This window comes from Emydura macquarii, unplaced genomic scaffold (assembly GCF_026122565.2).
Source record: "Emydura macquarii macquarii isolate MOO-44397 ecotype Brisbane River unplaced genomic scaffold, CSIRO-AGI_Emac_v2 contig_3692, whole genome shotgun sequence".
NCBI classification, from domain to species: domain Eukaryota; kingdom Metazoa; phylum Chordata; order Testudines; family Chelidae; genus Emydura; species Emydura macquarii.
Window position 1 is genome coordinate 362,560 of NW_027133829.1, and position 1,113,985 is coordinate 1,476,544.

General features: G+C 40.0%; 2 protein-coding genes across 8 annotated transcripts; both read right to left on the reverse strand.

Moving 5' to 3' along the window:
* Positions 1-11,465: 11,465 nt before the first annotated feature.
* On the reverse strand, positions 11,466-955,728 carry ATRNL1 (attractin like 1). 5 transcript variants are annotated; one of them, XM_067537030.1, is made up of 29 exons: positions 955,269-955,728; positions 852,108-852,191; positions 847,515-847,628; positions 836,586-836,714; positions 832,844-833,052; positions 812,335-812,509; positions 801,980-802,067; positions 769,324-769,579; positions 751,903-752,086; positions 739,871-740,025; positions 699,925-700,009; positions 696,911-697,119; positions 686,468-686,586; positions 672,157-672,289; positions 670,734-670,915; positions 639,524-639,737; positions 635,552-635,740; positions 617,394-617,612; positions 608,184-608,321; positions 552,893-552,986; positions 502,560-502,612; positions 461,670-461,764; positions 459,048-459,126; positions 457,598-457,755; positions 383,181-383,242; positions 335,260-335,338; positions 178,991-179,098; positions 87,673-87,787; positions 11,466-12,834 (listed from the first exon to the last, which is right to left on the reverse strand). In XM_067537030.1, exons 1-29 carry the CDS (start codon positions 955,541-955,543, stop codon positions 12,710-12,712), a joined length of 4,125 nt encoding a protein of 1,374 aa, XP_067393131.1. In that variant the 5' UTR covers positions 955,544-955,728; the 3' UTR covers positions 11,466-12,709. The 5 variants fall into 5 exon arrangements, with proteins under 5 accessions (XP_067393131.1, XP_067393133.1, XP_067393134.1 ...); XM_067537032.1 differs by lacking the exons at positions 11,466-12,834; positions 87,673-87,787; positions 178,991-179,098; positions 335,260-335,338 and adding an exon at positions 375,405-375,519; XM_067537033.1 differs by lacking the exons at positions 11,466-12,834; positions 87,673-87,787; positions 178,991-179,098; ... (7 more) ...; positions 608,184-608,321; positions 617,394-617,612 and adding an exon at positions 626,203-626,334.
* Positions 955,729-1,038,631: 82,903 nt separating this feature from the next.
* TRUB1 (TruB pseudouridine synthase family member 1) lies at positions 1,038,632-1,076,357 on the reverse strand. 3 transcript variants are annotated; one of them, XM_067536984.1, is made up of 8 exons: positions 1,076,015-1,076,357; positions 1,072,367-1,072,462; positions 1,068,504-1,068,559; positions 1,050,470-1,050,548; positions 1,043,610-1,043,682; positions 1,041,148-1,041,287; positions 1,039,991-1,040,047; positions 1,038,632-1,039,017 (listed from the first exon to the last, which is right to left on the reverse strand). In XM_067536984.1, exons 1-8 carry the CDS (start codon positions 1,076,166-1,076,168, stop codon positions 1,038,803-1,038,805), a joined length of 870 nt encoding a protein of 289 aa, XP_067393085.1. In that variant the 5' UTR covers positions 1,076,169-1,076,357; the 3' UTR covers positions 1,038,632-1,038,802. The 3 variants fall into 3 exon arrangements, with proteins under 3 accessions (XP_067393085.1, XP_067393084.1, XP_067393086.1); XM_067536983.1 differs by having other exon boundaries at positions 1,050,470-1,050,551; positions 1,076,015-1,076,355; XM_067536985.1 differs by lacking the exon at positions 1,039,991-1,040,047 and having other exon boundaries at positions 1,050,470-1,050,551.
* Between the last annotated feature and the right edge of the window lie 37,628 nt (positions 1,076,358-1,113,985).

Sequence of the window (1,113,985 nt, forward strand, 5' to 3'; positions counted from 1 at the left end):
CTCAATCCTTTCATTAGTCCTCCATCTGACAAAGTGCATTATCATATGTTTTTGCCAGAACAGTGTGAAGAGCATTCAAAATAGACACACTTGCAAAGCAGGAAAGATCACAGTTACGTGGAGGCCTGACAATATGATTTCATCAAGCTAGAACTTGAAATTGCAAGCATCCTTTCAGATAAGATCAAAGGAAGTTTCCTGTCCCAATGATGTGACATTATCAGGTTTAAGACTGTAGCAAAGACACATGCACACATTTGTGAACTAACAAGGCAAATTGAGAACACACTGGTTGGCACAGTATTTTAGATTCCTGAAATGCCTGGAGCTGGGCATAATTAGAGCTCATTTTTTGCACATGGCAGAGCCATCCAGAGACTAAAAGAGCTGGGCACTCACTGAAGAAGGAAAAATGTTGATCTTTTAATTAACATAAGTTCAAACATCTGACCCAAGTTTCACAGCATATAGACAGGTTTAGAATCGAAGCTGCCATCCCCTTATGGAAAAGTCCTACGGAAATTAACAGGGATTATGCCAATGGTCTTGTATGGAAATTAATATAAAATCCTAGAGAATTTAGTAGAGAATTAGATTTCTGTCTTAGAACTCCGTAGACTGGTTTACACATCCTATAGAAAAGCGATCATTCTCTATTTTATTCTATCATGCTTTTCCTTAAGGGATACTACTGAAAATTTACTGGCACTACTAGCCACTTGATTTATACTCCATTATTACAGAATGAACATAATGGCTTGGATTCTCTGCTCAGTGAAGCAGAGAATTCTATTTTATATAGATTTTTATACCGCAGTCACCACTGTAGTATCTGAGCACCTTGCAGCTGTGCTTTAAGCAACATGACTGCACATCTATTAGGTGTGTGTTCTCGCAGCCTCTCTCCAAAAGGAGGAGCACATGCAGTAGAGTGATTTATTTTGGTAGAGGTTTTTTTTTTCCAATTAAATAAATATTTAATTATTTATATTAGAGAGGACAAGGTGAAAGAAATAGAGCAGAAAGTGGTGAGGTTTGTAATGGTCCTTAGTTCCTAAGAGATTTCATTCCACAGTCTTGGACCACACTTAGAGAAGATTCTGTCACCCACACAGACGAGCTTTATTCTTATTGTTGAGAGTTCCATTGTGTCCGAGGAGCAAAGTTGCCAACCATGGTCCAAGTCCCAGAGCTTTTAAATATCCTGGGCCTAGGCCATGCAGAGCTTTGAAGATAATGCCTGAGAGCTTGGACTTGATTCAAAATTCTATGTGAAGTCAGTGTAGGGAGCAGAGGGCAGGTGTGATGGGCTCACAGTAGCTAATGTTGCTGTGGAGACCTGTGCCCATGTTTTGTATTAGTTGAAGTTTCCTAAGTGCTGAAGGTTTCATGCCCAGGTATATCACATTGCTGTAAATCAGCTGGGAGGAGACTAAGGTCTGAATAGTTGAGGCCAGGTCTTTGTCCACCAGGATGGGACAGAATTTGTTAGCCAGCATTATTTACAGCCATTGTGATGCGGGAGCTCAACAAGGAATCCAAAACTACTCCTAGACAATGGAATGAATTGACAAATTGTGTATGTGAACCATCAACCAAAGGAGAGTTCACCGTGGCTACAAATGCCTCAGAATATTTTCCTCTTCCCACCATCATCAGGTCTATCTTGCTCAGGTGCAACATCAGCCAGCTGTTCTTTATCCATGTCCTGATCTCATCCAGGCCCTTGACCAGGATAGTGGTAGTGGTATGGTCATATGTGGAGAAGGATAGGTAGAGCCATGTGTCATCTGCATATTGCTGGCACTTAAAACCATGTCATCTGACCAGTTCACTTAGTGGTTATATGTAGATGTTGAAAAGGTCCAAAGAGAGAATTGCTCCTTGTTGTAGAGGTGCAGTTTCCCATCACTACTCTTTGGGTGCATCCCACCAAGAAAGATTCAAATCATTTTAGTGCATTATTGTGGAATCCTGCCACCTCTTTTTCACAAGACGGCAGTATCTCATGGTCAACAGTGTCAAATCCTGCACAGAGGACCAGGGGATGAGCATGGCTGTCTGTCCTCTATCCATTGAGAGGAAGAGATCATCCATGAGAACCAGTAAAGCAATTTCAGTTCTGTGTCCTGGCCTGAATCCAGATTGTGCTAGGTCCAGAATGTTATCCTCAGTTAAATGAGCCTTTTGCTAGCTTTCATATGAACTTGCTCAAGAATGGGAAATTTGATACTGGTTGGCTAGGACTGATATATTGAGGGTGGGTTTCTTCAGCTTTGGTCAGACTACAGCGTGTTTGAAGGAGGAAGGATTTCTTCTCTGAATGAGGTGTTGGCTATTTCAGTCAGGAGTAAAACCAGTTGTTCATGACTGTTTCACAAGCCAGGAAGGGCTTAGATTAGGGTTCAAACATCTTGGGTGGGACTCGTTGATGAGTAAATATACTAAACTCTAGGAGTGCAGGTGAGTTGTTGGTTGGTGGGTGAAGTCAGAATGGACCCATTCTGTTTGAGAAGGCTTTCTGATTGTGCACAGGGATGCTGGAAAAAGTTGTATAGTGGGGTGATGAGAGACCGTTGAACCAAACTGAAGACCCTATATATGACGGAAACCACTTCAAGCCAGCGGCAGCACCCCCAGTTCCAACACCTATGATTGTACATGATCTTTTCAACGAAGTACATTTATAGTGCTTTGCAGCGCTTAGTGCTCAGCTTTGATGCAGGTTGTAGGCATTCAAGATTGATGAAGCAATTTACACCCTAGATAGCTCCTTGGGGTGGGATTTGGCAGCCTCAATGGAGGTTGATAGAATGTTTGTCTGGGCCTATAATAAAGCCTCAGCATAAGCTTTGGGGAATGCATTATGTTTCATCCTGTCTGAATCAGCCCTGGTTTTCCACCATCTACACTCGAGTTGCCGCCCCTCTCTCTTCACCTGGTACAGGGTGTCAGAAAACCAAGGAGATCTGTGTGGGTGATGGGAAAGAAGGGGCCCTTTGTGGGCCAGCGTGTCAATGGTCAATGACATGTAGAATGGTAATGATACAATGATACACAAGAACCTCCACTCCTTGTCATGCATGTGAGGTGCTATTGTCCTTTAGCGGGCTCTTTCAGAACGGGCCACGAGGAAGCTATTTATGGCTTATTGAGTGTCTGGCAATTTCTGAGTTGACTCAAGCCTTGGCATTACTTAGGGCTCAGCTGTCAATGATCCCCAAGGGGCTATCTGCTAGCTGGGGATTGGCTGGAGCCATGTGCTCCTGCCAGGCCCCCTTCCATCCATTCACACAGATATTGCATGTTGAAGCAGACTCCATTTGCAGGGGGGAACAGGCAGCTGTAATGTGATAAAAGTCCAGGGTAGGTAAGTAAGGAGGGACAGAATTATTACATGCCTTTGCCTCAGTATTGTAGATAGATTTACTTAGATATAAAATATTTTTTCAAATATATGTATGTGCTACACATGGAGAAACAGTTAGATTTTACATGGCACCTTCTTTGGTATATGAAACATCAATCACACATGAAGAAGGACCATATAATCTCTCTGTTCCGGATGTGAATACCACAGAGCACTGAAACATTTATGAATTAACATGTAAACTAAAAAAAACCCTATAAGAAACAACACTGTCCTCAATTACTCTCCAAAGCGATAACATTATAACCATTGATGAGTGTTGCTCTGTAGGTCTACAAAACATGAACTCTATCACTTCAATGTGTAAATAACCGAAGACTGATGGTAATTATTGTTTCAGTAGCATGGCTCTGTTGAAACCCCCCACTTCTTGCACAATCTTTCCCTTCAGTTAGAGGCGAAAAATGCAGCGTGTTCTTCATCTTAATAAACTTTCTTTTGATGATTAACACAGTGGTTTATGAGACCTGAAAGAACAAAGTTAAATGAACAGGAAGTGAAAACTTATGATGGATGCGTCCCTCATAGCATTTAGATCTTTTCCACTTGATTAAAAATTCCTAGTTACTCTTCACTGAATTGTTTAGAGTTTTTTTTAGCAGTCTCTGTCCTGATTAAAACAAATTAGCATCAAAGATCCCCAGTTGAATGAGGAATCATTAATTGAGAAACATGCAATGCTCCTTAATTACCTTTAGAACAGTCAGAGAACAAATAATCCTAGATTTCAAAGGGGTTTGCACGTACTGTGCACTGTAGGCTCATTCTCTGTGTCTACTGGAATAAAAGTAGGCTTGCATATACCATTGAGGGATATCAATGCAAGCCTCAGTAAACACATTGTAGATTGTTTATCTAAAGAAAAAAATTGCAAGGTAATGGCTGGCTGGGACAGAGAGATGTTTCAGTTTATTATGTTGATCATAGCTTTAAATTTGGTTTACATATGTCAATATTGACTGAAAAATGTGAGCTGTTCTTTATTAATACAAATTGCAATACTTTTGAGTCTAATACTCCAGCTATGCAAGCACCTGACAAAATGTCAGATACGTATGTACGGAGACAGCAACTTTACAGCTTTAAATATAACACAAGAGAGACAAAAAGGAAATAACATGATAAGTTCCCTCAGTAGATCATTATTTAATATAAATTTTTCAATATGTTTTTTCCAGTCTATGACTCAGATTTCACAGATCAGTGCATCTGTACAGAAACCTCTAAAGCACAAAAAAAAAAAAAAAAGAAGGGGGGGGAGGTTATAAATACACCTCCTTTAAGAGCATCCACAAAACTCATATTAGTAAGATTATCTTAATGTTTCTATTTATTTTTAATCTGCTCCTTTAAGAAGCACAAATGTAAACACTCAATCAAAATTCAAGCACTGAGTACATGTATGTGTATGTATCTGTAACTGATATTGTATTCACATTGGGCCCAGTCTTGCAAGTATTGCTCACTGATAACTCCCTTTGAGGTTGATGAGTGTTTGGTCTACAGGACTTTTGCAGGATCTGATAACGTATGTGTGTAAAAGCAAGAACAGCCCAATGAACTGAGTGAAAGGCATTATAGAAAAGAACATGCCTCAGGGAAGACTTTGGGCAAGATCCTCAGTTGCTGTGGGGATGCACTGATTTAGGCTCTGGTCCTTTGTACTGTAGAAATGTAATGTTACAAACGGGCAATACAAATTTTACAGGGCATATCTGAAGATTTTTTCCAGTAATATAAATTGTCAAATTCAGCTATGCCTATCTGACTTATGATGACCAGGGCTTCTTAAAAAGAAAATCACCTCATGTTTGTGTCCTATTCTGCAAGGACTTAATACTAAACTTTGCGCTTACTACTGGGAGTAGTCTCAACTGAAGTCATAGAATCATAGAATCATAGAATATTAGAGTTGGAAGGGACCTCAGGAGGTCATCTAGTCCAACCCCCTGCTCAAAGCAAGAGGACAACTGACAGAAGTCGTTGGATAATGTTGGACTTTATTTTAAGAAGTCTCAATCACTAATGGCTAGCTGGAGTTACACAACTGAATGATTATGATATGTGCTTCTTGTTATCTAAGCATTGTTAGTTCTCTTATTATAGTTATTTTAATTTAATGCATTAAAGTTTGTGGCCATAGGTCATTGCACACCTGCAAAATAAAATTTATGACGTTTTCAAAATCTCTTAATACAATTATGGCTTTTACATTTCTAATCTTTTCTTTTCTGTAAAACTTGAGTTAAACTACGTGTTTTTGTTAACGTTTTCTAAAGCGCATAACTCCTCCCTATTCCTTTTGTTTATTTTTATCCCTTTGTTGTTTTAAAGCTTCTATAAAATTTGTAATTCCTCTGGGTGCAGTCACATAATCTTCCTGTTAGTTTGCAAAGCATTATACACACATAATAATACTATTAGTTTACTAAAGCCCCATAATACATTTATACTCTTATAATTAATTTATATAAATCTTTCTTATACACCCACACTTAATATTAATGATTATGAGGTACTCAGATACTATGGTGCCGAGGGCTAAGTAAGCAGAATGATACAATAATAATGCTGGTCATGTTAAAATCTTTGGTGCGTGCAGTCTTGTATAATAATTGCTCATTTATTCCTTGATTACAAGGTTGTACTCAAAGTTTTATAATATTCCCTTCTTCTCAAGTTGTATGCTCCATATTTTCAAGACTTTAAGAAATACAGAGTCAGCTCCCCATCTCCCTCGTCATTATGGGACCAGATCATATTACCCATCCAATCCCATGACAGAGTTTGGCCCTGTCATACTTGTAGTTTAAGAAGCCCTGAACAATATTAGAAACGCATCCTGAAGAATGGATCCATGCTGCTCCTTGTTGGCTCAAGCAAGCAAAGAACTTCTATTTCCAATACTCATGGAGATTATCAATGCCTTTTTCTGCAAAACACACCTGCAAACTCCTCAAAAAACCAATAGTCTACTTTATCCTCCAGGGGTCACCACCTCACCCAGAAGACCTCCCCAGTTACTGTCCTGTCTCCAGTCACTCGTTCCTGGAAAAAAATATCAAAAAAGTAATTTCTATCAAGTTCCATATCAGCCAACATATTAGATGGGGTTTGCGCCAGAGATCAGACCAGACCACAGCATGGACACAAGCCTAATGGCAAGAAAAGATGACCTCACAGCCATGAATTTAAGCAAGATCTCCATGCTCAGACCACTGGACGCAAAAAGATTTCAACATAGTGGACCACAAGGTACTGCTAACCAACCCATATGACAAAGCAGTTTGATAATAGTTAGGCCACTGGTCTGCTGAAACCATTGCCTATCATGCCAACTAGTATCATCTCATGGTATCTTTGTGCTCCCCTTGTCTGTCTTTTTTGTCCAGCTGTTGACTCGTGTCTTACACTTAAGTTGTAAGCTCTTTGGGGCAGGGACTGTCTTTTTGCTATGTATTTGTATTTTGCCTAGCATAATGGGGTCCTGTTCCATGACTGGGGCTCTTTTAGATGCTATCACTACACAAAAAAATTATTATTAATTGATGACACAGCTCCAGAGTGACTTCAATCATTCCTCTACAGCAGAGCCCGGAGAGTGACAAATTGCTTCTCTTCTTTCAAGGCCCTTTCTTGTGGGATTCTGTAGGGATGCATCCTATCTCCTTTTCTCTTCGATATCTGCATGAGACCACTTGGAGAGCTAGTAAGGCAACACAGGCTCAGTGTTCCACTAATATACTGATGACACTCACCTGTCTCTTCTTCACCCCCTCAACCACCACCATTACTAAGAAGTCAGACTACCTACAAGAGATCACCTCTTGGAGGAAGAGTAGATGGTTCAGTTTGAGCAAGACTGAAGTAATGCCGGTTGAGAGAAATCCTTGGAAGAACTAGCAAGGATACTCTTCTCCAGTTACACTGAAGGCATGTAGCTCCCCTTCCAACAAAGTGATGCAAAACTTTGGAATCCTGCTTGAATCATCAAGACAGTTGAATGATATGGTGGCATCAGAGTTTAAAAACTCCTCTTTGCACAGTCAGCTTGCTAGGAAAGATCACAGCACCTCCCTGTACACACCCTCAATCCAGAACAATCAATCAACACACTGCAATCACAGTTTCTACACTCCTAAAACAGAGAACAGTCAGAGACCCCATGAAGTCAACTAGGGACACTGCTATTTTATATGGAAAGCACTCAAATACTATTGTGATGGGCAACAGTACAAAACCCCAAGGATCTATCAATACATACTAGCACTTCTAAATAAAAAAAGTCATATGCATATTTCGTACACACTGTATAAATAAATGGTGGACAGCAGGTTTCTGTTTCCCCACTCATGTGAGGCAGCCTTCCCATGAATATGATGCTCCTTACACTTTTCAGTGAGGAAGCATGAGAAGTAGAATATCCTACTGTCGAATATTTTCCTCTTCACTAAAGGAAGGTTATTTTGTGGCTGAAATCAAAATATTTTAAGCTGAACGGATGCTGTTAATGGTAGCCTTCCAGCCGGCCTTCACTTTTAAACAGTGACTGTAAATCAAACAATCTGATCTCTCCAGAAAGCAAATCTCCTGCTGCCAACTTGCATTGACGCAGAAACACAAATAAATAATAGTAATACTTTGCACTTCTGTAGTGCCATCCACCAACGCATCAATGCTTTGTAGACATTAAGCCTCAAAATACCTCTTTTGAGTTAGTATTTTTTAAATTGCCACTTGACTGATATGGAATCTGACATTCAGAAAGGTTAAAGCACAAATTTTCAAAATTTTGGATGCCCAAATTCAAACACAAGGTGCTTGATTCACCATTGTGCCCTCTTTACTCTGGGTATAGGTGACAGGAGGGTGATGATCAAAGGTGGCTTTAAGTTCCCTTTGCAACTCCCAAATTCTGGCCCTGCTTTAAGTTGCTCCAGCTTGCAACAGCTCTCTATGAGCCATTAAATTAGCACTGAATAGGTCATAAAATAGCCATGCTCAACGTAACACATGATGATCATCGAGAAGAAAGGTGGCAGAATCAGGTCTATGGGAAACAAACTAAAAATAATCATTAATATTAAAAGTTGGAAAGGCTTTATCTAGGGTTCTGGTTATTGGTCTTATAAGCAATATTTATTTATCAGATGTGTTCAAAATAACTTTAAGGTCTACTAGCTCAGCTGTCCTCCTATAGAAATCAGCTGAAACAAGCACCAGTACTTCACATCAGGAAATGCTGCATCCTCGAGGCTGGAAAGCTAAGGTCCATTTATTTTTTACATAACTGAATACAGACTGAACATCCAGCCAGGTTATTTTAAAGACCTAGCTAGAGATCAAGCCGGGTGGTGCTCAATCTGCAAGGACACCTCGTCCCTTTCAGATTTGCCTTGATGATTTCTTATATAAATGCTATAAATGCCATAGGATGACTTGCATGAAAAACGAGAGAGAGTTTAATACTTTTAACAGAGACTTTACCTTTATTGTCAAGAAACCCTTCAGGTAGTTTAAAAAAAATTGGTAATGAAATTAAGAACATAATGATTTTGTAATCTAGATGAATACTGTCAATGTTATTAGGCCTAAAGATTGAACCGTTGTTAAAGTGATCCCAAAATGCTTACCATCAGGATTTCAGACCTACAATGTAAATTGTTTTGGAAATTAATCATTGCATCTGATTTTATACATCAGACTCTATATATCCACAGCCAAACTTTTCTCACATTCTGCATTTTTGGTTCTACCTATATAATTAGAAGGTCCCACTGTGAAAAAAATTCAGTCAGATTTGAATCTGAACTTTTCCAGTTAGATATATGTCTATCTCTTACAAGGAAATATAATTAATAGAACTCATTATATTCTAAAGGGTAATTTATTTACACAGACTATATTCAAGTAGCTTCATGAGAGGGTACATGCACACATGAGAAATTGAGTGATTGGTTCATCAATGCTATAGTATGCAATATACCTTTTACTTTGAACAGTAATTTATGGCTGTGAATTTTCCCCCAAAATATCAATGACTGGTTTACATAAGAAAGAAATATATACATTGAATCCTGATGGTCAGAATTTCACCACGGGGTCACGATTCAGATCAGTTTTTAGCCCTATATTCTTATTCCAACATAAATCACACTAAAGTTACAAAGGGCCACTCAACATTTTCTGAATTTAATCAAGAGTTCAAAAAGTATTCTGGGAACAGAGCATTGAACGTTCTTGAGCATAAAGCAAATGAAAATATCCATCACCCAGTGTACAGTGGTCACCATTAAAAGTAAATATTTGCCAACAATTGGTTCAGCTTGGCAGTGGTGCTGGAACAATTTTTATAGTGGGATGCTTAGAGCCATGAAACCAAACTGTAAACCATGTATGTGATGGAAACCACTTCAAACCAGGGGGTAGACTCCCTAGTTCCAGCACCTATGCAGTGTGGTATCTGAGATACGTCAGTATTTTCATAGATCCAAAACAAAGTAACCATAGTTACTCAGATACGATAACTGTTGAAAACTTCCATTTAATAGCAACCATTATATCAGTATTTCTCTTTAATGCATTTATTTTTACTAATTTGCACACAATTAGGAAGTCTGGGAGAAGAAAGAACAAGGAAGTTTTAGAAGAAATATTCTGAATATAATGAAAATGTTGAATGACCCCATGACACAGGTACTTTACTTGAACAACGAAAACAAAATGTTTTTAACTGATAACTTAATAAAATGCCTGGTAGATATCTGCCCATCTCAAGTGCTGCAATAAACATTATAATCCTTTTAAACTTAAATTTACTTTTCAGGTAATGTCAAACTCCAGGTGATTACAGGTAGATGCAATTCCCATTTGGGGGATTCCAGTCAGAGTAACTGTTCTGTGGAATACATGCCCTATGTACCATGGGTCTTCGGTACACATTCAAAAACTATATATTTCTCATGTGTAATATTTAGACAGAAATATATTACAGCGTTAGGGAAAATTTCCAGAAAAGTGGTTTATTTCTTTTCTTTGTGAATAGCTTCTTCACCATATACACCAGTTCTACTGGCGTATTTTCCCCTGAGCAGTTCCGCACTAAAACTGACCAAAGGGACTATTTTCAGAAGACTCTTTTATCCAGGTTCTAAGTAGCATTGACTGAAAATTCACAACAGAATCTTAAAAAATGAATCTTAGGTTTTAAGAAATAAGGGCGTGAGGCCAGAATAGTCAATAAAAACACATCATGATGGCATTGTTTTAGCATAAGAATTAGTCTTATTTTAAGATAGGAAAATATTGAAACAATCATGCCAGCTAAGGAATAATTATACCATAATTCATAAATGCACAATTTGTCAAAACAATATAGCAGTCATGGTTAGATGCAACCTAATAATCCTGTACAACCATTCCTTTTAATATTTATTTAACTTTTACATTCAGTCCTCATCCAAATTAAGCTGAATAGTTTTATGTATGAATGTCATTACAAAATTAACACTATCAACTCACAACAGGGCTTTATTACTGCTACTGCACCACTATGGCATGCAAGTAACTATGTAGTCAACTGTAAACAGTAAAATGTCATCATCTTCCTGAAATAAAAAAGAAAATGAAAAATACAGATATAGTAGTAAACATCCATTATCTTTTTATATCTTTTATATTTACCAAAACTCTATCATATACAAGAGGCATTTATACCTCTGTGGCTCTCTCCTACATTAGCACCTTGGCAACTGTGGAGGTGACAAACTGCACTTCCAAGCAAGATCTAACAAACCTACTGGTTTCACATAAACTGTCATCGACGTTTAATGCATAAATGAGAATATGACCTATCTGCTACCTCCCCCCTTAATAGTCTCTTTTTCTTTTGCTGTATTTCAGAATTATAAGTAACCTGAAAATACGGTGGGGAGGACTATATGACCATATGTTTGCTGGAGTTTTTATCGGGGTGAATTAGCTCCTCAAAGCTTGTTAGACAAATGTCCAGTAGAAAGGATGCTCTTCTGTTAGCTTTTTTTTTTTTCCCCCTTTTTCCTTTTTATTGAGCAATGATTTGGTGAGGTCCCATATTGGATGGATGATCTGAAAACCATTGTTGGAACCAAGCTGGCTTTTGGGAGTTTATTATTATTATTTTATTATTATTTATTTTGTATGCAGAATATTTCTTTAAACAGGGTAATAGTGAAAATCAGATAAAATTCTGCATCTGGGAGAGAAAGGCCAGAGGAAGATCATAATTTATTGTTATTATTATTACAGATAGGCCAATGTGCTGTTTGAGGTGCAACTCTTCTGCTGGGAGGTGAGGGCAATGATTTACAGTCACTTTAGAATATTACAGTATTGAAGCAGAAGCAAGTATACTACTGTAAAGTAACAGCAAGTTAAACCCTCTTTAGGCTTGCAATCTTAGAGATAGCTTTTGGAAAAAAAAGGGAATTTGATTTCGGGGCAGGCTTTTCCACGCTCAATCATCTCTGATAATTAGTTAGCTGGTATGGAAAACCAACGTGTATTCTTTACAGTACATCTCAGTCAGAATTCTAATAAACTTCTTATGAAGTGCAATACTAAAGTCCACCCATCATCGTGCTGTAGCCAAGATTGCATTTCAGGGCCTTTAGGAAGACAAAAAAATCCCATGATATGCTTTAATCAGGTTTTTATATGATCTGATCATCAAAATATATATTTGTTGTTGTTTTGTTTGGCTATACCTATCTACTGCTTAATTCAAAATCTGCCTTCAGATTTGGGTATTGAGAAAACAACACCTAAATCCACATCAACATCTTCAGTTCCTGCTTTCTGTAAGGGTATTTTAATTTTGATTAAGTGACGAAAAGTGTACAATTCTCACCATTACATTAAGCTCTACAAAAATGTCCTTTAGTGTCCTGTGTTGAGTTTAGTTTTCAATTATACAATTTCCTTCTACTTTACAAAACAATGTACAATCTTTCCTAGATGTATTCAATGCCCCCCTGCCCCAACATATGCTCAGGAGCAAGACAAGTATTTAGTTTATTTCTAAATAAACTCATCAAATATACTCATATTTGCCATAAGCATTGTTCTGCTGTAGAGCATAGCAGGCTGCAAGTGTGACTATAACGGCATATTACTTATCATCATCTTCGTCATCATAATCCATAGGTTTGCCTCCATAAAAACTGAGGCTGTAGTATAGCTTTCAATGGAAGCCATTTAAAAAGAAAACATTACAGAATGTACAAGTGCATTTTCTGGCTCTCAGACACAAGTTCCTTGACGTGTTGAAAGATGATGTTTTCGGTTTCTGACTCCTGAATTCTTATCTTTACAGTCTGCAGGCTTCTGTTGGGAAATGTCTATCAATGCACTTGCAATTGCAAGACCTGCAAGAAAAATAAAAAGACAAAAACAAAACACAATTTAATAGCCAGTGGTGAGAAGACTTCCATAGCATTGTGTTGGTTCCTTTCAAGTCCAGTCTTTTCCAGCAAGTCATCAGCTATTTCAAAGTGAGATGGGAAGCTAATAAACATTTTTCTATTATCTAATATGTTTTTTCTTGTAATTGGGTACACAAGAAGGGAAAAGGTAGTGTTACATGCTGATAGGGCACTGGGTTGGAAACAAGAGGCCTGGGTTCCATCTGGTCTCTGCCACTGACCTCTTATGTGAGCTTGGGCAAGACACTACACCACTCTGTGCCTCTGTTTCCTTTTCTACCTTTTATCTGGCTTGTCTATGTAGACAGAAGTTCTTTGTGACAGAGACTGTCTCTTACTATGTGTTTTCACAGTGCCTAGAACATTGGCGCCCTGAGTTAGTGGGATTATAGGTGCTACTGTTATATAAACAACAAAAAGGAAGGTGTCAATTTTTTAAAACAATATGAGGATGGTAGAAACCAAGTAAAGCCTTAGGGCCAAATTCTGTTCCCAACTTGATTATATGGACACTGGCCACACTCGTTTATCAAAGAAACATAGTGGTAGCTGCTTGAAGTATGTCCATACAGACGTGGAATGAAGAAGTAAACTAGTGTTTTACAATATTTCATCAGAAATGTAATCAAAGGATGTTTTTAGTCAAAATAATTGTAATCAAAGAAAGAAACCAGCTTTAAGAAAACCATTAAACACAGTCTCAGCAAGGCAGACACACATTTATAATACAAAACATGTACTTTCTTATAAACTTGTCCCATTAGCTTGGCCAATGGCGTGAAACTGTTAATGGCTTTGGGGAATTAAAATTAAGGATGAGGATGAATAATGATTTGATCTTGGTATGTCAGAGGTCTTATCACAGGAGACATGAAATTATAGATGGGTTGTTAACAGATAGTAAAACATGATGGGAATAGTCTACATAAAATATTAGCAGCAACAGCTCACAAAACCATGTTGTTTTATTTTTCAAACTCTGATGGAGTAGTTGATTCTTGATTCCACAACATTCGAGGACCAATATAAGAGTAACTAATTAAAACAGTGTGGACAAACACAGTACTTTCTTCCCCTCAGAGCTCACTCAGTGCACCTCAATTACATACAAAGGCCATTGCTAATCCACTCTAGGGCTTTTTAAAATAGTTTCCAGTATTTTTAACAAATCGTGTGTGTTATTCTTTTTACATGGACTGAGACGGGACTACTTTTATCCATCACAAAATCCAATTTTAAGTGTAATTCCACACTCATTATCTTACTGCTTCACCTAGTTGATTATAAGTGAAAATGTATAATTTTCAGTGTTTCTATGTGACTCTAAAGGCTGCTTTACTTACATCAAATACATTGTCAGAAAGAAACCAAGCGGTTCAGGTTGCTGATATACTGGCAATGCTGTGCTAATCCAAAACTGTAATAGTATCTTCCCTACCACACAAAGATGTTTGCAAGAATTAATTAGTTAATGTGAATACAACTCTTTGAAAATGCAAAGTGCAATATGCTGTAGAAGTGTTAAGTACTATTATCATTTTTATGTTTCAGGATATGCAAAGGCCAAGATTAATTAAGTAATTTTTTTCACACACATATTTCCTGGCATTAGTTAGCGATTCCTAAAATTGGACTTTGATAAATGAAATTATAAGATATCTTTGAGGCACCTTTAAAACATCAGCAATATCTGGTATTGCTAAAACCAGGGCTAAAATTTAAGTGACATTTTTGATGCTTCCCTATGAGATTCTGTTTTTAACAGCGAGGCTTAGGAAGTATATTAAGTGGATCATATATTAGGAGGAAAACATTTCTTCCAATTTGTGTTTTTATATTTTATATATATATATATATATATATATATATATATATATATATAGTATGCTTGGTTACATGCTGCTCACCCCACTCTGCATAACACTAACATACAGGAAGAACTGTTTCTTTCAAATCTAATGCTTCATATTGGGACATGTTGGCATGCTGTTAGAGTTCCATTAAAATCAGGTCACTCCAGAAGATCATTTTTCAAAACGTCACACAAATCATCTTATGAAATTCACTTATTGTGTTCTCTAGGCCCAGCACAGTTCCTTGTTATCAAAGCAATACAATTAACTAGGGGAACAATTCATTATTTCAGACTGGCGGTCTAAAGGAATTTCATTTACCAAGTCAAGATGATGCACAGACACTGCTGGCAAGCAAAATTTACATCAAAATACAACGATGTGATAAAAATGCTGGGGTTTAAAGATTTATTGTAAACTTTACCTTTGTTTTGTAGGATTTTGTTCCTAAAACGTCAAAAAACTGATACATTTAAAATGATTAAAGCTGGAAATGTAAATCATATGATGCTCAACATCTGCCACCTCTGGTTTCAAGGACAATTTAGTTTACCTGTGTTCTCTTGATATTCCCATTTAAATATCTTCTGTCTGAATTAATATTTGCCAAACTAGAACATTATCTTGTTTCTTCTGATCTGTGGGAAGGGCATCAGTAAAAAGCTATGGAATCAGCATGCTACCATGTGGAGAATCCATGTATCATCTCTGCATGGGGCAGAATCTCTAATGGTCTAAGGTCTGGAAATTCAAGTCACAGAACTGGATCTATTTTTAAGTTTTAGATTTGTTTTAGCTGCACAGAACAAGGTCAGGTTATTTTCATAGTCTTTGGTGGAATAAACAATCTATAACGTGTTTTACAGATATGCATGGAAAGATAATTAGCCAAATATGTCAGTGGAAAGTATATACATTTTTAAAGACAACTGCATTCATTAATGAGAAAAATATGAGAGAACACAATATGAACTTGGTTCTCTTTTGTAGAAATACCATTTAACTTCCATTAGGAAAGATTATAATAGTTGACTGTCAAGAAATAACTGACTAATCATAAAATTACCGGTGTGTGGGTGTGCTGTTGTTTTAACAATTATGCAAAACAATTAATAAGTACAAGAATAAAATACAGCTCTTCAAATGAGATTGCCCTAGCATAGCACATTCCCAATTTGTATACAAACACACCACTTTCATTTTGCTTTTCAGCAAAAGGCTCTGAAAAGTCATTCATTTTGAGATGCTCTCCTCCCAATCTCTGTACAAGCAGGCAGTACTATATATTTTAATTTCCAGCAAAACAGCTTCATTAGGCGTGAAAGGTTAATTGCAGGCTTAAGTGCAGTTCAGGGAACAGTGCATGGGTCTGTAGTGAATAGAACAGTCTGCTCCAGGAAGGCTGAGCACTATAAACTGTTTGCCCTGCTGAAATGTTTTACTACCTCATTTACTAACTGTCTTTTTTTACTGCTTGTATTTGTAGTTCTCTTAAGCCTTTAATAGCTATAGTTTTATTTCACTGTAATCAGATTTAAATGGAAATACCCATGCTGGGATGTTTAAATGTTTTGCCTCTGATTGTATACAGCTACGTACGAACTGATGTAAGACTACACTCTCTTCCAGGGTAAGAAACTGTTTGCAATGCTGTTGTAGCTGTGTTAGTCCCAGGATAAAGAGAGACAAGGTGGGTGAGGTAATATATTTTATTGGACCAACTTCTGTTGGCGAAGGAGACAACAAGCTTTTGAGCTACACACAGCTCTTCTTCAGGTCTGGAAAAGGAAATCATAAGCAGTTAACACATATTGCAAGAGACAACTCTACTGAGTCCATAATTTTTATTGTCCAGCAGAGTTATGAATTTAAACGCCCAGGCTTGTCTTTTGAAGGTGTTGACCAGGTTTCCTTTGAGGACAAGGACTGAAAGGTGCGACATGGATTGATGATTTTGTGATAAATATTTGCCCATAGGTGACATGGTGTTTTTGTCTGTGAGAGTTCATTCAAGAGCATAGTGATTGTTTGGTTTCATCCATATAGTTGTTGTTGGGGCATTTGATATGCTGGATGAGGTACACCATGTGTTGTGATAGGCAAGTGTAGGACCTTGAAAGTGGTTCTTGAAAGGTGTGTTGTGGGGGGTGTTGATCATCGTAACGGTGGAGATATATCTGCAGTTTTTGCATCCGTTGTTATGAAAGAGTCTGCCGCTTTGAGTTGGTCAGTCCTGGGCTGTAGAGCTTGCTTCTGACGATGAGCTTGGTGAGGTTGGGGGTTGTCTGAAGGCCTGAACAGAGGGTTCAGGAAAGATTTTTTTCAGGATGTGGTCCCAATCAAGTATGGGTTGCAACTGTTGGATGATACCCTATATGGATTCCAGTGTGGTGCAGTAGGTGACTACTAGGGATTTGCATTTGGTGGAGTTTTTTCCCCTCCCATATTGAAGCAGGTTCTCTGGGAGTGGACTGTTCCATGATACGAGCTACTTCTCTGGTCCAGTGTCCTTGTTTGATGAAGGTGGTTTTAAATGTGTTATTCTGTGGTATCTGAGTGCCTGGGAGCAGATAACAAATTTAGTTAGTGGATCTGTGAAGGTAAGTGTGCTGATTCATGGATTTCTTGAATATAACCTTTAAGGTTCCATTGTTGAAGCTGATTGTGATGGCCAGGAAGGTGGTGCTGATGTGGGAGCATTCTAGAGAGAGTTTAATGGATGGGTGGTGGTTGTGGAATTTGTGGTGAAAATCTATAAGGGATTTTATGTCGTCTGTCCAGAGGATGAAAATATCATTGATATATCTCAGATATATCACTAGTTTCATAGTTCATTTTTCCAGAAATTAACATTTTAAAACTTGGTCTTATTTACTGGCTGCTGGTAAAATTCAACTTTTTTCCCTCAATCAATTTTTCATTAAAATGAATGATAAAGTCCATAATATCCCTTTTGTTAAAATTGAGGGAGTTAAATATGACCTGCTATGCATGAAACCTTCTTCCATTTAAATATATATTATTGGGAGATAACATTCTGGATAAATGTCTTCATTAGATTAAATTCTAGGCATTTTCATTGTTATGAAGAACCAAAATATCTATAATGCTGAGCACACTGCAATAATTAGAGCTCAAATAGATCAAGTAGGGTTGTTTGCTATCCAAACAAAAAATAAAAAAAATGGATGAAGGTATCTTGATGCATCAAATCCAAACCATTTAGTGCTTTTTCAGTTATTTGTTAGCTTTATACAATGGTTCACATTTCTTGTTAACCTTTGTGGATGCACATTGGTCAGCATACATTCATTATTTACAGATAGGAAACATATATTGAATCCACACTAAATTGCTTGGGAGTTCAACTTTCAAAACAGTTGATGATAAAAATGTGTCTGGCCATCCACTGAAACTATTATCTCATCCTTTCTCTGAGACATTGCACCAAGAATACTCCTACCTAGTTCTGATGACTCGGTGGAATTTTAAAAATCCTGTGACACTTCCAGAAGTTCCTATTTCATTAGCACTCTTTTCTCAATTAGAGAACAAAGGATTGTCTTGCAATTAATTATACAACTGAGGGTCAGGAAGGCCAGGGTGTTCTTCCTGCCATGGACTTCCTGTGTGACCTTCAGAAAGTCATTTAACAACCCTAGGCCTCAGTTTCTACATCTGTAAAACAGGGATAACAACACTTTGTTATAGTTCACAAAGGTGTGGTGGGTCCACATTAAAAATAAATTCAAAAGCCCTTTGTGACCTCAGTCATAAGATGTTACAAAAATGCCTAGTATTATTTTTATTATGATTTAATTACACGTATGTGAAAATCACAAACAACTGCCAAACCAAGTAATATTAAACTATTTAGGGTGGGGTTCAGTGCAAAAGCAAACCTGGGTGAGATACATACACGAGACCATTTGCATAGACTGAAATAACTCCACAGTAAACCCAAATATCCTCCAAACCCCAGTTTACTTTTAAATGTCTTCTGTTTTCAGACATCTTAGTGGGCAGCCAACTGGCTCCCTGGCACCCCAAGACTTTCTGGGGTGGCCAACTAACCCACTTTCCCCATTAGTCAGCTTCAAAGATGAGGGACTGGAAGAAGATCCCTTAACCCGGAACTCCCTTCTCCAAAAACACAGAGACATCAAAAGAATTTTTGAGAAATCCTCTTCTTGCGTGTTGTGTGTGTGTTGTGGGCTGACATTGCCTGTAGAGTGAGAAACAACTTGCAAACACATGACAACAACTGGGAAATGACTTTGGGCAAGTGATCCCATCATATATCTTTTCTTGAGGGATGATGGAAACTCCTTCCCAGCAAAATATGGGAAGACAGTAGAGAGAGCAGGGAATATGCCTTTTTGGTATGTATAGAACTTACAAGTGAAATAAATAAAAATATGGGATAGTGTCCATATAAATATATAAATAATAATAATGAATCCTAAAAGAATGGAAATCAGTGGTGATATGCTAGTAGATAGGAGAGCTGATGTTCCTTTGTGTCTGACTTCATAGAGGTACTTCCAAATCCTTGTTACTTTAGTAGCCACCATCTATAGGAGGCTGAACACCACCTTATTCTTAGAGTAGTCTTATTTTTCAGGGGAACAAGATGTCTCTTGTCAATCTTGGGGGGAAGGGGGAATTCAGGATGGTTACAGTAGAAGGTCTTCTAAGAAATGTGCTGAGTCTCTCAATTTGCAAGATACAAAAGCCAACATTTCTCGGATAAGGTAGGTAAAATAGCAAACCTTATAATATTTGGCGAGGCATTGGCTCTACCATATCTGTGCAGAAAATCTCTGTGCTCTGAGGGGCCTGTTGCAATTTCTGCTTGAAGCTTAGGTATTGATAACTATTGTAGCTGCAGGAGCCATTATTGTCACTGTAAACAACCAATACTAGGTGTACTAATCCCAATCCAATCCTAAAACGTCTGAGGTTGGTCTACTGGACAGGATATACCTCATAGTGTGAAAGTGACCACCTCAAAACCCTGCAATACCTAACCTCAGACGTTTTAGGATTGGACTGGGATTAGTACACCTAGTATTGGTCATCTACAGTGACAATAATGGCTCCTGCAGCTACAATAGTTATCAATACCTAAGCTTCAAGTATTAAACAGATCACCATGTGTGGTCAGGAAAGACATTTTTTCACACACTATCAATCCTTAGGGGCATTATAAACAGTATGTTGTCTTTATCTGAAGTTTCTTACATTGGCCTCCATTACAGACAGGATACCAGTCTTGTTAGACCATTAGTCTGTTCCATTGTAGCAATTTTTTGTACCTAGGCACAAAATGGTAAAAAATAAGGATAGGCTTAATTCTTAATTTGATTGCTTTTGTCAAATAGATAAATTACATGACATGATAATAAATTGTGTGAACATGTTTATATTTTACATTTAATTTTTCAATGTCAGTGATTAGTTTTGCATCTAATCAGCCATTACATTTTCTGTCATGCATCTAATTCTTGAATATGAGCTGGGGTTTCAAACAGGAATCTCAAAAATAAAACATACTTATATATCCTGGCAAAAAGTTAAATCAGAGTAAATATAGACAAGTTCCAGTGTAAACACAAATTAAATTCTAAATGCTTCTTCTTAGAAGTCCAAACAACAGCTAACGCTCAGAAGGGGCAATTTGTGAACCTCCTTCTTGGTCAAGAGGCACATTTTGGTTTAACCTTTCACAAAACACTGAGTATCTCCCTATATACTTTTAGTTTCTAGTATAGATTTCCAAGGCAGAGGCAATAAGCAAAACACATTTTGTTGGGATCCTGCATATCAATGAGACAAAGCTGAAGATCTAAAAAATCATAAACATTCATGAATCATGGAACTTCAGACACAAAGTTTAGAACTCCATTTTTACCCAGATCCATTCATCTGTGTTGGTGATTTTAATTGTCATTAGAAAAGTTAAAGTCTTGCTAAAAATGGTTAGCAGGATGAACACCAGTTAGACACAGATTTGTCATTCTTGTAACAACTGAATGAGCCAGACATCCCTGTATTACAATGCTGGACTATACTTTCTTTTATTAATAATGCTATTCAAAAAATTTGGGTTTTGATGTTGTTCCTTTTTAAAAAAAGAATCCAGCTATTTCCACAGCCTCCCATTCTCACTACATTCTGTGTGTGTACAGAGCTGCACTCCAGATTTGACTATGAATAAGTATTTAACCAAATCCTGATATCAGAGTTTTCTGAATAACTCTTCAAAGATCCATGGAAAAATGAATTGTTCAGAGGTGACACTGTTCTATCCCAGTGATAACTGGCATTGCAACTTTGTCACTTCTTATCCTTCTTCTTTGTGGCCAAATCTGATATGTGTGCTGGCATGGGTTTGGAGGAGGAGGGGAGGATCTGAGGATATCCTCCTGTTTTTTGGACCTTCCTACTGACCGTCTTGCTTTTGTCTTTGCTCTTCATGTCACACCCTCTCACTGTTATTCCTCTACCCCAGTATCAGATCCCTCTTTGGCTCAGGATGGAACAAAAGAATCCTAGAAGACTACAGGTTTAATGTTTCCCTGTAGGGGTCAATCATACTCCCACTGAAGACAATAACCATTTTACTCCCATTTACTTCAAGGAAGCAGGATCAGAACAGTAATGTCTAAGGATTCCGCTTGTTACTGCCTTCACTCTTGCAAATATGTATACTAAAATATTATTTTACTACTATCTACAAACTTTGTTTAAAAGAGGCGGTGCTGTATATCTTCATGCAAACAAATGATCATAGAGGTGTATTGAGATTCTGGTACACTGGTTTAATCATAAGTAGATATTCTGTCTGCAGTACTTTTTCCATAATGTGCTTTAACTCATATGTTCTGTTTTGTGAGGTTGAGTAAGTACTGGAATTGTTTTTTTGTGTTTGACATCCTGCTGCATTATATCATTGCTTTATATATTATTTGGCTTTTAATTTGACTTTGGCCAAATTATTCAGTATTCTGCCAAATTCTACAGTTAGACATTAAGTACATCCTTAGCTACATACCCAGCAGCCACTCTGACAAACAAATGATCTTGGGAATGTGGTACAGAATTAAATCAAAGAGACAGAGAGTGCCTAGAATTTTGAAAGATACGTTGAAAGCAGATTACTGAGATGACACCTTCAGGGCCCCAAACATTTGTAACGCATGGCTAGTGAGATTTTCTGCACCTGTTAATGCCTGACACTCAGGAGAAAGAGCCAGGTCCATTAGCAAAGATGGCACAAGCTCATACAGTACATTGATTTTACCAATTCTAGCAGAAAAGCCTAGGAATAATGTTAATAGCTTGAACCACAAGTTCAAGAAGTGTTAATATGTAAGATATTAGCACTCCACCAGAAGATAAAATGTTACAAAACAAACATTTTATACAAAAGGCCCCTTCAGAGCCCTGCATGGGCACTCAACTGGAGTAAATGTGAAAGGTACTCTGTTTTTGACAAATAGGATATGTGCTTGTTCATCTATTTAGTTTCTTTCCTGAATCTTTTATACTGTGATGAATACACTATATCATAACTCTGACAAGCAAGACGACACATTTGAACCAGGTCTGATCCAAAGGCAGATTAGAGTCAGAGCTTAGTCAGCAAACATGCAGCATGGGGCCCAAAGGTCACATCACCTTTAACTTTTATAAACATAAAAAGTTTTTAAAATCCCCATAAAACAAAACTAAACAAAAGTGGAATCTCACCCACACTGTCTTATCTTGCATATTTCCAATTACTGAAACCTCACACCACAGCGGCCCTTTTCCTTGGCAATTGCTCTATGATGCTGTCCATCTCCAACTTTGCTGTTAAGTCTTTCTCAACTGCAAGGAGAGCAAAGTCGCTCAGCCATGTCTGTGACAGTGGTGAATGCATGTAGTTTTTGACATATTTTAAGGTGCTCATTGCACATTCACCACCACCCACTACAACTGGTATGGTGAGAGTCGAAACAACATTTCCATTTCTGATAAAACACCATCAAGAGAACTTGACAGTATGAAATTCAAGTAGCTCTGGACTCCAAGTGACAAACTGAATACCTCTGTGCCCTTTGTCTTTCAAGATGTATTATTTTACAATCTCCTGAATCAAATCTAAAGAAAAATATGAGTATATGAGCTTAAGAACTTCCTCCTTTGACTCTTCTAAAGTCATATTTTGAAGTCGCTTGGGATGGAGAAAGCCAAATAGAGTAGCTATGTCTTGAAATCCCACACGTAAAACTGAGTCTTGAAAGTGACTTACCAGATGAGAACTTCAAACCTATTTCAGCAGGATGACTGCTTTGACCTGCTCCATTGTGGACCTCCTCATCTACAGGACCTTCGGTTTTGCTTCTTTCAAGCTCATCAACACGGTCTTTGATTGTTTTAGTTTTAAGATCATTGGGGGGATCTTTGGCTTTGTTGGTTGTAGCTCAGGGCAGAGTCTCCAGTTGTCCTGGTTTCAAGCAAAGTTTCTCTGCTACTACTACAGGTACAACTTCAGTAGTACTACCTACTACCCCAATCATTTTTCTGACTTAAACCATGACAAGATGACAGATTCATGCGTGCTGAATTCAGATGCAGGACTTTCTATGTCAGTTTGGTCAGGAAGTTCACAAAATGACTTTCTGCTGCGTAGGATCTTTGGCAGCAGTTTGTAACAAAATCTTTTTCCTTTCATTTTCTAAAACCAAACTTGTATTCATATTTATGGTTTTCATTTTCAGACACCCTCCAGTATAAGAATAACTAAGTTGGAAGTATGGGCCTAAATAAAATGTATTTTTGTGCTACTTAATTTATTTGTCAGGTGTGGGAATAATCCTAAAAAATGTGGATTTTCTGTGCAAAATCTAGCAGAAATAGCCAGAACTAGAGTGGGGATGGCTGGGGAGAGTGCTGTGGTTCTGGGGAGAGGCCAGAGCAGGTAGATACATACCTCTCAGGATCTCACAGCAAGAGGCAGCTATGGAAACTAACTAACTACATTTCCCAACAGCTTCAATGCTGGAGCATGCCCAATGGCTCTGACTTCTAAAGGATGGGATAGGAAACTTCTACCACTACTAGCCACTGTGTGGTGGACATGGTCAAATGCTTTGGGATTTTGCAAAGGCACTGCAGGACAGATGAGTGTGGGTTCCTGGAGCCCCTATCAAATGTGGTCTGATGGCCAGGGGCTGTGTTAGACACATGCAACTGCATCAGCACTGAGGAGACCCCTTGCCAGGGTGACTGACTCTTATTTGTGAGAGTGGGGCACTGGAATCCAGGGAGGGCAGAGTGAGATGGCAGTAGCAGAGGAATAGCTGGTCAGAGGCCTTGAACTTGGAGAACCTCTGCAGGCTCAGGGCTGCTTGGCCACACAACATATGCCTGCTGCAGCCTGCTGGAATCGCTAGAAAGAGCAATGCATTGGTCCCTACTGCTCACATCTAAATTTGCCTGGGGAGGGAGACTCCAAAAACAGTGGCTCTGCCATGCATTATGGTTAGTGGGACTACCAATGGCAGACTGCATTGTGGTCGGAGGCCCCTCCTCCCCTTCCATTGCCTGGGCAAATTCAAACGTAGGCAGCAGGAATCTGCACACTGCTCTTCCTAGGGGCTCTGGCTTATGCTGTGGTGGCAGCAGCAGTTCATGGTTCTGGCTCCTGCTACATCAATTCTGGCTTTGGGGGGAGAAATGGTGATGGCTCTGGTGGCAGAAGCACTGGTGCAGAGTCTTGGCCAGAGGAAACAGACAGCAAGCATAAACCTGGCAGGTTGGGGAGGAGCAAATGTGGGGGGATGGAAGAAGTCAGTTTATTTGAATGTGGGACATATATGTGGGTGCACAATAAAAACCTGCACCTAGGACCATCTTTTTGTTCTTCTGACACTGACAAATGGGAGAAGTGGAGGAGGAGTCTTGGACCAGGTGGGGCCCAGTCAGTATGTGCTGGCCTTGCTGACTGTTAAATCTGCCCCTTGAATCTATCTGCAATGTTGTCAGCGCGTCAGGCAAGACTCTAAGATTCCATTTTCAGATGCAGTGTATTCTTTATCTGTTGCATGGAGCTGATCTTGTTGCTGCATAAAACTCAGGTAAAACATCTAGTTACAGGGCAGTATTTCTATTTGTGTCACATATAAGCACAGTAAATGCCTTAAATTGCAGAAGGCATTTGGTACAGCAGAGTATAGTGGTGAATATTGTAGAATGGATGCACTGATCCAAGACAGACTTCTTGGTTTGGGGAGGGAAAGTGAACTATAATTTTCAGTTGGCATAGAATTATGACAGAACCTTATTCTTCAGTCTATGCTCCCTGTGAAGGCAGGAATGTCTGCTTTAGCAGCAGATTAGTAGCAGACACAGGCCTGGTCTACACTGGCAATGGAGGTCGATGTTACACCGCTTACGTTGACCCCCTAATATATGAGTCTCCACTGGCATGTAAATTCTGCTGACCTAAATTGCGGTAAAAGTTGCCCTAACAAAACCACCTCTGCAAGTGGCATAGTGCTGAATTCGAATTCCATGTGTCCAATTAGCATCAGTGTAGGCAGAGCGCAATGTAAATTGATGCCATTGGCCTCCGGGAGGTATCCCATAATGCTCTGCTGTGACCGCTCTGGACATTTGCGCTTTGTTGTAACGTGGCCATGTAAACAGGAAATAGCTCCTTCCCTCAAGCCCCAGGAACTTTTGAATTCCCATTTCCAGTTTGGTCAGCATGGAGAGAGCTTTGTAGCTGAACTGCTCATGGAGATTGCACGGCCCAAACGTGCTCCAGCACAGAGTCGACCAGAGGTCTTGGATCTCATTGGTCTGTGGGGTGAAAAATCTTTTCCAAGACAGCAAAAGGAATGTGGATATCTATGAGAAGATATCTCGTGGCATGTTGGAGAAGGGGCCCACCAGCGACGCGCAGCAGTGCCGCGTTAAGCCTGTCTCAGCTCTTTGATCTTATCAGAAAACTAGGGAAGCTAACAGCCATTCTGTCTCCTTTCCTAAAACATGCCGCTTTTACAAGGAGCTGCATGAGATTCTTGGCGGTGACCCCACCACTGTACCACCACGCAGCATCGATACCGCCGAAAAATCCCAGTCCAGGATGAATGAGGAGGATTCTATGGATGAGGAGGAGGAGAGTAGGGTGCAGGAGAGCGGGGTGTCCATTCTCCCTGAGAGCCAGAACCTGTTCATTATCCCAGAGCAACCCAGCCACACACAGGACAGCAAGACTGATCAAGATGACAGGGAAGGCACATCTGGTGAGTGTGTCTGGAAAATCTCATTTTTGTGGTTATGTCCCCAGTCCAGCTTCTTAAAAGGAGTTTTTGTTTTTGAGGGGATGGGCTTCCTGGGTGTTGGCAAACTTCGGCAGAGGGTTTTCCCCGGAACAGACTATTTATGTGCTGAGGTATGCAATGCAAATCCCTTGTGGATCTCTCAACGAAACTTTCGAGTAGGTAATCTGTAATCCTTTGCACAAGATTTCTGGGGAGGGTAGCCTTATTTCTTCCTCCACGGTTGGAGACTTTACCCCACCACTCTGCTATTAAATGAGCAGGCATCATTGTGGAACACAGGATAGCAGCATAAGGACCAGGCCTGTACCCCGATGCTTGCAGCAAATCTTCCCTTTCTGCCTGCATTACCCTTAGGAGACTGATATCACACATGGTCACCTAGGGAAGATGACGCAAGTTTAAAATACCTGACCAATATAGTCAATCCTTGTTATTCCTCTGTTGTGGACGGTGTCCCTGGCTGCCTCCACAAGACAATTCCTAGTCATGGTATTGTTGCTCTAGGTGTTATGTGTTGGGACACTGGTTGCTCTATGTTTTCTGCTGCTACACGTCACTCGCAGTGTCCTCTAATCTGTTTTGCCCACCTCCGCCCAAACCGGTCCTTGGGATGTTAAAGGGGAGCCTGGGGATCCCTCTCTTTGCTCAAGTGGGGATTGTGGAGTTTAGTGTTAATGAGACCTCTCTATAATGGATGCAAGGGCCCCTTGTTTACCATGTGTGGAACGCCACCCCAACCCATCCGATATGTACAGCTTGGAATGCGGGTCTGGCTTTGCCTTGTTACCATGAAGGGGAGTTCTTTTTACATTGTAACATTTCTTTTACTACTTTGGGTCAGCTAACAATGGCAACTTTGTGCTTTTCTTTTCTTACAGTTGACACCTCAGCTTTCAGCCCACTTTGCAGAATTCCTGCTGATAGACTTTCCCAGATTAGGAAGCGGGAAAAAAATGTGGGAGGATATGTTCAGCGAACTAATGAATGCCTCTACAGCTGCTGACACAGAGCTCAGATCCTGGAAGATGTCCATGTCTGAAAAACTAGACATGGACATGGAACACAGAAGATCAGCACAGGAGCAGGAGCGTGATATGCAACAGGAAATGTGTATTATGAGGGATTAGTCCGACATGCTGAGGCGTCTGGTAGAATTCCAGGAAGAGCAGTGGCAGGACAGACTCCCTCTGCAGCCCCTCCAAAATGCTCAGCTGCCTACCCCTTTCTTATCAGCCCCCACCCCCAAGAGCTCTAGGAGGAGGCTGAACAGGGTGCAGTACATGCTGCACTCCACACCAGTAGAGGCGAGCAGAAAGACATGATGGATCCTTTAAGAACTGCACGCAACCACAGTTGCTTGCATAGGGACACTTTACAATGTTAACTTATCTTCCTTTCCCCCCACTGAAACGGGTCACAAATAAAACTTTGCTGCTTTAAAAAACATCTGTTTTTATTCATTCATAGTTTTGGTGTGGAAAGAAGGGGAGGGGGGCCGCTGGTGCGAGGGTGGAGGATGGGTAAGAAAGCCACAGCAGAGACATACATTAGTGGGGTTCATTACAAAACCAGTTTTTCAATGCTTCCGGTAGGCAAAGCACTCTGCGGTTGGCTCTGAATGTAGCGCTGGAATCTGGCTGCTCAAAATTTGTGGCCAGCCTATCAGCCTCCATGGCCCAACCCCGAGGGAACTTTTCACCCTTTGTTTCACACAAATTATGGAGCACACAGCATGCAGATATAACTGATGGGATGTTCTTTTCACTGATGTGAAGCCTAGTGAGTAGACATCTCCATCTAGCCTTTAAATGCCCAAATGCACATTCCACCACCATTCTGCACTTGCTGAGCCTGTAATTGAAACGCTCCTTCTCGCTGTCCAGTTTCCGGTGTAGGGCTTCATTAGCCAAGGGAGTAAGGGGTAGGCAGGATCCCCCAGGATCACTACTGGCATTTCAACATCCCCAATATTTATTTTTTTGGTCAGGGAAGAAAGTGCCCGCCTGCATCTTATTGGACAGACCGGAGTTCCTAAAGATGCGCGTGTCATGCACCTTTCCTGACCACCCCACATTGGTTGGTGAAACGTCCCTTGTGATCCACAAGGGCCTGCCACACCATTGAGAAGTATCCCTTCTAGTTTATGTACTCTGTGGCAAGGTGGTCAGGTGCTAGGATAGGGATATGCGTGCCGTCTATTGCCCTCCCACAGTTTGGGAACCCCGTTGTGGCAAACCCATCCAGTATGTCCTGCACATTTCCCAAAGTCACTACCTTTTGTAGCAGAAGCCTATCGATGGTCCTGCACACTTGCATCACAGCAGCTCCAACAGTGGATTTACTGACTCCAAATTGATTCCCAATTGACCAGTAGCAGTCTGAGGCTGCCAGCTTCCGCACAGCGATGGCCACTCACTTCTCCACTGTCAGAGCTGGCCTCAAGCGAGTATTGACACACTTCAGGGCTGGGGACAGCTCCACGCAAAGCTCAAAGAAAATGGCCTTTTGCATACAAAAGTTTTGCAGCCCGTGCTCATCATCCCGCACCTCCATAACAATGTGATCCCACCAGTCTGTGCTTGTTTCCCAGGACCAGAACTAGCACTCCACAGACTGAAGATGATGCATGACAGCCTGCAGCAAACGGGAATTGTTTTGCTCTCTGGCTTGTAGCAGAGCCGCCTCAGTAACATCGCTATTTTCCATGCTGTGACTCCTATCTCGCCTTTGAAAATACTGCAGGATAAGCCGGGAGGTATTTGTGATGCTCACAATGATAGTGCAGAGCTGAGTGGGCTCCATGCCTCTCTGGCAACTGCATGTGCGTGGCATAGAAAAAGTGTGAAAAAGTGTTTGCAGTTCATTTGGGACAAGAAGGGAGAGGGAGGGAGCACGTTGCATCATAGGAGGAAGACAAGCTTCTCAAAGGCCTAGTTGCACTGTGGGACAGCTACCCACAGTGCACTGCTTTGAATGTGGACCCAAGCACGGCGAGTGGGGATGCAAGAGCCCGATTCAAGGAGTGTGGTGTGATCACGCTCCTGTGACTTCTAAAATTCGGTGGTGAAAGTCGATTTAAAATAAATTGACTTCATTCTGTAGTGTAGACATACCCTCTGTTTACTCTATCAGTTCAATTTTAAGCCTAGAAAGCATACAAACATGGTACAAAGAAAAGATTCTACCTAGCTGTGTTCAGATCGTACAGCAAACATTTTAAATATAGAACAACATGCCCTTCTGGTATACCTCTCATGCAATTAGGAAAACTGGTGATACTTCTCAGACATACCGAACTCAGACACTCTCAGTCCCTCCTGGTTTGAGCTGCAAAAGTCATTTCCATTTTCTGTGGAATCAGATCTAGCAAGAAGCTCAGTCTGATGGGGTGGACCATGGCCATGCCCAACAAAGCTGAAAACAAAATCTGCTGTGGTTCATGAAATCTGTCTCTCACTTGGTCTTAGTCAAGACTCTTGCTGTTAGATGGAATCAAGGAGAAAAGACATAAGTGAAAGTCTTTTCCCTGGGAATGGAGAAGACATCCTTTGCTATTGCACACGGAGAGCCAGATCCTCTCATGTGATGGGCTATCTGTGCATTTTTTTTTGACAAAAGACTGCCCTACAGCCAATTTAACCAACCCCTGGAGGATTTCCTCAGTGTGGAAAAGCGTTGCCATAGTGGCCCCTCTTGGCCAGTGGGGGGAGGGCAAGATGTGACATGGGGAAAGGTGATGTGGCCAGTGTTACTTTATAACCTGCAATCTCCAGATGTCAGAATAGTCCTTTCGCTCTATGGCAACAGGGAAAGTTGAAGCACACTTTAGGCCCATCTCAGAGTAGCCCCAGGATCAGGGTGGTGCAAAAGTGGCTGTAGGTGTGCAGGGTGGATGGCCCTCCCTCACTGTCAATCCCTGAGGGAGGCCACATTTCTCTGCCATTACGCCCCTGGAGTAGCAGCCTACTTCATGGGGAAGGTTAACAGTTCCTGGGGCTTAAATCCCCAGGCCTGGTAAAGTAGTGCATGGTTCAAAGGCCCTGGCCCCCAGGAGGATGGGGCAGTAAGCAGTCTAGGGCTCCAACCCTCAGGCAGGGGAGAGACCCCCAACCCCAGTCTAGGGGCTCCCAGGCAGGAGGTGAGCACCAATACAGCCTAGGGGCTCACAGACAGGAGGTGAGCCAGCCACCTCTAGGGTGGCAGGGGTAAGAGCTAGGGGGACCCAGCTCCACCAGGTCCCAGCCCAGAGCCCTGGCAGTGGTGGAGTGTCCCACCACTGGGTCAGTGGTGCTCCAGCTGAAACATGCTGACTGGTGCTCAGACACGAGCACAGCGAGACTGTCAGCTATCCCTGGGCTACTTCCTACCCCTCCCCCAAAGTGTACCTGAGTCTCAGGGTCATCCTCCATCTCCCCAGGATACATGGCCAGGGGTAACCCCAGCAGCTTCTTGGTGTGCGGTGTCTTCGGCAGTTCTGGTAGCTTGGGCTTGTTCCTGGGACAGCAGGAGTCTTCGGCAGGCTCTGGCTCCAGCAGGAGGTGGGAAGCATCTGTCTCCCTTGGCAGCTCCAGCCCAACTGAGGTGCAGGGCCCGCCTTTTATTCTTCCGGTTCTTGTCCTGCCCCTTTGCTTCAGATCTGGTGAGCATGGACCTTCCTGGTTCCACCCACCAGAGTGTGTGGCCCTCCCTCACTGTCAATCTCTGAGGGAGGCCACGCCTCTCTCTTACTAATAACTCTAATGGTTAATAATAGTGGCTAATAACTCTACTAGTATATTTTTCTGGTATTCATTTTTCACCAGGGAGAAAGCTGGGACTTTGGACTGTTTATTCTGAACTAATACAGTAGTGTGTATTACTCATATTTTGCATAAGCCTGCACTGTTGTTTACAGGTAAATATTTTTCTCTAAAAAGAAAGTATTGTAACAGAGCCCCATTCTTTAGTCTATACTGTCAGCATATGGTTTAAAAGAACTCTGATAAGATTTTTGTGTTTTTAAAGTGTTTATTATGTCATCAAGGAGAAACAAACACACGATAGCACTTAGAATTCTATAACATGGTGTCATAAACTGAGAATATTGCCGAATAAAACTAACGCTTCACTGATTTGTTATTTGTATATGATCATGTATGAGTCACAGGTTTATTGATTTATCAAAAGGTGGTCTTGAACCTAAAACCACATCACTTGGTTTAAAAGGAAGGAATGTTATATATAGAATAAGAATAGTCTCTGTGTCTATCATTCCTTTTCTGTGTTTTTCCCCTCATTATAGTTTCAGTAAATCCACCCATCTGTTTTTTAAAGTAGAAATTATTTTGATTTTTACCTTCTCTTTAGTTGCTGACCTTTCTCCTCCCCTCCCACTGGGTTTTCACATATGTTGTCTGATCTGTGTGTGAAATACTTGGCCTCAGCTCCTTCTCATTTCCTGATTCTCTATATGTCAGTAATGCTTTAATGGCTGCATATGCAATTATGATGACATAAGACTGTCATGAATAAAGTCTATTTTCTACCACACCAACTTCTGAGAACTACTGGTAATATAATTTGAGTTGCTTAGTTCCACATTCTTTCAAGGGCAAATGCCTTCTCTGAAGTACACTAAATTATGCAGTATAATAATCTAGTAAACCCTGGACTTGCTGTTCAATCCAGCATTCTATTTCCTATACTACTGCTACATTACAGCTTGCAACAGTAAATAATTATCCAAGGTTATAAAAAATATAAACAATATCATTAGACACTGTGCACATTAGAATTAGAAGTAACTGTAAACAAACATTGATTTTTCATATTAAAAAAGGAAAAAAGATAATGAAAAGCATACTCCCAATTTGGCATTGTCCACCAGAAGCTTTGTGCAACCTAGGTACAAGGAATGGGGAATCCCCAGAGTACTTGATAATCAGTAGCAAGCTGCACCCTGGGTCCGGACAGGTCGTCAGATTTTAGGGCTTCTATCTTAAAATGTAAGGGGGAAGAAGATGCAACAATACTGTGACCTGAGAAAGGAGGATGCTCTCCCAATAAAGACAAGGTTCAGAGAAGAGAGGGAACTTATTTACGTTTAAGCAAAGCTTTGGTTCAGAAAACGAGTGAAGATCTTGGCTGGCTTTTATGTTGTTCAATTTAGTTTGACCATCTCTACCAGAGGAGCAGAAAGATGAGTAGGCAAGAGAATGCAGTAGGAATGAACAGAAATCAGATGGCCTCCAGCTGCTCTTTTTCTACTATATTCCTTTCTTCCCCCTCCATCTTTCTTGCCTCTTTTTCCTTATTTTTTCTTTAAACTTAAGTCTCCACACTTACTAACTGTAGATACCCTTTATTAAATAACTGTATTACTTACCAAAGCTTCCAATCTTCAGGGACTCCTTTTGCGAATCTGTGACAATGTCTGCTAACACTTTCTAATTTCCATCCATATTCTCTGATCACTTTGAAATGTAAGATTATGAGGAGCTGGTGGTATGGCAATCTGAAAGCCTGTAAGCTTTTTAATAACTTTTAATAGCTTTTTTTTTATTATTTGTTCTTTTCCTGACTCCTCATTTTAGTCACTGGGTAATTCTTTTTCAGAAAAATATGCACATTCATCATGTAGAAAGAAAGGTACAAATAATTGTTCACATGTGAGCAATCATTCTTAATCTAAACACGACCAGTCTTATTTCATAATTTGAGCACTGTTTATGCTTTATGAACAATATTTTACACTTAGGATTTTAAAAGTTCTATATTAACTAATGGAGTATTTATGTTACTTTCCCCCTTAATTTTGTTTAGTTGTCCATTTACTAAACCTGCTTCTGAAAGATACAGAATTGCATCGTTCCATTTATATGGTGATCTCCTGTTTCCCCATCCTGTGGGCAGGTGTTAGAACCCTGCATAAAGCTGCTGAGTCGCTGTCGCAGGTTTGGCTCATTAACTCCACGCTAGAGGATTGGTTTCTAGGAAGAGTGAAGTAGAGCACAGAAGGTACTAAGTGGAAAGCCTAGGCACAGCCACTCGAGGATGAAGCATGTAATGTATTATTGCTTTTGCGTTATAAGGCCAAACCCCAGGCAGAAGGTGAATTTAGGCACTATTGCAGTGTTTGTTCTTTGTCTAGGATGGGGTGTGGATTCAGTCAATCCATATCCATCTCCGCTCCTTCTTCATTCCCTCTCTTTTTGACAATATAAAATCAAGAATGTTGGCCTGGAACCTGCCTCAAGTATTTAATCAATATGCAGTTGCAACAGGCCCAGAAATTTAGAATGCTTCAATTAAAAGGAATACTAAAAATGTGTGTCAAACTGTCCGGAGTGGTTCATGACCATGAAGGCCACCTCAGGGTAGACTGTTAAGAAAGAGGGCACAAACCCCAAATTGGTTGTGTTCTCTATACTTAAATTTCACCAACCAACTATTAAATGTGAACTCCTCAAGCACTCTAATAGCCTAAACATGAAGTCACAGATAGTCCCCTTGGATACTCTGGTTTATCTTGCCACCCAGGCAAGCTTGCCTTTGTGATAGATAGTCCCTTACGCCAAAAATCACAATAATATTCAAGTGACTCCCAGTCCAGAGGACCAGCCATTTACCCCAGGTCAATTGTACGTCAGATCTCATACCAACAGCGATGCTTGCAGCCATTCCTATAATAAATTATCTAAAGATTTATTAACTAGGAAAAAAGTAAGAGTTATTTACAAGGTCAAAGCAGGTAAACACATACACACAAATGAGTTGCAGTCTTACATTTCAAAAAAGAATAGAAGCTGTTGTAATGTGCAAGCTCTATATGTCCTTTAGGGCTAACCCAAGCTAACCAGCCAGGGATCCCTTGTTTATGCTTAGAAGTCTTGACCTCTCCCTGAAGTCCAAGCAGCACAGGGATAACAATTTCTTCTTGACAGGGATTTTTATTCCCCCCCCATACCCGCAGGTTCCAGCTGTGACCAGATGAGTGTTTATGCATACTTTTCATGGGGCTGGGAAAAACAATCAACAGTGTCTTTTGTTCACCGATGTTTCACAATGCTGGTGGTTTGTCTGGTGTCTATAGGCCTTTTTTTTGTTACGAGAGGACATTTTGGTAACGCTTCTCTCCTGACTATGGGGGTTTCTAGTTTCATAGTAAACACTTCTGTAGTTACAGAGCAAACATTTAAATATTACCTTATAACATGAGATACAGATATTATAAGTGAGAGTAATGCATGCAGCAACTCACAAGCATTTCATAAAGCCTAGACACTAAACACACCTCTATAAATATAATACCTATTTTATTTTATCAGGAGTTTTTTCCTAAAATATTAAGACTTTGAAGTTAAATTACTAACTATGAAAAATGTCAACTTGTCAGCCCTGGAGGGTTAAGTCCTTTATTTTCCCTCAAAACAGGTATAATCTCACTTCACCTTGCAAATATGCTTCAATCTTGAATCTGGAGAATCCACTTCTATGCATCACAGGGGAGACACACTGATTTATTTCTGTCCTATCTGCTAACATTGCCCATAGTGTTGTCAGTTAGTGTAAACTGTTCGTGGTTTCTGTGGCAGAATTGGACTGAGACCACCAAATATTTCACATATGTCCCTGAGCATTCATTAGATGGTCAGAATACCAAAAATGTACAGCATCAACAGAATTTAATTCTTCATGTTCTATGGAAACCCCCAGTTTCTGTAGTTTTATAGCACGCAAAGAATAGCTGAATCATCTCATTTCCTGATGATAAACCTGACAAGCTGAGAGCGCTGATTGCCTTGTCCTACTGAATCCCCCTCCTACCCATCTCCCAACAGGGCCTCCCTTCCCACACTTGACACACAAAAAATCAAACACACACCACAGGCATCCCTTCCCACATGTGACACACACAAAAATCAAACCATATTCAATCTACTTCATATGCATTTTCTCACTTTTGCATAGCATCTACACTAAAAATTAATTAGGCATGTACAAAGATTTCAATTCCCTGGAGCTGTCTACATCTACCACGAACGTTTCATCTGCTTTTGTGATTCTAATAAAGGATATCTACTAGACAACTGTGCCCTTTCTACCACACCTCCTCCAGCCTCTAAGCCTGTCATGGGTATAAAGCATCCCAGACAGTGTCCCTATTTAAACAAGTTTCAGTTTCATATTTTCCTTTTCAGTGTACATAATTCCCCTTTTAAACTGTATGTCAGCATATTCATTTGCACAGACATTATTTGCTGTGCCCTCTGTATTGGTCCAAACACACAGAAGGAAGACGTGCATAGCTAGGGAAATAAAATAAAACAAAACAAAACCTGAGCGCTGATACAGAGTTTCACATTTTCAAAATGCAGAACAAATATTAGCCAATTCACATCAGTGACTTGAGCAATTTGTTTACTGCTATAGTCCTAGTGCAATAATTCTGTTTCTTGCTGCATTCAATGTGATGCAGATTGGCGGTTAGGACAACTGAAGTTAGGACATAATGTACTTTATATTTTATACATTCTGTGTTGAAAATAAGTTGTTATTATTATTATTATTTGTTTTACCATGAATGCTCTATTCATGGACCAGAGCCCCACTGTGCTAGGTGTTGAACAAACACAGAACAAATCTATTTCAAGCACTGAGATATACATAGTTTGTAAATGCAGATTGTTTTTACAGCAATTTTTCTCTGGGTATATGCCTTGAGTAACAAAAGTATGTAATAATGGTTAAAACATACTGAAAGAATTTTTGACAGGTGGGTTGAGGAAGGGGCAGGAGATGATTGACAGTGGGAGGGCTAACACATCATATATAATTATCATTGTTGCAGACTTTGAGACAATTTGACAGGAAAATAGCAAGCAAAGTCCCTAAGGGTAAGGAATGTCTCTTTTCTCTGTCCTTGGTCCTGCAAACATGCACATGCTTAACTTGACTACTGTGATTAGTCGCACTGAAAGCATGTTTTTTTGCAGGATCAGAACCCATGCTTGCACAGGTCCCAGCACCATGAGACCCAAAACACCACTGGGGCCTTTTGGCATTACCAGAATATAAGTAGTAATAATCTAATATGTTTTAAAAAAGGAGAAGTAGTGCAAGTAAAAATTCACGTGGGCTGAAGATGACAATTTGGCGAAGCCTGGAATGACCACAAGTAAGTTTGGAGTAATATAACTAATACAATGTATACTGAAAATAATTATAGAAACAGGTCAGGAGAAATAAATCAATATGAATTTAATGAATGAGCCTTTATTCTAAGTATGAAAGTGTTTCTAATCTTGACAAAAGAAGGTCCGATATTTATCATAGTAGGATTACAAGGGACAAAAAAAGAATGCTAATCAAGAGAGGTTTTTATTTGTCAATTGGCATGCTCTTTCTGTCACTTGTGTTACCAGAATGATAAATGTCTTCTTTTATGAGAAAAAGAAATTGTTTCATACTAGCACTCCATTCTCTATATTTATATTCCAATTTTTCAGTTTCTTTAAATCCTCATAAATACTAATGTTTGCATTAAAGGCTGTAATAAACAGAATGATTTTTACTAATATACACTTTTATCTGAGAGCCCCATCAAAGATTTTTGATTTTGTGGGGCAGTGAGGGGGAGATAAAACAGGATTCAGTTATCATAGTTCTCTGGGTAACTGATGGGCTTATTGCAGAAGCACAATGCGATCAAAGTAGAAGGTAAAGAAATCACCAAATGATTGAAGGCAAAACTGCAGCAGCAGCCTCAGAATTGCAAAAAAGCTGATGTGTATGTGAAATAAATTAAACACTTGTATTTGAACTTTTAATACAGAAAATAAATGTCACATTTTCATAAAGAATGTGTTGTTCCTGGATATAGTCCATCTATCCCTCACACTATGTATTCACCCCTCTACTTTTCATCTATCTTTAATTTCTACTGAATGCACTCACATTTCCCACCGCCAGAGGGTGACACTTTGCATTTCATGTTTTCACAAACTAGCATAAAGCATTCTAGTGATAACGTAAGAGTTAATACACTTTGTTGCTAGTATTTTCAGACAGAAGTAATAGCTCCTGGTTAGCATGGCTTGAGATTGAATTTGGTGCATCACCAGTCTATGGTGTATGAGTCAACTCTGAAGGCAATAGGGCTTGACCCCGCCTTCAATGCTGTGGGTATGCATTAGTGAATTTATTGAAAAAGAAAACAATACTGCACTTGTAAATAAATATATAAGAAGCAATGTGATTATTTTCCAAGATATATGAACGCCCACCACCCAGAAGGAGTTATTATACCAGTGTAACGGTGTGTCCTGGATTTGCACCAGAGAGGTGCCATTGGAATATGCTATTGCTTTTATCAAATAGGTTTCAGTTACTGTACTAAATAAACAAAAATACTTATCTTTAAAAAAAATTAAATACAAAATTAAGTATAAGCACATAAACCAATTCCAATGGCAACTAGGAAGACAGTGAGTGTAAGAGTGAGTCTTGCCCCTCTGCAGGTGTACAGATGTGCAAGTGTACCACTAGCACTACTGTAACGCTGACAGATCCTGGTCATAGTCATCTGGGATCAGACCTGGGACCTCTTCAGCTTAATGCATGAACACATCTCTCTTAGCCCAAGACACAGCAAGCTCATTAATCTCTAGCTGGTCTAGTTACCACTTGAGGGGGACAGAGTGCCTCACCCAGCAGGCATGGGTTACATTACCAGCTGCTGAAATGAGGGGTGTAGAAGGAAAGAGGACACACTCTCCAGCCCACACCAGCCAATGGAACACCCTCCCCAGAGCGTTCAAAGTGCACCCTCTGAAGAATTGGAACACTTCCCCACTGTACACCTTTGAGATGTCCACAAATCAGGAACTGAGGAGAAGCTACGCTCCAGAAAACTATTTTTGGCATACTCCCTTTAATAAAGTTTTTAAAAAATTAATTAAAAATCAATGGAACTGGAATATGCTGTTTAGGGTTCTTTGCAATCTGTTCAGAATATTCATTCAAATTATTTTATTTCTCATAATTCTAATCTCTACAGTGGGTAGAGCGTGTATTTAAAAATATATATATTTAACAATCCAATCTTAAAAAAATCCATCTAACAAGAGAAATGACATTCAACACTTTTCTCAGCTTTGTGTTTACTTTTACCTTCTCAACTAAGGTGACATTAACCTTTATAGCTAATTTTTTTTTAAAAATAATAAAATACAAAAAATTTATGACTTTCTTTTACTCTGGATCTTTGCCAAAGATTTAGTTGGTCTCAGTCACATATTTTATTTTTTTTATCTTGGAGACAGAGATATGTGAGTTTCAGGCTGAACTGGTAAACCTTTAATACAGCTAATCAGATTCCTTACATGGACCAGTCTATTTCACATGTGATGGGCCTGATCTTGCAGAATTCATTCCTAACAGAGATTTCATAGCCCTTTGGTGCTAATCATACCTCTCATCACACAGGGATAAAATGGATAGAAGTTTGATTGATCCATTATCACTGAATATTTTAAAAACAAAAGTATCATTATGAAGGCTGCATATGACACCAACTATTTTTACTATTTGGTCCCAATATATGAACCTTTTTACATCTTATATTTTGGCATCTGTTTAGAAGCTGAGCCCCTTTGTCAGCCTGCTAAATACTTTCTCTTACAGTACTGAAGATAATTTTCTCCATCCCTTTTCCATGATCAGTAATCTTATTTGAGACACAAGTGTTTGAAAACATCATCACATTTTTTAATAACCTCATGTGATGAGCAACCACCTAAAATATTAGAAAAATGACCCCAAGATAGAACAGGAATGCTTTTAGCCAGCACAGTGCAAGCAGAAATTAGTACAGGAAGAACAGTTTAAAGAGAAAATGTAAAGGAATTTGCTATATTGTCTTGGGCCCTAGTGGTAAACAGGGATCTCCACAGACATCCCTTTATGGTAGTCTGGAATCATATTGAAGCTGGCTGTAAAAATCCACCCAAGGATTGAGGCCTTAAAGAGACCAATCAACATGTACTAAATAAAATTAACTATAAGAATAGAGAGAATATACATGTTAAAATTTATTTTCAGAACTCTCAAAAACACCTGTCACTGTTTCAGGGAATGGGACTCTTGATAGTGGCTGCCAACTTGGTGATAACAGCATTATATTTCCTGTCAGGAGAGGAAGCCTCATTAGGACTGAGGACATTCAGGTTCCCTCAGAACCACTGATAATCACATTCAGAGTGAATTATTTGGGGATGGCTTTTATCCCCAAGGAATGCTAGCAGGGAGCAGGTCCTCTGCACAGGAGAGCACAGAGACTGCAGCTGTGACTGACCTATGAATAGGGTTGCAAAGATAGGAGGCTCCTTGTACCTTTCCTGCACATGTATGGGGAATAGCTACCGTCTAACCCACAGTTGTGGGAACTGAATGATGTATGAACGGAGGCATTGAAGCACACGAGCCAACACTACCCACACTTTATCCATCCATCTTAGAAACTACCCATGTGATAATCTCAGACATTTACACAAGAATGATTTTAGAAAATGAAAGCTGCATGAACACAAAGACAGCCTTGCATGTGAAGAAACACAATGCTACAAAGGAACACAGCACTTACACCATACATTTCATCTGAAAAGGCATCTTTCCAGTTCAACATTTTCATGGGTCTTGTTCCAGTACAGAAAACCAAAGAGAACTGAAATCTACACTGGAAAAATCCCACAATAGAAGAAAATCTGCATAAATGGAGTGCTGAATCAACTCCACAACAACTACTCTAGCACTGAAAATAGACGAGTTTACTGGTTTACCTTGCCCTATCATTTGTATATGAACAACAGAAGACTGAAAATTTGTGAAGCACACACAAAAATCCCACTGGGAGATAGGTAGCGGCAGCGTACAAACTTGGTGGGGTGAGTGACAGATAAAATGGGAGATACTGGCTGAACAAGATTAAATAAAGGGATTCTCTCTCAATCTGAGAGAATGTTTCAGAAAAGAAGAATTTTTAAAGTGCAACACAAAGTACAAAACAAAATATAGTACATGAATGTTCAGAGTGAGAGACACCATTACTATGGTTAACACAGCTTTTTCTGGACTAACGGAGAACGTACATTGGTGTAATTTGTATATTGTGGTATGAGAGAGCTGGATTGTAGTTGTAGCTAGAAAAGCAGCAAACAGGAGGGTAAAAGAATGGGTAAGATAAAGTAGGGGATGGCAACTTTCATTTGGCTATTTTTATTATTTCTACTCTGGTAGTACCTAAGACCCCAAAAAAGGATTTTGTAGTAGGCATTGTACAAATAAGTAACACAGAGACAGTTCTTGCCTCAGACAGCTCACAATCTAGGATAAAAACAATATAGAAAAGGTGAATAAAAGTTGATTTACTGCTGCTACCCTTCTCTTCCAATCCTCCTCCCAGCCTGTAAGTAACATCAACTTACAATCAGATTGACTGACTGACATACAGGTAGATTACTTCCATCACTGCTTGAATTTCTCTCTGGTTTTGGCCAATAGCCTTTTAATATCCATTTCTACCAATATATTGTATAATTTATTCATGTAGTGCTCCTCTCCTCTTCTTGAGCCAGGACTTACAGACTGATGGATAGGGAAGAAAAGCAGAATTCAGAGCCTCCTTGCCTTGCTAAGTTCTCTCTCTCTCCTATTTACACCAGTGGATCTTACTGACGTTACCGTCTAATGTGTCTGTTGAAGTCCCCAAACTTTAACCTTTGTTTTACAGAACATTCCTGACTATTGAGTCTCTTACCAAGAACTTGCACATGAACTGTATTGCAACTGGAGTTATCAATTAGTGGGGGGAAAACCCAATTTGTAAATGTATTCCTGACTAGAAGTCCTGAGTTCAATTCATTATTAGTGGGGTTGTGTTATTAGATAATCGTGAGTACTTGGACAACTGCCAAGCCATCGTGCCCAGGTCATTTGATTATGTATCCAAAACTTTGTATACAAAATTCGCTTTCCATTATTTTCCTGCTAAAATATTTCAACCCTTCATACAGGAACAGAACCATCATTTGACTTAGGTGACCAACTATACAAAAGGAATAATGAACAGCAACTAGTTGGCCCAAACATTAAGTGAACAACTCACAAACAATTCATAGTTTAAGAACTACTTGGCCAAACAGTTTGATGAATGCTTATGAATTCCAAATGCATGAGAAGAAGTAGGGGTCAGATCATGAACAATTCAGGCTAAAAAGTAGATAAATATTATTCATAATAGATTAGTCAACCAGCTTCATTAATACGTATCTATAAACAATGCAAGGGAAGTAAAAAGTAACAGTGTTCGTTTCCACTAATCAACAGCATGAAGATTAATAATGTGCTAGCTCTAAATTGTACTACATGGGATGTACTCTAAATTCACTGCAACAACATTTGTAAAAAATATCATGCAATTCATATGTGTAATGTCATGCAACACCTGTGATTGCAAAATCCAACCAGTAAATAACTCCAGTACACGGTCCAGCAGGGTAGAACAGAAAGACACCACTGCAATAAGCCACATCACTCTTGGAGCAAAAAGAGACTACTGCAAGTGAGAAATATCTGGAGGGAGGAAATGAGCTGGCAGAAAAGAAGGCAAGAGCTCCTCCAATACCAATACAAGAAGTGTAGGTTGCGGGAGGGCTATATCCAGGGAGCAAAGTCGGGAAGAAAGGAGAAGAATTTAGGCATGGCCTGGAACTGGGCCTCAAACCAGTGAATTATAAAAATTAAGAACCAAAATATGTTGAATTACAAGGATATACTTCATTTTGGGAGTTCTGATAACTAATCAAACTATCTGAACTTCATTCTCATATCTTTATGATTTCACTAGGATTCTCTGATGATCCAGAGATTATGATAGGAAGGGACAAACTGTAATGTGGGAGGAAAAAGATTGAGAGGAAAAGAATGATTTCAAAATATCTGGTCTTGGGGATGATGCTGAAATTTGAATTAAGCAGATTAGCTGAGTACTTCCATCAGATGATGTCAGTGGGAGTTGAGTACATGTAACTGAGGGCAGAATTTTGCCTTTGAGATAGAGAATGAAAGAAAGGGAATACAGGGCCATTTACATGGAAGAACGATTTCATTCTGTAAAGCACACTACAAAGGTTAAAGTGCTGTTCGGCTTTGAAAAAACATTCTAAAATATAGCATCATGTGGTTTCAAGATCATCTCTCACTGCATTCTATACTACTAGTACTATTATCTATTTGTGTTGTTGTGACGGGTCACAGTTATACTAGTACCTATCAGCCTCAATCAGGTATAGGGGTCCCCTGGTGCTATATGCGGCACACACACATAATTAAAAGATGTTCACAGCCACAAAGAACTCACAATCTCAATAAGAGTTTATCATTTGTGTTTTAAGGTAAATTTTACAGTAAGATTTTTTTTTCCTAACGCACAGCCCGGCAAAGTCATCATGGAACATGAACGTCTGGCTAGGTTATTTTCTTATCACACGTCCTCATACAGAAAGAAAGGTTCTGCAGATTATTGTCAGCCCTCAGCTACACTTGGGCAGCCCAGTGGTTTCAAATGATACGTGTGCAGTCCCATTGCCTTCCATGAGTTTGCACAACTGTTACAAAACTTAAATTTAGCAAACAACTGTATTGCTGATACAGAAGAATAGAGTCCACCTTACTCCCTCTTAGCTAGGTTGGCTTTGCAGTGTGAAAAGGAGTAAGCAGCACTATGTTTTGCTATTGAAAGAAGTAGATATAGCTGTGAATAATACACAGAATGAGTAGATCTGTGGAGTAAGAAAAGGGCATTTTTTCATGATCATTTTTCAGGATAAAAATACATTTTAATTACTGTAAAAAACCAACTTCTACAGAAGATGTAAAATGTATTTGTCAATCATTTGTAAAAATAGTAATAATGGTATAAGGAATAGTCTCACTTAAAATAATTTTACTTACAAATAATTAAGTATAGAACAAAAAGCTAAAAGATTTGTACTTTTGAACAGATTATATGTAATACTAGCCCAAAACCTCCTGGAAAACTTTCACAAACTGTACAAAAAAAGTTTTGTCTGGACAATCACGTATGTAGTAGCTACAATGACGAGTCAAGAAGAGAGTTTCCAGATTTTGATAGATATCAGGCTAGATGTGTCAAAAGATAAGTCTGACACTAGGAGAAAATTTAGATTCTATATACTGGTAAACCAATTTCTACTTTCACATCTGCCTGCAAAGGCTGGTCTCACAGGACATTATTTCAGCAAAGACCTGTCAAATCCCCCAATTGCTTTTCATTATTGAGTTCTTTCTGTCTGTTCTGTCAGTTGTGTTAAAATAATAAATTCACATCTGATTGATTTTTGAAAAGGCAGAGAACCACCTCAAGTTATCCACTGATCATCTTTAATATCTAAATGTCTGAAATGGGGGAAGAATTCCATTTGTGGCTTGGGCTCTGTGCTTTCCATGTTGTTTCTGTGGTTTAAAAATAATGGAAGCATTCAGACACATTCTGGTGATGATCATTTTTAATATAAAGAATATGAGACATTTGGGGTGAACTCCACTCAATGCACGTGCTTTTCTCCCATTAACATTAATGGCAGTTACTCAGGCACATCAAGGGGAGAATGAATGGCTTAGGCTTTTTAATTAGTGCTATAAAATAATAAAAGTATGCTTTAATTTCTGATGTATCTGGGAATAAATTCAGAACTTTTTTTTTTACCTTCTTTTTAGAGGTGAGCCTATACAGTTTCCTGGCTATGCACCACGTACTGAAGGGGAAAATACAGAGAAAGACACTATTGAATTAGGAGAGTAATAATAATTATGTTAGGTTGGTAGGATGAAATAGTCTTTTTTTAAATGTATATGCAGAGTCTGGAGTGGAATAGAATGAATGAGGAAATTTAGTTTGGATGAAACAATTGCAAGAGCAAATACAACTTTAATGGAGGACAAGAAAGCAATTAACAATGAAAAGTCATTGATGCAAAAGGATAGTTTTAGAAATTAGAATCTTATTGAAACAAATGCTTCTACATTTGATCATAATAAATTGAGTTGAAAGATCTGCAAAACCACCTCAGTGAGCATGAGGAAAATAAAATAATAATTCACTCCTGAATTACAATACCATACTTTCTGTAATAAAACTGTAATAAACCGCTCTGTAGCCTTTCACAATGCTTGCAGTTTACAGAAATAAGAAACTCAGGTAAACAGCATGACCTATTGGGAGAATTAGACTTCTGGTGTTATGTGGAGTTATCTTGTTAATAATAATAAAAATACTTTTATAGAACCTTCAACTTACACCATGCTCTGAAAACAGAGCAAGTAACATTTTCTGCTCCAAACAGATTAAAATATTAAAAAAACAAGGCAAGCACAGAAAAAGATATGAGACAATAGTGCAGTGAAGATAGAGCAAAGTGGAATTATTGGTGAGGTAAAGGAAGGCAGGATTATCTGAAGGAGTTTAAGAAGCAGAGAAAAGGAGTTTGGCAGCAAGAAGTTGGAAACTGTTCTGAGCATGATAGAAAACACAAAGCTGATAATATGACAGAGAGACAAAGAGAGTGGTAAGGAGTGAAGACTGGAAGGAGTACAGGGAGTGGGAGGGAGAAAACGATTAGTTAGATGAGAGATGTAATGATGAGGAAAGATTACAGAGGACTATAAAACAAGTTGAGGACAAAGGTTTTGAATTTGATCTTGCAAGAGACAAAGGGAAGGATAGAAGAAACGGTACGGTAATCAAGGTGAGAGATGACAAAGACAGTGAGAAAATGGTAAATATTGAGGTATTAATTAAGAAGAGGTGACAGCAAGAGTCTGCATGTGGGTCAGAAGAAGAGAGGCATGTCTATAAAACACGTCTATCTATGAAGGATAGTGGAGTTAATAATGATAGAAGATTTGGGTTAAGGACAGGGATCAGGAGGAAAGATGCATTCAGTTCTGTAAGCCTGAGGTTTAGATGGCAGTAGGACATCCACGTGTAGCCATCTGGAGATCTGAGAAAGGACAGAGGAGTAGGGGTCAATAGTACAGAGACAGATTTGGGAATTATCTGCATAGAATGAATATCTGCAGCCATGACAACGAATGAGATTGCTGAGAGAGAGAGCAGAGGGGGAAACAGATCTGACAGATCTCAATAGATGGGTGTCAACAGTGAATCATCATCAAATGAAGGTGTGTCTAGTGTGGTTCCACAGGGATTGGCAATAGGCCCGATGCTATTCAACATTCATCAGTGATCTGGAAGTAAATATAAAAACACTGCTGATAAAATCTGCAGATGATACAAAGTTTGGTGGAGTGGTAAATAAAGATGAGGAAAGGGCAGTCATACAGATCACTTGGTATCTGGGCCATTTCAAACAAAATGTTTTATACTTAAATGTAAAAGTTATACATCTAGAAACAAGAAATGCAGGCCATCCCTACAGAATGGGGTCTGTATTTTGGAAAGCAATGACTCTGAAAAGGGTCATAGTGGACAAGCAACTGAACACGAGCTCCTTGTGCAAGGCTATAGACAAAAGGCTAATGCAACCCTTAGATGTGTAAACAGGAAGTTTACAGGGGAGTAGGGAGGTGACTCTACTTCTGCATATGGCATTGGGGAGACTGACATTGGAATACTGCATATAGTTCTGGTGATCACATTTTATAAAAGATAGTGAAAAATTGGAGAGGGTTCAGTACAGAGCCACAAAAATGATTTGAGAGCTCAAGAAAATGCTTGAAAGACTTAAAGAGCTCAATCTCATCAGTTTTTCAAAAAGAAGATTAAGAGGTGACTTGATTACAAAGTATAAGTACCTTAATGAGGAGAAAATTGTGGTACTAAAAGGCTCTTTAATCTAGCAAAGAAAGAAGAATTGAGAACCAAAAGCTGGAAACTGAAGCCAAATACATTAGATATTAGGCACACATCTTTAAACAGTGAGGGCGATTAACCATTGGAACAAACTACCACAGATGGAGGATTCTCCATCTCTTGATGTCTTCATATCAAGAATGGATGCCTTTATGGAAGATAGCATTTAGCCAAACACAAAAGTTATGCTTTAATCAAACACAAGTTTGTGGACTCAGTACAGGGGTAACTGGATAAAATTGAATGGCCTGTGAGATATAGGAGGTCAGAGTAGATGGTCAAACAGTCTCTTATGAGATCAAGGAATAAACCCTGAAAGGTACCAACAGATAGTGGGAGAGCAAAGGATGAGGAGCCACAGACAATATGGTATTGCTGCAAGTATATGTCAGAACATCCATACCAGCAACTGTTAGTATAATATAAGCAAAACTGCCTCTTCACTTTGAAAGCAAAGTGAAAGCAAAGAAAGCAAAGAAAAAAAAAAAACAATTAAGGGATTCTCTTGATCCCCAAGGAACACACTTCATTCTTCACTAAGAATTTGCTTAGAATTAATACCATTAACATTTGCATTGATGTATAATTTAAAAGAAGCGACTAGCATATGCAGTAATTTGGGGATGGACTGAAATGCAACTGTATGAAAATTCCCATTCTGCATTGTCTCTTAAGGTAAATACTTTGCAGTGAATGAAGACAAGAAAGCAAACCAAGGCTGGATTCTAGGGGAGAAAAATAAATGAAAAGACAACAGATAATCCATATGTGCTTTTGGGTTTGTAAAGTCTGTAAAATCAATATGAATTACCATCTTACATCAAGTTGTAAATATAAAACATTTTCAGGAGATCATCTATTAGTACTTCAGTCAGCAGAGCTTTGAGGAACCCTCAGCTGAATGCTCACACAGGAAGTTTTCTTATATTTATTTCTTATATTTAAGAAATATTTAATATTTAATATTTCTTATATTTATATCTAATGTGCTTCAACTTTATGTAGTTAGACATGATGGATGTTATTGCTTAATGAATTCCGGAAACATTCCCTTAATAGGAACAGATTAAGTTGATGTTAAAAATTTTATTTTCAGAAAAACACAGGTCAAAGAGGAGCAGAAAAATCCAATGGTGCTAGGGGACTCTTATGCATTGTAGCCAAAACTGTGGGTCAGTCAGACATTTTGTAATGAAATATTTCAAATAAATGTAACCTGTCTGAAATAGTTTATCCAGTATTCTGTGAGTCCTAAGAAAACTATGCAGGGAGCTCAATATTAATGACCATGCAATGAGTGTGTAGTCTCCCTGTGGTAAAAGTGTTTTAGTTTTAGATGCTTTCTATATCATAGCTCTTTTTAAGTTACTCTTTTAAGTTTTATTTAGCTAATGAGATCATAGAGTCCTGTTATTAGTGATATAGAGGATCTTCTCTGCACTGTTCCCCTTCTTCCATGCCTGGGAAAGTCTGCTGCCTTTGGGGCCATGCTCTCCACTGGCATCTTCTGTTGATCTGAGGACATGTATGGGTGGGACATGAATCATTTCCCACCATGCCTTGGGAAAATGCAGAAGAGACACAGTGATCTCTAATGTGGCATTAAATATTCTGTGGAGCCCTTGGTAACCCCACCTCCTCGATTTGAATGAGGAGTCATGAATTCCCTGAAAGAGGGGTGCCAAAGAAACCACCTTCTTAGGAGGCTGACGGGGAAGGATCTGATGGGAATTAACAGGGCTCTGGCCTCTTATATCTGCTGGGATATGTTGCTTTTAGGTGAAGAATTATTGCTTGGTTCGTTAGACCCGAATTCTGGGAACACAAAACACAGGTGGTTAACTTTAAGAACTTGATTAGTCCAATTGAAGTCATTGGGAATACTAACACTCTTGAAGTTAAGTGGAAGTTTGTTTGCAGGGCTCTGGTTGGTTGGGGGAAGGGAAGGAACCAACATGTCAACAGTGGAAGAATCCAGGAAACCTCTGAGAAGATCCAAATGGAATTTTCTCTCCTTTGCCCTGACTGTCTTCCACATAAATACTTCTTAGAGGAGGTGATCTGGCCACAGAGATTAAGGCCCTGATTCTGCAGAATGAGCCTCAAGCCCTAGCAGACTTTTGCTCCAATGCAAAGGTCCATCACTTCAATGGCACTCTGTGTAGAATCTTAGCCATGTCAGACAGTCCAGTTTCTCCACTGATTGTGGCTACTCTCTAGTTGTGGTACTTCTTCCCCGGCAATGCGAGCACATTCAATAACCTCTATCCCATTCTTCTTTGTCCTTCCTTGCTTTCTCATTCTTCCCTTGTGTGCCCAATTCAAGGCTTGCTTAGCACATTTTCCAGACACAGTACATATCCCACCCGAGCCTGCTCTGTCAGCTCCCTTATTCTCGCATTTGTTCTTTTGTCTTTCCATTAAGTGTGTAATAGCTTCCTCAGCCATCTGCGATAGGCAGCCTCCAATCTCTTTTTGTTAGCCACATGGCTAAGTCATGTCTACAAATCTCCTTCAAGGTTCGGGGCCTCTGGTCAAACCTACCCCATGTACTCTACACTAGAGACTGACTATGAGGAGGAAGTCCTATTTCGAAAATTATTGAATGGAAAACAATTTGTAAATATTGTTAATGAATCCACTTTTTTACTACTATATATAAAACAATATTGTATTATACAGTCAGTATTTGTGAAGCGCGTGTCATGACTGGGAATTCGTTTTGCAATTCCATGGGGATATTTGGTGATACAATATTACTGAAGTTGGAAAATATCTATTAGATTTATCCAGTCCTTTCCCCTGCCAAAACAGGATTGTTAACCACAGTATATTCTCCAGTGCTTTCTTTTTATTATGGTATTGTTTACTTAAGATTTAAAATCTGATACATAGCTCTAATTGTTTGACATATAATTATAGATGTTAAACTGTTTTGCTTTTTATGAAAAAAATGTCCTTTGCAGAGAGCAAAACAAAAATTAAATGAATGTAAAATAATATTATTTCAATAGTGCTAATTGCATAACAGACAATTAAAATAAGAAGCTTTTGATAAAATAATTGTTTTAATTATATAGCACACTTAGGTTTACTGGTTGTAAACACTTCAGCTTTTATCATTAAGATGGATTTTGATGTACACTGTTCCCTGGGTTTTATTTAAGAAAACAAACTAAACCCTCAAATCACTGCATGAAAGTGTAAATGCAAAACAGGCAAATATGGTGGTTTTCAGACCATGCAATGTACTGAAAAGGGACAAAGCTAAGTAAGAACACAGCCAGATCAGTGCGTACAAAAACTGTTAGCTCTTGGGGTTTGCTGAGAGAAGAGTCTTTATGTCACTCAAGAGTGACACCTGCTAGCTTACCAAAGGATACATACACAGAACTCTGAATGTGCTCAGTTCAGCCCTTCTCATTGTAGAACAAAGGAGTTGACAAGTCTTTGTAGAGAGAAAGGGAAGTGATCATGGAAAAAGTATGAAGGTAAATGCTGAAGTATGCATATAAAGGCAAATGTTCAACTCACCCCCCTCCCCACATCCATGGCTTCATAGTCTCTGTATTTCAAGACCCCATTGAGATATTGCTCTTCCAAACATTTACTACAGCACATATATCTTTACTCATTGCCTATTCCCATTGATTTCAAAGGGAATAAATGCAACCAAAGATACGTGTTGTAGTAACTGTATAGGATAGGGCTCGAAGTCACTGTAAGAATTTGTATCTTCAGAAGTGCTACTGTTGTTGTGACAGTGCTGAAAGATGACTATGAAGGGCAGTAGAAACACTTAAGGTTAGAGTGTAAAAAATGACTACTAGTTACGAGAGCTGAACTGGTTTCCCAAGCAAAATGCATCAAATCCAGTATGCTATTGTAACAAAATCTTCTAGACAATAAAGAACTTTGGGGAGGTGCATTTTAGGGGATTACTAAAAGTTTTGGAGTGGGAGAGGAAAAGGAGCAGCTGGAGGGAGTCAGCAGATGAAGAAACACCCTGGCAAAGTATCAAGAATTTTTCCAGCTACAACACTTATCCACGAAGTAGACTTCTTTCTTAAGTTAAAATATACTTGTAAACAAGTTTACATTCGTCTGTGAAATAACTACAGAAACAATTGCCTACATTCTCACAGCCTAGAAAACTCAACAAACAGAAGTGAGCAGATTTCTGCTTCAGTGAAAGTCATCCTATTACTACTTTCATGAAATTTCAAAAGCATCCTTCCTTCAGAAGAGAAGGAAAAATCCTCCCGTGCCGCATTTGGCTGCTGAGTGAATTTGTGTAAATACAGCAGAAAGCTCCAGAACTGCTTGGCAGGATTTTGAGGAGTCTCTTATCTTTATAATGCATTCTCACGGACTCTGAACCTCAGTGTGCAAACAATACACTCTTGTCACTCTTCCTCTCTCTTCCTAACCCCCAATCAAATTGGGTAAAGGATGGCAGCATCTAATGTATCTGTTTAAACTATCACATTTTAATATGCTCTACCTTTAAAACTGTAAAATCCCATTTAGGTTTTGTTGTGAGGAATGTTCTTTCTTAAGCATCACTACTCATTAGTTAACCTTTTCAATGGCTGAGTTGTCAGACAGCCTTTGCAATTTATTCCAATATATGAGGAAAAAAATTCTAATATACATTTTACAGGGAATGGACGAAACTAAGCCTTCCAACAAAATCTATGGGCCAGATCTTCAGGTAGTGTAAATTGATACATCGTCATAGATGTCAATGCAGATATGGTAAATTACACCAGCTGAGGATCTGCCTCTCTCTCTAGCTTCCTACTGACAGTGTCAATCCCTGTAGTATCTAGGTGCTGCTATTTGCAGCACATAGGCACTAAAACTATTCACAGAATTCTGTTGTTTCCAACTCAAATATTAAATGGAAAAAGAGAGTGTGGATTCAAAAAGGGAGTAAATGGAAATTAGTTTCCTGTAATTTTCCTTCTGTGGTGATATCACCTGAGAAAATTCCTACTTCCTTATCTGCAAAAAACTTTTATCTTTTTTTATTCAGTTCAGATATCAGAAAATATCTGGATCTTTGTCTAAAATAAACCAGGTCTGTTGAAAAGTCCATCCCATTTCCCCTTCAAGTCTGCCTGGTTCATTCCTCAAACTTTTCCATTATAATCAGGTTGCTATCATCACTCTGCCTCTGTACCTGCTGCTGACATTATTATTGCATGAAACCGAGGGAGCAGTGTCTGAAATGGTCAAATTTTAAGCACTAAGGGCAGTTGCTGACATTCTCACATTGCACTACAAATAGAATAGTGGAAGTTCTAGGATGATGTCATCCTTTTAAAAATAAATGTTTTTTTAATCAAAGAGATTTGCTTTCATTTTGTGATAAACAAATACATTGAAATGTCAAATTCACAGCTTTGTTGGTCAGCTCAATTTCCCAGGGTAATATCATTCAGAGAACAGTGCAAATCTTCTCTCTGTGCTTTCAAAGTGAGCCTTCTGTGCCCTCTCCTTGAAGTCACCAATGCTCTCTTACCCACATCCCTTTCTAATGACTTAGTTAAATGAGGAAGAATTGCGAGTCAGGGGACTCTGGTTCAATCTCCAACTCTGTCAGATTCTCTGTTCCTAAAACACAGATAAATTACGACCAACATTTAAAAACTTGGACGACTTAAGTAAGGCACCTAATGTTTAGGCACACAGATAAACAGGAAAACTTTTAGAAGTGCTGAAAATCAAGCCACTTATGTAGATGCCTAAATATGAAGTCAAGAGAAGATGCAGATGCAGAACAAGTATAAAAATGAAGCCATTTGTTTAGGTGCCTTATGGAATTCAAGTGTTTAACTTTAAGCATTCAGATTTAAAAATTGTAACCTAACTGACCGAACCAGTTCCCCGGGATCTAAAAGAGGGCTAATGTTATTTCCCTAATTCACAGGAGTGTTATGAGGCAAACTTCACAAGTACAGTATTTAGAGACTCAGAATGGTAAGTGCTATAGAAATTGAAAGGTTTTATAATTATTATTAATTTACCCTTACCTACAGTTTGCGCCCTTGTCAATGGTAATCACTCCAGTGGCTAGGAAAATGACACTAGATCTTTCATAGGAACTACTATTTATGCCGCCTAAAAAGCTTTGAGGCCAATAGGCACACAATACATTTAGCTTTTCTTTCATGTGAGCCTAAATGTTACTCATACAATAAACATATTATCCAAACTAGGAGAGGAGCTGATCCCTTTTTTGGAAAATACTACGTTGGACTGGTCAAATCCCTGAAACCAAAGTGTCTGAAAATAAAAAATATTAAGTTAACACAATCCTTTTGCATAGAGGAAACCCATCATTACGTGGCCACATTTTCCTCACTAACAAAATTTTATTGGCTACATCTCTAAATCTGACAGTGTCTTTCAAGAGCTATCAAATGTTTCATAACATAAGCTATCAAAATGAATAAAATATAAAGTGCATATTCCCGAGAGAGATCATTTCCAAGCGCGTAAACTTTTATCTTACTTTTGAAAAAATGTCAAATCACTTGAAGCAGCACTTTTAAAAATATGATTTATGAAAAAGGCTCTTTTTACAGGCACTAGGAACTATATAAAAGTCCTTCACATAAGTAGAGTTACCACAGCTTTGAACAAAGACTAGTAAAACAGGTGATGAATGGGAGCAGGTAAGACACAGTCATGGACTCAGCACTCAGTCAAGCACCTTTGCAGTCAGTAAATAGATCTAAGAATTATATTACAACTGATGAAGCATCGACTCTTTCAACTTCCCAATTTGCATTCAATAGATTACATGTTCATAGCATAATGGATGCTGCCACGCTAACACGGATCTAGTATCCACTGAAGTGTTCTGGGTGCATAGATAAGTGAAGACTTCAGGGATGAAATAAAATGGATGACATTGGAGACGCCAGTAACACTCTCTTCATAATGTATTGCTTATAGTGTATGTTGGTGTTAAATTATTTACAGAGCACTCATAAAGTGACATGATCCTGCACCAACTCTCATGCCAGAGCTTCTGAAGGTGATTCTTTACTGAACCTGCTGGACCCAAACAAACCTGGCAATTTTTTTCTGTCTAGTGCCAGACTAACACAGCCTACATTACCCCATTATCATCACATAGGTTCTCCTTAAGTTCTAGCCTGTGTAGGCAGTTATAAAACAGACAGCTAACTACACTACAGGTCCCTATCCCAAAGGGATCCTTATATTACAATGTCAAATAGACAGACAATACAGCTCAATCATATAATACTCAGGTTATGATGATGCATTATTTGTTAAGGCTGACAGTATGCTTGGCACTATACAGGTACAAACAAAGACATGGCTCCTACTTCAAGCAATTTACAATTTAAAAGGATGAGCAGATTAAAAATTAATTTCGAAATATGGCAGTATTAATAAAACACTTTTTGTGGATTAATATTGAAAAAGCGTAATGACAGAAGTGTGCTTTAAGGAGGGGTTTTATATGGAGAGAATACTCATTTGGTGAGCTAGGTAGCCTGGAGAACAATGCACCAGCTGAGGCACAGTAAGCCAGGGAGATGAGCCTTGTTTCTCCACTATGTAAACTGGATGCGAGCACTTCTAATTTTAAACACAAGCAAGCTGCATTAAAACATCATTACTGATGAGACAAACCACTAAACCTAGAAAGTTCGCAGTAAAGGCTCTTAAAGCTCATAAACTCAGTCTATTTGTTTCTAGTCATCCTACATTTATGGTTCTTTGTCTTTGCATCACAACACTCTACAATGTTATGTACGATTTCTCAATGTTTATTTTGAAAGAGAAATTTTAATTTTCCAAAGACAATTAATGTATAAGCAATTATAGCTAACCTTACATTTTAATGACACGGATGGCAATATGTTTATCATGTGTCAGGACAGTGTAATCACATATTGTCCTTTAGTTGCTGCTCTGCACTGTTAGACAGGAGAATTTGGTTTAATTCTTAAACCCAGTCTCTTCTTCACGTGATTGGCAAGTGCTGCAAGTATAGTTTCATATGTTGTTCTGCAGCAACTTCTATGGCTGAACAAAGAAAGGAATTGATGGCCTCTAAATCACGTCTCATCCAGCTCTCTTTGGTCAAAGAATGTTGCTGAAATGAGGGAGGAGAAATCCTCTGATGGGGATGAGAGGAAAGAGTGCTCCTTTGAGAGCACATACACACTCACACACAAAATGGATCAAATACAATCAATATCCAGAGCATGGTTAATCAGAGGCACTATTTTTTATTCAAGTGAATGGAATATTAACCCCCTCATTGCTGAACTTTTTTAAAAGATGGAATTTCACATGAATTTTCAGCTCATCATGGATCGGAAGGGGGAAAATGGTGGGGAGATGATGGGATGGCTAAAGCAGAAAACATGGTAAGTAGAGGGAATATCATTAGAAAACAGAATAAAAAAGAGGGTTATGGAAAGATGAGGAATTAGGGGGAGGCGAAGCCTTTGATATAGGCACAGACTGGTGGACATGGGATTCAGATGAGCAGGAAGAATGTATATGGATTGAAAATGGGGCTGTCTTCAGACTGGGCATGGGGCTGAGAGGGAGCAAAAGAAGTGAGACAGCTTGGGAGAAGGCGGGGCATTTAGGACACACATGAGAGCAATCAATCAGTCATAGTGAGAAGCTGGCCCAGGGAGAGAAGTAGGAAAAGGGGATAAGTTGAAAGGATCTGCTGGAAAATGAGAGGGATACTGTGTTCCAGGGTCCCCGCCCCCATCCCCAGTTGCAGGTTTGACTCCAGTTTTTCTCCCTAACCTGGATCCATGGAACAGTGCAAGGGACATGCACTCTAATCCAATTAATTACCCTCTGTGGGAAAAACTAAAGATCAAGAAGCAACTGCAAGCAGATCCCAGCAGGGCAAGGAGACAGAAAATAAAAAGTGTGTTTGTGGCTGCAGCAAAATGTCAAATTCCATAATATCTTGGAAAAACACCAAATTCCATGACTGCATATTTGCAAATTCCCTGGGAAACTGACTGAGATGACCAAGACAGTTCACACCCTCTTTGAGTTAGTTTCAGGTTGTCTTCAGACTCTGGCACATCACACTGCATCTGTTATAGTTGGTGTATATTTTCAAGGTTATCTGCATAACTATAAGAGCAGAATTGGGGCTGAAATTTCTCATATGGTTCTTAAAGTGTTGGATGTGTTTAATTAACTTTGTCAGGAAAGTAACATAGGAAATGTTTTAGCTGTATTCCTGCGAGGCTAGATTATTAATAGATTTTGCTAGCTTAGTTTTCTTCTAGTACCTCTCTTGGATACTGATAGAATTTCACTGATCTGATTATACATGACAGGTGGCAGCAGTAGGACTAATGTTTAGCTCAATTTCCAGATTTCTTGTACTACTTTTTCAAACACACCTTTCAATTCATGAGTGGTAGTCTCAACAGCTACTAACCAGCAATCCTCTGTATTCTTGGCCTTAACATTAACACTACAATGCAAACAAATAATGTGTTCCTAGCTGTGTTTAAGAACAGAACCAACTCTTTTCCATACATATGTTTTCTTTAAAATCTTGCGGTTTGAAGGATTGATGTGAAAAAGAAGAATTTAAAGGAATATGGGAATTGAACACTAGAAGTAAAATTTTAATGTGAGTAAAATTTTTCACCTAAAATATTCACATATCCCTTTGAGCTCAGAATACTGGAATTTACAATTGAAAAGCAATAATGTTGTTTGTACACAGTGTACCAACTGCATAAAACATATATTTTGCTCACTATCTCTGAGATTATTCGGGACCTCATCCTGGAGTTGCCAAATGCCCTCAACTCCCATTGGCCGCAATGAGAATTGAAGGATACTCTGCAGTTGTCAGGATTGTTCTGGTGGTATGTACCACAGAACACAAAAGTGCAGTGCATTCAAAAATAATCATAGAGTAAGAAGCTGGTAATTTCCCCTCTCTAAATCAAAGTGCAGATTACATGTTAATTATCTTTAAATCTCTTAAGTGTAATTATCAAGTAATCCGCAGAAGTATGTAATTTGGCAAGAAAAGCCAATATTTTTACCTTGTGACTATGTAGCCACACGTCAGTGTTGCAATGCAAAATACACTTGTGACATTGACAGACCAGGTGCCAGCTCATGCCAAGCAAGGCTCCATGCCCCCCTGAACACTTACAAATGCATAGCTGGAAGCCAGTTTTGCTCACTTGTGTTAGCATTATCAAAATAAATATTAGATGTTAAGTTGATAAGAATGTGTTTAGTGTTTTATAAAATGTTTATAGGATACTGCATGTATTGTTCTCACTCAACCATAGCCCATGTTATAATGGAATGGCAAACATCTGAATTGTATCTACCCCTGTAACTAAGTAACGAATCAAATGAGAAAGAAGCCTTGTGTAATGCAAATGATGGTCTCTTACACGATGTTAATACCTGTTCATTAAACGCAAATGAGCCACTGTGCGAAATCATAGATAAAAGACTCTGTGAAGTGTGTTCCTTCCCTCCGACCTCCATGAAGAAGAATCCTGTGTGGGAACTGTTGCTGTCAGGCTGGTTTGTGTGAGAAGAAGCTGTAAATATGGACACAGGAAAAGTTCTTCATCTCTGGACTTTTTGGATTCTAACAGGGCAGAATAACTGAACAAGATGACAGAGATCCCCAGAGTTACTCTCAGTACCCCTAAAAGACTTTTGGGAAACTGGAAGATGATGACATCTTTGCTACCTTTTGAAATTTTAGACAGCAACTGCTTTAACCTCTCAATAGCCTTCATTCCTTTTTCTTAGCTAATAAACCTTTTGTTAGTTCACTATAGAATTGGCTACCAGCATTGTCTTTGGTGTGAGATCTAGGATGCAAATCGACCTGGGTGAGTCACTGGTCTCTTGGGATTGGGTGTAACCTGAATATTTTGTGATTTTTGGTGTAAGTGACCATTTATCATATAGTCCAGCTTGCGTGGGTGGCAAGATAGACTGGAGTGTCTAAGGGTACTGTCTGTGACTCCATCATAAGAATATAATCGAATTATAGAACATACCACCTATTTGGGGCGTCTGTCTTGCGTTTGACAGTCTGTCCTGAGGTAGACACTCATGGTCATGAGCCACTCCAGAAAGCATGACAAAAGTATTACCAGGAAAAAAAAATAATTTCTCACCAAAACTAAATATTTTAATGTTTATTCTTTCCACAATCTCTTCATTTCTCAGAATGCCAAAGTATCATGGAGATGAAGATATGGTATGTGTGTGAAGGCTATTTAGGCACTTTCCTTTACCTGAATGTGCAGAATACTTGAAGAACCCAAGTCCAATATTACAAACTCTACTCAGCTGGTTTTGAATTTAAATACAAAATGATAATGAAGTGTCCAGGTGGCAAAAATTCTGCTACAGCAGCTGCAGAGACTGCTCCAAAACTCAAAAGCAGCAGCCTAACAGATTAACAGTTCTCCATAATATTATCTTTGTAACATGCAATTTGTTCCCAATGATAATTAGATATTTAGAGACACACATAATTAGAGAAAATGACTTAACGCTTTTCCATTTGCTGAGAAATCTACTGGCAGGAAAGGAAATCCACTACAGGGAGTAATGTGATTCTGGTACTGAAATTAGCAGCAAAATACAATGACAAAATATGGTTTAATTCTCTGCACAGTAAAATAATGCTGTACTAAATACAGAATATTTTCCCCTCAAATGTCATAGTTCCTTTCCTAACAAGTGTTTTATAAACATGGATTGCTAAGAGACATATACGAGATGTTTTACGAAACTAATGAGAATAAAAATTCCCTGTGCAATAGATCTTTCCTAGCCTAATTTGGGATAATAGACATAACATTCAAGGAATCATCAGTTTAAGGCGGCATTTGTTCCTTCTTTCTTCTCATTTTTACTTTGTGTATCTGCTGCAACTCCTTCTTTCTCTTTGCCTTTGCTGCTGCAGTGCCTGTCACCAAAACACATCTTGAACTATACATCATTTTTCCTCTGGATTTTATTTACCATGTCACTCACCGGCTAACTTCACATAAGTGCACCTCAAGCTACTGGAAAAGCGCATTCTCCACACTCACCACTAATATCATTCCATAGTGAGGTGCTTTATGAGAGATGCAGTTATCATCTAAAGACAAACCATTTCTATGACATATTTAACCTGCTTTCACCCACGGCCTGAGAGCATACGTCTGCAGCACTAGAATGTTTAAATCGTCCCTACAGCAGGTTGCTCGGAAGCAATTGAAGCTCTTTTTGTTCAGCACCAAAAATCTTGCTCTCTAGTATATGTAAACACACAGACACACACACAAAAGAACTATGTTAAATGAAATTTATCTGGGTAGGGAAGTTATGTACTTAAAATTAGGAAATGCCAGATTTACAGCTGCTTGTACCACCTTAATTCTGCCCTCTGTTGTGTCCAATCTGTGCAAAGGTCCTGTGGGAACACAGCCTGTAATTATGTCATTAAAGACTATCATAATGCATACACACATCAGAACAGAATGACGGTTGCACAGACAATGGTAAGTTTGGCATTTCTAAACTTCCAAGTGCCGAATTTTGCAATCTAAATAGCTTTCTTTAAAAACAGTTTTTTTCACATGTAATTTCCTTGGGGTTGTTTTAAAGGAAAAAAGATAAATACAGCTATAACTACTCCCCCCAAATATATCATCTGCAGGGTTTGAATCCTTAATTTTGAACACTACAGCACAGACTTCTTCCATTTGAACTACAGGACTGCCTACTGGAAAAGTCCACTAAGCTAGAGGTAGAGGGGCAATGGGTTGTGCCCATGGAGTGGTTGGGGTGGGGAGTCTGTCCTGGATGTCCCTCTCTCTCACCCCCATGCCTGTGAGGTGTGGAGCTCCTGCCCCATGTGGTGCCCTGAGGAGAGGGGTGGGAAATGGGCTGCTAAGGTCATGTGCTGGCTCCGCAGGATTGTAAGGGGAGCCTGGCCTGGCTCTTCCCATCCTCAAGGACATGAGGGAGTCCTGTCCCATGTAGTAACTCCAGATAAGTGAATGGGATGCTGGAACCACAAGGTTCAGGGCTGTGAGACTGAAGGGGAGACCCCGGTCCATTCAGCTCTTCGCCCCACTACTCCAGTCATTCCAAGCACAGTGCGTGCTGCTGCTACTGCTATAGCAGAAGCAACACAAATCTGGCTCTTTAGAATGTGTTCCATTATTATAGTTTGGCATGCTGCCAAAATTTTCCTGAAGCATGCAATTGAGAGAAAGAAAATTGTGATATTTAAGAGTTTATAATTCAGCTAAATCCGAATAGAATTTAATGGGACAAAGAAAATGCACTTCTCTAGCCCCAGGGCTTTCTCCCTGCTAAATTTCAAAGGTCTGCTGGAAACAAGAGAGATGATAGAATTTTTACCAAAAAGTTGCCAAGAATCTTTTATAATAGAAGGTGTTAGACAGCCTAACTATATAGCAACCAGACCTCCCTATATATATTTATATATACACTCACCCCCCCATGCACATGTGCACATATTTGATAAATTGTGGATCCATGTGATACAATAGTGGTAATGAAATTTCCCAACTGTCTCAGATTTCAATGGGCTTCATCTTGATACCCTTGCATATGCATAACTGTAACTTATACTGTGATCAGTGCCAGCGAGTCAGTAGGGCTGATTGAGGATTAAAGTAATACTTAATTCAGAAGGGAATCAGAACCGGTTTCTAAATACCTATCAGCAGTTAGTTAACTTCATTATTTTGCAATATTCACAGTACTTCTTATAGTAAGTCCAGGACAGAGAAAAAAAGAAATACTAAGGTAACTACATCTGACTATTAGGTAGAATTGTCAAGGTGTTCAGAACCATCTATGTAAATTGCATTACTGCACACCTTTAACCCGTACATCTTCATAGAGCTGCCTTAAAAAAATATTCAATCTGTCACGTTTCCTTCTCTCCTTCCAAATGTGGAATTTGCTGATATGCAGAATGGACAATTTGAATCTGTACCAGTGATATTTAAGATCCAATATTTCATGGCCTTCAAAGTCTAAAAGGGATTTTTTATACTGTTGGAAGGGGAAGATCTGCATTTTTCCCAATGGGTCATACAGTCTCTGCTTCCAGTCCTGCATTATCCTGAGATAGTGGACCATAAAGTCATGATATTTTTATTTACAGAAAAAGCAGTTTTGGTCATCTTAGAGGGAAGCATATTTATTTGTTTTCATTGTACTCCTTTGAGATTTACACAGTTGGCTACAAGGTAGTTAAAACACTTGGCTTAACAGGTGGACAGATACAAGAAATACTCCCAATAAAATCTTTAAAATCTCTAAAACATTTGTTTTAATCCTGTAAATTATGTGGCATGCATTTAGTGGTGTGGTGGAAATTTCTTTGGCACATGTTTACAATAATATGTATAACACACTTTGCTGGGTATCCCAAATTTATACAAGAAATCCTTTATTCCACACAATCACATATTCTAGAGAATACTTAAACATACAGACTTGGCAGCTGAACACATGGAGAAAGCATTTATCTCACCAATGGCAAACAACATCTACAAATTCTAATATTTCCCTCAAAGAAGAATTAAGAATACCCTGTTGTATGGGATATACAACTGTATCAAATTATATTTTCCGCATATTTGTAGGAATGCACAGAATATTCCCTTAAGCAATAACTATCCTGAGAAAAGAAATTATTGGTTACTTACTTACTTACTGTACAGTAAATGTGGTTCTTCAAGATTTGCTGTTGGTATACTTTCCACTATTGGTAGGTGTGCATCCAATGCACTCAAGCTGGAACATTTTAGTAAATAACACCCATTAAGAGGGTGCATGCATATCCTGCATATACTCCTGCCTCCCATTGAGGGTATAAAGGGGCAGGGCTGTCACATTGTTGGAGCCTCCCAAGTAGTAGCCTTTGCTGGAGGGATATGAATACCAGAAGCCTAATTAAAGAAAGAACATAGCACAGTTCTACCAACGTTTACTTCTTCTCTGGAAGCCTGAAGAATAGCATAATGCTGATTGAACATGTGAATGGAAGACCACATTGCTACTTTACAAATATCTAAAATTAACAAATTCCTAAGAGATGCCACTGAAGTAAATTGAGCTCTTGTTGAATGAGCAGTTATTTTGTCACTGGGCTTTTACCAGCCAGCTGATAGAGCCAGACGCAGAAGGATATTTTGTACTCAGGGAACTTCACTTTTGACCTTATCTTTGTATGCTATGAAGAACCTAGGAGACTTTGAGTGTTTAGTTCTGTCCAGACAGAAATGTGTTCTACGCACATTCAAGGAATGTATGCTTTCTTCCCCTTTATTTGAATATTGTTTTGGACAAAATACTGGTAAGTGAATAATTTGGTTCAAATGAAACCGTGAAACCACCTCATGGAGCAACTTACGGTAGAGTTTAATGGAAACTTGTACGGTGTAGCAGGGTGTTCAAATGGTGGGCACTGGAGCCCTTACAGAACTAAATTCATGTTCCAAACTGGAAAAGGCTGTTTTAACTGGAGGAAAGAATCTTGATAAGCCTTTCAGAAATCTCTTCACCATTTGGTGAGAGAATACTGAAGATTTTCATACAGGAGGGTGAATGACTGACATGGCTGTCAAGTGTATCCACAGAGAGCAGACAGATTTTTTAAGGTGCAAGAAGTAGTCCAGAATGGGTGAGATTTGAGGTTTCGATGGTGATAGCATCAGTTATCAGGCCTATATGGAAAATCTCTTCCATTTAGACAGGTATGTAGATCTCATTGACTCTTTCCTCCTGTGTATGAGTATATCCTGAATATCAGAGAGGCAGTGTCCTTGTTGATGACTTTAGCCATTGAGTGTCCATGAAGGCAGATGGAGCATTTCAAGAACTGGATGTGTCCCTGGTTATGGGAGATAAGATCTGGAATTAGAGGTAAAGTTTTGGATGACCATATTCAGAGGCTTTGAAAGTCCATATATTAAAATTGCCTTAGTCATTCAGTGGCTATCAGAATTAACTTCTTGTTTACTTCTAGCTTGATCTTCTTTATTACTCCTGGCAGCAGAGGAATTGGGGAGTATGTGTAAAACAGACCTGGGATCCAACGGACCAAATATGGGTGACTTGGATCCTGAGCTTTGTCCCCCTTGGAACAGAACTGTTGATATTTTGTGTTGTCTTTAGTTGCAAACAAGTCCGTGCTCAGGAAACCCCATATCGAGAAGTTGGTTTGAATTACTTCTTTTATTGACCACTCATGAATGTTCAGAAGTCACATGCTCACAGTATCTACTAGCCAATTGTGGATTCTGGTCAGACGCACTCTCTTCTTGGAAAAATTGGGAGGATCTCGCCTCTTATTGTTTGGTTAAGTATATTATTGTGGAGAGACATTTACTGAGACGATCACAAACCTTGAACTGTTAATTTGCCAATGTTGGTTCCACAACCTAAGGTGCACGTGTTTGTCATTCAAATCTTTGACAGAGGATGGGAGCATGGAACTTCCTTGTAAACTTTTGCTGGATTCATCCACCAGTTCAGAGACTGAATATATTTGGTCAGCATATACAAAGCATGTCCAGCAGATGCTTTTATAGTTAATACATTAACCCCGTCCAGCTCTGTAAGCAGTCTCATAGGTCAAAAGGTGTATGAGGCGCAACAGCATGAGGCATGTTGTTCCAGAAGTCCTAAATTGTGCTTGCAGGTGTGTACACAATTGAAGCATTGTGTGAAATCTTTCTGGAGGGAGACAGGCCACAGGTGGAATCTACTATTTCTCTGATAAAATATTTTCTTAGTTGGAATCAATATTGACTTTTCTTTGTTTATTAACAGACCCAGTCAAGCAGACAGCTGGGGATATGCTGAATGATGTTTTCTACTTGACAGCTCAAAAACGAGACAATTATCCAAATATGGGAATACTTGGATCCTCATTCTTCTGAGGCAGTCTTCTACAATGGCTAGGCACTTTTGGACCTGCTGATAGGCCAAATGCTAGAACTCTGTATTGCTATTGATGGTTTCCTACCACAAACTTCAGAAAATGTCTGTAGGCCAAATACATTGCAAAATGGTAACACCAGTTCCACAACCTCCAAAACCCAGAAATCTGTTGTACTGCAGAATAAAATGATCCAAAGTGACTGGGCGAGCAGTTGAATTTGTTGTTTTGAAGACAAGAAACGTAGATGAGCTGTCAAGGATGTTAACAGGGGTCTTCTCCTAGACAATTTTTGTTATTTTCTAGGAGGTTGTCTAGGTCTGTACTCATGGTAAGTAGGTTGTCTATGGTAAGCCTGTGCTCTAAACTGCTTATGGTTGGGGGCTGGCGTATATAGCCTTAGTGACCCGAGTAATTGATATTTTTCCAGGAAATATGTCATAATTTCCTGGATTTCTTGAATGCCATCTTTCTTAGTCATATGTTGAAAAGGTTTAATAGACTGCAGGAAGACAGAATTTTTTTTTAAAATGGTGTGATATAAACAGATCACTTTATATGCAGACAGTGAATAATTATACCATTTGAAGGGAGTGGAATGCTGTAGTGAAGACAAAGTTCTATTTTCCCATCCCTTTTAGTTGTTTATAAGGAGGAAAAAAGAGGTTGGTTGAAAGCTATTCAGAGGCTTGGGACAGTAGCTGATGTCACAGTGGACATTAATTTACAATGTACGGGTGAGAGGGTAAAAAGATACAAGATAAATGCAATTCCTCATATGATTATATGAAAAGGCTATCACCTCCTACATATTTATACTACATATGATGAGATACTACTCACATAATAAACATTCATCAGAGTTAAAACTGCCTCATCACCATAAACTCATCCCAATATCATTAGGTATTTTAGCTTATACAATAGGGTGTATAATATTATATTTTGTTCTGAAACTTCCACCTACTTTAGTGAGGGAGGGATTGAGAAAAATAGACCTGCAGCACATCAGTCCCTCTTTGTAGCATCTACTGTATGTAAAAAGAAAGTGACCTTTCCATTCCACACTACTCACAAATAAAATTGGTTCCAATTGTGTCTAGAATGAAAGAAACTACAAGTAGTACAATAACTTCAATCAGATGCATTTTCCTCCATTTCAGCCTCACTAGTCTGGGAAAGGCAACACAGCGTTACAACATAATCTGAATTTACAACAAATGCACACAACTGCAGAGATAAACCATAAACCACGTCTTTTATTTGCAATTGTCAGGTCACAAAATGTGCATAATTCATAGTTTTGCTCCCAAAACAAAAAGTGTCTATTAAAGTAGGTTCCTGTATTTGGTAACTAGTAGTCTGCTGCTATTTCTTTAAATAGAGAACTATTCCTTCAGATAAATCATCAGGCCTGAAATGCTGAAAGCAGAAAAAAAGGCTGTGTTACCACGACCTGACAAAACAGCTCTCCAATTAAAGAATGGTAGTTTTGAGGTTGAAGTAACATCCAACAGAAGAGATTAGAATGCAGGTTACAAGGCACTACCAGCAATGCCCATTATAAAAGAAAGTCTTTTAAAAAGTTTGACTTTCTGATATGTGATTTCTTGAGAAGTCAGTATTCCATTCTAAGCATTCTGCACAGCATGAAGGTAGAGAACCATCAATTGGAAAACTTTTTTTTTTCATTAATGACTTTTTGTTACAGCTTTTATTGTAATTTGAAAGGATATAAATGAGACAAAATAAAAAATAGGCAGAAACTAAATGGCTCAGGTTACCAGTAATTGGATCTGTGACCCGTCACATCAAGGTTATCAGCTACATCTAGTCTTCCTCGCTAGTGATAAAATGTCACTACTCTCAGATGTTTATTCAGTGGCCTGTGTGACATGAATCAGTAACTTTCCATTCCATCCTAGTGGAAAGGTGACCATAATACAAAACCACCCTCAACAGTAGGTACTGATTTGCACCTTTGCTGGCAGGCACTAAGGAATAAATGGGAATAAAGATAACCTCTTTCCTTCCAAATTTGGTAGGGCAGCGTGGGGAGGCTTGCACAGCCAGTGCCTATGCTGTACCTATTTGGTGGATAAACAGAAATCTTCAGTATCCAGAGCTGTGAATGCAGAATTAAGATTTATACATACCGTTCTGAAATCAAAAGAGAAGAATAAGAGTTTGAGGAAGCTGAGTCTCCACAACTTTTATTTTTCAAAGAGCAGAGTGAAAGTGAGCATTAAAAACCAAGTTAGGGAAATCCAAACAGGAGACCTTATGGAAAGTAGAGCCCATAATGAACAATATAAAAAAATGATATAAAAATTAAGCCAAAAGAAGTGCAATGAAAGTAGCACAATTATTATACAATAACAAATGAGTGAAGTAAGAGCAACCAATCTGATAACAGAAAAACACCAGCAAAATATGGTTCTTTCTACTGTGGAACACATGTGCAACTAGTTTGAATGTTTACAAGAAATCCCATGCCTTGTGCACCTGTGGACTTCCCTGGGAATATTTATTCAGGGCTTAACTACATCCAAAAGCTGTATTGCTTTACCCATACTATTATTATTAATGTGGTATGCTTGGCTTGCCTTTCCTACACGTCCCTTTTCTCCCGTAAAGTCTCCTCCTCAGTCACACAGGCAAAAGTACCTTGGCTGCTCTCCTCCTCTAGCCTCTGCACATACCCCAGTAACCTCCCCAGGCTGGCACCCGCTCTCATTCCCACCTCTTACTTTTCTCCATAACCTATCACCCTTCTCTGACTCTTTCCCCTCAAAATCCAAATATGATTAAACCTCCCTCATCTGAACACCTCCCCTCACAAACTTGACCCCACTTGCCTCTCCAACTATCTCCCCACCCCCCTTCTCACTTTCATCTCTAAGGTCTTAAAACATGCCGTCTGGAGTTCCTCTCCTTCAATTCCATCCTAGACTATCTCCAGCATGGAGTATCCCCTTGCATGACAATGAATCCACTCTCACCCAAGTCTCTCATGACCTCTTCCTAACCAAATCTGAGAACCAGTACTCCATCCTCATCCTCCTGACTTGTCAGCTACCTTCAACACAGTCAACTTTGTTCCTTTGCTTGAAATCTTGTCCTCCCTCGGCTTCTGAGACTCTGTTCTCTCCTGGTTCTCCTCCTACCTCTCTAACTGCACCTTCAGCATATCCTTCCGAGGATCCTTTTCATCCACTCTCGAGCCTGCTGTGGGGATTCCTCAGGACTCTGTCCTTGGTCCCCTTCTCTTTACCCTCTACATCTTATTTCTGGGTAAGTTCATCTATAAATACAAATTTAACTACCATCTTTATGTGGGCTACTCACAAATCTACCTTTCTAATCCAGACCTATCTCCTTCTGCCCAGAACTAAATTCTCAGCCTGCCTCTGTCGCAGACATCTCCACCTGCATGTTTAGCTATCGGCTCAAGTTCAACGTGGCTAAAACAGAGCTCTTAATCGTCCCACCTAGGCCATCCCAGTACCTTAATCACTGTGGACACCACAATCATCTTGCCTGTCACTCAGTTCCTTTACCTGGATGTCATCTTTGACCTGGGCCTCTCTCTAGATCCTCAAATCCATCCAGGTTCTGTATAAGTCTTACAAATTCTTTCTGCATAATACCTGTAAGATATGGCCTTTCCTATCCATTCACATAGCTAAAACTCTTGTTCAGGCTCTCATTGTCTCATGTCAGGATTACCCCTGTTGGAGGACTAGCTTGGCCTGAGTTGCTTGACCTAGTTGCCTGACCACGAGGCCTAGCCTCAGCAGCCTGACTGCTTTTTACAATTGGCAGAGACCAACAGAGTGCTGAGTTACCTTGTGGTATCTCAGTTTCTGCGCACCACAGCAGATAATAAATAGTGTGGGTTTTGTACAACACAGCAAATAGCTTGTAGTTGCATATAGACAAAGATGAACAGGGACAAGAGTTTTACATTAAGGCAAGTTCTTTCCCACAGCCTCTCCCACTACCAAGTGTTATTTTGCTCCAATTATCATGGTGAGAATATAAATATGTAATTAGTATTAACAATGAAATATAGAGAAATTGAAGGACATAAGAATGTCACCCAAGATAAGCAAAAGAAAGGACAATATGTACAGAAAAGTATAAAAAGCCACCACGCAGGCAAGGGGGTGCACTTCTTCATCTCCTGATTCCGCAGGAGATGCTGTCAGCCTAACTCCCTGGCAGGACTTCTGAAACAAGCCATTCCAGTATACAGTCTCTTGAGTGAATATATAACTCTTTGGGTCTAGTGAGTATGATATGTTGTTATTAATTTTTGGCTTTGTATTGAACTATCTAAGAAATCCTTGCACATTAAATCTTAATGATCTGCAAATCGAGCGTACCATGTAGCTTCATACTGATCATAAGGAATGCCCTGCAACAACCACAACGTCCTTTTCTCTGGCCTTGACAAATGAAATCTTGCACTGAAAATATCCATTCAGAATGCTGCTGCAAAGATAATTTTCTTAACCTGTTGCTTTGACCATGTCACCACTCTCTTTGCATCCCTCCACTGACTCTACCACATCAAACATAGTCTTCACTTAGAATCATAGAATATTAGCGTTGGAAGGGACCTCAAGAGGCCATCTAGTCCAACCCCCTGCTCAAATCAGGACCAACCCCAACTAAACCATCCCAGCCAGGTTTTGTCAAGCCACACCTTAGAAACCTCTAAGGATGGAGATTTCACCACCTCCCTAGGTAACCCATTCCAGTGCTTCACCACCCTCCTAGTGAAAAAGTTTTTCCTAATATCCAACCTAGACCTCCCCTCACTGCAACTTGAGACTATTGCTCCTAGTTCTGTCATCTACTACCACTGAGAACAGCCTAGTTCCATCCTTTCTGGAATCCCCTTTCAGATAGTTAAAGTATCAAATCCCCCCTCATTGTTCTCTTCTGCAGACTAAACAAACCTAGCTCCCTCAGCCTCTCCTCATAAGTCATGTGCTCTAGCCCCCTAATAATTTTCGTTGCCCTCCACTGGACCCTTTCCATTTGTCCACATCCTTTCTGTAGTGGGGGGCCCAAAACTGGACACAGTACTCCACATGCGGTCTCACCAGTGCCAAATAGATAGGAATAATCACTTCCCTCAATCTGCTGGCAATGCTCATAATAATGCAGCCCAATATGCCATTAGCCTTCTTGACAATAAGGGCACACTCTTGACTCATATCCAGTTTCTTGTCCACTATAACCCCCAGGTCCTTTTCTGCCAAACTGCTGCCTCGCCAGTCGGTCCCCGGTTTGCAGCTGTGCATGGGATTCTTCTGTCCTAAGTGCAGGACACTGCACTTGTCCTTGTTGAACTCATCAGATTTCTTTCGGCCCAATCCTCTAATTTGTCTAGGTCACTCTGTATCCTATTCCTGCCCTCCTGTATATCTACCACGCTCCCAATCTTAGTGTCATCTGCAAACTTGCAGAGGATGCAATCCACCCCGTCCTTCAGATCATTAATGATGATGTTGAATGATCTGGAGGATGAGATGGATTGCACACGCAGCAAGTTTGCAGATGACACTAAGCTGGGCAAGTGTCATCACTAGCAAGGCCTTTCCTGGCCTATCCTCACCCTACCTATCATCTCTCTTTCTGTATCAAAAGGTCAATTTCCACCTCTGATTGGCCCAAGTTTCCTGCTTCCGTTGCCCATTTGTTACATTTTCAACACCTTCATGCTACCCCCCATGCTTGAGAAGAATTCCCTGTAAACAGCTGCGAGCCACTTCATTGTTCTCCTTCAAATCCCTCCTTAAAACTCTCCTTTGTTGTGATGTCTCCAAAATCTTGACAAAAAAGACTTAGCTGGCTTGGTTGGCCTATTAAGCTGACCAATAATGTCTCATTGTTTCCTGGTACTCGACTGTCTGTAGCTATCTGTATCGACTGTCTGTAGCTATCTGTTATTTTTCGTTTTATACTTAGATTGTAAAGACTTTGGGGGAAAGACTGTCTTTTTGTTCTGAGTTCATACAGCACCAAGCAACTCTGGGGTCCTGGTCGATGCTTACAGCCCCCACGCACTATGTTAATACAAATAATAAATAAGAATAATATTACAACCCCCTATTATGCATCTAATTCACACCACTAACATAAACAGTTACCAAAAAAATAAACAGTACAAAAAACTGTATGTAAAGCAGACCTTCAATGTTGTACTCTCAGCACATGTATAATGAAATAAACACAAACAGTATGCAAAAGAAAATTAAATCTATAAATTGTTGTACTCTGCCTTAATCAATTAACTAACAAACCCATTGGGACTATCAATAACCATTTGGGCAATTAATACCAACTGTTTCCAAACCCACATACAGTTTCCTGCCCTTCTCAACTCAAGGGCTGAGAGAACAAATGGGCCTTACACGGAAGTTCGAGGGTGAATGAGCTCAGGGTCTAGTAGATGAAGGAAGGAAGGAAGGAAATGAAATCCAGAGAAGACATCATGGTTGAGAATACAGGGAGAATGCTTCCAGCCCAACTATCTTATACATTTACATAGCAAAATATACAAAATATGTTCAACCTAATCAAAAAAACTGAGCCTTAAAAATGTGAATGTTTGGGGTTGGTATGATTTCTATATCAACAAAGAAAAGTGCAGAGTCCTCCACTTAGGAAGAAAGAATCCCATGCACAGCTATAGACTGGGGACCGACGAGCTGGGCAGCAGCTCTGCAGAAAAGGACCTGGGGGTAACAGTGGATAAAAAGCTGGATATGAGTCAGCAGTGTGCCCTGGTTGGCAAGAAGGCCAATGGCATATTGGGCTGCATTAGGAGGGGCATTGCTAGCAGGTCACGGGAAGTGATTATTCCCCTCTATTCGGCATTGGTGAGGCCGCATTTAGAATATTGTGTCCAGTTTTGGGCCCCCCAATACAAAAAGGATGTGGACAAGTTGGAGAGAGTCCAGCGGAGGGCAACAAAAATGATTAGGGGGCTGGAGCACAGGACTTATGAGGAGAGGCTGAGGGAACTGGGCTTGTTTAGTCTGCAAAAGAGAAGAGTGAGGGGGATTTGAGAGCGGCCTTTAACTACCTGAAAGGGGGTTCTAGGGAGGATGGGGCTAGGCTGTTCTCGGTGGTGGCAGATGACAGAACAAGGAGCAACGGTCTCAAGTTGCAGGGAGGGAGGTCTAGGTTGGACATTAGGAAAAAGTTTTTTACTAGGAGGGTGGTGAAGCACTGGAATGGGTTACCTAGGGAGGTGGTGGAATCTCCATCCTTAGAGGTTTTTAAGCTGCGGCTTGACAAAGCCCTGGTTGGGATGATATAGCAGAGGTTAGTCCTGCTTTGAGCAGGGGGTTGGACTAGATGACCTCCTGAGGTCCCTTCCAACTCTAATATTCTATGATTCTATGATTCTATATTGTTCACTTAAATTATAAGACTGGGAAATTTTCACTTAATGCCAGTTCTTTATACAGTATTTTAAAAATCAGTAAACTTAATGAGAGCTTTCTTTATTAAGGAACCATCCAGCATCATGAAAAATTAATAATTTATGGTATGAAAATGCAGAACAGCATGCATTTCTAAAATCTTTTCTCATATCACGGGTTCCTGTATTTGATCAATGGAGACATCACACATAACATAATATCTTACTGAAGCTTAATATCAGGGAAATACTATTTGAATAAAGCTCTAGTCTTTTAATAACTGGAGAAAATGTATTACCAAATTTCTTAACACAGTACTGATGGATTAGGGTATCTGATTATATAACTATATCCAAATCTTAGGTGACAATACTTATCCCAAAGGTAAGGGTTACCTGAATCCATTTACAAACTTCCTTGTGGATGATTTTTGCAGACTAATCCTGGAAAGCGAAACACACATAATAGATCCCAGCTCCTCATGCACTACTCATTTTTTGTACTGAGTCACAAAAGTTCTCTCATACATTCATCCCTTCGTTAAATGTGATTTGCATGCACTAGGGCTCTTTCGTTGGACTTGCCTTGTTACAAGGTGTTGGAAACCTTACAGGGATATGCAAACTAATTCTTGCTGACTCACTGTGGCAGATTTGAATCCTTAACTCCACTCTGTATACAAGGAGATGGGTCTCTCTCTTCGGGTAGAAGAAATTGAAGTGCAGCGCAAAAGTCTATGAAAGGAAACCCTGAAAACAGGCAAACTTAGGGACAAAATATGGGGTGAGCTTTATGTTCTCAGTTTCATTTGAGTCAGCAGTAAAATCAAGGAACCTCCCAAATCTACAGGCACTGCATTTAGTCCAAATTTACCACTGCCATACACCACTATATTAACTCTGCATTCTAGGGATGCCAGTCTTTCAACACCCCTTTACAAAACTACTGTCTCCAAATACAGTAGAACCTCAGAGTTACCAACACTAGCATTACGAACTGACCATTCAGCCACACACCTCATTTGATACCAGAAGTACACAATCAGGCAGTCACAGAGAAAAGCAAACAAAAGCAAACACAGTACAGTACTGTGTTAAACGTAAACTACTAAAAATAAAGGGAAACCAACATTTTTCTTCTGCATGGTAGTGTTTCAAAGCTGTGTTAAGTTAATGTTCCGTTGTAAACTTTTGAAAGAACAACCATAAAGTTTCATTCAGAGTTATGAACATTTCAGAGTTACAAACAACCTCCATTCCCGAGGTGTTCGTAACTCTGAGCTTCTACTGTATACGAAACATCTGCAACTAAAAGTGTGGGGAGCAGATAGAGTGGTGAAAGGGGTGTAGAGAAGGCAAAACTGAGGGATAGTTTGGTGTGTTTGGAGGGAATAGTCTGGCAAAGGGGGCACTTGTAGTCTGGTTTTTCTAGATGATGGCTCCCTCCTATACCCCCTCCATACCTTCCTCCTGCTCCCAACATTCTTCTGTCCCCTCTGGCTCCTGACTGTATATGGGACCACAAACACTAAGTGGAGCTTGGCACCACCAACACTGATAGCACTGGCATTGCTACCACTGAGAACGTCTCTGCCATTGAAATGGTGATTGCCATCTTTACTACAGGCAGAAGCTTTCCTGCACGGGCTATAGAGTAATTGTAACTGACAAAAGCAGGTCTCAAAATACCAAGAACAGTGAGAGATGGTGGCCATTTTAAGAAGGCCATCCTGCATCATGCTAAGCATCTTGCATGATGGATTTCTACATACGAAGAGGAAGAACCATGGAATACACATAGGCTTCTGACTGAGTTTCTTCCTGATGGGCAGCTATATTCTGACATACATTTTGGGTTGACAAGTGAATATGATTTTCCAATGGTGGCTCATAGGGTGTAGAAGTTACTCTGTTCTGAACATCTTCCTCAGCTGATCATTTTCCACTTTTAAACGCACTGTTATTTAAAAACTGGCCTGCTTTCAGTTTAAAGGCCTGTTGGGCTCTAGGTATGATGCAATTAACACATGGCTTTTTACTGTTACCACAGAAAGCTATCTTTGGCATATTTTGTGAGCACATCCATGGAAGACCCATCTTTATTAGGTATCAAGATATTTTTCCTCAAAGACATTTACTCTATTTTATGAGCAGTGTTATGACCATTACAGAAGTATGTCTCATAATGGGTATTCCCAAATATAGGATTCTTTGAAGGCTTACAAAAAAGAGGTTGCATATTTTGGGTAAAATTTTCAAAAGCACGTAAGTCATTCAGATGCATAAGTTCAATTTTCAAAAGCAATTTAAGGCACTGAGGCGCTTAACCTGCATTGAATTTTAATGAGATGTAGGCTCCTAAACCAGTTTTGAAAATGGGATGTAGGCGCCTAAGGGTATGTCTGCACTACAAAAAACAAAAACAAACCCAAAACCACACCAGGCAGCAAGGCTGAGATCCGGGATCAACTTACTCAGGCTTGCGATGCTCACACTATGAGGCTAAAAAGAGCAGTGTATGCATTTCCACCTAGGTCTGAGCCTGGGCTCTGAGACTTTTCCCCCTCGCTGGATTCAGAGCCTGGGCTCTAGCGTGAGTGGGAATGTCTACATTGCTATTTTTAGCCCTGCAGTATGAGCCTGAGTCACTTGAATCTGGGCTCTGAGACTTGTTGCCAAGAGGGTTTTTTTTGTTTGTTTGTTTGTTTTAATTTTTTTTTGGCAGTGTAGACATAGCCTAAGTGCTTTTGAAAGTTGTCTTTTTGCCTACGCAACTTATTGCTAAAGCACTGGCCGTGACAATTGTATTTGAAAATGAAGATCGCAGTAAACCATCAGGACAAGGTTTCCAGAAGCTAGATTCCCATCAGTTATCTTGGATCTATTCCATCAGAGGACCAAATATAACAATGAGCTTTATAGCCTTTATAAAACTTAATTTTGTATAAAATACGACCAATACTTTTATCAATCATGCACAATTAATTACAGCATTGTAGTCATCAATTAGGTTCTGTATGTACTATACAGGAGCTGTTTGAAGCAAGACAAGTAGGAAGCATAGTTGATATTTAGACATGACAAATATGCTTGTGGTTTTTCCTACACATTTCTCTAAATTGACTGCACTTATTAATATTTCATAGTTAGGGTTAATAAATAATAATAATAATACTTACAACTTATGTACAGTAGCATCTTTCATTTTCAAAGCAAAAATAAAGCCTCAGAGAACACCCAGGAGGAAAGTAGAGTCAAGCCATATTCATCCCTGGTGTAATCCCACTGAGGTCAGGAATGGGTTACATGGTGTATACATCAGGGCAGAATTTAGCTCAGAAAAATTAAATTTCTTGCTCAAGGCTACAGAGGAAGTCATTTATACAACTGGGATTAGAATTTAGGAGTTCTTGGTTTCCAGCCCTGTTTCTCAATGTAATAGAACACACTGACTCAGAACACTGAGCACATATTGTAAAACACAGGTTTTTCTTAAATCTACTAATATAAGCATTGTAAACCTGCCCTGTAAAATCTGTGCACATTCTACCCCAAAATTTAATCGTGTGTCAGCTGGTTGCAGTTGATCATGATTCCTGAAAGACATTGATGTTAAGCACTATGGAACCAGTTTGGAATGACTGAAAAGTTAGGTTTAACATCATGTTAGTTAACACAACTTCTTAAGGTTGACTTTTAATACAACTGATTTTTTTTAGCGAAGTCCCCCAAAAATGGTGCCCTGAAAGACATGCATAATTAACCACTACTCTGGCTGTGACCATGTAGGGACTTAGAAACATTTTACTTGACAGTAGAAATTTATTTTCTCCCAATTAGCTGTTTAAACAGACAGCATTAGATCATCAATCAAATTGGGAATGGTGACTTTAGCCTTCTTGAAATACAGTATTCAAAGTTGCAAGACAAAAAGGGCCTCATTATAAAATCATCAGGGTGTTCAGATTAGGTTCATGGCCAACTTTTTCACTCTTGTGTGACTAAAATTAGGCAGATAAACAAAAGTGGCTGATTTTTGAGGTTCCGAATACCCCTACTATCATTTAAGTCAAAAAGCTGTGAAAGCTCAGCACCTCTAAAAATAAGGTTACTCTGATTAAGTGCCTACATTTGGATTTACGTGTTTAACTTTAGGCACCTAAGTTTGTTAATGTTAGACTATGTAGTTTTATGTCCTTCCCTTTGTATTTATAAAACAATAGGTCACAAGAAAGTCTTTTTCAGTGTCTTCCCTTTTTAAAATGTACTTGATAATAATAAAGATGATATGAAGTTATCTGCTTCCGTAAGTATTAAAGCAGAGCATCTATAGTAGTTCCACAATACTGATTGAAAAGGGTTAGATAAAATGATTCCAGAAGTTGAACAGCTACAAACTTTTAAGTGCTACTTTTAAACCAGAATTGTCCCTATCATGCTTTTAAACTAGTAACAGAAAGCGCTGACATCCTTCTGTCAACCATAAATTGCTCATGCATTAGAAATTCTCTTGAAATGGCATAAAAAGGCTGTGAAGCAAACATATTCTTGAAGTGTAAGTCTGCAAGTCAGTGTAATTTCAGAGTACGCCACGCAAGCTGAAAAGACAGCAGCTGCAAGGTTTGAATTTAACTGTAAATGATAACTCAGTTTATTTTCTCCATAGCCTAGTAACTCAATAAGTCTTTAATGGTTTCATAAATAAACAGATGGATGCCATCAAATGATAAATCCGATTGGTCTCTGTATAATTTTGGACAGCTTTATCCCAAAATATGTAGCACAAGCATTTTAACCCAAGAGGATGATAAAACAAATGTGGGAAGCTAGATTATTGGCAATTGCACTGCCCACGTGATGTATGAGACCTTCCGTCTCTGGTAAGGCTAAGAAACAGGGCAATTCACAATCTATGTCTGTCCGATGGTGGGTTTGTGAAGGTTTTTCTGCTGTTGATAAAACAGGTGCTTCTATTCAAGGAATTCAAAGTATAGAGGGAAGAGGGGGAGATGATGGCACCCCTGTTGAAAGATTTAAATCATAGATTACTTTATCCTTGAAAGGTTTATGCTGCTAATTTAACAGCAAGCCATCTGCTCCACCTACTGTATGTTGACTGAATATTAAAGCAGGCCACCTACCTCAAGCATAAAAGACTCTTATCATCCAATGTGTCACTTGCATGGGGCTATATTCACTTTACCTAATTTTGCATCTTGACTAGACATGTGTTCTATATGCTCACATTTTAGCGACACAAAACTTTTACAGCCCCACAGCCCAAGCAAGATCTTCAGAAAATTAGTTAAGGCAAAATTCTACTTTCAGAGGCACCAGACATGCCTATAAAACACATTTCTGTCACTGCATATTTGTTATTTATAAGTCACAATATCTGAGTATTGCATGCTCGAAGCAGTCAGCTCATGCTAATGCTCCATCTTGTCTGCAGTTTCTATATCCTTTTGATACACAAAGCAGGTTATAGAGTGTGCTGCCACATGCACTCTGGTAGATGGACAAGGAACACTCTCTGAAACTTCAATAGCAAGAGTATAATTTTATCCATAAAAAACACCACTGGTTTGCAGCATTAGTGTCCTAAAAATCCCAGCTGCATACAGTGGAACTGGGAGAGAGATTTTCTCATACAATATTTAAATGTGTGGAATAAATTGCTCTGGTGAAATAGAAAGAGTTGGGACTTTTCCCATCCAGTTTATAGAAAAGTTGGTATGTAAATGGAGTACAGCTAGTTTCTCAACCAAGTCCTAAAATAAGAACGTGCATAAGTTAGTTGTCTTTAAAACTTTTTTCTTTTTCTTTGATGACATCTATAAGGTTCATATCGAATGAAGAAAAATTTTCTTTGCACTTGTGTATTAGTTTTATTCTTCCCCTCCCACTCTCTAACTCCTTTATGCCTGTGGCCTCCTTCACTACAGATTAGACAAGTATCCCCCACAGCACACCTTGATGGGCATGAATCAGATTATAAATGCAAAAAAACACTGACCCCTCCAAGATTAGGGCACAGGGGAGAGTGAGCCAAGAAAAGCCCCCCTTCCTGCCCAGATTTAACCTGGCCTCCGCTTAGAGGCTGTTCAAAGCCACAAGGTCTCCAATGGTTCACTCCACATGGAATCACATGAGGCAGGGAGCCAACTTTGCTTTTAGGCATGACCCATAAGAAAGGCATCAGACTCCCAGGAGGCAAGAGACAGCAGGTAGCCAGGAGCAGCTCCATGCTTTGATAGCCCAGTGACACAAGCAGGACCAAACTCTGTGAGTTGCCAGTTTGTGTATGGGAGATCGTTATGCTAAGGGAAGTACAGATGCTGGCAGAGAAGTTAAGGGTCACAATGTTCTCAGCCTTTTTCAAACTTGGGAGCCTGTAGAACCTCCTTTCATTTAACAACATGGGATAGGCAGTGTAGTCACAAGCCCCTGAGACTTCATGAAAATCACAATATTCCGCCCCCGGAGAAAAAGCATTCAGAGCAACCCAGTATTGATTAGTGAAACATTCAGCAAAGTCAAAGCCACAATCACTGAGTAAAATCCTCTCTTCTTCTCTGAGCTCAAACAAATGAATCAAAACTATGCCACATGTTAGCCAGTGAGGTATGGTACAGAAGAGTTACTGCTGGCACTGAGTGCCCTTCTCTTCACATAAGCTAGTGAACGAGGTGTGCAGAGGCAGCCTTACCTTTAGAAACAGTCATAACTTTTTTACAGCCTCATCAAATACCTTTTCAGTTCCATCTGCATCCTTTTTGCTGCATAAGCTTTCCAGTGATTGGAACAATATGTCCAAATGCCTTGGGGAGAAACAGACTGGATTCTAGATACAAGGTTGATGTGTTTTTCTTTCATAGCTTAGGCACCATCATTGTAAATACTAACACAGAAATGCCAATCCAACCAAGCTGCAAGAAATGATAGTTGGAAAGCTTTAAAGATATTTTTCCCTGTAGCACATCTTGAGAGTGGACAGTAAAACAGAAGGTCCACATGTACGAATCCTTCTCACTCATGCTGGAAAAATGTTAATAGTTGGGTAGCAGAGGACACAGCTATAGTCTCATTTTGTTGTACTGACTCACCTGAACTCTTCTAGACAGTTTCTCCTGAATATCTGAATGTCATGAATTTATCAACTGAGTGAGTCATTGGAGAGGGGAATTGCTTTGACATGATTGGCAGCAGCAGACCCCAATGCAGCATTAACAATATCTGGGAGACAGGGTGAAATCCATGTTTCCTTCATCATATGCGGCATGATGACTTTTACACCAGGTATGATGGTCAGAAGATTTTTATGGTTAAAATATTTCCATTTAGTAAAACCATAAGCTTTTGCTTGAAGCATTCTATGAGATTCTTTTGTAAAGATGGATGCTTAGTCTCCAACAATTCCTTTGAAGTACTGAAGTATTTGAGATATTGCGGTAGCCAGTGTGCATTTTGGTTCTGAGTCCACTGGAGAGCAAAGTCAGAGTACAAGCAACAGATCCACACAAGAGGAAAGAAAGGAACAGAAAAGGAGGATGGTTGTGACCCTTCTGCTTCCTGGCTCCATGGAACAGAGCAGGGAGCATGCACTGTAATTCAACTAACTTCCCCACGAGAGGAAATCTGGAGATCAAGTTGCAGATGTAGGCGGGTCCCAGCAAGGATGGGAGAAGAACAAAATGTTGAGCACTTGCTTGGTTGCAGCAAAATGTTAGATTCCATGGCAAATATGTTGACTTTTAAAGGTATTAGTTGCAATTATTTGAATACAGAAAAGGATTAAATGGTGGGTAAATAAGTGTGGGTTGGTGTGATTTAGGTTAAATATGAAAAAAAAGGAGGAAATAAGATAAATAAGAAAGAAAGTTTGTGTAATGTTTTCCTGCAGCTTTTTGCATGTTATCTATTTAAGGTCTCATCAAGAGCCCTTACTCATGTGAGTAGTTTCATAGGCCTGGTCTACACTTGCCTGGCAATTTGGCAGCAGTCAAAGGGAGTTACACAAGCTATGCAGAGTAGCTTGCGTAACTCCCATCGACTGCCGTGCTTCCCTTCTGCGCGGTGTCTTCACTGCACTGCACCAATAGAAACCACGTTCCCGTCAACGCAGAGCTATGCCACTTGAGGGGTTGTTTTACAGCATTAACTTCTGGATCGATTGAGTGGGTCTTCTCTGATCGCTCAATAGATCCAGAAAAGTCGATCTGACAGTGGTAACTCTGCAAATCATTGTAAATCATTGCAACAGGAAGTCATTGAGGCCAAGAACTTTAAAAGATTCAAAAAGGGACTGGAGATTTATTTAGATAACAAGAACTCCAGTTAAAATAGATAATACTGACAAATTTTGGAATGAGATATTAAACCTCATACCTTAGGGCTGAAGCCAATTTCTTAATAAAAGGTTTAGGAAGAGTCCTAATGTGGGGGAATATCTGCCTAAGATTCAGTTTCTTGAACCTTTCATTGTAGTATCTAACACTGGCTACTGTCAGAGACAGGATATTGGGCTAGAAGGACCACAGGTCTGATTCAGTGTGGTAATTCCTATGTTCCTATGCAATTTCTACTGACTTTAATGAGAGTTGTATAGCTAAATCTTCCATAATTCTTTCAGAAATATGTGCCCTTTTCTCCATTGCATTTTATTTACTTTCTTTTACAGTCACAAATCTAAACAGATATCTGAAGAAAAACTGAACATATTTCTTTAGATGAGCGACCGTTCTATATTGCAGTTGAAGCAGCAAGCTTGATGTTATTTTACTTTTATATTCTCCTGTTGGAATAGTTTTCTTCAATTTTGTTAGAGAAAAGTTGAATGGATCACTGAAAAATGTGAGTATTTGTAAATGTAACTTGCTTGCCAGCCTACCAATTATAGAGAGTGGACATTAATCTTGTTTTTGCATGTGAGGGTTGTGCCCTTGAGCATTTAGGTGCTTAGCAACACTATGAAGCTTAACTTACAGATGGACAATCTAACATGCCCAATGACAAAATACTAGCTCCTTTCTGAAAATACAGAGAGAAACACTTATGTTTCAGTGATGCTAACTAACATTTTTAATACGGACTAAGATGAAAAAAGGAAGCCATGTATGTATACAAGCACTGTATGTACTGGCGCTAATTGTTTTGGGTTATATAAAAACTATAAGGGCTTGACCCATTACTGCCTGATATCTTGTGTAATCATGTACACATAAAATGCTACCATTCTGAGTTAGTAGTCTCTTTACACAGGTTATAAGGAAACGTCTACATGTGGGCTTAATTTTAACTGACAGACTACTTATGTGGGTAAAGTTGAGTACGTACCTAAGTATTTGCAGGACTGAGGCCTAAATGATGCAGCAGGGTACAAAGCAGGGGAGGGGGGGAAATCAGGTCCTGGGACTATGGAAGGTCAGTAAAAGTTCTGGTTTGGATCATGAGTAAAAGTTCTCTTACTGTTTTTTATTAATATGCCTCTTATTAAACCAAATCCCTGTAAAATTTGAAATACCAGTGTATTATTGCAACCACATGTGCCTTTTTCTTTAAACTGCTGGTGATGCTGTATATAACTTTTATTTGCCACTTATCAAGCTACTCTGTATGTAGCTCTTCACATCAGAGTGCTTATCTCCTTTCCAGCTAAATCTTTGAGAAATACAAAGAAATCCAGGTAATTTAGCTAGTAGCTAGAACAATTTTAAAACTCATTTACAACAGAAACTGCCTAAAATTCTAAAAATAAGGCCAAACAAAATCAATATACAGCTACTCCATCAGTTATAAAATGTATGTGCTGGAAATTTCAATGCTTTATATGTGAAGACTTTACTCTGAGAGTTACAAAAATCTTTTTTTGCTACTGATATTGGAAAAGTCCTGTTTCACTTTGTTGTTAGGTATTAACATAAATATTTTTTAAATAAGCATCAGCACCATCTGCCACTTGCAAATGTGTGTCTCTTCAAAGTATCATTACTATATACAAAGTCTGTTCCTTCATTTGATCCAGAAAAAAAGGAACGGAACTAGGCAGAAATAACAGTGAAGGAACATAGTTACACCTAAAAATAGGTCTTACTAGGTAAAAGAAAAGAACCCTATTAGTAAGATGATCTCCAGAATAGATGAGCACAGAATGTCCACACACCCTTATACACAGAGCTGATTTGCAAAATAGCTATAAAGAACTGAAAAAGAGAGTTCCATACTTGACTTCTTTACATTACAAACTAATTGTAACAAACATACTGATTTTTGAATATCCGTAACCTGAAGTCACCTCCTAATCAATTCTAATAACTATTTTAATACTCATATCTTACCCTAAATTCCTAACCAGGTAATTTTGATTCTCTCTCACACATCTTAGGAAATTTGTTTGAGCTTCTTTGAACACTTCATTGGTATTGTGTTAACTGAGATACGATATCCTTTAATGGAATTACCAAATTTGCACCATGGTGATGTGTGCCCTAGATCCACCAGTGTATTTAAATCTGTAAACACTTAAATCCAAAATTAGTCCTCAAAACCCCTTTCTAATTCTTTAGGCACCTAAATTACTGCCAGTGAAGTCCTCTATGATACCCAGAAGCCCAGTAGTCATAACATGCACCCAGGATATGGGAGATCTGAGTTCAACTCCCCACTCTTCTTGAATCAGAGCAGGAACTTAAACTCGGGTCTCCTACCTCTCAGGTGATTGCCCTTATCACTGGGCTATAGGGTATTCTGAGGTGGATATCTCTTAGCCTCACCTCTTAAAGCTGTTTCACTTTGTATAAATACATAAATATTCATGGGGCCAGCAAAAAAATGAGAATGACTCTATAGTCCAGTGGCTAGGGCATTTCCCCAGTATGTGAAAGAGTCAGGTTCAAGTCCCTGATCTAGCTCAGGCAGATTGGGGATATGAACCTGTCTCCCACATCCTGGGTTAGTGCTTTCACCACAGGGTTATTTTTTCATTTTAGTTTAATGTAGCTCATCCTGATTTATAACATGCATACTGCCATTTCAGAATATGTGGATTAAATGGTGGGAGTTTTCAGTGCATCATGGGACAAACCATGTCATGGTTAACATTTTGAATTCTCTCCTTCTGGTGAATAATGGTGTTATATGGTAACATTTCCCACAATTTTTATAAAGGCTTCATGAGTAAGTCTCCCAATTAGATGTATGTGTCTCCTTGTTTTTTCTCCTACTTCTCTAGTCTATCCAAATAATATGTGACATTGCAAACATAAGATCTTCTTGTTAGATTTCACCCTCCATCAATACCATAAGAATAAACAAAACCACCACCAACAAACCCCAAAACAGAGAATGACAAAGTCTCTAAGGAAGGAGGATGACAGATATTATAGAGATGTGCCTAAACAGCAGAAAAACATAGAACAGAGAGATGTGTGTCTACTTTTATACACTGGTAAGATGCTCAGTCACTATTTTGATGGGGGCAGTAAATGAACTGGCAAGGGAAAGCATCATATTCAAGGCTTTTTGTTCTGACCTTCAGTGTACTATATAATCTTCCTCCCACTTACACTTCCGTTCTTATTTCCTCTTTCTCCTCTCAATTCTCTTTATTCATTGTTTCCTTCACACTTTCTAAGCTTTGCTTTCTTTCATGTTTACCACTATGCTTAGAAGCATTCCCCATTTTAATTCCCTTCCCGTCCTTCAAATCCTTGTTTATAACTAGCTTCCTCAGTATAGCTTTCCTCGACTAAATAATTACCAATCATCCTTCCCTGGCTACTCTTAAGTTAACTTCCATCCTCTGTATTGTCTTTAGATACTAAGTCTTATTCGGGGGGGTTTTAAAGTATTGTGGACATGTGTGACACTACATAAATGCTCAATGCCATATCATATAGTACACTGCAATATATATATATCAGCTAAAGAATCATTTATACAATCAATAGGAAAGCTACTAAAATATCTACTTGTAACCCAAAATTTGGGTGGGTTCCAGAGCTCCCACTGTTAAAACTATTTTATTAAAGTTTTTCATTAATAAACATGTTTTATTTTATTGTTGAGTCCCACCTGCAAATATGTGTTACCTTATAAATAGCAAAGGGAGGTTTATTCTTTGATTTACTACCCTTACATCCAATGTATTTATATATTACACACAAACTGTATTAAAAGAACATTATTAAGGTTGCAAAGTATTCAAAACTGGAAATGTCAGAATTAAGGTTGTCTGTGTCTCCCCACACCTACCTCATCTGATTTCTCTGTGTCCCGCACCTCCAGCTGGTGGCTCCCAGTGTGACACCCCTATTTTCCTACTCTCCCCACTCCCAGTCCTCTTGCTCAAAGAATCCAAGCCTTCCCTCCCACACCTTGGCTTCAAGTCCATTCCCAGCCTCCCCTTCTACTGTTTCTAGTCTCTCCTCTTCTTCCCCCCACCTCTCCCTTCCAACCTTCTCTTCCTCTGACTTCCTTTCACAATCTCCGTGTCCACCCACTCCTAGATTCTCTCCCCAACCCTGAGTCCCAGTCTCACTAGACTCCTTGTTCCAACCTACTGTTTTTCTTCCCCCATGGCCTAGCTTTTGTCCCCTCCATATTTGAATCAGGCAGCTTCCTCCTCCATTCTATCGGATCCCAAGTAGGAAGGTCATTAACAACACAGGATAGTCAGATTCCTTGCTCTCAGTACCAGTGCCCACCCCACTCTGACCTGGAATAGGTGGGAGCAAGCATCATAGAAAAAGTCCACCTTTACCACCATAGCCATTGGGTGGAGCGTAGTTAGTTGCTCTGTGAGGATGGTGGAATGATTTTGGATGAAATTTAAAAAAAAATTTTTTTTTTAAATCTAGCCTGAGGCAAACACACAGCACGTAAAACTTCAGCCCAATTGGTTAAAGTTTGGCAATGTTATAAGTAACTGAAAACAGGTTCTTATAATAGGAAGTGTCAGGCAAGCTTAATAGGCACTACTACCAGCCACACCTATAATATTGGATATTTTGTCGCTAGACTTTCCCACTCTGAAATCTTGTTTGTTTTTAAAAAAATATCATACTGCATTATTTATTTTCTCTTCACTGCACTGTGTAGAAAACCCCTGAGTCTTTCACTTGCTCATCTCTTTGGCTTTTTTTTTAATAAATAGTTTATGTGTTATCCTCACATTCCTATTGTCCGATTTGTTTTGTTTACTGCCCTAACCATTTCTGATGTATAATTTAGTCCTTTTTAGAACCGTGCATACAGCTGCCCTCACTCATAGTTCTCCCTTGGTACAATGAAGCGTTTAGGTACTTTAAGTATAAGATCAGAGATGGTAACAATAGTGAATGATCTCTGGCCTCCACTGTATCATAAAATGTGGAGGACACATATGTGCCTTATGTTTTAGAACAAGCTCTTTTTCTGATATACTGTACGCATGCATTGTACAGAGAGCAGCTATTATGTCTGAACCTCTGAATTTTAATGCTACACTACAAAGCAGCTGAGAAGACACAGCTAAGGAGCCAGAGGAGGTGTACGATCTGTTCAGCAAATCCGATACTAGGAAATTAATTTCTATCACAGTATATCTTCCTTGAACTGCACCTTAATGATATCCCTCACCAGGGATTTGGTTCTCATTTCTCCTCAAATCCAGGCTAAATTTATTTTTTAATTAGTGCTTATAAGAAGCGGTTCCACTCAGCCTATGTGTACCTCCTTGTGTCCAGGTCTGGGAATTAGTTCTTGACCCATCTAGAGTGCCCTTCCTCTGGCTGCTGACACTGTGGCCCTTTTAGGCCTCTTGTGAGACTCCCTCAGGGCAGGACCCCGGTGCTTACTCTCTCCCTGGAATTCCTCCTGGACCCGACAACAATCTTTCCATCTAGGGAGTGGCTATAGACCCCCTTCCTGCTCTCACTTTCTGGCTTTATACATCTAGCCCAGCTCCTCCCCCATCTGAGCTGCAATTAGTGCTAATCAAGCCCTGGTTTCCCTCCAAGTATAGCATTTAAAATTCTGGCCCATATTAACCCATTCAGAGCATGTGTGGGGTGAACACCCCATAACAGGTTACTTTAATTGTGTGGCCAACAAAACTATTTGGATCCTGTTCCATTCTTACTTCTCAAGAAAAATGTAAGGTTTACTGTACCTGTACGTCAATGTATCTGATGGTAATCATTACTGCATCCTTGGCTTTTAGCAAAGTTCCCAGTAAGTTTAAAGATCTGGCAATTATTCCTTCACTGAAAAAGGCTTCTTTTCAAAAGTGAGACTTAATTAATAAACTGGAGACAGAGATTATCATTTTTTTAAATAAGTATTTAACTTGTTGTAAGTCACACATGAAAGAATTTGGCTGTATCAACCTAGTCCTTGTTTATAGTATCATAAAATCAGCACATAATTTGGCACATTTCTATGTGATAATGAGGATAGCCTGCTCTTGTGAAGTTCTGAGAATTTCCTGCAAGGAGTTGAGTGGACTGAACTTCCAGCCGAGGGTCACAGTGTCTCCCAGGGAAGTTGTGGGAGTGTTGGTTTTTTTTTTGTCGCTTTGTATAGTCTTTGGGCTATATAGTGTATAGTGGTTTTTCTGCCTGCTGGTGATGTCAGTAACTTATACCACAAAAATATTTCATTTATACTAGATCATATCTTTAAAGTTTCAAAACAGGCTCTCGTTACTGCAAAACATTTGCCAAGAGACATGGAAAGGAGCAAAACTTTGCCTCTGGACCAAATTCTGCATTCAAAGACAGGGCTACAACTCCAATGACTTCAATAAGAATTTTGCCTGGACATCTGGGAGCATAATTAGGACCTCTGAGTACTGGAATTTGTAAGACCAGAAAGAAAAATTATTGATTCTGTTCCAACTCTATACTCATAAGTAAGAAATCCCAAATTCTCCTGTTATAAAATAAGAACCAATGTTGTCATCTTATTTTATCATTTTTTAAAAATTATTTACTTCAGTGACAGTTTTATCCTAAAATGGTTGTATATAGCCTCCCCAGAACTCTTTACAAGTAATATGGTAATCTAAGATTATTTGGCGTTGTATAATTATTGAACATACAATTTCCCTCAACCTAAACATCACTGTTTTAACCTAGCTTAAGTCTTAAGGGAAACCAACTGCATAACAAACATATGTTAACAGCAAAAAGCTCCATATAATTTCAAACAGCTTGGCACAGTTGGCTGTATTGCTCCCAGGAAGCCCAAGAATGAAACAGCAGGTACTGCTGCAGGACAGGAATGAAATGAATTAGCAGAGCTACAGGTATGCCAAGAAACTTGCATAATAGCTTCTGCCTACCCTATGCATGATTACATACAGTGATAGCAGTCCACCAGTACCAAAATTTATTACACTTAAGAAAAAAAGATTATAGCAATATAATCTAATGGATGAATTGGTACAGTTGCAAACATCAAGCAGTTTTGCTCTCTTTTGACCCTGAATGAAATGAAAGCTGCTGAAGGGATTTAAAAATTTCACAGATTTATAAACTTTAAAAGGCTGACAAAGAATCTAATAATAAACAATGGAATATTGTTGAAATATTTGTTGGGAAGCTAGTGGAAGGTAAAATAAGTAATAAAATAAAGCAGAAGCAGGAGACAATGCCATTTTTCAACTGTTAAAACATAAATATGGTGTACTCTAAACCATGTAAAGTCAAATGTTCAAAATGGCGCACCCACACTTTTGTACCTAATTCCTACTTTGGAAATTACATTATATTTGGTGACCAGTGAAACACAGCACAGTATGGTGATTATTCTTTGAAATGGCAAAAGGTGAAGAAAAGTTGGTTCAAAAGTTATTTACCAAAAACTATATTTACTAGAGATAAACATCATTAAATGGATATATAAATAAAACAAAAAAACTTAGAAACATCTTATTCTCAGGTTTCAGATTTTTATTTTGATTTTTCTTATCATAGATTAAAGGTCTTATTTGTTTTCTTCTTAAAACAGAAATCATGATTATCTTTGCTTCATTTTATTAAAATGTGACTAGATATATTCTAGGCACCCTTCTCCCTGATCACCATTCGCTACAGTATCACCCCTAGTTACATAATTTTCCAGAAAAGATATTCCAACACAAAAGCAGCAGCATTTGAAAAAACGAAATCCTCATCCCACTGCTAAAGGAGAGAAAGGAATCTTTAATATAACAGATCAGCCCAAAAGAGAAAGAAATGACTATTAGTCCTGCTGATTTCTTCACTGGGCAACCAATTTTGCTCATCATCATTATTCAATACTTTTTAATCTCAAATGGACTTCTGAAGGTAAGAAGATATAGTTATGGCTATTTAAGAGTACAAGTTCTCCGTAAACCTCACTGTCTAGCTTATAGCAGTATTTGTGCACATACTATACAGCTTACTTTTCATTCTGGAGGGTATTCATTTTGGAAACCATCCCAGTGAATTTTGAAACAGCATTTCCACTACCTGACAGCAACTCCCATAATAATCTACTTGATTTGATCTGTGCCAGATTACTCTTCTAACTCTTTTGTCATGACCATTTTATATAAAATACAATATAATATATATTATACTTAGTAGTCAAAAGATTAATGGAACTCACACTATTTTCTGTTCAAGGCCATTTTGTAAGAATAGATGCAACAGTTTTGTAGAACAATCTGGCACAAATCAGATGACGTGGATTACTATGGGAAATAATCCCTGATAATGGAAATGCCAATTTAAAGTGAGCTGGGATGATTTCCAAAGTGAACACCTCAGTAATGGAGCAGATATACACACTCACACACACCCTTTGCATTCACTTGGCTGGCATTCTGGGAAATGCTAGCATTTTAACTGAAAGACGTTGACAGTCCTACCTGGAAACACAAAGCAAACTCAACAGATTCTGTACTGTCAGGATTGTTTTATTTCTCTTGGTTCAAAGCAATTTGAAAAGAAGCTGATGTGCTCAGCTGCTGAGTGGGGAATGCTCACTAGTATGAAATATACATTTCATTTGAGATGTTAGATTAAATTTAAACAGGGACCCTAATAATGAAAATTCATCAGTTAGTATACTAAACTTCCCATTATCTGTTGGTCCTCATCCTGAAACCAACTTCAAATATTGAGTCCATTAAATTAGGATTCTTCCCAGGCACACTGCTTTTGCAAGATCAGAGTCTTAATGATTACCGATGTGAATCTTACCTGATTGACCAGGGGGTGGGACTCCTGATGATCCTCTCGGTAGACATAAAAATACAGTAAGGACGGCTGCTTTGTTTCCAGAACAAGGCTCAATGGCAATTGGTTTAGGAGCACCCTGAAAAAAAAGAAGATCATTTTGTAATGTGTGATATGGCCTATTTTCCATTACTACTTAGAAAACTTCAATCTGAGGCCCATGATGCTGGTCAACAGATACTTTTCTCAACTAGTCCCTCACATTTACACTGTCTCCTCCCACTTTAATTGACTTAAATATGGGCTTTACTAGACAACGTTGCAAATCTCATTAAATGGAAAAAATTATCACAAACACCAGAAAATTATATTTACCAGTTTGTTTCTGAACAAACTTAGTGACATGAACTTATTAGTCACAGATAACAGCAGCTTTTGCTCAGACACGGTACAGTGGCATGTGAGAGACAGTACCACAATTTTTCCATATTTTCAGAATAAGAAAAACTGTATGAAACAACTCCAACTTTGCATACCTCTATAATCTAATCTCATTTAATGTCATCCCAGCGTATGTAACTTCACAATGATATTGATGACCCGTCTATCCATTTCTTTGATAACTATACCCATGTCTTTTTCTATGCCATCCATGGAATGTCCTTCTTTTCTGGCCTGCCTATCAACCAATGAGTCTTCATTCCTATCCCTTCAAAAGACTCCCTTCTACCATGTTGACCACAAGAAGTGACTCAATAATAATAATAAATGGACAAATATAAACCTAGTTATAAATAAATAAGTCAGTCAACAACATATATAAACCGTGTCATTCCCTCTTGGATATCCCAGAGCACCGTCTCCTGTGTCTTCTTTGGTTAGTGTGTAAGCTCTCTGGGGCAGGGACTCCTCAGATTTCATGTTATACTCAGCAGTGAGCTCAGTGTCAACACTTATTATTTAAGTGTAGTAAGTGTTGGCAAATGCTGGTTTTGTAGCTGACACTTCAATATGATTTCTTTCATACAAAAGTAAGACAACCATGGATTAGATCCATATGGGAATATAGGCAGAGACGGCCTGTGCCTGCCATCGTGGGGAGGCAGAGTGAGGGCAGTCGGCTGCAGCAGTGTTACTGAACATGCTCAGTACAAACCAAGCAACAAATCTGGGGAGGCATGTAACCTGCATGCCCTGTCCCAACACGTCACCTCTAGATGGAGCCACTTTAGGCACCTAAGTCCAAAATTTAAATCGTCCAAACCACCTGCTGAGATGTTGCTGAACCCTGTAGGTGCCTAACGTACTTAGGCACCTAGGTTTCTTCTGGTAAAGTTCTCCAGGTGTCTAAATTTATGCCAGTAGCCACGTGCAAAAGTGCCTCAATCCTGATGCTACTGAGCTTCTCAGTGCCTAATCCCTGACCAAATCCTCAAACTAGGTGTTGCCCTGCCTATCTTGCCTGCAGGCCTGATCGAGTAGATGGCCTCTGAGAACAGAGGGATCAGACCTCGCACAAAACACAGCCAGCAGCAGCAGGTCCCTTATACCCAACAGCCCAGTGATTGGAGCACTCACCAGGGATGTGGGCGACATGGGTTCAAATCCCCATTCTACCTGATTTGGAGCAGAAACTTGACCCAGGTCTCCCACCTCCCAGGTGAATGCCCCAGTTGCTGCACTACAAGCACAGGACGAGAGAGAATAAGAATGATTCTGTAGGGCATAAAGGCATGAGCATCAAAAGGCTGACCTGGCTTAGGCACCTAAATCCAGGCAAGAGTTCATGTCTGTGAACCCTAAGTGGAGGGAGACACCTATCCCTGGCTAGCGTTAAGCACCTAACTCCCTTTGAGGGTGGGAATTAGATCACACCCTTCGCCGCATTTCCTCCTGGCTAGCTTAGTAGGCAGCTCCCCTCCAAGCATATTGGCTTTAATAAATATTATTCTTTGGCTTGTAGCTCTCCTAACGCATCATATAGAGAGCTTGGGTGCCTGACTTGGGCTTTTGAAAGCCACCTGGGGTCAGGATGCCTAAACATTAGTTATTGTAGTACTGAGTCTAAAGCCCCCTTTGTGGATCTAGCCTAATACCTGGGATGGCAATGGATTTGTGTAATTATAAAGCTTTTCCCTGTTATTAGCCTCATAAATCTATTCATTTAAAATTAACTATCGGAATAAATGGTTGCAGCCATATTCTTGGAGAGTTACTAAGCCTCAAGCCTCTAGCAGCTGAAGGAACACAGAGCAGCATACAAACCCAAAAAGCGATAAGGTTCTAAAATGAGCATTTACAATTAGTCACGTTTCCGTATTTTGTGCTCACTAAGTGATACGTGTTTCCCATTTCAGAGCTTAAATGTTTAATCAAGCACTGAAGATATTTCTGAAAATGTTAGGTCAAAATCAGCATAAGTTTTCATTTCTCTTTCTTGTCTGCAAATATTTAGAGAGTAAGTCTGTCATGTTGCAAGGCAAAAGAGAAATCTGCATGTTTTGATTTGAAATTCAAAGCCATTAAACTTTTCCATTTACATGCAAAAGGCAAAGTACATATAAATGTCAACTGGTTCAAATATACTAAGAGGAATGATAGTTTAGCCAAGTTAAATATGCTGCAAACTACTGGATATAAAGGGAAGAAAACAGATTCCCTTCCATCATGAAAAGCAATTATTAGTTTCTATTTAACTACCTCCAAGTAACCAACATTTATTACAGTTCAGTGGAGAAAAGAATAGAGAGCAAACTGCAGTTAATTTAAACAATAAACAAACATATTTTCAATAGATAGGTGGCAAATATTTGAAAGGCATTTTGGTAGATGTATTTAGTCTAATCTAGTCTATTTTAAAATTGGCATAATCTAGTGGATAACAAATCAAGATATATTAAAATCCCTCACATCTGATTAATCCCCCACCTGAAGAAACCCACAACTTAAAAACAGTTATGATTTTTGTTGCATCTACAAAAGGAATGTTGATACAATTCATCCCATTGCAGCAGTGATGTTCAATATGAAACCACAGTCATGCTTAGGCTTTTTGTTGGTCCCTTGATCAGGGGTCCAAGAGCAGCTGATAAGAAATACAGCCAGATCCTCAGCTTGTGTAAACTGGTGTAACTCCATTGACTTCAGTAGAACTATGAATATAAACACCAGCCAAGCATCTGGCCTCTTATTTCTAGAGCTCTGGAGTCCTCTCCTATGATAGAAAAGACGTAAAAGAAAAATAAAGGAGCCATTTTAAGGTTCGCTTCACTAGATTCACACACACAGAAAAGAAATACCAGTTTGTTATTAGAAAAGTTTTCTTTTAAAATTTCTGATTGTAAAAAAAAGTTTTATTTTGAAGTTTCTACAACTGCATTACAAATTAAGGAGAATAATATAAAAACCATAAGAGTAGTTATTATTATTAGTATAATAATCAATATTTACTGAAGTAATAATGCCTAATGACCAACTAGGAAACGGCCACTTTGTGCTAGGCACTGTACAAATAGAGTGACAGATAGTCCCTACCGCAAAGAGTTTATAGACTAAATAGACAAGACAGGCTCAGGGGAAAAAGGGCGATAACTCAGAGCGAAAGCAGAGCAAACAATATGATGCTGGCACACATCACTTACTCCTGGGAGAATTCTGAATCAAAAAATTAAGCACACAATATTTTAAAATTCTGCAAAAAAATCTGTATATTTATTTGTCAAAATAACACAGTATAACACCACCAGTTTCAATTATTATGGTAATTTATTTCAAAATACCTGTCTACAAGTATGTCTGTAACAAAACAAAAAAAGATTCAGGAAAGGATTTTTAACAAATAGGTTCCTTACTGAGCATATTAATACAGAACTGAGTGATAATTCATTTAAACTACAAGATAAACATATTTCCAGCACCCATCAGAAGCAGTGCAAAGGCTTGGGGAAGTCCAAGGTAATAGAGGAGCTGAGGGAGAGGGAAGAAATTGTTGGGAAGGAGCCTGGGAGTGAATCTGGAGGGTTGTGGGGAGAAATATGAAACAGGAGGTTTTTGGTGTGGGGGAGGGATTGTTAGGAAGTTGGGGAGCCTGTCCCATGCAGACCCTGGCTAATTCCTAGTCTCTCCCATTCAGTCAGGCACATCTGGACCTTCCCCATGTGCCCTTGCACCCCCTCCACTCCTTTCCCAAGTGTTCCTGCATCCCCACACAGCCACCCATTCTCCCCTATCCCCATGTGACCCTGCATCCCTCTCCCCTCTGTCCCATGTGGCCCTGCACCTTCCACCCCCCACCATCCCCATGTGGCCCAGCACCCACACTCCCATTCAGCCCCTGGCTCAGTGTTGCCACCCTATTAGCTCCTGTCCCCCTGCCCCAGTCTGCCCCCCCTGACTAGCCCTTCTGAACTGGAGTCTATGTGACTCCCCAGCAGCCCCTATGCCCCGCTCTGTCCATCCTTCCCCCATACCCTGTGCCTCCTCACCTGGCCTTGTGGGCCGGGTGCTATGAGGAATGCAGCCACTGCCCCCTCCCTCTCCCCGGCTGGCTGCTCTGGCCTGGAGCTGACTGTCCCCTTTTCTGGCGCCACAGCGGCCGCTGGGGGTCAACAATGCCTGTCTGGCAAAATCTATTTTCTGCATACGAAAAAAAAATCTGCAGGGGACGTGAATTCTGCATGAGTGCAGTGGCGCAGAATTCCCTCAGGAGTAATGACTGTAGTGAGGACCCGTTCATATGGCTCCCTCTTATGGTCAAAGGGTTCTTCACAGCACCCCCTGTGCACCCTCTTAGGAGTTCCATATAGACTTTCTCAGGATAATCATCAGCCCTCCCCCGAAACTAGGTCAGTAGCCCAAAGTAATTCAAGATAGTCCTCAGTGCTCCAAACATAAGATCCATCATACCACCACCAGAGTTAGTAACGATCTCTGATGCTTCCGCCAACCATGTTGCCTTTATTCTGCCCAGCAGAAGCCTAGTCTTTTTTCCTCTGTCATCATGCACCTGGTTCTGAGACAGCAGGCCCCTTCTAAGAAAGAGCTACTCCTGATTGCCAGCAGAGAGGGAAGCCCTGCATCACCCTACACTACAGAGCTCCAGCTCCTGGGCTCTTAAAAGAACAGTGTCCTGGTATCTTTCCTTCATACTGATAAATCCCCAGGATCATCTCCTCTCTTCCAGTTTCGCACAATCCCGGAACCTGTGCTCACACCAACATCCCTGGGACAGGGTCTTCTAGTCCCTCTTAGGCTTAAAGGGCCAGCATACCCCATTACAATCATGTATATACAATCATTTTTGTTTGCAGGAGTGGATCTAGTTAGGAATCAATGAGCTAAATGGACAGAAAAGTGAAGGGAGAGGGGACACTGAAAGGAAATGGGAAGGGAAGAAGTAGGTAAGAGGGGAAGTGTGGATTTAGACTGGAAACTAATGGGAAGCAGTGTGGTGTACTGGATCTGCCACTTGATCCAGATTAAGACAACTTGAATTCTATAGGCCCGGTCAATTATGTGATCTTGGCAAGGTCTTCACTTCTCTGTGCTTGTTTCTCCTTTTACCCTTGTCTGCTTTGTCTGTTTAGCCTGTAAAACCATTTGGCCAGGGAATATCTTTCAGTATGTGTTAGTACAATGGGATCTCAGTCATACTCTCTAGGTGCTATTGAAATACAAAAACAGTAAACAAAAGTAAAAATAAATAAATAATTAACGATAAATAAGTTTTTCTGAGCATGGACTGTCTTAATATATATCTGTTCTGCATACAGCACAATGGGGTCACAACCTTGACTGGGCCTTCATGTAATACAAACAAAATAACTATTAATACTAGTTGGTGTAAGCCACTTCTCTTGGCCTTCCCTCTTACTTGGGACAAACCAAATAATAACAATATTATTCTATTCCCCTTATTAAGAAAAAGAATTAAAGTAAAATCTTTATCTGCAAAAGTAGATGTATGCAGACACACAGTTCAAAGGAACAAATTTACCATTATGCCTTTTAATTATTTGATAAAGACTAAATCAGAACTGATATATTTTCTATTGTTACTGTACTATAAAATCTCCCATAAAACAAGCACTTTCCTTTTCTGTTTAAAGTTAGCACTAATTCATTTCAAAACACAATTGGTTCAAATGATATTATTGTTAACCATTTTTAGCAGAAGTTCATCCAAAATCAAATACAGTTGGCATTTGCTAATTTTTCCCGCAAAATGATGCATATTTTATAGACTGTTAAGACTAAGAAAGCAGCTATTTGGATTCTTTTGCAAAAAACTACAGAAGCATAGAGCAAATGATAATAATTTAGATACCCTAAGGTTTGTCAGTTGTTTAAAGATAAATACATAACCATGAATCAAAGTTATTTCACAGTGACATAACATGTTCTCTGAAATGTGCAATTTATCATGCATTTTCCACAGCTTCTCTGGAAGAGATAAGGCACATGTTTGTTTGCCCAAAGCACTTAGCTTCTGTGATTTATTTACTGGAATTGTCATATTTTATACAAAAAAGCAGCAACTGTTACATTGTGCCAAAAAGCAGCAATGAGAATCAGAGTTAATAAAATATTAGGCCTGGAAAATATAAGAAGCATACAGTTATCTTAGTAATCAACTTTGTCTCTGATTTTAGACTATTTTTAAAAAATGATGACCACGTTAGAACCATTTTATTTTTATTTTACAAGTTTGTTCTTATTTTTAATTAGGGTGCAAAATGTCTTACTCCAACTTTATCCTGTCCATGATGTTTCCAAATACACTGCTCTTCATATAAACAAACGAGTGACTAGCCTTCAAAGCAGTTGTCAGGACATTGTGGTTTATCCATGGAAAGTTTGGAACCTGAAGTCATAACCACATTGCACCCTGGTATAAAAGCTCATCTCTTTCCATACCCATGTGGTTTCCAGGATTCCAACTTTCCCCCAGCACTCTTCCTGGTGCAGGTAAAAGGGGCCCCAGGACTCACCCCTTTTCCTGCTGCAGGAGATTGAAAACATCATGTGATAGTAATGTGTGAGTAATAAGTGAAGTTGCAGACATCACACCTCTCACATAGACGGTGAAAGTGACAGTGCAGGCATGTGGGAAACAAGAAGGGTGCAAGAGGAGGAAAGGAAAATAAAAGAAAAGGTGAATGAAAGAGCTAACGGTGAAGAAGAGGTGATAATGGATTAAGAAGGAAAGGAAAGAGGGAATGAGCGAATAGAGGGATAGATGGAATGAGGCAGGGGTAGAATAAAAGAGGGACACCTTAGAGTCATAGGTTATAAACAGGAGTTCAAGCAGCCATTCATTCCACTCACAGAATTAATATAAGAGGAAGCTTTAGCTGGGAGTGGATCACCCTCCATTTCACCCTGAGGCAGAGCTGTCTGCTTCACCAAACTTTTCTAAACCTCCATAAAATTTTGGCTGGGGTTCATTTCTATAAATGGGCTAGAGTCTGAGAGGGAATAATAGGTGGTAGGAAGATCTTTTGTCCACTCCTAGTGTTTAGCATATAACATTCTGAGAAAATTCTTCATTTCCAGGAAAAAGGAGAGGCGACTATCATCAGTTTGGGAAGAACAAAATCTAATCCCATTAAAAATATTAGCTTTTAAATATCTTGGAACAATCTGCTTTACAATGAAGATAGAATGACAGAATGATAGAATGACAATTTCAGATATATTTAAATATAAAACATAGCTGGGTCACTTTGGTAATAATACAAATAAAGTGCTTCACAGGAATTAGCACTTAAAGATTCCAGCACGGTAAGAGGCTAGTAATGTGACAGAGACAGTGAACTCAGCTGTATGCTGCTCAGCACTGACTCCTCTGGCCATCACAGCTGCAGTGGTATCTGACTTTTGAAGGAGATGCATCAAGGCATCCTTGGTGGCCAGCAAAAGACAATGGACTGAAGGGATGAAAGGAGTAAGGATAAGAGTCTGGTGGCAGTGGGGAAGGATCTATGGATCTGCTGGAAGGGTTGGGAGGGTCTCCTAACAATGAAAAAAAACCTCACTATAGTTTAACTGTAGATTCCAATTTGACCATTAATGAAATTGCATTTGCTATTCTTACAAAGAAATACAGAATGTGTAAAAGGTTTTAGATCAATCTACATTCCAAGAAGAGATGTCTAATCTAAGTGCTGTAAGACTTGAAATTTTCAGTACTTAGTAATATATTTTTCTGTTCAGGCATTTTATGTAGGTGCATCTAATTTTTAAAAGTGCATTATTATACCATAAGACAAATAGATCACGTAAGACTAAATGGCTGCAATCTGATGCCAAAAAAGCAATTAGAAAATTGAAGCAAGGAATTAAGGATTAATGTGGGTATGTTATATCTGTCAGCAGTAATAAGTATTTTGACAAGAACAGAATAAAGATTGACAGTATGCACAAATACTGATCTGATATATGACTGAAATATTAAAAATGCAAACAACTATACATTAATCACTAACGTTTCTTAACTAAAACTGTTTTAATGCCATTGTTATCAGAATAAATCTAAAACTATAAATGAGCTTCTAATAGCTTAAATAACTTATTCTTTGCAGTTTAATGATAATTTATACTTATGTAAAACTTTGCTTTTAATCATATTATTAAAACCAAATTAATCTGATGAAAACCAAATGAAGCAAGCATGATGGCTTGACAAATAAGTAATCAAGTGTGCTGAGATGACAGAACTAACACTGGGATTCAAAATCACCGCAACTACTTCCTGGAGTTCAATGTGCAAGATTTGGAGGGAGAGAGACATTGAGAAAAGAAACATTCTCTGCACTCCTTTTGAAGAATTGAGTGATACAGGACAGGAGGAACAGGGCAAGACAGGTTTTCATCTTTTTATCTTCTATTATATTTAAGTGTTGATCCTTTGCCCATAATTGTGATATTCAAGTCCCTTTAAGGAGGCTTGTAATTACAAAGAGGGAGTAAAATGCATTGAGGGACATATCTTCAGACCCTACTCTGTTGGACTAGCTGGTTACTGGGTGATGCAAGGGGAAATGGAAAAGGCATCCTCCTCCCAACTTCATAGATTGGCTGTAAAGCCATTCCATAGAGGCTACATCAGCTCCATTACTGAAGTAGCCCTGATCATCCTTTAAATGGTTCCATCACGTTGGGAGGAGTTGGATGTTGGGCCTGTTGTATTAATTTAGATGGAAGATACAGGCTAAAGGTGTTAACATAGCCCAGTAGCTGTTTAACGCTAAACAGTATTAAACAAAGTCCAGGGCTTAGTATACAGAGAACTTACCCCTACTTAGCAGCACAGCAAACACACAATTAAAAATCTTTTTAACCTTTTATTCAAGATACAGAAAAGAAGCGAAACAGAGCATTTAAAATGTAAAGTATTAAATAAGATTTTTATTTTAACAACATTTTTATTCCCTTTCCCTTTAGCTGTGGACAGTTTTTAGAAGGAAACTGCCCATTTGACAGCCTTTTATATGGTATTACAAATCATAATAACTTATTGTGGAAAAAAGAAGTTAGTTGAGATGATATTGCTGCTGCTGCTGTTCTTGTTGTTGTTAAATTGATGGAGGTGTCATTTGGGTCCCTCTCTCTTTGGCTTGTTTTAATTAGGATACCTTTCAGGGTCAGTATAACAAAGGCCCAAGGTTGTAGGAAATAGTAGGGGTAGTAGCCATGATGGTGAAGTAATCACCATCAGTATAAGCATCAGTAAACTCTGTTTGGTTTTTTCATTTTTTTTCTGCTGCTGCTGCTGTTAAAGTTTCATTTTAGAAGGAAAGGCCCCCTTGTTTGACAGTTTTTTAGATGTCATTGAAGATGGTAATAACTGTATTTCGGGTAGTATTTTGGATTTAGCTGGTGAAAACATGTTTTGGTTAGGACACATTTTAGGATCTGGATGAAGAAGATCTGGAGTCCCAGGAAATGAAGGAGGTGGCAGCCATGATGGTCAAGCTTGCTCCAGTAGCCACTGTCTGTTCTTTTCATCTGTTCTTTTTTGTTCTTTCATATCTTCCTCACAAGGTCTCCTTCTTTAAGGACCCAAAAAAGGGAGTAATGGGTGGAGTAGCACAGCCACTCATTATTTTGTCCACCAATTAGGCTCAATATCTGACATACCAATTTTGGCTCATTAACTTTTAGATTCATATTTTCTGCTTAACAAGCATAATTTTAACAGGTTTCAGATCAAATTAACTTGACCTTTTTGTTTAGACTAATTCAGTTATTCTTTGTCCCTTTCATACCTTTTCCCATCAACAATTTGTTGTTGTACGTTATTGTGACATTTTATGAACTTTTACACACTTTTTACAGTTGAGCTCACAATTCAGGTAAATTTGTAGGCCCAATTGTCACAAGAAACCGCATCCAATAGCCTGCCTCTGCCCTGCCCCTGTTGACTTCCTGCATGCTGCTATGCAAAGGAACCTCACAAAGGTAAGCTCTGTGCCACGTGAATGAAGAAACACCTCTTGTGTTCCCCTCCAAATACAAGTCCCTCCTGTTTGCAGCAGAGCCACACCACTTCCACAGCCACAGAGGAGGGTGGGAGCTGAAAAACTGAGACAAAGGGGAAAGATGTCCATAGTTGAAAACTAAAACACAGTGAGTAGGTTCTGTTTTCTTAGAATGCCCATATTACTGCACATTGCCACCCTAATTGTCAGTTGTATATTAATATTAGTGCAGTTATTTACTTATTTAATATTTTCCTGTCAATCCAAAAGTTCTGACTCAGTTTTTGTTTCTCAAAACAAAACAAAAAAACAAAATGAATAATTTATGACAATGAAACTAGTACAAAAACGCTTTCCCCAAACACAATCTATGCAGCAAGAGGAATGTTCTTGAGGAAATACTGCAACAGAATACTTAAGCAAGGACAGAGCCTGGGCACTGTTTTGGGGACTGGCATAGGAATCAATAACAAATCTCTGTAGGCCACTGGGTTTCTACTCTAATTCCAAGCATCTACTAATGATTCCCCTTTAATTCATGAGATGCAGTTTCTTCCTTATGCAGTTAGCCAATGGAACTCCTTCTTTCAGACTAACCTACTGGAATGGTACTGAGCCTGACTATCATCAATTCTTTGTACTTCTGTACTGTAGCTTCGTTCAGTTGAGGATATCTCAGTGATTTACAACTTTAATTAATTAAGACCAACTAACCCCTATGTGGTAGGTAAGTATTATTACCCATTTTAAAACAGACATGTGCTAGAGGAGACTCTCTGGAGCTTCTTATAAGCTAAAGGGAGAGCTCAGATAATTTCCCTGCCTGTGCAATTTATTCACCCCTGCCAGAGACAATTTATCTCTGGGCTCATAAAAATACTTTTGAGAAGCATAGTTTTGCCTTCAGAATGGACCAATTTGCCCTTATGGAAAAGTCCTATGGTTTTTAATAGGGATTAAGCCAATAGGGTATATAGAAATATAATGGGACTCTGAAGAAATTACTCTAAACCCTACACTGGAGAATTTAGTAGAGAATGATATCCTTTCTATATATGTTTTTTGAACCATTCAACAGATTTCTTTTGGCAGGAATATAATTCTCTTTTACATTGTTTAGTTTGATTCAAAATATGCATAGAGATATTATCAATAAACAAACAAACAAAAAAATCATACCCAGATACTTTTCAAAGAGGCCTTCCCTGCATTTCAAATTCCATAAGTTGAAAACTGTGCTATGCGGTGAAGTGACATGAATATATGTTCGTTTGCCAAGTGGTGTTTGTTTGTCCACTCTTTCCTGGGTTATGGAATAAGATTTTTGATTAAAATAGGAAAATAAATGGATTCCTTAGTCTCTCACTCTTTCTTTTGAGGGGCTCATGCATCTCTGCTCTACAGGTTTTAGCACAGGCAAAGAGAATTAACTTTTATTGGAGCCTCTTGTTAACATCTTGGCAGCCACTGTTTTAAATATGATTTGCCCAAGGCAACGATAATTTGCCCATTATCACACAGATCATCACTGGCACACTGTTTCTCTCTTGCAGAGGTTACCTGTGCCATAGGTTACAGAGCAGAAGGGGAAGCAGGCTCTGCAAAGCCACTGCATGCCAACTTCCATCACAGGTGGGCGGAAGAGGGTAGGTATTGGTTCCATCCTATCCAACTTGCTAACATGCATAATTGTGCCTGCATGCCATGTGATGCATGCTGTGCCACATATAGACCCAGCACAGTTTACTTCTTTCCTGAAGTAGCAGTTAGACTGGGAGGCAGATTGTGATTCTGAGTCACACATTGATTTCTGGGCTGTCCTTGAGGCAACGTAACTACTTGCTGCCCCTTGTTCAGAGCATAAAGTGAAGATCTAGCCCAAAGTGAGTCAAAACAAAAAACAGAGGCCCTAACTAATGATCACCTGCTCTAACCACTAGAAGCAGACTTCACTCACTTGTCCCGGAATGAGAAAAATTTGACCAGTTTTTAGAAAATCTATGTCAGATTTTAAAAAATGCTTTGGATTTATCTGGCTACTTTTTCATTGCCTGCAAAATTGGAAGGGAAATGCAGTATACCATAAGTCATCCAAAATAGACTTTCAGTTAACTTTTCTACCTCAATGTTTGTAACCCCCTGACCACATACGGTATGCCTGGTGAATGACAAATTAAAACATTTATACCTGGAACTGTAATAATAAAAAAGAGAACTAAATCAAGACACATTGTGAAAGCGAACTGTCAGCAGAAAGGAATAAAGTGCAAACTTGGCAATATTCTTAATGCAGAAAAAAATGCTAATGGCACCAGCATAACAAATGACTTTCTGCCATGACTGCTATACAGATCAGTCTACTGAATGTGTGGAAGATATGGACCAAACCTCTGAAGGCATGAGGTTGCTTTTATTCCTATTGCCCTTGCACTGTTCCAAGGGCAGACCTAAATTTTGTATCTTGTAACCCAAAGTATTCTGAAATAATTTTTCCCAATAGATGAAAGAAAAATTTATGAGCACAGATCATATTTCAAAATAGTAGTGCATAATATATTACAAGTGAATGTATGTGGTTGGATACAGTGGGCCAAATCAGGGCTGCTCCAGTCGGATGGGGAGGACACAATGAAACTTTTCTACCCCAAGAGAAAAGGTCAGTGAAGAGGGCAAGAGGAGTTATAAATCTGCTGCATGCCCTAGGAACAGCAGCATGTATGAAACTGACTAGCACTGTTGGCACCACAAGATGACATGTCTAAATGGGGCAAGGGCAGGAGTTTGGGAACACTGGCTAACCCTTTTAAAACATGTTGCAAGAAGCATCTCTCACTGTCCTTTCTCCAGCATCTCTGAAATCATTTTGCCTCCTTGGAGGTATAACTGGATCCAGTATTTCTTGTATTAAGGGTTTAACTTAAAAACTTAACAAAAACCTTGAATTGTAAGGTAGTGATAGAAGACAACTCTAAGGGCCAGATCTTCAGCTGCTGAAAATCAGCACAGCTTCATTCATATCAAAGGAGCCACAAAAATATATAGCAACTGAGAATCTGAACAATACATAATTTGTTTCTTAAACAATTTTTCTAGAAAATCCTGCAGATACCTAAATTCAAGTACCATCAAATAATATTGCTTTCAAAAGGTTGTTACTTATCAGAATTATATTATAATTATTTTACACTGCTCACAAGTGTGCTAGACATTTCATGGAAAATGCACAGGAGACAAGTCCCTGCCCTAAAGAACCTAATCCTGAAAACACTTAGGTACTTGAATAATTACTCACATGAGTTGTCCCATTGAAACAAATAGGATTACCCACATGGATGAAGTTACTCAGGTGCCTGAGTGTTTGCAGGATTGAGCTCCAAATGATAGACATAATAGAGAAATGAAGAAATAATACATGCTAGGAAGATGGTAGGGGAACAAAAAAACATTAGCAAGATGTTTGATAGCATTAATACTCAAGTTGATGTGATAGTTGGTGGGTTTTTGTTGTTTGTATTCGAGGCAAGGGAGTTGATTTAATATAAATTTAAAAAAATTAAAAATGCAAACACTCCTTTTTTGCAAGTACTACACATTTTGCATCATTTTTACCTTATAGCCATAGTTACTGTGTAAACCATTGGCAAAATTTGTTTTACTAAATCAAGATAGTTGGTATTTGATCAACAACATTTTGGGCCTCATTCTTATTTACACTCAGGGTCCTTTGGAAATCAGGAAAAAATCTTTTATCTTTTGCATACACACACTTTGAGGCCATGTGAAGTACGTAATTAAATTAAATAAGCAAATTTTACCTCAGTGTCAGAACTTTCTTTAGAAAGTGCAGCATTTAACAGTGTCCCAGGCATGCAGTTAGCTCAGATTTCTTGTTCAATGCCACTGAAAATTAATGATCAGTGCTTGGGAAATGATCCCTTTAGTCTGATTATACTTGCACTCCTTTATTAACTCCCAGTTGGGGCCTGCTAATCATTATCTAATTGATTAAGCCTTTGAGAAACCTTATGCCACTAGGTGTGGTCCATTACATACATCTGGATGTTTAGACTTTTTTTTTCTTTCTAAAGAGGGAGTGCAGCATATAAACTAAACCACAGTACTGAAGGAGGGGAAAAAAGTATTTGCTACAATAAGAGCAGTTTAACAGCCACAATTTTTCTTTCATTAAACTACTGTATAACAAAAGTTTGTCATTCCATTTCATGCAATTTTCCACAGCCTAAATTGTACACTGCAAATATGATCACATCAAAACTCTACAGAAATATGCACTCTGTAGGGTTTTGATGCACAAGAAATAATTCCTCAGAAATGGGCCCATTTTTATTGCAGATTGCCCATTTTTGTTCAAGTACTGACTGATTTTTCAATAGAGAGAGAGATTTTTGTGTGAAAATGACCATTTTTGAGTTTGCAGTGAATAATTACATTTCAAGTAGTTTTGTATTTCATTACATATATTCTTCCCACTGCTATCTAAAGTGCTTTCCCTCTCCCTATTTCTGCACCTACAGTGGCTCCATTGCCAGTAGTATAACTAGTGAATGGCTATGCTGTATTGTAATTACCATCAGCACACACTCTAGATTAGTATTATTGTTTATCTAATTTAATTTATTTTGGAAATTACTGACATTATACTAATGTAGCAAGTCTTCCAGTTTCTCCAAAACATTCTTTCATTCATCTCCCTGGCCTTGTGGTACTCAGCACTGTTTTTTTCATGGAAATAAATGCCACATATCAAATGTCACTGGCTAATACAATCAGCAGAAGGAGCTGGATCTTATTTACTTAAACAACGGTTCAGATGTGAGATCAATCAAACAGATGTTATTTGTGAAATTGAAGGTATTCATGATGATAGTTACTATAGAAACCAAGCATTGTAAAATATTCTCAACAAATAATCCTTTATTAACAACCAGTGTGACCACAATATTCTGCATTACACTGTACCCACCATAAAGTGATCAGCCTTGCATATTTTCTTTCTAGCTATTTGCTTTCAACGGTAACTGCAAGACAGGATTTCTATAGGTCTTTTAAGATACTGTGTCACTGCCAATACCAGTCATCCATTAAGTGACACATACTGTACTCATTCAACACAAAAATCTAGCTTGTTTCATTTCCCCCCTCCTGTCAGCAACCACTCAAATCAGTGATTCCCTGTTCAACAACAGTGAAAAACAGAAACCCACTGTTAATTCCTGTGGTTAGATCAGCAGTGTGAAAACAACAGTGGTTACTAAATGTCAGTTCCAGCCTCTTCTGCAATTAAACCATTCTTCTCTTTCAGTAGCCTTTGTGAAACATGAGTCAATCAAAAACATCTTCAAACAGACTAGTTATATTACATCAATAATTTTATAGATGAGTTTGTTTATTTCTTGGTTGAGTAAAATCCTGGCCCCCCTGAAATCAATGGGAGTTTTGCCACTGACTACTTTGGGGTCAAGATTTCACACACAAAGTATATTCCCACCCTTCCTTATTTGTAGTTACAAATAAACTAGCCAAGCACAAACCCACCTAAGAGAAAAGGCAAAATTCTGTCATTTTGTAATTATACCATATTATCTCTAATTTAAGTGCATAAGACTAAGTAGGTACAGTGTCTCTTAGGTGGCTCAGTATTACACTCTATGGAAGAGAAGGTTGTGCTTTTGCTTAAGACCATGTGAAATTGGCTCACAAGTAAGTTTACTACAGAACTGTGTAAGCTGATTTTTAGTTGCTTGACTATAGTTACTCCATTTTTGCAGCTTCTTTGTTTATAAGGCAAGGCCGTTCCACTCTGCCACCTTTTTCCAACAACTGAAACACTGTGTGGCCATTTGGAAATATCATTTTTCTCCTTATATGGATCATTTTGTGTCCTTTCCCTGAGAAACCCTCTAAAGAGGAACAATTCTACTAACATTCCATAACAGGGACATCTTTGTGGCAAATATTTTAGCAACTGCCAGTTACTACAGTTAAGACTCCAAAGGTGTAAGGGTTCAAAGAACACATGTGTTATAGGACGGTTACCTTTTCAAAATGCAAAAATGGGACACATGCAGGAGTCCTGCACCTCTATGACCCCGCTTCTTGCTCCTCCTCTTTCCCAAAGGGCCTGCCCTCTGGCCAGGATAGAAGCTGGAGCTGGGTAGTGGTCAGAGACACTCTGGGAAGCCCTGGACCCTCCACCTGCCCTAGGTGAGGGACCAGGGGTCAAGGGTTGCTAACTGTCCAATGTTTCAAAACCAGACACTACAGCCCCCCCACCCCTGGGACTCTCACCTGCCCCCTGCAAAGCCAGGCTAGGAGCTTACTGGAGGGGACGGGGAGAGCATTTAAGTATGCCTGATAAGAAAATTGATCACTGCTTGGAATGCTCACTGCCCCCTCTCGCCTCCGCGAAATGCTAACAAGTTTATTCAGCAAGGCTTTGATGTACTGATACATGCAATTAGATAGTCAATTAGTCATCAACGAGATTACTTGTTTAAGAGTAAATGCCTTTTTGTTTGAAGTACCCAGGAACACTAACTTGTCCATTGCTGGGTCACTCCCTTTGTTACAGCTTGAGGTGAACACTGGGTAACAATAACAGGGGTGCTGCCGAATCCTTTGAAAATACTGCCCCTTTATAATGCCATCCTTCTTATACAATTTTAAAATTAGATCACGTTTCAAGATGTCGATTTCCCTGTTTGAACAATTAAATCACAATTGTGGGAGGGAACATCATTTTAAAGCCATGTTTTGAAAATCTTATTTAACGCTTTGAAAATTAGGATGACTACAAAAAGTAAGGCAAATGTAATTAACCTAGGGTCTGTCATTCACTCTCACCACCCCAAAATAACTGAGGGATGTTCAAAGAACTCCAACACCTTTACATATGTTACTCAAATGTGAAAATACAGTTACTATGGATAATAAATAAGAAGTTACCTGGGTTAGAAACAGATCTTTGTGGAAAGGAAAGGAGGAAGCTTGTCTTTTTGATTACAGAAATATTTTGTTTTTGGGTCCATTAAAATCATAACATTTTGTGGGGGAGGGGAAGAAACCCTTTTCTTCACTAGGTTTATTTATAGGCAGCTGAAAGGAAAAGTTAACCAGCTTTGCATAGAACATGTATTGAAACCTAAAGTCTCTCCTCCCACCTTCTCTACTCTGCGCCCTCTGGGGTTTCCCAAGTTAATTGCCTATCAAAGAAAGAGATAATGGGCAGCAATTAGATCTAGCATCAACCAGTTCAGGAATCATTGACAACGCACAATGATACGTTGCATTGTTTTCACATACCCAGGCCTAATGAGAGGCCATGGCAATTGGGGACCACAAGGGTTCAGAGAGTCCCAGGGCAGCAGGAAGGTGAAAAGGTGATGGGCGATCATGGGTGGTGAGCCTGGCTGGCCCCACTCCTATTTCAAATGTGGATCCTTCCCCTGGGTGGTGCCTCTCCCCAGGAGCCAGCCAGTTCCTCACACAAGCTTCTCTCCAACAGCTGTTCCCACCCCAGCTCTATCCCTGGCAGTGGAGGAAGCCGATCGCAGTAAATGGACTTTTGGTGTCCAGTCAGTACTTCCGACTGGACACTGCCAGGCCCCCTTTTCGACCAAACTTTCTGATTGAAACCTGGACACCTGGCAACCCTATGGGGAGCCCAAGAGCAGCCCCTAGCCTGTGTCCCCAACCCCCAAGGTGCACTGCCCACAACAGATGGAGGCTCCAGGACTCTGGGGCTTCCCACAGAGGCCCAGGCTCTTACTACTGCCTAGCTCCAGCTTCTAGCCTGCCTAGGGGGCGAGGCCTCTGGGGGAAGGGGAAGAGCAGAGGGGCAGAGCCTTGTAGCAGTGGGGGGAGGGGGGGCAGTAAGGCCCGTCTCGGCTTCCCCAATGGGAAGAGGCTGGTGCTGCCCCTGAGCTGTCCCAGAGTCATTCAGCCTGGGACCGGGGCTTGAAATGTTCTTTTCAGGACTGTCCCACCCAATTAGGGACAGATAATCACCCTTAAGGTTATCCCCTCTCAGAATCCCAAAACAGATTATAATTGCATTGTGGAACACAAATATTCTCTGCCTACCCCCTAAAAAGGCACAGTTAAAGAATATCAGATGTAAAATGGACATGCTAACAACCACCCAAATATGCCTCTCATTCCAACTGTGGAAAGAAAGAGAATTATCCTTCTCTCACTCTTGTCAAGAAAAGCCATATTTCATCCTGCTTCTCTAAAGCACATTTTAAATAGGGACGTCATGCTATCAGGCCATTTTATGTTCCCTCCTCCTCGTTGGGAAATTTGGGATTCCCTGGTAGTGGTAAGGCCTGGATCTTGGTGTACACAGAATCCAGTCTTAATGCACCAAAAGTAGGAGCTAAATTGAGGTATGACAACTTGATAATGAAAAATAAATTTCAACTTTCTCAGATATACATTGCTGATACTATAACCAATGGCAAATTAGGAATCAATTTATTTCCATATATTCAGAAATAAACAGATACACATATATAATAAGGATGGTTTCTAGTCATGCTTATTCAAGTCCTCTAGGCACAGTTTCAAGGCAAAAAAAACCCCCAAAATAAACAAACAATCCAAATTATGTCAAAGATATTAAAAACAAAGCTCCTGAAAAATGTTCTGAATCCCAGGCAAAGCTGTTTCCCTTAATTCCTCTCACTTCCAGAAAAAGCCTGTGAAAACAGGTTAGTCTTCTAGCAGATTCTCAAGATCATCAAATACAGGCTTTAGTGGACCAAAATGGGTAGATAAAATTAATTCTAAAGCCAAATCCCCCTCTCAGAGAGTGTCTTGGCACCAGACCTGTTTAAATCATGCAGTATGGGATCAGATTGATTATATGATCACAAATGCCTCAAATTACCAGGATCCTATGGCTTCATAGGTCAAATCCAACACTTTACACTTCAATTAGAAGTAATCTAGAAGTCAGTGCAAGTTACAGCACACAGGTGAGAGAGAGAGAGAGAGAGAGAGAGATAGTATGTCTAGTGGCTAGATCACTAGACTGGCATTCAGGAGACATGAATTCTGCTGCTGGCCTGCTGGGTGACACAGCCACTTCACTGCTCTGTGCTTTTGTTTTCTCATCTGGAAAATGGCACTCACTTCCCTTGTAAAGCACTTCTACATTTACTGATGGAAAGTACTGCATAAGAGCTAGGTGTTATTATGCACAGATGGAAATTATACCCTGCTAAGTGTAAGGAAATGGAAAGGTTGGAGGCAAGAAATACTTAGTTTCTAATGAGTGGCAGCAATTTATAGCAAGCATTGTGAAATATTGAACCTCACAGAAAACTACCATAGAATCTGTATGCAAATCTTTCTTTAGGTTTCTTTGAACCATCCTATAGAATGTAATGAAGTGTTATGCACTGAATTCCATTGAATAGTTTTTTTAAAAGAAAATCTATAAAAAGGAGATAATTCTGTATGAGATTGTGTATTGTTTATATTCTATAGAATTTCATCCCTCTGCAAACATATATAACATTTCCATGAAGGGTGTAATAGTAAAGTTTGGAATGTATATGAAAACTTCCTTGTACTGATTTTCAAAAATATTTCACCGTTTTTATCTTTGCGTTATATGAAATATCTGAACATATAAATAATTACAGAATAAATGGTGGGTTGTTATTTCATCAATGTGATCATTTCAGCTCTTACAGCCCCATTGACTTTCACATACAAGCTCTATTTATAGATCCATAGGAGCTGCTTTTGTAGCCACAGTAAATGTCTCTTCATATAGTTGTAGTTTTCCACCGTTTGTTCTATGTTTGGTCCTTTGAGAGTTTCCTAATCTGCTGTACATTCTTCAGTGAACTGCTGAGCAAGCTAGAGATGTTAATTGGATATATTACTATTTTTTCTTGTAAGAGCGTCTTATTAATGGCTACTTCTGTAGGTGGTATAGGTGTTAATCAATTTACATCTGTCCTTTTAAAAGTCAGATTCAGCTAAGTCTCTAATTAACCAGCTGTAAACACACAGTTGTTGGTCACATCAGTTTCTTTCATTGTGATTTAGAAAATTTAGTCATACCCTTATGCTTTGGATCCAACTTTCCCTGCAACTGAGAGAGTAATTTGAGAAAGACAAGAAACCCACAGTCAAATATGGATTACTGGATTCTCTCTAATTTATTCAAATATATTGTTATTACAGAAGGACGTCACAAAGCTAAGGCATTCTGGTGGCTCCTGATGCTAAGCACTTACCACAGTCTGTGATACATTCTGTGGCTATTATAAGTGAGGATAATGAAATAATACAGTCCTATGATGGAAAATAATAAAAGAAAATACTTTTTGCAAATAAAATTATTTTTCAAAGAAAACTATGTGTCAATTTATTTTTTTCCCCCTCAAAAAGACATTTTACATGCTGTGCCTATTGTAAGATACAGGTGGCCTATAATAAAAGCCTGGCCTTCCTGGGGTTGTAGAAACTGATGATCATTCAACAGCAATGACTATGTTTGTACTCTGGAGCCTTCCAACAATAACGTTGTAATTTAATTCTCTTTTTATGAGTTGATGTTCTTTTAAAAACCTTTATTCTACTCGATTCGTAATGGCATTCCTGGTACTCCCTCCTACAACACTTGTGGCTAGTTCCTACAACCCTCATACATGTGACTAAATGTTGAGCACAATCTGCTGCTCTTTTTCTGTAAAGACCCATTTCCTCATGATACAGCTGGAAACAAAGGACAAATTATTTTCTATATTTAAAAAAATCGTAGTAAGTCATAGTTTTATTAAGAACAATTTGAAACACACGAGGGAACAGTCTTTGCCGTTTTTCTTCCTACTGACACATCCAATATCATTCCTCTGTACTATATAGTGGCAGCTGAGAAGTCCCTTTCAGAGGATGGGCTGGTTTAAACCCTTTGAAGTATACCGTAACTCTCAAAGAGGTACAGTAATTTCCAGTTCTTCCCAAGTCCAGTTCAGTATCTGAATTTAATTACTCAAAACCACAAATACCACTCACCGCCTTTAACTTACCTGCCCACTGTTACAATCTTGCATACAGAATAGTTTGTGTTCTGAAATCTAACTCCTGCATCTGTACACAGCATGTACATGGAGCAGACTGCATGCCCCCAAATCTGATGTCCTCACCCACTGTCTCTGCTTCTGTTGGAGGAAATTGCTGACAGATGATGAAATTGATTCCTTGCTGGTCCACTGCCCTTTATATCCTGCACCTTACTGTTTCCAAAACCCTGCCTCAGTAAATCCCTCTGCTGCATTCAGTCCTCTCCTACTGACCTAGACCCTTCTGCACACACACTTTTTCTGTCCAGTTGCTCCTATCATATGTTCCACAGATTCAAAACATTAGTTACTTTAAGTACTGTGCTGCTGCCATGGGTGACATCAGGCATACAGCTACAGAATACTGCAGGTCAGCTATCCTTATAGAAGCAAAGTGGGAATTTGTAGATCATCTTGTTTGACCACAAAAACACAGGGTCTGCGTAACTTGGCAGGTATGACTGTATGTGTAGTCTTAACTCGCTGCATTTCACTGATGATAATGATGCTTCTTGTTTTCCACTGACATTTCAGAATGGGATCAGTGTGGTCTCTTTATGATTGAAAGTGCCTCACCTGGTCCCCAAGATTGTAACTCCTGGAAACAGTTTCTGGACAACACTTGTGTTGTACATAATTAGTCCCACATTGTACAATCATTAGGTGTTGAGGGTTCAAAGAATTAAATTCTTAGTCCTCAAAGGCTGAAAGATAGCTATGAAAAAAATGCACAAAGTTGAGGTCTACATGCAGAAGATAGACAATTTGCACCTACTGCATCCAGGCTTTCCCCTCTTCTCTGATTTAATGAGGTTCCTAAAACACAGCAGTATTATGGGACATTCCATTTCCTGCTGCTTGTAACAGATTTCATGGCGCAAGCAAAAATTCTTCTTTCTAAATTTCCAAACCCAAATAATTCATGAAACTGTGTCTTTCTTTGGAAGCTGCCCTCTATTGGTAACTCTTGGTAGAACCCATGCCTTTACATACAAATTGAGGGGGAAAGTTATTTCATGAAGTATAAACTTCCTTTGATTCCATATATGTGGTGATGATATCTGCTATGAATTGCATAGCAATATGATACATGCAACTAACTTTGCACCTTTGACTGTCCACCCTGCATTCTACCTACTAATCCATCTCTCTTGGATCTATTCCAACACTGAAACTTACCCAGAGGTTTTGAAACAGTTGACATTCTTTTTTAAATCAACCTGCCAGAAAAATGTTATCAACTTTCTCTCAAAGTGCAATACAATTTCTGTAAATCACATCATCAGATACTGTGTATATGCCATATGCTCACAGAAGAACTAATTTAGAAATTTTTAGATTTTTTTTTTTTTTTTTTTTTTTTTTTAAGAATTGGGTCTATATCTTGTATGCTTATACAAACAATATACCAGCATTCGTTTGGGAGATCCACTTTATTCTTATGTGAGTCATAAAGGTCACCCTGAACAAGTATCAAGTATTCTGAATATGCTACATATTTTACAAAAGAACTAAGTTAAGAACATTACAGCAATTTTTTTTTTAAATCATGTCACCATTTCTTGTATCCTTCTACTGTAAAGCCAGAGCCTTAGTTCTCATCAATTCAATTGCATAAAGAAAAAAATGGTAAATTTCTGTTCATACATACACATGTATGGAGCTATGTGTGTGCACAAAAAAGTTGTGTATGTATGTGTGTATGTATATATGTATGCATATATATATACACACACATACACGCCCATATATACATACACACTATGATAACATTAAATGTGTAACATTAAATATAAAAAGTAGCATTAATATTCTGTTACAGTGTCAGTATCAAGGAGGCTGACTGTACTACTGTACTGGGTCTGCACAGGTTTCTCAGATTGTTATTTGCCTTTGCAAGGACTGCATTAGCCATGCTTTGATGTGCATTTAATAAAGTAAATATGTTTCTCTATACTACACACTGCTGGGTTTCATTTGTTGTTTGGTGGTCCCAATGCTCCATATTCTCTAAAATGCACAAAAGCTAGATGCTACAGGAACCCTCGCCATTAACCTTACCATTACATATTGCAACCGAGATTAAAATTTTTGAAAGTTTTTATCTTAATGTGATCTGAAGGACAAATCCTTTAAGGACATTTAGGAACCCAGATCTTCCATATACTAGGTTGCTGCAATTTATTCTGAAAATTCACACTGGCCCCGAGAGCCTAATATTTTGTTATTTTAATGACATTTACTGTGTAGAATGCAATATACCTATATATTGGATGGGAAATGTTATTTCAAACAATAAATTGAAGACTATTTCTATTTTTTTAGAAATATTATCTAGGACATTACTCAATACTGTGTAATATCTGCTTTGTAAACTTCTCTAAACAGTCTTTAGCACTTTTAGTTTCCTCAAAAGATATGTTTTGAAAATCTTTAGGGAAATAATTTTAAAAGATTTTTTTAGCAATTTTAAAATTAAAGAGCCAATGGGATTTATTTCATTATTATTATTATCTTTATTTATGTATTTAGTTATGTATTGGTATTACCGTAGTACTTAGGAGTTCCAGTCATGGACCAGGATCCCATTGTGTTAGGTGCTATATAAAGACAGAACAAAAGTATGGTTCCTGCCCCAAACAGTTTACAATCCAAGACAAAAGGCAATAGATGGATACAGACAGATGGAAGGAGAAATACATGAAAACAATGAGACAGTACTGGTCAGCATGATAAGCTATAGTCTCAGCACACCAGCATCCTAACAGTCAAAGTGTTTGTAGATCAACTGTCACCCAAAGAATTGCACACTGGGCTTTGACTCATTTGACCCATGTAATTAGGTTCAGAGCTTGAGAAAATAATATGAACTAATATAGCTAATTACAATTTAATGCTACCTTCCCAACTTGAAACAAATGAGTGAACTGGGTCTGCTACACTGATAATTCAACTGCTTGATATTGTATTGATTTGATATTCTACAACCAAGTTGTGTATCAACCTCATTTATTCAGCGTCATATAGTGTGTCATTTTCCCTTTCTCAGAAATCTAAGGTATCAGTAACTTTTATATTCATTTTTATGAAAATGATATTTTCAGTTCTAAGTCAACTGAAGAAATAAATAAATGGATTTCAGAAAGCTTCTCCCTTTTAGGCAGCATAGTTTGTCAAAGGAATCTTATGCAAGAATTAAATGTTATGTGTATACCCGAGTAAAACTGAGGAAGCTTTAGCCTCATGAAACCAAGGTAAACTGTTTCTTAGTTAAGATTATTTTAAACAGACAAATAAAAAGGTTTAGTCAAATACCTCTTACTGTAACGTTTTTTCTTTCAATTTCTTCAGTAGACTTCTTCCCTTCAGACATGAGACAGCGCTTTAGAGTTCTGTTAAATACTTTATCCATTTTATTAAAACTGGGAGCATTAGTTCAGAGCCGGTTCTGAGAGGCTGTGAAATCTCCAGTGGGAGGGGCGTCACAAGAAGACACATTTATGCTAATATTTACTCTTCAGTCCTTCTCCAGGCCACATAAGGAGCAAGGCCCTGATTTGCAAGGTACTTCAGTGTGGGTTTAACTTTTGCTGAAGTGCTTTACTAGATTGGGGTCTGAGTAACCAAGCTGATCTGAAGACTGCCTACTAAAGACTGGAGACACATCTGATCTCCTCAGGTCCAGTCAACACGGCAGGACTTTTTTGGAGATGCCCAGCAGTGGCTTGCATTTAAATGGGCTACTTGCTGAGACCCTCATCAAACACTTAGTGTTTGGTTTGGGTTGCACAGGTTCTTCTCACTTCATACCTTACCTGCTCCTCTCACATCTTCAGCTTTCGCCAGAGTGCTCCACAAAGTGTGGCCTAGGTTCTGTCCATTCCACTGAACTAGCATTTGCTCCAGGACTCCCAAATCTCTTCCAGCTGGGTATTGCCAGCTCTGGGGGTATGTGCCAAGACTACACATGTTGTCTGCTCCAGACACTGCTTGATGGATGCTCCCTCATGTCTCTTCACCCTTCTCTTGCCTTACACCACAAGTCTGACTCCATAACCCCTGTCACTGAGCTGAGGAGCCAATTACATGGGCTGGGGTTGCACAAGGTGAATGCTTTAATTGATCCTGCATTGATTGTATAACAGAGCATGACTAGAAATGCAGAAAATAAATTATTTCATGGGTTAATGTAATAAAACTAATCTAAATCTTGTATTGCAAATGACAGCATCAAAACTTATTTTAATACCTTTTAGCTAAAATCATCTGAAACATCCTTTATCAGCGCGCTTATATATCACAATGAGAGGTGCTTTAGATTAGATTTTAGTGTAAAAATATTCCAGCATAGAGGGGTAACATTTCAAAAGGCTGAAAGCCCAGTCTCTCTTTTGGCATTTACAATTTCCACCTACAAGATTCACAGTCCCATTTTTGAGCCCACAAAATGGATATCAGGTGCAATTAGAGAACTTTTACCCCTAACTACATAATGTGCACCTTCAGTCAGGTAGTAAGTGGTGTGTAGCCAGATTTGCACTTGCAATTCAACTGCAGATACAAAAAGGCAGGCACAAATTGCACCTGCAAATAGACAGCTAGTCTTTAGACAATTTGATCTAAACTGTATGTTGGAAACCAACAGAAATTAAAGAGGAACTACTGCAGCATGAGCACAGACTATACATAGAACAAAAGAACTATCTGAAAATCATAATAGGTGTAGAAATACAGTTAGCAATGTAGTATTGACCAAATTAAATTGAATTATCCTTTATAGAGTATCCCTGATAAAAAGCCTCATGTATGAAATGTTGCTACTCATTTCAATATCTATGTACAAAGTGAATTTAAGATAACCCTTTTATACCATTTACAAATATATATGTTAGCCATTATAACATCATTTGTTTCAGTCACTCATTACTACTACTTAAATGCAAAGGAATAGTTCAACAACTCCACTGACAGCGATGATAAATGACAAGAAACCAAATGAGTAAAAGGTACTATGTCTGCCATCACAGAACTAGGGAGATTGTAAAAATAACAGAAACCTTTAATTAACTCAGGAAATTAAAAGGTGACTTTAATAAAGCAGCCTTAATAACAAGACACACTCAAATGAACTCACTAACACATGTTAATCAAGAACAAGATGTAATTTCAGGTATATAAATGATTAGGTGCTTATACACAGTCAAAATTAAACAAAAGATAAATATATATTACACTGCTACTCAGATAAATGACGACTCCATGACATTAAGGACTATAAACATAAGCATAAACTACATGTTTCTAATTACTAAAAATTGGAAGCAGTGTTGGTTCCATAATGAACACTTGTTTTTATATAACAGGGAAACTAAAATTAAGAATCATTCTCCAACTCTAACAGCATGCAAGATATTGGAGTATAAGGAGTTGAGCCCATAGGTTAGCATTTGAAGTTGATAATGCAAACTCTTATTTTGTTTTTTTCAAATGTGAAGTACATTATTTACCTGTACTCTGAGAGAGCTACTATAGCCTATTGTTTGACTCCACATATATGGCCTTAGTAAAATCTACTGTTTCTGACCAGTTACCTCACAGTGACACCTTTGGGTTTTCCTAGGGTGGCCACCTTTCTAATGGTTGATAACCGGGCCCCTGAGGCCCCGTCCCTGTCCCGCCTCTTCCCCCAAACTCTGCCCCTGCTCCACTTCTTCCCCAAGGCTCCACCCCTTTCCCACCTCTTCCCTCAAGACCCTGCCCTGGCACGCCACACACCACAATAAGCTGCACAAGTAGCCTGGCCTCGGAGGTGGCAGTTGCTGCTGCTGTTGCACTGCCTCTTTCTTTCCTTCCATTTAGGATTGCCACTGATTAAAAAAACTGGACAGCAGGGCTTGTCAAATGGCATCTGGACACACAAGCTGAAATCTGGATTGTCCAGGTGAAAACTGGATGGATGGCAACCCTAAGTATCCCTTTTGGAGAAACAACACATTTGCTGTGCATGTGAAATAAATGAACTAACTATCAAGAAGCTGTAAACAAGTTATTGTACATGTTCAATAGCTGTTTTTCCAGAAACAATAATATGGTCATTCCCCTGTTTCCCCAATATAACCAGATTACTAATATATGTCCTGCAATAGTTCTAACAACCAAACAAAAAAAATGGATGAGTTACATTAGTGCAAACAAGCATCCAAGACCAAGAAACATCCATTTTAGTGGTAATCCTATTACCTGATAATAATTGGAATGAAAATATTTTACTTTAAAAAAAATATGCTCCCAGACTTCTACAACGTTTTACAGATGAGTGATATACCCCTGAAACCAGAGAATTTAAAAATACAAACCCTGGCAGACAGTAGCCATACTGACGTGAATTAAATTTCTTCTCTTTCTCTATAATGCAAATGACAACAAAATATATGGATGGGTGGTTTCTGAAGTTCTAATTACCTTAAATTCAAGTTTTTTAAAGAAATATGGTTTAGAGAAGTTTAAATACTTTTTCAACAAATTTTTTAGAAGCTAAATTTGGTAGCCTGATCTAAACATTAATATGTGGATGATCAGTTCTTAGAAGTACAATTATTTATCCAATATTAAACCAGATTCCTTCATATGGCAATCAAGAGTTCTTTTCTTGGACTACAGTGAATGCGTGAAATGAGGTGAGGATAATATGAACTGTCTGCAGCAAGACTGCAAGCACAGACTGATTTAGACTTTTAAGTGTCTCAGACTTTTCAGTTTAGGATGACAGGTAATTCACTTCAAAATCCAGCACAAAACTTAGGAAACTCTAACCATAATAAAGAGTTCCAAATGCCACTCTCAGTGACAACAGCACAAATGCATGGAAGTCCATGACTTTTCACCAGAGTAACAAAGAACGTAATTTGGAACAATGCCTCAAAGTCTTACATAAATATGATTAGGATAGGGGATAAACCTTTCACTAGAAATATAATAGTAGTATACTTACTTTCAATGAAATGATTTCCTTGCTTTCTTATTCTCACACTATATTAAGCACTTTAAAAATGAATCTGCCTTATTTCCCCTCTCCAAAATGTCCCGTATGAGTTAGGGAATTAAAGTTTAGTGAATTTATAAGCCATGTTTGTTAACTCATTCAAATGAATTTTGGCAACGTACAGTTGTACCACGTTTATTCTCAGCAGCCATACCCCCCAGTTTATTCATTTCCTAAAGGAAATTGCAAGTTAATAGAAAAAGCAGCACTGGAACTGCCTCACATCCTATAGTTATTAATTAAGCAAAATCTGGTTCAGTAACTCTGGATACTCAAAATATAGTTAAACAAAGCCCAGTGCTTCTTGAAATGAAGTTTCAACTTCAATAGTCATACTACAAAATTTATGCATTAAAATCTATATCCTTCTTTAAAGAAATTCCTCATGAAATCTGAGTAAAGAAGCTCAACTTCTGACCATTTCTTAGTAGGGACTCCAGTAGGATATATAAGAAATCACAGAAGCATCAAAATATGTTATTTGGCTTTTCTTTAGAGTCTGCTAGTCATGTCATTCTGCTATATTTCTATATATATAGATTATTACCATGTAATCAATAAAGCAAAAAGGTGCACTAACTACTATATTAATAATATATAATGGTTAGTAAACTTTAAAATGTACTAATGTAAGAACATTTTTAATGTTTCTGATAGCTGTAGGTCTTACAGGATAATTTATAGTTGTATTTGGTATAAAATGTTAAGCTAGCAGGTAGCATGCTGGGGAAAATGCATATAATCTCAAATTGTGACAAGTCCATTCCTGTATAGTGAACATTTTCTTAAAAATTAGCAGGTTATCATTAAAGTGATTTTTAGAATCCAATGCAATAAAAGGTTCTGACAAATCTGTCAAATATCCTGTGAATTCTGAGAGGAATTTAAAAATATATATCTAGTGCAAGTCTGAAAGTTGGAGATACATGATATAGATGATAAGTAAATGAGAAATATGGTGTAGCATGTTCAAAGGCCAAATACAAGTGTCAAAGAATATATGAGACCAACTTCTATACATAGTGTGTAAAAATACAGTCCCCCATTCTTTTGATAATTAACAGACAGAAGAAGCTGAGCGAAAAGTGTTGTATTTAAGAAACAAAAAAGAGCTTTTCCTTTCACTAGGTTTCACAGAAGATAAAAGGAAAACCACTTTTCACAGGTTAATTGAAATTCATGTTTATGTAAGTACATAGTATTTTTTTTACAAGGGAATCTTCATTTTGTGTAGTCCGAACAAAATGAATGTAACACACCAGAAATGAGGGATTGTTCAAAGTCAAACAGTAATGATGCTATGCTATGCTATGCTATGCTTTCAGAGACTAAATTTCATCTCTGTAATCTCAGCCTCGCAGTAAGGAGAACTTGAAGAGTAAGGAAAGGAGTTCAGATAAGAAAGAAATTTTAGTGAGAAATTTTGTTTCCCATAATATGAGAACAAGGGGTCACAAAGTTATGGCAGATAAATTTAAAACAAATATGAGGATACAATCCAGCCCTCACCCCTCTTGTAGCCACAGCTCTCCGTGAGCATCAAAACGTCTACAATTCTGCTTTTCATAAGAAAGTGGCAATTTTGGTTCCTAGTCTGGGGTTCGAGTCAGTTTCCATGAAGGAGGCAGAATTCAGCCTCCAAACACCATTTCCAGTTAGTACCTCCCCATCCTCCAATTTCTGTAATAACAAGGCAACCGAGCTTTTGTAGGCCAATCTTCATAGCAGCAGGACTAATGCTGCTAGCAATGATGCATGTAGTAACACACAATATTGAAACAGCATTACCGGACATCAGTTCACAATAAGAACTTCTTAATAGTCTTCAATAAGAAATCAAAGTCACTGGAAATGGTAAAACATACAAACTGCAATTGTTTCTTTTCCTATTTTATTTTATTACATGGAAAAACATTAAGCTAATTATTTAACATTGTTTCTGAAAGTGACAATTATGTAACTGAAGTAAGAAGATAATGTTAATATTGGTTGAAAATAGAAGGTTTTTCTTGCAGAACTACTGGGAACTAAGTAGATGACGATAAGTGGTCTGCATTATTTTGTTTCTCTTTTATTTTTCAAAGTGATATAAAAATTATTGTCTAAGATCAAATCTTGATGTCATTTATCTGGTCACAGAAGGGTATATAATACAGCAGAAATTATGAGGGTTTTTTTTTTAAAAGATGATCTAAAATATCTATGGAACAAATTAACAAATTATGTGCTGAGTGCATCAAATAGAAGACTAGCAAAGCTATTAGCACTAATTAATCCAAACATTTTTTTCTCATGAGCTCCTGGTAGTTCCTCCCCTTGTCAACAGGATTTCTGCTCATACATTCTTTAGGTGCTTTTGAAAATCTTCCTCTGAATGCGCCTTTCCCAACTTCTAATCTTGAGCCTCAAGGATGTCGCTCTATGCACTTTGCACTATTCTGGTAATCTTGCATCAACTAAGGAACCAGTTTACTGAGGAAAGATCCTGTAAGTGCTTTATTTATACTACTATATATTTTCCCAATGGGTTTGTTTTAACATCAAGAAGTAGAAACAATGTTTAAAGGTTAAAAGCATCTGTCACTGTGGCAAGTGCACTACAGCATCCTAGTAGCAAGGCTGTAGCTGTGTCTCTGTAGCACTTGCAGTGTAGATATACCCCAAGTCTCTGTTCTTTTTCATAGAAGCTTTACAACAATTCTTTCTTTGTCTGCTGTTTCCCTTAATGTGTGATACTCTGAAATCTGAATCTGAAATAAGAGTCCATTAGATTGAAAAATAAATGCCTGTTTTGCTGCTTTTGTATAGGAAAACATAACACATCATATTGACACATCTCCATCTATGCCCCCTCAGTCCCTTTGCTGAGATTGCTAACAAGAGTCCCACTTAGTGCCAATGTGGTGCTGGTTCCATTAACTTGCTACACTGGTTTATTTTATATAGGACATTAAACTGCCAACTTTCAAAACAACTTTCATTCACCATGGACTTGGACTAGATCTGAACAGGTGACCTGGGGAGTGAAAGACATGTTCCATCAGCAGACATTTCAAAAATCCAGTCTTCTAAGACTGGTTTTTATTTATTTATTACATTTATTTCTAATATATATTAAGAAAATTTAACAGCAACTGTAGAAAAATTGACAAAATTGGGAAGGTTAAACTTGTTTTTTTATAACAAATACTGTGAAATTCTGCAAAACTTTCTCTCTCTCCCCACCGCTCCAAACGGTCCAAATGTTCGTGAAGGAAATCCTCATGGTTTACATCAGCTTCGCAAGTGGCAGTCAGTAGGGGGAATAGTACATAACACATTCTCTTTGGGATGAAATAAAATATGTTGCTTATTTATGCATTGTTTCCAAAAAGAAAAATGTTAACACTTTGAAAAACAGGAAGCTAGTGGAGGCAAATCACATAGTAAGATTAGATTAATTACACATATAGCTCATGAATCTCAGTGACAATGTATAGGTATACTCTCATCCTTTCTCATTCATATATTTTTAACACAGGATGAATTTTTATTTCAATTTGGTGCTTATGAAAAAGGAATGATGAAAATAATAGCCGGAGACAAGAATAAGGTTGGCAAAGATTTTGTGACTCTTACACAGCACTCCTAGTGCACATAAACTTAACCCTGAACTGGTATCGTTTTGACCTTCTGAGCATACATTAGTTTTTATGGAGAAGGCACAATATGATAGTTATGTACCAATAAGACAAACTGTAAAGATTTGATGGAGACCAAATGTCTTTCAGTTGTATGCAACTCTTTTCAACCCAAGTCTAAAAAAGTGAAAAGATAATGCTTAAATCAGTGTGTTGCTCAGGTTTAGCAAGACTTAGTAAAGTGGGAGAATGTGTAGGAGAAGGCGGTTGGTGTGCGAAGTTAGGCTGGTAGTGACACTAGAAGGGGGACATGCTGCTCAGATACCACGATGATGGGTGTGGCAAAATATCTAGCTACATGATAGGGACAGGAGTGTAGTGATGGAACAGAGTTGAACAGGTGTGGGGGAGCAAGAAGTATCAGGGGAGATATAAAGACATGGCAGGAAACTAAGTGAGACATTCAGGAGAAGGGAGGAGTTACAGTGGACACTGAGCTGTGCAGGAGGTAGGCTAGGATAAGCTGTACGTGAATGTTGGCTAGTGGGGAAAGAAAATTGGGCCATATGCTGCCAGCTAACCTGAAGCTGTGTGCCAGCCATTGGGGTGATTGGGATAAGGGAAAAGAAAATGGTCTGCTGACGGATAGAGAACCAGGAGAAGCAGAGTGGAAGGGGGCTCAGAGTAGGATGAGTGCAAAATCAAAGGGTTCAAGTCCACCAACAGTGATCCAAACTCTTGCTTATTAGAACATCTGTGATGTTCTAGCAACACCATTTTCTGCTATACTCTCCATCTGAAACGTGATTTTAGAGGATGATATAATCGGCTAATGAGTGGGGCAAAGTGGTGGATCTTATCTTGAGTCAGAGTCAGACAAAGCAAGCAATTGGCCATACTTAGATGCTCGGGACCCAATGCCAAAAGGGAGAAAAAGGATGCAATACCGAGTTCCCAGACCTGATAAAAAATTCAAAAAGAAAAGCTAAGAACTGTGGGATATACAAAATATCCCAGGCCACATTCATTGTATTGATTGTTACCATGCTAACAAATGCTATTATTTTACAAAAATGTTACTGCTTCTTGCAAGGTCACTTGTAAAAACTATGAATGCAGTCCAGGTAAGACTGCAGTCCTTGATGATGTTTTAGTGTCTGGTTCATTTCGTGTTTTTTTTAATAACAGTTTTTAGAGCTGTGTCATTGCAATAAAGTATATCCTTAAGACAAAATGATGCACCATTTAAAAATATTAACATAAATTTCACTGTAAGAGGATTAAGACCAAAGTAGTTCTATACAAATTAATTTAGATAAGTATGGTAGATAAATAAATCAGCACCTTTCTACTCTCAGAAAGCACTTCAAGCAATTTCAAGTCATTAAAAATACTTTTAGCTCCAACATTTTGGCTCTTACTGTAGTCTTAATGGTTATATGACAGTATGTTCTACTACTGGCTGTATGGCTTTTATTACATGCCCTGATCTATTTGATGATCATGCCAGGATTTTAGAGAACTACCAAAAAAACCTCTAAAATAATGAATTATTTTTCAGACAAGTCTAATAAAATTGTTAATCAAAACTACAATAAATGTCAGAAGCTCCCATAAATCGTACATTTTATACATTTCTCTTACTAAATATTTAACTGTTGGAGGAACAACTCTAAAAGGGCAAAGAGAAAGAGAAAGATATAGAAGATAAAGGAGACAAAATCTCTTTACATGCATTTTAAAAGGTCTTACCAATTTATTCAATTTCATTTACTGATTTATGAACTAGTTTTATACTCCTATGACTTAATTTTTGACAGCCAACAAACATCTCATATGGAAGAATGTCATTATGTTTGATTTCTGGTTAGATTATAAGACAGTTCCCATAAGGCAGGATACAGTCAATTATTTCCCCCTTATGTTGCTATCATGAAATATTACTGGTTTTTAATATACTCCTTGCAGAATAAGAATCACTCACCAACACAGTGAATTTCATGTGTCTGATCCTGAGACAACAAATTTAATAAACTGCAGAATACAACTTCAAATGTATCTGATTTATAATGATTTTTTAGTATGTTTTGATTTCACTAAAGTTACCCAGACTACAAATGATTTGCCCCTCTCTCTCTATCGACATTATAAATCCACTTTGATAAAAATCCTTGCAGGCAAATAGGGAGAAAATATAACTATACAAAACACTCTAGATTTGCTAGTAAGGATACACTTTGCATTTTTATAAGGTTCCAGGAATATTATACCGATAGATGAAATTACAGAGCTGTCAGTTATGTACTGGATCCCTATAGTGCTGTTGGTATGATGCTATGAAATTTCAGGAATTCTTTGTCAGGTTTCCAAAGCTATGCAGATACTTTTCAAGCCTGTGGTGCATATACTCATAAGTTTGCCTCACTTTTCAGCTGACATAACTTAACGCAAATAAATAAGACTCTTTCTGGAATCACAGCACATAACTGTAAGGCAGCGTTTTATACAAAAAATCCCATAAAGCTGCTGTCCAGGGCTGCTGAGAGTAATGATATAAGAGCTATCCATTCTGAATCAGAATTTACATTGTGTTAATAATTTATGACAATTTACATGCAGTAGGCTGGCCTGGCACTGACCCTCCACAGGGCCAACAGAGGTGCTGCAGGGACACTCTGCTTTAATCCACAAGCTGTGGCCACCTGCTTGGAGCAGGGCAGCCCATGCTGTAAGCTCAGCATCAGTCTCTGAACAGTTACCTAAAAATAACAAAGCTCAGAATTTGTATTTCTCTTTCTTTAAACTAAAACAAACAAATCAACTTCCAAGGCAAGTACTTAGTCACAGTGCTTGAGGGCAAGGTCCTGACTTTGCCATGCGGTTCCAGGCAAACACTGTGGATCTCCTTCTCCTCTATCCCAGTTTCACGCTGCACTGCCCCTGAGAAGAAGCAGGCAAGCCCTCTTAACAGGCTAGCTGACTCCCAATTGGTCAGTGTCTCATTTGGCCGTTCTAGGCCTCTGGAGGACTACCTTGTTGGTAGCATGGTCTGAGAAGGTTTTCCTTGAGGATGGGCTGTCAGGGCAAATATGCCTCCAGCAAGAGACAGAGAAGGCCTGATAGACCCCGCCACATATGGACTGTTCTCTTCTCTCTCTCTCACTCATGGTGCATACTTCTCTTGTCTTCGTGGAGATAAGGCACCTCAAATACCATTCCTTTGGCCATACAAAGTGTCCAGCTCCACGTGATTTCTTCTCCCTATCTTGACATGGGAGCAGGAGGAAGGAGACTGGTCATTCAAAATATCACCAGGTCTTCTGGCATGGACAGTGGGCTGAAATACACAGAAACACTTCTAGGGAGTACTTTTAGCAGGGTCAAACAGAATGTGAGAATGTCAACTATGATACTTGGCTTCACCTCCATATGTCACAAAATCTGGCTCGATCAGTGTTTACTCCCCTGCTACATAACGTGATTATGTGACCTTGTGACAGTCTCACAGCACTCACTGCTGGACTGGCGCCTCCTGCTGATGGTCTGGGGAATAGCACAAACTGACACCTCTGTCCGCGGCTTGTGCTCCGTCACTCTTCCCCGGGGTTCACTAGTCCTCCTTCTCACCACTGCCAGGACCCACAGGTTCTTCTTCCGGAATTGGACCCCCCCGGCCAAGCCACAACCCATGTTCCCCTCCCTTCCAGGGGATTCGAGGAGTCCTGGCTCCACCACTTACTTGAGTGGCCACTGCAGTCCACCACCACTCCACTAGCAGTCTGGGGAAGGCAGGGAGGGACCCAGGCCCACCCACTTCTCTGGGCCCTGGCATAGGGACCCTGTGTGAGCGACCTTGCACCGCCTCTTCCCCCAACTTCGTAACAGACTTCCATGGCCACTTCCCCATAGCCCCAGTACCTCTTCTGCCCTTCTATCAGGGCCTCTGGCTCACATCACTGCTCTGTCCAGGGTGCTGCCTTCCTTTAGCCCGCAGGGCAGCCAACCTTCTCTCCCTGAGCTCCTGGGAGCGACTGCCCCAGCTCTGCTTACAGCTCCCTTTTATACTGGGCTCCTGAGCCCTGACTGGCTATCCTGCAGCCCCTCCCCATTGGCTGCTGCCCCCTTTCTCAGCCCCTTCCTTTGGACTGGCCTTTTCCTTTTTGTTTCTGTCTGGGCATTCCACAGGCGCAACATGCCCACCCCCACCCTGTTCCCTTCACAGGTGAGATTCTCTTGGGCTTCCTTTCCATCCCGCTCTCTGGGTGAGGCTTCCACCACCCCCTCAGTAGGGGCAGCCCCTCTGCAGGTAACCCAGCTGATCACAGAGGTAACAGCAGCTTGGTCAGGCATTCTACCTCCAGACCATGGGTCCTCTCTCATATCTCCTGCCCTTATGGCCGTTTTCTTTCTCTCCTCTCCGGCTCCAAACCACGTAGTGCTGCTGCTCTGCCACCTCGAGCAAGTACTCTTCTAGGCACCAGTTCGCCTCCCATACTCTCTGCTGGTTGTCCAGGACCTGCATCAGCAGGACCTGGAATTGCCCTCACTGTTTATCTGTCCCCTTCGCTGGGGTTGGCTCAGCTAGGGAGGGTTTTGCTTCCCTCTGCAAAAAGTGCCTCCACATATTGCGACTCCATCGTTACCACCCCAGTCTCTCTCTCAATTATTAATCTGGGCACTTAGCCCCACGGTCTGCTGTCCCACCCCTTGTATCGGGGTGACCACGTGCCTGCATTCTCCAGCACTTGTGACAGTCTCGCAGCACTCTCCGCCGGACTGGCTCCTCCTGCTGGTGGTCTGGGGAATAGCTCAAGCCGACATCCTCATCTGCGGCCTGTGCTCCGTCACTCTTCCTCAGGGTTTAATGGTCATCCTTCTCGCTGCCATCAGAACCCACAGGTTCTTCTTCCAGACTCGGCCCTCCGGCCAAGCCACAACCCGTGTCCCCCACCCCGCCCTTCCGGGGGATTCGAGGAGTCCTGGCTCCACCACTTACTTGAGTGGCCGCCACAGTCCACCACCACTCCACTGGTGGTCTGGGGGAGGCAGGAAGGGACCCAGGCCCACTCATTTCTCCGAACGCTGGCCCAGGGACCCTGTGTGCAGCGACCTTGCACCGCCTCCTCCCCCAACTCCTTAACAGACTTCCCTAGGCCACTTCCCAGCAGCCCCTGTACTTCTTCTGCCCTTGTATCAGGGCCTCCAGCTCACACAGAGTCCCAGTTGTCAGCCACTGCTCTGTCCAGGGTGCTGCCTTCCTTTAGCCTGCAGGGCAGTAGCCTTCTCTCCCTGAGCTCCTGGGAGTGACTGCCCCTACTCTGCTTACAGCTCCTTTTTATACTGGGCTCCCGGGCCCTCATTGGCTATCCTACATCCCCTTCCCACTGGTTGCTGCTCCAAGGGGGCAGATGCCCCACCAGAGCCCTGCATCAGTTTATGGTGGACAGAATTTGGCCCCATATCGAGATGTTTTCACAGCATATCTGTCCATGCTATTTTTATGCATTTGTTTTATTTAGAGATGTTTGTTACTATTACATTAATTATTGCTTTCCTCCCACACACATTTCACACTAATGTATCAACGCACCAACCAAGAGTCACATTTCTGGTTCTTGCAAAAATGACAGTAAAGTTGACTATTTTTATATAAAGACTCCAGGTAAGCTTCCATCCTTTAGGATTGGTACAAATTGAATTTATAATCAATTATACTGATTATGCCAATTTATTAGCCAATAACTCCATGCAATCACTGGAGTTTCATAATGACACTTGTCACTACATCAGTATGGAAGAGCAGTCTGAGCATTCACAAACAAATGAGTGAGGTCATTTGGAATATCTCAATATTTAATCAAACTGCGAGGGCTGCACTTTCTAATCAAGTATTTACCCTACGCAGTTTCCTGAAATTTGAGGGAATGAATGTGGTCAGGTTCAACACAGCTGAGGAAATTCAGATTGAAAAGGGCGGTTTTAGACAAAAAAGTGTATCTGAATGGACTAGTCTTAAAAATAATGGTTTTCCCCATATGTGTTTAACTCCCTTTGGCATGTTTTTCTACAGAGAGATGATTGAAGAGAACAGGGGCTTGCTTTGAACGATCAAAGATTTGGCTCTTGTCAACTAAGAAAACAGTGTGCCAAATGCCGAGTGTTCACTTGGCGTTGCCTGTATTATAAGGACTTTTCATTTCAAACATCATCTCAAGTGCTTAAAATAGCTATATTTCTAATGGGATACAATCCTTTCAAAACAAGACGTATTTGATTCCACCTCCAATTAATATGGCCATTATTTAGACACATGCACCCTCTAAAGGAAGATGAAATGAAGAGTTCTGCAGTCATCCACAGAAACTTCAATGACATTGTGCAAAAACAAGATGTGCTGCTGAATACTTAAGATGTCAGAGCCAAAGCAAGAACAGAGATAGTGGATCAGACTACAAGAGAGTGACGTGGATTAGGAAAAGGAGATTCATGAGTGTGGACACTATACATTCATACTGTGGCAGGGCACTCCTTCAATCTTGCCAGGTTAGGGCTCCCTCCTCTGGCGGGATGAACCTGGGGTAAATCTGCCCCCCCCCCCCCCGCCTCCCCGGGATCAGTCCTTTAGCTTCTCCCCTCGGCAGCTCTGTGTTATTGTGTTCGGGGTGGGCCTTTGTTCAGGCCCAGGGAGTGCCCATCTGACACACTGGGGGAACGGGGGTTAAATCCATAAAACCCAGGCCCAGGGGGAATACCTTTCCCTAGCCCCTTTGGTGGGGCTGCAATCATGGTGGTGTGGCTTTCGGGGGGGCAGTGTCAGTCCTTCCCTCAACCTGGTATGCAGTTTTTGTTGTTCCCCCTGTAGGCAGAAGTCTCCCATGTTGGAGAAGTTTCTCTCTCTGCTGTCACAAGCCTTGCAACAACTTGTGTCTCCCCCGTCTCTCTCCCAAAGACGGGGTTTTAACTGGCCTCAAGCAGCCCTTGATTGGGCTCAGATCATGTGTCTCTGATCTGGAGTAACCCCTCCATCTTGTAGGAAAAAGGACTTTTAACGTTCTAGGACTGACATATCAGCCTTCCCGCGCCCTCTTGTAGCCATTCAGGCTGACTTTATCACAGTAATCTCTAGAATCTGTTCAGATAATCACTTGGTTCTAGTTTCTAATATTTGAGCACCATACTAAAAATAAATAATGGACAAGTTCACACATCATAACAATTGCACTATTTTTCTGAAGAAAAACAAAACATGTATCTTAAAAGTATAAATTCTTCCTAAGATTCAATATTGACTGAAATAACTAACTAGCACAATTCAATCTCCATTTCCAATAAATTACACAAATTAAGTGATTTTTTGTCAGTCATGCAGTGTCAAATTTCAGAGGAAATAAATAAATGCTTTAAAATATTGCTTGTGTTTTAGTAAGAAAATTTCCAAAGGAGTTGTGGGAAGAGATATGGTGTGCCTTTAAGTTTCACCAATATTACCTCAAGGAAAAAAAGAGGACAATATAAGCTGTTTTCCAATTAAGTGTCCTAGCTCACAGAAAGTGTAAGACCAGTATAGAAAGCAGAAGATGATTACCACATTGTAGCTTTAAATATTGAACTGAGCAATTGGGCACATACAAAGGATTAGGAGCAATTTTTAATAGAAGAGAAACTTTGGAGTGGGGCAGGAGTCAAGGAAGTGTTTTCTCAAGTTTTGACTACCAAAAGTGAGGCACTAGTCCACAGTTACAGGAGCTCTGGTTGGGAACTGCCAGCAGATATCTAACTAGAAAGAAAGATGTTCTGTGTAGTGATGTCTACAGGGATGGAGCACTGTACTGGGTGTCAGGAAACTTGGGTTATATCCCCAGCTCTGTTAAATATCTATTGTGTGACTTTGGTCAAATAACTTCACCTCTCTGTGCTTCTTCTTCCCCTCCCAGCTTTGTGCAATTTGAGATTAAATTCTTCAGGACAGGGACTGTCCCTTTACCATGTCTGTTGACCTAGCTGCAACCACACTGGAGGATAGGACATCTTAACTATGGTGCTTGAGGCATGAAATTTTTCACAGTCACAATTACATAGTTAAGTGATTCTAATTAAGTGTAGACCAGGCCTCGGAAAGTGGAGCCAATTTAATCTCCCTGATTCTCTGCCTGAGGGCTAGTGAAGGTTAAAACAGCCTGGGGGCTGCTCTAAATTACTTCAGTTGACAATGGTTCCCACTCCTCTATCCCACATTTCCCACCATGCCTCTGATATTTTCCCAGGGCAGGATGGTATGGGTAGGGTGCAGTAAAAGCTGGCTAGGCCTGTTTAATGCCCACTAGGGAATTACCAGTTAGGGGAAATGTTGTGCAAAGGTATATTGGAAGGGGCAGAGAATATTTCCCGTCAGGGTGAATGGAAGGCCTGGTCCTCCTCTTCCTCACCCTTTTCCCCCTTCACTTAGGTGCTAAGATACATCTAGTTACAAAAGAAGCATTTTACTCATGATGTGTCATGCAGCCAGAAACGGTTGCAAAGTGTAAACATTTGTCTCTGGCTGTAAAAGAGCAGTGTTAATGAGGCAATGCAGTGCAGCAGGAGTGTGGGCAGTTCACCCTCTAAAGACAGTTATGAGCATAATCTTTGATGCAACTGATTTGCTCCTGGGACACTATTGTATTTGCATTTGAAGATTTCTTAGAGGCCACATTTTTGGGCTATTTCTAACCATGTGTCTCTTTTGCAATCATCAACATTTTGCACACAAATGTCATTAGTACCCCTTGTGTGCCTCCCTCAGACATTGTAGGCACTAAAACCACTTGAACCTATTATTTTATATGCAAGGCTAAAAGAAGAAAGCACATGTGACAGTTGTTAGTCACACTGCTTAAAGCACAATTGACAGTCATCTCAGATACTATGGTGAAGAGGGAGGTATAAAAACTATAGAACAAAATATGAGTAAAAAGCAATATACATGTGGCCACTAAAGTTAGCAGTTAATAGTCTGAAAACATATGGGGAGCAGATCTGTTGATAAAACAATCATTTTTATAGTAATCTTTTACACTTAAATATCCTGAGATGCATATTGGAAGTCCCAACTGATTAATCTATGTATCCTCTTTACTTCTGTTGTTAGTCACCATTAATTTCTTCTTCCTTTCACCTCAACAGGCCCACACATCTTTCTGCCTATGCCTTCCTTCTCTCACTGATACTCACTGTATGTTTCAGAGGGGTAGCCGTTTTAGTCTGTATACAGCAAAAATTAGAGTCCTGTAGCACCTTAAAGACTAACAAATTTCTGTGGGCATAAGCTTTCGTGGGCTGCAACCCACTTCGTCAGATGCATGGAATGGAAACCACAGATAGGAGGTGTGCATATTTATATCCAAGGGTAAGAAACATGATAATGGGGAGGGCAAGTGCTAACAATGTCAGTTCAGTTAAGGTAGATGAGGCCTATTCACATCCGTTGATTAGAAGGTGAGACTGTGTGAACAGTGACAATTACTTCTTGTAATCCAGTCTCATTGACTGGATTGATCAGGTCTAACTTTTCTTCACAAGGGCTAAGTTCTGCAAGGTGCTGAATACTCTGGCCCCAGTTCTGCAAGACACTTAATCATGTGCTTACTTTTAGCATGTGAGTCGTCTATTAAGTTTAGTGGGACTGCTCACATGCTTAAAATTGTGCAAAAGTAGTTTGCTGGTTAGGGGCCAGTGTGCTCAGCTGCTTGAAAGATCGAACCCTAAAACAATCTCTTCAGCTCTTTACTCACTGTTATTGTTCTTTGAATTACTGTCAGTCTGTCTACATCTGTCTGGATACCTTTACATTTACCCTCAAATGCATGTGCACAACTGGAAAAATCTTGAACAGTTACTAACCTGTTCTCTAACTGTCATTCACTTAGATGCGACACGTCCATTTCACTTCAGGTGTGCATGCACCCAGTGTACTAGAGTAATAGATTTTTCCCTTAGTGGTAACAAACTGGGTTTGGGCAAGCTCCCTCTGCTGCCTTGTGCTGTTGCACAATGGAATAAAGGGCCGGCCGCCCTAGGCCCTCCCTCACTTCCATTTTACCAGACAGACACCACTATAGAGGGGAAGGTGGGTGGCTCATGAAATGGACACGCACAACACATCTCAAAGAACAACAGCCACAGTACAGGTTAGTAATTGCACATTTCCATTCCACTTCATGTGACTCATGCACAGTTCAAACTGGAGGTGGGATTCAGAATCTACCTAAACAAGGATGAAGAACTACTTGTTCAAACTTGGCGTCATCTCTGGAATGCTCAGATATAGCAGAATAAGCAATATAAGTATGTATTGATTGTGACGCTGTCTTGATTAGTGGTCACCATTTATTATAATATTGATACCAATATTGCAAAATTACAATAATTCAAATGAGATAGACCGTGTCAAGTACCATTGGAAAAGTTATAATTTGCTAAGATTGATAAGCATATTTATATGTCTGTATCAATTTTATATTATAAATTCTAAATCTGTATCTTATATTTGTATTTCAACTTGTGCTGTGTTTCTGAGTGAGACCCCAGATAGGATGGCAGCAGCACTAAGCCTGTTTAATGGCCCACCAAGGGAATTCAAAAGTACAACACATCCAGTGAAAGAACCCAGGAGCTACAACTTAAGAGTCACTAGGACAGGTAATAGCCTCCTTCTAAACCTACATTAACCTATTTGAGGCGAGTGTGATGTGGATGTACCATTACAGAGGCATACCCTGATACTGGACATTGGCATCACAAAAATAAGAGGGAACTGATGCTCTAAGAACAACAAAATAAAAATAGCAAAGAAAACCTATACTGATCTACTAATGAATACCACTATTTACAGTAAGGAAGATAATTTCTCTGTAAAGAGAGAAACTTGTAGTAGCAAATTGATGAGCTCTGACTACTGATCATGGGTGGTAAGAAGGAACTCAGGGGGAGTCTTGGACAGCTTTGCCCTTTATACCATTGTGCAGCAGCATGAAGCAGCAGAGGGTGTCTGTGCTTCCCTGACAGGTACCGCTAAGAGAAAAATCTTCTACTCTGGTGCACGGGTGCACCCACACCTAAAGTAGAAAGGACATGTGCAGTCATTCAAAGGAGAATATAATTTTACTGCTCAGCCAATAATGATTTGAATAATATCACAAAGACCATTTCTTACTCATAGTTCTGTCATCTATATGAATTTTCTGTATAGCAATGGAAACTTTCATTATTTGCTTTTGAAGACTAAACAGTAGATGAAGTTAAAATATAACGTATTATAGTTGTTCATTAGTGAACAACAACTAGACAGCATGTTAGACAGATTCCATAAGACTCTAAGAAAAATAATAAATATTTTATACAATTTGGGATTGCAACAATATTGCAAAAATATGAAATGTGAAATTATTTTTTTCTTCAGCTGAAGTTATTAACAATAATTCTGTTCTTGTATCTGTTTTTATTTTTAGCTATCATGACCTTACAGAACCTTAATCTTTTCTGTGCACCTATATACTCTAAACCAAGACAATTCAACCCTTTTAGTAGTAACACAGGGTGCTCAGAAAGGAACTCTCAAGTACTATTATCTCTGGTACCATCAAACACACTATAATTTGTGCTGTGTATAGCAGTTTTGAAATGTGTCATGAGATGGAGTGATTCATGCTTTTTATTTTTCTTGACAATAGATTTTAATATTTTCTGGTGTTTAGAGTGTCAGCTTTTTGACAACGTACATTATATTTTATTTTCTTGTTATCTGAAAGCTAAATTGTTTGACTTTGTATAAAATAAAGCATATCACTTGACTACCACTTCTACCCCCTCTTTTCTTCTCATGGATACATTTGCAGAGTGAATAGCAGGAAATAAAGTCATGGGGGATGAAGGGGGAAAGAGAGAAAGGAACCCCTCCCTCCAAAAATATAAAATCAAACAAAAAAAAAAAGTGCAATGAAAGTATATGGGTCTTTATAAATGAGACTAATATAACACCTATGATTTGGGTGCCTAACTCCCTTAGGCTCCTTTGAAAAGCTGAGACTAAGTTTTCAGATAGCAGAGTCACAGTTTTTTTTTTAAACATTAAAGACTAGCAGTCTTAGTATTGCTACTCAACAGGATGGGTAGTGTATCATTACTATAGCAATATACTTGTGAAATAACTCATGCATTAGGCTCTGAGGCATGTCATTTTTTAAAGTGCAATGGAAGATCAATGGAATATGAAAGTTCACATAAAGAATAGTCTCAAAATCTGACAATTCACAGAAGGAAAAATAGAGTAGGTCTTTACACCACCATGGACGAATTACAAAACTACTTCCAGAATTGCAGAAGCTGTGTCATTTACCCTGAAGGAACTAAGTTTCAGAGCTCTTTGTGACAAGCAATCTAGATACCGGACACAGAACCAAGGGGACAATGAAAGCAACAAAACTGACATTTATACTAGTGGTGTCAAAATCCTTTCATAGCTCACACTTTCCCTGAAGAAAACCAACTTTATGTGGTCCTCAAAACTTTGTTAAGATTAAAGCAAATCATTTCATGTTTCTTAAGGGAAAATTACTCACTGGTAATTTCTGTTTGCTATAGTTTTCTCTTCTCCCAACTTACCAAGTAATTGCAGTTACTGAAAGCATTATGTAGCATTCCACCTATCAAAAGAAAGAGTGCTAAATATTTATCAGTGTAGACGATGTGGCCTGTCCCTCCCTGGTAGTCTGTGTGGGCAAACTTGATATAGCAGATTAGCTCCTCAGCGTCCATAGCCCAAACTCTCAAGCAAGGCGGGATAGGCAAAGCAGGCAGTCTGCAACCCCAGTCAGGGGGAGCAAGCAGTCTCTAGCCCTGGCCCTTGGGCAGGGCGGGGAAGGCAAAGCAAGCAGTCTCTAGCCCAGGTAGGGCAAGTCAGCAGTCTATAGCTCCGGGCCTTAGGCAAGGCAGGGTGAATAAGCAGTCTCTAGCCCCAGGCAGGGCAAACAAGCAGTCTCTAGCCCCAGCAGGGCAAATATACTCCTCTGAGGCTTCACAGGCTGGGATGAGGCAACCACCCCAGGAGTGGTTTGGGGAGGTGGGAAGGGGATGCAGGCCCACCCAACTCCACTGCATCCCAGCCCAGGGCTCTACCAGTGGTAGGACAGTCTATCACTGGGTCAATAGGGCTCCAGGCAAAACTCACTGACAATGGCTCGAGTGCGAGCCTAGCCGGACCTGTCGGCTATCCCTGGGTTACTTCCTCCACCCCTGTACTTGTGTACCTGCTGCCCAGGGTCGTCATCCGCTTCCCCAGGATACACTGCTGGTGATAGTCCTACCAAGCCATCGCTGGCTGGGTGGTCCACCAACTCAGGCAGGTCAGATGAGTCCTCAGGGTAACCGGGCTCCTCTCCAATGCATCTCTGCAGCAGCGGGTTAGAGACTTCATTCCCCTTCAGTGGCTGCCTCCTGTCTGAGCTGTAGGGTTCCTCCCATTATACTTCCGGTTCCTGTCCGTACTTCGCCCCGCTGCTTCCGGTGTGGTGAGCGTGACTTCTCTGGCTCCGTCCTCCTGGGGTTGAATGGCAGTCCCTCCCGGTCTGTCTCAGAGGGAGGCCATGCCCCCTTGCTACAATCAGTAAAAACTAATGTACGTATGTATACTAATGTATACGTTCCAATCTTCCCTCTTCATTTGCAGTTAGAGTCTTTCAGAACAAAGTCATGAATAATAAGGCCAAAGGGGAGGAAAAAAACATTCTAAGCAACACAACCCAAAGAGAGATAGGTAGGAGGTAGAATGGAAGAAAAGAAGACTATGATGAACAAAATTATCACTGAGTAATTATCTCCTGCTTGTATGTCCTTCTTCTCCCATCCTCCCCAGCAACAGCAATTACTGAGCAAATGGTGCAACAAATGGGGTATGGAAGTAGGGCTTACCTAATAGTAGTACTTGGAGCAACTAATAGCCAACAGATCCAACTGATGGCAGTAGAAAAGGACAGATCCATCAGCTAATGTCATATGAAGGAGTGAGGAGATGACCATGTGGCCACCTCAAAATTACAGGGGCTAATACTTCTGACTCTGAGCCCAGGAAATTACCATGCCTTTAATATAATGCCATTAAACAATTTTGGATGTAACCATGTAGTTTAATGGGATACAATCTTTTATCCACTGAGCCACTGTCATCTTGATGACTTTCTATCTCTTGTATAAATTTTCAAAATACATGGGTCCAGCTGGTGTATACTGGCCTAGATGTAGTGACTTCAAGAGAACTATGCTGAAATACACCAGTTGAAGATATGGCCCATGAAATGGTAACATTTCTAAAGCAGTGTGCATGTCGGATTAAACTTCAGAACTCCTTTGACATCCAGCGGGACAGTCTTCCTTTGCTGTAAATGGCTACATTGTTTAAACAATAGGCTCACTAACATGAAAAAATCCCAACAAAATTGAGGCTTAAGAGACATACCCGGCAAGCTTAAATTCTCCAATCCTGCAGGATATCAAACATGACTGCAACTGAAAGACAAGGGCAAAGTCAAGTTGCCTGGCAAAGTAGGAACAGACATTTCCCTTCTGTCCTGCTGAACAGAGTAGTAGTATCCAAGCCAGAAAAAAGACTTTTCAAGGTTCAAGTTTTTTTGGTTATTTAGTGTTCACTCAGATTCTTTTAAAGGTACAGAACTTCTGAGGTGACGTCTTCTTTGGCTAAAACCTCCAAATACAGACTCTCATCTTAAATTAATAATTTGTTAGAAGTGGAACCTCAGGTTTTTTGACTTGGCACTAAATATGGGCAGCGGAACCCTCCGTGCCCTTAGCCATCTCACCAAAGTAGGAGTTACGCTGTTCTGTCCTCTTTTACCTCTTTCCCAATCATTACAGATAGACAGCAGCATCAGGAGCAACAGGAGCCAGGACCAACGGGGTGCTCAAATATACAATAATGTGCACTAAAATAAGATGGGGGCAAGGAGAGAGACAGAGCACACCTTTACAAGACTGATTTTCTGCTCTGTTCAACTTCTGATACTTTGCAAATTAAGAGGAGCACCTGACAAGGAGTTAAGTGCTTCATAATACAAACCCCACCTCATGTTCCCTGTTAAGATTATTTTTACTTGAATCAGGTGACAACTGAGAAAAGGTAATAGTAATCAGGCGCAGTATGTCGTTTGAACAGTACTGACTTCCAAGAATGGAGAAATCTGGTCATCACTTGAGAAAAAGATGCAGAAACATCTCAAAGGTGGTGATGTTTATTAATATTTACAAGAAGAGCTAGCAGAGCAAAACGATACAGCTCATATCCAAAAAACTGCAAAGGTAATAAGACTTTATGATACATTCCTGCTACTTCTTTATTTACTCAATGAAACTTACTGAATGCACGTAGTGAATGAAGGAAGCAAAGGAAATGATCTGTAAACAAGAGAATGAGAGACTGCAACTTTATAAAAGCATACAACAGCCCCAGCAAGAAGACACAAAATTGGGAAAGTGCCTGGGAGATGGAGAAAACAGTCTGTGCATTGGGGTTTTCTAGGAGGGAGCTGAAACCCCCATTCCACATTTTTTAAATATTGCAGTCTTTTAAAACTGTAATTTAACTGCACTAAAATTGACCTTTCACACCATGCATTAATTCCGCATCTGCTGGATGGCAAAAGACCAAGAGCTGTTATATTATGGTTCCACAACTTCACAGATAAGTAAATATCCTGGAAGCACTGTGGAGATAAGATCAGTGGAAATATGGAAGGTAAAGGTGTTTATGTTTCAAGACTTTTCTTCTTAATTATAGAAAGAAAAACTGCATATGTTCAACTCAGAAAATGCCTGGTAGATAAAGGGCTAGATCCTCAACTGTGCTGAGCTTATGTTTGGGGCTGTAAAGGGGATTTAGGAAGGGTTGAGGAGATGGCTAAAAGGCATTAAGTATTGCTTTCTGTATCCAGCAATGCTAGAGTTTTGTGAAAGTGATGTAGTGCATACCTTGTGCAAACCCAGAGAAGTAGCAGGCTTCATGTGACAGGAGGTGGCCCATAGTCGGTGAACATGAAGAAGCCTTCCAATCAAAAAACAAAGATTCCATCTGATGACTATATTAATTCAAAACATGAATGTATAGGAAGTCTGTTCCTTTATAACTAGAAGTTGTCTCATGAAAGTTTCCTTACACTAACTAACAATACAAGGATGGGTTAGCTTTCTGTTCCCTCCCCTCCTTTTTTAAAAATCTCTTGTACTGTTTTGCCCCATTTCTCAGTGATAACCGTATTTAGTTGCAACTATTTCTGATATTATAATAGCCACGTTTTGAAATGATATGTCTTCCATGTCCCACTCCTCTCTGGAATTAAATACAGACAGGCTGTTCTCTTCTTAGTAGTAGGTTATAATTTTTTCCCTCCATTCTATTGCTCAGGCATTTTCTAATGATGTCTAGCCTGAATATAAAGTTGGGTTGCCCTGAGCAGCATTTTTATTTATGATAGAGGGTGGTGACTGCACCAGCCTAAGAATCTATGTACAGTATGGACTATTCTAATGCCCTCTATGGAGATGGCAGATTTTTTTTGGAGAGTGGATCTTTGGTGACTACTATTACTTTGTACTGGTTGTATAAAAATATATCTTGTTACTGTCATGAGTTACCTAAGTTTACCATGTGTACAGACCAAAAAAAAAAATACTTCTGTTAAAGTCATGAGTGGTGTTAAGACATCCTTGTGGAATGCAAAAGGCACCCAACAGTCCTCTAAAGTGAAAGAAAATCTTCTTGATGATTAAAATGAATAGTGCTCCAGTTGCTTTCTTCCAGGAAACGCATCGGAATCAACTAAAGCACTCTCACCTGTGGCATGAAAGGATGGGACAATATTCTCTTTATCGTATGACAACAAAGCCAGAGATGTTTTTGTACTAATGTATAAAAATTTCCAACTCCATTTAAAGCTTTCAGGACTGGGCTCCGGGAACAGATGCATTATTGCAGGACTAAGACAGGGAACTGTGGTTTTGTTTCCCCTTCCTACCTTCCCATTTCTATTTCAGACACACCTAGGAAAAGATTAGACAGGACAGCAAAGAGGTAACGTGGCTGAGACCACAATGGTCCCATCACACTTGGGATACAATGAATGATATATCCCTAAATCTCCTCTCACAGGTCAGATCCTGCTCTCCAGTGCTGAATACCTTGCACTTACAGCATGGAATTTGAGCAGTGTGGGTTCACAGACAAAAAGGTTGCTGACTTCATAACACAGCAGGAGTTTTGAAAGAGACTACAGCTAATTTCTGTTTCCTCCATCATGTTCTTATTTTTCTTAGATGTTTTCATGAAAGGTCTGTAAGTCAACTCCACCAGTCCCATACTTCAGCAGTCTCATGTATTTGTAGTCACATCAAAGGTTGAGAAACTGAGTCTTATCCCTATATATGAAAAATTCTTTATTCCAGACCAGTGATTCTTTTGTAAGACTTGAGAGGGATAAAGGTACAGCTAGTCCTGTAACTGTGATGAGGTATCCTGTGAGTTTCCTTGGCAACTGCCATGTGGCCAACATATAATTTTCAGACTATTAATTTAACAACGAGACTCAAAGTATAGATGTAATGTGAAGATCAGCCACAGTAGAAATTGTTGTGTGAAATCTACATTTCAAATAATATTGTAATAATCCAAACATCTAAAAGAGTCATGCCAGAAAACAATACTGAAAAGAAGGATACTTCAAAAACAGAAATCTATTAATTTACATACAAGTTGTAAGTATACTGAATTCTGTACAAGGAAACTTAAAAATCACTAGAAGCCTTCATACTGATTTTATTGTAATTCAATATGTTAAAGTAACAAATCCATCTGAACGCCCAGGTAACCATGGCTGACCATATCTTGAAGGTCAGTTCACTGAATCAGTTAATGAACTCTTGGCATTTTAAACTTGGGCAAGTCATTAACTATGAAGAAAAGCAAAGCTTATTATTTAACTACTTGTTCAGCTGCGGGCAAAGGCATGGTATTAAGAGAATAAACCAAACATAATACATAATTTTTGCATTTACCTCAGCAAAATTCTCATTTTCATATGTGTGAGCATGGATATATATATAAAATATACATAAATAAGTAAATCCTTGAGGTGCCAAGGTCACTATATAAACTGTATGAACTGTAAAATTGCTATTATCAGTGTATGCAGGAAACAGGGAAAGCAATTCAAGATAATAAAAATGTGTGTAAAGGCTTTTTGGGAGGATGCTTGGGGCACTTGCAGGGACCACTGCAAAGCAACGAGGCATATTGGCTGAGTTCCAGTGTCAGCTATTCAATGTCATTTCTACACCCGTTAAAAGTTCTGATGTGAATCTTTGTTTCCTTTATATTTCTCAGATATTTGCAATTCAGAAGAATGGTGAAAAGCAAAGACAAAATATTTCATCCTGATTTCTTTCACATGTGTTCCTTGTTGTCCATGGCCGAAGGTTCATAATGTTTTAAGAGGACATTTTGCTCACTCATCTTCGTTTCAATATACTTCTTTGGGAGCACTATTCAGTCCTTACTGGAGGATCCCAAAACACTGATAAAGTGAAGACAGCCTTCACTCCTTCAAATGCAATGTTCAACTGTTTGGTGTTTAGGGCTACTGTATTAGAGTATTATGTTAAAGTTATGGAATGGTAAATGGCCCAAACAGATATGTCAGTTAAAGAGCACAACACCTTGAACCATTTCTCTATCACCTACAGTATTTTTGTCCATTCTTTAGATAATAAAGGCTGCTTAAATGAAATAGACTCTAGAAATCCACGTATATGAACACAATATTTGTTTTCGTGTGCTGGCGGCTGTTAAAAAAAGAGTATGTTATTTTCCTCGGGACTATTCTTTACAAAGTGTTAAAACTGACGTGGCAGAAGGCCCTCCATATACTGCAGTATTGTGAAGGATTCTGAAAAAAAAATCCTTCAGCTCTCCAGAATCTCATGAGATTACTGTATCCACTTTAATTGCTTAAGTGACAAAGGGCGCATAAACACATTAACAGAGCAACTTCTGTGTGAAACAGAACAGCCATTTTGCACTGCATCAGAACACTACAAAATAGTTTAAGACAGGAAGTGATGAACTGCTATTGGTACTTACCCAAACGGTAAGTTGGCCAGGACATAGAGGTAAAACCCTACTTTTCTAAAAAAAAAAAAGGCCATGAGATCTTGAACTCCCTCCCTCATCCTCTGCTTCCACTATGTCCCCTTCCTCTGTCATCCCACCAGCCCCCCATTGCTCCTAGTTTCTGCCTTTCCTCTTCCCCATCCCTCCTAGCTCCACAATCTATCCCCACGGCCTCTGCCACCTCCAATTTTCCCACATTCCTCTCACCCTCTGTCTCCTCCAGTGACTTAGCCTTTCTGCCTACAGCTGCCTGTAATCCCTCCTAGCCTCAGCTTTTCACTACTCCCCTCACCTCTCTCCACATCCCTTTTAGCCGATAACACCACAAAGCTTCCCTGTCTCACTCACTTCTCATCTGTGTGTTCTTAGCTTCTGCCATTGCCCATTCCCCCAGCTTCTGCACCTGAAGAGCTCTGTCATGCTTTCCCTGCCCTCCCCACATTTCTGCTGCCTCCTTCTCTCCTAGCCTGTCACAGCTGAGCTCTCATTATTGCAAGGCCTCTGGCTTCACTCCTAGCCTACCAACTTCCTGTGCTCCCTCATGCTCTGTCTCTCCCCCAACAGCTTCCTTAATTTTGTCCTCTACTCCTTTGTGCTCCCCCAGCTCTGTTGCTTCTAATCCCCAGATTTCCCTTGTACTTTTCTCTTCCCCTTTTTTAGATGTGAAGGGATGGAGGTAGCCAACGCCGCAATGGGGTGGCGAGACAGATCTGAATCTGCTCCTCTCTTAGCTGCCTGCCTTGAAACTAGGAACAGATTGGGAAAGGGACCATCAGGGAGGTTTTGTCAACAGTGCATCAGAGTGGTCCCCACAAGCAAAATGTTTCCCTGCAGCTTCCATTTCCATGTTGAGTACATCAGCTACTGGCCTGCAGTGAGGAGCAGGTGATGCAATAGTAGGTACTGCACTTTGCTCCCTCCAGTCCTTTTTCTTCAGAAGGCACAAAGTGTGGGAGGAAAAAAGACATTGTTGCCTGGAAGTTGGAGGGAGATGTAACTGATGCTCCCTATACATTAATTGCGCCCATGGATACAGAACAGCCAGTAACAGCACCTTTACAACATTGTATCTCAAGTCTGTCATGGAGGGTCTACATTAGAAATGAGGGTAAGGCCTCCAAAATCACGAGTCTTTAACAAATAATACATTTTGTATATTGTTATTCCCTTTTTGGTTTTTGAGCTTTAGGGTTCACGCTTTCAAAGTTTTGTCCAAAACCCTGCAATGTTGCCAAATCTCATGATTTTATCACATCTTGTAATAATTGGTATTTCCTCTTAAACGTCCCACTCCTGGAGTCATATGAATAAGTGAAAATCTCAGCTTTCATTTGTAAAAAAGTACGTTTCTACTTCTCATGCATGAAACCTAACCCCAGTGTTCCCTAATGACTCAGAAATAAGGAGGAAATAAAAAGAACCCAACATTTACTATTTTTTTTTAAAAGTTCATGATTATTAAGCCTATTTTGTGACTTTTGGGGGCCTGACTCGTGATTTTTCAATGTTTTGAGTTGGCAATACTGACCATGTTGTTAGAAACTTTTTTAAATAAATGAAAGTATTCATTGAAAATCTGAGATCACCAATTCATTTCATGTCAGCTACCCTATATCACTTCCATTAGATGGCAATAAATTATTTTAGTTCTTGACTCCTTACCAGCCTGGGTATATTTCAAAGTAGCGACCCAATGGTTGAAAGACTTCACATCCCCTAATTAGTTTATTGAGGCATCCAGTCCTATCAAAAGGCATTTCTTGATTTAAAAGTAGAGGCTGCTACCCCATAATAGGAAATATATAGGTCTGATACAGGATGCCAATAAGGATTATTCTTTTCTGGGATGTAAAGTAATCAGTGCCCCCCCTTAATTGGGTTCAAAGAAATTTGATACAGAAAGTAAAGATCTTCTACTTTAACCTATAACCTAAACAAAGTCTTTAATATGAACCTCTGTGTTTTATATCTCCTAGAAGTAATATAATTAAACTGCCTTCTGTAGACTTCTTTTGCAATTATGTCTGATTTTCCAAAGTGAGGGTGGGAGAAGAATTAGGATTTTGGATTTGACACCTGTCTTACATCTGATCTAACAATATAATAAATAACAGCTATAGGCTTTAGAGTTTATTAATTCTTTATAGTGCTCTGTGTTTCTCAGCTTTATAAATGTAAGCTGTATTTCTATACACCCATGTCAATAAACAAAATATTTTTAATTAAAGGGGAATTGTGATACAAAAAAACTTGCATGTATTTTCTTGTCAGACTTGTTTATGAAAAGTTTGTTTTTTAATGGCAAAGCAAATGAAGAAGAGAAATTAATGTAGATTGTTGGTTTCATCTGCGATTCAGAGGAAGACTGAAGGCAAAATGAACACTTCTTCTCCAGACCATCTATATCTGACAAACTTTGAGACCAGGCAGTTCTCGGATCCAAGACTTTTATATAACTAGGTATCTTTTTCTGGGTATTCAGCCATTTTCAAAATTGTTCATAAACACATCTAAACTGCTACTTTCTGCTCTGACACCTGGCAAAAGAAGTCAGATTCCTCTGCTGATCTTTGTAAAGAATGCTGATTGCACTGAGAACTGCAGTTTCACTGAGTTAGGTGCTGGTGAAAATGGATTGTGACATGTTACAGATCAAAGGACTTGGAATGATACTCAACCTATTCTCTCATTGCTCAGTTTTCACTGCTAAAATTAGCTGTGGGTCAAGTCAATGCTAAGAAAAATCTAAGATTTACAGCTGTTGAAATACTTAAGCCATCCCAGATTTTTAAGTGATGTCATAGAAATGCAGTTATTACTAGCCTGCCACAGGATCTGCTGATGGCAGTTAGAATTCTTATTCATCAACGGACCCAAATAATTGAAACAATCCATCTGCTCTGTGTTCTGTCTCTCTGGCTCTACTGTGATTACTTGCTTTCTTGTGATATTTGCCAGTGATGTCCTACTTAATCAAGCAATGTATCCATTTAGATCTCCTGAGAACTGTCTTGTATGTCCATGATGGAGCCTCAGTAACTAAAGTAATCCACCTGTTCCAAGCCTTTCCCTTAACAAGGACACCTGATAGGACATGATTTTTGGCAGTGACTATTATAACTAATCAAGGAATTGCCAGACTCAAGCGTATTTCCTTAAAGCTGCTGCTGTTCTTATTCATCATGAATCCCAGATAATTGAAGTAATTGACCTGCTCCAGGGCCCCAGCTTCAACTCTAATATTTGTTGGAATGGGACATTTGCCTGTTGTCATGTTCACTTAAGGGCTGCTGTGGGTATAAGCTTTAATTACTTTTTCCACAAGACATAGTAGCCATAGAGGAAATCACATTATTTGCATAGCTCATATTACTAAATTTCCTGATACTAATCTGCTCTCCATACTCATGCCATTCAGCTATATTCACAATGCCATCTCAGCATAAATGTTAAAAAAATAAGGAGAGAGAGAATGCAAGAGAAATATGACTCCCATATCAAGGTAGTTTCAGGACTATTACTGGAAAGACCACGAGGATTAGCAAGAGCTCACATTATATTTGAGCCAGGTAATTTAACCATAGTTGCACTGTATTGTTTAAGTGGAGCCCCATTAACAATTGTTCTTGTGTCAGAGGGGCCCTCAAATATTTTTCAGCTGGACCCTGGAATCCTGACTCTCTCACCCATTTATTTTGTTGTTGAGGTACAGACTGTTGCCTGTTGATTGATATAAAGTTTTTACAATAATCCAATTAAGTATACTGGCCATAAAAAGCTTGTATGCTGTCATCTGCTGTTGTGGGAATAGGGGTATAGATCTTAGTTGTAGTCACATTATATTGCTTGGTTTATTTGAGATGTACAAAAATACTGCATTTACTCACTAGATTACATCCCACTCCTGAATTTACTGTCTTCATCTCAAGGATGGATGCCATGCTGTGTTCATGGCTCTGATTAGCATCTCAGTAGGTCACAAACTGATCTGCAACTGATTGGCAATGGCTGTTAGAAAACCAACACACCTGCAATATTCCTCAACTGTCAACCATATAATATTTCAGCTCCTTCATTAACATCTAACTTTTCTGAAGCTTCAGTTTCTTCTCCATTCCTGGACTTCAACATTTTGCCCTGAACGAAGTACAGAATATACTATTGTACATTCACCTGTTTTGAAAGACATCTTACAACATTCCCATGTCTCTCATGTGGATGACATGCTTCACAATTGAAGCTTTTTCTTCAGCTACAGTTTTCTCTTCTCTCCTTCCTGCTCCCTAACTTGGTTGTTATAGTTAAGGGAGATGCTGATTTTAAAGCTAGAATGGCTGCAAAATCTTATAAAGGTGCCCAGGTAGGAAGGATTATCTAACAATATAAAATGGTACAGTTCGTTAACTATGCTTTACACTGGAAGTTTCTCTTTAGATGGAGGACAAACTGATTCAGAAAGTCAAGACGATCTGTTGAGAACAAGACACATTTTACAAGTAAATTGTACCTTGAAAATGAACACAGTTTCACTCAGGCATTGTCTTCTATCAGAATTACCTTGAAGAAAAGTACTGCTGTTTTCTAAAAAAAACCCAAACCCTAAACTATCCTATTTGTAGGTAGAGATGGTTCAAAATATATTGGCCAAAGGTTTCTAATTCGTGAGGCTGAATATGATTTCCATTTCAGACAGAAAGTAAAAATCTTTTCATGTTTACACACACACGCTATGACATACTAGGTATAGTCCAGACCGATGGGGAAGAGGGCGGATGTTCACCCCTGCCCTGCTACCTTGGGTACCTTAAAATGCCTTGCGGAAGTAGCTGCAAACAGCCTTCCAGCATGCAAGCCACACCCTGAGTGTCTGTGTGTAACTCTTGCCTGCCAGCCACACTTGGGTTACACGCTGGCTCTCACCAGACTTGATTATACTGCAGAGTGACCCCAACACCTGCCCCCACTCAGATTTTTTCCCTCCAGAAATGTATGTCCTGTACTGCCCAGCCCTCTCCTAGATAGCACAGATATTTTAAGTCCATCATTCCTTAAAGGGAATAATATACCATTTTATTACTTCAAATAGTTATTCAGATACTCCAGTTTAAACACAATGGATTAGATAAAATAGTAAAACAAGTCTATTTACTACAAAGAGACAGATTTTAAGTGAATACAAGTAATGAAGCATAAAAGTCAGAAATGGTTACAAGAAAAATAAAGATAAAATGCTTTCTAGCGCCTAACTTAACAAACCATATTAGATTCAAGCAAAGTTGCTCACCACATTTTTACTGGCCCAACTCTCAGTTGAGGGCCCCTCCCCCAGAGTCCAACAACTGCTTCTCTTTTCTTTTCAGGTGCAGTGAATGTGATGGATAGGAAGAGACAGGGAGTGGGGTGCTTTAGGGTGTGTGACCCTCCTTTTTACAGTTTCAGTTCCCTCTTGAAAACTTTTCCAGCTGAGAACCAGGAACCAAAAAGTCTGTATGAAAGGATATTTCCTGCTGATTTTTTCTCACCTGTTTGAGTTTTTTTTATTTCCCTCTCAGCTTGATGACTCAGTTTACTGTTTAAATACAAATTAAATAGAGCACACATTCCTTTGTTTAGAACAGACATGTTTGCTAACTTCTTTTTGGGCAAAGCTGTAGGATTTGGAACACGTGTTAATAACATAATGAAGGGAAATATTATAACTTCATGTACAATGTTGCCATAGATATTTTATCAGAACAACACTGACCAGAAAATTATGAGTTTTCACGTGATACCTTACAACATACACTTTGTACAAAGATTATTACAATAGTGTGTAGGATGTGAATAGAGTGGTGTATTCTGTCACAAACACACACACAGACATCTTTCATAGAAAAGTAATTATTAATTTAGAAGAAATGAGGAACTAAAATGGATATAGGGTATCATAGTTTCAATATCTTTTTAAAAAATGAACAACTAAAGAGGCTTGACACGTCTTTCTCTGTCAATAGGTTATGAATGCAACTTGGCATGAAAAAAAGAACATTGTTCTTTTACATTCATTTGAACATGTGTTTAACAGTAGGGGAAAGCAGCTTTTTGTGAAAGAATGGCTTTATTTACTGTGCATAGGCAGATGAGTGAAACCATAGAAAGTCAGAAGAGTGACTTTATTTAGAGATAATTGGCCCTGACTAATACAAGAAAACAAAACACTGCAGCTTTTTGTCAGCAGTGGGATTTAATTATATTCCATTAATTACATCGATGTGTCAACAAAAGGTCAAAAAATAAAACTTTAGAGGAAGAACAGAAAGTAATCCTACAGCCTGACAGGATTATGGTTAAATCATGTGAAAGAAGAGAAATGAATAACAGTGTATGTAGCACTTTGCAAGAAAATTCACTCTCTATTGAAGCTGGGTGAAAAATTAGAGTAAATCCTGGCCTCTGGCTTTAGCACAAAGGGTCTGGAGGTCTTTGTCCTGACATAAAAAGAATTTCCAGGTGGCATAAAGAAAGAATAACAGGCTCCATGTCACCTGCTATCCTCTGAGCCAGGCATAGGCCATTCCTGAGTAGGAGGGCATAGGGCCAGAGGGCAATGCATTTTACAACCAGCCTTCCTTGCCCCTAAATTTGTGTTCAACAACGTTGCTTTTTCTACATTTGAATGTCTGTAGTTTCTTGTAAATGTCAGTTATTAAGTTGACACCCCTTCTATAGTTACCTCTATGACAACTGCCAGTGCCTCCTCCTTTATCTAGTGTGGTCACCCCTCATGGTGACCAGAATGGAAGTCTCATTTGCTCAGTGCAAAATGTTAGACTCTGAACTTTATTTGTTTCCTGCTAAGTGGGGTGCTATTTTAAAAGAGCCGATGTTTGCACCTATGGGCTTTGTTAGTACTGACTGGTGTTTCTGCTTCAGGAGAATGGTCTCCCAGAGAAGCTAAGAGAGAGGGAAAGAGCTCATTTCCAAGCAGCCAGAACTCTGTTCAGGGATCTTAAATGCTCTAGGCTCCTCTCCCATGGGGACTTCGCTGCAAGAAATGGCACAGGCTGAGGACTTCTCTGTGAGAAACAATGCAGGGGACAGCAGCAGAGCTGAGTGAACTCCAGTGAGGTCCCACCTACCCAGTACATTAATAAAGTTGAATCACTAAGCTAGGTCAGGTGGTGGCACCTCCTGATAGGACCAGAAAAGCAGCTCCCTTGGGCCTGGGGACCTGCAAAAAGACACATGGACTACTGCTACTCACTGATCCAAACTATGAGTGGGGTTTCGTGAGTGGATATGTGACATAGTGTAGTCAAGGAACAATTACCTATAGGACATTCTCACTGGGGAGAAAAGGGCATTAGTCAGGCCAGTGCCAAAGTTACTGAAAGGAGGGGCTATTTTACTCTTTAATGCATACACGTTCTTTTGCTGTGGTTTCCCAGATGTATGACTGTCCTCTTTCCTAATACAGTCTTCCTTGTTTGTACACAGTCTTGGAGTGCTTGTGAGTTGGAAAGTTCTGCCTGTTAAGGAAGAGTGCATTTAGTTCTCTCAGGTTTCTGGGTGGGGGGCTCAAACTGGTTTAGTCATTTGTCAATGGGAACCCTAAATATATTGAACCTGGCCCTTTTTGCTGCCATTAACCATTTGGCAGAAGTGGTACACATAGAACTAAATTCTGCCTTTTCATGCATCCATTGGTTTCAACAGCAAACGCATGTACACATCTGATTGCAGAATTTGGCCATAGTTTAGGGAGAGGTGTAATCTTAGTTTGGACCTCCAGCAGCTCTATCAGGAGTCTACTTCTTCACCTTGCCTGCTTTTCATGGGGGTTCCATGGGGTTCTGTATACAATAGGTGTCACCCACCAATAGGAGTCTTAAAAGGGATGAGTGGGGAGCAGCTCCCACTGTCGCTCTGTCTTCCCTTCCCCTGATCCTAGGTTCCAGGTTTTGTGCATTCCTTCTTGGAACAATCCATAAGGAGAATGGCATGGGATGGCGTATATCATCCCCTCACCAAACCAGGGGAATCTTTTCAGTCACAGGCTTTGAGTGAAGCCCCTTTGGCTTTGTGGAACCTACTTTTGAAGTATTTTCAGAGGCAGCAACTGGCAAAAGTTCTGCTAACAGGATGCCACCAGAACTGTGCATACAGGAAGCTAAGAAGAAGTGCAGAAGTCTGGGAGACAGCACTGTGCCTGCAAACAGAATTTTTGCCATCAACAGAATACTCTTTCTGCAAGGAATGGGAGCAAACCTCACACTTCTACGGAAATATTTGCTTCTCATCCTACCACCTCCCGGCATATTTTTTGAGGGAAAGAACCACATGATCTGATTTATTATTATAGTTAGGGTGACAATGAATAGCCATTGATTTAAAAAGCCAGTTGTCATCTTTTTGCCAAACAAGTGAGAAATCCTGGATTCACCAGATCTGCTACATATATGAACCATTCTTTGAGATTACTAAATTTAAGGGCCTGACATTGCTGCCTTTACTCGTGTTGCATAGTATTGTATTTCTTAAAGTAACCACACTGAAATCACTAAAGGTCACACTGAATTACTAATAAATTACAGTTACAAACAGAGCAAGTGAAGTATTCAGAGCAGACTGAGTATTGCAGGAAGCATATTTCAGCAGGGAACTATTTTGCTGGAGATGGTAACTTAGAAAATTACACAAAAACTTAACACAAAAACGACTTTCTTCAAATGAGCTCAGTTAATTAGAAATTTAAATTAAGTGTAAAACACTGGAGGAGCATCGATAAAATATTGAAAGAAAGATAAAGTGCTGTGTGACATCGAGCTATAAGAGCATATTCACAATCCAGGGATTTTAATTTATCAGGGAAGATGGACTGAGATGAACTTTGAAACTATGTTAATCCCTTTTCATCTGAGTATTCTTTTCACAAACTACACGTGTTTGTTACTGTGGGACCCTCTGCTAGCTACAAAGTTCATTTGATTGCTGAAGTTTCTTTCTTCTCATGTCTAAAGAGCAATTTATGTAATATTCACCTGTTCAGTACATTCAGCCTTCTGCTTAGGTAGCTACAGCTATTCTTAGATATTGGTTATTTTGTGCCACCACTGCATCATTAAGCTGTGTGAAATATCCCATTTTAAAAGATTGTTCTTGTTATGAACAATTTTGGAAGAGTATAAAAGAATTGAGAAGGAATGAGCATTTCAGATAACATTTCAGATTATACTATTATAGTAAAATTGGGCATTTCAATCAAATCCTCTGGTATCTAAACTGATTTATTACATCCAAATTCATGTTTTAAAAGTTTGAAAGATCTGTACAGTTTATACTAATATTTCATCTCACTGCCCCTAGTGGGCTAGGTTATGACTTGACTAGAGACTCACTAGGAAAGGAAGGGGAAAAAACAGCACTCCCCCACAATCTCTCTGCATTGGCTACTGGACTTTGGGTCATTGTCCACAGGGTTAAGATGGCATTTTCCAACTTACTCTTAACTCCAAATCAGGTAGGCAAGGAGTGGGCAGCTGAGCTGGTGGTATAGACAAGTAACAAATTACTCTCCTCTCCTGGAGCAAGGCGGAAGAAGGGAGGGAATGGTGCCTCAGAAGTATGGTGCTTCTTGGTGCCACTCCTAAAGTGGTACACATACAATTTACACACCACTTCTTGCTCAGGACTGTGCCAAAAGCAACAATCTATCCCTCCCCCCAAAAAAAATATATGAAGAAAGAAAAGTTGGGCCATTTGGATTATTATTTCAGCATTTCCTGATCCAGAATGAAATAATCACTCATACAAAATGAAAAAAAAAATCATGCTATCTCTACAAAATTTTGTATATTGTAGATTGAAAATCTATTACTTTGTAAGTACATCAAGAGGTGGCTGTCCCTGTAGCTGTTTGTAATCTTCATTGTCTTGTACAATATTCACCTACTGTTTAGAAGTATAACTGAGCTGCATGAGATGATAGCCTGTCAGATTCTTTTTTGCAAATAATTTTTTGTTTGGGGTTCAAGACAAACTTGAAAAGTGACAGTCCTTTTTGTCATACGAGAGATAATTATGGGTGGTCATTTTAAAATGTGCACCTTAATGGCAATGTAGGACTAAATACAAATTATTTCAAAGTAATATATAGTTTCAAGTTTAGCATTTTCATTGCACTGTACAATGTGCTGTAAATACAATGAATTGATTGTTGTATTATGATAATTTTAAATATGTATTTTTTTGAGCAACAATATTGTATTTCTTATTATCAGGGCTTTATTTTCAGTTTGATATTTTAGATCATCTTACCTGATTATCAAGTCAGAAAGACAAAAGACATATATTTGAATAGAGTGATATCAAGGGACCATTATTTTGAAGAGTAATCTTCAGACAGAAAATATAGGCCCTATTGACAAGAGGTGGTGGGCTTTCAAAAATGAGGCAGGCCTAGTACACAGGAAGGAAAGACAGAAGAGATTAGATCTGTCAGATGAATTTGCTTCTAGAATATTTTTTGGTCACTACTTTATTTTCAAGTATCAGAGGACCTGAAGAGTCTCTGCTCCACTTCCTTGCAACTTTGATTCATGGAACACACAGGCTTGGGGATTCACATTTTACTTCACATTTTTAACTTCAAGATACTACTTTAGGGAAAAATAATCCAAAACACAGAAATTCAGTGACAATGAGAAGCTTGAAAAGCAGCAGTAAAAGCTACAGGGAAGATAGTGGACAACTAACTCTTCGTACAATATGGCCAATGCAGATTTGGGCTGCATAAACAGAGATCTCACATCATGAGTAATAATGGTCCTTGTGCACCCTCTGCATAGGGATTCACCATAATCTGGTGCTCTGCTTATATTACTACCGTCTTTTGTCTTGAAAACTATTGAGGAAAAATATTATTCAATCTTTAAAAAAATTACCAAAAAAATATTTTTGCAAAGCTATGATTTCTCCAGAAGTCTAATTAACCAGTTGTATTAGCACAATTCTAATTTAGCCTAGTTCTATTCTATTAAGATTGTCACTTGGCAAACAAAATCTTAGACCACAGAATGACTGGCATCTCTTAAACTATGCTACACTATGTTAGAAAGAGAAGACATAAAAGAATTTCAAAGCATAAATAAAATATTATCTAATTTGCATTTCAAAACATTTGCCTGAATATTTGATTTAATACTGACATAAACATATTCCATATCTGATTACATGGCATTTTTGTGAGTTCCCCTTTCCACAGTTCCAATTTTTCCAGTATTTATTCAAGTAGAGCTGATTATGGTGTTCTGCTAATGCATGATGGGATTGCTGATTATATACAGTAAAACAGAGCTCCATACCAGGATCTATAAAGGCATTTACTGAAGCAAGAGATGTAATCCCTTTTATAAAATTTTAATGTTTTCAGACTGTGTAATTTAATTTATGTCAAGGCAAATGCAAAATAAATAAAGCAGGGTCCCATTCTGTAACAGGATCCTTATCAGAAAAGCTTTGCACCCAAGACGTCAATGAGACTCCATGCAGGTGGACTCTTGTACCCCAGTAAAGACTCATTGATGTCAGTTGGAATCCACACAGTTTCAGGGGTCTGCCCACACCAATCGAATGCAGTACTGGGGTCACAATTTGCAACTCTGGCTTTTAAAAAAGAAGTGTCATTTAAATGTGACGAAAATTTAAATCTTTATCTTTATCTATATATTGAGTTGCATCAAATAGACACGTTTATTTTGATTTAGAGCACAATATGCTTTCTTTAATGGTATTGAAGCTCAAGTTTTTGTGAGCTGGTTAGATTCTTAATTGTCTTTCTATGTGCACCTAAACATTTTTCAAAGATTAGTTTAATACTGGGCACTCTTGGCTGAAATAATTTTGTATAGTAGCAAATGTATAGGAACATGGGATTTGTTGAGTGTTCTGCAATTTAGCACATTTAATTTTCAATTTTGTTACTAATTCAGAAAGCTTTAACACTTATTTAATTAGACGAAGCTCAGTAATTCAGTCATTGAAAAATACAATGGTTAAGATATATTAAGTGGGAAAAACATTAATAGTTAATTTTCTGAATGATGGAGCAACAGAAAAATAAAGTTGAGTTAAAGTACAATTAATGAATTAATTAACTGGTTCCTGTTGAGAAATTATATTCAATAATGTCTGTCAATACAAATTGTTATCCATTGCCACATTACAAAGTACTAAATACAATGGCTTCAGGTAAACCTTTAAACTTATTGTTGTGAATGCTGATTTGGAGGACAGAAAACTGAATGTTTATCATCCAATTTAATTGCAGACTGTTAACTTAGTTGTAATAACTCACTTTAGCATTAGCATTGCATTTTGAAGAAGTCAAACATTTTTTAAAGAAGAAACTTGTTCTAATAAATCTGCAAATTTTCATTCTACCATAAGTAATTTCAGATAAGCTATATCTCAATTTCACCAGTAAGTGCTTAGACAATATTATTTCTTTAACTTCTGTAGCATTTAGAAACCCAAAGTAGCATGTTTTGTTCCAAATATTCCATGCTGATATAGGTTGAGACTGTGCACTAGGTACAATGAGGTGCACTGGGAGAGAGGGAGAAAGGCCACACCACATCTAGCTGACAGTCAAATTTCCCTCCTACAATTACACCACCCTTGAAGAGAAGACAATATGCTCCTCCCAGGACATCTGGCCAGTTGTGGCACTCAGATACCATGGTGATGGGAACTGTATAAAAACCTCAATAGACAAGAATAAAGTAGGATTCTGCTATCTAGTGGACAGGGAAGGTGAAAGAAGTGCTTGGTCCCTGCCTTCATTCTTCCATTTCTGCTACCTTTCAGGAAGCTAGCATCCACTGGGTAATAAGAGGGAACAAAAACTGTGTCACTTAGTGAAATTATGGCCAGCCTCTGTGTAGGTGTGCAACATGAGGGAAAGTTCCCTGTTCCCTTCCGGAATATGGTTCATGTTTACCTGTGAAATTTTATGCTTAGTATTACTATTTATATATCAAAGTTCAGATCAACTAACTACTAACAGAAGGTTATTACATTTCCAATTAATGGCTTAGACATAGTTTTACAAAATGTACTCTATGTAATTTCTTTCAGGAGCTCCCAAACGCTATTCAACATTTATTACAGTTTAAATGTTCCACTTTGAAAATGCACCATGGGTACAAGGTTATTTGCATAGTGACCAGCAAATGGAGTATTTTCTTCAATGGAGACACCAGCTTTATTTTTTAAATTTATATATATTGTTATATTTTAAATCAAAATGTACGTGCTTTAAGGTGCTGAGCCAAAGCTCAGTAAAGTTAGCAGAAAAATTCCCATTGACTTCAATAAACTCTGGATCATTGGGGCCTCAGTAAACAGGTTTCATGTGCTGTTTCCTCCATATTACTCACCAGACTCACCTAGTAGTGAGAAGTTTAATCTCAATGAGATTTCCTTAATTGCTTATAACATACTAATTTTCTGATAATATTCTTAAAACTGATGTAGGTTTATATTATTGTTTTTTTCATAATGTTTGTAAGAAAGCTGTTGCTAAGCTGTTTATAATTGTACAAATATAGGGCCTGATTCTGGCAAATGTCGAGAATCCTCAAATCTTACTGAAGTCAATAAGAGCTGAAGGCACTCCTCACAACAACAGGAGGCACTTGGCATCACACTGGATCAGGTTGATAATGGGTAAATAACAAAACACACAGGCTAGCGGCTCAATCCTACAAACACTACTGGGCATAGTGCTTACTACCACAAGCAGTTTCACTCAGTCAGTAGAACTTGAGAACTATGTCCAATAATGTCTACAAATCAGGACCTATGTTTGTACTAAATTATTCTGAAAATGTTTACTTATGATTTATGATACAAACCTCAAAAATACCAACAACTTTAATGGCAAAGTACTACTATTAAACTAAAAGATTTTGCTATCATTTTCAAGTTCCTTTTGACAATATGAATTGATTTAAAAAGGAAAAAAAAAGCTCAAACAGCAAAGTCTTTGAAACACCACCTCAAAATAGGTCAGAAACTAACTTTCTAGGCTCTGTTTTTTATAGCATGAAAGGCTGTCTTGTGTTTTCTCATGACTTTTCTCCTCATGGGAGCTCCCATGGATCCTTTCTCTTAGCAAAAGAGAATCCATTGACTGAGCCTATCCTAAAGCTAACAAGCTGAGCTTTCCATGGGGAAACAAATGCAAAGCAAGTGAAGATACTGACCAATGTATTTAAAACTATAATAGTATGTTACCATCATTACCTTGGCATTGTTGGTTATTTGTTAACATATGTTAGATTCTAAGCAAAATTCAAATTTTGTAAGTGTACATATATTTTAATTTTAATTGTAAAGCAGAATAAATATGGAACACTTTCTTTCACTAGAAAAAAAAAATCTAGGAATACTTTTCATCCCTTCCTGGAGTATTTTATTGGTAGTCAACTTGTCTGATTCTAAATTGTTTTGATTTATTTAATTATCATTACTGTGATATCTCCTTCTGATCCTTGTACCTGCATTTGTACCACAGTTGAGCTATGCTGAGTGGAAATTGCCTATTTTCATTTACATGTTAATGCACTTCCACAGAAGGTGTTGCTTAGATCTATAACACCACAGCATGCCTGTTAATTCAAATTCATGCAAGAAATATTATTTATTCAAATGGCCAGACACAGAGAAGGTTAATTAGACCCTATACAAAGAGTCTTGAGTACTGATGGAAAACACTAGGAAACAACTATATATTGTGAAATGAATTATTGCTAATTATATGTTAATAGAGGTTTGGTAACTGAAAGAAAATCTATATTTGTATATTGTCCATGACTTCAAAGGAGATAAAGTCTTAGTTAAAAGTTAGTATATATTATGACTCAACTACAAGGTTCTAATAGTTTAGATAATTTGTAACACATGTTGGGTTCAAAACAACACTACAGCATACCTAAGTCTGATTGTTTATCATTGCAAAAACAGTGGGAGAAAATCAAAGCACTGTCATGGCAAAATACAGTCATCAATTTACTTAAGAAAAAGTAAACTGCACACAACTATTTTCTATTAGAAAATTATACAGCCATCTCTAATGGTTTAAAATCATATAGAGACTGGAGAAGAGCCAAATATATAAAAAAAATTACAGAAATGTAAATTGCAGGAAGACCAATGGAGGAACCATTCCACCCCAAGATGTTTTGAGGAAAAAAAACAGTCTAAGTTTTTGTCAGAAATCATGGCTTAACAAGCCATTGCCATATCTAACTAGGGAGGAGATATATTCTCTAGGGTGATAACATACTTGAGGAAGTTCTGATAGACAGGGAACAATATGATGACCTGGGAATACTGTGGGCAAAGGAGGGCCAATCTACTGAAGACATCATCAGAGAATCAGAGGATAATGAATAGATATTACTTTCTAACATTAGCACACTACAATATTAAGATCCATTAAATCCAGTAGTAATTATGGATTTATTAATAAAAACTAATCAATTGATAGATATCCAAATGTAATTATTTATGAGGAATGATCAACTAGGAGGGGTGTTTCTAGTGGGGTCCTGCAAGGATTGGTTCACAGCCCAGCACTATTCAATATTTCATCATGATCTGAAAAAAAAAATAGAAAACCACTGCTAATTATGTCATTGCACATGACAAAGAGGTAGTGAATAACAATGAGGTCATGTCAGTGATCTAGAGCAATGTAGATCACTGGGTAAGTTAGGTGAAATGAAAGAACTGCACTGCAATATAACCAATGCAACGTCATATATCTAGACACAAAGGATATGCGACTATATTCTGGAAAGCAGTGACTCTAAAAAGTACTTGTAGAGATCATTGTAGATAATGAGTTCCCATTGGGAGGCTGTGTCAAAAAGGGCCAACATGATACCTAGATGTGTTAACAAAGGAATACTGAGTAGTATATTATCTTTATATCTGGCATTGGTAAGATCACTACCAGGAATACTGGGTCAGACCCTCAGCTGGTGTAAACCTGTGCAGCTCTACTGAAGTCAACTGAATCACACAAATGTACAGCAGCCTAAGATCTGGCCCTGTGTGTCCAATTCTGGTGTCCACACTTTGAAAGGATGCTGAAAAACTGGAGAGGGTTCGGAGAAGACCTCAGGAAAGATTTGACATTAAATGTGTTTTATAACAAGAGGAAAAAAAGGAACTCAATTATTTAGTTTACTGAAGACAAAGGTAAGAGGCAATTTAATCACTGTCTCTAAGTACCCATACTGGAAGCAGATATCTGATATTAGAAAGTTCTTTAATCTAATAGACAAAGGCAAAACAAGAGCCAACGGCTGATAAATTCAGTGAAGTTCAAATTGGAAATAGATACAGATTTTTTTCAGTGAAGGCTATTACCCCTTGGAACAGATTATCAAGGAAAACAGTCTCTATACCCTGGTATAGCTAACCTGAGATAGGTTGTCTTTCTAAACATAGTGCTCTAGTCTAGTCATAAACTGCTGGGCTAGTTGCAGTAATCACCAGGTTAAATTCTATGGGCTGTGTTATGCAAGGAGGTGAAACTAGTAATTATATTAACTCTTTGTATTCTTAAAGTATATACATCTATGAAAACACATATTTATAAGTACACTTGTTAACGTTCAGTATAGTCCAGGAGGTAGGAATGAAGATTTGGGTCGTGTTCCTAGTTCTGAGATTGACACACAGTGTTACTTCGTGCAAATCATTTAATCTTTCTCTGCCTCCGTTTCCCTGTGCAGCAAATGGGGTGGATTACATGCCAATCTTTGTAAAGCACTTTGAAATCTACTATATAAATACTCTATAAATGCTCGTTATTATAAACGTTGTTGTAGCCAGCTTGGTCCCAGGATATGAGAAATACAACATGGGTGAGGTAACAGCTTTTATCAGACCAACTTCTGTTGGTGAAAGAAACAATAAGAACTCTGCAAAGATCAAAAGCTTGTCTCTTTCCCTGTACCTCCAACACCTTGTCTCTCAGGTTATTATAAAGTCAGTTTAGACAGACTATTATATTAAAATTAGTTTCAAAGAGTTATAAATTAAACTTTTTAAAGTACCTGTTTTCTAACAACAACAGTATTGACTCTTCTATATGTCTGTGTTACATAGAATTCTGTACTTATATAATGGGAAAATATAGTAAATTGTCTATAAGATTGTTCTGTACTCTATAATAATAAAACTTAGCTACATAAGATTATGTGATTACTTGAAGAGAATACTGAAACAAGCACACTTCTTCATTTGTGATGCTAAAATCTAACTGAAATGTCAGCATTTTTAGACAAAATATTTTGGACTGCATCACTAGTACAGTAAAAACTCAATAATGTCATGGTTAAGGAAACAAGTGTCAAGAATAGCAGACAGAGTGTATTTGTCTGAATAGGCAAACATAGCAACAGTCCACTTTGTACACAGTAGTTGTAAAATGACAGGGCTTATTCCATTATAACAAAGAAAGCAAATTTAATTCTTTTGACATTGTTGCTTTTAACAGTGATCAGTCCTTTTATTACATTAACTTTCCTATTTGCAATATTAACTAATCTAGTCACACAGCATATTCAAATCCTATGGATTCTGCTGCAAGCATTACTAAAGAACCATATACCTGATGGAGCCAGGTTTTGCAAACAGAGGTGGTGCTGGGTCTTGACGGTGCCTCCCTGTTCAATGGGTGTACTTCTCCTCTGCATTGCCACTGCCACCTTCTTGTTCTGCTGAGGATGCACCAATCACCCACAGCAGAACCCTTCGACTCCTAATCCCAGCCCGGGTGAGGACCCCTGAGACGGTTTATGTATAGTATTTCTGTTTTAAAAGCATGGCAGTAATTTATCAAGTCAAGTGAATAACAAATTCCATATGTTCCTCTTTACAAGATGGATTTAATCTTAGAAAAGGCTTTATAGACTATCTTTATGCAAATACATATTAATAAAGATCAATTCTTTTACCCACAGTTACTCTATTATTTCTTTTTGGTATCATTAACTAACTCACATCATCAGCGCAGGCTGACGCAGCTCAGGAAGGAAAACACTGATTTTCCTCCTCCAAGAGAAGTCTAGATTTGTATGACTGAATAGTAATCAAATCTTTAAATAGCATATATTATATACATTATTGTTAATACAATAGCATAGAATAGGATGACTATATTTTTGGTATGATGTTACACAGAGCAGACATATTTGTACTAAAATATTTTTTGTAAGATTGTTATCCAAGAGGGTGCAAGGAAATGTTCTGTTGAAATGGAGTATCCAGGAAAACTGGTACTGTAGGTCATGTAAAATGAGTGCAGATATACATCCTGGGGAAACAATCCCAGAGAAATACCGAAAAATGTTTCTCACCAAGCTATACAGAGGATCTTTCTGCAGTGTCTGGGACAAGGCATAACGTTGCAGAGCTATACCTCTGAGCCATTCCACAGGCATAGTTCCAATGTGCCACACTTGGCTATCATGGAGGGTAGTGTGTGGCCTACAATTAAGAATACTGAAAAGTAAATTTGCTTGGGGTTAATTTTCTTCTCTAAGATGATGGTTTTATTTGTAAAATCTGTGAATCTGCAAACGAGGGTGTCTCCAATCCAGTGCTGTGAAGAGAACAGAAAATAAAACCTCTCATTCCTTCATTTTTGGGGTTATAGTCAAAGTCCAAATAAAAGTGCCCCCTCCCCTTTCTGGGGCTCAACTGGAAAAAAAAAATCTCTTCCTCTGAAACTAGCCACTGCTTTCTGTCCCTATGGGATCCAGTTGGTTATCTAGCCCCAGCTGCATTTATTCTCTCTGTGTTCAATTTCTGTTTGATTTCAGCCTACTGCAGACCTTACAGGATCTTCACTCTCCCTGGGAGGCCTCAGTCCAACTGCCCAGGGGCATCAGACATCCTGGATGGGTACAATTCCGCATTGCATAGGGATGACACTTACAAGCCTCTGAAAGCAACAAAGGAAAGTGCTTTAGGAGAGCTAAATATTAATGTTTCTACATTTTTTGCCTTTATAAAAGAGAAGACTGCTTTCTGATGTCAACATCCTGAGATCACTGCGGAAGTGAACTGAAATTAACTTGAACGCCATTCTGTTATCATCAGTGGGCAACCTGACACAAGAGGAAAAGGCTGCAGGCTCTCTTTGGTTTCCCTTCAGTATCTACAATAACTCTGTTCCTTATCAAAGTGAATACTAACTCCAACTGCTCATTAAAGCTGTCATTTTTTTCATAGCTTCATCTGCCTCATAATTGAAATTCTTATTTTAAGAGCATCATCTTAATGTTATTGCTAGCTATGGAATGTCTTGTGAAGAGTGCAACATTAGAGTTAATTTAGCCCTACATCTCTGGTAATGGATACTGTCTGAAATATAATAAACTGTGGATATCCGTACCTCAGCTGAAAGATGTCAAGGTTACTTTCTCAATTACTGCAGTTTATTAGAGACCAACAGACAATTGGGTATCATTCCTTATGTCTCACTGATTTCAAATTGCTTATGATCTCTTTGTTAAGCTGTTGAAAGTGAGTTTCCTAACACAACTTAAAAAGGTTCTCTATATGACTCTTAATTAAAACTGTTTACACACTTTCCTCATTGGAGCTTCCCACTGAGAAAAACTGTGCCATTACTGCAATAAAGACTAAGTACTTCTATGACTGCATTCAATGTAGGTTAAAAAAAATCTATAAAAATAGATCAGCTACCTGTATTATTAAGATCAGAACACAAATAGTAGCTTCTCTCCAACAGATATTTCATTTCTTTTAATTTACCGTTGATGTGCAGTTTATACAATTCATATTATTGTAGAGAGTTGTATAAACACTCTTCTAATAAACCAGCGCAACCTCATTTTTACTCAGGTGTGATTTTTTTCCATTATTTTACAGCACAACCTCTTTGAACATTCAACTTATCGGGTTTGGTCCTCGGTTGCAAGTGCAAAGCGAGTACTATACCTTTAGTTCGGTGGGTAAATTCCAGTGCATAGCAACTGACTGTAGCCCTGACACTGAAAGCACTTACGAACATGCTTAACTTTAAATACGCAAGTTGTTCCAGTTAAGTCAATAGGACTACTCATGTGGCTAAAGTTAAGCATGTGCCTAAGTGTTTGCAGGTCTGGGGCCCAAATTACACTACTCTGATTCTCCCATGAAATGCACAAGTGCAGCTAGACACTCCTCGGGGTACTGGGAAGAGCCGAAAGTGTGCCACATCTCCTTCCCCCATCCATCCATTCCCTTTTCTCTGCTGCAGTGACTCACAGGGGAACTGTAATTCCTGAACTGATGGTTCTATCATTCCTATTTAGGGAGAACAAAAAGGGGAAAAGGATCCCAGTTGGCTGTATGTGAAAATAGGCACAAACAGATCAAAAGGCAAACGCTGAATAAATCACATAAAAATGCCCCTCTGGAAAACAAACAACAAAAACTCTCACTCCCATATGAAAGTCTCTGGAAAGTTCCCCAAAGTCAGTAACCACATACTGCAACATGCAAAAACACTCTGAGAAAGCAATCCTCCTTACTAGACAAAATCAAACATTGCAATGTCCATGGTCTAAAATCTTGCACAGAATAGGTTCTGCAGGAAGGGTAGCAGGAAGAGACATGTATATCTCACCAGGGAATATCACTAGAGAGACAGCCATGCAAGACTGTGAGATGTTGTTACTAAGTGAGGTCCCTGTACAGCAGATTTGCATTTGTGATTACAGCAGCTTCATGGCTACTCTAGTTTACATAAGCAACTTACATCAACTTAAATAGCATCACTAAAAATAGCAATGTGGAGGTTGCAGCTTGGACTGGAATTCGGGCTCTCAAGCCCACCTGACCTCCTCGACAAAGCTCCAGAACAAAACACAACATCCACACAACCATTTTTAGAATGCTAGCTCGATTGCTAGCATAAATCTGTTCACCCAGGCTGGGATGCTCACACCCAACTTTAGTTCAGAACTAGCCTCTCTCTTTAGGCCCAGGATACCTAAATGACCACCTAAAGTTCTATAATAAAGATCACGGACAACAACTCCATTCTTCTGGCCCAATGGAACTTTCCAACCTTCTACAATAAGGGAAAAGCCCATCTGTGCAGGAGACAGGTGTAAGACTATGGAATCAAATCCCACAGCAACTGAGGACCATTTATCACAAATCTTATCACTTTTGCTATAAGTACAAGATGCATTTCTTGGACTTGCCTTCTCTAATACAAACATATAGCAACATGTATATTTAAAAACAATAAAAAAAAACTTGCCAAAACAAAACACTCCACTACAAACTTTTCCCTTCCTGGGGAGAAGAGAGAACAAACGTGTGACAGACGTTGGTCAGATTGCTTAATGCAGTACCGGAAAGTGCTCTGATACTGCGCTTATCATCATAGCACAACAAACTTAACAGGACAGAATAGAAAAGAACACAGGTGCAGCTGCCTACATATAGTGCAGTGCAATAGAAACTCAACCACACTGTTTTACTGCAGTGATGAAAAACAGAAGAGATGCATCCTTACTTACAAAGAGAATGAATCTATCATACAGTAAGTGTAGACCGACTGAAAAGTAAATATACTTTAGATTACACTATTGCTATTTAAACCTTGGTGCTAAATGCTTCACAAATTGCTTATTTTATATTATAATGTGTTAAATGCTAGTCCTAGAAACCAATGTGTCTCTGAGAACCAGCAACAGCTTAACTTTCTCAACAAAACAGAGCTATGATTTAGGACTTACACAACTCTCCGCTCTCAAATTTAAGTAACATTTGCTAATGAACTATAAGAAAGAAAGACTGATGCAACCCTCTAACAATCCCCCTCTAGTTTAGCTGCTTTTCAATTTTCACAGATAAGTCTCAAAATTCAGTGTGTACTGCCTACACTAAATACACTGTAGTTATGCTGGTTCTGGTGGAGAATATCAATGAGAATACACAATGGATCTTAAGATAGAAGGACTGAGTCAAGCCTTTTGGGGTTATGGCTTTGGTTCTGTGACATCTTCCTCAATATATTTTTTGTCAATGAACATGTCACATCTTGGGAGATCTAGAAGCAGTTCTTTGGAAACACACGCTTTTACATAAAGATGTATGATTGTGGTCTCAACGTTCTTTGAAGCTTGTTGCACAGAGACGTGAATTACGTTGTTTTCCCTCTAGAGCATACATTGTTCACATGTTACATCTGGTGAATACAATAGCTTTCCTCCTAATCTCCTCTTCATATTGATATGGTACATCTTCAAAAGCAAGTGAAGCAGGAGGGAGGAAGTTGGGATGAAAGGGGATGATTCTCTACTGCCCTATATCTTGTGTAGTCATTTACCCCTATGAAAAGTTGATGGCAAAGAAGATGTACAAAGGTACCGGACAGAAATGGCAGCATTTTACACCTAATTTGCACAAACATAAATAACCATACAAGGCTCAAGGCAGGGAGGACACTACATGTTTTCCCAAAAATGCTATCATGTCACCAAAGACATGGTGCCAGAAGATATGTGATAAGATTTTTCCTTTAAGAAAATAACTCAAAATTTGGCAAAACTAAGGTAAATTCTCATAGAATACAGCCTAATCCTTAAAAATCTTTGTAAAAAATATACCTGAAATATAGTAAGGGCTGAATACTGCCTTCACTGAAGTCAGTGCCAAAAATGATCAGGTGCTAGGCTTCCTCCCCCCGCCACACACACAAAAGAAAATATTTGGGTAAATAACTCCATGCAATTTGTGTCAGCAGATGTGAGAATTTATGATTAGTATGAAGATTTATATATAAAATAAATACTGTTAGTAGACAGTGAATGTAAAACACCTCTTCTTGGCCATAAAAGACCTTGCACAGTAACTTAAGTTAACTAATGGATTCATACCTGATTATCTTTTTCATTGAAAGAGATTAGCATTATTTAGTTCATAAGAATTAAGCAGTGTGAGGGATAAAGGTATTTATTTTGGAACAGAGTCAAGGGGCTCTGTGATAATTTATGAAATTGTCCTTTCACCTTTAATGCTGGGTGAGGATAATGTGACTCCGTTGCAGTTTTGGCAGAAGAATCAACTTAATAATAAATTAGAACTTGAAATCAATTAAACTTTTCCCTAAAACTACCTACTGCACATTTGACTGACTATCTAAGAAGAAGCAATATAATTATCAAATCAGAGTTACCATTGGGACTGAGTTAATAAATGAACAATAATATGGAATGGACCAAAATCTTCATATGAACACAGTCAATGTTTAAATGATGAAATTAGCATAATACATGAGAAATTCTTATACAGACCATCCCTGCAAACTTATTAAGGCATCATTTACTTCCCAGCTCTTGGAAATAGTGCTGAGGCCCTTTCAAAGTTTCTCCACTACCAGATACCTTTCAACCTTGGCTCTTTCTCCGCCCAAATTTACTCATTGTGACAGTTTCTGACTTTTACTTTTTTGATAAAGCAGTTTCTACACCACTTTTTTTTCCCTAAAATCTAAATATGCACATGCTATTTTTTCTGCCACCCATACACTCATTCTCATTCACACCTTAAAAAGTGTAGAGGAAAAAAAATCCATAGTATAGTGGACTTCTGCACAAAAGAAAAAATGTTATTTAAAGGAAAACGTTGTCTCCTTGGCTTGTATGGTCTCAAGCTGTAGTGTCAAGCCAGCAGTTCAAAGATCAGGTGATGTCAGGTGGTTATACCCATGCTAGTGGGCTTCCCTTGGCTCTTGGCTAGACAGGATGGCTTAGCCTGTGGAGTCCTGGTCTCCACCTAACTTCAGCCAGGCACATTACAGAAGGGGCTACAGTCTTCTTGGTGTCATAGTGCTTAAGGATCAAAGCGTCCTCTATGTTAACCAAGATCTTTAAAGTTATAATGTCTGACTTCCCCCTCCCATAGCACCTGCCTGGAAAACTTCCAAACAAACCAGGGTGCTACAGGCCTGATAACCCTAAAATAATGGTCCAATCAGACTTAAAAGGTGAGCACAAGTTGACCTTCTGATAGTCCAGAAAGCACTGTCATAGAGTTATAGAATTTAAGGCCATAAGGGACAACCAGTTCATCTAGTGTGACCCCCCTGTACGTACCAGGCCACCAGCGCCACCTAGCACCCATACACTAAATCCAACCAACGAAATGAGACTCATAGGAGACTTTACTATTATGTGTACAGGCAGAGAACAGGAGGGATTGAGGTGCCCCAGAGTCTGGGGCCACCACAATGGCAGGGAAATTATTACGTGAGATATACCAAAGGTCACTAATAATCTGACCTGGGAAATATTCTTTCCCAACGCGACATATGGCGAGCATGTGAGCAAGAAAGAGCCAGAAAGAGAATGCTTGGTATCATCTCAGAGCCCTGGCCCTCTCCGTCCAATGTCCCATCTCCAGACATGGCCATCCCTGATGTTTCAGAGGAAGGACATAATAAACAAATAAATAAACAGATACATACATAAAAACAGTACATGGGAGGATAGTGGAATCTTTCCCTGACCCCTGAAGGTGGCCTACTGAAACCCTAAAGATAAGATATAAAACCCTTTAGGGTTTGACAAGACATAAACTGGCAGTGAGTTCTAGGGCTGTTGATCCCTGACCCCTGCTATCACAGGCAACCCTGTCATACTGTTCCTTACAGGCAGCCCTATGATACTGTAGGTCATCATTAGATCTGAAAAATATGGAATCAGCAGGGAGATGACTCCATGGATCCGGTTTTAGACTTTCCTTTGGGATACTAGGTGGTAGATGATCATATTCCGCTAGACCTGTAAAGAGTCTGTATGTGATTCTGACAATGAACTACTATTATTGTTCTTCAGTTGTACTTCCAATCACAAGTATTTTTGCTCTCAGCATTTAAAAAAAATATCCTATTGACAACAAAGGGGGACTTTACAATTTTAGCTGGATGAAAAGTCATCTTCTGGTAACAAAGCTAACTCATAGTCTATTAATATAAAGCTTACTTACACAGAAAAGTTAGAAGTTCACAAAAACAAGAAAAAGGCTGTTTTTGTAACCAACCAGGCCTTACTCAAATAGTGTAGGCCTATTTACCTCACAGCAGCATAATGAAATCTAAAAGAAAATTAAGAAGAATTTCCAAACATATGTTTTCAGGTTCTTTGAGAAATGGAAGGAAAGGGAATAAGACATATAGACATCAGCATAGTGGTTGCCAATAAAGACTGCTACGGCTAAAGCAATATCCTCTATAAGGGAGATACCAAAGGTACAAGTGAGAGTGAGGCACCCAACTGCTATTGACTTCCAATGGTATTTGGATGTCTAAATGCCCTTTGTGCCTTTGACAATTTACACCAGTAAGAAAATGCTAATAACAAGGTAGTTAAATATTATTATGCCCTATTTTACAAATGGAGAAACAGAGGGAGGTTTACATGGGGTTTTGAAGCCCCAAGGAAAACTTGCTGCACCAGTGCAAGTGATGGTTTATGCTGTATGTCTATGTTAGAAGTTTTCACAATTCAGCTACACTGGTGAAGCTACCCTCAAGCTTAAAAATCCCAATGTAAACAAGCCTTTAGTATCTTAGTCTGGTGGATTAGGCATAGGGCTGGGAGTCAGGAGGCCTGGATTTTACTCCTAGCTCTGACAATGACTCCATGTGTGACACTGAACCAATCACTTAACTTATCAGTGCCTTTTATTTTACAAGTACAGTTTGTTCTAAACATGATATCTTTTTAAGTTGTAGAATTGTCTCTTAGCAGCAATTAAAACAGGGAAGCAGAAAACTGAACTGCTGGAGCAGCAGTCCACACACATGGAAATTTCACTGAGGAAACTAATTGGAAAAGTCAAACAGTTCTCAAAGCTGATTAAAGAAGAGAGAAAATGGTTTTAGGAAGGTAGAAATCAAGGCTCCTAGGTCTGCCAAATGGTGAAGAGGGAACAGGAAATAGTCCCTATATTTATTCTGGATTAGATCCCTGAAATACTAGCTGTATATATCCTGTGTATATATTTTATATTTATAGCAAAACAACCACCTACAATCTCTCAATATCAAATGAAAATATGTTTGATATAAAATATGAAATATAGACACTGCACTGCAGCCATACCTCCAGGGCTATGATCTCATAAAATGTCTTCAGCAAAGTTGAATCAGGCTCTTTTGGTTCACGTACTAGAGATTATGAAAGAATAGCTCCGACTTGTTTATTTGTTTTATCCCAAATGGTGTTTGAGAGTCAATGGGCAACTTTTTCTGATCGTGTACCAAAGAGATACCTCAGTACGTTACTGCGTAGGAGACTACTTTTGATTCTCTTTACTTCATAGAATTTTTAGAAGTTATTACAAAATAAATTGTTACTGTATAATTTTTCCCTACTGCAAGATGTCTTTAATGCCACAGCAAACATTAGGGTGTTGGAGGTACTGAAATCATTCAAGTCTTTTATAAATCCTTCAGTTTAGTTTTTACTTTCAGAACAATAACCTAATTTATTAGCTCCCGTTGGTTCAATATTTACTCATTTAAAAAAAATGTTTTACAGGTCTGGGCTCTTGAGACTACAAGCTAACAACAGGTGTCCTCCCTAAATTTATCAGTTTCTTACTGAAAGCGGGACAATAAAAATAGGCACAAGGTCATAATGTAAGGATACTGTATATGGGAAAGCACTTGGAAAGTAGATTCCTTTTTTGTTTATTATTGTCATAATAAAGATAATATGTAGTACTGATGAACTAAATGAAAGTCTTATTTCATACATATTTAGTAAAAAAATTGTACAGCTTCACACCACTGAACAATGTTTTACAGTCTGTAATTCTTATGGACTTGGCAACTATACTGTATTTGGAACTGAAAGCAAGCACAGAATACATACCTTTTTTTTTAATTAAAAAAAAAAAAAAAAAAAAAGTAGAGCTAACCCTAATACAAAGCTACTGAACTGATCCTCCAAAATCCACCAGAGCCCAACTGCCTTTATTACATACATCTTAATACAGTATATAGTACACAAAATCCTTTGATCCCCAGAGCAGCTTCACAAGTAGAAAACCTCATAGATTCCTCTTTTGAAAAACAAAATATAGAAAAACAATACCATTAGCGCCTCAATTCTGGTTTGGTTGATTTTCTTCCAACTTCTAACAATTTTATGACCTTTTAAATAATAGACAACTGTTCAGATTTACCACTAAAATATATTGACCTGTTAAACTAACTCAGTGTGCAAAGCTTCTGACTCTGCATTGCCAGTGTCAATGAGTTCACATTCACTTCAGACTTGAATTGAGCTTGACAGCAGTTTATGGAATCCTTAAACTCCAGTGAGAACTGGCATAACCTATTAGAGTATCTACCAGTACATACATATTGGTAAGTTACTTGAGGAGAATTAAAAAGAGGCTTCATTTTTATCTGTTGGTTTAATGTTGTGACATGACAACTACAAGTGATCTAACAATTGCTTCTGCCCATTGTAGTATCAATATATATTACTGTTGACAAGAAGTGCAGAGACTCAAATACAGAGCAAAAGCATAGCACTCAGCTAAAAGTAAAGGTAATTAAAGGGCATAGCACTCTCACATAAAGGGAACTAAATACTACAAGTCACCAGAAAACAAACAATATACAATAGCTAGTACCATCTGAAAAGAGAGAAAACAGTGAAAGAAAGTCATTTTCATCTCTTTGAAAAGAAAAACTCTAGTTCAAGGTTAGTAAAACATATACTTCATCATGTCACATTAATTTTTAAAAAGCTGATATACGTTACACAAAAATCATTATGATAGACCACTCTTGGTCTAACAAAATACCTTACTGATCGAGGAAAGCATTTTCATGGACTATCCCCCGTGTTAAATAATTGCCTGTGCTGACCAGGGTTATGGTGTTATGTGCAGACACTTGATAGAAGATGCAAGAGAATTTCAACTTACATTCTTTTTATTTACCCTGATGTTATAATTTATTTCCATGCTTTGATGTGTTCAGTTTAAAACTGTTCTGGAGGAGTCTCACTGCCATGTATTTACTATATCCCAAGGCAAGATTCCCATGCACATGTTTTGTTAAATCTCTCATTTATATAGTAACAGTCCTGGAGGTAGAGATACAGATCTTTTGCTTTGAACTCAGTGAACCTTGTACTTCCTAATGAAATAAGATGTTGGCAGCATTTTACTTATTAATTATAGTGAATATAGGACACCTACAATGTCATTTATTCATAAAGTTTACTCATATACACACACACAGACACAAACAATTTTTTATGCTTGAAAACAATCAGATTATATATTTTGATTCTGTTAATTCAGAAATATCCACAAACCAATAATTTAATTAATAAACTCTACTCATACCATATCAAAATTGCTGAAACACCTACATTTAATCAGTCAACCATAATTTCTGCTAATTGTTCCAATCGAGCATGAAATTTGTTGGCAATTCTGTTCAATCCAAATCCTATATTTCCAGCCAAGCATTTTTGCAGCAATTATATAGTATGTGTGCAAAATAAACTTTGTGAGGTACCAGGATAGCTTTTGATAAACAATCTGAACACAAATAGACTTTTAGAACAGAAAATGAATTCACTGACCTTATAGACTATATAGTTAACATGAAGCAACTTTATGCTGCTATTAATATTAAAATATTAGGGCCTGATTATCATTTACTCAAACCTATTATACCTTCTTTTTAGGTATCTCTACACTGTCACAGGAGTGTAAAGTCACTCTAGGGTAAATAAATAATTGGGCCCTAGCTCCCTGAGTTTCAAAAATATGTTTTCTGCATGCTTAGGAATTGGATTAATACTGGAACATTATAGATTATAAAACTGTAAATTCATTTTCCGAAGTTAGAAGTATGAACTGTGTCAAGACACTTGCCAGTTCTCAGACAAGCAGGTTTTTAACAAAAACCAAAATCACAATGACATTGTCCTACTTATAAGGTGATGCAGGTTGCTAAAGGTGGATATAGACAGTTTTTTGTAGGCAGACATTCACTATTAATAGATTTTTCATAAGCCGAAAAAGCAAAATAACATTTTAAAATTTGAAAAATTGTTGACCAGACTCCAGGCTATGGGCTTCACTTTTTCCACTCTGTGTTGAACAGAGGTGGTACACAGGATATGAGGCATCATAACTGTGTTACCAGCATGCATAGTATCTGGATTAATTCTGTGCTTTGAGCAATAGACTCAGCATTTTCATATATGTCTAGAGATATAAATCTAAAGAGAGCAGCAAACCATTTATGCCAATTTAAGGTCATTAGGTTTTAGCAGCATTATATTACTGTACTTTTAGACACAACAAATCCTGCCTCTTGGCAGATGGTTAGATTAGATGACCCATGTGGTCCCTTCTAACCCTATGAAGCTACAAAGCCACTATACCAGGAAATAAATACAGCGTGAAACCTGTTAAATTTAATTTTAAGACAAACACTTTCTATGCTTTTCTTCTGTATAGAAAAACACAAAGTACACTGCATGAGGGAGGAGTTATTAGGGGACTAAATTGTTCTCTAGGTGAGTGCTCTGCTATAATAAAAGAATGATCAAATATATTTATTTGTATATAAAACACTTCATACAATATATGACAAAAGGTTGTTCAGAGAAAATCAGCCATTAGCTAAGGAGAAGAAAAAAGGTTTTAAGGCAAGGTTTAAAATAAAGCGATTCAATGGTCTGGGAGACAAAAAGTTTTCCATATAAATGAGGCAGCACAATTGAAAGGGCGACTTCTAGCCACGCAGAGTCACAGGAAAAAGAGAAAGAAAACAAAACCAGGATGAACAGAGTGAATGGGCAAGGGAGTAGGCACAGCATGTTAGAGGTCAAAGTGTACAACAAACCAGTGTAAGTGCTGTAAAGCAGAAAGGCAATTTTAAATTGGATTTGGATATGGTAGAAAGCCAGAGAAAGTGACAGAAAATAAGCTGACATAGTTTCTTTTTTCCTATGGCAGGAGTGTCAACTGACCACATTATTCTGGACCCCAGGAGTTTAGAGTGCATGGATTTAGAAAGACTACATAATATGGTAATACAACAGTCAAGACAAGGAATAATTAAGACATAAATAAGGATTTCAGAAGGAAAAAAGATCAAGGTTAGAACTAATTACATCATGGTACAGAGAGGACATTAAGCAGATTTACAGTCAAAGAGGAAATCACAGGAAAAAACAAAGTTCAGGGATGAAGATGATGCCACAGTTTCTGACCTTGCAAGAAAAATGTCGGTATGAGTCAAGGAAAATGATAGCAGTAGTGCCATTGGATAAAGAGGTAATTTGAAATATTCAGTGGTAGAAAATTATGGTGTAGCCAGGACTATCAAGAGAAAAAAAATTAGGAGAAATGGAAAATTCAGAAAAAAGTGCACCAAAAGGAGAATTAGAAGTCATTTACATAGAAATTGTCCAAGGTAGAAACTAGCTATGAATCATCCTAGAAGAAGATAGTAAAGGGCCTGATTCTCAATTACAGTAAGACCATTTTACCCACGTCTGGCAAGGTAAAGGGGCCTTAAAATGGGAGTAAACAATATTTACAAAGCAGTGTAAAGTTGTATAAGCAGAGAAGACAATGAGGACCATGATGTTCAATGACAGAGCAATGGGGTAATCCAAAGTGGAGGGAGACAAGAAGAAATAATCCTTCTCAAGGGATGAAAGAGGACTGGTTTGAGAAACAGGATTCAAACATGAGTTTTGGAACACCAGCTGCTTCGTCAAAGCACACAAGAAGGAAAGTCAACTGCCAGCACCAATGATCTGTAGAGTGGTATAGTCTGGGAATGATATTGGGTTTGAGAGAAGGTTTCTGGTAACTTGGAGGCAGGTCTAGGTGACTCCAATATCCAGTGGTGATAAAGGAGTACTTTGGGAGTAATTTATCAGGGGTTCTTTCTCCAGGCAAAGGAGGGCCTCCAGTAGTTACGAAGTATGTCATGGTGCTCTTGCCTGAGGAGGGAAAGGATGGTTCTCAGAGGAAACTGAGTGGTAACTTGGGCTGGAATGAATGTTTGGTTAAGCAGTAGGTGTGTGAATCAGTAGAGAAGAGCTAGCGGACTTGTCCAGGGTTTATAGGAGAGACTATGCAGTGGTGAGATAGGGTGAGAGTTGGACATAGCAGAATGATTTAAAGAGGCTGGGTCCTGTTGTATATCTCGTATGGGTGGCTAGTTAAGAGAGTAGGTATGTTTAACAACTGGATGCAATTAGGCAGCAGAGAGGTCGCTGGTTCACCCCTCCTCACAAAGACAGGGTGAAAGCAAGTGGGTGCTGTGGATTATTTTTTATTTAGGGAAGGAGGATGCAGGGAACTACAGACCAGTCAGCCTCACTTCAGTCCCCAGAAAAATCATGGAGCAGGTCTTCAAGGAATCTATTTTGAAAAACTTGCAGGAGAGGAAGGTGATCAGGAACAGTCAGCATGGATTCACCAAGGGTAAATCATGCCTGACCAACCTGATTGCGTTCTATGATAAGATGACTGGCTCTGTGGATGTGGGGAAAGTGGTGGATATGATATACCTTCACTTTAGCAAAGCTTTTGATACAGTCTCCCACAGTATTCTTGCCAGCAAGTTAAAGTAGTATGGGTTAGATGAATGGATTATAAGGAGGATAGAAAGCTAGCTAGATTGTCAGGCTCAACAGGTAGTGATCAACTGCTCGATATCTAGTTGGTAGCCGGTATCAAGCGGAGGGCCCAGGGGTCGGTCCTCGGGCCAATTTTGTTCAACATCTTCATTGATAATCTAGATCAGTGGTTCTTAACCTTTCCAAACTACTGTACCCCTGAAGCCTGAGTCCCACCCCCACGGGGCTGAGGCATGTAACTTAGTTTCATGGCGCCCCTGTGGCTCCAGGCAATTGCCTTTCTTGCCACCCCCAATACCAGCTCTGCACTTGCGACCCCTCTAAACCCCCAGGTTAAGAAACACTGATCTAGATGATGGGATGGATTGCCCCTTCAGAAAGTTCATGGATGACACCAAACTAGGGAGAGTGCTAGATATGCTGGAGTGTAGGGATAGGATTCAGGGTGACCTAGACAAATTGGAGGATTGCGCCAAAAGAAATCTGGAGAGGTGCAACAAGGTCAAACTTAGAAGCAAGAACAATAAGGGTGATGTCGTGGTGGGTGTCTGTTATAGACCACCAGACCAGGAGGATAAGGTAGATGAGGCTTTCTTCAGTCAACTAGGGAAAGTTTCCAGTTCACAGGACCTGGTTTTCATGGGGGACTTATACCTGTAAGAGCAATACAGCAGAGCACAGACAATCCAAGAAGTTTTTGGAGAGTGTTGCGGACAACTTCCAGGTGCAAGTGTTGGAGCAACCAACTAGGGGCCATGCTCCTCTTGACTGCTGCTCACAAACAGGGAAGATTTGGTAGGGGAAGTAGAAGTGGGTGGCAACGTAGGCAGCAGTGATCATGAGATGGTAAATTTCAGGATCCTGACAAAAGGAAGAAAGGAGAAAAGCAGGATACGGACCATGGATTTCAGAAAAGCAGACTTGGACTCCCTCAGGGAGCTGATGGGCAGGATCCCCTGGGAGGCTAATATGAGGGGGGAAGGAATTCAAGAGAGCTGGCTGTATTTTAAAGAAACCTTATTGAAGGCGCAGGAACAAACCATCCCGATGTGCAGAAAGAATAGCAAATATGGTAGGTGCCCAGCTTGGCTTAACAAAGTCTTTGGTGAGATGAAACACAAAAAAGCAGCTTACAAGAAGTGGAAGCTTGGTCAGATGACTAGGGAGGATTATAAAAATACTGCTCAAACATGCAGGAATGAAATCAGGAAGGCCAATGTGCAATTGGAGTTGCAGCTAGCTGGAGACATTAAGGGGAACAAGAAGGGTTTCTACAGGTGTGTTACCAACAAGAGGAAGATTAGGGAAAGTGTGGGTCCCTTACAAAATGGAGGAGGCAACCTAGTGACAGAGGATGTGGAGAAAGCTGAGGTACTCAATGCCTTTTTTGCTTCTGTCTTCACAGACAAGGTCAGCTCCCAGACTATTGCACTGGGCAGCACAAAATGGGGAGGAGGTGAACATCCCTCAGTGTTGAAGGAACAGGTTCAGGACTATTTAGAAAGATTGGACATACACAAGTCCATGAGGCCAGATGCAATGCATCCGAGGATGGAGCTAGGCTATTCTCAGTAGTGGCAGATGACAGAACAAGGAGCAATGGTCTCAAGTTGCAATGGGGGCAGTCTAGGTTGTATATTAGGAAAAAACTATTTTTTCACTTGAAGGGTAGTGAAGCACTGGAATGGGTTACTGAGGCAGGTGGTGGAATTTCCATCCTTCGAGGTTTTTAAGGTGCGGCTTGACAAAGCCCTGGCTGGGATGGTTTAGTTGGGGTTGTCCTGCTTTGAGCAGGGGGTTGGACTAGATGACCTCCTGAGGTCCCTTCCAATCTTCTATGATTCTATGCTTACCAGTATTTCTTCTGTGCCATTTACCGAGGATGGGCATACTTGTCCAAAGATTTCGGAGGGTTAAGTTAAAATTTTCTTACAAATAAAAAAACATATGAAGCTAGATTCTCAACTGTGCTGAGTTTGGACTTAGTGCAGCTTAAGAATTAGGGGGAAGGTGGTTCTAAATCACCTTTCTGCTCCCCTAATCCTGGGCCAGCTGGGGTCTGATACAGATCCTGGCAACGTTTAGACCAACCTAACGGCTACTGTGCACTATGCTGTGTACACTATGTGTGGTAGTCCCACCCTGCACCTGACTCTTCAGCTCCCTCAATACACTCTCTTCATGCTGGGAAGGTAGTATAGTCAGGGGGAATTCATGGCTGCTTCTTCAACCCATAGGGTCCTATACAAGAGTTATTATATGAAGACATTCAAAAAGCCATTGATTATATTTTAGGTTGAATTGACCCAATAAACGGGATATCAAAGTTATGGAATGGCTTTAACATTGATATTGGATCAGATGGATAGTTAACGTGATTCGTCAATGGGCAACAAGGCACCAATCTATTGCATTGGCAGGATTAAAGTCTTAGAGCCAAATTCATCATTGTTTTCAATGAAGTTATATCTTCCTACACCAGCTGTGATTTTGGCCTTTGACTTGAGTTGAATAGTTGGGAGGAGTGAAGGTCATGGGAGCAATGAGATGACCTATAACAGGAAGGTTGGAAAAAGCCTGTTCTCAGATGCTTCAAACCTCAAGTCATCAAAATAAAGTGTAATGCTGATAAAGCATGCTACCAGTTTAATTTTGTACAAAATCATCAAGTATGCCTAGGTTGCACTTTTTAAATTGCTCATTAAATTATTCAAATTAAACAAGAAAATAAACCCAGTATAACTGGATTTGTTTGCAAAGCAAGTTAAAAAGTCCTAACACTTTATTGGCAGGGGAAAACAATAAATAGCCTGTTAGAATAAACTTCAATTCCCCAAAAAACACAAAGCCCAACTACTGGATCTTATTGTACTTAGTAAATCAGCCTGATTTCTTAATAACCACTTATGGCAAAATGATAGTCACTGAATGGAGGCAAGGATTCTAACTTTCCCATTGAACTAAATGGGAAACAACATTTAGATTTTTCCCTTAGACCTACGATGACTCTTTGAAATTAAAAGCCATTCAATGCTTCTAACTGCTTAATAAAAGAAATAAGGCTAGATATTCTTTTAATGCTATAATTCTTGAGCCCACCTTAACTTGACAGAAGTAATTAAATGTGTATATGGAAATATGAAGTGCCTACCAATGTTCAGTTAGTTATTAAGGGTGGGATTTACAAAGGGACTTAGGCATCACAACGCTGAGCGCAACAAGGCCTAGAAAAATCACAGGAACAATACTGTGATAAACAAAGCTGAGTTATGCATCCAGCCTCCCTCTACAATGAATGTACGGAGATAGGCACCTAAGAATGCGATCCATAAAAGCCAGCACTTTAGGAGGGAAGCCAACTAAGATAGCCAGTGGAAGATGCCAACCAGAGGAGTGTGGGCTAAGCCCCACATCTCTCATGGAAATGGGTGTCTAGGCCCAGCTCTGCTTAGCAAGCCAGGTATGGAAACTAGCCACTTGAAGTCAGACAGTTTAGGTGCCTAAGCTGCTTGTGGAGGGAATGAGTTAGGCACTTGCATCACTCTGCAACAGCAGCAGTGGCGGCAGAACCCACCTTATATCATATGTCCGAGTAGTTACAGCACTTGCCTGTGATGTGGGAGACCCAGGTTCAATTTCCCCCCTCTGTCAGAGGGGGAGAAAACATTTGAACAGGTGTCTCCCACTTCTCAGGAGAGTGCTCTAACCAATAAACTATGGGATATTCTGATGTGGGGCTCCCTTGATCTTCCCAGCTGAAGCTGTTCCACTGTGGATAAATAATGTAGGAGTGATTGGAGCATGAGATCTGGACCCAGTGCCTCCCACCTCTCAGGCAGTGCCTAATCACTGGACTACATAGTTATCCTCTCTCTCTCTGGTCTAACAACTGTTTAAGTATGTATCCAAAGTGGAACAGTCATTAGAACCGCCACCACCACCACCTGCTCCAGATAGATTTTGAATGGGACCCAATCTATTAGGGCTACCTTTGAGCATACCTGGCAGATCGGGCCCCACATGTGACTCAGGCGGACGAATGCCTATTGTCCCCTGGTTTATGAACCACTCTGGAGCTTAGGCAGGAGATAGACATCTGGATGCCTAGAGGGAGGCAGTAGTGTACATGCTCAGAGGCTGAAACTTAGGTGCCTTTGAAAACTTTGGTGCTGAGTGATTTTAGGCACCTTCAGGGTTCGGTGTGAGTTTTGTGGATTACAGTGGAGCCCAAAACTGTGAATTAGGTACCTTAACCTGAGACTTAGGCACCTAAGTACCTTTGTGGATCTGGACCTAAGTAGCTACTGGAAATTCAACAACAAGTCTACTGAGATGTGACTAAGAAGATTACCACACATATACAGTAACAATAAATAAGGAGCACTGATTTGACAAACCTATGTCCAATTTATGAAGTGAAGAAATCAGATGCATGTTTTATTATAATGAGGCTAACTCCTTACTCATTTTTACTCAGTTCTTACTCAGGCAATGATACTTCTTCCTTTGGCCCACAATGGTAGGGCAATTTAGGGACCTATTTATCATTATTATTGTATATGGTTTGTTTATAATAGTGCTCATTATGTGCTAAATGCCTCCAGACAGAAATGAAGCTCACAATCTAAGAATAGAGGTTAGGGAGAATGGGAAACATCATATACTTTTTTTCCTTTCATTTTACTTAATGTACATGTCAACTAGAATCATTGTAAACACCATGGTGAAAGTGAGTTCTCAAAAGGGACTTGTACATGGAAAGAGCAGATGCCTGGCCTGGCAAATGAACTCAGAACATAAATTGTTTAGCTTTGGGATGGAAATAAAAGAATGGATCTTGGATACACTGAGGAGCAAGAAGTAACAGGATTTGGAAATGGCCTGCATGTACGGAGTCAAAAATAACCCTCAGGTTGTGCATCTGTGTGATGGGAAGGATGGTGTTGTTAACATTAATAGTTAAGGGGAGTTGGAAGGAGATAAGTGGTTTGGTTTTGGCTATGTTAAGTTTAAGGGGATGATGAGACATCGAAGAGGAAATGCCAGAAAGACAGGGCAAGATGACAGACTGGATGAAAGGAGACATATCTGGGTGGAGAGGTAGATTTCTGAATCATCAGCACAGAGGTGGTATTTGAAGGTGCATGAATGGATGAAACAGCCTAGAGATAGGGCGTAAAGTGGACAGAGCAGTGGCCAATGATAAGGCCCTGGAAAATCCCCACAAGCTGAGGAACAGAGAAGGAGGAGGATTGTTGAGTGAATGGACATTCAGGATGATGGAAGGTATCATAAAAGTGCAGTGAAGATTTTGAGGAGGAGGAGAATGATCAACAGAGTGAAAAACAGCAGAAAAAGTTATGAGGATTGAGCATTTCCATCGAACTTTGTTTTTCAGGACTTTGTATTCAGCTATTGCAAATGCAGGTGGCTGTAAAAAGGCACAATGATTATCTAAGTCCATCCAATTCTATTTTTGCAATTTGAATCAGTTATTTATTTTAAATAATGAGACCGGGCAAACAATATCAAAGTCTCAAATTTTAAGACATATTTTTGCAAAATTCTATATAAAAATGCTTTAATCTTGCAAAATAAAACCTTAAAATGGAGCAGTTGTTTTGCATATTTTTAAATGCAATTTGCACAATAACATAGAAGCCAGTGAAATCTCACTGTATATCACACAGGAAGTACTGTGATGTGTATTACAGATACACATGCATGTTTATTGACACAGTAGTGGATCATCAATATTAATGCACAGTACTCATAAATTCACAACATCATGTAAGCTAGACGATATTAACAAGCAGTATTCTTACTGTGCAGTTTGAGTGGGAGACCTGCAGTATTGTATGTAATGGTTCCACTGACATTATATTGTGCCCAAAGGACCAACGGATCAATACAATGTCATTGGGAATGCTGGAGTTATTACAGTGTCAATAAAAGAACAGCTACTGTGTCATTGACTTTATATTTGGTCCAAAGCACCTATGAATCAGAGACAATGTCAATGGAAAGTTGGGGCAGATGTTGCAAGGAAAGCATCTCACAATTACCGACATTATAATGGGACCTCTTAGTATGTCAATGGAAGTACCATTACAACATTTTGGGGGAGGGAGGGAAGCTACTATATATCTTTTCATTTATATATATTAAATGTATATATATAAGTTAAAGGAACACAATATGCATCAATAGCATAGAAATATGAAAATAATGTTGGGAATTTAACTTAATCCAACAAAAACAGAACTATGGTTGCTGATCTATTTTTATTGTGCCATTTTGTGTTTAAGTACTGCAGTGCAGCTATCCACATACAGTACTTATCTAAATCCACTTATAACCGGATAGAAAGCTGAGAATCAAGAACAGAGTGGCTGCTGTAACTTTTATTACCTTGCTTTTGTTCAAGATAGACCTGTAATGTAATTTTAATATCTCTCTTTCTTACACAGTAGACTCCATTGGCCAATCAATAAATTGCATCATTTTCATTTAATTTTCAGCACCACATTGTTTGTTTTAGTACCAACTACGGTATACGGTAATGCTAGCAACACTTTGAATAGTCTCTATTCTGTGTGTGTGTGTGTGTGTGTGTGTGTGTGTGAATCAGATAAATTACAGTTCTCAGTGAGTACTAAAACAATTACCAGAACATGCTTAGAGTAGAAGGAAAAACTGTAAAAACATAACTAAGGAATTTCATCTCCATTAGTTACTAAATAAAAGATGTCATAGAAGAAAATATAGCAATTAACTTTTGATGTTTAGTTCTAAAGTTTTAATTAAATCAACAGCATGTAAACAATCAAAGTTAGGACTCCCGACCTTCTACCCATTCTTTCCCATCCCATAAAAGAACAGAGCTAAAATGCTCTCAAATGAAATTACAGAAACTTCAAAATGCCAATTAACTTTAAACTACAGCACAGGTACCTGGAGTCTTAAATCTCAGTAACTAGAAGCTTCCTCTGTTTCAAGATGAGGGAAAAGCATACGGCTGCTGAAGGTGAGTGCTGCAATGATTGGTCACAAAATAGCAAAGCTTCTTGGCAAGGATAGTGAATTTTTATGCATTAGATATTCAAAGTACCCAAATTATGTCAGCAAGAACAATTACTATTGCATCCTATCTAGTATCAGGAGAGAGCACCTCAATTTCATAAGTGCTCAATAGATAATTTTTTTAAATACTATGATTCTGCTTTTGACATTGTCCACTCCTCCAAGAACCTTAGAGGTCTGATAGACAGTTTTCAATCTTCCATTGAAGGAGGTTATTTAGAAAAGCAAGAGAAGCTTCGAATTTAAGAGGAACTGGCAACAATGAAAAGTATGATCTGGAAAAATTTCAGTTATCCCACCCTACTCCCAGGTTTCACCATAAAAAAGATAAAATAATAATCGTGAACTTAATATTGTAAATAAACATAAAGGAGTATAGGACTATAATCTACCAAAAAGGCAGCCTTGATTAGATATTCATTAATATCTTCATCTTGTAATTCTCTCTCTATTTTCAGGTGAAATTTCCAGAATCCATTTCATGCATTATTGCACGATTCCAATATTACATTGCCTTGCATATTGTGATTTCTCTTTCAGTGTTTTGCATTTACAATAAAAGGATGTAATAATATAGCCATTAACTACAAATGAAAACATGCACTATATATTCTATCCTTTAAACCTCACAAACAAAACAACAATATTGAAATTCAACTCATAGCATTTGGGCTTTTTTGTATTTGTTTGTTTTTGTTTTTTACAGTAATCTCTGTTAATTAAGATGGATGTGAACTGTTAACTAGAGGGTACTGTGTACTCTAAGGACTAAACATAAGATTTGTTTCCTCGTTAATACCTGTATCTTAAATTCCTTTGACTCTCATCCATCAAGAAAGGCCTGCCAGGTGAGCTGATTGTCACTCTAGCCTAGGCTAAAAGATTCTCCAGTGGCTTTTGTTACAGCTCATGTCATACTATTAAAATTATGCTCCTTGAAAATGGCATAACATATGTAGCTGAGACTTGTCAGCTCCAGGTTAATCAGACTCTCCTTGGTTTCAGAAGCAGATGCAGATTAGACTAGCAATATAAATATGCAAAATCACAATGGTCCCTTGTCAGCACCACTGTTCCTACCTCTAATGGCCCTCGTAGAAAGTCTGTTTGCTCAGCTCCCACTTCCAGTGCTACGTCGACAGAAGCAAAGGGACGGCTGGCCATCTGCTGTCGCTCCCGTATAAGTTGCTGATAGGGGAAAAAATGATGTTTTAACAAAGCATTTTAAAAAATTGTAAAAAGCATTCATCTGTGTTACTTTACATCCAATTACAATGTAACAATATAGGTAGCATGCACATACTCACGTCTATAATGTTAAAGATAGAAATTATTACATTATCACCAAGCAATATTTATTTAAGGGCTGAAACTAGAGAGTATTTGTTGTCTACAAATGGTCTTTCCCCTCAAGCCAACTGAAATGTACTCCAAAAAGCTGCCCATGTTACTGTCCACTCAAAATAACAGAGGCGTTTCACTAAGCAGGAAACAAATATGTGAAATGGTAGGAAAAGATAGTTACGTGAAGTCTAACTTCATTGATAAATCAGAGAACGAACACCTGACAAGAACAAGTCCATTCAGCCTTCAAATTCCCCATGCTTTTTTACTGAAGCCAGATGGAGTTATTAGTGTCAGTACATACAATTATATATAGTAGCTCTTCGCCAATTATTTAAATATGAAGAATACTATGTTGTTATTGGGGAGCTTCTGCCAATGTGCTGTAAAACTCAGTTATGCTTATATAATCCCTTGTGCACACACCAGTGAGCACACAAGTCTCAACCAACACCACAAAGCTAATTTATATTTCTTCCTCAACCCATAATTATAATACTCATGATGAATAAAAATGATGACCAGAACAAGATATTACAACTTTTACTTCTTTGGTTCTGTGCAACTAATAAAAGCTCTGTTAAATATTTAAAGTTGTGCAATTAAAGTTAGATACTCTTTCAAATGAAGAGTATGTGACAGTTATCTAGAAAAATACTCACAAAAATGCTTCTTTAGAAAAGGTCTAGGTTTCCTTATTCTTGGGGTTTTTCCCCTTAGTATTTCCTGGCAAAGCTTAAACTACTAGATATTGGACTCTGAATGTAAATGCTTGCAGCACTGTGACATACTGTTCATAAAACTCCCTTTGAGATAATAAAGGGTATACAAGCAAATACCTGAAGGCAGCTTATTATTTAATGCTCTTGATTTAATGCCTGTTACAATGCTGCAAAGCACATTCATAACATTTCTCATACATACTCTACTTGTATTTTAATTTTTTTCTTATAAATATAAAATACCATTGTTGATATTAAAATAAAAAAAATACAATTGTCACCTAACTGATAACCAGTATGATCCTAAGTTCTGATCCTGTCAATGTGCATTGCACCTGGTACAAAGCATTTGCAGAATTTGGCCCCTCATTTGTCATAGTCTTTGAATAATTGATAAGTCCATGGGCGAAACTACATACTGTACATTCAGACTAAACAGAAGCATATTTTGAATATCTAGCTGATTAAAAACTAAGACAAGTCATTCATTTAAAAAGGAACTCAAACAGAAAGTTCTCATGCAATAATTACTATTAATCAGTATAGTGGATTCATAGATTTTACAGCCAGAAAGGACCAGGATGATCTAGTCTGCTCTCCAGCATAACAGAGACCATAGAATTTTACCCAGAAAAAGTATTAAGTTGCTGGGTGCTAAGTTCTCCATACCTATCTCCTTTCTCTGTTTTCTCATAAAACAACAACACATGGGGCCTACAGCATTGAAGTCAATGGTGGTTTTACTATGGATGTCATTAGAACCAAGATGAGGCCCATAATATAATCTGAAAAAGTTAATTGTTTTATAAACAACGTACGAAGTATAATTGTAACATTTACCTTGATATTACCATCTGACCTCATTAAAACAAAAAAACAAAACCAAACCAGCATACTTCTCTTTTTAAATGTTTAAAGACTGATTGATTGTGGGAACTTGACAGACAAGTTCCTATATCAGTCAAATATTCCTTTTACTGCATGAGTTACCAGTGCAACCAGAACTCACATAAACAGGTTGCTTTTTCAGCAAACTTTCCTGGTATGGGAAAGAAAATTCCGAGGACAATCATATCTAACTTTACTCTATGAGTTTGCTTCCAGAATTATCATATGGATTCAATTAGTAGCTTGATAACCAAAATGATTTTTTTTTTAAATAACTTTTTATTAAGGCAAAGTTACAATAAAATGTTAACATACTATATCACACATTACTTAGGCAGGATCAGGTTAATATTCAAAGAACGATTATTTTTGAAGAACAAAATGAAACAAAGCTTCTCAGCTACAAAATAACCTTTGCTAATATCTAAGCAGCACATTCTTCCATTTCAGAGCAGGATTAGTAGTCAGGGAACTTATTATTATTATTAATTATTTCTACTATGCCATAGGTGTGGATGGCACTTTACAGACAATAGGTCCCAGCCCCAAAGAGCTTAAACTGTGCATTAGCTAGAGTAGAAGGAAGAATGCTAAAGGGCAGAGGGATATGGGAAGCAAGGGGACAGCAACAGTAAAAGATCACGGAACATGGTTTGTTATACCTACAGATTTAAAAAAAATATTAATATGTTATCACTGCAGAGTAAGTCAGTCAAAAGAGCAGCAGGGTGGTAAGAAGATGAGCCTTAACAGGACACTAAGAGACGGGAACCTTCAGGAGGGATATGAAGGAGGAGGGGGAACAAAATGCCAACCTCATCCTGGCTACATGGTTAGTACAAGCCAGTACTGATTCTTTTTATTCACCTCTGGCTGTGTGGAGTATGTTCCCTAGTCCATCATGGTCATGATACTGCTGGGGGAGAAGTTGTGTAACATTTCTGAACATGTGCATTCACCTATAAAAGAGGGTCAAAACTTTCAAAAGTGCCTCAATTTTTGAGATACCACAAGGGACCTGATTTTCAGGAAATGCTGAGCAACAATCCTCTTGACAATCAGCCTCCTTGACATGTCTCAAGGTGGTCATACAAAAACTGAAGCACCTCAATACAGTAGTCATTTTTAAAAATCCTGTCCTGAATATTTAATTTGACTACTGATATCCTTTTGCCAGTAATTCCTTGGGAAAAATAAAAGATAAGGAACCAAGTTATGCATTTATTATAACATGGCAAGTTACTGCCACACCACAAAAATTAATTTTAGTGCAAGAGTCATCCAGTGTCATTGTTCGGCTCAAAAAGCTGATCCATGAGATCATTCAAGATGTCTTATGAAATAAAGATCCGACAACCAAAATTGCTACACAAATTATTTTATGCTTATTTGAAAATATGATAACAAACCTGTGTACTCCTACTGACTCAAAGTAAGTATCAGACTTTACTAAGAAACAACATAGACTTCATCCCTCAGTCCTCAATTATTAGCTCAAATAACAAACAAATATTAAATATAATTTTCTATATTTATCTGACTATGTCAACCCAAAAAAAGAATCTCACCCACGATCAGAGTACAGGATAATATTCTTATTAAGCAACAGAAACCAATTTTGCTCTCTTTCTCTTCATCTGCTTTCTCTTAATCCATTCTGTGCTGTGTTTTTTTATCACTGATTTTGGAACCCCCAGAATACTGTGTTGGAACATGACCCCATCTGGGATTTAGCCCATTGGTTAAATGTTGTTGCCTTCAAAAAATGTGTGGGTATGAGTGAGGCAATTCAAAACACAAGCCTTCATTTATACGTCAAAATCTGCCACTTAATTAACATGATAATTTGTTAATATACATTACCCCTTCAAATGACTGTTGTTTTGAAGTTACAAAAACTATATTCTAATTGGCTGATTAGTGTATTTTTGTGTGTGATATTTTAATCCTCCTTCTAAACAGATGGCCAAATGCTAAAGTCATAAATCAATTTGTATGGAAGCAAAAGACTTGTTGACTTTGATGTCTATAATAGTTTCAGCTAAAGTCTTGTCTACACACAAAAATTGTACCATTTTGCCTATACTGGTATAGTCAAAATGGTACAACCCCCTCTGGTGGATGCTATTGTGCCAGTATATGTGTTTATACCATTATAGCTTATTCCAATATGGAAAGAAAAATAAGCCACATTGCTAGAAAGCACCTTTATAGTTGGGTAGCTTCTGAGACCTTATCCACTCAATAACCTATGAGACCTTATCCACTGAGTTCCCAAAAACTCAGCTCAATCCCAAACTCATCACTGAAGTTTCTTTATTGGCATACAGTCAAACTACTTGAGTTCATCAGGCTCAAGTGTAGGGGGTGGGTACAGGGCATATCACACATCCAAAGTTATAAAGAAAACCTATTCCTTTATGTACATTTACACATCACATTTCATTTACTATACGTTGCATCACACATGTTGGGGTGGGCTTGATTATGTTGCAGGAACTAATCCCTGTACAGCATGCTCAGTCCTTGCATGATTTACTCTTTACCTCATCTTTACCTTTCTGACTTATCTTATCTATCGTTATCTTGTCCTTTGTAGATGGGTATTCCCTCTTATCTTAGCTAGTACAGACATTCTGTCTCTTAGCGTATGGATCCATTCATTTATCTTAAATAGCACAGAGATTCTGTTTTCAGCTCACTGATCTATTTACCTCCTTAATTCTGTTTCCCAAGAAATGAGACCTCACCTTATGTCCAATTATTCATGTCAAGCCAGCCCTACACTTTAGGTTAGTATAACTATGTCAAAATTATGGGTTGTGCCAGTATTACTATTTTGGTAAATATCATGTCCTAACAAAATAGGTATATCAGTACAAAAACTGTGTAGACCAGGAAGTAAGGAATTGGCTCATAGGTTGAATTTTATCCACTGTACCTTACAAATATGGGCTTACAAGAATGTCATTAACGTTCAGTGTCTGTCAACAGTTATTCTCTATTCTAAATGTGGGGGGAAATTATGGAATCAGAGGGGAATATCTATATGGAGCTCATTCTAGGATTGGGGCCTTAGATAAAACTGTGTGGTAACTGTTGGTAAATTCTGAACTTTTAACGTCAACCACCGTATTTTGTACAAATAAACGCGTGGGGACAAAAGCAGTTAAAAAGGCGTAAGAAACCATTTTCAAACTACACAGAAGACTGCTTAAAAGGATTTGGTTAGTGCAGTCTTTAAGGCAAAGACAATGTTCAGCCTTTTATTGTAATTTATCATCAATTATTATTTTAGCTTAGTAGTTTTATCACCTCCACTCCAGGCCCTGTGTTCCATAACGCCTCCTCATTCATGAGGCCATCTTTGTAACCTGGATACCCTGTTATAAGTCATTTGAGAACTGTATTAAAAAGATCCTGAAGTACCTTTTTGAGCAAAAACTGAACATTTAAAAGGCTCAGCTGCCCATCAAATGCTGTTGAGTTGAGCAACCTAGCCTAGCTCAATGTCATCCTTACCTCATCTGGGTACTCTAGGCACTACTACAATGATAATAAATAGTTAAAATAGTTGCATCTCAGGCCTATGGATAAGAGCTTACTTACAGGCCAAATTTCTATCTTTTCAGGACTTCTCAAAAAGCATTACACAGAATTAAATGCTTGAGGCGATCATATAGAAAATTCTGACAAATGGATGTTGAGTTCCCAATAAATTTCAAAGAAAGGCTACCATATGTGTTCTTGGTACCAAAAACATTTAATACACAATCAATGCATTATAATTAGTATTAAACACTGTAAACATTATTTGGAATACTATGAGTAACTTTTAAACAAAAGTTATTAGACAGCAAATTCACTGCAGTTATTCAGGTAAATTTCTCTCTTTTGTTTCTATTACAAACATTCAAATAAAAGGTTTCAACATAACATTTTCTATACTTTAGCACACATTTCCCTCTATACTTTAGCGGAAAAACACATTCCCCTCTGATCTTCTCTCAAAGATGATTTCTCAGTCATGACAGTGTGATCATGGCATGTAGGGTGTGTCCCTGGACTCTTCAGAGTCTGAGAAATGGCAGCATCTCAGTCCTTTTAAACACTTCAGAACCCCAACAGCAAACAGTATGGGAGGCCAAAGGAGGGTCTCCACAGCTAGCAGTATTCCAGCCCATAGGTTAATAGCTGATTGGTCCTCTGAGTTGCTGGTGAAACAGAAATCTGCAGCTTGTATCCAAAGTGGTATAAGGACTGGGATCAACATATAAAATATCAATTTCCTGGATCTCCATAGGGCTCTCAAGTTTATATGGCACCATGTTCTGTCCATAAGCCCAGCTAAATCAGAAGAGAATTCACAAATCCTCACTCCACTGAGTGCTGCTGCCTCATTCTCTCTTTTTATCTGAGACAGAATCCGAGTTTAAAGCAATTAGCAAACTGTAAGTTCCACAGGCTCTGTAGTCTTTAGGAGTGACAAATGCTTTCCCCCAGTTCTCCTCCTACTGCCATAAAACACACTGCAGGACAAAAACATTATCCTAATGGAGAGCTTCCATAGTAAATAAAGTTGGAATAGCATTCACCTGTACCCAGCCCATACAAATACATTTCTCGGTCCTGCATCCATCAGGTGCTGAGTGCACAGAGCTGTATTTATAACCTTTCCCGCCCTTTGATTGGCGCAGCTTTCAGTAAACAACAAGGGGTATGACCCGCCAGATGATTTGCTCACAATGAAAACTTCCTATATAGCCTCAGAATAGCTATTAAACATGTCTGGTAACTATCATACCCTGTTCTGGAAGTTCCTGGGTCTTTCTGACTGAGTTACCCTGCCCTGCTCACTGCATGTGTGCAGAAACACACAGTATCACACTAAGAACCATGTCTGATGTCTCTTCCCCACTGCTTCTCTTCCCCTCCCCTGGAGAAACAAAGCCAAATGCTGCAGCACAAAGTATGTGGGTTACAAATGCTCTATTCAAAAAGACTTTTTCCAATTCAGTCTATGGCTACACTGATGCAAGCAAAGTCACCGCCATCAGATTGATTTCTCTGGATCGACTGAGCAGTCAGCGAAGACCCGTTCAGTCGATCCAGAAATCGACGTACTAAGACCACCTTCAAAAGTGGCGTAGCGCTGCGTCGACGGGAACGCGGTTCCCGTTGGAGCAGTACAGTGAAGATGAGCAGAGAAGTTGACGGTAGTTACACAAGTTTTTTTGTGTAGCTTGTGTAACTCCCGTCGACTGCCGCCGAATCCCGGAGGTAAGTGTAGACAGGGTCTCAGTGTTTAAAGATCCCAGTAACGTGCAGAAGGAGAGAGAGCAGAGGATCCGTGGTGGTAGGGAGAGAGATCTTTCATGGTTTAAAATCATTTTGTGCATAGAAAAAGTTCACTAACTCCTGTCAGGTACAACTTTTCATGTACCTAGATACTTTATAAAGGAAAATCCCATTTACAGAGAATATCTTGTGAATGAGATGATTGTATTAAGCATGATCACCAGGTCTGGGAAAAGAGTAGAGCAAAGTGAGAAGATTCTAACACACTCATGCTCAGGTGTGGCTCTGGAGTCACATGTAGCTCTCACCCAGTCCACATAAACTGCTCTTAAAGAAATCAACAGACAAGAAGTGTAGGAAGCCCTCCAACAATTTCCTCCAAGCAATGAGAGGGAGAAAAGTGAAGAAACAGTCTTTTACTTAGAATCATAGAAGACTTCCCTCCTAGCAGACAAGAGAGATGAGAAACCCCCCTCTCATCATCAGGAAGAGATATGACTCGATGCTGATGTCATTGCTCAGACAGAAAGCACATTAGGCATTTAAACTGCCCTAGTTCTGCTTCCAGAGGGCCCTCTACACCCCAAGGAGACAGTGAGGGATTTTCTAATTAATAAACAAAACTCTAACCTTCTTCAGTAATCCTGGACATTTACTTTAAGAAAGAAAATCAGTTGTATCATACTCCTATAGCATATTAGGAAAGTTTATAATGTCCTTTTTCAATAGTTTAAAAAAAGCAAAAATCATATTCAGAAATCAGCACACTCTCAAATACTCCCTTTAAACAATTAAAGAATCAAAGATTAATTGTTTCATTGACAAATTAACTATGGATTGCTATTTGCATAGCGCAGTTTGTCGAACTAGCAACACAGTTGATTTGAATTTTTACAATACTTTAAATCTCAGTAAATCCCAATCCCGTGACAAGATGAGTTCATTTCTTATTTGTATTATTTTGCAGAAACTACGCAGTGACTCCAATGAATGGTAATTAACTCATATTCTACTATCATAGCATTTCTTGGTATCTGTATAATTAAACTTTCTGACTAATGAAGAACAGTAAGATGTTTATATGGTGCAAAAAAAAACAGGCCACCAAGTTCTTATTACTTCAAACACTATGTAATTTCAGAACAGTTTCTAAAAACAACCATTTCTAGCACAATCAAGACGTGATTCAATAAAATACAAATTCCATTTCCCATCCCTTGGGTGGATAGATACTATGTTACTATAGCCCACATTTATTTTCCTACAGCTTGAGATTTGGTATAAAGGTTTCACAAATATCTTTGATATAGTGTCTGTTTTTCAACCTATAATAACTGGAAATGACAAGATACTTAGCAAAGTATAAAATTTATTTTTAGAGCTGGTCGAAAAATTTCTGACAGAATAGCTTTCTGTCAGAACATGCAATTTTATCAAATCTAAATGTTGAAATAACTGGTTCCTGTGAAACAAAATTTGATAGAAAAAAGGGAAAATGATTCATTTAGATTTGCTCATTTTGTTTCAATATGCTGAAATGTTTTCATAATGTTGAAACATCTCGTTTCAATACGGTAAAATGTTTTGTTTTTATTTTCTCATTTTGAGTCCTATAGTTTTGACATTTATACTAGATAAAATAATTTTATTTGCAATTTATTTTATATTATTTTGTATTATAATCTTTCTATATTGTCAAAGCAAAGCATTTTGATAGTCCCAAACTGACATTTTTCTGAATTTTCATTTTGTAGGAAATTTCAAAATTTTCACTTTTTGTTCATATTCAAAATGATTATTTTTTAATGTTGGAATTTCACATGGAACAGAAATTCCATTTTCTGGACAGTTCTTTTCTTTCCACTATTTTTCACTACAAATGTTATGGAAAACTATTTAGTCAGAAGATTTTGATAAGATACAACAAATGTTTTGGACTTGAGACAAGTGTAAATTGTCTTGGTTGCACGTTTACTGAAATTCAAGGGTCACCAGATTTTGAAATTGAAAACTCTGACACCACTCTGAATACTACCATTAGAGTTGGAAATTATGTGCAGGAAGCTTCTTACAGCTGAGAAAGGGTTTTTTAGGGTGGAGGGCTTGTCTTGGAGCTCAAGGAAGTTTTGGAAATATGTAGACTAACTGCATACACTACAACATATATCCACAGGTGCTGTATAAGTACCTATCTGACTGACAGAAACAAAACATCACATATTATAGAACTGTTTTGCATCTGGGAGAGGATACTTCTTCTAGTGGGAGTAGGAAGGTTTGGTAGATAGGACAATGGATTTGAGGAATTTTATGCTGCTGGTTGGTCTGTGTGGCTTTTGGCAGGTTAATTGGGATGGGTGTGTCTATTCTAGAATGTGCAAGAAGGTTAGAGCATATGAGTGTAGAGCTCAAATGAGAAGGAGTGTGTGTGTGAGACAGACAGAGATTGAGAAATGGCTCAGATGAGGAGAATCAGTTAGGGGGAATTCATCATGGGAGGTCAGGTATGAGGAGTTTTGACATCTGGAGCATCTGGCTATAGGAGAGCTTTACTCTGAGCAGTTAGGAGACAGGATGTCATCAGCAACTTGTTCTAGAAAGTGTCAGTGGCGGCTAGAAGGAACACTATGTTCGGGGTAGTTTTTACAAGTGGGGAATAATGCCCACATCTCCCTTCTACACCTTCTCTCATTTCTGCTCACTCATCACCGATCTTCCAATCCTCTGCAGTTACAACCTAGCCTCCTCTCCTTCCTAATTTAGGGCAGTTAAGCCCCAGCCATTTCTGTACTGGGACCTTATGTATATTATGTACTGTACTGAGACCTTATGTATACTACCACCTTCTGACTGAATTACATGCCACTGGGGTGCTACATCCTAGACTCCATTGCATGCCAGCATCCTGTATACACAGTTCTATGTGGAGTCTGTAGGGATACACAAAGCTCCAGCAGAGTCTGCTGCACCTGAATTTCATAAGGAAAAGGGTCCTGCTGTGGGCAGGAACAACAAAGCCTTTAGGAGAAAGCATGGTAGGAAAGGATTTGGCTGACCAAACAGCTGTTTATATTGCATGAGAGCATATAAAAGACACATGCAGAGTCCTGCAAAACAATATTTTTTGTAAGCCAGGAGGTCACTGAGAAAACAGCAGATACACATGAAGTGACTGAAATGGGCTGCTGCTTTTAAGGTGGAATAAATCTTTACCCTTTTGTTTTGAGGTGAACACAATGATTTTAAAAAGCCACATTAGGGTACTGGGTGGCAGGATGGTCCAGTGGTGCAGGAAGTAGCCTAGAACTGGTCCTTGCTCTACTACAAACTTCCTCTGTGACAGTGGGCAAATACTTTAAGGTATGTCTACCCTGCATTTCAAAACCCACGGCTGACCCATGCCAGCTGACTCAGGCTCACAGGGCTCAGGCTAAGGGGCTGTTTAATTGTGGTGTGAACGCTCAGGGTGGAGCCCAGGCTTTACGACCCTGCGAGGTGGGAGGGTCCAAGAGCTGGAGCTGCATCCTGAGCCTGAACGTCTACACTACAATTAACCAGCCCTTTAACCCGAGCCCTTCAAGCCCAAGTCAGCTGGCACAGGCCAGCCTCAGGTGTCTAATTGCAATGTAGTCATATCCTGAGTCTCTTTGTGTCTCAATTCCCAATCTATAAAATGCGAGTCTAGTACTACCCTATCTCACAGGGATTTTATGAGAACAAATGCATTAAATTGTAGGTGCTTTGATACTGTAGTAATAGGGGCCATATAAGTAGGCACTCTGATATTACAGTGATAAGCCTGGTATAAGAAGCTATATAGAATAGAATGGAAGGATTTAAAATCTCAGGCCTTCTTCTATTCTATGCCACTTTCTTTTTAAATTGCCTGAAGAAAAGGTATTATCTGAGGCATGTGCAAAAATCTGTCATGGGAAAAAATCAGGAAAGCTGTACTTCTAGTCCTAGTTTTACCCTGAAAGAAATGAAGGGTTATTTAAACTATACATAGTCCAGCAAACAGCAGCTAAGACATACTTAAAATACAGTGTACACATCCCCAAAAAATAACGGTATCAAAAGGTCAGCTTTATGTGTATCCCTTTTGGAAACCAAATAGCAGTTGCTTGTAATTTCCCTTGAACAAATCAAAAGGAGTAAAAAGGATGAGCACTGAAAAGGTCATTTTGTGGCTAGATCCAAGGAACAGACATTTAATGTACTTTATGTTACTACTAAAAGAACAAAATGTGAATCTACCATAACTTCAGGATTATTAATACTTTTTTAGGTTTTGGAATAAAATCCTTGCCCTCTGATATAACCTTCTATTCACACTGTGCAAAACATTAGCTATAGCAACATAAAATAAATATTTCTTAAATAAGAGAAATATTAATCTAGCTTTCAGTATGTAAAGCAGAGCAAATTAATGCTGTTGCTTTAATATCTAAGAGTTGCACAATAGAATGAAGTCAGCTTTAAACAGTGGGTGTATGAAAAGCAGCTGATTACAAAAGAAATGACACATTGAGTCCTGCTTGTTGTGCTAGTACTTTATGACTGGAGGCTCTTGTTACAATAAAGTTCTGATCAATTCTTCTGTAGATTTCTCTCCACCACCCAAGAATTAATTTGCTAAAGAAAGATATCTTTTGTGTGTGCCAAGAATCAATAATAAGCTCAAGCTTCAATTCTGTACCACATTGCACTGGCTTCTAACTTAAGAAGTTCTAAATGAGACCTAATCCAGTTATATTTTTCACTTACTCCAGTAGCGTTCATGTTGAGCATTTACATAATTTTTTTTACAATAATCAGTTTAGAGGTTCCTCAAGAGGTACTTAAGTCTTCCTTCAGGTCTAACTGATCCCAGCACTGCACTTTTCTTCTTAATCAAATGGATTTTTAAAAAATCCTCTCAACAAAATGTGATTATTTTGCAGTTCGCCAGTAAAACCATTTTCAGTTCAGAACTAAAAGTTTTAAAAATATTTATTTCACAAAATAATTCTGTGTACAAGGAAAAAAGAATAAGATCCATTAATTACACATTTTAAAAAATGTTTTCACATAATTCCACTGCCTAATATGTTTGCCCAAGGACAGTTATTTATAAATCAATGCACTAAAATATTGGTTAAAATCAGTTATTTCAGAATGTGAAAGACAGCTTCATATAGCTTAGATTACCCAAATTAATCTTTGGAACTACTTTTCCTTTATATACAAAGGCATCACAACAAGAAAAGGCTTTTGAAATCGTGTTCTAAGGAATTACAAAATGTGTTAACTTATTACTTGAAACAAAACTGCAGTAGGAACAGTATAGAACAACCATATATGAATAGAACCAGAATTCATCCTAGCCACATTCAGCATCTTATCTGAAATCAAGCACCGTGAATGTTATCTAGAAGTATTATCATGAAAGAAATCATGTTATTTATTTATCTTAGATAACTGAACTTTCTATTAAAAGGTGTCAAAGTGACAACTCCACTCTTTGAAATAAAGTTTTGTTAATTGACCATTATTATATTTTTAAAGATATTAAACACTGCCGAATATAGGTGTTAGCAAGTTTTTAAACAGAGCTTAATTAAGGCATTAGTGGTGTTTCCTATGTGAGTAGATTCAAGGGATCAAATATTTTAAAAACAAATTATAAGTACTTCAGTGGAGCCATGCTAATTTTCAAAAGGATCTCAACCAAGAAAATTAGTTTCACCATTCACAATGGACATATGGCCTTTCCAACACAGATCAAGCATACACTGGCACTGAAAGTCAATAGGAGATGGTTGCTTCATGCCCCTTTGTATTTTTGAAATTCAGCCATGTGTGGCGAGGGTGGCCTGTTCTGCCCTTTTGTAGGTCCTGCACCCTTTTCGGCTATGCCAACGATATGCCTGGAGTAGTCTCAAAACTGCTCAGTCCATGACTTACTCCCTTCCCTGGGTCACCTGTCCTTGGCCCCATTGCTCGCGGTCCGCTTCCTGGAACCGGGTGGGTGAGGGGTTCTCCCTCAGGCCTGTGTGCCTTGGATCCCTGGCTGTGTCTGGACAGGCACCCCCCTTGTCTCTGGTACCTTTTGGGGTTGGGGTAGCAACAGTGTTTGCTCCAAGCCCTGGGGCGGCGCAGGGCAGGGCAGGGCTGCTCCTCCTCCTCTTAACTCCCCTCTAGCTGCCCCCATCTTCCTGACAGGGAGGCTTTTAACTGCTGGGGCAAGCTCCTTGATTGGCCTCAGCTGGCCTAATTGCCCTGGAGTAGCCCTAGCTAGATCACCCAGGGTACAGGGATTTGTTGATCCTGGGGCTAATATACATACCCTCCACTACTCTCCTGTAGCCATCAGGTCTAGCCCTGTCACTCATGTCTGGTTGTTATTAAGGGACACAGAGCTTATGTTTCACAACCAAATTAATTTAATTTAAACATTACATAACACAGCAATGAGAGAAGGCTGTTCACTGCACCCTGTCATAGTTTGTTTTGCCCCTGCAGGCCAAAGCTCCACTTTCCAATATGAAAGATGACCTTTGGACTCTGCTGCAAAACCCCATATCCCTACATAACAATGGCAGCTGCTCACAATATTTCTAATAATTATTCCTGCAACTATGATGCTGAAGGTTATTTACACATGTTCTTGTTCACCATATTAGTTTTCACAAAGTTACTTTGATCAAATCATCTCAATCCACAAAAATGAGAGCAAGAAAAATGACCAAAGAAGCTAACACAAAATATTGATCATGTAAACACTGTAGTGTATTTAAATAAAGGGTAAGTTTGCTTTTGTCATTACGTGTAGTTCTTTATCACCACCTGTTAGTTGAGCTGATCGGTACACTGCTAAGGCCAAAATGTAGACAAAACCTTTTAAACACAGCCTCATTACTCATTATCTATGACTATTCTAAAGGGACACTGTCAACCTACTTAAGGCACAAATTAATTTTCCACAAAGAAAGTAAATCCTCCATGCACCATCCCTGAAGGATGCCTTTATATGTTTGCAAATTTTAACTCATAATTATAGTCATTTTCAATGACTTGCAAAGAGGGACTGAGGACTAGTACTTATCAGTAGTTCAGCCTCTTCCTTTCCCCCTTGTCCCAGCAGGAATGTTGCCTTTCTTCTTCCTGGACAATGAGGCCCCTCCCACACTCAATAGCTTTTCCTTTAACTCCCCTGCAAAATCCATAAAATGCTCCAACATTTCCCCCATCCCAATTATTTTTCATTTGTTACTCTATATTTTTGGTTCTGGCCAGGATCAGAAAGAGCCAGAATATCCCAAGAAATTCTGCTCAATAAGACAAACAGTCAAAAGTACCAGAAACTTTGCAGAAAACCATGTTCTCCTGAGGTTTTCAGACCCAAAAGGTTTAGCTAATCTGGAGAAAGTCTGATTTTCACCATTACCTACAATGTTCAGGTCATCTAGTGGGAAAGGTCTGGAAAGTTGTCCATGGTCAACTGCTCTTGTGTAGAGGAGTGGAAAGCTTTGAAGGAGATGTAATTCTGCGACCCAGTCAGAGCAATGAAATAAAATACTCAGAAATAAAAAAGGGTCTCATTTGTACAAACTTTACCGATTTGATATAATTGATTTAAATAGATGTGAGATGTTATACTTTTTAATGCTGGTTACTCAGGCTGTAGAGATGAGCTATTTCAGTTTCAAAGACTTCGACTCCCTTCATTGAACCTACAACCAAGGAAACAAGGCAGCTACAAAGTTACTGCTTTTGAAGAAGAAATGCTTTCAGCAGGAAATACAGGCAGTTTACAGTTTAACTGGGTTCAACTAGCCTGGAAAATAACAGGGAGTGGTAAGGACAGGGGATGTCTGAAGCTCGCAGCAGTCCGAAGAAAATAATTATTTGAAGAGGTAATCCTCTACCTACAAAGCAGCAGTTTTTTGAGGGGAGAATAGAACCTGTCAGAGTCACATGAGGTTTGACTCCTAAAGTTTCTAAGCAGAGTCAGAATTTGAGTAGTGAGCTCCCAAATTTGTAAATATTCTTTCCTAATCCAAATGATAAAGTAAAGAGTAACATGTCTAACTGCAAGAGAGAACACAGGCAACATCCACAGCTGGGAGAATCACTCCCTTACCATCTAATTTCTTATGTTCTTCATCCTGGTAGCATTGTGAATACTGTGCTGCAGTAATTAAGGATGCCATTCTGACTGGCACCATTTCTCCAGGCTGCTGTATCATTTAATATGTAAACATAAACTACAAATTATGGAAGAGTCTCTGAAAGAGTTAATCTGAGTTAGGCCACTCAGATGTTCAATATCAAAGTGACAAAGTAAATCAAAGTATTTTGGCACTTTGAACTCCAGTCAGACTGTTTCAAGAGGGAAAAGTGGGACAATTTAGAGTTCATCAATTATATCACATCAAATTAGCCTCCATCTTTGGCTTGGCTCAACAGCTTTCATCTATTCTAATTTACAACAGAAAGGACAGCCAAGTACAGGACTGTGGCAATGACACAGTCAAAGGGAAGCTTTGTAGCTTCCGTTAACAAGAATGATGGGCTTTTTCAGACAGCAGCTTCAGTTGGGTTTGAAATCTCCAGCCACAATTAGTTTCCTAAATTTGGTTTGATCTGGTAGTCCTTAATCTCATTTAAGGTATTGAAGTGATAAACATCTTTTTATCAGTTGTGCAGTCACTGTCCTTCTCCAAATAACGATCTATATATATCTAAATCACACAGGAGGATGCCACTATAGTTCAAGGCATTAAAATAGACTCCTTATTGGTGTGCCATTGTAACTATATGCCATAAAGGACATAGTAAATTTAAGTTAAAAGTAACTAAACTACCAATGAATTACTACAAGTTGTCTTTGTAAGTTAATAGACTTTCAAATTTGCCATTTGCCATGATCATTTCAATATCTTACCACAGCACTAAACTTATATCACAGTGAAAACTAGAGCTGGGAGACATTTTTCCGCTGAAATGTTTTTTTTCATTGAAAAATGCATTTTTTTTGGTGGCGGTGGGGGGGGAGAAAATATTTGTCAATTTCAGGTTGAATTCAACAAATGACTTTAATTGAAATTTTTTTGAGAGAATCAAAATGTTTCATTTTGACTTTTTAGTTTCAAATATTTTGTTTGAACTATTCCAAAACATTGCATTTCAACTTTTCACTTAAGAACAGTTTCAATTTCAAATTTGGCCAATTAAAAACAGAAAAAAAGAAAAAGGGAGAAAAAACGCTTGAAAGAGAAAAAATCATTTCAAATTGACTCAAAACATTTTGGCCTCCCCCACTTTGAAATGGGTGTAGATCAAAGCTCATTAGGGAGCTTTTAGTGTGGCGGCAGTGTTCACAGTTAGTGTATGACAGGCTAGTGTGAGGCAGATTTACCCCCCAGAATGCACACTAACTGTTCAGATAGACAAGCCCTAAGGATATGCAAATAAAAATGATCACTTCATTAGAACAGCAAATTGACTCTCATATATAAGAAATGAAGGCAGCAAGAAGTATATCATGTTTCTGTATTCTTCCATAATGATTTCCATGCTGTTCTGCTTCAGCTCCTCTGCCTGGTTTCCTCCAATATGGTCTCTTTCCAAGGAAAAAGTGGATTTAATACCAAGGATCTACACCAACCGTAAATTTAACTTGGCTGGCAGGGATTTAATTCTATTCTCAAGTAATGGGTTTACAATGAACATTTTGATGACATTTTCTAACTTGTTTTTATCAAACAAGGTTAAAAGATCTATTGAACGAGCAGATTATTGGAACAGTTGACTGCTTATTTTTAGATTCTTTCACATGATCTCAGTGATAGATGGTGGCTAAAGATCTATATAGAACATCAATGTACTTTTACATGTTAATTAGGTTCTTTTTATATGCAATCCCATCTGATGTTAATATAACAGATTTACAACACTAGATAAAGTTATTTGCAAATAAGGAAAATATCAGATCAAACAAACTGCATCCATAATTTCCCCATATTTGGTACAAAGAACTGGAAAGTGCAGGATATTTTTGTATCCTTTCACCATGTACCCTGTTTTGTATAGGAATTTTCTACCTGCTTTAGACAGAGTCATAAATTGTTCCAGAATGTAGATTTGTTTTCTGTTATCTGTTCCAGGTGGAGACGTATTGGTTTAAAATGTCAGAGAACCTGCTAAGCGTTAATGGATTTTATATGGGCATCTGCTAAATGCTTTCAAATGTACACCACCATAATGTATGAGACAGCTGGAATTTCATTAATTGAAATTTATTTACCAAGAAAAAAAACACAACATCTTTAACAGGTAGACAAAGGAAACACAGATATGATCTATAAGACAAAGGTATCATATAAACATATTCATATACAAAACTGCATTTATGGCACTGTAGTGCAGAGCAAGGACTGCTGCTCCCTGGAACATAAAAGCAGCCATGATCTATTTAGTTAATTTCCTTCACTTGTTTAGAAGCAGGAACTCTGCCCAGGCACAGGGATATGCTCCAATGGATTCCCAATGCAAGACCTGGGCCTCACATTTTAAGTTCCCATCATACGAAGTGTTTGAAAGTCTACAGGGGTTTTTTTTTAGTTTTGTTCTGATTTTTAATATATGCAATATGATAGTTTGTTAATTATACAAAACATTTGTATTTAAACGGATATATTTTGCAAATACATAGATACACTGTGTTTATAAGGTGAAATTCACCCAAGAGACGAGGACACATCACTCTATCCACCACCTAAAACTTTAAGAGGCAAATCTTGCCCCTGTGGATGATCTTGCTGACACTGGAAATGGTACAGTTCTAATGATCACAGGTGGATAACTAATAAATCATGTTTATTATGATAGGTCCTAAGGGCCAACCAAGAATGGGGGCCCATTGTGCTAGAGGCTGTCCGAAACCGGAGTAACAAGCAGCCCTTTTCCCAAAGAGCTTACAATCTAAGTAGACAAGACAGACACATTGTGGGGGGAAAGGTAGAACACACCAACAGAGTGAACATGATGGCAGCAATGTTATTTATGTTAGTTCCATGGTTTGGGGGGAGAAGCAGGGTGGATTTAGTTAGGAGGGGATAAGCTAAATGAAAAGAAAAGTGAAGGAAGAATGGACATTGAAGGAAAAGGGGTAAGGAGAACAGGGGAGGAAAGGAAAGGTTAAGAGATGCAGGTATGGATTGATTCTGAGGTGAGGAGACTGAGGAAGTGGGAGGAGAAGGTAGAGGGCTGCAGCAAACAATCAATCAGCACAGGGCTGGGAGAGTCCAATCAAAACTGTAGAAAGTTCTTTGAATGTTCAAAGATCCCTGCTTTGCCTGCTTCTGCTGCTGCTCCCACTGGCTGGAGTCTTTGGCTGATTCCTCTCTGCAATTTTTCCTCAAGGCCATATGGTGGATTGGCAGAGGAAAGGCACCACTTGGGTTCCAGTTTTCCCAAGAGTGGGGAGAGTGGTTGGATGGTCCTGATAGGGCCCCATTTTACCCCTTCCCCAGTGTAGCAATCCCTGCTTTGGCTGCTTCTGCTGCTACTTGAGAATACCTCTGCAGAAGCTCATTGCATGATGATGTGCACGCTGTATATATTTGGAGGAGGAACAAGGGTGAGCCTCACCTCAATCCCTGGAAAAATCATGGAGCAGGTCCTCAAGGAATCCATTTTAAGGCACTTGGAAGAGAGGAAGGTGATCAGGAACAGTCAACATAGATTCACCAAGAGCAAGTCATGTCTGACCAACCTGATTCCCATCTATGAAGAGTTGACTAGTTCTGTAGATGTGGGGAAAGTGGTGGACGTGATATACCTTGACTTTAGCAAAGTTTTTGATACAGTCTCCCACAATATTCTTAGCAGCAAGTTAAAGTAGTATGGGTTGGATGAATGGACTATAAAATGGAAAGACAGCTGGCTATATCATCGGGCTCAATGGGTAATGATCAATGGCTCCATGTCTAGCTGGCAGCCAGTCACAAGCTGAGGGCTCCAGGGGTCAGTCCTGGGGCCAGTTTTGTTCAACATTTTCATTAATGATCTGGAGGATGGGGTAGATTGCACCCTCAGCAAGTTTGCAGATGACACTAAGCTAGGGGGAGTGGTAGATAGCCTGGAAGGTAGGGATAGGATACAGAGTGACCTAGACAAATTGGAGGATTAGGTCAAAAGAAACCTGATGAGGTTCAACAAGGATAAGTGCAGAGTTCTCCACTTAGGACGGAAAACTGCTACAGACTGGGGACTGACGGGCTAGGCAGCAGTTCTGCAGAAAAGGACCTGGGGGTAACAGTGGATAAGAAGCTGGAAATGAGTCAGCAGCATGCCCTGGTTGCCAAGAAAGCTAATAGCATATTGGGCTGCATTAGTAGGAGCATTGACAGCAGATCCCGGGAAGTGATTATTCCCCTCTATTCGGCATTGGTGAGGCCGCATTTGGAGTACTGTGTCCAGTTTTGGGCCCCCCACTACAAAAAGGATGTGGAGAAGTTAGAGTCCAGGGGAAGGCAACAAAAATTATTAGGGGACTGGAGCACAAGACTTATGAAGAGAGGCTGAGGGAACTAGGCTTGTTTAGTCTGCAAAAGAGAAGAATGAGGGGGGATTTGATAGCAGCCTTTAACTACCTAAAAGGGGGTTCCAGGGAGGATGGAGCTAGTCTGTTCTCAATGGAAGTAGATGACAGAATAAGGATCAATGGTCTCAAGTTGCAGTGGGGGAGGTTTAGGTTGGATATTAGGAAAATGTTTTTCACTAGGTGGGTGGTGAAGCACTGGAATGGGTTACCTAGGGAGGTGGTGGAATCTCCATCTTTAGAGGTTTTTAAGCTGCAGCTTGACAAAGCCCTGGCTGGGATGATTTAGCTGAGGTTAGTCCTGCTTTGAGCAGGGGGTTGGACTAGATGACCTCCTGAGGTCCCTTCCAACTCTAATCTTCTATGATTCTATGAGGTCAGGAGGATTCTCTGGTTCTTACCTCTTTCTCCCCCTTTCCTCCCACCCTCACACACACATACAGGAGGAGAGCAAAGGCCACGGAAGACAGTGCAACCAATACACAGGAATAATCTATGAAGAAGGTCTCTATTGCTGATCCTCTGCCTTGTTGGAGGATTCTCCCTTGACTTCCACTGATCTCCTCAGTGTTCAAACTAAAATACATATACTGGACACTAGGCTTTAATACACGACTTAACAGGTGCAGAGGGCTTTGCATAGAAAAGTGAGGGATGAATTTCATCCACTGAAATTTTCTAATGAGCTTGCATATACTTAAGTCTATAATTTAAGTTCCATATTGCCCATGATTCATTGGAATGTGCCAACTGCAATACCAATGGTTTTAGGACTACAGAGGAAACCTCAGTCATTAACTTGGAGTTGATTAGACACAACAGCTTTCCTGCCGATCCTTTATCTCCCCAGTGCCCAGATTAGATTCTTGGGCTAGGTTCTGTGCAGTGGAATTATCCCACAGCTGGTGAAGGTGTTCTGTGAAAAAACTGGCTTCATTATAATACCCACCTTGCTAGCTAAGGTGGGATTTTGATCTGGCCAAAAGAGGTATATAAGACTCTCTTCTTTCTGGGTGTGGTGCTGGCAGGGAGGTTGGTAATGGAGATTTCTTTCCTGTATTCTCTCTCCCCTCCCATAGGCTCCTTGTGAACTGACAGGGCTTGGGAGTTTGTTCTGTGCCTGGTTACTACACTTCTTGGCTCTGATTGACGGGACCTTTCTCCCATGGGATTAGGGTGGGAGGTTATATTTCTCTCCCTCATATCCTGAGCCAGCACCATGCTTTGGTGTCTTTTCTGCTCTGCCTTCTGACCCTATTATATTCTTGGCTGCAATTGGTTTATGTTGCATTTCCTGGAGTGCTGAAGTCTTTGGATAATCACTTTTTAGAGTTAGAGAACCACAGGCCTGGAAAGTATCTCGATAGGTTATCTAATCCAGTCCCCTACACTGAGGCAGGACTAAGTATTATCTAGACCATCCCTGACAGATGTTTGTCTAACTTGTTCTTAAAACCTCAATAATGGAGATGCCACAATATGGTAATTCTAGGTAATTGGTTCCTTTGCTTAACTATCCTTATAGTTAGGAAATTTTTCTTAATGTCTAACCTAAATCTCCTTTGCTGCAATTTAAGCCCATTGCTTCTTGTCCTGCCCTTAGTGGTTAAGGAGAACAATTTATCACCTTCCTTGTTATAACAATCTTTTACTTATTTGACGACTGTTATCATGTCCCCCCATTCTTCTCTTCTCCAGACTAAACAAAGCCAATTTTTTCAATCTTTCCTCAGATATCATGTTTTCTAGACCTTTAACAATTTTTGTTGCTCTTCTCTGGACTTTCTCCAATTTGTCCACATTCTTTCCGAAGTGTGATGCCCAGAACTGGACACAATACTCCAGTTGCGGCCTTATCACTGTTGGGTAGAGTGAAAGAATTACTTCTCACATCTTGCTTAAAACATTCCTGCTAACACATCCCAGAATGATATCTGCTTTTTTTCCAACAGCATTACGTTGTTCACTCATATTTAGTTTGTGATTCCCTACAACCCCCAGATCCTTTTCTGTAGTACTCCTTCCCAGGCAGTCATTTCCCATTTTATATTTGTGCAGTTGATTATGCCTTCATGACTGTAGTACTTTGCATTTGTCCTTATGAAATTCCATCCTATTTAAATCAGACCATTTCTCCAGTTTATCAAGGTCATTTTGAATCCTAATCTTGTCCTCCAAAGTGCTTGCAACCCCTCCCAGCTTGGTATTGTCCACAAACTTTGTAAGTGTATTTTCTATGCCTTTATGAAGGCATTTTTCCCACTATTCAAAATTGGCTCACGTGGCATGAGGGATTTTTTGCTTTCATCTCAGCAGCCTTGCTCTTGTTTTGGATGCTCGATATATTTATTCTTTCTATCAGAACTGTAACATGAGTCCAGTGTGGTATACTGATTTGGAAGGCCCAGTTTGTAAGTTGATAGCAGGAATAAACTGAGGAAGCTTGGACTTGTTGGGCTGTGAGTCTCGCAGGCAAAGTACTAAGTGAGGCTCTCCTTATTTGCATCCTTAACACCTGTATTAGGAAGGAAAGCCAGGAGAATCTAGCTACGGGTCAAATTTCTTTGTTGTGTGCACAGAGTGACTAGAGAGCCTCACGTTTTGGATTATTAAATGCTTATTGATCAATGGCCTGTTCACATTGTGTGTAGGACTACATATTAAGATCAGCCCTCAGCAGTTAAGAATGAATAAAGCTGTAGTCTAGGTTTAACCACATGATGTAGTCCTGTATATTATTCTTGCATGTCAATTCACTATAGTTGGATAAATAATTTACACCAAATAATTGGGTGAGTTAATTTAATCTCTTCTATGTTTGTGAATTGCCCACTGTGACAGACTTGCAGCACTCATTGCTGGACTAGTGCCTCCTGCTGGTGGTCTGGGAATTAGCTCAAGAAGCCACCCTGTTCGCGGCCTGTGATCCATCACTCTTCCCCAGTAGTCCTTCTCGTCGCCATCAGGACCCACAGCGTCTTCTTCCAGACTCGACCCTCCGGCCAAAACACAACCCGTGTTCTCCCCACCCCTTCCAGGGGATTTGACAATCCCAGCTACACCACTTACTTCAGTGGCTGCCGCAGCCCACCACCACTCCACTGGTGGTCTGGGTGAGGTGGGAAGGGACCCGGGCCCACCCACTTCTCCGAGTCCTGGCCTAGGGACCCTGTGTGCAGCAACTTTGCACTGCCTCTTCCCCCAATTCCTTAACAGACTTCCCAGGGCCACTTCCCTGCAGCCCCAGTACCTCTTCTGTCCTTGTATCAGGGCCTCTGGCTCAAGCAGAGCCGCAGCAGTCAGCCACTGCTCTGTCCAGGGTGCTGCCTTCCTGTAGCCTGCAAGGCAGCTGCCTTCCCTTCTTGAGCTCCTGGGAGTGACTCCTCTGCTCTGCTTGCAACTCCCTTTTATATCAGGCTCCTGGGCCCTGATTAGTCACGCCGCAGTCCCTTTCCATTGGTTGCCAGTCGAAGGGCCCTCCTGACCCATTCCTACCCAGTGTGGGGCAGATGCTCTGCCACACCCACATTCTTTTCTTGAATATATATTTTATTCTAAACTTTCAGAATAATATTTGGCCTGTAGCTCATGCTTGATCAGTTTATTATGAGTACTTGACAACTGAAATGGGAACTGTTTTGATTGGACACATTGGTGCCAAGGTATGTTTCTGTTCCCTGATTGGATTTGTAGAATTCTTAGAATCTGATTACAGTTGTAGATATTCATGATTACAAATTTAAAATTCAACTTGCACAAATATCCCAAAATGTTTATCTAACATTTGCTGTTTTGGCATATGCTCTTGGCAGGAATTTCACTTGCTGGAATATTTACATTGAACAAACATGAATAGTGGGCAAATACAGCAGTACCAAATTTGAGTTCCTGTCCTGCAATTGGCTGCATGCAGGCTCTCCCTGTACCTGCACACAATCAACTTCAGAGCTAGAGTCTCATTTAAAAACGCAAATAAACAATCATAGAAAAAATACTTGCATTATTTGCTCTGCAATCTATCATCATTTTGATTTTCTTCCATTTCCATACTTGAGAATTAGTCTCATGATTTGAAAAGTAACTTCTTGCTGGCAGGCATATTTCACTGGCCTTTAAAACGAACATGCGTTCATCCCTATCCTATGGGCATTTTAAATTCTCAGTCTTTGATTGAGGAAAATTTTGACCTAATTCACTGGCGGTTTAAAGGAACAAATTATCAGTGATTTTTTAAAAATTACTTTAAAAATGCACAGTGCAATGAGAGGAGTTTATGCTAACAAAAGAAAAAATTGCCCTAGACAAAGGTCTTTTCTTTCAAAGTGGAACTGTATGCATTCTACAAACAGTTCCAAACTGAATATCATTTTCTCCATTTACTATACCAATACTTTGGGAGTAAAAACTACGAACAGTCATTTAAACAACATCTATTCCTGTATTTGTGCACAATGCAAGTTGATTCTGGATTCCCCATTATGCATGCTAATGCAACATGTTTTAAGACATATAAACTCAGATTTTCAAAATTAGGAGGCTACAACTAGGTTCCTAAATTCATACGTGGGTTCCTCAATAAGTGGCCTGATTTTCAAAAATGCTGAACATGCAACTACTACCCTTGACCTGTTGAATGCTCGACAATTCTGGAAAATCAGTCTATTTATGTTCTTATGTGGTTTTAGGAGCTTAGCTTCCATGTCCTATTTTTGAAAATTTTGGCCATAATACTCAATGAAATGAAGTCTATGACCATCCTCATTGTAAATTACAAGTTGCCTTAATCCATCCTTTATTGAAAGCTGAGTGGTTCTTGCATCTGAATTGGTCTGCATAAAAAATTCCCTGCGGCACATGGGTGAAGAGTGGAGCTCTCAAGCAAACTTTAGCAGCTTGATCATCTCTCCTCCATTCATACTCAAAGACTGCATGTTTGCTGTGCCTACAAAGGCTTTTTATTTTTTTAAACTCCATGCATTCTGTTTTCACAGCAGAGAGCAGACACTAGCTTAGTCTGTTCCTGTCCAAATCAAATTTTATAGTTTTTTACCTACAGCAAAACTTGCAATATACAACGCAAGCTACTCTACTGATGAGAGCTGATGTCACTCAGAATGACAGGGACAACATACAGCGTGGTGCAATGGCCTGTTCCTTCTGCTCTGAGTAGAAGAAAGGTACTTTGAGGTAGAGGAGAAAAATGAGACACACACAGGTCCCCACAACAGGCAAGGAGAATGGGGGACTCTGGCATGGTGGGAAGAGGGAATGGGGAGGAACAGAGTCCCTGGTGGGGGAAGGGAAATGGGGGGGACACGGAGCCTCTTGCATGAGAAAGGGGCATAGGGTTGCAAGGAGTTGCTGACATAGAAGGGGAAGAGAGGAAAGGGTGCCCTGCAGGGAGGTTATGGGATAGAATAGAGGTATTCAAGGTGCTCATGGTGTGTGTAATAAACTCAGCCTACTGAAGCTACAAAGGGTAGTTGCACCCCTTAGTAATGTTACCTTTAAGTCACCAAAATGTGTCGCTGCATTTCATATTATCCAAAAGAGATGAAACTTGATCTACTCAACAATCAATTAACAATTTCAGTTGTTTTAAGGCAGAGTTTCCCAAACTATTTTTTGCTGCACCTGCCTTTTCCATGGGAGTCTCATAACAGTGCCCCCACCTCCTGTTCATCCAGGGCAGAAAGTGACTCACCGAGGGGAGTGGGCAGCTGATAACCAGTGCGGCATCCCAGGACCTGGCTGGTTCCATCCTCAGAAGAGCCCTTGGCAGCCTGGTGTGGAGAGGACCAGGGCTCCTTCCCCTCCCCTCCTCCTTGCCCAGAGCTTCGTCCTCCTGCAGGCTCCAGAGGGTTTAAAATACACGGAGATGTGGCTGGCCAGGTGTCCAGAGCAGGGCAGCATCAAGGAGAGTGCGCAGAGAGTCCCCAGTGGTCATGGAGGGGAGGAGCAAGAGAGCAGTAGGCTACTACTGAGGGCTGCACTTCCCCACCGCTGACAACTGGGGACACCCTGCATGTTCTCCCTGTTGCTGGACTGCCCTGCCCTGGCCCAGATACCCATCCTGCTGAAGCCCTGTGTGCCACCTTGCAACCTTGTTGCACCTCCCTCACTAGGGGGCATGCCCCCATCTGAAAACCTGTGTTTTAAAGGATCTTCATTACCAGTCTTTTACTATGTATTTACATTAATACTTTGAATTTTTAAAAGCATTTTCTTATCCTCATCTCCCATAGCCAAATGGAACTGGGTGTAGTTACAGAGATGATTTTACAGCTGGAGGCACCCTCACTTCCAAATTAGCATGCTAAAAAATGTTTAACCAGTCAAGGAATCTGCTTGGCTGAACATTCTGGGAGCTTTAAAACAAATAAAAACACAGTTAAATCAAATGGAATAAAAATGCAATTTTTTGTATGGTTTTGCCCCGGTAACCATGTTTTGCATCTTGAATTTTCCCCTCTATGCACAATGAAGAAAGGAATGAGAAATATCTTAAGCCTTGTTAAGGGAAGACAACCATGGTTGTGTTCCATAATGTATAGAGCCCTGCAAATCTGCGGATATCCACTTTATATCCGCAGATGCAGATATTCGTGGACCATTTTTGCAGATCATGGATGAATGTGGATCCAAATTTTATATCTAGAGCCCTGCAAATATGTGGATGACTACAGACCATTTTTGTGTATTGCAGATCGAATGCGGATACAAATGTATCTGTGCAGGGCTCTAATAATACAGATAGCATGAGGAGGGTTCAAGTCTAGACTTGAATTCTGAACCTGGACACAGGCAGAAGTAGCTATCATTGACTTGGATATTGAGTGCCCATGCCAATGGGCAGTCTGCCCCTTAGTGCACATATTTGCAGATTTACAGTCATGCCTTAAACAAATGTTGCTCCATTTGCTGAATTTTATTGGTAAGTTCTAACTGAACATTCTAGCAGAATAAATGCAACTTATTCCCTTGTATAAGGATGTGTAATTGTAATGTTCTGTGATAAATTAATATTTTTTGTGGCCAGAATACCATTCTTCACATAATATGACCATCCTTGGTCTGAAGAACTGAAGAACCGTATTGTGGACAAAATTCTGGCCTACAAGAGGGCCTTTGAAACTAATTCCCCTATATAAACCAAAGGGTCAGATCACGCTATAGTGCTCAAGAGAGCACCAGGAAGGAGGGCCAACTAGGTTCAGCTCCTTGTGACACATCTATCAGCTGCATAGTGTTCTGGGTAGGAGACATGCCAAACATTCCAGCCAGCTGGTATGTTTGCTGCTGTCTGCAGTCATTGCTGGCTGGGGGTGCATACAGCTCAAACTGTGAGAAGCAGTAAAGTTTGCTCTGCTCATCATAGGAGTCTGATGAGACACTGCAACAACTCAGCAAACAGGAGAGACTTCACTGAACCTTGGAAATTGTAATCCAGCATGGGAGTAGGGCCCATAGGGGAATTAGGGGCATGGGTGACCTGATATGACAACTGCCATTAGGCACTGTGGTTTCTTAGGTAGACTCAGAAATTAAAGCTGATCTGACAAAAGGCTTTGATTTGATTTCCCCCAACACAAAATTACCCTGAAATCCATTTTTCCCTCATCAAATATTCTGATTTAGATTAAATCCCATTTTTGATGAAAAAGGGTTTTTATTCAAATATTTTGAACAGCCCTAATAATAAATAATAGTAATTTTGGCATAGGGTGAGCCAAGCAGCACTTCCCATCATTCTCTTTGCACCAGCCAGGGCTTAGTCTTCTCTATGTATATATAATGAAATATTCTGGATACTTATTGATCCAATAACTACTGCAGATTACAACACAATGCAGTCTCACCAGATGTTAATATAATGCACACACTGAACCTATGTTGCTATTCTTTTATTGTAAGGGTTAATACATGGCAAAAAATGAGAGGTGACACCCAGACATCTTACTTGATTTACTATGAGATTGTTGCTAACCCTGTATTTGCAGACATTGTTTTAGTCCATTTCCCTTTCCATAGAAGCACCAGATTTGCAGCTATGATTCAGCTGTACAGAGCAGCTCTCATATTCTCCTCTCAAGGGGCACTACTTCTCCAGAAGCAACACCATTTAATGTCACCTCAGCTGCCACTGCCAATCTCACCAGCAGCTCAGAAGAATCAAACTATGATTTGATAAGATCCAAACACTCCCTGAGCATGTCATTTATTTTCAATAAAACAGCAACTGTGGCTGGATGTGCAATTCATGTGCGTGAAAAAGACATCTAGTGCCACTTCAACTGGACATGCGCTGCATTTACTCCTCTATACAAAACCTTGTTATGTGTCAAGATACTACTCAGTAACTGTGTCAACTGCATTTAATAAGTAAGATTTATTTGCTTAAAGGAAATGCATTTAGTAAAGGTACTGAATGCACACACAGCCCAATCCAGACAACATATCTGTTACACATAGCTTCTACTGAACTCCAAAAATGAATTTAATAATTATAACAAACTGACAATCTCACAAAAGCCAGAGACCATGATGGGGTCTGCAGAAAATATCCCATGCTATTGTGAAAAAAAAAAAACAGTTATGCCATTTTTTCATTTTTATAGCAGACTCATTCAAAGCTTTGCCAAAGTTTACCATGTATGGGATGCTTTTGATTTTCCTAAAATATCTGCAGACTTTCCATAATTCTTTGTTAAATTATATTGTAGGGGACTGTGCTACTATATTTTTTAATGCAACATAGCACATTATTTGTGACATCAGGAAAGGTTGAAACTCTGCTTCAGGCATATCCTGGTGAGCTATAATTATTAGATTATGAGATGTAAGATCACCCATTGTTGTGAGAACACTGCAGTAATGAGACACAGCAAAGTGGTCTACATTAAGGATGGCATTTCAGCCTTATTTCTGAATTTGCTGACTTTTGGAGTTTTAAGTCAGACTTAGTACATATAAATTAAACCACAATACACATTTTTATATTAATTTTAGAAAGGGAAATGATGACATCTCTTATGGAAATGTACGAAAGTTGATCAAATTCATTACAGATCCAAAAGAAATGGAAATATATTTTCAGAATGTTCAGAATTGTTATTCAGAATTGTGGAAACACTGCAGTAAGTTATTCATTAATATTCTTGCGAATAAAATCCACAGATACACTCACAATCCTTTTCATTTACTTACTAAGGAACATTACCAAAAGTGAGATTTTAAATCACAAGAATGTTTGGGCAAAAAAAAAACATTGTGAAAATGTACTTTGGAAAAGTACGTACAAGAGTAGTGGCCCTTTTGAAAATCTTTCTATTATACACAAGAGCTTTCACAAGCAATTACAAACATTGGCAGATAATTTACCAACAGAAAAGGAATTATTTCTGTCCATGGAGCTTAGAACATCCAGTTGAGAAAACAATAGCATGCAATTCTGACAAACAAGCAAAAATGGCATGAAAAGCAAAAAGAGACGAGGTAAAAATTGGTCAGCACAAACTTTTTGTCAGACTATAAACAACAAATTCATAATAAATCATGATCTGTTCATGAACTATTCAGAAATAGAAAAAACGGTTTGGTGCAAATATAGCATATTTTAGTACTGAGCCACATTTCCCAGCAACCAGTATAACCGGCATATCAAAGAGTGTTTGAAACTCCTGGTAAAAATATCCCCCTTCTCCCACAAAAAATAACTCAGCACAGACAAAAATATTTTGGGAAATTTGTTCAGGTTTCTCCTTAGCTGTAATACAGACATTTTGTGGGTTTTGACAGAAAACTGAGAGAAATTAATACCACTGTAAAGTGTATACACATACGAGTTCCATGTTAAATCAAAACTGCACGTGGAGGGTAAAGCCAGAGAAGGTGCTTAGAAACACAGCAGCAAGGAACAGGAACTTGAAGTGTTGATTTATCTCTAAAAATGTGATTCTACAACTACCAATATGAAACACAGCATTCTTTCCTACATAAAAATACCAGTCAAGCAGGTTGTGTTTTCCCTGAGCATGCCCAATAACAGATAAAATTATAATGCTATTGGATGAATAATATCTGCTCACTGATTCCATACTGTCATACCGGATTTTAACATCTCCCACACCACCATTTAAAATCTAGCACCTACAGTACAGAGGAACCTATTGGAGACGTATGGTTATGCACGTAACATTATCCTGTGAAACGTTTATTCAGGGTTCATGGCTCTTGATGGCAACTCAGCAAACTGCTAGTGCTGTTCTGCAATTTATTCTGCAAGTTGCTGCTCTGTCTTGCTCTTTTCTGATTACCTCTGAGCTCCTGTTTGTAATTTTGGTGTTTGAATTCTGAGCTCTAGCTGCAGGGAAGTCCTTAAAGGAGAGAGATCCCAATGGGGGATTTTGCCTCCCACTTGCATCCCACATGTTATTAGCAAGACCACAGCTGCTACAGCAGCATAGAAAATAAAGGCTGGTATATCAGAATTTGCCGCTTGTGGGGATGGTAAAATGATAGTGTTTTCATATACACACAAGAAATCATTTTCTTCTGGTTTTTATCTGTTCCTTAGTTACAGAAACAAAAATAGTTTGTGTGTATATATCAAGGGAAGTGTTTACTTGGAGTAGTATCAGCAATAAAGAATCAAACATCAATAATATAACTGAACTGAATACAACCATTCTTTTGTTGGTTTGTACAGACCCCACCTTATGTTCAAAGTCAGGATGATGGTTAAAACCCTGTCTCTGATCAGGGCATTAGCTAGTAACTGCCTTTGTTGCAGGAAGTGCAGAGGAACTGACACAGTGAAATGGGTCTCCATGCTGATGAATCTGAAATTAAGGCTGAGGACACCATATAAGAAGGGGGAGAGATTGTGAATCATTTGATTTGGGAACTGACTGCAAAGGGATCAGAGTTCTTCCTGATACTAGAGATCATCTAAAGAAGATTGCCTACAAGGAGGATAGGGTACGCTATGCAATATGCACCCTCTGTATGAGGTGTAGAAGAGAGGCCCAGGAATGGGTCATGCTGATCCTGCATAGCATCCTTCATTTTCATTCATCTCCCATTTTTCTGTGTGTGTGTTTATTTTTATATATCTATATAAATGTATATGATTCCAATTACCATAGTACATGAGCACCTCTCAATTTTTAATATATTTATCCTCACATTATCTTTGTGAGATAGTATCCCCATTTTAAAGATGAAGAACTAAGGTACAGAAAAACTAAATGACTTGCCCAAGTTCAGACCAAGTTTGCATCAGAGCAGGGAATTGAGCCTAGGTTTCATGCCAACACCCTAACCACTGAACCATCTTTTCCCTATATATTTAGCAATGAATTTCTCTGCATAAATTGTCCCCATAGATTAATAATTTTAGTGCCATACAGACAAAGAACTGCTTAACACCAGTAACATGAAAAAAGGGCTAGGTATTTCAGGACATAAATGCTCATTGTATCTAGCAGTGTATTTGTAAAAAGCTGAAAAGGCCTTTCTTTCAAACCACTTGGCTGAAATACAGGAACTCTGAAGAAATGGGGACAAAGGAAGAGTAAGTGTGGATCTGCAGAAACAATGGGCCTGATTCTCATCTGAGTTAGGCATGTGTAAATCAAGAATAACTCATTTAAGTCAATGTCCTGTTTCAAACTGGTGTAAAGAAGATCAGAACCGGGGGCACTATTTTTAAAGAACTAGAGTTACTGGTATAGTAGCAGACAGATTGTGTGATAGACCAAGACTCCACTAATACATGAGCATTGTCTACCTCACTGTAAACTTTTTATACATTCAATTTTCTAGTGATTTCCACCACATATTATCAAGTGTTGTCTTCCACAAGATCTGCCTCCACAGCAGAATGTGACTCCAATGGGAGAAGCAGGGTTTCAAGGTAAATTTCAGGAAGTAGAAATACAATACACATCTAATAAAATAAAAATATCTAATATTTTGCTTGATTAATATTTCTTTGTTATCATAGAGGTAAACATCCTTTAGAACATTTGATTGGATATAATCCTTGGGTGGTGGTGTTTCCCCCACCCTGCATTTTGTTTGTTTGTGATGCAGGGAAAAAGACAGACTGAAATGACGTATCCACAGTCAGATAACTTATCTACATGATGCAACTCCTATTACAATTATGGCTCTGTGTTGAGAAGATTCACTTACCAAATGCATTGAGTGCTGTAATTAACAGATTATTCAGAGTGGCCCAAGTTCTCCATGGGTGTAAATAGGTGAAATTTTACTGAAGTCAATGGAACTACACCCATTTACAACAGAGAATTTGGCCCAGTACGAATGTAATAGGAGTTGCATCACATAGATAAAAAAGTATCTGATTCTAGATACAGTTGACAACAAAACATCCAGAGATTATATCCAATAAACATCCATAACAAGGATGTTGTCCTCTATAGCTAATGTTAGTCAAGCAAAATGTTATGCTAAGCTTTTATTTATGATTTTTAAAGCATGTATAACAGAAAGAGTAATTATAAACAATGTTCTATTTCTACAAATGTCTGGAAACAAAATGCAGAGAATTTCTTGATGGGTTCTATCCTGGCTCGCTCTCTCTCTCTATCTGCTGTTCTTATTTGTATCATTCTTTTTTACTTGTACAATAAATAGGTATCCTTTTTTTTTGTATGTGGCTGGTTAAAAACAAATATACATTGGTTCAGAAATAATGAATTACATTACGTCCTTTGTGAAGAAGAGGCTATTTACTGTGTGCGGTAATCGGAGTTATTCAAGATGCGTGCTCCACCTCAGATGCGCAAGATCCCGTGCGCCTTTGACTGAAGATTTTTGGTCATAGTGCCTGTTCAGCCCCTGCATGCACTCTACACCTTCCCTTGCCCCGTACCAAGGATATATGAGAGTCTGCAGGTGAGCCACCCTCAGGTCCTTCTCCACCACAAAGTTCCACAGGGGGAATTGCAAAGCAGAGGGAAAGGAGGGTGGGTAGTGGATACCCATAAGGGGACACATCTCAGAGAACCCAAGTTATTGCACATGGCGAGTACCCTCTCCTTCTCCTTTTTTGAGTAGCATTTACTTTTGGTGACTTCTGAGCAGTATCATCACCATGCGGAGGGATCTTCCAAACAGAGCCCAGTATCAAAGACAAGATTTTGTTCCCAGGGGGAGCATCTAATTAGTAGAATGAACCACTGCATAATGCTCAGAAAAAAAGTATGGTTTGAAGACCATGTTGCAGCCTTGCAGATCTCACCAATGGGAACGTGTTTAAGTAATACCATAGAGTTAGACAAAGACCTTGTGGAATGAGCTAGCATCCTAGGAAGGGATTGTACATAATCAGATTCATAACAAGAAATAATACAACTAGAAATCTACCTCAAGATGCTTTGGGTGGAGATTGCTGACCATTTGGACCTTTCACCAATGTGATCGGTCTGGGAAACTTTCTGAATGATTTGTTTCAGTCCAAATAGAAGGCTAATGCCCTTCTGACATCTATGGTACAGAAGCCTGTGTCTTCCCTTGTCTGATGTGATTTTGGGGGAGAAAAAAACAAAAAACAGCAGATGGATGATTTGATTGATGTGACATTTGGACACCTTAAGTAAAAATGTAGGATGCGGTTGTAGTGAAACTTTGTCCTTGAAGAACACTGAAAAGTGAGGGTCAACCATTAATGCTCCTATTTCCCCGACTCTTTGGGCAGAAGTGATCGTCACCAAGAAGGCCATTTTTATCAATAGGTGCAGGAGGGAACAGGTGGCCATCAGTTCGAAGGGAGGTTTCATATGGCACTTAAACTTAAATCCCATACAAGAATGGGTTCTCTATTCTAAGGGAAAAAGTTCCTCAATCCTTTAATGAATCTTGTTATTGTGGGATGAATACACACTGAAAATCTCTCAGCTGAGGAATGGAAAGTCATTATGGCTAGCAAGAGTACTCATAGATAACCTTGATCTTTTTAATTCCAACACACAGTTGAGGACAGCAGGTAGGGCTAATGAATGGATGAAAGACATCACTGGACACACCAATAGTGGAATCTCTTCCATTAGGTAAGTATTTCACTTAGTATTGTAGTATTTCTACTATTATACTATTATAATATTATACTATTATAGTATTTCTACTATTCAGTAATACTTGTACTTCTGCAAAACAGGTAGTTTCTATTCCTGCAATTCATGGAGTAACCAAGCCTTGAGAAGAAGAATTCTCAGGTTGGGATGGAGAGTGCAACCAACATTTTGAGAAAGAAGGTAGGAATGGATGGAACCCTGAGGCTGGACAAACTGCAAAGTTAATCTGGTATAGGTACCAGGCCTGTCTAGGTTTTGTCTTGCTTGATCTTGTTTACCACTTTCAATATCAGTGGTGTTGGAGGAAATGCATAAAAAGGCTCCTTGTCCATGGAACAAGAAAAACATCTTCCAGAGAGTGCCCTTACCCAAACAAAATTGTTTGTGCTTCCTATTGGTGAAAGGTCTACCATTTTTAGCCTTGGGAGAAATGTCTGCTAATGTCATTGGCCTTGGTGTTTTGCATGCCCAGAAGGTAAGCTGCCAAAATTAGAATGTGATTGGCTCTACAACAGTTCCGTAGCCTTGTTGCTTTGGTACCAAGGAAAGGGGATCTTGCCCCCGCCCCCGCCAGCTGATACAGAACATGCAGGCTATGTTATCTGTCATAATTTTGATGGATGTGTTCCTGGTTAATAGAAGGAAGTGGAAACAGGCATTCCTGAAAGCTCCCCCAAGCTGCAGAAGTTTGATGTGTAAACAAGCTTCTTGTGCAGACTACCTGCCTGGAATGGTGTGCATCCCTAAATGCATTCCCCAGTCTAGAAGAGACATATCTGTTGTTATGGTGATGGCTGGAGAACAATAAATGAAGGTAACCTCTGAACGAAGGGTCTTTCCACAAACTGAAGGAGTCTTGTACTTGTTGAGGGACTGACATCTGACATCTGACATCTGTCTAGAGTTTGTTTGTTCAGGGTATCAATTGTTTTGAGCCATCCCTGGAAATAGCAGCAGCATAACCTGGAATGTTGTATCACAAAAGTACAAGCTGCCATGTGTTCCACTATCTGAAGACAATTCCTTGTCAATGTCTGTGACAAAGCTCTTCCTCTACCTCAGTGGGTCCAGCGCTTCGTTCTAGTGGTAGGTAAGGGAACCACTTCATCCTTTAGTATTCTTCCACCCTCTAGTGGTGGGGGAGGTTAATACAGCCTCTCTAAGATGGCCAATCCCTGATGACTCTCAGTCCTGTCTCTGGTTCTCGTAGGTCCTTGCCTCCTCGCTGGGGCTCTTGCCCCTTCAGTGACTGGCTGGTGGGATGGGGGTGCTCCCACCTTTGATTCCGGGCCCGAACCCAGGATCCCTACTAGTAGCAGCCTCACGCTATGATTTCAGGAAAACTGCTAGATTCCCTAGGTTACTTCCCTGTGCCTCTTGACTTAATGTCTGGACCCTGCTCTGACAGGGGTCCTTCCTGGCCCTCCTTTGCAGGTCCTTCCTGGCCTTCTTGACCTCTGACAGCCACCCTGGACGTTGTAGTGCCAAACTAAATATCCAGTTAGATCCTCCCTTTGTGGCAGGGTCTCTTCCCTCAGGACTCCAGGCTGGGAAAAGTCCTTTGCCCCCTCCAGGCAAGGTTTTCCCTCCCCCAGTCTTTGAACCTGATGGGTTCTCTCCTGCCAGTGTTCTGCTCCTTCTCCGAAACCCTCCCTGCTCTTGGACAGCATCTTGCCTGCTCAAAGTCTCTGGTAGCTCACCTCACTCCCACGACTCCAGCCACACCCTTTCTCTGGAGTGGAGGCTTTTAACAAGTCCTAGGCAGGGCCTTGAGTGGCTCCAGGTGTATTAATTAACCTGTAGTAACCCCTGCTCAGCTGCCAGGGGAAAAGGGATTTGCTGATCCTGGGGCTGATATATCGGCCTTCTAGCACTTTCCGGTAGCTATCCAGTCTGACCCTGTCACAGGTCTTATTTGAATCTCTGCAATTAGATCTGAGAGAATCATGAAGCTATCTCTAGGGAGATAGGCTCTTGTTGTTACTGCATCTAAGAAGGCACCTGTGAATTCTGTCTTTTGTAGTAGTCTCAAAGTGGACTTTTCAATGTTGAGCTGGAGACCTAACCTGAGAAATAATGACAATGATGTCCTTATGGCTGAAAGAACTTTGCTGTAAGACTGGCCTTGAACAGCCAAACGTTGAGGTATGGAAAGACTGTTATCCCCATTCAACAAAGATGGTCACTCAAACTTCTTTGAAACCTAGGTCCCTTCCTATTTGGCTCAACAGGTCTTGGAACCTGAAAACTGGATGGATGGGATCTCTGCACCATTTTGGATCTACTAAAACTTCATTAACTCACAGGTTTATAGATCCCAAGAGATCATAAGGTGGCCCTGAAGTCTTTCAAGGTATGCAACAATTCATCAGTCGTCCTAGCGAAGAATTTCAGCCCATGAAAGGGAAGGTCTTTGACAATAATCTGGACCTGCCTAGGAAATCCAGTCAGTTGAAGCTAAGATGTCCTGACAGCAGTGAATATGGATCAAGATGTTGTGCCAGCTGCATCTAAGGAAACTTGTGGTGATTTTCAAGCCAGTAACTGACCTTCAGCCATGATCACCTAGAACTGTTTACAGTGTTCCTTCAGAAGATTTTCATTCAAAGAGATGAATTTTGAATAATTGATATGATTTTTCTTTGCCATAAGAGCTTGATAAATTTATATCCTGAACTGTAGGGTCACAGATGTATAAGCCTTATGGCCCGAAAGGTCAAGACATTTTTTATATTTGTTGTATGGGGGTCAATTTAGTGTGATGCTGTGTGCCATTTCATTTACAGCATCAAGAACTGAGGAGTTACGTGAAGTGATACTGGAGAGAGTTGTAACTCCAGTGACCATGACAACCTCTGTACTGATAAGTATTCGGTTCTAATTAAGCAGGGAGACTCCCATTAAGAAGAGAGAGTCTAGATGGGTTTATACTTGGGGTGTCTAGCCTATGCTGCTGCTCACTATTGCCTGAGCTACCATGGTATACTACTATTTTTAGCATGCTCATTTGATGAAAACAAGTATGTCTATTGGCGCTGGGAATTGCACCCCCAGTTCCAACTGTAGATGTAGCCTTAAAGAAAAAAAATCAAGGCGTTTATATTTAAATACAGTGAAAAAATAAAATAGTTTTTCCATATAAAGTATGTCAAATGTATGATTAGTGTAGATTCAGAATCAAGAAAGCTAGGAAGATTAGCAAATCAGAACATTATTTCTTCACATATACACATAGGTGCTGGAACTAGGGGTACTGGGAGTACTGCCGCACCCACTAGCTTGAAGTGCTTTCCATTATATACACAGTTTACAGTTTGGTTCAATGGCTCTCAGCACCCCCACTATAAAATTTGGTCCAGCACCCATGCATTAACTGTGGAAATAAAGATTATTTAGGTGACAGCAAAGCATCAATGTGATGGCAAACATAGCTTAGCTCTTAGAAACACTTTTTCCCTAAGATTTTTATCTGCTGTTTCTAAAGAGTATCTCTAAATTCAAGACATAATCTCCTCATACATAAATAATTTCCTATCTTACTGGCAACATAATCAGCTAAAATATGTAGTCACAAGGCTCCATATACTGACATTTTAAACCTATTTTATCTCTTGAAAACACTGATAACATAGGGTAGACATTATTTTAGATTAAACTATGGTACTTGACAGTAGCCCAGTTATGTTTATTATAATGGAATGGCTATAATGGAAAGACTAAGTTACAAGCAATCACCACTGTTTAAATGAAGAGACAATTGTAGACTTGAACTGTTTTATAAGATAGTAATCAGATTCCCAAATAAATAACTTATCTGAACAAGGGGACCAGAATTATTGTAGAGAAAGAGGAAATGAGGGGAGCGTTTTTTTTCATGACTGATTCTTAGATTTAAAAGCTAGATCAGAGCCGCATGAGAATACTGGGATTTCTGTCTCTGATGGGTAACTGAATGGTAATGTTTCTTGAAGCTCACTAACTTTATACTCTTAAGATAAACTTCAGTGGGTAGTAAGTTGCTTACACTGAAATTTTCCAGATGAGGCAATATCATGTGGGCAAAAAAGGGAATTTTTAAAAACTAAAAAGGTTACTGAATTTCAAAAACCTGAAGATGGTAGAACTGGATCACATGCAAAAATTAACATTTGTCTTAACAAGACTGCAGTCATTACTTTAACACATATATAACAGAATTAAAATTCATCTGTAAAATTACTTGCAATTATTTAAGAGTTAGTAATTACATGTGCATTCTCAGTGTGCTTTGAGAAAGCCACCATGGGCAATATCATCAGAGTCTATTATTCAGCAGGACAGAGAAATATCAAGAAATAATTGGATTGGAAACTTTCATTTTAATTGCTCTAGCACAGACCTTAAAAGCAAGTTTGGTGCTTCTCTTAGTATGGATTTTATCCAGTTCTTAAACCAAAGCAAAATAGGAATATAGGACACAGGACAGGAAAGGACCCCTTGTTTCATTGAGTCCAGTCCCTCCTATTGCAGACAACCATGTTATGTAATCCCATACATAAACTTATCAAATTCCATCTTAAAATCAGCTATCTTCTTTGGCCCCAATAGATGCAACTGAAATGGCAAACATTGAGCCAGTGTGTGCTGCACTAACTCTTTAAGAAAAAAGCAAAAAACAATAAAGATCAAAATTACTAAGAAGGTAAGGAACTCAGCTAGGCTTCTGTAGAATGCACATGTAGGCCCAGATCTTGTGTGTAGCAGAGTTGTGCATGACCCAAGGGCGGAATCAACCAGGAGAGATGTATCCACATGGAATGCCAGGGTAGTGAATGGTGGTGGGTAATAGAGGAGGAGGTGGAGAAGTTTTTATTCAAATGGCAAACTTTATGTGCTCACCCTTCCCTGTTCCTTGTAAGTGTCGTCAGGTCCTCTGCATAAACACCCTATATGCCACCTGGTTTTCTGAAACCTCTTCCATACCTCGCCTTCATATGCACCCTGAAGTCTATGCCTCCCTCCGGTCTCCAGCCCCACCTTCTCCATGCCCTTACTTCCAGACCTTTTCCCAGACTGTTGTCCTGACACATTTCTACCTGCTCTGCAAACCTCCTTCCACCTCAGCCCAATGGTTGAAGTCAAATGGTGGTCAGTATAAAACTTCTATAAACATTTAGATGGTAAGTGTCTCTCTTTATAGTCTTAAAAACAACTCTATCTATAACCATACACCAACCTTCACATGTATATTAAAAGGCACGTGCAGGCTTTCAAACACAACCAACTTGAAACTTTTCCTCTAAGTATTCTGGAGATAGCATGACCCAAAGAAGTGCTAGATGGATGTTTTAAAAAGTAAAGTACAGCGACATTTATAGAATGTTACAACTTTAAAACTCTTTGTCTGATTTTTACCAAAGCTCCCAGAAAAATTCTACCATGGGATAAGATGTAGTTTGCAAAATTTTAATAAAAATAGTTACTCTGGGGCAGCCAAGAGGGGTTAAAGTCAATCAGGCTTATAATAGGGAACTAGCTTCAATGAGAATTATGAAGTGACTACTACCACTTCATTCTCAATAGCATATCTTAAAGACATATCGTTCCATTTTATCATTTAGTATTTGGTATGTGAGGTGTAGGCTGTTACTCAATGAAAGAATGGTGACCCTGAGCCTAACTGATCAACTTAAAAATGTACTTTAAGTTTACAGTCTGAAGGAAGTACTGTTGCAATTATTTTCCTTGTGAGAATGCCTATAACTCAAAGCTTGTTTTGTCTTTATAGAACCATTTACTCAAAACATATTGTTAACTACCAAAGTTATAAAAAGATAAATAAAAAGATGGACTATGCAAAGAATCTTGAATTTTTTTTAAAAAGAGCAAAATGAAATATTTCTGTGGATAGAATAAAGTTGATTTAAATAATTGCATTATATATTTATGAACATTTTATGTTGTAAATAAAGGCGCAAGTATTTTTTAACCCACTAAATAAAGCATATATTTTTGCTTCTTCAGAAGAATGAAAGAAAAGGCAGATGCTGCCAGAATGAATAATCTATACTGGCATGAAAGGACAGAACAATTGGAGATGACAGCAGATAAACATTTGGTGTTAAGCACCAAAAACAATGCAATGTTTATTAGTTTCCAATTGAAAAGCTCATCCTCCATCCAGGGCCACATTATTCATTTGTTTAAGCCAAACAGACTCTTCATCAGCTTCTGTCTTGCCTTATGTTCTCATTTCCCTAGAAATATATGGTAATGAAGGTCCTTTTAACAGATGTTCCTCTAGTCTCATTAACTCCTGAGCCTCATTGTTCATTTTATCCATCAAAAGCTAGTTTATTAGAGCAAACAAGCATGGAAAAATTGAAAAGCACAAAGAACTTTCACCATAATACTGAACCCTAGTTATATACACTGGCTCAATCACATGCAGATGCTAATACTTATATTGTACTGTGCTTACATAGTGATGCGGGAATTCCCAATATCCCTAAAGATAGAGATTTCCTATGTGACTTGAGGCAATGATTCAAATTGCAAATGTCCTAGTTATTGATAACTAAAAGCACAAAGTACTTTTGATCATAGTTGCCTGAGGGAGAGTTCTTCAAGCCCGCTTAAATAAAAAACTGTAGTACATGCAGCCACCTTCAGCATCTATGAAAGTAACACATTAAAGTCTCTAATGATTTCAACCAACACACAGGAAATAAAGTGCTCAGAATAATGAAAGTAGACATATGGGCAAACCATAACTACGTCCTGGAGATGCTTTATATTGCAATAATAATTGATAGATGATAGGGTTTATTTAATACATACAAAGAATTATTTTAGTTTTTCAGTTTCTGCCAGGAGACACTTTTTCATCTAATGTTTATTTTATATTTAGTTGTTGTGCAATTATAGATTTACAATTCACAATTTCAGATATTGAGGGATGTCATTCTCAATTTTCAACAATGAAATCTTTAACAAGGTATGTAACAGTAGTAGTATTGCCAACCACAAGAATTCAAAAATGAGTCAGACCTTCTTAGATAAAAACTCATGAGTCAACAAAAAATCATGAGTTTTTTTAAAGACTATATTATGTTTTTTTTATCTGTCTTTTGATTTTTGAACTCCTGCAGCCCATCCAGAGAGCAAGACAGCGTGTGTGTGTGTGAGAGAGAGAGAGAAAATCAGTACTGTCCACACTCCCAAATGTATTGGATAAGATGATTTTGGCCCCTACAGAAGGAACTCTCAGTCCCACAGGTGCTTGTCCCCTGCTTAGCAATTTATTCTGCCCTCACGCCATCAGTTCAACACTCACCTTCATTACTACAGCCCCAGTCATTCCTGTCTCCTCTGTTCAGCTTCCCACCTCACCTCTCTGCTTTCTGGGGTCCTCCCTCCCACTCTCCCAGACCTGGCAGGCTGAGGCAGGGTCCCTCTTCTTCTTCCAGATGGGGGAGGGGCAGCTCCAGAAGCTCTTCAGACCTAACTTCCCCTTCCCTGGTCAGGTTCTGCAGAAAGCTTGAGGAGAGAAGCAGATATGGTGTCCTGTCCCTGTTGCTCAGAGCGGGGAGAAGGGAGTGGAGCTGCCTTGAGCTGCTGGGTTCTTTAGATCCCTCTCAATCCTGCTCCTCCTGTGAAAATGTCTTCAAGTTGTTGATGGAAGGGGAGCAATCCCATTCAACAGCTTAGCTGTGGCAGCTCCAGTTGCTTACTCTGCCCCAGGAGATGGGGAAGTTGGGCAGAAAGCCAGCCCGAGAGCTCAAATTTGCTACAGGGCTGGAGTTTCTCACATCATCATGAGACTGGTTCCATCCCCAGCCAGAGTCACGTTACTCATGAAAATATCACGAGAGTTGGCAACAATGCAGTACACAGAATGAAGGTCCAGAAAAAAAAAAAATCTCAAGAGAGTTTTCTAAACTCTGCCAGTTTTCCAATAGTTTAATATATTTTCCATCTTGTAGGTAAATTTAAAACCTCTTCTTTTGCATGTTGGGCTTTTGCATGTTGGGCTTTTAGAATGACTCATATTCCTAGTTTAGTCACAGATTATAATAGGTTTTGTATGAAGATTGACAGAAACAAAGAGCCAATCTCTAAATAAATTTGGGCCAATTTTTTTTTCACATATAAAGCTATTTAATCGCCTACGTGTAGTCATCTTAAAAAAAACAAACAAAAAAAACCCCCCCACCTTAAAATACACTATACAAATTAGATAAATTATGTGTTTCTAGAAAAAGGGTCATGGATTTTAAAAGGAAGATTGTATGCACTCTTGTTGTAGCTATGTTGGTCCCAGGATATCAGAGACACAAGGTGGGTGAGGTAATATCTTTTACCGGTCCTTTTATTGGTGAAACACAAGCGGGCTAACCAATCTGTTCAAACCTTGTATTTAGAAGTGACCCTTTGAGTTAGCTTTCCTCCAGATCTGAAGAAGAGCTCTGTGCAAGCTCAAAGCTTGTCTCTTTCACCAACAGAAGTTAGTGCAATAAAAGGTATAATTTCATCCACTTTGTCTCTCTAAAAGGAAAATTGTAACTTAACTCAATTATTTTTTTCAATTAAAAAAAATATGTATTTACAATTTAAGAAGTCAACCCCACAAACACTCACTACCTACAAGTGCCTGCTTTATAATTCATGTGACTATATTTGGTAGTCTGCATTAGTGAGATGTGAAGAACAAGCAGTGCCAGTGCTGGATTAAGGAATGCACCCTACCCTGCACACCTTTGGTTGCAGAAGGCCTCTGAGTATTTTTGTGGGAGAGAGAAAATAAGGGTGAAAATCCTCCACCCTGCAGTTTTCTTATTGGCCACAGGTTTTCAAATATGTAGGATATGCCCTTGGCTGTATTTACCTCTTGATATACTGTGGGAAACCCTCCATTTGCATTAAAAGTATATACTATGCAAATCCCTATGCACCAATGGGAAAGCAGACTGAAAATGTATACACGTTCCTCCCTGAAACATATAGCAATCAGTTAAAAGAATTTTTTTTTTTTAAATTTACTTGATGCTGTCAGGTAAAAGATAAAAATATGTTATCAAATAGTTGTAAAAATGTATATTCTCAAAATCATTTCTATATGCTCATGCCTCAGTAAATAGACAAATGAACTATAAATATTTATCATCCTCTATAGATTAGAAAATAAAGATTTCACATTTTCATCAAAATTGATTATGAAGTAAATATCAGTTTTGTTACTTCCAAAGTAGCATTTTATTTAGATATTAAAGTGAGATACTCTAATGCAAAATAAATCAGCATTGTATTGTCTGTCTGTGACCCAGGGAGCCCCACAATGCCAAGTGGCAGAGGGTACACCGTAACACAACTCTTATCAGGTCTGACACACTCAGTGCCCCAACTCACTATTCCCATAGTCTGTATCTAAAAGGTGTCATGCAAAGTATCACACGTAAACTGGCAACATATTGGTCATTAATGTTATTGTGTGGTGTATGGACAGGCAATATATGAAGCATTATAAATGTGTGTTGGAAATACGTTCTTTAAATGTGTTTGTCAGGCAAGGCTTAGGTCACCCTGCCCTAGACAAAGGAATGTGGTCCCGTCTGCTTGACTGCATCTCCAAATTAAATGGAGCGAGGAGAGACAATGAAATTACATTTACATTAAGGATAGACAAAGCCATCAGGCAAACCAGTGTGGAAGATGGCCACTTAACATTCTCAATGTGTGATAGAAGATAAAGCTCCAGGAAACCTTCCTGCTTCGGAAAGCAAGGTCATTGGACTTTGGAAGACATAAGCAAGGAGAGAAAGCCATTTTCGCATCTATTATTGGGCAGATACAAGCAGCTCTTGTACATCTAAGAAAAGTGGAACCTTTCAACCAAAGGGGTTGAAAGTCTCTGGAAACTGAATATAGGTGTGAAACCTGCTTAGAACAAGACTGTTACTTGCTGAAGTTAAATTTAGTCACTAGAAAGTGTCTTTCATTTATAATTTTTCATATCTCATTCTTACTAGAAATCATTTAGTCCTACAGTCTTTATTAATAAACTATATTTTAGTTTTATTATGGGAAGGACGGTGCTCGCTGGTGGTGTTGCCTAGTGGTTAAGGTGTAAGAGCTCTGTTCACCATGACTCTAATCTTTTTATTTGACCACCATCACACCGTGTGGTGATTTGTCTTTTGATGGGGATTGATCTGAGCCTCTGGTCATGTCACCAATCAGTCTTATCTCTCCCTGCTCTGACAGGATTCCAAGGAAGATATGGGATCCCTCTACTGACCCTGCAGGTGTCCAATCCCAGCTGGGGGTTTCCAAAGGTCTTTACCATCCCCTCCCCCCGGGATTTTTCAGAAGTAAGGGTTTTCATGACCCAATTAACAAGGGGAGTTTGTAGGGGAGCCCTGTAAAAGGTACCAATTTCGCACACCCAGGAGGGCCTTAAGGTTGCCTCCTTGGCCCACTTCTTACCAACCACTCTCTTGCAAAAGTGAGCCTCAAAATAGAAAAAGAAAAGATAATTGAACCTTCAGCACCCCTGGGCTCAGCAGGCAGGCTCCTCCTCTCCAGTATAAGATCTCTGCAGCACTCTTTCCCAGGAGCTCTCAGATTAGGTCTCTCTCCCTGCCCTGTCAGGCCTTACCTGCCTGGCTTCCTTTTAAGCTTCACCGCCAGCTGGAGCATGCTTTGCAAATGCAGCTGGGTGGGGTCATCAAGCATTGCTTTTTAACCCCTACAGTTCCAGTGAGGGGTTTATACACCCCATCACATACTACAGACAATATCAGAGCCATATTAAAGAAAAGTCAGAGATCTCAGCTAAATGAATATGTTGGTGATGTGTACTGTCTTTTTAAAGGAGCAGCAAACATAAAAAAGTTGGTGAGTGCTACAGTAAGAAGGACTGGACAATTCTGGGCAGACTGTTTTGGGGAAACTCAGGGCTGGGAGGGTGTGGGTGCTACCCTACAAGGAGTAAACAGGATGGTGAAAGCCAGGGTGAGGCTATTGTGCTGTGAGTATACTGCTGGTATCAGAGCTCTGAACCAAAGCTGCACAGCACAGAAGCACCCAGGGTTACAGGACAGGTGGTTTCAACCCCTTACTGATCTGGGTTGAACCCCAAAGCATCAAACTTTCATTACTGGTTTAGTTAAAAATCAAATTATGCAGTCTTCTCACTTTTGTGAGGTAGAAATAAATTCAGAGCCAACTGCTGTCCTTGGAAGTACATGTACTGCTCTACAATACTTTATTCACTTACTCTTTTAGGGAGCTGAAATGATCCTCTGGCACAATTAAAAAAACAAAAAAACATGGAGTCTTAGCTGATGCATCCTCTTTCAAGACAGGACGGTCACAGAAACTATCTTTAAATATCATGTACACCAGTTATGCCCTTGTATCTAAATACTGCTAACTGAAATGAGCTGGCATAGAATCAGTGCACGATACTTGACAGCTGTATATGAGTGTTTTGTCACACCTGCTTTTGAATAATATCAGAGACAAAGCACTTAGATTCCATGGTGATGGGTGACCTTATAAAAAAAAGACAAGGAAACAGAATCATCAAACAGAGACCTTCGGTCAACCTAATAAACTTTAATGTAAGGATACTTCTAATATTCTGTCTTAATTTCTCTTAACTTCATCTCTTTACTTTTGGTTATTCTAGTTATTCCTCCTTGAACCACACTAAATAATCATTTGCCTTCCTTGAGAAGAAGGATGATCATATAGTTAAGATACAGGACTAAGAGTTTGGAGATCCGAGTTCTACAAACTTCCTATGTAATACCCGTCCTCACCTCAGCACCCCTGGCATAATGATATGGCATGGCATTGCAGAAGTCTTTGCCTCTAGCATCCCCTTTCGATCACCTCTTTGGACCTGCAATGACCCATTTCTGTCCACAATTTAGCTCTCTGTCTAAGTCATGTCTAGTCCAGACCCCTTTCTAGAGTAACAAAAATCAAAACAAAAGTTCACACAAACAAAAAGTTCTTTCTCCCTCTTTGGACTCCTCTTCAGCCCATCTTCTAGACTACATCAACAGACCCTTCTGGACTACCTTTGAGTCTCTCTCTCTAGCTCTGGGATAGAATCCTGACCCCAGGGTCCTTCCCTGGAGTCCCCTCACTATCTCAACCCCTCTTCCAGAACTTACTTCAGGACCTTCCACAGCTGACCAAGCTGGTCCCCGTGGTCTCTCCTGCAGTCTTCTTGAGTCAGCCCTTTTATGACATCCAGGTGTTTCAGGCTGTCACCTGACCCCAATTAGTTCTGCTCCCTCTAACTAAAATGTAGTCAGTTATGGCACAGGTGGGTTGATTGACCAGGACTAGCTATTCCCAGGCAGGCCACCCTGTTACAGTGATTATAGGAAAGTCACTTAGACCTGTGTTTTTAAAAAAGAGTTCACTGATTTTTATCATGTCATGTATGACACAACTAGAGCCTGATTTTAAGAACTACTGAGCTTTCATTCACTTCAATATACACTGTAGGTATTCAATACATAGTCTGTGTATTGACTAGAAAAACTTTGTGAACATTTAAATCATTATTGTAAGGCATTTCTTTCATTGTTCTTCAGTTACATTTTCAGTATTGTCAAATGTCATATTCATGGTCTGAAAACATGACAATATATATATATAACATTCTAGTGTACGTGAGAAACAACAGTAGCTGAACTCATCAAAAGATGAAGTACAAAGGGCGTTCAAGCACGATCACACTAAAAGACTAACAATTTTATCTTGAGCATTACTGAGAGGCTCTTGTGCTCTACTGAATAAACAAATGATGTTCTGCTTGGCAGTATGTCCCTGGATCATCGCTACAAATGGATGCTTGTCTGGTAAACAACCTAAATTTACATTGTGTCCATAAGATTATTTTGTGAAAGAAAATGATGGAAATATGCTAGTGTACAGTGAATCATAATGTAAAGTGTCATTTAACTGCAATATGTAGCTTTTTTTTTTTTTTTTTTTAAACAATTAAATGCTGTAAATCAAACAGTTAGTGTTCCCTGTTAAAAATCTGCAACAAAGAACATTTTGGGATTCTAATTACATCATTTCATGATGAAAACCTAATGCAATTGCTTTACCAGTAGTCAGTAGAAGTACTGATGGGGCACTTACATCAGTGGGAGACAAATTTAACTGTAGACACACGCATGACTAGATCGATGCATGGCAGCTTACATCGACATAACTTTGCAGTGTAGATCAGGCCTTAGAATCCACCTGGTAAGTGATGGTGTGTCCCAATTAAAAACAACTAGAAGCTTTCATTTAAGAAAATGGACCAACTTTAGCTTCCATGTAAGTGATTATAGCTCCCACTGAAGACAATGGGAGATGCACCACTGTTGCATTTCACTCATACACATACATTAAAATCAAGAAAATACATGAGGTGATATATTGGCCCTACTGAAGTAAATGTGAGCTTTGCCATTGACCTCCAAGAGATCAGGATTTCATATGAGACAGACAGAGGGTGAGGCAATATCTTATATTAGACCAACTTCTGTTGGTGAAAGAGACAAGCTTTTAAGCTTACACAGATGTCTTCTTCAGGTCTGAGAAAGGTACTCAGAGAGTCACAGCTAAATACAAAGTGGAAATGACTGTTAAGCATAAGCAGTTAAGACATGTCGCGAGAGATCATTCAAGGTGAAGGGAACAGTTAGCAACTGTACAGTCATAGGACAAAGGAGGGTTAGTGATTTACAGATTGTTGTAATGAGCCATAACCCACAGGTGATAAAGTGTTTTTGTCTTTTATCATTTTTCAGTGTGAGTTCATTTGAGAACACAGTGATTGTCTTGTTTCACCCATATAGTTGTTGTTGGGGCATTTAGTGCACTGGATGATGTATACCACATACTGTAATAGGCATGTGTAGGACGGATGAATCTTGAAAGTTGTGTTACAGGAGGTGTTGATCATCATGCAGGCTTCACATCTGTTTTTATGGCAGGATCTGGTGCCACTTTGAGTTGGTGAGTCCTGGTCAGCGGAGAGCTTGCTTTTGATGATGAGCTTGGCGGGCTGTTTGAAGGCAAGAAAAGGGGGTTTGGGAAAGATTTCTTTCAGGATGTGACCCCACTGAGTACAGGTTGTAACTATTTAATGATACTCCATATGGGTTCCAGTGTGGAGTAATAGGTGACAACTACGGTTTTGGTTTTTTTTTCTGTGTTGAAGCAAATTCTCTCAGGGCATTAGGATAGCCCGTTCCATGATGCAATAGACTTCTCTGGTGGAGTGTCCTTGTTTGGTGAAAGCAGTTTTAAGTGTGTTAAATTGTGCATCCCAGACTTCTCCCTCAGAGCATATTCTGTGGTATTTGAGCATTTGGCTGTAGATAACAGATTTCTTGGAGTGTTTGGGGTGGTTACCGGATCTGTGAAGGTAGATTTGGGTTTCTTGTTTATGGGTATTGTCACTAGCGATGTGGGTATGAGAGCAGACTGCGGATTTAATGAGTAGAGCAAAGTATAGGTTTAGATGGTATCCTGCGTTCAAGGGTGCAGGGATTACAAAAAGGGCATGAAATAGTCGTTACATTTTACAGGTGTTGGGGAGCAGGCTCACTGTTTGAGAGTAGGGCAAGTAGTCACTGTGCATTACAGTGTAAAGTGAGTGCAGGAGACTGACAGCATGTATAAACTCCACACCAGCATCAAAAAGGCTAGGTGCTGCTTTGGGCTAGAGTAGCCCTGCCCTGCTGCACCTGTAAGTCATGACAAGAATGGAGGAGGCATTTAAAAGGAGGAAATGCCACTCAGCAGTGGGCAGCCTTAGAAGGCTTTTATGTTTCCCAACTCACAGGAAGAGGTCTGATAGTTAGCAGCACCTCACAAAGAGGGAACACCTTTGTGCTAAAAGGTGAAAGAGATGGTATCCTACAACTTTTGCTGGAGACCCAGTGGACTCTGGCTGGATGTTGGCCTTTCCAGAGCCCCTCTGAAGAAAGAGTGGCCAATATCCTGGCTACAACTGTGTACAGGTTATTTTTTCTTTTCCTTTTTGTTTAACTAATTTTCCTAACTATGGAATGACTGTTTCACCTCTGACTCTGAAAAGGGGAGAAATAGTCAAAAGGCCTTGGCTTGAGGGCTGAAAGCCCACCACCGCTAGACTGACACTGAATGCTCCCGCTAGCAGGACTGGACTTGTGTGAGTGCATTTTCCATGTAACCTCCAAAGGGGGTGCTCTGGGGAACTAATTCTTGACTGCAAGTGTGTGTGTTATGGGTTTATTGGGGCATTGCTCAAAGAGGGCAGAACTGAGAATGTGTACGTGTTTACCTTAACTCTGTATTTTCTGGTTTTCAGAAGTTTGAGTTTTGCTGAACTTGACATTCTAGAAGAGCTTAAGTTATCACCAGGTAACCTTCATTCTCCATTAACAAAGATTTTTGCCATTTAATTCCCTATTTTTTGAAACAGAAAAAGGAATGTTTGTTTGTAGGAGTTAATGATTATTTAGACAGTTGCAGTTAATATACTAATGTGGCTAGGTAATAATCAAAAGACCTACCTTTTATACAGTGCTCTTTTAAATCAATAGACTGCAAAGGACTTACACCATTATCTGCATTTTATAGATGGGAAATTAAGGGAATTCAGAATTGACAAGGCCCCCAACTTCCTCTGCTACCCCTCACATTTTCCAACTGTTCCTGTCTTTTGCCTTCCCCTTATCTGATCTGCCCCAAACTCCCTTCCCCTACAACCATTCCTTCCTATTTATCCTCCTCCCCAATATACACCCATATTACCACCTACTCTTGCACCTTTAATCACCATTCCCCACCCCTTCCAGTGAGCATTTGAATGGTAATTTATTTTCTTTTAAAAAATTGTTTTAGCATCTTTGAAATATTCAGCTGTATTCTGCTTGACAGAGGCAGATTTTCCCCGAAACTATTTACAGTTCATCTTCAGATGCGTTTCAAACTTTGAAAATACTAGCACTTGTGAATTTAATGAAATGATACTTTTTTTCTGGGAACTGTATCTCTGGAACCCTGTCATCAAATGACCCCCACACTTGGATCACTAACACTACGTTACACTCCCAATGAGGTGTAGCAAATTTCAAGACTGTCCATGTAAACTCATGGATTTTAGAGCACTTAGAAAGGGTGTGCTTTAAACAGGAAGGGCTTCTCAATCTTACCTAGAGCAGAGTTTTGTCTCCATTATAATTATAATAGAGAACTGTAGCTCTACTATACTGTATGTATAGAACTGTAAGAAATTAGAGGGAGAGTGGAGGGAAGGGGCTCTAGATATCCATCAGCAGCGCAGCAGGGGCAGAGAGGTATTAAGTGACCCATTCATCTCAATGAGATGTTCTCAGCTGAAGGAATACCCCGTTGGAAATAAATTTAGCTCTCAGCCATGTGCTCTGCTCCAGCCATGTCAGTGGGTGTTCCCTTCCCCAGTGCTAGAGAGTTACTGATATGTGTCAATCATATCCATCATTTCAAAGATACACAGAGAGAACAAAAATAGCTTTCTACATTTTTTCACTTTAAAATAATCTTTTTTATGCTGAGTTATGTATAGGGCAAGTGTGTCTGTTTACAGTTTTTAAGATAGTTTTCAGGTTTTTTAAGTTGCTCTGCATTTAGTTTTGCTGTTTGACTGGTTAAGACTGCTATCTGTGGGTAGATTTAAGGCTATGTTTACACTAGAAATGCTACAATGGCATAGCTGCAGCTGTGCCACTGTAGTGTAGACACTTACTACAGTAACGCCAGGTGTTGTTCTGTTGCTGTAGTAAATACACCTTTCTGAGAGACAGTGGCTAGGTTGATAAAAGAACTCTTCTGTTGTCCTAGTACTGTCTGCATTGTGACTTAGGTCGGCTTAACTAAATCTTTCAGGGCTATAAATTTTTCACCCCCTGGAGCGATGTATTTGGGTTGACCTAACTTTCTGGTGTAGACCCGCCCTAAATCTGTTTTTAACTGCAGTTGCTGTGAGAGGCTTCTGTCTGTTAACCCAATAACCAGCCTGTCTCTGATATTTTCATGTTTTGCAGTCCCAAAAATAAGTTTTCAGCCAATGCATTCAGATCTCTCATAAAAGATGCAGCATTTTCTCCTGGTGCTTGAATTGTCTTCTGAAAACATGCTCTTTCACAAACCACATTTCTCTGAGGTATAAAGTGTGCATCAAATATAGCCAGAACACTTTCATAGTCATATTTGTGACTGTCTTCAGTCAAGATAAAAGATTTAAACATATGCTCTGCCTGCTTCCCTATAGTATAAATTAAAGGAGGTACCTAAATATCTGCAGTTTTCTGGTGGAGTTTTGTAGCAGTGTGAAATCTTGCAAAACGCTGCTTCCAATGTATCCATTCAGAAAGGCTATCAAATCTGAAGTTCTCTGGGGCATTGAAGAGTGACATGTTGATGAGAACGATCTAGCAACCCTTGTTCCTTTGTTCCCTCTGTTTGCAATCATTGTACTGTTTTTCTTCTGTTTCTCTCTCCTCTGGCACCAATTAGGCTATATTTACTTCTGACACCATGTCAGATACTTCTTATATACAATACATTGCAGTGCTAGTACTAATGTGTCAGACTCTTGTACCAGATATGGCTACAGAGCTTCTTTTATTGAGAAAGATACTACAGATGTGTCTTCCATGAGATCCTGCCAGGAATGGCTGTTGTGAGTTAAAGGTATGTTACACATGGTGTCACCTAATGGCTGAACTGTATAATAGAGTTTAACATTCTTTCACAGGGTCAGGGTGAGACAAAAATTAGTGTAATTTCTATGTCTGTCTTTTGTAGCAGTAGGTGTCCTATTTTTGTTTGTTTTTACTCCAGAAAATCAACATGTCTCTGCACACCTTATTCATCTCTCCTGTTTAAGAAACACTTTAAATAAAAAAAGGTCTGGCATCCTAAATAAAGTCTGAAGTTTTCAGATTCATTAAGCCAGAACCTCAGAGTGTTATTTCTCTTCCACAGCAAGTATACTTTAAATGGTAGTAATTTGAATACCAAAAATAACCTTGGTTAATCAGATCATATAGAATTGATTGAGTTATTTGTGTAAAACTACCACGCTACTATAAATAATTATTGCTATGTCAAGGGACAAATTATTTCAGACTGAAGCTGTTTTATAAATGCTAACAGAATTATTTGTACATCTTGAAGAACAAAAGGCCTTCATTATAGCTCAAGTTTTCTGACTACTTCACCGTTTCATCTTCTTGAGTCCATGGATATTCTAAAGACCCATAACCACTCAATGGATATACTTTACAAACTTTTGATGCTACATGGATGCACAGTATTGATCTTACAGGAGCATAGGACATTTAAAACAGAGTCTGATTCTTATTTTTCTTATAGCAGTTTTACATTAGGATAATTCTATTAGCTTCAAAGGAGTCCCTCTTGATTTACATTGGTGTCCAATCCTATAAATCTGTTTTGTTTGCCATATTTATTGAACAGTTGTCATATGATTTCTGTAAATTAAATCACATGGATATGTGGTTGTGTTATCACTGTGTTTGGTGATTTTCACTCTTCTTCTTATGGCTGCATCTATTATCACAATAAGACCAAAAAGTTCTCTCTCATTGCTACAATTACTATTGTGGTATCCACATGTGTGTGCCTCCAGCCTCCTAGTTTCTATTCCTCCCAACCTGCTGTGCCTTTGTGACCAACAACACATATCCTGGACTACTGACCTGGTTCCATGCATAGAAGGAAATCTCCAACCCACAGCAAACTCCTCACCCTCAAATTTACCACTACCTTATTTAAAAAAAATAAAAATAATTGTAGGTGAGAATCAAATTCTATCTGGTAACATATGCTAACTAATTCAGTATCTTGCCGTTTCAATCCCCAGCAACAGATACATTCCTGATAAATGAAGCAGGTAGAAGAATGTAGGCATGGAGGCCATGTGTACTTTACAGACACTACAACAGCAGAATTGTTGGTGCTGTACCTATGCCATTGTAACCCCATCATGTAGATACAGACTACCGCAATGGAGGAAATTTTGCTGTCACTGTAGAAACTCCACTTGCTTGAGTGACGGGCAACATTCTTCCATCAACTTAACTGTGTCTACACTGGCGGTTAGGTTGGCATAGCTACAGCATTTGGGTGTGGATTTTCACACTCCTGACTGCCATAGCTATGTTGACTTAAGTTTTAAGTGCAGACCAGGCCTGAGAGTCAGCCTCACAGGCTTCACTGTGGCTAGTTTCAATAAGGGAGGATTATGGCCCTGATTCAACAAGGTACTTTAATACATGTCTATGTTTTTAAGAATACGATTTCAGTGTGACTACTAATGCATTTAAAGTTAGGCAACTGCTTAAATACCTTCCCGAATTGGGGCTTATATCCACATTGAAAAGAAATGCACTATCCATTTCTAAATGGTGCTAACCATACATTTGTATCCTAGCCAGGTCACCAAAAAGAAGATCACAATAGGAGGCGATATAGAGAAAAATCATAGTAGAACAATGGAAATAGCTCTCATTGCTACCACTGTGGCAAGCCATGAGCTACTGGACCATAAAAGGGCAAACAGATTGGATATTATTACTCTCATTCAAGTAGGATAAGATCTAGAAACAAAAGACTGAGTTTTGCAAACTGGAAAGATTTATTTAGTGGCGCTTTAAAAAATATTTACAAATGATAGAAGAGATTATTTTACTGTCCGTCTGATATTCTACACTTTCTAGGTGGTGTTGGTTCCAGCTATGAAAAGGAAATCTGGCTGCCTCACAGCAATTTTACTGCCTGTTTAAAAGTTAAATAGCATATATAATACTGCTTTTACCTCTCTTGGAAACATTTTTAGATGAGAATAGCAATAATACACAAACTTTGTTGTGGTCAAATAGACCACCATGATTTGCCTGTTCATACTGAAATTTTATAAATTATTTTTAAAAGAAATATTTTGGGATGAAATGTAAGATTACATATAGAACCCGCAGTTGTGGGCACAGTATAAATGTACATTCATGGCTTACCAAGTAAATAAGTTAAAGCAAGTAAGTTCAACATATACAATCACAATGAGGACATTCTGTAGGTGTTATGATATATATGATATATCTATGAAATTAAACAATATTCTTCCAACAAATGAAATTCAAGTACTCTTATTAAAAACTCTTAAATTTCTTAAAACTCACAATTCAGATTCAGCTTTAAATTAATAAGAAAATAATGCAGTTATATAGTGTGCTCCACAAAATACAATTAAACTATGTCTAGTTATAAACTGTATCCCACCTGCATGTCTCAGGGCAGATGCACAATATTTAAAGTGGTACAATTTTTGCCTCCTCTAAAAAGCAAAAAGGAAGGGCATTCCCTAAAACAAACCCCACCAGCAATCTCTTGAGATCAGAGAAAAGACTTGATTTGCATCCTAAAGGTCAAGAGAGTTGGCCTCTGTTAGCCCTTCACTTGAGAATGTTCAGCTTCTAGCCCTAAGACATTTAACTAAAGTGCCTGTTAGATCAAGCACCTCAATTAACCTGATTTACAATGATGACTCAAGGGGAGAGTGGGGGTTTCTTCAGAAGCTAGGATCTAAGCTGTATAAATCTTGATAGATCAAAGTCAGCACCATGAATTGCATCTGGAGATAAACAGGAAGCTAGTGGATTGCCTAAAGAATCAGTGTAATATGTTCTCAGTGGCTCATCCTGTATAATAGCCAACCTGTATTCTGCATTTGCAGCAGTACTTGCGTAGATTCTAAAGTTTCAAGGATAAGCAGACCACGACAGTAATCTAATCTAGTAGTTATAAAGGCATGGATTAGTGTGGCAAGGTCCTATTCTAAAATAAAAGTTTTCAGATTTCTACAAATAAACAAAGTTGTTCTTGGCCACAAATGTCATCTGGGATTCAATAAACAGACCAAGCATATGCCCAAAAGGTTAACTTCATGCACAAACCATCTCAAACACGTGAGCAAGAACCATCCCTATTATGCCATAAACATTTCCTCAACGTAGCAGCATCACCTCTGGTTTGTCTAGTTTGAGCCTCAGCCACCTTACTGTCATCCAAATCCAAACTGAGCCAGACACTGGACGGGGGAAAGTAAAGACACTTCCTTCACCATTCAAGTAGGATGAAAATAAATCAGAGTAATACTCCACCTGCATCCCGAAGACAGTGGACTCTATACTATCCCACTTCCTTTCCTATTGACCTTACATTTCATACCTGATGGATGCCAATAGCGCCTTGTGGAGCCCCACATATTATCCATTGGGCAGAAATGTAATTATCATAAAACACCTCCTAGAATCTCTGACAGGAAAGAAGGAACAACATTAGAACAGAGCCATCTACCCTAGCCAGGGACAACAGGCGACTTAACAGGAAGGAGAGCAATGATGGTCCATCCTTTGGTTAAGACGTTACTCTAAGACTTGGAGCCCCAGACTCAAGTCCCTGCTTTGCTAAAAACTTCCTGTATGACCTTGGGCAAGTCACTTAGTATTTAGGATTAATATTCAAACTAGTTTAAAAAACACTTTACAGAGGCTGCTGGGAAAGATTTGGAGCTTTTAAATGAATTTAACAATTTCCCTTTTTATTCCAAGCATCTCTCAAGCTAAACTTAAGTTTGCTTTAGAATTAGAGAAGTTAAGAGAAAATATGACAATTTTCACAGTTCAAGTTACAGGTGCCATCATAAAACAATTTGCTTCTCCACTGGTTGTAGGTGACAACCTTGGTTTGAGCGACCATGAGCTAATTCAGTTACCTCTTGGAACACGTAGGGATAAAGTGAGAAATGCCAAAGCCGAGTACAGTTGGACCTTGCAAAGGGAATGAAAACCAAGACTAAAAGATTCTATAGCCATATAAACAGGAAGAAAACAAAGAAAGAAGAAGTGGGACTGCTAAGCACTGAGGATGGGGTGGAGGTTAAGGATAATCTAAGCATGGCCCAATATCTAAACAAATACTTTGCCTCAGTTTTTAATGAGACTAATAAGAGTTTAGGGATAGTGGCAAAGGGACTAAAGGGATTTAGGATATGGATTTAGAAATTACCACATCTGAAGGTAGAAGCCAAACTCGAACTGCTTAATGGGACTAAATTGGGGGGCCCAGATAATCTCCATTCAAGGATATTAAAGGAATTGGCATGTGAAATTGCAAACCCATTAGCAAGGATTTTTAATGAATCTGTAAACTCAGGGGTTGTACCGTAAGACTGGAGAATTGCTAACATAATTCTTATTTTTAAGAAAGGGACAAAAAGCGATCCAGGTAATTACAGGCCTGTTAGTTTCACCTCAGTAGTATGCAAGGCTTTGGAAAACATTTTGAAAGTAGTTAAGGACATCGAGGTTAACGGTAATTGGGACAAAATTAAACATGGTTTTACAAAATGTAGATCATGACAGACCAACCTGATCTCCTTTTTTGAGAAAATAACAGATTTTTTTAGACAAAGGGAATGCAGTGGATCTAATTTACCTAGATTTCAGTAAGGCATTTGATATGGTTCCAATTGGGGAATTATTAGTTAAATTGGAAAAGATGGGGATTAATATGAAAATTGGTAAGTGGATAAGGAACTGGTTAAAGGGGAGATTACAACGAGTCATACTGAAAGGTAAACTGTCAGGCTAGATGGATGATACTAGTAGAGTTCCTCAGGGATCAGTCTTGGGACCAAACTAATTTAACCTATTTATTCCTGACCTTGGCACAAAAAGTGGGAGTGTGCTAAAAAGTTTATGGATGATACAAAGTTGGGAGGTATTGCTAATGTAGAGAAAGACCGGGATATCATACAAGAAGATCTGAATAACCTTGTAAACTGCAGTAATAGAAACAGGATGAAATTTAATGGTGAAAAGTGCAAGGTCATACACATAGGGACTAATAACAAGAACTTTTGCAATAAGCTGGGGATGCAGCAGTTGGAAGCGACAGAGAAAGAGAAGGATCTGGGCGTATTGATTGATCACAGGATGATTATGAGCCGTCAGTGTGATGTGGACATGAAAAAAGCTAATGCGGTCCTAGGATGCATCAGGCGAGGTATTTTCATTAGGGATAGGGAGGTGTTAGTACCATTATACAAAGCGTTGGTCAGACCTCATCTGGAATACTGTGTGTAGTTCTAGTCTCCGATGTTTAAGAAAGATAAATTCAAACTGGAGCAGGTAAAGAGAAGAGCTACTAGAATGACCCGAGAAATGGAAAACCTGCCTTATGAGAGGAGACTCAAAGAGCTTGGCTTGTTTAGCCTCAGCAAAAGAAGTCTGAGGGGAGATATGATTGCTCTCTATAAACACATCAGAGAGATAAATACCAGGGAGGGAAAGGACTTATTTAAGTTCAGCACCAATGTAGACATAAGAACAAATGGATATAAACTGGCCATCAAGAAATTTAGACTTGAAATTAGATGAAGGTTTCTAATCATCAGAGGAGTGAAGTTCTGGAATAGCCTTCCAAGGGGAGCAGTGGGGGCAAAAAAACATAGCTGGCTTCAAGACTGAGCTTGATAAGTTTATGGAAGGGATGCTATGATGGGACAGCCTAATTTGGCAAGTGATTGATTTTTGACTACTAGTGGTAAATATCCCAATGGTCTGTGATGGGATGTTAGATGTAGTAAGTTCTGAGTTACTACAGATAATTTTTTCTGGGTGTCTGGCTGGTGAGTCTTGCCCACATGCCCAGGGTTTAACTGATTGCCATATTTGGGGTCAGGATGGAATTTTCCCCCAGGACAGATTGGCCAAGGCCTGGGGGTTTTTCGTCTTCCTCTGCAGCATGGGGCCTGGGTCACTAGCTGATGTATTCTCTGTACCTTGAAGTCTTTAAATCATTATTGGAGGACTTCAATAACTCAGTCTTAGGTTAGGAGTCTATTAGAGGAGTGGGTGGATAAAGTTCTGTGGCCTTCATTGTGCAGGAGGTCAGATTAGATGATCATAATGGTCCCTTCTGACCTTATAGTCTATGAGTCTACCTATTCAATAAAACCCACCTGGTCAATTATATTTAGGGTATTCAAGGGATAAAAATTCTTTAGTGGCTCACTACATTTCAGAACAGACAGATTCTGTGGGGCAAACCCTGAAGTCTTTACTCAGTTTGACTCAATCCTTACTCTTGCAAAACTCACATTGTAGTCAACTGCAACCACAGGATTTGGGCCTTTGTTTACAAACAGGTGGCTGTTGTAAGCAATCCCTGAAAGTTAAAAAATAAATCTGATCAATTAGAGAGAGAGAGAACATTTTATAACTTTACCAGTTAAATGCACATAGAACTCGTTTATAAGTGTATAGCTTTACACAGAATTTGAAATTTTAGTCTGAGATCTACTGAAGTCAGTACTGCAACTGAATTCTTATATAACAGCCTACACCTAAATATGGTGGGTGTTGAAATTTAACATACAGATTTGCACAGTACACTCTAATATTTTGCATAATGCACTCTTTCTATAAATCACCCACACTGACACTTTGGGGCAGGAAGAGACGGTATGAACTGTTGGTAGGGTAGGGGGAGAGGGAAGATAACCTACAACTAAAGATCACTTTTAATTTTTTAAATAGCATGGCCCACTATCTTAATTGGATGTGACTTCATTTTCACTAAGCCATCACTATTCAGTCTTGATAGCATTTACATCATCATATTTGTTGCTGACATTCTGGCACTGCCTCTGAAAATCCATTAAGTTTTAGATATAATTGTGACAGAAGAATATGTGGACAGTCTGCAACAGGAGGATGGGGAAAAAGTCTATGTTGTTCCACACACCGTTTATTTAGAGTAAATACTCTTGAAATAGAAGTTACGTACTCAAATGACAAAAGTGATACAGGCCAGAGAGAAGAAAGGCTGTCTGCAAATAATCATCTTAGTCTGACAATTGGAAACTAAATATTGAGCTGACTTGTCACATGACATACAGTCATGGTAGAAATTATCCGAGTTCTTCAAGTTCTATTACATCTAATTTAATACTGTTCACACATGGCAGCTAACCACATTAGGCATTTCATGTCTTTGCATTTATCAGAGATATTTTCTTTTTATGTAATGTATATTAAAATATTCTATTATATCCATATTAAAATTAGATTTAAATAGGCAGTTAGGCAAATAAGTGTTGGGTTTGACTTATAAAGAAAGCCCTAAATGGCTTGGGATCAGCCTACCTAATAAAAGGTCCTCCCCATAACACACAGCCATAGAATCTTATAAATGTAAGGCTGACAGGGCCCTGGGACTTTGCACCCCTGATCCAAGACAGCCTGAAATTGGTGATAATGTAGGGCCCTTTTGTCTCACTTGGCCTTTGAAGAGTGGTAGGAGGATTGAAGTACAGGCGGATGTATGGGAATGGTAATAAGTGATTATGCACTGTAGCTGATTGAAAGGGGTGAGCCATCTGTACTGAGTCTTGGTTTTTTAATTGGAAATAATTGTCCAGGCACTCAGACTCACACAGCTTATCCAGGCCTTCATCTCACATTTTGACTACTGCAACCTCCTCTTCTCCGGTCTTGACAAATGTAATTTTGCACCCCTTACATCCATTCAAAATACTACTCCAAAGCTCACTTTCCTGTCATTGCTTTGATCAAATCACTCCTTGCTTTGCTTCCCTCCATTGGTCCCCCTTCTCTATCACATCAAATACAATCTACTTGTCTTCACTTTCAAAGCCCTTCATGGCCAATCCCCACCTTACCTGTCATCCCTCATACACTATCACAATGTTGGCTCTGGATGTTGCTCCAATGATGCCAGCCTCCAATGCCCACTTGTTAAATTTTCATACAAGCATCTTTGTGCTTTTTCCCATGCTGTCCCTTCATGCTTGGGCGGAGCTCCCCATTCACACCCAGCAAACTATCTCAGTGTCTTTCTTCACCTTCCTCTTTAAAATTCTGCCAACATCCTTAAAAAAAAAATAAATAAAAAAATAAAAATTTGCAGCTAGTGTTCGGACACCACTGTTTATCATGGTGACCAATATAGTCTTATTGATTTCTTGGGCAACCTCCCCTCCCATCTGTCTGTGTGTGGGTATCCATCTGTTATCTCCTGTCTTATAGTGAGTGTGTGAGCTCTTTGGGACAGATACCATCTTTTTGTTATGCACATGTACAGTGCCTAGCACAATGGGGTCCTGGTGATACCTCTTGTGGTAAGAAGTGAGAGCTTAAGGCCTGCAAACAGGCTAAGGCTTAAGGCCTAAGTGGAAAAAGCCAAGTTAACAGGAGGATAAGTGGAAAAAACCAAGTTAACAGAAACCAGCCTGTGAACTTATGACATAAATGAAACTGGCACGGAGAAAATGCTGATACTGCATGCATATTTCCAAAATATTACTAATATCAAAATATTACTAAAAATACACAGGAGGTACACAAGGCACCAAGACATCCTGACACCAAAGAAATAACTAACTTCCTGAAATGACACTTTGATGAGTAGAAATGTCTAATAAGGTGATACATGGAGTTGTTTTGCCCAAATCGTCCAATTAATGGTAAAGGGTGGTATTAGACTACATCAAGAAGGTGGCAACTACTTACAGAACGAAATTGTCTGTAACAGTATATAACAAACGGTGTCAGAGGAAATGACTTTGTCCAGCCTCGGGAATAACGGATATTCCCACTGTTGGGCCGTGTCCATTGTAACGCCGCACTCATGTAGGAAGCAGACCCGTAGATACTCTGTAGGTCTCTTCTCATTGTGCCTCATGCAATAAAACCTGGCCCAGGTGCCTTCGTTGCTCAGCTAATCAGTGGTCGTGTTGATTCATTCGATCGTGAGTGCTATCTCGGCTATCTGAAGAGCTAAGACAGCACCTACACAGAGACACATGCACGCAGCCTACACTGACAAGCACCAACACCGGTAATAACACCGACGACACCTCTTAAAATAAATAATCAGACAGAAATATTATAATTTCAAGTGGCTTTTTGTGGGAAATAACCCTGGTTCAAATTACTCATAGAGTATGGAAAAGAAAGTGTTTAGGATCAGATTCTGGCCAGTCCCTTATGTGCATACAAGGCCTGAGGAAGGATATAAGTAACTTTCTGCTTTTTCATTTGCATCTATGCACAGGGGATGGCCAGAATCCAGTTTGGGAGTTTGCATCCCTGATCCCTTCTAGTTTGTGCAAGCTAATCGGCCAAAAGGGCACAGAGTACACTCCCAAGGTGATGGAGAGCTATCACTCCAACCTGTGAACTTAGAGAACACAAAGAAGGAATTCTGGCTGACACAACTAGAAATTCTCTGGGAATTCCCAGCCACAATATGGTATTTCTGCATCCCTTACTACTACGCCTCCAGTACAGAATCTTGTCCTTTAAGCGAAGGTGCCAAAGCTGTGCCTGTTCTAGTCTAACACCCCATTTCAGTCATTCAGAACTTTTTAAAAATTTCACCTTTGGGGGTCAATTTTTCAATGCTTGGTCTGACTTAAGATCTATATTTTTGGAAAATTTGAGAAACAAACAATTGTCATTTTTTAGCAGAAGGAGAATAAAAAATCATCCAAGAATGGAGAGCACACAGCACTGGAGCATAAAGTTTCTCTCCTCCAGAGACCACAGTCACTGAACCCTGACTAAGCCAATGCTTGCACCATACACAGTTTCCTATCCATAGTATAGGGGGTGGTCGTCTTTCAGAAGGGCAGCTGCACCAAGCAAAATGTCTGGGAGTAGAAAATTGGTAATTGTCAGGAAAATTGTCCTGAATGGAGAGAAGTGCCTTTGAATGTCCTGGTGAGATCTGCTTTTGATTTAACCAAGTTAAATATAAACATCAGTGAGTGGAAGAGATGAAATTTTAACTCATGTTCTTATTGCTCTCAGCTCACTACCTTCTCCTAGGGACCAGGGTATTTTGAATGGGATCTTTCCCTCTTCCTCTATTCATGGTACTCTCCAAATTGGGAGCCTGGATCAGCTGAGATGTGATACACATCGAGAATGGTGCTTGCCATAAGAAAGTGAGGTTGCCCCTTGGCTCTTTTATTTCCAATGGCCTTGAAGCCAACAGCTGTTCTCCTGGAAGACAACCACCCTTACACTCTGGATCGGAAACTGTGTCCATGCTGCAAGCCTTGGCCCATTCAAGGAACAATGGTTGTAGTCTCTGGGGAAGAGAAACTACATTCTCCAGTGCTGGGTGCTCTCCAGTCTCTGCTGAAATTCTACAGCTTCAACAGGGGTACCTTAAGTCTGAGGAATTATAACTAACCTGGAAGAATGGATGTGGCATTTGACAGGTTCACACAGCTTCAGAAATATAGGCACTGCTGTCCTGGAGTTAAGGGCACAATTAAGGTTGCCCATGAGACACCTTTCATTTCTCAACTTTTGAGTGCTTAGCCATCATCTTTAACATTCTCTTGTCATTTCTTTAGTTGACTCTCAAAATACATTTACATACCATGAGAAGCCAGATCATTGCTGAAATACAGGTTTCTCTCCTATGTCTTTATATAATATAATATATTTATTTATTTAATTTATTTAATGGTGATGATCAAGATACTCCTGTTTGCTAGTGAAAAGATACATTTCAAAGCATAGTGAACCAGTGTAATTAGATAAAATATTGATAAAAATTATAAGTATGTTCTTTCACAGTGTACTTGCTTTAGTTTACTAGTTCTTAGCATTTTTTGTTGTTGCAGTGACAAATATGTTATTGTATAAGCAAACATCTAACTCTGCTCTTGTATTCATTATGCTTTCTGCAAACATTGAATTTTCCATGGTTAAATTATGTTGGATATAAATATGTTTTGCCTAGACGGGGTGAAAAAGAGGGTTAATAAATTATCAGGTTAATTATTCTTCATTCAGGTTTTCTGGTGATGGGGTATGCTATTCTGACAGAACACTCCCCTGTATTCACACCCTGCACAGTATTGTAATAATATTGTAAAGTATCTCTCGTAAGACATCATTTGAAAACTCATAATTTGCTGGTCATTATTGTCCTGGTAAAATATGTTTGGCAACATTGTGTATAAGATTCCCCTTTATGATGTAATTAACACGTTCCAAACCTCACAGTCCTGCCCAGGGAGAAATCAGGTCTGCCTTAAAGAAAGGAAGGAATGTGTGCTTCCCTTAATTTGCATTTAAGCAGTAGGAAGGGTCATCAAGAAGGGAAGGAAAACAAAAGAAGTTCAAAGAGGTGAAAAAACCCAGCAAGGAATATCCTTCCACATAGACTCTTTAGCTCCTGGATCTCAGCCAGAAACATTTTTCAAAAGGAGGACAAACTATAAAAAGGAGGGACAAATACCGTAAGGCAACCCCCCTCTCCTCCAACCACCTCATTCTACACATCTGAGAAGACAAAAGGAAACAGCTGTTGGACTGGGGAGAAGGAGTGTTCCTGATCTGAAAGTTTGGTCAGTAATCTGCTGAACATGTGGTGAGAAAGCGTGCTTTGCAACTAAGACAGTTTCTTAGGTAGATGTTAGTAAGCATTTTATCTTTATTTTGAAGGTCGAGGAAGAGGCTCAGGTCCTGGGTCTTCTACTGATACTGGTCAGTGTTCAAGCTCACAGAGTAGATGATTGACTTGCCAGCCTATTAACTGGTATTTGTGTATAATATGCCAGAAGATGTACCAAAAAAATCTCTCACAGATTGTAACCATCAGAGGGCAAGAAACTCTGATGTGGTTGAGGCCAGAGAAGAAGACACAATCTTAAAATGAATAGCTGGACTGGACTTAATTGCATGGGAATCAAAATACCACAAAGACTGCCATAGTACTTTCACCAGCAAAAGAAACATCCAGACAAAATGTTCCCTATCCAGTGACAAGTAAGTTGAATCTGTGCATAAAGCATATTTCAGTTAATTAATTTCTGAAATTGAGAATGACCTTATTATCAGCAGACCACGTTACAGAGATACCGGAACATTTTGAAAGGAAAAGTTCCCAGCAGTGAAACTTATCTAACAAACTATTCTGGTCACCAAATCTTCTTTCAATTGCAGAATGACCCAAGTAAACCAGAGCTTGTGTATAGCCATAGTGTATCTTTGGAAGATATTATCAACATAGCTTCCCAGTTGCATTCAAAGCAACAGAATTAAGAAGATAACCTTCTCCCTACTTCTGAAAATAAGGATACATATTCAATTGCACCTAAATTGTTTCATGCAGCACTAGTCTTGCACAGTGAACTCAAAATGTGTGAGGGAGTGAATATCAATGCATCTGATAATTCTACTATCAATTTAGAATAAGTATTAGATGTGATTCCTGACAACATATATAGGTTCCTGAAATGGGTATCCCAAGGGAATCTTGGTAATTAACCTATTGAAGGTGGCAGTCCTTTAGTAACAGACACTAACACTATCCTCCAAAGACAGATATACGTTGGTCAGTATTTCATTCATATAGTATCCAGAGCTGCAAAGCCTACACCTAAACACTTTGGGATTGCAGGGTCCATACGCCATATATCAGGCTCTGAACAGGTAGTAATAATGGTGCACAAGCTAGCATACTGTGTCAGTTATACAGCCCTAGAGAGAAATGACACAGTATTGCAATGGAAATGTAATGAAAAACCTATCAGGGACAATATAATAATTCCATCAAACATACAGATGGTGAATTTGTTGAGTTCGTTGCAGACAAGAATGATATAAATAAGGAAATGTGAGATGGAAAGCAGACAACCCATGCCACAACTATGGTACTGTATCAGTATCAGATTCACTTAGTTCCGGAAGGCAGCTTTTTTGCACAGTTGCAGCTCAGGCTCAAACAAAGAAAACAGCACTGCGAGGATGATCACTTTAAACTCCTGCAACGTGCCAAGACATACTGGAGTACATTCCTCATGGTAGATGCGCTACACCTAATCTTGTGGGAAAAGTAACAAGTAACTGGTATACTGTTGTTGAGGCTTGCTGACAAGCCGCCAACCTTGTTCTGCAATGAATAATTCTAAAATGCTGCCCAACCAAGCTATTTGAGGTTGAGTTTGAAAAGGTGAAAAGAACCAGGGTGCACAGCTTTTAATGTGACACTTTCATCTACCACACCAACAGTAACATCTTTTGGGTACTGTCCAATACTGCCAACATTGCCTACTGAATGGAGTGCAGTTTTCACTGTAAAGAAGAATGTCAGCAAGATGTCTAGGACACTTGGCCAAGATTAGTGTCTTGACTTTTGATGAGGCTAAATAAATTGTGAGGCCAAAGAGAACCAGTGGAAGTGCCTAGAGGAATTTCAGAAAACAGTTTTGAGAATGTATGTTTCTATGAAAAGAGGTCTGGAAGACAGCCACACAATCACAGCTGTATGTAGCAGCACAGCAAGCAATCTACTTAAAGGCAAATCATACAACTGTGGCCCACAAGAGGCCCATGAACTTGAAACAGAGGCTCTGTCCATAGTGTGGTGGACAAACATTTTATAAATAGGTACAAGATAATTAGGTTGACTGATGTAGACCTCATCAACTGCAAGCTCCAGGAATGTCAAAATGTCGTATCAAATGATGATGCGATGAATTTAATAGCTACACTTTTGCGGCTAAGTGATGCCCTCAACAATGTACAGTATGTATTTCACAGATTTCACAATTTTGGAATAGGAGCTTCCCAAATCTTCACATTGTTGGACGATTACATCAAAATGGTTAATATCCTACTAATGCATTTCATTAGAGTAGACATGAAAGCAACTGGAACCTGCATCTTGTGGCAGCTGTAAAGATACCACCACTAATTTTTGCCTTTGATCACACATCAATGACACCCATTGGGTATCTGTGCATATCAGTGATATGAAGCTTTTGTCAGATTATGCCCCCAAAGTTCATAAGGGGTTTGTGCAAGGAAATCATGGTGTAGCTCCATCTAGAAATATATTCAGCAAAGTCTGGACAGATATGGTACTTGAACAAACAGTAAACTGTGATAGAAAAGTGAAAGGGAATATAGCGGGTTTCACTTTAAAAGTAGGAGCCCTGGGTAGATGGTTCATCACTGCACATGAGCACTCCGCTATCACAACTTACACAAAGGTAATCTGTGATATTTTAGACTCAGACGTTTTACAAGCAAAACACAAGGAAGTTGCACCATGTCACATGCAACATAATGAAGGATATGTGAGTAAAGCTGTATCTGCCATCACCAACTACATGACAAACCCATGACTTGATAGCATTCACCAATATTGCAACTGGCATTGAGTTGCCACCATGCTTGTTACTGCCAATGACACAGGAATAAAAGTAATGAGACATTTTGTGCAAGATATATTCAATTCAAATACTGCTAGATTAACCATTGCACAAGCTCAACATCAAGACATCTGCATGTCTAAGCAAGAAGAACAAATTGAAAGTTAGTAATGATAAGACAGTGACTATAAACGCAGACGGAGTTGTTTAGCCATCTTGTCTGAGCTGCACAAACAAGAGAGGCTGATCTGAAGGAAGTTTTCACACGTGTTTTCCACAGGTCAACATGCTTTAGCACACTCCAATAGTCCCTTGAACAATGCTGCAAAAAGTAAGCTATTGCCTTAATTAGAAAAAGAGAGTCAGTGTATCAGCTCAGGCCCAAGCATAATTTTTTTGGGCCCAGTACAAACTTTTAACACAAGTCCCCTCCCGTAATGGGGGTAGTGGGGCTTGCAACCTGGGCCCCGGTAAAGTGTACCCTTTCCCCCCCCGCCCATATGGGGGGCCTATATCAATTGCTAGCATCCAACATGCCCACAGCTTGGATAATGTATGGCATGGCTGCTATATTAACGATTGGGCAAGGAGGTACAGCTAACTTTGCATAACTTGCTCAACTGGGCTTCAGAATAGAATGCCAGCCTCTACAGAGTTACGAGAGCTGCAGAAAAGTAGCTACTATCTTTGATTGATATGATGTCAAAGATTCATTTAAAGCTTTCAAGTGTGCATGAAGGCAATCCTCACAAAGCAATGAAGTCAAAAGCCATTGTCCCAAAACATGCATCCCAATGCAGTGGAGTAAGTCCATTGGAAATCCCAAGAATAAAGTACATCTGGTAAAAAAAAAAAAAAAAAATAGTCAGAATCATGGTGGGATACAACAAAAAGTTTTTGGCCCAGATCAGAAAATGATTATTGAAGGAGGATTCAAGGATGGCCTCATTGCTCACATGGTCACTTCAGGTGGACCTGTAGACCAATAAGATCCATTCTCATTGCACAAAGAAGCAGATATTTAGCTTCTACTTCATGTTGCACATGCTCCACAAGAATACCCTGGTGTAGTGGTGTGGTCTCCAGACACTGATGTTGCAGTTCTGTGTGTACATTTTATTCACAAGTTGGAAATAACTTTGGTTTTGTATTGGTGTTAAAGATAAAGCCAGGTTTATACCAATCTACATGATAACAGCTGAACTTGGCCAACAACTATGCAGAATGCTGCTAGCATCACACACACTCACAAGGTCTGATTCAACCAGAAGTCTGGCAAGAGTTGGCAAATTAAAGACAAAGAAGCTAGTCTGGAAGCACCACATACATTTAGAAGCGCTGCCATTTTTGGCACTAGGGTGAATATACCTCTTGCACAGTTGAAATTACTAGAACTTCTGATAACCCTGCTATGTGTCCTAATGGCTTACTCAGAAGATGTAAATGGTGTGTAATAGAAGCTTTTCTGTTGCAAACAGGTCCTCCCACCAAATTATGATAATCTACAGCATATCAAATGTGCAAATTACCAGACCCTTATTTGGAATCGAGCCAAGGAGGCTCAGCCTGACATCCTTTCCCCAGTTGGAAATGGCTGGCATCACAAGAAGGATGGACAAATTTCTTCAACACTTATGACATACACACCTGCCCTGAAGCACTTCTGGAACTCATTACATGTGGGTGTAAAAAAGCCAAATGTGAGTGCAACTGCAGTTGTTATATGCAGAGCATGGCATGCATACAAGGTTGCTTGAGCACTCAGGGTGTGAACTTTATAATCCTCCAAATTGCCAACGTGGATGCAGATGAGTCTGAGACTACAGATGGTTCAGACTTAGACCTATAGCATATGGCAATATATTGAAAAAAGGTTAGACACATATATCACACTGGATGGGCAAGGAGGGCCCTTGAGGTGTATTCAGGAGCTCTGATTACTCCCTTCTACACCAGTCTCACGTTGGGGGTGTCATGCTGGCTGGATTGGGGGGGCGGTGTTTAGTATATTGTTTGACATCAGTATGTCAGAATCATAATAATTCATGTGAAATATCCCATGTCAGGTACTGTTAGAAAGGTTATAATATGCTAAGTAAGATGATAATATTTTTGTTCATGTGTTATATGTGTAATGGAAGTTATGGATATATTTGATATAGCTGTATTTCAAATTGTGCTGTATGAGACACACCTAGACAGGGTGGCAGCAGAACAATAGCTGCTTAATGGCCCATTGAGACATCCACAGATGCAATGGGCCCAGGGGGAAAAGTCAGAGGTATACCTGATGAGTCACCAGGACTTGCTCATGTGACTCTGAACTCCATTTTGTTCCTGTAAAATTCCACAAACAGCATGGCAGGGGCCAGAGGATATATAAGGCAGAGGCCTGGGAATTCATTTTGTTCTTCAGTCGGGATTCAGCTTCAGCTACCAACCTACCTCTGAATCAGCTCATCTACAACTAAACTAAAGCTGTAAAACAAAGGACTGAAACCCATCCAAGTACTAGATGTATACCAGAGAGACCATACAAGCCTGCAAACTCCACAATTCTTCTAGAAACCTGATGTATATGAACTTTCAAATCATTTGTACGTATCTGATTGCTTTAATCCTTTAACATTTCTCTTATAGTTTGTTTCTTTCTTTTTATAATAAACCTTTAGTTTTAGTTACTAAAGGATTGGCTGGCAACGTGGTATTTTGGGTAAGATCCAAACTTATATTAATCTGGTACTGCAGCTGACCCTTTTGGGTCAGAGGGAACCTTTTTAGTAAAGAGCATAGAGTTTAAATAACTGGTCTCTTTACTGGACCTAGTGGCTGATTGAAAGCCATAGACTGGAATGCAGTAAAGGGGGCTGTGTGTATTTGTATACTGGCTTCTTGATAACCAGTGTGGGGAATCAAAACCACAGTTTGTGGCTGGTTGGGAAGTCTGGCTTCAGTGCCACACACCAGTGCTGGGAAAATCTGCTCTCCTTTTGCAGCCTGCCCTGACTTTGGCATTTTCGGGTGGCTACCTTAGGCACGGAAGTATCACAACATATATACTGTCGTATTGTCTATCACTGAGAGGGAGTCCATTGGCTATTAGTGCATTGCTAGCATGATAGTGTGCAATTGTATATACTTGTTATAATGAATATGTTATTTTAAACTTTTATGTTGATTAATAATCTGTGCATTTATCAATACAAAACACAAGGACAACATTCTTCAAGTAATAAGCCTTATTAATAAATTGTGTCAAACAAACTGTTTGTATGACTAAAATTTGTTTTTGTCTTCTAAAATAAATTATTTAAATCCTATTTTAGTAATCATTTTTCTTTCAAACTTGTCTTGACAACTTAAGTACTTTTTGTGGCCTTTTCACTTGAGCAAAAGGTTGTTTTGACATGGGTACAAAAATCCACATCCACCTTGATAAGTACCTAAGGGACACTTTTATCAAAATGACATAGTTGTTGCTTTCTGTATGGGGCAGGGGGTTGCTAAGTCAGCAAAAATTTCCAGCCTGGGCCTTCAGACTAAGAGCCCAAACCACAAGTCCCTTCAATTTCCTGAGTTTTTTGGCAGGATTTAGGGACCAGGCAGGAAAAGTTTCAAGGTCTAGGAGGTCACCAAGCAACCAGGCCCAGCTGCTTTATACATCAGGCAATAAAAGGAAGTCTGGAACCAGAAGGGTGAAGAGGCTGCCCTAATCATAGGAGAAGGAGATTGAATATCAAAAACTCAGAGTGAGAACAGACTGTTTATTTTAGGATTGTGTTTGTTCTTGGGCCTGAAAAAGCCTACCTTTTGACACACTGCAGAATGCTTTATGTAGCAGTGGAGGCAGAGACTCAAAATATCGTCAGATACAAGTAATTTTGATTTCTAATACTTGCAGTTATAGTAAAATGTAGGATTCTCAGACTATTTATAGAAACTCATTTTACTGACTTGTACCCAACAGAGCACACATGAACAATACTGTTCCTTTAATAAAATCAAGTTATTCTTTTAAAATATAATTGGCATTTTATAGGCTGTTAAAATGAACAATGCTCAGCATGTTTATATTGCTCTGTGTCTCCCAGATTGAGTCCCATTCTGCTAACCACCTGTCCAACTTAACTTTGATTGGCTACATATCTTCTACAAATAATTCAATACGAAACAAATATGTTACTGTTGTATTAAAAACAGAGTGTGTACTGGGACCTAAGATTATTGGTCAGTGGAGGAATTTTCCAGGCATCTGGTTTGTAGCTCACATTGCATGCAGAGAATTATATCCCAGTAATTGAGAATGATGAATGATTTGTCCCTCTCAAATGTATAATGAGGAAAAAACAGCAAAGAAAGAACCAAGGTTTGGGCAAGTTTAGCCTCAGGGATAAAACATTTGTAACCTGACACCAGCTAAGAATCCCAGTGGGTACTTTTGGTTGGATAGCATGTCACACATCCTGGGTAATATATCTTATATTGTGGGCAAGAAGAAACACGAATATTGATCTTGTACGCTATGGAAAAACATGTATAATGCCAAACAAGTTCCAGGTTTTAAATCTGTAAGGGTAAAAAATATTTAACCTTTTGTCTGGGGATTTTTTCCCCACACAGATATTTTATAAATCCCTATAAAATACTAGACCAATTTACCGCCTGAGTAACGTATAACAGCTAAGTTACTCTGACATATTTTAATGTCACCTTAACATGACAATATCCCTGTCTACACAACACTACATCATTACTATGGTGACTTTACTAAAATATAAGCTAAGCACAGACTTATAGTTAACTTAATCAGCATGAAAAATTAGCAGTTTCATGCTGGCATTTCACATTTCGATGTCATACTGTGTTAAGAGATTGTCCCTGGACCAACCTGCCACCCGTGTGTGAATCAAAGGCAGAGGTTACATCATCTGCTATCATGTATCTCCTTTCACAGCTGGTCATCCTTTCTCAGTGCATTGAGTGGGAACTGCCAAATGAACCTCTTGTCAAACACTGAAAGAAGTGCTCTCTCCAAAGTAGCAGATGAGTATACAGGGAACAAGGCAGTTATGGTACATGCTGTGGGAGGGGAAGGAATAAGAAAGCAGGAATTTATTGTGCAACACCAAATAGGCAGTGATAAGGAACAGCAGTAAAGCGAAGTACTAATTTAATTTTCCCCTAAACTTTGATTTGGAAAGTACCATGCAACATTTGCATAAGAAATTTTGTATAAAGTGATATTATATGGAAGGAAGGGGAAAAAGGAGGAGGAGGATAAGACAAAAGGGGAAAGATAAATAAAGGGAGATAAGAACAGAGAGAAATGCATGGAGAAAGCACCCTTCCTGTATTAATTCTGTCTCCAGTTTCCTTTGTCCTTGTCTTCATGGGCAACCATTTCTGACAACCAACAGAAACTGACCTAAAATAGACCCATTCTTCTGCTCTGCCCATGTTCCAAAGATATTCAGGCTTAAAACTGTAGAAGATAAGTATTGCTGAAAGTCTGCATTTCTGTTTTAGCCCAAGGACTAGGATTTAAATATGAATGGAAAGATCTCCACAGAGATGTCACAACTAACTCTAGGGTCCCATTCTCTGAATTGTAATTCAGATAATATGTATTTATCATGTTTTTAAAGCAGAATGAGTTAACAAATCACAAGGATTGAATTACTCAGGAAGTGGTGAACACCAATAGATACAGTCTCAATTTGGCTTATCTGTATAGTATGATGGATTCCATTCTGTTTCATGGTAGAATGTGTATTTAAAGCACTGTGTTTGTATTCTTGCAAGATAGCAGCTGCCTTTCATCTTCTCTACAGATTTTTTTCATCCAGAGGACTCAAGCCAAAAAACATGCATGTCTGACAGAGGCTGAGGGAGGGAACATTTCATCCTTACTAAATTTGGTAAGCAAGGAGGATTTGGTAGGGGAATATATCAGACTGTTCCCTTTTATTTCACAGAAGTAAAAAACTTTTAACGATATTTTAAAATGTTATCATGGCCCTGAAAAACTTGACAAAGCATATCTAGCCAACCAACTAAAAAAAAGCTCATTTCCACACTAGAATGACAGTATTTTCCTCCAGAGAGCTTTCCACAGTATTTCAAAAAGCAAAAAAGGGATAAAACCAGTTTCTAAAGGGCAGTTATTATTTGTCATTACATAGGGCTTTTGCTTTCAATACCTAATTTATAGTCAATCTATTTTCTACTGTACTTTAGTAAAGTTTCTGTCTTGGATGAAGCTATGAGATGAGATGAAAATATATCTGTATTTTTCATCTTCTAGATTCAAGACAAATTCCTGCCTGCTTACCTGCTCTTATCTTTTTATGTCAACCAATCCCCTCTCTTTCATTCTGCCAATGAATTCTTGCCAACCCATTAATTAGCTTCTCAGAAAAACATCTCAATAGGGATCCAACGGGCTTCCTCAACACATGCTGCCCTTCAATTAATGGATCTCTAAGACTTCTATCCTCTCCTACTCTTTTTCCTTAAGATCTGCCTCTGCAATGATGCCATAAGTAATTGGCCAACTAATGATGGCTAGGTTCAAGGACAGATGAATACAGCTGGTTTGTTATCTACAATACTGGAAAAATATTGTGAATCTATATATTTATATACAAATTATTATATTTGACGGTATCTCTCCTGCCCTTCATACATCACTTGTCTTCTTAGACTGTAACTTTCGTAACAGGGACAAAATATGTCCATGTGTTTGGTACTAACACAATGCGACAACCTTGATCATAATTGAGACCTCTGAGCATTAATACAATACAAAATAATCACCAACAACAGAAAGACAGGTTACATACCAACAAAGCCTTTTTTTCTCCTGAGCGTGTTGCCTCTGCATATTCTCACTTGTGGTACTGGCGCCTCCTGGTGTTGAGATGGGAATCTTCTAGGCAGCTGTGTCTGCAGGGATATTACTCTGTAGAATATTCTACCATTCAGTGCCAGGAGGCGCCAAGCCCACGAGTGGAAATATGCAGAGGGCACTCAAGGAAAACAAGAGTATTCAGAAGCTTTTATCATTTGTTATTTTGCCCAATTTTAATATCTATTCTTAAGACATTTGTCAATGGCAATTTTGTCAGCATCTTAGAAAAATAAATCAGATAAAAAAGTAAAAGAAAAATTTGGCACTTTAACCACTTTTTCATTTCACCCAGAACATTTGTAATTCATAGATGAATGAAAAGCTTCCAGATTTCTCTTTTCTACAGACATTTTTCCTAATTAAATTTGCTCTACATATTTCCATACATCACATCAAGTATTACATGAAATGCCAAAGCACTTTGTTAACAAACTTATTTCCCAGATGTGACTAAAGCAGGGACAGAAGGCTCAAATGTTCTAACATACCTAACAATTCAATTACAGTTATCTTATGGTGCCATCACATATTTTTCTTCAACAATCAAACAACCTCAGCTGGAAACTCCAAGCAATAACATAAATAGAGGACCATCTGGCAAGAATAATTAAGGAAGATTTGAAATAAAACATTAATCAGTGCAGTGTTTCAAACGACCTTCAAAGGCCTTATTATGAAATTATATATAAAACAGGTAATCATTTATTTCATGTTGCAGTTAAACTTAACTACACAATAATAAATAATAACAATTTTTAAGCTGCTTATTATATATATATATATTGTGATAATGAGATTGTCATACAGAAATAAGACAATAAAATTAAAATGCAAAAGCAACTATGTAAGACTGGAATGGCAGCTCAGTTTTTGGCTGATCAGATCAATACTGACATCAATCAAAATTGCGCCAAAAACTACAGATTAGAAAGGAACAGAACAGTAGTTGGCTGCAACCATGTGTGTGAAGTTACATTGATTTTAATGCATTTAAATTTGTTTTCTCATGGGGGTGTGTGAAGAAATTGTGAAACAATCTACTTCAGCTATATGAAATAGCAAATGTTGATGTAAAACTTACACTTTGTAAAATTTCCAAAGAGGAAGCTGCTGGAAATAATGAAGAGACAAGGTGGGTGAGGTAATATCTTTTATTGGACCAACTGTTGTCGGGGAGAGAGACAAGCTTTCGAGCTTACACAGAGCTCTTCTTGTGTAAGCTTGTCACTCTCACCAACAGAAGTTGGTCCAATAAAAGATTACCTTTCTTATCTCTCTAATATCCTGGGACCAACATTGTAGATAGCTACAAGAACACTGAAAAGAACAATGGAAATAATGAAAGCAGATTTAAAACAAATATTAATGCATTCTTGTTCAGCAATATTTAGAGCCGCCATAAATTAATGTAAAGAATGTTCTCTGATTCTTTAACATATTTCTTCCTTTTTCAGTTGTAATGCAAACAGATGGAGTCAATAGCCACTAATCTATTGATATTATTTAGTCTTCTATTATCCAGAAAGGGATGCAATTCAAATAAGAACCATTTTCTTAAAATGTAATACAGTCATGTCGCTCACAAAGAAAAAAAGTATCACTTTTACAATTGTGACTGTACTTTTTTTCCCTAAAATGCATTTAAACTGTACATATAAACTATAAAAGATGTTATATCTGTATACTTGCTGTGGTTTATTCTTCCACTACAACAATGGGGGGAAAATATGCCATGGAACAACATTTTTAAGGTGACCATAAATAAAACACATTTTTTATAATACAAATTACCATACAGCCAATGAGACTAGGATCTTCATTAATAGGTAGAGTCACCTTCTCTTTATCCCTATACTAGAGGATGTCAAATAACGTATGTGATTTCTCTTGGACCAAGATCAGAGGGATGGTCTTTGTTTATTAGAATGTCCCAGAATCATCTGAATTAGCAGGCAAATGGGAAGAAAGCTTATTTAGGGACCTGAATGAGGACCCTCCAGTAACTAAAGAGCTTAAACTCTCCACAGGGCTACATCTCTGATGCCACAGGAAGCCTGGATTGGGCTTTTGCTGATGTGCTGCTGTCTCCACTATTTGTTTATCCCCAGGGTAGCACACTATAAATCCCAAAATAATCTGTGTGAACAGTGAAAGAGATTCTGCAGTGGTGCTCAGTGAAGTTGTGAATTCCAATTGGTATAGGGCTCTTGGAAGAGTTCTATCTGACAAGCTTTCTGTGTGGGGACCCATACAACTGGTGTAAAAGTAGGCATTGGGAACCTGTGCAGTGCTAGGAGAGGCAGCATAGTCTAGTGCATAGGGCAAAAAACTGGGAGTCAGGAGAACTTGGGTCTATTCCTGACTTTTCCACTAACCAGCTGTGAAACCATAGGTCACTTCACTTATTCTGCTTGTCTGTCTTGTCTATTTAGATTGTAAACCCTGTCTCTCACCATATGTTTGAACAGTGCTCAGAATAATGAGACTTCCCCATCTCAATAGATGTCCCTAGGCACTACTGTAGGTACAAATAATAATAGATGGAGATTAGTCTTGGCCTTTTATTTGTGGGATACTTATTCTTTACCATCTATCCCCTGTTCCCATTTTTCAAGCTGTTGTTACTGTTCTCTTCTAATCTCATCAAATAGGTGCTAGAGGGAAGGAAAGAGCTAGAACAAAGAACTGAGGGCTACAGTCTGTGCTTCCAAGTGAGGGCAAATAATACTGAATGGCTGACAGGTAGAGTTTGTCCTTATATATCCTTTGCTTTTACCTGTTCTTTGCCCACCCTTGCTTCGGGTAGGTTGTCCCATTTGTTATGTATCTTCTTCAGGATGGGGGAAAAGATGGATGAATGACAATCAGATTTATAAAAGAGAAGAATTATCAACCTTTTCCAATAAAAGATTGCTGTCCTTGCATAATAAAAATATATACAGTATGAAACTATATGACCAAAAATATATTGTTCTCATCCATTTTAGTTCACAAAGTCATTAACAGGACACTATAAATTCATGAATATTTTCCAAACTATTACGTTTTGAAGCTTATACCCTTTCCAATTTGAATGTCACAAGCATGGAATGTATCCAGTGATCAATATTTAGTTGAGAGGAATCTTCCCAATGCTGCAGAATGATTTTTCTAGCGGCTGTGATCAAGATGTCTGTGAGATTTTCGTGCATGTTTCTTTTCTTATTCTGAAATACTTATTGATTTAAATATTAATAAAGACCCAATTTTAACTTTGTATTTAAGGATCATTGGTTCTTTTAAAGTATATTATCGATTTATAGTTTCATAGAGTTTAAGTTCGGAAGGGACCATAAGATCTTCTATTTTGACCTTCTGTATATCACAGGCCATTACATTTCACCCAGTTATCCTTGTATTGAGTCTAGTAACATGGTTTGACTAAATCCTATTTCCCAGAAAGGCAGATAGTCTTGATTTGAAGACATCAAGAGATGGAAAATTCACCCCTTCACTTGATAGTTTGTCGCAGTGATTATTCACCCTTCCTATTAAAAGCATTGTGCCTTGTTTCCAATTGGAGTTTTTCTGGCTCCATCTCCCAGCCATTGCTTCTTATTTGCCTTCCTTCACTAGATTAAAGAACCCTTTAGTACCTAGTATTTTCTCCCCATGAAGGTATTTGTACACTAATCAAATCTCCTCTCAATCTTCTTTTTGACACGCTAAACAGATTGAGCTCTTTAAGTCTCTCATTGTAAGCCATTTAGTCTCTCCCTTGAATCATTTTTGTGGCTCTCCAATTATTCAACATCCTTTTTTAAAATGTGGACAGCAGAACTGTCTGAAATATTCTAATGCCATATATAGAGGTAAAATTATCTCCTTGCTTCTACCCACTACTCTGTTTATACATCCAAGGATTGTATTAGCCCTGTTTGCCACAGCATCTCACTGGGATCTTATATTGATATGTTCGTCCACTATGACCCCAAAATCTTTTTCAGAGTCACTGCTGTCCAGGACGTAGTTCTCCATTCTGTAGGTATGGTCTGCATTCTTTGTGCTTAGATTTACATAAACCAATTTTGTTTGGATGGGGCCCATCTTATGTGCTTCCCCGAATGAAAAATATGCCCCTTGATGTTTAAACTACTTCTCTGTTTCCCTGATATAGACCTGTAACAGATTACTTCCTCCCTGGTAGGAAGGGGAGAGCTAGAGGAACAATTTTTCCCTGGTCTGCTCCTGGGGCAGAAGAGCTACATACTGCTGCTTACTTCTGACAGAATGTAAATTGATAATCTCTCTCTAAAATGGCTTTGAAATATCACTTCTCAAAGAGCTGACTCTATACTTAAAAGTCTGTGGAAGTTTATTATGATATAGAATGATTTGTATATGCATATCATCAGCTGCATCCTCCCCCTCCCCCCCAACTCACTGTGAGACAAGATCTTCTTAATGCCAACTGGCAAGGGAGGGCAGAGGGGTCTGGATCTCCTGGTCTGGTATGTACATTCTAGCTCACCAAAGAGCATCATCTGAGGTCTCAAAAAAAGGGATTGTCACATTAACCATCAATATCAGTGCAAAATGCATATATGGATATTGTGTAAATAGTAATGCTCTAATATATTCAGAGGACATTCACAGGACAAAGAAGACACTTTATCATCCTTCACCTAGAAGTAAACAGGCAGCGCGTTTCCTTCATGAAGAGGGGTCTCAAACAGGCTCAGTTGAAAATGCTGGAGAGAACATTGGGTGAGAAGTTTCTTCAGATAGGAGGGTAACTTATTAGTTAAATTTACTCTCTAGAAAGCATGTTATGATTTTGATTTATATGTATCTCTTTGTTTCCAATATTAATACTGATCACTTGTATCTCAGTTCTTTGATAATTAACTTATTCGTGTTTTCACTATAAATATATCTAAGTGCTGTGGTGATGAGTAAAATAGTGATCCTCAGTTGAATTTTACAAACTGGAGAGTACGGTTCATTTGGGAACAGCAAGCCTGGTAACTGAGTGTCCAGTAGGTAAGAGGCCGGACACAATGCTCTGAGGTTGGTGTGTGCCTATCACTACCTGTACAGGAGAGAGTGTGGCCTACAGAGGCTTGGAAGGCAGTGCTTGTGTTGCCAGAAGTTGCTAGCTTCAAAGAGCTGATCCACAGCAGGCACAAATGGACAACACTTCCTCATACTATGGGCATGTGATGGTGAGGTGTCTCAGAACCCTGGATAACCCTGGGAAAGCATGTCACAGTCATGACTCCTTCATCTTCTCCTGTTTTGACTTGCTGCAGTCCTTGGCACAAGACCTTAATGGGAGAAGAAACCTTTATGCATGTCCTCATCCTCACCATGTCCATTGCTCTTAACAATAGGAGTTAAATCACACCCTCATGCTGCTTTTAAAATCTCTTATCCATTTCCTTTTTCATGTAATATACATTATTGAAAGATCCCAAGTGCTCTGTCACACAAATAACTTAGTATACTTAATAAACATTATGTACAAGCTTTAAAATAGAAGGATTTCACCATGAGCATAGCAATATCTTGGCATATAATCCTACCAATTGCGAATTTGGCAGGGTTTTTGTCTTTAATTATGCAGCAATCCAGAGATCATTAGAGTATGGGAACCACAAAATATTTGGAACACAATAAATGTATCATTGATAAAAAGCAAATAGTGTTAGTAAAGTCAGTTATTTAAACTAATAAAGTCAAATCTCTGAAAAAGCTATCATGGAATGAGATAATCCCTTATGGCAGGATTATGACTTGACTGTAGAATGCCGTGAAGGGGAGTAAATTGGTGTAATATTCCCCCTTTGAAGCAAGACAGGAACTAGAAAAAGTTGCTGTTCTCCCCACTCCCACGTCTACTCCACTCCTGGGGCAACATGGCTACACACAATCCCTTGTTCTGGGCAGACTGTACATTTATAATCTAGCCTTTTAATGGTTGATAAAATATACTGTCTACATTAATGAGGGATGTATAAATTGTGCATCAATGTATTCAAATTAAATAACACTACAAGAAACATTTGGTTTCTGAAAATTGCCACGTAGTAGCAAACAGCATGCATAACTACTTGAGCCACAATTCATTGTCAATACAAATTGTACTCTGTATATAATGTAAAGCAAAAGCATTTCAAATAAAAAAAGACTAACTTTGGTCTACAGAAAATAAACATGGAGCAGCACAATCCATCCAGGAGTGGACTATAAATATGCCCATTTATTCCAGAATTTGCCCGTCATTGTATCCCTCTCTACATAAAAAGCGTATATAAAAAGAAAGGTATTTTCACTAGAAAATGGAATATTGTCTAATCCACATAATGCCAAATGTTTACACACACACACACTCACACACTTTGTCTTTTTTTGTGCGCAAAAAAGATCTTCGTTCAGGAAACTGCTAACATAACAATTTCGTATTAACTATTCACTTTGTTCTATTAGAAAAGCATGAGCTACTCAAGCAAAGAATGATGACTTGATCTAAAATATGATATGATTAAAGGTTCCTGAGTATGTGGAAAGTTGCTCCATTAGGCTTAATAGACTACTAAATTATACAGATTTCCTACATATTATTTGCTTACTAACCAGTGGTCAATTAAAATCATTGTTCCATTATGATTTTTAGGAGCTATAAACAGTGAGTCTAACTTTTAGCTCAGTGGAAGTCCATCTACATCTAAATATATGTACCTCTAAGCTTTGAACCATCCTGTAAATAGGTCACCGCTTCAGATGGTTGATAGAATACAAGTACCATTATAGGGACTAATGAATTGCTTTTTGTGTAGCATGAAATGGAAAATCTGTCTAGATGAAGTCACTCAGAGAACAGCAATGATAATTTGGCAAAGATAAAAAAAGTTCATGGTAATTATGGCATATTGCATATAAAATTTGGATGTTAAATATGTTTTAACAGGTGAAATGTTAGTGAAAAGATATGAAGTGGTTTTTACTTTTAACTTTTTCTTAAAGCACCTAATCTTCCATTTTGAAAGCTTTCATTTAACATCTACAATTCATGTTTCATTAACAATATTCTTTTGGCTGAATTTTATCATTCACTAATGCTGTTAGGATTGGCAGTGGTTAGAGCAGGCAATGGACTGGGACTCAGGAAGGCACTGTTCTACCCCCAACTCTGCCATTAGCTCAGTGTATGAATATGGGGAAATCATTTCATCTTTCTGTGCCTCAGTTTCCATAATACCACCCATTTAATAAAGTGCTTTGAGACCTTTGGATGAAAAGTCCCATATGCATTATCAGTATTATTTTCATTCTCTGCAGCTGTCTGTCCTCGTAAATTACTCACAAAGAAGAATGGAAAGCTATTTCATGTGTGAAAAGCTGCTACACTACACTGTATGTTGCCAAGAGGAGATACAGGTGCTGCAAGAAAAAGTGTCCAATCATTTTGTCCCAAATGTTGGTAAAGTGGTAATGGCCAGAGGTTGGGTGGTAGTAAGTCAGCCCTCCAAACTCTACCCCTTCATGAATCTGCTTTATGGTTACATAGCAACAAATCTAAATGTAGAAAAGCTACATACTTTTTATTTTAGTTTTCCATGAACATGTTCTCAGGAAACCAGACTTCATTTCTTGAATTTTTTCCACATTTTTTGTGTTTAGAAAAAAATGTGTTTTGAATTTGTGTTACCCCTCATTCTCTCCCTCCTTTTTTTATTTTCCCCAAGCTCTTCCAAATGGTAAATAAATAAGTACATTATTAAATGAGAGAGAAGTGTTTTTTCTCACTTTTCCATTTTTTTTAAAAATCTTTTTCCAATGGCGAAACAGGGGGGAAATGGGAATTTTCTCTCAAAATGTGTTGATTTTAATCATTTAATGATTTAATCATTTGAAAAGTTGTCAAATTTTATTAAATATTTTATGTTTTATTTAATTTTTGATGAAACCTCCATTTTTTAAATAAAAATCTCTCCAAGAAAGGTTTTGTCAGTCCTAAAACAAATTCTCCGCAGATGTAGCCCCACCAAATTTAATGGAGTAACACTTCTGCTACTATGGCATTGCATCCAGGGCCGGGTTTAGGTGACCCAGAGAACTGCCTACGGTGCTGGGTTTGGGGAGCGCCAGTTTAGAGTGCTGTTTTTGTTGTTAATGACAAAGGGGAAAATAGAATATCTGAAGTAAAATGTTTCTGGTATTCCATATGTGTGGTCTAGCAAACCAGATCACTGACTTCTAATTTCTGATTTCAATTGTGGTTTGCACAATATCGTAGTCCAAGTAAATGTTGTAAGCAAGGCATTACAAACTCAGTCGATGGACATCATGACCACTACTACTTTGATGAGAAGCTGCCTTGATTTCATTGTGGCCTACAGAGACAACAGATTTGAAGATGCCATCACTACTGCAAAAGAAATGGCGGAAAACTGAGGAGTTAAGCCTAAATCTTCAAGGAAACTCGTATTCATCAAAAGAAGAGACAGTTTGGTTACGAGAGCAGAGATGAGGTGATGGGAAGCTCAGAAGAAAAATTCAAGAGGGAGTTTATTTGCTCACTCATTGACACTGCTCAAGTGTCCATTGAAGAAAGGTTCAGACAAATGAAGCTCCATAAAAAGACCTGGGGAGTTTTGTAAACTGTCGACAGACAGGAAAACACTCTTGAACAATTGTACGGACTTTCACTGGAGACTGACACATGGGGAATGTTCATACGTCATTGATAAATAACTCTTTGCTGAATTTGACAACATCCATCACATTCTGCTACACTGGAAGCACTTTCCAATCCAAGTTCTCCAATTCATTCATTATAATGAAGGACACTTTTCCTAATGAGGATTCTGTTCAGGCTGCCCACAACAGTAGCAACTGGTGAGCACAGCTTTTCAAAGCTCAGGCTTATTAAAATATATCTTCAATCGATGATGGCTACGAGAGACTGATATTGCTTGCTATTTTATTGCTTGAAAATGCTATTGGCCAGTTTTTGCATCTCTCTGACACTTTGTGAGGGCAAAGGCAAGAAAAGCAAAGACAAGAAGACTTTCTTAGAATGAGAAAGTTTTATAGTTATGTTGTCCATGTATAGAAAAAAGTATTTTAAAAAAACACTGGTTTTAACTTATCAGTGTCATAGGAACGAAATATGCAGAACATATTGAAAAATTAAAGAACCTAATTCACAGACAGATGCTTAAACAGTATACAGTCCAAAAACAAATGGCTTGAGCCAGGTCCCCATTAACTGCAAGTATTCTAATTACTGGGACAGCTGATGTTTCAAATGAATGTAAGCCATTCTGGCTACTGTACAATTCCTAAATGCAGTTTTGTGTTATTTTGCCTTTTTACTTTAGTAACAAATTGTGAGGCAAGGAAAAAAATTTACAAACTGCTGTGAAATATTTCTACTGAATATTGTAGCATAAATATTTCTTCTTTGTAATTGAAGAGGAGTAGAAGTCACAATTAAAATTAAATCTAGTTATGTAAAGAAGTCATACAGACTACACACACACTATCCCACCAAGCAATTTATGTGTAAGTTATGAATGAAACATGTCTGCCAAGCTTATTTTCCTCACTTTCTTCCACCACTGTTATTACAGGACTGTATTTACGTGGCCCAACAGAGTGGCTTAGAGAACAAACACCTTGGCTTTATTGCTTATAATGGATACATTAATGTAAGTTATCATCATGGGTTCCTAGGTGCCCCACTCAAAGGCCAGGATCTATTATTGTCTGTCTGCTGTAAGTCAGTGCCCAAAGTGGCAGTAATTTCTCCAAAAAGGGACAGGACCTCCACCCTATCAGTCATTCACTCCTTGTTCTTCAAATCATCCACTTTGCTAGATGAATTCTATAATTTTTTTTTTTTTTTTTTTTTTTTTTTTTGAGTACAGCAGTAATGGTTTCTTCATTTCTAATGAGGTTGAATCACTAGACTACAGTTTATTGTTAGTGTCCACAAAATTCTTTACTCAAAGATCAATCTTGCCATGGAATCCTGAAGTGAGACCAATCTGTTACATTGATCCTTAGTCTTGGGAGATTAATCATATAAGACCAATATTTCTTCAAAGTTCCCAACTGTGTGAGGTGTCTGGGAGAAAAAGACATTGATCAGGGCCTAAAAAAATCATTCTTCATAATATTAGGCTTATTTCTGGGTATCAGACATCATAAAATTGGCCTCCACACAATTAGAAACCCAAATATTAAATTCTCAACAGACTGCAGAATCTGTGTGCAACTCAAATACTGCAAACTGATGCAACTCAAAAATGCTCCCTCCTGTTTGTATTTGCCCTACTTCTTTACACAGCCCCATAAATATGAGGTTCAAGAGCAATGATACTTCATTTACAAGGCAACTATACTGTTCATGTTGAAAAAGTCTACTGTGCCTATGTGCTCCAATAGCAGATACATGGATTTAAATCCTAGCTTGGTGATCTCATTGTTGGTCCAAGATGACTAGTGTCCCTGTCACAATCACAACATTTGATATAATTGGTAGTCTCTCCTAAGACTAATAGCAGCTTTGTACAAGCCAAGAATACAGAGTGTTGATGAGTTTTTTGGGGGGAAATTATCATATGCAACCTGAGATCCTTATGCACGTATGTAACCGTACACTCTGTGAGAAGTCCCTTTAAGTAAATGGGGATACTAACAGTACCTAAAGTTAAGCAAACACCTAAGTCTTTCCAGGATTTGGGTTTTGGTTAGAGCCAGGGCTTTTACCCACTTACTTTAACCAAACTGGCACAATGAAAATGAAACATTTACAGCAAAATTGGAGTATATCTTTTAAAGCAATAAAATTCTGTGGCCTAAATTTTCATAATCCCAATTTTATAGTACATTAACAATTTTCTGAGCCACCTATTTCTCACACAGTGCATTCCGGTCAGATGACAGATTCTTTGCCAGTTAAATAGAAATAGGCATGACATTTAATATAACAAATAGTTAGAAACAAGGATTATAGCTGGTAGCACTACCTAGGGTTAAGGTTGTCTGAAATTTTTCATTATAAGACCCCATTTTCACCTGCTTATAACTTTACAAAACTTTAACTATTTGCACTGAAATTTTCCATGCTAGAGGTCTTCCTCAGGCTGAAGTTTTTTGAAAGTTTCAACTAAAACAGTTATGCAGATGTGTGAATAAGATTAATCAATATATAATGTTAAAAATATCTTACAACTATTTCTTTGAGAAGGTCTAGCACCCAGTGCTTTGGAGAGGGACATGAAATTTGTCAGGGGGTTGCCCAGGGATTTGTTTTTCGGTGTCCCATGGAAAAAAACCAGTATCTTATCAGATAATGAAAGACTATTATGATGAATATGCGTAAGAAGGCCAAATTAAGGTTACACAGGCAACTTTAATTCTTAACTTCTTAACTTTGGAGTGCTTGACTTTGTAACTTTAGTGTTCTTTTAACTTAGGGTTTGTTTCTTTTTTACTTAGTAGATAGTGCTCTTAATCACCTATGATTAGTGGTAAAAGAGCCAAATAGATCAAGACACAGTTTTCAACTCATAGCAATTCCACTTTATTGTGTACCGCTCCCCAAAATGCATCAATGGCTTCTTACACATTTTATTCCACACTAACCTCATCTGCTTTTTCTGTCTCTCATCTGATTTTCTACTCCAATACTGGTTCGCCAAAAGATCAAACAACATCTTCAAACAGGAAACAAAATCATTACTTATTAATATGTGCAAAGCTGATTAGGAAGCACTATATAAGTGCTAATTGGTATTATTATTATACTGTAATATTCTATACCAATGGGCCTTGGAGCCTCAGAGGGAGGTCAGAGTTGTTGCAAAAGCACAAACATGGTGGTAGTTGGAGAAGAGGCATGGCGGCATAGGATTTGCTAATTCTATGTTTCACCTGATCAACTCCAGTAAATGGGGATCCTCTGGAGCCCTGACCATAGATTGAAGCTGCCCTCTCATTGTGGGCCCTGACATGTGGTACTAATAGAATTCCTTTTCCCAGAGTGAATTCTCCCTGGCATACAATTCCTCCTACTGGTACAGATGGTGGTACTCATGACACAGGGTGAATCAACCCCATAGCAAAAAAATAGGAGATCTTAGAAAATGCATGATGGTACAAATAATACACTTCCAAACACCAAAAAGGAAAAAATATAAGTAAAAGGTGAATCAGAGAGAGCTGTAAGGAGTATGTTGCAGTCTGAACGTTGTTATCGATGTAACTGTTAGACTGTACACCACCTTCTATTTACAAGAAACATCTGTCACAAGCTCACAAGAGGCTTCTTTGAAGTCAATATTGTATTTGATTTATACATTTTAAATGTGATTGACACTGAAGTTAAAGGCCTGAGTCTGATAGAAGCATAGCTCCTACAGCTCCCCTTTGACTTCAGTGAGCATTGGTGGCACTCAGCAGGTGCAGAACATGTCAGGATGAGGAACAAGACTTGTACATTATTTCAATCATGTATTGTTTCTAGAAATATTTCACCACTATTCCCTGGAGCATCTTTGTTTTCAAAATGCACTTCAATTTGCATCTTCAAAACGTATTTTACTATGTATGCATATAAAGATTGGATTCTGACTTTAAGAATTTACTCCCCAAATCTTCTTTTGTACATCTGTAGTATAGGATGATTTATTTATGACAGTAAATTGTATTTCTGTGGTACTCAGATTAATTTCAAATTTATCCTGAGATTTTCCTGATAATGGAATATACACCTATGATAGCATCTTGTATCAAAGTAAAGTTAACCCATGTCACCATTGTATTCATGTGTCAATATCTGATTTAAATCCATCATAATCTGATTTTTAACTGTGTTCTGACAAAACTTGCTGCCTACCCACCTACATTTTAAGATCATTTTGTATCCATGTTGGGACTATTAAGAATCAACTCTCTTTCACATCATGTTATTAAAATATTAAAGACAATGAGCCACATCCTCATCCAGAGTAAACTGATATAGGTCCATTGACTTCAATATCTGGCCCAATATATTAGCCTGAAATGAGAATCCTGTAAAGTTTCTTCTTGCATACTTTTATTATTATTATTATTATTGAATGTGGTTTAATATTGGCAAGTTTCTAAAATTATGATTTGACAGAACAGCTGTTTTCCTGATTACTAGAAATTGAATTACATAAACTGTACATTAGATTGCAAAGGGACTCTTCTGATGAGATTTAGAGTTGTTAATTCTCATGCAACGGGCTACCTTTATATGACAGACAACTTACGTTGCGCATTAGCATAACTTCAAGGTATTGTACAACTTTTTAAAATACGTCTTACAGATTTTACCATAAAACTGTTTAAAAGAGAAAATTTAGTCATTACAGTTATGTAGAAATTTGCAGTATTTTTAATTTATTTGACACTAGTCCTAGCAGCATGCTTTTATGCTCACGCTGTACCTCATCTGAAGGTTATTATTTTTTTATGCCAGCATGTATTCACTATCCTATGAAGGACTAAACACTGTATAAATATTTTATAGTACATTATTCAGATATTTTCCCCCACAATAACATGACACTGAGCTGCTAATGCAGTTCAAATGAGATGATGCTAATGACAATTCACAGCTGCTGTATGACAAAGCCTTTATGAGGGGAGTTAGCAAGGGGACATTAATTAACAGTGTATTGCTACCTTAATGATAATGTTTCTGGTATTTGTTGCCTCAGAAAAAGGACCTTCTGAGAGATTTCTGAATTTTATTTTATTATGATCCTTTCAAACTTTCCCTAATATGAGCAAGCCTAAAGAGGATGTTCAGATACTACAATGATGTGCACTATATATTGCTGATAAATAATTATATTAACTAAATATCCATCAGAAATTATAGCAAATCACTGAATCAGATAAGAAGATTATCTTGACAACTGTGTTTGGGATCAACTTGGCAAGGGAGGGAAGAGAGATGAGTAAGGGACAGACCAGAAAGGAGAAGGCTCTAACAGTGGAGATAAGAGATTGTGAGAGCAGAGCCTGTTTTGGCAGGCAGGATAGAAAGGGAAGGAACTATTTTGAAGATGTATATAAGTTTCAGCAAGAACTGGCAAGATCTTAGATGTCATGGATGAAGGAATGACAGAAGTTAAATATGACATCAAGGGTTTTGAGTCTGAGTGATAAGCAGGAGGGCGGTATCTATGAGAACCACAGGCACTATTAGTGAGTCACCAGTGGCTTCTTTCGCAGTGATGGTTCTTTGTGAATATTGCACAAATGGATTTATCAGGAAAAAAAGAGTCACTTCTTTCCCCATTCCTTCCAAACAGAAATAAAGTTGCTTCTCGACAAACTCTACAGAACAAAAGAAAGTGCATACATACAGCAACAAGTCAGAGTTTAAGGCCAGAAGGGACTACTAGATCATCTAGTCTGACTTCCTCTATACCACAGGCCTCCAACAGCACCCAGCACCTGCACATGAAGAACCCAAAAATGGAAATGAGACCGAAGTAAATGAATCTCACAGGAGATTAGACTATTATGTGTCACAGGAATAGAACAGGAGGAACCGAGATGCACCAGTGCTCCAGATCCTTACTATAATAGGGAAATGATTATACATTAGCAGGGAAATGACTGATAGGAACACAGAAATTGCCATACTGGATCAGATCACATCCATGATCTGTCCTTGTTTCCAACAGTGGTCAGGACTAGAGGTCTGCCTGGGCCTAATTTTTAGCCTTTACCTGGACCCAAATCAGGCCTCAAGCCCACCCAACCTGAGCCTGAGAGGATCTTGTTGATTTCTGATCCTTCCCCCAAAAACTGAGTCAGTGCCCCTGCCTCCTGCCCAGGCATTGGCTTTCCTCCTCCTCCTTTAGGGGGGCTGGTGCCACAGCGGCTATGTACAGAGGTGGCGTGCTCTGGTGTACTGTGTGCACACTGCGGTGGGAGAGGTGCTATGACTCTTCAGCACACTCATCCCACAGCATACCATGAGGTGACAGCAGTCAGCAGCAGCAGGATACACAGCCGCTGCTGCGTCAGCCCCACAGGCAGGAGAAGCAGAGCCAATCTGACCTGAGTAGGTCCAGTTGTTTTCCCATTCAACCCAGTCCTGATTCTTGTAGTCAGGTCCTGTAGGGTTTTGGGTGGGTTCCAGGGCTCTAGACAGCTCAGATGCCTCAGAGGAAGGTGCAAGAAACCTACTAGTAGACCAAGGTTGGGTTATATGCCCCATATTATGGTTTTGTCCTAATCCTTAATAATTAGAGATTGGTTTAAGACCTGAAACATGAGGTTTTTATCTGCCTTGCGATACTTTGTTAGCATTAACTTTATAACATAATTGTTGTGATAGCAAAAGTCTTGAGGCTTGCATATATAATTTACTTTACTTCAGTTTGTTAGCAGGCAGTAAACAAAGCATAAAACAATATGGTAAGTAATAATAACCCCCCACCCCCCAATAATATCTTGAATCCTAGAACTTGGTTAATTCAACCTACTAGATAACCACACCCCATGTTTCAGCTGTTTTGCCCACACTCACCCTTTTCTGGCCAGCAGTGAAGTAAAATTTGTTTCAAAGCAATGCATATGCTGAGTTACGTGTCGTATCATGTCTTGCTCTTGATGAGAAGCACACTTCAACTGTATATCTGCATTAATGTACCTACTATGTATTCTATTATATAGTGGCACACTCAAGAAGCCTGAATACGTTAAATAAAAAGCTTAGTCTACTTTTAAATTATTTCACTCCTAGCTTCCTAATTTCAGGGATCTTAAAATAATCAAACATTGCAGAACAGTACTGTATGCAGCCTACTGACTTCTGTCCCTTTAAAGGAGAGGCACTGAAGTCTGTTGGTGCTTTAGAAAGAAAGCAGTGTGTGGCTGCTAATGCAGCCTTGAGTCTTGTCAGAGGAGGCAGTTTCAGAGAAGTTAAAAGTTTTGGAGAAAGAAAAACCTGTTGTGTAAGAAGCATGAAAGATAAATTGTAGAGACTTCAATGCAGCTCCATCGGGGATGAATCTGGCCCTTGCTCCTGGGGAGCAGTACACAATAAAGAGAAATCACCATGAGCTGAAATGAGTATCATTGTGTGTGTCGCTCATACACCACTGATCATGGGAAACGAAGAGCAAAATGTTACACAGGCTAAGCTAGTTATAACTATATCAGTGCTTCCAATTGTTTTCCACTCTCTGTCATGCCCACTTTCAATGGGGCATTACGGAGTGTGTCACTTGTGACAGCAGCATACTGTGTGAGAGACATGAAGCTCAGAAAAAATGTAATGTAAAAATGAGGATACTAAAATCCCATGCTGCATAATACATGTTTCTTTAGAATACTAGATTCTTCACACTGGTAACACTTTCTCTTAACCTTGCTTCAGTGGCTCTAGCCAATTATAGTCCACATAGAGTATGGTGTGCACTGATTCCCTTCATAAAAGTCGGCCATCAGACCTTACTCCCAAGTTGTAATATGACCTGCTATTCTAATCTTTTGAGCAAAAACTGCCAATTATGTCAAATATTGCAGTGATTGTGTAAAGAGAAGTTTTGCTGAATAGTAAATTAGAAGAATGAAGTGGTAAATTAGGCTTCCACTGCTATCTCCCCAACACATCTTCTTTATACTAAAACAAATAAAGTCAAAAGTAAGGGTCATGGATATTAGATGAATTGCCATGTCTCCCCTCAAACACTCCCAAAACAAAACACTAAACCCAAACCCATCCACACATACTTTTGCTTCTACATCCACCATTCTGCTTCACTTGCCACACACAGTTCCTCAGAAAATAGAGACAAATCCCTTCTACTTGTGTATCTCTCCCACCTATAAAGCAGGGGTGCCCAATATAATTTCAACTCAGTCTCTCTTCCCATAGAAGCTAAGAAACAATTAATAATGGAAGCCAATCCATCCTGTTTGCCAAGCCTCTCACTCATACTACAGAGGTTGCTTCAAAGAAAGGTCACCACAAAATAAGTGCCAGCTGCTGTTCAAGAGAAACATCTTGATCTTCTCATGACATGGAAACCAAGTGAGTTATCACAATGAAAAAGGCTAAGAAGATCCCATCATGCACCAACGAAAAGGGATTACTGGTTAGTGTATTAATTCCTGGTCTTGTACAGCTAATAATTAGTCAGCTACTAAGGCTATTTTTACTCTGAGGGCAGCAAATTTGCTGCTGTCAGATCGATTTATCCAGTTCGCTTGAGTGGCAGTGAAGGCACGCTCAATTGATCCGGAAGTCGATCTATTAAAACCACCTACAGAAAAAGTGCAGCACTGTGTAAAATGGGTATGTGTTTCCCATCAGCGCAGCGTAGTGGAGACGGTGCGTAGAACAGAAGTTAGGAAGTCAATGTACGTTACGCAAGCTACTCTATGTAGCTTGCGTGACTCCCGTCCACTGCAACCAAATTTGCCAGTCAGTGTAGACTAGGCCTAAGAAAGTGTGTGTTTATGTGTGTGTGAGAAGATTGTAAATATGTCCTGAAGTTTTACCTATTGCACTTGCAAGTAATGGGCAGCATGTCAATCTGCATTTTCCATAATCTATGGATTACTGCATGTTTTATAAATTTGTCCTCTTGACATAGTCTATAAATGAAATATACCTAATAGAACTCTAAAATATTGATATTGGTAAACATTTATTTTGTTTTCCTGTAAAACAGAAATGAAATGTAATATCAAAGCTTTCAAGCAGTGTTGTCTGTAACACACTGTAATTAAGAACCACACATTAGAAGCAAAATTATTTCTGCTGTCTCTTATTAGTTCTCTTTTTTATGTTACTTAGTTTGTATTAACCTGCTTATTTAACAACTCAATCTCATGGACAATTAAACAATATCCACAGAGGTATACAAATGTCCGACCCAATCAGTTCCAGCTTATTAAACTCCTCTTTCATAGTTTTGTTGCATCCTGGACAATGCAGTTAAATAGTTCTCTCAATACAACTGTATTTGCTAATACATTTTATGAAAGAAAACTTCCAACTCTGCACATTTGAATATTAGATGCACTGGATTTGTTCTTTTAAATGGTAAAATAAATAATTTTATTTCCAAAACCATTCCCCATGTTCTCCTTTTGCTTCTTTCTTTCTGCAGTTATCTAAAAAACATTACACTGGAAACTTTGAAATAATTGGTTATGATGTCATTTTGATTGCCATCAGTTTATGATGGTAAGATATAGACGAACTGATCTTTAAAAAGCTACGAATCTGGGTTTCCATATTCATATCGAGAATTGGTGACAACCATTATCTTCCCAAATGTCATGAGGTGACAAGCAAGTTAGCTTGAAAACTATATCACATTGGCTCCACAAAAACAAAAACAAACAAAACAAACTCCAAGATTGTTTCCATATGGAACAACAGAAACTAGAAGAGACAACTTCTGCTTTCTTCCGGGAAAGTAACTGGTTCTCCCTGATGAATGTCATGACCATAGTACATGCAGAAAACACTATTGTTTTGCCTTTATTTTAGTTTTTGCTAAATATAAATCAGTTTCTCTTTCAGTATAACAATCTCAGACATTTCCTATGTATAACATATCTGAGGGTGCTACCCTAAATAAATTAAGCCCTTGGATATCATGTAAAGGTTTTTGCCTTAAAAAAGTAAGGCGTCCTAGTATCTCCTTTCTATTATTATTATAAACCAAGCATGCACTTACTTATATTAAATTGCAGATGATAGCTAATCTTCTTCCATTGCTTATTTTGGCCTTTATTTTCTGAGGTGCTAGAGCAAGAAGTACCAAGCAAAGAGGTGAATTGGCCCCTTTGTAATTTATCTTTATCACTACAGTTATGCAGTAGATAAGTGACCTGAAATTCTTCAAAGGAAAGGGATAATTCTCATATTTTGTGATAGTAGCATACATCAGTGACAGGTCATGCCTCTTTGCAGTACAGACCTTTAGGTGATACTAAATGAAACTATTATATACATATCATATTTCAAGTGACTGCCAACATTAATGCATTGTTTCAGTAATAACCATGAATCTACTGTGACATATTTGGGCTACTTCAATGTACAGTTATAATAAACTTTTCTCCAAGAGCATTTAAGTCTGTAGCACTCATTACCCTTGTTGTGTAACCTACAGGGGTCCTTGACAATCAACATTCTGACACAGAAGTTCACAGTTCAGATTTGCCTTTCAAATCATCCCTTGAGACTACTTGTACTGATCCCAAGCCTTTTTTGACAGCTGTTTTGCGATTTCCCCATTATAAATTCCACTCTTCTAATCTTTTCATTGAGAAGGGTAACTGTAAGTAATAGCAAGTTAATTGCAGCATGTGACACAGCTACTAATAAATGCTGCAAAAGATTTGCAATCTCTGCTTTTAAAAAAACTGTTTGGTGGTATAATTTCAGTGTAAACCTCCCAGTGCTCAGAAAGTCTAAGCTGCTACTAAATGCTATGGGGGAAAAATTAAAGTACATTTTACGGCATATAAGTCCTAGTAATTGTCACTGCATGGCAGGCTTTTATGTCACACCAGTGAAAATGAAATTGTTATACACAGCCTAGCAGTCAATACATATCTCAATCACTGAAATGGGATCAACTCAAGCACATGACAATCTGTTGCTAATGTATTTGGATAACTTTTTCCTCAGCTACATGACTATATGAATTCTTTACATTTAACACAGAATAGATTATTGATGGGTGCAGTAAAATGGAACAGCAGAGGAATCTTACTTTGTATGAAAAATCAAAATAGTAAATAACTAATCTATTAGATGTGAGTTTGGGAAGCAAAATATCTATGAATACTTTTCAGTATGAATTATTTTCATGTAATCAGAGACAACTGTAAGATAGACCTTTTTGCAGTCATACTGCCTTGTGATGAGACCACTTATATCTCACAAGCTGAACAATGATGAGACAGATCAGTATTTCGATCAAGGAAAAAATATGTATACTTCAGAAGAAGAGGCTACTCTTCTCTCTGTGCCTATAGCAAACAAATTCATCATGATGTGAGGCGTCATCTTTAAATAAATACATATATTCATAAGTTTTAAGGCCAAAGGAAACCATTATGATCATATAGTCTGACGTTATGCATAACACTGTCCATAGAATTACATGGAATGGTTCCTGCATCAAGACCATAACTTCTGCTTAAGATAGAGTATATCTTTTAGGAAGACTTGCAATCCTAATTTCAAGCAATGGAGAATCTACCACATCCCCAGGTAAGTTGTTCCAATGTTCTACTGTCTCACTATTAAAAAAAAATCACCTTATTTCTTGTCTGAATTTGCCTAGCTTCAGCTTCCAGCCATTGGATCTTGTCATGCCTTTGCCTGCTACATTAAAGAGCTCTCTACTACTAGAAATATTTTCCTGATACTTATAGACAATGACCAAGCTACCTCTTAAACTTCTCTTTAGTAAGCTAAATATATTGAGCTTCTTCAGTCTCTACAGTAAAGCAAAAACAACGAGGGTCCTGTAGCAATTTCAAGACTAACAAATTTAATTTCTGCAGGCATAAGCTTTCGTGGGCTGCAACCCACTTCGTTAGATGCAAGAAATAGAAATCAGATAGGGGGTACACATATACATCCAAGGGTAAGGAACAACAATGGGGAGGGTAGGTGTTAGAAAAGTCCATTCAGTTAGAGTAGATGAGGCCTATTCACAACCATTGATTAGAAGGTGAGAATGTGTGAACAGTGACAATTACTTCTTGTAATGAGATAACCATTCAAAGTCTCTGTTCAGACCCAGTTTGATTGTGTCAGGTTTGCATACGAGTTACAGCTCTGCATTTTCTCCCTAAAGTCTGTTTTTGAAGTTTTTTTGTAGAAGTATGGCAACTTTCAAGTCAGCTACAGTGTCCTGGAAGACTGAAGTGCTCTCCGACTGGTTTATGGATGTTACCACTTTTTATGTCTGATTTGTGTCCATTTATTCTTATTGCTAGATGTGCAGGTGAATGAGCTCCTTATGGTGTGGCTGATGTGGTTAGGACCTGTGACAGTGTTACTAGACTCGATGTGCGGGCAGAGCTGGCAACGGGGTTTATTGAAGGGATAGGTTCCTGGGTTAGTGTTCTTGTTGTATTGTGTACGTTTGCTGATGGGTATTTGCTTCAGGTTGGGGGGCTGTCGGTAACCTGCACATCTACTAATGTAATATATGCCATCATATGCCAGCAATGCCCCTCTGTCATGTACATTGGCTAAACTGGACTGTCACTACGCAAAAGAATAGTTAAAAAAACCCACAGTGGAGCAGTCTTTAATAAGCACGGCATGAGGTGTGGACAAAAATATAGTATGCAGGAATTAAACCACTCTGATTTTTAAGCAAAGTTTTTATACCTTGACCACAAATATTAATTATATGGTATGAGTTTAAGTTATTCGGTAATCTATGATTAAATACCCACGCATCAGTCGATGTGAACATGGAAACAATGAAATATTGAAGCTATCAAATGGTTAAATGCAGAAGATACAACTTTTTAAACAACTAATATCACACTGAAATAAACCATCCCAAATTATCCAACAAGCTTTCTCCAGTGCAGACCTCAACTGGCACCAATGGCCCCATATGTGCTAGAAACTGAAGGTGCACTGCAATGAAACCATAGTGCCTCTAATGCACTGGTCCCTTTGCAGCTATGCAAAGATTTTACCTATAAGCTTTGTGAATATTTACACTACTTTGTTATAAAAACCCTCTTCCGTGTGTCACATACCACTGAAAGTTTCAGTACAACTTGTCAAAGAAGTATGAAAGATCTACAAACTTTTATAATTCCTACAATGATTTAATATTTTAATATTAAGTTATTTTCCCTCAATTTTTAGGTACATTTCTATATTAAATAGTTTTGTTCCATGGAATCTTCCTACTATATGATCTAAGCAGCAACTTTTCAAATAAGATAAATTACTGGTCACATTAATGTTGTGCAGCAATACGATCAGAAAAGACAGTAGAAATATGTGATATTTATTTAGATTCAGATAATAACTAAAAAGATGTCTACCTAAAGCTCTAGGCACCCTAACACATCATTAACAATACAATAGGTCACTTCTCTTCTATGGTCTTATACTGTACTTCTTCAAGGAAATATTGTGGAAGAAAAAAGGTAGCTAGGTCTATAATGCCATAATTCAGCGTCTGTAACTTAGTTAGATATTTTTATTAGATAATTAACAGCTAGAAAATTAGAACATAAAAATGTTCTAATCCAATGACTTGTCCTAGCATGTGTTTAAATGGCATTCACAAAATAAGTCAAGAACATTTGCGGTATTAAAGCTCTAAAGTTGCACATTTTAGCAAAACAGAAGTGTAAGCCTAATGAGTTAGTTATATATTCTTTTCCTATGATTACAATAATCCCTTAGCTAGCAAGTTTTAATTTTTCCCAAAGTGTTCTAAAAATTACCAGAATAAGTATTAGTCAGAGGTACCTCTTCAGTTATATCTTCAAATACCAGCAAGACTAATCCTCAGATAAAAGCCAAAGGCCTAATGTTATCTTATATAATTTTGAAGGTGTTGAACAAAGAAATACTTCCAGATGATCAAATAAATTCACTCTGAAATTGTGGGAAATTTCTAAATGTTTTAAAGTTTGTTGTTTTCTTCATAAATGTTTAGGAACCTGTTAAGAAAATTATAGACACATTTAGGAAACTGGGTTTAGGTTTTTAAATGTGCCAATTAATAAATGAGTTGTTGAGTACTACAGATGAGTTCCTTTATGATGAGCTTGAACAAAAAGTCATTATGAAGTATCATCACTGCATTTATACTGTCAGCAGTGTAGGAAGACTACATCCCTCACACGTCATCATGCATCACTGAACTGTAAAACTCTGATGGGTAAGGAGTGCATCTCTAAACATTACAACACTCTACTAGTGACAGCTGGAAAAGAAAAGCTGGACACAATCACAGTTCTCACATTTATTAGAAAAGCTGAGATTCCATAGAATCTACAGAAACCATATTTCTCAAAACAAAAAAAAACCAACAAACCCTCAGAAATATTATGTTGAACGTCTTAATACTTTAAATTTTAATACAAAGAAAAATGTCAAATTAATTTTCTAGGCTTTTACCATTAGTAATTTGTCTTCAGGTCCAATGTATAATATTGTCATAGAAACTTCCTAAAAAACCTTTAGTGTTCAATAACCTTGCTCCATTATAAACAATATTCATGACAAAGGTCATTTGCTGTAGCAATAATATTTGCATAATAATTGCATGCCAAGAACAAAGTTTGGAATGCCACAATAGTATTCCAGGAGTAGTCTTTGTGATAATTTAAGTTTTCCCACTAAGCACTTGTAAAACTCAATATTTTACTTTTGAAGTACATTAACTTAATATTCATTTTTAAAAACAGATTATTACATTCAAGTGCTACACCTTGAAAAATGAGGAGATAAGAGCACTTCTTAACGAATACTTCTGACAGAATGCAGAGAACAGGGATACATTTTCAGAGCAGTGCTAATTTAAACCCACAATTCCCATTCCCAATTTTGTCGGCCAGGCACTTCATTCAATGAGCACGGTGTTGTAAATTTAGCTGCAACATTCAAATATGTATGTTTTGTTCTGTGCAGCTATCTGCACTTTTGTAACTTGATTCAAGGGGCTTTCCGTCTTGAAAATATTTCTGAAACAAGCATAATATTATTCTATTGAAAAAATGACATAAAAATCTCGTATTTCAGCATACCGCATTGCTTTCTCCACCCGTATTCGGAAGTGTCATGAGATTTAGACTACAAAACATTTAACTTTACTGTTTTTACTTCTCCTTTGTGGCACTAGAAATATCTTAGCAAAGGTGAGATGGTGATTTAAAATAAAAGAATAATAATAATAAAATGATTACTATTAATAAATAATTATTACAAAAAATCTTATTAAATTTCACCCAAAGTACATGCCCTTAAAATGTAATACAAAAACTATACAAAATTATTTGTGTATACTGGAAAAATTATTATACTTGAAGTTTATTTCTAATCTATTTCATTTATAACTTTCTCAAACAAATTTATTTTGGGCCGAGTTTTTTCAGACTTTGTCTCTCATCCAAAGTGAATTGTCTGGAAAAATTGGAGCAAAAGTGGTTTGTCATTTTTTGATTATGTAAGTGTGAAACAAGTTACATTTTAGGACTGGATGTAGAGGCAGACGACCCAGGACACCGCCTGGGGTGCCGAGCTTGGGTGGCCTTGGGCTTAGGGTGCTCTTTTTGTTGTTAGCTACAAAAGGGAAAATTGAATGTCTGAAGTAAAATGTTTCAGGTATCTGCATGTAGATTCATTTGTCACTAGCTTCCTAAAATGTTGTGGACCTTTGTAGAATCTGGACCTTTGTAGAATCTCGTAGAACCTTCCAGCCTTTCTGAGAACTACATTTTCCTTGAACTTCCTAGAATGTTGTGCTTCAGTTTGTGAGGGCAAAGGAGAAAAAAGCAACTTTTTGAACTAAAGGACTAAAGGTTAACTTTCTAAAACTGCCACCTACTATAATATTATTTACTATCCAATGTTGGTGCACCATTCAATTTCTTGATGTTAGTACATTTCAGTTATTCTTAAAATTAAAACGTTTTTAAAAGGTTAGAGGAAAAACAAGGTTACTTACCAGTAACTGATGTTCTTCGAGATGTGTTGCTCATGTCCATTCTACAACCCACCCTCCGTCCCCACTGTCGGAGTTGGCAGAAAGCAGGGACTGAGGGTCCGTAGGCATGACAGTGCCTCATATACTGTGACATGCGTGCGGGGCTCAAGGGACACCAGAATCGGCCCTATGAGATTTGCTAAGGGGAAAAAAGTTCCGGGAACTGTGCATGGTGGCGTGCACTCACCTATAGTGGAATGGACATGAGCAATCACTCGAAAAAGAACTAATTTTTTATTTGCTTATATATGGCATGAATAAATACAGATTTACAAATCCTATTATGCAAATTTATCATCTTATATGACAGGGATAAATCATGCATGCAAATTGTGCATCGAAGTTGTGAAATGGGCTACAAATACAATAAAAAATAAGGTATTCAAAAGTTTAACAAATGGAAGGGGGGGCACTGAAGACACTTCTCACCTGAGGTGCCATTTGGTCTAGAGCCGGCCCTGGTTCCAATTCAATTTTTTTTTCCACTCTCATAATTCAGAATGGTTGAAACTAGAAAACTCCAATTTAATTTTATATTGCTTTCTGTGCATGCGTGCAATGCTTTTATCCTAAATGGTTTAAAATGGTGAGTGTGGAGAGAAAAGAATGGCTCATGTAATGAATTTTGCAGCACAGATGCTTCCTTTAAGGAGGAGTTTGCCAAGAACATTTCACCTGGGGTTTCTTGCATCTGCTACGGGTACCTCCATTTTATTCCACCCAATTCTTTCCTTTCATCCCATTTTTACTTTTGCCCCTCTTCTCAAGAAAATGAAATACAAAATCTAATTTAACAGGAAGACAAAGATCATGTGTGCAAAAGCCATGAAATTCAAAAAGTGAATATTGCTTTAAAACCCTTTGCCAAGTTTCTTTTTCAAATGGGCTAGAATCCTAAATCCATATTAAGGTAGCTAAATAGTAATGTTGATTTTCAAAAGTGTTCATGACCCATCTTCCAGATATTTTAGGGACAGATGGAGCTTAAAATGAGAAAAAAGCAGAGAGTGGAATTGCTAAACACAACAGTGGAGAGGATCAGGAATAAGTCAGAAAGTGCTACAGAGAAGGCTACATATATACATAAGGAAAAGGCTCCTTGCACTGTCTCCCCAATTCTTACACCACTGCACAGACTAGAAACTATCTGCAATGAGAGTAATACTAATCCAACTTTTTCCCCCGCATTGTAAGAAGGGCTCTACATATTTAACATCTAATAACTCTATGTTAAAGTTAGCACCAAGGAAGGCAACATAATCTAGTAATTAGATCACAGAAACAGAGTCGGACATCCTGACAAACTTGCTTATTGTGTGTGTGACACTGAGCAAATCACTTAACTTTTCTATTTCTCTATTTCTCCATCTCTAAAATGTAGATAATGTTACTTTTCTACTTTTGTGAAGTGTTTTGAGTCCATGTGGTCTGATCACCTCTCAATACCATGGTCAGGTTTACACTGCCGGCAAAATTCGGTAGCAGTCAGGAGTTATGCAAGCTACGCAGAGTAGCTTGCATAACTCCCGCCGACTTCATAACTTCCCTTTAGATGTGCTAAATGCGTTCCTGTTGACGCAGCACTACACTTTTTGAGAAGGTGGTTTTATTGGATCGACTTCTGGATTGATTGAGAATGTCTTCACCACCGCTCAATCGAACCGGAAAAATCGATCTGATGGCAGTGAATTTCTCGCCTATAAGGCATGTGCATGAAGATCTCTCTTTCCCTCCCCCCTCACTGCTAGCCAACATGGCTTGAACTTTATTTATTTATTCACCACATCTGAGAGGATCAGTTACTAGAAGGGGATGCAACATACACATTGCTAGTAAATTCATAATAATTTGGGACACAACAGTAGAACATTGGTGATTAGGAATCTTGGTTTCTAACCCTGTTTCTGGAAAGGAATGTGATCTAGGGGCTTTAGCTTACTCAGTCTGAAACAGAGTGTGGCAAAGCAGATGAGACTTAAATGTGCCATATTAGAAGTATTTTGATGGGGATCACGCTCTCCCCACTTCATGCAGCAGAATATGGAGCTTGATACAAAAACATGAGGCACATTTGAGAGGTCAGACCACAGATGTCAACTGATTGGCTTTATGGATGCTGGCCTTTTATTTCCTATGGCTGTTTCTTCCAGATAAGACATGGATTGGGGAGAAGTGATATTTCTTAATTCTGGATATTAGTTGACATTTAGGAGTATGCTAGATAGCCAGGCAACAGTAAGCAGACGCCACATCCTGGGGACAAAGTAGCATGGAACAAAGCTGGTGAAGCTTTTCCCTAGAGTAGTTGAGAATGGAGTGGCAAGTGGAAGGCATTTTGTGGGGGGCCACCAAATATGACAGAAAGGCAAGCATCTTCTTGAACTCAAATGTTTGGGCTTTTTTCCAATCTCTTTCACAAAGAAGGTTATGCAAATATGCTACTTGCTGAAAGATTTCCAAAAATTCAATTCCTTGATTTAAATTCTTAACCAGAAATAATTGTTAATACATTTCTGATAATCTAATTACTTATTTAAGTTTTGAGCTTTTAAAGATGATAAAGATGTAATGCTAATTCATAGTTGTCTGTCATCAGTCCAGCTACATAAAGGAGAAAAAGATTTTTCTTCTTTTTAATCCTGAGTTACAACTCTGGCAGGAGGAGATGACTACCACATCTAATATTCATATCATTGTATATTTAAACTTTCAAAAAGGCAAGTACTGCATGTCATTGTAGCTATGTTTGATAGCACCTCCACAGTTAATTATCTGTTGAATATTTTTAACGTCTCTATTTTCAGGGGTTTATAATTTTAGGTTAAAAATTCCTTGCAATCTGAAACTTGGTATACAAGATCCCAGTCCTAGAGGGAATTTGTTGTTAAGCATGTTTCTCTGAAGCTTCCAAATAATAGATTTTAAATGTATAGCATAAGATTTTTCTTTGTAGTCGTATACATCAAAAGTGACATTAAAACCAGTTTCTTGGCACCTATCTGTAATAAAGATTAATTATTTTTACCAAGTAAAATAAATAAACATATCATTTTTCTTTTACATTATTTATTATAAAGTTATCTTTATTGTTATTATTATTATTATTATCTTCACTACATGTTGTAAGTGTGCTCAAAGCTGCACAAACAGAGGGAGAGAAACTATGCCCCAGAGAATTTATAACCTAGATCAGGCACAGATGTTCACCTTAAAACTCATGTGATAAGCTGAAGGTTCAATCTTGAAGGAAACTTGGAAGGAATTGTTGAAAGGCTTAATGGGAGAAGTTTATTTTAAGAAGGATTTGAATAAAGGGCAGTAATAGTGGGAGAGAGGAGAGAGGCAGAAACAGGTTATTTGGCACATGGAGAGTGATATTCTGTTAAGAGTAATATAATTCAACCTTCCTGAGAACTGTCAATATGATACCCAGTCTTTTTAGTAGTGATTTCTTTAGGTAACAAATGTACATATTATAACTTAGGCTAGTAATTTGTATTCTTTGAGGTTACATTTAAAAAAAAAATTGGCTACTAACTGTAGTAGTAAGAACTGGATTTAATATTAAGGCACATAAAAATCATTAAATATCCATATAATTCATATTACCCTAACTGTGCTGTAAAATTTGCTAATCAAGGCAGCAATCATGAAAATATTGATACATTTGCTTAACTATAGCTATTGAAGTCAGTGGAATTATTCAGGCAAGTAAAGTTAAGCACGTAAGTGTTTACATAATCAGGCCATAAATATACAAGACAAAATGCATGCCGTATTTATAACTGTAAATTCAGTTTCAATATATATCAGTGGAACATATGCTATTACATTCATGCAGGTCAGCTAGTTCTTACTAAAAGAAAATGTTCATCTCACTAAGAAATATTAACAACCTAAATTCAATAACCATTGACCCAAGATATAAAACATTTTTCACTGTCTTTTTTACTGCATGGATGTAAGTGTCTCAAAAGCACTCTAACTTCCCACAAAATGAAACTTAACGCATTGTTAGATAATAGGTCATTTGACTTGGCTGCTTGTAAACCTCTTTGTCATACTGGAAAGCATATGTATCATTTGCTGTATGTGTCTAAAATGTGAAATAGTTATGAAATATCCTTGGCTCTTAAGTTATACACTACAAGTCTGCACATCAATAACATTTACATAGTCCAATTTAGAAAATTAGTTAGTGGTTTATCCATATGTGTACCCATTATTTCAGATTTTTATTTTAACTGGGTGCGATTTAGTGTTCATTACAATGAGAGACCAGTCAGCATGAACAGGCCCTGTGCAAGCTTCAGTGGGATTATATATGTGTTTAAAGTTAATTACATGCTTTAATGCTTTCTTGCAGAGTCATGAATATGCTTTGGTGCTTTGTTGAACTGGGCTTGAGTATGCTCCCTAACTCCAGTGAGCCTCTTGGTAGACACAGCTAGAGCTCTGGACACAACACAGCCACTGCAATAGTCATCCCTTTGGCCTAGAAAAAGGTGTAGAGTGTAGAAGACCATGAGTTCTAGTGTCAATGCTTCCTCTAACTATTCTTAATAATTGTGTGTACTCCAAAATCCTTATTATCGAAAAGACTTCATACCCATTCATTATGAAGTAGGACAATATAATTCCCTCCAGTTTCCAGTGGGTTTGAAAGAGGTTCGCACAAGCTCATTTCTGGCGGTGCTAGAAGCCTGGTATGTAATTTGGCAGACCCAAATTTCACCCATATACCCACATGACCTTTCAGAATAAATGTTCCAAGTCTAGGAGCTTGGCTTTCCTGTCACTAGCTATTAGATTACGCTCTCCTACAGAGCCAAAAATACAACGCAGGATTCCAGATTCCCAATATTCTTGTGCTGGTAGCAAATCACTGCGTAGGTCACTGGAAAGTGTGTGTCACATTCCCCTTAATGTGCTGGTTAATAAAGAGGATAACAACCTAATCCTAACAGTAACTCCTCTATCTCAACTGGCAGAAATCTGTGCTGTGGTTCCAAACATCCTGGGGTCACACGCTGCTGATTACTTAGACAAGGGGTCAAAATGGTTTAATATGCTGGAAATTCTGGGGTTTTTAGTTTGCTTTTTAAAAAAACAAAAAATCCCAAAATATTACATTAAAATCTCCCCCCAAAATGGTTATTTACCTGGGCTATACCTGTCATTCTTCGATATGCAGGTTCAGACATGCGTTCCAGTCAGGTGTGCGAGCCCAGTGCGCCCAAGTCAGAGAACTTTGTTTAGCAGTATCCTTCAGGGTGGCATTCAGGGCCTTTTGGCCCTGTAGCCACTCACTGGGCATATTAGGGCAGAAACTCCCTGACCCCCCTCAGTTCCTTTGCAATGGAATCCAAAGATAATGATGCCTATGAAGAGGAGATAGAGGGTGGGTCATGTAATACGTGTCTGCATTCCCATCTCGAAGAACAATACAGATAACATAACCATTATTTCTTTGAGTGGTTGCAGACATTTATTCCACAGAGTTGATTCACAAACAGTATCTGAGTAGGTGGGGCTTGGAATATATCTAAAGAATGATTGCAGAACTGATTTTCCAAAGTAATAGCATAGTTATTGATAAAAATATGCACGGAAGACCAGATAGTTGTTCTGCAAATGTCCGATATAGAAACATCAGCAAGGAACATGATTGGAAGCTGGCTTGGCCCTCATCAAATGAGCCACAAGTCTTTGTGGATATGTAGACTGAGCTACTCCATTTGCTGCATAATCCATCAGTAGATTGTCTGCATGGAAACCCCCTGGCCCTTCACCCGATCTTCATAAGAGACAAAGAGTCGAGGCAAATGATGAAATTGTTTAGTCCTTTCCAAGCCAAACAGAAAAAATTAAGATGTTTGTACACCAATACAAGAAACCTGGGTGACAAAATGGAGGAATTAGAGCTACTGGTGCAGGAAGTGAAACCAGATATTATAGGGATAACAGAAACATGGTGGAATAGCAGTCATGACTGGCGTACAGGTATTGAAAGGTATGTGCTGCTTAGGAAAGACAGAAATAAAGGCAAACGTGGTGGAGTAGCATAGTATTTCAATGATAAGATAGACTGTAAAGAAATTAGAAGTGATGGAATGGATAAGACACAGTCTGTCTGAGCGAAAATCACATTGGGAAAGAAAGAGACTAGAGCTTCCCCTGGGATAGTGTTTGGGGTGTATTACAGACCACCAGAATCCAATTTGTATATGGATAGAGACCTCTTTAATGTTTTAATGAAGTAACTACTACTGGGAATTCTGTGATTATGAGAGACTTCAACTTCCCAGATACAGGCTGGAGGATAAGTGCTACTAATGCTAGTAGGTCCCAGCTTTTCCTAGACATGACAGCTGACTGGTTCCTTCACCAAATAGTTGCTGAACCAACAAGAGATGATGCCATTTTATATTTGGTATTGGTGAGTGGTGAGGATCTCATAGGAGAACTGGCTGTAGGGGACAACCTTGGTTCGAGTGTCCATGAGCTAATTCACTTCAAACTACATGGAAGGATAAAGAAAAATAAATCTGTGACTATGGTCTTTGATTTCAAAAGGGCTGACTTTAAAAAATTGAGGGAATTAATTAGGGAAGTGGACTGGACTGAAGAACTCATGGATTTAAAGTCAGAGGAGGCTTGGAATTTCTTCAAGATAAAGTTGCAGAAACTATCTGTAGCCTGCATCCCAAGGAAGGGAAAAAAATTCATAGCCAATAGTTGTAGACCAAGCTAGATGAGCAAGCATTTCAGACAGGTTATTAAGAGAAAGTAGAAAGCCTACAAGGAGTGGAAGATGGGAGGGATCAGCAAGGAAAGCCACCTTTTGGAGGTCAGATCATGTAGGGATAAAGTGAGAAATGCCAAAAGCCAAGTAGAGTTGGACCTTACAAAAAGAATTAAAACCAATAGCAAAAGGTTCTATAGCCATATACACAGGAAGAAAATAAAAAGAGAAGAAGTGGGACTGCTAAACACTGGGGTTGAGGGTTAAGGATAATCTAGGCATGGTCCAATATCTAAACAAATACTTTGCCTCAGTTTTTAATGAGGCTAATGAAGAGTTTAGGGATAGTGGCAGGGTGGCTAATGGGAATGAGGATATGGCGGTAGAAATTACCACATCCGAAGTAGAAGCCAACCTCTAACAGTTTAATGGAACTAAGTCGGGAAGCACGGGAGGTTGGTGTAATTGACTCATAGATGATTGAAAGGGTGATGAACTGGCTTCTCTGCTAGACCAATGATCATCCCCTGAATGATTCCTCCTCCCAGCACTTTGTGGGGTTTAACTGGTGCAGACAGGTTATGATGGTTTCTGCACAAGGGAGGAATCTCACCCACAATTTCTAACCTGTTTACTATTGCATTGCGGTGTCAACACTGAGCATAATCACAAGTTGTAACAGAGAACAGGAATTCAGGAAGAATAGGAAAGCAGTTCAGTAGCCTCAAGTACTACTAATTGAACCATGCTCAAGGATTTTCTCTTCCAAGTAATAATAGAAAAGTTAACAAAATCTGGTCTAATATGGATCATTGTGTCACTCCATTATTTTTTCCAGTCAACCATTTGAGTTCACAAGCATAGTTGGCCTCTAATGTCCACAACAGTTCTTCATCTATTCAAGCAGCTCAATAGGAACAATGAACTTTTAGATCTGTGTTCTTCATTAATTATGTCAATTAGAAACCTATCACCAGATTGTTGGGTTAATTTAATGTTTCAGACACAATGAATCAGCTCATAGAACATCTGAATCATAAATGACACCTTTAGAGAAACACTGACTAATCTAATGTTTCTACATCCGTCAGGAAAGATCCTGCTTAGGTTAGGTCTTGGTGATTCATTTTGTGGAAAGAAAAATAATTGATTCTGCTCTTTAACAAAAGTGAAGTATGTGCAATGTCATCAGTACATCACCAGTTTATATTACTGCACAAAGAATCACTGAATCAATTTCCAAGCTATTTATTTGGGGGCGGGGGGAGAAAGAAAAAAAAGCCAGGAACTAATCCAAAACTTTGAATATGTCTGAGCTTATATTACTATGTAAGCTAGACATACACCCAAAATATAAAGGGAACATCTTTATATTGTTTAATTGACAAAGAGTAGTGTTTTGCTAAACTAAATTTGTTTCAACATATCCAGACATCTTTCCGACTATTGACTGTTTTCAGGAACAAATGTTAAATTCTTCTTGCATGCTAAGCCTATAAAACATATTTCTGCACTGGTTTAGTATATTGATTCAGTGCAAGTTGGCTGGGTTGTAGATTATTTTGATTGGTAAGCAAAGGGAAATAAAAGGCAGCACAAAGTTTAATTCTCCTTAAAAAATGCTGGAGGGAGGCCCTTGCACAAGAAATCATCGCTTGACAGTAGATGCAATGTTAAGTACCCATCTGTCTCATGCCATCAGTATCCAAATGACACAAGCTCTAAGTCTCTCTATCATTTGACCCAGCAACTGCAGTTTTCTTACTTAGATGTTGACTAACACAGATAAAGATCCTTGAAAATGATCTGGCTGGTGCTTAATCTGGATCCATGGAGAGGATGCTTCACAGCAGAAGGAAGAATGTAGGATGGATGGACAGAGGTTGTATCTGTTCCCTCCATTGATGGAAGTAGTAGACAATCTTGGGGCCTTTTGAGTTTCTATAAGTTGTGTGAAGGTCTACCACTATGGACATTACTGATAAAATACAACACTAATTATTATTTGAAGTGGTTCCGCTGCTCTCTGGTCTGTATGTACTGCATGGGGGTAGAAGCCAACAGTAAATTCACATGAGGATTGTGTGTGTGTATAGAGAGGCTAAGGAGCTAACAATAAATTCACCCAGGTTAGTGGACAAGGACCTCACCCCTATTCTGATTTTGAATTTGAACTCAATGTTCAACAGAAAGGTAAGAAGTTGCCTTTAAGATGTACAGCAATTTACAGCTGGCAACAGAAACAGAAACAATATGGGCTGGCTAAAGATGATAAAGATGTGGGTCCAGCAGCTCTTTATCAGTTAGCATAGTTGAAGTTCTTGAATGAATGAAGTTCTTTTCCCTTTTTAATATGACAAAATACATCTACTAGATACATGTACCATGTACTTCCTGCAGCAAGCAAGTCCCAAAATGTACTGGGTATTACTGTCAATGATATAACTGACCAGTTATATCTACATGTGGTATAAAATGGCTGTCATGGATTCTGGCCCTTTCGTACCGTTTTTTTGTTTTGTTTAGATCACCGTTATTCATTTAGGTCTAGATTCTGACTTGTACCACCCACCCCCACCCCCACCCACCCCCACCCACACACACAAAATAATTCCCTTCCCTCTGCCACCTCCTTGGACCTTGGATCTGGGTACACTGGAGTAAGCACAGTTATTTCTCTGCTTCCTTCCTCCCGGGAGCTGGTATGCAGGTAGGATAGGAAGGCGTCTTGGCTCCACCTATACACTGGCCAGAGTAACTGAGCCAACGCTGAGGAACACGCAATAATGTAGGTCCCAATTCAGAAAAATATTTAAACACGAGCATATATGTCTAAGTTCCACTAACTTCAGTGGGACTACTTACATGCTTAAAGTTACACATGTTTACATATCTTTCTAAATCAGGCCCTTATTTCTGGCATAGGCCAGCACTAGACTACTACCTCGAGGAGCAAGGAGGAAGTAGATGAAATGTGACTGAGAAGTGTTTCCCTATGGCACAATGCCTGCTGGGACTACTGCTGGGATGGTACAGTTTATGCACCATTCCTTGATCAGGGTTGTACCTAAAGTCACAATTCAGCCTTTCGGGTTTAGTAAACAAACACATATGGCTATTCCCAAAGACCACTTGGAAGCTTCATCTAGCTCAGAATGCTGTTCCTCCCTTCCTAATGGCTAAAGCCAACTTCAGCACATTGCATCAATGCACCACACTCTGCAATTCAAGGTGCTGGTTATAATATATAAAGCCCTCAATGGTTTGGGACTGCTTCTCCCTGTCAAATGCCCTGTCCAAGCAGCTGAGATCAGATGGGAAGTTCCAGTTAGCTTCAAGGGCTATACTTCAGGCAGGCTGCCAGTGAGTTGGTCTCCTTGGAGAGTTCCTACTTGTAGGAGAGGGACGGAGCACCACCGCGGGACCCTCCTTCCGGACCGGCGGACCCAACCGACGACCACCACGACAGACGCGGCGAGGAACGCACCGGCGGACGCGGCGGAGGACGCGCCGGCAGACGCGGCGAGGGACACACCAACGGACGCGGCGGGGGACACACCAACGGACGCGGCGGCTGCTGACGCATCGGACTTAATGGGGGACACCCCACTTTGTATGGACTTATTTACTCCATTTGTTAAAACCCCCAAAAAAGTAACCCATAAGCATACTCAGTGACGCTCCCCCATTCCCATATACTCCCTTGTACCCTTTAACGCCCACACCATCACCCCCCCATCCAGGACCCCGCAGATTATCCATCGTTATTCTCCCCGGACTTCCGGCCACTCCCCTCACCTCCCGATAACCTGCACACAGTCCCTGGATGTTATATATATATAACTTCGCCCCTTTAAAATCTATGGGTTACCTGTTTGTTATTTTTTCTGAAATATTTTCTCAATAAAAACTTTCATTCCTTTCTTCTCATGGTCCACCAGTAACTGATTGTGGCAGCTATTAGTGAATACTGCACCACACATCTAATTAGTGAGTCATTTTCTTGATTGTTGAGGGAACAATATAATGGAGGAATGTCATGCAGTGGTGGATGTTGCTAGTTGAGAACCCACCTCTCAGTATAAGTGGTGGAAATACAACCTTAACTTTATTAATATAAGCAAGAACATGCTTTCAAGCCATACATCAATTTGCAGCTAGCAACAGGAACCAGGAAAGATCTGAGCTGGCTAAAGCTAGGAAAGACTGGCTGGCAGCTCCTTAGTGGCTAACAAGATGCTTCAGTGAAGCCCTTTTCCCTGGTAACTCATCAAGAAACAACAATTATCATGACTCCTGTCTAGATATACAAGAAGATGTCATGTACAAAACTTACTTCTTACCAAGTTAAAACATTTTATAATAGTATAGGTGTCAAGGAATTCTAGGCAGCTTGTGTCACCCTTTATGTGCTAAGTCTTACTTATCCAGAGACTAGGATAACCAGTCAGCATGTGTGAAAAATCAGGATGGGGGTGGGGATAATAGGTGCCTATAAAAGAAAAAGCTCCAAATTCTGGGACTGTCCCTATAAATTCAGGAACCTACCAGGGACCTACATGGACCTCACCACTATAACATGTAAAGGCAAATCCCCCTGGCTAAGGACAATAAAGTAAATTACAGATAGAATTTAAGCCATTTTTCCACTGAAGGTTTATGCCTGGTTCTTAAACTTTATCATGTTTCTTTGTAGTTTTTCCTCTTACTCTATATCGTTTGCGTTACTCTTTAAGAAGTCTTAAAAGTGACTTGTTTGCCTACACAGTTTCTCCTGTACAATCTGGCCAGCTTATTTCCCCTCTGTGTTTCTTATAAAGCACAAGATTAAAAGACTTAAATATATATGGTTTGGCCAAATGACAGAGAAGGTTTGATGTCAGTGCACAAGTTTAAGAAAAGTATAAACAGCAGTGAAGAAACGGAATTTTTCAGGATCTGTCAAAGGAATACTACCGATGAAATTAACCAAGAGGAAATTTAACAATAAGCAATATTAACATAACTAATAATTAGTAAGCTTCATTTTTTAAATCTGTTTACCAAGTAATTTAAAAAAAAAATATTTTGATATTTTTCTTTGAAAAAAATCATCCAACAATCAGAGAAGGAAAAAAACCACACAAAACATTACAGTTCAGCACTCATCAGCAAATTCTAGAATAGTAAAAATGTGTGTGTGTGTGCGCACATATGCACATACATACAAAAACTCTTCAGGAGCATTTATTATGTTTGTAAAGCACCATGCCGTGGCTTTTTTGGCTGCTAATACAATGTTAATATTAACTAATACATAATAATAAATAAACAAACACAATGGAAACAGTTTGTAAGAAAACTGTATACCATTGCATAACTTCCAAACCAGTGTTAAAAAGAACAGAATATTAACATTGATTTTTAAATTTCTAAATTATGTTTCTAAAATAAATAAATGTTTGAAAAAACCCTTTGCACTGCCCTTGAGACCTTAAATATCATGTTTCAGCCCAAAATTTTACAGTTGTGGTATAAGTCACACAAATTGAAAATAACCACTTACAATGGAAACACTAATATATGGTTAACTGCAGTAATACAGATGTACCAGTAAACTAAACCTGTTAGTGGTGTATTATAATTAAAGACTTAATGTAGTCTTAATTTTCTGAAAATGCCTTCTGGAAACAAGACAATTTTACTTCAGTTGTTCTAAAACAAAATTCTGCTCAGCTTCCCTAAATTTATATTGGAGTATAATATATTAGAGAATTTGTAATCCATCTAAGATGACAAAAGCATTAATGCCTTTAATGGTTTTTCAACCAAACTGTTTCATAAAACATAAAAAAACAGACTGTGTTTGATCTTAGAAGCTAAGGAAATTTCAGAAGAATTGATTTTTTTCATATTCACAGTAATCTAGTCATTTCTACCATCAATAGATTAGCCAACATAGAAAATCAATCTTTAATTCTGTGACAGGAAAGAATTCTTTGTTCCTTGTATAACTACACTATGAATGGAGAGTGACCTAATGGCCAAATTGAAGTGGTTAGCATACAGCAAATAGTGAAACAATGAAAATGCTGTTTTAAAAAATGGATCATTTCCATTCTTTAGTTAGCATAGTAGTTTCACATTATTGAGCTAAGGCATCATGTTCCTTTGCTATTTTAAATAATGTCATAAACAGGAGAAAATATAAACAGAGCTAAAACCAGAAGAAATGGAAAATTCAAACTGAGAGCATAAAATACTGAAGATTCAAAAGCAAATATAATGGAAAATCTCATAGGTCCAGTGTTAAAAAACTAAGACAGAGAGAACATCCTGTGAAAGTAAGAGACTGATTGAGATCATGTTAAGCACAGAGTGATTCTGATGATACAAGCTTGTTCAACACGAAGAACAAAAGTGCAATTCATACGCCTGAATAAGCCAGCTAATCTTGTTAGGGTATGCATTCATGTAAAATTAGTCTCTGTATCTCTGTCTGAAAGAAGCACTTAGACCTTTTTAATTTTTATAGCCTATGGCAGTAAACGATTGTAATCATTTAACAATCAGACTCTTTACAATTCAGATCTGTTCTTAAGGCTGCTGCAATCCATACTTCCAATTTAACAATGGTGAAACTGAACTAATTTATTTTGCCTCCCTGTGCTCTATATTGTGCATTTCACATTACTGGAATAAGTTTCTCTGTTAAAGCTTCCTGACAGAGATGTAATACACATGCTGTGTCAGCTACAATTCTGTCCATCTCCTAGCATACCCTGATAAACAGTGGCAATGTAGAGGGCCTGTTGCTTGAAGTTGCAACATAATCACATAATTATTGACCATATTCTCTTAACTTTTCAATTGTTGGTGCAGGGCCTTTCCTTTCATCAATCTGTTATAAAAGACTTTGGTACAAATTACACGTGTTAAATAAACACGTATTCTAGAGCAGAATGTGTCCTAGTAACTTAAAATAAAAAGAAACTGGGGATTATAAATGTTTATTTTTACAGGAGCTATGCTGCTGGGCTTTCACAGACTATCTGGCTCAAGAGACTTCAGCAAGGAAAAACACGCAAGTAGCTGAGTAAGCAAAACTGATCTTAAGTTTTTAGAGAAACTTAAAACTAACCATAGTGAAACAAATTGAAACCTTGCAAAATCTATTAAAGTAGGTCATTTTGTGAAATCGCTGTTAGGCAGATACAAAATAAATTGTGTTCCTGTTGATTAGGACACAACTTTTCCTACGAGCTACACTAAATTGCAAAGAATCATAGGTTGCTTATATTAAAAATTATAAATAAAAACCCTTACTGTTGCAAATGTTACTGACAACTTTTTCTTTTTTTTTACACTCACCATGCACCAATTTACTATATTCATGATACTGACAGTTGTGATGGACAACCCAACAACAGTAATTTTCTACTATATCCAAAGTCACAGATTAATAAGAAGATCGAATCTCTCAATTATGGTTTATTGAGATAAAATTAGCCATTGTGACATACAATTCATTTAAAAAACAAACAAATAAACAAACAGGTGAATATTATAGATGGCCTGAATCTGTGTCCACTGAAGTCAATATAAGGATTCTTCAATGTCCACTGGACACAAGCTACTGAGCAAAAATAGATTATTTATAGACTGTTTTCTCTGCTTTACAGTGTCTGTTAAAACAAGTGGCCAGTCTAAAAGTATATACGTCCAAACAATTTCACTAGTGTTCACTCAGACCTCCAAACTTCCCCCAACATACAAACACACTTCAAGTTTACTTATACTTCATTTTCTGCCTGCCACTACTCTAATAGGCAATACCCTGCACTTTACAACAAGCTGGAGAGGGAGGTAAGTAGCTTATTGAGCAGCCAGTCATTCTATCATCTGGCAGGGCTGCTCTGAGAACAGTAAAACAAGCACAATCTCTCTGAAGTTCAAATGAATCACTTCATCAACATTTTCCATGTGCACTAGTCCCATTTCTGATTGTCTTAAATCCGCTCTTGAACCTTTGACTCTCACATAATCATTGTTTGTTGAGGACAATTTTAGCAAATACAGAATTGCTAAAGTGTAAAAGGAACGAATAAAACTGAGGTTACAAACATTTGGAAAAAGCTGACTGCAATGGCAAATGGCTATATGATCAATAATGGAAAGAGAATAAAACACATTATACAAACACACTGAGAACTACTCCAGATGTCAACAACACTAAAGCCTCAGATTTTCAGATAACAAGAAATACAACAGTATGCCCAAAGTCTGATACTCAGATTAATCCGACTTAGGGCTGAAGTCTGTCAGTATTTTCTGCTTGGCTGCAAATGACAAGAATATTCTTTAATGCACGTATAAAACCGGGGCTTTTTCTAATGCACAATATTCACACAAAATAACTATGAAAAAAATCACAAAGGAAACCAGGTTTCAGTACCCACCTACAAAGAAAATGCTATGCTGCTAAAGGCATAGGGATTTATCTAACTTGAAAGTAGCTTTCTTTACAAATATTTATTCTTGAATATAAAACTGAATTGAACATTCTCTGATTTTAGATTTATAGTATATATCATATCTACTTATTTAGATTACTGAATCATATATTACTTAGGAATCTCATATTTCAGTGTATACCGTGAGTGTCTTATTTTTTTCTCGTTTTGGGCATAATGCATTTTAGCATGAAAAGGAAGATTACTCTGGAGTGATATTCCCTAGGACACTGATGCATCATGGAAGAAAACATATGAGAGATACAATGGAGTAACACTGCAAGGAAATAAATGGTGATATAGTAACTCAACTCCTATTTACACACACATGGGTTGCATGACAAACTGTGGACAATGTTTTGAAAATTGACCCCCATTAATTTACATAGGATCTTATACATTTCAAAATAATTTATAACTGTTCACTCAGCAGTTTTATTTAATTACAGACTCTCTGTGATCTTTTGAAGAAATAAGGGATGTCCCAGCTAAATAAGGAAGAGAAAAACAGAAGATTTCTTAGAATGCTGCTATCTGCAGGGAAGCTGCTACTGCAAGCTTGTACTCCCTTTAATAAATTTGATGTTGGAATTCTCCTATAGGTGAAAGTATTTGTAGAGAGCACCAGATAAATGCAGGGTAGGGCAGACTTTGGGTACCTGGTGCCACAAGAGAAACTAGATTATAATGTTCCCTATGCAGTCAAAGCTAGGTTTTTAGCAAAGATTTAAAAAAAAAGAGGTTTAGGAATCTAGTTTACATTAAGGGAAAAGAATAAATAAGAAGCACACTGTCCCTACCACATGGAAAATAAATGCTGTCAATCTATTTAGATTTTAATGCTGCTGTGACATCTGAGTACCTAAACACTCCACTGAATTATATATGAGGACTAGCAGTCCAAGAATGTGTCTCACTGTAGTTAAAAGCACACCTCAGGTACAGTTTAGCAATCATTCCCATGCTCATCACCATATTATCTTAGTGCAAGTGGACCCCTAAGGGTTTGATCCTGTAAGGTGCTGCGCACAAAGGCCCAGATCCAGTAGAAGAGCAAAGCACATGCATAGTCCCAGTGACATCAGTGAGACTACTCACATGATTAAAGATAAGCATATAATTTAGGACCTGTTTCAGGAAAGCATTCCTGTTTAGGAGAGTGCATAAGCGTGTGTTTAAGTGCTTTCTGAATCAGTGCCAACGTGCTCAAGCCCCAAATTATTTAAATTTAAGGGAAAAGAAGAATAGTGACTTTTCTGTAGAAGACATGTGACCTGTTGCATAATTCCCTCTACAAGGGTCCCTTCTATGCTGAGACACCAAAATTCTGATGCCTGTATGTATTGCAATCAGTAGGAGTTTTTCTTCATGAGGACTGAAGCAAGGATCTCAGAATTTGGTCTTGTAAAATAATTCCCTAACAAAGCGTATTGTTCACTCCTGCCTACCTCTCCACTTTGTTTTGTGCTCAACAGATGAAACCAGCTAATGTCTGCAAGATGATCGTTCCAATATTTATTCATATGGGAATAGGTATTTTCAGTTGGACACCTTTAACTCCAAAGTTTACTTCCCCCATTGGTCTAAAGACCTTGAGTTTCATGACTCCACAGCATGTCGCTAAACCTATTTATTGAAGCTTTCTCTGAGAGGGTGGATTCAGCCAAAGTGTCCTGTGCTTTATTTTTGTGGAGGAGGAGGAGGAGTTTGACATTTTATCAGTGTGGTTGACTTCTGTATAATTGATCCTCCCACCCCCAAAGTATTTTTCAACCTCTTATTGTAAGTTCATAATATAAACACACAAACTGTGATGCATGCTGCAGCAGTGAGTTTGCCTCAACATCTCTGAGCCATGATGTTTGTTTTTGCAGAGTTCAGGAATTTTTTCCCTATCAACAGCCACATTATTTTTCTGTAGCGCAGAATGTGATTTCCTTCCCCCCATCTATTTTTCTATCTGTGAACCCCTCAGTTATGTAATATGATAGGGAGTCTGCCACTAATAGACAGAGAATAAAAGGAGCTACAAAAATCTCACAAGTACATTGTTTTTGAGGGAGTCATCTCCAAGTTTTACCTCCTAATTCCCCCTCCACTGGAACTCTCTAAAACCACATGGTGTGTCAGCTTTTCCTTCATGCTAGTTGTAGCTCTCTCCAGAGTCCATCAAAAAGGCTGCAGAGATTGTCACTCAAGACTGACAGGAGACCTTCAGAAGTTTAAAATGGCACTGACGGCCTATGCAGTGCCACCAGCTAATTGCAGCTGGAGAGCAAGGGACTGAACTGACAACCTAATAACCTTAACATGGCATTGCATTTTCATGCCACAAGACTGCTGGGACAGTCTACAAGCATATAAAAGCCTTTCAATAGTAATTAGATGTTTGCCAATAATGCACAGAGCCAAAAAGGTGTTTACAATCTCTCTATTATATCTGTGGGAAGCACAGGCTGGAAACCTTTAGTACTGCCAAGTTAATTTAATATTTATATTTTATATTTAAATATCATGAAACACTTTCACTCAACTACCATACCATAATTTCATTGGCATTTGTTGCTCAAAAGGGGCACCACTTTCCAGATTTTTTTGCATCAAGAGGATATACCACTATCCTAGACATTCTGCCACCAGCATTCTTCTGTCTGTCCGGATTTATCAAGCTAGGCAAGCTGGTAGCAATATTCCACATATGTTCACTTTTTATAATCCTCAAACTACAAAGGAGCTCAGATCTGGGAACAAAATGAAAGTAATACTTAGGAAGTTTTCAGTGTTGTATCTCACTACATATTTCTTGACTTTGTCAAAATTCAAGAAACGATTTATTAGTAATATAATAAAAAACATAGGATTTTCATCCTGTTCAGCTCCCAACTTTTAAATCATGTTTTAGATACTTACAAATGTTTGCTCTTTTCCTGAAATGATGATCCAATACAGCAACAGTAATATTATTAACCCCTGGTGTAACCCCTGGTGTAACTCTACCAAGGTAAACAGAATTACACCAGGGATGGATTTGACCCATAATACATCTAAAATCCCTATTTAGGCAATCCGACATTGTATAATGTAATGTTTGTTTCCCAGAAACACAACAAGAAGGCACAACAAGCTAGTCTGTCTCCTAAGCATCAGTCTGAAACATGCCATATACAAATAAAATGCGATTTCTGTTTTACGGCACTTTTAATTAAAAACATTTAAATTATATAACAATAATGGAGTGATGAAATTCAATGAGTAAATGCAAAAGCCATTGAAGGTGCAACAGCATTTCACAAACAACCACTTTTGCATTTGCCAAATAGGGAGGGTTCAAGGGTGTATGCATATGAGAGAGAGAGAGACAGTGCACAGTACAATTACAGGGAAATGTAGCTACAACGGGTGTCAAAGGCAGCCCTACACAGGTGTGCCCTCTGCCAGCAGGCCGTGGCATGACAGGTGTGCCTGTCTCAGTTTTCCCTTTCACATTCCTCCAAAGCAGTCCAAACAGTCTTTTTAGTGCAAATGGTCCTTGTGGGGTTAATTTATTACAGAAGCAACCCTAAGCACTTAACAAATCCCAAGACCATAATCCAAGCAATACATTAAATACAGCAGCAGTGTCCCGTCATCATGCCCTGGCTCCCCAGCGCAGCCCACTCTAGACCTCTGCTAACTGGCTCCAAGAGCCAGCAGGCTTCTCCCTCTGCTGCTCTCAGCCTACAGCCCTCTTTGGCTCTCTGGCTCAGGAAGGACAGCTGGCTAGCCCCTCCACTTGCTTTCCTGGTAAATCCTCCCTCTTTTCAGGGAGAGACTGCAGAAAGCTTTCAGCTCTCTACTACTTCTGTCAGAGACCTTCTCCTGATTCTAGCAGTCCTGAAGTTCACCAGGTCTCTCTCACTGGATCACTCTCTGATCATTTACAGGGGACCAGCCACCAAGTGACAATGTGACTCATACAAAAGTGTAAATATATGTGTAATGGTGAGAGCCTCTAAAAGAATCTGAACTGTACACTAAACAATTAAATAAATTTGAACTGTAAATTGTTGTGTGAAAGTTCCCAACAAAAGCCTATTTTATCACCTTTTCTGAGAAACAGAAAAAAATGTGTATTTAGCCAGATACAACTAGAATTTAGTAGCAAGTCTCCAACTAAAATATAGCAGAACAAAGTATCTTTTGTGTATAATAGAAGATGTGTGTATTGGAAGTCTAAAAAGAATCAGCACATCACTGAAAATAACAAGCCATTTTAGCCTAACAGATGGCCAGGTGGCGATATAATGCCTTGTTAACTTTGTAACAAGGACATAAAATGTTTTTGCCTCTTTATCATCGTCTTAAAACCAACAACAACAGAGCTGTTTATAAGTCAGTGTTCATCTGGTGTGTAGGATTGTTCTTACTCACAAACCTCTCATAAAGTTGAAAACTTTATGAGACAACACTTAGATGATGACATTTACCTACAGCAGGGGCATTAACAGTACCATAAAAAGATATTGCAAGAGAGAACAGAAACGTGATGGTTTTAAACGTTTCTGGTATTATACCTCTTAATCAGCTGTACAGTGCACAATGCACTGTTTTACCACTGTACTTTGTTGCTATCTGAAATGTTTTTGCTGCTTACATGAAAGGAGATGATCTCAGTCCAGTTCCTGGAGCCGGATGCCACTCTCATGGAAGTCAAGAGGGATCTTTCCATTGATTTCAGTGTGTTTTGGACCAGACCCCTGGCGAATAAGCATCTATATTACAGAGAAACAACAGCAAACCTGGCACCCATGCTGACAATCAAAGTACAGGAGTCAAGACGGTTTGATCATAAAAATCCCTTCTCTATCCCAGAGATGGTCCCTACAAATTAGGCTCCAGCCACATTAGCAGGGCATTGTGGGGAAGCTTTCATCTCTGTTGCCATTGTATCAGCCTATTCTGAGAATAAACAGGTCTTTAGCACTAAGCGCTGTCAGTCCAGAAGCTTCCAAGAGTACTAAATTTCCAAAATACACACTTTTAAAAGACAAAAACAGAACACTATTTGACATACCCTAAGCCTATTTCTCTTCACCAAAAGAAAAGGAAAATATCAATTATTAGCTAAATGTAAATTGTGTCGTGTCTCAAGATATTTCAAAGTTGTGAAGGTATAAATGACAAATATGTAGATTTCATTCTAAAGAGGTTTAAAATTAGAACAACACACGCCAAAAGAAATATAAAAAAGCATGAAATACAGCTTCAGGTTTTAAAATCTCTGCTGCACAGGTAACTTTTATTTGTTTTCTTTTTAACGTGCTACGTTATAAGTAAGCTAGAGGTCTTTATGGTCCATTGTAAAACAGTGTAGAATCTCTGAACAACAGTGTAAGCATTTTCAACCATAGATATCATGAAACTAAATTAAGCAAGGTTTTTTTGCTTGGTTTTTAACAAATATGTCTTCTTGATGACATAACTTCAACCAGAAATTCACATATCAGTGAAATCGGCAAGGAAGAGTGGAGCCCTGTGAATGGAGGGTGTCCCACTCCAAACCCTTCTTAACTTGCAGCTGGATACAATTACTCTTTTCTCTTCTCAGTTGGATGAGCTGCAGTGACTTACAGGTTTGGAAGACCCAACCAAGGCCTGGAAGTCTGGTGGGAATGATCTGGCAGAATGTCTGTACAGCACTAGGATGAACAGTCAATTATTTCTACTCTTGAAAATGTGTCTTAGTCAAGCCTATTCCTCTTAAGTAGCTCTTAAAGGGACAGAAGAAAAAAGCATGTCTCTACTGTTAGCGCTTCCTGAGAAGATCTTGGCTGATGCCAGAAGCTGAGGAGTTTGCTTGCTGTAAACAAAGATCTTTGGTTCCCTAGGTCTTCCCCATTTTATCTGCACAGCCCTGAAGCTGGTGTTTAGTTATGAAACCTGAGAATATGGGTCAGCAGGTAGAATCTGTTAATGTATGCATATGCGCGCACACATTCATGCACACACAAAAAACCTCTCCTCCTCTAATAGAAAGGCACATTTTCTCTTTTGATACACATTTTGTTGTTTTGTGTTTCACAAAGCCCTTGGGTAACTTGTTGAAGACTGATTCAATAAAAGACAATTAGCTGAAAATGGATACTGTAAATTCATCTTTCTAGAAGTCATGATATAACCCAGAAAGACTGGGCAATGCTATCACAATATGTGGTGTCACAATGGAATTAGATAAGCTTTGTCTTCCTATCTTTTACTTCCTTACGACATATGTCATGTCATCAAATAGGGGAATATATTTGAATTATGCTTCTTGCCTAATCCGAGTACTATTTAGCATATTTACATCATGCAGAATCCAGGGAATATGTGATAAACCAGCTGGAGTGTTAACATCTGGAAAAAAATATGTAAACAGAGGAGTGAAGTTCAGATATGCATAGGAGAGGTGCTGTTTATTACACAGCAACAGATCTACTATGGTTAAAGGTTAAGACCTTTCTATTTAAAGCTCAACTCTCCTAAGTATTCTAAAATCTACAGTTATTCGGATTGCCTTGAAATTTGATTTGCCCAACAGAGGGTGGGGAGTTGCTCTGTTAGTGATCCTAATCTGAGACCCATTTGACCAAGGGATTCCAGAGATACAGTCCCTGGGGGGGGGGGGGGGGGGGGGGGGGGGGGGGGGGGGGGGGCCAGCTTCTCTTAAAGTTGAGAGATTGTGGCAACCTTTTTTTGTTCACAGAGATCAAACCAGGGCTCAGATCATTGCACCCTGGTCTCCAACATTTAAGGGTTACCTCCAATAGAGTGGATGGTGGAAATCAAATTAAAGCGTTATTATTAAAAGATTTTGCTATTCTAATTAGGCCTGTTGGAAGCTTCATGTGCTTATTTTCACTCCTCATACATTAAACGGAGCATGCACAGAAAGAGGCGGTAACAGGATTGTTAGCCTTTAAAGTTTTACATCTGCTGGATTGCTCAAGGGCATAAGCAGTGGTCCTTTACACCTGACCCATCCAGCCAGAGTCAATTCAAGTCACGTTGAGCAGAAATCTGGAAATGTTGGAAGATATATGAAACAGTTACTTATTGTAACTGTGGTTCTTCAAGATGTGATGCAGATGTGTATTCCACTTAGATATGTATGCGATGAATGCACAGGAACCAGCAAATTTTGCCTAGCAGTACCTATAGAAGGTGGTGCTCAAGCCTTGTGGCTATAGCCCCTTCCCTAGCTACATGAGGTGGCGCCACACTGATACCCTCCCCCCGATTCCTTCACATCAAATGGGAAAGTAGTAATGAATATAAATCAAGAGCTAGGAACTGTAGAAAATTGATAAGGGAAGCAAAAGTATACAAGGAGACTTTTACGGCTGGCAGAATTAAGAACAATAAGGAGGAGGTTTGAAAGTGTAATAGGAACAAAAAGAATCCTAACAATGGTATTGGTCCATTACTAGTGGAAATGGTAGAATTATCAATAATAATGCAGAAAAGGCTGATATGTCCAATAAATACTTCAGTTCCGTATTGGGGTAAAAAAAACCCAGATGATGTAGTCATAACATACAATACCAGTCTTTCCATTCCATTAGTATCTCAGGAGGATATTAAACAGCAGCTATTAAGGTTATTTGCAATGCCGTAGCCATGTTATTCCCAGGATATCAGAGAGACAAGGTAAGTGAAGTAAATTAACATCTTCTATTGGACCAAATTCTGTTGGTGAAAGAGACAAGCTTTTGAGCTGCACAGAGCTCTTCTTCAGGTTTGGGAAAGATACTCAGTGTCACAGCTAAATACAAGGTAGAACCGACATTTTAAAATCAGCAGGTCTGGATAACTTGCATCCAAGAGTTTTAAAAGAGCTGGTTGAGGAGCTTGCTGGACTGTTAATGTTGATCTTCAAGAAGTCTTAAAACACCAGAGAAATTCCAGAAGAGTGGAAGGAAACTAATGTTGTGCCAGTGTTTTAAAAGAGTAAACAGGATGACTCAGATAATTATAAGTCTGTCAGTCTGACATCAGTCCCAAGCAAAATAATGCAAAGGCTGATGTGAGACTTTAATAATATTACCCTCCTTTAATTCTTTCTTAATGCCAATCAGCATGGGTTCATGGAAAATAGTCCCGGTCAAACTAACAGTATCTTTCTTTTTTTAATGATATTACAAGTTTGGTTGATAAAGGTAATTGTGATGATGTAATATACTTTGACTCCTGTAAAGCATTTGACTTGGTACTGCATGACGTTTTGATAAAAAAACTAGAAATACATAATATTAACCTGGCACACATTAGATGGATTAAAAGCTGGCTAATTGATAGGTCTCAAAATGTAATTGTACATGGGGAATCATCATTGAACTGGTGTTTCTTAGTGGGGTCCCACTATTCTTTGTCTTATGCTATTTAACATTTTTATTAATGACCTGGAACAAAAGCATCACGGATAAAGTTTGCAGATGGTAAATAATGAAGAGGACATGTCACTAGTACAGCACAATCTGGACTGCATGATAAACTGGGTGCAAGCAAATATGTGTTTTAATATGGCTAAATTTAAATGTATACATCTAAGAACAAAGAATTTACATATTTACATGATGGAGAACTCTTTCTTGGGAAGCAGTGAATCTGAAAAAGATTTGTGGGTTATGGTAGATAATCAGCTGAATATGGGTTCCCAGTGCAACACTATGGCCAAAAGAGCTCATGTGATTCTTGGATGCATAAACAGGGGAATCTTCACTAGGAGTAAACACGTTATTTTACCTCTGTATTTGGCATTGGTGTGACCACTGCTGGAATACTGTATCTCGTTCGAGTATTCACAATTCAAGAAGAACATTGTTACATTGGAGAGAGGTCAGAGAAGAGCCATGAGAATGATTAAAGGATTAGCAAAAAACATGCTTTATAGTGATAGACTCAAGGAGCTCAATCTATTTAGTTTAACAAAGAGAAGAAGTTTTATAAGTGTCATCATAGGGAACACATTATTTAATAATGGGCTCTTCAGTCTAGCAGAAAACTCGATCCAATGACTAGAAGCTGAAGCTAGACAAATTCAGATTAGAAAGAACACGTACATTTTTAATGGTGAGAGTAATTGGCCATTGGAACAATTTATCAAAGGCCATGGCTGATTCTCTGTCACTGACAGTTTTAAAGTCAAGATTGGATGTTTTTCTAAAAGATATGCTCTAAGAATTATTTTGGAGGAGTTCTATGGCCTCTATAGGAGGTCAGAGTTGATGAAAACAGTGGTCCCTTCTGGACTTGGACTATGAATCTATGAATTCTTAGGAATCAGGACTGCTAGGAGTGAGCAGCAGAAAGTCCTGAGAATTAGGACTGAGGCCTTGTCTACACTACAGAGTTTTCTTAACAAAAGTCAGCTTTCATTGACAAAACAGGGGAGATGTAGACACTACAGCGCTCCTTCCACCAACAAAACTCTCCCGCTTTGCCAGCAAAATAAAGCCATTTCAATAAGATGCATTGAGCTTTTTGCAGTAAGGTTATATCGACAAAGTGTCAGTATAGACACTGTGCTTGGTTATGTCACCATAAATGGCCTCCAGGAGGTGTCCCACAATGCCCATCCTGACTGGTCTAGTCAGCAGTTCAAACCTCACTGCCCTAAACCCAGTTACACAGGCATCCATCCCTCCCCCTTCAAAGGCTGGGTATTTTTGAAATTCCACTTCCTGTTTGCTCAGTGTGGAGAGCTCACATCACATCTTCCCAGCTGACCATGGTGGCTACATGCAGCAAATGTTCTCCCACTTGGAGTGCACCAGAGCTGTTGGATATGTTGAGTATATGGGGAGAGGAGGCTGTGCAGTCCCAGCTCCACTCCAGCCAAGGGAACTTGGATACCTATGGTCAGATTTCTTGTGGAATGTTGGAGAAGGGCTACGAATGGAATATGCATCAATGCCAGGTAAAGATAAAGGAGCCAAGGCAGGCTTACCAGAAGGCAAGGGAGTCAAACCATCGCTTTGATGTTGTGCCAAAGACCACTGCTTCTATAAGAAGCTGGATGCCATCCACAACAACGATCCAACCTCCACCCCAAAGAGCCATGTGGATACTTCGGTGGGGCTGGAAATAGCAGACAGTGGACAAGGAGATGGAGTTGGAGGATGAGATGGGACAGGTGACAGGGTCATCCAGTAGCATGGAAAACCAGGACCTCTCCTCAACCTCGGAGGGTTCAAGTCAGCCCCAGCACTCCATCTCTGGTGCACATGATGCCGGAGAAGGGAGCTCTGTATGTGATCTTTTTGAGTTGATGCTGCTCGGTTACATGCGGTAGAGCTGTCCTTTGCTTTGTTATATTGTAGATGTGGGTGAAGGGATAGAAATGTACAAGACTAGCTGTGTTTGCATGTGCTTCACATTCCCTGTGCAGTTAAGCAATGTGGATGAAAAGTGTGTTAATTAAATCAAGATTTCAAGGGAATCCTTCAGAGAGAATTGTAGGAAACTTTCATGGGGGTACACTCGCCAATCCTCTGCTGAAGGTTCCTTGATAGAGCTGCTTTGTTCTTTCCCCAGTTGTAGGAAACTTTCCTGTGCCAATTGGCAATCAGCTATGCAGGTACCAAAGCGGCACACAGGCGAGCCGCATATGGACATGGTCTGAAGCTACTCACATACAGTAGATGTACCCTTGCATCCTTGCTTACTCTCAGGAGTGAGATATCAGCCTCTATAACCCCTGCCTGTGAAAAATGGTAGCAGAATTTACAATTTTGTCCCTAGTCGCCTTCAGTGATCCTCTTAAAAAACCATCTAAACCCTTTGCCCCATCCTGAGTGGCCCTCCCTCCCCTTCTGTCCCAGAGCTATGTGCTTCCAAGGGACAGTGAGAAACTGATTCATATTTTAAAAGAGGGGTATTTTACTACAATTGTTTGATGCTGTGAGTGCACTAACAACCATGTTTCTGCTTATTGTTTCTTGTGCTTCTGCAGATGTGGCCTTCAAGGGAATCCCCCACAAACTACGGATCACCGCCACCAGATAAAAAAGCGATTGAGGAGGAGCGAGGAGGATGTGTTTTGAGAGGTGCTCCAATCCTCAGAGGCTGAAAAACAAGAACTCAGGGCGTTGAGAAAAACTTTAAATGAAAATTATAAAATAGACAGGCAAGACAAAAAGGAGAGGCAAGAATGAATTTTAATGGGCCAGGTGTAGATAATAAAGTGATGGAGGACCAAAAGGAAATATTGAAGTCCCTAATAATGCTGCAGGCAGAATTCATGTGTGCTGGCCTGCCCCTCACAGCTGATACAGAACTGCTTACCAAGCCCTCCCCATACTCCTCCCACATATTCCTTCCAACCTCCCAGCTCGTCTTGGTACCCCATTCACTCCAATCCTTTGGACAGCTTCTAAAATGACAGCTTGACTTTCACAGTTATGAGAGCCTATCCTACCCTTCACTGTTCTCACCCTTTCCACCAAGTGTTTTTTGTATGTTCTTAATTGTTAAATGGTGCCTCAAGGCCTCTCTGATTCAAATAGCCCTCCATTGTGTCCCTTTTATAGCCCTAGTATCTGGCTGCTCAAAATCAGCCACCAGATGACCCATCTCTGTGCTCCACCCCGGGGGAAACTCTTCACTCTTTGCCATTGACACAAGGCCATCCGCTATTTCATGCATATTTCCAAGAGTCACAGTCCTTTATAGCAGACTGTGATTAATGGTTGTGCACACCTGTATTAACACAACCCCAACGGTAGACTTCCTCCTGACTCTGACTGGCTCGCAATTGACTGGTAGCAGGCTGGAGTTGCCAGCTTCCACATGGTGATCAACACACACTTCTCCACCAAGAAAGCAGCTCTCATTTTGACATCCTTGCACTACAGTGCTGGGGCGAGCTCTGCACACAGTTCCAGGAAAGTGGCTTCCTGCATCTGAAAATTCTGCAGCCATTGCTCTGCATCCCAGACTTGCATAACCATGTAATTCCACCAATCAGTGCTTGTTTCCAGAGCCCAAAACCGATGATCCACCAGGTGCAGCTGCTCCATGAGTGCCAAAAGTAATTTGGTGTTGTTTCTTTCCATGGCACATAGCAGGTCAGGTACTTCTGATTCCTGTTCAGATTGGGAGTTCGTGATATACTGCAGGATCCATCCTTTCAGATAGAGATGGCAGGCGCACAGTAAACAAGGGCGGTTGAAAAATGCCATGAAATGCAGTCAGAAACCCAAGGAATGATGGATGGAAAAAAATTGCATCATGGGATGTTGAGCCCACACCTGTGATACACTGCGATCCACTCTGCATTCCCACAACTTCTAGCTTCAGAAGATGGCAAGCTGCACAGTGGGATAGGTACCCAAGGTGCGCTGCTCTCACTGTTGATGCTAAAGCACCAACTGTGAACACGCTCCGCTGACAGAAGGAGTGTTGTGTGAACATATACAAGTGATGTAATTATAGTGCTTTTTGATCATTGGCATAACTTGTGTCAACAAAACTATGTAGTGTAGACAAGGCCAGAGACTCCAGTCAGGTAGGACCTTAGAGTGGAGTGCCAAAGCAGGAAAGGCCCTTGGCAGGGAAGGCCTGGCAGGAGGAAGAGAAGCCTTTGTTTTGTATGATGGCTTAACTTTGTTTTGGGATTTTGAGTATTTGAAATATATTTTATATTAAAAAACAAGTCCCCAAGGAGGAGCATTTTTGACAAAGAAAAAGCCAAGGTGAAGTTTTATTTGAACTGTCAGAGAGGAAACTGAGGAAAGTTGCTGCAGAATGACCTCTGGCCATGAGGGGATGCATAGGAGGTGATCAGTATGTATACAGGGTCCCCGCCCCAACCAGTAATGTCCGAGACCTGCTCCCTGCCTGTGTGTGTGCATGCCAGGATCTGAAGGGCCTCTGCCCAAGGATGCTGGAACAATTTTTATAGTGGGGGTGCTGAGAGCCATTGAACCAAACTGTAAACCCTGTATATAATGGAAACCAATTAAAACCAGGGGATGCAGCAGCACCCCCTTCACCCTTAGTTCCAGGATCTATGACTCTGCCCATCTATGGGAGTCTGGCCTCCCCTTCTCTGTCTCCCCACCATGTGAGCCACATCTCGGGGATTTTGCCTTTCTGAGGATGTCTGAGCCCCACTCCCTAACCTTATTCCTGTGATCTGAGGGCCTCTGCCCCCTGGAGGTGTCTAAACTCTGCTCCATACCCCTGTGAGCGCGCCAGAATCTGGGAGAGCATGCCTATCTGTGGAGGTCTGACAATAGAGGAAGAAGGGTTTGGGTCTGCAGCATGGAATGGGGTTATGTGGAGCTGTATAAATAGGAATGGATTGTATGGAAGAGAAGGGTTGTGGGGCTCAGGTAAACATCCCATGCAACCTCTTTGACCGATGCTTAGATATGCCCCTAATCCACCCTGCCTACTGTAATCAAGCTGCACTTGCCCTATGCTTAAACACTGGCCTATGCAGCCCAAGCTCTGGGATCCTCTCACCTTGCAGAATCCTAGAGTTTGGGTTGCAGCCCAAGCCCTAACATCTACACTGCAAATAAACAGCCTTTTAGCCCTCACCAGGTGAGCACAAGTCACGGGCCAGCTGCAGCTGTCTAACTGCAGAGCAGACATACCCTTAGACCCTAAAGTATTGGACTATGGTGGCAACTCAGATATTTATACATTTAAGTGCCCTAAACTGCACGTGCAAATCATGGCAAAAGGATCAGAGGTGAACACCTATAAATCTAGCCTTAAGATAAAACAAAATTATGCAAGCTAGCTTTCTGTACCTTCTGTTTCACTTTCATTCCTCCAAAGATACATGAGCTTGAAAGCCCCAAAACTTAACTTGCTGGCTTTATTTGAAATTAATGGTAATAGATTACAATTGTTTTTCTTATTTAAGCCATATATTAGATTGCTTTTTCAATTTCTGCATTGCTTCACTGTTTTGCTGTATATACCAATAATGAGGAGACAACTTTTTAAATTAAAAGCATTAATAAAATGCTGTTTGTAGATATTTTTAAATTAGAAAAATGTCAAACATAAACAACAATCTGGGAATCTGAATAGTTGTGCTTTTTTTTAATGTCAGAAAACCATTCCTGTAAAATAAATTCTTCTGGAGAATTAAAGGTAGTACTCTCTGTAGATGCATGCTGTATTTTATAGGTTCTGCACTTTCATATTGATTTCTGGAAGCCTTTCTGAAAGCATAAGCTTTTAACCCACTCATACTCCATTGACTGAATGTACATAAAATAATGTCATTAGGGTGTCTAGATGTCCTGATTTTATAGGGATAGTCCCGACATTTGGGGCTTTTTCTTATATTGCCACCTATTACCGCCATCCCAATTTTTCACCCTAGCTATCTGGTCACCCTAAGTGTCAGGGACATAATTTCATTAGATATTTCCTATTTGAATTCCTTTATATTTCCCTTGATGTCCACTGATGGTGGACACCAAGGCTGACCCTGGCCAAGAATATAGATTGGTCAACTGCTTAGAGCAGTGGTTCTCAACCTGCAGCCCAATCAGCACACAGCTACAGCCCATGTATCATCCTCAGAGCCATACAGGTAGTATATATGATATGGATGTGGCCCACATAACACATAGAGAGCTGCACATGGGGCCCACAATGGTAAATAGGTTGAGAACCACTGGCTTAGAGTAAAGGAATCTTAGAAGTGCCATTCCCTGCCCAGTTATTCTTTCAGTCCTGCTGAGATGTCCATGGTGCTGATATGGCTCAGCTTTATGAAGCCTTATAGATGAGAAGAGCTCAGTCCTACATATGCCAATAGGGTACTCATGTGAGAGGAAGGCAGATCCCTACCCCAGAAAGCTGTCCATCTAGATAAGACACAGACAGTACCGTTCAAATATATCAGCCGCATAAGTTTAGACCTAAGACTTCAAGGCTGCCATTTTTAACAATAAATCCCATTTAAGATGTATTCCATGAGAGCACATTCAAGGCAGCAGCAGAATGGAGTCAAAGGAAAGAATGATGGGTAATAGGGTAGCAAGGAGAAATTAAGACATACAGTTTGGGAGGGAAACAGCATAGAGAGACACACAGAGGATAGAGGAAAAGAGAGATAATGGACATAAGGAGAAAGCCAGGAGCACAAAAGAATTAAAATGAGTCTTATCCCCAGCTCCTCCCCAGACCTTCTGGCAGATAATATTATAAGAAGATTTATGCAACTGCACAAGGGTAGGAGGAGGCTTCTTGCCCACTTCTTTGCCTATGAATGCCCATGCAAGGGATTCTCACAATCTGGGCCCGAAAGGAGATCTTAAATTCTCTTTTAGATGTTTTTTGACCAAAAGGTAGAGGTAGTAGGTATTCCAGTATTTTAATAATTAAGTTAATAAGCTGGGATGTGCCTTTACAAGAACAAACATTATTTCTCTGAACTGTCCGGGAGAGGGCTGGACATTACAGAGCACACCTTTTGGGAAAATCGGCACTGGGAATATATAGAGATCACCAACGCTGGTGGAAGCCAGAGTGGGGCTGTTGACATGCTGCTCGGGTCACAGCTGCTGAACCAGGGCTATCTCTTCTAGATGTGACCTGCATGTTTGTAAGCTGATTGAAAGCATATCAGGCTGGGAGCTACAGCAGCAAAGCATTGTAAGGCACCAAGAGTTTCAGGGCAAATGATTATACAACACTTCATTGTTCTGGACTGCCCCCCAAATCCCATGACAACTGCATTACAATCAAATAGAGAAAGTGACATTTACAGACTTTACATTTTAGCATGAAATATTTGCAATTGGCTAGCACTATGCTTTGACTGATACACATTTCTCTGTGGCATGCTGAATATCTGTATAATTAAGTTATCCATAAATTAAAATGGTGTTCTGATCTGAAAGGGAATTGTGTAGATGTGACACCTCTTTACCCCACAACTGCTCCCTTTGCGTATTCAGGGTTCTGTCTACTTACAATAATGACAAAAAATGAGATTTTCACATCTGTTAGCACTGCAGAACCAACACAACTAACATGGAGTGAGCTGAATCCTTCTTGTACATCAACAATTAAATACATTTCAGTCAATTACTGCTGATGTCAATGGGGTTGCACAGTTGTCACTGACAGTATAATTTCAAGAAAATTTCATAATTTCATGAAAATAGGGTTGGCACTGGTGTAACTGGGGACCTAATTTGACTTGCTGTATCTTTATTACTACAGATAATGTTCAAGAAGGAAAAACCCAGCTTGACTCTCAGAAGCCAGCTTGAATTTATAGAGCTGGCAGTAACATATTTTTACTTTTAAAGAAAGTATATATGTTACAGGAATCGATGAAAGATAAACATGAAGACCAATAATGTCATTTTTATAGTCAGTTTTCAGAGAAGAACTGCACTTTAAATTGACTAAATTACAAAACTAAAGCAAAATAAAATGATACTCTTTTAATGGTTAAAAACAACAAGAGTCCTGTAGCACCTTAAAGACAAACAAATTTCTGCGGGCATAAACTTTCGTGGGCTGCAACCCATTTTGTCAGATGCATGACGAAGCATCTGATGAAGTGGGTTGCAGCTCATGAAAGCTTATGCCCACAGAAATTTGTTAGTCTTTAAGGTGCTACAGGACTCTCGTTGTTTTCACTGTATACAGACTAACACGGCTACCCCTCTGAATCTTTTAATGGTGAATTTCCAGCGTGGAGGGGGGGAAAATTAGTATAAATCCCTATGCAAGACAGATATTTTTCCTATATCTTACCATTGGGCCCAATACATATAACCACATGATCTCCTCAGAGACTTACACTAAATATGCTGATCACACACTATATATAACAATATCCTGCTGCCAGCCATGATTATATGTGCCTGCGTTTACACAAGTTATTTCTTTGTTATCATAAGTGCCAGCCATTCAACAACAAAAGCACTTTCACATGAGATTCAACAAGCATTTATATTAGGGAAAAGACTTTACAAGTAGAATGATGAGGCATATTAAATATGCTCATCAGCTAACATGGAAATAAAACTATACAGGATTTATGGAGATTTATCATTGATATCAAAAGCACACAAACACCATTTGACAAACTGCCACATAAAGGACCACAGAATAATTTGCTTGGACCAAAACATAATTCTGACAATCAAAATAAGAAAATATAAGTTCATTTGTTTCAATACCTTTTGCACACTACTCTCCTTTCTTAGATTTTGAAGTTTACATTTTTCTTTCATTCATCTAATTATTAGATTAATAGTTGTAAGAGTCTATCAAGAAGAGCTGAACAATTGCGCCATTTCAGGGTGTAAAGATTCAAGTTAACCTTTTGAAAAATAAGACATTAAATTTCTTCAGTCACCACAAAAGTGCAATTATTATTTTTTTAAGCTGTTCTGTTTCTGTTTTTAAAGTAAGTTTAGTGATTGTGAAAAGCGCTGGATTGAAAGCATTGAATACTAAATTCCTCTATGTATCCACACATAGCATGGTAGGAAGCACTGCCTAAGCATGTATGGAATGGCTACAGAATGAATAGCAGCAGTGGAGGCTTCACCATACTGCAGCAAAAATGTATCAACTCCCTCCAGAGGTCATATACGAAGGTGATAGCGGCCACATAAGTACCTAAATTAGAGCAGATAAGATAGATGTATGGGGTGAAATCCTAATCCCAGCGAAGTCAATGGCTAAACTCCTATTGACTTGAGTTGGACCAGATTTCACCCAATATATCAATGTCCATTCAAAACTTTAGTCTTTTTCTTAAGGGTGCCAGAAAAGTTATCAATTAGTGAAAAATATGTAAGTGAACACCTGTTTGGACAGTCATGACTTTTGTTCATTAATGATGTATGCCAGATTCAAACCAGTGACAAGGAAGTTAAAGGCTACATATCTTCACTCCTAACGTTTCCAACCACGTCATCGCACAAGAGAGTATGATTACCTAATTATAGCAAATATTGAACTCAAGAGAACAGCTTTCCTACAATCCAAAGACTATTGATGTATCCCTGTTACAGAGGAGTTAGTAAGAAAACAGAAGTGGTACTGATGTTGGCCTCCTAGTAAACACTTGTACTGAGTAGACTAAAAAATGAGAATTTATACAGTACTACAGTGTAAGCAAAATCAATGTTTTTCATAGGAATTGTATAACATGAGATTAATTTCATAACAATAGCACAACCCATCACTATTTCCAAAGGATATGTCAGGCCACAGTGCTGTGTAACTGCCAGGCTGGTGCCCAGGCAATAGGGCTTCTAGAGCAAACTTCTGCTGAGACAGAGTCAGGCCATAGTGCTGGACTGAGGCTGCAGGGAGAGAGGCCACTGCTGAGCAAAACATCTAGTGGCTTGCCACTCTAGTGAAGCCAAGATCAAAGTGTCTTATAGCATTTGCTGTTGTGGAACACTGATGGAGTGACAGAGAGCCATATGAAGCTGCTATTCCCTCATTACCAGATAGGGAGAGAAAGGCAAAGCCACTGTGTCTAGGTGATTGGATCCCATAGGCCAGGAAGGAAGCAGAGGAGAGGAGAAAAGCAATAAAAAGGATTGCAAGAGGGATGTGCAAGTCTTGTCCTCATTTCTAAAAAAGGTGTATTTTTTACCTCAGGGTAACAAACAAACACGAGCTATTCTGAGGTAAAAACACACTAAAGACCAGCATTTTCGTTTTACTGCAAGGTAAACAGCTATAAACCTGCTTCAGGGGTTGACCTCAGCAAGTTTACTTCACAGTAAAACTAAAGTGTCTGGTCTTCATTGAGTTTTTACCTTGGGATAGCTCACCTGTATTAGTTACCAGAGGTTAAAAAAAAACAACCAAAAAACAAAAAACCTTTCTCTGAGTGAAGGCAAGGCCTCAGAAGAGAGGAAATAATTCCATAAGATGCCAACTCTGGTGCTGCAGGCAGGAAGACTGACACTTAATAGGGCCAGGGATTGGTGCCTGGAGAGAAGAGTGTATATATGCCTGCATATATGTATACATTTTAGCAGTTGAGCTATAGTAGAGCTACCCAGGAGCAGATGTGGATTGGTAGATGGTCATTCAAAGAGAATGGAAACCTTTCAAACATATAATATCAGAGTGATCAGTGGTAGCTGCTAGCAAAACGGAATAGTAAAATATAGTCTTCGGCGGATATCCTAGCTGTGAATGAGTGTTTTTCTGTTGGTTAACAGTAATTTTTTTGATCTTCTCCACTACTAGGAAAAACTCATTTATTGCTAGGATATCAGGCCATATCTCGTTTACTTTTTTGCTAGCAAAATCTAGCCAAATCACCTTATTTTTTATATGGTCAAAGTATACACATATCTACCTCCTCCATCAAATACATACTAGCTTAAATCTAAATGAAGCTATATACCTTCACCTTAAAGTGATATTTTCAGTTCATAAATATACCTACAGTAAAAACCTTTAAGTAATAGCTACTTGGTTATAATGTCAGGTCAAATTAATAATGATTTTATAACAATACATAACAAAAACAAAAGTCAAACTGCAGGTAGTGGTTTCATTTTGTTAATTACATATGTTTCAACTGATTGGTAAAACAGTCTAAAGAAATTTTCACTGAAGTTATTATCTCTCAAAATGAGCTCAGTCCAAGAACTGGTAACCAAAATACCAGCTCATTTTTCATAAATGGCTTGTGTATAAATTGAACAGCATGGATAAAAATAATGGGCTGTTCAAATATTCATGATATTCCCAATAGTATTTTTCAACTACACAACTGTCCTAAAATAACACTGCATTCATTTTAATTAGATTTTGCATTTCAAAGCATTCTTTCCACACATAGTATGATTTTGTGTCTTAAATCAATACTTGAAGATAAAAGAAAAACCAAAGATTATATGTAAGTTAATTATCTAAAGGAAGGAAGTATGATTAATTTATGTTAGCTCACATGTTAAGAAAATATCTAACTACTCTGAAAGTAACCGAAATATAATACATCTATGGTACAGATAAATCATGTCATAATAGATCATAATGCAAAAGTACTTGCTCTCAAAGATACAGTATTTCTTTATCTTTGATATGAAATGTATACATCCTAAAGTTGCTTTGAAAAAAAAGAGAGAGATTATACGTATTTTAGTAGTGCAATGAGCTCAGTTCAGCTATTCAAGATGGGAGAGAATCAGAAATAGCAGCTATGGGTGAGTGTGTGTGTTTAAGAAAAAAGTTAAAAAGACATTCTGAAGGTACAGATCTAGATGGACACTGCTTTCTTTCTTTATCATCCTCAATGTATTTATCACAAATAAGTTGGTCCTGTCTGGTGTGCAGCTATACCACAAAATGTAATAAAACTACAGTTGGTTGTAGTTGGGGACAACTTGTACTGGTGAAAGAATGAAAAAAAAAATGTATATGGCCAGCAGTAGAAATATATAATAAACAAATCCACATAGGCCCACTGCTGGATGCAAATCTAATGAACATGAACTTAATGGATGTGAAATCTGATGGACTATAGTTCTGAACTAAGCTTTCTACTATCTAATAACTAAGAGTTTGAAAAAAAAGTTAAAACTATAACATGTAACATCAACAACATCAAGGCTTATGCTTATGCATAAGAGATCTATAAAGAAGAAAGCATTTATATATAATACTGCCACTTAAAAGTCTCTTCAGTGGAAAGCCAGCAGAACTTCTAGCTAATTATTTGCTTTTATCGTCATTTGGGACAAAACTTTTTGCAATGGAAATATAAACACAATTCATGCAGATTATAAAATTGCCCTTAATGAAAATATGCAGGTACTATTACAGCACCTTCCAGAGCTTTTAACATTTCAAAGCAGTTATGGCTCAAGAACTAGTGAGATGCTTAGTCACGCTGAGCTCAACAAACAAAAATCAGTTCATAAACTAGGGATCAGATTGATTTAAAAGCAAACACATTTTATAGAATCAATTACACATTGGTGTAATCTAATGTCTGCCTAACTGTGGGTGCACTAAAGGCAATAATACACTATGCTGTCAAAGATCTTCACCTGACTTCAATAGGAATTGAATGGAGCTTTTAATCATCAAGGTTAAGATTCTGCCACAGGTATTTTTAGTAACAGTCAGGGCCAGGTCATTGGCAATAAACAAAAATTCACAAAAGCTGCAACCTGTCCCCGATTGTTACAAAAAATACCCTGGGGAGTGGGGAAAACAGAGCTGCCAACTGCTCTGCTCCAGTGGTCTGGCCGGCCGCTCAGCTGTTAGCCTAACCCAGAAGTCATGGAGGTCCCGGAAAGTCCCAGAATCCATGAACTCTGTGACCAAATCATATCATTAATCATCATTTCTGATGCTGCAACATACTCACAGGAAGTAACATTTTGGTGGAGGCAGGATTATGACCTCAAGATGTGAGTGTTCATCACCAAGTGAGATAGACTAAATGTCTAAATTTCATGCTACCCAGTGGTCTCCCAACAACCAAAGATTTGGAGATAACATTTATAAAAACTCATCTTCCTGCACATATCTGTGAGTTATATTTATAATTCAGTGTTTCCAGAATAACCAGGGGGCCAAGAGACAGGTCTTAAGAAGGAAGACAGGTGAAAAACAGGCAGTTCCAACTTACATGGTAACTGCCACATCTCATAATGCAAACAGGGTTGTGTTGAAGGAGTCTCTCAAAGTTCCCTGATATCCCACTGGTTAAAAATTCTATTACCTTTTTATTTGAAAGAGGAGGACAAAAAGAGGGAAGATGTGAGCACCCAGCACAAAATAAAGATGGTGAGAACAAAAATCAATCAAGAAAATCAAAGGACGTGAAAATAAATTATTTAATTGCTTTTACACCAATGCTAGGAGCCTGGGTATCAAACAAAAGGAACTGGAATTGCTCATTTATAAGCATAAATTCGATCTAGTTGATATTACTAAAACCCGGTGGGACAATTTGCACAATTGGATTGTTAAAATTAATGGGTTATAACCTGTTTAGGAAGGATTGAGTGGGCAAAAGGGGAAGGGTAGTGGCATTCAAAAATGGCATTACCTGTTTCCAAGCCACTGATAACTCAGAAGAAAATGATCTTGAATACTTATAGATCAATGACCTAACAGATAAAACACACAATGTGGTATTCATTTGTGCCTGCTACAGACCACCACATCACAGTAGGGAACAGGATGACCATCTTCTTACGCACCTATCTATAATGTGTAAGAAAAAAACCTGTGATCATGGAAGATTTCAGTTTGAGTGATATATGCTGGAGGTCTCATGCTGCAAGTACTAAAATATCTTTGGAATTTCTAAATATTATTGATGACAATTTCAAAACTCAGAAAGTGTTGCAGCCAACATGGAAGAGTTCTTTAGGTGACCTTCTGCTAACAAATAAAGAGCAACTGATCACAGAATTAAAAAATTAATGGTAGCGTAGTTATAAGTGATCCTGACTTGATCACATTTATAACATACAAACAGCAAAAAATCCAGACCAATAATATATATTCTTGGTGTGTTAACAGAGCCAATTTCACAAAGCTAAAAACAATTATGAGCCCAATCAGCTGTGAGGAAAAAAATTAATTAAAAAAAATGTGAATGATTAAAAGAGGGTAATGGAATTAATGCAAATCAACATAGGTTTATGCAAAATAGATCCTGTCAAACTAACTTGATATCTTCTTTGATGAGATTACAAATGTGGTTGATAAAGGTAACAGTGTCGATGCATCTGACGAAGTGGGTTGCAGCCCACAAAAGCTTATGCCCGCAGAAATTCGTTACTCTTTCAGGTGCTACAGGACTCTCATTGTTTTTAGGGTCGATGTAATATACTTAGACTTCTGTAAGGTGTTTGACTTGATACCACATGACATTTGATTAAAAATCTAGACTAATATACAATTAACATGGCACACATTAAATGGATTAAAAGCTGTCTAAGTTATAAGTCTCAAAATGTAATCATACACTGGGAATCATCATCAAGCAGGTGTGTTTCCAGTGAGGTCCTGCAGGAATTGGTTCTTGGCCCTGTGCTATTTTAATATTTTTATCAATGACCTGGAAGAAAACATAAAATCCATCACTGATAAAGTTTGAAGATGACACAAAAATTGGGGGACTGGAAAATAATAAAGAGGACAGGTCACCTATACAGAATGATCTAAGTTGATTGGTAAGCTGGATGCAAGCAAAAAATACGTGTTTTAATATCATTAAATGTATACATCATGGAAGAAAGAATGTAGGTCATAAAATTAGAGGATGGCAGACTCTATTCTGGAAAACAGTGACTTGAGGGTCAGGATGGATAATCAGCTGAACATGAACTCCTACTGTGATGCTGTGGCCAAAAGAGCTAATGAAATCCTGGAATGAATAAACTGGGGAACCTCGAATAGGAGTAGACAAGTTATTTTACTTCTATTTGGCACTGGTGCAACAACTGTTGGAATACTATGTCCAGTTCTGGTGACCACAATTTAAGAAGGATGTTGATAAATTAGAGAGATATCAGAGACAAGCCACAAGAATGATTAAAGGATTAGAAACATTCCTTACCATGATAGACTCTAAGAGCTCAGTCTATTCTCCTTAATAAACAGAAGGTTAAGGGGTGACTTGACTACAATCTATATGTATCTGTATGGGGTGCAAATATTTAATAATGGGCTCTTCAGTCTAGCAGAGAAAGGTATAACACAATCCAATGGCTAGAAGTTGAAGCTAGACAAACAGAGTAGAAAGAAGGCATAAGTTTTTAAGTGAGATTAATTAGCCGTTGGGATAATTTATAACCTAGCGGAGAAAGCAGGTTCAGGCTCCCCTACCAACTTTGAGAGGATGTTACCACACTAGAAGACTTCACATAGGTGAGAGGCCAATTGGAAAAGGCCATGACTGTTCAAGGGCCCAGCCCCCAATAAAACCTCTGTGCTAATGCAAAGGGCAGGAAACCCTTGGGGTGGAGGGTGGGGGGTTGCTGAAGGACCAGACTTAGTGGGTAAGGGCCTCTATGATATTTTGTGCTTAAGCAAGATTGTATTGGGGGGCCCTACCATCAAGGTTTGCAACTCCCCCATGCTCCTTGATGATAGCACTACCCAAACAGAAAGGTGAAATAGAGTTCAATCAGCCCTGCCAAAACTATTTGTAGATTCCAAGGAGCGACAGTCTCATTAAATTGTGGGCAGATCCTCATAAGCTTTTTTCAAGAATCTCACCACCATGGGGTGAGAGAATGAGGAATGTCCATGGATTAGAAAATGAAGCACTGATAGCAGCTAGATGAACTCTCAATGAGCTCACTCATTGATAGACCCGAGTTCTTCAGTTCCAGAAAGAAGTCTAGGATGTCTGGAAACTGAGTTCAGGAAGGTGAAAATTGGTGCAGACATGCCCATATAACTGTAATTCTTTTCTATTTTGCTTTTTGTACTATACATGAGGATGTTTTGGACCATTGACAAACTTGCTCTTTCTGATGTAGAAAGCCAACTAACATCCAGACCATGAGATAGAGAGTGCATGGACCAGGATGTAGGACATGGGACTACAGTTCTGTGATGTCTGGTCATAGAGATAAACATATCTGTGGTTGCACAAAGAGGTTTCTTAGGTCCAAGTACCAAAATTACATCAGCCACGCTTGGGCTGTTATGATTATTTTGGTTGAGTGCATCTTGAGCTTCCTGAAAATTCTTGATATTAATGGAATTGGAGGAAATATATAAAGAAGCCCTGAAGCCATGGAATCAGTAATGCTCCTGAAATGGACCCTGGCTCTAATTCCCTCTGGAGTATAAGTGGTGACACTTCCCGTTCTCTCTTGTGGTGAACACATCTATTTTGTGGAGACTCAACTTGAGGAGTATTTTTCAAATCATGTCATCATTTATGGACCATTCATGGTTATCTACAAATTTCCTGCTGAGACCATCTGCCAGTATAGTCTATACTCCTGGAAGACAATCTGCTCTCAGGTTGATTTCCTGTTGTTCCAGTCATACAACCTCTTGCATAAAGGGGTGGATCTTGCCCCATCCTGCTTGTTTACATAAAACATGGCCGTAGTATTGTCTGTCATGACTTGTATGTTTCAGGCATTTGATTGTTGAAGTGAAAACTGGGCATGCTTGATAAACCTCTCTCAGATCCAGGACATTTATATGGAGCCTTGACTCTTGAGGAGTCCATAAACCCAGTGTCTGTATGTTGTCCAGATGAGCTTCCCACCCTAAGGTGGAGGCATTCATGACCAAAGTCTTGAACAAAAATGGGGGGGAAAATGGAGCCTTTTGCAGACTTTTGTTGGAGCCACCCACCACTTTAATTATAACAGGACTTGTGGTAGACGATGAACCAACATGTCCAGTAGATGCTGCTTGGCTGATACACAGACTTCAACCATCCTTGCATGAAGCGCAGGTGAAATCTTGTACGCTGAGTCATAAAGGTGCAAGATGCCTGAGGGAGCGCGGGGGGCAGCCGGGCTCTAGCTGGAGCCCACCCACCCACCACTGGCCCGTGAAATTGACAAGAACAACAGCCAACAGCCCATGTAAGTAATCCATCGTGTCCACACAGACCCTGCGTCACCCTAACTACACTGACATAAGCCCTATGTCTCTCATGGAGGTACAGTAGGGCACTTACATGGGTGAGAGCAACGCTGTAGTATGTACACTGACATAATTATGTTGATGTATGCTGCCTTATGTCAACCTAACTATGGAGTGTAGACCAGAGATTAATATATTAAAGGTAAATGTTCTAAACTCACTCTGTCCTCTGGATCTCCCAGTTCATCTTATCTCATGCCTCCATTTCTTATTATTATTACATTGAGAATTTGGGATCATTGCATTGTACAAACACACGTAGAGACATGGTTCCTGCCTTGACAAAGCTTAATATGTAAAAAAGACAAAAAATAGAGAAAGTCTGGGGAGAGGGATACAACATCAAGCAAAATGATCTGGGTATTAATGGAACACAGATCATTATTTTCATTTTCTTCTTTGTCTTCCTTGTCTAATTTTTTTTATTCTACACACAGGTGAGAAGGAATGGCAGAAGGGATGAGAAAATAGGAGCCACGTATTGGGGATAAAAGGAAAGGAGGACAGACGAATCTTGAGAATAAGGGGAGAAGAATGAGGGAAGTATGGACAGAGAGCATGGAGTTCATGGATCGTAAGGCTGACAGTGGAGATGGAGAAGGGTGAGAGGAGTGAGAGGAGATTGGGGAAAACAATTGATCTATGGAGAAAAAATGTCTACAATCCAAAAGTTGTAAAAAGCAGTCTGCTAGCATCTTTGGCGTCTAGGGGCTGAGATAAAACAGGGGAATGGATAGAAACAGACACACTCGCTGGGCCTTTCTCTGACCTGCTCCTTCCTCCTGTTGCTGTTGAAATCTTTGATCCTCCCTATACCAGACTTCATCTTAGGGAGGTTTTCCTTTGTTTTCTCCAACCCATGTGGCTAGAGGAAGAAGAGGCTACTGGTACTGCTGGTATAGAGGGCTGCCCCAAGCAGAGAAGGATCTTTGGTGCTTAACAAATCATAGAAGATAATCTGAGAAATTGAAACAGCATTATAAACATTAATGAATGAAGACTCATTAATACCCACGTGAAACGAATATAAAAAAAAGTGGACAACAAATGCAAAATGGGTGTAAAATTCTAACAAATCAAAATGGTAGTATTTATATACTTTGCACTCACTGCAGGCCTTTAGTGATGGCCCTTCAAGAATGTTGAAGAAATTGGAGAGAGTGAAGAAGAGTGCCACAGAAGTGGGCTGGAGGAAATGCTTTAAAGTGAGCTCACTGAAGAAGTCATTCTCTTTATCTTATCAAGAAGGAAGATTGAGAGGTGACTTTATTACAGTGTACAAGTACCTTCCTGGGGATAAAATAGGAGGTACTAAAGGGCTCTTTAATCTAGCAGAGAAAGGCATAAAAAGAACCAATAACTGGAAGCTGAATTCAAATTAGAAATTAGGTACAAATTTTTCACAGTGAGGGTGATTAATCAATGGAAAAAACTACCAAGTGAAATGGTGGATTTTCCACCTCTTGATATCTTCATATCAAGACTGAATGCCTTTCTGGAAGGTATGTTTCAACAACTTATTGGTCTCCATAACTGGGTGAAATTTAGTGGCTTCTGATATACAGGAGGTCAGACTAGATAATCTAATGGTCTCTCCTGGCCCTAAACTCTATGAATCTGTGTGTTTGGACAGCTTTCTGAATTCCCACAAATTTATTCAACTCTTCCTCTAAGATGTATACATCAAGCAGCACCTTTTCTGAAGGATGTCAGTAAGAACAATGTCATGTAACTCTTGATGATTCCTCCTTTTGAAACAAACTGGAGAAATATTTTTCCAATATTTTTCTTCTGCAGAACACTCCATAAAAGAAAGACACCCTTCAGGGATAACCTCCTCCCATACCTATTGGCCCCTGATGCATGGATCATTCTGCAGACCACCAGGTAGGGCTTTGGTGACCACAGACCTAACCAGACAACCAGTGAAGTATGGATTATCAAAACAATCCCCAAAAGACAGAGAGATGTGAAATTTGGAGATTATGTGCATTCTGTATATGGTTGGTCCAGAGATTAATACCATTAGCAGTGGAGCTCCTTTCATATACCGTATGGGAATGTGAAGGGAGAAACATGTATTTATGCTTTCTGTTATAGTTCAGGGATGTTACTAATGCCTGATTTCAAAGTATGAGGTGAATATACAGTGACTGACCCTAGCACCAGGATATTGCCAAATCCAGTCAGAGTTCTTACTCATGCTGATGTATATGCTAAGATTTCTGGAGCCTGAATTAGAAACCGACCTGCAAATATTAGGTAAAGAAATTCTAGCAACTTTGAACTCAGCCCCTACTGTCATTTTTATTAACTGCAACTATATTAATTTAGAAATTAAATATAGTTAATTGCACTTTGAAACAATTAATAGATTCACAGACTTTAAGGTGAGACGGGTCCATTAAATCATCTAGTCTGGCCTCCTGTATATCACAGGCCATTATATTTCACCCATTTAATCCTGCATTGAGCCCAATAACTTGATCTTGACTAAAGCATACTGTGTTTATGTAGATTACTAAAATACAAATTCCAGTGTAAATACTCAGATAGCTGTATAAAGATACCTCAGTAATTTTTTTTTTTAATTGCCACAGCGCCCTCGATTCACATTGACAATACTGTGGTGTCCTGATTCTCCACTGCTTTGTGCCTTCCTAGTCATTTACATCTGTGCAAAATGATTGTAAAATGCTACCATTATTAGCTGGAAACATTTTACTCACTTTGCAAAGATATAAATGTCCAACAGTGCAAAGCAGTGGAGAATCAGGACTGCACAACATTAAGAAAATGTGAAAGTAGAAAAAAATAATGAAAAAGGATTGGTTTTAACTCATTTAAAAGTGGGATGCATAAGCACTTTTACACTTTTATAATACCTTTTTATCTAATGTTATCAAAGCACTTAATAGACATAAATACATTGTGCTTCATACCACCATACCATAATTGGTAAAGAGTGGTACACTTATTTTGCAGAGGCAGAGAAGAGTTAAAGAACTGATCCAACTTCCACTGAAATGAAAATCTCTCTCTTTCTAAGCAGATAGGCCCAAAATGATTTCCCTAAAACTACACAGACAAAGGATGAGCTGGGAATAGAACAAGAGTGTCCTGACAACTAGTCCTTTTTTCAGGAATTACTAACAAATAACTCTTATATGGTGCTTTTCATCAGTAAATCTCAAAGTATTTTACTAAGGAGATCAGGGGACCCTGAGGCACAGAGATGTGAAGTGACTTACCCAAAGTCACCCAGGTGGACAAAGGCAGAGCCAGGAATGGACTCAGGAGACCTGGGTTCTCACTCAATTGACTTATCCACTAAGCAACACTGCTCTGAAAAATACATTGCTCTTCCCATCCCCACCCCCAGTGATATTTTCAGGAGGTAGCTGCTCTAACATAAAAGTCTTTAACAGCAGCAGCACTTTAGACACAATGAAGAGTCTAATTAATTGGGGTTTTCTAAACATATGCAAAAATACAGGAAAGTATAAATTAGAGTTTATAGTGGTTTCATATTTTTTTAATTACATGTGTTTCAATTGATTGGTAAACAGTTTAGAGTGATTTACTGAAGTTATAATATAGCTCTGTTATACTTCACTCAGTCCAATAAAGTCTAACTAAAATATAAAGTCGTTTTTCATAAATGACTTGTGTATAAATTGAACAGCATGGATAAAAATAATGGTCTGTTCAAATATTCATGATATTCCCTGTAGTATTTTTGCAACTACACAACTGTCCTAAAACAACATTAATTTTAATTAGGTTTTGCATTTCAAAGCATTCTTTCCACACATAGTATGATTTTATGTGACTTATGTCAATACTTGAACATGAAAGAAAAGCCAAAGGTTATATGTTAATTATTAATTATCTGCAGAAAATAAAATGTACTGATCTTAGTTTATATTAGCTCACATTAACTCTCAGCTACCACACATGAACTGAAAGTATAATAAATACTACAGCTCCAGGGAAGATAAACAATGTGTCATTATATACTGGAAAAAGAATAACTACTCTCAAAGATCGAGTATTATATATCATTCCTTGGTTATGCTACCATAGGTAAGGTTACTTTTGCAAACCCCTAAGGTCAGCCATAAAAGTCTGCTGCAGGCTAAATCATGGCACACCAGGTTTCTCCAAGGAACTAATGATTTTTAAGTTTGACATTAGAAAAATTATGCTGACCACTTTTATGATAAATTTCATAAAACTGTGCTTTGCCATAAAAAGGGGGGAAATAATTTTTGAAATCCGTTTCTGCAGCCCAAAACTGCATCAACAGCTACTTGTCAGTCAAAGTTCCATGTAGTGGCTGCTTCTTATTCCAAATGTACCTCAACGATAACAATATAAATGTCAGTTTTTGCCTTATGTGTCTACTCACTTTGCCCTTTTCCCAGAGTATACCACAACCAATTTTGGCTCACAAGAATTACATCAAGGAAGCATGATGTTCTAATATGAAAGGTAAACTCTACTATGAGTACCAATCAGCTAGAAATGATAGTTTACTGGGAGCTCAGCCAGGAAGAAAGAGAGGGGCTCATTAGGCTGTCCATTTCTGTCTCTCCTAAGCAGCAGTCACCAGAGGCAGTGTTAGTAGAGATTATCCACCTTTCACTGTTTTTATACACATTCATACACACATACATTTTTACACAGCGGTATCTTAGCATCTGTATGCACCATGAACAGCAGCTCTGACCTCCACAATCAGAAATGCAGTTCAGGCAGTAGAATCAGAAACCCACTCCCCACAGCTGCCTCATTTGATATATAGAGGTGGGAAGGCAAGCTCATTTAATAAAATACAAGGTAACTTTAAAAAGCAATAGGTCATAAATTGGCCTGAGACCTGTCCCTTTCGCAGGGTCCATACTAGGCCCTAGTCTTCCAGTAACTGCTGACTCTGGAAGTGGAGGCAGGATGATGGGTTGAAGAAGAGAAGAATTGATCCAGAGTTAGTTGTAATTATGCTATGCAACAGGCTAACTTTTCCTCTATGTTGTGAATCCTAACGTAGAGCAAAAATGAACAGTGCCCTTAGCAGCACATACATTCCTCATACTTATGGTGATAAGTTCAAAATATAGACCAATATATTTGAAAAATATGAATATCTAGAAGTGTCTGAGACACCTAGGGCCCAAAATTCTGCCTTCAGTTCAGTCTTTCAGATATACTTATTAATAAATCCTACAGGAGTTGTGTGTATCTGACTCTAAAGCCACAGTCTGGTTTAAAATTATGCCCTGCACATCAACAGGGAATGTTTTGTGCACATAATTTAGTAAAACCAACGAGAGTCCTATAGCACCTTAAAGACTAACATATTTCTGTGGGCATAAGCTTTCGTGGGCTGCAACCCACTTCGTCAGATGCATGAAATGGAAATCACAGATAGGAGGTGTATATATATACACATCCAAGGGTAAGAAACATAACGATGGGGAGGGCAAGTGCTAACAAAGTCAATTCAGTTAGGGTAGATGAGGCCTATTCACAACAGTTGATTAGAAGGTGAGAATGTGTGAACAGTGACAATTACTTCTTGTAATGAGATAACCATTCCAAGTCCCTGTTCAGACCCAGTCTGAATTTAGTAAGTAATTATACAATGAAAACCTCATAAATGCATGTTTAAAGCATAATTACAATTTCCAGTGACATCATTACACATTTACAAGAACATAATTTATCACAATTAATTTAATCATCAAATAATATCACTCTAAGATAATTAAATAATTAACATTATACTCCAGAGGGGTAGCCATATTATTCTGTATACAGCAAAAATGAGAGTCCTGAAGCACCTTAAAGACTAACAAATTTCTGCGGGCATAAGTTTTCGTGGGCTGCAACCCACTTCGTCAGATGCATGAAATGGAAATCACAGATAGGAGGTATATATATTGTCACTGTTCACACGTTCTCACCTTCTAACCAACGGTTGTGAATAGGCCTCATCAGACACCGACAAATACCTTGAAAAGTTCCACATGTAATTTGTGACTACATTGGAGTTTACATAAATGAATAGGATTTGGCAAAAAAAGTGAAACATTTAGTAATATTATAGACACTTAAAAGTCTGTTAAGAAAATAACTCGCTGAACCTCTAAGCTAATTTACTTTTCTTTTGTCCACTGCAGTATGGTTTTTGCTTTTGAAAGGTAAGCATCCTGCTTTGCACATATCATGAAGCTGTCCAGGTAGTTACAGAACTATTGCTACAGTAACATTTCCCTTCTAGAAAAGAAGAACTAGTTGGATGGCTATCAAAGCTCAACAGCCGAAAGGGGAAAGGAAAATGAATTAAATGAAAAAGTTCATACTATTAATTCTATGATATGCTATAAAAAGTTAGGATGGAATATAAATGATCAGTTATAGTCACAAAGGCTTTTTCCTCCTTTCCAAATGCCCACTCTTATATTATTCTAGAAATAAATCAAGCCATACCAGTACTTCTGTCACAGCATAAATAATTCTTTAGTTTCTAAAGCATGACAGGTTCCAACTTGCTATTCAATGTGCATGAAGACGCTGATACACTATTTCCGCTGTCTCCTGTTCTGTAAAGTGCTGAGCAGAAGGTATTCATTGTCCACACAACTTTCAGACACTCTCACATAACTCAATTATTTCAAACTGTAGAGGATCTCCTGTTGTGAGCCGTGCCAGTGACTCTCCCTCGTTGTCAATCTCTGAGGGAGGCCACACTTCTCGGCACCTGTGCCCTGCAGGGAATCCAAAATAAAGGGGCCATCTCCGGCGCTTAGCAGGGCGAGCCCTGGCTCAGGTCCCGCCCCTTAGGGATAGTAGTCTCTAGCCCTTTAATATGGTGAGCATGCAGTTCAGGGCCCCAACCCTTAGGCAGGGCAGGCCAGCAAAGGGGAACAGTCTCGAGCCCAGCGTAGAGCGAGCAGGCAGTTCTGAGGCCCTGGCCCTTAGGCAGGGCAGACGTCACCACGGGAACAGTCTCCAGCCCTCTCAGAGTGAGCAAACACTCTACGGCCCGGCCCTCAGCGGGATGGGCAGGCAGCGGGAAACAGCCCTCAGCAGGGTGAGGCAATAGTAGCAATTGTAGCCCACCAGGACAATTAAAGTGAGCAAGAGCTGTCAGATCAGGTCCCTTACCACAAACACATGAACAGCATTTATATATTGCAATAGGAGACACACACCTCTTACATGCTCCCCATTACTGGTATGATATTGCAGTCCTTTTCTTGCCCCTGGTGTCCCTTGCAGGTTGCTCACCAACTTTGGTTGACCCTCCAACAAAGTCACAAACTCCAAATGAACCCCTTCCGGCCCTCGGTCCTTTAAATTCAGCTCTTTGTTCAGGCTCTCAAATAAGCTCTGTCTCCTTCTTGGGGCTTATACCACTGTGGCCAGTAAGCCTGGACCCGCCCACTACTCTGGGCTCCAACCAAGAGAGCCTATAAATAGCAGCTATGCACTGCTCAATTTCAGTTCATTGCTGCTTCTTCCCTTTGCCTCTTCTTACCCAGCCCCTTTTAGATTCACCCTTACCTCACTGTTAAAGTTCTTAGTTCCTCTCTCTCCCTACAAACCCAGCTTAAGCAAATGCAGCCAGAAACAAACTCAAACTTGAGGTTATTCCTCAAGTTCCTTTGGCCAGAGCAGAACAGAGCAGAGCACCCTTCCTTGCTCCTCTGGTCCCAGCCAGCTGACATGCTTTTATCTGAGCTTGCTGAGCTATGATTGGCTGCTTCCATAAGATCTCTTTAGGCAGGCCTGGAGAAGCCTTGCTGCTCCTTTCCTCTATTTAACAGCTTCTTGGGGCAGGGTGCAATAGAACCCCAGGGCCTCCTGTAGGAAGTTACAAAGGCCAGGTACACCCCATCACACACACCCCATCACACACACACACACACACACACACACACACACACACACACACACTAGTCAAATAGAAGTATATCAAATATATAAATATAAACATTTTAGAATGCTGTATGTGGTACAGAAGGACCTGATCCTACAGCTCTCACTCACTTGAGTGTTATACATTTTATATATGCAGGGGTGCATGTATATGACTGACACACACACACACACACACCCCTGCATAATTAACTCATGGTTGTAAAATGCTCATTTGTCCAATAAAGTCACTTTTACTTTGTGTTATATGATTATCTATATCCTAGCATAAACCTAAATAGAATAGGACAGAACCTTAGCATTTCTTTATTATTTGTTATTAATAATGACATGAAAAAGAAAATATATAAATACATAAAGCACCAGTTACATATTAAAAACATCAGATTAATAATCTTCCTTAAAATATACTGTAAAATAGCAATCTTTAAGAAACTGAACAAATATCTTGCATTTGACATTAGACCTATAACTATATATAAAAATGCAAATACAAGGACTACTTTAAAATGGAGTTTTTATGATTACATAAAGATCCAAAAAAATCAGAGGAATGACTATTCTTATATTTGCACCACTGTAATAATGTGTTAAAATGTAAAATTAAGTCAGTAGGAGCCACACAAGCACATCCAAGGACATAATTTGTCCCTATGGGAGGAAGAGTAAAAATTAATTCCTAAAAAATACAGGAAACTGGGATGAGAATTCATATTGTATTAATGAATTTCCCATGGTACTGTGGCAGTTTAAATTAGTGGTTATATTAACTGATACCTTTCAAAATTCAATATTCATTTGATATAAACTAATATAATTAGAAAAATCCCACTGTACCACATCAGCGTCATACTATTTTAGTATTTAGAAAACTATAAGATAATATTAGTATGAATCAAATGGTTCACATACTTTTCTTCTGTATTCTACTATTAGCAAAACTGAATACACTCCATCTGCGATAAAGCTAATATGTCTTAGCTCTTAGATGGACAAAAAAATTTAAATTTGAGTACTTCATAATTGCGTAACCTCTTGATTTTAATTCCCTAAAACAATGGCACTGTCATGATGCAGAGAGTCTCAGTAACTTATTCAAAGAATGGGCCAAGATTTGTCTTGTGAATCATCTTCCCTCCCACTGGACAACATCCCTGTGGCAACAACAGCAATTGCTTACGTGGAAAAATAACATTAGGAAAATATTGATATTTTTGCATTGTAGACCCTGGATGATTGTAGAAGCAGCTAGAATCAATGAGAAGATTCCAGAATCATGTGGCAACTCTTTACAGACTATCAGCAAGTGTTCTGCATGTTTCAAGTGGTCCATAAACTAGATTGGGAATCAGTGTTATGGCAAATGATGATATAATGGAGTCTTTAAATGAGACAATTAAAACTGCACTTTCAGTTAAACTGTGCTTGTTGGAGGATCATAAAGGAGGGAAGACAAGAAAGAGCTTTTGTAACACCTACAGACCCTGGTTATCGGCGGGCGGGATTGAACCGGGACCTTTGTAGCTTAGTGTATGAGCCTCTACTGCATAAGCTAAAAGCCACATGACTCTTAGCTATGGCTGTAGCAGTCTTATCAATCTCCAGCTGAGCTAGGTGCCACTAGACGTGCACAGAGCACCACACCAAGCAGGCATGGCTTACACTTGTATACTTCCTTTAGGCCCAGATTCTGAGCTATAGCCAAGAAGCACAACACTGGTGGTAACTTTCCTTTGTGCTTCCCAGTACTGAGTTAATCTACAACAGATGATCATCCTGCTCAAGATGAAATAGCAGCCACTATGGTGATCTTTGAATTATGTAAAAAGTTAAATAGGAGCATCCAACTTTCTCTGTGCCTTTCCTTATTTGCATTATATCCCCCTTATTTATCTCTTCTCTAAACTGAAACCCCAAATCTTTTCAATCTCTCTTCACAAAGAAATCTTTCCAAGCCTCTAACGTTGTTGTCTATCTCTAGATCCATTCTATTTCTACTGTATCTTTGAAATAAGGTCAGCAGAAATGAACATCATATTCTAAGTGAAGGTGACATCAATTTATATAAGCGTTTTGGCCCCTTTGACCAGAGCAGTTAGTCAATATTCGGAGCCTTGCCCAATTATTTCTGTAAGGAGGAGAAACTGATGACATGAGACATATATTTCTTTGGTGAAATCCTGTTTATTTACAAAGAATGTATACAAAGCCCTATTTTCTTAAACATAGTAGAACAAAACAACAGTGGGCAGCTTTCTTGCTCTGAAATCCAAGATGTCTTTCCACTTTGCCCAAAGAAAGCGCTCAGCTTCCTCTCATAACCATGCTCATAACTTGCTGTCTGTTGCTTGCTATTTTTCTAACAGACACAGTTTGCTAAACTATCCCGATGTCCCCTGCATTTTCAACTAACCTCACACCACAGAGTTTAATTCTGTTTAGGTTTTGCCATGCATCGAACTGTCTTTGGAAATAGCTTTTATTGTCTCCAGCTATCTCTCTCCATAAAGGGATGGGCTTATCTACACTCGTGCTTATGCCGGCAAAACTTTTGTTGCTCAGGGGTGTGAAAACACACCCCACTGAGTGATATAAGTTTTTCCGGCATAAGCATGAGTGTAGACAGTGCTATGCCAGCGGGACATAGCTACTGTCACTCATTTATTTGCTGGCATAAGCACAAATGAAGACAAGCCCTTAAATTGCTTCTTTCACTTAGCCTGAAAGAAAGGTGAGCTTACCACATTCATCAGTTTAACCAGGTCTGTGATTGATAGCACCCATTATGACCTTCCAGAATAAGAACAGTATTATATTATTTTCACCCATTTTGTATAATTCCTAACTCTGATGATAAATTCCTTTGAATACAATAGCTCAATAAATAATGTAAAAGTACTACAAATAAAAAGCAAAAACAAAATGATCATTATTAGTAATTATATTTATGTTTCCTCCAGCATCTACCTCTATGCAGATAAATAAATGCATGTATATGTATATAAATACATTAGTTTATTTTGATTATCCACTTTGGGATCCTTTTAGATTAACTATGCTATGTAATTATAAGGATGTATTTTTATTATTTATTAACATAAATGCATGTTTTTTTCTAGATCTCAAATATATGATTTACAAAACAGAGTTTTGTTTATGCTTTCACTAGATTAAATTTACTTAGTTTAATGGAAGCTGCCCACATAATTTTCTTTGAAAAACTGTACTTCACTTATCCTCCACCTACTTTTGTGGAATGCAGTAATAGCCCTATCTACATGAATTGCATAGCTAGAAAGCTTTCATAAATGCCACCTGCATCAAAAACTAAATATCTGTCTGCCCATATTCTCTGATTTCCTGTTTCTTTTACATTCACTTGGTATGTGTTAAGTTTTGAAAATTCAGCAAGGAGCACATTTTTCTGGCCAGTTATAAATCCTTGAATTGTTTTTTTTCTGTTCCAAATTGTGCAACCAGAATAGCTGAAGCCAAAACACTTACAAATGTATTTATTTTCCCCCAACGGATTATTTTGTATTGATTGAAAAAAAAAAAAAAAAAGAAAAAAGAAACAAAGCAGCAGAACATACTGCCAAAGTAAAAGATTTGGCAGTGATACATCGTATAGTGGTGAACCTATATAAGCTTTAGGAAAGGAAAACTTTAAGAGAAAAAAGGAAGAACAGAAGAATGGAAACTGTTCAGGCAAGCATCTAAGAATTATAGTCAAGGACTATATATACTATACTGTGTGTATATATACACACATACATATACACACACATACATAGATTAATCTGAAAAAAAAATTCCATATTTGATTGAATCCTGCTGTCATTCTGCTTCTATTGACAGCTATGGCACTCTTTGAGATGTATATATTAGACCCACTTTGTTAAGTCACTCAATAAAATAAATTTTTCCAATAGGAAATGACAACTTTTAGTGCTACTGTCATTAAAATATTCATTAGCCTTTTGCTAATGAGGCTGTTTCAACTGGGAATATATATGATTTCAGTATTACCTACATAGGAGATAATGAGATGTTTATTTTTAGGAAGTCACATGTTATATTCCAAAATATCACTCTGATCCTCAAAAACTTATGCATATGATTAATTTTCTGCATTGTGGGTCATATCCTCAGCTGGTGTAAAGTGTCATAGCTTTACTGACTTCAACTGAGTTACAACAATTTACACAATTTGAGGATTGGCCCTGTGAATAGTCCACTCATTGACTTAAGTGGGACTACTCACAAGGTTTATAGGTAAGCATGCATATATTTGCAGCATAGGGATCTATATTTTTTTGAAAGCCAAACCGAAAGACACAAAGAAAAAAAAACTGTGAGAGTTCTAAGGTCCTCAGCCTTAGAACACAAAATGCCTCATCCTGCAAAAACTTATGCACATTATTCACTTGAGCACTTCACTCATGTATATAAGTGTCTGCAGGACTGGGTCTTTTATGCCTAAAAGCTGTGGATGCTTGCACATATAAAGTGTTGTGTAAATGCACCAATATCATTTTTTTTTCTTCTGTTTGATGCTCTACAAATACACAGATTCCCAGATGTATTCTCTGAACTTAAACATGTCAACTTCCATTAACTATATTAAATATACTGAAGACCATTAATGACTTTTATAAAAAGAACAGTTTAAAAAATGAAAACGCCTTTACTGTAAGAGAGCTACTAACTGAAATTCACATATTATCTACATGCATTAGTAGGATCTACATAAGCAAACTTTTTTATTCTCAATAGGGTTGCCATAGAAATGAGCTTGGAGCTATTACATGAATTGTTACTGTTATTAAGAGGTAGTCTATTTAAGTTTCATTTGTGTGTTTTTAAAAGCCTTCGACTGCTCAGGAGATTCACTTGGAAAGTGCAACATTAATAAAACAACCTTAATATTAAAATTAGGACTAGAAAAGTTTTTTTTTAAACTAACACAGGCTTATCTAATAAAACAAAGCAATAAGCTATATTGCACATACACATTATATTAAGAAAGCATTCTCTGTGATTTCAAGGTTTTTTTTAATGTATATACTATCCTTTCATACAGACAAATGGTGCACAGCTGACTGTATAATTAAATGCTGTTTATAAATACAAAAATTCCAATAAAGGAATGGTATTAACCTTTAAATTTAGGCTGGCACTTTATACATATAATCCTGTGCCTTCTGTACATTTTTACATAAATGTGCAATCATACATTACTTGCTCTTTCTCAAGACTATAGTATATCATATATGAGAGCATAAATCATCTTTTTAGGCTGTAGCTCTTTCCAGTAACTAAGGTGTAACTATAATACTATATAAAATACAGATTTTTATAAGAATATTCAATAGCATTTTTAATAAATTAACTGCAGAATTATATATGCATCTACTCAGCATGAGGGTAAATTATGTCTGGTTCCAGGAGACCTAGATCTATCGAGGTCTGCCTCTAAATGTCAAGAGATAGGTTTTTGTGTTTTTCTATTTTGAATAGGAGGTTTACTAATACTTGGAGAGGAGAGGGAGGAGGTGAGCATACCATGATCTTCGGGTCCAGACTGCAGCAACAAGATTTATCTGTCACATACTCTTTTTTGATTTTTCATGACATCTTCTGAATGAATGGAAAAGTATAAAAGGATAAGGCATAAAGTAGGTCACTGACAATTTTATGCTGAATGAGCCTATTCTAAGAGTTCTTTACTGCCCCAAACCTGCTACAGATTAGGAACTCCTCTAACTCAGTTGACAAACAGATCCATCTCACACTCCATCTAGGACTCCTAGGTGAATTTTCCTGCACACTTGTAAATTTTACTCTGATCAGTGAAGGAGGATTTCTGTTTCAACACCCTCAAACTTGATCCTTGTTCCTCCAGGTTGGTTTCAATACACCACAACCAGAACACTGTCCAACTGAATAATACGGGGGAGGTTCTTAATCATGTGGGAAAGTCTGTTGATACACGACATCATTCCTTCCCAGGATCAACTTCTCTGAGCTGAGCAGCATTTCAGTATTCTGTACAGCCTTTTGTACAGCCACCTGTAGCTAGTGTGCTGATCTAGTGTATTTAGCTAAGAGGATGCCTGTTAAATAGTTGTTCTTGTTCTCTTGTTCAATGTTCAATTGATCTTTTGGGAACTATGAAATTAAGAAAATAGACTATTTTCTTTTTCTTCCAGTGCACTGGGTGAATGAGTTTGATGGTGAGAGATGGTATCTGCTATTGCTTGCCTGTCAGAGGGCAGAACAGAAGAAGGGAGGAAGCTCATCAAGAAGTCAAAGTATAATCTAAGAATCAGATAGAATTTATACAAATGTTCAAAAACCCTTTGCCAAATTATACCACAAGAGACAGGAACCCAGGCAGACAAGAGATGAGAAGTACAGTGTTGTCATGGATTAGAAACTGACCAACAGTCAAAAAAAACAAGAGTAGGAATAAATGGTCACTTTTCAATATGGCAAAATTTTATTATATTTATTAATGATTTGGAAAAGTGATCATTCAGAATGAATGGAAAGGGATGAGAGGATAAGGTGTAGGTATTTGTCCATTTTATGCAGAATGATTCTGACAGCAATTTATTTATGATCTGTATTAATAATCTCTATTAATGATCTGGAACAGTGAACTGGCAAAATTTGCAGATGATTAACCCTTGTAAATTTGTGTTCAGACTGAGAAATTTTAGAGAACCTTTACAAAGCAAGGTAAATGGGCAACAAAATATGAAATAAAATTAAATGTTGAAAAAGGCTGTGTAATGCACAGTGGAAGGAATCGTTTTGAATTTCTCATACCAGTTGCTAGGTTCTAAATTAAATGTAACCACTTGGGGAAAAGACCTCGCATCTCTGTTAACAAACTCAAAGAAAACTTATGCTCAGTGTAAAAAAAAGTAACCACAATGTGGGGATGTACAAAGAATGGGGGGAGAAAATATCCAGATTTTGGGGAAAATAGAAAAGTCCTACTAAGATTCCTGCTACGTAACGCAAGATCAAAATGTAGCTATGTGGCTAATGTTGCTTGGCAAATGACTGGATTGAGCCTAGGCTAAACTCAAATTGGTATCAGTGAAGATCCAATTTAGCCATGTGTTTAGGTCAGGCTAGAAAGCAGGTCAGGGTTCTGCATAATGAATTCTCCTACCTCTCAGGAGTCCATAAAAACTTTAAGGAATAATTTACTCATGTCAATAGCCTGCTGAAATTCACCAAGAGGAAGTTACCAAGTAATAATGGCTTGCCAGAATATGATAATTAGGCTCCATTTACTCTGGGGAAGAAAGTTTGGCATAAACAACACAGAAGACTTCATGACGACAGAACATTGTATTTTCATTTTTTTTCTTGCACTCTATCTCACATGTTTTCACTGTTGCATTTCCCAACAATAACCAGATGCGCACAGAGTTTCTGCAGCTGACCTGAGACAGATCATATCCTGGAGAAGGCATCAAAGGCATCAAACCTTTCTGTTCTGCAAACTAAACGATTGAGGCAGAAAAGCCCATCGATCCAAATGGCTAGATTTTAGGACTAGGTATATTTACTTGTAAAACATGAATCCCATAACTCTAAAATATATGTTGGCTACTAAAACTGCTTCTACTAACCTAGAAAAAAGGGAAACAAATAATACAGTCTTATCCAAGTGTTACATTCAAGATGAAGACTGGGATAGATGTATAGTGAAAGATTGGGATAAAATGGAAATAAAGGCTATTTTCTTAAACACTTACAATTATATAATGACAACATACTCTACTATCTTCTTGCTCATTATAAATATGTGGAAACAGCTGTTCACATTATCACACAGCAAACTATGAAATATTAAGGAATGAGTGACATCTATTTTTTGTTTTAGTTATACTGAAGTAAAATCAAGGAAGAGTATTGCAGACTATCTCAAAAAATATTCAGCCCAGTTTACATTTGGAAAGTATTTCTGGTTTTGCTCTGTAAATGAAACAGATTTATGGCAGAGCTCCTTCATCCTGTGCTTATATGTCAGTAGGTATGAGGTTCATACACATTCTTATAGCTATCAAACACTTCCTATGGCATCAAAGAAAGAACAAACTTCTAAGAATTCCATCATCTTTTCCCAGGATGACAAATATGTCAAAATGGTTTACAGGGTACACTGGGTCATTCTAATAGTATTTTCCAAACATGTAGGAGAATAACTACACAAAATACACAAAGACCACTAAATCTATAAAGTCAGGCATTTCTCACTTATCTTTAAATATCTTATTAAAATAATCTGATTAAAGTGAGAAATAGAATCAAGCAATTGCTGCATTCCTTTACAATACATTGTTGCACAGAATTACTCAGAAAGAATTAAGCATTGAGATAGAATCAAATGGAATACTAATAAGTTAAATAAAAGACGGTGGTTTAAAGTAACTTGTTTTGTATTTTTCTAGTAATGATAGGAATACACACAGAACACATGCCCCTTGAAGTAGGTCAACTGGATATTGTTCCTTTGAATAAAAGACAATATCTATAGCAAAATTACTATAGTAGCATGGGGATTTCTTTTAGCATTAGTTCAAAGCTAGAATTGGGTATTAGTATGCTACAATTTCACTGCAAGAATTCAGTATGAACTAGTTACCTGATACTTCTAAAGCACGCATGAATTTAATGTAGCTATACAGTGAGAAAAATAATTTTGATTCAAAGCATATTCAGATTTAATAGACTGTCAAAGACACTATAAGATAAATCAATTCCACAGAAAAAACAGTATGATTTTTTTAACAAATTTAAACTCCAGTCTAATAAGTGATCTTTGCTAACATTACAAATATGTCACCAATTGTTCCAGGGGCAAAGATCAGTGTCTTAAACCCTTTTCAGCTTTTTGAGTCATACTGCACACGTATTTATGCAAACTAGAGTTTTACCTCATAAGCAATGGCTTTTTCAATAGAGCTATACCAATAGAGCTATTTTTTTTCAACAGAGCTATACCAATTCACACCAACAGAGAATATGACAACTTTGTACACAAAAATTTATGAGTGAAATTATGGCCCCATTGAAGTTAATGGCAAAACTTCTATTGACTTCACTCGGTCTAGGATTTCCCTCAATAATTTTAAAATCAATAAAATGAACTCAAACACTAATGACACTGTGAACTCTTCTGGGCAGGGAAATGTTCTTTTCTAAATGTTTGAACAAATGCCTAGCACAAGGAAGTCTTAATACTAATTACACTCATAAAACAAATAAGTACAAGAATAAAGAATGGCATCAAGGAAAGTTTAAGGTGCTGTGCCACCAGGCACTGTATTACTTGCCACTTATCAACTTTTCTGCTATACTGACTCATTTTGACAGCAGTAGAGAGCATATTCCACAGCAAAGCAATAATCTTACACCAGGGAAAGAAAGCAGACCTACTTGTTCTGCCTGAGCACAAAAAAAATTGGCAAATAAAGATGATGTATTTGAAGGGAGTTACTTTAATTACACCTGCAGCTCTGAATTCACTCTGAAAGATAAAACCATCATAGTAATCCTAATATTATTGATACCTCTCTCCGACGAGAAGCCCAACAGGTTTGTTTGATCTTCCAAACGACAGCAGCTACCAGCAGTAAGGACAAGAAACAACTGCAATTAAAAAAAAAAAGATTTAAGATCAAGTTATCTTATATAACCGCTCTGGAAAATACTTATGTGCATTGTGGAGGCAATAAGGCTCGTTGTAATACATTAAAGCAGAAGTAGAAAACACAAAAATGAACGAGAATTGAACTCTGTCATGATGATTGAAAGCTGTCAATAACACAGTTTTCAAGTTAGAAGGGAATGCACATCCTGAAGACTGTACTTTTTTCCATAAAACCCTGTTACTGCCTCCACTACAGCAGGCTAATCTCCATCATGCCCTCAATAGAGTCACCACAAGAAGGTAAATTAACTGAAAAAGACAACCTATTCCTGGAAAAATCAAGTTATCTGAAACAGGAAATGTTGTGTGTCTACACTGTTCTCCTGTTTGGCTATCAGTAATCTAAAGGAATGCAACTTGGCAAGACATTAATTAGTATGATGTCTTGGGTTGGCACATCAGGCAGCAATGACTGTATTTTGTCCAGTGTACTCGGTATGTCCTTTGCTAACTACTTTGAATAACAATGCTTCAAAGAAAATTGTTATGTTATACTCCCAAAGAGACAACAGCAAAAATCCACTTGATTTGTGTAATACCTGAGTTATTAATATCTCCACACTTCCCACTCAGTATTTGCCTTCCTTCCCTATTTGAAAATTGCAGATATGTATCATTCTAATTTTTTACCACAGTTCTCTCAGCTAGACTTTTTTTTGAGTATGAGTAATTCCCTCCATTTTTAATAGAAGTTCTACAGAATTCCATCATGTCCTTCTGAAGCTTTTTATAGTGAAGGAGAAGGGAAAAAGCTTCTAAAGCTTTTATCCACTGTAAGAGTGCAGGATACCTTTGAACTGGTCTGTACAGTCCTTATTTTTAAAAAAATCAATGATTTTCTAGCTATTCCTATGTGCCACTGGTCAAGACTAGTACTTCTCTTGTGCATACTATTTCAACACCAGCTTGCCAACAGGATTGAAATCATGACCTAGAAGATCTGTCTCTAGGAGCAAGAGTCCATGTCCATTCATTCTTTCTCTTCTCTTATGAGATTGTTAACTCAGGTGCCCATTAATAATGACTGTGACGTGGACAACAATCTGATAGAGTCTAGAATGAGAGTGCCCAAACATTTCATAGGCTGCAGGCCGGAGTCAGCTGCATCTTCATATATTTAACAAAATAAAATAAAATAAAAAACTATGTCCAAGCCCCAAACTCCATAACCTAAGTTCTGTCAACAGTGTAAAATACATGGAATTAGCATTTTTAATCAATATTTTCTTTGTTTAAAGGCTTTTTCACTGGGAACATTCTAAACCCTTTCTATCAATTCCCTCTTTGGACATCCTTGAGAAAGCCTGCCATATTTGCGCCTAAGCTTAGCAGAAGGAAGAACTATACATCTATGGTGGGAGGAGCGTCCGTTAAGAAGCAGGTCAATTAAGTAATTAAAATCAACAGCTTAGTTTTACTTGACACACTCAAGTCTGGCTGTTCAGATTCAAGAATATTGATTGGTCTGAACTTGGAAGAGGGAAAAACCAGTTAAAGGCTCTTCTTCTATATGCAAAACTCTACCTTCCTCTTAATGGCCAATGTCAACAATCAACATTTCTTTTAAGGGTTCTTTAATCTTCTTTGGGACTGTTATGGAAAAAAAAATGTGGTCTCACTCCTTCTAGGACCACTATTTAAAATTATGCTATGCTTTTATTCATTTCTAGTGCAGATCTCTTTTTAGGTAATTGAGTTTTCAATGGTTCTTGTAGCTGCAAAATAACAAAACCAATGGATCAGAACAGTTCTGCAAACCTCAGAATTATTTTCCCTATAGAAAACTTGGGGGGGGGGGGGGGAGGAGAGGAAGAGAGAGAGTAAATGATCTGTAATAAAGGATGTAGGAGAGCAACATGCTGCTTCAGGAACTTCAGGGAATACAGAAGAGAAATTTTCAACACTCTACTATTTAATGAGCCAAAATATAAATCACCTTTTTGCAACGGTTCTTATTGAGGGAATCCAATGTAAAGAGCAATTTTAATCCATGCCCCCTTTTATTAACATAGTGTGCTTTTTACTAAGAAAGATTATTCCACCAAAAGCTTTTGTTACAATCACTACAATAGCGAACAAATAAGAACATAGATTCACTATTGTAGAAAGCACAGACATTTACTATTATTATTATTAATTTAATTATTTATGTTATTTGAACTTCATTTTTTTTTTAAATTGTCCCTGGCCCCCATTTCCAGTTCTCGGTTTAAATCAGGGATTAGCAGACTATGTGAAAACCCGTGGGGCTGAGCAGAGCAAAGAACAATTCTGGGATAAAACACGAGATATAGGTTCAGCTTAGGGATAAATGGTCACCTACCATAGTTTACAGTGATGGAACCTGAAACATCAGGAATCTGAAGACTGGTACGTACATGAGCATGAGAGAATTAGGGCACAGGAGAGATAGAAGAGACAGCAGTCAGGCTGGCCAATTAGCTGTATCTCAAGAGCCACACAGAGAAGCAAAGAAAGATGTTTCCACCTTTAGTGGGCCCCTAGACTTTGCCAAGATCTAGATCCCTTTCATAGGAAAATGTTCTCATCCACCTTTGTCCCACTCCCTGAATGTTGCTCTTGAGCTGTCAGGAAAAAACTGTATATCGCCAGCAGACCTGAGGCCAGTAAGATGAAAGTTCTTACATTGCTCCTCTGACTTGAAGCCTGATCCAGCTCCTATGGAAATCAATGGAAAGATTCCAACTGCGTTCTATGGGAGATAGACCAGACTTTTCAGTTTTTAATCAGTGGCCAGTTACCTTGCCTATCATCTATAAAAATGATTTTACTAGTCATGCAGGATCAAGATCAGAAAGTGTATGATCCAAAGAAATTGCCACAAAAAAAGCATCAACACTTGACTTTGGAAATTACATGGATGAATATTTTAATTAACATTTTTATGTGACCTTTTCTTGATCAAAAGCAATGAATTTAAATGTTTGGTTTTGTTTTATATGTAAGTTAACAAGGTTTTTCACAATAAACTACCAGGAGAGGTTTCTCAAACCTGCTGCACTAGTGAAGAAGAGAAAGACATATTGTAGAATTCTTTTTCATTATCAAGATGTTTCCCCAGCAAACAGCCCCTAAAGAAATACAGTTTTGTTTCTAAGGTCTATAATGAATGTGTGCTGTTAAAAATAAGCTGCACTCTGTATCTTAATGAGTATTCATGTTTAATTTTAATAAACAAAAACATTTTTATTCCTGTTAACATATATACAAACACAAATACAAATAACTTAGAGTGACATGTTTTCATTAAAAGAAGTATGCATTTGAGGAATTGGTATTATAAATGAAAGGAAGGTGAAATTAAATTAAATTTCTAAGGCAGAAATTCAAATGTCCAAGTTTTATTCTCTTCTTTTTTCAAATGTAAAGAGAAATTTAACAAGGGTTAAAATGCATGTGGCATGCTCAGGAATAGCTGACTGTACAGACTCCCGGGATTTTATCTAAAACTTCAATTTGCATCACTGTTTCGGACAAATTTCCACACTGGAGAAATACAAAGCAAATCTTTCAAAATGCTCCAACATAACTGATTCCGTTAAAATTAAAAGATGTATCAGATTCTATGCTAAATATTCTTCAGATTTACTAATTTTACTAATAATTTCTTCAAAATGTACCTAATTTTATTTCAAAACCAAGAAAAAGACCACAATTTTGCTTCAAAGAAAGTAAATATTGTAAAAGGAAAAATACCTACCACGTTGTTTACAAAACACAAGCACTTAAAAAGCAATTAAATGAACTGTTAAGACCTAAAAAATCTTACCCTGTCTACATAACAAACAACCACAATTGATAAAATTTTCAACAATGTCTAAGGGCCAGACTTTTAAAAGAATGTATTCACCTAAAGATACAGATAGGCACTGAGTGGGATTTTCAGAAGCGCCTAGATGCCTAACTCCCATTGGTTTCAACAGGAGATAGACACCTAGGCACATCTGAAAATCCCAACAGGTGTCTAGCTGCAACTTGTAGGTGCCTAATTACCTTTAAATATCTGGACGTAACTGACTTTGATGGCTAAGACCCATAGGAGTCTAAGTCCCACTGACTTTCAAAGTCAATGGGACTTTGCTTGCAAGCTGGTCCTAGCGAATCACTCAAGTCTCACTAGTGGCTTTAAGTAGCTGTATGTGAACCACATCCCAGGACCTTGCCTTGCATGCTAAACCTGTGAGGGTAACTAGCAGTGGCTACTAATGAAAGCCCATCTGGCCTTGCAAGTACATGAAATCTCTACAGTGAAGCAGGCAAAACAACTTCCAAAATATAACACTGGCAGAAATGGTATGGAGGAAGCTAGTGGATAGCTCAGAACAGTGTTGTAGATAGAGTACAGAACACTAGTCAACTACAAAGTGAAGAAGTTGGGGTTGAACACCTGCCGAGTACTGGATCATAGAAACCAAATGAAGAATTGAAAGAAAAACAAAATAATGCTAGTTATCAGACAAACCAGGGATTCACCGAGGAAACCGAGGCAGGGATAAAAAATATGCAGCTGGAACAAACAGAACAATACACAGAACAGGGAACTATCTGATGAACTTGAAGGATAAGACACTTATCAGAATATGGAATGAAAGAACACTATATCAGGCTGGAGCTCATACGGTAATGATACAGAGTTCACAACATATGAGTGGGAAATCATTTGTTTAGCCAAAAAGAGATAGGATGGCAAAGGAGAATTCTATCAGGATGAACACAGGATACTGACATCAGGAAGAAAAGCTAGTGGAGACCAGGATGGAGTTCCATTGGTGCTAAACCCAGGCTCTTATGCCATTTAACTTGATATTGCCTCATATGCTGAAGGCAAGATTCAGAACCAAATCTGGTGCCAACACAATAGTACAAGTATATGCGTCAACCTCAGCTGTGCCAGAGGAAGAAATTGACATATTCTATAATGATCTATAGAAAGTAATACAAAATATTTGTGATGGATATTTTAATGTGGAAGTAGTACTGGACTGGAATTCCTAGGCTGGAGCAATAGGCAGATCTGGACTTGAAGAAAACAAAAGATCAGAAAAACTGATACATTTCTGGCTAAGTAACAACATTGTGATAAAAAACATGCTATTTCAGCAAAGAAAGCAGCAGAGGAAATGGACTTATATACCTAATGGGTAAACAAATGAAATAATAGATTTCATAATTGTGACTCTCAGATGGAAATCAAGTGTATTGTCATTCAGATAATTTGTGGCTGATATCAGATCAGATCATAAGTTACTGTTGGTATCAATGAAATTGAGGCCGAAAGCAGCTGAAAAAGTGCCAAGAACTAAAATCTATAATGTGGACAAATTGAAAGAGCCAAATATCAGGAAAGAAAACAAAGAAGCCATGTGGAGAAACATCACGTCTCTGGTGAAAGAAGAAATGAATGTTAGAGACATAAAACAGTTTAAAAATTAGATTATGAGAATGGCCGAACAAGTGTTGGGGTATACAGTCAACACAAAGAGACCAAGATGGATAATGGATTAAGTGCTGCAGTTGAGTGACAAGGGTAGGAAGCTGAAGGAGAATAAAAAGGAAACTGCAAAGCTAAGAGCTGAGTACAATGGATTGACCAGAGAGAGAAAATGAAGACACAGAAACAACTGTATAAGTGAACAATGTAAAGAAGCAGAAGAATACAGAATGAGAAATGCAACACAGGGGTTGTATCACAGGATAAGAGAACTGTGGTGAACATATGAGTTGAAGATGTCAGTGGTGAAAGACAAATGGGGACAAATAATTGAGGACAAACAAGCAGAGAAAGACTATTTTAAAGATCTGTACGACATGCTGGAATTCTTAGAAGTTGCAGTAAAGATTTCAATAAAAAGTTTGAAAAAGAAAAAGGTGCCGGGAAGTGACAACATAGCTGCAGAACTGTTGCAAACAGGCGAGGGACACATGGTAAAGATGATGCACAAGCAATCTTTATAAGCAAGAGCAAGTGCAGAGTGAATGAGGTAAAGCATTAATAGTACTGATCTATGAAAAAGGAGATAAGAGTAAGTGCAAGTACTACAGAGAACTTAGCTCGTTGAGTGTGCCGGGAAACACATTCACCAAGATACTGGAGAGGAGAACGAAGAGGTACATGGAAGCAATGCTTGCAGAGGAACAGGCTGGATTTAGACCGGGATGAAGTACAATAGATCAGCTATTTGTGGATGTTAATGGATATAAGTGAATGTTTTACAATTAACAATCTTAACTGAGTTTTGGAATAAAGCATTTTGGGGATGGAAGGGAGGGCAGTCCTGGCTGATGTAGTGGGATGAGTAAATCCAAACTGGTAAGAGTGTGGTATGGGGGAGGCAAGGGAAATAAATCCTAGCAAAAGTTAGGAGAGGCTAAGGGATCCTAGGGCTGGTTTACACTTACCTGGAAATTCGGCGGCAGTCAACAGGAGTTACGCAAACTACGCAGAGTAGTTTGCGTAACTCATGTCGGCTGCTTCTGCGCGCTGTTTACACTGCGCTGAGCCGTTCCCGTCGGCTCAGCACTACGCTACTTGAGGGGGTGGACTTACTTAGTCGACTTCCTGATCGATTGAGCGGGTCTCACTGACCGCTCAATCGATCCTGAAAGATCGATCTGGTGGCGGCGATTTTGCCGCCGTCAGTATAAACATAGCCCTAGACAATGGTGTTTGTTAACTTGCAATGGAGAGATGCTGCTAACACCAAAGCCATGGAAACACATTAGCTCTAAAGCCCATATACCACAACCACTCAGATGAGTAAAGGACCTCCTTCTCTTAATCTTGCTAGTAGCGAATCAGGTTCCATGCACTGGCTGCATGTAACCCTATTGTCCATTCATGTCTTGTTCTGTAACCAGCCTGCTGACAGCTGCTTGGGCCTTTCCTCTTCAGCAGCTGAGAGTTTACGACTACCCTTCCCATACATCATCCTGAACTCAGTTCCTCTTTCATCTCAACTTAGATTTACTCGCCACTACCCTGATTCAGATTTGTCTTGCCCACATCACATCAACTGATCATTATCTCCCTGCCACATACCTGCTGCTCTACAGTATCCCCTAACTGGACCCTTAGAGAAGGGAGGCTGAGAGGAAGAATTAATTTACCTGCAGCTATGAAGCTGCTTCTCAGCTCCCCATTCTGTTCTACTAGTATCACAGCAGCAGAAAAATCCTCGGAGCCTTCTTTTAACCAGAAAATGCAAATAGGGTCTGAATATGGGGCATACAATCTAAAATAAACTATGACATTTAAAAATGCAAGTGCAATCAAAATTCCTTTAAAAGTTAATTTGTATTTATTGATTTGTCTCAAGTGGAATCACACATGTTAAGCAACATCCTTCAAGTTCATTTGAAACTAATTATGTGGAGAATTCTTCTTATCCAGATGTAAAGTACTTCTAATGCTATTTTGGGGAGCAATTCTGAAAGCCATTATATTCACGTCAGTATTCCTTATGTGAGTAGTCGCATTAAAGTAATATAAATTGCTCCTAAAAACTCACTTCTTATATGCCCGCCACTACTGAGTTAAACAAACAACCCAGCTCTCTCTCCACACCCATTTTCTCCTCTTTTGTATTTCCCAGCCTTCACTGTTGCTGTACATACATTTGTAAATTCTGTGAGACAGTGCCTACATGAAGTGCCTACATGACTTAGGGTCCTAAGTCCTATTTCCAAAAGTAACTTCAACACTTGGGCCCAGATCCCCAAACGCATTTAGGTGCCTAACTCAAATGAAAATCAATGGGAGTTAGAAGCTTAATTCTTTTGAGGGTGAGCCTTAGGAGTCTAAATCTCATTAAAATCAATGGGAACTAGGTTCTAGGGGCCAGATTTTCAGAGGTATTTAGGTGTTTAAAGATGCAGATACTGCCAAGTGGGATTTTCAAAAGTGCTGAGGTACCTAACTTCCATAGGAGTTGATGCATAGGTGCTTTTGAAAACCCCACTAGGCACCTATCTGCATTTTTAGGCACCTAAAAACCTTTATGAATTTGTCCCTAAGTGACTAACTCATGTTTGAAAATGGGGCTTAGGAGCATTTGAAAATTGTATCCTTTATCTATGTGTCTTTTACAACTGTGATGGGGTATACAAACCTCACCCTGGACAACAAGGGGTTAAGGAGCTGCTCTGGACTCAGCCAGACCCACCCTGCCAAACCTGCAAGAGATGCACAGGCTGAAGGAGGAGTTAAAAGGGAGCTGGACAGCTTAAGGAAGAGAAAAGACCTTTTTGCAGCTCTGGAGAACGGACTGAGCAAAGGCAGGATCTCTCCCACCTACAACTGCCTGAAGGTCCTTACCTGAGGGAAAGGAGGGCTGGCTTCTGATAGACCCTGAAAGGAAGGCATTTCCCCCCTCACACATAATAATCCAGTTATTTGTGTTGGATCCCTGTATTTAGTTTATGGACTACCCCTGATGGGGAGAGACTTGGAACTAATCTGGCCAAAGGGCCAACATACAAGAAGAGACAGCTGCCACTCCAAGAGGGACAGAGTTATCACACTATGCCCACCCACGAAGAGGTGCCATGCAGTGAGCTGACCCCCTTCACACTTTCCTGTACAGACTGTGAATGATAGAGGGATGGTAGGACGTGGCCAGGGAGGACAGCCTCATTCATTATTTGTCACCCTAGGTGTCATACCCTTTTGTCACCCCACAAGGCCCTGGGCTGGAGCCCAGTGGAGTGAGAGGGCCTGCATTCCCCTACCAAAACTCCTCTGCAGTTCCCAGGGCCTCATCCTGACCACTAGGCAATGCTTCTTATGAGCAAAGACCATTACAACTACTACACTGTTGGCACTAAAAAAATAATGAATAGGAATAACAATGAAAACAGCAATTAATAATAGAAATGAAGATTACTTATCTATAACCAAAGTTCTTCAATATGAGCCTCTGCATATTCACAGTTGTGGGATCAAGGCACTCACAGTGTGAGCTTCCGTAAGCTTCCGGAAAGCAGTGCCCATTGGGGCTATTCTCTACTCCTTTCCCCCCATATTCTGGATGATTCTGAGGGTATAAAAGGGAGAGTGGCCACAACTGCCCTTCAGTTCTTCCCACTAATTTGGGAATTCCTAACTTAAGACTGTGCCTAAGTGGGGAAGATAGGCAGAGAGTATGAATATGCAGAGACTCATCTTGAAGAATGTTGGTTATAGGTAAGTAACCGTCATATCTTCTTCAAGTAGTCTTTGTTTGCATACACCCATTTGTGGGAGTTTAGTGAACAGTATAGCCCCCAGGAAGGCCGGCTGAGTAGTTCTAGGTCAAAAAGGAGAGCAGAACTGCCAAAACAAGCATCAGATCAGGAGGACTTTCAAGACTGAACAGAGGTGACTGAACTTATCACTCTCCCAAAACGAGTCTTAATAAGGGAAATATTTTGTTGTTGTTGCTAAAAAGCATATATATAGTTGCAATTGCAGTCATGCAACATGGCATAGTGAAGACAGTGTGAGGGGATGCCACAGAAGCTGTATTTATCCTCTGACAAATACAGGAGGTTGACCCTACTAAGTCATATGTGTGAAACACTGTGTTTTACATAGACAACCTTTTCACCAGTACAGACTAGCTCCTCTCTCCAAGGCTTTGGAAACATGTACACAGGTTTTGGCCCCATATGAATAACAACAAAGATTTCTGAATACATGATATCTGCCTCCCAAATCTGAGACTCAGAAATGTACATACAAGCTAGTCATCTGTAAGAGATGAAAAGTCCAGACATCTTTAGATAGTTAGGAAGCAGACAGGACCATGTGCTCTGTGCGAATGCAACATAACGGAGTTAGTCATTAGGCTTGTATCTCAGTAACACTCTAGGCCAGTGATATCAGACTGAGGTTTGTGAACTGAAAATGACTCTTTAATGTGTCTCCTGCGGCATGTGATATTAAAATACTATTTGATTTAATTATTAACCAATCAATGTTATTAACCAATCAGGATGCTTTTACTATGTTATTAACCAATTATATTTGATAAATAATAATACTTGGTTAGTCATTTTGCAGAGAGAATATTATATATTATAATATAATGTATATATATAGAGAAGGAGAGAGCAAGAGAAAGAGTAAATGAAACACAGAATTCACACTACTGTGACTCTTTTGCGTAATGCTGATTGCTAATTTGAATCCTGAACCACTGAGGTCTGAGTATCACTGCTCTAGGCTATCAAAAATGGGATGTTCATAGACTTATAATATTGAGAACTATCTGGCCAATTGTTAAATGGAAGCCTATGAGCTTCACAAGATTAAAATGACAATCCTTTAGTATATCAATAATGCTTTCAGATAAACATCTTAATCTAAATGTTGAATGTAAAACTAACAGCATAGTCTAAAACTCATTTTGTGTGTTGGCCAAATTATTAATGTATATCAGTTACCACTTGTGACCCGTCCCGTGCCCAGGGTAGCCACCTGCAAATGCTAAGGTCAGGGCAGGCTGCAAACGGAGAGCAGATTCTCCCAACACTGGTGGGTGGCACTGAAGCCAGACTTCCCAACCAGCCACAAACTGCATTTCTGAATCCCCACAGAAGCCAGTACACGAATACACACAGCCCCCTTTACTGCATTTCAGCTTCTGGCTCCCAAATCAGCACTGGGTCCAGTAAAGAGACCAGTTATTTAAACGCTATGCTCTTTACTAAAAAGGTTCCCTCTGACCCCAAGGGGTCAGCCACAGTACCAGTTCAATATAAGTTTGGATCTTACCTAAAATACCATGCTGCCAGCCAATCCTTTAGTAACTAACACTAAAGGCTTATTGTAAAAAGAAAGAAAGAAACCATAAGAGAAATGTTAAAGGGCCAAAGCAAATCAGACACATACAAATGATTGAAAGTCCATATACATCAGGTTTCTAGGAAAATTGTGGAGTTGCAAGCTTGTACAGTTCCTCTGGTATACATCCAACACCTGGATGGGTCTTAGTCCTTCGGTTCAGTTGCAAGTGAATTGATCCAGAGACAGGTATATGTCAGTAACTGAACAGGAACAAAGGCAAAATGGTTTCTGTGGTTTGATCTTATATACCACCCTCTGTCTCTGGCCATGCAGCCTGTGGAAATTTACAGGAGCTAAAATGGAGTCCAGAGTCACATGGGCCAATCCTGGTAACTCTTCAGGTATGCCTTTAGTTTCTTCCTGGGCCCCTTGCATCCGTGAATGTCTTAATGGGCCATTAAGCAGGCTATTGTTCTGCCGCCATCCTATCTGGGGTGTTGCCCAGGCAGCACAATTTGAAATACAGATATCTCAAATGTATCTATAACTTCCATTTCACATATTACACATGAACATAAGTATCATCATCTGACTTAGCATATTATAACCTTTCCAACAGTACCTGACATGACATATCTCACATGAATTATTATGATTTTGACATACTGATGTCAAACAATATAACAAATGCTCTCTCCCCATCTACCCAGCATGACACCACTTATCGTTTACTAACAGTGATTGTAAATGCACTTACAAAATGAAACATCTTAAATGTAATATTGGGACAATTATTAGGAGATAACTTGCCTTTACATCTTTGTAAAAGCCTACTGTTTGTCAATACATTTTAAAATGTAGAAAAAGAGTTTAATCAATGTAATTTTCCCCCTCAAAACTGCTATAACAGACTGAAATTCTCTCTCACAGCTGGTCCAACAAAACCCAAACTTATTGGCCTTTAGTGTTCAATGAACATAGGAACACAGAACTGGAAGGGACTTCCTAAATCATCAAGTCTAGTCCTCTGATGTCATAGGCAACCCTGTTCATAAACTTCACAACCCAATCTTAAAACTAGTTAGCTTGCTTACCCCTACTACTCCTAGTGGAAGGTTATTCCAGAACTTCACTCACCTGATAGTTAAAAACCTTCTTCTAATTTCCAGTCTAAATGTATTCATCACCAGCTTATACCCATTCCTTCCTGTGCCATTATTGTTCTTTAACTAAATTGCTCTTCTGCCTCCCTGGATGTTTATCCTACAATGTACTTTTGGAGAAAATTCACATTCCCCTCTCAGCCTTTGTTTTGCTAGGCTAAACAAGCCAAGGTCTTTTCGTCTCTTCTTATAAGATAGGATGATATGGGGAATGGAGAGCTCAATAGCCCTTCTCCTGCACTTGTTCCAGTCTGAATTATTTTTTCTTGCACATGGATGACCAGAATTGAACACTGTATTCAAGATGAAGTCTTATCAGTGGCTTGAACAGTGGCATTAATACTTCCCCCATCTCTACAGGAAATACCTCTTTTAATAATTACTAGGATTGCATTTGCCTTTTTCACAGCTGCATCACATTGCTAGATTGACTAATACACTCAAGTCTTTCTCCTCCTCTGTCACTTCCAATGGATAAGCCCCCAAATTATAGCAGAAATTCTCATTTTTAATCCATAAGATTTTGCACTTTGTATTATTAAATGTCATCCCATTTCTATTATTCCAGTTGTCTAGGTCATCAATTTTTTCCTGTATAATAGTTTGATTCTCCTCCGTATTGACACTGTCTCCTATCATTGTGCCATCAGCAAATTTTACTAGCACATTTCTACTTTTTGTGTCAAAGCCATTAGTTAAAATATTAAATAAGATCGATCCCAAGTCCAATCCTTGAGGAACTCCATGAGTAACCTTCCTCCAACCCGAGTTCTTCTTTCAGCACAAACTGTTGTCTCCCCTTTACCCAGTTTCTTACCCACCTTCCAACTCCTGTAATAATTCCCATCTTCTTCAGTTTAATAATGTCCCATGTGGTACAGTATCAAAAGCTTTATTAAGGTCCAGGAAAAATAGCTTTACCTCATTTCCCTTGTCTAAAAAATCAGTTATTTCATTAAAAAAAAAAAAGGTGTCTGGCAGGGTCTACCTTTGGTAAAACTATATTGCATTTTATGCCATTTTCCAAATACCTCCTTTCTTAAACTATTCTTTCTTTCAAAATTTGTTTAAAAGTCTTGAATGCTACTGAGGATAGACTAACTGGTGTTTAGTTTCCCAGATCACCTTTTTTCCCTTTCTTAAATATAGATACTATGTTTGCTATTCTTCATCAGATAGTACCACTTCCAATTTAATATGTTTATTAAAAATCCTTGTTCCAGATTTGTAGTTTCATGTGCCAGTATTCTGGAATTGGAGATTATGAAGCTCCCCTGATGTGAGTGCATTCAGCTCTTTTGAGTTTAGCTTGGACCTTGGAAGTGGTAATTTCCATTTCTATACACTCATTTCCATTCTGCCCTTACTCACTTTTTTTTCATTATCATCCTAACAGACAGCTATGGCAAAGTATTCATTTAGTTTGGGGGGCACACTTAGATAATCCTTCATTTTTACCCCATCCTTGCTGTATAGCAGCCCACTTCCTTTTTTCTTGTTCTCTTTATATATTTATGGCTAAAGAACCTTTTACAATTTGTTTTAATATGCTTTGTAAAGTCTAACTCAGCTTGACTTTTTGCCAATTTTAATTTTATCCCTACACTCACTGCCCTCCAAGACAGAGCATTCTTAGCTGATCAATCACCTTTTCCATTCCTTGTAGGCTCTCTGCTTACTCTCAATATCCTTTTTGCAGGACTTATTCATCCAGTTAGATCTGGAGCTCTTCCCTAACAATTTTTTTTCCTTTGCTTAAGATGCAAATTCTAGATAGTTTTTGCACCTTTGACTTAAAGAAATTCCAAGCTTTCAACACACTTAAGTCCTTGAGCTCTTCGGTTGACATTACTAATTAGTTCCCTTAATTTCCCAACATTTGCCTTTAGTTAAAGACCTGTTTTTCATGGTACTTCCATTTGCTTTAAACAGAAAGAGCTCATAATCAATTGATACATAGTTATTTTCTACAATCACCTCTTCTGTAATGTCCTCACTACTTACCAAAAACAAGTCTAAAACAGCATGAGCTCTTGTTGGTTCAGTGACTATTTGGTGAAAGAAATCTGTGGGCTATCATAACTGCGCCCTACAATTATTAGTAGCATTTGTTCTCCAATCTATATGTGGGAAGATAAAGTCTTCTAGAAAGACACAATTTCACCTAGCCTTTATCTCTCTAACACCATTAAAGAGAAGTCTATCCATGAAATGCTCATCTCATCTCTCAGATATTTACCTGAGGGACAGTAGGAGGTAGAGATATGGCTGAGTGGGGAAATGGTTATTTTCTGGAGTATGGTTATTAAAAAGAGTTCATTTATGTTTTCATTAGATTACATGAAAGCACCCTGAGACATGTGAAGGGCTGCATTTTATAAATCTAAAAAATAAAATAAACATCCATGTGAAAATCTATATATGTATGCATGATTCACTTAATATACATGAAGTCATAATCCTACCTTAACTTTCATGGGCCCTATCAGGAATCAACTATAGAAAAGTAAATATGAATTATCTATTATCTAGACAGACTACAGCATCAAACTAAGATGAAAAAATTGATATAGAGTAGGTCAGGTAATAAAGCTTAACTACAAGTGTTTGTCTGGAAGACTAAGACACAGCTTCAGAGGGGTAGCCGTGTTAGTCTGTATATAGCAAAAACAACGAGAATTCTGTAGCACTTTAAAGATTAACACATTTAATTTCAGGAGGCATAAATTTTCGTGGGCTTCAGCCCACTTCCTCAGATGCAGTTGGTAGAAATAATACAGCAAATATTGGCAACATATATAGGAGGCAACATATACATATTCAAAGGCATAGACAACAATGGGTTAGGTGGATGAAAGCCAGGTACTTGCGGCCTAATGACAACCATTGAGTAGGAGGTGAGAATGGGTGATCAGAACAAATTACTTCTTGTAATGAGATAGCCATTCCAAATCCCTGTTTAAACCCAGTTTGAATGTGTCAAGTTTGCAGATAATTTCTAACTCAGCAGTTTCTCTTTGAAGTCTATTTTTGAAGGGTTTTTTTTTGTAGAAGTATAGCAACTTTCAGGTCAGAGACAGAGTGTCCTGGGAGATTGAAGCGTTCTCCGACTGCTTTATGGATGTTGTTATTTTTTATATCTGATTTGTGTCCATTTATCCTTTTGCGAAGTGATAGTCCAGTTTGGCCAATGTACATGGCAGAGGGGCATTGCTGGCACATGATGGCATATATAAAATTAGTGGATGTGCAGGTGAATGAGACCTTTTTGGTGTGATTGATGTGGTTAGGACCAGTGATGGTGTCACTAGAGTCGATGTGTGGGCAGAGCTGGCAACGGGGTTTGTTGCAGGGGAAGGTTCCTGGATTGGACTTGTTGTACAGTGTATGGTGGTTGGTGAGTATTTGCTTCAGGTTGGAGGGCTGTCTGTAAGCCAGGATGGGTCTGTCGCCCACTGCCTGAGTGAGACAGGAAACTCTCCTAGGACACACTGCAAACTTGACACATTCAAACTGGGTTTAAACAGGGTTTTGGAATGGCTCTCTCATTAGAAGACGTAATTTGCTCTGATCACCTATTCTCACCTCCTACTCAATGGTTGTCATTAGGCCTCAAGTACCCGGCTTTCATCCACCTAATCCATTGTTGTCTATGCCTTTGGATATGTATATGTTGCCTCCTATATATGTTGCCAATATTTGCTGTATTATTTCTACCAACTGCATCTGAGGAAGTGGGCTGAAGCCCACGAAAATTTATGCCTGCTGAAATTAAATGTGTTAATCTTTAAAGTGCTACAGAACTCTCGTTGTTTTTCAGACACAGCTTGCGTTTTATCTACCAAGACAATATCAAATGAAAGTGAACCCTTTGTATAAATCCTGTCATATTGTCTAATAAAGTTCTAGATATGAACTTTAGCAACTCTCAGCAGTTCCTCCTTTCATCTCTTTCAAATAGCAAGTAAAGAAGATTTATAGTCAAAATGGTTTAATTTAACATATATTGAAATGAATCTCCATAGAATAAATAGAACATCTCACCCGTTAAGTGTGATTATGTTTCTTTCACTCGTGGAAAAGACTTTCATATTTCATACACCTTTATGCTCCTTTACTGTAAGAAACATAACACTTGCCCTTCATGGATGAAATATGCTATATTTTTTCCAACAAGTAAAGTTATATAAAAATAAAATAAAATAAGCCACAGCCATTTAATTTGAAGAAAAAGAATGGCATAGAAAATCCAATATACTTTTAGTAACTTTAAAGAAAAATTAGACATGGAAGAAATTAAATATATTTTAAAAACAAATATGCATTGGTAATCAGAATTTTGTGCAGTACTATTGCATAATATTGCTGAATTACGTTAATCTGAATTACCATTGAGTTTGGCATTGAAGCTTCAAGGGTATTCTGTAATATAGCGGTTTTCAACCTGCAGTCTGCAGAACACTGGGAGTCCGCAGACTATGTCTAAGATTTTCAAAGTGGTCTATGCCTCCATTCAAAATTTTGTAGGGGTCCACAAATGAAAAAAGGTTGAAACCCACTGCTGTAATCTAAATACCACAGGTGAGTGAATCAGCTCAAGGGAAAAAAAATATTTATGATCCCAACCTGTAGCTCAGCTAGCCTTCCAAAGCAGAAGATTCACACAATTTCAGAAATGTATTTTGGTTTTCTGTTTAACCCGTGACCTATACTGCTCTGTTAGTTTAGCGGGGCTGTGAGAATTTGAAATGATAAATGATAGGAATATTAATACAATCAGGAAAAAAGAATAGTCCTCTAATGAAGACACTGTCTAGGCACTGGAGTGAAATGAAACTGAAAAGTTGAAAAGATTAGCAAAGGGCCTTTGTCCACCTTGTGCAACATTCCCAAAGACCTCTTCCACTAAATGTGTGAAGACAGGGTTTCCAATATTAAATGGACAGATAATGACAACTGGCATGAAGATAGCCCAAAATGTTTCTATCTACCATAGAAACATATTCTGGAAGATCTCATATCACTACCTTATCCCATGAAAGTTGGCATGTGGTAGAAATAGCACTAATGTATAAAGAGCACTCATTCAATGACGGAACTGAATTACCTTGAGCTCATAGAATCACTGAAATGTAGGACTGGAAGGGACCTCGATAGGTTATCTAGTCCAGTGCTCTGCACTGAGGCAAGACTAAGTATTTTCTAGACTATCCCTGACAGGTGTTAGTCTAACTTGTTTTTAAAACCCTCCAATGATGGTGATTCCACATCTCCCTATGTAATTTGTTCCAGTGCTTAATTATCTTTACAGTTAGGAAGTTTTTCCTAATGTCTAACCTAAATCTCCCTTGCTGCAATTCTCATTACTTTTTGCCCTGTCCTCAGTGATTACGGAGAACAATTTATTACCCTCCTGGTAGATGGATGGATTGATTAAGGTGGAAATCTGACAGAACTTTCAGTAAGAATTTCGGGTGCGGGTGTAAGATGACCTTAACCTTGAAAGGACACTGTAAAGGGGGGAATCTGCGATTAAGACCCTGATTTTCTCAACCATGTGGGCCAATGTGATGGCAACTAAGGCGGCAGTCTTCATAGATAAAAGGAGCAGGGAGCAATTTACCTTTGGTTCAAACAGAGATCTCATAAGGTTATTGAGAACAACGTTGAGATCCCAGGTAGGGGTGGGCTGTATAATGTGAAATTACCCAACCCCTTAAATCAATCCAGATGATGCCAGGTTAGCAACTACAGAAAATCCCTCGATTGGGGGATGAAAGGCTGATATATAGGCCAAATGTACTTTAGTCTATTTGATGGATAATTCCAATTACTTCAGATCCAGCAAGTAATCCAGGATGAGTGGAATTACAACTGAATCAGGCTGAAGGGTGCAATGGCCGCACCAATGAGAGAATCTCTTCCATTTCTGAAGGTAAGTAATGCAGGTAGATGTTTTTCTGCTGTTTCCTCAGAGCAAGAAGCCTCTGATTCCAAGATCTGTCGAGGAACCATGCCCTGTGACATAAAACCTCTAGGCTGGGATGAAGCAGGCCACCCGCAACCTGAAATATGAGGTGAAGAATGGCTGGAAGCTTGAACAGCAGTTGTACAAATAGGTGAAGCAGGTTCAGATACTAAGGTTGTTTTGGCCAGGTTGGCACTTTGAGGATAACTCTGGCTCTGTCTTGTCTGATCTTGTTCATGACCTGTAGATAAGAGGTGTATTGAGAAACACATAACACAGATCCTTCTTCCAAGATAGAAGGAAGGTATCTCTCAAGGAGCAGTGACCCAGACCCCCTCTTCAGGAGAAAAGAGGACACTTCTTGTTTTTGGAAGTGGTGAAAACATCAATCTGTGGCAATTCCTATTTTTGGAAAATGCTGTGCAGAACTTGAGTGTTCAGCTCCAATTTGTAGTCCTATGAGAAGTGTCTGCTGAGGACATCGACTGGTGCTTTGAATGCCTGGGAGCTAGACTGCTGAGATATGGATCTGATGGATTAGGCACCAGTTACATAGCTTCTTAGCTTTGATGCACAAGGAAGGGGAACTTGATCCCCCCTGCTTGTTGATGCAGAACATGCAGGGCATGTTGTCTATCATGAATCTGATATCTTTGCCCTTGATTAGAGGTAGAAAATGATGGCAAGGGTTCCTGACAGCCCTGAACTCCAACAGACTGAAGTGTAGACTGATTTTCTGGGCTTTCCATCTGCCCTGAATAGTGAGGGCATCGAGATGAGCTCCCCATTCTAACAGGGATGCATTGGTTTTTAAAGTCACTGATGAGGGGACGTCAATTTGCTCTTTCCACAGGCTTAGGGATTTTTTTACATAGAGAGGAACCATCACCTGCATCTCCACAATGTTCCTGACTGGGGATTAGGTTGATCTGATCCAGCCTTGGAAGCACCAAAGACGAAGACACAGCCTTGTGTGATCAGTTACAAAGATGATAGCTGCCTTGTGTCCCAAGAGCCAAAGACAGTTCCTTATTATGGTCCAAAGGCTTCCCTGAATTACCCCTAACAGGCTGACAAGGTTACAAATCAGCCCAAAGGAAGGTAGGTTCTTGCTGTTAATGAGTCCAAATATGGCCCTATAAACTGTATCTTTTGTACGGGTTTCAGTGTGGATTTCTTTACATTCAGCTGCAGTTTCAACTCTTGGAACAGAACAAGGGCCATGAGGGTGGATGATAACATCTCTTAAGCAGCCAGTCATTGAGGTACGGAAAAACTAAGATTGCTTCCTGCCGAAGGTAAGCCATCGCTACTGCCAAAACCTTTGAGAACACCCTGGGGACTGGTGATAGGCCAAAGGGAAGCACCCAGTACTGGAAATGTCCGGGCCTATGGTGAAACATATGTATTTCCTGTGTGATGGGTGCATCAAAATATGAAAACAGGCATTTTTTAGGTAGAGGGATGAAAACCAATCCCCTTCTTCCAGTAAGGGAATTATAGTTGCCAGAGTCACCATCTAATTTTTGAGGCTTTTACATATCTGTTTTCAGAATCTTAGATCTAAGACAGGCCTTCATCCTCCATCCTTCTTTGGCACCAGGAAATACTTTGAGCAGATGCCTTGTCCCTGTGAGGGGAAATGACTGGTTCTCTTGTGTCTACCTGGAGGAGAGTCCACCAATTGTCTCAACACAAGCTCATGAGAGGGGTTTCTGAAGAGGGATGGGAAAAGGGGATGAAAGGCAGGGAAAGATGTAAATGGATGATACAGCTCAGTTTTATCACCTCCAAGACCCCCCACTCCATACCACCAGTGCTAAAAAATCCTTAGTCATCTATAATATTTAGAAATTCTATGTCCTAACTCAGAAGGTGTTGAATCCCAACATGACGGAACTCAATATTAAACCTCCTAATGATAGATAAAGAGGAATTGATCACAAAACTAAAAATTAATGGTAGCTTGGATACAAGTGGTCATGATTTGATCAAATTTGTTATGAACAAACAGAATAAAGTCTACACCAGTAACATATATGTCCCAGCTCAGGGAAACTGCACCAGGTATTCCCCTTCTGTAGTCAACCAAGGACACCCACTGTTGACTCCTGGCTCCTCAGTCATCACCTCTCTTGGCTAGAGACCTGTGTGTGAGTGTGTCTCTGTGTCTCTGTCTCTCGTCAAGGGCTTTTTCCTAGCCTGCACAGTTCCCTGTCTGCACTGTGATATTGCCAGACTGCCTAAACAGGGCAGCAACTGCACCTTGCTTTTTCTCCAGGGACTATGAATAACATAATGGCCTGCAGTTATAAATTACCACCAAGATCTTTATATGCAAGCATGTTTATTCTTAAAGTGAAAGCAATACAGAGAAAAAATATTAAAAACAATAAAAGAACCTACATGCATGCTAAAAAGCTTATCAAAGGTCACTGCAACCTTGGACACTGTTAGGTACCACAACTGGGTTTTCCAAATGGTTCAAGTTCATAATTGTCTCAGATTCAGAACAGAACCATGAATAGTTCTATCTTTCCTTTGTACAGGTTGGGCCTTTGATATTGGCCACATGTAACAAGTGATCTATAGACAATGGCCCATTCCCTCAGGGTATAGCTTTAAAGGCTTTGTTTTTGCATATCCACAAGTAGGGAATTTACATTTGCCTCCTCTTAGAAATTCCCAAGGAAAACCATTTCACACTTTCTGTATCAAAAGTCCATTCTTCTCTGGTACATTGTTCAATACAGTCCATAAAGCCTTTAGATGGTCACAGGTCTGCCACATTGTCTCCTCCAGAAGTTATATATAATGCAAACCCACAATAATACATAAACCATTCATTTGATACAATGGATCCCAAAGATACTTGAACTTAATTTAATAAAGTCTTCCGGGATATTGTAGGAAATTGCCATATTTGTCACAATAGATACTTGGTGTTTTAAAAGAGTCAATTTCACAAGGCTAGAAACAATTTCAAACCTAATCAGCTGGAAGGAAGAAAAATGTGAATGATAATTGGGAATTTTTTAAGAACACTTTGCTAGAGAAGCAAAAAGCTATAATCAAGAAAGAAGGTTGTACTGGTTAAACAAACAACCTGACTTAGAGAGGAAGTAAATCCAGCTATAAAAAACTGTATAAAACAAATGGAAGAAAGGGGAAATGAGTAGTAAAGAATATAAATCGAAAGCTAGGAATGGTACAAAATTAGAAGCAAAAGGACACAAAAAGAAATGTATGTTCAGCAGAATTAAGGGCAATAAGAAGAAAATTTTAAGATACTGGGAACAAAAAGAATCCTAACAATAGTACTGGTCCACTATTGGATAGAAATGGTAGAATTATCAATAATAATGCAGAAAAGCCAGAAGTATTCAATAAATATATCTGTAATGTTGTTGGGGAAAAACCAGATGATGTAGTAATATCATATAATGGTGAAACATTTTCTATTTCAATAATAACTCAGAAGGATATTAAACAGCAGCTACTAAAGATAGACATTGTTAAATCAGCAAATATGGATAACTTACATCCAAGAGTTTTTTAAATGCTGGCTGAGGAGCTGCAGTATCACTAATGCTGATTTTTAAGAAGTCTTGGAAAACTGGGGAAGTTATAGAAGATTGGAAGAATGCTAGTATCATGCCTATATTTTTAAAAGTTAAATAGGATGACCCAGGTAATTGTAGGCCTGTCAGTCTGATCACTGGCAAGTTAATGGAGTCGCTGACACAAGACTTGATTAATAAAGAATTAAAAGTGTATTATATCATAAATGCCAATCAACATGGGTTTATGGAAAATAGATTTGTCAAACTAACTTGATATCTTTTTTTGATTAGACGACAAGTTCGGCTGACAAAGGTAATAATGCTGATGTAATATACTAGGGTCTGGTCTACATTGGCCTTGGATATCGGCAGCAGTCGACGGGAGATACACAAGCTATGTACAAAAACAATGAGAGTCCTGTAGCACCTTAAAGACTAACAAATTTCTGTGGGCATAAGCTTTTGTGGACTGCAACCCCCTTCATCAGATGCAGCCCACGAAAGCTTATGCCCACAGAAATGTGTAAGTCTTTAAGGTGCTACAGGACTCTGGTTGTTTTTGCTGTATACAGACTAACATGGCTGCCCCTTTGAAGCTACGTACAGTAACTTGCGTATCTCCTGTCGATTTCATAATATCTACTTGCCGTGGCGTCTGCACTGCGCTGCATCGAAGGGAAATGCCCTCCCGTCGATGCAGCACTATGCTTCTTGCTGGGGTGGATTTACAGAGTCGAGTTCTGGGTTCAACTGAGTGAGTCTTCACTGCCGCTCAAATGATCCTGCAAAATCGATCCTGCACTGCCGGCAGTGCCGCCAGCAGTGTAGACATAGCCTTAGACTGATGTCATGCATTTGATGTCATGACGACAGGCCTCGAGCCCTGCTCTACAGGCGCAGCCATGCTTCAACCCTTCACTTGATAGCCTGCTGACAACTGCTGATCCAGGAAGCCCAGCCCGATTGAGGGTCTGCCCTGGACATCATATTGGTGGAGTCCCAGCGCCATCAATTGGCCCACTGGCCCTACTTATGCCAGTGACAGGAACAGGAAGCTGTACAAACAACTAGGATCCACCCTGCTCTGGATTGTGTACCTGTGCCCCTCCTTCCCTGGCTTGACCTCCTAGCATCCTGGCCTGACTTGGGTCCTGACTTTTGACTTCTGGTTCTGATTTCCAGTTTTTCTCCTGCTTCTGATTTCCTGGTATCCTGACCCAGCTGACTCTCGACTCCTGACTGTGAACCCCAACTCTGACCATTATGTGTGCCTGCCCATGACATAGCCTTGGCAGGTGTTCAGACCACAATAACCCTACAGGGCTAAGCCCAGTGCAAGAAGGATAGACCCAGCCACACTGCCACCTACACAGGAAGTGTTGGACTGGCCTGATTGGGCCCTCCACTTCCAGTCTCATAATCAAGACCTGCAGGCCCAAGTCACGCAGCTGATCAGGAAAAATCAGCAGCTGCAAGAGCAAGTGAGGTAGCTCAGCACCAAGAATGCTATGCTATGAGCACCACCTGCAGTATTTTGTCCTGAACAGGGACCTGCAATACCCTTGCCTGAAAGGTTCAATGGGAATCACCAATGGCTCTAGGACTTCATGAACCAGTGCCGCTTTCTGTTCCTGATGCACCCTAGAATCTATGCCTCTGACCAGTCCAAGGTTGTCTTGGTAATCAGCCTGCTGACAGGAAACGTGTTAGACTGAACCGCCCCCCAGCTAGAAGGCCTTAGTCCGGGGCTGATGAACTGGGATGCGTTTCTCCAATCGGTACCAACCATCTTTAATGACTAAGCTCAAATGGAAGAGGGTCCCTCAGGAGACTCCAGCAGGCAACAGGCACAGTTGCCTATGCAGTACACTTCTGCCACCTCAAAGCAGATACTGATTAGAATAAAGCAGCACAGCTGTACCAGTTCTGGTGGAGCTTTCAGGAAGAGATCAAAGACGAGATGGCCCACACAGAGATGCCTACAAGTCTAGATGCCTCTGTGAACCTTACCATCCACATAGACAATCAGCTGCAAGAACAAAGAAAGGAGAGAAGAGGTTCCCTATAGTCCATCTACGTGCATACTAGGACCTCACTGACTCATCAGCAGTTCATACCTGAAGAAAAAGAACAGCACCATCAGTTCTACCTGTGTTTCTACTGTGGTGAACCTGGCCATGCTATCTCAGCCTGCCCAGTGGAGCTATCTCAGCCTGCCAAGGAGCTTGGGGAAAAAAGCCAGATCAGACACAGTGTGGAGAACTGGCCTGGTCCTTGAGGGAAAATAATTTCCCTGTACCCTAGTCATCACTGAGACACCCCAAACCCCATCTGGGGGCTTCCCATTTGCAAGTGCCTATCCAACTATGCATCCCAGAGGCTCCCCAGTAGATCCCCCTTCAACAGGCCCTCATCAATTCAAGTGCAATGGATAATTTTATGGATGCAGCTGCAGCTACAGCTCAGATCCTACAGATTCCTCTGTGACACAAGGCCACTGTGTACATGACTGAAACTACCGATGTCTCCCCACAGTCTTCAGATCTGGTTGTGGAGGAGGTTGTGGAGGTCATTATTCAGGGACATAGAGAGATCATTTGATTTAGCATGATCCATTCCCCACATTTTCTCCTGATCCTTGGCATATCCTGGCTAACCCTTCAGGACTGCCTCATTCAGCGGCAAGAATGGAAGGACACTTTCCCATCAGAATTCTGCTGATGACATGGCCATGGACCAGTAAGTGTTACATCCAGGCACCAGAAGGTCCAAGTAGGTTTAGTCACTCGCATCGAAACTCTCTACCAAGGGAACTATGGAACTACCCCCTAAATACTGCGACTATGCTGACATCTTTGAAAAGAAGCATGCAGAAATCCTCCCCTTGCACTGAGATTATGATTGCCCCATAGAACTCCAGTCAGGGATGAAGATACCATCTAAACGGATCTACACAATGTCAGAGCCTGAATTGTCAGCATTGTGAGAATACCTTAGAGAGAACCCGGTCCAGGGGTTCATACACAAGTCATCCTCACCAGGTGGTGCCCAGTCCCTTTTGTAAAAAAGAAAGATGGCAGCCTCTGTCTCTGTGTCAATTACTAGGCCCTAAACCATGTAACAATACAGAACCATTACCCACTACCCCTAATCCCTGAGTTGATGGACAGAGTGGGGCCCGCCCACATATTCACTAAACTGGATGTCTGGGGAGCTGTCTCATCTGTATCTGAGAGCGGGACGAATGGAAGACTGCCTTTCAAACTTGCTATGACCACTTTGAATATTTAGTCATGCCCTTCAGATTGATTAATGCACCAACAACATTCCAGCACTTCATTAGCAATGTGCTATGAGACCTACTAACCAATTTGTAGTGATATAATTAGACAATATCTTGTTCTTTACAGAAGATCCAGCTCAGCACCACTCATGTCTGCAAAATCCTGGAGAGACTATGGCAACACGGTTGCTACGCTAAACTCAAAAAACACATGTTTGATCAGACCTCAACTGAGTTCCTCTGTTTCACCCAGTCCTTGAAGGAATCAAGATGAATCCTTGCAAGATCAAGGCTGTCCTTGACTGGGGAACCCCCAGCAATGTGTGTGATCTACAACGTCTTCTAGGCTTTGCACATTTTTACCAGAAGTTTATCTCAAATTTTTCAAAACAAACCAAGCCCCTCACTGTCCTGTTCCAGAAGAACACTCAGTTCCACTGCTTGCCCAAGGCCCAGCACTCATTCAAACAGCTAAAGCTTGCCTTCACCTCTGCTCCAGTATTGGGCCACCAGACATAATGCAAGTTTTCATTGTGGAGGCCAACACCTCCAGCACAGTGATCGAGCAGTCCTCTCCCAGAGGCATAGACCCAAGCAAGTACTGCACCCCATCACCTACTAGACGAGGAAACTTTTCCCTGCTGAGCAAAACAATGAAATCTTGGGACAAAGAGCTCTTGGTCATCAAGACTGCATTTGAAGGATGGTGACACTACTTGGAAGGGACTCATCATCTGATCCAAATATGCACTGATCACAAGTATCTGGAGTACCTGCGTAGGCCAACCCTATACCAATGACAGTTTCAGTGGGCCCTATTCTTTCACTTCAACTTTACCTTGACCTACCACCCTGGAACTAGAAATGAGACCTTGCTGATGCCTTGCCCCGAAGGTATAGCTCTGATCCACAAGGACCCAATCTGCAACCAGCCCATATTCTCAAGTCCTATGATTTCCTCAGTGTGATCCACTGCCAGACCTGCTCATGCCCATCCACTCTGCATCTGTCTCTGGAATTTCACCCAACAAGATATCCATTATCAATTGAGAATTACTTGATACCCAGGCGTGATCATATTCATAAAGAATTGCATCTATGTTCCCTCCGGACCTGCGAGAGTCATGATTCTTCAACTGTGCCACGACTCCACCTGGCAGAACACCTGTGGCAATGCAAAACCTGACAATTAACATCCTGCTACTTCTGTTGGCTCCATATGCACCCCACAAAAAAGACATGGCTACCTACTAGGTGTTGCCTGCACCAAGAACCCACTCCAGAAACCTATAGCTTCCTCCAACCCCTGAATAGCTCATCTTGGCCCTTGAAGACCATTTATTTGGGCTTTGTGGTGGAACTACAAGAATCCAGTGGCTTCAGGACTACCCTCACAGTGGTGGATCACTTTTTGAAAATGGCCCAATTCATTCCCTGCACAGGTCTACCCTCTGTAGGGAAAACTGCCTGACTCTGGATAAACAATGTAATCTGTCTTCATAACCTCTCAGACCACATCATCTCCGATGGGGGCCCCAGTTCACTCCCCACTTCTGGCATGAGGCCCTAGGTTAGGTAGGGGTTGTGGTGCACCTCTCCTCTGCCTACCATCCTCAGTTGAATGATGAAAAAGAATGAATCAACCAGATCCTAGAGCAATACCTATGATGCTACACCAACCATCACCAGGACAACGGGTCTGCACTATTACCAAATACTGAGTTATTTTATAATAATGCAAACCGTGCATCCGGAGGCCACAGCCCCTTCTTTGTTAACTATGGGTACCACTCCCCCGATTTCACCCACAACTAAAAAAATCCTCCCCCAATCCATTGTCCTTGGACCTAATGCAGCACATCCATCACCAAAAAGAGGCAAAAAGACACTTTGAGAAGGCAAAGGAGGATTACAAAAAGCATATGGACAAACATAGGCAACAAGACATGGCCTACTCTATAGAATAAAATGCATGGCTTTCTACAGAACACTTCCTCGCAGACAGATACTCTTGGAATTAGACCATCAGTTCCTTGGCCCGAATCAGATTCAGCCACAAATCAACCCAGTCATATTCATGCTCCAGCTCCCTTGATCACTTAGAGTCCTTCATGTCTCACTCTTAAAACCTACACTGAAATAACTTTTTCCCCATAAAGCCCAATCACTGCTCCCACCAGTGAAAGGTACATGGTTAGGAAGAATACATCATCCACAAAGTTCTTGATTCCAAGGTCATGCAAGGTAAATTGTAGTACCTAATTGACTGGGAAGGATAGAAACCAGAGGAACGCACTTGTGAGCCAGCAAAGAATGTTCACACTCTCAGCTTGGGTCAAGCCTTCCAAGCAGCCACCCTGAAAAGCCTGGACCCATGTCACCCAGGGGAGAAGGGATGATGTCATGAACCATGGGTTGTGAAGCAAGGTCCACAGGGTCCACGGGCGCAACCATACTTCAACCTTGCACCTGGCAGCCTGCTCACAATGGCTTATCTAGAACCCATGAAGCCAGCCCCAGTTTGAGGCTCTGACCCTGATGTCCCATTGGCAAAGTTCCAGAGCAGCCAGTTGGTCTACCGGCCCTACTCAAACCAACAACAGGAACAGGAATCTGTATGAACTGTAGGATCCACCTTGTTCCTGTTCCTCAAGCTTGACTTCCTGGTGTTCTGACCACGCTTGGCTACTGACCTCTGACTTGCGGTGCTAATCTCCAGTTTGTCTCCTGCCTCTGACCCCCTGGTATCCAGACCCAGACTCTGGTTACTAACTTGTGGTTCTAACCTTCAGTTTGTCTCCTGCCTCTGATCTCCCAGTATCCTGACACAGCTTACTCTTGACTCCTGACTGGACTCCAGCTCTGACCATGAGCTGTGGGCTGCCCATGACCTGGCCTTGATATTTGACATGGTACCACATGCCATTAGAAAATTAGAAAGATATAAAATTAACCTCACACATTAAATGGATTAACTGGCTAACTGATCGGCCTCAAAATGGGGAATCATCATCTAGAGGATGTCTTTTATAGGGTTTTGCAGGGATTTGTTCTTGGCCCTATGCTATTTAACATTTTTATCAACAACCTGGAAGAAAACATAAAATCACTGATAAAGTTAGCAGATGACACAACAATGGGGATGAAGGGTAAATAATGAAGAGGACAGGTCACTGATACAGACTGATCTGGATCACTTGGCAAACTGGGTGGAAGCAAACAATATGGATACATGTAAATGTATACATCTCAGAACAAAGAATGTAGGCCATACTTACAGGATGGGGGCTCTAGCCTGGGAAGCAGTGAATCTGAAAAAAGATTTGGGGATCATGGTGGATAATCAGCTGAACATGAGCTCCTAGTGTGATACAATAGCCAAAAGGCCTAATGCAATACTTGGGTGCAAAAACAGGGGAATCCTGAGTAGGAGTAGAGAGGTTATTTTACCTCTATATTTGGTGCTGGTACAACCACTGATAGAAAATTGTGTACAGTTCTGATGTCCACAATTCAAAAAGGATCTTGAGAAATTGGAGAAGGTTCCGAGAAGAGACAAGAGAATGATTAAAGGATTAGAAAACAGGCCTGATGGTGATAGATTGAGCTCTTAGGTCTATTTAGCTTAACCAAGAAAAGGTTAAGGGGTGACTTGATTAAAATCCATAAGTACCCATATAAGGATAAAATATTTGATAATGGGCTCTATAATCTTGCAGGGAAAGGTACAACACAGTCCAATTGCTGGGAATTGAACCTAAACAAATTCATACTGGAAATAAGATTAAATATTTAACAGTGAGGGTAATTTACCAAGTGTCATTGTGGATTCTCGATCACTTAAATAAAAATTAGATGTATTTATTTATTTTTAAGATATATTCTAGTTCAAAAGAAATTATTTTGATGAAGTTGTATGGCCTATGTTATAGAGAAGCTCAAACTAGATAACAATGGTCTCTTCCAGCCCTGGAATCTGAGTCTACCAATTTACTTTGTTCAGGTCTTCATTAAGATCCTCTGACACAGGAGGCTTTAATGTAGGGTTTGAAAAGCATCAAGACCATAAGAACCTGATGAGGGGCTGTGTAAACATTGGTTTACTTGCAAGTGATCTGTGATAGGACCAAAACAGACTAAGAGTTAGATTTTTAGTTAGACTCAGAAAAGCTGTTCCATTAAAAGTATCCCACTTTGGGTCCATTTGTACCACATCACAAACTTTTGCAACTGAAGTTCCTTAAAATAACTTCTAAGAGTTAGGGGTATCAGTGACTCCATGCATAAGGAGGTCTACTATATCAGAAGCCACAACTTCAGAAAGAGGACCTTCAGGTTGACAATATGATGATTCATAGATTTTCAGGTCAAAAGGTAGCATGATCTAGTCTGATCCCTTGCATGATGTAGGCCACAGAACCTTATCCAGTAATATTTGCATGTGGGAACTATGATTTAGCTAGAGGAACCCAAATAAATGAGAGAAAAGCAGGGCAAAACTTCAAAAGAGAAGAATTGTATATCGTCTTTGTAAAATATAGGAAATATTACAAAAAACTATTACACAGAAAAGTCAGTGTCCTTATGGAGAGAGATTGGGCCAGACAAGAGACTAAGGCCTTCCCTCTAGACTTGTGGTGGTGGGTAGCTACACATTACAGTGAAAAGCAGGCTGCATCTACATGGTGGTGTGTAGCTACAAATGAAAGTGAAAGGCTCTGGCAGGGGGTGGTAGTCGGTAAAGGCTCTGAAAGCTCCCTGCTGCAGGAGCCTTTCCCCGTTGCTTCAGTCTTTCACAGTGGTGGGGAACAGCTCTGGCAGTTACCCTCTCCTAGAGCCTTTCCTTAACATAGGGAGCTGCCAGAGCCTTTCCCTGAGGTAGGGAAAGGCTCCAGCAACAAGAAGGCAGGGAACACTACACTGCTAAAAACAACAGTGAAATGGGGGAGGCACTGCTTGGTATAGAGAGCCACATAGAGTACCTACCCTACAGTTCTGGTGTGTCTTTATTCTAATCACAAAAGCAGTCTTTCACCATCTACACTGCTATTTATTATTGTGCTATGGGGGCAAACAGTATATGTACTCTGTGTGGTGCTGTAAGTGTAGACACAGTCTAAATTAAATAATTAAAGTATGAAACGGAGAGATTTGAGTTCTGCTTTACGTGCAAATCTCAATGCAACCTTAATTATGGCGTTATTAACAAAGCTTCTGTAATTTTATTTATGGTTAAATTTAAAAAAAAACATGAACTTTTATTCAAAATGTTTCATTTTGTACAGGAAAAAATTTATTAAGTGCTTTTTTTTTTAACAACATTCTATTTTAAAGCTAATTAGTTGAATTCCTTATGAATCCAGATGTCTCTTTTCAATAGTAATAATTAGATTTAATATTTTAATAACTATGGGATTCACAGGAGGACACATTGTCTAGGCACTCTCTTTCTTCCACTGCCTTGGTTTATTACAATTCAGCACAAGGACCCACAATATTTCTTTACTGCTGTAAACAGGTTGCTCATTTCTTTGATGTCACGCATTTCACAGAATGCCATACCTACTGTGTCTGAAAGGAAGGCAGACTACTTGAGAAAGCAGCTTATCATTTACCATAACACACAATGATATTATTGCCTAGAGCAAAGCGTTTACTATTTCTTCCTTCCTGCCTTTTTTTTTTTTTTTTAAACTTCACTAACCTTCACCCCACCTCACTGCATGCTTACATTTCTGAAAATGAACTCTCAAAGTTAACATTTACTACAGGTTCACGTATTCTATCATGAGAGGACAGAAGTGTTTCTCTTATGAATGTAAATGAGGAAAGCATAATTTCAAATCCATTTGTCACAGATGATCACCTACTCTAGCAGGTCTAGTGTTTGCTTTAAAATTAAACTGAAGTTACATAAAAGAAATTGATCAGGATTAAGGGGACTGAGAGACAATCAGCTCTGATCTCCAGAGCTGTTTTAAATCTAACAGATTAAATTTACTAACAGAATTTAAGGAAGCACAATGCAAAATGAAGCCAAATGCAAGCACAATACAAAGCATCTGTAACATGTAAGAAACACAATACAAAGCACACAGGGCTGGATTTAGGGGCAGATGGCCCAGGCAACCACCTGGAGTGCTGGGTCTGGGGGGGCATCAGGCTAGGGGGTACTGTTTTTGTTGTCAGCAACAAAAGGGAAAATAAAATGTTTGTAGTGTGAATATTTATCATCTTATATGACAGGGATAAATCATGCATGCAAATCACACATCAAAGTTGTGAAATGGGTTACAAATACCATAAAAATAAGGTATTCAAATGTTTAACAAATGGGGGGGGGGGCACCAAAGACACTCCTTATCCAGGGCGCCATTTGATCTAGAGTCGGCCCTGAAAGCATATATAATATTTAGTGTCACACTGAACATTAAGATGCAACCCTGAGAAGATGGCAGTCCACATCCACCCAAGGGGAGCTCTGGGGTTATTTTGCCTCATGGAGGCATTGTGCCTTCTGGAGTTCTTGGGGAATTCATCTGCAGAAGCACTCTTAAGGGAGGTGCCGGGTGCATTCCCCTGTATGATTAGGCAGCTTCTGATTCCAACAGTGTGTGTAACTGAAAAGCTGACACAGAAGGCTGAGGAAAAGGAAGGGGAGACTGAAAAACAGTTCTGGTCACCAACTGAGAGATATGGGATTAACTGATCTAGCTGCCAGCCACAGAGGAGCAGTCAATTCTGAGGCACCAAGAGAATCTGAATTTGACAGTCTGGCCCTGGAAATTCCCCTGCAGATGCAGGCTATCAAGTGGCTGCATTAGCAGGAAGTTTGAATGTATTCAACTCCTCAGTGGGGCACGGCAATGCTTCCCAATGATTCCCAGAGAGGAAGGAATTTTCCATATCAAACCATACACCACAAATTAAAATTTTAAATACAATAATAAAAGCCTCAAAAACTGCACAATGTAATATATGTCATCCCAGTGGAATTAAAACTCACTATTTGCTTCCAGAGTGAGGTGAAAACTGTTTAATGCATCACTAAGTAAAAATCAATTTTGTTCCCCCCCAAATGTAAAACCTGTTTTGATGAGATAATTTCATTTTCATGTTACCAGTAAATATTTTAATTTTGATCTAGGTGGACTTGATATTCTCTGATAATCAAGCTATGGTGCAAGTGATCTGAGTTTCACAGTTTCAGACTTGTGTTTTTTGATGGTGATCAATATTCTGTCTCATAAACTAAGAGCTAAAAAAATTGGCATTAATTATTCATCTTTGTTTTAAAAGCCTCAAAACAAGTACATTTGTATTGAACATCTGTTTCATTTATGGGAAGAATCATGGTGGAAGCAGTTGTTGAAGAATACTATAATAAGGAAAGGATTTTTCTTTATTAAAAATGCATGTATTGGAGGTATATGTGGAGGTGGAAAGGTTCTGGCTGCTGGAACACTTATGAATTCAATATATTAAAACATCCCTAATGAAATCCACTTGTCAACTCCCGTTGTGAGAGGAAAAATGTAGGGATGATGAGTGTTGTGACATGCTGAACCGCATGGTTATTCAGGATAGGGCTGAGAAACTGCTCTTCAGTCACCGTTATGCTAGCTGCCACAGGTGCACATTTTTTTTTTTGTGCACATTCTATTTATTCCGTGGTGCTGAGCATACTTTGAGCACTGGCTTTTTGGCTAGTGACATATACTGGATGATTTGTCATGGATTGCACTGAAAATAAAAGATTATAATTTACTTTGCGCACACCTAATGAGGAGATAACTACCCAAATTTACAGCATAACCAAAGGGATACCTGTTATCATCAAGATGAGCAGATAAAGAAAAGTTGATGAGCAGAGGAAGACTGCTGAAGGAAGGTTTGCAGGGGACGGTGCCAGGGCAGGGGGTGTCAGTGGCGAGTGTGATTTGACAATGTGGCTGACTGGGCAGGATGTGGTATGATATGCTTCTCAAGGCTGTGTGAAGACCATGAATGGTGGAGGTAGATTGATGGCCAATGACTCTCATGAGTTGTGTTTACTCTACAGCGATGTGACTCTATGGTGCCTTGCATTATGACAGAAAATATGTCTGTACGATTGTCTCAGGTGGTGTCTCTATTATTTCTTACCAGAGAAGCTAAAAAATATTCTCAAATTATGTAACTATAAATAATTGAAATGTCAATATCACTCACCATAATCCATAGGGACAATGAGAAGTGTAAGACAAGAGCCCGAGATGTGCTATTCTAGCCAGGCATGAATACTGCCATCAAAGATAGTTCTCACCTCAGCAGCTGAAACAGTGACAGCAGAGGGATCTGTTTTGAGAACAAGAGGAGGCCCTGTGCTCACAGCCACTGATTGATTAGTTGGTGGTTTGTATTATGTTTTATTTTGAACTGGCTTTTATTTTATTTTTTCCATTTTCTGTCCTCCTTTTTGTTTTCTTTTCTTTTTAAAAGGAAAGATATGATCATAGTAACTGGATACTGATATGTCCTGTGGATAGGAGTATTAATCTTTGCAACTGTGACCCAAGTCAGGAGAGTAGGAACTAAAGTTTCTACGTCTTGTAAATACTCATGTGTGTCAGACCCTAACTAAAAAATAGTTTCAAAGTAATTCCTGAGCACTGTTATAAAATTTTACTTACAAGTTTCTGAACAATTAGCACTAATCTGCAAAGCACAATAAAATGGAATTCATGCTAGAAATAATTATTTGCTAACAGTCATGGACAAACATTTTAAACTGCTATATTGCACAGTATGTGAACACTAATTAGCTAAAAGCACATCAACTAAAAAAGAATAGGTTTAAAATCGGTGATAAAACAATAAGTATGACACATAGCATTTAATGTATATAATGCTTTATATGTCCTAAGCACTGTGAAAATATTGCTTTTCATACCATCCTGTGTGATACGTAGGTATTATCACCATTTTACAAAGGGGGGAGGAAACTGTGGAACAGAATCCATACCTTCATTCATTTCAAACCCCATACTTGTACAGACTGAGAGTTTTGGGCGTGCGAGGAATGAAAGATTAGTCCCATAGAGATAAAAAGATTTGCCTCCCAGCATGAGAAACAAGATTAGAACTCACAAATTCTTTGGCTCCCAGTTCTGTGATTATGCTGCTAGATCATAAGCAAGAAAAAACAAGGAAAACTGAACATGGTCAATTTTTATATATAATAAAGAATGTCATATAGAAAACTAGGGTGCATTTTTACCAGCCTACCAGCCTAACCTATTGAATAATCACTATGAAATGCCAAAACATTTTTTAAAATCCCTGTATCTACGCAGTTACAATAACGTGACGTACAATTTGCAAGCATTGAAATCCATCTCATAGTTTACAGATCAGAAAAACTTAAGCCTTTAGCTTATTAAATGTTTTTATTTGCCAGGGCCCATAGAAACAGGCTTCATATTACTCTGGGGATGGAATTTCTTCAGAATAAAATTATAAAGAGAGATCATTCATATTTATAATTTAGGAAATTTTCTAATGAGACTTTAACTGCTTCTAAGTGGATATAAAAGTCACACTCTTGCCCAGTTTGGGTAAGGGTTAAAAAGTCTACAAGGCACCAGCTAAAAACAGTGAAACATCCCAATGCAGATGCCACCGTTTCTGTAAGAAAGGAGTCTGTTAGGGATATGTTATTACCCTTACATATCTGATTGCTTTTCTGCTCTCTCTTACACAAAAGGTCATTGACCCAGTAGACACAACAAAACATCCTGATATAAAAGGATGCAAGTAAATGGTACTATGAATATCACAGTGCAGAGCATTGCAGCTTCTGTAATATCCTGCCTATTTCTTTAAAAACATTAATATTTCAGCCAGGTTTTGCTACAGGGCATATACTGTATCAGATGCTAGTAGATTAAGTATGCTCTTCTGGATCTGGCCACATCTATGTTTTCATATATACAATTTTAAATAACTTGCTTACAAAATGTTCCTTTTTATAATTTTGATCTTTAATACATCAGAAACCCGTATGAAAATGTATTTTATTTTGGTGTGTTTCTTATCAAGTAATTGAATGTGCATTTCACATGCTTCTAGTTCTTACCACCCAACCTTCACAAGGCAAACAATCATGTTAAACAAGTATTCTTAAGCATAGTTTAAAAACAAGTGGTGTTGTGAAACTACATTATTTCCTCTTTCTGGCTGGACAGTGTGAATGGGGTCATACCATATGCTCACCAGTTAAGAAAACAGCATGCTTCCCCATAAAAAGATCCTAAGTAGTACATATGTTCTAAATCAGGTTAGAACATGTTTTGGCATCAACCATGTTTAAATTGTGATTAAACCCATTTATTTATTCTGTAGATAGACCTCGAAAGCATGAATGCATATTATTGTTATCAGCATTATTCACCACTGTTGTTACACACTACACAACCATCCAGTTATTAAAAAAATTATTTTCAGATATTGAGAGACCTTGTGTTAGGCTTCAAATTTTGGAACATTTTTTCAGTAACAAATAATGCTCTTGACTTTTGTATGCCATTCTTTAGGTCAATTGGTCATTGCTGCCATTAACTCTGGTTTCCATAAGTTCATGTCAAAATGGGTTTTTAAATTTGCAATGCTAGTGATTCTAAGCAGGTAACACTCACTTTAATACCTCCTGACATTTACAATTTTGTCTGGGTGGGAGTGCGATGATTTGGGGGTTCTGTCTGTACCATTTCTGAATTGTGGATGATTTTATTAAACTGTATCATGAAATTATTGTGTCATGGAAAGCCTCTATATATGTGGATCCACCATGAGTCAGCAGGATTGTGTCATGTTTCTGTTACATCAGAGACAATGGAGAATGATCAGCACTCAGTGATGGTCTATACAAAGTAAAACACCTTAGGACAATAGATTTGCTCAAGCTAGGAGCAGACACTACCTCCTCTTATCTAAAGGGAGGAGCAAAGTTACCAGGAGGAGAGCAAAAGATGACCACAACTGGAGTCTATAAAGGAACTCACAAGGGAGATCTGAGGGAAGAGCCATGTGGGACCAGATTAAGATGAGAGAGGCTGCTGCAGAGGCAGAGTCGGAGGAGGCAGATGACCCTGCCTGTTTGTCTGCCAGCTTGTCTCTCTCATCAACAGTACTTGGTCCAATAAAAATATATTACCTCATCAACCTTGTCTGCCCGACAGAACAAACATGATCTCCCATGGGAAGGGTAAGCTAGTGAGGGACACTGAATTCAGGATGTTTTATTGTTTTGTATGGTCTGTACTCTCCTGTGCTTTACATGATTAACGATAAGAGAGCATAAAGATGTTAGACTGTACAAAGTGCATGCAGCCTTCACAACTGTTGTGTGCCCCTGAAAGTGTTGAACTCTAAACCAAAGCTTTACACCTTTTGGATGGAGTTCTGGGAGTAAGTGTTTAAGTATTGGGGAGTCTGAAAGGTCAGTGCTGTGCCCAGAGGGGTCTAAGAGGATGGACCGCAGGCTCCAACATTTGGAGGGGGAGCCAGATAGAAGGTTTGTGCCCTAAGGGTGTGCTTAGGGACCCCAAGATTAAGATAGTGGCTGGATTCTGTTCAAACTCCAGGATCTTGACACACCCTGGGGATCCAGAGCACAGAGGCTTGGATTTCTCTGAAGCAGTCCTTGTAGGAGACAGCACCCTAAGAGTCCCTCAATGCCGACTGACAAAGGGTTCACTGTCATGTAACAGCAACTCCTATCAGGCCTGACAAACTCACGACACTTAACATATTACTATCATAGTATTTATCCACAAAGAATGTTGTGTAGGGCGTCAAACGAAAGCTTCTATCATAATGGGTCATCAGAAGCATTGCAAGATGCATGTACCGGCTTTGTTCAAGAGCCGCATGTATGTATGTACTAAAAATACGTTTAAATGATGTAAACAGGCAGGATAGATGAACAAGTTTTTCCCAGACAAAGGAATGTTGATTTACCGGTCTTCCTAAGTCTTCGGTGTAAATGAAGCAGTGTGTAAGTCAACACAAAGGGATCTTTATTTGCATATTAAATCAATAGGAAAAAGCAAGTTAACAGGAGAATGAGAAATACAATATGATGTCAACACACCACAGAACAAACAGTGGGAGAAGAGAACTTTGGCAAGTGGTACACTTCAGAGGGATACATTTCAAATATTCTCTGGATTATAAGGAGGAGGAATAGGAACCCCTTGTGGGTCCATCAATGAGGGAGCAAAAAGGCAGCACTTTTTGTATCCATGAAAGCTGGATCCTGGTGATCCTGAGAGGTTGCTTTAGGTGAGCAATTTAATTTAGGCAAAGATTTTAGCTTTCTAAAGTTATGTTTAGTCTCCTAGAAGTGTGTTATACTTTTGTTTTATTTGTAACCATATCTGTTTCTACAATGCTTACTAAGTATCACTTGAATTTCTATTAATAAACTTCTCTTTGTTTTATCAAAAGTGTAAATTCTTAGTTGCTTCATGTAAGCTGGTAGGTCCTTTGTCTTTCTAGAGGCAGCAGATTTCATAAACACTGTGAGTGGCCAGTGAGAGGGACTGGATTCCATAGGGAAATGCTCTTCAAAGAGGCTCGGGGACTGGATGCACCAGGTGTTACCTGCAAGGCAAAGTAAAGCCTGGCAAAGTTCTGAGAAATTTGTCTGCCATGGTTAACAGACTCAGGTGACAGGGAGCTATCAACCAATTTAGTTCCAGCAAGACTCTCTTTGCTAATGCAAAGGAGTGACAAGATCACTCTCAGTTCTGGGTGCCCCAAAGAAAGTGTCACAGAGGCTAGGAGGGGGCTCTTGCTAGGATCTGAGACAGGAAGGTTTTAATTATATTAAACATATTCAGCACCTTATTTGCAAAAAAAACCTCAAAAAACCCATACATTAGAGATTTTGAGTAGTTAGAGGAAAAATCCAGCAAGATTTCTTAATACATATATACATTTCCCATTCATCACATATGTGCTTGGTTCATCCTGTTTGCTATCACCATCCCACTGTAAAGCAAAATGATGATTTTTCCTTTTGCTCATCCATTCTGACTGATCATTTTCTAGTTATGATGTAACTGAGGATACTACATATACAGTCATTATTGACAGGGGTTTACCCTAGGCAGAGAAGCATGACTGCCTTGGCTTCTCTGTAATATGAAAACAAGATTAAGTCTAATATTGAAGGTCGTTAACAGACACAGGAAAAGCACATTTTTATAATATATTGTTTATTAAGTGTAATTGAGTTACCATCCACAAGGATACTATCTGACAGAGATATATGATAAGCAATGTTGTCATGTGTGATACTTCTTTATTTTGTAGAAACAACCCAGTGCCAAAGAGCTAACCTACCCTGACAACAAATGATTAACATTGTATACTGGGGTATTCCAAGGGAATAACAGCCCCAAATTGTCTTTAAACTGATACCATGTTTTGACAAAGGATGACAAAATTTGACAAAGGGGTTTAAAAATCATGGAAGGTGGGAGGAAGAATATTACATCAATTCCAAAGCAGTTACATAAGGTAAACAAGTCAGAGACCATGGTGCAGGAGAGGAGCATCACAGTGTAGACTACAGGTGATACAGGTTGCTAGAGAAGGGGATACACAGAGTGTGAGGAAAGAAAAAAATATGAACTAGGGATTAAGTAAGAGAACAGGATACTGAAGTGTAGAAGGTAAAACAGCGACCTGGCTGATCTAAGGATGTAAGATTTTTTATTATAACACATAACTTTACCTGAAGTGTTAACAAACTTTCCAACCCACCTAGTATGGTTTGTGTGACTTTAGATGATAGTTGAAGTGTTTTAGCATTGATTTACTAATTGCTCAGTGTGAAAATGTTTTTGAAAACAAAAACAAGCTCTCCTGTGTTCAGTTATCACCAACACCATGAAGATTTCATTTGGGACTTATAATAATAATATTAGTCTCCTGATTTTGAGGATGATGTAGACAAACACAGTAAGTACTAAAGGATCTTTGCATGGCTCCACAGACCAATTCAGGAAGAACAACATTTACCACACTGACCGCACAGCCATTAGTACTGTTCTACTTGGTGCTGATTAGGCCTCAGGACTGTATCCAATTTTGGTCATCAATGTAGAAAGGATGTAGAGAAACTGAAAAGGATCCAGAGGTGAGCGACAAAGATGATGAAAGCGATGGAATGCAAGTCATATGAGCAAAGGCTGAAGGACTGGGTATGTTTAGTTTGGAAAAGAGGAGATTAAGGAGGGGCATGATAGCAGTGTTCAAACACTTGAAAGGCTGCCTTAAAAAAGACAGAGAAAAGTTCTTGTTTGCCACAGGGTGCAGGACAAGAGGCAATGGGTTCAAACCATAGCATAGCAGATTTAGACTAAATCTCAGGAAAAAACTTCCTAGCTGTAAGAACAGTAGGACAATGGAACAGACTGCCTAGAGAGGTTGTGGAAGCTCCTTCACTGGAGGCTTTCAAAAGGAAGCTGGATAGCTATCTGCATTGGATGGTTGGACACAATTTGAAGAACCATGGAGGGCTTCCTCTAGCATTGCAGCAAAGAATAAAAAGGCTAGGAGAAAGGATATCCTTACTTCACCCCATTCGTGATTGGAAATGGATCTGTTAGATCACCATCAACACTAACTTTTCCAACCATGTCGTTGTGGAATTGCCGAACAATGTTAATAAATTTGTCTGGGCATCCAAATTTAGAAAGCAATTTCCAGAGGGCAGCATGTTTGACCACGTCAAAAGCTTTGTTTAGTCTGTGAAACATGATGTACAAAGGTTGATGTTGTTCATGACATTTTTATTGTAATTGTCAGATGATGAAAATCATGCCAACAGCACTCCGGTGAACACAAAAGCCACATTGTGACTCAGAGAGAAATTTGTCGACAATTTGGACCAGGAGCTGGTTCAAGAGAATCTGTGCAAGAAACTTACCAGCCAGAGAGAGCAAGGAGATGCCGCAGTAGTTACCACAGTCACTTTTTAAGCCTTTGCTCTTATAGATAGTGACAATGTTGGCATCTTTCATGTTGTGGTATGATATCTTGAAGCCAGTCGTGATATGAAAATAAGCTTGTCAATGAGAAGATTTCCTCCATGTTTTAAAACTTCAGCTGGAATGGCATCAGGATATGTGTTATTTTTCACTGTTTGAGCAGCCTTTAACACCTTGGTTCATGTGGGTGGATCAGCAAATGCATTAGATGTAGGCAGGTTACAGATATTATCAAGTGACTCATCAGGGACAGTAGACAGACGATAAAGTAATTCAGTAAAGTGTTCATGCCACCCTAGGTGGATGATAGCGTGATCTGTGATGAGAAATTCATCATCAGCACTTGTAAGCATCTAAATGTTGCCTGGATAAAAGATCCATCAAACACTGAACAGTTCTCAACCCAGCTAACTAACATTTTGAACATTTTGAAAGCACTTGTAAGCGGAGTTTTTATGCACTGTCAGCCAAAGAGAAAGAGAGAACTTTGACTGAACAAGACAGTGGTCAGTACAGCAATCAGCTCAGCCTAATACCCGGGTTACGTGCACCTTTTCTTAGGTCCTGCTATCGGACCAACACATAGTCACTCAGATGCCAGTGACATGAGCAAGGATGCAGCCAGTTTATTTTGTATTTTTCGGGAGCTGGAAGACACTGTTTGTGATAACTAACTGGTGCTCAATATGTCACCAGCAGATAGATGTAAGCTGTTACTGTTCATCTTGCCGATGCCATGTTTGCCAAGTATGCTACACCATGTAGAATTATCATCACCAACATAAGCGGGAAGTCAATCAGATCAGATCATTTAGTTTGGAGTAAAATTGCTCCTTCCTCTCAACAGAGCTGACTCTCTGCATGTAGGCACTGATTACTGAAGCATAACTTCCACCTCTTTGGGCAGTTGAAGCTTCATCCGTCTGTCATTTATACCAATAAGTAGACTCTCCAAACAAGGGCTAACATTTTTTCTAATTGCAAAACCAAATCCCAGGTCGTGTGGCTCATTTTGTGGGTGTCAATTGACCATCTTCAGCAAATTACTTCTGACTCAGCTTCACAACGTGGTATTTTTCAAGCTCTTGAGCAATCAGAATGATCTGCCTAGCAGGACAGTCAGTTTGATCTGGATGATCAAGGAGCGTACAGACATTCCACGTTGCAATACTGGGACAAAAGGAAACTTTTCAAGGCCTGTATATATTTCGACCATATGATGGGACACTCTCAGGCTAAGCTGGACAGGGCTGTTCAGGATGAGCAATTTTTAGGGCACCTTTTCTAGCCCCCTCCTCAGATTGTAGTCAGCTGTGCTGTCCCTGAATAGAGCAGCAGAGTTGATCATGATGCTGCCAACTATGGTGTCACCCCAAAGCAACACAGAGCAATTGAAGTTTTGACCCATCTACATGTAGGTTCACAACTATGACTCTCAGCAATGCCCATTGCCTGTCACTTTTGCCATTCCCCCATCTCCATGGAGCTTACTGGATTTGTTGAAGGCTGCATGGGAATTCATTTAAAGTAGACAAGTGGTTGCACATCCTCTCATATACTTTCTTGGCCAGCATTTCCAGTGGCAAAGTAACTCGAAACAACTGAAGGAATTGCTCACTGCAGGTTTGTTTTCAGAGTGACCATCTCTTAGACCAGTTGCCCAATTACCAGGATAATGAACTTGGTCTACCCAGACAGAACCACATTCACCAAACCATTTTGGAGTAGATCCCTGTAGGTCTTCAGGGCTCCGGCAGTGAGAACAGCTCATCAACCATACTATACAAGGTAATCCCCTATTCAACCTTTTTCCACCATCCTACCACATGGAGGAGAGGTTGGACTTCTGGGAGGCCTTATCACTCACCTAAATATTGTAACAATGACCACCGTAATTCTGAACAAATCACCTCTTCTCTTCTGATTAATTTGAATGAATTCAAGTCAGTAGGGTCTGATCATAGAATCATAGAAGATTAGGGTTGGAAGTGACCTCAGGAAGTCATCTAGTCCAACCCACTGCTCAAAGCAGGACCAACCCCAAGTAAACCATCCCAGCCAGGGTTTTGTCAAGCTGCACCTTAACAACCTTTGAAGATGGAGATTCCACACCTGCCTAGGTAACCCATTCCAGTGCTTCATGACCCTTCTAGTGAAAAATATTTTTTCCTAATATCCAACCTAGACCTCCGCCATTGCTCCTTGCTCAAGGACCATTGTTCCTTTTTCTGTCATCTATTGCCACTGGGAACAGCTTAGCTTCTTCCTCCCTGGGACCCCCTTTCAGGTAGTTCAGCTATCAAATCCCCCCTCATTCTTCTTTTCTGCAGACTAAACAAGCCCAGTTCCCTCAGCCTCTCCTCATAACTGGTTTGGTGGATAGGGAGAATGTGGTTGACATAATATACCTGGACTTTAGCAAGGCTTTTGAGACAGTCCCACATGACATTCCCATAAGTAAGCTGGAAAAATGAGAGCTCGATAGAACTATCATTAAGTGGATACATAATTGGTTAAACAATTGCAAACAAAGAGTAACTATTAATGAAATGATGTCAGATTAGAAGGCGATCTCAAGTGGGATTCCGCAGGGATATGTTCTGGGTCCAGTGTTGCTTAACATCTTTATTAATGACCTGGATGTAGGTAGAGAGAGCATATTGATCAAATTTGCAGATGACACAAAGCTAGGGAAGTTGCAAACACTTTAGAGGATAGAGCTAAAATTCAGAGGGATCTTGATAAATTGGAGAACTGGGCTATAGACAACAAAGTGAAATTCCACAAACACAAATGTAAGGTGCTACATTTATGGAAGAAAAAACAAATGCACAAATAAAGAATGGGAAAGAAAGTGGAAAGAACAGGAAATAAAGAAGAATAAAGAATGGGAAATACCTGGGTTGGCAGCAACACTGCTGAGAAAGATCTAAGAGTTGTGGTGGATCACAACCTCAACATGAGTCAACAATGCAATGCTGTTGCAAAAAAAAGCAAATGCAATTTTGGGTTGCATTAACAGGCATAGTATGCAAGTCATGGAAGGTGATAATACAACTCTACTCGGCACTGGTTACGACTCAGCCGGAGTAGCGTGTCCAATTTTGGTCACCAACGTATAGAAAGGATGGAGAAAAACTGGAGAGGAACCAAAAGGCGAGCAACAAAGAGGATCGAAGGAATGGAGTGCAAGCCATATGAGCAAAGGCTGAAGGACTAGGGTATGTTTAGTTTGGAAAAGATGGGATTAAGGGGGACATGATAGGGGTCTTCAAATACTTGAAAGGCTGCCATAAAAAGATTGAAATTTTTTTTCTCTTTTGCCACAGAGGGCAGGACAAGAGGCAATGGGTCGAACTACAGCACAGCTGTTTTAGACAAAATCTCAGGAAACACTTCCTAACTGTAAAAACAGTAAGACAATGCAACGAATTGCCTAAGGAAGTTTTGGAAGCTCCTTCACAGAGGTTTTCAAAAAAAGGCTGGATAGCCATCTGTCTTGGATGGTTTAGACACAATAAATCCTGCACCTTGGCAAAGAGTTAGATTAGATGACCCATGCAATCCCTTCTAACCCTATGGTTCTATGATTCTATTATTGTTAATTTAGCCAGTTGCTCACATGCATCACTGCTCCAAACTAGATACTTTTATGAAAAACTTTCAGAGAGATTTCAGCCTTTTCAAAACTTATAATTAATTTTTAGAATTATGAATCCATAGCATTTATATATTGCTTTTCATCTTCATGAAGCAAAGTAATTTGTGCACATATGTTGATAATTAACAACATAAATATGTCTGTTTGAAAGTTGACTATGGGATCATGCGTCTAAAAAAAGAAAAACAACAATGTGAAATTCATTTAAACTAACTTCCATGTCAGTGACATCATTGAGAAATATCATTTTAGTTACCACTATGGTATGCAGCTAAATTTATACTTTCAGTCTTGTGTAAGGAGGTGACCAGCCCACAGGGCTGAAAGAAAAGGTTCAGGATTATTTAGAAAGGCTAGATATGCACAAGTCCTTATAATGGCCGGATACAATGCATCCAAAGGTGGTGAGGGAGTTGGCTGATGTGATAGCAGAGTCATTGGCCATTATCTTTGAAAACTCTTGGGATTGGGGGAGGACCCGGATTATTGGAAAAAGGCAAATATAGTGCCCATCATCAAAAAAGGGAAGGAGGAGTATCTGGGAAACTACAGACTGGTTAGCCTCACCTCGATCCCTGGAAAAATAATGCAGCAGGTCATCGAGGAATTCATTTTGAGGCACTTGGAAGAGAGGAAGGTCATCGGGAACAGTCAGCATGGATTCACCAAAGGCAAGTCATGCCTGACCAACCTGATTGCCTTCTATGATGAAATGACTGGCTCTGTGGATATGAGGAAAACGGTGGACGTGATATACCTTGACTTTAGGATAGATTTTGATGCAGTCTCCCACAGTATTCTTATCAGCAACTTAAAGAAGTATGGGTTGGATGAATGGACTATAAGATGGATAGAAAGCTGGCTAGATCATCGGAGTCAATGGGTAGTGATCAATGGCTCCATGTCTAGCTGGCAGCCTGTAAAAGCAGCGTGCCCCAGGGGTCGGTGCTGGGGCTGATTTTGTTCAACATCTTCATTAAGGATCTGGAGGATAGGGTGGACTTGAACTCTCAGCAAATTTGCAGATGACAATAAGCTGGGGGGAATGGTCGACACCTTGGAGGGTAGATATAGGATACAGAGTGACCTAGACAAATTGGAGGACTGGGCCAAAAAAATCTGATGAGGTTCAACAAGGAGAAGTGCAGAGTCCAGCACTTAGGATGGAAGAATCCCATGCACTGCTACAGATTGGGGACTGATTGGCTAGGCAGCAGTTCTGCAGAAAAGGACCTGGGGGTTACAGTGGACAAGAAGCTGGATATAAGTCAACAGTGTGCCGTTATTGTCAATAAGGCTAATGGCATATTGAGATGCATTAGGAGGGGCATTGCCAGCAGATCGAGGGAAGTGATTATTCCCCTCTATTTGGCATTGGTGAGGCCACATTTGGAGTATTGGGTCCAGTTTTGGGCCCCCCAGTACAGAAAGGATGTTGACAAATTGGAAAGAGTCCAGCGGAGGGCAACAAAAATGATTAGGGGGCTGGAGCACATGACTTATGAGGCAAGGCTGAGGGAACGAGGCTTGTTTAGTCTGCAAAAGAAAAGAATGAAGGAGGATTTGATAGCAGCCTTTAACTATCTGGAAGAGTGTTCCAGGGAGGATAGAGCTAGGCTGTTCTCAGTGCTAGTATATGACAGAACTAAGAACAATGATCTCAAGTTGCAGTGGGGAGGTCTAGGCTGAACATTAGGAAAAAGTTTTTCACTAGGAGGGTGGTGAAGCACTGGAATGGGTTACCTTGGGAGGTGGTGGAATCTCCATCCTTAGACATTTTTAAAGTGTGGGTTGACAAAGCCATGGCTAGGATGATTTAGTTGTGATTGGTCCTGCTTTGACCAGGACTAGATGACCTCCTGAGGTCCCTTCCAACCTTAATCCTCTATGATTCTATGATAATCTCAAAATGTAATTTTGGTTGGATTGGTTTTCAAATGATATGCAGCCTTGGAAATCTAAAAATTTCAAATCTTAAATTCTGGAAGAAACAGATCTTTCCAAATTATGTTTTAACCATTTTAAATTCCTTAGTAGAAGAATAGCATAGAATCTTACAAAAAAGGTTTGCAAATTTGATGATGTTTTTGATCCCACATTATGTTTTGATCACCACTCTATTACCATTATAAACCTCATAGTAAGAATCACAACACAGCTGCAGGTGAACTGTCTTAAGGAGATGCCATGTCACTCATATGACCCTTCATTATGTCTGAGTTGGATTATTTTAATTAATTGTTGATAGAAGTTCTTGGGGGGGGGGGGGTCCTATAAGCGATTGTGTTTTAACATTTCTATAGCTAGATTGCTAACATCAGTGAAACAGTTCTGTATAGGAGGCAGTGCACAACTTCATTACTACAGGAGAATCATAGGGAGACTGTACTTTAGGCAGGCACAATTTCTCTATATTCCTCCCTGTTTGTGGTGAAGGAGGAAAGGTGGGATATCCTTTGCATCAGACAATAGGTTGGTACAAGATGTTCTTCGTGTGCCAGCTTGGGAAGTAGAGATCTTGTGGCCTGCCCACTTGCAGATAAGTTGTATCCCAGGGGGGAAACAGAGCTGGCAAACAGCTTGAAGATTTTGGGCCAAATCACTGACATCATCAGAGCTGCACTGATTTACAAAAGGAGAGGATATAACCCTTCGAGTATAAGAACCGATCAGAGCAGATCAGACTGAAGTAACTAACCAGATTAGTGAGATTTGCATTTACATTGCACAGTTATTGGAAAATAAACAATTATGCAAATATTGCACTTTGATTTGTGAATAACGGCTGTCTGTTAACGTACACGAATTTGCATACCGCATGATTATTGAATAACTGAATAGTGATACTCCAAAGTACCGTAGATAATCTATACACGCTAAAAGTTGCACATTCTTACAAAACAGTTGAATTTTTAAAAATGGTTTCAATTTAATCCTGTTTTGGATCAGAGAATAGGTCTACATTTTCAGATAGGGCCCAATGCTGCATTCCTGCCACAGCCAAATCTCATAGCTCACTTATTGTCTTTTAACAACATATTCAAGAAAGGAAAAGTGAAGACTCTCTGGATGTCGTTTTTTTAAAAAAAATCAGTTTTCTTCAACTGTTTTCCTACTATGCATTTATAGTAATAATTCTATACAAAACACAATTAAAAATCATCACAGGTAGGATCTACCTGAATTTATGTAAATCAGCGTAACTACCCTATGATTTCTATTACATACTAACATTTGAGGTATACAGCTAGAAAAATATTTTGGCTAATCTTTGCCTAAAGAATGTAAAGACTACCATTGTTATGGTCAAGTGACCAATGACCACACCGCACTTTTAAGCCGGGCGGAATTAGGCTGGCTGGCCAAATTAAGGGAACAGTGCTTTACGAACGGGGTGGAGGAGAGGTCAAACTGCTGCAAAAGAGAACAAGGGGCGACACTGACTAACATCCCCTGGAATCTGGATGGGCGGTGAAGCGTCCCACTTTCACATGGAGCAGCAACCAGCCACCCTCCCTCCCCTTTAGGTGATGGAATACCAGGTTTGGTCAAGACCTGCTGTGGGCATTGTGATATCCACCCCTTTTTAAGAGGTCTGGAAAGGAATTTTTCCCTTATCACCAGATTGGCTTAGGTGGAGTTGGGGTTTTTCGTATTCCCCATATTGGGTTCAGCGAGGGCTTTGTTCATGAATGGCATGAAGGAACGTAGGCTATATGTCTCAACTCATAATATAAGTGGTGCAGATGTCCACTGCAGGCAGGGTAGGTATACAGTGACTGGATAAATGGCTTGGTAAAGGACTTAAAAAGGAAGAGTTGGTTAAAGAAATAGAATGGGGTGGGATTTGGGGAATTTAAGATTAGTATGGCAGGGAGCCAACTCCCTTTCTTATAGCCTACCTGAACCCTCCTACAGGGGGGTGGTGAATGATAAGTTCCCAGCAATGGGTTGGCTGGGGGGTGGAAAAAGAGGGGGGCTGACAGAAGCCCCCTCTGAAGTTATTGAATGAACATGGGGTTACTTGCACTGTACACTTTTATCTGCCAGGTAGTCCCGGACATCTAATAATGATTGTGGCCTGATTAAAACCATATGTAATGTCTCCTGTCCTCCTTTCAGTATATCTGGACAATAACTGTATTTACCTAAAGTACAAAGATCAGGATCCTCAGTAGTGATAAATCAGTGTTGGCTCACATAAATTCAAGGTTTCCATGTTGGGATTTCTTAAGGATTGAGAACTGGAAAATCTAATACTTTGATGGAACATGAATTAGTATGGATTCAATCAGATGTAAGAAGAAGCCATTTACCTGAAGAAGGTGACAAAGAACTGCACGAGATCCATGATAGTGTTGTGTTGTGAAAAGGCAATCTGCAAATAAAAATAAAAATAAATTACCACAACATTTTCACAGTCAACTGTCCCTTAGTATGTTCTAGAACCAGGTGATTTTTTTACTCCAGATGATCAATTTGAAGTGTAATTTCAGCATGGTATGAATACCTGCACAACATCCACTTACCATAATGACAGTTGGGTAAACAACTTCTAAAACAGGTGCTAAAAATGGATCTCTTTATGTCAAAGTGCAAAACAATGGAATTCAGTCCTCTCATATTCTCATTCTCTCATATCCTCTCATATTCAAAAATACACATAAGAATATAATGTGACATGTATAATACCAGGAAAGGGTTTTGAAGATTAATAGAGAATTGCAGAAAAAAATATACATATTGCCTTTTTTATATTTAACTAATATTTTAACTTTTTTCATTTCCATTTTAATTAGGATATTGAAAACAGATTTTAAAAGCAACACTCAAAAAGCCAAGACATTTTAAACGTTTTTTGGTTCGTGATAAAGCATAATACAATATAACTTTTTATAATAATATTTTAATTTAAAAAGCAGATATATGTGGTACATAATAAAACAAATTATTCCAAAACAAATACATATTAACAAAGAGGGTTTAAGATTAAGTCACTTTTTAAAATAAGGTGGCCAAAACTTTGTGAAATATTTGGAATCAAGCCTTTCTATTAGATCAATTCACAATGCTAAAATAAATTTCCTCTAAGAAGTTTCTTTTTAAAATAACTGCACATCATACATCCTCTAATTTATTTTTAACTAATGTTAAGAGCTGTACCTAATGTTTTTACAGTTCTAGCTGCCAATATGCCTAGATCCATCTCTTATTCAGTGTTTTGTAGTATGTAATTATTGAATTGAGGACAAATTCTATTCTCCCTATTGCTGTAGCATTTGCTACAGTGAATTGCAAAATGTGTTTATCTGATAATGCTCCAACTCTATCGAAGTCATACTTGTTTCTACTATTTTTCCACATTAATGGCCTGGTGCTGACCACTCCAGGCGTCCAAAGAACTTCAGTTTTCCTTCAGAGTCAATATATGCACTTTTGATATGACAATTAATACTACTTTTTAGGATGAAGCTATAAATAACATTAACAATTATACTACAAAGGTATTTTTGTTCATTCAACTGGCCAAATGGTTCTCTCACACAGAATCTTGGCTTTCCATTATTCCACATTAGGGCTAGAATGTGACTTCAGACCTAAACAAGCAGTGGTATATTAAACTACCCTATCAGAGGATTGAACAAGGATTAAATAAAATCTGAGTAAAGACCTGGGGAGTTATTTGGCCCAATGCGTAGTGCATCCCAAGCATAAACAATTCTTTAGTATTCCCTAAATGAAAAATCAAAAGCTTCATACGATCAAAAGCTACATTTTAAAATGCAAACACTATTGGCTTCAAATGATATTTAATGTTCAAAATAACCCCTAGCTTTTCCAGAACACTTGTTACAAATACCATATTTCTGGAGATGAACTAATACAGAGAGACAAAACAAACAATTTTCAGCAGAGTTCATCTTAAGTGACACTATTAAAAAGCTATTTGTTGAAAAAGCCTTTACATTTTGCAGAACTGCAATTATTTTCACTTAAAGTGTCAGTATTCATTGAAAGTGTCTCTCATTCCAGAAACAATTATTGTCAAGGAAAACTATTGCAATCAATAACTTCACTCCTTCTGATTATAAATGATAGCCATATAAGGTAAATTTTACATCAAATATTTCCAAGAAAGATCAGTGTCTTAATTTTTCTTTTCACATAGCACAGCACATCTGAAAGTAAGAAGATTTACAACTATTCAGTGAATTTTGTATGACTATTAACTATTACACCTTTTTTTTCCCAAAAGTACAGAGGATAGGACTCGTACATCTGTAAGCCACAGATGGGATAGATGCATTTAACAGATGTAGTCATAAAAGGAATTATATACTTCATTATTTTATGCCTTACATCTGTTAAGCTGCCATCATTGAAACCAGTGAGGGCACCCACCCAGGCAATGAATTAAGTGCAGATAAGTTAAACTATACAAAATGGTATGTTCTATTAACAGAGTTCCTACTTGCAAATGAATAAAGCTTTACAAAACACTACAAAATTACATTTGGTTGCCTGTGTAGGACCTGTTTGGCGATTACTAATACTTCATGACAATGAAGTCATAGGACCAGAAAACACCGACAGCTTATTCCAAATATAGGAGACATGACATTCCACTGATATCAGTCATTGTCTTCCAATGCCTAACAGTCTGTTTTTAAAATGCCTATTAAAAACCTCTAATTACATAAACATTGTCATGCTTCTCTTACTAATTTACAAACGGAACATTGACTTACAACACAGTCTATTTATATTTGAATTTATGAGTAGGTCATCCAGGAATAAGTAAACGGGAAAAACAGTCTGTCCCAACGAGTCATAAAATAATTAACACAATTTGTTTTCTGAAGGAGTTTTAGGTCAGATAGAAATGCTTGTCCCTTGTTTTGTATAGGTATGCAAAGAATAATCTTTCACTTCCCAATTCCTTCCTTCTGATTTAAAACAAACATATTGTAGCTGAATTGGAATTTTGTTGGTTTGTGTTCTGTAATACATCATACCCAAACGTTTAAATTCTCCGAGTTTTTCCAATAAAATTATGAATGCAACTAATATGTTATATATCACTTCTTACATGCAAAGATCCAAACATGGAATAATCAGGTGCTTAAATTGCTTATCTCAACAGGTTCCCCCAAAAAAGATTTTAAACCACACATATTAAATAATTCCTCCATCATTTCTTAGAGACATGAATAAATATGAGGTAAATAAGGGTGAATATATGAGCAACTTTTACCATACCTTGCAGAATGATAAATTAGAAACGAAATACCGTGGGTAAATTTTTAGCTGTGGCAATAAATGGCATCCCATTTGTGTGCATGCAGAATTTTATGAATGAAAACGTGAGCTCATCCTTTGTGAGTACAAATACATATAAAAACTGTAACATTTATATGTCTGCTTTAAATGATCTACCATATGAAAATGCAAGTGTTAATATTTGCAACAGTATAACCCATTAATCTCAATGTGTTTCTGGGTACAGATGCTAACACTTGTTCTCACCATTGTTAGATTTTTTTTTTAACTGGCACGTACAAAGTTGAAGGGGTTAGGAAGTGTTCCTACATTTATTGAAATTACTGGCAAAACATCCAGAGACTTTAGTGCTGCAAGGTCACACCCTTACTCTTTTAGTGTTAAAAACTTAAACTTTTAGTACTGGAGTTTCCAAGTTCAGTCGCCGGTGATGTCTTTTGATGGAGGTCATTACATTTGCTCAGGCAAAACATAAATGAAGGTTGAAAATATCTCCCTTTCCATTCCCTTGGGACCATCTTATTTAACACAAGACTAAAGACAGAACATTCCAAACACAATTAGATTTATAAATCTATAATCTATAGTTTAAACATTTTTCTTTATTTATTAAAAGAAAATTATTTACTTTGGGAATAAAGATGATTTCCTCATTTTTTTACCAAAGTCAACTTTATAATGAACTAATATTTTTTGTCTACATTACCCATTTGAAGAACAGAACATTATCAAAGGTCCATTACATAATGGATTATATCTTATCAACTGTCTTCCATTAATCAGATATTAAAGACTAGTGTATCAGTCAGCATTATATAGTACACCAGATCTCCACTGATCTTTGTAGATGAAATTCTGCAAATGTAGTAAACACTTAGGGGTTGTTATAGGATAATGGAACAGCCATCCGTTCTAAGGATTCTGTCTTGACCTCCTGCAGAATATATTGACCGGATTTGGACTAGCCCAGCTGAAAGCTCAGCAATAGACAAGGATAAAAACTTTGACTGGACAAAAAGAGGCTCTCTCCTTCCAGAGAGAAGGCAGGTGTTGGGGAGCTGTTCAGACTGATATAGGCTCCGGTTGGGGTGTCTGAAGAAGCTAGACCTGCATATGCCAACATCACAGGACGACAGGGATTTAGGTAAATTAGACATGCGTGCAGACTGTTTGTTTCTTAAAAATCTTTTTTCTATAAATGCTTTGTTCCCAGCATTAAAAATGAACAATTTTGTCTGATCATTGTAGACACCATTTTTTTCTGATTTATTTTTATTTTGTCTGATCATTGTAGACACCACTTTTTCCCCAGGCTTCCAAAGCGAAGAACTGCAGGTGCTCAATTTAGTCCGATCTGCTAGATAAGCAGGGCTGATGCACAGGGTAATGTATAGCCTGGTGCCCAATCAAGACACCCAAGAAGTAGTAAAGGTATGGAGCCTGACGCTTGAGGAGGGTGAACTCAGAAAGACCAGACTGGGGGGGACAGAGGTTGAGCTGGCCCGGCAACTGTGACATACTGGTGGCAGCATCTGTGGGATATAGACAATGGTGAATTTTCAATAAGTGACTACAGTAGGAAAAGCAAATATTGTAGAGGGGAAAAGCAAGAGAAAAAATGTCTTGTGTTCTTTTTAGGAAGAGAGTAGGAAAAGACAGACAGGAAAAATAAGTTATGAAGAGCTCAAGAAGGATCAGCTAGTTGAGTTGTGCAAAGAAAAAAGAAGATAAACTCTAAAGACCTTAACAGCTAGCCCTGAAACCATGACAATGTCTCTGAAACTATAGAGTAAAAATGACTATAACCTGCCCTGTTACCTTTTACTAATATCATACAACTAAAAGCAGTGACAAACTTGTAATTTTTTTTCCAAAGACAGCATTACTAAAGGCCACTGTATATTTCTGTTGTTCATTTCTAAAGCTGTAAACTAAAACTAAAATGTAATTATTCATGTATTGACAGAGTCAAAAAGAGATTTTTTATGTATATATTCCAGACCATACTGGTCTTGAGAGAGTAAAAGCTGCTGCTATTGACTGAACTGTGACTACCGCTCCGACAAGCATTACTGATGCGACACTTGGCATCTTATCTCTGCCATGCTCAGACCCTGGAATGAAGCAACATGATAAAATATGCACTGAAGATTCAATTACTGATATACATCATCTACTTAATTCAAGCAGAAATTTAATTGGTCAGAAACGCAACACTTCTGGGGAAGAGAAAACTGTTTACAGGTTTTTACCTAAAATATTGTTTTTCAACTGAAATTCCCATTTAATTATTTTGCCAAATTTTTAAACCATAAATAAGAATATTTGGAGCATTACTGAGAAAGGATTGTCAAGGAGTTGGTTACAGGTCCCCAACCCTGGTTCAGGCATATGTTAGTACAGCATAGCAGCTGCTTTAATTGTTGTCAGCTGTCAATAGTTCTCAAAGTAAAGTACAGCAGATGAACACAGTTGGAGCACACAGTGTACACTGGTCACTTCTACATTCTGTCCCTAATACACCCACCACACCAAAGACCAGGGGAAGAGGATGCAGGAACAGGATATGCTGACTCTGTGTTCACAGGGGATTTCTCCCATGCTGGGGAAATCTTCTGGGGGAGAGTTGTGAGCAGTCTGTTCCCTTTGCTCTGCTTGAGTGGTGCAAAAGGAGCAGAATGGGCCAGAGAATGTGGCCTATTATCGTTACTTGCATTCTTGGGCACATTCATTACCAACATTTAGTTCTGCTGTATTTATAATTTATTACATAATTTTGGTTATAAGAATGAAATAATGAGAAACTTTTACAGTACAGACTGAGGCAGGCCCACAGACGGGGGGAAAGGGGGCAATTGCCCAGGGGCTCGATGATTTAAAAGGGCCCAGGCGGATGGGAGGATAGATATGTATCCTCCTTTTCCCCAAGGCCCCCGCTGCTCGTGCTCTCCACCCCGCCCAGGAGCCAAGCTTACTTATTATGCACCATTCAGGTTGCCGGGTGGCTGAGGAGATGGTATCTGCTACTCAGCTTCCCGGGTTCATCATTAATTGCCCGGGCAGTCCAAGTGACCTGAGAAGCTGAGTAACAGATACCGCCAACTCAGCTGCTCAGGAACCTGCCCGGCACATAATGAATAAGTAAAAACATCCAGTGGAAGCCCACTCGGACCTCGTCCCTCTAAAAAGAGATGGCTCATTGACTGTTCTGCCCTCGGGCCCAGAATTGCTGTTGGTTGGCCTGGATTGAGGTAAACAATAGCTTGATTAAAATAAGAACTTTTCATAGATTTCATAGATTTTAGAAGAGACCTTTGTGATCATTTAGTCTGACCTCCTGTGTAGCACACACCATAGAACTCCTTCCAACCCCGCAAATTCATATAGCATATCTTTAGAAAACCATGTAATATCTGGGTTTAAAAATTGCCAGTGGTAGAAAATCCCCCATGACCATTGCTGAATTGTTCCAAAGGCTAACTGCACTCACTGTTCAAAATGTATGCCTTCTTTCCAGGGTCCTTACCAACTTGCACGTATGCTAACAATGGGAATAGAGTGACAAAAGTGGTTGAGGTAATATCTTTTAATGGACAAATTTCTATTGGTGAAAGAGACAAGCTATTGAGCTACACAGATCTCTTCTTCAGGCCTGGGGAAGATACTCAGAGTGTCACAGCTAAATACACAGTTGAACTAGTTTAGCATAAGTAGTTATCATACTTAGAGGTTTTTAAGGCCCGGCATGAGAAAGCCCTGGCTGAGATGATTTTGTAGGGTTTGGTCCTGCTTTGAGCAGGGGGTTGGACTAGATGACTTCCTGAGGTCCCTTCAAATCCTAATCTTCTATGATTCTATGATATTCTAAGGAACTATTCAAGGTGAAGTGGCCCATTAACACCCCTGCAGTTATAGGACACAAAAAAGAGGGGTTAGTATGTTGTAGAGTTGTTGTAATGAGCCATACAACCACTGTCTTTATTAAGACCATAATTTTGAATTATTAATTTAAGCTTCCAGGCTTGCCTTTTGAAGATGTTGTGCAAGTTTTCTTTGAGGATGAGGACTGAGAGGCCAGATATGGAGTGATCATTTTGTAAAATATGTTTGTCCATGGGTAACTGAAGGCCTGGCTCAGATATCCATTAAAATAACCAAAATGTTCAAGTAATTTCCAGAAACATAAGCAATTTTAATCTCTGCACCAATTCAAAACAATTCACATTATCCACTAAGTGTAAACCTCTATCTGCTCAGTCTCTGAGGCAATGAATAAATAATACTTTTCAACTTTCATTAATTGCATTCTTTCAATGTTGATAAATTAAGAATGAATAAATAAGAAAAACTAAAATAAACATACAGTAAAATTTTAGCAGATGGTCTAATTACTGAGCCCTGGCAGCATATATAATATGATAAGGTTAAACATAACCCAAAGTAAACTGTCTGGAGAGTGCTGATGTGGATATTTAAACTCTACAAAATTATTAGTTCTTTAGGTATCATCTAAAATTGTAATTTAATTTCTTCTTCCTGGATAGAATTGTTACACTCTTCCACAGAGCTACAATGCCTGCTCTGCAGTAGAAAAAGTGGGTATTAACAGGACATGAAGATTAATTCATTTTGATGTCAATTCTCTGTTATCGTTTCCTGAGGAAAAAGCATAACATTATTTTTGACTATCACAGTATAAAAAGACAACTAAGAGGAAAACAAGAGGGAAACGTGTGTATGCACATGCATGTGTTTTTGTGTACAACTTTTTCATCAAAAAGGATGGGTCAGTCCAAATGGTGAGGATTTATTTATTTTTGTCTGGAAATAGGATGTACAATACTATAGACAGACAATAAATTATAACACCCATTATTTGTGAGGAAGAAAGGAAGTTTAGATGAAGAATCTGCAGAAAAAGGAGAAACAATCCAAGTATAGGTTTTAATTAAAAATAACATTCTGCAATATTTGGAGATTGTATGAAAAACAGTTCTACTGCATAGCTATTACTTTAATAAGAGATAAGTGTATGCTGCTTCTTATATGATTTGTAATTGGGATTGCAGTCCTGTTGGTAGAATTCAAAACATTTTTCTCCTTTGACAATAGCCTAATTATATATGAAAATAGGAGGATAATCTACCACTCATGATTCCACAAGAATCCTGTATAATCCAAACAAACATGAAATACAGTTTCATATTAGAAGACATATATAGATTCTGTATAAGTAGTGGCTTCTGATTGTAGTATCTGAAGGAGAAGTCTGAGTAGGACATAGGTACTAAATGTTAAAAAGGATGTTTCCATATACTACCAAGGATGTTAAAATAGTAAAGAGAAGTAATTGTTCTTGACATTTTCAAATGATCTGGCAAAAAATAATGGGCTAACCGTCCTGCTGGCATAATTGCATTGCCTTCAGTTGATTTATGACAGAAGATAATTTGGCCCAATGAATTATGATGAAGCAGAAACTATTTAGATTCAGTGCTAGGAAAAATTTTATAATGCTAAAATCAACTAGAGAATGGAACATAGTTTCAAGAGAATTAGTAGAATAAAATCATTTGAACTCCTCTCAGTAAGATTTGATAAACACCTTCTATATATATTTCTATACATGATGAGATGTACTAGATAATCTAGTGAATGCCTATCCCTTCCAGTCCCAAACAATTCAATAATTCCATAATTCTACTTGAATATTCAGAAAACACAGAAAGCTGGAAGGCAATCTAGGTCCATCCACTAAAGAGATGCATCATGCTTAAATAGGTTTTGACTGAGGGATCTTTTTCTAGCTCACAGTGCGTGCGTTAAAACTGATTTGCACATGGTCATTTTACACACACATACATGCAAATACTGTGAAAATCATCATCACGAGTGAAAGACAGCAGCTATTGGTTTAATAAGCTGTTTTACAGTGCATAACAACATGTTGCAGTTTAGTCCAGAGTATGAAAAAGCCAGATTTCATAATATAAACATTGTATAAGGAAAAAAATTAAAGCATTGAGTCAAAGTCAATAATAGAGAGAAAGAGAAATGAAAAGGCATATGAAAGGAAGAAAAGATATGTTTTAAAATGGATTTGAAAAGAAGAAATGGGAAGTCAATGAGGCAAAGACATACAGTATAAGAAGCTGTTTTGGATACAAAGCATAAAGACTCTCACACCAATAGCATGTGAATTAGCAGATTAATCTGTTTCTAGACAAGGTACTCAGGTGATTGGTATGGTATAAAATCTTAGATTAGAAGAAATGGACAGACACATAAATTGAATATAGTAGCAGAGGGAATAGGGACAGAAAAAAAAATCTATGAAGCAGACTACAGGGAATCCAAGGACAGTTTTGAATTTTTAAACTGAGTCCTGATATGAATCTCAAACTAGAAGTACTGTATGATCATAGAGTTGATAAGGCTATGCTTCTTTATCAAACTGAAGATGTAGGAAAGCCATTTTTTCCATTTACTGGACTTTGATTTATCTATCTTCAGCTTTCAGCCACTGGATCTTTTCCCTTTGATAAATGAATAGCTCGCTATGATCAGAAATCTTCTTCCCATATAAGTATTTATATACCATGATCAAGTCACCTCTTAACCTTCTTTTTGATAAAATAAAGAGATTAAGACTCCCAAATATTTCACTGTAGGACAGGTTTTCCAGAACGCAGATTATTCTTATAGTTCTTTACTGAATCCTTTCCAATTTTTCAAACGCCTTTTTGAATGATAGACAACAAAACTGGATATAGTATTCTAGTAAGGGTCTCACTTATGTTGTATTAAATGTGACATCACATCACTACTCCTACTCGATATTCTCTGGTTTATACATCCAAGAATTGCATTAGCTCTTTTAGCCACATCATCTCATAGGAGTTCATGTTCGTTTCACGATGACCCAAGTCCCTTTCTGAGTCACTGCTATCCTAATACAGTCCCCATCCTATAAATGTAACGTACACTATTGATTTTGCTGTTTCTAGGTGTATTATAGAGGGAGCAATAACACCACTATAGTTAAGGTAAAGACTAGCTTACTGTTTAACAACCACGTTTTCTAAGTGCTCTAAAATCTACTTGCTTATTTGTATAATCTAGAAAACTCCTGTGCCTTGTGAGAATCTAGGGTACAGGAGTGGTCATAACCCAAAGCTCTTCTTCAGCTTGTCTCTCTCACCAGCAGAAGCTGGTCCAATAAAAGATGTTACCTCATCTAACTTTTCTCTCTAATAACTTGGTACCAACATGGTTACAACACTACTGCATACAACAGTGAAAGATCCAGAGAAAGTTATTTGCACATATTTAGCAGGACTGGGATCTGGTGCAAGCCAAATTGTTTGCAGGCCGCCTGACATCAGAATAAATGGGTGGGTCAAGGTAATGTTCTGTGGCTACTGAATCTGAACACCATCCAGGTACTGAGAATTCAAGTCCTGTCCTTGGCAGCTTTCATGGAATGTATGTTGAGCACATTAGTTACTCACTGCCTGCGTTCTGCAGTCCTTATGGATGTTTGCCCTGAGAATAAAGCATCCGGATTAAAGAGATGGTATTTCAAAGTGCTCTAAAATCCACATCCGTACTCAGATTCTAGGTTAGAAGTATTGTCAAGTAAAATAGCATTAATTAAATAGAGCGAAGATGAGAAACTCTAGAAAGCAGCAGTACAAAGGAGGTATAATCATACTGCATGCTTCTCACCTGTTTTATGAACAATGGCTGGAAAGAGTGGAACCTGCCAGAGATCCCATAAGTTTGACAGGCGAGTTCTGGTATGTTTAATATGAGTATAGAGTCTGGTTTTGTTTTCTGTTTTCTCTGTATGCTTTTATCCTTAACTAAATGTATTTATTCTGTTTTAGAAGAGCTGTTTGCTCACTGGTAAAAACAATGTTATTGTTCTTGGAAAGAAACCAAGGAGCAGGATTTGATCACAGTGAGTGACAAGGGACTGCACCCTAAAATGCTCCTGTCTGAAACTTAGAGAGACATGGGTCTCTGCCCAGAGAGAGATGATGGCTATAGGCCTGAGACCTGAAGGCATTCCTTGAGCAGACCACGAAGGGGGGTCAGCGGTGGTGATTCCCTGAAACTGTGACAAGAAGCACTGTTACATTATACAAATATTTATTATGCAAAGCTATTGCACAACACAAAGTATGCTTACAGTCTATCCGGAACATGGGTGCTAAAGGAATTCAAAGTGTAAATGTATGTTAAATAAGTATGTATTTTGAAGAGCCTAATAGCATCTTATTTCCCATAAAATGTCACATTTAAATCCAAAAACAAAATATGATCATACTTTGTAAAGGAGGAATAGTTATGCAAAATGTCAACTCACCAGAAAATAATGAACTGTGACTTAATATAAAACATAAATAAAGATTAGAAATTTATACAAGGACATGTGTCTAAATTACATAGCTAATCTGACAAGCACAAATTTAATATCATCTAAAACACTTTATCTTGCAAATCATCAGTCTGTAGATTACAGTCTTTCAATCAGTTACAATAAAATTGTAATTACTGATCGTAGAAAGTAGGAAAATAATCATATCTGACAGGTATTTCATATGGACTTGAGGCACAAAATGAATTCAGATCGAACCAATTATTTCTTCTTGAATTTGTTTTAACTGCATTTTCTGCAGACAAGGATCAGAAATGGGATTAATACAAGCAGACAAAGTGAAATCAGTATTGCTGTGGCTAGGAGTTGAATATAAGTATTTTGATCTTTTATAACTCAGCAAAAAGATAGTTGTTTAATTTCTATAATAAATTGGTATAAAATATACTTATTTTGACATAGATTGCCTAGCAAAAATGTATTTGCATACACAAACTGTACCCCCAATGAAAAGCAAAATGCTGGTAGTTTTCAATGCATAGAACGTGAGAAGTGTTCTGCAATCACACACACACACAAAGAGGAGCAATGTTATTTACCCTTTCCCCAAAAAGACTGCATTTGATTATCTTAATGATTATAAACCTTCACATGATGACTACGATATTTAAAGTTCATACTGTTTGAGGAGTTATTTATTTATTTTATCTCCAATGAAAATATCCTGCTGGAAAAGGTAATATATTTTACAAAATCTTTTAAGCCTTTATCTCCTTAGACATACTTGATAGCAGAAAAACTGCTGGTTTTACCAAAGCAATACTCTGCTTAATCCATTGGTTGGTTCTCTGACCTAATAAAATGATGATCATTTATGATTTTTCTATAAGTATATAACTCACTCAGCTAAACTCAAAATCTTCTCATATCACATTTCCTGCTGTTTGGAAAAGGTCAGTTTGTTAGAAAAGGTGAAACATATAATGAATTTTAAATAAAAATTATGTCATTTAAAACACTATATGTAAAATTTTGGACTAACATTGGTGAGTTGCTAAGGAAAGGACAAAGCATGTTCTTAAATATGAAGAGAGTAATTTCCCAAATTTTACTGTTATAAATGTAAAGATGCTATAAAACCTTTAGGGTTATGGAATAAAAATTCTGTATTTGCAATAGTGCTTGTTCTTGATTACCCTACATTAGCATATTTATGAGGTTACTCACAGAGCCTCAGGTTTTAACCCACAAATAAAAGGTTTATATCAGCAGGGATAATGGATTACATAGAAGTCTGTAGCCTATGATATCCCCAAAGGTATCTGTCTTTCATAAGATTTATGTTTCTAATGCTACTTTATATAAATTACATTTTGTGATCTTTTGCATGGTGCTGATTTTCCTGTATAATTTGTAAAAAAGACAAAAGGAAGCGCCCCCATTCAGCACAGAGACTCACTAAATGCAGTTTCCACCACCCCCACCCAGCTGTTGATAACACCGTGAAAGACAGATGTGTCTGTTTCCTTGACACAGCCAAGCCACTACAATAAGATTAGAAGGCATGGTAGGCATATTTGACCCAAGTAAACATTTTGAAAAGCAGAGGAGATTTTGTACTCCTCCTGCAAGTACAAATACAATGGGATTATATTTGTTCATTCCCCAGTCAGTCACTCTCATACAATGGAAAGGAAAAAGAATGCAACAAAAGGATAACTTTTGCTCAAGATGTGAAATCCTGGATCGCATTGACTTCAGTGGGGCCAGGTTTCACTCATAGTCTTTAGACAGTATGCCAAAAAGTTAAAATGCTTAGTTCTCCCACTCATGAAAAGTCAAGGCTCTGGTAACCCATAAGGTGTAAGAGAAGAGAGAAGCTGCAGCAGAAATAACTTTTGAAGATGAGTATCTGGATGAAATTTTTTCACCCATTGTGCAATGACGGTGAAGAAAGAAAGACGGACATGCATAGGTCAAAGAACAGAAGACAGCCTTGGGCTGCATCATCATTTTAGGTGTCACTGAAGATCCATTTCTTTAGGTGAGAATTAAGATGATCAAGGTCCAAGAAAATGTGTGGATGTAAGTGAGAATGATTCAGTATGTGTGTACCTATAAGGTTGAAGCCAAAAAAGGTACACCCATCCAACTTAAGGAGATACTAGAAAAGGTATGATTGATTGTGTCTTCACTATAGTATATACAACTATCCCACTCGAGTAAATGGATATTTGTCGCATTTAAAAGATGGTGTAATGATTATCTATACAATGACAAACTTTCAAATGGCACTGCTGCTGTAAAATAACAAATCAGTCTAAAGTGGAAATCTGAGTTACTTCAAATAAAGCACAGGTGTTTGCTGGACCCTAAAAATATCACACTGTTACAAAATTCTATAAAGTGTAAGGGGAAAAAAGGACACTGAATTCATTTGGAACCAATTTAATGTTCTCCCTCATAGAGGTGATCAAAATCCAGAATATTACATCTGAGAGTTTGTGTGAGATAAAATGAAAATCATGAGGATTAACTGAACATACTATGATCCAATATTGTTAAGTTAATTTTATTCTTATTTTCATCTATTTTATCATTCATTTGAAGCTGGTAGTATATGTCAGAACTATAAAAATTATTATTAAAAAAAAACCTATGAAGGCAGTTAATGGGTTAGGTTACACTACTGATAAATAGGTTTTGTACTGACAGGCTAAATTGATTGGTATGATGTTGAGTCTAGGAAAATATTTGAAAATATGTAGAGAATTTCATAATCCTCAGAGATCAGAATCCAGAAACCACTGATATCATATCTTTGACTAAACAAGCCTTAACATGTAATAACTGGTTGGAGTAAGGATTTAAGGCACAGGGTCACAACACAGTTATCAGTTTTACAATTGTTGCACTTTAGTATGTGGATGGGACTTTCACTTTCTTTTCATAACCAGGTTGAACCCTTGGATGTGGTTAAACCCATTAGCCTGATTATGAAACATGTTTAAGAACCCATCTACACTGCAAAAAGAACCCTTTCTAATTAGGTCAATAGGCAACAGTGTGGTTGATAGGTCCCCTGATGTGACTGCATTTGTAAAGAAATGGGCGTATGCCCTGATGTTATATAAAAATGAGATATTCAGTCAGGCAATCATATATTGTTTTAAATCCAGGTTAACAATATCTTTGAGAAAGATACGGAAATTCCTTGCATGCACCAACATTACAGCAGAAAAATAACAGATTTACTGTGGAAGGAAAAATGTAGGAATTCACGGCTGAGCACATCAATTCTATTCTCCCTACAAACACTGCTGAAGAGTTCACTGGACATTGCCTTAAATCATTACAAAATTACTTTAAATCTGCCTCCATCCAAGTATTTTCTGTATCACAGATTATTTCAATGGACACGGTTATTACCCTGTATCTTGATGAACTACATTCATCAATAAAAACACTGAAACATCATTGTTTTAGGAATTAACACCTAAATCTTCAAACATATCAATGTCCTTTCTTATATTAGGGGATTTTTATTAATTAAATTTAAAAAAATGCTTTCCAGGAGCTCTAGCTGTTTAACTACATGTGTGTAATTGAGAAATTAATTAACTACTCAATGCAGCAGCACTTCAACAAAATCAAAAACCATGGAAAATAAACTTACTTCTTTAGGGCTCCTTTAACTTTGGATAAGCAGAATAAAGTGCTTTAAACTCTTCCAAAAATATCCAGACATAGCTGCTTGTTCTTTCTTGAGTTTGAATATGTAATGCCAAATGAGGCAGAAGGGACAAATTCTGCTCTTGCAGATACCAGTTCACTTATCTAGGTTCTTTTTACTTCAATGGCAGTTGAGTGGCACTTCTGAGTGCGGAATTTGGTCATAAAATAAACATAATTTCTTCTGGACAAAGAAGTGATATAAACAAGAGCAGAGATTCTGGGTTGGAGCCTGTTCCTTGGCTCTTGGAGGTCTCTGGAGTACTGTGTTAAATTTATATGGGAATGCAGTTATCAGATGTTTCAAGAATTACATATGAAAGGATAAATAAGGTGTAGGTTGGATATTTCCATTTTCTGTGCTTCATCACTGGAGTAATTTCCACATCTGAATGGGGACCATGTATCAGAAAAGGAAATGCACTGATACTCTAGCAATTACTTAAGCAAACATTTTTATTTTTTATTATTTGTAGAAGTGCTGGAATTTTTTTTTGTTAAAACATGATTTTGACAAAAAATGGCTTTTGACCATAACTAAAAATTGTCACAGAAAACATCACTATTTTTGACAAAAAATGGTTTTGATAAAAACAAACATTTTCATGGGAAATATTGGAAAAAGTGAATTTTTTTCAAAAGTTCCTACCAAAAAAACCCCCAAACCCATACCCTTCCCCCAGACCAAACCACTGGCATTTTTCGATCAACTTCAATCATTTGGACTGTGGTAGCACCCAGAAGGCCTCAGCTAGAGTTGCCCCCTCACTGTGTTAGGCAGTGAAAAGCGTATACTAATAGACATTCCGTGCTCTAAAAAGCTTAGGCTCTTTGAACAACCACCTTGCATAGACTTTTAGCTCCAAGTGGAGGTAGCAGATGGGAAACTAAGGAATTTAAATCAGAATCTTGACTCCCAGCAGAATGGACAGGACATCTACCTCGCCAACAAGCTAAAATAATGGATAACTTCACAAGTTTTCATGAAAGACTTCTAGTATTTCTCCTAGACCAGGAGAGCTTGCAGAAACAATCTTAAACAGACCTCTGAGTAATTTCATTGACTACACTCAAATTAAACCTTTCCTCAAAGGTTACTAGAGAGACAAGATGGGTGAGGTAATATCTTTTGTTAAACCAACTGCTGTTGGTGAGAGAATTTTGCAAGATTATGTCATGATGTCAAACTTTTTTTGGACTTTGTGCTCAGGTGAAGGTTTATTCATGTTTTTCATTGAAAAATTGACACGTGTACTAAATCTCCTCTACTTTTTTCTGTACTTACAATTTTTGAGAAAAACTAACATTTGCTCGATTGCTTTTGAGCTGCAACTGAGTTTGTTTTATATTTGTTTGCATGCTTCTGCAGATGGCCTAATGCTGATTTATGTTGTTTACTGAATGCTTGCATTAGCCTGCTGGGATATAGCTCCGACCAAAATAAATCATGTGACCATATTCAAAGGTTGTAGGAGGCTTGCAAGACAAACCGTTACACAAATGTGATGCTGTACACTGCAATATTCTTCAATGTAAATTGCAGCCTATTTTTTTAGTGTTTATTTTACACAAAGCTGTGTAAAATGCTAGTACTTTATATTTTACTGCTGTTTCTCTTTAAATTTGAAACATCTTGTCTCTGGGGAATAGGAAATGGCTTGAACTCCCTATCACCCTTCCACAGTGAGTTGTGCCATCTTTGAGCTTGAAAATACTATAACCATCTTCTGCTAAAATGTCAGTATTATGATGAATGACAGGGGTTTTAAAAAGCTTCAATATCAGTTACTGAAGCAATACTGCAACATCAAACATACAAAAATCAAGAATTAATGGCCCCAAAATCATGAGATTTTAAAACAAACATAAATGTTGTGTTATTTTCATTTTCTATGGTGTTTGATCTTATAGGATTCACATAGTCAAACTACTCAATCACAAAGGCTGGAAACATTCTTTTAAAAAAAATCATTATAGCTGAGATTCACATGCAATAAAAAGCATGTTAAGAAAAAATTAAGATTAGGGATAAAAATAGAAGAATAACTAGTCTTGACAAAAAGCTATGAACGTGGCTGAAAGGTGGAAACAGTCTGAGTTTAGAGTTCAGAAGAAAAACCTGCATGAAGGAAATAATGAAGCATTATTGTGTTTTCAACAGAATGTTGGTAATAGAGCTGGGGAAATTATTCTGGACAAATATTTTATTTGCCAAAAAATGAAGTTTCAGGTTAACTGAAACTATTAAAAAATTTGACACACATTTGCATAACTGTTTACGAAAAAATCAGGCAAGATTTACATAGGGACTTATGCAACATTCATGAAGGAGGAAGTAGCCCCCATTATACCCAATAGCCCAATGTTTAGGACATTCACCTTGGGGGAGGACCCAAGTTCAAGTCCCTGTTTCTATGATTATTTAATGATTTTTTACACAATGGAATAATTTTAACAGGCGATATTGAAAGAGACCTACACCAGAATATCCAATAGTCTGGTTGTTAGGGCACTCCACAGAGTGTGGAGGAGACTTGTTCAACCCGTGAAGTGCGGATTTGAATTTGGGTCTCCCACATCCTGGGTTAGTACCCTAGCCACTGTGTAAGGGGAAGGGGATGGGGGCATTGGCAATACTACCACCAGTGGTTTTATGAATTTAGCCCTCTATTTCCTCTGCTTTTATTAAAAAAGGGTTAAAACTGCATGGAAACAAAATGTTTGCTTCATGTCAAATGAAAGGTTTATACAATTCCAAAAAAAATTTTGTCCATTTTTTCAATTTGCCGAAAATTCCAAAAAAATTCTGTCTTGGTTCAGGTTAAACCAATGTGGGTTTTTTTTTTAATTTTCTTTTTGACACTTCCAGTGCACAGAAAAATCAGTTATTTGCCCAGATCTGTCTGGTACCAGCTTCGAGCTCAGTGCCTGATTTTAATTTACAATAAGGCCACTTTATGCTGCTTTGGCAGAATAACAAACATTGAAGAGGGAATAATTATTATTAACATTCACTTTACGCCTTAATATAAAAGTGTAAATGAGAATTTTAAGGTATTAAATTTTATTAAAAAAAACAAACAAAAATGTATTATGATCCTTTAAAAGTAGAGTTGTAGTCACTGAAGAAGACATAATCAGTAATGGAGGGTATGTCCATACTGCTGGGGCTGCAGAAATCGATGAAGCGGGATTGATTGAACGTTCTGTGGAGATCCGTTCAATTGATCCTGGAAGTGCTCTCTGATTGACACGATTAATCCACCCCTGTGAAAGTAGTATGGCTGCATTTGACCAGAGGGCATCTCCCATCGATGCAGTGCAGTGGAGACACCATGGTACAGCAACGTAAGTAAGTCGACGGGAGATCTGCAAGCTACATAATGCAGGAGTGTAGGCAGTGTAGACCAGGCCTGAGTAATATCTCTGGATAATGTTAGAGACATTTATAAAGGTATAAATGCTTCCCTCATGGAGATCCTACCCACTTACCTAATGGCAAGGGTGCAATCGTATGGGCAGCAGTTATTAAGCTTTAAAGGAGATACAGGTATCCCAGAGCCTTGTGGAGGCATCCCTGAAGTTGAAATCTGGTACCATATTAAACAGTACACAGTGTCTCCACCTAGGGAAAGAGTCTGCACACTGTGCCTGAAAGCTTTAGTCCCCCAAGGAAACTTTATAGGGAAACCCAAAGGAACTTGTTTACACAAATGGAAGCAACGTTTATAGTCTGGGGACTATACATGCCCAAATGGACAGTAAAAACACAAAAGGTGGACATCCCTCCCTGAATTGCTTTATTTAAACTAACACGGGGTAAGAATCTGAAAAATAGAGAACTGTAAGAAAAGTTAAACAACTTTACTGACAATAGATTAACAATTACGGGTAAGATTCTGTCACAGGTATTTTTAGTAAAAGTCAGGGACAGGTCGTGGGCAATTCAAATAAACAAAAATCCACAGAAGTCCGTGACCTGTCCCTGACTTTTACTAAAAATTCCCTGGGGGAGGGGGAGAACAAACAGAGCTGCCATAGCTTGCAGCTGCTCCAGCTCTGCTGCTACTCCTGCAGCAGGGGTTGACAGCTGCTGTTCCAGCCCTGGGGAACTGATCTAGCTGGGCCGCTGCTCTGACAGGCTGGCTGCAGGTCAGCTGCTCAGTGGCCTGGGTCTGGCCACTAGTCAGCTGATCAGTTATTCAGCGGCAGCCCTGGGGCTGACAGCTGCTATAGCCCTGCCCCAGAAGTCATGGAGGTCCCAGAAATTCCCGGAATCCCTGACCTCCATGACTGAATCATATCCTTATTAACAATATAAAGCTCCACTAACCAGCCTTCCCTTGAAAGAGCTCCACTGAATAAATCCACCTATGTAAAGACTAACTCCTAAGGTATTTTGTCAGCTGGTATATATATCGACATAGCTTTACTTTACTTTAATGGAGTAGTGCTGATTTACATCAGCTGAGAATCAGGTCCCCTGTATGGTAGATAGGCTTAAAGTACAGACAATTATAAAAAATTCAGCCCAAGTACACAAGTGTCGGCTGGACTAGCTGGTGGAGCCTGCTGCCACAGGCAAGTCTCTCCAGTGATGGGACATTAGAAAGGGTGCACAAATCAGCAACAAGGTAGAGGTTTCTTTGGGACTACTGAGATTCGCTATGTAAAGATGAGCCTGTATAACCTACTTCTAATTAAACTGTTCTCAGGTGTTAACAGGTCACTCAAGGAACTTGCTCCTGGAGGAGGGCTGAGCTCCTGGCAAGTGCTGGAATCCAGGCAGGATCAGGCTTGCAGTCCTCCTCCTCTCCTGGACTCAGTGTTACCATTTTCCTTCTCACAAGCAGTATTATAGGGGGACTGTTAGATTCTTTGTGTGAACAGTAGGACTGGAGTTAGTGGAAGATATGCAGAGAATTTTGGTTGAGCCTTCTATTCTTTTCCTTGTTTGAAACTTCCCATATTCAGCATTATTGCTCATCAGTCTTATATACTCGCTCCCTGTGGGAAAACTGTGTTAATAGTTCAAGTAACTTAGAACTGATGTAGTTACATGTTTAACTGAAAGCAATAATATTTTGCAACAGGGTTTTGACCTCTTTGTTCCACTTCTGTAATGACCTGCCTTTTCTCAAAATTTCCAGAAGTGCTAATAAAGCATACCTAATTAGACAATATCCTGGTCTGTGAGTGTAACATTGACTGAAAGCTTGTATTACCCTGATGGGAAAAATGCTGACAGAAATAAATCATGTAACCAGAGTAAAAGATAGTTTTAAGAGTCTTTCAAAGCACACCAGTGCATAGACTCAGAGATTAAAGGTGCCCTGAATGTTACAAGCCAATTTAAAGCAACAGCAAATAAAAATCACCTAAACATAAAAACTAACTAACTAAATAAAACTATAAAACATTTGTGGAACCAGGTTTGCCTATCCCATAGGATGTTACTTACTCATTTCAATGCAATCTCATAAAATAAGGAAAATCCCATGTGAATGCCTGTTGAAATATTATAAAATATTTTTTCTTTTGAAATTTTAATAGGAAGAGAATGGCTGCCTCTTCGGCCAATAAACACTTAATGCCATGATAGATCTTACATAATGTAATGGTAAAAGTATAGTAGTAGTACCAGTACACTACTTATAGTCTGATGAGGCCTCTTTTAAAATAATTCACCATTTGGGCTGAAATTTCTTATTTTTGAATCCATTTAAAGAGTGATTTCAGTTAGATAAAATTCTGTTCAGCTGGTTTTCAGATATCTGAAGAATTTAGATTTGTTTTGTTGTCATTGTTTTCATCGTTTTTTAAAAATAAAGAAATAACTTCCATTTTGATAACTCAAAATGGCTTCTTTTCAAACATCAAACCTGCCACAGGTTGGGGCCTCAGTAATGAGAAGGAAGTTTAACATGTTTGAAGAAATTCGATTTTGAAAAGTTAAAAGCATTAGAAAATTGCATACTGTGCATTTTACTAGTTTATGATTATTAGTTCTAAACTGTATACTGAGAAGTTATCCTCCAGATAAATTAGGAGAGAAACTTGTGTTTATCTGAAGCATCATATTCAAACACAGCATAAGCTAGTTGACCACTCTGGACCAACCTCATGGGAAATTCTAATTTTACTCACATAGAACCAAAATTGTATCCAACAGATCATACGGAATTTGAAAACAGAAGCATATGTCACCATATTTGGGTACTTCTGAATATCATCTTAAAGGTAAGGTGGAAAAAAAGGTTTATCCCCATTCTTCAAGATGCCATTCAGTGGAGTCTTACGGATTAGGTGATATTACTTATGGCCGCTACTCCACTTCATTCTGTCAAACAAACATTTTTGCAAAGCTCTGAACCATGTAAATTGCAAATATGCAATGTAATAAAAAGGCATGTGCGTTAGTTTAAATTAAAAACACTATGTTGATGCAATGCTATGGGGCTAATTTTATGTGCATAAACATCAGGATATTCAAAGTACTGGCTTCAACAGCAATCATAACTCAGAGACAATGCTGCAATTGCAGATATTCAAGTTAATATTTTAGAGGATAATAAAAAAACCTGAACTTAACACTAGACGCAAGAGGGCAGACTTAAAATTGCTGTGGGAGCCCTAACTTTGAATTTTCAGATTCCTGTGTATGTTAATATTTGTTATCCTTGAATTAGTTTACTGGGGCCAAGAAATGAAGGCCAGTCTCTTTCCAGCATTCACAGATGTCACTCTTTTATTATGAAATAAGAAGAGAACTAAAACTTTGATAAAAATGGAGCAAACAAAGCCACTTGAATCTCCAAATCTGGAAGGTAAGCCAGCAGAGAACTGGAGGGAGTGGTGACAGCAGTATTTCCAAATTTTCCAAGAAGAAAGTGGTATTGCTGAGAAGCTAGAGAGGATTAAATTCTCTACACTGCCACACGTGCCAGGCCTACAAAAACTACAGATCTACATTACATTCCAAAAAGAGTATAAGGGACACTGCAAAATGCTCAACAAAGTCATTCAGAAATGTCAAGAATACTATGGTCCATACAAGATGGCTTGGGAAATGCATCATTTCTTACCAGCAGTCCTGTATATCATAGTTATGACATTTTGTGGCACTGGTTTCTTTTTTTCCCCCCTCTTTAGGCCTCTAGATATTAGAGGCGCAAGAACATTACAAATTTCTCCTAAGTAAGATGTTGGGCTTCAAAAGGACTTAAATTAAGATGCTTGAGAGGTCTCTTTTCAACACTACTTTTATTCAAGTATGTCAGAGCAGCACTCCAGCAGTTCCAAGATTGGCAATGCAGCAGTTTATTGCTAACATTCACATATTTCAGATGTATTCCATGTAGTCCCATAGAAATCCTATTACTGCATTTTCAATACTTTTGCAGCATCACTGAATCCCTTTCTAAGTAAAGGAGTGAGTTTTCAGTACTTTGTCATTTGTGGCATGGAATTTTACTACAACAGAAATTATTTTTGGTTACAAGCTGCTACTGTTTAGCAAGAGAATTTATTTTCTTGGCTAGCTTCATGGATGGTCTAATGCTGACTTATATAGATGCTTGACATAAATCTCGTAAACCACGTTCAGAGCTGGCTTTAGATTTGAAGTCAAACAGATACAAGGGTCCTGAGTTTGGATTAACATGTAAGGAACCTCATGTTAAAAGACCTCTTTTCCTTGGGGAATCTTTGATGCACAGTAAGAGAAAAAACAAAGACTTACAAATACAGCAAGATATAACTGTGTATATCAGAACTTACTGTTTAACAGAGTTAGTCCTTGAAGAAAAGATCATAAAATTGCCACATGCTGTTGAACTACAATACAAACCATTTTCTTAGATAATTGTTGTCACTGCTTGAACCCCAACTGTAGGGAAGTCAGATGAAATTATTTTGAACTTGATCCAGTAACTAACTTTAAAAGGTTTGGCTTAAAAATACAAATACAATATTTACAATTTAAAAAAAATCTGCTGTATTTATAAAGGACAAACATGTATTGTATTTCCATTTTTTTCTCCACTTTTCCCTATTTCCCATTTGGTTTGAGTGTATAAGTTCTTGGCATGTTTCATCCCTCTCCTTGTCATCTAGCAAAAGAGACTCCTGCACAGATCTCATTTTCTTTTGAATATACCCCCACCATACACAACTTCCAAAAATCCTAGTATATAATAATGAGCTCAGCTTTCCTTCCTTTAGGCCTTAAAAGCTTCAAAAACTCCTTCCAACTCATTCATTTCCAATTCATACATTTTAATTAGAATTTACTTCAAAAAAACCAGAACATGAAAATAAATTAGTTAATTCTACTCAGCGTCAATTCAAATGTCAACCCACTGAAAAAAAAAGAACTTGGATATTTCAAGGTTACGAATTAATAGATCCGTTATTACTGTATCTTTGTATATTTTTGTCAATAACTCAAAAATGTCTAAAGTACAAACTATTATTTTGTTTTCATTTCCACTCATATCCAGTAATTATTATTTTTTTAATTTCTTACTATATCTTCTTTATAGGAACACACAAATATTGTAATTTCAAGGACAAAAGGGATTTCAACAATGAATCATATTAATATATGTAATAAAACACTGATGTCCCTTCTCTTTAAGATATAAAAAGCCCACAGGAGGAATTTGGCATTATTTTTCACTGTGTTTCAGCTATTCAAATTTTGTCTATAAATTTAGAGAAGTCTGCAAGGTCTCTGAGAGTTCATTACTTTGTAACTGCAAATCCTGACATGAATCAGACACATCAGAACTTAAGTACAGTCTCAGGTCTGCCATTTCTTTATTGAATGTTGATAGCCTCTGATGTGTTTCCCACACTGATTCATTAAATATCAATATTTAATTTGACATCTTTTAAAGAGATGATGTTTTCTGAATCTATTGGCACTGAATAATTTCATCAGTGTACTACAATTCACAAATCAAACCAAAAACATAACACGTGCCATAATATTTTCAACACAATTTAACTCAAATGTGACTTTGATTTTAAACTCCCATGTGCTGATATGATAATTGGGACTACAAATTTACCCTAATTGTGAGTTTAATTGTAAAAAGTGAATGTAAGTTCATAAAATGTCACAATAATGTATAACAACAAATGTTAATTGGAATAAGTGCAAGAAAGACAGAGAGAAAAACTGGATTAGTCTAAACCAAAAAGGCCACACTGATATAAACCAAGGAACGTTGAAATTGTGCTTGTTAAAAATAGATGATATGGCGCCATAAATTAATAAACTAAAATTGGTATGTCGGATATTAGGTCTAAGTGGTCAACAAAATAATGAGGGTGTGGAGATTCCATCCACCACTCCATTTTGGGTCCTTAAAAAACAGACAAGAGAGATGGAAAAACAGACAGAGGGTACTGGAGTGAGCTTCTCGTGGTTGCCATCCCTACCATCTCCTGGATCCCAGACCTTCATCATCCTGATCCTGAGAGGTGTCCTAACCGGACTGGGCCAGGCCAAAGAGCAATATCATAGACTCATAGAAGATTAGGGTTGGAAGGGACCTCAAGAGGCTGTCTAGTCCAACCCCCTGCTCAAAGCAGGACCAACCCCACCTAAATCATCCCAGCCAGGGCTTTGTCAAGCCACACCTTAGAAACCTCTAAGGATGGAGTTTTCACCACTTCCCTAGGTAATCCATTCCAGTGTTTCACCACCCTCCTAGTGAAAAAGTTTTTCCTAATATCCAACCTAGACCTCCCCCACTGCAACTTGAGATCATTGCTCCTTGTTCTGTCACCTGCAACCACTAAAAACAACCTAGCTATATCTTCTCTGGAATCCCCTTTCAGGTAGTTAAAGGCTGCTATTAAATCCCCCCTCATTCTTTTCTTCTGCAGACTAAACAAGTCTAGTTCCCTCAGTCTCTCCTCGTAAGTCATGTGCTCCAGCCCCCTAATCATTTTTGTTGCCCTCCTCTGGACTCTTTGCAATTTGTCCACATCCTTTCTGTAGTGAGGAGCCCAAAACTGGACACAATATTCCAAATGTGGCATCACCATTGCTGAATAGAGGGGAATAATCACTTCCCTCAATCTTCTGGCAATGCTCCTACTAATGCAGTCCAATATGCCGTTAGCCTTCTTGGCAATAAGGGCATACTGTTGACTCATATCCAGCTTCTTGTCCACTGTAGCCCCCAGGTCCTCTTCTGCAGAATTGATGCCTAACCAGTCCATCCCCAATCTGTAGCACTGCATGGGATTCTGCTGTTCTAAGTGCAGGACTCCGCACTTGTCCTTGTTGAATCCCATCAGATATTTTTTGGCCCAATCCTCCAATTTATCTAGATCAATCTATATCCTATCCCTACCCTACAACATATCTACCACGCCCCCCAGTTTTGCTGTGTCATCTGCAAACTTGCTGAGAGTGCAATCCACCCCATCCTCCAGATCATTAATGAAGATGTTGAACAAATATCCAAATGACATTGCCACCCTTACAAGATCCAGCAAAATCCCAAACATCACTTGGGATGAAATGGGATTGTACTTTAACAACAGCAGCAGCTCCAGCCCATCTCAACTAATTTATTTCCCCACACACACTTACACCCACAAAAGGGTAGTTTTAGACTTTAACAATAGCAGCAATAATAATTGCTCCAGCTCATCTCAACTAATCTTGTCTCTTCTATCCCAAAGGACAGTTATTACCATCTGATATCATTGAAAAGACTATCAAACAAGAGTTTTTTCCTTCTAAAAATGCTCTCCAGCTAAAGTAAAAGGGAACAAGAAATGTTGTAAAAATGAAAGCTTTGCTTAATACTTTACATTTCAAATGCTTTAACTACTTTTTCTTCTTTTCTGTATATTTAATAAAAGGTTAAAAGGATTTTTAATGGTGTGCTTGTCGTAGTACTAAGCAGGCTCAGGTCTCTATATACCAAACCCTGACCTTGTTTATTACTGCATAACATTGAACAGTGACTGGGTTATGTTAACAACGTAGGCCCATTTATTCCATCTAAAAATTAATACAACAGTGCCTAACAAATTCCCAAAACTAATATTTAAGTAAATTTACAGTCTAGCAACAATGCATTCATTCCCTAGGAGAAATTACCTTAAACAGATAATAGACAGTCTTAAACAAATTTTAGCCAATTGGGCAGTAACAAAATTTTAATTTATACTTCCTCTCAGAAGAGTTAGTATTAAACTGCACTTTAAAGGAGAGCATTTATATTTCTAATGTATCAATATTTTTACACTATTATCCTCAGGTTATTAGTTCCATTATGATGTTGTGTCTTGCCTTTCCAAAACCTGATACTCTGTTGAAGCTTATTGTACAGTGACAGATTATTGAATATCTATATATGTCTACATCAGTCAGCATTTGGTTTTGTGAATGACATTTTGATTGTATATTGCACTCTGTCTTCACTTTTGCCTTTTAATCTCCAAACTGAACTGGGATATTCAGGAGTTGTTACCAGCGTGCTAACACTGCTAACTCTGAGAGTTAATAATGGAGAGTATTCAACCAATTAACCTGGATGGTCTTCTATTCAAATCAAATGGAAGCAACCCAGAATAATGAGCTGGCTGCAGCTCACAAGAACCAGTTTTCCCAGTCTCGAGTTCAAGTGGGCTACAACTAAGCACAATGAAATGACTCAGGTGGGTTGCTTGATGGGAAACGGGACATTTATAACAGGGAGGCTATCTCTGGCCATTTTAGAAGAGATATGAACTGGAAGACAAGACTGGGCAAGTGAAGCTTGAAAGGGCTGACTAAAACCCAAAGAGCTCTCAGATTAGTGAGGACTCCGGAGAAAAGGAATTGCGTGCAGCTGTTTGCTATTCTTCCAGAGATCTGTATATTTCTTGTGCTTTGTCTATAAATGAAGAATGATTCATTTAGAATCTTCTTGGCAAAGTCTGTGACCCCCTTCCTGTAAATGTCTTGTCATTTCTAAAGGGTGAAACAATAATCCACAGAGTTCACAGCTTTGGTGAGCATACAATTGCTCCTGGGGAGACTTGGGTGGGCCTGAATTAGTTTTTCAGGCCTTAGGTAGTTGGACTGCAGAGCCCCAACTTAGGAAGGGGTGAAAGATACAGGATCTGCATCCCATGTGCCCCTAGGAGTCCAGAGCTTGAGACACTGATTGGACTCTGTCCAGACTCAGTCAGCCTAAGAGCACACGTGGTCCAAGGTTTGAGTCTATAACAGTATCCTGGTGACTGTCCAGAAGCAGGAACTCAGTCAGCAATATAACAAAGCACTATCTATTTTATGAACAAAATTTCTGGGATCATCCATAAATGATATTTCAGTTAAACAACTAAAACAGAATGTCTCTGATTAATGAGAAATAGAGGTAATAGCCATGCAAATATTATATTTGACTCTATGCAAGAAAATTATACTTTTTTCTTTTAGTGAAGGCCTTTCCAACACTGCACTTACTGGTGATGTTGCATGTAATGAAGCCCAGTTTAAAAACATAAACATCAAAAAACGGTTGCAAAATAACAACATGCATTAATAGAGCTATTATCAAGCCTTTAAATCGTGCCATTATTGTGCCAATTGTGTGTATGCACATCCAAGGACACAGTTCCAACTGGGAAGCACAACTTATAGTAATATGTCACCTTATGAAATCTCCATAAAAATATGAAAGATCTCACAAGAGGACTGCATTTTATACATGCCCCCGCAGCCTGTATGCAACAAAAGCAATGCCTTGATTCATATCTGAGAGCAGGAAGACATATGTCTAACTGTACACCACACTTTCTAAGATCATACATCAGAAGGAAATTATTTTCAAACAAGAAATAGTTAATAAAAAGAAAAACTGAAGCTGACATTGACTTCAGACCAGAGTACCTTGGAACATGGTATTTAAGGACTAGTACTCACATAGGTGACAACCTGTCATCTGAAAAAAACATGCATCATCATCTCTACATCTTGCATCTTAGCTGTTTTATATTGACAAACCACAATCTTCCCATTACTTCTGTTTTAGTATTCTTAAGAACAAGTAAGTTTAAACTTAGTCTTACAAATTTAAGAACTGTAACAAGCCAGTTGACTTGTAATGGCATGTTAACGCATATAGTTATTAACATCCAGTTCAGTTACTATATTTGTACTTTCAATTTGATCATTAGTAAAGACATATCACCTATTCAGGGCAACAAATTGAAATTGCAAAGTGTAGAATAATTCCTATCATTCTCATATAAAAAGCAAATCTAAATTATGACATCAGTTGAAGATTGACTTAATAGTGAATTACCAAATCCAATTTACTCAGGACCTGGTAATTTAGATTCAATCTAATTTAATTCAATTTAAACTGTGATATATAAATGTTGATGAGCAGCACTATTGCATAAGAATACAAAACACTTAAGATCAATGTGATCTTTCAGTTTTTCAAGTTATTAGCATTTTAGCTACAGTAGTGGTCTTTTTTTTTTCTTTTTTCTTTGCTTTCAACATACAATTGCAAGATATTACGAGCCATGAACAATAAAGGTTAGAAATATAAAATCTCACTCCTGAATCCATGCTAATTAATTCAACACCATAGCTTTCCAGCACACAGAAAAAATCCTCTTGTAAAATAACTAAGCTATAAATTTGCTCCTTTTAACATGTTTTATATAATAGATCACTGTCGTGTGCCTATCTCAGTAAAACATACAGCTACAACTGCTGTTCTTTTGACATGCATCTGTGATGTTTGCAATGTAAACTTTTCAAAGAAGAGAATCATAAAACAGTCACAAACTTGATTGCCAAAAATATTTCATTTAACTTTTATTTCAATTTGACATAAAGGCAGAGTTGTAAAGAAAAACAAAACAAAAAATGTACACATGTAAATGTATGCATCTGGAAACAAAGAATGTGGGCCATCCTTACAGATTGGGGCTCTATCCTAGGAAGCAGTGACTCTGAAAAGATTTGGGGGTCATGGTGGATAATCAGCTGAACATGAGCTCCTAAAGTGATGCTGTGGCCAACAGAGTTAACGTGATCCTGGGATGCATAAACAGGGGAATCTTGAGCAGAAGTAAAGAGGTTACTTTACCTCTGTATTTGGCAGAGGGCTGACCACTGCTGGAATATTATGTCCAGTTCTGGTGCCCACAATTCAAGATGGATGTTGAGAAATTGGAGATACTTCAGAGAAGAGAATGATCAAAGGATCAGAAAACATGATTTATAGTGACAGATTCAAGTAACTCAATCTATGTAGCTTAAAAAAGGGGTGATTTGATTATACTTCCATGGAGAACAACTATTTAATAATGGACTCTTCAATTCAGCAGACAAAGGTATAACATGATCCAATGCCTGGAAGTCGAAGCTAGACAAATTCAGACTAAAAATAGGGTGTAAATTTTTAAGGGTGAGAATAACTAACCATTGGAAAAATTTACCAAGGGCTGTGGTGGATTCTCCATAACTGGGAATTTTTAAATTAAATTTGGATGTTTTTCTAAAAGAAATGCACTAGGTATTATTGTGTGAAAGTTCTATGTCCTGTGCTATACAGGAGGTCAGATGGTCCCTTCTGGCCTTAGAATCTATGAAAGAAAAGAAAACAGAAAGGCTAAAACCATTATTTGGTGGAATAAAGACACCTGTTAATGAAAAGCTAGGGATTAATTCAAGTAATTAGAAAAAGGTTTTTCTTTTTTTTAAGAAAAAAAATTCATTATTTACAGCTCATATCTTCAACCCAGCACACTGGCTTGTGTGCTAAGTAGCTCTGTGAGGAACTGGGCAAGTAGTGAATTACCCCCATTCCCGTAGTGGTCCTGAGGCTGCAAAAGCACCTGTTGCCATAGCACATCCCCTCCTTGGGGTTGAGGAGGATGAGTTGCTCTGCATTCCCCCCCTAACCTGTCCAAGTTGTATGTTAGTACACCATAAGATGTGCTCTGCCTAGTTCCCTGCTCCATACTTTTTCCTCCTATTCTGCCATCCTCCTCACCTTGGGCAGTGGACTGCAATGTGTTGTTACCAAAAGGACCTCCACATCTCCAATAATATAGCAGGATTTTTCACAAAGTGAAGGACCTCAAAAAAGATCTCACTATTCTTACAAGCTCAGCTTTCAGTCATGTCACCATTTACAATAAAGAAAAACTCATCTTAAACTCTTCCATATTACGATCATTAAGGTTAAGATTTTGTCACAGTTATTTTTAGTAAAAGTCAGGGACAGGTCATGGGCAATACACAAAAATTCATGGAAGCCCGAGACCTGTCTGTAACTTTTACTAAAAATAACAGGGCAGCAGCTGGGAGCTGCCAAGGGGGGAGGAGGGGGCACAGCGGCTAGGAGCTGGGGGGAGTGTGTGGGGCAGTGGAGCAGCTGGGAGGCCTGCCACCCACTACAGGGTCCTCCCGTGGTGGCTTGGGGCTAGAGGGTCCCCATGCCACCCACCATGGCTGGACGCAGCAGGGTTTCCCTGTGGTGGCTGAGAGCTCTGTGGCCCTCTGCTCTCAGCTGCTGCGGATGGTGGGGATCCTGGAGCTCAGAGCTGCAGTGGGCAGCAGGGGACCCTGGAGCTCTAACATCCCCCTGCTGCCCATGGCTCGAGGGTCCGCCCACCCGCCACAGATGGGGGCTCCAGGCTTGGGGCTCCCTCCCCGCCTTCAGTTGCCATGGGTGGAGGAGGGATTCCAGAGCTTAGAGCAGCCACAGGTGGCAGAGGGTCCCTGGAGCTCAGAGCCATCCCAGGCAGCAGGAAATCTGAGGTCCCCCGCTGCTCACAGCTCAGAGCCATGGGTCTCTGCTGCTGCCAGCGGCTCAAAGCTGGAGGTCCCGCCAGCCACCCTGGCAGACAGCAGCACGGATCCCTGCCACCTGTGATGGGTTGGAGCTGCGGGGTCTCTGCTGCCCATGCTGCCAAGGATCCCCACCTCTTGCTCTGGCGGATAGCAGAGGAGCCCCTGCAGCCCGCAGTGGCTGAGAGCTGGGGGGTCTCTGCCATGGCTCAGAGCTGCTTCCCCCCTTCTCCCCGCTCCATGACCCTTGTTGCCTGTGGCAGCTGAGAGCTCTGGTCCCCGCAGCCCCAAGAAGCTGAAAGGATAATTTCATGGAGGTCTCTGGAAGTCACAGAATCCAAAATCTTATCCTTAACAATCATCTCACTTCTTATTGCTTAGCATCCAACTTTGGAGTAACAGAGGCTTCTGTGCCTGAAAATGAGGAAACTAAGAGATATGCTTACAGAAAGTAAGCTTCTGAAGATCCATTAATGAATCACTGTACTGTAGTTTAAATGTGGCAAAACTACACTGAGCATTAACATTTTGCAAAACCTTTTAGGCACTATTGTCAATAAATTAAAAAAAAAAAAAAAAAAAAGCAATATCAACTCCTAGAGTCACATCTTTCTTTTAGCAAATGTTATAGAACCTCAATCAAATCACCAAACTCAGACTAGGCAGCCAGGAGCTCACCCTCATTTTGCTGACAATTGCTACAGATAGTTCAGTAAATAATAATAATAATAATTAAATAATTATAATAATCTATTGTGTCCAGAAAAGAATGGTCTGAAGAGGGGAAGGATACTCATCTGTAGCTGGAGTTCTCTCCAAGTAGATTTCCTCTGTGGAGTCACATTAGGGATACATGTACCTTGGGTGAAATCCTCACTCAATCGAAATCCTGCTTCAGAGATCGCAGCCGGTAGGCCCAGGAGCAGCAGGGTGACCAGATGTCCCAATTTTATAGGGACAATCCCAAATTTTGGACTTTTTCTCATATAGGCACCTATTACCTAATTTAAATAGACATATGTATGCTCAAGCTGCAGAGGGCAACCCAAACTTTTTCTGTGGCAATTTAGTAAGAATTTTTCTTTATAGTGTTCACTAAAAATTAGAAATGACCATGACAACCCTTAAATCATATGTTCAGAAAAATTGCCTCTGGGATACAAAAGAATCTCAAAAAATTCCACCAAACGCACGTTGTATAATTTATTTTTTCTCAGTTTTTACATTGTTTTAAAGGATAATGAGACATTGTTTGTGATACATTTGTTGCATTTTGATAGCAACAAAGGAGGTGACCACATAACAGTGTTTAGCCCACTGGGTTACCTTTAAGTCCATGCATTATGCTTTTCCGGGACGATGGGTAAACATCCTCCCCATAAAAAGACAAAAAGCGGGGGAATGTAGTAAGAAGTGAGAGCTTAAGGCCTGTAAAACAGGCTAAGGCCTAAATGGAAAAAGCCGAGTGAACAGAAGTATAAGGGGTCACTCAAGTTAACTGAGACTGGTATAGGAAAGTGCTGATTCTGCAAGGTTGTAAGACTGCCAAAATATTACTAAAATATGTAGTAGGTATAAGTAGTACCAAGATACTAACTCTCTGAAATGACACTTTTATGGGTAGAAATGATACATGGAGTGGCGGTGCCCAAATCAGCCAATCAACGGAAAAAGGTGGTATTAGACTACGTCAGGAGGGTGGCAACTACCTACGTGAAAGGGGGCAGACCGAAAGTGTATGTAACAGTGTATAAAAGAGGATGTCAGAGGGAATACCGGTGTCCGGTCTAGGGGATAATGGAAAGTCCTGCCGTTGGGCCGAGACCATTGTAACGCCGCCAATATGAAACTGACCCAGAGATACTCTGTAAGTCATTTCTCATTGTGCCGCACGCAATAAACCTCGCTTGGGCGCCTTCGTTACTCAGCTAATCTGTGGTCGTGTCGACTCATTCGATCGTGAGAGCCGTCTCAGTTTCCTGGCCAGAGCTGGGACAGCATCTACACAGGGACACACGCACGCAGCCTACACTGATAAATACCGGTGACAGCATCTACCAACGCACCGAGTACCACAATTGCATTAAAAAGAAAACAGAATTAAGGATTTTATAAGAGAAGGGGCAGAGGTGCATGTATAAGGGGCAGCTGAAAAAGCTATTATTCATATGGCAGTTCTTGTCTTCCTATGCCATTTGATTGTCACTGCCTGAGCACAGCAAAAACAGTTAGATGTTTAAGTGGCTACAGAACAAAAATTCATCAGTGCTGCACATGCAATTCCTACCGGAGTAGAAAATAAATATGTATGTCCCCTAGTGATGTGTCTCCACTGTGTTGAACCCTTTTATATGTATATCAAGCTTTCATCATCTGTCAAAAAGTACTGAAATGATTTTGTAATTAAATATTTTTTCACTTGCATACAATTCAATAGGACATGGAACCCAATTAAAAGACAATGTATCATACCAGTGTATGGTAAGAGTTCTGAAAAATGGCAACATAAAAACCATCTATGTTGACTCCTTCCATTTTTTACTGCAAAAAATCAGGATTGGAATAATGTATCTGTAAAGTTAGCGTGAGCCCTTAAACAGATACACAATATCAGATATTGGTATGGGGAAAGCAATTATCTCATGATGAAGGGATATGAAGACTTCATAAAGAATCTTATGCACAATTGGCCAAATTATGCTTTGAATTTGCACATTTTCTATTGACTGCAGTTTATCTATGCTAAATTGGTTGTCCTTTCCCTCTGATGGCATGCTTTGGTTTTATTGAAATGGAATAAAATAGAAAAATATATTTAAACGTAGAGCCGTTTTAAGACCTTCGTAGGCCCCCCGACCGAAATAACTAATTTGATTTTAAGCTATTAATAAATAGTTTTTTAAATAAAAATAAAAAATTATATATACATTTTTTTTCACAGGCCCTGAAAGTTTCGTAGGCCCTAGGCACTGTGCCTATTGTGCCTAATGGATAATACGGCCCTGTTTAAACAGAGATGGAAGAATGGTGTTAAAAATGTTTGTGATAATGTTAGTGAACTATTAACCCAATTTAGAGTTGTCATGTTTGAATTACTCTGTTATTCTTTTATTTTTCTCTCAAAATGTTAAAATAAGCAAATTTGTGAGGATGGAAAAATTAATTTCAGGCCCAAAGACAAAATTTGTGACTAAATAAAATCAATTTTGCGTGGAAGCCAGAGTTGTAGATTTCCTGTTTTCCCCATTAGTTTAGCCAGAGAAGACTTCTGTTTCTTTGTAGCAGATTTCTGTGACTGAGCACTAGAAAAAGTTTCTGAAAACAAAGTGCAATGGGAGGTGTATTGCTTTCAGACCTCTGATCAGATTCCTGACACCCAGGCTATTACGTGGATCCAACTACAACTTTTTAAAATGGGATTTGGCATATATATCCATGCCAGAGTGTTGTCAAGAACAGCAAAAAATGAAAGTGATAGAAAACTGGAAAGCAGTAAATTCAATAAATGTATTTGATATATGAAATATCGCTTTATATTGAATGAAACACGAATACAGTATTATGGGTACTGTGTTCCTCAAACACAATGCCAGAGCCATGGCACTAATGCTTTTAAATGAGACTGACAAGTGTGTAGACCACACCCTTCATAGCAATGATACACCAAATATGCTGGCCAGAGTTCTGGCACAGAGGTAATTAAACAAGCACTAAACAAATGTAAAAAAGAATTCAGATACACCTTCAAGACTATGCACGCACGTTCTCGTGCAATTATTTTGTGTGATTGTGAAAATATTAATTTCAGTCAGACACCAACTTTTAACATTGAATTAACTCATTTTTTTCTAGCAGTGATGTCTCAGACAAGGCCTGATTCAAATAAGCTCAAAATTTCCTAAGCCAGTCAGTTTAGCTCTTCCAAACTAAACAGATTCTCCCACCTCTTTCTTGAGAGGATAAACAACCCAATAACTTGACTATGCCCCTCCTCTATCAATTATACTCTTCCAATCAGAAACTAGAAACAATAAGAGTCTAACATAGACAATCACACAACAGTAATAATGAACTAATGTAGTGAACAACTTGTGAGCAATGCACAGAGTAGAACACCCCGAGCATTTGGAGTCATTCTCGGAGTTGAAGTATATACAGAACTGACCCCAGGACTCTTGCTCCTCCCAAGTCTCCTTCAGGCAGTTGAGAAATCCCCGTGGCTGTTGCCTGTATAGTAGGCCTGAGAAACCTCCCGCCCTGTGAATAACAGGGCTGGTAGCAGTTTGTCCTATTGGCCCAGGTCATCTTCCACAAACTTCAGCAGCATGGCTTTCAACATCCCACTGAACCTCTGCACAAGGCCGTCCATCTGCGGATGATAGATGGAGGTTTTCAGCTGCCAGATATCCAGCAGTTGGCACAACTCCGCCATTAGTTTCCATGAGACATTCGTCCTTTGGTCTGTGATGATCTCCCTGGATATCTACACCCGGAAGAAAAGTTTTAACAGTTCACCTGGTGTACTGGTGGAGGGTTGGTGTTCCCTAGTGCCACCACCTCAGGGTACTGAGTTGTGTAGTCCACCACCACCAGTATGTACTGACATCCAGACCCACTTTTTTCCAGGGATCCTACCAGATCTAGGCCAATTCTTTCAAAGGGTATCCCAACCAGGGGGAGGGCCACTAGAGGGGCCTCTGGTATTCCCTTCGGGCTAGTACATTGGCACTCCAAGCAGGCTGCACAAATGTTCCATATTTCTTGGTGAATGCCAGGCCAGAAGAATCTTTGGGCCACCCTCTGTAGGTTTCTCTCTCTCCCCATATACCCTGCTTAGGGTATGCAGTGGGCTAGCCATAGACGACCCTTCTGGTAACACCGGAGGACCAAGAACTGCCAGAGTTCTTCCTTGATCTGGGGTTTCCTTACCATGTGGCACAACCAGTCGTCATGTACCTCAAACCAGGGGCCCTGCGGGGTCTGTTTCTCCCTGCCCTCTTCTGGACCAGAGGTCACCACCTGTTCCCAAGCCTGGCTCTGGTCTTCCTGCTGTTCTCTCAGAAAATCCCCATCAGCCTTTAGCCATTCAGGGTCAGTCTCTGCAGTTGCGTCATCTTTGGAAGGGGGTCGCTGGGAGATGTCTGGCGTGGGGGCATGGCTGTTCTCCACATCATCATTTGGGCCTCATTGTGCCACAAACCCCCCCTTCAGCAGCTGCAGCTGGCCCTCCTTTGGCTCCAGTCGTGCACGATTCCACAGAACCTCTGCCAGTCTCACTCCAATACTACAAGGTAAGCCAATATCTGGCTAATCCGACTCTGAACACTCCCTCTTGGTGTTTGTCTGTCAGCCATACCCAGGCAGTCAGGTATGCTTGGATGTCTCCGTGGATGCACTGCAGGAGAATGGGGGCCAATGTTGGGTTTGAGGACTCTGCCACATCAGCCCGGATCAGTGTTTGGCTACACCCCGGGTTGACGAGGGCTGTCACCGGAATACCCTCTACTCACATCGTTGCCATGAGCTTAGCAGGACCCCTCTTCCTCACATGGGAACCTGCAGCTAAAGCTTGGCCATAGCTACAGTCCATAGAAGGCAACTGCAATGGAAGTGCCCCTCCTGTCCACACTCATCGCAGCTTTCTTGACCTGCTCTCACCAGTAACTCCAGATCCATGACTGCTGGTCCACCTTGCGGGCTGCACTAGACTACAGGGTGGACCTATCGGGTGTCTCCTTGTCATCATTTCCCCAGTCGTCAGCGGTCTGGATTGGGGTTTTGGGCTCTACAGCTCAGGCCTGCGGGGACTGCACTCTTTTACCCAGCCCATGTCTCTGGGGCTGTCAATGGGTCCTATCTTGGCTAGCCATGCTGGGGGTCCTGTCAAGCTGCCTGTGGTCCTTGGCTCGCAGGTGTGCCTGGCCAGAGGGATGGTGGGCTGCAACAGTGTCACCATCTGCTGCACCAGGGGCTCCTGCTGGGCCTGGTGTACTGCTGACACTACCCGCAGCAACTGCTGCTGTTCTTGTACTTGGGGCCAGTTGCTGCTGTTGGACTAAGCAATGCTTTACTCTACTTTTGATCAGAGCTATAGTAAAAATATTTCTTTGTGATATCAGTCTGTGAAACATCTACTTTCTCAGCCAAATATTGGCCTTCCTGTGTGGTCTGACCATATCCATATTATTTTTTTCTGAATCAGGTTTTCAGTTAACAATCAAACAATGAAAATAAAATCCCAGTGTGGTAAAAGATCCAGTTTATTCTGATAAAGAACATACACAGATGAATAGAGAATTTCAAAAGCTGAAGATCATCTTTTAAGAATGATGTATATAATAAATAGAATGAGATATCGAATATCTAAATAGGATTCTGTGGAAGTTTTTGTGCAGAGCCACATAACTTCTTTAAGCTCTAACGTTACAAAAATATGAAGGACAGAAAACATTACTGTAAAATGAAATTGCTTTAGGAAATATTTATAAAAGCAACACAAATAAAAATATAGATATAACTAGAGAGAAATACTCCTTTATTAGCACAAATTAAAATACCACCCCACTTAAACTTGATAATAGGACAATCTGAAAAACAAGGCAAAGCTGATAGGTCCTTGCCATTTTTGCCATACTAATTGAAAATTTCTTGTCCTTAATTTCTTCTTGGCTTCATACAATATTTATTTGTGGCCTATGTGGAGCTCTTTATTCAATTCTGAAACCAATTAAATTTTATCTGAGTAACTGAATAAACAGTCTGGCAGATTCTCCTTGCCCATACACAGGCTGAGGAGGATGCAAGGAGTTTTCCCTCCCCTGTGCATCCCAGGTGCCAGGTATAATTGCTGTTCTTGTTCTCAGGGGATCATATGGACTGCTCCTTGTCCACTCAGCTGGGGAGGATGGCTCCTCAAAAAGGGGGGCAGATGAGGTGAGATAATGACTGCCCCCCCCATCATGTACCAACCAGTGAACCTGGCCAGGAATGTGGGAGAGAGTAAGGTACATTTCGGTTTTTTTCGGCAGAATTCTTCCTGGTGCTTCCCCTGGGCACAGCAGCTCCACCTCACCCGTTTCAGGGCTGCTTGAATCTTGATTGAGACATGACTGAATCTTAAAGCACTCTCTCAATGACATATTGCTTGTTATTTTTTATCTGGTGTCCCCGCAGCAAAACATTGTATACTGTCTTTATTTGTGATGTGTGCATGACTAACTACAATAAGCATAACAGAAATACAAAGAATTTGAGAAACTTATCTAATTTTTCCAGGGTGACTAAAGATTGCATTTAAGTTGAATTTGAGGAGCAGGGGTGGGGGGGAAAGAAATATCCTCTGAAGAACTGATGGGGCATATAAAAAGCAGGGGCTAAATTCACTTCTGCCATACATGGTGCAAACTACATTAAAGTAAATGGAGTTGTGCTTCCTTTGCTGGTAGTGAATTTGGCCCCATGGCTTTTGGGTTATTATTCTGTTTTACTGATGGGGAGTAAATAAAAGCAATGCTTATCTGATTAATAACTGTACTTGCTAAGTGTCTTCCCAAACTCCTGGAAAGTTTCCTGAAAAGAAATAGTTTAAATGAAGCTTCTGAAGCTCAGGATAGAAAAAGTTGATTGGACCCAGTTATCTTTGGCCAGGGGTTAATCAAATATTATCTCTGGTAATAGTAGGAAGTTGGATAGTTAACCCCTCCCCACAAAAGTCTGGCGCCCGATAAAAGCATGAGGTCAGCCATTAAAATGAGTAAATGGATAGCATTCCAGGAGATACATAATGTACTCAGAGTCTTGTTAAAAGTCATAAAATTGTTCTACACATCTCCAACTGGAAAGTATAAAAATGCATCATTTAGTGCATTTTCCTGATGCATTATAATCATGATTAATGCAATACACAAACCGAATTACTTAGCATATAAATTGCTTACCAATCGTGCCCACAAATTTCACAAATATGACTTCATGATGTGTTTTCTTTTCATTATTAGTGAGGACTGAACTCTATCTTGGCCAAGACATGAAAAGCTTAGCTCTTACTCAGATCAAATATCAATTTCATCTTAAGCATTTGTTGAGAGCATGTTTCTTTTATATGAAAGAGTACTGCTTATTTACACAATGTTCATTGTATAAATAGCAAGAAAAGAACCAGAGGAGAAATGAGAAATACTCCTTTTTGTCTTCAATAACAAAAAAGCATCCTATTTGTGAAAGAGAACACATTTTCTTCAGCTCACTACAGAGTACTATCATTTTAGCTTAGTTGTGCATTTGAGTATGCAGTGCTATATAACTGGTACATTTTGGTTAATAAGATTCTTGTTAATAAGTAGCTTTGTGTGTGAGCTTCCGAGTTTGACACTAAAATCCTATGATAGAGCAAAATAATGATCCTAGTTTACACAATTGTAAGGGATGCATAAGTTTCACATAGCTGTGTAAAACAGCTATAGTGTACCAACCAAATCAGGAAGAAGTCTGTGTGTGAAGTCCCATGTCTGAAAGGGCAAAGAGGGGAGCCTTCCTACAGCTCAGAGCTGAAGGGCTTATCGGGGGATAAGAAACTTATGAAAGAGGAGGTTACTTACCTATAAGTGGAGGTTGTTTGAAATTATGGTTCCTATCTGTATTCCACTCTTGGGTGTTCATGGGTACCATGCACTTGAGTCTAGAAGTGTTTCTCAGCAGTGTCTGTTGACCCGTACGTGTGTAGTGCATTTCCTTGTGCTATCAGATGAGGGTATAAGAGATAGAGCAGGTTGGTATTTCTGCAGCTTCCCTTTTACTATCATGGAATCCAGTCCAAAGCAAAGGGGATGCTGGGTGGGTAGTGAAATACAGATAGGGACCACGCATCTCCAAGAACCTTCAGTGACAGGAAAGTAACCGCCTCTTCTTCTTCAAATTATGGTCCCTATGTGTATTCAACACATGGGTGACTTGTTAGCAGTGATCAGCGTGGAGCTGGATGCAAGGATGCCAACAGAAGTGCAGTCTGTAGGATGGCCTGTTCCATGGGTGCATCTCTAGCTGCTGCCTGTGTGATGGTATAATGCGTTGTGAACGTGTGGATGGACTGTCATGTTGCTGCACGACAGATGTCTTGCCAGGACACATCTGCCAATGAGGCCAATATGGTGGCCTGCGCCCGCGTACAATACACCGTGTCTCCATTTATCTCAATAGCAGCCTCTGGTGGATTCTCTCCTGTTTTGGGTGAGGATCTGTCAAACTGGGGTGGAGTATGCATGATCCATCTTTGACACCCACTCAAATACCAGGCTGTGAGGTGAAGATGATACCAGAGAAACTCCATTTTGAAGTCCCTAGATTCCTGGCTTCCATTTTGAATAAGCAGGAATCAAATGGCTGACAGTTGCATGTCACATAGCACTAGGAATTGGCAGGAAAACCAAATTGGTGGGAAAAAAAAGGTTGTAAACAACAATTGACAGATTATAACACTATGAGGTAAATAACGGTCAAATGGAATGATTCACACGTGACTGTTAGCAAAGAAGGTATAAAAGTCAACAGCAGATGACACTAGAGAGGTTGAGGTTGAGAGGGCAGCTGAGGTAGAGAAGAGTTCAGTTGATAGCTGCTGAAAAGACAGCAGTAGCGGCGGCAGTGACTGAGAAAATAAGCAGCAGAGGGAGTCCTGTCACTGGAGCAGAGGGAGAAGAGAGCATGCAGGAAAGACACTGCAGCATAGTAAGTATCAGATAGTTATAATATAGTATAGTACGTATTGTATTAGTGTGCGTGTGGGTTAATAAAGATGTATGAGTGAGTGTTAATTGTAAAAGGAATTTATATATGCAAAACCTAATTAATCTAAAAATTGCTGTCAGCTACATGTGAAGCCACTTACTATCATTTCAAACTATAAGGCAATGTGGATTGAGGTGCTTTTTAACTTGTTATAAGGAATCTGTGTTTAGATTATTATTGTGTCAAGAAATTGTTATTTGTATCAATAAAAGGTGCCTTGTTTTGGAACACTGCTTGTGTCAATCATTTATCAGAAGGCTGTACCTGTGTCATCCAAGTATTTCCTTAGCCATCCTGGAGACCCATGCCTAATGAGATCAGATTGGTTATAACAAGTAAACAGGTTAACTACTCTAGGAGTACTCAAATTCTGGTTTTGGGGTAAAAAAAAATAGGGCCTGGATTGGGATGACGGAGCATCTCCCGATCTTGTGTGAGCAGGTCCAGGAGTGTACAGAGGTGAAATGGTGTGTGGGTGGAGAGTCTGAGAAGCTCCATGAAGTACAACTGATGGATCCAGAATGAGTATGATGCTGGCTCTGTACTGGTGAATCTTGTGTAGCACTTGTGGCAGGAAGGAAATGGGGGGAAAAGGCACAGTGGAGGTCAACGGTCCAGGGGAGGAGGAGAACACTGCCCTGAGACCTCCAGTGCTCCTCTGGAACAATAGAGGGGCAGCTTTTGGTTCTTGTGAATAGCAAAGAGGTCCCAGCAGACTTCGCGAAGAGGTACAGGAGCTTGGCGTCATGTAACTCTGAACCGTGACTGAGGTACAGAATTCTGCTGAGTGTGTTGACCAGGGAATTCTGGGTGCCTGGAAGGTAAGCGGCCTGAAGCATCCTGTGGTTGGCTGATGCACCAGTTCCAAAGCCAGACTGCCCTGAAGCAGAGGATGGGGAGATCTGGCACCACCCTGCTTGTTGATATTCACTGCTGCAATATTGTCAGAGAATAGCTGAACGTGAAGGGACTGAATGAGCGGGAGGAAGGCTTGATATTCTAAATGGACTGCCTACAGTTCTAGGATGTTAATGTGCATCCTGGCTCCCCATGTCATCCCCACCCCCTGAGCTGCGTGGCGGACTAAGTGGGCACCCCATCCCATGAGGGAGGCGTACATTGTGATAGTAGCCTGTGGTTTGGGAGGGGTGAAGGTGGTGCCAATCTCGACTTTAAAAGGATCAGACAACCATGTGAGGGAGGACAGCACAGTCCCAGAAAGGGTGACCATGGAACCTATATTATCCCTGTTGGGTCTGTAGATAGAGAGGAGTCAAGGTTGAAGGCAATAAATACGGAGACGTTCATGCCATGTCACACAGGTGCAGACTGACATGTCCAAGAAGGTGGAAAGAGCAGCAGATTGTGGTGACCATGCTCTTGATGAGGGCTGTGAGCACTGTGAAGCCAGCTGTTGGGAGAAAAGCCCTCACCATGATGGAGCTGAGCCAAGCTCCAAGGAAGCGTATTGTCTGTGTATGTATCAACACCAACTTTTCCTCATTGACACAGCTACCAAGAGATGCCAGGAGACTGCAAAGACAGTGGATGATGGAGATTGCTTCCTGTTGTGATAAAACCAGCAGGAGCCAGTTGTTGACATAGGGGAATACTGAGTGGCCGAGGCGGTACATGTGGGCACCTACCATGGAAAAGACTTTTATGAACACTCTTGACGCTGTTGCTGTGCCGAAAGGACCAGAAACTGGTAATGTTAGTGTCCTATTTGAAAACTGAGGAACTTGTGGTGGGACCGGGTGCATGTCCAGGTGGAAGTAAGCGTCTTTCATATTGAGAGCAGTGACACAGGCTCCTTGGGTAGAGAGGGAATAATCGATGCCAGTGTGACCGTATGAAATTTTGACTTTCTGATAAAAGTGCTCAGCACCTGAAGATCTAGAAGAAGCCCTCTGACCTTCTTCATTATGAGGAAAAATAAGGTGAGTAGAAGCCTCACCCCCTGTAGTGAGGCAGGACAGGCCCTATTGCCCCTTTGAGGAGCAGAGCGTCCAGTTCTTGTTGGGAGTATCAGTTGATGGGGTGAGTCTCCAGGTAATGCGGCAGGAATGAGAGGAACCCTATGGAGTATCTGTGGTGGATGATCTCCAGGATCCAACTATCCATGGTAATCTTGCCACAACTGTGGGCAAACAGGGCAAGACAGCTACCAGGACTGTATTGGGCTCTGTGGGTGTCATTGGCGGAGCTTCGTGGGCAGCCTGTCTGTTAGGCACATGGGTACCGGCGGAATGGGAGGCACACACACTGGTGCGCATTCTGAATGTTTAGGTGCTGAGGTCGCCATCAATACCATTGGATCCCATGTGCCAGGTCTTACCCTCCATGTGGGTGATGTTGGGCACTGGTCCAGCAGGATCTGTGTGTGACATGTAACCTGACCTGGCATGACTGAGGGAAGAAACATTGTGCTTGGGAGCAGTCTGCGATGGAGACCTGCTCTTGTGCCCATCAGAGTGTTTTTTGCTCTCATGTCGGGACTTGTCTTTAGCTTTCAGTACTGCCAGTTCCAAGGCATGCACAGTGCTCAGAGGGGTGCTCACCACCAGTGATGGCAGGTGTGCAAGGGGTTCTCCCGGGCCCAGACCCTAGTGTGTCCTGTGTCTCATCTCTTCCTCATCAGATATTTATGAAGACAGAGCACACGGGCTTCCCAGGTCTGGGCCAGGAAGGATTTGCAGGTAGTGCAGTGAGCCTGATGTGTGCTCGCCCAGGCAGTAGAGGCACTGCTGGTGCTCGTCGCTCACAGAGAAGGAACGTGGGCAGGAAACACAGCTTTTGAAGCCCAGAATCCAGGGCATAGTCCCAGGGGGGAAGAGAGTGGGGCGAGGGGCAAATACGGTCCCTGAACAGGGAAAAGAAGAACTAAACTAACTATACTAAAACTTATCTAAGTGACAAAAAGAAAAATTATGTGCAAATTGACTCAGGCCATGCAGTGGTAAGAGGGAATTGGAGAGATGTTGTCCCGCACTACCTCTTATACTCTTGGCTAAGAGCAGGTCTGACCCCATAAAAACAATTCACAATTATTTCAGGAATTAGGGGTTTTTTTATATATATATATTAGAGGCTTCTATAATCCACTAATCATATTCAACAACTCCATCCTCTTTGTGTAGTTTGTTACAACCATATGAAATATAAATACAATATACATAATGACTGAAATTTTTTAAATCATCTAAGGGATTTGGATGCCCGATTCCCATTAAAATTCATGGAAACTGAGCATCCAAAACCCTAGTTGCCTTTGAAAGTCTCAGCCAGTATTTATAACTTACGTGATATGACATCTGGTTACGTAGATATTATTTTAATAACAATGCAGGGGATACAGTACTAATCAGCTTTACTAGAAAGCTAATCAAATTATTAGAGAAATATCAATTTGACTGTAGTATCACTCTACATACGATGATATTTGAGAAAACAAAAATATGCTACTCCAATGCAATATTTATCGCTTGAAATAATCACTTTTGGAACTTCAGGTGATCGCTATTTAATAATAATATGTCATTCAGACCTTGTATGAAGTTCAACTGCCTGTTACAATAATTTTAGTATTTACCTTATGGAGTTACAAGAGCATTCAATTTAATTATGTTTGTTTTCAGGTCAAATAAGCAACTTTGCTGTTAAAAAAGCTGAAAACATTTGAATACATACTATTAGTAGTGGTAAAATCTCGGATCTACGAAAATTCACTTTATTAGCATGATTAATCCGGACAGAGAGAGTCAGTAAAACCGATTAACTGCTGAAATCCTTTAAAGAACCTCAGTTATTTGACTGTAATGCTGTCATTAGAGTCAAAATATAAAACAGAGATTTTATTTAAATAAGTCTGAGTTCTAATGCTGCCTCTCCCTATCTCCCCCTCACCCACTCACACTTAAAACAAAGGGTAAGAAACTACAGGAACTGAAGATTGTAGCAATTTACATATTCACTAAGCCGCTGGGGGAAAAAAAGAAGAAAATTATCAATTCAACTGAAGAGTGTATACTAGCTCAATTGTAACACCACTACTTGTGAAGCAAAGGGCTTTAAATATCAACGATCTAGCAGAGAGAGGAGTCAATTGGTAAAAGAGCTATTTCATTTGCTTCTAAAGCATTCACACAAAACTTCTAAGGCTGAAAAATGGAACAATTTAATCCTTCTAGTTCCAGGCCCATTAACTGCTTTCTAATGATTGTTGCTTAATTCAAGGGAGTATTTTTAAAACTGTGGATTAGCCCTCCTCCTTCCCCACTTCAATGCCAATTACAATCTCTCTTCATCCACATCAGCAATCCTCCACAAAAAGTACCTAACAGGGCCTATAGCAAGGTATCTATTTCAGCTGTGAGACACATAATATTGAGCTCTCATGGGAAAACTACTGACCAACTTTTTGTCTTTAAAAATCGTGACATTTTTGGCAAGCCCAAGTGTGTTACTTCAATACTTGTCCCTCAACTTTCATTAGAAGGACTCTCCCTTATATTGGACCAAATGTTACCTTCATTCCCAACACAAATGAGAAAAATTTCACTATAAATTATTTAGATCAGAAATGCAAAATCATGCAATATAAGTTAGAGAAAATGTTTTCACATGCAAAATATTGAAGCCTGTGTTTTTCTTTTGTCCCTTTGCTTTGGATCTCTTAACATTTTGGGTTCAATATTTAAGTATTGATAGGTGTGATCCTAGTGTGTGGGCTAATTACAATTCAAGTAATTACATTCTGCCTACTACATACAGTATGGAGATTTGATTTCCCTCTCAATATCATTGCTGTGAATCAGGAGTAATGCCACTGAAATCAATAGTCATGCAGGAGTAAAAAATGTGTAAGCAAGAGGAGAATCAGTTCCTGGGACAGTACTTCCAGAGAATTGATATTATTCAGTTCCTCTCTTAAAACTTTTTGCATAGTGTTGGTGGGTCAGAAAAACTCTCTCATTCCATCTGGGAGTGGCTCTGTTCATGTAGTCACTGTAGAAAGAATGTGTCAACTACTTGGAATATTTTAGGATAGAAAGCACTGTAGAGATATAAGAAATTATTTTGCTGATAACTGTGCTGTATGTTAGGACTATTTTTACCTAGGGAACAGCTGATGCTGGCTTGAAATAATTCAAGTAATTTTAGATAGGATTTTGTTCAAGTCACATCATTATAAATGGAAGGCAAGTGAAATTTTAATACAATATCATATTGATATAGACTAATCACTGGATCACTTAGACCACTTAAAGTGATTATTGATTCTTGGAGCAACTACAGACTTTCTAAGCTCTGTTGCACATCAGCGTTGATCCGGTTCAAAGCAGGGCCAACCCCAACTAAATCATCCCAGCCAGGGCTTTGTCAAGCCCGGCCTTAAAAACCTCTAAGGATGGAGATTCCACCACCTCCATAGGTAACCCATTCCAGTGCTTCACCACCCTCCTAGTGAAAAAGTTTTTCCTAATATCCAACCTAGACCTCCCCCACTGCCACTTGAGCCCCTTGCTCCCTGTTCGGTCATCTGCCACCACTGAGAACAGCCTAGCTCCATCCTCCCTGGAACCCCCTTTCAGGTAGTTGAAGGCCATTATCAAATCCCCCTCATCCTTCTCTTCTGCAGACTAAATAACCTAGCTTCCTCAGCCTCTCTTCATAAGTCATGTACTCCAGCCCCCTAATCATTTTCATTGCCTTCTGCTGGACTCTCTCCAATTTGTCCACAATGTTCCTGTAGGGGAGGGTCCCAAAACTGGATACAATACTCCAAAGGTGGCCTCCCCAGTGCCAAATAGAAGGGAATAATCACTTCCCTCAATCTGCTGGCATTGCTCCTACTAATACAGCCCAATATGCCGTTAGCCTTCTTGGCAATAAGGGTACACTGTTGACTCATATCCAACTTCTCGTCCACTGTAACCCCCAGGTCCTTTTCTACAGAACTGCTGCCTAGCCAGTCAGTCCCCAGTCTGTAGCAGTGTAAGGGATTCTTCTATCCTAAGTGCAGGACTCTGCACTTGTCCTTGTTGAACCTCATCAGATTTCTTTTGGCCCACTCTTCCAATTTATCAAGGTCACTCTGTATTCTATCCCCACCTTCCAGCATATCTAGCACTCGCCCCAGCTTAGTGTCATTTGCAAACTTTCTGAAGGTGCAATCTACTCCATCCTCCAGATCATTGATGAAGATGGTGAACAAAACCAGCCCCAGGACCAACCTGCGGGGCACTCCGCTTGTTACCGGCTGCCAACTAGACATCGAGCAGTTGATCACTACCCGTTGAGTCTGATGATCTAGCCAGCTTTCAATCCACCTTAAAGTCCATTCATCCAATCCATACTACTTTAACTTGCTGATAAGAATACTGTGGGAGATCATATCAAGAGCTTTCTAATATTTCTAATAATATTCTATGATTAAGGACTTTATCCATAATATTGAAGTCAACGGAAAGACTCCAATTGATATCAAAGGTCTTTGGTATAAATATATTTCATTCTATGGAAAAGAATTGCTCTTTGGGGGTGTGAGGAAGTGGGAATTTTCTGTTATATTTTTATGAATCCTGCATGCCTCAGTTTCCTTATGTACTTTGCATTGCTACCCACTGGGTGTAAATGGGTTAATGCTGTTCTTGGAGCACAGCAGGAGACATGAAGTGTGTGCATCACCTAACCGTCTGGGGTGGAATGAATGGGCCATTATAGAATTAGTTGAAACTGACCGATATCAACAGAGGATTTGGAGAGCCGAGAATCCCAGTGGTTGAACAATCACTATCTAACAGTAAGAAACTCCAGCAGATAGGCGCCGACTCTAGGTTTTGCCAGTTGGGGACTGCGGGAGGGGGTAGGGAGTCTCAGGGGAAGATGCAGGGTGGGGCAGGAAAAGGCAGAGCATTGGGAAGGGCCACAGTGAGAGCTGGCCGCTGATCAGCTGATATGTGGCACCGCTGCACACCACCAAACAGCTATTTGGCAGTGAGAGATGCCACGCGAATCAGCTGTTTCGGTGGCACGTGAATCAGTTATTTTGGCAGCACATGGAGGTGTCTTGAACAGCTGATTTGCGGTGGCTAGCCTTGGTGGGTGCCGAGCACCCCCTATTTTTTCCTGTGGATGCCTGAGCCCTGGTAGGCAGACTTTGCATGAGACAGCCCAGAGGAACAAACACTTCACAGTGCTCAGATGCTCCACAGGAGAGGGAAAGGAGAAAGAGAAGTGGGGAAGGCAAAGCAAAAAACCAACACTCCACTATTGCCTGGAAAAAAAAATAGATAAAATAAAGATATGAAAACAAATAAGGTGGGGAAAAAACTGGACCTCAGGGAAAGAGGCAGGGTGGGGCAGGTTCAACCACTGTTGAACTTCACTGTTTGACCAGTCGAGGCTGAATTATTAGTGAGCAGAAGAAAGATGTGTGACCTTGCCTCAGAATTGCCCATTAATGATATTGAACTTCTTACATCATTCACTCAAACCAACTCACAGCCCATCAGTCATGAACTGAGAGACAAGTTAAGATTGAGAAATATAACATGAGTATGTTTAATATGTGTTTACTCCTTTCTACATTTTGAAAATATATTCTAATTTAGGAGCATATACTACCCCCATCCCAAAATGAGGATTTGGGTACCAAAATCAAGGGAGAAGGAAGTAGATAGGTATTGGATCACTATAATATCCAGTTTAAAGTTATTTACAAGGTTTGAAGAATTAACATTTGAGAAGCATTGCCCACAATCACGCATTCTTTTTATATCACACTAGATTTTTAATTACCTGATTTTGTGTGTGTTTTGTAGTCAATGTTAACTGGAGAGAATTTGTTACTACTGGATTTTTTTTTTAAAGAAAATTCATTATGTTAATTTAGACTACTTCTTCCTTTCTCTGTACAGTAACTTTAAAAACATTAAAAATCTCTAAAATTCTTCTAAAAGTTATATACTGATAATAAAAGTTGAAATTCACTACTGCCACAAGTTCTTGAAATGGCTTTACTATATTTCATTACAGCCACCAGCCATTATTTCTAATGGAAAAAGTGTTCACTTTACCACACCACATACACTGTGTGGAACCTCATAATGTATGTGAAAGGAAACTGCCACCAATGTATCTTGTATTTTTTCAATTTCAGTTTAAAATGCCACATTGGCATTTCCTGCCATTCGATAATTTTCCAAGGTCAAATGTACCCTCAAATTCAGAGTTGATGAAAATAAGATTTTACAAAATCAAAGTCCAACAGAAACGTTTCTTTTTTTTAAGTGATAATTTTAATTTACACAAATAAACATTCCTCTGTAACATTTCAAACCCAGCATTGCAGATTTGTGCTAGTGCAGGAGACCCTGAAAGTAAAACTGAGTAGCAACTGATGGTGCCATAAAAAATAACAAGCTACATTATAAGCAATTATTTCATAGTCTCATATATTTTATCTTTTAAAAATCAAATTGTATGAAAGCATCCCAGAGCTGAAATTAACCTTAATGGTCTGACTGAGGATTTTTAAATTAAACGGCATAATTTTACATTGGTATTAGCATAGATAAAGGTGTCTAGGTATTTCAGTTATACACTCAGATTTTCACAGGTTATATACCATGAGACTAGAAGTCCATTCCAAGCGACTAGAATCTTGTTAATAAAATGTCATCTCAAATAAGATCAGTTTATTTATTTTTTCTTGTTAAAATGTTTGCGTTTGTGAAATATGAAGTACTGGAAGTCCTAACTCTTTTACATTTAGCCACCATAACAGATACAGAACAAGCAGCAGAGAAGAGTTTCTCCATAATATGACACAAATACACAAAATACTGATATGGCAGAAATACATCCAGAAAGAGAGTCTTTTTGTCCATCCAATTCTTAGCCACTCTGCTGAGACTGAAAATAGGTGTGCCAAATTACTGCCAATTGCATTTTTCTTTTACATGGACACTGTCTTACTGGGGACTGGACTGAGACCCACCACACACACTGTCCACTTGAAACTAAATATTCAGTCATGTTTAATCTAACAGAGTTGAACATATGTTTAATTTAAGGCCAAATTCTACAAACTCTTATTTATCTGTGTAAAGTGAGCAGTCCTATTGACTTTAATGAGGCCATTTACATAAATATCATAATATGACATGTGTTTGCAGGACTCAGCCCTTGCACTGTAAGGTGGTTGGTGCCAGGCCCATGTCTTTTACTTTTCCATAAAGCACTATGCACTTCAACATTGCTGTAATAAGTAATATAAGGGCCCCTACAACAATTATAACATTAATAATGAAATAATATTCAGGATGGAAAAATGTCTAAGATGAACAAGAACACGAAATGAAGAGTTACTTCAGGCTTTTGTTCCATTCTGAACTTAATTTAAGGAACATATAAAAACATTGAAGCACTGTTTAGATCATAACAATTAACATAAATATAAGAAGATACATATAAGCCCTTCTGATTTATTTTTGCACTCTGTTTATGCTTCTACTTACTACATGAAAATTCAAACAGAGCAGATGAAAAGATCATTTAAATGTCCATTTTAACTTGTGAAAAGAGCCAAAATAAGACAAAGAGTAATAAAAAGAGCAGGCTGATTTATATCAATGTTTAAGTAGTTTTCAAGTAGCCCTTATTTATATGAACACTAAATAAAATTCAAAGGACCTACATTAGAAGACATGGAGATCAGTCTTCATAATAAAACAAAGACAAAGCCCAAGCATATCGTATTAGTGCAATTTTCTTTCAGCCCCTCAGGATGCCTCTTTTAGTTAAAATGGAGAAGTGAATTTATTACTTTGCAAATAATACAATTGATTTTTAACCACCACCATCTTTACCACAGATGAATACAGCTTTAAAAAATATTTTCTAAACAAATGCAGTTTTGTGGTTAATGCTCGCAGAATATAAATGAATTGTTATTAGCTTAGAAAAATCAGTGTAATTAATTTACAGAAAGTGCATCATCAGCTTACAGTAGTTATTACAGGTACAATGTGAATTAAATAGCCTTCTCTCCTTTCTAATAGCTAAAGGGAAAGTAACAGCTAAGGGACAAATCAATTCTTATTGATGCACAAGGGATTTAACCATTTGAGTGCTGTTTGATGTTCCTGTTACATGGGGCAGAAAGCACATCCTCTACTATCTTCTTATGGAAGAGTCAATATACGCATTTCAAAGAATGAAGCTGAATGTCTCCTACCACTGCTTCACAGTCTCCTTTAACATCAGCATGAGGTCACTATCTTACCCATATTGCTATGTAACTGCTTCACAGAAGCTGTGGTGCAGTTACATAGCAATACGGGTAAGATAGTGACCTCATGCTGATGTTAAAGGAGTTGCAAGGAATAATCCCCAGTGAATTAATGGGAGAACAAAGTACATTAACAAGAAAAAGTACAAATTTTCCACCCTTACATATTCCAATGTAAATGCTTCTTAGTATTAAGTTTGCCCCAATTTTTGTTGCTTTGACTACTGGAAAGATGCACTGTATCCCTATTCTTTCACAGCTCTATTACACTGAAACAAGCACTGACAAATCTCACGTGTTCTTTGGAAAGGAAGATGCTGAGTGTATTGTTTTTCAGCATTCCCTGCTGATTCGTTTAAGCAGCAGTATTGATAAGTGTTACTGATGGCTGCTATTAGAGAGAGAGGGATGAAGTGCTAATGGGACACAATTTATAAATTATATTTCCACCAGAAAACACTGTACCAACTATAACATTATTATGGTTACAAGAAACCCCATGATTAATATATAACTGAAAGGGATCAATGAATAAAACAAACATGGTAGCTTTACTTTGTGCATTTGAAAGGGCTTGTTACACAGTCAGTTTCACTGCTTTATTGATGGTGTACAACTTTCTCCGGTTCTTCTGGGTTTTTACAGTAATGACAGGAAACCCTGAAACTGAAGAAGTAGCCTGCAAAAATTTACACAGAGGTAAAGGGCAACTGGGTGTTCTGAGCATGTTTGGTGGTGCAGCTGACAGGCCTAACCCCGGGCTAACTAGAAGGAGCCATGTCCATCCCCTTGCAACTCAGGAAAATTGTCATGAAGCAGAGTTTTGACCAAAGAGAATGGAGTGAAAGGAGAAAAAAAGAGGGAATCTTAACAAAAAAGCTAAAGTGGTGGCAGCTGAAACACTGATATTCACTGTTGCCAATTCTCATGATATTTGGTAGGGGATTTTAAAGCCCCAGCGCCTTAAGTCTTGTGATTATGAAAGAGTATCTATCAGCTGTCATGGCTGTACGGAAAACTTTAAAACATGAATTCTAATGGCTGAAAAATTAAAGAGCAAATAAAATGAAATTGAAATATATATATTTTTTTTTTAAATCTCATGATTTTTGGCTAATCTCAATATTTTTGAATCATTGGGACTGGTAGGATTTTGAATTGCACTGTTAATTTGCTGTGTCTATTGTGCAAATTAACCACACCTTTCAATTTACAGCATAAAAAATAAAGTCAGTAACTTCTACTATCTTGCTTTGTAACTGCACTTAGAAGAAATACCAAATATAAATTAACAACTTCCATAGTTTTAGTTTATAGCTACTAATGATGGATCCAAATAAGCACAAACAGATATTTTTTAAAATGACGTGACACTTTCCTCATCCATTTCCAATACCACAAACATATTAAAGATTCAAAAATGAAAAATATAATTGAAAAAATAATATATAAAATGTTCATAGCGTTTTATAGTTTCTATTGTGTATTAAAAACTTCAGCTAATAAACTATAAGGTGACTATTATTTACATTACAGGTTAAGTGAGTCATTGGTAAAACCAAGATTAGAAGTCAGAAACGCTTATCGCCTACTCCTGTGTTCTACTCTCAGATCATTAGGCTGTACAAAATAGTCTGAGTCCCTAAAATGTTTTCCAGCTGTAACTGTGGCCTTCTTATAACCAGTGATTAGTTGCACTATACAATATCACTTGCCTTTGTTTTTTCTCCTCAGACTAAGCTAACATACCATTATCTAAATTCCCACTTCAAAGCCTTCAATTTTCAGTCTAACTCATGTCCAACAATCTTATGACTAGCCTCTTCTTTATCATACACCTTCTCAGATAGACGTAAGCTGGTACTGTAGCTTTAACAATCCACTCTCAGCATTTATACTTTTTAAATTTAAAATTCTGACAATTCAGTAATTTTGTTATAAGTCTGTGGAGGAAAACTTTTTTAAGTGTCTGATAACTATGGCTATCTATTTACAATCTTATTGGCTGCTCTGTAGTGCGTTAGTTAAGAAAGCAGCTACAATTATGTTTCTGTGACTTATTTGAATGTGCAGCTAGAAGACACACACAAATTTCCTTTACTTAAGAAACCATTGTATTTTATTCTAGCTATCTCAACTTTAAGATGCAACAGACCATGTGAAACACTTGCATTTTATCAGAATGAAAAAGCTCTCTCTATCCTCTCACAATATAGCATAAGAATTCACTAGTGACATACATATAGGTCAAATCTGTTCTGGTATAAAGGTCCAGTGACCCCATCACCAACAAAAGAGAACAAATTTCATGCGAATTATGCTAAAACTCCATAGATACATTCACTACAGCAAGTAATTAAAATTTAAACCAAATATTAAAAGTACTACCTCACTGAATAGCAAGCAGGAAGGTCCTTATACCAGGCGTGTGAACAGAGATGATCATAGCATTTTTTTTATTTATGCCCTGCAATTCCTCAGGGTAATCTTCTTTTATTGCTCCCCCCTTTTCAAATTCTCATCATTTATATAGAATATGGAACAAAATATAACAACATAAATTGTAATGATTTAAAGATGGTGTTATCCTGTAACTGCAGACAGTATTTTTTATATGACTGATGAACCTGGATTGTAATTTTATCAATAATTTCATCAGAAGATATAATGCTGCCCTCTAACCAGTCCTGGTTAAAGAACCTGCTGCACACCTTAACACTGGGTTGTCTTTTCGCAATAGGAGCAGGGTCACTTGCTTTATTTTATTTGTGGCATTTTTCAAAACTACTGCTTCCCTTATGCGCAGTTTATAAATGTTTATGAACAGTTTCATCGGCAGTTAGTAAATTGCTTCATAACTTGTAGCTTGGAAGCACTCCTGAAAGGGTCACAAGGTTCATGGATCTGCACTTCCTTCTTTGACTGGAATATATTTCAAAAGCTGTTAGAAGGTTCATCCCATACTATGGTACCTTTATGTGTATTTTATCTGAATGTGCTCTCTTTTTCTCTCTCTCTCACACACGCACACCCCTGATTTTGCTCTCTGATTCACAAAGAAAAATAATTATTATACACAAGGGTTTATATTGGCAGTATGAATAGCTGATGGTGGGGCTCTACGACCATTACTCACTGGATTACATCCATTCAAGTCAAGACTATGCATAAAAGTAGGACTGTGGCCTATGTGAGCATTTTATTTTCATTCATAAGTGAGGTTTCACTATTTTCATCTATCCAGCCTGAAACATATTTAGAACCCAGATCTACAATGAAAATGAATGAGGAGAGTGCTACATAAAGGGTTTTCAGTATCAGGTCCTCAAGTTGTATACAGGCAATTTTTGTTACTTTTTGCTTCTAAATAATGGAACCTATGTTAACAAAACAAATTCACAAGTGCACATGCTTTGTCTGCACTTCCATTAATTGGACCTTTTTACTTATTCTAGGAATAGCATCTTCCTTTTTCCTACACATCTGATACCACTATTCAGAGACAGCTAGCCCTAAGGTCAAAGAATGACTGTCATCTACATGTGCTTATGTCTGTAAATTTCCAAATTATCATTACCAATTGCTGTCTTTTTACATTTAGTTAAGTCTTCCTTGCAGAGCTCCAATAAAAATTCTATTTTTAAGTTTCAAAAACAGACAAGCAATTGGAATAAAGTTGAAGGTGAAAATCAGAAAAATGCCAAAATACTTTTACACACAATTCTGTACCTTGCGAACCTAGGAAAAATTGATATAATGCAAAACAGGCAAATCTTTTGAATTACAATACCTGTTACTATACATATAATTTCACTTTTAAGGATCCCAGTTAAAGTTTTATATCTTTCATTGCTGCCAAATAGACTCCTAATCACAAGTCACTCAAAGGCAACAACTAATCAAGACTCATCTATAAAAATTCTTTTAAAAAGTCAGCTTACATTAAGCGTGAGAGGCTATAAGCAGAGCAGTACTACATACTACAGCAGTAGATTACGTAACATGAAAGGGACATGAGAAACAATTGGGATGTCATTGATTTACCTGGATATTATTTTCACCAACTGTACAAAATAAGCATCATATATAAAATATGTCCAAGGGATCTGACTCTTCAACTGAACTAAATTAAAAGAAATCCATGGAGATGATCATCCCAAAATAAAAAATTGAAAGTATCGATAGGCAAGTATCGAAAGTTTCGAAAACTTAATAATACTTATCCAAACACTAAGTTATCTAACAAGACGCCAAATATTCAGAGACTCTGCAGAAACCTGATATTATACATGCTAAACCTATATACCAGTATACGGCCTAACAATGAATTTTTATTTTTCTCCATGCACATCTCTATGTTGTTTCCTATTGGAGCCTCTATATAGCATGAAAGATGTACTCACTACACTAAATTCTGCCTAAAGAATATCCAAAAACTTACCAGGTTTTGCTAGAGATGTGTTTGAACACACTTGCACTGACATCTGAGTGGTCAAAATGATTATGGGACATCTGGCATAGGTTAGTTAGGAGAGAAAAATATTTAACAATTACTCTATGGAAACTGATTCTTTGAAAGGTCAAGTATTCAGGAGTTACACATTCAACAAAACAAATGCACATAAAGAGACCAAAATCTTGTTCAGCTGAACTGTTTTACAATGCTGTAAGGAAGACTTACATGGACCCATATATCAATGAAAGTGAGTTCTATGCTAGAACTACAGTAAATGTTTGTTGAAGAAAGTTATAAAACCTTATAATATAATTCAGTGGGCTGTGACTAATAAAAATAACTTCCTACCAATAAAGACCAGTAATTTCGGTGGTATTCATAATATCCAGAGCAGAAAACTGCTGTGATGGGAACAAAAAAGTAAAAATAAAATTATCCTAAATGAAAATATTACACAAGACTACAAGAAGACTGCTTTTATATCACAAAGGTGTAATGATGATGCCACATAGACACAAACATCTTTTATTTCATACACTGAGAACATCTGACAGCTTCAATGTTCTCCTTGTACTTGGAGTGCTAGTTAATATAGCAATTTTAACGAGATTGCAATCTATAACAATGTCAGCCTCATGTATTTCCCTTGTCACAATAAAGAAAAAAAGAAAAACTGCAAGAAAACAAAATCAACAGGGCAGAACCTCATGAAGCTGAGAAAACAGAATGAAATCTATAAAAGATTCACCACCCCCCAAAAAGAAAATTATGTAAAGGTATGTTAATTAATATGTAATGGACATTTAAAGTAAATTAAAAGCTAGCAGAACTATAAAGCTCAGGAAGTGTAACTAGTAATGGTACAAATAGGACAGCAAAATAGATTTTTGGTGCATTTCCCTACAGATGTGTTTTATAAATTTATAACATGTATGTGGACTCTGAATGGGTGTTTTGTACCATCACTTCCCTCTAGTTTATGATTGTATGGACCAATTTTCCTCCCATTTACAGTAAAAAACAGTTACTTACTTGTATCATAACTGTTGTTCTTTGAGATGTGGATGCAGACATGTATTCCAATCAACCTAGAATGCTGGAGGCAGAAAGTTTTCTGCAGCAGCACCCATCAGGGTGGCTCATGCACTCTGCACTTCCTCAACATCCCTTCTAAGACTATATAAGGGGGGCACTATCCTAACCTCACTCAGTTCCTTCAAAAAGGAAGAGCAACCTAAGACTCCAATGCAGAGGGAACAGTGGGTGGGTCGTGGAATACACATATGTACCCACATTTCGAAGAACAACAGCTACAGTACAGGTAAGTAATTGCTCTTTCTTCTTCAAGTGGATGCAGACTCATATTCCACCCAGGTGGCTCACAAGCTGTACTATAGGTTGGGGCTTAGAGTCTATTTAAACAGTGGCTATAGCATCACTTTGCCAAAGTTTGCATCTACCTTTGAGGCTGTCATGATGGCATATGAGTAAATGTATGTATGATGGGCCAAAGGGCAGCCCTATACATGGACTATAGGAATCTCATTGAGAAAAGCTGTGGATGTTTCCTGAGCCCTTGTTGAGTGAACAGAGAGTCTCCTGACGAGGAGGATTGTTGCCTGAGAACAAAACTGATGGCACTTGCTGTTGTCTCTTGTAGCAAACACACTGATTGATGGGATGCTCCAGGCTTGAAAAATAGTCCTCGATACACTGTTCTTGAGAGACTACTTGTGATTGTGAAAGAACTTTCTGCTGAGAAAATTGACCCGCTAATTTTGGAAACCAGTAAGTGAACTGCTGTGGGAGTGATATTCTGTTTGAGGCAAAAGTCTCAGAGGATGGTCACCTCCTGACAGAGCTCTCTGAAACAAGCACCCACCCTGCCCCCATTTGTTGAGATAATTCATGGTGGTTGTATTGTCAATGAGCCATTTATAAGAGGGAGGAAGACATGGCAAGCTTTGTAAATTGCAAAAAGCTCCAGGACACTGATACGAAGCCTTCCTTACTATTCTGTCCACAAACCTTGAGTCCATGCACCATTCAGGTGAGCACCTCACCCAATTGTAGATGCACTGGTTACAACTGAATGGGACCCCTGAACATACGTTACATGGTCTCTTCTAAAGAATACAGGACCACGGGATCCACGGAATACAGGACCACGGAAATTTGGAGCAGCTTGTCCAAATGGTGTCTGCTATGTTGGTAGTCTGATGTTTGCCATGCTTATAGATAGCGAAAGCACAGCCTTGCATTCACAATACGTGCAGCCATGTAAACCTAGCAAGATGAGACACACTTGAGCCATGGTGGATGGGTGAGACCTGAGGCATGCATACAATTCACAAATAGTCCAAAACCTTTCCTGGGGATGGAAGGCCTTTGCTAATGGGGAGTTGAGTAAGGCCCTGATGAATTCAAGCCTATGTGTGAGAAATAACGTTGATTTCTCTTTGTTCAGGATAAGCCACAGACAGTCGAAGAGATGGAGAATAAATTGGCTTTAATGGAGGACCTGAAGATGGGATGTGCCTTGGAGAAGCCAATTGTCTAGGTAAGGCCAGACATGTATATTGTTCTCCTCTAGAATGCCGCCACCACCACTGCCAGGCATTTTGTGAACATGTGAGGAGCTGACCATAAGCCAAAGGGAAGTACAGTATGTCGATAATAATTGCCTGCTACCACAAATCTCAGAAATTTCCTATGACTTGGTAGCACTATGATCTGAAAGTGAGCATCATGAAAATCAAGGGCAGCAAACCAATTGTTTCAATCCAGGGAGGAAAGGCAGGTGCCGGAGAAACTATGCAAAATCTCAAATACTTGATAAATTTGAGACTGCAAAGGTCCAAAACGGGCATAAGGCGACCTTTTGATTTGGGGATGAGAAAATATCTTGAATAAACGCAACTTCCATGAAACAGAAAGGGAACTTCTTCTACTGCCTCTAAGGAGAGAAGAGTCTGGACCTCCTGAGTGAGCAGGTTTAAACTAATGTAAATGGTGGATTCTCTGCAACTTGAAGTCTTTAAACCATGATTTGAGGACTTCAGTAACTTAGCCAGAGGTTAGGGATCTATTACAGGAGTGAGTGGGTGAGGTTCTGTGGCCTGCAACGTGCAGGAGGTTAGATGATGATCATGATCTGATCTTAAAATTTGTGAGTCGGGTCCCTGAAAAGGCAAAGGGATTCAGGGTGGCGAGGAGGGGTGGAAGGGAATTGGATTGAACAACCCTGGCAGTTTCAGGGTACTTAGGACCCACTTGTCCAAATGAAGGAGCAATAGTAGGCAGATTGTGAATGAGTAGGTTGCTGTTCTCGCAGAAACAGTCAAAAGGCAGATTTTCCCACAGATGGCTGAGCCTGGGGCTGCTGACTGGAAACAGAGCCAAAGAACCATCTTATTTCAGGTTTATGCTTCTTGTTTGGCCTGTCAAATTTCCTGGGAGAACAGAGAGGCTGCCTATAGTATTGTTGGGAGTACTGGGTACACAGAGGTTTAGGTTGTCTTTTCTGGGATACAGGGACATAGACCCCTAAGGAACAGAGGGTTGCTCAGAAGTCTTTGAATGATTGTAACGTTTCATCAGTTTTATCTGAAAATAGGAAATGACCAAAGGGAAAGTCCTCTGTTGTATGTTGGGCCCACTGAAAAAATTATGCAGCAATGAGACTCTTTTCATTATTATTGCAGTCATCATAATTCTAGAGGAACCATACACAATGTCCAAGGCAGACTGAAGGGACATTTTCATGACCAGATGGCCCTCCACCAAGAAAGCTTTGACCATCTTCCCTGACATTTTCAGAAAGTTTATCAGAAAATTTAGACAGACTCCCATTTAAAAAGTCATATTTAACTGACAGTGCTTGCTGATTAGCTTTACACATTTGGAGAGATGAAGTGGAATAAATATTTTAACCCAATTCATCCAGCCTTTTGAGTTCTCTGTCCTTGGAGGCTTGACTTGAACATTCCTTGCCTTGATTTCTGATTGGCAACCGTAACCACTAGGGAATCGGGGGCCAGATAAGATCAAAAACCCTCACATTCCTGGGCAGGTCTTCTGGTAGTGTTTGTACATTTAGCTGTGGGAATCAATAAAGCTGGTGTGTTTTTATATGGCTTTTGCTGGCTCCAAAAGGGCTTGACTAATCAAAAGGGCTATCCTTCTGGGGGCTCTCTCTTGAAGAATGTCCAGGAGTTTGTAAATATTCTCTTGCATCAGCTTGGCTTGTATACTGATCACAAAGGCCATTCTCTCAAGTAAGTCCTGATAGGATTTAAAATGCTCTGGGATTGGTAAGGTAGAGTTCAGGACCACTAAATCCATCAGGGAGGATGAGAATAAATTGATCAGAGCGGATGTAGATTCTTGAGGGAAGGCTTGTTCCTCCAATAATGGCTCCTCCTTTTGGGGTGGTTGATTGGGGGTATAACATCCATCTGTGTTTCCAGTATATGAGGGTCTGTTGTGGACAGTTCCAGGGACCTTTTCTTTGACTGGGGCAGAGTCCATGATCTGGAGGATCTAGTGACTGCCAGGGATTCCTCATGAGCCAATGAAGAAGGGAGAAGGCAAAAGAGGCCAAAATGTCTCACCATTCTATCCTTACTGTATGATCAGTACTGATACCAGTACCAGGGTCTTCCACCTGAGGCATCCTGGATGATTTACTGGGCCTAGAGGGGAGTGCTGAAGATGTAGAGGACTCTGATCTGAACCCAGAAGAGCACTCAGGCATAGGTGGGGCTACTGGAAACTCCTGTCAGTCCAACTCACAGTTGGATAAAGAGAAAAAGTTAGTACCAACGGCAGCGCCACACTTAGCACTGAAAATGCTTCCTAATATGTAGCAGGTCTCACCTCTAAGTCCGGCACTAAAACAGGTTTCCCAGAAGTGCTTAAGTATGCCTGGGGTTGATATCCAGTCTGATAAAGACCCCGTTAGTGGAGCCATCAGAGCTGAAGTTGATGGCACATCCAGTGCTGGCATCGAACAGTGTTCCGGTACCAATGAGAAATGTGTCTGCATAACAGATGATGCCAAGGAGGGAGTTTTCAATTGAGCCTTAATCTGGTACTTATGCTGGTGCTGGCAACAGTCTTTGTCCAAGTGCTGAAAAAGTAGAGATCCTGTGAAGAGTTAGAGGTGGAAGCAGTCCAGCGGACCCTTGCATCAATGGTGAACCAGGGATGGACAGTTAAAGCAGGCACTTTCCCACATCATATGCCTGTGGGGTTGTTGGTACTGAAATTAACAGTGCTGAAATGATATCTGTCAGTATTGGACTCGACGGCTGTTGCATGGATGGTTCTGAAGTTGATGATATAGTACTCTCTCTCACCTTGATACCAGGGTGACAAGGGCAGATGGTATCCAGTGAATCTTGGCATTCCTTGGAGCCCCTCTTTGAGGTGGAAGACAAATCTCTCTTGGAGCCAGAATGGCTTCTGTCAATCTTCTGGGTCTTTTTGTGATGGACTGCAGGAGAAGGAAATAGATCTCTCTTCCTCAGAAAGGAATCAGAGTCCCAGGGACTGTCTGAGGCTTCTGTAGGGCTAGCAACCAAATGAGCACAGACCAAGTGAACCAGTGCCAATCCTGGAGGCTTGTTCCACAGGGTGTTACTTGAGGCATAAATCCCTGGAAATCTGTGTACACTTCTTGAAGGAGTGGCAGATGCTACACTTCTCTTTAATGTGTCTCTTACTGAGGCACAATAACCAACATGAGGAGGAGGGGTCACTACTGGGTATGGTCACACAGCACAAAGGGCAGTGCTTTAAGTCTGGGGAGTGCTGCATGCCCTCAGTGCCCAGCACCACTGATTAACTACACTACTAACAAATGAGTAAAAGAAAAACTGAAAAATACTACATAAAATCTAATTACAGGGAACTAACTTCTAACTACTTACAAATTGTAGATGCTTGCTGGCTAACTACGTTGCAGCGGGGAAAAAAAACCCATAAGGCAATTTGCCCAAGGAATTTTGACTCAGGCTACAGGCAGTAAGAAAGAACTGAGGGGTATGGGGGAAGCCCTGCCCTTATATAGCCTCAGAAGGGGGCCTGAGGATGCAAAGGGTTTATTGCACTGCCCCAACAGGTACTGTGTGCAAAACATTATGGCTCCAGGGCCAGAGTACACACATACCTGAGTGGAATACACATCTGCATCCACTTGAAGAAGAACATAACACTTGTGAAGCAAAAGCAGCAAATGTTTACATGGAAAAGACATATAACTAGCTTATATATTGGTTTTTGCACTTTACCATGGAAATGAACACACTGGCCAGAGTTGGAAAATTAATCCTTGACCTTTGAGAAAAACAAATACTGATCAGAGGATAAGGAGTTTGCCCCAGCTCTCTCAGCATGAAAGAAAGATGATGTAGATTAGGCCCCCAAGAACAGAGCGGAAAAGAGAGACTCATCCACTCTGAGACATATTTTCTAAAGAAGCCACCACAGTCCACACGCCAGGATCTCCCCCACCACATTTATGACCATTGAGAAAAGTTATTACAGACCTAGAGCCACAGTAACTTCTACTGACTGTATAGTGCTTGGCTGTTGAGGAGAGGAACTGGAGAGTGCAAGAATTGAAAATAAAGATAGACAGGAGGTAGTGAGCTATCTTTCTCCTCAGTGGTTCTGTAACATTCCCCCGTGGAACAAATGTATTTATTTCTGCGACCCAAACCCTCAATTTTAAATAACTCAGACAGCATTGGAGCCACTATCAGTGACATTCCGGGGCATTTTGGTTCAGCAGGCCATGTATATTTCATGCTGATACAGCTCTTAATCTTGGAATTTTTTTTTTTTTTTTTTTTTTAAATGTAGGACCAGGCTTCTGCACACTGTCATCTGCAGAAAAGTTTATTTTCTTCCTTTGCATTGTGCAAAAAATGCAATTGCTTTATTTTCTCATATGGAATCAGAAGCCCAGAACAAGTAAAATCTCTCTTCGAGCAATATTTCCTACTAAATTCTAAATGTTATAAATACAATTTGCTTAATTAACTACATAAGGGAAATGGAAATTATAGAAGAAAATCTCAAAATCTACTTGCAAAACATCAGAGACAGATAGCTTATATCTACAAATACTCTATCATCATATCTCTACTGTGTATTACAACTACCCATGGACAGTGCCTTGGTCTGTTTGGAGAATAAAAGCTATACAATTGGCACATCAGTTACAGGAGTTCTTATCTTAGACATTCAAATTATATGGAGATTAAAACTGTGCAGCATTGAAGACTAATTATCTCTTAATTAGGTGTTTTGGTTCCTTTTTAAACTATCAGCTAAACTGTTAATAATGCTTCTGCTCACTGAGAAGTAACAGCTCTCTCAACTATTTCAAAATTTACAGATATTCTTGATAGTCATATTGAACCTGTTGGTGGGGAGAAAAGGGTACTGGAAGAAAGCTGCATGCTAGCACCAGTTATGAAATACACATTTACTGGAGAAGTTTAGCAGTTAACACCACATTGTTGGAACCCATATACTAATTCATTTTAACACAAATTTTAAAAGCACTATCATTAGGTATCAAAGAAATAAAGGTGTTATCTAATCATCAGACAACTTGTGAATGAAGCCATCAAATTTTAGCAATGTTTCTGAATTTTCTCATGTTTCATCTGCTACTGTAGTGAAAATTATATCAAAAAATTTTATATTGGATGTGTTCATATTATGAATATTTTATGCAAAGAGCATAGAGTGTTATCTGTTATTGTCATAACTGGTATTATAACTAAAATGAAATTAATTATTATTACTATGAAGAGAAAATTTTCCCAATTTTAGGTTTCAGACTATATTTAAATGTATCAGAAAAAAGATAATAATCACTATAACTATGATACTACTCAGCATTTATATAGTAGTCTTTATCTCCATTATCTAATCATATTAATCAAAATTTAAAAAGATGTATTTTTAATAATGTGTCTATACAATATACATTTTCAATTATATATAATGTGAAATTTAGTGGAAAATTGATGGTTGTGCAATTTAAGGCCCTAGTCCTGCAAGGTGTTCCACACAGGCAAATCCTTACCCTGTTATTGGAGTCCCATTGAGTTCAGAGCTTCAACCCCCACCCCCCACGCCATGGTTCTTCTTCTACCAGTGATTAATGGAAACATTTGCCAGAACAATATTCACTTATGAATTTTTAAAAATGAAAAACTATCTTTGCAAAATGTTTCCATATAGATTTTTACTAGATATAAACCCATGGTTCTTCTTATAATATATATCTGGATTTTTGCTTTTTGTTTGTTTGTTTTTAATATGCCAAGAAAGAGTTAAGTGACCCTCTTCAGTGGAATCATCAAGAGGTGTGCACAACATGTGTAACTGTCATTTTATTATTGTAACTCCTATGCTTCCTTAACCCAACTTCCTTCCCCCCATCCCTCATCTTGTTTTTATTCTCATCCATGACACATCTAAAATTAAATTTTAAATTCCTCGTGGCACATATAATGACTTATTTGTTCTTCATAGGGGCCAGGACACTTTTGGACATCATAACAATCAAATAAATGACAATAATAATACATTTTAAGTGGCTTTAAAATTATGACCTTAAACAATGGTTTCCCATTGACACTGAAAGTCATATTTAAATGTTGAAAATTCATTTTTATTCCATGTCACTGAGCCCTTTTTTGATAAGAAATTTAGTTCTACAAAGGTCCAGGTCCTGCAAGGTGTTGGTTTCCTCAACACCCATTGACTTTAATGGGATTTGAGTGTATTCAGCACCTCAGAGGAAGTGTTTAGCTCTTTGCAGAACTGGGCCCAAATTGTCTATCAGCCTGGTTATGGAATTTTGTATATTTTGTTTGCATCCCACTTCTAATGTTATTAGAAGATTGATACTTCATTACAGTCAATATAAAAATTGAAGTCATTTTAGGAAGCTAATGTGTCCTACAATTACATTATCAATACCCACTTGGTATTTCAAGAATTAAAATGACCTCACACATAGCCATATGCATTCATTAGGTAACCTCTCTGAAAACCAATAAGGTACTTTAGAAACTGAACCTTTTGCTATAAATCACAGTTATCAGACTGATGTATGCAACAATCGCTGGGAAGAAGTTCTGTACTGACAAAGATACTTTTCACATTTTCAAGTGAAAAATTCCATCCAATGACCTTTGCAAAATTCTAAATCAGCTTATAATACAAAAACACTTATGTTTTCATTTTAATTAATTGACTTTGTGGTACATCATTAACAAAAAGATTGTTTTAACTCCTCATGGCAGATACTGACAACTTCTATTCCTCAGAGCTCTTACATCAGTATTTGTCAGTCAAGAACATTAAATATTCAAAATTAACTCCAAAACAAAGAATGCTAAAATAATTAAATATGCTACACAGAGTAAATTTTATTCTGAGGACAGATGTGCTTCTTGACTTTTATTAAGCTGCTTCTTCAATTGTAAGATTCAGATTATTAACATGGAAAATAAAATCTTGAGAGATTTGAAAGAGAAAACAGTGTCACCAAAAGACTACTGATTTTCTCTCTTTCTTTTTTAAATATAACACCATAGAAATCTGTTATGTGAAGTAGTCCAGTGTCTAAAGCATGATACAACATCCTTAGCTTCCTCTTTGCATACAAATACAATACAAAACAAATCTATAACTATAATTAGATTCATTCCTTTTCACTGCTTTTGAAACTAATGCAGGACGCCAATAATTTTTTTTTAATTCAGAAGCAAGAAAAACTAATGCAGGACGCCAATAATTTTTTTTTAATTCAGAATACAGAAAAAGAACCAAATAACATACTAGTAAAACTTTCAACAAGTTTCCTTTGACTGATTAAATTAATTTTTTACAATACACTGGAGCATTCTAACTTCATTTTAACATGTCCAATTTCACTGTCAGAGTAATTGCTCAATGAAATAGTGTTGGGGAAACATAACTCAGAGGGCTGTTTTTCTGCGAAAAGAATGAATAACTAAGCATTATTTCAAAATTACATAGTTTCTTTAGGAAGGATTTGCACACAGAAAAGGGGTAGCTAATAACGATGACTTCTGAATACATCTTCTTTATGAAATGTAGTGCTTTGCCAGCTGGGGAACACTGCCCTGCCAAACACAGCCCAGACACTTGAGACCCTTATATTTATCTTGGGCCGTGTGCCTGATAGCTGATGGAAAGGTCTGCTCTTCAGTGAAGCCTTTATTCTGGCTTCTTTCTGAGCACTTGCATCTGAATGGACTATTTCTGGACTCAGTCTGAGACCCTTTCAGCTGAACACTGGCCACTGGGTAATTAGTGTTTTCATCTGCAAATAATGATCAGTGTGGTATGGCGTCACAGGTTAGAGACCATGCCGCTTTCCCCATGTTGGCATTATGATATACATAGCAGCACATACTCTTCTGGAACTGACCACAACACTGGCACTCATTATGGGTCCCTGAGGGGGGAACTCTAACTTTTGAGGCACAGGTCCAGCTCGTGTCCCTAGTTGCTTCCACAATGGGTGTGTAGAAGTGCAGGCAATTCTGACAGGGTAGATAGATCCCAGAGAGCAACTAATCAGGAGGTAGCAAAGCTACTACCTGCCCTTAAAAACAAAGAAGGATGATGCTCACTGAATGAGCAACTAGATATTTCTCTATACAAATAATGTAGTTTGGGAACTGTAGCTTCAGATTACATCTCCATGGGGTCCTAGACACATAATGGGTGCCTTCAGGCTCTACATTGGCCAACGGCTGCAATTTAGCAATAGAGTCTGAATAAAACTTGAATTTCAATAAAAGTTGCATCCTTCAAATTCCATTACCAGAGAGAGGATTTTGTGTTCTTTCCACATCATCCAGACTGATATCAGCAAGTAAGTTGCTTAAGATGTTACAAAAAGAATCACCTAGTTTTCACAAACCATTTTCTGGATAGCACCTCTAGCGCATGACCTCTGAAGATATCACACAGTAAAATTGTATGTAGGAACCTCAGGGTAAGAAAGAGGATGCCAGCAAATTACAAGCTGGGAGGTTCCCAGAGGATATGGATTTATTTTTTAAATCTCAGAAGGCATACAAATGTTTCTCCAGATCATTAATACTAGAAAACTAATTTTTACATTGTGTGCTCAGTCATGCAGAAAGAACTAAGACCAATATATGTTGAACTTTATTACAGATCTTTCTTTTACGTTTTAAGTAAACATCATTAAAAGTTCTGCAAATAACTTATTATACTTTTCATTGTCACTTTACATTTTTGTTTGAGTCTTTATCCTGGACAAATTTTGACCTATGATTCATGCACAGAACTCCCATGACAGTCAGTAGGAATCCTACATGTAGATCACAGAATAAATGTTGGCCATTAAGAGTACTTAATGATACATGTTCCATACTCCGACAATGAGCACGTTCCATACTCAGACAATTTGATGATGATGATAATGATTGATGAAGACAAAAAATAAAAAAGACTGGAAAGTGCAAACTGTATGACATAATAATCTAATTGGTTTTGAAACACCACGATAGACATACTTGTGTCTTATGTCTTTTAGTCATATGAGTCAAAGCCTTATATTATCAGAGAACAGTCTGGGTTCTCAGGAGCTTCCAGAATGCCTGTTTTTCACCACTGGTCTGTAGTACAAGCCAGTAACAACCAGGCATAGAGGTCCCAATTCATGGAACTGGCTGTGGCATTTGAAGGTGACACTGCATTACCTATAAAAACCGCAGGGGAATTAAACTTGATTCACCATCTGCCCCAGAGGACAATTAATTAATGACTTCAATGATCCCAATTTACATTCTGGCAGGTATGCTTCCTTTGGCTGCTCTGTGGCCATTGGACAGGCAGATGAGTACATGTATTAATAATGAAGCATAATGAAGTCTGAGTTTCACCTTTGAGTAGTCCCATCCAGGTGATTTTGGCTTGACAGGGTTTATTGCAATGATTAATTTTATCTTGGCAAAGCCATGCCCATATGCAGTGTAATCCTATATGCTGCTCTCAAGAAGTTATTTCTTGAATGCACATATTACAGAAGCAAGGGCTGGATTCAGTAACTCACTACTTAAAGGCTTTCTGTTTTGGGGGTTTAAGGACATATGAATACGACAGACAGCTGGCTTCAGACACCAACTGTGCCTGGAGCCTACTGACATCTTTCCAGCAACTAGCCATCAAGTTAACAGTCCTTCAGGCTGATGAAAATATCCTCAGCAGTTTTACGATATCTCTGTGTTGAACTGGATTCAGAGGCCAGCACACCGACCAGAAAGGATCACAAAGCTTATGGCTTTAGTTTAGGATGCACTGAATTCAAAAAGTCGAGTCACTTGCAGTTCCTCCTAGGATCCCCACATTTTTTATGTCAGGAAGCTGCTCCAGGTTGGGTATTTTTCTTTCAGCTGGGTTCAGTAATCAGGGTGGTTGGTTCTCAGTCAGCAATATTATACTCTGACTTAGAAAATAAAAAATGTGATGGCATATTTTTGCAAAGTTTCACTGGAGCATCACTATGAAAATCAGAATGGGGCCTTCTGAGCCACTCGTGATGCCAGAGTTCCTACGGACGTGTAGGTGATTTACAGTCTGTAGTTTGATAGAGAGATTGGTTATTCCACAGAAATGAAGTTTTGATTTCCCAATTATTTTTTTCTTTCAGATTTGATCTTAAGTGGCAGCAGTCTGGTTGATATAGGAGGAATATTTTGTTGTGTCCACACATGCCTATTTCCATGAAAACAGCAAAGATGATGTCCAAAATCTGGAAAGTCACTCTGATAAGGTACCAGAGCACCTATAATTTCTAACAGCCTTTTTCAAAGCAGTGAGAGTCAGTTTAGTTACTTATGAGCATTTTTATTGATTTATCAAGACCTGCGATGCCTATCTGTGATTTCTTTTGAGTATTTGGTGGGTTATCCTGCATTTACTTCTCTCAAAAATTGATTAAATGGTTACTTACCACACATTAACTAAAATTCTTTGAGATTTTTATCCATAGATATTCCACTCTTGCTGCACAAGCATCAAATGCGCTCAAATTTTGATTCTTTTGGCCAGCAATGGTCCTTGGGGCTATGTTTGTGTGCAAAGTGGCCTTGTGCCCCTGACTGAAAGCATAAATGGCAAGGGCTAGAATTTGCTCCTCCCTGATTTCTGCTATAAAACATTACTTTGTTGCTGTCTGTTATGATCTCAATAGTTAGCTATCCCAGTATGGGAAGGAATGCTGTGCAAATCAGATGAATAGCTCTCAGTTCTAGAATATGTATGCACAGGATAGCTTCTTGAGGAGACCAGAGTCCTAATATCTGGAGACAGTCTAGGTGAGGTCCCCACCCTAGAATGGAGACTTCTATCACCACCATCTTGGATGGCAATAGTGGACAGTAGGGTATCCCCTCGGATACCTTTAGAGGATCATTCCACAGGCTTAAATTATGAGAGCACTCCTGGCAGTAGTGTTGGAACAATTTTTATAGTGGGGATGCTGAAGGCAGAAACCATGTATTTGGGTGGTTGTTACTACTTCAAGCCAGGGGGTGCTACTGCACCCCCTGCACCCCTAGTTCCAGCACCTATGACTCCTGAGGGAAACTGCATGCTTATGATATCTGAACTGGGCAGATATCTGAAGATACAAAAGATGTGGGCGCTGGACTGGATGGCTTCTTGAGGTCCCTTCCAACCCTACATTTCTATGATTCTATGATATCTCTGGAGCAGATATACAGATTTCAACCACCCTTACATGCAGCAAAGTTGAAGTTTGGCATGCTGTGTTATGTATAAGCAGCAGGCTATGTGCCCTAGAAGTCTGAGTCAGGATCTTACTAATATTTGTGGATGAGCTTGAAGCTGACTGACAAGATCTACAATGGTGTTGAATCTGTCTTGAGGTAGATACGTTTTTACAACTGTTGAATCTATCTCTGTTTTTATTAATTCTATCCTCTGGGTAGGTACTAACAGTGACTTCTCTTTGCTGCAACTCAGTCCCAGGGAGGCAAAGAGCTGAAATATTTGATGAACGGAGTCGGTCACATGTTGTCAAGATTTCCCTCAAATGAGCCAGTTGTCAAGGTATGGGAAATCTTGACCCATTTTTTCAAGTGACATGCCACCACCATCAGGCATTAGGTGAAGGCCCTTGATGCTGTTGATATACCAAATGACATCTATTGAAAAGGAAATTCCCCACTTGGAGCCTCAGGTATTTCCTGTGAGTAAGATAGACTGCTATATGAAAAAAGGCATTTTGGATGTTGACTGCTGTGTACCAGTCCTGTGGATCTAGGGAAGGCTCAGTACAGGGTAATTTGGTGGGGTTTAGAGGCCTCTCATGTTCAAAAGCCCAGACTAGATGATTCATTGATCCTTTCTGGACCTAAACTTATGACTCCTGGAGACCAATACATACATGTTAGATGTAGTATACACCACTTTAATAGGCATGATATTCATGGTACTAATACAACATACATCTATCTATTTAGCTAGAAGTTATGTTAGCTGAATTTATTATGCTTTTCCCACAAATGTGTTCATTCATGTAAGCATCCCACAACACTTTGCAAAACTGCAGTCAGCTGTGGCATTAGAAAACAGGAAACTTGTCAAAGCAAAGTTGCATAAATACTTTGCACCGAGTACAGTTAGGGAGTACTTTCATGGCTTATCAACACTTGGAAAGTAGTATTCAAAACGAGATATTGGAAAATATGGGGAGATACCAAGGACAAAGCTGCACAAACAAGTGAATTAAACTTTAAGGCAGGGGTGTCAAACATACGGCCCGCCAACCTCTTTGGTCCAGCCCCTGGTGGCAGCACGTGCTGCTGCAACATCTCATGGCGTTGTACTCTCTGGCAGCGTCGAGCGCTGCCGCCAGAGAGTACAATGCTGCGAGAAGTCGCGGTGGCGCACGCTGCCGCCAGAGGGTACAACACCGCGAGATGTCGCGACAGCGTGCGCTGCCGCCAGAGAGTAAGACACCATGAAATCTCGTGGTGTTGCGCGCTGCTGCCAGAGGGTACAACACTGAGAGATGTCGCAACAGTGTGCGCTGCCGCCAGAGAGTAAGACACCATGAGATCTCATGGTGTTGCGCGTTGTCACGAGATCTGTGTACTCTGGAGGCAGTGCGTGGAGCGCTGTGTGCACAACAGCGCTCCAAAAGTGCCTAGTAGTTCGATTTATGGTATGTATGGCCCACATGAAGTACATTTAATTCAAATCTGGCCTACCATAGCAAATGAGTTTGACACCCCTGCTTTAAGGGATGGGTAAAGAGATTTGTAACTTATAAAATCATACTAGAAATACTAATAGCTGAAATGCGTATCTTTGAAGCACACCTTCCATATAAGGTAAACAAGCTGCAATAATCTGCTTCCCAGAAGGAGGCATGTAAGTCTCCTTTTCATCTTGTACTGCTTTGTCTTTAGACAATAAATTTGGCTATATTTGGTCTCGAACATTTTTAAGAACAAGCTGTGATTATTGTAAACAATTGGCTAGATCTTGTAATCAATACTCTAAAGCATATTCCAATTCTAGAAGCAGAGCAGTTACAATTGGAGTCCTACATAAATTTCAGTTTATAATGTGGCTAGTCCTGCCAAGGTGCTCAGCACTGTACTGGGGTCGCAGCCAGTAAAGGAGATGGTATCTTTGCCACAGATGAAAGTAGTGGTGATTTAGACTGCATCAGGACACTAAGATTACTTGGTATTGTAAAAGTTTTCGCAAATAAGAATGGCAGTAGTGTCTGAAATGGACAGAAGCCATCTGTACTGGAGTGGTGGGTACTGAAGTTGCCAGTATCAAAAGGCTCTGTGTTGAAGGATCAATACTGGGTGACACCTGAAGCTTGACTGAGCAACTTCAGAGGCACAATGACCAATGCCTGAGAAGACCAATTGACAGACAGACCAATTTTAAGCATTGCGCCTTCTATAGAAAAAGGCAGGATGAGAAGATCTTTGCCTTTTCTTGCTAGACCTGGAGAGGGTGACCTAAATCTTTGCCCCTTAGCAGAATAGTGCTCCTTCCTCCCAACAGGAATAGGCACCTTGTATTCCCATCATTAAGCAGCATCACTGCATCACAGGATAGGCAGATTTTGAACCCAGGAGACTTCGGTTCTGCCATAAGGGCTGGATGTGATGTAATACTGGGAAAATCACAGTAGAGAAATTAAGAAACTCTTGGGTTTTTTTGTTTTTATAATAAAGGGCATAAAAGACTCACCAACTCTGACTTACCGACACTAAACCTTTCAACAACTATTTACACTACAAAGGGTTAGTTGCACAGTGAGCAAGAGACCCAGAAACTACTAGCCACAGGAATAAAAAGAAACTGAGGAGTGGTTCGGGCTGGTCCACTCTTTATGCCCATGGGTTGGAGGGGGCACAAGGACATCTAGGGAACAGGTGCAACTCCAACAAACACTGCTGTCAAAAAAAAAGTGAGCATGAGCATATGGGACACACGCACTCCAGGAGTGGAAAATATTTGGACAAGCACTCAGAGAAAAAGAGAGAGTTTCAGGGGATTTATTTACTCCAAGAGTATCCCCAGCTAGGGTGGTTTGCCCAGACTCTAGGGCTACGTCTTCACTGACGGCAGCAAATTCGCTGCTGTCAGATCGATTTCTCTGGATCGACTGAGTGGTCAGTGAAGACCCACTCAGTCGATCCAGAAATCGACATATTAAAACCACCTTCTTAAGTGGCGTAGCGCTGCGTCGACGGGAACGTGGTTCCTGTCAGCGCAGTGCAGTGAAGATGGCACGCAGAAGAGAAGCAGAGGAGTCGACGGGAGTTACACAAGTTTTTTGCGTAACTCCGGTCGACTGCTGCTGAACCTCGGAGGTAAGTGTAGACAGGGCCTAGATTGTTAATGCTTGGAGAGGGGAGAATACTAACATTCTTATCAGTTTGCAGTGGTACTTAAAAATAAGGTCTCACTCACAGGGCAAGACCCCTCATTCATTTACAAATCAGGTGGCAGCCATGCTTGATATGACCACATTAGCAATTCCAGGATTTGGTAATTTTCAATTTTCTCTCTTACATCAGTGTGCCCAAGGTTGAGAGCAGAACATGGATGAGACAAGCAGGTACTTTCAGGTACTGATTTTGTCTTTTGGTTTCTTCATCCTCAAGACTGTGAGGTATTGTGTCCCCTGAGAGAGCACAGAATTCACGGAAAGCTGGCATAGTAAGAGATGAACATTATAGGATTATGTCTTCTTAATAGTATTTTTCTTAGAAGGGTGATTCAGGTATCCTCAGATCTTGCAGCATAAGAGAAGAAATGATGGGTGACTCATAAACAGGTTATATTATTTAAGAATGCTATTATGTGGGATTTATGGCAGAAGAGGCAGTCTCATATTCACACAATAGGATTAGTGGATGGGAGAGAATGCCTGACTAAGGTAAACACCTAAAAGAAAGGGGTTAACTGTGAGATAGTTTTTGCTGGGTCTTGGGGGATATGCTTATGAGAGATAGCCAGATATTATACAATGCACACAAACTTTTACAGAAAAAGGGGGTTTACCTGTGTCACACTGGAGACAATATATTTATATCTAATGTTCACAAATTATTAAGGGAATTTTAGGGTCACCCAGTGCTGGAAAACTTATAAGCTAAATGGTGCCATTTCTGTGCCAGGTTCCTTTATGGTTTGAAAGTAACTGTTTTAGTCCAGCGTCCTGAATTTAGGCTCAGTCAGGTAATTAGGGGCTACTTAGATGATGATTATTTCATGGGTGGGTGAAACAGCCTTTGTATTGGATAATCCTATCTTGCATACCCAATTTTTTCAATTTGGAAACGGTGAGATGCTTGTAGTGATGGGTGCTATGTTCTTGGTTGATTTGTGGCAGTACTGCTAGCAGGAAGTTTGGGTCTGTTGTGATTGCTTAGGTAAAACTCAAAGGACTTGTTAAAGTCACATATGGCTTTCCAATTTACTCTAAAAATAATTCTTTAATGAAACTGAGGCTGCAAGCCTTTCCTCCAGAAACCTTCTGAAATGGTCCTCTGTGGGTTGGGGGACAGACACTCAGTAATCTCATATGCAGCTATATTAATGATAGCTAGAAAGAACTCTGAAGTTTCTAGCAAAACACACACAACAGTATAACAACTATGGAAGAATCTCACACCTTACAGAGGACTCAATCCTATAAAATACTCAGTGCCATCAATTCCCACTGATATCACTAGAAATTCAGAGTATTAAACACCTCACTGGCTTAAGTCCCAAAAGAGAAAATGACTTCTAACTGAATACATTTTTACCAAATGTTACATGACTCTCTCACCAGCAAAAGTTTATCCACTAAAAGATATTACCGCACCCACCACCTTGTCTCTCTAATATCCTGGGACCAGCACAGCTACAACACTGAATATAACTATTAAAGCTGTCACTCTATAGTACAGCACAGACTAAACGTTAACCAATTAAAATAAAATTAGTAAGAAAGCTAATGGTTTACAAAAAACTAATCAGAACATATATTGTTGTTATGCATTAATTTTTACCTTGAGGATACAATTGAGGATTAAAAATCTCATTCATTTTAAACAAACATTTGTAAACAAAATAGCCCTCAATACAAATGTCATAATTAATGGAACATAAATAAACAGAAGTAATTACTTGTTAAATCATTAGTCATTGGAGGTACTCCAGTTTGTAGAAAGACTAAATATATACAACAAATCATACCCTTGAGAATATATTGTATACATAAGAATCATTTGTGCATTCTCAGTAGCAGTGAAAATATTCATTTAAGTAATGAAACCAAACCTTGCACAATCACCAGAATTAGTAAATTGCTTAAGATTTACAACTAACCTGTATTTTGATTGGCCATGAAAAATTGCTGACATATACATAGAAAGTGATGTTTGGGTTACTCCGAAAGTTGAATTTTTCACAGGAAAAGCTATCTCTATATTCCTTTATATTAGCCTTGGAAACAACAGGAATCTCTTCTCCAGATATTGTTCCTGCTAAAAATATAAATAAATATTAAATTATCATAAAAGGGGCCAAAGTAAGTTTGCTCGGGCAACTGTAATTTAACTTTAATTTGGAGGGCTTGACATTGCAACTTAAATATTCTTTTATCTTTTTTTCTATATATTATACATTAAACATACAAGTATATTACACACACACACACACAAAATTCACACACACTCCTATGCCAATTTCAAAAGATTATGAATGACTGATAAAACTGATGGAAGATGTACTTTGATATGAATTTTACAGCAAATTTATCTCAGTTAACTATACAGCTAATACAGTTTCTTCTAATAATTTACATCCCATTTCAATAAAAATTCATAAGTTACTAATGTGTGGAAAGTCAATTTGTCTACATTTTAAAATATTGCTATAGTGTTTCAACTGGTCTTAGAAACTGGAATAATAAACCAGATATATCATTTATTGTAAACCATAAGGCTTCTCACCAATTCTGTTTGAGCAGGGCATTGCTGACGTAGTGAAGTAAAAGAGATGATCATGGAAAATATAGAATTTGCTAGCAAAGGTATGTTAAAACAAAGCTTTCAAGACCTCCCATAAAATACTGTTAGATGCAACTAAGTGCAAAAATTCTTGAGAATATGTAAATTCTTAAACCATCTTTAAAGGCCTAGTTTTATTCTTTTTAAAAAATTGTACAATTTAGCTTGTAAGCATTGTGCTTCTCCTTGGATATATTTTCAGAAAGTCAGCATAACCAATTCATGGAAATTCCCTAAATAAAGCTTTTCTTCCTCTTTATTAAAGGAAAAGGCATAATGGGGTTCAAAGTTTGGAAAAAAAACAGATAAGCAACTCCTTTTATCAGCATTCACAGATGAATTTTATTGTTTGATATCAATGTTAAGGTTAATAATTAATTTTTTAGCTTGAACACTAAAACAAAGAAATTAAAATCTCAGTCTCCACAGTAGTTTGGGAAGTAATTTATCTTAATTAAAATCACAGCATTTCATAACACTGCCATTTAAAAAATTTAAATAGAGTACAAGCTTTTGCTACCAAAGTAATTTTAATTGAATAGAAGAGAAAGTTAACATGTTAATGAAGCTTTGTTCAGATTACAAATTATTATCTGAATTTAGAGTAATATTATTAATAATAGTATAATGATAATGGCAAAAGAATACATTTTATAAAATTTTATTACTGAAATTAGCAACAAAGAGGACAATTATGTTAAAATAGCTTAAAGGATCAGTTCTTGAGACCATACAGGGCAAAGACATCATGCAAAATGCTTCCTTACCTGTAGAACCAATAGACCACGTGATATTGAGGTTAAAGTTGTTGGATGCATTAATTGATATATCCAAATTTTTATTTGACTAGATATAAAGAAAAAGTAACATTAAAATGATTATATAAGAATTGTACTGCCTAATGCATTGAATGTACCTCTAGTATACATAATTAAATAAAACTTTTTAATTCTCTCCCTTTTTCAAATATCTACTGCAAACACTGGGCCCAGTGAAGTCAAGAGCAAAACTCACATTGGCAGGACATGACTCTGAGATATAACTTTAATCAATTATCCTTTTTATACTGCAGTCTAAGTCAAGAAACAATAACTAATTTTAGAAAATTAAAAAACTCAGTCTCTATATGAATAAGTTCCCATAAAATATTAATTAAAATTACTTGTCTTGCTCAAAGATTTGTTAGTAAAGGATATTGTCACATATTTCATCCAGTCTATTCTTAAGTGATCCCAGTTAGTGGGTTTCCATCACTTTCTTTGGTAGACTATATGCTGTAGTACCCTTCACTTTTAGAAAATGTTTTCTGACTCACACACAAAACTAACTTTGAGATAAATTTGCTCAGATTAAATCCACAGATCAAGGAAATCACATTTTAAAGTAAACTGTAATACCAAAACATTTACAGAATATCGGGTCGGCAATTAACTTTTTTTCATTTCCAGTATAAAACCACCCAAAATACATACATCCAGTTCTTTTAAATCAGAGTCAAACATACAAGCTTCACTGTGATTACAGATTCACAGTCTGGCTGGGCCTCAAAGGTCTGTCCAAGATTGATGCATTAGAGCCATTAGCTTATTCACTCTGAAATTTTGTTTTGACTCAGAACATTTCTAAACAGTCTCTACTGCCCTTTACAAGTTTGTTTTTAATTATTATTTATTTAAGGTTATTTTTGTGCCATTTTCCCAAACTGAGACTAAACTGTTTGAGTCCTAAATTTTCCTAAACTGAGACTGAAAATCCTGAGAAGTAAGAAAACCATAAGAAAATATGTCCCCAGTATGACACAGAGGCTATGTCTACATTGTCCTGTTGTTTGGACTACAGGGGTGTGAGCAGCAGTGCACATCAAAGAGCTGTGCTGTAACTCCCCTGTGTGGACACTGTGGGTGCGAACTAAAAGGTTCCTAGTGTAGTCCTCTTTAAACAGAACTACATTAATGTGAAATAGGAACCTTTTAGTTTGCACGCACAGTGTCCACAAGGGAGAGTTACAGCTCTGCACCTTGGTGCGCACTTCTATTCACACCTCTGTAGTCTAAACTACAGAGCAGTATAGATGAACCCCAAGTGGCAAATGAGATCAGACATTTTAAACACAAGGCCTTCGTATCATACAATCTATGTGCTGCATCATCATAATTATCCTCTGTTGAAACGTCTCCATTTTAGGTCACGAGGGCACACATATTAAAATATAACTCAATTTTATACAAATCTGTTGTAACAGAAATGACCTCAGCAAATCACTAAAAAATATTGTTCACTTGTAAGATGTGGTAATAACTGGGCCCTCAAATTTACCTTAATTGTAAGATCAGCTGTAAAAAGTGGAAGTTCATAAAATGTCACAATAACCAATAATAAATGTTTCTAGGAAATGGTGCAAAAGCAAGACAGAAAGACTAAATTAGTCCAGACAAAAAGGCCAATTAATAGAACATGTTAAAAATCATGCTTGTTGAGCAAACAAACAAACAAAAAAAAACAACCTGAACCCAAAAATCAGAAAACCAAAAATGGTGTGTCAAAAACCAGGTGTAGTATCATATATTGCTGATTAGCTACTGGAGTAATCTTTACCATCATAGCTGCCACTCCCCTTCCCTACCTCCTGGAATCCCTGACCTTCTTCATTCAAATTCTGAGAAATGCCCTGGCCAGATCAGGCCAGAGAGAGGCACCAGATGCCACCACCACCTTACCAGCTCCAGAAGCATCCCCAATACTACCTGGTATGTGAAGCTTTCTCACAGTCCCCATCCACACCGACCCTTTGTGTGTTCTTTTCCTTCCCCACCTTACTACTTCTCTTCCTATTTCTCTTCTTTTTCTTTCTGTCTAAGAAAAGTCTGGCTTAGTCAGCCAAGATTGTGTATTTTGTAACAGTGATGTAAGCCTGTAACCAGGAAGGTAACTAAAAGCAATGCCCTAAACAGCCTGATGTTGTTAAAAGTTTGCCATGTCTTGGAGTGGCTGATAAGACCATGTGCTATGCCAGTGTGTTTCCAGTAGTGAGGTTGCAAGAGGACAACAGAGGACAACAATGTAAACATATTTGTTTAGATTGTTCCTAAAATTGACAGAAATATAATTTCAGAAATTATGAGTGTTTTAGAAACCTGAAATATCAAAAATATGCAGACTGAATTTAGAGCCATTTATCTCAAGTACGCCTACTTTTCAAAAAGTTAAAGGTTAAAGATGAGTTTTGCATAGAAGTCAAAGGGAGTCTTTCTAGTCCAGCAGGCTTTGGATTATCCCTAAATACCTGACAGGTGGTTAGCAGAGCTAAAATCACAATAAAATAAAATGGAAAAGCTGATATCCTTGAGTTGAAGAAAATTACATTAGGGTTGATTAATTACATTTCTCACCTGTTCAGGGTTTGCTATAAAGTTTATGGCAGTGTGGTGGCGATCATCTTCTTGTAATAAGCTGAAGGTAAATTGGTAGTCAATCAAAAGGCTGTCTGTGGGCAAAACAGATTGTAAAAATACTGCCAAGCAGAATTCAGGTGCACATATATTTTTAAAAAAATATTACACTTACTAAAGTACCAGAACATTTATTATGTACTCTTATTTCAAATATATGGAGCATGGTAAAGGTCAGAAAGTCATTTGGCATTTCAATGTTTTTGTATTTGTCACCAAACAATCTGTCGGTGCAGTCAAAAAGTATGAACCCAAGGAAAACAGTCTAAATTGAGAAATAAGAATTAGCATAAAGATTCAAGAAGTGATTTTTCATTGAATTGTAAATTGTACTGTTGCCAAGATGAAGGCATTCTAATAGTCATGCCTCCTGAATTAGTAAGTTTTTTTCAAAAGGTCCTATAAAATACATCAGGAGCATGTCAGTTTCAAGATTTTTACACTGAAAAATGGCTTAAAGTATTTTGTTAAAAATGCACTTAAATATTTTAGGTTTATTGTAGTATTCCCATGGATTTTACAATGTTGTATAATTGAATTATACAGATGTTACAATTACTAAGCTTCACAGTACTGAAACATAAAAGTGCAGAACTGTCTCTACAATAAAGGCATACACTGGTATGGTACCGTAGTTGTTCCGCTAATAACAAAGTGGTAAACTGGAATTTTAGCACCAGTAGTACACCATACCACTATACACACTGCAGAACTGCTGCAGTTCTATGGTGACATCTTGGCACCATTGAAACAAATGGGAGTTTGGCCAATTATTTCAATAAAGATTTCCTCTCTAATACCCCTCACACTGACGATAAATTTTGCCGCCAGGCTTCATCCTACTAAAGGAAAGAAAGGGAATGGAGGTTGTTTAGTAGTTCCTTTTCATACCACTTTCATGCAACAATACCCAACAATGATTTTTGGTGTGATCTAATCATACCTCTTTCCATGACATTCTGTTAGCCACTAATGCCTACAGAGCCTCATGTTACATATATAAAACCTATTCTCCTCTGAACAAAATTAGTAACAACTATTAAAGAGGTAGAAGGTGGGGTTAAGACAGAAAGAAGTTACTTCAGCTTTAGCAGATGCTTTTCTGTTCGGCCTTAGGGCATCTTCTTGCTATTGGCAGAAGTCGTCTGTACAGTACTATAGGGAGGCTAGGTCATGATCTGAAACCTGGCATTTCCTTACAATTCTATGACTCACTTCAGATTGGGTAGAAGTAGTGAGTGGCAGTGCAGTGGACTCAGCACAGAGGCAGCTGCTTGTCCTGTCTTAATTAAAGAAGGGGAGCTCAAGTAATGAGCAAAGTGCAAAACCACAAGGGAGTTGGAGAGGGATGAGGAGAACAGCAAGGAAGGCTTAGCTAAGAGGTACAACTGCACTTCTATAGCTTTAGAAATATAATTAAGAAAGCCTTGTTATCCATCATGAAAGGCTCTTTATAGAATTATTGAATATTATCATCCCCATTGATTGTAAAGGTAGATAGACAAACGTAGGTAGACAAAGTGTAAGATTGTCATATCTGCTCTAGTAACTTTATGCCAAGTAAATGGGCTAGGAGTGACAAACGGATTCTAAAAGCCCTGGGACCAGCCAACACAGGAACTGTGGAGGACAAGCATAACCTGCCTTCTGAGGAACCTCTTGCACACAGTGTTAAGGATGTACTGGGGACACAGGAGAAGGTTTGGGGGGGGGGGGCATGTCAGGAGCAGGACTGCAACACAAAGTGCTGTGGACCATAGCCTGTTATAACCTAGAGCTGTTGAAGTTACACCAGGGACCATGGAGCAACTCAGAATTTGGAGGATAAAATGGTGACTTAAAGACACTACAGCCCCCCACTTGGCCTTATGCTGTGATCTCTTAGAGGTGCAGCACAGAATCTTAGCCAAAAAGCTTAGTTGACCTGCACAAGATCACACAGTGAGATAGTGGCAGAGGTGAGAATAGACCCCAGGCCACACATGTACCAAGCAGGAGATTTTGGCATCTTATGTGCACATAGCTTTAAAAAATAAAATGAAATAAATAGAAATTGAAAAGCTACATTTAATCTTTTAAAAATGAAGTTACTTAGCATTCACCATTTCCTAGAAATACATATTTTTTCCATTAATTAAAAATATTTAGCTTTTCATTGTCTATTATACCATGAAGATGAACATTTTGTCCTTTAGCTATATGTCAACATCACTAATGTTAGCAGCTTCACAGATGCTATGTTACTCTCATTTAATGTGTTTTGCGAAGTAAATGCCAAGGAAAAAGGAACTTGTTATTCAAACAAAAAAAAATGCCTCTCCCAATGGTAAAAGATGGTGAAGTAGATAGCTCCCCATATCCATATTATCTACAATAATTTATAACAAGACTTCCACTTTTTTCTTGGACTTTTATCTGCAATATAATAATTATAAATTACCAAAGAATAAAAATTGATTTTATATTGCAACGTTTTATACACAAAGGCTACAGCTCTCCTAGAGATCTTACAGCAGCACAACAGTACTGAGGCAGCTGTCCTGCAGTAAGCTCTCTCATTTACGTCGGTATAACGTCTGTCACTGGGGTGTGAATAAGACGCCCTGTTGAGCAACATAACTCATTTTGACTTAAGATGTAGTGCAGCCATAACCAAAAGCATCCCAAAGAACTGCTGGAACAACTGATAAATGAACACTACTTCACCAGCACCTAATGTAATTAGATAGCCAAAATGGCAGCAATTATGAACTCAACAATATCTCCAACAGTCTTGAACAATATAACCGGTTTTATTCAGGAACAGTACAGACAGTCCAGGAACTGGAGTTATCCTGTGATCCTTGCAAGTGCTATGGGACCTTTAACTTACAGCCACATGAAATGGGAAGAGGGGGGTTTGGTTTAACAACTCAAAAGGAGAACATTTCATAGTACTAATACACCTAATTGATGATATTTTTACTTGTATAGAACCTCTCAGCAAAGAACCAAATATCGCTTCATGGCTATGGAGGGATCCTAGTGCTGCACAATTACATAACTGCCAACTGCACAAAGGCTGACCTGTATGTGGGGGAGCTGAACAGGGATACGTTACTCGTGCACAGCATGGAACCTTGTTCCATGTAAGCATGCAATGCAGAAGTGCACAAGGGGTACTGGCAGGTTAGGACTCAGCAAACTCATCTTTTTGCTCTGCCAAGAGCTGTATGAATACTCTGCATAGACTACTTTACTTCCATACCCTAGAAGAGGATTTCTCCCCCACTACTCCCCTGCTAATGGTTCTACTCAATCCTATATAAGTAAATAAAGCCTCAACACACATATGAGATAGGTAAGAATTTAAGGGATTATAGACACAGCCCCATTTGTAGCCTGTGACAGTTAAGAGCCTTCAGCCCTCTGAGAGATCAAGTCTTAAGTATCAGAGTGTGAACCAACTGCCAAGCTGCTCAGTAACACGTGTATACTCTAAAACAGGGGTTGGCAACCTTTCGTTAGTGGCGTGCCAAGTTTTCATTCCCCCCTCCCGGCCCTGCCCCTCTCCCACGTGACATGGGCCCAGAGCCCTGGCCAGGAGCCGCTCCGGGCCCCTAGCAGTGCCAGACAGTGGCTGCTCCTCCCTCCCGCCTCACTCCTTCCCCACGCCCCGCTCCCATGTAATGTGGGCCCAGCATCTCATCAGGAGCCGCTCCCGGCCCCAAGCAGCACCGCAAATCGGCCGCTTCCCCTCCTGGCCTCACCTCCTTCCCCACCCCCCCATGATGTGGGCCCAGCGCCCTTGCCAGGAGCCACTCCTGACTCCAAGCAGCGCCACACAGCAGTCGCTCCCCACTCCCAGCCCTGCCCCTTCCCTCTGCCCCGCTCCCAGGTGATGTGGGCTCAGCGTGAGTGCCACTTAAAATCATTTTGTGTGCCACGTTTGGCACACATGCCATGGATTGCCGACTCCTGCTCTAAAAGAGCAATTCCAAGTACAACAGCGTTCACTGTGGGTCTGAGCACCAGTCAGATTATGGGATTCACATCTGAAAGCAGAACACTAAAAAACAACAAAATGGAGTAACTGTGGTCAAGCAAACAATTATTTTCTTTCAGTATCAAGTATTTTAAACAAATAGAGATTACATTACTTTAAATTAAATATGTGACCCTCTGTACACCATGTACACTCTGATAGGGTGATTTCATGTTCACCCTTATGGTGTAACTGTATATTGTCTAATGCAAAGTATGTCAGGTAAGGTGTTTTTGGAATGCTCATGACATACTGAACATTATTGTTATGGTAGCATATTTCCTGCAATGTCATACCTATGTACAGATACGAAACTCTACTATGTCATAGCCCCAAATGTATGTGTCACATGGCTTAAATAGATGCAGACAAACACAAAGCTGTGGTTCCACGCCCCGCAGAGGCATGTATACAGAAACAATGGACTGGTCTAAGCACCTTTGAGCACTTTGACGTAAGTGGAAGAAATCATGTCCATTGCCAGACATGGCCAACTGCCTGACCCCAGGGGGCGGAGAAAACTTGTTAAAAGAAAGGAGCATCTTTGTCTCAAGGCTCTCCCTTGGAATCCATCTTCTAAGTAACTTTAAGGACACTGAGAATCTGTCCACAGGCAGCGAGAGATTGCAGCCATTTAGTTTTACCATTTAGTTAATTGTGACCTATTCCTTGATTTATGTTAATCTCTCGATTTATATTAATCTGATTTATAATCACTTACAATCTTGCTGTAGTCAATCTTATTTATTTGTTTTATCTAAAACAGTGCCTGTGGATCTAGTTTGTGTAAAGAGTTCACTTGGAGTGACAGAGGTGGTGCATATCAATTTCTTACAAACGTAAATGAGCTTGCATGGAGCACTGTACAGCACCGAACCCTGCAAGATGGCAATTCCTGTGGATGTATCTGGAACTGGTGGTTTTTGCTGAGGGTCAATCTCATGAGCAGCTGGCCAAAAGCACTCCTTCACTGAGCCAGAGACTGATTATTGCAGGAAGCTGGGCATGGGCTGACAAAGGAGTGGGTGGTTCACACAGCAAAGCAGAGTAAGTCAGGGCCCAAGAGTGAGGAATTGGGGTGACTCAGCTACACACCAGTCCAGATCACAGAGGAGGAAGTCACAACATACACTATATATTGTCACTGATTCCTTGAGATGAGAATTAATATACATTTATATCAAGGAATTTACACCAGCTGAGGATCTAGCTCTGTATACTTTTGTTTCTGTTGCAAACATGTATCGAATCAATTGTGATTAAGTGTATATAAAAACATGGGACTTTTCATGAGCTTTTTTTGTGTTTATAAAAGACACAGTCACAAGAAAAAATTACTTTAATTAGGGAAAAAACCTGTATTGATCCCAATTAAATGGAAGGTAAGAATCTTCCAGTGTAATTTTTTGCAGGATGGGGAAGAGAGTGAAAATGCTGATAGTAGTAAAGCAGTTGAACAGTATATACAATCATCACGACGTTGCCGCTTGTGCAACACCAACTAAAAAATAAAAAAGGCATTCTTACACTGCTCTACCTGGTTGGCATGCGTCTCATTCAAACGATTATTTTCAAGGTCTAGAAACTTTAGGAGGAATAAGCTGACTTCAGGAAGATGTCATAACCCAACTCAACAAACAATGCTGTTACTTGGCTAAATCCTCTCCACATTTATATAAATGGAACTAATAATAAGAGATAAAAGGCAAAAACATAGTAACGGCACATCACATCTATAATGCTAGAAAACAAAGAAATAAGTTTCTCAATACAATATGCAAAATTATAGCATTATGTTCTTATATTAGGTTCCAATAGATAATTTCAAATTTGCTGGAAGTGAATGATTGATATACTCTGTGTTCTTTTTTGACAGCTTTATTTCTTTTTGCTCTTTTACTAGGTAGAAGGAGGACTTGTATGTGTGAATATGATATTATCATTGCTTATATTTGTGTGTTTTTATTGGGAATGTTTACATGTTATTTTGTATTCTGAAAGATAAAACAATATATAAGTGGAAGAAAAATAATAATTTAATCCAATCCATGAGTTTCACTTCTGTTCTGGACACACTTTCCCCCATCTAAATTTAATTCCCAGCACGTTTTTCATTCACAAAGTGTTAATTAGCTATAATGATTTTCTAAAAAGACTAGGCTGTTAAATGTCTTGCACACTGCATAGATTTTTCTCTTAACTATGGAACAAATTTTAATGAAGAGTGTGAGACATAAAAATCAATGTTGTATTCTTATTTTTAAAAAACTTGAATTTTTAGATATTTTATGTAAAATATGGACAATTTGTATTTTATTTATTGTTACACGTTCAACAGTTTAAAACTCCAGAAGTCTGACGCAATATAGACAGTCTTCTATCAATTTTACACTGTATTTGTGAAATCTTTGTTATATCTGTTATTCATTATTTTATTCTCTTTCTCTGTCTTCATTCTACTGTCATTTTTGTTTCTATTCTGTCACTGCACATATTTTAAAAATATAATCTCATTGCAGTACACCAAAGTTCCACACTCATTGGAGCAGAGACTGGAACTGGGGTGTCCCACCCTGGTGAGTCCCCTAAACACCAGGCTATATAGCCAGACTTTATCCCTCTCTTTGGCCCAATAAGTAGTTATAAAAAGTAGAACAGCTTCAACTGAGAGAGAGACTGAGACCCCCACCCCAGAATGTGCTATCTGCTTGGTGTGGGAGACTTACAATGTGGGAGACCCAAATTTAAATTCCCTTATCCACAAGAGTTAGAATAGGGAATTGAACCTGGATCTCTCACATCCCAGCTGAATGCTCTAACAGTAGGACTATAAATTATTATAAGGGAAAAACTGGCACGATCACCACCTTCATTATGTTAATTGTGCCTACATCTCCTTGTGAATCTAGCCCTCTCCCCCCAATTTTTTTTTGACTAAAACAATTCAGCAAATTTGTGTCAAATTTGTGAATAGTACTGGTCAACCTAAAATAAAATATTTGTCCTTACTCTAGCAATCGGTTACTTATGCCATTAGAAAGCAAGGAAAAATGGCTGTAAAACAATACTAAATCAGAATAGCAGCATTTTAAACCCAATTTCCACTGGTGCACATGACTGCATAAGGTGAAGGAGGCATTGGAGAATCAGGACCTTTGTCTGTACAACATTAAGCAACACCATACCAGTAATTTTTATGGTCAAATACAGGTGGGGCTTATTGTTGTGGTAGCCTTTTCACAGTTTTGTTTTGAATCCTACAAAGACCTTGATTACTTTCTCAGTTAAGAAAGACAAGAGAGTCATTAGAAACAATTCAACATGCCAGTAATGAACCCATGTGCAAGTACAACAATAATTAGGTAAAAGAAAGCAGCCATTTAATTAAATAGAAAATAAATTTTAAAGCAATACTTGAACTTCTGCATTGCTATTTACTTTTAAAGCGCTATTTCCCCTCTTTGATGACTGCACATGACTCTTGATAAGGGTAATGAGAGTTTTGTGCATGCATCCAGCAGGGAATAGACCTATTCTTCTAGTCAAGTCTTTGTGAAATATTTCTTAACTTCATTAATTTGGTGCTAATCATTATAGTATCTGAGTGCTTCACAAACAATAATGAATTCACAGTCAACACCCGTGAGATAGGGGACATTATTATCCCCATTTTACAGCTGGGGAACTGAGACAGTGAGAGATCAGGGACAAAAGTATCCATTAATTTTGGGTGCCTAATCTCAGATACTTAGGACCTAATTTTTCAGACTACTTAGTATTACATAGCATTTTATATGTTCCAAGTACAGCTCCCATTGACTTCAGTTGTCGCTGTGAGCGCTCAGCACTTCTGAAATCAGACTCCAGGGTTTTAAGTCAAGCAACCAGAAAATAAGGAACATAATTAGGTACCATCTCTAAAAAGTTTGGTTTAAGACAGTGGTTCCCAACCCATGGTACACGAGGTCTTTCAAACTGGTGTGCTGCTCCCCTCCCGCTGGCTGCAGAAGGGAGCCTCTGCCTAAGGACCCAGGCAGAGCATGTTACTGCAGGGCTACAAGACTGGTGCAGGCTCCCTGCTGCAGCCAACAGGACGGGAGATCAGAGCTCCCCTCCCCCTGGCTGTAGCAGGAAGCTCGGCAAAGTGCTGTGCCTGAGATCAGCGTACCCCTCTCCTGGCTCCAGCAGAGAACAAAGTTCTCTGCCTGGGTCCCTAGTCACTGGGGTCCCTGCTGGAGCCAGAGGGAGGGGAGTACTGATCTCCCATCCCCTTGGCTGCAGAAGGGAGCTGCTGCCTAGGGCATCAGGTGGAGCGCATGAGGTTTCCCTGCAGCAGCCAGCAGGACAGGAGATCAGTGAGGAGGCAGCCTCCGCACTGAACTCCTTCCGTCTGTCTGCAGTGGCGGGGGGCCCTGCTGGCAGAGACTGGTGGCCCTTCAGGGTTGTAAAAGTAATCTCTTTGGCCCTCAAGCCAAAAAGGTTGGGAACCATGGTTTAAGCTATTTGACTTGAATCACATAGGAACTTTGTGGCAAAAGAGGGTGATAGAATATGATTCTCCAGGGCATCATTCAACTGCATTAAACTATGAAATCTTCCTTTCTTTCCCTGCAATCCCCTGCCTCATTCACTACACACCTTCCAAATTCTGCAGAAATTGAGCCAGGGGTCCTATAGACAATAGGCTTCTTCACAACACAACCTTGATTCATCCCCAGAATAGGTCCATCCTGTTCACTGAATGAGGCAGGGGTCCTGTGGAAAAAATAGTATGTGATGATGTAATTAAAGATTCATGATGCATATGCATAAGGAGGCGATATTAAGCTTACACAGGCAACCTTAATTCCGTCATTACCTAACTTTTGAGTGCTTTACATGTCTCATCTTGTCTCTGTCATCAGTGTCAGGAATCAGGGCCTACAGCAGAGCTAGTCTCCAGGCAGCCTCATCAGTACAACTGGTCTGCAGCAGGCTGCCTGAGTAGCCATACAACCAGATTGGCTGCAGAGGCCTGCAGGCTGACTCTTAAGCCAGTTGCAGCAACAGCAACAACTCTTTGGCTTCTTAATGCACTGTGCCTGGTCCTGTGTTACCTTGCTTCTGTCTTGAACCTGGCCTTGACTCTGTCCTGCTCCTGCCTTGAACTCCTCCTTGCCTGCTACCCTGCTCACTCCAGTTCCTGACCTTTGGCTCTGGCTCCTGATTATGGACTTTGGCTTGACCTCGAGCTCTGGCATCCAGTATCTGACCACTGATTTTCACCCTCAGGTGTGGCTCCTGACTACAGACTCTAGCTCAACTCTTGGCTTTGGCTCCCAACTGACTATGGCTCTAACTCCAGCTGCTAGGCTTGCTGCCTGCTCTGGCCAGTAGACCTGCTGCCCACTCCAGTCTCTAGGCTAGCCGAGTGGGATGAACGCAGTCTGACTGATTGAGAAGCCATAAAATTGGGGGCAGGGCTCTGAAAGCTAAAGCAGAACTGGCAGACACCAGCCAGAACCTGCAGACCTAAACAACACCCTGCAATCTCAGATTGCTCTGCTGGCTCCTCCTACTCTTCCCCTCCTGGAGCCAGAGATTCCACTGCCCAACAAATTTGACAGAGATCAGAACAAGTTTCGGTAGCTCCTGAACCAGTATTGGCTCTTGTTCCTCCTATGCCTCTGATCATTCCTCACAGACCAGGCCCCCATAGGGCTCATCTGAAGTTCGTTGACTGGGGAAGTGTTGGCCACTCCTGGAGCAGTCCAGCCTCCTCTTGCAGGAATTAGAAGAATTTATTTGAGCTAAGTCCATCATCTTCCATGAGCACAGAGACAACCCTTCAGACGTTAGAGCAGCAGGGCCAACTCATAGCAAAGTACACTGCTGAATTTCATCATTTGACTTTTGACAACTGGTGGAAAGAGGCAGCACAGCACCACCTTTTCCACTTGGACTTAAATGAGGAGACGAAAAACAAGCTTGTCCGGGTGGAGCCTCCATGCAGTTTGGACAGCCTGATTGAATTGTGCATCAGCATCAATGACTGCCTTGCGAGGTATCATCAGGAATGTATCTCAATTTTCTGGAAAACTCCATAACCTAAGTCTCTGACACCACAGGCCCACAAGTCTTTCCCAGCATCAAGAGTCATGCAGGCTGATCAGGTTTGCCCATACCTCTCTAATTCGAAAAAGCACCAACACTGGGCTTTAGTCTTGTACCTATATTGTGGTGGACCTGACCATCTTGCCTTGATGTGTCCAGCGAAGACTTGGGTGGAACTGGGGCCAGGAAATTCCAGGTCCTTGGTCCATTGGAGAGGAGGGCAGGCCAAGCAGTTCTTCTCCCCCCTTCGGTGGTTATTAGCACCCTTGGGCCACAGCAAGATTCCCAGATCAGCTTCGGACACACCTCTGGATATCTGTATTAATTCAACTACCAGTGGACTCTGAAATCCCCTTACAGGCCCTGGTTGACTCCGGGGGCCTCAGGTAATTTAATGGATTTAAACTTTGCTCAGACCCATACAGTGCCATCCTACATAAAGACTTCCAGATTTGGTCAAGAATATTGATGGGCCTCTCCTCTCCTCAGAACCTGTAACCCATCAGACAGCATCAGTAACAGTTATCACCCTCCAGGGACATCAAGAAACCTTACAATATGAATTAATCCGGGACCATCATGTCCCAGTTATGCTTGGTGTGCCCTAGTTTAACACCCATAACCCCCCATTCACTGGTGGAAGGGGATTCCACACTTTAACTCCAGGCATTACTAGCTATTGTGCCTCCCAGGAGCCAAGAAACAGACCAATGCACTCTGTGATTCATGTCATCCACTGGAAGATCCCAACCCTCAGGCAGCAGGACCACCAGGACCCTCAGTATCCCCTGTAGCCCTGCCTGCTTTGGCCAAGATCACCCACAAATACCATGACTTCACTGACATTTCTGACAAGAGAAAAACGGACATCCTACCCCCACATCAGTCTTATGATTGCCCAATTAATATCCAGCCAGAAGCTAAAATCCCATTTGATTTCATATATGCCCTTTCCAAACCTGTACTTCAGTCTCTCCACCTATACTTGCAGAATAAACTTCAGAAGGGTTTCAACTGCCCATCCACATCCCCAACAGGTGCTCCCATCTTTTTTATTACAAAGAAAGATGGCTCCTTGTAGCCATACAGTGACTACTCGGCCTTGAACAAGGTGACCATATGAAACCACTCCCCCTTATCAATGAGCTCTTAGACTGGCTCCATGTGGCCTGTATTTTCACAAAGTTAGATCTGCGTGGGGCTTAGAACCTGGGGAGGGAGACGAGTGGAAGATCACCTTTCATACTCAATATGGCCACTATGAATATCTAGTAATTCCCCTTTGGACTATGCAACAGCTCAGAAACCTTTCAACATTTTATGAACAACATATTCTGAGATATTCTAGACCACTTTGTCATCAGCTACCTTGATGACATTCTGATTTTATCCAAAAACCCGCTCTTTAAACCAGCTTGTGTGTAATGTTCTTAAAAGGCTATGCCAGAATCACTTATATACCAAACTGGGGAAATGCGGTTAAATTCCTTGGATATATCATCTCCCCTCAGGGGCTGAAAATGGAAACCCTCATAAGGTGGCTTCCACCACAGATTGGGTGGCACTGAAGGATGTCTGCAGAATCTAATGCTGCTTGAGTCTTGGTAATTTTTATAGACTATTTATCTTAGTTTCTCTGCTTTGGCCAGCCCTCTTAGAGCCTTGCTATGAAAGGGAGCCCAGTTTTCATGGTCCCCAAAAGCACAGGCTACCTTTGATAATCTGAAACAGAAGTTCATCACAGCCCCCATTCTTATCCAGTTCATAGTAGAGGCAGATGCTTGAAACTTTGCACTGGGGCAGTCCTTTCCCAATGTTATGCTCCTGATGGTTGGCTTCACCCATGTGCCTTTTACTCAGGAAACTCACTCCAGTTGTTGTAAACTAGGAGGTCCTTGTCCAGGACATCAAAGTAGCTTTTGTAGAATGTTGCCATCTACTGGAGAATGCTAGATTCCCAGTCCAAGTCCTGATAAACAATAACAATTTTCAATACCTAAAAATGTCCAGGCACCTGAACCAGCAACAGACATGCTGGTCCCGCTTCTTCACACAATTTGAGTTTGCGGTCACTTACTGGCTGGGGACAAAGAACAGGAAGGCAGATGTGTTGTCATGAAAGGATGACGACTACAAACCCAGTGAGGAGACCACATCCATAATACTCAAGCCCTCAAATGTCATTTCTTGCATCATAGCCTCTGAACTGTTATCCTCTATCCACTTTCAGTTACTTAACAATCCCTTTGTTATCCAAACCCATCAAGCTTGGACCACAACCAGAACCAGGCCTCCACAGGCTTCACATTCCAAGATGGGATCTTACATCATGAAGGACATATCTACTGCAATGACGCTCCCCTAGCAGGCCACTTCACTCATTCCAAGACCTGGTTTCCAGGAAATTTTGGTGAACTGCTGTATGCACCTCTGTTGCATCCTATATAGAGTTCTGTGACCTCTGCGCCTGAACCAAGACCCCCTTTCAAGACCACTGGGTCTCCTCCAGCCCTTACCCACTCCACCTCAGCCTTGGGCCATCATTTTCATGGAAATTTTTTTTGGAATTACTGTTTTCCTAAGGCCACACTACCACTCTAGTGCTGGTTGATAAGTTAACCAAGATGGTACATTTTGTTCCATATTGAGCATTCCCTCTGCTCAGGAGACAGCCTACCTGTTTCTGAGCAACATCTTCCATCCCCACGGTTTGCCCAAGGGAGAGGTGCCTGACCAAGATTCCCAGTTTATTTCTTGCTTCTGGTGTGAATTTATATGCCACCTGAGTATCGAGAGCCTGACCTCAACAGCCTATCATCCCAGCACTAACGGACAGGCATAGTGAGTCATTCAGGTCCTCAAGCAATACCTATGTTTATCAAGTTGATTGGCTGTCCTTGATCCCTCATGCTGAGTTTGCATATAACAATGCCATACATGCCTCTTCCAAGAAGACTCCCTGCTTTGCTAACTATGGTTTCTATCTTTGTGCTTATCCAGAGATCCCTCCCACACAATCTTCAATGCTGTCACTGAACTCACAACCTGCATCGAGCAGGTACATCAAGAACTCCACAGGCAGTCAGAAGTCACCAACGCTGTCTACAAATGGTGTGTCAACTGGTCCCTCCAGCCAACACCTAGTTTCGGAGTAGGGAATAAGATGTGGCTGTCCGCCCAGATCCTGTGATCAACTTGCCCTTCTGCAAAGTTGGACCACAGGTACCTGGGGCACTTTCAGGTCAAGAAACAGATTAACCTGGCTACCTTCAAGTTTCAGCTACCAGACTCTCATAAGATTCACCCGTCTTTCATGCCTCCCTTTTAAAGCCATTCGTCAAGAACTCTTTCCCATTCCATACAGCTTTTTGTCCTCCATCTATAACTGTTAAGGGGCAAGAAGAATACGTGGTTCAGCAGATTCTAAACTCTCGTTGGGTCTGGGGAAAACTACAATATCATATTGATTGGGACACTTATGGCCCAGAAAACTATTTATGGGAACCCACAGACCACATCCATGCCCTTGAACTCCTGTGCTTCTTCCACAATGCTTTTCCTAAGAAACCAGGTTCTAAGGCCCCTAGACAGTGCCCTCGAAGGGGGAGTAGTGTCAGGAATCAGGGCCTGCAGCATAACTAGTCTGTAGCATAGCTGCCTGAGTAGCCACGCAACCTGACTGGCAGCAGAGGCCTGCAAGGTGGCTCTTAAGCTATCAGCAGTAGCTCACTGGCTTCTCAATGATCATATCTTCCACTGTACCTGCTTCTGTGTTATCTTGTTCCTGCTGCTCCTGCCTTGCACCCAGCCTTGACTCTGTCCTAGCTCTGCTTTGAACCCCTCCCTGCCTGCTACCCTGCTTGCGCCAGTTCCTGACCTCCAGGTTGGCTCTGGTTCCTGATGACTGACTACAGCTCTGACTCTGGCCACTAGGCCTGCTGCCCATTCCAGCCAGTAGGCTAGACCTCCCTCATCCCAGTCAGCTGACAATTAATAAAGTTACAATTTGATGTCCCAACAACAATTATGAGAGTGAAACCAGACAACCATTATGCTCTTGAATGAACTCACACCGAAAAATGATATAAGACAAAAACACTCTGTCATTCTTGGGAGAACACTTTTCACAAAATGATCACTCCATAACTGACCTCTTAGACATTGTCCTCAAAGGAAACCTGCATAAAAACTTCAAAAGATAAGTCTGAGAGCTTAAATTCATAACTTTGCTAGATATTACTAATTATGGACTCAATAGAGACATTGGTTTTATGTCTCTTTACAACAATTTGTAACCCAATCACCCTGACATCTGCTGAGAGAGCAATACAGCAGAGCACAGACAATCCAGGAAGTTTTTGGAGAGTGTTGCAGACAACTTCCTGGTGCAAGTGCTGAAGGTACCTACTAAGGGTCGTGCTCCTCTTGACCTGCTGCTCACAAACAGGGAAGAATTGGTAAGGGAAGTAGAAGTGGGTGGTAACCTGTGCAGCAGTGACCATGAGATGGTCGAGTTCAGGATCCTGATAAAAGGAAGAAAGGAGAACAGCAGGATACGGAACGTGGACTTCAGAAAAGCAGGCTTTGACTTCCTCAGGGAGCTGATGGGCAGGATCCCCTGGGAGGCTAACATGAGGGGGAAAGGAGTCCAAGAGAGCTGGGCAGTATAGCAAATATGGCAAATGACCAGCCTGGCTTAACAAAGAAGTCTTCAATGAGCTTAAACCCAAAAAGGAAGCTTACAGAAAGTGGAAGCTTAGTGAGATCACTAGGGAGGAGTATAAAAATACTGCTCGAGCACGCAGGAGTGAAATCAGGAAGACAAAATAACAGTTGGAATTACAGCTAGCAAGGGACATGAAGGTAACAAGAAGGGTTTCTACAGGTGTGTTAGTAACAAGAAGGAGGTCAGGGAAAGTGTGGGCCCCTTATAGAATGGGAGAGAAAACCTAGTGACAGGGGATGTGGAAAAAGCTTAAGTACTCAATGCTTTGTTTTGGCTCTATCTTCACAGACAAGGTCAGCTTCCATACCACTGCAATGGGCAGCACAGACTGTGGAGGAGGTGAGCAATCCTCAGTGGTGAAAGAACAGGTTCAGGACTATTTAGAAAGGCTGGATATGCAAAAGTCAATGGGGCTGGATGCAGTGCATCTGAGGGTACCAAGATAGTTGGCTGATGTGATTGCAGAGCCACTGGTCATCATCTTTGAAAACTCGTGGCAATTGGGGGAGGTGCCGGATGATTGGAAAAAGGCAAATATAGTACCCATCTTCAAAAAAGGAAGATCTGGGGAACTACAGACCCGTCAGCCTCACCAGACTCCCTGGAAAAATCATGGAGCTGCTCCTCAAGGAATCCATTTTGAGGCACTTGGAAGAAAGGAAGGTGATCAGGAACAGCCAGCATGGATTCACCAAGGGCAAGTCATGTCTGACCAACCTGATTGTCTTCTATGATGAGATGACTGACCGTGAATGTGCAGAAAGCAGTGGATGTGATATACCTTGACTTTAGCAAAGCTTTTGATACAGTCTCCAGCAGTATTCTTATCAGCAAGCTAAAGAAATATGGGTTGGATGAATGGACTATAAAATGGATAGACAGCTGGCTATATCATCGGTCTCAACAGGTAGTGATCGACAGTTCAATGTCTAGTTGGCAGCCGGTAACAAGCGGAGTACCCCAGGGATCAGTGCTGGGGCCGTTTTTGTTCAACATCTTCATTAATGATCTGGAGGATGGGGTGGATTGCATCCCCGGCAAGTTTGCAGATGACACTAAGCTGGGGGGGAGTGGTAGAAATGCTGGAGGGTAGGGATAGGATACAGAGTGACCTAGACAAAACAGAGGATTGGGCCAAAAGAAATCTGATGAGGTTCAACAAGGACAAGTGCAGATTCCTGCACTTAGAACGGAAGAATCCCATGCCCTGCTACAGATTGGGGACCAGCTGGCTAGGCAGCAGTTCTGCAGAAAAGGACCTGGGGTTAACAGTGGACAAGAAGCTAGATATGAGTCAACAGTGTTCCCTTATTGCCAAAAAGGCTAATGGCATATTAGACTGCATTAATAGGAGCATTGCCGGCAGATTGAGGGAAGTGATTATTCCCCTCTATTCGGCAACGGTGAGGCCTCATTTGGAGTATTGTGTTCAGTTTTGGGCCCCCCACTACAGAAAGGATGTGAACAAATTGGAAAGAGTCCAGTGGAGAGCAACAAAAATGATTAGGGGGCTGGAACACATGACTTAGGAGGCGTGGCTTGTTTAGCCTGCAAAAGAGAAGAATGAGAGGGGATTTCATAGCAGCCTTTAACTATCTGAAAGGGGGTTCCAGGGAGGATGAAACTAGGCTGTTTTCAGTGGTAGTAGATGGCAGAACTAGGAGCAGTGGTCTCAAGTAACAGTGAGGGAGGTCTAGGTTGGATATTAGGAAAAATATTTTCACTAGGAGGGTGGTAAAGCACTGCAATGGGTTACTTAGGGAGGTGGTGAAATCTCCGTCCTTAGAGTTTTCTAAGGTGTGGCTTGACAAAGCCCTGGCTGGGATGATTTAGTTGGGTTTGGTCCTGCTTGAGCAGGGGTTGGACTAAATGACATCCTGAGCTTCCTTCCAACCCTAATCTTTTATGATTCTATGAACCCACAAGCCCTCATTTGTCCTATAACTAGGGAGATGTTAATTGCCTACATCATTTTGAATGGTCCTCTTGCAATATGAGTTAACTACTTATGCTTAATGATCTGTTTCACCTTGAATTTAGTTGTTACACTCTGATTATCTTTCCCAGATCTGAGGAACTCCGTGTAGCTCAGAAGCTTGTCTCTTTCACCAACAGAAGTTGTTCCAATTAAAGATATTACCTCAGCTACGTTGTCTCTCTCATATTCTCAGAGCAACATGACTACAGCAAAACTACAAACACTCTTATCAATGTTATTGTCACACAAGATTTTGTGTGTAATTTCCTAAAAAAGCAAACTGGAAAAAAAATCCAGAAGTACACGCAGATGACATCATATTGACATTCATATGAGTCACCACTGGTAGATTTGGAATCTTTAGCTGCACCATATGGAACTCAGCCATTTGAGCTAATGGAGTAAATAATAGCTGTAATAGTCACCCTCTATGTGGACCAACACTAGAAGGGAATGTGACATTGCCAGCAGGTTTCACAGATATTTGCTGACAGCAAAGGAACGGTACGACTCAGAAATCTTGGGCTGCATTCCAGACTCTGGAGAGGAATGTGCTCCAGTGAGCACAGACCCTTTTGCCTATTCCCACCAAGCATAATCCCTTCTGCCCTACCCCCTCCAAACCGTTCCTGTTTCAGTCGTTTCTTCCATACCCCAGCTCTTCATCAAAGTCCCAATCTTACCCAGTTAGTCCTACTCTCACACCTCCAGACAACCTGTCTCAGTCCCAGTCTTCTTGTCCAGCCATTCCCATTCTGCCTCTTCATCTCATATGTCTCCTCCTACTCTACCACCGAAGACCATATTCCTGTTTCCTAATGGCTCCCAAACCCTATCTCCCTCTCTCAGCTCCTCATCCCTGGCTCCTTGTCTCAGTCTCTCTGTCCAGCCAGTCCCAGTTCTCCCCACAAAACCCTGGTTTCATCTCAGTCTCCTCTGATTTACTGGCTTACCCCTTCCCCCATTTCACTACCTGGCTCCCAGTCCCAGTCTCCCTGCCCAGGCAGTTGCAGTCTCCCGTTCACCCCTAACTCCTTGTCCCAACCTATTCTGTCCCTCTTCACAGGTTCTTCTCTTGCCCTTTCTGCCTTTGAATCAAGTAGCTTCCTCTTCCATGCCACCTGGACCCAGCAAAAGGGGGTCATTAAAAGCATGAGAGAGAATATCTCCCTGCTCTCAAGTTCAGGTGCCCAGATCCAGACTCAGACTGGGCACAGATCACAGTAGCTCTCAGTTGCAATCGCAGGGGAAAGTTCTACTCAGCCTCAGGATGGAGCATAACCAGTGAAGACAGAATCTTCAGGAAATTTAGCAGCTAAATTCCCCAAATCTTGACTGAGCATGCACAAACTGTGTGTTTGTGTACACACACACTTATATAATGCAACCAAAGATGGGCAGATTTTCACAGGGACATCAAATGGCACATCTCTCACACAAAGGCCACCCTCCTGTCCAATTTCAAGTTCCTGCTCCAAAGAATTGGCATGCTAGAGGTTTTCATAGAAAAAGTCACCAGAATGTTTTTTTAACATGGGCACTTTTCCCCTAGTATCATTCTTGGAAACAGCTGAACTGTTTGGCTTAAAATTTCCCGTAAAAATTCAGCCTGAGTCTGACATCCAGCATGGAAAATTTCAGCCCAAACGGTTAAGGCAAAGTTATAAGCAACTGAAAACAGGGTCTTATAATGGGAAGTGTGGGGCAACTTTAATAATAGGTAGTGTTACAAGCTCCAGCTATCATATGGTCGGGCTCCTGGCTTCCTTTTGGACTTTACAGATGTACAGGTGCCTATCTTGCAATCTCTAGCTGGTGAACTGCTGATGCTTTTAATCCACATTGTTTCCTACCCACTTAAAGTACCAACTAAAATCAGGCCTAGTCTGGAAACTAGACTTGTGGATACTGAAAGGTTTTACTGAGAGTGGCTGCTCACTTCCAAGACAGGACCTGACAATGAGCAGCTAGTCACACCACACTTGATAGGAAGAGACTATGGCAAGGTTGCTGGCCGTAATAGAGGGGATAAAAAGTGATTCAAGGCCACAAGAAAGACAAAAAAGTGGGGATCCTATGAAGTGGTCACATAAAACTAAAGGCCTACAATGAAAGGGGTTTTCTGAATAATGCTTGGGGTTTTTTAAATTAACCGTTAAAAGCCAAAATAGTTATAAAAGTTCCATTCTCATTTCAACAGGTATCATAGGGCATTCAAATAGTTTGCTCTAATCTGTGAAAGAAATGTAGTAAATTACACCATGTCACAATGGATATAGGAATTCCTTGTATTATTTATTAACATTTGGTTGGAGATGGTATTCAAGAGGTTAAACACTGTGCACCCATCTTCCTCCCATTCCATGTTGGGATTGGGAGAAGGCACACTAGAGGCAGAGTGCTATAAGCTCCACTAGAACCTTGGCCAGTGTGGCAGATAGTTGCTGGTGAAGTAAATTAGAGCATTGTTTTCACCCCCAGCCACTCTAAGATCAAGGGAAGGGAAAGGTGGTTTACAGATATGTAAACTCAGTGTAGCTGGGAATTGAGCCCAGAGTTTGTGGGTTAGTATGTTTGTCATCTTAGTGAACTTTTCCCTGAATTATCTCTGATTTCTAGAAGAAGGTAATTTACTGTTTGAGAATTCTATTCATTACAGCCAGATTATTTCTTTTCATTCCTGCACTGTTTAAATTATTGTTTCACTAACCACTTATTTTACTAGATTAATAAAGGACTGCAACAACCTTACCAAATTGTACTTGGCCATTGAACTAAGTATTCATGTTTTGTTGAGGTTTTGCTGTTGGGTGACGGTGAATAAAATAGGATCAGTTTTTCACAATCTTCACCATTGTGTTAAAGAGCAAATGAGAAGATTCTGTGCCTGAGCTCGTACATTGTCATGACAATTCAGTATGACTGGATTGCAGTGACTAATTTTGTGAATAGAAAGTTAATTTTGGGGGGACAGGGAAGAAGAGACAAAAGAATAGTACCACGCTATTTTTATTTTCTGAAATCTCTTTCAAAGTTATAGTAGGAACCTCCCTCATCGCTCCAACACCAGCCTTGTCACAGGCAGTCTTCCCACATTTTTCTATTTAGGGCATGCTCTATTCATGCCATTTCTACAAGATACGCTTTCATCTATTTATTGTATAAGGCATTTTGTTTCTCCTTTCTGCACTTTACAGCTATTATTCTGTATTTCTATTAAGAGTTTGTTGAGTACAAACTTATTCATGTTCACTTCTAGTTGCAGAATTTGGTTTTTGTGACTGAGTTCCATTATTAACTTCTACAGATCATGTTTGAGACACAAGTTGGGTGAGGTAGTATCTTTTATTGGTCTAAGTTCTGCTGGTGAGAGAGACGAGCTTTAGAGCCACACACAGCTCTTTCTCAGGTTGGTTTGTCATGATCTGTAGATCATGTTTTGTCATTTCTGACTAAAATATACCTCTATCACTCTTGTACTGTATCTAAATTAGGGTTACCACCAGACCTATTTCAAATTAGGATAACTGATTTTTGAACTTTCACTGAAGTTCCTTCATTCATGCCTTAACAACCTTAAATCTAACAAGCACTGTGTAAGCAAACAGCCACCTTATCCTCACTGTTACCAGGTGTGCGTCAGTGTCCACCACTGTATATGTAATGTGATAAACATAGTAATTTGCTGTGGAACTTTTACTATTGCCTATCTTATCCACATGCATTTCTGATTAAACATAATGCCAGTGGCATAAGTTTCAAAATCCACCAGCAACAACAGCATAATCAATACAAAGTATTGATATATCATCTTTCAAGGAAGGGGTGGGGGTTGTCAAATGATGTTTTTAATAAAATATCATTAATATAGACAGTGTTTTAAAATTCAAAAAGCAACAAACAGAGGTCTCTTTTACTTTATTTTTAAAAGTTATAATTGGCTGAGTGTTACAACAAGAAACAGGAACTAGTCGCAGAATAGCGGATCATAGTTACTAAAGGCCTCCAGAGATTTTTATCTGTTACTTGGACCAACCTAACAGTCTGTTGATTCTCATGCAAAGGGAGGGTCCATGATATATAGGGAGCAAAGTTCTCTCAGATATAAAGAATCATAGCCATTAACTATTTTAAAGTAATTAATACATCTTTGAAATTAATATGACATTGAAGGGGTCTTAAAACTGAGGCAATATTTTCAATCAGGTGGGTTCCTATAAGAACAAGTTGAAACATTCTGGAAAAAGTATAAGCAAATGCACTAACAAATAAATATTGCAGTAGTCCAGTCTTTTAAAAAAAAATAAATCAAAATCATATTTAGGGTTCCAATTTTCTCCCGTTATGTAAAGGTGTTAATCTTAATGTTAATTTGGTGATAATCTGAAAACCGTACAAAAATTATACCATCAGAAAACATGAAAATACACTGACAAATATTATCATCAATATAAGTACAAATTTTATGCTAGTGTTTACTGCCAGGAATATTTTTAAATGGCTGCTTATGATCTCTGTTCAACAGCATTTGCAACTAACTAGCAATATTTTTGTTTTAATTTAGTAAAATAATGTGCTGATACATCACGTAAGCAGGTAGTTATAGAAGATAATTCTATATGCTGGAAACATGAGAGATATCAGGTAAAATTTTCAAATGTGCTTAGATGCGTCAGACTTTCAAGGAAATTTAGGCTCCTAAGTGTCTAAAGGTCAGATTTTTAAAGGTTTTAGGTACCTAAAAATGCAGTTAGGCATCTAGTGGGATTTTCAAAAGTGCTTAAGTGCCTCTCTCCCATTTAAATGTTTGAAAATCCCACTAAGCACCTGTCTGCATCTTTAGGCTCCTAAGTATCTTTAAAAGTTTCCCTAACTCATTTTTGAAAATGGGATGTAGGCTGATAAGTTACTTTGGTTTTCGAAAATGTTGCTCATCACTCATCAGTAAAAAAATCACAATGTATTTTTTCCTTAAAAGGTAGCATCTAGTAATAACATGCAGATACAGAAGAAGTGTGTTCTGGAATGGCAGATGGGAACTGTTACTGCCCATTACTTTATTTGGTTTTCAGGGGGTTTCTGTGAGATAAGAGGACAGGAAGTTGATTATTTGAAAATGTGTGTGTGGAAGGGGGAGGGGAGAGAAAGCAAAAATCTCTCATGCAACTTTAAAAGAAAATTATAAATTAATCACCAAAAGAGATTTGTGACTTAAAAGTGTTTTATCTGTTTTAACACTCTACTGTTTGTTACAATGACTGTGTTATGCAGCATGCTACTGCAATATAACAGGACCAATGTTATATTACCTCATTTTTATTTTATTCCTTTATTCCATATTATATGCACATGGCAGTTAGTTGTGAACTGCATGTTCTGCTAACAGTAATGGCAAAATGTTTGAAAAAAAACCACACTCATTTTCTGTTTGTAACCATAATTTATCCTAAAGGAAAGGATGTATCCTTTGAGAAAGTTAGTGATGTGAGTAAATTTTGATGTTATTCTCAATCCTGCTGCTATAATATTCAACTTATTGTACAAAACCTATAAATAATATTGCTAGATTCATTCCAGAAATACATAAATATATTTCCTTAAAATTAATCAATTTCCATAAAATAACCCAGAAAAATAGCAAAAATAAAAACCTACCAACATTCTTACAATGTGCATGCACTTCTGCATGTATCCAAGTTCACCATGCAGAAGTTGGGGCTGTATTATTCAGGCGCATATTAATTGTACATTTCCACATAATGACCCTCCGCATAGGCACAGGTCATTACTTGAGGCAGGACCCTGGTTCTTCAGCACTACAGCATAGATCTCTACCATTTGAGCTAAAGGAATATCCATTACCTGGTTCAAGCAGTGTAGATCATATCCTCTAGTAGATCAGGCATTAAAATGGGATACAACATATATTTTGTCAATATGCTATACAGTCATACATACACAAACATACACCTCCCCGAATGATGTGTGGGTGTACAACTAATACCTTACACTTTTAAAAATTCTCCTCCCATCTTTTGCTTTCATTATTTAGTTGAACTCTGTTTGGGGACTTTGTTAAACTTTGTTTGGGGAAACTCTAGATCCAAAACCCATCTCTACATTGTAAGTTGTTTTATGGTACTGTTGTTATAAAACATGCTATACACATTGATGTTGAGATGCCTCCGTTTTGTTTTATTCTCAGTCATCTTCAAAATAATTTTAACATTTTGATTCCTTCCATTTTGGGGAATCCTAATGGCCATTTCAGAAGATATATACACATTTTCTTCTTTTCTAAGCATTGCATTAACAATGGTCAAAGAGGTGTTTAAATAATAAAATCTTGTGAAGCTTCTCAATCAGTTTTCCTCCTCAAAAGGAATCCAAGATGTTATCTGGGAGTTTTCTTTGTTATTTCTGAAGGTTGCTGCCACAAGAATTTTCCCTTCTTACAAAGGATTTCAAGAGGGTGGCAATTGAAGACTATGCAGTGTAGCCTATTCCAATGATGCTTAAGTTCATATTAAAATGTTGAAATGTAAGTAGGCCCAAAAATCTAGTTCTTAAAAATAGGCTTGACAATAGTCAAGAGATGCCTGGTGAAAGATGAATAAAGTGAAGTGAGACAATACAAAGGCAAGTTGAAGATAAGTTAGGACATCACCCCAAGTCATGCTGTAAAAATGTTTTGGTCTTAACTGGTTTTAGATAAAATGTTAACTGTTTGGAAAATGCTATCAACATTGATCGTTATTAGTATGGCATTTTTGCACATGATCATTAAGAGGACACAATGTTACCTAGCCAATAAGAAATTAAAAAATATTTAATTATAGTAAAAAAGGTGGATTTACTGTAAAAGGATGTTGTTATAATTGATTATACGAAGGGAAGCATGCTCATTTTAGATTAGGTGCACATATCTGTACCATTAGAAAAAGGATTATACCCATTCTCCTCATTTAGAGACTGATCACCCTTAACACCGTAATTTCATTTTAGAATGTGAGTATCACTACTCTATATGGTTATATTGCAAGGCCTATTTGCTTAATGAATTATTTTATATTAAATAAAGTTTTTTATTTGATCACTTCTTGTGTTATTCACAGTCCTCCCATAAATTAAATTATCTGTAACTGCCCTAATGGCTCAAACCTTAAAAAAATTCAGTTTGGTTTAATTCCTTATTTTTAAATTATGAATTAAAAATACATAAATCTAACATTAAAGTAGGACTTCATCGTCCTGAAGTGTGAGATCTCAAAGTGTCAATGAATCCACCACGCTTTTATAGAAACTGTGCTATACAAAGAATAGAACTATGTATTGTATATTGTCTTTCATACACAATGTATTCTAAAGTGCTTTACAAAGCAATGAGTTACAGCAGATATTAGTAATGCAGTAACTGTGCAAGAATAATGTACCACACTCAGAATGTGGACATTAGACTGTTTTAAAGTGTGCTACAACTCTGAAAAGTTACTGTGAAACAGCCAGCAACCTTTTCATTCACAGACATGTGTATTCAGAATAATATCTGCTGAGTTTAGTAATAACAAATTTTCTCTGCTTTTTAACCATGGAGTGCCAATTCAGCCAAAAAAAGGATGAATTGGATTTTATTCTGGTTCATAAATCATCAACAGAATATTAAGTTTCAATTATTTACACCTGTACAAACCCACTAAAAGCAATGGGGTTGCATAAATATAACTGATGGCCCAATTTAGCCTACAGAACATTTATAGCAGGTAATACTATGAGAATTTGTACGAGACAAAGAGAAATGGACAGATAGGAGGACAGGAGTGAGAAGAAAAAACCCAAGCTTCATTCCCAGATCCCTGGTTTAGTTTGCAGGGCTAGTAATTAGAAAAAACTATGACATTTTTGTTTATAAAGTGTGACAGGGTCAGACTAGATGGCTACAGGAGAGTGCTATTATTTGAATTCCAGGAAGTGGGAGGGTGCAACCCCACCCACTGCTTGAGGCCCCTCCCCTAGCCTAAGGGGAGGAGTCACTGGATCCGGGACTCAATTGCTTTTGGGGAACAGCTAATGAGAAAACAGGAAAAGGCATGAAGGTCAAAGGGTCAAACAAAGGGAAATGGAAGGGGACACTGAGCAGAGAACCCCGAACAGCACCTACTGCTGCCGGAAGGTGTCTAGGGAGCCTGCGGACACTACCCAGAGGAACTCTGCCCGGATGTGTGACTGGATGGAGGAATGGAAATAGGCCCCACAGTTGTAGAGCACCCCTTCAGCCAACCTCCTCTCCCTGGTGTTATAGATGGCCACCTTGGCCAGCGCTAGGAGGAGGTTGACGAGGAGATCCTATGACTTTGTGGAGCCCCAGATGGGGTGTGCATAGAGGAACAGGTGCAGGGAAAAGTGCAGCTAGAACCTAAGCAGGAGGTTCTGGAGGAGCCGCAAAGGGGCTGCAGCCTGGCACACTCGAGGTAGGGTTTCCCTCACGCCACAGAAGGGGCCAGGTGTCGGGGCAGGGGATGAACCATACCAAGTACATGCCCGTGCTCACGGCTCCATGAAGGAGCCGCCAACTGATGTCCTCGGCAGGCCACGGGGTCAGTGTGCAACAGAGACTGGACCACTGGGAGTCCTCGCCCTCCACAGATGGTGTCAGGACCCACCATTTAGTGTCTGGGTGGGACACAAGGGTGAGGAAATGAAGGGTGGGGAGCACAAGCATGTACAGATGGTCCCTGGGTGCGGTTCAGAAACAGACTGGCTGCAAGTCTAGCAGTGGGCTCAGTGTGTGGGGAAAGGGCGGTCGGGGTGGGACATGCAGGGCCGGGGCCCAATGAAAAGTTCTGGAGGGCTAGAACTGAGGGGAGGAGGAGGAGGGGAGGGAGTGCCCTCTCGCAGGACCTGCTCGAGGTAAACCTGAGCAGCGGGAGGCAAGGCTGCCCTCACCTCCTGGAATATGCACCAAGAAATTCAAAGGGTGGAGAGCCCCATGCACCAAGCCAGCATCTGGGGACCCACCCAGTCCCCCCGGTCATAGTCTAGGAGGTCTCTGATCCTGGTGACGCCTGTCAGTACCATCTTCCATTGCACTGAGGGGGCCTCTGCCACCTGCACATGGAGTTAGGGGTTGTGTATCCGGGGCCCTGCGAGGAGGTCCTCCCCCTCAGCGACCGCAACGATCCTGGAGGCTGAGATCAGGAGGAGGTCCTGGTAAAAGACCAGCAGCTCGGAGAGGTCTTGTGGAAGACCTATTGGATGGAGATAAAGGAGCTGCCGATTGTATTGGAACCCTCGGAGAAAGGTGTGCACCAAGTGGCTCCACGCCAGACTACCTGCACTATAAAGGAGTCTTTGCAGGGACTGGAGGTGGAAGGTGTGGACCTGGCTGTGGAGACAGCACAGGCCCTGCCCTCCTTCCTCCAGGGGGAAGACTCAGGATCCTTGCAGAGACCCAGTGCTGTTCTGGCCAAAAGAACTACAGAACTACAAGAGTCACGGTGAAGAGGCAAGGACCTACAATAACCAGAGACAGGACTGGGAGCCAGTAGGGAGCGGCCATCTTAGTGCAGCTGTATTACCCTCACCCACCACTAGAAGGTGGAAGAACACTAAGGGGAAAAGAAGTTCTCTGACCTACCGCTAAAAGGAAGTGCTAGACCCACCGAGATAGAGGAAGAGCTTTGTCACAAAAGAAAATAAGCTAATTTAAATAATTGAGACAGGAAAAATGGAACCGTTATAGATGCTTTTCTCCAACCCACCCCACCCCATCAAGAAGTCACTCTTCAGACAAGAATTCAATTCTTCTACCATAGGTACTATCTCTCCAATTATTTAACTTTTTATTAGCACATCTTCATATTGTTTAATATTGAGTATTTTTCAAGCCTTTTTCCTGAATGTCTTTTGTTACTTCATCTATTTTGCTAATGTGCACTGTTGCCTTTCCAACCTCTAACAGGTTACCATTCTGTTTTCTGTCATCACTACCCTTTTATATCAAGACTATAGTAAATTATAGCTTGCCAACAATGGATTATATTTCGGGAAGAATTTACATAAACTCCATGCCCCAAAGAAAAAGTAGTCTGATAATAAATGAACAAACCACTGTCTCACAATCTATTATATTCCTGGCTGAAATTGAGTTGATTCAGCCAATCAACGCAAAAGCGATGCTGTATTCAATGTCCATATTCTAATAAACGATTCCTTGGAATTTATATAGCCCAGAAGTCTATCACCTTAGACATAGAAAACAGCCTCCAATATTTAAAAACACATACAGAGTCTTTCATCGGAAAATTTTGCGAAGACCTCACAACAGCCTTGCAAGGTAACAAGGTATTACTGATTATTGTCCTCCTGCATTAAGTGATTTAGGAATAAATCAGAGGAAGAGACAAAATAGGTAGCAGGGGTGAAATCCTGTCCCATGAACATCAGTGGAACCAAGATTTCACCCTCTGAGTCTTTATTAGAATTCTAGCACTTTTTTCATGTAATGATAACATTGGAAACATCAATCAATATAAACTGATCATGAAAGGAACAAGGAACTGGGCTCCACTTCTGCATCGGGAGGCTGGTGAAGGGATACCTTCTCCATCCTACACACTTCTTTTATATAAAGTGGGCAATTAACTTTGGGTTGTAAAAAGAACAACTTCACCGCTCCTCAAAATCCTTAGGCCAGCATTCTGTATAGTCATATGATAACAGGAGCTGAGCAGCAGCAAAGAAATTGTTTCACCAGCCTGCCCAAAAATGCTGCAAAGCAAGCTGATATTTGGTGAAATAAATCAATATATAAACAAGTAACAGGCAGACATGCAGGCAGGCCAGTATACATACAAAGCTTGGACTAGCATCATAATACTTTATTAGGCACTTAAGGTATTTGGTGAGGCTAGTTTATAATTCCCTGGAAGGCCAGAATTCGTTTGTGTTATTATTTAAGCTCAAGGCAAAAGCTGTGTAATGTCTGTTGCTTTTTGTTCTTTTATATGCAGTGAGTAGTCAGTCTGCTAAGACCCATCTTTCCTCAAAGCATCCCAGAATTGTCTGATTCAAACTGCAATTTGTTCCACTAGCCTCTTTAAATACTAAAGAGATTTCTTTTCGAACAGCATTTATTCATACGGTTCTCCATATATTCAAAGACAATGACAGTTTGTAGTCATTATTGTTACTGTATTTAACAATAATAAAAATTGCCTCAATCTGTATGAAAGTCAATCAGTATTAGATATAATTGTTGGAACTCATTATTCTAAGTCAAGCATGACAGTTTTACAATTAGAGTGGGTATTTAGTTTAAACTAATGATATCCCAAAAGAAAACTAGCAATATACAGATCAGTAGCAGAGAATCTAGCTGCTGGGTCATTTTTTGCAATTCAGCTAACACAAACAATTTCCAATTGCTAAAATTTATTGTTTCCATCCTTTATTTCAAGTTTCAACTTCAACTTAAAATACCTGGGAAATGTATGTAAACAGTATTAATACAAGTGTTACTTGTATTTATCACCTAAAATACTCTCCTTGAAATGTTCTTGAGTTTTAAACCCTTTTTAAGCATACCAAGGCTGCCATCTAGTGCTTTATAGATATTTCTATTTCATTTTATTTAGTAATTTCTCTTTCTGAAAAATAAGTGGGTCCTACACACACACAAAGATACATCCTACTATTTTCTGGAAAAATTATGGTCCAGATTTTCTTCTGGATTCAGCAATCCCACTGATGTCTTTGTTGGCTCTAAAGTGGCCTCTTTAATTGGGAGGGCAATCTTTGAGGAGGACAAAGAGTGGAGGATGTCAAGGACCTGATGGTGGATGTCCTTGACTTCCTCCAGTGGTATCTGGAGGGTGTCCACCATCTTCTTCACCGGTCCCAGGAAAAGACAAAAGTTGTCTGCCAAAGATAGCAGGGGAGGCATGATGGCTTTGTCCGGAAAAGAGGAGGATATGGTCCTCGGTGTTACTTCCTCTTTGGTACCGGCTTCCTGTTCCTCTACGACTTGAGGTGGTTCTGAAGCCCTGGATGCTGCGGATGAGGGGATATGCCTGGAGGGTTCTCGGCAAGGCTTGAAGCCTGAGAGGCATGTTGTCAGTGCACCACCCAAGGGTCCCAATATGGCCATTGGGGTGGCACAGAGCACGGTGGTGGTGCCCATGGGTGGTCATACCAAGATGGTAGAGGGTGGGCCATCGGTGGGTACATCCTTGGGCCCTGTTGGTAGTATGGAGCTTGGGTGGAGTACTGTGACACTATCTTCTCAGGCTCACTGTCTGAACCCTCATTAGTTTGCAGAGGGGCATGGCATGGCAGTGGGGATACTTCCCATGCTCAGAAGAGTCTCAATGCAGAGGTCTCGGCACTGAAGGCGGGGACTCGGGTGCATCCAGCATGCGGAGATCTGTGGAATGGCTGGATTCCTCCAGCACCAAACTTCCGGTGTTGGTGCTGGAGGAACAGGGATCTTGTCTGCACCAGTCGCGCTGTTGCTGACGGAACTGAAGTGGACTCGCATACCAGGAGCATCTTTTTAGAGTGCTTGCTCTTGTCCCTCAGTACCGATGACTCTGTGCCCATGCTCATCGGGTCCGTGGACCTGTTAGTGGTACTGGTTGCTCTCCATGAGCAACTAAAACCGGAACTAGGAGACTATCTATAGGTATATAAAATAAAACAATAGTCCTAATGGACTGTTAATGGCTCTCTCTAGCCAGAGGCGGTTGAGAAGGAACTGAGAGGGGTTAGCCCAAGGGGCTGACTAGTCTTGTGGTGCAGCACAAAGAGAGACAGCACATGTGGGTCTAATGGACACTGCTACCGAAGTTCTCCGATCAGCAGAGCAGCGATGCACCACACCTACAGTGGAGCACCCATAGGGAAACTACTCGAAGAAGAACTTTTCATTGCTGTGATGCCTACATAAAACCTGAAAACGGTCAGGCTGCCGGCATGCTGAGATCACTGCCTGACCGATACTGTCTCATTGTACTTTCCCCTCGGTCTGTCTGCATCCATCTGTATTCTCTTGTCTTATGCTTAAATTGTAAGTTCTTTGGGGTAAGGCTGCATTTTTGTTCTGTGTTTGTACAGCACTGAGCACTATAGGGTCCTGCTCCATGAATGGAGTTCCTAGGGGCTACAATAATACATATAACAACAATAAAAGTGAACAGAAGATAAGAAACAAAAGGCACTGGGTGTGTGTGTTTCTCTTTTAATATATGTCTATGCTGCAGCTGCAAGTGTGCTTCCCAGCATGGTAGGACAGACACGACCTAACTCTGCTCAAGCTAGGGTGCTAAAATAGCAATGTAGCTGAGGTGGCATGGGCGGTGGATCAGACCTAGGGGGTCCAGGAGGGATTGTACTCAGGTGGTACTCAATCTGCCACCCATGCTATCTCCGTACTATACACTATTTTAGCATGCTAACTCAGGCAGAGCTAATGTAATTCTTTCCACCCAATGCTGGGAAACATGCTCCCAGCAGTGTAGACATACCCTTAGACTGTTTCATGTTCTTAGGTGGCTGGCGGAGGAAGGACCTTGGTCTGGGGTGGGGTAGCAGTGTGTGTAGAAAGAATGGTACGAAGAAGCCACTTCTGACTGATCTGAACCCTATAACACTGCAGCTGAGCCCTGGGGGAAAGAATGTTCTTCAAATTCAGCTAATGGGAGGACGATCAGCTGTGACCTCTTAGGGTATGTCTACACAGCAATTAAACCCCCACAGCTGGCCCAGGTCAGCTGAATAGGGTTCACAGGGCTTGGGCTGTGGGGCTGTAAAACTGATGTGTAGATGTTCTGAGTCAGGCTGGAGCCCAAGCTCTGGGACCTCACAAGGGGTTAGAGGTTCCACAGCTCAGGCTCAAGCCCGAGCCTGAACATCTACACAGCAATTTTTAACCCCATAGTCCGAGCCAGCTAATACAGGCCAGCTATGGCAGTGCTGCTAGTCTTTTATTCCAGTGTAGATGTACCCCTAAAGTGGGCCAAAGGAAAACCTAGTGCTCTCTGGAGATGAAGGGAAGAACCATTAGACCCTAGGAGAAGAATCTTTATAGACAGATAAAAGGAGAGTGTGTGTGAATGGAGTGACTGAATGGATGAGAAATTATTTTAGCTAAAACTGAAAAAAATTGATCTGTGAAGCAGAGAGAGAATAAAATAGAAATCTGTGATATAATTGGTTTTCTTTTATAAAGATCGATTTTCAAAATATAACACACTTACTTGGGATACATTTTCAGAGGAGCCTTAAACTGATCTCTGTTTGAGCACACACATTTTTGAGCAGCTATACACCACTGACAGACGAACATCTCTGGAGCTAGGCAATACCATTTACATCCACGAAATCTGTTTCTTTTGTACATGTAAAGTTATACACACCCAGATGGCAATTGAGCAATCGCACACACAAGTGTTAGTGTTACTTAGTAAGACAGGTGTTACTCCTCAAAGTTCTGCACATGTAAAGACCATATTTTGGAAATCTGAGCCCTTAAAATTTAGGCATTAGTCGTAAGGAATATCCAGAAGTTCATATAGGATAGTATAGTTTCCTTTCAAAGCATCTGAATATCAACAAGCCAATATTCCACACACTACACAGCCAAGTGTATTTACCAATTGTTGTAAATTTAAAATCTTAGTTTTGTTAAAAGTTTGGTTTAGTTATCAATGAAGATATCAGTCTGAATGCAACCCAGGTTAGAACCATAAAAATAGCACCTATTCCACTGATTCCTACCAATCAGTCTAAAACCATCTGTTTCTGCCACTTGTTCATTTGCACCCAGGAGCACTGATTTTGAAAGCAGTATTTCAGATGCTGATATATGAAGAACTAATCCAGCAATTTGGATGCTTACTTTACATTACACTCGCTGAGCTACCAAAGGACAAAAGAACAATAAATGCATGATGACAAAATGTTGTATTTACAGCCTTTGTACATGCATAACTCAACTGCACAACCATCTCTTGCCTACACTCTGAATTCATTTATATGCACCAAATCAGCCTGCAGCTATTCACTAAAATGTTGGCTTATAACACAATGGTTTTGGGATATGTAGACTTCCTACCAGAAGTACAAAGCCACAGTCCTGAATTGAATTTATAATACATATACCAGAGTATTTACATTGTGTAAAATTGAAGCCTAAATTAAAAAAAAATTTTTTTACAGAACTTACTCTTTTGTACATAACTTATCTTTCTTATGATATATCAAATACCTAATGTGATAATTAGGGATGCTGGTATTCTTGATGTTCTTGGAAACATCTGATGTACTTAAAAAATATATGATGAAACTTACATCTCTTCAAACATTTTGAGCATTTTCTTAATTATCAAATCTCTTGTGTGTTTAAACAATGGCTTTTTTTCCCCCTCACAGCTTGCCATTTCTCCTTTTTCGATCATGCAGTGAAGTCATAATGAAGCAATTATGAAATCACAATCATATCAATAGCAGCAACAGCCTGTGCTTCTCATAGAATCTAGATACTGAAAAGACCTAATGCATTGTGTATTGCAGCTCCCTGTCTCTGCAAGATTGGATTGTTCCCCACATTTATTAGTGTACTCTTCAATTAATTTTAAATATCACAAGTGATGAGGCTTCCACCAGTTCTCTTGGGAGACTTTTCTACAACCTAGTAGATTATACTGCCAGGATTTTTTTTTCTGCTGTTCAACCTAAATTTTCAATTTTTAAATTACCTCCAGTTTGCTTATACCATGCTGAATTCTTCTTCTTCTTCTTCCTTGATATAGCACCCTTCAAATATCTGTAAATTGAGCTGCTCAGGAATGGGAGGTTTGACACTGAATGATAAAAAGCTAGAACTGATATGTCCAAGCTGCGTTTCTTCAGTGTTGGTCATATTATTGCATGTTTGAAGGAGGAAAAGGAGATTGCTTGTCTGAATGAAATGATGAGTATTTTGGTCAGGAGTGGCAACAGTTGTTCATGACACTATTTCACAAGCCAGGAAAGACATCCAATATCCTGTACAAACCAGCCAATTTAAGATGGCTAGACTGAGGGACAGGTGGGGATAGTTGACATTTTTCTGATTTATACATTTTTAAAAGCAAATTATAGATGTATATAAAACTAACCACAGTGGGGAAATTTTGTTTTGCTTGAAGTGACTTTTATGCAAAATAATTATGTAATTTGCATATAACCATTAACTTAAGGTTATGGTCAACACACTGTGCCCTGAGCAGTGGCAGATAAAGGCCATGGAGTTGTACAAAACTTGGCAGCTCTGGCTGGATGTCTGAGGGTAGCTGAGGGGGTAGCTGGGTAAGTGCCCACTGGGACTCTTGGTACTGCTGGATAAGAAGTGTAGGGGCTCTTGGAGTTTAGGTGACTCACAGGAAATAGAGGTTGCTGGGACTGCTGGAAGCCAGGGGCCACTGGCAGGGAGTATGGAGTTTAGGGGGCCAATGGTTTTCAGGGAGACTGAGCGATCTGGGATTGCCTGGGGTTAGGAGGCTGCAAGGGGGCAGTGGGTGCTGGAACTCCCGGGAGGCAAGGGCTCATATGGGGGCTACTGGACCCCTGGGAAAGGCTAAAGAGTGCTGGGGCTGTTGGCTGGCAGGGGTCTGTTCAAGTAGCTGGGGCTGGGTTGCTGGGGGGGGGTTGCAATGGTGGGAGCATGATATGGCTGACCACAGACGGAGGCGGAAGGGAGCCGGAGGCCAGGATGGAACTACTCATCTTGCACTGCTGCAATTGCATTCTCTTCCAGACACTAAGTCATCTCCAGGCTACTCATTCTTTGTCCTAATCCATCAGAGGAACAGGAAGAAGCAGAATGTGGCTGCCTGTTCAGAAAGTACCACAGTGGTTTCTAACAGGCAAAAGACACAACTGCAGGCAAATGCCTGCTGCTTTCCTGTGCTCAGTTAGCTTGTGAGATGCCAGATGAGTCATGGCAAAGCATGTAACCGGGATGCAGGATGTGTGACACTTGGCAGAACTGTATATTTGATTATATCCATCAGTTTCCAGCCTGTGTATGTTGTCTTTTTAGGTCTCAATCTTGCGACAAGCTGTGGCAAGATAGCACCCCAAGGACTTCAGTGGGAGTCAGTGACGATGCTGTAGAGTGCCTGTGTACTCCAAGATCTAGGTCTTAAACTGTAAGGTTTTGAGGAAAGGGAGCATGTTTTTTAAAATGTTTGTAATGCACCTAGCAACAGGAATCCAACCCTGATAAAGGTTTCTAGGCTATACTGTAGTATAAATACTGAAAACAACCACCACCTGGTAATGTAAACTATATGCTGCTAGTTTTTACAGGACCAGCTCCTCTGGACTAAGATTTTATGAGACTTTACATTATGGGTAAAGTCCCATAAAGCACTGAGAACCCCTGTGAGGTTCTAAGTGTACTCAATTTCCATTATATTTAAAGGAAATTGAGGGTCACTCAATACCTTATGTGAGTGCTCAGCATCATACAGGATCAAGCCCTGAGATCTCAATTCAGGAAAATCTCCCTGTTCAGAATAGCACTTAACACATGCTTAAAGATAAAGTTAAGCACATGCACAGATGCTGTTCTGAAGAGGGATGAGGGTAATGTTTAAGTGCTTTCCTGAAGTATATTTAAGTGCTTTCCTGAATTGAGGTCCTATTATACTACTAGTGTTTTCACTTCCATCCACTAATTTTGGAATACCATCAATAAAGCAATCAAGTTCGCCTGGAAGGTTTATTCCTTATAAGACCACGCTGCTCTCCTTGTTCTTGGATTTCTGGTTAGTGTTTTCCCCCTCAGTATTTACTTCTCCTATGTACAATAATCATTCCTTTGCTTTAACAAACAAGAATACTACCTCATCACTTCAGGAACAAGCATAAGGAGTAGATACATTTTGAAGGCGAAAGCTATTATATGGACATAAGAATCTTAGACAGTAGCAAACAGAACACAGAAAAATACTGGTCACATACATGTCTTTTTTAAAAATATTTTTTTTTCCAAAATGCCATTCTGTTAAAGTGATATTTATCTAATTTACTTCGACAATTATCTCTTGGCATTTCTTTCTTTGTCTTACATATATGTTTTAAATGAATGACTCAGCAGATCATCTACTACCAACTACAAATTGTTATGGAAATCTAAGGCAAGTTAGTTATTCAACAAATTAATAGGAATATATTTAGTTTTTCTATTATAATATATTACACATCAGCTGTAAGCTGTAAAAGCATCTATTTAATTTAAATCCTTGCATATTCCTTTTTATCACAAGATTAGATAGCACTGAAAGTGTTTTCAAGTAGTAGATTTTAAATAATTAAAAGTGTTAAAAGAAGATTTATCAATCCAAAACCACAAGATCTTTAAATGTTTTAAAATTTGACAGAAGACAAATAGCACCAGAGAGTTAAAGGTGAAAGGCTATCTTGGATATAGCGCAATTTGTCTCCAACAAGAAGATTTCTAGATCCAAGCTGCTATAGGATAGCAAGGAATAAGGTCTTTTTTAGAGGTGTGTGAGGTCTACAAATCTTATTACTGTCATTTCTTTTCCATCTCTTAAATTTAACAGCATTTATTTTTAAAGGACAAAATAAATTTTTGTGCACTTACCCAAAATGTATGCATAAAGAAAACAGACTCTCTCTGTATAGTGTTTTTTCTAACTGTACAAACCACTCAAGTGCTCTTTATCTAGCTATGCCTTTAGATAGTTTAAAAAATGAATAGATACAAAAATTCAACCCATTAAAAACTGGAATTTCTATTTTTTAAATAAGAAAACAATTGCTATGTAAATACAGAATTTCTGCAGTTGCTTTTGTTTGATCAAGAATACTGTAGGACACAGTTTTACAGTTTATTTTCAATTAGCTCTATTACATGAAAACTGTAACCTCTACTAACAGCACCTCGGAAACCAGGTATTTGAGAATTAATTAACCTCGACTGAGAGATCTTACACTTGAACTTCAGCTTTTCTGTGAGAAACATGACTTTTTTTAATAACTGGCAACAGAAGTAAACTGTTTCCAGACTTAATGATCTGCCCAGAAGACTGTAGAGTCAGAACTGTGTTCAGCTGCTATGAATATCTATATTATAGAACGTAAAGCTGTTTTATTTTGTAAAAAATACCATACCAGGTGCAGGCCAGTGAAATTGCAACTTGAAATTATTAAACAAACAACTTTTTTTTTTTTTTTATAAGGTGGCCTATGCCTAAAAAGTTCTGCAGCAAAACTTTTGTGTACAGCCTCCAATTTCTAAAAAACAAAATATGGTCTAAAATTAACAGAAACCTTACAAAAACACTCTTCTTAGCATCATATTCACAGATGCAGCTCTACCAGATTTTAGTTGTGTGCATGGGTGTGGGTGGAGGAAATAATAAAAGACTGGGGCCAGATTCTGTCTGATGTTACACGAATATGTGCAGAAGTCTTGAGAGAGGAAGCATGGCACCTTCCTACACATGCACCCCATTATTGTAATTTAATATCGATATTGTGGTAGCACCTAAAAGTCTCAACCAGCACTTTCCTGCACAGAATAAAAGAGGCAGTTTTAGGCAAAAGGACGTCCCTTAAAAATTGGAAGGCAAATCCTAGTGAGGAAGATAGAAAGGTGCATAAGCCTTAGCAAGTCAACTATGAAAGTATAATAGGTAGGCCAAAAATGAATCTGAAGAGCAGCTAACAAAAAACAGGAATTTTTGTTAAGTATATCAGAAGCAGGAAATCTGCCAAACAATCAGTGGGGCCTCTGAACAATCAAGGTGCTAAAGGAGCACTCAGAGAAGACAAGGTCATTGTGGAGAAGCTAAATGAATTTTTTGCATCAGTTTTCACTGCAGAGGATGTGAGGAAGATTCCCACACCTGAGTCATTCTTAATTGCAGAAATACTAACTTTGGTATCGATTACATTAGCCTCTATACCAGATGACTGAAAGATAGCTAATTTAATGCCAACATTTAAAAAAGGATCCAGAGACAATTCTGGCAATTACAGGCTAGTAAATCTTAATTCAGTACCAGGCAAATTGGTTGAAACGATAGTAAAGAATAGTATTATCAAACACATAGATGAACACAATATGATGGGGAAGAATTAACACGGCTTTTGTAAATGGAAAAAGACTGTTACCAACCTTCTGTAACTGCTGTTCTTTGAGATGTGTTGCTCATGTCCATTCCATTGTGCACGCCCACCTGCACGGCTCACCAGATCAACATATCTGATCAAATGGAAGGCGTTCTTTATCTGGGCCTCTAGTCATAATACTGTACCCTCTGAAGCACTTATTCAATCTAACTTGGACTATCTACTACACCTCAAGCATCAAGCCTTGGCCCTCTTATCATTAAAGGTTTATCTGGCGGCCATTTCAGCCTTTCATTCCCCGATTCAGGGCAAATCGGTCTTTGCCCATGACACGACAGGCAGATTCCTGAAGGGCCTGGAGAGACTCTATCTACAGGTCAAGAACCCAATACCTCCTTGGGACCTTAACACATGCAATTCTCCTCACTCCCACCTTCCCACCATTGTAGGGTATCTCCCCAATGACTGGTAGGAGGGAGGGCCCAGCGCCACAGGGCTCCCACACGGATTCTATTATGGCTAATTGGCTGGCCATTGGCCCTGAGGCCAGACCATCACTGTGAGGCCCACCATTGGCATTTGTGCCTTTGGTTGGCATTGACTAGGGGTGGGGGGAGTGGGTTCCCCTTCTGAATCTAAGAAAGAGGGATCATTCCTTGGGGACCATAGTGGGGCTGACCTCGCTTCTACCTGACTGCTGGGTGGTGCCAAAGAGTGGTGCTGTGGTGAGTGGGAGTTTGCCACATTTTGCAAGCGTAGCATCAATCAGACGAATGCTGCAGCGAGTAGCTTGGTATCGGGGATCAAGGTTTCAAGGATTGGTACCGGGAATCCTGCTCTTGGTACTGAGTCACCAATGAGTGGGGTCAAGAGGAGGAGGATCAGTGCCGGGGCAACCGAGATCAATGCTGCCCCTCCAGTGATGAGCGTCTTGGTGCCAGAGAATGAGAATGCATTCTCGGGGACCGGTGCAATGGAGATGGGAATTCCCTCCATGATGGGAACCCACAACGTGGTGATATTGACCAGAGCCAAGGACCCGGGGGAATGGTGCCTCTCCTGTGCCCACTTCAGTGGACCCATTGGGGGTTTTCCTTTAGAGGTCTGCACCCTCACTGAGCGGTGCCTGGGAGTGGGTAGAGGCAGGGTCATCAGGTCTCTTGTTGCCCAAAGAGCACTGGATGTGGAAGGCACCACAATCTGGAGGAGCTCTCTTCCAGTCCCTGAAGCTGGTGGTGGCTCCCTCATTGGGCTCAGGGCCCTAGGCAGGGAGATCAGGGACTGACACTGCGCCGAGTGCAGTTGACCCTGCCTGAATTCAGTGCCTGGCCCTGCTTTCTTGCTCTTCCGTGCTGGAGAGCATCCTCTGTCTGAGCACTTCTTCTGCCACTTCCCCAGTGCCGGAGAAATAGAGTGGTGTCGGGAGGATCCTGGTGCCAGTGGAGCGCTCTGTACCAAAGCCGACGTGCTTGACCCAGGGTTGTTTGGTGGCCGATCTTAGCGCTACATCAATAAGTAGGGCCTTCGGTCAGATCTCTCGGTCTTTTCTTGTTCTTGGTTTGAAGCCCTTGCAGATCCGACACATGTCCTTTCTATGTGCTTCTCCCAAGCACTTAAGGCAGCTGTCATGAGGATCATTTAGAGGGAAGGGTTTGTGTCAAGTAGCATAGGGTTTGAAGCCTGGGGAACAGGGCATACCCCGCATCCCAAGCCAATGTCCTTAATGGGACTACATTACTCACTAAAATGCTAACTATGCACACTAACTATAAAACAACAAAAACTATATTACAACTGATTCAGAAAAGCAATCTACAGCACTCGCGCATGCAAACCAAAGAGTACCAGTAACTGTCACAGGAGGGAAGAAGGAAGTGATGGGACGCAGGATCAGTGGTGCCTCACGTACCGGCACATGAGCGCGGGGCTCTAGGGGGAGCCGATGCCTGTCCTACGGATACGGCTAAGTCAAAAAATTCTGGTAGCCGTGCATGTGGGCGCACACACACCTACAATTAAATTGACATGAGCAAGCACTCAAAGAAGAATCATGTTTCACCAATCTATTAGAATATTTTGAGGGTGTCAACAAGCACGTGGACAAGGATGATCTAGTTGTTATAGTGTACTTGGATTTTCAAAAAGCTTTGGAAAAGGTCCCACACCAAAGATTCTTAAACAAAGTAAGCAGTCATAGGATAAGAGAGAAGGTCCTCTCATGAATCAGTAACTGGTTAAAAGATAGGAATCAAAGGGTAGGAATCAATGGTAAGTTTTCATAATGGAAACTTATCATAGGTGATAAGTAGTGGGGTACCTCAAGGATTGTATTGAGACCTGCACTGTTCAACCTATTCATAAATGATCTGGAAAAGTGGGTAAACAGTGAGGTGGTAAAAATTGCAGGTAATACAAAATTATTCAAGATAGTTAAGTCTAAAGCTGAATGCGAAGAGTTACAAAGAGATCTCTCAAAATTGGGTGACTGGGCAATAAAATGGCAGATGAATTCAATGTAGACAAATGCAAAGTAATGCACACTGGAAACATAATCCTAATAATACACATAAAATGATGCGGTCTAAATTAGCTGTTACCACTCAAGAAAGAGATCTTGGAGTCATTGTGATAGTTCTCTAAAAACATCTGCTCAATGTACAGTGGCAGTCAAAACAAGCATGTGTTAGAAATCATTAGGAAAGGGATCGATAATAAGACAACACATATCATAATGTCACTATATAAATCCATTATATACCCAAACCCAGAATACTGTATGCAGTTCTGGTCACCTCATCTCAAAAACAGTATATGAAAATTGGAAAAGGAACAGAAAAGGGCAACAAAAATTATTAGGGGTATGAAACAGCTTCCATATGAGGACAGATTAAAAACACTGGGACTCTTCAATTTAGAAAAGAGACGACTAAGGGGGAATATGATAGAGGTCTATAAAAATTATGAAAGGTGTGGAGAAAGTGAATAGGAAAGTGTTATTTACCCCTTTCACATAATACAAGAATCAGCGATCATTAAATTAAATTACATAAGAACATAAGAATGGCCATACTGGGCCATAGAGGTTTAAAACAAACATAAGGAAATACTTCTACATACAATGCACAGTCTACCTGTGGAATTGCCAGGGAATGTTGTGAATGCCAAAAGATAACTGGATTAAAAAATGAATTAAGTAAGTTCATGGAAGATAAGTCCATCAGTGTCTATTAGCCAAGATGTCAGTGATGCCACCCCAAGCCCTGGGTGTCCCTAAACTTCTGAGTGGACAAGAGCGGATGGATCATTAGATAATTGCCCTGTTTTGTTCATTTTCTTTGAAACACCTGGCACTGGCCACTGTTGGAAGAAAGGATCCTTGGCTAGATGGACCATTGGTCTGACCCAGTATGATCATTCTTATGTTCTTACATATTGCTCCCAGAGGATCTTGCTATAGTACTGTCCCTGTCCACTTCCTTACCGTGAGTTGTGGCTTAGCCACAATATACCCATATTCCCCCTTTGGTCTGACTGAGCTCTTGAATGTTGATGTAGAGAATATGCTGCAAAGGTTCAGCTGTTCATTCAGGCCTTTGCCCAAGGGAGCACGTTTCAATGTGTTCAGTTTCAGTTGCAATTCTGAGGGGGCTTGTCTAGTTTTTGGTATTTTAAATTGATTCACAAGTACCTAGAGAGGCCTAAATGGGAATTTTATTTATACATCAAAAATAAATATCCATCAAGCATGGAAATTTGTGATGAAAGCATTCTTTCTAAATTGTTTGATGGTGGAATTAATCCCACTATATATGTGTATACATTGCTTATCTTGTGAGAATTGAGAAAATGAAACATTTAAGTACTCACAGTAACACGTTCCCTTGAGTGGGTTTCCAAGGTATCTGTTTTCAGAGTCACAACTGCAGGGGAAAAAAAAAGGAACTGAATTACTATTAAATGCATTTTATAATTTTCAATACAATCTTAGAGTGAACATTGTTCCCAAAAGAAGGGGACAGTTATAACTTATTAGAGGTAAGGAAAAGTGAATGTTTAAGGCATTTGATATAAAGTAGTTGAAAACAAATGCAACAGCACTGGCTTTAGCTATGTATTAATTATTTATATTAAATTCACAGGTAATTTGAGATCTGGAATGTATATCTTGAGAAGTTTAGATGAGAGTTCTAAAACTTCAAAATTGTCACATGGTTCAATTTGTTTTGTGTATTTTCTTAGAAAACATGTCCTACAGCAGTAATATATTATATAGTTGTTCTTTGTTAACGTGCATAGTTCAAACCAAATAGTTTAAAAAACAAAACCAATAAAACCAAACTAATCATAATTTTTAAATAATCTATTTTAAAACAACATTGGAAAAAGCAAAATAAAGAAAATGCTATCATGCCTTTCAAAATTCATATTCTTTTTGCTATATCTGCTGTAAATTGCAGCTACCGTCACTTCCTTTTTATGTTCTCCATAATTCACTTCTAAGCATGACAGCAACATGGGGAGTAGCCATTTTTGCTGTGGTTACACACACTTTAGGGATGTAGGATGCAAATAATAAATGAAATTGTCCAAAAACCTTTTATGAGTATTTTTAGTAATAACTTTTTATGTTTATTTGACTGCTGAATGAAATAATTATCATCTGCTCAGATGTATGCAATCACAATTCAAATAAACCTCAAGAAACTTTTCTAGAAATATACAGAACTAAAAAAACTATACTATGGCTTTAGGCTACAGCCCAGAGAAAGTGGTGGATACACTTCAGCTGCACAGTTCCGCCCGAGCTCCCGTTATGCTAAAGGGCATAAGAGAGTAATTTGCACCACCCCTTCATGGGGTGCAGCATACTCCCCCCACATGTCCAGCCTGCTCTGCTGAGTAGCAGAGAGAGTGCTACACAGGGGAAGAAGCCATGGCTTTACCTGCTCCCTGCCACTAACCACCCACTTCCCACCCACCTGCTCTCAGAGGGTAACATCTGTGGCAGAGCCTCTGCACTCCACTGAGCACCATGAACCAAAATCCACAAGGCTCTAACATAACTGTGAAAAGCTCAGTCTCAAGTCCCTATTCTGCTCTGCTCAATCTATGCCCAAGTCTAGCCCTTAAGATGCCAAAAATAAACAGTGCTCCCACCACCACTGTCCCTCCAGTCTCCTCCCACGTGACCCCTTGTACATGGAATGCCTTTCCCCAAACCTGCCCTCCAAGTCACCTTCCTCAGCTCATTCAAATCCCTCCTTGACAATCACTTCTGCCATCTTGCCTGTGAGAAGTAGGGAAATAAAAAATGGAACTATCCAGATGTGTTCTTGTCTTACTACATAACTATGACCTCTTATTACTGCTACTCTTCCTCTTTTCTCTGTTTATCAACTTCACTTATGTTGCAGTTCAATTGCAGTTCAATTGTGAGCTCTTAGGGGCAGGAACTATATTTTTGTTTGTATTGTTAGATGCTAAATTCATTTTTGGAATACTGAGAAACTCATTATTATTAATTATCATTTATAACTACAACGAAATGAGTGTAAACATGAAACAAAACCCAAGATTCCCTAGCTGTCTCTAAGCTGTTCCTCATAATCAAAGTGTGTTACAACTAGCCTTTCATCGATTAATTTCTTGAGGTAGCTATTTCTATTGCTAAATAAGATTGGGCAGTGGCTACAAAAAGTAAAAAAATATCCCTGTCCTATTTATAAAAGAAGTTGCTCCCTTCATCTTTATAACTCTTCTGGAATATCTACAGAATTTCATAGTGATGAAATGAATAAGATTATAAGAAATTACTGCAAAAACCTACATAATTTAATAGAAAATTATAAATTTTGTCTGGGTTTTATGAACCATTCCACAGAATTCTCTAACATAATTTTCTATTAAATTTTATAGTATGGTTCAGAAAGCCAAGGGAAAGGTTATCATTATCTATTAAATTCTATAGAACTTTTCCCTATGGGAATGTCTGGATCAGTCGATTATTGTCATTTTTTGCTTTTCATTGCTTTGTGCTCTTCAAGAAACTCTGGTTGCAAGAGAATGTTGCATTAGAATTATTGTATTTATGAGCAACATTGAAAAAGTGTTTAATTAGATGTCCTATCATCTAGCAATTTGCTGAATCTGGAGTATACTCTAATTACAACAGCTCAACTCCTACGAGAAAAAAAATTAAGTTTTAATTTGCTCAAGTATGCTTTGCTGTTGATCTCCTTAATAGTTCTCCAATGTAATATTTGGTTGTTATTGTGTCCATTTTATTCAAAAATGGAGAAAAATACCAATGAGTCTTTGTTATATCATAGAAGAAAATAAACATCAATAGCATTTACAACATAACTTGATTCTCCCATGGAATTAATGTAGCTTTTCAGAGTTGTCTGTTTGTCTATTATACTTTCCAAACAGCTTCTTTGTGTACCAAAGGAGAAGAGAATCCGAAAGAACTGTTGCAGATTAGAGTATAATGGCAAATGTCTCCTTCCATACAGCTAAAAACTTTCTAATATTAGCACTCCAGTGAAAGTATTAGACACAGCTTTCCAAAATCATTTTGACTGCTACTTTCTTAGTAACCCCATCATTTATTATTAAATGCATATATATTGTATTACACACAAAAAACTATGTTAAAAACATTAATGTTGCAAAGTTAAGTTCTCCCTCTCCCTATTTCCCTCACCAACTCCCAGCCCAGTGTCTTTGCCTCTCAGTTTCAGCCTCCTCTCTGTCCCCAGCTCACAGTCTCCAGTCTCCTTGCTCAATCAATAGCAGACTCCCCAACTTCCAGTCACAGTTTCTCTCCTCACTGTCAGTCCCATCATACCAGACTCCTTACCCCTGCCTACTCCTTTCCCTTACCCAGCTCTGTTTTTTGTTCACTCTGCATTCAAATCACACAGCTTCCTCCTCTATGCTGCCTCTGTGTCAGTGGGAGGGTCATAAAGAGTGTGAAAGTGACAGGCTCCCTCCTCTCAACTCCAGTACTTGGCCCTTTCCCATCCTGAAGCAGCTGGGAACAGCCATTCCAGCCAAAATCAAGCTTAACCTCTGTAGTTCTGCATTGGCACATGCTCAGTTACTGTGGGAATGTCCAGTCTTAGGTAGGATGTATGAGAGAATGGAGCAAACTCAGTCACACTGTGGGGAAGGCTCGTGTGTAGTCTGGTCAGAACTAGAGCCGTGAGAGGCTCAAGCATGCTCAATTTGGATGTAAACTTCAAGATTTTAGCTGCTAAAATCCAAGGAGTTTCTACTCAGCATGAGAGAACTATCATTTTTCAGAAAGTTTTATTACAGTGAAATCTGGACAAATTTTCATGGGGATGGCAAAAGGCACATCCCTGACACAAAGGTCGCCCTTTGTCAAATGTCAAGTTCTTGCTCCAAAGCATGAAGATGCTAGAGCTATTCAAAGAAAAAGTCACAATTTTTTTACATGGGCAAACCAGCATATTTTCCCCTGGCCTCATTTTCGGAAATGGCTGAACCATTTCGGCCCAAATTTTTCCCAAAAATTCAGCCTGAGGCAGATATCTGACATAGAAAATGTATCTCATTTAAAGTCTGACAAAACTATAAACATACTACGGACATACCTATAATAAAAATTCTCCACACCCACGGAAAAGTTTGGGGGTGGATTTCAATTAATGAAATCTCCACAAGGATTCCTCTACTAAACTCCACCCTAACCATCTCAGCAGAAGAAATGTTTGCCCACCCACTTCAAACCCTGAAGAAAGCTTCTTGCCCTCAGTTGTGCAGAATCTTCTGGCTCTGCTCTGGCCTCCCCTCCTGGCTCCATGAAAGCATGAGATCTGTGGAAGGGGAAGTTCTACAGAATATATACCACCAGACTGTGTTAACCTTTCTGCATAAACTCAATGGGGCCAGACAAAGATGACGTGTTTGTTCTGACTCCAAGCTCAACCCTAGTCTACAATCTCTGCTAGTCCCCTAATAAGTTACTGGAGCTATGGAGGGCTCTCCTCCATACATCACTCTGGGGACGATGATCAGAGCAATAATAGCGCTTTGTACCATTGTACTTTGTCTTTTATCCAAAGATTGCAAAGCACTTTAAGTAACTTGATTTCTCACAGTAGTCACAGCTTGAACATAGGCATATGTTTTGGAAATGTCTTTAAATTGGTAACTTTGAAAAGAAGAGCTAAAGCACAAGGTTCTATTTATTTTCCTTTTAAAATGGAGCATTTTAAAGAACTTGCTTTTCTTTCCCTGCCATCAAGATTGTTCAACAGTGCCTATTACAGTAGTAAGACTATATATTGTATAAGAGATATAATTACATGATGCAAGTTATTGTGAGATAACAGGACATTTTTGATTGCTCTGCCCCTTAGATGTTCCACTGACAGAATATTACAAGCAAGGCAGTATTAAAAAATACCATCTTTTATAAAGAACCAAAAATAGCCTTAGTTTTATAAAACACAAAAAGGAAAAAAAAAATCTGGATTATTCAGTTTACACAGATTGTAAATTCCTAGATCTGAATCTATGAGAATTAATGCTTTATAGAGAAAATGTAACAATCAGAATTATCTTAACTCTTGGCAGCCTTGAAAGTTTCAAGATTCATTTGTAAGGTTGCTCATTTCAGAAATCATTTCATGATTTAAAATGTTCACAATTTTGAAGGATTCTGACTACAATGGCTGCCCACCAGCATGTTTTTGTATTGTACTCTTTCTGTTCTCTGCTGTTTCAGTCTGGTACACTAAAAGTAAGCACTTTACATCTAGGAACCTATTATTTGTTTGGTAAGGCTCCACACTGAACAGTTCCGTGTATACCTACAAAACTACACAAATCAATTCTACATGTGAAATGAAGAGGCATTTAATTCTACATGATTCTTTCAAAAATTTAGTTGTGAAAAATAATTATGTGACAAAGCAAAAGTATTACTTCTAACAGGAAACTACTCAAAGTTTATTGAATTCCAAATCAGTAAAGTATAACCTATCTGCCCTGATCAACAGAAAATATTTTTTTGGGAATTCTTCCTTTTCTTCAGACAAATAACCTTTCTAATCAGATCTGTGATAATGATCTTCTTTTTACAAATCCATGCTTACTATCCTTAATTAAATCCAGTATTTCCAGGAGTCAAACTATCCTGTCCTTGATTATGGTTCCTCACTCCCCAAGCATGCAGGTCTTTTATTATAATTATTATTTGTTTTACAGTAGCACCTATAAGGCTCATTGTGCTAGCCATCTCTCACAAACATGTAGTGACAGACAATCACCCTGAATACTTTATAACCTAAATAGGCAAGACAAACAAGGGATGAGAGGAGAAACACATTAATTGAAGTGGCTTTCCCAATCTCACAGAGCAGGTCAGACATAGAAGCAGGCACAGAACCCAGGTCTCCCCATTTGGTATCATGTCTACCGGACAAAACTGCCTCCCACAGGCATGTAGTTGACTGGATCTTTCTAGATTCCCACCCCAAAAACACAACTTTGGTTTATATATTTATTTCTATTTATGTTAAAGAAGCAAGTGAACATAACTTGAAAATATCCACAGTTTGTCTAAAGCAGTGTAAATATCAATGTTTAGAGAGATGTTCGAAAAAAGAGTATATTATAAGAAAAGTTTGACTGGATTTTTAATACTTAATGTTTTGCAATGTAATCTTGCATAAGTATCCATTCTTGTCTCTAAGATCCATTAACTCCTGCACACAACTATAGAACTGACCTTCAATACTCCTGAGGGACATATGACAATGCAATTTTACATTTAGCCATTTTAGCTGTTCTGGCATTATGCATGAAGAACTGATGTAATGCCTGTAATATAAAACCAAGCTAAGCAATGCATTATATAGCAACAAAATATTTTGATACTCTTCCATATTTTCTTGCCTGTTTTATTTTCAGTTGAAAGATAACACTTAAATGTATAGTTTTTCAGCACTGTAAAAAATGAATCCTTTTTTTTTTTTAAAGTAACCTGCATTTATTTTATTTTTTTCATAAGAATACATATTCTGGCTTCCAGTTCAGTTTTGCCTAGTAATTTGAAACTCTTCACACTGTTCTATTAAGCATGTGTATTGCTTTTTATAAGTCAAGAAATATGGTTTCAATTACAAAAGCCCTATTCACTGAATTAATTCTATCATTACACAGTTTAGTTATTACAGTAATTGTAACACCATCCTAGCCACTATGGATGCAGAAGCTCTCTACACCAACATAATACACAAAGATGGACTACAAGCCATCAGGCACATATTCACTGATGATGATATGGAACACCTGGTAGCTGAACTTTGTGACTTTGTCCTGACCCACAACTATTTCAGATTTGGAGGCAATCTATACCTTCAAGTCAGTGGCACAGCTATGGACACTCGCATGGCCCCACAGTATGCCAACTTTTTTATGGCTGACCAAGAACACCACAATCTCAAAACTCGTCCCCAAGTATCTCTCCTTTACCTACGCTATATTTGATAACATTTTCATCATCTGGAACCACTGGAAAGAGTCCCGCGAAGAATTCCACCGGGATTTCAATAATTTCCACCCCACCATCAACCTCAGCCTGGACCAGTCCACACAAGAAATCCACTTCCTGGACACTACAACACAAATAAAGGATGGTCACATTAATACCACCCTATACTGAAAACCAGCTGACCGCAACACATACCTTCATGCCTCCAGCTTCCACCCTCGACACATTACACAATCCATTGTCTACAGCCAAGCCCTAAGATACAATCGGATTTGCTCCCATCCCTCAGACAGAGACAAACACCTACAGGATCTCCATAAAACATTCTTAAAACTACAATACCCACCTGCAGAGGTGAAGAAACAAATTGACAGAGCCAAATGGATACCGAGAAGTCACCTACTACAGGACAGACCCAACAAAGAAAACAACAGAACACCACTGGCCATCATCTACAGCCCCCAGCTAAAATCTCTCCAACACATCATTAAGGATTTACAACCCATCCTAGCAGATGATCTCTCACTCGCTCAAGCTGTGGGAGACAGACCTATCCTTGCTTACAGACAGCCCCCCAACCTGAAACAAATACTCATCAGCAACTGTACACCATACAACAAGAACATTAACCCAGGAACCTATCCCTGCAACAAATCCCATTGCCAACTCTGCCCGCACATCGACTCTCATGACACCATCACAGGTTCTAACCACATCGGCCACACCATCAGGAGCTCATTCACCTGCACATCTACTAATGTAATATATGTCATCATGTGCTAGCAATGCCCCTCTGCCATGTACATTGGCCAAACCGGACTGTCACTACGCAAAATAATAAATGGACATAAATCAAGACATAAAAAATGGTAACATCCATAAACCAGTCGGAGAGCACTTCAGTCTTCTAGGACACTCTGTAGCTGACTTGAAAGTTGCCATACTTCTACAAAAAAATTTCAAAACCAGACTTCAGTGAGAAACTGCAGAGCTGGAACTCATATGCAAACTTGACACAATCAAACTGGGTCTGAATAGTGACTTGGAATGGTTATCTCATTACAAGAAGTAATTGTCACTATTCACACATTCTCACCTTCTAATCAACGGTTGTGAATAGGCCTCATCTACTCTAATTGAATGGACTTTGCTAGCACCGACCCTCCCCATTGTTGTTCCTTACCCTTGGATGTATATATATACCCCCTCTCTGATTTCTATTTCTTGCATCTGACAAAGTGGGTTGCAGCCCACGAAAGCTTATGCCTGCAGAAATTAAATTTGTTAGTCTTTAAAGTGCTACAGGACTCTCGTTTTTGCTGTATACAAACTAACTTGGCTACCCCTCTGGAGTAATTGTTTTATACTTTTCCAAAAACCCAATATATTGTTTTGAATAGTATCTACATTCAAATGTACATATTTGGCTATACCTGAAACATACTGTATATTTCAAATCTTTGAAGCAGAAATTACATTAGACACTTTGTCTGCCGTAGGAGGACTATGATCATTTGCTTTAAGTGGTAATAATGAATTATCAGTACTAGTCTGGCATGTTTCCAAAGACACATCTCCTATTTCCAAGGGCAGATGGAATAATGTTTTTAACAGGTTACTTACAAAATCTATGGTTCTGTTCCAGTACAGAAGTATTCAATCCATCAAGTTCATTGACTTTTTGATGGCCAGCTATTTCCAGTTATTCTCTAACACATTCCTCATTTATCCCTTAAAAATTAAAACCGTTTAATTTTATTTTTCACTATTTCCTGAAATGTCAAAATACAGGTTATGGACAAATCTGTGATTAATATGCCCAACTTCCTATGTTCATGAACTGGCTAACAATATCTTTTTTACTTTTCCACATCCTATAAACCTCTCCAAGAATACAAGTTTACGTTAACATTCACAGGTTGTTTTAATTTATGAAAGCACCTATCATATGGTCTCTTCTAGGCACTTGTTGATTTAATATAATCTTTTATTAAGATGCACTAAGCAGTGTACTGTGTCTATCATGTGTCCCATCAAAAGCACACTTCTATGCATGTGTTGATTGCATATCCTAAAACAGTGGCATGACCACTGAAGACATTCAAGTACTACACTCTTTCAAGGAGCACAACCTAATACAAAATATGTAAGAAAAGAGTCAGGATTTATCGCCTATGCTTCCTAGCAACAAAAGGTCCACTGTCATGTTACTTCTACTCTTCAGACACAATGAAAGCTATGATTAATTTTAGAGTAAAGGATTCTAGGATATTTTGGATCAATAGTAATGGTTAAAATACTTCCCTGTGCAGAGGACCAGCACAAGGTCTATGCAACAAGTAACTCCCACTTAAGAAGTGTATATGGGTTGTACTGGCCCTGTACGCACAAGTGAATTTCACCCAAACTGAACTAATACAGAATTTCTCAGGGGCTTCTAGATATGCCCACTGACTGATAGGAAAGAGTGGAATAGCAGTCCTGATGTCCGCTAATGCAGCAACAGAAGGACGCAAATATACCAAAATAACCATTTTACGAACCTTATACAAAAGTGCCACATATCTCAAACCCCCATCCATAGTTAGTTCTGCACATTAATTTGACATTGGCACCTTTGGGCAGCATTTGCAAGTTAAGTTTTCTCTGAGTCTTTCAGCTACACTAAGACAGTTGAAGAAGGTAGACAAGAAGTTTTTGTGGTGCACAAGTAAATGGATCCATTTGAGCCTCATTTCCCCTCTACCAATTGATGGAATCTGGATACCTTCAGTCTAGATCTATGAGCATCACCCCTTCAGGCAATAATCCCCACCACCACTTTCCCATATCTGACAGAACCTAAAACAAGACTAGATTTACATCCTCATGGACTAGCTTCTTAAGGTCCTAACATTTTCTTGGGGAAGAATCTTGACCAGGGTGGAGGCCTTGGTCCATAACTCCACCTGACCCATGATTAATGAAGGGCTGCTGATTCACGATGAGAAGAGTTAAACAATTGCAGAGTGGTAAACCCTCCATTCAAATGAATCCCACTGCCACAAAGCAGGATTCTAGGGCACAATACCATAAGTGTGGCTGGTATTTTCTCTAGCCAGGGCTGTGTTTAACCTCATAGGGAATATGGGAGATGCAGCTCACATCCTCCTCGAAGAGTATATTATTTTACTCAACTGCTTTCCAGACTGAAGTAGTTTCTGTGACTTGCTCAAACCATTATTAGATGTTCAAAATATATGGTGCAACGTCTTGTGAACTATATTAGGTGAAGAGTCCTCATTCCAATATCTCATAATCATGGCCCTCAAATTCCTAGGCCACTTTTAACTCTAAATTAACTTTCTTGGACAGCTTCTGTAGAAACCCAGGGAAGGTAGAATCATCTTCAGTGGAGTCAATGCTGCAGCGTTTCTCAGTAGAAGAACGGTACTTGGTATCATATGATTCAGACCGATGAGAATTCTGGTTCCTGAGAGTCCAAAACAGCAGCCTTCAGAAGGCTGATCCTCTGCTTCCCCACCTATACAGCTTGAATTGTTCAGGTGGCCTGAAGCATCATCAGTGTTCCAGGAATTACTGACACTGCCTGCACCAGAGCCCTGAGTTTAAAAGGTAGTGGGAGTGCTGTCACCAAGACTACAATTTAGCACACTGACAGCACTGACACTCTGGGCATTGGCTTCAACAGAAAAGGTCCTCTGACTGCACAGAGATCCTACCTTTGCCAATACACGGTGATTGGGCACATATTGATATCTGGACTGACTCACCACACCTGGACAATGAGCACATATTGATACCTGGAAAGACTCACCACACCTCTGCTTCAAACATGAAACCAAGGGGAGAAAATCCAGAGGTCTTGACCAAGAACTACCTAGATTTTGGGGTTTTGACAGAAATGCATGAAGGATCTACTGGCTCTGTCTAAATGTCTTCTCAATCAGCCTCTTTTATGGCCTCCAATAAACTGATGCTCACTACACCACTCATCAAATTCTCATGCCCCTAGAGTATCAAGAAATCAGTGCTTGAGGAAGCCCTCAGCTTCAACCGTGGCAGTGCGGGACGGGGAACTGCTTCACTGGATTTACCAGAGGTGAAGTAAGGTCTGTACCAATGCACGTATTGTTAGCACTGAGTCCTGGCACTCAGTGGTCTTTACCAATTTAGGCTTTAACATTGACATTTACACTTGACAGCTCTGCAGGCCAGCCTCATTACTGCAGTATCCCTGGTGAGCCTCAAGGAAGATTTGGAGGTGATTCCCCTTATTATCAATACTCAGGGTAACACATGCAGAAGTCCTGGTGTCTAGTGAAGAGCCTGAACATTGGCTGTGGTGATACAGTAATCTGCAGTGATTTCTCTGTCAATTGTTGTCAACAAGGAACTTTCTGAGTCATTAAGAGGAAAGCACTTACACTCATCTGGAGGTTGTAGCACTAGAACTAGTAGGAGGTCTGGCTCACATTCCAAGTTTACAAGCTTGGAATTCCAACAGCCTCATACTAAGAAGCAAAGAACCAAGTGTGAAAATCCTGCTCAGATTATATACTTAATGAACAACATTTTCTTTACACCTAGTTCACAGATATGTTATAAGGCTTAACCAAATAAAGTCTGTGAAGCGTTTTTGATAGTCTCAGACAGAAGGTGTTATATAATGGCTAAATATTACTGTGTTTTCCCCCCCAATTCCTTAATCTATATTTCTCTATACTGAAACAAGTAAACAAATAACCTACTCATCCACACGTTCCTACTATATCTAAAAGTCTCTTAACTGTATGACTATCGTATTCTATGGATCTCTACATTTTACATCAATATTTAATTTTGTCACCTCTTCTTTTTATTCTTCACTCTACAAACAAGCAAATTGGAGGTAATTCAAAACATGGAGGAACCTACCTATTCACCTCTCTATATTCCAAGCTGCTTCCATTCATAAGCAACTGCTGCTTTAAATATTCAAGATAGTTCTTTATATCCCACAAGCTAATGATAAGCTAAAACTACCAAGATTTATAGTTTAATATGGCGACTTTTTAATAAAAGGAGAGAGGAAGATTTATTTGTCTTCTTCTAAGTGCATATAATGATGTCCAACAGCAGTGTTTTTTCAGTAGATGGACTTGTCTCCTATCCATTTAAGTCACTAAAAAGGCCTAGACCAGCAAGACTTTCTTATATAGGCCAATCTCACTTACCAATAATAAAATAAAAGATTCTAGCTATTTATCTAGAATATCTATTTCCAGTTATTTTTATGCCATTCAAACGCAATTCCTCCAGGAAGGCATAGGATAAACAACATTACAAGGCTTTTAAATACTCTTTGAATTTGCAATATTTCAAACACAAAGTAGTTGTTTTGCTTCATAGAACAGAAAATAACTAAAATAGGTGAGAAAAGGACTCTGCTAGATAAATATATAATTCAGTTAAAGAAAACTAGATAAGTGTTAAAAAACTGCAAATTCTTATTAATTCTATGACCTAATATTTTGCACAAGAACAAAACTAACTGTATCCATCACTGGGAACCATCTGAGTGAAAAATAGTTCAAGTGAGATTTTATGAATTAGAGAACAAATTGACTTTACATACCAATGGTTTGTTACCATTCATTTATGATCCAGAAAATCCGATCTCCCATGTCCCACTGCATTTCTTTAGAAAAAGGAATTGCTTTACTTGTCACAGTTTCCTTTCTCCATAAATGACATGTCAGCTGATCCCGTAAAATATATTTTGGGTCTCCTGTCAGTGATGGACAGAAGCCACTAGAACTGTCCATGCAACAGGTCAAGCCCCGGAAAAGAGGATCTGCTCACCAACTTCCTATCACAGAGTTTGTTCTTCTAAAACAACAAAAATAACAAATATAAGAAAATACTCATGACTCACATTTTTGACACGGAGGGAGAAAACTCCAACTCTGAGATAAAATTTAGCAATTACAATCTAGCAAATAGAGGTTTTAATCACCTCTGAAGTCATTACTAAATTCAATCAGATACTATACTGAAAAGTGCAGCAGATCAGGATCCCATAGTTGAAGAGCAGAAACAGACAAGACAGCAATTTTTGTTCCTTTGAGTGAGCCATGTCCACTGATCTGTTTCATAAGTCCACTTAAAATAGCAAACTGTTGAATATAGACCCTTTATGAGGGCAACAGACCTCTAATATCTGAACTGTCCAGGAGAGGGATGGACAGTGCAGAACACACATTTTGGGAAAATTTGGGACTGGGAGTGTGTTGAGTCACCCTACAGATAGCAACCAAGGCTGCTGGAAATCAGTGTGTGGCTGGTGTGTTGCTGACACAGTGGCGTAGCAAGGGGAGGGTGGGGGGGGTCAGGCCCCCAGGCACCGGCCTGCGGGGGGGTCACTGGGCTGGCCTTTCACAAGGTGCACGGGGGTGGAGGGCACAGGAGGCTGAGCGGCACAGAACCTCCTGCACCCCCTGCGAAGGGTTGGCCTGGAGCTCACTTACCCAGCACTCCAGCCCCGTGCCGGCTCAGATGAGGTGGCCTCACCCCCGGGAGCAGCCACTCCTCAGTCTCCTGCACCGCTTGCCCTCCACCCATTGTGAAGAGCCGACTTGGCACCCCCCCCAGGCCACCCCCATCCGAGCTGGCGCTGGGCTGCGGGTCTGGAGGGGCCAGTAATGCGGGGGAGGGATGCACGGGGGTCGGCCCTTCACGATAGGTGGAAGAGGCAGGAGGCTGAGGGGCGGCTGCTCCCACTTCTGCGCCCCCATGCGTCATGAAGGTCTGGCCTGGTTCCCCCCCCCAGACTGGAGGGGGTGAGGCCACCCCCCCATCTGAGAAGGCGCCAGGCTGCAGGGCTGGAGTGGCAGGTAAGTGCGGGCAAGGTGGGCCTTCGCAACAGGTGGAGGGCAGGGGATGCAGGACGCTCTGAGGGGTGTCTGATCCAGCGCCGGGCTGCGAGGTTGCAGTGGGAGAGGTGGGTGCCACGCACTGGGTAAGTGTGGGAATTGGGGGGCAACGGAGCCAAGACTGCATTTGAGCTCCCCCATGCCTCATGCCTCCCCACCCACAGGTACAGACTCCCCTCCCTGGGGCAGCTGTGGGCCACGCCTGGACCTCTCCTGCCCTTCGCAAAGGGGGCTGTGGCGGGAGATGCAAAGGTAGCCTTGGGCCCCCAGGCGCTGGAGACCCTCCATATGCCACTGTGCTGACAGGCTGCTAAGGTCAGAGTTGTTGGACCAGGGCTGTAGCTATGGACAGACACTCAAGATGTGATCTGCATGCTAGTTGTAAGTGACCCAAGTTGGGAACTATAACAGCAAAGTATTATGAGGCACCCAAGGTTGTATGGCAGGCAGTGACACATTGGTCTGGATTGAAGCCCAGAAGGTGGCAGGGGGTAAGCCTAGAGTTAGGATGTCAGATTATAAAAAAAAATTCAGAAGGAATGAATGGAACAGGTAAACATCAAGTGATCCACCCCATCGGCCATTCCCAGCCTCTCCTGGCTAATAGCCACTGATGGACCTATCCTCCATGAATTTATCTAGTTCTTTTTTTAATCCTGTTATAGTCTTGACCTTCACAACATCCTCTGGTAAAGAGGTCCACAGGTTGACTGTGCATTGTGTGAAGAAATATTTCCTTTTGTTCATTTTAAACCTGCTGCCTATTAATTTCATTTGGTGACCCCTACTTTTTGTGTTACGAGAAAGAGTAAATAACACTTCCTTATTTACTTTCTCCACATGAATCATGACTTTATAGACCTCTATCGTATCCTCTCTTTGTTGTCTCTTTTCCAAGATGAGAAGTCCCAGTCTTACTCATTTCTCTTCATATGGAAGCTTTTCAATACCCCTAATCATTTTAGTTTCTCTTTTCTGTATCTTTTCCAATTCCAATATACCTTTTTTGAGATGGGGCAACACGCAGTATTCAAGATGTGGGCATACCATGGATTTATAAAGAGACAATACAATAATCTCTATCTTCCTATCTATTCCTTTCCTAATGTTTCCCAACATTGTTAGCTTTTTTGACTGCCACTGCACATTGAACAGATGTTTTCAGAGCACTATTCAGATTGAATCCAAGATCTCTTTCGTGAGTGGTAACAGCTAATTTAGACCTCATCATTTTATATGTGTAGTTGGGATTATGTTTTCCAATGAGCATTACTTTGCATTTATACATATTTAATTTTAACTGCCATTTTGTTGCCCAGTCGCCCAATTTTGTGAGATCCCTTTGTAACTCTTCACAGTCTGCTTTGAACTATCTGGAGTAGTTTTAGATCATCTGCAAATTTTGCCATCTCACTGTTTATCCCTTTTTCTAGATCATTCATGAATATGTTGAACAGTACTGGTCCCAGTACAAAACCCTGGGGGACATCACTATTTACCTCTCTCCATTCTGAAAACTGACCATTTATTCCTACCCTTTGTTTTCTGTCTTTTAACCAGTTACTGATTCAGGAGAGGACCTTCCCTCTTATCCCATGACCACTTACTTTGCTTAAGAGCCTTTGGTGAGGGACCTTGTCAAAGGCTTTCTGAAAATCTAAATACACTATATCCACTGGATCATGCTTGTCCACATGCTTGTTGACCCCCTCAGAGAATTCTACTGCATTGGTGAGGTTTGATTTCCCTTTACAAAAACCATGTTGACTCTTCCTCAACAAATCATATACATCTATCTATGTGTCTGACTTAACTACAGTTCTTAACTATAGTTTCAACCAGTTTGCTTAATACTGAAGTTAGCCTTTCTGGTCTGTAATTTCCAGAATCGACTCTGGAGCCTTTTTAAAAAATTGGTGTCAAACTAATTTCCTCCAGTTATCTGGTACAGAAGCTGATTTAAATGATAGGTTACATAACAGAGTTAGTAGTTCTGCAGTTTCACATTTGAGTTTCTTCAGAACTCTTGGATGGATACTATCTGAACCTGGTGACATATTACTTTTAAATTTATCAATTTGTTCCAAACCTCCTCTGACACCTCAATCTGGGACAGTTCCTCAGATTCGTCACCTAAAAAGAATGGCTCAGGTTTGGGAATCTCTCACCTGTGAAGACTGATGTAAATAATTCATTTAGTTTCTCCACAATAGCTTTATCTTCTTTGAATGCTCCCTTAGCATTTCGACTGTCCAGTGGCCATACTGGTCATTTAGCAGGCTTCCTGCTTCTGATGTACTTAAAACATTTTTTGATGTTACTTTTTGAGTCTTTAGCTAGCTGTTCTTCAGATTCATGTTTGGCCTTCCTAATTATATTTTTACACTTCACTTGCCAGTCAGAGTTTATCCTTCTTTCTATTTTCCTCAATAGGAGTTAATTTCCACTTTTTAAAGGATACCTTTTTGCCTCTGACTGCTTCTTTTACACTGTTGTTTAGCCTCTGTGGCACTTTTTGGTCCTCTTATTATGTTTTTTAATTTGCAGTATATATTTAAATTGAGCCTCTATTATTATGTCTTTAAAAAGTTTCCAGGCATCTTGCAGGGATTTTACTTTTGGCACTGTACCTTTTAATTTCTGGTTAGCTATCTTCCTCATTTTTGTGTAGTTCCCCTTTCTGAAGTTAAATGCTACCAAGGTGGACTGCTTTGGTGTCCGTCCCTCCCACAGGGATGTTAAATTTTATGATGTTATTGTCACTATTACCGGTTCAGCTATAATCACCTCTTGGACCAGATCCTGTGCTCCACTTAGGACTAAATGAAGAATTGCCTCTCTTCTTGTGGGTTCCAGAACTAACTGCTCCAAGAAGCAATCATTTAAGGTGTCAAGAAACTTTCTCTCTGCATCCTGTCCTGAGGGGACAATACCCAGTCAATACTGGGATAGCTGAAATCCCTCATTATTATTGAGTTTTTTATTTGTATAGCCTCTCTAATCTGACTGAGCATTTCACAGTCACCATCACCATCCTGGTCAGGTGGTCGGTAAAGAGAGTCTGCAGTATATGCATACAATATCTTGTAGCACTATTTATTATACTATTACAGTGTACTGCCCCCAGGCCACTACTGTATATGCTTATCACTTGCATTTCTACATGGGGTACTTTTAAAAAACACCTGATATTCTATGTACAATATATTTACTCTTAATATCATCATTTAAATCATTATCTAATAGTCAGGTTTTCTTAAACTCTTACACTTGCTAAGGTATCTTTCACATGCCTTCCCTATAGCTGTGAACACTATTTACTGTAGTGAAACTACTCATCCAAGTAATCCTACTGGAGTAAATAGAACCACTCCTAGAGCTGGTCAAAAATGGAATTCTTGTCTCATGGGAAATTCTGAGATTTAGACATTTCAATATGTCCAGATTCAGGATGCAAGCTGGGTATCTAAACTTTTTCATAAAATGAAATATTCAGAAAAATATTGTTCTGACCTTATCAAAATATTTCCGTTTGGTAAGTTCAAAGTGTTTCACTTTGACTTTAAAATTTTGACCAAAATATTTTATAGAGAGGTTTAAACATTTTGTTTTTTATACAATATAAAAAAGAAAACAAAATGTTTTCATAAAACTGAAACTAAGTATTTCAACCTTATTGAAATGGAATGTGTTAATAATTTCCCTTTAAAAATTCTGGCAAAATTGATACATTCCCGCAAAACATTTTGATTTATTTAAATCAGCATTTTTCTGATAGAAAAATGTTCCACCAGAAAATTTTCAACCAGCTCTAACTGGTCAACGGTGCAAGTAAGGGAATCACAATTTAACCCAGACTTTTTTTTTTTTTTAAATGGATATACCAGGTGAGATTCTTACATCCCCTGGCAGGGGAACCTAAGGTGGTTTTAAGATACCTTTGTACCATCCCCAATTTTTGGGTGCTCCAGGAACTACCCCACATGTCCCCTCATCCCAGCCCACCCCTCTCACCCTCAAGCATCTCCCAATATGCACCTCCCAACACACAGCCACACCCCTTATGCCAGAGTTTTGAGGGGGTGCTCAGCAAACAGACTACAACTGTCTTTCTCAGTTTCTGTGATGAGGGAATTCTCGCTGAGATGGATCCACAACTCTTCCTTTACGACACTCTGGTCCTTGTACCCAGCCTAAACAGATGGAGTGATGCTGAGAATCTTAGCCAGTGTTCATAACAACTCACATGATTTTAAAAGAAATTCATACTCTCCAGAATGATGTTTCTTGCATTGCTCATTCACAGTGTTTTGTTACTATAGGGTTTTTAAAATGTTTTTCATATATAATTGTGTGTGTACACATCATTGAAAAAATACTTCTCAAGAAGAAATATTGAGGAATTATAAAAATGTTACAAGTTTAATGGGACATGAGAAACAAGTAGACTATAAGTGGGGAGAAAGGTAAGTTTGAGTGGATGAACATTTAACAGCACCCCTTCAAATATGAATTTGTATTCTTTATTTTAAGCTTCAGATCACTGTTCTGCCAATGATTATGCACTCCTGCCACTGACTTAAAGGCAAAAGAGTGTTGGAAAAAATAAAGGACATGTAACAGCTAAAATCTATGACCCAGACCCCGTGATGTCCATGCATTGTGGGGTTCACCACATGCAGATTTCAAGGGACACTGGGTGCCTCTGCTATTCTCTAATCAAATAGCCACCAGAGGCAGGGGGAGGCCTAGGTTGTGTTAACTTTTCCGAGGACACCTTGCCTGGGGACCTGGCAGTAAGATACTGGAGTGTTGAGTGTGGTATAAATGGCCAGAGAGACTAGATCAGACAAATAAGTATCTTGCATCCAAGACACTTTGCTGTGGTTTCAAGCAGCTATAAAGACCTGTAAGAAGGCACTATTTACTAATGTCCTTGTATAATGTGTAATTGGGCATACTGCAGCCTCTATGTAAGTAAGGCTTTTTCCTTAAACACTTGTATTAATCTTTAAGGGTAAACGGTCTGGATTTTATTATTTTATGTTACAATTGTAGAATAGTTTGTGGGTGGTAAGTGATGCTAATGATTGCAAAGAAATATTGTTTTACAATTTTTATGTAAAAAATGTAAATGTTATAGAACAGAGCCCACCGATGTTTTCATTTGGTTTTCCACCCCCACACTCATTTTTAATTGTTCTTAGTTTTCTTAGTTTAGTTTTTAGAATAAAAGAACATTTTATACAAGAAGAATCTACTAACGTGTTCCCAATTTTAAGCAATTTAAGCAAAACGTAGGCAGTGATAACACATGTACCCTATCATTTCTGTAATTAATAGAAAAGAATATAAGGAATGACAAGTTAATTTTCCTCTTTCCATTTCAAAATATACTGTATATGATTAATAATTTTCCAGTTACTTAAGTGTAGAGTTTATCACCGTAAGAAAATGAAGACTTGAGAAGACTGTCAACTCTGACCAAGACCAACACCAAACAGCGATTCAGAATCAAGGGGTATTCTGTTCTCAGTAGAAGAGAATAGAACCTCTCAATACCCAAATGACATGACAAATATTACATTTATTTTACTATCTTCCATATAAGAAGATTAAATATAAAATGCAGACAAAAGGAATGAATAAATTAGAATGTCATTTGTGTTTTTTTCAAGGTCACCAACCTGACAGTATTAGGAAATTTCAGAAAATAACAATGTTATCTAAATTAACTTTTCTATGGTAACAGCAACTTTCATATTGTGTTAGTGGCTTGTTATAATATGAACATGAAGTTTAAACATTTCAGAGATTTTAAAACATGATACAAAGTAACTGGCAAGCTATCATGTTTATTGTGAGAACACCAAGACCCTAGCTATTACATGAGACTTTCAAATTATATTTGAAATATTAATGACAGATTAGAGAGTTTCTAACAAAACATTCAGAAAGTTTGTTAATCTTCCTCAATTTTTCATGAACTCTTCTATGGCATATTTTGATAACATTTACACAAACAGATGAGAATCTGAAGCAAAGAGCACTTACCACCTGCTGATTACACCTACTCTATTATAACAAGTTCCAGATCCTTTAATTCTTTGTGTTTCATGCCTTTACCATATTCTAGGGGTCAGCTTTTTGAAACACAGACCAACTGGACCTGATTCTTCTCTCACACTGGTGTAAATCACAAGTAACACCACTGACTGCCTTCCTGGACATGTTCTGGATGTGATAGCCATTGCAGAAGGAAAGAGGTCACCAAATAGCCAGGCAGGGAGGGTGCCAAGGTTGTCTATGGTACTGAAAAGTTCATGTTCCCAAGACTCAGAACTCTTGCACATGTACTATCACTACAATCCCCCAGTAAAGGCAGGGATGGAATGACAATTGTATCCCTTCCTGGCAGGGGTAATGGAGTGAGATTCCTTCAAAGAGATTAATCCCATAAAAGTGACCATCCAGGGAACCATCATCAGTACCATAAAGACATGAAGACTCCCAGTCTCCCTTCTCCTTTCTGTCTCTACAACCACAACTACCTCTGTTGGATCCCTCCAATATCCTTCAAATCTAACCCAGCAGTGACATCAAGATTCTTTCTGCTTCACTGTAGCAGGGCTACACTCACCACTCTGGCGCCTCCTGTGGGCCATTTTGGGGATTAACTCCGCAGGTCCGTATGCCCTCTCCTGACGGTGCCTTGCCCACTGTCACTTCTGCCCCTGGACTAACATCACTCCAAGGACTGCAGCGTCCTCTTTATGACACAGCCCTCCAGCCATGTCACAATCTGTATTTTCCCCCTTCCGGGGGGTGAGTGCTGCAGTTCAACTGTTTTTCCTTCAGTGGTGACTCTGGGCGGGCACCCATTACTTTGGGTCCCAGCCCGGGAACCCTGTAGATGGCAGCAACATGCTGCATTCCCTCCCACTCCTCAGTATATTTTCCTGGGCCACTTCCCTGTGGCCCTAGCATCTTCTTTGTGGCCTGCCAATCTCTACAGCCAGCCAGGATCTCGCTCTAGGTCCCCCAGTCACTGCTAGCAACACTGCTCTGTCCAGGGTGCTAGCTGCTTTCTCCTGCTTGCCAGGCACCCAGTCCTCCCTCCTTGAACTTCACAGAATAACTGGCCCTGCTCTGCCCTGCAGTTCTTCTTATGTAGGCCTGTGTGGCTCTGATTGGCTGCTCCTCTGAGCCCCTCTCTAATTGGCTCCTCTTGCACAGCCTCCCTAGGGCTCTATTAACACTGTTGAGGCCAGTGTGGGGCCAACATCGCATCACATTCACATTCAAAGTCTTCAGCCTAAATTGTGCATATAGTTCTGCTCCTGCCTAGACTTCATCTCTTCCTTCTCTCCCACTCATACCATACACTATATTGGTTCAATATTCCTTGTCTCCTCCAAGTTTTTTTTCCTACACAATCAAATCTATGCTTCTTCTTAAGTCAGCTCCTATGCTTGTCTGCTACATAAATTTGTCCTTCCTTGTTCAAAGTCGTCTTCATGAATGACTATCGTCTTTAGGTTGGCCAACCAATGCTGATCCCTCCCCTTCAACATATTTTTCTTCTTACTGGATAGTGCTCCCTCAAAATAAAGACATATACTAACTTATTCTTTTTAAAAGATGAAGAAACTCTGTATTTTTAAAATAATATAAATAGGTGGTTGAATGGAGAAGCTATCATGGTGTACAGCCAGCATAAGCATACCTCACTGTGTTTCCTGTCAGTCTTAATCCTTCCCATAAATGATCCCAACTCCGTCATTACTTGTTGTTATGTCTCATTTAGTTTGTAAGCTTCTTGGGACACAGGGCAATCTATTATTATTAGTTTATGAAGTGCCATGCACATCTATGGCACTGTCTAAATTATGAAGTAATATTAATGTTACAGTTCAGTTAACGTTTGTTCACCCTGGACTTGCTGGGAACCTGTAAAGAAATAAGTAGAAAACTACTGAGAGGGATAGGATGTATAGCGTTAAATGACCGGGGGGTGTGGTAGTAATTTTGACCAACATCTTCCTTCACTGCACAGCCAAAGCAGCCAGGGTATTGTGGAATATTTTAGGGGTGGAACCTCTCCTCCCATTCTCAGTCCACTCAGAAAACACGATGCCTCTTATTTCCATGCCTCAGTTCACTTTAGCCTCCTATGCAGGACCAAATCAACACACTGATTCTGATGCTGGCAGTACTCTCATGCACTCAAAGAAATAGCAACAGGGTTTGCCCCGTTTATGGATTAAGTGTAAAATCCTGACTCCATTGAAGTCAGTGAATGTTTTCTTGTTAACTTCGATGGGATCAGGATTTACCATGCATTGCATGCTGTGGTTTTTACTACTTGTTTGAAAGTAAGCCTCTCCTCAGAAAAATAACATTGACGGGCTCCATATTAATTGTGCCTCAATATTCAGATCAAATGTGCTCAGTTTATTAGGAAAAAGAGGCTTTTCCTAACCCTGCAAGCATAACCTAGAATCTGAGAATCAAGCTGGGTTCTTTCCTTCTTGTGCAGCATCACAAAGTTTCAGTAAGTCAAATTTAGTAGTCAGTTACACCTGTGTCATATTGATGCCTTCACATTATGCTCTCTGTCCCACTTGTGTAATAGCATTGACTTTCGTGGTTCTGCACTAAGTAACTAATTGAAATTTAGAAAACTATTCTGTTGAGAATGCAGAAGAAGGAATTGGATCTAGCCCACTCACTCGCAGCTGTGCTGGCTCTGCAGCACTAAGACACTGTAGTGGATAGTGGCATTACTTTTTTATAAAACTGTAGTTTGGGCACTGCTTTGAAGCTAAAAAAACTAGTCTATAAAACAGCAATAGAAAACTGAAAAACTAGATTCAAATGACCGCTAGCTTCACACAGTATTATTGTTCAGTGTATTTATGGAAAATGAATGGTCACAAAAATTTGTTATTAAAATACTTAATTCTGAGATAATCTCACAATTTCACATTTTAAAAAATCCAGAAAATATATTTCACTGAAATATTAGGAGCAGGATCTGAACTTCTGGACTCAGAAAATTTAGTATTGTATAAAATGCAGTACCAAGAAATTCATATTTTTTTCATCATTGAAGTAGGCAGATAAGAGCCTGGAGTTCGGAAGTGAGATTCTTGAGCAAGAAGGTGCCATGTCCTGTGCATGCATATATAGTAATTTTTCAGAGCATGAATGCTTTTAGAGGGCTACGTCCTGTCACTCAAGTTCTGTGTATCTTAGGCCCCAGTAATGCCTCCTCCATGTGAGGGGGAAAAAATGTGTGTATGGGGCATCCCACTGAAACCATTAAATGGTGCTCTACATGGGAGCAGGAATCTACCCCCTGTGGAGTTCACTTCAGGACTTGGACCTTATTCAGTAAGGAACATTGGCTCCAATGGGGATACAGAGAGTAAGATACTATTCAACATAAAAGTGGCAAAATCTAGCCCTAAATGATGACATAATAAGGTAAGTGGTAGTCCTAGGCAGAAGCATGTTAAGGCATTTTTATCTTCCTTACTAGGGCCTTGATGCTGTAACTTCTTGTGTGTGGGTAGACCTCTGAGCCTTAGTTATAGACTGCTAGGTTTGTACGTGGTGGTGATGTTGAAGACTATGATCATCGCAGAAAAGAAAACGGGCCTTATCATCAAGATACATGCTGGTTTGAAGGCCCTGTTCCCCCTGCAAAGTGTCTCTGGAACAACAGCTTTGGCTGGACTTCTGACTGGTAACTGAGCACTCAAGTATCATTGTACTGAACTAGATATTTGAGTTGGTTGTAGGTAAGAATCTTGGATATTATTGTTCTTAGCAGTACTCAGGTCACGTGTTTTGAATTGGTATGTTTAGCTATTTTACTGCACATTCGATCTTTGCACTCTGGGCTAGATTCACAAAAGAGGTTCGGCATCTAAGGCCCAGAATCAGGCCCCACTGGGATTCACAAAAGCCCTGCTCAGCTGCCCTGACCTCTTACACACCTCAAATCACTCAGAACCTAAAATTTTGCAGTAGAAGTTCTCTAGGTGCCTATGTTTCTGCCTCTGTGCATGTGCATGGCAGCCCCACGGCAGGAATCCAGAAGCCTGTGCCCCAGAGTGATGCATGCCCCAGGGAGAGACGGGCATTCCTCTGCCTAATTCGCCTGAGAGGTCTGAATGCTCAGATCTCACCTATCGGACTGGGGCCCTAGAGATGAGTGTACCTGAAATGAGAAGGAGGACGACCTCCCTCATAACTTTTAGTCCAGTGGTTAAGATACTCACTAAGGAAACCTCCCATTCACATCCCCCTTCCACCTGAGGGGGAGAAATTATTTGAATAGGGAATTGCCACCTCTAATCCTAATCATTGGGCTACAAGATGTTCTGATGTGGGTTGCTCTGTTGAGCTTCTTCCACTCTGGATATAAAATTTAAAAAAATCATTGGCACAGGGGGACTGGATCCTGGGTCTACCACCTCCCAGATGAGTGCTCTAGCCACCAGACTAAAGAGTCGTTCTCAAGTTATGAGGGAGGTCCCTGCTGTCCTCCCTCCTCCATCACCACCACCCACTTGTTGCAAAAATGGCATAGGCGCCTAATGCCAGGCGAGGGTTTGCAGGTGAGAATCCCCAACATAGGAGGATGTCTTCCTGCAGCCAAGACTTTGGCACTTATCTCTGAGAGAAGGGTGGGGCTTAGCACACACCTTTTAGCAGGGCACCTCCCACTGGCTATTTTAAGTCTTCCAGCTTGCTTTTTTTGTGATTCCCATTCTAAGCTGCCTCTCTCTCCCCACTCTGTGTGCAGAACTCTAGGTGCTGAACTCAGGCTTTGTGAATACCAGTGATTTTCCAGGCACATCTGTTTCTTTGTGAAACTAGCAATCTGTGCAGGACAATGGCAATACACTTCTCTACATTTTTTTAGGCATATATATATATATATATTTGTCATGGCATTCCCAATTTTGCTACCATCCTACTGTTATCTGGAAAGAGATTCTTGACTTTTAAAGAATTTCCCAAGAAGTCTGATACAAAATTTAGTAGATATTAAAAAAAAAAAAATCCCAGGTGGTGAAGAAAGAAGATAGCATACAATACTATCTGCACAGCTAAGTTTTAAATATGCTCATTTCACAAACAATTTGATTATATGAAAAATATTGACCGACACTCCCTTCCCCCCACCACCACCGCCCAACATCCATAGTGCATGAAGCAGTCACTGTTATAGATATAAGTTGGATATCTGTGTTTTAGAATACATTTGTGTGTCGTTCTGGTGTATTTTTAGCTTTTACATTTTAATCAGAGAACATTTTCTCATTAATGATGATCTCTCATAGACACTCCAAGGGACTAGGGTTTTTTGTGATGACTTAGGTGGTCATTCACCTGCCTCTGTAGCATAGCCAAGAACCAGTTGTAACTAAATATCCTGGTGCTTCGCTGGGGTTGATGTATGTGGCAAGTTAAGCAAGGCAAAAGTGAGGATTACTGAGCACTGGAATTTGCTAAACAGGGACTTTCCCTGACATCAGAGAGAAATAAAGGGAGTGCAGGAGGCAAAAGAAAATCCTATTTGGTAATTCAAATATACTGTAGAGGTGAGATATTATTGATGGGAGAGATTGTGTAGGAATAGCTACAGCATAATCCCTTCACTAGTCTCTTTCACCAGCCTTGAGCAATTTCTATTCTCTGTACTTCTTTTTTGCACTGTCTAATGGGTTCGCGCTGCTCAAGCTTCTTAAACCACATAGGATAATAGGCTCCAATTACATTTACTGCCTTTCATCTCTGTCTGAATTAAATTTGTTCTGCATGCCAACTTGAAAATCTGTCCCAAGCCAGTTTGTTTAAATCACAGAATAATAAGCTCTCAGTCCAAAATGTTGGAATATGCTTTTAAGAAGTCAGTGAAATATATTTGATTCTTTTTTCCTTTTAACTGTCAGATGACCACTAAATTACCATTTAAAAAACAAGGTTTGTATCAATTTGTCATAAAAACACAAACCACAATAATACTATGTGATGACAGCAATAATATTTATTTTAAGCACTGCATTTTTTAAACTGCTCTGATCATTTTAAATTCTTTTTTCTCCCGTTTTCAGACTAAGTTTTTAATTTCAAAGTAGTCCCCAAAACCATAATATTCTTCAAAGATAATGCTATCATTTGGAATATTACCCACCAGTCAGAAGCATGGAATGTTTTAATGTCATCCCAAACACAATTTCCAGTGATTGAAGCAGTTCATCATGTCAAGAAAGCAAAGAATGTCACACATTCCATAAAATAAGAGAGAAAAAGCTGAAAGAGGAGTAGAGAAAATGCTTTCTGGGAAGGAAAAAGCTCTTTTGGCAAGCTCAGCATGGAAACATTCCAGAGAATTCACTCTATGATTATTTAATATTTGCAGAGCATTCTAGTGCATTATAGCGAACGTTTCATTCTTGGTTTGAGTTTAAACAACCACTACAGAAGCTTTCATTTTAAAAGCTATCAGATTAATATGGCATGTTTTAAAATTCTCCTCTCCCTAAAAAGGATCAAGTTATAAAAGTGCAATCCTAAATAGTGGAGAGAAAACATCTTTTTTCCTCTCTTTTTTTAAAAGGACATTTAACTGATGCCATTATACCGCTTGCTTCTGTGTATGAAAATGTGCTGTATACTTCTGGTTAATGGACCAGACCCCTAGATATATATGAGGAGCACCTAAATCAGTACAGGCAGGGAGTGTAAACATAACATTTGAGCTCCCCTGATCCTGGTCTTGCTGTGTGATACTCTAGCCCACTAGTATAATTTACAGCAACTCAAAGGCTGCTCTAAGTTACAATAGCTTTCAAGGACATCAAGATGCCAGTACAGGAGATAGGAATGACAGGGGCACAGGAAAGCCCCCACCATACCCCTTTGCCATGAACACACCCTCTATGCCAGAAAGAGGGAGGAGGTTGGTGTAGAGGTTCCTACACCAATGATGAGTCACCCTACACAGGCTATTGGCTGTAAGATCAAAATCAACTAAAAATGCAGCACAATCTTTGCAGAATCTGGACCAGTATTTCACATTTCCTCATACACTGTGGCTTCTAAAACTATTTTAACATAACACGTTTCCTGCTGCTTGTAATGGCCTTTAAATCTCAATTTTTAAATGAATTACTGTAAAGTTCTCTATGACTTGTGAAAATTGCTATATAAAATGATGTGCTGTTTCTCTTTTCATGTAAATTCTATTAGTTTTAGTATCTTCTGGACTTGGATTTTTTTAATTTATAATTTACAAGGAAACACACTTCCTATCTTGTCAGATGTAATATTTAAATATTTTAACATTGGAAACACAGCATGTTCCTTTTCCCTTCTTTCCTTATTTCAAAACCAAAGGTTAACTTTCCAAAAGGCACTTAAGTTCCATTTTCTACAGTGACTCAGAAGTGGAGTCCTAAGTACCACACTCGCTTTTGAAAATGGGACTCAGTTGGCTCTTGAAAACATTACCACGGACATCAAATCCTCTCCCACTTTTTTATTGAACGGGCACAATTCCCAATAGGGAGTTTAAGCAGAAATGAGAATATATAAATAAATAAATAAATAAAATCTCTCAAGAACAAGGAAAATGCTCAGAGTACAAAGAAACATATCAGTAAATACACAGAAATATAGTGAGATCAAACTAATTCCTATACCCCATACCAAGAAATAGCGTAGCTTGTGAGTTCCCCACTGCACACTAGTGAACTGTAGGAGGAAGTGTGCCAAATGAAGTGCCATCCCCTCCAGAACTCTGAAAATCCCCCAAAACAGGTCAGATAGTAAAATGCAAAATCTCTTCTAAAAGTATGCTTCCATGTTTTACAAAAGGAACTGGAGACGAGCAACCAGGCTGAATATTGGTATGGAAGGGATATCCTACAACCAAAAGCTCACAATATGATACTTAGATTGAACAAAAGAACATGGGGGTTACCTATGGGATTCTGGAATCTAAAAGAAACGTGCAAGGAAGAATTGTAACCTTTTCCACTCTTTAGAAACAGCCATGACATGTAGCCATGACTGGAATCAGCAGAAGAAAAAAATCAGGCTAGATATTATACAGGCCTTCTCATTACAGACTGTTACTGAAATACAGGGTTTTTTGTTTTGTTTTGTTTTGTTGTTTTCATAAACTCTTAAATCTTTTATTGGTTCCTAATAAAGCTACATCAGCCATTAATTCTTCCTGGCATTCCTTCCCCCGCCCCGCTTCGGAATTATAGTCTATTGCACCTCAATTATAATGTATTTTAAGTTATAGAACAGACTGATGAGGATTCCCAGTTCTAGTGACATTAAAAAATTAAAACAAGAGGATAGATATGTGGGAAATAAAAATATTTAATTTAAAGAAGCAACATCATGTGGCAAAGTAGCTAAAGGGAAAGATTCAAAATAATTAGAAATGTTAATATAATTTTCACCGCAGAGGAAGACTTAAGGTCACTGAGTAGATGAGGCAAAATAGGCAGAACACATAAAATGCTATTCTAGAAATCTGAGCATAGAGAAAGCTCTAATCAAAGATTTCAAAAGAGTAAATGTTAAACCATTTAATAAACTATTTTGGTGAAATATTTTACTGGAGAGAAAAAGATGACATAAGCTAGGGGTACAATAGAGATTTCATAAAAATAGATGAAAAGTTCCAGAATAATAAACAAAAATTTTTATCTGTTTTCTCCTCCAAAAACAGGGCCATTTTAAAAAAGAAAAGAAAAGAAATACTGTCATTTAAATCAATGGGAAAGATTAAAAAATTCCTTAAGCATGAACAATAAAGGAATACAGAAATATTTTCTTGTAACACAGAAGAAATTACTTCACTTATTACCCAGTTCTCATCTCCCCAAGGAATGGATTTATACAGTGCCCACTTCTGTATCTTGGAACTCGTTTACTTTCTATGAATGACACTGCACAGCAGTAAAGTTGTTCTGTTGTTTAGATGTGCAGTTCATGTGTTCTTTTTTTTTTAATTCATAACTATAGAGTAAGCAATCTTTCTGTTCACTTGAAGGATAGATTTTTTTACAACCACCATTTGTTAGCTTCAGCATTATCCTAACCCAGAGCACCAACTTCAGAAGGCGACAATCAAAAACAGTAAAGGGAAAGAAAAGAAATTAAGAGGAAAAAGCAAATTATCAAGAATTTTGTTAACTAGCTTTGTAGGTTGTTGCTGCCGGCACATACCTGCCAATTTACTATCATTGGAGAGGTTAGGAAAGGTAAAAGTAATCTGAATTTTGTCCACTGAGACCCCAAATCATGGAAACATCCCTATTCTTGAAAGCACTTAAGATTAACATTTTAAAAATTTCATCCCCACTGCCATAACAGTATCCAACTTCTAGCCACTGGAAACCTGAACACTTCCATCTCTGCAAAGCTCCTTTTACCCCACAAGAACTCCCAGTTTCAAGTAAATCTGTTTTTCAAAAATCAAATATTTGTAAAACTGTGAATGTAAAACTTTAAATATCTGATCTTATTCTAAGAAATACTGGACTAAAAAAAAATCTTCAACTTTGAAAGCTTTCCTTATCAGCTAGTTCGAAGGTTTAGAGTTCACTGGCCATTATTCTTCACCACTTCTGTTTTATTGTTTGTTAGACACTTACAGGGGAGTGGGGCAATAAGAGAAACAGAGTTTTCTTACTTCTTTCCAAACATACATCCTCTCTGAGTTTCTCTTTCAAACCATGACACTCTGATAGGGCTGCCTCCTGTCTAGGTTTTCCAAGGATATACCTTTGTTAAGGTATCCAGAGGGGTAGCCGTGTTAGTCTGTATACAGCAAAAACAACGAGAGTTCTGTAGCACTTTAAAGACTAACATTTAATTTCAGCAGGCATAAGCTTTTGTGGACTTCAGCTCTCTTCCCCAGATGCAGAACTTCTATCAACTGCATCTGAGGAAGTGAGCTGAAGCCCACGAAAGCTTATGCCTGCTGAAATTAAATTTGTTAGTCTTTAAAGTGCTACAGAACTCTCGTTGTTTTTGTTAAGGTAGCTGTCCAGGGAAATCTGTAAAAGTATTCAGTACACACTGCCTACTGTCAAATTTTATGGGCCCAGGATCATCCTAGATGTCACATTTTTAGGTCCTCACAGGTGACAACCCTATACCTTGATAGTTTCAGAGGTTTGGCAGTTTCCCCAACAACCTTACCGTGTCCCAATTCCAGTATGAAATCTCTGATAAGACTGGAAACTACCCACCCCACCCACACTCTCTTACTTTGTGATTCTTTCAAAAAAAGAATAAAAAAGAAAAATTCTGGGCAGCATGAGCCAGTTCCCTGATATTCCATCAGAGTCCTTTCTAAGAACAATTTAGACACCTAGGGATGGGGCAGATTCTCAGGTGGTGTAAACTATCATAGTTGCACTGAAATCAAATGGGCTATCACAATTTACACCACCTGAGAATGTATCACCTTGACTCTGCTTCCCTGCGTCACTGCCTCACATAACTGTGAAAGTAAAGGGTGTTGTGTCAGCCCAGATTTTCAGGCTTCAGTATTAATTTGCTTTGATACTGAGGCTTTAAATCAAACTCCTATTATTATTTAAACATAGTTTTTCTAACTGAAATATTTACTTTGGTTTCCCACGCTTGGTATTCCTTTTAAAATTTGCTGAATTATTGTCTCCATAATATAAAAATAATAGATGGAGATGGATGACTAAAGATGTAAATCAATCCTTCTGCAGAGATAATCTAATAAACCACTCAAGCTTCACTGTTGAGGTTTAGGACATCATCAAGGCCCTTGGATTGATTTATGGCTTTGTAATCAAGCTCCCCCAAAACCCATTATCTAATAAAACTGTGGAATACACCACTTACCTTTCAATACATCCACAAAATAAATATATAACTCAAAGTTTGAGCTATTTAACAAAAGAAGCCTAAATGACATTCAAAGGTTATGTAGCTAAATTTATATTTTACACTTTCCAAAGATGACTCACAGCACAATAGGATGAAAAGCAAAAGGAGTCTCTAATATTAAGAAATTACTTCCTGAATCTGGTTAGGTTATATTCTTCCTTCTCTCCCCTTCCCCCCTCTTTTCTGCTGTAATGCCATTATTCTTCTCTGCACACACTGAGCATCTGAGGTGTTACAAATGGAGAACATATGCTTCTTGCACTCTATATAATCAGGTTTTTTTGGAAAGTCAAAGATTCAGATGCTCTCCTTAATGACACTAATTTTAGTGTATCATCCAGTATTTGATTTTATTTACTCCATAGTGTTATGTACAGAGCCACATATGATAAAATTAAAGGGCAGATTAAAGGTATATTTAGGACAAAGGAAAGGAAATATTAATATTACACAGCATATAGTTCATCTATGGAATTCACTGCAACAGGCAGCCTTTAGTTTACAATTATGGCTGGATTTTGAAACAGAGTTAAAAATGTTTATGACTTCTAAGCTGTTAGAGCTGTGCAAACTCAAATATTTATAAGGGTAATCAAATGTCATGTTTCAGAGATCACCTATAGGGCAGGAATTTTCACCCCCTGTAAAACACTGTATACATTTTAGGGGCATCATGGGTCTTTTCTTTTCTTTCCTTTGAAGCATGAAGTACCAGCTGCTACTGGTCAATTGATCAACAGTTTAATCCAGTATAGCAAATCCTGTTCTGTTTTCAAAAGCACAGAAGCAAATGCAGATTGCCTATTTCCCTTGGGGTCCTCCATATCCTGACGAAACCCTCATTATCCCCAGCTCTATACACGCACATAGCCTCAAATTGAGGCAACTTTCTTTTCAATGAAGGACACATGAACCAGGCTCCAAGTAAATACTACTCATAAGTAGTTGAATGTATGATGCTCTCCCCCTCTTCTCTACTAAGGACTCAGTGTACAGTCTCAAGTGAACTTTGAGTGGTTTACTAGATGCTGCTGGAAATCTGAAGCTATTTTACAGAAGAAAAGAAGGTAAGGGTTCAGATACACATACACTGCACATCAGATAACCTGGAGAAGTGTCTGCGGAGGATGCACACCCTGACCAATTCTCCAGTTACATGAGTAACTGTTCAGTAGTTAAATTACAACCCAAAACTATTTAGGATGGTCAAGCAGGTCTTTAAAAGGATATCTGTAATGCTGTTGCTCCCTCATCAGTGACTGACTAGAGATGGTATATCACAATCATTATTATTTCATCTAGAATCATTTGTGGGAAAGTTATCAGTCCAAGATCTGCTTACCCTTCTTTAGGAGGTATAGAAGGCAAAAGGCCAGGTGGCTCTTCTATAGCACTATAAAGTACATATACTGTTTAATGTAGTACATCCAGGGCCTCACATGGGGGGAAAGGGTACACTTTACCAGGCCCCAGAGGCCCTGGGGGGCCTGGCCCAGGCTGCAACCCCCATTACGGGAGGGGGCCCATGTTAAAAGTTTGTACTGGTCCCAAAAAGATTATGCTTGGGCCCTAAGTACATCAGTCAATGTACCCACAACAAGAACATAATTCCTTCCCCAAGGAGTTGGCAGGTTAAATGCATGATTGAAAACAATACAAATGAGGAAAGATATAGTTTGGTCATTAAGGTACAGGACAGGGTTCTCCACAGACTTGCTGAGTGACCTTGGTGGAGTCACTTCTCTGCCTCAGTTACCCAGCCTGCAAATGAGAATAAAAATATTTACCCTGCCAAAAAGGATATAATTTCGTAATATTTGTAAAGCACTTTCAGATTGTTTGAATGCTACATGCTATAAATGCAAACCGAAGAAAAGTGACGTGCCCATATAGGCATTTACGGAAGGGTGTGCAGTCAGTGTAGCTGGAATGCTTCCCAGAGCTGTGAGATGGTCAAAAGCAATTAAATGTTGTTCAAATAACTAAATGAACTGGTAGCCTTAATATCTACAAATAATTATCAGCAATTTCAGACAAAGACCAGGAAAAAATCATTTTGCTCTTTTTTTGGATTTATCATAATACAAGATCATTTCTTAATGCTGTGCATAATAATAATCTCTAATGCAGAAGCTTTTCTATTCTCTAACAGATATAGAAGCAGTTTAGCATTAGTGATAGCTGGCAACAAAACTGAAATAGAACATGAAAGGTTGTTCTAATTCTCTTCAAGCATAAATATAAACAGTTAAATATTTCTCATTCAGACAGCATACAATTCGCCAAAAGATGGAAAAAATGGAAGATGAAAACAGCAGTAGGTGGGAGCATGTTACAATCATTAGAGGCTATAATAGGAAAACAAAAGCAATCTTCCCTGCATCAGGAGCTTTCTAATAAACACATAATATCACCATTGCCTACCTGACCTAGCTTTTCATTATTGTTTTTATAAAACAACTTTTTCTTCCCCTTTCTCAATGCACAAGACCAATAAATATCTGAAGTCGACAGTGATAGAAACATTACTGATAGTTACATCTATCAGCAACACAGTTTCTTTTTTCTAACCATATTTGTATTAATATGAAAATAGGTTTTTTTAAATAAAAGCAGGAAATTCTATTTTGTTCAACTTAAATGCTAAGTAATTCAGGTCAACCAACATGAAAAGGTGCCACTTTAGTTTGATACTACACCAAGTTATTACACTTACATTTTCTTTTCCTCCCTATTTTTCCTTAGCTGAGAACAAAAAAAGAAAATTAAGCTAAATTACTGGTTTCAAATTTGGTAATTTCCATGTTTATATTATCCGGATTTTTTTAATGAATTTATTAGAACAGATGCTGATATGAAATTAAACAAGTATTATACCATTACTACACTAATGGCATAAAACAAATCATATCTGAATTGAATAAGTGCTTTATGTCAAATTAGTAACTCTTACTAAAGAAATACATTTTATCTAAATAAAAATGAAATAATTCCCCACTGGATCAATATTTTACATTTTAAACAATATTTTGAATTTTCCAAGCATTGGAATGGGTTATGGAAATAATTCTTCTGATAACTAGTAACCCAGTATTACTTTATTTTAACAACAGCCTGACAGGTCAACAAATAGCTTTACTGAAAGTCGATCTATGCTTTTTTACTGGATGTAATTACTAAGCTATTACATAGATAAGACCAAAATCATTTTTAATACAGTTCAGAATATGTTTAATCAAGTTTAACTTATAAAAAGAGAGACAGCCACAATGTGCAGGCAGCATAAGGAAAGAATAGGTCAGAGAACTGCCTATTTATTCCTAATTTAAAGGGTTTTTTTTTTAATTTAAAAAGAAACAACAGTTGTGCTGTTTTCTTCTTAAAGGGATTTCACAAACATAAGTGTAGTTCATCCTTTTCTGAAAAAGAACATTCTATGCATCACTACATGCTGTCATTTTATATTGGAAAGACACAACCCTTCAAAAATAAAAATAAAAATATAATTTTAAAAAAAGGTTTTTAAGTTCAGATACTCCCAAGAAAGCTCATTACTGTTACTTCCTACCCATACATTTACAAAAGGTTTCACAATGTTCATATGAAGGTGCAAATGTAACCAACATGAAATATAAAACTGCCTAAGTATCAACATTTTTACAGGTGAATGTTGGATAGGAAGAGGTCATGTAAACCATCTATCTGACACTGATGTTTTCTAATTTTTTTTTCTACCTCCTTGATCATGGAGCAAGCATCTATTGCTACCTTTGCAAGAGCATTCAAACTATAACTTAGCCTCTATCTTAATACCTGAATCCTGCCTACCTCCAGTACTGTCCTTTTAGCTTAGAGCCACTTGAACTGTTTTGTGGCATCCAATTCTCAGTTATGTCTTCACTTATTTTCTCAATGAAAAAATTGTGTCCTTTTGTATAATATTACAAATCAGCGGCTCAGCTATGGGCACCCTCATGGCCCCACAGTATGCCAACATTTTTATGGCTGACCTAGAACACCGCTTCCTCAAAACTCATCCCCAAGAACCTCTCCTTTACCTACGCTACATTGATGACATTTTCATCATCTGGAACCACGGGAAAGAGTCCCGTGAAAAATTCCACCGGGATTTCAATAATTTCCACCCCACCATCAACCTCAGCCTGGACCAGTCCACACAAGAAATCCACTTCCTGGACACTACAACAAAAATAAAGAATGGTCACATTAATACCACCCTATACCGAAAACCAACTGACTGCAACACATACCTTCATGCCTCCAGCTTCCACCCTCGACACATTACACGATCCATTGTCTACAGCCAAGCCCTAAGATACAACCGGATTTGCTCCCATCCCTCAGACAGAGACAAACACCTACAGGATCTCCATAAAACATTCTTAAAACTATAATACCCAACTGCAGAGGTGAAGAAACAAACTGACAGAGCCAGACAGGTACCCAGAAGTCACCTACTACAGGACAGACCCAACAAAGAAAACAACAGAACACCACTGGCCATCATCTACAGCCCCCAGCTAAAATCTCTCCAACAGGATCTACAACCTCTCATAGCAGATGATCCCTCACTCGCTCAAGCCGTGGGAGGAAGACCTATCCTTGCTTACAGACAGTCCCTCAACCTGAAGCAAATACTCACCAGCAACCGTACACCATACAACAAGAACACTAACCCAGGAACCTATCCCTGCAACAAACCCCGTTGCCAACTCTGCCCGCACATCGACTCTAGTGACACCATTACAGTTCCTAACCACATCAGCCACATCATCAGAAGCTCATTCACCTGCACATCTACTAATGTAATATATGTCATCATGTGCCAGCAATCCCCCTCTGCCATCTACATTGGCCAAACCGGACTGTCACTACGCAAAAGAATAAATGGACACAAATCAGACAAAAAATGGTAACATCCATAAACCAGTCAGAGAGCACTTCAATCTCCCAGGACCCTCTGTAGCTGACTCAAATGTTGCCATACTTCTACAAAAAACCTTCAAAAGCAGACTTCAGTGAGACACTGCTGAGCTGAAACTCATATGTGAACTTGACACAAACAGACTGGGTCTGAATAGGGACTTGGAACTGTTATCTCATTACAAGAAGTAATTGTCACTGCTCACACATTCTCATCTCCTAATCAACGGTTGTGAATAGGCCTCATCTGCTCTAACTGAATTGACTTTGTTAGCACTTCCCCTCCCCATCGTTGTTTCTTACCCTTGGATGTGTATATAATTATACCTCCTATCTGTGATTTCCATTTCATGCATCTGAGGAAGTGGGTTGCAGCCCACAAAAGCTTATGCTGACAAAAATTTGTTAGTCTTTAAGGTGCTACAGGACTCTCGTTTTCGCTGTATACAGACTAACACAGCTACCCCTCTGGAACAAAGCACAAGCAGAAAGTCATATCCTGGGAACTGTAGGTGGCTTTTTTGGGTTTTTTTGTTTGTTTGTTCGTTTGATTTTGCAGAGCATAAATGGCTAGGAATATATTAAAGTTATTTTAATGACAGTAACTACATATTTGCTATAACTTTAAAAGAAAAAAAGGGTATAGTTCCGCATATACTTTCTCAATCTTCCTGTGCAACAGCACATTCAGAGAGAAATACATCTAAACATATTCAAAGATTTTATAAAAAGTCAGCAAAGCAAAGAAATACTGCTAATGGGATATCCCACAGATCCCAAAAGAGCTAAATCACTAGCTAAATCTCCACATATCCAATCACTGAAACACACTTACGCTTGATCACTTTGGGTTGCCCTCTGATTGTACTGTATCAGCCAAGAATGTTTGGGATGGCAGACTGCATATTAATTATCTTGAAAACTTGTGAAGGACACTTTGTTTAAAATATGTGGCTCTTTGAACAGTTCCCTAATTTGATCATGAGCTCTTTGCAGCCAAAAATCTGCCTTCTCGTGCGTATGGACACTGGCTGTAACAACGTGAGCACTACTGGAAAAAATAAAAAACAAACTCTGCTATACATGGTAACAAGAGTTTATGATACAACTTCAATTACTATGCATCGAAATATTTTTGACCTAGATTTATAGGTACAAAAGATATGATAGGACTATCTTGTCCCAATATGATCTTGGGGGTCATTACCATACTTCTGGAACGATCTGAGACTGAAACAGCCATATGAATATTATGAAAAGAAAAATGGGATCATTCAATTTTAAGTGCTTAGAACTGTGCTCAGACACTATGGACAGTGTCAACAGAGGAAGTCAGCTGCATCTGCTACTTGGCGCAGTGGAAACAGGAGGGGACCTACTGGAACTTCCACCAGTGGCATAAGCTTCCTAATTTACCAGAGTATATAGAGCAACGGATCAGACTCCACCACACACCCTTCCATAGTGCTCCAACATTAGAAAAACGCAAAAGGTAAACACAGGCCTAAATGAACTCCTTAATACTAAACCAAAGTGGCTGGACTTGGGAGAGTCCACAGGAATTGGGGAAGAATCCTTCCCCACACCACACAGCAGTTGAATAGCCACTCCATGTCATCTACTCTAACCCATCAACTTCCCCCATACCCATAGCACATCCCCTCTGTGGGGCAGTAAGAGAACTACTGAGTAGCTGATGCTCTGACCCAACCCTAATTGCCTGTTGCATGCTGGTAGGCAAGAAGTTTCTGTAAAGCTGTGCTCCACACGGACAGAAATTCCAATCCCTACCACTCTAATCAGCGCAAATGCATTGGTTCTGCTACCAATGGTCTCCCACCCCAGAGCAGGGGCTCTTTTGGAAAAGTCCAACACTTCATAGAAAGCAGCATTTTTCTAGGATTTTTTTAAAAGCAAGAACTTAAGCTATAAGAACTATATAGGAGGCTCAGAAAACCTACAGAAAAGAGATTAGTTTCTATTAAATTCTATAGGTTCTTAAAAATAATGTTCATAGACATCTCGCAGTGCCTTTCTGAAATCTCTTAAGGCTATTCGATATAAGAGGGAATAGGATTTGCACCTAAAAGCATAAACAACAATCAAAATGGGAATTTTAAAATTGTTATTTTTTTTAATAATCTAAGGCGTTATTAGAAACAGAAATTAAAGTAAATTCTAGATTATATGATCGTTAAATTCACAGTGTCCATTTAAACAAGTAGAAAACCCCAGAAATGTCCATTTAACAAGAACAGAGTTAAATTTTATCCAAAATTCTATTTAGTGAAAGTGAATTCATGATAAGTAACATCCATGAAGGAAAGAAAGGCAGGAACACACTACTGCAGCTGCTTTCTCCTGCCTCGAGTCAGGAAGCTTTAAGCAGTTGATGTGAGCATTAATGCCTCCTTCAGGAATTCAGTTATAACTGCCATCAAACTCCAACTCAGGAGAGGACCCACGCACATCAATACAGATGCCTGACATACTATTAAGCGAGAATGACATTTAATTTGAGCTTCAAGAGACCTTGTTCATCATTTGAAGACTGGTATGGTGTGTGTTTAATATTTTGAGCATTTTCATTTTTAAGCAGTTCTATTGAATCAGTCTTTCCTGGCTGATCCAATTAACACTGATTTTCATACATTTTGCTCCTAATGAGACTATTATAGAAAGTGGTGAATTTTAAAAAAAATATTATGCAGAGATATGGCCTCAGATTGTCACTGTTCAGAGGTACTGGGGGTGGATCACAGGTCAGGATATTATACAATAGCATAGGATACTATACTATAAGGACATGGCAGGCTTGAAACAGTATATTTCAAATGAGATTATAAAGTCATTTAGATCTTGTGAACTACCAAACAATCCACATGGTTGTTAATGGAAATAGCATGATTGTTCATCTTCCTGTGCTCCATCTTCTCCTTTCTGGTGCTGAATTTCAGTAATTAGAAATTGTTTTCACAACACTCACTGCATGTGTACTGAACTGCAAATTTGTACTGATATAACCATTATGGTACCAAACTGACGTACCACAAGTGTTTTGGAGAAATGTATAAACCATTGTAATGGGTCTCACTCATCGCTGGAGTTCCTCCTGATGGCTGGGTTTCTGGACTCAGGGTGCTCCCTCTTCATGACTCATCCCTCTGCTCAGGTCACCATAGTCCTCCACTTCTGGGGTATCAAAGATCAACTTGACAAAATGTCCACCTGAAGTCTTTTCTAAAGCAGGGCTACTTTCCTTGTGGCCAGTAGTGGAACCTGCCCACACCCACTACTCCAGGTTCCAGCCAAGGGACCCTATGCCCAGCAACCATGGTCTGCTCAAGGTCTGACTCCGCTGCTGTTTCCTTGGGCTGTTTTCTACCTTTCTTTTTTATCTTCTTGCTCATTTCTGGGTTACCATTGAGCTTCCACCACTCCGCGTATCTACATCACTGCACACAGCTTCTTGCCATCATCTATACTCCACAACAGGATTCCAGGGCTTGCTCTCCCTTTGGAGCTCCTTCTTGTAATTAGCCAACTCCCCTCCTCTCTAGGGAGGGGCTGTAGATCTCCTCCCTACAGCCCTTATCCTACCACCAACTTCTCTCTTTATCAGCCTGTTCCAGTTCCTCCCCCACCTGGATTTCATCAGTCATTAACACCTATCTGTCCTTGGCTCTCCTTCAGGTACAACCAATAAGGTTAATTGGCCTACTTTACCTGTTTGGGCCCTGTGATAGGTAGATGCGCCATCACAACTCCAAGTTATTCTGTAGAGTATTTGCTCATGGTTTTTATAAATATAAATTTATTTAAAATATATTTAAAATATACATTTTATAAAAATAAACCAAGTAACTCCGAAAGAGGAAAATCAGCCAAATTGTCTTCTGGAGATCACAGATCTTTGGTTTGATGGCTTTACTTTCAGCTCAAACTGAAAGCATCTGTCTTTCTAGTTTTTGTGGCTAGTTAGAGGAGGTGTAAACAGCACTCTTGTGTTGGATTCTTCCCTAATTTAGTGATATGAGAACATTCTGATGAATCTGTACGAACACATCATAATATTTGCCTGGTAGGTAGGTAGACAGATTTCAAACACCCTTACATGCAACAAAGATGAAGTCTGGCATGCTGTGTTATGTGCCTGAACAATCTGAGACATATTCTTTCTGAAGTCTGAGGATAGCTCTGTAGATGATTTATATTGTTGAGCTGAAGATTGCTCCTATAAATGCTACCCTCTAGATTGGCACAAAGGAAGATTTTACTATGTTGATCTTTAGCCCTAGGAAACGAGCTTGATGATGTAATGAACAGAATCTTTTACCTGTTGAGGCACGGTTCCTCAGATAAACCAGTTAACCAGGTACGGATCAACCTGGATTTCCTATATCCTCAATGGGAAGCTACTAGGGCAAAGACATTTGTTGAAGATTCCTGGCACAGTTGAAACTGGAATGGAAGGACTCGATATTGGAAATAGGAGCTTCCTACTTGGAATCAAACATTTCCTGTGAGCTGGATAGATATGGAAACATGCATCCTGAATATCAAGGGCCACAAATCAGTCCTGTTGATCCAGTGATGTGATTATGGAAGCCAAGGTCATCATCTTGAACTTGAGATAATCAATGCCTTTATTTATTGGTTCAGGTCCAGAATCAGGCACATCCTCTCCCCCCCACCCCTTTTTTTTCCAGAGAGGGGAGGGGGAAGAGGGAGGGATTAGAAAATAGTGGGTGTAAAAACCCTTCCTCTGAACTGAAGTGAACCCTCAGGAGCGTGAAAGGCTCTGGAACAGTATTTAATATCCCACCTTGATAACTTCCAGGACCAAATCGTCTGAGGTAATTTGTTCCTAGGTCTTCAGGAAATAACTCAACTGCTTTTCAAAAGGTATAGCAAAGGGATTAAGATTCAACAGAAGTGAGTCTACGCAGTCCTTGATCACAACGTCAAACCACCTATCGCAAGATGGGTGTTTAAAACTTTGCTGACAAGAATGAGATACAGAGTTTTCTTTTGTGAAACCTTTGCTTCTAAATCTGAGGGGTCATCTGATTTTGTGCAACATATTAAAGAGCCTGTTTGTGGTATGACTGCTGTCTAGCCTGTCTCCTCCTAGGATGTGGGAAGTAAATGCCAAGAGATTTGCAGCTAGCTCGGGAAGCCTTCATGGAGCCTCATCTGTACTGAACAATTCATTACGTCGGAATGGGAGGACTTCTATCATGGTTTGCACTTCTGTGGGAATCCCCACAGAATGCAGCCATAGAATCTTAAAAGATTAGGGTTGAAGGGACCTTAGGAGGTCATCTAGTCCAATCCCCTGCTCAAAACCATGATGAACTCCTCATTGTCACTGAAGTGGACATAGATTTTAGGGCTGTAACAGAGGTCTGAACTACTGCCTGAAGTAAGGTGAATGATATGATGTTGTCAGACCAGGTGCCAGCTCTTGCCAAGGTTTAGGCCTCATATGAGCACTGACAAATTCATTGCTGGAAACCAGTCTGTTTCACCCATGTGTTAGTATGGTTAAGATGGGTACTGGACTTATAACAATAAATTTAGACATTATGAAATGCTTGTAAGCTGCTGCATACATTAATCTCACTTATATCATCTTTATCACATACTATAAGGTAATATTTAAGTCTGCTTCATAACTGTAAAAAATGTTTGCTCTGAAACTGTGAACTCAGTCAGGAGTGATTATCTTCTAACCATCAAGAAGGCCTATCAAAACCAAATGGGTCATTGAGGGACATCACAACACAAAGACTTTGTTAATTGCCCCTTCACACCCATGAACAAGCTACATGCAAAAGGGCTTATCTTATCAGGCTGAATTCTGGAAGAAGAAAATAAAAATAGCTGAGGAGAACCAGAGCTAAGAAGCAGAAGCAGAGATCCACAGGGTCAACCTTGGTTAGCCCTAGAAGACATTCAGAGCTGGCAGCTTACTACAACTCTGTCATCTTTTAAAACCAATGACTAACTTATGTGTACATATATCTTTGCTTGCTTTAAACTTGTAATAGCTTTCTCATTTCTTTTTCCTAATTAATAAATCTTTAATTAGTTTATTACAGGACCGGCTACAAGTGCTGTCTTTAGTGAGAAAGTAAAGTACAAATTGACCTACGGTAAATGACTGGTCTTTTGGGACAGGAACCAACCTCAATATTTTGTGATCTTTGGTATATAACAACCATCATTAAGTCCAGCTTGCCTGGGTAGCAAGATAGACTAGAATGCCCAAGGGGACTGTCTGTGATTCCATGGTAAGAATTACCATGCTCCAGGAGTTCACATTTGTCACTGGGATTGGTAAAATCTAATTATAGAACACACACAACCAATTTGGGGTGTCTACCCTGCTTCTTGACAGTCAGCCCTGAAGTTGACACTCAAAGTCATGAACTACTCCGGCCAATGTGACACATGACTCTAGATGATCTTCCTAAATCAAGGACCCTTCTCTGGATTGAGGGGCATATCTACAAAGTCATTTACCTTAGTCCAGTTAAGGTGATCAATACCTCAACAATAACACCTGACAGTTTGCAATTCTAAACTGGAGGTTAGCATTTCTTACCAAAGAAGTCTGACTTTTTCTATTAAGAGAATCATTCTACAATGCAATACACATGTAAAGTGAGTAATATTCTGAGTTGTCATTCTTAACCACAATCGCCCCCTGAAAAATACACTTCTCCCATTTTGCTCAGCCTAATGATTCAGGAATGCTTTAAATTTCTATTCTGTGCTGAAAATTCTTTCCCCTCAGGTTTATAAAATATTAATTTGTATTTATTATTTTACTTTTTTTTAAAATCAATAGGAAAGTCTGAAAAGTAGGAGATATCAGAAAGAAATTGAAATATTAAAAAAATTATATCTGGCATTTCTGAGCTAACTTTTAGCAGTGGACGTTTTGCTAAAATAGGTGATGTAACTTGTAACACTGAGTGAAGGAGTCCTGTCTAAGTGGTTGCATATCAATTATCATAATTAACAAGCATCAAAAACATTTATTGTATAGTATTTAAACAAAATATTTCACTTGTATTTTGTGGGATTCTTTTGAGGATTGCAAAGTAACACTAAAGCAGAATGGAACTGGATTCAGGGTTTCATATCAGGCTGTCACTAATAGTGTCAAAAACACCATCACATTTAACAAGATAGCTTCTATTTGTGGGCAGTTTATAGTCTACAGTAATTTTTAAAATTAAGCATTCGGATAGCAGTCAGAATTCATTCCTGCTTAGATATACTTATTTTTCAGTTAATCTAGGATGACTGAACTGGATCCAGTTCCTCAGAGTCACAGTGCCTAGTCACAAGGAGGATATAACTGAAGTTGACCAGGTTTGCCACAACTCTGAATTATATTGGTTCTCTGACATGTTTACAGCTTTGTTTTCCATCAGTATTTTAACTACATATTTAACACATCAGTTATAAAACAACAGTCCTTGATATACCTCAGGCCTTCTCTTAACTTCCCTGCATTTAAGTACTGGCACCTAAAATTATTGTCTCAACATTTTTATTTGCTCCCTTATCACCACCATTTCTCTTTTCCTTTATGAGAACACTGCTTTCTAGGAATAGCATAAGACATTTTAGACTCCAGTTTCCTTTCACTAAAGAATGGATCTTGTGTTTTCCACATAAAATGTAAATTTTAGGATTTGAAACGCCTTTTACATTGCTTAAGAAAAGTAATGTTACTTCACATTTACAAAGTGCCTTTCCCGCCAAAGAATCCAAAAGGCTTTACAAACTTTACAAATTATATATGCTATGGAGTACAAAGAAGAAAGGAGGGGAAGTCTACAGAAAGACAGAACAATACAATGGTTAAATGTACGTTAATCAGTATCATATGCAGTGTTGTAGCCATGCTGGTCCCAGGATTTAAGAGAGATAAAGTGGGTGAGGTAATAATGTCTTTTACTGGACCAACTTCTGTTGGAGAGAGAGACAATCTTTCAGGCTTACACAGAGCTCTTATTTAGAAAATGTACTCAGAGTGTCACAGCTAAATACAAGATGGAACAGACTGTTTAGCGTTAAGTTGTTAACGCATATGTCAAGGGACCATTCCAGGTGTGGCCCATTAATCTTTCAAGATCCACAGGTCCTACACATGCCTATCACAACATGTGATGTACCTGATCCAGTGCACTAAATACTCCAACAACAACTATGTGGACTACGCTCTCAAATGAACTCTCACAGAAAAATGATAAAAGACAAAAACACAGTATTTATCTGTGGGTGAACACTTTTCACAAGGGATCACTCTATATCTGACCTCCCATTCCTCATCCTCAGAGGAAACGTGCAAAATATCTTCAAAAGAAGAGCCTGGGAACTTAAACTCATAATATTCCTAGACACTGAAAATCATGGACTGAATGGAAACACTGGATTTATGGCTCATTACAAAAATCTATAATCCACGGCCCCTCCCTTCCACAATGACAAAACTCGTACTAACTTCATTGATCTCAGGAGCAGGCACCACGTCCACTTGGGTCTAGAACAGTGATAATCAGACTGAGGCTCACGAGTTGCAAGTGGCTCTTTAATGTGTCCCCTGCAGCTCTTTGCTGCACGTAATATTAAAACACCGTGATTTAATTATTTACCAATCTAAATTATTAATCAATCAGGATGCTTTTACTATCTTATTAACCAATTGTAGTTGATAAAATAATAATACTTGATCAGTCATTTTGCGGCAAGATTATATATAGATTAAGTATTTCTACTGTCATACTGTTTAAATATGAATCTATAGTAAATGAAACAATGAACTCACACTATTGTAGCTCTTTTGAGAAAAGTTGATTGCTAATTTGGCTCCTGAACCACTGACATCTGAGTATCACTAGTCTAGAAAATAAAGAACCTGTCTTTTTAAGTGTTCCCCTCACCTCCAGTGTTAGCTGAAAATCTCCATAGAACCATCTGTTAGCTAGCTAATAGAGCAATATTGATGGCCATCTCAGAGGACAGCGAGTTTTTGATTAAAGAAAGGAAAGTCCCAGGACTGTACTAAGAAAGGGGAGGGAGACAATGGGAAGTAGCTGCCTTATGTCAAATACCATCAACAACAGAACACAATACCCTCAACAGCAAAGTAACAAAAAAGGAAAGTCTTGAGGAAAAAAACCAAAAAGATACTGTTCTTTGGTATACAAAATAATATCCTATATTACATTTATTAACTTACATTCATTTCAGAATTGCACCAATCACCATAGTAACTGGTGTTAAATTGATTCTATCTTCTACCAGGAAACAAAAAAAGCTGCTGGGCTAAAAGAAGCTATTTTATTAAATTATGCATCTCTCAGATCCCTTCATTTTTCTCTTTGATAAAGGAAGTTCCTTCTAAAGTGGTACTGTTATATGATTGCCATTTACTGTTCCCACAACACATGAGTCTGACAAGAGATGCAGAGGGACAAATTTACTTAGGCATAAGTGGATAAAACTATAGTAAAATCAGTGATGTGGTGAATTTGGTGGCCTAGAGTCTCCAGTAAAATGCTGTCCTGTCTTTTTCTGTTATTTAGAGAGGTTAACCCACTGGTTTTTGCAGGATTTTTTTTTTTTTTTTAAATATTTGAAGGGATTTTCTGAGGTCTTGTTACTATTTAGATCAGGAACACAGCAGAATGCTATCAGTAAATTTCTATTTAAGTTTAAACTCTGATCCCTGTATTGTTTAAATAGCCTTTTAAAAGCTGTGCTATATTGATCATTTGTATTTTGATATCCAAGATTGTCTCTATGTAAGAACTAATAATATGACAGCACACAAATGAATTGCTTGGATATTTAAGGACTTTAAATAGTTAATAATGTATTTCTTTACATAAGAACCATGTCAGTTCTGTTATGTTCTCCCTTACTAGAATTATATACCAAAAACTACATTAAAGGAACACTGAAGTTGCAAAGTCTTGCATTCAAAAGCTAGGAAATGCCAGAATTAAGGCTGCCTGTGTCCATCACCACCATTTGTTCCAGTTCCCCAGCTCAGCTCTTTTTCCTCGCTCCTTACCTCTAGCCCCACCTCCTCATACCTCTGTATTCCTGCCAAACTGACTTTCTCCTCCTCCTCCTCCTGCTAGCCTAACTCACCTGTGCTGCAGCAGCATGGAGAGCACAAGACAGAGTTTCCCTGCTCCCAGTTCTTGGGCTTCTTCTGGCAGCTGATAGAAGCAATTACAGGGAATGTCCTGCTCACAGGCCCTTCAACCTGGGATGGAGCATGTCCAATAGAGCTGGAATCTTTGGAGAAATTAACCACCAAACTCTACTAAGTCTCTACTGAGTGTATGTGAACTGAGATTTTCAGAGGCTCATAACTTAGTCAAATTGAGGCAGATTTTAGAGGATGACAAAAGGCACATCCCTGACACCACAGTGACCCCATTACCAAATGTCAAGTTCTTGCTCCAAACATGGGGGGCTCTAGAGCTTCTGATTTCAATGTTTGTTAGAATATTTTAATGTGGGCAAACCAAACTATTTCCCCCTAATCTTGTTTTGTACTGTTTCTGTGAAAATAAAAAACAAAAACAAAAACCTGAAGCAGACACATGGCATGGAAAATTTCAAGTTAAATGATTAAAGTTTGGCACAGTTAATCAACTAAAAACAAGGTCTTATAATGGAAAATATCAGGCAACATTAATTATAGGCATAATTCGATGTCCTGCTTGTAATGCCTTCTCTTGTATTTCCCCAGGATAAACATGAGATCTAGGGAAAAAAACCCAGGAAGGGATGTACTGACTGAGTCAGAGTCTTTCAGCTTCAAGCTGGGATGAGGTTGAAAGATCACTTTATCTTTACAAACAACAATGTAACAAGGGTTTGTCACAAGATACTGGAGCTCTTCAAGCTGAAGCAATGGCTATTGAGAATTTCGTTTTGTATGACAGGTGATCTACAGAGGAATCTTTTGAGGGGTTCAAAGAAGGGCACATCATTTTAGTGAGGACTATGTTCAAGTCCAAGGAAGAGGCATCCTGACTTACAGTAGGGAATGAGGGAAAGTACTATTAGGTCCCTTCAGAAATCTGAAGACTGTAGGATGTGAGAATGTCTGATGATAAGTTGAGATGGCAGTGAAATAACCTTTAGGGATGTCAGAGACAGGCCTTGGGATCTCAGATGCAGCAAGTGGTCCAATATGTCAGACATCTCTGCCATTGAATGAGTAAGGTGTGTGGGTGAGGAACAGTGAAAAACACAACAGAAACACACAGTGAAGGAACAGAAAGCCAAGGAGACAGCCAGAAGAAGAACTGGGGTTTGGCCCTGAGAAAATGTCTACAGAGAGAGCTTTTTGGACTGAATGCTTAGTGAAAGAGGCTTGGAACTGTGGCAAATAAACTATTCCGTGAGCAAAGAAACTATACACGCATGCGATCCTCAGGCACCAGCTTCTTTGACACCTTTCTCTGCTCAAAAGGCAAGACCTCAAAGACAGATTCAAGGCATTGCGTATGGAGTGTTAGTATCTTGCCATTAGTGGCTGGTAGATTGTGGACATACATCCAGGGAGCCCAAAGAATATGTCTTGCAACACAGAAAATCCAGTCTCCTGACCCCTCTATATCAGTGGAAGTGGTGTTGTTTTAATATATGTTCTCCTGACCAAATCCGCTGAAGCCACCAGGGAATTCGGGCTCAGATGCTGCTTAAAGTAACTAACTCTGAGAAGGAACATGGGTCATCTTTATCTGCCCTCCTGGGTACTGTTGTGAGGATGATGGTGTGAGCCAGATGCCTTGGCCAGATCCAATAAGTCTTTGGCTGATGGGAAGGGCTATCTTGCCCTTAGAACTAATATCAACTATGAATATCCATGAACAATGATCCATTATACTCAACACTAAACGCCAAAACAAAAAATTATAACAATATAGAATTTGGGCTAACAAATTAATGGACACAGCACTGCTTTCTCTGATGGTAATGAGAGAACTGGGGTGGCTGGGGAAGTGCATCTCAAAATGGTTGAAGAAGGTTCCACAAGCTCATTGACAGAAGGTACCGTCCCACCAATGGAAATGCACATAGGTCATTGAAGAAGAATGTAGCAGGTTAAATACCTTGAGTTTTTGCATCAGGAAGGTGTAAATACTATTAGCATATTGTTTTGATCATGACTAGGTCAGTAGTTAGTAAGAACTCTAATATCATTGGTGATAATACATTATATATTAGATATCAATTCGAAACCTTCTAGGCTGTTTGATCTCATGCTCCTATCACTGTGACCCTTTGTCTTATCTCACAATTCCCTTCTTGTTTCTTCTCCCACCAAGGTTCTCTTAACCTAGGCGGTAAGTGCTTCAAGACAGAAACACTCACCTGCTCCATATTTTACAGCTTCTAGCACAATCAGGCTCCTATCTTTACTGTGGACTCTATACCAATACTAACAAATAATTATATTTCAATAACACAATATGAATAAGGTGCCTGACTACTAGGGATGTACAATGTTAAATGGTTAAACGGTTAACTGTTTACTAATAGTTAACTGTTTAGTATTAGTCTTATCGTTAACACATATCTAGGCTTTCCCGTACTTTTGTTCAAATCCCAAGCAGCGAGCGGCTGCCAGGGAGGAAGTCTGAAGCGCAAGGGGCTGCTGGACAGCCAATCAAATAGCAGTGGCCAGCCCTAGCTGCAGACGCTCGCGCGCTGAGCCTGAGGAGTGACTGCTCCTCTTGCAGAGAGAGGTGAGGGTGGAGTGATGTCAGACAGCAAGTCCGGCCCTGAAGGGCGGCAGAGCCATCCCACTGCCATTTGGACTCATGCCCCTTTCCCCCCACCATCAGGGTAGCACTGTCTGGGAGGCTGCCCTCCCCACAGTCTGGAAGCCATCTGGAAGTCATGGGTGGGTGATAAATGTGGGAGGTAGGGGCTTCTCTCCAGATTCCAGCAGTCACCATCAAGCCAGTCCAAGTATTAATTATCAAAATTATATCAATTAAACGGTTAACTAATACATTTTTAATAGTTTAAATGGGTACATTTTTAAATGTTATTTACATCCCTACAAGAAATTTACATCTGGCTACAAGAAAAATAATTAGCTACCTTTCTTAAGTACACTCCACTTTTAGTATAAGGCTCTCTGTTTATCTATGGACACATTTATATTAATAATGCATGCATCACCATGGTATCTAAGCACTGTTGGATCATTTCCTGGAGTAAAATTTCGGTATCACTGCAAGCCATGTAAAGACTGGTTTCCAGTGGAACAAGCTGATCACAATTTATTCCAGCTCAGATAGAGGAAGGTTTATTTTCACCTCTTCTGAGAAAATGTGGGCCACAGAGTCTTCATTGTGAAATTCTGCTGGATACTCAAATAGCAAGTCCAATGACCAAGTGAAGGATTCTTAACTGGTTAAATGTAGTCACCAATTTTATCTAGCATGTTTCCCAGGTAAACTCTATTCACAATGTAATCCTGCAGAAAAACATGCTGTCCCATAACCATTGACACGTACTACTTGGAAGCCTCAAGAAGAACTAACTTCTGCAGGCAAGATGATTATGGATAGAAATGTCTACATATTATGGCAATTGGCATTCTATAAATAGCTAAAATATATAGATTAGATAGTTTATAAAAAGTAAAATAAGGGATTGGTAACAAATTTACTAACCAGAAATTTTGCAAGTAGAGTAAAGAGTACGAGTGCAGTATAATTCGTTTTCTCAAAGGACTACATGATACCTTTTTAAAAATAGCATCACTTTATAACACCCTAAAACTGTTCCTAAAACTGGTGTTATAATAAAATAATAAAGATAATGTGATAAATGGCACATTTTCTTCATTTTTTACCAAAACAGAGGAAGACTTATATTTCCATAATAGTTTCTATTTACCCTTCAGCATTTCTGTTTTCTGCAAGGAAAACAGCAGAATTACCAGCGGGACAAGCTCCTAATTTCCTGAAAATTAAAATGAAGAGGAGAACAAATCTGGAATAAATCTGACCTGGTTAAAAATATGGTATCATTTATTTTTAATATTCCTTTCAGAAAAGCTCTATAACTCATAATATTTTCAAACTCAAACACATGAATTGAGACAGACTGGGTATGACCTTTTTAAGTAAAGAGAATCTGAGTCACGCTGTAGAAAAATCTACTTAGCATAACTTGTACTTTATTTCAGCATGTATGACCAGTCAGAGTTGCATTTCTTTAAATGTTAAAGACCTAGTCAACAATCCTACTGATTTCCAGTATAAAAACAAGAGTACTAACTGCACTTTCCAAAGCTAAAGGCCTATGTACTCCTTTTGTTCAAATTTAATTGCCTGGATGAAATGTCTGAAGAATTATTCACCTTAAAATGTTTTTGAAACACTAAAAATCTAATTACTATAGCTTCAGACCTAAAGGTATGTGACATATGTACCTAATATAACTCCTAGCACCACAGATATTTTGGACTTTGAATCCAATTGCACATAAAATAGAACCAGGCTACCAATAATTCTCCAGCCATCTCCTTTTATAGGATACTATAAAAGCTATAGCGGCTGCATAATGTTATTAATATTTATGAAGTTATTCTTTAAAAAGAGAAAATAATTTTGCCTTTTTCTAAGGAATGTAGATGTACAGGGTGACCAGATTAAATAGTGAAATCGCTTAAAGGTCACTTCACAGCAAAAAGAAAAGGAAATGGAAAAATACAAAATTAATTATCCTTTAGGAATAAATTAAAATAATTTCAGACTATATTCAGTTGTACTCACAGTTGACATTGGTCTCCTTTGATTCCTTTAGTTGTGCAGAAACATTTTCCTGTTTGCATGTGACAAATATTTGCATGGCCACTGCATGTGCAAGCTATAAAATCAAAGGAGAAAGAGATTTAACCATCTATATTATATTTTATGACTAAACATACTTTTATTGATATTAATATTGTATCCTAAATGTGTTACAAAGAAGGTGTGGTTAAGGTATTAATATTTCCAACATGAACCCTTATAAAGCACATATCACTAATATGATCATTTAATTTATATTCTGCAGCGCTGGGAATTCAATAGTCTGAATGTGCCTTTAGGGAGCTTTTATCTAAAGACTACTGACATAAATAACAAAGGTTTCAGAGTAGTCAGTACAGTTTATCATTTTAATGTGACTTGGTATACAGTATGGCAAATATATTACTAAATATTAACAAAAGTAAACCTTATGTATACAAGGTAAAATCCTGAACTATTGCAGTTGATGGCAAAACTCCAATGGACTGGAATGGGACCAGAATTTTGTCCACCTTTTCTAATTAAAGAAAGGTATATTGCAGGTGCCAAACAAATTATACAATGTATCCCTATCAGTTAAAGTTGCAAATCAGTTACATTTGACCAGAAAAAAAAAGTAAATTTAAAGCTTTTAAGGACCACTCAACAGGGGCTAATTTCATACAATACCATTTCTATGGTCCAAAACAAGAACATTCTAGAGGCAAAAATACAAAGAGCACTTCTGCCTTTATATTCTAAGGCCTGGTCTACACTGCCAGCAAAATTCGGCAGCAGTCGACAGGAGTTACACAAGCTACGCAGAGAAGCTTGCGTAACTCCTGCCGACCTTCGTAACTTCCCTTTAGAGTACCATCTCCACTGCACTGCGCCGAAGGGAAATGTGTTCCCATCGACGCAGTGCTATGCTCTTTGGGAAGGTGGTTTTATTAGAACGACTTCTGGATCAATTGAGCATGTCTTCACTGCTGCTCAATCAAATCGGAAAAATCGATCTGACGGCGGTGAATTTGCCGCCATCAGTGTGTACATGGCCTCTGTAAGGTGGTACAGAGAATGTCAGCATTTCATTAAGAGATGTGTGATAAGTCAATTTAAGGTCCCAACAGAATGTAAAAGAGCACAGCTCTGGGCAGACTGAATCCTACCCACCCACCCCTGGTAACTGTGATGAAAGATACTGAACTATCTGCAGTTAATGTACTTGCCTCTTGGTAACCTGGTGTAGATTGTGTTGCAACAATCTAATCTCAAAGTCATATAGGTAATGAATTAGGGTATACAAGGCAAGACAACAATCTAGTGATAGTCATAATATGCTTAAAACCCTCCCTGAACACAGCTGACACCTTATATCCTGTAATTGTGAACTTATCTAGAGATCAGATCCTGCTGTCACTGAAGTTTTAATTAGAGCCAATATAAAATATTTTATGCACAATCTTCTTCATGAGCATGGATATAACCCTAAATGGTGAGCTACATGTAATAAAAGTTTATTTGCCAGTTTACAATCCTATTATAGAAGTGCTATTTTTCCTGTTGGCAGAGGGAGTGAGTTTTAATGGTCTTATTCTGTAGATAAGGAATAATATAGAAAACTCATTCCTGTGGCAGTGCCCCATAACACATACCCGAACACCATATGTCCCCCTTAAACCAACAGACAAAAGTATTAATGTATTAGACAACTGGATACCAAAATATTACACATAAAATGTACTTTACATAATAAGAGAAATGTCCATGTGTTTGAAGGATAGCACATCTGATATTTCAAAGAAGCCTTTCCCAGTGTTTACCCCATGCATCTCCAGTTAGCAGACCATCTGAAAGAAAGCAAGATGAAGCAAAAAGAGCTGAATGCAGCTTAGGATGGAGTGGGGTGAATGTAGCTGAGCTCCCTTTGAAAAGTTAGTAAGAAGAGAGCCAAAAATGGCTTAAGACTGGTGAAGATATGACCATAGTAGACAAGCTTTAATAAAAATGGAGCAAGTGGGGACGGAAAGAAAAGAACACAAGTCAGGAGAGAGAAGAGAACATCTCAGGGCTTGGTACAAAGAACACAACCCACAGTTATAGTGATAAATGCAGTTAAAATGAAGATGCCTTCAAAGAGTCAATTTACGATTTAAGGTCTGATCCTGCCAAAAGTATACATATTTATCTATAATCACTTAAGCAGAATTAAGCAGGTACGTAAGTTTTGAAGGATCAGGGAATTAAGCACACTGTGGCCAAATTTGACTTGGATGCTATGACAATTTTGGGGTGCTGTCTGTACAGCTTATGAATTCTACATGATATTATGAAGTTGTTACTATGAAAATTGCTGTATCATGAATGCCTCTCTGTTTGTGTATCCATCGTAACATGGCAGAGTTGCATCATATCTCTACTGCACCACAGACAAGTGTGGACTGTTAGAACTCAATGACAGTTTATTCAGAGTTAAGTACCTTGGGACAATCGGTGTGCTAAGGAGGTTGCCTGAAGCTCCTCATCAACAGGGGACCATTGTCTGGAGAGTGGAAAATCCCAAATGCAGAACAAAGATACCAAGGTGTTGATACTAGCCTTTAAAAAACCATGGAAGCTGGGTAGGTGAGGGGAACACTCACCGAGAGACACACAGAATGTTTGGACAGGAAAGAGGTAGGGAATGGACAATCAAAGTCACAGAAGGTAAGTTGAGTAGAAAAGGCTCCATGTTTCAAAATCCAAGCTATGCACTGCAATAGAAGAACTCCGTATGGCCCCAGAGGACTCTGATCCCAGCTCAAAGATGCTTTGGAGTGGTGAGAAGCATGAAAATGCATGTAGAGATTATTATTTTTGTAAAAATCTGTGTATTTGTTCTGATAGTAAAGAAACAGCTATAGAACCCTGTGCAAAGTATATGTGTCTTACATCCATTATACCTAAAATGTGGCCATTGAAAAGGTAACCCCAAAGGCTCACACCCGTGGGATTCTGGGAAAGGCTGTGTTTAAGTGATTGAGGAGTCAGCACTAGTTCTAGGGTAGACAGGAGGCTATGTGGTCTAAGCTCTCAGGTGGGGGTACCACCAAGTCTGCACCCTGACAGTGTGCCTGAGGACCCCAAGACTGAGACAGTCCTGGACTCTATTCAGACTCCAGAAACTTAAAACACTCTGTGATCCAGTGGCTCCATCTGCCTACTGCAGTCAAGTGAGTGGTCAGGAGATAACACTTGACCGCACCTGTAACAGATGCCACAAATAATAATAAAGGCATTTACCTTCCAAAAGACAGATGCCTAGGAACAGGTTAAAACAGCAGGAATTCTCCCCCACAATCTTCGAAAAAATTAACTGGGGGAAGGGCTTCACTCTCTTTAAAATGGAAATAGGATGTTATTAGTATCCTGACCTTAAGCATAATTATGAGAAATGTGGTCAATATCACCACCATTCAGGTAGGAAGATGTCCTTAACAGCTACCTGAAGTGCCACATTTTATAAAATGAACAAGTTAAATAAGATGTGATTGCTCATTTAAATTTTTACTTTCGTCACCAATGCAAATAGCAACTTGCCAATTAAAAAGTGCTCTCCTTCATGCAAGTTAATGAAAGAATTAAGATCAAAATATCAATGACTCTTCCTTTCTGAAATATGCTGCTATATCATGGGCAATAAACATTTGCATGGAAATGTACAGGTCTCAGTAACAACAGGCAATGAATAAAGGAACATATCTGGTTAAAAGCAGTGGCTTTTTATACTATTTATTATTTATTTATACTATTACTAATATTATTTTATTATTATTATTATTTTACTACATGATGCTTTATGTAGAAGTCCCAGATCCAATGACTACATTCATCTCAACACAATTTACATAGCTCAAGAATATAATAGGGCAGTCACATGTAAATAATTTGTTCAATTATTCAATTGTTTGCAATAATTTGTTCAATTGTTAGTTAAATTAAAATGGTAATATAATTAATGATCACGAGACCATCTTTTAATCCATGTGATAAAGTGCTACATTAATTAGGGAAGAGACAGTCGTTAAAGAAAACTGAAGCATGAAGAGAGAGCTCTTACAATGTGGACTTCTGCTCTCACAAACAGAAGAGGAGAGGAGCAGTTCCCACTACTTTTAGCAGAGAATGGGGAGCTACACTTTCTAACAGCCCATTTCCCTTTTACCTTAGCCCTTGGGCTGACAGTATATAAATGGAATAAAATGCATAAGGAAACCATGAGCAACACTGAATCAGGCTATGTCTACAATGACTGCGGCAAACTCGCCGCCGTCAGATCGACTTATCTGGATCGACTGAGTGGTCAGTGAAGACCCGCTCAGTCGATCCAGAAATCAACGTTATTGATCCACCCCTGCAAGTGGCGTAGCGCTGCATCGACGGGAACCGGCTCAGTGCAGTGAAGACGGCGCGCAGAAGAGAAACACAATAGTCGACAGGAGTTACGCAAGTTCTTTGCGTATTTTGCGTAACTCCCATGGACTGCTGCCGAATCGCAGAGGTAAGTGTAGACCAAGCCTCAGTAAACTAAATCTGTTCATTTCAACTGTCATGAAATGTCACCTACACTGTAAAAATCTGTGATTGGAACTAACAGCAGAAATTTTTACAAAGTATGTGGTGATAACAGAATATTTTTCTTTTCTTCAAAATAAGATATATAACCACCATAGTTACAAAGTGATACCTGCAATTCCCACTGAATGTTAAATTTTGCTATGATCCTGACTCTGCACAATAAAAGTTCACTGAAAATGTATTCCTCTGTAATAGGTTATAATGTTTTCCTGTATTCTCTCAAGTACCCCATTCTTTGTCAACAGAATGATTGTTTAAGTACTTTTAACAGGAAAGGACTCTTTTCAAATGTTAACTTGCACTATGTAAATCATTGCTATAATGGCAGAAAGAAACAAATGAATATGTAGACAGTATATTCCTAGCAGCCTTCTGTGCTTATTGTGCCTTATCAGTTAATAGTCCATAACAGTGATGCTCCATTTAAGAAAAAACATAAGCTGCAGGGCAACTAAAAAGCTGCATTTTGGTTAATGTTCAAAAACTGTCAATTTATGGACATGCCTCGAATCTGAAACCAACTAAAACTTAATTTATGACACAAATACATGGATTTCTCCAGCATCAAAGCTGTTCATTGCATATGAAAAAAAACAAAAAACCTCAAAAGTCTTTCCTGTTAGTGCAATTTCTTTTAGTTAAGCTTTAATTTAGTGAGTAAAAAACCAGACACTATGTTCTTTACTCTGAGAATATGTCTACACTACCACTTATGTAGACATACCACCTATGTGGCGTTGGTGTGGACAGTGCTATGTCGGCAGAAGTTCTCCCGCCGTCATAGGGGCCGCCGCCCATTGGGAGTGGATCAATTAAATTGATGGGTGAGCTCTCTCTCTCTCATTGGCTTAGACCAGCTACACTAGAGAGCTTATAGTGGCGCTGCTGCATTAATGTAGCTGTGCCACAGTCAGCTCTCTAGAATAGCCATAGCCTGAATGTTCTTCCTGGAATAACAGGTTAAAAAAGAACATGGCAAAAGTTAGTTTAACTGTGCTTTCATGGCCGTATTTTCAAAATTAGCCATGTGATATTGCATATCTTTACACCAGTCTAAATTACTCAACTGTATCACATTGCCAGTGTATCTGTTGCCTCTCCAACTGGTGGCTGTCAACTACAGGATAACAACCTATTGCTAATACCAGCTAATAGAGTTGCTCCTTTAGTCTTGGTGGTAGAGATCTGTGCTGTGGTGGTAAAGGTTCTAGGTTAAAACCCAGCTAACAACCTACACAGGGGTTGTAAAAAAAGTAGCACATGAAAAAGGGACTTAACTTCAGCAGATCTCAGACAACCAAGATGAGCTTCCTTTAACTAGGCAAGCAAGTAACACACTGGCTACATGTGTGTTACATCCCCCTCTAGTTGCTCCTCTTTTAACTGAGGTAGTAGAGGTCTGTACCATGGTACTGAAGGTTCAAATCGTGCTGATGATCCACAAAGGGAGTAATTAAATTAGCAAATACCAGATATGCAAATGCAAATGTAATAACTATGCACAGCCTTCAACACACTGCTGGCTTGCATTTATTTTGCAGTAGAGGAGATTGGTAGTGGCCTGAAGATTTGGGGAAAAGTTTAAAGGAATCTCTAAAACCCCTCCAAAACACAAAGCCACCGTGTATATAATATTATGATCATAGAGGGAGAAGATCGTGGTGAAAAATGTCCTGGGTCCACTCCAGAATGCTAGGGCTGGCTCTGGCTAGCCCAAATGCTGATTATACAAGATAAGCAGGAATGAATACCCACTTTACTCAAGTCTTTAGTAATTTGATCATTACCCATGAAATAACTTGAAATCTGTTGAAACAAAGTGCATCATGTGCTTATTAATTTGACATTATGTTAAAAAACTCTTTAATGGACATATTTTGCATTAATATTTCTAAACTGAAGATTTACTTAATCTTAGATTTGTGAGGATATTGCTGCCAGTAATGGAAACCAAAAACATTTTAGAACCATGCAAATTTCTTCTATAACAGTACACATGTACATGGTGAATAATAAATGCCAAAACATACTTATGCATTTCTGATGCTACTGAAAGAAATATGCTTAAGTGTTAACATATAAATACAGTGGCAGTAGTGCCGTTATTATAGCAAATTTAGGTAAAAACATGCATTATACTTCATTATCTTTGTGCGTCTGTTTATTTTTTCCACTTGTCTGATTTTGACAAATGCAAAAGAAATAACGAGCTTACAATATAAACTATGTTTACTGTTTAATTTACTGCAACCTAAATCTTAAATGCTCGATTTCATAGTAAGTGACTACTAAGCAAGTCCAACAGCTACAGAATCTCAAATGGTAGTATTATTAATAATGACAGTGAGTCACTAAATATATGCCTGTCCTTAATTCTCAGCTTTTGGGCTGGAAAAAGCAAGAAGGGATAATTTGCATACCTGCAGTCCTACTTCTCTAATATCATTTTACTAGAAAACGATGCTTGAGTTTCACCTCAGAACACTCCTAGCTTTTCTGGCCACTTGAGACACAATGTTATTCAGAGGCCAAGTTCTTGTGCCTCACTGGCTTCCCCTAGAACACTAGTTCTGATCTTCCTGACAGGGGGTTAGTTAAAGAGCTCCCATTGGAATCACAACTGTTTACGCCAATTCCAGCTTCTACCACTTCTATGTACTGTGACAAAGTTCTTCCTCTATCTCAGAGGGTTTAGTGCTTCCTTCTAGCAGTAGGTCAGGGAACAGCTTCTTCCATCCTCTAGTGATGGGTGAGGATAATATAGACAGCCTAAGATGGCCACTCCCTACTGGCTCCCAGTCCTGTCTCTGGTTCTCGTAGGCCCTTGCCCCTTCATCAGAGCTCTTGCCCCTCCACTGAATGGCTAGTAGGGTGGATGGGGCTCGGTCCCACCCTCAACTCTGGGCCCCAACCCAGGGACCCTACAAGTAGCAGCTTTGCGCTGTGGCTTCAGGAAAGTTGCTAGCTTCTCTGGGTTGCTTCCCCATGCCCCTTGACTTAATGTCCGTACGCTGCTCAGACAGGGGCCCTTCCTGGCCCTCCTTGCCAGGGGAGGCTCTTGACCTCTGACAGTTCCCACTGGGTGTGGTAGTGCCGAATCCAAATGTCCAGTTTGATCTTCCCTTTCTGGCAGGGTCTTTTTCCTCAGGCCTCCAGGCCTGGGAAAGGTCCTTTGCCCTCTTCGGGCAGGTTTTTCCCTCCCCCAGTCTTTGTACCTGCAGGGTTCTCCCTTGTCAGTGTTCTGCTCCTTCTCCTAAACCCTCCCGGTTTCTGACAGAGTCTTGCCTGCTGGTAGCTTGCCTCACTCCCACAACTCCAGCCACACACCTTCTCAGGAGGGGAGGCTTTTAACAAGTTGTAGGCGGGGGGCCTTGATTGGCTCCAAGTGTATTAATTATCTGGAAGGAACCTCTGCTCAGCTACCAGGGGAAAAGGGACTTACTGATCCTGGGGCTGATATATCAGCCTTCTAGCACTCTCCGGTAGCCATCTGGTCTGACCCTGTCACAGTACTTTAACTTCTGCCTAGACACGGTTTCCATGCCTTTTGATTGATTTGCCCTCTTCTCCTTTAGTTTCCTTGTGCCTCAGTATGGACTTTTGATAGCCATGGTCACGTGCATCCATGATTTGGTATAAAGGGGATATTTTGCCTTGTCATTGCCCTCAACTGTGTTCAGTGTGTCAGTACCATCAATGTTATGCTGATAGCAATGTGTTCTCTGTCATAATTATGCTTTAGATAATGCTATTTCAGTTATTGATATTGATGAGGATAATTTAGGTGAGCAGAGGAGACAGTCACTATGAGTCTAACCTTAGAAGGGGGGAAACATGCACACAAACAAACCAAATTTAAAAAAAAAGAAAAAGAAAAAAGCCACCACACCTGTTAGGTAAAATACATGAAAACATTGTTCCTAATGGATCTGGATAGGTAAAGAGAGTAAGGAAATAATCCGCCTGCAGCCTCACCACAGCAGATGAGACACATACATACCACATTAAATCACAATAAACTGATTATGTGCAGACACACCCCAAATTTTTGCCATAACACACTTTTTTCTTGAAAGACTATTAAGACCAAGCTGATTATAGTGGGGTTGATGAAAGTAGCCTGTGTATTCCAAATGAGACAACAAGGTTAGCATTTTCTAAAATACTCAAGAGTTGGTCAAACTCAATGCCCATTGAACTCAATAGTAAAACTCCCAGACTTCAATAAGAGCACAAGTAGGCCAATGGTAAATGCTTTTGAAAACCCCACCTTATATATTTAAAATATCTAAATTAAGTTATTTAAAGGATGACCAGAGGATTAGGAATAAAAGTCCCAATGAGTGAAGTACTGATGTGCCAAATGAACCAAAGCCTTCCCAGTTTACTGCTTTTCTTCAAAATGAATTTTGAAATCCCAAGTCAATATGACTTCTCATAGGCTGTCCTGTAATAGGTGCAACAGCTTTTCTAAACCGAGAATTTTCATTACTGAAAACACACACAGAAGTCTAGAGGCAAGTAACAACTCCAATCTTTCTTAGGAGTCCCACATTTCCAGCACGGTAGGACCATGGAAGGGTGGTACTAGACTCCTTTTTGGGTGGCTGCACACTTGACAGTGGTGCTAGACTACCATGGAAGAGCACACATTGCACCTTCTAAAAGTGTATCCCGGTTACTACTGCTATATGTATCTCTCTAGTGCTCCCAGACACTTATATCTGAAGCACGACTTCAGGAGCTGCTGCTCATGCTCAATCCTCTCTCACACCCTCCCCTATGTACAATTCAAGGAATAGCGGAAAAGCCCTATTTTGCCCTAACATTACAACATGACTAGTGCATATTCACATTCTCGAAGTGTTATTACTGTTACTAAATGTCATTCAAATAAAAATTACATATATACTCTTTCCTCTTACTTTAACCTGTGATCATGTCCAGTATTCTAAATGCACAAATGAATTTCTACAAACCAAATTAATTGGCTGAAACAGCCAGCATTTTCTTCCAATACTAAAATTCCACATCCCCCAACAACACAGATTTTATATAACAGTGTTAAATTAATTCCAGGGGAAGTGTTCCTAATGGGATAACCACATCCCTAGGATATCATAGGGAATGATAGTGTATCATGTCTCCCTTATACCCATGGGGTAAACGTATGTCTGCCATTTCCCATTTCATAAAGCACACAGTGTTGATAGTTTCTGTTTCTAAGGCTTAAAATAAATGCCTTCTCCCAGCTCATATTTGCAATCAATGAAACAAGGAAAATCTTGATTCCAATGCCTGAATCTCAAAAAGAAGCAATCTACTTAAATTAATCTGAATATTTTCTCTCAAAATCTAATGTACAGATTTTAAATGTACAAATTCAAAGAAAACTATAATTGTTAAAATATTATAGCATAAAATTCTGTCTTAATTTAATATACAAATTGCTGCCCAAACATGTACACATTCTGACACCTTACTTTCCTTAGAATTATTACACTTTCATCTTGTGCTAAAAAGGTTAGACTCTCAGTACCTTTCCTCGTATCTCCAGGCTGAAAGATATACCAGAAATACCAATAAGGCTAAACTTGATGCAGTAACGTAGTACCACAGTAAAAGTCTGGTTTGTCTATAAGGACATGTAAGCACTTTGGGTGGGACAGAGTGCTGAACATGGCTGACAGGGAAAGGAGCACTGAAAGTTGTTTTTTAATTAACAAAAGTGAACTTTTAGCAGTTTTATAGCACATTGTGTTCAGTTTGGAGCAGCTCTCCTATGTAAAATGTTTCATCCAACTAAAGGGAGTGAGAAGCTGAGGTGGCCATTTTTGTTCATAGGAAATCCTAAATATAGGAGACTTTCAAAACCCAGAAATTAAAGCCTAGAGCCTTCAACAAGCCGAGCAAATCCTAAACATGATGAGAGCCTTCAATATCTATTGACTTCTATGGGAGCAGAGGGTACTCAGTGCATCCAGAAGCTACCTAGCATCTTGCAGCAAAGTAGCCAAAACAAGAATATATAATATCCTCTTTATGGTTATGGAGTAATAACCAAAAGGTGTTCATGGAAATCAGACCCACTCAATCAGAATGCAGGTATTTGCACAAAACACTGCATTACCATGCATCAGTAACTGAATGGTATCCCTGCACTTTCATTGGCCAACACAATTCCATTCCAATATGATTCACAATAATTCTGAACGTTTATTCAACTAGCCATATGAAACTACTACAAAGTGTTCGATGTTACTGTTGTTTTGGTCACAGTCCACAGAGATAGTATGTGCAACCCTACTTGAAGAATCTTTTGACACTGTAGTTTGGTCTAATGGATAACTATTTCCTCTATCACTAAACTTTGCTGTACTATCTTCATAAACTGAAATATTTCAGCAATTTTCTTTGAGACAAGTAAGCTTTGAAAGATAAACATATTATTATGCTATCTCCAACAATGAAAGAGAATTGCATTCCTTCTGTCAAACACGGCTATGTTAAGCATATGCTAGTTAGTTTCAACACTTATAAATATTTAACTATATTATATACACATAAGGAAAATGCAAGAGACATTTCAGTGTGGTCACTATAATAATGTGTGCCAAATATCTGTAATTTTAACTTTTTTTTAACTGCAACCAACACAAAAACATTCTTAAAACAAAAGTAAAATATGTAATCTTGACCATTTCTATTCCATTTTTAAAATGGCATTTAGGCAAGTTTAGAAATAACTCAATTTACATTGCTGTGCACACCATGTAGATTACAAGTGGAACAGAAAGATTATTTCAGTACAATATAACCCAGAACAATAAATCCATGCTGTAAAATTACCACATTTTACAATTTATTAAATAAGTCCATACTCTGATTGTTTCTGAGCTGCTAGCTCAGCATATAAATGCAGTTGCTGATGCTGACAACAACAGAATAACCACCACCATTTTCATGAAGTACACATTTTAGAAAATTGGATTTAAAATGCATTTGTTGCTTCCCCCTGCAACCTCACCCAGAAGTACAGCTGCAAGAAGGAACTGTCTTTTAAAATAGGTTCACTATAAATGGTACTTTAATTTAATTTTTGTTTACTTTGGACATTATTAAACCAATGGCTGCACATGGATAATTCTTTCAAAATACACTGCAAGCACAACTTCTATACGGATTTCCTTTAAAGAATAAATAAAATATGACAGTGTTATTAAATATTAGTGTATACTAGTTTGTTAATATTTGGAATATAAAAGACAACAGGCATATCACACAATCAAGACATGAGCAGTCTACGGTATCTGGGCACTACTGTAAGATAGCAAGGATGCATGTATACATATATTAGAAATGACACTCTCTGCACCAACTCTGCCATATTTTCCACAGGGCTGAGGGAACAGAAAGACTGAAAATGTAAAGCCCTTCCTTAATTAATTTGTAAGGCTTCTGTTCTGTCCTCCTCTAACTCTCTTCTCAAGCCCACTTCTGTTGTAATATCTAAAAGAAGGCAGCCAACCAATAATAGCTAATGCAGCTCTTGGGGACAGCTGATTTTATTAATATATTCATTTCAACAACAGAATTATTTGGAACCATCAAGTTATGTAACACATGCAATTGTGTCATTTCCTTTTTGTTTACCTTGTCCTACGCTCACCACTTCTCCTCCTTTTGGTTGTCACATTCAATCTAATTTGAAAGAAGACAAGTGAATATGCCTAGAGAGAGAGCCCAAATCTCCCCTGTGTATTTGTACCCAAATTTGACTGTGCTTTTGGGCTTTATCCCAACACAAAATAATAATATGCACAAACCTCCAGCCCGGTCCAGGCTGTCTCCTTCCCCAGATACAAATCCCTGAGCTCAGAGAAGGGGCTCTGTTGCATCTCCAACAGGTGATGGTGTTGTGCTGTGGAGGCAGCTGCCTCTCACCATCTCCACGCAGAAATAAGTGGTATGTATAAAGGAGACCATCTAAGTTCTTTAGTATTGACCAAACACAGCTGTAAATTCTGTCACCTCAAATCCTATTTACTTAATTGTGTGTGTCGTTTTCTAAGCCCTTTGGGGTCATTTAAACCCATATATAGTTAAATTTGAGCAATTACTGAAAAACCATGTTATGGTCATATAACTAAAAGGAGTCAAGAAATGTACTAGTGGACTAGCATCATGGACTCAGCAATGATACACGTTCTGAAGATTTATGGCTTGCCTACATGGGAACACTCAGAAAAGTTAAGGCAAATCAGCTACAGGTGTGCATTAAACCCCCATCTGGATGCTCTCTCCCAGGAGTAAGCAGGTTTTAGTAGGCTATAAATTAATCCTACTCCAAGGAAGATTCCTATACCAAAGAGTCTTAAATTATAGTGAACTAAGACCACTTTAATCCTGAATGAAAGCATCCAAATGGGAGTGAACTTGAACTTACGCACTTTGACTTCATTCTTTTCATTGAGTCACCTTAACTTTCCTAGTGTTCCCAGGCAGTCATGCCACAAGAACTTTTTTTTAAATAAGAAAATATATTAAGCTACACATTTAACAAGGCAAACAAGACAAGAAAGTAGCTGACTTTTTGCAATAATAATAAAATTCTGTTCTCAGTTACATCAGCATAATGCTAGAGTAATCCTCTCCATTTAAAGCAATATACTGACTTTTACACATGCGTTTTTATATGGGGGTAGTTTAGAACAGAATTTAATCCCTGACTGTCTGCATTTTATCATTTTTTTTAAAAGAAACTTTGCATCCTTACCACTGAACTAACTTTTTACCTTTTATTGAAAAAAAAAATCTACCTAAAATAGTCAGGCTTAATCTCACTTTAATCATTGGTTACTAGTGTTATAAAAAGGACTTGCAGAGGTGGATAAAATGGTGGCATACATCAGAAAAGTCAATAATTAGCCATATCCTAATAAGGCATTTTTACTTTTATACAACTAGCTCATGAAAATACAATATAAAAGACAAACATAAAAAACTGAATTTACTTAATCATTTCTTGGTCTGAACTAAACAGAATCTCAAGCAATTAACAGGGATTTTGCTGTGCTTGACTTTTTCATTCTAACATAAAATTATTAAACTCTTGACATGGTTGTTCTTGCTTTATTTCAAGAATACAGTACTCGGTAAATACCACAGTCTTGATATTACATTGTACCATGTCAAACCAAAAATCTTCATAAGAACTCATGAACTATTGTATTACAGGCGTTATTCTATCCACATTAAGCAGAACGAAGAACCTAAACCAGAAAATATATACGTACTGTAATCGTCTATATGAAAACACTGAATGAACACGCTGTTTAAGAACTTTTATTGTGAGACTAGCATAGCATCTTGTACACTTCAGTTTTTTATATAATTTTTATTAGATTTTAATCAGTGCCCTTGATGTTAATATGACAAAGAAGTTACCTTAGAACCCGACTTTGCAATGTGCTGAGGTTTTGAGAATTCAGTACACATCACAGAATTGAACCATACATTTCCAAAGTTGAGGCCAAAGACATAAAAGACAAAGAACTCAATTTTTCTTCTTTTTCAGACATCAGGCATACAAACATTTAAAGAAAAAATATTCTTTTAAAATATACAAGTTTACCACATGCAAAATATTTATACTTTAAATCAGTCGGTCTTGCTTTTTTCTGAAGATTCCTTGTCCATTAAAACGTAACTTTCGGTTAATAGTAGCAGAAAGAGAAAACCTTTTTAGATGTGGCCGAAGGTGCCTCAAGTCACTTTGATGTAATGCATAATATGCCAATAAAGCCTGAGGCACAGAAGCAGTTTTGTTATTTTAAAGGAAATGCCAAGATTTACAAAAGTGGATAATGATTTTTGAGTACCTGAATTTTTGGATGTTCAACTTGAGACACATTAAAGGAGTCCACTTTTTAGAGGGGCGGTGCTCAGCACTTTTTTGAAAATTGGGCCCCTTTAAAGAATTTCAAATCACTGAGGGACCTCAAATTACTATACTCTTTTGAAAATCTTTGCCAAAATGTCATGTATTCTATGTCTTGTGTTCTAAAAACAGATATTTTTGCTCTCTAAAAATATATCAATGATACCTACAGAATTATATATAACAGTATGAAAAGCAAAACACTCTAAACCATTCAGTAACTATTACCATTGGCTTTAAATATCAATAGAATAACCTGCACTAGAGAAACCATAATTAAAATGAAAGTTTTCTGGTACAACCACCAAGACTACCTTTTCAATTCATTCAGAAAAAAAGCCCCAAGTTGAAGAAATATCTTGCATAATTTAACTAATCCTCCCACTGGAATAAAATGTAATAAAAGCATCAAATCATCTTCATGTTAGCCAGAAAAAAGGCACAAAATATCCCTGCTGTTTATTATATTCATATTAGGTTGAGGTGTCATTCTTATGCACATAACAAAATTCCCACACTTTGATGTATTGGAATGTAAACGTATCAATTTTTAAATATTAACATAAGGCTCAAAGCCAATTATGATCATACAGAAATTATATTAACAGTTTTCCAGGAGCCCTCATTCCACCAATTTACAAAAGCCACCACGGATGGCGGCAGGCCACATGCAAAGACAATCAGCAGTTACGCCATGCAGGCTGAGGAATTTCCCTTCTGACTGACTGCAAATTCAGGTGCTGGGGCACTGACTGGTTGCAGTTCATGTGCTTGTGTGAACGCAACAAGAAAGCCATCAAAAAGTCAAAGATGTAGTCATAAGTGTGGCCTTGAGAGACAGAGCTCCTTGGGGCACAGGAATAGCTGTAAAGGAAGACTTAGAAATAGTGAACAAGGAAACTGCTTGCTCTTTATTCCGACTCCATTCAGAGAAATAGGACTTTGTGTACATTCTTTGTAATAAACATGACTATGGCACAGAAATACCCAACTCAGTTTCTCCTCCTAACAGAAACAACCTTGCAAAGCACTGAATACAGACTAAACACTTGGGCCAAGGAGCAACAATGCATTATTTATGTGGAAAGCCATAGCAGAGAAATGAGTAGCTGAATGCAAATGTGTAAGTCAACTAAAAAGCTTTTAAATTTTAAATACACAGCTGTACGCAGCAATCTTACAAGCTGTAATGGAAAAAGTAAGTAAACTAAATTATTTTAATACTTGAATATTAATTATTACCTGTACCTACATATATACATACATACACATATAGCATGCAACCCCGCACCCCTACGTTTTGTAAGGGGTATAGAAAACAAATATTCCTTGAATGATTAAAAACCATTAATTCCTCTTGGCCCCCCAAAATTAGAAAAGCTATCCCACACCTCTGTTTATCCACCTAGGAAGTAAAGACAATTAGATAATGACTCATGTAATGTGAGACACTTTGTCTAAGGACCCATAGATCAGCCAAGTTCTGGAGTTCCATTCTCCACAAAGAGAAACCAAAATGGCTTCATTAGATTATTGTGAAACTTCTAGGCAAGAATCTTTTATAATTTGCATATAGATAAAACCGTTTTCTCCCTTCCACTCCAACTAAAAAAAATCTCCAAACAGTTACTAAGCAGAGTAACACCCTTCTTTTCTACACAAAGTGGCCCATTGCATACTGTGAGTCAATCAAGATATGGCTGGGGAAGCTGTGAGTTAACCAAACTAGAAGGAACTTGCTGTAAGAGTGAAGGTCAAATAGAGCAAACTGCCTGCTTTTTTCAACCCACACTATAAACTATACATTTGTTTGCCTTGTAAATGAAATGTACCATGGATAATCTCTTTTGCCCTGGCTATAGTCTTTCATCTCATATTCAAAGCGGCAGATTGACTTGTCTTCTCAGTCAGATCTCTCTCTATATATGTGGACAGTGTCCCTTGTTCTGTTGCAAACCCTAAAGATGAAACGCTTATGTACAATCAAAGAATGTATGAAATATGCCTATAAAAAGAAGATCATAAGGGATTTTGTTGGTTCCCATTGCAAGTAATTGTTGCACTTTAGAAGTGACACGAATTGTATGGCACAAGGAAAAACGAACGTGGAAAGGTATAACCCAGCGCATAACTTTGGATTATTAAAAGGAATTGCTTAAACGGGGTGCAATTCCAATTAATAATGTGGGCTAATATTGAAATACAATCACCGAAATGAACCAAACATAAAAAGCCTCAGGTAAGAAAAGGCTTGAATAAATTTGTCATACCACCAGCATCATCTACTGCAGTGGTTCTCAACCAAGGGTACACAGAGGTCTTTCAGCAGGTACATCAACTCATCTAGATATTTGCCTAGTTTTACAATAGGCTACATAAAAAGCACTAGTGAAGTCAGTACAAACTAAAATTTCATACACTATATACTATACACTGAAATGTAAGTACAATATTTATATTCCAATGGATTTAGTTTATAATTATATGGTAAAAATGAGAAAGTAAGCAATTTTTCAGTAATAATGTGCTGTGACACTTTGGTATTTTTATGCTGATTTTGTAAACAAGTAGTTTTTAAGTGAGGTGAAACTTGGTGGTACCCAAGACAAATCAGACTCCTGAATGGGGTACAGTAGTCTGTAAAGGTTGAGAGCCACTGATCTACTGGTTACTGATGGAAACAGCAGAGAGAGGACAGAGAAGTCTGAGCATTCTGTCAGCATATGGCCAATAGAAATCAAAGGGTGACCTCTTCTAACAAGCCCTGAAATCAGTGTATATATAAAACTGAAATCACTATGTGTGACCCCAGAGATGACTGAACCCAACAAGAAACTAAAGAATCCTAAATGCAACCAATGGTTGCACCAGTCATGTGGAAAGGACTCATCCTCTTGACCCTGTGATCGGGAAAAGAAGCTATCACAGGGTGCACTCATTGCCAGTGATGCCTCCTCCTCACCATACTGGCGATTAGCTCTGGACAAGCATTGCAGCCTCCTCTGGGGTCTCTCCTATCGTCCGAAGAGCAGAGAGGACCCCCCTCGCTTAGGGTGACCAGATAGCAAGTGTGAAAAATCAGGATTGGGGTATGGGGTAATAGGCATCCATGTAAGAAAAATCCCTGAATATTGGAGCTGTTCCTATAAAATCGGGACATAGAGTCACCCTACCCTGGTTCCAGGAACCACAGCCTCCCCCTCATGCCTCAGCCCTCTAGCCAGGTCATCATGTGTGTTCCCTTTCGCAGTAGCGTAACAAAGGCTTCTAAGAAAAACTGTCCAGGCAGTCTGCTGTCCTCTGCCTGACTTGTGCCACGTCACCAGTGGCTGGCAGGGGAACCTGGGCCCGCCCTCTACTCCAGGTTCCAGCTCAAGGGTGTTCTAGCCAGCAGTAAAGGTCTGTTCCCTTCTAGACCTTACTGCCTTTCCCTGAGCCTTGTCCTACCTTCCACCCTTTCCGGTGTTTGCCAACCTCTTAACTTCACCCCTCCCAGGGAGTAACTGTGGGCTACCTGTCCCTGTAGTGTCCAAACACCCCTCGCTTCTCCCAAGAACGGACTGCAGGCTTCATGCCTCTGCAGCCTCCAAACACTACTCCCTCTTCCGAGGCAATGACTGTTCTTTCCCAACAGCTACCAGCCACATGACTTTATAGGCCCATGCTCCTGCCCAGCTGACCCTGCTTTTAATTAGCTCCCTGCTCCCTGGCTCCTCTTCCAGGTGCAGCCTGCGGAATTATTTGGCCTACCTGGCCATCTTAACCTGTCAGTCCTGTGTAGGACAGACACCCCGTCACAGAATTGGTAAGATTTAATTTCAAAGTTTGTGTTTCCTCTTCTATTCTGTAATATAAGTAATTGTAGATTATCTTGCTAAGTCTACACTCTCTAGTAAGACCCTGAGTATTAAATTTTAGATTTTAACTTCTTAATAAGTCCAAGCAAATTAATCTATGAGAGATCTGAACAATAACTATATTCGAAACTTGTCCCTTTTGGACCAGTCCATTCAAACAACAGGGACCAAACAGTCAAAGGTGCCTTAAAGGCAAGTAATCCTTCCTCCTTGGAGAAATACTGGAAGGTGATAAATGTGTTAGATACTAAGGAATGCATGATCATAAGTAAATGTAACAAGAAATCTTGGTGATTTGCTCCTTGGCGTAACTGCTTAGCCTCAACTCTACTCATTAGCAACTGCTTGCAAGACAGTACTGATTTGTTCAGTACATACCTAAACATTGGTTATACTGTATCTACATTTAGTTGGTGAACTGTTGATTGTATACTAATGTGGTTCTGGATGAATTAATAAATTGTTGATTAGTTAAAAATAACCAAATGTCCTGATTTTAAAAATACTGTTCAAGTTAAAAGCTGAAAAAAACCCAATGTTAAGATTAGGAAGCTAATACTCCCTGAACTCAATCTAAAGGGGTTATCCTATTAGATTTCATTCTAATCTTGGTTATAAAACTCAGGAAATTGGCAAATCTAGTTTTGCTAGATTTCAACTTTAAAATCTAACTGGCACCTCAGCAAATTCATAACGTTGACCCTCTTTCATGCATACAATTTATAGAACATGATTTAGGCTGCAAAGTCAAGCATTCCAAAGATAAGTCCCGTTAGAATTAAGGCTACCTGTACAATCTTAATATCTGATCTCTTGTACATATGCTATGATAATCTTTAATGACTGATCACATCCTATTTTTTCATATTTAGTATGTTTTTACACAACATGATGAACCTATAGAACTCATTGTCACAAAATATCATTGCAGACAGCAAGACTGATATAAGAATTAGAAATTTATATGGAAAATAAGAGCATCCACAGTTATATAAGTTAGAATAAGGGATCTAAATCCTCATGTGTCCAAGTGTAAGCTAACCATAAATTCCTAGGAGTCAGAAAGAAAAAAAAACTTGTCTGGGAAGATTTTCCCTAATTGTACATTAGATGGTTTCTTACACTTTCCACTGAAGCATTTGATATTGGTTGTTGTTGTCATGGACAGGATACTGGACAAGATGGAACACTGGCTTCATTTACTAAGGCAGTTCTTGTGCCCTTCTCAGCTTTATTTAATGTTTTCGACATGCAACTTTTGATGTCTCATTTTAAATTACATGGTTCATTTGTGAAAACAACAGTTAATCATACTTTTATAAGAGAGATCTACATTTTGAAAGAATTGCAAGCTGCTTTAAAATAAGGTTCAGTCAGCATCTTCATTATAAACAATTTTCCATGGGTTTGTAACTTTCCAAAGAAAAAATCATAATTTTTTGCTAGTTTAAGATGCTTTTCTGTGTCCCTATATCAAGAAATATTTGCAATTTGAAATAAATCTTTGCAACTTGTGAGTAACATGAACTCACTTTTGTTTGTTTGAAGGCACACATCTCCCACATAGCACAAAAGTATGCAGATGGAATAAAAATTAACAGAAAAACCTTATATAGCTAGAGATACCATGAATTCTTCCTTTCACAAGCCTGGGTTGCTGAGTGTGCCAGAAAAAGGAGTAAGAACAACGAGAGTCCTGTAGCACTTTAAAGACTAACAAATTTAATTTCTGCAGGCATAACCTTTGGTGGGCTGCAACCCACTTCATCAGAAAAAGGAGTGGAGATCCCAGTCCCCAATCCCAAAGAATATGCCTCGCCATGTGGAAGGTACAGGAATGAAGGGATATCATAACCAGCTAGCGAACGGATGGGTAGCACTTAATCTGCGTGCACAACCAATTTGTTTATCAATAACTTCCTACATGATTACTGGCATATCGAAAACATTATGGATGACAAGATATTTCTACCCATTACAGACAGATCACTGGAAGAATGTTCTCACAAACGGAGTGCTTCAGGCTGTCTCATTATTCTTGTTCTCCTTCCTCCCCCCCTCTTAGCTCAGTTAGGAAAGTACAGGTTTAATCTTTTCAATGCTCTCCTTTTATTTTCTCATGTTTTGGTAGGTAGGATAGTTTGCACCTTCATGCTATAGCAAGAAAACTAAAGCTCCTAAAACCAATGCTTGAACAAATACTACCCATTGCTTTTTGGAGGAATGTTTTTGGGTAATAAACAATTAACATATATTTTTCTGGCAGGTTAGAATAGCAAATTATTTATTGGTATTTTGCTGGAATTTATAGGTACCAAGCAGAAAAGTTCTTTCAGTTTTAGATCATTGCTGCTGCATTTTTTGAAATATTAGTATAAGCAAAAAGACAACACACAGAAAAGGTATTTTTAAAGTAGCCTTCACCTCGAATAATAAATTCATACCATAAGAAAGTGAAAACCACCAAAAGAAAGATACAGAGGAAGCTCATTTATCATTACCAGTGCTCAGGCCACATAGGAACATGTAGGAAGACTTGATCACTAGCATCAATGAAAACAATTGTAAGATCATCATTAATCCCTGAGAAATGGCCAAATGAGCATGAGAGATAAAGGGATATAATATAAAATGGATCTCTTCTGTACCAATCTTATACATAATAAGTAGTCATCAATAACAGGACCCCCAATTTCCCTATCTTCTTATGATAACTGCTGAAGAAGCACAATACACACACACTACTTACAGGGATTAGAGACACCGTATTTTCAGATAGCGTAATATAAATGTTACTGAGTATTATTATTTCTAATATTGCAGGCATTTGTCATTATATAGTAGACTTTTAAAAAACAATATTTTTTAGATTTAATTAATTAAATATAAAACTAGAGTGGTGGGTTTTTGTTTTGTTTTTTTGGTTTTTTTTTTTTTTTTTAAAACAGAGTCTTACAATGTCAGAGCAAAACATCCTGCCATGTTTCTAGATTAAAATCTGTTTGAAAACACAAGAAGTGATTCTACTCTCACTTTTACCCATGTAAATCAGGAGTAACTCTGCTGAAGACAATCGAATTACACATGTGTAAAACTGGTGTGCTGTAAAAATCAAGCATATCGACTAGCGTTCACATAAAAGTATTTATACTAAACAAACAATTACAAAATGAAAGTTGTGTAGGATGAAGATAAAACCAAGTCTTAAACAAAGGAGTAGAAATATGAAACCAGCTTATTTTAATCAAGCAGAGTTTGGCTAGCAAGATATCAGTGAGAAAGGGCCAGGAAGAGGGAGGAGGAAGGGCTCCATGCTCAGTGGTCACAGGACTGGGCTGAATCCTAAGCTGTGGATGTTACTGTCTACTTTCTGATTATTTTTAGAGTAAAATAAATGGTTATGTAAGTCCTGAAGCAAATACCTTGTGACTGCAACTGTTGTTGGACTGCGCAAAGCTTCTGTGCAACAAACCAGCACCGTTGGGATCTTAGAGGCGATCCAAGCTGTAGTTGCGGCAATGATACATATTGTCGAGGAGCGCCCACTAACCAAATTCAGCAATGGGCACCGAGCGCTCCATTTGGTCACTAAGGACGCTATTGCTTGGCTCGGTGAATATAAATAAATAAATTCCATCGGTTCATAAACATTTTTTTCAGCTGTACACTACGGGCCACGTTCTATACAAGTAATGCACCACTGAATTCAATAAAACTACATCAAGGCTCAGTTTGGCCCCATAAGCTCATATCTGAAATTCAAGGAACTAGCTCCCTTGAACCAAAATACTACAATAGTAAACACAAAAATACAAAGAGAATTCTACTTTAAATCTACACTGAGTTTGTTTCATTTCTAGAATACGCTTGCTTGCTTAGTTTCTAGAAGGGAGATCTATAAAAAGATTTGACGCTGCACAGTGCAGATAACAGCACTATAATACATTTAGTAAGTGATAATGGAAACCATGGAATAAGACAGAGATATAAACAGGGGACAATGGATTCTCTGGGGTTGTGAAGTTATTGAACAATTAGAACTAAAAAACATTCAAAGTTATTGACCAAGACATTCAAAGTGACTAGCTATACAGGATACGTCAATATTTGGGTGCTCAACTTGAAAGTCATAAAGTGAACGGGTTTCCAGAAAATGCTGAGGAGCCATCTTCTGAAAATCAGCTCTCTCTAAGGTGTCTGAAGTTGGGCACTTAAAACCTGAGGCACCACAAATCCTTAGTTACTTTTGAAAGCTTGTCTGTTATCATTATTATGCATTTGTATTGCAATAGCTCCTGAGGGCCCCACAGTACTAGGAGTTGTACAAACTCACAGACAGACACAGTTGCCGTTATAGAGATCTTGCAAGCTAATCTAGCTCAGAGAAGGAGGGACTGATTCTCCACTAGCACCCACTTTGCATTGGTGTGACTAAGTATGTCTACAGTTAGAGTCATAGAGTCAGAGTTTAAGGCCAGAAGGGACCATTAGATCATCTAGTCTCACCTCCTGTATATCACAGGCCACCATCGCCACCCAGCACCTGCACACTAAACACCCAACAAGGGAAACCAGGCCAAAGTAAATAAGACCCCAGCTGACTAGAGTATTATGTGCCACAGGCAGAGAATAGGAGACCAAGCTGAACCAGTGCTTGAAGCCCCTGCAATAGCCGTGAAATGATTAAATGAGATATTCCCAGATAATTCTGGCAAGTAACCAGCACCCACGCACTGCAAAGGAAGGCAAAAAACCCCAAAGTTACCACCAATCTGATCTGGGGATAATTCTTTCCTGACCCCACATATGGCAATCTATTAGACCCTCAGCATATGAGCAAGAATTAGCCAGCCAACTACCTAAGAGAGAAAATGCTCAGTGCCACCACAGAACCTTGGCTCACTCCAGAGTCCCATCTCCAGTCATGGCCAACCCTGATGCTTCAGAGGAAGGAGATAAGAATATACTGGGGGGGGGTCCCTTCCTGACCTCTGCTCGGGGTGCGATTCTTAGCTCAAAGAGACATACTCATGCTAGCACTGATTGAGATAATATGCTAAAAACAGCATGTAGCTGTGGCAACGTGAGTGGCAGGAGGGTATATCTGCCCTGAGCGTCCCATTCAAGACCACAGATGCATACTCAAGGTGGCTAGCTCCTCCAGCCGCTCATACTGCCACAGCTTCACCCTATTTTTAGCACACTAGCTTGACCAGAATGAGTGCACGCATGTTTCCTCAAGATGGTAATCACAAGCCCAGACAGAAGTGAAGACATATCCTGTGTTAACTTCTATTCCTGATTTACACTGGTGTAACTAAGGAAAATTAGGCCTAGAGTGTCTATGGCTACACCTTCCTTAATTTACAAAAAGTCAGCAGTCGAGTGAAAAGATGTATTCCTTGCACAAACTACACTATTGTCTCAGTGACAGAGCTAGCAGTTACTGTAGGGTTCTTTCATACTGTATCTTGCATCAGCCAATTCTGACATTATCTAGAATATTATTAGACCTACAGGAATTTTTCCTACTCCCTTTGTTTTATGAAAAAAATCTCCTTCCCATATTGGATTGGCTTAGATAACTGATTACTCCAGCTTTAGGACTGATAGTATTAAGTTCAATACTGCAAGCCAAGCTCTTGTGCTAGCGGCCTTACTGAACTGGACTACTGAAAATAGTCATTCTTCGGAAAAGTAATTAATCCTTCACTTAATGCCTCCTCTTATTGATTGGCTGTGCCTCATTCTACATCACAATCAAAACGTACTAGAGTGAGAAGGTAGGTGAGGTAATATCTTTCATTAGACCAACTTCTGTTGGTAAGATAGACAAGCATTCAAGCCACACAGAGCTCATCTTCACCTGAAGTAGAGCTTTGTGTAGTCCAAAAGCTTGTCTCTCTTACCAACAGAAGTTGGTCCAATAAAAGATATTACCTCACCCACCTTGTCTCTCTAATTCCTGGGAGTGAAATGTCTACAATTATACTAATACAAAAATTGTGTACAATAGACAGGGCTTAAAGTTTGTTTCAGTGTCTGATATACGATTTAAATATATTTCTCATGTGCATTTAATTTAAAGTTTGATCATTTAAATAAATGCTGGCATTTATTTATCTTGAGGTGCAAAGCTCTAGCTATATTCAGTTTCACAGAGTGATTGGGTCTTTAAGGGATGATGTCAGAGCCCCAACTGTGACCCTTACCTTGTCTCACCAGGTGGAGAAATTAAGCAGTCACATGACAGGCAGGCAGGTCCATGTGACTAAAATCAGGCTCTCTGGATGGACATAAAACCTGAAGGGGAGTTCCAGGGAGAATGGAGCTAGGCTGTTCTCAGTGGTGGCAGATGACAGAACAAAGAGCAATAGTCTCAAGTTGCAATGGGAGAGGTCTAGGTCGGATATTAGGAAAATCTTTTTCACTAGGAGGGTGGTGAAGCGCTGCAGTCAGTTACCTAGGGAGGTGGTGGAATCTCCATCCTTAGAAGTTTTTAAGGTGTGGCTTGACAAAGCTCTGGATGGGATTAGTCCTGCTTTGGGCAGGGGGTTGAACTAGATGATCTCCTGAAGTCCCTTCCAACCCTAATCTTCTATGATTCTATGATAATTGTGCATTAAAAAAACCTATTGTTTGGCTGATTCTTCTCTGTTACTGTATGAGTAAATTGTTATAGGAAATCACATTTATTTATAAATGCAGCTGGTCTAAAATGAAGCAAGATTTTTGAAAGCAGTGATATATCACATAGAGGGAGTCCAGTGCAGTAAATGTAACGGACTAACGGTTGTTAATCTATTAACTAGTAATTTAATAACCAGGTCTTCCAAAAGATGTGCTTTCTCATGTACTTCTGCAAGAATGTTAAAAAATAAACTGATTAAAAATGCTTTTACAGGAAAGAAAAAGGTGCATTTCACAATTTAAAAAAAAAAAAAAGGAAAAAAAGTTCAACTTATTTCATAGCTTTATCTTCTCAAAGTTTCCTCAGCTAGCTTCTGTGTTGCTAACCCACTTTCCCTTTGTCTCCTGATGCCAGACAGTTTCTTTAGAATGCTATCTGATTGGAGTCAACCTAACTGAAGCTCATAAGTGAATTCAAGGATGGACACTTCCTTTCATCAGGAGTCTTATCTGGGTGGTATCACAGATTCCTGCATATACGTATTTGGGAAGTCAATAGAAATGAGGAGAATTTACAGTCAGTATGCTGCTTTTGTGTGCGGACTCCATAGCCTGACTTGAACACTATTCAGTAAATAGCATTCATTGCAGGAAGGAAATGGGTTTTCTCGCTACCCAAAAGATGACAACTATTCTCAGAATAACCTATTTTACCGGTGTGGTTTTTTATTATTCTTTTTACTTTAAAGATCTATGTAAGAAAAGCAACTAAGATATACAAATGTTCTATAGAGAGTTCACTTTTCATAAAGCACCATTGTCCTGAACCTCTTACTTGCAACACACTTCACTAGGTAATATAAAGGATGTGTATTTTATAAAAGGGCATTGTATAAAAGATGGAACACTTACTGTCATTATCGCTACCTAAAACAAGTTGGAAAAGATCCTTCTAACTAAGAAGGCTTCGGGTGGGACTTCCTGACAGCCTTCTAATTCAGCAAATTAGCCCAACTCTTGGTCATCATGTTAATATAGAACAAACAGAACTATGTGCTCCATTGATATTTAAAAGTTCATTGAAGCTCTTCTCCATTCTGAAAGCCTTTAAATTATAGTTCTTAGAACAGACCTTTTACTGGGAGCCAATGGTGTACTGTTTCTTAGGGAGCCAGAGATATACTGAAACTAGAAAAGGTGCAATGCAGTTTCAGGGGTCAGTGACACGAAGCAAGTCTGCTTAATTGAAATGGAGCATACAGTATAGTTTAGTCACTGATCACCGATATACACCCATTTTGATACCAATGTTTTGATTGTTACAGACCCTGGGTATTTTTATCATAGGCTTCCAATCAACTGATTGTACATTCAATACATTTTCTCTGTTACACCCTGAAACTGCTAAATAGTACTTCATCTGAAAAGCTGTACAATTCAAATCGCAAAATCTAACTCTAATTGCCTCAAAGCTCTTATTAAATCACATTCGTTTCTTTTGGAAGCTGCAAGTGACAGAAGGCCAGTGCAGGAACATCCTGAAAAATTAACACAATTAATAAGCAACACTCTAGAACACTATTCTGGCAACTGATGAATACATCAATCTATGTCTCTTTTCACCCTGGGACAGATTTACCTTGTAAGCAGGTGCCTTTTGTAAGCCACTCTAAAAGGAAGTCTATAGACAGTGTAGAGTCAAAATTCATCTCCTTCCTGCAGTTCGGCTTTATTAACAAATAAAATAATAATGAGATAAAGTTCAGCTCAAGTTTTCTCTCCAGGGCCAGCAGCTTCTAGAGTTCCTACTTCAAGACTGCGCAGCCCACATATTAGATCTCTTTTTCATTCTCTCAAAAGCACCACTCCCCATCCCTCTTATATCTGGATGGAGTAAACTGATACCCATCTCTTTGGAGCCAGCAGAACCCACCTAATCATTTCCAAGCAAAATAGTAATTAAGCGCAATGTTTTAGGAAAACCCTGCCATCCTGTTACATGTCTCTACAACATTCAAGCTTGGCCAGTAATAGCCATTTTGCACTTGAATCACTCCATAATGTACAAATTATACCTCCATGTAGGAGGTATACATGTAATGCCTGTAAATATCCAGTAATATACATCATCATTCAGAGATTCTCTACCCAATCACCTCATCAAAATACAGAGAGATGAGCATTAGACACACCATATATATATATATAGAGAGAGAGAGAGAGAGAAAGAGAGAGAGAGCGCACCAGGCAGAGTGGGTTAGCTTTAGACTTTTTGTTAAGACAACTCAATTTAGAATCCTCACTCCCATTCCCCACCTTAACAATATCCTTTTCCAACATCCTAAATTCACCCCGAGATATTCCTAGCATCCGTAGAACTTGATTCTCATTTACACTAAGGCCCCTTTACACCACTCTGGCAGTATAGATGTGACTTAAAGCAGAAGCAAGTGCCAGAACAGTGTAATGGGGCTAGTGTAAAAAAGTCACACTTTTCCACTTCAATAAATAAAATACATAAATAAATAGTCTCCGTCAGAGATGGAGCTATTCTGCTTCTTCCACATGCTGGTTCTAATCCAATGAAAATTAACCCCATATGCTTGTTCCCCCTCTCCACTTGCTTCTCTCTAACTAGAACCAGTAGTTGGATTTCAACTCAAAAGAGGTTCAATTAATGCAAGGCAAATTAGGAGCGCCCTTCTCACTAGTTTTTTGTAAGCAAACAGCATAAGTATATAAGCATGACTATGCTGGGTCAGACCAATGGTCCATCTAGCCCAGTATCCTATCTTCTGACAGTGGCCAGTGCCAGATGCTTCAGAGGGAATGAACAGAAATGGCAATTTATTGAGTGATCCATCCCCTACTGTCCACTCCTAGCTTCTGGCAGTCAGAGATTTGGGGACACCCAGAGCATGAATTTCCATCCCTGACCATCTTGGCCAATAGCCATTGATAGATCTGTTTTCCATCATCTTACCTAATTCTTTTTTGAACACAGTTACACTTTTGGCCTTCACAACAGCCTACTGATATTACTTAAAACATTACTGAGGAAGGTTTGTGAGGCAACTGACAAGTTTCAGCTTCTCCCAAAAACTTTGGGAAAGTCTCTGAAATCATACCAATTACATAAATTAAGCAGTTTTTATATTTTTTTATTTCCATTTTCTTTCTGTAAGAGCCATCTCACAATTAAGATTAGTAAAAGCAACTGTATTAATAAGACAGGTTATAGCTGACAACTTTAACATTAAAGAAATTTGCTCTTACACTCTTGATGAGTTTCATGCCGCTTTGACTCTTTGGCAAACACAGAAAGTTCTAATGACACAGAACTAACGATACATCAGTTCCCCCACAGAAGACTACTTTATTGTTAGCCATTGCACTGAAGGGGTTTTCCCCGCTCAGCAGTAAAGGCTGCATTCTTTCCTCAAAATAGCAGACACCTAAAGTTTGGCCCATCAACCGGGAAACAAAATTTATGTTCATTGTTTTTCTCCATCTACTTAATAATACAGGCACTGAAGTGCAGCCTTTGACAGCAGCAGACATCACACATACCCCTTTGTAAAAGCACTGTCTGTATCTAGATAAGCATATTTATTGGTCTTTGTAAGCTCTCTATTCTACATAATTTTCTATTTAATGCAGTGATATACCATAGGAATATTTAAAAGGATATTGTTAAGCTTAGAAAAAAGAATTCACTCCTATATCATTATTATGATTTATACCTAAGAGTTACAGTGAGATTTAACTGAGGAAGCAGCTTTTTATTGCTCCATTTTTAAAAAATATTAGTGGAACTCAAAATAAGGCTTCCAATTCTTTAAACGGCAGTGATTTGACCAGGGCTATTCTGTAAATCAGTGGAAGAACTGGGACTAGAAGTTCCAAGACTTCCAAGTTCCATGCCTCATCTGCCAGACTGTGCTGCTTCTGTAAGCATGAAGGATATTCTAGTCCTTTGGATTAATTCATTTTAGCATTGGTAGTGGTTTGGTATAGATTAATAGCAAGATGTCAGATAACTGAGTTTATTAATCAAAGATACATCAGCACAAATAGAGAGGTATTCACAAATCCCAGGAAGAACTATAGTTCTCAGACTTTCTGAGGCGCTCCCAACTCAAGGATGGCCTTCATCTTATAAGGCGCTATCTGGATGTCCTTGGGGTATGGGACGAACCTTAAGAATTCTATGGGGGCCTGACCGAAAACACATTTCTCAACTTAGTGTAGAGGCCATGTTGGCTTATCCTTCCAAGAACAGAATGGACGTGCATGGTGTATTGCTTAGTGCTGCTGGAAAAAATAAGTATGTCATCTAGGTGTACTACTGGACCATGTACTCCTCCAGAATATCCTGGAGAACAACATTATATAATGTTGAAACATGGCAGAGGCTTCACTTAAACCTAAAGGCTTTATGAGGTACTCAAAATGTCTATAGCACATTCAAAAAGAGGTTTCCACTCCCCCCAGTTTAATATGTGCTAGGTTATATGCCCCTTGGAGGTCCAATTTTGCATATATCTGGGTGGCCCACATGTGGTCCAATCGTTCGGGGATTAGAGATGGGGATACCGGTTCCTAATGGTGACTTGATTCAGTGCTCGATAGTCCATACAAACTTGGAGGCTACTACCTTTCTTTTTAAGGAAGAGGACTGGTGTGCCAGCAGGTGGGGTAGACTTACAAATAAAGCACTTGCCCAGGTTTTCCTGCAGTAGGTGCACAGGATGGCCAATTTGGATTCAGACATGGCATAAATGCAACTGAACGGAATTTCTGCTCCTGGCTGCAGTTCAGTTGGGCAGTCAAAATCCCTATGAAGGGGTAGGATGTCAGCAATTTTGGATTTTTTTTTAAATACACCGACAGAGTCAGTGTATTTGGCTCAGGATCAGTGGGTGAGTCTGTCAAACTATTTACCCCAGCTTGTGACTGTGTGCTCTCTACTTCTTGGGGTCAAGAGAAACTGACCTTTAGTTCATGCCAGTGAATGAAAGAGCTATGGGATCAGGAAAATGTGGGAAGTGAGTGGCACTGAACTGTAGCATCTCTTGGTGCCCTTGGGTGGTGACCTCCTGGGGCATAGTCTCTATGGTAGCCAGCCCAAAGGATAGGGTGAACCCCTGTCACTTGTCTTTACTAGGTCTGGAACAGGCTTGGGGGAATCTGCAGGTTTTGGGCCACATCCAGATTGATGAAGTTATCTGTGGTACCTGAGTTAATGAGGGCTTTCTGTGTAGGTATTTGAAGGGAGCGCTCTGGGACTCATACCTCAACTGATATTTGCAAATGCTGTGTTGGTCGATGTCATTCAGTATGCGTTCTGGATAGGACCATGGCTCAAGGGAATATTTTGTGAAGGTGTGCAGGCCAGCCCCCTTCATTGGGGCTGGGCTTGCTAATTTTCCTGGGTTTCTTTGGTCTAGGTTCCTCATGGGGCAATCAGACATAGTGTGACCCAATTCACTGCAGCAGAAGCAAAGGTTAAAATGTCGCTGGTGCTCCCTTTTCCTTGGGAGTGAGCAGCTGGCAGACCACATCACCCTGCATCAGTTCGACTCACATAGCAGGATCCGTTAGTGGGGAGCACAACTGTGAAGCTGCCCATCTTCTTTCTTACCACTATTCATACAGTGATTGTCAATCTGGCTGACAAGATCAATAAAGGTGCACAGATCCATCAGGGTCCTGACTCTAGCCAACTCATCCTGCATCACCACATCATCCTGCAGGGCCCATTAGAATTGGAACAGTGCAAGGTCATGCATTTAGGGGCTAATAACAAACATTTTTGCTATAAACTCGGGACACATCAGTTGGAAGTTACAGAAGAAGAGATATTAGTTGATCACAGAATGACTATGAGCCACCAATGTGATGTGGCCATGAAAAAAGCTAATGCAGTCCTAGGATGCATCAGGCAAGGTATTTCCAGCAGAGATAGGGAGACGTTAGTACTGTTATACAAGGCACTGGTGAGACCTCATCTGGAATACTGTGTGCAGTTCTGGTCTCTGATGTTTAAGAAAGATGAATTCAAACTGGAACAAGTGCAGAGAAAGGCTACAAAGATGATCCGTGGAATGGAAAACCTGTCTTATGAGAGGAGACTCAAAGAGATTGGCTTATTTAGCCTAACCAAAAGAAGGCTGAGGGGAGATATGATTGCTCTCTATAAATACATCAGAGTGATAAATACCAGGGACGGAGAGAAATTATTTAAGTTCAGCACCAATGTGGACACAAGAACTAATGGATATAAACCAGCCATCAGGAAGTTCAGACTTGAAATTAGACGAAGATTTCTAACCATCAGAGGAGTGAAGTTCTGGAACAGCCTTCCAAGGGGAGCAGTGGGGGCAAAAAAACCTAGATGGCTTCAAGACTGAGCTTGACAAGTTTATGGAGGGAATGGTATGATGCAACAGCCTAATTTGTTAATTAATTGATGCTTGACTACTAGAGGTAAATATGCCTAATGGCCTGTGATGGGATGTTAGATGGGGTGGGTTCTGAGTTATTACAGAGATTTCTTTCCAGATGTATGGCTGGTGAGTCTTGCCCACATGTTCAGGGTTTAGCTGATCACCATATTTGGGATCAGAAAGGAATTTTCCCCCAGGGCAGATTGGCGGAGGCTCTGGGGTTTTTTTGCTTTCCTCTGCAGCATGGGGAACATGTCACCTGATGGTGGATTCTCTGATGGATTCTCTATACTTGAAGTCTTTAAATCATTATTTAAATGATTTGAGTAACTTAGGGGACTATTACAGGAGTGGATGGGTGAGGTTCTGTAGCCTATGTTGTGCATGAGGTCAAACTAGATGATTATAATGGTCCCTTCTGACCTTAAAGTCTATGAGTCTATGAGCTGGGCTGCCTTATTCCAATGAGGTGAGACGACAGAAGAATGCCGCCTAGGAGGCCACTGAAGATGGTTGATATTGCATTCTAGAAGAGTCCCAGCTAGCCAGCATCAAACTGCTGGCCTCCAACAGAGGTCAGGTCCAGTCCAACACCTTCCCAGTCAGTAGGCTTACTACCTAGCCTGCCTTGCCCTGGTCAGATGAGTATGTTTGTGGGCGAAGGAAGTACAAGAGATGGCACTGGCTCATGAAGCCTCAAAATTTGGAATGATCCCCATGGAAGTGAAACAAAAGGTCCTGGAACAGATGTTGTAGCTGGCCATGCCCAGGACACATTGTCTATGCACATACTTGATGGACTTGCCCCTATAGTGCTTGATTCTCAGTGACCAGCTGTGTGATCTGTGCTTGCATGGCTTGGTTGTCCATCTGAAGGCGGATCACATGCTCATGGAGCACTGGCACTCCTTGGGGTAGGGAGAGCTCCACGCCAGGCTGGGCCTACTCAGGGGCTAGTGATCTGAACAAATTGTCATGGACTGGGACGTACAGTACACAATCATAGTTAGTGGTTACAGCAGGGGTCATGCCTAGTGGTTGGAGCAGTAGTCAGGAGCTAGGAACCAGAACCAAGGGTCAAAGGTGGAGTCAGAGACAGAGTCATTATCCAGGCGTGGGAATAGAAGAAGGGATCTGGAACACGGCAGGTGGGTAGGGCTTGGGAGCAGGTGAGAAGGCAGGATCCAGTATAGCAGCCAGCTACAGATTCCACCTAGTTGCTTGAACAACTTACTGTGCCTCCTTCTTGCTTAATTAGTGAGTCTGAACCAAATAGAGAGGATAGATGTCTCCTCCAATCAGGAGCTTCATGGGCTGTGCTTCTGGTGAGCTAGGGTCTTCCAGTGCACACTCCCTACTTGGTTCAGTGAGCTGCCATTCGGAGGACTGCCTGCAGACTTGTGGATGCAGGTTTGAGACCCACAATCCCTCACACTCTCTGCTGTCAACAGACCAAATGAGATCTCTGTTGATAGTGGGAATTGCCCAACTGAAATCTTAGGTATTTCCCTTGAGTAGGACAGACTGCTATTTGAAAATAGGTATCTCACAGGTCAAGAACTGAGCACTAGTCATATGGATGTACAGAGGGCATTCCATCACAAGGACCTAACTCTGGATGGAGCTGCAGTAGCTGGCTTTCCGGCTGGCTGTAAGATCCATAGCACCCAATAGTGTGAATGCTGATGGTAAGGGTATGGAGCACAGGGCTACGATGTAGGTAATAGTGTGCCCTGGACTCCCTCTCAGACCCACAAGGATCAAGTGCCTGGGATCTTAGAAATGCCTCCCTGCTATACTCTGAGGATGAAGAGGAGAAAGAGAATTCTTCTTCCAGAGGAACAGCCATCTTAACTGGGGCACCAGGTAATATTCAGTGTGTGTCCCCTGGTTGGTACTGCTGAAGTACTCGATACTATACTGGGGATAATGGCTAGTAGCAGTATCTTCACCACAGATAAAAGTATTGGTGATTCAGTGGTTGGTGATTCAAGACCTTAAGGTCACTTAGTGCCCTAAATATTTTCAGTACTGAAATGGCAGTTCTGTGGGCAGGCACATAAATGCCATCAGCAGTGGCATGGTGAGTATCAAGTTCCTGGTACTAAGAGCCTCAGTTCTGAAGAATCAGTACTGGGTGATACCTGAAGCTCAGTCTGAGCCAGTATGAAGACATAGTGACCAAGGCCTGAGGATGTGCCACAGAGACCCATCTTGGGCTTTGAACTACCCTTTCAAGAGGCAAGATGAGGCACGCTCTGCTTTTTTTCTGCTAGAACTCGAAGGTGTCCTAGATCTGCACTCCTTAGCAGAGCAATGCTCCTTCCTCCCCCAATCACAAATAATTTACCATTACGGAAGATGGTTTCTTTGAGGCATAAGTCCCAGAACTGTGAACTAAAGCCAGGCTCACCAGAACACTTTTTGAAGACTTATCAGTCTCAGCCACTCCAGCAGTGGAATAGGGGTACATAGACCTCCCCAACAAAAAGCTTTAAGTGATCCACTTGTGCCTTTTGGGTACTCAGAGAACAATCTACAGGAATGTGACCCTCACTGAGGCATAAGAGGCAGCTAGCGTGCCTATCAATAAGTGGCATCACTGCAGCACAAGATGGTCAGTTTTTAAATTCAGGAGACTTATGCGCTACCATAAGAGCTGAACCAGATACCAGGAAGGTCTCACTAGGAAATTAAGAAAAAAAAAATTTTTAAGGGGTATCAAAAGACTAATAACTATAACTAACATTAAAACTATGAAGAACTATTTACACTTCAAAGGGTTAATTGTACAGTGAGCAAAAGGCTCAGACACTGCCCAAGTTCTGATTTATAACCACAGCCAGTAACAAAGAACTGCGGGATGGGTGGGATCACCTGGCCCTTTATGTCCTCAGATGGGAGGCACAAGGATACCTGGAGCATGAGTGCAGCCTCCAACAGATACTACTAGCCAAAAGAATCTGAGCTTGAGTTCATGCGGTGCACATGCACCAAGAGTGGAATTCATATGGAGAAGCACGCAAGGAAATAATAAATTATTACAGAACAGCACCAGTTCCATCACAATGGGTATGATTCCTAATAGTATTAATATGAGTCATGCAACTGAACACATCACAGCCTCCCCACTTTGAACATTTACAGACAGAGGAACTGCAACAAAAATACTGAAGAATGTGTGTTGTTTGAAAGCAGTCTTCAAATAATGATCTCTGTGTTAGATTGAATAGTCCACTTCATCTTGGTTATGTTACCTGAAAATAATAAGTAATTGTTCTTGCAGGATCCCAGCCTTCACTGAAAGTAGAGATTGATGATTGCTTGGGAACCAGAATTTATGTGTTCTATTGACCTTCCAGGCAAACTTGAACCTTCCTCAGATAATCATTTTATGTAGAAATGCATTCTGTTATATTAATCTGAACTGTGAACATCTGTCTTTTGTTTTCTAAATAATCCATGATATATGCTTAGAACATTGGCTCATTGCTCACTGATGATTAATAGCTTGGAATGGCAGCTTTTGTACTTATTAAAACTTGCTATTGCTATGGGCTAAATGAAAAACATGCCTTTGGACAAATATCATCACACTGTGGTCAAAACAGTAGAAAGAGCTAAGACTCTGGCTAATAAAATAAACAAAATAAAATTAATGTTTAACCCAGAGTAAAAATGAGTTCTATTTTCATAAATTCATTCTGACTAAAAATTTACCAATATAAAGCAGTTAGTTATTTGTAAGGAATACACAATTAGGCCCCCCCCCTTTTTTTTTTAAGGGTTTTATGGACTTCATGAAACTTGCACGTTTTAGTGGTTACCACTGCCCCATAATTTAACACAATTCCTGCAATGTTTACACATGTTCACCTCTGTGACAGCATGGCATACTGTCCCCATAAAGAACTGTTATTAACAGATGTTAGAAGTGCTACCAGTGACAGATGTCAGATGCTGAAAAGGCTTCCTAGAGATCAACCAGCAAGCAGCACATCTTTAACAAGGGAACTTTAGCTCAGGTGACTTGAATTCTACCCAGAAACATAGTGGCTGCCAGTGCAGATGCGAGATCAGTGGTATAATCTGTTCCCTAAGTAACACACCATTCAGTAACTATGTGGCCGCATTCTTCAGATTCTGAATGGTTTCAATTAGTATCTCTATTTAGGGCACTTTACAACAGTCTAATCTCAAGATGACAAAGATAGGAATAACTGCGGCACAAAAGAAAAAGTAATTTCATCTCCTACCATCAGATGGGGAAAAAGTACTTTTGGCTACTACTGCCACCCAAATCCAAAAGTATCTCATTATCTAATAAGGCACCCAAATATAGAACAAAACTTGCAAATGGATTCATTCCTTCAAGAGTGTTGAGATAATCTTACCCAACTCTTCCAGCTGCTTCCCTATTCTACAAATATTACTTCTGTCTCAGCTACACTGAGCTACAGCCATCCTGCTGTCACCCAAGCTCCAGTTCCACACAGGCATTAGATCATTCTTTCCACTGCACAAGTTAGGTAAAAAGTGGTATAGATCTGGGTTTCATCAAAGTAATGACTAGACAGCAATATGTCTCCTCATCTCCACACTGAAAAGGAGATATGATCAAATACACCCCTGTGGCACCCCATAAGAAATACCTCATAAGGCATTGCTGTAATTGCCACATACCACCCCTGAGACTACTTAGAAAGAAATGGACAGAGACACTTGAGCAACTCTGTGTGCAACTGCAATGAACTATAGATCTGTCAATAATACTTCCTAACAAAGGGCTCTAAAGGCAGCTGGCAGATATAGAAAAAAATGGCATGGGCTAATCTATCCATCACTCCCAATGCAGTTTATATCCCATATCCAGGACTGTAATCAAGTTTACTAGGATCAAGGAAGAAAGTCTCCTTTCTTGCTTAGTGAATTGCAGATCATCTACACACCAGTAAGAATGATGGCCACCATGTCATCAACAGATGACAATTAGCGATTATTCTAAAACCCCACAAAACTGTCAATAGTTTGATCAGTTAGTGAAGACTTCAAAAACTTCACTGAGGTTCCCTGGAAAACTTACTATTTCTGTTAACCTCAGAGTATTGAACCAATAATTAATATCTTGGTCTTAGCTTACAATTTGTTCCTGGTATTGCCTTCTTGTCCACAACAGGAAAAAAAGGATACACGTTCTCAATCACTATGTACCCAGATACTCCAGATCCCAGCATCCAGCAGTGTTTTTCATATTCTCTTGGTCTCCATAATGTGGCAGCTGAAGTTCTGCAGCTGCATGCTCAAATAGAAACCACTAAGGCAGGCTGGAAACTCGACAAAAATGCCTCTACCGTTCCAACCAATTTGTTGACCTAAAAGGCCTTCAGCTGCACAGCATTGTCATCTGGAAGCGTATTTAGAGCACAGGAGTATGTTGTTAAAAGAAACATTTCCTTTATCAACATGCACATTTCGTGAGAACTTTGAAAGGCAACCAATCTCCCTTTTATAAAAAATATCTTAATGTGTTGGGCTTTTTCCAGAGGTGTGTTTAGTACCTTCCCATTTTAGGTCACAGGAGTTGAGGCCACTCAGCACCATTCAACATGTTGTAGGGCGAGGCCTTAAAAATTTGGATCATTAAAAAACAAACTACTAATAGATTTTATTTTACAAAGAACATGAAAGCAGTTGTTTGACCGATTCTTAATACACACACAGTTTTTTTCCTCCTGACAGAGCTAATTCTTCAGGCCACCTGCCTATAACATCACTTGCCCAGCTTCACTTATTTGAAGTAGCATCATACAACTCCTACAAGCAAATACTGCAGACTAGTTGTTTTGAGGCTAGAAAGAAAAAAATTGTCACTGAGCTGTGATATTACCTAAATGAAGTGATCCTTGGGGAGAACAGTGTTTCCATTCTTAAATTGCATAACATGTCTGTTTCTAATCTGGTTATAAAATATTTATATTCAGAGTACTTGTGCTGATGCTAATCTACACCTGCTCTAAGCATCCCTAATACACAATTAACTTCAGCACCATCACTAATTAGTTTTTAGTACTATTTCAAAAAATGTAGAAAATTGCCTTCAATTTACCCGTAGCTTATGTATTTTTTAAAATCTACAAAGGCATGAAGGGGCACACCTTCACTCTGGTGGAGAGGAGACTAATCAGCTCTTGTGGGCTCAGCCAGCCCTAACAAGGAGCACCTGTAAGGGAAGCTTGCTTGGAAGGGAAACTTAAAAAGGGAAAACCTGCCACTGGAGGGAGAGGTGAACAGGAAGAAAACTGCTACATCTCAGAGACTACTGACCACAGACACAGATCAGCCAAGAGGGAGACAGTTGCAGGCCTCACCATTGCATAGACCAATTGTCTAGCAGGGTACTCCAAAAGGAGGGGCTACAGGTAGACCCTAATTAAAAACAGTAGGGCAGCTGATAAGCAAAACCCCAAAGGGCTGACCACAGAAAACTGCAGAAGAGACAGGCCAGCTTTGCCTTTCTTTTACTCAGATTCCCCTCTCGCACGGGAGAGAGAAAAGGACCTTTCTTTTGTTTGTTTTTGTTTCTAGAAGCCCTTGGGTATGACGATGGAGGAAGAGATTATAAACAACTTGGATTCAGAAAGACCCAACCCCTCCGCCCTCCCCTCAACCACGTCCCCCCTTTCAACTACCTTGACAATGACCTTGACAAAGCCATATTTTAGCCAAAAAAGAAATGGAAAAATTATTTGTCAATTCTTGGTCACATGAACTATATTTTCCTTTATGGAATTTGATTTTTAGAGAAAGACTGGTTACTTACCCTACAGTAACCGTGCTTCTTCAATGTGTATTCTCCACATTGTGGTGTGGTGCTTGATGGGGCTTCCGCCTGGCACCCCTGGGTCCGGCGCTTCCCTCAGTGGTCAGCCCACGTTGTAGCCTATAGCCCTGGCTGGGGTCCATGGGGTCTTCACCTCTCTCTCTGGGGAGAACTTTGGCTGTCCCAGCTGCGGCTGGTGGGGAGTGTCCGAGCCCGCCCTCTACTTTGGACACCAGCCCAGGGACCCTGATGGCAGCAGCCTCCCACTACTGGCTCGCGTAAACTGCTACAGTCTTTTCCCTGGGCTGCTTCCCCATGCTGTCCTCCCCGGACTCTAATAGTCAACTTTCTGGTAGTGGCAACTTTCCCCTGCAGTGGTTCTGTCCCCTAGTCCACTCTTGCTTCTGGTTTCTTCCACTCTGGTTCCTTCAGCTCCTCGCTCTCCCAGCTCCAAACTCTCTCAGCCCTCCGACTGGAGCAAGGGCTTTTAATAGATCTTAGGCGGGCCCTTAATTAGCCCCAGGTGGTCTCATTAGTCTAAGGCTACCCCTTTCCAACTGGCCGGGAACAGGGCTCTGACCAATCTGAGGGTTACATATCTACCTTCAGTGACTCTCTCATAGCCACATACAGATAGACCAAGATACTTTGCCACGTCAAGTAAGCTGCCAGGTGTACAGGCACTAGGTGAAAACCCTCAGTACTATGGAAAGACTAAAAGGCAGGACCCAGTATTGCTAGTGAATGTGAGGTATTTCTTGTGTGTGTCAGCTGTACGGACAGATGGAAACAGGCATCCTGAAGATTGAGAGCCACAAACCCAAGAGGTTATAGAGGTCAGAATCATCATTCTGAACTTGAAACAATGGACACAATCTGATACATTGAAAGTCCAGGATTGGGCACCAAACCACTTTCTTCTTGGGGATTACAAAACTATTAAAGTAAACCCTCATTGCCCCTGAACTCTGAGGACACCTCCTCCACTGTTCTGAGTTTCAAAGGGAGTTTAAACAGTGTCTCAAGAAAAGGGTCCCTGAAGAGGGACAGGAAACAAGGACGTGGGGGAGAAGAGTCTGGAACTGTATGCAATGCCCTTTGCTGAAAATCTAAGACATTGGTCCATGGTGATGCCAGCCTAGAGCATCCCAGAAAACGGAAAAATAATTTCCAAAAAGGAAGACTGGATATATATCATCCATAGTTTCAGCCACTCTCTTAACTATGGTGTCAAACCTGCTGGAAAGAGGAAAATGTGGAAAGCACCACAGCTGAGGAAGTGGCATAGAGTTGCCTGCATTGGAATCTCTGTTTCTTCCTCAGTGGTTCTGATGCCCTCTGTATGTTATAATAGTGTGGGGAAGAGTAACACTGTCTGAAGGAGCTTTGAGGTTTCTCTTGGGAGGGGGGAGTATACAAAGCCTAGAGAGTGCATGACAGTTGTAGAATCTTAACAAATGAAGGGCCTTGTCAATCAGGTTGTTGAAGAGGTCTCAGGCCTCAGAGAAAAGATACCCTATAAGTGTGTGAAACTCCTTGTGTATCCCCAATGACTGAAGCCAGGAGAATCTTTGCATCACCACAGAGGTGGCCATGGTGCATGGAACACTGTTGGATGCCTCTAATGTAACTGGCAAGGAAAGTTTTGGCAATCAGCTGCCCCCATACATTATCTATGATAAGTGTCCCTGCCACAGGATGCAAAAAAAAAAAAAAAAAAAAAAAAAAAAAAAAAAAAAGTAGTCAAAATCCTTGGGATAGACTTGGAACATCTATCCACTGTTTTGAATGTGGTCAGTATTGATTCTGGAGTCTGTCACAATTCCTTTGCAGGTTGTAATAATCTGAGACGAAATATATCATAATTTGACTCTATATATATATATGAAGTAGACAGTCCCACCATTGCAACGTCTTTGCATTTTTCTTAAAATTCCTCACCATTGCAGCTCAACTGATGGGTGTGCTACTCTAGAATGGTCATCAAGCATTTTATCCACCTTGACACCTAACTATGCTCAGAGTGCAGCAGTGGTTTAAACAGTGGTCAGTCTATGCTAGCACTTCCACACTTGCTGCCATTGCTGAAGCTGCACTGCTGATAATGCAATGGTAGGAAATCTGAGGGAAAATGCTATAGCAAAACATAGCCAGAATGCCTCTGTCTTGCATGTGCAAATACTACATAGTTTTTGCAACAGATGGCAAAATGGTTCTCTTTACTTTTTATCTCCCATACAACCATTCTCAAAATGTACTCAACTGTACACATGAGAATGGTTCTCTAACTTTTTATCTCTTATGCAAATTTGGAAAAAATATGAATATTCCCTATCCATTATCTAGGATGTAGTACAACAAGTGAAGAAATGGCAATACAGCAAACACCTTCCACTATTTGAGCATTAAGTGTAGTATACATTTGCATTCTGTGTTATATGTTACCTTAATGCTCATACTCCTGGCATCTCAAATCATTATAAAAATTATTTTAAAAAAATACTCCACCTAAAGAAAAAGACAAGAGGATAAGCAGCTAGAGTAAAATTCTTTAACACTGACAACTCAGTAAACAATTAAATAGTTTGAAAATAATCCTAACATTTTGCCAAGATGACACAACATTGTTTTCTGCAGTCTTCGGTTTATTTTCCAAGAGATTTCTCCCATAACTGTTACATTTTGTAGAACTCTTCTTACTCCATTTGTAATAAATTTCATATTACACTGTTTCTTTCCCCTGATCCCTTACACAATACATGACAGAACAAAACTCAGAAGAAAATGTAGCAGAGAGCATCAGCAGAGCATGCCAATATCAGTTCCCATCTCTCAACAGTAAGAGTTTCAGAATCTTTCATTTCTAGCTACTCTTTATCTAGAGACTACTGTTTAATAGGAAATTCCTGTGTCCTTGAACTGACACTTATTTTAATTACCAAATATGTAACTTAAAATGTCAAAGGTACTAATAACTAAGCCTCTCAAAAGTCACTGACATATAAAAAATACAAAGATCAAGTATTTATTCATATTCTACGAGATACAGATTCTTTAACCCATGTTCATCACCACAGTATCTGAATGCCTTCCAGTAGTACATTAAGCAATGTGACTAATGTGTGTCACGTTTTTTTCTTTCATCCTCTCCCTAGCAGGAGAAGTGTGTACAGTGGAGTGTTTTGATTTGGATTAATTTACACACAAACACGAGATCTGTGATAGTCCATAGTTACTATGGCGATTCATTGTTTTCTTGGGGTGGCCCACAAGAAAGCTCTCTTTGAAATAACAATATCCATGCAGTCAGTTTGACAAATATGTAAACATCATTAGACTGCTAGGCTCCAGATTTACATAAACATTACATTCTGGGACAGGCACTATTAATTTATAACTGTTTGTGCAATGAATGAACCTGATCCTACAGCTCTTAATCATATGAGTAAAGATGGGATTTACTATTTTGTTAATCAGATACTGTTTATTTCATATAAATATTGCAAACCACTCGTGGTAAGAGAGAGAAACTGTATGCTGTCTTGAAGTATGTAGTAATAATTTTACATTTTGGTTACTGTTTAGTATCACGGACATCACAAAAACGCACTAAAAGTAGATTTATATTAGCAATTTTAAAAGAAATACATATTAAAGTTTTCAACTATTACAAGGCCTGATATCAACAAGAATCCCATGATTTTCCCATCGATAAGAATCCCATGTCTTTGTTCATATAAAAGTTGATTAAATGGCCTTCTGTCATTTACTACTGAACTTTTATATAGAAGTCAAACTATATAGAAAAAACCTAAATCAATAACAAAAACATCCAAGCTATGTATCTCTATGATGGAATGTAATCAGGAACTGAGGAAACACAGACATCTATACCACAATCATATATTAGGCATGTAAAAATAAAACAAGTTAATGCGTAAATCCCAAGAATACAATATGCAGTCTTATTCATGAGCTACCAGGAAGCAGCAAGTATGCTGAGTATTCACAGGCTAAATACAAGAGAGGCACAAAGAGAGAGATATGATTCAAGCAAATGATTGGCACTGGGCATAATTTCTTTCCAAGCAAGCATTCTGCATGACAATTAATTAGAAAAAATTATGATCAGTCAGACTACCACACATCAATTCCCAACAAATGACATGGAAAGTTGACACAAAAACAAGTTAGAGTGGATGCCAATCATTAAATGTGTATCAAAATGGGAATGTTTTCAATGATATAATCAAAACGGCTACAGATCACAAAATATGTAATTTGTAAAATCAAATAGCACCTATAATAAGTACTCAGAGTATGGGCAAATATCAGTAGCATTTTTTCTTGTAAACACATCACTTGTTTGTGGAACTTAGGAACATTATATTCTTGCCCAACATTTTCCTCTCTGCAATCTAGATGTCAGATCCCAAATAATGTTTTAAGATTAGTAGCACGACTGCAGAATGTGTTTGTTTTCAGGACACTGTGTACTTGAATGAAAGTCAACAATTCTAGAGAGAGAAAAATCCATAAAAATCAAATTATATTTTTCCATAAACTTCTATAAGCAAAATCATTTATTCTCCTATCCCTTTAAATATATATCCAGAAAACCTTCAGAAACATAATTTAAATAAAATATTTTTCTCAAACAATTTATTCAGCCCATAGTAAATTAAAATCTGATAATAAAATACAAAGGTTTTCAATAATGTATTGCTACCATTAATATATCAGTAATTTGAAACTAATTGTAATAACATCAGTGTCCCTGGATAGGCACAGGGCAAATGCCGTTCAATGCCTCATTCTTGCAAATCTGCTTGGCAGTAGAACTAGTATAGTCCATTTTGCAAAGTCAGAGACAGAAACTGGAGTGCCACACAAGGGTCTCAAGCCACCTGTCTTCCTAGCAATAAGCCTTGTGGGATACTTGCATGGATGTATGTGCAGGATTAGTTCAGGCAATGATTGTCAACCTGGGGAAAAAGGTAGGGGAGAGACTGAAATGTTCATTGTTATGTGACATATATCTGCTTCCTGTCAAGCCAGTGATGAATGTAAAGATGTACAGGCACTGTTCCAGCTACTTTAAAATGATGTGTGAGTAATTCTCCTATGAATCTTTTCTCTTTGACAGGAAAACCAGCCTACTGGATAGGGAGGAAGCAGTAGATGTGGTCTACCTCAACTTTAGTAAGGCTTCTGACACAGTTCCATGTGACATTCTCATTAGCAAGCTAGGAAAAAATGATCTAGATGACATTATTATAAAATGGGTGAAAACTGGTTGGAAGACTGTAAAGAGTAGTTACCATTGTTTCACTATAAAACTGACAAGACATATAAAGTGTGGGCCTACAGAGGTCTGTCCTGAGTCTGGCACCATTCACTATTTTCATTAATGACTTGGATGATGGAGTGGAGAATAAGCTTATAAAATTTATAGATGACATCAAGCTGGGAGGAGTTGCAAGCATTTTGGAGAACAGGATTAGAATTCAAAATGATCTTGATAAATTGAAGAATTGGTCTGAAATCAATAAGATGAAATTCAATAAAGACAAGTGCAAGTACTGTACTTAGGAAGGAAAGATAAAATGCATAATTACAAAATGGGAAAGAATTGGCTAGGCATCAATATTGAAGAAAAAAGAAACTGGGGATTATAGTGGATACCAAATTTAATATGAGTCAACAGTATGATGATGTTGATAAAATGGCAAATATTCTGGGGTGTTTTAACAGGAGTATTTTACGTATTATATGGGAAGGTAATTATCCCACTCTAGTCAGCTCTGGTGTGGCTTCAACTGAAGTATTGATTTATTTCTGGGTGCCGCACTTTAAGGAAGATTGGACAAATTGGAGAGAGGCCAGTGAAAAGCAACAAAAATTATAAGAGGTTTAGAAACAATCTATGAGGAAAGGTTGAAATATTTGGATATATTTAGTCTTCAGAAGAGAATGCTGAGGGAGGATATGATAACAGTCTTCAAATGTGTAAATGTTGTAATAATGAGGACAGTGATCAATTATTTTCCATATCCACTGGGGGTAGGACGAGAAGCAATCGGTTTAGTTTGCAGCCAGGGAAATTTAGGTTAGATATTAAGAAAAACTTTCTAACTATAAAGATAGTTAAGCACTGGAACAGGTTATCTAGGAAGCTTGCAGAATCCCTGTTATTGGAGGTTTTTAAGAACAAGTTAGACAAACACCTGTCATGGACCATTGAGATATACGTAATCCTGTCTCACCACTGGGGGATGGACTAGATGACCTCTTGACGTCCTTTCTAGCCCTATATTTCCATGATTCTATGATTCTCAGTGGACCACTCAGCTACTTAGACTAGGGTGCTGGACTCAGAATTTGCCCCAGAGTTCACATATTACAACATCAGAATTTACAGTAGATATGCTCTTATCAGATCACTGGAAATATCTGATTTTTCCTACATGTACAATATATTAGGAGACAGACTGAATTTTTTTCCAAAGTAGACCACATCCCAACCCATTTGTGATCACCCAGCACAACCTTTTCTCTCACTCACAATTTCCCAGCTCCACCTCCTCTCTCATTCATGATAATGTAACATCTATGTAGAGATTACAGTAAGTACTAAGGGAAGTGTTTTGTCCCTTCTTTAAAAAGAGAGTCTGAATGCCCAAAGAAACAGTTTGAAGAAACTACACCATGTGCTTTAGTATTCCTACCCCTCACCCCAGGCAGGTGAGCTCAGGGACAAAAAACTGTTGGGAGCATTCAGCCAGAAACAGCTGACAGCAGCAAAGAAAAGCATCTAAAGTATTGATCTGCAGACTGTGATGATATCACCCACATCCCACTTTTTTTGTTTGTTTGTTTTGGTTTTGGTTTTTTTTTTTTTTTTTTTAAACAGTTTTTACTCTAGACATTCTTCCTCTCAGCTGATTGGCTGTTTAATCCACTCCCCCCTCCCCCCCCAGTCTCTTTACTTCAGCTTCACTCCACCTCCCATGCTTCCCCCACCATACTTTTTTTCCTCATCCCCTCACTTTAATGTCCTTTCTACCTTCCTTGCCTCTCTTTTCAGCTAATTGCCTCCCCATAAAACCCTACATTATAAAAAAAACCCAAATAACCCCATATTTCAATCATGACGTGTGAACAATCACATTGTTCATCAGTTCACCCTTTTCCCACTTTATTTAGATTGTCAGATCTTTGGGGCAAGAGGAGAGAATGAATCTGTAGAGGAGAAAGTCACTCTGGTCATGAGATTTCAGCCAGAGCCACTCCACAATGCAAGAACAGGATCAAAGAAAATGCATATTAAGAGTGAGTCAGGGCAGATTTTGTGAAGGAAGAGAGGGGCAAAGGAAACAATGCTTTAGGAGAGTGAATTATTGAGAAAATAAACAATCATGTCTATGGAAGAAAGTGAAGAGATGACAAAGAAGAGAGGACTGAGAAAAGACGAGAAGTAATTGACAGTGATGGACTGGACGTCACAGAAAGGCCAAGTGTCAGAGCACGGGGAGGGGGGTTAATAAGCAATGATAAAAGAGACTAAGTGGTGGTCTGAAAGGGCAAATTCAGCAACAAAGAGAGAAGAGTGCTTGGTGAAGACCAAATCAAGTGAATGGCCCTCTCAGAGAGCAGAAGAAGGCTGCCGACCAAACGAAGAGATGATGATGAGGAAACATTTAGCCCAGGGATCGGATGGGTCATCAACATGGAAGCTAAAGACCCTGGGCATGAGTGGAGTAGATTATAAGAGAAAGAGAGAGATCGAAGAGTTGAAATCAGAGAGGAAGGCTAATCGTGAAGACTTGCGTGGATGGTAGATGACCATGATATGGAGGAGGAGAAAAGTCAGATGCAGAACTTTTCAAAAGAAGGGAAACAGTGGAAAGGAGGATGAGGGAGAAGTTGGAAGTGGCAGGAACAGGAAAGGAGAAGCCTAACAGTACACCACAGTCTGATGCAGGACAGGGAGAGTGAGAGGCAGAGAGGCATCTGAAAAAGAGGGCAGCTTCAGAGTGTCAGGCCAAGCAATCCAGATCTCTAGGAGAGTCACGAGATGGAGGATTTGAGATATGAAGAGGTCATGGATCACAGATATTTTCAGAGATGGAATAAGTATCCCTGACACTGCAAGAGAGAGCGGAGGAGGGAAGGAAAGGGATGGATGTGAAATTAGGAATAGTGGCCAAAGAGGGGTAATAGTGGATGTAGGGACTGTGTGGGAAGTGGAGTGGGGACAGAGGAAGAGCAGAAGGCTGGGTGAAGGTTGGGGCAAACGTTACAAGAGGTGAGGAGGAACCAAGGGAAGGTGTGGATGTGGGATCTGGATTTGTGCTGCTGAAAGGAGGGGGAAGATAGGGAGGGAGAAGGGAAGAGGAGCAGGGAGAGCTGGTGGGAACTGTAGGGGGGATAGTAAAAAGGATGGGGAAATGGAGCAGTGGGGAGAAGAGAGGGGCAAGATGGATATTGTTAGGCAGAAGTTTGGTGTGGTGAGAGCCACTGGTGAGTAGTAGATGGACAAGGGTACAAAAAATAGTAAATAATAAACAATAAGTAAAGCAACAGCTTTCTTTGATCACTAGCAAGTGCTCTGCAGACTACCACTGCAAATTTGGGAGCCACTGTCATAAGGCAAAAAGGCAAACCACTTACAATGTTGAAGGAAACCTAAAAATACATTGATGCATAGAATCATCAGGAACACTTAAAGACAGAAACAGTTTTATAGGGTCTAATCGTGGGAAAAAACATAATATCTAACCCTAAAACATACATAAGGTCTCTCAATAACAATCATCTTAATTTTTTAAAGCATTCTGAAGCCTAAATAGCCGTTTTAAAATCATGTCTACCAATAAAAAATAGACTCTAATAGTAATATGTAACTAGGACTGAAGAAAAGTGGTAATATTTATAAACTTCATGTGTCTTATAAATTGATTTTAGCCATTATTACATTACACATAATTCACTAAAGGTGACGGAATGCTTCTTTGGTTAGATAGCTAATGTGTCCCTGAAGAATAAAAGCTACTTTAATACATCACTTTGCCATAAAGGTGCTATAAACAGCAAAAGAACATTTTGTCAACTTCAGGAAATAAGAGAACTATTAAGAATTATTTAAAGCTTCATAAAGCACCAGGAAAATGTGCAACTGTCAATAAGGGGAGACATTAATCTTTCCATTCCCTTGAACACATTTTCACTGTATTGTGCTTTGGCTTACCAGATGTGCAGTTTCATGTAACTGGGACTGCATGTTAAATTGCTGAGGTAGAGGTGAGAGCTTTAGAGAACTAACCTCCCTTGAGCGGTAAGGTTCTACTAAAAGAATCATCATTGCTACAGGAGAAAAATGTCACCTGCACTTTTCTATATATTTTGCAGCTGCCAACCTGATCCTTCTTCCACTACCATAACAACTGCTGAGGTTAAATATATCCCCCTATTTCAGATATAGGGGAGGAGGTATTATAGGCTTTAAAATCACTAGTGCAAGGGAGAAAACAACCCAGAGGCAATACACGAATACCATCTGGAATAAAAGCTCTCTTTTTTCATTCCAATGGGAATCTTCCAATGCAGCAATTACAGAACTGAACAGACTCAGTAAAATAGGATGGCTTGTAACCTTTAGTATACTAGACCCTTTTGATCACACCAAGCCTGAATAAGACAATAGGAGCTTGTTGCTGGGTTTTAATTGGTATTCTTTCCTCTACTACTGTCTACTTTCAAACTGACTTGTTACGAAACCAGCCTGACACTTATGGTATATTACATATAAAATCTGAAAACAAAATTATGGGATATTTGCATTACTTATGTGTGGGAAGTTACAGGTAAGTTATGTGAGTCACACCAAACAAGTGACAACACCATCTTCATGCTACACCATCATAACAACACACTATGTAGGCCAAGATCAAATCACGTAGTCCTCAGGTAGGGGAAGCAGGGCTTACGCAGCTCCTTTTATCAACCTTTATTCACTGGGAATAAACACTGAGATATTAAAGTTACATGACAAAATGCCAACAGTGGTCTTGGCACTGTACAAGACAGAAGAGGACATGGTCCCTGCCCCAAGGATTTTATGATCTAGATAGCAGGTTTAGTGATGTTTAGATAATAGCGTAAGGATACGTTTCTCACTATTAGAAATACAGTTCTATTTTTAAACACACAGATTGTTAAAATAGTATGCTTATGTCAAATGTGCTTATTTTACATATTAATTTATTTCCCCAGGCTGAAAGGCCTACAAATGAAACTTTGAAAATCAAACTAAATTCTTTTGTTCTTTTGGATCATCCCTGATACTAACGGTTTTGCAGTAAAGTCCTTTGTAACTCCTGTGCAATCACCATGGTCTTCAAATTATGATTTCATTGACACCTCTGTAGCCCAATTACTTTCAATAGGATTGCACAGATATAACTGATTGGAACATAGTAAATGCTTACATTGCTTATGCATAGGATGAAATAGAATCCAGCTCCCTATCACTCTTAACTGTGCTGACTACTGAGTGACAACAAGAGTAGAAAGCACTAAAGTCAGTAAATATGACCATGAACTGTGGAAAGGCATGTCCTTCACCTCAGAGGGCTCAGCATTTCCCCCTGTGGTGGTGGGGGTCTGGAATAAATCAGTCCCACTCCGGAGAGTTTTCAAACCATTTACAAGGTGGGCCTCAGGGTAGGCTCAAAGAGTACTCTTCAGCCAAACAACAGGAAACAAGTTCATAATACAAAAAGGGAATAACCTCTCCCTGTCCCCTCTCTGGGGTGTTGTCTTGTTATGCTAGTCTCTGGGTACCAATCATCCCCCAAACCATCCGTTAGCTCAGTTGTTTCCTTATAGGGAGGAGAGCAGCCTTCTACCCAGGAGAAGCCTTTTCTCACTGATGCCATTAGCCCTACTGCAGCTTGTCTCTCATCTCTCCTTCTCTTCTCTCACCAGAAGAGGGGTTTTTGAAAGGTCACAGGCAGCTCTTAATTGGACTCAGGTGCCCCTAGTCGACCAGAGATAATCTCTTTTCAACTTATGGGGGAAAAATGGTTACCTTCCATAACTGTTGGTCTTCGAAATGTGTTGCACATGTCCATTCCAATCTAGGTGTGTGCATGCCCTGAGCACAGTCACCATAAGTTTTTCCCTTAGTGGTACCCGTCACGGTGATTTGAGCACCTTCTGCTGCCGTGCGACAATAGCACAGGTATAAAGTGCCCGGCTGACCCCACATCCCCTCATCTCCATCTTTCCAGAAAACTCCGACATAGAGGGGCAGGATGGCAGGTCATGGAATTGATATGTGCAATACAACTCGAAGAATAACAGTTACAGAAAGTTAGTAACAGTTTTTCCTTCTTCGAGTGATTGCACATGTGAATAGCAGTTGAATAGGTGGAGAGATCGGAGAGCATCGACACATGGACTGCAGAACAGCTCAACCACATTTGGCATCAGCTCTGGAATGCTCAGTGTTGGTGTAATCAGAGGAGAACGTGTGCACCGATGACCAGGTCGCTGCTTTACAAATGTCCTGAATCTGTGCTAGGAATGCCACTGAGGATGCTTGCAACCTTGTGGAATGAGCAGTCAGGTTAGCTGGCAGTGAAAGACCTGCCTGATCGTAACAAGTGTGAAAACATGAAGTAACCCAGAATGAAATGGTCTGTGAAGAGATTGGGAGACCCTTCATCCTGTCGGCTACAGTTGGGTGGACTTTCAGAATGTCTTAGTTCTTTCTATGTAGAAAGTTAGGGCTCACCTAATGTCCGATGAGTGAAGGCGTTGTTCATTCCTATTTGCATGCAGCTTCACGTAAAAGACAGATAGATAGATTGCCTGATTGGTATGGAATTGCAAAACCACTTTCAGGAGGAAACTGAGATGAGGACATAAATACAAATTATCTTTAAAGAAGACTATGTACGGAGGCTCTGATGTGAAGGCACAAAGTTCCAAGACCCTTCTGGCCGAAGTGACGGCCACTAAGAAAACCACTTTCCATGAGAGGTATAATAAGGAGCAAGTTGCCAAAGGTTCAAACAGTGGTCCAATAAGCTTTGATAAGACCAAATTGAAGTCCCAGGTGGGAATGGGCTCTCCTACTGGAGGGTATAACCTTTCTAGGCCTTTGAGGAATTGCACAGACATGTCATTTGAAAAAACAGACCAGTTATCCACCTGAGGATAGAAAGCTGATATTGCTGCAAAGTGAACCTTGATAGAGGAGATTGTTAAGCCTTGTTTCAGGTGCAATAGATATTCAAGTTTGTCTTACATGGGTGCAGCGTGGACAAGACTTCACGTTGGGATGCCCAAACAGAGAATTGCTTCCACTTCGAGAGATAAGTAGCCCTGGTGGAGGACTTTCTACTACCTAGTAGGACCTGATGAACTTGGTCTAAGCAAGACTACTCTCTAGGATTTAGCCATGGATCTTCCAGGCCATTAGATGAAGGGAGCTCAGATTCAGGTGGTCCTGGGAAATCAGGTCTGGGTGCAACGGAAGTGGGACTGGAGTCATCAGTGAGAGATCTAGTAGAGTGGAGAACCAGTTTTGGCGGGCCCATGCTATAGCTATCAGAATAACCCACTCCTGACTCTGCTTGATGTTTAGCAGCACTCTGTGCATGAGTGGGAAGGGGAATGGAAAAAACATAGTAAAGCTGTTCAGTCCAAGGTAGCAGAAAAGTTTCTGTGATAGAACCTGAAGTGTGGCTGCAGAGAGAACAGAATTGGTGACACTTTCTGTTGTACCTGTTAACAAACAGGTCTATCCGGGGAGTCCCCCCCACTATTGTAAAATGTCTCTTACCATATCTGGGCAAAGTGACCACTTGTGGTGGCTGGAGAAAGATGTACTGAGGCAATTGTTTTGCATTCCCAGAAGAGAAGAAGCCTTGAAGTTGATTGAGTGGGTTATGCAAAACTCCGATAGCTGCATTGCTTCTTGACAAAAGAAGGAAGAGTGAGCTCTTCCTTGCCTGTTGATCTAAAACATGACTGCTGTGTTGTCCATGAGAACAAACAAGTTTCTGCTCATAATGTGGTGTAGGAAGGACTGACAGGCCAAGCGAACTGCTCCAAGTTCCCTGTCACTGATGTGGAGTGAAAGTTTTGCCAGAGTTCAAAGGTCCTGAGTTCTCAGGGGCTCCAGGTGAGCTCCCTACCTTAGCACTGATGCATGTGAGATCAGGGTCACTGACCGTTGAGGACATATAAAGGGAATGCTCACACAAACTGTGAGTGGATTCATCCAGCAATACAGGGAAACAAGAACCCGTGGAGGTACTGTGAGTACAGTGTCCAGATGGTGGCAGTCTGGCAAGTACATATGTGCACAAGGCCATGTGACCTAAAAACCTCATACAATTTCAGGCTGTTGTGATTGGATGACCTTTGGAGGTGTGTTATCAGGGATCTGACTGATTAGAAATGTACCTCTGGGAGGTAAGCCCTGGCCTGAGTAGAGTCGAACACTGCCCCACTTCCATGGTGCTCAACTCACCCAACGGTCCACGGTGGTACCGGACCACACACTGACAAAGTGCGAAAGATGGTTTGCAAATAAAGAAGAAACAGGGTATGGCATCATGGGAACTGGTACATCGTCCACAAACATCCATAAAAATTCCTGCTTAAAACCCCCTGGATACCTGGGTGGAGCAGATATTGACATCAAGGTAAAAAGGGGTGGTGACCTATGCCTAAAACCCCTGCTTCTCTTTCCCTATGGATCCTGATAAATAGCTGCAGAAGAGTACCAGATGGGCTGGTGAGGCCTGCAATGCTTCCTTGAAGGAGCTGGTGTGTACAATCCAAGGGATTAAAGGATTCCCCTGGAGTCTTTTAACCCATGAAGCTTCGCATCAGTCTGTTCCCAAAAGAGTGAAGTTCCTTTGAAAGGTAGGTCCTGAAGGGTTTGCTGGACCTTCTGCAGGAGCCCCGAGGGCTGTAGCCAGGAACTCCTGTGCATGGCCACTGCCAAAGCCAAGGACTTGCCTGCCAAGTAAGCTGTATCCAAAGCAACTTGTAACGAGGCCTCATCACTGATTTTCATTCATTCACCAGTAAGGAAAACTCTTGCCTAGCCTCTTGTTGGAATAAGCTCTGGAATTTCTGCATGGAGTTCCACAATTTAAAAATCAGACCTGCCCACTAGCGCCTGCTGGTTTGCAATTCTGAATTGGAACCCCACAGTAAAATAAATTATCCTACCAAAAAAGTCTAATTTCTTTGAGTCTTTTGATTTTGGGGTTTCTCCCTGATGACTCTGCCTTTGGCAGCAGATACCACCAGGGACTTTAGGGGAGGTGGAATGGGTGTACAGAAACTTATAACCCTGGGCAGGAACAAAGTATTTTCATTCAGCCCTTTTTGATGTGGGGGGAAGGGGTGTAGAAGTCTGCCACAAGCTCTTAACAGGATCCATCATGGCCTCACTGAGAGGCAGAGCTACTTTTGAAGGGCCCGCAGTGCCTAAAATGTTAACTAGGCTGTGATAGGATTCTTTCATTCACCTCCACCTGTATGCCCAGATTTAAGGCCACCCTCTTGAACAACTCTTGTTGAGCCTTATAGTCATCCAGGGCAGGCAACCGACCTCTCCTCCTAAGACTGCCCTATTCTGGAAGGAGGTCTGTACCGGCTGTGGAAGCTCTTCCTCTCTTTCCGCCTCCTTTCTGGATCCTGTTGATCTAGTTCTTGCAGTTCGGTACCAGGCTTGGTACCGGACTCTGGTCCAGCTGCTGCATGAAGGAAAAACCCTTCTTTCCAAGGTCACTGAATAGGAGCACCTGAAATAAGCCCTGGAAACTGGGGGAAAAACTCCATGGGTTCCAAAAGGGCCACTGAACCACCGTAGGTCCCCAGTGACCTCCTGGCCATGCACTTGATGGTACTCCTTTGCCCAGATCCATGGAAGGGTAGAAATGCCTGGAGGAGTAGCAAGAACGGCTCCTCGGACAGGAAGAGTAAGACTCAATCTCTGATTCTGTAGAGGACAAGTCTCTCTCCAGTGACCACGATTGTGCTGTTCGCACTGGTACCGAAAACTGGTTTCGTGGTGGAGATGCTTACACTGAGGCAAGCAGAGCAGGTTTCCCTTTTGACGGTACCAAAGGGCACGATACTACACGATCACAGGATCCAGTAGGTTCCCTCCTGTCCACTGGCACTGGTAACACCGATTCTTGTACTGCCTGTGACACCAGTACCAACAGCAAGAGAAGGTCTCTGGCAATGGCAAACACCTCCAGTGTGGTTGGTACCAAGATAGTATCTGTACCGGGCTGTGCCACAGATGTAGATGCTTCTTTTAGTACCATCCTCGATGGTGCCTGCAGGGGTGCCAAAGTCAATAGTGTAGATGTCTGTGGTACCAAGGCAGAGGATTGCTTTGGTTTAGATCGCACTGTACTCTGATCCACATAGGTGGCCGTCTTTGGTGCCGGGATTTGCCCCCACTCAGCTGGCTGTTTCTTATGCCTTTTCCAAGGCACTGGGGATGGTGATCGGTACCAAGACTCCAGTATGGTAGGAGGAGCACTCCTTACTGATGCCAAGGCACTCGGTGCCGAGTCTAACCGGCCTGGCTCAGATGGAGGTCTCGGTGCCACCTCTATGAGCAAAAAATTCAGTCTGGCCTCCACGTCCTTTACGCAAGGCTTAAAATCCCTGCAGATCTGGCAATGGTCCCCAATATGAGCTTCTCTTAGGCACTTCAGGCAGCTTGAGTGAGGGTCAGTGAGGGACATGCCTTGTTGCAGGAGGCACAGGGCTTAAAACCCGGTAACCGAGGCATACCACAGCATCGGGTAATGAACAAAAACTCCACTAAACATGAAGTTACAGAACTTCATTAAAATTAGCTAAAACTGATTAAAACTGACTATAACTAACTACATCTATGTACAGATAGAAGACGACGACGACCACTGAGAAAGCTTGCAAAAGCAAGGATAGCAGCTCCAGTGACTGCCATGAGCAGTAAGAAGAAACTGAGGGGGTTAGGGGTCAGCTAGGTGCTTTATACCTGCATGCGGCTGCAGAGGGCACTCAAGCTGCCCAGGTGGGTACCACTGAGGGAAAAATTTTTGGTGACTGTGCTCAGGGCACACACAAACCTGGAGTAGAATGCACATGTGCAAGCACTCAAAGAAGAAGAAAGGGCCTTTGCCATTCTAGGGCTGATCTGCCTTCCACCACTCTCTGGTAGATGTCTGGTCTGACTGTCACAGAACACAAAAAGGGGGCAGATCTGTTGAGTAAGCAGTTGCCGTTTTTACACAGTCACTTTTCAGATAAAATCTTGCCTTTATAAAAGTAACATCTATTTGTTTTATTCCTGAGAATGAACATCTTGTATGACAAATATCTTTCAAATATACAAAGCCTCCTTGGAGTTTAAAAAAAAAACAAACAAAAACAAAAAAATTAAGAATTAGATTATACCTAGCCCTGCACATGTGCAGAAACAAAGGAGGAGAGCACCTCTCAAGCACCCTGCTGTAGCTCTGTGTAGATACCCAGCACAATTCTGGTTATTGAACTCCAGGCGCACAGGTACAGTAAGAGTCCCATGACAAGGGTACCAGAATTCCTGAAAATCCAGGGAACATAAAACGGTCTCAGATCTCCCAAGGCATATTACCATTCCCAAGAACAATACCTTTAGGTATTGCTACCGGTGCATAGCTCTTCTCCCCTGTCCAATATGAGCTGTGTGTCAAAGCCACAGTCTTGCTCTTTGTGTTTATATATAAAATCACAATTGTTACACAATGTTTTTGAATGTGAAAGTTCTCTGAAAAAGCTATATCTGAACTTTGAATCACAATTTTAGCTGTACAGCACATCTATAAAACTATATTAATTTTCTAGTGATTGATAAGGGTTATTTCACAATGCTGAAGGTGTCTTTTGATTCTGGTAGGATACTTACCTGTACATTGGCCTCCATTTGTAGGATCCCCATAGTAACCTGGCATGCATGTTTCACACTGTTTTCCTGTAGTTAGGTTTTTACACTGGTCACAAATATTGCCATTGATGCAGGTGCTGTGTCCATTACACTGGCAAGCTGGAATACAAAATTGAAAAAGGAATTACCTATTTGCTTCTGAGAACAAAATTATTGTGATTGTATTGTGAGTACAAATAGAAAAAATGAAAACAAAAAATAATTCTGACTACAAAAAAAAATGCAGATTGTAGTTCTGAATATTTTAATGTTAATTGCACCACAACCCTTGGAAACTGTTCCACTGGTTAACTAACCTCCCTGATAAAAATTTACACCTTATTTCCAGTCTGAATTTATCTAGCTTCAGTTTCTAGCCATTGGATCATGTTATAGCTTTCTCTCCTAGACTGAAGAGCCCATTATTAAATAGTTATACCCCATTTAGGTACTTACACTATAATCAAGTCAGGCCTTAACCTTCTCTTTGACAAGCTAAAGAGATTGAGCTCCTTCAATTTATCACTATAAAGCAGGTTTTCTAATCTTTCAATCATTCTCATGGCTCTTCTCTAAACAGTCTCCAATTTTTCAATATTCTTCTTGAATTGGGGACCCCAGAACTGACACAGCATTCCAGCAGCGGTCACAATAGTGACTTGATGACGGCTTGAAGTATGAATTAGACAGTCTTTTGTCTCACTTGACACTGACTGAATCAAGTCCTCATTCATCGTTTAAAAAAAGCTGTCTTCTCCTCTGTCATAAACTCTACCAGTCATTCATGAAGACTTCAATATAGCTAATTCGTTGGTTAACTAAAATTTCATTAACTAAATCCCAGACACCAGTGCCACCCATTGTGAAGAGCTCTTCGATTACTGTGCTGGGGGAACAAAACAATCAAACAAACAAACAGCTGAATACACGTGGCTACAGGAGAGAAAGAACACATTTTAAAAACAGATCCAAGGTCATCCCAGTTTCCTTGAAAGGGTTTGGCCCTATCACTGAAGCTAGGGCACTGAAAGCACTGACCAGCTCTGATATCAGGACCACTTACGTGATTCCAACCCCTGCTCATCATGCCTGGTGAAAATGAGAACCACTGAATGCACCAATGACCAAAATCATTAACACTTGACCTCCCAAAGCGGGTTCCTAAAAAAACAGTGGGGGAGGTCTAGGTTGGACATCAGGAAAAAGTTTTTCACTAGGAAGGTGGTGAAGCACTGGAATGGGTTACCTAGGGAGGTGGTGGAATCTCCATCTTTGGAGGTTTTTAAGATGAGGCTTGACAAAGCCCTGGCTGGGATTATTTAGCTGAGGTTAGTCCTGCTTTGAGCAGGGGGTTGGACTAGATGACCTCCTGAGGTCCCTTCCAACTCTATGATTCTATAAGACTAGAAAACTGTAACTCCCTCTTTTAAGGCCAATCAAAAACTATGCTTGTGCAAGACACAACAGCCCCTCACTGGAGCTGGACCAGTCACAAAAGGCAATTTATAAAGTTTAATGGGGAAGGATGATCTATCGGTTAAGGATGAATTGAGCTCCTGGGTCTGCTACAGACCTCCTGTGTAAGTCAAAATTTCTGTGTCTCAGTTTGTCCATCTGGAAAAGGAGAATAATACTACTTCTCTACCTCCAAATGTGCTGTAAGGATACATCTATAAATACCTAGGGGGCATTATAGAGGTGGTGGCCATGTAGGCAGAAATGTCCTGAACACCCACTGGCTCCTGTTCACTTGTGAGTCAACTTCAAGGTCTTAGTTCTAATTTTCAAGCCACTCAATCTGGCTGTTTAAAGCAATTGCCTCTCCACATTTGACACACCAAAACAGCAAAGTTCAGAAGGGATACAGAAACCCAAAATATTAGGCTAAAATTTTGTAGAGTCAGACACGCAAAATTCTTAGCTGCTGGGCACCAAGCTGTGAGTACTCTACTGAACGAGATAACAATAAGCTTCTTATCAGGATGTTTTCAGAATCCAGCGCAAAACATACTCATTTTGAATCATCCTACCCCCAGTAACAGGTACTGAAGAAAAAATAAAGGAAATTAGGAGAAAGAGAGAAAGAAAAGAGGAAAAGAAGGAAAAAAGTGAAGGAACTTAAACCATGTAGCTGTACCCTAGGTTGACAAGAGCGAAGTCCAATTAAAATCCATTTCAAAACTCCTCCTGCTTTTGTTATTGGGTTCAGCTCTGGATGCTGTGGTGACTGGCATTCATAAAGACCTTAGCTAGATAAATTACATAGATTCTCACATCAGAGTTAATAGGTTTGCAGAGCTAGGAATTTAGCAACTTACTGTGTAACAGCCAACACCACTCTTGGCTGTGAAGCTATGAAACCTCTTGAGTTTACAATTGCCTCCTGCTTCAGCAGCTGTGCCTGTAAATTCTTATAACCAAATATCTGTGCAGTTAACTTCCTCAGTATGCATGTGCACTGCATCTATTTTTAAGTGCTAGCTAACAAGTTTTTACTGTGAATGGTCAATCTCACATTTTCATAATATTTTTTAAAACAGATTTCATTCATATTTAAAAAGATATAAGTTGTTCACTTAGGCCTAATTACATATGCAGCTCAAAATTTCTAAGTTCTGTTTCTTACATATTTCAACCCTGGTAAAATGGCCCATCTTTCCAACTGGAGAAAAGTTTTGTATTTTTCATTCTTCTGAAAATCCATAATTGATTAACCAATTATTCCTCAAATTTTCTAAAAATATTTACCTCAGGCAGAATTTCAGCACAAAAGTTTCTTAGCATGTGAAAACAGGAAAGTTGAATGGAATCTTGTTTTACAACCTTTATTATAGAAAGTGCACCTGCTGTAGTTCATTAAGTGGCTGTTTAGAGCTAGTTTATCATAACTCATTAACATTAGGAATATATTAAGTTTTTCCTTTGCTTAACTCTAAATTGGCTACTGGTGGACTGGAGGAAGCTGGCCCTATTCACAGGACAGGACTCAAGAAGGAAGATTGTTGGTCTCCTGACGTAAGGGGAAACAAGGTTTGGAACTGAGAGGCCAAAGAATCTATATTTTGAAAAGACGTAATAAAGATAAGGGGGGAATTATACTTTAAGTATTCTGGACTTTGAGCAAATTAGTCAAAGGTGGGGTGCCTACAGAACCAAACTGTGCTACCACAGGGGAAGATCTGCGACCATTCCCTCCCTCCGCCTCTTCACAGGGTATCACATTCTTTCGTAACAAAAATCTGGCTGAACGCCTATCATTACAGTATAACCAAAGGATATGTTTATGGCTGCAGATCAACATAGTCATCAGCACAGCCGAACAACTGTACCTGAATGTAAATGCAGTGATCACTGTCATTCAAAAGGGTCCTCATCAGAAACATTAACATCAGAAAATGTCAAAGGGCTCTCAGGTGCCAAACAAGATCTTAGAGTGTCCTGACTACAACTGCCATCTGCTATGCCTCCAGGGGAAACACACAAAGATTAAAAAACAACTGCTTCCAGATATTCAGGATAACTTGGCCATTGAAAGATCACATGAGCAATATGGCAGCACCATTTTCATCAAACTTGATCTTGTCTTCAACGTAATATTTATGACTGATAATAAGTACACTGAAGTCTTGGCTGTAAACATCAGTGACATTTCCATCACGTCTCTACAAACCACCATGCAAACAATTCAAGTTCACTAGCTCACATAATCTCTAACATGACACGCAGGTGATCATTGGCAACTTTAATAGCCACAGTATCAAATAGGACTGTAGTGTAACTAATGAAAATAGTGAACAAGTTGAATTGTGGCCAGATATGCACCACCTGAGCTTAATTCAAGATCCCAAACTCCCAAGTTCTTTCAACAGCAGCCAATGGAAACGGTGCTACAAACCTGATCAGGTATTTATAAGCAACAACATAGCTGGTTCGTGTAACAAATTTAGTTTGGGTCTGATTCCACATCCACTGTCCCATTGCCATCCAGATCAATGCAGCCATAATGCCAAACTCAGTACCACTCTGGCACAGGTTTAAGTTTTAAAAAGTGGAAAGGAGGGGCTTGATGACCTTGATGCCATTGTAAGAAAGATCAAACCAATAGCACAATATTATGACCAGTTTGTCACTGCACATTCCATGAGGCTGCAGAACAAATTACATGCCAGGACTAACATCCAAATTATAGAATTGGTATGCAAAACACAAGCAGAAGTAGAAGCGGACCCATTCGTTGAGGATACCATCACAGCCAGCAAAGAACTGGTCTGTGCACTGAATGAGGAAAATCAAAAGTCATAGTAGAATTTAATTGATCACGTGGACATGGTCCACAGCAGGAAGAAAGCATGGGTAACTATCTAGAAACTTAATTACCCAAGGAAGGCAGAGCAACACTACTACACTACTGCAGACCACATTGCACACCAATTCCCAGAAAATGGCAGGACACTGAACAAATAACCCAAGACACAGCTTAAATGATAAAACCACCACAAGATTTATAATTTGGGGCACAGTACACAATGACCGAATTAACCTCCGGAATTAATTCCCTCAAAAATGGCAAACCCACCTGTCTAGATGACATTTGCACTGAACAAATCAAACACTTTGGATTAGCAACAAATGACTGGTTACTCAAGCGTTTCACACATGCTTGGCCACATGCAAAGTATCCAAGAACTTACGAGCACATGTTGTGGCACTCATGAAGCTGGGGAAGGATGCAACAGAGCTAAAGAACTTCAGACCATATCACTACTATGTCACCTATACAAACTGTATGAGCCTCTCATCTTACACCACCTATCACCATTGAAAGCACCTAATCCCACAGCAAACTGGATTCCACTGAGACAGTGATGCCCAACCTCATTATACAGGAAGGCCACATAAATCTAAGCACAACTTTGTGAGGGTCACATAAACCTAAGCACATCCGTGTGAGGCCAAATTATGTTTTGTATGTATTTAGATACGTTATTTCTATGTATAGTATTGTTTATTTAAAAACAAATATAGAAATCAGTGCATAAAACGTGTATCTGAATTTTAGAAAACAGGGGGAAAAGTAAAGAACACATAACTAAACTAAAATGATGTAAACATGATGACAAAACGCTAATGAATCAGCCATTAGTATATTGTGTTGAAGCAGGCCATGGACCTTATGAAATGCTCTGGTGGGTCATGTAAGGCCCATGGGCCATAGGTTGGGCACCTCTGCACTGAGGTAAGACATGTACCAGTGTCAGCAGTAAGGCCCTGCAGCTGCACCTGATCAGTAATCCTGCCAATCCTAACAAGCCAGCAGTAGCTTGCTGATTGCTCAATGCACATGTCCACAAAGTCCCTGCCTCCCTGTGCTAGTCTCTCATCAAGCCCTGCTCCTGCTCTGCTCCTCCACAGCTTCATCCCAGATTCTGCCTTGCATCCAGCCTTGCCCTCATCTGATCTCAGCCTCGCTCCTCGCTCAAAACCAGTCCTGCTCCTGTCTTCCCTTACTCCTGGTAATCCGGTTCAAACCGTCAGCTCTGATTCCTAACTCTGACTCTGGCATTTAGTCTCTGACTCCAGTTCTGACCTTAGGCTGTGGTTCTGGACCTATCTTGACCCCTGACTCTAGCATTCAGACTTCAACCACTAGACCTGACTCCCATTCCAACCACTAGGCCAAACCACCTATGATCTAGTCTCCTAACAACCAGTCAGGTGCTGAACCTCAGTCAATACATCAACGATGGCTTTGAAAAGAATATGGTAATAGGTGCTGTATTTGTTGACCTATCAGCAGTATATAGCACAGTGAATCACTGAAGGCTCCTCACTAAAATATACAACATGATGAAAGATCAGCATCTTGTACAACTCATACAACCTTTATTAGAGAACTAACTTTTTTATGTTGACCTATATGGGAAGTGGAGTCAAAGGTGGCAACAGAAAAACTGTCTACCACCAGGAGCATACTCTCAGCAATACTCCTCAACATTTACATGAATGATCAACCTATCTATCTCGGCACAAAATGTTTTACATATGCCAACCATATATGCGTCATTGCCCAAGCCAAGGATCTTGCCTAGATCAAAGCGATATTAACATCGGCACTGTTTGGGCTCAGTCTATTACATCAAGAACCAACTGTGTGCCAACCCAGAAAAAATGCAAGCGAGTCTCTTCCCTCTTTGAAACCGTGAGGCCTATAGACAACTCAGCACAATCTGAAATGGGATACCACATGATGGAAACCTGCTTACCTTGGTGTGAAGCTATACCTTACTCTTCCTTCAAGGTATATGTGGAGAATACAAAAGGCAAAGATAGCACCCAGAACAACATACTCAGTAAGCTTGCTAGTTCAAAACAGGGAACCCAGAAATACTAATATCCACCACACTTGCACATTGTTATTTGACAGCCGAACATGCATGTCCAGTGTGGGAAAGACTGGCTCATCCAAAGAAGCTGGACCCTGAGCTGCATGACAGCTGCTGCTACAGCATAGGATGTCAAAGGCCAACAAACATGAACAGCCTTTCTCTGCTTCCCAGGAATCGCCCCACCGAATACAAGGAGAGCAGTCACAAGCAAAATTGAATTATTACGACAGGTTGATGATACGAAACATCTGCTATATGGCCACACCACAGCAGTTAGCCATCTGAAATCACAGAAAAGCTTCTTAGCTGCATGGAACTGCCTAAAAACAATCATAACAGCTACATGACTGGAAATGTGGCACACGGCTTGAAATACTCCGATAGGATGTCAAAATGAACATCAAGGTTGCCAAACACTTTCCTGAAGGCGGGAAGAAGGATTGGTTGACCTGGAGATGTTTAAACTGCATCCGAACAAGAGGTGGCAGGTCAAATGTCAATATGTGGAAGAGAGGCTATTCTAATGACCCAGACGCATGACTACAGTGAAACATAAACCATGGGACGTGTTGGTGCACCAGCTTCTGGAGGAACTGTCCAACATGGGAGACCTTGCCAGGACTACAGACAGGGCCATATCATGTGCCCAATACAGGAAAAACCTATGATTGTGGTGAAAGGGCATCAGCAGAAGCAGCACTAGCAGCAGCAGCAGCAGGAGAAGGAAATTTTATCCAAATTTCTCAATTTTATGCCCTTTTGTATACTTCTTTTAATGATTAAAACAGATGGAAACAAGGGGAATGCATTTAAAATAATACAAATCCATGAGATTTATCGAAAATACTATAAAGTCACAGAGATTCCAAAAAGAGGAACTGAATTTGAATTTCAAATACAATACAAATTTATTACATGATTCCCATGCAATATGTATGAATGGCATAGGCAAAATATTCATAAATATTGTAGAATAATCTTCAAATATTTCTTTGTTGTAAGTTACACAGAATAATTTACAATTTAAAAAAAAATCAACTGTGCACAAAATTTAGATCCAGCATTAAAAAATGATTCACCTGATATAATGAAAAATAAATACTATTAGAATGATATATTATAGTTAAAAATTCTGTTAAAAGGCAGCAATAAAGATAATTATTTTTGTTAGAATGTTCATTGCAGAACTGATGCCAGTGAACACTAAAACACTTCCTTAGTTGACATTTCTTGTCAATGGGATTGACTGAGCAATGCTTGCAGGATTGGTTTTAACACATCCATAAAGCTGATGTCTTATAAACCAAAGAGAGGAGCCCAAATACATACAAGAAAGTATAGTGGATACAGTTATGTATGAAAAAACAAATTCTGCGCTACTAATAAAATCCTATAAATCTATTTTAGTTAAACAAGCTGTGTATTCAGTACAAATTGATCAATAATAATATGGGTTTGGGTGAATGTGTATCACTTCAGTTAACACTGATGTACTCATATTTTAACCCACAGATTGAATTAAATCACTTAATGTTATATTAAATGTAAAGACACTCCCATATTTCTAGGAAATATGAAAAAAGGTTCATTTTTCAGTTAGTGTTGCTAGCTGTCTTTGGGCATCCAGTTTTAGATTGTATATTGTTAGCATGGCAGTTTTCACTTGGTATTAAACTTAACATTGTTACTTCACTACTTTCAGTAATTCCTCTACTCTGCCTGTCTGCTGTAAACTTTGAACAGAAAGGATGCTATAATATACAATCTCTCTCTCTTGGAACTCAGAAAATCTGAGGAAATCTGCTGTCTAAGATCTTTGAGAGGAAGATGGAAGAAAAAAAAAAAAGAATCAATGCCTTCTATGCTGAAAAGCAGCCAGCAGGCCAAAAGGACGTAGCTGCATAGCTGCATGCTGCTATGATCAAAGATAATGTCAGAATTCCAGGTTTGCTGGTCATGGGCTGACCAGTTACAGTTTTAGCAATAATTTGGCCCTTGTTTTGAGAACTGAGATTTTTCATGCTGAGTCTTAAAAAAGCAATACTGAATGTAGGATAAATCATTTGAGGCCCATCAGTTTCACCAGTGTGCTGTTAACAGCCGTAAATGATATTCTTGTTATCTCTCTCAGCAGCAGGGATGGATTACCAGAATAATTTCTTCATTATAATCATTTAATACATCTTAAATTTGGGCTTCAGCTACTTGATACTCTCCTTTAAAATAAGAAAAACATATGTTATTTACCTAGGGTAGTGAAGTGGCAAGCATCTTGCAGCCTTGTAACACATTTCCATAACCCAGCTGGATCTTCACATATCTAGCTGGGATGCAGGAAGTTCTTACCTCTAGTCATTGGGAATTGAAATGACTCTTGGTTTTAGACAGCCAGATAGACAATGCTACTTTTGTTTGTGCAAGAGCAGCATAGAGCCTTTGAGGAATAGGCCACAGCTAGTAGAGAGGGAAAGCAGGCAGGACTTAACAGGACAGGTTGACGGGAAATTTGCAAAAAATATCACACACAACTGCAAAAACTTTGGAAGCTACATATTTATCAGCAAACTGAAAAACAAACTGGCTCTTGTATTGTAAATTCACAGATGAACTGTTTTACTAAATGTTATCTTATAAAATTGAGAAGTATGTTACTTAAAATATTTTTGATATTGTTTGTGTACGTATATAAACAGAAAACTTTACATGCTGTAACTCTCATTTGACATTAAGAGACCATACATACTATTCAAATAAAGAAAAAAATAAAAGAAAAACAAACAATATAAATCAAATCAGAAGCTTTTACCTGGGCAGTGGATGAAAGACCATTCATAATTTTTCTCTTTTGGACAAAGATTAGTGTCAAGAACCATTTCATTAGAGTGTACACCAACAAGCTTCATTGGCCCTCTTGAAGATCCTTCTACACAATGCCCTTTTCCTGTGTTACTGGGATCATTGCACCATCCGCATCCAGGCTGTTCCAAACATTGCCCACAGGTCCTCAATCCAGAGCAGTTTTGAGCTGTATTATACAAAACATAATATTAATGCAACTTTTAAAAGATGTGTACCTCACTAGGTTATCTGTATGGTTAAGAGGGTAAATAGGTTCTATTATAACCCCTTCTTCTCAGACTCATAACTTTCCAAAAAACTTTTGGAGGAACATTTCCATGCTTAGTTAGTAACAGTGTTTTTAAAAATTATACTTTGGAAGACAGCAAAATGAAGGTAATTATCAAAACAGATAATTACATTAAAAAAACAAACAAATATTATATAACACCACAGCAAACTGAATACAGCAATAATTTGTGCAATAAAAAACTCCCTCAAATTCTCAATAAGGCTCAAAGGGTGAAAAATTTTGTGGATTAAAGAAACTGGATTCAGCAAAAATAATAAATGGTGCCCTTATAGCAAGAGAAGATGAATTTTTAATTTTATTTTATTTTTCAGGGTGACAGTAAGAGGATATCCCACACTTCATTGAACCAGACGCTCATAGAAAGCTACATGAGAATGATGTCACTATGCAGCAAAAGAAAGTTTTGTAGCTATCCAAAGAAAGAGGCAGAGGATCAATTTTCCGCTCTCTCAATACCCAACAGAGCTATGAACATATTTTGGTCCAAATCCTGCACCCATTTACATTCATGCACCAATGCCTACACATGTGCATAGTTAAGCACATGCATGTTTGTAGGATCAAGGCCTTGGCTGAACAGGAAAACCACAAAATCAAATTCGCAACAAATTCAGGTTATTGACCCAAATCAGGAAAGGGAACATTCAAATTGTGATCATTCAAACTCAAACCCAGAAATTACTTTGGGCTTCAAATATCCAAGGACATTGAGTAGTGACATTTGGATTTTTCATCTAGACACTCTGCCCAATCCTAAGGATAACCTCTGAGACATACCATGAAATAAGCATCTTAAAAAAGAAAAAAAGATTCCTAAACTACAAATCATAGTTGCATTTCATTGTAACAAAGCTCTGTCTTATTATCTCTTTTCTGTAACAGCAAGTCAGCTTTCATTTACTTAGGTATTAAAAATCAAATCTCTCTTTCTCCCCCTCATTGTCATCAACTGAGTTATTCAACTGTGTTGTTACCTATAAATCTTTGCCTCTAAATTCTTTTCCACACAGCATCCTTTTATTTAATTTAAAATGAACATGTCTCCCACAAGCAGTCTTCCTCAAATGTGGAGTACCCAGTTTAGAACAAATAAAAGTTCATGTTCTGAAGCTACTGCAATTTTTAAAAAGAAAAAAATCATCTACACAGTTTAAAAAAAAGCAAACCAACCCACCAACGCTGCCGCAGAGATGCTCAGAGACCAAGCTAACTGACTTGGGCTCATGGGACTGGACTAATCATGGCAGTGTGGACATTTGGGTTCAGACTGGAACCTGGGCTCCAAGACCCTCCTCTCTTGTTGGGTTTCAGAGCCTGGGTTCCAGTCCAGGCTTGAATGTCTTTTGGGTTGTGTTTTTTTTAGGGTTCTTTTGTTTTTTTGCTGCGTAAATGTATCCTATGTCGTTAAAAACCGCTTGGAGATTTTTGGTTCACAATCCCTAGGCCACTTCTTACCAGCCCTTTATTGTCCAAAGTTTGCTGTTTGTAGCAAGAAGGTGTGAAGGGGGTCGGCTCACTGCTTGATCCCTCTTCATGGCCAGGCATTGCGTAACAGCTCTCTTCTTCTTGGGGCAGAATCTGTCTCCTCTGGTGACTCAGCCCCTCTGAACAGGTCAGTTCCAAATCTCCCCTACCCTTTCAGGGTAGTCCATAAACAAAACAAAGGACATTAACAAAAATGGAGTCAGTATGCGAGAGGAGAAAATGTCTCCCACTCAGGGTCTATCAGAAGCAGATCCTCCATTTCCTTAGGTAGGGACCTTCAGGCAGTGGTTGATGGGAGAGATCCTGCCTTCCTTCAGCCCTTTCCTCAAGAGATGCAAGTTAAAGGTCCTTTCATATCCCTGGTCTGCCCACAAGTGAGCTGTTCTGCTTCCTTTTAACTCCTTCTCCAGTCTGTGCATCTCTTGCAGATGTGACAGGGCAGGGCTGTCTGATCCTAGAGCAGTTCCTTATCCCCTTGTTGTACAGTATGGGGTCTGGTCACCCCATTACAGCCCCTGCAAAGGGAAAAGGAAAGGTGGGTGGGAAGGGAGGGGAAGCCAGGAACTGCAGGGTATATCCCAATTCCATGTGGCTTATCGCTAATTTGTCTGAGGTGATGGACTGCCATGCGTTTAGGAAATGTGACAACCTGCTCCCACAGAAGGGTGTGGGGCAGAGATTCTTTGTGACATGATCGCTATGCCATCCTCAACGGAGGAATCAAACAGGTTGCTCTGAGACATGTGGCTCCCTGGATGAAGTGGTGATGGAGGTGGATGGCAGGATTCTCCTCTTTTGCTGCTTGTTCTTTTGCCTATGCTGTTCTGCCTGTCTAGGTATATAGTACTGCTGCCTCGGTTGAAACTGAAGTCAAACTTTGTTCTTTTTGTGACTCGTCTGTGGATTTCAACAGTGCCCTAGAATCTTTTAATGGATGCAGCGCTTTGTCTGTCTTTGAGGAAAAAACAGGGCGGGAGATCTTCAATGGTGTTCTGTACTTCTACAGGCCCGGCAACTGAATTCACAATGAGCATTGCATGGCTACTGCCATCACAACTCTAGTGCCTGATTCAGGCACATCCAGGGAAGTCTGCAGAGCAAACCTTGCGACCAGCCAACCTTCCACCAGAAGGGGCTGGAACTTGCCCTTGGAGTCCTTAGGCAGCGTGTTGAGGAATCTGGACATAGCATCCCTATTTGAATAATCATAATCGGTTACAAAGTCCTGGTGATCATTATATGTAGCTGTAAACCTGCAGTTGAATAAAACCTTTCTACCAAAAGGGTCCAATTTTTTGTATCCTTTTCTTTAGGCGTTGCTCTTGCTTTACCTTCGCAGAGTCTTTCATTTACTTCTGCCACTACCAGGAAGCCCAGTATGGGGTGTTGATAAAATTGTTCATAACACTGCAATGCAACATAGTACTTTGCACCCCATGCACCTTGCCACCAGTATGAGGGACGGATTCGGTTTGCCATATAACTTTATAGGCTACATAACTGCTTCATTTATAAGGAGAACAACTTTCCCAAAGGTAGCCATGTGTAAAATGTCTGAGGATTTTCCTCCATAAGTTCTATGTATACCCCCAAGCACATATCCATCCTTTTTAGGAATTCTTTAAAGAACTCAAAATCATCAGAAACTGAAAAGATGTCTCTGGTACCAGGATGTCATTTGGAGAAGAGAACAAGGTGTTCAAAGGAGACAGTTTAGAACCTTCCTGAGCCAAGTCTTGAACTGCCAATGGAGAAGGCTTGTCCAGAGCAGGTAACAGGCAATCTCGATCCTCAGCATCCAGCAGAAGCCTGGTACCAGTATTGACTGGCCTATTGTTGCCATGCTGTAAGGGACTGAGAATCTCAAATCCCGGTCCACAGGGCTCTTAGGAGCCACTAAGTTCCATCCCAATGACTTACTAACAGTTGCCAGAACTAGAAGCTCAACTTTGACAGAGGACTCCAGTCCTGGGTTCTGATTGGTGGAACTTTCGGATCCTGACTGGTTCCCTGCTTCTATTTAAACTAAGAACAGGAAGAGGAGATATCCATACAACTGGGTTTCCCCTGCTTTGGGCTGCTTCCCTTGCACTACCAGCTCCTACTGCCTGACTCTGATCTCCTGGTATCCTGCCCTTGCCTACACCGACACCTGACTCTCAGTGTGCCTTCTGGCATATCTCAAACTCTAATCTGCTGGTAACTGATCAGGCCTGGCTCCTGGCTCCCAAATGAACAATAGGTCAGACGACCCACATCCCTGTCATGACACATATGGAGAAAGTTCCCCCGTCAGAAATATGTTTCTGTAGTGTAGCAATTGCCTAGTAATGACTTTGGACAGTCTGTTGGTACCAACTGGGGAGACCCCTCTTCTCAGGGATGAATTTCTGTAGTATAGTGGAAATGAGGATCTAGATGCCAGAGGCATCCACCTGTGTACTCAGCAGGCCAGTGATGGGGCTGGTAGACCAATTGTGCCTAAACCAGGCACTCCATTCCTTCAATATACTTTTGTCAGGATGGCTCTTACAAAAGCAGGAACGATCAGTGGAAGATATTCTGGATTCCCTGAAGTGGGGGATGTAGGAACCCACTTTCGACTCCGAGAAGGAGTATGAGTACTTCAAAGGCCTGGATAGAGCAGTATCAAGTGTGGCAGAGGCAGAGATCGGGACTGCGATATACAGTATCAACAGCAACTCCAGGGGCTTTCAGGCTATTGGTACTGTGCACTGAGGTAGAGCAGCTACCTTTTGTCTCAGAGCTGGCATTGAGATTACTGGAAGCAGTACCAAACCAGAAGTTTCTGGTGCCTTAATAGACCATGATGTGGAAGCCCATGTGTAACAGGCCCAGCAAGGCGCTGTTGGTCAGAATGACAGTCAAGGTGGTACTGAGAGGCTCAGCAGACCTTTGCAGCTATGTAGGCCTCTGGGGTAGTTGGTACTGATATGGGCCTTTGCCCCACCATGAACAAGGGCAATGGCTCAACTGTTTGCACCAAGAAAGCAGCCAATCTCAATGGTCAAAACACAGGAAGCAGAGTCAACAGCTTTGCTCTGAGAGACCCACTAGAATGTGGTACTGGGGAGTAGTGTGCTGAAACTGGTTGAAGAGTTCCATACCAAGGACTCTGATGACATGGAAGCCATCCTCTTCGGAGGCTGAGGTGCTCTGAATACTTGTGCCTCTTTGAGGGCTGCCCCAGTGAGGGGGATCGCCTCCTGTCTCTGTCCACCGGTAAGTCAGGGGAGCACTCCCGGATGGAGCAATCGAAGAAGTCCCTCTACTCGACTGAGTCAGTTTTGATGCCGGCAAAGAGCAGCCACCGTGAGGATGTACCTGAGATGCTCTTCCCTTTGCTTCTTTGTTCTCATTATGAAGCCCTGGCAAATCAGACACCTGCCCCAATGGGACCCTCATGCAAGCACTTCAAGCAGCGAGAGAGTCACTCCTGGGCATTGGTTTGTGACACCCAGAGAAGGGCGTGAAGCCAGGGGACTTTCACATTGGCTCCCTCAATACTGGGTGGAGCCCAGAGTCCACTGACTATTAATGGCTGGAACCACATAGGAGAAAAATAAAGAAAGGAAAGAAACCTAAAAATAAGCACTATTAACTATTACTGACAACAACTAACTATAGGGGTACATCTGCAGAAAGAAGGAGATGACAGAACATTCTGACCACTGATCACGGACAGTAAGAAGGAACTGAAGGAGGAGCGGGTTGTCTCTGATCCTTTATACGTCAGCTCAGACCACTAGGGACACCAGTGCGCAGACATGGCCCCCGCTACACATATGGCTAGGGAAAACTCTCTGGCACCATTATACACGACACACATACACACACACACCTAGTGTAATGGAGATATGCAATTTCTCAAAGAAGAATCACAATTATCTTTTCAAATCTCTTGAACAAAAAAAAATCCTTCATCAGTAGAAAAAAAATAATTAAATTATAGAAATTGCAAAAGTATTCATACAGATTTAGAAATCACTTATAAGAGTAAGATGCTTAAGTACTCTGAATGAATAAAAATGATTAACTGTGAATGGAGGTATTTGAGCCATTTTTTCCTGGAAAAGCAAAAGGAAAAGAAATAAACAGCTAACAAAAATGGCAGCTCCCATCACTAGAAAAAAGGTAAAATTTCACAAGAATCTGTCAGCAAAATTTTGAAAGAGAAGGTGGATGAGGTAATATATTTTATTGGACCAACTTCTGCTGGTGAAAGAGAGAAACTTTTGAGCTACAGAGATCTCTTCTTCAGGTTGCCTGAACCAACAGAAGTTGGTTCAATAAAAGATGTTACCTCATCCACCTTGCCTCTCTAGTATCATGGGACCAACACAACTACAACACAGCAGAAAGCATAAATGAGTCTATTTAAAGTGTATTTTAATCATTTTGCTCTATCATCTATAGTCAAAATGAGGACATTGCTTAGTTTTCTGTCATTATTTCTTCATATTAAACCACAACTATATTACAGTAACATTAAGCACTTGCCCTAATCCCACAAAAATCAGAAAATACCTGAATTCCTGGTGCTGTTGAAATCAGAGATTTTCACCCATAAGTGTTTAAAATCTAATTCTGGCTTCATGTTCTTACCAGAAGTAAATCTGTTTGCCTTAATAAAATTTTCTTACACCCTGTCTATAGTACAGCCACAGCTGTGCTACTGTAACACCACTCAGTAGATAGTTCCTACATTAACAGAAGGGATTTTTGTTTTTATGCAGTTAATCCACAACTCCAAGAGGTGGTAGCTAGGCCGATGGAAGAATTCTCTCTCTGAGTACCACAGAATTCTTCCATCCACTCCAGGAGTTAGGCTGATCTAACTATGGCGCTTAGGGAGAGAAATTTTTCACAGCCCTGTGAGACATAGTTAGGTCGACCTAATTTTTAAGCACAGACCAGGCCTGAGTCAACACAGCTATCTTCAATGCCCATATCAATGTCATAGTTATTGCCATTTCAACTTATGCCGAACAAATGTAGCAATTTAGCATGTATAACAACAATTTTCTCTTCTGTTATCATGAATCAGTGCAAGTTCAGTCCTGAAACTAACTGGCTTGTAAAAACCCTCTTTGATAAGGCCTCACCCAGGGGAAAGAAGTCATTGAAGGAGAAGCATTAGCTTTCTTACTCTTTGTTTCTAAATCCTTTTTGATAAATGGCGACATGCCTCATAACTGGAGGAAATATATAAAGGTCCTAAACATTTCTGAGGACTAAGAATGAGATTTATAGAGGGAAACTTAGTTTGTAATGATTTTTGAGCCAGGCCCATTTCTTGCCAAGCTGTTAAATCTTGATTACATCAACTTCAGAAGAAAATCTACTATTTTACATGTGCTAACCAAGAATGAGGGGAAAGAAATATACAGTTCTACTGAAGTTTATTTAGGGGCCAGGATGGGATGAAAAGATCCTCCAAGCCCCTCTCAGAAATCAATATCCCTCCACATTTAACCATTCCCAACCCTGACTGAGCTAAATATTACTTCCAGCTGAGGAAGGGTGGGCACTGCTCCATCTCAAGCTAGTCTATATCACTCTTCAATGCAATGAAGAAGTTGCTAGCATAGCATAAGAGACACGCTTCCATCAAAAATACACTTCCCTTTACAACCAACACTTAAAAATTTTAAATTTGTCTCATAGCCATATTGGAAGGGAAAGCAATTGTACATTATTTACATGATGTAACTTCCATATTTGTTTAAATACATGAACACACTTTGGATGAATTTATTTTAGCAACATAATATGGCAGATTCAAGCATATTTTAAAATGATTATTTTAAAACTTTTTATAAATCGCCAATGTCCCTATAGCTAAGGTACTAAAGTAAAAATATTGATTTATGAAAATTTAAAGAGAACTGTTTGCAGAAAAGCTTTATGCAGCAAATTTGCTTCTATTAATAAGTTATAACCATGTTTTAAATTGTGACTTTTCATACAGACTAATATTGCATTATGAGTTTATTCACTGAAGAGCAATATGCAAGTAATTTGTAAATATACAAATTGCTTAGGGCCTGTCAGAGGTGTCAAGCACCTGTAGCTCCCACTGTTTTCAGTTGAAAAAGTAGGTTCTTGGCATATGTGAAAAATCAGGCCCTTAGTCTTTTACCCGTTCATCCTTTACATCCTGCTACTCTTTCTGCAGAAAGATATTGTAATTTCTGGATTCTTTTAAGGTATAAAATTAACAATAATTGAACATAATGCAACGAGAGTTGTGTGACATCACAAATTTTTATTTTATATGGATTTGTGTACAAAATTACAATATCTATCAGTGGAATGCTGACTCTTGTTTCCACTGAAATTACTAGATGAATTAGAGGCTGTAAACCCATGCTGTCGTATGGGTTTAATTCATAAAGTCATGTGTGTAAAAAAGGTCAAAAATGGCTGAGCATTTAAAATTGGATAGTAACAGACTTTGAATCTCAGTGATAATCAAACACTCTAAACAAAAAGCGTTCTCAACCATGCTTGTAGCCGTTTTCACTGCTTCACACCGACTCAAACACTTTAGGCTTCAGAGTTATGTCTGGGGTTATTGTGGTTGCCGTTTGTGTGAATGGTTGTGTTCATTTGTTTCTATGGGAGTTGTGCTGAGAGATTTCTGTTGATTTACGTGGGTGGCGAAGGAGGGGTGTGTGTTGCCATGAGGGGATGTATGTCTTTGGAGTTACTGCACGTGATGGGATTTTTATATTAGAAAATAACAGTGAGACGCATTAAAAAATGAAGTTCCAGGTATATCTAGAGCTAGCCTGTCCCATTCATCTAATAAAAGTAATCTCAGATTACTTTATCTTTCCTTAACTACTGTGAATGCTGGAATAGTGAGTAAGCAGAAAAAAATTAAGCCAGCAAAGTAATTTCCTCAAGGGATAATATTTATAAAACAAAAGCAAAACATATTAATATAAGGTGAAAAGGAAACAAAATTCCCCAGTTTGGGGTTCAACCTAGTCCCATGAAACTTGAATGTGGAGTCGAATTTCCTAAAGGCATTCCTCCTGCTTACTCAACCAAGAAGCCAAATTGTAGTCCTTCCCATGAGTACCTGTGCAAGGGAAGGAATTTACTGGTAACTACCTTAGATAAAAACTGTCGATTCACACATTTATTTCAAGTGAATTAAAAGGCTAAGTGAGCTTCCCATTTGTCTGACTTCAGTTTCATCACTAAAAACTGTTCACCTGAGAAATTTGCAGAAACCCCTCACATGGGGTCTACAGCATGAAAGTATAGAGAGATTGTAGTCCCAGGAACAGGATTCTGGGAAACCCCATGGTCCTAAGGAAAAAAGGGCTAGGGGAACAGCTAAAGAGGCTGAGGGCTTATGTTGGCTGTAGACAATTGAAGACAGATGTCAGTGAGGGGGACCTGTGTGCCTGAAGGGAGACCGGGGAAAAAGAGAGATGGTGTTGGCCCAGGGGAAGGCTAGGAAAAAAATGTCAGAGGTTGAAGCAGCAAGGCACCCAAACCCCAGAACTGTAACCTGCTGAGAGATGGAGGAGAGAGATTGTGTTTGAGTTATTATATGCTAATAAATTATCCTCCAAAAATGGTTGCATTTATGAGACTCGGGTCTTGGTCATGTATTGAAGAGCACTTGGCAGAAGGAAACAGAGGACAGACACCTCTGAGACACACGAGGGGCGCTGCAGAGCAGGCATACATATCCACACTTCTCAAAAGAAAACTTGCAAAGAATCTAAAATTGAAAATTATAATACAATGGAGCAGTATCAAAATGGCACAGTCAGTCTGAATCAGCTACAGAGTCATTTCCTACTCCTCCAATACAAACACAGGTGACAGTACATTGCACTTTTTCAACAGTCCCCAAAGTTCATTTGACCTAAGAACTTTTGAGGATCTACTCAGAAAAAATGCAAACTAATTGTAACTCAAAATATTACAAAGAAAAGGCCAGCAGACACATATACTGATCAAATTTAGATTCATTGGGACATATTTGCTAATGGTCTTGAGATTTTCGTTTTGGACAAAAAGGAGTTGACATCTAGGGTGTCCTCAAGCAGGAAAAGCCCTTGACTCTGAAAATTACTTCTCACCGATGTTGACTGGCCTCAGTTTGTTGACCTTCAGGGCACACAGCAAGGTTAATCTATTTATGCAGGCTTTTCCCTACCTGAAGCTGCCTTTGTAGTTTGTTTCATGTGGGCTAACTTCTGTCAGTTTGTTATTTTAGAAACTATATTTTGATAATAGTTTTCCATAGACATAGAGGAAATAGATTTATTTTAATGAGAATATAATGTTTTTTAAAGTGTAGTGTGGCAAACTGCCAGCTCTGCTATGGTGAGTCCCGTGCTTTTCTCTCGTGTGGTGGGTCAGGGCGCCGCCTGTTGTCCTGTGTCTGGGTGTTGGTCCCTCCGGTACTGCCTGGTGAATGGGAAGAAGGAAGGCGACCCGGGTCCGCGCCCAGGGGCCCCATGGGCAGGTCTACACTGTCGGCCAAATTCAGCGGCAGTCAACGGGAGTTACGCAAGCTACGCTGTCGACTTTGTAACTTCCCTTTAAGTGCGCCGTCTCCCCTGTGCTGTGCCAAGAGGAAACGCGTTCCCGTCGATACAGTACTACGCTTTGGGGGAAGGTGGTTTTATTAGATCGACTTCCAGATTGATTGAGCATGTCTTCACTGCTGCTCAATCAAACTGAAAAAATCGATCTGATGGAGGCGAGCCGTCAGTGTGTACATAGCCTATGAATAGCAGCTATGCACTGCTGACAGTGCTGGAGGCTGCGCTTCTTTCCCCTGGGCTATTCCCCCCCTCTGGTCTCTTGTACCTTTCTTGGGGCTCTTCTCTGGTTCCTCTGGACAACTGCAGCTCTCCTCACTCTGCCTGGGGCAGGGGTTTTTATCAGGTATCTGGCTGGGCTTTAATTGGCCTTAGATGCTCCTAATTAACCTGTAGTAACCCCTGCTATGTCTACAGGGAACAAGGCTTTGATCATTCTGGGGCTTATGTATCTCCCTTCTATCACCCTCTTGCTGCCATCTGACCTTGCTGCCTCACATCAGACACTGGGGAAGAGGGGCGGGGGAAAGGATGGAGAACAAGTACAGCACAAATCCCTTCACAGTAAATTCTACAATCTGTTGTTAATAATGAAAGGATGATAGAAGGAAACTAAAATAAATAGCTGGTGTAAAAGAAAAAAATCAGTACACCATGCAACTGTTATAGACATATATTATATAGATCCAGTTGTCCAGTTTAGAGAATTTACTTCTGTGAGACAAACAATACTACACCTTAGAAAACTGCTGCTTAATCCTCTCATGAAACAGTAATGAGGATTCCAAGGGATTTAAATTAATTTAATTTTTCATGCTAATTACAAGCTCCTTGCTCAAGAGGAAAACAGGAAGCTTTATGTCTTGAGGTAAAGATCAAATAAATCTAACACGATGGATGTGTGTAGGGTGTGGTTACTGTTCCTCAAAGCAAGAACCTCCTCCAACCCTGGACTTCAAATGGTCAGGAATCTCTACATGTGGGGAGAAGGAAAAGACTGAGCAACATCAGATATATCCAAAATCAATTCAAAGGGGAATCTGTTTAAATGGTAATATGGTGTGAGGCTTCATTAATTTTTCAACAAATTCCTCATTGTGTTGTGGAGCTGCCTGGGGTAAAACGTCAGTGGGATGAGATGTGCCTGGATTCAAAAGTTGTTCTCCTATAGCAATTTATTTTATTTATTTACTCATAGAAACAGAGGTTAAGAGTAGGTGGCACTTCCTCTCTTAATAATCATTTTTTTAGAAGCACTGCTCACAGCTCCATAGTTAAAGATGTTTTGCACATAAAAGTAGGAATACACCCACTTTCTTACATGTGAATATACCACATTCGCCTCCCAAAAATTACAAGTGCAGAATGAATTTTACATGTTGGTTAATTGGTCTCTGAGTTAAAGTTAATTTTTAAAACGGAGCTTTTAAAGAATTATGCACTGTATCAGACTATTTTTTGGTCCAGAATTAGCTTAACAATGAAACAACATAGACGTTATAGCTAAAAATTACTTAAGTTTTATGCATTGCTTATATATGAAAACATTTGTATTATGATTAGTAGTAATTTTTTCCATGATTCTTCATAACTAAAAGTTTCTCCTTCATCAAGCATAATGTTATACTACAGAGAATTCCAAATGCAACTGCCCTCTTTCAAAATGGGTGCCGTTTCCCATTTATTTCAATGGGATGGAGACCACTGATTGTTTATTATTATAATTTGTTATTTATAGTATGGCTGCTCTTAAACATGGCTATTGGCATCACTCTGATTGTAAATAATGGGAGGCAACGACTATTTTGAAAGAGGGAACTTAGTGGGAACAATAGGAAATTGCAGACAATTTGAAAGAAGACAGTTCTTCATGAGTTTCTCTGAAGGAAAATATTTTTACACACCAGCTTCTGCTGACCAAAAAACCTTCAGTTATGAAAAATACAGTGTTTCCAATATTTCTGTGATCTCATTCTTTTAGAGCATTTTTACCTCCTCATGATTTGGGGAGGACAGGAACTGAGGGAAAAAAATCAAATGCATCTTTAAAAAAGCTGGGTTTTTTTTAATCTGGGGCCACAAGCAATAATTGCCTTAAGCCTGTGGTTATTACATTGTGTCACTATGGGGCAGAGATATGATTGTATGGGTGCTTTAACTGTGCATTTCCATACTTTAACATGTTTGGATTCTTTTAAATTTAATCTTAACTCTGAATTTCCCAGGTTTACAATGTTTAGCTTTGGGAAAAGTACAACATCTCTGAAATGTATATTACCCTACGTAGTACATTTTGTGTGTGTAATTTTAACTCCATTTTAACATAGTGTTTGTCTGGAAATATGTATATAAAATTGTATACTTATCTTCTAAGATTAATAATCCTCTAAAGCAAATCTATTCAGGACAGTGACTCAGTCTTAGTGTATATCTACAGTGCTGAGTACAATGTGGTTACAATCTTTATTGGGGCCTCTGGATGCTAGGGTAATATATGTTATTATATTATCATTGGTAATATTAGTAATATATTATCATTAATATTTATATTACAGTAGGGCCTGGAACTCAATCAAGGATCATACTAGGTTCTGTACACACAAGCAACACAGAAGACAGAGCTTATAACCACGTCAGGCAGGACAAAACAGGTGAATGAGACAAAAAGGCTAGGGGTTGGTGGGAAATAAGCAGAATTTCCCATAGAAGCAGAAATCAATTATAAATATTAAATAATACAAAAAATTATAGAGAAGACTAGTGTATTGTTTCACAGGGACCTTCAGTGGATAGCTTTAGAAGTATTTCCTGTACAAATGTATGTTTTTAAGGGACCTCTTTTTAATCAGAGTCTGCAGTTTAAGCAAAGTTTGTTTTTGCAGATGTCCGTTTATTTTGCTATTACCAACATTAAGAAAATACAGTGTTCTCTGAAATCAGCAGGAATGATAAAAGTAATGCAAAGGCAACTATTATGGAATGACACCACACTCCACTAATATAAAATGAATACATTTCAAATCATAACTGACAGCAGAAAGGGTAGTGTTCACTGTATGGGGGAAAACGTCTAAAAAAACTGGCCATAAATTTTTTGGCAGACATCCAGTGTTTTCTCTATTCACAACTTCAGTGAAGTGCCATTATAAATACAGGGACATATATTATCTATAGAGAAGACAAGTAGCTGCTCTTTATCTTTCTGGGGTCAAACTGATAAGCCTGCATTCCCATTGACACAATGGGAGGCTTTTTTTCTGGCCATAGAAAGGGCTGTCAGAATGGGCCCCTTTTCATGTTATTGCAGTAAGAGGGAGGAGTAACAGAAATCTGTAGAACACCAGTCTTTAATACATTCTTAAGTCCATGCAGGAATAACAGATGATCCACTTTCAGGATTCCATTATGGGGGCAGCACAGAAAAATAACTCCCACCCCCAAAGGCTGTCCTTTAGGTTTGGGGCTCTATGGGAGAGAAGGAAGGAGTGAACAGTGAAAAACCTTAGATGTTCTGTGTAGCTGTAGTAATTTGTAAAACTGAAAATGGTACTGCAAGTGGAAAAAAGAGATTTACATTCAAGGAGGAGGAACTCTTCTCTAGACCTTTATAGGTGAGCAATAAGTACCTGCCACCACAGCAATCCATTCTCAAATTGTAATGGTGGTATGCAGTGGTGGTGATGTGTGGAATGAATTTTTCTGCCAAGCAGTTCTTAAAATGACTAAATGTCATCAATAAAACAGTGCTCTTCATTTCTTTTCCAAGTTGTGAAAATAAATATGCATTTTTCATATCTACTCATTCTATATGCTATTTTCTGTCATTTAAATCATTAATGTGTGTGTCAAGTAACCTGCTGGTACACAATAGATAAAAATATTCAAATACTCATCTATGAGATATGACAAAAATAATAAAGTGTGAATGTTTTTCTTCTGTTAAGCTATCATTACATACCATTCTGTGAACAAACAAGTAACAAGATGAACTAAAAATAATCATGTAACAAGTGAATAAATGTCATACTAATACCTTATTTATAAAATACATATTTTAGCAATAATATTTAATAATCTACCTATCTGAATTCTTGAATTAAACTGAAAACAAAGGTTCTCAAAAAGTCTGATTTAGATATTCATTTTCTTGTTTTATACTCAAACTTTCAAATACTTTTAGTCCGATAAAATGTCTATAAACATTAAAACATATAAAATGTTTATAGAAATTGAATGTGTTTTAATGGCTACAAAGAAAACAATTTCAGAGAAAGCTACTTCTATATGATATTGAACTGACATGCGGCAAATCCCGTTAGGTTTATTTAATATAAAATTTTATAGACCTGCATCAAATGACAACTAAATTAAACACAGTGCTTTTGTTGTCCCTAAACAAACAGAAGTGGTATAGCTTTCAGATAAATTCAAAGAAAGACAAATAATATACAAGTTGTAACACAAACCAACAAAAAACAGGAAGTAAAGTCAAGACTGATTTTCATGCATAATCCATGCCATTTTTAAAACAAAAAGTACAACTTTTCCAATGTTAGGGATGTCACAATTTTACCTCTGAATTTTGAGTCACTGGCTTGTGTCACAATTTTACTTTTAGACCTTATGGATTTTAATTAAATGTATTTGTTTAAAAGAAAAAATCTTTCCGGGACTGCTGTAAGACAGAAATGTCTAGATACTAGAGTATTTCAAATTTTGCATATTTACAGCATTATCATCCCCTACACAGGCTACTCACTCATAAGTGAAAACAAACCAAGTGCACATTAATACAGTTTCCTATTAAGTCTTCCATTGCAAGGTCTACTTGCCTCTCTCAAATGGCTGGAGATTGGAAGCCAGCATCTCTTATACGGAGGCCCTTTGACTCCAGCACTGGTTCCCATCTCTTTCCTATCCCATTTCCTGCTTTAATATTATTATTTCAACTTTACAAAATTGTCATTACAATTTTCCAGCCCAGGCACACAATATGGTCACCCACTATATACTATGATGATGAAGGATAATGAAAGAATTCCAATTTAAACTGCAGATGCAGCCTTTTCTGCAGGCCCCAGTATCCTTGGCCCTACTTTTGGCTGACAGAACACCTGTACCTTTGCTTACCTATTTTCCTTTCTTTTTCTCTCTAACAGAGAAGTCAACTACATGCAGAACATTCAAGCTTCACCCTTCAAATGAGATTAAATCAATGGCTCTTATCATAGACCAAGCACACCATTTTTTACCTTACCATTGTCTTCTAGGGCTCAAGGGGAGGCAGAAAGCTACTGTTTGCATCTATATGTAGGGCCTGATGGAACAGAAAAATAATCTAACTGCAACTCTGAAACAAGTTCCATCTGTGGTCCAATGTCTTGAACCCTGCCAGAATGGATTCAGAAAAACCTCTCCTTATACATCACTCACTCAATGTCATGTCTTGATATATAAAGAGATGCACTGCACCCAGCACGTTATTTTCCACAGAAAATACTTTACAGTATGAGAAAAGCAATCATCCAATTATTGATGCTCTTTGTGTCATCTTGGGGCTTTGTGCATTGCTTCTGTCTCCTTCATTCTCTTGTTCCAATCTACAGCCGCCTTATAAAGCAAAGGGGAAAGGTCTTCACATTCTTTTTTCTATATATTCTGCTTAGTAGCTCAAAATAAGTAGGAGCCCTAGTCAGAGACAGGCTAACATAAATTTGATTAAACTTCTGTTCTGCACCTCACAATGAGCTCCCATGCGATTACACAGTTTATTCTGTGGCCAGAATCATAGAAGATTAGTGTTAGAAGGGACCTCAGAAAGTCATCTAGTCCAACCCCCTGCTTAAAGCAGGACCAACCCCAACTAAACCATCCCAGCCAGGGCTTTGTCAAGCCACACCTTAAAATCCTCTAAGGAAGGAGATTCCACCACCTCCCTAGTTAACCCATTCTAGTGCTTCATCACCCTCCTAGTGAAAAAGTTTTTCCTAATATCTAACCTAGACCCTGCTGCACCTCCAGTCCTTGGAGTCTCTCCCTCCCACACGTTGGAGGCATTCTAGTGTCCATTAGCCTATCATAGCCCCAGAATGGATTGCGCATTACACTAAAGAAAGATGGGAATTTATGGCATCTGCAATAGGTTGCCTTAAGACCCTAAATGTTGGAATACTTAACTAATCCGGCTGTTCAGTCTTCAGTGTTATACAACAGGAGGGGGGTTGCATAGCACTATTGCTATTTCTTTCTCTCCATGCAGTTTTCTTTGATGGCCATGTTTCAGAGTGGCCCAAGAAGTTTGTACTTGCTGCTCCATCTTTTAGCACTCTTCACTAACTTCAAGCTGCTTCTCAATAAGCAGCTGTGCTGCTACTGCATTCTGAATCTTCTAGGCTTGCTGCATATGTGTCCCCTGAGACTGGGAGAGAATCTATCAAGCTGGGGAAAAAAAATCTATCGAGCCATCCAGTCCAGGTAACTAGGATCCTGGACTGCCCTCCACTGACAGCATTGGCCCAATAATTTACTTCCCTGCGCCTCTAGACCTGGCTCAATATGGAGAGCTACATGGGCCTGCATGGCTCTTCCTGTTAGCTACTTGCCTACTATAAGTACTGAGTCATAGAAGTCAGAATGTGTCTACCTCAAACTGCTGTCTCACTATTCACAACAAGGATTAGTCTGCAGAAGAAAAGAATGAGGGGGGATTTGATAGCAGCCTTTAACTACCAGAAGGAGAGTTCCGGAGAGGATGGAGCTAGGCTGTTCTCAGTGATAGTAGATGGCCAAATTAGGAGCAATGGTCTCAAGTTGCAGTGGAGGAGGTCAAGGCTGGATATTAGGAAAAACTTTTTCACTAGGAGGGTGATGAAGGACTGGAATGGGTTACCTAGGGTGGTGGTGAAATCTCCATCTTTAGAGGTTTTTAAGGTGCAGCTTCACAAAACCCTGGCTGGGATGATTTAGTTAGGGTTGCTCCTGCTTTGAGCAGAGGGTTGGACTAGATGACCTCCTGAGGTCCCTTCCAACCCTAATCTTCTATGATTCTGAGATCTGCTGACTGAACCTGTCAGACAATGAAGCCACCCAGGGCCAGTCTTTGCTGCATTTACCCACAGATTCAGGTGGAAGCTGACTGCCTGACATGGGCGAAAAAGGCCCACAGACTGGGGTTCTTCTGCCACTGAAGACTCACCTGATTGACTCCTGCTGAAATCACTGCCTCTACCATAAACAGAAGGGGCATCTTGCTGACCATCCTTTCTTCTTGACAAAGAAAGAAACCAAATGCTTTTTGTTCTCAAAGGGAGGAAATGACATAGTGTGAACTAATGAGACTTGGATCCAGCAATCCCACAGGGGAAAAGCTTTTCATGTCTTCTTGCCACCAATCTGCTGTCTCTCAGGATAACTCAAATTCTTGCTGTTCTCATGGAGTGCGACAAAATATAAATAGGAATATATTTATCTTTATATTAAAAAATAAACTATTTATTGGCACTTTTAAATATCGGAAGAGTATTCCACCTGTCAAAACTTATCTATACTATCTGCATCCATAAAATATAAGCTAATTATCCATTGCTGATATTAATGGGCTATGATGATAGCTGAAATGATCTGCTCTTTCTTTCCTATATCTAGTGAATCTTACTCAAATGTTTGTGCTTCTACAGGGTGAAAAAATTCATCATATTATAGTTAACAGTGTTCATTCATTAAAATACTTACGAGAGCAGGTGGCAGTTTGCCACTCTAGGCACTGTCCATATGGGAAGGAGATTATATAGGCGTTTGAGTCAACGCACCGTTTTGTACTGCTACACCACATACACTCCATACCATTGCTCGTGCAGTTAGAACATGTCGTTCTCAGGGAACATGGTTTTTTGCAGGGTCTAGCATTTTGATTCGGACTAACTGGAAAAAAAGTCAGAAAGAATTTACACATTTAACATAAATTCAATCTCTTTTGTTTTAACCTTTTGTAATATTGAAGTGATTGTTAAAATAAAAACGAATGTCTCCTGGTTTATTTGTGAACAATTTCAGTCAGACTCATGGTACAGTTTAAAAATACAAATGGGTTTTTAAAAAATTATCCTACTGTTATCAAAATTCCTTTGTGTAGTCATCTTAAGTCATGTCTCCAAAAGACTTCATCTGAAAGTGATTATAAAAATTTTACTTACATACCGCATTAGTAAATTTAGTATTAATTGTTCTATAATGCCAGTTAGTTACATGCACATGCATTATATAAAATGTGACTAAAGATACTGCAACAGGTGTAGCAGAATCATAGAATTGTAGGACTGAAAGGGATATCGCAAGGTCATCTACTACAGTCGCCTGGCACTTATGGCAGGACCAAGCATTACCTAGACCATCCCTAATATTACTATAGTCATCTGTGGCCTGGTTCTGTTGTTCTTTTAGTTAAATAGTGAATAACCAGAAACCACAGTTATTTACTTCACTGTGATCTATTTTCCCTTAAACATTCTACATCTTATCTATGAGTGTGAGTTGTCAAATGAACATCTGTCTCCTGGTGTATATACTAGCATTCAGTACAAATTCAAAGAGATAACAAGGGAAACATTATTTAATATATAAGAGGTCTTTACTGCAGATGATATTTTGTCTATTTTAGCAGTGGTATGTGTAATCTCTGAAAATTTATATTCTAAATAAAAACTACTTGTGTTTTTCTGTTGAATTTTCTTTTGATTACAAATAAAGCTGTAACATGCGCATCAACAAGAGCAGAGTAATTCTTAACTAAGACCAGTACATAAAAGTATATGTAGAGTAATATTTTTCTATTATAAAAGGAAATTGCACAACATTCTTAGAAGAAATTTTGACTAACCCCATAACAGCTATTATTATGTACTTTGTGTATTACTGATTATGCACAGTTTTATACAAAATAATCTTAATCCTCAAATCCTTCCTCAGCCTTCACTAAGGAAAACCCCAAATAATTTGAGAAAATAAGGACAGGTAAAAACTGAGTAAGGACTTCAGAATTTGTCCCACTATGTATAAATTCAAGCCATAGCTTGCTATAATCAGAAACAATCTCTTACTGTATAAAATTTTAAAAATATCATGAAACATGAAAAAGTAACTTCAGAAACTCCAAATTTTCTTCACCTCCATAGCCGCTGAAACAGTTTAATAGCAAATAAAATTGGCACCAGTAACAGATGCAGATTCTGATGCTGAACTTGGAAAATACCTCTACCAACAATTTGTCACCTGCAGTTAGTTTATAGTTAGTCGTCAGTATTTAACACTGTCATTACACTGTGTCACATGTATTTACTCTTCTGATAGAGAGAAATATAGCAGATTACAATCTATTACTACAAAAAGCATGAGGGACAGAAGCAACAGGAAACAGACTCAGACAGCAGCAACAACAAAAAGCACATTTACTTTGCAACTACGCTGCCATTTAAAATATTGCAACTTGTGAATAGGACAGCAAGAGGATTGTTGGAATGTATGCTTTACTTATTGAAGTTAACATATTTGACTGAGAATTTTGATAGCGAAAAATACATAACAGAAAATTAAATACTTTTAAATGCCTTTTATGTTACTTTTTATACAAGGCCTTTTACTACATTAGCAAACTCAAAAGGAAGAAAAAGACAACGCGAGAAAGGTTAACATTAAGATTGCTTTTATCCCTATAAACTTTGATCATCCTGTAAACTTTAAATTTCTTCACAAAATGAGAGCATTGTGCATATGAAAAATGCTGTATTATATTTACTTCCTTCCCAAAGGGCAAAGTGATCTCCCTGTAGAGAGCCTCACATGACCACACATTACACGGTCACCAATCGTCTTAGACAACTTGGGGGCTTTCCTCCTTTTTGTGAAAGGCAGGGCTAAGGGGAAGGTTTTAATATTAACTCTGATATAAGTGTCTGCAATGTTTTTCTGTATCTCCTAGAACCCTTTAGAGGGTTTTTGGTTGGTTTTTTTTAACATAATGAATTAGTTTCCATGCAAATGTTTCCTTTAAATTCAACATTAAGGTTTATGGGCCAATAATATACAAATCTTTTCTTTTTGAAAGCACTTTACAATTTTTACATAATTTATCCTCAGGTAGATATTATCATCTGCATTTAATAGATGGGGAAGCAGATTCAGAGAAGTCACATGATTTGCCCAAGACTACAATTAGGGAGTCAGTGGGACAGTCAGGGTTAGAATTCAGGAGGTCCTGTTTCCCAAACTGAGACTCGAACCATAGGCTATGCCTCTCATAGTGGTAGTAAATAAATTAATTTGCTCATATTTTTTTTACCTTTCTTGTAAAATAAAGAAAAACCTCTCCTGTCACAAGGAAATTTAGAATCTCAATATAAGTGTTAGCAACTTGGGACCTGTGATAAGCTACTCAGCACTCCAGCAACTTCAGGAGAGAGTCTACATACTTATGTCCCAATCCTCAATTTTAAAACGTGCGAGCAGTCACACTGAAGACAACAGAAGTACTCATGTGCTTGCCATTAAGAATCTGCATAAGCATTTGTAGTATTGGGGTTTTAGAGATTAGACAGCACTGTGATGTGATACATTGCAAAAGCAAAATCATGAAGTACAGTAAGTTTTCTCTCTCCAGAGATTCTCAGAGAAATCGAGAAAAAAATTCTTGGTCTCCTTATTAATTACAGCTTCCTTCTTATACATCTTTCTAACCAGACTCAAACACCAATTCACCACAGTTCATCCTTCTTATAATGTAAGAGCATTGCAGGTAATTCACCAACTAGACCAGTCCTGTTCATTTGAAAACATTTGTATATCTAAGGATGACTGTTAACTACTTCCAGAGGGGTAGCCGTGTTAGTCTGTATACAGCAAAAACAACGAGAGTTCTGTAGCACTTTAAAGACTAACAAATTTAATTTCAGCAGGCATAAGCTTTCGTGAGCTTCAGCTCACTTCCTCAGATGCAGTTGGTAGAAATGATACAGCAAATAGGAAACATATATAGAAGGCGATATGCTGTATCATTTCTACCAACTGCATCTGAGGAAGTGAGCTGAAGCTGACGAAAGCTTATGCCTGCTGAAATTAAATTTGTTAGTCTTTAAAGTGCTACAGAACTCTCGTTGTTTTTGCTGTTAACTACTTGTCTCCCAACTTCTCAGCAGGGTCTATACACACTATTAATGCAGCCTCAAACTCTTAATAATGGGAAGGGATAACTAGAGCCTTTAAAAATTGCCCAAAGAAAAGATGGAAAAAAATAACTTTTTGGGAAACTTGGTTATTAATTTAAATTGAGATTCTGTTATGAATCAGCAAGATTCAGAAATGAAACATGCTTAAGCAGCATCAGCTTTTTTGAACACACAAGCTGCACAACAACTTTCATACACAAACCTCCAGTGTCACAGCATTAATTCGGCTTTAGAACCCCCGATGAAACCACTAGAATGATGCAGACTATATCAGGTGGGATAACTCCCAAAGAAAAGTGTGTTGCTTTTGAGAATGTCATTTGCTTTCCAAGATTAAAATCTTCACTTGTTTTTAAACATTAAAGTAAAACCTTCCTGCAGTTATTTACTAAAACTTTCCCAACATTCCTTTCTGTACAGTACAAAACCCCCAAATAGACTGTTCGACCAATTTAACAGCAGCATTTTGGTATTAGATGTTGCTCACCAACAGGTTTTTCACAGACAAGACCATCTGCCATAGCGGTGCATGGATTTGCTTTCAGTCCTGCCACCTCTGCTCTTTCTAGATATGCACAGAATCCAGAGTCATTTGGTTCTCCAGGAAGCCATTGCAGTGTCGTGTTTGTGAAAGGAGACATGTCATCCCATCCCCAGTAGGAGATGTTGATCTTGCGCAATCCTACCCAAGGTGATATCTTCTACAAAGCAGAATGAAAGAGACAGGAAACAATTAGTCAACAGTCAACTACAATGCCTTTTTCCCCCCTTTCCCCACCCCCAAAGATCAACAGTTTCATGCTGCATTCAGAGCTGAGCTAACAGTGATTTCCCCACCATTTGTTCATACTTGGTAACTCTTACTTATTGTCAACACAGTTTTCAACTCATTTGTTCTGTCTTGCTGAAGCTGAAGAAATCTACAGTCTCCTGTTTTGTTAAAAAATCTGTATGATTCTGTTCACTTAAAGTCAGCTTTATTGTGTGGTAACTGATCAACAATTAAAGACCTAATAAGACACTCTGAATAAAGTTTTCCCTTTGGCTACTGTTCTAGTCATTAACTGCCAGGGAAAAATGGATAACATAAATGCATGCAAATCAGCAGTAGCACATAAAAACAAAGGCTCAATAGACAGAAAAAAATGGGGGCAAATATTCCTTTTTCATACAGGATTATGTTAACGCAAACTAAGTTCCCTTTTGTTCGCACTAGCAGTATCCACATCGGGCAGTCAGAGCACAATGCTTTGGTGAGCTCTGCAACTGATGCCTCCATAGTTTGCCGTGAAGCGCAGTGTAGATACAGCCTAAGTGATGTACCTACCCAATGTTCCCCAGGAAATGTGTGGGAGAGCCAAAAATGAAACCTCCCATATCCTGAATCCCAGTCTAGTGCCTTAACCACAAGTTCCTTTTTCCTCCTTCGCATCATCAAGTGCTCTGCCCAGCGAGCATTACACCTAAGAACAATCCTGAATCTCTATCAGGGTTATTGTTTAAGCAATGCAAGATTATTTGTGGAAAACAGATACAGCCGGATTATTAAATAATTCTAAGTAAATCTTGTTTATTGCTTAAACAATACACTGTTCAAAGATGTACAAAAAAAGCCTCATTGTTCCAAAAGAAAAAAAAAAGCATTACACTTTTTTCATATTACAGTGCTAAAAACACCCAATTTAAATAGAATATATTCAGTAATACATTAATATTAATAGACATTAATAATAATGTGTGGTTGAAAATGTGACATGCCTATTTTATGGGGGGAAATATCCAACAAAACCCAATTAGATATTAGATTTTTAGCACTAAATTAACTGCACGGGCTTTCAACAGATGTTTTAATTATACTACCTACAGAATAGTAGTATATTATTGGAAGCCAAACTTTGGGTCAATAAGGAATATAAATTTAGCACAAAAGTTTTATAGAGTATTTAAGACTTAATTATGACTAAATTGGCATCACAGTGACTTGATGGAACAACTCCCATGACTGAAGTACGAGCACTGAGGGATATACATAAGAACAGTCATACTGGGTCAAACCAATGGTCCATCTAGCCCAGTATCCTGTCCTCCAACAGTGGTCAATGCCAGGTGCTTCAGAGGGAACAAACAGAACAGATCATCAAGTGATCCATCCCATCACCCATTCCCAGCTTCTGGCAAACAGCAATCCCTACCAATCCTGAATAATAGCCACTGTTGGACCTACTGCACTGGGGCAGCACAGAATGGGGAGGAGGTAAACATCCCTCAGTGCTGAAGGAACAAGTTCAGGACTATTTTAAAGATTGGACATACACAAGTCCATGGTGACAGATGCAATGCATCCGAGGGAGCTGAGGGAGTTCGCTGATGTGATTTCAGAGCCATTGGCTATTATCTTTGAAAGCTCATGGCAATTGGGGGAGGTCCCTGATGACTGGAAAAAGGCAAACATAGTGCCCATCTTCAAGAAAAGGAAGAAAGAGGATGCAGGGAACTACAAACCAGACAGCCTCACATCAATCCCTGGAAAAAACATGGAGCAGGTCCTCAAGGAATCCATTTTAAGGCACTTGGAAAAAAGGAAGGTGATCAGGAACAGTCAACATGGATTCACCAAGGGCGAGTCATGCCTCACCAACCTGATTGCCTTCTATGAAGAGTGACTGGCTCTGTGGATGTGGGGAAAGTGGTGGACGTGCTATACCTTGACTTTAGCAAAGCTTTTGATGCAGTCTCCCACAGTATTCTTATCAGCAAGTTAAAGAAGTATGGGTTCGATGAATGGACTATAAAATAGATAGAGAGCTGGCTAGATCATCGGGCTCAACGGGTAGTGATCAATGGCTCCATGTCTAGCTGGCAGCCAGTCACAAGCGGAGTGCCCCAGGGGTTGGTTCCGGGGCCGGTTTTGTTCAACATCTTCATTAATGATCTGGAGGATGGGGTAGATTGCACCCTCAGCAAGTTTGCGACACTAAGTGAGGGGAAGTGGTAGATACCTTGGAAGGTAGGGATAGTATACAGAGTGACAGACAAATTGGCGGATTGAGCTAAAAGAAATCTGATGAGGTTCAACAAGGACGAATGCAGAGTCCTGCACTTAGGATGGAAGAATCCCATGCACTGCTACAGACTGGGGATTGACGGGCTAGGCAGCAGTTCTGCAGAAAAGAACCTGGGGGTTACAGTGGATAAGAAGCTGGATATGAGTCAGCAGTGGGTCCTCACTGCCAAGAAGGCTAATAGCATATTGGGCTGCATTAGTAGGAGCATTGCCAGCAAATCGAGGGAAGTGATTATTCCCCTCTATTCAGCACTGGTGAGGCCGCATTTGGAGTATTGTGTCCAGTTTTGGGCCCCCCACAACAAAAAGGATGTGGACAAGTTGAAAAGAGTCCAGCGGAGAGCACCAAAAATGATTAGGGGACTAGAGCACAAGACATATGAGGAGAGACTGAGGGAACTAGGCTTGTTTAGTATGTAAAAGAAAAGAATGAGGGGGGATTTGATAGCAGCCTTTAACTACCTGAAAGGGGGTTCCAGGGAGGATGGAACGAGGCTGCTCTCAATGGTAGTAGATGATAGAACAAGGAGCAATGGTCTCAAGTTGCAGTGAGGAAGGTCTGTGTTAGATATTAGGAAAACATTTTTCACTAGGAGGGTGGGTGAAGCACTGGAATGGGTTACCTAGAGAGGTGGTGGAATCTCCATCTTTAGAGATTTTTAAGGTGCAGCTTGACAAAGCCCCGGCTGGGATGATTTAGCTGAGGTTAGTCCTGCTTTGAGCAGGGGGTTGGACTAGATGACCGCCTGAGGTCCCTTCCAACTCTAATATTCTATGATTCTATACTAAATGAATTTATCAAGTTCTTTTTTGAACCGCATTATAGTCTTGTCCTTCACAACATCCTCTGGCAAGAAGTTTCACAGGTTGAAAAGAAATACTGGTGTGAAGAAATACTTCCTTTTGTTCGTTTTAAACCTGCTGCCCATTAATTTCATTTGGTGACCCCTAGTTCTTGTGTTATGAGTAAATAACACTTCCTTAATTTGCTTTCTCCACACCAGTCATGATTTTATAGACCTCTATCATATCCCCCTTAGTCGTCTCTTTTCCCAGTCTTATTAATCGCTCCTCACATGAAAGCTATTCCATACCCCTAATCATTTTATTTGCCCTTTTCTGTACCTTTTCCAATTCTAATATATCTTTTTTGAGATGGGGTGACCAGATCTGCACACAGTAGTCAAGATGTGGGCATACCATGGATTTATAAAGAGGCAATATGATATTTTCTGTCTTCTTAAGTATCCCTTTCCTGATGATTTCCAACATTTTGTCAGCTTTTTTGTCTGCTGCTGCACATTGAATGGATTTTTTCAGAGAACTATCCACGATGACTCCAAGATCTCTTTTTTGAGTGGTAACAGATAATTTAGACTCCATCATTTTATATGTATAGTAGAGATTATGTTTTCCAATGTGCATTACTTTGCATTTATCAGCACTGAATTTCATCTACCATTTTGTAGCCCAGTCACCCAGTTTTGTGAGATCCCTTTGTAACCCTTTGCAGTCTGCTTTGGACTTAACTATCTGCAGTAATTTTGTTATCACCTGCAAATTTTGCCATCTCACTGTTTATCCCTTTTCCAGATCATTTATGAATATGTTGAACAGTACTGGTTCCAGTACAGATCCCTGGGGGACCACCACTACTTATATCTCTCCATTCTGAAAACTGACCATTTACTCCTACCCTTTGTTTCCTACCTTTTAACCAGTTACTGATCCAGGAGAGGATCTTCCCTCTTATCCCATGACAGCTTACTTTGCTTAAGAGCCTTTCGTGAGAGATTTTGTCAAAGGCTTTCTGAAATTCTAAGTACACTATATCCACTGGATCACCCTTGTCCACAAGCTTGTTGACCCCCTCAAAGAATTCTAGTAGCTTGTTCCAAAAGGAAAAATATGGGGAAAAAGGAGGTGTCACAATTTATGTCAAGAATGTATACACTTGCTCGGAGGTCCAAGGGTAAATGAGTGACAGACCTACTGAGAGTCTCTGGGTGAGAATAACAAGGGAAAAGAACAGCAGCAATGTTATGGTGGGGAGGGGTCTATTATAGACCACCAAATCAGGAAGAGGAAGCAGGTTATAAGATTAGCTAACACATGAGCTAGTATTAATGGAGGATTTTAACTTCCCTGATATCTGTTGGAATATTATTACAGCAAAATATGACATGTCCTGTAAATTTTTAGTGTAAGGGACAGTTTTTTTATTCAGAAAGTTGAGGAAACAAGTAGGGGGTCATCCATTTTGGAGCTGGTTTTGACCAACAGGGATGAATTAATTTCGAACATGAAGGTGGACAGGGGAGAAAGTGATCATGATCTGATAGAATTCAAGATCCTATGGAAAGGAGGACATGAGAACAGCAAAACAAGGACACTGGACTTCAAAAATATGGATTTCAACTGACTCAGAGAAATAATAGGCAAGGTCCCATGCAAAGACCAATTAGGAAGAAAAAGAGCCAAAGGGGGCTGGCAGTTCTTAAAAATATGTAATACTAGAGGCTCAACAGCAAGCTATTCCAACACAGAGGAAAGATAAGAAGAGCCACAAGAGACCAGTGTGGCTGCACATGGAGCTTTTTAGCTATCTAAAAACCAAAAGGGATACATACAGGAAATGGAAGGAGAAGCATGTTACCAAGGAAGTATACATGGGAATAGTGCAAGTGTGGAGGGACAAAAATTAGGAAAGCCAAGGCAAAGAATGAGTTATAGCTGGCAAGGAACGTTAGAGACAAAAAAAATGGGCTATTCAAATATGTCAGACAAAAAGGAAAGATCAAGGATGGTGTGGGTCCACTGTTCAATGGCAAAGGTGCTAACAGAAGATAATAGGAAGGCAGAGCTGCTCAATTCCTACTTTGCTTCAGTCTTCTCCCATAAAATAACATGTGCCCATCGGATGACTAGTGAAGTCATGATAGAAAATAAAGGGGAAGGGACGCAGACTGGGATAAGTAAAGAATATGTCAGAGATCTTCTGACCAATTTAAATGAATTCAAATCAGCAGGGCCTGATGCCGTTCACCCAAGAGTACCAAAGGAATTAGCTGAAGAAATCCACGAGCCACTGGCAATAATATTTACAAACTCATGGATGACAGGAAAGATCCTGGAAGATTGAAGAAGGGCTCATGTAGTGCCCATCTTTAAAAAGGGGAAAAAAGAAGAGCAGGGGAACTATAAACCAGTCAGCTTGACTTCAATACCTGGGAAGCTACTAGAGGAATATATAAAACATTCAATTTGCAAATATCTGGAGAATGAAGGGATAATCACTAGCAGCCAGCATGGATTTACCAAGAAAAAATCATGCCAAACCAGCTTGATCTCCTTCTTTGACAGGGTAACCGATTTGGTGAATAGAGTGAACTTGGTGGACATAACATACCTGGACTTCAGCAAGGCTTTTGACACAGTCCCACATGACATTCTGATAAGTAAACTGGAGAAATGCACGATTGACTGAACTACTATTAAGTGGATACATAATTGGTTAAACAACCACAAACAAAAAATAATTATTAATTGAATTAGGTCGATGAGAGGGAGGTCTCAAGTGGGGTTCCACAGGGAACTGTTCTGACTCTGGTGTTGTTTAACATCTTTATTAAAGATCTGGATGTAGGTAGAGATAGCATACTGATCAAATTTGCAGATGACACAAAGCTAGAGGTGATTGCCAATACTTTGGAGGATAGAGCTAAAATTCAGCGAGACCTTGATAAATTGGAGAACTGGTCTATAGACAGCAAAATAAAATTCAACAAAGAACAGTGTAAGGAGCTACACTTAGGGAAGAAAAATCAAAGGCACAAATATAGCATGAGGAATAACTGGACTGGCAGCAGAACTGCTGAGAAGGATCTGGGAGTTGTAGGAGAGAACCTCAACATGAGTCACCAATGCGATGCTGTTGCAAAAAAAGCAAATACAATTTTAGGTTGCATTAACAGAGGCATAGCATGCAAGTCACGGGAGCTGATAGCACCACTCTGCTTGGTGCTGGTTGGGCCTCAGCTGGAGCATTATGTCAAATTTTGGTCACCAATATATAGAAAGGATGTAGAGAAACTAGAAAGGATCCAGCGGTGAGCAACAAAGATGATCAAAGGGATGGAATGCAAGCCATATCAGCAAAGGCTGAAAGAACTGGGTATGTTTAATTTGGGAGAGAGGAGATTAAGGCGGGATATGATAGCACTCTTCAGATACATGAAAGGCAGCCATAAAAAAGATGGAGAAAAGTTGTTCTCTTTTGCCACAGAAGGCAGGACAGAAGGCAATGAATTCAAACTCCAGCATAGCAGATTTAGATTAAATTTCAGGAAAATCTTCCTAACTATAAGAACAGCAGGACAATGGAATAGACTTCCTCGGGAGGTTGTGGAAGCTTCTTCACTGGAGGTTTTCAAAAGGAGACTAAATAGCCATCTGTTTTGGATAGTTTAGACACAACAAATCCTTCATCTTCACAGGGGGTTAGACTAGCTGACCCTGGCAGTCCCTTCTAATCCTATGATTCTAAGAGTTGGTGCAGAAATCAGGGGTTATGCTCTGTTTAGAACATCTTTGAGTTAATAGTGATATAGACGCCTTTCCATGCAGCTGGCCAAAATACATCATTAGGAAGGCCTTTATTCTTCACAACATCCCAGCCGTACTAAGATGTAGTTGAGAAGTACTCCCTGATTCAGAGCCACACCCCACAGTCAAGGCTCTTCTTTCTCCTGCTAGTTTAGATAACGCCCTCCCCCACCTCAGAAGCTGCACCAGGAGGCATTCTCCTCTGGCCAACTCCAGCTACTACACAGCACAAAGGTGGTCTTATTGGGTTGGAGTATTCATCCCTTAATGATTTTATTAATGGATGTAAAGCAGAGATTTTTAGTTTAAATACTTCTCATAGAAACAGAATTAAATATTGCCATCACATTAGTTCTTAACCAAAATCAACTGCTTTTTAAAACTGGTTTATTGAAATGTATATCTAGCTGAGTGATTCAAACAGTAAATACATCAAAACAGATACTAACATTATAGCAAAGTGTCTCTTTGTTTAGCCATTTATAAACAGGCCATTTATCTTCCAAAGTAACTTGTAACTTAAAGCCATTCAGAGGGAGAATTTATAACTGTATGTTACATCCACAATACTGTACCTCAATGAAAATCAATTACATACTGATTTCATTACTTCATACTTCCATTCTGCACAAAAGTTATTGTTGCTGAACAGAGGAAGCCTTTTCCAAAAATGTACAGATCATCCTCATATTGAATAGAATCACCTAACAAACCCCAACTTCAGCAATCATCATCAGAAGAAAGCTTTCCACAGACCAGGAAATACCAACACAAAGCTTTTCAAATTCTTCCATAGCATCCAAATACTACTTAATTTAGTTTAGCGCAGCCGTTTTTAACTGGGGGTCCACAGCCCCGCTGAACCAGTTTCAGGGGGTCCACGAGCCATGGCACCCTGAGCCCAGGGTGGAGTTTGAGGGAGACATGGGGGCAGCGTTGTGCAGTGCAACTGCAGTGCCGTAACCAGAGCAGGACAGCCCTGGAGCAACTCCACCCCACCCCCCATCCTCCTCTCTTCCCCTGATGCCCTGCCCCCTGGCCAGGTCAGAGAGGGGAAAGCCAGAGCTGGGCAGTGCAGGACGGCTACTGCTCTGGCTGCTGCCATGGAGCGGTCAGCCCCGGCACTCCCCCATCTCTTCCTTTTGCTGCTGGCGCATGAAATTTCAGGCGCTTCTAAGCTCCCAGCCACCTTTCACTGCTTGCGCAGCTAGGAAGAGCTGCCCGGACGGAGAGACCCAGCTCCAGAGCTGGCAGAGCCCTCGAGGAGCAGGGACCGTAGGGAGGACACACAGTCCCTAGCTACCCATGTTGCCTGCATGCTGTGCTACCACCCCCTCCCCCGCACGCAGCCCCTAGCTACTCCATGCCTGCACCAAACTACTCCCTGCCTCCACATAGCTCCTAGCTACCTCCTCTGTGCACCCTAAGCTACCCTTCTGCCCCCACACAGCCCCTGGCTAGCCCGTCCATGCACCCTGAGCTAACCCCTGCCTCCACCAAACTACCCTCCTGCCTGCACACAGCCCCTGGACAGCCCCATCCTGCACCCTGAGCTACCCCACTGCCCGCACACAGCCCCTAGCTACATCTCTCCCTGCACCTTGGTCTATATTCATACTTTTGGAGATGTGCCGCCCCTTTCAATTATAATTTTTGGTTGCACCCCTCTGCCCCATCCCAGACAAGCTGGGTGGTCTGCTGAGGTGAGTCGGGGTGGAGTTGGTGCTCCCCTCCCCCACCCCGTGCTCCGCTGTGCACAGCTGGCCTGAGCCCTGCTGCGTCCTGTACCCCATATATAAGTCAAACTACGCCTATGCCCAAGGTGCCCCCCCCCCTATGGCTGAAGCCCAGAGCGCCCCCACCCCACTGGGCCCTGAAGTTTTTATAGCATGTGGAGGGGGACTCAAAGAAAAAGGTTGAGAACCCTTGGTTTTGTCAACACTAGACTAAAAGACTATTTCCTGCCACTGATTTCTAGCCGTAAGTAGTGGGAAACTACCATTTTCATGCAAATAATACTACCCACTACTTTACTCTGACAGCACAACTTGAACCATTTTACTAAGACTCTCAATTGTATCCATAGAAAGACAGATAACATGGCTCTCTGAAATTTTATGGTAGCATTATTTTAAAACAACATGCCTTACCATTGTCATTGTTGGACATTAATTCTACACCTGTAAGCCCAGAAAGGGTTAAACTATGTATTTGTCTCTATGTGTATGTATGTAATTTTACATATACACAGTCTCCAAACAAAGACTAGTTTTTGGACCACATAATATAGTTACCCTTTATAAGCCTTAGGCATTATTTTAGTGAGATGATACTTTCTATTTCTAAGAAAGTATTTTACACAACTTTTGCTTATGTTGGCAGGAGAGTAGGTGGAAAGGAAGAATAAATAAGTTTTATAATACTTTTCCAATTTTATTTTTAAATAAAAAAGTGTAGGCCAAGATTTTTTTTTTTTTTTTAAATGACTAATGACAAGGTGTCCACATTTTTTAATCCTCAGTTCGAGACACTGAATTTTCAGAGTATGGGTGCCCAGCTCAAGTTGGGCCCATTTCAATGTTTTTCAAGTTGCATTCTTAAAAGTATCACTATGTAAGTAAATAACACACATATATTAACAGTAGCGGTGAATATTTATAGTGTGGTAGCACCAAAAGGCCCCAGTAGGGATTAGGTCTCATTGCTCCAGATGCTGCACAAAAGAGACAATCTCTGCTCTGAATTTTCAATCCCAGAGCATTTTACAAATAAGATACGCAATGGGATTTTATCAATTATTGCATAATGCACAGCAACTCCACACAGCATTTTAGAACAGGAAGTGAGGGAGAATATCACATGTAGTTGAATGTGCAGGCTGAATGTAGGATGGTATAATTTAATGACCACAGCTGAATTTCGCCAAGTTAACGAAACGGTTAACGTTCCATCAGATGTTTAGTGGTTACAGCTAGTCAGGTCCTCATTGTATTAATAGTGACAGGAGTAATAAATATTCATATTACAATAGCTTCCAAAGGCTACATTTCTACAACTCATCCAAAAGATATCTATAAGAAATATGGGCTCCCTAAAAGCATGTGCTTACTCAAATAAAGTATTATGTTTTCAGGTTCTTGAGGCTCAAGTGAAAATTTTAGAAATTAATAGACAAAAAGATGCAAAGATTATAAAAGTAAGTTTGTGACACAAAACAAAAAAAATCACAACACGTTTCAATTTGATTTTTAGGAGAGCTTTAGGAACCTGAAATACAGAAAGTTTGTTCTGCAGTTAAAGAACAGGTTTCAGGCACTTGCAGATCTTGATGAAGAGGGGGGAACCCAACTGAAAAGATCAACAAGAAGTGAGACAAAGTAACAACAATTTATAAACAGAGTAGTGAAGCCTCTCTACGGTACAGGCAGAAGAAAAGACAAGAGTGGATTACACTCAGCACATGGAATGACGTAGAAACCAGATGAGCCCTGAAGAAAAAGGTTTTAGAGGCAAAATCTCAGAAGCTAAAGGACAAATACCACAAGCAATATAATAAGACACATAGGGAGATTAAACACCTTGTGAGAGCAGATAATCAACGTTATATTGGTAATCTGGCACTACAAGCAGAAGATGCAGCTGTCCATGGTGAACAAGGGGTATTAGTCGTAAATGGCAGACATCAACAAAACACTTTTCAGGGACAAACAAGGCCACCTATTGACAACAGAAAAAGAACAAAGAAATGCATTAGATAGAGCATTTCAAAGAGTTGCTGAATAGGGTGTCACCTAAAGAGGAAGCAAATACGCAGGAGGCAGAAGATGATCTTGATATCAACACAGATACCCCAGCAAAGGAAGAGATCATTCAAGCAATCAAATCCTTTATAAATGGGAAAGCGCCTGGGAAGGTTAACTTGAATACAGAATTGTTCAAGGTTAATCCTGAGATAGCAGCATCTATTCTGGCCTCTCTATTTACACCAGTTTGGGAAAAAGAAAAAGTGCCAGAATGGATCAATGGGGTTATAGTGACGATACCAAAGATAGAAGCTCTCAGTGATTGTAATAACTGGCATAGTATTACACCTTTATCTGTGCCAAGAAGGTGTTGTGTAAGATCACAGTCCATCATCAGAGGCAGCTGTCCGCGTTCTCAGAAAAGAACAAGCCAGATTTTGGAAAGGGCGGGGATGGACAGATCAGATGTCTATGAAATATAATAGAACAATGCTTAGAATGGCAACGACAACTTTACCTAAATTTTATAGACTTTGAGAAGGCTTTTGACAGCATTCACAAGAGCAGCCAATGGCATATTCGATGGGTTATAATTAACATCATTAAAAGCTTCTATTCCAATTTTACATGTAGTGTTGGTCACAGTGAGCTCAGTTTTGAAATCGAAACAGGAATATGGCAGGGGTGTGTTATGTCTGCAATCCTGTTTAACATTGCCATTGACTGGGTAATGTGGGGTACAATAAAAGACATGCCAAGAGATATTAGATGGAGGTCCTTCTCATCCCTTGAAAACCTGGTCTTCGCATATGATCTTGCTCTCCTATCACATACCCATCACCATGTACAAGAGAAAATAACTGTACAACATATTCAGCCAGCAAATTCAACTGAAAATCTGCCACAATAAGACAGAAATCGTGACTTTTAATATTGCCTCACCATCACCACTATGAACAACGAGAGTTCTGTAGCACTTTAAAGACTAACAAATTTAATTTCAGTAGGCATACTGAAATGCTGAGGAAGTGGGGTGCAACCCACGAAAGCTTATGCCTACTGAAATTAAATTTGTTAGTCTTTAAAGTGCTAGAGAACTCTCGTTGTTTTTGCTGTATACAGACTAACACGGCTACCCCTCTGGAACTCATCACCAATATGGATAGAGGATTACGTTCTCACTAATGTAGAAACATTCACATGCCTGAGCAGTACCATCAGACAGGATGGTGGAATAAGTCAAGACATTCGGAACAGAATCAAAGCCAGGAATGCTTTTAGGAGCTTAAATAAAGTCTGGAAATCATCAAAATGTAACATCAAAACTAAACTTAAGATCTATCAGAGCTGTGTACTTTCAACACTATTTTATAGCGCAGAATGCTGAGAAATGGCAAAGTATGATATATCCAAGTATGACACATCCAAAGTATGACATATCCATTTCATACAACCTGCCTTAGAAAAATCCTCTGTATCTTTTGGCCCAGAACAATCTCAAATCAAGATCTATTCAGACAGTGTAGCCAAGAAGATAAGAGCACCATCATTACCAAAAGGCATGGAAATGGATTGGTCATGTGTTTCAAATGGACATTGATTCCATCAACATAATAGCAATAAGGCAAGCAAAAATGAGGCCGTCCAAAAACTACATGGCAAAGAGCTGAAAAATCTTTGAAAGACTTGCCAGAAACAGACAGGAGTGGAGGTGCTTCATCGCTATCCTAAACAGCACAGATATAATGGGGGGGCTAATTAACTAACTAACTTTAGGGACCTTGCAAAATATTTACTAATTTTGCAGAACACAGCTTCAAATATACCTTCATATATTTCATAACTGTACAACACTGAAATTATAGGAGATTAGGAGCCATTCTTTGCAACATTTCTCCTTTCATCCATTTCTTTTCACAACCACTTTTTCAAACTTACAGCTACTCTTAGCAAGCCATATGCAGCCATTGTTTAAAATTCAACTGGTCACAGTTTATCCAGTTATTTAGTATAATCTTTTGCACAAATGATAACAGGCTGCCAAAAAACGTATTATGTGAGAAATCCACATTGATGGGAAGGTATAGAAGATGTAAGAATTATTAAACCCACAAATAGATTGCTGGAGATCTCTGTCTCTTTCCAATAGAGTACCAAATTACAATGATAACTTGCATACTAATGAACTCCCATGTAATTTGGGCCAAAGACTTCACTCAGTTACTTCCATAGCCTCTCTCTACAAAGTAAAATTTAGCCTCATAAAAGTCCAACTATTTTAGGAATAAAACCATTACTTAGCCTTCTGTAATTGTGTTTCTTTGGGATGTTTTAATCACTGTGGATCCCCAGATATTGACATGCACTTCACATGTATGAAATGAGAATCTTTTCTAGTAGGACTGTCCATCAGGGCCATGCATATGTCCTGCATCTTCTTTGTTTTCCTGGGTGAGGGCATAGAGGGTGGAGGAGCTGCAACCCTCCAACAGTTCCCTTGCAATTTGAGGGAGGACTCTGGAATACATGGATGGTTTGTGGGTCATGGAATCCACATTGACTGGACATCTCTGACACAGATATTTCACCCACATGCAGTGTATTTGAGGTCTACTGTATTAACTTTATGAATGTTATCTGTATGGAAGGATGAAAACTTTTATATTCAGACTGGCCAGACAATACGAGCCCACAGAATATTCATAATTCTTTGTATCAATGTGTGTTATATGTATTTGTATGTTCCTGGCTCACTTGGTGGATTTCCTGGGGAATCTGGACTCAGTAGGGGTGATCAATGCAAAATCCCAAGGCTGGTTCTGCAGATACTTAGCCTTTGAGGCTTCATTCCCCGGCAAAAAGGGCAGTGAGTAGTTTTATGTGTTTCAGAAGGCGTTGGAACATAGGCTTTTGGGGTATAAAAGCTGAGTTAAAACTAACTCGAGAGTCCTGACTCATTTTGATCCAACGAATAGACATGACCTTTTATCCAAAGGGGAGGAAATGTACCCGGCTGAAGGGCTGAAAGGACTTTGATTTGCCAGACCCAACTATGGAAGACTTTTGGTACACTGAGTATGCATTTAGACCTTTTTATTGTTTTGTATGTTTTCCCTGCACGCTTTTGTCATTAAATAAATGTACTCTGCTTTGAAAGAGCTGTTTGCTTACTTGTACCCATTGACACAGTGTGTTCATAGCTCTTGGAAAGGCCACAAAACACAAGTTTTGTTTAGAATGTGATTTGCCTTTTATTTACTTTTGACCAAATCTGACCTGCTTTCCTCTGACTTATAGTCACTTAAAATCTTTCTGTATTCAATAAATTTGTTTTATTTTACCTAAAACAGTGCATGTGATTCCAGGTATGTTAGAGACTCCATTTAAAGTGACAAAGCTGGTGCATATCAATATATTTCTTAAAATTGATGAACTAATTATGAGCTTGCAGTGTTCAGTAGGCAGCACTGAACATTGTATGATGGCAGTTCCTAGGGTTGCATCTGGGACTGGGGGGAATTGAATGCGGTCATACGATTGCATAATCCCATGAGTGGCTGGCTAGAGGCACTCACTGAGCTAGGGGCAACTTGCTTGCTGGTGGCTGTGTGTGAGCTGCTCAGGAGTGGGGGTGACAAAATGATTCACCAGTCCAGACTGGAGAAGGGAACATCACACTCCTATTGATGTAATATTGACTTAGTGATGGATTTCTGCAATGACAATTTGAGGTTGGTGACAGATTATCTGTTTAGGAAGTCTATCAGGTTGTTGCTGAGGTACAATGCTGCTGGGTTTATGCCAAACAGGAGACATAATTTCCACAACTTGATTGTTGATCTGCAGAGGGGGACAAGTGGGTTCCCCCATGCTTTTTTATGTATTGGATGGCCAGCATATTGTCTGTTAGCAGCTACACTACTGATTGTCACAGGACAGAAGAAATGCCACACATAACAGTCTAGCAGCCCCAATTCTATATGTTGTCCAACTGGGGACCATGTCCCTTGTATTGGCAGATGGTCCTCATGGACTTCCCAGTCTATCCCTAACAGTCTGTGACCTATGCCTGGGTCAGTGATGGAGTCACAAATGATACTAACTTCTGGACATTTGGGATAGAACTACCAATTCAGCACTAAGAGGACCCAAGGCAGAATTAGGATCCTCCAGCTCATCAGGTGTTTCACTGTGGAGGAAACTGACTTGAGCCAAAGTTGTATTGGCCACACATGAAGTCTAGAACATAAGAACGGCCATACTGGGTCAGATCAATAGTCCATCTAGCCCAGTATCCTGTCTTCCAAGAGTGGCCAATCCCAGATGCTTCAGAGAGAATGAAGAGAACAGGAAATCACTGAGTGATCCATCCCTTATTGTTCACTCTCAGCTTCTGGCAAACAGAGGCTAGGGATACTCAGAGCATGGGGTTTCATCTGTGACCATCTTGGCTAATACCCATTGATGGACCTATCCTCAGGAACTTATCTTTTTTACACCTTGTTATAGATTTGACCTTCACAACATCCCCTGGCAAAGGGTTACATAGGTTGACTATGCATTGTGTGAAGAAATATTTCCTTTTGTTTGTTTTAAACTTGCTGCCTATTAATTTTATTGGGTGACCCATAGTTCTAGTGTTATGTGAAGGAGTAAATAATACTTCCTTATTTACTTTCTCCACACCAGCCAAGATTTTATAGACCTCTATCACATCCCCACTTAGTCATCTCTTTTCCAAACTGAAAAGTCCCAATTTTTTAAATATCTCCTCATACGGGAGCTGTTCCATAACCCTAATCATTTTTGTTGCCTCTCTCTGTACCTTTTCCAATTCTAATATATAGATTTATATAGAGGCATTCTGGTATTTTTCTCTTCTTATCTATCCCTTTCCTAACATTCCCCTCTGCAATCTGGACTGGTATATCACTGTGTCACCCTAATCCCTCCACTCCTGGGGCCGTCTTGCACTTGCCCCGCTGTATGAACCCCTACTCCTGGGTCAGCCTGCACATAGCCATCTAAAAGCAAGTGGTCCCTGACCTAGTGAATATGTGCTTCTGGCCAGTCATTCATGGGATTATGCAATGGCGTGACCCCCCCAGCTAATACCCCAGTCCCAGATGCAAGCCTAGGAACTGCTTTTTACAGAGTTCAGAGCTCTGCAAACTCTGCAAGCTCATTGATTAGTCAATTTATCAAAGAAATTGATATGCACCAGCTCTATCACTCTAAACAAAGTCTCTACATGCACTCAAACCACATGCACTACTTTAGATAAAATAAACAAATAGGTTTACTAAGTACAGAAAGATTTTAAGTTATTATAAGACAGAGGAATATAAATCAGATTTGATCAGGAAGAAATAAAAGCAAATCGCATTCTAAACTAAACTTCACACTTCAATAGCCTTACAGTCTTTATATGGTTCTCACCACAGGCAGATTGAATGGCCTCCAACCAGGCTCCCCCTGTGGGCAGTCTTGATGTTTTCTTGTAAATGGATTCCAAGAAAGAGCTCAAGAGACCAAAATGTCTAACATGTTTAACATGTCATGTCTGTCTAACATGTTCCTGTGCCCCTCTCTCAGGCCTCACCCTCAGCCCCCTTCAGGCTCAGGTAACAAAAGTATCCGTGCATGGTTTTTTTTCCATGTCCTGAATCGATGAGCATCCCCTTACCAGATACTTAGGTCAGTCCAGTGTTACTGTATGCATGCCCCAGAGAGGCATGAATTACCCGTTTTTAGCATATGCCTGGATCTGTTCAAGCCATGTGAAACACACGTTTGGAAATATTACATAGCAAAGTTTCATAACCATACACATGACATTGCAAGAAAAACACTACTATAACAATAATGTTCAGTATCTCACGGGCATTCCAAAAATACCTTACATGACATAATTTGCATTAAGCAATACACAGTTACAGTATAAGGGTGAACATGAATGATACACAATTCACTCCATAAGGATGTATATGGGGTGCATTCTGTCACATCTGGTAAATTTTTAACACAATTAATATTACCAAGGGGGAAGGAACAAAAGCCAGAATACAGAAAGAACAGGTCAAAGAATATTTACATAAATTAAATGTATTCAAGTTGGCAAGGCTTAATTAAATTCACCACAGGATACTAAAGGAACTACCTGACGCAATCTCAGAACCATTAGCAATTATCTTTGAGAACCCATGAAGGATGGGTGAGGTCCCAAAGGACTTCAGAAGGATAAATATAATAACTATCTTTAAAAGGCGGAACACAAAGAGGACCTAAGGAATTTTAGACCACTCAGCCTAATTTCAATACCCAAAAAGATATTTGAACAAATTATTGAGTGATAAATAATAGCCAACATGGATTTGTTAAGAATAAATCATATCAAACCAACCTAATTTCCTTCTTTGACAAGACTGCTGGCCTAGTGGACATATGGGAAGAAGCAGACATATATCTTGAGTGTTAGTAAGGCTTTTGACACAGTCCCAAGTGACATTTTTATAAGGAAATTAGGGAAATGTGGTCTAAATGAAATGCTATAAAGGGGTGCACAACTTGCTGGAATACCATACTTAAGCAGTAGTTACCAGTGACTCTCTATCTAATTGCGAGGTCATAACTAGTATGCAAGAGACTATCCTGCATCTGATACTATTCAATATTTTCATTAAGTATTTGGATGATAAACTGCAGATGATACCAAACTGGGAGGGGTTGCAATCATTTTAGAAATCAGGATTATAATTAGAAAGTGTTCCTTTAAGGTATAATTTAACAAGAGAGTTATATAATCTAGGAAAAATTTGGCAGAAAAGCATGTTAAATGAAGCATGTTGTGCTTTAGAATGTCTCTAATTTTTCTTTATGTTATGACAAGGTCAGACTAGATGGCTACCGGAGAGTGCTACTATTTGAAATCCGGGAAGTGGACGGGCTTGCACCTCAGTGCGTAGGGAGAGGGTGGCTGGGGAGGCAGACAGAGCTGGGGCCCACTGAAAAGCTCTGGAGGACTAGGAGGAGGAGCGGCAGCCATAGGGACCAAGAACTCAGGGTCGCCAGCGGTGGCAGGGCCGGTGCCCACTGGGACCTCAGCAGGCCCAGGCGCTCCTCTGCCCCGGGCCAGGGAGCAGTCCCTCCGTACATGCCCCATCACCCAGCAGAGGAAGCACCAGGGCTCCCCCGAGGAACGGTGGATGCTCCAGGATGGGGCATCAGGAAGGACCCTCCGAGAGCCTCCCTGTAATGTGTCGCCGCCGGCGGCAGCTGGATCCGGACCTGCCGGCAGAAGGACAAAACGTGACGGAGGGTGGGATCCTTGTAGCCCAGCAGGAGAGGGATGGTAACAGAAATAGATTTCCCCAGAGTGGAGAAGAAGGGGAGCAGGGCAGCGTTAGGGAGGAAGGGCGGAACAGAGGTAAGGATAACCCATATACCCAGGTCCCCCAGGAGCTCTAGGGGGACATAGAAGCCCCCCACCACCAGGCCCCTCTCCACCGCCTCCTGGGCAGTGGCCTCCGATGCTAGAAAGAAGACGACCTTGCTGTACATCTTGGAGGCCGCCACGATGGCCAAGAGCCCCACCACCCGCGCCAATGCCCGCACGTAGATTTCCACGTGGGACGAAGCAGCCACCAGGAGGCAACGGATGCCATGCCTCCTGGTCAGGGAAGGGAAGGGGCCCCAGCCCCTAGAGATGTTATTCGAGGAGGTGGTACAGGCAGATGACGGGGCAGCCGCCACCCCACCAGCCGCTAACTGGGCCTACGCTCTGGGGGTTGAGGCAGGAGCACCCCCAGAGCTGGTGGAGGGGGCAGCAGGGGAAGGAGGGCCTGTGGTCAATGGTGGGGCCACAGCACCAACAGCTTCCCCCACCCCAGGATGCTTTGCCTTCCAGGCAGGGTTCTTACCCTTCTTTTTCCCCTGTCCCTTTCCACCGGCCGAGGAAATCGTAGCAGCAGCAGTGGAGGTCCCTCCCGTGCCTGCCACTGCCAGTGCCCCAGTGCAAGTAGTGGGGGCAATAGATCTGGCAGCAACGTCGGTCATAGTGGTAGCTGTGGGAATGGGTGGGGGAACAGGCTGAGGGTGGGGGATAGGGTTGACCGGGGGAGGAACTCCCCCCACAGTCTCCCCATCCATTTGAGAAAAGGGACAGGAGCAAGCACCGAAGGGAATAGGCAAAGGCAAAGGTGTGAGGGAGGGCTGACCCTTCCTCCCCACTAGAATGCAGATAGGGGAGGAGGGTATTTACAGGGAGGGGTCACAGGGGCAAGCACCGGGGAAGGGGGGCGGGGAGGGAGGCCAGCAGAGCCCACAAATGGCAGTGGCAGCAAGGGGTGCACGGGGACTGGCCCCCACAAGAGAGTGCTAGCTCAAGGGCTCATGGATCAGCCTCAGAAGGAGCAGCAAGTTCCTTTTCCCCAGTAGCTAAGCAGGGGTTATTCCATATAAATTAACACACCTGGAGGCAATCAAGACCCCGCCCAGGACTTGTTAAAAGCCCCCTCCTCTAGAGAAAGGGCGTGGCTGGAGTTGTGGGAGTGAGGCAAACTAACAGAGCATGTGAGCAGACAAGATGCTGTTAGAAACCAGGAGGCTTTAGGAGAAGCAGCAGAAATCATTCTGAAATCCAAGGTATAGCCAAATGACCTGATTTACTGTATTTCTTTATTGCAACAAATTTCAGTTGATACCAAAACCCACAAATTATACGTAGGCTGCTTTTATCTTTTAAGTTATTTTGTTTGTTTGTTTTTAAAGAATACACACATAGTTCTCTCCTTCCTTCTTCAGCTCAACAGGATTTTTTTTTTTTTTAAGGTGGAAGCCTACTAGCAGCTTTTTAGCGCTGAGTCTTAGAGGAACCACTATGATGGCTTTCTTAAACTCCAGCAGTGGATTCTTAAAGGGATTAGAAAGATGGAAGCTGTCTCCCTTCTCTGAAGGAATTCACAAATTTTGTGTTATGAATTCATTCTGAACCTGATGTGCAAATGTTGCCAAAGTTACTGCAGAGCAATGGGCCTTTAATATTATAAAGCAAGCTATAAAATTCTATATTTTTATACATGATAAAGAATTTATAAGTGGCTCCTATGACAACGTGCTGATATTTTTTTCAATTGTCTCTGCTACAAATGAATGATTGCTAAAGTTGTTTTTTCCTCTCAATACAAAAATATCAGGTAAAGCAGATCCATATTCTTACTTTCAGATGTTGCTCTTCTGCATCCATTAATCCTAAAAGCTTTTGTTTCACATGAAAAACATTTTTAAAGCCTTTGATAGTAACAGTAAAAGTCAAACTCAAGCATAGATATTTCAGATTAAGGAATGTTTCTCACCTTACAGCTGCTCCAACTACATTTGTGAACTCTGCAACACTGTCTGTAACAAAGACAAGTCATCTAAAATGAAATCTCACCCCCTAAATCATCCTGATTGGAGTCTGAGAGGAAGAGGCAGACAAAAGAAAATCAAGCAAAATCTCATAGAGCTTCTGTGACAACTGATAGCACATTTAGAGTGACTTATAACACAGAATAAATAGAACTGGACAGGCAGATAGGAATGAAAGAGAAATTACTTTTTTAAAAAAACTAACAGTAGTGCAGCATAAATCACTGTATCATTGCATTAGAAGTTTCTGATAAGTAAATGATCATTTAACCCCAGATATCCCTTTAAAGTGAATGCATTTGTCTACCTTTGTTATATGCCACATGTGTGTTTTCTGAAATTTTTATACCTCAGGACATAATTCATTTAAATAAATATATTCTTGGTAGGATGTCACCTTGCAGAAGTTTTTAGCTTTGAAATCTAGCAAAGTCTGGCATTCCAAAGAAATAAAACAGCCATTTCTCATTTGCACTACAAGCCAGCCAGCAAACTGTCAAATTAACAGTCTGTCATAGGCAATTTTATATTGGTGTATGGAGCGTTGTGGTAGCTGTGTTGGTCCCAGGATATTAGAGAGACAAGATAGGTCTCCCAACAGAAGTTAGTCCAATAAAAGATATTACCTCAGGTCTGGTCTATGCTACAGACCTATGTCAGTATTACTACGTCACTCAGGGCTGTGAAAAATCCACAGCCCTCAACAATATAGTTACACTGACCTAGCCCCATGTGTAGACAGCACTATGTCGGCAGGAGAGCCTCTTTGGGGGGAGGCGGGTTGAATAACTACGCTGGCAGTAGAGCTCTCTCCTGTCAGTGGAGAGCATCTTCATTAAAGTGATATAGTGATGCAGCTATTTAAATATAAACGTGGCCTCACTCACGGTCTTTCTTTCTTAGATTTTTAGGCACTTGTATGTGCTATTTTAATAGCAAACAGGAAAAAAGTCAAGTTAATAATTCAAGGAGTCATTTCTAATGGACCTATTCTTGATTTTGTAATTCTGGTTTTGTCTGCAAAGTTAACATTATTACTAGGCAAAAAAGTAGTCAGATATAATATATCTCAAGGCTGCAGTAGGTACAAATCAAGAGACATGTTTTAAACATAGGGAATGCATTACTTTCCTTAGCAAATAAGAGAAAAGCACAGGTGTATTCCAAGGGAAAATAAATCAGCTTACATGGTCCACTTCCAAATTTGCTGTAAAATAAAACTAGCAACATGACCTATATTTGCATATCTTTTTCAAGAACATAGTATAAAATGATACTTTAATTTATAATATATTACTTTAAATTCTTGCATTCAGAACTAATACAACGCAAACAATTGTAAAGGGCAAGATTATATTGCCATTTCCTTGGTAGGAATCTTAATTCATTTGCAGCATAATGATCTTCCAAATCAACCACTAGCTTGATATAAATTTTAATTATTATTCATAACTGTCTTTTTTCACCCTGTCTATAAAACATAAGCTACTATAAAACTAATTTGTTGTACAGCCAAGGGCATGCTGCATGGTATAAAGCCCAGAAACTGTGTTTTAAAAATTAAATGTCTCGTTTGTTTATAAGAACTGATTTATCTGTATGGAATCTCAACATTGTTCGGACATAGTAATTTAAAAAAAAACATACTTTGTTGTTTTTTTAAAACATACATTCCAGGAAGATAAAAACATAAGACTGGCCATACTGGGTCAAACTAACGGTCCATCTAGCCCTGTATCCTGTCTTCTGACAGTGGCTGGGTGTCAGATGCTTCAGAGGGACTGAACAGAACATGGTGATTTATCAAGCAATCCACTCCCATGGTCCAGTCCCAGGTTTTAGCAGTCAGAGGTTTAGGAACACCCAGAGCATTCAGGTGCATCCCTGACCAGCTTGGCTAATAGCTATTGATAGACCTATCCTCCAGGAACTATTTTTCAATCCTGTTAAGAGTTTTGGCCTTCATAATATTCCATGAAAATTAGTTCCACAGGTTGACTGTGAATTGTGTGAAGAAGCACTTCCTTATGCTGGTTTTAAACCTGCTGTTCATTAATTTCATTCGGTGAGCCCTGGTTTTTGTATCATGTGAAGGGGTAAATGACACTTCCTTATTCACTTTTTCCACACCATTCATGATTTTATAGACCTCTATCATATCATCTCTTTTCCAATCTGAAAGTGCCAGTCTTTCTAATCTCTCCTCAGACGAAAGCTGTACTATACCACTAATCATTTTTGTTGCCCTCTTTGAACCTTTTCTAATCCTAATATATCTTTTTTGAGAAAGACTTGCATGCAGTTTTCAACCTAATGAAGAGGGCATTGAACTAGGTTCACCGGGGGATAGAGACCTAAGCCCGGAGGTAAGTGGGATACCAGAGCAAACACAAGGAGGAGGGTGCAACAGGGGAGGCCTCCTAATTCATACTGAGAAAGTAGGGCAATCGGACAGTTATCTTAAGTGCTGGTATATGAACACAAGAAGCCTAGGAAGCAAACAGAAAGAAATGGAAGTCCTGGCACAGTCAAGGAACTATGATGTGATTGGAATAACAGAGACTTGGTGGGGTAACTCACATGACTGGAGCACTGTCATGTATTGGTATAAAGTGTTCAGGGAAGACAGGCAGGGGAGAAAAGCTGGAGAAGTTGCACTGTATGATTGCTCAGAGCTCCAGTATGAAACTGGAAAAAAACCTGTTGAGAGTCTCTGGGTTAAGTTTAGAGGTGAGAGCACCAAAAGTGATGTCGTGGTGAGTGTCTGCTATAGACCACCAGATTAGAAGGATGAGGTAGACGAGGCTTTCTCCAGACAACTAACGGAAGCTTCCAGATCACAAGCCCTGGTTCTCAGGGGGGACTTGAATCACCCTGACATCTGCTGGGAGAACAATACAGCAGTGCTCAGATTATCCAGGAGGTTTTTGGAGAGTGTTGGGGACAACTTCCTGGTGCAAGTGCTGGAGGGGCCAACTAGGGGCCATGCTCCTCTTGATCCACTGCTCACAAACAGGTAAGAATTAGTAGGGGAAGCAGTGACCATGAGATGGTAGAGTTCAGGATCCTGACAAAAGGAAGAAAAGAGAGCAGCAGAATGCAGGTCCTGGACTTCAGAAAAGCAGACTTTGACTCTCTCAGGAAACTGATAGGCAGGATCCCTGAGACGCTAATATGAATGGGAAAGGAGTCCAGGAGAGCTGGCTGTATTTTAAAGAAACCTTATTTTTTAAAGAAACCTGTATTTTAAAGAAACCTCCTGAGGGTGCAGCAACAAACCATCCAGATGTGCAGAAAGAGTAGCAAATATGGGAGGCAACCAGCTTGGCTTAATAGAGAAATCTTCGATGAGCTTAAACACAAAAAGGAAGTTTAGAAGAAGTGGAAGCTTGGACAAATGACTAGGGAGGAGTATAAAAATATTGCTTGAGCAGACGGGGTGAAATCAGGAAGGCTAAAACACAATTGGAGTTGTAGCTAGCAAGGGACGTGAAGGGTAACAAGAAGGTTTCTAGAGGTATGTTAGCAACAAGAAGGAAGTCAGGGAAAGTGTACATCCCTTACTGAATGGATGAAGCAACCTAGTGACAGATGATGTGGAAAAAGGTAAAGTGCTCAATGCTTTTTTTTGCTTCTGTCTTCACAGACAAGTTCAGCTCCCAGATTACTGCACTGGACAGCACAGCAGTAGGAGGAAGTGAGCAGTCTTCAGTGCTGAAAGAACAGGTACAAGACTATTTAGAAAAGCTGGACATGCACAAGTCCATTGAGCTGGACACAATGTAGCCGAGGGAGTTGGTTGATGTGATTGCAGAGCCACTGGCGATTATCTTTGAGAACTCGTGGTGATTCAGAGATGTCCCGGACAATTGGAAAAAGGCAAACAGAATAAGAGTGCCTGTCTTCAAAAAATGGGAGGAGGATCCCAGGAACTACAGACCAGTCAGCCTCAACTCAGTCCATGGAAAAATTATGGAGCAGATCCTCAAAGAATCCATTTTGAAGCACTTGGAGGAGAGAAAGGTGATCAGGAACAGTCAGCATGGATCATCAAGGACAAGTCATGCCTGACTAACCTGATTACCTTCTATGATGAGATGACTGGCTTTGTGGATATGTACAAAGTGGTGGACGTGATATACCTTGACTTTAGCAAAGCTTTTCATTTGGTCTCCCACAGTATTCTCGCCAGCAAGTTAAACAAGTATGGGTTGGATGAATGGACTATAAAGTGGATAAAAAGATGGCTAGATTGTTGGGCTCAATGGGTAGTGATCAATGGTTCAACGTCTAGCTGGCAGTCGGTATCAAACGGAGTGCTGGGGTCAGGACTGGGGCTGGTTTTGGTCAACATCTTCATTAATGATCTGGATGATGGGATGGATTGCACCCTCAGGAAGTTCACAGATGACACTAAGCAGGGCAGAGTGGTAGATATGCTGGAGGGTTGGGATAGGGTACAGAGTGACCTAGACAAATTGGGGGATTGTGCCAAAAGAAATCTCATGAGGTTCAACAAGGACAAGTGAAGAGTCCCGCACTTAGGAAGGAAGAATCCCATGCACTGCTATAGACTGGAGACCGACTGGCTAATCAGCAGTTCTGCAGAAAAGGAGCTAGGGGTTACAGTGGACAAGAAACTGGATATGAGTCAACAGTATGCCCTTGTTGCCAAGAAGGTAATGGCATATTGGGTTGCATTAGTAGAAGCATTGCCAGCAGATCGAGGGAAGTGATTATTCCCCTCTATTCGGCACTAGTGAAGCCTCACTTGGAGTACTGTGTCCAGTTTTGGGCCCTCTCACCACTACAGAAAGGATGTGGACAAATTGAAAAGAGTCCAGTGGAGGACAACTAAAATGATGAGGGGGCTGGATCACATGACTTATGAGAGGCGAGGCTGAGGGAACTGGCCTTATTTAGTTTGCAGAAGAGAAGAGTGAGGGGCGATTTGATAGCAGACTTCAACTACCTGAAAGAGGATGGAGATAGGCTGTTCTCAGTGGTGGCAGATGACAGAACAAGGAGCAATGGTCTCAAGTTGCAGTGGGGGAGGTCTAGGTTGGATATTAGAAAAAAAAATTCACTAGGAGGGTGGTGAAACACTGTAATGGGTTGCTTACGGAGGTGGTGGAATCTCCATCTTTAGAGGTCCTGGCTAGGAAGATTTAGTTGGGGTTGGGTCCTGTTTTGAGCAGGGGGTTGGACTAGATGACCTTCTGAGGTCCCTTCCATCCCTCATCTTCTATGATAACTATCCACAATGACTCCAAGACCTTTCTTGAGTGATAACAGCTAATTTAGACCCCATCATTTGGTATGTGTAATTGGGATTATGTTTTGCTATGTGCATTACTTTTTAATTTACATGCAAGCAATCTGGTTCCATTTTGGTGTAGGTGGAGTTCATCCTTCCTGAGTAGGCTCCTCCATTTCCAATTGGTTCCCTAGTTCCTAATAAATTTAAAACCCTCCTCCCAACACCATTGGCTTATGCATGAATTGAGACCCTGCAGTTCTGCCTGTCTAACTCGTTCTGCATGTAGAACTGAAAGCATTTCAGAGAATGCTGCCCATAGATGTCCTGGACTTCAATTTCTTTCCTAGCAGTTTAAATCTGGCCTCTAGGACCTCTCTCCTACCTTTCCCTATGTCACTGGTATCTACATGTACCACGACAACTGGCTCTTCCCCAGCACTGCACATAAGCCTGTCTAGATGTCTTGAGAGGACTGCAACTTTCACACTTGGCAAGCAATTCACAATACGGTTCTCCTGGTAATCATAAACCCAATTATCTATATTCCTAATAATTTAATCCTCTATTACTATTAATTCTCTCTCCCTAATAACTGGCATTCCCTTCCCCGGAGCAGTATCCTCTGTGAGAGGATACCATGATATATCATCTGGAAGGACGGTCACAGCTATGGGATCATTTCCCTCTGCTCCAGCCTGATATTCTCCTTCCCTGAGACTTTCATCCTCCTCAACAGCACAAAGGCTGCGGGACCAATCTACTGTGTTCCAGAAAGTCTCATCTGTCTTCCTTAGCTCCTCCAATTCAGCCATTGTGGTCTCGAGAGCCCGTATTCTGTCTCTAAGGGCCATGAGTTGCTTGCACTGAATGTACACGTATGCCACTTGCCCACAAGGCAGATAAGTATACATGCTGCACTCAGTGCAATAAACAGGATAGCCACCATTCAGCTATTGGACTTCTGCCAGCATTATTTTTGCTCTTGCAGGATTTTTGTTTGTTTGTTCGTTCTGGGGGGGAGAGAGGGGGAAGACTTTCCTTTGTGGGGTTATTGGTTTAACTTTAGAGAATGTTTATTAGATGCATCTGGCTCTCAAACTCCTTTATGCTTTGTCACAAAACTCCCCTTCTGCTGATCCTGTTCTCTAGCTCCACTGATCATTTACAAGCTGGCTTTTTAAAACCCCGTTTTTCCTAAATTAGCCATCTGTGATATAGGTGAGCCTTCCAACATGCAAAACAATCAACTGTTAGATTGAACACCTAAAATCCACCACTGACCACGCATAAAATGGCAATTCATTCCCACTCCTAACTGCATTGTACAACAATTAACAAATTAACATGCACACCCTTTCCACCTTTATCCCATTCCCGGCACTGGGTGCCCACAAAGAAAAGAGACTTTGCAGCTTGTATAAACCCCAACAGATCAGAATGGGCCCTCCTCACAGCTCACTCTCTTCTAAATCTGATGATCTCTAGCTCAGGAACTTTGCTGATCACAACTTCAGCAATTTGGAGAGAGAGAAAAAGTTATAACCTGGACATTTAGGGTTTAAAGTCAAAATAAACCAGCACTTTGAACTTCAGTCCATGATCAGTTAGTGTATCTGGTGCACTGGAATTTTGGGCTCCCAATGTTATCAGATGCTTAGGGTATGTTTACACTGCAGAGTGAAGTCGATTTACTTTAAATCAACTTTCACCCGCCGATTTTTAGAAGTCGCAGGACCGTGTTCACACCATGCTCCTTGTGCCAGGCTTGTGTGTTCACACTCACCATGCTTGAGTCGACATTCAAAGCAGTGCACAGTGGGTGGCTATCTCACAGTGCAACTAGCCGCAGAGGCTGTTGGGAAGATTAGCATCGTCCCACAATGCTACTCTCTTTCCTCTTTCTTTCTTGCCCCAAACAAAAAGGAAACGGGTTTTCGCGCCATTTGTTTATTCCGCACACTCGCCATTGCTGCAGAGACATGGAGCCCCTCAACTCTGCACTATTTTTGTGAGCATCACAAATACATCGCAGCTTATCCTGGAGTATTTTCAAAGGCAAGAGTGAACCTGAAGCAGAGACAACAGCGATGTCACTGAGGCTGTCCTGCTACAAGCCATAGAGCAGAACAATTCCCAGTTGCTGCAGGCTGTTACGCATCATCTGCAATTGGTGGAGTGCCGGTTCTGGACCCGGGAAACAAGCACAGACTGGTGGGACCGCATCATTATGAAGCTGTGGGATGATGAATAGTGGCTGCAGAACTTTCGTATGCGAAAGGCCACTTTCCTTGAAATTTGCGTGGAGCTGTTCCCAGTCCTGAAGCACGTGAATACTCGCTTGAGACCAGCTCTGATGGTGGAGAAGTGAGTGGCCATCACTCTGTGGAATCTGGCAACCCCCCGACTGTTACCGTTCAGCTGGGAATCAATTCGTAGTCAGTAAAGCTACAGTGGGGGCTGCTGTGATTCAAATGTGCAGGGCCATCAACAGACTTCTGCTACGAAGGGTAGTGACTTTGGGAAACGTGCAGGACATACTGGATGGGTTTGCCATGATGGGCTTCCCAAATTGGGGGGGGGGGGGGCTATTGATGGCATGCACATCCCTATCTTAGCACCTGACAACCTTGCAACAGAGTACATTAACCGCAAGGGGTACTTTTCAATGGCTTTGCAGGCCCTTGTGGATCACAAGGATTTTTTCACCGATATCAAATGTGGGGTGGTCTGGAAAGGTGCATGACGCGCGCATATTTAGGAACTTGGGTCTGTTGATGAACATGCAGGTGGGCACTTTCTTCCCAGACCAAAAAATTAACATTGGGGATGTGGAAATGCCAACAGTGATCCTGTGGGATCCTGCTTACCCCTTGCTCCCTTGGCTAATGAAGCCCTACACCAGGCACCTCGACAGCGACAAGGAGCGTTTTAATAACAGGCTCAGCACTTGCAAAATGGTGGTGGAATGCACGTTTGGGCAGATGGAGATGTCTCCTCACTAGGCTAGACATGAGTGAAAAAAACATCCCATCAGTTATATCTGTGTGCTCTGTTCTTCATAAATGGGCTGTGGCATTCTGTGGCACAGTAAATAAACTGTGGCATTTTGGGCTAACTTTAGTTTACAAAGAATCCCAAGTGTAGCCCCCCAACAGTAGAGTACATTCAAGGTGACAATGGCCTGGATAACCAAAAAAGTGGTCAAGACATGCCTTCTTGGTACAGATTGACTGACTCAACTGTCATCTGAGCATTCAGCAGCATTCAAAGATCTGACAAAATCCTAAAAGGCGATCCTAACTCTCAAATAATGGGTTTCAACCATTAGTTGGAGGTGTTGATATAATTCTAGGTTATGTTGCTGGACGAATTCCTGCATATGACCACCCCTCGCCCCCCCTTACCCATTCGGTGCTAACAGTCAACTCACGACCTGACCTTATTAGGGTGTAACCATGCAATCAGCTGCACCTTTGGCTCCCACGTCATATATGAGGAATGTAACTGACCATGGGAGACGAAACTCCCCAGCAACCAGGAAAACTGCAAGTGTCCCCCAGCCAATCCAGTGCTGGCACGAAGCCCATATCATATTGCTTGACCAATCAGTTAACCCTTCATGTCCCATTTAGTCCATAAAGAGGGGTCTTTCCCAACTCCCCGCGGAGAGCCTCATCGAAACCAGCCTGATCATCTGGTCCCCGACTCTCCCGCTCACGTGTCCCCCCCCCCTCCGAGCGTGAAACATGTTTTGCCGGCCAAATCGAATCGAATAATGCTGTGGATATTAGCCTGTGTGTTCTCCTACGTCTGTGTGGTGAGGAGTTAACTATCAGTCTGTATTTTACAGCTATGTTGTCTGTTTAACTGCCCGTTTGTGTCTTGCAATTAACTGTCTGTGTGAAATCTCTGTGTATCTGTGTAAAATCCTTCTGTCTTGCAGTTAACTGTCTGTGTGAAATCTCTGTGTGTCTGTGTAAAAGCATTCTGTCTTGTAGTTGACTGCCTCCTGTGCCTTGTAGTTAACCCTCTGTGTGACCCCCCCTTCTGTGCCCTGTAATTAACTAATTGTCTGTGTAGCATAGTAGTAAGTGTCCCTGTCTGCTACCTGGGAGACCAGGGTTTGATTCCCAGGCAGGGAACCACTGTCTGTTTAATATTAGTTTAGGTCTTTATAGTTAGTTGCCTGTTTAATACTTTCTTATATCAATTTATGTTTTGTGCTTAATTGTTTTTATATCCTTTTATATTAGTCTATATTTTATAGTTAATTGTTTGTTTAGATGAGTATAACTAGTTAAAAACCTATATTACTCCTGTGTTTATAATAAAACTCATTTATTCCCTAACTGACTCATTATTGACTCTGGGGGATCACTAACCTGTCAGAACAGGTTATTTCTCCAGTTCCCCCACCTACTAACATCTCTGTCTTACCCAGATTGGAGGTTTGGATGAGACTTACCTCCAACAGACACTGAGCCATCCATTCTACTGTTTTAGTAGGATTGGCCACAATGTAAATAAACTACTGGATTTAAGTTTATCCATATATTGCAGAAATTGTAACCTTTGATTCTTTACTAACCTCCTCAAAATCTTATATGCACACTGAACAAGTAGGAATAAGAGCAGAACTCTGAAACTTACAAAGAAAAGCAAACTAGAGGTAGAGGAACACGACTAAAATCACTCTCTGGATATTCCCATTTAAACATGACTCTTCAAAGCAGTTTTATTCATCTCTACTACGACGTGCAGCCAAGATAAAAACACATCGTTTTCTGCCACATCAAAGTCAGCAGACAGATCTAACAATTTCAGTATGGACATTCCTCAAACTTTGCAACAAGAGGTCATCAATCACCACTACCAGTTCAGTCATATACCTAGGAATAAACAACCAGGATAAAGAAAATCTGAAGGAGGGTGCAATTACAAATTAAGTGTGCCTGTACTAATGTGAAGCAACACCAACACTTCTAGATCTCCAATGAGCGTTACAAACCAAAACTCAAGCAAAAATAACGCTTTGTTAAAAACAACGTTTAGAGACAATTCTCTCTAACAACGAACATGGACATCTTCATCTGAATATAAGCAGTTTCAACCACAAAGTAAACTGCATTTTCCTCACGGTAAGAAATACTCAATTCTGCTTTCTGGTGATCAATCAAGCTAACCACCACCCAAAACAATTCCTGTGTGCAATTTGCAGATGCTACAGTGCAGCAGAAAAAATGTTCTTCTCATTTAAAATTACAGTATCCATTTTTATTTTGATTTGTTTTTTAAAATCTTGATGTCACAATGCATTGGACTCTGGTGGGGATTTCAATCATCAGTACTCAAGGCACCTTTCCTCTCTTGCAAGTTATCTGTAACCGACATATATGAGGGTGAAGCCAGGAAAGAGGGCATTTGGGAGTTTCTATGTCAATAGTGTGGACGAAAGATTTAAATAATATCCCACTGGATCATTGACAGATTAGTCAGTTGGCAACACATTGCCTTAAATCTTTCAGAGTGTATTGAGTTCCATTCCCCTGGACAGACTAGTAGAATATGTCCCTTGCCCCAAGTTTCTGTGAATGTGAATTATAGTTATTCAAGATACCTGAACTGTATACTTTTGTATTTCATCCAGAACAAATTCCACTTCTTTTGAGGTTGTTAATGAGGCAAGATTCCCACTCAAATTGTAGCAGTAAAGCTTGGCATTGTCATAGCTTTCACGACTAGAATTTATGCGGAGGCAGGCTTCTCCAATGTGACTCCATCCTTCCCCACACAGATGAGCTAGAACAGGAATCACATATATAGGATTCTAAGTTGTGTTAAAAAAAAACATGCAAGTACACATCTAGAGGGCTAGGGTTTTTTTTTCCAAGTCACAGTCCAGTATATACCATTACTCGGTTTCAACTTAATCTGTAAATGCAATATTATTAAACAACCTAGAAAATCAAATTTTATAGTTTTAAATGTCAATGTAGTAAAAGTGTCGATTAATAAGAAAAAATACAACATATATTTTATTGCTGTAAATTATTTTCTGAGTTACAATCTAATAGCTTTGCTAGTATAATCTTTCTGACATTTATAAACACTTGCATGTAAATAAGCATTCAAGGCTATACTATGCAAATAATATATACAGGTTTGACATTTAGGTGCCATGGGAATAGTTGCCTCAGAAAAATGAGTAGATTAGAGATTATCTAAATTTTATTTTAGAAATATGAAAACAAATTTATTAAAACCAAAAGACCACAAATTAGTGTCTTCTTTTTTTGTCATTTTTATAATCTTATAATGATAATCATCCTATAACATTATGATGGCTAGATATACACTACTAAATGAGGGTAAAAAACAAAGTTCTGATATTTTAAAATTTTAAGGAAAGATGTCTTTAATTTTATCATTAGTATGATGACATGAGTCACATGCACATTATTGTTTAAAGATGAGCACCTAATTCATAGCAGTTAATGTATTCTATTAAACTAGTGTCTTCACAGACTCTTTACATACAGTTTATGATTGCCTAAAACGTATTCATTATTTATAAATTATTCACTGAGCAATTTCCACAATTTTTTTTCAGTAAATTGCTCAGAATCAGAATACAAGAATTTGATATTAAAAAAAGTAGTAATTTTTGTTAGCTTTGATTAGACACACAGATCACATTGGTACTGTTTATATTTCCTGACTGGTTGTGCATGATGCATCAAATCTTTTTTTTTTTTTTTTTTTTTTTTAAACACAGTAAGAATATTTGGGGTTAGAAAGTCAAAATTTGCTTTCTGGCAATGTTCTATATTAGCATCTTAAAATGCACTATTTTCAAAAACATTCCTGCCAGTTAACTCAGTCTCTAGATTTCCTTGAAAAGCAGATCTTAAAGGGGAGTGAGCACAAGCAAAAAAACCTCATTTTTTCTAATTGAGTAAATATTCATGGAAATTAATTTAGAAGATTCACCCCGTTCTAAAAACAATTAAAAAGCAGAGTTCAAATTTCAAAGCTTTTACCTGGTAAAGCCTGACATTCTTGCTGACGCTGATCCCATTGGCAGTTCAGGTTTAGTGAGCAACTTTTACAGCTGGTTAATTTATTACAGATCTGTTCATTTCTCACATGACATTTGGTGTAGTTTTTGACTGACTGTAAAAAAAAAAAAAAGAGAGAGAGAGAGTATACCATTTGTTAAATTTCTCAAAGATCAGAAATCAGGAGTAAAGTGTACAAGGATCCCACCAATCCAGTTACTTGTGAGTTAGGCAGACAAATCAATCAGTGGATGCTAAACAAGTGGGAAGGGGTTCTGGTGTGACTGACTGGAGCAGAAAAAATAAAGGACTTTATATGGTAATCAAAAAAATAAGAGTTAGAGAAAGAAAAGTACAAAATGTATAAAATAAATATTTATCAAGAATTCCAGTAATTTCATGTTGGATTTTTAAAAATCTACTTGTATTTAAGATAAGAAGTACAAAATTTAAAGAACCTGAAGATTACTACTTTGGCAAGAACAAAAGAACAGACCTGGAACAAAAGAATTCCCTCTGCACTTCAGTTAATGAGAAATGCAGTAAAATCTGATGGCAGTTTTTACCTAAGTTGCTTTGATGACTGAAGTATTGCTTTTAAGTAAGGCATTTGTCTTTTTTCCTGTTCAGGATTTTTAGAGCAATATGCAAGTATTGATACAGCAAAATGTCATTAATGTATACTTATGATTGCCTGAGTTCATTTATGCTAACACAATCAATATAAATTAAGGAATTCACAACTTATACTAATTATAATCATCACAAAACCCAAACACAGACTCCCCAGTCCACAACAAATTCCTTTTTAAGTCCAACATACAAATGATGACAATGTACACACACGCAATTCCTCAGATTCAGACTCAAAAGACACAATGCAAACTCCAACCTAATCTAAACGAAAATATATTCCCTGCAGACATAGACATACTAGTAAACCCAGACAGTAGGTGCTGATACTGGTGATACCTGTCAGAATGACAAATTTCAAGCATTTTAAAATTTCTGAAATATTCAAGAGGAGGAAGAAAAGCCAGAGGTGACAGTGTAAGTGAAAAGAACAGGAGGGAAAAGAAGGAAGATTTCTAATTCTTTACCCTTTTTGTAACTAGCTAAAAGATTATTTCGGCAGAAAGTAAGCAAATACAGTTAATACTAAAACTCACTATTTCCACATTTTAGAGACAGGGTGGGTGAAGTAATGTTTTTGACTGGATCAACTTCTCTGGGTGAAAGAGACAAACTTTCGAGCTTATATAGAGCTCTTCTTCACGTCTTCTCCCCTTTCCACGTTTATAATACAAGGAGTATGTACTATGCAGTAGTTAAAAATAAAGCTGAACCAATTTAGCTAGGCATTTGCCAAATCCACTCCATCTTTAAATTAGTACTGGTATGGGATTCCAAGTCTATGTCTAATATGCATTTGGTGCCATTTTACAACAAAGTAATAGTACCATGAACAACAAAAGTCCCTACTCTCAGTCAAATGAAAAGCCAGGCCTGCTGCAACAACATGAAAAAGAGTTAAAAGACACCTGGCACAGCTGCAGCTGACCCAGATCAGCTGACTTGTTTGCAGGGCTAGGCTGCAGGTCCCATAGCTCAATCTCCAGCCTGTGCCCGAACATCTACACAGCCATTTTTCAGCCCCAACCCCACGAGCCCAAATCAGCCGACCTGGGGCAGCCGCCACTTTTTTTTAAATAAATCACCCCCTGAGCGACATAAGTTACACCAACATATGTGCCAACGTGGACAGTGCTATGATAGTGGGAGAGCTTCTCCCACCAACATAGCTTCCATCACTTGTGGGGGCTGGAATAGTTAAGCCAAAAAGAGAGCTCTCTCCCATCAACTTAGAGTGGCTACATTAAAGAGATGCTGCGCTGCTATAAACTCTCTAGTGTAGTCATCCCCTAAATAATGTTTGAAAATCACTAAGTTCATCAACTGAAAAGCACTGTAGATGAGTATTATAGCACCATTATCATTAGCAGAAGCTCACATTACCACCAGTATTTGCATTTGGTTCCTATGTACCTGGCTACAAATTAGTTACACAAGCATGTTTGCAATGTTGTAGCAGCATTGGTCTCAGGATCTTAGGGAGACAAGGTGGAATATCTTTTATTTGATGATTTTATTGCTTCTATTGGTGAAACAGGCAAGCTTTTGAGATGCATCCTTCTGGAGAAGGAACTGAGAGTGTCAACTTGTTTAGCATAAGTAGTTAACACATATTCCATGAGACCATTCAAGGTGAAGTGGTCCATTAACACCTCTGCAGTCATAGGACAAAAAAGGGGGTTAATGGATTACAATTACAACAACTCCACAACTCTCAGAACACCACCTCTGGGAGAAACCATGGCACCAGGATCCATCACACGGACACTACACGACACCTCAAAATAATCAATGTATTAAGATTACCTCTAACCAGAACTGTATTATCTCCAATGGACTGAACCACTTCTGTACCACACAATCTGATACCATACTAACACACGGAGAACTAGAAGAATTCTTTCATCAACTCTGGCTCAATGAATTTCTTTCACGACAATGACACCACCACCCACAACTACCACATCCCCCTCGTCAGTCATAAGAAAAAAGAATCATCAGCCTAGACATCCCACAGTGGACAAAACCGCACACTTGATCATTACACTGATTGCTTCAGGAAAAAAATTGACTGTGAAATCTTTACCAAACATCATACCCAAGACAATCTCTCCACCACTGAGAGGACAGTTATACAGTCCTGAAATCCAACCACCAGATAGCAATCAAATCAGCAGACAAGGAGGTGCAATCATAGCCCTCAACAATGAAGTCTAAATCAATGAGGCCAACTGACAACTTTACAATATCACCTATTATGAGGAAATCAGAGAAGACCTCACAGCACAATTCACACAGGAATTTAAGGGTATGATCAAATCCTTTCTCAAACAACTCCAAGAGAAACTGTACAAATTCAACCCCCATGGACCTTCCACATGCTTCCCAAGATACAGAAACAAGGGAAGCCAGGCAAACCAATCATTTCCTTCCCTAGCACTCTTACTGTGGGAACATCAGGACTTATAAAAACCATTCTCAAACCACTCTCTACACCAAATGCCAGTTTCCTCCAGGATACAGCCAACTTCCTCCAGAGCTCTACAACATTAGCAGCCTCCCTCAGAACACCATCCTTGCCACCATGAATGTCACCTCCCTATACACCAACAACCCTTACACAATGATGGCATCATTGCCTGTCGCAAATATCTACAAGATAATGGACAATATTCAGATATCCATCTCAACCACATCAAACTCATCCAGTTCATCCTCACCAAAAACAAATTAACATTCAACAACAAACACTTTGTCCAAACCCAAGTTATGGGTACCAGGATGACGCCCCATTATGCCAAACACTTCATAGGCCAATTTTGGTACCACAAAACCAATGATATACCTGAGATAACGTTGATATTTTCAAACTCTGGACAGACTACCTAAATTCCCTCAGACTTCTACCACAGCTTCAACAACCACCCATCCTTGAAACTCCCTGTAGAACACTCCAACACCAGCATTAACTTCCCAGACACAATTAACAGCTTCAACAATAGAACCCTACACACAAGAAACCCACAGATCACCACACTTACCTTCTCACATCCAGTAACCATCCCACAACACACCAAGAAATCTTATCTACCTTAATCTATCTTAGCCAGGCACTCAGATACCACAGAACAGGCTCCAACGAGAAAGTCCGGGATATATAGCTTAACACACACAAAACCACCTTCATCAAACAAGGACAGTCCACCAGGGAAATCAATGGCATCATGGAACAGGCTACCCAAATACCCCAGGAGAACCTGCTTCAATACAGAAAAAAAACCTTTCCAACTGTACACCCCTAGTTATCATCTACCACCCCAAACTAGAACTCATACAGGGTATCATTACACAACTACAACCCCATTTGATGGGGACCACATCCTGAAAGAAATCTGGCCTTCAAACAACCCCCAACCTCATCAAGCTCATCATCAGAAGCAAGCTCCGCACAGACCAGGACCCATCAACTCAAAGCAGCATCACACCCTGCCAAAACACCGATGCAAAGCTGTACACACATCACCACAGCTACGATGATCAATACCCCCTCTACACACCTTTCAAGATGCAGGGGTCTTACACGTGCCTATCACAACATACGGTGTACCTCATCCAGTGCACTAAATACACCACCAACAACTATGTGGATGAAACCAATCATTATGCTTTTGAATGAACTCATACAGAAAAATAAAGACAAAAACACCCTATCATCTATAGGCAAGCACTTTTCACAAAATGATCACTCGGTAAACTGACTTCTCAGTCCTCATCTTCAAAGAAAATATGTGCATCTTCAAAAGATGAGCCTGGGAGCTTAAATTCATATCTTTACTAGACACTAAAAATCATGGTCTTAATAAAGAAACTGGGTTTATGGCTTATTACAACAATCTTTTGTTCTTTTTTGTCTTATAACTGCAGAGGCATTAACAGTCCACTTCACACTGAATGGTTTCTTAGAATATGTGTAAAGGACTTATGCTAAACAACTGGTTCCACCTTATATTTAGCTGTGACACTCTGAGTACCTTTCCCAGACCTGAAGAAGAGCTCTTTGTAGCTCAAAAGCTTGGCTCTCTCCAAAAGAATTTTGTCCAATAAAAGATATTACCTCATCCACCTTGTCTTTCTTACACAAGTATGTCAGATTACACAAAGCTACTTTCAACCTAAAGTGATGTCAGAACCTTACTCCAAACTATCCTCTTTAGCTGCATGTAGTGTGTGTTGTTGAGCGCGAGAAAGAAAGACGTGCTAAAGTTGTAATACTGGACAGCACCTATTATTACAGCACACAAATACAACCAGAGAAGGTTAACAACACTAAGAAGTCTATACTAAAAAGAAAAAGCTTGGGAAACAGGATTTAGTTATTTTTTTCTCCCTTTATTCATGCCCTTAATTAGTGTGTTACCAGAATGCTATAGTAGGAGTTAATTTTCCCACCATCAGCAAAGACAACTTTTTATACTATTTATACACTTTTAAAAATTCATCAAAAATCTTTAAATTACAAGGTATTTTCATTGGTATTAATGGGATACTTTGTCATCAACACCTCCAATATGAAAACAGGACCCCTTTCGTTTTCTGTCTCACAGCCAGAAGTAAACTAAAAAGGCTGCTGGGATGTCACAGATATATTAAGCAGCAAAGAAATTTAATCCATTAACTGAAATAGAAAGACAATCTCTTGGAATGGTTTATTAAAATAAAAGTCTAAGCAAAATAATCCATCAACAGCAGGTTGCATAATAACAAACTTACCCAGGGGCCTTCAAAACACCTCCAGGTTTGCAGATACCTAAACGCTTTGTATATGTTTAGCCATTTGCCACATGTTACTTTTTGATAAAAAGCAATTTTATATGCATCTTTATGTAGCACATAAAGAATGCGTTAACTATATATATTATTTCTTCAGATTTCTAAAATATAACTATAGGCTTCATCCCATAAATTAAAATCATAAAATAAGCAAATGACTGCCCATAAATATATTCTCCCCTCTACAGACTTAGAGAAGTGGGGGGGGAAGCAACAGGCTCTGCCACATACTCAGAAGGTTAACAAATCTGGGCTCTAGCAGACCAGGAAGGGAAGCAAGTTCTAATATCCAAGGGCACCTCAGAGAGCCAGCAGGTCCCTCTCATATATATTGAGGGAGCTCTGGCTCGAGCATCTCTGCTGACCTCAACTGTGGATAACCAGATGTCAAATCATTTAGGGCTTTATCGGTTAAAATGAACACCATGAATATCAATGTAGACAATGCGGTAAACATGTAATTCTACTTAATCAAGCTGGCATTCTACACTACCTTCAGCTTCTGAATGGTCCCAAAGTGTAGCCCCACATTCAGCGCATCACAGCAGTCTAATTTCACGGTGACAAAGGTATGGATAATTGTAGGAAGGTTTGTATTGAGGAAAAAAGTTCCCAGTTATCTTGCCACGCTCAGGTGGGGGAAAAAATATCACTCTTTGCCGATGCTGCTGCCTGGGCATCCAGGAGCAGCTCAGGATATGACAGCATCTCCAAGTTTCACACCTATATCACAAATGGCAGTCACATTCCCTCAATGAGGGATGCTGAAACAAATTTCCCCCATTCTTCTGGCTGCTTCTCACAGCACACCATCATTTCAGTCTTGTCTGGACTGAGTCACTGCCAGCTAGCTTTCAATCTCATCTAGGCTATTAATTCCATTGCTTCAGTTGAGTCAGATATATTGAAGATAGAGCTGGGTGTCATCAGTATACTGAATACATTGCAGCTCATGTCTCCTGACTAACCCTCCAAGAAGCTCCATATGCACAATGAATAGTAATATAGATAAGACCTATGTAGCATCCTTATATGATTAAGATGAGTTTTTAGAATCTTTAGTGGTATAGTACTGGTATACCATAAAAGCATATTAAAAAGGGAGATGCAACACTAGGCTAATGTAGCAGGTTAGTGCAGCAGTGATGTTAGTGCATCAACCTCCTGCTCATCATTAAGGAAAACAATCCACTTGTAAATTGCTAGGTACTAAAGCAGTGCAATTGTTAAAATGAAATTTCAATCATATACAGAATCAGCTTCATTAATGTTGGAGAGAACTAACTACTGTTTAGGGGCTTGTTTGGTGCTCTTACTGGACCAGATGCTCATTAGTAAACATGACGATGAAAGGTGACTATTATTTTTCTGGTCTATAGCAGAGGCTATTGTAAAACAAACGTGGGAGAGACACATATGTTGTGCTTGAAGAAGGGGCTAAGGTAGCTGCATGCAACACAATCAAAACAAATGCTCAAAGTGACAGAATGCCTACAAGTACAGTACGCACACAGAAATGCCACAGAATCTTTGGTATCAATTTGCATTCGGTTTGGCTAATCACCATACATATTGACTAAACTGCCTGAGAGATGCATTACAATGAATTTTATATTACAAGTGCACACCATCTGTTCCCATACAGTGCCACCTCTCCCCCACTCTATTTTCCTTGTTAACACATTATTACCACAATGTCAAAATCCCAAAGCATTCAGGCTGCTTTAGAAAATGAATTCTTCTGGTAGCAACATTACATGTTACATTATCTTCTGAAGGATCTAGAGTATTTGTAGCAATATTTTTAATAGTAGAATCTGTGGAGCACAAGTAACCCAAGGCTATTTAGGAATTTTCAAAATGAAATTCAAACTCTAGTGACTATTCTCTTATAATGTACTCTGTTGCATTCCACTATTCCCAACTCTTATTTTCCTTAAATCCAATTTACACATTACTTCCCTGAAAAATCTCATTAGCTCAATGTAAATGTAAATCCAATAAGTAATTCATATTAAGCCCAGTATTAAGTTATAATCCGAGCTAACAAAACCAATGAAATTCAGATTTATGACAGCACATCTGTTACTCAAATTCACACACTGCTGCGGGACATCTGTAATATTTATGCACAGGGTATGCATAAACTATCTTACATTTTCATTTCCTCACTTACGTCTGATTTAGTTTCATTCTTAGGTTCCAATCCTACTTTTTATAGACACATGGGCAGACTTCTGCACCCACATGGAGTCCAAATGAAATCAATAGAGCTTTGCACAGTAGTCTGCCTGTGTGTTATCCATTGCAAGATTAGGGCCCTAATTTTATTTTATTTTAGAATTTCAGAAATCAGCAATGGAAAAGGCCTATTGAACACCTAGGTCATTCTCCTTTTACTGCAGGATTGTTCTGGATAATAATATATTATTTGATTGGTTTATCCAGTATACTTCTAAATGATTCAGAGCAATGGGGCTTTCACCATTTCCCTTGGGTGACTACAATATTCTTCAGTCATAAATCTCACTACTAAAAATTATTTCAGCTAAATTTTCCTTTGCTCAGTTTGACAAATCTAAGCCTATTTATATTTCCTTGAGCCATCTTAAATAAACAATATTTCCCCATCTTTGAAGTTTAACTAGGTAGATGATCCTCTCTTTCTTCAGATCATTATTAAAGGTGTTATTTCAAGCAAGGGTTACACTTATCACTGAAGAAAACACTAGTTAACCCTGTTCCCCCACTTGATATACTGCTGTTTATCATTACCCTTTCTTCATGGCCTCCATTAGTCTTCTGGCCATATGAGAGTGATCAAATCCAAGATCATTTTAATACATTTTAAACATAAGATATATTTTACTGAAGTCTATTAGCTCAACCGAATCTTTAAGGAACATCCCAACCATTTATCCTCCTAGTCCTGACTCAACCTGGTCCCCTGTGACAAGAGGCTTCTGTGGAGATGGTGCAGCTAGAAATAGACACAGAAATAGACACCTCTTGTGCAATGATATTCAGCAGAAGGGCTATGTAAAACAGGGAATTGTCATTAAGTGGGTCTCTTTCCTGTGGGGTCCCGCTGGAATTGGTTCTTGGCCCTATGCTATAAATTACTTGGAAAAAAACAAAATCATCACTGATAAAATTTGCAGATGACACAAAAAGTTGGGGGAGTGCTAAAGAATGAAGAGGATAAGTCACTGATTCAGAACACTCTTGATAACGCTTGATAAACTTGGCACAAGCAAACAATATGCATTTTAGCACAGCTAAATGTAAATGGATACATCTGGGAACAAAGAATGAAGGCCACACTTACTAGATGAGGGACTTTTTCCTGGAAAGCAGTGATTCTGAAGATTTGGTGGATGTGGTGGATAATCAGCTGAATTTGAGCTCCCAGTAGGATGCTGTGGCCAGGAGAGCTTATGTGACACTTGGATGCATAAAGAAGGGACTCTTGAGTAGGAGTAGAGGTTATTTTATCTCTGTATTTGGCACTGGTATGATTGCTGCTGGAATACTGTCCAGTTCTGGTGCTCAGAATTCAAGAAGGATGTTGATAAATTGGAGAGGGTTCAGAGAAGAGCCACAAGAATGATTAAAGGATTAGAAAACCTGCCTTATCGTGATAGACTCAAGGAGCTCAATCTATTTAGCTTAACAAATAGAAAGTTAAGAGGGTATTTGATTACAGTCTTTAAGTATCCACATGGGGAACAAATATTTAATAATGGGGTCTTCAATCTATCAGGGAAAGGTATAACAAGATCCAATGGCTAAAAGCTGAAGCTAAACAAATTCAGACTGGAAATAATAAAAAATTTTAACAGTAGAGTAATTAACCATTGGAACAATTTACCAAGGGTCATGGTGGATTCTCCATCACTGACAATTTTTAAATCAAAATTAAATGTTTTTCTAAAAGATATGCTATAGGAATTATTTTGGGGATGTTCTATGGTCTGTGCTAATTAGAAAGTGAGACTAGATGATCACAATGGTCCCTTCTGGCCCTAAAATCTATTAATCATATGCCAGGCTCACAGGCCCCTTTTTGACAGCATAGCTTGTTGCAAAAGGGCCAGTGGGAAAGCATTAATCTGTCCCCAATTCCTCCAACAGCTCCATGAAGGTCAGGAACCACATGACCACTACACCACCTTATTACACAATGCAATAGCTGAGCTCCCAGCCAGCCACAAACAAACCATTTGCGGAGGCTAGCACTATCAGTGACACCAATCACAATTTCTCTTTTCTGGCTTTGTCTTCACTGCAGACTTAACTCAGGTTCACCTGCAGGTTTTCCCCATTACATGCTCAGTGTTCACACATTTACATGCTTCTGTCAATGCCAGATGATAAAGCAGCCACCACCTACTGATGTATTGGGCAGACCCCAAGTTAGCAATGTATAGGATATGCTAAACCAGTGGTTCTTAACCTTTCCAAACTACTGTACCCCTGAAGCCTGAGTCCCACCCCCACGGGGCTGAGGCATGTAACTTAGTTCATGGCGCCCCTGTGGCTCCAGACAATTACCTTTCTTGCCACCCCCAATACCAGCTCTGCACTTGCGACCCCTCTAAAACTCCAGGTTAAGAAACACTGCGCTAAACCAAGGTAACAAATGAAAACATGCAGCTACAGCTGATCACAAAAATTGATACAAACCTTTCCCATTACCATAGGGCACCCACTCCTGTGCCCTATCTTGCCATCTACCTGTGTTCTAACCCTTGACTGGAAGTGATTTATCTTCATATGCCTCTGCTTAGTGTCCCAAGTCCCAAACTACATGCAGCTTCTCCCCCTTCACTCATCTTGTAAATGTCATGCCTGGATTGTAGGCAGCTACACTGAGTAGTCGGAGCCAGAGACCACAGTGATGACTGGATCAGGATAACAAGAGGTCAGAAGCAGGAGACAAACCAGAAATCAGAATCATAAGTTGGAAGCCAGACTCAGACCGGGGTAGGGTCTGAGGCAAGAGACAAACTGGAGATCAGGATCCACAGTCAGATACCAGAAGATGGAGTCAAACCAGGTCAGGATGCCAGGAAATCAAGTAGGAAAGTAGGAAGAACAAGGTGCACAGTCCAGAGCAGGGTGGAGCCCCGTCATTCAGACAGCTTGCTGTTCCTGTTTCTGGCTTACGTATGGTCAGCAGGCCAAACAGACGCTCTGGGACTCCACCAATCGGCCTCAGGGACAGAGTCTCATATGGGTGGCTCGGCTTCATGGTTTTCAGGTAAGCTATTGCCAGCAGGCTGCAAGATAGAGTTGGAGAATGGTCGATCCCATGACTTGCAGACCTGCGTTTGAAGTCCATGGATCATGACAGAAAGGTTGCAGCAGATTGAAAAAGGGTTTCACATAATCAACAGTGCTGCTCAGTCTCCCATAACTCCCCCCCCCCCCCCCATGATCATTTCCTTCCCCCCAATTTTTTTTTGGGGGGGACAGTTGGAAGATAAAAAACTTGCCATTTCTTTTCCAGGTAATATTCCTTTACAATGCTTTCGAATGGCTGAAGTTTGCTGGGCAATAGAATCTGCAAAGGGAACTGCATTCGTTTGAAGTAAAAGTGGATTTTTTTATTTACAGCTGCCTACACCATGTATAAGTTTATAGGAATTCAAAAGCGCACACAAACTTTTTTTCCCTCTGTCAGGACCAAATGCAACAGTATCAGACTCATAGAAGGAAGCGAGGACATGTAGGAGACCATCAATTATCAGTGAAAATCTTCAAAATTTGCAGTCAAAGAGGCAGAGGACCAGGGACAACCTATTCATGGAGGAGCATAAAAACTGTTCCAGGTTATCAGAAAAGCACCATAAGGAGGACTTAGGTTTAGCCAAAATGCAAAAGAATGAGATGAGGCCACTGGCAAATTCTCTCTGCCATGATTGGGAGCAACACATGGTATATCAGAAAGCAAGGTTTAAGAGACTATTGGGACATATGAATCATCCTGCCCAAACCTTCATGCCACCAATCCCCAACCCCATGGATTCACCTCAATATTACTACATCCTGCAGCCTGTGAACAACAATTCCATGGGGAAGGAAGTTAATGAGCCAGTCACTGAGCCATGGAACTTCACATCAACAAAATATTGACTGGACTCTACACCTACTCCAGTGGAAGGAAAGAGAACAGATACACGGATAATGTGCAGTTTCCTTTTTGTGACAAGGTTTTATGTTGTCTGTAATAGCATGGCACCCATCTCTCATGACTGCCCCTTCTGGTCAGGTGTGTCTGCAGTCTTCAAACAGTCTAGGCCCTGGTATCGAGCTGTATCCCTCAGGGCTTCCTCCCTGGAGTCAATGGTTTCGTCTGCTCTGGACCCTTCTGGCCCCTGCTCTCCAGTTGTGCCACTAAGTAGTTCAGATCCCCATCTGGGGATTTATCGCTGTGCAATTGTAGGCCACTTTCCCAGTGGCCTATGGGGTGGGGGGGACCTGGGTCTGCCCACTACTTCAGATCCCAGCCCAAGGATCCTAAGAATAGCAACCATGCACCGCCATGTCCCTTTAATGAAACTGCTTTCAGTTCCCTGAGCCACTTCCCCACAGCCCCAGCCTTTACCAATGTTTCACCTTTAACTCAGGGCTCTTCTACATTTAGGCCCAGCAGCCTGCCAAGAGCTCTTTTTCACTCACCTGGTGCTGCTGTTCTCTTTCACCAGCCAGGAATGCTATCTTAACTCCTCAAGCTCAAGAAAGGAACTGGCTCTGGTTCTGCAGCTCCTTTTTATATAGCCCTCCTGGGTCTTGATTGGCTGCTTCCTCTACAGCCACTCTCAGCTGCTTGGAGGACCCCTCAACTGCTCCTTTCCTGGGACAGGTGTGGCAGGACAGTGAAGCCTCCAGCAGGGGGCCTCTGGCCCTAGTCCACCCCATCACACGGTCTTATATTTGCACACATTTGAAACCATGTTAGGGCAGGTGGTCTTCTGACATTTTTATAATCAATCAACTTCAATAAATGTAAAGAAAAAATAATATTTGTTTCTTTAATTCATGTATAAATATTACATTTAAATTTAAACAAGATTGCAATGCACTGTACAAGCTCATTAATTAGCCCAAGTGTACTCGAGTTTGCTCAATAATGCAATTGCACAAGGCATCACTTACGGAATGTTCTGTAACAGAACCTACCCCATTAGTAGTAGTAGTAGCATTTGTGGTCATCTGTAAGCAGCCCTCAAAGAATCATTATCGGCAATCCATTCTATCCCAAAGTACTCCATTTATACTTACATATACTGGGAAACATGCAACACCCAGGAATCATGCACCTTGCCCGTGCATCCAGTACAGATTTCCATGAATATGCTATAGTTGTCCACAAGGGCCTACATAGCAATGGAATAGTATCCTTTTCTGTTAATGTCCTTGCTAGCTTCAGATGGCAAGCACAGGATGGATATATGGCTGCCATCAATAGTACCAGAACAGCTCAGGAACTCCATGAATGCATACCCTATAATTACTTCACAACCGCTAGAGACAGCACAGCATTAATTGCCTTGAAATCCACCTTGAACACGGCACCAACCACTAATTTCTCAACCCTAAACTGATTGCCAACAGTCTGGGGTTGCCAGCTTCCACAAGGCAATAGCAACATACTTCTGGACCATTATTGCCTCTCTTATATGGTGTTCTGTCACTCAAATGCTCGGTCAAGTTCCTCATAAGTTCCAGGAATGAGGCTCTCATGTCAATATTCTGGGCCTATGGCTGGTCACCCCATATTTCCACCATATTGAAGTCCCTCCACTCTATGCTTGTTGTCCTGATCCAGTTTGCATTCAGGACGCGTGTGTGTGGACTACCATGAAAAATAGCGTCAGCTCAGTTCATGTTTCCATGTCCACATGGTCCCATTCTATTGTTGCTGTTATGCTTCTGCTTGTAAATATAAACCACTTTCTCGGTCTTCTTCAGGATGGAAGTTGCCTCAAACACCCACCAGGGTTTCTTGACAGCAGTTCAGAGGCACGCCAACAAAACATTACCTCCATAAAAACCAGCATCTGTCAGCTACATTTATTAGCGTGAGCAGGATCTATATCTTCAGCACGTAACAGCACACCACCACACCAGCCTGGATTTTGCCAAGAAATCAATTTTCCAGGACTATACCATTTCCTCCCACAATCCCCAGAGTGAGCAGACAAGTCTCCCCAGAACACCCTGTGACTGTGAACATAGAGTGACGCAGTGAGCTTTCACAGTATGAATCATGAGATCTGTCAAAACATCTCATGAATTTTGTAAAGAGTTCCATGTTATGTTGTCTTGTAACATGATTGTGTAGGGCTTCCATTGTAAAGCATGACTATTAAGCTGAATGGATGGATGATGCCATTTATCTCGCAATAATGGTTGAGATTTCAAAGAAGCCTAGGAGACTTAGGCCCACTGAAATTCAAGAGGAGTTGGATGCCTAACTCCCATAGACTCCTTTAAAATCTCAGCCAATACTGCCATTATGGTCACCTTTTTATATGCTAACAGACTAAGAACTTAAAAAATGACCTGGTGGGGTGAGGAGTAACTTAGAAAGTTACTTAGTTGAAGAATGGACAAGAAGAATGAAGAAGGCAAAAATAAGGTAACACAAAGTTTCAATTTTTCTGTTGCATTAACTCTCTTTACAATGTACGAAGAAATGATTTTAATATATTTTCCAATAACTGATGTATAATATAAAACTTTATTCAATGCTGTTAAATGGTAAACTAATGATTCTAAATAAGCAAATGTTAACTATATATTCAGATACTCAGAGACTCACCATACTACAGTTACTGTTTGCTGAAATGCACTTTTTGTCATCACACCACTGGCAACCATTTGTATTAGCGGTACAGCTGGCACAGTCTGCATATCTGTAACATCTGTCATCTGCAGCAGCTGCAGTACAAATGAGAGACAAAAACAGCAAGATGAAAGAGGAAAAAGTGTCACTTTTCTTAATTCACACATTTTTAACAGCTGTTTGGGACAATATGTGGCATTTTTTCATTGTAAACATGACCTTCAATCCAAGATGTAAGTTACTTAATAGGAAACCAACCATATTAGGTTAATGTTATTTACTCTCTTTAAAACACCTGTTCTTTAACACACATTCTTTGAAGTTTCATATGACCCTAACCTGTCAAAGGAACACTCCTTGATTTGTAACCTATAGACCAGTGTTTCTCAATTAAATTTGGCCGCGGAATCCTTTTTAACTTCTGCGGGGCCATGCGATACCCTCCGCTGAAAAATCCGGGACATCTTCCCCTTTTCGGCAGCGCAGTATCGGCTGTTTTTGGCCGAGCGCACTGTCAGCTGTTTTCGGCGGCACGATTTCAGCAGCTTTCGGTGGTGCAGTTTCAATTTTTCGCGGAACCCCAATTGAGAAACACTGCTATAGACTGATATTAGAAGAGTACATAGATCAAAGAAACATGTTAATACCTTTTATTCTATCCATTGTTCATTAATTTAACAAAATGAGTGAATTATATTTTTTAAGGCTTGACATCTTTACAAAAAGTAGTAGGCAGTAGTAAAAGAAGTAAAAACAAAACCCAACAGGATCATTCTGTAACAGATAAGAATTAATTCTAACGCGTAATTTTATAAACTTTCAATACAGTATAGTAAATGGTTTACTATATGTAAATGTAAATGGTTTACCTCTGGACATCCAAAGTATGAAGCTTTCCTCTTCCTTGCTGGAGTGAGGCTTCAGAAATAACACTGGAAGATGCATGATTTGATTGAGGTGGAATGCAGAAAATATCTGGGGCATAAATTTAGGGTGTGACCCGAGACAGACGGTTTCCTTTTGGAATATTGCGAAACATGGGTCAGTTAGATGTGCCTGAAGTTCAGATACTCTCCTAGCAGAAGTAATTGCTACCAAAAGCTGACATCAGCAGCAAAAATGATATTTCCAAAGGTTCAAAAGGACAATTCATTAAGTATTAAAAAACCAAGTTTAGATCATGGGTGTGCTGTCCTGGATTAAAATATAAAACAAATTGCTTAGTAGCTGGAGATATGAACTTGCTATTGATGAAGCTGAATGCCTACATCTAGGAGGTTTAGATCTAATTTTAGAGACTTCCTGGGCTTTTGGCTGGTATAATGAGGACCTATAGTGAGACAGAGTTTAAACTGTGTCCATTTTATCACTGGAGCATAAACTTCCAGAGAGCGCAGATTTTTTAACACTCACCTGGCATCATCAGTTTTTGGGGGAAAAGAGCTTAGAACCTTCAAAGAGAAGGCCTTGGATTGAAATAGTTGTAGCCACGGAACACAAAGCAGTGTCTGATGCATCAGTGGCCGCCTGAAGCAAAGTCCAAGCTGTGAGATGTCTTCCAGACATTAGTGCCATGACCCGTCTCTGTATTCTTCAGGCAATTTGTCTGCAAATTTCACTACTGATGACCAATTAACAAACATTATTTAGAAAGCAAACCATGGTAATCTGATATCCTCATTGGAAGACTTGCAAATATATAGGCTTTCCTTTCACATAGCATTCATTAGCTGCAGTTACTACCAAAGAGTGTGAAATGGGGTGGGTGAAATAACAGTCAAATGCCTGTTAAGGTACCTGGTAACACCCATACACGTTTGGTAGTAGGTGGTATAGAAGCTGGTCTCTGCCAAAGTGTCATGGCCAGCTTTAAAAGGGCTTCATAAATGGAAAGGGCAACCCTTTCAGTTGCAGGAGCCTACAGAATGTCTAAAAGTTTATTAAGTTTGTCCTGCTGAACTTCTGTCTGCACCCATAGGGATATGCAACCTCATAATAAGATCCTGAAAGAACTTAAAGTCTTGAGGAGGAGGAGGAGAAGAGAACTGTGCTGTTATGGCCTCATCAGAGGAAGATGAAGAAATGTAGGTAGGTAGGTAATTCTGTGGGTTCCACTTCCTCAGTTGGTCCGAACATTGGGGATGGCTGATGGGCCACCGGGGGTCTTCCCTGACAGGAATAGAGACTGGAGATGCTGACTTTCTTTCCAACCCCCTTGGTGACAGGGATCGAGAAGTACTGAGGGCAATCCAGGGTGCCCAGTAAAGCAAGGGTGGGTAGTAGATTTCTGCATTGCCCGCAATGGTGGACACTAAACTGGAATATCCTTATCAGGCTAGTGTTCTTGTTCCATACCATGGGTTTGAGCAGTGTCCACAGAACGTGACCTGTAAAGTGATGTAATAGAGCAATAGATGCAAGAGCAATAGATTACGCGCCAAATCTTAAGATGAGTTGTAGCTCTCTTCAGGAAACATAGGAGCTATTCCAATGGGTGGCAGGGGAGGCATCGGCACCAGGATCGCATGCTGTTGCATTGACAGTGTCAAAGCTAGTTGTGTCAGTTCAGGTGGAGCCTGCTGCAGAGGAAAAAATGATGACTGGTATCCATACTGTGCAGGTGGTGCTGACAGCATCAACATTACTGATGGTGCTGATTGAGCAGACAAGGAAGATACTGCAAATGTGGCTGAAGCCTCTGCTGCTACTAGTACTAGATGGTGAAATAGCAGTAAATCAGACACAGAAAGGTACAGCAAGCCTTTGCTGCAAAAAACCATCTGTGGCGTTGATTGTACTGAAATGGAAGGTAAGTGCTCCGAAGACAGCACAAATGGTACTGGACCTGGCAGTGCCAGAATGGAGATAGTTCCCAGCAGCAAAAGTTAAAACACCATGTTGGAGCCAATGGTGCCTCATCAGACAGTACCAGTGAACATCGGTGTTTATTACCAGACTTCAATTCAGTGCTGGAGGAGTTCTTAGATGATTTATCCTATTTGTGTGATGTATGAAACATAGGTAATCTCTGAGCCTCAGAAAATGACGATAACTTCTGCTTCAAAGAAACCACAGTAGAGACGTCTGCTTCAAAGAGATCACTCTTTCTTCAGATTCTGGTTTTGGGGCTGCAGCACCAAGAGGGAAATCCTTTTAGAATCATAATATCATACACATGTAAGACTAGAAGGGAACTCGAGAGTCCAGTCCCTGCACTCAAGGCAGAACTACATACTAACTAGACCAGCGGTTCTCAACCTTTTTTTCTCCGAGTACCACTCGGGTCAGGTACCACTCAGGAAAAAAAGGGGGGAGGGGGGACTTTCGGCGGCGGCGGGGTTTTGTGGCAGCGGTGGGGGAGGACTTTCGGCGGCGGCGGGGTTACATGGGGGGAACAATGCCCTCTACCGAAACCCTGCCGCCGTTTGCCCCTTTTCGGGGGCAGGGTTTCGCCGGGGGGGGGGGGGAATGGGGGGGGGGGGGCAACGACTTTCGGTGGCGGGGTTTCGTGGCGGGGGGGGGGGGACGACTTTCGGCAGCGCGGTACAGCTCGCGTGCCACCCAGCCTTCTTCGAAGTACCACCGGTTGAGAACCGCTGAACTAGACCATTCCTGACAGGTGTTTGTCTAACCTGTTCTTGAAAATCTCCAATGCTGGAGATTCCAGAGCCTCCCTCGGCAATTTGTTCCAGTACTTAACTACCCTGACACTTAGGAAGGTTTTTCCTAATGTCTAATCCAAACCTCCTTTGCTGCAATTTAAGCCCATTGCTTCTTGTCCTATCCTCAGTGGTTAAAGAGAACAATTTTTCTCCCTCCTCCTTGTAATAACCTTTTATCAATTTGAAAACTGTTACGTCCCCCTCAATCTTCACATCTCCAGACCAATCAAACCCAATTTTTTCAATCTTTCCTCATAGGTCCTGTTTTCTAGACCTTTATTGCTCTACTCTGGACTTTCTCCCTTTTGTCCATGTCTTTCCTGAAATGTAGCATCCAGAACTGAACATAATACTCCAATTGAAGCCTTTATCAGTGCAGAGTAGAATGGAAGAACTACTTCTCGTGTCTTTCTTATAACTCTCCTGCTAATACATCCCAGAATGATGTTCGCCTTTTTTTTTTTTTTTTGGCAACAGTGTTACTCTGTTGACACCTATTTAGCTCGCAATCCACCATAACCTGCAGATCCCTTTCTGCAGTATTCCTTCCTAGGGAGTCATTTTCCATTTTATATATGTGCAATTAATTCTTCATTCCTAAGTGGAGTACGTTGCATTTGTCCTTATTGAATGTTATCCTATTTACTTCAGATCATTTCTCCAGTTTGTCCAGATCATTTAGAATTTTAATCCTATCCTCCAAAGCACTTGCAACCCCTCCCAGCTTGGTATTGTCCGCAAACTTTATATGTGTACTCTCTATGCCATAATCTAAAGCATTGATGATATTAAACAGAACCAGACCTGGACTCAATATGCCCTTCCAGAACAGTTTTCCAACCAGTTATGCACTCACCTTATAGTAGCTCCATCTAGGCTGTATTTCCCTAGTTTGCTTATGAGAAGATCATGTGAGATAGGATAAAAAAACCTTACTAAAGTCAAGATATACCACATCTACCAATTCCCCCCATCCACTAGGTTTGTTACCCTGTCAAAGAATGCTATTACGCTGGTTTGACATGATTTGTTCTTGATAAATCCATGCTGACTGTTACCTATCACCTTATTATCTTCTAGGTGTTTGCAAACTGATTGCTTGATTATTTGCTCCATAATCTTTCCAGGTACTGAAGTTAAGATGAGTGGTCTGTAATTCCCCAAATTGTCCTAATCCCCTTTTTATAGATTGGCACTATATTTAACCTCTTTCAATCCTCAGGAATCTCTCCGGTCTTCCATGACTTTTTCAAAGATACTTGCTAATCGCTCAGATATCTCCTCAGTCAGCCCCCTAACACGTCTCTCTCTCAAGCATATCAGACAATCTTGACTGTCTATCACAGATATTACAGACCTGTAAATGGCACACTGATTAAATGCTAGGGATCTCTGCATGATGAAAAACAGTCAGAGAACAAAGGGTGAACTACATAACTGAACTACAGCTATGAAAACTATGTAGAGTTTATTTTTAAAAGTTGGCTACTAGAGAAAACCAAAATTCAAGTTCAAGACTAACAGACTCCAAATCTCAACATGAGTGGTAAGAAGGAACTGACAGGGAAGCAACGAACAGACACCTTTTATACCCATGGCTCTGCACAAGGATAGCAGGGGTGCATACACCTATTGGTACTGCTGGAAAACGTCTTGAACTCACGTGCAGTGCGCACTTATACACCTACAGTGGAATCGATATGTGAAAAATCACTTGAAGGAGAAACTCAAATTATCTCAACTTTATCCTACTTACATTTTTAAGTTAATAACTTATTCATCTAATCATATTCAGATGGGCACCTCCTGACATATAAAGCACCAAAACGATTGCCAAATAATTTTTAATTATGATCATCAGTACTGGCAATTTATTTCTGATGCCCATGGGAAATGAGCTAAATAGAATAAAGTATCAGTTTCTATTTCTCCATATAGGGTACATACAATACTTACAAAACACAGACCTGTAAACAAAGTAGCATGTTATTTGACTTCTATAGAAAGTTCAGAAGAAAGTGCTATTAGGACACGTAAGATGTTAAGAGACAAGGTCAGTGAGGTAATATCTGTTACTGGACCAACTTCTGTTGATGAGAGAGAGAAGCTCTCAAGCTTGCACAGAGCTCTTCTTCAGGCAGCAACCAGGTCCCAAGATAAAAGATATTACCTCACCCACCTTGTCTCTCTACTATCCTGGAACCAACATAGCTGCAAGAACACTGCATATGTAGGATGTTGACATATTTGACACGAGATCCTTTGTTCTTTGTAACCAGCTCTCAGACAAAACAAACTCATTACATTAAACACATATGTTGCGGGGTATTTTTCCATAAGGGATATCACAGAAGGTATCTACAGAAAGCTCTTAACTTGTCAAAACTTATCATTAAGAGACGCATGTATGGATAATATTGACGGAATAATGTACTTACAATGAAAATTTGTTTCATGGACTTGGAGTAAAAATTAATCATCATCAGGAGGCAACCGGCCTTGATGCATTCAAGCAACGGCCCATTCAAACAAGGAGGAGTGGCCATTCCCCCCTAATCAGCTGGTGAAGTAATGCAAGACAACTGACTAGTCTTGCTCCCTTCCAAAACTATCAACTGAAAACCATCAGAGGCATCACCAAAAAATCAAAACCTCTTGGAGATCAAAAAGGAACATTACAACAGACAAAGTCTGCCCTGGCCATATATAGAAACAAAAGGCTGTTTTCAGTACAACACACAGAAGAAAGAGATACTCTAGCTGTGCAAAACAGTGAATTTTTAAGGGAATAGCTACTTTATTACATAAGAAAAGTAACTATTGATGAGTGTAGATTGCAGGCCTACGTTATGATTTTGTTTTGCATTGTAACTAGTTGTCTCCATCACTTTCTCTTATTTCTAGTTAAATCTTTATTCGTTTTTAAATAAACCTACTTTTCTTTTTTTATAAGTGCTCACAAGTACTGTGTGGTTTACAGGAGTGGTGGTTTAAAGTAAAACTGGAGTCAAGCTGGACAGAAGATCTGGAATTTCTGTGAGTAGCCAGAGTTACGGGCTATCATAAGGGAATTATTCAAAGGGATTTAGGGACTGCGTTGCACCTAGTAATAGCCTGCCAGACAAAGGAAGGGCTGTCATAAGCCTGGAGGAGCATGCTTGAGTGGATGGAGGCCTGGTGATTTCAGGGAACTGACACTCAGCTAGCACAAGAAAGACTCCCTCTCACTTAAGGCAGGGGTAATAAGGTAACACTCAGTCTTGAGTACCCAAAGAACCATCACAACAGGACATGAGGAAAATCCATTACTTTCTTAAAGTATTCAATTTAGATAGATAATCTCTAGATTAATTTTCAAATCTGTCACCAAATCTAGGTGTTTGACTCCTCCCACTCACCTGTCTGTGTGGGTCAGGCACACAATAGGTAGCGAGCGTGGAGAGCCCCTCAACCCTGCCACTCAGTTCCAGATGCGAGGGAGGAGAATGGCACCTAGGGTCTTCCCACTGTGGGAGCAAGGAGAGAATCTACACGGTGCCTCCCAGGACAAGGGAATGGACTGGAGGGCCTCTTTTGGGATTGGACTCTCCCAGGACAGGAGAATGGACACTAGGTCTCCACTGGGATTAGGACTGTTACATCTAAAGGAAATGGCCTGCCCTTTCATTCAGTAACAACTTTATTGTGGAAGATCATGCTAAATTCTTAGGACAAACTTTCACCAATATAGACACACAATTTATCTTGCTTAAAATAAGCGGTTTGGGACATGTCTGCTTTTTCTTCAAAAAGGACAAAATAATTGAAAAAAATCTGATCAATGGCAAGGGGTTGGAGCCAATGTGGTATGGTATCCTTCTATTCTCCCACACCACTACCTTTGTGCAACCGCTATGCAATTTGAGCTCCATCATTTTGGGAGCATGGCTTGTTGGTGAGTTTCCTCAGCCGGGAAAGAGCCACTTTTCTATGACATTACCGATCTGCAAACCCACAGGATCTTATTATTATTGTTCAATAATTTTGACCCTGTCAGCATTATCTTACAGGATTCTCACAACATGCTGTCAACCCACATAATAATCGGACTGATGATGCAGCCAAGTGCAACCAGAGAGCTTGGGACAGCATGGCTCTTGAAGGAGTCATGCTACTCTGGGAATTTGAGGAATTGCACAGAGATGAGGAGGCACTGAGCCACCTTATGAATACCTTGGATCTTCACAAATGCCTGAAGGTCTACAGGACTTCTCCAGGATTGGAATGCCATGCCCTTTGCCTGCTATACTAGGAATCAAATCTCAGTCCCCCTCCCTAATGGATGTTTCTATGGAAACTCCACTGCCTTTTCTATTTATCTTCAGCCTTCCCATGATTTGTTTGTTTATATATATATAAATGAATGAGAGGACATGATTGGCTTTTTAGAATTTTTGGTTGCTTTTGAAGTTAGAAATTTTCAAGATTTGGAGGGGACAAAAAAGACAGGGGGTGGGGAAGCCTTTCCCCTGTTATAAAACAGTTTACAGAAAAATATGAAAAATACAAGAACAATTCTTCAGAAGGCAATTTTATGTGGTCGACATTTTCCTATGCAACCCAGCATTTTTTTCTAGCATTCATCAAATCATATCAAGTTTGCAATTTTATATCCTGTTGGGAGACAGTTCAGGAGAAAATTGACTTAAAAGTAAACTAGGTCACAGTTTACATCAGAGGCACAGCAAACATGCAGAAAGTATGATGGTTAAACAAACATTTAAAGTAGTTCAGCCGTTTAATATTATGGAGCTTATACATCTGTTGCACAGCCACATTTTGAGTGAACTTTTTTTTATTACTCTCAGAGAAAGATACACAGAATGAGTATCAGATATCTGGAGTTGCACAGCATATCTGTGTTCATGTAAACTACAAAAAAATCCAGTTTCACGAGCAATTTAGTTTGCAAATTTTAAATTTACAATTCAGGATGGTGTACAATAGTAACTGATAAAGATGACCCTATTGATGCATATAGCAAGTTATCATGATGCCAAACAGAAATTCATGAGACAGAAACTAACATACATTTTGACATACTACAACCTAAAGAATGTAAATTGCCTGTTCATTTCAGTGTTTTTTCCAGTTGTGACTGTATTGTATACACAAATCTCCAGTTAGACCTGTGAGCTATTTGAGTCAATGACATTTCTTCTTTCCACTATTTGCACACACAGACATGACTATATTATTAATTGTCATGTTGGGAACCTGAGCTCTGAATGTTATAATGGTTTCCATGGCTCAGAACAATTTCAATAATTTTTTTTAAAACACTGCAAAGCAGGGAAAGATGGAGAGAGAGGAAGGTTAATTCTCTGACTAAATTTGAAAGCAAATTCTTTTAGGTAGCAATTCCAACACATTGGGCCAAATTCTCTTCTCATTTTACCAGTGTAAATTCAGAGTAACTCCATGAAGTAAATGGATTTATTCCAGTGTAACTGAGAGAAGAATTTAGGTCCTTTTATTTATTCCTATCAGTCATGGTATGAGTACTTTCCCTTTCATTTTCAGAACTGTAATTTATCATCCTACTCATGGTTTTGCAAACCTGGCACTACAAGATACTCAAGGGTGGGCTAATCATAACCCCCACTGATCCAACGATCGAATAAACTTTCACCATAGCACAAGCAAGATGGTCCATTTCAGCTCACTGTTTTCAAAGCAACACATTATAGTGTTTTACACGGGACAGCTGCAGGATATAAAACATGCTAGACAGTAAGATTTATGAATAGTAAATGTGAACTACAACTAATTTATAGAATGTAGGATTCTGTATCTGGCCCTTTTTGATCCGCTGCTGAAGGCTTTACTACACCCTACCCTAGGAAGAAGTAGCGACAGTGGGACCTACAGGCCTGATGAAAAAGGCTGCACACTTCACATTCAAGCTCTTTTCCTCATCTATTAGTCCATTCATAATCTTGCTGCCACTTCCATCTGTTCTCATTTCCCTTACTCCTCACTCCCCGTGTCTAGTTTTTCGCCTATCTTCCTTCTATCTGTGATGTCTCATATATCCAGAACACTGTTCCTGTCCTCATCTAATAAGCACCTTCTTTCTCTGTCCTCAAATTCCTCTTTGAAACCCACTGTTTCAAACAATGCCTCCTTTTTTTCATCAATGACCCCTTCCCCTCCACAGCTCTTGAGCCACATCTTCTCTAGTGTTTGATTGTCTTATATAGTTTTGTTTGGAAAGCACCAAATTTTTGGCACTATATAATGTTTGTAAAATTATTAACTGCTAACATTATAAAAACACCTGCAGACCAGCACTAAAACTGGTCTTTCTGATATCCAAAGAAAAGCAGATGAGTCAATTTGATGACAATTTTTATTAAACACTTAGTTACACTGTGCTCACTTCCCTTCTTAGAACATTTAGAAGATATAAAATATTTTATTTCTATTTCCTTCCATCCTGACTTCTGGATACTTTAATGATAAAATCTTTCCAATACAAGGAAAGACCTGAGAGAAAACTCAGATATATCCTGTTATTTCCCATACATTTCATTTCTAAAGAGTTTTTCCTTACTGTAAACGAAAGAAGGTGACAGCTGTCAATCCTGAAGCACCATAGGTTACAGAACTGATGTTAAAAACAACAAAATGTCTTTATACAGTCATGGAAACATTACTACACTTGTGCAAGATTATAATTCAATGAAGAAGTCCAGAAAAGATAAAAAATTCTTACCCGTTTTTCTGGGACATTTTGCTTCACAAACATTGTTAGCATGTCCAGATTCCCAGGATTCACAATGGTTTTTGTTCCAAAGACACCTTATCCCCGGACCAGCATTTTTACACAGTTCTTCATGTCTGAATGCTTCACAGTCTGGAGGCTTGTACACAAGGATATCATTCAACAGAACACTTGAAAAACCCCCAAATATGTACATGGACCTATTGATATAAGCAAGAGAATATAAAATAGCTGTTTTTATAAATAAAGCATTATTAAAGCTATACCCTCTTGATTTTTTAGCCAGCTTTACATATATTATGGCAGTATTCTTCCACAAATTAAGACTGACAGTGTTTCCCTTAAAAACCTCGAAGTTCATATTTTTTGTAAAGTTTGCTCCAAGATATGTCCACAAACGATATGTATTAGAAATATATAGAATAGCACACAGATAATGGGTGGAAAGATGGAAGAAGGACTATGCAGGGAACAGTATTCTTTTTTGGTGTGAGGTAATGAGAACATATACAGTATGACTAGATGGTCTGGTGTAAGAAACTGGGGACTGTCCAAAGAACATTTCTCTTTGAGATATAAGATTCAAGGACAAGCAACACCAGCTGGCAGTCGTATACATTTCTCTTAGGCAGCAGTACATTTCTGGACTTGAGGCCATGATTTTCTCATCTTCTCATTTAAAATTAAGAAGGTTTGAAGAATTAATCTAGATCTCTCCAGCAAAATATACTACTCAGAAGGGACTTAGTGTTTGGAAAAGCTACAGGGATCAATGGGCTCTGAGACACCTCCAAAGCAGTACACTTTATGTAAAAGAGCCATAATAATATAGTAAGATCTGAAGAACGACTGGGTATTTTTGCCTCTACTTTAATTAATTGTTAACAGCTAATTCTTAAAGCCTCAAATATAGTTGAGATAAGAATCTAAATCTTTTGAATTTCACTTATCACTATTTGTGAGAAAGTAGCAATAGCTACACTCTTTCATTATGAGCAATTCTTTTCTGCTAATGAAACAAACAATCTACACATATCTCATCAGTGAATGTGAAATGCTGTGTTTGCTGACCATTGCAATGTATTGCTGTTATTTATCTCAAGGAACTATTTTAATAAATATTACATATTATTGCATTACTTTTTAAGTCATGTTATATTCATGTTAAAGGATCTTATATACTCTACAATTATTGACACATTTACATTATTTACATGTTCAGATTATTGAAAAGTGATAAATCACGCAAAAAGGCAATATACAATTGTTGGCAATAAAGAGTCATTATTTATGGTATCAACAGCTGCCACATGTTAAAACATAAGCAAATCCATCAGAGAAGACTAATGAGAAAAATTTCTCTGAGGTCCTCCTGGCTAAGTTTCTATAAACACTTCCTTCAGAAGGGTAATGTTTGCCCTACAAACCTTTGGACAAAGCAGGGAATTTGGCCATCAGGCCCTGCAAACCTCAGATAATCTGCCAAAGGTCAAAATAATTAGCACAGAGGCCATGTGTGTCTACCAATGTAGCGATGTTGGTTTTCTTCTGTGGACAGCAACTCCTAAAAAGGACTGATGCAATTTGCAGGGGGGTTGCAAAAAGTAACGTAACCTAGAGCTGGTAACTCTTGGTACATACTGACTAATGATGATCACTGCATGGGAATCATGTAACTCTTACTTCACACAATGAGTAAATTTCTCCTAGCAGTTTATGATTTTTTTACTTTAACTCATACAGTGTGTTACTAAATGAAAGAGAATTTATACATTATATCCCAGTTTTACTATATTTGGTGTTGGATTTCAAACCCATTCTAAGTCACAATAGTGAAAATGTCCTCACCATATATTAAGCATTAAGGGATCGTTGTTCATCTTGATGGAGAAAGTGAATTGCCCCCTTTAACTGTAGGAATGGGGCTAATTCATCAGGCTGGTAGGAAAGGGATGTTGCCCCTTTAAGCACCCTCCATAAGGATTATCTGTTCCAGGTAAAGATGCAGGAAGAAATACAACCAGATGAGGTCTGTTGGGGACAGGGGAAACGCTGTCCCTTCCCTTGTCCCAGCTGACCAGAAGTGGGGGGGTATTTATACCCAGGGTAGTTCCAAAAAAGCCTCTTTAATGCAGACCAGGCTAGCAGCACTGACCCTCACATCCATGGAAGTTGTTAAAATACCAGTTTTCATTTTTATCTGCTGCAACCATTATGCTACTTGCCCCTTTTTTCATGGGGGCTGGGAAGGAATTTTCCCTCACTACCAGAAAGGTTGAGGCTACATGTTTTTTTCACATTTTGCAGAGGGTTATGGACCTGCTGGAGTAGGAAAGAGGGGTTGGGCTATAATGTCATAACTCATTATGTAAGCACTTGGCGGATGTCCAGTACAGGTATTCTGTATGGAACAGATATGGTAATCAGTAAAGGATTTAAATGAAGCATCCTTTAAAGGAGTTACAAAAGGGAATTTGGGGCTTCTGCAACCGGTATAAGTGGGGAGTCAATCCCTCCCCCTTCAAATCCCGCTTAATGCTCACAAAGGGGGTGGTGATTTTCAGAAGCAGAATGCGTGGGATCAGGATTAGAAAGAGGGAGGGCTAATGGCAGCCCCCTGAGTATGTGAAAATATATTATATGGTATTACCGGCACTGTACAATTTATCTGCCCGGTAATCCCTAATATTAAAGAAAAAAGTTGTAGCCTAATCAAAAAGCATATCCAGTGCCCCCTGTCCTTCTGGCAAAGCCAGACAAATATTCCACCAGCAGGTTTATATAAATATTCTCTACATCAACCTGTTCCACAGCTACCGCAAATAAATAATTTGATGTAGTGATGACCAGGATATGTAAATCTGTACTTGAGGACTACTATTCATGTTAATAAATAACATCAATTGTACATGAAATTGCACTTTATATAAATTTAACTGTCATCATGGGTTTTTTTTTTCTTCCTGCAAAAATGGTCAGAGATGTTTAAAACATGCTTAATTTACCCATTACTGACAACTGCAGCGTGCCCAAATCTGTTCACATCTCGATGCAGATTAGGTTTTGGTAAAATTCTCCATTCATCACAAGCTAAAAGACAAAAGGAAAACATATGATTTCCTATAATAAAGTTTCAAGAGACTTTCACAAAATATATTACATATGTAAATGCCAAGATTAAATCAAAGCCATATGGGCTATATTTAGGAAAGTAACATTTTGAAACATCTCTTTTTCAAATGCCTTAATTACCAATGCTAATATATTGTACCCACTTGAAAAATAAATATTCTCTCTGTTCTAGGATATGTTTGTATCCTATAAGTATTTGCATATATTTAAATACTTAAATTAAAAATAAGTTTTATCCTCATGATAACTAATTTTTCAAATGTTAGGGTAACATATAAAGAAGTCCAAAGCAAAAGTCACTTCAATGTAAACTTCAAGTCATTGCAATACAAAAACTTTAGCCTGGTTATGTAGACAGAGTGGTTTTTTGTTTAAGTATAAGTATATTGTCCTTAACTTTAAAGCCAAAGGTGGTCTTGAGAAAAAATATAAAAGCAATATATTGCTGCAATGTACAGTCTGCTTTATTCTTTCAAACACACTATCAGATATGAAATTTCTTATACTCTTTCCCTGCACTTAACCTCAGGACAGCATGCTTTTGTCACCAATACTGTGCTATAAATCAGGTTGGTGGGTTTTTTTGTTTTGTTATGTTTTATATTTTTTTACACAGAATACCCATAGGTGAGTAATTGTGAGATTTTAAAATATCGCCTAAGGAATTCAAACCAGCAAAAATGCCTATTTGTTAATATGAGCATGTACAAGGGCAATCGTCAGAGAGAAATATTGTATTATCAAACATTGGAGGATGAAAAGTACACATGAAGCCAACTATAAAATAATGAGCCAGGCTGACCTACCTTAAAGCACTTTTACAGCTGTGCAGGGAATTAGGTTTGTTGACTAAGTAATTAAGGTCACCTTTGGATCCACATGCAAATTAAATTTGCAATGCAAATTATTTATAATGTTGCAGAGATGCTTTGTATTTTTAATATAAAATTATCAAGTTAAGATGTGCAAGAGCTGTTGCAAACCCATTTTATAGGGGGGGGAAGGATGGGATAGCCAATTAGGTATAATGGCTCTTGATAATCACAAGAGAATACCTCTTCACACAGGACAAGAAAAATTATTTTGTGAAGGTGGGATACCTGATAAACAAGAGGCACACAGCAAATGTACAGATTTTTTAAAAAGTTATGTATTTTTAGTGCTAAGGAGTGCTAAACAAACATAAAAAAGACAACTTCTCCAAAAATGTTATAACCTAGAGAGAGAACACAGAGATAAAGAAGGTTGAGAAACTATGAGACGCTTTCATTCACATATAATTTATAGGAAAATAGAGAACTGTTTGAGGCATTATGGGAGAAACTCTTTGTTTGTTTTCTTCTCTCTCTCCTTTAAAAAAAAAAAAAAAAAAAAAAAAAAAAGAAAGATGCATGTAGGATCATAGAGGAAATTCGAGCAATGAAGAAAGGCATGGTTATTTGTTACTTTTCTTGAATCAAAACAATTTACGTCTCTATAATCTGAAAAACATATGATAAACACAAAGGTGTAATCAAAATGAGACAGGCAAATTTTTTGAAGTTCAAAGACCTTTAATCAGAGCCAAATTCTCTTATCTGAAATGTGAAAACAAAGTATCTTTCATATAGACATCAAAATGGCAGTGATTTCAACATCAGATGGTGACAATCAATTTACCAATCTCAGGAGACAAGAAAGTAAAGCAACTTTTCATTCAGTGTCATCCAAGACCAAGATATCTCAAAATCTCTCTACTTCCTTAATCTCCTTCCCCCAATCACAAGCTTCCCATCCATGCATTAATATACCTCATCTCCTAAACCATCACAAACATCTCCTCATGCTTTTTACTGCCCAAATTGAGTAGTAAACAACAGTGTGTGCTAAGGAGATGTTGTCCTGTGGTTGTTCTTAAAACAACAACTTCAGCAAAACAGGTCACAGAAGGAAAGGTTACTTACCTTGAACAGTAACTGGAGTTTTTCAAGATGTTTAATTTCGCTGAGTGCTCCACTTACGACGCATATGAGCTCTGGCACCTTCAGTCAGAAATTTTTGGCAGCCATGCCTATTCAGTCCGCATATGCACACTAGCTATCATCATACCATGTATTGGGGGTATATAGGGGCTGTGATGGACAAATCTCACTCAGTTCCTTCTCTACTGCAAGTCCTATGGAGATTAAACTCCAAAGCAGGGAAGGAGGATGGATAGTAGAACACCCATAGAGACAAACACCTTGAAGAATTCCAGTTACTGTACAAGGCAAGCAACTTCTCTTTCTTTGAGTGATGTCCCTATGGGCACTCCACTTCAAATGACTCCTGAGCAGCACTCCTTAAAGAAGGCGGGTGCTTTGGCATAGGCTCTAAAACTGACTGGATGAGGCAGTCCCAAATGCAGCATCTACTCAGAATGTATGCACTAGACCGCTATTCTCTGTGAATCGACGGATGGAGGACCATGTGGCAGCTTTGCAGATTTCCCTGATAGGAACGTCCTTTAGTAGGGCAACAGAGGTGGACTGCAATCTGGTGAAATGCATTATAACCCTAGGAGGTGCAGAATGTTAGCAACTTCATAGCAGGCAAGAATACAACCAGAAACCCATTCAGAAAGTCTCTGGGTGGAGACAGGTCTTCCTTCAACTCTATCTGTTACCGAAACAAATAATCAAGGGGAAGCCCTAAAGGATCTAGTCCTGTCCAAATGTCCAAGGTGTGAAGGATGGCCTATTAGACTGATGAGATTTAGGGTGAAAAACTGGCAGATGAATCATCTGATTGATGTGAAAATCCAAGGTAATTTTATGTAAGAATCGGGAATCCGATCAGTGCAATATCTTGACTTTAAAGAAAACAGTTTTGGAGGAGGGTCACTATCAAATCCCCAAACTCACCAACTCTGTGAGCAGAGGCAATAGCCACCAAGTCATCTTCTGCATGTATAGGTTTAAGATTGAACATATGACCAGGGGTTCAAAGGGAGGTTTCATCAGAGAGTTAAAGACTAATTTCTAAAAGTAGGCTGCAGTGGGCTCCCTGAGGTGTGGAAACAGGTTGGATAATACTTTGATAAACTAGAAGTTGCAAGGTGAGCAAACACCGAAAACCCTCCACTGGAGCTTGGAACACTGTTATGGCCACTGGGTGAACATTAATGGAGCTCAGAGAAAGGCCTACATTCTTGAAACCATAAAGGTACTATAAGATCTCAGAGAAGGGACAGTCAGAAGGAAACAGGTATTATAGGGTACACCAATGATAAATTCTCTTCCATTTCTTAAGATAAAAATAACCATTTTTCTAGTTTATTCTTTCTGACTATTCAACAGAACCTCTGAAACCTCTTTAGAACAGAAATGTTCTAACCCTGTCTAGCCAACGAGGTACCAAGCCTTGAGTCAGAGTGTTCAGGTTGAGAAAAAGAAAATTTCCCAAGGGCTGAGAATTAATGGAAAATTGATAGCAGGATGAGAGAAGAGGCCAATTAGTTATGGAAACCATACCTGATTGGCCAAATCGGGGCAATTAAGATGACTGTGGCTCCATCCTGCTTGATCTTTTTTAAGACTCTGAGGAAAAGAGGTGTTGGAAGACAGGTATATAACAGATTCTTCAACTGGGTTATAAGAAAGACATTTTCCAGGGAATGGCAACCTAGAGTGTCTTCTCAAGCAAACCTTTTACACTTCCTATTGGTGACAGTAGCAAAAAGATCTATTTCTGGGAAACTCCAGGTGAGCAATATCTCCAAGTATGACAGTTGTCGAGTTGGTAGCCTATAGAGCTAGCTTTAGCCTTTTTCTTAACTTAGCAGTAATACAAGAAACCTGCAGGCCTGTATCCTGTAAGGCATTAGCTTAAGTAGTTAGATAAGGCTTTGAGGCCTATGAACTTCAATAGATAAATTGCCCAACAGTCACCCTTAGATTTGGGGAACTGGGAATAGTCTGTTTACAGGGGTAGCTTGTACAAAATACCAGGTAACCGCAGGAACATAGAAATGATGCTAGGCTTGGATATTTAAGGACAGAAACGTTGGCAGTTGCTTAACCATGAACTTGCTTGGCAACAAATGGAGAATATGGTAATAAGCTAAAATCATTAACATATTAACCTATAGGATAAAGACACCCCAACATTATTAGAGTAAGGAAGTTATATATGGACAAAAAGGCTAGGCGTTTGTATGAATATTCAAGACAGACCCTAGTCCCTCTAATAGGCCAGACCACCATGTAAAGGGGTTAATGGATGATCGGAATCATTTAGCATGCCAAGGAGAGAGCATGATCTTTTGTCTCTTATCACCAGATGCCTAAGGAAGGGTGGGAGTATAAGTGAGGAATAGTACAAGATATTACCTTAACTCTGTATTTCTTTTATCTTTTTAATGTGGTTTGGAACATTTTTGTCTTCATCAATTGTGCTAATAAAAGTGGTTAAAGCTTTGCTTTGACTTCAGTGAGTTGCATCATTGGGCGTGGCATTATTGTGCACACTAAGATTCCCAGCTAGATATTGAATTTAATAACCTGAATTCTGTTGTGATTGATTCTGGGACTTGAACCCCACAATCACCAGCTCTTTAAACTGGTAATTAATTGGATATCAATAACAGAATCAGTAACCACCAAAGAACTGGGCAACAAGTTCCGACTCATGATCCTAAAAGAAGTGCCTGCTGAGACTCTCAGCTATGCTATTTTGTAAGCAAGGTAAGTAAACAGCTGAAATAAGAATACGGTAGTCTATACACTGAGACAAATTGCTGGCTCGGCTATTGTGGGTCCCGCACTTTTCTTTTTCGTGGAGGGTCATGGTGCCCTGTGTGGCACCTATTTCCAAGCATTGGCCAGCCTGGTAATGCCGTTCTTTCAGCTTCTGGGGTTCGGCAGACAAGCCTCCCTCCCAATGTTATCCTTCACCTGGTTCTCTTGTATTTCTTGTAAATCACCACACTCCTCCAAGTCTCTCACCAGGTCTCCTTCTCTTACCAATTGCCTGGCTGGAGCAGGGGTTTTTATCAGGCCTTTGGCTGGGTCTTAACTGGCCTCAGGTGCTTCTAATTAACCTCCCCTCAGTTCACAAGGAACAAGACCTGGATCATTTTAGATATTATACATCTCCCTTCTATCACTCTCTGGTTGCCCCCTAGTCCTGCTGTCTCACAACACGAATTCCATAACTTCATTGCTTCTGCAAAAAAGGAAGGGGATCTCACTCCCCGACAATTTATTTAGTACCTAGTGGGCCTGTTTGTTATCATCATCAAGGGACAATCCGGCAAAAGAAAGAATTGATGGCACACATATTTGATAGCCTTGAGCTCCAGAAGTTTGATATGGAGAGTGGGTTCCCAGGTGGTCTACCTTCCCCAAATGGTGTGCTTGTAAGAATGAACGCCCCATCCTAGAAGAGACGCATTCAAAACTATGGTGCTGGTGAGGGGTGGACAGGTGAAGGGGTCTCTTGAGCAGACTCTGCCTGGATTGTTCCATCTGTGGAGGAAGAATAGCACTTGGCAAGGAAAGGAGAGTAACTTTTTTAAACAATTTGTTGTGGGTATAAACCATCCTGGGCCAGTTTTGGAAGCAGTGAAGATGTTACTGTGCATGTGATGTCACAAAAGTGCATGCTGCTATGTCACCAAGGAGCTACAGGCATAACATGGCAGTTACCTGAGGTCTCATTTGGAATTGCCTAATCAAATGCTTTAGCATAAGAAACCAATAAACTCTGGATGTTGAAGCAGCATTCAGGGTGGCCCTTATGAACACTATTTACTGAATAAGTAAGAGAAAAGGCTTCTCAGTGCAAGATCTAACATGCTGAATAGAGTCAGATTTCTTGACAGCAGCTTGAACGTCAGTGTAAGAGCATCATTTGAGCAGCCAATCATTGAGCTAAGGGAAGACAATCAATCCCTATTGACAAAGTTGGGCAGTAACCATTGCCATAACCTTGGTAAACACCCTGGGGCTGTAGAAAGCCTGAAGGGGAACACACAATATTTAAAGTGTTCTTGATTGATGACAAACTGAACACATCTCTTGTGAGAAGGATAATTGTGATGTGAAAGTATGCATCTTATAGGTATGAGGATTGCGAACCAGTATTCTGGACCTAGATATGGTATAAACTACAAATGTCACCATCCTGAACTTCTGCACCTTAATGAAAGCATTTAGCATCCTGAGATCTAGGACTGTTCTCCATTTGCTCTTCTTTTTGGGAATCAAGGTATTTGGAATAAAATCCTTTCCCTCTGTGCTGGATGGGAGCTGGTTCCATGATGCCTATTTAGAGAAGGAAAAGAACCTCTGGTCTTAGCAGAGGTTTTTTGAGATGGGTCACTAAAAAGGGAGAAGAAATTGGGTTGGGGTGAGGATATGGAATGGAAATGGAGAGAGTAATCCAATGTTATAACCTCCAGAACCCATGGGTCAGAAGTAATCTGTTCTCATGAGGTGCAGAAACAGAAGAGATGATCTCTAAAAGGTGGGAGGACAGGGGTATGATATTGCAGATTCAGATCTGGAAAGTTGGAATATTCATGACTCCTGATCAAGGAATCAAAATGAATTCTTGGCTGATGAGGATGGTTGAATTGTCACAGCCATTAGTCAAGGGTTTTTTCTTCTGCAGCCCATGTTTCTTTTTAGGAAGTTCTGACGATCTTTGGTAGGTAGAAATTTGAGACAAACAAGATCATCAAGCAGTCTGTGACCTATGGAATCTCTTCTTGTTTGCAGGTGTATAGATATCAAGTGAATGGAGGGTCTCCCTTGAATCCTTGAGAGTGCGTAAGGATTCATCTGTGGACATACTGAATAACTTAAGCCCACCAAAGGGGAAGGTCTTCGACCATATTTGTAGCTCTTGGGATTCCTGAAAATGCAAACATGAGGCTTGGCATATAACAGCTGTGGAGATGAAGCCAGTTGCCATATCAGCTCAATCAAAGGAAATTTGCAAATTCATTCTCACCAGGAGCTAGCCTTCACCAGTGATGGCCTGAAACTGTTCTCTGGGATATTGCAGGAGATGTTCAATAAAAAAATTTAACTTTTCCAGTTGACTTGGGTTGAATTTAGTAAGCAGTGCCTGGTAATCAGCAATTCTGAACTGCGATGCAGATGAGTAACTCTTGCGAACAAAGAACCAAAGTGCTTTTGGTCTTTATCATGCATGGTGGTTTTGGAATGATATTGCCTATGGTCACCGCATCCACAGTCAACAAGTTAAGGGGCTGGATGTGTGAACAAAAACTTCAAACCCCTAAAGGAACACAGTACATTTTATCTGCCTGTCACATTGTGGTGTGCAATGCAGACCAGTGAGGGATTGGGTCACCTGCCCTGTAATCCTCCGTACCTTAAATGCTCCGCTGCTGTGGCTCACAGCCTGGATACAGACAGACAACAGACAAGCATGCAGTCCCCCCAATGTCTGAGTACTTTACAGCTCTGGTTCAGCACTCTAGTCACTATCACCCAGTTACTTTATGTGGGATAACCCCAAACATACTCCCAGTCCCGAATTTCCACAAAACCATCTCCCCTGAAGTGTCTATTCCTCTCCTGGTACATTTAGAGAAGCTATTAAGTTTGCTGTTCTGTTTAAAGAAACAGTACATGTGAAGCTTACCACCTTGCTGCAGTTAATCAAAGCACTGGATTGGTTTATAAGAAAAAGTAAAACAAGTTTATTAAACAAAATGCATAGGTTAAGTGATACCAAGTAGAAGGAATAATGCTTAGAATGGGTTACAAATACACACAAGTAGGAATATACTTCTAAGTGAAACAATTTCAGCCAGCTACAATCTTTGCCAAAGCAGCTCCCACCTACAATCAATTTCCAGAGACTTCAACCCCCTTGGTTGAAAGACCCATCTTTCTGCAATCCAGAGCACTCTGGCCTCTTTAGTCCCTCAACTGATGGATAATTTAGGGATTCTCTGCTGCTCCCTTTATAGTCCAGTAAACTGTACTATAACTATACAGTTCACTGAGCCTGTTTCAAGAGGCAGGAAGGCTTTCTGGGAGTATCATCTCCACCCCTCATTGAGATTGGAAGTAGTTATCCTTCCCCATATGCTCTCTTGATGATTTTGTTTACTCTTCATGTAAATATGTCTTCATTGTCTCTGCCTGATGACCAGGCTGGTCAGACAAGCAAATACACAGTCCTTTGTGATCTGGACATGCTGACTCCCCAACTAGCTTGTGATCTTTCACGTTTCTGTTTACCACATATGTAAATTGGAATCCCACTGTCATTAGTCAACCCTGCTTTATTTGTAATCAAGACCTGGGCAGACTTGTTTTCTACTTCATTCAATAGAGACTTTAAAACATAGTATCACAGAACATCCATAACTCCTCATATTGTATTAATACATACATTTCACAATAATATTAATCTTTAATGTATCATTACTTTTTCATGACACCTTTTAGATACAGATTATGACAACAATAACTTGGGGTACACTGGTCAAGCCACCTGAAACTCGCTGCTAGACACCAAGGAATCCCTTTCCTTATGGGCTTGGGATGCTGTTAAGATCACACTGCCCTTGCCAAATTGTCCTGGCAGGCTTGAGCAATGACTCATTTATAGGCAAAGCTACTTGTGTGCAAGAGGATGTATGAAGAATGTCCAACAGTCAACCTACGATCTCTTGGACTTCTTCCAAGTAGATTTGGAGTGTGTCAGTCTCTCAATCAAATCTTGCCACCACCTATGTGTTATGGAGGGTAGGGGACTCATAACTGCCTTGTCAGGGAGAGGATGAAGAATTATTCATTTGAGTCTCCGTCGGCTTTTTTTCTTGCTCTTCAAACAGTGTCTCCCATGGTGGGGACTGATAGGAAGTGGGTGAATAGGACAGGAGAGTGAGGTCTCTGATGCTCAACCCAACAGCTAGGTGTCTTGGAGAACTATTAATGGTAGGCTGCGCAAGAATCCCAATATGACCATTGGGGAGCCCACAAATTAATTATACCAAGGGTTGTTTGGAACAGCTCAAGGCTGTCTGTATCTTGAAGTGTCCCTTGAAGATAAGACTCTAGGGGAATCATGAGTGTGTTGACAATAGAAGGAATCTTGGCTAGAAAATTGGGAGTGAGAACAACTCTTGTCTCCATAGTCCAAAGGGGGGCAGACAACAGTGAAGTAGCAGATTGTCTATCCATTCCCAAGGGTATCAGGGAACTAGCCTGTACCAGAGAGAGAAGTGGTACCAAGGATAAAATAGGTTTCAGGATCCAGAGCCTTCCCGCACTCAATAAGGGAGACTCAGATTCATCTGCAATGGTTGTTCTCTGGAGAATCTGAATTCCTGCAGTACTAAGTGGATCTGTGTGGAAACTGAACAATTCGTTGCAGTAGAAGCCTGTGTTGAGGGTGGTGCAGAGTGCACCAGTACTGGTTGACTGGTGGATCTGGATACTGTAGAAGTGAAGGTTGCAGTCAGTACTACCATCAGAGTCCCTAGCACCTCGATTGTGCTTTGATGATACCAAGGCATGCTTTTGTATTGAAAGCTGGGTATCATGGAGCTCAGATATAGTTGCGGGTTTGAATGTAGAGGGACCCCCAGTACCGAGACTGCTTGAAGCCTCAACATTACCCATCATGGGGTGCAAGGTCTCCGGTACAGCAAGCCTTCTAAGGCAAGCTTCTTTCTGAGGAGATTTGGAGCTACTCTTGACAGAATTCAATTTTTTATTTATTTGTTTGTTTATTTTATAATTTTGATGGATAATAATTTATTTTAAGAATGTTTTTCTATTTTTATCATCAATTTCAATTTTTGGTTGTGGAAAATTATGAGGATGTCAGATATTATTTAATGGGAGTACACATTGAGATTGAAAAAGTTAAAGCTTTGTGACTGTTAACAAAACTGTCAAAATCTCATGCTAAAATATACAAACTAAACAACCTCAAATCAAACTCTAAGAAGTTCTCAAGTTGCATTTTTCTTACTTTGTGTTTCTGTAAATTTCAAGTATGGATGGAAATATTTTTTGTCAGTGTGTGTGTATGGCAAAATTGACATTTACTGACCTTTACCAATAAAAATTGAATCCTTCCAAGCTTAACTATGAAGAATGAATGGGAGAACTAGCTAAATGAGTAGGCATCACTAGATGTTCTGTCTCAAGCCAAGGTGGTTGAGAAGGAACTGAGGACAGTTCATCCATCAGAGCCCTGTCTACTCTCAATACAGGGCACAAGGATAGTTAGGGAGCATGTGAGGACTGAACGGGCACTGTTGCCAAAAAACTCCAATCAAAGGAGCAAGGGGCACATGTGCACCTGAAATAGAGCACCCATAGGGACATTACTTGAAGAACTGCCAGCTCTAACACTAGGCCAGCAATGTATCACTTTTGATCACAAGTGTTAGAGCAAGGTGAGGATGATATTAAATACAAAGATGTGTGTAGCCAATATCCCTGTAGAAGAACAGCAGTACTGAATGCAGTTATAGAATTTAAATTACACAAGAGCTTCAGACAGTTATATTATTTATTGGAAAATAAAAGTGACGAACAATTATGAATTCAATTTCTATTTCAGGAACATTTTTTCATTTAAACAATACAAGGCAGGCATATTTTATCCTTATAGTCTCCCAGCATTATCTTGTACGTTTTACTGTAAATTCAAGTTACTTCAGCTACAATTCAGTACCTATTAGCAGAAAGAACGGTTACTTACCTCATAACTGTTGTTGTTTGAGATGTGTTGCTCATGTCCATTCCCAATTAGGTATGTCTGGTGCCAGAATTTTTCCCTTAGTGGTACCTGTAGGGCCAGCTCTAGCAACCCCTGCAGCAGTACGTGTATGCGCCCACATACAGGCACTGCCGACCCCTCCTCCTTCTCCATTCCTTCTTGCCGGAGCTCTGAGGGGAAGGAGGGTAGGTGTGGAATGGACATGAGCAATACATCTCAGAGAACAACAGTTATGATGTAAGTAACCATTCTTTCTTCTTCGAGTGCTTGCTCATGTCCATTCCCAATAAGATGACTTACCAGCAGCATCCCTGGAGGCCGGCAGGAGTCCATGGACATTATGCTCGTAGCACCACTCTGCCAAAGCCAGCATCATCTCGAGCTTGCTGTGTTATGGCATAGTGGGAGGCGAAGGTTTGTACTGATGACCAGGTAGCGGCTCTGCAAATGTCCTATATTGGGATATGCGCTGGGCCCTTGTTGAGTGGATCATCAAGGATATTGGAGACATGACCTCTGCCCACTCGTAACAAGCTGGAATATAGGCTGTGATCCATGTCGAGATTCGTTGCAATGGCGCCGGAAGTCCTTTCATCCGCTTGGCAACCACAATGAAAAGCTGCGTGAAATAACAGAAGGGTTTGGCTCTCTTGATGTAGAAAGCTATGACTCTCTTAACATCAAGGGTGTGCAGATCTCTCTCCTCACTGGAGTTGTGAGGCTTTGGACAGAAGACCAGCAAAAAGATGTCCTGGTTGAGATGGAAGTGAGAAATCGCCTTCAGTAAAAATGCCGGATGCAGGCGCAGTTGAACCATGCCCTTATAGAAGATAGCATAGGGAGGTTCTGAGGTCTATGCCCTAATCTCTGAGACTTGCCTCGCTGTTGTAATGGCCACTAGGAATGCGACCTTCCAGGATAGGTGCATGAGGGAACACAAAGCCAGGGGCTCAAATGGAGACCCAGTGAGCTTGGAGAGGACCAGATTGAGATCCCATTGGGGAGTCGGGTCCTGTGTCAGTGGGAAGAGTCTTTCTAGGCCCTTGAGAAATCATGCGAAAAGACCGTTTTAACATCAACAGGAGGGTGAAAGGCTGATATGGCCACCAAGTGTACCTTCATGGATAAGAAGGCCAATCCTTCCTGCTTAAAATGAAGCAGGTAGTCCCAGGATCATTTGGACAGGAGTCTCCATTGGGGAGCTACCATGATAAGTTGCCCAGCAGGTAAAGCAGCACCATTCTGCCCGGTAAGATGTTCTGGTGTATGGCTTTCCACTCTCTGGTAGAATTTGTAGGACATGGGCCATGCAAGCTTGCTCTTCCCGGCTCAGCCATGGAGCATCGATGCCACCAGATGAAGGGAGGCCAGGTCCAGATGAAGCAGGTGACAGTGATCCTGGGACTGGAGATCTGGTTGCTATGGGAGAGTCCATGGGCGGATCACTGATAACTTGAGAAACATCCCGAACCAATACTGTTGGGGCCACACCGGGTCCACCAGGATGACCTTGATGGTGATGGCTCAAGTCTGGCTGTGAAGCAGCGGATGACAAGTGGCCCAGACATCTTTTATAACCCCTGTTTCTTCTCATGTAGGTTCACCATGGGGTTGGCCTCCAAATCCCTGCAGCTGCTGGGGCCTGAAATGTCTCCTGGCCAATCACAGAATATTAGAGTTGGAAGGGACCTCAGTAGGTCATCTAGTCCAACCCCCTGCTCAAAGCAGGACTAACCTCAGCTAAATCATCCCAGCCAGGGCTTTCTCAAGCCGCAGCTTAAAAACATCTAAAGATAGAGATTCCGCCACCTCCCTAGGGAACCCATTTCAGTGCTTCACCACCCTCCTGATGAAAAGCTTTTTCACAATATCTAATCTCGATCTCCCCCACTACAACTTGAAACCGTTGCTCCTCGTTCTGTCATCTACTACCATTGAGAACAACCTAGCTCCATCCTCCCTGGAATCCCCTTTCAGATAGTTAAAGGCTGCTATCAAATCCCCCCTCATTCTTCTCTTTGGCAGACTAAACAAACCTAGTTCCCTCACCCTCTCCTCATATGTCGTGTGCTCCAGACCCCTAATCATTTCTGTTGCCCTCCGCTGGACTCTCTCCAACTGGTCCACATCCTTTTTGTAATGGAGGGCCCAAAACTGGACACAATACTCCAAATGAGGCCTCACCAATGCCGAATAGAGGGTAATAATCACTTCCCTCGATCTTCTAGCAGTGCCCCTACTAATGCAGCCCAATATGCTATTAACCTTCTTAGCAACCAGGGCACACTGCTGACTCATATCCAGCGTCTTATCCACTGTAACCCCCAGGTCCTTTTCTGCAGAACTGCTGCCTAGCTCGTCGATCCCCAGCCTGTAGCAGTGCATGGGATTCTTCCATCCTAAGTGGAGGACTCTGCACTTGTCCTTGTTGAACCTCATCAGATTTCTTTTGGCCCAATCCTACAATGTCTAGGTCCCTCTGTATCCTTTCCCTACCTTCCAGGGTATCTACCACTCCCCCTAGCTTAGTGTCATCTGCAAACTTGCTGAGGGTGCAATCTACCCCATCCTCCAGATCATTAATGAAGATGTTGAACAAAACCAGCCAAAGGACAAACCCCTGAGGCACTCCACTTGTGACCGGCTGCCAGCTAGACATGGAGCCACTGTCACTACCCATTGAGCCCGATGATCTATCCAGTTCTCTATCCATTTTATAGACCATTCATCCAACCTATACTTCTTTAACTTGCTGATAAGAATACTGTCGGAGACTGTATCAAAAGCTTTGCTAAAGTTAAAGCATATTTCGTCCACCACTTTCCCCACATCCACAGAGCCAGTGACCTCTTCACAGAAGGCAATCAGGTTGGTCAGGCATGACTTGCCCTTGGTGAATCCATGTTGACTGTTCCTGATCACCTTCCTCTCTTCCAAGTGCCTTACATTGGATTCCTTGAGGACCTGCTCCATAATTGTTCCAGGGATTGAGGTGAGGCTGATGGGTCTGTAGTTCCCTGGTTCCTCTTTCTTCCCTTTTTGAAGATGGGCACTATGTTTGCCTTTTTCCAATCAACAGGGACCTCCCCCAATTGCCACGACCTTTCAAAGATAATAGCCAATGGCTCTGAAATCACATCAGCCAACTCCCTCAGCACCCTCGGGTGCATTGCATCTGGCCCCATGGACTTGTGTATGTCCAATCTTTCTAAATAGTCTTGGATCTGTTCCTTCAGCACTGTGGGATGTTCACCTCCTTCCCATTCTGTGCTGTCCAGTGCAGCAGTCTGGGAGCTGACCTTGTCTGTGAAGACAAAGGCAAAAAGGCATTGAGTTTCTCAGCTTTCTCCACATCCTCCGTCACTAGGTTGCCTCCCCATTCTGTAAGGGGGCCCACACTTTCCCTAATCTTCCTCTTGTTGGTAACATACCTGTAGAAACCCTTCTTGTTCCCTTTCACGTCCCTTGCTAGCTGCAATTCCAATTGCACTTTGGCCTTCCTGATTTCATTCCTGCATGTTCGAGCAGTATTTTTATAATCCTCCCTAGTCATCTGACCAAGCTTCCACTTCTTGTAAGCTTCTTTCTTGTGTTTAAGCTCACCAAAGACTTCTTTGTTAAACCAAGCTGGGCGCCTACCATATTTGCTATTCTTTCTGCACATCGGGATGGTTTGTTTCTGTGCCCTCAATAAGGTTTCTTTAAAATACAGCCAGCTCTCTTGGGTTCCTTTCCCCCTCATATTAGCCTTCCAGTGGATCCTGCCCATCAGCTCCCTGAGGGAGTCCAAGTCTGCTTTTCTGAAATCCATGGTCCGTATCCTGCTGTTCTCCTTTCTTCCTTTTGTCAGGATCCTGAACTCGACCATCTCATGGTCACTGCTGCCTAGGTTGCCACCCACTTCTACTTCTCCAACCAAATCTTCCCTGTTTGTGAGCAGCAGGTCAAGAGGAGCACGGCCCCTAGTAGGTTGCTCCAGCACTTGCACCAGGAAGTTGTCCGCAACATTCTCCAAAAGCTTCCTGGATTGTTTGTGCTCTGTTGTATTGCTCTTCCAGCAGATGTCAGGGTGATTGAAGTCCCACATGAGAACCAGGTCCTGTGAACTGGAAACTTTCCCTAGTTGACTGAAGAAGCCTCATCTACCTCATCCTCCTAGTCTGACGAGGTGTATAGGCCAAGGGAACGTAGAGTTGCCCTCAAGTCCTTCATGCCATGCAGCCCAGAGTAAGTCTGTTTTGCAAAGCGGGCCGTACCGTCAAAGGGAAGGTCCTGAATTGATTCCTGGACTTCCAATGGAAGTCCCCAAGACTGCAGCCACAAAGTCCTTCTTTCAACACCAAAGATACCATGGTTCTGGCCACAGAATCTGCTGCATCAGTGGCTGCTTGCAGGGATGCCTGGGCTACTGTCCTCCCCTCCTCCAAGATGGCCTCGAATTCTTGCCTGGAAGGCTGCATCAGGGAGTCCACAAGCTTTTCCAGTGACTGCCAGATATAAAAGTGGTAATTGCCCTAAAGCACTTGTTGATTAGATATATGCAGTTGTAGGCTCGCAGTAGAATAAATCTTGTGCCCCAACAAGTCCAACTTTTTTGCTTCCTTATTTTTCAGTGTGAAGCTCACTTGACCCTGCCTGTCCCTCTCGTTAGCGGCTGTGACTACCAGCGATCCCGGGAAGGGGTGCGTGTAAAGATATTCAAACCCTTTAGCCAATACGTAATATTTCCATTCCGCTCTTTTTGACGTGGGGGGTAAGGAGGCTGGAATTTGCCACAGCTCCTTGGTGAGTTTCACCACCAACACCAGGATCTTAAAGAGCTCATCCACAGACTCATTCAGCACCTCTATTTTAAGCTCCAAGTTGGACACTACTCTTTTCAACAGATATCGATGGGATCTGAAATCATCCAACAGGACCTGCTGTGGAAGGTCCTGCTACCCCCTTGTTTGGTGATGAAGAGGAAGAGGCTGATAGCTGTGGTGGATTAGGATCTTCTTCCCTTGACGATATAACTCCTCCTGGCTTTGAGGTGGGCAACCTTTCTTGGTCCTACTCCACATCTCTGCTCTGGGGGGCTGAAGATCTCAGCACCAAGGCTTCTGCCACTGAATAGGTCTGTGGGACTCCGGGCGGTGGGGGTGGGGCAATTCCACAGGTTCCAGTATTGCCATGGTCTGGGACACTGCCTCTGCAGCCATGCCCCCATCAGTGGCACTGTAGGGAAGCCAGGGTCGATGACTATCCCATCTGCTGGATCACTTCCTCTCCTTCTGAGATTGAGGAGTCGCCATCCGATGACAAGGCAGTGCCGACTCTGAATATCCCTTGGCACTGTAATGAGAGTGCTGATATTCCAGGACTGGCTCTTTTCCTTAGGCTTTTTTATAAAGACTAGGAGAACAGGGTCGAGGTTCCTGGGACCTGTGCCTGGAGTCTGGAGACTGGCAGCATTCTGGCGGCCATTACTGCTGCTCTACCAACCGGTGCCGGGCATCTGGAAACAGATGGTTGGAGCCTGACTCCTCATTGCACTGCTCTGGTGAGCAGGGCTTTGGGTCCAGGGACCATCTACGCACTGGCAAAAGGTGCCTGGGAGATGGGGACTGCCATGCAGATCTCAGTGTTGGTTTGTCCCTCGACAGACTGCCTCGTGGCATCGGTGCCGAGTCCCAGTGAGGACTGCCCTCTCTAAGTGTAGGTGATACGGGCATTGCCAGGAGGTCTTTCATCACCTGAAAGGCCTCCGGTGTCACTGGCACAGCCAGGTGACGTGGTCCTTTACTGCTACTTGGAGTTGGTGGGACGCCTGGTACAGATCTTGAAGCCTGCAACAGTGAGGGGCCCTTCGGGAGTTGTGGGGATTGGTGGCCTGACAAGGGTTTCACCTGATCTCCCACACTCTTTCTTCTTTCCAGCCGGCGAGCACCCCCGCTCAGCATGCATCTTTTTCAACCTCTTCTTTGGCACCAGGTATGGCGATTGGTGCTGGGAAGAAGATGGCGCAGGAGGAGTGCTGCCTGCCGAGGCTGCGGTGTGTGGCGCTGAGTCCAAGTGACTGGGCTCTGACACCAGTCTGAGTGCTGAGTCCATTAGAATGGACCGAATGTCACGGTCCTTTTTAGTCCATGGATGAAAGCTTTTATAAATCTTACATCTCTCACGAATGTGAGACTCCCCCATATACTTCAGGCAGTTCTGATGTGGGTCACTCTTTGGCATAGGCTTCCTACATAAAGCACAGGGTTTAAAACCCAGGAAATGGGGCATGCCCCATCCCTGGGTCGCGATTTACTATAAACTCTACAACGAACTAAAAACTAACAATCAACTATGTACACTTATAAGTAAATAAACTACTAGGTTTGAGAGCAAGAGACTTCCAGCACTGTCACTGGTGGTAAGAAGAAACTGAGAAGCAGTGGGGCTGGCAGCGTCTATAAGCAGGTGCATACACGTATTGCTGCAGGGGGTGCTACAGCCAGCCCTATGGGTACCACGAGGGGAAATATTTCTGGAACCAGTGCATGTGGTGCACACACACCTAATTGGGAATAGACATGAGCAAGCACTCAAAGAAGCTGTGTTCACATGATTACATGGGAAGATGTACATATTTAAAAGAAAAAACACAACACTATATTTTCCTAGAAACGACCTAGAAAAAATTCAGAGTGATTTTTATATTTTTATTTTTTTAAACAAAAGGTGGGATTTAACACTGAAGGAGAAACATAAAACCATTATTAAAACCTGGTTTTCAGATAAGAAACCTTTGCAGACCGGAGATAGAATAATTCCTAGCTTGTTGATGTTATTTGTCAAACTGGCAGGTCTTTTCAGTGTAGTACAGGGGAAAAAAACCATGTTACAAATAGCCTCTCTTTTTATCTCTTCTAGCCATCTCAATAACTACTGAACACTGAACAGAGCATTGTTCTAGAACAATACTTTTGCTAAGCTTTAAATTCCTGATCAGGGCTTCTCTGTGAAGTACAGATTAGCTCATGTGAAATGCAGGAGTTACCAAGTGACTATGCTTTTTACAAAATATAATTTGTTGCTGTTTGTCTTGCTTATTGCAAAGTGCCTGAATGTTTAGACTTACTGAAAACTATAATTATCTATGCCTACTCTCTTTTCAGACACTATCCCTATGATTTAGTATAATAAATTAATACAAAAATTTTAAGACTCATTAACAAAATGTAAACAATAAGCAAATCAGGACTTTCCAAAACTGTTAACCCTTCTTTATTCTCCTTCCTGTATCAAATGTAATTTTATTTTAGGAGAGCTACTATTATTCCTCTGTCTGTAAAGTGCCATCTATATCTATTGCATTGTGTAAATAATTTAGTTCTAAGGAAGATTTAGTAATATGGCTACATTTACCATTGTCTCAGTGTGTAAACTCATATTATATTTTATACTGTTGAGACCTATGAAAGGAAACAGGTATTAAGGAGATATAGGATCTTCACTCATCATTTGTTTAGAGTAGAAGGTGACTTGCAAAACACTCTTAATGCCTTAAATTATGAAATAGTGTAGGGAAGGCTTCCTTTCCCATATTGAAAGGCCTTAAATCAGTACAACTTTCTAGTGTATATAACTATATCAGTAGAGTTAAAGCAGTAGCTGATACACTATATAGGGGCTTATACCAGTACAGCTTATTCCTGCAAGGGATCCGAAACAACATATACCAGCATGCCATCTTTATAACTGCATTTAGAAAGGCTCCTACCAGTATAACTATATTAGTTTAAAAAAAAAAAAAAAGTCGCACATTAACTAGGCCTAAAATACTACAATCAGCTAATATTTGCTAAAGACTGGTTGGAATGGAGAATCTGTGTTTAGGACTAGAGAGGGAAATACGTTATCCCAGGTCTGTATTTCAGATTCCTTTTAAAGCAACTTACACTTTTATAGGATAAAATTAAACCCACTCTTTAAAAGTACCTGTTTAAATGTGGAAAGGCCCGTAATATTTACACCGAAGATTCTGCTCTCTCTAACTTTCTGCCCAATGGGCCAAATTCTCAGCTGATGTAAATAGACAGAGTCAGTCTTTAAGTTAATAGAACTAAGTCAACTGAGCTGTTTCAATTTATACCAGCTGAGAATCTGAGCCACTATATCCAATTCATATGTTAAATTTGTGAAAAACTAGGTGTATCAAATACCTAGCAGATGTCTTTGGAGCACAGAGTCTTTACTCATTTGAACAACTACAATTTGCTTTTGGTCTTTCCTCTAAACACCATTTTGGATATCTTCAGCAAAGACATTTTAAAAGTTAAAAGACCTAGCATAAGATTGACCCTTGTAAATTTACTAATTTACTCAGGTCACTAAAAGGTTTTATACTGTATCTTACTAAAGAATGTTAAATGAGTTAGGCAGCCCTTTTGCAGTAAATGCCAGAAGAGCATGTGAGGAAAACCATGGGCATAAGACAGAGAAGCAATGATGGCAAAAATTATTTTTAAAATGTTGCCAAGATAATAATTGCAACCAAGATCCATAAAACATTATGTGAAAGTCTCCATAAAATACACCAAGGAGTAAGTTTGTGGTTGAGGCAGATCCCATATATAAACTAGCAATCTCTATTGGATGTATAGTTAGTGGAAATGTTAGTTTATCACAGATCTTTGTATGGAAGCATAGATGGCCCTCCAAAGCTCCAATTTCTATGCACAAGTACAAGATGAACATTCCAAGTACTATTTACTTGAACAAGAATGAAGAACCTGACCCAGCTCTGTTATTAGGAGATGTGGTTAATTTGTGATAACAAGAATGTGCAGCACAAAAATCCAATGTGCATGTTTCATATATGTCTTTTTAATGTGTGTGTGGACCTCAGTATAAGAAAGGAGTCAGGTGTTCAGATGCGACATATTTCTCAAGTAAATGATATGTTAATTACATAACATTTGCTTATCTATCTTCCATGCTCATATATGTATTTGCTATTGTTGGACTAACAACCAGCCTACCTCTTTATGAGGTGATCCACAATACTTAAATTATCTTTGCTGGAAAAATGATTATCCAGAGAAATGATGAGGTCTTGGATTTCTACAGATTCAGATCACTCTCCATATGAACTTTTCCAAGAAGGGCAACATGAAAAGCATTATATGGCTAATCAGGTTTTTTGGAAACTGTCTACTGTTCTGCTTTGATACTGAGATGCATCCATTATGGAGGCTTTTAGGAAATTTGAGATTTGGACCCACAGGCTATAGTCATTAAAAGAAGGTGGGGGAAGGGGAATGTAGAAGGAAGTTAAGTAAAACTGTTACTTTTGAATAAAATATTTACCCTATCAGGATCAAAAAATTTTATAAATATATTAATGAATCTGTGTAAAATGGTTACAGTAAATTGTTTCCCAATTAAAAATATTTTTAAAAGACTTTTTAACTGTCAATTATTGATTTTGCAGTCATAATAAATGTGTTCTAATACAGTTAAATCACAGTCTTATGAGCCATGTGGCATCCATTTACACATTCTACTTCTGTATGCTTTTTGTACGAAGCTTACGTAAGTAACTTAGGAAGCCGCAAGTAATGTGATCACTAGAGACCACACACCTAATTTATTTTTAATAGAGGCAATGCAAAGTCATGCTGAATACCTGCAACATGATAAAACAAAATCAACTGAACGTGACTTCAAAGCTCCATGCAAACATCTCTAATTTCTATGCACAAGTAAAAGGAAAACATCCCAAGCACTGCCCAAGATTTTTGCAGAAATCTTGTGCAACCATTTGAAAAATTACTCCTGCATGTCAGAGAGAGACTGCAAAACAAAGCACAATACTCAGGATCACGTTGGCTTTCTCCTTATTGTATTACTCCAGTTCTATCTCTGCCTATAATAATAGAAATTATCTCCTTCCCCCTAAGAAAAAACAAAACATCAAAAACTGTTCTCTCTTCCCTCTTTCTCCCAAGATCCTAACAAGTGTGTGGAGTAATTTAATGGAAGTAATTTCAAGACATTTGTTTGCTGGCCCTCCCCATCTCCATGCTACCAGTGTTCCTGAGTCATATGGGGATGCCCATATTCCTCACGTGTGGACAGGGCCTAAAAGGTATCAGCAAAAGCACCAGCTAAATGGGAGCGGCCCTGTCATTGTGCATTGCCTCCCCACCCCTCCATCCCAACTGTTCGAATCCCTGGGAGGCCATGGGGGGAATAGATTTAGGAGAAGGACTTTTGCTTATATTAGGCTTCCTAGCTTTCTAGGGCCATGTGAGGAATGACAGAGCATGGGGACTAGGTTGCCAAGTACCCAGTTAACTTTGGAGTTTGATTTACAAGTTTAATTGGAATTATAAATAAAGTTGCAGCCAGTGTCTTTTTAATGACAATTTACTTCTGCCAGAATCATTCTACGATGTTCAAGGGTAGAGCAAGTCTGGCACCCAGCCACATAAGATGCTCCTCTCTTCCACTGTCAAACCATTCTTCTTCCTCAATAAGATTTTATCTCAGATTTTTTTCTCATTAACAGTTACAAATACTTCAGCTCTTTTTAATTAAAAGGAGAAACGTATACAGTCAGTTCACCAAAGTTCAGTCTGGACTCCACATACCCTTTTTGTTTGGCTCAGTGTTTTAGGATTCTAGATGGACAGCAAATAAAATATTAAAGTTTGGCACAAGACTAGCAAACTTGTTTTCCAGTTTATTCCATATAGAACAAATCTTTTTCTTTAATCTGATAATAAAAAGTCCCTACTCTCAGCAAAACGTAAAGCCAGACCCGTTTGAAACAGCATGAAATAAATTTTAACTACAGGTGGAACATCCACAACAGAGCCTACATACACAACAACAAATCCCCAAACTGCATTAAAAAAACCAAGCCAGAGTTTGATTACTAAATGAAGCAATTAGTGCATTATACTATTATGATTTTGCTTTTCTAATACTGCAGTGATAAATGGCTAATTGCTACTACAGACTGTGCCAGAGCTACATTTATGACTAAAGTGCTCAAGTATAAAATAAAATTTAATCCACCGCAGCTGCTGCTTTACATTCTCTTTGGGACAGCACACCAATAATCCATTTGTAATTATAGATTTTTTGTTCAAAGATATAAAATACCCTTTTTTTATTAAATACTGTTTTCACAGATTTTCAAATTAATATGTACTATCTCTGTTGCTATCAAAGACTGGAATCAAACAATCTGTTTGATTACAAGTGAAACTAAACACTCTAACTAAAGTATTTTCCATACAAGAAAGAAAGCTTTCAATATTTATTTCAGTAACATGGAAACAACTCAGAGTTTTATGACTAATATTGTATTGGGCAAGCAACTGAATTTACATTTAGTGTAACATTAATATAATCTTTGAGCATCTGTCAGCGGAAATCCAGGTTCTATAGACGTCTGCCTCACACACACTATGGAGTATATCATCTTTTTTAAGCTGAATTGTCTGAAGGATTCCGAAACTCTTTATACAGATACAGTCCTGAAATGCATCCACAACTGGGCAAGCAGCTGTTGTGCTCCAGCAACACTACTTGTGTGTGTGTGTGTGTGTGTGTGTGTGTGTGTGTGTGTGTGTGTGTGTGTGTGTGTGTGTGTGTGTGTGTGTGTGTGTGTGTGTGTGTGTGTGTGTGTGTGTGTGTGTGTGTGTGTGTGTGTGTGTGTGTGTGTGTGTAACTACACACCCATATGCCTCTAGCCAGTCAGTCAATCTATAAGCATTTCTAATGCACCCAAATACCTCAGTAACTGGCATATCTGAAACACAGACAGAACCCACATCTTCACTTGAAACTAGAAAGAGTAACTTAGGCATACAGAATGTAATTGTTGAAGTCAGAATTTGGCCAGGACACTATAGCTGATACCCTTACCCTTTAAAAACACCACAAGTTCTTATTCATAAAAAGTAGTTATGGACTCTGTTTTAAGCTTCCTTTTCACTTTAGGCTAAGACCTGTACCTACTGAATCACCAAATGAACACCACTACTCTCTGGAGCACCTGTTTTCTTTGCAGGTTTCCCATCAAAATACTGCCATGACCCAATCCATTTTATGTTATAAATTTTGATCTGCATAAAAACACAGAAGTTTTAAAACTCTGATCACACGTTCAGGCCTTGTCTTCACTAGGAAAAAAGGTATGTTCTTAACTGTAATTAAGTTAAAATCCTAGTGAAGCTAAGGTAGTTATAATTTTCACACTAGTTAGCAGGTTAAGTTAGAGACTAAGCTCTCCCATAATTTTTAACTCAACCTGCTAACTTGTGTGAACACTATCAAACCTCCTTGGCTTCACTAGGATTTTATCGCATGTTAGTTAACTCCAGTGAGCTAATAAGTTAAGAAAACACCTTTTTTCCTAGTGAAGAAACAGCCTCAAAGTCCACCGTGAATCAATTTGTGGACACAGCAATAGGAGTGGAGAAAAGTGTATAAGATCTCTTTTACCGCAAGCAAGTCTTATGCAGAATCAATCAAAATGGTTTGAGTAGACCAACAGAGTTTTTATCTAAATAACTCTTGTCTGGGACCCAGATTTGCACAATTGTATGATTTTCTTTGCAGAATATATCGCAGAATGCCTTTCCCAAGCTTTTGAAAGCTGAGCTCCCTGTGGGGAAAATAAAACCAATCACACCCCCTGCCTTCAATCCCACCATCTATAATTAAAGTCTTAACCATCTTCATTTATGCATCTTCCATGCCAGGCTTTCTGGCTGGTTCCCTTGTGGCCCATGTTTTTGAAGATTCTGCTTTAATGAATTTGATCCAGCTTTAGGAAATGTAACATGCAAAATATATATACTATTCTTTGCAAGCTCACAATAATATTACAGAAAATTAGGTAGCAGTTTATACACCTTATTTACATATAATATTTGTATCACAACCACCAATGGGAACAGTCAGTGGCCTATCCGCAGCAGCACAAGGGAGTATGGGGGCATGAGGTGTCCCTTTAATTTCTTGTGCCAGCTATACAGATCAAGGGAAGCAGCCTGAGGAGGAAAGCAGCCTCCACACAGATGCAACATCCACATTCTCCTCCTGGTACAAAGGAGAGGGAGTGAGTGAGGGCGAGTGGAGAGTGGCTAGACCTTTGGTTCTAATTCCCCAATGGAACAGCTAGCATAACTACACCACTGCTCTGTAGGAAGAATGCTATACCAGGTAAAAGCATGGAAAGGGGTATTTCCCCCTTGGTGCAAAGGAGAAACCCAGAAAGCAGAGTGTGCTTTTCTCAATCACAATCTGCCTTCTGGTCTGCTGCAACGGAACAGAACAACAATGTACCACCCTCTGCTCTGAGTTCATGGCAAAGCCACAAATCAGCACAAGTTAAGAATCAAAGAATTGGAAGAGACCTCGAGAGGTCTTCTAGTCTAGTCCCCTGCACTCAAGGCATCACAGGAAGTGACTCTGTGACAGAAAAAAAATGTGTAATGGATGTTGACAAATTATTTTCAGTGTTGGGTATGAGCCATACAAGAAATGCATGGTATGGAAGTAGCTTTTACCTTGCATTAGGACTGCTTTGTACCTTACTGCTAGCGCACAGCAGTCCTAACACCAGCATGACCATCCCCAGGAGGCTCAACCAAATGCAGGAGAATCTTTCAGTAATAAGGAATCAGAATAATGATTCCCACACCACCACCACCTTACCCAGCAGTTAAAATATGGAGTTTGGTTGGGGTAATGTGACATGGACAGGTCTTCCCTTCACAGCTGTAACATCTTAGGGCCAGCAGCAGCAAGCATAACTCACAGCAGCCTTCAGGCTGTTCTAATTTATGCTGCAGCCCAGCTAAATCAGGATTGCACGTGTGCACACACACTTTCCAAAATTTACTCCTGGAGGAATTCTGTACCACTGCACAATGCAGAATTAATGTTCTGCACAGAATTTCATTTTTCCCCACAAAATTGGGGTGGCAGAGTGGCTGGTTGCCATTAGGGCCTGCTGGACCCTGCAGAGCCCAGTTCTCCAGCTCACAAATATCCAGCTCACACTGCAATGGGGGTGGGGAGGGAGGTGAGAGGAGCTGGAGGGTTCTGGGAAGCTGTGATTCCCAGCATGTCCTGAAGGAAGGAGGTGGCATGCAGGAAACTCCATACAAGCCTGAGACTCAGCATCAGTCTGTTTCTGTCTCTGCGGGGTAGAGGGTGCGGGTTTCTGGTCTGGGGAGATGCCCTGTGGCTGGACTCTTGAAGTAGAGGGTGTGGGTGTCTGGGTGGCGGGGGTGCCCCACAGCTGGGTTTTGGAAGGGGTGGGATGCAAGAGTCTGAGACCAGAAGGGTAGAGTAAAAAATGTGCCCAGCTGGCATATGTGACGCACCCAGACTGAGGTGCCCAATAAAAAGCATAACAGAAAAACAGGAACTGCATTGTTGAAGGGGCTGCTTTAACTCTGTACTCTTCGGGGGAATGTTTTTTGTGTTTGGTATTTATACGGACATACTTGCTGACAGGTATTTTGAAATAAATTACCAAAATAATTGAAACTGGTGTGATTATATTGTATTATTTTGACAAATAAATTATGCAGAATTTTGCAATATTATGTGCAGAACTTTTAATTTTTTGGTGCAGTATTTAGTGCAGTTAATACTGCACCAAAAAATTAAAAGTTCTGCACATAATACTGCAAAATTCTGCATAATTTATTTGTCAAAATAATACAATATAATCACACCAGTTTCAATTCAGGAGTATAAATTGTACCACAATTCTTGGCCACAGTCAAAGATTAGGGCACTACGAAGTTTTCGGCGTCTTACAATATAAAATAAAAAAGTTATTGAAATTTCATGAAAGAATTGTAGATTCGACTGTTGTGTCCAAAATGTAAGCACAATCATTGTGATGAGCATTTATATTATTATTTCTATCAAATATCTACAAAAAAAATTTTGTCAGGTACTTCAAATATAGTACAGAGATCAAAGATCAAAGATTCCTTCAGGTTTTAATGTATTCTATTTCTTATACATTTTATTACACACTTTATAATCACTACTGGCTGTCATCTAAAACATATCTGGCTTCCATGTCAGATTTTTTTTTTTTAAATAGCTTTATTTGTTGATAGACTCAGCAATGATTCTCTGAAGCAATAATTTAAATTAACAAATATGATGCTGCTGTTTTATAACAGACATTAAGCAATTCATCAAATAAGTTCTACATGTTCTATAAGTTCTAAAAAGCCTGGTATGTGAAAGTATAGATGACAGGGCGGGAGTGCCCTCCCTTGCATTGCGTTTAATGAAGTTGTGGCTGCTGCTTAAAATCCATCCCTGTGTCTATCTTCACTCAGCAGTGTGTCCAGATCAATCTAACTGGATCTTGAGTCTGGACGCAGAAGAAAAGGCGGGCTCCAGACAGCAACCACTATTTATTATTTCCTCCCATGGCCAAGTGGGCAGCAAGGGACAAGGAGTGAGATGGGAAACGGCTAGGTGGTGGAGTATGTTTCATTTGGTAAAATACTAATAGCACATTTCCCACATCATGAGCAAAACAATCTGCACAAGAATTCCGACTCACTGGGGTGTTGCCCCATACACTGGGCTTGGAGGTTAGTCTCCAAATAGCCCTAAAATATTTACTTTAATTTTATATGAATGACCCTAGAAGTTAGCATTTTCCTCTTCCCTCCCACAACCTTGGAATTTTTTTAACATGACTTCTGAAATGCAAGGAAAGGTCAAAATGCACAAATACTACATTCCCTAAACATACAGCAAACACACATTTAAAAAAAAATAAAAAAAACCAAGTAGTATAACAAGTATGAAACATGCACAAATAAAATTTAATATTTTAATAATGTAACAAGACAACAAAAGCTACACTGCCGTAAAGACTGTGTTTCTCCACATACATTGGTACATTGATATAAATTAAGGATCCAAAGTAATTTTACCTATATAAATCTTAATCCTGCACAGCACTAAACACTCTGGCCCTGATCCAGCAAACCACATAAGCATGTGCCTAACTTCAGTATGTAAGTAACCTCATTGACTTAAAAGACTTAGGGGTACATTAACACTTTCCTGATTAAAAGGTAGCAACAGATAGGAATTGGTAGAAACAGGAATAGAGTAAGCAAGAGCCAAGGCTCTGCCCATTCTCTGCCTGCCTGCCTGCTTGGGGTGGACAGTAGCAGATGCATAGCGTTCTTACCCCTGCACACCCAGATTCAAGGTTTGAGGAGGCTCCACAGATGCATAATGGGTTAAGGGGGTTAAACTCCCCTTTTTGGCCCTGGGTAGGTAGGCAGCCCAGGACAAAGTCTGGGCTTTTTGTTTCATGTTTTTTAAAATATCCTCTACCTATTTCTGTAAAAATATAGACCTAATTATATTCCTCTGTTCCTGACCCTTAATATCTCAGAGATTTGGTCCTGGGAACAGATTTTGCCCCAACATGATACATTCTAACAATTCTGCCCTGGAAGGCTAACTACTATATACCTACTCGATACACAGACTCTCTATTTTAACACGTAGTTTGATCTGCATGGCCAGAATAATTGCAGACATTATGGTGTTCAACTCTACAGGAGTCACACAGTACCTAACATTTACAAATCTTAGTAATTAGTCTTACAGCAGTGTCACAAATGAATTTAATTTCCTTCACAGAGTGAGAATGTCAGTCATTACCAAAAGGTTACCACCACAGCTATAATCTTGAAGGAACTAAAGACAGACATCTGACAGGTGTCAAATCAATGTGTCACCACCATATTCAAAGTTCAGTAAGATGAAATCTTACTGTCTGCAGAATTTGACCAAGATGCCATGTATATTACCATATAAAAGTCAATGTTTTTAAAATTGCCACATGAATGTGTGCCAGAATCTAAGTTTTACTATTCACAATAATTGTAAATTAGTTGTGAATTAGTTGTTTTTATACCATAATATTCTATCCTACTCTATAAATCTTTAATAAGCAGTAAGCTCACCGTGGAAGTACTCAGCTCAATATGAACTTCTATATCTTATCAAATTGTTTTGACCAAACTTTTCTTTAAAATATTGATAGATACAAATTTGACTAAAAATAACTGGCTATGATTAATGTATTACAAATAAAACAGACTTATCCAAAACCACCTTTAGAAATGTGACAAACAAATAAAACAAAATTCGGAACAATAAAACAAAAAGAGTCACTTTTTTAAACAGGCTCAATCCAGTGGTGCATTATTTTAACCTACCTGTTATAACCCTGCATGCAGAATATTATTTGCCAGTGTAGAAATGCTATGTAAGTAAGCCTGTGTGTAGCAAGTATTAGCAAACAACTATGGTAAATTAATCATTCAAAGTAGTGATCTAACTAGTATATTGCCTTCATTTACTATAGAGTTTAGCAAGAGTAGCTCATTACTTGAAATATGAAGACAAGTTTTTTTTGTTTGTTTGTTTTGTTTTTTTAAAGAAAAGCACAGCAGACATTTGTAGGCAATAAATCTTTGCAGGTTCTTGCAAATGAACAGTCAATGTCTGCATTAGCACTTGAAAAAATGGGTGAGTAACTTGCTTACATTTTTCAAGGATTTTTTTTTAGTATTAATTGAGGATAGTTTTTGCAACTAACGTTAATAAAAAAGATATTACCAGATAGGTAAATAAAACTGCTCTAATAATCAGTACAGGAAGTGATGGTAGCAGAACTTCAAAGAGTTTAGTATCAAAATGAACATGGCCTCTTGGTGAGAAAAAGGAGAGGGAGAAGGAGAAAGAAGCCTCTTCCCGCATAACCTTGTAAAGTACCATGTACAATGTGAGTTACGGGTTTAGGAAACTTAAGGACTCCACATGGCCTATGCTACTGAAGTTGCCATAGGCAAGCATAGCTAGCTAGGCACAAGGGGGGATGGATGTTGCACTTTTTCAGAGTGAAACAACATCCTTCCTTTGCAGAACTATTGGTAATATTGTCCCTGCATTCACACAATACCCAGGAGCCTCCACTCTGTTTCCAGTATGGCACTGGCTTAGTGCTATGATCCACCCCATAATATTTAATTCTGCAAAGTGACAGTGAAGAAAAAAAGTACAGAGTAGGGAGGATATGCAGCAGCTTAGACATCATCATCATTCCTAACATATATTAACTTTTAACTTTTGCATTGTTGTTATAGCTATTGTTCAGTTATATTTATTATTTCTGTCTCTGAAAATTTAAGCTTCTACCTGCTGTTTTGTTCTACAAACCAGACCAGCATTACCTATTCTTTTATCTCTTCCTGCTTGTTGACGGTGTCTTCTGACCATCTCCTCCTTTATCTAAGGTTCTACCCACATTACTGAACATGTGCAAAATAGCTTTTTGCAAGCAGATTCTAACAAAATAAGGAAACACAAACTACTAGATTAATACTGAAACAACTGTGTATCCCGCACTGATTTTCTGGGTCCTATCCTACATTAATTGTTCATGGAAAATGAACCATTCTTAAATGAAAAGACATTTTAAAAAATTTAAATATTTTTCAACATCTGTCCTTGACTGGTGTAGGATGCGGAAGAATAGTGTGACGCGGGGACAAGCATAAGTGGCAATGACTGGGCCTGGGGCAGCAAGAGTAATAGTAGCTAAACCCAAGTTAGCATAAGCAGCAGCCGTGACCTTAAGATGAAAAGTAGAAATAAGCTAACGTAAGCTAACCACAAAACTGGTTTAGAGCAGCTTGAAAGCAGTCAAAGTGGTAAACAACTACCCACAGCTTATAGCTGATTGGTTACTTTTTGATCCACTAAAAGATTGGCTATTGATACCTGTTTTTCCTTGCATTATTGGTGCGCTTTTGGCACCCAATCAAAATAATAAGATAAACTATATCAGAACAGGGATGACACACTGCAGTTGAGGCTCTCGCTAGACCCACGTGCACCGGGTGTTACGTGTTAGTGTTCGCTTCTGGAGCAGTTGCTTATGAAAGGAAACAGACCTCCCCCCCTCAGATTGTGGTAAGCACCTGACTTCCTGACTTGTACTGCTGCTGGCTTGAATAAATAGCTTTTGCAGTCAGTGGCTTCTCTGTCTGCCTCCTTTTCATCACTGAGATCTCAAAGCACGAACCCTCCATCTCAGCGGAGTACAACTGGTCATTGGCACAATACATTAAAAAAATATGTAATCATTCAGTGATTTAAATTGTGGAAGAACCCAAACTCGGGGGTCCTTACTTACTATGTCCGTTGCCTTGGCGGGGGTCCAGAATTAGCCAACAACAGATTAGCAAAATTAAAGTTTATTCTTTACGTAAAGAAGGTGATTCCTTCAAACATAAAGAAATCACTCCTGCTTTCAAAAAACTGACCGTATTTATAGAATGGTATAAACAAGTTTTAACACGTCACAGTTTCCATGGTTATACATACTAAAAAGTATTATCTAGGAATTTTCTAACTGAATACTAGCAACTTTCCTTATTTAAATTACAAGGTCTTTCTTTGCATTCCTTCTGTACTAGTGTCTAGACCTCTTAACTATATTATTACAACAAAACATTTTAAAATTAAACAACTGCTAACAAAACATTTTCTATCTCAGACTTTTTACAGTGAATTCTAAAATCAGTTCTTAGCAAAAACAAAGACCCCATCTTGTTTTCCCTTCACAGTTCCCCCCTTTGATTCTAACAGATCTACTACTAGAATCATAATTATGATATATTTATTTATTTTCGTTGCCAATATACCAATACCGTATTGACCTTTGCACCATCTGTTTCTTAGGGGGCTTAAACCTTTTGTGCTGGAAAAATGAACAACAACATTGTTTACAACAAAACATTAACAGTAATATTATCATAAATACTATTATAGTTACAAACAATTTTTTTAAGCCACAATAAGTCTGGTAACCAAAAAGTCAAAGCATTCCAGATGGATGACCATGAAATATCAATGCCAGACGGTGGCATTGGAGGATTAGCAAATTCATGGAAAAATTTACTGACATTTCAAATTTTGTGTACATCCATTTCGATTTGACCTGATTTATTTTTATAAAAACAACAGGTTTGATTCAACATTACACAAACTCCTCCTTGCTGAGCTAACAATTGGTCTAGGGCTAATCTATTTTGAATACTTATTTGTGCCAACGATTCAATTTTAGCCTGTAATTTTAAAATAGCATCTTCAGTGACATTGGCAAATATTTTAAATTTTGCTGAAAAATTTTTTAGTGCATACTCCAAATCACCCACTTCTTGCCAGGGCAAAAACATTTTTCATCCTTTCCAGAATGCTGAAGAGTGTTTAGTTAATGGGTTATAATGGTGAGCATCCAGGGTGGGCATAAAACTTTTTTTTGGTCGGTGATTATACACAACGTCATGTAAAGGAACTGGATGCACACCTTCAGACCAGAGATATACTAAGGTACATCTTTCTTTTCACCTTGGTGGTAAAGTTTTTCCTGCCCAATTTCCACATGCCCACCATACACCTTTTTCGATTGGAGTAACTCCTTTGCAACTATTGGAATGGGCTTGGTATAGCACATGTAACATGATGTTAGCCCTTTCAAACCAGGTATCATTTACATATTGATTAATGGTAGTAGTCTTGTGAATTTTCCAAACCTTTTCTTTAAACTGGTTATTTTTATATAAATTCATATTCTTTAACTTTTTCCACCATTTATGGGTATTGTTACATTTAATTCCTTGGGTAGCATCTAACGTACAATTATAAATTTTTTTCTGGTTCAAATTAGTGGCATTGGATTCTTGGATTTTTGAAATAAATTTACCAGTGTTAGAAATCGGCGGTGCAGATAACGGCGCAACAGTTGCCAATTTCCTTTTTAAATTCTTCACAGTTGATTTATAGCTAGGTAGCTGACTTTCCGTACGGCGTTTAAAAGCTACATTATTACATAAATACCAATATTCCATTTGCTTAGGGTGTGAATCTTTTATTAACCCCTTCAAACATTGCAATTTATTTAGATCAAAGGTACCTTCCTTTGGCCATTGTTTACTGGAATCTTCAGAAAAACAACCTGGCCATATTATTTTACATAACAAAATTAAACGCTTTACAGACAAACCCTTAGAACCTGGAATAGACTTAAAATTTAGTCCAAAGGACTCCCAGGGATGGGAGAAAATTGCCCCGCACCCATAACTGGGTTTTCTGATTAGAAATTGCTCACCAACTTTTACCCACACCAGGGCATTACAGAATGAAATTATAAAATTCCTCACCAACTCTCACCCACACAGGGAATTACAGATTGGAATTATACCAGTAGACTTTGCTAATAAAATAAACAAGGGACTTTACCTTATCGCCTCCCCACCGCCTCAGCTCCCCAGAAGTTATCCCAATAGGTGAATTCACCTGGTGCCGGCTGGGTAGTTTCAGTGGAGCCGAGACGAGGAGGATGCGCTCTGGGCCTGTCCCATCTGGGGTGCCAATTTGTGGAAGAACCCAAACTCGTGGGTCCTTACTTACTATGTCCGTTGCCTTGGCGGGGGTCCAGAATTAGCGAACAACAGATTAGCAAAATCAAAGTTTATTCTTTACGTAAAGAAGGTGATTCCTTCAAACATAAAGAAATCACTCCTGCTTCCAAAAAACTGACCGTATTTATAGAATGGTATAAACAAGTTTTAACACGTCACAGTTTCCATGGTCATACATACTAAAAAGTATTATCTAGGAATTTTCTAACTGAATGCTAGCAACTTTCCTTATTTAAATTACAAGGTCTTTCTTTGCATTCCTTCTGTACTAGTGTCTAGACCTCTTAACTATATTATTACAACAAAACATTTTAAAATTAAACAACTGCTAACAAAACATTTTCTATCTCAGACTTTTTACAGTGAATTCTAAAATCAGTTCTTAGCAAAAACAAAGACCCCATCTTGTTTTCCCTTCACAAAATTAATATAGTAGAAGAAGGCAGAATTTATCTTTACAAGATAATTAAAAGAGAATTGTAAATACACAAGTATATTAGCAAGTAAACCCAACTCAACTGTTCTATGTTCTTGACAGTATTTATGCAACTCAGTACACAACAGTACTGGACAAACACCTGTAAAACTTTTAACACTATTTGCTGCATTTGGTTCAAATACTGAAGTGTAACCGTAAAAACCACAAGATGATATATATATATATATATAATCTCTGGCTTGTGTAATTTACAAATGTCATTAAGATACTGTAGAACATCAAAAAACAGAACACTTTTATAAAGTACAGTACACCGTATATAAATATAGTCAGTAAAATTAGGAAAATGTATCCATGCTTATTTGAAAATTTCCTTTCTTTAAGTGATATGGTCCATATAACTGTTACAATGGGTACTTCATTCTGGAGGAATCATGGAGGCAGAGCCAACCTTTCAGTCACTGGCAGTGAAGGGAATACCCTGCCTCATGAAGTTCCCTCCAGTTGAGCCAGCATAATTTAAATCTACATTTCTTCAGTTACACATTGTGTTAAATATATTTTGAAGAAAAATAAATTTCTCCTACTGCAGAACATGGTAAATTATACCTAATGACAAAAAATCCAGATCATTGGACTTCAATTTCCATCTCTATTCTGGATGATCCATTAGTCTCCAGTGTGGGCCAGATCTGTGGACTTTTATTACTCAAACAAACGAAATTTTCAGCGAAGTCTGGAGAAGTTTTCCTATTCTTCTTCATGCTAAGGTCCACAGATCCCATTACAATAAGATTTTCAAAGCAGTGTGCCTAAGAGGGTGGGAAGCATGATCATCCTTTAAATATTGACATTCAAAATGAGGTAAATTCTATATATTGCTACATCTTTCCCCTGGAACTAAATCACAGAGAAGACTATCAAAGACAGGAAATGGCATTGGTTAACATTGGATGACTAATACACAGAATTTGATGAACTAATGGGTGTCTAGGATGTCTCAATAGAGAAGACGTGACTACTCTGCCCTGAGATTGTCAGTGCTCCTATGGACTGGATGTTGATGTTTAACTAAAGAATATTTATTGAATTTGCTTGGGATTAATGTTATAACAGTTGTGAGAACTACCTGTCTGAAGTAAAAGTAGGGTCCCTAGAGAAAGTTCCTAACTTCAAAAATAAAAAGTTTCATCTGACTGGAGAGGATACCCATTGGGAGGCCTACTCTAATGAATAGGAAGTATAATGTCCCTGCTGCAGGGGTTCAATCTGGGAAGTGTTGTAACAAGATTATGCTTTTGAACTTGCAGGGTTGGAATATGTTTAATAGCCTACGGAAACATTTTATGTTGGGATTTGTACAAAACTTTTTCCTTAAACATGCGGAAAACATAATAATACAGAAACCTGACCTTTTCACTCGGACACACATATACATCCACTGTAAAACCACCTGGGGAACTCAAGACTACTTTTCACTGGTTTAACATGGTAGTTAAACTATGGACTTTGTACCAGCTACCAGAAAAGAATTTGTTTGTTGAGTTCTCTTTCATGATCAATGACAGCAATAATCACTTCATCCCAGAAGACAGACAAGATGGGTGTGTTGATACCTTATACTCAACTGACTTCTGTTGGTGAAAGAGACAAGCTATCAAGTTTAAACCCAGCTTTTCTTCAGGTCAGGTCATCCAAGTATTCATTTTTAACATGTCTTGTCCTGAGAGCCATAGCCTTCTCAGGCACAAAGACAAACATTATCACTGCCACTCCCTCTTTCCTATCTTCTGCACAATCCTGGGGAACAATGAAAAAAATAGGAAGACATATAGCAGGGACCTTGCCCAAGTTTTCCAAAGTATCATTCATCACCTCATATACAAGATCCTAATACAGGATGGTTGCAAGGTACCTTATTTATTTACTGTTTCCATATGCAAAGAGTCCAATCACCAGCCCTCCAAACTGATTTATTATGAGTGAGATATTTCTGGGTATAGAAGCCATGCAGCTAATCAGACTTCTCCCATGTAAGTCATTCTTCTCTTTGGGGGAGCAGTGCACACAGATATTGAAAATTTGCTCCACCCTGGAGAGGTGTTTCTCTTTATGGGGTAGAGCTCATGATTATTTTCCCAGTTATTATGAAAACCCTATCAGACATATTGACTGCTGTGACCAGAACATATCTTAATTGTGGAAGGTGCAGTTCTCTGAGACCTCAGTGAATCAGTAGTCCAGTTGGTGTATTCTGTGCTCTCTCTTTTTCTGGCATGGCATGGATCACTTGATTATTCACTGCCTCTGAAGCACCTGGCATTGGCCACTGTTGAAGACAGGAGACTGGGCTAGATGGACCATTGGTCTGACCATTCTTAAGTATGGCCATTCTTAAGTTCGCTACCCATTCCTTGAATTGAACTGGGAGGATCCCTTCAAAAAAATCTGATTCTTTACATTCACAACTGGGAGTGAACAATATACAACTGGAACTAGATTTCTGCCAATGGATGATGTAGGGTGAAATGCAGAGGGAAATACCTGGATTTACTGGATAGGCCAGGAATTATTGGATAGGTATCTCATGATCACTGAAGAATGCCTCTGTCTGAGATGAAAATTCACAAAAGGCTCCAATAACAATTATATTTGTTTACATGGCACCATTTGTTACCCATTATGACCTTCTTCATCTTCTATTAACATTCTTTTGAGATGAGATCTTGTACATGATCATAGTTCTCCTCAGCCCAGCCCTATGATTGACAACTCCAGCACTATGTGTCTGTGTGTTGTCCTCAACCCAAGATATTCCTGGAACCATAACACAGTGCATTTGCTTCAGCTATCCCTGTTCAAAACCTTGATAAAAAACTGTCTGGGAAGAGAAGTCAATTTTTTTCTTCCCTAAAGCCACTATTTTTGCTACCATGATCCTGGAGAAAGAGCCTGAGAGCACATGTAAGATCCAATAGTAATGATCAAAGCTGAGAAAAGAAAAAGGCTGCATCCATCTACAAAAGCTGAGAATTATCTGAGGATGGTAAAATGGGGATGCTCTGAAGTCAAGCCTCCATTAGGAACTCATTTAGATATTTCAGACGGGACTCTATTCTGCTTGTCCTTGATTCAATGAGACTAGAAGTAGAATGGGGAGCTAGAGTGCTCCAATCTGAAGTAGATAATGGATTATTTCACTCATGTGTGGCCTTGCCATTTGTTGCCGAGGTTGAGACTGGGACAATCTGTCCCTGCAACTCTTGCATTGCTCCATAATATGTCCTTTGTTGCTCCAAAACTGAGAGATCCCAACACCAATCAGGAGTTTAATTCCACATAGGATTGAGTTGGAGACCCATAGATAGTGCTGAGACAACAGAGGACAGCTACTGACCCTGCATCTGTTCTAGTTTACTCCTTTTATACTTCATGCAGTGCTTCAATTTGACATGTGACCTGTATTATTTTCCATAGTGTCTGGCAGAAGTTAGAACTCTAAATTGACTTGCCTGAGGACTCTCAGCTTCCCATAAAGTTACCTATATCATCATTAAGATAGCTGGGAACTGAGCTGTCTAATCCCAAACACCAAAGCTACACATACGTTCATGAAAAATATTTGAATCCCACTTCATTTTTTTTTCTTTCCAAGGAGAAGCCCTTACACCTTACACTTATTAGGCTGAGGGAGATATTTCCAACACTGTCCACTCTTGTTAGCATTCCCTCTGAAAGCAGGTGAATGCACACAGGCTGTTAGGTAACAGTTCATGTTTGTTTGTTTGTTTATTTTTGTTGCCTGATACCAACTGAGAGTTTTCATGCTCAAAGGAATAGGCTGAGATGATGCCTGTCTGGACTTCCCTGCCTCTGATGGGCCTGTATAGCCAGGAGGCCACAAAATTAGGTAAAAATCTTCTCCATTTATAAACACTAAATGTCTGACCACCAGGGAAAAAGTCACATCTATCTGGCAGACACATCAGGTTAAATGTTGACTGAGGTCACCTGAATTAACAGCTCAACCACAGCCCTCTACTTTCAGGACAATGAGTAACTAGGGACAGAACTTCAAGGAGCTGCCAGAGTTACATGAACATCAATCCAGGTAAGATATCAATCAGCTAATACCATAGCATTTCCTATGTTTTTAAAGCTCATTTTCCATGCTGCAGCCTTGTCATTCTTCTGTTCTGATGATCAGAATATTTATTGCCATGTTGTAAACAAAGTAATGAATATTAAAATTTGAAAATTTAGGGCACTGCATTATGTGCATTAAATCCCCAGATTTCTGAACTTTCAGTCTTCACAAGTATGTGCATGTGCAATAATCATAGAATATTAGAGTTGGAAGGGACTTCAGGAGGTCATCTAGTCCAACCCCCTGCTCAAAGCAGGACTAACCTCAGCTATATCATCCCAGCCAGGGCTTTGTCAAGCCTCAGCTTAAAAACCTCTAAGGATGGAGATTCCACCTCCCTAGGTAACCCATTCCATCCCAATAAGCATCTAAACTTTCTGAAAATCTGGTCTTTAACAATGATCATTACAGAGGAATACAGGAAATAATAAATAGCTTTTGTGGGTAACAAAAAAGCCAGAACAAACAACATACAACTATGCCACACATAAAAGAGATACAATCAACAATATCCTATAACCAGAATGTGACAAATCAGTATAGGTTATATGTCAAGTTCAGCTTGTTTCTAGAAAACACCCATTTAGCAGATGGAAGTTGTAGCAAAACAACATCGCATAATAGTGTTCTCACCGAATGGTAAGAAACATCATGCTGATAATGTAACACTTTTTGTCTACAAAGCACTTACAAAACATATGATGCAGCTGAGAAAATAAGTATTTTAGAGCTTTATATATTTCACAGCTAGGAAAATTTCAATAAAGTAAAGATTCATTCACTGTAGTTTCCTGAACAAAAATATTTTCACGTCTGATGTGCACTGAGAGCTGTGTACTTAATTTGGCCAAATGAATGGGACAGAAGATTAAGTTTGTATCTAATTAATCTTTATGCAATTTTCAAAATACAGGGATAAAATTACTACATCTGTTATTTTTTATTTTATCTGTTTAATAATGCATGGCAAATGTGATTTGTAAGAAAACACAGTTAACTGCTGTAATTATCTTAAAAAACAGAAATAATGTAGCATGACAATTTAAAAAAACAATAGCATAGTCTCAGGAAGTAGAATAAAAATTTCCTTGTATGTGAAGTTCCTAAAATGGCACTTACAAATTTTCCAGTACTTGTGCTATTTGAGCCCAGTTCTAATCAGTTCAGGCTGCAAGCAGGTTAGCGAGCTCAGCTGGGCTGCAGCAGAATGGCCTGATTGGCCAGCCTGCCTGATGAGCTGAAAAGAGCACAAGTCTTTTAATGTAGAATTTGATGTGGTTCCATGCTTCACCTGAAGAATCAAGATACCGTTTGATTTGTTGTCTTTTATTCCTGTCACTCACTGAGTTTTGAACGCCTAAGCAATGTCTAAAAAGTGTGACAAGTTTTGTAGTGTTTCTCTCTCTCACACACACACACACACACACACACACACACACACACACACACACACACACACACACTTACTCATTCTTCTGTTTTTATCTTAGGGATAATTGAAACAGGAAATTTAACAGTTGACCTAAATATATCCACTGCTCCAAGCCTGACAAACCTTTGACATCAGCCTGGCAATTTACATATAACTACTTGAAAGAAGCATTTGTTTGCCTTTTTACACATGCTACTTGGCAAGTTCCTGGCAGATTAACCATAAGAGGCAGGTCACTTTTATCATAAATCGAAGATTATCACTGCTTTCTGGAAGTCAGAAATGAGATGATTCAGGACAAAGATCAGAATCTTAAAGCCTTGGTTTGCTGCAAACTCCCTAATGACAAAAGGCAGGCTAATAAAGCACATTGAAAGGAAGCACATCTCTATCAGTCTAGCAATTCCAGGTATGGGATGTTATATGCAAAATCAAACTTTCATCATTTATACTACCAGAACATGGGAGGAGAAACACATAAAACTGGAAATATCAAACACTGGTACCAATGGATTAATACACGCTCTTTAACTTGAGTAAAAGAGTCACATAGTCAAAGACACACTGATTGAAAAAGGTTACATTTAAATAGCTGCCTAGTACAAACATCTGCAATACATATGAAGAAATCTTTTTGAAGTTCAGAAATCCTATGGTTCATCTGAGACCAATAAGAGAACCTGTATCAATGGTGCTGGCAGCAGATTATACTATCCACTGAGATATTCAACTATAAACTGAAGTCTTGTGAATTAAAGATTGACATTTCCTGAGAGTATATTTCTAAGAGTATAGATACCCCTAACTCCTCACACAATCCTCAGGTTCTAGTAGCTGTTTTGGTTGCAAAAAAACCTATTCATTTAAGTTTACTGTCAATGGCAATATTTCACAATAGCCATTTGATGATGACTGTAAGAAGCAGGAGAATGAAAGTGGTTGATAATAATAGAAGATAATTTAATCTCATGTCTGAACAAAAATTGGAAACTATTCTCTTCTGAGGTATTTCAGTATCCACTCACTTCTCTATTTCTATCCATAACACTGTGTTCTCCTGCAGAAAACTTGGTTTGCGTGGAGATTTTTCAAAATGACCAAATATTTCCTTAACTTGATAGGTGGCTTGTTTCCTGAGGAGTCCCAAGACAGCTAGTTTTTTCCAGTGAAATCACAAGCCAGTCCAGGAGCAATGAAGACAATATTCTCTTTAGGCAAATTTCTTTTTATTTTCCCTTTTAGATTCAGATTTTGATTTTGTCCAATTTTACCTAAGTTTTTTGGGTTGCAACCCGTATCTAAGAAACGACACAAAGTGATAATGGAAAGGGGAAAAAACATGCTTTGTCAGACATCCTAACAAAAAATAGCTTATAAACTTTCACCTTTCAAATGTAAGAGATACTGTCCTTTTGTGAATGGATTCTTAATGAGGATATTAGCTGTGCTTCATAAACCAAGTCTGTGATTTTTAAACCTTACCTGATAATTAAATCTTTCATACAGTACATACCTGTGTCATATGCCAGAAAGTCAGCAGAAAAGCACTTTGCACCATTACTCAGAGAAGTATCATTATGAGTATTTCCACCAAAAACCAGCATAGCTCCACTTATTAAGACAGCTGAATGAAGATATCTTGCAAAACCACTCTCTTTCAAAATAGTCCTAAAAATAAGAACAACATTATATATATTAGAAGTCTATCCTTTTATAACAGGCAGCAGTTACAGCTAGGGTACCTACATAGAACACAAGAAAACCAGTAAAGTTAAGTTGGGTACCTAGTTAATATAATATAAAATATGGTGATCATTTGTGAGATAATTTGCCCATCTCATAATAAATGTTTCTAATTCAATAAAATGAATCAAAATAATCTAAGATTACTTTACCAACTGACTTACCTAAAAAAATGACAGCAAGCTATGCGTTACTCAGGAAATGTATTTGCCTAAAAAAAGATTAACCCAAAATTTCTATTAGCATGCACTTGCATACAATTTTTTGGCTAGAGAAAGAACAGTTATTCACCATTCATTACTGTTGTTCTTCGAGATATGTTGCATATATCCAGGGCTTAAATTCTCCCTGCATATTTCCCGGAGCCCCAGGGCTTCAACCCTGTGGGGTGCATTGTAGCTCAGGGCTTCAGCCCCACAGGTTTGAAAATATTTACTAGAGTTCCACTACGGATGGCTTCAGCTGAATTTAAGCCCTGCATGTGTGTGTGCTCATCTCATGCACTGGTGCTGGAGATCTGTCTCTAGCGGTTCACGCAGAGGCAGCCATGCCTGCACCCTGATGTTGCTCATGTTACAAAGTGTACAGAAGGCGGAAATGCTCTGCTCACCCTTCAGTTCCTTCGCACCAGACTCTTAGATGAAAGACTCCAATGTGTTGGGGATGGAGACTGGGTCATGTAATGGATATATACAATGTAGCTCAAAGAATAACAATTAAAAAAGGTGAGTGACCACTCTTTCTTCTTTGTGTGATTGCATATTTCCATTACACCAGATGACTCCAAAGCAATTTCCAGTGAAGGTGAGGCTTGGAGCCTCATCAGAAAAGGGACTGCAAAACCGCTTTCCCTACAATAGCAAAGGCATGGACTGTAGGCTATATTATCAGGGCATTACCCACAAAGGCTGTGGATGCTGAGTGAGCTCAGGCTGAATGCAGAGACAACTTTTCCAGAGGGGTAACACCCTTGGCGTTGTAACGTAACAATGCAGCTGGTGATCCACTTGAACCAGCCATTATGCTTTTCTAGTATGCCCCCTCATTACCTACGCATGGAAAACTAATAGTTGGGAAGAGAGCCAAAATTATTTTGTCTGTCTAGATAAAAAGCCTAAGGCTCAGCAAACATCCAGAGTGTAGAGCTTTTGTTTGTCCTTATGGATATGTGGCTCTTTAAAGAAAAGCAGTAAATCTATAGACTAGTTGAGATGAAAATCAGACTCTACTTTGGAGAGAAACTTAGGATGTGGCCAAAGCTGTAACTTGTCCTGGAAGAAAACAGTGTATGGAGGTTCTGTTACTAGGAAGTGAAGCTATCCTACTCTCTTTGCAATGTAATGGCTACTAAAAAGGCCATCTTTGCTGAAAAGTGTAACCCCAAACAGGAGGCTAATGGTTCAAAAGGGGAAGCCCACAAAGGCTGATAACACTAAGTTCAAAGCCCAATATGGAGCAGGATCCCTAATGGGTGGGGACATCCTGTCTAGGACTTCTGAGAACCTGATAGTCACTGGATCAGAAAAAAAAACATTCCTCTCCAATAATATGGTAGTGGAACGCAGAAATTGCAGGTAGGTGCACCTTGATGAAGCTGACAACCTTATACCTGAAAGAATCAAGTTTGAGAAAGTCCAAGATTTTTGAAGCGTAGCCTGCATAGGCAACATTCCATGGTTAATTGCCCAGATAGAAAACTGTTTCCGTTTACTACAGCAAATAGCCCTTTGTGGACTGTTTCCTACTATTCAATGGGTTATTCTGGACCATTTCAGAATAATATGCCTCCTCAAGGTCCAGCCACTGAGGAACCAGTCCATGAAATTATTGGCTGGGGTATGACATCCAACTGTGATCTTACAATATCATGTTTTTGACTGGAGGCAGGGGAAAAGGTTCCTTGACTGATAGCTTGCAGAGGTCTGAATACCACAATTGTCTTGCCCAGGGTGCCACAATGAGTATCATCTGTCTTGGTCCTGCTTCAGCTTCAGGATGGCCTTGGTAATAAGTGGTACTGGGGCGGGGGGGTAGTAAAGGGAAGAGCAGATCCTTGCCCCAAGGGAAAAGAAATACCCTTGAGATAGACACTGGGCTGTGGCCTGCCCTCAGATAGAACTGGGAACAGTTTCTGCTCTAATAGGTTGCGACTAAGTCCACTGTTTGGACTCCCCTACTTGAACCACTGATCTTAGAATAGGTGTGTTTAGGGACAACTCATGATACAAGGTGAAAGATCAGCTTAATCTGTCCACTATGCCATTCTGAATCATTCTGAATTTTATTTGCAGAAGTTCTGCAGCTTGACTGCCTCCTAACACAGGCTCTTTGATGTGGCTTCCCCTCCTCCGTCCCCACTTATTAATGCACAACCCCACTGTGGTGTTATTGGCAAGTACTTGGACAGTTCCATTGTGTAAATGGGTAGGAACTGGTGACACGCTGTGGAGTTTGCCCGTAGCTCTAGAATGTTATGTGTAGTCCCATCTCTTGACTGGACTACAAGCTTTGAGCTTGCCAATCTCCCAGATGGTCTCCCTATCCCATAGCTGAAGCATCCATTACCAGAATCAGGAAAAGAAGAGACAGGGTGAAGTGCCCTGCAGATATAATTGTGGCTCATCCACCAATCCAGTGAAGATAAGACTTTGCCAGGGATACATATCAGTCCACCCAGGTGATGTATCTGAAGGTGGTACACTGATATGAATCATGACTGTATCCCTTTGAAATGAAGTCTAGCATCCGGGTTCATGTAACTGCAGGCCACCGTATGCTCCAGGAGCCTGAGGCAATTTCTCACTGATGTTTGAGGGTCATACAGAGGTCTCGGATGGTTATGAGTCTTACTGGTGGCAGAAAGGCCCTGGTTAGAGTTGAATCCAGAACTGCCCGATAAATTCTATTCTCTGGATGGGTACTATGGTAAATTCCAGAGATAGACATGAAAACAGCTGGAGTGTTCAGTGGGAGCAGCTCTGCAGCAGCTAGTCATCCTGGTAAGAGTATACCAGACATCCAATAGTGGAGGTATGGAGCCACCATTGCCATGCATTTCATGAAAAACCTCAGTGCAGATGAATGGCTAAAGGGTAGGATTGTAAACTGAAAATGGTCCCCTCTTGCTATGAAAATTCGAAATTTTCTGTGGCCAGGGAGAATGGACACATGGAAATAGGTATCCTTCAATATCAATCTCCCAGATCTAATGAAGGGATAATAGTTGCAAGGGAAACCATGCAGAACTAAAATTTCTTGATTTATTTGTTAGATACCAAAGGTCCAGAATGAGCCTGAGACCCCCTCTTGCTGTGGGTAGTAAGTAGTATTGGGAGTAGAATCATCTCCCGATTCAGGGGGGTACTTCTGTGGCTATCAAAGAATGTAGATGCTGCGCTTCTTGCCTCAGAACTGATTTGTGAGATGAGTCTCTGAAGGAAGACAGGGAAGGTGGGAAAGACAGGAATTAGAGGGTATATATCCCAATTCCACCATGCTTAGCACCCGCTTGTTGGAGGTGATAGACTGCCACACATTTAGGAAATGTGACGATGTGCTCCCAAGGGGAATGAAGGGAAGCCTGTAAGAGCTGGTATCATTGGTAAGATTTGGTATATTCTGCATAGCATCCTTAATGATGAAGTCAAATGGGCTGCTAGGACGCATGCAACTGCCTGGATGAGGAAGCATTAGAAGTGAGGTGGGGGCGGGACTTCAAGCTTATACTGATCCAGCTCTCTAGGTAAATAGTAGCATTGCCTTGGTGGAAACTGTGGATGAAACTTTGTTCTCTTCCCAACTGGTCTAGAGAGAGCCAGGGATTTCAACACTGCCCTTTTAAATAGTTTATTGGACTTTGATGAGAATTCATGAAGCTTGGAACCACAGGGTATAGTGCATGTTGCCATGACTCTGGCAGCTGAGTCCACTGCATCCAGAGAAGTAGACTTTGAAACCATGACCTTCCTCCAGGACGGACTGACACTCAGCATTGGAGTTCTCAAGCAGTTTTATTAAGGAATTTCAAGATGACGCCCCAATATGAATATTCACAATGGGTCAACAAAGCCTAATGGTTTGCTATGCACCATTGTAATCTTGCAATTGAATACATTTTTCTGCCAAAGAGGTCCAATTTTTTTTTCTGAGTTGTTGTCCTTAGGAGACACTTTTGCTCTACCTTGGCAGTTTCTTTCATTTTCTGCTGCCACTACTCAGGAGCTCAGTGTGGCATGTTGATAAAACTGCTCATATACCTCACATGGAATCTGGTACTTGTGCTCCATGAGCTTTTTCACTGCCACAAAAGATGATGGAGCTTGCCATAAGGTTTTAATAGACTTATAGGCCACATAATTGCTTCATTTATAAGGAAAGAAACTTTCCCTGACATATCTGGGTGTAAAATGTTTATGATCTTGTGAGGATTTTCTTCCCCTAGCTCTATTTGTATCACCAGGGACAGAGCCATCCTTTTCAGGAGCTCCTGGTAAGCCTTAAAATCATCTAGTACCAGAGAAGGTAGCAGACATTCAAAGGGGGCAGGTTATAATCCTTTTGGGATTGGTCAAGAAATGCAGATGTATCAGGACTGTCTGAAGCCAAAAATGAGCAACCCTGATCCTTGGTACCTCAGTGAAGGCCGGCACTGGAGTCAAGCACCCTACTGGTACTGTACAAGGAGACTTTGCCCTTGGGGATATATTTCCGTAGGGTATCCAGTAGGGACAGTGATGGGGTTGGCATGGTATCGGGGGCCAAATGTGCTTAAACTCAGCCCTCCAATCTCTCAATCTGCTCTTATCAAGACAACTCCTATGACAGCAACAACGATCACTAGAGGATGTCCTGGATTTCAGTACTGGGAAACATAGGAGGAGAAGGAGGAGTACTCCACAGGCCAGGGATGGATGGTATTGGATAGCATTATCGGAGATCGGGACTGATATTTACAACAAGACTGCAGTACTGACAGTAACATTGGGATCTTCCTAACTATCAGCACCATGCATTGAAACACAGCGGTTATCATTGGTCTCTGAGCTGGCTTCGTAATCAACACATGTTGTACTGGACCTGAAATTGTTGATACCATAGCAGACACAAACATTGAAGGCAACATTTGCACCTCCTCAGATGGCTCCAGCAATAAACTATCAGTCTGAGTAGCTGGTGAGGGCAGTACCGAGAGGCTCATGAGATCTTTCTCAGCTGTGCAGGTCTCTGGAGCAGCTAGTACCAAGACAGGTCTTTGCCCCACTGCAATCAAGGGTGACAGCTTCAGTGCCTTCTTTAAGAAAGCCGCTGCCCTCAACAGTCCAGGCTTCTGAACCAAAGTCAAATGGCTCTGTCCTGATCGAGCCACCAGGGAGTGGTACCAGGGAGCTATGAGCCAGAAGGTTGAGCTGCACCTTTGGAACCGAAGTGGCTAGCTTCTGAGGCTAAAGAGTTTTGCACTGAGAACTTTGATGATGTGGAAACCATTTTGGCTCTGAAGGCCAAGAAGGCTCTGAGAGCTTATGTCTCTTTGAGGAGCGCCCTGGTATAATGTATCTCCTCCTTTCTCTGCCTTCTGGTAGGGCAGATGAGCATTCCTGAACAGGGAGGAATTCCCTCTAATTGATAGAGGTGATAGCAATGCAGGGTAAAGGGCGACCTCCATAATGATGTACCTGAGGTGTTCTATTCTTAGCATATTTGTTTTTGTCTTGGATCCTCAACACATCAGACATCTGTCACTGACACGACCCTCACCCAAGCACTCCAGGCAGCAAGAGTGAGAGTCACTCAGAGACATCAGTTAGTGACACACAAAACAAGGTTTGAAGCTGGGGACCTAGGCATAGGTTCCCCCAGTACCTGGCACAGACCAGAGTCCACTGATTTACTAATGAGAGAGAGAGAGAGAGAGCAAAAAATACAACTGGATGTTCACAGAACAACAACTGACAGCACACTCTAACCACATACAGTAAGAAGGAATAGAAGGTGAGTGGGGCAGCTCCATCTTTTATACCTTCAGCTTGGAACAGAAGCAGCATCAGGGCCTTTTGTGGGGAGCAGACAGGACCACCATTAAGAAACTTCCTCTACACTGCCTCCACAGAGTTATGGCCCAGTCTGACAAACCCTTATCCATGTGAGCAGTCAAAGAGGTTGTTTGATCAGACCCTTACAATGAATTACATTACTGTACGTCGCATAAATACATAATGAAACTGTTTTGCCATTAAACTTCACATTAATGATGCTTTCAGCTGACATTTTCTAATTTCATAACATGGTCGCCTAGAGGTGCATTGATCTTTTTACCATCATTATTACATCATTATGGTTTCCTTGTGTGACAGTAAAAACAATGAGAGTTCTGTGGCACTTTAAAGACTAACAAATTTAATTTCAGCAGGCAGAAGCTTTTGTGAGCCTCAGCTCAGATGCAGTAGGTAGAAATGATACAGCAAATGGGTAACAGTCTACCAGTACTGGCAGGAGAAGGCTCCTTCCTGAAAGATCAGCCTGTGTGAGGGAATGGTGAAGTAGATCTGGATGTTGAAGACATCTCCCAAGGCATTCAATAGGATTACTGTGGGGGCTGGTACAGTACTGGGCCCTATGCACACCTGACCCAAGCATCCCAGTCTCTAGCAGATGTCCTCTTGGAACAACGTTGACAAGTTTGGGAACAGGAACAGAAAGAAGCTCTAAAATCTCGGTACCAGGATACCTGAAATTTTATCTCCGAATTTGACAAGGAGTCAGAATATTTCAAGAGCCAGTGTGGTATGGTACCAGGAGGGGTTTTTGGGGATTGCGATCTGGATATGTACCAACATGATGCCAGAGGAAGCATAACAGGTTTCCTAGCCGCAGGTATTATTTGGTATGGAAGAGCTGGTTCTGACCCAAAAGATGAGTAAAGATTTTGGCACCAGGACTGAGATGGGCAGTGCTCTAGTAGAGTGCTCCAGTGCCTATGATCTTGACTGCTGTACTGAGTTGGGATGAGAGTCCTCAATCTGCAGCAAGGTGGAAGGCAGTACTGTCAGCCACAGTAAATCTCTGGCCACTGCACAGGCCTTCAGCATCAGGACAAACATGAGCTGTTGTCTCGCAAGAATTAAGAATGAACGCTCTGTCGCAACTGACAAAATATCTGGTCTTGATAGTTCCTGGAGTCAATGGCTCAGGTCTGACTTTATCAGTTGGTACCAAGGAGCAGTGAACCTAAAGGCATGCTCTACCATAAGTACTGGACTAGCCTTCTATGGAGGAGTCCCAGATTGGACTTCCAAGAACCAGATAGCAATTTTTTCTTGTGTGTCTGTGGTAAGGACTGTTCAGAAATCCTAGATTTAGAAGAACATGATTCCAGTGATCGGGAACTCCTCCAGTTCAGCTCTGCTAGTAAGGCTGGGGGAGTCACTGAGGAACTTTCCCTCAGTGACCAAGGGGGTTCCGATGCTGGTCTCAGAGCTGCATCCCTGAGGATGTAACAGAGGCACTCTTCCATCAGTTTCTTTGTCCGGTCTTGAAACAACAACAAATGGAGCACCTGTCCCTAATGTGACCCTCAGCCATTCACTTAAGACAGTGCAAATGAGGGTCACTAACAGCACAGACTTTCTGAAGCCCACACACAGCTTGAACCCCAGGGTCCTTGGCACTGGTCCTCCTGGTACTGGGCAGGGCCTAGAGCTCTGCTAAGTGAAACTCAAAGCAAGACTACAATAAGTTAAAAGAAAACTAAAAACACAATGAAAATAATAAAGACTTTTGAGTGTCAAGGGGCAAAAAAGCACAGCTAAGTACCTCACAAGAAACACTAATGCTCCAACCATCAACCACAGACAGTGAGAAGGAACTGAGGGAAGGACAGGGAAACTGCCCTTTATACCCTCACATCACAGCACGAGGCACTTTACAATTGGCAAAGCCACCCCAGGGTACCACTAGGAAATGCTATCTTGCATCAGAGCACAAGGCATGCAGATACCTCTGGTGTAATGGACATACACAAGCTCTCAAAAAAAGAACTTGATCTTGCCTTCTAGACACACATATATACCAAAAGGGCACACTGCACATAGATATATAACTTTAAAAAAGCAGTAGCTAATTTCCCGAAATAAGCCATGACGTCCACAAAATATCATTGACTAAGACTGGCCCTTCACACTGTATTCTTTCCTTAACTGCCATCAGTAAAGCCTGTGAAACTTTCAATAGTCTCATATACATTAATACAAATACACTGGAGTGAGCCTCAGAACATTTTCCAATAGGCGGAAATCCATATTCACACATATATATTAAATAATGTACATGAAATAAAAACTAATATGGAGATAATTTTATAGAAGTGGAAGTAAAATACAGTGTTACATTACATTAACTGGTTACATTAACTGGTAACTCTTCGGCATTATAATGCCCCAAATTATTATAATTTAACAAAAAATAACTGCAGAACCTTGGAGATCTTTTTAAAACACTCTCTCATCTGTATTAAAAAAATCACTAATGCTTCCATTGTATTACGGAATGTTACCTCAAATAAAGAGGGACTATGATATTATTTTCCTTTCATAAGACAGTGGAAAAAGCCTTAAACTACTGAGGATTACAATAAAATAGTATTATGAGTTTGGACACTTAAAAATAGATAAAAAGGAGAAAAAATTCTTCTTTTAATATTGCCAAATTGCCATAAGCTAGTGGTATTTAAAATAAAGATTCTGCAGTCATATCAAACTCACACTTTTCTTAATATTTCCAACAACCTGACCCGAGAGCAAGGCTTCTGTCCTTAAAATGAAGCCAGTAATGCCCAGGGCAAATATTAAATTAGCAGAATAAAATATTCAGAGAGAGAGATCTTGAAACAGCTCTGAGGTGAAAAACTCAAAGGTCAGTTTGTGCATAGAACACAAACAGCATTAGTAAATTACAGTAAGCTTGAGAGACAAGAGACTGACAAATAAAAGCATCAAGCTTACAAACAGAAAATTAATTTCACTGAGGTACCTATTAAGCACATGCCTAAGTGCTGTCCTGAATCATGGCCACACTGTACACCACAACCACAGCAAAGCACATGGAACAGAATTTCACCCTAAATACATTTGGAACATAATTAAGGATACGATTTGATTATGGAGTTCACGGATTCCAGGATCTCTGGGACTTCTGGGGCTGGGCTGGAGCAGCTGTCCACTCAGCGGATGCCACAAGCTGATCCATGGGCCAGCCTGCTAGAGCAGTGGGGCTGGAGCAGCTGCAAGTCCCATCATCTCTGTTGTCCCCCCTCTCCCAGGGTATTTTTAGTAACAGTCAGGGACAGGTCGCGATTTCCATTAATTCTTGTTTATTGCCCAAAACCTGTCGCTGACTTACTAAAAATACCCAGGACAGAATCTTAATCTTACACATAATTATACTACCATACTTTGAGTAATTAATTTTCAATACTGTGCAAGTATTATCTGAATTATATCAATTATCTGAATATGTTTTTTAAAATCCAGTTGATATCTTCATCAGTATTGTAACTCCTTCAAACTGATCATTTTGTTGAATTAATTTATCATCAATCTATAAATTACAATCATGAAGATTAATAGACATTATTAAGCCATCAACCGGAGACTCAAAATCACATGCCTGCCAATAGTTTTGATATGGCCAGGGCTCTGCTATTTTAAATCTATCACAGAGAAGAACAGTCCCAGCTAATATCCAACCTCTCTCATTGCAGCACCGCAGGAGTTTCTTTTAAACAGCAACATCAGCCTCCTACCAACAAAAGGAGACACATGCAGAGTTGATGGACAGCAGTCTCACACATCTGCACAGTTAGTCTTATTTCCAGAACTCATCTCATCCCCATCTACACTCCATCCCAGATACAAGCAGGAGTGGAGAATAATCCAGGCAGTGGGAGTAGTTAGGGAGGTCACTCAGCCAGTGAGCCCCAAGCAGTAGCAGCACTTCACTCTTTCCTCTAATATGACAAGAGGACCACAGTTTACTAGTCCTTAGCAGCAGGCTTACAAATCTTGGATTCTCAGAGAAAAGAAAAATTCTCTCTAGGGATGATGACCTTCACCTGCACTTGCTTAAAGCTGCCCTGCGCAGAAAAGTGTGATGATGGTTAAAGATGTAATCAATTGTGCTTCAGATGGCATTACAGAGGCAGTCAACTGTGCTGGAGCCAACAAGCAGAAATGCAGTCAGTTTTTCTTTGGGAGAAAGATGGGTGTGGGAAAATGGAGAAACAAAACAATGTGGAAGGGAAGTGTGGGGGGGAACCCATGCTGCCATCACCCTCTCTACGCCCCACTCCAGAAAAGTGAAAGAGAAAGATACTGAGTGTCACTGAGCTCACGGTTGTCATCATCCAGAACAAACCATTCTTAATATTTGTATTACCGTAGCACCCAAAGCCTTAACTAGCCTTGGCAGGATTCAATTTAAATCAATATATGTCAGTAAACGTCCATGTCAGCAGACATGCTGAAACTGATGAAAAACCATATTGCTCGATAACAACTGACTGGCATGCCAGCCTCCCCCCACACCTTGCACCTAAAGGGATCGGGTGTCACCGGCTCTGCAGCAGCACAAAGAGCCCTCAGCAGCACTGCTATCACAAGAGTGAACGAACGATGCTGCAGAGGGTTACATGCATGGTTGCAGAGCCAGTAACAGCCCACCCCTGAAGGTGTAAGGAGTAGGGAAGGTTATGGTCCTGGCAGGGCAGTGCAAAGACCTCTGGCCAGGGCCATGAGGAGGACGACAAGCCTGCAGCCCTGGGGGAAGCCACCCCATTGTTGAATGGCACCTGTGGAGGGGGAAGAGGAAGGGATGTCTCAGCTGTCATGGCCCCACTCACTCAGGAGCCAGAACTGTGGGAGCTGTCCCTTGGCAGCAACTATTCAATATCACTGCATCAGCAGGGGCTCATCTTCCTCCTTGTAGTCCTGGCTGGAGGTCTCTACTCCACTGGATCACAATCACAGCCTCCCCTGCACCTTGTGCCCTGGTATCTCGGGCCATTCAGCCATGTTTTGAGCCCCTGCAGCCCTGCTGTCAGTGCTGTGAACCTCCTGCAGCCTCACTGTCTGTGCTGCCCTAATCCTAACCCTACCCCCCTTAATTTCCAGCAACTGTAAAAATAAAAATTAGTTAAAAATTGAAAATAAAAATCTTTAAAATAAAAACGTGTATTAAATAATTGAAATGAGAAAAAACAAAAATCAAATTCTGCCAAGCCCAGCCTGAATCAACACTGAGGACCCTGCGTGCTGAGCACTGCACACACATACAGGTGTATGTGTGCAGACATGGTCCCTGCCCCAAAGAGCTTACAGTCTAATTAGATGGGAGTTTTAGATCTCTGGTTCTCCCTCCAAGAAGGCAATTAGAAGTAGGTAGAGCCTACTGAGAAATGAGAGTTTGGTAGGGTCTCCATAGATTTCAAAAAGAGGCTGACAGAGCCTCCATAACTTTCAAACTTTGGGATATTTTTTTAATGATCAGCCTAAAATTAACATACTAAATATTCTAAAATTAACCTGGCAGCACTCAATATGCTTTGTCTGTGAAATCTTCAGTTTAGATGGAAAATTATCCCTGTATTTTCTTTTTCTGAAAATCCCAACATTGAAAATTATGAAATCATTACAACGTTAATATAAACTTGAATAAAGACATTATTGTAAATATCTCAGTATGGTATACATATTAATTCAACAATTCTACATTATCTTGATCTAAGTTTACCGTTCTCTTCATTCTACTTACCATGTCCTTGTGTTAACTTCGTATCTATAAAGGTCATCCACCAATCCATATTTGTTGCCAGGTAATGCTTTGTATCCACCATGAACATAAATGGATTTTGTCATTTCATCATAGACACTAGTATGGCCATATCCACCTTGCACGATTGCTCCTTTTGTTTCTGGCACAAGCCATGAATTTGACCCTGGAAGAAACATAGAGAGACATAAAATAATACCAAAATCCTGTAAGGATCTATTTCTGGGAGAAGTGCTTATTTAGCATGAGTAGTCCCCCAGAAATCAATTGTGAAATCAGGGGTTAACATTTTATATCTTTGAAACTATATAGAAGTCTTGGATAGCTTATGCATTTTTTTCAATTTTTTAAATAGGCTTGGCTCATGTTAAAAGTGCCCTGTGTAAATATAGAACATTTAAAATCTGTATTATAAGCAAGAAAGTAGATAGATAGAAACAGATAGGATTTAACTTTTATAATGTCATAATCTGAATGGTAGGCACTTACTCTCTCAACTGAAATAAATAACTTTTGCATAAAATAAAAATAATTTTATTGCCCTTCACCAGTTTACAGTACACACACATGTACATATTAATACATTTGGCACCATGTAACCTTTTGTTTTCTTGTGCGGCTATAACTTGTAAGCAGCAGGTATGCCTAAAATTAACTATTGGTCACACATGAATTTAATCAGAGGGATTACGGCAGTAAACAGCCTTTTACTGATGATAAAGTGAGCTTCTAAAAAGAATCGGATCACAGGTCACAATAAGCATTCCTCTAATATCTAATCCCTATACATTCAAATAAATAGAACTACCAAGGCCAAATTGGTAATACCACTGTCTGGTAACTCCCAACAGTGCTACATATTTCATTTCTTTTCCTCAAAATTTGAAATACTCTTCCTGTCACCACGTAGTGCATCCTATAAATACCTTCAGTGTGCTACAATGTTATCTTTTGGGTAAAATTGCTTTATAACAACCAGATAAAACTATAATTTATATTTAAAGGAACCCCATTAACCTGTATATCACATTTGTTTACATTTTTAACCTAATATAGTTAACAACTATATTTATAACTACCATTACTAAAACTGAAAGAAGCTGGCAACAAAAAGCAATAATTTTTATTCCACATTAAGCATATTTTATCAAAATTATCCTCTAGAGTCTTCTCTCAGTTACTAAGACCTCTTTGACCGTATGTCTGTTACCTTGTTTTAGAAAGCAGACACTTTAAAACCTTTTTCCTAGAAAAATATAGTTCCACACCTGTGACTTAGCTGACTTTTTTTTCCACTGCTCATTTCAGATTACTTGGCACAACTAAGTTTTAATAAACATACAGTACTAAGATTTGAACACCATATTTTTCTGTACTGCACAATGATAAAAATTATCACCAAAAATGTATTGATCAAATGAAAACTTTTTATATGAGTAATAAAATACAGTTCCTAAGTCACCAGAATTAGCTTAATATTCAGATAGGTATATTGAATTTAATCACTTTATGGCATACCTTAACTCATTTTTTTAAAAATTCAACAACTGTTGGCTTGATTATTGTTCTGAAATAAAAGTCATAATATACTATTTTGTATTTTTGTTATAGGACCAGAATGAAGAAAAAACAGAACATATTTATAGGTCAGAAGACACAATAACTTCTCATGAAGTGTGCTCGATACAAATGGACAATTAGGCTTCAGAAGCTAATTAAAAGAGACAATTAAACAAATGCAAATCCATCTGAATTTGCAACCACTGCTTGTTCATTATTTATTTGACAATATGTCTCAACAGTTCAGCTGCTGAAATTCACAAAAAGATATATCCGTTAATAGTTCATGTAAAAGCAAAGCCATGTTCAAATCCACTTTCCACATCACATCATTAACCAAACCCCGCACACACACACTAAATAATAATCCTTCATATTTACAGATCAGATTGTTTTTAATCCCTAATTCTTGAAGAGATGTCATGATCAAGGTGGGTTCGAGGACAAGCTCTCAGTCCCCAGAAAATGCTTCATATAGCCAGGATAATATATAGCCTCTGACAGCTAAACTCCCACCACTTGCCTTTGCATGGCAAAGGTGTTCTGAACTGAAAGAGCAGATGTGCAAGGTGACGTGTTTTATAATCAGATTGCTCCAGGAGATGGGGTTCATTAGCCATGGTAGGCAGTCCACCTAGGAGATGGAACTCCAATTGCAAACCAAGAACATCAGATCTAGCCAGTCAGTTTGTAAAAGTTGTGCTAATCACAGATGCCCTGTGACTCTTTGTCTTCAGAGAGTATATCAATACAATGCCAGGGAATCCTCCAGAAGAAACATGTGATCACTTCACCTGATGGTTGTGAAAAATGGAAACAAACTACAGCATTCTGGGCACATACAGCAAGAAGCAAGCCCAAGAACTGTGTTTGGATCTCCTGGATTCTCCTGGGAAGAATGACCGGGAAATCAAGAGAAGTAGTTGGAACTCTGAAGAGAAGAATGTACATTGTATACAAGAGACAAAATGGAAGGGGTTGAAATCCACAAACATCAGGGAAGGATACAAGATAATGTTTCATGGTTCAGTAATGATGAGGAATGGAGCAAGACTAATCATAGCAGAAATATTGAAGAATAAGTTAGTAGACATCCAAAGGAACAGTGACCGGCTCATCAAAGTTAGAATAGCACTCAGCAGAGAACATATTATAGAGCCCTGCAAATCTGCAGATATCTGCTTTATATCTGCGGATACAGATATCTGCAGATCACGTCTGTGGATCAGGGATCAGCAGCAGATACAAATTTAGTGTAGGGTTCTATATATTTAGTTTTGTGTGTGTATACATGCTGTAGGTTGGTTGTACGATTGAGTAGGAAGAGGATTTCCAGATAGCGCTGAACAAGTGATACGAGAAGTACCACAAGCTAAATACTTGATTGGCATAGCAGATATCAATGGACATTTAGAAGAACACAGTGAGGGCTATGATGACTGAGGGAGGATAAAGCTTTGGAACCAGAAATGTAGTAGGTGAGGATATCTTAGCATTAGCTGGAGCCATGGCCTGACTGTTAGCAATACAAACTTCGTAAAGGAGGAGGAGCACCTATTCAAATACAAGAGTGGTGCCAACCGGACCCAGATCAGTTACTTCCTGACAAAAGGAGGAGATCTAAAAAATATGAGAGACTGTAAAGTGATCCCAGGAGAGTAGACTGTTAAACCAACACAGACGGCTTGTAACAGACTTCTGGATGAAAAGGGTATTGAAGGGCAAAAGACAAATTGTGGAATAAAGTGGTGGAGGCCAGCAGGTAAGGAAGTCAGTCTGAGATGTAAGGATGAGGTTCTACAATGGTTGGACAATGACCAAACCAGCTATGATATGAGATTTGGTGAAAAACATCCAAACGTATCACAGAAAGTGCACAAGAAACCTGTGACCAAACAAAAGAAGGTACATTTCATAACAAGAAGATGTGGTAGTCCAGTGATGTGCAAGATGCAGTAAAGAAAAAGAAGGAGAGATTTAAGCAATTGCAGAAAATAAAAATGGTGGAAAGTTATGAGAAATACAAGCTGGTAAAGAAAATGGCAAAAAGAGCAGTTGTGGAAGTGAAGAGTCAGGCATTTAAAGTTTCATACACAGGACTACTAACAAAGGAAAGAGAAAAAGAAAATGTAGATTAAGGTAAGATTAGGCAAAGAAGCATGGAGGATTTGGGAGCAGTGAAGTGTGTCAGAAAAGAAAATGGAAGAATACTGGTGGAAGGCAGTGATGTCATTAGGAGGTAGTAGTGATTTTATGAGAAACTGCTCTATGAAAAGAATGCAAAGAAACAGTTGAGGGAAGTATGCATAAGCAATAGCCACACAAGACCTATCATCATGGTGGGCACTCAGACAGCAGTAAAGATGATGAAATTTGGAAAAGCAGATGGTGTACCAATTGAGGTACTTAGAGCACTAGGCCATGAGGGTGTGGTGGTGATGACTTAATTCTCTGTACTGATGTGACACGCTGTGCCCCGTATACACCCGTATGGTGTGATTTGTGTATCATTCATGTTCACCCTAATAGTGTAAGTGTGTCTTGTTTAATGTAAGTCATGTAAAGTGTTTTTGGAATGCTCATAACATACTGAATATTATTGTTATGATAGTATGCTTCTTGCAATGTCACATGTGTAGTTATGAAACTCGGCTATGTAATATTCCCAAATATGTCTCTCACATGGCTTGAATAGATCCAGGCAAACACAAAACACAGTGAGAGTTCACGCCTTCCGGAGTCATGCATACAGAACAATGGACTGGCCTGAGCATCCGATAAGGCGATGCTCATTTGACTCAAGTGGAGGAAACCATGCCCATTGCTGGACATGGCCGATCACCTGACTCTAGGGGGTGACGAGGAAACATGTTAAAGGCAGAGGCTTTTTTGTCTCTGGAGCTCTCTCTTGGAATCCATCTACGAAGCAACATCAAGCAACTTGAAAGACTGAACACAGGAAGGGGAGAGCCTGGTTAGAGCCTGGAAGCCAATCAACCAGCCTGTGGTAAAATAACAAAAGGACTGCAAGGCTACTGAAGTGTTACATTTAGTTTAGAATGCGATTTAACTTTTTATTTCTTCCTGATCAATCTGACTCATATTATTCTGTCTTATAACAACTATATTAAGTACAGAAAGATTTAACCTGTGTTTGTTTGTTTTATCTAAAGCAGTGCATGTGGTTTGTGTGTGTACAGAGACTTCATTTAGAGTGACAGAGCTGGTGCATATCAATTTCATTGATAAATTGACTAACCTATGACCTTTCAGAGTTCAATAGGAAGCATTGAACTCTGTAAGATGGCAGTTCCTAAGGTTTCATCTGGGACTGGGGATAGCGGCTGGGAGTCATTCTATTGCACAATCCCACGAGTGGCTGGCCAAAAGCACTCACTCATTAACATTGGAGCCACTTATCTGCAGGAGAATGTGAGTGAACTGACCCAGGAGTGGGTGGTTCACATAGCAGGGCAAGTGTGAGATGGGCTCCGGGAGAGAGGGATTGGGGTGACACGGAGATATACCAGTCCAGATTTCAGAGGGGAATGTCACAACTGGAAAAATATCCAAAAAATTGAAAAAGAGCACACTGGTAACTATCTTCAAGAATAAAGGAGATGTGCTAGAATGAAGTAATATTCAATGACTCACATAATAAAAACAGTTGGAAAGAATTATCAAGAGAAGACTTTGGGTAGAGGTGAGCATCAAGTAAGCAACAACCTATTTGGGTTTATGCCAGGAAGATCAACAAAGGATGCAGTGTTTGCAGCTCGAATACTGCACGAGCAGTACAAGGAGAAATGCAAGAAATACATTAGGTGAATTTAGAGAAGGTTTATGACAGAGTTTCTAGAGAGTTGTTATGGTGGTGCCTGCAGTTGGGCAAAATCCACTGGAGACATTTGCTAGAATATGATGGACATGTATGAGGGTAGCACACTGGTAGTGAGATGCAGCTGCAGCTTCAGTGAGTCATGCAATGTAAGAGTAGGTCTATATCAAAAATCAGCCTTAAACCCATTGCTATTGTTTAGCTATATTGCTATTATTGCATATCATTATGCAATGAAGAGAAATACAAATTGGAAAGGGACCTAGAACTATGGAAGGCTGCATTAGAAGAAAATGGCTTATGAATCAATTGACAGAAGAGAGAATATATGCAATGCTTCACTGAAAGGAACAATGAAAAGTCAGTAAAACTAGATGGCATAGAGTTAAAGTTTGTGCAACAGTTTAAATACCTCGGTTCAGTGTTGAGCCTTGACGAGAACGTGCATGTGAATGTTAAGAGCCGCATGAAAAGTGCTTAGTATAAATGGAGGGAGATGACAGGAATTCTCTGTGATAAGAATATGCCAAGTAAACTAAAGAACAAAGTGTATAAGATCATGATTATGCCAGCCATGATATATGGGTTGGAATGCTGGCCAGTGAGGAAGAAAGAAAAAAAAGCTACTTCACAATACTGCAATTAGAATGCTCAGGTGGACACTGGTTAAGACAAGAGCTGATACACTTTGAAATGGTAGGAGCCATGATGCAGGTAGCCCCCATCACAGAAAAGATGAGGGAGTATCGACTGAGATGGTTAGATGTGAGACTGTGACGTGTGGGATATGTTGGCCAGAGAGTACAAGAGCTAGAAGCCATAGGACAAAGACCATAAAGAAGATCTAAAAACAGGTGGATCAAGATTCTCAATGAGGATATGAAGAAAGTTGGTGTCACAGAAGAAACACTGGATAAGAATGCTTGGAGACAAAGAACAAGAGCCACCAACCGAGTGATGGGACAACACGAAGGCAAAAAAGAGAGATTGCTTTTAATCCCTCAGTCTCAAAGTGTTTTACAAAGATTTCACCACTATTACAAATGGGATAAGTGAAGCAGAGAGGTTAAGTAGTTTGCCAGTGGTTGCATCTTAAGTCAATGACACAGCTCGAAATAAAACCCATTTTTCTTAACTGCTAGTCCTTCATTTACTCTGCAATGTGTTCTCAAGACTACACTTTCAATTCAGCTCCATTCATGTATTTAAAAGGTATGCAGGGTAACTGATTCTCACTTTGTCAAAAAGTGGAGGCAGGATGAGAGGCCAATATTATATTTCAACTTAGACTCATTCCAGGGCTGTATCTAATTTTCTTCTTGTCTTCCTAGTTCTAGGAAGAAGACCCAAGCTCTGATGATGACTTAATAGACCACCTCAGCAGCACATGGGAAGGAAACACTTGCTGGAGAAGCCTTAAGGCTGGGATTTTCAATAAAGCCTAAGGGAGTTTTCAAAAGGACCTATGAAAGGCAATAGGAGCTGGACACAACTCCCAAACACTCTTTTGAAAATCCCAGCCTAAAGTATGAAAGGTGGGGCAAGGTTTCCCCTATGTAGAGCAGAAGTTTACTAACTGATAAGCCACAATGGCTGCTATTATAAAGGTTATATAACCATACTTACCACAAAGTGGCATATATTGGCTCCAATTTAACTTAAAGGCTACGTTAGAGTCCATTTTTCTCCTGTATCTCACCTAACATAGGTAGACGGGCTGATTTTACAGAAGAAAAACAAATGTTGTCTGATTGGTGGCAAACTACAACACTTTAAGCCCAATAAAGTTGCAATCCAAATTTCAGCACACATTTTTTGGGTACTACCTTCTTAAACAGGTTAAATCTTTTGAGGAAGAGGCAGATGCAATAAAATCACTTCCCATGGGATGGATGACAGCAGCTTTATTCTTATCCGTCTCTGGTGAATTATAATGTATGAACTTAGCTAGCAGACTATGTTGTGTTGGCTTATTTTGCTCTTAACTAATGTTGAAATTTAGGACATATACCCTTCTGGTGATAATACAATATAATTGGTCTGCATCACACCCCAAACCAAATGCTGGATATCACTGAACTATTGAGGACCGTGTCTATGAGCACCTTAGAAATCTATACCAATTACTTCACATTTTGGGTGCAGGCTACACAGTGCTTACTAGTAAATAAATACACTTTATACAAGTTAGATAAAAATAGGAGTAGATGTGCTGAAAAATCCTACCCCTCTAATACTCTTCACTTGCCTATCATATCACAGGCCTAGTAAAATGCTTTTTAACCTCTCAGGGGAAAAAGTAAATATTTCTCTGGAACAACCTACAAGATACTGCTGATTGCACAAGTGTGTTACAATTTGATTCTATTTTTAGTATTCTTATTTGTCTTGTTTAACTAATATTCTGCATGGTAAACTCTCCGAATAAATCTCCTGTCTAAATACAGTATGAGCTCTCTGAAAAATAGAGGAAGAGACACGACTTTTTATTCCCTATATTTAAATCGTACGAACTGAATGGACAGTTTGAAATTTTAGTTAGAAGAGTTTTCAGAGCCAAAACCCAAATAAGGAAATCACTCCCCACTCCCGTAGTCTGGGCTTCCAGATAGCTGCTTCTTGTAATTTGAATCTTAAAGAACTTGATATCGTCTGTCAAAACTTTTAACAGTTTTCCAAAGAGTTCCACACTGCAGAAACATTCTTCTCCAAGTGCATAGATAAACCACTACAGTAACTTTAAGATAATTAAGTATATCAAGTATTAAACACATGGACAAGGTTAACTCCTGCCCCCATCCTGATCATCCTTGTCAAATAGAATCAGGCATTTCAGACCCAGTTTTGCCACTGTAATTTCCAGAAGACTGATCCAGTCTAAAGCATGGTTAAATGCTTATGCTCATTAAGTAAAATCATACTGAAAGATGGTTCGCATACAGTCAGCAAAAAAGAGACGAGCAGGTGAAGTCACACAGACAACTCCCTGAAATCTTAGAAGAATAATTCTCCATGAGGATTCCTAGTGTTTAATTCTCACTGCATTACACTAAAAATGTACTTCAAGGGACGAAAACCAACCCTCTTCCTCTAAAGCAGGAATTCTAATTGAGAGAGCTACCATCCTGAACTTTTGGGGCTTCATGAACTTGTTTGGTAGCCTTAGAAATACAATTGGCTTCCAACCTCTGTCCTTTTTCAGTAGAACCCCTTGCCCCTCTAAAGGGAAGGAACCAACTCAGTGGAGAAAGTTCACCTTTTGCCTTAGTAGAAGCTCATGAGAGGGATCCTTGAAGAGAGACAGGGAACGGAGGAAGGCTCAAAGATTGGATGGTGTAACCTGAAGTTATGACCTCCAAGACTCATTGGTCTCTGGTGATCCGCTTCAAAGCCTGGTGGAAATGGAAAGTTGTGAGGATAGTACTAAATTACTATAAATCACTGTGGTTGACATAAGTCTGGTAAAGCCTGGTAAGTCTGAGTGCTAAAGAATTCTGGGAACAAGACCTCTTAGCACAAGACAGATTGTATGGCAAATCACTAAGAATACAGAATTTGCACTTGGCACTGACATAAGCCATAAATGTTTATCCTAGCCTTGTGTGTGTTGCTGTGCTGATGTGACAGACCAACGTTCATGATCAGCCAATGGCCAGTTTGCCTAGTATGTACACGTGGAGATGAGTAATGGTGAATGTGGGACTAAGTGACCTGGGTCAAATGGCCCTGTAAAACAGCACGATATCAGGTGCCCTAGTGAATATTTGACAATATGTATATATCAGCCAATCCCTGTTGTCCCTCCCAAAATTAATTAGAAAAACAAGTTATAAATAATCATGATATGCTAAATAAGTGATAGCAGAGCATATTTTGGGGACATGTGACTCCTTTGGGAAAAGGGTATAAGTACTGGGGAATATCACATGCCTTATGGAAACCCCAATTAACACCTGAAGAGGGACTTTGGAACTGGAGAGTATCAGGGTAGCCAAACACCCTATCACAAGGGACCGTTAAACAGATCAGGTACTCAAGAAGAAGAAGAGGAAGAACCAGAGGGTCTTGGGGTAGCCAACACCCTGCTTCGAGGAACTGAGAAAACAGACCAAGTACCTGAAGGGGCAAGGAAGGAAGGAAGGAAACAGTCTCTACCTAGAATTGGTATCTATATCTTCTTTGTTTGCTAATTAAGGTACTATGTGGGGCCAGCATAGTTACTGGGGAGGTATGCTTGGGGAATTGAGGCTTATTAAGGAGAGGCACTTCATAGCTTTTTCTGTTTGTCAGTGATACCTGCTTTCCAATAAATAGCTTTGTATGGAAAAAATTAAATCCTAGTTTTCACTGGTACGGTTATTGAGTACCCAGCTGTGGGTATGTGAATTGATCCCAGCTCAACAACAGTGTGGTCCACAAAGGAGGGGAGGTGGCCTAAAAGGCACAAGTGTAAAATCAGAGGAACAGGAACTTTCGAACCCTTGACAAACCCATCAAAACTACTGTTTAGATGATACCTGGGTGGTCCTCTGAAACCTGTCTCTTTCTGGGGGTCTTTTGTATCCCAAGAACTGAGCAGGGCATGATTGCTGGGCAGTCTATGATCTACTGAAATGCTTCTTGCTTGCAGGTTATAAATGCTCAAGAGTCCTGGAGTCCGTAAGCAAGTGCAGGGAATCATTCATAGTCTCCAAGAAGAGTTTATGATCATCAAAGGGAAGTTTCTCTATTGTATTTTGGACTTCTTCCAGAAACCCCAAAACCTGGAGCCAGGATGCCCTGAGCATAACCACCACCATGGAGATGGATCTGATAGGAGCATCTGCAGCATCTAAGGATGCTTGAAGAACTGTTTTAGTCAATAGCTGACCCTCAGCAACAGTAGTTTGGAATTGTTCCCTGCAATCCTATGGTAGATGTTCTATAAAGGCCACCAGCTTGCTGCAATTAGTAAAGTTACAGTTAGCCATGACCACCTGATAATTTGTGATATGAAACTGCAAGGTTGCTGCCAAGTAAGACTTTTGTCCAAGGAGGTCCTTGTCATCAGGGGTAGCCCCTGAAAAGTGCTGTCTATCCCACTCATTCATAGAATCCACCATGAGGATAGGTAGATAGAGGATGGAAAAATAAAAAGTCACAGTCCTTCAGGGGCAAACAACACTTCTTGTCAGCCCTTTTGCACATTGGTGGAATAGTAGCTGGAGTCTGCCTTACCATTTAAGCCAGACCCAGTAAAGCCTCATTAATAGATAGCACCACACTGGAGGGTGTTGCTGACTGCAAGTGTCAAGCAACCTGTGTTGATGGTCTGACTTCCTCTGGAGGGATCTGCAGGGTACCTTCTACATTTCTGATCAGGTCCTGGGATTGTCTGCAGTCATCAATGATGAAAGGAAGGTGAAGCATAAGCATCTGATCCAGCACTGATGACAAAATGGGAGTTTCAGGGGTGACTTCCTCATCTGCCTTAGCTTCCGACTCCTCAACATCTCTTCTTCACCTGGAAGAGTAGAGGGAGAACGTGGAATCCTGGACTCCTGCATAGATTGTATCAGCAGTTTATTAAACTGCTACCAATAGGCAGCTCACAGGTCCCAATATAGCCACTGCGGTGGTCAACAAGAGAAAAGAGGTGGCAATACAGGGTTGGTTACACCATGCTTGATGCACTATGATGTCCCTCCTGCATGAGGGGGGGTTCCCAAAGAAGTATATAGGAGAACCCCTAACAGAAAGCCAGAAGACTGTCTGGGAGTGCTCATCTTCTTCCACATCCTCTGGGGGTGGGTAAGAGTCAATGAAGATGGAAGAAAGTCCTGTTCCAGGGAGTGGCCACTCAGAGATCAGGGCCTCAATACCATGAATGCTTGGAATTTACAGCAGTGGGAACTCTGATTCGTTTGACACAGAAATCCCTCAAGTATTAAACCTCTTGCGGCACCGGAAATGACCCTGGTACAGACATCATAGCCAAAGTCATCATGGCTGGAGCAGATGGTACCAGTAATCCTTAGCATTCCACTGGCCTTGTCGGACACTGATGTTTGCTTGGTACCGAGGGTACCACTTGTTCAGGCACCCCTGGCTGAGCTACTTGCATTGGTAGCAATGGCTGAGTTAAGACGAGTGACAGCACCAATGGCTGAGCAGAATACTTCAGTGCCAATGACAGAGCCGAACTAGATGGTACCTCATGTCTCTCCTCACTAGTGGAGGGTAAAGATGCTCTATAGAAGCCATGTTTCCCTCTCCTTGGAGCTCTGGGACTTTGCAGGCCTGCCAGTATCAAAGGAAGAGTCCTTGGCTCCCTGACACCCTTGGAAACTGAGGACACAAGCTGGTCTTTTCTGGAACTGGCTCACTAGATAAAGAGTCCAAGCTTCTCTTTTCCAGGAATCTTCCCAGAGTGTTCCAAAGGTTTACCCTTCTTAGGGGAAGTATGTGTCAAGGTGGTGGGACTCTGAGCCCATCTGGGGACAGATGTATGGAGGTTGGAGGGTCTCCTGACCTGTCTCAAAGGGTGGTTGAAGTGAACATTCCATTGGCAACAGTCTGAGCTTTATATCCCTGTTCCTCCTAGCTCTGGATTTAAGGGCTAAACAAAGGGAGCACTTTTGGGAGATATAGGACTCTCCCACTCAACAAACATACTTGGAGTATCTGTTGCTGACCACTATAGCCTCTCAGCAAGAGAGGCAATGTTTGAAGCCTGGAGAACCACACATACCCCACCAAGAGAAGACAAACTTCCCAGGGGAAAAGAGAGGGAAAAACAGCCCACTCAGCTAAATTAACTAACTATACTAACAACAACACTAAACTAAACTAACTTTAACAGAAGTAAAGAGAAAGGCCAAGTACGCTCAAGGCAGAGATACTAGTGTTCCATCTGGGGTCAAGGCAGGAGAGAAAGAACTAAGGACGGTTGTCCACATCTTTTTTAAAGTATGGTGCCCAGAATTGGACACAAGGACACAATACTCCAGCTGAGGCTTCAGCAGTTCCAAGTAGTCCAGGACAATTATCTTTTGTGTGTTATATACGACACTCCCATTAATAGACCTCAATTATATTAGCCTGTTTTGCAACTGCATCACACTGACGACTCCTATTCAATTTCTGACCCACTATAAGCCCCGGATCCTTTTCAGCAGTGCTACCACCTAGCCAGTTATTCTCCATTTTGTAGTTGTACAATTGATTTTTCCTTCCTAAGTGAAGTACTTAGCACTTGTCTTTATTGAATTTCATCTTGTTGATTTCAGACCAATTTTCTAATTTGTGATGGTCATTCTGAATTCTAAACCTGTCCTCCAAAGCTAGCAACCCCTTCCAGCTTGGTGTCATCTACAAATACTATAAGTATATATTCTCCACTCAATTATCCATAAGACTGGCCCTCCCAGTTTGACAGTGAACCATTGATAACTATTCTTTCAGCATGGTCTTTCAACCAATTGTGACAAACTATGCTGGTAATTACTTCCCATTCTATTATCCTGTAGGTGCTCACAAATTGCTTAATAATTTGTTCCAGTATCTTTTCAGGTATTGTAGACCAGTCAGTCTAACTTCAATTCCCTGGGTCCTCTTTTAAAGAGTTTGCCCTTCTCTAGTCCTCTGGGACCCCATCCATCCTCCAGGAGTTCTCAAAGATAATTGCTAATGGTTATGAGATTGCATCAGCTAGTTCCTTAAATACCCACAGATGACTTTTGGACTTGAGTACTTCTAACTTATCTATATATTCTTCAGCCTGTACTTGCCCCCTATTTTGTTTTGTGTTCCTTCCTCTTGTTGTTAATATTGTGTTGGGTATTTGGTCACCATTAACCTTTTTAGTGAAGACTGAAGGAAAATAGGCTTTAAATATCTCAACATTCTTTGTGTCACCAATTATTATCTCTCCTTCCCCACCAAATTAAGAACCTACACTACCTTCTTTTGTCACTCTCTTGCTTCTAATATATTTAAAGAACCACTTCTTATTGCCTTTTATGTCCCTTGCTAAGTACAGCTCATTTTGTGCCGTAGCCTTTCTGATTTTGTCCACAAATGCTTGTGCTATTTTTTTTTTTTTTGCAATCCTCCTTAACAATTTGCCCATGTTTCCACATTTTGTAGGATTTCTTTTTGATTTTCACGTCATTAAAGAGCTCCTGAAGGAGCCATATTGGCCTCTTACTATTCTTCCTATCTTTTCTTCACATCGGTATTGTTTGCAGTTGTGCCTTTAGTATTATCTCTTTGACAAACTGCCAGCTGTCCTGAACTCCTTTATCCCTTAGATTTTCTTCCCAAGAGGGCCTTGCCTACCAGTTCTCTGTGTTTCTTAAAGTCTGCTCTTTTGATGACGAAGATGAAGAAGAATCACTTCAATCTAAAATCAGAAGGCAATCTGTTATCAATCCAAACAAATCTCTGTTCTTTTTAAATAGCTCCAGAAGAGACTTATTCAGAAATTTCCTAACATAGAAAGAGCTCTTTTAAACTCCAACTAAAGCAAAACTCTAATATTATATTCACCTTGAGACTCACATTGAGATTCTTAGAAAGTTTATGAGGTATCACTAACCTAAAGCGAAATAAATTTCCCTGTGGACTAACCCAGAAAAGCTTTATGGTACAAGTTAGTAAAACCATCCACACAAAACTCCTTTCCTGAGATTTATAGGTTCCCAAAAAGCCATAACTCTAAGAATAGCAAGGAAGGGCAAAAGGAAGCTCCTTTGCTTCTGCAGTGAGTCTAAAGGCAATCACATCACCTCCAGAGCAAAGATATATTCCCACACTACAACACAATAAAAATCTGATTGCACAAAATGCCATGATTTCTAAAACACACAATTTATTCTATCTGAACAGAAATTACTTTTTTTTCCAGGTGTATCTAATTTTACATTATCCTAAGGACAGCACTCAAACAGGGAGGATTGGTGTGTTGTTCTGAGAAAGAGTGAGAGTACATGCACACTTTATATAAACCTGATTTGTGATAAAGAGCTGCACAGTACATTACCCAAACAAGAAGCCAAGGGAGTCCCTAGATGATGCCAGTTAAGAAGAATATGCTAAAGTCAGTAACTAGAGTTTTCATATGGTTCCCGATCCAAAGCCCACAGAAGTCAGGGCAATAGTACTAAAATTTTTATATGTACCAGAATCCCATATCTGATTACTACAATCTACAGAAAGATCAATAAGAGGGAGAGATGCTGGGTCACTAAGAGTTTAACTCAAGATGATCTAAGTGAGGTCAATTTTATATCAGACCTGTTACTTCAGTGTGAGTGTGCCAAGTGATTTGAAAAAAGTTTATGTTAAAACCACCAAGAGCCACTGTCTGAAGAGAATAATGCATCCACCCATCAGTGAAAGCAGCACAATGTCAAATTCTAGAGTAGTCTGAATTTTGGCAATAGGCAAAGAAAGGAAAGGGTACATTCTTTTTTTCTTTTTACAAGTTCAGAAGCCTTTCTCTAACAAATTTTCTTTCTGAACAGGATTTAGGAGGGTTCTACATAAACACATCTATCCCTTGCCATGCCTTCAAACTTTGGAGACTGCAGCTACTGAATTCCAAAAAGCAAATCAAACTTAGTGCAATCCACCATCTGGAATTTGATGATCCCAAAGTTGCAAAGCTATAAATAAATATTGGAATTGCCAAGGAACTGGGAAAATTTGCCACAGAATTCACTCACTGTTGGTGCGGGACAAAAATAAGAGGTACTGAAGTGAAACAAACAAGAGGGTTATCTGCTGAAATTGAACAAGTATAGCATACAGGGCAGATCGTGAAAACCACTGCTTGTGTGAATAATCCTTCCTCAGAGAAGTAGTCTCATTGAAGTCAATGGGTTTTTATAAGATCTTAAACTGCTACAACTCTTTACATTATTTTTTAAATGAAAAATGGAATATACTTTCTATTAAAACACCAACTTTCCCATTAATATTTTATATAATTGGCAGATAATCTAATATCTTTGAAAGGAAACTTAAAAATGAGATTAATTCTGAACCACAATACCTGCCAACCAAGCAAAATACGTTTCTCCCCCACTCATAGCTTATAACCATGGACTGAAGGGTATTTTGGGTTTTTTTGCTTAGTTGTAGATAGTAACCTGTTTTTGTAATCCACTACAAATATAGCCTTAACATGGTAAAGAAGCTGTAAAATGGAAAGAAGTAATGAATTTCAACTCTAATGCCTGCAATAAACCATCCCATGAACACTGAAAATGTCATTTATATTCCTAAGTAACGCAAGAAGTCCCTATCATCACCACTTCATAATCAAACCAAACACCACCACATTTTATTTGCTCTGAGATTTTAAAAACATGGGTTTGGTAGTTCTCTGTACTTAATACTTAGAATATATATGCACACTATATTCAAAGTACTGTTAAACAATCATCATTCAGAAAACTACAATTTATCATGATTATGTTTCTTATTTAATTTTGTGTTTTTCTCAGATTAGGTCTTCAATAGAAGGCATTCATCCTTGGCAATTTTTGATGAACTTTTACTTCAGTAGTAACTATTACTATGTTATGCAAACGAATAGTCAAGATTTTGGAGGCAATTCAAATTGTCTAGTTTTATCTTGTCATGTGATGATCTAGTAAGCATTCCTCATTAAAATCTACAGAAGTGTACAGGAACAGCTAGCTTAGAAGACAAAGGCTGCAATATTTGAATAGTCATAAGCAGTCAATTGCTAGAAGAGATGTCAACATGGCCCTCCGAAATTATGCCAGGAATATAATGCAAGCATTCTGTCACTGAAATGTAGACAGGTTGAGGGACTTTGCTACTCACAGTCAATTCAAACCTGGTGAACTATTTCAAATTGGCCAATCACAACAGAAGAGATATTCCCTACCCAACATAATTTACACACACACACACACACACACACACACACACACACACACACACACACACACACAAAATGAAACAAAGTTAAAAGACCAATTGTGATCCAACGCCCCAACATAAAAATACCATTTGAACCTTTATATATGGAGCTGCTGGTAAAAGTTCTTAATACTCTCAATCTAGTAACCACAAACATCACTGCGTCTGTGTTGTTGAAAGAATCATTAGGGATTCAGTTGAGTACAATAGAAAACAAAGAAGTAAGAATGTGAAGCAAGATTCTTCACATCTCTGTTATTAAATAATTAATGTATATATTAATTAGCTGTATTCTTTAAAATCTATCATAAGGGATATTTTAATATATTATTCTAACTAGTAAAAGAATATCTTGTGTGAAGTCTGCAAAATGAAATATTAAGTTATTTAGCTTTATCTTATCTTATATTTGTTTATACTTTGAGGGGAATAAGTTTGTCTATGTGTAAACTATAAAATAATCTGAAAGCAGAGATAGATTTAGTGAAACCACAACAGAAGTCGTAGCTTATTTACAGAAGTTGTGATTGATTTTATTTTCTATGGTAGCTGCCATTGTAAGTAATATTAATCGGAATAATTATTAAATGTTGAAATTAAGAATGGGAAATATTACAGTAACATTGATTCTTGCATCCGCAAAAATTTCAAGACTGTTAAGGTGACTACAGTATACTGTGCTACTTATTAAACCTTTCTTTCAATCAATTTACGTCTGAGAAAATTATGATAAATCTTACCCACCACCATAACCCAATATATGTAAAATTGCCAGTTCTTACCCTCTCCTTACTTTAAGTACCCAAACAATGATTGTGGCCATGCCCAGTCTACTCTAGTATACCCAAAACAGGAACCAAACTCCACCAATTACAAAAAAAAAACCCTGATTTTATATAAGTTAAAAGAACAAGGAACTACTTGGATGAAAATTAAAGACCAGCAGAAGAGTTTTTTGAGCTTGCCAAATATATTTTATTCTTCTAAACCTAACAAGTTTGTTATTGGTTAAAAATCAAGAAACAAAGCATCAATAAAAGAGCAAAAAGGAAGTATTTAAAAGAACTCACTGATATAGTACTCTTGCACACTGCTTGTGTAACCATACACTGCAGAGTATCCAAAAATGATGATCATGACAACATCTCTGCTATCCAACTCTACGATATGCGCTGAGTGACCCTCCACAGCATACTGTTGGCCATGTATAAGTACTGCAGGAGTTTTGGTACTCCATGTTTGACTGTTTATGCTGAATATCCATAGCTCATCAGTGACATTCCCATTATTTGTTTCAATTTTGCCTCCATACATGTAGATGTCTTCCTATTAAAATTAGAAAAAAAAAGTGATGTTAAAGAAGATCATATCCAAACTCCATTATTGCTACACCATATATAAGAATGTAAGTAAACGACCTCTTACAAATATTTAAACACAGGCTATGTTCATCAGCTAATTATCAGCCCAGTTTTTAGACAACCCCTTGAGCTAAAGCAATAATAATGTTAAAAAGGATATTGCACAAGAACAAACCCTAATAGAGTGAAAAAAGACAAAAATCAATTTCAAACATGGATATTTCGAGGACAAACTTTAATGTTCTAGATACTTTTCACATTCACTACAGTTCTCTCTTCAGAGTGCTAAAAGATTTTAAGTGACTCTTTTTTTTTAAATATCTACATAGATTCCAACTTTCTTCCTATCCCCTGACACAATCTCAGACTATGGCTACACTACAAACTAGGGGTGTGATTCATAGTTCCCATAGACATACCCACGCTAATTTTCATCTGAGCTAGCACACTAATAGTAGTCTAGCTGCACTAGCACAGGCAGTGGCAGAAGCAGTACAGGTTAGCCACCCTGAGTATATACTCCCAGAGTTTGTACTCAAGGAAGCTAGCACATGCCACCACTGCCCGCACTACCGCAGCCACTTTACTATTTTTAGCATGCTAGTTTAGATGACAGCTAGTACAAAGAAGTCTATGGGAGCTAGGAATAACTCCACTAGGTCATAGTATACATGTGGCCTCAAAGATCACACATTGCAACAATATAGAAAATCCCAAAATAGGATTCCTTGGCCATAAATGTTTGGGGAGGGATTGTTTGTTTGCCACAGAAAGAAACGGAGCAGCGGATCTTCAGAGTACTCTGGCTATCAGATGCTGGTTCCCTAGACCTGGGACTCCTGCAGCCAGGCTTTATGCATCCCAGCCAGTCTAGGGTAGTATTATAAAGGACATGGACGGAAAGGGAAGCTCAGATATCAGCAGCATAGTGTGGAGCAGAGCTGAATAGCAGGACTGAGCTTCAACTATTTCCTTTCACTGCCCACTCCAAACCTTTTTTGGCCTCTAGTAATAATAGGGGTCATATAATGGGCAGAGAGGAGGGGATAGTTGAAGTCTAACTTGTCAGCAGTGCTAATTAAGCAGCAAGTCTCCAGAGGCAGAACAAACTGTGGTATATCAGAGGAAGTCTCAGTCAAACAGACTTCAGGAAGTCTATCATACTCGGACTTACCACCTGAGACCTGACTTAATCTGGGGAAAGGGGAAAACAACATGGAAAAAGGGAGGTGTAAAGGTTAGCAGTAGGGATGGGGAGAAAAGAAGCTCTTTAGTGACTCCTTGGCCCCACTGTCCATTTGTCTCCAGTCCCACCACACTGCCAATTTTTATATCTCCCTTCACTTTTCCTTGCTCTATCCGTTCTTTTTCGCCACAGCCCCCACCCATCTACTGAGAAGTGAAAATTAGGGCAGAGAGGAGTCGTAATCCAAAAAATGTCCTATGTTTCATTGGGTAAATCCTCTGTTGGATCACCCTTTTGTCCCCTCTCCCACACCCACACATTCCCCCCCCCCCACTCCTGTCAACCCTTCCCCCTACACAGCTGCACTACCCTGTGTGTGGGGGGGAGGCATGTGTTTTTACAGATGCAAAGTAAATTTCTTTATATCAGAAACAAATTCAGAATGTAAGTAGAAATCTTTAAAAACCTTTGTGTAATGAAAGTACGAATTACAGATCATTAGCCTTTATTTGCAAACACAATACATTAACATTTCAATTTTTCACTAAAAGTTGCTCTATTATTTATTCAGAACACAACATACACTACTGAAACAAAGCACTGAGAGTAAATTTGTGAACAGTCTAAGCATTAATAACAATTAAATCAAATTTAGGTCTAACCATTAAACAAAAAGCACCAAAGGAAAGAAAAGCTTTAAAATTTTTCCAGTGCATAATCATCTAAGGAAATGATGTTAATTACACCTATACAGGTAGTGAGAAAAAATCTTTGCCCATTGGTGAATTAAATTGGTTTACTGCACAGCACAAGGAACTATCAGATTGAAAATAGATTTTCCTGTAATGCATTATATGGAAAAGCACATTTATATAAAAGTTTATCACCACATTTTCTTGTTTGCTCCACTAATCCCCATTCCATCCTCTGACACACCCCTTTGGTAAATATTGGATAATATACTTTTAAAAATTTATTAAAAAATAAATGCAGTTTCAACAAAATTGAACTTAAGCATATCACAAATGAAAAAAATTAAAAGGTACAGTAATTCTTATTTGGAGAATATGCCGGCTTCCCAAAGAGTAAGTGTTAAATGTTAATGATAAAAGTAAAAAACACACATCAAGGGCATGGAAGCCTCGTAAGATAAATGTTCGTTTCAGCAAACATGGATCTACAGGTGTTTATGTAAATGTGACTGAGTGAATGAGCAGACAAGTCTAGAATTGATGTAAATATGGAGAAGCGGTCTTTGGGGCCTGATAAGATTGATAACATATCTGTGAATTCAGAAGTGGGAGCAAGATCTTTGGATTTGCTGGGAAGTAGAAATGATTAGTTTTTTATATATCCTCATGACATCTCATGTTTATTCATTATCAACATGCTTGAAAAATTACCTTGCCTTTCTCCATGGTAAGATGTTAACCAAAGATGTTGGACAATTCTATTGTCTATCTGTCCATCCTCCCTTGACCTCTATAAGTACATACTGTCAAAATTCTTTTGAAATTCAATGAAATCCTGCATGTCAGAACAGGATTTTGTTACACTGCCCAACTATCTGAAATCAAAATAATGGATTTGTCGTCATGTGTCCATTCCCCGACATGTGAATTGGTTTAAAATTTTAAAACATTTTGTTTTGGAGAGACTTGTCCTGATATTTATAAACTCTTTCATTTTATTTTATATTTTAATGGGCTTTTGTCAGCTGGTAAAAGATGAATGAATAAGTAGTGCTCGTAAGAGGATTCTAGATATATCACTTGAATAAAAATGCTGGAAAAGTCCGTTCCTACAAGGTGAAATGCAAACCAAAAGATTAGTGAGTTAACCATAGATTTTTGTGCTGAATGCCCAAAAAAGACTGTTATTGACCTTTGTAACTGTTGTTCTTTGAGATGTGTTGCTCATGTCTAGTCCAATTAGGTGTGCGCCTCATGCACAGTCTCTAGAAGGGTTTTCCCCCAGTGGTACCCGTAGGGTCAGCTCTGGAGCCCCCTGGAGTCATGCCTTCATGGCACTCTATATAAGGCTCTGCCAACCCCTGCTTTTTCGGTTCCTTGTTGCCAGCAGACTCCGACAGAGGAGTAGGCAGGTGGGTCTTGGAATGGACATGAGCAACACATCTCAAAGAACTATTAGTTACAAAAGTCAGTAACCATCTTTTCTTCTTCAAGTGCTTGCTCATGTCAATTCCAATTAGGTGACTCCCAAGCAGCTCCTTAGGAGGTGGGGTTGGAGTTCAACGGGTAACTGATTGTAATACTGCTCTACCGACTGCCACATCATCTCTGGCCTACTGAGTGATAGCATAGTGCGCCACGAAGGTGTGGATGGATGACCACATTGCTGCCCAACAGATGCCCTGAATTTGGACTTGTGCTAGGAAAGCTGTCAAGGTCATGTGGGCTCTTGTAGAGTAGAATGTCAGTACTGGAGCCGGTACCTTCGCCAGGTCATAATAGGCCTTGATACACAACGTAATCCATAACGAGATCCTTTGGGAGGAGACCAGAAAGCCCTTAGTTCTGTCTGCTATCTGAGACAAAGAGTTAAGATGTCTTCCTAAATGGTTTCATCCTCTCGTCATAGAATGTTAATGCCCTCTGGACGTCCAGAGAGTGGAGCTTCTGTTCCTGGCTACTGGCATGCAGTTTGGGATAAAAAACCAGGAGAAAAATGTCTTGATTTGAGTGGAACTGTGATACAACCTTCAGAAGGAAGAACAGGTGTGGTTGCAGTCAAATGTTGTCTTTAGAAAAGGATGTATACGGAGGCTCTGAAGGCAGGGCTTTGAGTTCTGAGACTCTTCTGGCTGACATGATGGCCACTAGGAAGGCTACCTTCCAAGAGAGGTATAGGAGAGAGCATGTGGCTAATGGCTCAAACAGTGGTTTCATCAGTGCTGACAGAAACAAGTTAAGGTCCCATCAGGGAACAGGCTGGCGTGTTTGAGCCTGTCAAGGTCCTTGAGGAAGCGACCTACTATGTAATTTGCGAAGATTGAGCAGCCAGCCACCCACGGATGAAAAGTTGAAATTGCAGCCAAGTGCACCTTAATTTAAGATATTGAAAGACCTTAATGTTTGAGGTGTAGCAAATAGTCGAGGATAAAAGGTACGGATGTCCCCTCCAGAGAGGTGCCTTTCTGCGAGGACCAGAGAGAGAACCATTTCCATTTCGCTAAGTATGTAGCCCTAGTGGAGGGTTTTCTACTTTCCAGGAGGATCTCTTTGACTTGTTCTGATCCTGCGGGTTCCTGATCCTGTGGGTTCAGCCACAGAGCTTTCATGCTGTAAAATGTAGGGATTGTATGTTTGGATGACGGAGGTGGCCTTGATCCTGAGTGATCAGGTCTGGCACTAGAGAAACGCTGACAGGGATCTCCACTGAGAATTCGAGAAGCATGGTATACCAATGTTGGCGTAGCCAAGCTGGGGCTACCAGAATCATTGAATATTTGTCCCTCCTGACTTTAGAAGGACCTTATGGACCAGGGGTATCAGAGAGAATGCATAGAGCAGATGTCATGTCCTTGGGATGAGAAAGACATCCGCCATCAACTACAGGCTGAGATTCTGGAAATAGCGGAACTGCGTGCACTTCCTGATGGATTCCGTCAAAAATAAGTCTATCCAGGGAAGGCCCCATCTCAGGAAGATGTAGCTTGCCACACCTGGGCAGAGACACCATTCGTGGACAGATATCAACCTGCTGAGGTGATCCGCCAGCACGTTGTGAGATCCCGGTAAGTACAAGGCTTCTATGTGAATCTCGTGAGCTATGCAGAAGTGTCAGAGATCGAGGACTTCCTGACACAGCCTGTCTGTTTATATAGAACAATGCTGTTGTGCTGTCTGTTCTTAATGCAATACATTTATTTGCCTTTCAGATGGCCACTAAAGGCTTGGCAGACCAGTTGCACCGCTCTGAGCTCCCTTACACTGATGTGGGTGACCAGATCTTCCTGTGACCACAGACTTCAAGTCCTGAGGTGGCTTAGATAAGCTACCCAGCCTGTCACTAGGTTAAGGATGGGAGATGGGCCTTCAAATGGGACTCCTGCACAGACCAAACGCAGGTCTCGCCACCAGTGGAGTGTCTCCAATACTAATGCCAGGATAGATAGTACTTTGTCTATGCAATCCTGGGATGGTTGGTAAACTGAGGCATAATCTGGCATGATGAACCACATAAGTGCAAACTGCTAAATGGCCCAACAGCCTCAGGCAGTTTCTGACAGTGATCATGGGGTGTCGCTTCCATTCCTCTATGATGGAGCATATGGCTCAGAACCGTGACTCTGGAAGGGAGTCCTTGGCTTGGTTCGAATCCTGGGCTGCCCCGATCAATTCTATCCTTTGAGTGGGAATCAGTACTGACTTTTGTGCATTGATTAGAAGGCCCAGCCTGGCAAACATCAGTTTTATGAACTCTAAGTCCAATTCCACCTGATATATGGATCGGCCTTTGATCAACCAATTGTCCAAGTATGGGTAGACCTGTATTTTCCACCTCCTTAGGAACGCAGCCACCAAATCCATGTGTTTTGTGAAGACTCTGGGGGCTGCAAGGAGATCAAACAGCAGTACTGTAAACTGGAAGTGCAATCAGTTGACCACAAAGCAAACAAATCTTCTGTGCTGTAGGATGATCGACACATGGAAATGTGTGTCTTTGGGATCAAGAGTGGCACACCAATCTCCTGGATTCAGAGAGAGGATGATTGATTCTAGACCTGAGAAACCTCCACAAATACACGAAGAAGCTGAGATTCCAAATGGTCTCCCTGGCATCAGTCAGACTGCCTTCGGCTTTCGGGATTAGGAACTACTGTGAATAGAAGCCATTTCCCCTTAGCTCCTGAGGAACCTCTTCCACCACTCCCACTGTTAGGAGTTGCTGCACCTCTTGAATCAGAAGTTGCTTGTGAGACAGGTCCCCGAAGAGGAACAGGGAGGGTGGGGAATGTGTGCGGGAAAGGAGGGAGCTGAACTGGATAGAGTTCTATTGCAGTACCCAATGGTCTGTTGTAATCTGGGCCCACGCAAGGTAGAAGTGGGATAAGCGGTTTGAAAATAATAGGGATGGAGGATCCAGGATTTGGGTTGCTACACTGTCCCAGGGCGCAAACTCAAAGTTTCTGTTTTGGCCCGAAGGGATGTTTCCCTGAGCCCCCACCATGGCCAAATGAGGGCACATAGGGACTCCATCTATTGTTCATTCCCTGTCTCCCACCAAAGTCTGTCTTTATTGGGGCTGGCAGAAATGTGGGAGTGCTTGAGGCCTAAAGTGCCTTCTCTAGGGTGCCGATATCTGTAACCCCAGGGACTTGAGGGTGGCCCTTCAGTCCTTTAGACTATACAGTTTTGAATCAGTCTGATCAGAAAATATGACTGACACTCAAAGGGGAGGTCCTGCACAGTCTGCTGGACCTCATGGGGAAAGCCCGAGGCCCGTAGCCACAAACTGCAGCGCGTTACATCCTCTGAAGCCATACTATGGACTGCTGCATTAGCAGCATCCAATGCCCCTTGCAGCGATGCCCTCGCTACTGCTTTACCCTCATCTACCAGGGCTAAGAACCAGCCTGGTTCCTTCCAGCCTAGCAAACTGCAAGCAAGTTGGCGGACAAGTGGGCAGACAGGCTCGCTGTGTGGCCCTCCTAGTTTTCATCAAAAGTTTTGACAGAATCAACACTTTCCCATGGAACATTTGGATTTATGGAATCAGCATTTTCCAATAAAAACTGTCTTGCCAGAAATTTTTTACCAATTCTAATTATAAAGGAAAGTGACAAAAATTGTATGCGCTGAAAATAATTAATTATGCGTCTTTTAGGGGTCTTGTGACATCAGGTCATATATAAACCAAATAATTAACACACATTTCTCATGGATAGAAAGAAAATGAGAATAAAACCTTTTACAGTGATTTGACGGATTTGTGGATAAAAGTGTTTTTACAGAAAGAGTGGGCACTGAAGCTCAGTTAGTCAGGAGGGAGTGAAAAGTATTACTCAAACACAGGAGAAGGACCTTGAATTCAAGATAGGTGAGTTGACCTGACCGGACACTTTTTGGAAAAACTGCTAGAGGGAACTATGAGTTTTAAGGTTACAAAAATTATCTTAATTTCTTAGGATATGTCTACACTGCAGAGTGAAGTCGACTTAAAGTCGACTTTCACCCGCCGATTTTTAGACGTCACTGGAGCATGTACACACCACGCTCTTTGCGCCGGGCTCGTGTGTCCACACTCGCCATGCTTGTGTCGACATTCAAAGCAGTGCAATGTGGGTTGCTATCCCACAGTGCAACTAGCCGCGGTGGCTGTTAGGATGAGTGTCATCATCCCATGATGCAACGCTGCTTCCCTCTCCCTTCTCCCCACCAACAAGGATTAACCCCCCTAACGAAGAGGAAAAGTATTTTCACGGCGTTTTTTTATTCCCCGCGCTCGCCACTGCTGCAGAGACATGGAGCCAGCTCAACTCTGCACTATTATTGTGAGCATCACAAATACATTGCGGCTTATCATTGAGTATTTTTGAAGTAGAGCAAGAAGCCAAAGCATAGGCAACTGCGATGCCACCGAGGCTGCCCTGCTACAAGCCATCGAGCGGAACAATTCCCGATTGCTGCAGGCTGTAAAGCATCATCTGCACTCCGTGGAGCACCGGATCTGGTCCCGGGAAACAAGCACAGACTGGTGGTACCGCATTGTTATGCGACTGTGGGATGAGGACCAGTGGCTGCAAAACTTTTGTATGCAAAAGGCCACTTTCCTTGAACTTTGCTTGGAGCTGGCCCGATCCCTGAAGCACGTGAATACTCGCTTGAGAGCAGCTATGAAGGTGGAGGAGAGAGTTGCCATTGTTCTGTGGAAGCTGGCAACCCCCAACCATCACTGCTCAGTTGGAAATCATTTCAGAGTCGGTAAATCTACAGTGGGCGCTGCCATGATTCAAGTGTGCAGGGCCATCAATAGACTTCTTCTACGAAAGCTAGTGACTTTGGGAAATGTGCAGGACATAGTGGACGAGTTTGCCATGATGGAGTTCCCAAATTGCGAGGGGGCCATTGATGGGACGCACATCCCTATCTTAGCCCCTGCCCACCTAGCAACTGAGTACATAAACCGCAAGGGGTACTTTTCATGGTCCTGCAGGGCCTTGTGGATCACAGGGATTGTTTCACCAACATCTATGTGGGGTGGCCTGGGAAAGTGCATGAAGTGCACGTATTTCAAAATTCTGGGCTGTTCTCTAATATGCAGGCGGGCACTTTCTTCCCTGACCAAAAAATACACATCGGGGGTGTGGAAATGCCAATAGTGATCCTGGAGGATCCTACTTATTCCTTGCTCCCTTGGCTAATGAAGCCATACACCGGGCACCTTGACAGCAACAAGGAGTGTTTTAATAACAGGTTAAGCACTTGCAGAATGGTTGTTGAATTTGTGTTTGGGCATTTAAAGGCTAGATGGAGGAGTCTGCTCACTAGGCTGGACATGAGTGAAAAGAATCTCCCATCAGTGATATCTGCATGCTGTGTTCTTCATAATGTGTGTGAAGCGAAGGGGGAGAGGTTCCCCCAGGATTGGGTTGAGCAGAAAGACTGGTTGCCAATTATGAGCAACCTGATGCCAGCAATACGCTGAGAGCTAACAGCGGAGCGCATTGCATTAGGGAAGCATTAAAAACCAGGTTCTGCAATGAGATGCAGGACTGATTTCTGTTTCTGTATGTTATCTGCCTTTCCTCAACATAACCCCCCACCATTGATATCAGTACCCTCCCAATACCTCCCAAACAATATATGATTTAATAAAGAAACGTGTTGAAATGATGCAAACTTTTATTTATGAATATTCAAGTTGTGGGGGGGGGGAAGTGTTCATTCACAGTCTCAAGGAGTAGCTTGGTTTCTTGCAGGCCAGCTGTCAGAGGGCCCATCGTTGCTTTCTGCTCGCCTCCACCGGGGTGGAGTGCATCATGTACTGTAGCCTGGCCATTCGCCTCTGAGACCTCTTGGGGGTGGGGGAGAAGCAGGGCAGCAAAGCCACAGGTGGAGGAGAGCTATGGAGGGACTGCAGTGGGATTGTGTCTGGCCTCTACTCCTCCTGAAGCTCCACAAGCCGCTGGAGCATGTCTGCCTGGTCGCGCATGATTCGCAGCCTCTCCTACGTGGTACTGTGATCATGCGCCTGCATTTCTCTGCGACTCTCCCTGTCCATGTCCATATTCTAGGACAAGGTCAGCTGCTACCCTCTGAGCTCTGTTTCTGTGGCCGCGGAGGCGTTCATGAGCTTGCCAAATGTCATCTCTTGTTTGTTTGTTTTTTCCTCTTTCTAATCTGCGATAGTCTTTCCGCAGCATTTCTAGAGGGTTGGGCCAAAGCTGAGGTGTCTACAGAATGAAAAGAAATACACAAGGTTGCCATTGTTAGAAAATGAAACAAATGCAACAATGTATAAAACACTCCCCCCCTGCAGTGCACAAGGCAAACCCTGACCCTCATTCCATTCCTAACATCCCAGAAGGGTCAGCTCGCTCTGCCGTTTCAGAGATGGTAAGCCAGGGGCACTGTACTGTGCTATAGAGAGGATTAATGATCTTTAAAAAGCTCATTTCAAATGCCCTGTGTTAAACATGGTTTAATTTGAATGAATGTTTTGTCAGGAGGCGGCCACAGGGAATCTGAGGACAGCGCGGGGGGGGGTTAATAGTCTCTTCTGAAACCAAATCAAAATAATTAAAGTGACGTGGTAAGACACTACAATGGGGAATACAGAGGTACAGGGTATCTGCTGGTACAGCTCGGGTATTTTAAACATGCGCCGTCTTCCCTAGGTGACCATGAGCAATATCAGTCTCCTGAGGGTAACGCATGAGGAAAGGGAGATTTGCTGCACGCAGCGGGGTACCAGCCTGGCCTGTAAGCCGCTATGCTGTGTTCCGCCATGATGCCGGCTCCCCTGATTGCAGCGTGGTGCAGCAAAGTATCCTACCGGGCAGGAAGGAACAAGGCTGCCCTCCCCCAAAACCTTGTGCAAAGGATAACAGATTACCTACATGAAAGTTTCCTTGAGATATCAACTGATAATTATCGGAGTGTCTCTCTCCACATAAGTAATCTGTTCCGGGGGTAACTCCCCCAGTAAAGTCTGCTAAATGCCTGAAATCCCCTTCCTGGCCCCCCTCCCCTTTTAAAAGGACAGAACTGCTAAGAAAAAAATAATCCTCACCAGATGTGCCTTCCCCAGGATCATTATTGCTCTCCTGTGTTCCTCTGGACTGCTCTGGGGTCAAGAATAGGTCCTGACTGTCAGAGAATGGACACCCCGCTCTCCTGCACCCTGCTTTCCTCAGCCTCCTCCTCGTCCACGGAGTCCTCATCATTGTCCATGGACTGTGATCTAGTGGAGGTATTGATGCTGCGGGGTGGCACCGTGGTGGGGTCGCTGCTGAGAATTGTATGCAGCTCCTCGTAGAAGCGGCATGTTTTTGGCAAGGAGCCAGAACAGCTGCTAGCTTCCCTGACTTTCTGATAAGACTGCCGCAGCTCCTTGATCTTCACGCGGCACTGCTGCATGTCCCTCATGTCCCTTCTCCAGCATGCCCTGGGATATCGTCCCGTAAATGTCCCAATTCCTTTTGCTGACTCTGAGCTGAGCCAGAAGGGACTCCTCGTCCCACAGACCCATGAGATCTAAGACTTCTGGTCTACCCCATGCTGGAGCGTGTTTGGGCTTTGCAGTAGCCATCAGGTGTCCAGTGACAAAGCTCTCTCCACGCTGGCCGCACAGGAAATGAAAATTCAAATTTTTCTAGGGCATGAGGGGAGGGGTTATTTCTGGATAGTGTAAGCATGAAACAGCAGAGCACGAATGTCCAGAGCGGTCACAACAGGGCATTGTGAGATGCCTCCCGGAGGTCAACAACATCGAATTACGTTATATTCTGTCTACACTGACGCAAAATCGACCCAATAAAATTGATTTAGGTACTACGCCACTTGCGGAGGTGGTTTTATTACATCGACTTTTGCCACGGTTTTAAGTCAACGGAACTGTCATACCACCATAGACACAGGCTTTTGGAGATCGACGTAAGTGATGTTACGTTGACCTCCGTCATCAGTGTAGACCAGGCCTTAGATTTATTTGCTATAAATATATTCTCTGAAGAGTTTGGCCTGAAAATAATCCAGTCAAGTATGTTATTATGTAAGTATGGTTGCTCAGGGTTTTTCTACAGAAAAAAAAAATGACCAAGAGTAATAATCGGATAAGCAAGAGCAACATCCATAGTGAGAAAACTGAAAATACTTCTCAAAAAAGAGATTGAAATTGTATAAAGGAGTCTCACTTTGACCAAACAAACATATGGTAAAGGGGTAATTAAAAAACAGCTATTAAATAGAAACAATGGCCTGTGGCAGGGGACCTACTAGCCTGAATGTTATGAATACGAAGTAAAATTGTTTGACAAATCCAGAAGAGAAGAATGTCTATCATAATGCATTTATCCACAGCTTAATAATAATGAAGGAAGTCAAGGAGTCCCTGAAAATTATAGTTTATGTAGTTGAAATAATATCTCCAAACCAAGAAGGACTGCGCCTGCATTTCTTCGGATCTGATGTAAATACAGCATAATAATTGTACAGTTCCTTAACTTATATGGCAAATTACATGTTCAAAGAACCATACACACATTAACTAATTAAACCCACAACATCTCTGTATGGTAGGCTAGTAAATATAACAAATCCTGGAGGGAAGTGGAAGAGAAAGATAAAGGTCAAGATTTTCATAAATGACTAGTGATTTTAAGATAAAGTTGACTATTTTCACAGGGCAGGGGCTCAGCGCAGTTTAAAAATCATGCTCCTTTAAAGTGCCTCCTGTTGTACTCCCAAGAATAGAGACATCAAAAACACTAGTTTCATGGGAAATCTCAGCCTCTCTTTAAAAAAACAAACAAAAATACCCGAGAGTCCTGTAGCACCTTAAAGACCAACAAATTTCGTGAAATTTTTTAGTCTTTAAGGTGCTACAGGACACTGGCTGTTTTTGCTGCATACAGACTAACACGGCTACTCTTCTGGAACTTTTCAGCCTCCCAAAATTCTCTAAGAGCCATCTCACATATAAATAGCAGTACTGCCATTAGAAATCAAGATTACCTTATATCCAGCCATTTTCTTACTGCCCATACCACACAGTATCAGAATGTGGCTTACATAGAATCATAGAGTTGGAAGGGACCTCAGGAGGTCATCTAGTCCAACCCCCTGCTCAGAGAAGGACTAACCTCAGCTAAATAATCCCAGTGAGGGTTTTGTTAAGCCGCAGCTTAAAAACCTCTAAAGATGGAGATTCCACCACCTCCCTAGGTAACCCATTCCAGTGCTTCACCACCCTCCAAGTGAAAAACTTTTTCCTAATGTCCAACCTAGAGCTCCCCCCCTGCAACTTGAGACCGTTCCTCCTTGTTCTGTCATCTGCCACCACTGAGAACAGCCTAGCTCCATCCTCCCTGGAACCCCCTTTCAGGTAGTTAAAGGCTGCTATCAAATCCCCCCTCATTCTTCTCTTCTGTAGACTGAACAAGCCTAGTTCCTTCAGCCTCTCCTCATAAGTTTTGTGCTCCATCCCCCTAAACATTTTTGTTGCCCTCCGCTGGACTCTCTCTAACTTCTCCACATCCTTGTTGTAGTGGGGGGCCCAAAACTGGACACAATACTCCAAATGAGGCCTCACAAATGCCGAATAGAGGGGAATGATCACTTCCCGTGATCTGCTGGCAATGCTCCTACTAATGCAGCCCAATATGCTATTAGCTTTCTTGGCAACCAGGGCACATTGCTGACTCATATCCAGCTTCTTATCCACTGTTACCCCCAGGTCCTTTTCTGCAGAACTGCTGCCTAGCTCGTCGGTCACCAGTCTGTAGCTGTGCATAGGATTCTTCCTTCCTAAGTACTTGTCCTTGTTGAACCTCATCAGATTTCTTTTGACCCAATACTCCAGTTTGTTTAGGTCCTTCTGTATCCTATCCCTATCTTCCAGGGTATCTACCACTCCCCCCAGCTCAGTGTCATCTGCAAACTTGCTGAGGGTGCAATCTGCCCCATCCTCCAGATCATTAATGAAGATGTTGAACAAAACCGGACCCAGGACTGACCCCTGGGGCACTCTGCTTGTGACCCACTGCCAGCTAGACATGGAGCCACTGTCACTACTTGTTGAGCCCTATGGTCTAGCCAGTTCTCTATCCATTTTATAGTCCATTCATCCAACCCATACTTTCTTAACTTGCTGATAAGAATACTGTAAGAGACCATATCAAAAGCTTTGCTAAAGTCAAGGTATATCACATCCACCGCTTTCCCCACATCCACAGAGCCAGTCACCTCTTCATAGAAAGCAATCAGGTTGGTCAGGCATGACTGTCCCTTGGTGAATCCGTGTTGACTTTCCTTCTAAAAGACCATTTCCTATTATTTATCATTATAGTAGATGGAGTCTCTGACTTCTTGTGAAAAATCTGCCTGTATATTCCAACTATTTTCAAATTTGGCGGATTGACTAAAGAAGATAGGGTAAGGAAAAGAGAGGGGAGATTAGTTTATTGCCTTGATGAATCAGAAGTAAACATGGATCAAATTGAAATCATTTCCTTTTCTATTTGTAACATCATTGAAAAAAGTGTAAAGTTAAAAATATTTAAAACCACCAGGCTCTCCCCATTGATATTTGTATACCCAACTAGCTCTTTCTGAAAATCATGTCACAGAGGGACAAATCCAAACCATATGAAGTAGTGAGAATTTAAACCAATAAAAACTTAAAATCCAGACTGGGGAGGGAATTAAGATCTAGAAACTGTAGATTGGTTTTGTATGATTTTGAACATTCTGAGATTTTCTTTCTTTAAGGTTTGATCCTAAAGCACGATGAATCATAGAATATTAGGGTTGGAAGGGACCTCAAGAAGTCATCTAATCCAACCCCATGCTCAAAGCACAACCAACCCCAACTAAATCATCCCAGCCAGGGCTTTGTCAAGCCAGGCCTTAGAAACCCCTAAGGATGGAGATTCCATCACCTCACTAGGTAACCCATTCCAGTGCTTCACCACTCTCCTAGTAAAAAAGCTTTTCCTAATATCCAACCTAGACGTCCCCCCACTGCAACGTCAGACTTTTGCTCCTTTTTCTGTCATCTGCTACCACTGAGAACAGACTAGATCCATCCTTCCTGGAGGATCCTCCTTCTGATCCTCCTTCAGGTAGTTGAAGGCTGCTATCAAATCCCCCCTCATTCTTCTCTTCTGCAGACTAAAAAGCCTAGTTCCCTCATCTATTCATAAATCATGTGCTCCAGCACCCTAATGACTTTTGTTGCCCTCCGCTGGACTCTGCAATTTGTCCACATCCTTTCTGAAGTGGTGGACCCAAAACTGGACACAATACTCCAAATATGGCCTCACCAGTGCCAAATAGAGAGGAATAATAACCTCCCTTGATCTGCTGGCAATGCTCCTACTAATGTAGCCCAATATGCCACTAGCCTTCTAGGCAATAAGGGCATGCTATTGACTCTCATCTAGCTTCTAGTTCCCAAGTCTTTTTCTGCATAACTGCTGACTAGCCAGTCGGTCCCCAGTCTGTAGTAGGGGATTTTTCAACACTCTGCACTTATCCTTGTTGGACCACATCTGATTTTTTTTTGGCCCAATTTTTCAATTTATCTAGATCACTCTGTATACTATCCCTACCCTCCAGCCTATCTACTACTCCCCCCAGTTTAGTGTCATTTGCAAACTTGCTGAGGGTGCAAATCCACTCCATCTTCCAGATCATTAATGTAGACGCTGAACAAAACCAGCCCCAGGACCGACCCCTGGGGCACTCCGTTTGTTACCAGCTGCTAACTAGACTTCGAGCCGTTGATCACTACCCGTTGAGGCTGATGATGTAGCAAGCTTTCTATCCACCTTATAGTCCATTCATCCAGTTCATAAGATGAAGTCAATTAAAGCCTCTCCACCAACTTCAATGGGCTTTATAATTCAGGCCCTAAACGTCTGTTATTCACAGAATGACTTGCTGTTTGACCTGGATTAGTCAGACACTTAAATTAGCTATGAAGTATCAATAGAAAGCAATCTGATCGAAATAAAGGGGACACCCCTCAATACCTCCGTCGGGTTTGTGCACCAATTGAATGACACCAGTACTTGGGCTGGGACAGTGACAACCCGGGGCGTATACAGAGGCCAACCAACCCTGTAGGGGTCTGAGTTTGAGGCGAGCTAGTCTCACCACGTAGGTAAAAGCCGCCATGTGCCCCAACAGCTGAAGGCAGTGCCTGGCTGTCGTCGTGGGGGACCTGTGGAGATTGTCTATTATGGCGGTCATTGCCTCGAAGCGGGGCTGTGGAAGGAAGGCCCTGGCTTGAACGGCGTCTAGGGTGGCCCCGATGAAGTCTATTCGCTGTACTAGTGTGAGGGTGGACTTCTGCTCATTTATGAGCAGACCCAGCTTGGCGCATATTGCGCAAGTCAGTGTCAAGCTGTTCTGAACATGGTCTCTGGACCGGCCCCGGATTAGCCAGTCATCCAGGTAGGGGAAGATCTGAACCCCCTTGCGGCGGAGGTGGGCATACATTTTGTGAAGACCCTGGGTGCTGAAGAGGAAGGGCAGGGCCGAAAACTGGTAGTGGCCACCAGCTACTTGAAAGCGCAGAAACCTTCTGTGTCCCAGGAGGATAGAAATATGAAAATAGGCGTCCCTGAGGTCAAGGGCGGCAAACCAATCTCCTGGATCTAGAGTGGGAATGACGGAGGCTAGGGAGACCATGCGGAACTTGAGGCGCCTGATAAACTTGTTTAGACGCCCAAGGTCCAGAATGGGCCTGAGGCCTTCCTTCGCCATGGGGATAAGGAAGTATCGGGAATAAAACCCCCTGCCTCTTTCCTGAGAAGAAACCTCTTCCACTGCCCCTAGTAGGAGGAGGGCGTTTACCTCCTGAATGAGGAGCTGCTCGAGAGAGGGGTCCCTGAAGAGGGATGGGGTAGGGGGAAAGTCCGGTGGGAAGGCAGAGAGTTGCAGGGCATAACCTCTCTATATTATACTCAGTACCCAGCGGACTGAGGTTATGCTCTGCCACTCAGGGAGGAATGGACGCAGTCTGTTCATGAACAGCCAAGTAAGATCCAAGGAGATGGGGGGGCCACCCTCGTGCGCCCCATCAAAATTGCCGCTTGGCGTCTTTCTGCGGCCCTTGCTGGGAGCCCCCGGCAGGGCCTTGGCGGTCCCGACGGTTCGACTGTCGGAAGCGGTCTCTACCCCTCCTTGCTGGGGTGGGTCTGGGAGGTGGTCTGGGTGAAGGCTGCTGTTGTTGTTGCTGATGCCCTGGGGGGGCGTGGTTTGCCTTGACGCCTTGCGGCTTGTGGCACGTATAGGCCCTGGAGTCTTTTAAAGCTTGCAGCTTTTCGTCAGTCCTCTCTGAGAAGAGGCTGGCTCCAGTGAAGGGTAGATCTTGTATGGCCTGCTGCACTTCTGGAGAAAGGCCGGAGGATTGCAACCAAGCCGTCCGGTGCATGACGACGCCAGAAGCCATAGCCCTCCCTGCAGCATCCGTAGCATCGCTGGTCGATTGTAGGGTGGCATTTGCAACCAAGAAGCCTTCCTGGACTAGCGTTTTGAAGTCCGTCAGCATATCCTGGGGAAGGCCTTGGACAAACCTCTGGAGGGAGGACCATAAATTAAGATTGTAGCGTCCTAACAGCGCTTGGTAATTGGCCATGAGGAGCTGCAGCGCTGCTGTAGAGTAGACCTTCCTCCCAAAAAGGTCTAGCTTTTTACTCTCTTTATTTTTGGGAGTATTTGCCTGGGCACCCTGTCTGTCCCATTGGTTTACCGCATCCACGACCAAGGTCCCCGGGGCGGGGTGGTTAAAAAGATATTCAAAGCCCTGCCGTGGGACATAGTATTTCCTCTCTGCTGTCTTAGAAGTGGGTGCCATTGAGGCTGGGGTTTCCCAGAGGGGCTTAACTAGTTTAAGTACCCGATCATGGACCGGGAGTGCAATTCTATATGGACCCACTGGTCCTACAGTCCCAAAGAGGGAGTCCTCCTCCTCTGATAGCTCCTTGATATCTAACTTTAAATCGTCTGCCAGTCGTTTGAGGAGCTCTTGGTGGGTCTTAAAATCTGGCAGAGAGGTCTCTGATCTCTCGCAGTTGTGTCAGCTGGGGATGAAGAGGACGACTGAGGAATAGGACCTGTGGATGGGCCCTCCATGGGATCTGACTCTTCCTCCAAAGAGCTCCCTTTATCCAATTGACTTTGGGGGGGGAGGGAGGCGGGTGAGTTCCCATGGACGGTGCTGACCCCGTGCCCTGAGGGTAGTCTGAGGGGCCCATTGCCAGTAGGGCCATTGCCAAGGTCCCTGTGGCCACATCGACACCGATCCCGGTGCCGGATATGAAGCGGGTCCTTGTGGTACCGGTCCCGGTACTCGGTATGAGGCAGCTCCTTGGGTGGCAGTGCTGTGGGAGCGGTGCCTCCCAGCTCTGTGGTCTCTGTCTCCCCGCTCCCGAGATGTGCTTCGGGGTGACCAGGAGCGGTCCTGGTGATGCTGGTGGCGCCGGCGTGGGGGGGAGCGGCTAGAGGAGGTGGAGGACTGTCTCCTGGGTGCCTCTGTTTTAGTATGGCGCCTGTGTACTGGAGACCTGGAGCGGTGTCGTTCTGAAGTACGCTCCTTACGGTGCGGTGCCGGAGCAGTCGGTGCCGTGTACTCCGGTGCCAGAGCCCGCCCTGGGCTACGCGTCGGGGATCTGGAGCCTCTGCGGTCTCGACTACGACCCCTGGTTATCGTGTGACCATAGTTGGGGGCCTCCGATGGTGCCGAGCTGCACGGTGCCGCGGGCCGCACTGGACTAGGGGTCTCGCAATGCCTTTCCCTTTCAGGTTGCTGAGTCTTGGGCGGGCTGTAAACTGGGGATCTAGACCAGTGCCCAGAGGATTTGGTCCTTTTGGCCACCGGGATCCGCACCGGACTCCGTGCTGGGGATCAGGAGCGTCGTTCACGCCTTGGTACCGAGGGTGTCCGTACTGGGAGCGGTGATGGTGACCGATGCCGGCTGTGTCTCGGGAAGCGGGACCGGTGCCGGGTGTCTCTAGGCGAACTGGAGCGCCTGAGGGAGCAGGACCTGCGCTGGGAGGGAGATCGGTGCCGGGTGTGGATGCACCCTGGAGAATGTCCCGTCTCTCCCGTGGTCGCCGGTGCTGAGGTGTGGGCAGGCGAGCAGTGCCGGGATTCCAGGGACCGGGCACCCTCAGAGGCAGAGCTGTGATGCCTCTGTCCGGAACCTCGCGACCGCCCACGCTGGTGCGGTGTCGAGGGGCTCAACGAACTTTGATCGGAGCTAGGAGGGGAGCTGTCGCTGTCCCTCCTTGACCATCTGGGGGGAGACCTCGGATCCCGTCTCTGCCACCCATCGGGGTAACCCAGCGCAGGTTTACCCTGAGATGCTATTCCCAGAACCCTCGGCTGAGGGGGGGACGGAGGCGTGGGCATGCCCACGAGGGCGCGAGAAGCCGAAAATGCCTCCGGTGTCGACAGTCCCTGCAGGGGCACTACCCCATCCCCCGGGGTCGGGGGAGGCTCCCTGCGTGGAGATGCCGGTGCCGGTGTAATGTCAATGGCATGGGGCTGGGGCATCTCCTGAATCACCTCCAGCTGTCCCGGTCGCCGGGGGGAGTCCATAGATACGGCCTCAGGCCGTTTCTTTTTCTTCGGTGCTGGTTTCATCGGTGCCGGTGGAGCACTCTGCACCGACGACACGCTCGGTGCCGCCGGAGACCTGGAGGGCTCGGAGTCGGGTCAAAGTGCTGACTCCATTAGCATAGCCTTCAGGCAGGCATCGTGCTCCTTTTGTGTCTGGGGTTTGAAGGCTTGGCAAATTTTGCATTTTTCCTTGCGATGCAGTTCCCCGAGGCATCAAAGGCATCTGTCATGTGGATCATTGACAGCGAAGGCCTTTGCACAAGTCGCACAGGCTTTAAACCCGGTAGAGCCCGGCATGGTCCAGTCCAAGCCCCTAAGGGCTAATGCCCTATTTAACACTATAACTACTTAACACTATTTACTCAACACTACAACTACTTAACACTAATCTAACTATAACAATTGAACAAAGAACAAGGGTTGCTACTTGCTTGTGCTAGCAAGGGGCAAGCGTTCCAGCTACCGTCACGGACAGAAAGAAGGAACTGAGGACACGCGGGGTCGGTGGCGCCATATATACCGCGGTATGAGCGTGGCACACCAGGGGGCGCCGGAGCTGACCCTGCGGGGTTGCTAGAGCAAAAAAGCTTCTGGAGACTCGTGCACGGGGTGCGCACTCACCTATGTTGGAATGCATATGAGCAATCACTCGAAGAGAGAATCAGTCAGATTGTCCAACTCTGAATGTGATTTATATTATAAATATGACTTTATATATGTATCATACACATAATTAATGGTCACCTATAAAAATCTGCCACTTTAATATAACACTTAACTAAATCAAACTTACATGTTATTTACAGTATGAAGAGCATTTCCTAAAGTAATAAGGAAGCAGTATATAAAAATACAAGAGATAATGAACCTTTTCTATAAATTTAAAGTAAAACTGGCCAATTTGTAAGAGTAATCATTCTTTGTGCACATATATCAAAGCTCTAAAGGGAATAATATCAGTTAACTGTAGAGTGAGTGCCTGGAAAATATTTCCTTGCCCACATAACTATTAAAATTATCCCCAAGTCTGGACCTTTGGCCTTGGCACAATTCAGGAATGGAGGCATGAAAGTGGCTTTAAGATATCTTCCTTCCCCCACTCCCAACCTTGTTGTGAAAGGGTCACCAGGTCAGTGCTGAAAGTACAGTTTAGATCAGCTTCGGGGTTTTGTGATGCCAGAATGGAGGCCAAATTTGCCAAATGATGTCATCTTAATTTATTAGAAACGTAAGTAGAAAAACTGTAAAGAGTAAAACTTTTACAAAGTTAAATTGATTTAGAAAATAAGACTGCCCTACATTTAATGCTATGCCACATTATCTATATAAAGAGCAGTGTGTCAAGAAATCAAGTATTTTAAAAGTTTCCTGAAAGAATCCCACTGCTTGAGAATGCATGGAAGTTATGCACGCAATGTAATGCAACAGGAGAGACTGAACTGTACTCTTACATTGTTGTCCCTATTCTTTAGTGACCTGAAATATGAATGAGACTGTGCATGAATACTATTTTTTCTGATTACAGTTAAAGATTCAATGAGAAACGGATTTAAAAATGGAGATACTTTAAAGGTTTTATTAAAAGTTACAAACAAATAAAAAGTGAACTGCTGCAAACAGTCACCCAATAAAGGAAAACTTGGAATATTGGAGTACTTACAGAAGTTTTTGTTTCCTTAAACCAGTTTTCTCATGTTTTTATACAGTATTTCAAATTCAGGAAAAAGCTAATAAGCTAATCACCTGCAGCTCAGAAAAAAAGTATTTAGATTATTTTCCTGGTCAGAAACTATAGTGATGAGTATAATGTAAAAATTTAGTTGGATAGTTACTGAAAGAAATATAGCTGTTGAGACAAAGGGTACGTCTATACTGACGGCGGCAAAGTCGCCGCTGTCAGATCGAGCTTTCTGGATCGACTGAGGGGTCAGTGTAGACCCGCTCAATCGATCGGGAAGTTGACGCAGTAAATCCACCCCCTCAAGTGGCGTTGCGCTGTGTTGACGGGTGCAGTTCAGTGACGACAACGCACAGAAGGGAAGCACAGCAGTTGACGCTAGTTACGCAAGCTACTCTGCGTATCTTGCGTAACTCCTGTCGACTGCCGCCGAATTTCCAGGTAAATGTAGACCAGGGCAAAGGAATTCAGATAACTGGTAAAAGGACAGTATTGACAATTCCCCACTGAATTACCTTGTGCTCACATAAAAACAGAAAAGATTAATTAATCCATCTTGTTCTCACATTTCCAGGTGCCATACATCTTTGACTGTAAGAAGAGATTAACAGGTGGTATGATGTTATATCTGACAGGCAAGATAAAACCCGTTCAACACATTGAAAAATTAGTTCATGTGGAAAGTTAATGGCTGTGCTTCAAAAGAAGACATACAGCAGCATCCTCTCAAGAGGTATCATCTTGTTCTGTTCCATATTTTCAGGCCTGTTTTTCTTGTCAGATGTGGAAGAAACAAAGCTTTCTGCAAATTTGATAAAACTTTTCTAAGGAAAAAGTCTATTATAAAAGCCATCTTCAAAGTAGTTATTTGCTTCAAACAATTTTGAATAAGAATCTCATACTGAAAATTTAATCTGTTGCTATTGAATATTTTATTATATTGCATTTTCTGTAAAATGCTGTAAACTTTAAGAGCACTGTACTTGTAACTGAACGATTTTATCAGTGGCTTGAGTAAGATGGACACAAAGTCCATCAATGTGAAAACTGTCTATGCTAACAGGTGGAGAAGCAAAATTAGCTGTATTGTGCAGTGAATGTCTTAATAGCTAAAACTGTTGTATGCAGTGTTGTAGCTGTGTCAGTTCCAGAATATTAGAGACACAAGGTGGGTGAGGTAATACCTTTTGACCTGGAGGAAGAGTCCTGTATAGCTCAAAAGCTTGTCTCTCACCAACAGAAGTTGGCCCAGTAAAAGATACTACCTCACCCACCTTGTCTCTTTAATATTTAAAGAATTATAGGTAGTTAAGGAGAAAAAACTGTTCCTTTCCCCCCCTTTGACTGGAGAGGTATTAATTTGGCCACTTCACCTTGAATGGACTCTTAAAATTTGTGTTAATTACTTACGCTAAACAATCTGTTCCGTTTCGTATTTAGCTATGACACTATAAGTATATCTACACTACAGTTAAAAACCGGCAGCCAGCCCATGCCAGCTGATTAGGGCTCACAATGCTCAAGGAAAGGTGTTGTTTAATTGTGCTGTAGATGTTAGGCTTGGGCTGGAACCTAGGCTCTAGGACCCTGCAAGGTGGGAGGGTCCCAGAGCTCGGCTGCAGACCAAACCTGAACATCTACAGTGAAATTTAGCAGCCCTTTAGCCTGAGCCGTCCAAGTCACCTGGCAAGGGGCAGCCATGGGTGTCTAACTGCACCGTAGAACATACCCTCGGAGTACATTTCCCAGACCTGAAGAAGAGCTTTGTGTAAGCTCAAAAGCTTGTCTCTCTCACCAATGAAAGTTGGTTCAATAAATTATATTACCTCACCCACCTTGTCTCCCTAATATCCTAAGACGAACATAGCTACAACAACACTGCATAGAACTAAATTATTCAAATAATATAAAAAAAACTTAAGATTTGAAAAACTAAGCATGACTAGAGATCATGAAAAAGAAATCCAAAGTGGATTGCTTTGCCATCAACTCAGCAACTCAGTTATACTCTATTAAAACTCAGTTATACTCTATTCAAACCAGCATCTATTTTATACAGTGAGTATGTAAAGGAAGAATCAATCCTCAGTAAACAGAGAAGTTCAATATTAGCATGCATTGTTGCCAGATATCGACATGTTAGCAGAATGACAGTACTTGGCTCTCTCTGAAGCCTGAATTTCTCCTGTCTGGCTATCTATAATGAAATGACAGTAAGACAGGTACAGAAGTAGGAACCAAATTAAAGAACAGCTACTGCATAGTTAAAGTCTGTGTTAAAAATTCTTCAGTACCTCCATACATTTCCTACTGTGATGACTGAGAATTCTTAGAGGAAATCTCCCTGTAGAAATTAAGTTATACCATACTTAAAACTCTGGGACTGATAAAAAACAATTGTGATGATATATTTACAGAATTTAGTATTTATAATTTAGCTTTGAAGCAAAGTGGAAATTCTTACAAAACAAACTACTGAACCTTCTCACTGTAACAGAGGTCCCTTGACTAGCAAGAAATAAGATGCAGAATCTTTTCTTATGACTATATGGAAAAATGGTTTAAGTGATAATGTTAGGATGGAATTGATTATTCTCTTGGGAATTGATTATTCTCTTAAGAATACATTCATGTTGGCATCCATGGAATACAAGATTCTGACAATATAACTGCAGCCTATAAGCTCCAAAGGTAAACAAGCTCTTCCATGATACCTGTCTGCTGATTGCAAATAGACATTTACAGTCCTTCAGGCATGACGACTGCAACCTGTCATCTCATTTTACATGCATCTGTCATCTAATTATCAGGTGTCAGATCTTTTCTGTTCTTGCCTACAGTATCCAAGCCTCACATTTACAATATTTCTCTAGAAGTAGTAGTGATTACTAACTCTTTTTTGACCTTTTCACATATAAAATATATGACACATCCTGTTGTCCACAAGTCATATTATACAACTTTTACATTGGTTGTCTTCTTATGGTGAGAGCACAATTTGTGTTTCAGACTCTGTCAGACTTTATATTATACTCCCATGTATCCTATTGTGATGTTAAGGCAATTTTTTTGCTACATAATTTCAACAAATGGCATAAAGAACAAAAAAACCATTTTGCAGACAGTACTTCAGTGCTGGAATGAAAGCAGGCTTCCCTAACAAAAGAAATGGAACATATATAGTAATATTGTGCCTAGTTAAACCAAGTATTGTGGAGTAGTCATGTTCTAAAGAAAAGGCCCAGTGGATTTATTAGTAGATATGATACCTGACATACTAGCAAATTAGTAAAAGTAACCTTCCCAAGTGACTACACATGTGCATTAAGGGTATTTACTGAAGACAAAATTTCCAATTAAAAGCCTCTAATTAACATACATCCTCATTTTATAGACATAATAATAAAAGAATGTGCTATTGGTAATTCCAGTAGAATTGGATTAGCTTTCAAAATATAACACAGCTTTCAAAATCATGAACCCATGTAAATTGGCACTGACTGGAACATGTGGGTAATAGTAACCTTCTCTGATAGAAATCCAAATTCCCTTTTATCTTTCTGCAGGCATCTTTCCCTTGCCAGCATAAATTTTTCACAGGCTACCACGTTTTGAGTGAATTGGACAGCAGTATGGGAACCATATACAGATGGCGATGCAGACTTATGCCTGCATAAGGAATATGTATCCTTTAGAGTGGGATTTTCAAAAATTCTCAATATTGGCCTAACACTGCTCATACTGAAGTCAATGGTAGAATATCCCATTATCCCAGATATGACAGGAAAAAAAGGCAAGACACCAGGGATTATGGTTTAACAAAGCCATAACTTCATTAATTTAACACATCTGGGAAACTCTGGCAGTAACTCATCCAGTGCAGGACAACATTTCTTCCATAATCCATACCACCTGGGGGAAAGGCTGCCCTGAGCACCCTCCCTCACCCTCCAAACTTTTAACCTGGTAGGGCACAAATTCTGGCACCCCACTGCCCTCCCTTTGTACAAAGGTTGAGGGGATGGGAAAAACAAGTTGTGGCCCCTCACCGTAGTAGATATTAGGAGCCCCAGCTTCACCCTCCATCTTCTTTATGGGATAACCTCCCCTAATCCTTATTGCAATTCTAGTTTATCAGGGAAGCAGAACCTCGATTAAGTGCGTGCCTACACTAGATACTTGCCAAGTTGCAACAACATGAATGCAAAATGACAATTTATGCTCTTGGTCCCTGGGCTAATAAGAGAAAGGGAAAAAAACCCAGATTGCCCACACGATCTGGCAATGAGGGAAAAATTCCTTCCTAGATCCCAAAAAGGGCAACTAATATGATGCCTACAGAAAGAGTCACAAATGCAGTCCTCTAATTTCCAGAGTGTGCATGAGTGTATTGGGGAGTGGGTGCCCCAGACAGGGCAAAGGGCTTATAAGGCCATCTTTAGGTGCATGGGAGCCAACAGACTTCAATGCATCTTTATATCTAGCCAATCCACCAAGGTGATCCCTTCTATGCTCCCCAAGCCAACAAAATCCTTAAAAGGGTCCATAGGTTTCCTTTTTTCTGTTGGCCCAAACAAAGTCTCCCCACTTTAGAGAAAGAGAGAGTGAGAAAAAGAATATTAACTTCAGTGATGCAGAGTTAGGCCAAAGCCGAGCATTTCTGAAAATCCCACCCCTAATCTTTACAAAGCTTCTAGTTATTAAATGTTACATTTGTCATTATGTCTAATTACCGACAATAAAGAGGAACTGACTTTCCTTCAAAAATCAAGTATGTTACACAGAAAACAAAAATCTTAAGAAATTCATGAAATAAAAAGCATATTTCAATATAGAATTTCTTAACACACTTCAATATAGTCCTACAAATTAAACTGTCATCTTATGGACAAAATGCAAATGAAATTGACTTTTTTATTATTATGAAATACCATGACTATAGTTAAGAAAAACAGTCGAATAACGAATAAACTAAATCTCAAGAAATAACAACTCTTAAAAACCAGGTAGCCCATGTCATCAACATTTTTGTTTAGATACAATATTAAGTATTTGAGGTATTTACTATTTTAAACCTATTTAATTTCCCCAAAAGATAGGAAAGGGACAATAAATCAAAATCAGTTTCATGGAACCAAGAGTTACAATATTATAATACTATTTTGACAAAGCACAAACCAACATTTATTAATGGTTATTGAATGTAATTGATGTTAAATGTAAAGTTGACATTCAGGTGGACAGTACTTGTATTTTTGATTCAACAGCATAGGAACTGACAATCTGTCACATAACTCTTAGAAGAGAAGTAACAGATACTTTAGAATTTTCCACCATTGTATTACACCAATTTTCCCATATGCTTTAACAAGTATGAAAATGATTAAAAAATGGTTAGCAGCCAAGAAAACCACAATGAAAGATATCTGGTTTCAGATCTGCATTTAAAACCAACTCTGCATGATATTATGGAATACACTACCACAAATCTCAACACAAATTAATGTTTCCTGAAATATCACATCAATTAGCTTTTACTGGCTGACAAATTACTCCATTACAAAAAATGTGTAACACTATTCTGGAGCACTAGCTCATGTGTACCTAAGATACATATTAAACCTATTTTGGGGACTTTAGAGATTTCAGTTATTAACAGAAAATTTAAATTAATTATTTTCATTAGACACACACAGTGATGATTTTAATATTCTTCCAATTCACATATGAAAGCACTTCAAATTTGTTTTATTTTTTTTTCTTTTCTTTTCTAACTCTTGGATGAATAATTGACTTAATATTTTAAAAATATGTTTTTGCTACAATTCTTGTAAGAAATAATTTTACTTCCTTATGACCTACCCTCCATAAGCAGTAAGTAAGTATCAGGAAAAAGCAATGTGACCTTTCATTTGTCAAATATTTTCTGAATCATTGCATGGCGACATTAGAAAGATACTATAATAACTACACAAAGACAAAATGATCAATGATATAACTCTCCTAACCTTGTACTGTGCTCAGCAGACTTTATATTGATGAATGACAGATGACTAGAGGAAAAAAGCATTTTGAAAAGTGTCAGTTTTGAAGTAAATTTGTACTGTCTGTCATTGGCTCTTGTTATTACCTCTACCATCACAATAAAATGGCACAGAGATTAGTGTGCTGGGATGGCAAGTGAAAGAGGAAATAAGAAACTTTATTCTCCTTATTACTCCCTTCACTCAGCAAGTTACCAAGATGTAACAGAGTTTACTATAATATTTTAGTCGATGTAATTCACAGGGCTTGTTTCACATTATAGAATATCAGTTATTACCTAAAAGTGAGTACATTTCATTCCCTAATACTTAAGTATTATGCCTGTATTGCAGTATTTTAAAAAGCTTTTGAGAACCTCAATGAATAATAAAAGATTTTTTTATTTGACCTCCTTTTAATTGCAAATAAAGTTGTCATACTGAAATGCTTCCAAAATCAATAAAATACTGAAGACAATGCTTTCCTACAGTTCTGGAGAAAACATGTCTGGTCCTGAAAGCAAAATTCTAAGTCTTGTTTTCTGACCAGGAGGAGATTGTTCTCTTTTCTAGATGCTTCAATTTCCTGATATGGAGAGAGGAAGAGACTTCGTAGGCTGTATATTTATGGATAAGAAAGGCCACTCTCTGCCAAATTTCTATCATTAGGCTCTCAGCCAAGAGGACTCTGATATAGAGATGAAGCCTAGAGAGTAGAGTTCTCTAACCCATCTGTGACCATACACTCAGTACAATGGCTATGATACTGGTCAATGCTCTAACCATCTCCGCCTGGCCACAGAGGACTATAAACAGTAACCACGGGTCTGCAGCCAGGGCCAAAGTCCTCTTCTCCCAGCCAGGGAGTAGCAGGCAGAGGCAACCAGAGTGTCCCCCCCCTCTCTTACCTCTATCCAGACAGAAATAAACAGACACTAGGCACTCATCTAGGGGCCAGAAGACCAGCCAGAGCATCTATTCCCCAAGGTACAACTGAGAATATATTCAAAACAGTTCTGGAAATATCAGGGCAGATTCTAAGCTGCACCTGGTATGGCAGACTCTCACACAAATGTTATACCTCTGATTCTTTGCCCCGGACCTGGTGCAGATTACAGCTTGTGCCAGCTGACTAGCAACCATAATGGACTAAATACCAACTGTGGATGACCCATCTTTTGTAACTCAGACACTGAACTTGGGGATCTTACTGAATCCTCAGTTGCTTCTGGATATCTAGAGAGCTGCAGTAGCCAAGGATGCCTTTTATCATAATCGACTCTTGGGCAAGATTTGTCTTCCAGATTCATAACTGTTATCCATCTTTTTTCACCTCTTCACTGGATTACAATAATGCAGTTTATATGAGGCTGCATTTGAAGGCCATTCAAACTACAGCTATTGAATAGTATGGCTGCCTGCTTACCAAATTATATATATCACCAGGTGCTCTCCACATCACTTCTTTATTATCCTCTCTGGCTTCCAAGTTGTTCCTGGTTGCAATGTAAACTGTTGGTTTAGCTTATACAAACTTGAATGAGTTGGGTCCTGAATATCTCCACAGCCTACATCTCTTCTCATATGATACTGTGGCAGCTGAGATACAAACACAAGGAAGTGGAGGGAGGACACTTTAAGCAAGGGTATCTTTGAAATTTGCTCCCCTATTCATCTGAGTAAGCTGAAATCTGTTGACCCTTAGCTAGTGAAATGAATGAAAGGAAAAGTGTGAGGTCAGAGACTTTGAGTTGGAGAGGGTCCAAGAAGACTTTTTAGCCAGGTATCAGCCCGATTTTTTGGACAATTAGTATTTGAATTTTTATATAGATATAGATCAAATATATTGAAAGGAACAAACAACAAAGACTATATAAAAAGTACTAACTATATATTATCTGCTTTTAGTCCTCCTGGAGACAATCACAAAAACACTATTATGCCAACAAACTAATAAGAATATAACACTGAATTGAATTTTGAAAAATCTCAACCTTTAATAGGAAGAAACAAACTCCATCAATGATTAAGGGATAGTGAATTTAAGAAAAACTTTGAATAAATCGGTTGTGTGCCAATAAGAGACTTTTCTAACTTCTGTATAGTATGAGTGATGGTTCATTTTATCTAGCTCTCAATCACTTCTGAGATACTGTATAGATCAAAATGAGAAACCAAGTTGTGGATGTATAGGAAGTAGCTGAATGTTGTGCAGTATTAAACAATGTGACCTGTGGTTACATCTTGCTATTAGAAGCTAACAGAACAGTCAGAAAAGATTTTTCAGGCATTACATAAGCATTCTGGAGTAAATTATAATAGCCTACACAAATGCATGCATACATACATACAATGACCACAATAAACCATCTGGTAAAATAATTTTGCCTAACTAGCATTAAAGCAAATACAGAAACTATTTACTCCTTTTTAATTCTAGGAACAGCCCTTGAACAAATCAGTGAAACCATAGTTGAAGGGATTTATAGTCTCAACATCAATACCAACCAGTTAGAACAAAAGAGTCAAGAGAATTAGCTTTCTTTGATAAAACTTGACCAGGGCAGGGGGACCTGGTCCCACCCTCGACTCCGGGCACCAACCCAGGGACCCTACAAGTTGTAGCCTCATGCTGTGGCTTCAGGAAAGCTGCTAGCTTCCCTGGGTTACTTCCCCAAGCCCCTTGACTTAATGTCCATAACCTGCTCGGACAGGGGTCCTTCCTGGCCTTCTTGCCAGGGAAGGCTCTTGACCATTCACAGCCCCACTGGGCGTGGTAGTGCCCAAACCAAATGTCCAGTTCAATCTTTCCCTTCTGGCAGGGTCTCTCCCCTTAGGACTCCAGGCCTGGGAAAGGTCCTTTGCCCGCTTCAGGCAGGGTTTTCCCTCCCCTAGTCTTTGTACCTACAGGGTTCTCTTCTGCCAGCATTCTGTTTCTTCGCCTAAACCCTCCTGGTTCTTGACAGCATCTTCCCCGCTCACAGACTCTGGTAGCTCGCCTCACTCTCAACTCCAGCCACACCCTTTCTCTGGAGGAGAGGCTTTTAACAAGTCCTACGCAGGACCTTGATTGGCTCTAGGTGTGTTAATTAACCTGGAGTAATCCCTGCTCAGCTACCAGGGAAAAAGGGACTTGCTGAGCCTGGGACTAATATATTAGCCTTTCAGTACTCTCCAGTTGCCATCTAGTCTGACCTTGTCACACTACACAACGAAAAACATGGACAATACCACTAATCATTCTTACATTACCCTACCAATGTCCTTCATCCTTGTTCTGGATAGATCATTCCTTCAAAATTCAATCTCAATGCCCATTCATTCTTTGGTTGTCTTGAGACTGCCAGGAGTACTGCCAATTATGATGGCATATTTTGCAACGTGACTATTAGATCACTAGAAATTGAACTCACACCACCAACCACATATTCATTTTCTGTGAAACTGCATTTTACTTTATCCCTAAGGGTATTCAAGAAAAGATTGTACTGTCTAACTCTGTCCTCTAACAACCCCCTTATTCATCATTTAGCAAAGCTATGGACATTTATTTTTCTAGTGTCAAAAACCATTCCCTCAAATCCCTTAATAATTTGTTTTTGTTCTATGAATTCCTTCCAAATTTGCTAATTTCCTTCTAGTATTAAGGCGCTGGGAACTATATGAAGTCTCCTAGATGATGGTGCGTCAATGCCATGCAGAGAGAGGCAAACAACTTCCCAGTAGGTTGGTCATGACAAGAGGTGTTTAAGATAATGCCATGTAACAAATTAGATAAGGCTAAAAGCAAGAATGCTTCTATGCTCTCTTTTCTGATCTACAAAGGCATAAAAATGTCTAAGGTACTTTATATAACTATATATCAGTGGGAGTCTTATCTTTTTACCTCCAGAATAAAAAAGTTCACTACTTCAACTTTATTTAAAGTAGCTTTCTAAGGGAAACAAGTACAGTAAGTTATTTCATTCGCAACAGACTCAATTATATAGCTTCAGTTTACTTTGCACCACAATCAGGCTACACTGACTCTTATGCTTTCAATTTGGTCTGGAGTTAGACTTTAAATCTTGGAAGTTTAAGTTTAAAACAATCTAATCTCTTCTCTTTTGTAAATATTTTTATTCTTAAGTGTTATACAGTGACTAGTCCACAGCTCAAAGCTGCCACCTCTAGGTACTCTTCTGCTTCTTGCAATAAATTATTTTCCTATTGTTCAATTTCTTGACGATCTCAAAAAGTAAATCATCAAACTTTGTCCTAGAATGATTTAGAAACATTTTTAAAAGTCTGTAAACTTTTAATATAGTTCACCAGAAATTCTTTCACCTTACTCACATGTAAATATTCATTTGGCCCATACTATTTTCACAACTGATGGAACAACAATCTTATTCAATAATCTGTTTTATACTGCTGGCCCTCTATGTTCACTATTTACAGATTCTAATTACCAATAACTTTGGTTTTACTGAATATCTTCTCATCTACATGTGTGCCTACAACTCCCATTAGTATTATCAAGAGCTGTATGTCCACACTGAGGTTAAAATAGATCCCTACGTTATCAAAAAGCTCCTTTTATTACAATAATTACTGCTTTTTAACATCTTCTGTTTATTGCTGGTAAAAGAATCTTTAAAACAAATGCAGATTATTCTGCAAATCCCAAGCAAAGTATTTGTAGAGTGAAATTTAAAAGATTTAAATTATTTGTTTAAGCATTTATTAAATCACATACTACTAGAATGGTCACTATCTAAAAAGTTCACATTGGCCAAGAGCAGTAATAATAGGGAACAACAGGAAGTTTTGACTTTTAAAAAAAATACATTTACTGAAATTGTTTTATGTCAACTGAACTGGAAACCTTTTATTTACTAGGACCTAAATTCAAGATTATGTATTTCTCCTGCAAGAGTCAATGAGATTGCTAACATTTAAGGCTACCTAAAGAATTACAATGTATTCCCTGAATACCTTATGGTGCTTTAAGTGTTGGGGATGTCTCAAATTACAGCCCAAGAGGAACTGCTTTTAAAAACTGGACTTAATTATAACTCTGCATCTATATTCTGTTAATGGAAACAGGCTTTTTAATTTTAAAAAGCCTTTGAATTCACCTTCAAGAAAGTAGCACAACAACTTTCAGCTCTAGCACTTAATTCAGTTTTTCCTGAGATTCTGCAATAGCAGCAAGACTGCCAGAAGTTCAGTTTACCTATAAATCTTACAGTAAATGATATTACCATATTGCAATTTTCATTTTTAATACAACTATGGCCTTGCATGTGCTAGGAAGACGACAATGAAACTGAAATAAGTAAATGCACAAAAGTGTAATTCTCACCTCAACAGTTCAAATTACACAAAACCACAAGCTCCTATTCTGTACTGTTTCACTCACGGACTCAGTTTTCAGAGCTCAGGGTCAACTTGAAAACTGAATTACCAACTACATGAAGAAATGATACAACAGTCTTTCTAAGTATGGGCTGAACAAAAGCCTATAGCACCAGTGTATAAAAAAACTAGAAATGAGATTATCCTCACATTTTAAATTTACAGCCACCCACACTTTCAATTTCAGACTCCCATTTGCACAATATATGATCATTAACCTTGCATATAAAAGAATGAATTAAATATTAAAAGTATCCCAACCTGATATAAAGCAAGACTGTGTCCATATCTCTGGAGAGGCCCTTTTGATACAGGTACTACATTCCATATGTTGCTGTCTAAATTATAGCTAAAAGATAAACAGAAAAATAAACTTTTTATTATCTAGAATAAAATGTAGGGTTTACACATTTTTGGACACATGTAATTCTCTTGAATTTTACTTACGGGACATAAAACATTCAGAAAATAGGGATTTTATCTTGTTTTGGGCTTCAATATTCTAGTATGAAATTGTGAAAGCCAGAAAAATGTCATTTTATAGGCATATAGCTTATGTTACATAGTAAAATTATGATTATAAGGATCCATTTGGCCAACTCTATTTCATTATTCATATCCAATTTATTGAGGTATACAAATATGTTTCAGTGTGCCATAGTATTGTACTGCTACAATAGTTAATACATTGTTTAAAACATATACCATGTCCTTCAAAAAAGAAGGTGGAATGGGACTTCATTCTGTGCTTCTATCCAAAAGTAAAGTTACCTGAAGGCACAGTTCCTTTCCAAATTTTACCATCCATGCCAGGACTTGACGCCATCTAAAACTGATGTGCAGTGCTCATGTGCACTGCGAAATAACTAAGGTATTCCACCTGAGAGAGATTTTAGTAATGGAGTGAAGCAATTACTTTGTATATATCAGGTCAGATTCTATGGTCCAGCCAAGAAACCGTGGGAAAGGAGGAAGACACTTGGGGCAAAAGCAGCTTTAAGCCACTTTACTTTTCTGCTTCTCTCCTAATGGCTACTCTATTTTGCACCAGCTGCTAAAGGACCAGCTTTAGGCCTACTTTGTGCCAGCAGAGCAATACAAAACAGTCACAGCACACTGAGGTATTGGGCCTATAATTTGTAAAATGTTTTGGGATGAACATTGCTCTGTAAGTGTAATATATTTGTATTCAATTTTCCAAATTCCCTTAATGCACTGATTTTGTCAAGAAAATTCCTCTTTCTTAGCCAAACAGCTTTCATTTATTTCAAGAAATCCTGAACTATTGTTTTAAGCGTATATATCCTGCCAAGGCAGGTGAATAAAGTTATAATTGGATTCTAATTAGCACTACCACCAGTTGTTAAGTAGTTCTTCCTTCCTGCCTGTGAAAACAGCAAAGAAATTACTTACAATATCACGTTTGGAACCAAAATCCTCTTATTATTTCAAACAAACATCAGTATCAAGATGAACTAGCATCTGGAAAGTGGTAAGTTTTTACACATGTAGCCTTCTGATCAGTATTAACTGAATTACAAAATATTAGAGGACATAAATATTCTAGTTTAAACATACTAAGCACCAAAGTTGAAAAAAAGTGACAAATTCTGCTCTGGGTGATACATGCACAAACTGAGAGTAACCCAAACGACTTTAATTATTTCCAATATATACTGAGGTACCTCAGACCAGAATTTACCCAACAGTAGTTAACTTTAATCCTAGAAACTCACATGGTTTCCCTTAATACTTTAATCTCTCTCTTTCAGGCACTTCCTCCCTCCATCCACAATCATCTTGTGCAATTGCATTCATGAGTTTATTTTTTCTTACTCTTTTTTTCTAAATCCATTCATTTTTCTTTTCTTTTCTTTTCTCTTTTCTTATTTTCTTTTCTTATGTCTAGGCTCATTTTCACATCTGAGTATCTCAATACCTTATTTTCATTGGATGTGGTCCCAACATCACTTCTCTTGTATCAAGCTCCACACACCCTTTGATTTAGAACTGCAATCAGAGTTTATTATATTGAAAATCCCCATTGCCCAGATTTCAGAGTTTTATCCATTTTCATTGTATACATTGAACATATACTCAAATGTTCCAATTAAAATGGAACTTCTTTCCAACTAACATCTCTTACACAATCAGTATCCTGCGTACTCATATGTGCACACGCACGTAGCACTGAATGAGCGTAGTACAATATCAACTTGGGGAAAAGAAGAGGAGGTTACTTACCTGTAACTGGAGGTTCTTCGAGATGTGTGATCCCTATCTGTATTCCACTGAGGGTTATGCATGTGCACCATGCACCCGTAGTCGGAGAATTTGAAAAGTAGCATCCATCAGTCCACACACGTGCCCTAGCAAACCTCATTCTTCTGTGCAAGGCAATAAAAGAATAGGTTGGACCAACAACGTTTCCAGTTCTTTCTCCACCGCAAAACTGGCAGATCCATAGCAAAGGGGAAGGAATGCAGGAAGTGGAATACAGATATTGACCACATATCTTGAAGAATCTCCAGTTACACATAAGTACTCTCAGCTTCTTCTTTGAGTGATGGTCCCTACAGTATTCCATCGAGAGTGATTAAAAAGCAATACCTAAGAGCAGCGGTTCTCAACCGGTGGTACGCGTACCACCGGTGGTACTTACGGGACGGCTGGGTGGTACGTGAGCCGCCGCCGGAAGTGCCCTCCCACCCGCCCTTGCGAAACTCTGCCGAAAATGGGCAAACGGCAGAAGGGTTTCGGCGGCGGGTATTGTTTTCCCTATGAAAGCCACCGCACGTCTCTCCCCGCCGCTGCGAAACCCCGCCGCAAATCCCTCCCGCCGCCGCCACGAAACTCCGCCGCCAGTCCCCTCCCTTTTTTTCCCCGAGTGGTACTCGGGTCGGGTACAGTCAGGTCCAGTGGTACTTGACCTGACTGTACCTGGCCCAAGTGGTACTCGGGGAAAAAAAGGTTGAGAACCGCTGCCTAAGAGGAGGGATGACGCAAGGTTGAGAATAGAATAGTAGTACAGAGGACCGCTGTGCCAAAGGAGGCATCTGCTGCTGAGTCTTGCACTAAGGCATAATGCTTAGTGAAGGTGTGTACATAAATCCATATGGCTGCTCTACACACGTCAATGAGTGGCATATTCTGAAGGGAGGCTAAGGTGGAAACCTGAGCCCTCATGGAGTGAGCTTATACCCTCAGAGGGGGAGGTAGGCCCAACAGCTGGTAGCAGAGTTTGATACACCCCAAAATCCATTCAGAGAGACTCTGGGTGAAGATGGCCCATCCTTTGAGTCTCTGTTCTATTGCAATAAATAGTCTAGGAGACTTCCTGATTGATTTTGTTCTCTGCAGATAGGAGGACAGAGCTCTTCGAACATCAAGAGAATGGAGTCAATGTTCCCCGGAAGACATACGTGGTTTAGGGAAGAATACTAGTAAGTGGATGGTTTTATTGATGTGAAATTTAGAAGCCACCTTTGGTAAGAACTTGAGGTGTAACTGGAGGGAGATTATCAGTGTGGAAAACCATGAAAGGTGGGTCCGCCATCCGAGAGCCAAGTTTGCCAACTCTTCTCTCAGAAGTCATAGCAACAAGGAAGGCAACTTTCATCAAAAGGAGGAACATAGAGCACAATGCTAAAGGCTCAAAGAAGGCTTAATTAGCACAGAGAGAACAAGCTTCAAGTATCATTGAGCAGCTATCGGGTTGGATAGGTGGAAATGTTTTGATGAGTCCCTCCAGAACCTAGCAGTTAGTGGGTGTGTGAGGATAAAGAAACCTTCCACTGGATGATGGAACACGTTGATCTCTTCCAGGTGTACTTTCGAAGAACTGAGGGCAAGACTCGATACTTTTAGTGACAGTATGAGGGGGGATCCCCACTGATTCTGGTAAAACACCTTTTTGTTGAGCCCATGATGAAAAATGTCACCATTTGGCCCCACAACATCTAGTGCAGTCTTCCCTGCTGCTAGAAAGGATGTCCTGTACAGTCGAAGAGTATGTTTATTCTAAGGCAGATGCTCATCCAAATACCACTCTTTAAGGTATAGTGTATGTGGACTGGGATGTCTGATCTTGCCTTTGCACTGGGTCAGCAGGTCTGGACAGATGCAGATGGGAATCAGTGGGCAAGATGACATGCAGCGAAGACTGGGGAACCAAAACTGTCTGGGCTAGCAAGGGGCGATCAGAATTACTGTCACTCTGTCACATCGAATCTTGTGCAGTATTTTTGAGTTAGGAGAAGTAGTGGAAGAAAGGAGTAGTTGAGTTCATCTGACCAGCAGAGTAGGAGGGCATTGCCCTGTGGTGGGCAAGGGCTCCACGGGAGCAGTATGTCGTACATTTGCTGTTCACGTACAAAGCGAATAGATCTCTGGTTGGGGTTCCCCACTGAGTGAAGATGTCATGTACTACCGAATTGTGAAGTTCCCACTTGTAGTGAATCGCAAATGTTCACTGAGCGAGTCTATCAGCATATTCTGTGTCCCAGGAAGATAGGCTAAGGACAAGAGGATCTGGTGGCTGATGCACCAATTTCAAAGACTGATCACCTCTACGATAATGCGGATGATCTCACCCCTCTCTGTTTGTTGATATAAAAAACAGTGGTGGTGTTGTCTGATATGATGAAAACATGTGAGTGGATGAAGGGAAAGAAGGATTGGCAAGCTCTTCTTACAGCTCAGATTTCCAGAACCTTTATGGGCATCCTGGATTTCTAGAAGTATATGTTCCTTGAGCCATGTAGCTGTAGAGGTGAACCTCCCCTCCAAGCCACCAGGGATGCATCAGTGATAATTGTCTTGTCTGGGGAGAAGGAAGAAAGGGAACCCCCACACGTGACTTGGCATGACATGACAGACTTGGATCTGTCCACCATTGGAGGGTGGATAGCACCTTGTTGGGGACAACTATCAGCATGGAAGCCATGGAGTGGCGGTTTGGTGAGTAAATGGACCAGAGCCATGCCTGGAGGCAGCAAAGATAGAGTTGCACGAAGGGGATCACGTAAGTACATGAAGCCATGTGTCCGAGGAAGGAAAGGCAAGTCCTAGCTGGTACATATGGATTGTTCATGATGTGAATTATGATGTTGCTCATCTCCTGGAATCTGTCCACTGGTAAACTCGTGCTGTGACCCAACTTATGGTAGCCCCTATGAAGTCCAGAGACTGCCTGGACTCTAGGATCTATTTCTTGACATTGACGCTGACTGAGGGAAGAAAAAAGGTTGATTAACATGGAGATTGGTGCGTGGGGTTCTTGCCTGGGCGTCATGGCTAGGAGCCAATTGTCGAGATATGGAAATATGAGGACACTATAACATTTGACATTAGCCGCTATGACGGAAAAAACCTTGGTGAAGACTGGGAATGGTGGCTATCCTTAAGGGGAGCACTCTGTACTAGAAATTGTGGGTGTCCACTGTGAATCTCAGGAAATGTCTGTGGGCCAGATGAATATCATGTGACAGCCTTCATTTTGAGAGCCATAATCCACATACCTTTTCCAAGGGTGGGGGATTATCGCTGCCAGACCGACCATACAAACTTGAGCTCGTGGATGTAGCAACTGAGATGCTGAAGACCGAGGATTGGTCTCCACCTGCCTTTCTTCTTCGGTATGAGGAAGTAAGTTGAGTAGAATCCTGCTCCCTGATATTCTGGGGGAATGCATTCTATCACTCCCCATTGCAACAAGGAGTTTATTTCTTTGTTGAGAATGCGGTCATGAGAGTAGTTCCTGAAGGGGTCAGAGAGGAGATCTTTGAAGAGGTAGTGTGATAAACTTGATCATATAGCCATGGTGGATGATGCTCAACACCCACCCGTCCATTGTTATCATGCTCTAAGAATGGGAGAAGAGTGCTAAACAATCCCCTGAGGGAGTAGGAGTGTGGTGAGGTGGTAGGCATAGTGGTTCACAGGTCTCAGGCTCACATCAGAAATATCTCTTGGCTGGCGGTTGCAGCTATGGCATTTAAGCCTGTGAGTGGGGCCCTGGGAGGTGAGACTACTGTGTCTTTTGATGTTTCCTCGGGGGCTCGTAAGATCTCAGAGTAGAATTGTGGAAACCTATAGCACTGAGTGGGTGGTTGGAAGTGGAATTTTCACTGCAGGGCAGTAGTGTAGATGCCCAGCGAGCAAAGGGTGGCCCAGGAATCCTTGCGTGTATGCAGCGATTCATTCATCTTCTGGTTAAAAAGATGGGATTCTTCAAAAGGAAGGTCTTCAATAGTCTTCCTACACGAGTATGATTGTAGCTATGGCCCTGGAGGAGGTATCTGTGGCATCCACCACTGATTGGAGGGCCATCCTAGCCACCAGCTTCCTTTCTTCAATAAGCACATGAAAATTAGTGATTGTGTGGTAGCGGGCTATCAGTAAATTCCTCAAAATGTACTGTAATTCAGGAAGTCATATTTGGCTAGTAACACCTGATAATTTGCGATCCTGAATTGTAGGCTAGACCAAGAAAATACATTGCACATTCCAAAACATCCAGATGCTTGCCCTCTTATCAGCTGGTGTTATTGAGGGTGATGTTGTTTGCCCATTCAGTCGTAGCTTGGACTACTAGGGAGTTTGGAGAAGGCTGAGAAAAAAGTAACTCAGAACCCTTGAAAGGAATATAGTAGCGCTTTTCAGCCCTTTTGGGGTAGTAGTGTGTATGGCAGGGATGTGCCACATTTCCTGGCAAGCTCCAGAATAGCTTCATTAATTGGTAACGCAATACTTGCTAGTCCTGAGATGTGGAGGACATCTAGCATCTTGGTTTGGGGTCTTGAATTTCTTCCAGGGGAATTTGGAGTTCCCTGGCGATTCTCCGCAACAGTTCCTGAAATTGTCTAACGTTATTCTGTGGGAAAGGGAGTGCTGTAGTCATCACCTCATTCGGAGATGAAGAGGGAAATCTTGCGAGTTCTGACAGCACTGCTGGGACCGGACCAAAGGGTTCCTCCTCTACCACTGACTCCAATACCTACCGGAAGGATCCCTTAAGGGGGAGGTAGGCGAAGATTCCCTTGTGGACCGTGCAGGTTCTTAGGGAGAGCATGGTGACCAGGGTGCCCAATATGGCCAATAGGCTGAATCCAAGTGAGGTTGTGGGGGCCCCCACAGCATGGAGTACCAATGGCTCTGAGGTGGTAGGTGCTGCCATGGACGTGACAGTCTCTGGGAAGGCACATAGGAATAGCATGACATAGGTAGTTTTCTCCCGGTTCCAATCCATCAAAAGATGAGAAGGTGGACTCTGGTTCCAGTGGCAGGACCTTCGGAGCTGGTGGAAGAGTGTAGAGTATTGGTACAGAGGGAAAGGGATCCTGCACCAGAGGCATACTCTGTGGTGGAAATATGATCTCTCTAGAAATTGAGAGACCTGATAAAGGGACTCCAGGACTGGCAACGCAAATGTCCTGAGGCATGGCCACGGTTCCAGATATACCCCATGTAAGAGACACTCTCTCTTTTCTGGGTATTGGTACCAGCACTGTGGTCTTTCCTGGGACAGGAGGATCCCACATCTTGTGGGGTGCTAATGATAACAATGGATCAGTGCTGGGAACCACTGGATCCCATTGCTTATGTGTCTCTCTCTTGTTTCTGTGGGACTTAGCACTTGCTCTGTCCTGAGGGCTTGAATTCGTGAAAGGAACAGCCATTTTCTTTCATTTGGAAGACGACTTAGTCCCATGTTTATGGGTGTGCTTCCTTATCTCCCAACTAAGCCCTGCCATAGAGTCCATGGAGGGTGACACCGCTAGCACCAGATTGGGACAAGGTAGCAGGAGGCGCACTCCTCGCTGAGTCAGGCTGATGCACATGGAGTGTTCCCCAGCCTGGGTCCAAGTGAGGTCTCATGACAAGCTCCATAAGGTGCTTCTGAAGGCAAAGAGATGGGCCTTCTGAGGTACGGCTGAGGAAGGACTGGCAAATACTGCACCTGGATGTGATGTGAGCTTCTCCCAGGCAGTAGAGGCAGCGCTGGTGGTTGTCACTGACCAAGAAGAATTGCGGGCAGAAGGCACAGAGTTTGAAGCCTGGAGTTCTGGACCTAGTCTGGTGGGTGCAGGGGTGGAGAGGTTTTGAAAGCACCCCAAAGTCTATCTAAACTAAGTATTAAAATTACTGCTTAATAAAAACTCCAGGAAAACTGGTAAAACTACTATAAAACTGGTAAACTATATACAACTACACTTATTTAAAAATACATAAAAAATGAAGACACAAAGTTCCAATCATGCAGTGGTGAGAAGGAACTGAAGATGCAGTCAGTCCACCCCAGCCTTTATCACCTTGGACAGAAGCACGAAGCAAGCCAGGGTGCGTTCATAGACCAACGGACACTGCTTTTCAAATTCTCCAACACCTGGCACTTAGTGCAGATGTGTAACCCTCAGTGGAATACAATGGAGAAGAAGAATCTCAAAGAAGAATCTCCACTTTCTTTTTCACCCAAGCTTTAAATAAGCAAAGGGTTCAAAAATAAGTTAATTCTTAAGTCCCCTTCATAACTCCTCCACTTTATTCTAGAACTCTGCATTACTATATTAAACTGTCATCCAAGAAAATCTGAGGAACTCTTTTCAGTACCCAACAACATGGTTCTTAAAATGGCCTGAGACTTGGCTCTCAGGGATTCAAATGACATTTTAAAATAATTCTTCATTTGTTTCTTCTAACAAGTTACAATCTGAATTGGGTGGGCATGAACAAAACTCTTTCATGTAACTTCTCATAAGGGCATCCATTGGTCTGGACATTACTCATGACTTAGACCTACTCATTCTATCATAATAAATACAGTTTAGGATTTTCCCTCCATCCATCCTCCTTTGAAGTCAGAGTCTCTGCTGGACTCTGCTGAAACTCTTAGTAATGTCCAGACCAAAAGATTCCCTCAGACCATAAGAAACAGAAGTTAAAGGTTAGGAGTCTAATTTTCATTTACTTCAAAGTTTTATTTTACAAAAATGTACAGCATAATCCTCATGTTAACCTCACAGCATTAACAGACTCAAGCATTCAAAAAATCATGAATCAGGCCACAGAAAATCGCGAGATTTTAAAACTAATAAATTAGGGTTTTCTTTTATTTGCTTTCAGATTTTTGAGCCTGAAAGATGCACATTTTTAAGCTTTTTCCTGCAACCAGGAGGACTAGAAATATATATATATTTTGTTAATAAAAATTAATCAAATAATCACTTGATTCCAGAATCTGGGGTTTTACGAAAAACATCAAATATCACAAGACTTGAAATAAAATCATGAAAATTGGCAAAATTGGTCTCACTAAACCTCCTGATTGGCTAATTCCTTTTTTTCACATTAACATCCTCATGTTGTAAACCACTACTTCTTAGCCCAAGTAGTAATGGTTCAAGCCTACAAAGGGCTGAATATTTCCTATGTGGTTGATCTTAATTCCCATTAACTTCACTGGGAGTTGAAGGCACTCAGCACTTAACAGAATGAGGTCTGCTAAGAGTGGAAAAGGAATAAAGATAAGGGGATAAAGTTTAGTCTGCAGAAGAATGAAGGGGGACTTGATAGCAACCTTTAACTACCTGAAAGAGGGATTCATGGAGGATGGAGCTAGGCTGTTCCCAGTGGTAGTAGATGACAGAACTAGGAGCAAAGGTCTCAAGTTGCAGAGGGGGAGGTCTAGGTTGGATATTAGGAAAAGCTTTTTCACTAGGAGGGTGGTGAAGCACTGGAATGGGTTACCCAGGGAGGTGGTGGAATCATCATTCTTAGAGGTTTTTAAGGCCCAGCTTGACAAAGCCCTGGCTGGGATGAGTTAGTTGGGGTTGGTCCTGCTTTGAGCAGGGGGTTGGACTAGATGACCTCCTGAGGTCCCTTCCAACCCTAGTATTTTATCATTCTATGAACTGGAAGACAGAACTGGGAAAGAAGGGTACTAACACAAGGTACTAAGAGGAAGGCATGGATCGGGGACAGATGATAAAAGGGAGAAGAGGAGGGCAAAGAAAATTAGGCATAAACTAGTAAGACGAGATATTTGCCAACTTATTCATTTTATTTACATATTATATACATTACCCCCACCTATGTCTGATTTCTCCCGTTCCCCCCATTTAAACTGTAAACTCTTTAGGGCAGCAACCTATCTTTCTTAGAGAACTTTGGAACACTATATAAATAAAAAAAATATCAAGTCATTCACATTAACCAAAATTATAATAAGTATTTTAATATAACTAGCTCTAACATTGCAAAGAGCATTCTAAATATAATATTTATAATCAATACATTGAAGTGTAAGTACTTCGTTACAGTGCAAATATCTTTAATATTTTAGAGCACAAAATAGCAACAGCAACGGTTATAAAGAAGTGCCAGTGTCATGATCTAATGTTGTGTACATTGTTTAACTGTACTGTTAACTGTACTGTTGTTTAACTGTACTGTTGTTTTTTTTAAAGTGACTGGAAAACAGAAAATGTTAATTAATAAGATTCCTATAAAATAGAATGATAAAGCTTTCATACAAATGTAGGATAGAAATTGGACGGAATTTTATTTATCTAGCAAAGATCAATTCCACAAAGACTAACAAAGGGGAAATCACTTACTTTAAAACCATTTGGAATGAACTGTAGTTAAAGGTATATCCACCAATCACCCACATAAATTTTCCATGTAGAACTGCCTTATGGGAAGCCCGGCTTACAGAAGGACTGAATGGCTTTACATTTGGTAGAATCCAATAAGACTCCGTGGAAGGGACGTTCAAAGAACAATCAGGACCTGTTTAATCAACAAACATGTGCAAGTTGACTAGGCTGTTAGGCAAAGGTATTAAAAGCGCTACAACGTAGAAATTAGAAAAGTTCATGATAGATTACAAGATTGCTCATTTTGACCGTATGCTGATTTTTATGTTTAATAGCAGCTTGAGTCATAATTTAGATAACAAGGGAAGTCACTGTTATTAAAAATGTTACATTTGCTCAAATAATAAAGGTAGATTTCTTCATTCTACTTAGACTCAGAAATACTGTATGAGTCACCAAATGAAGAAAAGACGTATCTGATTTTCAGATGCTGTTTAGTCATAAAAGGGTAGCAAAGAATATACCATATTTTTTCACTGGAAAAAAATTTATACTGATATTTGGTCTAACTTGGGTTATTTTATATCAAAGTACATAACACTACGGTACATTGTGTTACTATATATATTATAGTATGTTACATCTGAGGAAACAAAAGTTAGTCTTTGCCAATGCCATATTGCATGTGTTTCTGAGAGGAAAATGCAGCACAGAGTGCTTTATGAAAAGAACAGCATTGAATACAAAACATTTTATAGCTCATTCTACAGAGTTGCCAAAAGCAACACTCAAATCTACTGTTTTAGCAGGAAAAAACACCTTACTTTAACATTTAGTAGCTGTTTATTGCAAGCGGGAAAATTGTTGTTGAATGACAAGTATAATCACATGTGAGATTATTTTTATTTTATTTTTTAAAGATCTGATTTTCTATAGGCAAATGGAAGCTTTAAAATTTTAATGTTTCAAGATTTAGGGCTTTGCTAGTAAGGTGGAAAAGTTTGCACTATTCACCTTATGTCAGTTATTGTACATAGCAAGTGACTGTTTTTTCTTTTTGTATATGGAACACTGAATTATTGGGCGATCCTAGGTATCCAATTCTGGGCTTTGGTGTTATCAGTCATGGAATACAACTTTTGTTATAAAAGGTAATGGCAGATAGATATTCCAGGACAGTTAAATTATTAAGCAACTTTGATGCTGAAACTGAGGAAGGTGATAAGTTTTTCCAACCTGGACAGTTGGGAGATAAGGCTTTATTCCAAGTCATATGAAATTACTGAACCCCATGGCCAAAGGCTGCTACGGTTGGTCAGGTGTAACTCTCTCTCTCTCTACGGGAACAGAGTGGTATCTTACTAAAAACTGGTCTGCACCCAAAGTGACATACAACTGGAGGTTAACCAGTGTATTAACTTAAACTTAGTTGGAGGGGGTATTTAGTTAATGGAGAGTTCTAAGAATTAGGTGGTCACTTCTTTGGGGAAAAAAACTACTTAAAAGATTTTAAAGTCAGAAAAATATAACTAATACAAATACGTGTTATTTCAATGAACTGTCTTCTTTTGTTGATGGAACAGAACCTCAATTACTCAGAACCTCGACAAGACCCCTGAGGATTCCTGATAAGAGGTATGGCTAGACCACTAGCTACCTTCTTTAAATCTGGCTGACTTTGCAGGAATCAGTGCATTAGTGCCAGGCAGCCTACTTTGAAGTCAGCATTCAAAGACTGACATTTATTATAACATATTGTGTCCCTAAGACTTTCAGGTAACAGGGGTTCTATTGATTAAGAAATGAAATAAAGATCATTATGGTCACTAAAGAAAACTATATATACACACCTGCTTTTAACATCAGAAAACAACTTTGATTTTAAGAATGCTAACCTCAAACATTTGAATAATATTGATTCTAAGAATTGCTTTGGATTCTTCCTTTTCTTTCACTGTAAGATGTTTTGAAACTTATAATTCAATGAACAATGTGTAGTTGTGATAAAAATCTAGAAAAAAGGATTAGTCATTCATTTCTAATTAGAGTTAGGAAATGTATCCAATTACAAACAAACAAAAGTTTGGATAACAAAGAGACGCTGAGCCTGTCATTTTAATTACTTCTATAAAGCCATGACAAAAAATTCTAAATGCTATTGTACGAGCAGAGATAGACATGTCAAAATTTCAGGGCTTTATCTTGCAATAAACTTAGTTTGTACAAGCATGCAACCAGAATGGGCTCCTCCCACAATACCAGCTCCTCCTATGCACTGTGCTGTCACTTCTCCTGGCTGGGATTTGGACTCCCTGGCATGACAGAACCCACATCATCATATCTGCCACACTCAAAATATATAAACTATACATTTTTGAGAAACTAATATATACATTAAGGATTTGGCTCATAGGAATGTTGGCTTATATGTAAATATTTGTGTTATTTTTATTCTAGATATCAGAAGAAAGCAATCCCTTACTGCACATGATGTAATCAACATTTTGGATGAACAATTTAACCCTGCACTTAATATGTGAGTAGGGTGACCAGATGTCCCACATTTATAGGGACAATCCTGATATTTGGGGCTTTGTCTGATATAGGTGCCTATTACCTCCCACCCCCACCCCGATTTTTCACCCTAGATATCTGGTCACCCCACATGTGAGAAGCTTTCCCCTCACATGAACAAGTAATCACTCTTTCCTGAATCTAAACATTTACAAATCAAACAGATGATGTGCCATGACGTTGAGAGCTGCACAACAACTGTGTGTTGTTTTTCTTGTACAACCCCCAAAACAGGCTGAATGGATGGTTTTAAAAAATTGCTCTCTGGCTGATGCCCTATATGTCGAGTTTCAGCCTGAAGCCAATTTTTTCCAGCCAAGTTACGCACTATGGTGTATAATAGAACTGCTTCCAGTTGCCAATATAATCAATAACCATACATACAGATTAAACATACTGTGAAAATAATATGCTTTTATAGCAGAGGAAATAATCCTTGCAAGACTGCAGTGTCTTTTCTGCACTAGCACTTAAGTGTCAAAATGACTCAATCAATAGCCTTTTTAGATCTAAATTTGAGGATTTGGTGTTCAAGCCTTACATAAAGAATTCATTTTACACTGACTATAACATTACAATATAATCAATAATCTGCTGTGTATGTTTTGTAAGTAACGTTGCTATCTTTTTAGCTGAGATATTAAGCAAAAACCATCTGTCAAAATTCATTGGGTATCCAGGTACAATATTAAGACTCTGAAATAATTCTGTAACAGAATGTTTCCTGGTCCAACTTTCTCTCCAAAGAAACAGACTAGATTCATAGATATTTAGGGGATCATAACGATTCTCTAGTCTGACTTGTATACACCAGCCAAAGTTGAGTGAGCTCTCAACGGCTTAGGACTGGTGATTGCCTATTTAGCCTCTATACTACAAATACCTAAATCATGCACTTTGCATCAAGTCTTTTCTGGGTTTTTTGCTGGTGGTGTTGGTTTCTTAAATTTTATTTTATTGTTTAAGTACTTGCATCTTTTCAGCTGAGCTGGCAAAACAATTCATACAACTTATATCAAAGAAAGAGTGGCAATTTGTTTAAGCCCAAATTCTGATGGACCATAAAATTATTACAATCTAATGAGAAATGTGCTACAGATACTAAGCATCAATTTTAAATGTATACTTGGAATCCACAACCGGTTTGTGAATACATTTTAAAAAGCAAAGCAGTTTTGCTGGTATCATAAGAACATAACATATGTGAACTCCATTATCTACTGTAACACTGTTCTCAGAGCCATTAATTCCTGCTGATATCACCAGCAATGTTGTTTCTCAGAGAAAGAAATAAACAAAGACAAAAAGAGTATTGCCGTATTAGAAACACAACAAAGTAAAATGTTTGCCAAATGGGGAAGGATGAATTGACAAGGGAAAAACAGTCCCTAACATGGTAGTAGAAACAATGAAGAACACGAACACACATACACACATGAAAAACTTCCTAACTAAGAACAGTAGAACAAGGGAACAGACCGCCTAAGGAGGTTATGGAAGCTCCTTTGCAGGAGGTTTTCAAAAGGAGCCTGGATAGCTCTCTGTCTTGGATGGTTTAGCCAAAACAAATCCTGCATCTTGGCAGGGGGTTAGACTAGATGACCCTTGCAGTCCCTTCTAACCCTATGAGTCTATGAAAAATAAGATTGCCCAATCCACAGGCATTCCCATCCTTCTTTCTCTCCAGCAGCCTTCTTACAGCCCTTTCCTTTAACACTTGCCCAAGGGGAAAGAAAAAGGAAACTGGAGTTAACTTATTGTGTACTGGGAATGAGAATGATTGAGAAAGTGCATAGGTTATTGAAAGACTCATTAGGATTAGTAACTCGCACACAATAGTGAAACATCACAGTGAAACATCATCTATATGTCCTCAGCTGCACATAAATTGCCAGCCTTATGTACTAATTAACAAACGGATCATATTTGTTTGTACACTAAGTACACTATTTCTTAAATGCTGTAGACGCTCAATTACTATCTTTCCTTTTTCTTTGTGGCCCGAAAAGATCAATGGCATTGGAATAGGTTCTAAAGAAAGTGTGAACAATTCTAGTAAATTATATTTTAAGTATTCCTACACATACTCTAATAGAAGTTTAACCTCATCAGGACTGTGTTTCAGCAAAGCACTTCAGAACATGCTTAATTTCACGTCAGAAATCAATGGGACTACTCACGTGCTTAAAGTTAAACAATGTTTAAGTGTTTTGTTCATTAGGGAAGGTCTTACGTGCTTAAAAGTTCAGCATGTGTTTACATGATTTGCTGAGTCAAGGCCCAGAGTCAGATATATCTAAAATACATTTGCATCTTTTATTAGTTTTACCAGTGTGGCTCAAAAATATAGTGGTCAACAGTGACACCTAGTGGCAAACACTGAACAAAATACACAAACCAGTAATACTGAAAATTAGTAGTTAACGTATTTAAGAAAAAACAATATGATGCACTCACTAGTCATTCTGAACCAGACTTCAATTTGTGAAGACAGATGATAAAAAAAATTACATTCAATTAAGTGTGTTCAGTACATAAATCTCATTGTACATAACAGTAAAATGATTATCTGTGACAATGGTCGTTAAAAGAGGACAAGATCAAACAAATATGAAGAGAATAGCTTAAAAGTACACGAACCTTACAATATCATTCCCATGATCAACAGTTAAAAGAATTTCATACATAATAATTTTCTTACAAACATTACATTTTACTCATCTAAATTTAAAGCCACGAATACAACACAGGTGTCAATCTGTATATGTGAGGAATTTATAAACTAACAAACAAAAATAAAGAGATACAATAACATGGATTTTTATTGTAACATCACTTAAAGAGCAGATGCTTTTGCATGATAGAACAGTTTGCCCTATTTCATTACCCAGACTTAGTAACATGGGTCATAAACGTAGCGCAGACAAATACCACATATGGGTCTTATTTTCCCAAGTAAATGTAAATACACCAACGTTGCTGGAAAGAAAAATATACCTGTGCTACTGAAACTTGAAAAAAGCACAAGACATGCATTTTGTCTGGAAGATAGCACGGTAGTTGTATAATGTTAAAAAATATCCATTTTTTACTTTACATGTGAATTTTTTTTTTAAATTGGATTTCTTGCCTATCCTAATGGATCACTCAATCTATGGGAAAGGAGGAGATTTTACCCTTCTATGACTGAATCGGAAATCAATTTACTCAAATATACAACATTAGAGAAGGAATCTAATTTCTATTTATTCAGGAGTTTCATGAACTACCTAAGTGGCTATCTGCTTCTGTAGTTCAAGTCCTCAAATCAATTTCCACCTAATGAGAAAACAGCTTCTTTAATCTTGGACCTTAATCTTTTCCTTAGGGATTACTGGGAAAACAAAAATATTGACTTGTTGAATATAGGCTTCTAAGATGTGTTGTTCATATAAACTGTAGGAATAAATTTAGTTAATCCTAGTATCTAAACAAAGGTTTTGTAGTTATTAGCTGCTTATTTTTCATGTCATCTTACTGGAGTCAAAATACAGTTTTTATATTGTGTATTTGGCAATACTATTTATAAACTATCAATAATGGTTTTTAAGATTCTCAAATATATCCCCAAACTATTTCATTATCAAAATGTGTACAATAAAAATATTCTGTATCACAATGAACTTGAGACATTTTAAAATATCCTTTTAGGTACACATTATGTATCTGGAGATACAGAAAGACATACAAAAAAATCTGTCTAGACTACAAAGGTTATAGAAATTCCTTTATATTTTCCAGTTTATTTATATAAGGTCTGGACTAATGTCTCCAGATGCTTTGGCATGAATGTCCACCAGGAATCTGGAAAATTTTCATCCAAGTTGTCTTGATAGGATTCTGGTAAGGATGTTTTTTTAAATTATTCTGCTTTGGACTCCTCCAGCCTCTTCTTACCATCCTCTCCATTATGCAGCTTAGCTATATACAGCAAATCATATACCTGTGGTATTGTTTGTGATAGGCATAATAAACTATTTACGTAGGAAAAAAGGGTTCCAACCATCCTCAAAATAGCAGAGGTCTGCACTTTCTTCAAGAATACTTTTAATGCTTTCCCGTTAACAAAGAATCTGTCAATTACCAAATCTTCTCTGTGGGGGGATGGGAAATGCCTGAGAAATTGGTTGGTTGCTATTTAATTCCAATTATGCTTGGATACAAAATGATTTCCTACATCAAAATCCTAAAACCAGGAGGCCATTTACATCAGAGTTAGATCGCCATTTTGGTCCTACTGGACTTCTCAATGGTTTTGAGGTATCTCATTGAGTCTCTGGGGGAATATAGAGTACAGTAGCAGCTGATAAAATGCAACTTGCTCACCTCACAGACCATGTGCATTCAGCCTCTATTTTGTAAGAATGTTTGGATAATATTGCCAGTTATATTCACCAGAGCTACTGCATCCGCAACCACAGGAAAACAGAGTGTTGCTGATGTATAGACTTATGACAGGATGTTTTCTTTTCTTCTAGATGAAGACCCTTGGTATAACTTTCTGTAGAAATAATGTGTTAGGCATGATATGAAAGTGTTTTCTCCAGCTATGCTATTTGTGCAGCAAACCCCTTTTTTATCCAGTCACAGCCTTTCAATAGCAACACATGCCCTGGTGACCATATAGCTCTATTACTATAATTCTTCCTTAAGAGGGCTTCTCCAGCAGTGACTGTCGCTTAGCTTATTCAGAATACAACAGTACATTTGCCCACCCTGCATTCTTTACACTGGATGTTTATAAAATGACAGATTTACTTTAAGCAGACCCTGTTGCTTTTTTGAAATAGTAATAGTTAAGAGATTTCCTTCTTGAGTGTTGGCCCAATAGTATTTGTGCAGTTACCACCCTTCTAGGTCATCACATCTTAAATCAGCAGGAAGACAAGCCTTTATGTTGATCAGCCCACCATGTGGGACAGGCTAAGCAACTCTCCAACCCACTTTTAGATGGCACCACAGATTTATGTATTACTCATTTTTTTTATATGGGCTGCCTCCTCTATTTATTTTTCCTGCATATAGAAAATTCACAGGGCATTTAAAAAAAAAAAAAAAAACATTTTTATTGTTTTTGCGTAAAATATAAACAAACAGAATGAAACATAACAAATACATGCACAATATGGAAATACCATATAAATAACAAAATTCAACATTCAGCATTTGTAAAACCTAGAAAAAACAAAACGAAAACAAAGCAAAAAAATCCGAACCCATAAAGGTCATACAGGGCATCAGTTGTTAAAGTGACCAAACAGATAAATAAGTGAGAATATAACCTATGAGTACCAGGAACTATAATACTCAACTCAACTATAACACTCAACTGCAAAAGTACACAATAGTTTCATGTATGACCAGTGATCCTCATTTTTTCCAAGCATTTCTATTAAACAGAGTCTTTTTTCTGTTATTGCAGTAGTAGAGCGCTCACTAAGCCAATCTGTGTATGAGAGAGGAACTGCAGATTTCCATATTCTCAGAATAACTCTTTTGGCCACTAAAATATTACTGCAATCCATTTCTTACTGTTAACTGGTAATACCAACTCATCCAGCACCTGTAAAATACACAAGCTCAGAGAAGGAAAGATACAACACCTGAAAGTTTTTGAGAGAGCACTAATATTGTGTTCCAGAACACACACATTTTGACAGGTACAGAAGATGTGTGAAAGGTTGGCCTGTGGCTGTTTCTATCTGCAACATTCACTGTGTGTTGCCAATCTAGTTTTAAGCAAACTACTCCAGTAGTACCTGTTTGATAGCTTGTTCTGAAAGAACCATAAGGATAAAGAACTTCAAGTATCTTTCACATTGAGCCAGATGTCCTCCAACGATTCTGTTGTGATAATAAGGACAAGTCTTTTTCCCACATTTCTTTGAGACTAAAATTGAGAGGACAATGCAAAGCATTAAGCCACCTATAAGTAATTCCTACAAAATTACTTCTGCTTCCATATTTCTTAACATGTTCTTCTAGAGATCAGAGTGCTGAAACAGATTAATTGCCCCCTGTCCTTGCATGAATCCTTGAGCATAGTCACTGGAAGAAGGAACTGTGAGACAGCGGTAGCTGATATTTGTTACACATGTAACTGTAGGAGTTCAGTCTATCATCCTGTATTCTATCTTTAACTTCTGTTAATCCTTTTGCTATCCAAATTGTCTTAAGCATGGAGTTGACCTTGATACACAGGTTATCCCATAGTGGTACAAGAAGAGAATTAGGATAGAGAGAGAGAGAGAGAATAGAATTATAAGATAGGATGCTATCATCATCTTAATGCATTCAAGGATGCCCCACAAAGATGCAAAGATTGGAGTTTTCCATATGGGTATGGGCAGCCTTTTAAGGTATATAAAAGAAGAGAGGGAACCGAATGGCAGAGATAAGCTTTTTTCTATCTCAAACCAGGCCAGTGTGCATTCAGAGCTCCTGGAAGGGAACCACCTTACAATAGGACACATTTAGAATGTTAGACAATATAGATACAAATCTGGCAACCCTCTACATCCAATTGCCCAGGATTTTTTCAGAGTCTTGTGTGAGAAGCAAGGTTCTTTTTTATCCCATATACATTGCATGATAAGCCTACATAGTCGAACAAAGTATAAAAGAGACCTTGAAAGGCAATAGGCTATGTCATTCTTGGGCAGATATTCATTTTGGCTATTTCTAGTCTCCCCGATAAGGATAGAGAGAGGAGATGTCACCTCTTTACATCCTTGAAAATTTCTATTAACATGATCCATATTTATAAGAACAATTTTGAGAAAAACAGGACATATTTGAGGACACTAAGTTCTTTTCTTGCATATTTGAGAGGGAAAAAGCTGAAACTGAGACAGATGTGGTCTTTTTGCATATAATATATATAGCCATCGCTTGTGATTTATTCCAGTTAATGCAAAAGCAAGAGAGCTTTCCACAAAACACAACTAAATTCAACAATAATGGGACTGATGTGGATGGATACGTCAATGGTACAAAAATGTCACCAGCATATAAACTGATTTGGTACTCTTTCCTGTTTATAGTTATACCTTCAGTGGCTGAGTGCTGGCATATGTACACTGCCAATGGTACAACAGAGACATTAAAAAGGAGGTATGGGAGGGGACAATCCTGAACTGTGGGAGAAATAATTCCATTAGTTGACAGTGAAGTGAAGTGGAGAGTTGTATAATACACAGGCCTCATTCAGGAATATTGATCTAAATCTGAAATTTTGTTTTAGTACAGCCATTAGATAAAGGCCACTCAACCCTATCAAAGGCTCTCTTTCCACCTGGAGATAAGGCTATGGAGGGAACATCTGACATCAGAGCTTGCTGGATCAGGTAAGTGATTTTTCTTGTATCAACAGCAGCCAAACTTCCTTTAATGAAATCAACCTGATACATGGAGCTTTTTTTCCTTTAGTCGTGATAGTTTTTGGGTTTTTTATAGTATTGTCACTCAGTGCTCAAGCACTCCTGTTGGGGAGAGGGTATGCCTTAAAAATCACATTCAATCTCAATATTGAACTGAAAACAATGTTCAGGCCAAATAAACACATTTTTTGGACATTATCATCTACACTTTTGGTCCAATTCTTGGCTACAAATTCTGTATGAATTAATATAAATATTGCTTGTAAAACCGATAGTTAAAATGGTCAAACATGTAGTCCTAAGATTAAGGTATTTAAAAATGGCCTGATTTTCAAAGGCACTGATTGCCTTCAAGTCCCATAGACTTAAATGAAATCTGTGGGGTGGCAAAGCTCTTCTGAAAATCAGGCCATTTATATTTAGATGTCTAAACATGGAGTTGTGAGCTTACCTTTAAATCTTCATCTATATCTGTTGAAAATTGAGGAGGCGGAATGGGGAGGAATGACAACTTCTTTTTCTTAAATGCAAGTTAACACGCTAAGTGGACTAAGCTACTCCACTGGTTCAAAAAGTGGGGCAACATCTCAATGCTTGCCATTATATTCCACAAAACAAGATCATGGGATTGGACAAAAAGTACAAGATGCAGTGATTTACAGATTTACTTAAGGGTTGGATTTATCCATGAATATAGAATGATTTTGAATGTGTTGTTGGTAAAGCCACAGGAAATTCAGAGGATCAGTCTACATGCCATAGAGCTGATCATAACAAGGAAGAATGATTGATTTACCTCAGAGAAGAAAAAATAGCACATGCTTCTGCAAATGATAAAAATGGCTGAAGCAGTTGGTGATGAGTTGAAGGAGATGAACAATTTTGACAGACAAGCTGTTAGAGATGCAATTATGGCAAAACGTGTTAGCTCGGAAGATGATGCAGCTTTGTGGACAGTTGATGGTAATGAGGGAGTTTTATTTTGGGGGGCTATTTTTCTTTTCCTTTTGCCACACAGAAAGGAATGCTATGTTATCTTTTCCTCCTCTAAGTGACCATGTGCAGCAAACACACACATGGGAACTTGTCATAGCTGCAGATATTCAGTACCTTCTTAAAATCAGGCCATTTACATGTTACTTTTTTCAGTAACCAACCTTGAGCACCCATGCTTGAAATTGTTAGCTTATATCTTTGAATTACTTAAGTCTATAAACTTTTTGACTTAGTACCTTTAGAGGTCTGGAATTGCTCTTTCTGGCGTTCAACAGTTAAAATTCAAACCCTACCACCATGTGACTGACAGCTAAAGACCTCTCCACAGCAAAATAGGGAATGGATAACACCATTGAGTGGGAGATGCAGCTGTTGAGCATCTATGAAAGTTAGTAACATTTACTACATACCAAAAAAAAGCTATATTAAAGGAAAGCCAAGCACTCAAACATTAGGAATGACGCAGAAATAGTGGAAAAAATAGTATGCCATGATGTAATTAAAGACCACATCATAATGCATGCAGGCAACCATAACTGTGGCATTTCCCAATTTGAGTGATTGACTTAGCAACTGTACCTTTCTTTTAACATAGTTTTGTATGTCATTTCCTAGATTTAAAAGAAAAATTGAAAAAACAAATTCTATCATATGGAACTATATACACACACTCCTCAGCAGGATTTGATCCTTTATATCCATAGCACAGACCTCTACCATTTGAACTAATGGGGTAACTGGTAGCAGTGGTTGGCAGTTATCCTCAATATGGACCAGCCACTAGAGGGGATGAAATACCTTCTTTGCCAGAATTTTCACAGTTATTGCTAGAGAACAGAAAAAAAATTGAGATGCAGGAATTCTGGGTTTTAGTCCAGCAAGGGAATGTTGTGATCATTAGGCCTACAAATTGACCCTAGTTGTACACCCAAACTGTATAGTGAGTGAAAGTTCATAAATTGTCACAATGACCTATTGATATTTAAAAAAAGATGTAAGGAGGCATCATACAGATTAAATTAATTTAAACAGAAGCAATTTGATTCACTGATACCACCCAAAGATTGTTAGGATTATGACTGATTAATAAAAGGAGTAGAAGACCAAAAAAGTCAGTGAACAAAAACTAATGTCAGAAACTAGGACTATTGGTGGACAAAAGATGATGATGGACTATTCCACCCAGCAGTCCCTTTTGAGGTCTTCAAAGAGAGTTTGGGTGAAAAGCTGGCTGACTGAAAGACAAAAGGAGGAGAAAGTACAAGCTTCACCAGCTCACCATCTCCTTCCTAGGATCATGCTGTTTCACAAAGAAAAAACAATTAATCTCCATCATATGAATACAGCCATGCCACCATCTGCTTCTCCATCATACTGAAGAAATATTACTATAGGAATCAAATAATATTTTATTGGGAGACTGTTAGGATCTTTATTTGAAGAGGGAATATAAAAATAATTGCCATCCTGAGAAAAAGTTGATAAAATTGTTGCAAATACTAAAAACGAAGGACACCAATGGTAAAATGTATTTCTAATGTATTAATATCTCTTACAGTTACAGTGCATGGTAAGTACTTCAGTGCCATCTGGACAACTCTAAACATAGTAATGAAAGGTAATCTGATCTGATTAGCCAATTAAATATAGTTCAAACGGTCATTAGACCATTTACCATAGTGAGTTTCTTAATTACGTTTTTCAAATTGTATTAGGTTTTCCAATAGTAAATGTATTAAGTACAATATAGTTCTTTGTCCACTGGGGCTATCTTTCATAAGTGTATCCTATTAAGTTATCTTATTATAGATCTAAACTCCTTAAAGTGGTTCAGATAATGTAACAGCCAATACTGGGGCCTCAGTCAGATTCTCTCAATTCTTCTGTTCCTATGCTAGGTGCAGAAAAGGGCAGGGAGTAGGTGATTTTCAGACACATTTGTGCCTCCCGAATTCTGGACCCAACCCCCAGCGCAAGTTTAAAGTAAACACACAACAATTCAAAATGGAACTAACTCATAACAGCCTTCTATGAACTGTAGTACCAGCACAGACAAGCTGAAGTAAAGTGTGCTCTAGTCTAACCCTATCCTTCCCCCAGCCAATCCCAATATGCCCCCTACAACAGGGGTCAGGAGAAAGATAGCATACACGCATTACATTTTCTCTATGATGACTACAGAACACCATTATAACATGGGTTTTCATCAGTGACCTTTTAATCCCCCTTTACACAGGCCCCTATAAGGAAGTATTGGGTTTTCTGTCTTTTGTACTATTGATACCAACTATCTCTACTACAGTGAAGAAAACATGTATCTTCTGTTAAAAATAAAGAGAACTCTATTTAAATTATTTGACTTCAGGCCATAAACATTTCATTCAAATGTCAGGGCACAATTCTATAATTTTATGAGCAGCAGCTGATTTTAAAAACATTTACAGCATAAATTCCTTGTTCAGCAAAATGCATTGTCTCCGATCCCACAGAAGACCAAAGAATTATGGAAAACAGCTTTTCAGACCTACCCTTTGTTCAATTAGACCCATGATTAGAAGAGGTTTTCAAAACAGCTATTCTGTTCCAATGAGTACCTTTCTCCTCTTTTCTCATAGTCCTTAATCTTTACTATTATAATTCCTAACATAACACTGAACTCCTATATAAACACCTTTCATCAGTAGATCTCAACGTGTCACAAATTGTAATGTGCTTATCCCTCACAACATCATCATCATTTAGGAAATGATTATTATTATACATGAAAGATTCTTCAACAAAACACTTCTTCCACAGTATCCACAAGATGTCACCATGGTTAAAAAATACTGTACACAGTATAATATTGTGTGTTCTTTTTGTCTGAACTAGGGAAAGATTTCTGTAATAATCTGACAATTTAGTCTAGTTAATATAGTCCAACAGAATAACGCCTGTATGCATATGGATTGAATATTAGTAAACAAAAAAGGATGTGCAAGGAAGAGATAATAGGAAGTTATTTCTAAGGATAAAAAGGAGGGATCTGGTAATTACAAAACATTTAAAGCTAAAGCAGGAACAGTAAGACATCAGAAAACTTTACAAATGCCAACTTAGTTAGAAGGTACTGAAAAAATTTATGAATTGAAGAAAAGAGCTTTTAGAAGTCAGACATAATAAAACAAAATATATTGTTGTGCTGCCTTTCAAATATCACCAGGTTGAAGGAATGATAGAAAAAATTGTGAGAAGCATTAAAGAAAACCAACTCATCATCCACATTAGCACATTTGGAACATACAGAACAAAGAAAAAAATCATCAAAGACTTCAAGGGACTTGGAGAAAAAATTAAAGAAATCGTTGGACAAATTATCATGTCTGTTAGCCTACCTATTGCAAGAATGAATGATTTAGAGAGATGACTATTGGATGAAGAGTATGTGCTAAGAAGAGTTGCAATTTTAGGATTTATGATTTCTTTATGCTGGAAAAGGTGCCACTCAACTTAGTCAGTCTTCTCTTAAAGTGCAGATCTACCCTGAAAAGGGATTTTGTTGAAATGGTAATTTTCAGTTGTGTGTTCATTATCTTTCAGTGATTCAATGTCACATGTATTCAGTGCACAAGTAAACAGGTGATTTTTTAACTCTCTGTTCTGCAACCTCACTTGGACTACAAGAATGAACCTGGATGATTCCTTTCTTATGTATCATTACCATTACATTAATAAAGATTCTATAGGCCTCAGGAATATCTGTGCCAACCAATCCGGTCTTCAGCATATCCTTGTGATCCCAGTGCCACTCTAATGCCTTAAATAGATTTGCAAGGTACTACTGATTGACATTTACAAAACAGTACTGTATATTATTCACAAAAGGAACTTAATATATCTCATTCTCTCTTAGGTGTATCAGCTGAGTACTAACAAGAGTAAAAATTAGTGAATTATTTGGGTCACTCAAGTTACAAACAATGACCACCAATATACATGGACCAAATCTGTAAAGTAATATGGAGCAATTTTAACCATTTCTTTTCCAGAGGAAAACAAATTTAAACAAGAAAGAAGCTAATCCCGCTAGGATTGTAAATAAGACTTCAGATGAGGAATAAAATTTTTGAAAGTGTCTAAATGACTTAGGAACCTACATCCTGTAGAGATACGCTTGTAGACGATTGTGATTTACAGACACTCCCTAGCAGGGGACAGTGTTGTGTGAATTGGGAGATGTGCCCTACATCAGATCTAACATGACTGCTCCCCGCTGCACACCTGGGAATCACCCCTGTCTGTATGATTAAAGTTCTATTCCTTACTCATTCAATAGTGTGGTCTTTAATGAATCCTCAAGATTGTTACATGGTGTGAGAAGTGGTGAATGAGTTCAAAAACTAAAGGATTTGGAGGAAAACTCCTGCATTTGCAACTGAAAACACAGGCAAACACAGGGAATCTCTGAAAACAAAGACAAAGGAAGCCTTCAGCAAGTAAGTGAAAGCTCTAAGAATGGATGTTTTACAACCTCTTTCCACTCTGTAAATGTCAGACAATGTTGCAGAGAACGGGATAAAATTTAAGCAGTGATTTCTGTTGTATTTGTCTGCCATTGGGACACAGAACAAAGATGAAAACCCAAAATCATCTATATTTGTACATGTTGCTAGGAGGCGGCACTCGATGTTTATAACAACTGAGTTTCAGGAAGGTGAAAGCATGAATTTAAATAGAATACTGACTAAATATGAGGAACATTGCATGCCAAAAAGGAATGCGACTTTTGAAAGGCATAGATTTTTTACATACACGCAAAAACTGGATGACACTATAGAGCAATATGTCACAGAATTAAAGAAACTCAGTAAAACCTGTAACTTTGGTGGCTTGACAGAGTCTCTGATCAGAGACAGACTCATTTGTGGCATTACAGACAATGTCTTGAGAGAGAGACTGCTCAGAGCGGGGGTTATCTTTGAATGAAGCTCTCCAAACATGTAAGGCCGCCAAAACGGTAAAAACACAAGTAAAACAGTTGAATTCACCAGAAGGGGTTATTCATGCACTGAGGAAAGCAGCATATAGCCCGAATGGCTCAAATCACAATGTGGAACCAACCCCTGCTAAAGGGAAGACTGAGTCTAGATGGTCATGTGGCAAGTGTGAATCACAACATGGCCCCAAACAGTGTCTTGCCTATGGGAAACTCATCGTAACTGTGGGAACCTTAATCATTTTGCAAACTGCTGCATATCCCAAAGGCAGAAAAGTCAAATGCTGACAATGTGACCGAGGAGTTTTTTGTAGATGTACTGGGATCAAACAAGCCTAATGAGGAGGACTGGATACTGTCTCTGACAGTAAATGGAACAGTCATTCCACTGAAACTGGACACCAAAGCAAGTTAATTTTCTATCTGCACGACATTATGAGAGAGTGAAAATAAGACTCAAGCTGGGACCAACAAACATAAAAGTAACTGGGTATTTTGGAACAAATATACCAGTGCAGGGATGATGTTTCGCTGGTGTTAAACATAAAAACACCATATATAGGCTTCCTTTCATTGTAGTGCTAGAGGAGGTGACACCAATTTTGGGCCTGGCTGTATGTGAGAAACTCAGTTTGGTAAAAAGGGAGCTCTCACTACAAGATTATACTGCACCTGGCTATGAGGCACTCTTTCAGGAATATCAGGACCTATTCCAGGGATTGGGTTGCTTGCAGGTAAGCATACAATCCGGAAAAACAAGCAGGTCCCTCCAGTTATTCATCTGTGTAGAAAAGTGCCATTTGCACTCCATGATAAACTCAAGGCTGAGTTTGCAAGAATGGAAGCTATACAAGTAATACAAAAAGTAGAGGAGCCAACAGAATGGGCGCGCTCCGTAAGTCATCGTTGAAAAAAGCACCGGACAGCTACGCATATGCTTACATCCCGGAGACCTCAACAAGGCTATACAAAGAGAACATTTCAAACTACCAACCAAAGAAGAGATTATGGCTCAGTTTGCAAATGCTCAATATTTCAGTAAATGCATCCTCAGGGTTTTGGCAGCTAAAATTAACGGAGGAAAGCTCAAAATTATGCACATTTAACACTCCGTTTGGAAGATACAGATTTTTACGCTTACCTTTCAGTATAGCTTCAGCACCAGAGGTATACCACAAAACCATACACATGATCTATGAATATATTAGCAATGTGGAGACCTCCACGGATGACATCATCATCTGGGGCTCAACAAAAGAGGAGCATGATCGTCAACTTCAGCAAGTGCTGGATGCAACTAAAGCTGCAAACCTCAAACTAAATAGGGATAAATGTGTTACAGAACTGACTTTTGTAGGGGACATTATTTCCCATGAAGGTGTAAAACCTAATAAGATAAAGATTTCAGCCATTGAAATGATGCCACATCCCCACTCAAAGAAAGATGTCCAACAGTTCCTGGGAATGGTTAATTATCTTGGAAAATTCATACCTAATCTTTCTGCCAAAGCAGCAGCATTGAGACAACTCCTAGAGGACAAAAATTAATGGTGTTGGGATGCTGCACAGGAGGAATCATGGGAAGGTTTAAAACAGCACCTCATACAAGAACCAGTATTGAAATTCTATGCATCAGGAAGACTTAAGATTTCAGCGGATGCATCACAGTCTGGGTTGGGTGCAGTGATTTTACAGAAGCATGAGGATTGCTGGCAATCAGTGGCATATGCATCCAAATCACTGACACATAAATTAGATATGCACAGATTGAGAAGGAGCTTTTAGGAATCTTGTTTGCCTGTGAGAGATTCAATATGTATATTTATAGACAGACAGTGGAAGATGAAACGGACCACAAGCCCCTGATTGCATTATTTAGCAAACCACTAAAGGACTGTACGTTAAGGATTCAAAGAATGATGATAAAGTTACAGAAGTATAAGTTGCTGGTGATCTACTCGCCTGGTAAATTTATGTTCACAGCAGATGCACTTTCCAGACCAGTGGCACCCACGGCACCTGAGAAGACACTGGAGACAGAGGTGCAAGCCTACGTAAATATGATTGTGAGATGGATTCCCATAGCTAACAGGAGAGCAACAAATAAGAGAGGAGACGGAGAAAGATGAATCATTGGGAATCCTTAAGGAAGTGATAATTAAAGGGTGGCCTGAAGTAATAAGCAGTTGCTGTATAAGCAAAAGAGACTATTGGAACTGCAGACAGGAACTGACCGTAATAGATGGGGTGATTTTCAAATGCGGTAAGGTCGTAATTCCACTGAACCTCCAAAAAGAAATCCTACAGGAGATCCAGAAGGGTCATTTAGGAATTGAGACATGCAAAGAAGGTGCACGAGAGGTGCTATATCGGCTGCGGTTCAATCACAACAACACTAATGTGGTAAGAAACTGCTTTTCATGCTTGAAATACAAGCCATGCCAACAGACAGAGCCACTGAGACCCCCCTGTTCCACAAAGGCCTCATGAGAAGATAGACACTGATTTATTTACCTGGCATTCAAAAGATTACTGAATAGTCACTGATTATTACTCTCTGTATCCAGAAATTTGCACATTGCATGGTACTAAGAGTAAGTCAGTAATCACTGGCATGAAAGGAATTTTTTCCAGACATGGAATTCCAGATGAGGTCTTCAGCGATAATGAGCCACAATTTTCCAGTGCAGAGTTTAGGCAATTTGCCTCAGATTGGGATTTTCATCACGAAACCTCCAGTCCAAATTACCCCCAATCAAATGGACTGGTGGAAAGATCTATACAGACGGTAAAGAACTTGATGAAAAAGACTTTTGACAGTGGAGGGGATATGTATAAAGTACTGCTGGTCTACAGAAGTACACCCCTGGAGAATGGCTTTTCTCCAGCTCAGCTGTTAGTCGGAAGAAGGATCAGATCTAAATTACCTATTACTGATAACTTGCTGTGATCTCAGAATAATGCCACCATTCGGAAGGCAAAAGAAAATCGGAAGTGGAAGCAGAAATATTAATTTGACAGAAGGGCCTGTGATCTCCCATCTCTTAACCCAGGTGATAGAGGTGTGATTTCTCTAATACTTGGGGCAAAAAGGATACCATTAAAGAACAGTTGCATCCATGGTCTTATGTGGTCCAGACAGACCAAAGGAACACATTTCAACGTAATCGATAGGATCTATGAATTATCCCAGAGAGTTCCAAAACCATGAAAGATTCCAGCATATCTCCTCTGACTGATCCGGTATCATCAACACATGGTGAAGAAACTGTCAGGGAACGAAAGAACTCAGACTCGAATGAAGAGCTAGAAGATCTAATTGGGTGATCAAATGTCCGGAAAGACTCAGAGACTTGCTAGGGTATGTGGGGAAAGTGGGCGGTTAAGACTCACTTGGGAGTAATTTGCTAGTAACCTCTCCTTTCTAGGCAGTTGGCACACTGAATTTATGGAATTGTATAATGCATGTGTTATTAGATAGCCATTAGGTGTTATTAGATGTGAGTGTACGGTTGTGTGTTATTAGATGTTCGTGCATGCATCATTAGATAGTTTTTTATTTGTATCTCTAAGGGTTAACTTGTTTTCTTTAGGAGGGAAGATGTAGAGATATGTTTGTAGAAGATTGTGATTTACAGACACTCCCTAGCATGGGACAGTGTTGTGTAAAGTGGGAGATGTGCTCTACATCAGAGCTAACATGTCTGCTCCCAGCGGAACAACTGGAATCACTCCTGTCTGTATTATTAAAGTTCTATTCCTTACTCATTCAATAGTGCGGTCTTTAATTAACCCTCAAGATCATTTACACATCCCATTTTCAAAAGTGAATTAAGCACTTCAGAATGTAAAACATTAACTTTCAATGGGAAAAGAATAACTAACAAAGGAAAAAACATAGGATCCATAAGGAATAAAATGTATTAACAAAAAGGGAAAACAAGCTAAGGAGATAGCTGTCTTTAAAGATGCTTAATATATTCAAAAATTTTGAGGAACTCCTATTATTTATACTTATATAATCACTGTCCTCTTGAAGTGGCACTCTGTCCCCCTCTAGTGGTGGCTAGGTCAGCTAGCGATTGATGAGTCTGCTAGAGCAATGGCTAAGAGAGAGGTGTCTTTTGGCTAATGCACTAGATGGTGATGCTTTTGACTCAAAAGTTACAAGGTTTGATCCCCGCCACTAAACATCCAAGCTGGTCAGCATTACACTTAATACTACAAAGAGGAGAATGCTGCTTCATGCAGGTTAGACTGGATGATCCGGAAGGTTTTTTCAGTCCAATCATTTTTGATTTTACGATAGACTCAGTCATAAGACAAATATGAAACTTCAGTTAAAGTTACCTGCCTTTGATTTCATTAAAATAAACCTGGTTCCCAAAGCACATCTAGATCCAGATACAATTCTTGAGCTCGTTTAAAGGCTATTTTTTAAAGTAACTGTTTACATTTACTGTTTAAAGATTTAAATTTGCATAGCAGGTAAGATACATAAATGAGGGCTCTTCTTTCATATAGATCTGATTCCTTCATATAGATCTGATTAATAACAACATACCTTGCCAGCTATCGTTGCACACACACAGTTTCTCGCCTGTCAGATCACAGTAGCCATGATCTGGGCTGCCACAGTTAGCTTTACAGTATGGAATATCACAGGCTTCGCCTTTCCAATACTTGTCACACTCACAGTACACTTGGCTTGGAACGGAAACACTAGTTGTACACTTCCCATGCCCCGAGCAATTGTTAGGACAGGAATTAATGCTGTAAAAAACAAACATATAAAATAAGGCAGCAAAGAAAGGGAGAGCTGGGGACAGCTTTTCATATGACATAATAATAATAATTAGCATTTGCTTTACATAGCTTCTTTTTTTTGAAAATCTCCAAGAGCTGATATAAACGTAGTAAATATAATCACCATTTTACAGACAGGGGATCTGAGATGCAGGTTAAATTACACACTCAGAATTACACACAAAGTCAGTGGCAGAATCAGAACTGAGGCTATCTTGTGCTGTACTATGCAGGACTGGCTCTGCACCAATAACTCAATCTAAATTTCACCATCAAAGCTCCATGAAAAAGGGAAAACACAAAGGCTAAAATTCTCTGAACGTTGTTTAAACAGTTCTTTGTATTCTAAATAAAACTAATGTTACCGTTCAATCACCAATGGAGATTAACAGAAGTTGTTTTAAAATTATCCTTCCAATAAAGTTAACCCCGTTGTGTGGAAGCTTCTGTTTTTGTTATTTGCTGGGTACCTTAAATTAGTTCTGTTGTTCCCTGGAGTTATTTTGTTAACAGTATAAAGTGTTGCCATCATGTCTTTCAGGCTGGCTTTTTTGTACACTTTTCTAATATAGTTTCTTATTTTTTCTCTGAACCTTATTACTGACTATTTATAAAAAATTATCATTTAATACTGACCAGTATAATACTGCAATGTAAAGCCATAATACAAAACCACTGTTATAAAATATTTATAATTCAGTGTCTGTGCTGAGCAACAAATTAAAGCAGAATAGCTTTCCTCCCACCCCCATCCCCCCAAAATTAAGGAGTTTAAAGTCTAATTAGTGCTAGTGCAAAGGGCCAGATTGACAGCACCGATGTGGCATTAAGGGAGGAAAAGATACGGAACAGAAGGAGCCTTTCATCTCCTTGCTACTCTGGAGACTCTGAAAGTAAATCCTGGTCATTGTGTATTGCCAGGCCCAATACTGTGAGTGAATAAACAAGCTGCTTCCTTGATCTTTTTTGGATGGTTCAGAACCAGCAACATTATTTCTCTATTCTCCCACTTGAGCAAGATTACTTGGAAGGCAAAGAGTAAGTGCATGGTGTAGGATAGCCTATCACCACCTCTAGAACTCGAGAACTCATGGGACAGTGATGGCAAGCAACAAAATTAAGTTGTTGCTTTTTAGAAAAAATAATGTCAGTGCAGAAACAGAGCGAAGGGCAGAGGAAGAATCCATTTGAAGTTGGGAGCTGAGAAGATGATCTGTCCAGACCCCCTGAAGAAGAGCTTATGGAGGTAGTGCACAAGGAAAGAGACAAAGAAACAGAAGTTTAGGTAAATCCGAGATACATGTAAGACTTACTTACTAAATAAGTAAAGAAGGAGTCTTTCTGAGAAATAGAAAGAACAGTAAACGTATCTTCTCTGTAATCATAGCAATGAAAGCTGGCTAGTGAAAAGTTTGAGAATTTTTTATTAGAACAACCAACAACAGGAAGGCAGAGAAAGTAGAGATTCATTAATTATTTTCCTTCTGCATGTACACTAACGGAGAGCTGGCAACTCTTTCAGTTATTTATGACTCTTCCAACATAATAATTAAATAACAAGTATTAGCGTTTTTGAGCTGAAAAGAATACTGAACACGCTGTAGTTAAGAATGTTATGTTATATTGCCATTGACTCCCAAGATAAGCGGACAGGTCCACAGAACTTAGGGAACAACTACGGAAAACATCCAATTATAGCATGATAAATCATTTAGGTGGTTATATTTTCTTGATGTCACCCAAAAGGAGTAAGTAGATTATTCTGTGTAACAAAATTGCATCACACATGCAGAAAAAAAAGAAAACCTTTCCAGACTTCTTTCTGTTATAGTCTTCTAACTGCATATACAACATTACGTAGTCTAAGGGGATTCTCAAACACTGGATAACTCTCCCTTATGTGGAGACATAAGGAAAACCACTGTAAATTACAGGAACCATCTCCTTGTAGATAATTCAATGGAGTCCTCTGCTCAATGTGTAGTTGTGTTTAAAAAAACAAAGATGATGCTAGGATGTATTAATAAAATAAAATAAAAGTGTAATACAGAAAATATTATAGTGCCATTACATAAGTTAATTGTGAGGCCTCTTCTGGAATACTGTGTGCAGCACTAATCCCACCATCTCAAAAAGCATATTGCAGAATTAGACAGGGTTCAGAAAAGGGCAACAACAATGATCAAGGGCATAGGAAAACTCTCATATGAAGAGACACTGAAAAGATTGTGATATTTTACTTTATAAAGAAGATGAATAAGAGACAACATGATAAAAATATATAAAATACTGTAATGAAAACTATAGAGAAGGTAGAACAGGAACTTCTGTTCTTCCTGCCTCAGAAAGCAAGAACAAGGGGACGTTCAATTACATTAAAAAATAGCAAATTAAAAACTGATGAAAGGAAATATTCTTTCATACAATGTATAATTAGACTGTGGAAATCATTGCAACAGAAGTTGTTGAGACAAAGAATTTAAGTTTTTTTTAAAAGGATAAGGTAATCAGATATATCTACCATTATTATTAACAACATTTTGGAGGGGGTATTAAATGTTGTGCTTCAAGGCTTAAACTAACCTCTAATTATTAGAGGATGAGACCTAATATGGGAGGCAGATTATCCCAAAATTGACTATTGTGACGTTCTTGCACTTGGTACTGGCCATTGTCAAAGACTCAATGGACTTCATATCTGCAATGTTGTGGCTTTCAGGGCAGTGATCATTGCATGGAAAAAACAGGAAATACTGAGGCAGTAGAAAAGTGGTACTACTTCTGCATACGGCATTGGTAAGACTATTACTGGAACACTTGAGTCCAGTTCTGGTGTCCACATTTCAAAGAGGATGTTGAAAAACTGGAAATGGTTCAGAAAGAACCACAAAAATTATTGAAAAGTTCCAGAGGGGTAGTCATGTTAGTCTGTATACAGCAAAAACAACGAGAGTCCTGTAGCACTTTAAAGACTAACAAATTTAATTTCTGCAGGCATAAGCTTTCGTGGGCTGTAACCCACTTCGTCAGATGTAAGGAATAGAAATCATCCGGAAAACATGACTTACACTGAGAGACATAAGGCTCTCAACATATTTAGCTTATCCAAGAGAAGCTAAGTGTCCAACTGTGAGCCTTTTACTTGTGCAATTTGTCCCATTCACTGCAACTACTCTTCAACATGAGCAAAGGTCAGAATCTGATCCTAAATGTCCCCATTGACAAGTGTTTAGGACATTCTCTGCCGAAATATGTTTAACTACCCCCCCCCCCCTTTTTTTTTTTAAACACTGTTTTTAAAAACTTCTCTCATTCACTCTCAACCCATAAAAACCTCCTATGCTTCCTGGTATGAAAGATGATCACTGCAGATAATTCCTTGACATCATTAATACCTTCAATCCAATCAGAAAACAAATATAATCTATAAGTATGTAGTTCTCCTGAAGAACATATAGCCCTAATTCATAAAATAACTTAATTAAAAAACTAATACTTACGAGTAAAATATGTTAAATCCAGTTAGGTTATAAGCCGCATCACTAAAAAAGTGTAGCAACACATAGCCAGATGTAGTAACTACTTCAGGAACAGTTTCATTTCCCCGCACCTCAGGGACTATTAGACCACTGGAAAAGAGAGAGATTAAATTAAGGATTCTTCTTAATAATAAATACTAACAACCAACAACAACAACAACAATAAAATAAAAATTAGGATTCAATCAATCATATATCCAACATAATTTGAAAATCTTATGGACCCTCTTTAAATTATATTGAATGATGCAGAGCTCAAACATATGGACACTTTTACACCTTGAGAGAGAGAGAGGATTTTCTACATTGCTTTTGTAATAATATAAAATTCCACATACATTCACTATGTATGCACATGCATTGCTATTAGAATGTTGGAAGCTAATTATTAAAAACCATTTTGGGGAAGATTTTTCAACGATACAAATGGTATTGACTTTCAGTGAGAGCTGGATACCTAAATGACATTTGTGCTTTTGAAAGTCTCCCCCTTTGTTACTAGAATAGTTTATCTGCAAAAAGCATGATGTTTAACAAAATTCTATGGAAAAATGCAATTTCCACAGGAAAGTAAAATAAAAGTTAAGAAATTCAAAATGAGGTTATTGATAAAAACATTAAAAAGGGAAAAGCAATCAATACATAATTGCTTTGAAGCAGAGAAACATACTGTACATAACCGTGGACAACCACATGGCAAATGTAAAATAAATTTTAAGCCAAGGAAACAAAAGGAAATTTTAAATATATGATATAGAATATAGTACAATTTACAATATATAATATAATAATGTGTAACCTCAAGAAGTGGGAAACAAAAAACCCTAAATAAACAGAAAATCCACTAGGAACTTTTAGATATTACAGACCACAAAGAGCAAGCAAACTTTTTTAAAATATTAAATATTTTAGCCACATACAGAAAAATGGGGGGAAGGAATATTAAAAAGGAGAAAAACCAACAACAAAGCAACCCAAAATGGATATAAATGTAAAATTTTTATTCATCTCTCTCCTTCAGTGCCCTATAGCATTCCCAACTTTCCTTCCCTCTCAAAATAGACCAGAAATCATGCTTCTGAAAAACAACATCTTGTGTGGGGCACAGAAACTTGGGAAACTGGAAGGAAAAATAGCAGCAAGCAGACAAATAGGGAGGATCAGGAGAGGAGTTAGCAGGGAGTTGAGGTGATTGTCATATTTGAGCAGGAGCCTAGGATTTTTCAGCAGGTGAATGAACAGGCAAGCTATGTTCTGCTAAGAATGAAGTCTATTGGTGCTGTAACTATTACTTGTTTAACACCAACATGAGCAACACTTCAAAAGATGCAAAATGGAATAATGTTCTTGCTACAAGAAGGTTATGGATCTTACACCTGTTCATTTTAGATAAATCCTGACTCCACTGAACTGAGTGCTAAAACTCCAATTGACTTCAACAGGGCCAGGATTTCACCCACTCCATGTCTATACATGGGATATTAGACATATTTAAATATCTACCCTAGAGATCAAACAGTACAGCCGTTGGATGAAGACAGTGCTAAAATTACCAAAGAAATTCTGTGGTCCAGTCATGGGGAACAGGGCCACAAAATGTAAGTGACATGATAATTTTTTCTGGAATATTTTCCCCAAGAGTTTACAGAAAGGTAGGAACTAATGAGTAAGAATTTCTATGAACACACTAAAAATTAAGAAAATGGTTAATTTAAGAAAAATTAAGCTTAACTTCTGCTTTCAGTATTTCACAAAGTAAATTATTAATTTAGCCCTTTTGGGAGTGGGACCTATTCTTTATTTCAGTTGGTAACTTCTATTGTTATTTGCAAGGCAAATCATTAGAATCATAATACAATATTAGAAGTTAAATTCATTACTTTCTAGAATTGTTATTTCAGAACTATATTATAAAGTGATACCAAATGCAAAAAATTCTAATACAAGAAGCACAGAGTTATGCACCAACATTTTTCAACATACAACTTGGCCCTGTACAATCTCTCCAGTAGGTAATTTTCTTACTGCAAAGGACTCCTTTACACTGTGATCCTGATTTTGATACTACTGTTGGATAATGATGCATTTACTTAGATGATATTTTATTTAATCATAAATTAAAAAATAAATGCATGATATTTGCTTCTGTGGCACAGCAAATGGATTACTATTGCTTTGAAATTTATAGGTGTGTTTCTTGGACTAAAGACGGGATTTTTTTTTTTTTAGGCTCTACTAAAAACCCGCTTTATAGTGAGCTGCTGCTTAATTCCAGGTTTGGAAAAGTCAGACATCTAATTCTACTGCAGACAATATGACTAGCCTAACGCAAAACAAACTGGAATTCTATTTTTCATATCAACAATATTCCAGCTAACTATATCAGAACTAAATATTTTTGCTACAGTATTCCAGTAAGAAGTTCCATTCTTATCCTGGTACTTTCTGATCAGAGTGTTTATTATAGAGAGACTGTGGTCAGAAAGCTGTCATATGTTCTTTTATAGAAAATAATCCTTGTGAATTTGTGACGTTAGATAAAATACATATGTCAGTTCAGAACCAAAAGTGTTTGCCAAAATTTATAGTTGTTCTTGTAGGAGAAAGATCTCAATATTAATGCAAAATGATCTTAATAAAGAATCATAATTTTTGGACATTAAACTTGCCTGCACCTTTACTGGAGCTTATGATATATTTAGTATTACTTTAATAAATATGGTACTTGGAGAAAAGAACTTCACATACATATATTTTTGTTTATTTAATTATCTGAAATATTCAAGTTAACCAAAGGAATTCCAAGAGGCTTCTGCTTTGTTCCCAAGGATCAGCAATTGTCAGAAAGATAAAAATGATTTCATGGAAGAAGAAGGGTTATTACTTCTAAGGGGAGTATATAAACTCATAAAAGCTGCACTTCAAACTTTACTTTGCTTTAACTTTTATACTATTTCCATTTGTCATTTAATGTTTAAAAATTAAAGATTACTAAAATCTGTGCTTTGTACAAAATATTTAATAGCAGTTTTATTGCTATAACAAACAGATTGCAACTCTAAGGACCATGACACAAGAGAAAATAAACCATGTAAAACACTAATGGTTTAGGGAAAAACCTGATTGTGAAAAAAAAAAGTTGTGTTATCAGAGCATAAATCTAAAGTTAAAGTGGACCTCTTTTACAAAAGACAGTTAGTAACCTTCTCTAACTGTTGTTCTTCGAGATGTGTTGCTCATGTTCATTCCAAAGTAGGTGGGTGCGCAACGCGTGCACGGTCCGCTGGAAAATTTCCCCTAGAGTTGGCTGTGGAGCCCCCTGGAGTTGCACTCTATATAGGGCCCCGCCGACCCTTCCCTCCTCAGTTCCTTCTTGCCAGACAATTCCAAGAGTGGGGTAGACGGGAGGATTTAGGAATTGACATGAGCAACCCATCTCGAAGAACAACTGTTACAGAAGGTTAGCAACCTCTTTTCTTCGAGTGCTTGCTCATGTCAATTCCAAACTAGGTGATTCCCAAGCCATACCATAGGAGGAGGGGTCAGAACTCAAACTCCCACAGACTGCAGAATTGCTCTCCGAATACGGCATCATACCTAGCCTCCTGAGTAATGACATAATTTGTCGTGAAGGTGTGGATCAAGGACCACGTTGCCACCTTGCAAATGTCTTGGATCGGCACCTGAGCCAAAAATGCTGGAGAGGATGCCTGTGCTCTTGTGGAATGGTCCGTTAACACAGGTACGGGCACTTTCACTGAGTCATAACATGCCCTGATAAATGACATGATCCAAGATGAGATCCGTTGTGATGAAACTGGCTCCCCTTTCATCCTGTCAGCCATTGCCACAAACAGTTGAGATGTTTTCCTGAAAAGTCTTGTACTTTCGATGTAGAAGGCTAAGGCCTTTCTGACATCAAGGGCTCTTTACCATTGGTGTGTGGCTTTGGGAAAAAGACCGGGAGGAAAATGTCCTGATTTGAGTGAAGAGACAAGACCATCTTTGGGAGGAAAGCTGGATGGGGGCGAAGCTAAACCTTGTCCTTAAAAAGAAGTGTATGGTGGCTCAGAAGGCAAACCTCTGAGTTCAGATACCCTCCTGGCTAAAGTTATTGCTACCAGAAAAGCCACCTTCCAGGATAAGTAAAGGAGTGAGCATGATGCCAGAGGCTTAAACAGAGGCCCCGTTAACTTTGAGGGGACAAGGTTCAGGTCCCACTGGGCCACAGGCGAACATGTGGGCAGAAACAGCCTGACCAATCCCTTCAGGAACCACTTAACCATGGAGTTAGTGAAAACCAAGCCACCTGCCTCCCCCAGATGGAAGGCCGAAATAGCTGCCAGGTAGACTTTAACCGATGATCACGATAAGCCTGGCTGCTTCAGGTGAAGCAAATAGTCCAATATAATGAGAACTGGTGCTCTCAAAGGCGAGATGCCCTTTATTGCTGCCCACATGGAAAACAGTTTCCACTTTGCCAAGTAGGTAGCCCTACTAGAGGGTCTCCTACTATGGATGACCTCCCTAAGCTGATCTGAACACACCAGTTCCCTTGGTTTCAACCATGGAGGTTTCAGGTCATGAGTTGCAGCACCTTGAGGTAGGGGTGCTGCAATGTGCCCTGGTCCTGGGTGAGCAGATCAAGGAGAAGAGGTAAAGTTATTGGTGTTTCGACTGAAAGATCAAACAGTGCCGTAAACCAATACTGCCAGGGCCAAGCTGGGGCTATCGAGAATTACCACTACCTTGTCCTGCCGGATCTTCATCAGCACCCTGTGGATAAGTGGAGTCTGCAGAAAAGCATAGAACAGCTGGTTCATCCAGGGGATGAGAAATGCGTCTGCAGTGGACCCGAGGCTGTGCCTCTGAAAGGAGCAGAACCTCCTTCACTTTATGTTGAGTTCTGAGGCAAATAGGTCTATATGGGAAACACCCCTCTTCTGGAAGACATCAGCCAACATGTCTGGCCAAATCGATCACTCATGGGTAAGGGAAGACCTGCTGAGGCGGTCTGCCAACGCGTTCTGGTGCTCCAGGAGGTATGATGCCACTAGGTGGATCTACCAAGCGATGCAAAACTCCCACAGACTGAGGGCTTCTGGCACAGGGGGGAGTAGCGAGCGCCACCCTGTTTGTTTATATAAAACATTGCTGTTGCGTTGTCCATCAGAACCGACACCACCTTGCTCTGTAGATCATCCTGAAAGGCTTGGCATGCCCGACGCACTGCTTTTAGCTCTCTCACATTGATGTATGACAACAGGTCTGCCTGCGTCCACAGGCTCTGTGTAATGAGGTCGCCTAGATGGGCACCCCACCCCAAATCTGAGGTGTCTATCACCAGACACACGGATGGCTGAGGCGACCAGAAGGGGAGACCGGCACATATCCATTGGGGCTCACACCACCAACTCAGGGAATTTAGAACCTCGGGGGACAGAGACACTAGTTTGTCCAGTGCATCATGCGCTGGGCAAATGGCTGTTGCTAACCAGGACTGTAGAGGTTGCAGTTGCAGCCTCACATGCTGGACCACGTAAGTGCATGCTGCCATGTGCCCCAGCAGTTTTAAGCAGTTTTGTGCTGTGGTGAGGGGGTCTCTCTCCAGACCTCTTATATTCCTGATGGCCAAGAACCGAGCTTGGATAAGGGATGCCCTTGCCTGCCCCGAGTTTAACACCACCCCCATGAATTCTATTCTCTGCATGGGAACCAATGTCCTTTTGCACTCATTGATCATGAAACTGAGCCTGTCGAGAGTGGTCCTTAACACTTGTAGGTGCACCTCCACCTGGGCTCTAGTGCATCCCTTGACCAGGCTATCGTCCAGGTAAGGAAACACCTGAATCCTTGGCCTCCTCAGGAACACAGCGACTACTGCAAGACATTCCGTGAACACTCAGGGCACCACTGACAGACCAAACGGCAGTATCATGAACTGCAGGTGCATCTTGCCTACCAAGAAGCAAAGAAACCTTCTGTGCCTTGAGATAATTGCCACACGTCCTTCAAGTCAAGGGCAGCATACCGTCTCCCGAATCCAGGAAGGGAAGATGGAGGCCAAGGAAATGATGTGGAAACGTATCTTGCTCAAAAACCTGTTCGCAGATCTAAGCTCCCCTTTGGCTTTCGGAATTAGAAAGTAACAGGAGTAAAACACCTTACTTCTCAGGTTGTGAGGCACCTCTTCCACTGCTCCTAACCTCAGAAGTGATTACGCTTCTTAAAGAAGCTCTTGCTCATGAGAGAGGTCCCTGAAGACAGGGGGAAGAGACGTTGGGGGTGGGAAGGAGGCATGGAGGAAAACTGGAGCGAGTATCCCAATTTTACCGTGCGCAGGACCCATTGGTCCAACGTAACCTGGGACCATGTATGGTAAAATTGGGATAAATGGTTGCAAAACAAGGGACGGTTGAATCTGAGTCTAAGACCAGCATGCTATCCTTGGGCACACCCTCAAAAGTTCTTCTTCGATCCTGAAGACTGCCACGACTGGTCTTGGTTCTAGCTAGAGATGTAATGGTTATTCCTCCTGTCATTTTGACCCCGTCTGTGATTATAATCCTGTCTCAGGTGGTAGAAATGGGGCATGGGTTGTGGTTTGAAGGGCTTCCTTTGAGGCGCCAGTGTGTGCAGGCCCAAAGACTTTAGAATGGCCATCAAGACCTTCAGGCTCTGCAACTTAGAGTCCATCTGGTATGAGAATAACTCTGGGCTTTCAAATGGGAGGTCCTGGATGGTTGTTTGAACCTCCTGAGGGAGGCCCGAAGCCTGCAGCCACGAGTGTCTCCTCATGGCCAACCCTGATGACATGGCACAGGTTGCCGCATCAGCCGCATCCAAGGCTGACTGGAACAGAATCCTGGATACTACCTTGCCCTCTCTAACCATGGCCATGAATTCAGACTTGGACGCTTGTTGCACAGAGTCCTTCAATTTGTTCATTGATGCCCAGAGTTGTAGGAATACCTACTTAGGATTACTTGTTCATTCGTGATCCTAAGTTGGAGCCCTCTGGTGGAATACACCTTCCATCTGAAGAGCTCCAACTTTTTGGCGTCTTTGGCCTTTGGTGTGAGCCCCTGCTGACCTTGCTACTCTTTTTTGTTAGCGGTGGCTACCACCAATGACCCTCTAGTGGGGTGGGTGTAAAAATGTTCATGCTCCCCGGATGGCAGAAAATACTTCCTCTCCACCCTTTTAGCAGTAGGGGGTAGAGAGGCCAGAGTCTGCCATAAAGTTTTTGTGGTCTCCCTGATGGTCTTGATCAGTGGCAGGGCGACACTGGAAGGGCCTTCCTGGACCAATATGTCCATCATGAGGTCAGGGTCCTCCACCACCTTCTGAGCCTGAAGGGCCCATATTCTGAGCTACCCTGCGCAGCAGCTCCCGGGGTGCCCTGCTGTCATCCGGGATGGCCGCCGGAGTAGCTCCCTCCATCACTTCACCCGGGGACGAGGAGGAAGATTCCCTCACAGGCCCTGGGATCTTCTGCCCCTCAGCACCGGCCAGGTCACGCAGTGCCGTCTCACCTTCCCCGGTGCCAGGTTCCTAGTGCCCAGGTCCAAGGCACCTGGTGGGGCGCCCACGGAGTGAGAGGGCCAAAGTCTGGACCCCAAGGCCAAAGAGTATGACCTGCCCGAGTAGGACCCTTGGGCCTCGTGGTATGCCCAGAGGGTCCAAAAAGACCAGGCAGCATCAGCCATTGGGGAGGCCACTGCACCGAGGGAGGCGGTGGCCCCTCCGGTCTCTGTCTGCTCTAGCACTGGTTTCTCCTGGATAATACTGATTCCACTTCAGAGTCCAAGGAGAATCTTTTGCTGCATGGAGATCATGGCAGCGCAGTGCTGGACAGTGCCAGGGACTTGCAATCAGCACCAGTTTGCCCCTTGATAGCACGGGGGCATTCTTCAGTGCTGGGGCTTGCGTGCACTCTCTCCTAGAGTCGACTAGCGGGGCTGTCTCCTGAATCAGTTCCTTCACTGCCTCGGAGGTTTTGGTAGAGGATGGAAGCTGTAAATCAGAGGTGTCAAACTCACTGATGGTGGCAGGCCACGTTTTCATAAACTGCACTTCAGCAGGACCATGCCCTAGGAGCAGTACCCTCCGCTGAAAATCTCGCTGGCAATGCCGGGCCACATTCTAATAATCCTTTTTTCCAGTGGGCCATGCCCTCCGCCGAGAAATCTTACTGCTGCCTCGTCAGAGACTGGGTTTTGTGGAGGAAGGTATTGCCGCTTTAAGACTCTCTTAAAGTGGCAATGCCATACGCAGAGAAATGTCTTAAAGTGGCACTTTAGGTGGCAGCACGACTCACTTAAACTGGCGGAACATGGGCCAGATATCTTCCTTGTCGGAGATGCCACTGGCGCCAAACTCGACAAACCTATTCTCGGGAATGGAGTCAACGGTGCCGCACCTTGAAGGTCACAGCTCAAGTGGCCTGACACAGGTCTCACTCTACCCACTTCCTTTCCCGACGATCTTGAAGTCGGTGAATGCCCTCTCTCTGATCTCCTTCTTATGTGGCACCGGGGAATGAGAACGGTACCACTGAGTCCCCCGTGCCATGGTCTTCAGTGCCGGGGTGCTGTGTCGGTGCCACGACTCCTTAATAAAACCACCTCTGCAAATGGATTAGCGCCTGAAGCACATCAGTTAATTCGCATTAGTGTGAGTGTGGACGCAATGGGACTTAATTAGAATTAACTGGCCTCCAGATTGTATCAGTTTCAGTACCCTCCCCCAAAGCAGCCCCGGGAAGATTTAAATCTTCCATTTCCTGTGGTGAATGGGTTTAAAATCCAAACTGCGATCATCCCCCCACACACACAACAAGCCCTTTGCAGTTCATCTCTTTAAGGATTTGAAAGATTTCACCACCCACCTCCCTCCCCGTGTGGTGAATGTGTTTTAACTGCCCAGCAAGCCCTTTGCATTTTGTCCCTTTAAGATTTGTCCCGTTGAAAGTTTAGCCCTTTAAAGTTTGTCCCTTTGAAAGATTTCACCACCCACCCCCTCCCCGCATGGTGAATGCATTTTAAATGCCAGCAGAGAGGAAATTCTTTGCTACTTTGTTTCAGTGGCCAATCATGGAAATTGATACTTTCTTAAGAGTTTATTCACAGTGCTACATGTGGATACATTATATCATGCTTTCCATCAGTGAAATGGAATCATTTGTATCACTGTATTAATATACTAACTGATGCAGTTGTTACTTATCTTATATTCTACAGACAGCTGTAGAATCAAAATCAAAGGCAAGCAATATACAGGCGGTGGTAGGGAGAGCCTAAAAGGCAAACAGCATACAGGTGGGGGGGGGGGGTTCGTTTGGTGAAGGGAAAAATCAAAGGCAAGCAATATACAGGGGGTGGGGGGGGAGCATAAAAGGCAAACAGCATACAGTTCTAAAGTAATCCAGGATAAGCTGCGATGTATTTGTCACGGTCAAAATGAGAGCATAGTTCAGCTGGCTCCATGTGCCTGCAGCAATGCTGATCGGGGGAGTAAAAAAACAGCATGAAAATCCTTTTCCTGTTTGTTTGGGGGTGGGGGAAGAGGGTGGGGGAAGCAGCGCTGCATCCTGGGATGACGACACTCATCACAACAGCCTCCGTGGTTAGTTGCACTGTGGGATAGCTTCCCACATTGCACTGCTTTCTAATTCGAATTAAGACTGGCCAGTATGGACGCAAGAAACCAGCACAAACACTGTAGTGTGGACAGTCTGCAGCGCTTTCTATAAATCGCTTTCTGTAATTCGAATTAGTGCTGCAGTGTAGACATAGCCGTGGTGTTTGCAGAATCAGGGCTATAAAGTAGAAAGACAGACTGCTAGATACTACAATAGTGTCACTAAATATATTTGTTTTATCAATAAATATAATTCTGTACCCATTGGACCATGACTATAGAATTCTAAACATATGTAATCACTTTCCTTTCCATGAGACGATTCTCTGAATTATTTTATATATATTCCTACAGGACTTTGAGGAAAAAGCTTCCCAACAGTTATGAGGCACTGACAAACTATATATCATAACCCTTTAGTCCATCAGTGTTTGCTCTGGCCTACAAGTTACCTATAGCAGCCTAGATATTATGGTAATTGGCATCCTATAAATATCTAACTCCAAGATGATCCAATTATAATTATTCACACTTCCTAATGATAGCATTAGAGCCATCAAGCCCTTCTATGATTTCTGCTGTTAACAAGTCTGATGTCTTCTCCAGGATCCTTTTGAACTTTGATATCTCAAAGGCCAGGTGGTTAAATACTAACCCAGTCATACTTTTACTTTTCAGTCACAATGCTTTCCATTCAGGTAGACAAAGAAAAGACCTTTGGTAACCGAGATTGCCTCCACACCAATGTCCCTCAATAGATGGCTGCAGTGGTCTATCTATAATGGGTTTAATGGATATCCTTCATGTCTTATAAGCAGTACAATGTCTTTGTTACATAAGTCACAAATTCTATTATTTTCCTTTTACTATATCAAGCAATATTCCCCTCCTTTGTTGACCAGTCCTCCACTTCCATCAAAAAAAAACCTTGGTTGATATCACAAACCTATTAGAAAGTCACTCTCTCTAGGATGGCACTCATATCAGCATTAATGCTCCAGTGCAACATCAGCATTGAGCACAACACAGGAGAGGAATTTAAAATCATGATTGTCTTACTCAAAGACAAAAATGTTTATTATGTTGTATTCCCATTTGGCAATTTATTCCGTCATCAATGTATATTTCCCATTAATATTAATGAGAGACAGCAAACTACCAAAAGCAAATTAAAACCTCCAGTGCTACTTTTTCCTCACACTAACATTTTTATACTACTACTAAAGAATTATTTAAAAAAATACTTACCTAAATACAGCTATTAAAGGTGCATATACTGAATCTCCATCATAAACATACATATGGTCCCAACTGCATTCTGTGGCAAAATGATTAAATCTTAATCTTAATATTGCATTAGGACTGAAAGAAGAAGAAAACAATAAGAGAATATTACAGTAATATATTGTTTAGCAAAAGCATAGCCTCATAATACAATTATATAATAAAAATAACTTGTAGAGTATAATAAAATTACCTTCATACATTTATACCATCATAATATTACATTATTAAACACAAGTCTTCTTTTCAAGTGCTAATCATAACACATGGAGATAAAAGTTTGTATAAAACCAGATTTAAAACCCACCAATTATTTAATTTTTATTCTTAAAATATTTTAAAAGTCATGCTTACAATTCATGCTAATAATTATTAAATTTATTATTAATTAAATTTATTATAATTATTATTATAATTATTAAAATTAGCTATGGATATCCTCAAAGTTTTTAAAAGGGGCACTGTCATTGTTTAAACCCCAAAATTCAGGCTTGCATTAAAAGTTTTAGAAAACCTGATACTAATAAAAATAATTAGTTCATTGTATATTAAAATGTCAACACTACAGGGTTTTTGATGGACTACTAACTATACTGCACCTTCCAATATAAAACACAGGAATGTGTGGTGACTTCAATGGGAACACAATGCAGCATTTGGAATTTCAACAGGACTTATAAGAGTAAGTGTGACAATCTCTATCTTGGTCAATGCACCAGAGATAAAACCAGAAACCTCCAGAGCTAAATGCTCACCTTGCTAGCCGGCATGCAGCTCTGATGATACCAGAAGCAACTGAGACATCCCCTGGAGTGGGTAGAGGTCTCAACAAACAGCAGCTAAGTCAAAGCTAAAAGTGCTCACCCTCACAGACTCAAACTTTAAGATCAGATGGGACCAATGAGATCATCTAGTCTGACCTCCTGCACAACGCAGGCCACAGAACCTCACCCATTCCTGTAATAAACTTCTAACCTATGACTGAGTTATTGGAGTCCTCAAATCATGGTTTAAAGACATCAAGATACAGAGAATCCATCAGCAGCTGACCCGGACTACAGAGGAAGGCAAAAAACCCTTGGGGCCTTTGCCAATCTGCCCAGGGTGAAAATTCCTTCCCAACGCCAAATATGGCAATCAGCTAAACCTTGAGCCTGTGGGCAAGACACACCAGCAAGACACCCAAGAAAAAATTCTCTGTAGTAACTCAGAACCCACCCCAATCGTCCCATCACAGGCCACTGGCATATTTACCACTAGTAGTCAAAGATCAGTTAATTGCCAAATTAGGCTGTTCCATCATACCAGCCCCTCCATAAATTTAATAAGCTCAGTTTTGAAGCCAGCTAGGTTTTTTGCTCCCACTGCTTCCCTTGAAAGGCTATTCCAGAACTTCACTCCTCCGAGGGTTAGAAACCTATGTCTAATTTCAAGTCTAGACTTCCTGATAGCCAGTTTTTATATCCATCAGGTCCTTGTGTGCACATTGGCGGTGAACTCAAATAATTCCTCTCCCATCCCATGATCCGCAGTATGTGCGTATGGGAGAAGAAGAGGGTACTGCTTCTTTTACCTCTCTCCATCTATTCACCCTCTTTCCCCCTGCTGCAGGCTGGGGCAGGGGAGTGAGCTATCTCACACTGCATCTGGGCACTGGAACCTGTTCCACCCTCACCTGCAGCCATTGGACAGGGGTGTTATGATGAGTCAGATGATTGGCTCTCACCTCCCAAGAGGCTACTGCTTGCATCTGAGACAAATTGCTGTTTGAGCTCTCCATTTCAGTCCCTCTTATATAGAATGCTCTGTTTTCTATGATGCCAGGGGCTGGGCGGATCACTAATCTTTTGTTTGGGGTCTGGAAGGGGAGTTTTCCCATATGGCAAAACTGGCAAACTGCTGTATGTGTTATTTCACCTTTCACGTGGCATCCCAAAGTTCTGTTTTGGGGGTCTAAACTGCATTTGCCACACATTTGGCAGGTTCCACTGAAGATGGTGGGTTAATAAAGAGTCTGATGGGAGGTCTATGTAACCCAATGGGAAGCTTGAGCATTGGACTTGAGCATGACATTGCATAATGAAAGGGTAGGCCTCCATGTCTCCTACAGTATGTGGTTCCCCATATGTTATCTCTCCTTCCTCCTGCATGAAGGAAGGGAATGGGTTGGAACTCTGGCTTCCAGACCAGGTACACGGGCAGGCCTGAGATTTTAGAGGGTGCATTGCCCTCACACGGATCCTCGGGTTTTTATGGACCATGGGGCCATTGGTGCCTTGTTGAACTCTACACTGGCCCAACTCTGTTAGGTAGTTGGATGGAGACAGGGTTCCTTTTTAACAGTTTAAATAAAGTTGAGATCTCCATATTTAACCGCACTATAGTGTACGTCTCACTGTTTGTCTGCTCAAAGCACAGTTCTACAGAGCTTGAATTAAAGAACCACCCTTTACAAACAAGAGCTGTAATAAATCCATATCCTCTGTGAATGATGATTCATAACAGACAGTGACCAGTGGATAACAAGAACTAGGCACAATAGTGTTTGTAAATCAGCCTAAGGGGGGTGAGGGAGGACCAAATGTAGAACGAAAAAAAGCTATCTAACTTACTTTAAGACTCTCTCAAAATAATGATAACAGCACCTAAGTCTAAGTCAAAACAAAGCACATGAAAACATACAAAACCACCACACACCTTGCCTCATAGATAAAGGCTTTTTTTTTTTTAAATAAAAAATAAAAACAAATATTTACAAAAATAATACTTGTTACAGGATTGAAACTCTCAAATAAAACATAGCTTTGCACAGGAATAATTGTGACCCCTAAACTGTTCTAAATACATGCAGTGTTTGTACATATTTTGCTGATAACTGACATTCGTGCATTGGCCCATACTTGGAACCTTGTTGCAATGCTGGCAGACCAGATGCCAGCTCATGCCAGAATCCCAGGCCACTTGTGTCTGAGTATAGATCAAAGTGATTGCTAAATGTAAAAGAGCGTATTTGGTATCATGAAAACAATTGCGATGTTATTTGCATTGTTTTCACTTCTCTGTGTCCGGTGACAATGCAATAGGAAACATTTACACTGTGCTGTAACTAAATAACCCATCAAATGAAAAAGAAGCCTTGTGGAATGCAAACAAAGAACTTTAACAGAGAAGAGCTAATTTCAAAGCAGCTCGTCATTGTGTGTGATGATTGGAGGTCAAAGACTCAAAATGCATTCCTCACTCTCTGTCATCAAAGGAAAAACCCTTGTGGCTTGTGACTCTGTCAGCTTGTTTTCTGTGAGAAGAAGCTATAAATATTGATTTAAGGAAAGATTTTGGATCTCTGAACTGTTTGGACTCACACAGGAAAGTGTATCAAATGCAAAGCAGAGCTCCCCAGGGACAATCTGGGTACCCTAAGAAGATTTTTGGGAAACTGGCAGTTTATTACATCACTGTCAACATTTGGAATTACCAACTGTGACTCACCCGTGCATATATTTTACCTGCTTTCATCTCTCAATAACTCACTTCTTTGTCTTAACTTATAAACCTTTAGTTAGTTTACTATAGAATTGGCTACTAGCACTGTCTTTGTTATAAGAGCTAGAGTACCAACTGATCTGGGATAAGTGACTGCTCTCTTGGTCATGAGCCACTCCAGACAGCACGACACTTGCGAGATGCAAAAAAGTTCAGACTCCATGACATAGCTAATAAAACTTTAATCCTGAATTTTAACGCTCTAGTGGTATATTGCTGAGACAGTACTATGTAAAAACTTTCATATGGAAGCAAGGTGTGCTATATTGTTCAGTGATTAAGTTATGTGAGCAAATGCTGGGGATTACTGAGATTTCAACCCAGGACTCATCAGAGGCTACTAAACCACATATGAAATACCTTTATTAACATAACTGTTAAAAGGAATGAATCCACTTTATACTAAGGCTATGTTTTCTAAGAGATCCTCATAGTACTATACATGTTCAAAATATTAGGGGTTTATATTATATATATATATATATATATATATATATATATATATATATATATAAAGACTGCTTAGAGAGATCCTGCTGTTTCTTTATTCTTCAGAGTAACTCAATCAAGCTATTCATCTTAAACTGCTTAACACCTGCTGGGCATATTTCCTGCTAAATGGCACTAGTTTGGCCTTTGGATGTGTTCTGTACTTGAAGAGAACAACAATATGCTAAATGACAGGGTTCTGTGACTATATACTGGGCACACAGAATTGCATTAATCATACAGGCAATAGAAATTTGTTATAGGGTTTTCAAAAATGTGCAGTGTTGGCCTAACTTTTGTTATTGGCTTCAGCGGGAACAAAGTTAGCACAACTCTGACCACTTTTAAAAATCCCACCCTAGCTTTTTTAATTAAATAGTTATAACCATTAAAAAGTTTAAATTAAGAAATGTACCTGGATACTAGGCATAAACAGAACATATACATTGAATTAGCTCTCTGAACCACTGAAGTAAACACCCATCATACATCAGACCGTTTGATCTACTTAAAATATATACTTACTATCCTTCAATTAACCATGTACATTTCGTTTTATATTTATAATTTATGGGTCCGTCAGTTAAATATCCAGAGGGTTCTGTTAACCTAAAAGAGAAAAAAAATGATAACATAATAAATCTTTGACATTTCTTGAATCACAGTAGCATAAAAGTATCACCAATTACAGATTTTGGTTGGATGGGGTGACAGTAGGAAACTTATCTTGGAGAGAAAGGGGGGTTGTTTGTTTAATAATCTCAGGCTTCGGATCCTACATCTTTTGTTTCAGTTTATTATTAAAGTAGGAAAGCAGATAGCACTATATCACCACCAGTTTACGTCCTTTTCCCCAAATATTAGTAGAAGCTACTTTAACTTTCACCTTCTTCTAGCTCTATAGTGTGCAAACATTACACACAACTTAGATTGCCCTTCCGACAGGGTCTAGCAGAATGTAAAGAAAGGTCTAATTTGTGTCACACTGCCTCTGAATTTAGCCCATAGAATAAATCATTGCAGAAGATTGTCATAGTTCCATTGAAATAAATAGAGCTTTGATAATTTACACCAACTCTGACTCACTCTGTTTATCACAGGGGAGGGAGGGAGAGAAAAACAGAAAGAAAGTCAAAATTCAGGGTGCCAGTGGGCAACTAAATACAATACATAAACATTTGACAAGTGATGATTAATTAAAAGATGAGAAGAACACATATATATACACACACACACACACACACTAATTACTCTTGCTATTATGCTTCTATCCTTATCTTACATGCCATTGAACCAGAACAAGGTGCCACTTGCAACTCCTTTACAAAGACGTAGAGTGGGTATATAGGTAGATCCGAGAAAGTCTCAAGCTGGTTACAAAATGGGAGGGGGGAAGCAAACTAAATTTTCTCACCAGCACTGTAAATGTAACTTACAGTAACTTAAATGTAACTTTAACCATCATGTCCGCATTTATCTTTGTATGTACTTGTTCACAAAGCCCTGGCTGCACTTTTACTGAAAATGAAACATTTAAACTTGAATTGACCTCAAGAACTGAACTCCTAACTGCCCTTCTACCAACCCTACCCCTGAGACCTATTATTCTAAATTTCAGGCCATAAACACCTGGAAGTGCAACTGAGATCAGAGCTACAGAATCCATGTAATATAAAGAAGAGTGCTGCTGCTAGGGAGGTATCTTTGAGGATCCTTATCTATGAAATTCACTTCCTGGGTCTGCCCAGTCTGAAATTTGTTAATCTTTAAGACACACTGCAAAGCCCATCTGTCCTCCCCAGATTTTTGGAGGGAATTAAGAAGGCGGTTAGTGATGGTGTGATTTTTCATGCTTTTCTGCCTACTGTTGGTAAGGTGGAACTGATGTATCTATAATAATACTTTAATTCTGAAAGATTTTCAAAGACACATAGGAGGTGCTGATAGGTGCTTTTATCTTTTCTCCTCATAAATGTAGAGAAAGACAGAAAACCACTGAATCACTGAAAAAGGGGAGCAATATGGGCGGCAGAGTGGGGAAAAATAAGCACGTCTCAGTTCTTACCTCTGCAGCAAGAATTCACGCTGCCCCAGAAACCAACTATTAAGCACTGTAACCGAATCCCATTGCAAGGACTCGCTGTGAGTACTATGGTACACCAATCCTCTAGATCATTGTTTTCTCAATCTTTTTGATACCATGGACCGGCTTGCTGCCTTCCTGAACTGCCCTAAATCAATGGTTCTCAACCAGCGGTATGAATACCCCTATGCAGAGGTCTTCCAGAGAGCACATCAATTCATCTAGATATTTGCCTACTTTTACAACAGCCTACATAAAAAGCACTAGCAAAGTCGGTACAAACTAAAATTTCATACAATGGACTTGTTTATACTGCATTATATACTATACACTGAAATGTAAGTTCAATATTTATATTCCAATCCATTTATTTTATAATTATATGATAAAAATAAGAAAGCACACCATTTTTAAGTAATAAAAAACACTTGGATTTTTATGTCTGATTTTGTAAGCAAGTCACTTTTAAGCTAGGAGCGCTGGTGGCATAGGGCCTGAGGAGAGAGTCCATATAGCCTGACAGTCCTGCTGTGAGAGTGCCAATGCCTGAGATGATGGGGCATCTAGGATTCCCAGGTTTGTGGATCTTGGGTAGCAGAGAGAATAACCCTGGTCGGGGCTCAGGGGGTGTGTCTGTGTAAATTTGTTCCTGTGTTTCTTTAGGGAGTTTCTTAAGTAGATGTCGTAGTTTCTTTTGGTATTCCTCAGTGGGATCGGACAGTAGTGGCTTCTAGAATGTGATGTTGGAGAGTTTTTTGGCAGCCTCCTGTTCGTATTCCGATCTATTCATGATAACGGCACCTCCTTTGTCTGCCTCTTTGATTATGATGTCAAAGTTATTATCGAGGCTGTGGATGGTGTTGCATTCTGCATGGCTGAGGTTATGGGTAAGTGGTGTTGCTTGTCGACAATCTCAGCTTGTGCACGTCGGCAGAAACATTCTATGTAAAAGTCTAGTCTGTTGTTTCGACCATCAGGAGGAGTCCATGCAGAATTATTTTTCTTGTAGCATTGGTAGGAAGGAATCTGTGGGTTAGTGTGTTGTTCAGTGGCATGGTGGAAATATTCCTTGAGTCAGAGACAGCAAAAGTAGGATTCCAGGTCACCGCACTGTTTTTCTAGCGCTAAAAGAAATAAATATTGTGCTTTCCCTAGGCATGATTGCTTTACAAGCAAAAGATAAACCAATGATTCCTAATTCAACCCATAAAGGTAGTCTAATTCAGGAATGTGAAGGAAGGGCTCCTTAGATCTAGTGCCAGGGATACTCACTCCTCCAAGCCACTCCTCTTCTCAGAGGCAATCAGGCACTGACCAGCAGAGCCCCCAGACAGAGTTCAATCCTTTTGTCAATCTTATTTGAATCTGCACTCAAACACCTATTGCAGGCCACATCCAAGCATCTACCCGTCTCATCCACCACTGGCGCCATTGCCAATAACAGGCTGCTTCCCAGCCAAGCTATCAGCCTTTCAGGGTGTCTACATTGCAATGTAAGCCTAGGGTTAGTGGGACTCAAGTCAGCTGAATAGACTTAGTGAACCCTGGACACTTATTTTTAACTCGTTGTTAAGAATTTTCTAACCCAGGCTCAAAGTTGCAGCTCTGGCATCCACACTGCAGCATGGTGCATGTTACATGTAGCCCAATCTATAGATTATGTATTAATTATATTGATTACTTAAGAATTAAATTATCACTCTGAAGTTTCACAGGTTCTCCTCCAAGTATGGACCCAGAGTTTGCTACTGATACTGTTCCAAAATGTGCTCTGGGACTGGTTTCAGCAACACAGTAACTTCATGGCGGCCCTCACTTGGTGCTGGCTCTCATGTCATGATGCACCAATTGACTCCGTGCCAGGTGCAGTGCCCAGCACCCAGTCAAACTCCTCATAAAATGGGCAAAATGTCAGCAAGTTGCCCAAACTGCAGTGCTGGTACTTGCTCTCGAGCTGCTTAATCTGCTCCCTGCACTGGTCACTGGCCAGGTAAATTTGCAAAGCTACCAGATTCTTTGTTATCTGCTGGTATGTGTGGCCATTCCTGGTATTTTTACTGAAGTCCACAGTTTTGCTGGCCTCACACCAGAGTTTCACCAAAATTTGACTGTGCTCCCATGCCCTTGAAAGCAGTGCACTTTGCAGAAGCCTTGTTCTGGTCAGTCTCTGTTGCAAACACAGAAAGCTCTCTGATGGTGTGTTTGCAGCTTTTTGGTTAGAAGACAATGGAAGGGTTAATGTTGACTCACTGAGCTGCTGCTGTACACCAAGGACAAGGGCTTCCATTTTCAATTAAGTTGACTGGAAATTCTTAGGAAAGAGAGAGGACAAAGGAAATTGGCCTATGGGATACTTCTGGCAGACTCCTAGGACCCCGGTCAAGCGTAGCTGCATCTACACTGCAAAACAGTAGGGTCAAACTGGGTCACGACTTGACCTGGACTTGGAGCCTCCACCCCCGCAGACTCCTACGAACACAGGTCTGAGCCCAAGTCTGAAAGATTTCTGTGTAGACGGAAGAGGGTTTTGGGCTCAAGCCTGAGTCTGAGCCCAGGCTTACATTGCAGTGTACGTATACCCTCAGTCCCAGGTTCCTCTGCCTGGTCTTCTCTCCACAGTCAACTCCCAGACTGCTTCTACTGTTCCAGCTCCTATACAGCCTCTGGCTCCCTCTAGTGTCTGCTTCCAGGACAGGAAAGAGAAATACTCTTTACTAGCTGGATGTTGCACTGGGGGGTTAATATAGTGAACAGTAAGGAGCCAACAGGTTGATTACAGTACTCTCTTCCTGAGAAAGAGCCCAAATAATCTGGACACGACAGGCCAAACCCACTGTTGGTGAAGCCCTACTCACTGTCTGAAGGGGACTGAAGAAAACAAGCTACCAACATGCTGGCATGTCAGTTGGAAAGGCAAGGGATGGAAACAGCAGAGTGCTAAAAGCACTACGTCTTCTGAAAGTGGAACCAGTATTTGGAAGAATTGGATTATTTTTAAAAAGGAACATAAAACCTCCAGATGTCAAAAAAATGGGCATTATATAAATATGTAAATAAATAAACATACATAGACTGTATACTGTGTATACGATAATGCATATTTAACTTTTTGATTTAAAGCTAGATTTCCATTAACATAATTTTGCATCATAGATGAAAGCCATTATATATCAAAGAACAATCGTTTAGAAAATTAAATCCATAACTCTACATAGTATTCAGCTGTTCTGATAATTAGTGCTAAAAACTGTTTCATTATTGCATTTTACAGAATGGGCCCAAACCTGCTACAAAATGGGGTCAATGGAAGTTTTACCATTAACTTCATGGCAGCCAGCACGGACCCAATATGTACTGCTACCCAATATGTACTGGTACTCTCTACCTGTAGCAAGACTTAATTCATAAATCTACTCACTCTCAAAATTACAAAGTATGATAGCTCTCTGTCAATAGTCAGGCGTAAATCTATCATGTAACCATGGAATGTTACTGAGATTAATATTTCAAAAAGAAAATTGCCTGTCTTGGTATCTCTTCTGTAATCAATAGGTACTGACACGTCTTTATTCATTAATCTGAGACAAAGATTTTAATCAACTGATGTTTCAAAAAGCCTGGAATGGACATTATAATAGGTTCCTGACCAGTTACACTAAAAATGAAATGTACTGAACCTCGCACAGAAAAGGAGAATTCTAATTAGGTCAAAAATTCAGCTTCTGAAAAAGCTATTTAAAAAAAAAAAAAAAAAAAAGACTAGTACAAAAATCCCTTTTTTAAATTTCAAAAGAGAAACAGTTCTTAAAAACAAACAAAACCCCAAAACAAATATTTCTCTGAAACCTCTGACACCAAAATGTTACAGCACCCTGCAATTGCATTAGACCCTGAAAGTGACTAGAAACTATGAAAAAAATGTAACTGAATACTTCATTTTCTTTATCCAATTTGAGTGCAATGCAAAAGATAAATGAGCAGCAGATGCGGTGACAACAAATTAGATTATTAAAACTGCAATATTTCAAAAAAATCTAAGATTCTATATGAAAGGAAATTTGTTTTCAAATATACTATTTTTCATTTCCCCTTAATCAATTGTGATCACAGGTCTAATACACATATTACTTATAAATACTGTTAAGGTACTCCTTCTAAGAGGGTTTTCTCATGAGTGATATAGACACAAATGCTTTAGTAATAAGATATTTAATCAAAAAGAAAAGTAGCATCTTCAACACCGAATGAGCTGTGTATTTACAAAAATATTTCCATATCTTGTCCATATTCTAATACAAACCTTGAGCAGAAACATATTATACTCTTAAATCTAGAAATAGCCTTAATACAGAAAAGTGGCACTGACATACAAGATGGAAACTTCTATTGGTTGTTTTCAGATTCATTAAGAAACATGTCTGATTTTCTGCAAAGGTCACGTTACTTTTGTGCTTCAGAGTTACTTTTTGATCCTGAGATCAGACTGAATTAACAGTGAGATTGGCCTGAGTAAGTGACTGGCATATCTATAATAGGCTAGATGTTCTCAATAAAACCTTAATTAAGTTGTAACCAGACATCAAGTAGGATCAAGTTGTATAACACAAGAAAAGATTTAACTTAGACTGATGGTATGGAGTCTTTGTAGCCATTCTTTGGATGGAGTGCAAAGATTAACAGATTTCAGCTAAGTAAGAACTAAACTGGTGTCTTTTCATATGAAAATATTAATACAGAGGTATAACAGTCCTATAACTCTAAACTTTAGCCCCAGATAAACATACTGTATACCAGAAAGCGTTAAGTATACGTGAAAATTCTTGCATGATTACTTTTAGCTATTTTACCCACCAGCTACATATTTGTTCAGTTGTTTGGTCAGTGGTGGAACTGAAGTGGACATATAACTTACCCATCTTGTCTCTCTAATATAACACGGGCACTACAGAAGTTAATTGCTCTCTGCTTGGGTGAACCTTGGCCTGTGCAAATCCCATTACAGGATAGGATGTGTGCTCTTTCACCACCTTTAAAACATTAACTTTCTGGAAATAAAAGGGAGTATTATATCAAATTCCAATCCAAGTAATTAAATGCTACTACTACTACTACTGTTATATAATTCATCTACAGATGATATAATTCATTCATAGATGGATGCTAGGTTTACTTATACAGCAGGCTGCAATAAAATTATTTTTACTATAAATACTGTAAAATATCAGTGACTCATTTACACGCAAGGCCAATGTTTTCCTGGTAGCTTTAGAAATTTAATGTAGGTAACATATAAGTGTTGTTTCTCTTACATCCAGATCTTTGGCACTGGTAAATTGCAAATAATTTCCTGTTCTACACAAAAGTTGATTATTTTTTTATAAACAATTTCCTGGAAAAGAGGGATAACCATTGATGAAGCCACTACACTTCACTGCAGAGGGGGGGAAAAAAAAACAAAAAAACCACTGATATTGCTTTGTAATAATGTCAGTGGGAATGATACACTGAGAACTTACCTGCATCTTTTTCCTTCCAAAATAATATCAAATCCAATGGATGCTACCCACTGATCAGAGCAAGCTTTCTGCTTCTGCTTTCTAGAAGGTATGCACAACTTTGAAAATAAATGTTTACCTATTGTCATTTTACATTACAAGTCAGTATTCATATTTTCCAAGAGAAAAGCTCATTTCTATGTCTGACAATAAAAGTGATCAGCCAACTTCTGAGAAAAGGCAAAGTGTTGTATAACTAATTAAAGCCATTCAGATATAATCACTGATGCATCAATCAACCACAGAGCTAATCTATAATTACCTACACAGGAAAAAGATATCTGAAACTAGAGGGCTCTTTAATCTAGCAGACAAAAGCAAAACAAGATGCAATGGCTGGCAGCTGAAAGTCAGCAAAGTTCAAACTGAAAATAAAATGCAAGCTTGTAACAGTGAGAGTAATTAACCACTGGAATAGATTACCAAATGTTCTGGATTAATTCTCCATCACTTGGACTCTTTACATCAAGACTGGATGTCTTTCCAAAAAGTACGCTGTAGTTCAATTATAAATTATGTGGCTAGATTCAAGAATAACCAGGTGACGTCTATCACCTGTATTACAAAGGAGATCAGGGTAGATGATGACAATGGTTTTAATATCTATAAGTCTATGAAAATCGCCCTATCATCCTATCCCCTGTGGGACAGAATAATATGGCCAAATTTTTCAGAATATTCCATTAATTTGAAGCTGTGCTGTCCTCAAGACATGCCACTGACAGAGTGTGATCTCAAAGGACGAGCACATCTGAAAGACCTAATAGAAGCCATAGAGAATAGAGTGGAACAGTAAAATTTCACATCAACACCTCTCATCTACCATTGCACGCTACCTTCCACCTTAGGTACGAAATGATATGTCCCTACACAATGTAATTTTTCAATGAGTAAGACACTTCATATTTTATCAAATGGATCACAAGGTTTCTAGTTCACAAAGGTGCAATTATCTGGAGAGGTAGATGTTTTCAGTTTTCTCTCATAATTTCCTTGTTTTTATGGGTTTCAATGCATGATTCTACTACTGTGGTTTGAAGTAAAATTTACTTTCTAAATGAGTTTATGCAGCAGTGACCATGAGATGGTCGAGTTCAGGATCCTGACAAAAGGAAGAAAAGAGAACAGCAGGATATGGACCATGGACTTCAGAAAAGCGAACTTTGACTCCCTCAGGGAGCTGATGGGCAGGATCCCTTGGGAGGCTAATATGAGGGGGAAAGGAATCCAAGAGAGCTGGCTGCATTTCAAAGAAACCTTATTGAAGGCACAGGAACAAACCATCCCAATGTGCAGAAAGAATAGCAAATATGGCAGACGACTAGCATGGTTTAAAAAAGAAATCTTTGGTGAGCTTAAACACAAAAAGGGAGCTTACAAGAAGTGGAAGCTTGGACAGATGACTAGGGAGGAGTATAAAATATTTCTTGAGCATGCAGGGGCGTAATCAGGAAGACCAAAACACAATTGGAGTTGCAGCTAGCAAGGGACATGAAGGGTTTCTACAGGTATGTTACCAACAAGAGGAAGATTAGGGAAAGTGTGGGCCCCTTACAGAATGGGGGAGGCAACCTAGTGACGGAGGATGTGGAGAAAGCTGAGGTACTCAATGCCTTTTTTGCCTCTGTCTTCACAGACAAGGTCAGCTCCCAGAATACAGCACTGGGCGGCACAGAATGGGAAGGAGGTGAACATCCTGCAGTGCTGAAGGAACAGGTTCAAGACTATTTAGAAAGATTGGACATACACAAGTCCATGGGGCCAGATGCAATGCACCCAAGGGTGCTGAGGGAGTTGGCTGATGTGATTTCAGAGCCATTGGCTATTGTCTTTGAAAGCTCGTGGCAACTGGGGGAGGTCCCTGATGATGGTAAAAAAGCAAATATAGTGCCCATCTTCAAGAAAGGGAGGAAAGAGGATCCAGGGAACTACAGACTGGCCAGCCTCGCCTCAATCCCTGGAAAAATCATGGAGCAGGTCCTCAAGGAATCCATTTTAAGGCACTTGGAAGAGAGGAAGGTGATCAGGAACAGTCAACATGGATTCACAAGGGAAAGTCATACCTGACCAACCTGATTGCTTTCTATGATGAGGTGACTGGCTCTGTGGATGTAGGGAAGGCGGTGGATGTGATATACCTTGACTTTAGCAAAGCTTTTGATACGGTCTCTCACAGTATTCTTATCAGCAAGTTAAAGAAGTATGGGTTGGATGAATGGACTATAAAATGGACAGAGAACTGGCTAAAGCATAGAGCTCAACGAGTAGTGATCAATGGCTCCATGTCTAGCTGGCAGCCAGTCACAAGTGGAATGCCTCAGGGGTCAGTCCTGGGGCCGGTTTTGTTCAACATCTTTATTAATGATCTGGAGGATAGGGTAGATTGCACCCTCAGCAAGTTTGCAGATGACACTAAGCTGGGGGGAGTGATAGATACCCTGGAAGATAGGGATAGGATACAGAAGGACCTAAACAAACTAGAGGATTGGGCCAAAAGAAATCTGATGAGGTTCAACAAGGACAAGTGCAGAGTCCTGCACTTAGGACGGAAGAATCTTATGCACAGCTACAGACTGGGGACCGACGAGCTAGGCAGCAGTTCTGCAGAAAAGGACCTGGGGGAAACAGTGGATAAGAAGCTGGATCTGAGTCAGCAATGTGCCCTGGTTGCCAAGAAAGCTAATAGCATACTGGCTGCATTAGTAGGAGCATTGCCAGCAGATCGCGGGAAGTGATTATTCCCCTCTATTCGGCATTGGTGAGGCCACATTTGGAGTATTGTGTCCAGTTTCGGGCCCCCCACTACAAAAAGGATGTGGAGAAGTTAGTGTCCATGGGAAGGCAACAAAAATGATTAGGGGACTGGAGCACAAGACTTATGAGGAGAGGCTGAGGGAACTAGGCTTGTTTAGTCTGCAGAAGAGAAGAATGAGGGGAGATTTGATAGCAGCCTTTAACTGCCTGAAAGGGGGTTCCAGGGAGGATGGAGCTAGGCTGTACTCAGTGGTGGCAGATGACAGAACAAGGAGCAACGGTCTCAAATTGCAGTGGGGGAGATCTAGGTTGGACATTAGAAAAAAGTTTTTCACTAGGAGGATGGTGAAGCACGGGAATGGGTTACCTACAGAGACAGTGGAATCTCCATCTTTAGAGGTTTTTAAGCTGCAGCTTGACAAAACCCTCGCTGAGATTATTTAGCTGAGGTTAGTCCTGCTTTGAGCAGGGGGTTGGACTAGATGACCTCCTGAGCTCCCTTCCAACTCTATGATTCTATGTTTTGGCCTCTTAATTTGCTATCTTTCTAATGTATACTAAGTTAATTACCCATTTAGAGAGAGAAATTTTAGTCAAGAATAACTGCTGCTGTTCTATACTGAATTTATCCATAACTTTTGTACAGACCTGTCTAATTTCAACAACATATTGAAATGACACGATCTTGCTGTGTATGCTGTCTTTCTCTTCTATAGCTTCCCAGGGTATTAGCTCTTTGGAGTCTATATTTGACCATGACAGCCAGGCTTTTACTTAATTAACTGGGGACAGAACCAGTCTGACAATTTTTTACTTATAGGGAAAGAAGCCAAATCTAAGCTCTAGCCACATACAAGTCTACAGAAGTCATTCACCAATCTGTCAATTCCACTCAAAAAGGGTCACTTTTTATACCATAAATGAAAGTCAAGAGATACACAAATCCAATATTGTCTCTGTCCCTCAGGAGGGAAGACAATTCCTTTTTCATAATGTCTTTTAAACAAGCATACATTTTCTTAGCCTATCAGACAAAAGTAGTATCACCCTTCCTACTGTGACTGATTGTGTGCCTCTCTCCAGAGACTGATTCCATGATATTTTCATGTAACATCAAGTCATATCTTCAGAAAAAAATAAAAAGCACTGTGCTCACTTGGTAAGATGGTGGCTGGGGCTCTGAAAAGATCATTCCATATCTCTGCAGCTCAGACATTTATTGCCATTCATGCATGGTGGAATGATTTAACTCACCGAGTGGAAAAGCCAACTTTTCCATTTGTACTTCTGTTAGTTATTAAAGAAAAAGTACATTCCTATTGGTTGATACAACATTAAAACACACTGATTTACAAATAAATACAGCCTTTACACTAGATTTGGTACATCTCTTTGCTACCTAGGAGGGTACAACACTAACTATATACATTTATTCAAGCAATTACATATCTTAATATTTTCAGATTTTTATTAATTAATTGTACATTTTCAGTATGTTAGAAAACGATGAATAATATATGGCTTATTTACTAGATAATTAACCTTTTGGCTAACAATTTGTGTCAAGCTGCATTAGGACAGTAACTGGAATTTAACACACAAAACAGCATATAAAATTAATTTTATTGACCAAAACAAGTCCTTAATATACTACATGACCTACTGTGCCATATTTATAAAACTTGATTTCAAAAGTTAAATGTTTTTCTCCTGATTCTTTAACGCTATGTGCCTGAGTCCAGAAGTGTCTCCTAGCAGTGTCCATTTACCTGCATGTGCATAGTGCTTCTCCTCGTGCTCCCAGGTGAGGATAAAAAAAAAGAGTGTGGGCTGATGACCCTCCAGTTCCCCCTTTTACCATTGTGTAATGTAGTCCAAAGCAGAGGGGAAGGAGAGTGGGTAGTGGAATACAGATAGGGATCATACATTTTGAAGAAACTGCAGTTACAGGTAAGTAACCTCCTCTTCTTCTTCGAGTGATGGTCCCTGTGTGTATTCCACATGACTTGAGAGCATGAACCAGTGTCGAAGTTCATGCAAGGACATAAATGGAATAGCCATCTACAGTACAGCATGGTCAACGGTCACATCCGCTGCATGCCATAAATGTGTGGACACAGTGCCATGTTGCAGCCTGGCAGATGTCCTGCCACGGCACATCCGCTAGTGAGGCGAAGAGGTGGCATAGGCTCATGTAAATTCGCTGTCACTCCCCTGGGAAGGGGCAGGTCAGAGTGTTTGTAGCATTCCAGGATGCACCCTGAAACCCATTTTGAGATACTTTGGGACTGGCCTGTCCTTTTGACCTTTCTGTGATAGTGACGAAGAACCTTGACGACCTTGAAAGAGATTACTCCTGTGTAAGTAGAAAGCCACGGCACATTGAACGTTGACAGTGTGCCAGGCCCTGTCAGTGGGGGAGGCATGTGGCTTTGGATGGAACACAGGCAAGTGGATGGATTGATTGAGGTGGAATTCAGACACCACCTTAGGAAGGAATTTGAGATGCAGTCTTAAGGAGACCTTGTCCTTGTGAAATATCATGGTGGGGGGAGGGGAGTCTGCCACATAGAATCATAGAATATTAGAGTTGGAAGGGACCTCAGGAGGTCATCTAGTCCAACCCCCTGCTCAAAGCAGGACTGGCAGCAAGCTCGCTGACTCATCTGGCTGAGGTGAAGAATGCCACTTCCGAAGAGAGATGGGTCAGAGAGCATGTTGCCATGGGTTCAAAGGGTGGTCTCGTGTGGGCACAGAGAATGAGGTTCAGGTCCCATAGGGGTGTGGGCTTCACAATGGTGGAAAAGTATTGAGCAAGACTTTTATGAACTGCACAGTCATAGGTGTGTAAAGATGGAGATGCCCTCTATTGGTGGGAGGAAGGCACTAAAAGCCATCAGGTGTTCTCGGACAGCATTGAGAGACAAGCCCAATATTTTGAGGGTGAAGAGGTAGTCCAGGATGACTGGAATGGTCACCACATCCATCGTGTGGTGACAGCGAATGGCCCATTCTAGGAAGCGTCTTCACTTAGCACGATAGCAGATTCTAGTGGACTCTCTCCTGTTTTGAGTGAGGATTTGCCAAACTCCAAGGTGGAGCATGCACGGTCTGCATTCAATGCCCATCCAAATAGCAGGCTATGAGATGAAGGGGGTCCCACTTAGAGTGTCGGAGTCTGCCTTGATCTTGTGGTAGGAGATCCAGGAGTATGTGGAGTCGGACGGGTGGTCAGGTGGAAAGCCTAAGGAGGCTGGTGAACCAGTACTGCCAGGGCCAGTAGGGTACTATCCCAGATAATCTTGCAAAGAACCTGCAGCAGAAGGGGAATGTATAGCGGAAGTCAGACATTCAGGAGAGGAGGAGAGTGTTGCCTCAAGAATGCTTGCCTAGAGCCCCTGTGGAGCAATAGAAAAGGAGTTTCCAATTGACTTGAGAGGCAAAGAAGTCCCAAAAAGGGATACCCCACTGAGTGAAGAGGCCATTCAGGGTTGAATCGTGGAGTTCCCATTTGTGATCTAGGTACAGGATTCTGCTGAGCATGTCGGCCAGGGAATTCTAGGCACCCAGAGGATACGCAGCCTAAAGTGTCACCTGATGCACCAGTTCCAGAGCCAAACAGACTTGGCCTAGAGGAAAGGAGACCTGGCTGTCCCCTGCTTGTTCATGTATACCACAGCAGTGATGTTGTTGGAGACAAGCTGAACATGACAGGACTCTATGAGTGGTAGAAAGGCCTTGCAGGCAAGACGGACTACCCTGAGTTCTAATATGTTGATGTGTAGTTTGCCTTCCCAGAACATCCACACACTCCATGCTGTGTGATGGTCTAAGTGGGCACTCTACCCAATGAGGGAGGCATCTATTATGATGGTGTTTTGTGGTGTGGGAGTGTTGAAGAGGGTGCCAAACACGATCATGGCTGGATCAGACCACTAGATGAGGCGGCCAACATGGGCACCGGGACAATGACCCGGAAGTCGATACAGCCCCTGCTGGGTTTGAAGGTGAAGAGAAGCCAAGCCTGTAGGCAGCACAGATGGAGCTGTGCATGTGGCGTCAAGTGAGGGCAGGCTGCCATATGCCCCAGGAGGGAGAGACACTGGCAGACAATGATGCAGGGCCTATGGTGAACGTGAGCAACAAGGGCACTCACTGCTGAAAAACAGTCTGCTGGCCAGAAGGCCTGTTCCATGATCAAGTCCAGCCTTACCCCTATGAAGTTTATTGTCTATATGGGTGTCAAAACGGACTTGTCTTTGTTGACGCAGATACCCACGGATGTGAGGAAGCTGCAAAGACAGAGGATCACAGAGAGAGCTTCCTGCCGAGATCACGCCACAAGAAGCGACTCATCCAGGTAGAGGAATACCGAGTGGCCTAACCACTGCATCTGAGCTGCTAACACTGTAAAGACCTTTTTGAATCCCCTTGGCACTGTCACAATGCGAAATGGGAGGACTTGAAATTGGTAGTGTTGTTGTCCCATCCTGAAATGGAGAAGCTTTGTATGTGATGGGTGGACATCCAACATGGAAGTAAGTATCTTTCATGAGGAGAGCCGTGAACCACGCTCCCTGGTGGAGGCAAGGGACAATCAACGCCAGTGTAACCAGACAGAACTTGGATTTCCTGATTAATATATTTAGCATTTAGCAAAGATCAGGAACAAGGTGTTGTCCACTGTCCTTCGGGATGAGGAAGTATGGTGAGTAAAAATCTCTCCTCCTGTATTAGGGAGGGACGCACTCTTACACCCTCGTTGGAAAAGAAGTTGGTGGGAAGGATCCCCTGGGTGGTCAGGGGGAGGACGATGAGATGGGAAATGAGAGGAATCACAGAGTCTCTGTGGTGGATGATCTCCAGTACCCAACTGTCTGTGATGATCTTGCCCCATTGTGGGCAAACAGAGCAAGACAGCCTCCAAAGGTGACTTGTAGTGCATTGAAGGAGGTTCACAAGTCTCAAATTGTGCATCAAAATTAACTCTTGGCCTGTAGTTGGGAGAGGATAGAGGTGGTAGTAGTGGCAGAGACAGAGAGTCAAGGTCTCTGAGACCGCTGTCACTTTTGTGCGGGCTCCTGTGGGTGCTGGTAGTACACCAGGTAGGATGCATGCAGCCACAGGCAAAAGGGTCGCCTCTGGTGCTTGCACCTGGGGCCTGGAGATGTCGTGGGAACGCAGTGTGGACCTTGAATCCTTGAGACAGTGCAGGGACTCGTCTTTCTTCTCATTGAAGAGGTCTGTCTCATCTAAAGGGAGATCCTCAATTGTATTTTGGAACTCCCTGGGGAAGCCAGAGGTTGGAGACACAAGCCCCTGTGCATGACCATCCAGGTGGCTAACGATCAAGAAGCAGTATCAGCCATGTCCACTGCAGCCTGGAGGGCTACCTTGGTTCTCAGCTGGTCATTGAACTCCGCTAGCCTGTCACAGGTGTTAAAATCATACTTAGCCAGCAGAGCCTGGTAGTTCACAATACAGAACTGAAGTCCCACAGATGAAAACATCTTCCTGTCCAGTAGGTCCAGTCTCTTGTCTGCCTTAATCGGGTGGGGTGGACTTTTCCAGCTGCTGTTGCATCTGTTCAGCAGCTGCCTGAATGACCAGGAAGTTGGGAGCAGGGTGGGTCAGTAAAAAGTTGGCCCCCTTAGCCGGCAAAAAGAACCATCTCTCGTCTCACTTAGGTGTGGGCGCATACAAGGCTGGTATGTGCCACACGGCACGGTTTGGTTCCAGGAAGGCCTTATTGATCAGGAGCGCCCTCTGGAAGGTCCTTGGGTTGGAGAATGTCCAGAAGATGGTGTAGTGGGTCCTGGACTTCCTCCAATGGAAACTGCAGATCTGCAGCCATCCTCTGTAGCTGGTCCTGATATCGCCAGTGATCATCCAGCTGAGAGAGCAGGAGGGGAGTGATTGCCTCAATCAGTGACAAGGATGTGCCAGTCGGTACTGGCTTGATGTCCTCTTCAAACACCAAGTGTGCAGATGGGTGTTTGGGAGATGGCTTTCAGCACCTATGGTACAGATCCCAGGGCCCCAGTAGAGCCAGAAAGAGGGGTCCACTGGTTGGAGTGGGCCCCAAGGGAAGCAGTACCAGGTCTCCCTGAGTGGTTCATAGGCCAGAAGATAGAGAGGTGTGAGTTGCATGTCCGGGTTCATGCATGGCAGCAGGGATGGTGACGGTGGCGGTGCCATATCAGAGAAATCCTCAGACTCAGAGGACAGTTCCATCATCGATGGGACCGTCATTACCAGGACTGCAGTGTGGTGCATGAGGAACAGTTTTCTTCTGCAGGAAGAGCAAGGGTTCATCTTCCCATGTGGGAATGTCCCAGCTGAGTGTAGGGCCTGAGAGAAGAGGAGACTGTGGGTAGGAGAAGATCACCCCCTCCACTTGAGGAATGTCTCCATGGAGCCAGGAGTCTGTGGGGCACACAGCAAGACTCCAGAGGGATCTGGTGGAGTCTGCAGGGTCGGCCTGTCTGGTAGGCAAGGCAGTACAGTCAGAGCAGGCAGTGTCATGAGCACAGGTTGAGCGATCCAAAGGCTCCAATATCGTGGTCACAATCAATACTGACAGATCCCACTTGCATTTGACTTTGTCATCCAACTGGGAGGTCTTCAGTGCTGGTCTCGCAGCATCCACACACAACGTCTCGCCCAACCAGGAGCGGTTCAGAGAGGGAACTGCTTATGAGCAGTCTTCTATGGAGACCTGCTCTTGAGCCCATGAGAGTGCTTCTTGCTCTCATGATAGGACTGGTCTTTGGTATTGTCCGTTGTGCACCATAAGTGGTGTTTGGAGGGATGCTTGCAGTCAGTAGTGGCTGCTGTTCAAGAGGGTCTCCCAGGCTGGGATCCAAGTGTGCTCAGGGTAGCATTGTCTTCTCCATGAGGTATTTACGGAGACAGAGTTCACGGGCCTCCATCATCCTGGGTGGAAAGGACTTACCGATTGTGCAATGTGCTAAAATGTGCACCTCACCCAGGCAGTAGAGGCACCGCTGGTGCTTATCACTCATGGAGGAGGAATGAGGACAGGAGACAATCAGTTTTTCAAGATCACCAGATGAAGTGTAATCCTCGGACCAGGGAGGAGATCCATTACCCTAATTATTCTATACTATTAGAACCTTATCTAACTCTGAAAACTACTAAAACTATCTATAGCAATGGTTCCCAACCTGTGGCCTGGGGGCCAAAAGTGGCCTACGGGGTCTTTCAAAGTGGCCCGCCGCTCTCCTCCTGCTGGCTGCAGAAGGGAACCACCGCCTAAGGACTCAGGCAGAGTGCATTGCGAGAGGCTACAAGACCGGTGCAGGCTCCTTGCTAACAGCCAAGGGGATGGAAGATCAGTGCTCCCCTCTCTCTGGCTGTAGCAGGGAGCATGGCAAAGTGCTTTTCCTGGGTCCATAGATGCTGGAGCCAGAGGAAGGGGAGATCAGCACTCCCCTCCTCTGGCTCCAGCAGAGAGGAAAGTGCACTGCCTGGTCCCTAGGTGCTGGGGTCCCTGCTGGAGCCAGAGGAAGGGGAGCACTGATTTCCCATCTCCTGGGCTGCAGAAGGGAGCCACTGCCTAGGGACCCAATTGGAGTGCACAAAGCTACAGGACACATGAGGTTTCCCTGCTGCAGCCAGGGGGATGGGAGATCAGCAGGGAGACAGTGTCCTTGCTGAACTCCATTGGTCTGGCTACAGTGGGGGAAGGGAAAGAGAGCTGCTGGTGGAGCAGCCAGGACCTCCATGCTTAAGGAGGGGCAGGACTCTAAAAATCAGTGCCTTACAGTTTGGCCTGCTAAGTGCAGGCCACCCACCGTGACTTAGCTGCCAGGCCACGTGCTTCAGTGTGTAGTGACAGTCACTCATCTACACTAATGCTTTGTGTGTCTCACACTCACAGACAGAGTAATTTGTAGGTGTAAAATAGTGAATGTAAAAATGAGCACAGTAGCATCAAAATGTTTATTTTAAATATGTAGTGATTTGTAGTCCTTAATGGTGTATACGTCAGTACATTTTTTTACAAGTTGATAGACTGTGGCCCTTCAGGGTTGTAAAAATATTTGTGGCCCTTGAGCCAAAAAGGTTGGGAACCACTGATCTATAACGTATATACAAGCAGGAATAACTCTCTTAGCAGAGGCTCCGACTCAGGCCATACAGCCGTAAGAGGGACCTGGAGTGGTGTCATCCCATACTACCTCTTATATCCTCAGCTGGTAGCACAAAGAGATGGACTACGCACACGCAGGTCAACAGACTGCTAGGAAACACTTTCAGACTCAGGTGCATGGTGTGCATGGCCACCGACATGTGAAATACACAGAGACCATCACCCGAAGAAGAAACCATGGATTTTTATCTATTCATGAAAATTGTTTAAAAGAAGAGCACAAACTACATTCACTTGCCATTTTTGTCATTAAGAATAAAGCAGTCTTCCCTATTTCTTCCCCTGCAATCTGTGCAGAATATATTCTGAAAAAAGCTTATTTACCTATTCTCCTATGTATTAATCAAATGGATTGTAAAAAGTCAATTGCTATAACTAGCTAAACAGATAAACGGCGCTCCACTTTATATGAATTCATCAGTGACTCTACCAGCATTCATAAAAATATGCCAGAGACAAAAACTTATGCTTTTACTTATATGTGATACATCACATACAAGTTTCCCTGTATAATTCATCTGCTATGCATATATTTAAATTTATATACTTCATTTGTTTTTATGTACACAAAGCACCCATCCAAAGCTCTGGACACTTGCACAATACTGGAAACATTCACTGTTAAACATAATCAAGAGTTTTCGTTAAATTAATTTAGTTCTATATTACTCAATGCCACAATCCTGCTGATAAACAATCTAATAGACAGACCTGTATTCACATATGCAGTGAATATCCCAATATATTTTTGGTCCCAATATATTAGACACACAAGGCAGGTTAGATATGTTTTAGAGGACCAACTTCTGTTGGTGAGAGAGACAAGGTTTCAAGCTCAAGTTTATTGTAAACTCGAAGCCTTGTCTCTCTGAGCAACAGAAGCTGGTCCAATAAAAGATACTACCTCACCCGCCTTGTCTTTCTAAGATCTATATTCAATCAGCTAAGAAGTTTATCTAAAGATTAATTGGGAATCAGTAGGCCATAGGCATTCACAATCTGAAGTTCTACTTTTACCATCCAGACAATGTTAAACTTATTTTGCATGGACATGTTCATGAACACCACAAATAAACTAATTCACATCATAGAAATTATACTGCCAGCTAACTTTACACACACACACACACACACACACACACACACACACACACACACACACACACACTTTATTGATGTCATTAATTTAAATGTGTTCACACAAGAAAGTTACACTAATAATGAACAGTTCCACAAATAAATGGTGTTCAGTTTTAAGGTCTGGACACTGTTTCGCTGTTTAAGTGGGACACAAAAAGTAATGCTTTAATTCTTGATATACTTGAAAAAAAGGTTTTACTGAAGATAACTTATCAAATTATTTAACTGAAGTGGTAAGTGTAAGCATTTACTGAAACTTCTCTAAAGCTGGACTATTTTCACTACCTTAATCCACACTAGTTTTAAATGCTGTGCAGCAGAGTCCTTCTTTTGATTCAGTTCTACACAGGATTTCTTTCAAATCCCATAGCAACTAAACAACAGAACATCCAAAAGATTAAGGGTCCCATCCAGCTCAACTGAAGATAATAGGAGTTTTGCCACACACTTCTGTGAAGGCTGGATAAGGCCCTAAATTGCAATTTTCCCATTTTATTTCTATATTCTTGCTTACGTTTCTAAAGACCCTCTTGGGACACCTAGTCAACCCTACTACAGCATACATTCAGATTATGAATAGGAGTTTCAGAAAATGCTTATTATTTCTTTTTATATATTCTTGCTTTGAATGCATCCAATAATGACAATTCCATAATGTACCCTAACATAAACCCCCATTTTGGAAAGGAAATTTTTTTGCCCATACCTAAATTTCTCTTAATTGGAAATACATTTTTCAATGAATTATAGCTCCAAAACTTCACAGACACTTGGGAAAATAACACCACAATATGAGGCATAAAGCTTAAATTCAGCAAAGCACTCAAACATTTTTGCTTAATTATTTTCCTTCACCACCTCCCATCTAGTTTACCATATCCTCTTCTCTTATACCTTCCCAACACCCAGATCAGCCCTCCTGCAGGCTATATAGGACTTTCACACTCCAACTGAATCAAGTTCATGTTCTTGTCCTCACCTTCAAAGACCCTTCTCACATCTATTCACTCACTTCTTATCCATTCAACTCTTGCAATTATAATCTTTAGGCTTTCTGCTCTATCAACAATGTTATGTTGGAAAGTAAATTATTAGTTAAAACACAAAGCTTTTTTATTATGTGTTATCCCTCCTTTCCCCTTTCTGAAAGTTGCTTGTCTTACTTGGACTAAGCTCTTTGGGACAGGAACTATGTTATCTTGTGAAGACAGGGCCCAGCACATCATGGACACTTCATCATTATCATCAGGACAAATTCCATAGGGACATAGCTTTCTTGTAGTTCGCGTACCACTCTGGTTGGATGTTCAGTCTATATCCATCATTGGCAATTTTACAGCACCACCAAAGCTTTTGGCAATCATGTGATCACCAGCTGTGTAACAGCACTCTTTGGTAAACAGGTCTCATAATTCATTAGTCTTCCATCTTAATATGTCTGTACTAAGAAAGCCACTGAAACTGAACAAGTGCTGACAGAGACAATTGCTGGATTTGACTATTTTGCTTTTCTTAAAACAATTACTTAAGATTAGGTCCTCTAATGATAGTCTTCTGTTTTATTAATTCAACTTGCCACCCATCTGTAGCTTATTCTTTAGACAAAAGACTCCATATTAGTGCTAGATTACATATGACACCATAACAAATCTCACTGCAGGGACTCACTGCAAGCACGGTGTTATATCAGTCCCCTCTGAAGGCTGGCAGCATTATCAGCGTACCACACATCCAAGAGGCAAGCACTGGAGGCATGGCAAGCACTCGGCTCTTGTGGCTCTAGACTTTGTGGGTTCCCAAGAATACTTACACACTTGAAATAAAGAAAGAATTCGTTTACTAGAGCTGCCAGAAATATTTCAGATTTAAAATAATAAAAATCCAGGGCTCTAGGCTGCCTAACAAGTCATTAACAATACAATAAATTAAAAATAAGATTCAAAACACCCTAGTCATACTTACTTTCAGCTAAAAAATAGATAATAAAATCAAAAGTTCCTAACTCAGACCCTAAGGGCATCCCAGTATTGAATTATGAAGGTAAGAATCCCAACAAAATCTCACATCACCATCCTCAGGCCTGCAAAGATCAAAAAAATTATTAATGGCCCTTTAGTTTAGATATACTATTCTTGCTCAAGACAGCTTTGACGCAAAACATATTTCAGCTACAGACCCAAAATTTCCATGAACAAATGTACGAACAAAACTAATTGCATTACTAGTTATAGTAATTAAGTACAAAAGTAGCATGAACACAGCAAAGTGAAAATCTCACATTCATCAGAATGCTCACAAAAATTTTCCCCACTCCAGAGCTAGGCACTCTGGAGTTGAGGGCACTCAGCACTTCAAAAGGACTGTGAATTATAATGAACAATAGCTTTCCATTTAATAAAAATGTAAAAGCAAGCAGTTACTTTTATGTGGGAAATTGGCATTTTATACATAGAGAACTCTGTTAATACCTATATGTGACAATGTTTTATTAATCACTGATCATACATATGGCCAAACTCTGCCATCTCCCCTCCCCACCATCCCAGTGAAGTCAATGAAAAATGTATCTAAATACAGACTGCAGGATGAGGACCAATACTACAATATGTAAGTACAATGCTGATCTTCACAATGTCACAGGAGTAGAGCGAGGCAAACATTTTCAGCCAAATTTTTGCAGAGGTTCAAATGCTTACTCTGGAGCAGAGACTGGAATCCACCTCTCTCCCCTCCCAGGTAAGCGCCCTTACCACCAGCTATAGGGTATGCTGGGGCAGGTCTCTCTCACTCTCTCCTGTTGAAGCTGTATAAATAAATAAATGTTCACTGGGAACAGACAGTGGAACCTGGGTGTCCACCCTACAAGTGGATGCCCTAACCACTGGCTATAGAGCCACTTCTCTCTCACTCTCTGGCCCAATGACTATTCAAAGTATTTTACACAAATGTGAACCTCTTCATACAGTAGAGACAGAGACACACCAGCAGTTAATAGCCTATAGCTTCCAGCTGGGAGGTGAGAAACCAGTGTTCAAGACCCTGCTCCAGAGCCAGGTCTTCTTTCTAACCAATAGCCCAGTGGTTAGAGCACTGATCTGGGATGTGGGAACCCTGGTTCCAATTTTGTGACTCTCTCTCTTATTTTCATTAAAATTTTATTAAAAAGCTAAGAATACCTGAAATGAAACATTTTTTTCAACCTGAAATTACATTCTTCTGACTTTAATTCAATGAAATTTCCAAAAAAATGTTGGCTTCAGTTCATCTCAAATCATAAATTTTCCTCAGTTTTTTGGAATTGCCAGTGAACTGAAAAATTAGTTAAACCCACAGCTCTACTCAAGAGACTTAATATTTTGAAAACAAATTTCTCTACCAATTATATGAAAAACACTTCAGACAACTAACAGTAAATCAATTTTGAAAATCTAGTTTACTTGTCACTATTTGTGCTTTTTATTTTTTTGAACAAAGTATGTCTGCACCAAGTGGATTCAAATAAAGTAAGATATCACTTCTGTATTGTACCACTTTGTTACAACTGTACAGACAACTGTACCATTCAGATATATTACTGCCTCTGTTTTCTCTCCAGCCCCTATGTATCCCCAAAATAATAAAAGACATTTACAATAGGGAAAGGAAGAAACAACATGAGCTGAAAGTTTCAATATGTTCCTGTGCTGAAGTATTTAATAGAAAGAGTAAATGTAACATGGCACACTGAAAAAGCTACTAAATTGCAGCTGTACGGATACCAGAAGTTTATGAATGACAAACTGAAGTAGAGAGATTTTTAAAAGCTGTAACTTGAAAAGCTCAGTTGCAGAATTGAACTAAATAGATAAACATAACAGTTTAGAACAAAATATTCACTGTATCCAAAGGAACCTTCACTATAAAATGTGTGTCTTGGGATGCTGAGTAAAAGTTAAGTGAACTATAATGAAATCCATCTCTTGAAAGAGATTATATATCATGAGATATATACATTACATATAAATGTGGTACCCAGTGTGTCACAAGTACCAGCTAGATGACAAAGAATGAATGGTAAGGAAACAATTCTGGTAAGATGCTATTTACAGACTGATGAAAGGAATGTAGTTAGTAAGTATTCCAGCTATTCCTGTCATAGGAAAGTTGTCTAAATTCTTTCAAATTATAATTATTTTTTCTGATTAACAGTAAGCTATTCTGTGCCTTCTGCAGAAAAATAATGCATCTTTTACTTGCTATAACTGAATAAAGCAACTGATTTTCAGTGTACAACCATGATAATTAAGACAATGCTCATAATAAAAGAATATACGAAGAAATAAATTGCTTTCACAAGTTATTATATACTGTGGCCAAGGAGAGACGTTTAATAGCCACTGGACTTAAGGAATATACTGCAACTCCATAAAAGTTTTACTATAGAAGGATTTTACCATGTCCATGAAACACAACATTAAAAAAAAAGTACCTTTTTTTTGCCTCATGACATTTTGAAATTTCTGTTCTGCTGCTTCTTCCTTCTTGGACTTTTTATTCACATCACTTTGGAGGACTGGCACAGGGAGTAACTTTTCAAGGTTTGATTAATAGATTATAAAGGCCAGAAGGGGCCACTGTGACCATGTAGTCTGACCTCCCATAATACAGGCATAGGATCTCCCTGAATTAATTCCTGTTTGAGCTAGACTAGAGCATATTTTAGAAAAACATCCAATCTTGATCTTAAAATTTACACTGATTGAGACTATCACAATATTTAGTGATGTTCCAATGATTAGTTACCTCCACAGTTTAAAGTTTTCAACTTATTTAGAGCCTGAATTTGTCTAACCTCATTTTACAGCCATTTATTATGTTATACCTTTTTCTGCTAGAGAGAAGAAGAGCCTTCTATTATCAAATTTCTGTTCCTCATATAGGTATTTATTGACTGTGATAGTCACCCTGTCTCTAATAAGTTAAACAGACTGAGTTCCTTGAGTCTCTCACTATATGTCATGTTTTCCAATCTTTTAATCATTCTCGTTAAAGAATGATCATTAATCTTTTCTCTGAACCTTCTCCAATTTACCTCCTCCAATTAACATCCTCAAACTTGGACACCCAGAAATGGACACAGTATTCCACTAGTAGTTGCCGAATAGAGATAATATAACTTCTTTATTCTCATTTATGTCTTCAAGGATCACATTAGCCCTCCTGGCCACCATGTAACTGTGGAAGTTCACGTTCATTATCCACCAGAACCCTAGGTCCTTTTCAGAGTCATTGCTTCCCAGGATAGAATCCTCGATCCTGTAAATACAACTTACATTCTTTGTTTCTAGATATATGACTTCACATTTGGCCATGCTAAAAACCGTATGATTTGTTTGCACCCCGTTTACCACGCGATCCAGACTGCTCTGTATCAGTGACATGTCATCATCATTTACCACTCCCCCAATCATACATAAATGTTACCAATAATGATTTTATGTTTTCTGTCAAGTTATTGATAAAAATGTTAAGTAGTGCCAGGTCAAGAACCCTGCAAGATCCCAGCAGAACTACACCCACTCAATGATGATTCTTGCTTTACAATTAAATTTTGAGTTAGTCATTTTTAATCCATTTAATGTGTGCTCCATTGATATTGTATCGCTCTAGTTTCTTAATCAAAATGTTGTGTGGTACCACCTCAAATGCCTTTCAGAAGTCTATCAACACTATTAACTTTATCAAACAAAAAAGATGCAAGCTAATTTGACAAGATCTATTTTCCATAAATCCATGTTGATTGGCATTAACCATATTCATAATCATCCTTCTTCATGCACAATCAGGTTCATAAGGCAGAAATCAAACAGTACCAACCATCCCTATTCTAGGCTCCTTTTTCCGAGTCCTGTGTTACGTTCAGATATAATAATGCCACTTCAGCCACTATTGTGATACATAATGTGCCTCTGTTAGCCTCTCTACCTCTTACTCTGAGATTATCCAATAAATGCTTATTCAGGTAGCATATTATCAGACATTCTTAAAAAAGAGGTTCCAAATATGCCAGTCACTTCTTCCATGCTATTTGTCTTCTTGTAGGTAGCTGTGCCCATTCCAGGACCTCTTCTTTACTGATTCCATCAGTCCATTCCACTTTGAATATTCTACTCAGACACCTGTATTGAAAACTGCTCCATTTTCATTAAATGGTATTTTTCCAGGTCTCTGCTCCACACAAAGATTTTTAGGACATCAAAAGGAGACCTAAGAGCAACACTAATGCAAATTCAGCAGCCCCTAGCATTTGTTAGCAAAACCCTGACAGACACACAAAAGGGATTTCCTTAGACAGAAAATGAGCTATTGGCTGTATCCTTTGAAATGGAATGATGCCATCAGTTCACCACTAAGCACAATGTGGATGTGCAGTCTGATCACAAATCATTAGAAAACATCATTAAAAAGCCACTGCTGAATGAACTACAATGCACGTTACTAAGACTCCAGGGCTATGAAGTGAGGATAAGGTATTGCTCCCAGGAGAGACACTACTGATAGCGGATATACTGAACAGGGCACACTTTCCAGACTACTACACAGATGGCTCTCTGTAACAGGAAATAGACTATCAACATGCTACAATACTTTCACATCTCTAACAGGAGGCGCAAGGTCTACAAAGCTCTGAACAGAATGGAGAACTACAGAAAACAAGACAATTCATTCCCCATGTTTGGGCAAATCACAAGGAGCAGGTACCAAAAGGGGGTTATCCCCTACTACCAGGTAAGGCATGAGCTATGGGCACACAACACAGGATTTTGTTTAAAGGGACTGAATGGTAATCCCAGTAAATTTTAGACTGGACATCACGAGACAAACACATTTCACACCTGGGTATAAAGGCATGCTTAAGACAAGCCAGAGGGTGTATCTACTTGCCAGGCATGAATGCCCAATTGAGAGCACACATGGAACAGCAGATGGTGTGCAAAGAATGTAGTGATCAACAACAGCTGAACAACATTCTACAGCCTCATGAAATCCCAACCTGACCCTGGGAAAAAAGGTCAGAACAGACAGGAATTACACGGTCACAATATATTACTACTCCATCTTCAGGGAAGTAGACTATATGGAGGACGAGACTCAGGCAAGAACTGTTATCAGGAAATTGAAGGGGCATTTTGCAAGGTATGGCATACCTGACATGCTATGCTTAGACAATGAGGGGTAGTCTGTTGCATCCCAGTAGAGGAAAGACCTACAGTACACAGCAGTTAAGAGAATGCCAACCTAACCAGGAAGCCCTCTACAACAAAAGGAGCCAAATATAGTAGACGCTCAGAGTTATGATCACTAGAGTAACGAACTAAATGGTCAACCACACATCTCATTTGGAACCAGAAGTATGCAGTGAGGCAGCAGCAGAGACCAAAAAAAGGCAAATACAGTACAGTACTGTGTTAAATGTAAACTGCTAAAAAAAGGGAAAGTTTAAAAAAGATTTGACAAGGTAAGGAAACTGTTTCTGTGCTTATTTCATTTAAATGAAGATGGCTAAAAGCAGCATTTTTCTTCTGCATATTAAAGTTTCAAAGCTGTATAAAGTCAATGTTTAGTTGTAAACTTTTGAAAGAACCACCATATTTTGTTCAGAACTATGAACATTTCAGAGTTATGAACAACCTCCATTCCCGAGGTGTTCGCATATCTGAGGTACTGTACCTAAATTCATTATGCACAGGTCAACAGATCTGGGTCCAACCATCAAATAGTCACCCAAAGCAAAGCAAAAGGCTACAGTCCAAGCTGCCACAGGACAAAGATCATATGAGGTAGTTAAAGACTCATGACAGCAGTGGAAATGAAACCAAAGACAACTGTGTAGTAGCCAACTTTGCATCTCAGATTGTTTCCAATGGAAGTAAAGGGTGCATGACACTGCCAAAAATTCCCTGCCTCCAGATCTCTTGCCACACAAAATTCCAGAATTTTGGATTAGGACACATCATATGGTGGGATGTAGATATGGCAAATTAATAACTCCATCTGCACAACTAATTGGATTACGTTCACTTCACAGCTTCATATGTAGTCAAGGTAAATTATTTAACAGCAACTGGACTTGTGGTTTAATAGTGTCAGCCTTGGAAGAGGCAGACTAGTATCTGTTATCACCACATAGTAAAGAGGTCTGCTGTTTAAATATACAGGGATAAACCAGCTTTGCCCTCAACATAAGAAAAAACAATCCAAGTGCTGATTCTCTAAATTATTTGAATCTAAAGGAAGAAGTAGAGAATTCTCTGTCCTGATATGGGTACTTGTTTATGTTTTATAAACATATATAAATAAATTAAGTTGGAACGATGAATCTCCTCCAAGGAAGAATGTTTTCTTTTAGAGGGCTATTAGCCAAGAAATAATTAAGACAGACAGCAAACCCTAAAAAAATTCAGTCTGCCAAGACATTAATATAGTGTGAAGAAGGGAAAGTAGGCAAATACAAGCAGATATGATAAACACGAGAAGAAAACTGATTGAAGGGAAGTACTTAATTCAAATGGTAGCATTTCAGAGCTCTGGAATACCTTATTAAAGGTACTACTGCCCTTCAGTGGATTGTCAGAGACATTACATTTACAGGACAAATTATAATCCTTTCTTTTTCCAGCCCTTTGAGTAGGTATTGTCACTAACGGTAACAGGAAGAAGATCCCATTATAATGGTGGCTGACAAATGATTCATCAAGAATACATGTGGGAACAATAACAGCCACCTGTTTCTATTCTTATTGCTTCTATAATCAATACATGAGAAATCCATCATCAGAAGTAGTAGTACAAAAGATAATTTATACGATTTCAAGATACTGTGCAGAATGCAGCCAGAAAGCATGAATGGCAAGGTTTAACGAAGACTGAATCCACTTGACAGTCTGCAAATATCAAACTTTCAGAGTCAAAATTCTGTGCTGTGTGGACGCTGAGTACAGATATTTCAACAAGAAGCTTGAGTACCACAGAGGTCAGACTAAACGTGAAAATGCACACATCTCCTCCTATTTCTAGAATTTCAGTGTGACCAACATTGTCAGGAGACCTGATACATGACACTAGGGAATCATACAAAAACATGGCACAAAAGTATCAATCAAAAATACCACCCAGAAGAGAGACCAGGAGTGAAAACAGTGCACACTTCAGACATTTAGTGCTTCAGAAGACAATCAATTAGCCCATGGTGCTCTTTCTTGTGCAAAAGGAATCATATAGTAGTAGTACACATTTCTACAAGCTTCCCTTGGTAATTTTTATTAAGGTATAGCCTAAATCTCAGGTTCAAAGGAAAAACTCTATCAAAATATGAGTCAGGCAAGCCCTATGGAATTTGAGAAAATAATTCTTGTAATGAAAATAAAGTAAGAAAATCTTCTCCATTTTTAGAATTTAAACAAAAGAATCATCTTAGAAGAACTCTAATAGGTGACCTATGGATACAATCTTAGCCATTTTCTTTTTAATTTAGCACACACTATTGTCTTCTAAATTATACTCTTTGGAAACAGTGGAAAGTTGTTTGTTTTCTTCATGATAATTTGTTTGTAAAGTACAGAATGTTAAGAGCAGTGTAATCTGAAATATTCACTCAGAAGCTAAAATTTATTTTTATTTCTCTTGTATGGTCATTATCCGTAAATAATCTAGCAAGTGGGTATTCTGGAAGTAACTTCTGCAGAAACAGCAATTTTGAGGCAAATATTAGACAATGGTCACAGAAAGCTGATTTTGAACTCAAACACACTAATAACTATCAGAAATTTAGGAGTTAAATTTATCAAGTCAGGAAACAGAAATATACACTATAACTTGCATGTCCAACCAAAACAATTCAAAATTAGAATATCAAATTTTTGTAATGAATTGCTCAAAGGAATTTTTTTTTAAACTGTCAAGTAATTTCAAATAATGAATGAATCAGACAATAAGCCATTCACAGAATTCACCAATAAAATCTAAACACACTGGATATCATTATTACATTGGATGTCACTATGAATTATACACAGTTCTATATGGAAGCTCAGGATTATAAAACGAATTTATTTGTAAAATCGCTAAAAAAGTTAGAAATAGAAGTTCACAAAGAATTCACACAAGTCTATGGAAAAATTAAAAATCCTTATACTAACATTGGCAAGGTAAGTACATTAGTAAATTCACTTATGTTCATTTGCCAAATCCAGCAATATTTAGTAAATTCTTACAACAAGATGAGAAGCTGAGTGAGATATTAGGATTCTTTATTTTACATAAGATTGTATACTGTGCAAATGTCAAATGTTTTATGCTGACACTATGAAAATGAGTTTACACATGTAAAATATAAAATTAAAGGATTATTTTTACATACTTCATTATTCAATGGTGAACCAAAATGAGTGTGCATAGAATGTTAACTATTAATATCAGAACCAATATGAATATACTGCTATTGTAAATATTGATGATCCAAAGCAATCATAATGGTGCTTGCAATGTAATATATGTCAATACTTATTATTTGACCAGAATAATGGAATAATCTTATATCTAGCTATTGTGACAGTCCAACAAGTCATGATCCTACTTCACTGAAGTCTATGAGAGCAGCAGCTAGACCTTAATAATAATGGCCCACTTTCAGCAAAGCACCTAAAATTTATGCTTAAATGATTTGCTGAAATGTAGCTGGACTCGCTTAAATGCTTTACTAATCAAGACCTAAAGTCAGAAAAAGCTTGCTACATGCAAATCTCTCAGTTTAGAAACATAGCTTTTTTAGAAAAGAGATCATCAAAACTTCTCGCAGCTTATTCATTTTAAATACCAAATCATTCACAAGACAATTTAAAATCATCAACAGTAAGGCAAGGTTTTAAGCTACCTATTTTTAAACAGGTTGATTTATGTTCAACACATCCATAGAAAGCTCCTATGAATTTTAATATGGTTGAATATGAATAATTTACAGAATTCAATAGAGAATTATATACTTTTTGAGTTTGAACTTCAAATATTTTGCATGTAGCCGTCATTCCTCTCGATTGTACCTCTAAAAATCAGTCCCCTTTTTATACACACGCATACAAAAAAGAGCACAGTGCACTCCTTACCATAGTACACTCTACTGAGCTGTACAAACACTGATAAAAAGACAATTCCTGCCCCAAAAAGCTTACACACAACATATAATACAAGAGATAACAAATGGATACAGACAGACAGAAGTACAAGGAAACAATGCCTATGTCTACACTTGCCACCAAATTCAGTGGCAGTCAACAGGAGATATGCAAGCAGCTTGCATGCTCCCATCCACTTCCTAACCCCGATTTACCATGGTGTCTTCAGATCGCTGCACTGACAGGAAATGCGCTCCCATTGATGCAGCGTTACTCCATCTGGCAGAGGTGGATTAATAGCGTCAATTTCCGGGTCAATTAAGTGGGTCTCCACTTCCGCTCAATTGATCTAGATAAATCGATCTGACAGCAGCGAATTTGCCGCCGTCAGTCTAGACATAGCCAATGAGATAATACTGATCATCATGATAGACACTGGTCTCAGCACATCAGCAGCCTAACCATTGATAGTATTGTATAGGTTTCCCAGCAAAGAAAAGTTTTAAGGAGTATTGATTATAATCTACAGCCAATTGACTGACTACACTTGCAGCTTGATATTAAAAATGTTCAAGAGACTAGTCACCAAGCTCAGCTATTTTATTGCCTAAAGATAAATCAATACAATACAAAAAAGAGACAAATACTCCCTTTCAGGAATAAATGCTTATCTCATAGCATGTTCAACTTACACAGTAAGTTTATTTCAAAGAGATGTTCTCAAAATTACCTCTATTTATAATGGAGTTGTTTATAAGTTAAAAGCACTTTATACGTTACCCAAGATCCAACCCACCAGTTCGTGCAAGTTCTTTACCAAAGGATGAATAGGCATAAAAAGTCACTACCTAAGCTTGTACCAGGGCAAAACAAACAAACATTCACATATCTGGCCTTTGACAGGTTTTATATTCACCAATGCCAAAAGCTACATTTAGCTTTGCACAGTTTTGTCAGATACACCTCTTAACATAAATTAGCAAAAGTGTTACCGTAACTGTGCACATACAGGATATAATGCAATATTAATGTGATGAGCCCTATGCCTAACATATAAGTATTGGCGAACAGGAGGGCTTTAAGGATGATAATGATTTAGGTTTGCAGATGTTTATGAGCACCCAAGTGTGAGAGGCAGTATGGGAGAAAGTACAAGAGTACTTGTTTGAAAATGTAACAAGTGGCAATGGAGGCTGAATGAGAGATGATAGGAAGGACGGGGAAACATCTTGAAGGGCCTTGAAAGTGAAGACAAGTAGCTTATAGTTGACATGACAGAGAAGAGGGAGCCAGTGAAGTGATGTGAAGGGAGAAGTGAAATGGCCAAAGCAAAGGGCTAGGAAAATGATCATTGCAGCAGCATTCTGAATGGATATCTGCGGGCAACACTGCATTGGGCAAGGCCACAGAAAAAGGATGTTGCAGTAATAAAGCCAAGACAGTGAGAGCCTGGACAGGAGTTTTAGTTTGTATAGATACAAAAGGCCACATCTTAGTGATGTTATGTAGAAAGACTGTGCAAAGCAATCTGGAAACACTTAAAGAAATCAGGTATCTCAGCTCCCTTATCCAAACTAATACACATTTCTCATATCCTAGACTTTTAATACCACAGATAAAGGGGAATTATATTTTAGCAGCACCACCCATGATCAATACCTACTCCTGTATATTGATGTCACTCAAATTCTGTTTATAAACTGGCTCATGTGTGTGCATGCTTGCTTCTTGTTTACAAAATTGGTTTATTGTGTCAAATACCAGCTTGACGTCCTATTAACATTATAACAAATGGACTGCTTATATCGCTGTTATTTCTTGTTTACATCATTTATCTGTATAACAACAGGCATGATCCCTGTAACTACCCCTTTGAGCAACAGTTGTGAAAGAAAATAGAAATCCCCATGAATTTAGTAAGGGATTATACCTCTGATCTAGAGACCTAAAGACTGGTTAAAATTCTACAGAAAGTTATTACTCTCCATCAAATTCTATAAGACTTTTGGATAAGGAGTAAACGTTTCATCTTACATCGCTCACTTATTCCTTGCATGGTGCTGTATCAGATTTACTCTCCCACTCACAAATAAGGAAAGTATTTTTTCTATATATTTCAAAGTCTAATTATTTAGCGTCAATTCACCAAAAATTACCAAAAGGTTCAGATGTATGAGAGGACTACTTTCTTATTGATGCACAGAAGTAACTATCATTAAAGTTATTGGGAATTACACAAGCATCTTTCTCAGGGGAAAAGAGGCCCCATAATATTCTTACTTTTTTGTGTGATTATATTTTATTAATTTTCATGGAGAAAAACAACAACACAAAAAGGTAACATAGCTGTACAGGTCACCAAATATTCACAGGATATCCAATAAAATTATGCAATTACACAACTTTACAATTTGTCAAAGCTACAAGACCAGATAATACAAAATCAGACAATATTTCACAGATCTAGTATGTTAGGGTAGGGGGCAACAATAAAATGAATAAATAATTATAATAAAGAGATACACAAATAGGCAAAAAGGTAAGGGAGGGGACTGAACAGGAAGGGGGAGAGGTGAAAGCAGAGAAGTCAGGTGAAATGGAAATCTCCCATTATTTGAGCTATATACCAAGAAACTGGGTTCAAATTTTTTCAAATGTGTATAATTGCTCTCTATGTCAATAAGCTATTGGGTCTGTGTTTTTTTACTGCTAACTCGGACAAGTGTGAATATCATTGCTCTATTCTGGGCATACATTTTTGTATCATCATGCTCTTGGTAATCTTTGCACCCCAACAGAACCAAAATCTTTGTGGTGGAGTTAAAGCCAGTGTAGTAGGTACATAACCTAGGATATAATTTTCAGTTGAGGTTTGGTTGCTGAAGCCAAGCACTATTTTCACTCATATCAACTTCTTCCCACTGGAGCCTGACTATTAGACAATCCCATAGCATATCCATCAGGGTTCCTTTTTTTTTTTTTTTTTTTTTTTTATTACAGCTCCAACACCAGAGGACAAGGCCCCCATCTCGCACAACCTTTGTGACATTCAATACATTTTGAACAAAATCTTTTGCTGTTATCAGGAATAGCCTGAGATCCACAGAAGCATTTTTAACATTCCATAATATGCCCTGCCATGATTCTTTCCAGGGCTGTGATAACCCCCCTTCCCCACACTTTCAAAAATAAGGAACTCAATTGGCATAGTGTTCCTCTTCATTAGTAAAACATACATAGTGGACATGGGCCTAGGAAGTTTATGAAGTATTTCCAAGGCTCCCAGTAGCTCTGGAGCTTCTGGGAGTCCTTGAGTATCAGGACCAAATTGATATATTAATAAGTGGGTTAGCTGTAATTACTTCCACAATGCTGAAGATAAGTCATATTGTTGAGTTAGTGTTAGAAAAGGGACAAAGCCCTCAATCACTGACCAATTGGGAAACCCGTATGATATCCTTGTTCAGACAGTTCTTCCAAATTATTCATTCCCCCCCCTCATTTGAAAATCTGGGTTACCTGAGAGAGGTAACCTGTTTTGCATGATGGCAAGGATGAAATTGATGTCTCTTAGCTATGATAGCCTAGACCTACCCAGAGTTACAAATGTAGGCACCTTATTTTTCTCCATTAGACAAAAAGAGAAACCAAGCAGATCCACAGGGCAAACTGGATGTATTCATACCCATTCAATTTCCATCCATGTGGGTATAAGGATATTGGAACCAATCTAACATCTGTAATATGCTAGAAGCATTATAATAATTTTGTAGGTCTGGGAGGTGTGGGATACAGGGAGCTGACATTTTTAAGCGATAGTCGTGGGCACTGACCAGATCCCCACAGAAAGGCTCTAATAATGTTATTACATTTTCTCAAATAGGATGACCAAACATTACTCATGCAAATGCAACACAAACACACACACATGAACTACAGTGGCACTAGCAGATGTTATTACTTTCCTGCTCTTATACTGGAATAATACTTTTTATTATTTCATTTAGAAAAGCCTGTATCTAAATCAGACCTCTGTGAATATTACTGTGGCTTTCTGCCAATGTTATTTTTGGTAATCTCACAGAGCAATATAAAACCTTGTTACCCCTGTTTCTAAAATGAATTCCACAAGTTTGGATTCCAAATTCTAAAATGAATTCCTCAAGTTGAGCTCTCTAACTGGCAGCGCTCTCTGTTTACTCCATTACTAGATATTTAAGCTTTGCTTCATTACTATAAAATAGTGTCATGTTTAAGTGTATCTTCTGCTGAATTAAATCATGTTATTTTGTCCACATCTGTCATAATATCACTGCTGCCAAAAATACACTGCCATCTGAAGTGAAGAACTGGAAGTTCTATGAAGTGCTACTCTATAGTGAAACAAGATCAAATCAAAACAGTTATACAATCTCAGCAAGGCTAAAATGAATGGAGGATAGTTACTTTTGGATTCATTGTAGTAACAAATATTTGAAAACAAGTCCAGAAGCTTTTATTTGAAGTGTTTAAAGAGAGAGACTCATAGTTTACAAAACTCCCTCTGATATTTAATCTAAAATAGGTTGGTATCTTAAAGTGTATGACACAAAAAGCTTTATGGGTTACACATGCTCAGATACGGACAAAAAGCAGGTGCATTATGCTGATTTAATATAGTATACAAGCAGAAATTCATTTTCACTTATGACTTAGTTCAGGGTTCTGAACTGAGCCTCCTGAAGCAACAGGCTAGTGCTTTAATCCTGTGTGTCACCTAACCCCCATGTTTGCATTTTCTATTTAAGATGACACACTTCTAATGAACACCTGCTCCCAAGAGGACATAGGATTTATTTTTACCATTCAGGCATCAAGTAGTCTGGATGGCTGACCACCAAGTTGTGTGTTTGTCTGACAGGTCTGCTGGTAGGAAACTGCATTCTGCCACAAACAGCTAGAACACCAACTTCCAACAGCTGGGTTGCTGGTAAGATCATTTCAGAATTAGACTTTTGGATTCTCTCAGGAAACTTAACATTGTGAACAGAAATAGCCAACTAAGTTTTATTTTAACATCTCTATTTTTAAAACTTCATGAATTACATTAATGGATGTTCACTTCACTTTTATATTGTTTTTCAAGTTTGACATTTTTAAAATAAAATGTTCCAGTCCAGCATAGTATAGGCAGTTATGCTTTTTCCTTCATTGTGTAGCAATCCTAGTTTCACAAAAGAATTTTTTTTCAGAACAAAGTTGCAAACCTCTTCTCCATACTCTCTAAAGTTTTATCTTCAGTAATTCAAAAGGAAATTCTTCACTGAATTCATTTCTTTTCCACGGAAAAGATTAGACAGACACTGCAGGACTGCATCTACTGCCAACTTGTGCAGCTGACTACTTTGGACTTAGGAAAGGACCCCAATACTATACATTTTTAATATCTTAATTAAAATACCACAGCCAATCTTTGCCCTAGGTAGAAACTGGTGCATTTTCAATGATTTCAGCAAAGTTGCAATGGCTTACATTCAGGCCTGATTTATCCAGCTACATAACTTCCTTTTCTAATTATACATGCAAAGAAATTTTTTTATTCCAAGAATTTTCCCAACTATCTATATTAAATCGGAATACTGTTTTTAGCAATTAGAATTTGAAAGTCAGTCAAAAATTATCTTAATACAGATTTCTCTATTTTTTTTGCAACCTCCTTTACTCACTACCTCAGATATCCATTTATTTTGATGTATTCTAATCATAGAGGAAGAAATACAACAGTATAGCACATATTTTCTGCCAGGTGCTGTTCCATTTGTGTCTTTTTTCAATCTCATTTTTCCACAGTACTGATAAAAAAAGTCAAGACACCAAGCGCAAGTCCTTCAGATGCCTCTTTTAGAGGCAGCTGGAAAGACAGCGAAACACCATGAAGGAACCAAAACAGTCTGAGTCCTGACTGATCAATCTGCCAGTTTACTGGGAACAGTATACAGCTGTCTCAATTGCAGGCATCTGTTGAGTGGAAAAGCATACAGTGATACTGAAGAAAGCTTTTTAGCCAGTAGCTTTTCCTATATTTTATCCACAGAACACCACATCAGTCTAATGAAGTAAAAAAGTAAAACTGTATGCAACAACTGACTGCTAGTCATTAATGCTTCAAGTAAAAAAATCACTCAATTAAAACACAATATCAAACAAATTATTTCTTAGTAGTGTAACACCTCAAAAGCCAAGAACGTTGAAAAACAGGGGTTCACAATTACAGTATATTCATCAGATGCTCAATTAAATGAAGCAGGATTCATAGTTATTTTAAAAAACATTAATAGGATGTGAAGCCTGTTGATGCATGGTTGTGGGGTTTTATTTGCAGCTAGATAATGCTGCAAATCCCCAATGTTATAAAAAAAAAAATGTTTTCCTTCTGGTTATTTTGAATAATCACATTTTTCCTACTCCCCAGTTACGAAGGGAAGCACAGATGGCCAGTGGTGAAACATCCATACATGTTTTTCCATGTGGGAAAAAAAATCTAATTTCAGCAAGGGATTCAGAATACAAGGCCCTAGGCAAAAAGAAGAGACTAAACAGTACAAGAATTAGTGGAAATAACTGTGAAACCTATCTTCTAAACCACAAACACAATGTGACGTGGCAGTCAAGGGGAAAAAAAGCAACAACATAATCTGGTATTTAAAGAGCTTTAAAGCATTTATGGGACATGTACATATCCATGAATGCACATTACAGTGTACTTGCCTTTTAATTCCATTTGTACACGTTTTTCCCTTCTCTACTATAAAAATGTAGTATCCTTACATATTCTACCTACTAGTGTTTAGTCTTATTTATAAATATTATCCATGAGAATTAAGGCAGCCACTCTACTGGGGGAATTACAGATTCTTTAAGTCCATAGGTTTCCTCTTCCTTCGCATTAAAACCAATATTGTGATGCAGCCAGGGTCAGACCTGGAGCTCTAAAAGAAAGCACCCTCTACAATCTCCTTTGGGAAACACTCCTGCTGCACTCAAAAACTATGGGAGTCAAGTTTTTCTGGTAGATACAATACGATTTACTCTATGTTAAATATGTCCTTTCCAGTTTTCCTTACATAAATACATAATACAAACCCCAAGACCAATATATTAGATTTACACAACTGTGGAAGTTCCTAGCAGGAAGAATAGGAGACATCTCAAGCAAACTAGTTTAGACAATGACTGCTCTCTGTATTTTTCCCCCGTAAACTTTTTTTTTTTTTAATATCAATACTTATTCAAAACAAAGTTTTATCAATAAAGCACAGAATGCTGAAAATAATTAATACTGAAATGACTAATGCAAATGCCAACACTTAAAATCATCTGCCTTCTTTACCAATTTTAAAATGTGATGCATCATCCAGGAAAACATCTTTCTAGGTCCCACTCCTGCAAGCATGTGTGTGTGGGTAGACCTTTATGTCTGCATGGAGTCCCGCAGAAATCAGTCGAGCTGAAGGTCCACCTTCACAGATCAAACTGCATGATCAGGGTCTTAAATTTGGTTTCAAGCAATACCAGAATTAAGGGATCAATTATGAAAACAAATAATTGTACTCACTTGAGTAGCCCCACTGAAGTCTTTATCTATATAGACTATATGATTTGTTTTACTTAAAATAGCATCTATTTAATTTATTTTGAAATCAGTGAAACCACTTATTGGACATGAGCAAAAGTATATATTTGCTTGTTTGCAGGATTGGGCTCCAACTAATGAAACCGTATTTTTTTGGGAGCCCACATTCCTTCCACTCTTTAGCTGAAGACGGAGGCCATTTGATGCCCAGTTCTCTCCTTCCCATTAAAGCCTTCCAGTAAGTCATTGGTTTTCAAAATGTTTTAGGCTGCATACACCTTTCCCAAAAAAAAAAAAAAAGTCTACCAAGTACCCCCATTTGAGATGGGTCATAATATACCTATGAAAACATAAAAAAGGTCTGTAAAAGGGATAACACGATGCATTGTCTGCCATTACAGGATTTTTCTTGCATACATCCTGATGAGAGCTCACATATCTCTAGGGGCATGCATACCCCACTTCGAAAACCACTGCTTTAAGTCACAGAAAGGGACACAAAAATGTTTTGCAATAGACATGGGAGTAAATTCAGGCCTGATTTAAGCATGCACTATTCACTGAAGTCAACAAAGTTACAATATCGCCAACCTCAATCAAGAATCAGATCCCACTCCCTCCCCAAAATTACACTGAGATTTTGATCATGAGATTTTTTTAAAATAAATTAGCAAGCTTGGGTTTCTTTTTATTTGCCTTCTGGTTTCGGAGCTTTAAGGGTTCATATTTTCAAGTTTCTGTTCAACTCCAGGAGCTTGAAACTTTCATAAAAAAAGAAAATGAAGCTTAGATTCTCACAATCATGTGATTCTAGAGTTGGATCTTTAAGAAAAACCCCAAATATCAAAAAACTCAAAATAAGAATCACAAGAACTACCAACACGGAAGTTACACTACAGCTAACATTGGCCCAGAATATTCACTATTTACTAGCATCACACCATTAATTTTTCTACCTTTATTTTTTAACTTTTTAAGGATGCAAAAATTATCAAGAACTGCACAAAGGATTTATAATAAGTCTTAAGAACACATAATTTTATTAACCTTTCACTGGTCCTTGGTTATCGAAGCATATATTTCTTTCAATCCACATGCATCACTTCCTTGAGAATGGGAATTTTTACACCAAGATCTTGTCTACACTGCAAAAGTTACTCATTCTTTGCAATGAGTACAACTGAACTGATGAAACAAACAATTTACCTGCAAGTGAAGCCATGGACAAACCACATTCAGCACCATTTCAGAAGCAAACAGAGTTTAACTGCTCAGACCACGCTTTAACCTCAGTTTTTGAAATGGTACTGAACATGGGTTCATCTTCATCTGTGTTTGCTCTTAACACATGTTCAGCACCAGCATTGCTCAAGATGCACTGTTGTCAGCAATTTTTTATAACATAGACAAGCTCTAAAGCAGTGGATTACCAAACTTTTTTCTGCCGTGGCACACCTTGACACCTTTAATTATTTTGAGGCACACCACCATATAGTCTCCAAATGAACTCACGAATATTCATGAGCCAATTCAGCACTCGAGTAGTTTTTCAAAAAATTCCATGGCACACCTTCTCACGCCTGAAGGTACACCAGTTAGGAAACACTGCTCTAAAGAATATACCCTATTATACTATGCAGTCATATGTTTCCTGACACTTATGGGTAAATTCCCCAGCACGTGTCCCCCTCTGTGGGTGCTCCACTTTAGATGTTAGTGCGTCCCAGTACAGAGGTTTTTTTTTGCAGCCGTGCCTGTCTGGGTCGCACATGCACAGTGGCTGTCTCGCAGCACCATTGGTGCCTCAACCATTGCGCGCATGACCCGACCCCCTCAGTTCCTTCTCACTACAAACTCCAAAGTAGAGGGGAGGAGGCGGGGAGGTCATGGATCACCCACAGGGGGAGACATCTCAAAAGAACCTCAGTTACTGCATAGAGTGAGTAAGCTTTTCTTCTTCGACTGCTGTCCCTGTGGGTGCTCCACTTTAGGAAGTTACCATCATCCTATTAGAGTGGATTCTAATCCCTGAGTTCTATTTTGTTAAGCTTGTGGCATAGCTGACTGCAAGAGAGCCAACTGGAGAGTCTCTTAATGGATATTGTGGACTCCTTGGAACATTCTGTAATAAAGATGAATAGTCTTGGGGATTTACAGACTGGTTTGGTTCTCTCCAAAGAGAATGCCATCACCCTTCTAGCATCTTATGTGTGCCACCTGGCCTCCTGTTCATTCCCATATGGTTTGGGATAGAATATGGGGAGATTGATCAGTTGGTTTATATGAAAGAACAATGTAATTTTTGGTAGAAATTTAGGGTGAGTTCGCAGTGTGATTTTATCCCTGAAGAATATGCTGTTGGTGGGTGTGCCATGAGGGCTTCTATTTTGCCTACCGTTCTAGTGGAGGTGCTCGCAACTAAGAATACTTCTTTCATTGATAGATGTAAAAGTGAGCATGTAGCTAAAGGCTCTAACTGGGGTCCTGAGAGGGTTTTTAATACCAAATTGAAATCCCATGTTGTTGTGGGGTCATGGACTTTCGGGTATGTGTTCTGTAAACTACTAAGGAAACATTTGGTAATGGGATGCATAAATAGTGACACCCCTTCGATGTTGTGATGAAACGTGTTGATGGCTGCAAGGTGTAACCTAATAGAACTCATGAAAAGTCCCAAGGCTTTTAGTTCTAATATGTAATCCAGAACTAGTGGGAGGGGTAATGAAAGTGCATTACTTTGTTTTGATTGGCACCATGTACAGAATCTCTTCCATTTTTGAGTGTAGGGTTTACACGTAGATGGTTTCCTGCTGTTGAACAATACTTGTTTAACCTGTTCTGAATAGTTCAGTTCCTCTTGGTGGAGCCACATAGGAACCAAGCCTTCAGGTGAAGCCTGTCCAGATCACGATAGAGTCCTCCCCTTGTCTTGTAACAGAAAGTCCTGCTGAAGAGGAAGCAGTTGCGGAATGCCAATCGACAGTCTCATCAGATAGGCTGTCTGGGCCATGCTGGGGCAATCAATATGACTGAGGTCACGCGTTGGCATCTCTTGTGTACAACTCGCAATAGTAATGAGATTGGTAGAAACGCACATAGTAGTGTTGCCTCCCATTTGAGGAGGAAGGCATCCCCTAGGGATTGAGGTCCTAACACTGCTCTGGAACAAAAGCATGACTAAGAATGCTATGTTCACTGACAGGTGTAAGAGTGAGCATAATCAACTTGAATTGTTCCCGTTTTTCTTCTTGTAGGTCATTAGTGAAGTCACTTAGTTTGCTGTAATTAGCATAGTCAGATATTGCCAGAAGTGCATTGTAATTAGCTATCCTAAACCGCAAGGCTGCGAAGGAACAAGCCTTGAGGCTAAACTAATCAAGTATCTTGCATTCTTTATCCTGCGGTGTGGGTTTGTACTGAGTCTGCTCCTTTGGTTTGTGGCATCGACCACCAAGGAGTTTGAGGGATTGTGGGGTAAATAAAAATTTCATGTCCTTAGCAGGGACACAGTATTTTCTATCCATCCTTTTGCAGGTTGACAGAACAGTGGCTGGGTCTGCCACACAACCTCTGTGGATTCCATTAATGCATCATTTACTAGCAATGCTATCTTTGCAATGGATGCCATCTGTAATCTTTGGAGGAGCTTGTGTTGGTTCTTTGAGACTTCTTCCAAGGGTATCTCTTGGCTTTGAGCCACCCTTTTAAAAAAGTTCATGGAATTGCCTGAAGTCATCCGCCATGGTAGGAGGTGGTGGCCGTCATGGCTTCATCAGGTGATGAAGAATTGTGCAGTGGTGTCATGTCTTGCTCTGTCTCTTCATTTGTTTCCTCTACTGAGTCTGCTACAGATGGTTCAGGACTGGGTGGTGATGATCTTAATTCACCATGGGGGGGCATTACAGGACAGCTATGTTGGGCCGAATAAGCAGCCCATAGGTCCCATGGAGGCCATTGCATGGGGAAAGGCATTTGGGGGCACATCCATGGTTCTTTGAACCATTCTTTCATCTTTTTGTCAACTTGGGATCTTGACTGAGTGGTAGATGTTGATTTGCATCTGATGAGGGAAGCATAGTGCAATGAAAAGGCACCTTTCTGCAGCTAGTCTTCCTCGCTGCTTCAGAATGGTGTAGCAATGGGAGATTGTGGAAGCTCTAGCACCATATGTTCTGGCGAAACATTGATACCAAACAGCGATGAGTGTGATGTGGAGGGTACTGTGCTGTCCTCTGTTTTGAACTGCTGCTGTTGTTGCTTCCATATCATCAGTGCTTGTGTGGTTGTCTCAGTCAGCACAGCAGGTGGTGTCGCTCTTTCTCACCCAGCTTTCTTGATGTGGTCTTGGTCGGTGCCAATGGTGGGGGCCTAGATGTCGTGGCGGGCGTTGGTGCCAGCCAGTGCCGTAGAGACACAGTTAGATTTGTGTCTCGGTTCTGTTTTTTCCACTGGGACTCAGCTGAGGTCCCAGTAAGGATGGTGCTGGAAGTGCCCGAAGCATCGAAAAAGCTCATCTCTGAGGCGACCGCTTCTTTTTAGGTGTGTCTCCCAGTGTGGTCAGGGCTCTTTTCCTCGATTTTATGGAGGAATGAGTCTTGTCTTTGTCCTGTTTATGTTGGACTCTGGTGGTGATTTTTGTCTCAGTTCAGAGATAGGTTTGAGGGATTTTTCCATCAATATGAGCTTGAGGCGGACGTCTCTATCTTGTGTAGCTCTCACCTTTAATTTTGTGCAGTGCACGCACTTTGTGCAACATGTCTTTCCCTGAAGCACCTGACACAAAGAGCAGCCGTCTGAGATGAGGACCACATCTCAACATATTTTTTTTTTAAACCTGGGGAATAGGCATTGTTAAATAGTTTACTTTCTATGAAGGAGAAACTATCTAGAAAAAAAAACAAAAAAAAAATTTAAACTAACAGATTTACTAAGATACTCTAAAACTAAATTATTCTGACTAAATTGCTATTGGTAAATTATCTGTATGACTAATAAAAATGATTTTCTGATTCTGTCAGCGACAGCGCTGCAAAGCTCTGTCTCAGACCAGGAATGATTGAGAAGGAACTGAGGGGGTTGGATCATGCACACAGTAGTTGAGGCGCCAATGGCATCGCGAGACAGTCACTGCAAATGCCTGACTTGGAGAGGCAGTGCAGTGAAAAGTCTCCAACTGAGAGCTCCACAATGCACCGACACCTAAAGTGGAGCTCCCACAGGGAGAGCACTCGAAGAACAGCATTTTTCCTCAATGAAAAGCTATTTAACCCCAAACTCAATACCTTTCTTCCATGCATATTATTCAAGGGAGAAAAATTTTGATTGCAATTTATATCAGATTTAGGAACTAAGTTTAATAAGAATACAAATACATATTAAAAGAAAAAATGATGTATAAAATTAAAGTTGCAGTTAACCATGTAAACATGAGGGAAATGTCAATGTTAAGGTTATCTTCAAATATGTCAAATACATATTAACTGTTAGCTCATATGAAAAATAGGAACCTCCCCAAAGCAGGGTCCCAGGATAACACCATTGTAGCTCTCAGCACCAGTGGAGAGGAAGTTGGATTTCTCACCATTATTCTGTATCAGCCAGTGGCTAGCAGCAGGATGCCAGATATATTCCATAATTTTATCTGATGATGGGAGTGACCCCAATCATGGAGAGTTAATTAGCTAATAGTTGTACAATGCTTTGCAGATGTAAACCATCATGTGTTACTATTGTCGGATAATACATAGGGTGTGCCTAATAGCAGATTCCTCAATGAGTAAACAACAGCTATCCATGTCAAGCGCTGAAGAAATATTCTAAACAATAAACCCACATTTGATATCAAGTTATATGAATGCACAAAGCTTGAATCTTTGGACCAGATTTCATTAACATCTGCCTAGTTAAATCCAAGATTTTAATGCAGAGAGAAAGTCCAATCTTTCAGAATAAAACAGCAAGAGAGAGATTCAGAGTAAGCGAGCAATTCTGACTGCAAAGTTAAAAATACATCAACACACTAAAAGACTGAAGTAAAATTCAAACATATGATATCCTATTGTAACCATCTTGCCACTTGTACAATTATAAACATTTAATAAGTCATCTGAATGATGGAACGGTAAAGAAAGAAGGAACCAGAAATTTTAGCTAAATAAAAAGCCATTTTGTAAGGAGAAAAACCATTTCTTTAAAAAACAACTCCTAATTTATGAACATTAAAAAGTTTATTTTAGTGACTTTCTAATTTCATTAACTAAAAATATCTTCAGAGTCTCAAACCTTGCTTCAGTGGAGAGGATAAACCATTATCCCTCAAAGTAGGAGTTATAATGGGAGAGCTAACACAAGCTAACCAAGTATTGCAGACAAAAGGTTATAATAATGAAAGTCAATATCAAAATGTAGAGGTTTTTAGTTTTTAAAAAAATCACTAATGAGGCTAACTTACAATAAATGAAAGAGCCAAACTTCATTTTGAAAATATTACAATTTGGGATTGGGCCTATACCCATTAGACAATTCCATGGGATTTCTCTGGCATTATGGAAGGGTTCTAATGGCTATTACACTATTGGATATATTTATAGCTCTCTCAGAAGTGAAAACTATAGTTAAGGTTACAACTCAACTTCGATTACAATTTAACTTTTATTCACATATACTATTCTTAAAAATCAGTCTTTTGGGCTGAAGCTCCCAAGGCTGTCGCAGCCCAAAGGCTTCCTTTGTTTGAAAGTCTAAGCAAAATCCATTCAACCATTTTTCAGTTTGTGTTAGCAGAGCAACATACCGTGAAGTTTGTTTTAAGCACAGAGACCAAGAACACTGACAGATTTGGAGGTTGTCTTTTAATAAGGCTGAGCAAAATTCTATTGAATACACTCAGCGATACCTCTGGTGCATGGCTACCTCTACGATAGGTTCTCTAATAAAGGTGATCTCTAATAAAGGTGATCTCTAATACACATCACACTGTATAATCATTTGAAACTTTATGAAGACATTTAAAACTTTTTTGAACTCTGGTACAGTAATTCCAAACCACTGAACTTTAATACTTCAAATGCCAAATGTGATCAGTTATAAATGGGGATTAATTGTACCAAAAGGTTGAAGAGAGACAATACATCACAGTTTTATTAATTTGCACAAATAACTTTAAAGACCAAATTAAAAGGGAACACACAAAAATCAAGGATTTTCTTTACTTGACAATTATATTTTGTGATAGCAATGGAATCTTTACCACCGTCTAAGATGGTAAGTGAGGAGAGATCACTGGTTTGCATAGGTATTACAGATTCATGAAGTCCAAAATTATGGTTCTACTTACAGGTAATAGGTAACATTAAAAAAAAACTGTATATACACGGTTTAGGTTTTACACTTTAATTGCCTGCAGAACTATGGAATTTTCCAATTCTCCATTGCTGCATTGCACCACACAGTGACAGAGCTAGCCTTTCCCCACCCCCATATAATTTTCTTTTAAGAACAAGAAAACATTTACAAATGGGTTTGTCTATACTTATTTAATTTCAGATTCTCCTCTTCACTTACATACAAACTGACACTGGTTTAGTTAACTTGGTGCAACCACCCGTGTAGACATTTATTTTGGTTTAAGTGAGACTTACCTGAGTTTAGTTTAAACCTGTTACTAATATGCTTAAAATAAACCAAAATAAGCCTAGTTTAATATGAGCATGATCAAGCAATGTTAAATTAAATTGGTGCAACTCATCTAAATGATCTTTAAGTATTGTGCTCTTCACTGTAAAAAAACAAACAAAAAAACCCTACCAGTTTGAACTTTCCCTTACTTTGTATATTCATCAAATTTTAGGAAGATGTTAAATAATCTTGCTTAATAATATGAAAACAAAAACAATGGAAAGGGAGCAATAAGCAACACAGTCACTTGGAATGAAAATGGATTTCAACAATGAGTGTGTATACTGAGGCAATTTCTAAGGCAGTGACTACTGAGCGGACTTTTTTTTAAAATGAAATACACATACAGTAGAACCTCAAAGATATAAACACCTCAGGAATGGAGACTGTTCATTACTCTGAACAAAACATTATGGTATAGTACCCTGTGTGGTACAATGTGTTGGCCACCGGTGTTTATCAGTGTAGGCTGCATGCATGTGTCCCTGTGCAGATGCTGTCCCAGCTCTGATCAGGAAACCAAGATGGCTCTCACGATCAAATGAATCGACACGACCACGGATTAGCTGAGCAACGAAGGCACCCAGGCCAGGTTTATTGTGTGCGGCACATTAAGAAGTGACATACAGAGGGTCAGTTTCGTACAGGCGGCATTACAATGGCCACGGCCCAACGGCAGGACTTTCCGTTATCCCCTAGACCGGACAACGTTGTTCCCTTGGACATCCTCTTTTATACATTGTTTCAGACAATTTCATTCTGCCCCCTTTGACGTAGGTAGTTGCCACCCTCTTGACGTAGTCTAATACCACCTTTTTCCGTTAATTGGCTGTTTTGGGCAAAACAACTCCATTTATCACTTTTTAGTCATTTCTATTCATCAAAGTGTCATTTTAGGGAGTTAGTTCTCTTTGATATCTCGGTGCCTCCTGTACCTGCTACATAATTTGCATTTTAGCAATATTTTGGCAACCTATATACTTGCAGTATCAGCACTTTCCTGTGCCAATTTCAGTTAACTTGTTTTTCCCCCCCACTTATACTCCTGTTCCCTTGGCTTTTTTCACTTAGGGCTTAGCCTGTTTTACAGGCCTTATGACATGTCTTATACTTACTACACCCTCCAGTCAGTGTCTTCCAGCTGAGGCCAGGAGAGATCTCTGCAAAGGTAGCACCTGGCAGCACTGCCTGGTCTGCACGCAGCTCCCTGCCCTATTCCTTACCTTTGGGTTGAACTGGGGGGGGTCTGCCCCACACCCTTGGCACTACAAGCCCCAGTCGCCTCGTCCCAGTGCTCGCTCTGCTCTGTGCACTGCTCGCCAGGCTGCAGACAAAGCATGTGGCCAGAGGTGCTGGCAGGCTCCAGGAGTGCAGACACGGGCAAACCGTGGGTCACATCCATGCACAGGCTTTGGCCCTTTAAAACTCCTCCAGAGCTCAGCTCCTCCACTCCGCTCTAGGCCAGATTTTGGCTGCAACAGCAGCAGCTCAGCAGCTCCCTGTTACAACTTCTTTCTTGGGCTCCTAACTAACCCTCCTGACAGGGAGTGGTGGTGAAAACAGCTTTCCCCCCAGTGGAGTGGCGTGGCGGAGGGGTAAAACAGCACACTTGGCTTACAGGAAACAGCACAGACCCCAGGCTGCTTCTTTTCTGCATGCCTAAGATGCAATACAGGCACAGTATAGTTCAGGTATCTGCTTCTCCCCCGCCCACCTTTCTGCTGCTGTCTGATTGCTTACTTCCGGTTTCACATGGTGTTCGGTTGACTGGTCAGTTCATAACTCTGGTGTTTGTATCTTTGAGGTTCTACTCCACTTACATTTAAAAACCTACATTAAAAGAACGTTAAGGTTGCAAAGTCAAGTTAAGGAAATGTCAAAATTAAAGTTGTCTTTGCAACCTGAATTCAGTCCCCTTGTGCACGCACATTATAACAGAAGTCTTTCATTACATTTTTTCCCCACAGAACCATTCCATACATGGTATGGTTGATGCTCACTGAATGAAGTTATTCAACATTTCTTTTTATCCTCATTATTTAGTGTGCAGCCCCAGGCCTTATTTATCATACACCATTCAAAACCTGCACTGACTACAAAACTGTTAATTTCCCGATGGGCTTTTCTGTCTGGTGTTCTTGGAGGGTGGGCCACTCAGTGATGAATGTACTATGGGCATAGAAAGGGCTGCATCCTTGCTCTAGAAATACACTGATGGAGACACTCAAGAGTTAATACAATATTGAAGGCAAAACACACTGATTTGAACAGGTGCCATCTACATTACTTGAAACGAGGTTGCAATTTACAAACTTGAGCATTTCAGGAAATGCCTTTGCATTTAATTGTAAAAAAAACTGGAAAGAATATTGTGCTGTGGTGTACTGTATTTGACTATATGAAACCAAAATCCACTTCCCCTTCCTCATTTCTTCCATTTAAAAATAAATAAATAAATAAGCACTTTTTGTTTGGGTTTTAAGACTATATCCATCTTGTTTTGTACTTTGGCCCTGATTCAACACTTACAATCTGTCTTTTAAATATGTGTATGTAACCACCAGTAAGGGTTCAGTGTGTGTTACATGTCCCTTTTGTGCTTGATTCACAAAAAACATAAGAGTTACAGCAGTCAGTTACAGAGCATAACTCTTTAGTTCAAGTTAGAGAGACTCATGATTTTAGTCCTGGAAGTCCCCAGTTGAATTCCTGGTGTATCAGCCAACACAGTGGCTGTCACATAAGCAGGGGTTGTAACAGACTCACATTCCCTATAGATTCCTGTCTATAGAGGAATGCGCAACACACACTGTTCAGTAGGTTATAAGTGTACAGCCCTAGTGCAATGGGGCCCATTGTACTCATCGGGCATCTAGGTGCCACTGCAATCCATATAAAAATAATAATCAGTCATCCTTCCAATTTTTATTATTGTTTTACATCTTTCTTTCAAGGACAAACTGTTAATCACAGCTGCACTTAGAAATCCTGCAAGTACTGACTGGCCAGAGCATGCAACCTAAGGTTAGTTGCCTAGTAAATGCCATGGAAAGGAAGCTGAACCTCACTCTATCAATCAGACAACAAGAGAGTAAATGCACAGACATTATTAGCCATGTGTGCACCTCTCATAAATGACAAGAAACAAAATTCATTCAGTAAATCAAGAGGAAAATTTAAGAGCAGAAAACTAGTATGCACAAATCCACTGCCCTGTGAAGTTGGAGGAACAGTATGCCTGGAGCTACATTGGTAGTAAAGGAAGAGGGTAATTGGAATGTGAACATGAATGGGTGAGTGGTAATGGATAGTGAGAGGTCTGGAAAAGAGCATGAGTAAGGGTATTTAAGCCACTCAAGTATCTGTACATACTGGGGAATATATTGTGTAAAAGATGTGTGTGTAACAACTAAGTAACAGCATGGAACTTATGTTCTTAACCTTCTTCGGTCTGTCTAGTCTATTTGTCCAGCTATTATTTGTAGCTGTAATTTGTGTCAAGTCTGTCACCCACCCTAGGGGAGAATGGATCTTCCCCCTCCCCCCCCCATACACACACACCCCGCAGGTCTATCCACATAAGAAGTTAATGAGTCTGCTCTATTTGCCAGGTAGGAAACTTTCCTTTGACTTCAGGGGGCTTTGGATCAAGTCCTTATTGTTTTATTTCAAGCAGCAGAGGCTCAAGGTTTTAGCTCTGTATGGCTCAAGTTCGAATCTCACTGAAGGCCCAAGCAAGGTCAGTTACATGTGCTATTATACTGTAACTTCAGAACAGGGAACAATACCTATATGTTTTGTAATGTATGCTGGGACACAGAGATAGTTTTTAGTGTGTTAAGGGATCTGTGAATCACCCCCTCCTGTTCAGTTAGACCACATATAGCTGTGGTTGGCCAAGTTAGCATCAGCCTCCCATGAAGTTATCCACTGGGACATTTTGGGGGCAAGTTGTTGCCTTACATTGGCAGCTTCTGGTGAGGGATGCAGAAATGGGATATTGAGCCATGGCTCTGATGACTGAGATGGAAACTGGCCCCTCTCCCTAAAATGTTCATGTATAATTATTTTGAAACACCAAACATGAAGAATGTTTTAGTAACATTCACATTGCATTGGCAGCTCAGTTATCAAACACTATTCTCTAAAAGAAAAGGAAAAAAGAAAAAGGTTCCTATTCTAGGAGGCCAATTATTTTGCTTGGAAATTAAAATTTAATTCATAGATTAAAATGTATTTAGTAAGAGAAAAGAGAATAATAAGAATTTGCAGAGTGTCAGTATATTAACCTTGCTCAGACTAGAGCTCTACAGGCAAGTGAGTTCCAATTATAGAGTTTAATTGCAAGCTCACATATTATATGGTTCATGAATGCTATTATTGTCGGGTTTGTTTTTTTTTGTTTTGTTTTTTTTTTAAAAACCACTTTTTCCATTGACATGTTGTCAGTGGCTGTATTAAGCATGGCACATGATCCATCTGTGACATAAAAAACATAAGCTACAGGATAAATGTAGAAGTTATGCCAGAAATCTGTTTGAGACGCAGGAAATGTACTAATACATAATGGATGCTAAAATACTGTTCCACAGAAATTGCACTGTAATACAATGGTAGATATGCTCTGGCATCTATTTAGTCTTGTATTAGAATTATTAGGTCATTATTTTGAAGAGGCTGCTCCTGGGAATTTGTTCATTAAATATAGAGAATGTTAATACTACAGTTTTCTACTCCTATGTGCTTGAAGTAGACTAAAGCTTCAATTCTAGAATAAAGTCAGAAATCTGTTACTAATCCATCATAAGATGGAACATAAGTAATCTACTGCGCATTGGGTGCCTTGAATATAAAACTTTCATTTGACTCAGTTGCTTTTGGACTAATACCACCATTGTGCTAGAACTGCTCAGAATCATTTTAGCTAACGAAAATTTCTGCATAACATATCAATAGGGTCAGTGATACACTTCATGATTTTAGGTTGAGCTGTTTCTGAAACATTTCCATTTTTTTGTGTCTATCTGTAGATTTGTGACTTATATCAATACTCATAATATAAACAAGCAATTTGGTAAAAAAAAAATTTCACAGAATCATATAAGGCTCCTGTTTCTAAAAAGTATCATTATTCCTTACCACTTCATAGGCCTCACAATTCTTTTTATTTATTTATTTGGGGAGGGAGAACACATTTAAGTTATGAACTTAGCTCATAAGTTAATATAATATCTGTATATAAGACAGGCAATACACTGTGAACAAGTCTTCCTCTAGTGACTGGCTTGGGCAAGGATAATAGCCTACACTTAAATGGCAGCTGCCAATTGGACTCCCTTAGCTAAGGTGGGAAGTTTGCAAAGAGTGCTTAAAACCTGCAAGCATAGTTTGGGATTGCACCCACTTTTTTTTTTTTTTTTTTTTTGGAGACTGATTACATTAACAGATAAGTGGGGAGTGATTATTTGTGAAAGGAAGATAGGCTGAAATGTAGTTTTGGTTGGAGACATCTGGAAATCATTGGCATAGAGATTATCACCGACACAGTATACGTTGATCAAGTGCTTCAGAGAAGCTACGGAGGAGAGAAGAAGAGGGCTTCCAAAGAGCCCTGGGTCCTTCACACACAGGGATGATAGGAGGAAAATCTAACAGAACTGTTGAAGGAACAAAGAGAAGTAGGAATCTATTTAGGACCAAGACAGAACAGTATCATAAAAGGCAAAGGAGGAAAAGATTTCAAGGGAAAGAATGTAATTAACAGTGTTGAAAGCAGCAGAGAGGAAAATGATGGAGTATAGTCACGGATGGTTTTTCAGGAAGAAGTTTTGGAAACCCTAGGAAGAGAACAGCAGTGGTGAAATCCAAACTGGAGTGAAGGTGAGATGTCCTAGAAGGTGGATATTATTATTAAAGTCAATATTTACAGGTTCCAATATTTACAGGGCCCAATTGTGCAAGGTGATATACACACCAAGAGGTCAACACAGTCCCAGTCTCAAAGAGCTGCAGTGGACTGCATGGAAAGAAGTGCTAAAGGACACAATCCAGTACATCTTCATTGATCCTGCCAGTATTCTCTGTGTGTCTATACAGCCACTGATACTCTTGCTTTAAAGAGGGTGAGACTCTAACTTCACCCAAAAGAACACACTTGTACTTTCAATTCTATCCAGAGCTGGGCATTGTCTTTTTTGTGTGTTTTATTCATACAATCCGTAGTGCTGCCTCTATGATTTCTAGAGGGTCCCATTTTAAGTGTTAATTTACACTATTATTTTCCCAGTGAAAATTGGCCTTTCACAGGACAATCATTTGAAATGTCAAGTTACCTCACCAACTAGCATCTGGATTCTTATCTTCCCTTTTTGGGCTATCTCACTGAGAAATCAGTGAATGGCCAACTCCAACTATTTCTGACATCCTCTAATTTTGTATGGATCCTCATCTGTCAGATTTTAGATGCAGTGAGGAATGGAAATAATATTAGCCACGCTGATTGATTATTTCATCACAAAAGGCCAATGCAGACATTCACAATGATATTACTAGGTAAGTCAGCGGTCGCTGAAACTGACCATGAACTGGTACTTTCTGAAGTATGAGACACAGAGTTCTCAATTCAGAGAGATCATAGAGGGTCATCTTCAGTTCCCAGAATAAGCTCAGCAGCTAAAAATCATAGGGCTCTAGCATGTTCCTCTTCTCCCAGTTTTGAAAAGCCACTAGGAGAGACCTTGAGATGGCTCAGCCTACTCTGTCCTAAACATACTGCTAACACTCAGCTCTCCTTTTCAAGAAACTCACACAACTGTTTCCTTGCACTACCAACGTCAGCAGAGATAGAGGCCTGGTTAAACGCTAACTCCAGGCTTAGTTTCAATTCTGAGGAATAGAAGTGATGCTGGTTAAAAGAGATGCACTTTGTCTATTACTTTGATATAAACGCCCTCGGGTGAAGGAGGATACACACCCTTCGCCAGGTGGTCAGTGTCAATGTCTTACCGCCTAAAAGCTCAGATTGCAACAGCACCCATGAATGCCTTCTTTCAGCTCCAACAGTACAGAAGTTTGAGACCATTCTTTTCAACCTCATCACCTTAATTCATGTCTTTGTCATGAATAGACAGCTACAATCCACTCTACTCAGGAGTAATTGTGAAGGCTACTCAGACTCCAAAATGGAAGGACAGATCAGTCTTGTACTCTTTGTGCTCCTATGATGCCAATTCATCATGAGGCTCAAGGTACTGGTCATTATCTACAAAGCCACATGTGATCTGGGCCCCAGATATTTCAAAGAGCCATTCCCTGAGTGCCTCACCATGAAAAGTATGCTTGAAAGCAGGTCTTCAAAGTGTGGGGCACGCCCCCATGGGGGAGAGTGGAGGAACGTTGCAGGGGATACAGAAGCGAGGAAGTCCCGCCACTCCAGGGTTCCTAGCTTGAAGCCCCACCACTCTGCTGCTGCCTCGGGCCCTGACTGTGGCCCTACTCCCAGCCCCAGTTAGGGAGGAGGGGGACGAGGCAGTGCAGACAAGAGTAATGGGGGAGGCACTGGGTAAAAAGTTTGGGGACCACTGGCTTGAAGGGAACACTATCTGGATCCACCTAAAAGTGAAGCTCAGAAGGAATCAGGGGTAGTCATTCTTGGCTGTGGTGCTTTGATTCTGGAGTCTGATCCATTGGAAACAACTGTTACTAACCTGTTCTGTAACTATTGTTCTTTGAGATATGTTGCACATGCCCATTCTGCTTCAGGTGTGTACACCACAGTCAGATTTTTCCCTCTTGGAGCAGCGCATGTCTCACACTGTCACATGATGGTATAAAGGATGGAACTGCTCCAGACCGCCCCTCAGTTCCATCTTATGAGACGGACTACAATACAGAGCAGGAGGTGGGTGGGTCATTTAATGAACATCTCAAACTAACAACAGTTACCGAACAGGTTAGTAACCATTGTATTTTGAGTGATTGAGCAGTTTATGGAGTCTTCTGAAGTGGAATGGTTAGGCTCAGAATCTCACCTTGAGATGGCGCATATCTGAACAATGACTGTAGAACCACATGTCCAAACTTAGCTCTGGAATCCAAGATTTAGCATACTGAGTTGTAAAGTTATGCACCAATATCCAAGCTGCAGCTCTACAAATGTTTGTTATAGGTACTTGGGCCAGAAAAGCTGCCGAAGCTGCTTGAATCTTATAGAGTATGCGGTCACCCTGCACAAATGGGGTACCTTGGCAATGTCATAGCATAGATGTATGCAGAATGAAATCTTTGGTGTTGAGACTCGAAGGCCTTTTATCCTGCCTGCAACTGAAATAAGCTGCTGGGATGATGATCTAAAAAGCTCTAGTTCTGCCAAATAAAAAGCCAAAGCCTTGCACATATCCAAGGTATGGAGCCTTTTCTTCAACCTTACAAGAATAGGTCTTAGGATACAATGTCAGTAAGCATATCACTTAATGGAGGTGGAATTCCAACACTACCTTAGTCAGAAATTCCAGTGGCAGACATAAGGATACCCTTATCCTTATTTTTGAGAGTTTGAGAGAGAAAAAGAGTGTAGGGAGGATCAGCTATCAACACCTGTAACTCTGATACCCTTCTTGCTGAGGTAATAGCTACCAAAAATGTTATTTTCACAGAGATGCAGCAAGTGGCAGATAGCCATCAGTTCAAAGGGCAGATTTGTCAACCCCTCCATAACCAAACTCAAGTTCTAGGGAGGAATGAGATCCATGACATAGGAATATATCTGTCCAGACCTTTTAAGAATCTGACTGGCATAGCATTAGAAAATATTGAGTGGCCTGCAATTTGTGGGTGGAACACAGAGATTGCAGCCATTTGAACTCTGATGGAGCTAACCCACAGGCCCCAGTTTCAGGTGAAACAAATAGCCCAAAATGTGTTGGTTTGAAGCCAGGTCTGGTGAAGCACCACTCTGCTTTGACCATATATGAAATCATTTCCACTTCAACAGGTTAAGTATACCTAGGAAATAGTTTCTTGATGCTCAAGAGAATGTTTTGCATATTCACAGAATACTCCACCTCTTGAGATGTTAACCAGGAAGAAATCCAGGCTGAGAAATGGAGAGTGGATGGGTTGGGATGTAACATCCACCTGTGGTTCTGGGAGATTAGGTTGGCATCTTCAGGTATCAAAGGAGCCTTAGCAGAGATACTCAGCAGACTGGAGAACTAATACTAATAAAGCTAAGCTGGCTCTATGAGAATCATGCAAGCATGATCCTGGTTGAGCTTGGATAACTTGAAGAGAATAGAAGGGTAGGTATACAGCATCTTGTGTCTCAGAGAGAGTAAGAAAGTACCTGTCAGACAGCCCCCGACTGTAACCTGCCCCAGAACAAGAGAGTTAACACTTGCTGCTGAGACAAGTAGCAAATAAGTCTATATGAAGAACCCCCCCTGCTTCTCAGGCCTGGATAGGGTGGGGGGAATTAATCTCAACATCTGGCCTGAGAGACAACTCATGATCTCCACTGAACTAGCTGCTCAGGCAATCTGCCAAGCTCTTTTGAACACTTGGAAGGTGGGACCACTTTGAGATGTATTGCACTGCTGATACAAAACTCACAAAGATGTATTGCCACTTGACAGCAATGGTCTGATCTGGCCCCTCCCTGCCTGTTCATGTAGAACATTGCCACCATGTTGTCTATGAGGACTTGTACAATCTCTCCCTTGATGTGAGGGAGAAAAGCCAAGCAGGCCAGATGAATAGCCTGCAAATCCCACACATTTATATGGAAACCAAGTCTCGATGCAACCAAAGCCCCTCAATTTGTAGGTTCCCTAGCTGAGCTCCCCAATCTAGAGAAGAAGATCCGTAACTAGAGTGATTGTGAGCAACAGAGAGGCAAAGGGAACTCCCATGCACACATTGGCAGGATTCATCCATCAGTCCAAGGAGGCTAGGATTCCTGCAGGTATGCAAATGAACATGTCCAACAGGTGATGAGGCAGGGATTACACTGACTTCAACCTGCTCTTCAACTTTGAGACAAAATCTGGCATGCAAACCATGTAAGTGCAGGAGGACATGTGCCCTAGTAGTCTGAGGCAGTTTCTTACTGTTGTGAACAGATGGGCTCTGAGATCTATGGAAATGTTTATCATTGACTGAAACCTGGCTTGTGATAGGAATGGTCTGGCTACCATACAATCCAGAATCAGCCTTATAAATTCTATTCTCTGAACTAGGGAGAAAATTGACTTATCCTTGTTGACCAACAGGCCCAAAACACAGAAGAGGGATTGGATCCTGAATAGACTGACTTAACCTGGACTTCGGATTGACCTCATATCAGCCAGTTATCCAAATAAGGAAATAGCTGTACACGTGTTTTCCTCAGGAATGCAGCCACTACTGCTATGCATCTTGTAAATACTCACAAGGTTGCAAACAGGCCAAAGTACAGGACAATGTACAATAATAGCACTGAGATGTGTAAATGTATGAAGGAAGAGGGTTTCTCTGTTATTACAGAGCTGTGATGTAGCCTGCATCCACCCCCTGCATTTGAGCCTGAACAATTCAGTGTAGCTTTGCTGTATGCCAAATAAAAATGCTTGAGTGACAGAACAGAACTGAGTTCTTGGGGAACCAGAAGGAAGATGTCTCAGGGGAGCTGCAACATTGTGGTGCCATCACTCAACCCAGATTCCATTGGGTCTGCAGCAGGTAATATATACTTTATTATACACGTAGCATTGCTGTCAAAGATTGCCACACAGCAATTTAGCAATGGCATTAGAAGGGTTTAAATTTGAAAAAGTTTCCAGGGCACTGGAGCTGGGGTCTCCCTATTGATTTCTGCAGACAGTGAAGGATTAAACCTTAAAATTAACTCACTAACTGATGGATTTGGTCAAGTCATTAAAAAAGGAGAAGGATTAGTACTTTAACTTTGCAGCAGGAGAGACTACTAGCAACATGCACTCCATTGTGCATATTTTGAAATAAATTAATTCATCTGTAAATATTGTGATTAATTCATTGAATAATGATGAATCTCAAGCAATTGCATGCAGCATATAGCCCAATCTAGAGATTATGTATTAATAATATTGACTACTTAAGAATTCCCAGTTATTTAGAGGTTTGACAGGTTCTTGTCCCAAAATTAGGCCCAGTATTATTAAAATTACTGTTCAGTTGGGAACCCTGATGTGCACAATTCCAACACTCATGCTTTAGGAACCCTTCTGTATTTACAATAGTTTATTAATATATTTAGCAAAGTCTCACACACACTAACTCAGCAAGGTAGATAGAGATAATACAGAATGTACATCTGAACATCCATATGCTCACACCATCTCTTGCAGAATCTGAAATGTAAGCCTTTATCTTCCTTATAATCATCATCAGTGGCCATCATCCTGGCATCACCAAAGGGCTGTATCTGTCTCTCCTCCTGCCCACAGGCTTGGATACAAGTTTTATAATATGTTTTGCTGACATGGGGGGAATTGGTGTGCAACGGTTTACTCACATTAAACAAATCCATGCACAGGAGTCTTTCGTGGAACCACTACCTACTAGTACATACCTCAAGTCTTTCAGTGACCAGCTAATGGTAATGGGAGCAGAATTGCTATGTCTGGGAGCTCCTAGTCAAACTAGCATGGAGGTGGCAGTTACAAGATGGTCATTAAGCACTCAGTTGAGTCAGGAATGCATTTTTGGCACCTGTAACTATGACTGAGAAGTTCTTTTTAGGATCTGCTCTGCTCACCCCATATGGGGAGGGAAACCTGAAGCAAAATGTCAACCTCACAGAGTTGGACTTGGCATCAAAACTGAACTTGTCAACCAACTTAATCCCACTACTGGAATCAACTAATGCCTTTGGGCTCTTTGACTGAAACTTGTAGCAAACCAATATGCTACTATTATTTGCTCATATGCCCCAACACTTGATGCCAATGATGATGCCAAAGAAGAATTCTACATCAGCCTTCATCAAGTCCTCTCTGGTGTACTAGTGACAGATCGGCTCATCCTTCTTGGCAATTTTAAAGCTAGAGTTGGACTGCACTCAAAACTATGGAACAGAATAATCGGCAAGGAAAGTGTAGGAAAGATCAATTCAAATGGCATCCTCCTCTTGACCAAATGTACCGAACATGAACTTGTAACAAACACCTTGTTCAACCAGAAAATCAAACAAGACATCATGGAAACATCCATGATCCAAGCACTGGCATTTGACTGACTACTTCATTGTCCAGGCCTGGGATTGCAAAGACTTCCAAATTACTCAAGCCATGACTAGAAGCAATGACTGCTGGACTGGTCCTCACCTCATTTACTTGCTCAGGACCATCCGACGGCCCCTTATAGGATAGCTGCAATGGAAACGATGCATACAGAAAATCACAAAGAAGCACTCCAGGATCCAACAAAGTGTGACCTCTTCCAGCAATGCCTCCGTGAAAACCTGACAAATCTCAAAGACAGACAATTGGAATTTGTCAGCAGCACCTGGTATGCCCTCAAATCCAGCATCCTCAGTGCCTGCAAAGACACACTAGGGTTCTCTATCAGGAAACATCAGGACCGGTTTGATGAAAATGTTTGGGAGATACAAGACTTGATCTATCGCAAACATAAGGCCTTTTGTGTCTGGCAGAAAGACACTACATACACTATTTCCAGTTCCCCAAAACTTAGGGATGACAGTTCAGCCATTTATCTGTGCCAAAGTTCATAGGCCTCAAGCCTTATGAATTCTGCTGAAGCCAATGTCTTACAGCAGGGGTGCCCAACCTATAGTCCACAGATCATACAAAGCCCACCAGAGCATTTCATAAGGCTTTAGGCCTGCTTGAACACAATATAATAATGGTCAATTCATTATTGTTTTGTCATGTTTACATCATTTTAGTTTACACAAGTGTGTAAAAAGACAATACTATACATAGAAATAACCTATCTAAATACATATGAAACAAGCTATGCTTAAAATATAAATCAATACAGGTGACTTTAAATCTTATTAAAATAGGGTATACAAAATTGCTACCACTAAAGCAATAATCTGAAACTAAGACTAATCAAAATACACAGATATCAAGTTGTTACCCTTCTAATCACTGGATGGGAACCAGTGATTGGACTTCAGGTAAGCATCGTTGCAACATCTTTGTGAAATACTGGCTACTAAAATCATGTGGTAAATTGATTGATATTAATGCTTTATAGGGATGCCAACTCTTAAGAATGTATTGTGATTTTGGCCCCAACCTTTACACAATTTGGGGGGAAGCAAAATCAGAGTCAGACAGAGCATACACATGCTGCTATGCAATCTAGATAAATTTTTAAGAGACCATGAATTCTAGTCCCATACAGAAGTTTATGACTACTAATGCTTCAATGTTAAGAAATCTCATTATTCACATCCACGTGCAGATGCTCCCTGGAGTCGCACCTCCATAGTACCATATATAGGGCCCCCGGCAACCTGACATCTCTTCGGTTCCTTCTTGCCAGATGGCTCCGACAGAGGGAAAGGTGGGTGGGTCTTGGAATGGGCATGAGCAACACATCACAAAGAACAATTATAAAAAGGTAGGTAACAGTTATTTCTTCAAGTGCTTGCTCTTGTCAATTTCAAATAGGTGACTCCTAAGCTGACCATAGGAGGAGAATGGGTCGGAGCTCACTGGCTCGCTGATTGAAGCACTGCTCTGCCAAATGCTGCATCATCTCTGGCCTGCTGAGTGATGGCCTAATGTGAGGTGAATGTGTGGATCAATGTTGTGGCCCTGCAAATCTCCTGTGTAGGGACATGTGCCAGGAATGCTGTTGAGGAGGCATGTGCCCTTGTGGAATGCTCTCTCAGTGCTGGGGCTGGCACCTTTGCCAGATCATAGCAAGTCAGAACGCAGGACATAATCCACAGTGAAATTCTCTGGGACGACACCAGAAGACCTTTCATCCTGTCTGCTATTGCAATAAAGAGTTGGTTTGACTTACGAAACAGTTTTGTCTTTTCAATGTAGAAATGCCCACCTGACATCTAGGGAGTGGAGACTCTGCTCCCTGCTATTGGCATGTGGCTTGGTGTAGAACACTAGGAGCAAAATGTCCTAGCCTGTAAGGAACTGAGATACCACCTTAGGGAGAAAGGTTGGATGAGGCCACAACTGGACTTTGTCCTTATAAAAAAAAAATCATGGACAAAGTCCCGGATGTCAGGGCTTTGAGCTCACACACCCTCCTGTCTCAGGTTATCGTGATCAGGAATGCTACCTTCCATGAGAAGTAGACTTGCGAGCATGCTGCTAACGGCTCAGACAGGGACCCCCATTAGCCTGGAGAGCACCAGGTTAGGGTCCCATGCTAGTATTGGATGGCGAGCCTGGGAGTATAGCCTGTCCTGGCCCTCGAGTAAACAGGTCATAATCAAATCAGTGACAACTGATCCACCCCTGGATGGAATGCAGAGACCGCAGCTATATAGAATCATAGAGTTGGAAGGGACCTCAGGAGGTCATCAAGTCCAACCCCCTGCTCAAAGCAGGACTAACCTCAGCTAAATAATCCCAGCGAGGGTTTTGTCAAGCCGCAGCTTAAAAACCTCTAAAGATAGAGATTCCACCACCTCCCTAGGTAACCCACTCCAGTGCTTCACCACCCTCCTAGTGAAAAAACTTTTTCCTAATGTCCAACCTAGACCTCTCCCCCTGCAACTTGAGACCGTTGCTCCTTGTTCTGTCATCTGCCACCACCGAGAACAGCCTAGCCCCATCCTCCCTGGGACCGCCTTCCAGGTAGTTAAAGGTCACTATCAAATCCCACATCATTCTTCTCTTTTGCAGACTAAACAAGCCCAGTTCCCTCAGCCTCTCTTCATAAGTCCTGTGCTCCAGCCCCCTAATCAGTTTTGTTGCCCTCCGCTGGACTCTCTCCAACTTGTCCACATCCTTTTTGTAGTGGGGGGACCGAAACTGGACACAATATTCTAAATACGGCCTCACCAATGCCGAATAGAGGGGAATAATCACTTCCCGCGACCTGATGGCAATGCCTCTCCTAATGCAGCCCAATATGCTATTAGCTTTCTTGACAACCAGGGCACACTGCTGACGCATATCCAGCTTTTTATCCACTGTTACCCTCAGGTCCTTTTCTGCAGAACTGCTGCCCAACTCGTCGGTCCCCAGTCTATAGCTGTGCATGGGATTCTTCCTTCCTAAGTGCAGGACTCTGCATTTTTCTTTGTTGAACCTCATTAGATTTCTTTTGGCCCAATCCTCCAGTTTGTTTAGGTCACTCTGTATGCTATTCCTACCTTCCAGGGTATCTACCACTCCCCCCAGCTTAGTGTCATCCGCAAACTTGCTGAGGGTGCAATCTAGCCCATCCTCCAGATCATTAATGAAGATGTTGAACAAAACCGGCCCCAGGACCGACCCCTGGGGAACTTCACTTGTGACCGGCTGCCAGCTAGACATGGAGCCATTGATCACTACTCATTGAGCTCTATGCTCTAGCCAGTTCTCTATCCATTTTATAGTCCAATCATCCAACCCATACTTCTTTAACTTGCTGATAAGAATACTGTGAGAGACCGTATCAAAAGCTTTGCTAAAGTCAAGGTATATCACATCCACCACCTTCCCTACATCCACAGAGCCAGTCACCTCATCATAGAAAGCAATCAGGTTGGTCAGGCATGACTTGCCCTTGGTGAATCCATGTTGACTGTTCCTGATCACCTTCCTCTCTTCCAAGTGCCTTAAAATGGATTCCTTAAGGACCTGCTCCATGATTTTTCCAGGGATTGAAGTGAGGCTGACCGGTCTGTAGTTCCCTGGATCCTCTTTCCTCCCTTTTTGAAGATGGGCACTATATTTGCTTTTTTCCAGTCCTCAGGGACCTCCCCCTGTTGCCACGAGCTTTCAAAGATAATAGCCAATGGCTCTGAAATCACCTCAGCCAATTCCCTCAGCACCCTCGGGTGCATTGCATCCGGCCCCATGAACTTGAGTATGTCTAATCCTTCTAAATAGTCTTGAACCTGTTCCTTCAGCACTGCGGGATGTTCGCCTCCTTCCCATTCTGTGCCACCCAGTACAGCAGTCTGGGAGCTGATCTTATCTGTGAAGACAGAGGCAAAAAAGGCATTGAGAACCTCAGCTTTCTCCACATCCTCCGTCACTAGGTTGCCTCCCCATTCTGTACGGGGGCCCACACTTTCCCTAATCTTCCTCTTGTTGGCAACATACCTGTAGAAACCCTTCTTGTTCCCCTTCACGTCCCTTGCTAGCTGCAACTCCAATTGCGCTTTGGACTTCCTGATTTCATTCCTGCATGTTCGAGCAGTGTTTTTATAATCCTCCCTAGTCATCTGACCAAGCTTCCACTTCTTGTAAGCTGCTTTTTTGTGTTTAAGTTCGCCAAAGACTTCTTTGTTAAGCCAAGCTGGACGCCTACCATATTTGCTATTCTTTCTGCACATCGGGATGGTTTGTTCCTGTGCCCACAATAAGGTCTCTTTAAAATACAGCCAGCTCTCTTGGGTTCCTTTCCCCCTCATATTAGCCTCCCAGGGAATCCTGCCCATCAGTTCCCTGAGGGAGTCAAAGTCTGCTTTTCTGAAGTCCATGGTCCGTATCCTGCTGTTCTCCTTTCTTCCTTTTGTCAGGATCCTGAACTCTACCATCTCATGGTCACTGCTGCCTAGGTTGCCACCCACTTCTACTTCCCCAACCAAATCTTCCCTGTTTGTGAGCAGCAGTCAAGAGGAGCACGGCCCCTAGTAGGTTGCTCCAGCACTTGCACCAGGAAATTGTCTGCGACACTCTCCAAAAACTTCCTGGACTGTTTGTGCTCTGCTGTATTGCTCTTCAAGCAGATGTCAGGGTGATTGAAGTCTCCCATGAGAATCAGGTCCTGTGAACTGGAAACTTTCCCTAGTTGAGTAAAGAAAGCCTCATCTACCTCGTCCTCCTGGTCTGGTGGTCTATAACAGACACCCACCACGACATCACCCTTATTGTTCTTGCTTCTAAGCTTAACCCAGAGACACTCAACTGGCTTATCTCCAGTTTCATACTGGAGCTCAGAGCAGTCATAGTGCTCTCTTACATACAGTGCAATTCCTCCACCCTTTCGCCCCTGCCTGTCCTTCCTGAACAGTTTATACCCATCCATGACAGTGCTCCAGTCGTGTGAGTTACTCCACCAAGTCTCTGTTATTCCAATCATGTCGTAGCTTCTTGACTGTGCTTTTAGGGATGACACTGCCAGATCTAACTGCTTCAAGTGCAGCAGATAGTCCAAGATGGAGGGTATTGATGCTTGCGCATTGGAGAGGTGCTCTTCTGCATTGCCCAAACTGAAAATCTCTCCCACTTGACCAAGCAAGTAGCTCTGGTGGATGATTTCCTGCTGCCAAAAACAGGCTCCAAGCTAACAGGCTCCAAGCATGCCAATTCTATGGGATTTAGCCATGAAGCTTCCACACTAAGGTGGAAAGACTCAAAGTTGGGATGCTGGAGCTGGCCATGGTCCTAGGTGATTAGGTCCGGCACCAATGCCAGGGTGATCGGAGTGGCCATCGACAGTTCCAGTAACATTGTGTACCAGTGTTGACAGGCCGAAGCTGGGGCTATCAGTATGACAGATGCTCTTTCCCCCTTGACCTTGAGCAGAACCTCGTGAATGAGCGGGAAGGGCGAGAATGCATAGAGCAGGCAGTATTCTCAAGGAAGGAGAAATGAGACCACAATCAAGCAGGGTCTATGGTTCAGGAATAAGCAAAACTACTGATACTTCCTGTTGAATCTTGTAGCGAATAGATTTAACTGGGGAACTTCCCACAGCTGGAAGAGGTCCAAGCATATAGACCACTTCTGGTTGCAGAAGAATCTGCTGAGATGGTCCGCCAGCTCGTTCTTGGATCCCAGAAGGTAAGACACCTCTAGGTGTATGGAGTGGGTTATGCAGAAATCCCACAAGTTGAGGTTTTTGTGACATAGGGGAGAGGAACGTGCTCCACCCTGTCTGTTTACATAAAATATTGCTGTTGTGTTGTCCATTGTGACTGATATGCATCTGCCTTCCAGTGCTTCCAGCTCCCTAACACTGATATGAAGTGAGAGCTCTATTTGGGACCAGAAGCTTTGAGTCCTGAGGGTCCCTAAATGCACTCCCCACCCCAACACTGATGCGTCTGTGGCTAGAGACATTGAGGGCTGGGGCCTGGAGAAGGGTATTCCTGCGCATACCGATTGAGGGTTGAGCCATCACAGGAAGGACTCGATAATCCGAGGTGGGGAGGGAGAAAAGCTATCTTGTCCAGTTTGTCTTTGTTTGGTCGGTATGCCAATGCAAGCCAAGCCTGGAAAGTTCTGAGCCGCAGCCTTGCATGCTGAACCACGTATGCGCACGCGGCCATGTGACCAAGCAGCTCCGCACTGTCATGGTAGGAAAGTGCCTGAAGTCCTCTATGATGGAACAAATGGTCTAGAAGCAAGACTCTGGTAGGAATGTCCAGGCATGAGTGGAATCTAAGACAGCGCCCTTAAACTCTATCCTCTGGGTATGTGATAAGATTGACTTTGGGATTTTCAACACTAGACCAAGTCTGCCAAATGTCGACCATATCAGGGTCATAGGTGGCTCTATCTGCTCCCTGGAGTGGCCCTTGATAAGCCAGTTGTCTAGATACGGGTACGTCCTATATTGTTTGTTGGACTTCTAGAGGGAGGCCCGACCCCTGCAGTCATGAACTCCTCCTCATGTCAATTGCAGATGACACTGTTCGAGTGGCCGATTCCACCGTGTCCAAGGCAGCCCATAATGAGGTCCAGGGCAGCCTGTAATGCTGGAATTCAAGTGGAGTTGTTGCAATTTTTAAAAAGGTATCAACCAACCTACTAGGGATTATTTTTTAAAGCCAGAAAGTTTCATTTAGTCTGATTCCTGTAAATCACAGACCAGTGTTTTCTGTATCAAGACCATATCTTTTGGTTGAGTTGAGCTAGAGCTTTTTTTTAAAAAAAAATAAATAAATACAAATTTGTCAAAAGCAGACATTAATACTCTGTAAAGATGAGAATCTCAGAATTCCAATAGTAAAAATCATTCTTATCTTGATCTACTTTATTTGACTATCAAAACTATATGCTTCAGGTTAGGCTTTTTTCTCCTCCTCCTTAGTTGAATTATAATGTTAGCTGCCAAATTTATGAACAAGAAATCAGATCTATACTCATATAATAGTTATCAGGAAAAAGATACAAGATACCTAAATTTACAACCGCATCAAGCTTATACTGATTGAGAACTGCATCTTGATACCAGCTCAGTGCAGAACACAGTAAGTTGCAAACTTTGGAGCAGGCCATTTTCAAACATTGCTATAATGTGTGTATAATGTCAAGCTTTGCACCCTTTGTTGAGGAAAGTTCTCAGTACTGGCCCGAAAAGGGCTTGTTCACATAGTGCAGCAAAGGGCATTACAAGGGTGTGATTTGTAATGTGCTCTAAAATGAGTAGCGCTCTAACTGCCCCGTATAACCCCTGCTTGCATGATATAAAAGATACCTGGTTTGTGTTAACCTAGTCCTGACTAGGTTCCTTTTAGAGTATGCTAGCAGGGTCTACATGGGGCATTTAAAGCACTACAAGCTATAGTGTTTTACAAACCATACCCTTGTAATGTAATTTCTTTCAGGGAATTTGTCTTCCTTAAAAAATTGTCGGGAGTTATTTACTTTAACTGATTCCATAGCAAAGAATATTTGTTTTCTTACATTCTCAACATTTTTCTATGATCATTTGCTCACCCATTTCCACCAATTTTAATTTCTTGATGTTGGCAAGATTGCTATTGTGGGATATAAATATCAGTAAGATCAGGAAAGAATAAGAACTCAGAATTACATTCAAAGCAGAATAAGTTTGAGTAAGGAACTAAATTAAATGTGCAAATCCCTTTTTTGGAAAGCTGTCTCTGCAGAGGAGAGGACTACTATCCTGACAAGAAAACAAGCAGAGGCCCTCTCAACCCACACACAATTTGTAGGACATCAGATGGGCTACCTTCCTGACACAGAGTGGCACTGAAGGCCTCTTTCAGCAGTTCAACTTTCACCATCCACAGATTCTTGAGAAGGAAGTAGGAAGAGTGTCAATCCCTCCACCAGACTGGGAACTAGTCAAAACACTGAGCTGTGGCAAAGCAAATACCACTGATCAACACAGAAGCAGCAGTTCCTGAACCTGAACTGCAGAATTCTCTGCCATGCAGATGGATTTAAGAGTGCACAATTTATGCAATGAAAAACATTCCATTTAAAGCACTACAAGTTATATTTTCAAATGAAAAAGCACATTTTAGGTTTAGATCTTCAATCTACTTTGCTCTGCATATGGGACTTCATCATCTGAAACTCATGTTAAGTCCAAGCTGTTTTTACAGACAGTACTCCTTAATTAATCACAATTGCCAGCTTTCTTAACATGCAAATAAGTCAGTAAGAAATGAAAGCTTGCAATTTTTTTTAGTAAATGATATTCTATATATCTCTGAAGCCTAAATTTAAAAAAAAAAAAAATATGAAGCCAAGTGTCTGCCAATATCAAATAATTACATTTAGATACTACTAAATGATAAAGCTCTATGAATGACAACTACAAATTAACAGCAAGAGGACAGACTAATTTTGGCTTATCTTACAACAAATACAATGCTTATGGCCATTTATGACTGCTAATGCAAGGCTAGTAACAGGCTGGGAAAATTGAACTATAATACAAGTAAACAGAAAACTATCACAAAAAATGACTTTTAGGAACATTTTATTGCTCTTTCTAATCATTATAAAAAACTGTGGGGAAGCGAAGCTAGTATGTTCAAACAAACGTACATGAGCTGTATCCTAAAGGCTCTGCAATATGATGTAATACAAGAAGTCTTAATTTATTGCTGTAGAGCAACAGCTGCAGAATTTTAATTTACATTTTTAAAAGAGGGGAAGAATTTCCCAGTCACCTCTCTCACCTTGAATATGAGGATAAGATTAAAATAATTATTTCTGCCTCCACCACCCTTCTAGCACAGTCCTACAGGAATTAAGGGTGAATCTAACAGTATTCTAGAGAAATGCTTGAACCCTGTAGAAGTTATTCTGAAAATGTATTGATTTAAATAGAGAATATGAACTTTTTACTTTTTTTTTTAAATCCACCATATAGATTTCTATAGGAAGGATATAATTTTCAATCACCTTCTATATGGGCATTCACTAGATGAGGTCAAAGAGATGAACAATAAAACAAACACCACCAGCAGAGATGAGATTTAAATCGAAAAGGGGCTGGGTGGGTTGTAACAAGAAATAAGGAGCCCACAAAAAGGTAACATATACACACAGGATGGGGAAGTTTCAAAGGAAGAATGAAGATGGATTATAAAGGGAAGAGATTGCTATGCTCCAGAACACATCATAACACAGGTGGCACTATCTCCAGTGTGGTAGTGGGATCTTTAAAAGGTAGGTACTGAGTGTAGACCCTATCATGGTACAGCTTGAGGAGAAAGTCTCAATTATAGCCAAGTGCTACACCACTATAAACTATAAATGCACATCATATATCCAATCCAACTTCCACTGGAACCAAGTGGAGTCTTTACATTGACTTTTATGGGAGCTGGATTGGACCCTGTATGTAGTTACATTTTTGCTCACAAAACAGAAGTCAACAATAATGTATAAAAAGTTTTCAGGAACCACCAAGATAGTTGTGTAAGACAAGTAACTATGTGATCTTGTTGCCGTATTAAAAAAAACAAAACACAAAAACAAAAAACAAAACAAAAACAAAACAAAAAACCCTCCATACACATATTCTGTGTCATCCTGCTCCTTTTCTACTGATTGTAACATTCCCTCTTTGCCTGAAATTAGTTTGAATTGTTTGGGGCAGGGATCCTGTCTCTTTGTACTGTATAGTACCCAGCACAATTCTGGGTGTGTAAAAGATTAAACTAATGCTAATATTCTTAACTCAACCAGCAATATTTTTTATAATCATTCCAACATTCTCTCTCCTTCCATCTATTTATTAACAGGCCGAGAATGTATCGCCAATAGAGCTGCTCTACTGATTATCAAAAATAACCCAATGAAGAATGGATTTTTAAAATGTGCTAACAGTTTTCCATTTTTTAATTAGGTCACCAAAAAAAAAAAAAGATATCCATAAATGCCAAAGAAAAATAAGCATATAATCAAAATGCCAAGAATATCTTCAAAAATTAGAAAATATAATCTTCATTATTCGTTATGCTTTTTTCAGATTCAATACTTATGTATACAGAACAGTTGCTGAGAGTCAACAGTTTAGGGTGCACTATAATTGATCTGCATACAAAACAACTTTCATTACATAAAAGGCCCATAAAGCTGAACATGGGTTGATGGCAGTATTTAAGTCTTAAACTGTGATAAATAAAACCTTAAACCATAATGTTACTCTATCTCAAAGTTTTGCTATTCTTCATGTTTCTGCTTCACTGAATTTTAACTCCCACTTCAGTTCAGAATAGGTTTACTTTATAATCCCTGCATTCAACCTCTACTTGGCACACATTGAATTTATCTAAATCGTTCAGTATGTCTTATGTCTGCAATACTACTTCCATTACTACTTAAACGTATTGCTTTTGGGAAACGTTTACACATGGGAGGAGCTCCTTGTAAACATTTGTAAAACTAACTCCTTATCCTCCTTCACACTCCTTTGCCATGAAGCCTACAAAAAACTTGATAGGGGCTTTGCTGCTGGTGTGCTGAGATCACAGACCATCATGCTGACCAATACTGTTTCATTGTTTCCTTGTATTCCCCGATATGTCTGTCTTCATCGGCTGTCTTGTCTTGGATTGTAACCTCTTCAGTGGCAGGGACGGTCTTTTGTTTTGCATTTTCGCAGCACCTAGTACAATGTGGTCCTGGCCCATGACTGGGGCTCCTAAGCACAAAAAAACATTAACTAAATTATAATATATTATTTCTAGACCCATCACGCTCCCAGCCATTTCTTACCCTCATTTTGTTCACTAGTAGTTACAGATCAAAAGAAATTCTGCTGCAACAGACCTCTAGGAACTTTATACATCAGAACAGCAACAGCGAAAATACCACAGTAAAAACAATGACTTTGAATGACAACACAACAAGGTATTGGCGGGGTAGCGCATCACATCCCAGTATCCTGTCCTGTCCCCTAGCTCGCTGACATAGGATGAACCTAAAAATGGCATAAAATTCTTAGCATGGAACATTTTCATGTGGAATTTGATTCCATGACGCAACATTTGCTAGTTTAGACAAAACGCTTGACAACAACAGGTAACATTCTAACTACTGAAAACAGCTACTGGTACAGAACAAGCTTTTTGAGGGCTAGAGAGGTCATTATTTCTCTCCTAATACAGACTAATAAATTATGGTAACACGACAGTATAGAAAATAGTGAAAACAGAAACTGACTTTTTTTCTTATTTGTTAGCCACTGAAGACTGCCTCATTTTTCAGACAGACAAAAATCCATCTTTAAAACTTCACAAATATACCCTATTTTGAAATGGAGGAAAATATACAAGAGATATACACATCCAGAAAAAAAAATTATATGAAATATGTTTCTGTGATACTATGAAATTGTGATCGACCAAGCTGTGGTTACAAGTTAGAGGGCTTTAGCTTATCCAGCACAAATGCACCTGGAATGGGAAAAGAATAGGACAGGATACTATTTCATACTTCAGAAGAAATATTTTCTTTACTGAAAATGAACATATCTGTAAGTGGTGAGACCTGATGTAGTGAGCTGGTTAAAATTTTAGCAGAAATCATTTCAGCATTCAGCCATTTATATTGAAGAGGTTTGGGGAAATTGTCAGCAAAGGTAGCGTTGCCAAATTTTTCCAACCATTTATTTCAAGAACTCTAGCACCTACAGAGTTTGGAGGAGGGACTTGAAATTCGGTAAGAGAGAAGCCCTGAGGTCAGGAAGGTGCCTTTCACTGTCCCGAAGAAAATCCACCCAGTTTTGCCGAAGTTATAAATCTCTGAAAACGTCCATCTGCCCATGCTAAGTGGAGTTTGTTAGAGGCAGATAAAAATCAATAAACATTTCTCTACACTGTGCATGCTCCAGGCCCACAGAACTCCTCACATGCAAATGCACCATGCTTGCCCCTAAGCACAAAAGCTAGAGCTCCGGAACATAAAGCAGTGGAGACAACGTAACAGCAACAGCTGCTGCCATCCTTTTGACCTGGGGAGGCTGGGATAATAACATGGAGAAGTGGTGGAGATTACAGGTGCTGGTTCCTGCCCCTCCTTTAACTGGTTTAGATGAGCTGAAGGCCAATAACATATTCAAAAATGGTTGCTATATGGTACAACCTATAGAGAAGAAAATATTTTGCTGCAGCACTGCGATTAGACTGGACTGAAGCCAGGTCAGATGAGAGCAGGTTGCAGTTGAGACAAGAAATGACAAAAGCATAGATTTGAATTTGCACAGAATTTTAGCAGTGTTGCATAGGGATAGAGAACTACAGACTACTGTCTGTGTGGCATCTTCTTTGAGAAGTAATTCACTTTAAAAAGTGTCTTTTTTAATACATAACTTAAATGCCAGACTGAGAAACTTCACTTTGTATGCAGTGTAACTGTAACCATGCAAGTCCCCAGATATTAGAAAGAGACAGGGTGGGTGAGGTAATATCTTGTATTGGACCAGCATCTGTTAGTGTTAGAGACAAGCTTTCAGGCCACACAGAGCTCTTCTTCACATCTGAGAAAGGTACTCCAAGAGTAGGAGATAAATGCAAGGTGGCACAGATTGATCAGCACAAGTAGTTAGCACATATTTAGTGTTCCACATTTTTACTGATTTTTGCTGATAAATTACCAGGCCTTTTTTTAGTAAAGGAGTTCAGTGTTTATTGATTCACACCTGTTTATCAATCCATTCAGTATTTTTTCAGGTATTTATTTTTGCTAAACACTAAAGCTTTACGCGATTGTTGTATCCTGCAGCTCTGAGACTGACGCAGTTCCACCGTGTAAAATACAGAACACACACATAGTGGAGGTTAGAAAAATCAAACGTTAATGTGGCATTATGACTGGCTCACAAAGAGACACTGCCCGCCTATTTTTTTTGCATCCATTTAGTGTGGTGCTGAATTTAAACAATCAATCCTCCACAGATAAAGATATGTAATGCCCCTATCCACCCAGTTACCTCTTTTAATGCTAATTTCCTTACATGATTGGATGGATGGGCCTGGGTTCTTCTCTATCCCCCCACTGCAAGTCCTGCCCTTTCTGTGGTTGGCTCCAGACTACCCCAAAATGGTTCCTCCACCCTCCAGGGCTCCCAGGGGAGGGCATTTCACTCCCTATTGGTCCTGGGCTTTCCCTTGTCAATCATCTGACTCTGCCCCTTCTTCTGAGGAGGCATACCTGCAATCCTTCCCAAACCAAACCCAAACCAACAGTCAATGTCAGGAGCTTTCACCAGGACTTAAATGAAAGGCAGCACACAGCACGATTGTGTCAATGAATTTGTGCCTGCTCTTTGTTTTACCGGACAACCACTGTTAATAACAGAGGGGCCTATTGGTGACTTTGTGCGACAATACTATCAAGCATCAACAACCCTTCCAAATACAGACCAACTCCCTTGTAAGTATCTGAAAGAAAATGGCAATGTTTTAGTATCTAAACTGATAGAACGAATTGATGGTAATGTTGTGTCTAGTGTGATTTTTAACGAGTCTCCTGATGCTTTGGACCATGCAATTCTTGGTCTTTTGTTTTTGTTTTTTGATTTCAAAGCAAATAAACCCACATTTTTTTGTGCACATGTGACATTCATCCCCTGTGCTGACAGTCGTTTTGTTGATGCAGCAATAATTGACGTTTAAGATGCAACAACTAACGCAGATTCTACTTCTTTCATGGCTAAATTTGCACGAGATTAAATTCAATCAGAAACTGGAGCTGCTATGTATTACCTGACCTGCTCATCTGCTTAATGTTGCACTGTTAGCAGCTACTGCTACAGAAGAAATGAAATACGTGAGATCTTTCATCACTGGATTTGGAGCTGTTTTCAAGCACGCCAACAAGTTGAAGGCATTGTTTTACACAATGCGAGACAACTGCCTATTACCTACCCCTGTTGTGCCACACTGGTAGATGAGCTTGTAATTCACCGTCTGTCATGTAAATAACGCATGGACTGTGCTCAGGGTTGCCAACCATTTGTAAATTTATTGACAGTCAGTAAAAAGAACCGTGCAATTTTACTGCTATCCGTAAACCCGTAAATAAAAATGTCTGTAAAAACAGAACCTGTCCACCTGGCCGAGCCATGAGGTCTGCCAGGTGTTGTGGTCCATGAAGACGCGCCCCTCAAAGTCTCTCGCTTCCTGAGTCCCAGCCCATGGGGAGTGGCAGCTGTGAGCTCTCCCGGCCCCACTGGCCGCCCCCAGCCACTGGTGCTGCCTAGCTCCTACCATGGCCAGCCAGCTGCTGCCACCACCTCCTCCAGCCATGGCTCAGCCACCCGCTACCTGGCCGCTGCCTGCTCCACTGCTGGCCCAGATGGAAGTCGCCATGCCTCCAGCACTACCAAACAGCCCACAGGGAGTGGAACTCAGGTGACTCCAGCAGCGCTGCGCTGCGCCGGGCTCATCATCCTCCCACAAGTCCCCAGCTCTGAGCTGGGACCAGTCCCACCGCTAACCTCACCCATGAGCAGCCCCAAACCAACAGTCCATGTCCCCCAGGGCCAGCTCCCACCCCACACACAGCCCCACTGGTTCCCCCCTGCTCCAGCCCGGCGCCTGCCCCATGGTCTGCCCGAGCTCTCCCAGCCGTGCTCACCCGCTGGACAACCCCAGCTGCTGGCTGCCTGTCAGGCTCCCTGTGCCTCCGGTTGCTGCTGCTGCACTGCCACCACCTCCAGCCAAGACTCAGCAGTGGCAGACTGACAGGGGTGGTATGAGGGGTCCTGGGCCCAGGCACCAGCTTCTGGGTGGGTGCCAGCCAGGGCAAGTGAGAGGAGCTGACGGCTGAGGGAGGACAACTGGGACTGGAGCAGCAGCTTCCCCAAGCCTGGCTCTTAGTCCCGCTCCTAAACCCTGTTCAGTAGTGCCCAGCCGGTGCAGGGAAAGACTGGAACCAGAGAGCAGAGCATCCCCCTGGCAAAGTGCAGCGAGGCCGAATAGAGGAGAGCTGAGCTAGACTCCAGGCACTGTCCTGTGGATGTCGGCCCAGCCGCCAGCTAGCGAGAGCTGGCTCAGGTATGCCCCAGCCAGCTGGCCGACCGGGAGAGGACGTAGAGCCTCCCGCGGCGGTGGCTGCTGCACGCAGCAAGCCTGGCTGAGCACCAGGGCACAGCCCCAGTATACGGGCCCCTCTGTGCTCTCTGGGAGGTGGGGGGAATGTGCAATTGCACCTGGAGCCCCCGATCCTGCCTGTGGCAGGATCCTTGCTGCTCCTCCCTGGAACCTTCCCCATCACTCCCCACAATTGCCCAGCCCGGCATTCCTGCCTTTCCTCCTCCTGCCTCTTGCTACCATTTCCCCCTCTCCCCTTCCCACCTCACCAGCCGGGCAGCCCTACCTCTCCTCTGCTTCTGCACCACATGACTGATCCCTGCCTCTGGCCCGGGGCACCCTCTCCCGGTGGCTGCCAGCTGGGAGTATGAAGCATGTACAGTCCGGGGCAAGTGGGGTTACTAGCAAGCACTGTGCTGTCACCTCAGCCAGAGAAAGACAGCGGCTAATGGTGTGACTCCCTTCTGCTCTGAAGAGGCAGAGTCTGGCTGATGTTGGACGGGGGTGGAAGCACATGGTTCCTTCCACTTCCGCTCAGCCACAAGAAGCATGGCCAAGTCGAAAAAAGACATGGTGGATGTGGAAACGTCAGTTTCTCAGAAAAAAGGCAAACACAAAAGCACTGCAAACAGACTGTGTTCATTTCAGTCCTCCTGGTGTAAAGAAGTTTAATTTAAATACTGGATTCAACAAGACAATAAGAAAAACAACGCTGTTTGTTCATGGTGCAAGAAGACATTCAACATTGCACATGGTGGTATGAGAGATGTCAGGAGCTATGCAAAGAGTGTGAAACATGTTGATATTGCTACTGCCTGATCCAATCCCATCCCATCAGGAATTGCTAATTTTCTTGCAAAAACAAATAAGGATGATTTTGATACATCAAGATTTCATCAGCAGGTCACAGAGTCCAAACTTAAAATGGTAAACTTCATTGTGCAAAATAATTTGCCCTCACGTCTTATGGATGACCTAAGTGACTGTGTGAGGGACTGGTTTGTTGACTCAAAAATTGCCAAAGACGTGCACTTCAAAAGGACAAAGTCATCAATACTTGTGAAGAATGTTTTAAGCAGAATTAAAAGGAGATAAACTGAAAAAAAACAGCTATTTACGTTGCTAATAGATTAATCTACTGATGTTACTAAAACCCAGAAAGTTGCTCTTGTAGTAACATATTTCTATTACGAGATGGGAAAAGTACAGTACAAATTCTATCGCTTAGTGGACATTTCCAAAGCTGATGCAGAATCCATTTTTCCTGTAATACTGTTGTGCTTTAAAGAAAATGGCATTCCACCATCAAACGTAATGGCACTCAGAACAGATGGAGCTAATGTAATGATCGGGGCAAAAAACTCCATGCTGTCAAGATTCAAAGAAGTGCAGCCTAACATTTTTCATGTTCACTGTAGCTGTCACCTTGTTGTCCTTGCTCTTCCGATGCTTGTAAGGCGCTGCCAAACACTGTGGAACAATTGTGTAGAGATATTCACAGTCATTTCCCAAACAGCTGCAAAAGGTAGGAACTTTACAAAGACTTTCAAGCATTTGTTGAAGACACAATTAAGACACTGAAGCTGTGTTCAACTCGATGGCTGAGCCTTTCGGAGTGTGTTCAGAGAGTGCTAAACCAGTATGACACCCTTGTAAGTTACTTTCAATCAACTGATTAAAATAGCAGGCTAGTTACAGTAGAAGGAATTGCTCAGCAACTGTTGGATCCTGTCACAAAATGTTATTTTCTTTTCTTGGCCACCGTGTTACTAGTGTTTGTCAACTTTAACAAGCTTTGCCAACAGAAGTCTCCAAATATTGCTTTCCTGCACAATGAATGTGTAACACTGTTAAAAACAATCATGGCCTATTTCATTGTGCCCTCTGCTGTGGTTAATCTGAAACCAGAGGATCTTTTGAAAGCAGAGAATATTTTGATGTCACAGATTCAAGCAACTACAAAGCACAAGACAGCATTTTCATTGGAACACAAACAAGACGACAACTACAAGAAGTAGAAGACCAACATGCCGTAGATCTGTTCATGTAGAATGTGCTGCAATTTTATTTAAAAGCAGTGTAAGAAAACATATGTCAATTAACAACAAGGTGCTGAAATTGGTATGAGTTCTTCAATCAAGCTGTAAAAGTAATAGCGAGTTTGGAAGACATTATGCAGTTTGCAATGCTTTTCCCACAGATTGTAAATGAAAATGCATTTGATATACTGGAAAAAGAATTAATGGAGTACCAAGGTGACAGACTTTCAACAAGATCTGGCAATTGATGAATACTGGCACCAAATTTCACTTTTGTCAACACCCAGCGGAGAGCCACGTTTCCCTACACTCTCCAGGTTCTCCATGAATATGAATACTGCCACACAGTACTGCAGAAGTGGAACACATTTTCTCAAATGAAACTCATAAAAACAGACATAAGAAATCAGCGGTCCATAGAAAAGCTGGATGGAATTCTGACAGTGAAAACTGCAATTAAAAAGAGCACAAACGTCAAACCAAATAAGGAAATGATCGAGTCAGCAAACCACAAAACTTGTATGAACACAAGAGGCAACAGGAGACTGAGACAGAAAGTGACATTATTGTGAGCTTATGATATTATTATAATATTGTGACATTATTGTACTGTTTATGGTATTTTTAGTGATGTCAGTAAAAAGTTTACCGTGTCAGTAAAAAAAAAAAATTCAACTTCAGATCTTCATGTCAGTAAAAACTAAAATGCAAGGTTAGCAACCCTGTAAATGCATCTCCTACACCATCCTCAGTTTGTTAGTTCTAAAGCAGAAACTTTGAAGAGACTGGCAAATAACCAAAACAGCCACCAGATTCTGTGTATCAGGTAATGTTCATTGTTGAAAATTTGGAATCACTGTGATATGCAAAAAAAACTGGGAGTATTCTCCGACTACTGCCAACACATTTGCCAATATAGACGTTTACCGGATCCTGACAACGAAAATCTCATGAACTGAGCATAAAAGCTATAGGAAAAACATCTAGTGAGAAAACCCAGCAGTTTCTGGAAATCCTTCCCACCCTGGAATACAAGAAAACCAAAAAAGTATTTAAAACCTTCAACACAATGCTCAGCGAGAAATGGGAGACGATCGTAGCCTGTAATCCAAGCCCTGAAGTGTTTGGTATTGAAGATTCTTTTTGGAATGTCATCCAGGTGTTGCACCCCTTCCTCAAGGTGAATTTTGCAGCAGACTAATGACCATTACACTAGAGTATTTCAACCATTGAAAGAAATTTCAAATCTGAAATCTGCCATGCAGATATACCCAGACATTCAAAATTTTCCTTGTGGTTTCCCCTTGCTCTAGGATGTGGGGTGCACCAGACCTATTTTGGTACAGCATGCATCCATCAATGCCACTTGCTAGCGCAAAGGAGGGGGCATGTGCGTGTTGCCCAATATTACCCACATACATGGGAAGCATCACACAGCAGCCCTACTACAGCTGCTCTCCCTCGACATAGCTACCTACAGTATGGATAGTCCAATACAAGAGGGCACCTAACTGCTCTTTATCCTGTCAGCACATGTAGCATGGACCTAAAACTATTTTTGAAGATTTCAGAAATCACCTTTGGAGACTTCCAAAGTTTTCCCCCCAATTTATAGTGTTTTAAAATGGGAACTTAATTCCCTCTTAATGGCCCTCTTTTGTATCAAATTGCTGAGAGAGATAATTAAATGTCAGGACCTCCCCACCTCAGAAAAATATAACCCCATTAAATGAATAGAAATACAGAAACAGTGGCATGCCAAAAACAAAAATAAAAAAACAAAACACTTATGGAACTTTCTTTAGCATCTAAATTCTTAGATACCAGGTATAACTAATCCTATAATTAATCTTTTTTTTTTAAAAGTTACACAGCAGTTTTGATCCTCAATACATTTTGGCAAAGCAAAATTATATATATTTGTACTAGTTAGAAAGTATATTATATATCTGCCTACAATTAAATATTGACTCAAAATTCAAAGAGATAGGTGACTTGAATCTAGTTGTTCTTTGGAGGAAAAAGTACTTATTTTATATGTAACCCACGCCATTTCATAGCATGAGAATTATCCGTTGGGAGTTAAACACAGTTGAATAAAATAGATCATGATAGTGCTACTTTGAGGTAAACTCTTGAATGTCCAAAAAAACTTTGCAAAGAAGGAATTGTGTGACATGTTATACCAACAATAAAAAATGTCACTTCATATTCATAATTTAAAAAACAATTTTACATTAGAAACATTTAACGTAACTTCCTTCCAATGTAAAATTCAACATCGAATCAAAGAATTCAGTAGAAACAGTACAAATGAGATTTTTGAGATCAAAATATTAGTAAATTGTCACAGCACTAAATCTTACAAGGCCTCAATTAACATCTTTCCAGGTTAGTCATATTTGGAGCATGTTTTGTCACAGAACATTGGTGCTCTGCTGTTCTAAATATTCAAAGTGCACAGATGTGCCTCAATATGTTTTTTAGGTTCTCATGCACCTTACTTCTAGATTACAAACAGGCATAAGGAAACATCTGCTTGTTTGCTTATAAGAGCTCGCGTGAATTGAACAAGTGTTTCTTCTGCCCTATGTAAAATACATAATGCAAATTACAATCTCTATCACCAACTTAATTTTGATTTAATCAAGAAACAAAAAGGCCTCTTTGGAATTGTACATTACCTCAAAGTTACCGTGTTTCAGGCCTTTCAGCAGTCTCTGTGGGGATGTCATGATACTCTGTTGTATGCAAATGAAATGTAGGCACCAAGGAAGGCTGAAGAACACCAGATGTTTTTGATTCTCATCATTGCAGTCAGCTGCTCTATATCAAATGGCAGGACCAGATCAGAAACAAGTATATTCAAAGATGAACCCAGTAACTGCCTCCACCAGCGCTGATTCTATTTTGGCAGCTTTCTTTCTATGGAGATATTATTAGAAAGGAAAGCCAATAAATTCCAAAAGCATGTGTAGCAAGTAATGCTATTATATGGACGGCAATCACATGGGTGCCAAAAGCTTCAGTGGCACAACAAGATTGCCAGTGATGGACAAAGTGAACATACAATCAGACCACCTTGAGCACCTTCCCAGATAAGAGATCAGTCCATGTGGCGCTGGATTTGCAAAGAGGCCACATCCCTTTGGGATTTGCCATGATGACCATGACACCAGCTGAGGATATGGCCGTGAAGCCATAATCTGAAGTGTCTTAATGAAGACCCAAATTATATATTTGAAATCCCATAGGTCCAAAAAAAGGCAATTCAGACATACAAGATGACATAGGGGAAAAAACCACTAACATCCTCTTCAACCAGTCCAGACACAGAAACTTCCAACAGCAGTACATAAAAAGTAAAATCAGCATGAGATGAAGCTGATCTATATAGAGGTTACAATACAGCCTTCCTACAGTTCTAGGGACAAAGCCTGTCTCACCAGCAGAGCTTCTGCCACTTTCTGGATGATTAGGAAGAAAATTTACTCATGCCTAGAGATGATCAACCTATAGCTAAGGCATGAGGTTTTATAACTAACAATAGTATAAATTTACATAGCTAACCATTGTGTTAACTTTAACCATTAATAATTTGTTTGTCAAAATCCAATCAGAATATGCATCTCAATGACCTACATAGGGAGTTCTATAAAGTTCTCAAAGAAGAATTCCTTTTATTTAGAATTTTCTGCTTCGTTACTAGTTCATGACAAAGAAACAGACTGATCAAATCTATCTGTAACGGTCTTAAATTGTGAATACCTCATTTAGCTCTTTACTAACAATTCTCCTCAGCAGGTGAAACATTTGGAATCTTTGCAATCCTCCAACATGTGTGTTATGCTGCACCATTATTTCCCATTAGTATATTGTCCACTGTATGTGACAAAATATTTTCTAGAGGTTATAATGTTTTATCTATTTTTACTGCTGATGCACACAGACATCTTCATTGATATAGCCTAATACAAGCGTGTTTTCCCCTCGGATGATCCTGCAAATTCAATCCATCAGCCTATATAAACAGTTAGATTATCTTTGCCTCAGTATCATTCTCCATAATTGCTAACTTCCTGGCACAGCATATAGACTTGGAGAAACACTTTGAAAACATTTAAAATCCTTTCATTTAGACAGACAGTTAAGTACTCTTAATTAGCATTTTCAGATGCAGACAGGATTGTAGTTTAGAACTCTTGGAATCTCAGATTATGTTTAAGTAGTAACTACATGACAGCGAAGATTAGAGAGAGAAATAAAAGTCTCCCATGGCACTGATGATTTCAGACATTTTTGACAGGTACATACTTTACCACTAAGTATACTTTCAATAAATAGTAGTGTCTTCAGCAAAGAGAATTTTAAAAAAAATTCCTTTATAGCTACCTGTTGGACACCTCTGAGTTGGCAAGAGTAGTTTTATGAAGATTTATGCACATACTATCAGCATTAAAAGGGCAGATTCATGAGCAGATACCAGAATGGTAATTTTCTGTTTCTGATGGCTATTGAATGTTCACTTCCTGTACTGTGCTTTATAAATATATGTCTGTTTAGTGTGTTCACAGTAATACACTTGAAAGTTATATTTTTAATTAATTAAAACGTACACAAAAGAGTACATTCCATTATTTGACACACACCCACCCCCACACACCCCCACCGAGCCAGTATCCAGATGCCTATTTTATCTTTAATTTGTAATCCAGTTTGCCAAACTCATTACACAATTTTATGTGCTGTCAGTTTAAATGGAGCAAGGGAGGGTGAGAGAGAAGTCTAAAAATTAAAGATCTGGTAGTCTTATTAGTGCTTTGAAATTCTCTTATACGAAACCCCAGCCAGTTCTCTCTACTTTTCAGAATTAATTCCCAACCCACATTAGACATTTCTCACTCCTTATTTAAATGTTTGCTTTCCCTTCCATGCTTTTAATACTAAACTCAAAAACGGCATTTTAAAATACCGCACATCTGCAGTATTCCAGTTATTGTTTTATTTCTAATGTTACAAGTCTCTTTAGAATTTGAAAACAAGTCTTTTCTCTACATCCACAACTAGAGTAACTCTCACTAAAAAAATAGTGTGATTGATGTAATAAAGCCCCCACATCTCACTAATTTAGACTTATTTTTAATCTTAAAGTAATTTACCTGTTTATTTTCTTATACTTCTGGTACTGACAAGGCTAAATGACAGCCAGTTCAAGACAGTTAGGAAATGCCACTTGCACAAAAATTAGCTTTTCTCTTTCATATCTACCACTTGAAGCCTATGCACAACATGCTTAAAAGGACTCTTTCAAACTACAACAGCCATTAAGAAAAATAGTTGAAACACACCACCACTAGGAAAGGCAGATTATAATATCCTGACTCACTTTTAATTCCTTACTCTCCAAATAATCCCATTCACTTTAAGAGAACTATTTATGGTAGATAAAGTATGACTCAGCACATGTAAGTGTTTGACAATCCGGCCCTAAATCTATTTACACAAGATAATTGTGCACCAAACAATTTATTCTTTTAAATTCAAATTTTCAAGAATTTAAATTACTTCTTCTGTGTCATTGTTTACATGATTTAAATATCCCCTTGAGGATTGAGGGAACACTAACATTCAGACCAGCAAAGCATGAGGCACCAAGTATCATATCTGACAGTGCAATTTTCAATGTCACAATTTTTTAAAATATACTGGTTTGTGGAAAACATTGTTCTCTATGCACTTGTATATTTATATGATGATCCTATCTTTCTCATTTCTACCTCTGCATCTGACGAAGCGAGCTGAGCCTCATGAAAGCTTATGCCTGCTAAAATTAAATTTGTTAGTCTTTAAAATGTCACAGAACTCTCGTTGTTTTTGCTATACACATAACTGTAGCTCTGATTCAGCAAGGTACTCAAGTATGTACTTAACTTTAAGCACACACATAGTCCTATCTGCATCACATGTTTAAGTATTTGTTGAATCAAGCCCAGTGTTTATAGAGTAAGATTATATTAAATCAAATTCAGGACTCTTCAAATGTAGATACAGAAATTTAAGACAGATTTTGAAAACTGCTTTGAGATCTCTGGATGAAGGGCACTATATAATACTTAAACCTGTCCTCTTTTGGATACAATTATTGCATATTTTATGAGCAGGTATCTTAAAGGAGCAATACTTTGGAGGTTCTTGGTATGTAATTGGTTTTCTCCCCTAATAAAGTGATAACTACATTGCACTGAATTCTTCTGTAAAATTATTTTACAAGTTATTTTCAATAATTAGACATTCCCAATTTCTTACACAGCGTCTCCATCCTTGGTGTTTCCTTTCATTTTCCTGTAGTTTACCAATCTTGTAGTAATTAGCATAAGAGAAATTGATTTTATATTTATATTTTAAAGAAAACTCTACTCATGTAACCAATGAAGTAACAAGGAGAGGAGTAATTACCAAAATAAATCTGACATGTCTCACGCTCCCATTTCTCATATAAAAAGTTATAAAGGATGCATATATGTTACACGTGTATGCATGCAGTCTTATGAAAATTCTACCACATGTGAATGAAGAAATCCACATGCATTATTTTCCCTTTAATATAGCATTTAAAGGTCTGACTGTGCACTTTGATGCATCAATTTCATGCCACTTTAGCGCTAATAAAAATAATGGGGTACACACCAACAAAAATGGTATAATGGAGTGGAGAATCAGGACCTAAGTCTAATCAGGAGTACAATACCATTGATGAAGTGCCTTTATAGCTACACATACAAAGGAGGATTCTGCACATTCCATATTTAGGTCCTGATCCTACCACTGTCTCTATATGAGTGAACACCTCTATTTCCATGTATAGTCCCACTGAAGTCAGTGGGGTTCCAAATGGTATACGGGGCTACCTGCCCTGAAACAGTTACAGGCTCACAATCCTATTTTTGTAGACTCATGCTCACATCACACCAATTTTTGGTGCACTTACATTACCATTAAAGAAAAAAAATGTCACAGTACAAACAAACAAACAGCATCAATAAAAACAGATTATACTAATATTTTAAGACGTGGACACAGGACAAAGCAAAAATGTTTTAATTTTTTTTTTCTGTGGTGTTCTTCAGTTTACATAGGGGTACCCACCCGGGGAGGAGGGGCAAGAGGGGGAACCTTCCATCAGAGCCACCATTCTCAAGCAAATACTTGAATAAATATTTTGAGCCACTAGACATGTTCTTTCTCCAGAGATAGAGACCCTCAGAAACTCAAGCGTCATGGCAAAAGTTTCTCACAATAAGCCTCAATGGGTATGTCTAAACTGCATTGTAAATCCAGTCTCTGACTCAGGTTTAATCCCTACTGAGATTCTGGTCCAAGCTGTATCATAAGATATTATGTACAGTAAGACAAGGATACTAACTGCCCTGTCAAAATGTCACTTTTAGTAAGTCAAACTTCATATACAAAATGGGATACTTGTGAATTCTGAGCCTGTTTAGGAACATCTTTTGAAGGATATGCTGCCGCTACTTTTGAACAAGAGGCTGCCATAGAATATTCAGCACATGGTAAGGGAAAATGTTATTACAAAGGTAATAATCGGGAAGAATAAGTTACTGAAAAATCCTTTGTTTTCCTGTTTAAAGAAAAAGGATTCTCTGAAACACATCAACAAGGACATCATTCCCACTTAGCAAATAAGCCTTTACTAAGTGTATTTAAAGTGTAAAGTATTGTAAAGTGTATTTAAAATTTAATAGATACATACTACATAGTGTGATGCTCACAACAGCGATGCAAGAGCATGAGTACCAACCTCAGGACAAACTGTTAAAAACCAGGGCACAAACCCCAAGTTCGTTGCAGGGTTCTAAAAAACTTAGATTTCACCAACCAAATGCACCAAGTGCAAACTCCTCATGCACTTTAACACAGAGAGTCACAGACAGTGCTCTTGGTACTCCAGTCTGTCTTGCCAACGAGGTAGGGTAACCAGATGTCCTGATTTTATAGGGACAGTCCCAATATTCAGGGTTTTTTCTTATATAGGCACCTATTACCCCCAACCCACATCCCAGTTTTTCACTTTCTATCTGGTCACCCTACAACCAAGTGAGTGTCTCTCTGATAGATGGCCCCTTACACCAAGAATATCAGGTTACTACTAATCCCAGAGGACCAGTCTCTTACCCCAGGTCAACTGTGCTTTAGGTCTCCCACCAAAGACAACGCTTGTAGCCTATTGTAAACTACATGAAGATTTATTCAATAGGGAAAAAAATTAGAGAGTTATTTACAAAGTTAAAGCAAGCAAACAGACATGAATGAATTGCATACAGTGTGAAAAAGTCAGGCCGGATGGCTACCAGAGAGTGCTAGAAGGCCTGTGTGTAAGCCCCAGAATGTTGAAGGCCTTTTTCCTACAAGCTGGGAGGAGATTACCTCAGGCCAGTTAGAAGCACCTTAGCCCAATTAAAGGCAGCTCCAGGCCCTGGTATAGAGAAGGGGGAAGAGACCCAAGCTGTTAGAGAAGGCTTTTAACAGCAGGGAGGCAGACCTGTCTAACCCAAGAGAGGGTGCTTCTCCCCCACACGGGGAACAACCAAAACTGAGCACTAGCCCGGGGAAAGGACTGACACCCCCTGCAGCCCCACCGAGGGGGCCAGGGAAAGGTATCTCCCCCCTGGTCTAGGTTTATAGATTTATCTTCCCCCTCCCCCATGTCTCAAAGGGGCATTCCTCAGGCCCGAACCAGGGTCCACCCTGAACACTCTAAACTTCAAGTGTTCAGGGGAGAAGCTAAAAGACTCGTCCAGAGTGGGGCAGATTTACCCCAGGCCCATTTGCCAGACGATGAAGCCCTAACCCGGCAGGACTGAGGGGGTGTCTTGCCAAAACAGTTTTAGGTTTCAAAAGCTAACATAGGCTTCCATATTCAGCAAGTTCTAATTGTCCTTTAGGACTATCCCAGGCTAAGCAACTGGGGATCTCTTGCTTATCTAGAAACACCTTGCCCCACACAGGGTCCAAGCAGTAAAGTTCCTCTCCTGTATGGCAATTCATACAATCAGAGGCTCACTAAACAAAAAGGTCCAAATATGACATCACAATATGGAACACAGATATCACAAGAAAGATTAATGCATAGGGCAACTCAAGCATTCAATACAAGCTAAATATTTTCTTATAATTTCAATACCTATTTTATCAATATTAATCCAGACAGATTGCATCTATATCTATTTATCTGTTAGTGGCTAGTTGAGACATAGGGAACTGGGCATAAGCTGGCCCCTAGCCTCCCAGTGTCCCATACTGTACAGTTAGATGTTCAGCTTGTATAAATGGAAGCGGGGGCTTGAAGATGATACTGTCTACTTCACTTGTCTTAGCACTTTTGTCAGTAAAACTTGTCAGTCAACGGTGTGAAAAAAACCACATAACCCCCCGACTGACATAAGTTTCACTGACAGAAGCGCTGGTGTTGACAGTGTTATGTTGGCGCGAGATGCTCCACCACCGCTCGTTGGGGGTGGTTTAATTATTCTGATGGGAGACCTCTCTCCCATCCACATACAGTGGCTACATGGGAGACCTTATAGCACCACAGCTGCAGCGATACAGCCATGCCACTCTAAGGTCTCTAGTTTCAGCACCAGCTTTACATATTTTGCCTCCATAGGCAAAATAAAAACGTGCACCCAAGCAGAAAAATTTGAGTATTTGCAGCTGTATTTGCTATCATTCTTGTCAATTTCACTGCACCCTGAACTAGGTGGGAGCCCTTTACATTTTGCCACCCTAGGCAATTGCCTACTTTGCCTATCAATAAGGCCGGGCCTGTGTAGTGTGGACATAGCCTAAAATCTTATAGTACGACAACGTTGGTATGGGAGGGGATGGAGAATCCCCCTGGAATTCTTTTGAAAAGACTTGCCTTTACAACGGACCAAATGGGTATGTGTTCTTATGGAATTTTTATGAGCTTCAGTAATAAATCCTCTTTGGCAGGGAAGCTTAGCAGTACCTGGCAACTGAGGTGAGGACGACTTCATCTGCACCAGTAAAAAACATCAAACTTCCTTTCAATTTAGTTGCAGAATTTTAATAAGGACTCTTGGGAGCTCCCTCCAGCACATCACTGGTTCTTTCCCCCAAAGTCTGTGTACCTTTAAATAGCAGCGGAAGCAAATGCTAACTTCTTACCTTAGATCAGTGGCGCTCAGCCTGCAACACTAATTGCAAGAGAACTGAAAACAGCAGTTTTTTCAGCCAACTTATTATATTGACATATTGCCCTTTCCTAAGACAAAAAACACATTTTACCTATGGTAACCTCCTGATATTCAAGCTCAGGAGAGTTTACCACCATAATTTTTTTTAAACACCCACCGAAGTACCTGAATAAATAAATGGAACTTTTAGACTAGAAAAGACTGATGACACAGTATCAGTTAGAATATTACACATTATACTTAAAACTCTTTAATATTTACTAAAATAAGGACTATTAAGATGGATAAGCATGGTAAGACTTAATTGCTATTTTTAAACCTCTGTAGAGCAACTAATCAAGTCTGGAACTACCCACACCTGCTTTGGTCTTCATAAGCCAATTAAAAAGAAGTCATTACGTTTACCTAACTCAACTAATAAAGCAATAAGATGGCACTGTCCTGAAGAACAGGAGATATGTCAAGGAATTGCTTTAAACCTATTAAAACAAGGAAATCATTTTAGTATGCAAGAATTTTATAATAGCAGGCAAAGCTTTCAAGGTCCTGCCAAGTTTGACCTTAAATCTCTATCAAAGCAAAGTAACAAAGAAAAATGCTATCATTCAAATCTTATTTCACCACATTGCTGCAGTCTTCACTGAACTAAATCTACTGTACCACAAACTCAAAGGTGAACTCTACGCATATACATCTGAAGCATATTTAAAAATGTAATTAAGGCTCATATATTTCAATTTAAGAGCCCAATTATTACTGTAAAATTCAGCCAAAATAAAGTTACTGATTTATAGGAATATCAGCACTTCTTCAAATTGCACCACACCTATGTTTCATGCTGAAGAATAACGATGGGACTGAATGTTAGAGATGCACAGATAGTACAGTGCCAGTAGGTGTACTTTAATGGTGCAAATAAAGTTGGGAAAAATTATCTACCCTATTTTTCCCTGTAAATATCTTATGTGAACTGAATGTACTAAGGTGTTGTCACCTTCTTCTCCACAAACATCTTTAGGATCACCAGGTACGGTCAACGTTATAACACAAAGCTATCCTAAGACCTAGTCCTGCGAAGTTCTGAGCACTCAAATGAGGGCACTCAGCACTTCTCAGGATCAAGCATCTAATAGAGTCATCCATGAATTCAATGTGATCATACTAGCTTTCTAAACACAAGTGATGTAATTGTTTGCTTTAGCAGGAGCACAAAATGATCCTCTTTGTGCAGCAAAAGTATACAACATTAATTAAGAGTACTGAGTCTGGCCCTAAAAATCAATCAGTACAAGAATTCAAGAAATGTGTGTGGTATTCACTAACCTGAATAATAAGCTTCATATTCTGTTTTATATGACAGATAAAGAGAACAGTTAAATAGTACCTCATTTTATAATAAAAATATTTTTAGAAACATTTTTCCCTTTGAGAAACTATATGGCCTTATCAGAGTAAGTATGGGACTGGAACAAGACACTCCTGAGTTCTAATCCATGTTCTGCCACCCACTCAATGTGTAACCTTGGGCAAATCATCTAGCCTCAGATTCCCCACATCTAAAACAAGACTAAAAATATTTGCCTACTTACTTCCCAGGACTGTTGTGATGATTAGCCAATAGATATTTGTACAAGGCTTTCCAGATGTAAAGCACTATATATAAATGGGAGGATGGGATAGAAGGGAAGCATTTCAACCATGGTACAACTCTTTAATGCTTAGCAAATACAATATGGATGAGAGTTCTAAATTATAAAATAAGACTAGTAAAGTAACATCACATGAACTTTTAAAGAAAGATATGGACATGCCATCCTTATGAAATGCCGTATTGGAAAATTAAAGGGATCTGTTTCTTTGCAGAGGTTTCAGACTCAATACTCCACTTAGTATTAGGTTTTAGGCTACACTAGAAATGTCTAGAAAATATTTCCTGCAATGATTACCTCATATCTATGCATATGGGCACATACACATTTTCAAAACCAGCTGTCTGGTTCAAGTACTTCTTGTCAGACTCAAGAACATCATCCAGAGTCAGCTGACATTTTAAGTTACCCTTTAAAAGATGCCCAGAAAAACAAAAGAGGAGATCTGCTACATAAAACAGAACTATAGCCAGGGGCATACAGGAAGAGGAGCAGCAGCAAAGAGGAGATTGGGGAGCATATGAGGTGGGAAAGAGAGGAGCTCCAGACTGGGAAGGTGCATCCCAGTAGCTCCTACTGCTGTTCCTACAGCAGTCCCTCAGCATCCCAGTACGTGGTACCCTGTGCTTCTCCCATACTCCTTGGCAGCTGCTTCTGCCCCTCCCTGGGGCTGGTGTGTCTGCCAAGACTTGCCATGGCTAGAAAGTAGGACCAGAGAGAGTCCTATCTGCTTCACAGGGGCCAGCCCAATTTCATGTGCCACCAAGGCCACTTCACATACTCCTCTGGATCACGCTCTCATCTCCACCCCTGCCCTCCCCACTGGCACATGTGCATGGGGGTGGAACGTACCTGGGGGAAGTGACAACAGAACCACACCTCCCCCAGTATCTCCATTCTGGGGTCACTTGCCTCTCTCCCCATCCTGCCACCTGACTATAGCAGAATACAGTTCCAACTCAAATAGCATAATACTGCATTCTTTCTTATAAAAGACAGGCAATTCATTCCCCTTCTGCCTCCTCCCCCCTGCCCATGGTATGTTTATAGCTGTCTGAAAGCATGTTTGACCCTGAAGAACCCTTCAAAGAAAAGTTCACCATATATGGGCATAGAATCTCCATGTTCAAAAAACTTCCTCACTGAAAGGAAAAGTCATATAATATTGACCTAAGATGAATGAACAAATGTACTCTTTCTGTGTGATGGGATGTTGCATTAACTTGCATCTTGACCCTAACAAAAAAAACTCAAATAAAAACAGCCATGCTTGGTCAGACCAGTGGTCCAGCCAGCCAGTATCCAGTCTTCCGACTATGACCAATGCCAGGTGCTTCAGAAGGAATTATTAGAATCATCAAGTGATCCACCCCGTCAGCCACTCCCAGCCTCTGGAAAACAGCAATCCCTGCCTATCCTGGCTAATAGCCATTGATGGACCTATCCTCAATGAATTTTTATTTTTTAAACCCCATTATATTCCAGGCCTACACAACATAATGTGGCAAGAAATTCCAAAGGCTGACTGTGCTTTGTGTGAAGAAATACTTCCTTTTGTTTGTTTTAAACCTGATGCCTATTAATTTAATTTGGTGAGCCCTAGATTTTGTGTTATGAGGAGTAAACAACACTTCCTTATTTACTTTCTCCACGAGTCATGATTTTATAGACCTCTATCATATCCCTCCTTAGCCATCTCTTTTCCAAGCTGAAAAGTCCCAGTCTTATTAATCTCTCCTCATATGGAAGCTTTTCCATACCCCTAATAATTTTATTTGTCCTTTTCTGTACCTTTTTCAATTCCAATAGATCTTTTTTGAGATGGGGCAATCAGATCTCCATGCAGTATTGAAGATGTGGGCATAACATGGATTTATGAAGAGGCAATATGATATTTTTTGTTTCATTATCTATCCCTTTCCTAATGATTCCAACATTGTTAGCTTTTTTGACTGCTGCTGCACATTGAGTGAATGTTTTCAGAGAACCATCCACAATGACTCCAAGACCTCTTTCTTGAGTGATAACAGCTAATTTAGACCCCATCATTTTATATGTATAGATGGGATTGTTTCCCAATGTGCATTACTTTGCATTTATCAACAATTAATTTCATCTGCCATTTTGTTGCCCAGTCACCCAGTTTTGTGAGATCCCTTTGTAACTCTTCACAGTCTGTTTTGGCCTTAACTATCTTCGGTAGTTTAACAGTTGCAAAAATTATCAGTTGCAAATTTTGCAAAATTTGTAAAATTGTTTACCCCTTTTCCAGATCATTTATGAATATGTTGAACAGTACTGGTCCCAATACATACTCCTGGGGAACACCACTATTTACCTCTCCATTCTGAAAACTGAGCATTTATTCCTACCCTTTGTTTCCTATCTTTTACTGATCCCTATCTGTTACTGATCCAGGAGAGGACCTTCCCTTCTATCCCATGACAGTTTACTTTGCTTAAGAGCCTTTAGTGAGGGAACTTGTCAAAGGCTTTCTTAAATTCTAAATACACTATATTCCCTGAATCAAGCTTGTCCACATGCTTGTTGACCCCCTCAAATAATTCTAACAGATTGGAGAGGCATGATTTCCCCTTACAAAAACCATGTTGATTCTTCTCAACAAATCACAGTCATCTATGTGTCTGATGAGCTAGCACATAAAAGATTGCGGTCACCTAGAATTTCATATTCTACAAACAAACATTTCTTCACCAAAGCACAATGGATCAACATTTTTCCAAAATTTTGAAACCCAAGCCTCACATTAGGAAAATGAAACCTGCTGCACATCCTTCACCCCTTAATTTAACGTATGGGGCAAGCTCCAAGTTTTTGGTAAAACTGTTGTAAATCATTAAAACTCAAAGCATTTTAAAAAGCCAGCTTGACATTTTGAAGTTTTATTGTTTATTTCCCTTAATTCAAACAGAGTCAGTTTTTAATCCATTTGATGTTTGCCAACTCATAGGTCTCAAAAAGTAATTGTAAATACCAATAATCAATTGCGTATGTTTCTAGTAGGGTCCCGCAGGCCCAATGATAATTAACATTTTTATCAATGACCTGGCTCCAATTACTGTAGCATCTCAGCGCATCACAAATCTTTAATGTATTTGTCCACAACACCTCACAGGCAAGGAAGTACTATTCTTCCCATTTTATAGATAGGGAACTGAGGCAGAAAGAGACTATGACTTGCCTTGGGTCACAAAAGAAACTAGCAGACCAGGAATTCAACCCGTCTCCCCCCCACAGCCAGGGTAGCACTCTAATCAATGGACCATCCTTCTGACTAGCTTTCAACCACTCATTATCCATTTAGTCTGGCAGCAAATACCTTACACCCTGATTTAGGAAAGCACTTAAGTTTGTGCTTAAGTCCCATTGACTTTAAAAGCATTCAAGAAGGTTTCAGAACAGCTCTTAAAACACAAAGTGTTGGGCTCAATTTTGCAACCATTACTCACAACCAGTGGTTTCTTATTCCACATAAATTTCAAAGTTCTATTATAATTAAGAGTAGAAGAACTGGGCCTGTTATTAAGGATAGTTAATTTCTATCAGGAAACACATGAAACAATGTATTTAATCTGCTCTGCTTGATTAAACCTCCCACAACTCCTACCATTCATAGAAAGGGAATATTTTGCTTATTATCCACCACTGTTCCTCTATCCCACTTCTCCATCCTCTGCCCACCATAGCCTGTTTTTATCAGAATCATTACATTGTTTAATCAGAATTGGATTATGTTCCTAGGGGACAGGACATTGCCTTAATTGTGTGCAATGAATCATGATGGTTAATAAATAAAACAAATATTTTCAGGGATTATTTGAAATAACCATTTTATCATGTGTCTTTCCTGCATGCTGACATAGCATTCTTCTTATTTGTATGTAAATTTTAAAAAGCCTGATAATACCCATCAACTTTTAAACATCTGCAAGACTGCTATGTTTGTTTTTCCATTTTTGTTTACTTTCACCAGCACAGATTCCTCTAGGAAATGGAGGACTATTTTGAGTCAGATGCAGAATTGGTGCTGTGAGCTATCTCATCATGTTCCTCCTGCCAGCAGCACACCAGACTGCTTGCGAAGGGATCCAAACACTGAATTCCCATGGGCACTGGTAAATTTCAGCACAGTTTTCTCCCTTGGCCTCTCTGGCATGTTTCCTGAGCACAAATGCTCATCATGTTACCCCAATTATGGAAATGCCACCCTGCAGCACACCTGCCTTTGGCCCCCAGAAGACCAAAAATAGTACAGTAGCTTAAAACACACCCTGTCCCAGAACCCCACCCAAAGGCTTCTGGTGTACCACTTCAACAGGGTCATGTGGTAGGTGTAGCATAACACACAGACAGGATTTTGCACCGAAGTTTGACACATTATTTCTCTTACCTTAAGAACATGAAAATCTATATAAAAATAAAACCTACATATATTTTTCTGCCTCCATTTCCTCACCATTTCTGGGCATTCTTTGAGCTGGAATCAGAGTCCCCTGGGCCCATCCAGAGTCCTTTTGTTCCAGAGCACGGCTTGTGTTCTGAAACACTGAGCCTTTTCTCTCCAACTTCTCTGACTTTGGCTAGTCTGTGCCCTTCTGCCTAAACTTCTTGTGTGGGTCTTTTTGTGGGTCTTCCCTCATGAGTCTTTTTATAAACATTGCTTTGGTCACCTGTCTTGTTCTCCTGCTTTTGAGAATTTTCCATTTTCCCAACCTCAGTCCCCTGCAGAATGAAGTTGGAGAGAACCAGGGCACGTTTACTTTCTTGCTCCCCCCCAGAAGACCTGTTCAGATGCTGATAGTCTTTTAATGATCAGCTATTGTCGCCAATCTGCAAGGACATGACACAACCCTGCCAGTTCAGGGTTGACAACGATTTCCAACAACCCTGCCAGAAAATTATTCCCCAATAACATTTGTCTAAAGTTCCAGAGGTGCTTTTTTTGGTTTTTCTGCTAACAATGTTCAACTAAAACCTTCACCAACTCTTCAGACCTTTAACAAATACTAGAGTTGATGTGCATACAATAGTATCCAGGGGATATTCCTGTAACCCACCTTTTGCATTACTTCCCAGCTTTTGTGCCCACATCTTGACATAACAAGCTTAAATCAATGTCAAATGCTCTCTGACAAAGCGCATCTTTCAACACAGATTTCCAATGGACTCGTTAATCCTTCCTTTGCACAACATTTCTGAAATTATTCTATTTTTGCCCCATCAGCAATACACAACTTGTATAGTATTCCTTTCCCCACCATCTTTCACCAGACTATAGGCCAAAGTCATTCTCAGTTTCACTGGTATAAATATGGAGTAAGTTTGAAGTGAATGAAGTTATTCTTGGTGACATCTGTAAATCCAGATCAGCACCTGTCACAATGTTTAGATCTACTCTCAGGGAAATAATGAGTCTAGCAGTACATAAACAGATGTACACTCCCATGTGTTTAAATTTACCGATTATGTCTGGACTAGTTTTCAAGAAAGAAGAAAGAAAGAAATAAAAGAATTAGACTTACAATAGGATCTGTTAAAAAAAAAAGGAAAAAGCATTTTGCTTATATGTAGTATAAAATATGAAATTAATAAAGAGGTTTAGAAAAAAGATGTTTCTGTCTGAAGAGGACTATCGTCAAGACATCATTGCTTATTAAGAGAGATTTTATACACTTTGGTTTGTACCAAAACCCCAAATCCCAAACTCTGCAACGCAATCCCATTCATATATATATTCTGTCTAATATAATTTTGAATGTTCTAATTTACATTAAAAAAATCTTATTTGTAATCCTACTAGCTCCTGGTGTCAAGGATTAGCCTATGGAACTTTTATTAGGACAGAAATATTTCGATTTACCAGTTTTATTTAGTGGTCTTTCAGTTTTATTTCATGTTCCCTTGTTCTTGGATTATTAGAAGGTAAATCTGGGCACCTGCTCTATCTTCTTTCTGTGTACCTAATCATTGCTTTATGTATCTCTGTCACATCCCAGTTTACTCATCTGATGTGAAATCCTGACTCCATTGAAGTTAATGGGGAGTTTACCTGCAATTTCAGTTGAGCCAGAATTTCACTCCTCTCTAGACTTAATAGTCCCAGTCTTTTCAATTGCTATTCATTTGGAAGTATCTCCAAAAAGTTCTAATTTGCAATCACAGTATAAAAACTGAATTCATATCTTAGACTGTGTCTATAATGGGATGAATCCAAACACTAAATTCCAATATGAGCAAGTTTTACTGCTCCCAACTTAAAGACTGTTCGAATCTGGGGTTCTGGATCCATCTCAAATATATAGAAAAGCTCCCGCTACCTGTTACTTGTATAGATCATCAAGTGTTCTAATTTAGTGCTTAAGCAGTTTTATGTACCACTCATTTGTGGTTCGACATATTTGGTGTCACACAGAGAGTACCTGAGGACATTTTAATAAGTAGCAAAAACAGGGAGACAAGGAAGCCTTAGGTAGGGGGTGGGAGGAAAGGGTGCACAGGTAAGCAGTAAAGGGGGTTGTAAACACCACACACACACAAATACTTACATTGGCATATATCAAATTGCATTATCTAGCCTGTTTTTTAAAATCACATCAATTATAGTAATGGCTTCTGAAAATACAATCATGCCAAGATCATATATTTTGCACTATGCAGGTAGTGAAAACTCAGCTCACCAATACTTTACTGTACAGTGGGAACCACTACTGATTCCCAAATATGCAGCCAGTTATTGGGGTTATTGTTACAAGTCTTTTCCTATGGACAGCGCATAAGGTTTAGAAATATGAAATTCCATATACTGCTGAAAATGAAGTATATTTTCCAAGTTATTACTTATTCAAAGTGTCAAAGAATCAACTTCCTGAATAAACGTATTAAGCAACGAGAAAATAATTTTTTATACTTTTATAATTTGATGACTGTTGAAAGAAATAATTTCTTTACAAGATCAAAGTCACATTAAAAAAAAACAAAAACCCAGCAGAAACCTTAGGGCCCCCTACACTCTAATGAACGGAGTGCTTGCTCCCGTAACTAGTCTAAGAGAAGCCATTTGGACTTTTCATTGTTGTAGGGAACTGCAGCCCGACGTCAGCAAACCACTGGAGCACAAGCACAGTTAAGCTAAGTGCTTTGCCTAATCAGGGCCTTATACCAGTAACAGCAGGATTGTGCTCTGAATAAGCAAACATAAAAGTCAATATCTGTACTTTATTTTCTTCAGAAACATTTAAATGTAAACATATACATCTAGGAACAAGGAATGTAGGCCACACTTACAGAATGCGGGACTCTATTGTGGAAAGCAGTGACTCTAAAAAAGACTTGCGTCACAGTGGCTGAACACTATATACCAGTGTGACACTGTATCCAAAAGGTCTAATGCAATCCTTGAATTTATAAACAAGGCAATATTGAATAGGAGTAGTGTATTTGGCACTGGTGCAATGGCTACTGGAATACTGTGTCCAGTTCCAGTCCACAAATCAAGAAGAATGTTGATAAAATGGAGAGGGCTCAGAGAAGAGCCACAAGAAAGATTAAAGAATTAGAAAACATACCTTACTAAACCCAAAGAGCTCAATCTATTCATTTTAACAAAGAGAAGATTAAGGGGTGACTGATTATAGCTTAAGTACCTACAAGTGGAACAGAAATTTGATAATATGAGGTTCTTCCATCTAGCAAAGAAAGGTATAAAAAGTTGAAGACAGACAAATTCAGACTCAAAATAAAGGCACAGGTGGCTTGTTTGTGTTTTTAAACAGTGAAGGTAATTAACTATTGGAATGAATTACTAGAGGTTGTGGTGGATTCTCCATCTTTGGCGATTTTAAAAATCAAGATTGGATGTTTTCCTAAAAGTATGCTGTAGTTCAAATATGACTTCCCTGAATTAATTCTTATGGCCTGAATGTTGCAGGAGGTCAGACTATGTAACCACAATGGTCCCTTCTGATCTTATCTATTAAAGTCAAGAGAAGTCACAGACATCTGTATTCACATCCAACTGAAATGTTACCACACAAAGTCAGAACCTGGAAGAATATGTAAATCAATTGTTTAAAAAAAAAAAATCTGTCATTTACGGGGAGAGAGAGGACTGTTTTATTTTAGGGAATGAAAGTTTAGCGTAGATTGCATTTGTTTTGTACCAAGGGACTATATGGTCCAGGAATGATTTATGCTTCTGTGATTCAAAATAAGATTTTTTCATTTGTAATGAATATAAAATCCTTACTTTATAACCTGAACTAAAGCTAGCCCTTTAGAATTTAAACACCACACAAAGTTATTCACACTGAAAACACTAGCTAAAGGAGCAAGCGCAACAACTATTTCTCATTGTATTGCAATTCATGCAAACCAAAAAAATTAGGCCAAGCACATTTTGGTTTAACATAAACATGTTCCTAGTCGGCTAAACCAAAAAGACCAAACTCAGAGCAACCACACAGGAGATTTCACTGGATTAATCAGTTTATGTTCATGCCTTTGGTTATACTAGTGCAACATTTTCATGTATTAAAGTCCTTATAGATGTCATCCCATTGAAGATAATGGACATAGTTATATGTATAAAGTCAAGTGAAATACAGGCCCCACTGAAGACCACGGGAGCTTTGAAACCGATTTCAATGGAGCCAGGATTTCACCCACCGTCTATATTACAAATTGTACCAACTTTAAAAGGTGTGTTTAAAACCAATTTAGTTAAACCAGTGTCAACCTGTATGGCACATATAAAAAAAATGAAACCTGGCTTATATCCATTTAGCTAAATTCATTTCCTTATTGAATGCCATTCTCTATTCACCACATATGGCCAGTTTAATGGCATGTTACTCAAAGGGGCCTTAGACACAAGAATCTGATCCAGAGTGTTTTAGATTTTAAAGGGGGCTTGTCCAAGCTAATAGAATTTGAAACCCCTCTCAACATCTAGATAATAGAGTTGCTTAGTAGAGAGTAAAACAAGTAGGATGATTTACATAACATTCTGAAAACAGTAAGGATAATATCCAAGAGGCAATTTAGAAAGCTTGTTTGGAATCATCTGCAGAAAAGGCTCAATCATCAAAGAACTTGATTCCTCTGTACACAGCAACTAAAAAGGCCAGCCTGGTACCAAGAAAGTGAAAAGAAGGCCACAGTTTTGAAGGGAACAGGTGGGAACTCAAAGAACAAGTCAACTAAGATCACATTCTAAGAGCACCACTTAAATGGGGAAAGGGGTGATATTATATAATAAACATTTACTGTTTATATAAAAAGTAAATGGGGTTGAATATTTCCTACTGTCCACATACTCAACTTGGGGGAAGAGAACTTTCATTCACAAATCCTTCTCTATTTCTCTTCAAGCTGCCAGACTGGTGCAGGCAGAGTTGAAGGAACCATACACAAGGAGATCCAGATGAAGTAAGTATCTCTTGCATGGATCTAAATCAAGACCCTTCAAAAAAGAAATTAACCCTCAGTTGCACATGTTGTGTTTGTCCTGAAAAGCAAAAAGAATCTGTTTTTCCAATCATCTTAGCCCAACCAAGATTGTTTGAAATGCAAGGTAAAAGATCTGAAGCTGGGTTATCTGGAAACTTTGTATCCTACTGGGGAGATCTCTAGATTCTCATAGGGTTCCTATTACCTTACTAAGCACCAAATCTGACTGAACAAAGAAGTCTGGTGTTTCCAATACCTGTTGTAAACATAATAGCCTGTTTAAAAATAGAGTTGGTTGCATACATTTTGAAATAGGAAACATAAGCACTACAACTGAAGTTCATTTTGCAAAAAGGAACAACACTTAACAAAACTATATCTTAATGCAAGCAATGACACCATATAATACCATTACAATTTTATTATACTGCTGAACTATTTATAAAATACTTTATAGCCAAAAATATTGACGAGAAATGAAGAACTCTATACCAGGAACAATATAGCCAATTATATTGTCACAGAGAAGCAGTAGCATGCCAGATACTCTGATTTCTCCCTGACTATATATAGTCACCAATAGAGTTTCAGAATTAGAACACACAATCCATCCATCCAATAAAGAGGCAATGTATAAGGTCACATGTTGTACTTCTAGATCATTGGTCCAAAGACTGATTTTTTTTAAATAAAAAAATGCTACAATAAGTTTTACAGTTAAAAGTAAAAGTAGGAAATGTGAAGTTGGAATAGAACTACAATATTACTTCAGCCATACTGCACAATTTACAATGGACAGCAATGTATTCATCTACACATTAAACCATGTAAACTAAAATAGTAAATACAGAACTACACACATACAACACAGCCTAGTTAATATTACTGTTGAGATCTTAAACAAAAATAATCAGACTACATAGAAATGCAACTTTTAAATGGGCAAAGTAAAGAAAACTATTCCCTTTACTTTACTATGATAGCATTTTATTGTCCCAGTCAGTAGATGATTGTAAATGTAGTGAGAAATCGAAGAGCCCCCAGCACCGCTGCTACCACCTTAGATTACATTCTTTTCATATTTATATTTGCATTATTTTTACATCAAGAAAAGACAAAACTTCTTGCCAAAAACCATAGGCCTGGAACATACAAATATTTAAGAAGGGACTTGGGGGGTAGGCGGGAGAGGACTCTGTGAGGATCTTACAGAAACTCTCTTATATCATACTGTTAGGGAATGAAGCAGCAGTTACTTCCCTCACCCCCACAGAAGGTCATTGCCTATGCACTCCAAATTTGATAGATCCCAAGGCATCTGCAGAAGACACAGCAATTCTGCACAGATACACATCACTCCACATGGTTCCAGCCTCATTACCAGAGACCCTCTTTGACAATGAAAGCTCTCTGAAGTGGTGTGAGGAGGGAAGGAGAGGTGCTACATGGAAGATCAGTACATCTTAGAACTTTATCATCATTTTTGCCTAGTTTTCATGAATCTGCTTACTCTTCCCCCTCTTTTCAGCTCCTTCCCCAGGATGGGCCCTGGCCATGTGGAAAGCTTTCTGTAGGGTCCATTATGAAAGAAATAAAGGGTACTGTTGCTGTTGGCACAGCCTCTCTTCCACCTGGGCAGAGAGTTTCCTCCATGTATGGATGGATCTAAGGGGCACACACTATAGAATACAGCAACAATCACAGGATTAGTGATTCTCTCCGGTACTCAAGGCTCCTGTTCCTGATGTTAGGGCAGGCTTTTTGGAAGATCTTGGTCTTCAAGAAGACAATAACTCCTTGCCTTATGCAAATAGTTCCAGTGACAACTTAAGAGCAACAGCCTTTCTTCCTGCTCAGAGACTACACTGCCTCTGTGCCTGTCAGATAGAACAGTGTACAGTAATGTCACAGGCAGTACTAATTATAGCAGATACTACTGAGTATGCTCAGCAATCATTTTTCAGTTGCTTATGCCTTAGGGCTGGCTGAAAAACATTTCAAAAAAGCATTTTGATTTTTTTTTCAAAATTTTCTGACCAACTCAAACTTAATATTTTTACATCCCCACACATCTCTACATCAATACAAAGTACTTGTCCACAGCAAAACCTAATCCCTGCCAATATTTTAATTTAAGCTTTCAGCAGTTTTTGCTGTAATTGTATTTTAGGGTATGTCTCCACTATGGAGACTATACCAGCATAGCCCCCTAGTGTAAATGCAGCATATACTGACAGAAGCGGGGTTTTTGGTCAGTCAAAGGACCACCACCTCCCCAAATTATAGTAGTTATATCATCAGACGTACTCTTTCCGTACACTGGGATTATGTCAGCACACATCTTACCAAAGCAGTTGTGCGGCTATAATTTTCAACTGTACCTCAAGCCTTAAAAAAATTGGGAAAGTATTTTTCTTCTTCTCTCACCGAGAAACAGCTGAAAGAATTTTGTTTTAACTTTCACACACACAAATTCACAGGAACTGCACCCAACTGCCACAATAACCTGACACACCTAGCCAGAGGTGTAACCTCTCGAGTCAGTGGATACTGTCCACTATCAGGTCAGAGTTTTTGCAACCCTGACCAGAACTGGTGACCAGAGCCAGGAAACAGTTTTGTAATTTTTTATCAGTACTCCTGTGAGCCACTCTAGTTATTAGGAATTTGAGTTCTCCGAGAATGAGAAATGAAGGTAAAAGTGCAGCTCCTAGTTTGCAATTCATTAAACCATTGAAAAGAATCTACAGGTGCGGATGACAATCCCCAGATTTCAGGAACTACAAGAGGGCTCTTCACTAGACAACCATTTAAACCAAAAAACAGATTATGTTCAAGCCACAAGACAGCAAATTCCCAGTATTTGATAACAAAAAGTGGAACCTCTTATTTGCACTCCCCATAGTTGGCATTACACCAGAAATCAGATTTGTCTAAAGCTGATGGAAGACAGAAGATGGTAACAGAGATTCAAGAAATTAATATAACGTAAGATATGGGGGCTATCCAGCACATAGAGTAACTTGCAAACCAATTAGCATCTAAAAATCTTGCACAAAATGTCAGACTCCTAACTGCACAACTGGTAAACTTTAAAGAAAATAATATTTCTACTCTGCTGGATGTGGGTATCAGTGATGAGCCCACATAAGACAGATGCTACTAACTTCGGGGGGGAGGGAGGGGGAGAGGAGATATGGATGGGATTGGAAGGAAGCAGCAGCATCTAAAGCATTTGATGCCTTCTTCACACCCCACCTACTCCAACAACTTTTGCCTTCTCCACATATGGACTACTGAAAGTTGAGTCTAATATTCATCCTCACTTATTTTCAGAACATGGAGGGAGTCCACCATGGAATCAGTCAATTAATTTTGATACCTGCTTACTAAGATTGATCAATCATCTTTGATGTGTCTCTGCTAGGTTGCTATTCCTCAGCTTAGAAAAAAAAACCTGTCTCACATGAGAGTTAATGGGCCCCAAGACTCCCTAGAGTCTTTCCCTTGTGTTAATGCTTTCAATGTTTGCTAATGCAAGCCACTCATTCCCAGAGTTCAACTAATTACAGATCCTTTCTCAGGAAGGAAGACTATTTTAAAGAAAGATCCCTGTTCTTTGATATTAACCCTCACCTTAAAAATCTTTGTTTCCAAAGAATCCCAACACACTTTTCAGCTATACCAGTCAGGTTGAAATCAGTTAAAAGTTCATTTCTAACCTTGTATTCACTCACACACACTTTTCAAACTGTTGAAGCACAACTCCACTTTAAAATATAGGCATGTTCAGAGTCACAGACAGAATTCTGTATTCAATGAACATTTGTATATATCATATTTACATCCTTTACATTAATTTTATTTGCATATACAATAGTCCAACATGCTTATAAATAATCTCTCTGCTCTTGTACCATTTTCTACAATAATTCTTATTGATTGGAGCAACAAGTGTCAGTGAGGTCACAGACAGTCATCATCTACAAGTGCCACTGTGAAAAACCTAGCCATGGGCTGCTCATGTCTGCAGCAGATGGTTCTGCTTTATAGACAAATGCGAATGGGCTGAGCTAGTTCCACTATAACAAGAAAGCCTCCCCACAAGTCAGAAAGGCTTTCAAATCACATGGCTGCAAAGCAGAGTTTATGATACTGCCTTCCCCCTTCTGCACCCATATTCCAGCTACTGTCTATTCTAGACATTTACAATACACTCATCACCATGCTTTTAAGTACCTAACTAAACTTCAAGGCTTGTGAGGCACCCTATAAGGGTGAAGATTTGTTGTTAGTGTCCTACTAAATAATGGCAGACTTTATACAGCTCACAGTAATAGCCAAATTGTGTAAGTCTTTACCCATGGTACATTACTACCATATATTTTTATCAGAGTACATTTTCCTTCTCAAAATAAAGCTTTATGGTGCCCAATCTCAAGGACTTTTTCCAGAACAGTGCATTTTTAAAAGCAATTCTCCCAAATAAGCAAAAAGCTACTTCTGTGACAAAATCATAATGTTGGCATCAGATGTCCCAGTTTTATAGGGACAGTCCTGATATTTGGGGCTTTGTCTTATATTGGTGCCTATTATCTATCTCCCACCTCCTGTCCTGATTTTTTCATAATTGTTATCTGGTCACCCTAGTGACACTTAAAGATATGCACCTGAGAACAGAGGAGCTAATGACAAATGCATTCTGATTTTACCAAAAACGGGCCTAAGACCCCAAGTCTTAAACACTGTGCGTGCTTAGCTAAGGAAAAGTTGCCCTTTTAACATGCAGCTAGTCCTTCCTCTGGGTGGGGGTGGAATAGCAGCATTCGGTTGGAATTGAGCACAGTGCCATAAGGCAAAACGCAACCATCATGCTTTCTCCCAATAAGTTCACCTGACAAATGCAATTGATGTAAATAAACAAATGCTTTAATACCAAATAATCAAAGAAATCCCTTTAAGTGTTAATGCCTAAAGGCATTCTACTGTCATCAGCTTTAGTAACCCATCAGAGAATGAATTCATTAATTACAAGCTTTGAAATTTAATCAAAAGATTAAAGTTTGACCTAGCCCTTGTACTGTTAGGATATGCTGCAACTGGCATCAAGCTACAGGATATAGATAATCCTGTCGAAGCAAGGCATTCCTGCTCTACAAGCATGTCTGCTGCTCATCATCATACACAAGGAAGATCCACAGAGGCTTCCTCTCCTGTCATTCACAACTGTTCTGACAATTAGCCAATTGTTCCAAGGTTATTGTCCAGTTATAAGACTCCAATTCCTTCACATGTGCTTAACAGATATCAATTTTTAACTGTAGTTAAGGGGCAGATGAGGTGGCTTAATATCTCCACCTTTCGTATTTGCTCTCCCTTTTTCAAGTGAGTCAAAAACTCACTAATGGAGCAAACACAAGAGCATAATGTTCTCAGTTAAATGTTGCTCTTCCCTGAGCAAGTACATTATTTTAGTCAATATGTCTTGCAACTATTTCTTAAATGAACTAAAGTGACTTGTTTGCCTGAGAAGTTGCTTCCTTTTGCTCATCTGAGCATCCAGAATCAAACATTATTCTTTAACATTCATAATTAAAGATAACATGGAAGCCATCCTGCATAGCTTTCATTTGCCAAAAGAGAAAAACAACTTTTACCAAACTCTAAATAGGTTTTAAATAATTTAATCCACGGTATTCTCTCTTTCCCCCTGAATACATAGTTTGTGATGTTGCTTCTTATAAAGATCAAACACACTGTTATCATTAAGTAGATGTTGTTATGGCATTTTTCAGCTATAGATCTCAAAGTGCTTTATAAAAAAGTTTAGACATACCTTTTATGCAAGGAAAGCACAGAGGTTAAATGATTTGTCTAAAGTCATGGCACAGATTAAGGGCAAAGCTGGAAGTAGAAGCTCCGTCATTTCACTCCCAATCCAGTATCTGATCCACTGATCTATGCTGCCTTCCTTTTAAGTAAGCATATATGGAAGGAGCAAGAGTGATGGTGCTAGAAACTCAGTCTTCTATTGTATCCACAGAATAGGTAAATCAGGGAATATATCAGCATATGCTTCCCCTATGCTGAACAGTCAGCATGTATGAATCCACTTTCAAGAGTGAAAACATAGCTCAGTCTCTTTGACTCATTCAGTCCTTTAAGCTAAGATTTCATAAATTAAGCATGACCACCCCAATACCACCTCCTTTTCCCACAGAACCAACCATGATTAACCTACATTATATTGTTCAATAATGAATGGAAAGCATCTTTATATGAGTCTAGGAGTGTATTAACTAATGCCTGTCTTCTTAGATCACTTGAAAGGTGGGAGGAGCAATGGAATGGGAGAAAGGTTTTAGTCCCTTGAAGAAAAGTCATTCAAATGTATTAACCTTTTTTCCTTCAGTAGTGCAGCCCCTTGAGATAAACATTTTCATAAGTGTCCCAGAGGTGACAGCAGTCACACAGCCTTAGCTGATGCTTCCTGGCCTTTGGGCTAAGATCAAGTATATCACCTGTTCTCATCAGCTTTAACATCTGATCCGTATTTTAAGGGGGAGGGGTTGACTTTCGTGTGGTGGGCCTATTCCATCTCCAACTTTTGCAACCTACTTCAGTCACATGCCCACAAAATCATACCAGGCACAAGCAACCACAGCAGGCATCTGCCCAAGCGGAGGGAGGAGGGAAATGATCATATTAAGCTAAGACTTACTTGAACCTGCCCTGGCAATGCTGGCACTGGTCTCCGACCCAGCCTTGGTCACACAGGCAGGTGGAGTTGACACACCGGCCGGAGAAGCAGGAGGTCCTCTCGCAGGGCTTGGACTGGGACACCTGGGCATAGAGCACCAGGTACAGGACGCCGTAGAAGAGCAGCCAGCTGTTCATGTCCAGCAGCGAGGCGCAGCAGCAGGAGGAACAAGGTCTCCAGACTCCGAAAAGCGCGGGGGGCCCTGCCGCCCTCCGCCAGGCGCTCCCCAGATCCATCTTCGCCGCCGATGCCGCGGAGCCCGCAGCGGCACTCGGCCGGGCGGCTCGGTGCAGCTCCCCCGCCCAGCGCCGCGCCAGCCGAGAACGCAACCGCCCTCCACGCGCGGGATAGCGGCACGGAGAGAGAGAGAGAGAACGGCTGCGGGCGGCCCACACCCTCCGCCGCGGAGAGACCGTCCTGAAGAGAATTAATCCTGTCAAGGCGAGTCAACCCTCCCCCCCCCCCCCACACACACACACACCCCTTCCCGCGCTCTCCCCGACCCCAGCGCCGCCGCCACCACCCCTGAGGTAGAGCCCGGCCCCCGCAGCCCCGCTCCCCTCCTCCACGGACCGGGGGGGGGGGACTGGCTCGTGACCGTGCGGTTCCGCCTCACAAACTGCCCCCTTCGCCCCTGATAACGGGAACCTCCCCACCTCCCGGGCAGCAGCGGGGAGGCAGCTGCCGCCTCCTCTGCCCTCAGCTAGGGAGGACTGAAACTAGCTCCCCGAGCCCGCTACGGCATCCCCCACCAGGTACTCCGGGAGCGGGGGGGAGAGGGGGGTTCAGTCACGAGCGGGGCGGGGAGAGCTCTTCTCGCCCCTCCCGTTCACCCTCGCGGGGTGGGTCAGCCGGCAGCCGCTGTCCCGGCTGACAGTCTCCCAGCAGCCATTTTCCACGGCTAATTGTAATCTCCGCTCAGCGCCGCCTGGCCGATGTCATGCCCAGCCACCCACCCCCCCGTTCCTGCCTTGGTCTGCTCGGAGCCGTCGCTCGTTCCGCCCAGGCCCGTGGCGCGAGCGCAGCTGCTGCTGCTCTCTGGAGGAATCCCCCCCGCGCGCGCCAGGCGGACCCGTGCAGCTCAAGCACCAGCCCAGGATGCTGCTGCTGGAGCAACTGCGCTGGGAAGGATGCGGACTAGCAGCTCCCTCCCCTTTTCCACAGCTGGAGAAGGGGGAGAGTGTGTGTGTGTAGGGGGGGGGGGTTTTCACAGCAGCCCTGTTGGCCAACTCCCTTGCCCCAAACACCTCTGCCTGCCCTCCCCCCTTCAATAAATAAACCTGTGCGGATGGCTGAGGTTGAACAGAAATCCCTCGCCTGCACGCTAAAGAAAGGGCTGAGACTGCAATGCTTTCTCCCCACCCTCCTCCTCCTGCTGCTGCTGCTGCTGCTGCCGCCGTGAGACGAGACAATCAAACTACCCCAAAAAGAGAGCTGAGCATGTGCAGCCGAGGAGCCCCTTAAAGGCACCGCGCATTGTGGTGGTGGCTGGGCTTGCAAGGGAGCAAGCATTGAGCACCGGGGTTGTTGTCCTGTTAAACAAGAATTGAAGCGGGTCTTCCACACCTTCAGTGGATTGGGAGGAGGGTTTAAAAAAAATCTTTCCAACAGCTGTGACACTGAAGGGAAAGCCACACACCCTGGTTTTGTTTCCGAGGGCCCTGCCTTATTGAGGGGTGACTTCTCTTTCATACAGGACAAATCGATGGATAGGAGGAAAGCCTCTGTTTCCAACCCCAGTTTTTTTTTTTAAAGTCAGCAGTAATACGAACATGAGCAACAGCACGTACAATGGCTTTCGCAGTAGCAGTGTCATTTTACTGCATTTTTATTTTCCCTCATGTTGCAGAATACATTCAAAATATACACCCAACTGCAGAACAACCTCAATTTATCATGTACTATTCACCATCTCACTAGCACTTTCTCTATTCATTCATCTCTTCAATATTCCAAACTTATGAGCAAACAGTTGCTTTTTTATTGATTTATTTAAAGCAACCTACCTTCTTTCCAGCACCCCATGTAGAACATCCTACTCAAAGTTACACCACTCTGAAGCCCGGGAAAGGCCATATTAATCAATGAAGCACTGACTGATTTAAAGTCTGATATTTTTCCACCCTGCAGAGCTTGGAATGGAGTTTTATGCCATTTCTTTCTGAAGAGTTTCAAAATTCACTTCTAGCCCTGAAAATTCTCCAGCTAGTGAACTCTAAAATCATGATTTTTAAGTGTCTAAAAAAGATATTTTATGGTATATCTAGAGGTTCTAGCATGGCATTTGTGCATCTTTACCGTAATATCTGACAACTCAGAAACTGAGAACTTACAAACCTCTATAGTTTGTAGATTGGATTGTGATAACCAAGGTTCCTGGTTTTATAGGAAGAGGATTTTTAAAAAATGGGAGGTCTAAAAAACCATTAAATACTCTAAACAATTTGTCTGCAACATGTTACATACACAGTCAATGGTTCTCAAACTTTTACATACCATGTACCCATGTTACAACTGAGGAAAAAAAGGTTTGGGAGCCCCTTGCTATCTATCCGTAAAAGAGAGAGAGAGACAAGATCACAACATTCTGAAACCTGTGCACAACACTCAGGTTGCAAACTTATGAAGTAGAATCATAGGCCTGGAAGAGACCTCGAGAGTTCTTCTAGTCCAGTCCCCTGCACACCAGGCAATGTAAGCATGTCTGATTTAACGAAAACTGTATGAAAGGAGAACCATTTCTATTACTTAGTGTTTTGAAAGAGATGAGCCTGAGTGATGAAATTAATTTCTCAAATTAGATCCAAATCTGAACTTTCCAAAGATTCAGTGATGTTCATATTCACTTTTCTGACTTAGCTCATGAAAAAGACAGGCCAATCTTTTCTTGAATCATATGCTGACCTAAACTTCCACAAATTGCAGGCAGCTGAAAGGATCCCAGTGCTTAGATGCCACAGTGATGAGCCTAGTACAAAATTACTATTCTTATTTGTATTATGGTAGTGGCTACGGGCCCCAGGCAAGATCGGGGCCCATTGTGCTAAGCACATATACATAGTTAAAGACAGTCCCTGTCTTGAAAAGCTTATAGTCTTAATAGACAAGGCAAATAAAGTATGGGAGGGGACAGAGGCAGAGAGATGAAGTGTTTTGCTCAAGGTCACACCAGCACAGCAGAGTCATAAATAAAACCCGTACCTCTTGACTTAGCCCAGGGCTCCATCCAACGACCACCCTGCCCCACTAACCAAGCCTAGATAGATAATTTCATTTTTCTGATTCAGGCCCATTTCTTTATTATTAAACTTCTTTCTTTGTATATGTTTTGTAATGAATCTGCGAGTTCATGCAAAATGTGAGGAAATTGAAATCATGCTGCAGCTATATTTTATATGAAAAAAGCTCAGTCCTGAATTTATGCCAAACGGTCTGTTAATTGTGCCAAATTAAATGTCATTAAGTCTACTGAACAACTGTCTTCTGTTAAGGAGTGATACCAGCAACTGAGTTAATTTAAGATTAAGTATCAAGATACAACTGGAGTTCAAAGACCAGTTATTCATTTCAGACCATATGAAAAATTTTGTTCAATGCAGAAGGAAGAGACCTTCATAAATAATCTTCACCCTATATTCAGCATTCTCTCTTGATTTTTCCTTACTCCCCTTATACCAAGGACCAAAGTAGAAAAAATCATTCCCTCTTTCTCTAACATCTGATGTAGATTTTGTTTCAGACATATGGAAGCCAGCCAAGTTTTTAAAGCAGTCAATCAAATCAAAGATAATTCCAAAGAGGCACTGCAGCCCTTTAACAACCAAGAGCTCTGTTCAATAGCTCAATTATCAGTATTCCTGACATGTCTTTGTTCGTTAAACACCAATTTCCCCTCCTAAGTATAAATATGAAAAGTACATAAAAATGAAAATAACGGAAAAATTATTAAAATAAATATATCAGGATGTTTTATTTTTGATGGTCAACTAACAGGTTGCAGGAGCTGTGCTGGAAGACAAACTGAAATAAAAATATATCAGGAGCCATAAGACTAGGGAAATTATGAAAAAGTAGACAGATTTACCCCTACTGACTAAAACAGTCATGAGTTCTATGGCTAAAATAACTGAAGACATCTTTAGAGGTTTCTGGATGTAGAAGAGCAAGGAGGAAACTTGCATTTGCTAACTGGACAGGTCTGAAGCTGCCTCTTAGCTGAACAGTAACTGGCCATCCATGTAAACAAAGGAATACAAACCTTTTGATTGTTGTGTGTCACATCAGTTCGGTTCATTATAGTTTTCATGATCCTAGTGAATGAGAGATACGCAGACACCAGTACTGGTTGTCTTGTTCTCTACTTTGATAAGGAATTTTTCTATCAGAAGGAGTTAACAGATGCATCTGTTGGGAGTAGGCAGGTCTGTCAATTCTTTTCATCATTACATGTAGGACTATAGGATATTTCACTTTTCTTGGATGTATAATAGTCTGAATCATTCCTTTCTCAAATGCTTAATATGGAAATAGTCTGAACTATTAAAATTTCAACTCAAAAGCAAATGAATGTGTGACTAATTCATTCCGCAGGAAAAAGTTTTAAAGTTACTGAATGAGAGAGAACAGTTTGAGCTTAGATAAAGAAGAGACTCTAAGTGATGATACAGAAAAGAGTTTGAACAAACCCCTACAGGAACATAGTTCCAACGTAGCAGGCTGCTCTTCTTACAATTACAGACTAAAGACTATAATAAGCACACATTATAGAGGTGGGAAGGGTAATCCACACAATAAAAAGTTGAAGTACTACAATAGAGAGAAAAAGCCAAGGCAACAAATACAAAAACTTCTTAAAACTTTTGCTATACAAAGCTAGGACACAGGTGTAATAAGAGGAAAAACTTACTGCGACATTTGTGGCCAAATAGCAGAACAGCTAAAAATGTTGAGTTTCTACCTACATAAAGTGCTATATTGTGCACCTTAAGCTACACCCCTCGTTGTGGGTGGTGTGGAGTGGGTACCACATAGCAGGAGTCCAAAGGTAGTACCTAACATATTTTATCACCAAAATTGTAGAAAGATCTTCACACACAAGAAAACTTTGCCACAGCTTGAAAAACAACCAAAACTTTACAGCTGTAGTGAAGACATTGGCTATGAATCACACAAATCAATAAAGGGAATGGGATCATCATCCATCAGAGTATATGAAAGTTTGTGTGTTTTGTGATAAATTAATCCAAGTACTTTATCTTGAGTTTTGAGAGCCACTGTGCCAAGCAGTAGATCTCAGGCCAAATAGGAACATATGGAAGAAAGCAAAAGAGAGTATGTAACAGCCAATATCTTTCTGTCCATCAAGGGAGCTGGTAGTAGCAGAAGCACACTATCACAGATCTTGATCTACAACAGATCTCCAACACAAGATCAACAGAAAAGCACAAGTGTCATCAAGGTGAAGAAGATGGTAGCATGTACTACTCTATGAAAGAAAAAGAAGCATATGATAGGCAATTCAATTATATCTGCACTGATTTGTTTTCAAAGCCTTGTGTTGTATCAAAAGTGACTCTTTCTCAGAAATTGGCGGCCAGTATGAGCTCTCTTGGTATTGGAAAAAAAATAAATCAAGCCACAGACAAACAAACACATTTGGAGAAAACTGGAAGCAGAATTCAGTAATAGCCTGGAGATTATATCAGTTAATAATAGCAAACTTGTGGTGATATCAGACAACCTATCTGAGGTAATGTTAATCAAGGAGAATCTAAGAATAGTCTGTGAGCTGGATTCACTTTTGTCAGAAGAGCCTGATCAGGTCTTGAAGCAAATGTGCCATGGTCATATGGTCAAATCCAAAGAAATCAAACACTGATTAACCATGGCCTCCACAGCCAGAGAGGCTTGATAATGATTACACATCAAGGTATGTCACTTCCACCACTGTCCCCACATCTACAGAGCCAGTCATCTCATCAGAGAAGACAATCAGATTGCTCAGGCATGACTTGCCCTTGATGAATCCATGCTAATTGTTCCTGATCACCTTCCTCTCCTCCAAGTGTTTCAAAATGAAGTCCTTGAGAAACTGTTCCATGATTTTTCCAGGGACTGAGGTGAGGCTGACTTGTCTGTAGTTCCTTGGATCTTCCTCCTTCCCTTTTTTAAAGATGAGCACTATATTTGCTTGTTTCCAGTCATTCAGGATCTCCCCTGATCACCACAAGTTTTCGAAGATAATTGCCAATGGCTCTGCAATCACATCAGCCAACTCCCTCAGCATCCTTGGACGCCAGCCCCATGGACTTGTGCATGTCCAGCTTTTCTAAATAGTCCTGAACCTGTTCTTTCACCACTGAGAGCTGTTCATCTCCCCACATATTATATTGCCCAATGCGGTAGTCTGGGAACTGACCTTGTCTGTGAAGACAGAGGCAAAAAAAGCATTGAGTACTTCAGCTTTTTCCACAACAACTGTCGCTAGGTTGCCTCCCCCATTCTGTAAGGGGCCCACACTTTCCCTGACCTTCCTCTTGTTGCTAACATACCTGTAGAAACCCTTCATGTCCCTTGCTAGCTGCAACTCCAATTGTGTTTTGGCCTTCCTGATTTCGCCCCTGCATGCTCAAGAAATATTTTTATACTCCTCCCTATTCATCTGTCCAGGCTTCCACTTCTTGTAAGCTCCCTTTTTGTGTTTAAGCTCACCAAAGATTTCTTTTTTAAGCCAAGCTAGTCGTCTGCCATATTTGCTATTCTTTCTGCACATTGGGATGGTTTGTTTTTGCGCCCTCAGTAAGGTTTCTTTAAAATACAGCAGTTCTCCTGGACTCCTTTCCTCCTCATATTAGCCTCCCAGGGGACTGTGCCCATCAATTCCCTGAGAGTGTCAAAGTCTGCTTTTTTGAAGTCCAGGGTCTGGCATTCTGCTATTCTCCTTTCCTCCCTTTGTCAGGACCCTGAACTCGACCATCTCATGGTCACTGCTGCTCAGGTTGCCATCCATTTCTACTTCCCCTACCAATTAATTCTTCTCTGTTTGTGAGCAACAGATCAAGAGGAGCACAGCCCCTAGTTGGTTCCTCCAGCACTTGCACCAGGAAGTTATCCCCAACACTCTCCAAAAACTTCCTGGATAGTCTGAGCACTGCTGAATTGCTCTCCCAGCAGATGTCAGAGTGATTGAAGTCCCCCATAAGAACCAGGGCCTGTGATCTGGAAACTTCCGTTAGTTGGCTGAAGAAACATAAGGCTACCTACACAGACTCTATGCTATTTCTCCAAAGGATGAACCTATTTCAGCTACACCATTCTGTATCATCATTTCATTTTGCAGAAAGAGACTTTGCTACAAATTTATTTACCCCCCTTAGAAAGTTTCACCGGTATCCACACTGATAAATTTTGCAACTTTAGTCTGTTCATATTTGTTCCATCTAACAGATCAAATCCTGAAAGAGGTCAATTTTGTCAGCTTACATTTGTTTTAATCAGAAGAGCCTTCCCTGCAGTATTTTGCTTTTTCCTAGAAGAATTCACTTCTTTCTGTATATAAACCCCACATGAGTATTCTGTTTTAATTCAGAAATGTACAAACTGCACAAAAGACTCCCTGTCCATATTGACTTACAGTATCTAGGGTTAACCTAAAATCTTTTGAGAAGCCCAGACAAGATTTTATATTACTGAATACACTCACACACTTTACACTGGCATTAAGACCAAGTTTGTTGTGACCAAATCCGGTAAGTATTGGTGAGTAACTAAAATACAATAAAGGTCTTAGAAAGAGGTATGCCATTTTGGAAATCCAGAAAGGTCTTAAGCACAAGGCAGAGAAAGTGAATGTTTCCATTGTTTTACTGAAAGCCAATATTTGGAGAAAAGTATATGCTTGGCCCTATCCTGCGTTTCTGATTCACACAGAAATCCTGTTGATGTCAACCGGAATTTGGGGTGTGCAAAGAATGCAGAATCAAGCTTGTATTTAAAACAAACATCTACAATGCAAACAAAGCAATCACATACAACAGTACTTCATTGAGTTTTTTGTTAATTTACAGAATTTCTAACATTGAAGGCAAAGTGGGGGGGGGGGTTTACCCCATTTATTAAAAAACGATTGTGGACTTTGGATCAAGAATAATGAAGCCCATTATAATAGAGGTCTGCAGGGTGTTTTTTGATATATTTGAACATTAAAGAGACTTGAAAACAGCAGAGAAACTATTGTGGCAGATGAAACCCAGGTTCTATCAATATTGATAACATGCTAGTTCTTAGAACATCAGTACTGCCGTCTTGGAAAAGTCTATCAGACCAGTAAAATCGCTTTGCACTTTGTATGTACTTTCTGAAGATATTTAATAATTTTTAAATAAATACAACCCAGCTATATCCAGCTGTTTTGCTATCTAGTCACCAACCACTTTTCTGCATGTGTCACAAAAGTAGTAAGTGTTGGGGACAAATGTGAAGGAGATGAGGATAGTGTCCTTATGAATCAGATCTGGAGGAACATTCTCTGTCAGGTTGGTATGAAGATGATTATGGAAGAAAACAGGCAAGTGGGCATTCGCGGCCCAGCAGAAGTGGCAAGTGACATCATAAAAGCAAGGGCAAATAACAAGGGAAGGAGCACAATTGTGGTGGGCCTTGGAGACAAAGGCAAGAATATTAAACTCAATGAAGTAAAAATGTGGAAGGAAATGGAGAGACATTGGAGGGCATAGGAAGTGACTGTCAAAATAATGACCAACAAAGCTACAAAATTCTATCAGTTTTATCCAATATTTTTCTATAACCTTAGGAGATGCACACATTCCTTATCACAGGTCACCGATGGGCATAGAACCCAGGATGTCCAGCAAAAAGAGTCAAGCTTTGTCCACCAGAGGTAGATCATCTTCTCTAGCACTGAGTAAATGGCAAGCCCTTTTTCACTGTTAGAGCTGGTTGAAAAAGGGGGAAATTGTGAACATTTTTGCAATTTTTTATAGCCCTACATTTAAGAATTACATCAGTTACTTCTCCTGGTATTAAAGGAACATGTCTCTGCCTATAATTCTCAGGATCCCCCGTTGCATCTTATTGGAAAAATTGGTACAACTTTGGCCACCCTTTAGTTCTGCAGCATAGTCATTAGTCTAAAGGATATATCACATATTTGTAACGTAATTAAAACTGTACTGTAATTCAGCTTCTTTGGTGTTTAGTTATTTGGAGTAATACCACCTGATTTCAGTGATAAATTGCAATTTAATTTCTCAAGTTGTTTCACTACATTTTAAAAAAAGATCTCTCTAGTCTCAACACTTGTCACCCTTGGTTATTTATACAGAATAACCCACCAAGTACATCTTAACTTACTATTCTATGTTGTAAAGAACAAATCAAAGAAATTATTTGCCTTTTCTGAAGTCTCCTTCTCCCTTTTCATTACTACCTTTAGGGCCTGGTGGTCTCATGAAACTTCTGTGGATCTCCTATGTTATATACACTTTTAAAAAGTTTCTTATTATTTGTCTTTGTATTTCAGTTATTTGTTCTTCAAATTTATTTGTAATCCCCATTTTCCATTTTACCTGCTACAGTTTTATTCCATCCTCTTGATATCACTTGAGGTGGATTTCATTTTTTACCAGTCTTCTTAAAATCTTTCCTTTTTAATCCTAAATCAACTTTCATATATTGTCATTTTACCATATAATTTTTCTTTTGATTTGGTCTTATGATAGAGTCCTTTTTGTAGCTCAAATTATTGTTAAACAGTTACTGTATTGATTTTAAAGAAGCTACAATCCAAATTTTCTCATATTGAATTAAAATCTCTCCTTCTCTACTCCACTCCCTTTTTTTAAAATCTCCCTTTTCTGAAGTTAACTGTCAGTACTAGAACTGGGCAGAATCCTGTTTTAGGGAACATCTTGTCTGGTTCTGGGATTCATGGTTTTGCCCACCTATATGATTTCCTACACATCCATTCTTACATATTTCCTGAAAGAATGTATAATTTAAAATTATACATATATTATGATTTGCTGTAACCACACTTCTTAAACCAGTCCTTATATATTACTGAAGAATAACTAAAGAGTAGCCTTTTATGGCTCAGAAAGAGCAGCTCCAGGAAGCTATTATTTACAATATTGAGAATTTCTCCTAGCCATTTCCCAATTTGACATTCATCTAGATTATATTTGGTAGCTGAAGTAAGAAAATATGCCCAGGAGGAAAATGTATGCTTTTGGAATCTACTGCCAAGAGAAAATTAAGAGAGATGCTCCAGCCTGGAGCTTCTATGATGCAAGGTTCAGCCTTTACAGGATAATAGGGTATTATGTTGGAAGCATGAAAGCTATGTTCAGGCTGTAGATAAGTGATTCATCATATCAAAAGCCAGAATGAGACCCCATCTGTTCATAGTTGTTTTAAGACCTATGTCCATTTTTGCAAAACTCTCTCTGTAATCTGCTACTGAAGTAGATGCTAAGACACTGAAAAACAAGTTTAAGGTTAGTAATAAAATTCCTGGGTGTAGCAAGGCACTGTGGCCTTCCTTGGAGTCTGGGCCCGAGGAAGGGTCGCGATGCCCCTGCTGGGCAGAGGTCCTACAGGCCAAACTGCCTGGCCACAGAGGGGTGGAGCCAAGGCAGGAAGAGGAACTATAAAAGGCCAGCCTAGCAGCTCAGTAGGGAGGAAGCTGCCTCCGGAGGCAGATATGTCTTCCTGGAGGCTGTGGCTTGACCCTGTCCCTGACCCAGCAGCTGTTTGGAGCAACCGCCCCACCGAGTGGAGCCTCCAAAACCTGCCCAGATTGCCAGGCCCTAGTGACTGGAGAGGGCTACTGGGCCCTAGTGATTGGGTGGGGCTGCCAAGCCCTAGTAGCTGGAATGAGCCACCCGAGACTCCTGGGTGAAAAATACCCCCTGAAGCCAGCCCTGACCTGGAGGAGCTGCCTGACGCCGGGGACCCCCGGGAGCTGACAGAACCCTGTGGACCAGAGGAACCCCTGGGACCCGGAGGAGCTGCCCTCTGCTGATGACACAGGAGTTTCCGGACCTGCCACCGGTTGATGGTGAGGGACTTGTGGGACTGCCACTCGCCCTCTACCCCAGCGACCCGGAAGGAGACTGCTTCCTGCAGGTACCTGGGGACAGGGTGGGAGGAAGTAGCCCAGAGACAGCCAACTAGCAAGCGGCTGAGTCAGGGGCGAAACCCCATCAGCGTGTTTTAGCTGGAGCCCCGCTGACTCAGTGGCAAACGGCTTTGCCACTGATAGGACCCTGGGCTGGGACGCAGTGGAGTCGGGTGGGCCTGCGTCCCCCTCCTCCCTTTCCTAACCACCCAGGGAGGGAGTGCTGCCCTGTGCGTTTGGGATACAGAGGATCCTGAGCTCTACTGGCCCCGCCTGCCTGCATAAAAAACCAAACTAGATAAATTAATGGAGGATAAGTCCATCAATTGCTATTAGCCAGAGCCTGGGAATGGCCAACAGGATGGATCGATGATCACCTGTTCCATTCATTCCCTCTGAAGCATTTGCATTGTCCTCTGTCGAAAGACAGGATACTGGGGTAGATGGACCATTGGTCTGACCCAGTATGACCATTTTTATGTTATGTTCTTATCCATCAGAGGCTATGTTAATATGATACTCTTCTGAGTATCTTATAGTATAATAGTTGTATGAAAATTAGCAGACTTGTGGGGGATTGTCAAGCCAGTCAAAGAGTATCTTCCACTTTGTGGCTGGAGACACATGCTTACACACACCCTTTCGCAATGGGCTCAAACCTGCAAGGTGCTGAGTCCTCTGTCCCTGATCCCGACAAGCACTTAAGCACTAAATAGTTACACTGATATTACCTTACAGGATCAAAACCTTTGTGATCTTGTGTAGACTGCAGCTTGGTTATTAGTATTTGTGCTTCATGCATCCATCTGAAAACTATATTTTTTGTTGTTGGCCTCCTTGTTTCTCTTTAAAAGAAAAACATCTTTCTCTGGTAGCCACCTTAGTGAAAAATAAGGCTCCCAACACATTTTTCCACTGGGATTATCTCCAGTCAATTCACCAACATTACCTCATATAAAAAATGTTTGATGTGCAATACTGTTATGAACACTTGCCAAGTGCACAATGGATGCCACATCTGCCTAGAAATAACTATTATAATAGGGATAACATCTGTGGATATATTGGACATAAAATGGCTTCTCACATCTATCTGAAGAATGTCATAAAGCCGCATCAGGACAGTGATGATAGCAAGTGACTACATAAGTACATTTAGGTCCTGAGACTCCATCTGACAATGACCACCTTGAAGGAAGATAAAATTCCCAGGCATCCTGAGCTAGTCAACTAATGGAAAAAGTATTTTAAATGGCTTAGATGTTTTTGCCCTTTAGCCAAAAAAAGTGCTATTAATACATACTCTGCAAGGCATAGAAAAGAAGAAAGATCCCTATGGGATGGTACTGGTTGTTTATATCTGTGGGTCACTAGCAAAGCAACATGAAATTCAGCAATAGCTAATTCCACTGCACCTATCACTGGCTTGGCCTTCAGTGTAAGCATAAAAACAGAGGTGATAAAATGAACTTGGAAGAAAAATTGTCAGTAATATCTAGCCATCTAGAAAGAAAGATTAAAATCAAGAAATATCCTGTCTGAATGGGGGAATGCCATGACATTCATTTTACCATGTATTCACTGAAATCTGTGAAAGGCTTGACTAAAGTTGGCATATTTCCAAGAGAAGTACTTTCACACACAAAAATGAATTTGTAATATCTTTCATGAAAAAACTCCAAAGCACTAAAATGTTCATCTTTTCTAGATAGTGCATTTAAAGATTTTTGTCAGGAAATGCCTTGTAAAAGTACTTTTGGGTCTCAGTGTATGCTCAGAACCTGGATAAGGCAGCAACGGTGAAGTTATCCCCATGCTTGAACACAGAGCAACTGAGTCTAAGTGGAAAAGAATTATGCATGGGTTGAGGTGAGGGGGGCAGAACTCATGGACCCTACTTTAGTCCCTGGGCTAAAATAGAGGCTGTTATCTCTGTGCATCCCACAACATTGGTTTTTGGGAGCTGTAGATCACCATATGCTACCATATGGCCCTACCCTCTTCCATGATAGCCTACAGAGGATTGACACACAACATAGTTCTATTAGGAATAGAGCCTCCTGAGTAATTTTATGTGTCAGTGATGCAGCGGATCAATGCCATAAACCACAGCAGTACCACTGCTTGTGGGGACCTGCTGCAGCCCCTATGATGGGTGAATTGCACGTCTGAATAGAAACGTAAGAGCAATTTAGACAGCTTGTCTAGGGAACATGATTGAATTATCACTATGGCCCAGCTGAAAGGTGAAATAATGAATAACTTGGAATTGAATTAAAAGCCTAAACCCATTAAAACATTCAGATTTTCCAGTCTCAGATAAACTGAAAACCTTTGAAATTAAGCAGTCTCCCTACTCTTATCGCAAACTGAAGTCATTGCTGGCTCAGATATTGCAAAAGAAGCCAGACTAGACTCCAGCTCATTTGAATGCTGGTTTTCAAACACACCATATTTTTCCTCAATATCTGAGTTATTTTTAATTTATAGGATATCAAAGTATCCATAGGAAAGGACACAAAATAAATCACCTATAACACTTTAGTCCCAACAACCAAATCTCCACCTCATTCTCAGCACAGTACACACACACACCGAGGCCTCATCTACACTAGAAAGTGGTGTTGACGCAAGTTACAGCAATGATCAAAAAGCACTATAATTACAACACTTGTGTCTGTCCTCACAGCACTCACTGCATCGTCAAACCATGTCCATGGTTGGTACTCTAGCATTGACAGTGAGAGCAGTGCACTGTTGGTAGCTATCCCACTGTGCAACTTGCCAGTTGTGCTGCTAGGACTTGTGGGAAGGTGGAGAGGATCACAGTGCATCATGGGTACAGGCTCAACGTCCCATGATGCAGTAACTTCTATCCCATCATTCCAAGGGTTTCTGACTGTGTTTCACAGCATTTTTCAATGACTCCGGTTTCCTGTACACCCACCATTTGTCTCTGAAAGGATGGATCCTGCACTGCTCTCCACTGTTGCTGTCAATGTTCTAAACACATTGCAGATGTGTATTGATGCACAGTAGATCACGAACTCCCAATTGGAACAGGAATCAGAGGTGCCTGCTGTGTGCTATGCAAATAAACAATCCCAGATTACAGTTTGCATTCATGAAGCATTTGCACATGGTGCACCACCGCTTTTAGGTGCGTGAAAGAAGTGCTGAGTGGTGGGATCGCATCAGGACTGGGATGACGAACAGTGGCTGCGGAGCTTTTGAATGCGCAAAAGTTCCTTCATGGAACTCTGTGCCGAACTCACTCATGTCCTGTGGTGCAAGGACACCCGAATGAGAGCTGCCCTTTCAGTGGAGAAGCACATGGTGATTGCCATGTGGAAGCTGGTAACTCCAGACTGCCACTGGTCAGTTGCTAATCACTTTGGAGTTGGGAAGTCCACTGTTGGCACTATATCACATCACAAATATCCAGGGTCATTAACATTATTCTGTTACGAAGGACATAGTGTCTTGGAAATAATGGATGGCTTTGCAGCGATGGGATTCCCTAACTATGGCGGGGCGATAGATGGCACATATATCCCAATTTTGGCCCCAGACCAGTTTGCGATGGAGTACATCAATAGAAAGAGGTACTTCTCTATAGTACTGTAGGCACTTCTGGGTCACCATGGGCATTTCATTGACATCAACTTGGATTTGTCAGGGAAGGTGCATGACGCATGAACACTGGCCTGTACAGAAATCTGCAAGCATGGTCTTTCTTTCCAGACCAAAAGATTTCCATGGGGGATGTTAAAATGCCCATAGTGATAGAGACCCAGCAGACCTCTCACTGCCATGGCCTTATATGGGCAAAATGGATAGAAGCACTGAGTGCTTCAATAACAGGTTGAGCAGGTGCCAAATGACCATTGAATGTGTGTTTGGCAGATTAAAATCTCGCTGGCAATGTTTTTATGGAAGGTTAGACCTAAATGAGGAAAATATTCTCCTGGTTAAAGCCACCGGCTGCGTGCTCCATAACATTTGTGAAGCTAACGTTGAACTGTCCTCGTGGGTGGAGCGCAGAAGTGGATTGCCTTGAAGCTGACTATGAACAACCAGATGTCAGGGCTATTAGAGGGGCACAACAGGGGACCATTCAAACCAGGGAGGCCTTAAGAAGCCATTTTGACAATGAGCACCATTAAGGTGTCTTTGTAAACAGCACTGTGCCATGTTATGACTTCTATCCAGCTTGCACTGGGTATCCATGTGAGCTGCAACCACCGTGTGCAGGAGACACAAAGATTGCTTCTCCTTCACAGATTAGGTCTTTATTAAATAATTATTCACAACATACACAAAAAGCTTGGCTGGAGAGGAGAAAGCTATGAGGGGCAGTGTGAGCTATGACAGATGGGTGCAAGTCCAGCTATTGTTCTGGAAGCTGTCTGAAGGGGTAGAGTGAATGGGGTACCGAGACAGGCAGGGAGTTTGGTAGGAATGTGTGGGTGGAGTTTAGGGAGGGCATGGAAAGCAGTTCTATATTGGCTGCAAGGGGGAGCGAGCATGCATGAATTCAGTCTGCAGCATTATTAGTGACTTTAGCAGCTCCATTTGCTCTTCTATGGCTTTTATCATGCACTTGCTATCACTCGCTCCTGGTTTTCCCTCCCTTTCCTGCATATCAATGTAATGATTGTTGGATGCAATGTGTCTCCATGCCCCTCCCCCGCTTTTTTTTTCTGCCTCACAGGACTAGAAATGTTCTTGGAACATCTTTTTGCTTCTCTGTGGTCATGTTCTTACCAGGTGCAAGCACTCGGCAGGTGTGGAGGGGTTTCCCCTCAAGGGCACATCTGTAGAAGCACAAGAAACAATGAACAGAAGCATGATTATCAATGCAATAGCAGCATTGATTCAATACTGTAAAAATACATCTCTTTCTCATTGTCCCCTGCCAAGAGCACAGCTCAATGATCAACCAGGGCATGCTGAGTTGTGCCCGGGGGGAAGGGGCACTCAAGCTGGGGAAAAGATTATGGATGATTGTTTGGGGATATTGATGCAGGTAGATAGGGACAAAATTTCAAATTGGGCCACCATTTTCCACAGTCAGGGGCCATAGAAGCCGATATCGCACTCCTGAGAATAAGCAGTGATGTTAGGGTGCATCTCCTCCATGCGAGCAGCTTCAAACTATGCTGCTTGCCTGTGTGCCACTTTGGTTCCTGCACAAGTGATTGCCGATTGGCGCAGAAAAGTTTCGTACAATGGGGGAAGAAACAAAGCAGCTCTGCTGAGGAATCTCCGACAGAGGATTGGCGAGTACCTCCAGGAAAATTTCCTAGCGATCTCTCTGGAGGATTCCTGTGAAATCTCGGTGTGCATTAACACACTTTTCCACTGCACTGCCTAGCTGCAGAGGGGAATGGGATGCACATGCAAACACAGCTGCTCTTGTGCATTTCTATCCCTTCAACCAGCTGTATAATGCAACAAAGCAAAGGACAACTGTACCTCATGTAACTGCGCCACAACAGCTAAAAAAAAATCACTTACCCAAGCTCCCCTCTCCTGCATTCTGCACACCGGAGCTGGATAGCTGGGACTAGCTCGAACCCGCCAGGGTCAAGAAGAGGTCTTGGCTCCCCATGTCATCATACAACCCAGTCGCCTGCTTCGCATCATCCTCCAACTCAACTTCCTCATCCATGACTTTTTTCAGGGTTAACGCCAGTGTCCGCTGCCTCTGGGCCTGCAGAGGTATCCATGGGTCTCTTGGTGGTGGAGATGGGGTCACTGCCAAGAATGGCTTCCAGATCCTTATAGAAGCAGCAGGTCATTTGCTCTGCATCAAAGCAACGGTTCGACTCCCTGTCCTTTTGGCATCCCTGCCGCAGCTCCTTGTTTTTCACACAGCACAGTGTCCTGTTCATAGCCCTTTTCGGCTGTTAGATGAGAAATCTGACCGTATGTATCAAAGTTCTTTCTGCTGGAGTGGAGCTGGGACTGCATAGCCTCCTGTCCATAAATGCTGATTAGATTCAGAAGCTCCAGTGTGTTGTAAGCAGGAGAGCATTTGGTGCAGGGAACCACCATGGTCAGCTGGGAAGATGAGATGTGAGCTCTCCACGCTGACTAAGCAGAAAGTGGAATTTCAAAAATTCTCGGGACTTTAAAGGGTGAGGGGCGGATGGCTGCAGGGCAGTGAAGTTCAAACTGATAGCCAGAGCGGTCAGGATGGGCATTGCAGGACACTTCCTGGAGGCCATTTATGCCTACACTGATGTTTTGTCACTAAAAGTTTGGCACAAAAAGCTCTACATCTCTTGTCGAGGTGGTTTTATTTTGTCGCAAAGTCAGGGGAGTTGGGTCGGCAAGGGGAGGGTGAGGGGGGTTTGCACTATGGAGACCAATACTGTTTTGGTGCAGAAAGCTGACTTGGGTCAACAAAAGTCTGTAGTGCATGCCAGGTCTGAGTTTATGCCCAATACTCATTCCTCTTCCTAGGGTTTCCTTTATCTGTAGCTCAGTTAATAAATTAAACCTGGGACTGGGCTTTCTCAAGCTCCTGTGTTATTACATGGCCTCTCTTGCCTTTTTTAGAAGGTATTGGAGTTAACGAGGGCCACCTGGTCTGGGTCCTGGAGTGACTCAGCCAAATAATTTTCTCTTTGAAAAATCCTAGACCTGACATCCTGTCACAGTGAATTATATACGTACACACAAGTCGGTTACACTTTCTTATAATGAATAAATTAAGAGCTAAAGCTGTTGTGTTTCTATTAAAACAAGTACTGCTCTCCATGTTTGAGGGAGCTACATTCTCCCAGGAGGGGAACTGATCTCTTCCATATGTTCACAGAGGTATTTGGAGACATAATAATTATACCATATACCCCATCCCACCTGTCCTCTCACAGACACATTGAGGTGATTGGTCACTGCCCAACAATTTTAAATATCATGAAAAGAAACAAATAAACCAAATAATGTGGCCCATTAAGAAAAGCAGAAGCTCCAAAATAGAGTTAAAATTGATAACACATCTAGAAAAAAATACTACTATACATGTAACAAAGAGGTACCAATTGCTTACCATACTCATTTGCTTATATATTGGATCCACATCCTCTACCCTCCATCTAGTTGTGTTTGGACTATAAACCCTTCAGGACAGGGATATTCTCTTCTGGGTGTGTACCTAGCACACTGGGGCCCTAATCCCAATAAGGCCCTTTGGATGCTACCATAATATAAATATTTACTCCTACTATTACTGAAAAAATAGCATTTTTCCAGGTGCTTTTTGAAAATGAGGAGATGGATACCCCAAAGGGAAGTGAACTCCACAGCCTCTAACCCACCCTGCTTCCATAACCACAACAAAACAGCAGTTCTTCAGGGATCTGAGAGGCAATAGCAGACCTCCTAGAGAAGTGGCTGGTGTCAGAGTGCAAAGTGCATTCAGAAAGCACCTAAGGGAAGAGATCATCGCTATGACCAGGATTATAATAAATAGTACTTGACATTAATATTTGTAAAGCACTTAGAGCCTTTACAATGAAAAACTGTTGTCATTTGTTATCGTTATTACACAAACATTTTCCCATTGCCACCAGGTGACATTTTAAATATCAGGGGAATTCCCTCAATAAGCATGTTTAATTTAAATATAAAAATCTCTAAATTGGTATTTCAAATATGCCTTCTACCATCTATATAGTACTCTGTTGTAGTTATATTTCCCATTAGCTTCAGGTTTGGAGTCTATGGAGTTGACTATTCCATTTCAAATACACGTATGCTAGTTCAGTGATTTACACTTCATCTAATTCAGCTAGACATAAGTTATCAGAAACTCTTTCAATGAGTGCTTGGAGGGTTGTCTGTCCATTATGTTCCCAAAGAAGCGGATGCAGCACATTTTTTCCAATTCAAAAATTTAGTTGGCGAGCACCCACTGCTCAATCAAATCTTTATGTATTTTTAAAACAACCTCATCCCATGTTGTGTATAAAGGACACTGAAGTTAAAATTTACAAGTGAGAACAAAACTGCTAGATATGTACTATGGATCTCCATAGCAATTGTCTTGTAGTCACTGTGCATTAGGAACTGTGTTACATATTTTTCAGTGCTAACTATTTATACATATGCAGCACTCATGTGAGAGCAGGAGTAGAGCTGAGGCCCTGCCCATTTTCAACCCCTTCCCACCCACATGCATGGGTGTGTGTGCAAATGTAACAACCCCATCCAAGCAGCTTTCCCCTCCCTGCTGGGAATAAGGGGGTATAAATGCCCACTTGCTTCTCCTCCTTAGGCCCATAAGATGGACTACAGTCTGGCCTAAACAAGAATTACTTTTGTTCATCCTAATTGCAGGGTAATGTCTTGAGATACCCCTGATCCTTATCTATTCCTTTCATGTTTTACAGCTGATCCTCAACCTATCAGTTCTATAAGTCACTTTCACAAGCATTCTCCCTGAATCAAAGGGAGCTGATTCAACAGAAAAGAAAAAAATCTTTTATTTTCCCTTTCATTATCTTTTTATATCCAGTCACGACAAATACATCCATGGTAAAAGACAGTCCATTTCAGGACTAAAATATCCCTGTGTATGAAAGATTTCCCACCTCTAGTGTTAAGCACTCTCATTACACATCCTCATAAATCCATAGTTTGCCACGAATATATCTTAGTAACAGACCAAAATTTTAACATTCATAAACACCCCAAAAGAAAGAATTTAATTAAAGACACCAAAAACTGCTGCTCTCTTCATAATTATTAATGTGCACTCACTTATCCCTTTAGCCTTGGAACTACCAGTGGTATAGAGCATCTTGTATAATGGGTCTTTGTGTTAACTAGCATGCATACTTTCTATTAGACTAAAGATGACAGAACTGAATGATATAATTTTTAGATAAGTACACAAATCTTTGTTTGTGACTGGTTGAAGCGAGTATAGTGTTAAATTAGTAAAAATAATAATCAATCCTGGAACCATAGTAAACATTCATATCATATGCACAAACTAGTGCATCTGATTGGCTGTGACCATTTCAACTGAAAGACTTTTTCTATCTTTTTTTTCTGGACCTCTGACTGCATCACCTCTTTGGAATGTTACCTAGAAATCTCTTTATTATAGCCATGGATTTCAAAACTGTATCACTTATGAAGACACTCAGAATCTATGTAACAATACATGTATTGATCTCTTATTTTAGTGAACATCAAAACCTATTGTCCCCTGAAACAAGAATTGATCTTAGTTTCTCCTAAATCAATATTTATATTTGGGGTCAATACATTTTGTTAATCACCTCACCTAAAATCAATATTAACTTATTACCCTTTTCCTCATGGTCACCCCCTTATCCTAACAGTAGCATTTGATTCTGTGTATAAAGTCTGGCACTGCATGCAAATTGCTTTTAATTTTGTTTCATTTGTCCAACTGGGTAAATTCTAATACTCATTATTTGGGATTAATAGTGGCAAAGTGTGAGGAGGCAATTTACAGACTTTTTCATAGAGCTCTAATTTATTTCATTTTTTACTTGCAATATCCCTTGCTGTTCCAGTTCTGGTCCCTTCCTGAAAAAAAAGCTCTCAGTTGTGCCAAATAGTGTGCATGAGTTTTTAATGTAAATTTACATCTCCTACAGAGAGATGTATTTGAAAGAACAACAAAGAGCAAAAGAAGACATTCTAGAGCCCTCATGCTACTTCACATACATAATGGAAAACAAACAAGGAAAGTGCACCAAAAGAATTATTTGTAAGAGCTAATAGATTCTGGAAATAAATGCACTGATTCTGTATTACGCAGTTCTAAAGAGACAAATGTCTCATTCTTTTTTTTTCACCCAGGGAAATTTAAAAGCTCTGATGGACTGAAAGGAACTCCTGCTATAGGTCCCTGTTTTAAATCCCAGCTCAGTTTGCTAGTGACCAAAGATTGTTCCCGATAGCTGCTGGTTAGCCCTTGTGAAATAGGTCTCAGTCTAATTCCCAGTGGACCTCAGTCCATGTGAGAAAACCACCACCATAACTGAGACAAAAAAAGCAATCTCAGCGGAAGAGCTAAGGATTTGATGGGTCTTGGAGACAACTATCCTTTTACTCCTACAGCTGGTTCCTCCATGTCAGGGTGAGATACGGTGAAGTTTTGTATTGCCACCACTCATGCTGCTTATTATATTGCTAGATAAAAGACTAGTCTGTATGGTTCTCGAGCTCTTGTACAACTCTCTGGCCTTTTGCCCTGTTCAAAATAATTTTACAATACATTTTTATATCATGGAAACATTTTTCCCTTCTCACTCAAGAACAGCTTAACCTCTGCCTCCTTCAAGTCATCCTTAGGCAGAGGGAATGAACCTGAACATTTTCATCCTGAAAGCTATTTGTTTAACAAAATTGGGTTACAATGGAAAGTGTTTTTCAATCTTAACTAAAGCAGTCATTATGGGACAAGCTACAGTGTACAAATATACAGTAAAGGGTTGTATTATTTCAGACAGACAACACTAGAGTTTGGAACAAAACAGCACTTCAGAGGCAGTATTATAGCACAGCCTCTCCTAGCAGTCTCTATATTCTGACTGTTCGGGATAGCAGCTTTTTGCGCTGCAGTGTCCTGTCACTTTTCATCAGACCAAAACATATGATCCAGTAACAGAATTTTTTTTTGAAGATAAAGGAGAAAGGGGTACATGTGAAGGAAGTTTAAGTTCAGAAATACTGAGATCAGGCCCCCCTCCAAAAGCCTTCCTGACTGATTCAAAGCTTACTGAAGTCAATGGTTCTTGGTGCTGCAGGATTAGGCCCACAGTATTCTAGATGAGAGGCCATTGGGATAGAATGGGAATAGTTTCTTTGAATTTGGAAGCTAAAATTGCAATATGGTTCTGTTCTTTAAGGTACTTCATGAGATGGTCCTTCTTCATTGTGGCTTAAAACTAAACATTTAACACAGTACCTGTAGAATTAGACCTCTGCTTTCTGGGCAACAAAGTGTAAATGTTCAAAATGAGCACCCGTAGAATCAAGCACATCTAACATCTGTGGATTTATCCTTCCATGACATTCTGAGTGTGTATTTCTGAGGCTGTTGCATCAACAACTTTTAAAACCAAGATAATGGAACAGAACTTGGCCCGGTAAATTGGCTGCAAAAGTTGTGCTACCAAAAAAAAGTCCAGGTGGCATTTTGTGATTTAAGGTTGAGGTTAGTATTATATGATTTAGAAGATGGATGGATCGGGCTACAACAGAACTGCAGCGTTGCTGTCATCTCTTCAATTAAAGACTGGTGATGATAACAGTTATCATTCAGTAGTAGCCTTATTTCATAGATATGCCATATGCCTGGAGTTTAGTATCAGACAAACTGGCTTCAGATACAGATAGCAGTCATGCATTTTCAAACTTGGCGGTAGTGACCCAAATGAGATTGTAAACAATGTGATCTGAGGAGTTGGTCTGCTGCCCTTGCAGAGGCTCTGAAATTGATTGTCGGCTCCCACTAGCATTTAGAAAAGAGTTGAATATGCCCCACTGGTAGCAATTTTTACCTATAGCTGAGCAGCCTCAGCCTTGCATGTCCTGGTACATCTGCTGGTTGTTCTGTTTGCCTTTCAGTGATGCATATTGTCAGATTTCACTAACGGAAATTTTCAGTGAAAACTGAGAGCTGTTGTGAAATTCAAGATCCTGGAAACATTTTAGCTCTGCAATCCATGTGCAATAGTTTTCATTGAAGGAAACCAATTATGTGCAGCCTTACTTAAAGCATATTACCCATTACCAGAGGCCTGATTAATAGTCCCAGTTCTGATTTGTGCTGTTTCATCTCTAGTCTGAATATGTCTTCCTAAAATATGCTATATCTCCATGGCCAATCTAAATCCTACCCATCATATTTCATTACTTATCAAATAGTTGCTGCTCACTATAAACCCTCCCCAGGAGTTGTGCAAACAAATCAGATGTAGACTTCCTGTTCTATTGTATACGTGAGATAGAGGTAAAGAGAAATGTTTATGATAATGGTATAGTACTGTTTAGTGTGGCATAAGTGGACTCCATCTTGTTAGTTTCTTGAAGTGAGCTCTTTCCTGAAACTTGTACTATTGAACCTAAAAATATCTCGATAAATTCTCTTTGTGTGAGTGAGGAATGTATGTGCAGGGCATAAAAAGACACCAACCTAAACTGCTCTAACAACAGAAAAGGGAGTGAAGACACCAACTGCCATCCTGACCCTGAAGGCCGAAGAATACCTATCAACGACCCTAAAGTACAGAAGGATCCACCCTGGGAACAAAGGAAGTATAGAAATAAGAGAATCGTCATGCTTGCAATTATCTGGTGAGTAACAACTATACTGAACACAGAGGCAGCATGACACAGCAAGACCCATAGACTTACATGAGAGCCAGCACGTATAAAAGATGGGTAAAAACATGGAAACTTTGGGTCTCATTCCGCAATTGTCATCTTGGAGCATCGGATTCACGTCTGACAGAGGCCTGGCTCCCTCCTCGTGCCCAGCCTAGCTGGCCACTAGGCTGGCTTGAGCAATGCATAAAAGGACTGGTAATTATATCACACCAGCTTGCAGAACCTTGTGAATGTGACTGCATCTTAATATTCTTACATGTACAATAAATGTGGCATATTGCCTTGTCCCCCTGAATAAGATCCTGCTGGTCTTTTCTAAGTATAACATCATCTCCAGTTTGACCCATGATGCCAGCCTCCATTGCCCTCAGACTACATTTTCAAACAAACAAGCACCTGTGTGTGTTCTCGGATGCTGCCCACATGCTTGGGAGGCACTCCCCATAAACATCCTTATAATCCATCTTCAGGTTCCTCCTAAAAAAACTCTTCTTTGCCATGATGCCTACCAAGAACTTGACAAGGGTCAGGCCACTGGTAGACAGAGATCACTGCCTATCATGCTGAACTACATTGTCTCATTATTTACTTGTACTTCCATGTGGAAGAGTGGACTCATCACTAGAGCATCTCCTCATGTCTGGTGCATGAAGCTGCTCGCTCCTGTCTAGCACCACCCAGCAGTCACTCTGGATCCACAATGGTCCACCTCTTCTTGTGACGCAGCCCTCCAACCAGGTCATGGTTTAGTTCCACTCCTTCCAGGTTAAAAGAGTCCAACCAATAAAAGTCCAATATCCTTACATCAGATCTCCAGTCCCATGGTCATTGTATCTCCTTGGCTCAGACATTTTCAGTGTCCTTATCTCCTTGTATCAGGGGGGCTTCATACCACCTTCCTCAATGGCTGGCAGGGGAACATAGGCCCTCCCACTTCTCTGGGGTCCAGCCCAGAGACCCTGTAGTGAACAGGCCAGGTCTATCTATTCAGATGCATCTCAGCAACCTCCCTGGGTTTCTTTCCACCAAAGACTTTTTCAAAACATCTCCCACAGTGTCTCTAGGTTCACCTGTACAGCTCTCCCCTAGAATCTCCCAACAAAATTCCAAACCAACAAGTATAAACAACCCACTTCTGCCTTCCTTGGGCTTGATCTTTCTAGCTTCTCATTCACTACATGCCTCTCAGGGCTCTCTCCCTGGAAGTCCAGCTTCTGCTCTTCTTCTAAGGTGCATCACCAGAACCTACTCCAGTCTGGTGGCCATTCTGTCTCGTCCCTGCCCTCTTACCAGACTTCTCTATTCGGTGGAGGATTCCAGGGCAATCTCTCCCACATACACTTCCTCTTTAACCCTTCCTGCCCCAGAGAAGTTTCCTTCCTCTCCTCCCTGCAGCCCTTTCCTTTTCCAGACTTCCTGCTTATAAACTGACCGCCCAGCTCCTCTCCAAGCTGGGACTCATCTTTAATTAAGCCAGGTCCACCCTCCAAGTTCAGCCAGATAGCTTAATTGGCCTCTCAGGTTCAATTAACCCTTTCAGAACTGTATGAGGTGTGTACCCCATCACATCCATCATCTGTCTGTAGCCATCTTTTGTCTTGGATTGTAAACTTCTGGGAGCGGGGACTATCATTTTTGTTCTGTGTTTGTACAGCACCTAGCCCAATGGAGTCCTGGTCCATGACTACAGCTCTTAGATGCTATGGTAATCCAAATAAAATAAAATAGATAAATAAAATAATTTATTTAATCAGCATTTGCATTTAGTTACATTCAGTGCCATTTCCCAATAATAATAATAATAATAATAATAATTTCAATATGCCAAAGTCTTTTTCCTTCTGAGAAGCCCATAATCTATTTAAGGAGGCAAGACCCAGCCTGTGTGCATGAAAGTCTGAAATGTTACAGTAGGAACCTCAGAGTTATGAACACCAGAGTTACAAACTGACACGTCAACCACACACCTCATTTGGAACAATGTCATATCCACTAATACTGCGAAGTGCTTGACTACAATATGTGTGGAGATATTTATTGTAATAGTGGTGCAGGAGGTATAAACTGAGGCTAATTTGTTGGAGAAGTTTCTTAAGAGCAAAGTAGGAGAAAGTGAGGTGGGAGGAGGAAAAGAATTATTCCAGTAAAAGAATGGTGCCAGAATTGAATGTTCTCAGTAGTAATGTATTGTCTGGATATGTTCTTTAAGTGATCATATCACCCCCTAACAAGGGCCCCAATCCTGCAAGCAGCTCCACATAGGCAGACCTCTGCGCCTAAGCAGAGCTCATTGCAGAATCAAGGACAAAATTTATGGGTTCAATTCTGTAATGTGCTGAGCACTCTGGCCCCAAATCAAGAAAGCCTTTAAGCACATGCTTAACTTTAAGCACTTGGTTAATCCACGTTGAAGTAAATGGACTACTCACATATTTAAAGATAAGCACACCCTGAAATACTCAGGGCCACCTTGCAGAATTAAGCCATACACCTCTATGTATATTCACATTATTTCCAAAACTATCAATTTATTTCAAGAGTCAGAAATATTGTACAGGTAAAGACTAAAATTTTCAAAAATTCTTAAGTCACTTAGGAGCCTATATCCGATTGTTTTCAATGAGACAAAGGCTCCTAAGCATCTAAGTCACTTTCTAAAAATGGGGCTTAGACTCCTAAGACACTTATGAGTTTTGAAAATTTTACCTAGTGTCCTTGTGCAAATCTGAGGCTAACTACCATCACTGTCTAGAGACAGTATCATAGGGTTCCAAAAATCACTGGGAAAGTTGAGTTTATATTTTTAAATAAAATTACTATGAAAGGAAAACAAACTAACTGAAGAAGTGATTGAAAAAAATCTAAACAGATGCAATACTTACATTAGGTTAAAATTATGCTATTTTCTCTCTTTTTTTAATTAAAATCTTTCTGAAGCATGCAACACTTCTGGACGGAATAAAAATAAATAAATAAAAGACCAGAAAAGGAAGCTTTTGAAAGTGACACTGTGTACTGTAATATAAACACCAAATGAATTATGCACTGAGCAGCAAGGCACTTGGATATCATGGTGGTGAACGGGGCATAAGAATCTTAATAAAATAGAATAGGCATGTTAGATAATATTTTTCTGAGCAAATATCTCACATCTTAACTAGTGTTACGTAGAAAAAGATCCAAAGCGATTGAGAGAATTCAACCACCTTGCAAATAGAATAGCCAAGCTAAAATGGACTGTCTTGAGTTTATTACAATATAGGTAAAAATAAACAGAATACAGTCCCATGCATGTCATTGCACATATGTATATGACAGAGGAGTTCTACAGCCTTGTCACAATAGCAGTGCTCATGAATACAAAAACTTCTATTTATTTTAAACTACCATATGTCCTAGTCATCACCTGTCAGGATCCTGACAAGGGCAGTTAGAACCAAGGGTCATAGCAGAGTTAAACCTGAGACAGAGAGTAGCTCATAGTCAAGTTCCAGGCTGGGTTCAATACCAAGGATCAGACTGACTCAGCTTTCAAGGCAGGTGCTGAGGTCCAAATCAAGTCAAGGTTGAAGCCAGGATTTCAAGAAAAGGGAGCAGGAATGGTCATGGCAATTACAGAAGATCCATGCTGTTGCCTGGACACTTCTGGAGATGCCCCTTCCATTTATGTAGAGTGAGGAACCAATCAGGAGCCATGAGGCAGCTACATGTCAGACCCTTTGAGGCAGGACTTCCTGTGGGTAATGGAGCACAAACTAATTACAGCAGCAGATGGGTGGCAACATGGTACTATCCATTAGCTGCCAGCACTGCAGACTTGGGTTCAAGACCCATTGGGTCTTACATCCCTAAAGCTCAGCTGCATTTCCACATCATGGTATTTTTGTGAGGACTATTTCCTATTGTCCCTGTCATGGATTCCGATTGAGATCTCTATCATCATTTTAGCAGTGAACAATCTGATTCTATATTAAATATATTAAATTCTATATTAAAGAGACATTTGCCATTGGGCTACCACAAAAGGCAGCATGGCACTGAAGTGTGTGAGCAAATTCACAAATATTGAGCCTAAAGGTAAATATTGGGACTATGATGTCATTTCAAGAAATCATCCCTATTTAGGCGAGCACGTAAGCACGATTGTTTTTCTGAATCAGGGCCTATTTAGTGGCCTGGTGTCAGCCAACTGGGATGAGGACTGTCTAGTCTAGTAGTCAGAACAGGCGTCAGACCTAGTGCTTAGGGTCAGTGTCGTAGTCAGGAGCCAAAGCCATAGGTCAAACCAGAAGGCAGGCACTGTATCTTGGAGCCAAGGGTTGAGCCAGAGTCCATTGTCAGGAGCCAGAATCAAAAGTCAAGCCAGGCAGGAACTGGAGCGAGCAGGGTAGCAGGCCAGGAGATATTTAAGGCATGGGCAGGACAGAAGCAAGGTTGGGTGCAAGGCAGAGCAGCAGAAATAAGGTAACACAGGAGCAGGCACAGTGATGAGTTTGAGCATGGAGAAGCCAGGGAGCTGCTGCTGGCTTCAGAACCCTCTGTAGGCAGTAAGGTACGTTGCCCAGTCAGGTAGCCTGCTGGAGGTCAGCTGAACTGATAAAGCTGCTGGGAGACTAACTCTGCTGCAGGCCCTGATTCCTGACACCTGGACCTGTATTTTAAACTTATTTAGTCCTTGATCCACATGACCCTAGCAAGGATCTGACTGCAGGATAGGAGACTTCTTCACCACAACTACTGAACCAAGAAACCCTCACTACAGAAAAACTGATGTGCACTGCTATAAAAATGTCAGCACATAAGGTCCAAAAATGCATTTAGTGTAACCATAAACAGTAACAACGAGAACAAAGGTGATGTAGCAAATCTCTTTAAAAAGATACAAGTTCTGTGACTGTGTACTATGTATAACGGCCTAGGGCCAAAGCCTACCATTGATCTGCATGCAAGATTCCCACAGTGGGAATTTCAGTGGGAATTTAAACATGTGGAATGATGCCTTCAGCATATGCAAAGTAGACTTCCCTCCTGCCCCATCTTTTGTCTTATGTTTTCTGGTTTATTTTTCTTCTAGCTTTTGGACATATTTGGAAAATAGAGCAGGGAGAATAAAGTAAAAAAGGATCATCTAAAAGATGCAACTTTATATGAGTATGTATTCATCATAACACTAATGGGGGAATAGTGCTCCATTCAGCAGAGCAAATCAAACAAATAATCTCACTGACTTCAATTACTTGGATCAGGCCCATAAGCACATGCTTAACTTTAAAAGTATATTTAAATTCACCTAAGAACTTAATCCTGTGTTTAACATAAAGTCAGTTGAAGTCCATGGGACTTCAGCATGTGCTTAAGTGCTTTGCTGCATTGTAGCCAAAAGAAGTTATTTTAGGAAAAATCTAATATTAAACTAAACTGTTGAGATCCTTTAATTGTGGCATTTTTTCATACTATAATATTGTTATAGTAGTACATTTGTTTGAATCTCATTATGCAATCTTTGTGTTCTTTTAAAGATTAAAAGGCCCTATAGGAGTTTTTGCTAATACTTAGAATGTAATTGCTTCACAACCTCTGTTCTTGCCAAATAAAGGCCATTTCCAGTAATTTATCAGATAATAATACTGTACAAATCACTAACGATCCAACAGTGAAAATGATTATCTGAAACTTTTCTTTGGAATTATGAAAGATTTCCTTTCTAAGGAGACAGAACTGTGGGGTTTTGCTTCTGCATTTGATTTTTCTGTTATAGGGCACCTCCATGTACAAGGAAAACTAAAACAGATTAGTATTTCCACTATTTAGGATTTTCTGAATGTAGCTGCTACTTGCTTCAAGTTTTCTTGCCTCCCTCAGATTCATTCTGTTCAATAAGAAAAAAAAAACTGATTAATTATGGGCTTTGGTAGAAAGTAAATGTGTGCAAAACTAGATAAAAATGCAAATCAGATTTTAACTTGTTAGAGGTCACCACTGGTCTATAAAATAATATAGTATTAAAAACACTATTGTCAATTTTAACAGACTGAAAGATTTAAGGGCCTGATCCACAACCCACTGAAGTCAGAAGTCTTTCCATTGACTTTTGTCTTCAGTGGAGCTTTGGATCAGGCCCTAAATGAGCGTGTTGTATTTTTCAAGACTAAAGATAAAACAGAAGGCTTAACAGGACATATTGTTTTGGACAGACAGACTCATTTGGCACCTCCACAATGGATAAGGAATTCATAAGTGAAATGAGTTTTTATGGTCTCCAAAGTCCTTTGGTGTAAAATTGCATACTCCAGCTTTCAGACATTTCATTCAGCAGAAGCACAAATGAAAAAAAATTCTTGCTGTGCGTAAAGAGAATAAAATATGTTCAAGAAGAACCACAAAGAGAGATCCAGGTTAAGACAGGAGTCAGCCCCATTCTACGTTGTATTTTGCAGAGTTCTCAAAGAGCAGAGGGAAATGCTTTGATCTTCAATGCTGTCAGCCCTTAGTGAAGAAGAGTCACAAGCCAAACAGGAATGTTTTAACCGATGTCAGAGTTATGTAAATTGCTGTTGGATTTCAAATTGTCATCTGAAATGCTGAATCCTATAATTTAATATTTCTGAGATGGTACAATATCAAAGCCTGAATTTGTATCTCCCTCTCTTTCATGTTCAAAAAATGAGTGATAAAGCTATTGATACCACACTAGAAGATGTCGACGAAGAGAGATAGACCCAAATAGTCCAAGCAGTTGAATATCTCTCCTGTAGACCACCTCTGCCTTTTCCTTCTCCTCAGGCACCAGAATCAGGAATGAAGCATTAGTAAAGAGCAATACATGGTGGATCCCCTCTTTCTAGAGAGAAAGGATAGTGCAGTGGGTAGAGCACTAGCCTGGGATGTAGGAGACAAATTCCCTGCTCTGCCACAGACCTTAGACAAGTCATTTAGGCCCAGATCCCCACAGGTATTGTAATACTTGCTTATAGAATCACAGGGATTTATTGGAACACTGCAAGTACCAACTCCAGCACACTCAGGCAGGACTGAAATTCCTGCTAAACTCCCCCACCCAGATACAAAAATTTAACACTAACATACAGCAACATCCCCTAGTGGAGGTGCTGTCTACTCTGATCATTACAACTTTCCCCTCCTCTAGATGAATGAGAATTTAAAAAGAGCAATTCCTAGGCAGTCTGCCATCCACGCAGGTTTCCCTGTTGGTCTACCCATACAAGTCCTACATTCAATTATGGAGACATCACTCATAGTTAGATCTAGATTATCTACAAGTGCAGGGTTAATGTCATCTAGGTTAGGCCTATCTGTTGTGAACTGTCTGTTGAACAATGGCATGTTGAGGTCCTCAGGACACTCTAGCAATTCCTCCTCTCTAACCAGTGCCCCATTACAAGCCACAGGAACCTGCTGGGGCACCTCCAAAATTCTCCTTTGCCTTCCTTTGGGAGGAGAGGCTGAACATCCTCAGTGTTTGCCCATCCCTTTCTTTCAATGAATCTATGCACCAGTGCTCAATGGGCACTACAAAGGGGCAAGCTCTTGCTTTGCGTATAATAAGTTGTTTAGTTTTTTAATCACTGTATAAAGTCCCCTCCAAAAAGGAGTATGTCTGAGATTTTTTTTCCCTTCAGGCTGCCTTTTCCAGTTGCATAGCCACACTTTCTCTCCTGATCAGATGGGCACATCATTCTCCTTTTTCCTGGTATCTTGTCCCTGGGATGCTTGTTTCTGGCTCATCTGTACCTCCATCTTCCTGAATGATGTCCTCAGATCACCGATATAAGACTCTGCTATCTATCTCACCTGTGTAGATGCAATGACCTTTGCTGCTTCTTGCTGCCTGATTATCAAGTCACGGGAAACATGGATTTGCAGAGTCCAAAAACAATCTCATAAGGAGAGCAATTGATAGTTCAATGCAGAATGGTGTTGCATACAAAGACAAAAGGTATCTTTGTATCCCAGTCTCATTGGTCTTCATTGACTAAGACTCTAAGCATAGAACCAGTGGTGCAGTTTACTCTCTCTACTTCCCCATTACTCGCAAGGTGGGTAATACTTGGTTATCTGGAGTTGTCAGCAAGCCTTGTATAAAAACCGTGATTCAAATTCCTTCCACTGATCAATGCAGATGCAGGTTGGTGGGCTGAACTGCCACACAACATGTTTCATTAACACAGCCATAACGGTCTCAGTCCTTTTATCCTTCAGTAGCTGAAGGGACATACTTTGAGAAGGCACCATACATTACCGGCAAATACTGTTTTCCAGCTGGTGTTTCTAGTAGTGAGACTTTCAGGTCAATCTCTACAAACTGCTATGGCTTACTTGGTAGGGGCATTTCCCCTAAAGGAGTTCTGCCTCTCATTGCTGGTGCTTTCCTCTCTTGACAGGTAAAAACCCAATCCTTAACATCTGCAGCCTGGCCAAAACAATTGGTCACATACCTGTCCCTGTGTCTTTTCATATCTGTGGTGACCTGCTGTTTTGTTATCATGAAGGCTCTCTAGCACTGCTGGCAAGACAATCCTGTTACCTGCATATACCAGCAAGTTGGTAGCCGGATCAATGAATAATCATTCCTGAACTGCATTGAACCTCCCCAGTCGGGGTTTCCTTCAGTAGATCTGTTAATGCACTGAACATAACTCTGGATCCTTAGATTGTTCTTCCCAGATGCTGTCACGAGACTAGGCGGAGTCTACTCTGATCGTCCTCACCTGGTCAACAGCATTCACCACCATGTTTTGCTTTCCAGGTTTACATTGAACTATGAATGTATATTCAGACAGTTTGTGAATCCATCTTCACAGGCATCCTTCTGGGTTGTGCATTGTAAGCAGCTCTTGCAGATCACTGTGGTCTGTATACATTAAGTTCTGTACCTAGTAAATAGGGACAATAATCCAGTTCTTCAGCTGAATATTTCTGGTGTTACTCTGTCCAGACAAAGTTACCCTTAGTCAGCTGATATAATAGCGCTGCCCATTTGGATTTTGTTGTTGTTAAATAAATCTTGTGCAGAATCCACAAAAGCCTTCACACCACTGTACTTCCTCCAGATTAATATGAACCTTCCAGTCCTTTATAACATTCAGTTATATGTAACATCTAACCTGTCCTCACTGACTATATGTCCTAGGGCAGTGATGGAATTCCTCGCAAACCATTTGTTTTTTGCATGTTTAAATCCTGACTTTTTAAAAACTTTTAGAATCCTTTCCACTCCCACCAGATGTTCCTTTTTTGTGGAAGCAAATGAAGTCACCTAAGTTCTCAAAACTTAGCAAATGAAGTCACTTCAGTTCTCAAAACTTGGGTTCTATCATTTGCTACCCTCTGCAAAAGTCCCTGGGGCATTCATGAGTCCAAAAGGCATTTTGTGGAACTGAAAGAACCCACAGGTGTCACAAAGGCAGTTTCTTCTTGATACTCAGCTGCCACTTTAATTTAATAGTATCCAGATACCAAATCAGAACTACTAAAATATTTTCCTCCTGACATTTTATCCACGGTGTCTGTTTACGTGGGGAAGCGGATAGCTATCTTGAGCTGTCTGTGAATTAAGTCTCTTATAGTCAACACATATCCTCAAGTTTCCATTGGGCTTTTCCACAATTACAGCTGGGTATGTCCCAAATTATGTATATTGCTCAATCAGGCCATCCTCCAGCATACAATTTAGCTTCTCTTTCACGGCAACCTGATATGCTAGGGGAAGCTGTTGTAGGAGATGCCTTACAGGAACACAGCCTTAGTTCAACATAATTTAGTGTTTCACCCAAGCATATCTCCCAAGCTCTTCATTATTCTTGAATAACCTATTAGCATGCCACAAGACCAGCTGTCCTAATTACTTCCTTTCATTGCCTTCTGCTTCAGTCAAGTCAATCCCTAGCTCTTTGATGGACTGGACTGCTTCACAGCTTTTCATCCCTGCCCCGTGAGAGGCTTTGAGACACCAGCTACATTGGACATGGCCCTGGTCTGATTTTTCACTAGCTGCACTTCCTGGTCAGATCACTTTAATTGCTCTCTGCCAGAAGTCACATTTGGTCCAGCTCAAAATAAAATTCTGCTAAACAGCAATCCTGACTGAATAGTGGCAGCTTCAAACACTCTTACAGGTGCACTGCAGCAGTCCTTTATCCTTAAGGGTATTATTGCATAATGATCTGGCTTCACCACAACTTTATTTCAAACCACCACAGAGAGCAGTTCCTCTCTGTCTGGCTGTAGGCATGGTACAAGCACCTCTAAGGTTCCAAGAGTTGCCCTACATGGTCAAAATTTCCTCTTCCTCACACCCAGCAGGGGTATCTGAATAATGTCCAGGAACAGGTTCATTCTATTAATACTCCAGGAGTTTTTGTGATTCCCTCACATGAATACAACAGCACTAGAAATATTGGTCACCACAACAAAAGTCCATTTGGTATTGCAGAGGTCCCAAGTTAAAGGGAAGCTGGATTTCTCCTATTGTCTGCAGTGGCTGATGATTAATAGTCACCCATTTATTTAACTCCTGCAGTACAAGTCTTCTTCCCTTTCAGCACTGGATGTTCTCCATGGATTGGACTTATGTTGATCTTGAGTCCAACAGCATTGTTGTTTTCCAGCTATCAATGTCTGCAGACACCTAGTAACAGGTATCTAAGAAGCTCTTCTTATGGGCCATTCTAATAGTTGATGATGGTGGCCCTACTGCCTCAGCAACTTCTCATTTTTCTTGGCAAGGCTTCCCTCTGCTTGGGCAATTCCATCGCCAATGGCCTTTGCCTGCACATTGCCACTTGACCCAGTGTCTCTCATCTGACCCACAGGACCATAGCTTGCACCTGGACCACCTCCAAGTTTGTAGCCACTTCCCTAGCAATCTTTTTTCAAAGAACGGCAAAGGAGTCACCCTGGGCTGGGGAATTAACATTTTTAAAGAAACACCAATTTCCGCTTCCACATTTTGAACTCTGCCTGTAATCTGGTCCCCAGGTCTATCCTGTATATTATCTTCTCTTACCAGCAGATTATGAAGTCCCCTATAAAATCATTTATAAACTGACTTTTCATACAGGATTCTCTCATAGCTTGCTGCTGATTATAGGCCTCTGTCTGCATTACAAGAGAAGGGTTGCCAACTTTCTAACGGCTGAAAATCAAACACCCCATGCCGCTCCCTACCCCGCCTTTCCTCCTAAGGCCCCAGTCACTCCTCTCCCCACTCCCTCTATCACTTGCTCTCCACCCCACTGTCACTCACTTCCACCTCCCTGGGACTCACGTGCCACCAGAGCAAGGGGCTGCGGTGGAGAGGGGTCAGTCCCCATAGCGAGGGGCCATGGCCAGAGCAATCAGGACACAGCGGGGGTCGGTCCCCAGAGCAAGGGGCCAGGGTCAGGGCAATTGGGGCAGAGGTGGGGGCAGACAGGGGTGCCGGCACCTACCTTTTGGAGCTGGCTCTGGAAGCCAGCCACTGCGCTCCATCAGGAGTCAGCAGCTGAACAGAGAGCAGCTCCTCCAGGCTGCTCTTTCCACCCCCAGTGGTGGAGTCTGGTTACTCCAGGTAACTGGATTTTTAGCGCCCAGTCAGACACTGCCAGGTTCCCTTTTTGACTGGACTTTCTGGTAGAAAACCTGACACCTGGCAACCCTATTAAGTGCCAGATGTATTGTAGGGGGGCTCTGCTTCACTTGAGCCATCTCCCAGCCAGGGTGATGCATGGAATGCCCTATCAAACAGTTTCTGCAATGCACATCAATAACTATGCAGGGATTCCTTTCCCTGCCACCTCCTGGCTTGCCATTCCTTCTGGCATTTCAAAAGGGCCAATCCATCCTCACAGTGGTCATTAAGTGTCCACACTGGGAAACTGCTGTTAAAAATGGTTTGGCATCACCATCCAAAAACACTGCTCAACATCTGTCAAGTACTCACAGATTCAAGTCTCATCTGCATGACCAGTAAGTTTCTTCTCAGGCAAAAATGTTTTTGCCATCTTGAAGCCGCTGCCCCCAGTTGCAATACTCACTTACAGAATCACAGGGAGGGATTTATTTGAACACTGTAAGTACCAACTCCAGCACACTGAAGCAGGACTGAACAATCTGCTGATACCCCCAAATCAGATACAACTACTGTTTAACTCTAAGATAAAGATACAGCACCATCTATTGGTGGAGATGCTGTCTGCATGGATTATAGTATTTAGGCACCTAACTCCTATTGAAATCACAGGGAGTTAGGCACCTAAATACCTTTGAGGATCTGGATCTTAATCACTCCGGGCCTCAGTTCCCCATCTGTAAAATGGGGATAATAGCACTTCCCTGCCTCACAGGGGTGTTGTAAGGATAGTACATTAAAGACTGTAAAGTTTTTGGATGGATGGGGGCAGGGAGAGGGCATAAGTACTTTAGCTAAATCTCCATGAGTTGAGGAAAAGCTCGTTAAAGTCTGGCTTTTCACCTCTGTTGGCAGGAGGAAGGTGATACCTACACCAGTATGGAGAAACATGCAGTATTGTTACAACGCATGTACTAGCTCTGTGGCATGTTTCAAGTGTCAGCCATTTTTTGCTATAGCCTTGACTCAAAGTGTGAAAAGTTAGCATTTCTTTTTAAATGGGAAAAAAGTTCTCGCCCTTTAAAGTAGCTGGAGGGATTTTGTTTAACCTTTAAAGTAACTTTGAGACCAAACATGAATATTTTTAATCCAAAAAGGATTTTTATTCCTCAGAAAGCTATGAGGATGAGAGAACAAAATTAGCATGGAAACAGTTCATCTTCAACAATGATTAAGAATTTGAAAAAAAAAACCCAGACTTTTCTGAAGTGCCTATATTTTATTCAGCTACATCACTTATACAATTACTTCTGCTTGGAGGAGTATAGCTAGCCAATTACAAGGGCTTCTATTTATACCCCTATCAAAGCTGAGAGTAAACTTTTCCAATCACACTGTATTAGCATGTTTCATTAGTAGAGGGGAAAGGAGTGAGAATTGACTCCTCTACCTAGCTATCTTTTTTTCCTCCTCAAAAGTGATTAACAGAATTAAGATAGAAAGGGGAATAAGCAATTAAATACATCCTCAGACTTTCCTGGTGTGCAATCAGCTAAAAAAGATTAGAATATTTTAAGTGTATTATTGCACTGAATGGTAGAGGCAGCAGGCTTTTCTGTTTCTGTCATTCTCAGGGGATGGGGAAAGATGACACAGATAGACCAGCTGTGTTATCACTGCATACTTAAGCACACATATTTTCCCACTATTAAAATCTTTCTATGGGGATCTGTATGGTTAGAGGCCATATTTTATCTTTTGACCCACCTGTCAGTTACCTCTATGGGTCAGATGCCATGATGATGAGCACAGTGTAAGAATCTAAATAAAAGAGAAAGAAAGTGTTAACTTGAACTAAAATATATAGGCTCAGAGAAAGTTATCTGATGAGGTCTCAGGGAGCTTGCATAGAAAAGACAATATTTCTTGCCATAAGTAGCAATCCTTAAGAATCGACATACCAAGGCTGGCACTGATTTCTCTTTTCTCAAAGCCCTTGGTCTTGTTCACCTTTAATTTTCTTTTTCCATCTCCTTTTTTGTTTAGGCAACTGTGTGATTCTAGTCCTGCTCCTTTCTTTTTTGCACTGTCGTCTTTCATTATACCTCCCCAAGGCAGAAAATGGCCATTTTTCAGTTATTTCCTTATTTTAGGAGTTAACTGAATAGCTGAGTGAAGCAGAGCGTCTGCAATTCAGCTAATTGAAAGGCCAGGTTAGAATCTCTGAAAGAAAAAAAACACTTTTACTGGAATTCTTCTGTTTTCTAGCTATGAAGCTAGCAGCTCCTTGCTGATGGGGTGGAAATCTCTGCAGCTTAATCGAGAAAGAGTGAATCTGTCTGCTACTGCTCTATAATTGGCTGCCATTAGGTCCCAGCCACCTGAGTGGTGGTTAATTTAGGGCATCACAGGTGCAGCAATAACCAAGCAACAGGCACAGAGAAAGTATGGGTAATTCTGCTGTAGAAAAGCCCTGCTACAGAAGCAGCTGGGGCTCTCTCTTCCAGTTCACTCAGGTAGAAGAATTCAAAGAGGAAGGATGGTAGAGTTAAGACTTTAGTAAAAGTCTGACTCCCATCCTATGTGGGTCCACACAGAGCACTATCAAAGTTAATAGTGTTTTGCATGAGTGCAGGGCTCCGGGTAGTATTGGGGACCTTAGTCTAGATCTGTTTTGAAATTCACCCAAAGTAAATTTTGAAATTCACTTTGTTTTTCTGTTAGTGAATGGTTTAATATATCTTACCGCACCTTGCTCTGAATTAATACTTTGCAAGTCTACCCCAGATATGCAGTGGGGTGACACCTATATTTGCCCTTGTGGGCAGTACCTTGTTTCTCATTGTGTTAATCATCCTCTCTCAAAATGCTGTTGTTTAAGCAAGTTAATTCTCAAAATGGCATGCTAGTGTTGGAGATCCCATGGCCTTGTTTGCATCAACTTGAGAGAACTGCTAGCTGAATGCAGTACTAGCAGTAGTGTTTCCTCAATCAGTGAATGGAAATATAGATGCCTGGAGTGTTTCACATTAGCATTATATTACAGTTTAGAGAAATTGACATTTATTTGAAAAAACACCTTTTTCCTCTCCTTGTGAAAAAGGTTTAAATATCAATCTTCTGGTTTAATGCCACTAATCCTCATTTTAGGCTCTTTATTCTAATCTTCCGAATATTTTTGCATCAGAATTTTGTAGTGTAACATCCTTTGTAGTCTAACATCTAGCACAGTATCAATGTAAACCATTCCTTCCCCCCCCCCCCCTTTTTTTTTTTTTTTCAATCCTTCTGTGGCAAGCCTAGCTAGATGCAGGCATGCCTGCTGACTTTTCCTTCCTTGGTAATAAACATGCAATTGACTAGTTATGCTTATTCAATCACCAGCCCTTCAAAGCTGACAAGACCCTATTTGTGAAGGATTTTAAAACATTGTTGAAACAGCATATTTATTGAATGACTAAAGAAACTCTTCTTAATGTTTGTATACAAAACATTTTCATATGAGTGATGTTAGATAGCCAGAGAAAATTGCTAGACTGAGAAAACACAAAACAAAGGAGCCACCGTTGGTCACATCCACCCATAATCAGACTTAAACATGGGCACTCTTTCTCAAAGCAAGCACAACTTCTGTTTTCTGTGTTGCACCTCTCTGGATAATTGCCTTTGGTGATGGTGCGTAAGAGGCAGGAAGGGTAAATACTGACAAATACATATGTACTGAGGATCCCCATAAACAATGGACATCAGATCAAATCTGCATAACAGTTGGTGGCCCTATAGGCATTTACCAATCTGTGTCTTGCCGAAAATGGCAGCACTTCTGATTCCCCTTGCCCCTGACTCTCTCTACACACAATGGTTGTGCTCATGTGACGACTCTGATGGGAACCTGAGAGCATACATGGGGAAGAAGAAACTGTCTAGAGCAACATTAACATACACATATCAGCTGTTTGTTTTGCTGAGGGAATGTATTTTTAGAATCGCTGTTCCCTTCACCTTTCCTCTCCTCCATATTTGGATGCTGCAGAAAAAAGGTACAGATATATCATACTGCCTGACAGATGGTTTTTCTGCTGCAGAGAGACTATTATATAGACATTTTTGCCCATGCATAGAGTTCTGGTCATGTTTCATAGAAAGTCACTACAAAGTATTCTTCTCCATGCCCTACCGTGAAAAGAAGAACATATGCCATTGAGCTTTGAAATCTTTTAATGGAAGACACTAAAGCGCAGTGCAAAGTGTCAGTATGTGTGTATTTATCCAAGGATTGCATTTATCTGCAAATGTAACACCAGAACTCCTATATAAACAAACACAATGATATGTGAGTGGCGAGCGATAGTCAACAAGAGAAAAAGCAGTCATTAGTGAAAAAGAGTGAAATAAATCCCCCAAATGTCCTCATTATCATGTCGATACTTATTTAGCAAGAAAGATAATGGCTCTCTTGCATGCCTGGGTGATCTGAGGAATTGCCAAAGGCTGATAAAAGAGTTCATATATTAGAAACTGTAAATCAGTAGTGCTTGAATGATATCCATTTACAAAACAGAACAATGGTAACTGACAAAGGAAGAAGAGGAGAGCTTAGAAGAAACATCCATTTGTAAAGTAAAAGTGATACAAAATGACAAGGAGAACTCTATCCAGAACATCTCCTGGATTAGCTAAGAACAGATACCTTATTCTATACACAAATATTCGTTACAGAAAAACTGTTTATTGTAGTGATGCAATATAAGCAAGAAAGATATGCTTGTCAAATCAGCTACAACCCAATGCCAATATATACCATACAGCCCAAAGAATGACAAAATACAAGATATCCTGTTAAGTGTACCTGTTAGCAGTACTGATCTTACATATTTTAAAGGAAACAGACAATCACTTTAGGAGGGGTTCTGGTATCTTAAAACATCCTCCTTCCTCCCATGTGATTTGCCATTTCACTCCTTTCCCTCCCGTTTTAAAAAGAAATACTTTATTATTACGATTTCACAGATTCAGCATGGTGTCCAAACAACACACAGCCTGGGCAAATGTTAGCTGCATCAGTGGCTACAGGAAATGAAACCATGAAGGGTGACACATCAAAAATGGTTCCCTATGGATGTCAGGGGGCTCTCAGAAGATTGTGTAATTGAGTCTTTACTCTATAGCCCAATCTCTGGAGCAAGGACTGTCTTTTTGTTCTGTGTTTGTACAGTGCCTAGCACAACTGGGACCTAGTCTATTAATGGGGCTCTACGATAATACAAATAAATAATAATACCCAGACCTCTCTCATTTTAGAGGAAGTTTTATTAAATCAAGAATTTTCAGTTTCATGGCCCCGGCTCTTTCCAACTCATGAGTAGAGCTTCTCCAGAAGCCATTTTTTAAATCTTATTTATTTCAAATAAGAGTTAAAAAAACAGCTGGATGTTTAACAGGGACAGTTTATTTCAAAGCTGTTTTGAAGAGCTTGTCTTTCATTTAAGCATTTTAGCAAGACAAGGTGGGTGGGCAATATCTTTTATTAGACCACCTTCTAATGGTGAGAGAGACATGCTTTCAAGCTTGCAGATGAAGAGACCTCACCAACAGAAATTGGTTCAATAAAAGATATTATCCGCCCACCTTGTCTCTCTAATATCCTGGGACCAGCATGGCTACAACAACACTGCATACGTTTAAGCATATTGATATTTACTACTGACTGATTTTCACATACTAACTTGGCAGCCTTCTCGTACTCTTCCAGTTTTTTTGGTAGGACTGGTAGACCAATCACTACCATGTCAGCAGCAAGCTGTGCAGTATTATGGATGTGCTTGTATCCTTTATTTCCTTTCTAATGCTGTAATAGCTAAACATGTATTATATAACTGAATGGCTAAGCAAAGAGCTGGGTAGCTATTTGGACTTAATAAGACTTAGATTTTGACCACTCATGAAAAAAGAAGCACAAGAAAAGGTCGGTGTTAAGTAATCAGTAGGTTATTTACTAAGTGACCAACTCTACATCATCTTGGTTGCTGCAGAAGGTATAGGTCACAAAGAACTGCAGATGTGGAAATTTTGGTTCACATCTCGTTCAAGTGACTGCACTACATACATCTGCTTCTTATATGTCCCAGACTTACTGTAGGGTACATAAGGGCAAAATGGGTAGCTGAGGACAAACCAGAGTCATTGTCCCAGGCCCCAAACCAGCTTCACTCCTGTCTCATACCTGCCAGTATCCTCAGTGGGATAGGCTGCCATTTACTTGAGTGTGAATCTTTCCCATGTTAATATCAAATTTCTGTATTTATAATAAGCTTAGATGCTGATGCATCATTTATTTTCTCCCTCCCATCACTGTTTTTGTCCTGAGCCATAAAGCAATGATACTATTTCTAAAACATTAGCATTACTGAACAAAGCCACATCCTTTCATTTGTACTTATTATACTTTAACCTTTAAAGGACACATATAGCCAGCAATGCTACTTTCTTACTGCCTAGATGGACGTATTTGAATAAATCTCCTACTTCCATCAGGAGGATAATTGTGTAAGAATGAAAAATATTAGTAATTGGGTATAAATGCTCACAAACATTTTAAAGATTGAAAATGAAATTTTCATTAATACAGATTCTTTTTTTTAATTGTGCTTCTATAGCACCTTCCATGCAAGCATCTCAAAAGCACTTTACATACAATGTATTTTAGCCTTATACCTCCTGACTGAGATGGTAAGTAGTAATATTTTCATTTTACAGATGAGGGAAAGAAGACATGAAGTTTAAGACCACATTTTCAGAGGTGGCCACTTAGGTATGGGTATCTGTGTTTGGATGTGCAACTTGAGGTATCTAAGATCTTATTTTCAGAGAACCCACAACTCCATGTGAAATCAGTGGGAGTCTGTGTTCAAAATCTCTGAAAACCTAGCCCCAAGTGCTGCCCATTGAACAATGAAGATAACACAAAATTTTGAATAGCTGCACATTAACTGAGCACAATCTATTTCTGTACACTGTACGAGGCAAGGTCTTGTGGAAAAAATAGTATATGATCATGCAGTTAAAGACTGTATCATAATATACTTACATACAAGTAGGCCAAATTAAGGTTGCACAGGCAAACAATTCTAGCATTTCCTAACTTTTGAGGACTTACTTTGCATTCTTTTTTTGTGTATAATTTAGTATACATGCCAACTAACAACAAAATAGGAAAATACTGTTAGGTTTTCTTTCTTTCTTTCTGTTTAGGTTTACTGTTAGGTTTGTTTAGATCTGCCCTTAGATGTTTTACACAGGGGTTCAGCTGCATAGGTTACTTCTGAGTCAAAACACAAGGTAAATTAAACCTTCCGTTCCACCTTTTGCCATCAGGTCCTTACCATGTGTGACTGGTTACTGTATGTTAGGTGTAAACAGGAATGGATCTGAAAATAGCTTCATTGTTTACTTTACAATGCAGCAGAATTCTTCCACTATCAAAAATGTGCAATAACAATGCCCACATTTATGGGAAGGAATCTCCCAAAAGGCTGTAGTTGGTCATATACAGAGTTACTAGAAAAAGTTACCATTTTCTCCAGGTTGATTTAGACCCAATTTTAAGTGTATATGTTACAAAACTGACCTTTGATGGAATAATTTATTCATCTGAGTCTCCTCAGCTATGTAACTATGGTAATAGGGAGCTGTCTGACTACATGAGGTTTTCAAAATGGCTTCAAACTGAAGTACAGATTCATATGCAAAATCTAGGATGCAAGATTATTATGTAGATTTGTGATTGTCCCTGGAAGATAGAGGTTTTCATGAGCTCATGAATGGCTTACACTGCTCCAGACTTCTTCTATTTAAGGCTTTTAAAAATCTGTTCTTAAACCTATTGCATATTCACAGTTTTCACTTAGGCCCCTGTGAGTACAATTAGAGATATATATACAAATAAAAATTACAGAAAGGTATGGAAAATGTACTCCTTTGACTTCATTTAAAAATCAGTGGCTGTTGGTCTCAGTCTATCTCCTAGCAGACAAATGCATGTCACACAATCAGATCAGCTACAAGATGAGGAATTCAGCTCTGTCTAGCTTAGTATTTTGTATAAGATTCATTACCATTGTCTCTAAGTGAGTAAATTTTAAAATTGCTTGTAATCTCTGACTCAAACTGAATAAGCATCATGTTAACTAACTAATAGATTTTCAAGTTTTATTTTTCTAAAGACAGCAATGCAGTCTAATACTTATAGCTGATGAGATTGGAAAGAGAAGAATCAGGACTCTATTTCTATTCTGCCACTTATATGACTGTGAGCAAACCAGAAACTCTCTGGCCCCAATTTAGCAAACAAGCTTGAGTCTATCTGTGACCAAGGTGCCTGGAGGGGCCTCAATGAGATTGTTCAATCAGGCAAACTGCGAAGAATGGGGTAGATGATCCCCAAAACTGGTGGTTTATTCTAATAATTAGATTCACCAAGCCAGCAGCAAAGCAGTTTCTACAATACCTTACTGGTTACTAAGAAGCCCAAAAATTCAGTTTCCCTTAAACAATCCAGTCCTGGAATCCCACCCAGACAGCCAAGTCAAATATGATGAGGATACGAAAGCTGCCGTGCAGGGGAAGAGGAAGATCAGACCCGCCTCCAGGTACCTGCCCCAGCAGCAGGAAGCTCAACGGCTGCTACCTTCAGAGTCCAGCTCTGAAAATTTTTGGATGGGCATGTTATGTAGCATTGGGCATCATATTTCCAAATTTATCTCCTGAATAAAAGTTAACTTTATTTTAAATAAACATTGACTGCTTTTAAAAATGCTTGGAACTTCAGTACTGTTTGAGATTGACCATGAAGAAAGATAAGCATTATAATCCACTTTTTGTCAGAAGACTAGACATGTTTTTATATGGCTGACTACCTCTCAATGCTATTAATGTGGACTTCAGCTAATTATAGTTACTATGGATTCACTTGGGTAGTGAGTTCTACAGTAGGCTGCAAAATAGTTGACACTCTTCTTTCAGTCACCACATTCATGTACTTCCACCTCATTCTTATATATTCATAGGTTGAGGCCAGAAGAAACCATTATGATCATAGCTGTGAACTCATGTCAGTCTGACTTCCTGCATAACACAGGTTGTAGATTTCATCCTACAATACCTGCATCAGGCCCATCCTTTCTGGCTGAGCTAGGGCATATCTTTTAGAAAGACATCCAATCTTGAATTAAAGATTTCAAATGATGGAGATGCCACCACATCTATAGGTATGCTCTACTTTCATTGTTAAAAGTTTGCACCTTATTTCTAGTCTGAATTTGTCTAACTTTCGTTTCCAGCCATTTCATTTTGTTCTGCCAGTGTCTGTTAGATTAAGGAGCCCTCTAATATCAGAAATCTACTCTGCATGTAGGGATTTATAGATGATCAAGTCACCTCTTAATCTTCCAAACTAAATAGAGTGAGCTATTTAAGTCTCTCACTGTGAGGCAGGTTTTCCAGGCCTCAAATCATTCTTGTAGCTCTTTTCTGAACCCTTTCCATTTTATCAATTCACTCCCAACTTTCTGAAAAAAATGTCTCATCCGGAAAGGGTATTTGTCTAGAAAGTATTTCTTCCCTGCTCGCCAATGTATAAGTTTATGATTGTAAGAAAAAAACCACAATATCTAAATATCTGGAGTTTTGCACAGCTACCTAAATACTTCTCACATATATAGCATGTGAAGACATCTTCCCAGCAACCAAGGGAAAAATATCAGAATATACAATTGCTGAGCTGCCCACAACCAAAACAACCACCACCACCCCCAAACAGCATCGGTCAGAAAAAGACTTCCAAAGAGAATAGCAACAATCTGCAGTTATATAGCATGGTTCATCCTGGAGCACTTTACAAACTGTGGCATTGGGATCCACTAGCACAGAGCCTAGAGCCTGTGCCAATCCCAATGATACGTCCAGTAGGCATAGAGTTCTATACTTTGAGAGCCAGATGCAAGATTAAGCCTATCTACCCCAGGGAACTTGTGATAGCGAGCATTAAGGTCATTAGTAAGTTTTTGCAGAATGAAGCCCTAAATCCACCTGAAATGCAGTGATTCTCATAATAGATGGCAATAGCTAACTTGAGCACAGTGCACTGGGCAAGAGTATGGGGACAGATACACTTATAAAATAGTGTCTACAGTCCAGATACTTAAAATTCACTACGATTAAGAAATTACTGGACATACACAATGTCAATCCACTGTTCTAAATAACTCTCACATTTCCCCTAAAATGTGCAAGGGCACCAGCCCACATTATAGACTAATGCAAGATTACAATTTAAAAGTTTTGACATAGCACAGTACAGAAAAGTCTGAGCAGCAAAATTTATTTATATTTGAATTTTTAAACAATCAAAATATATTTTCTATTTAAAAAGAAATAATTGTTCCTCGCCTGAAATAGATTTTTTTATGGCTGTGTCACAAACTCTGATTTCTTGGGGTTTAAAGTTTAAAGTCCCCATTTATAAAAGCAGGCATGAATGGGTGAATATGCCTCAGACAATTTAAGCAAGATATTCCTAGCAATTTTTCCCTGTTACATTCTTTGACGGAGGAGCGGGGATTACTTTTTGCCATATTTACATATCTGTATATTAAAGCACAAAGAACTGGATTATGCAACTCTACCTCGTGTTAGTAAGAATTTATTCACAAGTAGTTAGTTCCTTTGCCTTCAGTGGAACTATTCTTAGATCTTAGTAACACGAGTAAAGATTGCACAATCTAGCCCCAAAACATTGCTTCTAGATCTGAGCTATTATGGGCTGTCTATTGTACTTCCAGGAGACAAGTAAAGAGTTCTTGGTTGAGAACACATGTCAGGAAAATGACATGTTTTCATCAGTTCCAGCATTGGTTATAAGACTCTGAATACATTATCTAACAGTCAGGTTTTGAATCACAGTGGGAATCAGTAAATTCAAGCTGCAGTGTAATTTAAATAGGCACTTAATGGGGATTTCAACCATTCCTCATTTAAAAAACATGGTGATTTTTTCCCTCTTGAAAGTAAGAAAAAAATTCAAGAGTGCAATGTCAATAAATAGATGGGGATTGTAGCACCAGAGGTAGCAGGAGAAATGTAGCATTGTTCACTGGATACTTATTATTTAGCCGTTTGGGGCCCAATGCTATGTACCAATTGAAGGAATTTTTGGTGGGTAGGATAGAGAGGATTGGACCTTTAATTGGCTGCTGGTTTATTACTACAAATTATTAGATAGAATAAATGATCCTGCTTCAAATTAAATAAGTTAGACAGAGAAACCAGCTTGAAAAGGTTCTAGTCAGTAAGCTGAGTTCCCTGAAGGATCTGACGCATGACCCAAGAAACTAACTTGTACTAAGTCTGTTTTTAAATAGCTTCCAAGCATATTTGGAATTTCTTCTACCAAGCAGAATTATTTACCCCAAGAGACACTTCCAAAATTCATATTGTGGGGACTGAACAAAAAAAATATAGAAAACCAAACAATTACTTGGGTACCACTATCATCTCTAAATATAAATGGGCTTAGACTTTTAACCCGGATGGTTCTCGCTCATGGGCAAAGACTTGAGCTGAACATGGTATTTGGTATCATGAAAGGAATTTGCCCTCCTGCCACAGAGGCAAAGACCCATTGAAATGGGAATTAGACATCTCAATATCTTTAAAAAGAAAATCTCACCGTAAAGCCACTATACAATCCAGATGTGTCATCCCATCAAAATGGGATTATTGGAAACCAGAACTCTGAAGATGTTTCTAGGGATTTCCACCCAGCCTGTATGCACCGACTCCAGCCCTTACTCATCCTTATCCTCATCTCATGAATCTAGCTGTTATCATGCACTTACTACTCCCCCTCGCCACTCCAACACTTTCAGCATGGCACATGAGAGGAAGCATGATCTCATGGTTCAAATACAGGATTTAAGTCAAGAGAACTTGATTCTATTCTTTGTTCTGACATGGATATGCTGACCTCACTCAAGTCAGCTAGCCTTCCTAGGCCTCAGCCCCATATATAAAAAGGAGATATTTCCCTAAGCCATAGGGGTGTTGTGAGGCTACATTCATTAGTGTTTGCAAACTCTTGAGAAATTTGGATGGAAAGAAGCTAAAAGATGGGCAAAGAATTAATCATCATCAATTGTCCTTAGCATTTCTACCAACTATATTTAGCTTGTCTGAAATATATATAAAGATTCCTTATCATTCCCCCCACATGTTCTGTTTTCCTTAAAAAGGAGACATATTTCGGCATGAAATTTGTTATGAGAAAAGCACTTTTTATTCCAAGTTTCCTCAGTTGTCAAGATTTTTGATTATGTTAGTCATATAGCCAACACTTTGGTGACAAAATGCAGCGTTTTCTCAGACCTGAGAAAGATTCTGGGCTGTTTCACAGAAAGATCTTGGAAGTCACTGCAGATGTGGTGATTATTCATCATTTCTACATTGTGATAGGTGTGTGTGGCATTTTACAGCCAAATGAAATTAGCTTCCTTCCCAAGCAGTGTATATATTTAGACTATTTACCTGGCTATGTTTTACCAGCCATTGTTCTGCAGCAGTTTTAAGTTGCTTTTATTCCTCTGCAGAAAAGTGGCAAAATCCTATTAAAATGATCTGTTTTCCTTCTTCCAGGTAAAGCCTTGTTTCTTTAGAGCATAACTGATAAAGTTTTTCAGTCTCTGTAGTTATGAGACTGACACAGGTAGATTCTCTCATTTTAGACTTAGACAAAAGTATGGGAGGGGTCTTCTTGACCTTGAATTGGTTGTTCTAGATAGATACATGTATGGAGGAGAAAGCACAGAGAGTCGGTCATTTCCAATGCCTCAAGATAGCAAAAGATAACAGATTTTTACAGAATGCCAAACCAAAGCCTTCTTTTGGAAAAGCCATTAACTAGTACAAAATGCATTGAAATCAATGGAAAGGGGGGATATGATAGAAATCTATAAAATTATGACTGGTGTGGAGAAAGTAAATAAGGAAGTGTTTACTCCTTCTCATAACACAAGGACTAGAGTTCACTCAATGAAATTAATAGGCAGCACGTTTAAAACAAACAAAAGGAAGCATTTCTTCACACAACACACAGTCAACCTGTGGAATTCCTTACCAGAGGATGTTGTGAAGGCCAAGATTATAATGAGGTTCAAAAAAGAATTAGTAAATTCATGGAGGATAGGTCCATCAATGACTATTAGCCAGGATAGGCAGGAATTTCTGCTTGCCAGCGGCTAGGAATGGCTGAGGGATCGATCACTTGATTACCTGTTCTATTTATTCCCTCTGAAGCATCTGGCATTGCTCACTGTCAAAAGACAGGATACTGAGCTAGATGGACCATTGGTCTGACCCAGTATTGCCATTCTTATTCCCATTATCTTCAATCCAGAAAGGCTGTAAATGGTGTGAATCCTTATCTAGAGTATGGAAGTCTCTGGTAGGTCAACATATCTGCATTACAGCCACAAAACACTTTCCCCATAAACACAATAGGAGGTTTAGCCAAATTTGTTTATATTTCACTGTCTCTTGCTCTCATTGTACAGCAGTAATTTTCATCCCTATCTAGGCAAAATTCTGATTTTTTAACTTGTGTTCAAGCAAATAAAAATTTGAGATCTCTTATAATAAATAATGTTCAAGGCATCCCTCAAAGTAATAAAGCTGTTTTCTAGCAGAGACATAAGAAACAGGCAAAGAAAGCCATCCATGCCAGCAATGGTTAAGGATTATGCATGGAATACGCAAGAGTGTGCTTAAGTAAACATGTTTCTTGATCAATGCCTAATAGCCTGCACTTTTCCTGGTATGGGTGGCAAGTTTGCAACTTCAAAGACACCCAACTTTGTTCTTCATATGAAAACCTACCTAAAAACCATCTTGTCTGGGAAAGCTAATATAGGGTTTTTCCTCCTTCTTCTTACACTTGCTGTTTTGAAATAAAATTGTCAGGTAAATAGATGATCATTTTTACAGTTATTTGACACTCATCTAATTGATGATAGTTGCTCTATGTGACTGTTTATTTTCTTTCCTACATTCCCAGGAGATCTCTCTGATAGTCAGACCTGAAAGGAGCTCTCACACTGCTTGACTTCATTTGGCTTTGGATGGGGTGGTACGGACTTTATTTACATATACTTACATCACAGCAATGGCTGTGATGTCTGAGTGCTGTAGAGAGTTTAAAATAATATGCAGCAAATTCTGGCCCTGATGCACTATGTGGCAATGTACAGGGGCTTTATAAGAGCTGCAAGAGGTCAGGAAATAAGTTTCCCTGATACAGAAGCAGTACAGGGCCAGTGCAATTGCTATGGGGGGGAGATGTGCTGGAGTAGGGTTGGGGACAGGACAAATTGTTGGTGCAAGAAGATGTGCCCATAATATTCAGTGTTACATGGATTCTGGGCTGTTGAAGTAACCCCTAGGCAGCCTTCTACAGTTCAATGGTGCCCACAATGGTAGAGAAACAAGGGCAAACCACCCTCATTTACCAAAGAGAAAAGCCCCTGGGTACAGCTCTCCAACTGAAGAAAATGCCTGGTCGAAGAGATGAGTCTTGCCTTTTGTTCTAAACGCTGCTAAATCCTGGCTCTCATGAATACGTGTATTTTGTGCCATCTTAAATGTTATTGCTTATTTTTTCCTATTTTAACTGTTTGTGTAATTACCCCAATCCTCAGCAAGAAAGCAAGACAGATGTAATGTACCTATTGAGTGCTCAAATTCTATGGGGATTAGCACTATAGAAAAGGAGAGTTATTTGTAGATAAAACAAACAGGGAACTGGTTTTCAAGAGGCCTTGGTTCTACTTCTGACACTGTGACAGACTACACTCTGGGACCTTGGACAAATTGCTGACATTTTTGTACCTCAGTTTTTCTCTGGGTAAATCCGAGATGCTAATAGGTAGCATTTTGGGGAGCCACACACGAAAGGTGTAATGGTGTAAAGTCCACTGTATTTTTATTTCACATTAATTTATTATATTCTTACTGGTAGTAACATGCTCAGAAGAAAAGATTTCATTTAGAAAACGCAACGTGCAGAATATTTTTCCTGTTTTCATTTCAGATACTGGTATATTTTGCTTCACACCACTGTTGTTCAGACATCCTGTGGCATCCTACTTCCTCCTACTGCAGTATCAAAAAATGAAATCACTGTCCTCTGAGAATAAAATAGCTGCATTGTTACAGAATACAACATTTGCATTGTCTCAGAGTAGTAGGAGCACACATGATTCTGGAGAAATAAATACCATATTTTTCAAATAAAATTCACTGTTTTGCCAAGAAGGTTGAAGGAAAACTATTCCATAGTACATGGACTAATAACTTAACTATATAGCAATTTATTTCTTTTAGATGAGACAAAACTGAGGTCCTTCCTCCTGACCAATTGTGGACATTTTGAATTTATAGTACTTTTTACAAGACAGGGAGATTAAACCCAATGTCATGGGTAAATTTCAACTGGACAACCATATGCTGCCTACCTAAATTCTTCTGCTAGCTCCAAATATATAGTGTATGCTTCTATTATTCCTACGCTTAACTTCTATGTCACATTGAAGTGCACTGTTAAATAGTTGGTTTATTCCACCCCAGCAGTGGCTGGATTTCATTGCTAGATGAAGCATTATGCTTTAAATACAGTTTGTAAAGCACTTTGGGAACAGCCAGAGTGAAGAGTGCTATATAAATGTAAGACGGTACGTTGTGACTTGCAACATGTGCATGTATGTACACACACAGACAAAATATTAATTATGAGCTGCAAAGGACAAAAGTGAGCTTGTGTTCCCTTCCCCCCCATAAGATGTAAAGAAAGCCTCAAAGTTTGGGGAATGTGGGATTGCTTAAGGTGTGTATGTGTGCGTATGCACGCAGTGGGTGTTCTGCTTTCATTTTACATAAGAAATTGAGGTCCTGCCTGTGACCCGTCTGTGCCTAGGGTAGCCACCTGAAAATGCCAAGGTCAGGGCAGGCTGTAAAAAGACAGCAGATTCTCCCAACACTGGTGGGTGACACTGAAGTCAGTCTTCCCAACCAGCCACAAACAATGCTTCTGATTCCCCACACTGGTTATCAAGAAGCTAAAATAAAAATATACACAGCCCCCTTTACTGCATTTCAGTCTCTGGTCCCCAATCAGCCACTAGGTCCAGTAAAGAGATCAGTTTAACGCTCTATGCTCTTTACCAAAAAGGTTTCTCCTGACCCCAAAGGGTCAGCCAGATTACCAGATCAATATAAGTCTGGATCTTACCCAAATACCACGCTGCCAGCCAATCCTTCAGTAATTAAAACTAAAGGTTTATTATATAAAGAAAGAAACAAACTATAAGAGAAATGTTAAAGGATTAAAGCAATCAGACACATACAATTGATTTGAAAGTCCATATATATCAGGTTTCTAATAGAATTGTGGAGTTTGCAGGCTTGTATAGTCCCTCTGGTGTGCATCCTGTACCTGGATGGGTCTCCGTTTCACAGCTTCAGGTCAGTTGCAGATGAGTTGATCCAGAGGTAGGCTGAAGATAGATGGAAGACTGGTGACTGAAGACAAAATGGATGTGGTGCAGCTGCCTTTTATGTCCTTTGGCCTTTGCCATGCTGCTTGTGGAAATTTACAGGAATAAGATGGAGTCCAGGGTCACATGAGTGACTGGTGACTCATCAGGTATATCCCTGGCTTCTCCTCCTGGCCCATTGTACCTGTGAGTTTCCTTAATGGGCCATTAAGCAGGCGCTTGTGCTGCAACCATCCTGTCTGGGGTGTCGCTCAGAAACACAGTACAATATGAAACATAGATACAAACATATCCATAGCTTCCATTGCACATATAACACATGAACATAAACATCATCATCTTACTTAGAACATTTCAGCCTTTCTAACAGTACCTGACATGGCATATCTCACTTGAATTACTATGATTCTGACGTATTGAAGTTAAAAATATATAATAAATGCCCCCTCACCCCCAATCCAGCCAGCATGACACTGCCTATCCGCTTTTACCTGGAAGGCTATCTAAGCAACAGGAGAACTAGTAGCACTATGACATCTCAAGTACCATGGATACTTGAGCAATTGAGAGGAGAGGGCATGTCTTCACTGCAAAGTTAACACTAGTTATAACTTGAGGGCTGCCACCAGAGTCCTGTCCACAAACCAGAAAACCACTACTTGAGCTGGCTGGCCAGAGAGGGGATATAGGCTAAAATTCAAGTGAATATAGCTTGTCAGCTGCTCACACAACTACTGTGTAGTGTGGATGCAAAGTAGCACCACACAAGTGCTGCCCAATGCCTTCCCCCTATTCCCCAGCTGTCTCCATCCCTCCATCTCTGCATGCAGCCAAAGCACACCACTGATTTCTCATGGTTACAAGCCATTACCAAAATGCCCACTACCATGACTCATGTCCTGTATCAGACTTCGTTTTCCAAAATGAGAGTTGCATTAACCGTAGAAATGTAGGGCTGGAAGGGATCTCAAGAGATCACTAGTCCATCCCCCGTGCCGATACAGAACCAAGACCATCCTAGGTTTGTCTAACCTGTTCTTAAAAACGTCCAGTGATGGGGATTCCATGACCTTCCTTGGAAGCCTATTCCAGAACTTAACTATCTTTATAGTAATATTAATAGGTGAATTAAGAAGTCTCAGAAACTGACTGTAGCAGAAGAGAGATTATGCACGCAAAGCAGAGAGGAAAAGCTGTTACATAATTGCATTAGTTCATACGATGCAAATGTCGGGCTAGCAAATAAATCTCCAGAAGTAGGAATTTTCCCATTACAGTTCAGATACTTCTAGCTTAAATATTTAAATCTGGCTTTACTTACTAGAGCTACCATGAGTATCCTCTTCCAGGCCTCTCTCATTTGGTTTTGCCATGTATGCAATCCAAATTCTAGACTGTGTAGACAGTTTGACAGCAGGTGTCCAATTCAGCTCTCACCCAGAACCACTAGGGCCTGAAAACAGTTGAACTGCTAGCACAGACATGGTCCACTGACTTCAACACGGTTGGTCTTTGGCAAGGCTAATCAAGCTATGAAGAGGGGGGGCAATTCTCCATTGCTTTAAAGCGCCTTTACACCAAACCCGCAGGAATACCTCCTGAATCCACTCAGAGCTGCCAGAGAAGCTTGGCACCTTCCTGCTCCCAGGCCCTTGCATTTAGAGAGAGAGAGCGCATTAGTGGGGCATGACCTCTCCCTATCTTCTAAGTCCCTTTGCACAGCATAAATTACAGCAATCCTAGGGCTGCTCTGACTCACAATAGGGGAACGGGGGGGCGGGGGGGGGGGCGGGAAGGAGGGCCTCAAAACAGCCCCAGAATACAGGGACAGCAAAGCTGACTTAAAGCTACCCACTTCACACTGCTCATTCCCCCAAATTCTGTGATCAATGGGAGAACAAGAGTGACTGTACCAATCACAAGAAACAAGAGCAAAGTGAGAAGGGAACACCATTTTAAATCAGGCTGTTTAAGATTCTGGGCTTTGCTTGGTTTTCATTAATACCTGTTGGGATCAAACTCTTGACACAGATTTGGGAGAAAAGCAGTTCTCAAAGATTCACTCTCCCTCATGCCTGCAACAGAGGGCTGAAAAAGATTCCATGCCAGCTCCTGTATCCTCCAGTGGCTACCGCTGAAGGAAAACAGGGAAGATGACTCTTGATATTCCCACAGTAAAGGAAAGACAAAGGAGAGGTGGAAGAGAAGAGAGAATTATTTATACATCCCAGAGAACTGAGAAAAAGAGGGAGCAAATCCAATAGATATTTCTTCCCTTTAAGACACAAAGAACATACAGGGGGAATAGAGCCTCAGCTGGTGTAAATCATCTTAGAGCTTTATTGGTGAAGCATTTTTGGAAGGCTTGGAGGTGACTTCCTTCCCTTAAATCACTCCCTGCACTTCTGTTCACCTGAATTTTTGTTTACAGCTATAATGGAGATGGAGGAAGTTTGCAAGTTGAAGATACTGAAAAAAAATGTTGTCTTTATAAAAATAAAAAGGAGAGAGAAAGATGAGAAAACAGCCTAATATGCATTATTAGCATTATCTACAACAAACAGCACACTTTGCTCCACTGAATGGAGTCTCCTCTTATCTATTACCAGCCACTTTTGCCACATTTAAATGTTCAGACTCTGGGAAATTTGTATTAACCGTTCTCATTCCAGTGAGAGAGTTTAATATTAGAGATAATATCTGTGTTTAAAATTTGGATACGTCCTCTTTTAGCCAGATGATGGGTCCCAAGTGTTTAACAGCTCTTCTCCATCTCTCAAAGTAGGATTCTATTTCTGAATTTTTGGATGAGGATTTTCCTATGATCCTTTTACTTGTGTTCTTTATTAATTTACTTTAATTTGGTCAAAGAAACAGGGTACAGTTCAAAGTGTGAGAAGGGGCACTTAATACAGACATAATGATCTTCTACCAGGAAATCAATCTCAAACCACAGTAGACTGAGAAGTTAGAGGATTATGTTTAGAAATTGCAAAACTTCAGGAAAAATAAAGGCTACATCAGAAAGCTGGGGATAAAGCGATCATAAGATCTTCTTGTGTCTACAGTGATAGAATTAAAAATAGTATCTGCCTCAACCAGTGCTGGCTTTAAGCCAATGGAGTAGCAAAGGACTTTATTGTTAGAAGGGCCCTTGAATGTAACCGTACTTTTCACTGTGAAAGGGAACCCTGACCTTATTACTGAAGACAGACCTCTCCATCATCCCTCCTTTGAGATCCAAATCGGTCTTCATCCTGCGTTACTGTGGCACTAGTCACCAGTACATTTATTGTGGTCAATTATTTACAACAGGAAATTCCGGCAACAGGTTATTAGTGTACAATGTTATCTGTGAATCTGCATAATTTTTATTGCTTTTTTATTACCCTAATTTTGTGTCTCTGTACCACCATATTTCTCAAGTTTCCACTTTGGCAGATTAAGGGTGTTCACCACCAATGGACTAATGTAAAGGAAAATTACACTGATTATTTAGCTAGCCATGATATTACAACTAAAGTACAGATGGGCCTGAAATGGAATCTTATTATCGAAAACATCCACATTCCCCAAATTCAGGGGCTTCCGAGTCAACCTCGTGTAACCCACATCTTCGCTTTTGAGGTATGGATGAGATCCAGAACTAAAGAACTTATTTTCTAGGTACAGTTTGTAGGTGCACAAGATAGCAGAGACTTCACGAGTCACTGCTTTGAATCAATTTCAGAATTTGGGGCCAAAAATCTCATAAGATCAGTTTGCTGAGATTTGATACCATTTGAATTCTTTGTACAGGCTTCAGAACTAGAGCTGGTCACCAATACCAATCATTAAAAAGTTAACCACTTTATGCTCTAGTGGTTTGCTGTAATGTTTAGCTTTGACTTCAGTGGGAATGAAGGGCACTCAGAATCTTGTGGCAATCAGCTACTTAGTTACTATTAGTGTAGCTGGGAATAAATAAACTTAAACACCTAATTTGGAGCACAATTGCTCGCAATAGTTGTGAGGCAACAGGGACTACTGAGCACAAGGCCTCACTATTATATAACAAGCTCAAATCAGCATTATGCTCTTTTTTCCCCCCTTCTCACCAAACACACTAGCACTTAGAATGCATGAGAAGCCAGTTTACATATAAAACTAGAGCCCATGCAGCTGGTGTAGGCAGGTGGATTTTCACCAGCAGGCACTTTCTCTGCTCTTCAGAGGTGGAAGATCTTTTTACTTGTTGCTGATAGTCTCACAATCTTAGAAATATTAGTCAACTGTGTCCCTTCATCTCTACCTCTGCTTGTGGTATCAGTTTGTCACTGCAGCTTATTCTGTATTTTATGGGAAAACGGCACTTGGATCATTTCAAAGCCATTTAAAACTGCTATTAACAAGGTGTGCAACTGGAAAAGCATGTGAAATAATGCAACGAACATTTCTTTGTGGGGTTCAGAGCCTTTTGATGGCAGAGATTTGATAGTCTAAAGTATTCTGTGCTGCTGTACAACTGGAAAGCTCTCTTGCAGGCACATCCAGCTGCCCGCAGCACAACTTACCGTACATGTGCACTGATGTCCACTACAGCAATTGTGCCGTGGAATTTTAAAAACATTCACTTTTTTTTTTTTAGAAAGCTGCACGCTGAATATTAAATTCCTAAAAAGATTGCGCTGCCACTCCCTGGAACTTCCATCATGTGCAATGACTTCCTGGCATGGGATTTAGAAAAGAATTTGGCCCTTTGTATCTGTTACACTGATGTAAATGCAGAAGGACTGTTGATTTTAATCGTTACTTTGGATTTACATCATTGTAACTAAAGGCCCTGGGCTCACCTCCACTCTGTGGGCCTCATCTTCGGCAACTGAATTTGATGGGAGCTTGGCAACTGACTTCAATGGTTGCAGAACCAAGTCCTATGTCTAGAGGGGAGGAGTTCTGCCCAGCTGCCATTCTCCCCCACATCTTGCAAAAACCCTGCCAGGAAGCTCTAGCTCCAGGACTCTGATGAAGCAGGGAGGGGCCATGCTGGTTGGGCTTCTCTGGAATCATGCTTTTCAGGAGCCAGTGGGGCTGAGGATTAGAGCGAGCCAAGAAGCACATGCCTTGGGTGTCCAGTCCTGCCTCTTGTGGTCCCAGAGGAATTGCAGGTTAAAGGAGTGAAATTTTAGTATCTCTTATGAGGGGGAAGCTACACTCTGATTAAAGGATTCAAAAGACTCTCCTCAACTAGCAGTGAAGATTAGTCCCATCCCTTGCAAAGTGAAAGATGAAACAAAACAATACTTGGTTTCTCTGCTAGTGCTCAGAGACCAACATTTTCCCTGGTTGCACAACTCCTCTTCCCAAAGCAGTTAAGAGAATCCATAAATGGTGCATTATTTCTTTCCCAGTGCCAATTGCTAAACACAGCCATCTTTCATTTTAGCTCCCTATAGCATTTCCATCCTTTAAAATACACTCATTTCAGACAAACACTTCATCTTAATGTGTGTGGCCTTCAAAAAGTTTAATATTTCCAGTATATTTCAACCTATTTCTTGCTCTGTTGTTTTCCAGAAGTCTGTTTTGGCAACACAAATTTACTCTTGTATTATTTTTGAATGTTTGTTTCTATTTTTAGAAGGATGAAAAGTAATGACCCTTGTTTCTGCACAAATTGAAAAACCTATTTTTTAGACACTGAGTATTACTTCAGAAACAGGTTTATGTGCTCTTTGATTTGTCCTTTCCCCTACATGCAGCGTTACATACTGTTTTAGCCCTGTAATCTTAAATAATTTCACTTGACCCGTTAACAGAAATCCATTTGTTTAATTAAGGATATTTGTTAAAGGAAAAAAAATTATTTAAATGTTCAGACCCTCTTATACAGAGATATTAAACAGTCCACAGGCTGGATGCAGCCTAAATAGTGTATTTAAGTAGCCTATCTGCCTTATTCTAATCTGCAGAATCAAATCTCTGATTTAAAAAAGTAGATTTCTAGATCTCATCGTTATGAGAAAATGTAAGCTGACTGTAACAAACATACCAGTGTTGCCTCCTGAGTTTGCAAGAGCCTGGCTCATTGTCTGTGAGATGTGTGTATTTGCCTATCCCCACTTCAGTCTGACTGAGTATTAAAGTGGAGGACACTTTAAAATGTCAGCATTAACCATCTCAATGCTTTTTTTCTAGTCTTGTAGGAAAAAAGTGTTTGGAGTAAAGCCCAAAAATTTAATAGGGAGGGAGTAGAGGAGTGAAAGTGGAAGTCATTACAGGTATGGGAAAGTGAAGAGGAGAAAGGAAAAGAGAGTCTATGCCAGAGTCTATGTCTCTCAAACTTTCCAGATTACTGTGCCCCTTTCAAGAGTTTGATTTGTCTTGATTTATCTATCCCAAGTTTCATCGCACTTACAAAAACAGGAAAAAAAAAAAAAAAAAAGTGTCACAGCACACTCTTACTGAAAAGAATTGCTTACTTTCTCATTTTTACCATACAATTATAAAATATATCAACTGGAATATAAATATTGTACTTACATTTCAGTGTACAGTATCGAGAGCAGTATAAACAAGTCATTGTCTGTAAGAAATTTTAGTTTGTACTAACTTTGCAAGAGCTTTTAATGTACCCTCTTGTAAAACTAGGCAAGTATCTAGATGAGTTGACGTACCCTCTGGAAGACCTCTGCATACACCTGGTTGAGAACCACTGGTCTACATGGAAGTTAGAAACAATAACTAAAGCAGTTGTAATTCACACCTTTAGTTGTCTGGGTGCAAGTCTGTGTTTGTACACTTCTGCTTTGGAATGAGTGCGCCTTATTATGAGATAATTTATGTCAATAAAAACCACGTGTCCACACAGAGACTTGCACTGATATAAGGCCAGGAACGACAGCCAAGTTATTGCAGTTCCAGTTTCCATGCAAACAAGCCACAGATACAGGCAGAAAGAAGAAAAATAGACAAATGAAGATTAGGTGCTGCCACAGCTTCACTGCAATTGTTATTCAAACTAGCTAGACAACATTAGCTTGACTAGGTCTACACATGCTGTCGTCTCGCCTCCAATTGCTGTGTAGACATACCTTTAGAGAATCGCTATTTTAAAATAGGCTATATCCTGCCCTCAATCTATGTGACAATCTCCCATTGGCATCAGTCAAAGTGCTGCTGTAGATGGAGGTGTGTATATCATCCTAAATTCTTACCCAGGGCCATAAATCCTAATTAAAAATGGAATTTGGTTCCTCCCACAGAATTAGTTTGACACACCTTCTCTGACATCAACCAGAATATGCACCAAGATGAAATCTGCACACCCCTCACCCCATCATTATAAGCTTTTTCTTCTGGCTGTCTTTAAAGGAATCTGTCCAAAGGGGGAAATGTTGAAAGGGACATGAAGAGGTTGATGTAATTCAGTTTTTATCACATACAATCTTCTGACTGCCTCTGGTTATTGATGGGGCTTTTATCAGTGACTTTAGCAGAATGGGAAATCCCCATTTACTTACAATACATCTTTGGAAAGTCCAGTTTTTAATTCTCTATCTATTGATGGGGGCAGGGGTAGAGAATATCTTGTGATTTTCTGTAGTATCACCCACATTACCAACTTAGATTTGCTTCCATTCTAGTGCATTTATATTTAAATTTCCTTTGAAGTCAGTCATCTTATTTTGAAATAAGATTAAAAAAAGGGAATTGCCCCAAACTCCTCATTAATATGAAAACCCAGAAAACAGATGCCTCATATTGATGTAACTATATTTTATCCTGACCCTGTCTCACCCTTTACAAAAGCCATCTTAAGTTGGTTAGAACTGCATGTGATTGCTCATCTTTTCTAGTCATTACTTCCTGCATAGACATAACAGAAGTAGTCTTGTGCCAGAGAAGATTAATGAAAATCTACATTATGCTTCATTCAAAGCATCTGCCTGCTTTGGAAGTCATGCATTGGCACTCATACCAATTAGAGCGGAACAAAATGTAATCTTTTTTCTTGTGGGGAGAAAATTGGAAAAAAAAAAATCAAGACACTATCCCCCCCCCCCTTTTTTTTTTTTTTTTTTTTTTTTTTTTTATTATGGCCAACACCAGCTGTTCACATTATATCTCATACAAAATTCACATTACACAACTTCTCCAGGGACTGCTGGAGGGGTTATGTTAATAATCCCTCCTTCTCCCAAATAAATAAATATCACAACCACCTCTTTTTTTTGGGGGGGGGGGGGGGGGGGAAGTAATTCTAGTTTTGTTAGAAATGAAGAAAACAAAAGCGATCACTTAAAAGTACACACACAAAATCCATTGAAACTCTTGTACACTATACTGTTTTTAAGATAACTATTGATGGGGGGACGACCCGTGGGGGAAGAGATGGTACATGATTAACTTTTACAATGGGAATAAAAACCATGTACTACTACAACAGAGGGTGCACAATATGGGAATTTCATAAATTTGTGGAACTAAGCTGAAATTGATGAGAATTTTAAACAGATTTCAGTTTGCCCTCACAACATTTGCACCAGTTAACTAAATTATGTGAAAACCCAGTTTAGTTAAACCAGTCCAAATGTTGTGTGTACACAAGGCCTACGATAACATGCTTTGAAACATCACTTAATACCTAGGGTTTGTTTACACTAGACAGTGTGATCTTGATTTAACTCAAGTTAATTGCTAATCAATTAACTCAAGTAAACCAACTCTAGACATCTCATAAATGTTATTCCAGAAAACAAACATTTTGCGGTTTACCACCAGGCTCAGGCTAGGGTAAACCCAGATCTAGACACAAATGTATGTATGTACAAGGACACAGGTGTTAATGGCTTACTCTAGTGCTCAGCTGAAGATGGGCTGGTTCCACCTGGAGACCTAATTGCTAGTATTCAGCTCCAGCCTAGTAACGGTGGTTTGGTTTCTGCTATTTTGTTTGAATAGACAACAGTATTTTGTGAACATTAAAATATTCAGAAGGGTTCTAAGTACTTTTTTGTGAATTCTTCTAGAAATTGCCACATTATACATGCACTTTTTTTATTCTATTAGTATTTTATTCTAGCACTAGTATTTCTAGTAGTAGTATTTTATTCTAGCACGTAAAGGTTAAGGAGTTCTCAAAATGTATGACTGTGGGCTACAGTTTCTCCTGTTCTCTAGATGTACCTGGGAGCAGTAAGGGAAAAAACACATTGTTGCTGCTTATGCAGGCCTGCAGCAGTGTGTATTTAATTATCCTAGGTCTGGCTTTGCCTGCATCAGAGCTGTGGGGGATAGCAGGGAGTGGACTTGAGAGCAGCTTTAATCCTTAGGAGTCCTTGAAAACTTTTTGTTAAGAAAATCCAAGTGGGCTCGTGGTGATTTTTCAATACACATCATCATGCAAACTTAAAATACCTCTGTCAATAATTCACGTCTGTCATATAGAACTTAAGACTTTAAAGAACAATATGGCAAATAAATCTATTCGATTCAACCAGGGTAAATTAGAGGTTTCTTTTTAATATGTAAAAAAACACCATAAGCCTCACCTGACTATGAAAATAAACAGACCACTCAAAACTCACAGTTCATTGAACATTAGAGGGCAAAGAAAAACTATTAAAAACGTGCATTTCAAAAATCCCAGTTAGTGCCAAATCCTGCTCATGTTACTTATATAAGTATTTGCACTGAAGTCAATAGGACTACTCACATGAGTATAGCGAGCAAGACGGTTCATATTTTAAGACTTCAAACAAAGCTGCTAGAAAGAAAGTATCTTCATGAATGTGGACTTTGGTTTTAGAGCCAATTATAGAATGTGCTGATGCTGTAAATCTTTGTGGACTAGTCAGAAGCCACTATCTGGATTCCTCGGTATTCTACTACACTGAAAATTAAAAAAGATTAACTACAGAGTAAAGATTTACTTACAGCTAGACATCTGTGACTTGCATCTTATGTTTCAGAGGCAGATGTGGAAATTGGACAAGTGTAAATCAATGCATACCAAGGAGAAAAATGTTGGCCCTTTGTACATGCATCTCTTAAGTAGATTAGTGTAAATTCAGAGCACTCCATGACTTAAGTGACAGCAAAATTTGGTCCTCAAGATCCAGTAAATTCAAAAATCTTTGCTTTATATTAACAATTCCTAGACTGTCAGAGAGACTCACATCTGAGATGAAACCTTCAAGGAAAACAAGCCAGAAAGAGGGGGGAAGGCAGAGAGAGTGAGATTCCAAACCATGGTATCAGTTTGACAGTTCACCTTTTGCAGGAAAATTTACAATGATTCCAGCTGTCATTAACTCTAGGAAGGTTTCACTTTGATAGTATAAATATTAAATGTATTTTAGAGATAAAAGTGGCAAAGAATACAGCTGTTTCTCTTTGAAGAAGAATTCAAGTCATTAAATAGACTTCTCCTGGACTACAAAGGAATAAGCAAATCTGCAATAATTTGACCTTAGAAATGACTATGGAGTCAATTAATGTAACTCCAAACTGAGTCTTTTAGAATGTTAACTGTAATCCTTTAGGACTTCAAATATCACATCTATGAGGGCACTTCAGATATAAATACTGTTAACATGCCAGGGAGAACCACCAGTGAAGTAGTAACTAAACAATTTGGATTAACTAGAAAAACAGCCTTAACGTTAATCTAGACAACCAAACATCCACCAGAGCACAGGAATTATAAATTGTCCCAAGGAAGGGTGGTCACAGTTTCACTTCTCTGGGTACATTGACTCAAAAGGAGAGGCCCTTCCCCCAGCTGATGAAAAGGGGTCCTTGCTCCAGAAGAACATTCTGGGTCAAGAGGACCCTACTGGTTAGGGACTGGGACAGAAGGCGGGGGGGGGGAGTTGATAAACTACAATTAAGTCAACCCCCTCCCACTAGAAAGGCTGAGGGAAGATATATTATTACAATGTTTATTTAACCTGTGGCTTAAATAAACTAGACCCCCCGAAGGTGCACCGGTCAGCATACATAAGCCTCATTGGACTTATCAAAGCCCACTAGGGGAAACTGAAGTAGACCCGCAACGGCGTTGCTGTTCTGGGCCGCCAGGGAGCACTCCAGGCATGAGGGCCCCATCTACAGGGCCACATTTTCAAAGTTCTGAATGAAGCTTAGGGTACATGACAATAATTAGAGCTGTTAAAAAAAAAACCAGGGTGGGGGAGGGAAACAACAGTGTCTGTTTTCCAAAAACTGTCTAGCCAGCTCTAAGAATACTTGGAACATATAGGGAATCTTCCCCCTAGAGTATCTCAATGATCTATACAAACATTGACTTTAGCACCCCTGAGAAGCATGTGATTCTCTCGCTTCACTACATGCCAGTTTACAAATAGAGAAGCTAGGAAAGAGGGAGGTTAAATGACTTGCCCAAACTCAAACAACTCTGTGGCAGAGCTAGGATTAGAACTAGCTAGTGGTTAAAAATAGGTCAAATGGTCAAGAGAAGCTCCCAACCCACCCACTGAGCCAGGGTTCTCCTAGGCAATTCATGAGGCCTCGGCCTGCTTTCCCTATTGTGAGCGTGGTGTCACAGTTCAGCTTTAGCAAACTGGAGAAGTGGGGCACTATGGCCCATTTGGAAAAATGGAAGCCACAAGAAGATGTGGAAGACCTGCTGAAGGCATCCCCAACTGGAACAGCTACCTCAGTAACCTTCGAGTTCACCTATTCTGTGTTCTCACCTAAATCATTTCCACCCCCTCAGTTCAGTGCCCCTTCCTCTCCTAGCCCAAATACCATTTTTTCACTCTGGAATCCTAGCTGCTCATCGCCTGTCATTGTGCACAGTAGTGTGAACACAGTGCTACAGGACCATCTAGAACTTTTAAGTCTGCTCTCATTCAGAAGACCAACTCTACATTCTCACCTCCTATGGGGTGCTGACCACCCTTCACTAATCCTGATGTCCCTGATTGTATTAGATCCCAGACCTACATCTGCTTCCTAGCAGGATGAGCAGTCTTCCTAGAAAAACAGTCAAAAGAAGTGAGAGAACAATGCAATTGAGACCGTGTTTTTGAAAGCAAAACTTAACTGACAACATCCCAATCCTGAGTGCAAATCAGCAACATTCTACTGAATCTTTAGCTGCTGCACACATCATTAAGTACCATGCATTTCCCAGAACTGCAGCTCACACTGCCTCTAGGATCCCTATGAACAGGGCAACTACCATATCAACAGCAGGGACTGTGAGATAAAAATGCTGGGCCACACCACCTCCCCTAGGGAGATCCTGGGGGGACTTCAAGACACCAGACTCCCACATTCAGGAGAAAACCATTATTAGTGCTAATGAAACAACAGGCAGCATAATGAAATGGAATGAAGTCACAAGTACTTTCTGAAATTACTGCTGCAGCAGTAAGCCATGTTAGATTTAACTAGCCACCCATCTTCTCAATCCTCTTTCTGCCAGCCCTAGGCTACTGGATGCATGCTCCTCTCCAGTAGATCTTACGACTTAAAAACAAAACCAAAACAAACCAAAACAAACAAACTACTCCTCCTCCTGGGGTGGGGGGAGAGTTCTCTGGGGCAATTGCTCCCTGGAACAGAGGTGGGTCTTCTGCCTCCCTTCCCCTTACAAGAAAGGAGAGTCTGGCTGGAACAGTCTCTCAGTCAGCCCTAATCAGGGCTTTATGGCCTCAGTCTCTGAGAGTCTATTGCCCCTTAACAGGGTTTACCTCCTATTCCTCTTCCTGGTACATGTTGCTTAGCTGCCAGCTGGGGTAGTTCTGGAAGTGGTGTGTTTTATGGCTGTCTCCTCCTTAATTAACTTGCCTCTGTTGCTAACAATCTCTGCCTAGAGCAGCCTTCTGTGTGGTCACTACTCCCTCTTATGGTACTCTTCCCCTTCTGGCCTCTCTGCCTCCAGGATGAACACGCTGGGCAGGTGCTCCTAGTTAGCACAGCACAGGCCCAAAGGAGCTTGTTAGCTTCCTCCTGACCAGTGGGAGGGCATGTCCCGTCACAAAGCCTCATCATGTATCAATAGTTTCAGTTCATATTATCTTTCAAGAACATTCAGGTTTATAAAAACCACAAGTCCCCCCCTTCCCTCCCCCCCAAAAAATAGAAACCTTGGAAATTCAAGCTTAAGGGTGCATCTGTGAAATAAAGCACCTGAACTACCTTAACTCTGCCCTCATAACAGTAACAGGAACACATCAGAAAAACACATTGAAACTGATAGGGATGGATAAGGCAATGTATCTGTGTTCACAGCAGTTAGATCACCCTCTTCTTAATCATATAGGGGTTGGGCTGATTCCAGGCTTTCTTTATGAGCAGCATTCACAAAATATCTTTATGAAGTCTTGATTAAACAAACAGCATGTAGAAGGTAATTATTACCCACTGTTCATTAAGGCTCTAATTCTGCAAAGTAATCAGCTCTTCACAGGCTCAGACCCTATTTGACAACCAAGTATCATTTAGACACGTTCTGTTCTATTTAGATTCTTATGCCAGGCTCATCACTGTAGTAGCTGAGCACCTGCCAGTCATGCATTAAGAAATGTGACTAACATGTCACATGTTTGTTTTCTCATCCTTTCACTAGGAAGAAAAAGCACGTGCGGTGAAGTGTCATGGTTTGGTACGGTTTAAGGTTCATCTGCCCCTGGCCTTCCACATAGATCCTTCATATGCCCAAATCATGCTATACCTGAAAACAGCAAAAGTTTGTGTGGTACAAAATCATCACATTAGCGCTATGTCCACAGTAGGAATAAAAGATGTACTTTAACATGTTTTAGTTAACCCATGTTTAAATCTTAATGTAGACAATATAATTGGAGTTTTAATGAGTTAGCTGACTGAGGTAATCCCTGTGGGACCCTATGGTTTACCTCAACTAGCTACTATATAGTAAAACTGCAATTTCCTTGGCAATACTAAGATTAGTTTTAGCTAATGTGTTAAAAATAGACCTTTTCCTCATGAAGACAAGGCTTTAGTGCCAGAGATATCCATGTATACAACCAATTATAAAACCAGTGTTTTCTGGTATATGTTTTCGACACTTTGCATCCAAAGAAGTAGAAATTATTATAATGTATTATTTGCATTGCAGTAGCACCTAGGAACCACAGTCATGAACCAGGAAGCATTGTATGAGGTGCTGAACAAACAAGGAACAAACAGATGGTTGCTGCCAAGAACGGTAGGGTAGAATTCAAGTAATGTGGGTGCCGTTTTGTGAAGTGCAGCTTTAGCTCTGCATTTCCTAGGCTTCTCATGTTTAATTTTTAACTCTCAACTTTCTTGAAAGTCAATATGCACTCAAACCACTGATGTGTCTGCAACCCTAACTTAATTTTTTTTTGTTTGGAAATGCATTATAAATATCTTAATATTCTAGTTTCCAGCAGTGAGATAATCTTATGTGAATTACCTGATGAGAACAACTCTTTTTTTTTTTTTTCAATATTTATTTACGGGAAATGAAATAGGGGTTATCAATAATTTCCCTGTTACAGCTATTACATGACTCAGATATTACAACAGCATTGGTTTGTAATTCAATTGACTACTTTCCTAAATCAAGGGCGGTGGTTTGGACCCTACCATCTGCCTGGAAACCCCATTTCCCCCCCAGGTTTTAGGGCTCTTTTTTCTTTCATTGTATAACAAACATCCATTGGTTTTACACAGTGATGCTTTCTCAATCTATTCCTGTGCTGTTGGTGTACTTCCTGAAGATCTGATATGGTATTTGATAGGAAGTGTTACTAGTATAATTTTAGAAGTCAAGTTTCCCTGGCAACACTCGCTGACATCTCTTAACTCAAACTAAATCAAAAGAATGCAGCTCCCTGTAATGGTCTTCAGAGACAAAGACCCACTTACATCATTGCAGTCAGTGAGCTTTTCAAACTCACTTTTAAAGATGCAGCAAATTGAATTTTTAAGATTGATATCCTCAAGGCAGAGGGTCTTGGAAAAATCCCCTCCCTAGTCAGGGATGCAGAGTGACTGAGGAAAAAGAGGTAAAGGAAAGACTTTGGGGACTGGGCCAAAGAAGATAAAGTGAGATTAGGCAAGGAGACGGGGAGGCAAATGAAGGATAGAGAAGAATTGTGGAATAGAGAAAAAGATTGGGGAGCTCTAATGAGAGGGAAAAGATATGGGAAGGGATGGGAGCAGTATGAAAACTAGAGGGAAAGACGGGGATCACTGGAATAGGGAAAGAGATGGTAAAGAGTCAGATAGACAGAGAAGATAGAAAATAAACAGAAAGGAAAGAAGGAGAATAGAATAGAGGAAATAAGAAATGGAAAATCAGGGAAAAGGGAATAAGGGAGTGGGATTAAAGAAACAAGAGCACACTTTGAAGGTGGTCTTTAATAACCTTACTTTAGAGTCAGTAAACATTAGGTTAGTTTTTCATGTTCCTAGGTACCAGGCTGAGTTTTTGGAGCTTCCAGGGAGCCATGTAAATTAGCAGGCAGTGAGGTCTTGGGAATAAAGTACTGGCTTAGGTATCAGGAAGCCTGAGTTCTATTTCTAACTGCCACTGACCAGCGGTGTGACCTCAGATAAGTCACTTCACCTCAATGTATCTCTGTTTCCTCTCCCGCCCCCTTGTCGGTCTTGCTATTTAGAATGTAAGCTCCTTGCAACAAGGACAGCCTCCTAGTATGTATTTGTACAGTCTTACTCCTGGGGGAATTCTGAATCAAAAAATTAAAAATTCTGTGCCAAAAATTATAAATTCTGCACACAATATTTTAAAATGCTGCAAAATTCTGCATATTTTGTCAAAATAACAATATGATCTTGCCAGTTTCAATTATTTTGGTAATTTATTTCAAAATACCTGTCAGCAAGTATTCTGTAACAATACAGACAACAAAAAAGATTCAGGAAATGTATTTTGACAAATAGATTCTTTACTAGGGATATTAATACAAAACTTTGACTAATAATTCATTTAAACTACAGGACAGAAATGTATTTCCAGCACCCCTCAGAAGCAGTGCAAAGGCTTGGAGGAATCAGGGGTAACAGAGGAGCTGAGGGAGAGGGAGGTAATTGCTGGTAAGGAGCCTGGGAATGAACCTGGAGGGTTGTTGGGTGAGGGTGGGAGAAGTATGGAATAGATTTTCTGGGGGAGATTGTCAGGGAGTTGGAGAGCCTCCTGCATGCAGATCCTGGCTGACCTCTAGCCTCTCCTGTTCAGTCAGGCACATCTGCCCCTATCCCCATGAGCCCCAGCACCCTCAATCAATCACCCCCACACCCACATCCCCATATGTCCCTGCACCCCGTTACCCCATCCTCATGTGGCCCTGCACCCTCATTTCCATTCAGCCCCTGGCTCAATGTTGTCACCCCTCTAGTTCCTGTGTCCCCTCCACAGTCTGTCACCCCCACTAGCCTTTCTGAACCCCAGTCTGTGTGACCCCCCCAGCAGCCCTGTGTGCCCCACTTTGTCTATACTTCCCATATCCTGTCCCTCCTCACCTGGCCTCACGGGCAGGGCATTGTGAGGAAAGCAGCTTATGCACCCTCCCTCTCCACGGCTAGCTGGTCTGGCCCGTGAGCCAGCTGCCCTCTCTTTCAGCACCACATGATCCCTTGGTGGGCGAAAGGTGTAATTACAGCTTCACTTCGGCTATCCATCAGAATCAAGTATTCTGTGGAAGGGTGAAAAATCTGCAGGGGACATAAATTCTCTGCTTGCATAGTGGCACAGAATTCCCCGAGGAGTCACTCACGTGTGAAATGCTACATTAGTACATCACATTATAAAACAATAGTCCTTTACGTCTTAGCAAACGCAGAGAGGAGGACTGGTTGTAGGAACACATTAAGGAATATTTTGTTTTCTTGGTAGGTGGTGTTCTTTCTGTTGAAGAAAAAACTTCACAGATTTTAAAATTTCTTCTGCAGTTGTGATGAGAAACATCTTCCCATCAGAAATGATACTGAGCTGTATCACTTTAACATTATCAGAGCATTGCAATTTAAGCCTTGCCATTTCTGAAAACAGGACAGAGGTCAGCGCTGGTTGTATTAGCATAGTGTTCACTGAAGTGCAGGAATCAATGACAGAAACAGCTCTACAGAAGACATTATATATTTCAACTCTATCCTTTGATATGCTTTTATTTGTATAAGATTTCTTTAACAGGATTGCCCATAATGTGGCTCTGAGTTTCACTGGCAACATCCACGCCTGAGGATAGTCTGATTTAATGTAGCTCTAGCCAACAACCTACAGCGATTAGGCAGTTGCTAGGAAGATGTTCCTATAGGCTCAGGACTTTCTTTTTGAAGTAATTCTGAAGTGACAACTAATGGGGTAATTTACCTATATTCCCTTTTATAGCTAGTGTAACTGGAGAACAGGCAGTCACAAGGGAAATACAATTTTAGCATCATTACTTTTTAAACTTTATTAGTGGATGCCTTTGGGATCCAATTCCAATTCTCTGAGACAAAATTCTGCTCTCAGTTACACCACTGTAAGTCTAGAGTAATGTCACTGTAGTCAGTGGAGATACTCTGGATTTACACTGATCAAGGCCAGAATTGGCCATCTTTCATAGTTTAACTATGCACTGCAGATAATAAATACAAGCACAAACATCACAACTATTTTGCACTCAGTTAAATGCATTAAGACAGCTGCACACAGTTCTAGAAAAAAAAAAAACCAGGTTACTAACCTTCCGTAACGGTTGTTCTTCGAGATGTGTTGCTCATGTCGATTCTATGTTAGATATATGCACGCCTTTGTGCATGGCTCTCAGAGATTTTTTGCCTTCATAGTATCTGTAGGGCCGGCTAGAGCCCTGCGCTCATGCCGCAATATAAGAGGCACTGCCTGTGACCCCCCTCAGTTCCTTCTTGCCATCAGTTCTGACGGTGGAGATGGAGGGCAGGTCATGGAATGGACATGAGCAACTCATCTCGAAGAACAATTACGGAAGGTTAGTGACCATTTTTTCTTTGAGTGCTTGCTCATGTCGATTCCATGTTAGGTGACTCACAAGTAGTATCCTTGGAGGTGGGTTCGGAGTTCATGGATGTGCCACTTGCAATACTGCTCTACCGAAGCTGGCATCGTTCTGGGCCTGCTGGGTCAGAGAGTAATGGGACACGACAGTATGAACTGAAGACTATGTAGCAGCTTTGCAGAGGTCTTGGATCGGCACCTGCGCCAGGAAAGCTGCTGATGAGGCTTGCCCCCTTGAGTGAGCTTATTCATAACAGAACTTGATACAGGTGGTTATCCACGAGGACATCCTCTGGGAGGGGACTGGCAGACCTTTCAGCCTTTCTGCCACTGCAACAAAGAGCTGCGTCAACCTTTGGAAGCGTTTAGTCCTTTTGATGTAGAAGGCCAAGGCCTATCTAACATCTAGAGTGTGAAACTTATGCTCCTCACTGAATCTGTGCAGTGTGGGGAAGTACACAGACAGGAACATATCCTGGTTATTGTGGAACTGTGACACCACTTTTGGTAAGAAGGCTGTGTGGGGTCACAACTGGACTTTGTCTTTATAAAACACTGTGTAAGGCGGTTCTGAGGTGAGAGCTCTGATCTTGGAAACCCTTCGTGCTGAGGTGATCGCTGCCAAGAAGAAAGTCTTCTAAGAGAGGAGCAGCAGAGAGCAGGACGTTAACAGCTCCAAGGGAAGGGGGGAGGGCTGTGAGCTTTGAAAGGACTAGATTCAGGTCCCAGGGAGGAATAGGATTTCTGACTTGTGGGCAAAGTCTCTCAAGGCCTTTTAAGAACCGGATTGTCATGTCATGAGAGAAAACTGATCTTTCCTGGAACGGAGGATGGACGGCCAAAATAGCCACTGGTAAACCTTAAGTGACGAAAGGGCTAGGCCTTGATACTTGAGATGTAACAGGTAGTCCAATATGGACTGTATTGAGGTTTGGTGAGGACAAAGGTTCTGGTCCAAGGCCCAACAGGAAAAATCTCTTCCATTTGGCCAGGTATGTTGCTGTGGTAGAAGGCTTTCTGCTGCCCATGAGAACCGGATGAACTTGCGCTGAGCAAGCCAGCTCTTCTGCATTCAGCCATGCAGCAGCCACACTGTCAAGTGCAGGGATGCTAGGTCCAGATGCAACAGATGGCTGTGGTCCTGGGACAGAAGGTCCGGCCGAAGTGGCAGCTCCAGTGGGGTTGCTGTTGAGAGTTTCAGCAGGGTGTCGAACCAGTGCTGTCATGGCCACACCAGTAACTCATGTGACCATTTGGTCTGGTGGATAGGGCAATAGACTAAACTGCATGAAAACTAAGTTCTAATCTCTGCTCTACCCCTAACTTGCTGTGTGACATTGAAAAAGTCAATCACCTTGGTGCCCCTTTTTTCCCTCCCACAATTTGTCTGTCTTGTTTATTTACATTGTAAACTCTGTAGAGCAGGGACTGTCTCTCTCTCTTTATTTGGTGGTATTAGCAGAATGAGGCCCTGATATTGGTTGGTGCCTCTAGGCACTACTATAATATTAACAGAAGAAGAGACAAGCCAGTGAAATGAAATGTCTTATAGTTGCTTCAAAAGACCAATAATAGTGTGCGAAAGTTCTGCATAAGGCTGTTTCTGGGGCTTAACATTCCTGACCCTAAAAATAATGGGCGGTAACGTTGTCTAGTGGCTAGCACACTCTGTAACTCAGGAGACCTAGATGCTTGGCCTGAGTCTGCTGCTGGCCTGCTGAATGACCTTGGGAAATCACTTGCCCCCAGTCCCCCATGCTTTGGTTTCCCAATCTGTAAAAGGGAGATAATGAAACTGACTTCCTTTGTAAAGTGCTTTGAGATCTAATGATGAAAAGCGCAATGTAAAAGACAGACATTATAATTTACCTTTTAAACAGAGCACTATAACTTGCTCTTTTCAAGGATTCAGCCTTTGCGTAACTGTGTACAGCTATGTTACACACCAGCACAGATGAAGAGGTTTAGTTTTGGAAGAAGGTGAGTATCCCAGCCTAGATATCACGTGTGTTTATGACAAAGTTCTCAGCAATTTTCCACATTGTTATACTCCATAGTTTTAGGCTGGGTCAACCACAAGGACTTGCAAATTCACCATTTCCTTCTCCCTTCCTCGTCAAACTGAATGGCAGGCTGCCAAGCAGGAACAAGACTAAGTGATAGCTTAATAAATTTTATTACATTTAAATTTAATTAAATTTAATAAATTTTAAATAAACAGAAAACTGAACTCCCACTCTCTTCTTCAGATTTTCTTCTGTGTAAACGTTTCTGCTGGGAACACTTTGTGTTCCGATTAACCCTCTCGTAGGGTGTGTCTTTCATGTAGTATTATCTTCAGTTGTTTACAGTCAGGTTAGCTCCTCTTGAGAGCAGCTACACTGCGAAATAACACTAGAGCTCCTCGGAGCAGCTGTGTTAGCAGCTTAATAACTGTGCTAACTTGAGCTGTAGCCTAGAGCTCTGACTAGCACAGGCAGTCACCTCCCATTAAATGTACCACCACACTCAAGGTCATGGGTTTTGTGTGTGGATGAGAGTCAAGCGAGGGGCAACAGTCAAAAGATAACTGCCATGAAGACAGGCCCATGGGAACACGAGAACTGGGAAATCAAATCAGATCACGGGGCTATCGAATCAAATACTGTTGCCAATTGATATCAGAAGCTTCAAAAGGTGGTCCAAGAAATTATGGACTAACACATCCTTTGGAGAAGTTTCCTCCTAACCCCAGGCAGTTAGTGTTTGTCTTAGTTCCTTAAACAAAGATTTATAGTACTTATATTTTTTTTGTCCTGAAGTATCTATCCTCTCTTTTTCAAATCCCTCCTTAAAGTTCACTTCTCTTTTGAGGTCTGTTATTGTTAATCTAAATAAAGAAACTGCACTGCTTGGTTTACACCTTCATTGTATGATTGGATCTTCAGTGCAAGTAGCAAATGTTTGAACTGTATGCTCTGCATTTGATTTGGATTGTAAGTTCCTTGAGATAAGGACAGCAACAAAGCATATTGTAGGCACTGAGAAAATAACACCTGCCCTCTCTTCCTCTGTACAGCACAGGGGTTGGGTCAGTGATATACAGTGGTTAAAATACAGTATTTTAAAAGGCATTATAACATGGAGGAATCAGATTAACTAACAACCCTGTTCCAACAGTGCGCAGAACTGGAAAGAATTAATTAGCGGTTACAAAGTTGTAACCTAAAACATTTAAAAGGTACACTGAGATGTGCTGTTAAACTATATACCCCCACTGCAATTCTTTGGAATTGGATAGCACTTGGCTTTCAGCCTTGCCACCTCAACATATTCAAGGGCATGCAAGAATCTGGTATAACTGCAACAGGTTCCATGATATTGGTTATGTATCAGGGACCTCATCCAACTCCCATTGAAGTCATTGGAAATTCTTGCCTCATAGATTGTGATACACAAGATATGGGAGTGGAGTCCTTGGTTTCTTCTGCAAGGATGTTGGGTGGCAGTAAAAAATGGAAAAATTCCTAGCAAATTATGCAAGCTGATATATGCAGAGCTTCTTATCCCCTGCAGGGGTGATCACAGGGAGGGGAAAATGTGGCCCAAAGTTTCCTCCATTTTAGACACACTTCCTCATTTTCAGTGAGCAAAATTTTTGGATTTTAGAGCACAGGAAACTAAGCACTTTTTCCATCTACAGCAGCTCATTTTTAGTTTTTGTGGATCAGAGTTTAGGCTTCCATAACTGAAAAACAAACACTCTACTTGACCCATAGATAACTGAAGCTTTTCTGGGTTGTCCGTACCGCAAACAGCACTAAAGCCATTTCAAGAATGAAACATGCTGACATAAAAGTCTTGAACTTTTTTACCCCCTTGCAATGGTGCTGTATTTCCTGGCTAATGTATCCTTCATCCTGGAAAAGTATTTCATAGTCACAAAAAATAATCAATTGTCCTTAAAAGTTACAAACCTTTTTAAAAAACAAAGAAAATGGTGATTAAAGAAAGAATAAAAACAGTTTTTTGAGAGAAGTTTGGAAAATGTGTCACCAAGGATGAAAGGACAGTGGAAGCTCTGAATTGGACCATGCATCAGTGAGAAGGAACTAAAAATGCAGTCAGGCCACCCTACCCTTTATCATCTCTGGCGAAACCATGAGGCAATGCAAGGGTGCATGCGTGGGCCAATGGACACTACTAATTTGAAAAGCTCCAGCTCTGGGCGCATGCACATTACCCTGAGTAAAATACAATAGGGACCCGTCACTCGAAAAGGAAAAAATTGCATCGAAATGTTCTATAGCTGACCATATAAAAGTCCTTGCTTGCCTTCCATGCGCATACAAAAGACATTTCAACATAGCTGTCTTTACCTGTTGAATGCCCACAGGGATCAGAGAGTATGTTAGAGGCTGCTCTCCTCAGGAAAGACCAAAGGGGCAGGGCCATCTTGTTGATGCCATTAGTGATGTGCTCCCTCAGATACACGTGTTGGAGGTCAGTGATGATGCACAACATATAACTATGCCCCTCCTATATGTGCTATTACTTGTTTTGGACAGTAACAGTGCAGTCTGGTTTTGGTTATGTGAGAAAAAATATGTTCCAAAGGCTGATGCTAGAAATAGATTAATACAAAGCAGACCCTTGTGAATATATCCTTCTTCCCAAATAACATGGCTTTACATCATCACTATCTGGTACTTGCCTCTCCTACCCTATAAAATACTTACAAGGGAGTGCAAGAGGTTGGAGCCAGTGACCTACAGTGCTCTTAGCCGCAACCAAAATCCACAGATCCACATAGAAAGGACAGACAAGCTTTATCTACAGAGATGGTAGATCACTCAGTAACACAGTTCCATAATCCCTACTCCAGAAATATATCATCAAAATAGTCAACACCCAACATTTCTTTATTTTGCAGTTTTTAGAGTCTCCTTTAGAGGAAATCAATGGATTTACTAGGCAAAGAAATTTTTGAAACATTAATTCAACTCTGACAATTTTTTTTAAAGCAAGAGCTATTAGATTTTCATGGGGCAAAGAAAAAAATAAAACCTGATGCCAGAAAATTAGTATTCATTCTATTCTGTGCATATTTTGATTTTTGTACCATATACACATATTGTTTCAGTCCAGTAACTCATGTCTGTGAGCAAATAGAATCACAGATGTAGACATGAAATAATTAAGGCCCCAATTCAGCAAGGCACTGAAGTATGTGCCTACTTTTGAGCAGTCAAGTAGTCCTAATGATGTCAGTAAGATTAGTCACATGCTTTAAGTTAGGCATGTGCTAAGGTACTTGCTGAATCCAGTCTAAAATACCTATAAAACCGGAGTCAAACTAGTGAATAAAAAACAAAGAAAAAGAAGTCTTCTTCTGTTGCTGTGTCTATGTAACATTAACATGGTAGCATGAATGTTACAGTATATACAGAATGTATATACCAAGAGTACCTAGTGTTCAAATTACAGTACATCCAGTATGTGTGAATACATATTATGAATATTTCAAAACAAATATAAAATGGGTTGTGTTACTAAATAAAGCAACCGTGTAAAGCTGTAAAAATTCTAATGTGAACTAAAGTATCCTTCTGTAGATACACACAAAAATAAATACATTGTAATTCATATTTATTTCAATATGATAAAAAGCTTAAGTGATATGCATTGCCTTTTGAGGGCATCATGCAATAGCATCTTTTAAACAGCTGAAATGAAAACTAATGCTTCTGACAGAATTCAATAATTTTTATTATGTATTTTCACATAAAACTCCTCAAGCTGCTGATCATGTACTTAAAGCTAATTGTTTTTGTGCCTCTATCAAAGAAAAACAAGACAAAACTAGTTTTAAAAGTCTCTAATTAATTAATGCACTCAGTTTGCAAATCTGGCCTTCACTGTGCCTGATCCTTAAAGAAATATCTGAAACAGTCCCTCTTCCAGAAAAATAGAATAAATATTATGTGTCCTTTTCCTTTCCTTTTAAAATGAAAGGGGCTGGGAGGAGGGAGTGTGTGCACATGGTCCTATCACTTCCAGTTCTTTTCTACTTTTGTGACCAATTCCTTCCTCTTTCTTTTAAAACCTACCTGCTTTTTCCACTTCACTACACTAATGGTGTTTGCTTGAAGAGGATTCAAAATGAGGGACAAAAAATATACATGATGAGGTCCTCTTATGGGAGGAGTGATGTTAATTGGGTAGAGGATTACTGCCTTGGTGAGGGAAAGGACATATCTTAGGTTGTTCAAAGCCATTCCATTTCTTGCATACATTACAGATTTAATTGCCTCATTACTTGAGCTATTCATTCTCACAGTCACCTGTTGGAGTTACATACATGTTGGAGACACGCTCCGTCTTTTGCACATGGGCTGGATGGAAGATTGTTTTCACCATCCTTCACTCCCATTGTAGAAGGCAATGCTAAGAAGTTCATAGGGGCTCCTGCAGCTATGATGGTGGATGGTGCTGTATTTGTTCAACTCATCTCCCTCTGACATCTGTTCAATAGGTTTTCTGCTTCTTTTAACAAGCGGTGAGGGGGAAACAGAGGGAACAAGGCCCAAACATTTCTATCTCCACAGCAAAAACTTAGGGATTCTTTTAAGTCTCCTTCTACTGCTATAGTGTGGAGAGTATTACTGCTACAATGTGAGAGTATTGGAGAAGCTACAGTGGCCCAAAGGAATTAAATGGAAATTTGTCCAATATTTTCTCCACCTAATTTCACTGAGCCCTTTTAGGTCCTGTCTTGAATGTTAAAACTGCATCATTCTCATTGTGATCTTGTTGCTCCTCCACTTCAATACAGCCATGATTTCAGTAGCTGATTGCAAAGACAGCAAGAACTAGACTAATGTTTCATCTCATCTCATAGTAGAGATGTAAGCATTCAGATGATACAGTGCACTCTGATTATTTGGGATGCATTTAACTACTGGCAAGCTACTTAATCAGGAAGTTTCCCAGAGAATCAATTTAAGCCCAATGACTGCTTTTTAACGGGGACAGTAATTCTCCTCAGGCTGGCTGAATTCACTCATTGTTCTACATGATTTTCCTACGGCTAGTCTATACTGGAAATGTATGTGCGCATACACACACTTTCTTGCCCTTGGCCAATGAAAAGAAACTGGTACTCTAGTAACCTAGTACTGAGAAATTTGAAGTAATGCGTACTGAGGAGGTATGCCCTTGAACTATCATGCATTTAAAAACAAAAAAAACCCACCTAACTATCCCAAAATGTTAGTTTATTATTGGAAATTTGGCTTTGTCTTACTTTCTCCTAATATAAATAGTAACAATGTAAGTAGAGGAAAAAAAAGGTAAAAGATCAGAAACTAAATACTAAGCTATTGATGAAGACAATTATGGAATACGTTGATGCAGTCCCATGTTTGATTAGGATAAACAAAATCCCACTGATTATTTTAAAACACACAAATCATCAACAACACAGCAATAGAAATAATCAAAAATGCAAAGAAATACTGGAGAATTGTTGCAATAAGATGACTGGAATTTAGGAAGAGACCCTCACATTTAAAATCTGACCTTGTAAGGAAAGTAGGGTTCCATCTATGCAAAAGCATGAAAAGGAATCAGATACATTATAAAACCCTTGGCAACTACATGGAAGCAGCTGTGGCAAAGGTGCCTGTCCAATGGATGCAGAGACTGACAAGTCTGGTACATTACTCTGTGCCAGACATGACGAGATCAAGCTCAAGCGTAACTGTATTCAGCTCTGAAAAGCAAACCACACCTTTTCCAATCAAGCCTTTTTCCATGAATGATGCCGATAAAAATTACATACGGCACATGTCCTGCATATCTTGCTTGTCCTCTGACCACGAACATATCTCATCTGTGTACTTATGTCAACCTTCAGAAAAATACTTTTTTTCCTTCTCCCCAAATTATCCCTAACCAATGCTGTCGTGGGGTAAGCCCACCACATCCCCCCCAGTGGGGAAGTTTGAGGGGTGAAAGGGGAGTAGGGCGTCCCTGCAGGCGCAGTCCACTGGACTGCTTCCCTCCCAGCTGTATGTCTCAAGGATCTGGGCTGGATTGGCATGGCTTAGCAGCAAGTCAATAGCCACCACAGTGCTGGGCCAGGCTGGTGCGGCCTAGTGGTCAGAGTCAATACCCCCCCAAGCCGGGGTCAGTGTGGCCTAGCGGGCCAGGATGGTGGTCTAGTGGCCAGAGTCAATAGTCGCTCTCAGGTTAGGTCTAGGCAAGTAAACAGTCTGTTGCCCAAGTCCTCAGGCAAGGCGGAGCTGCAGGCAGTCTATCACTCAGGCCCTCAGACAGGGCCAGGCAAGAGACACAGTCTATAGCCCCAGACTTCTGGCAGAGCGGGACAGAGAAGCAGTCTGTAGCTACGACAGGGGTTTGCGCACCCCTGCAGTCAGATGCTCAGGTAGGGTGTTGTTGTCACCCCAAAGGGACTGATGGGGAAGGGGGACATAGGCCTGCCTGACTCCACTACGTCCCAGCCCAGGGCCCTGTCCGTGACAGGATGGTCAGCACCCTGGTCAGCGGGGATCCCACCACAACATGCTGACCAATCTCGGGCGGTGGATACCAGTCACTCCATATCCCTGTGCTACTTCTTACCGTGCCTCCTGATGTGATCATCCAGATCTCACTGGGGCCTTCGGGTTCCCTGGTGTCAGTAAGTCCCTGGATGTCTGAATCTGGGCAGTTGGCCGTGGGCAGCGGGTCTACATTTGGGTCTCCAGCACCTCGGGTTCTCTTAGCTCAGGGTTGAAGCGGCTCGCTGCTTGGAGTCTCCATCAAGCGTCCTTCCTCCGTGGTGGTCCCCTGGAACGAGCTGGGCTGCTCCATTTTATACTGGGGCAGCAGTTGGAGCATGCTCAGTGCAGCTTGGGGGGAGGGTGGGACTTCTGCTCATACCATGGGTTTAACTCTTTCAGTGCAGGGTAAGCCCACTCCGTCACAAATGACCTAAATGGTGTGCTATTCAGCGCTGGAAAAGAGGCAGCTCTTCTAGACATAAAGTGTCATGAATTTAAAGTCTACTATCCCAGGGCCTTAAATGTTTAAAAAAAAAAAAAAAAAAAAAAAAAGCAGTTATCATTGGGCAGAAAGATTACAGGGTTCCCAATGGGACTGAGCACTATTTCTAGCCCTGGAAGCTTCCAAGATATTGGACTTTAAGGTCATGATAATTTTCATGTCTAGAAAAAGTTTACAGATCCTTTTCACAGATCTCAGCAAATTTCTCTGATCCTCATTCAGTAGGACTGACGGTAGCTCAGGCACTACCTGGTTTTTACAGACAGAGGGATACAAGGAGTAGTCCCAAAACGTTTTTTAAAACTTTCTAAAGCATCCCTGAAGTAGCTATTCTGAACTGTATGTGACATTCACATTGTGAACTACACCTGTGCCAGGTGTAGCCTGCCACCTTAAATGTACAGGAGAAATGTGACAGCAGCATGCGTCTAGGGACCAGGACTGCTGGGCGATATAAAGGCAGCCTGTGGTCAGCAAGAGGAATCTCTCCAGGGAGAGTAGACCTGAAAGTGAGTGTTCCATTAAAGAACATGAGAACCACCAGGAAAAGGCCAATGAAGAGACCATCTTGAGCACATAGGAAGAGGCATGAGGAAGGAGATAGGGCAGTCTGAGTTATGAGACAGCCCCATTGTTTAGGGTCAGCATGAGTTCCCTCCATGCTACCACCGTGAGGGGTTGTATGGACAAGTGTTTGGAATGCTGTGCATAACTCATTCATGGCTGCACCAACTAATACAGTCCTCTCAAGCTCACTCTTTACACGACACATTCTAGGGACAACTCTCTACTGTTGTTACTGGGCACCGTGCAGATATTTTAAAATAGGAACATGCTCTTCCTTCCTTCCTTCCTTCCTTCCCAGCTGGTAGAGGAAATGATTAGCTTACAGCTTTTTATCTGTGTGAGGAAAAGGATCCAGGAACGAGGAACTTGCTGAGGGAAAACTAAGCAGAAGAACTAAGTTTTTCATTTAGTTCTGAAAGTCTGTGGTTATTCTTCCCTCTTCTGGGGGCAAGTCCCAGAGTTCAGGCCCCACCCCTGAGAATGTTCTGACTGCTGCCCACACAAGCTTGCTTGAGTGTGTCACAAGGAAACATAACTTTTATTGAAAGCCAAGTTGTAGAGGGACAGTCTGCACTCCTTAGAAAGGCCATGGCAAGATCACAAGCCCTTGAAGATGACTCAGGAAAAGGCCTAATCAGAAACTTACTCACTCTCTCTCTCACCATTCTACATCGATTTTGCTTAACACTTTGGGTCTTGTCCAAAGCCCAAAGAAGTCAATGGGAGCCTTTCCATTTTTGTAATAGGCTTTGGAACAGGCCCTTTCTTACCAAAATGATAGGAACATTGGCTATACCTACAGCAGATTAGACAACATCGGACTAACCCAAGGGCAGAAGAAAATATAGGTCACTCTGCTGAATTTTAAGAATATTTAGACAGTTTAAAAAGAATACTGAGAAAAGTGGTAAACACCAAGCGAACAGATGAGATGAATGTGTCAGCCAGTTAGAGCACTATGTACAAATGTTACCTAATAATAGAAAAGGAGATTTTCAGTTCCAGTCCTTTCCTAAGAAGCAGTTCCCTGTAGATATAACAGACTGGCAGACTGTATTCTTGTTGGCTATTGGAAAAAAACAGAAAGATATCCACAGGATATGTGAACAAAGTGAAAGCTTACCATTCAATTCTAGAGGACCACTGGGATAACACTAATTAGGCTTTGCAAAAGCCTAGGAAAATAGGGATAGACAGTTAAAAAAAACCAGGGCTTCAAGCCAAGTCTTTGATCACTCAAGAGATGTATACTGAAAAGTGATTATTTGCTATTTCGTTTGGTTTCCTTTGGAGACAAAGGGGCGGAAAATGCTAACTACCTTGCCTGATGTAGACAAAACTGGGCAAATAACTGATTTTTTTGGGTCACTAGTAGTTCCAGAAAAATCTAAAAAAGAATGTGGTTGGGGTGGAAGGAGGAGGAGGTGGTGGTGGTGCCACATCTCGTATAAACCTCTAGCCCCGTGGTTAACACTCACTGGGATTTGGGAGACCCAGGTTCAGTTTCCTACTCTGCTCATGTGAAACAAGAATCCCACTCCTCACAGGAGAGTGCTCTAACCACTCGGCTGTGGGGTATCCTGCAGCAGCTCTCAATCTCTTCCTGTTGAAGCTGTGCCAATTTGTATAAATACTTAAACAGTCATTGGAGCAGGGATTTGGACTTGGGTCTCCCAAAAAGGTGCTCTAACCACTGGACTATAGGGTAGTTTGAGGTGGGTGTCTTTCAGTCTCTCCTGCAGAAGCTCTTTTACTTGGTATAAAATATTTGAATATTCACTGGTCCAAAGAGAGAGAATGACTCTATAGCTGAGGGGTAGGACACTCACCTACTGGGACAACTTTCCAAGGGAAAGTTCCAAGGGAAGAGGTGAATTCATTAATCCCTTGGAGTCTTTAAATCAAGGTTTAATGTTTGTCTATAAAAGATACACTCTAATGCAGCCGTAGGCTACTGGGCTTGATAGTGTTCACTTGTATAGAATGGAAGAATAATCTCCTCCACTTCAAGGATTACCTGATGATATTCTATGGCCTGTTATATAGTAGGTGTGGTATTGCAACTCCCCTTGATCTCGCCTATTGGCAACAGTCTTCCTTGGCAGTGAAGCCTGAAGTAACTCTGCCCCAACCTGGACAAGTCTTTTGTCTCTTCCCCTCGGCACCTCTCTCACGGAGCGTTTGGTGCAGGCCTTATTTCAGGCCTGTGGAGTGTTCTTCAACCTCGTGGGGGAGGGGCGGGTAGTCCCAGTCTGTGTATATGACCCAGGGCCCAGGGAGGTACCTTTCTGTGGCTCCTTCTCAGGGCTGTAGAGGTAGTGGTAAAGCCTTGGACAGTCAGAGACACACCGGTCCTCCCAGCAGGCTGGGGCCTGGGTTTTTCCTCTCTCAGCTTCTCTGGCTGCAGAGAAGCACTATCTCCTCATGTGGGGGAATCTCTCCTCTGGCCGCCATAAACCTTCTGGCAGCTCCTTTCTCTCCTTCTCCTTTGTTTTTCCCCTCTCCATCTAGGAGGCAGGGTCTAAGTAGACCTGGTGTAGCGCTTAATCGGGTCCAGGTGTCTTTAATTGACCTGCAGTAACCTCACCTCTGCCTGCAGGAAAAGGGCCTTTAGCAGTCTAGGGCTCACATACCTGCCCTGGCATACCCTTTTGTAGCCATCTGGCCTGACTTTACCACATAGGTCAGACCAGAAGATCATCATGGTACCTTCTGGCCTGAAAATGGTGGTCTCCTGTAACTGTAACAATGGTCAAGCCATCCCATTTAGCTGACCGTTCTTTTCACTCATTACTCCTTCAGGCAACTGGAAGCAAGAGTTTCTCTGAGTGATCACTTCCTTACTAAACTGCGCATCCCCAGTACTCTACTACAGCAAGAGGGCTGGTGACACTCTGCTAACTTTTTTTAAGTAGGGTCAATAATGTCAATCTTCGAGCTGTTAATGTGCTCCCTTTCTTCCAGAAGGAACATGTGGTGGGATGGCTCTGTCCAGATGGAAAGACCTTATGATGGTAGTGCTTTCCAGTGGTCTCCAACAACTTTCAGGCTGTAAATCATTAGGGGTCTGATCCAAAAACAACTGAAATCTATTGAAAGGCTCCAATTGACTTCAACAGGCCTAATCAGGCCCTAGCTGAGCAACTTAAACTCACATCAGTTACATCAGAGATACTTTATGATGGGCCACTTTGCCACCAACACAACTTCTAATGGGGGCCTCACTGGTCAAAACTCAGCACTACATTGGCCTCAGGCTTCTAACGCCACTGTAGCAGATTAAGAACCTGAGGCAATACACTGGGACAACAGGTGAATCCCTTCTATCCCACAAAGAGCACAACGGGGCGACTATAATCTCAATTTATTTGCAGACGGCAATTATGAAATCGTACCAATGTCAAGATATGCACACCTCTATGCAGAGATAGATACAAAAATGATCTGTAACAATATTGCATTCCTTACTGTTTATATGCATAAGCATTCAGCTAAACTGAGATTTTCACCATGGCATTTATATGATAACTCATTCAGGGCAATATTGACTAGGCCCTCAGTGAAATTCCACTGACAGACCAATCCATGTAATAAGGACAACAATGGAAGCATTTCTATTTCAAGAAACCTCTTTAGAACTCAAAGTAAAATGCCACTCCACATTCTTGCATCTTTCAAATTGACATGGAATTCTGTTACCATTTTCTGAATTTGATAAACAGTTAAAGAAAGAAAATTAATTATTTCCCCTTCCAGGAATATTTAGCAAAATGTAAACTTAACATTTTTATTGCAAATGTAGTCTCAAAAAATGTATCTTGCAAAGTCTTTTAAGACTACAATGAGGAGTTTACATTAGCAACAGACCCATTTACAATGTGCAATGCAGAATATAAGTGAGGAAATAATAAATGCTGGATACTGTGTGTGTGTGTGTGTGTGTGTGTGTGTGTGTGTGTGTGTGTGTGTGTGTGTGTGTGTGTGTGTGTGTGTGTGTGTGTGTGTGTGTGTGTGTGTGTGTGTGTGTGTGTGTGTGTGTGTGTGTGTGTGTGAGCACAAGAAAAAAGAGAGAAAGGGATCATTTTCTTTGGCAGTTTGTCATCCTCAAAGCACAGAGTTAAAAATTCACACAGGCAGGCAAGACAATCCCACTTCAATCTTAAAACGTCTCAATCATTCAGTCTGTTTCCTTGACCTGACTTCTCACTTATCTTCACAACTCACAATGGATTCTTCAGAATGCTCAGTCTTTAATTTTTTAAAAGATGGTTCTATTGCAAGAAGAGACATGCAATGCTCCAAGGACTGTGCAATTTCATCAATTGTCCATTTGTCTTCATGAAGTGCATGCTCTTCTAGTGTAAATGGTCCTTGTTTGGTTCTGGTCAGCTCTTGCACATTGGCACAGGAAGAGAGTTCTGTATCATAAAAAGGAGAAAGCAGCCAGAAAACATAAATGTTCAAGTTAAAAACTATAGCTTTTGTTCAAAATCCCTTATGAACTAATTTTATATAAATGTTTTCATATATTTTTAGTTGGAGAAAAGGGGCTCCAGTTCAGATTCTCAGCTCATTTACATCAATGTAAATCTGGAATAATTTCAACAGCTTTACTCCAGAAGTAAACGAGATCAGAATTTGACCAGAGATCTTCAGGAGATTTTCCATATTCATATCAAAATACAAAAAGAAAATTAGTAACATAAATTAAAACAGATCCAGGGTAAAATTTTCAAAAGTGACTTCGGGATTTAGGAACTTAAATTCCACTGACTTAAAGAGACTTGGGAGCCTCAGTCCCCTCTGTAAGTAGGACTTAGGCATTTTCTAAAATTTTACTTTATATCACTTACTAGAACAGTATAAAATGAGGACTGATCTATGATAAATACCAATGCCGTAATTAATCACCACTGAGACACAAGACACCCCTAATCAGTTTCACAAGGGTACAGCATACACAGAGTTGGCCTTTAGACATAGGATGAAGAACAGTCTCTGAAATACACTCTTAATCTCCTCGGGTGTGGGAGGGTTTCAAGATTAATTTGAAATTCAATCGAAAAGAGAAATTTGGGGCATGGTATAAAACTGGTATGGTGGATAAAAAAAACAAAAACCATCCCACCCCACAAAATCACAGTGCATTGCATTTTTTTCCTGTCCAACTCTTTTACCTTCTCCATTTTTATTCTTTCCCTTGTGATCCCTTTGCAATTATCTACCCTTCTTTCCTTTATGCTCCAGGAGTAACTACCCTAGTATGAAAGTGAGTGACAGCACTGCAGCCTAGCACATTAGGTCTGGTGACCAGAGATATGCAAAAGGAGAATATTCTTCTGTTAACAGAGATGTTCATTCCTTCAGCAGTCACGCTTTTTCCATGCCTACCTTTTCCAATGTCACTGACCAGGCTTCTGACATAAAAGCCACCACCACATTCAACATCTGGAATGTTAACAGTAACACAGTAAATTGCCAACCCAGTATGAAATCTACTTTACACAGAAACCGCGCTCCCAAACAAATGTAAAAATGCACTAAGGAAACAATTGAGTGATAAAATATTTATAGGATACAATATAAATTATTCATCCTGTAACATATGTGTGGGTGAGATTGCACAGCCAGAGAGGAAAGAAAGCAAACAGAACAGTGACTGAACAAATGCATTATAAATTAACTATTGGCCTTGGCATTTTAATAAATACCTCAGTCTCATTCGTTGGAAAGGTTTTGAAAGGTTCATCGGAAAGTTTCATCTTTCCAGTGATGAAAATCGGTTATTTTAAGTGCTGCTCCAAACTGACAACAAACATTATAAAATATTGACTATTTAAGTGCAGTTTGTGTGACCCAAACAGCTCCAACATGAGCCGTGACATTATAAAAAACACCTTTAACATTCCCGTCTTCCTTAATTCCCCCTCTCTGCCCTTCCCCCACAGTGATCAGCTACTAATCTCCCAACCATAAAATAACTATTTAAATAATACACACCATTGAAATATAATGGTCAGACCCATGTATAACACCACAACATGTAACACACCAAAAGGATTCCAAGGAGCAACTGGGGTAATTCCCTGAGGCATATGACTGTCCTGCCTTCACCATCAATATCAAAGGAGAACAAGACTTTCAAAGGCTTCTCCAATTCATTTCTGTGCTTCCTAATGTGTTACCTACATTTCTTTGCCTATAGAAGAAGGGAGTGTGGATCACCTCGCCCCAAATTGGAAATGGGGTCATGTCTTTGGTCCTCCCTGTCCCCTTTCAGGAGAGTATGAGCCAGGGACTGGGAATGCAATCATGGTGGGTATGAATAATTCCTTTCCCAGCCCTGCCAAGCTCTTCACAGAATGATAACATGAAATCAGTTTAAGTCAAATCGAATCGGGACACTCTTATTGCAAAATGAAAGCACTCACATGCAGACTTGCATCAAAATAACTAACCATGTGCACTGAAACCCATTTAGTTATTTCATTCCCATTTGAGCATAGACAAGCTGGAAGAATCAGCCTACATCAATCTTTGGACCTTACCCAGCGTGAACAGCGGTGGCTGGAAGTTTTGCAGAGAGAGGCTGTACACTGTAACTGGCCTAGCAGGCTTTGCTTCCACTGCCTCTCCTTTCTTCATCAGCGATGACAGCCTTTGTCCATCTCTCTTCAGAGCAGAATAACTGATGGGACAGACCGTACAAATGTGTGTCATACAGCTGTAATACAACAAGCCTCCTGTCTCCCAAATCCTATGAATAGTGCACTACAGTAAAATATATTTTAGCCAAAATATATTTTAGCCTTCTAATCCTCTCCAAATGCTCATAAAAGAAAAAAATAAAAGGAACTATTGAAATCATTTGTACACAGGAGCCTATTTACACAGGAATTGGTTAAGCGCAATAAACAAATGTTAGCGAGTCACCCATTTGATACTTGCATTTAAAAAGGGTTCATAACTGAATTCATTGCTTATGAAAGTGAGGAATCAATAGTGGGGATGGTAACTCTGACTCAAACACATGGCCTCACTGAAGCCTATGGGACCAACACATCTACAGAATGTCATGTTGGGTCCATCAGTAGCTGTACAGATAACTTCCTTCATATAGCTCTGCCTTTCACCTTGACTCTGGCTCAAAACAGCCCCACTACTTCAGCCTAGAGTCTCTCAAGGGAGGCAATTGCCAAGTATAGAGCCTTGTTTTAGTATGTCTAACTGATCACTATGATGAAACTAGATTCATTTAATTGGTGAGAAAAGGTCTTATCCAAACCCACTGAAATCAAGGAGAGTCAACTCAGGCTTTCAACCCAGGACTATGTTAAAAAGAAAAACTACCCAAGTTTACCAGCCACAATTTATACATAGCTTGCAGGAGATGGACTTAAGTTTTCAGGAAGCTAGTACTGAAATAATCTCAGACTTTTTTTAAGCACAGAAGTTAAAAGTACCATTCTGTTCATAGAGCAAAGTAGACATCTCAAAATGGTCTTCCTAACTAGCAGATAATGCAGCATCCTGACCAACTCCAACAAAAATCGTATCAAATTCCTTCTGTGTTAAAATGTAGCCACAAAACACAGTTTGCTGTGACAATTTGTGTCTGATGTTCAAATCAACGTGACCCTCAACTCCGAATTTGTCAAATTAATAAACCCTACAGCCTGAGTAACCCACATGCCTAATAGGGGGACATCTCTTTAAGATATCTAGTGAAGGGGGGGACAGGAATGTGTTTTGTCTGGTTCATTGTTGAGGAGGAGGCAGATGCACAATTAACACGCCACCTCATAAGTTTGTGCAATTGGGTGTGGTAGTTTTGGGTCTGGTCAATAGCTGGTTCCCCAATAGCTGGGCTCAGACTCCGTAAGTGTAGCTGTGCTTTACAACAGGCTATATGCCATTTGGGTGTGGGTTGGAAGAAGTGGAGCCACAGAAGCAGAAAGCAAGCTGTTTCCCCTAGACTCTGAAGCATTTTGCAGCAGTTCAGTGATATTGTTAACCCTCCACCCTGGGAGCTTTGGCAGCGTTAATTACAGAAAGGAGAAATTGGAAGGGAAAACTAATTTCTTTCATTTTACTTGGAATGTTGCTTGATTTTAGCGAAACAGTTTTAGTTAAATTGTCTCAACTAGTATGATTCACCAACTTTTCTCCTATCTGAATGTGATGATGCAGAAAGAGTCATTTATATTTTGCTTTTTTTAGTTTTGTATTTTTCTTCTGACATGGTTTTTTGTTCCCCCGCCCAATCTATATACTTAAACTGAGTGGTTGGTTAATTAATTAGCTGACTGAGTTAACTAAGTGATTTCAGCAGAGGAGGAGGAGGAGGAGGAGAAGTTTGCATGGATTCCAGCTAGAGATTTCTGCAAGCCAGTGGAGGGAAGATGTTGTTGCAGTGCTTTTGACTCAGCAGACTGCCTACATTTTGGTGATCCAAGACTGTAACTGAGACTCAGGTAAACTCAACCTAAGCTTTTAGGAACTCTGAGTTACTTCTCACAGTGTTTCTGTGAGGATGGACCTGTTTAGATTTAATTTGTTTTCTTTATTTATGTTTATGCAGAACTGTGAAGATAATGCAAGTGGATTATAAAGTAGCCATGTTATGTTGTAGAAATTAAGATATTTTGTTTTTATTATTATTGTTTCTTTATCATAAGATTTTATAAAGCTGGTACTTAAGAATTAAGCTAATTCCTTTTCCCCCCTTTTTTGGACTTGATTGTTGGGAGGTTGACCCTGTGCAATCCTAGCTGAAAATCGTCAAGGAGTGAATTCTGGGTCTCCATGTGATTTTCCGTAGGAGTTGTTTTTAGGCAGTAGGAGAAGGGCACTAAAGTAAACTCTAAGTCCACCCAAAGATTGGACCCATCTTCCCAATATCTTCTTGTCAAAAGTTAACTCTTTATGTATAGCAAAACTGGCTTCTGCTGAAAAGTGCTCAAAGTAGAGTAAAGCTACTGGCACAGTGCCTGAGTACTACAGAACTTACAGTGGAGGAACTTGCATTATGTCCCCCGTGAACTTTTGCAGCACACGTTCAAGATCTCCTTTTGTTATCTGATCTGTCAAAAGGAAACAAGATATACATTAGCGCTGATTATTTATATGGTGCCATCGGAGTCCATGGCACTTTATCAACAGGTACAAAGAAAAGGTCCCTGCCCTTTGGATCTTATAATCTAAACTAGGAAAAGAATCTCACAGAAGATGAGGAGAGACTACAGTGGGTAGAGGAGGAGGTAAGACTGGGAGTAAATACAAGGAGAGGAGGGCAGATTGTCTGGGTTGATTTACGTTTCTTGCTGTTGGTCAGGGTTTTAAAAATCTAGTTAACTAGTCCTATGTTAGGCCCCAATACACCAAGATGTTTCCAACTGCAAATAATATTATTACCATCTTTTTGTTCTGTACTTGCGCAGCACCTGGCAGAGTGAGGTTCTGGACCACTCTTGGGGCCCTCAGATGCTGCAGCAATACAAATAATAAATAAGTCCCATTTGAAATCAGTGAGCCCCCTCATGTGCTTAAACATCTTGTTGAACTGGGGCCTCAAAAAAAAAAAAAAGAAAAAAAAGAGAGAGTAAATACAGTGGGCCTGATTCTTCAATCGGATATTGTCCCTTTGCCAATGTGGAATGTCTGCAAACCCAGTGGACCTGCCCAGTTGAAAATTTCCCTTGACCAGGAGGATCCTTGGGTAGAGTAGACCATGAGTAGAGTGCTCTGTGCCATACCACTTCACAGCCCCTGGCATAAGGGGAAAGGGAGCTGTCGTTAAGAAATCACTTCTAAGGCCTGGTCCACACACTGTTTTTGTACCAATTTATTTCCATTAGAGGGCAATTTCCTACTGAAATAGTTATACCACTATAACCCCTGTTTGGATGCAGTAATACTGGTACAGAAGTACCTTATATAGAATTACCTTATACTAGTATAATTTATCCCTGAATTCATATGGGAATACTGCTATCACTACATCCACTACCAGTAGTTAAAGTGATAGTGTGTGTACGTGTGTCTGTGTGTACATGTGTGTGTGTGTACGTGTACACACACGTACTGATGCAGTCAAGGCAGCTTTCTTCCTTTCCCCAGATCCTCTGCTCCCTTCTTCTTTTCCTTTCTGAATAACTGAGTTAAACTTAGATAAGGCTTAACTTGTTCCATTTCCATCACCCTTTCCTTCCATATCCTCCCCCAACCCACACTCCTTTATCTTCTTGAATTAGGGAGGGACTCCCCATTCATCCCAGCGCTGAATGGACATTGTGAAAGCCATTGCTCCCTCCTAGCAGATGCACCTGGTATTCACTAGCATGAACGAGGGGTTTTTGTACTCAAGAGCTGAAAAAACCCCAAACATATACAATTTTATTAATACTTTCCAATTTCCACTTGAGCCTGAATAGTCATTTGTTTGGAAAACTATGTTGCAAGACTATGAACATTTTTCCTAGTTTAGATTCTGACAAAAAAAGGGAACTGCTTGGCTAAACTCAGCGGCTTCTCTTAACAGTTAATCCCGTAGCTTTAGGGGAACAATCCTATAGGACATTTGAAATATAGAGCACACATTTTCTTTCCAGTAAGAGAAGAGAGTTGGGGAACACCACAGCAAATTTCCCTAACTATCAGGATTCAAATATCTAACCCATTAAAGCTTACAGAGGCATTATTACATTTCTTTATGTATTCTAATTATTGCCATTTTATTGAGCAAACACTCTTATTAGCTATCCCCTCTTCTAAGAGACTGCCCCCAGTATACTGAGAACAGTTCTGCACTATCTTTATTAGAAGGCCCTCTCTTCAGTAATCAGTTTTGTTGCTCCCTTAAGTTATTGCTAGGTTTCAATGTATATGACAGTTACCTCTTATTTGTTTGGCAAACCACCTAAGGTCTATAATCCACGTGCAAATCAATGAATCACTAGGAATTGGCTAGTCCTGTTTCTTATAAAATAGATTTGGTTTATGTCACCCAAATGAAGTCAATAAGGCAGGGGTTCTCAAACTGGGGGTCAGGACCCCTCAAGGAATCATGAGGTTATTGAGGGAAGGGGTCATGAGCAATCAGCCCCCCCACATGCCCGCCAAACAGAGCCCTTCAGAGCTGGGTGGCCATAAAACAGTGGCTGGTGGCTGGGTGCTATGAAGGCAATGCCCCCCCGAGCAGCAGTGCAGAAGTAAAGGTGGCATGACATAGGGGAGGTCGTCATAGACAAATATTTTCAAAGGGGGTCCCAGCTAAAAAGGTTTGAGAACCCCTGCAATAGGGAGTTCTGCTTAAAATAAAATGAATGGCACTCTCAGGCCCTTTATTAGATTTTATTCTGCACTCAGAATAGGTCTTCAAAGCAGATGGATCTCACAATATGCGTAAGGGCTTATTCCTCAAAAAGAAAAAAGTCTTCTCTCCCTTGCAGCATCAGGAAAGAGCAACTTAAGCCTCACTTTTGCAAACCAAACACTTCACAATTTCGATAGCATATGCTGCCACTATGCCCAGCAGCCATCTAAAAGAAGTGTCATTAATGATAATGCTGCAGTGGTTCATAAATCAGTCAGGGATGCAGAAGAGACCAAACCACAGCAGAATGGGGGAGGGGAACGGCCGAATCCTTTATACCATAAATTCAGAGCTTTCCCTAGACAGCCTCATGCATAGTGTTGTTTTGCAGTTTTGCTGTTTGTAGTACTGCCAGGTGGAACCCAAATGGAAGTAAATCAGATTAACATTATACTATTCTTATGAACCTGTCAGCATTTCCAAGGTGAACCCCTTTGCTGCATCGGAAATTTGATATGTAAACTCTGAGTGGGAGTTTCATTTTGTTTTCTTTTTCAATTTTCACCCCCTGGATTGAATCCATGGTTAGGGCACTAAATGAGACAGCTGGGTTCAGTTACTGCTCTGATCTCATACTCCCCAGATTGAGAGGAGAGGAGGAAAAAGCCCACTAAACACTGGAGAAAAATCACTTGATGTACAGCTAATTTAGTAATCTTTGAAAAGAAAAAAGAAAAAAAGTCAGGCATAATGTAGTTTAGTCATTAACAAATCAAATTGTGCAGTATCTGTTTATCAAAGTAAACATTTACAAATTAGCCTGTTAGGATCTAGAATAAATCATATTTGTCTTCTGCAATTTTTCATGGTTTGAATAGGCTGCTATTAAAAATGATAATCCCATCTGCCCCTCCCCCAATGCCATTACAGGCTACGTCAGTTTGGATTTTTTTGCTCTCTCGTTTTCAGCTGCCTTTGCTTTGGTGAATTTACATTAGATTTGTGACTTTGCAGGAACATGGTGTAAACTCTGTACTCACTCTGCTCTGGTTAGACCATATGCACCTCTACATGGTTCCAATATACCCCAGTCTTGGGGTTTGGCTTTGCTGCTAATTCATCCAACAGCCACCACACAACACTCAGCTTAAACTTTCTCCCCAACCTTGGTTGTTCCTTGAGGTTTTCCCTACACAGTCTCCAGATCTAATTTTTTCTGCTACAGAGAAATATACTCTTAACCCTTCTTACATCCTGGCAAGAGATAAAAGCTGTAACTGCTAGTCGGACTTAGCACAAGTTACACAGTACTATCATGCAGGCTTCAAGCTCCTGATAAAAGGATGACTTTAGAGGGGAGCCCTGTATTTCTCTGCAGGGGCTTTTAGAGTCTGCCACCCATTACACAATGATTTAAAATACAGCAGTCATGTCCATTTTGTGCTTGTAACAGGCACCGCACACAATATGCCAATGTTTCATACACACTATCCTGAATATAAGAGAAATAATACGTCCAGGTGACGTCTACACAGGCCAGATTCTGATGGAATATTCCCCTAGTAGAAGTCCATCAGGATCCCAATGTACTACTGACCCAAGAACGTCTGGCCTCATCAATTCTGCTGTAAATCATAACAACTCTTTCGGCTTCTGAGACCAGACGTTCTTGGGTCAACAGTGCACTGGGATGCTGATAAGATTATAGAAGGAAAACAGGTCATTGAGTAAAACGAGCAAAATTACATATACAAAATGGTACAAATTGTTGTAAGAGTACTCTAGCACAGTGGTTCCCAAGATTTTTGGGTTGAGGGTCACAAACATAATTTTTACAACCCTGAAGGGCCCCAGTCTATCAACTCATAAAAAATGTACTGACGTATACACTATTAAGACTCGGAGCAGCCTACTATCCCTCGGCATTGGTGGTATGGGCAATGCCAGGAAGTCTTTCATAGCCTGGAATGCCTTCAGGGTTGATGGCACCATCAGGCGGTGAGGGCCTCTATACTTTCCAGAGTCAGCGGTGGGCCCGGTGCAGCGGCGAGGGACCCCTCTGAAGCGGGGAGGTTTGGGGGTCTCGCCTGGTCCCCTTTCCTTTTTTCCGCAGGGGAGCATCCCCGCTCCGTACGAGTCTTTTTCTGCCTCTTCTTCAGTACTGGAGATGGTGATCAGTTCCGAGATGAGGCAGAAGGCACCGGCAGAGAGCTGCACGCTGAGGCCAACATGCTTGGTGCCGGTCTAAGTGCCGACTCCATCAGGATGGCCTTAAGACGGGTATCTCGTTCTTTCTTAGTCCGAGGGCAAAAACTTTTACAGATTTTGCACCTGTCACTGACGTGCACTTCTCCCAGACACTTTAAGCAACTTTGATGTGGGTCGCTCCTCAGCAAAGGCTTCTTACACAAAGTGCTGTGTTTAAACCCTGGGGAATGGAGCATGCCCCAACCTGGACTTCTAACAACTAACAACCGGAACCAACTAAACCAGGGGTGTCAAACATCCGGCCCACGAGCTGGATACGGCCCACCTACCTTTTTGGTCCAGCCCCTGGCGGCAGTGCGCACGGCCGCGACATTGTACACTCTGGTGGCATCCTGCACTGCCACCAGAGGGTACAACACTGCGAGATCTCGCGACAGTGCGCGCTGCTGCCAGAGGGTACAACGCTGCGAGATGCTGCTGTGTCAGGTGCTGCCACAAGATCCGTGTACTCTGGCAGCAGCGCGTGGAGCACCGTGTGCATGAGACACAGTGCTCCAAAAGGCAGGAGAGGGACAGTGTGGTCTTGGGGCATTGCACAGTACTATAATTCTTAATCATTGATCGATTCTTTTAATCGTAAAATAGTAGGTGTAGAAATGAATTTTCTGCAGTTTTTATATCGCTGATATCTAGCAAATAAAATGGTTGTACCTAGTATTTCGATGTATGGTATGTATGGCCCACTTGAAGTACATTTAATTCAAATCTGGCACGCCATAGCAAATGAGTTTGACACCCCTGAACTAAACTAAAGTATTAACTAAGAACTAGAAGAATGAAAAAACCACTAGGTTTAGCTAGGGAACTTGCAAAGGCAAGAGACGTTCCAGCACTGTCACTGGTGGCAAGAAAGAACTGAGAGGGAGGGGGAGCTGACGGCGCCTATATGTGGGCATATATGCATGTCGTTGCAGGGGGCGCTAGAGTTGGCTCCTACGGGTGCTACTGAGGGAAAAAACTGTCCGACACCGGTGCATGTGGCACGCGCACACACCTACTTTGGGAATGGACATGAGCAAGCATTCGAAGAAGAAGTTGAAATTCATCTCTATATTATACAATACTGAGGTTTAAAGTAAGTAATGGAGTAGCAATTGATATTGGTTATGGGGAACCTTACATGGGCAACCTTACAAAAGTCTAGCTAGACAGATAACAAGATTCTATTATTCTCCCCGACCACTCGGTATTGAAATGAAGGCAGCATGAGCAAGATCTCTGAGCAAGACCAGACAGTCAAAAAGATATTACCAGCCAGCATTGGCAGTGCAGTTCAGGGTGAAAAACTTGGTGCAGGTATGCACCAATTCCTGTAAGGAGAAAAATTACAAAACAAGAGTGGAGGAAAAAATTCAGCATACCTTCTTCATCACAAGATAATGAAAAGTAATTTATTGTATTTACCTGTTACTAGGTATCAGAAACAGAGTGGGACCTGCAGAGTTGCTAGGAGACCAGCTATCTATAGTGTTCTTTTTATGTTGCGAAAGAATTAATGGCCAATGTTTTCAGGTGGGTTCCCAATTAAGCCTGCATTATTTCTCAGAGACACAGTGGTTTCTTTACCCAATCTGTGAATGCACTCCAGAATGTGTGAACTGACAAAGCAGTAAACAGAATTAGTTCAAAAGTGTCAAACCTACACACGTGGGTCTGTGTGTCAAAGAGACTCGTTTATTTAGATTGCTAGGAGTTAGCCTGCAAAGGAGGGACTGAGAGTTAACAAGTGAAAAGGTGAGTCTAAGCCAGCCTCATTTTAAAATAAAAAAGCCTGTATCTAAAGGGGCTTTTTGGAGGGGAGTCTGAAATACTTCTTTCCTTCTGGGTTTGAAGGGTATCATAAAAGGCATCTCTCATGGGATCATGCACCGAAGGATGAAAATTTTACTGCCGATGCCAGTTCACTAAAGACAAACCAATACAGCTATTCCTGATTCTGTGTCTCACCTTATTAGTTTGATACTAGTTTCTCTAAAAAACTCAAATCAACCACTATGTTTGGACCCAGCTGTGAGATGTTAGTCACTAAGGTTAAAGCTTAAATAATCAAGCAATTTAATTTTGCAATTACATTTAATTCTCAGCATCTTATGAGACACAAGGCTCCAAAGAGGTACTTTCCTTTTAATATAAACCTCTGCCGCAAGTCACATGTTTTGCTTTTCCTCAGATATGATGCTGAAAAAGCTGAAGAGTGTCAAGTCCAAAATCCCTCCTTTCCTTTTGTAAGATATAGGCCATTGATTGCACACTCATTAAATCAGAGATATAGATTAATGTAAAGTTACCATAAGGCTTTTCTTCGGTTACTTTTCCTGTAGCATCTAATGTATCAGTGGCTTTTCCCAGTTCCCCAATGGCCGTGTACTTCTGGGAAGGAAAAAGAAGAGATCAATGTCTTCAAGAGTTTTAACTGAACATTCATGGAGAACTTCCGATAGTGCTGTTATAGCCAGATCATGAATAACAACCACACAACTCTGGGGAAACAAAAAGATGGAGATATTAAGATAGAAACTCACAAGAAATGAAATCCAGCATTACACAGACATATCATTTAATTGATTTAGGATTTCCAGAAAAGGCTAGGTAATGTGGTAGCTAAGCTACATTAAAACTAAGTTGGTGTGATGTAAGAGCTTAACAATAGAAACATTTTAGTGAAATGAAAGAATGAGCAAAACATTTGACACAACATCATCTTAAATACACAGATCTTTCATCCGAAAGGACTGCAGTGCTTTAAAAATGTGAATACAAAATATAAGACAGAGAGAAGATGAAGGACATATACACCACTGTAATGCAGCCATTGCTGAGGCAAAAGCAGGGCAACTGTTCATCAGTGGAATGCAGTACCACACAATAGTTGGGACAGGAAAAGAATGATCAGATCCCTCAACGTTATCAAATTTATTAGCACAACAAACAGCATCACACCCCCTGTGACATAGCAAAGGAGATAGCGCCAATACAGAACATCCAGTGCTCCATCCATTATTCACATCATCCTTCATGGGGATCACCAATGCAGGTGAGTTGGCTTGCACGTTATCATCAGGTCAGGGTGTCCCAATGTCACTGTTGACAGTCTGGATATCAACTTTTTAAGGGTTTATGCTAACACCCACTGGACTTTTACATATTCACTGATGGTTTCAGGCACATGCTTCCATACCTCAATAATATTGGGGTTCCTAACATCTATAGGTTAATTAAATGCTAATAACTATGAGATAAATGAAGTCATTTAGTTAGTACATGTAAATACTGTAGTTAGTACATGTAAGTTTTGATTAAACTCAACATCCTTCAAACTTTCTCTAAAATCCCAAAAACATATCTGCAGTTCCTCACTTCATCTTTTTTCTGTCATGTACCATAGTAACACACATCTTGCAACTTACGCTCATGTATGAGTTAGTTCCTTATGAACATCTAGGCCTTGATTTTGTTAAGCTAATTGTCATACATGTATCAGGCCTGTAGGTCCTTGCATTACAGCTTCCTACACCGTATCCATATAACCTATCAATGTCCTTGGTGCCAGGCTGCAATAAACTCCATAAAACAAAAAAATATTACTAGCTTGTGACTGTCTCTCCGTAAATAAAGCAAGAAGGAGAACAGTCTTCAAACTATCATGGCACAGCCAGAGAGAAAGAAAGGACTTTTGAACAATATGATGCAAAATAAGATTCTAGATATAGGATAACTTTTTCAGGTGTTACAATGAATGTGTGAACAGATCTGAACAATTCTAATATTACTGAACTTTTTAGGTCTTTCATTAGATTTTAGACTGAATAAGGTCCCAGTGTAAGGAATGCATGGGCCTATATGATGATTTTTAAAATCTGGTTATAAGCAATTTGCCTCAGGCTGCCTGTTACAATGACATTATTAAATTTAACATTCCAGCAGTGAAGAAAATGTTTTATATATAAATCTATATAAAAACAGATGACATAAACTCCATCATTGAAAGGTGAACACATTCCACAGCCTGGATTTCTATCCCTTCAGTTCTGTATGCAGCTGCCTAGCTAAACAGACTGTACTGTGGGGCAGATTAGGCAGCACCCACCACCTCCTCCCTCTCTAAAATTGCCTTCCCCCTCCCATTCCATGGGAGATGCAGGAAGAAAACCTCTCTCCAAGGCCCACCCACTCTCCTCTGCCCAGCAAGCTGGGCAGGGATTTTTCCCCACCACTCCTCCAACCTGTAAGAGACTGTAAAACTGGTTTGTTTCATTCAGACAGTGAGGAAATATCCTTAAAAACTGCTGTTAGCATCAAAGTATGGCACTTTGGCAATTATGGTGGGATAAGCAACAAAACCCAGGTGTTCCACACTTTAGTCATTTGTGACACATGAATCCACATGTGACGTTGTTCTCATGCACTGGCAGATTTGCTGGTTGAGAGATGTGGAGGCAGCTTTTTTGCTGCAGTCGCCACTGCAAGTGGGATCCTGGTCATCTGAGCCATTTCCGTTGGCTCTGCAAGGGAAGACTGGCGGGACTCATACACACAAATGGCAAACCCCACAGTGATATGATAAGGATGATGGCCTTTCTTTTGTTAAAAGAATAGCCATTAATACATAAATGCTTCCCGTTTTAGGCTTCAACTGATATTTATCAGTTAAACCCTGATGGGTTGACTAGACTTATTAATACATAGATTTACTGGAGGGGGAGATGAGAAAACGTACATAGGTTCTCTGCACTCAGAGCTAGGAGCTTTACATTCTTTCTACTCGGTTTCACAATGGTAAGAGACCCTGGGCTGACCACCAGACACGTCCATACCTGATCAGTGAAAATGCCAGTGAGACCACTGGAATACTACTTCTCGGGGGGGGGGGGGGGGGGGGGGGGGGGGGGGGGGTGTTGTTTTATTTTATATATCAAAGTTTTATTGGGAAAAGGACTAGAGACCTGACATCCTAAATGATAACCTGTTTAATTAGCTTTTTAAAAAATGGAACAGCAACTTTTAGGAGAGAAAATCAACCTCTGAGATGCAAGTAACTGTAAAATAGGGTCATTAGTTGCTGTCTATAAAGTTGCGAGATGGCTCCCGTTGCTGGAATTTCCTGGAAAGGAAGGACTGTAAGAAGTAGGACAAATGGTTCTTAGAGTTCATTTGAGAATAAGCTATTTTCAGATCAGAACAGTCACTGAACACGGGACTGTAGGAGAGAAAAAAAGGCCAAGAACCCTAGTCTGATGGACTGAAAACCAACAGAGAAAACAGATTTGACATAAGCAGAAGATGGATATATTGACGTGCCTGACAAAGGTGTGGGCACAGAAAGCCTACAGGGGCTGCATGGACACTGGTAGTAATCAGCTGGAGCACAAAATGGGTAAGTGTCCATCAAAACTGCCACTCTGGTGCCTAAGCACATAACTGTATGCTTTGTGCACGCAGTTACCATAGCTGCAGGTGCATTTTGTGTGCAGACTTGGGCCTCTGGACCTACTGAATTGGCCCTATATGGTTATTTATAAAGTACATTCAATTTGTGTCCAGAGATTCATAAAACATCAACTCCTGACCCAGATTAGTTATTTGTGTCACTTGTTATATGTATTTCAATAGCACCTAGAGGTCTCAGGCAAAACCAGGGTTCCACTGTGCTAAGCAAAGTTCAAAACAAAGAGCAAGAGACAGTCACTGGCTCTAAATAGACAAGACAGGCCAAGGATAGGAGAAAAGAGATGATTATTTTAATCCCAATTATTTTACAAAACAAAAGGACTTTCTGCAGCCAGAGTCATACATATTAAAAGCAGGAGGCCTCTCAAACAATTTGAAAATGTTACCAAAAGACAAAATTGAGATTAAAGAGGGGACAAAAAGAATTTTATGACAAAGCAAGTTCAAAATTAACAAACAGCAAACATGTCCTCTTAATACAGAGAAATATTACATTTTCTCTCCTCTGGCAATCCATTTTTCTCCTGGGTGAAAAAGCTGACTTTGTGCTAAAGCTGCACTAAATTTTATTTACTGCTAGATGCTATAATTGTACTGTCATTGCTGAAGAACTATCTGATCTTTTACCCTAGGACTAACTGGATTTTCTGACCCCTTATGTCAGCCTCTTACTTAAAACACTCTAACACATGAGGTGACTTGATTTTCAAAGTGAAAGACTAGCATCACCCATCACAGGGGTGAGCCTGCGGCAGAAAGTTTTGCCAGAGATCAGGGAATGGTTTGATGACTTTGGGGATGCAGGGAATTCCAAAAACCAGAACAATATACTGGAGTTTTGTAAAAACAATAGGGATGCCAGGGCATCCCCAGATTTCAGTGACACACGGTTACATTGCTGAGCACAAACAATGGCTTACAACATACAGACCCACACAAGAAACCAGCTGCTTGGTAGTAACAGGTCTCTTAATTCAAAGAAACACCTTCCCCAGTGGAAAGTCTCTGCACTCACTGAAAAAAAATCTCAACCTACGTCTCGTATAGAGGTCATTTCCAATTTTGTTTTGACACAAACTTATTCCCTCCTTCCCACTCCCAAGCTCTTCCACCTGTGTGATGGATTACACAAGGGAAAACACAGACCACACAGAATTGGGTTTTAAGGAAATTCTGGATTTTCTTTCTGCAGAAATACAGCACTCCCTCCACATGTGTGAGAGACCCCAAAAAAAGAGATTGTTTTAGGATGGTGCAACGGGGTATAACTAGGAATGTCAAGGTAATATATGAAAATTAATATTTAGGTTGAATCCAAAGACATTTCCTCATGCTAAGGTCTAGTAAACTCCAAATGCCATGACAGAAGAATCTTTGAGTGACTAAAAGTAACTCAAGAGGGAACAAAGCTGCTTTAGTGGGAGGGGGGGCGGCAGCAAGACTGATCTGCTAACAGGTCATCTGTTTCTGACTCCCGTGAATTTATAATTAAAAAAAAAAGAGTTGACTATGTCAGCACTATAATTTATTTTTTTTGTTAAAGTGGGAAGGAAGAATTGTATATGTAGCGTATACAAATATGTAATTTACATGGAGGTCAGAAGGAGGGGGGTGCATGGGGGAGAGAGAGAATAAAGAAAAATCCTAACTGAAGCTGACTCTTTAAATACTCTCCTTTTTGTGAGGCAGTAGCTCCCGCGGCACCATAAGTGCAGCCTCTTCAAAATTTTCAATACTTTAAAAAGTCTGAATATTAATAGAGCATGAAGCAGAGATATTAATAGGTTAGGCCCCTGAGGTTAACATGAAAGAGAGACTTGAGAAATACACAGCATGTAAAGCCAGCTCACTAGTGGTATGGCAGCAGGCAAATTAATACCTACACTACATAGCTACGGCCATTTTATAACCTATATTTTTGGGCAAAGGTGTGGGGAAGAAAAGAAGAGGGAGGGGAAGGGAAACCAGATTACTGTTTGAATTCAGTAGCTCTAGTACCTATGTTAAAAATATATAGGGCAAAACATCCAATGCAGATATAAATCACTAGAATGGATTGTCAGAGATTTTAAGGATGCAGAAGCATGTCCATTCTAACCCCACTTTCAGACATTTCCAAAATTATCACATTTTGCTTCCATGTGAATTTTTTTCTTAATTTAAGCAAACCCGGTTTGGCTGTTTTTAAGATATGAGGAGAGGAGTGGAGCGGGGAGATGTGGGAGTATAGGGAGCAGCATTTTCCCTATATACAAAGACGATTCTGACTGATCTTCCCTCTTATGACGGCAGCTCAGTCAAAAAGAGTCAGGGTAGGAAGATCAAATTTGCCATGGGAGTAGCTCCTCCAGGGAAGGTGTGCCTTTAAGTGTTCCAGTAAAATCTGATTTTGATTTGATCAAGTTATGATGCACTGAAAAAGAACTGCATAGGTGGTATAGATAGCATGTTTTGCATTGAGTTCTCTCAAATTCATACAAAGCTTAGCAGCTGTGCAGCTTTTGCCTTGCAAAATGTCTCAGGCCACAAGATATCTCACTGATTTCCATTCATTTGCAAGATCAGGATCAGTTAGTTAGCAACCACATACTACACATTTCCTTTCCACCATGTAGGACAGCCTTGCTTCGGTGCAATTCAAGGGATCAGACAAGTTAGCTTCAAATATAATGTAGTTGTCAAATTAAATGGTCTACATTTGCCAGCAGCTTTTCACTGCTACTCTGTTTTCACTTAATCTGTACATTATATCAGCAACAATTAATGTGTTATCATATAAAAGGCTACTGCAGAATGCCTGGCATACAACAAGATTCTACATATTGGTATCTCTCGGGTTGTTTTCAACTGTCACTGACATGTTAACACCTACACATACTCCAGTCAGTGCCTCCTACATCCTAAAAAAGGCAAACAGCAGCAGAATCCTCTATAAAGTATGTTATGGACAACACCATGCAGATCTAGTTTACTTGTCCGGTGTCCAGACACTCTGGTGATGAGTGCTATAGAAAAACACTGGATTGAAATTGTATGATTTTATTATATAATAAACTAATAATAATACATAATGTAACAGACTCCCTACGCTTCCAACCTGTCCTTGGTCTGGTTACCACCCCAGCCTTGCTTGAGCCTTATTCCAGCCTACTCAAGCCTTGTCTGTGCCCTAATCTGACCTTCCTCCAGCCCTGCTTCCGTCTACTGACCCCTAGGCCCTTGGACTGATTCCAACCTGGCTTTGACCTTTGGCCTGCATCTGGACTCTCACTACAATACTGATTTGGCTTGTCTATGGACTCTGACCTCAGTTCTGGCCCATAGCCTCTCCCAGAACCAGGTCTCGGCACTACCCTTGACCCTGATCCTACATCTGGCGTTGACCACCACTCCAACCACCAGGCCTGACTACCTGACAGAATCAAGATTGTGTGTTGAGCCTTACCTTTGGCATTTCCTGACCTCTGCATGCTTCACTGTGGAGGTGTAACATTCTCTGAATACAGTCGTTTTATACCTAACACCGCTTTGCATTTCCACAGTGCCTTCCATCAAAGGATCAAAAAGCACCTTTAAAACAGTTAATTCGGCATCACAATATCCCTATTAAGTAGGTAAGTATGAGCCCCATTACACAAAGAAGGAGGGAGGCAGGAAGACTAAGACCCCCACTTTCAAAAGTTGCCACTGATTTGAGGTGGCCATCTTGAGACAGTTAGCATCCGAAATACATATGAATGAAAACAATCAAGACTTGTGTGTCACCGTGGGTACACAAAAACTGAAGCACTCAATCAGCTTTAGAAAAATCTGGGCATAGCTGATTTTCCTCAAGGTTTACTCAGTAAGCTTGTGAGTAGAACCAAGTTCTCTTAATTTCAGTCCCTTGCCCTAATAAGGCTATTCTCCCCTCCCCCCCAAAATACACTTCCATTTACAACTACTACTCTGTTCTCTGTTTGTACAGTTCCTAATACACTGAAGTCCTGGTCCCTGACTGCAGCTCCTAGGCCCTACAGTAATACAACTAATAAACAACAGCAGCAAATTCCACCACCTAATTACACATTCTCTGAAGCAGTATTTCCTCTTACTGATGGTAAGTTTACGTGCTATTAATTTCATCAGTGAATCCTTGTCCTTCATTGTGGAACAGTGTAAAAGAGAGGGACCGCATTTCTTACTGTGCCCTCCATATTCTTAAATTGTTCAGTTTAAAAAAAAAAAAAAAAAAAAGGAACTATTTGTCAAGGTCTAAAATAAGTAGTGTGGGTCTGTATCCTTTTTTCCAAAGTGTGTGTTACTCTTGGAAGTAGGTATCAAATATTTGCTCGATTCACTCTTCACAGCTCCAGGAGCATCTGATTTTTTTACACACTGCCTCAGCTCTTTCTGTTCCTCATTTCAATGGTTAGACTCTGTTCTTCTTGTAAAATTCTTTAACATCTGAAGAACCAGGTCATCTCTCTCAAGGGAGTAAGGAAGCAGGAGATGATACAGTGTGGATAGTGTGTGTGGGTGGTGGTGGGGGTGGTGTTGGGAGGGATGTACATTGATTCTTACATTTAGGGAGGGGGTGGTTCTTCCACAAGATTAGAGGCATCCTAGGGAAACTGACCCTTATTTCACGGCTTTTCATAGTGCTAATAGCACAACTGTCAAGTGATTCTTTTTCACGTTTTACCTTATTTCCCAAGTGCATGCATTTAATTATTAACCCTCTCTAATGATGAAAGGCCAAATACAGATACCTTTACTCATGATGAATAGCACTTTAGTCCTATTAAAGTCTGTGGGGAGCGCTGTGAAGTAAGGTGCTATTCAATGAGTCAGGGCATCAAGAAATTCTAGTCCTAAAGAAAAAATAAACCCAACCCCACCTTCTCTTTCCCATGTCAGCCACATACTCAGCTGAGTAGATTTATAGGCAAAATAACGCAAAAATAGGAAAGACAAGTGACAAATTTAACTTCCCAACTAATGAAACAGCATGTCACCCAGTAAAGCATTTTTATACCTTTTAATTTTTATACCTTTTAATACCTCAGAAGATTTACTTTGCAGGACCCTTTGAATATACTCCTGGCAGCTTTCATAACTCATTTACATTCGTTTACAATAATTACTTCTACACTATAGGCATTTAATTCATTTAGGACAGTGCTATTTTGACTATGCAACAATAAAACCATTTCAGACTTAAATTTATAAACACATATCACTACAATCATGAAAGAGGGTGAATTCCTGACTTCACTGGAGTTAATGGGAACTTTACCACTGATGTCAGCAGTGACAGGATTTCACTCAGGCTATGTCTAGACTAGTGGTCCCCAAACTTTTTCCATCACCCCCCCCCCCACACACACACTTACCTGGTCCACACCTGCCCGGGGAGCTGGGGCCAGGAGCTGAGCTGAGCTGTGGTCATGGCCAGGAATGGAGCCGCAGACAGAGCTGGGAGCAGGATCAGGGTTGGAGCTGGGGTTGGGACTGGGGCCAGAGCTGTGGCTGGGAGCCAGGGCCAGGGCCGTAGCTGAGGGTGGGGCTGGAGTCGGAATGGAGCTGGGGCAGAGCAAGGTTGGGTGGCATTCCCTCCTTGCCCCCATGGGAGGCTGGCCCAGCCCCACTGTGCCCCTCCCTAATGTTCCTCTGCACCCTCTTGGAGGAACATGCCCCAGTCTGGGAACCATTGGTCTACACTGTGATTAGACAACCACAGTTGGCCCGTGCCAGCTGACTTGGGCTTGCGGGACTGTTTAATTGCGGTGTAGACGTTCAGGCTTGGGCTGCGGCCCAGACTCTAGAACCCTGAGAGGTGGGAGGGTCCCAGAGCTTGGGCTGCAGCTCAAATAGCCCAAATACCTGCACTGCAATTAAATGGTCCCGCAAGCCCAAGTCAGCTGGCATGGGCCAGCCGCGAGTCTCTAATTGGAGTGTAGATAGACCCTCACGATCTTTTGCATAGGCTGCACTTTAAAAAGACTTGGTAACTGAAATGTTTTCCATGCCCCATTCAGGATCCTCAGGAGTTCAGCTTTCCAACTATGAAGAATCCATATTGTTCCACATCAGGCCACTCATTCAGCATCTTTGTTCTCCCCTTGATCCCTCTTTGCCTCTCGTCTTTGAGGCAATTTGGAGTTGGGTTTTATACTATCCAGATGACATTTTGATAGTGAGCCCCTCTGGAGAGGCTGCAATCTTTGAGATCAAATGTTCAATTCACCTACTCTCCACTCGAGCATTTGCAATCAATGCAGGGAAGTCGATTCTAATTCTCTACCAGTCACTGAAACTCCTGGGGCTTTAGATAAAAAAGAATGATTAGAGATTCCACCCTCCAGAAAAGAAAAGCAAGTTTTCAATCTGTCAGTATCTGAGGATTTAGAGCACAGAATGCTCATGATGGCTCAACTTCTGGTCTCATTTACCCTGCTATGAGCCCAGTGAAGACTCTGGGGTCTCTCTCATGCATGTGACCCTGCCGAAGAAAATGTGAATAAAGCCAGAAATGGGCTCTTCATAATGCAATTCACTAAATATGAGTGAACATGCTACCTGGGGTGTCTGAAGTTTTGGTTATCTTGTTTTATCCCATTTCAGTAAAGGCCTTTTGTGCTGGAGATATCCCCCCCCCGGGAAGTATTAGAATAATGCACAAGCTCATCACCGGCTGCTTAGGCTGCCAGGCTCCCACCTCCCAAATGAGCCCCCAACTACTTTCTGCACAGCTACTACATTACATCATATCCTAGTGGAGGAGAGCTTTCTCCAAAGCAATGGTCCCCATCCAACCAAACTGAACCTTAACTGTAGGCATCACATGTGGAGTCTGGCATGCAGAATCACCACCATGCTTGCTACCATATGACCCAGGAGTTGGAGGCAGATTTTGGCTGGCACCTGAGGGCTGCACTGAGCTGTGTCTATAAGTGAGACCAGGGATAGAAAGCTGTCTTGAGGTAGGAAGGCTTTGGCCTGTAGTATGTCTAGGTCAGAATTCCAGGTATTGCACTGGTGAGGGTTGACTTCTCAGAATTGATCTGTAGGCCCAGTTCTGTGAACAAGTCTATCATGCCCTCGGTGGCTCAATGAGCCTCCTGAAGTTACTGGCCTTTGAGGAGTAGATCATTATCCCTTGTGATCGTAGATGGGCGGCCACCTCTGAGAGAACTTTGGAACATACTCTCGGGGCCAATAATAAAGTCTGAAGGGGAGGACTTTCATATTGGCAATGGTTGTGTCCCAGAGTGAACCTGAGAAAATGTCTGTGAGCTGGTATCATCAAAATATAAAAGTAGGCATCCTGTAGGTCAAGGGCCGAAAATCAGTTTCCCTGTTCCAATGACAAAATGATTGTTGATATGGTGACCATCTTGAACTTCTGAGCTTTCATGAACTTGTGGAGAGCTCTGGGATCCAGAAGGGTCTCCAACCTCCCTTCCATTTGGGTATTAGGAAGTAATGAGAGTCGAAACCCTTGCCTTGTAGAAGTTGAGGTACTGGGTCTATGGTTCCTAACTGCAGGAGGTGATCTATCTTCTGCCATAGTAGACTCTTGTGACAAGGGTCCCTGAAGAGAGATGGGGGTGTTGTGGAGGGGGTAGGGAGGCGAAGTGGATGGAGGTCCTAGAGATCGTCAGTCCGACATACAGATACAGTCCAACATTCTGTGCTCCCAGGCTCTGCGGAACACCAAACAGGCCAAACAGTGGCTAAATGGGTGCATGGACACAGGCAGTAGTGGGGAGAGATCTTGTGGTGCCATAACCTGCCCGTCAAAAGTGGTGCTTAGGGACAGGTAGTTGGATAGAGGATTGGGAACCAGAAGGCTTCTGTTTTTAATATTTCTCCTTTTTCCTTTTGAGCTTGTAGTGTCATTGTGATGGCAATTGGGACGATTGAAATCTTTGTCGGTATTAAGGGCTAAAATGTCTCTTTTGCCCCAGCATGCAGATTCCTAGTGACCTGAGGGTGGCCCTAGTATCCTTCAAGGAGTGGAGAGAGGCATCGATCTTCTCAGCAAAGAGCTTCAACCTTCAAAGGGGAGGTCCTCCACTGTGGTCTGCAACTCCTTTGGGAATCCCGAGAGGGGAAGCCATGATGCCAGTCTCAACACCTCAGCCCTGGAAATTGTCCCATCGAGGGACAATTGTAATGATATTTTTGCCATCAGCTGCCCCTCATGGATGAGGGCTTTGAAGGGATCCCAGGAACTCTCCAGGAGTTTATCAATAAAGTCATTCAATTTTTGCATGCCAAACCATGCTCTGAAGTGTCCCTAGACTCTGTTGTCACAAGCTGGGAATGGCTCACTTGATGATTATTCCCTCTGAAGCACCTGGCATTGGTCACCGTCGGAAGACAAGATTCTGGACTAGATGGACCATTAGTCTGACCCAGTATGGCCATTCTTATGTTCTTTATTGTAATTTGTGTAGTCATACTTTGCTGCAAGTGCTTGGTAGTTGGCAATTCAAAACTGTAAGACAGCCAAGTACACCTTCCCACCAAAGAGATCAAGCCACTTCCAGTCTCTGTCACAGGGTGTTGTCCTGGAGTGATGCTGTCAGCCATGAGATTCACAGCATCCACCACGAGGGAACGTGGTGCTGGGTGGGTGAATAAGAACTCTGATTCCTTTGCGGAAACATAATATTTTTGTCCACTCGCTTGCACATTAGGGCCACCGGACCCGGAGTTTGTCACACCATCCTAGCTGGGTCTAGGATAACCTCACTGATTGGGAGGGCAATTTTGGAAGTGGATGAAGCATGGAGGATATCGATACGCTGGTGGTGTTTATTTTTAACCTCCTCCAATGTTATGTGAAGAATGTTCACCACTCTTTTCACCAGCTCCTGGAACAAGTGGTGATTGTCTATCAAAGAAGGTGGTGATGGCATGACCGCTTTATCTGGTGAAGAAGAGGATATAGCCTTAGGTGTTCCCTCCTCCTGTGTGTCTCCCTCCTACTCCTCCATTTCTTGAGGTTCTGAGGCCTGCGATGCTGTGGCCGAGGGACCATGCTTGTGAGGCTGTCGATTGATGCTCAGTGCTCTTGAGGCAGGCTATCGATGTGCTGCCCAGGGGTCTCAGTATGGCCACTGCAGTGGCATAAGGCCTGGGGAGGTGCCCATGGGTAGTCGTACCATCTGGTGGTACGTTCCTAGACCCTATAGATAGTGGATCCCATATGGAGCTTGGGAGGAGTTCCATGAAACTCCTTCTGGTTCGCTATCTGATCCCTCACTTGACATCAGAGGGGCATGGCACGATTGTGGGAAAATACCTGTTGGTCAGCCATGGCTTGATACCATGAACTCAGTACCTAGGGGCAGAAAGGTGCTTCCAACATATTCAGGTCACTGGCCTGATGGAATTCCACTGGTACCAAGCATCCTGGCATCAGTGGCAGTGCCAGGGAGATGGAGACCTCGCCCATACTGATCAGAGTTGTGGTGCCAGGTGGGCCAATATCACTGGCAGTACTGATGTCGACTCACATACCAGGAGCATCTTAAGGAGCTTGCCCTTATCTCTCTGTACCGAAGATTTGGTGCTCGTGCCCAAAGGATCTGTGGGCCTATCGATAGTACCAGACACTGATGGTCACCATGAGTGTCAGATGATCTCGGTGCCGGCAGGTTGAGGATACCAAGCAAGATGGTGATTGCTTTCAGCTACCCCTGGGCTCGTTAAGGGGATTACCTGCTCTCTTCCAAGACCTTCCAAGGTCTCATTGTGATGCTGGCTGAATTAAGGGAACCATTTATGATATTATTTAACATTTCAAAATTACAATAATTCATACGAAATATGCCATGTCAGGTACCATTAGAAAGGTTATAATTTGCCAAGTATGATGATATTGTTTATGTGCATGTGTCATATTTGTATTGGAAATTATGGACATGTTTGATGTATCTATAGTTCAACTTGTGCTGTGTTTCTGAGTGACACCCCAGAGTCAGGATGGCTGCAGCAATAAGCTGCTTAATGGTCCATTAAGGAAACTCACAGGTACAATGGGCCCAGGGAGAGAACCCAGGGGCTACACCTGATGAGTCACCAGGACTTACTCATGTGACCCTGGACTCCATTTTATTTCTGTAAATTTCCACAAGCCGCAAGGAAAAAGGCCAAAGAACATAAAAGGCAGCAGCACCACATCCATTTTATCTTCAGTGAGTTTTCAGTCCCAGTCTTCACCTACCTCTGGATCAATTCATCTGCAACTGAAGCTGTAAAACAAAGGACTGAAACCCATCCAGGTACAGGATGTACACCAGAGGGACTATACAAGCCTGCAAACTCCACAATTCTACTGAAAACTTGATATATACGGACTTTCAAATCATTTGTATTTATCAGATTGCTTTAGTCATTTAACATTTCTCTTATAGTTTGTTATTTCCTTTTATAAATAAACCTTTAGTTTTAGTTACTAAAGAATTGGCTGGCAGTGTGGTATTTTGGGTAAGATCCAAACCTATACTAATCAGGTACTGTGGCTGACCCTTTGGGGTCAGGAGAACCTTTTTGGTAAAGAGTATTGAGTTTTAAATAACTAATCTCTTTACTGGACCTTTTGGCTAATTGGGAGCCAGAAACTGAAATGCAGTAAAGGGGGCTGTGTATATTTTTGTTTTAGCTTCTTGATACAGTGTGGGGAATCAGAAGCACTGTTTGTGGCTGGTTGGGAAGTCTGACTTTAGTGTCACCCACCAGTGCTGGGAAAATCTGCCCTCTTTTTGCAGCCTGCCCGGACCTAGTCATTTCCAGGTGGTCTACCCTAGGCACGGACAGGTCACATTCATCTCCAGCTATGACCTTCTATGACGCACCAGAGGAAGGAGAGGAAGGAGACCCAACAAAAACTCCAAATACACTGGGAGGAGGGGGTAATGAAGCATGAGCTTTTAGGAACATAGGACAAACTGGAAGTGAGCCAGTGCTGATGTCCCCTACCATTATAAGCAACCCCATCACACAATCACTGATAAATTTGCCCAGCTCTCTCTTTAGAGAAGTTCTTTCCTCCCACAACTGTTATTGGGAGGCTGTTCCAGAACCTCACTCCTCTGACAGTGAGAAACCTTCTTTCGCTTTCCAGCCTGAATTTGTTCATGGCCAGTTTATACCCATTTGGTCTAGTGGCAACATTGTCCTTTAGCTTTAATAGCTCTTCCCGGCCTTGGTGTTTATCCCCCTCATGTATTTATAGAGAGCAATCATATCCTCTCTCAGCATTCTTTCTGCTAGGCTAAACAAGCCGAGCTCTTCCAGTATCTTCTCATAAGATAAGTCCTCCATTTCCCTGATAATCCTCGTAGCTCTTCTCTGTACCTGTTCCAGTTTGTAGTCATCTTTCTTGAACATGGGTGATCAGAACTGTACACAGTATTCTAGATGAAGTCTTACCAGTGCCTTCTACAATGACATAAATACTTGTCTATCTCTACTGGAAATGTCTCACCTGATAAAGCCTAGGATCACATTTGTCTTTTTCACAGCTGCATCACCTTGGTGGCTCAGTCATTTTGTGACAGACCCATGCACCAAGGTCTCTCTCTTTCTCGTCACTCCCAACTGATGAGCCCCCAGCTTGCAGCAGAAATTCTTATTGTTAGACCCTAAGTGCAAAGACCTTACACTTTGTGCTGTTTAATTTAATCCCATTTCTGTCACTCCAGTCCCCAAGGACATCCAGATCACTAGCGCACACCTACTCTTTGTGACAAGGTCATTAATAAAAACATTGAATAAGATTGATCCCAAGACCAATATTTAAGGAACTTCACTAGTAACCTCCCTCCAGGTCAACAGTTCACCTTTCAGCACAACCCATTGCCTTCTCCCCTTTAGCCAAGTCTTTGTCCACTTTACAATGCTTGTACTCATCTCCATATTCTCTAATTTACATAAGTTACATGTAGTACCATGCCAAATACTTTACTAAGTCCATGTATATTAGATCTACTGTATTTCTCTTAGCTAAAAAAAAATCAGTTAATTTCTCAAAGAAGAAAATCAAGCTTGACAGCTGAATTGATTTCATCTCCTCCTATTCTTGCCCATTTTAAAAGTATTCTTTAGAAAACGGCATGATCTATCTGTGGCAACCCATGTTGCATTATAACCCCTTTACTGTTTACCTCCATGAATTTAATTATCCTTTCCTTCACAATTTGTTCTAAAGCTTTGCATTCTGCTGAGGGCAGACTAACAAGTCTGTAATTGCCTGGATCACTTTTTTCCCTTTCTTAAATATAGTTACAACTTTAGCTATTCCCCAGTCATCTGGCACTAGCCCCAAATAGATAGATTTATTAAAAATCCTTGTTACTGGGCTAGCAATCTCATGTGCCCGTTCTTTCAGTATTCTGGGATGGAAATTATATGGCCCCCCTGACTTGAGCACATTAAGATCTTTATGTTTTTCTTCCACCTCAGATGTGGTTATTTCCATTTCTATACATTCACTTCTACCTTTATCCTGTCTTCATGCCCATATTCCATATTATCAATTTATGGAAAACCAAGGCAAAGTATTCATTTCGTTTTTGGACCATACCTCTTTAACCTCCTTCCCATTCACATTGCATAGCACCCAATCTCATCCTTCCTTCTCTCTCTCTCTTTTTTTTTTTTTTTAAATATAACTATAAATCCCAAGCTTCTTCTGCATTTAAGTCTTTGAGCACTTCAGTCCAGGTGATTTCTTCAACTAATTCCCTTAATTTCCCAAAGTCTGCCCTTGTGAAACCAAAATCCAGAGCTGATTGCTTGGTTTTCGTTATCCTTTCATTGCATTTCAACTAAATAAACTTATGATCACTCGATCCAAAGTTATTTCCTATGACTAGCTCTTCTATGACGTCCTCATTATTTAAAACTAAATCTAAAATTGCATCGCAATTGACTGCAAGGGACTTTGGATCAGGCCCTATTACCACAATTGCTTTTGTGTCTTCTATTTCTTCTTCTTAAACCTGGGTGAATATCAATCAGATGCTAGCTCAAATCATCATCACAGCATCTATAAATAGTTTACTGGTCAGGATCAGAAGTGAAAAAGGAATAAAAACAGTCAGCATGAAATGCATTAGAGGAGCTGTCAACTGACTTTTAAGTCAATTATTTTAAAGTCATTATTGACTTTCCTAAAGTAGCAAAATCTGGAGAGCACTTGACAGCTGAATTGATTTCATCTCCTCTTATTCTTGCCCATTTTAAAAGTATTCTTTGGAAAACGGCAGGACTTTACATTTTCAGCTTTCAAGATTGTGTGCAAAACCTCTAACACCCAGGGTGGGTACCAACCCCACAGGATTAACTGGAGTAGGTCCACTTATCCACCTACCCAACATTTACGGCCTGGAAATGTAAACACACAAGCCAAGGTTTTGATGTGACTAGCCAGAAAGAACAGCCAGAAGTGAGTCAAGATCCCATCTATTAAGTATGCAGAATGAGAGCTCTCCAAATCCACTTGTTGTCACTTGTGCTTTGCATACTAATGCCTCAATCCTGCAAACACTCATGCACAGATTTTCACTCCTGTGAATAACCCCATTGACTATAAAGGAATCCCTCACATGACTAATGTTACCTATTTAGGTAAACCTCTGCAGGATCAGTCCTTAAGCTGGCAATACATAATGCTTTTCTCCTTTGCATGATGTACACCCTGTTGGTTAAGTTTACTAACTCTATTATTACATATACTATGACAGCTCCCAAAATCCCCATTCAGGTGTGGGATCCTACAATGCTGAGGTCTAAATGTGTGCATGTTCCACTGGTTAAAGAGTCCTTCTTATGCTCCTAGACTCCCATTTTATTTCCCAGGTGCCCAGTGTGTTTTGAATAAGGAAACCCTAATAGAAGGTTTTTATTAGCCTTGCATGCCTGTTTGACAGCCACTCTTAGAACTGTCTATGCACTTTATTTCATGCTGCCTTTGATGCATGGGACTCCCCAGCAGAATTAACCCAGAACACCAGTACCCGCTCCTCCTCCACATCCTTACTCTTGACCAACTTCTGCTGTGATACCTCCAAGAAATCAGCCAACTATTGATTTGGTTATAAAGCCATGGGAAACTGCTGTTTGTTTGTTTTTTTTTAAATCAAAGATGAGTTGGAAACATAAGGAACCACCAATATAAGACCATGGGGTTATGTAGATTACTTTTGTCAGCTTCATCCTCCCCCCTTATTTTTGGTCACATTTGCTTGTCACATTTTGTGTCAAATTAGATTGCAAGTGTTCGGAGGCCAGGACTATTTCTGCCTGAAGATTGGAGCCCTCATTCCCAGTTGTATCCAGACATTATAGCAATACTAATAATAAAGATTTTTTTTTTAAATCTAAGGGTTTAATCATCTAAGACTGCATGGAATTTTTAAAAAAGTTGTGAAGAACAGATGTAATTCCATAACAGCTTGTGACGGAAGACTCATAGTATTACTATTTTATATCTATCTGAAGGAAAAGGATACGGAGGATGGAATTTTAAAGTTATGACAAAAAACAGAAAAAGTTATAATATTTACAGGACATCATTCATTAAAGTGTAGATTTTAAATAAGAGATGTAGAACTGAACTTTCAGAGAACTGAACCTTGAAAACATTCTAGGAAGCTACAAAACTACTCTGAATATCAGTAAGCTCTGTGAGACATCAGATAGACCTGGCTTTCTGATTGATAGACCGTTTGGAACGCTTGTAATAACACACTTTGGGTCCTTGCAAGAATGGAGCCATTCCGAGTCTTGGCTTAATGTTGGATGTTTTAGTTGCCTGTGTCATGATTCATCTCTGCCCTGAAAAAATATTAAGTCAAGTAACGTAGTGTTCCATACCTTGGAACCTGCCAAAATGTTGCTCAGCATTTTAGTTCCTTGTCCAATACCGACCACTGCAAAGACAGAAAGAGAAATATTACAGCATTTTGTTCCAATAACTAGATTCACAATCTCCCAGTACTCACCATCACTCAACTCACTGCCATACAGCACACTAGTCAGAAATACCACATTTCCTGCACTGCTAGCATATAGATGGCCTTAATTACCATGATCAGCTGAATGAGTTTTTTTACAAAGAGGGTATCAAAAGATAAAGATACTGCCTCAGAGAAAATACCTCTGATGTTCAATCTACTGGGGCTGAGGAAAGGAAGAAAGGATAAGAAGCGGAAAACCGATAAGCTTTGCCTATTGTTAAAATGCTTTAATTCTATCCGGTGATTGGATTTGATTTATTTATTTTGCAGTTCTTTCAGTCATCAGTAAAGAACGACATGGCATGATTAACCATAGCTCTAAGGTCTGGTCTGATCAAGTCTTTGGCAAGGTTCATTATTAGTGAGCCAAAGCCATCTATGTAACTAATAGACCATTTAAAGGTTATTAGCAGCCTGTAAATACACAGCCAAGGTAACAGCAAATACCATAATGGAATTAGTTTGGCACTGATAGGACATGGGAAAGAAAGTAAAATAATCAAGAGGTCTCTGAATCTTTTGCTAGGATCATTTATAAATCAAACAGGCAGGTGTATGTGGCCCACTGGCTTTTTCAATTTTAAACTATATTTTGACATGTCAAAGTGATTAACAATCAGATTTTCATCAATAAAGTAAATGAGTAGAAAAGTCTCTTTACTGTGTTAGAATTTACATTAAAACTTCCTACAGTAATGTACTTTTCTTTACTAACTTTTTCCATTGGTTTTGTGCATACACAGTGTTAAGTAGTAGTAGTTAAAACAGGAAGAGGAAAACAAGGAAAAACAGATACATTGTAACCCCACATATTTGTAAAGCAGTCATCACCATACAAAGAGTACACCGCAGGATTCTCCAGTACTACCTCGTATAGGGCAGAGTTTCTCAACCTGTGGTACGCGTACCCCTGGGGGTACGTGAGACACAGGCAGGTGGTACCCAGGGAAAAACAGAGTGCAGGGGAGGTGAACAGCAGCTGCCGACTTCTGGGGAAGCTGGGAGGCAGCAGACCACTTCCTACCCGGTCCCAGCTTCCAGCTGGGAGGCAGGCAGCGGCCACCGGCTTTTAGGGAAGGCGCGCAGCAGCCCCCCGCTTCCTAGCTCCCAGATGGGAGCCCGGTGGCAGCCTCCTGTATCTCGTGAGCTGGGCTCACAGCTGGATGGCAGCCACCCGTGCCCCGGTTCCGAGCCGAGAGACAGCCTCCCGCCTTGAAGACAGGCGGCTGCTGCCTGCTCACATTCCTAGGTCCTAGCCTCCTCTGTCCCAGCTCGGATTGGGTGGCAGTTGCCCACCTCCTGGGCTGGCAGCCAGGTGGCAGCTGCTTGCAACTTGCTCAGGTGACAGCCCCCCTCCCAGCTGAGCAGTGAAATTGACAATTAGACAGCCCCAGATTTCACCAGTTACCCTCTTTTCCTGTCTCTCTCTCTCTCTCTCGCCCTCCTTCCCTGTCTCTCTCTCACCCCTTCCTCCTCTCAAATCTAAGGCAAAAAATTTGGCGTGGCACTTTATATACCCCAGCATTGGCATGCTGCTCAAAGCCTCCTAGCTTTGGCCAACATCACCTCTAGCCCAAGTACATACTCGAGCTGAGCACCCCTGGTGTAAAGGTGGTAACCCTACCCGCACTAGATCTGACCTCTGTCATATCATGGACATATATACTCAGCTCTTCTTCCAACATATGGCTCACGTTAGTCTGTAAATATAAAATCCCATGGAAAACTGAGTGTTGGGGTACTTATTAAAATTTTCAGAAGTTAGAGGGTATTAGCTACTTAAAAGGTTGAGAAACACTGGTGTAGATGTATTTCAATATTGATGAAAAATGGTCATTAATAAATTTTAATTTACTTTTATACTCTTAGATTAGTATGATCTTGCCTTTACTCAGTTTTAGGGGACACAATTATTTCCACATATTACACTAGAAGAATATGATAGCCTAAAGTTTTCCAAAGGCTTTACACTAGAGCCGGGCTGCTCCTTAGTAAACACGCCAAACAGAACTGTATTAGGCCTTACTTAAACATTGCCTAGTGATTTCTCAAATGCTAGAATATCAGTGGAGAGAACGCTTTCACCCAGCTGTTACAAATATGGCAACAGGCTCCTTACTTCAGTCCTGAACCTACATTCATGTCAGCGCATAACTGACTAAAACGGGACTACTCACATGTGTAAAATTATGTTTGCAATGGATGAATGCTTATAGGAACATGGCCAGATATTTTATCTATAGAAAAATAAAAGGAAAGCGTTTCATAGGGCAGAAAGGTCTGATATCAAGCAGTGAGAAAGGAACAGAACATAGATCTTGAAATTCGAGGCCAAAGATGCACAAACCAAGAGAGGAGGCTTAGTAGCCTCAAAAGGCTTCTTGTCATGCTGCTTTGTAGATGGAAGAAAGTTTCCCCACCACCCCAATCCGCTGATAGCAACAGTTAAAGGAATTGTTATGTAATTTTTCTGTCTGTTATTTCTTCCCCTCCCCCAATTATTTCTTCTACCATCTTTAGAAATTTGAAAGCATTCACCCCCACCCTCCTACCAATTTTGTCCTTTTCTGTTTGGCTTGCATTGATTTTTCTCTGTGACTGAAACAAAACATCCTTTGCCCTTGCGAAGCATCGATCAGCAACATATTAAGGTGACGCGCTTTTCTGTCTTTACCAGACACACACCAAGCTTGAATACATTTTGTCATGCCACAGGTGCAAGCGCTAGAGCCCACTGGATGCTGGAAGACAGTAGGAGAAGCAATTAAAACGCATCCGTGATTTTTTTGTTTTGTTTTCTGGATCAATGCTGATGACTTCCCATAACAAGAAATAATGTGCTCATTGGGAACATCTGTGCAAGAGAAAGAACCTTCCACTTCAGAACCAGTGACAATGCTCTTCATCAAATGGCAACCAAGTGTAACAGGAAATTGGAACAAGCAGAGCTAAAGTTTACTTCTAGTCTATGGGAGTTACATTTTATAGTGTATGCAGGCAAAGGAGAGAGACAATTACCAACATATGGGCAGCCATTAGCAAAAGTCTGTTTCCTTGAAGCATGGTTCAGCTCTGAAAAGTAACTATGTCAAAACTCAATGGATCCGTTCCCTATGTATAGTCACAGTCACACCTCTTGACTTTAATTACAAACAGAATTCTTACTGTTTTTATTTCTTTTAGCCCTGCAGAGCAAAACAGCTAAGATTATGCAAGCTGCAGATTCTGCTCTATTTTGTTCTTCAACAAAATTAACGGTGGTGATGTGCAAGATGGGAATAATCCATCTTGACTCTCAGACCCAAGGCTGAGTTTGCAATAGCCGACAATTATCATTCCATTACCAGTAAACTGAACACACTTGATACAGAAATCATTGTGAGATAGTAAATGTGGAACCTCATTGATGTCTTTGTTATCAGATGGGATATTTTTCATTTCCTTCCTGTCCTAAACTGTTGTGTTGCTGCACTCCATAGCTGAACTGAATCCTCCTACACATCTCTAGTTTCTAAAGCACTTTGGGATTTTTTGATATAAAAAGACATTATAGAAATATAAAGAATTATAACACCACCACCACCACACACTACAGAAAATTATAGCAGCTACAAAACACCAGTATAGCCAAACAAAAGTATCTCTTTCTCAGGCTATTAGAAGTACAATTCATTAAATAAAAACAAATGCAACTGTTGCAGACACTCATGTTTTAATTACCTAGAACTCCTGCAGCAGCACTATCTAGAGTCCCACCATGTCCAATCTTCAAAATCTGTTTTTTCCTTTTTCTTGCACATGTCTGTATACCAGCTTCTGCAAAAATAAATTGACAAAACACATTTCAGAACAATCTTAGAACATGGCAACATGCAAAAATCTGTTTTTTATGTTGCAATATATCAAAAAGACCAAACAAATTCAATGGAAATCATTTTTCTCCATGCTTTAATTAAATCATGAATTAGGAATATAGTAATTGCCCTACTTGATAAGACAAATGGTTCATACAGAGCAATTTCCGGTCTCTGAAAGTGGCTGCTATCAGCTAATAATAAATAATCTTATGCATCATTATAAACGGAAGTGTCAAAGGAAGGTACAAGAAATACCAGAGTGCACAATTTACCTGATTTATTTCATTAATGAAACATGTAGCACTATCATCAGCTGAACACAATCACAAAAAGCAGTTACCACACATACTGAGCTTTCTGGCTTTATTTGATTGCATGTAACAGGCCAAATGCCGCTCACCTAATTGCATGGTTTCAATAGGGATGCCTACATGCAAGTGAGTGGAATTTGCTCATTGTTCCATCTGGTGTATGGCATATAAACACATCATATGGGGAAATGTGACTGGCCTGTTATAATCTAAACTAGGCATCCCACACCCTTGATCACTCCCTGAAAAAGAAACATTCAGCAGGACTCTCCAGGCCACTATAAACTTTGAAAGCTAGTCAACTGAATACATAGTTGCAAGATCGAACCTGCAAAGCCCCTTTCCAATTTCTATAGCTTTATAACCACACTTCCCTATTATTCAAGTCTCTCTCTTCTGTTACAGTGAGAGAGCTTTGAAATTGGCTATCAACAAAATGTTATGCTACCCTGTAATTATGTTACACAGACATTAATCCAGCACTGAGAACCATATGAGCCAACCAATTGGCCTGCACACTCAATAGGTCTCTGCATGGGACAGGGATCCTGCAGTTTTCAATGGAGGATCAGGGCCTTATATTGCAGGAGACTCTGTAATCCCCAATCAGGATCAAAGCTCCATCATGCCATATACTGGGTACAGGATGACATGGTCCTGGCCCCAAGAAAGTTAATCTTACCACCACCACCCCCACAATTCATTATGGAGAAGTGGAGTAGGCAGCGGCATGGAGCCCAAATGAAGTCAGTGGGGTTCGGTTCAAGTGCAGATTGGTTCCATCCCTGTTATTCACTGGCGCTCCTCAGGCCCCAATCCTGAAGTTCTGGTCCACTCGGACAGACCCCTGTGCGGGACTGAAATGATTTAAGTGGGACTCCATGGAGATATAAATATTCACCAGCATGGACCAAACTGCAAGATTGGGACCCCCAAGGACAAAACATCTGAAAAATTAAGGTGAAAAAAATATTTTTCTGGCTCTCTCTTTCAGTAACAGACAATAGTGACACAGACTTTGAAAAGGGGAGAGGCAATATGTTCCTAGAAGTTGTGGTTTAGACATCGCCTGTGTTTGCTGGGATACTAAATCACTTCTGTAACACAGATTCACAAAGAGGGGGCCCAAATATATACCAGAAGCTTAAAGAAGCCTCACTAGGTGAACACAAATGGATCATGTATTTGTGGTATCTGAGTGAAGAAGGCACCTTTATTTAATTTTAGGCCAGTTTTTACAGCATCTCCCTCCTGTAAAAAAGGATTTTTGTCTATATGTGTTTTAACAGACATTTACAAATCTCACTTCCCCCTCATGAAAGTATCCCGCTTAAACTTTTGCAGCTCTGCAGCCCTGGAAAATCTGGATTTTTAAACTTGATTTTAAACTTCCACATGCACATCAGGTATTAGAATTTGCATGTCAGGTAGACTATGATCATGATTATCTCCATGAGCAAAACAAGGAGTGGGCACAAATTAGGTGTGGGTTCAAACTGCAGACCAATTAGAGAGTATGAACAGAGAAGGTGCAAATTGCTCAGCAAAGCAATAACACACAGGCAGTAATTTGCATACGCAAAACCCTTACATGAGCCTGAGGTGACTGAAATGGGACAATTACAATTTGCAGATGATACAAAACTACTCAAAATGGTTAAGTCCAAAGCAGACCGTGAAGAGTTACAAAGGGATCTCACAAAACTGGGTGACTGGACAACAAAATGGCAGATGAAATTCAATGTTGATAAATGCAAAGTAATGCACATTGGAAAACATTTTCCCACCTGTGCATATTAAACGATGGGGGTCTAAATTAGCTGTTACCACTCAAGAAAGATCTTGGAGTCATTGTGGATAGTCTGAGAACATCGGCTCAGTGTGCAGCGGTAGTCAAAAAAACTAACCGAATGTTGGGAATCATTAGGAAAGGGCTAATTAGATAATAAGGCAGAAAATATCATATTGCCTCGCTATAAATCCATGGTACACCCACATCTTGAATACTGGTCATCCCATCTCAAAAAAAAAAAATTAGAATTGGAAAAGGTACAGAAAAGAGCAACTAAAATGATTGCGGGTATGGAACAGCTTCAACGTGAGGAGAGATTAATAAAACTGGGACTTTTCAGTTTGGAAAAGAGAATTAAGGGGGGGATAGGATAGAGGTCTATAAAATCATGACTGATATAGAGAAATAAATAAGGAAGTGTTATTTACTCCTTTTCATAATTCAAGCTCTAGGGGTCACCAATTCCAATGATGACCTGTTCCGTTCATGCCTTCTGAAGCACCTGGCATTGGCCACGGTCAGAAGACAGGCTACTAGGCTAGATGGAGCACTGGTCTGATTCAGTATGGCCATTCTTATAGAATCATAGATGATAAGAGTTGGAAGGGACCTCAGGAGGTCATCTAGTCCAACCCCCTGCGCAAAGCAGGACTAACCTCAGCTAAATCATCCCAGCCAGGGCTTTGTCAAGCCGCAGCTTAAAAACCTCTAAAGATGGAGATTCCATCACCTCCCCAGGTAACCCACTCCAGTGCTTCACCACCCGCCTAGTGAAAAACTTTTTCCTAATGACCAACCTAGACCTCCCCCACTGCAACTTGAGACCATTGCTCCTTGTTCTGTCATCTACTACCATTGCTGCATCCTCCCTGGAATCTCCTTTCAGGTAATTGAAGGCTGCTATCAAATCCCCCTCCCCCCCAATTCTTCTCTTTTGCAGACTAAACAAGTCTAGTTCCCTCAGCCTCTCCTCATAAGTCTTGTGCTCCAGCCCCCTAATCATTTTTGTTGCCCTCCACTGAACTCTCTCCAACTTCTCCACATCCTTTTTTGTAGTGAAGGGGGGCCCCCAAAACTGGGCACAGTACCCAAATGCAGCCCCACCAATGCTGAATAGAGGGGAATAATCACTTCCCGCGATCTGCTGGCAATGCTCCTACTAATGCAGCCCAATATGCTATTAGCCTTCTTGCAGTTCTTAAGGGTCCCGATCCCCTGCACAGGGGTAACTGATGGCCTGCTGGCAATCTGATTTACATACATGCATGCACTAAGCTCCCAGCATGTATCATCCAGGCCTGTCTCTTCTGCCCTCTCCCCAACATACTCCCCAGCTCCCACTAGAACCACCCACCGTGGCCTCCCCCACCCAGCCCCAGGGTGACATCCTACCCCTGCCCTGCAGTACCTGCCAGCAGCTTCTCCTTCAGCTGGTTGAGCACGCTAGCTGAAGTGGGCCCTTTGGGTTTATACACAGCAAACAGCCCACTCAGAGAAAACAGTTTAGCGGCGGCTGTGTTGGCCAGGACCTGCCCCAACTTCCCGTGCAGCTGCTCCGCCATGCTCCAGGCGGAGCACCGAGGAGGATGCAGGGGGATGGCGGCCGGCTCTGCCTTTGACCCGGCTTATTTCTGTTGCTGCCAGTGCTGATCGTCCCTGGCACTCTCCCACCCACGTGTGTGGGGCTCGCGCCGTCTCCCCGCCCACCCCCCAACGCTGCAAAAGAACCGCTCGGGTGGCTGCGCAGGCTCGCGCTGCAGGAGGTTCTGGGAGATGTAGTGTCCGTACCGCCAGCTCAGCTCAGCTGTGACACGTTCCGCTCCCTTCGCCGGGGGGCGGGGCATTCCCGCGCGGGTGCGCTGCTGTGGGCCAGCGCGCGCCGCGCCGCCGGGGCACGCGACGATGCGGCCTCGGGCCCGCCCGGAGGGATGAGGATTCCCTCCCCGCGCGCTGCCCCCAGGCTTCTGCTCCGAGCGGAGCGCGCGCAGAGCTGCGCTGCGCATGGGGGGTGGGGGGAGCAGCTTGTCCAATAAACCCTGGCGGCGTGGAGGGCAGCGGGGGGGTCCCAGGCACGGCACGGCACGGCTTCGGTGGGTAGGAGGGCGTGGGTGGGTTTTGTGCGCTGTGGAGGACGGGAAATAGGGCTCTCTCCTCCGGGCTCTCGGGTGTATTTCTCCCCCCCACCTCCATGAGCTGCTCTGCTCTGCCGTGTCGCGCGCGGTTTGCGTGTATTGCCCTTAGGCACCCCTCCCTCCCTCCTTTTATATTGAAGGAGTTACTGGGGAGCGGAGGAGACAGGGTTTTATGGGCTGAGCCCCGTGGCTCTCCGCCTGCCGCTCCCCCCTGACACGGAAAACTCACAGCTCCTAGAGAAGCAGCGGGGGAGAACTTACAGAAGTTATCAGATGGTTGTTAAAGTGCGGAAGGCTTCAACATTAGGTTACCGGCCAACTTAGAGAGAAAATGCAGGTGCTGACTCTCAGCCCGGCTGTAAACGAGAATTAACTTCAGCCAAGTCAAGGGAGGTACACCTCTCAAAGAATGGGTCCTTATCTTTGTGAAGGCAATTGTAAAATTCTCATCCATATACATGAGAACAAAAATAATACCTAGAGAACCTCACCCAGCAGTGAAAACACTTTTAGCTCCAGATGCTGCTACTTAACAGGACTACCGCCCCCCCCCCCCGCCCCCCACACACACAAATTCAGACTAGAAATTAACTACACGTTTTTAAAAAAAAGAGTAATTAGCTACTGAAACAATTTAGCTAGGGATGTATTGGATTTTTCAATCACTTGATATTTTAAAATCAAGTTTGGATGTCTTGCTAAAAGAGTGAAAAGCTCAGCTAGCAATTACGGGCTTAATGAGGAATTACTGGTTGAAATTCTATGGCTGCTGTAGTGCAGGATGTGAAACTGGATGATCATAATGATCCCTTATAATTATGAATTCATGATCATTCAAGCACATGCATAAGTATTTGCAGGATCCAGGCCTAAATTTTGGATAAATTTATTGGAATATTATATGGTAGCTGACAGTAATTAATTAGAAAATAAATGTGCCATTCTTTACTGAATATGATGGAACTCCTTCAGTTTCCTTTAGTATAGAAGGTTTTATAAGTCTTTCCCTATCAAGCAGGCTCAGATCTCAGATTTGAGATCAGTCATTTCTCAGTTTCCAGGCACCTTGATCTCTTGAATATCACGTGATATTTACACATCTTGTGCACAAAATTACATTTTCTGCTCACGATCAGTATGCATGCAGTTCACCTCTATCATGCAGCAAATATGGGTGTTAAGCAAGGAGTTTTAGAGACAATATATCAACCTGCAACAAGATATACCGCTTTCAGATTAATTGGTTTGGAAAGCAACTCTGCCTCTCACCCATCACAATGTTAGTAATCGCTGTACCTTTGTTACATGACTTAAGAATTATATTCCACCAAGTAGTTGGTTAAGGCTATTAGTCTTCCTGCTTTTGTAGAGTTCTGCAAGAAATTATTATTGGAATAGGCATTCTCCAGATTTAGTCACTGTAGGGAGTACTGCACTCAGTTTGTACTATTCATGCACACATTACACGGAAAGAAATTCCCATGGGCTCTAATGGAATTTGTGCCAGAGTAAGGAATGCGGTATTGGGGCCCTAATTTTCTCAGTAAGAGACAGGACAAGTTGCTTAGTCTGCAAGGAACATAACCTAGCAGATAAAAACCAAAGTGCCACTTTTAGCAACAAATATTTGTATGGTTAGAGCGCTATGGGTATCCCCTGTGGAGCCCAGAGCTTCATGGGGACAAACTTTTATCTGGAGCCCACCCCTGTGAAGTCAGTAAGCAGGACTCTGCTTGCAGGGTGCTCAGAGCAGGATCAGGGCCCTTATTTATGTACTTCTGTGGTCTAATGTAGATTAATTACCTTGCTCAAGGCCTAGAGATGGGAATTGAACACATATCTTCTGAATCCTACATCTATGGTCTATCCACTAGACTATTCTTTCTATCCCACATTGCTCTTAAGGGCCTGAGCCTGCAGTCTCAGCTTCCATTGACTTGAATACCACACAGGCCAGGCCACAGGAGAGTAATTTGTTTTAGTAAAATCCTGTGTGTTAGTTGTGAAGTAGTTTGGTTTTTAATACAATCATGTATACAGTGCTTTGAAAGTGCTAAGTAGTCTTTTATCGACAGGTCTCAGGAAAAAATAAACCCTCTGGAAGCAAGGCAGGAGTTAGTTATACAAATTATTTTATTAGTGCTTGATTACGTAGCTATACTCTAACAACCCTAAGGTAGCAGCAAATATTTTTAATTCCCTGAGAATTAGTACTTGTGTTCATCATCGCTGATGCATGAAAGTGAGGTGCCATGATCCTTCCCTAGAAGACAAATGGACAAACCTGGAATCATGAAAAAGGTGGATGGGAGTTTTGCCATTGATTTCAGTGGGTAGATGAAGGATTTATCCCACAGTGTGGGACATGAAACCTCTACCTGCAAAAGCCTTGGCATGAGCATCCCCTTTTACATGTGTGGTTTTGCTGTGTTAACCTAACCATTTGGAAATGGGATACCAACATCATCTTAGCTAAAAACAGTTTGAATTGCGTTCTAAAAGACCTGTGAAAAAAGATGCCAATTTAAGAATTGAAATGTGAGCCACTTGTGTGTAGCACTATTATCATTAGGTCATGAAAATGTTTAGATGGATTAGTGATGCAGACTACAGAAAAATGTGAACATCAGCATAAAAGGTATCATTCATGCAAAGAACATCTTGGCTTTTCAATAATGCAGCAGCAACAGTCAGAGACTATGAATAACTTTCCACTGCAGACTACCTGAAATGCTGCTTTTTAAGAGCTGGTTTAATCAGAAAAGGGTCTTGAAATGATTTGGGTAATATAGGTAATTTAAAACTATAGGTGGGCTCTGAGCATAGAGTTTGCATCTGAACTTCAGCACTGCTCCAGGAACCAAGGAGGAACTTATTTTTTGTTTTTATTGAAGGCTACGATTGTCAAAGCTTAAAGAAGTTGGGTGCCTAACTCTCATTGCAAAGCAATGGGAACTGAGCACATAATTCTCTTAGGTCCCTTAATTCTAGCTGAATGATTTAACAAAACAAAACAAAAACACGTTTTACATAAAGGACCTGACCTTTTAAAGACTATAAACAGCTTGCTTTGACTTCAGTGGGAATCAGTTACTGAACCAGTCATATCAAGATCACTCATTAAAATGTCTCAGGTCAGTGGTATAAATTCATTACAATGTGCTCAGTAGCTTATTTGAAATTAAGTCTTGGTCTCAGTCAAATTTCTAGCTAACAAGGATCCAGATCACATAAAAGCACTACCACAACTGTCAACTTTGTTGGCAACTTCAGTAAAGAGGCAACAGCTGAAAGGACAGCCTTCACAGGTGGCTGAAGCCCTGTAGTTATAAAGGTGGCCCAGATCCTCTGCTGAAGACAATGGAGTTACACTGATACACACTTGCATTGAATCTGGCTCAGTTATGTTTTTCTAGTGATGGTGCATTTGGTTCCATTACTTGATTTGCTGAGCTTCCGAAAGAGTGCCCTTTTCAGAGAAGAAAAATCCATTATTGATTAGCTAATGTGGTGGTATTTATAACCCACTGCTCCAGGATGCCTACAGGACAGAATAGAAAATGACATTTCCTGCTGCAGGTGAAGCTGGTTACTGCCCTGCCTGCTGTTGGAAAGTGGCCTTTTTCTAAAATGTTTTTAAGAGAAAGGACACTGGACTTCAGCATTTTATAGCAGACACAGTAATGGAAATCTGTGACCGTGTATCAACCTTCAGTGACTCATTTTATGGCTCCAACTTTGTTATCCAGGTCCATGTACAATGAATAATTGTAAGGAGAGAAATTATGGTACATGCTCTTTCTGGAGGGGGGAAAAAAGGATCCAAATATTTGAAAATGTAAGCTCTAGTCCTGCAAATCATTCTGCATAGATGCAACCTTGTATCTGTACCTGGGTGTAACAGCTTGCAGGATTGGGACCTTAATTATTAACTAGTACATACTTGAATATACAGTGGGAGCAAGAATATCTCCTTGGATTACAAGAAAAAAGTTAACATCTAAAGAAGTGATAAACACTGCTCAGTTTGTTGGTTCATTTTGGTTCTGATTCAGTCAGGTACTTAAGCATGTGCTTAATTTTAAGCAACTGAGTAGTTCCATTGACAGCCATAGAACTACCTATTATACTCACGTGCTTAAGCACCTTGCTGAATTGGGGGCATTTTTTAAAAAATGTAAGTCACTATTGCAAATGAATAACTTTCTATTTAACACTATTTGTACCAATATTAGGTTTTGGTACTTTTGGGTAATTATCCTCCATAGTAAAAATGGTTTCTAAATCCAAAATATTTCATGAATAGATTATTGATTTTGTTTCAGAGAAAAAAGATTGAGATGTTTAACAACCAATTTAAAGTTTAGAAATTAAATCTAAATTATAATTTTAGTTGCTTTTAAAATTACTTGTTTTTTCTAATTCTAGGAAAAAGTGTAACTGAGTCAAATTTTGCTCTGGATTACTGGCACAAATTCTACTTTCATTTAGTCTGAAATAAATACTGAGTAGCTCCACTGACATGGAGAGTTACCTTTAATTTATAGTGGTTTGTAGTTGAGGGCAAAATTTTGCCCACTGACTTCAGCAGAATTAATCTGGATTCATGCCAGCAGAGATGAGAACAGAATTTGGTGCTATGAAAGCAGAACTATGTTTTTTAATTAATTAATTAATTTCTTTTAAAGCAAATTTTAGTACAATTCAGGCAAGTGAGAGAACAGACTAGCTAGATTTCTTGGCTAATGATAAATCACAAATTATATTAGAACTATACAGTCTGATGCAATTTAAAAGCTTTCCTTAAAGGGTCTTTCTGAACATATTAAATGTTAGTAAATCAGGCAAGATATAATAAATACTGAGTGGGATGTGGTTGTTAATCTTTGATATAATCTTGAGTCTGTAATGACAAGAGACCAGACAGTGTCTGGAATCAGATATGCCCAGGCAAAAAAAAAAATAAATGAAATACATTTTGCAGCCCTTTGATTTTGTTCATAACAAAAGTCTCAGTGGGAGTCTGAACCCTTGTTTAAATTTGAAAGGTTTATTATTACAGTTGCTTTCAAAGAATTCTAACTCTTCAAGAAGCTGGATTCTAATCAGGAACGAGGAAGAGATCACTATGCAGAAGTGAGAAGAAGTTATATTTTTACCCAGTTCAGGCCCTGCCTGCCTTTCTGTGGATTCATCGATTGATGGAGTTTAGGACCAGAAGGGACCATTAGTTTATCTAGTCTGACATCCTGTATTAAACAAGCTATTATATTTCATCCAGTTACCCCTGTATTGAGCCCTTGTTTTTGTCTAAAGCAAGTTCCCAACCTGGGGTGCAGGACCCCCTGGGGGTAGGGGTGCTGAAGATTACAGGGGGTCCATGAGGCTTCAGTAATATTGAGGTCATTTAGACCCCCAAACCTCATGCTGGCCAGCCACAGCAACCTTAAGCCCCACGCCAGCTAGAGCACAGGAGGCGGCCCCTGCAGCCCCATGCTGGTCAGGCACCCGGCCAGAGCAGAGGAGCAGCCCCGCTCAAGGCCCGTGCTGGCCGGAGCGGAGAAGCAGCCACCCCAGCCCCAAGCTGGCTGGGCGCCCGGCCATAGCGGAGCAGCCTGCCCTGGTGGGGGCCTGGAGCAGTCCCAGCCAGTCCACCAGTGCCCATCGCCTCCATTACCATCACTCCATGATGGAAGGGAAAGAGGTGGGGCAACCCCCGGCTGCACCAGGGAAGGCTTAGCTTCTTACTCAGGTAAGAGTAATTTAGTGGTATTAGGTGTTTATAGGAGTTGTGTGTGTTTATGGCCAGGTCAGGGGGCGGGGGCACATTTTACCTACTGTTAACTAGTGGGGCTTTCACTCAAAAAGATTGGGAACCAAACATAAAACTTATGTTTGGCTAAAACACATCTTCCAGAAAGGCAACCAGTCTTGATGTGAAGACATCAAGAGATGCAGACACCAACGCTTCCCTTGGTAGTTTGTTCCAGTGGTTAATGAGCCTCACTAAAAATGTGTGTCAGATTTCTTAGATGACTATACATGGCTTCAGGACTCAGCTATTGGTTCTTAAGTTTTTCTCTGCTATGTTGAAGAGATCTTTAGTATCTGGTATTTCCTCCCCATGAAAAGATTTAAACATGGTCATCAATTTAATTTGCAACTTTTAGTATGATCTGTGTCTATAGTGAGATTCAAAGAACTCATTCTATTTAGCTTAACAAAGAGAAAGTTAAAGGGTGACTTGACCACAGTCTATAAAATACCTGCTTGGGGAAAAATATTTGATAAAGCGCTCTTCAGTCTAATCGAAGAAAGTAGAACATGATCCAATGGCTGGAAGTCAAAGCTAGACAAATTCAGACTGGATATAAAGGCATAATTTTTTAACTGTGAGAATAATCAATCCTTGGAACAATTCCAGGATTGTGGGGATTCTCCATCACTGGCAATTTTTAAATAAAGTTTGAATGTTTTACTAAAATATAAGATCTAAGAATTATTTTGGGGACGTTCTATGGTCTGTGATATACAGGAGGTCAGACTAGATAATCACAATGGTCCCTTCTGGCCTTGGAATCTATGGAGCTATAAATTTACCAGATCTGTCAAAGCTAAGGTCTCTGCTTGCTCCCATGCAGTCAATAGAAAAAACTCTCCGAAGTTATTCTTTCTAGAATTCCATTCCTGAATTGGTTTCATTTCAGTGATGTGATTTCTCTACAGAGCGCTCTGGAGATGTGAAGATTCTCATTGAAACCAAAATCCAGAATCTGTCCAATAGCTTTACACTTTTGGGATCGATGAATGAGAAGTGCTATATAAAAATGTTTATTATAGAGACTTTAGAGATTTAAAGGAAATGCCCCCGCGCAGATGCAGACCTTTTCTGCACTAGTATGGAGAAAATTAATTTAAAGTGATCATATTACGATTATAATCTTTTGAGGAAGAAGTTAATATAGTAACAAATACTGGCATGGAGGAGCAGATTTAAGGTATCTGTTTGTCTCACTTATTCTCACAAGCCCACAAATTCAGTGACTGTGGATATGAGTGGGTCTAATGTACCTGGCCTAGGTCCCAGGCTGTCTATGAGCCACTCTGATACATGTTATGCCATTGGATTGTCATAGGCTGCACTAATTTGCAAACAAGTCTCCAAATGACTAGTGCAAAGCAGTGATGTTCCATGCTACCTTGCTGAATTCTTTAGCTGCAAGGAGTTGCGTCAGTTTAAGAAGTTTAAAAAAAACCCAACAATCTCCTAAACACTGACGTTCAGGTACACATTTCTGGAAGAAATCTCCACAAGCATCCCATTGCATCATCCAGTCAGGGAGGTACAGTTCAACCTCTGAGGAAATGGGTGGAGGGCCCATCCCCAGACCTGGTAGGTTCTGTGGTATGATGAGTGGAGCTGGAGAAAGACGACACCAGGCAATCACAGGCCTCTCAGCATGTAATACAGTCCTCTAACCATCTTCAGTGAAGAGCTCTTTCCTACAACTCCGCCTGCCTTCCGCATTGGTTGTTGCTAATGAAACTGTCCTATGCCTTGGACTGACACTTTTCTCACACTTCCTTTCTGACAACCTCACAGCATTGCTCCATTACAGTCATACTGCCGTTGGTGTGATAGACAATTGTATCACTAATGAATGAGACTTCTAAAAATCAGTAAGTGTGGTGCTCCAGGCAAAGAAGTGTACTGCCAATGCACACTGTATTATAATGCATAGAAATAGTTGAATTTAACCATAAATTATTCAACTTTGTAATTGTTTAGGCTTTGGAGTTTGTAAAGATGCTAATTATTACCTGTAACAGTAAGCCAATAATGTGTTATTATTGAGAAGATAGACTTAAAATGAGAGAGGCAAAAATTTGGGTCTATTGCCATGTTGTTAAAACACGAGAGGACTGCCAGGGGTGATCTGTATACAGGCTTATGATGATTAACTTTTAATGTGTGATTTTTACTCAGAAATGTGACTGTAAATAGAGGGTTTCAGGTCACTCAGATAATCCACACTGACTTGGCTTCAATGTTCTGAATGGCTCCCACGACTGTGACTATGGACAAGAACCATGCTGGCATAGCCCTGTAGCGTAGACACATCCTACACCAAAAGAAGGTGTTCACTGTCAGTGTAGGAACCTTACTCCCCGCATGAAGTTATCTATGTTGACAGAAGCGCTCTTCACTGGGAGTTATTTTGGCATAGCTATGTCAATCAAGGATATGGATTTTGTCATACCCCTGACTGACATAGCTATGCCAATATAACTGTTTGGTGTAGAGGGGGCTTTGATCAACATTCCACAGAATGAGGATTGACCAGTTCTCATTTACAGGAAACATCCTCAAAGTGGGATGAGTACTTTTTGTCTATTGTCCATTAAATCATAGACCTTTTCCTTCCATGTAGAAATACAGCCCAAATATGAACCCACTATTAATCAGTTCTGCTATTTCTTGGCTATTAACCTTTCCTTCCTGATTCTTATATATTTCTGTATATCTTACATTGTATTACTTAACTGGAAGGTAGAGATAGAAATGTTTTCTTTACTTTTCCCCTTCTGAGTTTTAGATGCTTTATATGGGGAAAAAAATACAATAAAAAAAGTTATTACAAAATAAGTTTTTTCTCAAAACAATTTTTCCCCTAGTTGACCGCACTACAATCTCCCACTGGAATCTGAAAGCCAATCTGAGTTCTGTGTTTCTTAAGACTGATTTGCTTCAGTTTTGAGACCATATTTGCCTGTTAGGAGACTGAGAGCTGCCTTAAGTGACATTATGATTTGTGTCCTCCATCAAAGAAAGGAGTGTGACAAGGAGTTATTTTCAATGTAAAAAAATAAAAGTTTGTTTTAAAATATGCTGATGTAGCATTTACTATAAACAGCAAAGTTCTGATGTTTTGCTCAAGGCACCCAGAACAGTGAACCACCATATTACCCCTCTGCCTCAGCAAGAGAGCTTTGCTACTGACATACGAGCCTGTCTGTCTTGCCAGCAAACTCTTCAAGACTGTGCCAGTCTAAACCTTGTCATGCAGGAAACAATCAGTAAGCCCCTGTTCTTAAATTCCCCACAGACATCTCCCCACAGCATCCACTCCCTCTCACTGGACACTCACAGAAACCATTAGGAGCTGTCTCCACAGAAACAGAGCAGCCTTTTAGGCTTCCCTGGGCCACTTCCCCAAAGCCCTAGTACCTCTTCCCCTCTTGTATCAGGGCATCTGCTGTGCTGACTTCCATCAGTCAGCCACTACTCTGTCCCAGATACTACCCTCCTTCCACCTGCAGGGCAGCTAACCTTCCCTCCCCAGGCTCCTTGGAGTAACTGCTGCTGTTTTGCTTGGCAGCTCCCTTTTATACTGGGCTCCCGGGCCCTGACTGGCTATCCTGCAGCTCCTTCCCATTGGCTGCTTCTCCAAGGGCCCTTTTGACCCCTTCCTGGCCAGTGCAGAGGCCCTGCCAAACTGACACTTTGCTTTAATACACAGCACTGGGATGGCTTTGTAATAGAACAAGAATAAGTTTCACAAAGAACAGCGATTTAACAGCTACTAAGCAAGAAACAAAAAGAAACATATGGTTTCAAACAAAATACCACATGCTTTCTAGTGACTAGAACTTAATCTTAGCAAGTTGTAATCTTTGCCTAAGTAGTTTTCTTACTCACCTCAAGTTACCAGCATCTCCAGGCCGGGAAACTCAATTTTCACAGAATTACAGGGTGTGCTGTCCTCTTTGTTTCCTATATGATGGATAACTAAAATGCCTTTTTGCTTTCCTTATAATACCCAAGGTCCATTGTCTCTCCTCAGGCACCAGGAAAGATTCCTGGGATGCAGACCCTGCCTCCCGGTGTGCTCACTAAGCTGCTGCTTGTCACTTTGATTGTTTTGTTTACTATGTATGTAAATATACTTTCACAGTCTTCTGCCAGTAATGAAGGTGTCCAGACAGGTAAACACATTCCTTTGCCTAGGGCAGGCTGGATTATGAACTGCCTCCCAATCACTTTAAGAACATATTTCCAAGGCGCATATATCTTTGTACACAACCCATACATAAATCATGCAATGATTTGCAGGACCAGCGTGTCTCCACTTTACATATGATACCTTACATGGCAGCTTTTAGATACATATTATGACAACAATGTGTTGAGGGTAATGAGTGTGTCAGGTCTGATATGAATTACATTATGGGCATGGAGGGACTCCCTGAGTCACAAAAAGACAAAGGTTTGGGGGGTTTTTTGGATATGAAAAATCTGCAGTTCACCTTGAAGTAGCATTCATTGTATTCAACTTCAGGCCTTGATCTCATCATGTGTTATGTGCTGAAGGAATAGGAGGTGCTAATTAGTTGACAAGATCAGGACCTAATTGCTGACAATGATTAAAAGTACATTCTGTGCCCTACTAAAAATAAATAGAACTACAATGTTCTACAGCAGTCATCTCAGATACTGTGCTGTAGTAATAAAAGATGCAAGGGTTTGGACTACTACTGAACAGCGGCGTCATAATTTATACCAAGGCAGTGAATGGAACATACAGGGACACTTATCTTGGTGAATAAGAAACTACATCAGGTGACTAGAGATATGTAAAAGGAGATCTGCATGTGTTAAAGAATGGCCCATGGCATTGCTAGTACCCTTCTGCTTCTAGTCCTTGCTTTCAGAGGAAGGTCATTAAGTTACACTGCTTTTGAAGTACATTTATTACTGCTAAATCTAGTGCAGTCTGTTTAGTCTTGATGCTCCTTAGTGAAACATTAATGAGGCACTCATGAACAGTCATAGAATTTGTCTGATTACCCCATTCATTTTTAATAAGCTCGCTACATTTTTGAGCAACAACAGAAATTGGATAATGCTATACTTAATTGCTGGCATGCCCTTCAGCTCTAAATTATTAACTACCATGGCTGAGGGCAAATCAGATGTTTTAACCCTAAATTTATCTAAATCTTTTACACTGTATAATTTGTGCCCAATTGTTGCTATCCCCCCCCCCCCTCCCTTTTTTTTGTTTTGTTTTTTGTTTTTTTGTTTAAACTCATTTTTAGTTGAGGCTGAAAACTTCCAGCTTTCATCTAATGCAGACTTGCAGAAACACTGCAGTCAAACTAAACATAAAGCAAATGTAACTTAGCTGAACTTCAGAGATGGACAAAATTTGAGTCCAACATCCCAGCAGAACTACTTTGCAGAAAATAATCATTGTGTTTTCTGATTAAGGGACCACTTTTTATAACTGACAATTAAAAAAGAACTAATTATTAACATTAAGCAGGCATGCCTTCATACGCCTAGATCTTTTAAGTGTTCTACTGTACTTTGAATGTCCATTTTTATATAGTTCCAGAGGGGTAGCATTTTAGTCTGTTTTCAGCAAAACAAGAGTTCTGTGGCACCTTAAGACTAACAAATTTATTTGGGCATAAGCTTTTGTGGGCAGAAACCCACTTCATCAGATGCATGAAGTGGAAACTTCAGTTAGGTAGGTATATATACACATGCAAGGATGGGTGAGTTATTAACGAGGTAATTCAATCAGGGTGGATGAGTCCCATTCACAACAGTTGATGAGAAGATGTGAATGCCAAAAGAGGGAACATCATTTTTTGTAGTGGGCTAGCCACTCCCAGTCTCTATTCAGACCTAGCCTGATAGTGTCAAGTTTGCATATGAGTTCCAGCTCTGCAGTTTCACACTGAAGTTTGGTTTTGAAGTTTTTTTGTTGAAGTATGGCAACTTTCAAGTCTGTTACTGAGTGTCCAGGGAGATTGAAGTGTTCTCCTACTGGTGTTTGGATGTTACTATTCTTGATGTCTGATTTGTGTCCATTTATTCTTTTGTGTAGAGACAGTCCAGTTTGGCCAATGTACATGGCAGAGGGGCAATGTTGGCACATGATGGCATATATCACATTAGTAGATGTGCAGGTGAATAAGCTCCTGATGGTGTGGCTGATGTGATTAGGACCTGTGATGGTGTTACTTGAGTAGATATGCGGGCAGAGTTAGCAACGGGGTTTGTTGCAAGGATACGTTCCTGAGTTAGTGTTTCTGTTGTATGGTGTGCAGTTGCTGGTGAGTATTTGCTTCAGGTTGGGGGGCTATCTGTAAGCGAGAACTGGCCTGCCTCCCAGGATTTGTGAGAGTGAGGGATCGTCTTCCAGGATAGATTGTAGATCTTTGATGATGTGTTGGAGGGGTTTTAGCTGGAGGCTGTAGATGATGGCCAGAAGTGTTCTGTTGTTTTCCTTGTTGGGTCTGTCCTGTAGTAGGTGACTTCTGGGTACCCGTCTGGCATTGTCAATCTGTTTCTTCAGTTCCCTAAGTGGATAGTGTAGTTTTAAGAACACTTGATAGAGATTCTGTAAGTGTTTGTCTGTCTAAGGGTTTGGAGCAAATGCGGCTGTATCTTAGGGCTTGGCTGTAGACAATGCATTGTGTGATGTGTCCTGGGTGGAAGTTGGAGGCATGTAGGTATGTATAGCGGTTGGTGGGTTTTTGGTATAAGGTGGTGTTTATGTGGCCATCACTTATTTGCACTGTAGTGTCCAGGAAGTGGATTTCTTGTGTGGACTGGTCCAGGCTAAGTTTCCTACATCCAAAACCACTCCATTCGTGTAACAGATATGAACATGCTTAAAGTCGATAAAGGCCTGCAGCAGAATCCAAAATCCCACATCTAAAATTTCCAAATTGCCAGCTCTTCAGATCCACAGCTGGAAAAGGCTTATCACATTCTCATATCTAAACCCAGAGAGGGACTTCTTTTTAGGATCCAGTTGAGATTTGACCAAAAGGGCAGAAACTCATCAGAGCAGCTGACTTAATCAGAGTTCTACCATCTGATCAGATGATCATATTGAGATTTCCGACTTTAGAGGCAGAAGTCTCAAAAACAGATTGTGAGATGTTGATGAGCCCAAACCTTAGCTGTGTCTCATAACTAAACTCTACTTTAAATCTAATCTAGCTTTATCATCAAAACACTGGCTCTGAGGCCCATCTCCAGTCTAAATGTTATGCTAGATTGATTTGGAGTCTGACAGCAAGATGGGAAAACTTCATGAGAAGAGCTGTGTAACCTTGAATAAAATGTTACCTCCTTCCAAAGGGAAAACATAAACCTGAAGGATAAAGTAGATTGTGCTAAGTGCATGTTACCAAAAGTAAGACATCCATCTATGCTTTACTACCACCACATGGTGAAATGGCCAGCTTTCCTGCCCTAAAATGGGATATCTTGATGCAGAAAAGTGACCAAACACAAGCTACACTTCCCTCCTTGAACAGCAGAAGAAACAGACTTGCCCAAACAACCCAGGTTGATGCAAAGGGCCAAATGGAAAAGATGGAAGATATCCCAAGAGTCTTCATTAAATATCTGGAAACGTTCTGTGATCATTGGCTCTTAGGTGTTATACATGGGGATGCATTATTATAATGATTTGTTATGAATAAACAAAGCAGCGTTTGAAAAAGCCTGAAGCATTTTATCACATCTCAAGTTCTGTGTCACTGGAACACTCAAAAAGACAAATTGGATACTCTGAAAACAACCTAGATAAAGAAACACTTTGGGAAAGCAACAAACGCCACATTTCCTAAAACTTGAGCCAACTAACAGATGGCAGGAACTAGATGTCCTGAAAAAAAATCCTTCATGGGTATGGCTGCCATGGCATCATTATGACACGCTGTCAAACGTAGAGTCCAGATAAATGAGTTACAAGAAGCTTAACATCATTCTGGTCCAAGGGATCTGCAAAAAAATCATGGGGAAAATAATTATATTACTGCAAATGACAATGACCCAGACAACTAAAATGGGAACCCCAAGTTGCCTGCACAACACAGACAAGAGGAACAAGGGATTTTTTTTTATTTTTTTGGGGGGTGGGGGAATCAATGATTTGATAAGCAACCAAATTGAGTATTTCATTCCTCTGTCTTGGGGTGAACTTCATCCACTGTAAGTACTAATATAATATAGACATATACTGGGATTTAGCCTCCATGTCAAGTTTTTGCTGTTGTTCACACGTCAAACTTGCATTTTTGTAAATGTTATCTTAGGAAGGAGAGGAGGCGACTTTGTGTTTAAGATTTGGGATTAGGACCCAGGAGTGTTGGGGGGGGGGGGTGGGGGGGTGTCACTTCTTGACAGACTTCCTACCTGACCTCAGACAAATCATTGATTTTCTCTCTCTCTCTGCCGCAGAACCCCATCAATGAATAATACTTCCCTCTTCCTACCCTTTGTCTGTCTGGTCCATTTATAGTGAAAGCTCTTCGGGGAAATGACTGCGCTAGGCGCAGTACAAACACATAGTAAGATAATGTCTCCATTTCAGCTGGGGCAAATATGTATTAATAAAATAAATATATATTTTTAAAATTCCTGTTTGAGCCACAGTCCATAAAATAGTGTCTTAGACGTCCCGTGACTTTTTTTTTCTGAAGGCTAGAATTGCACGTAAAGTAATTTGAGGCTTCCCGCCCCTCCCCCCTCCCCCCCCATTTATTTTCAAACAAGTTAACAGCTCAGACAACTGTGTCTTTATTTTTCAGAAGTATTGGGTGCATTTAGTTTAATTTGACAGAGTCAAATTAAAAATTCAGTTGTTTTACTGAAGAACTGTGTGTTTAGTTAAGTTTAAAAAAAGAGTCATGGTTGACTTCCTCACTGAAAACTACATGACATAAGTGTAATACCAAGGATTCTCCCGTTAACCTTTGCATCATGCAACCAACACAAAGTACGACTCAGTCCATTGCATGAGGCTGCTTAAGTGTCTTAGAACCAAAGTAATGGCTGCTGCGCCATCTGCTCTTTGCAGCTGGAACAGAGGGAGTGGCTGGTTATCAAGGCCATAGCCCTTGAGGACAGTTGGCAGACAGTGTAATTTAGAGCAACCTTTAGGCTTTTGGAGCCCTCACTTCACACAGTAGCAGCAATCCTGTGAAGGTTGGCCCTGTCTGCAGAGCCCTTGCTGCTTAGAGATGGGCAGAGACGAGTTGGCCTCTTCATCCCCTCAAAGCCTTGAGGGGGATGGAGAGCTGGCAGGAAATCCCATCTCCACTTCCTACTGCCAGCTCTCTTCCTATTGGAAGATGAAGATGCCATTTGAGAAGAGACTGCACATACGGTCAGAGCTCAGACTCTCAGAACTGTGAGACAGGCCCTGGGTTAGCCTGGATCTGTGGCCACTATTGGCTTGCATTGCAAAGGGAAGGAAGTGCCCTGATCGGGGCCACTGAGGCTGTACGGGCAGTTGAAATTGTTTGTTTGCTGGTGGGGTTGGAGTCCCGTTGTGAGACACGGAGTTCGTTACACTGGCATTGACCGTTCCTTACATCGACATAGTGGTTCTGTGCTAAAGGTGTTGGGATAGATCTGTGTGTTGGGGTGATTCCTAGATGAATCCCTGCCTCCCCCCTAGGAGGGTTCTTTACCCCAAAACAAGGAGTGGGAGTTTGGAACAAACTACCAGAGAAGGGAGCTCCCACCCTAGGCTTTAAATTTATGCTGGGGGCTGGCTTATTGCATATATAGTCTGTCCCGACTCAGGGCAGAGAGAGGAGACTTAAAGCCATTGTTGAACCTGCTTTTGCAGAATTGAGGTGGGCTCTCTTCAGCTGCGGATCTGAGCCTCAGCCTGTACTCTTTACCCTACTCAGCAGTGCATTTAATGGTAAGTGAAAGATACTAATTCAGATATTGACTCTTGGGAGTAAGCATGTACAGTAAATAATGGTCATAAGTTAAATCAGCCAGGTATTGTATATGTTCTTAATGGATAGCCCCCCCCAAAAAATTATGCCATAACGCTGAATAAATTTTTTTCCCCCTCCCCACTCTGTTCATTTTAAATTAAATCTTATAGGAGATCGCCCCTGTTTTTTCTGCTTTCAGACAGCTTCCCTCAAGGTTTCTGTCTCTGAAGCAGAGAGCTGAAATCTGCATGCAGAGAACATCAGGTGGAAGATACCTGGAGGTACATCCAACAAAGATGCAGGAACTTGATCTTCTCTTCTGGCTGCTCTGAACTGATTGCTGGCATTTATGATTTCTCTCTCTTTAAAGAGCTCGGAGCTACACAGTTTCACAGCAGATAAAATATATACCATTTCCTGACCAGAGGCCTGCCAATTTAGGCTTATCCCTTAATCTGGGCACATCTAGTTTTACAAAGATTTGATTTAAAGTGGGATTTTTCCTTTTGAAAAAAAAAATCATCTCTATATAAAATACAAAGGAACTTGTCCAGTGCAAGTTTGTCATAAATTGTAGCACAAGAGAAAAAGGGTATATTTTAAAAATTCAACAGTTTAGAGGAAAATATGCAGGGGATGCAATAATTTGGGAAGCATCTGCATAGACATCAATGGGAATTTTCCCTTCAGTAAACACTGCAGGATGGGGTAGGTAAAGAAAGAGAGTTTTTTCCCTTCACCAAATAAATTGCTTGGTTTCTGCAGCATAATTCCTGGTACAGGATGGGATGTTTACCAGAAATACCTTATTGTGGGATTTTATACGTAAAGTGATAAACAAATCAATTCCTTATATATCAGTCTGACATTCAGTTTAACTGACAAGCCTTCATTGCTACAGTCTATAAGTGTATTATTTTTTCATGTGGTTAAATGTCAAAGATTTTCCTGCTACCCACTGAAATATTGCTTCCATCCATCAAAGATAAAAGTCCATTTAACTCAAGCAACAGATTTCTCTAGGCAGCTGAAGTTTGACCATAATTTTAACTCTGGGTTTCTTTCACTTGCTTCTATCATCCAGTCAATACATGTCTTTAGCTCAGCTCATGGGCATCATGCAGACCTTCCTTGAAGCTGAGAGTACGGAACATGAATCAAGAAGGTAGGGTGTTTTAAGACTGTAAGAACGGAAAGACAAATGTCAATTTCTCTCTAACTGTCTAAAAGAGTAGAAATATTTGTCTTAGATATGGGCCTTGGCCATTAAGTCCAGGATGTAAACTTGCTTCAAGTTCAGGCCTACACCTAGGTTTTGCTGTTCCCTGCTGGAATATGTGGAATTAATTCTGAAGGATAGTGGCATTTCAGCTTTATTGCAATTTTACTTGAATATTCCAGTCAGTCAGTCTAATCATGTTTAATTATGCATTTAATGTTTCAAGAGAAGTGGAGGGCTTGGCATCTACTAGCTGGAGTCCCAGACTTCAAAGCTCCATTTAAGTGTATGTGAAATAGTAATTAAGTATCATGCTCAACAGTTAATCTTTTGAGGACAGACAGCAGGGGTTCCAATGTGCATTTGTTTGTTCTATGGTTGTACATAGTTTTAGCTATATTTCAAATATATAAATTTCTTCTTTTAGCCTTTTCTAAGTAGCTTAAGAATTGAAAAGTCAAATCCAGTAAATTCAACAGGCCTGCAAGCCTTTCCTTTTTATTTATTTTTTTTTTAACCTAGCCCTTTCTACATGTAGTTTCCTGAACTTACATAATTCTTTATTTTTCATTATTTTTTAAAGATAAAGCTTGATAAAAATAAAATATTCCTTAGGGCAAAGTATAACTTCCATGGATGTCTTCTCTGCAGGTGGAAAATGGAAAATTAATTTCCTGAAACTACGTGTAGAAAGGGTTTGGTTAAGTTAAAAAAAAAAAAAAAAAAAGACTTGTGGGGCTGTTGAATTTACTGGATTTGACTTCTCACTTCCTAAGCCACTTAGAAAAGGCCCGAAGAAGAAATGTATTGTCAGAGGCACAACTGGATCTGTAATCATAGTTACAAATTCATAAATGAAATATGAATAAAACAGAGATGAATAACTGTAATAATATAGACTCAGAGCAATGGATCTGATGGAAAGAAAATATGCTGGGGAGGCTATCTTCTCAGACACACCCAATAAAGAATCTAACACTCACAAAGGAGTTTAGAGCCATGCTTAATTATAAATCTCGAATATATGTGTACAAAAGTGGACTGACTGCCCCAGAAAAGAAGAGGAATTCTTCAAACAGCCCTTTATGGTATCTTCTTGTACTACACCTGGCTCGAGTGACTTTGCAGTGTCCTCTTTAGAGACACTGTTCTCTATAACAAGAGCCAGAGGAAGAATTTAGCAAGGGGCAATGCAGGCTAATCATCTTTTCCTTTAATATACCAAGTTGCTGAAGCAGGAGATTGGTGCTGAATATCAGTCTCCGCTTGGACACACGGGTCAACCAATGAAACCAAGATCTTTACGTGAAGGGCAGCAACTTGCTTAGTTGAGTGTGTGTGGACTGGGATTTTTGCTGACAATAGGATGTTTCCCAACCTTTAAGTCATACAATATATTTATTAATAGGCTTTTCTACAGCTCTCATCAGTAGCTTCTCAATCTCACAATCCTTACTGAATTTATCATCATAAAGCCCCACTCTGGGGTCCTCATTTAAGGGATGTGGAGTGAAACACAGAGAGATTAACTGACTTGATCAAGACCACACAGAAAGCCTATAGCAAAGCCAGCAATTGAAACCAGATCTCTTAGACCCCCGTCCAATTTCTTTACCATCAGGTGCTGCTCCTACTTGTATATTAGGCAACTCAGTTTTAAGTGTCTAGATTCGGGTGGCTTGAAAAAACAATGATCCAAGTGGATCATTTGTATTCCCCATGTACTTCCAAGGAAATCCACTTAGCAATTGTTATTCCAAAAAAATCCTTTAAAGTTCTTAATACCTTCCAGATATTGCATTAGTCTCCTGTAGTAGAAAGAGAGCCTGAGACATGAGGCCTGTTATAAGGGGCCTGGAATGAGGCCTTAAGGTCTGAACTAAAGTCAGGCATGGCTGAGATAAAGCAAAGTTAATAAGAGAGTCAAGTTATCAGCAAAAGTCAGGCCCTATTACAAAACAGATGCCAGCTTGCAGATTCACTCTCTGATACATGAACTTGGCAGGATCAGGGCTGGCACTGCGAAAACACAAGCACTCCTAAGCACTAAGTATTCACATAAACACATTCCAGAAAGGTAGCACCAGAACACCCTGATATAAGGTTATGATGTGAACATACTCCCCGAAGAGGATACAAGGATGCATTGACTGCTCTTAAAGATAATGTCAGGATGCCAGGGTGATGAATAGAGATGCTTTGATCGAACCACCACGTACAAGGTAAAGGGTGATAACTAACCATGTCAGAGGGACAATACGGAACTTGTTTTTATCAGTGTATAGAAGAGGGGTCACAGAGGGTGTCTCTGTCTGGCCAAGGGTGGAAATGGGAAGTCCTGCCATTCACTGAGCTGGTTCATTGTAACAGGCATACGTGTGTTAGTGGTCCTGCAGAGTCTACAGGGTACTAGGACTGCTTCATTGACAATAAATCTGGCCGCATGCCTTCGCTACTGAAACAGGTCTGTGGTCTTTTTGAGCAGTTTGATCAAGGTCTGCTGGGCCAGTTATCTGTGTGGAGCCAGCACAGTGCACAGAAAGCACACACATACATGCAGCCAACAATTGACAATCTCCTAGAGAAGGCACACACATGCAGTGCCACAATAACACATACACAATTGCATTTTTAATACAATGGAGACCAAAGATGTTAAATTTAATGCAATAGAGTTCATTCAGGAGACTGACTGTGTCCTGCAACATGTCCTAGAGGATATCAGCGCTAACGTGCCAGTTGGTGCTTTATAAACAGTTTGTCGGCTAACTTCCACGGATCCATGCATAGTACCGCTCACCAAAACAGTGTGATTATATTGAAAGAATAACAAGGTGCACATTGGGCCTGATTTAATATCTGTAAAACTGCTTGGTGATGGGGAGGTTTTGTAGCTCTTAACTGGCAATGAACTAGCTGCATTCACTTTATTAGCATGTGGCATGGCAGAATTACAAGCAGTGCTTTGCTAGTGCAAGGTAAATACTTGCTCTCCCCCACGCCTCCCACTGAAGTTTATTACTTGCTCTCATCTGTCTATGCCTGATGCTGGGAGAGATGGACACTGTAGGAGTGAATAAAAAGCTCTTGCAACCTAACCTCCAAGGATAAATAACGGCGGCTCAGCCTTTTGCACTGACACATTACTCTAAAATATTTATGTCCAAGCATTCAGACTTGTTTAGCCCTGTGGTCTACTTCCGTGCTCTCTTAGAGCTGCTCTACCAGACAGCATCCAAAAATCAGTGGCAAAGTTAAAAGGCTACATTAGGGGGGAAAGTATTTTTACTGCCCCCCTAAGCAATCTTAAAAGGGAGCTGAGGGCTGGAGAGATTAATTGCACAGCCAGCCAGGGAGACGACCAGAGCCCTGCAGCTGCACCTCATTGTTCTGGGTAACAGAGAAAGCATGGGGTCCGGTTCCACTGTAACTGCATCAGGCTTTACCATTGTTTATTTTAGGTAAGACTTTTTTTTTTTTTTAATGGTCCCTACTGTTAAATGATCTGGTTGGTCATTTTCACAAAACCTGCGTCAGATTCTCTCTCCTCTTCCCTGCTTTCAATAAGGGCAGCAGGCTCTCTGCTGGCAACCACAGCAGAATCGTACTGCAGCAACAGAACAAAAGGCGCAGGGACTCAGTGCAAAAAGCAGAAAGTAGGTTAACGCTGAAAGGTATGAATGGAAGTAATTATCATTTCTTCCTGTAATAGAAATGGAGTTACACAGCATCTTTCTTTGCGGACTTGTACATTTACTTTTTTTCTTTCAATATATCACACAACACAATGCTCCTTTGTCTCATTTTACTGACTTTGCCTTTTTAAGCGCTTCTCTTTGGTGGCTCAGTTGGTAGCATACTAAGATTTTCAAGGTCCCTGGAATTCAGAATTGACCTTGGGATTTGTCCCCTCCCACTCTGGCAGAGACTAAGGACACACGTGGGTGCCTGCAGCTGCTGTGTAGTGAGGAAGAAGATGAAATTTCAAAGAAAGTGGATATTTTTCAGTGTGGTGTGATGGGGGCTGAAATGAGCCCTCCCTTGCTTAAAACGTGGTAGAAAGAGAGAACAAAAGGTTATCAAGTTAGACATGGAAAATGCCTGTAAAATCCATATATCTACCTGTCAGTGTGGGAGGATAGAGTACCCCAGTAGTTTAACTGATATTACAGGAAACATGACAAACAAATTTCCAAGGAAAAAGGGTTTTTTTGCTTATTTTATTTTATTTAACTAGGACCAAAACCTGACTGCACTGAAGACAGTTGGTGCCATTGACTTTAGTGCCACCAGGACGTGATCTTTAAATATTTTTAATACAAAACCAAATAAAACCTACAATGCCTTGCACTATGTTGACTCTAAATTTGGGCTGTGTCAGGTTGGGGTGTTTTTCCCTTTGGAATCTATACTAACAGCTGTACAGCTCCTCTTTTTGAGTGAAGGGAGAATCTCAGTACCAGTAACAGGAGTAGTCTATTCCAGGCCCCCACTAGATCCAGGTCGGTCTGTCTGTCACAGATTACAAATGCACACAAGATTCATTTTGGTTAAAACTGGTTTTCTTCATTCTTTTCCTGCACTGAATTTAGGACATAGTGTGATCAGACACCTCAGGTGCATCTCGTTGCCTCATTAAAATAAGTTACAGTACTGAACCTATGGAAGCATGCATAAAAGCCAGTGTTCTTTGATAAGAAAGCAACATCAAAATTGCCCACCGGGAATCATCACTCTGTAGCCTTTAAAAAAAAAAGGGGGGGGGCACCCTTTTCCTATTTATTACTTATCTTCCACTATAATTTTCAGCTGTAGCAATATCCATTAATAGCAGATACACTGCAACACTGTTGTGACACTTCAGCAGAGCCCGCATCCATTTCAGTCATTGATCCACTGGTGTGTGCCAGATGAAAAAAAAGGGAAAGGTCGAACTCATTCTTTCTCTTTGCCCCCCACTTCTTACCAGATGGCAGCCACTCACTACAAGCTGTAACTCCCTATCAGGTTTCAGAAGCTTGGTGTTAACTGCCATGGTACAAAGTTTGACCCTGGAGAGCAAAACTAAAATTAAAGCCGCTGGGCCAGGGAAGTAGGTGAAACACTATACAAGTTAATGGAGCAGGAGCTGCTTAACTCAGCTGTGATTCTGCACCACCGCCTTCTGACAACAGTGGGTACTATAAGTTAGCATCTGAACTCTAAGATACATGTAACTTCTGACCCAACTGGAATTCTTATTTTAACATAAGGGACTGGGGGAAAGAGGGAGACTCTAAAGGAATGTACAGAATATGGATCAGAAAGAGACCAACATACAAACCAGACACTATAGGGATGAGATCTTAAATGACAAATCATTATTAATAAATGCAGAGTTGAACACGATGAGAAAAAAACTGGCCTTATTCTGGACATTGGCAGTTAATCCACATTGGAATCCTGTACTTAAGCAATCTGCTGAGTTACAGAATTGTTGAGCTGAAAGAAACATTGATTATGTTTATGGATAGATTTTTTTTTTTTTTTTAAATCACACTAAGTAACTTGTGGGCACTCTCTCTCTCTCACTCATTCCTCATCTCTTCATGTATCTTTTTGTTCTGTTCTTCCTTATGTCTAATTTGTTCATTTTGAAGCAGAAATTTTCTTTTTAAACCCAAAGGATAAAGTAAATAAAAATCCTGTTAGTTTTCAAAGGACCACACAGCAGTAGCTAATTGGTTTCCAGTCAACCCTAGATTGCCAATGAGCTCTGAAGCTTTTGCAAAGGAACATTTTGCTAAAATCACATGCATACACATTCTGTTGGATTTACAGCAGATCTCACTGGAAAGTCTGTAATTACCTGTGGAAAGGCACTTGTCATGAGAGACTGATAACACTGTTCCTATCCCCTCTTCTATTTCAAGAAATGCAAAGCATTCTACAAACATTAAGACTAAAACTACACCCCTGTGAAATAGATGAAGTAAACAATATTACCCCTATTTTACAGATGGGAAGAGGCCAAGGGTCACACAACAAGTGTGAACCTAGATTCTTTTGATTCCAAGGACTCTCTCATTTAACTACTATCATTCTTCCTAGCAGGCAGGTCATCTATTCCAATTCTTCTTTTATTTTTTAATGCTTCCCCCCCCTTCCCCCCAAAGAAACATTTTTAATTATTTTAAACAAATTGCTATATGCATTCTAGGAAAACAAGTAGCTGAGATAACCAAAGTGCAATAGCATTCTCAGTTTTGTAGGAATCTCATTTTCTTTCCGTAATGAAGCCAAGAGTTGGGTCACAAGATACAATTTTGTTTTTTCTTTCCTCAAGGCACAACTACTTTGGATTATCTCTATATCCATACACATACACACAGCCTGTAACAGCCTATTTCTTTAAATAAATCATATACATTCATTTTGCTTAAAATCAGCCTACTGTCAAGTTTGTACCCTAGAGGAACCACCAGCCTCACGATCAGAAACACTTTCTGTGGCTCTGAACAGGTTCATTAACGAAAGAGCAGCATCAGCTCTTTGGAACATTTTGTCCCTGAAGGAGGTGGTGGCAGAAGCAGCCCCTAACATGGTTTCTGGCTCAGTCACGTTTATACCGGGTAGCAAAGATAAAGGTATTAAACGTGGCTATCAGGCACCCTTGCAACACTTTGAAATTCTGATTAGTGATCCAAAAAAAAAAACCAAGAGAAAAAATGCATGGCTAATAACGGTTCACATTAGAGAGACAAAGTGGGTGAGGTAATATGGACCAATTTCTGTTTGTGAAAGACAAGCTTTTGAGCAACACACAGCTGTACTTCAGGTGCCCACTGACAATTTGTTTTCCCTGCTCCCTAACGCTTTAGGAACAACTATTGTTCTTGGTGTGTTGTCACTAGAACAAGGACCCCTTGTTGCTTTGCAAAGGGACCCTATAAAAAAGAGGGGGCTAGTCTGGTAAAATCAAAATTTATGGGGGAATTTAACAGCTATTGAGTGGAGCAGATAGCGGTGAGGATCTGAGTGAAATGTTGTATGTTTAAGATGTTTGGAATCTAGTCAGAGTCAAACCCTGAGGTCCTTACTGAGCTGAATTCACATTAATGTAAGGGAGGCTGCTTTAGTAAGGACCTCAGGATACAACCATTCTTGGATGCGAACCGATTCTTGCAGGTTGTAAACTCTTTGGAGCAGGGGCTGTCACTGTCAAGGTTTGTACATCACCTAGCACAATGGGGCTCAAGCTGGTGGAAGCCTCCAGAAGTGCTGCAATATAAGTACTAAAGAATGATAGTCATTATCTGCCCCATACATAGCCCCATACCTGGTTCCAGGGGGGCTTGCTTTTGGACCAGATCCTGCTGTCCTTGTACAGGAATAACTTCAGGGGAGTCTTCCACTACCCCCCACCAAGGACTGCAGGGGTCAATCACAAAGATTTTTATGCAAGACTGACAATCAGGGTATAGACACTCCAGGAGAAGAATAAGGGGTCTGAACCTCAAAGAATAAGCAATTGAGACCATTGGCTGCATACAACATTATTTTATTATAAAAGTGCATTGAGAAAGGTCTTTTGTGAAAGCAGAGGACACACTGGTCATGAATATCACTGCATGATGCATGTATGGGTGGTGTACAAAGAGTTATGTCTATATGCTGGAAATATGTTCTTAAAGTATGTTGTGGAGAATGTTAAACAAGTTTTTCCTAGCTAAAGGAATGTGGATTTGCCAGTCTGCCTGGCTCCAGCTTTGTAAGCTAGAGACAATGAAAGTGCATTTGCATTGGAGGTAAAACAAGGTTACTTACCAGTAACTGATGTTCTTCGAGATGTGTTGTTCATGTCCATTCCACTATAGGTGAGTGCACGACACTGTGCACAGTTCCTGGAACTTTTTTCCCCTTAGCAGACCCCGTAGGACCGGTTCTGGTGCCGCCTGGAGCCCCATGCACGTGCCATGGTATATGAAGCACTGCCGTCCCTACGCCCGCTCAGTCCCTTCTTTCTGCCAACTCCGGCAGTGGGGACGGAGGTGGGTTGTGGAATGGACATGAGCAACACATCTCAAAGAACATCAGTTACTAGTAAGTAACCTTGTTTTCTTCTTCAAGTGCTTGCTCATGTCCATTCCACTATAGGTGACTAACAAGCAATACCTCGGAGGTGGGTAGGAGTTACCGGTGAGCTGCCCTCAGCACGGCTCTGCCGAATCCCACGTCTTCTCTCATCTGCTGGGCGATGGAGTAGTGGGACATGCAGGTACGCACCGACAACCAGGTGGCGGTTTCACAGATGTCCTGCAGGGGCACTCTCTCCAGGAGGCTGTAGACGAGGCTTGAGCTCTGGTTGAGAGCGCTGTGATGGTTCCCGGAAGCGGCACTCTCGCCTGCTCATAGCAGAACTTGATGCACGATGTAATCCACGAGGCGATGCGCTGGGTGGAGACAGGTGAGCCTTTCATCAGGTCCGCCATTGCAACGAAGAGCTGCGTCGACTTCCAGAACGCCTTTGTACGCTCGATGTAGAAGGCCAGGGCTCATCTCATGTATAGTGAATGCCATCTCCTCTTCTCCTCCTCCGAAGCGTGTGGGTTGGGGAAAAACACAGGGAGAAAAATATCTTGGTTACAATGAAATTGGGAAACCACCTTGTGTAGAAAGGCTGGATGCGGCCTCAGCTGAACCTTGTCCTTATAAAATGCTGTATAAGGGGGCTCCGAGGTCAAGGCCCTAATTTTGGAGACCCTCCTGGCTGAGGTAATGGCCTCCAGGAAGGCTACCTTCCATGAACGCATGAACAGGGGGCATGAAGCCATGGGTTCAAAGGGGGGCCCCGTGAGTCTCAAGAGGACCAGGTTGAGATCCCAAGGAGGCACCGGGTCACGGACCTGCGGATAAAGCCTCTCCACCCCCTTGAGGAACCTGACTGACATGGGATGGGAGAACAGGGCTCTCCCTTCTAGCGGCTGATGGAAGGTTGAAATGGCCACCAGGTGAACCTTCAGCAAGGCTAGCGCCAGACCCCGGAGCTTTAGCTGGAGCAGGTACTCCAGGATCTCCTGCACAGGCGAGAGGCTGGGTGGAATGTCCCGGGACTCCACCCAAGAGGTAAACCGTTTCCATTTAGCCCGATACTCGATCTGTGTACAAGGCTTCCTGCTGCCCAGCAGGCCCTGTTGGACCTGAACCGAGCAGGCGCTCTCTCCCTCCATCAGCCACAGAGCTTCCAAGCCGTGAGGTGAGGGAGTCCAGGTCTGGGTGCAACAGGCGACTGTGGTCCTGGGATAGAAAGTCGTGCTGCCTCTGGAACTCCAGGGATGGGGTGATTGAAAGGTCCATCAGCATGCTGAAGCAGTGCTGTCTCGGCCAGGCCGGAGTGATGAGTATAACGTCTGCCCTGTCCTTCTTTATTTTCAGCAGGACCTTGGGTAGGAGCCGACTGGGGGGATGCGTACATGAGGGTCCCCATCCAGTCAATGAGGAACGTGTCAGAAATCGACCCAGTCTCACGACCCCGGAGCAAGCAGAACCTCGGGCAGTTTGTGTTCCAGGCCGACGCGAATAGGTCCAGTTGGGGAACACCCGACTTCTGGAAGATCATAGCCACCACCTCTGGGTGCAATGACCAGTCGTGGCGGGGTAAAAACGACCTGCTGAGGCAATCCGCCTCGTCATTCCTCACTCCCAGGAGATGAGAGTCAGTCAAGTGGAAATCGTGCCTCATGGCAAAGTCCCACAGGATAGCTTCCTTGCAGAGAGCCGAGGAGCATGCTCCCCCTGCCTGTTTACGTAAACCATGGCTGTGGTGTTGTCCATCAGCACCTGCACCACTCTGCCTGTCAGGAATCGGAGGAACACCCTGCACGCTAGGCGAATAGCCCTCAGCTCCTTCATGTTGATGTGCAGGTGTCTCTCCTCCCCAGACCAGAGACCCTGAGAGCTCAGGTTGGCACTGACGTGGGCTCCCCATCCAACATCCGAGGCATCGGAGATTAGGGTGACCGACGGGTTCCCTGAACAGAACACCCTTCATCACTGCCCTGGGAGCCCGCCACCAGTTTAGGGAGGCTAAGACGGGCGGAGGAACTGTGATCACCCGGTCCAATGGGTGTATGCTCGGCACATATACCGAGGCCAGCCATACCCGAAGTGGTCTGAGCCTCAGGTGAGCTAGTCTCACTACATACGTGCAGGCTGCCGTGTATCCTAACAGCTGTAGGCAGTGCCTGCATGTTGTCGTGGGGCATCTATGCAGCTGGGAGATGATAGAGACCATCACCTCGAAACGTGGCTGAAGCAGAAAGGCTCTGGCCTGGGAAGTGTCCAGGGTGGCCCCGATTAATTCTATATACTGCACTGGGGTTAGTGTGGACTTCTGCTCGTTTATGAGCAGTCCCAGCCTGCTGCACGTGGCTCAAGTGAGGGTTACGCTGTCCTGCACTTGGGACCTGGACCTGCCCCTGATCAGCCAATCAGCCAGGTAAGGGAAGATTTGCACACCCTATCATCTAAGGTGGGCAGCCACTACCGCCATGCATTTGGTGAACACGCTTGGAGCTGAAGATAGGCCAAAGGGTAGGGCTGTAAATTGGTAGTGGTGCCAGCCACCGTAAAACGGAGGAAGCGCCTGTTGCTGGGGAGGATGGACACATGAAAGTATGCATCCTTGAGGTCGAGGGTGGCATACCAGTCTCCTGGATCCAGGAAAGGGATTATGGAGGCTAGGGAGACCATGCAAAACCTGAATCATTTAACATATTTGTTTAGGTGACGCAGGTCTAATATGAGTCTCAGACCCTCCCCCTTTGCCTTGGGGATGAGGAAGTACCTTGAATAGAATCCCTTCCCCCTTCTGCCTTGAAGAACCATAACCACCGCTCCTATGTTGAGGAGGGTGTCCATCTCCTGCAAGAGGAGTTGCTCGTGAGAGGGGTCCCTGAAGAGGGACATAGGGGGTGTGTAGAAGTAAACTGTAGGGCGTAGCCTCCTGAGACTATCCCACCAAGGACCCAACGGTCCAACGTGATCTTTGCCCATTCGGGACAGAAGGGCCTTAACCTGGTTAAGAAGGGGCGGGGCGGATCCAGGAGAGAGTCGGGGTGCCACCCTCGGGCGCACCATCAAAACTTCCTCCTACGATTGCCCGACCCCCCTGCGAGGCCCCCTGCTGGGGGGCTGAGGACGAGCTGGGGCACTGATTCTGTCTCCTAAACCCCCTATTTCTGTAGGGTTGAAGGGGTCTAGGCAGAGGCCTTGATTGCTGCTGCGCCTGAAGCCATGACTGCCGCCTGGAAGCCTGGGGCGTGTACAGGCCCAGGGAGCGAAGCGTGGGCCTGGAGTCCTTCAGACCGTGCAGCTTCACATCAGTCTGATCGGAGAAGAGGGCCGACCTATCAAAGGGGAGGTCCTGAATCGATTACTGCAGGCCCGAGGATTGCAGCCATGAGTACCTCCTCATGGCAATGGCGGAGGCTATGGCCCTACCTGCTGAGTCAGCAGCATCACTGGCTGTCTGGAGCACTGCCCTAGCCACCGTGATTCCTTCATCCAGGATGGTGGTGAAATCTGTGGCCTGGTCCTGGAGCAAGGCCTCAGCAAACCGCCTGAGGGAGTCCCACAAATTAAAATGATATCTCCCCAGGAGGGCCTGATGGTCGGCAATCCTGAACTGCAGGGCTGCCATTGAATACATTTTTCTCCCAAACAAATCCAGCTTCTTGCTGTCTTTGTTCTTGGGAGTGGAACCTGGCTGACCTTGCCTGTCCCGCTGGTTGGCTGCGTCTACCACCAGGGTTTCTGGGGCCAGGTGAGTGAACAAATACCCAAACCTTTCGGCTGGGACACAATACTTTCTCTCAGCCACATTCGATATAGGGGCGAACGGGGAAGGGGTTTGCCACAGGCCTTTACAATTTTGAGGACCCTATCATGGACTGGTAAGGCCACTCTCGCTGGGGCAGCTGCCGCCAGCCCATTGAAGAGGGTATCAGCAGCCTCCTCTAACTCCTTCACTTCCAGCCCCAAGTTAGAGGCCACCCTCTTGAGCAGTTCCTGGTGCGCCCTGAAATCCTCCAGTGATGCCATGTGGTCCCGGCAGACTACCTCATCCAGGGAGGAGGAAGAGGACTGCCGAGGCGTGTCCTGCGGGTGCTCCCCCCCCCGACGAAGGGATGCACCCATAGAGGGTGCCTCCATGGGGTCCGACTCCTCGTCCAAGGGGTGGTGTCTACGGGCTTTCTCCTGTGCCGGGGGCATGGACTGAACCCCCTCTGACAGGATGGACTGGGGCCCCGGTCCCATCTGGATGCCCCATGGCTGCTTGCGTGGAAGGCTGAAACTGTGTAGCTGCGTGTAAGTGAGAAACTTTTAGGCAAAGGCACAGCTTGCTAGAACTAAGTTTCAGGCATTAAAAAGCATTGGATTTGTGTTTTGTTTGTAACTCTTTTCTCTTTCTTTTATTCTTGCTTGGCCTCACTTAAATCTGTTCTCCTTTATTAATAGACATTTTTGTTTTATTACAAACCCATCCCAGTGCTGAAGATTAAACTAGCGAGAGAGTGTGTCCTCAGTGAGCCATACGGCTAGTGTTTGTGTACTGTCTTTTTCGAGACAGCGGACTTAATAATTTCTGTGATTGCACAGTGAAAGGGAGTGGATGTTACAGAGACGTCTCTGGGATCTTGGGAACTGGGGCTTACTGAAGGTTACCTGCAAAGCCAGGTTTAGATGGGCAGAGTCTCAGGGAGTTTGTTGGTGAGTTTGGATAGACTGGTGTGGCCGGGAGTTGACACACACCGTTTAAGCTCCGTTTACAATCCTCAGCACCTGGAGGGAGAAACACAAAGGGACAGCTGCTATGCAATAGGCAGATGTACCACAATCTTCTTCCTCCCAGCACAAAGGAGGAACTCACCTTTGTACTGTTGATCAAATTATGCGTACATTACTTTTTAATGCAATAAAATGTGTGTTTGTCATTCTGGCAAGTCTCTCTCTGTTGTTTTCACTCCTGCTCTGATATTGCCAGTAGCAAGAAATATACAGGCTCAGAAACTGAAGACAGCTGAAGGTAATGGCCTAGGCTGAGCAGCCAGAACAGATTCACTCACTGGAACTTAACGAATGCTCTGAGGAAACAAAGACAGACCTCCTTCTACTTCATCAATTCAGATCACCCAGACTCCTTAAGTATGTTTGTGAAGGGAGCCTTTGAAATCAACAGTGCTGCATAGCTATAAAGCCCATTATCAGAGGAAGGAGAGACTCAAATACCTTCTGCTGTAGTGAAAGGCACTAGAATTGTCACAATGGAAAATAAAATCTTTTTTCCCCACCACGTGAGGCACCTTGGTGCAAGCTTATCCATTTATATGCCTCAAACAGGATTTCACTAATCTTTTACAATTTTTTGAGGGTGTCAATAAGCGTGGGGAGAAGGATGATCCAGTTGATACCGTGTACGTTGACCTTCAGAAAGCTTTTGACAAGGTCTCCCACCAAAAGCTCTTAAGCAAAGTAAGTGGTCATGGGATAAGAGGGATGGTCATTTCCTGGATCAGTAACTTGTTAAAAGACAGGAAACAAAGGGTAGGAATTAGTCAGTTTTCACAATGGAGGGATGTAAATAGTGGAGTCCCCCAAGGATCTTTACTGACTGACACCAGTGCTGTTCACACAGTCATAAATGATCTGGAAAAGGGGGGGGAAAGTTAACAGCGAGGTGGCATAATTCTATATAATTATATTATAGTATATAATTCCATGGTACACCCTCATCTTGAATACTGAGTGCAGATCTGGTCACCTCATCTCAAAAAAAAGATACATTAGAATTGGAAAAGTACAGAGAAAGGCAACAAAAATGATTAAGGGTATGGATTTTGCATGAAGAGAGATTAAAAAGACTAGATCCACTAAGTGGGAATATGATAAATATCTATAAAATCATGAGCGATGTGAAGAAAGTGTTATTTACTCCTTCACATGATAATTTCATCAGGTGACCCCTGGTTCTTGTAACAGGCAGCGGGTGTAAAACACGCACAAGGAAGTAGTTCACATACATAGTCCACAGGTGGACTTCATTGCCATAGACTGCTGTGAAGACCAAAAATATAACTGGGTTCAAAAAAGAATTAGATAAGTTCATGGAAGACAGATCTATCAATGGCTATTAGTCAAGATGGTCAGGAATACAACCCCATGCTCTGGGTATTCCTCAACCTCTGGCTGCCAGATGCTGGGACTGGATGACAGGGGATGGATCACTTGATAAATTGCCTTATTCTGTTCATTTGCTCTGAAGCCTCTGGCACTGGCCACTGTCAAAAGATAGGCCACTGGGCTAGATGACCTATTGATCTGACCCCATGTGGCCATTCTTATGCAGAGAGAGCATCTATCGGGATCCGAGGGTAGTTTGCTGTCCAGGCCCATTCAGTCCCAAGCCTCTCTGCTGTGGCTACACACCATAGGGGCAAGTGCCGTAGAGATTTTTCTGAAGTCCCCGATACCTGCTCATGAACGCAGATGTTCAGTTCATCAGTATAAAAAGCTTCTGTAGAAAGCAGTCACGCGTTGGCATTCAAGATTCCTCTGAAGCAGTCTGATGTAGGCAGGTGTATGAAGATTAATCAGACAGATTAAAAGAAGTCATCATCTGTTGCATCTGCCACGGTTCTCATTAAAAAAGTGGTGGTACTTATTTAGATAACACTTATTTAGATAACCATCGTCTGATAGTAGAGATTCTTTTAGGAGTAGGGCTGTTGCTACATTCTCACTGGAAAAAATAAATTACAGGACCTTCTGTGCTGGACCATCGGCAGCTGCTAGCCCTAGGTTCATAACACAAGCAAGTTGTTATAGAACCATTGGTCTGGTGTCATATGAGGCAGCAGGCAGTACCTGATGCTGCAGGTACCCGCGAAAAGTGGAAAAAAAAAATCCATAATGCACATACCTAGTGGCAAATAATTCCTTCCTGACCCCCCCCCAAAATCATCTTTCACCCTAAAGTATGAGAGCTGATCACTAGATGTTGCTACATTATTTGGTACGGATGGTATAAATGGTCAAAGTTGTCCAGCCCTCAAACGAAAAGTTAAACATTTAAGTTATTCAGGAACGCAAACCCAAGAAGTCAGCGTTCTTGACACAAAACAGAACGGCTCTTTTAGGAACCAGGCATTCTATATCATCATTATGCAAGGATAATAATAAAGGTGATTAAAAAGAGTTAAATGGAAAAGGGAACAAGGCACAGTGACCAGTCAAAGAGTATAGTAATGGAAAGCCATATGGGCACTAAAACTTACCAACGCTTTTAATGGTGTCAATTATGTAGTACTTTGTCTAAAATTAGTATCACATTAGTTATAGTTTCCCCACATTCTTTACTTCCCCCTAAAATGAAATTAAGATAAACAAATAAATTTACTGGATAAATATCAGATTTATTTTATAGCTGCTCAGAGCTCAGTGAATCCATATCAATTATACTGTAGTCCAAAGCCACCTCTGATAATCGATTTTTGCTTTCTACCTCAACCAGCATAGAAATGCATTACATAAATACCCATGTTACAGTTTATCCTTCTTAGGCAGAACCAGCCAGAACTCTGCTTGTCAAATTTCACTTCAGGAATTCAATAACTTTCAGTAAGTGGTTTTGAAACTATGGTACCTTCTGACTAGATGGCCAGATCACATTTAATCTTGTAAGGGTTTGTATTGTTTTTATTAAAGGAATACTTAAAATATATTATTTAAGTTGGTTGATGCATTAAAAACAAGAAAACAGCCTCTTTTTGGAAGTTTGACAATAAGAGGGTAAGCTGACCAAACTGATATGAGTTAAAAATAAACAGCAAAGGTTTATGCCCCTTTTTGATTTGTTAGGATGTATAAATAAGGTCTAGCAAGTTTATTACCTTAGAAATATCAAGTATTACAATTTATTTTTGTTATTAAAATAACCCCAACCGAGATCAGGGCCCCACTTCATTCAGCACTGTACATACACAGTGAGAGATAGCCCATACCCCACAGGGCTAAACATTTAAACAGATGAATTACAGAGTATTGCTGTTATTATTTTTCCTGATTTTGTCTGAGAGCTGGGGAAGTGAAATGGGAGCTCTCTCAGTCCTTGTTGTAAGGCCTGGTCTCTCCAGGAAAGTTCACCAGTTATGCCAGTATAGTTATAATCACAGATGCAGACATTGTTATTACAGTATCCAGAGGGGGGTTACACCTGGGTCACAGGTCGCTCTACTCACTGCTAAGATGGCGCCACTTCCGGGCAGTTCTGGGGATTAGCTCGGTCAGGCTGATGCCCTTGCAGTGGTTACACCCCATCAGTTTCTCCTCTGCAGTCCAGTCCCACTTGCTTTTAGGATCCACAGCTGTCCTCTTTGTGACTCGGTCCTCAGGCTGGGTCACTCAGCATTTCCCCCCTTCCAGGGTTCAGTCCTTCAATTCTCTGTAACGCCAACAGCGACCCAGGCAGTCTTCCACTTGCTGCTCAGCTGGTCTATGCCACACCCTCAGGTCCACTTTCTACTCCAGGTTCCAGTCCAGGGACACTCCACCCAGCAATACTGGGCTTTATGTTCTCAACCCTCACTGCTCCTTTCTTGGACTGCCTACCCTGCTTCCAACTCTTGTAGGTCCCCTTCTTTTCTCTGGGTATACCAACTCCCTCAATCCCAGGAAGCGACTGCAGCCTTTCCTAGTAGTCTCTTCTGTTGCCAGCTTCCTGGCTTATATAGACCCCTGGCTGTTCCTGGATAGGTGAGCTTCCCTCTAATTAGCTACCTCCAGCCTAAGGCTCCCCTATTTGCAGCCTAATTAGCTGATTGGGCCCATCTGGCCTAATTCAGCTCTTGCAGAGCCGGTGTGGGGACCACACCCCATCACAACCTGTATTACCATCAGTTTAACTTCACATGGACAAGACTTAAAAGGGAGGGGGAGGTTGACTAAATCTTTAACAGTGGACTTTTCTCCCAGCTGTTTGTCAGGTATTTGAGTCAAATTTGTGTTATTTAAAAAACAAACAAAACAAATCTATTTAAAAATAACCCATCAAGTTTTAGAGTCTGACTAACAATCCTTGATCATCTCAGTTACTCAGATTTCACTTCTGCTATCTGTGGAGGGTGCAACTTTTGGAATAAGGCAATATCACTCACTTGACTCATCTATGAGGCTGGAACTTGGTTAATTCAGATTACAGAGAATTGTTCGGTTTACAAGGGATTTTCAAGCAAGAGTCCAGCCCCCCTGCATTCTGGCAGAACCAATTTAAGTTATTCAGGAACCCATCATTAGCTTGGAATCTCGAGATGTAAGACTGGTTTAGTTCATTTCCCTGCCAATGCAGGCTGGATTTCTGTTACACATTTAATAGCGCTTTGTCCAGTCTGATTTTAAAATGTGTCAAGTGATGGGATTTCTACCACTCTGCTTGGGAGATTGTTCCACAGTTTAACAGATCTCAATGTCAGGAAGTTTTCACTGATACTGAGCCTCAATTTTCATTAATGTCACCCTATCATTCCTCGTTAAACTTCCTTAATTTATGCTAAATAATTGCTTTATTCTTGGTGTTTAACCCTTCACATATTTGAAGATTTATGTGCACCCTGCCCTGTAGCTAAACATTTTTAACCTTTTCTCTTCAATCAGTCCAGCCTCTTAACTATTTTTTGTTGCTCTTCTCAGTCATATTCTATTCTGGCATAGACATTTATGAATTATCATCACGTACAAGGAGGGACTGAATTTTGTGCTGTTTCATTCTGGCAAACTGGGAAGTGAGATACTGTAGATTGCTGGCATCCCCACCCATTTGAAACACACCCATGCAACACCCCATCTCCTCACCCCCCCCCCCCACATTCCTGAAGTTTGCCTTTAATTATTAATGTAACAAATTCCTAAAACAGAATTGTACTTACAAACATAAGCCTTAGCTCCAAAGTGGGCTGATTTGGGGCTCTCTGAAGTACCTTCCTTCTACCTCTCTTATTCCTCAGAACTGTTTATATTTGATGGTAACGAGATCCACCTCATCTGGCTAGCAGACTAGCTCTGTAATTCTCTGCAGTACTTTGGTAGGGGTCGCACCTTGTTGTTTCCTTCCAGGAGTTTTAAAAATTTTCATTTTTAAGTGCAATGCACCAGGGGAACAATCATATCTAATTATGATGTCATGGAGCAGAAATGCAGAAGCAGCAAGATGTGTCCACGTTATCAAAGCTATGAAACATTAAAAAATCTCAATGTCATAGCTGTCATTCTCTAGTAATATCCTATTGAATTTTATACAGCCAGCAGCACTTCTTGCAAATAATAAGCAAGAATTCCATGAACACAGCTCAAAAAAAGCATCAGTCATATAACACAAAAACAACCCTGTCATGGGCAGTGGGATGGGCCCTGCCACTTGGATAGATGTCACGTTGTAAGATCTCAATTAACTGCACCTTTGTATCCTTACAGATCTATGACTCCAAGGCCAAGGCCACCCACCTGTCCAAACTTGTAACATTCAGCTTATCACACTTTCCTTCCTTTTGAGACTCTCCGGAAGCTTAGGACACCCAAAGGTTCTAATCCACCATATGCTTCACTTGATTTCTGAATTGCACTTCAGTTCTCCTGTTCCAAGTACTCATCCTTCAAACAAAAGGCTTCAGCAGAAAAAAAGATACATCAGCGGCACATAGTTCTAGGCCCAGACTCATGCAAATTGTGACAGACTCAACGCTCTGAACATTAATCTATTTTAACCCCACTTGCTTCACTTTTCAAACCAGCAAAACTCTTTGAGGCTTTGACAACACTAGAACTGGATATTTTAAAAGGTTAACAAATCCAATAGGTCCTGCATTAACTACACCCACATTGCATTTTACTCAGATTCCAGGTCAATATCGTTATAGTAGAAGCTGCACTTGGTGACTTAAAAAAAACCCAAAACAGTATGCAAAGCCTCGAAGTTTTCAAGCAGAAGTCTAGTTCATAGTTCACCAAAACTATGAAGCTTCAATACATCAGTTTGACATTGAAATGCAGAATTTCAATGCAATGTTTTGAGGATGTCAAAGCAATAGCAAAGGACTGAGGTTTAAGAAGAGTGTTTTGAAGGAATTTCCTCATTGCTAGAGAAACCAACCATTCCTAAATTGTAAAATCTTTGAATGTCTCATGCAGACACAGCAATTAAATGATTTGGGAGAAATGACAAACCATTGGTACCTAGGATAAAAAAGCCTGAGACTTCACAAGTCCATAAAGAGCTCTATCGCGATACCTCTACGGCAGGCAATGTAAGCATTGCCATCTCACTGCTAACACTGTGTGAGAATATATTATTATTTGTATTAACAAGTTCCAGGAGTCCTAGTCATGGAACAGGATCCCATTGTGCTAGGCACTATATAAACAGAGAACAAAGGCATTTCTCCCTCTCTACTGAAGAACAAATAAAGATGGACCCCAAGAAAAAAAAGATTTTTTAATAAGCTAATGAAAACTGCAATGCAACTAAAACTGAAGGAGTTTTCAAGTACCTAACAAAGAAAATAAAGCAAAGTAAGTGCCTTTTTCAAACACTGAATGCCACATACATTAGCATGGAGATCTGTACCGCAAACCATCTCAGGTTGTGATTTTGTTAGATCTGAGGAGCTAAATGTAGCTACACAAGGTTAATAGCACAGCATTTCAGGCTAGAAGGGACCATTACATTAGTTTGGCCTCCTGCATATCACAGCCACCCAGTTACCCCTGTAAACTGCCAAGCAAACTGGATTATATTGAAGCCCGCAAGAGCCCAAACTCTTGCATGCCACAGGCTGCGAATAGAAGGGACTGGGTTGGACCAATGTTGGAGACTGCATCAGTGGCAGGGCATTTTTTTTTTGCAATATATACCCAGATGATCCTAGCAGATGCCACATGCCCCATACTGTTGAGGAAAGTGTAGTCTCTGCCAATATGCCTTAGGGGAAAATTTTTTCTTGACCCCAAAAACAGTGATCAGTTTTACATATGAGCAAGACGCACCAGCCAGGCATCTGAGAAAGATTACTATTCTCTGTACTACCTCACAACACAGGCCTATCCCATTGGGTGTCCCTTCTCCAGCCATGGCTTTCACTGAAACTTCCGAGGAAGGAGAAAAACACATCCTAGCACACATCAGGGAAAACCCTGAACCATTATATTTAGGAAACTGTGGCAGTGATTTAAGTAG

Coding starts and splice junctions, on each gene's coding strand:
- ATRNL1 (XM_067537030.1), bottom strand. CDS start 955,543: ATGGATCTGGGGAGCGCCTGGCGGAGGGCGGCAGGGCCCCCCGCGCTT. Junction 686,587..696,910: donor AAAATGTCCCAGAAAAACGG/GTAAGAATTTTT, acceptor TTTGTACTGCAG/CTGCTGCAGATGACAGATGT. Junction 179,099..335,259: donor GGGCTTCTCGTCGGAGAGAG/GTATCAATAATA, acceptor TTCCCCTATCAG/CAACTTATACGGGAGCGACA.
- TRUB1 (XM_067536983.1), bottom strand. CDS start 1,076,168: ATGGCGGAGCAGCTGCACGGGAAGTTGGGGCAGGTCCTGGCCAACACA. Junction 1,072,463..1,076,014: donor GAAGGAGAAGCTGCTGGCAG/GTACTGCAGGGC, acceptor TTATTTTTGCAG/AAGCTGGTATACAGACATGT. Junction 1,041,288..1,043,609: donor ATAATGCAAGTTCCTCCACT/GTAAGTTCTGTA, acceptor CTGTCCCATCAG/TTATTCTGCTCTGAAGAGAG.